We start from the raw sequence: 1153433 nt of genomic DNA, 5'->3' as shown, positions 1-1153433 counted from the left end.
GAAGGATTCTTAGACTGAGCAATATTTCTCATGCTATGTACAAATGCTAATGCATTGAAAGGTTTTACAATTCTAGTATGTTTATACGGCTTTCTGAATTAGGCAGTAGCGAACCGTGGCTCAGATAACTTTGAATATGTCCAGAATGTTGCTAGATGTTTTTGAAAGTGCAAATGTTGAAGGCCTTTGACCCTCTTGAGTTCAGTGCCTTCATCAAAGGAAGCTTGAGATATACTGTATACTGTATACTGTGTGCATTTCAGCTATTTGTGTATTTTTTATTTTTCTTCGCAGTTTTATTATAGCTCGAGCTAGACTGAATGACATTAGAGCACTTTACAACAACTAACACTTTACAACTAATTACACATATTTTTTCCTTTGTTTAGGCATCGGGAGCTCAAGTGATCTGACCAGAACTTCAGGATGTTGAGCTAAGATTGGGATTTAAACCTGGTTCATACTACCTACTTAAACTCATCGCGTGATGCATAGTCCGTTGTTAAGGCGGGATGCAGGGAATGGGAATCATGTGATTTGTGGCAGTTACATCATGGGATGAGTTTAAGTAGGCAGTATGGAGAGGTAGTGAGAAGTTGTACGGCCTCACAGCCACGTTGCAAGGAGTAATTGGAATCGTTATAAGTAAAGATGAAAGAGAAGCAGGTATGTGGGGTATTTGAGAGCGAAGTAGATCGTATAAATGACCGGGGAGCAAGAGTACAGTTTGGGATGTTTAACATCAGGTGGAACATACAGTTTGGGTTTGTTTAATGGGAGGTGAATGAGCACGGTGGGTGGTTAGGACTTTGTTTCGTGACGCGTTTAAAATTGGCAGGTATAAAATCGAGGATGGATGTAGGGGAGGTTACTGCGTTGCATGTGGTTCTTACGGGGATTTATTATTATTAAAGGAACCCCGCATTTGAAGTTATTCTGATTGTTCCTATACTTCCTGTCCTGCGACCAACGTGTCTCACGGTAATCCCTATACCTTTCCACCATTTCCACCATTTCTATGTGGCCGTCACTGTAGTAATATGGATCCTCCCGGACCAGCTCATTCTAAATCCCCTTTTGTTAATTTTAGGAATTTCGCCTCTCACCCCAACCCTTGTCCTGAGGAAGACCCTCCTAGTAAGGTTGCATTACTACCTACCATATCGTGGGGTCGAAACGTCGACAACATTCCTGCCTGCCAGCTTCTACCCCAAGCATGATATCTACTGTACTTTAGAAGCATGGTACATGTACTTTGAACTTTGCATACATTTGTGTTTTGTGTCTCTGGCTCATTTCAGAAGCCAGAAGTGTAATTTGTCTAATCAGGTCGGTTTGACCTTTACTTTGTCACTTCCCTAAACCTTGCACTACTCCTTCCAGTGACACCTTCCCTTCCTCTCCCTCTGGGGCCCTCATGTTTATGATGTTTATATGCATTTTGTGTATAATGAATTTTGGACGACGTATTGTGATTAAATAAAAATACGTCTTAGAAAATTGACTACATCAGTTTTTTCATGTTTATCTATTTCTTGCTTACAAACCAGTGTTCTGGGACACCTCTCTTTTTTTGTACTGATATAGCACCCAGGTATACCCTTTTCTGTAACGTATCTTGCTGCTTGCAGCATCCTCGAAGGAGGTGATAGGGGGTCGCAGTTTATTCATAACATCTGGTACAAACAAGTATTTGCAATGCAATAGGTCTTGCATTCACGCAAGTTTGAGCTATTGGCATTGTAAATGACAATGGCTTTTTTTCATGTTTTTGGTTTTATAAACGGCATTGTCATTTAGAATACTAATAGCTTAAACTCTCGCAAATGTAAGACCTATTGCATAGCAATAAAGGGCCTTCATCAGATGAAGAAGCTGGCTGCAATGTCTTCAAAGTAGTGAAAAATAGTGCGTTAAAGAAGAAGTGTAAGTGTTGTAAAACACACAGACACACAAAGTGTGAAGTGAGAGTTACATATGATCTTAGCTATAAACACTAACAAAGCGCTCCAACACCATTCGCTCTGTGATTACACTGTCGCGGCTCAGGAGGAAGAGCGAGAGGGGGCTATTTCCTGCCATCTCCGTGATTAAGTGTGCAGTGTGGTATTGCGTAATGTCATTACTATCTTTCGCCTAATAAAAATACTCCAGCTGTAGTAGGGCCCTGGCTTCACCTCCAGGTGCAGGGCGGGTTGTGCTTTATGGCAGGCATGGAGGGAGAGAGAGATGGTCTCGGCTACAGCTACAGCCATGTACTGTGCCCCTGCTATTACTAGTGAGCGAGAGGCGTTGAGGTGGTGGTATTGGTATTGGTGGTATTGATGTTGGTGGTATTGGTAGTGGTGATATTGGTGGTGCTGGTACTGGTGCTGCTGATATTCGTGGTGATCGTGCTGGTGGTATTGATGGTGCTGGTATTGGTGGTGGAGGTATTGGTGGTGGTATTGGTAGTGATGAAGGTGGTATTAGTGGTAGTTTAGGTATTGGTGGCAGTATTGGGGGTATTGTTGGTATTGGTGGTGGTGGTTGTATTGGTGGTGGTACTGGTGGTGGGGTATTGGTGGTGGTGGGGTATTGGGGTGGTGGTGGTATTGCTGGTGGTGGTGTTGGTATTAGTGGTGGTATTGGTGGTGGTGGTAATTGTATTGGTTGTAGTGGTATTGGTAATGGTAGTATTGGTGGTGGTGGTATGGTGGTATTGGTGTTATTGTTGTTGGTGATGGTGGTATTGGTAGTGGTGGTAATGGTATTGGTGGTATTGGTGGTGGTGGTATTGATAGTGGTGGTGGTATTGGTGGTGGTGTTGGTGGTGGTGGTATTGGTGGTAGTGGTATTGGTTTTGGTGGTATTGGTGGTGGTGTTGTTGTTGTTAATAAAACAGGCTGTTGAAAACAACCCATCAGGTGGCTTTAGTACAGATGCCATGTAACATAGAGGTGCTCTTGTCAGTTTCAGCCCATTCACACAGGATTATGTGCAAGCTGGAATTCGCATGACTGAATTCGCTAATCATTTCTAAATCAGTTTTTCTTGGGTGGGGAGGGATGATACAGATATGAGATAATACCGGGTTAAAGTGACTGAAAGCAGGCGCCTCTGTTATGGGGGCGGCCGTGCTGCTTATAAAAACATAAGTGGTTTCAGCTAATGCAGCGCATGTCCGGCCTGCAGAGAAACTCAATAAAGTAAATAGTGTTTACAGACTAAGTACGGGTGCATGCGAGAAATATAAGTGAGCTGCCAAAGACAGAACAAGCAAAAATATTTTGCTGATGGTATGGATATTTTTCTGGAAGTTAAGGTACATGCAGCGCACTCTTTTTTTTAAAATCAAATATAATTGACAATAATGATAACTTTCTCCCAAAAAAGTAGGAACTGTCCATCGAATGTCGAGGCAGGTGTTAACAAGCTGAGCAAAATGCCCTGTGAGAAAAAGCATCACTAGTTGTTAGTTTAAGCATACGACGACAATCCAACACACTCCTATCGTATCTCATAAAGTGGAGTTTATTTATTTATGTACGATCAAATAAAAACTATGCCTCCCATTTAATTATTAAATAAAAACAATTACATCTCTGTTGATGCTTTTCTCTATATTTGCAATAGAAATGACATTGATGATCCTTCAGTAAAACCGGTTTCAGCACCACAATAAAGCTGATCAACAATAAAAATGTTGTCAACTTATCAGGACCCCCTAGGTGATATAAATCGCTTCTGGCAGGAAATGAAAAGGTCTCCTTTCTGAGTGTGTGGGTATTGTGTGGTGTGGGTTGGAAGCAGGGGTGTCACAGGTGAATTTTAAGTTTTACATACAAAGGGCATAAAAAATTAAATCCTGAAACGCGTAAGGGGCAGAAGTCTACATGCAACGGACGTGGGGGCTCCTTTGCTCACAGACAGGCTGTGCCGTGTGAAGGAGGTACCCACAGGCTCCCAGAACAGCTTATCATTTCGGAGAGGTTTTTGTTTTGTTTCCACACCTCAGATTCCTACCTAAAGCTCTGTGTCAAGCATTGGTCCGCCATTTGGGAAACAGTGCCTGAAGATGATTGCTTTGTGCTCTACACACACCGTTCCTATCCGTGAAATGATGTAGCGCTCCACAATTGACAGCATGTTCCCATGTAGCAGCTTCCCCGGCACTCTGAGGAGCGGAGAAAAGGAACACCTTGCTCAGAGCCTCCTGCCTTCATGTTTCTGTCGCTTAACTAAATAATTATTTGCAATGGCATAGGTCTCGCATTTAAATGCGAGCCTTACGGCATTGCAAACTAACGGCAGCCATTGTCCCTGCTTTGAAAGTGAAAGCGGGCATGGCTGCTAAATGTAAGCTGAGTACGTTATTGTGGATAATGTAGGAGAAGCTCAATAAAGAGAATAAAGTACTGTGTAACAACCAAGTAAAGGGGGCAGGAGCCATGAGTGGATACAAATGACAACATGGCCATACTAAGGAGGGACTAACAAGCCTATTAAGGAATCAAACACCAGCATTTATGAAGGACAAAGACACAAGCCAATGAAAAATATGGGCAGGGCTTCTCGTCTGTACTTTACCTACAACAGATCGCCTGAACAGCACTTGCGCCTGGCTCAGGCTCGACATAAAAAATCACAGTTTACTGAACTGATCACCTTTGTTTTAAGAGAGACAATGCTTACTCATTAACACTGGTATGTCAAGTCAAGTCAAGTCAAAGAATTTATATAGCGAGACCACAGCTGCACTTTAAAGCCAATCTCTGGCATCTTCCTGTGCTTCCAAGCAAACAAAACTGAAATTCCAAATTGTCTTGATTAGTAATTGCATTTATATATTTTCACTACTCATGTGAGAGGTAATAAGCGCCTGTGCTTAGTTTAATCCAGTGGTTTCCTGTGCCCAGCACCCGCATTTAATCAACAACACCAGAGCTTTTCATGAGAACCAGTTAAGGACACATTTATTTATGGTAGGCACGGGGAGATTAAGGTATTTGCCCAGAATCACAGGATTTTGAATCAATGCTGAAACTCAAACCGGGTTCGCTAGCTCCAAAGTCGGCAGCTCTGGCCATTACACCACACCCCCGCCCCACTTTCATGTATATTAGCTGGTTCTGTTTTAGGCGGAGCTAGCTGCCTTCTGACGACAGCCCAGCACTTTTTCCTTACAAATTAACAACTGATTAGCGCAAAATAAATAATAATAAAAAGAGAAGAAAGTGTTTTTTGTTTTTTAAATGCACCGCAGTCCAGACTTTTCTGTCAATAGCAAGGGAGAATCGGATGGTTTTAGTTTTAAAAGTTCCAAGTGCTGACTTAAACATAAGAACATGCACAATGGGCTATAGATAGTAAAGAGGGTCCGTGGGTAGCAGTCCTAAACCTCGGGGTAAAATGTTCTTGGCCGTCCTGTTGTTGTTTTCATCTGTGAAGTTCTGTAAACTTTTATATAGACCCGGGGAGAATATGTGATCTGCCCAGGATGTTAAACTAACAGTGAGTTTCAAACTTTGTTCCCCAGTTCCAAAGTTGGGTGCTCAGGCCACATGACCAAATCTCATCAGTGAGTATTGGCGTCAGTGGCAGCTGGAGATCTTTGAGAGTGGTGGCGTGCACTTCCACCCAGGAGTTAACCCATTTTTTTTTAAAAGTGCCTCAGACTCAGATTAACAACCATTTTGTGCTGGGTTTGCATCACAAAAGTGAAGCAAACCTACTCAAAATGTTCTATTTTATTTACTTTCCAGTTTTGCACTCGAAAGTTACCTAAACGTACCACAAAGCATTGCAAATTGCTCTTTTGTGTTACTCTGCATCAGAGAGGCATTCCGTGGGTAGTAAATGGGCATTCCCTTGCCACGACCCATGGTTTTTTACATATACCCATATCTACTGACTATAGTACACAGTATTTTGCATCAAAAAATAAACAACACATGAAAGCAGACACTAAAAAAGAAAAATACTTTTATTTCTCCTAACATTTCCCACTTTGCATGTATACTGAACTGAAGAGCACAAATTCCAAGTAGGAAAAGTTTTAAAATTATTCAAAATATATTATTTTGTACTAAGGGCACTCTTCCAATACAAAATCTATGCTAGACTCACACAGACACCTTTGCCCAACTGCGCAAAGGTGCGTGTGGTGCTCGGTAGCCTAATACTGTGCCAGTGCTAGGGAGCCATATCTTTGTAGATAAGGTGCTTTCCTACTCTCTCCCTCTCATGCAACCCAGCATTTTTGGGTGCTGTGCTGCGTTGTACAAACGTTTTTATAATCTGGGCCTTAGTCCCTTTTCCCTTGCTCAATGTAACTCTCATTCTCTCACTTGTTCTTTCTCACTCATACTCCCTCCTAATCACTTCTACTCACACACAAATGTACTCCTTCTCACTGATTCTTATTCTCACTTACTAACTCACTTACCCCAAGTCTCAAACTTGGGCCATGGTGTAACTGAATCCGCTGCACTATTGATAGCTACCCTCACAATTCACTTCCACTTCCTCTCACAAGCTACAGTCAATTGCATGTTTGAACTCACTCATACTCCTTAAATTGCTCCCTTGTACTCGCTTTCACTTGTTCATGCACAATCTTAAACTCTGATTCTGACTTTCACTCTCATTGACACTCTCAAACTCATACACTTTCACTCAATCCTATTCACTTTCAATCACTCACAAACACATACATAAGCGCATAGAGAAATAACATTTGCTTTTACGTACCTTGCTTATGTAGCTGTTAACTTGGAGGCTCAATAACAGCAGCAGAGCAGCAATACGGTTCTGGGCATTTGAACCAGTGAGCCATGATTCCCAGTGAGCAGCCAAGAGGAGGAGCGAGGGCAGGATTGAAAAGGAGAAGACCCAACTCAATACCCTCTCAGCTTCTTGATAGGCAGAGTTACTGGAATTATGCATCAGGGGAGGGCCAAACTATGCAACAGGATTGAGTAAATTATGTGGCAAGAAAAGCAACATTAAGCAGGGTAATGCGGCACATTTTGGGATAGTATAATTTCATAATGTTTACATTTTTACACTTAACACTTTCTTGGCATAGGTTGCATCTCATTTGTACTAATTTAACACCTAAATATAGCAACAAGTAGCATAAATAACCAGTTAAGCTTTGCAAATAGACTTTAGTTACGCAGCAACATGTTGCTGGTTTTTAATAACTTTTGAATTATTTGAGCTTGAAACAATTCTTTTGTTAAAATATGGAGATTATGCAGCAGATGACGTATAACGTGACAAAGGTAGCAAAACCACAATCATGCAAAAAATGCTGAACCCGCACAACCGCTTAGTTACATAGGCCCTGTTGATAGGTCATCAAGCATAGGTCTACATCAAGCTGAGATAGTGCTCGGGATCTTCCCTTGCTGCACTTCGTGGCTTTTGATTGGCCTCATGTATGTACTGATATGTGCTCTGACAGCCCCATTTTAGCAGCTATACTGTGCTGCATGATGCACGCACAGTATGTGTGCTAAATAAAAGGGATTATTCCTGTATGAGGAGATCATATTCGAACTACGACCCTTAGATATCTTACAGTCTACCTCCCAGAAGGTCCTTGTGTGCTTCTTGTCCTTTTTCCTTTGGTGGACAGACACATAATAGACTGAATAGGTAATAGGCAAGAATGATACTGTGGATAAACAACTGGCACTTCTCAGGGGAGGCCTTAGGCATGTGCAAGCTGTGCACCTGCACAGGGCCACCAAACCCCAGGGGCCACCACGCCAATATATATACTTAATATAATAATCCTCTGAGGATGTATACATATTTGCGTGGCGGCCCCTGGCAGGGATTTGGCGACTTCCGGCTCTGTTCGACTTCCAAACACTCTGACCCCCCTCTTCACTGGCCTTGGCGCTCCGCCCCGCCCAGACCCCCTCTTCCGGGGCCCCCTACCTACGCTCCCTGCCCGGGGCCGCCATGAGCCTAGAGCCACCCCTGCACTTCTACCACCAAACCTTTCTGCCATAGCAGCATGATTTTTCCCAGATTGTTCTGCGCTCATGTGTTCTACCTCTTGATCATCCTTACCATCTCCACAAGTGGCAGTTGGTGGTTGAAAAACCTTGAGCCAAAGGGACAATGGTTCTAGCTCCAAAACTAAGACACATTCACATTTTAAAGGATCCAAACTAATAAGGGTAGACCCATGGGTTAATACACCTACTTTAGAGATATGGTCCACCTGGCGCCCCTCTTTTCAGAGTCAACCTATTTTGAAGCTCACAGTTGGTGCTCATAGACAAGACTTCAAAGTTCATGTGTTTTCTTTAACTTTGCAACTCGTTCCTTCCTATGTGTTATAGTGCAGTTTAGCGTATATTACATTTCCCATAGGTTGCCACATGGACCTCAGCATTGTTCATCCTACCCTTTGTCCCGCTTGTCACTCAACATGTCGCTGCCATCTCTCATGCTCCCTGTAATCCTTCCTTTTCATTTTCATCAACCTGCCCCTTTTCACCCCATAAATTCCTTTTATTTTTTTATTTATCTCTAGGAGTAAACATATTATCCATACATCAAGAGAAGAAATTAATATCTGTACATTGAGTAAATAAACTTGTAAGAGGAAGCCAAGAAAGAAAGAAAAAAGAAAGTACAAAAAAGAAAAAAAATATTCAAAGGTACATTGATATCGAACATTTTTACAATTCTAATTTTAACATAGGCACCCAAGTTCGATGAAACTTCTTTCCAGAACATGCACTCCTGCTCTTAGTTATAGCCATCTCTCTTTTGAAGGTTCCCCTTAGCATTACCCAGCATTCCAGAGCCCTCAGTTGTACTTTAAATATCCAAGCACGGGCAATGCACAGTTGTGCTGTTGTTATAGTAATCGATAGAAAGGATCTTAATCCTAGGACAGCATCTGATTTATAGCTAAACATAATCTCTTTTTAAGTCAATTGTGTAATAATCTTTAAACGATCAGCTATTGTATGCAAAACATCTTTCCAAAAAACAGCCAGACCGGGACAGGTGACACACATATGCAGACTATCTGCAGCAACCAATCCACATTTTGCACATTTGCATTTATCATTCATATTCATACCATTAGAATCTATCCATCTAGCTATTCGTTCAGGAGTATAATAGAGCATACATACTGTGTTAAACTGTTGTAACTTTAGATTAACAGAATATATTGCAGCATCTAAAGTCTCTAAAGCCTGTCCAATATCTTCAGGACTAATATCCTGTCCCAATAGCACACTCACTTTGATGCTAACTTTGAGCTATTATTCTCCCAAGATTGAGAGAATAGCTGCTATGCCATGCTAATAGTCAGTTTTGCCTCTGAGTGTATATATGTCAGATCCCATTGGTTGTCTTATATCTCTATGTCCCAATAAACAGTCTCTAAACTGAAGATATTTATAAAACATATTCCTAGGGATACCGGAAATCATTTGTAAATCTGAGAATGTACGAAACCCAGTGGCATTATATAAAAAGCGCAGTTGACTAATACCGTATCTGTCCCAAGATTTAGCTTGCATATCATGAAAAATCGCCGGAACTATAGGGTTGTACCATAACGGCATGCTAAGATGCATCGAGGCAAAGAGCATTTAGCACTGATCTCACGCCATATATACACTATATCCTTAAGAGACTTGGGGCTAGATGGAGGTAAAAAGTATTTACCGATTTGTAAATACCGAATTTTACCGATTTGGTATTTACAAATCAGTAAATGCTATGTAGGTATTTTTACCGAATTATTTACAGAATCTTTAAAATTCGGTAATTACCGAATCGGTATTTACCGATTCGGTAATTGCCATTGATTCCTATGGGCCTTGAAGCCCATGGGAATCAATGGCAAATACCGATTTGGTAATTACCGAATCGGTAAAATTACCGAATTGCCAAGGGGGCAGCGTGTCACTTTGACACCCTGTTGCACCCCTCTTTCTGGCTTGTGTGCCATGTGGCACGCATACATGCCCTTAGGACATGTATGTGTGCCACATGGCACAGGTGTAAATGCACATATTTGCATTTATATGGGAATTCGGTATTTACCACCAACTAACCGTTGGTGGTAAATACCGAATCCTTGAAGCCCTGTAGCATTGATTAGAGTGCTACCTACATCACAAATGATGATTCGGTATTTTTACCGATTCTGTAATTTTACCGAATCTGTAATTTTACCGATTCGGTAAAATTACAGAATCGGGTAAAATATGCCTCCTACACAGGGAAAGGCTTTTACCATTCGGTAACGGCTGATTTCGGCCGTTACCGACCGGTAAAAGCCCACCTACATCTAGCCCTTGAACCCTACTCTTTTGAAATAGTTTGGATCATTAATCCTATATAAAACCAGGATACTTTCGCTACTAGAGACTATAACAACAGTGCTGTCTACTAGGAGATAACAGATCTCGTGAACGACCAACGAAGGCAGCCCGGAAATATAGTTTAAAATCAGGTAACTGAAATCCTCCATATCTATATGGAAGTTTTAGATATCCTTTTGCACGTCTCGCTTGATTATAACTACATAAAAACTGCTTATAGCTCCCTTAAGTTTTTTGAAAAAATAGTTCGGGACTCGCAGAGGTATTGCCCTGAATAAGTAACGAAATGTCAGCAAAGCAATCATTTTTATAATATTGCAACGTTCTATAATACTAATAGGCAGTTTATGGCAGTCCTTCATCTTGGAAATCATCGTTTGAGTAAAAGATCATAATTCAATTTTATATTCTGTCCCAGGTCTGCAGTAATCCATACACCTAGATAAGTAGCTGATGTACATGAGGCAGTCACCACACTATCAGCTTGAAAATTAAGAATGGTCTGTGTCTTGTTGACCTTCAATTTGTATCCTGAGAAATTCCCATATATACTAGCTTCAGTTTGGATATCCTCTATAGCTCTGACTGGATCTGTAGAGAAAACAGCTATATCATCAGCATAAGCCGTAATTTTCAGTTCTTCTGAGCCTATTAGTAGGGGTGGAATGGATAAGTTAGCAAACAGTGATCTAATAAATGGTTCTATATATAAAGCGAAGAATAAAGGTGATAGAGGACACCCTTGTCTGGTACACCTTAGTACCATAAAGGATGCAGACTGGTAGTAAAGGTAGACAAACTTTGCTTTTGGACACTTGTATAATGCTTTGATCCAATCATAGAAACGGCCGTGGATATAATAAACCGTATGTATGGCCCAGAGACAATCCCATGTTACATGGTCAAATGCTTTTTACGCATCAAGTATGAACATTCCCATGTCCAGATTTAATTTAGAAGCAGCATCGAATGCAACTAAGGCAGTATTCATGTGTGCAGTTGTATACCTGCTGGGTATGAATCCATGTTGTTGATCTGAGACTAACTGTATCATGACAGGCGCAAGGCGCGTTGCCAATATCTTTGCAAACATTTTTGCATCAACATTTATTAGTGAGCTCGGGCGATATGACCCACACTCTTCTTTTGGCTTGTTGTTTTTTAAAAAGAAAACAATATTTGTAATATCCCACGAGCTACTGATATGATTCACAAACCTGGAGATAGGAGGGATTAAACTCTGCATGAATATCTTACAGAATTCTGCCAGTATTGTATCCTCACCAGTTGCTTTTCCAGGAGGGAGAGTGGCAATCGCATCAGATATTTCCTCCGCCGTAATATCTAGGTTAAGAGAGTGTGCCTGCTCTGTTTCATGTCTATGAATACTTACACAAAATTTGCATTTTTCTATATAGTGGATGAATTTATCTTTATCAAACTCATTAGGGTTACTATATAATGACTGTTAAAAACCAAAGAATTGTTCTACTATCTGTTGAGGCTGAGTATATAGTGGTCCCCCACCCCTCTTATTCCCTTCATTTCTCGCTCTGCTCTTTTGTCCGAAAGTTGATGAGTGAGGACTTTACCTACTTGCTCACCATACTTGTATTGAAGAGATCAATTTTTATTGGAACTGGGCGCCGTCATATCTTTTAGGGACCGTTCTAATACAGCATATTTCTCAACTAAAAGTAGATATGCTTGAGAATATATTGGGGTTTCCATATGCTGAGTAATACCATTTCTAATTTCATTCACATGTGCTATTTCTAATTGTCGAATATCTTCTATAATTGCCTTACTTGCCAGAATTTTTTATACAATTTAATCTAAAAATATTGCGCAGTAGTTCCTCTTATGGAGGCTTTAAGTGAATCCCAGATAGAACAAAGAGAAGTAGAGCCTTCATTATCTAAAAGAAAATTACTAATACTCTTTTTCATAAAAACTTGAAACTCTATATCCATCATCAAATAACGAGGGAACGAGAATTGATGTGTTAATTTAGTGGATGTGCTAAGCGCAAGTTCCTACAATAAGGGATTATGGTCTGTAACTATCTTTGGACACCCTTCGCACTTAGCAATATTAAGAAAAGCGTTATTAGCAAAAAACATATCAGTCCATGAATATTGCCGGTGTGGTGCACTATAATAGGTGTAACCAGGTTGGAGAGGATGTTGTGACCGCCAAAAATCTTTCAGGCTGTGTAATCGAACCATTTCTGTAATGGCGGCCGGAACTTTCCTCATTCTAACCGAAGGACCTGGGTTAGTTGAATCTACACATGAATTGATAGTACAATTAAAAACTTCCATGATGATTAAGCCTCCCTGCCAATCAAAAATATCTAAGGATAAGGTATCAAAAATACATGGCTCAAACAGATTCAGACACATTTATGACCTTCTATAAGTAACTGTATAATTATTCATCTGCCGCAGTTATCATGAGAGGCTCTGAGAAAAGTATAGTCAAGCCGTTTGTCTATTAAAATAGCCACCCCTCTAATTTAGACCATCTGGGAAGTACATGCAACTATCTTATAATCCAATTGTTTTAATAGATGTCTGTCTTTGTATGCTAAATGTGTTCCCACCAGGGCCACAACATGAGGTTTATAGCTTTGGAGTTCTGCTCGTACCATCTGACATTTGCTTACCAAGTTTAATCCAGCAAAATTCCAGCTTAAGTACTTTATTACACCCATTTATTTTATTTTTAAATTAAATAAAGACCCAGGGACCACCAGCCACGAGCCATTTCTCTGCTAATTTCCTTTATTATATAATCCTAATCTGCACATATTGCTAAAGTTAGCATGGCTCATATCAAAAATAAATCTTCTGTTTACTCCTTTTGATATTTTTAATTTAACCCCCACCAGCCAAACAACCCAAGGCCTCTCCCAGCCATTCCAAAACCCTCCCTGAGAAGAACCCACTCACCCCACCCTGTTTCCTAGAGAAGGAATCACTTCAACCAGGCTGTCAATGTAACTAACAGCCACTAGAGAGTTTATGCATCCCCCAGATGCTATCCGCTCAGTGTTAACCCATCATAGCCTAAGTCATACATGTAAGAAACAAAGAAAAGAGAAGTGAGAGATAACAAGTGAAAAACCTTGTACCAGAATATGTCATCATATAGTCATAAGAACTGTCATAGGTGGTATTAAGCCTATATTGCACAAAAGGCAGTGGAATTGAACCTGCATATTTATAATGAACCGTGAAATATGGAAAATATTTCACAATTATGTGGGAAATACAGATTTTGTCTAGACCTGGGCGGTGAACTCTGCTCTTTTCGCGGAGTTTGTGTAGTTTTCTGCACTCCGTGCTCCGTGGAGCTCGCAGAGTGCAAAAAACTCCACTTCACATAGTGTAGCAGAGTTTTTTTCCCTGCTCGTGAATGGTAAGTCTGCAAGCTCATTCTACCGCTTGGGTAGAATTTCTACCCAAGCAGCAGGAAGTCCACAGTGAACGACAGTTCGCAATGCACTCCGCCAGTTGCGGAACTCCGTAGAGTGATTTTTGTAGCTTTGTGGAGTTTCACGTAGCAAATCCCTGCAAACTACGCTCAGGTCTGATTTTGTCGCCACTGTGCAAAGGTTTTACATTGTCCAGGCTGCTAGAATTATGCAGCTTGGAGGTTCAAGGTAATCGAAACTATTTGACAACAATTGCAAATTATGTGGCACTTTGTCAGGCAGTATTATTTCCATCCGTTTTGGCTGGAAACAACACTATTGGTGAATTCCGCATATTTTGGAAATTATGTGACAAATTCAGTAAATCAATATTTAGCTGTACACTCTGCAGCCACAGAGTCCCATAAATCCACTGATCTCACCATTGTCTATTGTTTTATAAAGGTTTTATTTGTGAAAGGTAAATAAAACTTCAACATTTTAATTCAAGTCAATGCCCATTGTTAGCTACACTTTGAATAAAACAGCATGTCATATAAAAAATACATAGCAGGTACTTTGACATTGCCATCTCAGATGCCGGATTATATCACCACAACCCCTCAATGGTAATATTGGAACAGATTACAGAGTTAACTATTATGCATGCTCTGCATGTACTTACCTTTAAATAATTGTGTATATGCAAAAATATAAACCTCAACCTTTAACAAGAGACAGCACATTTAGGTGCTACCCATGTATAAAATATAACTACCAAAATAATTTACATTTGGTCCACTCACTAGACAGCATGGGTAATGTGGCCTAATGCTATGCTAAAACATAACCGTATATGTTTGTTGATGTTGAAGTAAATAATAAAGGGATTTACAAAAAAAAAAAAATGGCAATGCTAAAACATCAACAGACCCTGAGTGTTCACAAGGAGTGGTGAAATTGAATGTTTGAAGCTCTTTTGAAAGTTATATTACATCCACTAAGGAAGGAAATGTATAGCGGCTAAGCTGTCGATCTGAGGATTTTGATTTCAATCCAGCTTGGCATTGACTGAATATTGTGCAGTTCTGTGAAATCACTTAATCACACTCTGCCTAAAATGTAAGATTTGTGAGATACTAGTGTGAGTGTGTGTAACAAAAAGATATATGCCACCACTCGATGAATAAAATCTTGCATCATTTTCCATCACTTACCATAATGGGCAATGCTCTGTTGCTCTTGGATTAGGTCCATGCTATAGAAATACCAACATGTGCATGCTTTTACATTGAGAACAGGTACCCAGCTGTGGATACCCCTTCTGAGCCCACCTTATATTGTGACAACCAAATAGAAGATCCCACGATTTTATTTATTCGGGTTTATTCTTCAAACCTCAAGTCAATTCCTCAAAGTCTGTGAGAGCACTTTATTTGGCGCATTAGGATATTCCTCAAAACACATCCTGTTCCCTGGAAGTATGTTATCATTATGCAGTTCATGCTATGTTTTATCCAAAAAGACACTTTCCCAGTAAGCGATCAGTGCTTTTATTTCTGACATGCACAGGACTCGCTTGGTACCAACCATCTTGAAGACACCTGATGCTCGCAGGTCTGGTGGCCTCTCTTAGAGCTCCAGCAGTGCTCGAAGATTCATTGGAATGCAATGGCAAAGACAAACGATCTGCCTATAATGAGCCACTGCAATGAAACAGCAGGCTTGGAGATATGCCTTTTCCTTGGGTTAGCATACTAATCCAGGACCTATTGGCCTTCCAAACGTGTTGTTTAATACTCGTTTAGTAGACAGTGTTTGAAATCGTAGTCCCACCAACACTGTTTAGTGTTTGTCCCCCGCTCGAAGTTTGGGTCTAGTTCTGCCGACGGTTGCAAACTAATTTTATGGCAAGACCAGAGGCTCCTATTATACTTTTCTTATATTGCTTTCTTATCACAGCAGCCAAGATAAGTAAAAAACTACAGTTCCCAGGGGCCCAGGTAAACAAACTGGCCAATGGGAACACCTAAAACACGAAACACTATAGCCAATCAGTGCATACTAGCCTAGATAACGTCACTACTGACTGCGGAGCTCTCTATTTTCTTGCTGCTCGCTGTCAGATAAGTGACTTATCTTCGTTGCTCTAGCGTTATATGCTTTTATGCCTCTCATTGTTTGTTTCTATAGTACATTTGCAACCGTTTACACTGTTATTGTGGTTATGTGCTTAGGGCTTTGCCTTTCACCCGCTTTGACCTGCTCTGCGTTTCCCCCCCCCTTGCGGGCGCGACTCCGCTTGGTCTTTTCCGTTGCGCAGTGTCTTTTCCTTCACGTGGCGCTGTCTTTTGCCTGCTTATCAGAGCTCGCGTAGGCGTGTATGTCACTTTGCTCACCTCACACTGAACGTTGTTTTGTTCCGCTCCTTTCTACTGAGTTCTGCAGCCTTCTCAGTCCCTGCCTCCAGGCCGCTTGATGGAGCTCCTGTGTGCTCGGGGGTTTGTGGCACGCCCCTAAAGGAAGTGTTCTCCTTGTGTTCCTTCCTCCAGAGGCACAGTTAACCCTTGGTTACCTCTTGTCCCCTTCACTTTGCTGAAAAATGGAGATTGATAGTTCTCCTGATCCAGCTTCGTGAGGAAGGCGAAGCGTTCAGGCATGATTTGAACAGGTTTATAAATTCTTCTGTGGAGAATGCTTTAGAGGTGACCATGAAGTCCATGAAGTTAGCTACACTTTGCAATTACCGAATTTCGGCCGTTACCGACCGGTATTAGGCCTTTTAGATGTAGGAGGCCAAATTGAAGGATTTGGTAATTTACCGAATCGGTAATTTAAGGAATCGGTAAATTACCGAATCCTTAAGATACAGAATCCTGAATGTAGGGAGCACTCAAGTGAATGCATTTCCCATTTAAGGATTTGGTATTTACCACCAACTACAAGTTGGCATGTGTGTGTGCCACATGTGCACCCATGCACTATTCAGGGGTGCAACAGGGTGTCAATGTGTCACCCTGCCACCCTTGTAAGTCTTCCCCCTATTACCGATTCGGTATTTACCGAATCAGTAATTCCCATTCATTCCTATGGGCCTCCAAGCCCATAGGAATGAATGGGAATTACCGATTCAGTAAATACTGAATCGGTAAATATCGAATTTTACCGATTCAGTAACATTTACCGAATCATTAGCTACATCACATTTACTGATTCCTAAATACCGAATCAGTAAAACTTGATATTTAGGAATTGGTAATATGTGATTACCTACATCTGGGCTTAAATGTGTTGGTGGGTGGCATGATATTGTGCTGTCCAATCTTAAGGTACTAGTGACCCTTGAACTCGAATTACATTATCTAGCTCCACAGTTACAATAGGGAGCATACAGAATGATTCTTCAATATCTCAATTATATAGGCATATCAGAAGTCAATCTTCAAGAAGTCATGATGCACAATTTATTCATTAGAATCTCCAATACATTTAGGTCCTTTGCCGTTTACTGAGAGTTACTCTGGGGTGTCTAAAGAGATCACTCCATAGAACACAGCAAGTGAAGCCCTACCTCCAGAAATGCCCCTTAAATTGCTTCCTAGACACACGGGGTATCAACCATCACAACAAGTAGATAGCAGAGTAAATGAAAAAGCATGTAACATGCTTGAGGGTGGATCCATGATGAATTTTGAGTCTTTGATGACAGATTATAGGCTCCACAGAGGATCATGTATGACTTATAGTGGAAATCCGAGGCATGTGGGTATTCAGAGACAATGAGCCTCAAAAATAAAAGTGCATCTGTTGTAAGTGTTTAGGGACGGAAGGTGAATTGCTATACTGGGCATTACTGGAGATCTCTTTTACCTCCGTAGAAAAATCCAAGGATTTATGGGAGACAGGCCTATGTAGAGAGTTCAAAGACATGTAATAGACCTGCGTACTGGAATATCACCAGTGTTCAGGAACACTAAATTAAATATATACAATTTAAAATACTACACAGAATCATTATGCCACCATAGAAAATGAATAAAATATTCCCCACGGCGTCCTCAGATTGGGCCCATTATGGTCAGTCACATGCGGGTTAATGGCACATTTTATAGGAGTGCTCAGTATTAGCTAGAGACTGGAGGGAGGTAACTGAAGGTCTGGCAAAATGGAAACAATCAGTTACGCAATGAGCAGTTTCAGAGAGCCAAGCACTCTATAGGAAAGAAAAGAGAGGTCCGAGTAAGTAAGTGATAGCACTATCAAGGGATAAACTGCTTGTAAAAGTTGCAAGCGCAAATAGGAAAGAGGCTAGAATAGGAACCAATGTGATCCTAGAGCATTACAGCCTGAGTTCCACAAACTTCCCTCTGGAAAAGAGAATAAACAGAGTTCAATGAAAGCCTCATCCTACCTGTAGACGTTATTATGGTTCTCCTGTTCATCTTTAGGGGTTTTGTTGATAATAGTAACTTAAAATGGAGGCTACAAATTTGAGGTTAACTGTACACATAAAAAAAATCCCTGGACGGAACCTGAGCAGAAAGTTGTGGCTGCCATTTTAGAAAACGGGACACGGTCCAGGGGATGAAAATTGTGATTTAAGGGGTCAGGGTACAGGTACCCTGACCTCATTTTCTATATATAGGGGTGTTAATGAGACAAGCTATGTGTCACAAATGGTTTTTTTCCACACACGATATTCGCAAAGTCGTCAGGACCGTCAGTGAAGCCCCACATGTAATGGCACTACAAACTAGTGATATGGGGGTGTGAATGGGTTTGAGAATGGTAGTGGGGAATTTGGGGTGCATGTACGAAAAATTGTATAGAGTGTGAGTGGGTTTGTCAAATATTCTGTAGATGATGTAATCAGTGATGTCATTAGTGATATCATTTGAGATGTCATCAGTGATGTCACTGACCATGTCAAGAGTAATGTAATATGTGAGGTCATTAGCAGTGCATTGCGAAGGTGTGAGTTATAGTTAGCTCAGCTAACTATAACTGCTAAATTTCTTTGGTTTTGTACGAGTTAAATGCCAGTCTAACTATAACCTCTCTGTAACCTTTGTTTTTTTCTGTCAATTTCTAAGGTTTTTCAAAATATATTTCCTAACTCTAACGTGCCAGTAACCTTTGTTTTTTTTCAGTGAATTTCTCTGTTTTTTTAATTTGCTAACTGTAAGCTGTAACCTTTGAGAGTGAGTGTGCATTGTAGTGGCAATGAACTAGGCACTTTAACTGGAGTAGGACTGGAAATCCTAATGAAGGATACCTTTGCTGAACTGATCATGTTTTTCCCTTACACTGTCTTGGTGTACTTTAACATATGCCAAAGAATGAAATAGAAGTGGTCTAATCAATTTTGTCTAATGATTGACAAAGCCAGGAAGCATGTTAACAAAACTGTTTCTGCTTTCCTCTGACATCATAATATGTACTCTATCTAAAATGAAAACCTGCGCTTTAACATGCATGTTAATCTAGAGAAGTGATGGAGTTCACTTTACAGACTAAGGGAATAGGGCGTTTCTCAGCAACCTGAAACTCTGCACACAGTTTTATCTGTAATTGTCTTATGCACACTCTCAACACAAAGGCTTATGTCAGAGGCACCCTAAAGTCCAAAGCTTTGTTCATTTTGTTGTTCAAAAAGTTATGGGGGAAATTTTTTGAAATTCGTAATGATGTTGTGATGATCCGGATCACGTCTCAAAATCCCAAGGAAAAAGCAGACATTCAACGATCACCACCACAATTAAATATTTTAACTTAAAAAATCATTCTAAGTATAACAAACACATTACTCACTACATTACTGCTTAAAAAACCTGCTTGTACACATATTTTTCTAGTAAGTTTTTTGAAAACTGTGTTTGAACCCTGCATTCCAGCTTCTCAATGACGCCGATAGTTATGATGCCTTCCGTAACTGCAACAATCGTGTCTTTTTAAGAGGTGTAAAGCACATATATGCACACATTTTACAGAATTTTAGATACTAGGTGTTTATTACTGCACAGTTTAAAGTCATATTTTTGTAGGTAGTTTGTATAAAAACAATCTTTGAAACCGATTTTTCTGTTTTTGCAATGATGCCGTCGCATCAATGATATCGGTAGCCGTAATCATCCAATGCGAATACCACACGAAATGGCAAAACAAAAGCTAACATTCAATAGCCACCAACCACATACAAAACTTATAACAGGCAAAATATATTATAAGTAACCAACACACTAAACACATTACTTCCTAAAGACTCTGTAATATCTCCATAAAACAGTGTATAACTCTTTCAGTGGGATCTGTGACTGCATACTTCACTGTATCAATAGGTCTCTCATTCACTATATAGGTATTTCAGTGGATTTGTGAGATGGTGCATCAGCCTATCAATGTTTCCATAATGAACTGTGTGAGTGTATCAGTTCATCTATGATGGGGTATCAGTGTCTCAATGGATCAGTGATTGATTGCATGTGTATCTCAGTCAATCTGTGAGTAGGTGCATGAGTGTGTTTGTGCATTTGAAACTAAGAATACAACTGTCTAACTAGATCTGTGACTCAATACATGAGTGTCTAAGTGGGTGTCTGAGTCGGTGAGTGAGTGGGTGCATGATTGGCCTGGGTGGTGATCTCTGCTCCTTTAGATTGGTTTTTGCAGTTTTCTGCACTCGGCGGAGCTTGTGGAGTGCAGACAACTCCGCTCTGCATAGTGATGGGGAGTTTTTTCCCAACTCGCGCTTGCGAAGAGTAAGTTGGAGAGCACGGGTTGCTGCTCCGATAGAGTTTCTACCTGATAGGCAGGAAGATCAGAGCAAACTGCAGTTCGCACTGCACTCTGCCGCTTGCTGAACTCCGTTGAGTTTTTTTGTCACTTCGCAGAGTTCCGCATAGGGAAACTCCGTGAACTATGCCCAGGCCTGGAACATGACGGTCTGAGTGGGTCTGTTTGTAAGTGCATGAGTCTCTCAGTGGGTCAATGACTGGGAGCATGAGTGTGAGAAGTTGGCCTGGTATATAATGCTCACTAATTCTAGTGATCACTTTGTACCATGCCAAGCAACCCTTATGATGATGGTTGTAATTCAACCTTGTAGACCAGTTATCCTAGTGGTAACGTGGACAAAGCAGTCTTAGGCTAAACTCTGAAAGGCATGTGAAGCCAGCTGTTATACCATACACAACCCCCTTGAATACCAAATGAAAGGGACACCACACAGATATATATTGAAAATATATATTGATTTATTAACTATTAAAATTCCCTGGACTCTTTATGAGCACAGAAGCACAAGCGTAAAATCACAAGACAGTTTAAAATACACAAAGTTGCACAATATGGATGAGCCCTAGGGGCCACCTAAACCATATACTAAGAAAGTGGTATAAGAGATACCTAAAGGAAAATGAAGAGGCCTAGGGCCTTGGGAATCGCTGGAGCTATTCGAGACTGGAGTTAACTAAGTCGGGAAAGGCCCACGGGACTCGGGTGCAGTGTTCAAAGTGCACGCACTTCTCAATACAAAGTCTATGGTGCGTAAAAAGCACAAAGTTAGAAAGTTAGGAACCTTCCGAGTGACCTACGGAGCTGAAACTTAAAACACAGGCCCTTGGGATGTGTACCAGTGCAGGAGCACTGGCGGAGCTGAGTTACCTCACCCACAGGAAGCGGGTGCACAGGGTCGAAGTTGTGTCGGGTTTCGTCACGCTGGTCGATGGTGCTTGGAGCTGAAGATGCTGCAGGCGGCTCGATGAGAAGAGTTCCGGTGGATCCAAGGGTGGATCTGTAGATGTGAAGACCTGAAAGCAGAGGGGACAGTGTTCAAAGTCACTAGCCAGTGACTACCGTGGAACCAAATTGGAACCAGGCGATGTCGGGTGCAAACAGGCGTTGTCGGGTAGCTTCTTTCTGCAGCCACGTGGATACTCGGGGTCGAGGACGTCCAGGAGTCGGTCACGAGCTGTCCCACGTAGGCTTCTCGCTGTTGGCGGTGTCGGCAACCTGATCGGAGCAAACAGGCCTTGGCAAATGCAAGCCACGCAGAAGTTGAAAGATGCTGTTCACTCGGACCAGCAAGGTCAGAGCGAGTGCTCCTTTTCACAGGAGCTTGGGTAGGTCTGGAGCAACCAGACCTGCTGTTTAAATCTTCGGGTTCGTCGCCAAGATGGCCGCTGACCACGTGGCTAGTGGCCGGGATGGCGCGTCGAGTGGCACAATGCAAAAGGGCCCCACGCAGATCGTGGAGATGCTGGAGGGCTGATCTTCGGTGCAAGGGCTGCTCGGTGGTGGGGGTTCTCAATCCCCAAAGCACAACGTCGAGGATACCTCAGAAGCTGCGCAGTCAGCTTTTCGAGTGTCTTCCAAGAGGTCCGGTCCCACGTCACTCGGTGCCTCCACGGGTCCCTTCTTTCCAGGGACTGTGGATCGGGCTCTGAGAGGTCTGGGAGTCTGGTTCTTGTCGGGCTCTGGGCTCGGTCTCCGGCGGGAGGCGGCGGCAAAGCAGACGTCGAGTTGCTGGTTGGTACCTGTGTTCACAGGGTGGCCACTCCTAGGCCACAAGGGAGATTCTTCTTCAGTCTTCTGTGCAGCAGAATGTCGAAGTCCAGTCTTCTTCTTGTTTAAAGTTGATTTCGGGATGATCTGCTGTGCAATGGCACTGCTCCCCCTCTTATTCCCATCTGAGGGGTGGATCTCCTGCTAGGTCCCTCCCCTATGGGTGGGACCAGGAAGGGGGGTGGTTACACCCCCTCTCCTTTGTCCAGCTCCTCGCCAGGACTGGGGCTGGAAAGCCCCAGAACCGGTTTGGGCTGGCTTATGCACAGGGACACCTTGTGTGCCCCAGGCATGTCTCAATCTATTCAGCCCTGTCCTACCCAATACACAAAACCCTGTCTGGGGTGGTGCTCGCACCTCCCCAGGCAGGAAACCCTTTGTCCAGGCCCTCCTCGCTGGAAGGACTCCCAGCAGCAGGAGGTCAGACATGTGTCTGTGGTGGCAGCATCCATTTTGTGATGCTGAGGCTCTGTTTAACTTTAACCGGGGTTAAGGCTACACACATGTCGTGTCCCTCTAGAAGGGTGGAATGCTATCCCCGTCGCCAGAACTGGCGAGGGGATAGTATTCCAATTCGTATGACACCTTACTCGACATGTTTTGATAAAGCCAAACCAAAGATAGCATTTAACCGCGAGGATTATAATGCACTTAAGAGTATATGGTATGGCAATATCCCGGAACAGCTTAGGGAGTGGTTCCCGACATCTGCAGACAGGCTCAGCTCATGCTAGAGCACCATCTCACATATTTCCAAGCACTCTGCCTCCAGGATTGATGAGGCCTTCCATAGGAGTGGCTGATAGGAACATATGTGTCCAGTTTAGGGTTAAGCACAGGCATACTGTACCTAAGTAAGAGGTGATTACACCAACTTACCCCAGCTGAGTGATCAGCCAGTTGTGTCAAATATGGAGGCCAGGCCAGGGGTGGCACAATACATGCTGCAGCCCCTGGCAGGCCTTGGCTACACCTATGCCCTGGGTACCTATGGTACACTGTTACAGGGGCCTATAAGGTGAACCAATTCCAATTGTGTTATGCACCTAAGGTACATGGAGTCCATTTTAAGGAGAGAGCAATCAGCCTGGGGCCCTGAATAGCAGGATCCCAGGCCAACTAAGTCAAAAACCAGCTAAACACCAGGCAAAAAGTTTGGGGGTAACCATAGTCAGATATCCACCTTCCTACAATGAGTGTCTGAGTGGTTCTGTGAATGGGTCCATGGGTCTTTGTGTGGGACTGTGAGTGGGTGCATCAGTGTCTGAGTGTGTCAGTGAATGTGTGCATATATCTCTGAGTAGGTCTGTGAGTGGGTGTAGGAGTGTCTCAATGGGCCTGTAAGTGATAGCATAAGTGAGCAAATGGGTGCATGCAGGAGTATCTGAGTGGGCCTGTGACTGGGAGGGCGAGTGATGGGGTGGGTCTATGAGTAGATGCATAAGTCTTGGAGAGGGTGAGTGGGTATGTGAGTCAGAGTGTATGAGTGAGTGACTGATTACAGCAGTCTCTCAGAGGGTCTATGACTGAATATGTGAGTGACTGTATGGGTGTATGAGTGGATCTATGAGTGGGTGTATGAGTGTCTCAGTAGGTCTGTTAGTGGGTGTGAGTGTCTCAATGGCTCTGTGAGTACATATGTGAGTGTGTGAGCGGGTCTGTAAGTGGGTATCTGAGTCTCTGACTGGGTCTGTACATGGGTGTGTGACTCTCTGAGTGAGTCTGCAATTGGGTGCCTGAGTTTCTAAGTAATGTAATGTAAAATTTTATTTATATCGCGCAGCAATCGCTCCAATGGAGCATCTAGGCGCTACGTCCGGCAAATTACCAGATGGCAAAGTGACTTAGAGTTGGACCAAAAACAGAGGCAAGCATCAAACTAGAGTTCTGGCCATGCTATCTTGCAGTTTAAATATCCAAGTTTTTAATTCTTTGCGGAACTCTGTTTCTTTATCCAGAGTTCTCAGGGCAAGAGGCAGAGTATTCCAAGCCTTTGCACCCAGTACTGTCAGGGACTTTCCTCCACGGGTTTTTAAACGAAACCTAGGAATCACCAGAGTATTGGAATTTGATGATCGTAGGTTTCTGGTTGGGCAGTATCTCTTGAATTTTTTCTGTAGATATAATGGTCCTGTTTTGTGCATTGCTCGAAATGTTATAATCAAAACCTTGAACAGGATCCTTTTTACAATGGGAAGCCAATGAAGAGCTTTTAATGCCCCTGAGGCTGACGATCTTTTTGGCCATTTTAGCACCAATCTGGCAGCAGCGCTTTGCACTAGCTGAAGCCTGTAAGTTACTTCTTTATTTGTGCCAGCATACAAACTGTTGCAATAATCTAAGCGCGACGTTACCAACGCTACTGCAACAGTTTTCCTCGCCTCCAAAGGGAGTAAATCAAAGAATTTCCTCAGGCTTTTGATTAAGCCAAAGCACATTCCTGCCACTTTTATTGCCTGCTGCTTGAAGGCGAGATTGGAATCAAACATGACCCCCAGGTTCCGAGCAACTATGGTTGTATGAGGTGGTATTTCTGCCCTTTCTGGCCACCATTGCCTGGGAATAAAGTCATTATTTGGGCCTAGCGGAATGATCTCTGTTTTTCCTGTATTACATTTTAGGTGATTCTTCCGCATCCAATCAAAGGTGGCAGTTAAACATTCCTTGAATGTTTCTTCCCATGACTGGTTGTCCCTATCCGTAACCAGTATTAACTGCGTATCATCGGCATATGCTACTACCTCTATGCCAAAAGATGATATTAGTTTAATCAGAGGCGCAGTGTAGACATTGAATAATGTCGGGCTGAGGCTGGACCCCTGGGGTACTCCCATCGTCTGATGTTTTTCCGTGGAGGTAAATTCCTCCAGGGTTATCACCTGTCTCCTGTCCCTTAGGTAGTTTTCCAACCACTCTAGTACTGTCCCCTTTACGCCCGATGTTTTTAGCCGATCTAATAGGATGGCATGAGAGACCGTGTCGAAGGCCGCCGACAGGTCTAATAAAATCAGGACGGCCTTCTTTCCTTGGTCTAGGGCAGTACGAATGGTGTCTGTCGTGTACAGTAGAGCCAATTCTGTTGAATGCTGGGCTCTAAACCCCGCCTGATTGGGATGCCATATCTCGTTGACTTCTAAGAACATGGTCAGCTGTTTGTTAACCAGTGATTCAGCGATCTTACATAATGCTGGGAGAAGTGAGATAGGTCGCAGATTGGAAAGAGTCGCAGGGTCAGGAAGGGGTTTTTTCTGTAAGGGTTTCACTGCCGCAAGTTTCCATTCCAGTGGCACATTGGCCGTGGAAAGTGAATGATTTACGATTTCGTTAATCATAGGGTTTACTTCATCTACCATGAGATGCAGGAGTCTTATGGGACAGGGGTCAAATGGGGACCCAGATTTTGTGGTTAAGATTGACTGCCTTGTTTCTTCCAGGCTAATTGGGCGGAATGTTGCTAACTGGTTCACAATTTCATCAGCACTTCCACCTTCTCTACTGGGTTCCAGAGAGGGAATTTCAAAATCTTTGGTTAGACCCTGTACTTTGTCCTCAAAATAATCAGCTATATTTTCGCAGAGGTCTTTTGAGGGTGGAATTTCCTGTGTTAAAAATGTGGGTTTATTAAAATCATTTACAATGTTAAAAATACATTTTTGTTTGTTTTTTGCAGCAACTATGGCAGATTCGTAGAATTTCCTTTTTGTTGATTTAATTCGCGCATGGTAGGTGCTTATAGCCCTTTTATATTTACCCCGCTCTTCCGTGCTATAGTTTTTTCTCCATCTGCGTTCTGCTCTACGGAGCTCCCCCTGTGCTATTTTTAATTCTTGATTGTACCATGGAGCTGATTTTTTCTTAGTATTCTGTTTTCGAGTCCTGTTTGGCCGCCCTGTCATATTTTTTAATTCAACCATCCATTCTCTGAAAGTGCTGGGGTCTGAAAACCCTGAGCCTGACCCGGTAGGCTTACAATCTCTAGCCATCTCAATCAGATTTGGATTTGCCATTAAGGCCCTCCATTCTTGTAGGTCAGCCTGGTCGTACTTAACCTTATTGTTACATTCCTTAGGGCTCTGAATGGGGAACATGAATGGTACTAGAGCATGGTCTGTCCATGTTTGAGGTATTGGGAAGTTTGTCTTAAGCGATTGCAGATTGGTAGCTATGCAGTCAAGGGCATGACCTGCGTCATGGGTAGCTTGAACTGTCCCAATCTCTAGTCCGAGGACTTCCATTAATTCTTTAAAAGAGACAGCTGCGGTATCGGTGGTAGACTCCAAGTGTATATTCACATCTCCCAATAGTGTAAAGTTGGAGTATCTGAGCACCAGAGGACTCAGTGCCTCTCCTATATTTTCCAGGAAGTCTTTACATGTACCAGGTGGTCGGTAAATGAGGGCCCCCGCAAATGTCATGGTCTCGCTGATTTTAATGCAAAAACCCATCCCCTCCGCCTCCTTTAATTCAGGGAGTTCAATCACCGAACATATATATGCCTCCTTGTGAATTATAGCTATTCCTCCTCCTCGTTTATCTCCTCCTCTGTCTCTCCTTTGCATACTGAAACCTGGTGGCAAGGAGTGTACCATATCTGGGACACAGCACGGATTTAGCCATGTCTCCGTAATAAATAAACAGTCCAAGTTGTCCTCAACCAATAGATCGAAGACATGCTGGGCGTGTCTAGGTAGAGACCTAGCATTAAGAAGACCTCCTTTAAAAGTATCATTTAATGCAGGTCTGGGAATAATCTGTGACCAAAGGAAAGTATGGCCACGGTGTAGGCAGGACTCTGGGCCAGTCCCTGAGGCGGGGTCTAACCTGTGACAATCATTGTAAGCTGGCCGTAGGGCGAGTAGTGCCTCTCTGCTATAATTTTCTATCCTGTCCTCACCTGCTGCGGTCCAGCCCGACGGCCCGTCCGAGACACGGACGGGCGCAGACGGGCTGGACTCAGGCGTGACTCCGGCGTAGGTCCGGTGCGTCCGCTGCACGCGTCCGCTGCACGGAGACATGGTTGACCATTTAAAATAGAGCGACTAGAGCGCTCCACCAATGTCAGCCCTACTCAAGATGGCCGCCAAACTGCTACCATCCGGGACCCGGTGAGTTTAGCCCTAAGATCGGCCAAGCACCACCTGGGGAGCGGGGAAAGAGTATTAAGTGGGTCTGTGAGTGGGTGCATGAGTGCCCAGATGGGTTTGTGAGTGGGTATAAGAGTGTCTAAGTAGGTATGAGACTGTGTGCATAAGTCTATGAGTGGGTCTCTAAGTAGGTGTGTGAGTCTTTTAGTGGGTCTGTACATGGGTGCATCACTCTCCAAGTGAGTCTGTAGGCTGCATGAGCACCTGAATGGGTATGTGAGTGGGTCCACGAGTATCTAAGTGGGTATGTGACTCGATATATTAGTGTATGAGTGGGTATGTGAATGGGTATATAAGTGTCAGAGTGACTCTGTGGGTGCATACATGAGTCTGTGACAGTGACCGGCAAGTGTGTACAAATATATACATATATTTTATATTTTTCATCAATATTCACGATGACGTACCGATATTCACACTGCCCCTGCGATGCTACACAGGGGGGCCGCGTAGGTGGTCGTGACATCGGCGTGAATATCGTGTGTTATTAAAAAAATCTATTTTAGACACATAACTTGTGCCACTACCACCCCATTTCTCAAACATGAGGTGAGAGTACCACCACCAATACTCCTTATGTTAGCTATAATACAGCAATTTTCAGCCTCAGGAACCATTTGTGAATGATAACGTGGCAACCACAGCCTACTGTTCAGGTTGAGCCAAGCCAATCACAATATTTCTGTTGGCACACACAATTTACCGTAATGTCTCCGCGAAATATCGACAATCATTGTGAAATATCCTTGGCCAGAGATTTCACTATATGGTTCAGTTTTATTCTCAAATACTCCGATTCAGGCTGTAGGTTCAACAACGCGTTCCTACCGGAATTAACATTACAAATGCACCCTTATTTCACATCCCTATTTCTCATTCCCCACTGCACGGAACACCCCCAAACTTTCCATGACACACAGAACTTACTTTACTCTTTTATGGGAACATTTCATGAAGATTGATCAAACTACGCCAAAGTTGAAGCCAAGTCAAAAAATACTTTTCCTATAGAAACTAGGTCCTAACTATACTACCTACGGGTAACTGCTAGTGAGTAATATATATATATATATATATATATATATATATATATATATATATATATATATATATATATATATATCCCAAGCAATACGATCCATTGATGCCTGAGAGCGCTCGCCAGTGTGTGCTCGACCCAAGGGCAGGATCACAGCCCCAAATTCAATTTTGTACAAGAAGGGTGAGACAACCGGATACTTTTTGAAAGTTACTTTATTTCACCAACACTCCGCCGACGCGTTTCAGCCTCACGGCTTTTCTCACGGTCAGTGAGTCCTTTTTTGCTTTTTCATTTTATACTGCCCCACATGAGCCATTAAGTGGCATTGTGGGATATGTAGTTTTAAAGCAAAATATTTGTTTAAACATAAAAGACAGACAAAAAGGACTGGTGTGTTTACATCACAAGTATAGTACTTAGCGTCCCAAGTTATATTCACTTCGATAACCCGCTGCTGAAATATACAGTGATTCGGATCGCTCACCTCGTTGTGGTGTCCTTGCAGCCGCAGCCGAGCCTGTGGGACCCCTGGCGGGAAAACATCCCTCCATCACATATAAGAAAAACACATCTTTGCAAAACCTATTAGTGAAAAGCTACTTCCAAACCAAAGAACAACCCAAATGGTGGATGGAACAGAATGTAGGCTTCAAGCCATGTACAACGTGCAAAGCATGCAAGATAGGTAAAAAGACAAAGACAGTGCGAGAACCAGATGGTAAAGACATGCCCATCAAGCAGCACATCACATGCACATCAAAAAATGTGGTGTATGTGATAGAGTGCAAATGCGGGATGAAATATATAGGGTCTACCACATGTATGTTAAAGAAAAGAATATTGGAACACATACGAGCAGTGAAAAATCAAAACTTGCTGTATGCAACTGCCAAACACTTGAACACCTGCCAAAATGGGGATTGGCGAGCCATGAATTTCTATGGACTGAAAATGCTAACCAAAACAGAAAGAGGAGGGGACACGGTCCGTCTCTTGCGACAAATGGAATCACGCTTCATTGTCCGATTCCGAACAAAACAGCCTAAAGGCATGAACTTCGGAGAAGATCTCCACATACATCTGGAGTGAGAATGAACTCAGCCAAAACTACTTATAAACTGGGGTACTATACCGTTACACAGAACTCTAAAAATTACTTTAATTGGATTTATATACAAAAATCCCTGAGTGAATATAACTTGGGACGCTAAGTACTATACACCAGTCCTTTTTGTCTGTCTCTTATGTTTAAACAAATATTTTGCTTTAAAACTACATATCCCACAATGCCACTTAATGGCTCATGTGGGGCAGTATAAAATGAAAAAGCAAAAAAGGACTCACTGACCGTGAGAAAAGCCGTGAGGCTGAAACGCGTCGGTGGAGTGTTGGTGAAATAAAGTAACTTTCAAAAAGTATCCGGTTGTGCCACCCTTCTTGTACAAAAAAAAAAAAAATATATATATATATATATATATATATATATATATATATATATATATATATATATATATGTATATATATATATATATATATATATGTATATATATATATATATATATATATATATATATATATATATATATATATATATATATATATATATATATATATATATATATATATTACCTACTGGCGGTCGCCAGTAGGTAGTTATAGTTAGGACCTAGTTTCCATAGGAAATCCTCAACATTCTATTTGGAATAACTTTGGCCCTGGTTGAAGAATCTTAGCGAACTTCTCAAAGAAGATGGCTCGGTCCGCTGCGCTCCTTCCCTAAAAGTTTGGGGGGGATTGGTCAAGTGGGGGCTGAGATAAAAGGGGGGTCCCAAAACGTGTTTTCTCCATGTTATTTTCAATAGGACCTTTAGACTCGGCTACAGGTCGAACGGGTGAATGGATTTATAAGAAATTTGGCAAAACTGTACAGTCCGGCTCGCAGATTACGCTTTTTTTGGAATGGTGTAAATCCGTTCAGTAGTTGCTGAGGAAATTAAAGTTAAAGTCAATTATATATCTATACGCGCGCACACGTGCGCGCACCCAAACGGCTGCGCGCGCTAGCGGAATTTTGCTGCGTGACGTCTGTTAACGTTCGATTCGAAGGAAATCAGGAAGTGTTGACCGCCATTTTGTCATTGCGAGTAAATATATTGTTGATTTCAAAGCGTTGGAATATGGAAAGGGGAGAAGGTAGAGATTGTTTTGCTGCGTAGGTTTTCTCAGGGTGTGCAGTAAGGCCCTTAAAGGCGAAAATATATATATATATATATTTTTTTAAGTTGCGTGGTGCGCGCACTCGGTCGCGCACACCTTTTTACAAGAGTGTGAAAATGGAGATAAATCAGAAGTTTGAGTGCTTAGATATAAGGTGGCTCTGAAAAGAGCCATTGTGTTAATTGAGTGTTATCTGCATTTATAAGTAAGTACCGATGCAGAGCCTGATGTTGCAGAAGAAGATTCTGTTTCCCTCATTCGTGAAATGAACACCGTCTCTCCTATAGACGTCTTGCATGTGGTATCGCAAGTTGTTGTGGTAAATAGAACCCATGCTATAATCTCTGAGGAACGCAGAAACAGATTTATTTACATGTCTCCTTGCTTTCTCAAATTGTGCACAATAGTGATTGGACCAATTCCATTTCTGTCTTTGGCATATATTGGAATATACCAAGGCAGATCGAGGAAAAAGTGTCATCAATTGTCGAAAGGTGTCTTTTAGAAGCATTTCCAGACCTACCCCAGTGATTGTGCCTAGATCGTTCCCACCACAGTGCACAATTATAAGGTCTGGTTCTGGGAGATGCATAAAAGCTTTCACCAATGGAATCAATTGGTGACATTTCAATCCTCTTTTGGAAATCCATGTTATGTGTACATTTGGTAAGCTGAGGTTGCAAATTCGTCTGCTTATTGCATATTTTTCACTCCAGTGAATATAACTGTGTCCTATTAGCCAGACCTTCATTTTCAAGGGATTTGTAGTCGTCCTCCGATCGGTTCTGGAAGTGGAATGGTAGTTAGAAGTTGAAATTCTAAATAAAGAAAAAGGAAGAGGCTGGGTGTGGTTTAAAAAATAAAAATGATTGGTTGATTGTAAGAAGTGGAGATTGAACAGTACGTTGCATGTTAATGTTTATGTTAAATGAAAAGTACTATTGGGTGTGAAAAAAAAAGACATGTAACAGAGCTGTGGATTGGCAGGTGTTTCTGGAGGGAAAACAGTGTTGTTACTTTGCTGTAGAACGTTGAGATATGAACTTTTGACCTGTGCCTTCAGCCAGGTGCAGAATGAGGTGTTACCATGGAAACAGCCAGAGATGGCAGTGGGTGATGGGTGACTTTTATGTGACATTGAAAATATTGTGAGGGAGAATCAACTGAAATGTAAATGCTTACGTTACGCGCTCCGCATTGCTTCCGGGAAGCTGCGCTTCGCGCCTCGCGCACCGGAGCACTTCCGGGTGCGCTAACGCGGCGCGTCATATGACGGATTACGCAACAACGCGATACGTCGTTGGGGCTCCACCGGAACTGATCGAATTGGTAGTCTACAGTGTTTCTGGATGTTTCAGACTGAAGCTGGCGTCAGCATGAGAGCACCCCGTGGCTACGTCGTGGCCATTCCGCGAGCAATCATGGCAGTCGCTCCCTACCGGAAGTCTGCAGGAGTCGGGGGCCTCGGTGACTCTTGTAGAATCTTCAAGGCTGAGCGGACGCTTTTGGGAATGGGGCTCATGCCCTAGCAGTCAAGCGTCCGAGTTCCAGGGTTGCCCAGAGCCATCCTTGCAGGCCAGGCCCAAGTCTGTGGAGCCGACCGCCATTTCCTGAGCTCCGTGGCAGCCGCCTGTCGCTGTATCGGAAGAGTGGGTGCAATTCAGCCGGATGGCGTGTGAGACGGTGTAATAGCAAGAGCAGGCGTAATTCAGCTGGCCGAGAGCGGCACTGTGCCGCAGGAGCAGGCGGAACTCAGCTGGCCGAGTGAAGCGCTGGGGTGTAGCTAAGAAACCTCCACCTGGTGAGGTGGGAGAGGCTCGTTCGCGCCGCCTCTCCCTTCCAGTGCACCCCACGCTGTCTCCTGGTGCAGGTATATGTGATGGTCGGACCAGGGCACCGCAGGACATGTCTTCAGGTCAAACGGATTGTGGGACAAGGTCCAGAATGGAAGAGGCATCAAAAGGCAAGAAGTTCCGCCTGACCCCGGGAGCCGGCCGCCTATGTCGGGGGCGATCTCAGGCCATACCAGGGGAACAAGACTTGGGGAGGGGGCAGGAGCCAAGCGCCCCCTCCGAGTCCGCGTTTCTTGGACCCTGAAGTATGGCACTCAACATTCAGAACTTATGACATTTGTGCAAGGCAGGGACATCGAAGCCTCTCAGGGACCAAGTATATCCAGAGTCCTTCCTACAGAAGGTGGTGGGGGTGGCGGCATTAGCAAGGCATCCCCCCACACAACTTGTCGGACCCTGAAGTATGGCACTCAACATCCAGAACTTATGACATTTGTGCAAGGCAGGGACATCGAAGCCTCTCAGGGACCAAGCATATCCAGAGTCCTTCCTACAGAAGGTGGTGGGGGTGGCGGCATTAGCAAGGCATCCCCCCACACAACTTGTCGGACATGACCTCTGGATGTACTGGGTGTTCAATTTCAGAATTGAAACTACTAAGAAGCAATTAGAAGTGTTGTTTTCATGTTGCAGTAGGCTGCCATGTAAATAGTTATTTAATAAAAACGTTTTATCCTGTTACTTTGCTGGTGTGTTGTATATATTTATAATATTTGCATAGTGTTTGTCGTTATTTTGGGCGGGGTGGGCGGCGGAGCCGAGCTGTCTTGCAGCCATCATGGCGTCGAGCTCGGTTCCTCTCTCTAGTTTCATGTTTTTTCTAACGATTTATATGTTATAGTTTGCTAGCACGATACAGCGGATAGTCCGCATTTTATATATATGTCCTTATGTCCTTTTTATTAGGGGGGTCCTCCGGTGGAGTCGGACGATCTACCTCTAATAAACGGTCCGGGTTGAACCAACTACCAACAAACGGGGCAGAGATAGGCATGACGGGTTACAAAGGGGACAAAAGTGTGCACTACCTTTCCTTCACTATCTGCAAAAACTAAACAGAGTATTGCGACTTTATGCTTATTTGTGAACAGAGAATGACCCAAAGAGAACCAATTTCGAACAATCATAGGCTATTGGCAGTGGGCAGAGAGGCCATGACACAGAAAATGGCTGTTACTTACGTGCATGATGGGGCCTAAAAGGGACTAGATGGCGTGGCCACTGTTTCGCGACTTTCACTTTACTTTCAACAATGGCTGTGGTGAACATAAATGAACGCCGCTTATGTATACCTAATTTTAGTCATTTTCCACAAGAAAGCTTTTGATATTTGCTATTAAAAAACCAAAGAAAATCACTGAAAAAACCATAGGTTATAGACCATATATAGTTAAATATCTGAAGTCCATCTCTGCACTTGATGGAGATACAGGTCGTCGTTCAGAAGATGTGCTGGCCACCTCTAATGGTAATAGCGTGGCCAGGGCTCTTGTCGTTGCCTCTGCAAATTGCAGAGGGTGCACTTGTTTGACATGCCGCACCATGGTATGTATGGAAAAGGAATATTTTTTTGCTGGATTTCTTCTTGAGAGAACCAAGTCACATATCGTGCAGGTTACTTTTGGTGCATTCACTTTCTTTTGATCTTCAGGATAAGTAAAAAATTGCCAGATGAAAGATTTTTTTTTTCTTATTAAAGGTAGTCGATCATTTTGGTCAGATTCGGAAGATGAATGAGATACGGTAGCCATTTCACCAAAGTCTTCCGAAAGATGTAGGACGTTGTTCTCTCTTGAGAGTAGAAAAGATAGTGAGGGAAGTGGGTGGAGTGCTGCGTGTAAATTCCAGAATTGAAACTATTAAGAACCAATTGAAAGTGTTGTTTTCATGTTGCAGCAGGCTGCCATGTAAATAGTTATTTAATAAAACGTTTTACCCTGTTACTTTGCTGGTGTGTTGTGTATCTTTATAATATTTGTCGTTATTTTGGGTGGGGTGGGCGGCGGAGCCGAGCTGTCTTGCAGCCATCATGGCGTCGAGCTCGGTTCCTCTCACTAGTTTCATATTTCTCATGAGGGGTTGTTCCTAATTTTTCTATTTTAGCGAGGTCAAAAAAAGATCTCATCAGTGGCCTACTGATTTTGCTCGATTCCTTTTGTTTTTTCTAACGATTTATATGTTATAGTTTGCTAGCACGATACAGCGGCTAGTCCGCATTTTATATATATGTCCTTTTTATTAGGGGTGTCCTCCGGTGGAGTCGGACGATCTACCTCTAATAAACGGTCCGGGTTGAACCAACTACCATCCTGATTTTGTATATCTTCTGAGCTGGATTTAAGCACACAATTGTTAAAGTATGAAACGTTTTATATTTCTAAAAAAAATACCAAGGTGTGTACATCCGGTAACGCACGAAAGTTTAAAAAGATATTCGGCTCCATTTACTGAAAAGTTTCATAAGAATAAAAAAGAAGTCTAGGTACAGTCTCTTTGACGTACTATAAGTTCTTTGAGGGGTGTATGAAGAAATTCAATAAGTTCAAATCGCAAGGTTTTTACGAAATATATATGCAGGTGCGCGCACTCGGTCGCGCACGAAAGCCTGGAAATGCGATATCCATTTTATTGACAACTGTTGCCGAGAGTGCGCACACCGGGTCGCGCACGAAAGTTTAGTAAGGCTATTTTTATTTACAGACAAATTTTAATGTGTTTAAAAAAAGGCAAGGTACAGACTTTCGAATTCTGTATTGCTTTACAAGGAGTCTCTATGCAACTTGAACAGTGAAGAAAACGGCTTGTTTTCGAAAAAAATATTGCCAGAACTTTATTGCCAAAAGTATAGGTTGCATACACGACATTTTTCTGAATTAGCATTTAAAAAACCTATGAAATTCACTGAAAAAACCATAGGTTTGACACATGTTATAGTTAGCTGGAAATTTTACTGACATAAAACCAATGAAATTCCACGTTATAGTTAGTTGGACTCACTATAACTTGCGCGTGCAATGCACTGCTGATGACGTCACATATTACATCACTCATGACATGGTCAGTGACATCACTCATGACATCACTGATGACACCATCCAGTGAATATGTGTCTTTCTGAAAAATAAATATTAGTGAGTAATGTTTAAATATTTAAATATATATATTAGTGTTTCACTTTGTGTATAAGTGGCTACATGTGTTGGTAAGTAGCTACATGCGTATGTATATGGGTTATTAGATGTTTCTGTTAGTATCAGTATGAGTGTCTATATGGTTTGGTGGGGGTATTACTTAGCACATAGATGCATGAGTGACTGACTCTCTGTTTGTATGTGTTTTGAAGACAGCATATGTGCAGGACTGTATGGGTGGATGAGTGTGTATATGTGTTTGTTAGTGAGTGAATGACTGTCTCACTAGTGTCTTTATCAGTAACGACATAAGTTTTAATCTAATATATGTGAATATTGATGTATATAAGTGAGTATATGTGAGAGTAAGAGATTGTAAGAGTTCCTGTTTAAATAAGTATGTGTTTCTATAAGTGATTGTTTAAGAGAATAAATATGTGTAATTTTCAATAGAAGTAAGGTTGAAGTGTGTGTATAACTCTATATTCAAATAAATGGATGTTCAATAGTTTATTTGCACGTGTGAGTATGTGTGTGAGTAACTTTTCGATGACTGTCGGTGTGTAACAGGATGTATAGGTGTATCACTTTATATGATGAGTGAGTATATGTATGAGTGACTATATAGAACTGTTGGTGAATGAGTGGATGTGTATATAGATGGTGGAATTACTGAATTACTTGTTGTAACTGATATGGGTATCTCCATTTTTTTTTAAATTTCAGTTTCTATTTTTGAATATGTGTTTCAAGGGTTACATTACAGTGAAAGGAGGTCTGTCACTATGTCACAAGGATGGTGTCATCAGTGATGTCATGAGTGATGTCACTGACCATGTCATGAGTGATGTAATATGTGACGTCATCAGCAGTGCATTGCACGCGCAAGTTATAGTGAGTCCAACTAACTATAACGTGGAATTTCATTGGTTTTATGTCAGTAAAATTTCCAGCTAACTATAACATGTGTCAAACCTATGGTTTTTTCAGTGAATTTCATAGGTTTTTTAAATGCTACTTCCTAACTATAACGTGTGTAAAACCTATGGTTTTTTCTGTGAATTTATATATATATATATATATATATGTTTAAGATATATATATATATATATATATATATATATATATATATATATATATATATATATATATATATATATATATATATATATATATATCTTAAACAAACTGCCCAAGCTATTTGAAAGACCACTCAACAGTGCTCATTACCCGCAGGGCATCTTCTAGCCTCGTTGCAGCTTGCCTCTCCTGTGCCAATTAGTATTCACTTTCCGACGCGTTTCGAGGCTTGAACGCCTCTTCTTCATGGGCTTGAATAAAAACAGGCACTCAGGATTCACTTCTTTGGCAATGTTCTTTTATTAATGACATGCGCTCAGTGGGCTTGGTTTAATGCAGTCTTTCGTGTCAGGGCATTATGGGAATTGTTGTCCCTTGAAGTGAATAAATTATTTCCTTCGTAGGTTGAGTGTCCCGTTTGCATCAAATAAAAGCATTTTAAATCCTTAGTAGGTTTGGACAGTCAAGACCAGCTTCCGTGTGCAATGCGAGCTCTGTGCTTCGCAGGGAAAACATGTTTTCCCCACAGCCTTCCACTTGAAATGGAATGGTGCTTCTTTCCACGGCGGGCCGCCGTGCCGATAATTTCTTAAACAAACTGCCCAAGCTATTTGAAAGATCACTCGACAGTGCTCGTTACCCGCAGGGCGTCTTCTAGCCTCGTTGCAGCTTGCCTCTCCTGTGCCAATTAGTATTCACTTTCCGACGCGTTTCGAGGCTTGAACGCCTCTTCTTCATGGGCTTGAATAAAAACAGGCACTCAGGATTCACTTCTTTGGCAATGTTCTTTTATTAATGACACGCCCTCAGTGGGCTTGGTTTAATGCAGTCTTTCGTGTCAGGGCGTTATGGGAATTGTTGTCCCTTGAAGTGAATACATTATTTCCTTTGTAGGTTGAGTGTCCCGTTTTCATGAAATAAAAGCATTTTAAATCCTTAGTAGGTTTGGACAGTCAAGACCAGCTTCCGTGTGCAATGCGAGCTCTGTGCTTCGCAGGGAAAACATGTTTTTCCCCACAGCCTTCCACTTGAAATGGATTATTTTCAATGCAAAATCTCAACATTCTATTGTGAATAACTTTGGTGCTGGTTGAGGAATCTGCCTGAAAATTTCCTCAAATTTGCCTCGCGGCGCCCCGGTCTTTCCCTGAAAGTTTGAGGGGGATTTATCAAGCGGGGGCTGAGATAAAAGGGGGGTCCCAAAACGTGTTTTCCCCATGTTAATTTCCATAGGGCGGTCGACCTCACTTTTAGCCCGAACGGCTGAATGGATTTCCACCAAACTTGGCAAAATTGTAGGGACTGGTAGCCCGATGTGCCTTTGCTATGTCTCAAGATATGTGCTCCAGTGAATTTTGAGTAATTTAAGTTCAAAAAAATATATATATCTATAAGTGCGTTCCGGTACGCGCACCGGGCGCACTACGCGAGTTCGCGCGCGGAAAGCTGATTGGCTCGCGGGTGTTTGTAAACATTCCAAACAGTCCCGAGCGGCCACCATCTTGCGTCTCGGTAGGATCGAGACACAAGAGGTGGCAAAAACAAAGGGGGAAAAGACCATAAGGGGGCAGAGTAGACCCCCCCAGACCCCCTAGGTTTGATGTGGGGGCTATAAAAGGGCCCGCGGGGGAAAAAAAAAATTCGATTTGCGCGGGGGGAGGGGAGCGTACCGGGGAGCGTACCATGGGGAAAAAGAATGACAATTTTTTTTAATAATGTAGCCTTTTTTTTATAAATTTGAGGTAGTTCTAAAGAAAAAAAAATGTCTTCTTCTTTTTGTTGTTTTATATTTTTGTTATTGTTTTTATGAACATTTTTTACTTTTTTTGGCTTTTCTGAACAGTTTTATTTTTTTTTTGCATTTTCTTTGGGGAGAAACAAAAAACAGGGAATTGAAAATGGCTCAACTGGAGCACAAAAAAAATCAGGAAAAATTACGGTTTCCTCGGGCATTTGTGGTTATCAATAGCAACATTAATTAGTGTGATGCTTTGTTGACCGTAACTAATTGTTTTGTTGCAATATATACAAACAATTTTGTAATCCTTTAACTTTGTTTGTATAATTGGGACTGTCTCCCTTGCCTCTGGACCCGATGGAGTGGGTTCTTTTGATGTTGAGGCTCTGGATGTTGATTGGGGTAGCTTACTGCAGAGGTCCCTTGGCTCTGCTGAAGAATAGTTGTTAGGGTGCAAACGCATCATGTGCCGAATCATAGTATGATTCCCAAAGGAATATTTTTTGTTCGGGTTCCCCCCTGGACAGCTCAGCTTTACAGATCAGACAAGTCACCTTCGCAGCGTTGACTTTTTTGAAGCCCCTTGGGATTTTGAAAAACTCCCATATGAAGTGCTCTTTTGGTTTGTATGGAGGATTATCTTCAGGCAGGTACTCCCTTGTCTGTTGCTCCTCTTCATCATCCTCCTGCTCTTCTTCTTGACCACCAATGTGATCTTCTGGTGGTCTTTTTGATGGTGGTGGTGGTGGTGGTGGTGGTGGGGCAGATGCTCCAGCTGCTGATATGACTGTAGCCATCTCTGTAAGGAAAAAGCAGGTCTTCCTCACTCAAATAACAAAGTGAGAATGAGGAAAAAAGGTGGGGGCTTTGATCATTTGGAAAACAAAACTGTTCTGAACCAATGAAAAGTGTTATTTTCAAGTCACATGATCCGGGCTTTCATCATTTGGAAACCAAAACTGATCTGAACCAATAAAAAGTGTTATTTTCAGATCACATGACCCGACGCGCTTACGCTACGCGCCCCGGGGTGCGCTCGGCGGCGCTTCCGTTGCATGATCGTATGCGCTCGGGTGCTTCTGGGTGCGGTTACGCCGTGCGTCATATGACGCATCACGCCGTTTTTTCGACGCCGACTGCTGGTCCTTCCGAGGTCACCTGTGGGGGGACAAGAGGGAGATTCGCCTTCGCGGCATCTCGCGACTGCCGCAACTGCTGCATTAGTAGTTTGGCCTCTTCGGCAGTGTCTCCCGGTGCCGTAGCACCTCCTGTGTTCCTGCCGAGCCATGCGGCTAACTGGGCTGCTAACTCCGGAGGCATATCCTCCCCGCTGGCGGGCGTAACAACAACCGGAATCGGTTGGCCCGCATCCGGGATCGGTGCCGGGGCCTCAACTGGAATGACCGAGCTTGCCGGGGGTAACTCGGGAATCGGGACCTCCACCCCTGCTGCCCTATTCCTGACCCTTTTACCTCTCCCGGCGGGGATGACTCTGGGCAACGCCGGTCCTATGACCTTCTTCGGCCTGCCAGTATTGTTCATCGCTGCCATCTGCTTCTTCATACTCGCCATATCTTTCATCAGCATGCGAAGCATCTGGTCAGTCCCTGACTTCTTTCCAGCCTTCCTGCCAGGCATTGTTGACGGATGTTCGATCCTTGTTGCTCAACACGGTCCTGGATCCGAAGGTTCGAAGTCACTGGAAGAGAAACACAAAAATTACAAGTTCTCCAAAAATTGCTCCTTGTTCCGTCGAGGGCTCACGTGCAACGAGAGGGTGCAGCTTCCAAGCACAGGAACAAGAGGATGCTTCTTCGGATTGCTGCTCCTTTTATTCCACTTCGGGAGGGCGTGTACCCTCCTCCGGTACAACTACGGGGCGTGGCCAATGGTGTAGGTGTCTAGGACAACCCTTCTTGGGCGGGAAAAGGAGCGCCCCGGCTACGCCGCTTCGGGCATACCAGCCGTGACACGCCCCCCACCCAAAATGGTTTCCCGGGGGGATCCGGGCCCCCTACCATACGTTCGGGGGGACCGAGTGGTTGCCCCTTTCCATTTTCCTTGCTTGGTTTTAATGGCATTTTTCCTTGCCTTCCTTGCCCGTTTGCGCTGTCTTTTAGTTAGGGGTTCTGTTGAGCCCGATGACCCCAATGTTTTGTTTTCATCTTGTCCTCTCCTAATTGGTTCATTTTCTTCTGACCCATTTGGGGTTTTTTCATTTCCGACGGGGGGGAATTGTTCTATTTTGTTTTCCTGTTTTTATAGCCTCGTCATTTGAATTATCCCCTTTGTTATTTTTTAAGTGTGTTACCGCTAATATTTATTTCAGAATATCGGGTAATGATGCCAATTTGTCTATTATGTCCCCACAGACACAATTTTGTTCCATTAACTTAGCTTTCCATTGTTTGTCATCCTCCTTTACTTTTGTGAGATACACCGAGATTCTATCTAATTTAGAATTTATTCCCACTATATGGGTTGCAATTAAGTTCATCAGATCCACCTGAACATCGAGTTTGTTTGATTGAAAATTTAGAGCATTGATCGCTTGTTGTAAGTTTTTTAAGAAAGCGTCCCCCCAGAGTGCGGACTTTGCTTCAGTTTGTTGCGTCCGTGCCCCTGTGGTTGTGTTAAAGTTGCCTGTGGAGGAAATGTTTATTGGGTAATCTTCTTTTATCCCCTCTTTGGCTACGTCGAACTCCTGAATTTTACTGGTCAATTGTCTGATTAGGCTTGATGTAAGTATTTTTGGAGAGGATGTTGTTTCCTGTTTCTCTCCCTTTTTATTTGTTTCCAGATTTTCGGATTCTTTCAGTTTTTCATGACTACGTTGTTCTGGTTCAGCTTCCTTATGTGTGTTATCTTCGAGCATTTTCTGGAGTTCTGCTACTTCAAAGATTGAGAAGGATTTTGACCAGTCAATTTTTTGTATACTTCTCTGCAATTTTATTTGAGATCCTAATTTACTTTGGTCGATAACTATTAAACTTTTATCGTCGCTCTCGGTGGGTATTTTGTTTGGGGTTGAGATCGCTTGACAAAGAGGTACATGAATTTGTGCTGTAGTTTTTACCAACCAATTTTTTATTGATAATTTTTCTTTAGAATGGGTGCCCAGACTTATTTCTGATTCATTTCTCTTTTTACGTTTTTTGCTTGATGATGTTATATGTAGTGGATTTATTGGGCTTTCTAGGATATTTGCTTCTTCACTTATGGTGTGAATTGCTGCCATTTGATCTTTTGAAAAGTGAAAATTGTGCTTAAGTTTTTCCTCCCCAAACTTAAAAGGGACTGGTACCAGATGTGTTTGTTCTTTACTGAGCAACTCGTCTGACTTGCTTTTGTTTCCTTGTTTGTTTCTTTCCTTTTCCGTCAGCCTTCTTTTTATTTTCTGTATTGGAGTTTGTCGGATTTTTCCTGACCGCATAATCCAATAACTGATATTCTCTCCGGTGGACTGTTCCAGTTAGTTTTTGGGATCTTACTTTGTTTGTTCGCAAGTATGGGTGTGTCTAAATTATCCCACTTATTTTTGGACTGTTTTTATTATCTTCTGAGGGCTCCTGTCTTATTCCCCGCCGTATGTTTTTTCACTCCGACTTTCCAACACTTGATTTTTCTGATCTGCTCTGGATTGCTAAATTACTGATTTACAAGCGGCGTTGATATCTCAGCGCGGTTCACCGCTTTTACGCCTGGATGCACGTGGTACAGTTTTCCAGCTGATCCTCCTGGGATCCTGGATCCTTGGGTACAAATTTACTCTTACGTAGAAATGATGTAGTCTCCAGACGACCACCAGCCACCTTTAATCTCCCTCACTTCTACCTCACACTTGCACTGGCATTCCCAAACCTCCCAAGCCTGTCTGCCCCTTGAGGAACAGCTGCGGTCGGGGAGAGAGCGGGAAAAGAACGGAGGGTGCTAGGTAGAGTGACCATTATAGTGGCTCTTCTTAATGGAGATGAGTTAGGATGAGTAAGGCAATATCGAATGTATCTGAGGTTGCCTTTACCGAGGCTGCATGTGATGGTTCTGTACGCCCTCAGGGTGTCTCGACTGGATATTTGGCTGGATGTTTGGCGAGTGGGGGTCTTTTGAGGGGAGTCTTTGGGAGTCTTTGGGAGAGTTTAGGGGTTTTATGCTCGTTTAAGTTTTTACTGATAGCACGCTTTCCACAGATTATCCCCCTCCCCTCCTCCTGCTCAACTCCTTGAGTCCGAGTTCTACTCCCCGCTCCCCCTTGCTCCACTCCGCCCCCTACCTCTTTTCTATATTTTCCTTTGAATTTCCTTTGAATTTCTCGGTTCCTGGGGTGAAAGGGGCTAGTACTCACAAATCCTGGGTCAAGATTTTCAGCCTTGCTGCTCGCTCCTTACTCCTTGCTCCTCGCTGATTCCAGGGATTCCAGGGGGTTTTGGGGGCTGCCACTGTACTGATCCCGTGGTAACTCCTCCACCACCTGAAAACTCTTTATTCATGAACAGACTCAGGCTCAGGCTTGGGGTCTCTCACATATCACATCTCTCACGCTGAACCTGGAGCTTAGGGTCAGGCTTAGGGTCAGGCTGCCATCTCCCGCACGGCTCCCGAATTTTAGTGCCTTAGCCCTGCCTTTAGCCTGTGGCTCCTGCTGCTTCTGACTCCTTTTCTTCGCACGCTTCAGCTCCCAGGCCCCGGCTTTCCCCTCTGTGACCCTCTGTATCCCTCCTGGCTCCTGAGGGCTCCTAACTCCTGATGCCTCCGCGATCTGGGTAGGTGCGCCACCTCCGCACTGCGGCCGCTCCTTGCGGCTCTGCCGCACTGCAGCCGCCCCTTGCGGCTCCTCGCAGCTCTGCCCAAACCGCTCCCTCGCATTGCGGCTTGCAGCTTTTCGTTATTTCGCGGCTTCTGTGGGGCGCTGCCGCCGCTGCAGCTACAACCACCTCACTCCGCCTCCCTGTGGCCCGCTTGGATGCAGCTTTGGGTTTTCAGGTTGCGGTTTGCGGACGCCGCCGCCACAGCTCCTCGCTGCTCTGCCCAAACCGCACGAACCGCTCAGTTTCTCCGTTGCTCTCAAGACAGAAGTAGTGATCTTCGGTGAGAACACCTCACAATGACACACCAACTGGTGGCTGGTTAAACTCTCACCCACACCCAACACGTAAACCAAGAACCTTGGAACAGCAAACTGGAAATAACCACATAAGGCAACATCATCAATGCATCCTGCTTCCACATCCTGAAGAAGATGAGGAATATCTTCAAATGGCTCCCAAGCAACACTGGTAAAACTGCCACTCATGCCCTCATCACCATCAAGTTGACGTACAGGAACACCCTCTACACCAGTATCACCAAGCAACTCACTAGAAGACCACAAACCATTCAGAGCTCAGCAGTCAGACTCATTCGCAACCAACCAAGCAGAACACACACATCACACCACACCTCCTTGAGCTCCATTGGCCTCCCATATGCCTTCATTTCAAACTCCTCACACACATTCAAGGCACTACATAACCTAGGCCCCACCCACTTGAACAGGCGCATCTCTTTCCACCTACCACTTCAACACCTTTCCTCTGCAGGAGCTCTACTCGCACACATCCTACGCATACAGAGAACCAGTACAGGACGTCAGGCTTTCTTTTATATGGCGCCTAAAGAATGGAATGGCCTCCCACTCCACATTAGAGCCTTCTCCTCTTCTCTTGAATTCTACAAGAAGCTGAAAACCTTGCTTTTCAACTAACCAACCTACCATGGTCAGGGCTAGGCCTACACACCTACTCTGCGCCAGCATAGCCTTGTAGGTTATAGTGCTCTTTACAAATACAATAGCTAAATGGTTGATGACTATCTGAACATGGGAATTTTAATGTAGTTAGCATATTTAAAAGCTAGACTTTCAATGGGCGATAATTATCACGCCAGATAAACACAGACTCCCGGGTACTGGATTTTATGGGTTGCAGTAATTTTCTTCAAGCCCTCTGGGGAATTTCTAATCAAGGCCTACGTCTAGCTGGACAAACAAGGTTGTGCTGCCAGGACCCACACCGACTGGTTACTAAGATGCGATATTTTAGAAAAGCGGTTATAAAGATGCTACTTTATGCAGTTGCTAGAGACCTCTGGTTCTCTCTCCGTGATGCAGCGCCAGGGTACCCTCCCAGGTGAGTTGTGCGCTATACTAATACACACAACATAATATTATGTTCTTTTTATGTATTTACTCAAATTGTGTATTCCGACCTCACACATTGGCAAGAGAGTTTACATGTGTTATAGAGTGCTCAATAAAGAAATAACAAAACATTTTTATTTTTCAGCTTCTTCTTGTCACATGCCGTTTTAGTCATACATTGTGCGTTATTAATCAAACAAGTTAATGATCAATAAAGCAGTAAAATAAAATCATATTTTATTCCAGCTTCTTCTTGTCACGTGCCCTTTTTGTCATGTACTGTGCATGCTATTAAATAAACAAGTTAATGATAGGAAAAATCGTTCAGACTGTAACTGGAATATCTCCAAGCCAACGTTAGATTAAATAATTTAGAAGCAATTAATGCGAAGGAAGACTGAATCATGTAATTAGTAGTCTGCTGAACCTCAGAGCTGTCCCTCCCTGTGAAGCACAAAAGGTGGCTCATTGTGCTAGTACTCCTCCTCGATGAGTGATGAGGCGATGAAATCAGCCTGCCCCGCCCAGGCAGGCTTGGGTGATGGGGCAGCTCTTGGCCTTACCTGTTTGGGGAGAGATTATTAGTGTTAAGTTTTTCTTTGCCTTTGCTTCGTCTTGGTCTTTCCTTGCTCAATATCAATAGCCAATTGTAGCATGGTAATTCTTTGTGCAAAGTGTTTCCCCCAAGAGGTGGACTTAGTAATAGTTGTAAATCTGCTTATTTATCCTAGTGCATTGATGTCAGCCGGCAGAAATACCTCGGCAAATACTAGCACAGCAGAGTAAAGGACTGCCAAACTATGCAGAAGCTTCGGGGGGGGGGGGGGGGGGGGGGGGGAATAATTACAAGCCTCTGTCGCAGAGGAGCGTCACTTTTATGGATGTTCCTGGCATAAATAGGAGGCAGCATCAAAATTAAGACCAGGGAAAACCTGGTCTTGAGATGGCGAAACGAGGACAAATGCTTTATTTCTTTTTGCATTTGTCACCCCGAAGTGGGATGAGAATGCCCAGACGTAGGTCCTGTGCTTACCGAGCGACTGCCTTCAAACTGTCCTGTCTGATAAGGGGTGATACCATGAAACCGGTCATGGGATGTTTGTTTCCGGTCCAGGTAGGACCTGGACCAGCAGTTCGGGCTGCATTGTTCCTATGGGGAGCAGGGTCAAGACTGAGTTGCATATGGCTGGGTCCAAACAGGAATGGTGTGGTTCTTTTTGCTGAGTAGGGCCGACACCACAGGCAGCAGCCAGACTGAAAACTGGCCAGAGGGCTCTGAGCACTGACTGAGGTGCCCCCCCTAAGAAAAGAGGGGCCAAAACTGGCAAACAGATCCACAGAGGTGGGAAGATAACTGCTGCATTGGCCAGGTGAGACTACCTTAACGAACAAGGGCACCTGCATGCCCCTAGTTGTGTTCAAGAGGGGTCCCCCTCCCCACAGGTGACCTACAAAATATTGTGCCCAGTAAGCTGCCCTGGGGGTTTGCGCTAGGGTGGCAGAATAATGGCACTGAAAGACAACTTGGGTTAAGATTGAAGGGCCCTATGGAAGAGGTGAGCTCGGGTGCTTGTGCCTGCATATGTCACCCATGCCTAGTCCACTTGACCTCTCGGGTCTCGCCTCTGGGGAGACCATCTGGTTGGCTGTCGGAGGCTAGGGTAAGGGGGGCTGGTGTCCTCAGTGGCACAGCACCCAGTGTACGCTGGCCCTGAGCAAGAAAATAGTGTGGTGATTGGAAACCCTATTGATATGACGCAGGTGACAAGGGAGCCACAGGCATCGGAGAGACCATTGCAACCATTGTTAGGCCCAAATCACAGAAAATTGGAGTGATGATGGCCAACCCTAGACCTGCGGTACAAAAGGGGGTGGTGATGGACGGAGCATCTGAGTCAATCAAACACTCATACCCAGTCAAAAGATCTGGGTTTAATCCATCACCGTTCTTTAGCCCACTCTGCCACCCCAGTTCAGACATGGCTATATGCAAATCAGTCTGACCCTGTGCCTCATGGGAACAGTCCAGCCTGAACTGCCAAGCCATGTCTTCCCTGGACCGGAAACAAGCTTCCGAGGACAGGTTTCTGGCATTCAAGCCGTCTTCAGCGCAGCTTGCTTGAATCCAATGGCAAAGTGAGCAAGGGACTCACGTCTGAGCATACCCTGCCAAACTTATGGCGGCCAAAAGCGGTACAAAAGGGGGTGGTGATGGACGGAGCATCTGAGTCAATCAAACACTCACACCCAGTCGAAAGATCTGGGTTTAATCCATCACCATTCTTTAGCCCACTCTGCCACCCCAGTTCAGACATGGCTATATGCAAATCAGTCTGACCCTGTGCCTCATGGGAACAGTCCAGCCCGAACTGCCAAGCCATGTCTTCCCTGGACCGGAAACAAGCTTCCGAGCACCGGTTTCTGGCATTCCAGCGGTCTTCAGCCCGGCTTGATGTGTCCACATCTATTGTCCTACTAGGTTAAAATCTCATCTTCATCACAAGAGTTAATGGTGATGGCTAGCTCTAGAGTAATATACCCTATAGCATACCCACCTCTGCCAGATTTTGGGATGTTTCTGGGGGCATATCCACACCTGGTACACAACAATATCCAGACCCATGCAAGGGTCAAATCCCTGCTTCCACACGGTCAGGGAAGGGACATGGGATGCTTTCCATGCTTTAGCTTTATCTCCCTTTGCCAAAGTTAATCAGTCTCGGGTCTAGTGGAATTGTCCAGGAGAGAACCTCGTCAAGGCAAGAGGCAGCTCCTGACCAAAAGCGGTTCAATATTGTACAGTTCCAAACTATGTAGGACCATGCCATCTCCCATCAGGCAACGTGGACATAATGGAGAGTTCAGCATCTCCCCGTGCCATACGCAATATCTTAGTTAGTAAGCCTCATAGAGGTAGTTGAGTTGGATAAGGCCGAGACAAGCCAATATAGCCGCCTCCCGAGATGATCTCAAAGCTTCTGACCAGTCATTGTCATCTAAAGTGCTGATATCCATCTACCATGAACTAACGGCAGAGTCTGTGTGCGTGTTGTGTAACACTAATGAGAAATATGTCTCGGTGATTTTGTGAGCGCCTAGAGCTCCCAAGAAGAGTTTGCCTTCCAGTGGGTTGAATTCTGGAAGTGTTTTGAGGTGTTTAATGTAAGTAGAAATGGTGTGTTGAAGCTATAAGCAGCAATGGAATTGGCTATGGTGCAATTGATATTCAAGATGCAGGTCTTTCAGAACCTCACTGCTCATTACATTACCTAGGGTTGAGATACCTATAACATCCCATTTCCCAAATCCTTCCAAACAGGCCACCTGCTGCAACACCGTTCCATGCCCCAGTGGCATCTACTTAGTTAGCTTACTCCACACCCCCATATGACACAGGGATCTGTGGCATGCTTTTAGGATCACTTGTCCCGCTGGGGGGAAAGAATCAACCTTCGCTTTCCCATAGAGGTAGTCCAACAAGGGCGTAGCAACCATTTCCCACTCTTCGACCACATATGCCAGGGCCCCATGGAAATCCTACCACCACTCGTTGATTATGATAAATTGTGAGGCAGAGTAGTAGAAGTATACGTCCGCAGTTGTGATACCCCCACTATAGGTAGATTGAAAACATCTGGCAAGTGCAATATGAAGGGTACCTCCATTCCAGAGGAACCCAGAAAGGACGAAGTTGAGCTGTCTGAAACAGCATAGGGGGATGACCTGTAGATAATTTTGTAGCTGATACAATAGTCTGGCAGGGAGACCATTTTGAATATGGCCAATCTGTCCATCAGGGATAGCTTAAAAGAAGACCATGTTCTCACCTTTTCCGTCACCCGGTGATAAATTTACCCCCAGATATTTAATACCTCCAATCACTGCCTATAAGTTGGTGCCCAGGTGGTAGGTCTTGCATATCCATCAGGGGAAAGACCACAGATTTCAAATTGTTCATAAAGAGGCCAGATCATTTGCCAAAGATTTGCATAATCTGGAGTAGATATGGTCCCGAGGCCCCTGGATCTGTCATAAAAAACAGAATGTAAATCGCATATAAGGCCATCTGGTCTAAACACTCTGGGCTCCACTTGGAACCCCAAAGCTGGGAATCCAACCTGACCCATACTGCCAGGGGCACGACAATACAAACAACTAAAAGAGAGGGCATACCAGGCATGTCACCTGCTACTCACACAGTTGCCGTCAAATCAGGATATAACAGTTTGATAAAGTTAAGGAAACTGAGACTGATATTTAGTCTCCAAAGAAGGGCAAACAGGTATTCCTAACTAACTGAATCAAACACCTTGTCCATATCTTCTAGGAGCACCACTGCTGGCCTCCTCAGGTGTCTGGCAAGGGTGTTTGAGAGAAGCCGGACATTTTGTTGTGTGGCTCAGCCTGGTATGAAGCCCTCTTAATATGGGTGGATCAAATCTAAGATATAAGGAAGTAGTCTATTAGCCAGAGCTTTGGCGAGGAGCTTCAGGTCCACTTCAGGAGAGATATCGAGCAATAGGAGGAATGCTCATCTGGTGGCCAGCCCAGCTTGAGTTAGACCACTATTTCTGCATGACGCGAACCTGAAGGAAGTGTCACCGCATCCATGGTGGTGTGAATCGCGTCTAGAAAATGTTTCCCAAGTTTAGATATAAAGGCTTTAAAAAATTCACCTGGGAGCCCATTTGGGCCCCGGGCCTTGGCCAACCTGAGCCCCAACAGTGCTATTGTGAGCTTAGTCTCTCTTAATCTAAGGCCACTCTTGGGCAGGCTGGGTACAGCAGCATGTATTTCAACTTAAGTATGCAAAGGCATTGTTTGGCAGCAACAAAGAACTGGCGCTGATGATGTACCATCTTTGTATATTCAGGAAAAATCATGATGGAAGAGACTTGGTAGGTGATCTTACCTTGTGGGCATGCAATTTTAATTATAGTGTCCTTTCCATGTAACTTAGGATTCTGGCAATCACTGGTCTTGGTCATACCCCTGGACAGGATTCCTTGACCAGCGCTCCGTTGGCGTGCTGAACCATGAAGCAAAAGAAGAGGGCCTCTGCAGGGACCACAGAGCTCAGCCATTGTCTCAAGAAGGTGTCCATAGATTGGCCCTTATAATCCTCAGGGAAGCCCACAAACCTTATAGGTTGTTCCGGTGGGATCCTCCCTCAGCATCCTTGACTTATAGAACTAGTTCTTTGGTCACTGCTTCAAGTTTAGTCACCTTCTATTGGAGAGTAGTTACCGAATCATCTACCCCGAAACACTAGTTTTGGCCTCTGTTATGTTCTGCACTACTTTCCTGAGATCTTGATGGTGCAAAGCAATGTCTGAGCCAACGGCCCCAATTTTGGCATTGAACATGTTGTGTGATTGTGTTATGGCTGCCAAGAGTGTTGTATTATCCAGAGTTGAAGTTGATGTTTCATTGACACTTGGAGACGGTGCATTGCTTCCAGGCTGTGCACATTTATTCATGGTGCTCTGTTTCGTACCGACTGGTTGTTTGTTTTCAGCTATGGTCGCTGTGGTATTTACAAGGCTCATGTTCTGGCCAGGCAGGCACCCGGCTCAACCCGCCAGACCACCCAGGAGGTTGTAAGAGGTGGCAAGTGCAGTCAACAGCTTGTGGTAGAGCCTCAGGCTGTGCCGATTGGTAGGATTGCAAACAACAGTTAGGCCAGGGTTAACTCCCTTGATCACACTGGGCACCCCATCACAAGCCCCACCAGTACCTAGTCTGTCTTCCTCCATGGCATGGACACCCACAGTATGTGTGGATCCCTAAGGGAGGCATGTGGGGGACATCCCTGAAAGCGGCATGTCCGTGTTAAAGAGTTCATGAAAAGAGGCCATCAGCACCCCCTCCTATTCGTTTATGCACTGCGACAGCCCTCTGAGGGCCCCAAAACACCACTGTCGTATGAAGAACCCCCAGGCATGGCATGCCCCAATGCACTTATATACAGGAACTGTTGCTAGCCTCCTCAGTGTACCACTATCCCGATAGTACACATAGGTCAGCTTTCCCGCAGCTGGCTGGAGATCCTCTGAGAGGAGGGAGGTTAGGGCAAGAGGGGGAGCAAACCTACTGTCTTCTCACATAACACAGCAATGATCAGCGTGAATCATGGAGAATTAGTCAAAGACTACGTAGTTTGAGGGTGTGGCCCTTGAAATGCATGCATGGCTCTAATGAGCCTTTGTCACTGAACCGATGCTCCATCTGGCTTGGCCCCCAGAGAAGTCATGATCGCTATATGCCTATACGAGCCTGTTCATTCCTTCAGATTGGGGGCATTGATTCCCTCTGCCGTGGTTTGAATGCAGTGATGCGCCGCAATCTCCAGAGGCCCGGCAGGACTCTCAAGCCTTCCTTGCCACAGTGATCCTAAGCTTACATTCTGGGTGTGAATCCAGCTAGAGCAAATGTTCTGGTGGTGGCACCTTACCTCACTTCTCCTGCCAGTCTATTGAGTGATGCACATGTACGGGATTAGGGGGTAGGTGTTGAACCCCAGATCCACCCTTGACTCTCTTGGGTGGGGCTGCAATTTAGAGTGAGGCTCGACCACTCAGTCTCCTTGGTCCTGGTGATCCTCTTACGGCAGGTGGCTGCATGGATAGTTGATGTGGTCTCCGAGTTGCAGCCGAACCCTAGATACACCTGGGCTGTCCCTTGGAGTGTGGAGAGGATTAGGAAGGATAATTCAGTGACTGTCGGAAGCTCTCCGAAAGCTCGTCCACCATGTTCGCTGTTAAGCCATACCACCATGTTTAATACCTTTTAGTAATTTAAAATGATGGTTTAGACATTGGTAATTTGAGTATACATTTTTTGGTTGCTTTAATATTTTTGATCTAGGTATTACTCTGTTTACATTTTTGAGTGCCATATTTTAGTAGTCAATATTAATGATAATTTCATTGGTGTTTAAGAAAGTTGATAGTTAGGTAGCGAGTGTTTATTCAATGATATTTTAGTATCACAGTATTTTTGTGGTTGATTTTGCAACATACAAACACAGTTTTATAGCTTTGCATCCACCAACTTGAATTCATTGCTGTTTTTAAAATAGCATTGATGTCTACTGTCTCCTCAGTTATCACTCTTCAAAATTTACATTTTGTTCTTTCATCACCAAATGCAGAAGAGACAAATAACACCATATATTACTGACTGGTGGGCGCTAGTAGGTAGTTATAGTTAGGATATAGTTTCCATAGGAATAGGGTTTTTCGTTTTGCCTATAGCTTTGGTGTCATTTGATGAATCTTAGCGAAAATTTCAAAGTTAGTTGATGCTCATTTCAGCTGCTGTCTTGAAAGTTTTGTGGTGCACCGTCAAGCAAAAGAATGATGGATTTAACCCAGATCTCTTGACTGAGGGTGAATGTTTTGATTTGTTCTGCATTCCGTCCATCAATTGTGTGTCTTTTGCTTTCTCGCCCTAAGTGCGCCAGATATGCCTAGACGCGGGTCCTGGGCTCACTGTGCCACTGGAATCAAGCTATCCTGGCTTAAGAGGAGTGAAACCCCAATACCATTCCTAGGATGCTTGTTTCCAGTCAAGGGAGGACTTGGCCTGGTAGTTTGAGCTGGACTGTTCCCATTGGGCGCAGGGTCAAGACTGATTTGCATATGGCTGGGTCCAGACTGGAATTTCATGATGAGCAAAATAACGATGGATTTAGGCCCAGATTTTTGTACTGGGTTGAATGTATGACACAGGTCTGCATTCTGTCCATCAATTGTTCTTTTTTCTATGTGTCACCCCGAGTGGGATGGGTATGCCCAGACGTGGATCTCGTGCTCTCCATGCGACTGGAATCAAGCTTTCCTGGCTGATGAGGGCTGAAAGCCCAAAACCGGTCCTAGTATGCTGGTTTTCAGTCCAGGGAGGACTGGGCCTTGAAGTTCTGGCTGGACTGTTCCCATTGGGTGCAGGGTCAAGACTGATTTGCATATGGCTGAGTCCAAACTGGAATGGCATGGTGAGCCAAAAAAACGATGGATTTAGGCCCAGATCTCTGAACTGGGTTGAATGTAAGACATTGTTCTGCATTCTGTCCATCAATTTTTCTTTTTGCATTTGTATGAGAGAGTGAGCGTGTGTGAGTAGGTGTGTGGGTCTATGTACGGGTATGTGCTTGGTTGTATGAGTGGGTCAATGAGAAGCTATATAGGGGTCTGAGTGGATGTGTGAGTGGTTCTGTGGATGGTGTCATCAGTGCTGTCATTTGAGATGTCATCAGGCTCATCCTCAGTGATGTCACTGACTATGCCATGAGGATGTAATATGTGAGTACATAAGCAGTGATTTGTGGAGCGTAAGTTATAGTTAGCTCAGGTAACTATAATTGCTGAATTTCACTGATTTTGTATGCAGGAAATCTCAGCCTAAGTGGATTTCTAAGGTTTTTTAATTCTATTTCCGAACTATAATGTCACTGAAACCTTTATTTTTTTCAGTGAATTTCTACATTTAAAAAATATATATATATTTCCTAACTATAACATCCCTGAAACACTTGTTTTTTTAGTGATTTTCTTTTCCTAACTGTAACCTGTATCCTATGAGAGTCGGTGTGTGAGTGTCTGTATAGGTAGGTGAGTGGGTGTGTGAGTGACTGCATGGGTCTCTGCGTGGGTATGTGAGTGACTTTATGGGTGTGTACATGCATGTGTGAGTGGGTGTTGGAGTGCCTGTGTGGATCTGTGAGTGGGCGTGTGAGTATCTGAGTGGGTCTGTGAGTGGGTACATGAGTATCTGAGTGGGTCTATGACAGGGTGCATGAGTGTCTTTGAAGGCCTGTGAGTGGATAGATGAGTACCTGAGTGGGTGAGTGAGTAGGTGCGTGACTATCTGAGTGGGTCTGTGATAAGGGTGGGCGAAAAATCCGTTTTGCGGGCAAATTTGCGGATTCTCCGCGATTTCGCGATCCGCGAATCTCGCAAAATGGAGGTAAAATCCGCGAATCAGCGGGGACGAATTTTCAGCCAAGCAAGGGTTACAGCAGCAGGTGCAAAAGTTGAACCTAATTTCTTTGTAACCTTTTACAAAAGGGTTACAAACAAATTAACTTCAACTTGGACACCTGCTGCTAATTGCTTCCTGGCGCCTCGTTGCCTACTTGCAACTATTCTCTGACCCTGCTCTGACCCTTGAAGCAGGGTCAGAGAATAGTTACAAGTAGGCAACGAGGCTCCTGTCCAAGGAATTAAACCTCATCAGGAAGCACTTACAGATATAAAAAAAACAGCAAGAAGGGAGAGAATGGCAAATACACCCATTTTGAGTTGTCAGGAGGGGTTAAACTAAAAGAGACCTTTACAGCACAATTTCCATATGCATTTTGCTAAAAATAAAAAGCTGTATGTTCTGTAGGGGCAACTCAGGAATCTGGCCCTTCAGAGATCCAGCCTCTCTTTCTTTCTCTCGTTCTCTCTCTCCCTCTCTCTTTCCCTCTCTTTCTCTCTCTTTCTATCTATCTATCTCTCTCTCCCTCTCCCAGAAACGACTGCATGGGTAACTTCGCTATGCAAGCGGCTCACGAAGACGCAAAAAGATCCGCGAACACGCAAAAAACCCCGCAAACATGCAAAAAACCCGCAAACACGCAAAAAAACAAAAATCCGCAAATTCGCACAAATTCGCGAATTTTTGCGGATCGCGAATTCGCAAATCCGCAAATTGCGGATCGCGAATTCGCAAAATTCGCCCATGCTTAGTCTGTGATTAGTTGTGTGAGTTTCTGAGTAGGTCTGTGAGTGGATGACTTAGTCTTTGTGTGGGTCAGGCCTTGGGTGCTTGAGCCTCTGCGTGGCTCTGTGAGTGGATGTTTGAGTCTTAGAGTGGATCTTTAAATGGGAACATAAGTGTTTGAATGGGACTCGTCCACATTGTGAGTGGGCGCATGAGTGTCTGAATGGATCTGTGAGTGGGTATGTGATTGTCTGAGTGGGACTGTGAGTGGGTATGTGAGTCTCAGTGTGTCTCAGTGTGGGTCAGTGAGTGGGTTTGTGAGTCTCTAAGTAGTTCTGTGAATGTATATGTGAGTCTCTCAGTGGGTCTGTGAGTGGGTAAATGAGTGCTTGAATGTATCTGCGAATGGGTGCATGAGTCTCTCAGTTGGTCTGGGAGTGGGTGCATGAGCCTCAGAATGGGTCTGTGATTGGGTGTATGATTCTCTGAGGGGGACTCTGAGTGGGTACATGAGTCTTTGAGTAGGTCTGTCAGTGGGTGTTTGTGAATATGAGTGAGTCCTGAGTGACTGCATGACTGTCTGAGTGGGTCTGTAAGAGGGGCAGGAGCCTCTGTGTAGGATTGTGATTAAGACATGGGTCGTGTAATTCTGCGTGAGGGTTCATGTGTCTCTTAGTCGGTCTGTGAGTAGGTGCATGAGTCTCTGAGTGGGTCTCTGACTGGGTGCATGACTCTCTGAGTACTTGTTTGAATGAATGTATTATTGTCTGAAAGGGACTGTGAATGTATTTTTATAAACTTTTCACCCATATTTGCAAATTTTTTGTGCCATTACACAGGGGGCTGCACTAACGGTCGTGACGACTTTGCTAATATTGTGTGTGTAAAAACATTTTTTGGGACACATAGCTGTCCCGTTTTCTAAAATGATGGCCGCAATTTTCTGCTCTGATTGTGGCCAGCCAATCACAGCTTTTCGGTTGGCGTGCGCCTTCATGAATAATCGCAAAGCAGTTGCGAATTACCCGTGGCCACAGATATCACTATCTTAATTTTCTTAAATTTCCCAAGAATTACTGAATGGATTCACACCAAATAGCTGCATGCGTGATCTGTGTAAACAAATCTTACTTTCTGACTAATTTGATGGAATTTCATCCAGTGCTTCGGGCTCCAGCTTCCACTGAAGGTCGTATGGGAATTACCATTGTAAATGCACTTTTTTTCGAACCCCCCCCTTTTTCTCGAACCCAGCTTGAGAGATCAAACCAAAACTTACCATGCACAACACGGTTCACCAGGCCACTTTTTTTCGGAAACTTTTGTGAAGATTCGTCAAACAGAGTCAAAGATATAGCCAAATCAAAATCCCTTTTCCATGGGAAACATGGTCTTAACTATAATTACCTACTGGTGATCGCCAATAGGTAATATTTATATGTTCATGTGATTAAGGCCCTGTCTGTGGCTGGCCGAAACGCTTATAGGCAACCATGAAAATTCCATAAAAGTTTGTGGAGCATCGTTAGCGTTCTGAGCTCAATTCTGTGCAGGGAAACGCATTGCAACAGATTGATTTGATTTAATCAACATATGTATACATATGTATATATATTTCAACAATTCATAAATCCACAACCGAAATTCGGCCACAAATGAAGAGGCGGCACACCAGGAGACGGCACAATAGTTTATTGTGCACTCAAAATCCAAGGACGGCGCATTTCGGTATTAGCTTTGTCAAGTTGCTTACTGATCTCCTAATTCCCATAGAAATAGACTACAATGTTGCCAAACATAGAAAAAATACTTCACGACTTCCGTGCACTGCAATTTCAACATTGCCTAAGCAGCAATAATAAATTACAAGATTTACAGTCCTTGACATTATTATACAAAGAAATCACTTTGAATTGATTTGCTACAAACACAATCACTTTTGGCAATTAGCGCTCCACTATTGAGTGATGGGACGCCTGAATTATCTCGCTTCTATGCCATATTAGTTTACGGGTGAAATACCCTGCTTCACTAGAGCTGCGTTTGTTATGAGTCCATCAAGAATGTATTACCGACAATACCAAACATTCAAATTAATATCGGCATCATACCATGATGGACACAGCACAGAGAGAAGGCCTTCAGCAATATGCAAATTCATGCTGTGATTCGTGCGCATAGTGCAATGCGTGCTAAATATTAATTATCAGCATTCTACATCAATAGGGAATAGGCAGGGAATGGAATGCATCCTTAGTAGATTTTATTAGAGAAGGTGGTGCAAGGAAAGTGCAATAGTGCAGATTTTGATCAGAGTGCAATAATGCTCGTTAGGAAACAGTTATACGCCTATGATCATAGCAATCAGGACCACAAGTGATCCCCTTTTGAGACTCCACAATTGTGGTATTGTGCTCCTTCATAACCCAGCTGGGAAATGTATTGCTACGTGTCAATGCAGTACTGTATATCCCATTAAAAGGCGAAAAGAGCTTAATGGTGATTGTATTGTCCTGACCTTCAGTGATCCCAGTTTAATTAGGGACATTCTAAATAGGGCAGGGAGAAACCACCATGATCACCTTGGTATTAATGTATTGCCTTTGGGGTTCTTCTATCCACCAACCCAGATAAACCAAAATGTTGATCTGTTTTATCCTGTAACTGCACCCTTTGGGACGGGCTCGGTGAGGGACTCCCAATTCACATAATCTACAGGGAAAAACTGGACACATCCAAACCGTTTTGATCTCTTGTCACAACTGGATGACCAGGATTGACAGCCTGAAACCCCCTTGAAGGAGGAAACCCAGGGGATCTTGATGATGCTCCCAGGGGTGAATGAGAACATAGGAAATCCCAAAAGGAATAGCTGAAAGAGCTCGTGTGCCTACGATAATAATCCGTCAGGGGTGGAAATTAACTATCAGCCCGAGGCTGCTCCCATAGATCGATGTCTAAGTGATGGAGAAAGGATGGATGTTAGCAGACAAATAAGCACTACACAGGGAAAGCCTGATAGAATTAGAAAGGGGGAGGGTGTTTATAAACTCATGAGCTGGAACATCGCAGGCCTAACCACGAAAGTACATGGTCAGAAGAAGCAATCCATATTCAGGGATTCATGACATTCCATACCCCCGGAACCATCACTGATCACGGCCGCAATAAGGGGGGCTTGTCTACCTACATTTCTGTAGAGGTCGGGATACTAAATGTTAAGATTAATTCTTGGTCTGAGTTCTATCAAATTCTGATTATGAAGTTAAGACGGAACAAGGAGGTGGTCATAGTTAATTTTTTAACAACGTCCCATTAAATCAAAAAGAGACAGTAATGAGGGAATTGGTCAGCGAACTAAAAACTGTAGAGGAGTATAGGGTAGAAGACATGCCTCTAATATGGGTAGGAGATTTTAACTGCTCTCTCTATGCCCGTAGTGAACATGGCATTTGTGGCATAGATGATGATAGCAAGGGAATATCCTCACACTTTAGTCATAATAAAAATGGAGACTTGCTCAATGACATACTCCATCAATTCGATCTGGGTTTTACAAACGAGCTGGGTGAAAATTGTACACCTTTCAAGCCAACCTTTAATGGGAGAGGTTGTAACACCATCATTGATTTCATTATATTATCCAAGAGATATGTAACACAGAAGCAATTTAAATGAGTGACCACTACCCAATTAGCCTACAGCTCATGGTCACGAAAAATCATAAAAACAAGAATAGACCTACTCCCTATGAATTCGAGGTTCAACTTGCTGCAACAAATGGATATTCCCTAAAATGGGATAGAGTTGATTCTGAGGTCTTTTTGCATAATTTAATTGGCAAAACCCAGACAGAAATAGACACATGCCTCAGTCAGGGGAGTGCAACTGAGGATATCTATTATGCCTTCCTTAAGATAACAGAGGAGGCTTATAGACTCCTAAGGAGGGAAAATAGCAGGGGAAGATAAAATCAGAATGGGTGGTTTGATAGAGAGTGTTCCAGAGCCCATATGCGTCTTAAAAATATCCTGCACATTACACCGAAATGTAAGGAAGACATTAGCCAGGCGAGGATTGCGTATCGCCTCGCCCTAAAAAAGAAGAAAAAACAGCTAAAGCAGGAATCCTGGGAAACCTTACATCAAGCTTGCATTATGGAGGATAACAGAGGCTTTTCGAAAGCGGTAATGCCCCCTTTTATCAAGACAAACAGGTAGACATCATAGATGTGGCCATTTCGGGAGAAAAGTGGGTAGAATATTTTGGGGACCTATATAAAGCAAAGAGAGCAGTGACTGATATGACCGATGTGCAACCAGAAAGTGAACAGGGAATCTTCCCCCTTGATTTGAATATTACCTTAGATTAGGTGATACGGGCCATTAGAGAGAGCGCGGCAGGCAAAGCCCCAGGCCCAGACGGGATCCCAGTTGATGTCTGTAGATCGAATATAGATCTGAGGGCCCCGTTGCTAACAATGGTATTAAATAGCACCTGCAATTTTAAACTTATTCCCACCTGGTCAGATGTGATAGTCATACCTATCTTCAAGAAGGGAAACAGGAACAACCCTAGCTGCTATCGGCCTATTTCTCTGCTTGATGCCCTTATGAAAATTGTGGGTAGAATTATTTTAAATAGACTTCAAACCTGGGCATCTGAGAAGGGCTTTTCAACAAAACTACAATTTGGCTTCCTGTTAGGTATGGGAACCATAGAGCAGGGATTGAACCTGGCTCTAATTATAGACAAATATACAAGGTCCAAAAGGGAGAAACTCTTTCTGAACTTTGTAGACTTCAGCTCAGCGTTCGACTGCATTGACCACAGCACATTATGGCTACATTAGAAGATCTTAAGGTGGACCCGGTTTAAATATTGCTCATGAAGGAAATGTACAGAAACGCAGGAGCAAGGGTGCGCTTTGGAAAGAGAGGGGAGTGCTCGGCCAAATTTTCTATCGAAAAGGGTGTCAGACAGGGGTGCAGACTCGCCCCTTTTCTTTTTACATTTTATATAAATAGCCTGGGCCAATACCTAAGTAGAGACCAAAATGATTACCCGACCATAGGGGGCAACCCCTTTCCCCTCTTACTATATGCTGACGACGCGGTGATCATGTCAAGAACACAACAGGGCCTTCAAAGGGCAGTGACTAGCTTCGCCACCTATATGAAAGAGAGGGGGTTAAAAGTGAATATATCCAAGACTTTCACAATGGGTTGTGGCAATAAGAAAAGCAGACCGTGTTTACATCTTTATTGAAAATAGAAAAATAGAAAACACTGACATCTTCTGCTATCTAGGCATTACCTTTGATAAGAGAGGCACTTGGAAATCAGCGATTAAGGCTAGGAAGCTGATATTCACCAGAGCCGTGGGTTCAGTCTTAAATTTTGCAAAAAAGATAGGCGAAATACCTGTGAAAGAATTGATGGAAGTTTACAAAACAAAATGTGTATCCACCGGGACATATGGGGCAGGGCTATGGGGCGTTGAAGGGCCAGATGCAATACAATCTTGTGAAAATGATTTGATCCGCTTTCTTCTGGCCGTTTGAGCTTCCTCCGCTACCTATAGCTGCCATCAGGAATTAGGCAACCCTTACATATTAGATACCATCAAGGTAGCCCCGTTGCTATTATGGCACAAGATATAGGTAATAGAAGAAACTGGGAGGTAATACAGGATTGCTTTAAACTAGATGGGGCCGGAGAAATGGTGTGGCTTATTTATATAAAAGGGCTAACGAATGCCATTGGGTATCCCGAATACTTTACTGATCCCAGGAGACTTGAAGATATTTCTAGGAAAGATCTGAAGGCTCGTTGCCTGAAATACCTTGACGAGCAAAGATGGGTTAAAGAGAGGGAAAAATGAACAGTAATGGCACACCAATTGCTTTTGAGTGGTGAGGGCACTCAGCAATATCTTCTGATGGTGCGGAGCAGCTTTAGCCGCATGATATTTGCCCATTTTCATTTTGGCTCTTTATTTAGAATGGTTCTATTTCCTGTGATAAACATCTGGTCACCTGACAAACTTGCATGACCCTGTGATGACGTATCCTCAATCCACTATGCACTGCACTTTATTTTGCAAATTTTTTATGGTACCCAGGAAAAAATATCTTAAACCGATACTCAGACGCTGGAACATTAGATATTGCAGGGCAGCATTGCTTAGACTATAGATGTTAAAATCAACAGTGATTATTCTGGCTGTATCATCATACCTGAAGGCGATAATTAGGTCACGGTCAACAATGTAACATATTTTTTTATATTCTATAGTATGATCTTTTTGCCTAATCTAACTGCGATGTCCTAGTGAATATTGATTGTCAAGTTTTTTATCTTCTTATTAGACACATTTTATACAATTTTAGCTAAATGTTTTTTTTAACCAAAAGATTGGTACCATTGCAAATTAATTATGCCCCATGTGATGTAATACTTATTTTAAATTGTTGTCATACATGTATGTACATATTTCTTTTTTACTCCTTGTGCTTTTATGATTTCTTATGTAATGAAATCGAATAAAGCTTTATACTACTACCAATAAAAGTGAAGGTGAAACATGATAAAAGAAAACAATAACACTAATTAAAATTAATTAAAAATTCACATCATTTTTAAGAGGAAAATTGCGTTACAGCTATTCAAGTGAGGGGAAATTAACAGCCTATATGTGTAGCCAATTCCTCACCACTGTTTAGTCCTTTAGGGACCTTACTGTTCATTTCAATAATGAATCTCGATTCTAGAATCCTGAGACGTTTCTCACGGTCCCCTCCTCGTATATGTTCGGATATAACTATATGTCGCAATCAAAGTGGTTTTAATTTAAAATGTTAAATTATTTACATTCCGCTAAGTTTTTAATTTTGTGTAACTTATTTGCGTATTTGCACTGGATGCTCTTCAAAATCTAAGTATGTTGTCCATGTCTATGGACATGTGATTTAACTGATGGCGAGGGGGAGGCGGATCTCACTGCATTATAAAAATGAAAAAAACACTCTGGGTCATTGCAAGTGAACAAGGGCTTGTGAAGCCCGAAACGCGTATTGCCCTCTTCTACCAGCTGGCTATGCAATAAAGAGATTCCTGTGAACTGACTTGGTGGTCCGTCTCCTGCCTTGCTTCGCCGGTCCGATTGGGGATTGGAGGTGGCGTTTGTGGAGTTTCACGCATATATATATATATATATATATATATATATATATATATATATATATATATATATATATATATATATATATATATATATATATATATATATATATATTCACTGAAAAAACCATAGGTTTCACACCAGTTATAGTTAGCTGGAAATTTTACTGACATAAAACCATTGAAATTCCCACGTTATAGTTAGTTGGACTCACTATAACTTGCGCGTGCAATGCACTGCTGATGACGTCACATATTACATCACTCATGACATGGTCAGTGACATCACTCATGACATCACTGATGACACCATCCCGTGAATGTGTGTCTTTCTGAAAAATAAATATGTTTTATATATGTATTTGTAAAGGTCGATGGAAGAATACATTTTTAAATAAGTGTCTAAATGGATGTTTTTAAAAAAAAAATTGATTGGTTAACTGGCTTATTAAGTGTATCTTAGTGAGTACATATATTAGCGAGTAATGTTTAAATATTTAAATGTATGTATCAGTGTTTCACTTTGTGTATAAGTGGCTGCATGGGTTGGTGAGTAGCTACATGTGTGTGTATATGGGTTATTAGATGTTTTTTTTTGTATCAGTATGAGTGTCTGTATGGTTTGGTGGGGGTATTACATAGATGCATCAATGACTGACTCACTGTTTGTATGTGTTTTGAAGACAGCATATGTGCAGGACTGTATGGGTGGATGAGTGTGTATATGTGTGTGTTTCTATAAGTGATTGTTTCCTTAGAAGTAAGGTGGTTGTGTGTGTATAGCTGTATATGCAAATAAATGGATGTTCAATAGTTTACTTGCATGTGTGAGTATGTGTGAGAGTAACTTTTGGATGACTGTCGGTGTGTAACAGGATGTATAGGTGAATCACTACATATGATGAGTGAGTATGCGTATAAGTGACTATATAGAACTGTTGGTGAATGAGTGGATGTGTATATAGATGGTGGAATTATTGAATTGGTAGTTGAAACTGGTATGGGTATCTCCATAAAAAAATAATTAATTTATATTTTTCAATATGTGTTTCATGGGTTACATCACAGTTAAAGGAGGTCTGTCACTCTGTCACAAGGATGGTGTCATCAGTGATGTCATAAGTGATGTCACTGACCATGTCATGAGTGATGTAATATGTAACGTCATCAGCAGCGCATTGCATGCACAAGTTATAGTGAGTCCAACTAACTATAACGTGGGAATTTCAATGTTTTTTTTTTTTTTGTAAAACAATTTTTATTGCAGAGTTAAATGAAAGTAGAACAGAATACTTGCATTATTTGTTGCGGGACCCACGGTCCTTCGGTTCCATCCGGTAATCAAGCACACAGCCGTACAACCCACATCCCGGAGGCTGGGTGGCGTTCTCATAACAACGGTAGGCTGTAAATTCCATTAATGAGTGCTGTCATCACTATCGGTCTACCGCTCTCTGCTTTTAATTTTTCTCCCTCCCCCCCAAACAACTATGTGGTGCTTATTTGTTTTCTATCATTGTCGTGATTCATCCCCCCTCGCCCTCCCCCCTCTCCCCTGATGTCTGGATCTTGTCTGGTGCCGGGAGTTCCAGCTGTATTGGGAATGCCAGGAGTCGTATGCCTAGTGATGTGTTCATGTGTCCGGTGTTAGTGCCGGGTTCAGGACCGCCTCCCCCAGGGCCCCAGGTTCTACAGCCTCCTCCTCCTCGTCGCTTTCCACTGCACTATCTCTGAGAGCCTGGACCAGGATTTCCCATGCCATTGCTGCTTCCTGAGCCTTCTCATCCGATCCACGCCGGGCCAGTTGGTACCTAATTGTGCTCTCCGCCGCAGCTCACTTCAGGAACTCGTTCAGCCATCGTCTGTGTGACGGCGCCGCCTTTGATTTCCACCCTCTAGTTAGCTCCCTCTTTGCAATAAGTAAGCCCATGTCTATGAATTTACTTGATAGTTTGGTTTTGCATGTGTGCGGGAACCAGTGTAAGATCGCAACTGCGCCGTCGTACTGCAGTTCTCTGTCCGCTACTTCATTCAGGGTGTCGCCCACCTCCCTCCAGTAATCCTGCAAATGCGGACAGTCCCGCAGCATATGTAGGAGGTCAGCTCTTATTTGCGCACATCTGGGGCATGCTGCGTCCTCCGCGTCAAAGTACGTTGCTATTTTGAGTGGGGTGAGGTAAGCCCTATGGATAATATAAAGATGTATTAACTGGAAGCGGGCGTTCCTGGTGCTTTTCCTGGCTTTCTGGACCAGTTGGGACCATGTTGTGTCTGGGATCTCTCTTTGTAAGTCAGCTTCCCATTGAGTTTTGAGGCGAGTAAGAGGTTGTATATTCTCCGTATGCATTCTGGAGTAAAGGCACGTAACCGCCTTGTATGTACCCGCCGCCATCATCGTGTATTGGCATGCTGATGTTGTCTTGGGTTCTATCAGTCCCTCCCCCCAGTGTGCCTGTATGTCCCTTGTCACCGCCGCATGTAACAAGTAGTCGCCTCTGGGGAGGTCGTATCGCTCTAGCAGGGTCTGGTAGGGAGTCAATACTCCGTCGTCAAAGAGGTCCCCCACCATTTGTAGTCCAGCCTCCTCCCAAAGTTGGAGTCTCGACCAGTCTCCACCATGTGGTAGCGCTGTTAACATGCCTATCGGGATTTCAGGCGCATAGGGGTGTTCAGGACCAGCTCGCTTTTGCATGCGGTTCCAACATAACCTCATCGTCCGTTCTTCCTGGGATAGCCCACCAAGTACTAACCTTTGTTGGAGGGTTATAAACGCCAACACGTGGCGGGGGGTGCCAAGATCCCTCTCCTGCTCTGGGCCCCGGTACACTCTCGCTACCTCTTGCGTGAAGTACTGTAGTTGCGCCGCCAGGTAATATAACTCGAAGTCAGGGACCGCCAGTCCCCCCTCATTCTTCGGGCGGGTCAGGGTCGCCAGTGCTATTCTCCGCCTGCCTGCTCCCCATAGGAAGGACACTATTTGGGATTTTAGGCGCGCAAAGACCGCTCCCGGTATCCATATGGGGAGGGTCCTAAAGAAATATAGCAATTGTGGCAGGGCTATCATTTTGAACAGTGACACTTGGCCTGTCATGGATAGGGGGAGGGTGGCCCAGAAGGACATGGCGCCCAGCAGTGCTCGGATGCAGCGGCCTATATTGCCATCTAAGAGGTCTGCGGGCGCGTGGTAGATATATACCCCGAGGTAGTGTAGGCAGTCTGCCTCCCAGCCTAGTAGAGTATGGACCAGGGAGCATTTTTCTGCCTTTCGTATGATGAAGAGGCAAGATTTTGTCCCGTTGACTTTTAAACCAGAGACATCTCTGAACCGTGCCAGGAGCTCCTCTGCCCCCGCCACTGCCTCCTCGGCGTTATCTAAAAACAGCAGGAGGTCGTCCGCGTATAGTGATATATAGTGGGGGGCCCCTCCAACCTCCAGGCCGTGGAAATAACTACCATTCCTAGCCAGTGCAGCTAAGGGCTCCACCGCTAGCGCGACCAATAGAGGTCGAGTGCGCATCCCTGTCTAGTACCCCTGTGCACCTCATATCGATCCGATATCAGAGTTCCCACCCTCACTCCAGCGCCCGCCGATGCATAGAGCACTTTCGTCCATCGTATGTAACCCTCGCCCAGGCCGAAACTGTGCATTACTTTGTATAAGTAGTTCCACTCCAGGCTATCGAAGGCTTTCTCTATATCGATCGCCAGTACCATGGGGGCTCTCGCCTTTGGTGGGGGTTCTGCTATGAACCGAAGTAACCGGCGGATGTTGTGCGATGTGTTCCTGGTAGGAATGAATCCCGACTGGTCTGTATGGATCAGGTCTTGCATGTGGGCTACCAGTCAGGCGGCTAGAATCGTACTTAAGATTTTATAGTCAGTTGTCAACATTGACAACGGCCGGTATGAAGCCGGCTCAGCGCTGTCCCTACGTGGTTTTAAGAGGGGGATCATGATCGCCTCGCGCATGGAGTGGGGTAACATGCCCTTCACTTTGGCTTCGGTATAAATTATTTGGAGTCTCGGGGCTAGTAGATCTATATATTTCCCGTAAAATTCTATGGGCAGTCCGTCCATTCCTGGCGTTTTATTACGCGCCATGCCTTTTATCGCTCCCCTGATTTCCGTCAATGTGATCGGTCCCCCGATGGCAGCAGTATGTTCTTGGTCTAGGTGAGGTAGATGTACCTCGGTCAGTAACGCTTCTATCGCCTCGTGCCGGTCTCCCAGGTCCCTTCTATATAGTTGTTCATAATACACCTTAAAGCAATCTAATATGTCCGGCTGGGTAGTATAAACTTCGCCATCTGATCCTTTCAAGGATAGGATCGGGGTGTTGCCCCTGGTAGGGTTGGCGAGCCAGGCCAGGAGCTTCCCCGTTTTATCCCCTTCAGCTAGCGTTTTAGTCAGGTAAGTTTTATAATCAAAGCTACGAAGGCGCTCTACTTCTACTGCCACCGCCTCCCGTGCTGTACAGACCCTCTCTTGGAGTTCGGGGTGATTAGGCAGTTCTTTTTCTGCCCTTCTCAGGTTTTGCTCCGCTCTGTCTAAATCATCCAGCAATGTTCGTCGTGCGCCCGCAAACTTTCCTATGCAGTGCGCCCGTACCACCACCTTGAGCGCGTCCCATTCCGCGGCTCTGGATGAAGCAGTACCCTCGTTCTCTGCAAAGTATTGGGAGATCCTATCCTCTAACGCTGCACGGAACGGTGGGTCGTCCAGCGTGTCAGGCCGAAGCCGCCACATCGGTATCCGCGTAATACCGTTCATCCAATCCAGCGTCAGGAGCAGGGGGTTGTGATCTGAAATCGTGCGTGTTAAATATTCAGTCCGGGCCACCATTGACAGCACCGGCGGAGAGCACAAGAAGGCATCCAATCGGACATGCAGGTCGTGTAAGCCGGAATAGAAGGAATAGTCCCTCTCTGTAGGATGTTGTATTCGCCATACATCCGTCAGGTCCCATTGCTGTCTCCAGTCCAATCTATGTTTCGCTAGTCTGTGTATTGGGGATGTATGCAGTGGTGGGTGTGATCTATCTAGCGTGATGTCTTCGATAGAGTTAAAGTCCCCTCCCATCAGTAGCGGCCCGGTGAGGTAGGTAGCTAATGACTTGGAAAGTCTAGTGAAGTATGCCGCTTGTTCTACATTTGGCGCGTAAGTACTGCATAGTGCTATATGGCGGCCTCTGAGTAGTCCCTCAACTGCTACAAATCTCCCATCTGGATCTATAGTGTGCCTAGTAAACTGGAAGGGAACCCCCGCCCGAATCCAAATTAATGCTCCCCTAGCAAATGCTGAATATGAGGTGTAGAACAGGTGCCCCCTCCATCTCTTTTGCAGTGCTATACCTTCCTTCTTGGAGAGCTGGGTTTCTTGTAGAAAGGCTATGTGAATCCCCCTACGGACCAGGTAGGAGTGTACTTTGTATCTCTTCGCCATTGAATTCAGCCCTCGCACATTCCAGGACACACACTTTAATGATCCCACATTATCCATTGTCTCGTTGTAGTCGGATTAAGCCCATTTCCGTTCGCGACCAGACTACAGGTTCGACATCAACCCCGCTTGCCCCCAACAAAACCCCAAAACTTCTTCTCTGAGCGTTGGCTTTTCCCAGCTCAGACCCATCCCCCTCCCCCTCCCCCCCAACTACGCCCTGAGAAACCCCAACCTCTCCAGGCCCCCCCCTCCCCAGAACAGGACCTAACCGCAAAAGAGTTATCCCCATCCAAACTGGAAAGCAACGTGCTCTCAATTCCTCGTATTCCGCAGTTTGTACTGCAGTGGCCTTATGGGCCTCTGGGTGCGTGTATAAGCTTCTGTTACGTTCAGTTCGCTTACCCCATTCCCTCACCCTGGGATGCGTATCAAGACTTACGCAGTATAGTCTTACAGCTGCCTGTTCAAGTGTTCGTGTGCGCCGGATCAGCCATGGCAGTCCTTGTCAGATCCGTACGTCCCACGTTCAGTTGCCGAAGATTTCTTCTGCCGTTTGTGGTGTAACCTTCGGGCCTTTTGTGCTGTCTTCTTCTGACAATTCCGTCTCCGAGCCTGTATTTTGTTCCTCTGAGTTCGATTCCCTCTCCGTTAGTGTCGGTGTTGTGCCAGAAACCTCCTTCACTGCTTGCAGTGCTGCTTTCCGTTCTTCTTCTGTCTGAGAGTCCGTTGGTTTTTTCGAGTTTCGCCTATACGTCCGGAGCCTCTTGGATTGCCGTGCCGGGCGCTGGTGAAGCTCTTCTTCAGCTCTGTGGCGAGCCCCGTCCGTCCCAGCCTTATAGGTTTCCCACCAGTCCCATGCCTCCGCAGATGTCATGAAGAATAAGGCCTTTCCATCTTCTAGTATCCGCAGCTTGGCCGGGAATAACAGCGAGTATTGCAGCCCCTCCGTATGCAGTTCTTTTTTGATGGACAGGAAAGAGGCACGTAGTTTTTGAGTCTCGAAGGTGTAATCTGGGAAGAGCGTGACATTTTTATTGTCGACCTGGAAGGGACCCACCTCCCTTGCTCGCTGCAGTAGCCAGTCTCTGCCTTTGTAGTCGAGTAATTTGATTACCACCGGACGAGGGGGTAGACCCGGCTTCGGGGGTCTGGCCGGGACTCGATGTGCCCGTTCTATGGTGAAGAAGGGGGATAGGCCCTCCGGGGCCACCACTGTTCTCAGCCAGTCGTCTAGGTAGCCTGCCATGTCCGTTCCCTCTTTTTTCTCCGGAAGGCCTACTAAGCGTACATTATTCCGCCGACTGCGATTTTCGGCGTCTTCCGCCCGTCTCTCCAGTGCTTGTATGCGGTCCAGCGCTTCAGTTAGCCTCCCCCTCGTCGCAGCATGTTCCGGCACGATGTCCTTCAGGGTGGCCTCCGCCTCCTTCACCCTGTCGGCCAATTTTCCGTGGTCTGCTCTTAGGAGTCCCAGCCCTGTCGATACCTGGGCAATATCCCGGTGTAGGGCGTCTTTTGTGGCCGCGATAGCGTTGAGGATCTTGTCTTGCATCTGTTGCAGCTCCGATGGGGGTTGCTGAGTGTTCTCCGGAGTTTCCACGGTCGGGCCACCGTCTCCCTTCGGACCCCGCGGCTTCCCCATTTCGCTCTTGTAGGAACAGCTGGCTCCGACGAGGCAGTCGTTGGTCGTCGGGTCTCCCAGCAGATGGCCAGTTCGCACTCCCCAGCACTGTGCGCGTTGCTTAAAGGTGTTTCTCGTGTCAATTCCCCTCCGGCGGTGCCTGTCGGGGCCTCGGGGTTTTGCCGCCTCAGTGGTGCGTTCACCTTTTATGGGGGAGCAGTAGTGGTGTCTGTGGGCGTACTTCCCAGTGATGGGGCTCAGTTGAGCCTGGATTCCTCTCTCTGCTCAGTTCCCGGTCACCGATACTGGGCACCCCACCTCTAGGCGGTCTTCACCGTTGCCGTAAGCCTCTACGGCTGCTGTGCTGGGTTCCTGGCTGTATTTCTGTGCACAGCAGGGGGGTTAGTAGGGTCTAAAACCGGGAGATCAAGGTTTCGTATCCAGGGTGGGCTATCCCACTTCGCTTCTGCCAACAAGAGAGGTTTCGCCACATTATCGTGATCGAAACGAGACCGCCGTAAAATGGCGACCGTCTTCTCATTTTCTTAACATGAATATAACTTCGACGGCGTTTAGATGCGTGAATAAACAACCAGTAAAATTAGACAAGAAAATACAAAATAATTTTGTTTTGTCGTTGCGGGTGGAGCTGTTCTTTACAAAGAATCGTTACACCCTCCGTGTTAAGCAAGGCAGTTAGCTACACTACAAGATGGCGACTAGGCTTCAATATAAGTTATGCCGCCCTTTCTAGAACTCGGTCAGCTGTGCGCGATTAAGTGATCGGAGCGGGTTATTTAAACCTAGTAGAAACTAAACCCATTTGCAAGCGGATGCGGTTACGATGCCATGAAGTTCGGGATCCACACTTTAAACCAAGTAAGTGCGAGGGAAACGCTTTACCAGAGGTTCTTAGCACTAGATGCCCTTTAATTTAATCGGAGAAATCTTTAAGATGTGAGGAAGGGTTTACAACCTCGTCCCCTTTTATATATATATATTTAAAAAAACGTCTTAGTCAGTGATAATTTTGGGAACCTAGCTGGCCTCTCTAAATTTGAATGTTAAATTTCGATCTATGAATGTTTAAGGTTTGCAATCTTGTCCCCTTGAATGAATAGAAAATGTCTTGGATAGTAGTGTCTTTGGGAAACTAGTTGGCTGATTTTAATAAAACAAATGAGGTTAAGTGACAAATAATGAATATCTGAATAATTCTTGTTTAACGTTAATAATATTATACATGGCTCCCTTAAACTAAAAGAAACCCACCAAGCTTAAATAATCCAATGATGGCTATGCAAATATGCTTAGGCCACCTCTAAGGGTATTCTAAGCAATATTGATGCTTACAATTTACGGTTTATAATATAAACTAAATGAAATAAATATCATTTCCCTCAAATAGTGAGTTGGACCTACTATAACCCGGCTCATTCCTGATCTTTATCAAAGACATCACGAGACGCTTTTCAAAGATACGGGATCCCCAACGAAAAGATAATACTTACTAATTACAAGGTAGGCTCATACGCAATGCAATAGGTGATAATTATATATGTAACAACAAATATTGTATGAGAGTTTTTGCTTATGTGTGAATCAACTTTTTTATTGAAACTAATGAGGGACATTTCCAATCTAAATAAATTATATACATATCTCTCTTAGATACTTAACACAATGCTTGTGTAAGCCTGCTGAGAAAGTAACTCGCAGATAACTACCTAGATGATACAGCAGATTGAATAAAGACAGTGAATTACCTGGTAAGACTGATTATAGATATCTACTTAATTTGTTATAAATAGAAATTCTAGGTATGTTCTAAATGCGTGGAACGCAATATGTACGTACACAATGACATAGCTTGTTTGATTTTTCTGAAGACCTGAGAGAAACAAAAAATAATAAAAAATGCCTTGTACTTTTTTCTTTTGGGGAGATGTTATGCTCACTTAAAAGTATGCGCTGCCCAAAAGAAATAATATTTACTGAAATGGTGTCCTCAAGTAGCTATCCTAGTATTTGGTATAATCTTTGCTCAAATGTTGTTCTCACTGCTTACTCTAGCTCTGACAATAAGTTCTGGTTCGCCCACCGTCTTAAAAAATCTATGATAAATGGTTGTGTCCATATGGAAAGAACATGTGTAAGAATCTTTTTAGTCCCAAATAAGAACCAAAGAGAACTAATTAGAAATTATATAAGAAAAATGATCTTCAGTGGAGGTTTTGTTTGATCTCAAAAAGTAGTACAAATGTAAAATGTGTAAATAGTGTAGATATAAAAAAATTGTTTCTTTTTGACCATTTCTTAAAAAATGTGTGATAGTAAAAGTAGACTGTGGAATTTGTATATGTATATATGTAAAAATGGTAATTAATGTGTATATATGTGTTACTTGTAGCCCTGAAGAAGTCCTTTTGGACGAAACGCGTAGGCACCGGCTACAACATTGTTTTTACGAAGATAGAATCCATGCACTTTTGATCCGAATAAAGAATTTACTACCCAACCACTGAAGACTCTTGACTCACCTGGATTGCATGAATATAATGCTGTGATTATATGGTGTAGATTCCATAAAGAACATTGTTTTTTTCTTGTTTATCATACCACATAGAAATAGATCCTTTACACTTCTGTAGAGTGCTGGACATTGTGTTAAACTTTCCACAAGAGACCAGAATGAGCATAAACATCGAAGAAAAAACAAAGATAGAATCTTTAGGCTTTATTCCGGTAATACACAACCTGATGAAACTCAAATGGAAGGGTCCAATAAAAAACGAGATAATGGCAATGGTGCTCGAACAAATAAAAACCATGGAGGGCTTTGGAAACCAATCGCTCAAAAGAAAATGGGAGAATTTACACAAACTTTTGCTAGGAAATTTCTCGGTAAAAACATCAGTAAAATATGGACAAGATGCTAACAAAGACCCATGATACGCCACCAAATTAAGTGATACAAAAAGGGAAATTGCAAAAATACTAAGAATAAAGGCGGCAGACAAGAGGTTGGGAAAAGAAGCAGACAACAATGAAATACTGAAAATGAGAAAAGAATATAAAGAGGAATGTAGAAAAGCGAAAAGATCGCACATGGAGACAATTTGGGAAGATTTGCTACGGACGAGCAAACTCCCAAATAGTAGTGAATTCTGGAATATAATTAATAAATTATCAAAAAGAACGGGTGGACAGCACAATATCGGAATCAGTGAAACAACATGGGTGCATTATATTGAAAGCCTGTATAACACACACAGGAATCAACCACACAAAGAAATAAATAAAGACTTTAAAATAGGAATGATTCAGAGAGAGGAAGCAACCGGACATGGAAAAGAGGATCAGCATGAAAGTACAGATCTAGAAGAACTAACCCCACTGACAACAGTTAAACAAACTACCGCCTTGATAAAAAAACTGAAAGCGGAAGGAGCAGCAGGCCCCAACGGGCTTCCAAACGCTCTATTCAAATATGACGCCGATTTTTGGGCAAAATATCTGACGCCGTTATTCATCTACCTCTATATGGAAAAAAAGATACTGCAGTCCTGGCAGGGTAACATCTTCCACCCAATATATAAAAACGGGTGTAGAATGGAACCCGGGAATTACAGATTGATAGCCCTAATTGAAGTAGAGGCAAAGCTCTTCGCATCCTGCATACTGATTCACCTCCGACAATGGATAAATAAAAACAAAATAGTACCAAAATTCCAAACGGGTTTTGTGGAAGGCACGGGTTGTACAACCAATCTTTCAGCACTGGCACTGCTAATCGAAGGAGAAGGAAAAAAGAAGACCGGACTACTAGCCTGCTACATAGACTTGAAATTGGCTTTTGACCGAGTCCCAAGAGACCGCCTATGGAAAAAACTTGAAACGTGGGGTCTCCCGCTCCCTTTTATTGACATCATAATAGCTTTATATAGCGGAACGTGGGCAAAAGTAAAGCTTGACAATGGGAGACGAATATCCGCAGAATTAAAAATAAAAAATGGCCTTAAACAGGGCTGTGTGCTCTCTCCAAGTCTTTTTAACATATATTTGGCAGATTTAGAAAGTCATCTGTAGAATGTGAACGGACATCCACCAATATTAGCTAACAAATGTATCCAGTTCTTACAATATGCAGAAGACATTGTGGTTTTAAGTCAAACACCGATAGGTCTCCAAAGAATAATATCCAAATTAACGGAATACTTTGACTGTGAAGGTCTGGATTTAAATATCAAAAAAACGAAGGTGATGAGATTGGCGGGCTCAAGTAGACGATCTTTTAAATGGTACACAAAGGACAAACATATTGAGGAAACAACATCATATAAATACTTAGGGGTCAGAGTAAGCAAAAATATGTCCATATTACATCAAAAAAGGAACATCATTGCTAAAGCACAGTCATTGAGTTTCGCCTACAGAACACTTCAAAAGAAACTTCAATGCCCGTCATATGACCATCTTCCAAAAGTAATGGCTGCCCAAGTATTATCTTCTCTCTCCTATGGGCTAGAAATATGGCATGGGAAAGAAATTGACATTTTAAACATACTCCAGACAATAATATATAAATCAACGTTCAATCTCTACAAAGGATCAGCTCCAGCACAAATAAGATTAGAATTTGGCCTGCAAAATCAATCATATCAAAGGAAAGCGGTCTTAGCGAAATGGTGCTGGAAGCTTAGATCGGCAGAACTAGGATCACTAAATAACCTATGTTGGCTAGAAATCAAAAAACAATATGATCAACAAGAACCAAACTCTTGGGGTGATGATCTGCGACAAACCTTAAAAACCCTTAAATTAGAGGAAATCTGGAACAGCCAACTGGAAGAGGCATCCTTTAAAAAGATTTGCAAACTAAACGCAAAAGCTCTGTCTCTGATAGAAGATAAAAAGACTTTGGCCAAACGTCGACACGCATGGACTGTATTAAATTCATACAAACAATTAAAACCGCAACCTTACCTCGCGGCACACTTTCAGCTATCTTTAAAAATGAAATTCATGGCTTTTAGATTGGGCGACCATTCTTGTAAAGATCTGATCCCTTCATGGAAAAATACACACCAAAAGCCAAGTTGTAGACTATGCGGGTACCATACAGAAACCTTATGCCATCTATTGTGTACGTGCGAGTCAATAAAGGATGAGAGAAGAACTTTGCTAAAATCAGTCATAAATGCCCTTCAGATCCGTACCTGCAGGCAGGCTGTCACCAGCTGGATGGGAGTGGGTTCGAACATTTTAATATGCCGCGGGGTGAAATTTATTAATAAAGTAGAGACTTTGCTTTTAAAAAACGAATTAATTTAAAAGTGGGGACTGTAAAATAATGTTTTACTTTTAAAGAATCGAAAAAATAGAAATATATTTTAAGAAAATGAATTTTATCTTTTTCCATCTAAAACTGTAAAATGTATATGTATACTTTATGGTTGTGACAAACCAAATAAAGTTAATTTTTGACTACTTCTGTCTTGTTGGTGTTGAGTTTGAGACAGTTGGCGTTCATTCAGTTAGCGATTCGGTCATGCAGGCAGTGAACTTGTTTCTTGTGTTGGGGGTCTAACCTGAGAGGGAAAATACAAGTTGTGTGTCATTGACATAGGAGAGGATGTTGATGTGTGCTCAGACAGTGTTAGCCAGAGGGATCATGTATGCATGGGGGATGAGTGACGAACCATGAACCTTTCCATAGATGAGTTTGCAAGGCTTTGAGGAAGAAGGTGCTGTGTTTTATCCGATCCGTTAAGAAGGAACAGATGCAGCATAGAGCAGGTCCTTAGAAGCCAATCTCATGCACACGCCTGATGAGGATGGGGTATGAGACTGTGTCAAATGCCGTGGAGAGTTCCAGGAGAATGAGAGTTGCTGTATCTCTTCTTTCAAGGATCATGCAGCTGTCATCTGTGGCAGCGATGAGTGCTGTGTCTGTACTGTGGTTGGGCCTAAATACGGACTGCATGGCTTGCAAGAGTTGGTGGTTGCTGAGGTGGTCTGTACTGTTTTGGTTGATTGGTTTATCTAGGACGTTTGCCAGCTACGGCAGAAGAGAGATGGATCTCTAGTTGGAAAGTGTGGGCTGGGTCAGCAGATAGGTTCTTGAGCAGAGGCATAACAGTAGAATGTTTCTACAGCAATAGTGATGTTATTGTAATTGTAATTGTATTTATATAGTGCTTACTACCCCTGATGAGGCGTCAAAGTGCCTTTCGGTGAGGAGCATGCAACTCCGGAATCCAAAGGATTAGGGGTGGATTAGTGAAGGAAAAAATGTTTTAATGTGAGCAATGGATACATGAGTCTGTTAGTTGGATTGAATCAGATAATGAAGGGATAGAAGAGGGAAGAGTTTAGAAAGTGTTATTCAGGAGTTCATAGTAGTAAGATGAGATTTGGGATGAGTAAAAAGGAGCGATTGAGGAGGGAAGAGTCTAGAAAAGGATAAGGAGATTATAATAGTAAAGAGGTTTGGAATGAATCAAGGGAGGGATGAATGAGGAAGAATTTAGAAAGGGTTTGGGGTGAGCCAGGAGGAATAGAGGAGGAGTTGAAAAAGGGTCATTTTGCAGATAATAGTTGTAGAGTGACGTTCGGGCTGTGTCAGAGTTGAGGTAGAGTATTTATTGAGAGAGGCATAGGGTGAGAAAAAGTAGTGTATTTGCAGGGCACAAGCGCTGGTAACACCAGCATCAGTTAGAGGTGGGCATAGATTAGACACACACACACAATAATACGGCAGGACTACATCATTCAGAAAAATAAAACACAACTGCAGCAGCAACGTGACTCACATCTATTAGCACCCACTGCAAGGAAGATGCTGCAGGCTGCAGCAACTGCACAACAGTCTCCGACAAATAGCACAACATACAATGACTGGCAAACATAACATAAATATATACAGGGGCAGATGTCGTGTTGTGCCTTTTTTGACTAATGCAACATTTTGCTTTTTATCTGCAATGTTTAAGGGCAGGCGAAGAACTCCGCCACGCCAGTGGAGTGTGCAGAGATTTGCCTGCTCTGCATCCCGCTGAGAACATAGAGTATAGGGCAAAGCTCCCACTCTACAGTGGAACAGATTTGGCGAGCCCTCGCCTCCACCACCCCAAAACAAATATGTGCAAATTGATTTAAAAATAAACAAAAACACACTTACCTGTACTGCAGCGTCCCTGGGCTGCCCTCCTCCACGTCACCATCTCTCTCCTACATCGGACGTACATCTTGCAAGAACTGCGTAAACAACGAACAGGTCTGACTTTTGGTAAATGTCTTATCACCCGCACCACCCTCTAAGGTTCCAAATTTTAGTAAGGCTCTTGCTGTATTTTGTTCGGCATGTAGCATAATATATGCTTACCTAATTGTATTGGCAAGCGAGATTGTGTACGCACTCGTGAGAAGGCAATTCTATTTGAAGAGCCTGAACTGGAGTAGCCTGACTAGTATTCGTTATTTTCCATAAAAGTTTCCCTTCACATTTATGCAAAAAATGCCAGTTTGTTTCTGGAAAATATCCTAAAGCATATGTCCAGGTGGGTGAGATCTTTATTTGATCGATTTCTAAGAGGGCTGGGAAATGTCTCTTTCCTGAATAGGTGTACAATAAGTGTACACATGTTTTAAAGCACTTACATGGGATGTAGCTTTTGATTCTAAGTGGCAGGGATGAGAGTTATTTTCAAATCTCGGGGAAAATATTCTCTTTAAGTATACATACTCCTCTACCTTCTGTACTGATTTACCATCTAGTTTCCAATTAAAGTGTATAGTATGCTTCTTTCCCCCAAAAGGGACCACTTTTGTCTTTGAAATATTCATTTTCAAGAAGTTTTTTTCAGTGTAAGCGAAAAGAGCATCTAAATTATGTTGTAGACCAATCGGGGTTAAGTAAAAAATGACAATATCATCTGCATACATTAAAGTATGTTTTTCATAAGAAGCTATTTTAGGTGGGAAATTCTTTATACCTACTATGCATTCTGGTAAATCAATTCAATACAGCGAAAAGAGTAAGGGGGCTAACAAACAGCCTGGCCTAAGGCCGTTCGAGGTAAGAATCCTATCAACTAGGCACTTTTCTCCTCCCAACTGCACTCTACACTACATACCAGTATGTAGGGCCACAATTAATCTTAATAAGGCAATAGGGATCCCCATTTACACCAGCTTTCTTCTCTATTATGCCTCTTTGAGCTCCTTGCTCTCCTTTAGTTTGCCTCTTTCTCCTTGTTGCTGACCTTTACTCTGCTTCTTTCTGATCATTTCTCACCTTTATTTTGCCTCTTCCTGCCCATTGCTGACTTTTATTTGGGCTCTCTCTGCTGATTGCTGACCTTTGTTATGCCTCTTTCTGCTCATTTCTGACATTTATTCTGTGTTTTTCTGCTCGTGTATGACCTTTAATTTGCCTCTTTTGCCTCTGGGACCTTGGGGAACTTCGAGGCCCCCATGGTCCCAGCTAGCTCCACACCTCGTGCAGAAACCGGCATTGCTCTCACAGACAGAGAGTTGCTTAACATGCAGCTCTGTGAGAGCAATAATTTTGTCTATTTTCCTGCCCGCTAGTCAGCGGGCAGGGAGACAGGTGGAAACTCTGCTCTCAGCAAGCAGGAGTGGTGTCACAGCACTCACTTCGTGTGCATGAAGTTCGTGTTTGCTCTGACTCCGCTGGATCTGTCAAAGCTCCCACCAAGTCAGAGCAAACAGGTGGGTGCCCTGGGACATAGCAGGAGTCGGCCATGGGGGTGGCGGACAGGGCCATATATGACTCCAGGAGAGAGGGCCGCTCGGCCTTTCCTTTGCTCTGCAGGGCTGCCCCGGGGAGGTGGTGGTCTCTGGGGCACTAAACTTTTTTACACGTCGAGCCCCCCCCACCGCCACTACCACCTGACAATAAACTTCTGGAAGCTGGTACTCTGCATCATTGATGGCCATTCCCTCCTGCAGAGCCCAGGTTGTATAGGGCAAATAATCTATACTACTATTATAAAGCGAGAACTGTGAACCATTGGAATTGTCAGGGTCTGCAGAGTGACATAGGCTATATACCACAAAAAAATATACGTTCCTTAAAAAATATATGTTCCAAAAAAAGTAGTCCCTTGGAAGTAGCACCGGCCGTGTGCGCTAACGACGTGCGTGCTGACATCATCAGGAGCGCTGGGAGGAGCGGCAGACAGGAGCGCGGGGAGGAGCGGTGAACTTTGGCGGACTGGAGCGGGCTGAGGTAGGTCAAGCAAGGGGAGGAGCGGTTAACTTAGAAGTGCGGGGGGAGCGGTAAACTTTGGCAGACTGCCTGCGCAATGCCTGATTGCCCCCGGAGGGTCAAGCAAGGGGAGGAGCGGTAAACTTTGGAGGACTGGAGCAGGCCGTTTGGAGCGCGAGGAGGAGCGGTAAAGTTTAGTAGACTGCCTGCGCAAAGCCTGATTGCCCCCGGACAACGTCGGGGCGGGCTGCTAGTATTAAATAAAGTAAGAGTGGTTAGCAAACTGAAGTTTTTGTAGTGCATGTGCTTATTCTAAAGTTAAAATGAAAAGTCTCCAAGAAACAAATTAACACCAAAAATTACATTGGTGCTTTATTTTTCACATAAAACACAAAATTTAGGATAGATGAGCAAAAACACTCTCAAAACACAGGTGTGGGAGTGCTTGTTTTTCTCCACAGAGACAATATGTGGATGTATTCTTGCTTCTTCCATCCTTAGGTTGTGCTCCAATTCCAGTCTTGAGCAGTGCCTGGAAACAGGAGTGCTCACAACATGTTTCCAATATATTTTTTGTACTTTCATAAAGGGCGAACATGACCTAAAGGTATTGGAGCACTTTACAGGAGCATCTTTTACATTACACAAGCACACACACATTTTTTGTAAGTACAGGGAGATTAAGTGATTTGCCCAGAATCACAGGATGTTGAGCAGACATCAAGAATTGAACCTGGTTTCCCAGCTCTACAGTCATCAGCTCCAGCTCCAGCTGTTGTGCCACATCATTGCCCCTAAACAAGATATCAGAAAAAGAAGTTCCACAAAACATGCTTTCTGATGAAATAAAAAAATCCATGTTTATGTGGAGTATGGCCAGGTGTTGCCATGTCAGTAGGAGGCCAGGCACAGTTTTCCAAGAAGGCCTAGGGGACATTTACATCATACACATGTGATATAAGTGATTCAAGAGGATATATACATCTTTATTCTCCAGTAGCATCAAGAGTAATTTTGTTAGCAGAGTTGGCTTATAAATTTGGTCTACGAAAGAAGCAAAGCAGATGGTAGGCACACTTCGCAATATTTGTTATATTTGACTTGTGGACTCAGCTCTAGGGATTGGAACATGTTAAACAAGCACCAGCGACTTTAATCAAGGTCAAATTCATTTTTTGTATGTCACTGGTAAAATTAAGTGATTTTTACCCAGGATCACACAATGATGAGCCGAACCCAGGACTCAAACCTGGGACCCCAGAACCAAAGGCAGCACCTATGGCAATAATGCCAAATCCACTCCTCCTTGAAATATCCAATGTTCCCACTAGTATTGGGACGAAGGGGAAATGAGCGAGGCTTAAAAAAATAATACAAAAAGCTCTTCACTCTTACCTGCCAGAGAATGGAATCTACAGGAAGGATGTAACCGTTGTAAACTCCTTGCTGTGAAACTTACTTCTGACGAGGGAAGCAATATGTAGCGCAACTAGACAGACTTTTGGGGTGGGGAACTAAGATTCCCAGCCAGGGCTGGCTTTAACACTGATCGCACACTTGAGAGGGACAGGTGAGTGATGTCGCATGAGCAGGGTGAGTAGTGTGCTCGTGTGACTGCAGGGTGAGGTACAGGGTGAACTCGTGTGACTGCAGGGTGAGGACCAGGGTAAACAGCGCAAGAGTATTTTGAGTGCAGAGTGATCACTGTGAGTGCAGAATAAGTGGAGGGAGAATGGTGTAAGTTCATGGTGAGTGGCATAAGTGCTGTGTGATCATTGTGATTGCAGGGTGAATGGTGTGAGTGCATGGTGATCAGTGGGAGTACATTGTGATCCCAGTGAGTGTGAAAGTGAAGGACGAGAATGAGGCGTAAGTTGTCTGACTGCAGGGTGCATCCCCAGACACAGTTAAAGTTACTCAGCATGTTATTGAGGCTTGGCATAGGGTTTCAGATATAAGTTAAACTATTGCTTTTATGGCAAGGTCCAGGGATTGAGGGTGGGGGAAATCAATATTGTGCTCATCCTGCAATAAACTTCCAGTCTTGCGATTAGGGTTGCCAGCTCATTATATTTATCTCACAGAAGGTACAAAAGTAAGCAGTCCCCTAAAGCCTATTTTCAGCACTGATTGGTGCACACTTGGAACAGCAAAAATACATAGAAAGCATTTTTAATTGTGTTCTAAGGCTGCTTGAATGATCTATGACTTATAATTAAAGGGAAAACAATTGAAACGTCACATTACAAAGGAATATATACTATTTTATTTATAACCCTATTTAGTGTCAAGACAAGGCCTTTGCAGGCTCTTTAAACAGCACAAGGCTGGCATTTTTATTTTGGTAACCCTTCTTTATATTCCTTTTCATGAAATGCATTCTCACATTAAGGCAGTAAAATGTAAAATGTAAGGAATAGGCAGAGTGGGGCACAGGGAGTACTGGAACCAGAAAACAAACAGCCTCTTTAATCAGTTTACAAAGGTATGTAAATATGTACATGGGGGCAGATTTACAAGCCCCTTGTGCCATTTTTGCGTCACTTTTTCCATGTTAAAAGTGACGCAAAGTGGTGCAAGGGGCTTGTAAATAAGCCCCATGGTTTTTACCAGGCGCACAACACCCATGGGCTCAAAAGGCTTCAGCATGCCTCCCCCGTACCCATCGTGTGTGTCAGCCCGGGCTGAGGCAGCTTCCCGGGCACACACACAGACGGTTTTGGAGCTGGCAGCTGTACAAGTACTTCACAGGTCTTTAAAAGACCATTTAAACGTTAATGAGGATTTTTTGTTTTCCAGCCTTTAGAGCCCCTGCATCTCCGTGACCATGAGAATTAGCCCCCCCCCTCTCCGAAATCGTAGTGCCTGCCTCTGGCCTTTAAAGACCTGTGACTCTTGGCACCGTCAGCTGAGCCCCCAGCAGCTGCAGCAGCCCGGGCTGAGAGGCACGTCTCGCGCCTGGAAGCAACAGTGTGGTGTGAAGTGCGTGCCACCCCTAAAGGGATGCGACGCCCCCCCAGGGGGGCATGCCCCACAGTTTGAAGACCTATGGTATAGGGCCTTGGAGATGGGCTGCGTACCCCCCTCCCAGTTTTAATTATATTATAGGCTCAGGTAGGTGTTGGACTCTAGGGACCAGGGTGTCCGTGCAGCCCCCCCATTACTTTTAATTTAGCCTCTGGGAGATGGTGGTCCCTGGGGCTTCAACGCATACGACCTCCCTCCAAATTTAAAATTAAGCCCCGGGGAGGTGGTGGTCCGAGAGGTTCAAAAGAGCCCATGGAGGGGAGTCTGCACTGCCCTCTCCATTGTACTATAAAATCCCTGGGAGGTGGTGGTCCCCAGGGCTTAAAAAAGCCTCGGGGGTGCCCCCTCCATTTTTTTTACTTGCATGCCCCTGGGTCCTGCCCCACCCAGGGGCTAAACAGTAGAGAAGCACAAGAGCTTGCACTTCTTTTTGGGGGATTTTTCGGGGGAAGCTGTGGATCCAGCGTGACTCGCATTGAAAAACAAAGTCATGCTTTTTTGCCCGCAGGGTCCCTTTGATGATTGCCAACACTTCCCGGTAGAAATGTTGGTAGCCAGTCAGATCTCAGCACAAGAGTAGAAATTATTTTTGTTAGACTTCTGTTTATTCCCGTTATGAAGCAGTACACAGTAGCAGTAGCAGTAAGGCAGGATAATATCCACATATTCTACATCGCTTACACCTGTCAGGCTCACTTCATGTGAGAAACTTGGTAACAGACTTTATATTCATCACTGATTGCTTGTATTGACTTAACTTAGAACAGTAAGTAAGGAGAATGCGGCGGAAAAGACGGTCTCTGAAAGGAAGAAGTGCACAAAAAGGGGAGGAAGAGAGCTGCTTCGAAGCACAAGTCATTCAGAGAGATCTCCAAAGTTGCAAATCGTTCCACCTATCATCCGAACGTTACGCATATTAGGGGGGCTTCCCCTACATCTCTCTCCAGCTAGTTATCACGTGTGCTCAGGGAAGAAGGGATATTGATCTACCGTCCAGAAAGTAGATTGACTCCTGTCCTGCTCCCACAGTCGCAAGTAATCTTGTAGCAGGCCCTGAATGTCTTTCGAGCTATCCGGTCCACATTAAGTCCCAGTGTGGCTCAAGCTGACTCTGACAATATATCATTTATTTGAGCCAATCCTCCAGTCAGGGGACCATGCGATGCCCCAGCACTTCACCACCCGTCGCTTGCCAAGCAGTAATAACAATGAAATCAGCTTCTGGCTGTGCAGGGGGATCTCCTTAACATATCTCAACAGAGCAGTGAGAGGATACGCTCTAGCTGCAAATTCGTCATCTCCTCTATCGCATTAAAAACAGACCTCCAATATTGTTATATATCAGGGCTCTTCTTGGACAGAAGCAAAACACATATGCAAGGGGACTAGCATCAGATGCACTGCCCTTTTTCTATTAAGCCCACTTTTTCAGCATCTGGTTCAATCTATGCAGGAATTGAAAATGTATCAGGCGAAGTCTGTAATTGGGTGATAGTGCCCATGCCTGAGTACCACAGAAGGTCCATTGCTTCTCTGATATGGCTACAACCAGCAGGATTTCCCAATGTTGTTGTGCAGTAGTGATGCGCACTTCCGATTACAATTGTGTTATTAATTTGCGCAGGGAGGGATTGCCAAGAAAGCATTCCAGTGCCCGTAGGGTGGGTGGCGCTGCAGGTCAGTCTGCAGTTGGTAATATGTAAACCTCTCCAGGGCATTGGTTTCAGTAATTCCCAAAGGCCTGCTGAGGCATAATAAGAGAACCCTCCAGGAATTGATCTGCCTTGGTGTTAAGCTGAAACTTCTTCAGCACGTCACAGATGCCTGTATCTTGGGAGAAGGGCAGGGCATGGTGACTGGCCAACGGTATGGAGGGGGCAAACAGTGCCTCCAGGCAAGCCCGCTATCGCAGATCATATCATACCCAAACAGTGCAGCTAATTGTATCTAATGTTGCTTTCGGCCTGGTCTTAGGCCTAAAGAGAGTCATATGTCAAGGAGTAGGAGCTGCATGATTGAGCTCCGGCGCAGCATTGGCCATGCACTGTGTAAAGTAAAAAAATATATATGCTTGTGAGCAGCTACAATACAGGTCCATATCTGGGGCTCCCAGGCCCACCTGTTTGAATAGAAGAGTAAGGATTTCCCAAACAGTTCTGAGCTGTTTCCATGCCCATACAAGCAATACTAAACATAAGAGAAGTCTTCCCTTGAAACCCCTGGTGAGGGGAAGAGATCAGCAGGATTTGTGGCGCCATCGCATCTCTATATATCTAAATTTGGATTCGTTTTAATATCTCAAAAACATTTGAATTGATTTTAACCAATTCACAAATAGGTCTCTGTCTGAACCAACAGCGACCTTTCTAACCAAATTCGGTGTGATTCCGTTCAGTAGTTCAGGCTGTGGTTGTGTCTACAATCCCCAAGACAATTTGCTGAGGGAAAATTAGTTTTGGGTCCTCCCTTTTTTCCCGCCAGCTTGACAGATCACCCCAAAACGTTCAAGACAGCAGCTGGAGGTTTGTACTAGTTTTGAGAAATTTGTGAGGATTGGTCAAACAGCTCCAAAGTTATGGACAAACAAAAAACACTCTTCCTAAGAAACATCGTCATAACTATAACTACCTACTGGTGATTATAAGAAGGGTTTATACTTACCTGTAAGATATTTTTATTAATGTAGTTTTGGTGGTAAAGGCATACATGCTGACGGCATAAGCCTGGTAAAAACAATTCACAGGTAAGTACAATCCATATATATATTCAGCCACATTATAGTTAGGAATTAGCATTTAAAAAACCTTAGAAATTCACTGAAAAAAACCATAGGTTTAACACATGTTATAGTTAACTGGGCATTTCACTCATACAAAACCATTGAAATTCCCTCGTTATAGTTAGTTCAGCTAACTATAAATCACGTTTTTTTCAGTGAATTTCTAAGGTTTTTTAAATGCTAATTCCTAACTATAACTTGGCTGAAACCTATGGTTTTTTCAGTGAATTTCAAAGGTTTTTCAAATGCTAATTCCTAACTATAACATGGCTGTGAATTTCAGTGAATTTCAAAGGTTTTGTAAATGATAATTTTTAAAAGCCTTAATTGTTATATTTTTTTATACTAATTTACTACATTGTTTTAAAGTATTTATTTTTAGATATTTTATTTTTTAAATTACACTACATATTTTTAATATAAATTGAAAAATAAATGTTTTTAAATATTGAATTTGTAATATTTTTTTTATTTAATATTGTTTTAAATTTATATATATTTTATATAGCAGGCAATGATATCCTATGGAAGGAATTTCAAGTTACTGGTAAGTACAGTTAAATTTAACTTTGGGTGGGAGACTTTAATTGTACGATCTGTCCTCATGACTCGCATGGTTTGTGCGGCCTATCAGATTATGGGGAAGATTGCCCTACCCATTTTAACCATACGCCACTCGGTATTATCCTTAACAACATACTTTTTTATTTCAATTTAACTTTCATAAATGAGATCTGTATACCGACCATTCCATTTCAGCCTACCTTCAATGGGAGGGGGTGCAATACGATAATTGATTATACTTTAATTTCTGCATCCCAAGCCGGGTTAGTGGCTACCTGGGAAATGGGCCAGGCCCCCCATTCTGATCACTACCCTATAGTGTTTAGCAGTAAAGTTAAAAAATTAGCACGCAGGGCTGAGGTTAACACTGAGTATACCTCAGAGATAAGTTTAGCTTCAAAAAACGGCTATACAATTAAATGGGACAAAGTAGATCCACAGGCTTTTTGGAAAAATTAGTTGCTTCTAACAGAGAAGACATAATGGCCTGTTTAACCCAAGAAGAGGCGCCAGACAGTGTAATGAATTCCTTTTCTAAAATACTAGCCACAGTCAAATCTTTATTGACAAGAAAATATCGGAAGGGGGTTTCAAAACCCCATAGGTGGTTTGATAGTAAGTGCACTAAAGCACTTACACTTCTCAAAAAGGCACTGCAGACAGCTCCAAAAAATCCAGATCTAATCCGCATAGCCAGAAAAACTTATAAAAATACCATGAAAATGAGAAAAGCCAGCCTAAAGAATAAGGTATGGGTAGCCCTGAAAGAAGCCTTGATTAAAAGAGACAACAAGGGCCTTCTGGAAGGTGGTAAATGACCCCTTCCTACAATTTAAAGAGACTGATCTTATCGATCTGGCAATTACAGGCGATCAATGGGTAGCGAATTTTAAACATTTGTTCGGTAGATCGACTCCCATCGATGATGGAACCATTTCCATAGTCGAGGACAATAATTGCTTGGTAGGCAAACAGCTTACCCCTTTCCCACTACCCATAACCTTCAGTTATGAAGAAGTTATTAAAGGCATAAAGGACAGTTCGTCGGGCAAGGCACTGGGCCCGGATGGTGTCCCTATAGATACCTACAAGGCTGAGATGGACTTATGGGCCCAAATGATAACCAATGTTTTAAATAAAGCGAATCAACAAAGTTTTATAACCACCTGGTCTGACGCCATAGTTATACCCATCTATAAAAAGGGCAAGAGGAATGACCCGACCTGCTATCGGCCAATCTCTCTGTTGAATGCTTTGGCAAAGGTGGCAGGCCGAATTATTTTAAATAGAATACAAACCTGGGGGGAGGAAAAACAAATTTTTACTAATTTACAGTATGGCTTCAGTCCAGGAAAGGGGACAACGGAACAATGCCTAAATTTGGCTCTCCTTATCGCAAAATATACACAGGCTAAGAGCGGGAACCTTTTTATTTCATTTATAGATTTAAGTTCTGCCTTTGACTGTATAATCCACGAATTCCTATGGCTAACACTTAGCGACATGGGGATTGACAGTCATATTTTATTATATATTAAGGAACTTTATAGAGAGGCAGGTGCAAGGGTTAGGTATGGTCCCAGGGGGGAATGCTCAGATAAATTTCCCATAGAAAGGAGTATTAGGCAGGGGTGCATTTTGGCACCCCTGTTATTCCCCTTATATATTAATTCAATAGGACAATACCTCAGGGACTTTCAGCACGACTTTCCCACTATTAAAGGAACTCCTATCCGATTACAACTATACGCCGATGACGAGGCACTAATGTCACGGACCAGACTCGGGCTACAAAGAACTGTAGATAAATTCAACACCTATATGAAGCTCCGCGGCCTGAGAATAAATATTTCTAAAACCTTTATAATGGTCTGTGGGAAGGGCAGAAAAAGGGCACCTTGCCCAATTTTTCTGGATAATAAGAGAATTGAAATCACAGATACTTTCTCTTACTTAGGGGTAAACTTGCACAGGGGGAGCACTTGGCAATCAGCGGTTGATGCTAGGAAACTAGCATTTCTGCGCTCTATTGGCGCCTTAAGAAATGTTTCCAACAAATTGGGGGAGAAGCCAGCCAAAGATTTAATTTATATCTACAAAGCTAAGTGCTTCTCAACTGCTACCTATGATGCAGGCATCTGGAGCACCGAACACTTACAGGGAATACAAAGAACTGAAAACCAGTTCCTTGCCTATTTATTGAGGATATCTAAAACTACATCCTCGTACATGTTGCACATAGAAGCTGGCCTTTCCCATATAACAGACACCATAAGGATTTCTCCGATCCTTCACTGGCACAAGGTCTGGGTTACCCCAGAAACTTCATTAAACAGGGATTTAATAACTGATTGCCTCTCGCTAGATGGCGTGTCTAAAATCAAATGGCTATTTTATGTGAGAAACATGTTTAAGGAGTTAGGCCATCCAGAATATTTTGTAAAACCAAGTACGATGGAGAAGGTCCCAAGAAGTCTGATCAAAAAGATGGCCTTGGACCACCTTGTTACATCTAGGTGGAATGCAGAAAAAGAAAAACACACCAACATTAGATATCAGCAAATCACCTCCCATGAAGGGTTACAAAAATATCTAATACTAGTGAACAGCCCTATGCTCGTTTGTTGCTTACTCGCTTCAGGCTAGGCATTTTCTTCCGACTGGTCACATTCCCCCAATGTAATAACTAAGCATGAGCGGAAAATCCGTTCCGCTCGCGGATTTCATGTAAATTCGCAATCCGCGAGATTTGCGAATTTCCCGCAAAATCCGCGAACGAAAATCCGCAAACGGAACGGATTGGGTCAAAAGTTCAAGCTGACTTTTGTAACTCTTTTAGAATGGCGCCAGCAAGCTGCCAGAGCCATTCTAAAATAGTTACAAAAGTCAGCTTCAACAGGAAGCTCTAATAGATAAAGTAAAGCAGGTGCTGCTCAAATTCAGTTACACAATCATTAATCACCCCAAATTTGGTGTGATTAATGATTGTGTAACTTAATCTGACCTTCAACTGGAGCACCTGCTTTACTTTATCTATTAGTGCTTCCTGTTGAAGCTATTTTTAGCTATTTTAGAATGGCACTGGCAGCTTGCAGGCGCCATTCTAAGTGGGGCTGAGGGCAGAAGGGCACAAAAGTGGGACAGAGGGCAGAAGGGGACAAAAAATGAGTGGGGCAGAGGGCAGAAGGGCACAGAAACAAGTGGTACAGAGGGCAGATGGGCATAAAAAACAAGAGGGTGGCAGTGATTAAGCAGGCAAAAAAAAAAACCCGCAAAATTGCAAAGCGCCTCGCAAACACCCGCGAACAAGCAAAGCGCCTCGCAAACACCCGCGAACACGCAAAAATAAATAAATCTGCAAATCAGCAAATTCTCGAATTGCCAATTCGCAAAATTCGCCCATGCTTAGTAATAACTGGTCCATGTCAAATCTTGTATGTCCCTGCGATGATATTTCATATCAATCTAATATTCATTGTGTCTTATTTTGAAAATTTGATCAGACACCCCGCAGGGCCTATCTATTACCCATTTTAAGGACATGGGGGATTCGATGTTGTAAGCTAGCTTTTTTCACATTGCAACGACTGGAAGAAGATTATGTTATTCGTGCACTGAACTGCTTTCTAAAACTTGTAGTAAAGTTCCGTAACTCAATGAATTGATCAAAAACCGTATAGAATATTTTTTGGGTGATATTAATTACCTTGATCTGGATAGGTTTATTATATGTATTATCTGTTGTTATAATTGTTTTTAACTTGTGTGCTTTCATGATTTGAATTACCAAATCGAATAAAGCTAGTTTAATTTGATTTGATTTGATAATATTATTTTTTAATTTAATATTTTTTTTAATTTATATATATTTTATATAGCAGGCAATGATATCCTATGGAAGGAAATTCAAGTTACTGGTAAGTACAGTTAAATTTACTTTTCATGAATAGTAGTGAAAGCTGAAAGATGGAGCACTGAGGTATCTCCTGATAACAGGTGAGTAAATTTGAATTCGTAGTTCGACTGATTTTTGAGGATTTTTTTTAAGTTTCAAAACTACACACTTGGAAGAATTTCCAAGTGAAACCAGTCAATGTTAGCCTATGGAAGGAAATTCAAGTTACTGTAATTACGATTAGAATTACTTTTCATGATCAGTAGTGGGCTGAAAGATGCAGCACTGAGGTCTCTCCTGATAACAGGAGAGTAAATCGGAATTCGTAGTTCGGCTGATTTTAGAGGAATGATTGTACGTTTCAAAAATAGACACTTAGAAACTTTTCTGCTGAAAACCACACAATAGATTCCTATGGAAAGAAATACAAGTTACTGGTAAGTACGCTTAGATTTACTTTTCAGGGTCCGTACTGGGCTCAAAGATGCAGCACTGACGTCTCTCGTGATAACAGGTGAGTACATCGGAATTCGTAGTTCCGCTGATTTTAGAAGAATATTGTGCTCAATAGTGAAGGAAGGGGGCGGGGCCTGAGGTGACATGTGTGCAAACACGCCCTGTGGTGAGTTTTAAATTGGGAAATTAATTCCTCTTCAATCCTGAGGTCCCCTGTGTGCCAACTAGCCCACCAGGTACCTCCAGTATGCGCCAGGGAGCTGTATTGCAGAGAGGTGTTCAGAGGGCACGCCCCCTTTTTACAACACACTGCAACGCAGCTCCGTGGTGCCTAATGGAGGTACCTGTTTAACTAGTTGGTCCCTAGGGAACCTCTGGATTGAAGAGGAATTAATTCCCCAACTTAAAACGCGCCACAGGGCAAGTTTGCACACATATCACCTCAAGCCCCGCCCCCTACCTTCACCACTGTGCAAACGGGCCCGTAGCGCGTTCTAAGTTGTGGGATTAAGTCTCCTTGCATACCCTGCAGGCCAACTAGCCCACCAGGAACCTCCAGTATATGCCAGGGGGCTGCATTGCAGAGAGGTGTAAAAAGGGGCGTAGCCTCATTACACCTCTCTGCAACGCATCCCCTGGCACGTTTGCAGAGGGACAACTAATTCCCCTTGCATAATGGGGGTCCCTGGGGATCACCTAGCCCACCAGGAACCTCCAGTATGTGACAGGGGGCTTCATTGCACAGAGGTGTAATGAGACCCGACCCTTTTTACACCTCTCTGCAAAGCAGACCCCTGATGCGTTTACAGAGGGGAAACTAATTCTCCTTGCATATTGGGGTTCCCTGGGGGCCAACTACCAACCAGGAACCTCCAGTATGCGCCAGGGTGCTGCGTTGCCGAGAGGTGTAAAAAGGGGTGTGGCTTCTTTACACGTCTCTGGAAGGCAGCCCTCTAGCGCATATCGAAGGTTCCTGGTGGGCTACTTGGCCCCCAGGGACCCTCAGTATTCAAAGGGGAATTATTTCCCCCTCTGCAAACGTGCCAGGGGGCACATTTGCTGAGTGGTGCCTTAATGGTTTTTTTGGGATCGGCAGGGTACGTGTACACTGCATGTATCCCGGAATATTTAAAAAATATATATATTTTTTTTGGCCTTGGGGTTCCTTGTGGGACCCCTGAGCAGGCCTAGCAGGTCAGAAACCTCCAGTATACGCCAGGGGGCTGCCTTGCAGAGAGGTGTAGAAAGGGGCGTGGCCTCTTTACACGTCTCTGCAAGGCAGCCCCTGGCGCGTTTGCAGAGGGGGATCTAAGTCCCCTTGAAGACTGGGGGTCCCTGGGGGCCAACTAGCCCACCAGGAACCTCAAGTATGCGTCAGGGGGCTGCATTGTACAGAGGTGTAATGAGGCCCACCACTTTTTACACCTCTCTGCAACGCAGCCCCCTGGCGCGTTAACAGAGGGGGAACTAATTCCCATTGCATATTGGGGGCCCCTGGTGGCCAACTAGTCCATCAGGAGCCTCCAGTATGTGCCAGGGAGCTGCATTGCAGAGACGTGTAATGAGGCCATGCCCCTTTTTACACCTCTCTGCAACGCAGCCCCCTGGCGCGGTTACAGAGGGGGAACTAATTTCCCTTGCATATTGGGGGTCCCTGGGGGCCAACTAGCCCACCAGGAACCTCCAGGATGCACCAGGAAGCTGCATTGCAGAGAGGTGTGATGAGGCCACGCCCCTTTTTAGCAACACTATGCAACTGGTGAGCTAGTTGGCCACCAGGGCCCCCTAGTATTCAGGGAAATTACTTCCCCCTCTGCAACCTTGCCAGGGGGTGCGTTTGCTGAGTGGTGCAGGGAGGGTCCAGGGCTTGAGGTGACGGATTGCACCACTCTGCAACACAGCCCCCTGGTGCGTTTGTAGACGGGCAACTACTTCCCCTTGAATACAGGGGGTCCCTGGAGGCCAACTAGCCCACCAGGAACCTCCAGTATGCGCCATGGTGCTGCGTTGCAGAGAGGTGTAAAAAGGGGCGTGGCCTCTTTACACGTCTCTGCAAGGAAGCCCCCTAGCGCATACTGGAGGTTCCTGGTGGGCTACTTGGCCCCCAGGGACCCCTAGTATTCAAGGGGAATTATTTCCCCCTCTGCAAATACGCCAGGGGGCACATTTGCAGAGTGCTGCCTTTATGATTTTTTGGGGGGATACCATTCACGTATCCCCGGATTTTTAAAAATATATTTATATATGTTGTGGGCCTTGGGGGTCCTTGTGGGACCCCCTGAGCAGGCCTAGGGGGTCAGGAACCTCCAATGTTCACCAGGGGGCTGCCTTGCAGAGAGGTGTAAAAAGGGGCGTGGCCTCTTTACACGTCTCTGCAAGGCAGCCCCCTGGTGCGTTTGCAGAGGGGGAACTAATTCCTCTTGAATACTGGGGGTCCCTGGGGGCCAACTAGCCCACCAGGAACCTCCAGTATGCGCCAGTGGGCTGCATTGCAGAGAGGTGTAAAAAGGGGCATGGCCTCTTTACACGTCTCTGCAAGGCAGCCCCCTAGTGCATACTGGAGGTTCCTGGTGGGCTACTTGGCCCCCAGGGACCCCCAGTATTCAAGGGGAATTATTTCCCCCTCTGCAAATGCGCCAGTGGGCGCATTTGCAAAGTGGTGCCTTTATGTTTTTTGGGGGGATCGGCAGGGTACGCGTACCCTGCACGTATCCTGGGATTTAAAAAAAAATGTGGGCCTTGGGGGTCCTTGTGGCACACCCTGAGCAGGATTAGGGTGTCAGGAACCTCCAGTATGCACCAGGGGGCTGCTACAGAGAGGTGTAAAAAGGGGCATGGCCTCTTTACACGTCTCTGCAAGGCTGCCCCCTGGTGTGTTTGCAGAGGGGAAACGAATTCCCCTTGAATACTGGGGGTCCCTGGGGGCCAACTAGCCCACCAGGAACCTCCAGTATGTGCCAGGGAGCTGCATTGCAGAGAGGTGTAATGAGGCCACGCCCCTTTTTACACCTCTCTGCAATGCAGCCCCCTGGCGTGATTACAGAGGGGGAACTAATTCCCCTTGCATATTGGAGGTCCCTGGGGGCCAACTAGCCCACCAGGAACCTCCAGTATGCTCCAGGGAGCTGCATTGCAGAGTGGTGTAATGAGGCCACGCCCCTTTTCACACCTCTCTGTAACGCAGCCCCCTGGCACGTTAACAGAGAGGGAACTAATTCCCCTTGCATATTGGGGGTCCCTGGGGGCCAACTAGCCCACCAGGAACCTCCAGTATGAACCAAGGAGCTGCATTGCAGAGAGGTGTAATGAGGACACGCCCCTTTTTACACCTCTCTGCAACGCAGCCCCCTGGTGTGTTTACAGAGGGGAACTAATTCCCATTGCATATTGGGGGTCCCTGGGGGCCAACTAGCCCATCAGGAACCTACAGTATTCTCCAGGGAGCTGCATTGCAGAGTGGTGTAATGAGGCCACGCCCCTTTTCACACCTCTCTGCAACGCAGCCCCCTGGCACGTTAACAGAGGGGGAACTTATTCCCCTTGCATATTGGCGGTCCCTGGGGGCCAAGTAGCCCACCAGGACCCTCCAGTATGCGCCAGGGGGCTGCGTTGCAGAGAGGTGTAAAAAGGGTTGTGGCCTCTTTACACGTCTCTGCAAGGCAGCCCCCTGGCGCATACTGGAGGTTGTTGGTGGGCTACTTTGCGCCCCAGGGACCCCCAGTATTCAAGGGGAATTAGTTCCCCCTCTGCAAACGAGCCAGGGGTTGCGTTTGCAGAGTGGTGCCTTAATGTTTTTTTGGGGATCGGCAGTGTTCGCATACCCCACGATTTATTTAAAAAAGGAATAATTTTTGGGGCCTTGGGGGTCCTTGTGGGACCCCCTGAGCAGGCCTAGGGGGTCAGGGTGTTTCTACCCTTACCCCTTTTCCTCGTTTTCACCTTTGTTTCCCTGTTTTCTTGTGACTCGGTTCTATCAAGGCACAAGATGGCTGCCAACACTTCCTGGTTTGGAGTGTTGACAGATAGTTGACAGCCAATCAGCATGCAGCTCGCGCTCGTAATTGAACGGATCTCTGTACGCATGTAGAACTCTGTCTCTAGATATCGCTATGATTTTACTTTTAATTTTCTCAGAAACTACTGAACGGATTTACATCATTTAACAAAAAGCACAATCTGCGAACCGAACTCTACCTCTCTGCTAAATTTAGTGTAATTCCGTTCAGCCGTTCGGGCTGTAGCCCTGGCTAAAGGTCCTATGGAAAATTGCATGGGGAAAACACGTTTTGGGACCCCCCTTTTTTCTCAGCCCCCACTTGACAAATCACCCCCAAACCTTCAGGAGCTGAGCAGGCCATTTTCTTGTAGAAATTCACGAAGATTCGTCCATCTGCGCCAAAGTTATTCCAAATAGAATGTTGTGGATTTCCTATGGAAACTATGTCCTAATTATAACTACCTACTGGCGACCGCCAGTAGGTAATATAGTTAGGGTCAGATTTCACAAGCACAAAACCAGAGAAATTCAGCAGTTATAGTTAGCTGAGCTATCTATACTGTTTATAACCTCACATATTATATCACTCGTGACATGGTCAGTGATATCACTGATGACATCACTCATGACATCATCCAGTGACTGTGAGGATTTTTTTAAAATGTTTGAGTGTTAAATATACATACCAAGGTGTATTGGTGAGTCAGTGGGTGTATGAGTACCTAACTGGCAGATTCAATGGGTGCATGAGTAATTGTACAAGTGTATAATTAGGTGCCTCAATGAATGTATGGGTGAGTGACTTGCTGTGTGAATGTCTGTATCTGTCTGTCAATGGGTATCTAAATAGATGCATAGGTGTGTGAGTCGGTATGTGAGTTTCTGTATGGTTGAATAATTGGTTGTCTGAGCATGTGTATGATGTCTCAATGTCTGTGTCGGTAGGTGAGGGGGATGTAAATGCCTGTATGGATGAGTGTGTGAGTGAGTAAGTGGCTCTATGGGTTAGTGAATGTGTTTTTAGGAGGCTGTATGGGTAACTGGATGTGTGTATGGCTCTGTTGTGAGGTAATGGATATCTCAGTGGTATATGGATAAGTAATTGCGTATGTGAAAGAAAGTATAGATGAGTGTTGGAGTATATATTTGATTGTATGTGTGACTGAGTGATTGCAAGAGTAGTTGTATAGGTGAGTGTGTACTTGTGTCAGTAACTGAATAGGTGAGTGAGTATGTGTTAGCATCTGTATTAATAAAAGAGTGGGTGTGCATATAACTGTATAGATGTGTGTGTAAATGGCTTGGTGATTGACTCTGTAGGTGAGTGAGTAGGTGTGTAAATACCTCTGTGAGTGACTGTGTGAGTGGCTGTATGGGTGTATGAGGTAATATATCAGGGGTTTATTAATGAGTAAGTTGGTATTTGAGTGGCTTTATGGGTAACTGAGTGGATATGTTTGTGTAGACCTATGAATCAGTGAGTGGGTGTGTAAGTACTGGTGTGGGTGTGTCAATGGTTTTGCGAATGCTAGTATAGAAGCTGGAGAGGGTTATGAAAGGTTATATTGGGGTATGAGTGGTTGCGTCAGAGATTCTATGGGTGATGTCATCAGTGATGCCATCAGTGATGTCATTTGAGATGTTGCGTCACTCACTATGTCATGAGTGATGTAATATATGAGATCATAAGTAGTTTCTAGCTGGGGTGGGAGTTTTTCAGTGAATTTCTGAGTTTTTTTAAATGATAATTCCTAATGCTAACATCCCTGTAACCTTTGGGGTTTTTCAGTTCATTTCTATGGTTTTTAAAAGCCATTTCGTAACTATAATGTCCCTGTAACCCTTGTTTTATTTAGTTAATTTCTAAGGTGTTTTTAAAATCTATTTCTTAATTGTAACATCAATTTTTCTTAAGTGAGCCTCTACGATTTTCATATTTTCTTTCTAATATTGGATATTGGATATCATATTTATATTATCTACCAAAACTTTTTGGTATGTGTTTATCAGACAGTTCATTGATAACTGGTTTTATGTTTAACAATGTTTTAGTCGGCGGATCATGTTCACATTTACTGTAGAGAATCTCTGATCAGCAAATATATTTCACTTACTGAAAAATAAACTTACAGACATTTTTTAAATGAAGTTTAACTGTAAACATTCAGTAAAATATTGTTTTAACTTTTCTTTCTGTGATCATTTTAGGTGAAAACAACCTTTACAAAAAAATATCCACCACTACAGATGTCATTGCGGTGACGTTGGTAGTCTCGAAGAGTATGTGTTTTGTACAAAGTTCAAAACATATAAATAGACATATTCTACAGTATGTTTAACAGTAGAGCTTTATTAGTATACTATTCGAGCTCATATTTTTGTCGTGAATTTTCAGAAAAGTCGTCTTCAAACACTATTTTCCGTTTTCGCGAAGACAAAGGAAGTCACAATGAGAGTAATCGCAGATACCGCATGTTTTTTTCCAAGAACTCTAAAACATATATAACGAGGCATTATAAACAAGTTTCAGTTTAGCTGTTCACTATTATAGTATGAAAAGTTCTACTTTTCTTTCTATTTTTAAAGAAAACTACTTTAAAGCTCTATTTTGAATTTCCGCTTCTGCGCAGTAACTGCGAATATGTTGGTCACTGGGAATATCACATGACCAGGAAAGCAAGGAATCCCATTGGGTATTATAATTTTCAGCAAAATAAATAGGAAGTACACACCCATTCTTCCTTCTTAATTCTTCTTTCAAAAAAGCTTTATTCTGAGCAGGTGGATCGATCTTGCTATAGATAGTTTGGCCCTTTTTTTCATTTAAAATAGCAACACAGAAAGGAGATAAGGTCAGCAGCAACAACATAGGGACAAGGATGTGTGGGAGGTGGAGACTGAAGATTTAGAAGAAAAGGAGCCTCCACAAAAGTGAGCCAGTGTAGCATGGGATTTTTTCAAAATCCCATCTGGAGAATCTAAAATTGCTGCAAAACTAGTGCAATGCACAATCTGTGACAAGACACTCTCTGGATAGACGAACAAACATTATTCATGTGGGACGACGTCCATGTTATATCACCTTAAAATCTCTCATAGAAAACATCTTGAACTGGCGATCAAGCAGAGGGTAGCTGAAGGACCATCTACATCAGTGGCAGCAGCATCAACTCCCATCCAGAAAGTCCCTTCAGAGGTGCAGACTACTAAAACAGATATGGCTCTAGAGTTTTCAAGAACGGCCAACTACTGCATGTACTGTAGTATTGTTGTAAGTGCTGGTGAGTAGTGTGTTACAGCTATTCGCAATGCTGCAAAACATCATACATGCTAATTTTTTTTCCCCTTTTATATTTTTTGCACATTTTTCAGTGCACGCTTTAGAATTCCTCCTGATCCAGATGCCATTTTTAATATTTTAAAAAAAATTTTACTTTACAAAAGCGCTAAAAAAATCAAAACACAAAATGTTTCCTGTTGGAATCGCCTTTTACAGTGTAAAAAAGATAAATGTGTATATATGTTGGAATTAGTGTATGAGTGGTATATGGATGATTGAATGACTGCAAAACGGATGCATGGATGTTACAATGAGTGCAGCAATGGTGCCTGAGTGGATGAGTGCATGGGTAGTGCTTGGGTAATTGAATACATGCAAGGGTACTTCCTGGGTAATTGTGTGAGTGCATGGATAGTGCTCAGATGAGTGCATGTATAGTGCCTGGGTGATTGGATGAGTGCATGGGTAGTAACTGAGTGAATGAATGAGTGCATGGGTAGTGTCTGAGTGAATGGATGAGTGCAAAGGTAGTGCCTGAGTGAATGGATGAGTGCATGGATAATGGCTGGGGGAATGAATGAGTGCATGGGTGATTGGATGAGTGCAAGGTACTGCCTGGTTAATTGGATGAGTGCAAGTGCAGTGCCTGGGTGACTGGGTGAGTATGTGTATAGTATCCAGGACATTGGGTGAATGGATGAGTGCATGGGCATGCCTGGGTGATTGGATGAGTCCACCGGTAGTATGTGAGTGAATGGATAAGTGGAAGGATCATGCCTGGGTCATTGGACAAGTGCATGTGTAGTGCCTGAGTGAATGGATGAGCGCATGCATAGTGCCTGAATGAATGGATGAGTGTAAGGTTAGTGCCTGGGAGATTGGATGAGTACATGGATAGTGCCTGAGTGAATGGATGAGTGCATGGGTAGTGCGTGGGGGATCGGATGTGTGCATGGGTAGTGCCTGGGTGAATGTATGGGTAGTACCTGAGTGAATGGATGAGTGCAAGGGTGATGCCTGAGTGAAGGCATGAGTGCAAGGGTTGAGCCTGAGTGATTGGATGTATGCAAGGTAGTGCCTCGTTAATTGGATGAGTGCCAGGGTAGTGCCTGGGTGACTGGGTGAGTACATGGATAGGGTCTAAGACATTGGGTTAATACATGGATAGTGCCTGGGTGAATGGATGAGTGCATGGGTAGTGTCTGAGTGAATGGATGAGTTCATGACTAGTGTGTGAGTGAATGGATGAGTAGAAGGATCATGCCTGAGTTATTGGACGAGTGCATGGCTAGTGCCTGAGTGAATGGATGAGCACATGCATAGTGCCTGAGTGAATGGATGAGTGCAAGGGTACTGCCGGGGTGATTGGATGTATGCATGAATAGTTCCTGGATAAATGGATGAGTACATAGGTAGAACCTGAGTGAATGAATGAGTGCAAGGGTGATGCCTGAGTGAAGGCATTAGTGCAATGCTTGAACCTGAGTGAATTGATGTGTGCAAGGTAGTGCCTGGTTACTTGGATGAGTGCAAGGGTAGTGCATGAGTGATTGGATGAGTGCAAGGTAGGGCCTGGTTAATTGGATGAGTGCAAGGGTAGTGCCTGGGTGACTGGGTGAGTACATGGACAGTGTCTAGGACATTAGATCAATACATGAATAGTGCCTGGGTGAATGGATGAGTGCATAGGCATGCCTGGGTGATTGGATGAGTGCATAGGCATGCCTAGGTGATTGGATGAGTCCCTGGGTAGTATGTGAGTGAATGTATGAGTGGAAGGATCATGCCTGGGTGATTGGATGTGTACATGGGTAGTGCCTGGGTGAATGGATGAGTACATGGGTAGTGTCTGGGTGATTGGATGTGTGCATGGGTAGTGCCTGGGTGCATTGATGAGTGCATGGGTAGTATCTGAGTGAATGGACGAGTGCAAGGGTGATGCCTGAGTGAAGGCATGAGTACACGGTTTGAGCCTGAGTGATTGGATGTGTGCAAGGTAGTTCCTGGTTATTTGGATGAGTGCAAGGGTACTGCCTGGGTGGCCGGGTGAGTACATGGATAGTGTCTAGGATATTTGGTTAATACATGGATAGTGCCTGGGTGAATGTGTGAGTGCATGGGTATGCCTGGGTTGTTGGATGAGTACATAGATAGTCCCTGGGTGATTGGATGAGTTCATGGGTAGTGCCTTAGTGAATGGATGAGTGCATGGGTAGTGCCTGGGTGATTGGGGGAGTGCATGGATAGTGCCTGGGTGATTAGATGAGTGCATGGGTAGTGCATGGGTGATTGGATGAGTGTGAGACTAGCTCCTGGGTGATTTGATGAGTGCACGGGTAGCACCTAATTGAATGGATGAGTGGAATGGTAGTGCCTGGGTGATTGGATGAGTGGATTTGTAGTGTTGGGGTGATTGGATGAGTGCATGGTTAGTGTCTGAGTGAATGGATGAGTGTAAGGGTAGTACCTGAGTGATTGGATGGGTGCATGGGTAGTGCCTGAGTAATTGGATGAGTGCATGGGTAATGCATGATTGAATGGATGAGTTCAAAGGTAGTGATTGGGTGATTGGATGTGTGCAATGGTAGTGCCTGGGCGAATGGATGAGTGCACAAGTAGTGCCTGAGTGAATAGATGAGTGCATGGTGAATGCCTGAGTGAATGGATGAGTGTGCAAGGAAGTGCCTGAGTGCATGGATAATAGCTGGGTCAATGAATGAGTGCATGGTTAGTGTCTGAGTGACTGGATGCTTGCATGGGTACTGCTTGGGTGAATGTATGAGTGCAAGTGTAGTGCCTGGGTGATTGGAGGTGTGCGTGGGTAGTGTCTGGGTGAATGGATGAGTGAAAGGTAGTGCCTGATTAAATGAATGAGTGCATGGTACGTGAGTAAATGAATGAGTGGAAGGGTCATGCATAGGTCATTGGATAAGTACAAGGGTAGTGCCTGAGTGAATGCATGAGCGCATGCTTAGTGCCTCAGTGAATGGATGAGTGTAAAGGTAGCACCTGGGTGATGGGATGTGTGTATGGGTAGTCCCTGGATAAATGGATAACTGCAAGTGTAGTGCCTTGGTGATTGCATGACTGCATGGATACTGCCTGAGGGAATGCATGACTCCATGGGTTTTACCTGGATGATTGGAGACTGCAAGTGTAGTGCCTGGGTGAATGGATGAGTGCAAGTGGAGTGCCTGGATGAATGAAGGAGTAAAAGTGTATCAGCTAGGTGATTCCCTAGCTGCATCAGTAGTGACTAAGTAAAGGGATGACTCCATGGTTACCGCCTAGGTGATTGGATGAACACCTGAGTAGTGGCTGGGAGATTGGATGAATGGAAGCACAGTACCTGAGTGATTGGATGACTGCCTATGTAGGGACTGGGTGATTGGATTAGTGGAACTGTAGTGTATAGGGGATGGGATGAGTATATGAATAGTTACTAGATAAATCCAACAATACATTAGTGATTTGACATACGTAATATAGCCCAACCTGCAACCACTGTGAAAAAATATAGACAGGCAAAAAAGTATTAAAATTTCATTTTGAACATTATCCAACCAAACAACATACAATATTTTTAACCAAAACTTTAATTCATCATAGACAAATGTTTTACTGTTTTTACTGTTTCAGCTTTCATACTTGTTCACTTTCAACAGTGCTTTGTATGAAGCCTTATCTTTTAACAGTAGGAAAAAAACAATCAATGGATTGTAAAAAAATAAAAACTAATGTGTACAGTACATTGTTACAACTATGACATACTGTTCATGCCCTCACTATAATTTTTTTTAATACTGGCTTGATGATAGGTTAATACCTTAATTAAAGCAACTATATGTTAAAAGTGTTTCTGATATTTCTATATCTGGTGCAAAATGTCCAACAATTATGCAGCTGTCTTCATTTTTTGATATCCTTTTGTAAGCTTTATCCTGTTAGGCTAAATTATGTCTAAAATGTTCTAGGTCCATGTACGAAAATCATGTCCATTTCACTTTACCTTTTACCTCTTAAAAAACAAAATTCTGATCTGTATTCAATTGATGTATTAGTAGTTCTAGATCAACAGTTTCTGCCTTACTTGCTGCAGTGCATTCTCCACCTCACTCATAGCTATTGCAGCTTCAGTTTCTTTGATTAGCTGTCCGAATCAGGTGGTGAGTTTGACTGCTTTGAGAACTCACTCTTGCTATCTCAGCAGCAATTGTTTCTTCTTGTTAAATCTCTGCTTTCAAAATTTGAAGATACACTACAAGCACAAAGCACTTAATGCTGTATTTCACAGCATTAAATGACTCTTCATAACAGCCATATTCTCCAAGTAGCTCACTATCAGTTTGCCATGTCTGTAACAAGGCTAAATCGAAAAACCCTTTTTTGTCAGTATTTGGCAACTTAGCTCTCAATGGTTGATTACATTTCCTTTGTTATGTCTCACCAAACATCCTTTACATCCAGCCACAGCAAATGTACATTCATCTATGTTTTCACTCACATTACTTCTGAAAGTATAATGTTGAAGTATTTCATAAAGATACATCCTTTCCAGATGAGGAGTTCTTGGATAGTGTGTATCAAGCATGTTACTCTTCAGAATATCTGTACTGTGTGGCTAAAATTCTGCAAGATATTGAATTTCACGAAAATACTTCAGTACTCTGTTACGAGTATTAGCAAGCTTAAACAGACCCATAGAACTCCTCTAAATTTAGAAAACAAACTAGCTGAGCTTAACCGGTTTACACATTCATAGGAGCCTATCTCTCTGTGAGAAAGCATTTACAAACTAGAACTGTACAATTTCTTCGTAAGACTCTTTTCTTCTAAAATGTCCTCCCACATCTACTTCATCTCAATTTTTTCTGACTTTGTTATATAAGATGTAACATACTGAGCATCAGCAATTGAGTTGTCTGCAACAAACTGTACATCCATCTTTGCATTCCACATCTTCAGAATGTAAGGTTGTTGTAATTAATGTACTTGGAGGCTTCTGTTCTTCTTAGATTGTATATATTTTTTAGTGATTTCCTTGTAAATGTATGACTGCCTGCAGACCAAAAGCTGTGGACTCTTCCTTGTGAGATCACAGGTTGTGGGAATCTGAAACGACATCTTGTAAAATATATCACTTTTGCTCTGTATGTTCACTGACAGTATTTTCAGCATCTTTGATTTTGGAATCGTAGAACTTGTTGTCTTAATATGTTGTCACCACTCTCCTTCAGGGTCGAGCAATTTATATATTGCTTAATAAAAGACAACACAGACTCATCACTGTTTGTTCCAAACTTTGGGGCATCTTTTACCCACAACGGCATGTGAATAAGGGGAGCACCTCCGTCTTGGTACTATTTACGCCAAAAGAAATCAATCACTTCACCAAGAGGAGGTTGTGTTTTGTTCAAGATGAAAGATATCACTGCTTGAAATCTGTGATTAAAATATCTGCAAACATTTGTAGGGTCTTGTGAGCACAGTTTTCCTGGCATTTTCAAATTAATGTCTTTTATATTTGAATTTCCCTCTTGCAAGAATTCTAGCAGGTCATCCCATGCATATTCAGCACAATTCAGTTTCAGGAACCAAGTAGGTGCTCCAAGGTTCCATAACATGCACTCGAGTTCACCATGACGCCAATACCAATATTCATTAGTCCCATGCTGACATGCAATTAGGTTTATTAAATTGTATTCCAAGTGTTCATCTTTTCTTTTAACTTTCTCCAAATGTTCTCTTGCTGATATATTCTACAAATTAACTCCTGTTTTTAGAATATGATTTACAGCATTTGAGAGATCAGAAAAGTCACTTTCAAATAATGGGTGAAGGGGCGTGGCCAAGATGGCGGCGGAGTCGGACGTGCTTTCCTGTCCCTCCGGCACCGCCTGAACATTTGCCTTGTATATCGCCCTACCTGGTACCCAGCCACGCCGCCGATGGGGATTTTCTACCTCTGTATGCAGTCCTAAAGCCGGCGGTGTGTCTCTTTTTCCGCTGCGGTGAGCCGGTTGGCTGTGCTGGGTGAATGCAGTGGTGGCGGAGGAACGGAGCTGAGGCCCACAGTGTGGCTGCCCTATTGCTGTGCTGCAATCTGCCCATGTGGAGAGTGCGGGGCCTAGTCGGAGGAGAGGCCTAGGGTGGCGGGGGTGATCCAGGCATTCGGCTGGGTGTGGCGGCTGCGGTCGAGAACCCCGCAGGGCGGGTGTGAGCTCTCGCGCAGCAGAGCAGAGGAGAGCCTTTGCTTGGGCCCCGGTGACGGCATCTGACGAGGTGAGGAGTGAGGGATGGCTAGCTCAGGACCAGGAGGTCGGTCCGCGAATCGGCAGACGTAGGGAGGCCCCCGCGGGTGGAGGAGCGGAGGACCTCATCACCGGCACTGCAGTGTGGTGTGACCGGTGCCCCCCCATGGGACTGACGGTGTGGTGGCTTCTGCAGTTGACGTGGGGGTTCTGCAGATGAGGCCTACTCAGGTGTGCTGCGGTAAAGGCGGTGTGTGACCTGCAAAGGGCGAGGGGCCCTAGCTCGGCCCGCGCGTTGACAGGCGGCACCTCACCCCGACATTCTGAATGACTGGGCCATGCTTGAACCCTGCCGTTGTTTGCCCTGCAGGAGACTCCCGATATCATTGAGCGGGTGGTTGCCGCCCCCCTGGTGTGGAATTAGCACAGGCTTGGAGGCTGGGGTGAGGCCTGGTGCCAATGGTGTGACTATTTGCGGGCTGCCGTGTGGTTTGCAGCTCTCCTTGGGCGGGGCGGCCCCGACGGAGCAGCGGACCGCTGGGTCCAACAAGGCAGGATTGTGGTGACTGCCCCTTGTCTAGTGGGCCATGTGAGGCTTCAGGGACATCACGTGCAACAGCGCCTCGGTGACCGGTGCAGCACCTAAGGCGACGAAGCTGCGGTGGTGTGCGGGTGGAGCTGGTACCCGGGGAGCCGCCATATTGGTCCTCTGGGGCCTGCTTTGAGAGTGCAGTGCGGAGCCTGGTGCTCGGAGAATCTGTGAGGAGGGGGGACCTACTTCGGCTCGCATGTCGGCGGGCGGTGTCTCCTCCTTGCGGTTTTGGCTATGCTCGCACGCTGTTGGGGAGAGGAACATTGGGGCTTCTTTGAGATTTACCCGCATTGGGGGCTGCGGGGGGTGCAGAGAGAGGCCAAGGCTCCAGGAGGACTTTGAGGGCCTGTGTCTGGCAGAGAGCGAGGGTTGGAGTGGAATGGGTCCCCCCCCCCACCGGTTCTTCAAGAGTGTTAGACGTGTTTGGGCCCTCGGTTGGGGCCCGTCTCCTCGCTGGACCACAGCAACTGCACTCTGGGCTCCTCCTTCAAACGGACTGGCATAGGGCCTGCGCCGCGTGAGACTTCAGTTGGTCCTAAGGTGTGCACTCCGGAGGGAGCGGGCTACGATATTGTCCTGGGGAGCAGATCTTCCCTATACCCTCTCCCAGTGCTTCTGCGCGACAGCCTTTACCTGCAGTGCAATGTCGTCCTCCAGGAATAGAAGGGACAAACCCCTGAAGGACATGCTTCAGAAAGCCTCAGTCCAAGCGGCTGCTCAGCCGTAGGCCAAGTCAGCGCAACCTGATGACAACGATCTTCCGGCGACCAAAGCGTTCATGATTGACTTATTTTCTACCATAAAGGAAGAAATCTTAGAGCTCCGCTCTCAGCTCTCCTCGGATTTGCGCAAGATGCGGCGGGATGTTGATGCCATTGGTGAGCGGGTGGCCACGCTGGAGTATCATGATCTGGGCACCACGGAGGAAGTCCACCAGCTTCAACAGGATGTCCTCCGCCTCACAGAGCAAAACCTCGATCTGCAGGCTAAGCGCAGAGGATCTGAAGAACTGATCCCGGCAGAACAATATTAGAATCCGGGCAGTTCCGTGGAAGGGAGAGGGAGACAACCTCCGTGAATATGTGGGTGAGCTGTTCCAGCTGATTCCTAGCAAGGGGGAGGAGCTAGAAATACAAATGGATTGTGTACACCGCGTTGGATTGCCGCATGGTGCTGGGGCTTCACCACCAGACATACTGGTATGTGTCCATGATTTCCAGCTCTAGGAGAGGATCCTCCAGAAGGCCCTCGACCTCAACCCCGTGCAATTTTAGGGTCACCAGCCTGAGCTTTTTCAGGACTTGGTGGCCTCCACTCTCATTAAGCACAGGGAGTTCAAACCCATCACTAATCATCTACGCGAACAGAGTATCCCCCATTCATGGGGTCACCAGTTTAGGCTCATCTTCAAGCATAATGGCAGGCTACATCAGATCCGCTCCCTGGACGCCGCCTTCGAGCTCTTGGGGCTAGAGCGGTCCGCCCCTGGGCCCGAGAACACCAGATCACCTGCTGGACGGCATAGGCGATCCACTGAATGGCAACGTGTGGGGAATCCCCCACCATTGGCAACCTGACATGTCCGCTAGCTTATTGGAAAGGGAAGCGGCAGTCACCTCAGTGGCGTTAGTAACCGACACCTCTGGGATCTCCTGAGGCCCTAAGACTGGCAAAAGTGGGGTTCATATGTGGCGCTGGAGGCGTGGCAGCAGTTTTTGAGGTTGACTTTATTCTATTGTTATTGCCCTTGTGAGGTGGTGTGTCCTGTATCAGGAACATGAGGAATTTCAGGAGGGCGCCATGTCCCCCTTCCGAAGGGATCTACACAACAGAATGTAGTCACAACATGCGACTGTTGCATCTTTTTCCTTTTTGTGGGTTTTTGGTCTGGGGTTTGGGTTCAGGGGTTTGGTTAGAGAATGGGTGTTGTTTTGGGGGCTCCACATCAGTTCTCCAGGAAGTCAGGCGAGAATCACACCCACGGATAATGCTCCCTTGCTCACTCAGGGCTATTGGCATTAAGTTCAGCATGGGTTTTCCCTTCCTAGTGGGGGTTATTGGTAGAGCACTAAAGATTCTGAGCCTGAATGTTCTTGGGGTTAAATAGCCCTGTTCAGCGCTCTGCCATCCTCTCCCTCCTGGAGAATGCAGAGGGCGACGTGTGTCCGTTGCAGGAAACTCACCTTCTCTCTAGGGATACTAGGCGGATGAAGGATAAGCGCTTCCCTCTGCAACTCTGGTCCTCAGGCCTGGCTAAGAAGAATGGAGTGGCGATTCTATTTAGCGCTCGTGCCCATTGTAAAGTCCTTTACCAGGTGGCTGACATTAAGGGGAGTTTGCTTGCTGTTCGTGTTCAGTGGGGGGAGATGCAGTTCACAGTAGGCACGATATATGCCCCGAATGAACGACAAGAGCCCTTTCTGCGGGCGGCCCTTTCGGAGGTCTTAGAGTCTCCTGAAGCACCTATACTAGTGGAGAGAGATCTGAATAGAGTGATGGAACCAGGGAATGATAGATCTGAGCAGCAGTCCTACCAATCGGGAGCAATGTCACAGGGGGGGAGACAGTGATTGATTGAGGGAGGGTTGAATGATGTATGGCTCGTCCAGCACCCCCTAGAGTGCGATTATACATACAATTCTGCAGCGCATAAAACTTATGCACGGCTGGACCACTTTTTGACCACCTCCTCTCTTTTGCACCACTTATCGGCTGCGGACATCCAGGCGCTCTCTCTCTTGGATCATGCCCTCACCTCGGTGGTACTTACTTTTCAGGGCAAGCGACCGCTGTCGTACGGATGGTGCCTCCGTGACTCCCTACTCCATTCGGAGTCGGTGATTGTGCGCATTCGGAACACTATTACCCACTACCTTGCAGACAATGACCGAGATGGTATGACGCTGGCGTTGGTATGGGAGGCCCTGAAGTTAGTACTGCGGGGGGAGTTTATCGCGCTAGCCGCATCATATGCGCAGATAAGTAAAGAAAAGTGCGCTGATTTGGAGAAATACATGAGTGCGCTGGAAGCGATACACAAGAGGCCTGGGGCCCCAAGAGTTTGGAGGGTTTTAGAAGCGAAGCGGCGCATGCTGAAGCATCTTTATTTAGATAGAGCATAACACGCCCTCCAGCGCTTGTGAGACAAATTTTACTTGAGCGGGGATAAGGGGGGTAGATGCTAGTGCATAGGCTGCGAGCGCGCGCTCTGATGTCTGCCGTGCACTCCATTAGAGACCCTCGGGCGGTTGAACATACTACTGACACACTCATTGTGGATTCTTTCCGGCAGGGTCTGTACACGGGGGAGGCGGCGGATTCGGAAGGAATAGCAACCTATTTAGCGTACTGCAATATTACGCCTCTCTTTAAGACATCGGCAGACGCCTTGGAAGCCACGATCCGTACAGAGTGGGTTATTTCTGCGATCGCACGGTTAAAGGTGGCCAAGTCTCCAGGGCCGGATGGCTCCTCTGCCATCTTTTATAAAACCTACTGCGGGGAGCTGGCTCCTCTCTTAACCCGCCTATTTAATTCCTTTCTCGAGTCGGGAGAAGTGACTCCTTCTATGTCTGAGGCGGCAATCACTGTCATACTTTAGCCAGGGAAGGACCCTAAGGACTGCGGCTCGTATAGGCCGATCTCCCTTGTTAACATCGATACAAAACTCTTTGCGAGCATTCTAGCGGCTAGACTCAGTCCCTTGATGGACGGAATCATAGACCCAGATCAAGCAGGCTTTATTCCAACGCGACAGGGGGGGATAACGCCAAGAGGCTTCTTCCCCTAATGGATTTGGTCCACCGGTCCCGAACCCAGGCCTTCTTTCTCTCCATTAATGCCGAGAAGGCCTTTGATCGGGTGGACTGGGACTACCTGTTTGTAGTTTTGAAGGCCTTTGGAATGGGCGACAATTTTGTGCGGTGGATTTGGAGCCTCTATGCGGCCCCTAGGGCAGCGGTGAGAGTGAATGGGTGTAAGTCAGTCATTTTCCCCATCACTAGGGGGACGCCCCCTATCCCCGCTGCTTTTTACTCTCTATATGGAGCATACGGTCCAATGTGGCAATTGCAGGGATTAGGTTTGGGGCGGACAGGCACAAAATCAGCCTGTACGCCGATGATGTCATTCTAGCACTTACCGAGCCTCACTCCTCCCCCTGCTGTGCCTGTCGGGGGAGATCATTAATTTTGGAAGGGTTGTAGGATTTAAAGTACATTTCTCAAAATCGCAAATTCTAAATATCTCTGTCCCCGACACAGAGGTCCAAGATTTGTAGAAGGACTTCGCCTTTTACTGGGCTGATTTGGATATCCAATATTTGGGTATTCGGCTGACTTCTTCTATAGCTCACACGATCTCCCTCAATTATAAGCTGCTGGTGGAACAGACCACCAAAGCGCTCTCGGACTGGTCCTGCCTTAACATGTCTTGGTACGGGAGATTGGCAGCGGTCAAAATGACCATACTCCCGCGTGTCCTTCACCTTTTTCAGATGCTACCTGTAAGTCCCCCCAGCACTCTCCAGAAGCTGTAGGGATTTCTCAATAAATTTTTGTGGAACAACAAGTGGCTTAGGCTTGCGTTGTCCCTCATCACCGCGCCCAAGGCTATGGGTAGGCTGGGCTTCCCCTTACTGGTGGCCTACTGCCAAGCATCCTGTCTTCGGTATATACCGGAGTGGAACCAGACCTTATCCAGCAAGCACTGGAATTTCATGGCCGAGACGGTGGCGGGTTGTAATATCTGCCGTGAGCTGTGGTTACCGCATAAGAACAGGGCTTGGGGCCTTTACTCTTCCCCGGTGACTTCACCAACTTTGAAAGCTTGGAATAAATTAGCGCCCCACAGAGGCTGGACTACATTTCCCTCCCCTATGACCCCCATTGTCTATAATCCCGATTTCCCACCGGTATGTTCGTCCCCTGTCTTCCACCGCTGGCGGGAGGAGGGCTGTAAGAGAGTGGGCTCTCTCTTTGATCTGGAGGGCCTAATCCCTTTCTCCCAATTGCATAGGGACTATTTCTAACTGCCAGAGTCTGATGCCTTTCATTATTCACAGTTGGTGCACTGGATGACCCAACCCGCTAACTTTGCCTTAACATTCCGCCCCTTGACGGCTTTTGAAAAGTGGTTAGTTTGTAAGAAAGACGACCAAAGCTCATTCCAGAATTATGTGCGATGATTCTGAGGCGCCCCAAGAAACAGTGTACCAAGGCGCAGGTTCGATGGGAGACAGAGCTGGGGTGCCCTTTGACACGTAAGGAATGGGAGCGCATTTTTATCGCGCCCACGAAACTGGCTCCAATACTGCGGGTACCGAGTCTACTTCTAAAGTGGCCTCTTATTGGTATTATACCCCGGCACGTATTAGGGCTTGGGACGGGACGAAGTCAGGCCTCAGCTGGCGGAGGTGCGGCCATGCGGATACCCTGGTGCATTTACTATGGCATTGCCCGAAGTTAGTGCGGTATTGGAAGGTAATTCTTGATGATCTGGACAAGGCTTTTTGGATTACATTTCCCCGGGCACCTGAGCACACACTACTGGGTCTTCCCCACCCAATTGATGGACGGAATGCAGAACAAATCATAACATTCACGCCCAGTCCAGAGATCTGGGTTAAATCCATCATTCTTTTGCTCACCATGCCACTCCATTTAATACCTGGCCATATACAAATCAGTCTTGACCTTGTGCCTCATGGGAACAGTCCAGCCCGAACTGCCAAGCCATCTCCTTCCTAGACCTGGCCATAAGTAAATCAGTCTTGACCCTGTGCCTCATGGGAACAGTTTAGTCTGAACTGCCAAGTCAGGTCCTCCCTGGACCTGGAACAAGCATCTTAGGACCGGTTTTGGGGTTTCACCCCTCATCAGCCAGGATAGCTTGAATTCAGTGGCAGAGTGAGCCCGGGACCCACTTCTGGGCATACCCGGAGCACTTAGGACTAGGAAGCAAAATACACACAATTTTTGGGTGGAATGCAGCACAAATCAAAACATTCACCCCCAGTCAAGAGATCTAGGTTAAATCCATCATTCTTTTCCTCACCGTGCCACTCCAGTTTAGACCTGACCGTATGCTAATCAGTCTTGAACCTGTGCCTCATGGGAACAGTCCATTTAAACTGCCAAGCCAGGTCCGCATAGTTGAGTGTACAGATAATATCTTAATATGATGAAAGGTGCTTTGGCACACTTTCTTTGATAAAATAGCTAGTGAGTTTCCCTGCAAATGTGTATGCTTTCTCAGCTTGCGAGGATCCACACCTTGTAAAGTACTTATTTTGCATTTTAAATTTCACCTTATCAATTCTCCACTAAAAACTGCACTATAGTTACTTGTATTTACTAATCTTTTCTTCTGGTTTTGTCACCTCATGCACAACACCATTTTGTCAAAAGTCTTCATTCTATTTAGAATCAAAATGGGAAACTTCCTCTTCAAAGCAAAGGCCTTATCAATTACTCTCCAAACTCGTTCTTTCAGTTTCAGTGTACCCCTCCTTCTTCTATACTCCTTCATAGTTCTCAGTGGGTTTCCAACCACTCCACTACGGTATATCGTGGCTCTGGTTTCCTTAAACTGCTGCTGTCTCCTGGTTAAGGAGTGTCCATCGTTGTTACAATCATTTTCTTGCAAAGTACACTGTGTCCACTCTTTTTGTTTCTCATAGTCATAATTGTATTTTTTTCATTTTGTAATATTTGCAAATGATCACATATATTTTTAAGAAGTGACTTTGTCCTCTTACCAGTAGCTCTTTTTTTCTTTCACCACTTTTTCTGCATTTTGCCCCTTTTGTAACTCATTTCTGGAAACATACTATAGTTGCTTCTGTTGCATTTTCGTCCGAGCTTTTGTAGGCATTCTGTGTATAGTTAAGTAGATATTGTTCTTAAAAAAAAAGTACATTTTAATTTTTGCCGTAGCCATTTTACCAACAACTTTATTACTGACTTACACATAATACAAAAACAGTGTTGATCTTATGTTTCAGTTTTAAATCTACAGATAAACATATATATATTACTACATGCACGTACTTCAATATAACAAAAGCAAAACACAACACTTTATTTATTAATTTCCTTTTAACATGTTAGCACCCTGTCGTACAACATAGCTTCACCATGTCTCACTTCTCACTTATACATGGTGAAAGAACAGTTTATACTTCCTGTAGTAAATTTTAAAATGAATAAAATGAATGTCAAGCTAAGAGGGTGTATTTACAAGCCCCATACACTGTAGGTGCATCACTTTTTTTGACACACCAGCAGTGTATGTGGTGTTTCATATTTACAATGCTACGTGCAGCACTTTTTCGTGAAAGGAGCGTCCATTGGTATTGCTGTGGGTGTTCCCACGCAACAGTCAGGGATTCTGCCACATTCCCAAAAGCGTAGGAGGTGTAGGGAGGCACAACAAGGAGAAATACTATTATTTCCCCTAGTGTATTCCTCTTTCTATGCGTTCTGCATTCTGCAGCACATATGGAAAGAGGAAAATACCTCTTTTGATTGTTTTTGTACAGGAAGGCGTACCTTTCGGCACAGAAACTATGGTGGAAGGGTACCTTTGTTTGCACATGGCAGCCAGTTTTGTGCAAGCACAGAGGAGAACATAGGGATCCATCATATTGCTGTGAATATGGCACATTCCGGTGCTTTGAAAGCAACGCGGCACGGTGCAGGCAAACGGCTTGTGGCTTCACGCTGCATTACTTTATGTAAATTTAGCTCCAAGTGTAGAAGTAGATACAGTGTCTCAACACTGTAAATCTGAAAACATAACAAAAGAGCTATATGCGTGCCTCTCTACCACTGTGTTACTGATGTATTTAGTATCTCAATACTGTTCTACTTAAATGTATCAGATTTAAATTTTGGGAAACAGTGCATATAACAATCTACACATTAATCTCTATCAAAGTATATAGCTCACTAATTCTTTCAAGTACATGTAAGACTGTGTCACAGCTTGAATATATAGTTCACCAGAAGGTTCTAAAAGATTATATATTCCTCACTAAAACTTGTAAATACGTGTTTGTGTTTGAATACATGAATGCTCCCTGGATGACTGAATTGGTGCATAGGCAGTGACTAGGTGAATCTTTGAGCAAACAGGTAATGCATGGATGATTCCCTGAGTATTTGAGAACTCCATGGGTCGTTTCATATCTGCATAGTTACTGCCTGCGTGTTTGCATGATTATATCACTACTATCTGGAGGTTTGGATGAGTGCATGAGTAGTGTCTGAATGATTAGATAAGTGCATGACTAATGGCTCAATAATTCGATACATGCATAGATGGTGGTTGGATGATTAAATTAGTTCAACTCTAGTGCTTGGATGATTGCAGGAGTGCATAGATAGTATATAGGTGATTTTTAGAGTGCAAGGATAGTGCATACATTATTGTTTAAGTACATGCATAGATCCTAGCAGATTATATAATTGCATGAGTAGTGTTTCAGTGATTAGATGAATACATGGCTGCTGCCCATGTGTTTTTGGTTCAGTGAACAGGTAGTGCCTAGGTGTTTAGATAACTACATGGATAGTGCCTGGAAAATTCAATGAGTGCATCAGTAGTGCCTGGCTGATTAGATGAGTGTATGACTAGTGTCTGAGTGATTGCATGCCTCCATTGTTAAAGCTTGAGGGATTGGATGAAAGTAAGTGTACTGCTAGGGTGATTATATTAGTGCAAGATTATTGCCCCAGTAATGAAATGAGTGGATAGGTGCTGGATGGATGATAGGTTTACTACAATAGTACTCTCTACGTAATTAGATGAGAGCATGAGCAGTGCCTGAGTCTTTACATGAGTGCATGCAGGTGCCTCAGTATTTGAATGACTGCATGGGTTGTAAGTGGGTGTTCAGATGAATGCACAGGTTCTGCACAAGTGTTATAATGACTGCATAGTTACAGCCTTGTTAATTGCATAAGCAAATGGCTAGTGTATGTGTGAATATATGAATATATAGGTAGTGTCTGCATAGTTCATTGACTACATAATTTCTGCCTGCCTGATTGCAATAGTACATCTATATTGTCTATGTAATTGAATAACTCCATGGATAGTTAATCATTGATTTAATTGCCTGACTAGTGGCTGGGTGATTGCATGAGTGCCTGAATACTGCCTGACTGACTGTGAAAGTACCTTAATTGCTGTTAGATACATAACAGTTGTGACAATATCTCCTTTTGTCAGTATCAAACTGCCTGTTTTACTGTATATATGCTTTTCTACTGAGCTACATGTGAGTGAAGTATATATATCACACTTGATATATAACTGCATACACAGCTCTCTAGGAGTATACATTGGTTCATTAATGAGCGTATTCATGTCTCAGTAAATTTGTAAAACAGAAAACAACATTTGAAAATGTTTCAAAGCATAAAACCGTTTGTAAGTGGCATGCCTACATCGTTTCTCAAATTAATATTCTGCTTTTAAAACATATACTCAGCATTTCTCAAGAAAAAGTTACACTCCAAATGAAGCTAGCACAAGAATAACATACCATAACAGGTGTATTTGAAAAGCGCACGTTCACCACTACGGGTATCTTGGCGCTGAATAACAGATGTTTGTTGTTACCCAACTCATTTCTCAAGGTATTCTGCACTATTGATCCTTCTCAATTTTAAACAAACCATGTTTAAAGAAAAAACATCACCCTTACATATACATGACATTTTCATCAGCCTTACTGAACATAGATCACCATGTAAACATATCCTCAGGGGTGGGCATGGGGGGGTCACTGGGTGGTAGAAGAAAAAGAAAAAAAGTCCTCATACGTGGAAAAAATCAAAAGATTCTTTTAATTTAATACTCGGGATGGGCAGAAAGGTGGAGCCTGGCCATGAGTAGGTCAATAGCCATAAAATCCCTCTCTTGGAATTTGAATGGAATAGGAGAAGGGAGAAAACAAGCCAGGGTCTGCGATTTTTTAAAGAATTCAGACGCTCACATCATATTACTACAATAAACACATCTAGAGTCGAGTGCCTGCAAGATGCTTTTTGGGAAGTTGGGGTGGGTGCAGGAAATGTTGTGTTCCAGACAGAAGGGAGTTTCAAGGGGGGGTGGCAATAATTACTAGGGCAAATAGGGGGATAAGGCTGTTAAGATGGGATACTGATCAGACAGGTAGGTGGCTTGTGGCAGCCCTCTCCATTTGTGGTATTCATTATACCTATGCTGTGTATTATGGTCCTAATGATGATAACCCTGGCCCCTTGTTGAAATCGGGGGCATCTCTATTGGAGACCTCCGCTCCTGTGATTCTCGGGGGTGATTTTAACTTAGTTTTTGATCATATGCTCGATAGAACCTCTAAGGTGAAGTATCAAGCTCCCACTAAATCTATCTCGACCTTGGGATTCATTATGAAAGATTTTAATTTGTTGGATGTATGGAGATCTAAATATGGCTCCACTAGAGACTATTCTTTTTTTAGTAAAAAATATAAACAGTATTCAAGAATAGACTATTTCCTAATAGATCAATATCTGTTTTCGGACCTTATTTCTCTCATACTCCGGTTGGTATATCAGATCACTCTGTTGTTGAACTAATCATTACATTGAGCTCAAGACCCGTAGATAGGAGGTGGACATTAGATAGGACGTTGCTCCTGGAAGACAGTGTTTTGGTAGAAGTGAAAGATAAGGTTACTGAATTTTTTTTCTTTCAATATTGGCTCCTCTACCCTTCAGACTGTATGGGAATCGTTCAAAGCTTTTTTACGGGGGTTGCTGAGTTCCTTAATGGCACACAAGAGGAAATCTATCATGAATAAAAAATTAGATGACTTGAAAGCAATAACAGAAAAGGACTCTGAGCTGCAGTCAGCGACGGTTTCAGACAGGGGAAGGATTCCGGAGTTAGAGAAGGAACTTTTGGATTTACAATTGTCACTCAAAGTAGCAGATGAAAAGATTATTAAGGAAAGGTGGGAGACTAGCAAATTGAGAAATTTCGACTATGGAGAGAATTGTGGGGCCCTACTGGCATGGAAGGCTAGAGAAGAGAGGTCTTAGGAATAACATTAAATCTTAATTCACAGGGAGTCAGGAATCTCAATTATGGAGGATGGGGCCATTAGGGAGGAAGTTAGGGGGTTCATGAAAGCTCTATATCAGGAAGATGTGACCTTTGAGTTAGAGGAGGCCCAAGCCTGGCTGTCTCGGAGGAATCTACCTCAAATGTCTGAGATCTATAGGAATTTTCTGGCAAGCGAGATTATGGAGGGAGAAGTAAGAGTTCAACTCAAGAAAATGAGTAGGGGCAAACTTAAGTAAACTTAAAAGTCCCATCGTATATATAGCTATGTGCAACCACAAGAACCATATCGCACCATCCAAGCATATGCAAACGGTCATATATGTTAAAAACCACATTGACAAACACTTGCCAATGCATATCTAACAAGTATTACTTCTTTCTAATTCATATACAGGCAGACAATATGTTCTGATCTTTTATTTGCGACTACATTACTCCTGTTTAATAATGTTACTTAAAGTACTACAACACCCAGAATGCAAATAACAGATGTATGTATTCTGCACATTTAAAATATTCTTAGTTCCTCATTGCAACTTTCCACAATACTATTCTGTTATTTTTCTATAAAGTACACATTGTAATAAAGTGGCACTATTTAATTTTTCTCTTACTTCCCAAAATATTCACCATTAATCTCTTGAACACATACCCTCTAATAGATACAGTTCATCTGATATATTTTTTCATATCACAGTGATACTCTCTTTTATCAAACTCCCATAGACATTTTTGATTCTAATGTATTTTTTTATAAAGGATTAAAAAGTTATGTACATACCAGTGAATTCAGTTTGTAGACTATATTGTTGTTTTAGCTCTTTGTTGATAGTTTTGACACTTTTAAGAATATGTAAAAACTGAGCACAAGAATGGTACACCACTCTCATACAAAACAACCATAAATGTTAACCTCTTCAACTTTGCACTCTATCATGAGAAAGGCAGCAAATGAAATCATGTTTTTCATTTTAGACTACACTATCTCTGGCTAGTGTCTGGTAACCCTTTCGCTCTCTTTCAAAAAGAGATTCCGCTCTTTGTGTGTTCGTAATGATCGCAAAGAAATTGTGAAAACCTACATCTAGCTTCCTTTTAAAAAAAATGAAATACTACACAACAGTGTATTACATAGTCCTGATTTGGAAATTAAAGCTTGCTATTACTTAAATTGAGTCATCACTCCTCAACTGTTAAAAAAATATTCAATCTTTTTAACACCGTTTCTTCCCAATAAACTCTTACCTCAGTGTACCAAACAACCCAGTGGTACCAGTAGGTCACAGATTTAAAAGCAGACCCATGTCTGAATTATATTTCTGTTTTTCAAGCAGGAGCCAATAATAAGACTTCATTCCAAATCATCCAACACAGGACCAATATATATATATATATATATATATGTACATCCACTTTCCTCCAGGAAGAAAGAAAAGACCAACTTAAGGGGAGACGTTTGGAGGCACCTTTAATCAGGAAACAGATGGCAAATTGAAGTCCAGGTACACCCGCTCTGGCGAATGCATTTCGGCGTGGTTTGCCTTCTTCAGCGCCGTGGGTGTTGCTTTCAAAGTGCAGGTGAGTTATTTCAGACTTTATATGTTCCGCCCCTTCCTGCTACTGTGGAAATTGCTCCACCCCCATGGGTGAAATACCAAAAAAACGCCTTGACCTCCTTGTGGACACATAATGTTCAGCGCCTACAGGTCCCAGCATGCTCCTTTCTATGCTGGCAGGAAATGCGTTAGGTGGAGCAATCTACGTTGAGCCCCAATGTCCAGCCGTCCCAACTTCAGGTGCCCCCTCGAGTCCCCAACCGCAACAACCTCTTTCACTCAGGGAAATAAAGCGGGGACAAGGCTAATCATACCTCGCCCAGCGTGATGTCAGATGACACCTACACCGCTCCCAATCCATCCGAGTTCTGGAGGTGAGCCATGCTTGTTCCTGTACCCAGGAAAGGAAAGCACCGAAGTGGAACCAGTGAGAAGCAAAGCCGCTTGCGCTGCGGGAGCCTTTTAAACGCGTCACTGGGAGTCGCGTTGCAAATGTACATCCACTTTCCTCCAGGAAGAAAGAAAAGACCAACTTAAGGGGAGACGTTTGGAGGCACCTTTAATCAGGAAACAGATGGCAAATTGAAGTCCAGGTACACCCGCTCTGGCGAATGCATTTCGGCGTGGTTTGCCTTCTTCAGCGCCGTGGGTGTTGCTTTCAAAGTGCAGGTGAGTTATTTCAGACTTTATATGTTCCGCCCCTTCCTGCTACTGTGGAAATTGCTCCACCCCCATGGGTGAAATACCAAAAAAACGCCTTGACCTCCTTGTGGACACATAATGTTCAGCGCCTACAGGTCCCAGCATGCTCCTTTCTATGCTGGCAGGAAATGCGTTAGGTGGAGCAATCTACGTTGAGCCCCAATGTCCAGCCGTCCCAACTTCAGGTGCCCCCTCGAGTCCCCAACCGCAACAACCTCTTTCACTCAGGGAAATAAAGCGGGGACAAGGCTAATCATACCTCGCCCAGCGTGATGTCAGATGACACCTACACCGCTCCCAATCCATCCGAGTTCTGGAGGTGAGCCATGCTTGTTCCTGTACCCAGGAAAGGAAAGCACCGAAGTGGAACCAGTGAGAAGCAAAGCCGCTTGCGCTGCGGGAGCCTTTTAAACGCGTCACTGGGAGTCGCGTTGCAAATGTACATCCACTTTCCTCCAGGAAGAAAGAAAAGACCAACTTAAGGGGAGACGTTTGGAGGCACCTTTAATCAGGAAACAGATGGCAAATTGAAGTCCAGGTACACCCGCTCTGGCGAATGCATTTCGGCGTGGTTTGCCTTCTTCAGCGCCGTGGGTGTTGCTTTCAAAGTGCAGGTGAGTTATTTCAGACTTTATATGTTCCGCCCCTTCCTGCTACTGTGGAAATTGCTCCACCCCCATGGGTGAAATACCAAAAAAACGCCTTGACCTCCTTGTGGACACATAATGTTCAGCGCCTACAGGTCCCAGCATGCTCCTTTCTATGCTGGCAGGAAATGCGTTAGGTGGAGCAATCTACGTTGAGCCCCAATGTCCAGCCGTCCCAACTTCAGGTGCCCCCTCGAGTCCCCAACTGCAACAACCTCTTTCACTCAGGGAAATAAAGCGGGGACAAGGCTAATCATACCTCGCCCAGCGTGATGTCAGATGACACCTACACCGCTCCCAATCCATCCGAGTTCTGGAGGTGAGCCATGCTTGTTCCTGTACCCAGGAAAGGAAAGCACCGAAGTGGAACCAGTGAGAAGCAAAGCCGCTTGCGCTGCGGGAGCCTTTTAAACGCGTCACTGGGAGTCGCGTTGCAAATGTACATCCACTTTCCTCCAGGAAGAAAGAAAAGACCAACTTAAGGGGAGACGTTTGGAGGCACCTTTAATCAGGAAACAGATGGCAAATTGAAGTCCAGGTACACCCGCTCTGGCGAATGCATTTCGGCGTGGTTTGCCTTCTTCAGCGCCGTGGGTGTTGCTTTCAAAGTGCAGGTGAGTTATTTCAGACTTTATATGTTCCGCCCCTTCCTGCTACTGTGGAAATTGCTCCACCCCCATGGGTGAAATACCAAAAAAACGCCTTGACCTCCTTGTGGACACATAATGTTCAGCGCCTACAGGTCCCAGCATGCTCCTTTCTATGCTGGCAGGAAATGCGTTAGGTGGAGCAATCTACGTTGAGCCCCAATGTCCAGCCGTCCCAACTTCAGGTGCCCCCTCGAGTCCCCAACCGCAACAACCTCTTTCACTCAGGGAAATAAAGCGGGGACAAGGCTAATCATACCTCGCCCAGCGTGATGTCAGATGACACCTACACCGCTCCCAATCCATCCGAGTTCTGGAGGTGAGCCATGCTTGTTCCTGTACCCAGGAAAGGAAAGCACCGAAGTGGAACCAGTGAGAAGCAAAGCCGCTTGCGCTGCGGGAGCCTTTTAAACGCGTCACTGGGAGTCGCGTTGCAAATGTACATCCACTTTCCTCCAGGAAGAAAGAAAAGACCAACTTAAGGGGAGACGTTTGGAGGCACCTTTAATCAGGAAACAGATGGCAAATTGAAGTCCAGGTACACCCGCTCTGGCGAATGCATTTCGGCGTGGTTTGCCTTCTTCAGCGCCGTGGGTGTTGCTTTCAAAGTGCAGGTGAGTTATTTCAGACTTTATATGTTCCGCCCCTTCCTGCTACTGTGGAAATTGCTCCACCCCCATGGGTGAAATACCAAAAAAACGCCTTGACCTCCTTGTGGACACATAATGTTCAGCGCCTACAGGTCCCAGCATGCTCCTTTCTATGCTGGCAGGAAATGCGTTAGGTGGAGCAATCTACGTTGAGCCCCAATGTCCAGCCGTCCCAACTTCAGGTGCCCCCTCGAGTCCCCAACCGCAACAACCTCTTTCACTCAGGGAAATAAAGCGGGGACAAGGCTAATCATACCTCGCCCAGCGTGATGTCAGATGACACCTACACCGCTCCCAATCCATCCGAGTTCTGGAGGTGAGCCATGCTTGTTCCTGTACCCAGGAAAGGAAAGCACCGAAGTGGAACCAGTGAGAAGCAAAGCCGCTTGCGCTGCGGGAGCCTTTTAAACGCGTCACTGGGAGTCGCGTTGCAAATGTACATCCACTTTCCTCCAGGAAGAAAGAAAAGACCAACTTAAGGGGAGACGTTTGGAGGCACCTTTAATCAGGAAACAGATGGCAAATTGAAGTCCAGGTACACCCGCTCTGGCGAATGCATTTCGGCGTGGTTTGCCTTCTTCAGCGCCGTGGGTGTTGCTTTCAAAGTGCAGGTGAGTTATTTCAGACTTTATATGTTCCGCCCCTTCCTGCTACTGTGGAAATTGCTCCACCCCCATGGGTGAAATACCAAAAAAACGCCTTGACCTCCTTGTGGACACATAATGTTCAGCGCCTACAGGTCCCAGCATGCTCCTTTCTATGCTGGCAGGAAATGCGTTAGGTGGAGCAATCTACGTTGAGCCCCAATGTCCAGCCGTCCCAACTTCAGGTGCCCCCTCGAGTCCCCAACTGCAACAACCTCTTTCACTCAGGGAAATAAAGCGGGGACAAGGCTAATCATACCTCGCCCAGCGTGATGTCAGATGACACCTACACCGCTCCCAATCCATCCGAGTTCTGGAGGTGAGCCATGCTTGTTCCTGTACCCAGGAAAGGAAAGCACCGAAGTGGAACCAGTGAGAAGCAAAGCCGCTTGCGCTGCGGGAGCCTTTTAAACGCGTCACTGGGAGTCGCGTTGCAAATGTACATCCACTTTCCTCCAGGAAGAAAGAAAAGACCAACTTAAGGGGAGACGTTTGGAGGCACCTTTAATCAGGAAACAGATGGCAAATTGAAGTCCAGGTACACCCGCTCTGGCGAATGCATTTCGGCGTGGTTTGCCTTCTTCAGCGCCGTGGGTGTTGCTTTCAAAGTGCAGGTGAGTTATTTCAGACTTTATATGTTCCGCCCCTTCCTGCTACTGTGGAAATTGCTCCACCCCCATGGGTGAAATACCAAAAAAACGCCTTGACCTCCTTGTGGACACATAATGTTCAGCGCCTACAGGTCCCAGCATGCTCCTTTCTATGCTGGCAGGAAATGCGTTAGGTGGAGCAATCTACGTTGAGCCCCAATGTCCAGCCGTCCCAACTTCAGGTGCCCCCTCGAGTCCCCAACCGCAACAACCTCTTTCACTCAGGGAAATAAAGCGGGGACAAGGCTAATCATACCTCGCCCAGCGTGATGTCAGATGACACCTACACCGCTCCCAATCCATCCGAGTTCTGGAGGTGAGCCATGCTTGTTCCTGTACCCAGGAAAGGAAAGCACCGAAGTGGAACCAGTGAGAAGCAAAGCCGCTTGCGCTGCGGGAGCCTTTTAAACGCGTCACTGGGAGTCGCGTTGCAAATGTACATCCACTTTCCTCCAGGAAGAAAGAAAAGACCAACTTAAGGGGAGACGTTTGGAGGCACCTTTAATCAGGAAACAGATGGCAAATTGAAGTCCAGGTACACCCGCTCTGGCGAATGCATTTCGGCGTGGTTTGCCTTCTTCAGCGCCGTGGGTGTTGCTTTCAAAGTGCAGGTGAGTTATTTCAGACTTTATATGTTCCGCCCCTTCCTGCTACTGTGGAAATTGCTCCACCCCCATGGGTGAAATACCAAAAAAACGCCTTGACCTCCTTGTGGACACATAATGTTCAGCGCCTACAGGTCCCAGCATGCTCCTTTCTATGCTGGCAGGAAATGCGTTAGGTGGAGCAATCTACGTTGAGCCCCAATGTCCAGCCGTCCCAACTTCAGGTGCCCCCTCGAGTCCCCAACCGCAACAACCTCTTTCACTCAGGGAAATAAAGCGGGGACAAGGCTAATCATACCTCGCCCAGCGTGATGTCAGATGACACCTACACCGCTCCCAATCCATCCGAGTTCTGGAGGTGAGCCATGCTTGTTCCTGTACCCAGGAAAGGAAAGCACCGAAGTGGAACCAGTGAGAAGCAAAGCCGCTTGCGCTGCGGGAGCCTTTTAAACGCGTCACTGGGAGTCGCGTTGCAAATGTACATGCACTTTCCTCCAGGAAGAAAGAAAAGACCAACTTAAGGGGAGACGTTTGGAGGCACCTTTAATCAGGAAACAGATGGCAAATTGAAGTCCAGGTACACCCGCTCTGGCGAATGCATTTCGGCGTGGTTTGCCTTCTTCAGCGCCGTGGGTGTTGCTTTCAAAGTGCAGGTGAGTTATTTCAGACTTTATATGTTCCGCCCCTTCCTGCTACTGTGGAAATTGCTCCACCCCCATGGGTGAAATACCAAAAAAACGCCTTGACCTCCTTGTGGACACATAATGTTCAGCGCCTACAGGTCCCAGCATGCTCCTTTCTATGCTAGCAGGAAATGCGTTAGGTGGAGCAATCTACGTTGAGCCCCAATGTCCAGCCGTCCCAACTTCAGGTGCCCCCTCGAGTCCCCAACCGCAACAACCTCTTTCACTCAGGGAAATAAAGCGGGGACAAGGCTAATCATACCTCGCCCAGCGTGATGTCAGATGACACCTACACCGCTCCCAATCCATCCGAGTTCTGGAGGTGAGCCATGCTTGTTCCTGTACCCAGGAAAAGAAAGCACCGAAGTGGAACCAGTGAGAAGCAAAGCCGCTTGCGCTGCGGGAGCCTTTTAAACGCGTCACTGGGAGTCGCGTTGCAAATGTACATCCACTTTCCTCCAGGAAGAAAGAAAAGACCAACTTAAGGGGAGACGTTTGGAGGCACCTTTAATCAGGAAACAGATGGCAAATTGAAGTCCAGGTACACCCGCTCTGGCGAATGCATTTCGGCGTGGTTTGCCTTCTTCAGCGCCGTAGGTGTTGCTTTCAAACTGCAGGTGAGTTATTTCAGACTTTATATGTTCCGCCCCTTCCTGCTACTGTGGAAATTGCTCCACCCCCATGGGTGAAATACCAAAAAAACGCCTTGACCTCCTTGTGGACACATAATGTTCAGCGCCTACAGGTCCCAGCATGCTCCTTTCTATGCTGGCAGGAAATGCGTTAGGTGGAGCAATCTACGTTGAGCCCCAATGTCCAGCCGTCCCAACTTCAGGTGCCCCCTCGAGTCCCCAACCGCAACAACCTCTTTCACTCAGGGAAATAAAGCGGGGACAAGGCTAATCATACCTCGCCCAGCGTGATGTCAGATGACACCTACACCGCTCCCAATCCATCCGAGTTCTGGAGGTGAGCCATGCTTGTTCCTGTACCCAGGAAAGGAAAGCACCGAAGTGGAACCAGTGAGAAGCAAAGCCGCTTGCGCTGCGGGAGCCTTTTAAACGCGTCACTGGGAGTCGCGTTGCAAATGTACATCCACTTTCCTCCAGGAAGAAAGAAAAGACCAACTTAAGGGGATATATATATATATATCCACCACAACTCCCTTTCAGGAAAAGGGTACGCACTTACAGGATTGTCATATCTTCTTAGTTTCTTTAATTTCAACCAGCAATCTCCTATCTCCAGTATTAAAAAATACTGACGCGTTTCGCTACACACAGTAACTTGCTCACGGTAGATACTTCGTAATGTTTAAACCATCCAATAAGAAATAGTACACCAAACATGTGACTACCCTGTCACTTCCTCTTTCGCTACTAAGGATTATGGAGTATGTAGTTAGCAATTCGATGATTGTTTTTACAAAATGTACAAACTGATGATTTCATTCTAGCAGTTATTTGGCAACAATTTATAATACATTCTAATTCCTTTCACGTTCATGTCAGGGCAATTTTTGTTTATATCACAAACTTTCTCAGACTGATTTTGTTGCCCGTTTTTATTATCGACCTTCAACTTCAAACTTTATTGATATTAGGGTTTTTGTACAATTTTAGACTGTCATCTTTTTCATTGTTAAGATGGGAAAACATGGCGGCCGCAGGCTAGTGCGGTACGCTCGTCCCAACAGCCCTCTGATGTATCGCACTACTGCTGGCGCCGAACGTTGAATTCTTTTTATGGAAATCTGTCGGGAGAATGCGGAGTTGTGAAGGGTGACTCTTATTCTCTGTGAGAGGGGTTGCTGCATTGCTCTCTTCTGGCCGGGCTCTTTTGGTATTGGTATTGGTATTTTTTCACGGATGTGCCTGGCCGCGGAGTCGCGACCCCTCCCACCGCCTCCTTGCCGTGGTGGAGACGAGCAGCCGTGGAGCTCAGGCGCGGCGGCTCGGGGGCTCCTTAGAGTGAGATCGGGCAGCAGTAGCGGAGGTGTGGCTGCCGCCTCTCAGATAGCGCTCCCCAGCATCTTTCTTGCTAATCCCGGCGAGGCCCCGGCTGAAAGCATCGACGAGGAAGAAGAGCCCAGGGCTCGGGAAGACCTTGAAACCGGAGAATCGGCAGAGTTGCTTGGAAGTAAGGTTGTGGGGAGGGATAGGGGCGCAGGGGCTAATAAAGTGATAAACAAAAAGCAGGCTCCTAAGAATACAAGTAAAGCACTGCAAGGGTGGAAGAAGGGACAAAGAAAGGAGCAGCAGTAGTTAAGGGTGTGGAGGTGGAGGTTGAGGCTGCTTCTAGGGAAGGCAAAGGTGCAGGTTCAAACCAGTGGGGTAGGAGTAAGGAGAGAGGCAAAGGTACAAAAGCCAGGGGTAGCTCTCAGAGAGGGGCTAATAACAAGTATTCGAAGAACAGCACTGTACGTGTCACTCCCTCACTGCGCTCCTTCTTTAAAGTGTTACCCCAGGTGCTAGATATTTTACCAGCTATAGCTGCACCTACATCCACACCCACACCTGTATCTACATCTACACCTATACTTACACCTATTCCTTTCGAGCCTACTGCTATCATAGAGTTAGCGATGGCTGAGCCCTCTCTCGTCCCAGAAGCTACAGCCGCCACTGTTGGTGTTGGGGAGAACGTATCAACGGTACTGAAAGAGGTATTAATCATTGATAAAGGTGGGGGTGATGTGGGCGGAAAGGGGGTCGGAAACACGCTTGAGGCCCTCGTTGCATCAATTACATCAATGAGGGAGGAGATAAGATGTGCCTTTTTGGTCTCTAAAGCCAACCAGAATGAGATAAGGGCATCATGCAAGATTCTCGAGAGGAAAGTGGACGGTCTCTGCGAAAGAACATAGGTGTAGGAGGGTTCTGTGGGGTTGTTGAAGTCCAACCTAGAGATCGCTGAGTCCAAAATCCAAAATCTAAGGAGAGAAGGGGATGCTATGCGGGAAAGGGTCGAATCGTTGGAAAACTACTCACGGCGTAGTAACCGTTGGCTCTTGAAGATCCCTGAAGGAAAGGAAGGCAGAAATGTCAAGGCCTTTGTGATTGAACTATTGAAGGACTCCCTTAATCTTGAACAGACAGTCGAGGATCTTGAAAAAGACATACAGTGGATACATTGGGATCCTTTCCGTCTAAACCCTGGTAGAACTAAACCAAGACAGATCTTGATTAATTTTCTCACATACACTCTAGAGGAGAAAATCCTAAATGTCGCACTGAAAGCAAAAACATTAAAGAGCCCAGACTTCCCTTTTGAGGTACGGTCTGACCTCTCTAAATCCACACTAGATAGGCAGGGGGAGCTCGGTCAGAGAATGGACAAGTTTAGGTCTTTTGGTGCAACGGTGCAGATGCGGTTTCCCACATTTTTACGTATAATGTATAACAACAAAATGCACAATATTCGATCTCCTTTTGAGGCCGATGAGTTGTTGGAATCCATAAGATCCCACTCGCTGGGTGGAAGCTAATACAGCAACACTTAGCTTCAGTTCTAGCTTTTGCCTTAGCTCCAGCCATCACCTGGACACATACGCTAACTATTAGGCCTAAGAGTCCTTGGTTGTATGTTACCTTCTCTCAGAAATCCTTTTTCGGGTTTGTGAGTAGAGAGAAATGTGGTAGGATTGTAATTGTAGGGTAGGAATAACTTTTTTAAAAAAGGAAAGAATAGAAGTTAATAATCACAAAGAGGTGTTATTAAAATTAAAAGAATACATAAAAAGGGGAAAATAAATCAAAATAAATAAATACATTAAAAAAAATAATAAACAAGGGGGTTCCCCTTCTAACACTAGGCATGCTTTTTTGTAGTGTCTTCTCTGGCAGGTAATTTGATCGGCCCCAGCAGTACAATGCGGTGCAGGAGGGGGAGGGCTGATATGGTATCCTCCTCCTCTAGCTCCCCTGTCACTTCTAAGTGTGTTCTATGAATTTAGCGCAGAGACACCCTATGGGTATTTGTTTGCGCTTTACAAATTGCATAAAATAAATAAATAAATAAAAGAGGGCGTAAACCTGGTTATACATCAGGCCAGAGTAAGTGTGAGAGGGTTTTCCAGGAGGGGGGTACGGGTGGGGGTATCTTTGGGTGGGGGGGGAAAAGGGTAAAAAATCCTCATAACCATAAGTCTGCCCTTTTTAAGTCCTTTACGTGTCCTAGTTGGACATATTTTCAGTTTCAGTCGAATAAGATAGCCAGGTTGTTGAGCCCAGTGTTTCGAGAATATGGGAGGAGTTCTGCAAAGGCGAGGGAGATGGAAGTAATATCATGACTACCATTCAATATATGTCCTGGAATGTCAATGGTCTTCGCGTGAGGAGTAGAAGAGACCGAATTCTACAATATTTAGAGAGACTCACCCGCACAGATCATTGTCATACAGGAGACACACCTCCTTAACACCTTGGCTGCTATGGCTTTTCCCCTCCTGTGCTGGGAAGCTGTGAACTCTATGTTTCATGGCGAGCTCAGCTCGTCATCAGCACAGCTCAAGCGTGCCTCATGACGAGCTGAGCTCGTCATGAGCATGGAAGGGGTTAAAGCAGAGGTCAACTCAGTACTAAAAAAGCAGAGATGGATCGATAAATTTATATGTACGGATCACAATGCAAACATCAGAGGGGTCCGATTTATTTTTAAAAAATCAGCGAAAGTCCAGATTTTGGACCATGAAGAGGACCACACTGGGAGATGGCTTCTAACGAGAATCTCAGTGGATGGCTGGATCTGTATATTGGTGGGCTATTATGGCCCAAATCTAGACGATCCGTCTTACTTGGACATTATCAGGAATCACTTGGTAACCTCCCAAGACCCGGTAATTTGGGTGGGCGATTTTAATATTGTGCTTAACCCTAAATTGGATAAATCCACCAACTCCAGAGCCTGCATTTCTTCCAAATCGAGGCGAAACCCTTATTGCAATTATGACACAGCTGGGTCTTGCAGACCTGTGGAGGGAAAGGGTGGGTAATAAATTGGGGGTTTCCTTTTGGAATCTTAAATATAACCACAAATCGAGAATCGATTATGCTTTATTCAGTTACTGCCTTAAAGATTCCTTGACTGCGATAGAATATCTCCCTATTCATTTGTCCGACCACTCGTCTCTTTTGTTTACCTTAAGATCTGACATGCAGATAAAACATCCGTCCTGGTCTTTTGATCGGACCATTCTATTGGAAGACAATGAAGTCAGTTTTCTGGTAGCAGAGACTACATCATTCTTGAGAATCAATCTCGATTCTGCTGTTTTAGCCATTGTGTGGGAGGCACTGAAAGCGTTTTTTGAGAGGTAGTATTACCAACAGAGCTTCTCACAGGCGGAAGATATATAGGGAGGAGATAAACAGCTTAGAGCAGGAAATTAATCTAATTGAGCAGCAGCTCGGTACCTCCATGGGTTCATCAGACCAGCATAGGAAGATGGACGAGTTGAAATCACAGCTGGAGAATATCTTGCAAGATAGGGTGGCTAAGAGATGGGAGGCAAGTAAGATTTCCCATTTTGAGTTTGGGGAGGCAGCAGGCAGGATTTTGGCGTGGAAGGTCAAGGCTGACCAAGCTCAAAAATATATCAGAGAAATAAAAGTAGAAGGGGAGGCTGCTGCCAGGATCTCTAACTCGGAGATTGGGAGTGCCTTTTTGGACTTTTTTGAGGGGATTTACAGGGAGGACATTCCCAATGACCATGTGGTAAGGGACACATGGCTTGATAGGATTTCCCTGCCAACCCTCTCAACAGTGCAGAGCAATTGTTTGGAGATGGAAATATTGGAGGCCGAAGTGAGCAAAGCCATAGGCAACTTAAACGAGGAAAGGCGGCAGGCCCTGATGGCCTACCTGGAGAATTATATTGAGCGTTGGGCAGTGTTATTGTTCCAACGTTGACGGCCCTTTTCAACGGGATTCTTAGGAAGGGGGAAGTGCCCCCAAAATCGTGGGGAGAGGCAACTATCGTTCTGATCCCCAAGCCAGGGAAGGCCCCAACTGGGTGTGGGTCCTATCGCCCAATCTCGCTTTTGAATAGCTTTGCTTCCATCATGTCTGCGAGATTGGGGAGTGTAATCGGTGCAATCATACATCAAGACCAGAAAGGTTTTATTAAAGGGCGTCAGCTATCAGATCTAACACACGATTTGATGGGGGCAATAGACATTGCTTTAGCTTTCTCCCTTCCATTGCCCACCCTCACTTTCGATGCGACAAAAGCCTTTGATAGGGTTAATTGGCCCTATCTAGCCGCAGTATTGAAGAAATTCTGTTTCGGTGAGGGCTTTTGTCGAGCTATCACTCTAATGTATGGGGCCCCATTGGCTAGGTTGTTAATTAATGGTGTCCTGACAGAATCTTTTAAAATCACGTGGGGCACGCGGCAGGGCTGCCCACTCTCTACCCTCCTCTTCAATTTGTACTTTGAACCGTTCGCCCAGGTCTTGCGGGTAGAGGAAAATATTCCTTCTTTCAAATTTGAGGAGTGGGAGAGACGGGTAGCACTTTACGCAGACGACATTCTCATCTTTACTTCCGACCAGGAATTATCATTTCCCGCTGTTATTAAGAGGGCGGAGGAGTTTGGGCGTATTTCGGGGTATGAGATCAATGCCAGTAAAACAGAAATCATGGCTTGGAATATCCCCAATCTACATCTAGGTGTGACCACCTCCACCTCCATACGATACCTTGGAATACGGGTTACCCAAGATGTTGGAAACATCGTACACAACAATCTAGAGCGTGTTTACAACGAGTGTAGGAAGCTATTAAAATCTTGGGCTCACCTGCCACTCACCATATTGGGTAGGGTGAGCTTGATAAAGATGACAATTCTCCCCAAATTTACTTTTATCTTTAATACCATCCCCCTGGCTTTCGATGCAAAAATGTTGGATAAGTGTCAGCGAGAGATCAACGCCTTTATCTGAAATTAAAAATCAACCAGACTGGCATGGAAGAAGTTGAGGAGGAGGAAGGAAAAGTGGGGGCTTGCACTACCTGATTTACAGTACTACGCATGGACTTTTCAGCTGTCCCACTCTAGAATGCTTTTAAAAACACCATCTAGTCTATCGATAGGGATAATGTTTAAAGCCATGCTAGTTGGAGTGGACTTGCCAATTGATGGTTTCCTGTTCAAATTCGGGGACCAGAAATTCTTCAAAAAAGTCAAGTTAAAAATACTTCAGTCCTTGGCGAAAGCCTGGGTACAGATCAGAAAGACACTAGGGCTGCCCTACTATTCAAACTTTGCTCCAGTATGGAATTCCCCAGGCCTACCGTTATGCTTAATGGATAGCTTGTCGACTCCAGTGAAGGATGCTGGTATTACAAGATGGGGAGAGTTGCTGGTAGAAGGGTCTGTGAGGGTATGGGAGGAGCAACGTGAGCAGGTTGGCCCCAGTCTTTCTAGATTTAAGTTTATGCAGCTGGATAGCTGGGCAGGGCCTTGTGTCGCAAAGGGGTATCATTGGAGAAAGCCAGCAACCTGGAACAGCAGTTAGTAGAGCGACTTGGGGGAAGTAAAGAAGTAGCTTTGTGGTATTGGAAGTTGTTAGAGGAGGTTGACGAGGAGTTTGCCCTACCTGACGAGCTGTGGTGGGAAGAGCTAGGCTTTCAGTGTGAGGAGATATGGTTAAAATCTTTTACTCTCCTTTATAAAATTGTTAAATCGGCATGGTTGAGACGCAATCATTTGTTCACGGTACATCGGGCTTACCTCTCACCCCTGAGACTTTCTAAATTCCTCCCAGTAAAGAAATGTAACAAATGCAATCTCATCGAAGCATCAGATGTACATATGTTTAAGGACTGCCCTTACATCGGCCGGTTCTGGGAAGAAGTGAAGTCAACTCTGTACTATATCTTAAATATATCGCTGTCCATCACTCTGCCATTAATAATCTTCGGCTTGGATACTGGCATCACCGGCCAGGCAAGGTCCTTTTTGTTTTATGCAATTCTTCTGTCCAGGAGGCAAATTTGTAAAGTTTGGGTAGAAAACACGGCCCCATCACACATAGGTTGGCTGATGTCCTTATATGAAACATCTAAGGTGGACTTGGCCAGATCTTGCAGAAAACGTAACTTGGCTTTTTGGGATTTCTTGGTCCAGTGGAGATAGTGCTCTGGGGTTTTTTTTTTTTTCCCCCGGGTCCTATGATTATGCCTATAACACTCCATGGAGCTGGTCTCCCCAGTGCGCTGTCGGTCCAACAGGTTGAAATATACCTCTATGGAGTAATTACAAGCCCATTCCCCCCATTTACCCCTCTAAGTTCCTTCAGGACTCTTCTGCCACCAATGTTGTTTAATGGTGTCTTGGTGCAGGAGACAATTAAAATCTTAAGTCTCTCGGAGATGAACACGCAAGGTGGATGGCGTTTCTTGAAAAGAGGGTAAGGCAAATGAGGACAATAAAAATATATATTTTACACACTACGGGTTTCTCACAACATTCTCTAAAATTATGTTTTTCTAGAGAGGTTCTATAAAAACCATCTCTAAAACCTATTTTCTGTGTTCTGAGTGATGCTGGAAATTGCGATGACGTCAGTAATCACGATCCCTGCAGATATATCATGAAAATGCAAAGCAAAAGCAGGAATTGAAGAGCCACCACCACATTCAAACAATAATAACTATCTTATTTATTCTAACCATCAAACTAGATAAATCACTATCTAATTACCTCTATAAAAACATTTCTCAATATCTCTATAACAGTCTGTATTAATGATTCACTCGCTTATGTGAGCGCATGCATAAGTCTCAGAGTGGGTCTATCCCTGCATATATGAGTCTAGGAGTGGATATCAGATTAGACTCATGAGACTTTCGGTAAGTGTGTCACTGACTGCATAAGTCTCTGAGTACATCTCTCTATGAGTGAATGGATGAGTGGAAGTATAAGTCTCTCAATGGCTCTATGAGTCAGTAAGTGATTGTCCGACTGGCTCTGTGACTGAGTGAATCAATGTCTCAGTGTGTGTTTGTGGAATTATAAGTCTCTCAGTGGGGGTCTGTGAGTTGATGCATGAATGTCTGAGTGAGTATCTGTCTAGGTGGGTGAGTGTCTGAGTGGGTTTCTGAGTGCGTGTCTGAGTTTCTGAATACATTCGTGAGTGGGTATATGAGTCTCTGACTGCATATGTGAATGGGTACATGAGCCTACACACTATCACTTAGTGTACTATTGTTTGTGAGCTTAGTACCTCCTATCATCTTCCCTTTGTTTACTGTACTGCATTTGTGATGTCTTTTTAGATTTGTCTTTTGCAAGCACAATCCCGTTTTGTCCAGGTTTTCAGATCCTAGCTAGTTCCAACAAGGTGCAGGCTTCAGCTTTTGTCCTTCCCTTCACCTTCCAGGTTTTAGGTACTCCCTTGTACACGATATAGCCCTCTGTCCAAATTCCCATAACCATGCAGAGAATAACAATATACTTTCCGGAGTATTGCCATTTGTTTCACTAGCCAGGCTGGAGCCAAAGCCAGGGGAAATGGAAGAACTGATCAGAACCAGTTTAGGTTTATTTTCTATACAATAAGGAGCAACAGAGGAAGACCAGACTAGGTCACCCTCCACTCAAAAATATTAATAACAACAATAAGACCTAGTCTGCTAAGGCAATAAAGTAACTCTCCTGACTTCGTGAGTAGGACATGGGAGAATATTTTACCCCTCTACAACCATTCTCTTTTTTCAAACGTGTTGTCCCAACTCAGAGTAGCCTTAATATTTTTTTTAGAAGAACCAACCTCTCAAATCAACAGTCACTGTTTTCAATAGAAATCCCCCATACTGTCACAGGTATAAATATCCAAATGTACATAAAGGTGAAAAAATGTGAACAGACGAGGTAGCACCTCACGTGCCCAACACCCGAGGGGGCGACTGGTTAATGATCACCAGTTATGACCAGGTTTTTCATCATAGGTTGCTACCCCGTCAAAACAAAAAATTGTTGTGCTCAATTTCCAGAAACATAAGAAATACAGGTGAACATCTGTGTCAAATTAACACAATTCAACCCCCGTGCAGTTAAAATTGAAATAAGTCACACCGGATCATGTGGACAAGGACAAATTTGGGCTCAATGGTGTGCCTGATTTACTAATCACTGTGTACTGCATGCTATGGAATGTGAGTACCAGAACCAAGGGGTTTTCCTGAGATAGAGTGCATGTGTGTGAACACTTATATTAACTTGCCTCCTTTCTTGTATGCAGGCTTTTTCACATGAAGCTGAGGTTCCCCTACCAATCATTGGCGATCCACGTCATCCAGAAGGTCTCTTGGCGTGTGATGCTTCCTTATTTGGCAGCATTTGTTGTTTTCTCCCCTTCCCTATTCTCCCCAGTGTGCTTACACACAGAGCAGTGATCTTGCTGCACTCCCTTTGTGACAACGGATAGGGGAATCAGGGAAATCACACCCTTCCATCATCCCCACTGGACAACTAGGCAGGTCAGTGGTGTTTCACATTGAACAAACCTGACATTAAGCTTGTTCTGTCCTTATAGATAAAACAGGAGGTGAGCCAACTGATCCTTGGAGTCACTTCTGCGGTCCTGGGTTCAAGGCAAGCAGGTCCAGTCTTCCTTGAGGGCAGTTCTTCTTCTGATCTCCATAAGTCCATGAGTGCTCGGACCACAGATTCCGGGAATGCCTCTTTTATGCCCAGTGCCAACATGTGGGTGGGAGCACCATGTTGGTCTAAACCAAACTGGTATTAATAACAACAATAAGACCTAGTCTGCTAAGGCAATAGAGTAATTCTCCTGACTTTGTGAGTAGGACATGGGAGTATATTTTACCCCTCTACACAACCATCACTTTTTTCAAACGTGTTGTCCCAACTCAGAGTAGCATTAATATTTTGTTTAAAATAACTAACCTCTCAAATCCACAGTCGCTGTTTTCAAAAGAAATACCTCATACTGTCACAGGTATAAATATCCAAATGTGCACAAATGTGAAAAAATGTGAACTTAGGATGTAGCACCTCACATGCGCAACACCCACGGGGCCGACTGGTTAATGATCACCAGTTATGCCCACGTTTCTCATCATAGGTTGCTATCCCGTCAAAACAAAAAATTGTTGTGCTCAATGTCCAGAAACATAAAAAATACAGGTGAACTTCTGTGTCAAATTAACACAATTCAACCCCCGTGCAGTTAAAATTGAAATAAGTCACACCGGCTCATGTGGACAAGGACAAATTTGGGCTCAACGGTGTGCCTGATTTACTAATCACTGTGTACTGCATGCTATGGAATGTGAGTACCAGAACCAAGGGGCTTTCCTGAGATAGAGTGTATGTGTGTGACTGTGAACACTTATATTAACTTGCCTCCTTTCTTGTATGCAGGCTTTTTCACATGAAGCTGAGGTTCCCCTACCAATCATTGGCGATCCACATCATCCAGAAGGTCTCTTGGTGTGTGCTGCTTCCTCATTTGGCAGCATTTGTTGTTTTCTCCCCTTCCCTATTCTCCCCAGTGTGCTTACACACAGAGCAGTGATCTTGCTGCACTCCCTTTGTGACAACGGATAGGGGAATCAGGGAAATCACACCCTTCCATCATCTCCACTGGACAACTACGCAGGTCAGTGGTGTTTCACATTGAACAGACCTGACATTAAGCTTGTTCTGTCCTTATAGATTAAACAGGAGGTGAGCCAACTGATCCTTGGAGTCACTTCTGCGGTCCTGGGTTCAAGGCAAGCAGGTCCAGTCTTCCTTGAGGGCAGTTCTTCTTCTGATCTCCATAAGTCCATGAGTGCTCGGACCACAGATTCCGGAAATGCCGCTTTATGCCCAGTGCCAACATGTGGGTGGGGGCACCATGTTGGTCTAAACCAAACTGGTATTAATAACAACAATAAGACCTAGTCTGCTAAGGCAATAGAGTAATTCTCCTGACTTTGTGAGTAGGACATAGGAGTATATTTTACCCCTCTACACAACCATCACTTTTTTCAAACGTGTTGTCCCAACTCAGAGTAGCCTTAATATTTTGTTTAAAATAACTAACCTCTCAAATCCACAGTTGCTGTTTTCAAAAGAAATACCTCATACTGTCACAGGTATAAATATCCAAATGTGCACAAATGTGAAAAAATGTGAACATAGGATGTAGCACCTCACATGCACAACACCCGCGGGGCCGACTGGTTAATGATCACCAGTTATACCCACGTTTCTCATCATAGGTTGCTACCCCGTCAAAACAAAAAATTGTTGTGCTCAATGTCCAGAAACATAAGAAATACAGATGAACTTCTGTGTCAAATTAACACAATTCAACCTCCGTGCAGTTAAAATTAAAATAAGTCACACCAGTGATTAGTAAATCAGGCACACTGTTGAGCCCCAATTTGTCCTTGTCCACATGAGCCTGTGCCGAGGCACACCTCAGGGATATCCCACTGCAGTTGCAAAGTCACTACTCTCCCCCACTAGAGTCCACAACAAAGGTCAAGGGAGGGATCCCAAGTAACACAGGAGAATGTTCCAAAGAAAAGAACAGAATAAACTAAAGAAGCTTTTCCCACTTATATGGGTTTCAGACTTGTTACTTCACAGGAGCCGATGCGGGTTCAAAGCTCTGAAAATGCTAGCTGCACAGGCGTACGCACTCCGCACTGCCCATGACCTCCTTCGGCAGGCAGGAGGGAGTTTGTTGTGAAGCAGGAGACGATGGTAAACACTGCCCCCCTCACGGTCCAGAGACGCAGATCGCAACACAAGCTGCCGGGAATAGCAACGCGGCTCCACTGCTTCTGTCCAGCATACCATCCATCAATTGTTTCTTTTGCATACATTTTGTATTGCAGTGGGATGCAGTCAGCAGCCCCCAGACCACTACAAAACATAGGGTGTTTACATATCCCTGCACTACGTGGCAAGCCCCCTGCGGGGCCTTCCATATAGTACAGGGATATGTAGGGGTGCACCATAAGCGCCCCTACGGCTCATGCACCAGCCCAAGAGGTAAGGGGGCCCAGAAAGGGATACTGTAATCCCCACAGCGGTGCCTGACAGACACCTTTGCCATTCTGGGAATGGAGAGCAGTATGCCAGGCAAACGGAATCATTCCAACTGTCAGACCTATGGTGTTCGGTCATTCCGACCGCCACACATCCACCTCCCAATATAATATGGCGGGCAGTAAATTTGGTTACAATGGCGGGTAGACTGCCACCGAGAACCAACTCCTGACAGTACTCAGCCAGGTGAAGTCAGGATCCCTACTTGATCCAGCTGCCCTCCATATTCTAGCACAAGGCCCGGAGATAACTTTCAAGTCATTTAGAACTATTGAACTTGTTTCTTTCCTCCGGCATTGGCCCCAAATAATGGAAACACACAATGGTAAAGCCTCTGCTGAAAAAGCCAAATCTAGACCCATTGTTTTCTGGGAAACTACAGGCCCATCTCACTGTTACCAGATACATCCAAACTTCTGGAGAAACATGTTAAGCACATCTCTCCCTTTTCCTGGAATCCAACAATCTTTACCACTACACCCAAACAAGATTTTATTCTGCAGCACAGCACCAAGAATGCACTACCTGACATAACTGGAGAATTCAGGCAACTTCTAAAGAAAGGTGGTTCAGGAGCCATCATACTCCTTGATCTGAGTGTGGCCATGGAGGAATACTAAATAGGATCAAAGTGGAGCATTTTGCATACACAAATAGTGACAGGAGTGACTCCCACTCTGTGCCCCGATTCTCTCGACCTTTATAAGTAGCGATGATTTTTTTGCTCCCCAGAAGGTGCCTGTAACCCACAGGCACGCCTTCCACCACCTTTTTTCCAAACACCTTAGCGCGTGTGTAGGAGATTAAAACACGTGGCCTTTCCTTTTGCCACTCACTCACCCTGGTCCTGAAGAAAGTCCCGCCCAGACTCTACAGGGACTGAAACATGTAGACCGTTATCAAGTCAACTAAGTAATCATAATTTTTTTCTATTAGTTGCAGCACATAGTTTTTAATTGACACCCTGGGCCGCCACAAATAAATTACCGGGCAAGGATTCCCAGAGGTGCATTTTAATATTCACCTTCATCCACTTCACACTATTGCACGACACCCGCTCCGCTGTAGTCAGGCGTTGAAGCACAACCAGGCGGCACTCGGCTGCCTGGTTGGACCCCGATGATGAAGCATGACACCAACCAGGTTGGTGTGTGAGGGGTTTTTAAACAAAGACTGCTTGTGCCCAGCTGACACAGCTACATTTACAGGTGACATGGGATACTAACCAGATTCCATCACTCCAACACAGAGGGCCAGTCCTCGTTGTTTACTTGATTATACCTCAGGGGTAGGGACTCGCCCCTCAAAACCCTTGCTCTCTATTTTGTTTATTCTACTTTGACATGATGGACCACACAATACAAGGCTCGCTGAGGTTGGGCTAGGTGACTATGTTCTGAAATGGCTTGTGTCCTTTTTCAAAGGCAGAACATTTCTTGTAATGGACCAAACTTGTCTTACAGACACTTTATCCCTGAAATGTGGAGTACCACATGGCTCCACATTTAGTCTAATTTTAAAAATCTTTACACATGCCCCTTAGCAAAGCTAGTCCAATCTTTTCGCCTGACTATAGTGTGGTATGCAGACAATACACAACTAGTTGTATCTATCGTTCCAAGACAAGGCTCTAACTGCTAATACCTTGTCCCTTGCCTTAAAAAAGGCTGCCAAATGGATGGTCAACTGCACAGTCAAACTTAACAGGGACAAGAGAGAGCTCATGTTGTTAGGAACCAGCAAAGCCAAGAGGGAGCTAACCCTCTGACCTAAGTGTCTGAACTTTAGCCTAAAATAGAAAGCCTGGGTATCTGGTTGGATGACATGCTCACAAAGGAAGCACTGGCCTACATACTAGCAGCAAAATGTTTTAGAATTCTGAGACTTCAAAAGGAAATGTTAGAATTTCTGCCCCCATTGTCACAAACGCTTATCATTCAGGCCTTGATCATCTCCCGACTTTACTAATGGAACTCCCTATATCTAGGATCCCCATGGTACGTGAAGAATAGATTTCAAACCATCCAAAACACCACCTCACATTTCCTCTTCAAAATCTCAAGGCACGTATATACAAGGAGGCACTTGGCTAACCTTCATTGGCTACCCATAGAACAATGGGTACAGTTGAAATCTCTGTGTGTCACCCAAAGAGCCTTTCGAAGGAAGGGGCCTCAAATTCTTTGTGCCCCTATCGAAATCTACAACCCTGGCAGATCCTTAAGATCTGCAAACTCCTTTCTTGCAACAGCACCCAGAATTTCGAGATGCAGGTGGGGTGGTGTTCCTTCAAACATCTAGCACCCAGAATTTATAACTCTCTCCCTCTCATACTGTGTCAAATGGAATCTGTACCCGCCTTCAGTAAAGCTCTCAAGAAATGGCTTTTCTTTTTTTCATTATTGCACGCTCAAATCCTAGCCGGGCTGGCCTCTTTCATCAGCTGGTTTGGGTCAGCGATGGAAAGACTACGTGTAGCCATGTGCTTTACAAATCGCCTAGACTAGACTAGACCTTTACATGGATCCCAGAAAATCACCAATATCTTCAACAAGGTATGAACTCATGACGCATTACAATGACAACACAATCCATTTCAACATATAACACAATTTCAGCTTATGATTGGTCTATGCCTATACAACAAAAGTAAGATCACCAAATCAATATAACATCTCACGTGACGGATCACATGTCACATCATGACATGTCACACTATCGAAAACACTATAAATTCTCACCAAAGACACTTCTTAGACGACCTGTATGCATATTCTGACAATAATCCAAGATCTCCATGATTCTCCAATGTTCTGCCACCAAACATTTTCACAAGTCTAAATAATGAGTGTCTATTACGGTAAATATATTAATTGCCATCTTGCCCACATTCTTCACCAAAAAAATCGGTTGATGCATTAACAAACTAATTACAAGGGTCGCTGTGTAGGATTGGCATTATGTGAGTCTTTGGTAGACTAAGTCCAAACCAATTAAATAAAGTCTCATGAGACAGATTTCCAGGTTAAATCGCATGGGTTTAACAAAACCGAGATCATTAGGGAAGGCAAAATGTGATTACTTAGTCAATAGCAATAAAAGGGTCAATAATAAATCATAGTCAAATAATGCAAGATGCCTAACAGAAAGTTTACCTCCGAAACAAGCAATTAGGCAGAACTAAGTATAGAAAGTTCTGGGTCCTCTTATTTCCCATAGATGTAGATAGGCATTATTCCTGATTCAGGCTGTTTCCAATGGTACTTGCATATATTATTTTAGAACATACTGAACAAGAAAAAGAAAAGCAAAGTAGTTTCATAGTATTAGTCTAGATAAACTAAGTGGTCTTAGAAGAACACATATATGATGGACTTAAGTTAACAGTTCGGACGGCCCCCGGCCATCCGACGCACACGCCCACTGTGACGTCAGACGGCCGGGGGCCGTCCGACGCATGGAAATGTATGAAAGGACAATGAAGTAATGTAATTAGCAACAATCTAAGTGAGATGTGAAGGTATTGATGAATCCAGAATGATCACTGAAACATTATATATCAAGTTTAGTTTACATTAAAAAAATCTGACCCTCCTAGCCATCACAAAAATAATGATCAATTATGTCCTTAATCGTTTGAAAAACAAAAGAAGTGAAGATAGTTTTACCATTGTATGCAATTATACCAAGAACCTTTGGGCAGCATCCTGGCATGCTTTGGGCCCCATTGATCTCCTGCAGGAAAGTTAGAGGTGTGAAAGGTTTATATTCGAAAGTGACAAATGAACCTTAGTGTCATATGAGCCTCTGGATCTACAGTCATGTGCCGCTGATTCTTCTTGGACTCTTCTATGAGGGGTGGTGGTTGCTGGAAGGTCAAGTTGACCTCAGACACTTCCATTCTGCAGGGCATGGTGTCTATTTCGTGGTACTTGGTTTTCTTCAGGTGGCTGCAGGGGATATCGCCTTCCGAACCAGGCAGTGAATATACTGCTAGAGTAAGTATAGTATTTCATAAGTTACACGCCAGTAAAGCGAATATTTTTAAAGCTTTATGTTATCAGGATCACATGATTAAAATCGTCATGAAACTAAACAGAGGACTACCAAAATCATTCAATGGCGACCATCTTAAGACAGTACAATACAACTTTATTGATTCGCCACCCAAATGACAATGACAACATTCTACAAGTATATTTCTCATATTAACGAATATGTCATTGAAATGTAAGCCAAGCATCAAAACTGCTTTAACAGTTTAAACCAGTTATTGATTAGAAAAACAACATTAATTATCTTATTGTTGTTATGTCTCACTCAATCTTGCCGTGTATTGGCCATAGTCAATTTCATTACAATGATTAGGCCGTATATCAGCTAGTCAAATTAATCAAAAGGGACCCAAAATCGCATACTACTAACAAATAACAAAAAATCAAAATTCACGAATCTAAACAGACCATAGAACTTTTAATCTCCCAAATGAACTGTCATTTCTTCGCTCATATTTAATCCATTCGGGGTCTTAGTTCCCATGTCTATTATATATCTTGACTCCAACCTGCGAAGTTTCCTGACTCTGTCTCCTCCTCTTATATTTAGTGGAACCTGGTCCAAACCATAATAGCGTAATAGCTCCCTATTGCTATTGTGTTTCTCAACAAAATGCCTAGCTACTGGGCAATTTACATCCCCCTTCGCTATTGCACTCATATGTTCCAGAATTCTTATTTTCACAGAATGAATAGTACTGCTGATGTAGCGTAAATCTCACTGAACAGTTATCTTTTTTTTTTTTTTCCTCATCTCACCATAGAGCGACCGCAAATAGACACGAGAAGCCATCAATCCGACCGGGGCGCCGCAATTGCATTGGCTGTAGGCCTAACCAGGATAAAGCTTAGGTGTAATCATTGGACTTAGGGGTTTCGGATAAGTCTAATTTCTCTGGCCCATACCAGGAACTCCGACCATATGTTACAGCCATCGTCAACCCAGTTACCCAAGTCCAAACGTGCCATACCCAGTACAGCCCTCGGCCAATTTTCATACGAAGGGGGGCGTGGATCTTTCCAGAGCTTGCAAAGCTCCCTCGTAGCGATTAGGATAAGATACATAGTCAGACCTTTTTGTACAGCCGAAAGGGAATTAATCAAGATGTTATCAGCGCCAAATATCACAATTGGAAGATTCAAATTAAACTTAAATTTAAAAATAGCTCCGAGAGTAGATTCCACATTCTGCCAAAATTGTTTTAACTCTTCACATTGAAAGAATATATGGACATCATCTGCCGGAGAGAAATCGCATCTTGGGCATTTTGAGGAGGAAAGGGGGGCAAATTTGGCGATCTTCTTTGGTGTATAATATAGTCTATTTAAAACAAAGAAATGATTCTTTTTCAGAGAGGCGGGTTTAATTGATTTATACAAAATCTGGAGAGAAGACTCGTAGAGTTCGATGGCGTCGGCTTGCAGGTCTGACCTATTCCAGATTAAATGCTGTGGGGGACATTTTATATCCTTGGCCTCGACAAGCTTCATAAACCAAAACCCCACCTCCTTCTTGATGGTATTTGTATTCTGGCACCGTGACTCAATTTCCCAATTTCCTTCTATAGAATCTTTCTCTGCTATAAACCAAGAGCTTAATTGTAAGTACTTAAACCTTGAGAAAGAGACCTCGATTTTTGAATTTAGCACTTCCCAGGGGTGAATGCCATCAGTGGATAGAAGGTCCGACCAGATTGTAAAGCCCGCATTCTCGATGGGTGAGGCGAGACTATCCTTTAAACATGCAGGTAGGCCGGGGGAGTTCCATATCGGGGCAAAATCTGAATAGTATCTAATCCCCCATTGTTTCCTGACTCTATACCATAGATTTAAAGCAGACTTTAAAACTTTCAACCGAACCCTTTTAAAAAACTTCGGAGCACCAAATTTATAAAGAAAACCTACTCCCACGCCCTCTAAGAAAGTCATCTCAGTTAACAACTTCCCCTAATTAGAATCTCCTGTACTGCCCAGTAGTCACTGAATGTTTTTAAACTGGAAGGCAAGTAAATAGCAATGGATATCGGGGAGTGCTAAACCTCCTTTCAAGAGCCTACGCTTTAGTTTTTTCCATGAGAGCCTTGCATTTTTATTCGCCCAGATAAAACTTCCAATTTTCACTTGCAAAATGACCATTTTGACCAGATTTACCCTGCCATATATTGTTAAGGCCAGGTGTTTCCATCTTAAAAAGAGGCGATCGATCTCTTTAGAGACCATTTTAAGGTTGATTTTAGGTATATACTCTATGTTCTTAACTATTGTTATCCCAAGATACCTAAATTCTTTGCTTACTTTCCCACGCCAATTGTGGACATGCCAACACATTATCTCTGTTTTGGAGGGATTCGCCAGATAGACCGAATATAGACCGAATCCCTCCAATAGTGCCTCCACTGTAAGGAGAACTTCTGCTGGATTGTCTGTATAGAGGAGGAGGTCGTCGGCATATAGAGCTAATTTACTATTGTAATGATTAGAAATGAAAGGTGTAATTAATTCATTAAGTCTCATAGATTGAGCTAAAGGCTCCATATATAAATCGAACAGCAAGGGCAAGATGGGAAAACCCTGCCTTGTTCCTCTCATTATATTGAGGCTAGATGTTAACACTCCATTAAGGAGAATCGTTGCTGATGCTCCCTGGTAGCAGTTTATCAGTGTCTGTACAAACGTAGGAACAAATCCCATTATCCTTAATGTTTCCCACAAAAAGGTCCAGCTAACATGATCAAAAGCTTTAGCCGCATCAAATGCAGCAACAGCCAGGGGCATGGAATTAGCGACTACCAAGTCTATACTCCCAATTAACTGTAAAGTCAGTTCCTGAATGAACCTCCCTGGAATAAAGCCCTTCTGGTCGGTGTGAACCAACTGAGGAACCAACTTAACCAATCTCCCTGCCAAAATACTCATAAAGATTTTATAGTCGGCATTTAGCAGGGAGATAGACCTATAGGAATCAGATTTAATTGGGTCCTTTCCTGGTTTTAAGATAAGGATAATCGTTGGCTCCTTCCAAGAGTTTGGGACTCTCCCATCAGGGCTATAAACATAGTTAAATAGATCATACAGCCTCGGAATTAGTTCGTCCTGAAGAGATTTATATATCTCGCCTGGGAGGGCATCGGTCCCTGCAGCCTTGTTGTTCTTAACCTTATTGATGTAGATTTTTACCTCGCTTTCTGTAAAGGGAGCATCAAGGGAGGCACGACCTCCTTCTACTAGAACTGGAAGATTTTTAGTCTTCAGACACTTTTTAATAGACTCTGGGTCAGAGGTATTCAATTCTTTATAAAGGTTAGAAAACAAAGATATGAGACAACTTTGCATATCCGCCTGCTTATATGATGTTGCCCCATTGTCGTCGAAAATTAGCTTGCTTATGTTGTTCTTGGAGCGCTCAACCCGTGCTTTCCAAGCCAAAAGAGCCGCAGCCTTTTCGCCATATTCAAAATGTTGCATATTGTTTGATTGCCACTGAGCTTTAACTTTAGACTTTAGTTTGCCCCTATATTCTTGATGCAGACGATCCAGATCTGCATTTAGTTGGGTAAATCTATCACTAGAGACCTGAGGACTACTTAGCCTCTCATTCTCCAACCTACCTATCTCCTATTCTAAATTTTTATATTCCAGTAGCTCCTCCCGATTCTTTGCGCAGGTCAGGCTATGGATCTGGCCTCATAGGTTGGCTTTATAGGCATCCCAAACGAAGTCAGGGGTTGTTGAGCCACTATTTAAAGAAAAATACTCTAAAGTTGAATTTTTTAAAACCCTAATAGTATCCTCATTAGAGAGCATTTATCTTTTCAAGGTCCATCTAGATCTAAGGCTTTGCCTGCCCCCCGAATATGAAAAGAAAATTGGGGCATGATCGGAGATAGCACAAGGTTGTACAGAGATGTTACCAACTTTCTCTAGCCTCAGTCTATCTATTAAAATGGAGTCTATCCGTGAGGAGGGGCCATATTTTTTACTAAAAAAGGTGAAACTGGGTTTATCCCCCATCTTGGCCTTCCAGAGGTCTGCTAGCCCAAGGTCATAGATCATATTAACTAATGCTCTACGAACACGTGGGGCACCAATGTGTTAACTATGGTTAGCCCTGTCCCGTACCGGATCGAAGAGAACAATAAAGTCGCCTCCGATAACTATTGGAGTGTTGGTTCCGATCAGATTGAATTGCATATTACAGAGATGTGTTGGATCATCAACATTTGGGCCGCAAAAAGAAACGACAGTAAGCTCGGTCTCCCTATATCAACCAATGCTATTATCCACCTCCCTGACTGGTCCGAGGTAACAGATTTAATACTACCTTTTGCCCCTGATCTGATCAAAATCGTCACCCCCTTATTATGCGTAGACTGCTCAGAGGTACAAAAAGACTCAACCCAACGATATTTACCAAAAGTCAGCCTGGACTCCGAATAACTCAGATGTGTCTCCTGGAGCATAAACACCTGAGTGGAAGACTGTTCCAAATACTTCATGATCAGCCGTTCCCTACGTGGACATCTAAGCCCATTAATGTTCCAGGAGATGAATTTAATTGAACTACTCATTCAAACAGCCTATTTCCCTAGGGTACCCAGAAATAATCAAACATTCTAATGATGGCTTCAAAGTTATAAATGTGAGACTGAGGATATTTTTTTTATTTTTTCCCACTGCAACCCCCGCCCTCCACCCATACCACCCCCTGTGCCCCCTCTTCCCATCCCAGGGGAACCCCCCTATTATACCAGGCAAACATTTATCAACTTTTATTGATTCTTTTCTTTTTCCTTTAGTTAAAACTTTACTAGCATATGTAAAAGATTCACAGGATGTTATGATGTGCATAGAAGAACAACAGTGGAAACCAGATTACAAGCTGATTGTGTTGGACATCACTAGCTTATACACAAAAATTCAACACAAACATGGTTTGGAAGCAGTTGCACACTTCCTACGAAAGAAACCAATGAAATTCACAGAACACAATCAAATGATTTTGCAGTTCACTGAATTTTGTTTAAAATAGTTGACAGCAACTATTACCATCAGGTGTCTGGGACAGCGATGGGCACCCAGCTATGTAAACTTGTTCGTAGGCTGGTGGGAGGAGCAGGTGCCCAAAGCACCAGGCGAGATTGAGATAAGCAGAGTTATTGCCTGGTACAGGTATATCGATGATTTGTGCAGTGTGTAGGATGGCTCGTATGATTCGGCTGCCACTTTTATCAAATGCATGAATAAGAACATTGTGAATCTGGAATTCAGTAGAGATGTTAGTTCTGAGACCGTGAATTATTTAGATCTCAAAGTTAGTGTTGTTGAGAATTCCCTACATGTGTCTCTTTACCGCAAACCAACAGCGGGAAATTTTATCATTCACGCGGCAAGTAATCATCCCCTAGGTCTTGTGACGAGCATCCCCTATGGGGAATTCCTCAGATTAAAACTTAACAGTACCAGGGAATTACATTTTGAAAAAGCAGCCAGTAAGAGTATGGATAGATTTGTTAATAGAGGGTATAACAGTGAATTGTTACAGGAAACCCTTAATAGGGTGAGAAAGATAGTGAGAAAAACTCTACTCAACAGTGAGGAAAGGAGAAAGAAAAATTAAGTCAGTGATGTAAAAAACAGTTTTCAGATGATCACTACATTCTCAAGTAATGCCAATGACTTAAGACAGATCATGAGACGTAATTGGCATATCCTGAAAACTGCTAGTGTTATTGGTTGTGACATCCCTGCAGCCCCTTTAATTACTTTCAGAAGGGAAAGATCTTTAAGGAACAATGTATAACATAGTCATTTACATGCAGAAAGTAAGAAATTGGGGACCCTGAGGGAGCTTGGGGGATTTTACCCATGCAGTAAATACAAAGCATGCGTCAACAGCAAATGTACATTGTCTTATGAGGTGACTGGTTTATCCAAATCTAAGATCATTACAAACTTCCTCACATGCCATACCAGTTATGTGGTATATTGCCTTCAATGCCCATATGGCGTACGCTACATTGGCAGTACTATTCATTCAGTGAAAATAAGAATTCTGGAACATATTAGGGCAATAGCGAAGGGGGATGTACATTGCCCAGTAGCTAGGCAGTTTGTTGAGAAACACAATAGCAATAGGGAGCTATTACGCTATTATCGTTTGGACCAGGTTCCACTAAATAGAAGAAGAGGAGACAGAGTCAGGAAACTTCGCAGGTTGGAGTCAAGATATATAATAGACCTATGAGCAAAGAAATGACAGTTCATTTGGGAGATTAAAAGTTCTAGGGTCTGTTTAGATTTGTGATCTTTAATGTTTTGTTATTTGTTAGTAGTATGCGATTTTGGGTCCCTTTTGATTAATTTGAATTACGTTTATTTAAGAGGACTAGCCGATGTACGGCCTAATCATTGTAATGAAATTGACTAAGGGCAATACACAGTGAGATTGAGCGAGACATAACAACAATAACATGATTAATGTTGTTTTTCTAATCAATAACTGGTTTAAAATGTTAAAGCAGTTTTGATGCTTGGCTTGCATTTTCAATGACATATCCGTTAATATGAGAAATATACCTGTAAAATGTTGTTATTGTCGAATCGATAAAGTTGTATTGTACTGTATTAAGATGGCCGCCATTGAATGATTTTGGTAGTTCTCTGTTTAGTTTCATGACGATTTTAATCATGTGACCCTGATAACATGAAGCTTTAAAAATGTTCACTTTACTGGCGTGTAACTTATGAAATACTAGACTAAGGCATCCCCGAAACGCGTTGTTTTTCATGTTTTCCGCTAAATGAAACGAAATGAAAATAAAGCTATAAGTATTGCAGTTTAACCCTGTGAGTGCCTATTCTTGAACCTGGATTGGTGTGGAATTGAAAATTATATGTACGCGGCATGCACCGCCGCGTTTTATGGCACCCGTCCTTGAAGGTGCGGTTTGAGTGAAAATATATATATATATATATATATATATATATATATATATATATATATATATATATATATATATATATATATATATATATATATATATATATATATAATAACTGAAAAAAACACAGGTATGAAGGACTTTATAGTTAGTTGGACATTTCACTCATATAAAACCAGAGAAATTCGGCCGTTATAGTTAGTTGAGCTAACTATAACTCGCACCCCCACAATCCATTGCTAATGACGTCACATATAACATCCTTCATTACATGGTCAGCGACATCACTGATGACATCTCAAATGACATCACTGATGACATTATCCCGCATCAGTTTCGTTCTGACGCTGACGAGTTTATGCGGATGCTACGCCGGCAATTCTTTTGAACAATTGAACCTTGAGACTAAGCACAAGGATATTACCTGTTCGGATTTAACCACAGGCGAGATTTGGCGCTCCCTTAAGGCTATGACCCTCTGACATAGAATATCTTCCATTAGGCTGAGCTGCAGCCATCTTCATTCATAGCTTTTTCGTAAGTTTACTAGAAGGGACATCCACATTGCATAATTCTTTTTGTCCTGATGATGGTCTTTGGATACTACCAGTGAGACCGAAACGTCGATACACCTGTCCAAGTCTTCATTCCTTTTTTTGACTTTCTATTTTATTTTTAAAAAGAAGTCAATTTTATATATATCTGTTCAAAGACTGGATTGTTTCTTATGTACCAATGGATTGTTTTGTTTTTTCCACGTACCTAAGATTTACATGCAATTACTTTTGATTATGTACCCTTACATTTGAATGCAAAATATAAATAATAACTTTTCCATGAAATCATATTTGTCCGTGTTGCTTTACATTGTCTTCTACTGATTCATTTGGTGAATAATACTACATTGATTGTTCATATTTTTTCAACTGTTCAATTCCTATGGGGCTAGTTTGGTAGTCTTTATGGAGTTTTGAAACAGCTTACAATACAACAAGAGCAGTATCTGATTCATTCAGCCTTTAAGTTTCAATAATAGAGACTGTGTCTTACTGCAAAAATGTATACTTCTAAAAAAACCCTTGTAGGCATCCTCTTTGTAATACTACGACTGCCCAATCCCACAAGGGTTTATTGGGTTACCCACCCCCTACAATCATTATCCAGTGACTGCATGTTTCTGTAAAGTTTTAATATGTTTATATATAAATATATATAGTTATATATATATATATATATATATTATATATATATATATATATATATATATATTATATATATATATATATTCACTGAAAAAACCATAGGTTATAGACCATATATAGTTAGGGATTAGCATTTAAAATACCTTATTTTATTTGCACAAAACCATTGAAATTCCATATATAGTTAGTTGCACTAACTATATATCGCGGACCCGCAATCCACTGCTAATGATTTCACATATTACATCATTCATGACATGGTCAGTGACATCACTGATGACATCACTGATGACATCTCAAATGACATCACTGATGACATCACTGATGACATCACTGATGACAACACCCAGTGACTGTATGTTTCTGTAAAGTTAAAATATGTCTTACATATTGAAGAATGAGTGGATGTATAAGTGTCTGGATGAAGGATTTAGTAGGTGCATGACTGACTGTATGAGAGAATGATTAAATGTGTCTCACTGAGTGTATGGGTTAGTGATTAAAGTGTCTTAATTTGGCAATCATTATTTATGTTGTTCTGTAAACTGCTGCATGTTTAAATCAGTAGCTATATCAGTAACTATATGGGTTATTGAATGGTTGCCCAAGTATTTGTATGGGAGACTGAGTATGTGTGTGGGTGGCTGGGAGGTGTATAACTCTGTGCATAGATGTGTGAGCAGTTGATTCCCTAGGTGTATGGGTTCAAAAGTGCATGTAGAAACAGCTGTATGGACAGTTGACTGTGTGCATGAGTATATTGGTGAGTGAATGGATATCTCAGTGCTACATGTCAAAGTAAGTACATATGTAAAACACACTCCATGTGAGAGTTGACATATATAAATAACTGAACATAAGAGCCAGTGAATGTGTGAGTGGCTGTATGAATCATTGTGAACTTGTATCAAGGATTGTATAAGAGAGTAAATATGTGTTACTATATGTTTGAGTAAGTAAGGTGTGTATAACTGTATAGTTGAGGAAATGGAGATGTGATTGATTCTTTGCATGACTGACTAGGTGTGTGAGTAACTCCATGGATGTGTGACAGTCTGTGAGTGCCTGTTTACACTGAGTGTATCTAAGGTTATATTAGAGTCTGAAGATGTATTATCACATAAATGATATCATCAGTGATGTAATCAGTAATGTCAAATGAGATGTCAGTGATGTCATCAGTGATGTCATTTGAGATGTCATCAGTGATGTCATCAGTGATGTCATTTGAGATGTCATCAGTGATGTCATCAGTGATGTCACTGACCATGTCATGAATGATGTAATATGTGACATCATTAGCAGTGGATTGCGGGTCCGCGATATATAGTTAGTGCAACTAACTATATATGGAATTTCAATGGTTTTGTGCAAATAAAATAAGGTTTTTTAAATGCTAATCCCTAACTATATATGGTCTATAACCTATGGTTTTTTCAGTGAATTTTCAAGGTTTTGTAAATGCAAATTCCTAACTATATATTGTCTATAACCTATGGTTTTTTCTGTGAATTTCATTGGTTTTTTAAAAGCTAATATCTATAGCTGTAAAATATATTCTTTATTAAGTGACGTATCACGTAGCCCGTGAGACGCCTCATGATGCATCGCATAACCGTGACGTATCGTCTCTGCAGCACAAACCAAACCCAAAACGTAAGCGCGCCAGAACACGCTTAAAGATATATATATATTTTTTTAACCTTAATTAGACAAAATCCACACGTGCACATATCACAAACGTTCAAAAAACACAATATGTCGGACTCCCGTTACGCTGCCGGTTAGCTGCCCGGTTAACGTACAAGGAAGCACCTTTACCGCGAAAAATCGCAATTTTTTTTTCTTTTGCCCCGCAGGGAACTTTAATAGCCCCCTCATCAATCCTAGGGGTTCAGGAGGGGTCTGCCTTACCCCTTTCATTCATTTACACCTTTTTTTTTCCACCTCTTGTCTCTCGATCCTACCGAGAGACAAGATGGCGGCCGCTCTGGACTGTTTACAATGTTGACAGCCAATCAGCTACTCCTCAGGATTTTTTTTTTTTGGGCCCCGCGTGGTTTTATAATATCCCCCTCATCAATCCTATGGGGTCAGAAGGGGTCTACCTTGCCCTCTTTCCTTCATTTCCCCCTTTGTTTTGGTCTCCTCTTGTCTCTTGATCCTACCGAGAGACAAGATGGCGGCCGCTCCGGACTGTTTACAATGTTGACAGCCAATCAGCTACTCCTCAGACTCCCGTTACACTGCCGGTTAGCTTCCCGGTTAGCTGCCCAGTTAGCTGCCCGGTTCGCTTACCAAGACGCGTCTCTACGGCGAAAAAATCGGATTTTTTTATTTTTTTTTTTTGGGCCCGGCGTGGCTCTATAATATCCCCCTCATCAATCCTAGGGGGTCAGGAGGGGTCTACCTTGCCCCCTTTCCTTCATTTCCCCCTTTGTTTTGGCCTCCTCTTGTCTCTCGATCCTACCGAGAGACAAGATGGCGGCCGCACCGGACTGTTTAGAATGTTGACAGACACCGGAGAGCCAATCAGCTTCGCTTTGCAAAGTTCCGATACGCGAAAGGTTCGCTAACCGGATAGCTGCCCGGAGCGCTGTTACAGATATATATCTTGATTTAAACGTTAATTTCTCAAAATCCACTGAAGCACATATATTGAGACCTAGCAAAGGCACATCGGGCTAACAGTCCCTACAATTTTGCCAAGTTTCGTGGAAATCCATTCAGCCGTTCGGGCTAAAAGTGAGTCCAACCGCCCTATGGAAATTAACATGGGAAAAACGCGTTTTGGGACCCCCCTTTTTTCTCGGCCCCCCCTTGACGAACCCCCCCCAAATTTTTAGGAGCTGCTCAGAAACAAAATGTGCCATTTTCCTGAAAATTTCAGCCGATTCCGTCCACAAACGCCAAAGTTATTAGACATAGAATTTTCAAAAGTCCCATAGGAAAAAAATCCTAACTATATATACCTACTGGCTATCGCCAGTAGGTAATATATATATATATATATATATATATATATAAATATATAGTTATATATATATATATAGTTATATATATATATATTTGTTCCAAGAAAATTCAAAATTATTAAGAAAACAAGACACCCAGAGCTTCAGTTCGAGGATTTATTTGGCAGATGAACAAATCTCCACGACGCGTTTCGCCATTACGGCTTGGTCACGCTCATCTCGTGGTATTGGTAGCCATTTTTTAAACCCAACACCCCAGTGCACTTAGTTTCTATCACGGTAAAGGTAGCGGCCATCTTGTAACATAGTCATACATAGGACAAATCGTAAACTTTGATGACATTGTAAACATTTTTAACCAAAAATTATAATAGGGTTAAAAAGACATTTATGTCTGGTATTACCAGATTCTTAACGAATAAATCGGAGTCTCTTCATTCATTATGGGTAATATACCTAATTACTTTGTGCAACGCGGATATTAATACACAATTGATGATTTGTATCGTTAGGCACATTGTTATCAATATATCGGTAAAATATATAATAAACGTCATCATCAATAAGTTCAACCTTCTGATTGGATGTTACCAAACAAGCTTGTATCTGATTGGTTGCAGTGTCGTTGCTAGGAAACATACAAAGTGACACCTTCATAGTTACTCGCTTTTGTACAATCTAGTCTTTTTGTAAAAAGATTCGCATTGACGCTTACAATAGGCTAGACCCAGTGGGCAATGATTCTACATATACATCGGTCTTTCCCCAGTGGGCGATTCAGCGCGTTGTTGTTAGACAGTATCACGTTGTTAAGTTTCCAAATGGTACATTTGCCCAAGTGGGCATATTGTCTATGAGTCTCAGGTTTGCCCTAGTGGGCTCGTGGATAATCATAAACCAAAAAAGCTTGTTGTATATGTCCCGCAGGCTAGATCAGAATGTTAATGACAAGGCATATAATTCTGCATACAAATCCATGTTCTTCCGCTACCCCGTGATGTGTGAAATCTAAAAATAAAATGATTGACATTAAAATCAAGAAACCGCGGACAATATTATCAAGTCAATATTCATTCATATAAGTGAATTGACAGTTCTTCTGTGATATTTAAACATTTTGGTGTTAAACATTCAAAATCTACCATGTATTTAGACTCTAATTTTCTGAGGGACAGTTCTCGATTGCCTCCTCTTTCTCCAAGATCAACTCTATCAATTACTACCAACTGGACCTGTTGTTCATTTTGCATGTGCATGGCTGAGAATTGTCTTGCAACCAGGTATTGTCTGTTGTTATTATGTATGACACATAAGTGTTCTAACACCCTTTTCTTTGCTGTATGTTTGGTGCTGCCCACGTATGCAGAATACACAATCAGAAATTAACACGGACTAAGAAAATCTTGACCAGTGATCAAATCACAGCCATTGATAACTTAAAAAATGGATAACAGTATTGTCATCAGACAAAGTGACAAGGGTGGTAATGTGGTGGTACTAGATAAGACCAAGTACTTGGAAGAAGGTCAGGGCCAACTAAATGATGGAAATTGCTACTGTGAAACCAATTGTGATGTGCTATTAAGATCCAATATGATTTTTAGAGATCTTTTATTAGAGTGGAAAGATAAAGGTCTATTGGAGAACGAAGAATATCAGTACTTATATTGTGCTCATCCCAGAATACCGGTCTTATACCTTCTCCCTAAATTACACAAAGACCCCCTCAATCCACCGGGGCGTCCAATAGTTTCCTCAATTGGTTCACTATTGGAGCACACTTCCAAATACATAGACCATTACCTCAGACCATATGTGATGTCCCTTCCATCTTACATCAAGGATACCACACACTTTCTTACAGTCATCAATGGAATTCATTGGGAGGAACAGTGCACATTGGTTACATTAGACGTAAGCAGTCTATATACCAGCATCCAACACCAACATGGTTTAGAGGCAGTTAAACATTTCCTCAAAACAAGGTCAGTTTCTTATTTACAACATTCAAAAATGATCATTGACATGATCGAATTCTGTCTCAACAATAACTTTTTCTTTAATGACATCTTGTATCGACAGTCACAGCGCACAGCCATGGGGTCCTGCTTCGCCCCCAGCTACCGAATTTATTCATGGGCTGGTGGGAGGAGCAGGTCGTCAGGGAGATGGCAGAATTCGATCAGGTTGCCCTGTGGATGAGATACATAGATGATATTTTTTCATTTGGTGTGGAGATGAGGTGTCAGTGCAATCAATCATTGACAAACTTAATCACAACCACCTGAATCTAAAACTGACAGGACATATCAGCGATCGAATGATCGATTTCCTGGATGTAATTGTGGAAGTTACAAATAGTCAATTGAACACCAAACTATTTCGCAAAAAGACTGTGGGTAACAGTATTTTGAATGCTAACAGTTGTCATCCCCGCAGCTTAGTGTGTAGAATACCTTATGGGGAACTACTACGTGCTAAACGTAATTGCAGCACACAAGAAACATATCAGAATGAGGAAAGGGTTATGTGTGACAGATTCCGAAATAGAGGGTACAGTCAAAAAATGATAAACACAGCTAAAGAACGAGTGGCTGTAAAGAACAGGGAAAAACTACTCAACCCTCGTATTGAGACAGAAGAAACAGACAATGTAAGATTCATAACCACTTTCTCCGGGAAAGCACATGAGATGCGTAAGATCTTCAAAAAGCATTGGCATGTCCTACAAACGGACACCCATCTTAAAAAATACCTTAATGGTAATCCCCAAATCACATTTCGGAAAGGGAAATCATTAAGAGATGAACTCAGCCATAACTACATAACCTCTACAACAGGCTCAACGAAGGAAGGAGATATGGGATTCAGATGCTGCAGCAAATGAAAGTTTAGCAAAGATTGTAAAACTTTAACTGTTCCAAACACCAAGAGAGAGTTTACGATTCATAAACGGCTGACATGCAATACTCCATACAGCATATACATACTGATTTGTCCTTGCAACAAATGGTACGTGGGCAGCACAAAACATACAGCAAAGAAAAGGGTGTTAGAACACTTACGTGCCATACATAATAACAACAGACAATACCCGGTTGCAAGACACTTCTCAGCCATGCACATGCAAAATGAACAACTGGTGCAGTTGGTAGTAATTGATAGCGTTGATCTTGGAGTAAGAGGAGGCAATCGAGAACTGTCCCTCAGAAAATTAGAGTCTAAATACATTGTAGATTTTGAATGTTTAACACCAAAAGGTTTAAATATCACAGAACTGTCAATTCACTTATATGAATGAATATTGACTTGATAATATTGTCTGCGGTTTCTTGATATTAATGTCAATCATTTTATTTTTAGATTTTACACATCACGGGGTAGCGGAAGAACATGGATTTGTATGCAGAATTATATGCATTGTTGTTAACTTTCTGATCTAGCCTGCGGGACATATACAATTGGCATGGGCGAATTTTGCGAATTCGCAATTCGTGAATTTTGCGAATTTGCGAATTCGCAATCGCACGGATCAGAGAAGCTCGTGGTCACAGGAACTGCACAGGGATTGAGCTCGTGAAAGTCAATAAAGCAAAGGCCTCCATCAAGCATCAAAGCTAATTTTCGACGATAGATATGGGGAGAGCGCACACCTACCCAGCCTCGACAAAACACACATTTTTGGGGGTGCTGATTAACTTTGCCATCACACTAATGAGCGCCGGGGTCCCTCCAGTGACCTGTCCATCAAGTGGGTAAAGGGCGCGAAGACGGTGCACACACCACTAGTGTGTGTTAGGACGGGGCTTATATGCGAGTTCACATGCCTCTTGTGTGTATAAAAGGACAGGCACGGATCAGAGAAGCTCATGCTCACAGGAACTGCACAGTGATTGAGCTCATGAAAGTCAATTATGCAAAGGCCTCCATCAAGCATCAAAGCTAATTTGCGACGATAGATATGGGTAGAGCGCACACCTACACAGCCTCGACAAAACACACATTTTTGGGGGTGCTGATTAACTTTGCCTTCGCACCAAAGAGCGCCGGGGTCCCTTGAGTGACCTGTCCATTAAGTGGGTAAAGGGCGCGAAGACGGTGCACACACCACTAGTGTGTGTTAGAAAGGGGCTTACATGCAAGTTCACACGCCTCTTGTGTGTATAAAAGGACAGGCACAGATCAGAGAAGCTCGTGGTCACAGGAACTGCACAGGGATTGAGCTCGTGAAAGTCAATTATGCAAGGACCTCCATCAAGCATCAAAGCTAATTTGCAACAATAGATATGGGGAGAGCGCACATCTACCCAGCCTCGACAAAACACACATTTTTGGGGGTGCTAATTAACTTTGCCATCCTACCAAAGAGCGCCGGGGTCCCTCGAGTGACCTGTCCATCAAGTGGGTAAAGGGCGCGAAGACGGTGCACACACCACTAGTGTGTGGGGAGGGGCCAAACGGACGGGGCTTATACGCGAGTTCACATGCCTCTTGAGTGTATAAAAGGACAGGCACGGATCAGAGAAGCTCGTGGTCACAGGAACTGCACAGGGATTTGAGCTCGTGAAAGTCAATTATGCAAAGGCCTCCATCAAGCATCAAAGCTAATTTGCAACGATAGATATGGGGAGAGCGCACACCTACCCAGCCTCGACAAAACACACATTTTTGGGGGTGCTGATTAACTTTGCCATCACACCAAAGAGTGCCGGGGTCCCTCGAGTGACCTGTCCATCAAGTGGGTAAAGGGCGCGAAGACGGTGCACACACCACTAGTGTGTGTTAGGACAGGGCTTATATGCGAGTTCACATGCCTCTTGTGTGTATAAAAGGACAGGCAAGGATCAGAGAAGCTCGTGGTCACAGGAACTGCACAGGGATTGAGCTCGTGAAAGTCAATTATGCAAAGGCCTCCATCAAGCATCAAAGCTAATTTGCGACGATAGATATGGGGAGTGCGCACACCTACCCAGCCTCGACAAAACACACATTTTTGGGGGTGCTGATTAAGTTTGCCATCACACCAAAGAGCACCGGGATCCCTCGAGTGACCTGTCCATCAAGTGGGTAAAGGGCGCGAAGACGGTGCACACACCACTAGTGTGTGGGGAGGGGCCAAACGGACGGGGCTTATATGCGAGTTCACATGCCTCTTGGGTGTATAAAAGGACAGGCATGGATCAGAGAAGCTCGTGGTCACAGGAACTGCACAGGGATTGATCTCGTGAAAGTAAATTATGCAAAGGCCTCCATCAAGCATCAAAGCTAATTTTCGACGATAGATATGGGGAGAACGCACACCTACCCAGCCTCGACAAAACAGTAAACAGTCACACATCATCCTGCAACTATTTTAGGATGGCGCCGGCAAGCTGCCAGCGCCATCCTAAAATAGTTACTAAATTAGCTTCATCAGGGCACTAATAGATAAAATAAAGCAGGTGCTCGAGCACCTGCTTTATTTTATCTATTAGTGCTTCCTGTTGAAGCTAACTTAGTAACTATTTTAGGATGGTGCTGGCAGCTTGCCGGCGCCATCCTAAAATAGCTAAAAGTTCAACAGGATTGAACTTTTGACCCCCAAATCTGCCTCTCGCGGATCTCGCGGATTTTCAGTAAATTCGCGGGAGTTCGCGGATCGCGGATTTACCGAAAATCCGCGAAATCAGCGAGCGGAACGGATTTTCCGCTCATCCCTAATATACAACAATGTTTTTGGTTTATGATTATCCACAAGCCCACAAGGGCAAACCTGAGACTCATAGACAATATGCCCACTTGGGCAAATGTACCATTTGGAAACTTAACAACGTGATACTGTCTAATAACAACGCACTGAATCGCCCACTAGGGCAAGACCGATGTATATGTAGAATCATTGCCCACTGGGGCTAGACTATTGTAAGCGTCAATGCGAATCTTTTTACAAAAAGACTAGATTGTACGAAAACGAGTAACTATGAAGGTGTCACTTTGTATGTTTACTAGCAACGACACCGCAACCAATCAGATACAAGCTTGTTTGGTAACATCCAATCAGAAGGTTGAACTTATCGATGATGACGTTTATTATATATTTTACTGATATATTGATAACAATGTGCCTAACGATACAAATCATCAATTGTGTATTAATATCCGCGTTGCACAAAGTAATTAGGTATATTACCCATAATGAATGAAGAGACTCAGATTTATTCGTTAAGAATGTGTAAATACCAGACATACATGTCTTTTTAACCCTATTATACTTTTTGGTTAAAAATGTTTACAATGTCATCATGTCCTATGTATGACTATGTTACAAGATGGCCCCTACCTTTACCGTGATAGAAACTAAGTGCACTGGGGTGTTGGGTTTAAAAAATGGCTACCAATACCACGAGATGAGCGTGACCAAGCCGTAATGGCAAAACGTGTCATGGAGATTTGTTCATCTGACAAATAAATCCTCGAACTAAAGCTCTGGGTGTCTTGTTTTCTTCATAATTTTGAAGTTTCTTGGAACAAATATAGAAGTCAGCTGGTGGCTACAACAAGACCGCCCGAGACAGCGTAACTCTTAACCAGCAGTGGTGGAAAAGTTATATATATATGTATATATTACCTACTGACGGTCGCCAGTACGCAGTTATAGTTAGGACCTATTTTACATAGGAAATTTGCAACATTCTATTCCCAATAACTTTGGCGCGGATTGATGAATCTTCGCGAAATGTTTAAAAGACGTTAGGCGCTCTGGTCTGCTCCTATCTTGAAAGTTTCAGGGTGATTCGTCAAGAGGGGCAGAGAAAAAGGGGGGTCCCAAAGCGTGTTCTACCCATGAAATTTCCATTGGAAACTTGAGACAGGAAAATAGGAAGGTCGGTAAGATGGCGGCTGGTCACTCGGTCGAGTGAATGTTCGTAGCCTACCATCCGTGTCTCCCCCCTGATGTGAAGCGGTTTGACATATGGACATACGGAGACGTCTCACAAAGAAAAAATAAGGAAACTGAATGAGAGAGGAGTGAATATACGGATACTGTGGAATGCTGTGGGCTCTCCTTACCTCGCGGTGTCATTCTGTGGCAGGTTCTCTGTGACTGCTCCGGTCCCGCGGTGTCTGTGGTGTCCTCTGACGGTTCTTGGTGCTGCGTAGGCATACCCATGGCCTGACTGGAATTTGGGAAGGGATGCCGCCAAAGAATCTGAGAGCCGGAAAGACGCGAGCTGTTGGGGGAAATGCACCGCTACTCAGCAAAGCCATGGAAAACGACCAAAACGACCTAAACAAACAACGAGGTGGAACGGCCGCAAAAGATAGTTTGGTATGCAATGCTGAAGGCCAAAATAAAGCCACTCCTGCAATATTTCTGTCTGCAAAGCGAGCAGGGTATCAGAGGCAAGACCACGCTGAGGGGACATAGACACTGGAAAATTCTGCAGAGGTGAGCGTGGTTCAAGGCGGGGGCCACACTACAAAGTTGACTAAAACAATGGAAGTATCAAGGGGGAGATCTGAGGGTCTCTCTGATGGTCAAACAAATAGACAGAGCAGAGGGGGTCGGCAATCATGAGAGACCCAGATAAACCGGGTGGCCCAGAAATAGAAGTGGTGACAGCAGCTGATGTTGGACTATCCCAGGAGCAGAGAGGGGGTTCTAATGATGGGTCAGAGACTGGGTTGACCAATATACAAGAGCCAGATATAGAGGGTCCTTTCTTTTCATTGTCAGACCAGTCAAGCTCTTCGGGGAATGAATCCCTGCAGGTATCCCAGGATCTCCTCAAATTTTCAAATAGCCGCTGGAGTGAGACTAGCATCATATGCCTGGAAGAAGAAACCCCGAGAAGAATGATAGAATATATACCACCGGGACTATACGTAAGAAACCAGCTCCACATATATCAGATCAAGCTAGTGGTCAAGTAGATCCAGGCCAACATTCCACGGGAAGGGCAGTAGAGCAATTGGGAGGTATTTCCCTAACTCTCATATACAAGACAATGATGGCCCATAGGGAAGAAAGTCGGGCAGAAAGTCTAAACACTCAAGATGCATGTAGAAAATTACAGAACTCCTTTCGATGGATGACCAAAACATGTTCTGAAATTGGAGAGAGGATAACGGAAGCAGAGACCCGCATTTCCACCCTAGTGGACGAGATGGTGGCACATAGGATGACAACTGAGGCATTAACAACATATAGGGATGACTTATCCTGGAAGATCAGGGACATGGAAAACCGCTTAAAGCGGAACAATTTAAGAATTCTTGGTATACCCGAAGGGGTTTGACGTAAATAATTAATTTACTCTCTTAATTTCTATGCAGGTAAGTACTTAATCAATAATAACTCAATCGGAATGAAAAAAGACAGAGTCCGTGGTGTTAGAGTTTCTAAGGGTTTTATTCCTCATTAAGGAATGGTCTTGACCAGGATATCATGTTCTGACCACCACAGGGGTGTCAGAAGGGATAGAGCAAACTTTATTGATATTACATAGCTTATATACTTAATTCACATCATAAGTAATAATGTAAGAGGCGTAACAGCTGAGAGAAGACAAGATAACAGTATACACGTGGTACTAGTACGTGATCAAGAGGCGTGAACTAGGCGTGAACCAGAGGTGTGTGCTAGAAACGTCACTGATAGGTGACGCAAGTGGGTGGCACCAAGGGGTGGTGCTAACAGAATTGTTGCAATGTCAGCAGAAATCGGAAGCTTGGATGCGCGCGCAGCTGCATGACGTGTGATTGAAGGGGTGCAGGGGACTTGACATTTACACTGACGGAAAGAGACAGAAGTCTGGCATGTCAGATCAACTTGTACTTCTATCATATCTGATATCTGATGTTTAGGAACCATACTATCTGGGCGGAAAGGTCTCTAGGGCAGAAGCTATTCTATGCTAACTGTGGATGCGTGTATAAGCGCCTAAGTGTCTGCATGTGAAGCGTGGGGGCACGGGGCCTTCCATTGAAGCATGGTAACAGAGGCTATGAATTACTTGCATTGAGACAGGTCGGCCCTTTGGCTCTGCAGCTGGGGAGGATGTTTACTGGGGCTGGTAGGCAGGAATGCATTCTCGAGGAGCGGAACAGATAACTCGAAGGTTATAGTCAGTCTTGGCAGAAAGCAGGCTGAGCTGAGCGCGAGGGGCCGCGCTGAAAGTAAGTCAGAGTTCACGGGTACAGAGGTAGCCTGGGCAGAGGCTGTCAGAGTCAGGAGCCAAAAAAAGAGGTTCGATGGCAGAAATTCAGGGCCTACTCGGCTAGAGCAGGAAAACATGTAAAGTGTACTACAAAAAGACGGTGGCATAGCATACTTAGGAACGGACTATATAATCCATTCATGGTGGATCTGAAAGAGGACAAGTTAACGTTGGACGCAAATGTATTTGCGTCTTCATAGCTGGCACAGGAGGGAAGTTACATGCACTTTAAGCTGGTACATGGAGTCGGTGGGGTACGCGCTAGGGAACATAACATGACCAAAAATTTAATTTTCCTCATTCCCTCCTTGTTCCCTACGGACCCTTCATGATATATCGATCCTCATGAATCGATCAGTTTGTTCTTGTAACATCATTTGTTCTTCTTTCTTTCGTTTACGTTTTGAGAGAAAACTGGAGTGTTCAATACAAGAGGTGGCACACAGTCCACAAATCGCTGGCCCACACTGCAGGCACAGGCAGCAACTGAATACTAGGACTAGGCCAATGCCTAGGAAGGATAGGATCTTCCATCCCCAAGCTGTTAACGTTGTCCAGAACCAACCGGACCAAGTCCATGTGCCTGGATTCTGATGTATCTGATTTGCAATTTTATGAAGACGGGTGATAGCTTGATATACAGATGGTGCGTTTTGTGGTATGAAAACACAGCAACTTGACCCGATGACCTTACAGGCTCCACCTCTATCTGCCAAGATGACGTCAATAACAAGACGATTCTGAAGGACAACAACCCGCATAGCGGACTGCTCTTCTGTTAAGTTACCTAAGGCGGAGGCAGTTTCATTCACTACTGCTTCAAGTGTTCTAGTTAATCTGCGTATTAATTTACTATTCTGGACAGGGCCTAAAAAGAAAAAGAATCCTTTATTAAAGTCGGTGTACGGTTCCCATGCCGTTTCTGTGTAGTCGACAAGTGGGATATCTCTTCTGGGTCTATTCTTTACTAGATTGGTATTTCTATGGTAATCAGGAGGAGCTAGAAAAACAGGTGGCAGAAGGAATGCAATGTAACAGGTACCATCCCAATCTGGAGGTAGACGTATGTATGCGGTATGACCACAAACAAAGTAAGAATGACTGATGGCTTTAAAGGACGATTTTCCATGATCACTGAATTCGACCACAGTAGTGCATTTACTATGACCTAAGTGTACTGAACCTTTCTTCTTGATACATAATTCGCCAGCGACTGGCAATACTGACATAATGGGTAGAACTGGTGTGGCTTCGGATTCGACTGTGAGAATCATGAGGCTAATTGTATAATTACCTAATCCATACACTTCATTTTCTAGATCAGTTCCTATTCTGGTGGGGAGTCCCTCCTTATCTGGGTAACAGACGTCTAGTAGGACTAAGTTCAGGTCTCCCCAAACCCAGCTCCCATCGAAAACAGCAATATCAGGATCTAAGGAGTTAATTATTTTAAACCATGCTCCGCAGGAGCCATTGTGAGTGAACGGGTACGGAAAGAGGGGCAGAGCTCCCTTGTAATTCTGATAGGGAGGGAGTCGGCCACATATCCAGCAATTTGTAGCATTGTTAGTTTGATGAGAATGATGTAACATACTAATGAATGTATTGTTGCACAGCGCAAGTCTGTAGGAAAGCTCGTGTGGAGGTAACTCACTAAAAGTGTGTTCAGCAGAGACATTATAGGCAGGTTGTTCACGCTTGAAAATAGGGTAATAGATAGGCAAAACGATACTGACAACAATAATTAAAATACTCAGAATAAACATGATTAATAGTGTCACTATACAGTGACTACGAAGTGATTTACAGTATGTACGTTTCTTTGCTTCTCTCTCTCTCTCTCTATCTCGATCTAGGGGATACATGTCAGAAACTATTTAACCGATTCACCTAGGGGAGGACTTAAACAATTAAACTGTCTGACTTGCTAGATCGTAATTTCATGCGATAACTTTCTTGAGGAGTTTTTTCTCGTTCAGATTCTGTAAAGTCTGTTTGTTCGACACAGTCTTTGGTGGGGGTGGACGAGTCTCGGTCAGGTTTCAGTCCAGAGAATTTTTTTATATGACTCGTGTGAACCCACCCCTTTCTTCCTTCTATTTTCACGGCCGTCCTGGTGGTGAGAAGAACGGTCTTCGGAGACTTCCAGCGGGGCTCCAGCGGACTTTTTCTGTCGAAGTTGCGGACGAGCACAATATCGCCAGGATGGACGTCGTGTGGCTTTACATCAGTGTTGTCGGGGAAGGCTGCGGCAACCTGTGAACGACATGATTGGAGTGCAGACATCAAGGAGGCAAGGTAATCTGTCAACATGTTACAATCAACATCAGTAATCTTTTTCGGAATGGGCGTCCCCCACATATTCGGTGGTCTGCCAAAGACCACCTCGTACGGGGATAGCCCTGATCTCGAATGGGCGACCATCCTCATGTAGAATAGTGCCACTGGCAGGGCGACTATCCAGTCGACCCCTTTCTCCTGACATATTTTGGCAAGGCGGATCTTTAGTGTCTGGTTATGCCTTTCTACAAGGCCTGCGGCTTCGGGATGTCGGACACAATGGAACTTCCACTGGTATCCCAGTAATAAAGAAACTTCTTTCATTAATGCAGATGAGAATGGCTGACCGTTATCTGAGTACACGACACGAGGCAGACCGTATCGTGGGAAGAATTCACGAACCAACTGCTTGGCAGTGGTCGGAGCAGTGTAATCTGAGACTGGGTATGCTTCGGTCCAGCGGGACAGAGCACAGACAACTACGAGAACATATTTAAATCCTCGACAACGGTCCATCTGGATATAATCCATCTGGAGGACTTCAAAAGGGTGATCGGGAGGATGAAATCCACCTTGCTCTACAGGGACGCTTTTACCTGGATTGAACTGACAACAGATCATGCAAGTACGCACTTTCTGTTTTGCGGCTGCTCGTAAGTGTTTATTGTTCCAGAGATTTTGTAAACTGTCTAACATCGCTTTCTCTCCTAGATGTGCAGGACTATGTGCTGTATTTATCATGACTTGAACCATAGAGTCAGGGAGAAACCATGTAGATTTTCCCTTCGTCATCCAACCTTGATCTGTCTGGATCCCTCCTAGTTCGATCCATTTCTTTATTTCTTCTGTAGTAGCATGTGTCTGAATGTCGATAACATCTAGTGTGGGATCCCTGACTGTCATACAGTTTGTCGGATCTGTTGTCATTGTCGTATCAGTTGTCTGAGTGTGAGTCAGTGCGGTATGTTTTGCTGTCTGGTCTGCCAGGTCGTTACCCTGGGAAACAGAATCTGTGACTTTAGTATGTGCTTTACACTTCATGACGGATATGGCTGAAGGCAGATGTATTGCTTCTAACAGTGCTTGAATGAGAGGACCGTGTTGGATTTTGGCACCATGAGAGGTCAAAAAACCTCGTTCTTGCCACAGCATGCCGAAGTCGTGTACGACTCCGAACGCATAACGGGAATCAGTGTATATGTTGACATTTCTGTTCTTGGCTAGGATACAGGCTCGGGTCAGAGCGATGAGCTCTGCCGCTTGGGCAGACAGTGTATCAATACGATGTGTTTCTTTAACTTCAGTTTCAGTGGTCACGGCATACGCGGCCACTAACTCTCCTGTACTTGTTCTCATGCATGAACCGTCCACATAAAGTGTCAGGTCTGGATTTGTCAATGGAACATCTGTTAAATCTCGTCGGGGCTTTGTTACTGCATTAATGATCTCTATGCAATCATGCGGAACTGGATCTGTCATAACTGTAGGTAACAGTGTTGCTGGGTTCAAGATACTGCAACGTCTGATTTCTATGTGTGGCTGGAATAATGTCAATTCGTAACCTGTCAGTCGTGCTATAGTCAAGTGTTGAGTTTGGGTTCTGTTTAAAAGAACCTCTACAGAATGTGGGACTTGTACTGTTAACTGATGACCTAGAACAATTGAATCGCTCTGTCTGATTGCTAACGCTGTTGCTGCTACTGACTTTAAGCACGCAAGGAGTGCCTGGGCTACTGAATCCAATGTACTTGAAAAATAAGCGCAAGGCTTATGTGAACCTGCTTGATCTTGAGTGAGGACAGACAATGCTGTACCGTCACGTTCTGTGACAAAAAGTGTAAACGGTTTGCTGTAACATGGTGTCGCTAAAACTGGTGCTTGGCATAATGCTTTCTTTAATTCCTCAAAGGCTTGTGTGTGTTCCTGAGTCCAAGGGAGGGCAATGGAAGTTGCTGCCTCCTGCGTCGTTAACTGGATGAGTGGTTTAGCTAGAAATGCATATTGAGGAATCCATTGTCTGCAGTACGAGGTGAGGCCTATGAAGGCCCGCACTTCCTTTTGTGTCTGGGGTCGTGACATATTTACAATTAACTGAATGCGATCGGGAGTGAGCTGTCTCCCCACTTTGGACAGCAAGTGACCCAAGTACACAACTTGCTGAACACAGAATTGTAGCTTCGAAGGAGACACCTTGTGTCCCTTCTTGGCCAGGAAATGTAAAACCGTCAATGATGCTTGTTCACATTCGGGCTCACTTCGTGCGGTGATCAATAGATCATCGACGTATTGCAGTAAAGCGGTATTAACTGGCATTTGAATACAATCTAGTTGTCTTTTCAGTGCTTGGCTATAGATGCTGGGGCTTTCTGTAAATCCTTGAGGTGCGCGGGAAAATTTGAAACTTCGTCCATTTAAACTGAATCCGAAGAGATATTGGCTCTCCGGATCAATAGGCACACTGAAGAAAGCGTTCTTGAGGTCAATTACAGTAAAGAACGTTGCTTCTGAATCAATAGCAGTCAATAGGGAGGAGATATCGGGGACCACAGGGTACTGCGGTACAATGCATTTGTTCAGCTCTCGAAGATCAATCACCAGCCGATATACTGGCGGTGCATTGCGGTCTGTACGTTTAAGAATTGGAATGATAGGTGAATTACAGATATTGGAGTCGGTCTCTACGACCACCCCCTGGGCAATTAGCTCTTCAATGATTTTCAGTAAAGCCACTACAGCATCGGGTGGTAACTTGTATTGTCTGATTCTGGGTAGGACAACTCCTGTCTTGAGTGTAACACGATATGGAGTGATATGCATACAACCTACATCAGCTGGGCCTTTTGCCCATAAGTGATCTGGTACATTTTTCAATCTGACATCAAATTCACGTAAAACATAATGACCCTTGAAATCCCGTAGAAAGAGTCTAACTCCCTCCGGGGAACAGCATATTATAGCTCCTAGAGCCTTCAGTGTTTTAATTCCTAACAGATTTTCTGGACATGATTTCGTAAGTAGCAAATCTGTAACTCGGGATAATGGACCCACAGCTAATGGTACTGGTTCCGATACTTCATTTACAATAGGCTGTCCTGAAAAACCAAGGGAAACATTCTGTGAGCCTGAGAGGGGTGCCCCTGGGACTTCATTATGACTGATTGTAGTGCGACTTGCCCCTGTGTCAATTAAAAACTTTCTGTCTTTTCCCAATACGTGACTGTGTACATAAGGACCTTCTTGATCTACAGGAATTTCAATAAGAGGCAAACCACCTTCCCTCTCTAGGCTGTTTCATGTATATCGGGGGTAATCTGGATACGCGGATTGGGCATACTGGTACATCTGTTGTGAGACTTGCTGAGTCGCGGCAATGGGCTGTGGCTGCGGTACTGCTACTGTCTGCGCTGTGTGGGATGGAGCATGCATAGGCTGTGTGTTCTGCATTGGCTGTACGTTTTGTGAGGTCTGTTGCTGGACCTGATCGTGTCTAGGCGGATGCGGTCTTTCTTTAGTTTTACCTGTTGAGATGTTATGTTTCAGGACTGGGCATTCATGTACATAGTGACCTGGCTGCTTGCAGTAATTACATGTCCCTTTAACGGGAGCTGTAGAGTGATTGGTCTGGGCCCCACCTTTTCTTTGACCGTCGGCTGGGACCGTCTGAGCTACTAACATTTTCATTTTCGTGTCTTTCATACGTTTCTGTTCCTGATCTTGTTCTTCCCTAATTCTGTTCTGATGATATTGTAACATTTGTAACATCTGGGATGGCGTATTTGCCTGCCAAGTACTTTCAACTTTGTACACTCTATTTTTAACTAATGGTAGGGAATTCTCGACTAATTTTGATACAAAAAGGTGTGGATATGACTCGCTACTAGGTTGTAGGCCACTATTTATAATGAAACATTTCTCGAATCTGGAATAGAAGTCACTAGTATCTTCATCTTGTTTCTGTTTACAGGACGAGATGGCGTCCCAATCTTCCTTTCTAGTTGTCAATAATCTTGGCAAAACCTGTACTATTAATCCGGGTAATGCTTTAGTCCTGTCCCCAAGGCCTACCCCTGGGATCCGTTTGCTTTCTTCGTCTTCTATTTCCGCCCATGCTATCTTTGCCTCCCCCACCTCCCAATCCTTTTCCTTTAATTTCTCGTAAATGCCCGTGGGCAACAGTACTTTTAACATTTTCATGATATCATCATACGTGTAATCCCCCATGAGTAACATGTCTTTGAGTTCTCGGTGAAAACCTGCAGGGTCTTTATCGTGACACGGGACTAATTTCTTCATTTCTAACAGTTCTAACTTAGTCAGTGGTGTGTGAACATACACACGCTTCAAGACTTGATCCGCACCCATAACTGGGTGTACTTCTCGTAAGGGGTTCTGACTTTCAATGCCACTCAGGCATTGCATGTGGTACGTTTTTCTTTCTGGAGGCGGGGGGGGAACATATTCAGGGCTTATGAAGGTGCTATATTTATGTCGTTGTTCTAGAATTATTTGTATTAACTTGGTGCTGAAACCTCTCCATCTATCCATGAGTAGGGCTTCTAATATTTCGTGTAAGGGACCTGGGTCGGAATGGTGGTTTCTGTACTTGATGAGGAGGTGCTGAATCATGTATATACCTGCTATTTTCTGCTCTTCTGGGGAAAGGTTCAAGAATGTCTGTGCTAACGTATCATCATGATATATGTCTGGGTTTTCGGCCCATAACACGGCTGACCGAGCTAGTTCCTGTTCATCCATAGAATTGAGTACATGGTACCCCATTCGGTCTCGAAGCCTTTTATCAGTTTCCTGGAACTGATGTTCAGAAGAATTCGGATTTGTTAAAGCAGAGACCACTTTGTTAGTCCATCTAATTCACTTTGATCTGTCTCGGGCCTGTCTCGTTCTCTTATTAGACAATTTATGAAAAATCGTAATATCTGTGCTTGAATGTCAACTTTCTGTTTATCCATGGCATCCTTGATGCTGTCAGGGTCTTTCCCTGTCTGTATAAACTCGTATATTCTATCGAGACGCTCCTTCATTCCTACATAGCATAGCAAGATATCAGTGGCAGATCTTAATCGTAGTGATGCCAACATCATTAGATCGTTTTTTCCGGGTACTGGATCATATCTGCAAACTGACATGTTTTCCTTTAATGCGTCAAGACGGTTTGAGGGAGACTGGAACATGAAAGGATTCTGCGTGTCCCTTAAATTGAATCTGTGTGACCCGCAGTCGCACCTCCTGAGGCGGATGCTTGAGCATTATCTCTCCGCAGAGTCTGGATCTGAACTTGAATTTGTCGTTTAGTAGGATCAGGTAGGACTTGTTTCGGTAGGTCAATCTTGAGTGCGGGAAGTGGCGGAGCGGGCGGAACAGGGGAGGTCTGTCGCGGTACTGGCGGAACATGATCTGGGGGCGTAGTGCCACCCCCATCCCTGTCAGTAGGCAGGGCACGAACAGGCAAATTGGTGTAAGCTGGTGCTACATCCTCTAGATAAGAATTTAAGAATATGTCTTTAGTAGTTTTATGCATTACTTTAGTTGGAACTAATGGTGGCGGTAAGTTTTTCGGTAATTCTGATAGGCCTTCAGATGTACCCTCGGCCGCGAGATACATTCCGTTTACAATATTGTTTCGGGCACGGTCTATTTGTTCTGTTTTTACTCGGATCCCTTCAATAACTAATTCGTTTTCTTGGGCCTTTTCTGATTCTTTAAGTCTGTCTTCTCTACGGAGTGCTTTCTCAGCACGCTTATGTGATTCCTTACGCCAGAATTCTATGGCGTCTTTCTGGGATTGTCTAGCTTTCTTTTTCCATAATGCTTCTTCTACCTTCATGATGCACTCGGCATCCCATGTTCCGGTAACAGGCCATCTGTGTCTTTCGTCTAGGTGCTTGGTGTAATCGGCCCATAAATCTAGATATAATATGGCATCTATGCCATGTTTATGATACATAAAGTTACCTGGAGTGTCCCTAGGGGGAATAGGAATTTCTTCCTCCAGTATCCCTTTCCTAGTTCCTATCTGTTTTAACTTGCTGAAAAACGGCATTTTGCTTACTTATTACTGAATGCTCAATCCTTATTCCTTAATACTCTTGACAGCTAGTTTATACGAGAAACACAATAATACACATTTAAACAGTCACATTCATACCACGACATTAATCACATAAGAACGTTAAAGACATAGATGACTACCCCCCTATACTGGATGTACTGCTCAACAGTACAGATACACTGGTGTAACAGTGCAGAAATTCGGAATACTAGATATACTGCTAAACAGTACAGATACACTGCCTAAAAACAGTGCAGACCGGACTTGCGTACCCAAACCCGTCTAGATACGACCCAGCAATGGTACTCACCGGGAAGCACGGAAACAGAAGGCCTCGGAAAACTCGACTGGACTCGACTCGGTACTTCGGAAAACCTCGGAAAACTTCGGAAACCTGGTGGGCCTCTTGACACCTCGGACCTTGCTTCTTTCGACTAGGCTCTGGTCGGGATCCTCCGCACTCCTCACCGCCTCGTCTGGGCACTGATCGCAGTCTTCGTCACCTCCGTGGGTCAGAGGGAGATGCAGGAAATCCTGCCAGTACGCGTAGGTTCCTTCTAACTGATGGCAGGGGACAGAGCTTGCAACGCACCAACCGGCGCGTGAGGTGGGGGAGGGGTCCCTATTCGGGCGCCAAAATGACGTAAATAATTAATTTACTCTCTTAATTTCTATGCAGGTAAGTACTTAATCAATAATAACTCAATCGGAATGAAAAAAGACAGAGTCCGTGGTGTTAGAGTTTCTAAGGGTTTTATTCCTCATTAAGGAATGGTCTTGACCAGGATATCATGTTCTGACCACCACAGGGGTGTCAGAAGGGATAGAGCAAACTTTATTGATATTACATAGCTTATATACTTAATTCACATCATAAGTAATAATGTAAGAGGCGTAACAGCTGAGAGAAGACAAGATAACAGTATACACGTGGTACTAGTACGTGATCAAGAGGCGTGAACTAGGCGTGAACCAGAGGTGTGTGCTAGAAACGTCACTGATAGGTGACGCAAGTGGGTGGCACCAAGGGGTGGTGCTAACAGAATTGTTGCAATGTCAGCAGAAATCGGAAGCTTGGATGCGCGCGCAGCTGCATGACGTGTGATTGAAGGGGTGCAGGGGACTTGACATTTACACTGACGGAAAGAGACAGAAGTCTGGCATGTCAGATCAACTTGTACTTCTATCATATCTGATATCTGATGTTTAGGAACCATACTATCTGGGCGGAAAGGTCTCTAGGGCAGAAGCTATTCTATGCTAACTGTGGATGCGTGTATAAGCGCCTAAGTGTCTGCATGTGAAGCGTGGGGGCACGGGGCCTTCCATTGAAGCATGGTAACAGAGGCTATGAATTACTTGCATTGAGACAGGTCGGCCCTTTGGCTCTGCAGCTGGGGAGGATGTTTACTGGGGCTGGTAGGCAGGAATGCATTCTCGAGGAGCGGAACAGATAACTCGAAGGTTATAGTCAGTCTTGGCAGAAAGCAGGCTGAGCTGAGCGCGAGGGGCCGCGCTGAAAGTAAGTCAGAGTTCACGGGTACAGAGGTAGCCTGGGCAGAGGCTGTCAGAGTCAGGAGCCAAAAAAGAGGTTCGATGGCAGAAATTCAGGGCCTACTCGGCTAGAGCAGGAAAACATGTAAAGTGTACTACAAAAAGACGGTGGCATAGCATACTTAGGAACGGACTATATAATCCATTCATGGTGGATCTGAAAGAGGACAAGTTAACGTTGGACGCAAATGTATTTGCGTCTTCATAGCTGGCACAGGAGGGAAGTTACATGCACTTTAAGCTGGTACATGGAGTCGGTGGGGTACGCGCTAGGGAACATAACATGACCAAAAATTTAATTTTCCTCAGGTTGAGGGGGCGGATCCCGCAAGTTCATTGTTAAACTTTTTACAGAGGCATTTCCTGAGCTAGCCCAATGGTCATGGGACACTGAGATACAGCGGGCTCACAGATTTCTGTTTCAGGTAAAGCATAATCAGGCCAATACAAGACCTAGAGCTATATTGATATGTTTCTCTAATTACTTGGCCAGAGAGGCACTATTTGACTTAGGTAGGCCAGATAGACAGCGGAAAGCGGCAGGAGTTGAATTCTTTGTTCGCCCTGATTTTTGCCCCACTACTGTGGAAAAGAGATGGCAACTTATACAACTAATCGCGCCTTTCCAAGAGAAAGCGGTACAAGCATTTCTTTTAGCACCTGCCAAATAAAAAATTATCTATAAAGATAAAATGAGATTTTCCTCTCTGAATTGAAGGCGAAAGAGTATCTGCAAGAGATTAAGCACTAGGGAAAGAATACATGTAATAATGGTCATATGCAGATACTATAAGTAATACGATGTTTGTACTGTTTCTTTAAGATAACTGAGTATGAAATGGTTTTAATCTGTATGTCAATGTAATTTTTACTACAATGCTTAAAGGTTGTTTTTTTTAAGTGTGTTACATACGGGTGAGACAAAGGCAGAATGCATCGGGGACACGGGGGTAGGGTAGGGTAGGGTAGGGTTGGCAGCGAGTCTCTCCATCACTGTACACCGTGGGATCTATTAGCCTTCGTGTTGGGGAAGGGGGGGCCGCCTTCCACTGGGGGGGAGGTTTCCATGCTTTGGGTAGGAGGGTGGCTGCCAGAGGGGTGCGTGTGGGGGTCAAAAGTGTTAAAAAAGCCAGTAGCCATTTTTGGATTCATGAAGGAAAGATAGAAAGAGACAGAGGCAATCAAAAAGGGCAGGAAAGGCTATATATTGCCCCAAACCAGGATGATGGCAGGTCTAACAGGGTGCACATTTAATGTGCGGGCATTAATGATAGGGGGAAGCAGCAATGAGTAGCCTGTGAAATAAGGAATATGTCACCTGATGTAGTTTGTATCCAAGAGACACATATCCCTTAGAACAAACATAACTATCTGAGAGAGCTTGGTTTGGAGATGCAGGTGTGTACCACACAAGGGACCACTACTTGTGGGGTTGCGCTACTATCCAAAAAGGGTCTTTTAAAAACAACCAAAACAGCCGCAGATAAATATGGGCGATGTGCCATGATGGAGTGTATTATGGCCAATAAGAACTGCGCAATATGCTCTGTCTACGGCTTTAATCACGATGAGGAGCAAGTTATTTTATATCTCAATATGGAATTAGCTAACTGGGCAACTCCCGTGATTTTGACTGGCGATTTTAATATTCAACTTGAAGATATCATTAAAGGGCCCGGAGGAGAAGGGTATACTGCAAGAAACCCAAAGTATATAAAGCTCTACAACAGCTTCTCCATAAACTTGGACTAGTTGATGTATGGCCTAGGCTAAATCATCCTGAACCAGGGTATACACATTACTCGTGCCCCCACCAAAAGCTGACCAGATTATATTACTTTTTTATAACTAAAACGCTTCTAAAAGATGCACAAATATCGATTTATCCTCATATAACGCCGGATCAAAATCCAGTTATGCTGAAACTTGCAATGTCTGGCTTAACGCGACCTAGAAGTATATTTTCTTTTGACAAAAAACTATTATTAAATGAGGAGTTTGTTGCTTATATTTGTAAATGGGTGACAGAATGTTTGGTTATAAATCACGGCTCTACTAAATTAGGTACGGTCTGGGATGCAATGAAAGCAGGACTCAGGGGGGAGATACTGGATTTTGGCTTACACATAGAGAAACAACTTAGACAACATCAGATGCAATTATATGAAGAGTTACGTCGTTCAGAATGTAGAGTAATCGAGGCAGTATGTGATAAGGCAGACATTGCACAGGCACAAACAGAGGTGGGTTGGGGCAAGTCTAAGATTAACGAGGAATGGGCTAGAGATATTGCCAAAAAATACCATCTTTTTAGGAAAATCTGCTATGAGTTTTGGGGAAACAAAAGGCAGATGCCTTGGAAAAAGATCAGTTGTAAGGCGGTAAAGAACTCTATAGTGGCAATTGAGGATTTGGCAGGGAACACAGTAGAAACACCATAGGGTATCCTAGAGTTGTTTAGAACATTCTACGAGAAGCTGTATTCAGAGGGTGTTCATAGTATAGATGGCCAGGAGGAGTTATATAAGGACCCCCAAAGGATAATCCTGGATGAAGAAGATAAGAGGGAATTAGAGGACGCAATATTAATGCAGGAGTTGATAGATGTTGTGGGCTCACTGGCTATGGGAAAAGCTGCAGGTCCTGATAGAATGCCACTAGAAATATATAAGCTATTGCTACCAGAAATTCAGGCAGATATGCTTGCGGTGTGTCATGAAGCACAAAAAGGGGCTGCTCCGGCATCCTGGGATGAAGGAAGTATTATAGTGTTTTTAAAAAAGATAAACCTTCTACACTCCCAGGGTCATTTAGACCAATATCTCTAATAAACTGAGACTGTAAGATGCCATGCGGAGTGATATTATCAGGCGCGGAAAAGGTGTTTGACCATGTCTCATGGGAATTTTTATGGGCTACACTTAGGTGTCATGGTGTTGGTGCAGGGTTTATTCAGGCAATTAGGACAATGTACAGATCCCCAAAGGCACGAATATGTACACTAGGGTTAGAATCTAATCCCTTAACTATATCAAGAGGCACCCACCAAGGATGTCCCTGCTCCCCCCTGTTATTTGCAATATATATCAACCCGTTCCTAAACCTGCTAGAGCATAGATTAAATGAACAACTATTAGGCCCTAGGTTGGAGCGGGTTGATATATTTTCTTATGCAGATGAAATTGCAATAGTATCACTGGACCCTGCCATTACAGTGGAGCAGACTGAACAATTGGCAGCAATATTTGGGAGGAGGGCGGGCTATAAATTAAACCTAGCCAAGCTACAGGTAATCTGTACTGAACAAACACAATTTAGGGACTAGAGAGTTTTAAAGGAGGCCTTATAGTTAGGAATACGTTTGAATGCTTGCTTAGATATGATGGTTAAAATCAATTGGCAACCTCTTCTTATCAAGATTAAAAGAGATTTGGACAGGATGGAAAGTCAACATTTGTCATTGCTGGGAATATGCAATGTTCTCAAAATGAATGTGCTTCCAAAGGTCCTTTTTTTTTAGGGCAGTACCACTTGAGATTACTAGGAAACCAATACAGAGACTACAATCTATCTGCAATAGCTTTCTATGGGCACAAGGGAAGCCCCGGCGAGCATTGAAATTTATGACCCTGCCACGGGTTAAAGAGGGATGGGCAGTACCAAATTTCCAATTTTTTTATTGGGCATGTTTATTACAGCACATTGGAATTTTACTGGTTGGAACTAATGGCGAGAGCCCAGGAGATGTGCTTCATATATATCAGTTATTATTAGGTGCAAGGACAGAAAGAACCTTTTTTTAAATTTTTGACCTGAGCTATTATAAGAAGACTCACTTTAAGGTGCTCCAGGCCGCTTATAAGGCCTGGCGCCAAATAAAGAGACAGCTAAATATTGCTAAGATAAACTACTATACACCCACGGATGCAGCAGTATTACTTCCACCTATTCTTCTAGACGGTATCATGAACAGATGGAGAAGCAAATGTATTACAATCATGGGCCTGCTGGTAGACAGTAATGGTGTTAAGACATATGCTTCATTGATGACTAAATATGATCTTCCTAAAGCGGATTTTTTAAAATACCTGCAGATCCGGGACTTTTTGTGCACAAGGAGGGACACCTTATGTTTAGCTGAGAAAAGTAATCTGTTAGAAATTGTGATGGCTCGGGGCAAAATTGGGAATATATATCAGGCACTCATTGATCTACAAAAATATGATGTTGAGGCACAGAATGCTAAATGGAATATGAGAGTATTGGCAGAAGGGAATATTTTACAAGAATCTATCTACCTAGCTGAAAAACTCCTAATATCCTCAAATTTGAAAACGCAACAATACAAAACCATGTTCAATATATACTATGCACCGGCTAAAATTGCACAATGAGGTGGGGTAAATGAGGACAAATGCACTTGATGTGGGGGGAACAGGCACATATAGTTCACATGTTCGCTACATGTCCAGAATTGAAATCATTGATAGATAGGATGCAGACATTTTTAACTGAAGTTACAGGGACACATATTGAGATAACTCCATTAGTTATGTTATTGAGGGTTATAGAGGGTGAAATGCCCACACATGAAATGTATATTTATAGATACTTAATATATATAGCAGTCGCCAGGCTATGTATAGCTTTATTGTGCCGCCAGAAATAACCCCCTACATTTGACATGTGGAGAGGCAGGCTATTTGCCATCTGCAAACTTGAGATTAGTTTGTATTATATTAAAAGCCCACAGAAACAAAAACTTGGTGGATGGATTTGGGGGGCTCTAACGGAGTTTTTGTCACCGGCAACATAAGATCTCAGTTAAGCCCTGCTTGACCAGGAAAGATTTCATCCCCCTTTTCTAATATCTAATAATTTGCATTTATAGCCCCCTATGGAAAGTGTGCTGGATAGTTAGTATGTGTAGGTTAAATCCATATGTAAATAATGTACAGGAGGGTGGGTCTCCCAGAGGGGATGCCAAACAGACAGATTTATATATGGGTTATAATAGTGTATCCAGTAGTAATTTGTTTTATGATGTTATATAGAGCCTTGTGTACACCCCTTCCATACTGTGCTTTGGTTTTGTAAGTGTTCAATTCTTGTCATGCTGTAGATATCGTGTATTTCTTTTTGTCTTGTCTTTTTTCTTTGTAATGGTTCACTGACTTAATAAAAAAAAAAGGGAAACTTTAGGCACGGCTACAGCCTGAAATGCTGAACGGAATTACACCAAATTTGGCAAAAAGGTAGCTCTTGGTTCGGAAAGATCCCATTTTGTTAAATGGTTTAAATCCGTTTAGTAGTTGCTGAGAAAATGATAATTAAAAAAGTTTTGATATCTATGGCTGTGCAGGATCACAAAATGTATGCTAATTGGCTGTCAACACTCCAAACCAGGAAATGTTGGCAGCCACCTTGTGCCTCGGTAGAACCGAGGCACAAGAAATCAGTCAAACAAGTGGGAAAAATGCAAAAAGGGGGCAGGGTAGAAACACCCTGACCCCCTAATCCTGCTTAGGGGGTCCCACAAAGACCCCCAGGGCACCCCCAAATATATATATTTTTTAAATTGACAAAATCGTGCAGGGTGTGCGAATCCGGCAGTGAAAAAACACCGAAGCGCGGCCTCCCTCGCTTTGTTATTAATTAGCCCCTGGGTGGGCCAAATCCTGGTGCAATGTTTTTATTATAATGGGGGCCCACAGGGGTCCTCCAGCCCCCGGGGACCACCACCCCTATTCCCCATCACATATTTGTAGGGTGCTCACAGCCCGCCCTAGCCCCAGGGACTGCCACCCCCTGGGGCTTTTATTACATATTTGCGGGGGGCTCATGGCCCCCCTCCAGCCCCGGGGACCACCGCCTCACAGGGCTTGTTTCTAAAAAAAAAATGTAAAACCGTGTGGGGGGGGGGGCTTCAACCCCCACGCGCCTCGAGGACCACCACCTTCCTGGGGCTTTAAATATTAAAATGTTGGGTCTCTGACGGACCCCCAAGCCCTGGGGACCACCACCTCCCTGTGGGCTTTGTAGATGTTGGGAGGGGGACGCACAGTCCCCTTCCTGGAGCCCAGGGCCGGCTCCTGCACTGTCCCAGGGTACACTCCCCTGGGACACTGCTGTTTGCTATGGCAGGGCTGGAGCCTGGCGCCTCTCGCCCTGCCATAGCAAACTCTGCTTTGGTATTTGGAAGAGAGAGCAGGGAAACCTGCTCTCTCTTCCAAATACCAAAGCAGATTGCTTTTCCACAAAGAGAGCTGCATCTTAGCAGCTCCCCATGTGGAAAAGCAATGCAGGAGGCGGGGAGCCTGCAGGATCATGGGGGGATTGGGGACCCCACCATGGTCCGCAACAGAGAGTGCCAGCCCGGGGGATGAGGTCCTTGGAGCCATAAGTGGCCCAGGAGGGGGGCCACGTGGCCCCCTCCACCATTTAAAAAAAAAAGGAAAGGCCGGTCCCGGGGAATGAGGTCCCCGGGGCCATAAATGGCCTCAGGAGGGGGGCCACACAACCCCCTTCAATTCTATTAAAATAAAAAATGCCCATGCCCCGGGGCTGGGGTCCCAGGGGGCCTATTAGGGCCTCGGGAAGGGTCAGGCCCTGGCAGGGGTCAGGCCCTGGGGGATGGGGTTCCCACGACCAATCAATTAGGGAAAGAAGGGGGGCCACACAACCCCCTTCTTAATTTTTTTTTTAAAACAGCATTGTGCAGAGGACCCTCCCCCTCCCTGCAGCACTCTGCAAACGTACCCCCTGGCGCGTTTGCAGATGGGGCACTAATTCACCTTGAATACTGGGGGTCCCTGGGGGCCAACTAACCCACCAGGAACCTCCAGTATGCGCCAGAGAGCTGCATTGCAGAGAGGTGTTCTGAGGCCATGCCCCTTTTTACACCTCTCTGCAGCAAAGGTCTTTGGCGCTTAAAGGAGTTACCTGGTGGGCGTCAAAAAACCTTTGAAATTAACTGAAAAAACACAGGTTTGAGGCATGTTATAGTTACAAATTAGCATTTTAAAAAAACGTTAAATTTCACTGAAAAAAACATAGGTTTCAGGCAAGTTATAGTTAGGAATTAGCATTTTAAAAACCTTAGAAAGTCACTGAAAAAAACATAGGTTTCAGAGGCGTTATAGTTAGTTGGACATTTCACTCATACAAAACTATTGAAATTCCTCTGTTATAGTTAGTTCAGCTAACTATAACTTGCGCACCCGCAATGCACTGCTGATGACGTCACATATTATATCACTCATGACATGGTCAGTGACATCACTCATGACATCTCAAATGACATCACTCATGACATCATCCTTGTGATAGAGTGACAGACCTCCTCTCACCCTAAAATAACCTTTGACACACACTCAAAGATAGAAACTAACATTTTCAAAACAATGGAGATACCAATACCAGTTGCAACACACTTATTCAGTAATTCCAAGATCTACACACACATCCACTCATTCCCAATAGTTCTATACAGTCACTCATGCATGTACTCACTCATCATATGTACTCATACACCTATACATCCTGTTACACACCGACAGTCATCCATAGAGTTACTCACACACATAGTCAGTCACACGTGCAAACAAAGTATCAAACCTCCATTTAGTTATATATACAGTTATACACACACCACCACACTTACTACTACATAAACTTACACTTACTTACTCTCTTAAACAATCACTTATAGAAACCAATACTCACATATACTAGTTTAAAACATGTGTAGTTTCTCATAAAGACACTATTGAGAAAGTCAGTCACTCACTAAGACACCCATACACACACTCATCCACCCAAACAGTCCTGAATACATGCTGTGTTCAACACATGCAAACAGTGAGTCACACATTCATGTATCTATGCACTAAGTAATACCCTCACCTAACCACACAGATACTCAGACACTCATACTGATACTCAAAGAACCAACTAATAATCCATATAGACACTCATGTAGCTACTCGCTGACCCATGCAGCCACATATACACAAAGTAAGAGACTGATACACATATTTACATATTTTAACATTACTCACTAACCCATGTATTCACTAAGATACACTTAATTAGTCAGCTATAAAATACATTTTTCAAAAAATAAATCATACATTTAGACACTTATATACCCATTTATTCTTCCATCAACCTTGAGATATACATATATAAAACATATTTAATTGTCGGAAAAACACACATTCACTGCATGATGTCATCAGTGATGTCATCAGTGATGTCATTTGAGATGTCATCAGTGATTTCATAAGTGATGTTGAGGTTCCGTGACAATCATAAGTGGTGTTTTCGACTCGCACGAATATGGTCGAGTCTGGTATCTAAGAACCGCAAATGACGAGTTTAGTGGGTGTACGCGTTTTCCCTGTGCTAGCCTAAACCGTTTGTTTGTTTCGTGGGTTTCTTCATCTGAACCCATGGGTTCCATCTTAGATACGGCATCCATTTTGTTTCTTGCCCTCAAGTAGCCAGCGAACGGACGCTGTCCGCTTCGCGACCCTGGGATTCCCAAACTCTTGCGGAAGACACGTGTTCCTTTGAGGGTGTCTTTATGATAAGGGGGATGACACTGTAAGGCAGATGGCCCCGCTCGAGCCTCATCTTGCCGTGCCGGTCTATTGTCTCAGTTGTGCATTCATAAGGCACGTCCCCTTTGATGCCTGCAACTCGTGTTTCCTGATACCACCCCTTTTACACCCTCTTCGATCTGTTCGCTATCCTCGTCTTCCTCTGCACCTGTTTCTGCCTCTTCCTTGATTTGTTTACAGCCGAACGGAATGTACTAATGGTGGGAAGATGTACTTTTACAGTTGGGAACTGCCAAATGTTACTGTAATTATGATCCGGGCCCTGAATACATGAAAGCGACCCCATATGATCTTTACGATGGGAACCAGGTTGTAATCCTTTGTGTACCACGTTATCCTATGCTCAAAAACTGTATAAAAAGAGCGATCCACAGATACAATTCGAATCAGACTCCGTGAACTTACATGCTATGTACTTCTCGTGACTTCTGTGTTCCCTGCAGTAAATAAACCTCGAATCTTTGACGCCGAAGGAAGTGTCCCGTGTCTCTGTCATTTGTACGCCGGAACAGGTTACCCACGAAGGTTTTAGTTGTTATCCCTGGCACAGCTGGGTCTTAGAAAAACCCAGTCTTTCAGTTGGCGCCCAACGTGGGGCTGCATCAGCAGTACCGGTCCAAAGCCCGACGATCGTGAGGAACTTCGTGTGAAATCTCCGAGGGAAGGTGCACCCGCTTCATCGATCCTGTTGTCGAAACGAATGGCCCGACGACTTTTCCCGCGAAGATTCCCGCCTCCTGACGGCTGCGACGGACTGCTGCCCTGACTGTAGACCTGTTTTGGCGCCTGGCGTAGACCTTGGTACAGCGAGACGATTGACGGGCCTTCCTGGTGACGCCACTGATCTTTGAGTTAAGTATTTGTGGGTCGCTCCCAGAGTCCTTTGTTGTGGGTGCTTAGTTGTTGCATGGTTCCATTGCATTTGTGGTTCTTGGTATTTTGTTCTTAGTTGTACTATTTGACGTCTGCAGTCGCCAAAAACCGAGGGTTTTTGCTCTTTGCAGGGACATTGTAATCCTATAACCCTTGACGTTTGTGAAACTCGGTTAGTGTGCACGATGCCTGGCTGTAGTACTTTGTTTAGTTGCTTTAAAGGTTGTGGTACGGATTCCCGGCTGGAGGACTCGTGTCCGATACCTCCGGTTGGAACTCCAACTTACGAGTTATACAGTAGACATGGTTTGGGTCCGATCACATTTAATGAGTGTTGGGTTCGTTACACTAAAAAAGATGGTGTCCTTAGTTGGCCACCTCATGGTAGTTTCGAGGCCCCGATTTTAGATAATCTTGAAGCGAAATTATTTCAGAGAAAAGCAAGGCTGGCCATGTTTGATTCCTTTCGGCTGTGGCGTAAAGAAGCCAAGCAGAGAGAAATCAAGCAGCTTAAACGTAATAAGAGAGAAGGTATTGTTACAACGGTAAGAAACGCAGAGCAGTTTCAGCGAGATAAGGAGGAAAAGGAAAAGGAAGTCTTTGATAGATTGCAGCGCATGACTGTCGATAAGTGTTACCCCGTTTTACCGACGGGTACGGATAAGAAGGAGGAAGTAGTAGAGGACCCCTTGTTGTCCTATCTCTTGAAATCACCACCTCCGTATGCACAGGGTACCGCAGTTCCTGTGGTTCCTCCTGTTCCTGTGCCCCGACCTGTTCCCGTTCCTCAACCTGTTCCTGCTCCACTACCTGCTCCCGTCCCTACTGCTCCCCCGCTTGTACTTCCTCATACTCCTGCTCCGGCTGTTTCTACTGTTCTGGTTACTCCTGCTGTCCCTTCCTTTTCTGACACTTCTCTTGTTACCCCATTGTCTTACTCTACTACTCCATCTGCTCGACGTCGTGTCCCTTCTGTTGCTGCTAATTTTTTCGATTCTCTTGGACCGATTCTTGAGTCAGCTGGTTCTGATGGTCCCCAAAGACGAAGTCAGCTTCCTGGTGGTAGGGAACGTGATTCGCTATATAATATGGCGATGGGTTGGATTAGATACCCCCTTAGGAATCCTCCACGTGTGGTGCTTGATACGTTTTCTCAATTCAACGTACCGACACAGAGGTTCGTGTTTGAGGAAATGTGCAAGCTTTTACGTGATCAAATATCGGCTAATGCGTCTGATGATGTATTGACTGCTTTAATTAATCTTCAGCTCCAGTTTGCGAGCGGAATAATGGTGGGCAGCAATGTTCGACGTGCTGTCGAGCAGTTGCTATCTTTCCATCCTTCTATAATGCCTCGGGCATTGTTTTTAGAAGACATTGAGGAACCGCTAGCAGCGCCTGGTCAGTTTCCCATGCGTGAAGTTCCACCAGTGTGGATGCCAGGTAACCCTGGTGCTAACCCGCCGATCCTGGCACACTTTCAGAGGGTATGGATACACCTCCCATGGAAACGATCAGAAGTTTTGCAGGTTAAGCAGACTTTGCCCGACCCTCGCAAAAATCCTGCAGGGTATTACAAAGAATTATCTCAGTTAGTAGATGCTACTATCATGAATCTTGCCGATATCGATATGTTGTTCGGTAACGTAGTTCCACAACCGGTTTGGGCGAAAATTCATCAAGAAAATCATGCAGCAGCGTTAGGTGGTGATCGGGCTGCTCTTATAGCGGCAGATACACAACAAATTGGTGGGGCTAAGCCCGAACAGTTAATTACAGATCTTCCTCAGAGAATAATTACACTTATGAAAACGCTTATGCCAGCTATGAAGGTAAATTGGGACAAACTGTCTGCCTGCAAGCAAAAGAAGGACGAAAGTGTCTCCGATTTCTTTACAAGATTTGAGGAGGCATTTATCGATCACAGTGGTCAGGATATGGGCACTGAGGGAGGTCAGAGATTGTTTGTGGACAAATTTGTGTCGAACTTGTTGCCGGACTTAAGCAACAAGTTAAGGAATTCAGAAAGTGCGTGGGCTGTTTCCACTTCTGCTCAGATATTGGCCATGGCCCAATATTATGAGAATAGAGAGAAAGAGGAAAATGATCGAGCAGATAAAAAGACGAAAGAACTCAAAACAAAGGTGTTGTTGCAACAAGCGTATCCTCCACGTTCGAATCAGAATGATTCGCAACAGCGGAATCGATCGCAGTCTCAGTCGAATAGGTCGCAATCACGAAATGACTCCTCTTCGCAGAGATCTACGTTGGGGTACAATCAGTGTGCCTATTGTAGGGGGGAGGGTCATTTAAAATTCGATTGTCCAGTTTTGCGTGATCGAAATAGTGGAGATTCATCTAGAGGAGGTCGTAGTGGTCCTCAGCAGGCCTCACGTGGTAGAGGTCGTGGTGTGCAAAATGATCGTTCCAATGATTCCTCTGATTCTAATAATTGTTTCGATCAGCGTGGATCGTCGCAAGGCAGATCCGCACAGTATAATGTGGATGATTATTACGTCGATCAGGGTACTGACGACGGTAATTACTAGGACAGCCATAGACAAGGAGAGGGAGTAGTATCAGTTCCGGTTGATCAGAGAGGGCCTTACGTCGCAGTTGCCACCTCGGGCGTAGTTGAGCCTTTTCTGTTGGACACTGGTGCAGCGAAAAGTTCCATCATGCATTCGAAACTCCCTGGCGCACCTTTGTCTGGCTTAACAAATGTTTCCGTTGGATTCTCCGGCGCCCCCGTTAGCAATCCGGTTTCTCGTCCTTTGCCTCTTACAATTGGGCCACGTGAGCTGAAAGTTCCTCTGATTTTGACTACTGGTTGTGGTGAAAATCTTTTGGGCTTGGATTTGCTGAAACGACTATATGCGACTTTGTATTGTTCTCCTGCGGGAGTGAAGCTTACTTTGGGTGAGAGAGTCATCTCACCTATGTACTTGTCTCTCGATAAGCTTCCACCGGAATTGAGCTCTCTTCCTGCATCTTTGTGGGCAACAGGTCCCAATGACGTGGGCTTGCTTGATATCTCCCCTTATGTTGTTCACTTGAAATCTAATGTGCGTTTGCCACGTATTCCCCAGTATCGTATCTCCCTTGATGGTGAGCGAGCGCTGTTAGCAATCATCTACGACTTGATTGTGAAAGATGTTATCGAGGAGACTCGGGGAAACGTGTGCAATAGCCCTGTGCTGCCCATCTTGAAACGCACTGATCCATCTAAGCCTCCTGTTTATCGTTTTGTTATCGATTTATGGGAGGTGAATAAAATTGTGATTCCTCAGTTCCCTGTGGTGCCTGACATCACAGCTCTACTGACTCTGATTCCAGCATCGGCGTCCTGGTTCTCAGTGATCGATCTGAAGAATGCTTTCTTTAGCATTCCGATTGCTGAAGAGAGTAGGGACCTTTTCGGTTTCTCTCTAGGTGGCCGCAGCTTTAGGTTCAGACGCGCTCCTCAGGGCTACTGTGAGAGTCCATCGATATACAGTCAAGCCTTGAAAGGCCAACTTGACGCATTTGTGTTGCCGGCTGGTGCGGCCTTGATCCAATATGTCGACGACCTATTGGTGGCTGCGGACACACAGGACATTTGCAAAATTGCTACGGTGTCGTTGTTGCAGCATCTCTGTGACTTACATCATAAGGTGTCACCTTCTAAATTGCAATATTGTTGCCAAGAAGTAACCTATCTACGTCACTTATTGTCAAAGGAGGGAAGAAGGTTGACCCCAGAGAGAATTGCAGCGATTGCCCGAATGACTGTGCCAACAACTCAGAGAGATGTGCGTGCCTTTTTGGGTATCACGTCATACTGCAGGCAATGGATTCCAAATTTTTCGTTGCTAGCGAAACCATTGGTGGCTCTTACGTGTAAGGATGTTCCAACTCCTTTACCATGGACGGAAGAATGTCAGAAAAGTTTTTCTGAACTGCGTGATGCGTTGTGTTCGGCCCCTGTGTTAGGTACTCCTGACTACAGTAAGCCGTTTACACTATACGTTCACAAGAGGGAAGGTTGTGCGTTGAGTGTCTTAACGCAACAATTCGGTGGTAAGCAGAGTCCATGTGCATATTTTTCCTCGACCTTGGACCCGGTAGCTAGAGCATTGCCGAGTTGTTTGAGAGCAACAGCGGCAGCTACGGTGTCCATCCGACAATCTGCAGGATTGGTCATGGATAATATGCTTACGGTGATGGTTCCGCATGCAGTTGACACTCTCTTAAATCGTACGAAAACCCAACACCTGACGAGTGCAAGATTGTCTGGTTATGAGTTGACGCTTTTGGCAAGTCACATTCAAATAAAACGTTGTAATGTCCTGAACCCGGCGACTTTGTTGCCAATTAGTATGGAATCAGACGAAGTAGCACCTCATGACTGCTACTTACGAACTGAGGAGGAAACAAAAGGTCGTGTTGACTTGAAAAATACTCCATTGGAAAACCCCGATGGTACCTTGTATGTGGATGGGTCGTGTTTTAAATTACCGAATGGTGATGTAACGACTGCGTATGCTGTGGTAACGTTGAGTACGGTTGTGGAGACTGCGAGATTGAATCAGAATTCTGCACAGGCAGCAGAGCTGATTGCCTTGACTAGAGCGTGTGTGTTGTCGAAAGGGAAACAGGTGAATGTGTTTACGGACAGCCAGTATGCTTTTGGTGTTGCTCACAGCTTTGGACGATTGTGGAGAGAGAGAGGTTTTATGACGTCGCATGGTACGAAGATCCAGCATGGACAGCTTGTGAATGATCTTTTGGATGCACTTACATTGCCCGAGCAGGTGGCGATTATTAAATGTAGTGCACACCGTAAGGTGACGGATGATGTTGGTTGTGGCAATGCGTTTGCTGATGAAGTCGCTAAGGAGACTGCCAGGAATCTTAGCACTAGAATGTATGTGACGAGTTCGGTAAGGTGGCCTACAGAAACAGGTATGTGTGAGGACACTATCGAGAGTGTGAAAGCGATTCAGAACGAGGCCACCGAGACTGAAAAGACGAAATGGAAAGAGAGTACGGGAAAGTTGGATGCGAATGACTGCTGGATTGATTTGTCGGAGAATAAGAGGTGGATTTTGCCGGATGCGTATGTGCTGGCTGTTGTAACAATGGCACACGGCTTGGCACATATTAGCGCGAAAGGTATCTGTAAGTTGTTGTCCCCTGTATGGAAGAATGATGGTATCGCTAAGTGTGCTGAGAGATTGGTTAAGAATTGCATGATATGTATGATGTACAATCCTGGTAAGGGAACTCCTACACCCCCTGGCCACTTTGCTCCCCCTTCATGTCCCTTTGAAGTGATTCAGTTAGACTTCATCCATATGGAGCGATGCAATAACCTGAAGTACGTTTTAGTAGTGGTTTGCGCATTTTCCCGATGGATCGAAGCCTACCCTCTTAAAGACAACACTGCTTTGTCCACTGCAAAGATCCTACTGAAGGAATACTTTCCTCGGTATGGAATGCCACGGGTTGTATGGTCTGACAACGGAAGTGAGTTTGTGGGGAGTGTGATGAAGAATGTGTGTAAGGGCCTTGGAATTACACAGAAATTCCACAGCGCCAATCATCCCCAGTCAGCAGGTTTGGTTGAAGGTTATAATGGCACCCTTAAATTGAAACTAGCAAAGATTCAGGCTACGACTGGTCTCTCGTGGCCTGACGCTTTACCCTTAGCTCTTCTGTCAACCAGGGCGACTGTACACTCCCGAGTAGGGCTCAGCCCCTATGAGATTGTGTTCGGCCGCCCTGCCAATGTTTGGGGGGTCCCTAGACCCTGTGTGTTTTCGGATCTTGAGTACCCAATGTTGATCGATTATCTTCATGATCTGACTGCTAAACTGAGGTTAATTCACCAACAGGTCTTTGAAGCACTGCCGACGCAGACGGAGGGTCCAGGCCACCAGCTCCAGCCCGGAGACTGGGTGGTGACAAGGAATTTTGGCAGAAAGCGCAACCTTGAGCCTCGTTTCACCGGACCCTACCAGGTGCTCCTTGCCACGAGGACCGCTGTTCGTTTGGAAGGGCGTAAGAACTGGGTGCATGCCACCCATACCAAAAAGGTACCTATACCTTTACCAGCGGACTCGTGGGTGAGGAAGGGCATCTCCTCATCTGAGGGTGAGGTTTTACCGAACTTTGTTCCATTCAGCGACGCTCAACCTGTCGGAGATACCTCAGTGCAGCAGAACGATATTGTTGAACATTTGTCATAACAAAACTCAAGATCTGAACAATTGACTGATCAACAGAACTCTGTCTCACCATCGGACCAACTGTTTGATGATCAGACTCGTCCAGGGAGAAGCCGATATTTTCTTCGATCCAGTACTAGAGACTAATAAATAAATACCTTTGCTTACTCCCCTGACATCCACGTTACCCCATTATCACTATCCAGTTTGAACACACTTGCATTGTTGTGATTTTGAAGATTTTGAGTCTTTTCTTCCATGTATGCATTTTTGCTTCCACAGCTAGCAGATCTTGTATATATTGTTGATTAAATACCTTTCATCCGGGTGGACCGTAGGGCCGCACGGGTACTTCCTTCTGGTTAGTAGGTCTTGACACTAGGTCGAAGACCGTCGGTTCCTAGGAACTCCTGGGGATTGGCTACTGCTACACAGAACGAAGTGCGTCAAGAACGTTGCGGACGGTTTTAGAGGATGGCTTTCTCGAAGCTGTCGGAATTGGAAAAGGCTCAGGCTCAAAGATTTGAATTGCGTAGAATTGCCTATACAAAATGCTTCATGTTTCAGGTGTTCCTCTTATTCTTAACTGTTTCTTCGCTATTGGTGGGTGGGGTGTATTACATGATACAGTCATTGTTGCCTACTGCCTCACCTACCCCTTCTTCTGAACCTAAACTTACCTCCACTGTTTCTCCTCATTCCTTCCACGTTTTACCACAACACGAGCAGGCTAGACGTGCGGAGTTCATGAACAATTCCTTCGTTCAGCTCCTTCATCAGCATCTATTGGTGGTGAACACTACCAATTGTTGGGTGTGTGGGTTAATGCCACATACCACCGATAAGGGAATTCCGTACTTGGTCCTTCCTTACAGTTCCCAGGGTTCAGCTCGAGCATTTCAAACAATGTTTCGAAGCGCACTAGATTCTTACCCCAATCGAGAGCCGCGTTCTCCTCACTTTGGTCCCGGTCCGTACCATAAGTCGTTGGCAATAGCGATTGCTGATTTAGATAGGGATATCTATGATTCATAGCTTATCCCAGATGAAGAGGTGCGAGCCTACAGGGATCTGAGTGAGGCTGAGTATAGCGTGCTTGTGGGCGATAGACAGCTCAAAAGTTCATCTCCAATATGGATCGTACCCCACCTTGGTAATTTCTGTCTGAAAGGCCGTGGTCGAAGCCCGAGAGCTCATCTCGGGGAGAGTGCTTGCTCTGAGACGTATGCTTTACCAATCCTCTCTTCCCCTGTTCTCCTGACTGCCAAGGGTACGTACTTTGTCTGTTACGACCGTGCATATACGTGGTTGCCCCTTGACTTTGCGGGCACCTGTTATATTGCAAACTTGTTGCCACCAACCTTTACGGTTGCCGCAGATTACCACAAGACTAGAGTTGTGAGGGGCGTGATTAGCAAAGAGGACACTGCCGGTCAAGAGGCAGGAGACTTTTTCAAGGGTTTCTTTCCGTTTTGGGGGCCTATGGTCAATAGTAGGAACCTGAGACAGTTGACTCGAGTGGTGGAATCGACTGCTAATATCACTGCCAGTGCCCTTGGCAATATCACAGCAGAGCTTCAGGCGGACAGGCTTATGACGTTACAAAACCGTATGGTTTTAGACGTTGTCTTAGCAGATCGAGGTGGAGTATGTAAGGTGATCCATTCGAGCTGTTGTATTTTCATTCCAGACAACGCTCCGACTGTGTCTATCAAGCCATCTCGAAGTTGCATAAGATCTCTGAGTCCATACACGTTGACGTAGGGGATTGGACGCTACTAGGATGGTTTTGGGGCCTAATGTCGACTTGGGGTTGGCAGATTCTGATGATCATTGGGGTTGTTGTAGCATTCCTGTTCACGTGTTGTCTTTGTGTGCAGTGTGGTCCTGCCTTATGTGGCCTCTGTGCTACGACGTGTATAAGGCGGCCGCCTGTTACCAAGGAAGCACTGATGGATAGAATTATGTTGCAGCAGCATCTGGATGGTCTGATGAATATCGAGATCGATTATGATTCCGACTAGTGCTTGCCTACATGAGGGCAAAAGGAGCGTCTGAGGTTCCGTGACAATCGTAAGTGGTGTTTTCGACTCGCACGAATATGGTCGAGTCTGGTATCTATGAACCGCAAATGACGAGTTTAGTGGGTGTACGCGTTTTCGCTGTGCTAGCCTAAACCGTTCGTTTGTTTCGTGGGTTTCTTCATCTGAACCCACGGGTTCCATCTTAGATACGGCATCCATTTTGTTTCTTGCCCTCAAGTAGCCAGCGAACGGACGCTGTCCGCTTCGCGACCCTGGGATTCCCAAACTCTTGCGGAAGACACGTGTTCCTTTGAGGGTGTCTTTATGATAAGGGGGATGACACTGTAAGGCAGATGGCCCCGCTCGAGCCTCATCTTGCCGTGCCGGTCTATTGTCTCAGTTGTGCATTCATTAGGCACGTCCCCTTTGATGCCTGCAACCCCTTTGATGCCTGCAACTCGTGTTTCCTGATACCACCCCTTTTACACCCTCTTCGATCTGTTCGCTATCCTCGTCTTCCTCTGCACCTGTTTCTGCCTCTTCCTTGATTTGTTTACAGCCGAACGGAATGTACTAATGGTGGGAAGATGTACTGCCAAATGTTACTGTAATTATGTTCCGGGCCCTGAATACATGAAAGCGACCCCATATGATCTTTACGATGGGAACCAGGTTGTAATCCTTTGTGTACCACGTTATCCTATGCTCAAAAACTGTATAAAAAGAGCGATCCACAGATACAATTCGAATCAGACTCCGTGAATTTACATGCTATGTACTTCTCGTGACTTCTGTGTTCCCTGCAGTAAATAAACCTCGAATCTTTGACGCCGAAGGAAGTGTCCCGTGTCTCTGTCATTTGTACGCCGGAACAGGTTACCCACAAAGGTTTTAGGTGTTATCCCTGGCACCGCTGGGTCTTAGAAAAACCCAGTCGTTCAATGTCACTGACCATGTCATGAGTGATGTAATATGTGACATCATCAGCAGTACTTTTTCCTCCTCTGGCGCCTTGACCACATCCTTTGTTCCCTTGGGTTCCTGGACTTCCTTGATTTTGACCTTGACGTGCTATTGCCATTAGGTCGAATTTCTTTAAAATGTTGGATTTTACTCCAGGTGGTTGTTATATATATATATATATTCTCCAAGGTGTATTGAAGAATGAGTCGGTGTATAAGTGTCTGAATGGATGATTTAGTAGGTGCATGACAGACTTTATGAGTGAGTGATTAAACGTATCTTACCAAATGCATGGGTTAGAGACTAAACTGTGTGAAAGTCTGTATCAGTCTGTCAGTTGGTGTGTAAGCAGCCGCATGGGTTAGTGAGTAGCTACATGAGTGTCTATATGGTTTATTGATTGTTTGTCTAATAATCTGTATGGGTGCCTGTGTGTCTGTGTGGGTGGGTGAAGGGAATGTGCTTCTGTGCATAGATGTGTGAGTGGGTGATTCACTGGGTGTATGGTTTCAAGAGTACATCCATGAAGAGCTGTATTTGTTGGGTGAGTATGTGTATGGGCGTGTTGATGAGTGAATGGATGTCTCAGTGGTACTTGCATGAGTAACTACATATGTGAAAGGTAGTATATGTGAGTGTTGGAGGATATAAATGACTATATGTGAGAGTGGCTGTATGGATGAGTGGGTGCTTGTGTCAGTGATTGTATAAGAGAGTAAGTATGTGTTAGTATCTGTATGAATAAGTGAGGTGGTGTTTGTATAACTGTGTATGTGAGTAAATGGGAGTGTGATTGAGTCTTTGCATGGCTGACTAGGAGTGTGAGTAACTCTATGGATGAGGGGCAGTGTGTGAGTGTCTGTATAGGTGTATGAGTGCATTTGATAGTTCTGTATTGATGAGTAACTGCATGTGTTAGTGACTGTATGAGTGAATGATTGGATGTGTGTGTAGACCTAGGAATGGGAATGTAGTAACTGGTACTGGTATGTCTATGGTTTCGAAAATGATAGTCTATATTTTAGAGTGGGTGTATCAAATGTTATATTAGGGTATGATGAGGTGCATCAGATTATCATGTGGATGATGTCATCAGTAATGTCAGCAGTGATGTCATTTTAGATGTCATCAGTGATGTCATCAGTGATATCACTGACCATGTCATGAGTGATATAATATGTGACATCATCAGCAATGCATTGCGTGGGCGTGAGTTATAGTTAGCTCAACTAACTATAACAGCCGAATCTCTCTTGTTTAGTACAAGTGAAATGTCCAACTAACTATAACATCCTTGAAACCTGTGGTTTTTCCATTGAATTTCTAAGGTTTTTTAAATGCTAATTTCTAAGTATAATGTCCCTTAAACCTATGTTTTTTAGTGAATTTCAAAGGTTTTTTTAAATGCTAATTTCTAACTACAACGTCCCTGAAACCTATGGTTTTTTCAGTGAATTTCAAAGGTTTTTTAAATACTAATTTCTTACTATAACGTCCCTCAAACCTATGTTTTTTCCAGTGAATTTCAAAGGTTTTTTAAATGCTAATTTCTAACTATGCCTACAGAGGTAGGACATGTGAATAAAGAGGAAGAAAAGCGCTGAAAGAAGCCAAAGCAATGCAGAAAAAGGCAATAGAAGTCCAGAAGGATGAAGAAAGATACAGAAAGATATACAGAGGTGCAGAAAGAAGCCTTGTTGCAAAGTCATCCGGTGCCCCCAACTTTTTTTGCTGACTGGTACAGGCGGTAACTGACTAACTAGGCCCAGAGCCGGTGCTATGCTGAAAGTCACATAGAATACAGTAAAAACACCTACATACACTAGGGTACACTATGGGTTGGGGTACCCTCGTGATTAGCATGACCTCCACTGTAAGGCCCTAGTATATAATACGGCAGGGGAATTAAAACTACCACTAAGTCAGAGGTGCAGAAAGAGGCAAGAGAAGTTTAGAAAGAAGCAACAGAGGTGCCACAACAGGCAGGTGAGGTGTAGGAAGATGCAAGCGAGGGGTAGAAAGAAGCAAGAGAAGTACAGAAAGAGGCAAGAGAGGTTAAGAAAGAGGCATGGGAAGGGTATAAACAGGCAAGAGAAATGCACAAAGAGGCAAGAGAGGAGCAGAAAGAGGGGTGGAAAGAAGCTAGAAAAGTACAGAAAGAGGGAGGAGGGGTGCAGAAAGAAGCAAGTGAGATGCATAAAGAGGCAAAAGAGGTACAGAAAGATACAAGAGGGGTGCAGAAATAAGTAAGAAAAGTGCAGAAAGAGTCAAGAGAATTTCTGAAGAAGCAACAGAGGTGTACAAAGAACCAAGAACCAAGAGAAGTGCAGAAACAGGCAAGTGAGATGTAGAAAGAAGCAAAAGAAGTACAGAAGGAACCAATAGAGTTGCAAAAAGAAGCCAGAGAGATGCAGAAAGGGGCAAGAGATGTACAGAAAGAGGCAGGTGGGGTACAGAAAGAAGGAAGAGAAGTGCAGAAAGAGGCAAGAAACTAGCTGAAAGAAGCAACAGAGGTGTACAAAGAAGCAATAGAGGTACAGAAAGAGCAGTGCAGAAAGAACCAACAGAGGTGTAAAAAGAGACAAAAGGGGTGTAGAAAAAGGTAGGAGAGGAGCACAAAGAGGCCAGAGAGGTACAGGAAGAGGCAGGAGGGGTGCAGAAAGAAGGAAGAGATGTGCAGAAAGAAGCAACTGATGTGCTGAAAAAGGCGCAAAGGGTGCAGAAAGAGTAAAAGAATTGTAGTAAAAAGCAAAGCAACAGAGGTACAGAAAGAGGCAAGAGAGGTGCAGAAACAGGCAGGAAATATACAAAAAGAGGGAAAAGAGGTGCAGAAAGGGGCACAAGAGGTGCAGAAAGAGGGGAGAGGGATGCAGAGAGAGGCAAGAGGGGTGTAGAAAGAAGCAAGGAAGGTTCAGAAAGATGGAAGAGATGCAGAAACAAGCAAGAGAAGTACAGAAATAGAATTGCTGAAAGAAGCAACAGAGGTGTAGAAAGAAGCAAGAGTAGAGCAGAAAGATGCAAGTGAGGTACAGATAGAGGCAAGAGCCGTGAAGAAAGAACCAACGGAGGTGCAAAAAGAAGCAAGAGCAGTACATAAAAAGGTAGAAGAGGGGCACAAAGAGGCAAGAGAGGTATAGAAAGAGGCAGGAGGGGTGCAGAAAGGGGAAGAGAAGTACAGGAAGAAGCAACAGAGGTGCTGAAAGAGGTGCAAGTGGGTGCAGAAAGAGCAAGAGAAGTGCAGAAAGAACCAATAGAAGTATAAATAGACACCACAGAGGTGTAGAAACAAGTAAGAGATATAGTAAGGGGGAAGTGGCATGGAGAAGGCGGCAAGAGAGATACAGAAAGAAACAAGAGAGGTGAAGAAAGAGGGGAGAGGGGTGCAGAAAGAGGGAAGAGTGGTGTAGAAGAGGCATGAGGGTTTCAAAAGAAACAACAGAAATGCAAAAAGAGGTAAGAGAGGCATAGAAAGAAGCAATTAATACCCACATTTAGCACTAAATAACATGTAACCATTCTAGGTTTGGACAGGGCCTTCCACAATGTTGTAACACTTGTTGCTGCATTTTTGGTAATGTTTGAGCTCAAAACAATGTTTTTTTTGTTAAAATCTGCAGATTGTGCAGCAGATGATGGATGATGTGGCAAATGCGGTAAATGTATAATTGCGCAAAAGCTGGTGCAGCCAAACAGTTACATAATTCCAGTGGCCCTGCTCATACCTCAGACTAGGTCCAGAAGTGGTCCTCAGTGGTCTTTTTTTGTCTCATTGAGTTCATAGTTTAGCTCCTGTGGAAATGAGGAAGACTAAACCAGAGGTTACAACTCCACAACACAGACTATCATACCACACAGTTACTCTCCATAACACATAATCTCACTTACATAATTCCTACACACTAAATAACACACTTTCTATCCACATAATTTCACTGCACAACATACCACATAATTCCACTACACACAACCTACATCTACTCCAAGAAACATTATTAAAACACTTTTACATTTACAATGCCAATAGCTCTAAATCTCGCAAATGCAAAACCTATTACATTGCAAACACTTCTTTAACTAGTAGTTGTGTTTGCAGAGAGGTGGAGAAATGGTGCTGAGCCTCCGACCAGCGCTCAACAATTCTGCTGCGTAGGACTTACAGGAGGTACCAGGATGGCTTCTTAGCCCCCAAAGTCCCTCAGGAGTAAAGTGGACTTCATCCCGTAATCTGCCAGGAGGCACGTTTGCAGAGTGGTGGAGAAAGCACGCGTGGCATCCGAAGACGTCTTAGCAATCCCACTGTGTGGGACTTACTAGAGGTAACAAGTGGGGTAGTTGGTCCCCAAGGACATCCTTGGGGCCAACTACCCCTCCTATTACCTCCAGTAAGTTCCGCCTAGCAGGATTGCTAAGTTTTCATGAAAGGCCATGCCCCCTTTGCCCACTACTCTGCAAACACGCTCCCTAGCACGCTCTTGGATGAGGATTGAAGTCCCCTTCGCTACTTGAGGTGGTTAGGGGCCACCTAGCCTACCGCTTACCTCCAGTAGGCTCCACCCTGTAGGATTGCTGAGAGGTGGACACTGGCCATGCCCCCTTAATCCACCACTTTGCAAACATGCCTCCTGACGTGCTCTTGGTTGAGGGATGAAGCCCCCTTTCCTCCTGAGGGTCCCTGGGGGTCAACTAGCCCTCCTGTTACCTCCAGTAAGCCCCAAACAGCTGGTTTGCTGAGAGTGCTCCAAGGCCATGCCCTCTTTTTACACCACTCTGCAAACCCAGATCCTGGTGCACTGCTGCTCGGGCGATGATGTCCACTTTAGTCCTGAGGTTCACAGGACACAAGAGGACCTCATCGCCCCACCAGCATTGCGCTAAGAGGCACGTTTGCTGAGTGGTGTAAAAAGGGGTGCGGCCTCGGACCACCTCTCAGCAATCCCACTGTGTGGGGCTTACTAGACATACCTGGTGGGTTAGTTGGCCTCTAAGGAACCATAAGACTTCATCCCCAACCCATAACGTGCCAGGAAGAGTGGTGCAGGTAGGGGGCAAGGCCTCTAGAAAAATGTCGGCTTCTGTTTTATTTTTATTTTTTAGAAGGGGGCTGTGTGGCAATCTTCTGTTAATATTTTTGGGGCCTGGGGACCCCATCCCCGAGGGCTTGAACCATATTTCATTATTTGTATCCCCGGGGCCTGACCAGCCTGTGAGGGGGGCCAGGTGGCCGCCCCTATTGAGGCCAATTATGGCCTGGGGAACCTATCCCCTGGGGCCCAGCCTTATTTTAATTTAATTTTTTAATATATAATTCAAAAATGGAGGGGGCTGCGTGGTCCCCACTCTGCTGGGACACTTCTGGCCCCTGGGACCCCATTCTGGGGCCTGGCCATCTTGGATTTTTTGGGAGGGGAGTCTCAGGGCCCTCCTCCTGAGGCCAATTATTGCCCCTGGAACACCATCCCCCGGGGTTGGCCTTCCATTTAAAAAAAATCAGGGGGCGGGGGGCCCTTCCCAGGCCACTTCTGGCCCGGGGACCACAACAAACATTTTTTTGCAAATTGAGCATTCTGCAATCTGCTCATTTGGTATGAGCTTCAAACTGGAAAGGATAGCTTTCTAATGATGCTAAAGCCTAAAGAACTTGTTGAGGTGAAGCCAGATGGTTGTATTGGCCTTTCCCTAGGGTGAGCTTTGACTGAGGTTGGGGCAGTGGTCGGTACATGTTTTCAGAGTCCTGAAAAGATGGAAGCTGGCAATGTTGATGGAATAGAGGTTCACTGTATCTCCTCTGTGCCACTCTCCACCCTACCGATCACAGGATCATCATCAACTTCCAAGGTTTTTGGGAACCTCCTCTTTCTGTTGTCTCCCATGGCAGGTCTCACTACTTCCGGAAGATCAGGTGTTGCAGGCTATAGTTCCTGTTGTTAACTTTCCTATAAACATCCAGTTGGCTTCTGAGACAATTGTATTTCTGATTCACTGCTGTTCATGACTGCAGTCACTGCGGCCCTGATGAACATTAGCTTAGGTTTTGATTGTGGTGCTATTGATCCAAAAAAAAATTAGATCCAGGTGTGATCTTCCTCCCAGCCTTTACTTGTCTACTAGCCCTCAGGGAGTGCAGCAGGTAAGTCATGTTTCCCGAAATATTAGGAGGCCTGGATGCTAGTGTTGGCATTGGCAGTAGACTTCTTATCCTCCTTACCCCTTCTTTGGGGCCATCCTCTTTTATGGGTCAGCACTTTGCACAAGCTCAGACTTCTCTCCATCTCAGTATTGTACGTGACCTAGTATGTCTTGTTCACCTGTAGGCAATAAAACTAAAGGAGAAAATCAGTTAGACTCATTAACGGTATTGTACCAGTGCATACCATAACTATTTCTGCCCTCTAGGACCACTGGAGACACAATAGGAGACGGGGGAGGGCGCTGTCATGAATTGAATAAATACAATTATAACTGGTGCCCTTCCAGGACCCCTGGGGACACTATTGGAGTTGGAGAGCAGGCAAAATCCTAATAAACAAATATATTTATTGCTGGTGCCCCTCCAGAACCCATTGGGACCATTTAAGAGTTAGGGGGCAGACAGCAAAAATCAAATAAATCAATATAATTATTGCTGCTGGACCTCAGGGTCCATAAAGAAGCTACGTGAGGTAAGGCAGGCAAAAATGTAATAAATTATTACAATTATTGATGCTTGTCATCCAGGGCTCATGGGGACCCTATGGCTGGAGGTCAAAAATGTAATACATGAATACAATTACTGCTGGTGGCAATCAAGGATCCAAGAGATCCAATGGGAACCAGGGCAGGTAAAATTGAATACATTAATAAAATAGTTGCTGATGGCCCTCTGCGGTTTATCAGGGACCTTTGGTGGGGGAGGAGGGAAGCAGGCAAATCAAATAAATGAATAAAAAACAACAACTTTGTACTACAGTCAGCCACAAGCACAACTAAATATGTCAAGAAAACACAAAAAAATGAACAAAAATGCAATGGGCTACTTCTATAACTGTTCCTAGAAAATAACTTTTAAAAGTAGAATAGTTAGGGGGTGGCTAGCAGCCGTAGATAATGGACGCAGCCTAGGGAGGCTCCGGGGTCCACAAAACCTTCCCAGTCAATCCGCAAAATTTTCGAGCGGCTCACTCACCGCAAAATTGCAGCCCACGATATCGGAAGACCCTAGGGTACCCGCGGGTCTAGGTCCGATGCTGATTGATTGATCCATGCAACATGGACATGAAGTGATGAAACGGGGCCCATCCCGGCGAGGTGAGCCGGGGATCAAAGTGGAAGTAGAGCTGACCGTGGTGGCTCCAAGGGCCGGGCAGAGAAAGGCGCAAGGTGTGGCGGATCAGCGGCGGACGAGAGAAGCTACATATCAGCTTAAAGTAGAACAAACGTGGCACTCATCTTCCAGCAGCGCTGTCCAGTAAAGGGCACCTGTGTGACAGCGGCGAAAGACTACCAGCCACTCCATAGACCAGACACGGCTCCCGCAGCACTTGAAGAGGGAATATTGAAACGAACATGTGAGAACCCACAACCCCCCCACTTCGACGAAGATGTACATAATAAAATGATGGCATAATAACAGCCGGGTTGCAATAGCCCTCTGGCAGGTGGCGGTGATTACCACCCCGACCTAAACCGTCACACGCACTTACCCCCAACATAATGATTGTGTTTTATGCAATTTTCACCCCGAGTGTGCTGGGTATACTCAGACGTGAGTCCCAGGCTCTCCACACCACTGGAGTCAAGCTATCCAGGCTGATGAAGGCTGATAGCCAGAAACCGGTCCTTGGATGCTTGATTCCGGTCTGGGAAAGACATGGCTTGGTAGTTCGGACTGGACTGTTCCCATGAGGCACAGGATCAGAGCTGATTTGCATATAGCCAGTGTCTAACCCAGGGTGGTGTGGAGTGCAAAAAACACAGTTGATGGACAGAATGTAGAACAATGTCATACATTCACCCCAGTACAAGGATCTGGGCCTAAATCTATCGTTTTTTTGCACTCCAGTGTGCTGGGTATACTCAGACGTGAGTCCCAGGCTCTCCATACCACTGCCAGTGTCTAACACAGGGTGGTGTGGAGTGCAAAAAAATGATGGATTTAGGCCCACATCCTTGTACTGGGGTGAATGTATGACATTGTTCTACATTCTGTCCATCAACTGTGTTTTTTGCAATTTTCACCCCGAGTGTGCTGGGTATACTCAGACGTGAGTCCCAGGCTCTCCACGCCACTGGAGTCAAGCTATCCAGGCTGATGAAGGCTGATAGCCAGAAACCGGTCCTTGGATGCTTGATTCCGGTCTGGGAAAGACATGGCTTGGTAGTTCGGACTGGACTGTTCCCATGAGGCACAGGATCAGAGCTGATTTGCATATAGCCAGTGTCTAAACCAGGGTGGTGTGGAGTGCAAAGAAATGATGGATTTAGGCCCAGATCCTTGTACTGCGGTGAATGTATGACATTGTTCTACATTCTGTCCATCAACTGTGTTTTTTGCAATTTTCACCCCGAGTGTGCTGGGTATACTCAGACGTGAGTCCCAGGCTCTCCATACCACTGGAGTCAAGCTCTCCAGGCTGATGAAGCCTGATAGCCAGAAACCGGTCCTTGGATGCTTGATTCCGGTCTGGGAAAGACATGGCTTGGTAGTTCGGACTGGACTGTTCCCATGAGGCACAGGATCAGAGCTGATTTGCATATAGCCAGTGTCTAAACCAGGGTGGTGTGGAGTGCAAAAAAACGATGGATTTAGGCCCAGATCCTTGTACTGGGGTGAATGTATGACATTGTTCTACATTCTGTCCATCAACTGTGTTTTTTGCAATTTTCATCCCGAGTGTGCTGGGTATACTCAGACGTGAGTCCCAGGCCCTCCACACCACTGGAGTCAAGCTATCCAGGCTGATGAAGGCTGATAGCCAGAAACCGGTCCTTGGATGCTTGATTCCGGTCTGGGAAAGACATGGCTTGGTTGTTCGTACAGGACTGTTCCCATGAGGCACAAGATTAGAGCTGATTTGCATATAGCCAGTGACTAACCCAGGGTGGTGTGGAGTGCAAAAAAATGATGGATTTAGGCCCACATCCTTGTACTGGGGTGGATGTATGACATTGTTCTACATTCTGTCCATCAACTGTGTTTTTTGCAATTTTCACCCCGAGTGTGCTGGGTATACTCAGACGTGAGTCCCAGGCTCTCCACACCACTGGAGTCAAGCTATCCAGGCTGATGAAGGCTGATAGCCAGAAACCGGTCCTTGGATGCTTGATTCCGGTCTGGGAAAGACATGGCTTGGTAGTTCGGACTGGACTGTTCCCATGAGGCACAGGATCAGAGCTGATTTGCATATAGCCAGTGTCTAACCCAGGGTGGTGTGGAGTGCAAAAAAACGATGGATTTAGGCCCAGATCCTTGTACTGAGGTGAATGTATGACATTGTTCTACATTCTGTCCATCAACTGTGTTTTTTGCAATTTTCACCCCGAGTGTGCTGGGTATACTCAGACGTGAGTCCCAGGCTCTCCACACCACTGGAGTCAAGCTATCCAGGCTGATGAAGGCTGATAGCCAGAAACCGGTCCTTGGATGCTTGATTCCGGTCTGGGAAAGACATGGCTTGGTATTTCGGACTGGACTGTTCCCATGAGGCACAGGATCAGAGCTGATTTGCATATAGGCAGTGTCTAACCCAGGGTGGTGTGGAGTGCAAAAAAACAATGGATTTAGGCCCAGATTCTTGTACTGGAGTGAATGTATGACATTTTTCTACATTCTGTCCATCAACTGTGTTTTTTGCAATTTTCACCCCGAGTGTGCTGGGTATACTCAGACGTGAGTCCCAGGCTCTCCACACCACTGGAGTCAAGCTATCCAGGCTGATGAAGGCTGATAGCCAGAAACCGGTCCTTGGATGCTTGATTCCGGTCTGGGAAAGACAGGGCTTGGTAGTTCGGACTGGACTGTTCCCATGAGGCACAGGATCAGAGCTGATTTGCATATAGTCAGTGTCTAACCCAGGGTGGTGTGGAGTGCAAAAAAACGATGGATCTAGGCCCAGATCCTTGTACTGTGGTGAATGTATGACATTGTTCTACATTCTGTCCATCAACTGTGTTTTTTGCAATTTTCACCCCGAGTGTGATGGGTATACTCAGACGTGAGTCCCAGGCTCTCCACACCACTGGAGTCAAGCTATTCAGGCTGATGAAGGCTGATAGCCAGAAACCGGTCCTTGGATGCTTGATTCCGGACTGGGAAAGACATGGATTGGTAGTTCGGACTGGACTGTTCCCATGAGGCACAGGATCAGAGCTGATTTGCATATAGCCAGTGTCTAACCCAGGGTGGTGCGGAGTGCAAAAAAACGATGGATTTAGGCCCAGATCCTTGTACTGGGGTGAATGTATGACATTGTTCGACATTCTGTCCATCAACTGTGTTTTTTGCAATTTTCATCCCGAGTGTGCTGGGTATACTCAGACGTGAGTCCCAGGCCCTCCACACCACTGGAGTCAAGCTATCCAGGCTGATGAAGGCTGATAGCCAGAAACCGGTCCTTGGATGCTTGATTCCGGTCTGGGAAAGACATGGCTTGGTAGTTCGTACTGGACTGTTCCCATGAGGCGCAAGATCAGAGCTGATTTGCATATAGCCAGTGTCTAACCCAGGGTGGTGTGGAGTGCAAAAAAATGATGGATTTAGGCCCACATCCTTGTACTGGGGTGAATGTATGACATTGTTCTACATTCTGTCCATCAACTGTGTTTTTTGCAATTGTCACCCCGAGTGTGCTGGGTATACTCAGACGTGAGTCCCAGGCTCTCCACACCACTAGAGTCAAGCTATCCAGGCTGATGAAGGCTGATAGCCAGAAACCGGTCCTTGGATGCTTGATTCCGGTCTGGGAAAGACATGGCTTGGTAGTTCGGACTGGACTGTTCCCATGAGGCACAGGATCAGAGCTGATTTGCATATAGCCAGTGTCTAAACCAGGGTTGTGTGGAGTGCAAAAAAACGATGGATTTAGGCCCAGATCCTTGTACTGGGGTGAATGTATGACATTGTTCTACATTCTGTCCATCAACTGTGTTTTTTGCAATTTTCATCCCGAGTGTGCTGGGTATACTGAGACGTGAGTCCCAGGCCCTCCACAACACTGGAGTCAAGCTATCCAGGCTGATGAAGGCTGATAGCCAGAAACCGGTCCTTGGATGCTTGATTCTGGTCTGGGAAAGACATGGCTTGGTAGTTCGTACTGGACTGTTCCCATGAGGCACAGGATCAGAGCTGATTTGCATATAGCCAGTGTCTAACCCAGGGTGGTGTGGAGTGCAAAAAAATGATGGATTTAGGCCCACATCCTTGTACTGGGGTGAATGTATGACATTGTTCTACATTCTGTCCATCAACTGTGTTTTTTGCAATTTTCACCCCGAGTGTGCTGGGTATACTCAGACGTGAGTCCCAGGCTCTACACACCACTGGATTCAAGCTATCCAGGCTGATGAAGGCTGATAGCCAGAAACCGGTCCTTGGATGCTTGATTCCGGTCTGGGAAAGACATGGCTTGGTAGTTCGGACTGGACTGTTCCCATGAGGCACAGGATCAGAGCTGATTTGCATATAGCCATTGTATAACCCAGGGTGGTGTGGAGTGCAAAAAAACTATGGATTTAGGCCCAGATCCTTGTACTGGGGTGAATGTATGACATTGTTCTACATTCTGTCCATCAACTGTGTTTTTTGCAATTTTCACCCCGAGTGTGCTGGGTATACTCAGACGTGAGTCCCAGGTTCTCCACACCACTGGAGTCAAGCTATCCAGGCTGATGAAGGCTGATAGCCAGAAACCGGTCCTTGGATGCTTGATTCCGGTCTGGGAAAGACATGGCTTGGTAGTTCGGACTGGACTGTTCCCATGAGGCACAGGATCAGAGCTGATTTGCATATAGCCAGTGTCTAAACCAAGGTTGTGTGGAGTGCAAAAAAACGATGGATTTAGGCCCAGATCCTTGTACTGGGGTGAATGTATGACATTGTTCTACATTCTGTCCATCAACTGTGTTTTTTGCAATTTTCATCCCGAGTGTGCTGGGTATACTCAGACGTGAGTCCCAGGCCCTCCACACCACTGGAGTCAAGCTATCCAGGCTGATGAAGGCTGATAGCCAGAAACCGGTCCTTGGATGCTTGATTCCGGTCTGGGAAAGACATGGCTTGGTTGTTCGTACAGGACTGTTCACATGAGGCACAAGATCAGAGCTGATTTGCATATAGCCAGTGTCTAACCCAGGGTGGTGTGGAGTCCAAAAAAATGATGGATTTAGGCCCACATCCTTGTACTGGGGTGGATGTATGACATTGTTCTACATTCTGTCCATCAACTGTGTTTTTTGCAATTTTCACCCCGAGTGTGCTGGGTATACTCAGACGTGAGTCCCAGGCTCTCCACACCACTGGAGTCAAGCTATCCAGGCTGATGAAGGCTGATAGCCAGAAACCGGTCCTTGGATGCTTGATTCCGGTCTGGGAAAGACATGGCTTGGTAGTTCGGACTGGACTGTTCCCATGAGGCACAGGATCAGAGCTGATTTGCATATAGCCAGTGTCTAACCCAGGGTGGTGTGGAGTGCAAAAAAATGATGGATTTAGGCCCAGATCCTTGTACTGAGCTGAATGTATGACATTGTTCTACATTCTGTCCATCAACTGTGTTTTTTGCAATTTTCACCCCGAGTGTGCTGGGTATACTCAGACGTGAGTCCCAGGCTCTCCACACCACTGGAGTCAAGCTATCCAGGCTGATGAAGGCTGATAGCCAGAAACCGGTCCTTGGATGCTTGATTCCGGTCTGGGAAAGACATGGCTTGGTATTTCGGACTGGACTGTTCCCATGAGGCACAGGATCAGAGCTGATTTGCATATAGGCAGTGTCTAACCCAGGGTGGTGTGGAGTGCAAAAAAACGATGGATTTAGGCCCAGATTCTTGTACTGGAGTGAATGTATGACATTTTTCTACATTCTGTCCATCAACTGTGTTTTTTGCAATTTTCACCCCGAGTGTGCTGGGTATACTCAGACGTGAGTCCCAGGCTCTCCACACCACTGGAGTCAAGCTATCCAGGCTGATGAAGGCTGATAGCCAGAAACCGGTCCTTGGATGCTTGATTCCGGTCTGGGAAAGACATGGCTTGGTAGTTCGGACTGGACTGTTCCCATGAGGCACAGGATCAGAGCTGATTTGCATATAGTCAGTGTCTAACCCAGGGTGGTGTGGAGTGCAAAAAAACGATGGATCTAGGCCCAGATCCTTGTACTGTGGTGAATGTATGACATTGTTCTACATTCTGTCCATCAACTGTGTTTTTTGCAATTTTCACCCCGAGTGTGATGGGTATACTCAGACGTGAGTCCCAGGCTCTCCACACCACTGGGGTCAAGCTATTCAGGCTGATGAAGGCTGATAGCCAGAAACCGGTCCTTGGATGCTTGATTCCGGACTGGGAAAGACATGGATTGGTAGTTCGGACTGGACTGTTCCCATGAGGCACAGGATCAGAGCTGATTTGCATATAGCCAGTGTCTAACCCAGGGTGGTGTGGAGGGCAAAAAAACGATGGGTTTAGGCCCAGATCCTTGTACTGGGGTGAATGTATGACATTGTTCGACATTCTGTCCATCAACTGTGTTTTTTGCAATTTTCATCCCGAGTGTGCTGGGTATACTCAGACGTGAGTCCCAGGCCCTCCACACCACTGGAGTCAAGCTATGCAGGCTGATGAAGGCTGATAGCCAGAAACCGGTCCTTGGATGCTTGATTCCGGTCTGGGAAAGACATGGCTTGGTAGTTCGTACTGGACTGTTCCCATGAGGCGCAAGATCAGAGCTGATTTGCATATAGCCAGTGTCTAACCCAGGGTGGTGTGGAGTGCAAACAAATGATGGATTTAGGCCCAGATCCTTGTACTGGGGTGAATGTATGACATTGTTCTACATTCTGTCCATCAACTGTGTTTTTTGCAATTGTCACCCCGAGTGTGCTGGGTATACTCAGACGTGAGTCCCAGGCTCTCCACACCACTAGAGTCAAGCTATCCAGGCTGATGAAGGCTGATAGCCAGAAACCGGTCCTTGGATGCTTGATTCCGGTCTGGGAAAGACATGGTTTGGTAGTTCAGACTAGACTGTTCCCATGAGGCACAGGATCAGAGCTGATTTGCATATAGCCAGTTTCTAAACCAGGGTTGTGTGGAGTGCAAAAAAACGATGGATTTAGGCCCAGATCCTTGTACTGGGGTGAATGTATGACATTGTTCTACATTCTGTCCATCAACTGTGTTTTTTGCAATTTTCATCCCGAGTGTGCTGGGTATACTGAGACGTGAGTCCCAGGCCCTCCACAACACTGGAGTCAAGCTATCCAGGCTGATGAAGGCTGATAGCCAGAACCCGGTCCTTGGATGCTTGATTCTGGTCTGGGAAAGACATGGCTTGGTAGTTCGTACTGGACTGTTCCCATGAGGCACAGGATCAGAGCTGATTTGCATATAGCCAGTGTCTAACCCAGGGTGGTGTGGAGTGCAAAAAAATGATGGATTTAGGCCCACATCCTTGTACTGGGGTGAATGTATGACATTGTTCTACATTCTGTCCAACAACTGTGTTTTTTGCAATTTTCACCCGAGTGTGCTGGGTATACTCAGACGTGAGTCCCAGGCTCTCCACACCACTGGATTCAAGCTATCCAGGCTGATGAAGGCTGATAGCCAGAAACCGGTCCTTGGATGCTTGATTCCGGTCTGGGAAAGACATGGCTTGGTAGTTCGGACTGGACTGTTCCCATGAGGCACAGGATCAGAGCTGATTTCCATATAGCCAGTGTATAACCCAGGGTGGTGTGGAGTGCAAAAAAACTATGGATTTAGGCCCAGATCCTTGTACTGGGGTGAATGTATGACATTGTTCTACATTCTGTCCATCAACTGTGTTTTTTGCAATTTTCACCCCGAGTGTGCTGGGTATACTCAGACGTGAGTCCCAGGTTCTCCACACCACTGGAGTCAAGCTATCCAGGCTGATGAAGGCTGATAGCCAGAAACCGGTCCTTGGATGCTTGATTCCGGTCTGGGAAAGACATGGCTTGGTAGTTCAGACTGGACTGTTCCCATGAGGCACAGGATCAGAGCTGATTTGCATATAGTCAGTGTCTAACCCAGGGTGGTGTGGAGTGCAAAAAAACGATGGATCTAGGCCCAGATCCTTGTACTGTGGTGAATGTATGACATTGTTCTACATTCTGTCCATCAACTGTGTTTTTTGCAATTTTCACCCCGAGTGTGATGGGTATACTCAGACGTGAGTCCCAGGCTCTCCACACCACTGGAGTCAAGCTATTCAGGCTGATGAAGGCTGATAGCCAGAAACCGGTCCTTGGATGCTTGATTCCGGACTGGGAAAGACATGGATTGGTAGTTCGGACTGGACTGTTCCCATGAGGCACAGGATCAGAGCTGATTTGCATATAGCCAGTGTCTAACCCAGGGTGGTGTGGAGTGCAAAAAAACGATGGATTTAGGCCCAGATCCTTGTACTGGGGTGAATGTATGACATTGTTCGACATTCTGTCCATCAACTGTGTTTTTTGCAATTTTCATCCCGAGTGTGCTGGGTATACTCAGACGTGAGTCCCAGGCCCTCCACACCACTGGAGTCAAGCTATCCAGGCTGATGAAGGCTGATAGCCAGAAACCGGTCCTTGGATGCTTGATTCCGGTCTGGGAAAGACATGGCTTGGTAGTTCGTACTGGACTGTTCCCATGAGGCGCAAGATCAGAGCTGATTTGCATATAGCCAGTGTCTAACCCAGGGTGGTGTGGAGTGCAAAAAAATGATGGATTTAGGCCCACATCCTTGTACTGGGGTGAATGTATGACATTGTTCTACATTCTGTCCATCAACTGTGTTTTTTGCAATTGTCACCCCGAGTGTGCTGGGTATACTCAGACGTGAGTCCCAGGCTCTCCACACCACTAGAGTCAAGCTATCCAGGCTGATGAAGGCTGATAGCCAGAAACCGGTCCTTGGATGCTTGATTCCGGTCTGGGAAAGACATGGCTTGGTAGTTCGGACTGGACTATTCCCATGAGGCACAGGATCAGAGCTGATTTGCATATAGCCAGTGCCTAAACCAGGGTTGTGTGGAGTGCAAAAAAACAATGGATTTAGGCCCAGATCCTTGTACTGGGGTGAATGTATGACATTGTTCTACATTCTGTCCATCAACACTGTTTTTTGCAATTTTCATCCCGAGTGTGCTGGGTATACTGAGACGTGAGTCCCAGGCCCTCCACAACACTGGAGTCAAGCTATCCAGGCTGATGAAGGCTGATAGCCAGAAACCGGTCCTTGGATGCTTGATTCTGGTCTGGGAAAGACATGGCTTGGTAGTTCGTACTGGACTGTTCCCATGAGGCACAGGATCAGAGCTGATTTGCATATAGCCAGTGTCTAACCCAGGGTGGTGTGGAGTGCAAAAAAATGATGGATTTAGGCCCACATCCTTGTACTGGGGTGAATGTATGACATTGTTCTACATTCTGTCCATCAACTGTGTTTTTTGCAATTTTCACCCCGAGTGTGCTGGGTATACTCAGACGTGAGTCCCAGGCTCTCCACACCACTGGATTCAAGCTATCCAGGCTGATGAAGGCTGATAGCCAGAAACCGGTCCTTGGATGCTTGATTCCGGTCTGGGAAAGACATGGCTTGGTAGTTCGGACTGGACTGTTCCCATGAGGCACAGGATCAGAGCTGATTTGCATATAGCCAGTGTCTAAACCAGGGTGGTGTGGAGTGCAAAGAAATGATGGATTTAGGCCCAGATCCTTGTACTGCGGTGAATGTATGACATTGTTCTACATTCTGTCCATCAACTGTGTTTTTTGCAATTTTCACCCCGAGTGTGCTGGGTATACTCAGACGTGAGTCCCAGGCTCTCCATACCACTGGAGTCAAGCTCTCCAGGCTGATGAAGCCTGATAGCCAGAAACCGGTCCTTGGATGCTTGATTCCGGTCTGGGAAAGACATGGCTTGGTAGTTCGGACTGGACTGTTCCCATGAGGCACAGGATCAGAGCTGATTTGCATATAGCCAGTGTCTAAACCAGGGTGGTGTGGAGTGCAAAAAAACGATGGATTTAGGCCCAGATCCTTGTACTGGGGTGAATGTATGACATTGTTCTACATTCTGTCCATCAACTGTGTTTTTTGCAATTTTCATCCCGAGTGTGCTGGGTATACTCAGACGTGAGTCCCAGGCCCTCCACACCACTGGAGTCAAGCTATCCAGGCTGATGAAGGCTGATAGCCAGAAACCGGTCCTTGGATGCTTGATTCCGGTCTGGGAAAGACATGGCTTGGTTGTTCGTACAGGACTGTTCCCATGAGGCACAAGATTAGAGCTGATTTGCATATAGCCAGTGACTAACCCAGGGTGGTGTGGAGTGCAAAAAAATGATGGATTTAGGCCCACATCCTTGTACTGGGGTGGATGTATGACATTGTTCTACATTCTGTCCATCAACTGTGTTTTTTGCAATTTTCACCCCGAGTGTGCTGGGTATACTCAGACGTGAGTCCCAGGCTCTCCACACCACTGGAGTCAAGCTATCCAGGCTGATGAAGGCTGATAGCCAGAAACCGGTCCTTGGATGCTTGATTCCGGTCTGGGAAAGACATGGCTTGGTAGTTCGGACTGGACTGTTCCCATGAGGCACAGGATCAGAGCTGATTTGCATATAGCCAGTGTCTAACCCAGGGTGGTGTGGAGTGCAAAAAAACGATGGATTTAGGCCCAGATCCTTGTACTGAGGTGAATGTATGACATTGTTCTACATTCTGTCCATCAACTGTGTTTTTTGCAATTTTCACCCCGAGTGTGCTGGGTATACTCAGACGTGAGTCCCAGGCTCTCCACACCACTGGAGTCAAGCTATCCAGGCTGATGAAGGCTGATAGCCAGAAACCGGTCCTTGGATGCTTGATTCCGGTCTGGGAAAGACAGGGCTTGGTAGTTCGGACTGGACTGTTCCCATGAGGCACAGGATCAGAGCTGATTTGCATATAGTCAGTGTCTAACCCAGGGTGGTGTGGAGTGCAAAAAAACGATGGATCTAGGCCCAGATCCTTGTACTGTGGTGAATGTATGACATTGTTCTACATTCTGTCCATCAACTGTGTTTTTTGCAATTTTCACCCCGAGTGTGATGGGTATACTCAGACGTGAGTCCCAGGCTCTCCACACCACTGGAGTCAAGCTATTCAGGCTGATGAAGGCTGATAGCCAGAAACCGGTCCTTGGATGCTTGATTCCGGACTGGGAAAGACATGGATTGGTAGTTCGGACTGGACTGTTCCCATGAGGCACAGGATCAGAGCTGATTTGCATATAGCCAGTGTCTAACCCAGGGTGGTGCGGAGTGCAAAAAAACGATGGATTTAGGCCCAGATCCTTGTACTGGGGTGAATGTATGACATTGTTCGACATTCTGTCCATCAACTGTGTTTTTTGCAATTTTCATCCCGAGTGTGCTGGGTATACTCAGACGTGAGTCCCAGGCCCTCCACACCACTGGAGTCAAGCTATCCAGGCTGATGAAGGCTGATAGCCAGAAACCGGTCCTTGGATGCTTGATTCCGGTCTGGGAAAGACATGGCTTGGTAGTTCGTACTGGACTGTTCCCATGAGGCGCAAGATCAGAGCTGATTTGCATATAGCCAGTGTCTAACCCAGGGTGGTGTGGAGTGCAAAAAAATGATGGATTTAGGCCCACATCCTTGTACTGGGGTGAATGTATGACATTGTTCTACATTCTGTCCATCAACTGTGTTTTTTGCAATTGTCACCCCGAGTGTGCTGGGTATACTCAGACGTGAGTCCCAGGCTCTCCACACCACTAGAGTCAAGCTATCCAGGCTGATGAAGGCTGATAGCCAGAAACCGGTCCTTGGATGCTTGATTCCGGTCTGGGAAAGACATGGCTTGGTAGTTCGGACTGGACTGTTCCCATGAGGCACAGGATCAGAGCTGATTTGCATATAGCCAGTGTCTAAACCAGGGTTGTGTGGAGTGCAAAAAAACGATGGATTTAGGCCCAGATCCTTGTACTGGGGTGAATGTATGACATTGTTCTACATTCTGTCCATCAACTGTGTTTTTTGCAATTTTCATCCCGAGTGTGCTGGGTATACTGAGACGTGAGTCCCAGGCCCTCCACAACACTGGAGTCAAGCTATCCAGGCTGATGAAGGCTGATAGCCAGAAACCGGTCCTTGGATGCTTGATTCTGGTCTGGGAAAGACATGGCTTGGTAGTTCGTACTGGACTGTTCCCATGAGGCACAGGATCAGAGCTGATTTGCATATAGCCAGTGTCTAACCCAGGGTGGTGTGGAGTGCAAAAAAATGATGGATTTAGGCCCACATCCTTGTACTGGGGTGAATGTATGACATTGTTCTACATTCTGTCCATCAACTGTGTTTTTTGCAATTTTCACCCCGAGTGTGCTGGGTATACTCAGACGTGAGTCCCAGGCTCTACACACCACTGGATTCAAGCTATCCAGGCTGATGAAGGCTGATAGCCAGAAACCGGTCCTTGGATGCTTGATTCCGGTCTGGGAAAGACATGGCTTGGTAGTTCGGACTGGACTGTTCCCATGAGGCACAGGATCAGAGCTGATTTGCATATAGCCAGTGTATAACCCAGGGTGGTGTGGAGTGCAAAAAAACTATGGATTTAGGCCCAGATCCTTGTACTGGGGTGAATGTATGACATTGTTCTACATTCTGTCCATCAACTGTGTTTTTTGCAATTTTCACCCCGAGTGTGCTGGGTATACTCAGACGTGAGTCCCAGGTTCTCCACACCACTGGAGTCAAGCTATCCAGGCTGATGAAGGCTCATAGCCAGAAACCGGTCCTTGGATGCTTGATTCCGGTCTGGGAAAGACATGGCTTGGTAGTTCGGACTGGACTGTTCCCATGAGGCACAGGATCAGAGCTGATTTGCATATAGCCAGTGTCTAAACCAAGGTTGTGTGGAGTGCAAAAAAACGATGGATTTAGGCCCAGATCCTTGTACTGGGGTGAATGTATGACATTGTTCTACATTCTGTCCATCAACTGTGTTTTTTGCAATTTTCATCCCGAGTGTGCTGGGTATACTCAGACGTGAGTCCCAGGCCCTCCACACCACTGGAGTCAAGCTATCCAGGCTGATGAAGGCTGATAGCCAGAAACCGGTCCTTGGATGCTTGATTCCGGTCTGGGAAAGACATGGCTTGGTTGTTCGTACAGGACTGTTCACATGAGGCACAAGATCAGAGCTGATTTGCATATAGCCAGTGTCTAACCCAGGGTGGTGTGGAGTCCAAAAAAATGATGGATTTAGGCCCACATCCTTGTACTGGGGTGGATGTATGACATTGTTCTACATTCTGTCCATCAACTGTGTTTTTTGCAATTTTCACCCCGAGTGTGCTGGGTATACTCAGACGTGAGTCCCAGGCTCTCCACACCACTGGAGTCAAGCTATCCAGGCTGATGAAGGCTGATAGCCAGAAACCGGTCCTTGGATGCTTGATTCCGGTCTGGGAAAGACATGGCTTGGTAGTTCGGACTGGACTGTTCCCATGAGGCACAGGATCAGAGCTGATTTGCATATAGCCAGTGTCTAACCCAGGGTGGTGTGGAGTGCAAAAAAACGATGGATTTAGGCCCAGATCCTTGTACTGAGCTGAATGTATGACATTGTTCTACATTCTGTCCATCAACTGTGTTTTTTGCAATTTTCACCCCGAGTGTGCTGGGTATACTCAGACGTGAGTCCCAGGCTCTCCACACCACTGGAGTCAAGCTATCCAGGCTGATGAAGGCTGATAGCCAGAAACCGGTCCTTGGATGCTTGATTCCGGTCTGGGAAAGACATGGCTTGGTATTTCGGACTGGACTGTTCCCATGAGGCACAGGATCAGAGCTGATTTGCATATAGGCAGTGTCTAACCCAGGGTGGTGTGGAGTGCAAAAAAACGATGGATTTAGGCCCAGATTCTTGTACTGGAGTGAATGTATGACATTTTTCTACATTCTGTCCATCAACTGTGTTTTTTGCAATTTTCACCCCGAGTGTGCTGGGTATACTCAGACGTGAGTCCCAGGCTCTCCACACCACTGGAGTCAAGCTATCCAGGCTGATGAAGGCTGATAGCCAGAAACCGGTCCTTGGATGCTTGATTCCGGTCTGGGAAAGACATGGCTTGGTAGTTCGGACTGGACTGTTCCCATGAGGCACAGGATCAGAGCTGATTTGCATATAGTCAGTGTCTAACCCAGGGTGGTGTGGAGTGCAAAAAAACGATGGATCTAGGCCCAGATCCTTGTACTGTGGTGAATGTATGACATTGTTCTACATTCTGTCCATCAACTGTGTTTTTTGCAATTTTCACCCCGAGTGTGATGGGTATACTCAGACGTGAGTCCCAGGCTCTCCACACCACTGGAGTCAAGCTATTCAGGCTGATGAAGGCTGATAGCCAGAAACCGGTCCTTGGATGCTTGATTCCGGACTGGGAAAGACATGGATTGGTAGTTCGGACTGGACTGGTCCCATGAGGCACAGGATCAGAGCTGATTTGCATATAGCCAGTGTCTAACCCAGGGTGGTGTGGAGTGCAAAAAAACGATGGATTTAGGCCCAGATCCTTGTACTGGGGTGAATGTATGACATTGTTCTACATTCTGTCCATCAACTGTGTTTTTTGCAATTTTCATCCCGAGTGTGCTGGGTATACTCAGACGTGAGTCCCAGGCCCTCCACAACACTGGAGTCAAGCTATCCAGGCTGATGAAGGCTGATAGCCAGAAACCGGTCCTTGGATGCTTGATTCTGGTCTGGGAAAGACATGGCTTGGTAGTTCGTACTGGACTGTTCCCATGAGGCACAGGATCAGAGCTGATTTGCATATAGCCAGTGTCTAACCCAGGGTGGTGTGGAGTGCAAAAAAATGATGGATTTAGGCCCACATCCTTGTACTGGGGTGAATGTATGACATTGTTCTACATTCTGTCCATCAACTGTGTTTTTTGCAATTTTCACCCCGAGTGTGCTGGGTATACTCAGACGTGAGTCCCAGGCTCTCCACACCACTGGATTCAAGCTATCCAGGCTGATGAAGGCTGATAGCCAGAAACCGGTCCTTGGATGCTTGATTCCGGTCTGGGAAAGACATGGCTTGGTAGTTCGGACTGGACTGTTCCCATGAGGCACAGGATCAGAGCTGATTTGCATATAGACAGTGTCTAAACCAGGGTGGTGTGGAGTGCAAAGAAATGATGGATTTAGGCCCAGATCCTTGTACTGCGGTGAATGTATGACATTGTTCTACATTCTGTCCATCAACTGTGTTTTTTGCAATTTTCACCCCGAGTGTGCTGGGTATACTCAGACGTGAGTCCCAGGCTCTCCATACCACTGGAGTCAAGCTCTCCAGGCTGATGAAGCCTGATAGCCAGAAACCGGTCCTTGGATGCTTGATTCCGGTCTGGGAAAGACATGGCTTGGTAGTTCGGACTGGACTGTTCCCATGAGGCACAGGATCAGAGCTGATTTGCATATAGCCAGTGTCTAAACCAGGGTGGTGTGGAGTGCAAAAAAACGATGGATTTAGGCCCAGATCCTTGTACTGGGGTGAATGTATGACATTGTTCTACATTCTGTCCATCAACTGTGTTTTTTGCAATTTTCATCCCGAGTGTGCTGGGTATACTCAGACGTGAGTCCCAGGCCCTCCACACCACTGGAGTCAAGCTATCCAGGCTGATGAAGGCTGATAGCCAGAAACCGGTCCTTGGATGCTTGATTCCGGTCTGGGAAAGACATGGCTTGGTTGTTCGTACAGGACTGTTCCCATGAGGCACAAGATTAGAGCTGATTTGCATATAGCCAGTGACTAACCCAGGGTGGTGTGGAGTGCAAAAAAATGATGGATTTAGGCCCACATCCTTGTACTGGGGTGGATGTATGACATTGTTCTACATTCTGTCCATCAACTGTGTTTTTTGCAATTTTCACCCCGAGTGTGCTGGGTATACTCAGACGTGAGTCCCAGGCTCTCCACACCACTGGAGTCAAGCTATCCAGGCTGATGAAGGCTGATAGCCAGAAACCGGTCCTTGGATGCTTGATTCCGGTCTGGGAAAGACATGGCTTGGTAGTTCGGACTGGACTGTTCCCATGAGGCACAGGATCAGAGCTGATTTGCATATAGCCAGTGTCTAACCCAGGGTGGTGTGGAGTGCAAAAAAACGATGGATTTAGGCCCAGATCCTTGTACTGAGGTGAATGTATGACATTGTTCTACATTCTGTCCATCAACTGTGTTTTTTGCAATTTTCACCCCGAGTGTGCTGGGTATACTCAGACGTGAGTCCCAGGCTCTCCACACCACTGGAGTCAAGCTATCCAGGCTGATGAAGGCTGATAGCCAGAAACCGGTCCTTGGATGCTTGATTCCGGTCTGGGAAAGACAGGGCTTGGTAGTTCGGACTGGACTGTTCCCATGAGGCACAGGATCAGAGCTGATTTGCATATAGTCAGTGTCTAACCCAGGGTGGTGTGGAGTGCAAAAAAACGATGGATCTAGGCCCAGATCCTTGTACTGTGGTGAATGTATGACATTGTTCTACATTCTGTCCATCAACTGTGTTTTTTGCAATTTTCACCCCGAGTGTGATGGGTATACTCAGACGTGAGTCCCAGGCTCTCCACACCACTGGAGTCAAGCTATTCAGGCTGATGAAGGCTGATAGCCAGAAACCGGTCCTTGGATGCTTGATTCCGGACTGGGAAAGACATGGATTGGTAGTTCGGACTGGACTGTTCCCATGAGGCACAGGATCAGAGCTGATTTGCATATAGCCAGTGTCTAACCCAGGGTGGTGCGGAGTGCAAAAAAACGATGGATTTAGGCCCAGATCCTTGTACTGGGGTGAATGTATGACATTGTTCGACATTCTGTCCATCAACTGTGTTTTTTGCAATTTTCATCCCGAGTGTGCTGGGTATACTCAGACGTGAGTCCCAGGCCCTCCACACCACTGGAGTCAAGCTATCCAGGCTGATGAAGGCTGATAGCCAGAAACCGGTCCTTGGATGCTTGATTCCGGTCTGGGAAAGACATGGCTTGGTAGTTCGTACTGGACTGTTCCCATGAGGCGCAAGATCAGAGCTGATTTGCATATAGCCAGTGTCTAACCCAGGGTGGTGTGGAGTGCAAAAAAATGATGGATTTAGGCCCACATCCTTGTACTGGGGTGAATGTATGACATTGTTCTACATTCTGTCCATCAACTGTGTTTTTTGCAATTGTCACCCCGAGTGTGCTGGGTATACTCAGACGTGAGTCCCAGGCTCTCCACACCACTAGAGTCAAGCTATCCAGGCTGATGAAGGCTGATAGCCAGAAACGGTCCTTGGATGCTTGATTCCGGTCTGGGAAAGACATGGCTTGGTAGTTCGGACTGGACTGTTCCCATGAGGCACAGGATCAGAGCTGATTTGCATATAGCCAGTGTCTAAACCAGGGTTGTGTGGAGTGCAAAAAAACGATGGATTTAGGCCCAGATCCTTGTACTGGGGTGAATGTATGACATTGTTCTACATTCTGTCCATCAACTATGTTTTTTGCAATTTTCATCCCGAGTGTGCTGGGTATACTGAGACGTGAGTCCCAGGCCCTCCACAACACTGGAGTCAAGCTATCCAGGCTGATGAAGGCTGATAGCCAGAAACCGGTCCTTGGATGCTTGATTCTGGTCTGGGAAAGACATGGCTTGGTAGTTCGTACTGGACTGTTCCCATGAGGCACAGGATCAGAGCTGATTTGCATATAGCCAGTGTCTAACCCAGGGTGGTGTGGAGTGCAAAAAAATGATGGATTTAGGCCCACATCCTTGTACTGGGGTGAATGTATGACATTGTTCTACATTCTGTCCATCAACTGTGTTTTTTGCAATTTTCACCCCGAGTGTGCTGGGTATACTCAGACGTGAGTCCCAGGCTCTACACACCACTGGATTCAAGCTATCCAGGCTGATGAAGGCTGATAGCCAGAAACCGGTCCTTGGATGCTTGATTCCGGTCTGGGAAAGACATGGCTTGGTAGTTCGGACTGGACTGTTCCCATGAGGCACAGGATCAGAGCTGATTTGCATATAGCCAGTGTATAACCCAGGGTGGTGTGGAGTGCAAAAAAACTATGGATTTAGGCCCAGATCCTTGTACTGGGGTGAATGTATGACATTGTTCTACATTCTGTCCATCAACTGTGTTTTTTGCAATTTTCACCCCGAGTGTGCTGGGTATACTCAGACGTGAGTCCCAGGTTCTCCACACCACTGGAGTCAAGCTATCCAGGCTGATGAAGGCTCATAGCCAGAAACCGGTCCTTGGATGCTTGATTCCGGTCTGGGAAAGACATGGCTTGGTAGTTCGGACTGGACTGTTCCCATGAGGCACAGGATCAGAGCTGATTTGCATATAGCCAGTGTCTAAACCAAGGTTGTGTGGAGTGCAAAAAAACGATGGATTTAGGCCCAGATCCTTGTACTGGGGTGAATGTATGACATTGTTCTACATTCTGTCCATCAACTGTGTTTTTTGCAATTTTCATCCCGAGTGTGCTGGGTATACTCAGACGTGAGTCCCAGGCCCTCCACACCACTGGAGTCAAGCTATCCAGGCTGATGAAGGCTGATAGCCAGAAACCGGTCCTTGGATGCTTGATTCCGGTCTGGGAAAGACATGGCTTGGTTGTTCGTACAGGACTGTTCACATGAGGCACAAGATCAGAGCTGATTTGCATATAGCCAGTGTCTAACCCAGGGTGGTGTGGAGTCCAAAAAAATGATGGATTTAGGCCCACATCCTTGTACTGGGGTGGATGTATGACATTGTTCTACATTCTGTCCATCAACTGTGTTTTTTGCAATTTTCACCCCGAGTGTGCTGGGTATACTCAGACGTGAGTCCCAGGCTCTCCACACCACTGGAGTCAAGCTATCCAGGCTGATGAAGGCTGATAGCCAGAAACCGGTCCTTGGATGCTTGATTCCGGTCTGGGAAAGACATGGCTTGGTAGTTCGGACTGGACTGTTCCCATGAGGCACAGGATCAGAGCTGATTTGCATATAGCCAGTGTCTAACCCAGGGTGGTGTGGAGTGCAAAAAAACGATGGATTTAGGCCCAGATCCTTGTACTGAGCTGAATGTATGACATTGTTCTACATTCTGTCCATCAACTGTGTTTTTTGCAATTTTCACCCCGAGTGTGCTGGGTATACTCAGACGTGAGTCCCAGGCTCTCCACACCACTGGAGTCAAGCTATCCAGGCTGATGAAGGCTGATAGCCAGAAACCGGTCCTTGGATGCTTGATTCCGGTCTGGGAAAGACATGGCTTGGTATTTCGGACTGGACTGTTCCCATGAGGCACAGGATCAGAGCTGATTTGCATATAGGCAGTGTCTAACCCAGGGTGGTGTGGAGTGCAAAAAAACGATGGATTTAGGCCCAGATTCTTGTACTGGAGTGAATGTATGACATTTTTCTACATTCTGTCCATCAACTGTGTTTTTTGCAATTTTCACCCCGAGTGTGCTGGGTATACTCAGACGTGAGTCCCAGGCTCTCCACACCACTGGAGTCAAGCTATCCAGGCTGATGAAGGCTGATAGCCAGAAACCGGTCCTTGGATGCTTGATTCCGGTCTGGGAAAGACATGGCTTGGTAGTTCGGACTGGACTGTTCCCATGAGGCACAGGATCAGAGCTGATTTGCATATAGTCAGTGTCTAACCCAGGGTGGTGTGGAGTGCAAAAAAACGATGGATCTAGGCCCAGATCCTTGTACTGTGGTGAATGTATGACATTGTTCTACATTCTGTCCATCAACTGTGTTTTTTGCAATTTTCACCCCAAGTGTGATGGGTATACTCAGACGTGAGTCCCAGGCTCTCCACACCACTGGAGTCAAGCTATTCAGGCTGATGAAGGCTGATAGCCAGAAACCGGTCCTTGGATGCTTGATTCCGGACTGGGAAAGACATGGATTGGTAGTTCGGACTGGACTGTTCCCATGAGGCACAGGATCAGAGCTGATTTGCATATAGCCAGTGTCTAACCCAGGGTGGTGTGGAGTGCAAAAAAACGATGGATTTAGGCCCAGATCCTTGTACTGGGGTGAATGTATGACATTGTTCGACATTCTGTCCATCAACTGTGTTTTTTGCAATTTTCATCCCGAGTGTGCTGGGTATACTCAGACGTGAGTCCCAGGCCCTCCACAACACTGGAGTCAAGCTATCCAGGCTGATGAAGGCTGATAGCCAGAACCCGGTCCTTGGATGCTTGATTCTGGTCTGGGAAAGACATGGCTTGGTAGTTCGTACTGGACTGTTCCCATGAGGCACAGGATCAGAGCTGATTTGCATATAGCCAGTGTCTAACCCAGGGTGGTGTGGAGTGCAAAAAAATGATGGATTTAGGCCCACATCCTTGTACTGGGGTGAATGTATGACATTGTTCTACATTCTGTCCATCAACTGTGTTTTTTGCAATTGTCACCCCGAGTGTGCTGGGTATACTCAGACGTGAGTCCCAGGCTCTCCACACCACTAGAGTCAAGCTATCCAGGCTGATGAAGGCTGATAGCCAGAAACCGGTCCTTGGATGCTTGATTCCGGTCTGGGAAAGACATGGCTTGGTAGTTCAGACTGGACTGTTCCCATGAGGCACAGGATCAGAGCTGATTTGCATATAGCCAGTTTCTAAACCAGGGTTGTGTGGAGTGCAAAAAAACGATGGATTTAGGCCCAGATCCTTGTACTGGGGTGAATGTATGACATTGTTCTACATTCTGTCCATCAACTGTGTTTTTTGCAATTTTCATCCCGAGTGTGCTGGGTATACTGAGACGTGAGTCCCAGGCCCTCCACAACACTGGAGTCAAGCTATCCAGGCTGATGAAGGCTGATAGCCAGAACCCGGTCCTTGGATGCTTGATTCTGGTCTGGGAAAGACATGGCTTGGTAGTTCGTACTGGACTGTTCCCATGAGGCACAGGATCAGAGCTGATTTGCATATAGCCAGTGTCTAACCCAGGGTGGTGTGGAGTGCAAAAAAATGATGGATTTAGGCCCACATCCTTGTACTGGGGTGAATGTATGACATTGTTCTACATTCTGTCCATCAACTGTGTTTTTTGCAATTTTCACCCGAGTGTGCTGGGTATACTCAGACGTGAGTCCCAGGCTCTCCACACCACTGGATTCAAGCTATCCAGGCTGATGAAGGCTGATAGCCAGAAACCGGTCCTTGGATGCTTGATTCCGGTCTGGGAAAGACATGGCTTGGTAGTTCGGACTGGACTGTTCCCATGAGGCACAGGATCAGAGCTGATTTCCATATAGCCAGTGTATAACCCAGGGTGGTGTGGAGTGCAAAAAAACTATGGATTTAGGCCCAGATCCTTGTACTGGGGTGAATGTATGACATTGTTCTACATTCTGTCCATCAACTGTGTTTTTTGCAATTTTCACCCCGAGTGTGCTGGGTATACTCAGACGTGAGTCCCAGGTTCTCCACACCACTGGAGTCAAGCTATCCAGGCTGATGAAGGCTGATAGCCAGAAACCGGTCCTTGGATGCTTGATTCCGGTCTGGGAAAGACATGGCTTGGTAGTTCAGACTGGACTGTTCCCATGAGGCACAGGATCAGAGCTGATTTGCATATAGTCAGTGTCTAACCCAGGGTGGTGTGGAGTGCAAAAAAACGATGGATCTAGGCCCAGATCCTTGTACTGTGGTGAATGTATGACATTGTTCTACATTCTGTCCATCAACTGTGTTTTTTGCAATTTTCACCCCGAGTGTGATGGGTATACTCAGACGTGAGTCCCAGGCTCTCCACACCACTGGAGTCAAGCTATTCAGGCTGATGAAGGCTGATAGCCAGAAACCGGTCCTTGGATGCTTGATTCCGGACTGGGAAAGACATGGATTGGTAGTTCGGACTGGACTGTTCCCATGAGGCACAGGATCAGAGCTGATTTGCATATAGCCAGTGTCTAACCCAGGGTGGTGTGGAGTGCAAAAAAACGATGGATTTAGGCCCAGATCCTTGTACTGGGGTGAATGTATGACATTGTTCGACATTCTGTCCATCAACTGTGTTTTTTGCAATTTTCATCCCGAGTGTGCTGGGTATACTCAGACGTGAGTCCCAGGCCCTCCACACCACTGGAGTCAAGCTATCCAGGCTGATGAAGGCTGATAGCCAGAAACCGGTCCTTGGATGCTTGATTCCGGTCTGGGAAAGACATGGCTTGGTAGTTCGTACTGGACTGTTCCCATGAGGCGCAAGATCAGAGCTGATTTGCATATAGCCAGTGTCTAACCCAGGGTGGTGTGGAGTGCAAAAAAATGATGGATTTAGGCCCACATCCTTGTACTGGGGTGAATGTATGACATTGTTCTACATTCTGTCCATCAACTGTGTTTTTTGCAATTGTCACCCCGAGTGTGCTGGGTATACTCAGACGTGAGTCCCAGGCTCTCCACACCACTAGAGTCAAGCTATCCAGGCTGATGAAGGCTGATAGCCAGAAACCGGTCCTTGGATGCTTGATTCCGGTCTGGGAAAGACATGGCTTGGTAGTTCGGACTGGACTATTCCCATGAGGCACAGGATCAGAGCTGATTTGCATATAGCCAGTGCCTAAACCAGGGTTGTGTGGAGTGCAAAAAAACGATGGATTTAGGCCCAGATCCTTGTACTGGGGTGAATGTATGACATTGTTCTACATTCTGTCCATCAACACTGTTTTTTGCAATTTTCATCCCGAGTGTGCTGGGTATACTGAGACGTGAGTCCCAGGCCCTCCACAACACTGGAGTCAAGCTATCCAGGCTGATGAAGGCTGATAGCCAGAAACTGGTCCTTGGATGCTTGATTCTGGTCTGGGAAAGACATGGCTTGGTAGTTCGTACTGGACTGTTCCCATGAGGCACAGGATCAGAGCTGATTTGCATATAGCCAGTGTCTAACCCAGGGTGGTGTGGAGTGCAAAAAAATGATGGATTTAGGCCCACATCCTTGTACTGGGGTGAATGTATGACATTGTTCTACATTCTGTCCATCAACTGTGTTTTTTGCATTTTCACCCCGAGTGTGCTGGGTATACTCAGACGTGAGTCCCAGGCTCTCCACACCACTGGATTCAAGCTATCCAGGCTGATGAAGGCTGATAGCCAGAAACCGGTCCTTGGATGCTTGATTCCGGTCTGGGAAAGACATGGCTTGGTAGTTCGGACTGGACTGTTCCCATGAGGCACAGGATCAGAGCTGATTTGCATATAGCCAGTGTATAACCCAGGGTGGTGTGGAGTGCAAAAAAACTATGGATTTAGGCCCAGATCCTTGTACTGGGGTGAATGTATGACATTGTTCTACATTCTGTCCATCAACTGTGTTTTTTGCAATTTTCACCCCAAGTGTGCTGGGTATACTCAGACGTGAGTCCCAGGTTCTCCACACCACTGGAGTCAAGCTATCCAGGCTGATGAAGGCTGATAGCCAGAAACCGGTCCTTGGATGCTTGATTCCGGTCTGGGAAAGACATGGCTTGGTAGTTCAGACTGGACTGTTCCCATGAGGCACAGGATCAGAGCTGATTTGCATATAGCCAGTGTCTAACCCAGGGTGGTGTGGAGTGCAAAAAAACGATGGATTTAGGCCCAGATCCTTGTACTGGGGTGAATGTATGACATTGTTCTACATTCTGTCCATCAACTTTGTTTTTTGCAATTTTCACCCCGAGTGTGCTGGGTATACTCAGACGTGAGTCCCAGGCTCTCCACACCACTGGAGTCAAGCTATCCAGGCTGATGAAGGCTGATAGCCAGAAACCGGTCCTTGGATGCTTGATTCCGGTCTGGAAAAGACATGGCTTGGTAGTTCAGACTGGACTGTTCCCATGAGGCACAGGATCAGAGCTGATTTGCATATAGCCAGTGTCTAACCCAGGGTGGTGTGGAGTGCAAACAAACGATGGATTTAGGCCCAGATCCTTGTACTGGAGTGAATGTATGACATTTTTCTACATTCTGTCCATCAACTGTGTTTTTTGCAATTTTCACCCAGAGTGTGCTGGGTATACTCAGACGTGAGTCCCAGGCTCTCCACACCACTGGAGTCAAGCTATCCAGGCTGATGAAGGCTGATAGCCAGAAACCGGTCCTTGGATGCTTGATTCCGGTCTGGGAAAGACATGGCTTGGTAGTTCGGACTGGACTGTTCCCATGAGGCACAGGATCAGAGCTGATTTGCATATAGTCAGTGTCTAACCCAGGGTGGTGTGGAGTGCAATAAAATGATGGATTTAGGCCCAGATCCTTGTACTGGGGTGAATGTATGACATTGTTCTACATTCTGTCCATCAACTGTGTTTTTTGCAATTTTCACCCCGAGTGTGATGGGTATACTCAGACGTGAGTCCCAGGCTCTCCACACCACTGGAGTCAAGCTATTCAGGCTGAATAAGGCTGATAGCCAGAAACCGGTCCTTGGATGCTTGATTCCGGTCGGGAAAGACATGGATTGGTAGTTCGGACTGGACTGTTCCCATGAGGCACAGGATCAGAGCTGATTTGCATATAGCCAGTGTCTAACCCAGGGTGGTGTGGAGTGCAAAAAACGATGGATTTAGGCCCAGATCCTTGTACTGGGGTGAATGTATGACATTGTTCGACATTCTGTCCATCAACTGTGTTTTGTGCAATTTTCACCCCGAGTGTGCTGGGTATACTGAGACGGGTGTCCCAGGCTCTCGGCACCACTGGAGTCAAGCTATCCATGCTGATGAAGGCTGATAGCCATAAACCAGTCCTTGGATGCTTGATTCCGGTCTGGGAAAGACATGGCTTGGTAGTTCGGACTGGACTGTTCCCATGAGGCACAGGCTCGGAGCTGATTTGCATATAGCCAGTGTCTAACCCAGGGTGGTGTGGAGTGCAAAAAAACGATGGATTTAGGCCCAGATCCTTGTACTGGGGTGAATGTATGACATTGTTCTACATTCTGTCCATCAATTGTGTTTTTTGCAATTTTCACCCCGAGTGTGCTGGGTATACTCAGATGTGAGTCCCAGGCTCTCCGCGCCACTAGAGTCAAGCTATCCAAGGTGATGAAGGCTGATACCCCGAAACCGGTCCTTGGATGCTTGATTCGGGTGTGGGAAATACATGGTTTGGTAGTTCGGACTGGACTGTTCCCATGAGGCACAGGATGAGAGCTGATTTGCATATAGCCAGTGTCTAACTCAGGTTGGTGTGGAGTGCAAAAAAATGATGGATTTAGGCCCACATCCTTGTACTGGGGTGAATGTATGACATTGTTCTACATTCTGTCCATCAACTGTGTTTTTTGCAATTTTCACCCCGAGTGTGATGGGTATACTCAGACGTGAGTCCCAGGCTCTCCACACCACTGGAGTCAAGCTATTCAGGCTGATGAAGGCTGATAGCCAGAAACCGGTCCTTGGATGCTTGATTCCGGTCTGGGAAAGACATGGATTGGTAGTTCGGACTGGACTGTTCCCATGAGGCACAGGATCAGAGCTGATTTGCATATAGCCAGTGTCTAACCCAGGGTGGTGTGGAGTGCAAAAAAACGATGGATTTAGGCCCAGATCCTTGTACTGGGGTGAATGTATGACATTGTTCGACATTCTGTCCATCAACTGTGTTTTGTGCAATTTTCACCCCGAGTGTGCTGGGTATACTGAGACGGGTGTCCCAGGCTCTCGGCACCACTGGAGTCAAGCTATCCATGCTGATGAAGGCTGATAGCCATAAACCAGTCCTTGGATGCTTGATTCCGGTCTGGGAAAGACATGGCTTGGTAGTTCGGACTGGACTGTTCCCATGAGGCACAGGCTCGGAGCTGATTTGCATATAGCCAGTGTCTAACCCAGGGTGGTGTGGAGTGCAAAAAAACGATGGATTTAGGCCCTGATCCTTGTACTGGGGTGAATGTATTACATTGTTCTACATTCTGTCCATCAACTGTGTTTTTTGCAATTATCACCCCGAGTGTGGTGGGTATACTCAGACGTGAGTCCCAGGCTCTCCACACCACTGGAGTCAAGCTATCCAGGCTGATGAAGGCTGATAGCCAGAAACCGGTACTTGGATGCTTGATTCCGGTCTGGGAAAGACATGGCTTGGTAGTTCGGACTGGACTGTTCCCATGAGGCACAGGATCAGAGCTGATTTGCATATAGCCAGTGTCTAACCCAGGGTGGTGTGGAGTGCAAAAAAAACAATGGATTTAGGCCCAGATCCTTGTACTGGGATGAATGTATGACATTGTTCTACATTCTGTCCATCAATTGTGTTTTTTGCAATTTTCACCCCGAGTGTGCTGGGTATACTCAGATGTGAGTCCCAGGCTCTCCACACCACTGGAGTCAAGCTATCCAGGCTGATGAAGGCTGATAGCCAGAAACCGGTCCTTGGATGCTTGATTCGGGTCTGGGAAAGACATGGCTTGGTAGTTCGGACTGGACTGTTCCCATGAGGCACAGGATCAGAGCTGATTTGCATATAGCCAGTGTATAACCCAGGGTGGTGTGGAGTGCAAAAAAACGATAGATGTCGGCCCAGATCCTTGTACTGGGGTGAATGTATGAAATTGTTCTACATTCTGCCCATCAACTGTGTTTTTTGCAATTTTCACCCGGAGTGTGCTGGGTATACTCAGACGTGAATCCCAGGCTCTCCACACCACTGGAGTCAAGCTATCCAGGCTGATGAAGGCTGATAGCCAAAAACCGGTCCTTGGATGCTTGATTCCGGTCTGGGAAAGACATGGCTTGGTAGTTCGGACTGGACTGTTCCCATGAGGCACAGGATCAGAGCTGATTTGCATATAGCCAGTGTCTAACCCAGGGTGGTGTGGAGTGCAAAAAAACGATGGATTTAGGCCCAGATCCTTGTACTGGGGTGAATGTATGACATTGTTCTACATTCTGTCCATCAACTGTGTTTTTTGCAATTTTCACCCCGAGTGTGCTGGGTATACTCAGACGTGAGTCCCAGGCTCTCCACACCACTGGAGTCAAGCTATCCAGGCTGATGAAGGCTGATAGCCAGAAAACGGTCCTTGGATGCTTGATTCCGGTCTGGGAAAGACATGGCTTGGTAGTTCGGACTGGACTGTTCCCATGAGGCACAGGATCAGAGCTGAATTGCATATAGTCAGTGTCTAACCCAGGGTGGTGTGGAGTGCAAAAAAACGATGGATTAAGGCCCAGATCCTTGTACTGGGGTGAATGTATGACATTGTTCTACATTCTGTCCATCAACTGTGTTTTTTGCAATTTTCACCCCTAGTGTGATGGGTATACTCAGACGTGAGTCCCAGGCTCTCCACACCACTGGAGTCAAGCTATTCAGGCTGATGAAGGCTGATAGCCAGAAACCGGTCCTTGGATGCTTGATTCCGGTCTGGGAAAGACATGGCTTGGTAGTTCGGACTGGACTGTTCCCATGAGGCACAGGATCAGAGCTGATTTGCATATAGCCAGTGTATAACCCAGGGTGGTGTGGAGTGCAAAAAAACGATGGATTTAGGCCCAGATCCTTGTACTGGGGTGAATGTATGAAATTGTTCGACATTCTGTCCATCAACTGTGTTTTGTGCAATTTTTACCCCGAGTGTGCTGGGTATACTCAGACGGGTGTCCCAGGCTCTCCACACCACTGGAGTCAAGCTATCCAGGCTGATGAAGGCTGATAGCCAAAAACCGGTCCTTGGATGCTTGATTCCGGTCTGGGAAAGACATGGCTTGGTAGTTCGGACTGGACTGTTCCCATGAGGCACAGGATCAGAGCTGATTTGCATATAGCCAGTGTCTAACCCAGGGTGGTGTGGAGTGCAAAAAAATGATGGATTTAGGCCCAGATCCTTGTACTGGGGTGAATGTATGACATTGTTCTACATTCTGTCCATCAACTGTGTTTTTTGCAATTTTCACCCCGAGTGTGCTGGGTATACTCAGACGTGAGTCCCAGGCTCTCCACACCACTGGAGTCAAGCTATTCAGGCTGATAGCCAGAAATCGGTTCTTGGATGCTTGATTCCGGTCTGGGAAAGACATGGCTGGTAGTTCGGACTGGACTGTTCCCATGAGGCACAGGATCAGAGCTGATTTGCATATAGTCAGTGTCTAACCCAGGGTGGTGTGGAGTGCAAAAAAACGATGGATTTAGGCCCAGATCCTTGTACTGGGGTGAATGTATGACATTGTTCTACATTCTGTCCATCAACTGTGTTTTTTGCAATTTTCACCCCGAGTGTGATGGGTATACTCAGACGTGAGTCCCAGGCTCTCCACACCACTGGAGTCAAGCTATTCAGGCTGATGAAGGCTGATAGCCAGAAACCGGTCCTTGGATGCTTGATTCCGGTCTGGGAAAGACATGGCTTGGTAGTTCAGACTGGACTGTTCCCATGAGGCACAGGATCAGAGCTGATTTGCATATAGCCAGTTTCTAAACCAGGGTTGTGTGGAGTGCAAAAAAACGATGGATTTAGGCCCAGATCCTTGTACTGGGGTGAATGTATGACATTGTTCTACATTCTGTCCATCAACTGTGTTTTTTGCAATTTTCATCCCGAGTGTGCTGGGTATACTGAGACGTGAGTCCCAGGCCCTCCACAACACTGGAGTCAAGCTATCCAGGCTGATGAAGGCTGATAGCCAGAACCCGGTCCTTGGATGCTTGATTCTGGTCTGGGAAAGACATGGCTTGGTAGTTCGTACTGGACTGTTCCCATGAGGCACAGGATCAGAGCTGATTTGCATATAGCCAGTGTCTAACCCAGGGTGGTGTGGAGTGCAAAAAAATGATGGATTTAGGCCCACATCCTTGTACTGGGGTGAATGTATGACATTGTTCTACATTCTGTCCATCAACTGTGTTTTTTGCAATTTTCACCCGAGTGTGCTGGGTATACTCAGACGTGAGTCCCAGGCTCTCCACACCACTGGATTCAAGCTATCCAGGCTGATGAAGGCTGATAGCCAGAAACCGGTCCTTGGATGCTTGATTCCGGTCTGGGAAAGACATGGCTTGGTAGTTCGGACTGGACTGTTCCCATGAGGCACAGGATCAGAGCTGATTTCCATATAGCCAGTGTATAACCCAGGGTGGTGTGGAGTGCAAAAAAACTATGGATTTAGGCCCAGATCCTTGTACTGGGGTGAATGTATGACATTGTTCTACATTCTGTCCATCAACTGTGTTTTTTGCAATTTTCACCCCGAGTGTGCTGGGTATACTCAGACGTGAGTCCCAGGTTCTCCACACCACTGGAGTCAAGCTATCCAGGCTGATGAAGGCTGATAGCCAGAAACCGGTCCTTGGATGCTTGATTCCGGTCTGGGAAAGACATGGCTTGGTAGTTCAGACTGGACTGTTCCCATGAGGCACAGGATCAGAGCTGATTTGCATATAGTCAGTGTCTAACCCAGGGTGGTGTGGAGTGCAAAAAAACGATGGATCTAGGCCCAGATCCTTGTACTGTGGTGAATGTATGACATTGTTCTACATTCTGTCCATCAACTGTGTTTTTTGCAATTTTCACCCCGAGTGTGATGGGTATACTCAGACGTGAGTCCCAGGCTCTCCACACCACTGGAGTCAAGCTATTCAGGCTGATGAAGGCTGATAGCCAGAAACCGGTCCTTGGATGCTTGATTCCGGACTGGGAAAGACATGGATTGGTAGTTCGGACTGGACTGTTCCCATGAGGCACAGGATCAGAGCTGATTTGCATATAGCCAGTGTCTAACCCAGGGTGGTGTGGAGTGCAAAAAAACGATGGATTTAGGCCCAGATCCTTGTACTGGGGTGAATGTATGACATTGTTCGACATTCTGTCCATCAACTGTGTTTTTTGCAATTTTCATCCCGAGTGTGCTGGGTATACTCAGACGTGAGTCCCAGGCCCTCCACACCACTGGAGTCAAGCTATCCAGGCTGATGAAGGCTGATAGCCAGAAACCGGTCCTTGGATGCTTGATTCCGGTCTGGGAAAGACATGGCTTGGTAGTTCGTACTGGACTGTTCCCATGAGGCGCAAGATCAGAGCTGATTTGCATATAGCCAGTGTCTAACCCAGGGTGGTGTGGAGTGCAAAAAAATGATGGATTTAGGCCCACATCCTTGTACTGGGGTGAATGTATGACATTGTTCTACATTCTGTCCATCAACTGTGTTTTTTGCAATTGTCACCCCGAGTGTGCTGGGTATACTCAGACGTGAGTCCCAGGCTCTCCACACCACTAGAGTCAAGCTATCCAGGCTGATGAAGGCTGATAGCCAGAAACCGGTCCTTGGATGCTTGATTCCGGTCTGGGAAAGACATGGCTTGGTAGTTCGGACTGGACTATTCCCATGAGGCACAGGATCAGAGCTGATTTGCATATAGCCAGTGCCTAAACCAGGGTTGTGTGGAGTGCAAAAAAACGATGGATTTAGGCCCAGATCCTTGTACTGGGGTGAATGTATGACATTGTTCTACATTCTGTCCATCAACACTGTTTTTTGCAATTTTCATCCCGAGTGTGCTGGGTATACTGAGACGTGAGTCCCAGGCCCTCCACAACACTGGAGTCAAGCTATCCAGGCTGATGAAGGCTGATAGCCAGAAACCGGTCCTTGGATGCTTGATTCTGGTCTGGGAAAGACATGGCTTGGTAGTTCGTACTGGACTGTTCCCATGAGGCACAGGATCAGAGCTGATTTGCATATAGCCAGTGTCTAACCCAGGGTGGTGTGGAGTGCAAAAAAATGATGGATTTAGGCCCACATCCTTGTACTGGGGTGAATGTATGACATTGTTCTACATTCTGTCCATCAACTGTGTTTTTTGCAATTTTCACCCCGAGTGTGCTGGGTATACTCAGACGTGAGTCCCAGGCTCTCCACACCACTGGATTCAAGCTATCCAGGCTGATGAAGGCTGATAGCCAGAAACCGGTCCTTGGATGCTTGATTCCGGTCTGGGAAAGACATGGCTTGGTAGTTCGGACTGGACTGTTCCCATGAGGCACAGGATCAGAGCTGATTTGCATATAGCCAGTGTATAACCCAGGGTGGTGTGGAGTGCAAAAAAACTATGGATTTAGGCCCAGATCCTTGTACTGGGGTGAATGTATGACATTGTTCTACATTCTGTCCATCAACTGTGTTTTTTGCAATTTTCACCCCGAGTGTGCTGGGTATACTCAGACGTGAGTCCCAGGTTCTCCACACCACTGGAGTCAAGCTATCCAGGCTGATGAAGGCTGATAGCCAGAAACCGGTCCTTGGATGCTTGATTCCGGTCTGGGAAAGACATGGCTTGGTAGTTCAGACTGGACTGTTCCCATGAGGCACAGGATCAGAGCTGATTTGCATATAGCCAGTGTCTAACCCAGGGTGGTGTGGAGTGCAAAAAAACGATGGATTTAGGCCCAGATCCTTGTACTGGGGTGAATGTATGACATTGTTCTACATTCTGTCCATCAACTTTGTTTTTTGCAATTTTCACCCCGAGTGTGCTGGGTATACTCAGACGTGAGTCCCAGGCTCTCCACACCACTGGAGTCAAGCTATCCAGGCTGATGAAGGCTGATAGCCAGAAACCGGTCCTTGGATGCTTGATTCCGGTCTGGAAAAGACATGGCTTGGTAGTTCAGACTGGACTGTTCCCATGAGGCACAGGATCAGAGCTGATTTGCATATAGCCAGTGTCTAACCCAGGGTGGTGTGGAGTGCAAACAAACGATGGATTTAGGCCCAGATCCTTGTACTGGAGTGAATGTATGACATTTTTCTACATTCTGTCCATCAACTGTGTTTTTTGCAATTTTCACCCAGAGTGTGCTGGGTATACTCAGACGTGAGTCCCAGGCTCTCCACACCACTGGAGTCAAGCTATCCAGGCTGATGAAGGCTGATAGCCAGAAACCGGTCCTTGGATGCTTGATTCCGGTCTGGGAAAGACATGGCTTGGTAGTTCGGACTGGACTGTTCCCATGAGGCACAGGATCAGAGCTGATTTGCATATAGTCAGTGTCTAACCCAGGGTGGTGTGGAGTGCAATAAAATGATGGATTTAGGCCCAGATCCTTGTACTGGGGTGAATGTATGACATTGTTCTACATTCTGTCCATCAACTGTGTTTTTTGCAATTTTCACCCCGAGTGTGATGGGTATACTCAGACGTGAGTCCCAGGCTCTCCACACCACTGGAGTCAAGCTATTCAGGCTGAATAAGGCTGATAGCCAGAAACCGGTCCTTGGATGCTTGATTCCGGTCGGGAAAGACATGGATTGGTAGTTCGGACTGGACTGTTCCCATGAGGCACAGGATCAGAGCTGATTTGCATATAGCCACTGTCTAACCCAGGGTGGTGTGGAGTGCAAAAAACGATGGATTTAGGCCCAGATCCTTGTACTGGGGTGAATGTATGACATTGTTCGACATTCTGTCCATCAACTGTGTTTTGTGCAATTTTCACCCCGAGTGTGCTGGGTATACTGAGACGGGTGTCCCAGGCTCTCGGCACCACTGGAGTCAAGCTATCCATGCTGATGAAGGCTGATAGCCATAAACCAGTCCTTGGATGCTTGATTCCGGTCTGGGAAAGACATGGCTTGGTAGTTCGGACTGGACTGTTCCCATGAGGCACAGGCTCGGAGCTGATTTGCATATAGCCAGTGTCTAACCCAGGGTGGTGTGGAGTGCAAAAAAACGATGGATTTAGGCCCAGATCCTTGTACTGGGGTGAATGTATGACATTGTTCTACATTCTGTCCATCAATTGTGTTTTTTGCAATTTTCACCCCGAGTGTGCTGGGTATACTCAATTGTGAGTCCCAGGCTCTCCGCGCCACTAGAGTCAAGCTATCCAAGGTGATGAAGGCTGATACCCCGAAACCGGTCCTTGGATGCTTGATTCGGGTGTGGGAAATACATGGTTTGGTAGTTCGGACTGGACTGTTCCCATGAGGCACAGGATGAGAGCTGATTTGCATATAGCCAGTGTCTAACTCAGGGTGGTGTGGAGTGCAAAAAAATGATGGATTTAGGCCCACATCCTTGTACTGGGGTGAATGTATGACATTGTTCTACATTCTGTCCATCAACTGTGTTTTTTGCAATTTTCACCCCGAGTGTGATGGGTATACTCAGACGTGAGTCCCAGGCTCTCCACACCACTGGAGTCAAGCTATTCAGGCTGATGAAGGCTGATAGCCAGAAACCGGTCCTTGGATGCTTGATTCCGGTCTGGGAAAGACATGGATTGGTAGTTCGGACTGGACTGTTCCCATGAGGCACAGGATCAGAGCTGATTTGCATATAGCCAGTGTCTAACCCAGGGTGGTGTGGAGTGCAAAAAAACGATGGATTTAGGCCCAGATCCTTGTACTGGGGTGAATGTATGACATTGTTCGACATTCTGTCCATCAACTGTGTTTTGTGCAATTTTCACCCCGAGTGTGCTGGGTATACTGAGACGGGTGTCCCAGGCTCTCGGCACCACTGGAGTCAAGCTATCCATGCTGATGAAGGCTGATAGCCATAAACCAGTCCTTGGATGCTTGATTCCGGTCTGGGAAAGACATGGCTTGGTAGTTCGGACTGGACTGTTCCCATGAGGCACAGGCTCGGAGCTGATTTGCATATAGCCAGTGTCTAACCCAGGGTGGTGTGGAGTGCAAAAAAACGATGGATTTAGGCCCTGATCCTTGTACTGGGGTGAATGTATTACATTGTTCTACATTCTGTCCATCAACTGTGTTTTTTGCAATTATCACCCCGAGTGTGGTGGGTATACTCAGACGTGAGTCCCAGGCTCTCCACACCACTGGAGTCAAGCTATCCAGGCTGATGAAGGCTGATAGCCAGAAACCGGTACTTGGATGCTTGATTCCGGTCTGGGAAAGACATGGCTTGGTAGTTCGGACTGGACTGTTCCCATGAGGCACAGGATCAGAGCTGATTTGCATATAGCCAGTGTCTAACCCAGGGTGGTGTGGAGTGCAAAAAAAACAATGGATTTAGGCCCAGATCCTTGTACTGGGATGAATGTATGACATTGTTCTACATTCTGTCCATCAATTGTGTTTTTTGCAATTTTCACCCCGAGTGTGCTGGGTATACTCAGATGTGAGTCCCAGGCTCTCCACACCACTGGAGTCAAGCTATCCAGGCTGATGAAGGCTGATAGCCAGAAACCGGTCCTTGGATGCTTGATTCCGGTCTGGGAAAGACATGGTTTGGTAGTTCGGACTGGACTGTTCCCATGAGGCACAGGATCAGAGCTGATTTGCATATAGCCAGTGTCTAACCCAGGGTGGTGTGGAGTGCAAAAAAACCAATGGATTTAGGCCCAGATCCTTGTACTGGGGTGAATGTATGACATTGTTCTACATTCTGTCCATCAACTGTGTTTTTTGCAATTTTCACCCGAGTGTTCTGGGTATACTCAGACGTGAGTCCCAGGCTCTCCACACTACTGGAGTCAAGCTATCCAGGCTGATGAAGGCTGATAGCCAGAAACCGGTCCTTGGATGCTTGATTCCGGTCTGGGAAAGACATGGCTTGGTAGTTCGGACTGGACTGTTCCCATTAGGTACAGGATCAGAGCTGATTTGCATATAGCAAGTGTCTAACCCAGGGTGGTGTGGAGTGCAAGAAAACAATGGATTTAGGCCCAGATTCTTGTACTGGGGTGAATGTATGACATTGTCCTACATTCTGTCCATCAACTGTGTTTTTTTCATAATAAAATGATGGCATAATAACAGCCGGGTTGCAATAGCCCTCTGGCAGGTGGCGGTGATTACCACCCGACCTAAACCTTCACACGCACTTACCCCCAACGTAAAGATGAGTGGCAGGAATGCGAAAGGTCTGAACCTGGCGAAGCTAGGAAAATACGCCTACATGAAATCACAGACGGACCCCTAGGACCAGGATGCAGCACCTGCTCTAAGTTCAATAAACACAGAAACCCACGAAGTGACACTACAAGACATTATGACCACATTGAATAAAGTTCACCGTCCCTGGACTCACGCGTTTGGACTCTTTCAGTGGAACTTTCCTTAATCTGAGCTGACTTTAACAAAATGTCCACCAGAGTATCAGAGGTGGAAGTAATGGCAACAACCTTGACAAATGACACGGCCACACTCAAGAAACAAGTGCATCAACTCACGGCGGATAACAAGCTGCTGGCTGCTAAGCTGAAGATCCAGTAAGGGCGGTCGAGAAGAAATGACATCCGCATTATAGGTGTGCCGGAATGGACAGGTGGTCCAGCCCTTGACCTGTTCGTTGAAGATCTTTATATAAACCATCTCCAACCACGGGGAGTTGAAAGAGCGCATTGAGTCCTAGGAGACAGACCTAAACTGACGGCCCACCGCGCCATATTCTGGCTCGTATTTTTAATTACCAGGATAGAGACGTGATACTGCAGGCCACATGTACTGCACCTCCTTTGCGTCTCAACAACGCTACCAGTACCATCTTCCCGGATTATACTGCAGCAGTCACGAAGCAGCGTTGTGGCTTCCTTGAAGTCAAAAAGACACTCCACGAGCGTGGGATCAAGTACTCAATGCTGTTCCCCGCGAAATTAAGCATGGTTCTTTCTGTCTCCGGAGGACACACAGGAGTGGCTGGAGTGTTGGCGCAAGACCTCACGATCGGAACGCTGGGGAAGAGGAAACAATCAAAGTGGTGGAAATGAAGTGAGAGAAGGACCGGAGTAGACGTCTGCAAGGGAGAGCAGCTTTTATCACTGAGGAAAACAAGACACAATGAGACATTGAGACAATCATGACCTGGTGTACTGTGGGAGCCTAGAGTCCTGTTGGATGGACTGACTGCGACTAGTACATTACGACCAAACCAATGACGCAATGAAGAAGAGTTCAAGGGAGTGACTATCAAGGCAAACACAGTCCCCTGGGGGGAATCCATACCATCCAAACACTTAACTTACACAATCTATCAGAGATGGAGAAGATACTGTAACTAATGAAGATGGAAAGGAGGTTTTTCAAGGACAACAGACGATCGCTCTCACCCCCACGTTATGGTATCAGGGAAGGGTACTAAGCACTCTGCACTGTTGTGGTGGTGGGTAGTTATAGGTCCATCAAGCAGGGAGGCAGGGAGGAGGGAGGGGGGACAGGATTGTTAATGCAGTATTGTGTGTTATTGGTTATCACCTTTTTAAGGGCACTGGCTAAAGACTGGTTTGTATGTGTTGGTTACTGGAAATACTTACGATATGAATCCATGATTGCACGCATTAATTATGACAGAAATGGTGGTTAAGGATCAACCAAAGGCTGAGTCGCCTACGTCCCCCATGTCCCCAGTTGCTCCTCTCTCACTGGTTACATGGAATGTCTATGGGCTGGGGGATAAAATTAAGAGAGGTCTAGTTTTACAGTATCTGAAATGCTGTGCACCAGTGGTGGCCCTCTTACAGCAAACACACTTGAAGGGATCAACCTGTAGATCTCTGGACCCGTGGCGGTTTAAAATGATTGTACATTCTAAGTTTTCCTCTGGATCGCGAGGTGTCGGTATTTTAATAAGAAAGCAATTTTCACTGATAATTAACCGAACATGGACAGATGACCAGGGCCACTTCGCTGCTATGGCATGTCAGTAGGAGGGGAGGCCCTTTAATGTGTTGTCGGTGTATATCCCTCCAGCACTCACGCAGTGCACCTCCCAGCATTCAGTACATTTCTGCTCGCAATTCCAGAGGGGGAAAGGATATTTCGGGGGGACTTTAATGGACTTTCAATCGGCATCCCCCTAAACCTCAAAATACTGGAATATCCCGCATAGAGAGCTTCCTAGAAGCACTTGGTCTCACAGATACCTGGAGATGCCGCCACACCACAACCCAACAGTTCACTTATCAATCAGGAGTACACAATATCCTCTCAAGGAAAGATTATTCCTTAACGTCAGCGGCAGCTTACAGAATATAGTGGACATTGAGATCCAGCCCAGGTGGATTTCAGATCACTCCCCGGTGGTACTAACATATACGTGCCACCACAGGGTTAGGCGACGCATTTACCCCATATACCCAGGCTATTTTAAAATCCTCAAGGACATTAACACTGCAACACAACACTATTCCAAAGAAAATATGACATCGGTTCCGTCTCCAATCACCCTCTGGGAGGCCTATAAAACTGTTATTCATGGCCAAGCCATTGCATCCATAGCAGGTCATAAACACGAAAAGCAGCAGGAGTTAATAGCCATTGAATTGGAACTACATAATGCTGAAGACCACCATACACAAAACCTTACGTGTTAAGCAACAAGAATACAGAGAATATTTAAAAGAGACTACTAAGTCCAGGTTACAGGCTACACAACATAAGATATATGAAATTGGAGATAAGGTGGGTAAACTTCTGGCCTGGCTCGACAAAAGAGAGCGAGCAAGGAGATGGATAGCACAGATAAAAATACGAGAGGGAGTACTAAAATCTGACCCCAAGGAAATAGTAAAAAGCCTAGCCAAGTATTTCAAACAGGTCTATACGTCATCGTCCACCACAACGGTTGAGAAGGTACAGGCTTTTATTAAAGATATCAAAATGCCCAAGTTAACATCAGAGGCAACCCTCATGCTCGCAGCTGACATGACGATGGAAGAATTGCAATTAGCAATCGGGTCTCTACAACCAGGGAAAGCGGTAGGGCCTAACGGCATACCCATCGAACTCAATAAAAAGATGGCAGGCATACTCTTCCCTCACTTGCTAAATATGTATGTCGAAAGTCTAGGAGCGGGAGAATTCCCACGAGACCAAAGAGCAGCCACCATAGTAAAGATTCCCAAACCGGGAAAACCTCCTGAGGAATGCACCTCATATCGCCCAATATCAATACTTAATGCTGAAGCTAAAATTCTTGTTAAACGTCTAGCAACAAGATTAACCCCCCATTTAACGGCCCTAATACACCTGGATCAGTCAGGATTTATACCTGGTAGAAACCTGGCTATTAACCTGAGGCGCCTCCATGGGGTGATGGCCTGTATACCGCATATCCAAGAACCAGCTGTTCTTCTCTTGTTGGACACCCGCATGGCGTTTGATATGGTGGAGTGGCCATTCCTCTTTGCGGTCCTTAGACATTTAGGCTTCGGCCCTAAATTTTGCGCATGGGTACACCTGTTGTACTCGAAGCCTTTGGCGCATGTCACAGCAAATGGTCACATATCGGAGGACTTTCCGCTGGGACGCGGAACTCGCCAGGGATGTCCCCTATCCCCCTTACTTTTCGCTCTTGTGTTGGAGACACTGGCAGCGGAGATTAGATGGGAACCGACCATCCGGGGACTCAAGTGGGCGGCAGGCTGGGAGTACCGCACCTCCTTATATGCTGATGATGTATTGTTATACCTGACTTCACCAAGGCATTCCATTATAGTGCTCTTAAATATCTGTGAACTTTATGGGAGAGTATCTGGCTACACTATTAATTGGTCTAAATTGGTCCTATTTATACTTTATGGCCCGCCACCGCAACTCCCTAAACAATGGGATCTTCTGTACACAGTGAAAAGCTTTAAGTATTTGGGTATCTCTGTGACACTTAGGCCCAATGAATTTATTTTAAAAAATCTGATACCCCCCCCCCCCCCCCCCCCCCCCCCCGGAACGTCTAAAACGGGATACAATACATTGGCACACTTTACCCTTGACACTGCTTGGAAAAGCAGCACTTTTTAAAATTATGGCACTGTCGTGGTTTTTGTATGCCTTAGAAAACACTCAGTTATCAGTGCCACCGAGCTATTTTGAAGCAAAACAGCAGAGGTCTCCAGTTTACTATGGGGAAACAAATTGGCACGTATTGCAATGGAGAAAATAGTTAGGGTCTAGTATGATGGAGGCATAGCTCTCCAAAACATACAATTGTATTATTGGGCAGCACAGTTCAAAATCATCAATTAATGGATACACGCCCAGCAAACGGACTCTGCGTTTCAAGCGGGCAGATATGGATTGGGATACAGAGGCGTTATGGTGGCAGAATATAACAAGAAACGGTCGACCGGAGCCATGATTGCAGAAAAAACTGCATATGTCAACCGAGGCTGTCCCCAGAAATGGGGGAAAGTGTGGGGAGCATGCAACAAATACAGGGGCTATATCTGTGATCCACCTGGGTTGCCGAATGGATAGACTTTGGATTCAGGAGGGGAGGGGACAAAACAGAATGTGTGGGTAATTAGACGAGATCCATCATGTAATATATGTCATACTGATATGCAAAATGTCAAGGGAATTTGTACTAACCAACAACAATACGTGTTTAATTTGTATGACTTTACTATGCCCTGATTTTAATAAAACATTTTTTTAAGTAGAATAAAAGGATTGAAGTACACACTGTCTGCACAAAATATGGTAGCTAGCACATCCACTAAATAACAAGTGAAGGAGCAGGCATAGAAACAAAGACAACATTTATATCCCACACACACAAACTCACTAGCTATTCTGCCTGGAGCACCTTCCACCACACCCCCAAAAATGTTTTAGTGTTGCAGGGAAAGGACCGCAGAGACATACCCAAACTTTGTTCAGGCCCACACACAGGACTTCCCTTTTTACCACCACTGTTAAATCAGCAGTATTAGAAAAGAAAAATATATAATAAAATAAGACGAAGCCAACATGAATTGCCCCTCCAAAATACTTTTTTTAAAGTAGAAAAGAAAGAAAAAACACAATATCATTGATGTCAAGCATACACAAATCCACAAAAAATAGTGGGAAAACAAATTGATAAGAAGGTAGCTGAGAGCCAATGAACTTGGCTGTCTACATGGGCCTGAACTCCAGGAGCAATCTCAGCTAGTATATTCCCCAACATGCACATGCAGACAAAACATAACCTACATTGCGCCTTTAATACAAGTCCATCCACAATTCACTAAAATGATTAAAAGAACCATACAGCACAGCAGCAGTGAAAATATGATTAAAAAAACATTAAACAAATACATCAAGGGCTTGTATAATGGGCCCCAAAGAGTAAATAACAGCCAGGTAAAATTAATAACACATTTGTACAATATTAACACAAAAACACTAGTGAATGGAAAAAGTAATAGTTATAACGCACAGGCTCACATCCCAAAAATGTGCAAAAATTGGGCCTTAAACAACAATAAAAAAAACAAAAAGATGGTGCCTGCCTTCCCTCAAAAAACAAACATTTTGTAAATTACTGCATTCAGCTTACTTGTTTTTTCCAACAAAGTAAACATTCTAAGGGTATGGATGCAGCAGGGACTGCAGAGAAATAGAGAATAATGCTCTCCCTTCAAAATTCAAATCTAAAATTACCAAAGATTGGCTGGACAAAGCAAAGGGATGAGTCTTCAGGTCAGGAAGAGGGCATTGCTATTGTATTCGCAGTAGCTTCTCTGTTGCTATGTCACTTTCTTCCTGTTTAAAAAAAATTAAAAATAGATTTCATGCTCAAAAAATTGCAGTCTATTTGAGTAGAAATTTCTCTTGGAAATGTAATAGTGAGTTGATTTCCCAGTCGTCTTGCATTGGAAGAACTGACGTTTGCATTGGGATTTGTAGTTTGCCACTCAAAAATTACCTAAATGATATGTTCGGGGAAAAAAACCTACATGAATTGTTTTTTGACCTCCTCCGTTAAAGAAAGTGCCACTTACATTGGGAAAATGCTGCTCACATGGAGAAGGCGCTGCTCACGTTTGTGATGATTGCATTGTTTTCCTGTATCTCGCATTACTATTCTCCCTGAACAGGAGTAGTATTACACAGTATGACATAATGGTGTAATCCCCGTACCTATGCGTAAATTGCATAACACAAAATTACTAAAATTATGCCTCTGTAATAAAATATTTGCCCATGCCTACCTAAGAGACAGGGCATCGATGCTTGGTGAAGGTGTGGATGGATGAATTCCATGTAGCTGCAATATTCATCACCTTTGGCAAGGCCATAGTGGCAGCCTTACATCTGGTTTAATGAGCCTGAGGCCTTCAGCAAGGCTCATTTGTGACCAAAGTATAGCATCTTTTTAGTCACAGGACTTATTTTCCCTTCTAAGCATTCCTAGCGCCAGAGAATCCCCCAAAAATATTTGTAATCCGCTCAGTGTTCCTCATTCTAGTCAATATAAAAGCTAAGGGCTCTCTTGGGATCCAGCCAGTGCAGTCTTTCAATCTCCTTAGAGAGATGTGGTGAAGGGAAGAAACCATGGAACATGGTCCCACTTGAAAAGATAAAGTATACAAACAAGCATTTGCTATGCGACAGGTCTCACATCAGTTAGAGTTAGAGATTTTGGCATATTTTGCTGGATTTGTTTGTTTTTGTGTATGGAATGTGTTTGCCAGCTAAAGATTTATATGTATCTGTGGAGTAAGTATGTGTATTATTCCTTTAGTGGTATTAGTGAAGGTGGCAATAAGTGTATGTAGTAGTATACAGGGTTGAGTATTGCAATGAATATTTGCTGGTGTAAAATAGTATATGAATCATTAGCTAAGGTAGCAATAGTGTGTATTATTCAAATGAACAAGGAATATTCACAGACACCACCCTCATGGAGCTCCATCCATCCCTATGGACAAACCAACAACTGCAGAGGAGCTCTAGAGCAAAGGCACACAATAACTATTAAATGTGCTTTATGAAAAAACTAACAATACAAAATCAATAAGTGAGATTCATGAGATTAGCAGCCGTACTGTTTGCTCTAGACGCAAACTATTTTGTAACACCACTATTCTGTGCCCACAACTCGCCATAGGAACTGTCCTTAGCTAAAGGAAAGGCCAACCAAACCTGACAGATATTTTTATTCACAGAACCACTCACCCACAGCTCATTAAAAAAAAGACATTCACTGATATTTGAAAAGCTGCGGCTTGGCAAAACGTTTACTGCAGTATTACATTTATTGCACTTTACATACCCGTTTGCACTGACCCAGGTATTTTTGTACTTCGCTGACCCCCGCTTCTGTTGTTATGGACAAAGCTGCAGTCACAACCCTATTTTAGTTGTTTTAACAACTGAGAATACAATAAAACTTAGATATTGGAGGCAGGCGACCCCGGTGGCAGAGGGTTCGCGCCTGCAGTGGAACACGAGGCTGTGACACGAGACTGTGCTTGTAAACGCCCTGCAGATCGAGAGCAGCGGCGCTGGATCACTCTTACCATTTTTAACTCTCCAGAGTCAACAGGAGACAATCTTTTTAACTGTATTCAGCAGGGCTCGGTGGAGTGTGGGCGCCATCTTAGCTTGGGCTGGTCAGGTGACCTAGCTCGGCGCCACACCCCCCGCGCTCCGCCCCTACTTAGGAGCAGCTCCCTCAGCGCTCGACATTGGAGGCAGGCGACCCCGGTGGCAGAGGGTTCGCGCCTGCAGTGGAACACGAGGCTGTGACACAAGACTGTGCTTGTAAACGCCCTGCAGATCGAGAGCAGCGGCGCTGGATCACTCTTACCATTTTTAACTCTCCAGAGTCAACAGGAGACAATCTTTTTAACTGTATTCAGCAGGGCTCGGTGGAGTGTGGGCGCCATCTTAGCTTGGGCTGGTCAGGCGACCTAGCTCGGCGCCACACCCCCCGCGCTCCGCCCCTACTTAGGAGCAGCTCCCTCAGCGCTCGACATTGGAGGCAGGCGACCCCGGTGGCAGAGGGTTCGCGCCTGCAGTGGAACACGAGGCTGTGACACGAGACTGTGCTTGTAAACGCCCTGCAGATCGAGAGCAGCGGCGCTGGATCACTCTTACCATTTTTAACTCTCCAGAGTCAACAGGAGACAATCTTTTTAACTGTATTCAGCAGGGCTCGGTGGAGTGTGGGCGCCATCTTAGCTTGGGCTGGTCAGGCGACCTAGCTCGGCGCCACACCCCCCGCGCTCCGCCCCTACTTAGGAGCAGCTCCCTCAGCGCTCGACATTGGAGGCAGGCGACCCCGGTGGCAGAGGGTTCGCGCCTGCAGTGGAACACGAGGCTGTGACACGAGACTGTGCTTGTAAACGCCCTGCAGATCGAGAGCAGCGGCGCTGGATCACTCTTACCATTTTTAACTCTCCAGAGTCAACAGGAGACAATCTTTTTAACTGTATTCAGCAGGGCTCGGTGGAGTGTGGGCGCCATCTTAGCTTGGGCTGGTCAGGCGACCTAGCTCGGCGCCACACCCCCCGCGCTCCGCCCCTACTTAGGAGCAGCTCCCTCAGCGCTCGACATTGGAGGCAGGCGACCCCGATGGCAGAGGGTTCGCGCCTGCAGTGGAACACGAGGCTGTGACACGAGACTGTGCTTGTAAACGCCCTGCAGATCGAGAGCAGCGGCGCTGGATCACTCTTACCATTTTTAACTCTCCAGAGTCAACAGGAGACAATCTTTTTAACTGTATTCAGCAGGGCTCGGTGGAGTGTGGGCGCCATCTTAGCTTGGGCTGGTCAGGCGACCTAGCTCGGCGCCACACCCCCCGCGCTCCGCCCCTACTTAGGAGCAGCTCCCTCAGCGCTCGACATTGGAGGCAGGCGACCCCGGTGGCAGAGGGTTCGCGCCTGCAGTGGAACACGAGGCTGTGACACGAGACTGTGCTTGTAAACGCCCTGCAGATCGAGAGCAGCGGCGCTGGATCACTCTTACCATTTTTAACTCTCCAGAGTCAACAGGAGACAATCTTTTTAACTGTATTCAGCAGGGCTCGGTGGAGTGTGGGCGCCATCTTAGCTTGGGCTGGTCAGGCGACCTAGCTCGGCGCCACACCCCCCGCGCTCCGCCCCTACTTAAACGTCCCCCTATGAGGAAGCGCAGCGGACGAGCGCAGCGGGCGCGCCGAAGGCGCGCCGAAGTCGAGCCTAAGTCAAGCCCGTCTGCGCCCGTCCGCGGCCAGACGGGGCTAGGGGCGTGTTATCATGTCCTCTCCTACTCTTCCACAAATTTGCTTGCTCTTCAGGGCCCTTGGCCATTGGCTACACCCACTGTTAGGCGCATCTCAGCTCTTGGCCTTGACCCTACCTCCCATGACCCCATACCTACCAATTTGATCCCTTCCCTGCCCCATTCCCCTGATCCTGACCCCGCGCTCCTTTCTCCCCCCCTGTCTCTTATTTTACTCAATACCAGGTCGGCAGTAAAGCATCACCAGGAGCTATTTGTGCTGCTTGATACTCACCAGCCTGACATGTTACTGCTAACAGAGACATGGTTTTGCGACTCCTCCCTGCCTTATTTGTTGGCTGCCCTTCCCCCATCCTATGTGGCCCTTCGCGCTGATCGACCAGCGGGTAAGGCAGGAGGTGGAGTGGCTCTCATTGCCCGTTCCGAGCATAACTTTCAACTTCTCCCCTCCTCTACTGTAAATCCTACTGAGCACTTGGTAGCTCGTTCACTTGCCTTTTCTCCCCCGCTCACCTGTTTATTAATGTATCGCCCACCCCAGCCATCGCACCTGTTTTTGCCGGCCTTTCAGGACCTATTGGCCACTCTAGCGATTAATCACGCCTCAGTTTTGGTTTTGGGGGACTTTAATTACTGGCCTTCAGATCCCCAGGAATGTACTGCTTCTAAACAATTCTCTGATTCACTTGCATCTTTCAACTTTATTTCCCATTTGCATACCCCTACGCACACCCATGGCCATGTACTTGACCAGGTTTGGTCGCTTAATGCCTCGGTCTCTTCCATGACTGTGTCCCCTTGCCCGTGGTCAGACCATGCCCTGATTTCCTTTTCCCTTTCACTTAAATCGGCAAAAAAGATCTTGCCGGCCAAAAACACCTGGGCACGGAATTGGAATAGGGTAGACCTTCCCGCTTTGTCATCCTCGCTGTTGAACGCCGCACCCAACTTAGAGGGCTTATCTTCCACCTCTCAAGCCGCAGCAATTGACACCTGGCTTGCTGGAGGCTGTGACATGGTAGCCCCATTACGACGGATTTCGATCCGTAGATCCAAGGAGTCTAATCGGTGGTTTGGTGACGACTTGAAGGCAAAAAAACTGACCCTTCGGCAGGCCGAGAGACAATGGAGAAAGGACTATTGCCCGCTACAAAAAAATCGATACCTGACTTTGCTGAGTGACTACAAAAGAGCCATACTAAGTGCTAAAACTACACACTTCTCAGCAAAAATCCTGGCAGCGGAAAACAAATCCAGGGAGATTTTCTCCATTGTCCAGGAATTGGCCTATTCTGACAGAGCCACTCTCAAGCCCCTCCCTTCTCAGTCCCTCTGTGATTCTTTGAATACTTATTTTCTAGAAAAAATTGTCAACATTAGAGCTAACATTCCACCCCCCTCTCCCACTTTTTCTGAGCCCTCTCTCCCGACTATTCACGGTTCTCTTTCTTCTATCCCGTCGATCACTAAAGAAGGGTTTCTGGCAATCCTTCCCAAAGTAAAATCTGGTTCCCCGGCGGACATTTGCCCAGCCCACATTCTGCAACAGATTTACTCCGCTTGTCCCGAACCGCCTATATCCTTTCTCAATAGCTCGCTGGCCCAGGGGGTGGTAATTCCATCTCTTAAATCTGCCACCATAGTCCCCATCCTCAAGAAGCCTGGCGCGGACCCTTCCGCTCCAGCCAACTACCGTCCCATCTCTCTCTTGCCCTTTCTGGGCAAGGTGCTGGAGCGGCATGTAACATCGGTCCTCAGTGCCCATGTAGAAACTAATGGGGGCCTTGCGTCCCGCCAGGCAGGCTTTCGGCCTAGGCACTCCACCGAGTCCGTCGTGGTGTCGGTCCTGAACAATCTCAGGGAGGGCATGGACTATGGCAGTTACCAGGCTCTGGTGCTCCTCGATCTTTCCGCCGCATTCGACACGGTGGATCATTCCATCTTACTCTCCCGTGTCGGTGCGGCGGGGATCGAGGGCTCAGCCCTGGTCTGGTTATCGTCCTTCCTGAGGGACCGCACCCAGGCGGTCCGGTTGGGGGATTTCTCGGCCACCCAACTCAAAGTCACCTGTGGTGTCCCTCAGGGTTCTTCTCTTTCCCCCCTCTTGTTTAATCTCTACATCTATCCTCTGATTGCTGCACTTCAACAACTGGAGGTCACTGTGTTTAATTACGCAGATGACCTCCAGCTTATCTTTAACCTGTCTTCTTCTCCTCATTCTATCTCTAATTTTCAGTCAACTATGATTTTTATCAGAGACTGGATGAACCACAACCATCTGAAGTTGAATCCAGATAAAACAGAATTGGTCCTTACGGGTGGTTCCTCCAGTCCCTGGAACTCTTCCTTCTGGCCTTCCTCTTTGGGTTCCCCTCCTGCACCTTCTTCCTCAGTTAAAACTCTGGGCATTAAACTTAATAACCAACTCAATCTTCATTCTCAAATTACTTCTGTGGTTTCTTCTTGCTTTTTTATTCTTCGAACTATCCGCTCTGTCTCTCGTTTTTTTTCTCCTCTCGCACTTAAGCTAATCATGTCCGCTCTGGTTATTTCCCGGCTGGACTACGCCAATGCCCTCTACAACGGCATCCCAGCGTATAGCCTGCGGAAGCTCCAGCTGGTTCAAAACCAGGCGGCCAGATTGGTGTATGGCCTCCCCCGATCCTGTCACTCTACTCCCCTGCTGAAAGCACTACACTGGCTACCTGTGAGGGAGCGTTCCCTCTTTAAAACCGGATGTATGGTCTTTCAGGCGCGCCAAGGGACTGCCCCGGCCTTCATCTCCTCCTTACTTAAAGAGTACATCCCTGTCCGCGAGCTTCGGTCATCCACACAATCACTCCTTCAGGTTCCCCGGTACAGACGCAAGAAATGGGGTGGAGCCAATTTCTCTTTTTTGGCACCCTCCTTTTGGAATTCCCTTCCTGATCACTTGCGCCTGGCCACACATTACTCTTCCTTTCGCAAAGATCTTAAGACCCTCCTTTTTACCCAGGCCTTTCTTAATATAAACTGATCTTTTTTACTCTCTATTAGTCCTGGATTTTTACTGCTAATTGAGCCTCCAAAGCGCCAAGAAACCGCATGGTGTACGCCGCGCTATATAAATATTTTAAATTCAAATTCAAAATTCAAATTTTGGGGCATATTATCAAGGGGGTTTATCTCCGCTTTTTTGACTTTAAAAGCCAAGAAAGTGGAGATAAAATTATCTCCCTATTACCTAGCTATCGCTAACACCAGTTAGCGACAGCTAGTAGGAGATAGCGACCATCTTGGGCCCCGCTTTGCATGTCAGTGAAATTTATCACTAATGACATGCAAAGTGGGCGTGCCAAGATGTTAGCGACTGGAAACAGTCGCTAACATCGCTATCTCCTATTACTAACTTTTGGAGATATTCGCACTAAGCGCGAATATCTCCAAAAGCTAACACCTGCCCCTGGCAGTTCTTAGCCATGTTATCCAATGGTAGGTGGACAACATGGTTAAGAGCATTAGCTCAGTAATGCATGAATATCGCGGACTTTTCAGCGGTATTCATGCATTTCAGCCGATTTTTATCGCTTAGGAGATAAACCTTGATAATAGCAAGGTTCCTAAGCGATAAAAATCGCCTGAGCTCGGCAGTAAAAATATTGCCGCTAAGCCAACATAGCGATAATTATCGCTAGTTGTTGGTAATATGCCCCTCAGTCTGCTTGCGCCAAAAAGGTTAATTCTCAGTATCAGTGTGCAGGGCAGACAGAAGGAGAGGGGGCGCTGTGTTCGAGGAGGCAGGACAATGCACTCAGTGTGTGATGGACTGGTTCAGAGGTCACTCCTGGGTCTAACAATTAATATAATAGTGAACAAGTAAACTCAACAACCGATGTTATTCCCGAGGGCATTGAGAGGTGCTGCATGTGTGGGGGTTATGGACTGGCACTTCTGGTTTCTCCTGCGTGCACATTTATGCAGATTTTTCCTTTGCTGCTAAACTAAATTCCAGGATTCAAATGTAGTGTGTGGTGTTAGTCCACCTCTTTGAAGTGGTTAAACCTACATTTAACTTTGACACGCAGTAACTTTCAATAAGTAAACGTATTCCGGCATGCTCTAAAGTAAAGTGATTAGCCACACAACGCCGACATACATGTTATTGTCCATAAAATGCACACAACGAACGCCGAGAATGTTTTCTCATAAGCGCGAGCACACCTGAGCAAAATATTCAGTCAGGGTGGGCGGGGCCTAAGGGAGACAGGGCGGACACCAACCCGCTTTCAAAGAAGCCCGTCACAAAACCAACGATAATAGATCTCGCCAAGGCGAAGCAGCGCATGCGCTACAATGCAGGCGAGACCTAAAAAGTGATGGAAAGAATGCTTGAATTAATTTCAGCCACTGGTAATTTCTCGGGCTGCATCCCAATCCATGGTTCTGTTGCACAGCATGTCACCTCAGTTTGGACCCACCTATATTCAAATCAGTCTTGACCCGGCCCCATTTGGTGCAGTCCAGCCCACAATGCTACCCCAGGTCCTCTCTGAACTGGAGCGCAAGCAAGCTAGGACAGAGTTAGCTCTAGGTATGGGTCAATCAGTCTGGTACAGCATGGTTCCAGTAACATAGTGTGCACAAAAGCCAAGACAGGGCATACCTCTCCCACTTAGGGCTACACACTAAAGTATACAAAAAAGTGATGGATGGAATGTTTAAATTAATCTCAGCCCCTGATAATTACTCAGGCTGTATTCCAATCTATCGTTATTTTGGCTGTGGATCATTGTGGTCTAAGAAATAAAAGTTAGAATTTTCAACATCAGTGGCTACTGGAAGTCGATCTCAATAAAAGAACATTGATGGACAAGAAAGTGCTCAATTGCACAAAGGATAAAAGTGACTGTTTCAGGTGTGCACTGGTGTACTATTCTTTGTATCGCGACTTACTGCCTGAATCTTGTTTGGGCAGGAGGTCTCTGTAGATGCCCTGGTGGATGTGCATCAAATGCCAAAGCTGCACTCTACATTGAATCTGTTGATCTTTAAAATCTGAGGCAAAGGCCAATTAGACTAAGAGAACGTATGTTGATGTACAGGCCACTATAATAAATCCACCATTTTGTGTATTTTGTATTGTTATTTTGAACACCATATCACCTCAGTTTGGACCCTGCTATATGCAAATCAGTCTCGACCCTGCTCCAGTCGGAACAGTCCAGCCCGAGCTGCCAAGACAGTCCTCCCTGAACTGGAACACAAGCAACCCTGGACCGGTTTCACTCTAGTTATGGGCTCATCAGCCAGGTACAGCTTGTGGTGATATGGTGTGCAAAATGCCAATGTATTGGGGATTGGCCCCAAGTAATTAGCAGTGGCTGACACTGATTCAAGCATTCTATCCATCACTTTTTTATCCATTTGAAAAGATGACACCACCTTTAGTTGAAATTCTGCCAGAGTCGAAGTATCAGCCTATCCTGTAAGAAGGTGGCATATGGTGGTTGCACAGACAGTGCACACTGTTCACTCTGGAGGTACTCACAATGAGGAAAATAGTTTTCAGGGTCAATAGCCTCATGGAGCAATTGTGCCTTAGCTCAAAAGTTGTGCACATCAAGAAGGTCAGAACCAAATTAAGTTCACACTGCAGCTTAACAAAAGGTACAGGAAAACATATATCACAACCTTTGACTTAAGCAGTGAGGGCTGACCAGGCAAATGAGGTAGATTAGCCTTGGTGTCCAGAGTTGGCAACTGCCGATCTAATGCCTCTGCTGCCATGTGTACCACCACAGCAAATGAGGCACTTTTTCAGTCGGTGCCGAAAGGGCAGTCCAGATCTATGTCCGGCAAGGTATAAAGCTCACTGGCATTTTACAGGCCTAAGTACAGGCCTAAGGCCTACGTTTACTCCATTGCATAGTGAAAGGGCAGCGTGTTATATGCCTCCTCATTATCATCTAGATCATGTGTAACATCCTGAAGGTCTTCTAAGGCATCTTTGCTCAATAAAATCTCTAGTTTTCAAATCTGCTGGTGTCAAAGCAAAGTTTTCAAAAGGGGGGGTTACGTCCATTTACAGGGCCTGGTAGGACGTGATAAAGTTAAGAAAAAAGGGTATGACCAGGCCGTCGATTTCTAAAGCTGCTATTTATTTCAGCAGACTAGGGGGCAGTGCAATTTGTCACTGTCTCCTGCTAGACACATTAGCCTTATTCAAAGACATTTCTATAATACTTTTTACACTTTTTAGATATACGATACAAAGGGTACACAACTCATAAAACAGTGCAATTTCACAAAACCAAAATCGTGATCATTAGAATTGAAACAGTGACAAGAAAAAAACTTAAAACATCATTGAAAGTCATTTAAAGCAATTACACCAGTATGCAATATTTTTCTGAAGCTGTCTCACAATGCCCTGTATTTGGCTTCTTAAAGACCAGCTACCCTTGGGGAAAAAAAGAATCATATCCGTCTCTGTGGGGCTGTATCTGTATGTGCACCACCCTCTTCAGAGTCCAAACAAAATAAGTTTCCCTCATGGGTGAAGGGCCGACACGTTTCCAATCCCCTGTTTGCTCTGGAGATTTTCATCAGGGCTTAAACCACTGTGTAATCTGTGTGTCTGTATAGATAGAATCTGTGGGCTGCTTGACCTGGGCTGGGTATTTCTGGCGTTGCGACTTGTGTTTTTGAGAGTATCCCATTTTTTATTTTGTTTATCAGGCGCGGGTACGTTTGAGTTCAGATTGTTGTTTTCTAATGGTGTGGGCCGCTGGATGCTTTTTTGTACGACAACAGCCTGGCTTTCATCTGCCGGTGCTAGGGCCTCCCGCGCTGAGTTTGGAGATATCTTAGCGCATTTTTCTAGCTAATGATTTATGCCTCAACTGGGGGCTTTTACTTAATCTGTTTCTTTCGGTGCAGTTTTCTTTCTGTAACAGGCATACACGGGAGGTCCTCTAGTCGGGTATGCTTGAGCAAAGGCACTGCCAAAGAGTCTTCTAATTCAGTTAGCTGAGCCCTAGAAATCTCATAGTAAGACACTGGTGGAGATCAAGCCAAACTCAGTTCCCGCTTAAAAATCCACATTTGGGTCAGATCTGTGACTGGTACCACTGGAACCAGGGCCAGTGCTTGCCCCGCCAGAACCAGCATAATCTCTAGCAAAGAATTGAAGGTGCAACCGCGAACCAGTGAGTGGCCAATTAGACGTTTACCCGGGTCAGGCGGAGCTGGGGCAGGATCTGCCGGTAAAAGTTCGACCAGGATCCCTTAGGATCCATGGAACCTGAACCCAGAATGGAAACATGCAATGGTCCTTCCCTTGCTGAAGAAGGCCAATGCTGACCCGGCCCAGACCTCTAATTACCGGTCAATTTCACTACTCCCGGCTTTCTCCAAAATTGTAGAAAAACACATCAATGGGCAGCTATCTCATTTTGTTGAAACACAAAATTTCCTACACTCTTCTCAATCTGGCTTTAGAGCCGGTTTCTCGACTGAAACCACCCTTCTGGGAGTCATGGAAATGTTACGACACCGCTTGGACGCTGGACATACAGTTGCGCTTATAATACTGGACTTGAGTGCAGCTTTTGACACTGTGTCCCAAACCGTGTTACTAAAAGCTTTACATTCTTTGGGTGTAGCTGGCCCTGCACTCAACTGGCTTACTTCTTTACCCACTGACTGTACGTTCCAGGTTTTCTCCCCTACGGCCAGTTCCAAAACTCATTCCTCTCCCTATCGGGTACCTCAGGGCTCGATCCTTAGTCCTCTGTTGTGTAATATTTACGTTGGACCTCTTGCAAAGAGGCTGGGTTGTCCCTGTTTTCCTACACAGACGACACCCAGATTATTTACTCTCTCTCCACTGAAAGGGAGTTTGAGTCTTCTGTTCGCCGGCTGGGGTTGCGTAAAATTGCATTGTAGATGCCAACCAATTTTCTTAAACTTAATGGTGAAAAAAGAGAGGTTCTGATTTTGGGGGAAAACAAAGATCTCTGGGGCCTCCATCACTGGCCTGCAGAAATAGGTGCTCTGCCTCAGTCCTCTCACAGAGTCCGCAATCTTGGCTTGATTATTGATGACCAATTATCAATGCATTAACAAGCCGTGAAGGTAGCAGCGACTTGTTTTACCATCTTGAAATGGCTTAGGAAAATTGTCTGGATGCTGCCTAGTTCTACCCAAAAAACCATAGTCCAGGCTCTTGTTACCTCTAGACTAGACTACGGCAACATTCTTTACCTTGGGCTAACAAGGATGTGATACGCAAGCTACAGGTGGTGCAGAACTCTGCTGCTAGACTGCTCTGTCAGATCCCCAGATCCGACTCATTTCAGGCTCCCTCAGGGACCTTCATTGGCTTAGGGCTGAGAACCGGATCAAATTCAAAGCTTTGATTTATATGTTTCGGAATGGCCCATCAGCATCTGCAAGCCTTAGTACATCCTTACCGGTCATCACACACTCTCCGATCTACTACTCAGGGAAAGTTTTCGGTGTCAAGGATCAGACTATCTCGTATGGGGGGTTGTTCTTTTGTTTAGGTCCTTCTTTGTGGAATTCTCGTCCCATGCCATTCTGCAACGAAACTGCTTATGGAAATTTTCGTAAATCTGTAAAAACGTTGGTGTTTGATCAATAATCTTTACTTGCTTTGTTCCTCTCAGGCTGGCGCCGGGAAACTCTTTTTGGGTAGCTATTGTGCCTTACAAATCTAAAATAACATAACATAACATAACACCTTCTCTTCCAAACTCCAAATTAGCCTCATAATCTTTTCTTTGCAGTGATTGTCAGCAGTGGTGGCATGTCCGCTATGGCAGAGGAGTGTTGCCCAACCGTTTTTGTGCAGTGCAGAGCAAAGGAAATATAAAATGTACAAACCAGTCATGCGCACTTTCCCCGTTTTCCATGCAGGTTGCATTGCAGCCTACAAGAAGAACAAGCCCAGGACCCCATGCATTGCAGTTTTGTGATTGATCAGGGGAGCCCGGCTGCTCTTCTGGGCTTCCAGTCCAACAAGGAGAGTGGGAGCAGAGAGAGACGCTGGACCGGCAGCCAGGTAGGTGAATAAATATTTTTTTTCTCCATTGCTCGCCCCACACACTTTTCAAACCCGCCCGCCGCGCCCATCTATGCTCCGCCACCCGCAAGTCATGCTGGCCGCCATTGATTGGCAGTGGCGTAGCTAGATCTTGTGTTGCCTGTGCCGGTCCCTGCATTTGCCGCCCATAGTGCCTGCATTTAATTGCAAGGGGGTGCTGTTGATTCCTGCGTTTGACACCCCGCGATGGCCGCAGGTAAGATGGGGAGGCCCACACCCCTAAAAGACGCCTCCCCTCCCTGATCCCCCCAGCTTCGCCACTGGTGGTTAGGGGCAAAGCTTGTGCCTGTCCTGGGTGTTATCTTAACTGGCTCGAGTTCAGAATGAATCGAGATTCAGGGCTAAAGGAAAAACACTGTCTTCTCTCCATTTAACTGGAAAGGTAAGACTGAATGGGTGGCAGTGGTCAAGTGCTCCAGGAAACGGAGACTGTTAGGTGATGTGGTGGCATAGATTCCAGTGCCCCTTGCAGATTAGGAAGTGCCCTTTTATCCTCGGCTTTTCGGTATCAGTAAGGCAGCCGGGCCAATGCATTGGAAACATGGTTTGTCATTAGAAGCCGATGACCTTTGATAATATTCTGGCTATGAAGATACGCTTTACCCAGCTCTGAATGATGCCTCCACCGTGGCTGGCAACGCATTGAATCTGAGGGGCATGTGTAACTTTATCAGCTGAGACAGTCTTGAAGCTGAAGCTGCAGAGAGTACCCTATCGTGAGTTGGCATGCATCGAGTTTCAAAAGTTGTAACGTCTCTAGTTGGATTATTTTATTCAAAAAATCATTATTTTATAATACAATACAAAGATATGTTTGCAACTCACAGAAAATAATCACAATTTCTCTCCATACTGCCATAGAATAACCATTAATATTAATAATTACATATTCAACATATTTACATTGCAAAATTAATATTTGCGCATCAATATTGACAGAAAGTCATTACTTGCGTATTATTTATCAAAGTCCCATGACAAACAATATGACACAACAGATACAAACGCACACTCTCATCAGAAACCTAATCATGGAATTCATTCAAAGAGTAATACATTATTACTTATTTCACCCAACATGCTCAATTTTTTAATGACATTTTCTCTTTTTCTGCAAGAAAAAACATCTTCGAAATCCATTTTTTAATGCAGGCATAACATCTGCTTTCTATTCTTTTAAAATGTGCTTTTTGGGCACAACTACATACCAAATAACTTCAGTTCAAATTCTTTTATTCGGTTAGACAATTTGTTAACCATAAAAAGTACATCATAATTTTTAAAAACATATTCACTTAGAAAACATATTGATGTGATTACAATATTATAATACGATTTAAAAATCCTAAAACATTAAGAAAATGAAAAAGAAAAAACAGAAGGGAAGATACACTTTCAATCAGCTACATGATGCAAAATTTCATGGGATTAGATCTTCATTCCTTATTGCTTTACGAATTATTAAACATGATTTCAGATACATGGCTAAATTCTTTGCCGCATATTGGGAATCTAGCTGTTGCAAAGCGAGAAACGCTGGTCGGCAGGTCCTCAGCCCCATCTGACGCAACACAGGCAGAACCCAGGGTTTGCGTGGTTCGGCGTAGAAAAAACAGAAAAAGACTATGTGCATAGTGGTTTGGGGCGATACCTTGTCACATGGGCATTTCTCTAAGTCATGAGACCAGTTTAATGGATTTGGGAAAGTTACCAATCGGAAAAACAAATTAAAACGCAACCTGGTTAGTAGGTATTTTTCATGATTGGACAAATAATAAGTGAGATAAGGCTGTATACCTGGTGACACTTGAATCATCATGATATGGGCATTTGTTTGCTTGGGTACTTCGCCGCTCAAACGAAGTTCCCGAAGATGGTTAAGGCAGTGACACTTAAAGGTTTTTCTGCTTAGCTCACTAATTAGTGTTGGCTCTATTACGTATTGATTAGGATCCAAATCTTTCAAAAAGTTAACAACATATGCCAACCAAGGGATCTTTTTCCAGAAAGTCAGCCCCAAGCAGTCCGAAATCAGGGCACGAGTGAGATGACATTCGGGCTTAGACCAGATACGGTGCCATAATAGCATTGGTTGACATTTGATGTAATCAGCTAAGTAGTCAATCCCAAGCTCTATATGGCAACCGTATGTTGTAACTTACAATTTCTGACCTTAAGTAAACCTGCTTCCAACAGTAACTTGATTTAACAGTGACTAGGATGGCCAACCAATTTTTCCAAAAGGAAGCAGGTCCAATAGGATTTATTACCTCATAACTGATGAACTATACTTTCTGACAGCTCAATAGCATATGTGTGAATGTCCCAAGGTAGGAATCTAATTGGATTCTGATATTCTGTGTGCGATGGATGCTTTATACGTGGGCCATATGGTATTGCGGAAATAGTTGTAAAGAAAATGAAATTCTAATTTGAATCTCTAAGCAGAGGCAAGTAGCTCTTTAAACTGGGAAATAAAGTGTCAGCTTAAAATTATTGATTGTATACTAACAGAGTACTTTTATATAGTGTGAATACAACCTGTAAAGTCAATAGAGACCTAATTGATATACTTTATAGTACCCACCTGAGTGGCATACTTGTAATGGACCCCGTTGACTAAAAGGTTGAAGAGGCTAAAGTTGAGCTCAGGTCAGACACAGATGGCTGCACCCAAAGGTATCTTAATCGAGTGAGTTATATCTTTGCGAAAACTGAGTTAATATCTCCACATACCAATAACAAATTAAGAAAGTCGATTGCAGGCCGTTAGTCCAAAAAAAATATGGGCATGATTTATAGTTTGGCGGAGAGGGTATTCCATTATAAGAGTGACAAAGTACCCTACCCGTAAAACAGAAGTTCTGCCCACCTTTTGGGCGGAACCTAAGTATATCAGTGATGGAGACTACTTTGTCTCCATTCCTGATCATACTCCTTCGACAGCTTGACAGAACAAGGGCCATCAGAGGTTTGACCATTTGGTCACCTGCCTTATTTAGAGTGGGCAGACAAATGGCAATTTTTTACCTTAACACACTACCATCCAAAACGTGAAGGTAAGCGAAAGTAAAAACATTTTAATGACCCCACACCATAGGAGAAATTCCCATGGCGTGGGGGGGCCTTGGTTTTTTTTTTTTCCAAAAGAAAAATCCTACGTTAGGATATCGTTTTTGAAAATAAAACACCATTTTGAAAGTTCAGGGTCAGGCGGAGCTGGGGCAGGATCTGCCGGTAAAAGTTCGACCAGGATCCCTTAGGATCCATGGAACCTGAACCCAGAATGGAAACATGCAATGGTCCTTCCCTTGCTGAAGAAGGCCAATGCTGACCCGGCCCAGACCTCTAATTACCGGTCAATTTCACTACTCCCGGCTTTCTCCAAAATTGTAGAAAAACACATCAATGGGCAGCTATCTCATTTTGTTGAAACACAAAATTTCCTACACTCTTCTCAATCTGGCTTTAGAGCCGGTTTCTCGACTGAAACCACCCTTCTGGGAGTCATGGAAATGTTACGACACCGCTTGGACGCTGGACATACAGTTGCGCTTATAATACTGGACTTGAGTGCAGCTTTTGACACTGTGTCCCAAACCGTGTTACTAAAAGCTTTACATTCTTTGGGTGTAGCTGGCCCTGCACTCAACTGGCTTACTTCTTTACCCACTGACTGTACGTTCCAGGTTTTCTCCCCTACGGCCAGTTCCAAAACTCATTCCTCTCCCTATCGGGTACCTCAGGGCTCGATCCTTAGTCCTCTGTTGTGTAATATTTACGTTGGACCTCTTGCAAAGAGGCTGGGTTGTCCCTGTTTTCCTACACAGACGACACCCAGATTATTTACTCTCTCTCCACTGAAAGGGAGTTTGAGTCTTCTGTTCGCCGGCTGGGGTTGCGTAAAATTGCATTGTAGATGCCAACCAATTTTCTTAAACTTAATGGTGAAAAAAGAGAGGTTCTGATTTTGGGGGAAAACAAAGATCTCTGGGGCCTCCATCACTGGCCTGCAGAAATAGGTGCTCTGCCTCAGTCCTCTCACAGAGTCCGCAATCTTGGCTTGATTATTGATGACCAATTATCAATGCATTAACAAGCCGTGAAGGTAGCAGCGACTTGTTTTACCATCTTGAAATGGCTTAGGAAAATTGTCTGGATGCTGCCTAGTTCTACCCAAAAAACCATAGTCCAGGCTCTTGTTACCTCTAGACTAGACTACGGCAACATTCTTTACCTTGGGCTAACAAGGATGTGATACGCAAGCTACAGGTGGTGCAGAACTCTGCTGCTAGACTGCTCTGTCAGATCCCCAGATCCGACTCATTTCAGGCTCCCTCAGGGACCTTCATTGGCTTAGGGCTGAGAACCGGATCAAATTCAAAGCTTTGATTTATATGTTTCGGAATGGCCCATCAGCATCTGCAAGCCTTAGTACATCCTTACCGGTCATCACACACTCTCCGATCTACTACTCAGGGAAAGTTTTCGGTGTCAAGGATCAGACTATCTCGTATGGGGGGTTGTTCTTTTGTTTAGGTCCTTCTTTGTGGAATTCTCGTCCCATGCCATTCTGCAACGAAACTGCTTATGGAAATTTTCGTAAATCTGTAAAAACGTTGGTGTTTGATCAATAATCTTTACTTGCTTTGTTCCTCTCAGGCTGGCGCCGGGAAACTCTTTTTGGGTAGCTATTGTGCCTTACAAATCTAAAATAACATAACATAACATAACACCTTCTCTTCCAAACTCCAAATTAGCCTCATAATCTTTTCTTTGCAGTGATTGTCAGCAGTGGTGGCATGTCCGCTATGGCAGAGGAGTGTTGCCCAACCGTTTTTGTGCAGTGCAGAGCAAAGGAAATATAAAATGTACAAACCAGTCATGCGCACTTTCCCCGTTTTCCATGCAGGTTGCATTGCAGCCTACAAGAAGAACAAGCCCAGGACCCCATGCATTGCAGTTTTGTGATTGATCAGGGGAGCCCGGCTGCTCTTCTGGGCTTCCAGTCCAACAAGGAGAGTGGGAGCAGAGAGAGACGCTGGACCGGCAGCCAGGTAGGTGAATAAATATTTTTTTTCTCCATTGCTCGCCCCACACACTTTTCAAACCCGCCCGCCGCGCCCATCTATGCTCCGCCACCCGCAAGTCATGCTGGCCGCCATTGATTGGCAGTGGCGTAGCTAGATCTTGTGTTGCCTGTGCCGGTCCCTGCATTTGCCGCCCATAGTGCCTGCATTTAATTGCAAGGGGGTGCTGTTGATTCCTGCGTTTGACACCCCGCGATGGCCGCAGGTAAGATGGGGAGGCCCACACCCCTAAAAGACGCCTCCCCTCCCTGATCCCCCCAGCTTCGCCACTGGTGGTTAGGGGCAAAGCTTGTGCCTGTCCTGGGTGTTATCTTAACTGGCTCGAGTTCAGAATGAATCGAGATTCAGGGCTAAAGGAAAAACACTGTCTTCTCTCCATTTAACTGGAAAGGTAAGACTGAATGGGTGGCAGTGGTCAAGTGCTCCAGGAAACGGAGACTGTTAGGTGATGTGGTGGCATAGATTCCAGTGCCCCTTGCAGATTAGGAAGTGCCCTTTTATCCTCGGCTTTTCGGTATCAGTAAGGCAGCCGGGCCAATGCATTGGAAACATGGTTTGTCATTAGAAGCCGATGACCTTTGATAATATTCTGGCTATGAAGATACGCTTTACCCAGCTCTGAATGATGCCTCCACCGTGGCTGGCAACGCATTGAATCTGAGGGGCATGTGTAACTTTATCAGCTGAGACAGTCTTGAAGCTGAAGCTGCAGAGAGTACCCTATCGTGAGTTGGCATGCATCGAGTTTCAAAAGTTGTAACGTCTCTAGTTGGATTATTTTATTCAAAAAATCATTATTTTATAATACAATACAAAGATATGTTTGCAACTCACAGAAAATAATCACAATTTCTCTCCATACTGCCATAGAATAACCATTAATATTAATAATTACATATTCAACATATTTACATTGCAAAATTAATATTTGCGCATCAATATTGACAGAAAGTCATTACTTGCGTATTATTTATCAAAGTCCCATGACAAACAATATGACACAACAGATACAAACGCACACTCTCATCAGAAACCTAATCATGGAATTCATTCAAAGAGTAATACATTATTACTTATTTCACCCAACATGCTCAATTTTTTAATGACATTTTCTCTTTTTCTGCAAGAAAAAACATCTTCGAAATCCATTTTTTAATGCAGGCATAACATCTGCTTTCTATTCTTTTAAAATGTGCTTTTTGGGCACAACTACATACCAAATAACTTCAGTTCAAATTCTTTTATTCGGTTAGACAATTTGTTAACCATAAAAAGTACATCATAATTTTTAAAAACATATTCACTTAGAAAACATATTGATGTGATTACAATATTATAATACGATTTAAAAATCCTAAAACATTAAGAAAATGAAAAAGAAAAAACAGAAGGGAAGATACACTTTCAATCAGCTACATGATGCAAAATTTCATGGGATTAGATCTTCATTCCTTATTGCTTTACGAATTATTAAACATGATTTCAGATACATGGCTAAATTCTTTGCCGCATATTGGGAATCTAGCTGTTGCAAAGCGAGAAACGCTGGTCGGCAGGTCCTCAGCCCCATCTGACGCAACACAGGCAGAACCCAGCGTTTGCGTGGTTCGGCGTAGAAAAAACAGAAAAAGACTATGTGCATAGTGGTTTGGGGCGATACCTTGTCACATGGGCATTTCTCTAAGTCATGAGACCAGTTTAATGGATTTGGGAAAGTTACCAATCGGAAAAACAAATTAAAACGCAACCTGGTTAGTAGATATTTTTCATGATTGGACAAATAATAAGTGAGATAAGGCTGTATACCTGGTGACACTTGAATCATCATGATATGGGCATTTGTTTGCTTGGGTACTTCGCCGCTCAAACGAAGTTCCCGAAGATGGTTAAGGCAGTGACACTTAAAGGTTTTTCTGCTTAGCTCACTAATTAGTGTTGGCTCTATTACGTATTGATTAGGATCCAAATCTTTCAAAAAGTTAACAACATATGCCAACCAAGGGATCTTTTTCCAGAAAGTCAGCCCCAAGCAGTCCGAAATCAGGGCACGAGTGAGATGACATTCGGGCTTAGACCAGATACGGTGCCATAATAGCATTGGTTGACATTTGATGTAATCAGCTAAGTAGTCAATCCCAAGCTCTATATGGCAACCGTATGTTGTAACTTACAATTTCTGACCTTAAGTAAACCTGCTTCCAACAGTAACTTGATTTAACAGTGACTAGGATGGCCAACCAATTTTTCCAAAAGGAAGCAGGTCCAATAGGATTTATTACCTCATAACTGATGAACTATACTTTCTGACAGCTCAATAGCATATGTGTGAATGTCCCAAGGTAGGAATCTAATTGGATTCTGATATTCTGTGTGCGATGGATGCTTTATACGTGGGCCATATGGTATTGCGGAAATAGTTGTAAAGAAAATGAAATTCTAATTTGAATCTCTAAGCAGAGGCAAGTAGCTCTTTAAACTGGGAAATAAAGTGTCAGCTTAAAATTATTGATTGTATACTAACAGAGTACTTTTATATAGTGTGAATACAACCTGTAAAGTCAATAGAGACCTAATTGATATACTTTATAGTACCCACCTGAGTGGCATACTTGTAATGGACCCCGTTGACTAAAAGGTTGAAGAGGCTAAAGTTGAGCTCAGGTCACACACAGATGGCTGCACCCAAAGGTATCTTAATCGAGTGAGTTATATCTTTGCGAAAACTGAGTTAATATCTCCACATACCAATAACAAATTAAGAAAGTCGATTGCAGGCCGTTAGTCCAAAAAAAATATGGGCATGATTTATAGTTTGGCGGAGAGGGTATTCCATTATAAGAGTGACAAAGTACCCTACCCGTAAAACAGAAGTTCTGCCCACCTTTTGGGCGGAACCTAAGTATATCAGTGATGGAGACTACTTTGTCTCCATTCCTGATCATACTCCTTCGACAGCTTGACAGAACAAGGGCCATCAGAGGTTTGACCATTTGGTCACCTGCCTTATTTAGAGTGGGCAGACAAATGGCAATTTTTTACCTTAACACACTACCATCCAAAACGTGAAGGTAAGCGAAAGTAAAAACATTTTAATGACCCCACACCATAGGAGAAATTCCCATGGCGTGGGGGGGCCTTGGTTTTTTTTTTTTCCAAAAGAAAAATCCTACGTTAGGATATCGTTTTTGAAAATAAAACACCATTTTGAAAGTGGCCATACGGCATCGCCATGTTGACGATGTCATACACGTTCAATGCATTGACATGAATCATTGTGTCTGCGGTTTCTGCCAATGTAAGAGATGTCTCTGGTTTGCAGGAGAGCCGTGACACCAAGGCCAGGCTAGAATTTGTACATTTAACTACACCTTCTTCAGTATTTCCCTCCTTTTCTGCATGTCTTATAGTTGAATATATTGTCTAATTCATGTGCATGGTTAAAAGAAGTCAAAAAGTTTTAATAAGGCTGGTGAGAAAGCCCGTTATTTATTTTCACATTTATGTATTTAGTTATGTATTTAATGCAGTGTGGTGGAGACCTCGAGGAGTCAACACAGCAAACATTTGAGAATAATCTAGAATTCCTACAGGTTTTCTATAGATATAAAACAGATAGCATGGAGTAGTTGTGTTATGATATTAAACCCACAAAAATGCTGAATTCTGTTATTGGAAGATAATTCTTGATGTTTAGGAAAGTGCCACTTTTTTACATGGTCGCCTTCACTTTTTGATTACTGGTACTGGTGTTGGTACTGCTAATCAGGACACTGTACTAGTGCGTTTTCCCTAAAAACAAGACCAATGCTTATATAAAGAGTTTAGCACTCTTGTAAGCCCCTGTTAAATAGTACCTTTGGTACGCAGGGCATGGGTACTAAAGAGGATCCCTAAGGGCTGCGGTATTTGTTATGCCACCCAAAGGGACACACACACAAACAGCATGTAGCATTGCAGGGTGCTTGAAATGGTGCAAGCCATTCCCAAAACATGACATTGCCCACTCCCTGTGTGCAATGCCCGAATTCACTGCTGTACTATATGTAAGTTACCCCTACAGCAGGCCTTAGAGCCCTAAGGCAGAGTGCATTATATTATATGTGAGGGCACATCTGCAGGAGCCGATCTGTCCCTTTGAAGTCTAGTTCCTTTGCTAGACATTGCAAGAGATCAGGAAGCCATTTCAAAGATATGCACTAGGCGCTGGTCATTACATATTATTCAGTTACATAATGGCTTCAATGAAAATACAGATGTTTGGCATCAAACATCTTGCCATTATAAATTTGTACTTATAGAAATATTGGATTTATGAAGATATGCTAGTTACTTAGGGGCAGATTTATGAAGGACTTGCGCCGCCGGTGCGTCACTTTTTCCCATGTTAAAAATGACGCACCGGCGGCGCAAGGCCTTCATAAATCTGCCCCTTAGTATGTTGGTTGACTGGTACCTTCCAACTTGCCACTACAAATGAGTTTCTGCCCCCATGCCAGGTAGAGACTGTGTTACAGAGGTAAGAAACAATGTCTGCTCGGCAGAAGGCGTTGTCTCCTTCTCCGGCAGGATGGCTAATGAATTAGCATCTCAAAGCGTGAGGTTGTGTTGCCTCCACTGCAACACAACCCCGCTTACCCCCAGACTTGGAGGACGCCAGCTCCTGCCCATAGGCCCATGTGGCATCAGAGCAGGTGGGAAATTAGATATTCAGGAGGCCTGTTTCACTTACAGACTAGTCCCATCCCTAAGATGCGCTACCTGAATTGGAAAGTCAGAGGAGGGTTTAACCATCTTAGTTTTTGGAGAAAACAGAGCATTTAGGATCAGGGTCATGCTGAAGTGGTCATATAGGGGTGCAGTCACCCAAATGGTAGGCAGCCCATCAGCTACTGCCGTATAATCCCCTAAATGCCCCTAAATTGAGTATTTAGGGGGTGTCCCCAACACCAGGCCAACAGATTTGTTTACCTGGGAACATAAGAAGGACAAAGAAGAGCAGTCACCATGAGAATTGAGGACCTCCAACGAACTTGGCACAAAACTCTGCCTGGCTGCTGGTACTTTGACAATTGCAAAGACCTGACTCATCCAAAATCTGTGCATCTTCCTCAACACTTGGAGGACTGTCCAGCACTACAACAACCATCTAGCATCTCCCTTAGAGTGGCGGAGCCATCCCTCTGCACCCGCAGGCACGGAACGCACTTGCCCGGTACACTTTGTTGCTAGCTATCAGGCCCACAGAGGAAGCAGTACATGAGGCAAAGTGTTCGTGGCTCTAGGAGGTCAGCCCCATCCCTCCGCCGAGTTTTGAAGCGTTAGACCCTCCAAGATCCTGCCTTGTCCCAATATACTGAGTACCAGGGCACTTGCATCAACCAAGGCTTGTTTGTGCCCAGTCCGGACACCACCATCGTGGATACCGACCTGCACGACTAGGGTCTTCAGGACTGCTGAGACCCACAATGAGAGTGGCCCTGTTATCTTGTTTTTCCTCCCCTCTGCAGGTGAGCCTAGAACCATGGGAGCCTCAAGCACAAGAGGCCAGACAGTCAAACACCTCTGTACCCAAGCCCCACAGCCCAGGTTCACGACTCCTGACCATGTCCCCTTGACCTAGGGATCCTCATGACCTGAACCCCAATTTGGGATCTCCTGGATTTGACCCAAAGTCCCTCTTGCAGCTTCTTTGTTTCATGTACCATTGACTCAACCAGTGTAGCGTTCAAGGCTACCATCCCAACGAGCACCTCTGTACCTGGACACCCCAGGGGAGGTAAACCCAAACTGCTGGTAGATCTTTGGACCTTGGCCCCGAAGTACCTTAAGAACTAAAGGGCACCTCTGAACATTGACTGCAAGTATATATTTGCTGTGTATCTTTTTCCTCCCATACCATAACATTACCAAATTCAAGGCTCATACCTCAAAAAATATTATTTAGGACTGTTTATAGATTTCTCATAAAATCAATAACTCAGAAAGTGCTTTGTTATTTTTGTATATTGGTCTTGGATTCCTTCTTGATTGTGTGTCTCATTTATTGACTCTGTGTGTACAACGTACAACAAATGCTTAGCACTCCTCTCTGGTAAGCCTAAGTTGCTCGACCACACTACCAAAAATAGAGCATTTGGAATTATTAAAGTAAGCCCTGTAAACAAATAAGGGGCATCTGGACTTTTGGCTGGCGTGCCCCTACATTGGTACTAGTGCATCAAAAGCCAGCTTCCTACGTGATGTCCTTTACATAGCACTCCTGCAACTCTCTTCGTCTGGATTCTTTTTTGTGTATGACACATTTGGCGCCCACCAGGCACTCAGAAAGTGAGAATTCTAGGAGTCTGCCTGACCAGGACTCTGGACTTTGAGCCTATCATGTAAAGTTTGCCTCACTGCACCTCCTTGACTAGTTGTGGATGAGTTGGTGTCTAGCAAGTTAAGATGCAATAGAGTGTAATTATAAAAGCTGCAGTAAAAAATGTCCATCCAGAATTGTGGTTATACAGCACTTTAATGATACAGAATATGTTACTATATTCAATGTAAATGTTGTGAGTTTAATCATACCAACGCATAACAGTAGTAGCATTGCACAATCAATTAATGGTAAAAAGCTATGCAGCACTAAAGCCAGGTCTGCTGTCTACACACATTATATAATGTTCCCTATTGCTAAATGATAGCAAATGTAAGCACAACCCTGCAGCAAAGAGCACAACACAATAATACAGAGCCACTGTAATGGTTAAATAGCATTCACAAACAATATATAATAACATTCACTCACTGACTGCAATCAGTATGCTTCAAAGTGTAGGATTCGCAACCTTCCTGTCAATATGGTTACTTTGTTAGGGTCTGTAATATGGACCCATAAAACCCAAATTTGGTTCTTAACCTTTTGAGTTCTATGGACCCTCGCTTAGTCATTACTGGAACCCAGGGACCCCATTGTTGGGATGTGAAAAGTACTTGTGCAACTCACACACACAGTAACACAATGAAAACACCACAAAGTAATTGTATGAATATATCAAGACGAAAACAACAAAAATCCAGTAAGTATAAGTCAAGATATACATTTTTAAAGGGTAAAAGTGTTTCTAGAGCTTACAAGCAATAACTGCCTAAGGGGGTTATCTGTTTGTGCTGGAATAGGGCAAGTCAAAAGTTCAGGTTGCACGGGATGGAGCACAGGCCCCATGTAGGCCCGGTAAAATAAGTATCCTGATCCTTTTACATAACTGTGGGTGTAGACAAGTATATCTGTTCTCAAGCCCGCCGTCAAGGTGATACGTTGAGTGACTAAGCTGCAAAAGTACTTTTCTAACTATTCTAACTACACTGGATAATTACCTCAGGGCAGGTGCTGGACACTGACTAGGGGAAACATTACTATTCTGATTCCAATGAGTAATTACCTCAGGGCCGGTGCTGGACACTAACTAGGGAAAAATCACAATTCTTACTCCACCAAGTACTTACCACATGGCAGCTGCTCGTTAGTGACTAAGGGTGAAAATTACTATACTAACTCCACCATCTACCTAACTAAGGGCATGTGCTTGACAGTGACTAAGAGGCAACATTACTATTCTAACTCCACCAGGTAATAACTCCAGGGTAGATGCTTTACAGTGACTATGGTATTACTATGCTAACTCAAGAAAATACCTCAGGACAGGTGCTGGGCAGTGACTAAGGCTCAAATTTACTATTCAAACTCCACCAAGTACTTAATTCAGGGCAGGTGCTTGACACAAACTAGCGGGAAATTACTATCCTAAATCTAATCTATGGTGAATAAATGGGACGCTTTTAAAGCTTATATTAGAGGTGGTACTATTTCTATTATGGCACATGACAATAAAACTTTAAATGCCAATATTACATCTTTAGAAAAACAAATTGCTAAATATGAGAATTTTTTTTTTGTCTACTGAACCTCAATACAGATTCAAATTACAGAAACTTAGATATGAGTTTAACTCAATCCTTAGCAAAAGAGCTGGTATTCAGCTTTCAAATTCTAAAGCCAAATTTGCTTTTAATGCTGGTCTTCACTTCATCTTTCATGGTGGGGTGGAATATATTCTATAGAAATTACTATCGCACCAAAAATATTTTACTCTCTTGCCATGATTCCCACGCAATTTCCTTTAAAGTTTTATAAAACTGTAGGCAAACTCCAGCACTGTGGTGCCGGGGCCAGAGTTAGAAGGACCAGGAGGATGTGAAAACAGAAGGGCCAGAGGTAGAAGGAACATAATGCCTTGAACCATAACGACAAGGAGGGCTATGAGTACCTGTACAGACTGACCAGGATCAGAGGGATGAGGACAACCAGGGACAGGAGTAGCTGACCCAAGTAGACAGAACAAAGAAGACCAGTACTAGGAAACCAATTAGGAGAAGGAGGGCCAAGACCATAGATATCAGATCAAAGAGGACCAATGATTTACCAAGTGGGACAGAGCAATCATTGCAAGTAGCAGAGCCAGGGTGAGCTGTATGTGAGGTAAGAAGGCCAACCAGCATGGGGGAGACCAAGTAGAGTGGACAGTGGTGGGCAGGACAACCATGGCCTAAATGACCAGGCTCAGGATGACTCAAACTAGAAGAACCTGGATCAAGATGACCTGGATCAATGGATGCAGTATCAGTAGCACTAAATGGACAAGGAACAGATATGTAAGAACAAGAACAGCTCAAACCAGGAGGACAAAGACTAAGAGTGGTATGACACAAGAAGCAAGATGGACCAATATGTGCTGTACCAGGGCTAGGAGGTTGACAGTGAGGATCGGCAGGATAAGGTGACTAAGGCCAAGAGAATCACAAAGGAACAGGCACAGATGAACCAAGGCTATGGAAACTAGGAAGGCCCATGATGGCAAAAGGCCAAGTAATGTTTATGATAACAAGCACAATAGGACAAGAAGGATCAGGATGACCAGGACAAAGAAGACCAAGACTGATAGCAGGTGGGTCAAGACTAGGAGAACTAGGTCTAGGAGAACCCAACAAATAAGGATCAGGGTCAATAGGCACAGAATCCAGAGAAGAACAAGGACTATGAAAAAGAAGAATAGCATGACCTTGACCAGGATTGCCAGCTAACTGAGACCAGGGGCACACGAAACCAAAGTCGGAAGGAAATGTCCTAAGAGGAACAGGAAAGAAAAGACTAAGGGGGCTAATAAGATCAGGGCAAATGGGGGTCAGGACCTTGCGTATCAGGACCAAGGTAAGGAGGGAAAGGAGGATTCAGGATGATCAAGATCAGGAACATTAGGGCCAGAATGATCACACCCTGGAGGTCAGACCCCAGAGCAAGGAACTGGATGGCCAGGAAGATGAGCAACAGGATGGCCAGGCCCAGGAGGACCAGATAAAGAAGGACCATGATGAGTTTGCAGGCCAGTGACAAGCAGCAGGAAGATAAGGGCCAAGAGATTTTTGTCTGAGTTGACATGAGGAGCTAGAATTTCGTCAAGAATCAATGATAAAGAAGGTTCACTTTATTCTACCACTATAAAATTTAACAGGAGAAGGTGAAACATATGCTTCCTTTTGTTATAAGGTGTTTGCGCATTCTTATGATCCGTTCTTTTGTTAAAATAAATGAACTTTCAATGAATATAAAATTAGGAGAAAAAAAAGAAAATTTGAACAATTGCTGAGAAAAACTGAAATTAGAATGATAATTGCTGAGAAAAGCTTGAAAATGAAAGTGCAGCAGCTAAAAATGACTGTGGGAGTGGTTAGGCCAAAGCCAGGCCCTCTCCTAAGCAGGTACTCTGCCCCCTTGACTGCAAAGCCGGGCTGGGAGCTGAAGCAGGAAGGGATAAAATGCCACTGCCACCAAAGAAAATACCTGGAAAAGCTTCACAGCAAAGGTATGCACATCAATAATACAGCGACCTCATTATTTGGAATAATTTGACAAAAACTCGTCGTTATTTGGCTAAGAACGGGAAAAATCAAGAGGAGCTCAGCAGGCGGTGGCCATCTTGTTCACGCGCTCACGCGATCTCCTTTAATAGCCATTTATAATATGTTTTTAATTTGGTTTAAGACATAAAGCCATAACGCAATACAGACATCAATACTCTTCATCTCTGTCAGGCTTCACCAATCCCAAAGCGGTAAATAAACCAATAAAATCCCCACTTCATACCTACTATTTCAATATCTGGCCCTGTCTGCCTCATCCCAGAAACACAGGTTTGTTACCTACCGGATGCAACAATTTAACTTAGTGGAGCTTGGAAGAAATGTTCTTCCTAATGGAGTCTGGCAATGCTGTTTAGCCCTTTTGCAAGATTTTCTGATTTGTTTGCTATTGGGCGAGAGAGCAGCATGTGTATGTTGGTGTCTTGCTGGATTGGTGGGCCTTGGAATTGCTGGCATACTATCCAGCATCTTTCTCCCTGCAGAGAAAGGAAGACAGATGTGACGTGCGGCAGCAAGGCGATGTAGAAATGAAGGTACTTGACTTGGCTGCTCATCTACAAGGATGCAAGGTGAGTGAAAGTGATTTGATTAAAGTTGAGCTAGATATTGTTAAATTAGGCAAGGCTATTTTGTTTTACCACTATGATAACTGTGAATTAAAGTCATGGAAAGTGTATATTTGCCATAGAGGAACTATTTCTTCCTTCCTGGTGGCTTAAAAGTGGTGTGTTACTATTACAGCTAGAGATCTGTGGAGGATTCTGGTTGATGAGTGGTTCTTTTCTAATTACCTGCTACTTTTTCTGCATTACAGATTTCTTTTGGACTTCATTAGCCTTTTGTTATAGATGGTAACAGAACATCCAAAGAAGGCACTTGTCTTACTCTTCTTCAGAGGAGGAATTGGAACTGCCTAGAAGGAGTAGGTGTAGGCAGTCTGGCCATGTTGTACCTGAAGGACCTGGTATTATGACTACTTCAGAGTTTTAAAAGATCATTTAGGATGTGGTTTACAAACCATTGTATAGCCAAGTAAAGAAAGAAAGAAAGAAAAAGGCATCTCAACTCCCAGGACAGAGGCGATGTGGATGATACATTTTCTTCTGATTCAATTCAGCCTGGTCCTAACTCCACTTTTGAGGGAAAATATATAAGAAGAGAAGCAGTGGCTCAGGTGTTGGATCAAATTAGAGGGAGTCTTGGATTTTCTCCATGACCAGAGGTTGGAGGACTTATTTCATTTGGCGTTTCCATTAGACAGCAAGATCAAGGGTTTGATTAGGAGGGATTGGAAATATCTTGAACATTTAAATTTTCCCTATTTCCATCACAGAATGTACATTTTTAATGAAGGAGGTTAATGCCTTCCTCACACAATCTGGACAGATTTAATTCTAGCACCCTTGGTAGAGTCTTCTTCTGGACTGTACCTCTGTAGATCGGGTTGATAAGAAGGTGGAAAGTACACTGAAGAAATGTTGAGCTACTAACAATTTGTGAGTAAGATGTATTAAATCATTGTGTACTGAGCATTGTAAAATATCAAATAGACTTTTCTTATATCCTCCAGAATAACAAATTAACCCTAAATATGGTGGTGTGGGAGCAGGGTGGCACGGCATCACCCCACTCTGACACCCCTAAACTCCACTGCCATTCTCCCGCCGGATTATACATTGCAATCCGGGCGGGCTGTCCTACAGCAGGTAGCCCATGGTGCTGCCATTCAAAGGCTGATAGGAGAGCTTTAGAAAGGCAGCGCTATAGGATCGCCCCAGCATGTTCCAGTACGGCATGGTCTGCGAAGGCCATGCCGTTCAGGAACTGAAGTTGAGAAGAGATCGAGGGGTACACCATGTGCCACCTGCATGCATCCCCTTGCAATAAGGTACCAGGTGGCCATGTACAGCCCCGATAGTTTCCTCACTGCCACCCTTTGTATGGCAGGCTCGCGACCATGAAAAGGAAGGCAATGGGGAAACTCCTAATATGCTTGGCTGTGCAGCAACTGCACCTCCAATATATTGTGGCCTCAGACCACTGCAAGACTGCCAGAAATCGTGGCTCCCTGGCAGTAGCAGCAGTCCTATGGCGGTCCGACCGCCAAGGTCATGAAACAGCAGTTGGACCTCTGGTGCAGCAGTTGCCGGACCTCCACCGGGGATTTAGCGGTCCATAGAAACCCCAAACTCATATTCAGGCCCTTATACTTTATTGGAGCCAGATTTAGACCAAATCTATGCTGAGCATTTCTTCTAGAAAAAAAGCAGCATTCAAGGTTTAGAATGATATCAGAGATCTTTAGTCTCCATTTTCTTTAAAAGTGAGTTTTCGGCTGCAGATACAAAGCCACATGGCGGGAATTTTGTATGTTGTCTCCTAGGCCAGATTTTGTTTGCAGAAGATTGTGGGACATGTTCCCAATTACTGGAATTCTGTGTGCCAAGATTTCGATCAGAGGATCCTATTATCCCAACAAGTCAGACAGGAGCTCATATGGTGGTTAAATACTTCCAACTTTCAAAGAGGGATGACTCTGTTTCCTTCACTACAAACCATCACAAAGACAGACACTAGTGGACAAGATTAGATTGCAGGAATGGAGCATAAGCTTCTTCAGAAGAAATGGCTCTCCTTCCATAAGGGCAAATCTTCCTATTGGAGGGAACTAGTGGCAATTTGGTAAATACAAGAGAGAGTACCCCACTATCCCATGGAACAGGGTACAGTGACAACTTAGTCAAAGAGAATTCCCAGGGTGTACATTAAACTGAATCTGTTGTGTGCACTAAATGGATTCTAACCACTCATGCAGACATTCCTTATAAAGGTACAGAGGAGAAATATTTAAACAAAGTGAAATATTTAGATAAGGAGTTCCACACTAAAAGTAAACGTTTACAATCTTTTTAATATTTTATAGAAATAAAATTTCTTGTCGCACGAAAATAGGTTAAAAAACCAAAGTACACTTCTTTGGATAAGTACAATGAAATATCAAAAAACAGTTAAAAATAATTCATAATACATAAAAAACATAATATCACATTCATGGGAATAATAAAACAAAGGAGAAAAATTCAATCAATACAGTTTTACAGAGAAAAGACAAATAGATTATTTTCACAAACCCCCTCAACTTGTGGCCCTGATATTTTTTGCCACTACTCTTATAGATCCTCAGGTCTTTTCTTTAATGGTGTTGGTACGGTAGGCAGTATCTACAGTTTATGGATATCCGCTACCTCCTTGACCTTTATGGGATTGTAGCCAGAAAAAGCGTTGACGCGTTTCGGTGTTATTGTACTTGATGTTGTAACACCTTCATCAGAACATGCCGTCTCTTTGGGGTCACCGGCTCCTACACTTATATTTAAGTAATTTCCTTTTAAATGTATATAGATTCCCCTGGGGCATCCGTCCTCAAGGAGACTTCTATGAACAATTTCAGTCGGTTGCTATGGCTTGTGCCTTAGGATTAGTGAACCTGCTCAAGATAGGAGGGTCCTTCCTTTGTATGGGCAGACTATGATTCTCCCTCTCTTCTCGATAGCTATAAATTCAAACGACGAGAAAAGTCTTTCTGTAGATAAAACGCTCTCATGAACGGGCATATATCGATTTCATTTATTCGACTTTTAAACAGGATATGTTCTGTCGGTCTGGCGTCCTAAGCTTTTGCCTCGTTCGTCTCCTTTTCAGTGGCAATTTGTCCCGCATTAATGGTAATCTCTGCTCATCTGGTAGGTAGAATAGTACTCAACAGAGCACACACTATGATTGTGAAAGCCTATAAACGAGCAAGGGGCACATATTCAAAGAGTTTGTCAAAGATTAAAGATCAGATTTTTTTGCTGGGCAAGAATGAATGCAGTGTCCTTGGCAGCAGTCTATATTCAACAGACTTCTGAGTTCCTCTGCAGCCATCCAGAGCAAGAAATGTCCATGCTCCCAAGCTTTCTATCTGAATCCCCAAATATTTACTTAACCATTTTGTTTGTGGGAGATTCCATGAATAGATCTTTCTGAAACTCATAAGAATATTCTCCTTCTTGATTTTTGGTCAAGGAGAAAAGATGAAAGTTCCTGAGGCTTAGATGGTCTTTCACGGTCCTGCACAGAGAAGCGTTTGTGTGACTTTACCCCATTCTCTCTAAATTTGAGACTTCTGGTTTGAGTGAGGAGGGAGAGACAATTGAAAATTCTGATTGCACATCTAATTCAAGTGCCGTCTAATATTAAGTAATATGTAGAGAATTTATTTTCTGCATAAAATGTAGCATTATAGGTTAAGTCCTCTTGTATTGTGCTTTGGTATTCTTCAATGGTAATGCATTAAGTAAGAAGGGGACAAAGAGATAATGGATGAATTAATTACCAGTAATCTATTACACTGAGTCCTGTCTTGTTTGCTTCATTCATTATTACCTCCCTCCCTGTTATTTTTTAAGGTCTACTTAAGATATCAAATTTTCTTTCATTTGTATGCTTGCCTTTGAAATGAGGGCTGATGCTAGGGCAGGGTTTATTGGTTTTATTGTTCTTTGATATTGGTGAAATCTAGGAGAAGGCAGACAAGCCTTGATTGTATTGAATAAAGCACAGAAGCCTGAACACAGAGTACTAGAACGACTGGTTAAAAAAGTCAAACTTTCCTCTGATCATTTTAAGGTTTACATTCTGCCATTATCAACAAAAAATATGTTGTAGACCAGTTTGGAGATTACTTTCACATTGAAAGCAGTAACTAGCAGTAATAAGGAGAGATATTAAATCAGTCCAATGTTAAATCTAATTAAACTATCAGGGAAAATCATTACAAGGATGAGTTTAGACTTCCTACATATATTTCACTCCAATTTATCACTAAACAATATCCCCAAATTGCTGCTCCTTTTTGTTACGCTATCTACTCCAGCAAACTGCTGGAGTTTCATAGCAATTTCTTGTAATATTTTTTTCAGAGACCATCATTTTGATCTGATGGATCTGATCTTCAGTTCATTGTTTTCACAATAAAGACATGTTAGATAATTATTATCATTATTTCAATTTGTAAATGGTGCGGCTGCTCGACAGAGTGTCGCGGCGTTAGCATAGGGAGAAAGAGGCAGCTGCGACAGAATTAACCGTTAAAGAGATGGGTTTTAAGTTTCTTCTCAAACAGTTCAAGACTGCCTATCAGCCTCAGGGATAGCAGAAGCCTGTTCAACAGGCGGGCCCCAGATAGGCATTAGACTGCTGCTGCCCATAACCGGAATAGGAATATTGTTACTTCGGCTTTTGCTGCTAGGGTTGCCAGTAGTTTGATTGTGATGTATGACTATTTCCATAGCTTCCATACCCCTGAGGAGAAAACTGTCCAGTATAACCAGAGCTTTGTTGCGTCTGCTGCGCTTGTGCTTGGCCATAAGAAGATCTGTAGCCACTACTCTGTTGTTGTCCGTAGCTTGACTACATGTCAGCAGACGTCTGTAACTGACGTAGCTCTGTTGGCCATACTGCTGATTGGCTTGTTGCGAATACTCCTGACCCAGTTGGAAAGGATAAGCCCCATAATGCTGAGCAGCCTGCTCAGAATAATTGTTTGGCGCCATTACGGCGGTAGATGGAACTGAGCTCGGTTCATGAAAAGGCTGGAAGTTGGTAGGACCCTACGGTGAAACTTTAGCCCTTCCTCCTTCGACGTCCACCCTTTGTGCTGCCAAATGTGCTGTAAATGTTCAATATTTATATTGATATGGCTAACAAAGGCAGTATTATCTGCATACAACAGGCCAGCAAGTCCCCCACAGTTTTTCAGATGGCTCTCCAGAGCGTTTAGATAAAAGCAATAAATAATTTACCAGAAGTTTTAAAAACTAAATTAGTCCACCTCTTTGCCAGCTCAGATAAATAAATTACAATAAATAACCTAATTTTTTGGGGGTAATGGTGGTGGAATACCCATTAACCTCAACATATTCCAGAGGAACAGCCGATCTATGGAATCAAATGCTGTTTGAAATCAGCAAAATAGCAGTAAAAAGCTAAAATGTTATTATCGTTTGGTCTTCAAAAGTACCAATGATTAAATTTTGGTAACCCCTATCAGAAAGCTTTAAAAATAGTGCCTTCACTAAAAACTTGCTTAAAGGACACAGCATTGCAAAGAGACGATAATTCTCATCAAAGGCATAGTCATCCTTTTTGTAAAAGGGGACAAGAACTGAACCTATTAAAAAATCTGGGATACACCGATTGCCAGGATAGTATGAAAAACAGTTTTAAGAACTTTGGCCCACTGGTGACTTTGTGTTTTTAACACAGCCCTACCTAGGCATTTGTGGCAGATTGTCCAAGAGTTATCCACGGAGCCACTTGTGAGCCCAGACAATTTATTATTATTTTAAGGAGCAAATAAATATTCTTACTAGTTTTCATGGCCAATGTCTAGTCTAATGTCATAACTGCAAAGATTTAGGGATTAAGGCAATTGTGCCTGCATCACTATTGAAATACCACACATATAAATCTATAAAGAAGGTGCTGGTAACCAGGAACGCAATCCCTATATGGTCCTAAGGGGAACAGTGAATAACCCAGTTCCCTTAACAAAATTCCCCCAAAATTTGGTCTGCACCCTTCAGGAATTTAATACATTATTTCAATCTTACAAATAAAGATCTCGTTAGATACAAAATATTTTGTTGTTATTGTTTTCCCAAGAAGCAAACAGAGGCTCTTCAGTTCAGTTCAATTCTTTATTCAGTTTTCTTTATTTAAAAAGCATATAGCCAACGCATTTTGTCCGTTACTGGACTTCTTCAGGGCTATGAGATATATATAAAAAACAAACACGCACAAAGTGCTATTTAGAAATATAGAAACATGAGATGGCCATAGTTTAAAATAATTAAACAAGCCATTCCACAGTACTCACATGCTTTAGTTTATTAGATGAAAGTTCCAAGAAAAAATCGATGTGTTCACTTAAGTGTTTTCAGGCGAAATGTAAAGCCTAAACGAATGGAATAATTTGATAAATTAAATGTTTAAATAAACCTCTAAATGAATTATACCTATTTTTATCAGTAGAGATCCACACAATATGGATAATAGCCCTTAACATGTGAATGGCCCCTATACATAACACAGTATTTATTAAAAACACGTGACTTCTGCTATAAAAAAAACAATAACAACAAAATATTTTGTAGTCTAATTTCACTGTGACTAACTTTATCTGAAACAACCCCCGCCCATGGCCAGTTTCCAAAAACACCTGATAATGCACTCACCAAGGGTTTATCATGAAATTCTAACTAAGATGGTTTGTTTTTCTCTTTTTTGTAAAACAAGGTATTAGTGATGACTCCCCAGAAATCCTATGTAGAGAAGGCTTAACCTCAGTTTTAGCAGTTTAAATTATCGTCCAGGCAGCAAATACACACTGATTACTACAAACTCAGTACATCTAGCAATACACCCTAATTGGAGCACTCCCCATTGTGACTATGGCATTACTGGAACATAACTAAATCTGACAAAAAAATGTGGGTTCTTGGAAACCCCAATCAGTAATCTTCCAGAGGGATTGCCCGTTTACCCTTATTTGGCATCGAACAAAATATGGAAAAACAGTCATACTGACAGAATTAATCAACCAAGTTTTTATCAGGCAAATAATTGATATTGGTTGAATATTTAATGTAAATTATAATCATCCCAACAGGTTGCCTGTGTTCTTGAAAATGGTACCTAAGGGGATGATGGACGGAGTTCAGACATGGCCATATGCAAATCAGTCTGACCCTGTGTCTAATTGGAACAGTCCGGCCCAAACTGCCGAGCCATGTCTTCCCTGGACCGGAAAAAAGCATCCTGGTACCGGTTTCTGGCTACTCAGCCGTCATCAGCCAGGTAAGCTTGAATGCAGTGGCAAAGTGTGTTCTTGAACATTGCATTCATAACATCAGGGCATAGACTGATTAATTCACTTATTGTTTTATTATTTATTGCCTCACAGAACCAAGCGTCATATTAGACGGGACTTGTACCAGCCACATCTTGATTCAAATTCTTTTCAGAGCACTATAATTAATATCATTGCTGTCGTACTATTCACTCTCCATTTAAATTGAGATCAACTGATATACTAATGCACTCATGCTTTCTAGATGTCCAGAAGGAGGTTTACATCCCTGCTAAAACTGTAGACCCCTGCTCAAACTAGTATGATTCTAGATTGTGAGACCACTATAGCCTGTCAAGCAGCTACTAGCGCACATTCCTGCAAATAATGGCATGGAATCTGAATCTAGAACTTGGGAAGATGATCATACTACTGAATATCAACCACAAAAGTACTGTGGTATAACATTGTTGAGTCTTACATATCCTATACCACAATATCGAATAGCTATTGATCCAATGTAAAATGCAAAAATACCAAAAGACATAATACAAGCATAAAAATATCGTAAATAACAGATGATCACTAGATAAAATATAGGAATACACAATATCAACAATTCTATCTCAAATATTAATACACACACAAATATGAAAAAACTACAATATCAACAAACATATTTGCCAACAAATAAAAATGATAAATACAGATAGAATGATTAAAGAAAAATAAATACAGCCAAATGCATACATATAAAAAATAAAATGATCAAGGAAAATGAAACCAAAAACTGTTATCCAATCAGAACAAAAATCACAATTAAGAAACCACTATACAAATGTGTTACCAAATATAAAACATATTGTACATTTGAATACATTTTGTTTAATAAAGTTTTTTTGCAATTTTATGATCCATAAAAATTTAATATATTAAAAAAATACCATATGTAAAGTGCATTTTATTGTACCAAAACAACAGCTCGTACAATACCAATTACATAAATATACACATACACATTATATATTAGACAAACAAAAACTATAATATTAGGCATTTTTGGCCTGATCAATTTCTTGGTAAACAGGGATTTTCCGTTAGCCAAAATACAATCCCAGTATATCCTATAGAACTTTTAATTTGGTGGACGAGATATCCGTCATGTTTGTGATTAAGTATCCCAATCAAGCCCTAAGATACATATTAACTAATAAAAATACAAAGTAAGCCAGAGTGAGGATAGTTTTGGACTCTGAGGGGTGGAGATTTACTATTGCTACACCAAATATAGCCACACTGGGGAAAGTTTTGAACTCTGGGGTGTGTATTTACTTTTCTCACTCCAAACGTTGTCACAATGGGGAAAGTGTTGGGCTCTGGGGAGTTCAGATTTAATATTCCCACTCCAAACATAGCCACACTGGAGAAAGGGTTAGACTCTGGAGGGTTCATATTTACTATTTCCTCTCCAAACTCAGCCCCGTGGGGAAGGTCCTAGACTATGGGAGATTTAGATTTGCTAATCAAACTTCAGACTTTGCCACATTGAGGAACTTTTTGGATTTTAGAATCCATTCTTAAATTTAGCCACAATGATGAAAAAGTTTGACTTATGTGGGGTGTAGTTTTATTATTCCCACATGACACTTATTGGGTTGTTCTGATGGCGGTCAGAGCGCATCTGATGGCTTTTCAGATGCAGTCCAAATGCCATCTGTTGCTGTGGTCTGACCGATGCATTACAATGCGTGTGGTCGGAGGCAGCTGGCGGAGGAACAGTCCGATTGGCTTACGGAGCCTATCGGACTGTTGGAGGATGAGTAACCCCTACAACAGGGGCGGTGCCTGCTCAGGCACCACTGTAGGGATTACAATGTCCCTTTCCAGCTGCCCTTTCATGGTGGTTCGCCCGCCAAGAAAAGGCATGTGGAAAGTGACTTTGGGGTCCCCTAGCAGGGCCACCTTCCCCCTGACCGTCTGCTAAGGTGACTGGGGGGCACTTACGGTGCCTGCCACACAGTGCAGGTATGTTTTTAATATGTGCAATTTCTATTGTGGCGTGTTCTGCAGCCCGCAGCACGATCCGCGATGGAAAAAACATACTTTGCGACCGCCATGCATGCAGTTGCATTGTAATAAAAGCAGCGAGACCGCCGACTCCTTGTCGGTTGGTCCCGCTCCTGCTATGGTACCGTTCAGAGTAAAAGTCAGGCGGCATCGTAATGATGCCCTTAGTCATATTGGGGGAAGTGTTGGACTCGGGGGTTGGGAAGGTTGGTTTTAATTTCCCATTCTAAACCTAAGCACTTTCAAGAAAGTGTTAGAATTCAACGGGTTCAGATTTACTATTCCCACTCCAAATGTAGCAAGAGAATGAAAATCTTTGAACTCTTGACAGTGTACATTTACTAGTCCAACTCCAAACACAGGGCCTGATTTAAGTTTGACGGATGGGTTACTCCATCACAATTGTGACTGAAAACCCGTCAGCGTAATTGCAAGTGCCATAAGATATAATGCACTTGTAATACTGCAGACGGAAAATCTGTCATTTTTGTGACGGAGCAACTTGTCTGCCAAACTCTGAATCAGGCCCATAGCCACATTGACAAAAGTGACATCATCCAAGACGGTGTAGATTTACAATTCCTAATCCAATTATTTCCAAATTGGGAAAACTGTTGGACTCTGGGGGTTGGGGTGAGGTTCTGATGTACTACTCCATCTCTAAACATAGACATATTGGCGAAAGTGTTGGACCCTAGGGGCTCATATTTATCATTACCACCACTCCAACTTTTGCCACAAAAGTAAAGTGTTGGACTCTACTTGATTTGTATTAACTATGCACACTACAAACCTAGCCACAGTGGAAAATCTCTAGACCCTGGATGTTCAAAGAAAATAAATCATACAACAAAAAAGCAGACTACTTAAATATTTTTATTTCATTTAATGTAACTATTTTGACTATAAATGTATACACATTTATTTTTTAGAACACAAAATATCAATTATATGAATGTGCATAGTACAACATTGCACATTTATATCTGTTACATTTGAAAGAATATGACTTATTAAAAATAAAATGTAAATATTTTATCTTAACAATATTAACATAAAAATCATATCTTTCTAAATTTATTTCAAACTTTTTCCAGATTAAGTACAGAATTGAAATACTATTTACAGATTGTTAAAAATAACAACAAACAAAAATAATTTTTCAAAAGTAATTTTAACCACAGTTTTATTTAAATATGTTATGTTATGTTATGTTATGAAAATTTCGATTTATATAGCGCCAAATAACCAACAGGTCTCTTAGCGCTTGCTTTGGGAACCCGTCCTAGCTTTCCCTGCGAGATAGCCCCTACTGGGCATTCCCAAGGTGAAGACCAGCAGGCATCCCATCGCGGTGGGGCCGTAGTGAAGATTAAGCAAGCTATTACCCAGAGTTGCAGAGTGTGAACCCATGATTCGAGTAGGCACCGAGGCGAGAATTATCGAGTCCATGTACATTTTGAGCTCAAGACCCTGCCGCGTCGGGAATTGAACCCTGGTCCCGGGTCTGACCTCTGCATCAGGGTCTGCCTCCTCTAACCAGTGAGCCACACTTCTCCACTAAAATAGAAATACCATTGAAAGTTTTTAAAAACATGATACGATGAATCGATATTTAAAATTAAAATTAATAGATAATAAAACAAAATGTAAAAGATAATAAGAAACAAACACCTAAATATATATATAAATATAGGTATTATATATATATATATATATATATATATATATATATATATATATATATATATATATATATATGTGTATATATATATATATATATATATGTCTATATATATATATATATGTCTATATATATATATATATATATATATATATTATGATAAATACAAATATTATATCAATTAAATGCAAATATTACTCAAATATAAAGTAACCCAAACACAATACTCCCCCAAAAACCTATAAACCCTACCAACATGAACATAGAGTTTAATATTTTGAACAATTTTTATAAACTAAATGTCGGTACTTAAAAATCCCCCAAAATTAAAAAAAGATATAATTAAATGGCATATTAAAATTGTGAAAAAATTCTCATCCTATTCCTCTATATTACTTACCCAATAAACCTAACAAATATAAATTCAAATGATGAACAAAATAAACATAAAAAATGTAAATTACAGAAATACAAAAACCACCTGCATAGCAATTTGCAAATATTTGTTCAACTTTTCAAAACAAACAAGAGAAAAACAAATGATAAAAACTATGAATAACCAATGCAGGAAAACAGACCAAACAATTATTATACAACAATATTAAAGCTTTAGATATTTACTACTTTGATGTTATTGCTACAAATAGAATAAGGATATACCTACCAACAATATTCTATTCCTCATTTTACTACAACCCACGATATTCTAACTTCAATATCCAGTACCCTCGAAGATTGGTCATGCGGAAAAATTTAATGTTTCATAAATCAAAGCATCAGAACAATCCTGCTGGTACCTGGAAGAAAACCTATAAACCCTACCAGCATAAACAAAGAGTTTAATATTTCGAACATATTTTATAAACTAAAAGTTGGTACTTAAAGATCCCCCAAAATTAAAAAAAGATATAATTAAATAGCAAATTGAAATTGTGAACAAATCTCATCCTATTCCTCTATATTACTTACCCAATAAACCTAAAAAATTAAATTCAAATTATGATCAAAATAAACATAAAAACTGTAAAGTACAGAAATACAAAAACCACCTGCATTAAAATTTACAATTTTTTTTCACATTTTCAAAACACAAGAGAAAAACAAATTAGAACTATGAATAAACATTAAATTAAAACAGACCAAAAAATATTATACAACAACATTAAAGCTTTAGATATTTACTGCTTTGATATTATTGCTACAAATAGAGTAAGGACATACCTACCAACAATATTCTATTCCTCATTTTACTGCAACCCACGATATTCTGACTGCAATATCCTGTACCCTCAAAGATTGGTCATGTGCAAAATGTAATTTTTCATAAATCAAAGCATCAGAACAATGCTGCTGGTACCTGGAAGAAAACAAATCTTATGGAGTGGTCAAATTAAATAAGACAAAATAGATATTTGCAGAGATGATCATCCTAAACTACGGCACAGTATGTAATTGTGCTAAAGACCTAATATGACTCAACGATGATTGTTTCCCAACATTAGTGCCAAAAATCAGGCCCAGTCTAAGCTCTCTGGAAACTACTTTACATGGAACTTTACAGTCTGATGTGGGTTCATCATTGGCTCTCTTCTGAGAGTTAAGAAAAAAAGAGCTCAGTTACTTGACACAGTTATCAATGTCTCCTGAGCAATCACCATTACTGACAACAGCAGCAGACAACAACCTTGATCTTCATCAAAATCATCGGGTGAATCCTTGAGATTTATTTTAAATTCCATTCTTTTAAGTTAGTCACTAGATTTTCTCCAGAAGAAACCAGCTCCACTACATGTTGCAAATATCCACTGTCTCTTCAGCATCATATTCCATGTAGATGAACTAATGCAGTTTTTTTGCACTTGCTCCTTGTGACTCCAAGCACCCCCACATTTCTACATGTCCTCTTTCTCAATCTTTGTAGAAGAGATCGGCTTTATTTGGTTTTATTCTTCTGCAAGTTTCTGCCTGACTTGAAGGACCAGACTTTTCTGACTTGATTGAGGATGCATAAGAGAGCACGCACTGCACATTTCAACAGAGGGCTTACCAGCAGCACGCAAAATACAAACTCGCCTCTGCCTATCTGTGCCAAGAATACACAACCCATCAGAGGAAACTATCACTCTCAAGATAATTCTGCTTCTCCATTCTAAAAGATATGTTCCTTCTATTATTACTGAAGTCCAGTCTGATACCACATGCAGCCCTTTTGTCATAAATAGCCATTCAGGACCTGCGCTTGAGTCACAAAACGTAGATTGGCCTGTGTAGCCAGAGTAGTGTTCTAGGAGCCCAGAGGTAACTCCTAGGTTCCTGTGGTTTACAAAGCTATACAAGCAGCTCAGGCTGGGACTCACCCTGCATGGAGGACTCAAGGGGTGCTGCCCATCACTCATGTAAAAGGGACAATACATGGCCTTCTCCCACTCGGTGAGTAGTAAGACCAGATGTCCCATGCCTTGGACCATCGATTGGATCTCATGCCATAGGAATATATGGTAAGATCATATGCCCAAGCTTATCTGAACTTGCCAATGTGGGCCCATTTGAAATCTTCTCTCTGCCAGCTCTCCAGAAAGTCCAATACAAATGTCCTCACCTGTCACCTAAAGTAGACAGATTACAAAAAGTCCTAATGTCATTCTACTCCGTTAATATGGACATGGAGCTAGGGATGGATAGGGTGTTAGGGACCTGACCGTCATAAGATTTGGGCCCTAGACAATGGCTCTTCGACAAGCCTGGATTCACAGAAAGCAGGAATGGACAGGATGCAGACATCCTGGGTAAGGAGGTCTGCTCTGGAGCAGTGTGCCCAGCTTCATACTCTGATCAACTGATTGCACTTGGTCATTTTACTCATTGGGCCATATAATGATGGGATTCGATGATGCAGCACAGAGCTGAGTGCTTATTTTATGTACCTGCAGGATGTAAAGCGAATTCTATTTCACACAAAATTTGTAATAGTTGCTCACCATTTCTGAGCAGTACTTTTTTGAAAATAAAACACTAACACCTGATAAGTTTTGGTTTAAATTAAGTCACATTACACCCTGGCGGTGATGGAGCTGCACCACAATGCAATATGCTGAGCGGGACTGGGCAGTCCCGCTCAGCATATTAGAGCATATTAGAGTTCCTGGACCGCCAGTCAGTGACAGAATATCTACTTATAAAATAGGGGGTCAAAAATATTGATTTTAATAATATCGAAATCCTATACTCATATTTAAAATGACAAAACTATTATTTTTACTAATAAAGGGCCCGAATACAATGTTGGGCAGACGGCAACCGACTGACCATCCGTCTACAGCATGATGATGTGGTGGGCCGAGGGAGCCCGCCAGAAAAACACAAAATCCCATAATGACTGCAGAGCCAGCCTTGGCTCCGCCGTCTGAATTATGTCACTTTCGAACAGCCTTTCCATGTTGGCCTTTCCGGCATGGAAAAGCTGTCAGAAAGTGACTTTGAGAGCCTTTATAACATAAAATATAAGACCTAATTACGATGTTGATCGGAATTGCCATTAACCTACACCGTTTTGGGGAAGGAATTGCCCGATCATAGGGGCCGATTACGATGTCGGTCGGAATGGCCTCTGCGGGCCTGTCGGAGGCAGTCCGTCTGACCCACATCACTTCGTATGCTGTCATTCCAACCACCGCATTATAATGCCAAAAACCCATTGCTTACCGACCGACTCAGTTACTCTATTCCGACTGGAAATTTCCACCGCGAAGCCTTCAGAAACGCCGAATGGGGGATTTTGTGGTGGCTTCCGAGGCCAAATCCGCCCTCCTCATTACAATGCGTTTTTATCATGTGCCAAAACTGTCAGGCCATCCACCTCATCAGAGCAGGTTGAAGAGGAGTACTTCAACTCCGTAGCACGTAACAACATGCTTCCTGCGACCTCTGAGGTGCAGCTATGGAGTCCATTGCACGTCATCCCTCTACTATACATTTACGATGAATATTAGAAACCCTACCGACACTATCGTCTTTGCCGGTAAGTTAGATATCTACCCCTACAGATTAACATAACTACCCAGCAAAAGTCAATAGAGTAGAAAGTGTTCCTTAGCATATTTAGCATAGCAAATAAGGGAATGTCATCATCAGGTATCTAACATCTGACCGGGACATATTGGAAGAAACACACATTTTGCATTGGAACAAGAATGCCCATAGATACAGATATGTATATATAATGGATTGAATGCATGAGTACACCACAGCACACAACACAACATGACAGGGCAACAGAACTTCATTGCACTCACAAAAGTATGTCCACATAGACATATGCGCTGGCACCATCCCTGCACCTACATTTCCCCAGGCAGAACCCAAATACCTGAAACGTTTATAGAGACCACAACAAGGTGAGTGCCTTAAATCAAGTCTCCTACTGAAGGGCAGCCACTGAAGATTCAGCAGTTGGGAAGAAATTGAATGATGGAAAGGCACCTTGCATATCAGTCTCACTGCAGCATTTTGAATAATTTGCAGTCTGCGAATCAAGTATGCATGGAGTCCTAGGTAGAGATTGTTAGAGTAGTCCCGGTTAGAGGTTACCCTGGCATGGACTACAGTTCCCCTGCAATCCAACGGGAGCAAAAAAAGAAGCTACCTTAAAGTACGCAATCTCCTGCGCCCTGCATGTTTGGAACATGCTTACTTCGTACAACTGTCTTCCAACTAAACTTCACACCGGCCACTGCAATGCTCCAGCCAGATAATATTCCTTTTAAAATGCACAGCTTGGATAGCATTCACTCTGGCAGATGCAGCTTCCATAGAGCCACATTTATCATGCCACTATTGCAAGTCAACCCTCGTTGAATAGTGAAGCTCCCTGGAGGTGGCACGAGGCACAGACACCGCTAGGTGATGGCAAAAACACAAGATGCAGGGGAGCATTAACTTCTTAGTAAGTAATATACAGCCTTGGCCTGTGACTGGGAGAGCAATACAAAACAGCGGTGGATGTAATTAGGATATGGCCCAATCCCTGCTAGGATTCACACAATGAGATACATTGTATCAGGACAGTTACAGATCCCTAAGTAACAAAAAACATGAAGTTCACACATCACACTCTGCTCACCTGCCATCACCTCTTGTGGAGGATACTAAGGAACACAACACTTGGCCCAGCTAACACACAAACTTGACACAGCCAGCAAATCTGATTGTCTCACAGAAATACTTGGAATGTCCCTGCAGATAGACTGCATATAGAGCAGCATGTCATCTGCATCAATTTGTTTACTACATGTACTTTATTGCCCAGTAGAACTCACCATGCTGACAAATTTGCTGGGCTTGAGGCTACATTACCAGGGCAAAGAGCATTGGGGAAAGGGGACAGCCCTGACAAGTCCCCCTGCACAATCTAAAAGAGGGTGACACTTGACTTCTGCTGTTGACTTGGTATGAAAAATACATATTTTTTTGCAGCTGCCCTTCTATGTCCAAGTTTCAGCACTCAGCAGGCTATGTAGGGACACCTCCCCTGAATCAGCTACAGCACCCTTTTGGGCTATGAATGTTAAGCATTGTGGATCTATCAGGAATAGAAACCTTTTGGACACCATGCACTAGATGCTGTATGTGTACCAACAGGCGAGGTGCCATAACTGTACGAAGGATTAACAATTTCTTGTATGCATGGCCAAAGTATTTTGTGGATGTCAGTTCAGCTAGGTCAATGTTGCGTTTTAACAATATACACCCAAAAGATCGCGGCATGGATTGTGGGTGTCTCTAATCACTCAAGGTGGCTGTAGAGAGCTATGGTCACCTGTGGGCAAGTACAAGCTCATAGACCTTATCAAGACTGTGCGGGAGGCTCTCCAATGCATGAGTTGTCAACGTGGCAGTGTGCATAATCACTTTGAGTATCTCTTGTACCAGCTAATGGGATGTTGATCACTGCACATGCTTAGAGAGAAAGTAAGATAGATTCAATCCAGTCAGGAATTAGGAATCATTTACCTTGCATTCAGACTAGGGGGTAATGTAAAGGCCACAACAATACACTGTGGAGGGGTTATAGTTGGCTGCCTGACTATTGTGGATTTGGTGCAGGTAATCCTTAAACGACAACATCTGCTGGATTGTTGTTAAGCAACAGAGGAGGCAGAACAGGAGTTGCCCTGACTTATCTCCCTCTGTGTGCATTCCAGCTTGTCATGTTGCAAAGTAAAAGCAACGCAGTTGCTCAATTAGATGGGTGTGGTGTGTTTGAGCATCTGTCAGCGTGGGTAACACCCCAGCCTGCAACTGGACCGCAGTCCATTGATGACCTAGTGATGCCTCTGTTTGCAGCAAAGCCAATGTGGATATTGCCCCCCCGACACCACCCAAACCCCAAGCACCAGTCACTCAGTACTGCTTTCAGTGCTTCCCTCTCCAACAATCTAGAAGTTGTTGTGTCCTAGTAGTCAGTGAAATATTTGGAGACGGAATACCTCAGGAATGAGCAAAATGCATGGGCCAACAACAACGTAGGATGCAGTAACCATGTGTAGACTGGGGGAGCTACACACTACACTCAATGTGTATGTGTTTTGGGTCATCTTCTGAGAATGTTATTCACAGCTGTTCAACATGTAGCTCCTCAGGCTGCAGTGTCAGCTGCTAACAAATAATGCCATTCCAAATGTGCAGATTGTTTACTTCAGTATGATCAGAGTAATCATGAGTCTCAGGACGTAGGATCCAATATAACAGTGTCAGAGGGACCAGTGCGCAGCCATTGTGTAAGGTACGCTACCAGCACTGAAGAGGAAGACAGGAGATGCTTAATCTGTGGCTCTCTGACACAATTGCCATCGCCATCCTCAAGCCAGGGGATATGGGTAAACCTTGTAATGATGAAGGATATGTGCAGAGTGAAGTCTGGTTTGTCCACGTTCGGCACTGAAACACAGCCCCCTAATCATTGAAAACATCAGGGAGACCCTCTACAAAGACATATTGCCCACAGGCTCAGTGGCAGTGCCTAAAGGGTTAAATGGAACCCACGTAGGGACCCACACATGGGCTACCCTTGCCAAACCAGAGTAAAGGACAAAAAAATATTGGTAATGCAAACACTTATGGAACTGGGTATAATGTTTCAGTGTCACAAGTGTCTCTTGTAACAGTGCAATGTTTCTTTTCCCTGCATATCCAGAGATATATTCTCAATGCGTTTATCTCCATCGGTGTCCCCATGCCTCTGAAATTCAAAGTCAGTATGCCATGAGTACCCATGTGTTTGTGTAGTGTACTGGGAAGTGTGGCGAGGCGTTTCATTGGTATTCCGGCCAGGGTGGCCCACCAGCACACATCCATGAGATTTTACTTGGGGCGCTATGCCCTCTAATCAATGAACTTCCATTTAATGTTTCTGCATCATGAAGGTTAAATATGAACCCCCAACACCTCCTTCCCAGTGCAGTATCCAAGGGAACGGCTGAGCAATCAGTAACAACATCTACCAACAAATTGTACCTTGGCAGTTATGCCCACACACAACTCAGCCGAGGCAAAGCTAGGTGGAGGGAACGTGTCCTATGAGGCCAATAGGTTTTGCATATGTTAGTGTTTTCCTACCGGCCATGTTAACAATATGTCGTGAACGATCAGTGGTAGACATCAAGCTGCAGCTAACACATACTACATCCTCAAGTTTCATCTGCCAACTGCTTTTGCATACTTACATCCACCTAATCTCTACATATGTACATTTCAACATTATCTCTTGGCCTGCATAATCTCTACTCATGCTGGTCTGACCCCTCTCACAACCACCTCAAAGTAAATGCTCATCTCTCAACCTATTCATCATACACAAACTCTTCATAATCACCCTCTGGTGCAGCTGCCCTTCAAACCATTTCTGCACTCCAAGCCCCCCCCCTTGGTACTCTAACTCTTCCACCCAGACTCCAACACTCTCTTCCTAGTGCTGCCCCTCTTACATCCACACCTACATTCTCAGCACTACTCTTCATCACTATGTACACAAAACCTCTCCCATTCATGCTAAGTACACAATGTACTGTACCCATCACCTCCTCAGCAGATGTTAAACGTATCATGTCAAACGTGCACCTCTCATCCTCATTTTGCCCCACACTAATGGCTTGGACTGTACTTTTGTCACAATGTGCATCATCATATTCAACTCTGACATTCACATTTAACACCTCACCTCGCTGAAAACCCAAGGGAGAGGTCTGTCCAGCTGCAGCTCGTCACAGTGACAGCACAAGCACAATAAAGGCAGTGCTCTGTTTCTGAGCTCTGTAGTCATTAGCAATTGTGAGCCCCTTTGCAGCTGTCCACAGACAGCTTCAGCCCGGACTAGCACACAGCATCCACCCTGAACTAAATCCACTCCACACCACTCCAGTTACCAACAACTGATGGTCAGACTGCTTGTATGAACTGAGCAAAGAAGGAGTTTGTTGTGGTGCATTGTCATGCTGAAAAACTACACCTTTGGTTATGTCACATGAGGGGGCTAGAAGGGGCATTGGATGACTAAGCACGGACAAATGTTGTTTACTCAGAATTAAAAGGACTTGACATAACCTAGCATTCCCAACCAGACAACTAGATGTACTCAAAAAATACCCTTTGAAATGTATAAAGTTTGCCTAAATGTCTGAAACATAAATGACATACAAAGACCATGCAGCACCCAGCTTTGTCCCTGAACAAGTAGATGAGAAATCTGGACACCACAAGCACATTCCACTCCTGACAGTGTTGTGACAACTCCTAATCCATATGTAGCTAGGTCACATGTGTGTTACCTAACTGATATGACAGCCTTTGGCAAATTTAAACTGTCTGACATATTAGGTACAATTTTAGGCGTGTCATATTCCATCCCATCCTATCTCAGAATCATATGCCTGAAACAACAACATTTAGAACTAATATGGTATAGTTGCTAATTTTATGGAAAAGGTAAACACATACTTGTGATGCATATCCCTATGATAACACACAAACAAACCCTTGTCAAACAAGAATGCACAGTACGATTCTTGAAGGAATAACCTAAGGATTATCACAATGCAAAAAACAAGTTGTAAGAACAACAAAACCACAAGCCTCAAGTACCACATATTGTGTCATGGTCACAGTTAGCTTATCATACATCCTCTCTTGCCATGTAGACACACTCAAAGTCACTGATTGCACAAAAACGAATAGAAAAACTTGCACAAAATATCACAACAAATATTAGCCCGGGATAGACCATACATCTCCATACCTCTGCTTAACATATCTCGGTCTGGTGAATCATAAATCTGGCTGTATGAGCAAGCACACAGCTTTGTGTGCCCCAATACAGAACATCACATGAGCATGATTTGGCCAAATTACATTTGCCAGAATTGGGAAATGGCCAGACTCTCACACTCTAACTGTTGCATAAGGCCATAATGAGATGCACATTACAATGCTAGGTACTGTACAACTCAATAATCACTGCATGTCATCATTAGCATTCAAATTGTATGACAACCCTTCATGCACCATATGTTGTGTACACATGGAACTAACACCTACAATAATATTGTCACTGTAAGGAATAGTAAAAACTGTAACTTACTGAGACATGTCCTGGCCAGCCGCGGCCCATGCAGGTAAGAGCGATGGGGTGATGGGGTTGGGTGGGGTGGATTTCGACGGACGATGACGAGGGACATTTAATTATTTATTTTATTTTCCCTCATCATTCATTGAAATCCCTCCTCACACGGCACTAACACCCCATCGCTCTTACCTGCATGTGCCAGTTCTGGTCCTGGAGACACACCTTCCTAATTTTAATCACAAGCAGTGGTTTGGTATAGGTTCGCTGGCGCCACTTAGAAAATCTCACAATTGATTTGACTTTAGAGGTTATATCTGACGGTGCTAAAAGGTAGAAGGAACCACTTTAATCCTTCCAAATGCGGCACAAGCCTTACACAAGCTATAACACTCCTTAGCACACGTAAGTCACAATAATGTCATATATACAAGTGTTTCCACATTTCTTCAGATACAATCACGAGGAGTAGTTATTTTTGGTACATCAGTTCGTGTTTATTCCCGTTCACTAAAACCTTTCCAAATAGCCGACACGTGTTTCGTCGTAACTGGGAATGTAACCCACGACTTTTTCAAGGCTATTTCCAGATCTGTACTCTTTCCATCAGTATGCGGTGATAATTCCAACCCGTATGGGGGTTCTATGGGGGTCTTCTGTTGTATATTATTCAGCGTGCGTTGTCCGATTAGTTCCGGGCAGCCCTACAGAGACTTGCGACCGCCCGTGATGAAAGCGGAGCACTGGGGTGCTGGCGTTGTGGGTTCAAGGGGGCAACTGGCAACTGGAGTGGAATCATCTGTGTGACCCCATGTATTTTCTCAGCTAGTTCTGGCGACCGCACCAGGCTTGACAGGGCCACACACCGGGCCCGTTGCTACTTGCTGGCACCTGTTGTCCTGGAGATGGAGGCTGCGTGGGGGGGCATCTGGCTCTCTCTAAAATAGCTTAGGCTCTGGACTGACCACATAGGAGATTGCCTCACCCTGCGGGTTGACACGCAGCTCAATTGTGCAAGAGGCTGGCACTCTAGCTAAACAACCCTTCTGAGGACTGGCGGAGGCCTACATGGCTGCTTGGCCATGCTGTATATTTCTATATGGGACATATAGCATAGTTTCCTGATTCAAGCAGTCCTACCCCATGCAGCTTTAACTACCATAAACTCGCTGAGCAATACTGGGGACGCGGCCGCTGGTGTGCACTCCCCCTCTGAGACCAAAAAGAAACGCATGTGCATGTGCAGCTGGGATGCCTTTCAATGCGGCCATGTGTGTGCCGGTAAAGAAGAGCACAGGAGACCGCAAGTGAGCTAATCTAGGATCTGCGACGCCCATCTTAACAATTGTTTAGCTCCATAATGGGAACACACACACAAGTCTCCTAGTTATGGAACTATATATCATGTACATAGAATTGCCTCCATAATACCTGCTTTACAGGTTGTGTAGCCTGTTAGTACATACCCCTGCTGAGCTGTTGTTCTAAATGTATATTACCAATGTACCTGTGCCAAGATGTACTAATTGAATGCTTGTGCTGAAATGTGCTTAAAGTAAAATAAAAAGTTCTTTTTTTTAACTGCAGTGGTGGTGTCAGATGGAGGGGGGTTAATTGCAGTGGGAGGGTCAAATGGAGGGGGAGTGGGTCAACTGCAGTGGGAGGGTCAGACAGAGGGGATGATGAGATAGGCTTGATGAGTTTGGGGATCCTTTAATGGGTAAGGGTCTGCAAGGGAATAGGGAGGGCAATTGATTACTTGGGGTGGGATTTCTTGGATTTGGAAATACTGGGCTGGGATGTTAACCCTTTCGATGCTGATGACGAGCTCAGCTCGTCATCACCCACGGGTGTCATGTGCTGATGACGAGCTGAGCTCGTCATGAATAAAGTGGATCATCAATAGTCAGCACAGGAGGGGAAAAGCCATAGCAGCCAAGAGGTTAAAGTATGGATTTCTGGAGGGGGTTGGGACCTCTCAGACCAAGGTGATTTTCTTTTGGTGGTTACTTGTTTTAGCAGTGGCCACGGGGGTCCGATGCTGATGGCAGGGGTAGGAGAATGGATTTCTTCTTTTTGGGAGGGGTTTGGTAGGTTTAGGTAGAGAAGAAGTCAAGGCAAAGAGTTTTAGTTTCTGGGCAGAATGAGTACGAGGAGAGGCAAATGTAGGGGTTGTGGAGGCAGAGGGTTGTGAGGTCTGCAACATGTCTTTGTATGCTGGTGTGGTGCCTGGTTGTCTGTGGTGGTGACGTATGTCTTGTGAGTGTGCGTGCATGTGTGTTTGCGCTCATATCTGTGTGTTTGTATGCTGTGTGTGACTGTTGAGGTGGATGCATGCTCATATTTGCGTGTGCTTGGGTTGGGGAGGGTAGTTGCGGATGTGTATAAGGAAGAGGCAGGAGGGGGTGGGACAGCTGGATTTGGGATAATGCTACCATCAGTGTGGAGGCCAGAGCCTGATTGGATCTCTGTAGGGCAGACATGTCCGAGTGAATGCCCTCCATAAATGATACCATTTGTGTAAGAGGATGGGTATGCACCTAGTACATTAAGAACTTCTGTCTGCCCCACAGAGAGCTGCCTTAGGATGTGAATGGCCTCCACACTCAAGGCAGCAGGGAACACAGGGGCAGGGGGTGATATGCTTGGCGCTAAGGACACGCCTCCCCTTTTAGGGGAGAGGCCACAGACAATGGGCTATGGAGAGTGGAGATAGTAGGGGTGGTGATGGACTCTGATGGTGAGGATCTAGTCCCTGGGTCATCCACTACCACATAGGAGTTCTCACTGGCGTTTGAGCTTATTTTCAAGCAGACAGTTGTTAAGTCCGACATGCCATCAATGAGGCTCCCCTTACACTCTGTACCACTGGTTCCTCCTTGCTCGGACTCAGCACTAGAACCAGTCTGGTGAGCTGCTTCCCAAGGTTCTGTGGTGCTACCTCCTCCACTAGCCAGTACTGATGCTGTAAACAAGAAGTAAAATGAATCGCATGAGTCATCCATATGTACTTGACACATAGGTTTCAGCTAAAACTCTAGCAAGAATACCAAACTACATCAATCGGACTTGCGCGATACATTGTTGATACTGTTCTATAAATATTACATGTTAGTACGCAAGTAAACCTATACATCCACACACATGATGATGTCAGCTACCTGTGTAATAAAAACAAATACCATAACTACAATGTCGAATTGGCTTTTGGGACTGACGGCCTTGTGTCATGATGGTATACCTGTCTCTCCTATTGCAAGAAAGTTTAGCCCTCACAATGGGAACAGGTGTCACACAATTGAATTGAGACATGGAATCCATTCTGCAATCCCTCTTTGTTCCTTTGGGAACCATTGGGTCTAGTGTTACAGGTCACATAGCTTTCTTGTCCTACATTAGGCTGGTGTAGTCAATGCATAGGCCATATCACATAGATAACATTGGTTGTGCTCATCTGTCCTGTACCTTAAGTTGTTGACTGTCAGGTCACACATCTAACTCTGTATATGGCCCACATTCTTGTATCATTTATGCACAGAATTAGGAATATGATTCAGAATGTTGTCCACATTGGAAGTATTTCACCTGTTTCTCATGTGAACAATGAGCAGTCCGATGACTGCATCTTCACAATGCTTCATAGTGGATCACTATGCCCATGGGCCATCTCGATGCATCATCTGTACAGACCATTAGAACTTTACATCAATCAATCAATCAATCATTCAATCATGGTTTGTTAGAGCGCAATTACTCACCGGTAAGGGTCTTAAGATGCTGGGGAAGGGGGGTGCAGGTTCCAGTCCATCAAGGAGGAGGTCTGTCGAAGAGCCAGGTTTTGAGGTTTCTCGTGAAGATGGGGAGTAATGTTGTCTACCTTAGCTGGAGCAGTATGGCGTTCCATGCACTGGCCTCGAGGAAGGAGAAGGAGCGGCCTCCTGATCGGGTCTTTCGGGTGCAGGGAACCGCAGCATAGGAGAGCTGTGCTGATTGTAGGGTTCTTTGGGGTGCGTGGAAGTTGATTCGGCTGTTGAGGTATGCTGTTCCGGTTTTGTGGAGGTCTTTGTGTGCGTGGGTGAGGATAGGTATCCAGTGGAGTGTGCGCAGGTGTTGGGAGATGTGGCAGTGTTCTTGTAAGTTTAGGACCAGTCTTGTGGCGGCATTCTGGATGTTTTGTAGCTTGCGGGAAAGTTTTTGTTTATTCCGGCATAGAGCGCATTGTCATAGTCAAGTCTGTTGGTGACAAGGTCATGGGTGCTGGTTTTTCTGTGCTCGAGGGGGACCCATTTGAAGGTCTTACAGAGAAGGCGGGGAATGTGGAAGCAGGAGGATAAGACAGAGTTGTTCTGGCAGTCCATTTTGAGTTCGGAGTCTAGGATGATTCCAAGGTTGCCTGTGTGGTTCAAGGGGGTGGGTGGGCTGCCAAGGGCGGTGGGTTACCAGGTGTCATTCCAAGTGTCGGGGTGTGGGCCCATGATGAGTACTTCTGTTTTGTCGGTGTTGAGTTGTAAGCAGATTCTTTTCATTCATTTGGCGACAGCTTCCATGCCTTCTTGGAAGTTGTTTTTGGCTCTGTTGGATTCATTGGACAGGGAGAGCATGAGTTGGGTGTCATCTGCGTATGAAACAATGTTGAGTCCATACGTTCTGACGATGGGGGCGAGGGAAGCCATGTAGATGTTGAAGAGCGTTGGGCTGAGGAAAGATTCCTGGGGTGGTGGTAGGTGTAGGGTCTGAGAGGAAAGGGGGAGTCTGACCCTTTGTGTTCTGCCGGAGAGGAAGGAGTGGATCCAGTCAATGGCCTTGTCCTGGATACCTGTGCCGTGGAGTCTGTGTAGTAGGCTGCAGTGGGATACTGTGTTGAAGGCCTTTGAGAGGTCGAGGAGAATGAGAGCTACTTTTTCTCCTTTGTCCAGTAGGGAGATGATGTCGTCTGTTGCGGCGAGGAGGGCGGTTTCTGTGCTGTGGTTTTATCTGAAGCCGATTGTAACGGGTCAAGGATGTTGTGTTCTTCGATGAAAGAGATGAGCTAGCTGCTGATGGTTTTCTCGATGACTTACGCTGGGAACGGGAGCATGGAGATGGGTCTGTACTTTTTGAGGTCAGTGGGGTCCACTGAGGGCTTCTTTAGGAGGCGGTTGATCTTGACGTGTTTCCAGTCGTCAGGGAAGGAGGCGCTCACCAGGGAGCGGTTGATGGTGTGGCGAAGCATGGGTGCAATGGTGTTGGTGGCTCTGTTGAAGTTGTGGAGGGGGCAGGGATCTGTGGGTGCCCTGGATTGGATTGACGTCATCATCTTCAGTGTATCTTTGGTGGTGAGGGCTGTCCAGCTGTCAATCGTAGGCTTCAAGGCGTTGGGGGTGGTTGCTGCAGATTCCGTGTATTGGTTGTCTTCGTCGAAGTTGTCGTAGATGTCTTTGATTTTACAGTAGAAGAGTTTGTTGCAGAGGTCTTGTGAGGGAGGAATGTTAGTAGACTCTCTGGCGGGTTGGGTGAACTCCTTGATGATGTTGAAGAATTCTTTGCTGTTGTGTGTGTGTGTGGAGATTCTGTCTTCAATTTCAGTTTTCCTTTTGTTTCTGATGAGCTGGTGGTGGGTGGTGGTGGCAGCTTTGAAGTTGTCATGGGCTTCTGTGGATTTGGAGTTCCTCCAGGTCTTTTCGAGGCGGCGGCAGGTGCGCCTTGACTTTCGGAGTTACGGGGTAAACCATATGGCCTTCTTGGTGTGTGTGTTGTTGTTCTTCTTGAGGGGGGCTGAGGTGTTGGTGATGTTGGTGATCCATCTGATCACGATTGTAATTTCTTAGTCAGCACTTTGCACCATTTTGTCCAGACTGCAGAATTCCACATTTGTAACACCGAATCTGAATGTCCCTCACTTTTTTTTGCCATTGTGCACACTTTGTACAGCTCAAATGCTCTTGCTTGTCATCTCATTTTGTTAACTTACTTCCAAATGATGCTCATGTGGCATCTCTTAAACTCAAAGATTGTAGTGCTCGTGCACAACCTCAGTTAACTAAAGTATACCATTAATTCATCAAATTAATGTTATTGTGGTGTGCTCCTGGGGTAGCATTCTCCGGTCTAGGAACGTGGGGTAATCATTCAATGGTTGCACACCCTCGTTTAGGGTGCATCTCCCTGGCCACTATCTCCCCCCCAGTTGGGGTTATTGCGTTAAACAATGTTAATCAAATAAATAATTGATCCATGATTTGTGTCAGTTGGTTGAATTTAATGTGTTGTCCACAATCCATTAATTTAATTTCTTCAATCCAAGATATTTCATTGTGTATTCACACACAATTATCAATAGTACATTCCAAAACAAGTTTTTGGTTCAGTGTGAGTTCCAATGCATTTCGGGCAGATAGCCCTTCATCAGGGAACACCTCTGTAAGGTAAAACAAGGTGCAAAATACAATGAGGAAACCTATTCAGAATCTGATGAGTAAAATACAGGTAATGGGGTTAAGAGAGAAAACTATGGTGCTAAGAACCAGAAAAAGCTGGTTTGTTTGTGCCTGTTTTAACTTTTGACATGTCACTGAATTGAGCTACAATATCGATGATATTAGCCATATTGATCTCTAATAGTGGTAAATGTTTGTGACTAGGCGATTTCATCTAGAAGGTGCGATGAACTTTGTTCATGCTAACGAATATTCAAGGTTACATTTTGTGGCGATTGTGCGTGAAGTACTGAGTATGCATTACCTTTGTTCATGCTCACAAAAGTGAATGATGGAAATTAATCACGACTATGACGCATTGAAAACACTGTTGTTTAATACCAGGACAAAGAAGAACTGATACCGGTGAGTGTTAGGATTGCATGTTTGAAATAATGTCATGTTATAAACAAGACCTATAAAGGAACTCTTAGTAGTTAAACCATGCCGTGATTGACTGTAAGAATGGTGCATTCATGCTAGACTGCTCATGAACTACGTTCATGGTCTTAAACGTGAATGTTAAGAATTTTGTTAGGAGCATATGTTAAAAATAATCAACAGTATGCTTTTCATAAACAAGCCAAGCTTCGTACCATAACAAGACTCGGATGGAATTACTCATGAATAAAACAAAAACTGAGCATAACCGCATGGTTATAGTATCCAAGTTTTCTTACAAGAGTAGAGCATTTAAAAGAATCATCGAACAATACTGGCCAATATTAATACTACCACCCAATTTTAAACAATTGTTCACTGAAGCTCCAATATTCGTGTATCAAAGAGGCAAAAATTTGGGAGAAATAATCAAAGAAACCACTGCGAAACAACGACTTACACACAAGGGAACCATACCATGCCATAATTGTAACTAATCCTGGGCGTGGTTCGTGTAGTAGCGCTACATGTAGATACACATAGTGCACTTCGCACTACGTGATCTACGCGTAGCTACGCGAACTACGTTGCGCACTGTGTAAAATGCTGTACGCACTGATTGCACAGTGCCAGATGCGTGTCCGCACTGTGCAATCAGTGCAAACCGCATCTTTCACAGTGCAAGCAGCCGTATTCTGCCGCTCGGGTAGATTTCTACTCGAGCGGCAGCTTTCTCAACGAGGATTGGTAATTTCTCATCGCGAGCGGTCGCGAGCATACGTGACCACTCGCAATGAGAAACCTGACCTCCCCGCATTGAGAATCTCGCCGGGAGGTTTATTTTCCATGCTCACGCTAAGCAACTTGATGTTGCTGCGCTTGAACGAGGAAAAAGTCTAGCCTGCATGTCATTTTGCTCGCTCGCGGTCGCCCACTTGACGTGGAGGACCGCGAGCAAGCAAAAAATGACCACTGCACTACACTACGCGTGTTTGCACTGTGCTACGTGCAATTCGCATAGTGCGAAGTAGCACAAACTTCGCAAACTACGAGAGCGTAGCGTAGTCCTTCGCCATGGGTTAATTGTAACAACTGCAATAAAATCATACAGGGCACCATTATCATACATCTACGCAAAGGCAATAACATCAAGCTCAATGTGACAGCCACATGTGATACCATGAATGTTATTTACATGCTAAAATGTCCATGTGGAAAAATATATGTGGGCAAGACTGAGAGAAAAATAAAAACGAGGATAAATGAACACAAAAGCAACAGACGTACCAAAAACTTAAAATCAGTTGTAACCAGTCATTTCACCGAACACAGCCATAATATAAGCTAATTAAAGTTCTTGATACACAAGGTCATAACCAGAATCGAGGGAAGAGAAAACAACAAACATTTCTTGTAAAGAGAAAACTTCTGGATAAAATATCTTGAAGGCTTGAAACCATATGGGATGAATGACCGTATGGAATTCTCATGCTACATATATTCACTTCTTGATTGGTCATTTAATAGTGTTGATACACCTTTAACTTTCATGTACACTGAACTGTTTTAGCAAAATTCTCATAAGTTTTTGTTTTAATTTGCGCACATCTAATATCATTCATATATTGTGTTTTTGTTAACAATTCACTCGTGGCTCAGAGCTCAATGTTTATTAGACCAGGACAGTCTTCACATCGACTCAACTTTAACCCTGGGCGGCAAACTACGCTACGCTCGCAAAGTTGGCATAGTTTATGCTACTTAGCGCTATGCAAATTGCACGTAGCACAGTGCAAAACAATCATGTAGCGTAGCGTAGTTGCCATTTTTTTCTCCCTCGAGGTCCTCAACGTCAAGTTGGCGACCGCGAGCGAGCAAAATGACATCCCAGCGAGACTTTTTCCTTGTTCGTAATCAGCAACATCAAGCTGGCGGACGCCAACGAGGAAAATAAACCTCCTGGCAAGATTCTCAACGAGGGGAGGTCAGATTTCTCATTGCGAGTGGTCGCGTATGCTCGCAATCACTCACGATGAGAAACTACCAGTTCGCGTTGAGAAAGCTGCTGTTGAGTAAAAATCTACCTGAGCGGCAGAAAACGACAGCTCGCACTGTGCGAGATGCCATTTTCAATGATTGCACAGTGCGGACAAGCATCCGGCACTGTGCAATCATCCTGAAAAGCACACTAAGCAGTTCACGCAGCGCTAAGCATATCTCGCGTAGTGCAAAGTGCACTTCGCATAGCTACGCATAGCGCAACTACGCGAACTACGCCCCGGGTTACTCAACTTATATTAAACATGTTTTAAAATGGCCACCTTATTAACCGCACCGCGTTTAGTCCTACACCCATTACCATCACACAAGGTTCCTAATTAACATACTGCCTTTCCGACCAGTTACATTCCCCAAGAAGATTCCATGCCGACAACTCTTGAAACTCGAACATAAGTAAGTGCACATTTTGAGTGTGACAGCATTTATCTATTTAATCACGTTTTCCTTTCAATGCACCCTGCACTTTATGACCTTGGGAAGTTTGTCCATGCACGGAGAGAATTTCACTCATGACTGTCATATACATCTGACTTCTAACGCAGTTCCTGTCGACTCAACGTTACGGGGCTTTATGAGACGCACACTGTTGATTGTTTTTAACCCATGCTTGCAACAAAATTCTTAACATTCACGTTTGTGACCATGAACATAGTTCATGAGCAGTCTAGCATGGATGTAAGTTTCTTATAGTCAATCACGGCAAGGTTGAACTACCAGGAGTTCCTTTATAGGTCTTGTTTATAACATGACATTATTTCAAACATGCAATCCTAACACTCACCGGATGATTCTTCTCTGTTCTGTTATTAATGGACAGTATTTTAAAAGCATCACCGTCACAATTAATTTCCATCATTCACGTTTGTGAGCATGAACGAAGGTAATGCATACTCAGTACTTACCGCACGATCACCATGAAATTTAACCATGAATATTCATTAGCATGAACTAAGTTCACTGCACCTTCTGAATGAAATCACCTAGCAGTAGCCACAAACATTTACGACTATTAGAGATTAACATGGCTAATATCATCGATATTGTAGCTCAATTCAGTGACGTCAATAGTTAAAACAGTCACAAACAAACCAGCTTTTTCTGATTCATAGCACATAGTTTTCTCTCTTAACCACATTAACTGAATTTTACTCGTCGGATTCTGAATAGGTTTCCTCATTGTATTTTGCACCTTGTATTACCGTACAGAGGGGTTCCCTGATTAAGGGTAATCTGTCTGAAATACATTGGAACTCACACTGAACCAAAAACTTGTTTTGGAATGTATTATTGATAATTGTGTTTGAATACGAAATAAAATATCATGGATTGAAGAAATTAAATTCATAGATTGTGGACAAAACATTCAATTCAACCAATTGACACATCTCTGAATCTAACAGTGATGTATTGAACACATGGTTTAAAGAGGCATCAAGTATGACCAGTAAAGAGCATTTACACACATGGGACCCATTGTGAATGTGTATCTAACATTATCCCTTACAAAACAAGCCCTGCTTCCACCAGTGACCAACGTTGTTTGCCACTGAATGGTATGTTTTGTCACTATCACAGAGTCAGACACATGGACTCATTCTTTGGAATGAAGAGAATGGAATCTTACACCCAATCATGTGACAGGCCAGTGTAACAGGTGACATGAGTTAGCAAACCAGTAATTTTCCCTTGGGATACATTGGTATACACTGGCACCAGGGCTGGAGCCTAACACTGGCACACTCAGCAATCAATACTCACCAAGGACTCAACAGAGAAAACACCTCCTAATTGGATGTACAGCATGAGCTTGTACACTTGAGTGCTTCAACAACTACATACCTCACAGATTTGCTATGATCACACAGAGAACAGTTTAGACATTAGTCAATGTGCTGACACATGTTGAGCAATCTCAATGTTTCTGTAGTTTATCTCCATACAAATGTTGTTGTAATTCGTTCAGATCACATGAACATGGCACTACTGTCAATACCTTGAACATGTTATCCTCACATGTTCCAAAAGAAAAGGGCGTAACCATGCATCTACGTAGCCTTGTGCACATGCACCTTTCAACACTGAACAGTGGTTTTGTCTGTCTTTTAACCAGAAAAAGGGGCAACGGGCTAAGATACTTAAGCATGCATGGGTTAAAATGTTGTGCAAGAAGGCAAATACTCACCCCCTTCTTGCTGTTGTCTGCCTCTCAACATCCCATCCAGGTTAGGCAAGACCACTGCAAGGATGTGTAGCATGTGGGGTGTCAGAGTACGGCGTGCGCCCCTCTTGTTTGGAGAAGACAGGCATAGCTGGACTCTTATGATCTTCTTAGTCCAGCCTCTCAAGTTCTGCCACCATTTCCTGCAATGGTGACTGCGCCAACAGGCGACCCCCTCTGAGCGTACCTTTCGGGTGATGGTCCTCCAAAGCTTAGCCTTCTGATGGGAGTTGACCTATAAGGATCACATGCAACATGTACAGAGACAAATACTGGTACACATAGTCATGAGCAGCTTGCCCAGACTATCTAAAGGTGAGCAAAGTGGCATTCTGTGCACTTCACCAGTGCTCAATGAAGAATTTCTCCCATAAGAACAGTAACATGATGTTTATCCCACTTCTACAGCAGTATACTTGCCAAGAACAGTTATATGCACACTTTGAATCTTTTCAAACAACAGTTTGCATGTTTGTCTATAAGATTCCTAATGCCAATAGTGCATGGTTATTACACATGTCAAATGAAAATGCTGTGTGGTCATCACTCACCTGCTCCTCTGGTTTGCCATAGAGCTGCCTGTACAGAAGCAGGAGCGTGTCCAGCATCATTTGGTTTTCCTCAGCTGTGAATGCTGGGGCCTTGCACTTTGTACAGCATGCCATAATAGCTCCCAGAATGTTGTGGATAGCAGCAGAGAGATGGGGAGGTCCAGGAATCATCCAGTTAGTTTAGGCAAGCGTATTCTCCAGGTAATCAACAGACTTATATCCAAAGCACAGAGGCGGTCTTCAGTCTATGGGGCCAAAGCTATAGGTCAGCGTCGGTCTCATTTTCCGAATCCGTCCAACAGATTACATTACATACAGACAATACACCTACCGCACAGTTAAAAAAATATAATCGACCGCGTGTGACTTAAATACATTACCAATGGGAGTTTACTGCATCGGTTTCCATGCGATGCGGACACAATCCGAAACCTGTGACTGTCACCATAATCACTAATAGCCAATAGTTGTGTCTGATTCGGTTAAGATGCGCCTACAACATCCTTGGAAAAATCAGTCAGCAGGGCAAACACTATTGTAAATGTTGTGAGATTGTGATATTCCATGGCTAGATGGCTGGCTAAGGCATTTTTCTGGTGAAAGGGTCATTCAACTGAAATGCTCACACTCCCATGATGACCTAACCTTGAGGAGGTACACAACACACTGATTGGGAGGCTATTGCCAACAGGAAAGGAAACAACTCCCTTTTGCCTCATAGGGTTGATCACAGTCAAAATGCGTTTTCAGGGCATTCCGAGAACTCACTTTGCTAGGCACTGCATTACAGGACAGTGTAACCCATTGTGCAATCTGTGTGATGTGAGACTTGAAAAGTGGTGTGTGTGCTTAAGTGGACAACTGCATTTGATGGAACGTCTCCATAGTAAATGGTTTGTGTATGAAAATATTTGTGTAATAAAGACATGACAATATAACATTGTCCACCATGTGACAGCAGTGCGCATAATATACATTGTGATACGTAGTTTGTATGTAGTATCCCACATATCATGCCTGACATGATCCTATTGTGTGTACATATGAACCATATTATTGTTCTCACAAACCTAAATCCAAGCATTTTTGGTTGTGAGTTGTGGAGTATGTCCTGCTTGCTTTACATGAACAGTAACAGACACTGGTAAGGTCTACACTACTTCACTCTAATTACTGTGTCACCAAACCTTTAAAATAGGTCTAGCAATGAGCTCAATGCTATGATATATACCTGAGGTCGACCTGATTCATTGAAATGTGTATTTACATTGACATCTAGTTTTAGGTGTGCTATGTTGTATGGCCTGTTGGTCTAAGTGCATGTTGCTTTGTACATTGTGAACTAACACCAACTGTGTATGCACTCTGCACATAGGTACCACAGAGGAGTCGGTTGACAGCCTCCTGTGTACCGGCCCTTTCCAGACCTACAAACACTGAAGAAAGTACATAATCAAGAAATACTGTTAAACAAGGGCAACACTTGATGGGTTGTGCCAAGAGTTATCACCTCATTGCAGCCTAGCCACACTTATCCAACAGCACTAACCTCCAAAGTTATGATGATAGCAGCATTGCATTTTTGTGCCTCAGGAACATTCCAGTGGCAACATCGGGTGGAATGTCCCAGCCCATGTTCAGCAATGTCCTTCGGGATGTGTTGCAGGCATTGATTCATTACCTGTAATACTACATAAAGTTTCCTAAACTAGGGGAGTTGTCTGACATCAAGGGTGATTCCTATTCCTTAGGACGGATACCCCATGTAATTCGATCTATTGATGGCACCCATATTGCATTGATCCCACCACAGGCCAATGAACAGGTAGATTGCAGCCGCAACCATTACCACTCCATCAATGTCAAAGTGAGGTGTTTGGATGATTGTGCATCTCACAAGTCTGTGCCCAATTCCCTGGCTCTAAACGATGGAGATATCCTGCATAACTGCACCATCCCCCATTTGATGACTCAACTGCATCCTGAACTGACCTGGCTTGTTCGTAAGTGATGTTATTGTATGTTGTAGGGTGTGTTGGTTGTATGTCAAATAGTGATCTGTTGTCAGACAACTGAAGTATTTTCTGTGTGCAATGTAGGAGACTCTGGATGCTCAACAAGCCATGGTTACTGACAAAGCAACACTATACCCCAGCACACGTAAATTCAAAAGACACTCTTTTCAGAAGTTTGTAAAAACATACAACGAAGTAGAACAATTTTGTCAACTTTTTTTCTTCTTTTTAATCAGTTTTCCTGATGTCAGGTGTTCAGGTTTTCCAAGCCAACACGAGTTTCGTTGCCTCTTGTAAAATAGTTCATGCGACTTGTTCACGGCTAGGTAAAATATATATATATATACACAGTATGATACTTTATGTAGAAAAATGCGTAAAAGCACAGGTTGTAAGTGAATAAATGTGACCCCAGGGCAACATCCAAGTGTAACTCTTTTGTGCCTCACTTAGCACTTAAAAAGTTTGGGTACATGCAAAAGATTATTCAGTGCAGAACTTTAGATCGCTTCCGAGAAATCAAGAGGAACCTTTGCAAAGGAGAAGAACCGGAGAGGCTGAAGGAGGCTTACTGCCCCTGTCCTGTTTGCTTTTTGATGTTGTCCTGCAGTGGTTACTTATTACCAAGGAAAGTAGAAATAGGACTTTGTTCTTTGCTTTGTCATCTTGAGGAAGATCTCCAAGGGCTTGAAATTGAGCTTGCCTCCTTGCTGAAGTCTCAGGGACACAAAGGCTTCACCCCCAGCTCCCCTGAATTCCCTTGCTGGGAATTCCAACTGGCAAAGAGGTGCCTGCTGTTGTTTAGGGCCTCTTGGGAGCTTAGGTTAGCTCAGCTTAGGTTGTTGGGAGCTAGTAGATCAACACAACAAGGAAGAAGCATGTCGCATCCGCATCAATTCCCGATGCATCGCCGAGTCCCGGAGAAGAAGAGCACCGCATCCACACCGAGTCCCGATGTATCACCGACAACACCGTCATAGCAACTGCTGTGCAGCTGCAAACGTACATGCATCGTACCGAATCATGCATTGCATCAAGTCGCCATTTTGTCGCATCTCACAGGATTGTCGCATCGCATTGAGTTGCCATCTTGTCACATCGTAACCAGAATGCAGTATGAAACTGACGCATCACCTCCTCTCCGGTAAGGAACCAACCCATCATCTCCCCTGTGCTGCAGTAAGGAACCAACGCATCACTTCCCCCCGAAGCAAGGACCCGACACATCACCTTCCCTGCAACCCTTTTGTTTGTTTCGCGTGACGCATCTGAGGTACTTTGTTGGAAAAGTGTCGCATTTACAACTTGCATTAAACTGAACTATTTCTACCATTTGAAAGTCTTATTTTTAATATTGTATTGTGGATTTTTGTTGTTTGGTCTTGTTTAGATAAAGATTACGTATTTTTCTAAACTAGTATGGTTTCCATTTGTAGTGTTTTTACTGCGTTACTGTATGTGTTCACAAATGCTTTACACACTGCCTCTAAGATAAGCCTGTCTGCTCGTGCCAAGCACGACTTGCTGCTGTTACTTTGGAATTCCTTACTGTTCTTTTACATTGTTGAAGGCTAGCTCCTTTATAAATTGTGTTTATTGCAACTTTGGTCAAAATCATAAGACTGTTCTAATAATCGAATTTCTGTTCTAATATTACATAGTGACCCCACGCTCCCCCATCTTTTGCATTGCTTGCACCATAAAATTGAATTTAAGCACATCTCACCATTTCGGAGATTCCCTCGCCGCCTCACGCCCGTCCGCCATCTTGGGTGTGGGCTAGAGACGCTGACACCACGTTTTGGGGGTTAGCGGTCTAGTCTTTGCGAGTGCCCTCAGCCACATACTATTTAAATCCACTAGTATGCAAGCGTGCAGCGATCGGGCGCAGCGGCGCGCCGGAGGAGCACCAGAGGAAAGCCCGTCTGTGCCTGTCCGGGCCAGGACGGGCCCGGGGCCAAAAACTCTTTTCAAACCCGCACTTTTTCGCCGGACGCCCTCTGGGCCCTAAAGACAGATTCCACTGGGCTAGATGAGGTAACGCTGGCCAAACTACAAGCTGAGGCCCTGGTGCAGACAATAGGTACATGCTCCCGGATTAATCCTACAATCATTTCCCGGCAGTCACATGGCCTAAAAATAGCAACACTCAACACGCGCTCATTGCAAAAGCATCATTTAGATGGCTTTTCCCTACTGGTTGATGGTGAAATTGACATTCTTGCCCTCTCAGAGACATGGCTCGGCACAGCATCAACGCCAGACATTCTGGCTGCCCTACCTCCTGAGTATGACGCGCTGGGGCATAATCGCCCTAATGACTGTAGAGGGGGGGTGTGGCCTTTTTGTTTAAAAAAATTCTTGCAGTAAAACAGATCATAGCAGAAAACTGTGCCTGCGCGGAGCTGTTAGGGATTAAAATCTCACTTAAATCCTCATGTATTGTGATGCTGGTCGTATATCGCCCGCCGCAGAGCTCACTGGATTTTAATGATATCTTTCTTGAGCTGCTGACGGACTTGACCTCCAAATACAAGTCCCTTTTGGTGGTAGGTGATTTTAATTACCACTGGGACAAGGTACCCAGAGACCCTACTGAGATAGAGTTTGAAGTTAATCTCTCGGCGCTCAACCTACAACAGCTAGTGGTTGGCCCCACTCATGTGAAGGGCCACACATTGGACCTTGTCTGGTCCTCTCTGCCTAAGACAGAAATAATTGAGGTTAGTCCTTACATCTGGTCGGACCACTTTATGATAAAGTGCTGGGTTCCGGGTGACCCCGTACTGGCTGCCCCAAATCAGTTACGGAGGAAAGTTCGGTCCTGGAATAAGATTGAGGCTGACTCTCTAATTGCGGCCCTGCTCTCTTCCGCCCCCCCTAAAATGAGTGGTATTAATTTGGATCAGGATGCTACGGTGCTAAAGACCTGGATGCTCGCCGCTCTAGATAAACTAGCCCCTGAGCGGATGGAGAGGACTAGATCTAAAGGGAAGGGAGCACCTTGGTTTGATGCCTCAATGAAAGAGAAGAAGCAAGCCCTCCGCAAGGCAGAGAGAAGGTGGAGACTCAATTACTGTCAAGTAGAGGCTGAAACCTTTAAAACTCTACTCTCAAAATATAAGGCAGACATCTTGGAGAGAAAGTCAGCTTTCTATGAGGGAAGAATTAGAGAGGCGATTAACATACAGAGAGAGACCTTTGTGATACTAAGGGAACTCACGCAGAGGGGTGGGAAAATTTCTATGAGTGATCAACCAGACTGTGACTCTTTCCAAAGTTTCTTTCTTCAGAAACTACAGGATATCATTACTGATATCAATGCATGGCCAGTTACAACTATGCTGCCCAGTCTGGTGGCTCAGGTGCCGTCTAGGACTATGAACAGTTTTCCTCCCATTGACGACAAGCGCTTAGCGGAACTTGTTGGGCAAATCAAATCAGGCTCCAACACAGATCCATGCCCCCCAAGAATTTTTAAAATGGCCTTGCCAGGCATCCAGCCCCAGGTGCTGAGTCTTCTGAACAACTCACTGGAAGCAGGCTATCTCCCAACTCAGATGAAGGAAGCTAGGGTCTCCCCACTTTTAAAGAAAGCAGGAACGGACACGAAGGCTTTAAAAAACGATAGGCCTATCTCGCAGCTACCATTCCTGAGTAAGATCCTAGAAAAACACGTCCTGGGCACATTAGCCGGTCATCTGGAGGAACACCATCTCCTTCATGCCAGGCAGGCTGAGTTTCGGCCCCAACACAGCACAGAACTAGTCATGGCCTTGGTCGCCAACGAGCTGAGAGTCAAGGCAGACAATAAACAGCCATGCGCCCTGATTCTTTTAGACTTGTCGGCGGCTTTTGATACAGTCAGCCATACCATCTTGCTGGACCGTATCGCGAAGCTGGGGATCACAGGCCAGGTGCTTAAGTGGCTGGAATCCTTCCTGTCAGGACGAGCTCAGAGGGTGCAGCTGGGAGACCAGTTGTCTGGGATTGGTGATGTGGCATGGGGTGTGCCCCAGGGGTCGGCACTATCCCCCCTGCTCTTTAATATTTATTTACAACTGCTGGTGGAGGAGCTTATGCGTAGGAATTGCGAAATCTTCAATTACACGGACGATACCCAGCTATTGGTTCAGCTGGAAGACACCAAAGAGGCCCAGGAATCAGTGAGGAACCTGCTCAGTTTCACGGTCAACTGGATGACTAACAATCTGTTGAAAGTGAATGCTGATAAAACGGAGGTGCTGGTGATCAGCAACCGAGGGAATCCCTGGGGTGACCTGTATTGGCCCCCAGAGTTAGGAACTACTCCCTCTCCTGTGATGGTGGTAAAAAGCCTGGGTCTGAGGATCGATGCAGACCTCTCAATGGCCCCTCAAGTTTCAGCTGGGGTTGGCTCTTGCACAGGTGTGTTGAGGCAATTACGAAAGCTAGTCCCCATCTTATTAGCCTCCACCCTGCAATCGATTGTATCTGCCACAGTTATCTCAAGACTCGACTATGGCAATGCCTTATATCTCGGCTTGCCCCAGAAGCTGTTGAGGAAGCTGCAGGTAGTACAGAACGACGCAGTAAGGCTGATCTACTCTCTGCCCAGAAATTCGCACGCAACCCCCCTGCTCCAGAAGCTGCACTGGCTACCGGTGAAATTCAGAGTTCAGTTTAAGTGTCTCTGTGTGGCCCATAAGGCACTCTTTGGGAAAGCCCCAGAGTACATTAATCAACGTCTGAAGAGATATGTTCCTGGTAGATCTCTGCGCTCAGGAAAAATTTTCAATTTGATTCAACCCAGGTTTAAGCTAAAAACCAGAGGAGGTAGGGCCCTGTCTGTGCTTCTCCCGCAATTGTGGAATGAGCTCCCGGCCACTCTGAAGGAAGAATCACAGCTAATACCCTTCAGAAATGACTCCAGCTTAATTGGGGAGACAGCAGAGGGTGTGGAGTAACAGTGTGTTATGTTCTCCCGTTTAGCGCTTAGAGACCGGCGGTGATAGGCGCTATATAAACAATAAAAAAAAAAAGGCAGGGGTTATTTTAAGAGTGTATACCACTTTCCCTGGCTAGAAGCAAGAGTCCCTATTTGGGCAAAGGTGCAAATCATTGCGAACTAGAGACTCCCATTTCTAGCATTGGTGATCAGCGGTGAGGATTTGGACTTGCATTTGTAATTTACATACAGTGATTGGTGTACACTACGAGTGAGTGCAGACCATTACACGACCACATACATTTTTGGTAGAGTTTTCCTTGGAACTTCTATTTGTTGAGAACTGCCAGTGTTTTTTCACCATGAGTAAAGTAGCATTCATCTGTGCATATTGAGTTTGAAGAAGAGAGGGTTGATACCTACATTGTGCCACACCTCATAGCTGTTTGCAAGAAATTTAAAATCTCTGTAAGAGGCCTCACCAGGAAAGAGGAATACCAAAAGGCGCTGAGGGACTGGTTGGAATCTAGGAATGCCGGTGAGCATCCTGGGGTCTGAAGAGCAGGTGGTCCCCAATGCATTCTACCCAGTAGTTGCCGCTGACAATTCAGAGAGCCACTGCAAGGTGGCTCAGGTTCCCTTTGAGTTGGGGGGTCTCAGTTACTTTTCAAGTAGCTGTGAGGCCAGCCATGCTTGTTGAATGTCTGCTAGGCAATGATGTGGAGACCTCCCCTTGGGTTAAGGTGGAGAGAAGGTCTCATTTGGAGCGGTTGGGTCTGCCTGAGTCGGCATGTGTGGCCACTTGGTCAATGGCAGCCGGTAAGGGTACTCAAGAGGACCTGGAAGAGTGGCCCAGGTGCCTGCCTTAAAGAGAAGAGGCAGGGGGCATGGGAAACGGGCCCCAGAAGTTCCCACAGTCCAGGAGGAGGCAGACCTCGAGGGTGATGCACTGAAATCTACAGGGGAACAAGTAGCTGAACGGGGGACCTGCCTGAGCAGACCCATTGGTAGCAGGAAGGAGGACCCTCCAGGGAAGAGTTCTGCAAGGAGCAGAAGAATTGCCCTTCTCTTGTGGGTTTATGGCAACAGGCTGCAAACCCGGCAGCAGGTGATCAGTCTGGATTACATTGGATTTACTGGGAGAATGGTCTCCTGTATAGTAAGCCTAAGATTGCTGAGCCTGGGTCGGCCTGTGTGCTGATGGTACCCCAGTGCTTCAGGGTCTTCCTACTGGGTCTGGCTCATGATGTGCCTTTAGCAGGACATTTGGGGCAAGACAAGACCTTTTAGAGGCATGTCACCCACGTTCTTTGGCTCCAAATGCTCAAAAGGTCGGACAATCATTGCAGGACCAGTCCGACTTGCCAAGCAAGTGGTAGGAGTGGGAGGAAGCACAAGGCTCCTCTCCAACCTTTCCCTGTGGTCAGCATCCCCTTTGAAAGGGTGGGCATTGATATTGTGGGGCCTCTGGATCCCAAGACAGCCATGGACAACAGGTTCATCCTGGTCTTGGTGGACCATGCCACCCGGTACCCGAAAGTCATCCCTCTCCGGACTGTGAAGGCCCCTGTGGTGGGTTGTGCGTTGATGGGGATTTTCTCCTGTGTGGGGTTCCCTAGAGAGGTTGTGTCAAACTGTGATACCAACTTCATATCTAAGTAAAATAATGCATACAAGGGTCGGTAGTGGTGTTTCCAAAGATTTGGGAAAAAAACGCACATACACTTATAACAGTATACTGAAAACCAGTGCTGGAACAGTCAATATAATCTTTCTAAATATCAAAGACGGAGTGCTACATGGACCAATATCCCCCACTACCAGGAAGGATCAAAATTGTCAAACCATAGGATTGACAGGTGTATATCTAGACAAGAAAGGTCAAGAGAGCGCAATCCTCAAGTATATGTACATTTGAGACTAATATGATTTATAGTCATAACATTTTGAGAGTACGGACGAAACACGTGTCGGCTATCGTTTTATCAATTGGAAAATAACTTTTATGGATTAATAAAGAAAAGGATGGCATAAATATGAACTTTATCCACTGATTTGTTCTGTCCTACATCATAAGTTGCTGATTGCATTTGGATTCATTGTTGTTATGACTATAAATCATATTAGTCTCAAATGTACTTATACTTGAGGATTGTGCTCTCTTGACCTTTCTTCTCTAAGTAAAATAATTCCATGTGGCAGGAGTGTGGTGAACCCCTAAGTAAACCACTCCTTGCCACCCCTACGGTAATGGACTGGTTGAGAAATGTAACCGGACCCTGAAGGGCATGAAAATTGGGTCTTGAGGACCCAATGAGGCATAAGTGGGACGCCCATTTGCCATGGTTCAGTTCCTTTGAACAGCTGAATGGTGACCCTGTAAGAGGACCTCTGAGTCTGGTGAAAGAAGGCTAGGAGAAAGCTCCCAGTAAACCTCCCCAGGATGTATATACCTACATACTGGCCTACAGAAACCAGACTAGGCGTTTCAAAGAACTCGCTCAGATGAATCTGTAAGCCAGCCAGGAGGAGATGATCAGAATGCCACTCTGATTTGGTTTCAGCCTAGACAAAAAGTTTGGGTCATGGCCCCAGTGGAGCCTTGTGCGCTCCAGAAGAAGTGGACCAGACCATTTGAGGTGGTGGAGCGCAAGAGTTATGTCACCTACTTGATGGACTTGCAGTCTCCTAGGAACCCTTTGCGGGTCCAGCATGTGAACTGCCTGAAGCCCCATTTGGCGAGATCCGAAGTGGGCATGCTCCTGTTTCCTGATCCGTTCTCCCTGACTCCCTGTGTCACTCAGTGGTGTGTCCATGATGTAGACACTGGGGAAAGTCCTCCTATAAAACAACATTTACAGAGTGACTGACAGGGTGAGAGCTTGCATCAAGGAGTAGGTCTCCAAGATGCTAGTGTTAGGGGTGATTGAGTCCTCAAACAGTCGTTGGGCCAGCCCAGTGGTCTTGTCCCAAAGGCTGCCGCGCTGAGAGCTCAATTCAGTTACAAGGACTGACGCGCATCTCATTCCTAAAGCTGATGAGCTAATAGATCGGTTGAGGGCTGCCCGATACCTCAGTACTTTTTATTTAACGTCTGGGTACTGGCAGATCTCCTCAACGAATGGGGCAGGAGAGAGGTCAGCATTCTCCACACCAGATGGGGACTACCAATTCCGGGTTATGCCCTTTGGGATGAAGAATGTCCCTGTGACCTTTCAGAGGTTGGTTAACTAGGTGTTGGGTGGACTGGAGGTTTTCAGTGCTGCCTACCTGGATGACATAGCAGTGTTCCGTGCCATTTGGGAGAAACATCTGCACCACCTCTGGTAAGTGTTTAAGGTGTTGCGTAGGGCTGCGTAGAGCAGGCCTCACGATCAAGGAGAGCAAGTGCCAGATCAGGCAGGGTGTACTTGGAATACCAGGTTGGGAGTGGGCAGGTGGCACCCCTACAGCCCAAGATTGATACTATCCTGGTTTGGGAATCCCCCAAGACCCAGACAAAGGTCAGAGCCATTTTAGGACCCACGGGGTGTTACAGGAGGTTTGTCAAGGCGTATGGCAGCATTGTTGCACCCTTGACAGAGCTGACTTCCAGGAAGCAGCCCAGGAAAGTGAACTGATGCCTGCCAGAAAGCTTTTGAAGCCCTTATATCTGCCATGTGCCCAGCGCCCGTGCTTCAGGCGCCCAACTTCTCAAAGGAATTAATTGTGCAGACAGACGCTTCAGAGCATGGTGTGGGGGCTGTACTTTCACAGATGAATGAAGAGGGCCTAGACTAACCTGTAGCCTTCATTAGTAGGAGGTTACTTCCACGGGAACAGAGGTGGAGTGCAATTGAGCGTGTGGCTTTTGCTCTGGTCTGGGCACTGAAGAAGTTAAGACCATACTTGTTTGGGACTCACTTCCTTGTTCTAACAGACCACAGGCCCCTCAGATGGTTGATGCAAATGAGGGATGATAATCCAAAGCTGTTGAGGTGGTCAATTTCCCTACAGGGGATGGACTTCACAGCGGAACACAACCCTGGTACAGAACACGCCAACGCTGATGGTCCGTCCAGATTTTTCCAGTGGTTGGGTAGTTCACCCCACATTTCAACTGGAGGGGACACATATTAGACCTGGCATCATTGGTGTGGGTCTCCCTTCCATTTTTTTGCTGTTGCCTCCTATGTTTTGCTGGTCTAGAGGCTTTGGGCAATTGGCCACTGCTATTCAGTGCCAAAATGCAATTGCTCCCCATTGTAAATTGTTGTAATGGATTAGTGACTCCATGATTGGATTCTTTGATTTACTTGTTGGACCCTAGTACAGTGCACCTTGTGGGCCCAGGGACCCTAAATCAAATGCTGCTCTTGGGCTTGCAGCGCTGATTGTGCCACCCACAGAAGTAGCTTGTAAAATGTGGCGCAGGCCTGATATTGCACAGCCGGTGTGCAGTCTGTGACTGCCATGTCGACTTGGCAAGTGCACACACTTGCCAGTCCCTAAACCTTCCCTTTTCTACATATTTGTAGGTATGGGCAAAATGTGCGAATTCGCGTTCCGCAAATTCACGCAAAATGGCAAAAAAATCCGCAAGTTTGCGAATTTGCACGCGAACTCGCTGATTTCTTTTGCCATTTACACAAATATGTGTCCACGTGTGCTTGTAACTTTGCCAGCGCGTCAAAAGGCGCCGAGGTCCCTTGAGTGAGCTGGCCATTATAGTGGGGACAGGCGGGAAGACATTTCATATCGCTAGTGTGTGGGGGATGGGGCCAATCGAGCAGGGCTTCTATGCGAGTTCACATGCATCTTATTGATAAAGGGTCAAAGACCGAGCAGAGCAGCAGATGAGGAGAAAGCAGCCTCCTGGTCAGAGGAGCTTCACGAGGATGGCGTTCGTTAAACTCATGGATGCAAAAATACGTTTGGCACAGGACCCCAGACTCCTTCAGATGTCCAAGATAGCTCTGCTGCGCGTGTTGGTACAAAACCATTCTGTTCCTGCTCAGTAGACTCAGGCGCACGCAGCTGCTGCTGCTGGACAATGTCCCATCTCATACTAATCTGCTCCTTACAGGAATATGCTGTCGCTGGGCAGTAGGGTGCAGTGGCATGCGGGTGCTGCACGCCTGGTACATGCGCATACCGGTGCCAGGGGGGACACGTCTTTATTGGTGCTGTGTAGCAAGTTATGAATTTACATTTTGACTGCACCAGACGGTGGTACTACCTACACGGATCAGGAGCATCCAGGCACCAGACTTCATGGTGCAAGAACATAATGGTGCTGTGCAGTACGGGTATATATGTACTGGGGGCAGGGGGGCACTTAGCACAATGTGTGCTCACACCCAGAGGGCTCCCAGGCAATTGAGCACGAATGATTTTCACACTGAGAGGGCTCCGGGGAAGTTCAGCAGCACGGGTCTCACACCCACTGGGTTCCGGGTCAGTTCAGTAGTGCAGGGGCTCACAACCCCATGGCAGCTCAACAGCGCGGGGCTCACACCCACAGGGCTCCCGGACAGTTTAGCAGCGCCACCCTCTGGTTCACCACTGCCACCCTCTGGTTTACCACTGTCACCCTCTGGTTCATCACTGTCACCCTCTGGTTCATCACAGCACCCTCTGGTTCACCACTGCCACCCTCTGGTTCATCACTGTCACCGTCTGGTTCATCCCTGTCACTCTCTGGTTCATCACAGCACCCTCTGGTTCACCACTGCTTCACAACTGCCACCCTCTGGTTCATCAGTGTCACCCTCTGGTTCATCACTGCCACCCTCTGGTTTATCACAGCACCCTCTGGTTCACCACTGCTTCGCCACTGCCACCCTCTGGTTCATCACTGCCACCCTCTGGTTCATCACAGCACCCTCTGGTTCACCACTGCCATCCTCTGATTCATCACTGCCACCCTCTGGTTCATCACTGTCACCCTCTGGTTCACCACAGCGTCACCCATTCCACCCTCTGGTTCATCACTGTCACCCTCTGGTTCATCACTGCCACCCTCTGGTTCACCACTGTCATCCCCTGGTTCACCACTGCCACCCGCTGGTTCATCACTGCCACCCTCTGGTTCTTCACTGCCACCCTCTGGTTCACCACTGCCACCCTCTGGTTCACCACTGCCACCCTCTGCTTCACCACTGTCACCCCCTGATTCACCACTGCCACCCTCTGGTTTTCAGTGCTGTCTACCTGGATGACATAGCAGTGTTCCGTGCCATTTGGGAGAAACATCTGCACCACCTCTGATAAGTGTTTAAGGCGCTGCGTAGGGCTGCGTAGAGCAGGCCTCAAGATCAAGGAGAGCAAGTGCCAGATCAAGCAGGGTGTACTTGGAATACCAGGTTGAGAGTGGGCAGGTGGCACCCCTACAGCCCAAGATTGATACTATCCTGGTTTGGGAACCCCCCAAGACCCAGACAAAGGTCAGAGCCTTTTTAGGACCCACAGGGTGTTACAGGAGGTTTGTCAAGGCGTATGGCAGCATTGTTGCACCCTTGACAGAGTTGACTTCCAGGAAGCAGCCCAAGAAAGTGAACTGATGCCTGCCAGAAAGCTTTTGATGCCCTTATATCTGCCATGTGCCCAGCGCCCGTGCTTCAGGCGCCCAACTTCTCAAAGGAATTAATTGTGCAGACAGACGCTTCAGAGCATGGTGTGGGGGCTGTACTTTCACAGATGAATGAAGAGGGCCTAGACTAACCTGTAGCCTTCATTAGTAGGAGGTTACTTCCACGGGAACAGAGGTGGAGTGCAATTGAGCGTGTGGCTTTTGCTCTGGTCTGGGCACTGAAGAAGTTAAGACCATACTTGTTTGGGACTCACTTCCAGGTTCTAACAGACCACAGGCCCCTCAGATGGTTGATGCAAATGAGGGGTGATAATCCAAAGCTGTTGAGGTGGTCAATTTCCCTACAGGGGATGGACTTCACAGTGGAACACAACCCTGGTACAGAACACGCCAACGCTGATGGTCCGTCCAGATTTTTCCAGTGGTTGGGTAGTTCACCCCACATTTCAGCTGGAGGGGACACATATTAGACCTGGCATCATTGATGTGGGTCTCCCTTCCATTTTTTTGCTGTTGCCTCCTATGTTTTGCTGGTCTAGAGGCTTTGGGCAATTGGCCACTGCTATTCAGTGCCAAAGTGCAATTGCTCCCCATTGTAAATTATTGTAATGGATTAGTGACTCCATGATTGGATTCTTTGATTTACTTGTTGGACCCTAGTACAGTGCCCCTTGTGGGCCTAGGGACCCTAAATCAAATGCTGCTCGTGGGCTTGCAGCGCTGATTGTGCCACCCACAGAAGCAGCTTGTAAAATGTGGCGCATGCCTGACATTGCACAGCCTGTGTGCAGTCTGGGACTGCCATGACGACTTGGCAAGTCGACATGGCAGTCATCACTGCCACCCTCTTGTTCATCACTGTCACCCTCTGGCTCACCACAGCGTCACCCCTGCCACACTCTGGTTCATCACTGTCATCCTCTGGTTCATCACTGCCACCCTCTGGTTCATCACAGCACCCTCTGGTTCACCACTGCCACCCTCTGGTTCACCACTGTCATCCCCTGGTTCACCACTGCCACCCTCTGGTTCATCACTGCCACCCTCTGGTTCTTCACTGCCACCCTCTGGTTCACCACTGCCACCCTCTGCTTCACCACTGTCACCCCCTGATTCACCACTGCCACCCTCTGGTTCATCACTGCCACCCTCTGGTTCATCACTGCCACCCTCTGGTTTATCACTGCCACCTGCTGGTTCATCATAGCACCCTCTGGTTCACCACTGCCACCCTCTGGTTCATCCATGCCTCCCTCTGGTTCATCACTGCCACCCTTTGGTTCACCACTGCCACCCTCTGCTTCACCACTGCCACCATCTGGTTCATCACTGCCACCCTCTGGTTCACCACTGCCACCCTCTGTTTCACCACTGCCACTCTCTGGTTCATCACTGCCACACTCTGGTTCACCACTGCTTCACTACTGCCACCCTCTGGTTCATCACTGTCATGCTCGTGTTCATCACTGCCACCCTCTGGTTCATCACAGGACCCACTGGTTCACCACTGACATCCTCTGGTTCATCACTGCCACCCTCTGGCTTATCACTGTCACCCTCTGGTTCACCACTGCTTCACCACTGCCACCCTCTGGTTCATCGCTGTCACCCTCTGGTTCATCACTGCCACCCTCTGGTTCATCACAGCACCCTCTGGTTCACCACTACCACCCTCTGGCTCATCACTGCCACCCTCTGGTTCATCACTGTCACCCTCTAGTTCATCACTGCCACCCTCTGGTTCACCCCTGCCGCCCTCTGTTTCATCACTGCCACCCTCTGGTTCACCACTGCCACCCTCTGGTTCACCACTGTCACCCCCTTGTTCACCAGTGCCACCCTCTGTTTCATCACTGCCACCCTCTGGCTCTTCACTGCCACCCTCTGGGTCACCACTGCCACCCTCTGGTTCACCACTGTCACCCCCTGGTTCACCACTGCCACCCTCTGGTTCATCACTGCCACCCTCTGGTTCCTCACTGCCACCCTCTGGTTCATCACAGCACCCTCTGGTTCACCACTGCCACCCTCTGGTTTATCACTGCCACCTGCTGGTTCATCATAGCACCCTCTGGTTCACCACTGCCACCCTCTGGTTCATCCATGCCTCCCTCTGGTTCATCACTGCCACCCTTTGGTTCCACACTGCCACCCTCTGCTTCACCACTGCCACCATCTGGTTCATCGCTGCCACCCTCTGGTTCACCACTGCCACCCTCTGTTTCACCACTGCCACTCTCTGGTTCATCACTGCCACACTCTGGTTCACCACTGCTTCACTACTGCCACTCTCTGGTTCATCACTGTCATGCTCATGTTCATCACTGCCACCCTCTGGTTCATCACAGCACCCACTGGTTCACCACTGCCACCCTCTGGTTCATCACTGCCACCCTCTGGTTTATCACTGTCACCCTCTGGTTCACCACTGCTTCGCCACTGCCACCCTCTGGTTCATCACTGTCACCCTCTGGTTCATCACTGCCACCCTCTGCTTCATCACAGCACCCTCTGGTTCACCACTACCACCCTCTGGCTCATCACTGCCACCCTCTGGTTCATCACTGTCACCCTCTAGTTCATCACTGCCACCCTCTGGTTCACCCCTGCCGCCCTCTGTTTCATCACTCCCACCCTCTGGTTCACCACTGCCACCCTCTGGTTCACCACTGTCACCCCCTTGTTCACCAGTGCCACCCTCTGTTTCATCACTGCCACCCTCTGGCTCTTCACTGCCACCCTCTGGGTCACCACTGCCACCCTCTGGTTCACCACTGTCACCCCCTGGTTCACCACTGCCACCCTCTGGTTCATCACTGCGACCCTCTGGTTCATCACTGCGACCCTCTGGTTCCTCACTGCCACCCTCTGGTTCATCACAGCACCCTCTGGTTCACCACTGCCACCCTCTGGTTCATCACTGCCACTCTCTGGTTCACTACTGCCACCCTCTGGTTCATTACTGCCACCCTTTGGTTCATCACTGCCACCCTCTGGTTCACCACTGCCACCCTCTGTGTCACCACTGCCACCCTCTGTGTTACCACTGCCACCCTCTGGTTCATCACTGCCACCCTCTGGTTCACCACTGCCACCCTTTGGTTCACTATTGTACCTTCTGGTTCATCACAGCACCCTCTGGTTCACCACTGTAGATTATGGGGAGAAAGCACACCTGCCCAGCCATGCCTCAACCGAGACAAATTAATTTGGGGCTAGTTAATGTGTTACTGAATTTCAGCTTCAAGTCCGGCACCTGCTTCCTTATTTGTAAGTTCCTCCTGTGGCAGTTTACTTTTTGTGACAGGAGCCATATTTGTAACTATTATCTGACCCTGCGTCGAAGGTCAGAGCAGGGTCAGAGAATAGTTGCAACAACTCTGGAGGCGCCTCAGGAAGCACTTACAGGGTTACAGCAGGTGCCCCAAGTTTAAGTTAATTTCTTTATAACCATTTTGTAAATTGTCACAATGAAATTAGCTTCAACTTGGGCACCTGCTGTAACCCTGTAAGTGCTTCCTGGAAAAAATTAGTCCCACTCGCGATTTCATGGATTTTTCTGCAATTTCACGAGATTCGCGGAACGCAAAATTGTAGAAAATCCGCAAATTCCGCGAGCGGAATGAATTTTCAGCCCATTCGTACATATTTGTCATCCCTAAGGTAGGCCCAAGTTACCCCTGTGGGAAGGGTGCATTGTATGTGAAAGGTAGGACATGCCCTGATGTTTGTGGCATGTCCTGATAATGAATTACAGCCAATTTAGTTTTTCACTATTGAAAGGTTATCTGTTCCTATAGGCCAGAATAGGCAGTTTAATTAGAACATCTTATAACAATAACTGACCCAGGGAACAGAATGGGAAAATAAAGTTTAGTATGCCTGAACTCAGAATGTTAAAATGCATCTTTTAGTGTGGGTGGTTTTAAAATTCTGTGTTTGAAAAGACCACTTTTAGAAATTATGTATTTTTTTTGCCTAACCATCCAGTATGCCTCTGCTAATTTAGAGTAGGGGGAGGAGATTTCCTTTCAGCTTGCTGGGTCAGGTCTGCTTTTAACAATGTTGTCTACACCTCCTGCCAGGACGCTGCACTAGGGAGGATTGAACTGGTTTTGGCTGGCTACAGACACTCTCTGCCTACAAAGACAAAGGATTTGTGTTTATAAAAAGGGGGACCCAGACCCCAGAACTTTAGATCACTTCTGGGAAATCAAGAGGAACCTTTGCCAAGGAGAACAACTGGAGAAGATGAAGGATGATTACTGTCCCTGTGCTGTTTGCTATTTGGGGTTGTCCTGCAGTGGTTGCTTGTTGCCAAGGAAAGGACAAAAAAGACTGCTGTTTGCTTTATCATCTTCAGGAAGATATCCAAGCGCATGAAATTGAGATTGCCTCCTGTCTGAAGTCTCATGGACACAAAGACTTCACCCCCAGCTCCCCTGAATTCCCTTGCTGGGAATTCCAACGGCAAAGAGGTGACTGCTGCTGTTTAGGACCTCTAGAGACTGTTGTTGGGAGCTAAAAGATTGAAGAAACAAGGAAGAAGAGTGTCGCATCCGCACCTGCTCCCGACGCATTGCCGAGCCACGGAGGAGAAGCCTGCACAGCCACACCAAGTCCCGACGCATCACCGAGAAGACCGTCGCAGCTCCTGCCTTGCGGCTGCAAACGTACATGTATCGTACCAGATCATTGCATTGCATCAAGTGGCCATTTTGTCACATCGCAATGGATCGTCGCATCGCATTGAGGCTCCATCTTGTCACATTGTAACTGGAATGCAGTAAGAAACAGACGCACCACCTACTCTCTAGTAAGGAACCGACGCATAACCTCCTCTGCGCTGAAGTAAGGAACCAACGCATCACTTCCCAGAAGCAAGGACCCGACACATCACCTTCCCTGCAACCCTTTTGTTTCTTTTGCATGACACATCTGAGGTTCTTTGTTGGAAAATTGTCGCATTTACAACTTGCATTGAACTAAACTATTTCACCCATTTGAAAGTCTTATTTTCGATATTGCATTGTGTATTTTTTTGTTTGGTCTTGTTTAGATAAAGTTTATGTATTTTTCTAAACTAGTGTCCATTTGTATTTTTTTCACTGTGTTACTGTATGTGTTCACAAATGCTTTGCACACTGCCTCTGAAATAAGCCTGTCTGCTCATGCAAAGCTACCAAGGGGGTAAGCAGGGGTTATTTTAGGAGTGCATCCCATTTGCCTGGCTAGAAGCAAGGGTCCCTATTTGGACAAAGGTGCAAATCATTGCTAACTAGAGACCCCCATTTCTAACACTACACAACGTGGCAATACGTACGGGCATAAATCTGATAGTGCATGATGAAAACCAGCAGGTAGCACGGATGGAGGGTCCAGGACTGGGACATGATGACAGTGGTGATGATGATGATGATGCTGATGTGGGACAACAGCTTATCCACAACATTTTAACATGACATTAAGTATGCAATGGGAGAAGGTGACTAACCACAATTGTTTGTTGTGTTGCTGGTGGGCAATGTGTATCCATTCTTGTGAGTCTATGATAAGTGTCCTGAGGTTTTTTCTAAGAATGGTCATTGAAATGGTCAGGTTAACATGTACAGTGTTACCCTGAAGCCTAGCCATGTTCATTTTGACATTTTTGTGCCTTAGATAACATACTTTGCTGAATTGTGCTCTCCTATTCTTGATTTCCTGACTCTGTTCTTTGTGAATGTTTGCCAGGTTACTTTGCCATGTCATCTATAGAGTGGACTTGCAAGTTGTGACCTCACCAGACACATGATGCTGTGACAGACACCGACATGGAAATGTTGCAGAACTCTCTGGCACGCACTTCCTTCAGACCTGATAGTCTGGTGGTTTTGTTTTTTAGTGCCTTTCAGTACTGTGTGATGTGGTTTGACTTTGTGTTCAGGCGCCAGGTTGTATCTAGAGAATAATCATGTGTTCCACAATGAGGTGTGCCTTGTCTGATATCACACATCCAAAAAGATTTCTAATCAAAGTTTGACTATGATGAACTGGCTTGCTAACAATGATTGTTGATTGGGCTGGCAAATAGTGATAGATGTGTAGACAATTGACTTCCTGTGGATATATACAGTGTACTACAGTGTGTGATACCCTGATTGTGTATATCTGGCATGGCATGCCAAAGTTCATTTACTCATGTGCACTTAGTTTAGTACTTTCAAGTAATTGGTTACCTATGTTATTGAGACTTTGGTTATTGTGATTAGAGGACAATTACAATATGTACATTTTGAATTCAAAGTCACGAAAGTCCAACTTTGATCCTCCATCCAATGAGGGGCAGTTATTTATGACAGTCAACAAAGTGAACGTCTGGCACACCCTGGATGATGTCAAGGGCACTTTTTAACCTCCTGGGGTGGTGCATTGCCATCCGACTCTCACAGATGCCCCTTCCAATGTTTTGGTGGGGGACCCACAGCTGCAGGCTCCTGGGATACTAGTGACTCTCCGCCAGACTCCACATCCCACCCTGTGGCTTGTGCAGATGTTGAGGAACAAGATGTCGTGGGTACACAGGGAGGTGTGGTTGGGTGACTAGCAGTCTGGTGGAGGCTGGTACCAATATCCCGCAGCACCCCAGTCATGTTGTTGATTTTGTTCTTGAATCTGTCAAGCATTGGTTTTGGGATTCCTGCAACTGATCGATGTTTCGGAGCATTACTATTACCTGGCCCATTTCTCTCTGGTAACCCTCATAGGCATTGATCACCTGGGAGCAGTTTGATCATCGGCAGCACAATCTGCTTGACGGCGTGGATCCACACACCCCTCCCACCACCCATACCCACTTGACCATGCACAGTTAGTGGTGGCACAGTCAACACTGAGCCACCTTCCTCATTGACTGCATGTTGTTGTCGGTCAACTCCATAGTGCTCTGTGTTGCTCTGCCATTGGCATTGTCCAGGGCTACTGTGTCCATCAGGAAAGGTGTCAGCTGGGTGTTGTTAGCTGATGCGGGAGTTGTCGCAGTGTATCCTGCTGAAGATGCTGGTGCTGTGTGCCGACCCAAACCTGACGGGCCAGGTTGATCCTCCTTGTCTGAGAATGTTTGAGTGTCTTCCAGGCTGAAGAGCTCCTGGTCGGCTGGAGTCTGGGACAGGCGTTATCATTTTGTCTGGCTGTGTCCCCAGCTCGCCCTGTGGGTGCAGAAATGACATAGTCATTAATGTCAATGTCCGCTGCACTGCAAATGATACCCATTGTGTAAATGACTGGACCTAAAAATGAGTTTATGAAGAATGAATAGGCTTCTTCATCCATGATGGTCACCTATGTTTTTGAAGCTCACTGCAAGTTTAAAAAGATGTGGATGGTGATCAGCTCTATCTATATGCATAAATGGGCATGTTGTGTTTAGTTCTCAGGACATGTCCAAAGACATTGACTGGTACCTGACACTCAGTAGATGACACAGGTGGGGTAGTGCTCTCCAGATCTGTAGGATAACAATGACATCCATACTCTTTAAATCCTAATGCTACAGTTTATCAGGCCTGTGAACTGGGCTTAGTCCAGGTCTCACCATCACATAGGTGTGGCTGTCTACACACTCATAGCCTGTTGCTTTCCCTGGAATTTTGTGGTCATTGTGTGAGTGATGTGCTTCTTGTTCTCATCTCATGACACTCAAGTGAATGCCTGTAAGGAGCCAAATATGTGACTGCTTAGCTTTTGGCCTACACAGATCATTTATTTTGTAAATTGTCAAAATAGTTAGATGAGATCTCAAACTCTTTTATTTGAAAATGTGTGGCTAACTAATTTCATGAGCTGGGGTTTGAGTGCTGACTGTCTATTTGTGAAACTGAAACTCCTCCTCCCACCCAGCCCAACCAGGCCACCAGGAAGAGTGCTGTCCAGACAATGATGGGAAGTATACTTGCAAGATGGATGTCACTGGTGCCTGGTGTGTTGAGCACAAGTGCCAAGTTGGTAATTGTGTTAGGGTCAGATAGTAGTCACCAGTGTCAACCATCTTGCTAGTACCCCTCCACTCACTGTCAGGTAGCCACAGGCCCAGATGATCTTGTTGGGCTATGTGGAAGGAGGAGTGATTGCTATTACGCCAAATCCCATCAGGCTCTGTCATATACACACTCTTCCCATCCAGCCCAAATAGCCCACCAGGAATAATGCTTACTTAACAGTGAGTAGAAATGGACTAGCAAAATGGATGACACTGTGGTCTGGTGTTTGGAGCATACACCTTCCCACCCAGCCCAAACACCCCACCTGGAACTATGCTTTCCTCACAGTGAGTGGAAATGAACTAGCAAGATGGCTGACAGTCAGCACTAGTGTTTGAAGCACAAGGCCTTGATGGGAACTGGGGACAGGTGAAACACCAGTCACCATTATCAGCCATACTGCCAGTAGATTTTGAATCACTATGAGGAAAGCATGGCTCCTGATGGGCTGTTCGAGCTGGGTGGGAAGAGTGTGTGTAGGCCAGGGCCTGCTGAGACTTGTAGTCAAACCAAACACCAGTCCCCAGTGTCAGCTATCTTGCAGGTAGATTTACCCTTACTGTCAGGAAAGCAGAGTTACTGATGCACTGGTTGGGCTGGGTGGGAGGAGGAGTGTTTGCAATGACTACATTTCCCATCAGGCCCTGTTCCTTCACACACCTTCCACCCAACCCAAACAGCACCTCTGGAACTCTGCTTTCTTTACAGTGAGTGGGAATGTAGTTGCAAGATGGCTGTCACTGGTGCTTGTTGTCTGAGTTGGACACACCTCCCATCATGGCATTGTGCTCCAAACACCAGTCCCCAGTGTTAGCCATCTTGCTAGTCCATTTCCACTCACTGTCAAGTAGGCATAGTTCCAGGGGTGCTGTTTGTGCTGTTTGAGAGGAGGAGTATTTTCAATGGTTTCAACTCCCATTAGGCCCGGTCCAACACACAACTTCCCACCCAGTTCAAACAGCCCACCTAGAACTAATACACTATTACAGAGGTGTAATTGCTAACTTGTGTGAGATGTGGAGTAGCTTCTTACCAGACTCTCCGGTGGAAGGATGGTACGCACCTTCTCCTCTCAGGAAGAAAAGTGTATTCTCTTAATGTCATCCAGTAAGCATAGGAAAGGTGCTTCAGCGTTCACCTTGTTGACTATCCTGTCCCACATCCTATTTTTCTGGGTGATGGGGGTCTGTTGGACCAGCTTTCCAAATAAATGTGGCTCTACTTTGATGATTTAATCAACAAGCACTATCAACTCCTTATCTTTAACCCCTTCTATGCGGCCGCCATTCTGCGCCTGTGCAGCAGAATCGCGATTGGGCGGGTTTATGACGGCCCCCAGCCGTCATCAGCACATGAGCACCGTAGTGCATGACGGTTGGGGGCCGTCATCAGCATGGAAGGGGTTAAAACATGCTGGCTTCCTCTGGGGCATGGTAGGGTGAGAGTGTAGGTGAGGGTGAAGTTGAGGATGTGTGACTGTGAGATAGAGGGTGTTTTCGAGAAAAGATATTTGAAAAAAAGAGATATTTGCTAGCAGCTAAAGCTAAAGCACCTCTAGTTGCTTTAGTGTGTGCAAGCCTGAGATCAGGGAATGGACAAGGACTCCCCTATTGAGCTAGCCATACTATTGTACTATTGGCGACCTGCCAGCAGCTCTTAGAGATTTTAAAACTCCCGTTTTTGGTCATTTATGTTAAATTGCTAATTTCAACTTTTTCCTTGTTTTTAAATTGCCGGCCACGCATACTTACATCTCTGCCCCCTCTCCGGCACTCTAATTGGTTACATCACCGCACTTTGCGGGTCCTGCGCCCACGTCTCGTTGGCGGCCATCTTTGCTTGGGGGATAGTTTGCACGCTCTAGTCCTCTCTCCAGGAGGCGAGCAGTGCATAAATTATAGCCATGCTAACGCGTAGCGGTGACGCGCAAACGGGGACGCCAGACTGACGCCGGAGTTACGCCAGAGTTCAGCCCGTCTGCGCCCGTCCGCGCTGAGGACGGGCTGCAGGCCGGGCTGGACCTGCCCTCTACACCTCTTCTATCTGGTAAGGCAATTAGGCGCTATGCTCCACCTGCGCTCCTGGCTCTCAGACCTCCCGCATGCCCCTGTTTACATCGTTTTACACCTCTAGGGATACTACAGTCTCGCCGCTGTATGGCCTGTTCTTCCTCCTTCCATCCTCTTGTCTCCTGCCCTACTAGTCTTTGTCCCTCCCCCCTAGTGTCCACCACTTCTCTTAGAACTGGGTTTCTTTTAAATGTGCGCTCGCTAATTAAACATAACCTTGCTTTCCACGACTTTGTGGATGAAAGACAGCCGGACTGGGTCTTCATTACGGAGACCTGGGCTACTGACTCCTCTGGTCATGACCTTCTTTTAGCCATCCCAGAGGGCTATTCCCTACATAGGCTCGATAGACCTATACGTAGAGGAGGAGGCATTGCCATTCTTTTTAAATCCTCCTTTACATGTACGGTCAAACCACTTTCCTTGCCTCAAGATCGTTTTGAAGCCTTATACTTTTGTATTACTTGTGCTCCATCGGTCTCTTTTACGGGGATACTGATCTACAGGCCGCCGGGCCACAGAGCTAATTTTGCCTCGGACATACTGAGAATTCTTGAACCATACTTTGGAAAGCGCTGTTTCACCATTTTGGGCGACCTCAATTTCCATCTCGACGAGGCCGATTCTAAGGATACTTTAACATTGGTCGAATCTCTCGGAGCATGTGATCTTGTTCAGCTCGTTACCAGTTCCACTCATAAGGAAGGTCACATCCTCGACGGGGTATTCTCTAATGATCTGAGACTTTCCAGCGGCTCACCCCTGCCGATGGTCTGGACCAATCATTTTGCTGTTCCTCTTCATCTAGCCTTCTCCACCTCCTTTTCCACTAAGAAGGTGACTACCCCTTTTGTTCTTAGGAGAAATTTTAGAAACCTCACGGATGAGGCCCTTGCCTCTCTTGTTCCTTCCCCTGAGGCTCTTTTCTCAAAAGACGTGTATGAGGCAGCCCAAGATTTGAAGGATTCCATCACCAATGCAGTAGAAAAACTTGCCCCAGCATCCCTGCGATATGTAGCCCGACGTAAACCATCAGCACCATGGTTTTCGGACCATCTTAGATTACTAAGACAGGGCTGCAGAAGCAGTGAGAGGAGATGGAGGAAATCTTGGGATCCTATGGACCGGGAGGCTCATAAGTCTGCTCTACGGGAGTATAAGCAAAAAGTGATTATGGAGAAGCAGGAATATTTTTCCAATCTTACTAGCTCACTCACTTCCTCAAGGGAGCTTCTCAAAATTGCGGATTTGTTATGCTCCCTTCAACTCCCAGACCCAGTAGTCAGTTCTCAACGTCTCTGCGACGACATCGCAGACTTCTTTCATAAAAAAATCTTTGATATCCATACTTCACTAGAAGTACAATGTCTCTCTCTGGACGAGAATATTCCTCTTGGCATAAGCTTCCTTGAGTCACTGGATATAGCCCCTTCTAGTCTTCTTTCGGATTTTCCATCTCTGTCTCTGGAAGGATTGAATCTTCTACTCGACAGGACGAAATCCTCCTCTCCGTTGGACCCATTGCCTCTTAAAAAGCTGAAAGAGTGTAGGAGTAGTCTTCTTCCCTCCTTGTTGGAGGTGATGAATAAGGCGATTGCCCAAGGCTCTTTTCCATCGGTATGGAAGAAGGCCATCGTGAAGCCGCTTCTCAAGAAACCTTCACTTGACCCCGGCCTCCTTAAAAATTTTAGGCCCATTTCCCTGCTCCCTGCACCTGCAAAAATTCTAGAAGCACATCTGAATCGCCATTTATCTTCCTTTCTTGAGGCCTTTGAGTATCTTGACATCACCCAACATGGATTTCGAAAACATCATAGCACAGAATCTGCTCTCACCTTTGTAGTCGATAACATCCGACGCAAAGTTGATGCTGAACAAACTACTGTTCTAGTGCTATTGGACCTCAGGGTCGCATTCGACACCTTTTCTCCTGCCATCTTAACATCTCGGCTTAGGGAGGCAGGTGTCACTGGGTCGGCCCTGAGCCTCCTCAACTCCTTTCTCCTTGATAGGGAACAGAGAGTGATGCTCGGAAACCACCTCTCCCCAGCCAAGTCTCTGCAATGTGGGGTGCCAAAGGGGTCGGCATTAAGTCCGACCCTGTTTAACATCTACGTGGCCCCCCTCGCTAGGCTTGTAAGATCGCAGGGGATGGAGGTGGTATCATACGCCGATGACACCCAGATTATGGTGTCATTCACTCATTCCTCTGTCATAACATCTGCCTCTAGTTTCAGGTCCTGTATGCAACATGTTGCAGACTGGATGGTCATCAACTCCCTGAAGCTAAATGGCGACAAGACTGAGGTGCTGGTCTTTGGGAAGGACCAAGATGTCTGGTCGAGTGAGTGGTGGCCTCCCTCTCTTGGCACCTGCCCCACTCCCTCTCAATCTGCCAGAAAACTGGGTGTGGTGTTTGATACTTCACTCTCGATGTCCCTTCAGGTGAATCGGACGGTTGCAACCTGTTGGGGAGTGATCAGAACACTCAATAGAATTCGCAGCTATCTATCCCTTCAAGCACATAAGCAGATTTCAGTCGCCGTTGTTGGTTCCAGGTTAGATTATTGCAACTCTCTCTACATGGAGTCCAACAAGGGCCTCATACATCGGCTGCAAATCGTGCAGAATGCTGCTGCACGATTTGTCCTAGACCTCCCTAGGGCATCTTCTGCTACCACTGCGAGGAGAGACCTCCATTGGCTGCCTATCCAGCACAGAATTTACTTTAAAATTCTGTGCCTGACCTATAGAGCCCTCGAGGATGGACCTAAAGGCGCCATCAGCTCCCTGCTTACTCGCTACCATTCCACAAGGTGTCTCCGCTCTTCGGGACTTTTCCAGCTTGTTGCCCCTCGTTTCAAGCTCACTAGATGGGGAGCCAGGGCCTTCTCTGTCGCTGCCCCCCAGCTCTGGAACATCGTGCCTATGGAGATCAAAACTCTACCTTCTCTGGATCTGTTCAAAAAGGCCTTAAAAACGTGGTGCTTTTCAAGAGCCTACACAGGTTGAACTGCAGGGTTTTTGTTATGAGCTGGTTCTGGAATTAGGCGCCTTGATGCCCATTGGGCTAAGTTTGCGCACGAGAAGATTCCTTTATTATTATTGTGTGAGCAAAAGATCAGGGTCCTTTTTATGGTCTTTATATAGGTGGATTGGTGTGCGTGCCTAACATTTAATTTTTTTTTTATTTGGCGCTTCCTATGCTTGTTATGACTGATTTTTGTATTTTACACTTGCCATGTGGAACACAAACCGACATGGTTCTGCAACCGTGTTGGATGCATCGTATTCTATTCCGCGGAACAACCAATGCTTCTTCGTAACCAGAATGCCTATGCGACAGACTTTCCAATAGACTCGGACGGTTCGGACTTGTTTCAGACCGAAGCAGTCAGGCAGAATGGTTTCCGACCAACGCGGTCGGAATTTTACCTGCTATGTATCAAAATATCAGACAAAGAGGAGGCCGAACAGAGTGTGATTGAGTATTTACAGTTTATATCAAATATTCAGAAAATTTTGCACATATATACAACAGTAAGTGCTTAGTGTCTCCAGTGTGCATTGGAACTAAAGGAAAACGGATTAGTGACATTTGTGACATTTACAAATTGGTTTCCATCATTCGGAAAACGACCATTTCTGACTATAACATTGTTTACAGACACTGTGTGCAGTGGACAGTGCTGAGATAATGATTTGTTTCTCTTTAATGTTGAAGGCGTTTTGAACCTTTTAGGAGTACCGGGTCTCTTCAGGACCTAATAGTATAGGGACATCTCAAAATTGAAAGGAGAGTGGCGTAAGTAAAAATCGAAGGAAATGCTTATATTGTCTGTATTGAAAAATTATGTGGGCCAAGGAGTGCCTGAAAGAATAACAATCAATATGCGCAGCCACGTGTGCGAAGTGAAGAACACCGGTCAAGTGAGAAAAATAAAGAGAGTACTCACACTGGACGCAGCCAGGTGCTACATGAGTGAGGGAAAAGAAAAGGAACAATTTAAGAGGCAGAAATGGTAATGCTAGTAATGATCATAGAAGTGAGTCTTGCGTGATGCTTACCTCAGAGTGAGGGAAGAGGGAGAGGCTGGCGGTCAGAATGAGGCAAGGTGAATGCCATTGCCCATGCTACAGAACTTCTTGCAGCGTGTTATCCGTCTTGTGCCTCCTGTGAACGCTGGTCAAACCATGGAACAAGGCCGATGTCGAGGGTGTGGGAACAACATGTGTCCCTTCAAGGATTTTGTACAAGAATATATGACATGTGGCTCAAACATGAAAGATATACTCAGCGTGTAAAGCAAGTAGTAGTTGGAACTTAGCGAATGGGGTAGAAGCTGGCTTTTACTAGTTTCCCATGTATTCTCTAAAATCTCTTCTAGTGGTCCTGTGCGGTAGCAACGACCACGTGTTGACCGTAAATAATGGGGCGTTTAGGATGAGAAATCCACACAGTCATAATGACTCCTAAAATGGGGAAATAAGCGAATAATAAATGGGCGAGATAATACGGAATACACAAAGTGATGCTCTGACTATTAAGGAATAAACAGATCCGTAGTGGACCGGGCGGCAAGGTTAAAGAGCAAAACATGGGTTCTTACCTGCTGAATCAATCAGTAATAGACACGTGCAGCCGCTACGCGTGTCTCCTCCCAAGCATCTGTCTGGTGCAATGACAGCGAGGAAGTAAACCTGGCAGGGATAAATACTTTCTCGGCTCGTTTGAACCGGTCCTCACCGTATAGGGTGACCAACTGGCATTGGTGCAAATTCAGGACGGTGAGTGTAAAAATTCAGGACAAATTGTCAAAATGCAGGACCAAATTCAGGACAGGAGGTCAAAATTCAGGACAAAACTTTATGACAATTGGATACGTTTTACAGACACATCAGAGGTCGCGCAATAGTATATAAGTAAGCCCAGCCATATCCAAACATTCAACCAGTTGCAAACTTAGCCATCATGTATCCTTCCATCTATCATTTCACTCATCCATCCCTTCATTCATCCTTTCACTCATCAATCCATTATCCATCCATCCACCCTTTCACCCTATACATCTGTACACTCATCCATCCACTCTTCTACCCATCCACCCATTCACTCATCCATTCAGCCATTTACCCTTTCACCCATCCAGCCATCCTTTCACTTATTCATCCATCCACCCAGTCACTCATCCTTCCACCCATCCACCCTTTCAGTTATCCATCCATTCATCCATCCATCCTTTCAGTCATCCATCCATCCTCCCTTTCTCTCTCCATCGACCCTTTCACTTAGCAATCCTTCCTTCCACCCATCCATCTATCCATCCACCCTCCCATCCATCCATCTACTCATCCACTCATGAATCCATCCATTGACCCTATCACTCATCCATCCTTACTCTCATCCATTTATCCTTTCACTCCTTCACTCATCTATTCATCCTTTTGCCCATCTACCCTCCCTTTCACTCACTCATCCATCCTTACATCCACCCTTTCACTCATCCGTTCATCCATTCACCCTTGCACTTATCAATTCATCAACCCATCCATCCATCATTTCACTCATCCATCCACCCACTCACTCATCATCCAACTTTTCACTCATCCATCGTTTCACCCATCCATCCACCCTTTTACCCATCCAGCTACCCTTCTACCCATACATCCAGCTATTTACCTTTTCTCTCCTCCATCCTTCTAATCACTCATCAATCCATCCATCCTCTCTCATTATCCATCCATTCAATCTTTCGTTCATCCATTCACCGTTTCATTAATTCATCCAGCCATTCACTTACTCACTCGCCCACCTTAACATATTAATTTTTAGCTGAGCCTTTTTGAGAAGAGGCCCATCAAGAACTTCACCCTCGCTGCAGGAGCCATTCCAGGACTGGAACAGAAGCCACCCAGGGCAGAGACAGATCCACCACATGGGGGGGACAGGAGCCATCACTGGGGGTGGGGGGGTGGCAGGAGCTATCCCAGGAGGGGGAACATGATCCACCAGGGTGGGCACCGGAGTGGGCGTGCAGTATTCTAGTATCATCTTGGTCTCTTCCAGGGTGGGGTCGGGCTTTTCACCCCCTCCTGGACAAGACAACGAGAAGACAGGCTCTCTTTCCAAAATGTTACTTTTGCCATCTCCAACTGTGATGTACAGTACTTAAAGGAGATACTCCGAGAGAACTGATTTAACTGATTGTCCTCAATACTTTGTTAATCAGTGTGGGTGCGATTGTGCCATTTCTTTATTTTATTACATTATAGACTGCATGTTTGCAGAACCGAGGTTTGTTGAAACCACGTGCTGGCTCGGTGTAATGGGGCCGGTTCTAGGATGTTTGAGGTCCTGGGATTTGTGAGGCCCCTCTAAATTGCAGAGACATGACACATTCAGGGCTGTTTGCATCTGAATAGATGCCCCTGCTCCTGAAGCGGCAGCCCCTCCCTCTCAGTCACCTCCAAGCACTTCTTAACAGCTCATCAAAGGCTGGAGGTGTGAGGGTTGCCACCCCACTGTGCCTCTCCAATGCTGCTAGGTATCCCAGCTTGCATCGGAGTCCGTTAAAAACCCGACCCCAACAGCATCAGAGTCAAGAAGGGAGGTGTGTGGTTAAAATTACAGACAAATGGCGTCCGTTAAAGAATCCTTCACGGACAACGGACAGACGGCTAAAATTACGGACTGTCCGTGAAATTTACGGACGGTTGGTCACCCTATCACCGCAGGCATCACTGATGATTGCCGGTCGTGTGGAAACCGAAGAAGAAAGGAAAGAGTGAAAAGACCGGTGTCTTTTTGGAAACAGTAAGTATCCTTAATGGAAAAGGTCTGTTGTTGTTGGATTTTTAACCTTTGGTGAATCGGTCACCCTAGGAAAATGCTCTATGTACTGATGTTTGTCTTTTTTCTCTCACATAAATTGATGGTGGTGGAGTTTGATTTTGTCTTTGTTTGTGAAACTCATTAACAGCCCTGAGTGAGTAGGGGCGATATGAGTTTCTGTGTCACGTGGTTCTTTGGGAATCAATATAGTATAACTACTAGAAATTAATATCTGATATAAAACGTCAAAGTAATGGTAATTTTGAGTATTCCTGTGGTCTTTTAGTAATATGGCCCAATCCACTTACAAACTGTACTAATATATATTTCAATTATGGGCTATTTTCTTATATTGTTTCTATACCTTTTCAGGCTGTGTCTCTCCCCCAACCCCCGGTTGATTGGCTTTTTAAGGTTCTATATCTGGCAGGTCCTGAGGCAGGTGGCATTTCATCGTTCTGCAGCCACCGAAACACGTCAACCACTGCCTTGTTAGATCCTGCTATATGCAGTTGTTGTATTTGGTCACTCAGACTACTATGTCATTCTGTAGTTAGTTCCCCAGATATATTGTAAATAGTGTGGAGGTTGCTTTGGGAGTGTAAGAGTATGATATTAATGAGTGTGTGTAAGTTTGGTGTTTTGTCTCTCTACCTGGGGATATTACTTATTTATTGTTCTATTGTATTTTCCACTGAGATTATACAATTATCTAAAGGATACTGTGTTGAGTTGTTTATATATAGCAAAAAAATCATAACTATAGAATGGTGATGAAAACTCTTTTGATAAAAGAAATGAAATAAAGCAATATATTTTTGTTAACCGTCTGAGTACTTTGTCATTAGGGTTTCTGAGCTCATGCTTTGTATTTGTGTTAAATCAAATTTAAAAAAATATATAGGTCAAGAGGGAGATGTTCTTCTTGTTGGTGAATCATTTATTAGCCTACTTGAAGGGCTCCTTAGTTTAAAACGGGAATAAAATTACATTTTTACTCTTTACCAGTGATTCACTACTTAATTCTAAGACATCTGTAGGCCTCCAAAACATAATTGATCAGCTCATAAAATTTTGTAATGCAAGAGGCCTTGATCTGAATGCTTCAAAAACTAAGTATACGGTGTTCGGGGCCTGTCCTGTTTGAAATTATATTGCGAGGGCGGTAATGAAATCTTGGCACGGGTTCAAAGTTTTGAATATTTGGGGCTAACATTGTCTGACAAGTATGGGTAGCCCCCTAAATCATCAAGAGCTCTTTATTAGTCCAGCATAGACCCTAAGCAATTACATGGAGGCACAATGGAACCTATACCCATTCTATATTTCATGCCCTAGAAGTCTATCATGCCAAGGCAAAAAGTACTGCCCTTTATGGTGCAGAAATATGGGGTTATGTTGATCTACAGAAATTAGCTATAGCATAGAACAATTTTTTAAGAACGCTTATCTCAGTTCCATCAAATACTCCCCTTGTTCCCCTTAATATTGGTATTATTAGAATTTCTGATGTGGCGAAATTAAAACCCTTGACTTACTGGGTGCACTTATGGTCTACACCAGAGTTAATTGAGTACTAGGCAGGGCCAGACTGGTCTGCTGCTGGACTGGCTCTTGGAGACTGGGAGGGTGGCAAGATGCACCGCTCCCGCTTTTCTTACAGGGGGCTGATATTGCAGCACTGCTGCGAAACCCACCTCCTGTAAGAAAAGCAGCCCCTGCAGCCACAAAACCAGCTCCCACTCCTTCCCATTGGGGAAATGCCCGGTGACCACTATGACCAGTTTGGCCTGGAGTACAGGGATTCTTTAAAGGAACTGTTGGGCATGCCCAATGCACTGAAAGTTCCCTGGCTCAAGTTTGTATCAAGTTGGCTCGCAAAGCTGGGGCTAACAAAATAGTGGAATAACCCAGGTAGCATTTGCAAGACCGAGGTTTCAGCCCGAAAGACCCGGTATTGGGCAATTGTCTATGAACAGTATGTTATTAATGGGAATAACAGGCTATTAACTAACCATTTTTTTTGAGGTCGAGATTTGAGCCGTTTCTAGATATTAATTCACCTCCACTAGCTAAAAGTCTGTACTTCCTTTTAGACTGGAGAATTTGCTGCTTAAAGCGCCTATAAATAGATTGGGTAAATGATGACAGACCTTAGGTTCATGTCCAGCACGGATCCTGAAACAGAGGAACATATTCTGTTCTTCTGTCCGGTATATCTTGGTGCACATCGCAGGTGGATACATCCTGTGTGTCTGGACCTGGGAGAGAATGGTTATTTAGTTGCGTAGAGGATATTTAAAACTGATCCCTAGGTTCACATAGTATTTGCTGTCAACCGATTTTTGTTGAATGTTTGGAACAAGCGTGGCAAGCTTTTGCCACCGTGATTGCAATCAATGGAATTCAAGCAATTAAAGTTATTGTGGCTTGGCTTGCATATAGTGCTTTAGTGCTTAGTCTGATCACCCAGATATATTTGTATCACTTTGCACTTTAAATTGCCCATGCATTTTATGAATCCGTAGCAGAGGCGTAACAAACACCCCCGTGGTGCGGGGGGCCCCAGTCTTCAGTAAATGAAGGGGGCCCCCTCAGCTCTTCAGTGAGAGCTGTGAGAGAGGCTTGCTTTACTCTTAAAGCAAGCCTCTCTCCCTGTAAAGCAGACTGCTCTGAGCTGCTCGGTGACCCAGGACTCAAGAGAAACAAAGTATCAACTTACATTGTTTCTCTTCATTCATAGTCAGAGCCAGGCAGGAAAAAGGATGGGGGTGAGGGCCCCATAGACAGCACTCTCCACTGGGCTCTGCTCCTCTGAGGCAGCACAGAACTGACAGGAACAGGAGAAGGATTGCAGCTCCCCTCCAGGAACAGGATCTGCTGGAACCCATTGGAAGGTAATCAAGCATTTGCAATATATGGTTTTGCAATATATGCATTTGCATATATGCAAGTCATATATGGTTTGGGTTAGAATTGTTAGTTGTGGATTTGTGTTGTGTGGATTGGATTTGTGTAGTCAAATAATGTGGCATGGTGTGCAGTCTAATTATGTGGATAGTAATTGTGTGGTATTGAGTGCACTGGAATTATGTGGAGTGGGATTGTGTGTCATGGGGTGGGATTGTGTGTCTTGGAATGAGATTATCTGGAATTGTATTTTGTGTTGGGGAGTTTACCTATGTGGTGTGCTGTTAAATATTGTAGCATGATGTGGAATTTTGTGGTGTAAATTGGATGTATGTTGTGTAATGTTGTTGGTTTAAATTATGTAGTTTGTTGTTGAATTATCTGGTGTTGAATGGAAATGTGTAGAGTTGAATTTGTGTGACGTGTAAATGTACGCCGTTGAGTGAAAATTGTGTTGAGTGGTATTTTGAGGCATGGCGTGAAGTGTAGTTATGTGGAATGTTGCTACGTGGCATAGATTGGATTTATGTGGAGTGTATTTATGCAATATGGAGTAGAGAATAATTATGTGGAGGTAAATTATATAGTGCTGAGTGGTATTATGTGGAGTGTAATTATGTTGTGTGATGAATTGAGTGGGGATGAATTTTGGAATTGTGTGATGTGTGGAATTATGTGGCATGGTGTGGTGTATAATTGTGTGAAGTGGAATTATGCAGCATGTTACAAAGTTTTATTTTGTGGAGGGTAAATATGTATTTTGCAGCTAAGTGTAAATATGTTGTGTGGCAGCTGGTGAGTTTTGAAGGTGGGAGGGCGTAAAAGTTTGGAGATGAGTGTTATATTGCGAGTGAGCAAACAAACAAACCTAACTGAGAACATTTAGGATGAGGGAGGGTTCCAACCCAAACATTTTTTGAGATATTTGGTGGTAATAGAGAGATGGGAGAAAAGGATAGTGTGTGAAGGGGACATTCTGCTGAGAGAAGGTGCGGGCACAGAAAGGAGGAGGTGTTAGAAGGAGTGGAATATAAAGGGGAGATGAAGATGGGAGAAAACTCAAGTGTAATTAAGAGAGGGATGAGCAAGAAGGAGGGAGTAGTGTAAAAAGGTTGAAGTATGTAATAGAAAGAGACCTGGGAGAGTGGGACGTTGTAAAAGGGTCAGGAAGGAGGGAGAAAGCAAGTGCGTAAGATGTATGGAAGACTTGGTGGAGAGAGAGACAGGCGTGTCTAATGACCAGTCAGAAAGATAGGGGAATGGACAGCCGAGAAGAAGCAGAGAGATGGAGAGAAGATAGGGAAAATGTGACAGAAAGAAGAGGAGTTATAGGCAAGTGAAGGGGCAGTAGAGAGTGAGTGAAAGCTTGGACAGCATGAGTGAGGGTGTAGCGGTAGAGAGAAGTGGATGAGCGGGAGTACAAACGTGGAGAGGGTGGAGGAAAAGGGGGATGGGATTCAGCAGGTCCTGCTATAGCTCGATTGGCGATTAGTCAAAAAGCAGATGAGAGGCCCCTCTTACTGAACCTCTGTGCATTACTAAATATTAACTGCCCTTGTCTGGCACTGTGTGCCCTGCCAACTCTGGTACAGCACTGTGCACACGATCAGCCTCTATGCAGCTTTGTGCACACAATCAACGTTTGTAAAAAATAGTACCTCTGAGTTAGTTAATATCTGTACCACATTATAAAGCTCATAAGTGCCTGTATGTGTATCCCTGCATGTGCTGAGGTTGAAAGGGTGCAGCAAAAACTGTGTCACTTCATCATGGTTGGGAATACAGTCTAGATTTTGCATTAAACAACTATATATTCTATTTCAATCACCAAAACCCTTTTATTTTGAGCACTCTAAGGATCACACACAAAGAATTCTTTGGCCTTAGGTATGCTTCTGGCAGTGACGTACTGTATTTAACAGGCACATTTTCACAATTGGACAGTTCACTGCCGGAAAGAGCAGAAAGTAACTATTTGGAGTGACGGGGGATAGAGGAGGTGCTGTGCTTGGATAAATGACCCTAACAATATACTCACAGCCACAAATGCTAGGTGTGGTCGACAACAAATCTATAAACTTTTTAAAAAGATCATATGAAGAATCACTTCTCGACAGTTTCCATTTGGCAACCATTTCACTCATGAGTAACTTTCACCATCAATCTATGTCCTGCATCTATTTGAATTCAGCATAGTTCTTAGGCCGGCTGATCATTCGTTTTCGCCTATGTCTTCGCCTACTGTCTGTAAAATGCTTCAGTGGACTAATACCACCCACTGTAAAGATATGTGTGAAAAATGAAGACTACAGCTTCACATCTTGCAGTGCCTACTAAATGTTGTATCCTTCCAAGGTCGATTCAGAGTTCGTTAACAATAATAATACTATTAGTGCCTAAAGATGCAACAAATCGTGAAGTGTTCCTTTGTGACTGTACTAATTATTCCGCACACTGGTGCCCTGGCATGTAGGTTTAAACTCTATAAAAACCCTGACTAAATGAAATAAATTAAAGTGTGATGAATCTGCCAGACGAGTCACAGAATCACAGATGGCACAGCATGCCCTGAATTCATTCCAGTGTATTGGACATTATCTAAATAGCATTTCGTCCATTTATTTTGGCCTTTTAAACTTCAATACAAAAATATTTTACTGGAAAAAGATCTGGTATGGACGCGACGCTCTGAAATCTTTTAACTTTTAAAAATATTTAAACACAGTTGCCGTTCGCAATACTCGTGGGGGGTCACGCAGAGGTGGGGGCCGGAGGGTTTAAAAATAAAATAAAAACATACCTGAGCGGGTCCGCACCGCCTCTGCTCCTGGGCCGGGGTCCAGCGTTGGCGCTCTTCAACAGGAACAGCCGCGTCACTGGCAACCCCCCTCAGCCAATACTGACGCTGCTCCAGCAGTGCCAGGATTGGCTTAGCAGGGATACTCGCTGCCCTGCCACCCATTAGGAGACTGAGGGTTGCGGCGTTGATCAACCCTTGCTCTCCTAATGCGCAGCCACCAGCCACAGCTAACACTAGTGCGCATGACTGGGCTGGTCGGAAAAATTCTCTAACCTAAACCCAACATGCGCAATTGTGCTGCTACCTGCTGTGCGCTCTGCGCCACCCCCTGGTCTGACAATGAATGTCAGTCAGCATGACGCCGGACCACCCACCCCCTTCAGACTCTGAAGGAGGTGGGCAGTTCGGCATCATGCTAAATTGGGCTCTTCAGTGCTGTGGTGTCATCGTGTTGGAATCTTAGATGCCGGCTTCTCCATGCAGAGCTTCCATTTTTGCACAACGCTCCATGCAGGGAGGCTGATGTTATCCAGGGTCACAACATCACCCACTCCAGAGCTCCCGTGCCCTTCTCAAGCCCCTAACTCCCGTCAGGAACCACTCCTTGCAGATGCTACACTCGAATCGGCTGACATCGTAGGGCTGCCGGTATATGGTGTGCGTGCGCCTGCAACAAATCCTCGAAAGACCTAACTTTATGGACACGCTACAGAAATATGTCAAAATGTTGTGGGCATAGAAAAGGGACATTCATTACAGGACTATCACATAGGCAGCTGCCTAATGAAAATTACTGCATCGCGTTTAGGAGACGGGGAAGCACCAGTAAACAGAAGGCGGCTACATGGAAATAATACTACACCAGCATTGATTAGCAGCACTGGTACCCGAGGAGGCGTGATGCCTTTTATGCGTGATTTTGCATTTCAGTGCGGTGATGCGGATCACCACACTGAAATGTGTAAGTCTAACACCAGATGTGTGGTACTTGGCAGGGCTGAATTAGGTGGCGTGCATTTGGACAAGCTGTGCATGCAAAGGCTTTTATGTCATGGGGTATAAAGCGGACGTTTGTCTATTTTTCTTTGTAAAAATAATATAGGCTGTTTCTTTACTTTCCGGTACATTTCTGAACAATTTGTAAAGCTAAATTGTATTGTTGCAAAGTGTGCGCTTGCAGGGAAGACCAAGTGTCTGGCAGACATGCAAAAAATCATACTACGTCTCAGTATTACCTTCCACACTTCTAAGCCGTAATTCCAATCCTAGGATGAATTACCTGTTTACTTTAAAATGACAGTTAGTAAAACAAGTAAGTGCTTGTATAAATAGCAAAGGTTTTAAAGGGACTTGTTTTCGTGCAAGGTATTGCTTTTCCCAGTTCACGGAAGGGATAAAAAACATCTCCAGATAATAATAGGGCCGACTGGATGGTGCGATATCAGAATATTGATATGTGTGTATCTGGTGAGGACTGCGGGCAGCAAGTGCTTGATACTTTATTTCCATAAGAAAATAATATATATTTTTTTGTTATCCTCCATTAGTTATTAGTAAAGAAGGGGGAAGAGAAGCGTTCACCGACAGCATTCGATTAGTCTTAGGGAGACAAAGAATGCTGTGGTCTGTGGTAGATGCTGCCCAGAAGGCATAGGTATATGTATCAGGAGCTGCCATTGAAAGGTAGTGGAAATGCGCTTTAGATGTTGCTGGTATTGATGGCTACTGTGCGGATGCAGACTTCGGTCGGCTGACAGTGGGTGGGGAAATGCTACGTTGTCACTGTAGGTTTAATTACATGAATCGCACATTCTCTCTGGTGTTTGTCCTTGGGGTACTTGCTGACTGGTGCTACACATGGGATCAGGTTTGCCTTCCACAGGAGGTATGGCTTAGTGGGGTACATAGTGTAAATTAATGTTGGCGTGAGGAAACAAAACTCGGACCCTTTCTACATTTAATATTATTGTGTGCATCATGCAGAGGATGAAAAGTAGCAGGACGGCTTTGATGCCGTAGAGGCTAGCAGGAATAACTGTTTTGGGGTGGTCAGTTGAAGAAATTAACATGTTTTAAACTACTACAGTGGCATTAGGGAGGGCAGCAGCTGAAAGTCTGAAAGTGGAGAAGTGCCTCAATGGTTAGAGCGGCAGACCCTGATGCAGAGGTCTAGCCTGGGACCAGGGTTCAATTCCCCGCCTCTGCGGGTCCTGGGCTCAAAAATTCCACGGACCTGATAATTCTCGCCTCGTTGCCTATTCTAATCATAGAATCCCACTCTGCAACTCTGGGCAATAGCTTGCTTAATCTCCACAACGGCCCCCACAACGCTAAGGATGCCTGGCCTCCACCCTGAGGGTGCCCAGGAGTGGACGCCTCACAGGGAAAGCCAGGACCGGTTCCACAGCGGTATTCGTACGAGCGCCTTGAGACCCTTGCGGGTGAGTACTGCGCTATACAAGTATCAATTTACATTACATTAAAGGCTCTGTCTTTACTGGTAGTCAGTGGTTAGATGGGGACCAGCCATCAGTCTTTCTATCAGTGGTGGACAGGGACCCAGTGGGTGGGTTCACAGTGACATCCGAGGGGGGTGGTTTTAAAAGCGGGCAGAAAAGCATAACTGGGGGTTTCGTAGGGGTGAGAGTAGAGTTAATATATGTGTTAGTAGTTGACACATAGGCAGTGGTTTGTGTTTAGAGGTGGTTGACTGAGCGGGCTTCGCTTGAAGATGGGTCACCAAGTAGGAGGATGTGTTTGGTGGGCAAGCTGGAGGCAGTGTTATGTAACTTTGCTGGAGGGCGCAGCAGCAGTATTTACTGATATATGTAAATCGCCCGATGAAAGGGCGGATGTGACCAATGGAGGAACCAGAATCCTTTTTTCAGGGCCAGACTGGCCGTAGCGGGCGCCGGGCAATCCCCTGGTGCGCTGCACGGGTGGGGGGGCCGGTTTGGGGCCCCTGGGGGCCATTTTTGTTACAGGGCTGCTTTTGCAGCATAGCTGCAAAATCTACCCTGTAACAAAATCGTCCGAAAACCTGCCCCAGCAAAGAGCTCAGCTCTACAGGGGGGTGGGGGTGGGGGGGGGGGCGAGCCCTTTGCCAGGGGCGGTTTTGGTTCCCAGTCCTGCATTGCCTTTTTTTATGGCTGGGGTGAGCCCCTGCAGTATGGCGAATTGCTGGCCTGAGAGCTCTTGTCTGGCGCAGAGAATGGGGGGCCCCCTCCATGTACTTTGCAGGGGGCCCCTTCAAGTTTCATTACGCCATTGATTGGTAGTTCTGTGATTGCTTGTCCATGTAGGTATTTATGTATTATCCCACTTTTTATTAAGGTCTTATTGATTTTTTTTCGTTCGTACTGTCGATTAATTTTTCCATGGATTCAATTAAATACTTTAGTGTTTTATGCTGCCTGATGACAAATTTAAAAAGTATTTTATATTTTATGACTGGATTTGCTCACCTGGGATAAAAGTGCCACTTTTACTTCAGAACTGGATAGCATTTCCAGATCATTTTAAAGAGCGTCTATTTGTGTGGTCTGGCACCTTGGTTTTACGCGTATGTGGATTTCATTTTTGTCCTTGTACAATGTGACTCGGGTTGGACACTCAATCGTTTTATTTTGTAAAAATCAATTATTGAAATTACATGTTTATGTATTTGTGTCTTCGAACTATAGTTTGGCGGTTAAGAAAACCAAATGAAGATAAATTGATCATGGCTTGAAAAATACACAGTTGCTAGCATTTCTATGTTTACAATTTTATGTTGCTATAATGCAAAAAACAGCTAATAAAAGCACTTTGCCAGGGCCGGTTTTGGTTCCCAGTCCAGACCTGGGCAAGACTTACTTACACAGGTCTAGACACAGGTTAAAAATGCGTGTATTGCATTTACATGCACAAAGCGGCAGGCACTGCGCGGTGCACTTGTGCATGTTAAATGAAGGGGGGTACCATAGGTACCACCCATGTGCACTCCACACCCCCTGACACCATGGGGGCCCGCAACGGGCCCACAAACTGAAAAGTCCACATGCTTTTCCACGGCGGAAAAGCCGTTTCCTGCCCCTTCCTAATATGGCTGGCAGTGTCTGATAGACACCGCCACCATATTAGAGCTTTTCCGCCACGGTCGGAAGGCAACCGCGGCGGAAAAGCGGCGGACGGTTTTCCAGTCCACCGATGACCCCCCAGCCATCCTAATATAGCGGGGGGTCTTTGGAGGCACTGCTGCGGTGATTCTGCATCCTCCGGGCCGGCAGTGGCTTCCGCCGGCCCGAAGGATGCGGAATCACCGCAATCCTAATCGGTCCCTTAGTGAGTATATTAATAAAGGGTCGGCGGTCAAACATTCTCACCACTCTTTGGTGTGAGTTATATATACTTTCTATTTCATGTGAGTGCTTTGCCTGCCTGACTGTAGATAATGGTTAGAATGCCGTTAAAACTCCCGTTTCATACCCAGTGTTGTTGATTATCTTATCCAACCTGCTCTCCGGTACGAAAAGCTTTTGGTACTGGGAGATTTTAACTTACATTTTGATGATGCACGTGGCCCTGGGGCACATGAGCTGCGCCAGGGACTTGGAGTGCTACAATTATTTTTAAAATCTGAATTCCCGACTCATAAACTGGGACATCTACTTAACCCTATTCTCGCCAACTGGGACGCAATGGAAATTAAGCCTCCATTTCCAGTGTTGTGGTCTAATCATTTTTTGATCTCATTTGTGATAAAGCTACCCTTTCATAAAAAACAGGAGAAAGCTCAGTCTGATATAAAGATAAGATTTGATTTGATTTGACTGTACTGCACCCTGGTCTACTAAAATGGCGACAAAAAGACGCAAATCAGCCCCATGGTTGAGTGAAGAGTTACGGGCTGCTAAATCAAACTGTAAACAAGAAAGGCGATGGAGAACGCAGTTTTCAGTTGATCTGGAAGCTGAATATAAAGTCAGCCTTAAACACTACCATTCGCTCATTAGGAAGGCAAAGGCAGCTTACTTTAATATTAGGATCCAAACAGTGGAGAACTCTACAAAAGAGCTGTTTAAGATATTTACCCCTTGCATGCGGCCGCGATTCTGCGCCTGTGTGGCAAAATCTCAAGTGGGTGGGTTTATGACGGCACGAGCGCCGTAGTGCATGACGGCTGGGGTCCGTCATCAGCATGCAAGGGGTTAAAGAGATATCCTCCTTGGCATCTGCTGCAGCGCCTATTGTTAGCCCTGTAGAGTCATGCAATCGAGTTGCTGAATATTTTGCAGAGAAAGTTGAAAGGATTTATTCCTCCTTTCCGGAATCGGCTTGTGAGGGTAAAAGAGTAGATGAGGAATGTATGGCTGTGTCTGGAATACAAGGTCTCCATAATTTCTCTGCACCCTCCCAGGACATTCTTAAAAGGGTGGCGACCTGTATTAAGTCGGGTCGCCTAGGGACCCAGCTACCGAAAGTGTGGAAGGAGGCCGTGGTACTTCCTTTACAGAAAAAAACTCATATTAGCGCCGATCAGCTCGATAATCTGCGGCCCATCTCCCTGCTTCCTTATTTTGCTAGGGTCGCGGAAAAGATTGTAAATACTCAGCTCACTACACATATTTGTACCAACAACCTTCTCCATCCTTCACAGTCGGGCTTCCGGGCTTTGCATTCCACCGAATCGCCTCTACTTTACTCCACAGAGATCATCAGGAAGTATGTGGACGAAGGACAGACAGCGGCCTTAATTCTTCTAGACAACAGTTTGACACTGTTGCCCACCATACCTTACTTCAGGATCTAGCGGGTGGGGGTGTAGTGGACGGAGCACTAAAATAGCTGGAATCCTTTTTATCGGAGCGTAGTTTCACTGTTATGCAGGGTAACTTCCATTCTAGAAACATCAAGCTGGCCCATGGGATCCCTCAGGGCTCTATTTTGAGCCCTACTTTATTCAATCTTTATGCCGCCCCCTTGGCTAAAATCTCAGATAATTTTGGGATTAATGCCCTGTCTTACGCTGATGACACCCAGCTGGTGGTCTCCCTGACCCAGGCCCAGCCCGGTGGGGCCTCCAATTTTGAATCCTGCCTTCAAGAACTGGCGGGTTGGATGGCAAACAACTGCCTGAGGTTGAATGGTAGTAAAACCGAGGTACTGGTGATAGGCAAGGCCCCTTCAGTATGGTCCTCGGCATGGTGGCCCCAGTCATTGGGCCCCACTCCCATACCCTGCGAACATGCCAGGAACCTTTGGATTTGGGTGGATAATAAGCTGTCCTTTGACTACCACATAGGGCGGGTGGCAGGCGCTTGCTTTGGTATTCTGATAAGACTTCAGAAAACCCTTCACGCCCTTCCCACGGAATCAAGGAAAATTCTTGTTCACACGCTGGTAACCTCCCGCCTGGACTATTGCAATCTTTTGTACCTGGGTGCTCCGGTCAGAGGCCTGTGGCGCTTGCAATGCATTAAAAATGCAGCGGCAAGATTAATTCTCATGCTCCCGAAGAGTGCCTCGGCGACAAGGGCGCTGGAATCCTTGCACTGGCTCCCTATCAGGTAAAGAGTGAAATTCAAGGCTCTGTGTGTGAGCCATTGTATTTTACAAAGGAAAGGACCTGCATATTTGTATGGTCTTTTAACTCCCTATTCACCTACTAGATCACTAAGGTCCAGTGGAACTGGTAGGGTGCATGTCCCCAAAATTAAAAGAGCCAGGATGGGTGGACGCCTGTTCTGGTTTTTAGCTGCTCAGTTGTGGAATTCGTTCCTCAGGCACTCCGGCTAGAGAGTTCTGAGCTCTTTTTTAGGCAAGGTCTGAAGACGCACTTATTCCCAGCTTCTTAAATTAGTGCCCTGGTCTTTTTTTGGTTGTTTTTGCTGTTTTTCGGTTGATACTGTGGCGCGGGGACACACTGGTCTCAGTGTAACCAGGTGCTTTACAAATTTAACTATTATTATTATTATTATTATTATTATTATAATGCTACAGATGTCATCATGGAATGTAAAAGGTGTAAGCCTGTGTGAGGGGAGTCAGTTGGAAGCAATTGGAGGCTAAGCAGGGAAGTTATTCTGCTCCCAGTGGGGCTAGCTTGATGGATTAAGTGTTGCTTTTAAGTAAATAGGTTATACAAGACACGCAGAGGCACCAAGTGTCGGATGAGACACGCAGAGGCACCAAGTGTCAGTTGCTACATAATTAGATTTACACAAAACACCCGGATAAGTTGGGTATAATTTGCCATGTAAGAGGTTTACATGAAACTCTCAGATGAGTTGAATGCCATTTACTTCATCTTGTAGATTTGATTTGGATCACATTTGCCATATAAGTGATCTTGCTCACTTGGGAAGGTGTCATGATCTTTCTAGAAGCAGTGGGTAGTATATTTTGATGGGTTGGTTTGAGAATCCAACCAGAATACATAATATGTACATTATTTCTTCTAGATGACCTCTGGTGTCGAATGTGTGGTTAGATAAATTCATTATGATACAGTTTCAGTAGAATGGGGTTACCTATGTGCAACCTTTTGGTGGCATCATTGATCTTGTTGTTAACACTGTTTGCTCTTTGGTGTTTTTCCATTAAAAGGGAGAAATGCCTTGTGACTTGCATATGCATCCTATTTAACATGTGTGCCCTGCCTGCCTGATTGTGTAGGCCTTTAAAAATCTAAAAATGATTACCTAGCCACCAGAATTAGTGATATGGATTCGCTACTCGATCTAAATATAATGAACTTGACTGATGACCTGGTTGCAAAATTTGTTTTAAGACATTAGCAGTTTAGCCATACCTAAAAAACTGTATGCCACCATATTACTAGCAACCCTTAAACAGGAATTTGACACTAATGTTCTTGCCTGAGAAATATACCCTCTATTTCAGAAGTGGTGGAGATTTGCCGAAATATCAACATTTATAATCCACTTTTATAACTAATATCACCCGTTTGCCAACATTTTTCACAAGCGGCCTGGGGCACAGTTGTTTTCTATGGATCACTTTTATGAAGGCTACAGAATAATCTTTTAATTCAGCTCAAGAATGTAACTTTAGGCTATGAAGAAATAGTGTCAGATGACACCTGGAACTTGCAAGGATTGTTTGCTTTCCCTCCCTCTGAATTTGTGCGGCCGCTCTCCATTTCAGGCTGTAGACAATGATCACACTCATATTGCATCACATTGCTCGAATAGCTTTCGTCTTTGCATTTCGTGTGTTTTTAAAAGCATCAGGAAGCAAGAGGGCTAGGAGGATGCTTTGCATGGCTCCTTTATCGACAGTCCAACAGGATCCAGTAGTATTTCATCCATTCGTTTGTTGATCTTTTTGTGGAGGGTTGGGGCTGTTCACTCTTCTCTCTCATTTAGTGTGTATGAATTATTGGGGGTCAAAGAAGCCAAAGAGGGAGGGAGAGAGGCAGTGTTTAAGGCAACAATCTGTCTCTGAACACAGCAGATCACAGGAACGAGGATTTATTGATCTACATGTACAAACAACAGCACCACCAGGAGCAGGATAGCTTCCCTATTTAGCATCCACCTGATTCTCCTCACACAAACTTACGCCATCCACAGTCTATGATGACATCTGTAGCAGAGCAGGCCTCGAAAATTCCACTCACCCGCTTGCTATGGGAAGCCAATTTTTGGCAGGGTGAGAACTCTTAAGGAGTTACTAGTCCCTCGGAATGAAAAGACTACTACAGTAATGGCTAGCAGCAGTATTTCCAGCGCCCAATACTCTCCGATTATAGGTCTGGGGCTCCTGTGCCTCTGGGACAAAAAACACTGCAGGCTTTCACTTCTTCACTGGGAACACAGGCTGTCACAAAAAACTGCAATTTGAATGAAGGAGCTAGTGCCTGAAAGGTAGGCTCTGCACCTTCAGGAATCAGCCGCTATGGCTGGTGTGGAGAGACCAGTGCACTGTTTCTGTGCCCCTGAGATTGAGTATAGCCTAATCCCTTGAGACCTTTTTAGATAGTGGCTTCCGTGCCCCTGTGTGGAGTGTGACCCTTCCCGTCAACAGATGTTCACTGCTGCCTCTTACCTGTTATCCCTTTATCTGACATATCTGTACTAGATGTCTCCCTCCTTCTCTTTACAACACTCTTCCAACTTTAAAGAAATGTCAGCAGTACTGAAATTATTGAATTACTTTTAGTATCATGGCTTGAGTCAATGTGAAGTTGAGATCAGACAACATGGTGGCAATGGCATGTATAAACCTCTGAAACAGGCACATGATCCTGGGCACGCTGATTGAATGGTTGGGGTACTCAGCAGAACATCATCTCTTATTTTTGAAAACAGTCTATATAAGAAGAGTGGATCATTTTCAAGCAGATCTTCTGAGCAGGAAGTTTCCCCCATCTAGAAATTTAGTTCTGTCGCCATCAATTTTCCAGGACTTCTACAGGTGGTTCAGGACCCCTTTCATAACTTTGCACACTGAGAGAATGCCCAAGTTCCACTGTTTTGTCCCAGACATCCAGTAGTGGGAGTCTGGCGGGCTCAACGTTTTACTGCTACAATGAGCTCAGCAGCTTCTTCTTAATGCCTTCCCTTCCTTTCCATTGATTCCCAAGTAATTAACAGGATTCAGGGAAAAGAGAGGGATATGGTACTAGTAGCTTCATATTGACCTCAGAGTTTATGGTCTCCCCTCCTGAAATTCATCGTCCTGTGTCCTCCCTGGAGGCTCTCGGCCCTTGCCTCCCCTTTTCTTTCCATGGGCTTTCCAATTCCAGAGAGACATCCCTGTCGGATTGGAAATTAAGATGAGGGGAATGCAGAGCAAAGAGATCCCTCGTCACTTAGCCAAAGCCATTCAGAATTGTAGAATGCTTTCTATCCGTAAATCCTATTCTCATCACTGGAAGGCCTTTTAGAAATGGTGTAAGAGGCAGAATATCTTTCCATTAGAGAGTAGATTTTCTATGTTTCTTCAATTCTTGTGGGATGGGTTTGACATCACCTCAACATCAACTGTAAGAGCACAACATGTGGCCATCAAAGCATTTACAGACTTTTGTAGATCTCTGGTAGAAGGCTGATAAGATTCTGAAGAGTTTTCCTGGTCTTGTCTAAGCATGGGCGAATTTTGCGAATCTGGCGTTCGCGAATTTTGCGAATTTGTGAACTCGCAATCCGCAAAATCCGCGAATTCTCACGAATTTGCGGATTTTTTTTTTGTGTTCGCAAGGATTTCTGCCAGTTCGCAAGGATTTCTGACAGTTCGCGAGGGTTTTGTAACAGTTCGCAATCGTGAACTTACATGTCGGCTCGCAACGGTCACGATTATGTTGTTTCTACGTCTGGTTCATCATCATAGGTTCCCAGCACCCTCTGTTTCACCCCTGCCACCCTCTGTTTTACCCATGCCACCCTCTGGTACATCAATGCCTTATGCCACCCTCTGGTTCATCATCACTGTAGATTATGGGGGGAAAAACCAAGCACACCTGCCTGCTTCAACTGACATGAATTAATTTGGGGTTGATTTATTAATGTGTTACTGTTTTAAAATTCCAGTCTGGCTGCTGCATCCTTATCTGTAATTTGCTTTCTGTTGCAGTGCAAATTTTTTTCCAGGACCTTTGTGGCCTACTTGTAGCTATTCTATGAGCCTGCTGTGAGGGTCAGAGCAGGGTCATACAATTGTTGCAACTAGCAACTGAACAATTGTTGCAACTAGCAACTGAACTTTGGAGGGGCCCTTGTCAGGAAGCACTACAGGGAACGGTTACTAATGATGAGTTTGAACTTTTGAACCTGCTTTCACTTTTGCAAAACTCGTTTTTCTGCAGAGCAGCATTACAGCAACTTTAATGCCCCACCAAGCTTATATGAGAAAGTTGATTTCTAATCCAAAAGTTATCCAAAGAAAATCAAAAGGCCTCAAATCTAAAAAAAGTGCAGGCAAATGTCAACCTGAGGAGTTATTCCGATAAAAATAATCATTTTCAGAAGGTCTATGCTGCTTGCTAGTAGATTTCTTGTGCGGAATTGCAATTTTTGTAATTTCGCGAGTGCGAGATTGTTGCTGCCCGCCGCACCTACATGTTCGCAATTGCGAACTTACACCGCAAAGAAAAAAAATCCGCTGCGTGCGAATTTGCGGATTTTGCGGGAAAATCGCGAATCTCGCGGATTGCGAATTTACCGAAAATCCGCAAAATCCGCGAGCGTAACGGATTTTCCGCCCATGCTTAGTCTTGTCCATAAACTAGGCCTCTATTCCATCATTCGAATTTTGTTTTGCTTCTGAAAGCTCTTCAAGGGCAACTCTTTGAACTTGTCTACTTAGAATGTGAAGCTCCTCACCGTGAAGACTGTTTTTGATGGAGCGTAAAAGTTGAATAACGGTTGCCTCTATCAATTCTCACCATAAAAAGAGATTTTGATTATTCATTTTTCATGGAATCGTGTGAAATGGTTGGGACGAAAAACATGAGGTTTCATACTGCATCGTAAAAGCATGCAGAAGTGTTTAAACTATGGAAACGTGAAAAAGTAAACAAAGAGAGAAACAGATATTATTTACTTATGCATATAATCACGTGATTTGAAAACTAAACTTAATTAACATTGAAAATGTGCTGACGATAACTATGAAGAGGTGTCAAAATGAAACAAGTTCTACATAACAAAAGCACCTGAAATGATTAAAATGCTTAGCAATGACAAATAGTATGAAAGCTTGTAGCTAATTCTAGTACTGAGTGATAAAAATGTGTATTTTAGAATGGAAACGTAAATGTTTTGAAAATGATAAACATGCAAATAATTTTGGTAGTGCCAAATATTGACATGTAACTTCTAGAAGAAAATTGATGATTGAATTAACTAAGAAAATTGAAATACTTATATTAATGTGTGATTTATAATTATTCATAATGTGGTAATGATTCCGCAAATTTTCATGTATGCCTCAGGTGCTTTTCTTTCCATGATCAAAAACCAGAATGTACCTGAAGTGTTCATTTTAACGCTGTAAGAACTTTTCATTAAGTTTCTTTCTTATGCTCAAAGACAAAGGACTCTCTCATGCTTCAGCAACACTTATGACATAAATGTATTGATAAAATGCAAACCCAGAGAGATCATCTGGGAATGAACAGACAGTGAACAAACTGAATCTTCTTACTTCTGAGGAAAAGATGGAAATATAAAATAATTGAATATGATGATTTTGCAAATGGATTACTTACTGCTTCCTGATTTTTCAGTGAGATATTGATCGCACCACAAACAGCCCACTGTGGATAAACAACGGAAATCATATAAGATGACAAGAACGGATACATTGTGGGTGTAAACTAGAACTTTTGGAAGTATAATTGCCCCTTGGAGGAGTAGTCGGGCTGGCTGCCATTATCCATTTTCCTGCGTGGCATGCTGTCAGGCTGAACTTTGATTTCTCTTTAATGCCAAACCCTTTTGAACTGAAATTTCCTGAAATGACTCGAACCTGCACCTCCCGGCGGGTAAAGTGTGCAGGAGGTAACCTTTCAGCTGAAGGGTTTACTGACTTTCCTCTGGGACGTTGGACTTTGACTCTGCATTATTTGGTTTATATGATCTAAATGCTGAATCTCAATTTTCCCCATGTCTCTCTTTCATTTCCTTCCTAGGCAACCAGTAAATGTTATCCTTCTTTACATCTGTATAACATTGTGTGGCTAATTTACTAATTGACCGTTATTAAATCTGATTAAGAAATGTGATTTCATGTTTCCTGACCATTCAAATTGATGCTTTAGATAAATGATTTTCGTGAACAAATCTAAACGTATTTGAGTCAGTCTTGGAGTGAACCTCATGATTTTGTTTTTTTATTGGTGGTGACAATGGTGAACTGGTACATGAAAATGTGCATGCATTTGGCATTTATTTGAGGTTCTCATAAGAAATTGTCTCACGTTACGCTGAATATCCAAGTCCCTGTTAGCTCACATAAAAGATTCATCAGAGGACCAATGAAAGTAGTAGGTTATGTCATTGGCCCAGTGAGTTAAACGATCAATTTGGTAATTTAGTAGAAGAGAGAAACTTTTGCCCAGTCTAGACGTTGCATTACTTTCTTAATAGCTATCAAATCAACTAGGAAAATAGATGATTGAGGGGACATTTAGTGCTTTGCTTATTCATCCTCCCTTTAAATCCTTTCTAGAAGTAAAACTTGTGCTGTGACCCGATTCTTTGTTCTCGTAAAAAGTAGTTTATCATATGGATCAGGATGTTGTGCTACCAGTATTCTCTCAATCTCCATCTGGTCCCAAGGAAGAGCTCCTACATACTCTTGATGTGAAGAGAGTGCTGCTTATTTATCTTGACAGTTCTATGCCCTTCTGCCAAACTAAATATTTATGTGTGACATTAGGAGAAGGCTTCCTCCTTTGGGTCAACAATTACTTTGGCTTACTCTATGGCATGCATTCCTCTCCTGGATCGGGTTCAAGACAGATCAACTAGAAGCCTGGCACCTTAATGGATTGACATTCAGGGGATTCCTGATGCACAAATTTGTAGGACTGCAACCTGGGTCTTGCCGTATACCTTTGCAGGTATTTACAGACCATAAGTGATGGACAATGATGGCATAAGGGTAATTAGTTACACTTTGTCATAGCAGTCTTTACCTTGTCTTGTTATAATTTCACTGGGTAGCATGAATTTCTGGTGTTGTGTGTTTCTTTGAAACAAAGTCCATTATTGATTTGGTATTCATCATGAATAATAACTGCGATGAGGTATGTGGAGCAGCTGCAGTACGAGCAGGTAACAGCGGTGGGGCTTGGTAAGCGGGGATTTCGAGGACAATGCTGATGGAAAATTAAATAAATAATTAATTTTCCCTCTGAATCGTCCCTCGAAATAGCCCCTTACCTGGCCCCATCGATGTTACCTGCATGGACCGCAGCTGATGTGGAGATAATGTTCCGATTACTTCCTGGTAATCTTAATTATTCCTAAATTTCCTCAGCCCAGGCATGGGATTGAGTCCACTGAGTATTTGCAGTATGTCCTTCCACATAGCTTGTTGTGGCAAGAGATGGAGGGAAAGCTAGCCCCTATATGTCACCCAGTAATGGGTGCAGGGCTTTCATTCTCAGCATTTACGGGAGTTTCCTTTCTTGTGGAGGTGGGTTCATCTCAGAAGTTATGACTGGTATAAACAGGACTTGCAGTAATTTATACATTAACACTTTGGACAGTGGACATGTCAGCGAAAGAAGGGCACCAACCCTATGTTTTCACAAACCAATGTATTTCCAACGCTTAGCGTGCTATTTCCAAGTGCCCTCTGTCCTAAGAAGAAGTTCTGTTTCAGAACGAAACGCGTTGGCTGGCTTTTGTCTAAAATGGAATATTAAACAAGCATTGAAACATATATCAAGACTCAGCGTTTATATACAAGGACACTAGGAGAGTTATCTATCTCTCTCATTTGATTGGATTGACTCACCAAGAGGTGCTTTTTCAAACCGGACACAAAAAAAGGACTTGCAGTAATGAATACGACCCTGAAGTAATCAGGATATTAATTGGTATGGGACGACCCCTCGTTTATGGAAATACTGAGGACGAGACAGATGGGAAGAGTCTGTATAGAGGTGGGGTCAGTGGACTTTAAAGACGACAAATTAGCTTCCACTTTCCCTGGGGAGGTGGGTTCCAAAGAAAGAGTAGAAAGATGGTGAGAAAATGGGATCCCCTTTCCTTTTCACAAAGGCAGTTAAATTCATCTTATCCAGGCTGCTTTCTGACACACTTTCTTTTGTGGCATATAAAAGGGAGAGAAGATCATCACTGCAATACCAGACATTAACGCAATATTACATGTTGGGAGAGTAGGCGGCTCGATGCAAGAGTACTGAGAGATTGCTAATAAAGTAATGCAGTAAATGTCCACAAAATTGCCACCTCTCCTATCACTGGCTAGCCTTATTCTTGTATTGAACCCTGTCAAGAGCTCCACCGCCTTTGAGCTAGGCTTTTATTTGTGCAGTTTTTATAGGGCGGACATTACCCAAAGATGTCAGAGTGCTTTACAATAGTACTGCAGCATCACACAAGTCACATAGATAACACAGTCATAAATAATGAGTAGAAGAAAGAGCATAGGTGCAAGGCTGGGAAGGTGCCAAACAATAAGGAAGAAGAACGGATGGTCCCACCCAGGCCAAGGAGAATCATTGCAGGCATTCTGGGGTGTTTGAGCGCTTTCTGTTATCAACAGCTTACTGCACCATGCGCATTGATTGCACAGTCCCCTCAGAATAAGGGAGTGTCAGACTGAAAGTTTGTGAAGTGTTAGGAGGGAGCCCAATCAATTCAAGAGAGAGGGTTGATTAGAATAGAATAGAAAGGATTTCAGGTCCGATTTAAAGAGTGCCAATGAGGTGGTAGTGCTAGGCTCAGTGGTAGAGAATTCCAGACCCTGGTTGCATTCCCTGAAACGGATTGGGCCATAAAGTGTTCCTTTTTAAAGGCCGCGAGGGGAGTTTCAACTTTCTGCGATGGTCTGGACCCATCAGAAATCTTTACGTGGCCGCCAGGTTCTGTGGAGCAGATGTGTGAAGGCCCTTGGGTGTGATGCCAGCTCTGGCCTCGGTCGGCAACCAGTAATGTGATAACAGTAACAGTGCCATGTGGTATTTCCTTTTTGCTCCAGAGACCAAGCATGTTGACACATGTGAAACTGCTTTTCGTGGAGTGTCATGAATTTTGGGATCGCCAGTTAGGAGAGAATTACAGTGATAGGTTTTAGACATTGACTTTCTGTATTAATAACTTGTTCGCACTACAGAAATAAGTCATACAGTCCTACCAAGTTTAAGGGGTCCTTGTGTGATGGGCTGCTCTAGTCCAAGTGTTTTCTTTGAATTCTGGAAATTGTAGTCTTGTTTATGCCATTAAAACATAAGACCACAAATCCCAGAATTCAATGGAAAAAACATGGACTGGAACAGCACACCAGGCATGGACCAGGGAAACTTGCCATTTATGCACGCACATACAAACAAGGAATACTGACCCTCGAGGAGGAAAACACAGCAGTGGTATGCCAGCGGCACGTCCTGGCTGGAGCAAACATTCACTGTTCTTCACCAAACCCAGTGTTTGCGGTGACGTCTCTCTGGTCACCAGGATCGGAGGAGTTATGAAAGCAGCCCCAGCCGGCTTCCACTTACTCTTAGCACCGAGGCCTACATACAAGTGAAAACTTGCAAAAAGACCACAGGCCATGAAAGAGTGAATGACATAGATACAAAGACGGAAGGGAAGTATAAAAAAAAGACATTACGCGAAGATAAACAGCAAATAAAAAAAGAGGTGGGACCGAGACGAACAGAAATGAGTGCAGTGGACGAGTCATCGCGTTGATCACCTGCAGGACCAGTGTCAGCTCCCAGCACGGGCTGGCTGCAGAACTGCTGTAAAACTTGCAGCTCATTATTACTAAACGCACATGTGCCCGGGGCTGGATAGCAGCTGATATCATAATTATTGTCTCACCCAGGCAGCTGCCTGCTTGCCTTCACCTGATTTAATCACAGGCATATTTCAACAGTTTCCCCCAGCAGCTTTCCCAGCACTCGGCTCTCCGCTGACAGGGCTCCTGACCCAGAGCACGCCGATGGGCTTCGGTGGCCAGGTAAGACGAAACTTTCTCTCCTACTGCGCTGCCTCTCTCGCAACTCAGGTGTGAAGGCCAAGAGCAGAAAAGGGAAAAAAGACGACAGGACACTATGGCCCCCGCCCCCCACCACCCTCTATTTAACGCAGCTGGCGCACTGAGTTACAAGAGGCTGATGGCAATGTGTGAGTGCAGCAAAGAGCTTACCTTTGACCTCTAGCACGGCTGACCCCTGCTCGCACACTAGAAGGCCGGAATCAGGGCGCTGTAGTAACAGGTACGTCCTTCCTAATTCTGAACAGTGTACATATGATCAAGGGGCGTGGCGATCAGTGGTGCAGCAGGTGCAGTAGCGCCGGGTCTAAGAGGCCCCGAGAGGTGAGAACCCGTTGAATTCCAACATTGCTGTATTTAACTACCTAACCACTGGGTAAACAGTGGAGGGAGGGTTGTACTTATAGTCTCTGACTATAAGAAGCGTGGCTAGGACCCTAGGGTACTTGGGCTGCGGCACATTCGTTTCAGACCACTTCTTGTCAGGGCCCAGCTTCTTGGCAGGGGGGACGGCGTCCACCCTATGAAAAGAGTGAGGGGGACGCCATGTACCTCGTTTACCCCCGACTCGAGCCCTGCTTCTTGTACGCAAGTTTGGAGTCCCCAGCGCGAGAACTCCGCGAGCGCTGTGTTTTTATCATGAGATCAGCGTAAAAAATCAAAATATACACCCCGCTCACTCGCTTGAAATGCGCGTGTTTGAAAAGATTCACAGAACAGGTAGAAATAAGCCCCTGAACATACTCGTCTCTAAGCACTTGGGATGTGTGAACAGGGCTGAGCGCAAGACGCCCTGCCCAGACACAAACACGCGCACGTGCAGTTATCATACAGTACATACACTGGGTGGGGAGGGAATATAACCTGGTTTACGCATGGTTCTGTTGCTGGCAGATACGGGGCCATGATTCGCCCTCCATCCCACACAGCATGAAAGCTAAGATGTGTAAACTCAGGCGCCTGGCTCCACAGTCCGACCTTTACCGGTTCCCCCCATGTCTCCATTGCTCACATATCCCCCCAAGGGCAGTGATAAACTGAGAGAGTTGTAGACTTCAGTAGAGTCTTAAGCTGCTGTTTGAGGCACAAAATTGGCGAGGTGATTCACCGGGCCTTTTTTTGTGGTTGTTTTGTATGCATTTATATATGTATCACATGTTACCTGTTGCATGTGTTTATCAATTTTCATATAGACGAGTCCGTATATGTAAATATGTGTAGGTGTGTACGCAAATATGTTTAGGTGCGTGAGGGTTTGTGGGCATATATGTCTAAACATGCACCCAAGTGCATGTTTAGGTATATTCACTTATATAGATGTGTTTGCATTTATGTACGCATGCGTTGTGTGTTTGTATTAATTTATATTAGTGCGAAGATAAATTGTGAATGGAATTTCATGTGTACGGATTGCTGCCCCGAAGACATTTTCTAAATGGTTTTTTTGTGTACAATTATTTTGCTGCAGTGAACATCAAAACTTGTTTTCCACTGCCACATTGTATCAATGGTCCCTGGCGATTCACATCCATTGTGGTCATTTATTTCTTCTAATTGATGGGTTTGAGAGCCATACCCAAATTCACCTTAGGGTTCCTCATGACATCCTAAGGGGAGAGGGAAGAGATGAAAAGGCACAGAGAGTGGTGTGGGTGGTCGGCAGGAGGCCTTGTATGCAGGGGCGTAGGAGACACTAAAATTCTGGGGAGGACAGGGACAACCTCGTGGACTTCCCAGTGACCCTATACAAATCACCCCCCGTTAAACAAATACAATCGCATACTTTCGAAATGAAATATTGAGAAAAGCAGGCATGTTGTCACAGTTTGCATGTATGCTTGTTTGTTATTTCATATAGTAATCAGAACAAATGTTAAAAAAACATGTATATGAATCTTGCATCTTCATGCACCAAGCAAACAAAGGTCGCAGACTTAGGGTGGGACATCGTGTTTGCAAGTTCAATATGGTTTGAAAAATACCTGCTTCTGCATTCCTGGTCTCCAGCAATTTATAGGCAACAATAAAAATTTGAAGATACCTTTGGGGATTAATAACCTTTATTGAGAGAGATCGGAGGTTTGTCTAGTGGAAGCTTTGACTCATGGTAAGGTAGCCACAGTGGGGTAATATGCCTGCTGCAAAGAATGTGTACCACGCAGATCACAAAATGCATATCATGTAAATAGGTCAGTGAGTTACTACTTTTGTCTGAGAGATTCTTTTGGTATTTGCAGTTTATAAGTTAAAATCCTAACATTGAACAGTGAGCTATTAACCATCATCAAAGAGCTGCATGAAAACGTCAGGGTATAGATTAGAACATTATGATTTTTCCCCAGTCTTTCCTTATATTAATATTGGAAAATGGGTTCATTAGGATAGAAATCAATTCGGATTATTGAAGAGATCCCCCCCAACCATGGTGTTATGTTTTAAATTCTGAGTTTGTGCTTCTCTAGTGTTGCAAAGCCATCCTGTGCCCTTGGCACTCCCCAAAGTTTTGCTGACTGGTACTGGTGGTACCTGACTCTGACTGACCCTGGCCTCTGCCTGAACAGGCACAGGGCCAGTGCTATTCTGAAAGAGATACTTAAAAATACAGTGAAAACACCTACATACACCAGGGTGCACTATGGGTTAGGGTACCCCTATCCTATAAGGCCCTTGTACATAATAGGGCAGGGAGATTAGAACTACCTTTAAGTCCCTAGAATATAATAGGGCATGGCAGTTTTGAGGCCAGCAGCCCTTTCTGCGATTGCATGTGTGCACTGCTGAAGCCGAGGTCAGTTTAAAAGTAGCCCTGTGTTGTATGACTACTTTTAAAATGCAAATTGTGCTCAAACTCGACTTTTGGTTTTGGGGACTTGCAAATTGATCAACTACAATGCTGGGGCAAAAAAATAAGTTAAGTGAAAAAATGTTTCCACTTAACTATGACTGTATCATATTTGCTACATAATACATCATCTGCTGCATAATCTAACAATTTGACCCAAAGCAATTTTTGATGCTCAAACGGATCAAAAATTACTAAGAGAAATGTGACTTATGTTGCTGTGAAGTGTAGGGCCCTTTGCAAAGGTTGACTGGTCACCTTTCCCACTGCTGCATTTGTATGTTACACAGGTACTAATGAGGCAAAAGCTTTGCAGAGGCTGTTAGTATGTATAAATATGTCAAAATAATAAAGTATCACGAAAATGCACTGCATTACGCTGCAGCCTTTTTATTGTTGCATAATTTAATCAACACTGCAACATCTTTTTGAACTCCATTGCTGTATTACTCCAGTTGCCCGAAAGCAGGCTGCACATGTTAAAAGTGTTTGTGCATGAAGCAGAGACCATGATGTTTGCAAACTTAGGGGCTGATTACGATGGCAGGTGGACTTCAGTCAGTCCGCCATCGAATCGGGGAATGGAACCACTGGCCTTCAAGGTGGCGGCCTCACGATAGGCATTACAATGTGACCGCCACGATGGCATTCGCAGTGCCTATCTTTTACATTGCAGCAGGTGCTGCTGGCTGAATCATCCGCTGCAATGTAAAAAAGGACATGTTACATATATCACTGCACTACATGGCAGGCACAATGAGGTGCCTGCCACATGGTGCAGTGATATGTAGGGGGGCATCTTAGATACCACCCCCTGGGTCCGGTTTCTGGGGGCTGAGGCGACAGGGGCCTGCTATGGGCCCCCAATGTCCCTTTCCACCAACTTTTCCATGGGGGGTGAACCGCCATGGATAGGCTGGAGGGTAAAGGGTATCGTAATCCCTACTGTGTGGCTGGTAGGCATCACCAGCATTGTAGGAACCACAAGTCCCTCTGCCGCACTGGCGGGCTCAAGGCGCCAGTTGGGTGTGTGGTGGTGGTCTTTCCGACCGCCAGAGAACTACCCGCCATTGTGATATGGCTGGCGGTAATGCAGTCACCGATGGCGGTGGAACCGCCACTGACGGGGTGGCGTGGCAGTCCCACCTCCATTATAATCACCCCCTAAGTTTGGTGTGCATGCAAATCCTTCATTGCTGATCCCAGGTGAGTTTCCCCACTACTGCTGAAAAAGGCCAATAGAGGTACCAATAGGTGCGGTGGACTGGCCTCAAGGATCTTGTGACCTCAGTGACAGTCACTGTCGATGGTGTGTCTAGGGTGTGCTTCTTTGTATGCCTGTTCGCAAGACTGGAGGTGAACTGTGGTGGACTGTGGTGGACAGGCCTTCAAGGTTCACTCACACTTGCCGCCGTTAGGGTCCACCTGATGGTTCTAAGACACCAGGGCTTCTAAGGTCTATCGGGCCTTCTAAGGTGTAGCATCAGAATGAGCTCTGTCAGGAGTGTGCTCTGGTGGACTGGTCATGAAGGCTGAAAATGGTGTCCAAGTTCCAAATTCAGCAGCTCTGGCCAGAGTGCCACATCCTCTCCCACACTGAACACCATACTGCCCCACTGAGAGAAACTTGTACTGCCTTAAGCTACAACTCAATTGTGCTGCGATTAAATTCAAATTATGCTCTAGACAACAGTAAAATGCTGCCTGAATAAAAAGCAAACACTCATAAGGAATGCAAGAATAAGCAAAGCATGTGAAATGTATTCAGGAACAACATGGTTACCGTAACAGTTTTAAACTCATTATTCAGAAATCAGTAAGTCATTTTGCCTGTAAAAGTCAGGACATGGCTACAGGACCAGGCAGGAAGGCACCTGTTTCAGTGTCCATTGCTTACATCCTTTCAAAATGTAAGCAGTTTGCTTTAAAAAAGACCACATCCCGAACACAGAGCCGCAGTACACATTTTATAAGCTAAAATAATTAAAACAGTTGAAAACGATCATATTAAGCGTTTCTACTCCACTCATCAACCAGGTATTGAAGTCCCTTTAGGAATGGTGCACTTCCCCACCCTGGAAAAACAATGTTGTTCAAAGAAAGAAGAAAAAAAGAAAGTAGCGCTTTCACTGGCAAACTTTGTAAAGTGATGCTAATGTGTGTGGGTGTAAATAACAATCTGGCCTGTCTGCTGACCACTCTGTATCGCTTTATTTAGGTATTTAATCAATTTTTCTCTCCATCCTGAGGTTTTTTTTGGAATTATAAAACGGTCAGCAAATGAGGACATTTCCAGCCAAAGTGTTCTTCCTATTTTGGCTCCATTTCACAATTAAACAAATAAAGACGAGGGGAGGCAAGAGAAAGAACGTAAGAGCTGTCTCTTGAAATCAGAACTTAATGAGGAGGGATTCAAAGACAGAAAGAGATAGAGGAAAAATAAAGAGAGAGGGGGAGAAGGGCCGCTGCCAGAGGCAGATCAGGAGAAGTTGACACTGTGCTTGCCTTCTCTGGGTATGAAGGAGAAGAGACTGAGCTTTTTTCCTTCTCTGCCCTTAGGAGACCTAGCCTTCCTGCAGCATACCAAAGGGCAGAGGGCGGATGGCCTCTTTGACTCCTGGCAGGTCAAGTACAGGGCCATTAGGTAGCGCTTTCGCGCACTAATGGCCCTGTGAATAACAGAAGGGAGAGGGGAAATTCTTTTGTCCCCTCGTCCCTCCCATGCTTGTCCCTCGTGTCCCCCCACTTTAAAATCTGGGGGGGATATATCCCCGCGTCCCCCACACTTCCTACGCCCATGCATGTATGCTGTTTTGTGTTTTAATTTGGGACTGGGATGAGAGGCCATGTTATGTCTGACTTACCCATTACTCCCCTGCACCAGTGTAGCAGCTGGAAGCAGGGGTAAATGATTTTGGGGGTCATATACAAAACGCATTCTAGATGGGTAAAAAGTGAACTACCGGGATGTTTTTCACCTTTGTGGTTCTGATTGACATAACAGGGCTTCCCTCTCGTTGTCTATTTGAGGTCACTCGAAACTCCTGGTTAAAAAAAACATCATCTTAATTCACTGTTAACCATCTATAGCTCTGTTTACCATCTATAGATTCAAAGAAGAGGACCAGTGGAATAGACTCTGATAGCTGCAGGCTAGCGCCTCAGCTGATGGGGAGGTGGTGACAGAGAGGTATAGGGCACATGCTGTGCTTCAGTACCCGTCTCTGTTAAAGCTGGGAGCACTGAGGAACAGCAGGCCTGCCAGCGTTGAGCGCTACAAAGACTGAATTTTCTCCAGGCGCTAGGACTGCAGCATATCAATAGCTCATCAATATACTTTTTGGACTAAATGGGAATATCCTGAGGTTCAAGTAAAAAATAAAGTCAAGATGTATGTACAGATAAGGCATAGTTTGAACCCAGGTGAAGGTGGAGAATTGTAAAGGTACAAGTAGTTAAAAGAAACAGACCTGGTGTCACTGCTTATTTCTGATCCACACACTTCTGAAAACAATCATACTGGCTTCCTGATATGCAATGCTTATTAGCAAGGAGGTTTGCTTACAAAAAGTGCCATGCACTCCAATAACGTGACAGGATAAGCAAGGAGAATGGTTTCTTCGTCAAGAAGGGAAACTGGAAGTTTGGCTTTTGTGGTGATGGGGTGCTATGTATTTCAGTTGAACTATGCGGTAAAATGGAACCCAGCATGACAAACCATGTCACCGATTCCATGGCTATGGGTTTAGCACAGCATATACAGTAGAACGCCACAAACAACTCTATCAAAAGTGCAGAGCTTAATATACCACACAACATCAACTTGTACATGGCTCTAGCGCGTTGCCTGGTCATAGAAAGATGATCACACTACAGCACTTCATAAAGCTATATGTGCTACAGCAAACAAGACTAGATGATCCACCATGCACAACTTCAATGCACATCACAAATTCAACAGTCCTCGCATCCTCGCATTCGAAAAGAATGTCTCACAACATTTTATCATACCACGTCGTACAACTTAACAGCATAACCGTTTTAAGATATTACACCACACTTCAATTAGAATAGCATCATGACACACTCCACCAAGTCCTTTCAAATCACCATAGAACTTCTACCATACCTCACTTATGCTGTGTAGGATTATTGTGTACTGCAAACACATCAATCACATCTTCCTAACTCACAACTGCTAATGTCACCTCATACAACACCACATGCCCTACCTCACACAATGCTTTTCAAAACCACCTGCCCATAACATGCCGGACCAGCCACTGTTATGTTATGTTAAATATTTATAAAGCGCGTGGCTACTCCCTGGAGTGTCCCGGCGCTAAAAACATCCAAATATTAAGTAACACAAACACAACCAAAGACTGCTAACAACTCATAGCTGAAAGATCCACGTGTTAAGCCCTTTCCTAAAAGTAAGAAGGTCAGGACTCTGTCTGATTGCGAAAGGGAGACTGTTCCACAACTGAGAGGCAGCTACGTGAAAAGATCTACCCCCTATGCGGGCCCGAAGCACCCTGGGAGTAGCGATCAAAAGTTGAGATGAGGATCTCAGGGAGCGCTGAGGAAGATAAGGCTGAAATCTTTCCCTAAGATAAGGAGCCCCTATCTTATGAAAGGCGTTAAAAACCAATACCAATGCTTTAAACTGAATTTTGTTCCGGACTGGAAGCCAATGAAGGGAAGACAGAAGCTGGAAGGTCTGCGTTCTAGAGCACAACAGAAAAATGGCCCTGGCTGCTGAATTCTGGATCACTTGTAGTCGGGTCAAAAGATATTCAGGCAGGCAGAGATACAAGGAATTAACATAGTCCAATCTGGACATTATCAACGCCTGAACCACTGTCTTCCTGTATGGGTTGGAAAGCAATGGGAGGAAATTTTGCAACATTTTCAACAACCCAAAGCATACCCCGGCCACTGAGTGTACTTGGGCCTTCATCGAAAGGGTAGAATCCATCTTGACTCACAGATTTTTCACTGTAGAGAAGGCCGACAAAGGGGGGGACATATCCTGGGGCCAACTTTCCTGCCAGATGTCCGGTGGCTGAGGTCCAAAAAAGATAATCTCAGACTTCTCTGGGTTGCCTTTTAAATGATTGCAACTTAACCAAGAGAAGACTTTAGAAAGACAAGTGTTAATTAAGTTGCCATCAAGCAATGCTCCCTTCTCACAGGTAAACAACAGCTGAGTGTCATCAGCGTAGGACACTATTTTAGCACCAAAACTCTCGGCGAGAGGGGCCAGGGGGGCTATATACAAATTAAAAAGCATCAGGCTCAGAATAGAGCCCTGAGGCACCCCCACATTCAGAGGGGGAGGAGCCTATATGGTTTGAGAGCGATTAGCCAAAAAAAGATGCAAACCAACCCAACACCGTGTTCAAGTGAATTTGGACATGAGAATCTATTTCACTTCTTTTTTGAAAAAGGCTGCCGTTTACCTCTATTTACTCATATTCCCAACCGACTACACCAGACTTCCACGTTACTCTTTTCATTTTAAGACATCATATGATACAACTCAATTTATAACACTCATAACCACCACACAAATCTGTAAGTACGTCTAACACACTTTCTACCATAACCAGATGATAGATCAAACCAGGACAGCACATCTTCTAAGACCAACCCCACACACTACAAAGCACACACCTCAACATGTCTCACAGACCTAAACCTAGGTTTAGATGAAAGGTTGCAAGGCTTAATCTCTCCCTTCTTTGCAGTCCTAAAATGGAACTAGGACAACTTATACATTAGGCCAAGACAATGATAAGCAAGTATATAGGTGCCATAATCATTGACAAACTTGTGTACACCTGAGTTTGGGGAAGGTCTTAAAACTCGCCTCATCTGGAAGACCCTTTATTCCCCGCTACAGACAAGATGCACACAGACAGAAACACCAACATGCTGATCAGTGATGCTTTTTGAGCCTGCCTCGAAGCTAAGTTAAAAACTGCATTGGACTACTCCAAATAACAACTCAACAGTGCCAAGAGGCTGATTAATTGGAGAGCTCTTTACAAAAATGCATATCATGACATAACTTCAATGTTTTGCATGGTTTGTTTTCTCCACCATTTACAAAAACTGCTCCACTCCTCACAGTATGCAGGCATGGCTGACAGCAAAAGACAAGATTTCAGACCTGCTGGGGTACTTGGCATCTTAAACCAGCCAGGCGACAACCAGCATTACTCGCAGCATCAGTGAATTGGACTAGTTCATTAAAGAATGGCGAGAACTCTGACTCTACTGTTTGCTGAGATTGACTCTGGCGATTTGGGCACTGGCACATAGCTCCTGCCAGAAAATCAAGGTTGCCCTGTCTGGAGATAAAATACATGATTCTGTGGCTTTTGATTAGCTCCCAGAGTAAGTCTTCAAGCCATTTGTTTCTCTAGCCTGACTGATAGTCAAGACAATCAAGATGGAGGGCTCCCTGGGGCATCCATTGGATATGTCAATTCGGAATCAGCAGAGGGCATTTCTCTGGGGGATCTGCAACCTGAGCATAGACCAGCATGTGATATAAACAATCAAAGAGGCAAAGCTCTGTTTGACTCGGGCATCCCACACTCTTTTGATTGTCTCTTTCTCTACACTGACAGGCATGCATACCCCAATATGATCTTCTGCGTTTCTGTGAGATGAAGAAAATAAAAGCAGCACAGGTAATGGGTTCTGATTTGGAAGTTCCGGAGACTTTCTTTCTCACAATTTGATAACTCTGATATGAACTTGGACATTGGGAGTATTGTAGGCGCAGACTCTTTCTTTTATTTTCTTAAATATTTTTTTTATTGGGTTTTAAAAATTTAAATCATCAACAGTAGCAACACAGAGACAGTGTACAGCATCATGTAATGGGGTAAAATTATGAAGATTACACAGGTTCACCATCCAGCAAGCATATAGGTAACATTCTGCAATCAGTGTATTAGCCTACACCTCTACACGAGTGACATTTGTGAGTGCAGAGTCTTTCAGACTCTGACTCTGATATTGTTTTGGGGAGGGTCATGGACAGAGCTGGTAAAATGGATAGACATGTAATGCTTGCCATCAGTTGTCTTTGACAGTCATCACAAAGAAGCAGAAGATGAGGCAGATGAAATATATTAGTTCCAGCAGGATCTATCTGCATATATTTTAAGAGATACAACTGTTCTCCCACAACCATCACCACTCTTAAACCCTGCCTTGTGTATGGCCTTGGAAAACAAGGGTCGGCAGGAACATCTTTTACTCTTGCATTTATATATAACCTTCTCTACATACACAGAGAGGAGTACAAAAAATGTTTGGCTGCACATAAGACTTTGCAATGTAAGACCCAGACTGCAAGCCATAAAATATTCAAGCAGGTCGCAATGCTAGGCTCCAGGATAGGGAGGCACTACAACTTATCTTATCTGGAAGACTCAACACTGACTGGGGTACAGTGTGTTCAAGGTCATGACAAAGGAATCCTCACAGATTCATATGATCTAGCAGGTATTTGTACATCTCAGAGAATGGGACATCGAGTGCCAAATTCAGCATGCTCGCCGTTTCTCCTTTGTTAGCTTAGTAATGTGGACAATATAGTACACTATAGAGCCATACTTATAGATGTGGGTGATTTCTTTTTTCACCAGTTACTTTCTCAGGCCGCATACTTTAAGAACCTGGAAAGGTAGGCAAATGATTTTTTTTTTGCTCTGATTCTTTTGTCCTGCTACAGTTACACGATAATGAGAACTAGGCCAGCTCACTACACCAATCCAAGATGTTGGTTTACAGGAAATTTCTTCAAGAACCTACAAAACTTAAAATTATTTTCAAGTACCATGCCCATTTCTGCACCACTGAGACTCCAGTTCAGATGCTGTTAGCCCTTCAGGTTAATTATATGCTGCCAGAAAATTATTAATAGAATTAGGGATAACGTATTGATTTTTCTTTTCTTTCTCCATGGTAGTTTTACTACAAACATAAAGGGGGAAAAAATCTAGAAGGCTTAAATAATTATAAAGAGCACAATATGTTGGGATTAGGGTTAGTTTGCTGGGTATATCTTCTTCAGTGAGATTCTTCATTCTTCACCACGACATCACTACACTTTCCATGGGTGTGAGAAGGGTTGGTCTGCAGGGGTATTTCACCCACACAGGTCTAATGGGAGAGGATGGAGGGGTCGGGGTTGAGATGTAGGGGAGATGAGGGTGAGGGTAGTGTTTGTGTGGGAAGTGAAAGTATTGGAATAGGCAGGTAAAAAAAGGGGAAAAGAGAAAATTGTTTGGGAGTTGCTAATGGACTTACTGTCTTTAACAAAAATGATTACTTCGATGCAAACTGTAAAGAGTTCAGTTGGACAGGGAATTGGAGCTTCTTTTGAAATATCAATGGCCCTCACGCCCCAGTCAATGCCTGCCAGTTTAGGATTTTATTAAAACATAAGGAAATAGAAATCTTCAGCTTTAAGCAGTCATTTTGTCAAAACAGAAATCCATAGATTGCAAACCCTAATGTAGAAGATTTTCTCATCATTGTATGCTCCCACTCAGTGGGTGGTCATCTTAAAATGTAGTAGCGCTTGGGTCCGTGCAAAGTCCTGCTATGATAGGCTGGGGCGATAGGAAATTGCAAGATTCAGTAGAGGTGGCAGGTACTCTACAATTTTCACAGTATATAGCTCAAATGATGATGATCTACTGCTATATCAGAAGCTTCTTGTAAAGGTGGTAAGCTGGGAAAGTCAGTTCATTCATTGCAGTGATTTTAACTTAACTCCTGGACCCAAGGTTTAATTCTACTAACTCTGATAGTGGTCAACAGATTCAATCTTCACGCAAGGCAGCTCTATATCTTATGAAGTAATACAATTTAATAGACCGCTGACGTCATACTAGGCTTTGCTCTTCAGGATTTACTTACTACTCTGCTGCGCATAAACCGCATATCCTTCTGAGGTAAAGAAATGGCGAACAAGAATTGCATACATTCTGTATATGACTCTAGGTGGCTGGCACTGCAAAAGTTACATAGGTTTTTAAATCATTTTGTATTGCCTTTTACAGAGCGTATCTGATGGCCTCATAGGTAGAGATGAATCAGTTTCTTTTTCCTGTTGTCACCAATGTAGTTTCTGAAACTGACAACGGTATATTAGGCTAATCAATTACTCTACAAGAAGTTATCAATGCAAGCAATACATCTATGGCTGGTCGGATGCTAATAGGCCCAGATTCTATCCCTCTAAAGTTCTATGGAACCTTTGTGGATATTCTTTGAACTTGCTTTCACTGCTCCAGGCAATGGATGGAGTTTTGAAGCACCCAAGTCTTGGTGGGAAACCTACAATAGTAGTTTCCAAACCGGGTAAGGATCCAGAGCAATGCACATCATATTTCACTATTTCATTGATCAATGGTGAAGTCAAGATTTATTAAACAATCTTGGCCAGTTGACTTGCACCAAGAATTGATAAGTGAGTTGACACAATGTAGTATGCAGTTATCCCTCAGCTGGACTCTGCAGGTCATATGAACCGTGCTGTCTTAGTTTTTGATGCAGTAGCAACACTTGATACTCTGGCTAAAGGGATCCTGTTGGATGACACAACGCCAATTTCGGGGGCTACTGCCCATTAATGTGGGAAGCATTTAGAACTATGAGCTTCAGTTCCCAACTTTGTTGCTGAATTCAAATGCTTTATTCAGGACTTTCCACTAGGCTGATATCCTTGGGAGACATCTAAGACACGATCCCCTGCACAAGGGGAACTCACCATGGCTGTCCACTGGCTCTTTACCTTATATTTGAAGCCATTTCTATGCCATCTGACTTCTGCCTCACTTTTCCCACCAAGATTCAATTTAACAACAATTAGTTTAGCTGCCTACTCAAATGACATTGACGTTTTTTATCTAGTCTGGCACAGGTTATCCTTCTCAAGAAATATGCATATAAGGTCTACATCAGGGTACAAATTCAATTGTATCTAAGATGTAAAGCTTATCCAATCAAACTCAAGCCTTTGGTGATAAAAAATATGCTAACTCAGCTGCATACCTTGGCATTCCGCTATCACCAGTGATTTTATAGCTTATTAGTCTTGTCTTTGAGGCGCTGATCCATATGACTAGAATTAGCATGTATACGTGGAACGAACTTCGTATGGGCGTAAATGGATAAATTGAGATGATTATACACCCTAATTCTTACATCTCTTTAGAGTTAAACAGATACTGGCTGTTTTGCAGTTGAAGGCATTTGGATTTACTTCATATGAGAGTATAAATGGCTGCGCCATGCTCTCACCCACAAACTGCTTCCGATAAGATAAGGGTGCATAGTCTCTTCTGAACTTAAAATTCTATTATTGGACTGCCTTTGTTGACTGCCTCCTTAAGGTCTTATCTATCCAGGGAATGTGGCACCTTCATTCTCTTCTCTTTAATCAGACACATTATCCTTGTTTGGGTACTGAGATCCATCTTACTTTAAGCATACTCGATTTAAGACATTGTTGGCATATGCCCTTATTTAGAAAAATACAGCTAAAAAAATTGGTAATTCGGGTGTTACTATATATGAGAAAATATGGGGCAACATGATTTTTCCAATGACTTTTTATCAACCTCATGGTATAAATCAAGATTGCAAACTGTGGAACAGCTATATGAGGGGGCTGGCATGCGGTCTTTAATACATATACAGCTTTAGTGTATCTTGCATTCTGCTGAATGAACTATTAGGAGTTGCAATACTAGCGGTTTAACTGCTGATATATGTATATTTTTTTATAATTTTTACTGAAAAAAAACGAAGGTTACAGAAACGTTATAGTTCGGCTCAGAGTTTACTTGTACAAAACCCGTGAAATTCTGCAGTTCTAGTTACCTGAGCTAACTATAACTGATGCACTCGCAATGCACTGCTTATGACCTCACATATTACATCACTCATGATATTGTCAGTGACATCACTCCTGACATCACCAATAAAATCTCAAATAACATCACTGATTACATCATCCCGTGAGTGTGTTTCATAAACATTTCTGAAACTTAAAGATATATACGAAGCTACCGCATAAGTTAACTTACTCTTCTTTCTGTATTAATAATTATTCCTACTATTTCTAACAAATCTCAACGTAGTGGCTGTGTGACTGTATCAGGGTGTGAGTGGATGTCTGAGTGGCTGTATGGGTGTGTGAGTGACTTTATGTACTCACACACCCATACGAGTATGTGAGTAGCATTGCCTGGCAGGTTCCCATTTTGATAGTTTTGCATAACTTGCTATTTTGCACCAATTTCTTGTATGAATCTGCTGCTGATTTCGCTAATCTGTTTTTAAAAAATCCTAATGATATCGTTTTTTTTAACTTGTTTTTTTAAGCTGTGATTTGTTGCTTTTGATTCTGAGAGTGTTAAACTCAGCTGATGGCACTCGATCGAGGCCGAATTCCAGCGGCGGCATCTTTTTGCCACACGTTTTTTGATTGAGCACACTAGTGGTTGCACGCTGCCCTGCCTCATTTACTATTTAAATGGGCATTGAGTGGACGCGCAGTGCCTGACAGGTTCCCATTTTGATGGTTTTGCATAACTGTCTATTTTGCACTAACTTATTGTATGAATCTGCTGCTGATTTCGCTAATCTAATCGGTTTTAAAAAAAGAAAAACCCTAATGATATAGTTTATTAATTAGTTTTTTAGGCTGTGATTTGTTGCTTTTGATTCTGAGTGTGTTAAACTCAGCTGACTGCACTCGATAGAGGTCGAATTCCCGCAGCGCCTATCTTTTTGCCACATGCTTTTTGATTGAGCGCACTAGTGGTTGCATGTCGCCCTGCCTCATTTACTATTTAAATGGGCTGTGAGTGGACGCGCGCAGCGGGTGTGCCGATGGTGCACCAAAGGCAAGCCCGACTGCGCCCATCCACGCCAGGTGGGACCAGAGGCTATGAACCCTAGCCAAATTTCAGAAAATTTCGAAAACCTAATATGTTATTTGTCTGAGCAGTTGTAGAGCTATCGGAGTATTCACCAATCTGAGTGTAACCTACTTTACCCTTTGGATGCTGTTACTAGCTGCTCTCATTGTAATTTTACTTTCTGTATAGCGCCCTCTTGAGCTATACCATGTGCCGTCTGTGGTGGTCCCTGCATTTCCTAACAGCGGCGGCAAGTGAGTAGCCAGGGGTGCTGGTTGTTCCTGTGATGGCTGCAGGTTAAAGCAGGGGGGTGCTGGTGATTGCCTCAGGCATGGGGGAGGCTGCTGCCCCCGCCCTTTGCTACGCCACCAGCTGGGTTTGTGAGTGGGTGTATGAGTTTCTCATTGGGTGTGTGAGTGGGTGTGTGAGTGTCTAGGTGCTCTTTTTAGCCCTCTTCTGATCAGTTTTGCCTTTCCTGCTCATTTTTCTGCCCTCAGTTTTGCATTTTTTGCTCGTCTTTTCTGCCCTCTGATTTCCCTCTTAAGACCCGGCATCACCAGCTCCCTAGGGGTTTACTGATATTTGGGAGGCGGGCCACAGGGACTCTTCTCTATTGAGCCCCAGACACCATCACCTCCCCGGGGCTACCTTAAAAAACTATGTGGGGTGCCACGTGAACCCACCAGAGACCACCACCTACCCAGAGCCAAATACTTTTTTTAAAGTGGGAAGGGGCCGAGTAGCCTCCCTCCCAATTTTTAAATGGTATTTTTGCCCCAGGGAGGTGGTAGGGCCCGGTGGGTACGCAAGGCCCCAATTACTAACAATTTAGCCCTTTGAGGTGGAGGTACCCTGGGCACGGGGGTCCTTAAGACCCCCACACCGATTTATTTCTATTTACGCCCAAGGAGGTGGTGGTGCCGGGGGGGGGGGAGCGCTCAGGACAGCCCCAGCACTATTTTTTAAAAAAACAGGGGCGATGGTAGTCCTCGATGCCTGGGGGTCCGTGCGGCCACAGCACTATTTAAAAAAAACTCAGAGGAGCTGTTGGTCCCCGGGGTCATAAAATTGCCCATGGCAGGGAGCCATGTGTGCCCCTTTTTTAAATTTAATAAAGCAGGCATGCCCCTGGGACCTGGCCCACTCAAAGGGCTTAATTAATTATTGTATTTTTAATTTTGTTGTGAATTCACGGATCTCCCTGCGCTTTCACTGCAAATTTGAAAATTATGATGTTTTTAAACCCCAGTGGTGTCCCTCTGGGACCCCACCACTACATATATGGGGCCAAAGTAGTCCTACTCTGCCCCCTTTTCTACTGTTTGAAAATTTTATGTGGGACTCAGCAGAAGCTGAGTCCCAAGATAGATGGCAACACTGGTTGAAGTGTTGGCAACCGATCAGATTACAGCACTGGGACTGTCGAGTCCAAGCCCCTAGATATACAAATTTGGATTTCAGTTAATATCTCTTAAACTAATAAATGGATTTATACCAAATCCATAAAAGGCACTTCTCTGGACCAATATAAAAATTTCTGCCAAATTTGGAGTAATTCCGTCCTGCAGCTTGGGAAGTAGTTGTGTCTAAAATCCCTCTGGGAATTGACATTGGGAAAACGTGCTTTGGGCCCCTTCCTTTTCTCTGTCCCCACTTGCCTAATCAACCAGATCCTTTCAAGAAGGCATCTGAAGTGACTGGTAAATTAGTTTTTTAAATTTCAGAGGATTCATCGTACAGCAGCAAAGTTATTAGCAAAACAAATCATGTTTTTCCTATGGAAACTAGGTCCTAACTATAATACTTACTAACGACTGCCAGTAGGTAATATATAGTAGTGTGTGTGTGTGTGTGTGTGCGTGCGCATGATTGTGTATATGTGTGTATATGTGTGTATGTGTGTATATATATATATATATATATATATATATATATATATATATATATATATATATATATATATATATATATATTACAACGCTCTAACTCTCAAAATCCCAGTAAGAAGTACCGCACTCACAGAGGGGGACACAGCATATTTCTCTTTATTTTCGACAAACGCCTTTCAGCTACAAGCCTTTGTCAGTGTCGATAACAGCCCATTGGTCAGCATGATAATAAAGTTTTTGTTTACATACATGAACATCAGAAGGGGACAAGGACCACTATGGAGAACAGCCCGCCATATTGGAGTTTACTTGCGTTTCTCACTACGAGTAACCATTTCTATTTACATGGACAGGTGTACATTTACTATTCAATCCTGTATCATCATGGATTGTAAAGTTCTCAAAAAAGCGGTCACCTTATAAATATATTGCCGTGGATCGGCTTACCTCCCTACAGTGCGCAGCTGTAGGGGAGGACCACAAAGAATGTTACAATGCGTTCCCACACTCATTACTGCTACAATGATCTAAACATAATGCTTATTATTTGCAATAGCAGTAAGGTGTGAGATGTTTCTCTAGACGCACATTCCAAGTCAAGTCCAAGCTTACGCTACACAGGCAGTACTATTCACGAGTTGAAGATCAGGATCATTGAACACCCAAGGGTAATTGATAAGGCTGACCCTGCCTACCCTGTCGTATATTTAACATTGCGGCGGGTGCTGCTTTAAGCAGCACCCGCCGCAAAGTTAAAAGTGCATACTGTGCATTTGCATGCACAAAGCGGCAGGCACCGCGGGGTGCCTGTCGCATTGTGCATGCAACTGCAGGGGGGTACCATAGGTACTCCCCACCCCCCCTGCACCCTGGGGGCGCATAACGGCCCCCAAAGCAAGGACTGTATGCCTTTTTGTGGCGGCCTTGCTGCCACGAAAATGCATAGCCCCCAGCACATCCTAATATGGCTGTCGGTGTCTGAAAGACACCGCCACCATATTAGAGCTTTTCCACCGTGGTCGCAAGGCGACCGCGGTGGAAAAGCGGTGGACGGTCTTCCCATCCACCACTGTTCCCCCCGCCATTGTAATATGGTGGGGGGGAATAGGTGGCGGACGGACAAGGATGGCGGACGGATCGACACCGCTGCATGGCGGTGGCGATCCATCCGCCATCCTAATTGACCCCCTAGTTCAATGCAATCTTTCTCCGCATACTTCACTAGTATGAACAGCAGCTTCCGTGAGGATTCTAAATACGTTTCCACCTACTTGTGCATCATTTCGCGGTTTGGGGCCTCGTAGCTGGGGGCCAGAAATATTCGTAACCCCCGCGGTACTCTGCCAACATCTATGTACCTCTGCAGGGATTTGGCATCCCACCACTTTTTTTGTTCGGTCCTCGTCGCCTTCTCCAAAACCTTACACTTCTCTCTCATCCCCATGTTGGTGGGTGTGGGTGATGCATTGTGGGTAATGGAGTCCGCGCCTGCCGCTGGCTCGTCACTGAACATTGACGCCGCTGCCTGCTCCCTTTCTCTGAGCGCGTCTGCCGCCATTGCACCTTGCGTTGGAATTGCGTTAGTAATATCAGTCGCGGCTGGTGACATTTGAAATAGGCGGGGCGTAATTCCTGATCTCAGCACACCTTACTGCACCAGCGTGAAGGAGGCCCTCTGGAGCCGCGTTACACCAAACAGCGATAATCCCTTGTCTCATAATAATAAAAATAAAAGTAAAAAAACTTACCTTGGCTTGGCATCCCGCTCTGGCTCGAGTCCTGTCCCGAGGGCCGAGACTGCAGACTCCCGCGCGCCATCCTGGATTTTCTTGAAATGCCTCGTCACCAGAGTCGTCAGACTCGTCACTGAAGGCTGCAGGCAGCCTCCCTCCCCTCCATGGCAGCCGGCGCTGATTGGTTCGGCCAGCTGCCCTAAATACGTCATTCCTCTTGGTCTGCATGCTGCAGAACGGAGAGTGGGAGGAGGCTTGGGGGAGCGGCTTGCCCACTGTTGCTAATACTGTCTGTTTGGACAGCCTCTCAGGCTGTCCAAACAGTCCGTATTCACAACAGTGGGCAAGCCACTCCCCCAAGCCACTCCCCCCTGCCCTGAGGCTCGAGTGAACAGGAAGTTTGTTGCTGACTGTTTTCTCGCCGTGCGAGAAGGGCAGGCAGAAACAAATGGTAGTTATAAATAAATAACTACCATTTGTTTCTGCCTTCTTCTCGCACGGCGAGAAAACAGGGGGGGCGGCGCCAAAACGCCCCCATGGTAAAACCGCCACTGAGTAATATCACAAGAACGTCACAGGGCGCTTAGATTTTGCAAATGCCGTTTACAGCGCCTCTGTCAGACGTATCGCTAGTACTCAGCTCCCAGCTTACAAGTAATAACGGGCTCTTCTCCGAAAACTCACCAGCAGGTACAACGCCGGTGCGGTCAGTACCGAGTCAACGGATCCGAGCCTGCCTGCCTGGTCGTGTTGATTACCGCCGGCCGCTGCTTCACTCAGATTGTCCCAATTTTCGATCCGCTGAGGGGCCGCTCACAAATTAATCCTACCGGATACAGTCTTGTTGTCAGATTACTTCTTCTTTGGAGCGAGCAGCCACAAATGCCGAGGGGTCGGCGTTAGGGACTGGAGAAAACTTCCATTCCTGTCATATAGCAGGTAACTCCTTCACCATTTCCTCATACCACGAGGAAGAAAGAGAGCGGACTACAATAGCTCATTTTCAGCAAATTACTTTATTGCCATGCGAGGTGCAGCAATAGCCATGACGCGTTTCTTCCCTCCTGGGGGACTTGATCACATGACGCTCTCATAGTAGCACAATTGGTTTAAATATTTCTAATTTTTTTTCTGCAATTACCATGGGATTAAAACCATTTAAAGTGATAGTGCAAAACAATTGTTCCAACAAGATTTAAAGTGCCAGTGCAATATGTACAAATCATACAATGGTCCCAGTGCAATAGGTTGTGGTATTTACAATAAACTCATTATCCAATGTTATATATATATATATATTTTATTTTTATACAAAGTGCGCCGCACTCAGGAATTTCGTTTACCTTATTTTATTGGCACAGATCCAAAGTCTATCTATCACAGCAACGAGGTTAGGCCTGGTGGCCTTTCTCACAGTAGGTGGCACAACTTTTTTCATCTGTATTTAAAGCAATCACATGACATTACATTCCCCCATAGAATTCTGGGAGTTGTAGTTTTTCATCATATACTAAACAGATCACCTTTTGTGATAGAATTGTTTTGCTCAGTTGTTACTTCCACAGTGGGTTGCACATGACTGAGATAACATTGTTTTCATAAACCAATAATTTTGTTCAGTGTATAGGGTTTGTACTTTGTCTGTCCTATGTAGGGAATGACAGTAAATAATTATTATTCCTTGTATGGTACATACGTTTTGTGATAATTCAGTATACCTACTACACAGTTGTATTTTGGATTAAGGGTTCAGGGGTATAGTACCCAAGTGTTTAAAGCTAACAATTTACATACAAATGTTTGAACACACAGATATGTTATATGGATCACCTAAGAGCGATACAATTCTAAAAAGGTCTACTAGATTCGATGGGCAGTGTCGTGTTTCTGTTTAGCCATCTGGAACATACCAGCTGTCAATACTCTGTACCAAACTCCAAGGAGGCATAATTCCCTACAATGACCATTAAGGAGAAACAAAGGGAGCAGGGTTTGCCCAAGTGGCTGATTTGCAATTCTGCGGAATTTAAATTCCACATTCTTCTGTGTAGGATCCAGCCATGCCCAGAGTGTATCTACCCTGAACCACTCGTGCCAATACCATGTTTTGTGAAATATAGGGCAAGGCAATCAAATTCTTGATCTGTCTCCTCAAGGTAGTAGTAAAAGCTTTATGACCATGATAAAAACACCAAAATTGCCAAATTGTTGTTGTCTAAATTCCAAAGTTCTTGGAAGCAGTAGTGGCTCGTTAAGTATGTGCAAATGGGATGTGTCACACCGGCCTTTATTATACAGAGAGGAAAAATGTTCCTGCTGCTACTTAATCACTGGGCTTAATGTTTCTCTTTTTTTTTTTTATAAAGTGTTTTGCACTCTTTGCTTAAGTGTAGTTCCACCAACAAACTGTTTTGTCTGCACATGTCAGGACGCTCTCTTCACCATACCCAACTCATTCAGGAAGATGTGTGAAGCTCCATGGTAAAATGGGGAAGGGAAGCAGCCCAGCATAGCAGAGGCTCCATGGGCGCTTGTTCAAAAAGTTTGGCGGCATATGGATAGTGTCAAATATTACTGCCCCTCCTGAACTCAATAACATCAAATACATAAAGTCCCAGACAGAGAGAGTGCGCTCTCCCTGTTTTGTCCTTAATATTCTTTTGCCACCACCTATTTTATAAGTGTTGCATCCTGTCTGTCACTAGAAAGGCTGTTGCTCTAAAATAACTTTAGATTAATTTTTTATTTAACTAAATTAGCTCATTGTAGCTTCCATGCCACTGTAAGGGTAAAGACATATAGGAAACTCTCTAGATACAAACCGTGAAAACAGTGTGCGGCTTCTGCTTCCCACTCACACTCTCAACTCATGCCTCCAAACTAGATAGCTTGCAATGCTTCCAAGTTGAAATTACACAATTAACACTTTTTCATAAGATCAATTCATTAATTTTCTTAATCATTTATTATTTTTCTTGTCACTTTGTATTGTTCAAATACACTTAAAAACGCATCTTCATGTTAATCAGACTACATGTTTGTGTGAGGCTCATTTCAGCCGCACCCACTAGCTACACATTACATTTCCAAAACAACTTATATTTGTTGTCTTTAAAGTCATTATACCCAAAACTATAGGTCAAAACATTCAACAATTTAAAATGTATATCCAACGTGAACATAGATTCACTTATCCATATTACATTTATACCAGTCAAATGTTTTAATTGATAATGAGAACTGTTGTTCATCTTCTTTGTGACCCATTTTTTTTCAAGTATAACTAGAAGTGTTATATAGCGCACATTGTTAGTGTTATTTTATGAGCATTTATTGAGCACACCTATGACCCCAAAGGGTCTCCTGGCGCTGTTGCATGGCCGATTGAGGAGGTGTCCAAGGTGGAAGAAGGTGGATTAAAATAGCCAGGTTTTCAGCTGCTTTGTAGGCTCCCAATATTGTTTTTTCTATTTGTTCATGATAGCACGCATGAAGTTGTCACAATGATTACAAATAACTCCCCATGAATGGTCGTCGACACGTTGCAAACCTCACGTTTTGTTGGGGTTCCCATCAGGACCTGACTGGTTGATTCTGTAAAATAATGAATGAAGTAATCCCTGTCACTCTAAATATAGTGAAACTGTGGTAACTGTTTATATGATTTGGAAATGCTGTTTACCTTATGGTCCCTGTTGGCTGTTTAAATCTGGTCAGTTCCACTAAAATCCCTTTCTTTGTGAGATTATTATTGTATGACTTCTACTTTGAGTCTGTAGAAATGGTAGACAATATTTTCATTAAAAATGACTTGTGTGTTCAAAGGTAACATTTTGACAACACTTTTGAAATCAGGCTTCACTCCTTTGTCTGGAGCATTTATAATGAATGGTTTCTAATTTTTCTGACTTTATTTCCACATTTAAATTAACTTCTGAATCTGAACTGCTTTCAAAATGCTCTGCTGTGTGATCAGTTCCTAACGTTGTCATAATTCACTCTGACACATTTCTAGTTAACTTCAAGGTCATGACTCATGCATTAAATAACTAATCTACTTAACTCTTCACATTACTCTGTGTCCAAACAGAGTGCTTTGTAGCATCTACCTAAACATGAAATAAGACTTACTGAAAAGGTTTTCTGCTGCTTGAAGAAATCTTTTGTGTCCTATGGTGTGTCCAGCAGTTAAGAAATGCTGTTTGTTTGTCAGGTCTAAATGAATGAGGGCCTATTATGTCAACCCATGGAATGCTGGTCATCATAGTTATGAAAGTGTTATCACTCGGTTTAATGTTTCGTATTTATTTTAAAAATGAAGTTTTGTTTATAAAATCGTGTCTTCCCAGTTAAATGTAGCTGCTTCCTAATGTCCAGTGGCAATGTTTTTTTAAAACCTGTAGGCTGCAAATTTGTATGCATTCAAGGTGAGGCAAACTTCATTTTGTGTCTTATTGATAGTGTACTGTCCCCAGTCTGGCACTCTATATATTTATAATTTACATACTTCTGTAATTTTGTTAAGTCATTTGGTCACTGTATTAAAGTGAAGTATCAAATGTGCTTCTTTCTGCATTAAAGAGGCTTGAAGTTCTCCTCCATGTGGGTTTGGTTGGGTAACCCATAATTTTGTCCACTGGAAATCTTTCAGTATGTCCAGTGGAACACTGCAAGCTTTTTTGATTTTTATAGTGGCCAACCCTAGCTGATTCCAAAGGAGCAACCCCTTTCTACGATAATTCAAAGAGCAGGTAGACTTCTGCGAGAGTTGACTTCACCTTAAATAAAGGGTTAGTAAAAATTCAGATAATTTCTAAGTGTGACAGCCAGGCTAGGTCAAAGTCACACTAAAACATCAGAACATGAATCACTATCATATTCTGAAGACCACATTCAAAGACTCATCACAACTACATCGCCCTGCTCATCTATCACCTTAAGCACAACTGCTAAACAAAAAAACTAATCAAGCAAACGTACAAGATTGAGAAAAAAGCATAAATTAATTGAGCTCCATGACTGCTTCCTTCTGGAACATTTGAAAGCCGGAACAATTCATTGGGGACTACAGGTATGGAAGACACCAGTTATATTCATTGAAGATCCAGAATATAAAAGAGGTTTCAGGTACATGGGGACTAAATATAGCAGTGATAGGATGGTACACTCCCTCGAAACGACCCAAAGGATTTGCAAAAAACAACTAGATGAGATCATGGCACTTGAGCTGGCCATAAAGTGCAGCCAGACAGTAACAGTTGGAAAGGATTTATCTAAAAAGAAATTAATGAGTTTAAGTAAAATACAATACATTAAAAAAAAAAAACAAATTTGAAAAAGATAAAAACAGTTCAATCTTGAGATAGTTTACCCCTATTTGACAGAGGATTTCTATAGAAGACCAGAAGCAAGCAGGGCTCTTTCTAAATACCAAGGACAATCAAAAACTAGATTCCTCACATTCTCAGAATTTGTCATTGATGTCGAAGGGTGAATCAGACCCCAGAGAAGGAGCATCAAACCAGAATTCTAAAAAGACAACGTTCTTTTTTTAAGGATGAGGCCTGTAAAAAAACAGGGGGCGATACCAAAATCAACCTGGGAAATTTGAACCAGACGTTAATTTTACGAGCATCAATGAAGACATCCATTGTTCACCTATCACCAAAGGTACTGTCCAAAACCGAAAAATTGGAGCTTTAAATATCATTTGTCCCTTTTATACCTACAGATTACGTGCTTTTGAAAACAGAAGCACTTGAATGTTTCAGAAAAAAATTATCAATTTAAAGGATTTTTTTGCCAGTAAAGAATACCATGGAAAAGAGAAACCTTTTAGGCTTAGAACAAAATTGACCTTCTGTCCACCCCTAATATCATCCCCAAAGAGGTATTCACATTTGAACATGTGTTTTTTCTGCCATAAATCAGTTGAAAAGGAAGAAAGTTCTGTAAATGTAATATAAAAAGGTTGCAAAGAAAGGCTCTGCAGGACTTGGAAAATGACAACACAGTAATCCTAAAACAAGCTGACGAAGGAGGTGCTGTGGTATAAACAAAAGATAATTACCAAAAACAGGGACGAAGACAATTGAATGACCACAAAGTTTATTGTCAGATACCAACTTATCCAACTAAAGCTACTCTAGAAGAAATTTCAGAAATCTTACAAGATACATTTGATAATGATTACATTGGCCCCAAAGAATTTGAGTTCCTGAAGAAGTCCAATCCAAGAATCCCAGTGATATATTTCTTACCAGAAATACACAAAGAAGAAAGAGCCTGTAGGACTTTCGATCATTTCTGGATGTGAGTCACTCTTAGAACCAATCTCTCAATACCTTGATATATTTTTAAAACCTGATGTACCATCTTACTTGAGAGGCACTATAGATTTTACAAGCTAAATAGAGGTATTTCAGTTCAACTCAAACATACAATGAATGGTAACATTGGATGTTATATCGCTTTACACACAGATCCCCCAAGAGGAAGGCCTGGAAGTAATGGAATATCATTTGGAATGAAGACAAAAAAACACAGAGTCCTGACGGAATTCATACTGAAAATGGCAGAAATAGCACTAAATAAGAAATATTTTAAATTTGAAGATAATTTCTTGTTCCAGACCAATGGGCACTGCCATTAGATGTTCTTTTGCGCTGGAAATGGCAGTCCTCTACATGGCACAATTAGAAGAAAAGTTCACCTACAACAACAACCATCATTCAGGCCATATAATTAAATTGCTAATATTGACTTGGAATGGAGATTAGGAAACTATATGTACCTTTTTTAAATGGCTAAAAAGAAGTTCAGATATCAAAGTTAGCATGATAAAGGACCTAAATAATTTGCCATTTTTGGTTGTAGAAGTCAAGGCTATAGAAGATACGTTCGTCACAACCTTGCACAGGAAGCCAACTGATAAAAACACTGCTTTGCACTATAAGCGTTTCCATTCTCAGAATGTCAAAGACCATTTATCCCATGGACAATTATTGCGAATAAGGAGAAATTGAACTTCAAAAGATTACTTCACCAATGCCACTTTATTGCAAGGAAAAACTAAAAGAACAAGGATACCCACTCAAACTACTGAAGCAATCGCTAAAGAGAGCCTGGTACACACCAAGAGAATACCTACTAGTCAAAAAAGAACACAAAAAACAGCCAACTAGTCTAATCTGTGTTTCCACATACTGAACACAGCCAAACAATTTCAAGAAAATTATTCGGAGCAACTGGCATTCAATTAAAGATTCTAAATGTGGCTTTGAATATTTATTTTTTGCCATGAAGAAAAGTGCAAGCTTTGGAAAACAACTAGCAGGGGCATGTAGCACTCAAAAAGTGGTGAAATCCATTGTACAGACTCAGTGAAATATGAAGCCCCTAGAAGGACACCACAAATGTGGACATTGCATCACATGCAGTCAAACAACAGAAGGTACAATATTTGTGATTCCTAACATGAAATGGATACATACTACTTTTTTTATTTGTCGTACCAAAAATGTAGTATAAGCAATTGTGTGTCTTTGCCAAAAAATGTACATGGGCAAAACTAACCAAGAAATAAAAAAAGATTCATCCAGCATGAGTCATGCATTAAGATGGTAAACCACTTCTTCAGAAATGGACACACTAAAAGATTTCAAATGGACAGTGTTATGGTTCACCCAGCCAAATCCACAAGGAGGAAACCTTGACACTGTGCTTTAATACATTGACCAAGCACTTAACAAAATGACAGAACTACATAGATTATAAATATATAAAGTACAAAGACTGGGTTCAGTACACTATTATTAAGACATAGAATGAAGTTTGCCCTACTTAGAATGCATGAAAATCTGCAGCTAGCCATGTTTAAAAAAAAAAGTGACACTGGGCATTTAGAAGCAGCTACATTTAACTTGGAAGACATAATTTTATAAACAAAACGTAATTTTCAAAACAAAGACAAAACATTAAACGGAGTGCTAACTCATTCACAACTACCAGCATTCAATGGGTTGACAAAATAGGCCATCAATCATTTAGGCATGACAAACAAGCAAACATGGCATTTCTTAAAGCAACTATTAGCGAATGTGTCAAAGTAAATTATGACAAAGGTACTAACTGATCACGGAGCCTTTCAAAAGCCATTTACCTTCAGACATTAATTTAAATGTGCAAATAAAGTCAGAAAAATGAGAAGGCATCAATTCTAAATGCTCCAGACACAAGAGTGAAGCCTGATTTCGAAAGAGTTGTCAAACGTTTGGAAACACATGGCATTTCTTAAGGCAAGTATTCTCTACCATTTTTACAGACTCAAAGGAGGAGTCATACAATAATAATCTCATAAGGAAAGGGATTTGAGTTGAACTGACCAGAGTATTCACTTTAAACGGCCAATAGAAGACTCGACAGGGAGCTTTAGGTAAAAAGCATTTTCCAAATCATATAAACAGTTACCACAGTTCACTTACAGTTAGAGTGACAGGCATTCAACATTTATTTCCTTCTTTATTTTACAGAATCAACTAGTCCGGTCCTGATGAGAATCACAAAAGAAATGTGAGTTTCGAAACACAATGCGTTGACGACCATTCATGAGGAGTTATTTGCAGTCATTGCGACAATTGCATGCGGGCTAGCCTGGAGAAAAGGATACTAGGAGCCTACACTAACAAAGTGCGCTATATAACCCCTATAGTTGGATTTGAAAAAACATTTTACAAAGGAGATTAACACTAGAGATCTCACTATCAATGAAAACATTTGACTGGTATAAATGTAATATTGTTATGTGAATCTATCTTCATGTTGGATATATATTTTAAGTTGTTAAATGTTTTGATCCATAGTTTTAGGCATAAATTACTTTTTTTTTAAAGTTGTTTTGGAAATGTAATGTGCAGCTTGAGAGTGCTGCTAAAATGTGCCTCACACAAACACGTAGTCTGCTTAATATGAAGATGTGTGTTTTTTTTTAATGTATTTGAAAAATATAAAGTGAGAAGAAAGATCATAAAAAGATTAAGAAAATTACTTATTTTTATTAAAAACGTGTTGATTGAATAATTTCAGCTAAGGAACATTGAAAGCTTTTTTGATTTTATAGTGGGCTGCCCATGCTGATTCCAAATACCAACCCCTTTCTACGATAATCAAAAATTAGATAGAGCATTAACCTTTAATGAAAAATGGAAGAGGGAAAAGGAGAACAATCTAGCGGCTAAATTGCGCAGTGTGAAGCCTGAAAAACTGTTATCAATCCCAGCTTCCTTGCTTTACCAAATTGTGGAATCCTAGGTAATCATTTTATTTTGCCATGACTTGACTCTTTGTTCACTACTGGAATCGCAGGTGAGGTGAGAAGGGTGTGAATACTTTTAAGTATTGTTTTAAACACTATCATGTCTAATAAATGCTTCTCATTGCACTAGTATCATATAATATACTAAGGTGAAACACTACTGCCTGTTAAAGAAAAAAATATTTTTTAACTTCGGAGAGACTTGATTATACTTTTTTACATGAGGTTTGTTGCACAATTTACATGCCAAATTGTATTATTGCACGGGCTCTTAGAGCCAACCCAGAGCATTTGCTCAGCTCTGCTTCGGCTCTCCCTTTTTAATTTATTGGCTTAACCACTTCTGCTTAATAGTTCTGAAAAGTCAGTCTTCTCTTTATCATCTTTGTAGCAATGCAAGGTAAGTAAAGATCAAAGAAGGTAGTGGCGTTTCAGAAATCTTCAAATATCTAATACATGCGGTAAACGTGCTGACAACACATTGAAAGAAGCTCCATCAACTGCAAGGAGATCTTCTTGTTCATCAAAGATTTAACCTTGCCCTCAGCCACTATTATCAACATCGCTGCCTCCAAACAGCTGTGCGACAACCCATACAACTTCTTTCATAACAAAATAACTACCATCACAGCAACTTCAAACCCAACCCCAGATAACTCATTTATAATCTAACTACCACCAACCAAGACAACACCCTGACTGAACCGACAGCCCTCACCAGAAATGACACCGCTGCAATCATGCGGACCATCCACTCGGGGGCTCTACCAGACTCGGGGCCCCACCACAATTACATCCTAGAAACATCACTAATCTGCACCACCCTGACCCACATCATCAACATGTCAGTCACTTTCCCGGATGGATGAAAATTTGTAGAAACCACTGCTCTCCTCAAAAAAGGCCCAGAGCTGACTCAAATCCACTGTGAAACTTCTGACCCATCTCCCTGCTCCCCATCCAGGAGAAGTGATCGAGAAGGCCATCAACAAGCAACACAGTCCACCTCAAACTTCACCAAATTCTAAATACTTCATTAGGATTTAGAAAGAACCACATAACTGAAACCGCACTCATTGCAGACACTAATGACATTCAAATCATCCTGTACAAAGGACAAACAGTGGCCTTCAATCCTGCTCGACCACAGCGCCTCTTCGACACTGTCTCCCACAACGCCCTCATCCGAAAACTCCACAAGACTGGCATACAAGGATCCCCTCTCAAATAGATCTGTTTCTTCCTCACAGGAAGAACCCAAAGTGTTAGGCTGTCACCCTTCACATCAGAGACCAAGAAATTGATATGTGACATCCCACAGGGATAGTCCCTCAGCCCCACACTTTTTAACATGTACATGACACCACTCGCCAACATCATCTCATCACAGGGCATCACCGTCCTCTTCTATGCCAATGACACACAACTCCTCCTGTCTCTGACGGACAAGATAAGCACTACCAGAACTAACTTTACCAACTGCATGACCATGGCAGCAGACTGGATGCAAACCAACTTCCTGAAGCTCAACTCCTGCAAGATGTAAGTGCTTGTCTTTCACTGACTGACTGGATTATTTGTAGAGCGCACTATTGCAGAGGCGCCTTGGCACTAAGTGGTGTGCAGGGACGGCAACACACAGGTTCAGGGATGGATGAAGAGCCAAGCTTTTATTTCCTTCCTAAACACCGACCTACTGGGCTGAAGTCTCAGATATAGAGGAAGGGAGTTCCATAATGTAGCCGCTAAAAAAGAGAAGCGTTTACCTACACACGTTGCTTTATTGATCTTTGGAAGGTATACCAGTCCAAAAGAAGAAGACCTTAAAAGACGCAACGGTGCATATTGAAGAAACAAGAATTGCACATCCTTAGCCCCACCTCCAAATAGGGCTTTGTGTACTAGGCAGAGTACCTTAAAGTCAACCCGCTGTCTCACTGGGAGCCAGTGAAGTTGCTTTATGCTAGTGGATGTGGGCACCAAGACCTCCCAATGAGACTCCACTTGGTGGCCGGCCGAGTTGGACCAACACCCACAGACCATGCAGGAAATGTAGGGCTCATTCAAGACCACATACTCAAAATGATGGCTAAAGTCAATGCAGTGTGCACCGCATGCTTCCACATCCAATGCATGTAGCGAAAGATCTTCAACTGGTTGCCTCAGAAAACCAGATGGACCATCATGCAAGCACTCATCAGCAGAAGACTGGACTATGACAACACTCTCTCTATGTTGGAATCTCCAAACCCCTCCTACGCAGACTCCAGACCATCCAGAACACTGCAACACAACTCATACTTGACCTTCCACACAACACCCACATCACTCTGCACATTGAGGAGGGTTCTCTGGCTCCCCATTCTCAAGCGCAGCCAATTCAAAGTTCTCACTCACACATACAAAGCCCTACATAACACAGAGCCAGAATAGCTACATATACTTTCACTGACCTACCAGACACCTACTCTCTGCCTCACTCTCATTCGCACATATTACCCACAACTGCAAAACTGGAGGTCACTTATTCTCCGACATCGCACCCAAAACATGGTATGACCTGCCTCAACATATCAGAGTTAGACCCTCACTTCTTGAATTCCTCAAGAAGCTGAAGACTTGACTCATCATATAAGCACAGTGGGGACCACACACCTGCCCAAGAGCCTGATTACCCTCTCAGGGGTTTAGTGCGCTGTATAACACAACATTACCTTGACACCATTTTTTGATAATTTTTTTGGCGATGGTGAACAACAAACAGTCGTCAGGAGGGTAAGGTTTCCAGACACACCATGATAGTATTGTAATATTTTGTTAATGTCTCTACAAAATCACTGGATTTTTAAACGAATTTGAGAGGGAATAGTGCTGTAAAAAGTGCCATTTGTACCCATATTTTCAAAATGTTGTTGTGAACAAGACCCTCTTTCTCCCTAACTAGCTGAGAGGAAGTTGGGCTTCTTGCTTCACTCACTTTGTCCAATTTGAGGCAGACATTAACACCTCACCACTTTCAAAGTTCACCAGCCACCACTTCTTGATCGATACATTTTGAATGCCCTTAAAATATCCAATATGTGTAATGATTCCTTCTCAGGAGTAAGGGGCAACGGAGATTAAAAAAAACGTTTTTTTTGCCCCTGATGAAACGAAGACATAACCTAGGGCAAAACTCCTGTTCTAATTTATTAATTAACTGATCAGAAAAGGTTCTTTAGTAAAGAAGTCTACACAGAGAAATCATTATGTCTCTAATCTTCGAGCCGATGTTCTGGACACCAAAAAGAACATTTTCAAGGTTAGGTGTTTTTTTAATCCACATCAGAAAAGGGTTACAATGTATGCCACTGAACAGCTTTGAGAACCAAAACAAGGTCCCAAGGAGTAGTTGATTTTAATCCAATATCTACTTGCCCAGTGCATGTCTGTCCAAATCACCCCTGGGAGACTTTATTGATGTCCGTTGAACCTTCAGTGTTGTGACCGCTACATTCTTTGCAAACTCTTCTTGTAGAAACTGATGTATACCTTTTGATTCACAACTAGAAGGGTTCAAACCTTTCCTAGTACACTAAAAAGGAAAATGTTGCCTAATGATTGTTTTAGGATTTTGTAGTGGATAACCACCTTGAATATTGCATTGATAATGCTCCTGGAAGTGAGGACTATGGCCTGATTAGAGTATGGCAGTTTGGATGGTTCATGGCAACATGAGATATCCCGTATGTCTTACTACAAGTGCATTAAATCGTATTGCACTTGTAATAAGGCAGGCAGGATATACGTCACACTGTGACCGAGTAACTCATCTGCCAAACTTTAAATCAGGTCCCTAGTTTCTTCAAACCCCTCACCTCAATAACCATGCCTTTAACCTCAAATTCATGAACACTGGTAGTGGAAGAGGAGAATGAAGGAGGCATTGATCGAGCTGAAAAGTCTATTCTGGCAACGTGACCATTTTATACTGAACAATGGGAACAAATCCAACCTTGGTCAAAAGGGAGCTACCAGCATCAGACCTACATTCTCCTTCCAAATGCACGCTAACAGTCTGGTGCTTAGAGTGAAGGGAGGAGAGGCATACAGGAAAACAGGCGGCCATGAGCATACTAGTACACGTGTTCCCCCAACATCTGTTTTCCAGAAACCTGGAGTGAAAATTGGGTAACAGTGTTTTCTAGACTGGCAAAGAGGTCTACCTGAGGGAGTACAAAACCTTTGCCAAATTCCTCTACATACATGATTGGCTATATAAAAGTTGTAGGAAGAAAAACATCCTGCTTATTCTGTCAGCCACAAGATTGTCCTTCCAACGAATAGGTGCTGCAGACAAAAACAATCCGGTGATCCTCTTCCAAACTGATTATCTGAAAGATCAATGTGGCTATTGATTGAAAACTCTTTCTGACTGTTTGTTTAGGTAAAACTTTGTTACAGTGTTGTCTTTCCTTACTAGTACTGCTTGATTCTGATTTAAGACAAGAAAAGTGAGAGAGAGAATAAGAAACACTGTCCTCATGTACTTCCAATTTGAAGGTTGAAGTCTTCTGCCTTGAACCGACCTTTGACCCAAATGTACCACCCCACCCCATCTTGCTGGAATCGGTAGTCAAAATAATGACTGGGGCAAAATTAACATTATGCCTCTAGTGAGATTTACACGATTCAACCACCACTGTAGATTCCTTCAAAATTGATTTGTTAACAGTACCAAGTTCTGCAAGGCTGGCTCCCAATGGTTCACTTGCCCTCGATAGCACAAATACAATTAACACCTTATAGTGGAAACCAAAGAACACCTAGGGAATCGTACATTTTCGAAACACCAACGCACCTACCAATGCCACTTCAGATCAAAGTACCTTTATTGTTTCATCCAAAATAGCCATACAATAAACATGTATTATTAATAAAGTGCAAAAATGATTGAGACAGTTGTGAAAATAAAATGCACAAACTCCATAGAATATTGCACTCAAGGCAATTATAGAAGTACAATTCATGCAAAACATCTAATAAGAATCAATCTTAGAATGTGTTTCATGTTATAACCATAATGCGAATACAAACACTGATGTAATATAAGTTACTCCGAATTTGGAAAGCTATAAAAGGTATGAATGTACACAAAGTCAGAAAAGATGCTGTAGGAAAAACGGGTTATACCCTTCAGCCTCCATGTAATACTGGCTTAGCTCAAATGAGATCTTGTTGCTGTCCATGCTGAGTAAATATATGATGCTACTGCAAGTTATATTTCCCTCGAGTTCATCCTGTTTCAAAGTTCGAGGGCTTCCTTGCAACGCCGTTTGTTATATTGAATAAACAAGGGACGTAAAAAGTACCTACGGTGTTGCAAGGTGTTGGTAGATAAAATCATGAAATGGGCTATTGTTTCGGAGCCTCCCAGGGCCCAATTACAGGGGTCTGATGATGTCCTCAGACTTGGAACATTTTTTAGTGAACAACAGTGCCAGCAGAGTACCAAGCCTAAATGTAAATATATAGAGATCTTATTTCTACAGGACAGATCATATCAATGACAGATCATATCAATGGAAGGCTCAAAACAAGGCACTGGTTTGTGATTTAGGTAAATATTGAATAGAAATTGTGTTCCTAACCACAGCCTTTAGCTTCACATGACCCTAAAATAGTTTTTTTTTCCCAATTTGTAGAGCATCCTTCTTAATCCGCTCAGGGTATTGCTGTAGATGCTCACACCCAGCTTCGGTTAGAGTGTTCTTTATGTGCATCAAACCACGCCAAAGAGGCATATTTCCTGCTTCTTTGTGAATCCTGAAGGGCTGTCTGGAACACTGCCATTCCAGGGTTGGACCATGCACAGATCACATAGTAAATGCGACCAAAGGCTAGTTTGTCTTCTAGTTTGGCCATGCCCAGTTCTGATGTCAATGCTGCCAGTGGCGTTCGTAGGCCTATACAGAGCATACGTCGCAAGACAGAATTCTCAGTTGTTTATAAGATCATCCCATTCTTATAGCACCATATTTCTGCACCATATTAAAAACATGTTTTTTACAAATGTCTTCTGCTTACATGTCTGCTGCCAATGCTTTTGATTTAAAGGCAGTTAATGGCGGCTTGACTAAACGACTGTTGGTGTTGCCTAAAAAACAAGGGACTGAACCTCTTGATGACCATGGGTTGTTTTTTCCGTATTTATTGTGGGTTTCTTATTGTAGCAAAAGTGCTCAAAGCCCCATAATAAACAATGAATTAAGTTTTCTGTAAATGCAAGGATTACCGCATCATCTGCGAAAAGTAGGATTGGCATGCAATCATCCTCTATCTTTGGCACATGGAGAATGAGATCGATATGGGATTGACTTATTCCATTTATATAAATGTTAAATAATGTTGGTGGAAGAAGGCAACCCTTTCTTACTCCAGTGTGTATTTCAAATTAATCAGTACATTCTCCCTTAACTTCATACTTAACCCTCACTGCAGTGCCATTGTGCAGATCCATCAATATTGTCAGATATTTGGTTGGTAAAACCATGTTTTCCCAAGATATTCCACAATGTTCGTCTATCAATGCAATCAAAAGCAGTCTTTAGTTCAATAAAGACCGTATATACCTCAGACCTTCGCAGAACCACATACTAAGGACAAGTACTGCCTTGTCACCTGATCTGTTGTAATTTGCCCTTTGCGGAAACCTGCTTGTATAGGATATGATATGTTTGTCATCCATCCAACCCTCCAGGTTCTGAAAAAGTGATTTCCAAATATTTTTCCCACACCATCCAAGAGTGAAATGGGGCGATAGTTAGCCCGATCATCTTGCCTCCCTTTTTTCATGGATTGGCACAAAACTTTGGAGGTCTTCTACGAGTTGGGAACCATTTTGTGGCACCAGATTTCATTAAAGCGAGCTGTTATTACTTTTAGCCACTTATCTATGTTATTCTTGAACACCTCAATGGGGATTCTATCTGGGCCTGTAGCTTTAGATGATTTTTGGGCCATGATAGATCCAGCTCCCTCTCTTTCCTGGAATTCTTCCACAGTGTCATTAGGTGCCGTACCCCCAGAATTTGCTTGTTTTCTACCCTCCTCCGAATCATCCTGGTTCTCAGAGGTGGCCTAAATGTGTTTTGATACAAGGCAGAAAAGTGTGGGAGGCATATTCCTTGGCTTGTATTTGCTTCCAAGGTTTTGGCCATGCCCTTGCTACCACAATGACACTTAAAACTTAAACTCACTATGTGGCCCTGGATTCTGTCCACTTGTTTGCTGAAGCTGCCGTCTGCTTCCCCAGGTTGTATTGCAAAGTTTGAATCCTGTCCCCTCTTACTTGCAGTAGACTCACCAACCCCATATGAGTCGGGAATCGGTGACTAATTAATTCCAAGTCCTTAGTTGGAATAAGACCGGATGTTTGGTTGTCGATAAGGAATTGTGATTTGTGATCTATTAAAATTTGACAAAATTCCTGTACAATAGTCCTCGATGAAGAATGAATCAATGCACCAGGATCACTTTGCCAGAAAGAACTGCTACAACTGGCCCGAATACATTCATGAATCCCCTGGTGAAAAAAGTTTGTATAAATGGGAGTATTTGAACCCGCTTGTGATGGCCTTGTACACACAATCTCAGGAAATGTTTTATGTGGAGGAAAAATCGGAACATGCAAGTACGGATCCTTGTGATCCAAGGAGTCATCCATTCCTTTGGGTTTATCTGAAGAAATTCGTTGCTGTAATGTCTTTTTCTTGAACTTCGTCTTCTTCAAAAACAGGTTCATCTTCTTCCGCCTGTTTATTAGTCTGTAATCGCCAGAAAAACATTGGACCAACATTATAGTTAAATAGTGGCCTTGTTTTCGCTGAGACTTTGGTACTGGATAGGTCCTTTTTGTGCCAAAAAACTTCAATTTCTTCATTCAGTGCTAGCTAACTAACTAATACAATCATGGAATGCACCAACCCTGAACTTGGCGGAGTATTCTGAGACTCCAGAGAATATCACCTTTCTATTATTTTCAGCACCCAAGCGTCAAAGACAAGTCTTTGCAATGTCTGGAGAAATAATTAAAAACGGCCTCTAGTATCGGCATAGCCAGGCTACTTACTAGGTTTTTATGCAGGGGGAGGAGGTCTTAAATTTTGCCCTCTACATTACGACCACTTGAAAGTGAAGACCTAGCTTATGCATCTTCTTGGATGGTGTATGAGGAGGCTCCAGCTGGATCTTTGAGGGTTTTTTGTTTTTTAAACCCATTTTTGTGGGGTTTTTCAACATCAAACATTGTAAACAGCACAGGCAACAATGTAAAAATGAAATTTCTGATAAGCGTTGATCACTTCCCTCCCCTCTATCGCCCTCCTGCCCTTCCAATTAGGTTTGGAGCTTGCAGTGACTCCTTACTAGGGACCATGTTGTGGGCTTTCCAGAGGGTTGTCCTCCCCTGAGCCATCTGAGGTCTCTTGAAAACCGTAATATATTCGTCATGGACCCCAAACCGTATAAAAGTTCTTGGGGCAGGCCCTGCCCTGTTACACCACTCTTTCTGCCTCCATGCACCTGGTCATGCATTCTTGCCACATGAGTTTCCTTGCCACATGAGTTTTCGCCGGAAGTTGAGCCTGGCCCCATTTTCTAGCCACATCACGTCCCGCTACTGTGAAGTCTAGCATGAAAAATAACATTGGTTTCCTCAGGAGGTCTACGTTGTTGGGAATGCCTTCGATAACCAGGTGTGGGTATTTTGGGGTCTCGACCCTCAGCACTGCTTCTATTTCCCTGACATTCCCCAGACAACAGCCCTTTTATCCCAGCCTGGGGCATAGGGTATGCAACAGGGTGCCCTCCTTAGTGATTTATCTCAGGCAGTTAGGGTTTGGTGCCCTTCCCATTTTGAACAAATGGCTCCTGTGGAAATTAGTTTGGTGCAATATGTCGAACTGTATCAGTCATAGTTTGCTCTGGATGGCCATCTCCGTAGAGTGGATCAATGCAAATCCCCAGTCAATATCCTCCATGAACCCTAGCTTTGTTTCCCATCCATCCCGGAGTCCCCTACTGCTATCTGAGGTATTGCTGATTATCACCTGGTAAAGTTGTGAGATCAGTTTGACCGTTATGGCTCCATCGAGCACCCCGCCCTCCAGAGGATGGCGCTCGGATCTGCGTCCTCACCTAAAAGGTGTGGGCCAGGTGGAGGTTATGGAACTTTTATGATAGGGCATGATCATACTCTCTCTGAAAGTCCTCAAATGGTTTAATGGAGTCTCCCAGTGCTTCGATCCTGATCCTGATCCTGTCCCACTGACAGAAGCCTGCTAGTTTGCCTATTCCTTTAAATGTCACCCCTTTCCACTGCGTTGTAGCCAGAGTGAATGCGCCCTTCCAGCGCAGCTCCTTTATGGTGTCCTCACACACCCTCAGGGTCGCTAGTGTTGGCAAAGGCAGATGTGTCCTGTTTTCCCCCATAAAGATAATGGAGGTATGTATTTGCCACCATCTCTTCTCTTTCTAGCTGAGTTGCTGGTTCATTTGGGGTAATAAAGCCCCATTTATTGATGGTTTGTAGCAGCGCTGCTCTGTAGTATGCCCTCACGTCTGGGACTACCAGGCCCCATTGTAAACTGAACGGTGAAACGTTTTCAGGGCTGTTTTCGGGATGCCTTTGTTCCACAGGAGTCCTCAATATATTGTCCCTCTCGTCAGCTTATGTTTCTGGGATTGGGAAGGTGGCGTTTTGCAACTCATACAGTCATTTTGGCAGCGTTATCTTAGAAATAGTGGCCCTGCTCATAAATGAAAGTGGGAGTGAGCACCATCTCACCACATTTGTCGTAAGGTGGGAGCAATTTATGGCTCCTCAGACCAGTCCTCAGACCAGTTTCTGTATGCTGTACTCTTGGCCGCAGTGTTTGGCACAACAGGTACAATTGGTTTAATTAAACGCCTCTTGTCTTTGCTTTATCAAGGTAAATTCATATTTGAGCAACATTTTGGTGAGCCAGGTAGGAGAGATTGGTGTTTCTAACCCGACTGCAGCCAAAGGAAAGGTTACTCTAATGGATACACATCTGCTCAGCAAGGAAGGTGAGCAGATGCCACAACTGACTGAAAGTTTTGCTCAATCCGGGGTATGGATGTCCATCCTGAAGCTGCCTCCGGAAAGTAAGAGACTACATCTGAACTTAGTCCCACCATTTGGTGTATAGCAAACAGGGAGAAAGTGCAAAAATTTAACCTGTGCGCTCTGCCACTGACATAAATCTAATATATTGCCTTTTTGTATGTGTCCAGACTGAGTAGTTGCAAAGTGGCCTTGGAAACAATTCAGCAGAGGTCATCTTTCTTCAATGGCCAGCACACTAGGAAAGGTGAAAGGTGTTCGGCGCTTGGACTGCTCGACGTGATACAGGGTATGCTTGTCCCCTGTGTGTGATACACAGGCGAGACCTCACCGCTCAGACTGCTGGGCGTTACACAGATGGGACACTTGTCCATGGGTGTGATACAGGGTTACCGCTTTTACCTCTGGGCATGATACAGATGGTACCTGGGTGTGATATAGGGCCAGCCCAGTGATCCTATTTTTAGTCTAGAAGGGCTTTCTTTGTGCTACCGGTTTCTTAACACTACTGGTATCTGAAAGAAGTGAAAGGTGTTATTTGCTTGGACCGCTGGGCGTGATACAGATGTTACGCATTACCCCTGGGTGGTATACAGAGTGCAATTCGGACATTAGGGAAAATTTGGACCTTGGCGATTAGGTGTAGTTTGTGCTTGGCCAAGGAGGGGGGTCTGTGGTTGTCAATTTGTTCCTCATTACTGTGTAAATTGTTATCTTTGTCCCAGAACCAATATTGACAGACTATCAGGCTCACTTAGTTCAATGTAAAGTGCAAAGATTGCCCTACCCTCGTCATCGGGTAGCAAGCACTAAGGATCGAGCAAAGGTTTTTTTTACCACAGTCCTAATTTTTTTATTGATGTTGTAGTGTTGGCATTTTGTTGCAACTGCATTTTTGTCTTGAATGTTGTGTTTTGTTATTGACTCAATGTGCTTATGAAGGCGCCACTAATTCTTACAATCACTTTTCCATATCTGCTATTTATCTGGCGAATCCACATGTTTTGAACTAACACTTGCACTTTCTTTCAGCTTGTGATCCTTCATATGGATGTTTTGTTTGTGTTTATGAAATGCCTATTCTGATATATATATTGTTTTGTTAAAACCAGCCCAGAACTGTACACAAAAAGCAATTGGCTGTCCCCGAAAAAGGGCTTTTGTAAGTGCAGTACATGTAGAGCATGTAAATTTGGTATCAACGCTAACTCGTATGTAAATGCTTTCTCAGAGGTTCCAATTCCATTGAAAGGAATTCTGAACAGCAGGTGTGCTTCTAGACAACATGGCTAAAAGATATTCACATTGACAATGCCAAAAGCTTGGGCTTTACCGAGGACTATTGCCTTGGCCAATGCATGTTTGGTGTTGACGGGGTCTTGTTGAATAAATTTGTAGGTGATTGTGAGAAATATTTGAGAAGTTTCGAAGTGAAGCAAGAATGTGGCTTAATGACCAGAGCTGCCTACAGGGAAACTGCGGAACCAGGTTCGAATCTCTGGGTCGGCTGAACAGTTTGTGATTCTGCGCAAATGACTTGTGTTTGCCTCCGCATATGACTATGAATGTGTCATTTTATAATGTAACTGGTGAGAACTTTCAGTGCTCCAATACCATTGGCTGGTGTTAGCACTTTGGCAAGATGGAGGACGTAACAAACATTCCAATACCATTGGATCATACAAAACAATAAAAAATAAAAGCACCAGCCTAAAGGGAGGTAGTGGGGGGACGAATCAAGTAGGGATGCAGATGGGGATGTGGAGATGGTCACGCAATGACGGGAGAAGGTGGGAGGAAGCAACAACAAAGGGGTAAAAAAAATACCTTCACTAAAGCCGAATCATCGACAAAAATGAATGTGTCCTTGTGGAATGTAACTGGTAAGCACTTAAAGCGTTCCAATGCCATTGGCTCATGATCGTGCTGTGGCAAGACTGAGGACAAAGCATGTGCTCCAATACCATTGGATCGTGCAAAAGGAAAGTGTTGTTTGTGTTTTTAACAACTTTTTGAGAAATACCTTTTTTTATGTACACACGCATGCATTTTAGTGGTATGTGTGTATGTCTATAAGAGACACGGCCTGAAAATGCAAGTATTCATAAGGAATGCTTGAAACCAAAACAAAAAATAGCTGTGGGAACCGGGAGCAGTATTAGGTGGCATGTACTTGGTCCATGCACTATGGAAGAGTCAAGCACATGAAGATGGCATGATGCTAACATGCCATGACAAATGGCATCAAAGAAAATGAGAGGGATGCTGAAGTTTACCATTTGTAAGAGATGGGCAGCCTGTAAGCCCACAGATAGATCACAGTACATCTCTTCAAGACAGCGCATGCGCTGTCTTGCCGGGCTGAGCATGTGCTGTCTAGCTGAGACCTAAAACAATAGATTTCACTCAGGCAAAACCTACAGGCTTTGCCAATGCTTGTTGTGTTTAGAAATGGGGAGATTAAGTTATTTATCTGTAATCACAAAACGTGGAACTGAGGCCCAGGCTAGGGAGCTTTTATGGCGTCCTTTCGGGAAAGGATGTGGCGTAAGGTCCAGACCGTGAGTAACGTTCCTTACGAGGGCGCTCAGCAATTGCTTGCGTTGAATGTTAATTTTTCAAAATTCAACAAATTAATCCATGTACTCTTGAAGATTTATGATAATTTCAATAATTTATTTCCGTTGATAAATCACACGTGAGATAAAATGTTTGAACTGCTCTTCATGCCACAGATATGCTACTCCAAGCCTTTTTCTGGGCACGCCAACAAACATAAAACTTTCTCGAAAGCGAATCGTTTAATACCCAATGCATTTCGAGCTTTGTTGAGCTCTTCTTCAGGGGTTTCATGTAACCCTCCCCTATTGCCCTCTGCAAGGTGGAGAAGAGAGCAACAATATGCCGGAAGGGGTATCACCAGACGCCCACACAAGATGAGTATAATGTCCCAAGGTGCCTCTGGAATCAGATGGCCGCTGTGCAACTATGCGGCGTGCCCAAAAACCAAAAAGTGTCGCCGGTGCCTTCCGTGACGCTGTTGAAATGGCCACATCAGGCCGCGATGCTGTACTGTGGCGCCCCTGAAGAGGAAGCGCAGATAGAGTATACGAGTACGGACCCGAGTTTGAAGAATTTGAGGCTAAGTTCAGTGACGGATAATTAAATGACAAAACACGAAGATTGAAATTCTCGCACTGACACAGATTACCGAGAGAACAAACACACGTCTTTTTCAACGTGTATTCAAACCATCCATAGTTTAACTTCGGGTATTTTAAACTTCTCTTCTATTCCCTCGCCTTCAGAACGGGCTTCCTGCGGATGATGATAACAATTGGAGGATTTTGCTGATTCTTAGAAACATGTTTATTGTTTGTTCATTTATAGTTTTCCCCTGATGAAGGGTTCAAATGTAGGAACCCAAAATGCATTGGGATTTGGGATTTTCGTTTTGTCAAATCAGTACTTACTTCATTGTACAGTTGTTTAATGATACTTTAAAGACTGTTTGAAACGCATCAGATATTTGCTTTGTTGAAATTGTTGATTATGTTGATTACTTCTTTTTGCGAATGTATAATAATCACATTGCTTTGTTGAAATTATCACATATATAATGAACTAAGCTTTGAATGACAATTGAGTCCATTTGGTTTATTGTTTAAATATTGTAAAAAAAACTGGGAGACAACAGTTAGTAGTCCTTTAAGCAGTGCACCGTGTTCAGACTCTGGTAGTCCAGAGCCTTCCTCACATTGCCCCCGAAGAGGAGGCAGGGGCGCCGTGGGTTGCACCACGGCCGGGGAATAGGAAACTGGTAGCGCCGCGGGTCATGAGTCGGCCCACGGTGTTACAGGGGCAGGCACTGGGAGATGCAAGGGAGCAAGCAGAGATGGGAGGGAGGAGGTGGCGTAACAGGAAAGCAGCAAAGAAGGGAAAAGCATTGACGGGAGAAGATGATCTGTGTATGGGGCCTGAGGGCGGGTGGGAGGAGACTGGGCTGGTAAAAGCACAAGCCCTCTGTAGTGTGCTGAAAAAGAAAAAAAAAGTGGATACTAAAATGGTTGTAAAAATGGGAGCAGTGGTTGTTTACAAGTACTTATTCCATGCTCTGGCAGGTGGGCTAAACACTAGAAGATTAAGATTAATGGGGTGACCCAGTATCCCGCAGAACCTGGGAAATCTAGTGGTATGTAACAACAATTAGTTCTGTGGGGGAAGCAATATTTCTTCTACAAAACATTATTTGGTCTTATATGTTACTAGGGATTGACAAATAAATTGTGGATTAGTTGAAACAAAATAATAATATACGACACAAAAAAAGGGATATTAAGACGCAGTATATTCCCAATCATAAGTAATGCAGATAATAACATATCATAGAACCACACAGGACTGTTATGTGGCATATACAAAAACGAAATGGAAAATACAGAAATAACAAATATCAAGACAAAAATATAATAAATACATACAATATTACACAGATTACCATAAATGACTCAATAGGGAGTTCCAAGAAGCCAGATGTCTGTTCAAGCAGATGTCCTTTTTTAACTTGGAAGTATAATCTGCTTGGCAGGGGTATGGAGCACCACTACTTATCATCAACGTTTTGACCCATTCGGGTTATGTGTTCTAAATCAAAAACATCACCTCAGATCTTCATCAGGGCTGAGATCAGAAAACAGCCTGTAATTGTGGTGAGAAGTAACCTCAAACGAAGGTATCCAGATCCAGCAATTTATGTAGTATCAACACAAACAAAGCTCTTTTTTCATTTTGGCTTTCGGAACCTGAGAAGACTTCATCAGGGAACGCTATGCTGCAGAGTTAAAGATTTAACAAGATATGTTGCCTAAACCAGAATCTGAGGTTCGAAACGGATTCTCGTAATGGGTGCGAATGAATCCCCTCATTAAAACCGACGAAGCAAATGAAGCGCTTCATTTGCTCTGTCAGTTTTCAAGAGGCGATTCAACATTAAAGTGAAATTATGGCATGGGGCGTTTGACAAAAAAAGCATCTATTTGTCAACAGATGTTTTTTATTGTAAAAGCGCCCATGCCCCACTTTTACTTTAATAGCGGCAGCGCACCTTGCTTTAGATGCTGCTTGTCTAAAGAAAGGGGCGAAGCCTTGATGAATGTGAAAGCGCTGCATGGGGGCTAGCAAACGAACAAAAAAAAAAAATAAGTAAGCGTGCCCGCTATACTTGAAGCAGACTGCGATGCTAAAATAAGGAAAGAAAGAAACAAGGCCGTTATAGTTAAAGCGGACCACCGTTATTAAATAAAATAAAACCTGCTGGTGTGCTACAACGTAGTGGGTGGAATAGGGGCAAATCATTCAACAAAATAGTGCTCACAGCTAAGATAAAGCAGAGAGTGTAACAAGACAAGCAAAAGGTCCCGTCGTTATGGAAGGTAACAAATGGAATGGAAAGAATGGAATGGAAAGACGATTTATAGAGCGCAATAGTTACCCTGAGGCATCCTAGCGCAGACAAGGAGATACCAAGCACTGACAAGCCTGATAATGAATCGGAAGCAAGCGTTTACGAAGGACAATGCCACAAGCCAATTAAAAATATGGGCGGAGAGGCACGGGCTTCAAAGCCATACTCCAATACAGCATGCCTCGCAGCAGCGCATGAGCTACCCAGGCTTGAACTAAAAAGATAAATTGCTATATTAAACACACCACAAAGTACAAAGTACACAGTAATTTTGTTTCAGTTTATTTTAAATCAAATTAAAAGTAACTCAAAATATGAAGTAATATGCTGATCACACTTCATTTAAGAAAGGCATATAAGCAGAAGAAACAGCCAGCTCTTTCACTGATGTATAAACGACAGCTACAATTGTGCTATAAGGCCTTCCTTTCACCATGGCTATTGGCTCTGGTAACAGGCATTGTGATATTAAAACTCAACCATATAACTTATTACAGTTTAGACGTTATTTCATTCCCTAATTGAAGGTGACTAAAGAGGCCGCAACTCACCTATAATTAGAAAACTAGAGACCTGCTTTTATACAAGGATTGCTGTCTCTTGTGTGTTATAACTTCTTTCAGTAGGAAAGTGATTTTTTTTTTGTTTATGTTGGGTGAATAGAGATGCCACAAAAAGGCTATTATAAGAAAATGTTCTATAAGTTTCATGCTGGTATTTCAGGCTTCCCTATATTGCATATGTAACGTATGCAACACTAAAATCAAGCACGTCATAGTTTATTGTTTCAGAGTAGATCATTGGTCTTCCTGATATAATACAGCAATTATAAACAAATTAGTAGACACTTTTTGTGATTTAATGCAAGGCAAAACACGATTAGTATATTTTGCTACCCTATCTATTAAGCCCTTATTGTTTCCCTTGCTGTTCCCCAGGTGATATATTGTATTTTTTTCACCTGTGGGCGGTTTCCACTGGCATCTCAAGCAGAAGCTGCCCGATTCCCGACTCCATGACATCAGGCGGCGGCAAGGGAGGTGTGTAAATAACAGCAAACATCTCACAGAGCAAATGTAAATAAATGTCCTGTATTGCAATGTGAAATGTTTTGCCTGTCGGCTCGTGCACTTTAAAATGGCACGGTTCAGCCTATGATGTAAATACATGTAATGAAAGTAGGCAAGGCATAGATGGGATGACCCTTCAAGTCCAGATGGCGTCAGTAAGGTGATGCTACCTTACATTTGTGTATATTAAGGAAACACCGCACAGTCCGCAAATAGCTCTGCGAGCCCTCCGAGGCGAGCAAGGGGAGAGTTTTTAACCCATAACAGAAAACATCCTTATTTGATGCACTCATAACCGTGATTTACAACGATGTGAAAGACCGGCACATGAGCTTGGCAGATCTAACTGGAAATGCTTGAATAAGAGTCGGATAAACGGATTACTGCTAGAAAAACTATTCGAAAGTCACCCAAGCAGCACCCTGTAGCATGTACAGCAGCAATGCTGGGATCTGGATAATTCATATCTGCTTCAGTATTGACTGAGGGCCTCCCTCAGACGCCAGTATAGATTGTGCAAGCATTGTCTGCATACGTAATGTATGACATGCACAGTCACACAATTAACGCTCATTCTCCTAGGCCTACGTGAGCATTGTTTTTGCAGCGCTAAAAACACTAATGAACTAAAAAAGATTTCTTCTTATTTGCAATGCAATCGGTCTCATAATAATCTAAATGTGAGCTACTGGCCTTGCAGATGCTAGTAGTTGTTTTCTGTTTCAAATTATGTCAGCAGTAACATAATAAGCAAAGACATTTCTTTCACGAAGGAAAGGGTGCAGTACTACAGGCTGTTACTAGGTGTCCCTGTGTCACCTATAGAGGAAATTCTAGAGACGCCTAGCAACAGGCCGTGGTACTGCGCCCTTTGCCTAGAAAAGAAATTCCTTTCATTAAGGAAACATGTTCCAATAGAAACTACACAGGGGCACATTACAGTGGAGAAATGTTGATAACCAATGCAAGAATGCCTTCATGTTTTTTCTAGCATTGGCTATTAACATTTCTTCATTGTAATTTGCCTGTGTGTAGTACCTAACGGAACGTGTTTGCATACAAGTAAATATATATAATATCATGCAGTCCCTAGAGGGAGAGTATGTGGCTCAGCTATCAGACCTGCAGACCTGGGAGCTGGAGACCAGAGTTTGAGCCTTGGCGTTGGCTCAACATTCTGTGATTCTTAGCAAATCCCTTAATCTACTAATTTAAATACACAAAACCAGGAATCTACTAATTTAAAAAATATTTAAATAGTGATGGCCAAGTGTTGGGGTAGGGAGGGAAAGTAAGAAAACAAGCAGTGACGGAAGAATCAATTTAAAAAAATGTTCTTCCAAACAGAAGATAAAGAAGGCATGCAAATGTACCCAGTACTTTAACGGTGCTCCTCAGATGAAAGGAAGTGAGTTATTGGCTGGCAAAACAATTTAGGAGGCTGCAAAGAAGAATGACGCTGGAATGAGCCAACAGTAAGGAGGAGGTGGTAATGGAGGGCTTTTATTCTTGACCGCAGGTCTTTCAGACAGCGCATGCGCTGATTCTCGACCTAAAAAGGACATCTGCTTTAACAGACATCTGTTTTCTTGGTAAACCTTAATGCTTCATTTATGTTAATCTGTGTAATGTCGTACATATTTATTACCTTTTAGTCATGATATTTGTTATTTCTGTATTTTCCAGTTCGTTGTTGTATACATCAAGTAACAGTCCAGTGTGGTTCTGTGATAGGTTATTATCTGCATTACTTCACAATATATGATTAGTAATATACCGTGTCTTAAAATCTCTTCTTGGTGTTGTATATTATTTTGTTTCAACAAATGCACTATTTGTCATTCACTGGTAACATATGGGACTAAATAATATTTTGTAGAAGAAATATTGCTTCCCCCACAGAACCGATTGTTGTTAAACACAAAAAGAGGCATGACCATGCATGCTAGGGGCAAATGATGACAAAGAATATGAGACAGCCGATGGAACGAGCAAATGGGAAGCATGTGGATGGGCTGAAGCCCACAGATTAAACACGTCTCTTCAAGACAGCGTATGCACTGTCTAGCCGAGACCTAAAAAGCAGATAAATTGACCAAATATAGTGCAAACATGGGCACCAAATCGCAACCCTGCCGAAGGCCATTATGTATTTGAATTTTCCGTGAGAGGATCCTTTTGGTTTCCAGTTTCTTCCATGCTTAATTGTCATGATGTAATTCTTTCAACAATGCAAGGAGACACGTGGAAATGCCCATCCTTATCCTCAATTCAATCCTTCAAATTAAGGAGGATGTGATGGCAAATATCTTTGCCTTTACATCAATTATACTAATTTGACAATTTTGGGGGCTAAATTAATCTTTTTTTATTAAACACTGGTTTAATTATAGTGCCTTTCCAACTCTCAGGAAATGTCCCCTCCTTCAGAAAACCAGTAAAGGTGATATGAAAAAAACTGGCCCACCTATCTGAGTTGGATTTAACTATAATTGGCGGATTGTTGTATGGACTGCATCTATAGTCAAATTTATACCTGTTATAGTATTTTTTTTTATTGCATACAGGAGGTAATCTTTGTCTGGCTCAACCATATCTCCAATAGATACCTCTTTTTTGGCTGATAACAACTCCATCAAAAAATCAACCTAGGGTTCTTTCAAGATATTGAGATTCAGACCATTTTTACTTTTATTCCCTCCTTCCTTGACCAGTTCCCAAAATGTCTACATATCCTTTGTGATAGAATGCTGCCTGTAATATGTTCAATTTGCTCTGTGGGGCTTTCTCTTCATTTCTTTAAATAATTTAGCATATGCTGCTTTTGTTTTCTACATAATCGCTTCCCTTTCTAGATTTCTTTCCATCCCAATATATTTCCTCAAATGTCCTATATATTTTTTCAGATCTCGTCTTTGCAAATCAAACCAGCCTATACACTGCGTCTCATAGTCAGTAGATCTTAAGTAGAGTGATTTCCTCTTTAAAGAGAGCACCAAGCATTCATCCACCTTGGTTATGACCTTATTATACCAATCCAGTATATCTTTACTGTCAGCATTAATATTTCCTGCATCTACAGTCAATTACAAATTAGCTAATAGAGCTAGATGTGATTCATTTATATGAGTAGTTAACTCTCTTGGGTATTCACTTCCTTGGGGCAACACTTGATCACTATTCAAGATACCAAATTGTAACCTTTTGTAGGTCAGTGCTCAATCCCTCCTACCTCCTACCTGCAAAATCTAAATATTATTGCAAAGATCATAAATCATATCTGAATAAAAGTATAATCAATAGGTTTTGGCGAAATTCCTGTGGGGAAGGATTTACTGGCTAGATATCAGCTAAGGATCTACCATTTAAAGAAATTAATTCCTTTTCCGCTAAATCTTGTTGCATCTTGGTGGCCACTTTCTGCAAAGGAAACATTGGAAAAAAATTTTCAGAACAAAAACAAAGGAAACATTGGAAATTTGTCCCGTGGTATATTGTATGACTGCAATATGCATTTAAATCCAGTCAGGAAAGAAATAGATCATGCAGATATGGTAAAGTCTCCCATTATCATGACCAAGACATGATTGCTATTCGCACCTAAATCCCAGATATCTTCCCAGAACTGTGACACCTGCTCTTGGCACTCCACACCACTGGAGTCAAGCTAGCCGGGCTGATGAGAGGTGTTACCTCGAAACCGGTCCGGTCCTCGGATGCTTGATTCCGTTCTGGGAAGGACATGGCTTTTGTAGTTCGGACTGGACTGTTCCCATGGGGCACAGGGTCAGAGCTGATTTGCATATAGCCATTGTCTAACCCAGGGTGGTGTGGAGTGCAAAAAAATGATGGATTTGGGCCCAGATCTTTTGACTGGGGTGAATGTGTGACATTGATCCACATTCGGTCCATCACCTGTTTTGTTTGCAATACCGCCATAAGTGCGCTGGGGATGCTCAGACGTGGGTCCCAGGCACTCCACACCACTGGAGTCAAGCTAGCCGGGCTGATGAGAGGTGTTACCTCGAAACCGGTCCGGTCCTCGGATGCTTGATTCCGTTCTGGGAAGGACATGGCTTTTGTAGTTCGGACTGGACTGTTCCCATGGGGCACAGGGTCAGAGCTGATTTGCATATCGCCATTGTCTAACCCAGGGTGGTGTGGAGTGCAAAAAAATGATGGATTTGGGCCCAGATCTTTTGACTGGGGTGAATGTGTGACATTGATCCACATTCGGTCCATCACCTGTTTTGTTTGCAATACCGCCATAAGTGCGCTGGGGATGCTCAGACGTGGGTCCCAGGCACTCCACACCACTGGAGTCAAGCTAGCCGGGCTGATGAGAGGTGTTACCTCGAAACCGGTCCGGTCCTCGGATGCTTGATTCCGTTCTGGGCAGGACATGGCTTTTGTAGTTCGGACTGGACTGTTCCCATGGGGCACAGGGTCAGAGCTGATTTGCATATCGCCATTGTCTAACCCAGGGTGGTGTGGAGTGCAAAAAAATGATGGATTTGGGCCCAGATCTTTTGACTGGGGTGAATGTGTGACATTGATCCACATTCGGTCCATCACCTGTTTTGTTTGCAATACCGCCATAAGTGCGCTGGGGATGCTCAGACGTGGGTCCCAGGCACTCCACACCACTGGAGTCAAGCTAGCCGGGCTGATGAGAGGTGTTACCTCGAAACCGGTCCGGTCCTCGGATGCTTGATTCCGTTCTGGGAAGGACATGGCTTTTGTAGTTCGGACTGGACTGTTCCCATGGGGCACAGGGTCAGAGCTGATTTGCATATCGCCATTGTCTAACCCAGGGTGGTGTGGAGTGCAAAAAAATGATGGATTTGGGCCCAGATCTTTTGACTGGGGTGAATGTGTGACATTGATCCACATTCGGTCCATCACCTGTTTTGTTTGCAATACCGCCATAAGTGCGCTGGGGATGCTCAGACGTGGGTCCCAGGCACTCCACACCACTGGAGTCAAGCTAGCCGGGCTGATGAGAGGTGTTACCTCGAAACCGGTCCGGTCCTCGGATGCTTGATTCCGTTCTGGGAAGGACATGGCTTTTGTAGTTCGGACTGGACTGTTCCCATGGGGCACAGGGTCAGAGCTGATTTGCATATCGCCATTGTCTAACCCAGGGTGGTGTGGAGTGCAAAAAAATGATGGATTTGGGCCCAGATCTTTTGACTGGGTTGAATGTGTGACATTGATCCACATTCGGTCCATCACCTGTTTTGTTTGCAATACTTTCTGCAAAGGAAACATTGGAAAAAAAATTTCAGAACAAAAACAAAGGAAACATTGGAAATTTGTCCCGTGGTATATTGTATGACTGCAATATGCATTTAAATCCAGTCAGGAAAGAAATAGATCATGCAGATATGGTAAAGTCTCCCATTATCATGACCAAGACATGATTGCTATTCGCACCTAAATCCCAGATATCTTCCCAGAACTGTGACACCTGCTCTTTGCTTGATTGCTTACTCACCCAGTCTACATATACTTTTACTACCAATAAATAATCCTGTTTGATTTATAGTACTAGTGTCAAGAGATATCATTGTCGCGTGCAGCCATTCGCAATTTATTTTACACTTGAAATTTGATTTTTTTTTATAGAAATAAATGTTAATAGGTCCCCTATTTGACGGCCTAGGATCTTATGTTGTGTCTCACAGCTATTTTTCAAGTAACCCTTAAAAGGAGTGTTACCAGATAGCCAGGTCTCCTGCAAGCAAATTACAATTTTTTTTGTAACATTTTGGTAAACTATTGTGAAAAGTTATATGCAGTAACATTAGTAGTGTTTTTAGAATTTTTTTGACAGATATAAATCAATGTTTACCTTCATACGATATATTTTTCTTAAATATTTGCAGCCTTGACAAAGATAATTTTCTAGAAGCCCCTGTTGGGTGTGGCTGTTAGAATAAAAAGAATCCCTAATGAAGACAGGTGTAAGAAAAGGATCTGGCCTATAGCGAAATTATGAATATGAACTAAACCATATCAGTTGGCATCATGAGAACTTTTTCTTTTATGCTAATAACGAGTTGCTCTACCTCCAGTGAAACGGATTTACAATTACTAAAGTACCAGTGGGGAATGGTATTGCAGTAATCGGGGGCTATGCATCTCTATACCCAATCCTCTTGTGACACTGAAATACTGTACTTTAACTCTTGAGGTGTGTGCTTTGTAACATTCTTTAAAAACGCTTCATATTCTTTGCAGATATAACTTTAAAGAGAAATTTGCAATTACTGTCAGTCTGGAGCACAAAATATGTGTGTGCCATAACCTGTAACTCCTGAAGCAGAAGTTATTTCTACATTTGTTCTGTTCATTTTACAACACCCTCAGTCTAATATATGCACCCACGCTTGTACATACTATTGTTCATGTGTATATGCACTTACTTTTAAATTCATCACAAACTTTACTGCACCCCTATTACCACACTGCCATTCCTTGGAGTACCTTTTTTTGTTACTTTCTGGCTAAATGAAGTCCACTTTCACACTATCCGGTCGCCGGTCAAATAGCGCATATTTGTTGCTACTTAACTGGCAGCCAGATAAACAGTGACATTTCAGATATCCAGCTGGCCTCTAGCTGAATAACTGAGACTGTATAATATTTTGCCCCCTGCTGGGAAAAAAAGCAGAGATTATGTACTATTTGTCTGGCGGCCGGATAAATAGCCAACTGTATGAGCTCCAACATAAAGATACCTAGAGATTAGAATTTCTAGATTGCACAATCCCTACAAAGAAATTACCAGATTGCCTCAAACCCGTGTTTTCCAGTACATCTAAAATGCAATGCACAGGTCCCAGGAACCAGGTCGTTTTGAAATGAAAATTCGTACCTCTGACTAGGAATTACACCGTATAGACCAATAAGCAGTGATTAATATTCCTAACCTCCATTGATCCAAGAGCCGACAGCATAGTTATCATAGGGATAATATGCACTGTTTAACTGAGACAACATTTGATAGCCACCAAATGAAAATCACCTCAATTTCATGTTATGAGTATTACAGTTGTGCTGAGTATCTGTCTTTCAAACTACAAGCATTCAGTGTAGCAGAATGTAAAGGCAGCTCAAGTGTAGTAACTGTATTGAGTCTTTATCTGTTCACACAGGAGGTAGAAGATGCACAGCGCGTGCTGCATGAAGATGGTTTCCAGAGGACATAATGCCATGTGAGAGGACACAGCTGACACAGACACATGGCATTTGCATAATAATATCTACCGTCTACACTGCAGCAGCATGGCCAAATTAGAGACAGGTAGGAACATGCAGCCTTCATTCCTTCAGCTTTAATGTATGAGCTCACCACATTTCTCTATAATATCCATATGATAAAATATACACTGCACAGACTTGGTTATTCTTTAACGCTGCTCTATGCCAAACCCACCCAAGACCACTAACTCCATTATCTGCAGAAAATCCCTAGAAACTATACAATTTTCATTTTGAAGCTGACAGGCCTGACACCATGAACCTTCGCCTGAAGGGTACACTTGCAAACCCTGGATGCAGTGCAAGGAAAGACCTACTGAGACCATGAAATGCAACATGTCTGGTACACAGCCCTGACGCTTGCAGTACACTGTAGGTGTGGTACACTCTCCTGAAAGTCTAAAGGGGGAAATGTGAGGTGCAAAGCCCCGAGCATATGGAATGTGGGTAATTAGATACACCTAACTGGGAGACTGTAACTGGGTGTATGGGGAACGCTCTGTTGAGACTCTATAGTGAGGTGTATGAGGTATTCCAGAGCATTCTATTGTCTGGCTTTTTTTAAAGTGCTTTCCATACCCATAATGAGGCTGAAAGTGCTTTGGATTGTTGAATAAATGGCTACAGCGTACACATCATCTGTATAGAGCTTTGTAGCTCCAAGAGGTCACTGGTGCACCCTGACTCGAGGGATCCTGGGTACTCTTCGGGTATATGGTCGAAAGGGCGTTGGCTGCAATCAGGTCTATGTGGGAAAAGATGGGCACTGTGCGGTTTGTGCAGACATAGAGGTATAGAGTGAGCGCCACTCATTATGAGCATAAGGGCTGCAGAGGGGTGGAAGGGTGGACACAACAGTGCATGTGGCGTCTTACCATTTTTGTGAGGTGATTGCTAGTGTCGTTTGCTGAATCTGTATATTCCACAGGTTGAGGATCATGAAAGAAGAGCCATATCCAGGATGATTGTTCTTCTTTAACTGCTTCATTAGTTTGTGACATTACAGATCAGGATCTTTCTTAGTATGTTTAGAAGACTCAATGATCTGCTGGTCGAGCTTGTGTGGTGGTGGTAGCCACAAATGTGGACTGAAAATACTGCTGCTCCCAGCGAGGGAAGGAGGGCGGTCCCGGTGCACCGGAGATGGAACTCTACTACCTGGCGGTGGGTGGCCAGGTGGGTCTCAGAGGCGGCGGGAGCAGAATTACATTATACAATGATGGGAGGGAAGGAACAAGGTCCCATTGGCTGCCTGCTAGATACAGTAAATATACCAGATTAACTCTGGTTGGTAGACACTGTATAGCCAGAATGCTAATATGCACTAAGACTATTACTGCCAAAAAATTACAACCCCAAAAACCTGTTAGAAAGCATAGGAAGGTGGGTTCCAAACCATTCTCAAGCAATGACCTTGTAAAGAATGACGCAGTAATGCCAACGGGGGAGGCCATAGCAGCTCAATTAGAAGTGGACCCTGTAATTATGGTGCCTCCTACAAAATTGGTGGCACCAGCCGTAGATCCAACCTGCATAGCAATACCGGGGCCACTATCTCCCAAACATGACTTCCTGGTAGAAGTGGAAAAAATAATGCGTTCCCTCCTACATCCCGTAGAGCTTAGACTGCAAAAGTTAACTGAACAACTTGACCACCTAGAACAAGCTAGCCTAGATAATTTTTTTTCTATCAAATCACTAATTAAGGCTGGCAATAAAATGGGTGAGATTGGGAAACACCAACAGATAGTTGATAAAGACCAAGGAGTCGCGTTGGTAGACTCACAATTCGCGCCTGCAAATGTTACTCCTGTCCAGGGAAATAAAGGGGTGAATAGCAAGAATGTATCTGATTTAATGTCCACCAAAATCGTTTGCAATAGTGGGAAAACTAAGCCCAATAACACTGCCAACAAGGGTAGCAAGGATAGTCTGAAAAACCTGCCCACCACTATTAGTAAAAATGCCACACTTCTGCCGACCGGACCGGGGAAAATTGCGGCCAAATGGCCAGGAAAGGACAAAATCCCTTCTAGCAATGGCAACGGGAATAAGGGGGGGCCTACCTCCCAGATAGCAATGGGTGGTGGTCCCACAAGGGATGCCCCTAGTACCGGGAACGGGACTAATTCTGTTGTGGCAGTGGAAAACATCCTTACACAGTGCCGTGCTCCTCCTGAGCAAGCACAAACAGAACCCCATATAACTAAACTACCGACTAGGATCCCCCCAGTACAGCTCACCCCGGACTCCCACCCATATGTGGCCATACTTATGAATGTACCACCACTAATGGAGGGCCAAAGAGAAACCTATGACATGCTAAAAAACAAGGCCATGCATTGGCTTAGCGTCAATAGACCCCTGCCAGGGGGAGTGGATGGCTTGATAATTGGGGCAAGAAGGGTTAACTGGATAGGGAATACTTTAAAAAAGCAGGGGGGTGAGTGCATTATAATTAACTTCCAGGATCCAAGGGTTGTGGGGTTGATAACGGGACCTGGCTGGAATACTAACATAGGTGGGATTGGGGTTGTGGACCTCACTTTCTTTTATCCCAGACCGGTCATTCACCTAGGGGGCTGTAGGGAGCTACTGAGATCCAGTCCTTATACTGGGGTAGAGGCTGGCCCCATTGCTGCTCCACTACCAAGATCAAATAATTGCTATATACCGGCATTTATTTCCCAAAATGGGCAGGGGCAGATGAGATGGGGATGTTGACATAGATCAGTCACGCAATTACATCTGGAAGGGGAAAAAGTTGGGGGGAGTAACCCTGTTGAAACAATGATACACAATGAAGTTGAAATGAGCCCAACATCTGAAGTAGTGAAGGTGAATGATGGGAGCACCATTGCAAGTCCGGCAGGTTGTGCGGGTGAACTAGGCATTTCAACCACTATTTGTATGAAGGAGGGAATAGATGTAAATTGTATAAATATTGTTTTAGGAAAGGATTGTGATGGTGGGAAGCTGGATGATTTCTTGCCTATGGCATTTAACGAAAAGGGCACTTGTATAGAAAATACTCTGGAGAGACTTTTGTCATGGAACATAGCGGGGCTGGGGGCCAGACTATTGTCACAGCATTGGATTGATTTTGTAAGTGGATTCGAAATGTGCCTTTTCCAAGAGACGTGGGCTTCTGACCCAATTTATCTCCAAGGATATTTAAATTTTTGTATACCAGCTACGAGAGGTCCCAGGGGTAGACCTATGGGTGGCCTCGCAATTTGGATCAAACAAAACTCTAATGTCAAAGCAAAAATTATTGATCTAGGTTGCAAGGACATACAATTATTGAGATTATCCGTAGGAAAGGGTGGTTTGATAGACATCTACAATATATATGCTAGGGGCAGGAGTCTTGGGAATTCTCCTACCCTAGAGGTCCTATCCGCCTCCCTTGAATCCCGGTCATTGGGAAACAAAGTAATCTTGGCTGGTGATTTGAATAGGACTTTTTAGCCTTTAGAAAACAATGCATACCCAATAGGAATTGAGGAAGATGCCCTTTGGGGCATCCCAAATCTAAACCTCATACCTGTGAAGCGCTGGACAAAAGACATTTTGTTGTTGAACGCGTTATGTTTGGAGTATGGTTTGAGGGCCCTTAATGGCAGGACAAAAAGCGACCAAGGTGGCAATTGTACATTCGACAATGGGCACAATAAAAGTAGGATTGACTATGTCATCTGTAGTCTTGAGTTATGGTGTGGAGTGGGCGACATGGAAATTGTGGGGAGAGTAGAAAGTGACCATAACCCCCTCTGTGTCTCCCACTCATGGTGGAAGGCCGCACGAACTAACCTAGTCTCAGGCTGTGGGAGTGTACCTGTTATGGCTAATGACTTAAGACGGGTGAGATGGCCATACGTCCTGGCCAATTCGTCCATTATGGAGTCCATTAATATGGAGACAGTCAATGCTATTGATGCCATGGCAAAAGTAGACAAGGTAACACCAGACTCTGCCCAAATAGCTGATATACACGACACATTCTTCTCCTTGATAAAACCGCACCAAGCCTGCAAAGACTAACAGGAAAGTACCAATTACAATAGCGACCTGGTTCAACAAACCGTGCAGGGTAGCCAGACTGGAGTTGGGCAGAGCACTCAAAAGCAGGGACAAGGCCTCGATTAGCGCCACCAGGAAACTTTATAAGGACAGTATCCGCAAGGCTAAGAAGCGGTGGGATGAGGAGTACTGGGAGGAGCTACTCGAGGCTTCAGGACAAAAGGATTCCAGACTTTTCAGGAAAATTGTGAAATGGGGAAGAGGGGGCGCCCCTAACAATCCCGACAACAATGTCGATGAGGCGTTGTGGGTCGAATATTTTAAACCCCAGTATGCTGAGAGTAGGGATACAATGGCCATTGAACCAATCCCTTTGGTATTCTGCAAGGGTGATTTATTTTCAATTAAGGACGCGGAACACGTAATAGCAAGTTTGCAGGGGGGAAAAGCCCCTGGGCTTGACGGAATCCCCTCAGATATTTTTAAACACGACAAGGTCCAGTGGGCAAAATACGCGACCTTGTTGGGAAACGGCCTAGCGAAAGGGGCAAAAATCCCAAGTATATGGAAGGGGGCAATAATAATACCGATCTTCAAGAAAGGGGATCGGTCACTCCCGGCAAATTATAGACCAATAAGTTTGCTGGCCACCATGCAAAAAGTAGTGGGGAAGATGCTGGTCGACAAACTTATGGCCTGGGTAGATGATAACAATGCTTTATCCCCCTTCCAGGCAGGATTCAGACGTGCAACCAGTACGGTCGACCAAATTTTTCGTTTCACCATGCTGCGGTGGGGGACTGTACTCCTGGGCAAAGGCAGCCTCTATGTAGCATTTGTTGATCTAAGGGCTGCCTTTGATCTGGTGCCCAGGTGCACGCTGTGGGAGGTTCTGTCCAAAATAGGGGTCCCACCTGATTTGCTTACGCTGATAATGCGTTTGCATGAAAGTAACTATGCAAAGGTTCAGTGGGGGAGGAATGGGGAAACCACTACCAACTTTCCAGTCGAGCGGGGGGTCCGGCAGGGATGTGCAATGGCACCCCTGCTGTTCTCCCTGTTCCTTAATGGCATTGTAGACAGGATGACGGTTGCAATGGTTGACGCACCTTCGCTAGCGGGCATCAGAGTTCCAATTCTGATGTTCGCTGACGATACTTTGATCGTGTCCAAAACCCCGTCGGGTCTTCAGCGAGCTTTGAACATTTTTGACTCATTCTGTAAAGAACGGGGTCTTGAGGTTAATGTAAACAAAACCAAGTTGATGGCCTTTGGGCAAAAGCGTCAATCTCGACCCAATGTATTTTTGAACAACGCCAAATTAGAGTTGGTAAATGTTTTTACATACCTTGGGGTCGAGATTTCAAGCAAACTTGGTTGGTCACGACACATAGAGAAGGCGGTGTTGAAACACCAACAGATCTCGGGAGCCCTCAGGGTTGAGCAAGTAAAATCCAAAACCAGGCCTGTAAAACCCGTTCTGATGGTCTACGACGCAAAAGCCTTGGGCGCAACCCTCTACGGGGCTGAAGTCTGGGGCTTTGAGAGTCTTACTACCCTCCAAAGATCAGAGAACAGGTTTATGAGAGGGATAACTTGTCTACCCCAAAGTACCCCACTGATACCGCTTGGTTTGGATCTAGGTAGAAGATCGCTTAGTGACCGTGCCCGTCTGAGGCCTATCCTCTATTGGAGACGCCTATGGACAACAATGGAAATTAGACACTATGCTGAGGGGTTCTTAGCACTAGCCAAATTAGATGTTTTTCGTAAAATCACATGGTTAAAAATGCTAAGGGACACCCTTGCTGAGCTTGGGCTCTCCAAATTATGGGAAAAACCCCTTGGGGAAGTATTCCCAAGCAAATCCAGTATTAAAGAACTATATTGGAATTATATCGATCAGAAACTTTGGAGGAGCGCAACCTCGGAATCCATGGGGGGTAGATTTATGGAAATTAAACAAAGACCTTCCTTAGAAAAATATTGGGACAGCATAACTGTCCCATTAGACAGGAAATTATTTTTCCAATTAAGGGCAGGTTCTCTCCCCCTGAGGTGCATGACGTCGAGATGGAGAACTAATAGTGACTCGTGTTGTCCGTCATGTGGGGCCCCTAAGGAAAGCATCGCACACTTTCTTTTTTTATGCGATGCTTATGTAAATCCAAGAAATTCTTGGCTGGCACCAGTTTGTAGGAACCTCGGTGTCCAAAGTGGTGTTGAGGGGCTGAGAATTATTTGTTCCTCCACTGAAATACCAATCGTAGTTGGAACTGCTAAATATCTGGGGTGGGCTTGGTCTATAAGGAGGAGGGCTCTATCCTCTAAGGTGTTATGAATTTTACACTTTCCTATGTACGACTTATCCTTGCAGACAACAACTGGGAGATATATATGAATTTTAAATTTAAAAATGCGGCTAATATGTATGGTATCAGTTCCTATTGTATAAACCTAGGAATGGTCCGCAAATTGGAGGTTGCTATATTGTAACATGCATTTAGTTTCCGCATATCATGAAAAAGCTATTTTTAATTCTAATTGATAACAATTTTTATCTTATATATCATGTATTTTTAATTATAAATTTATTGTTATAGGATGTTGATGCTTTTAGAAATGTATGCATTTTTATGTGTGTGCTTTTATGAGTGTATAACTCGAATAAAGCTTTTTCTATCTATCTATCACTAAGACTATAACACCAATTGCGCCACATGTGTCTATTAGGGCATTACCAGCTTTTCATGCATTGATGTGCCAGCTACAGACAAGTGCCTGGGGTGCAGCTGATATAACATCCATTGTAGGCCTGCTTGAAGGAGCAACGTTCAGCACATTTCAGGAACTTAAACAATCATATAAAGTAAATGTGGGGAGATTTCTGCCCTTTAATAATGTGCTTCATACAAAATAGACTGTTGGTGGCTTAAGACTGGTCCCTCCGACCGCTCACATTTTATTGACAACAGTAAAAGGGCTGAGTAGCTCACATAGGTCAGTAAGTCAAATATATGAAGTAAATAGGAATGACAAAAATAAAATCGGCATCGTTAAGAGAAATGTGGCAGAAGATCTGAGCAGGTGGCAACCCCGCAGACTGTGGCACGTTATGCTAGGTTTAGGTTAGGTTATTGCAGTTTCATATTTTACACCGCACGTGCCTGACCACTGGCTGACTCCACCCAATGTTTACTGCGGTATCTAATCAATTCCCTAGATGCAGAGAAAATGAAGCCGACCGCCTGTATATGTTCTGGTGTTGCCCGATGCTGTCTCCCTACTGGGATTGAAGACTGTTTAAAGCAAGTTGCAGGTCTGCAATTGGATTCGTCCCACATGCCTCCCTTCTGCGATGGTTACCCAGGTCAGGATCACGAAAGGTGACATGCCACTAAAGCATCTTGCTATGCGACTGGCCAGATAGTAATGCGTGGGACGAGTCTAGGAGCACCATCGCTGAAGGTATGGGAAAAAAGAACTGTGCAAGTGGGTGGAACTATGCAACAAAGGATCAGAGAGAGTGGGATGTTCTCTCGATTCATCATCAACGATGAAAGACTACCATGAAAATCTGTGATATTTACTTTGAAATGCGTAATGATTGTGGAAGCCAGAGATCTCCAAACAAGATGGTGGGTTTTAGAGTTTGCTCCGACGGCTGTACCTGATATCCATAAACTCCTTATTTTAAAGCAACCCATCTAACCATAATTGGACGATTTTCTAATAGCGCATGATCTGCAAAGCGAGATAAAGCCCTGACTGTGTCTGGTAGATATTGGGGGAGCAATTTCCTGGAGGAAGGTGTTACCTCTCCGTGGCTGAGTGACATGCTGGACCTAGTCCTGAGCGACAGAAGAAGAGTGAGCTTGCTGTGCTAAGTCACCGTACCCACCCGAAGAGCAATGCAGAGGATGAGGGGACTGCTGCTGCCTTGGAATCAGAGTGGATGCTGGCGTGGAACTCCAGAGGGCGAAAACTGAGATTGCCGCTGCCTAACAGGGTGTTGGGCCTATCTACTCGGGCAGAGGAGTGGGCACTGGAGGGCCCGTTGACACCCAGCTAATGGTGAGTGCGGCACAGGAGGGGCATATGCAGATGGCGAAACCACAAGGCCAAAAGCTGTTTTTAAACAGCTTGATGAACACAAGATTCAGGCCCTGTAGTGGGACTTTGGGAGCAGATATGGTTTCCCTAGGTGAAATGTGCCCTGCACCTTGATACCTAATACATGCATCAGAGAACATAACAACCACTGTTGGGTGGCATTGGGCTGATTAGACTCTGACTTTGCCTGCACAAAATGAAACTAACTGGGACTGGGTGGAAACTGGACGGGACTGAATCATTTGACCTGACAACAATGGGTGCCAGCCATTTTTGATGGGCTTTGTGTGTGTGAGCCTGACCTACTGTGCCTCTTATTCTCACACTGGGTGTGGGGTGACAATTATTCACTTGCATTAATAGATGACTTTGTGTTGACACATAAAAAAGAGAAAGAATAACTCATTGGAGAATACCAAGTAAGTGTTAGTTGATTGATGTGATAACACTGAAACTGTAACATTGATTGCTTTTTTACCATTGACTACAGCGCAATTTAAAAACACTAAACAAGGGCAAAGTGGACCCCCTCCAAATCTGACTCATGTGCAAATCTCAGAACGCTGCTGAATAGCCAAAGATGGAAAAAGCACAACAAAATGATAACCCAGAGTCAGTGGGAGCTGACTTCTGGTGGGCAACAGAGGTAAAAACATTACTTCTGGAGATCAAAACCATCCTTGTCGACTAGATGATATGAAAGAGACTCGACAAACCGAATAACCTAATTGACAAGAGAGAGAGTAGAATCTCAGACATTGACTGTGACATTAGGCAGGCCAAGAAAGTTAAGGAAACGGTAAATGAGATATAAAATATCAGGTTTAACAACAAAGACCAGGAGGCATGCTCAAAGAGGAACAACTTCAGAATCACAGGAGTAGCTGAATCCACAGTGATGAAACACAGCGAGAACTTAGTTGAAAAATGTTACTAATTATTTTTCGTGGTGAAATACTCTCACGGATACTAAGAAGTGGAAAGAACTTGCCACTCCCTAGTGCCTATGTTGGTCGATAGGGATCTGCTCCACCCTATCATTGCAAAACTACTCCATGATCACGACAATGAGAAGATTTTGTAACTCGCACTCAAAAGGAAGGTAATCCCATATGAAGGCATGTCTTTTTCCTATTATGTTTCAAACTGTGAAGGAGGTATTGTGAAAACCTGCTAGAGTAAAAAAGAAATTACAGGAATGCGGCATTCAGTAGGTCCTGCTCTACCTTGCAAGGTGCATTTTTCATTACAAAATAAAGATGCTTACCATTTTTAAATAGACACCCTATATCGTGCAGGAATTCTCCTGCTTCTGGCAGCCCAGCCGCAGAAGCTCTCCTCAGTGATGTGGAGAAAGTCTCCAGGAGAATTGTAGCCACACTAACCATGGATCCAACAGTTATTAAAGCAAATAAAACGTTTAAGTCCTGGATTGATTAGACATTGCTGGTAGACTTAAAAACATGTCTGCAGAGAAACAGCAGGAGACTATGGACTCAGTAGTGACCGCTTGTCTAATTATAATGATGGTTATCTCACTCAAGTTGTGCTAGTTATGTCACACATCAGGTCAATCATGATGTTTTTTTCTTGCTACTCTGTCCTTACTATGGTATATCCTAGTCTGGAATTTCATTCACAGAAAATGCTAGGTTTAATTTTGATCTGATGGTGTACTCTGTTAAAATTTTAGGGTGCTTTGCTTTTCTTCCAAACCGCTCAAACAATAGAGCATGCTACTGCTGGGCCCTCTGCTTTTTCTCATCGAATTCAACATATTCTATGGTGGTTGCTATTCTGGGTGTGTAATTTAGGCACCTTAGCACTCACATGATTGAGGAAGGTCTATATCGGATTGCATGGGGTATTCTGCACTAGACACATATTACAGTGCTAATTTGTTATGCCCAAATGCAAGACTGTCTTGAATTATTTTATCAAATAATTGCGAAATGTATGTTCCTGAAAACACAACGGATTATGTGGGGAGGTGATCACAATTTGATTCTCAACCTGGAAGTACACCATGCATGGAGGGTACCAGGAGGCATAGTAAGGCAACGGACACACTGCTTAATATTACGCAGCAGCACAAACTACTTGACTTATGGAAAGTCAGGTACCCACGAGAGGGTGAATTTAAATTCCGTCCTACTGTCCATGGCTCCTTATAATAAATTATTTCTGGATAGGCACTATAAAATATAACGGAATGGGCCTAACCCTTTCTCACTCTCTCTAGGACATTATCAGACCACTCCTTGATTGTCCTTAGCTTAGCTATTCGTAGTGAATGGCAACCACAGTTTGTCTAGCGACTACAGCCTGCTTGCCTCTTAGACCCAGTGTTCAAGAAGGGTCTTAGAGAATTGATTAAAACATTTATTTTGAAATTAAGAAGAACTGTTCACTATTCTCCACTAATATGGGAGACCTTTAATACAGTAATATGAGGTGAACGCATCTCCAAGGGAAAAGGGATTCTCAAATCCATAATATCCTGACTTGCGTGACTGGGAGGAGAAATATGTGATCTAGAAAAGACACTTGGCGACTTACCTAACCACACCACACCTCCCTGGGATCAAACTGCAGCAAGGTAGAGGAATTTAAAGATGAAGCATGCAGGGATATTGAATTAATAAGTAAGTATAGCACAGCCAGAAGCAATGGGGAGGGAGAATGCGCAGGGCATAAATTTTGCTTCGGTTTCCCTGACATTAACCCTTTTGCCGCGGCCGTGATTTCGCAGCAGTGCGGCACTTCCATAAAATGGATAGGGCCGCGTCAGCCGTTGGTCGGCGGCACCACTAGCGAGGTAGTGCTCCCGTCGGCCAACGGCAGCACGCAAGGGATTAAACAATGTAGTGGAGATCATTTCCAGGGAATGTATACTGGACGTCTTCAATAATGTTTACACAACACTATACGTCTCCTGATCTGCTGGCTAAGCGATAGAAGCACACACCTTCCTAGATAGGCTAAACTGATGTGGCTTGAGGTAGTTGAATTTGAACCATTATACCAACCAATCATATTTTAAGATATTATGTAATTAAATTTATGAAGAAGGGACACGCTGCTGGGCGTGAAGCCCTTCCTGTTGAATTTTATAAGGAATCCATTGAAGAGCTAGCCCCTATTTTACTGGAAGTGAATGAGGAAGCCTAGCAAATGGGAAAGCTCCCACACTCGATAAGAGACGTTATTGTGATAACGTTCCTAAAACCAGACACCTCAGGGTCTAGCCAGCTCTATATAATCCTTTTTGATGTACCTTTTAATGCAACGATCCTCTGGTTAAGCGCTCTGTTACCTCCGGGTCTAGACAAGTGCTATATAATTGTCGCAAATTAAAAAAACTAAAAACTGGTTTTCCCTGAATGCTGAGACATGAGTAACATGGCTGAAGACCGATGGAGATGCTAGACAGCTAATGAGGAGATTGGCCTTGGTTTTCCCCTTGACCTTCACCTACCCAGCCGGACATTGGGCACAGTTCCTCCTCGTCTCCCTGCTATTACTCCTTTCCCTCCTACAAATCTTGAAACATTGTTTATGTGTACTGTATCTTACTATGCTCTTGTATCTGATGTAAATTTTAACGCAACAATCCTAAATGTGAAGCGGTCTGATACCCTCATGGGTCAAGTTTGCACTATATAAAACTTTATAAATAAAAAAATCAATCCATGAAGGTCACAAAATGGCTCAAACAGTTGGAAACTGAAACTACCGACTCGACGACAACGTAGTCGACAACCATCTACAACACCGAAAGAAACAAAAACATTCCTCTTCCCTGAACACACCTTTCAGTGCAAGATGTCTCCTCTCTCCTCTTCCCCAAGTCATCCTCTGGACCTGGACGTGGAGGAGTCGTATGATTATGGTCCATTCAGGACAGCCCACAACCCGTTTGAGCTCTGCATAATAATGATAGTTTAGTAGTCAGTCAAGACTAGGGGCGTTGGCCTGCGAGTTTTTAGGTGCTGAGAATTAGCAAAAAGAAGATCCTGCAATATGAGTAGGTCCACCAACCCTCAGTTGCAGCTGATAGAGCGCGCAGTCCACCCGGGTCACCGAGATTACCAATTTCTTACACGCACTGGGCCCTGGCGTGCAAATTCAGATACAACAATGACATTTGGGTGAACCGGGTGAAGATTACCTTTGATTCTTCTCCCCCTGCACGCTGCTATGAGCAATTAAAGTTTGGTTTCACCTCTGCTTACCATGTACCCGACTTACCACAGGCACATTGCTTATGACAGATCTGGAGCTATCAGGGAAAAGGTAGACAGGGGCCTAGGAAAAATACTCGTTATAAATCAGTACATACTTATCCACAATTTCTGTAAAATGACCACAGACATCTGATGATGTTAAAAGTTTTATATAGAAGTTCAAAGAAAATATGACAAGGCAATAAGTGATATGCAGAATAATACGTCAATCATTAGGATTAAAACCATTAGGTAACTATGGATTAAAGCTAAGACCATTTGAGTATATGGGAAAACTAAAGGTAGGAATTTAGAACAGAAACTAGTCACTGCAATTTTATACTAGGACATAGGACATGGATGGGACCTAGAACATGTACTTAACCTACGTTCTTTAGACTATTCTTGCTAAGTTCACCGCAATCATACTAAAGGAAAGGGAAAAATTGGAACATACTAATAAATTCGACAATTCAGCAAAGTTCTAAAGGAAGGGAGAGATGTGGAAAAATTCTAATAAGCAAAACGTATATAGTTTGGCATTTCAGAAATTAATCTCAAAGTCAAGATTATTCCCTTACGAAAGAGAAAAAGATATGAGTCTAAGTGAGAGAAGACTATGGAAAAGACGCAAACCCACAGTTTATATTTACCTAATTAGGAGTGAGAACTAACCCTGGCCACGGGTCAGTTTGGAAAAGACGGGGACAAGGACCCTCAAGGATTTGGACTCCCAGAATGCGAGTAGACACAGCCCAAGGACAGTCAGGACAGGATACCCCTCAGGTTTTGGGTCAAGACTGGGCCTCCCAGGGTACGACCAACACCCACAGCTTCGGACAGCAACGCCTGCGTTACCCCTCTCCTGCAAGTAATCCGCCAGCAACCCCGATTGGGTTTTCGAATTTCCCAGCAAAGTGCTTCGCCAGCACTTAGGATTATTTCCACCCCTTAGGAGTTTTGTGGAAAGTATGGACAGAGTGCTCCGCAGCACTTTAGATTGAGCACCTATAGAGTTCGTAGGGTCAGTGACAGGTCTGCTACTCGGACAAGTCGGACAATTTTCCTAAACTAAACTAGGGCAGTTATACTGTTTTGGGGTCCCTCAGACCACCCACTAATGTTGCAAGTGACAGTTTCCCACATTATGATTGGTCAGGAGAGGTGGTGCGGTCATTACCACCTCCTAGAATTCGACTTTCCCATCCTAAATATTAAAATTTTCCTACCCGCCCCTTGGGTTCACGTTCCCATGCATAGGCATACAGCAGTACAGTAAAGTTCATAATAGGTAGCAACAGTATTGCTTCTTCCAAGGTGAGATTTGTTCTTCCCAGAGAGTTTCTCAGGCGCATTGTGCTTCAGGAGCCAGCTGGCTTGTTTCAGCTTCTGCGCAGTAGAGTTTTTCCCTGGTCACATGTCGGAGCCCAGCAGAGCCTCAAGTATGGCTCCACTCCCGAATTTCCCAGCCCCAGAGACGCGGTACATGAAAAGTAAGCGAGAACAAATTAAAATCACATATAAAATGATCACACTGTATACCATGATGAAATTCTAAACATCCCTTACTTTATAATAACTATAGCATTACTGTTTAGTGCGAAAAGACAGATAGGCTGAAGCAGCTGTAGCAAGCACAGAGTGTGGTAATAGACAAGCGGCCATGTTTGCAGCAGTGCGCATGTGCAATAGACTCCCTCCAGAATGCGAGTGCGTCACATCACATGGGTATGACCGACGCATGCGCAGACTGAATTTCGGCAAAGCAGCCGTTTCTTTAGTGCAAGCTTTGTTAGTATGGGAAAGACATACAAGCAAGCATCCTGGGACACCCGCGTGTTTGGAAAAAACGTTTAACAAATGACGAACAACTGGATTAATATGATTATACATTTAGGCAAGGTTCTTGTATGTGAGCAAGGCGCTTTTCATGCGAATCCTTGCCTCATCAATCCCCTCTTTGATGATATTTACTATCATCACCACATAAAGGAAACAGATGCCAACTTTTTCTCATTCATCCACATCACTCATTTGGATTTCAACAAACTTATTGTTGAGTTTTCTTTCAGCTTCTCTATGAGAGTGGTGATCTTTCACCTTTTTGTAGACTTCATTCCTTAATTCTTCTAATTCTAGTTCATCAATATTTCTCTTCACCCCCCTCTTATTTACTGTATATTTCTTTTTGCATTTCTGGCATTTGCAGCAAATGAAAATGATCAATACAACTACGCCTATTACAACTATTGGCATCAGTATTTTCCACAAAAGATTTCTACCTAGGTTAGTAAACCAACTACCTATAGAGGAGAGACCTCCAGTCAGTCTCGTCCAGGCACTGTCAACCTCCAATGGTTTGAGTTCCTTTTCCAAATTAGTTATGTTCTTCACATATTGTTTTAATTCGATACTTTTATCAACAATGTTGCGCTTTCAGCATTCTACAGACTCCGCCCTCTTTTGCTAATAGGGTGTCAAGAGCAAGACGGTTTTGCAAAACCATTGATCTGATCGCAACCATTTCAGTATTGACCATCAGGAATCCAGCAGCAGTGTCCGTTGATAGCCGGTCCACTACTGTAGACAATTTGCAGATTCTATGAGTGTTCAGAACTACCCCCATTCCAGGTATCAGTGCACTAAAAATATCACCTATAATTTCACCTACACTTTCACGTTTACTACGCACTAAGCCATTAGTCTCTTCATCGCTTCCAGCTGCGTTATTCACATGGTATATTTTCGGGAAAACAATGCCAAAGTAGCAGCTTCCATACCAGTGATCCGGCAATTTGAAATAAGCCTTGTTCCCACATATATAATATATTCCGGGAAACACAGGTTCTGACCCATTTTTGAAACCCCAACCTCCAATTACCTTGTAATTATGTTCACACTCGCTGGAACCGATGAATACATTGTTATAGTACTCTGTCTTTTCCCTATGGATACAAAGTTTCCCCTTTCGTTCAAAATCCAACAACAAGGCAGGATTAGCTTCGCCTTCCGAGGTGTTATCCATGTGCTCAGCCCACCTAGGGACTCTATCCTTTTCGTCATTTGCTTTCTTCTGAAACTTTTCCCTCCTTCTGTCTGCCATTTTTATGAACATCTTTTCCTGCTCCTGTAGAGAACAGGTCAGATTAGCTTGTCTTGCTTCATCTAAATCTATGTTGCCTATAGTCAGAAAATATTCTCCCATATAACGGGTCACGTCACTTTTAATATGTACAAGGTTCAGGTGTCCTCTAATAGGAAGCTCAGAAAATACTACGTCAGCATTTGAATAATAGTACTGTAAAGTGCTCCTATAAAACAAGCTAGCTAATATACTACAGGAAATTCCATAGGTTAAAGGTAGATGGTGATATGTCACGCCTTCAGCCACTGAGGTTGGTAGCTTCATGCAGACATAACAGTCCTCTATTTCCATAGCTTCTACGTAATGCACTAACAAGTTAGCAAAAACATTTAAATGTGTCTTGTTTCTCATTTTGTGAAAGTGTAGTCCATCCTCATCTGATGCTTCTAAATTAGGTCGTGTGTGTGTCAGACTTATTTGTTTGTCACGTCTTTCTAAGCTTCGTGGTGTCTCTGCAGTCTGTACAGCCCCTACGTCTACTGCTTCTGGTTCAGTAGGGGACAAGTTAGGATCTTTACTTATCATAAAAGGCAGAAAAACTGTTAGTCCTATCCACATTACTATTAGCATTGCTATACTACACAAGCATATCTTACAACAAGTTTTAAGACACCCACATCTGGATCTTCCAGAGACATTCGGATCAGACATTTTTAGCTTACAGGTGGCTCTTGCTACCCCTCTTCGTTTCTTTGTACCAGAGGCTCACTTCGGGGCTTTTTCAAGGAGGGTCTTCATCAGAACTCCGATCAGCGATGGACTCTTCGTCACTGTTGCCACTGTGGTGGGGCTCGTCAATTTCCTCCAACACAAAGTAAGTCCATTCAGGGCTCCGATACAGTCGGTTCTGTTTCTTTACTCTGTCGCTCTTTCTTAGCGATTTGCCTTGGGCTGCCTTTCTTTCACTTTCAGCCCTTTTTCGGTCTTTCAGTTTTTCTTCGACTGTTTTTAGTCTGAGCCTCAGTCTCTTGACGTATCGGGGTGCACTTCTGCCTCCGTGCCTCCCAGTAGTTGAGGAAACTTGGCCTTCTTCGTGCACTCTCTTTACTTTTTGTTGTGGCACCTCTGTTTCCCTGCCTGTCTGACTAGTTCCAGGTCTTTCATCTATTTCTTCTGCCTGGTCCCTAACCTGACCCTGCTCAGATTCAAATCGTACTTGCTTTTTAATTTTGGTTGCTTTTATTTCGGTTGTCTGAGCACGTTGGTCTATTTCTATCTGTTCCTGTTCATGCTCTTCGATTTCTTCGTTTTCTTCTGCATGAACGTCAGCTCTAATTATTATCTGTCCCTCTCCAGTCTCCGGAGTTTCAGGAGGAGTTTCGATGTCTTGATCTGACCCTACTTGGCCTACTTCCTGATCAGGTGTGATGTGGTTCTCGTTGACCTGACCTTCTTCCTCTATTTCTAGCTCACCTGGACTATCCCACTCACTGTCTAAGTAGGAATATTTCCTGGTTCGTATTGGGTCATGAACCTGCTCGTCGGCGGGGAACCATTCAACGTCTCGACTTGTGCTCGGCAGTTCGATGTCAGCTAGCTCCGGACTTTCCTCCTCGGAAGCCTCTTCAGCTGCGCTGCCTTCAGCTCCAGTCGCGTTTTCTCCAGTTACCCGCTTTGTGTGGCTGGCGTGGATCCACTTCGGTACACCAGCACACTTTACAGCAGTTGTAGTGACGAGGATCACTTGTCGTGGCTTTCCCCACCTTGGTTTCAGGCAACTGCTTCGGGTGTGTTTCTTTAACGCCACCCAATCTCCTGGTTGCAGTTTATGTGCTGGAGTCTTTGGCCACTCGTCAGCTGTCTCTCCAATCTGCTGAGAGAGAGAACGCACTTGGTCACCCAGCTGCTTGCAGTATTCTAATACCATATCATCAGAAATGCTTAGCAGTTTGTGTCCGGGTACCCATGCCTGTCGCATCACTCTTCCCATTAACACTTCATGGGGGCTTAGGCCAGTTTTTCTGTTCGGGATACTTCTCAAACTCATCAGCACAAGGGGTAAAGCCTCTATCCAGTTCATCTTTGTGGAATCACACATTTTGGCCAATCTGGATTTCAGGGTGCCATTTAATTGCTCCACTACCCCAGAAGCCTCTGGACGGTAGGCACAATGCAGTCTTTGCTTCATTTTGAATGCTTTACAGAGTTCTTCTAGGACATCGTTGGCAAAATGCCCACCTTGGTCCGTTTCGATTGTCTCAGGAATTCCGTACCTAGGTATCAACTCCCTGAGCAATAATTTGGCTGTGGTTAGGGCATCATTTTTCTTTGCGGGATATGCCTCCACCCACCGGGAGAACAGGCAAACTATGACTAAGATGTACCTATACCCTTGACACCTAGGCATTGTTATAAAGTCTGCCTGCATTCTGACAAAGGGACCTACTGCCTTTCCGATATTACTCTGTTCTACCACAGTCCTTTTTCCTGCATTGAATTGCTGACATACTAGGCACCTCTGGCAAAGCCTTTCCGCCTGGTTCCTGAATTTTGAATTACAGAACACCTTGTCAAACACCCGACACATTGCGTCCCTTCCCATATGTGTTGGTTCATGTATCATTCTGATCATGGGGTCTATCAGGCTGTCAGGCAGTACAGGCACCCCAGTCGAGTTTACCACCACACCATCATCTCTCAATTTGCATCCATCTGCTGCCCACCTGCCTTTTTCTTGCCTGTCTGTTGCCTGTTGCAAATCTTTTAATTCTTCCCACGTTGACACATTCTCAAACAACATAAGTTGGCAGCTGGTTCCACCCCACAACGCAATTTGGAGGGACATTTGGTATCGGGCACAAAATTGGGCAATTTGGTCAGCGTACCTATTACCGGCGGTCACATCATCATTTCCTGATCGGTGAGCCGCACACTTGACCACAGCCAATTCTTTGGGCAATTGAATAGCTTCCAGTAAGTTATGTACCACCTTTCCATTCCTGATAGGGGTACCTAAGGAAGTCATGAATTCTCTTTGTAACCACAATTGGCCGAAGTCATGAACAACCCCGTAACAGTACTGGCTGTCGGTGTAAACAGTTATTCTCTTAATCTTACCCCTCTTACATGCTCTGGTTAACGCGATGAGCTCTGCCACTTGTGCAGATTTTACCTCGCACAGGTAAGATGCTTCTATGGTTTCCGTCAATGTGACCACAGCATAGGCAGCACACAGACCCCTGCTCTCATGTCTCAAACATGAGCCGTCCACGAACATTGTCTTATCCCCATCAAGTAATGCTATTTCACGGATGTCCAGACGGGGCTTAGTACTGAACTCAGTTAAATCGATGCAATTATGTTCCCCTCCCTCTTCAACTTCTACATCCAGAGGAACAGGTAACAGTGTCGCAGGGTTTAGGACATTGCACCGGGAAATGGTTACATTTTCAGCACCAATCAAAATTCTCTCATACTCAGTCAGCCGACTAGGTGTGAGGTACTGGGTCTTAGTTCTAGTCAGTAGGATTACAACAGAATGAGGAACATATACAGTGACGTGATGTCCCATGACAATGTTCTCACTCTGTTCCAGACTGACGCAAGTAGCAGCCACTGCTTTCAGGCATCCAGGTAATCCAGCAGCCACCGGATCTAGGGTGGCCGAAAAATAGGCCACCGGTCGTCTAATTAATCCGTGCTCCTGGGTCAGGACTGAAAGAGCACAATTCTCTCTCGTGTCACAGAATAGCTCAAAGGGCTTACTGTAATCAGGCATACCCAATGCAGGAGCGGTACATAGACAGTTTCTCAGAGTTACCCAAGCGTTCATGCTTTCACTGTCCCAACTGACGGGGTCTTCTACTCCTTTCTTGGTCATTTTTGTCAGGGGTTTTGCTAGAGCCGCAAATCCTACAATCCATTGTCTGCAGTAACCCACAACTCCTAGGAACATTCTCACCTCTTTCTGTGTTCTGGGCAGTTCCATTGCTTTAATTATTTTGATTCTTTCTGTAGTAACTTTCCTGATTCCTTTTTCTATCTGGTGCCCCAGATACTTCACTGAGTTTTTACAAAATTGTAACTTGTCAGGTGACACTTTATGTCCTCCTTTTCCTAGGTGATTCAGCAAGGCAATTGTGTCTGTGACACAGTCCATCTGGGTTTTAGATGCCACTAACAGGTCATCTATGTACTGTACCAAAACAGACTCTCTTGGCAGCACTAGGGTTTCAAGGCACTTTTTTAGTATCTGGTTGAAGATCGATGGACTCTCGGTGTACCCCTGGGGGACACGATTCCAGACATAGATATGACTGTCAAATTCAAAACTAAAAAGGAACTTGCTTTCTGGATGCAATGGGATGGAAAAGAATGCATGGCACAGGTCGATGACAGTGAACCATTCTGCATTCCAGGGAATCTGATATAGGATCACTGCAGGGTTAGGCACCACAGGACAGCAAGGCACAACAATCTGGTTTACCTTGCGCAAATCTTGCACCACCCGGTACTTCCCACTAGGCTTTTTGATCCCAATGATAGGTGAATTACAGGGACTGCTCATAACTTCCTCTATTATTTCTGCTTCGAGCAGCCTGGTAATTTCAGTCGCTACTCCTGCTTTTACTTCTGCACTCATTTTGTACTGTCTCGTTTTGGGGTATACAGCATTGGTTTTTATTGCTATTTTAACTGGGTCCACATTTGCCATTAAGCCTACATCTTTTCCTGTGAAATCCCACACTTCTGGAACTACTCTTAACTGGAGCTCTTCAGGTAAATCCTCAACTGTTAAAGGTTTGATATCAGAATCTTGTCTGACCAACATCAGCTTGTACAAACCATCTTCATCGGGGGTCTGAATTTCGACGCCCTTTGGTGTGCAATAGATGGTACAATGCATCTTGCACAACAAATCACGTCCTAGCAGGTTCACAGGACTGGAATCACAGACCACAAATCTGTGCATTTCTTTGAAATTTCCTATAGAAACTTCCATTGGTTCAGTTACTGGAGTACTTATTATTTGATTGGAAACACCCACTACTTGGATCGCTTCTCCCGAGAGGGGTAGGTTAGGAACATCCACTGTTCTTACAGTAGATCTAGTAGCACCAGTGTCCAACAGAAAGGTGACGTCTCTTCCTTCAACCTTTCCTTCAATGTATGGTCCAGTCTGGTCTACCGGTAAGGAGGCGCCAAGCACGCACTCCTCGTCCTCCCCTCTCAGGCCCCGTCAATCTTGATCTTCACGGAGGAAGGTATCATTTAACAAATACTGTGGAATGATGGCATCTCTTTCATTCTCGATTTCCCATACTTCCGCCCTCTCATTCTGCTGACCCTGATTCTTAAAATTTTGTCTAGGAGCGCGAGGTACTGGAGGTAATTTTACCTGTTGCTGGTTCTTTCTTGTCCCTTCTTTCGGTACCTGTGGATTTAAACCATTTACAGGGGCATTACCGGCCTGCAGGTGTGGACACTCGTCTCTCCAATGCCCTATCTGGCCGCACCCATGGCACGGAAACTTCTTCATGGCCTCTTCCCGACTCATTTTAGCTCGGGGCTTTCCTCCTCCCCCAGCAGTGGCATTCTGAGCATTATTACTAGAAGTCAATTTACTTAACTGTTTTTCCTGCTGTTCAGCTAATTTCACCTGTGCCCACATTACCTTTTCTTTGAGAGCCTTCTTTTTATTTTCGATTTCATCTTCGCAGTATTTTGCATACTTCAGGACATCATCTATGGGTTTTCCCTGCCAACTGATTTTATTATCTCGAATCCATTGTGATATTTCAGGTCTTAATCCTAGCACAAATCTGTAACTGAAATGGGTCATGTCTTTCATGTCCACATTATCGATTCCACTGTAAGTCTTGAATACTTGCAGTAACCTTTCATAAAAGGAATGTACAGTTTCATCACGTTCTTGGGTGGTTCTATCTATTCTGGTCCAGTCTGTCTCTTTTGCGGGCACCTTTTTCTTCAGGTACTGTATGACCTGATCATACTTCCTCATTACCTCAGGTGAGGGAGCTCCGGTTTTCTCATCTCTGGGATATTCATCATTGGGCCAATTAATTTCTATTTTACATTCGGTCCATAGGTCTACAGGGACCACAATGTCGAAAAACCCATCTAGGTCTTTCAAGAGACATTTCTGAACTTTTATGAAGCGTTCTATCTGCCTGTACCAATCAACTGGTTTCTCCCGTAATTTCGGGAAGTCATTAGTAAATGACACAATATCCTGTCGGGACCAAGGGACGTGTACATATTTTCCTCCTGGGGCACAATTTTTCTGTCGGCTTTACTTCTTTCAACACAAATTCTGAAGCCTGAGACTTAGCCCTGCTGTCTTCCTTTTTCTTTGCCCACCGGGTTCTCCATTTCCCCACCTCTCCCCACTTCTGCAAGAGTTTCAACAATTCCTTTATCTGGATCTGTTTTCCCACCACATTCAAGCTTTCTAAATCTTTGTCTGAAAAGTCTACTCTGTAGGGTTTCTGAAGGATTTTGGAACGACTGACATCGATTCCCATTTCTGAGGCTGTGTCCATTATCCTTTCATGGAGCAACCTAGCATTTCGGGTAAGATTTTTGCTGATAAACAGTAACTCTTCTTCACTGTACGAGTTTAGGCGCTCTACTCCTACGTTTCCAGCCATCATTTCTTCTATTTCTATCCTTAGTTTATAAATTTCTAATGCTTTCGGTTGGGGAGTGGCCTCCTTCTCCAGCTCCTTGGTCCATCTGTCTAATTCTTCTGGGGATACTACGGTGGCACTCCTAACCCCAGATGCACCTTCAATCAACACCTCTTTTGGTCTAATCTGACTTCTTGCCCCCGACATACTAGTCCTAGGCTCTCTAATGGGCAAGTCCATCAGGACCACAGATTCACATTCACTCTCTTGATCATCATCTATGAATACTTCCTTCCTCGGGGGAGGGATGCTAGGAGTAGGCAGTATTGGGGAGATAACAGGAGGACGAGGACTAGCCAGGTCATCTCTACACAGTGGAATAGCTGGACCAATAGTTACTGGAATAGTCAGGGAATCAGGATGGGGATGTATCTGGGCAATGGTTCGAACTAAATCATCTCGCTGTCTAGCCAGGGCCTCTTTCTCCTTCTCTCGTAAAGCCTTTTCTGCAGAGTGGTTATGCAATACCTGAGGTACTAAGGGAGGATAAATACTGGGAGCAGTCCGAGTGACCAACCGAGGTGGATCTTCTCCGAACGGCTGATAATTTGGGACCGTACATTTTGGTCTGCAAAACCCATCCCCATTACTGATTTTACTGTCTGTACCTGTTCCATCTGTATCACTATCCCTCCGACATCTGGGATACTTCGAAAAAGGGTTTGGAGAATGCACAGGTTCTGATTCTGCAACATAGGGAGGTGGATTTTTCATTAACAGATCTTCTAGGTGCTCATACTCTGAGTCCCCCACGGGCATTAAATGATGGGTCTTTTCTTTACTCTTTCCTTTCCCCTCTTCTAACACCCCCATCATTGGGAACAGTCCCTCAGTCATCATGGTTTGCCTCCATTGTTTCATTTTCTGCTCTTTGGTCTGTGCTTGAACCCTCGGATACCATTTACTTACTCCCTTGTCCATCCGGGGTCTATCTCGCTCTAGAGCCTCAATCTCCCATTCCTCCAAGGCTTCGTACTGGGTCAACCTAGGTCTAGGATGTAATTCATTCATGCGGGTCCTTAAGTTAAACAGAATCCGACCATTAAACGTACCTTCAACAGGGAAGGCTAGGACTCCGTCATCTGCGGTATACTTTGCCCAGTTTTCTAACCATACACAGGTATGGTACCCTTTATCAAACATCATGAAAGAGGCTGGAGTATTCGGCGGGGGAAGGAGCACGCCTTCCCTCGTTCTAATGGGTTTGTCAGTTTTAAAAAAATTCTTTATTTTATCAGTAAATGACAATTTCCTTTTTACTCCATACATCATGTGCGGTCTACCTCGTATAAGCTGATCCTTATGAAATCCTAGGTATTTTGGATTCGGTATGAAATCTGGATACCACATGCAACTTTCCAGACTCGCTTCTAACTCGGCCTGATTAATTTTGTTTACCTTTGTGCTTCCAATGCTAGCGCGACTTTTATTTCGTAATACCCAATCAACTCAGAGAACACAAAAGATCCTTAACCAATGGGTGCGCGGCCTTTCCGCAAGACAGAGTCTCACGCTTCGGCACTCACCCCTCCTTCACAAATTCAGCTTCACTACACACCCGCTGTTTTGACCAATACCAGCGCGGCACGGAGTGACGTCAGAGCAGCTTTCCGCCCGACTCCCTCCTTCACAAGGTAACGGAAACTTTTAACTTTTCCTAAAGTGCGAATGCAAATCTTAGTCAACAACACGCAACGTTTGCCACTATGTCTGAGTGTTCTAAAGAGATAAAAGAATTTTCTTTCACTGCTAGTAAACCACTTCTGTCTACTTTTCATTCACTCCGGATAGACTTCTTTGCCTAACCTTTTACATACGTAAAATAGAACCTGTTATTCCCCTGACTTATCTACTTCTTCCTGGGATATATACTAAGTCAGGCTTTCACCAGCGGACTAATTTACTTACCATTCAAGCCTCGGAGACCCTACTACTTCTTCCGTATGCGACCCTTACTAGGTGATATCGCAATGAAAGTTTTATAAAGGACTCGTAGCTATCATTTACTTCAGATGCAAAAAAAGGTCCTAATTAGTGCTTCCAGTTATTCCTAACCCTGCACTAATGACTCAAAACCAGTGACTTCAACAGCTAACCAGATTCTGCTCACCGTTAGCTAAATACTTCCCCGGGGATTCGGACTACACTGAACATTTACAAACAATTTTTTTGTTAATATTACATACACACTAATAGCAGCAATGCAATATTCATATACATAGACATATATATCCAAAAAACTTTTCAAAATCTTTAAATCAATGTAATAAAAGAAAATATCAGCAGCATAGAAATTTCAGCAGCACATTTTATTTTCACGGTTTATTTATCAGTTATCCTGTCTACCTAATCTAACTAGTCCAAACCATCCTCTGGTTACCAGAAAATTACTGATAGAGCGCGCAGTCCACCCGGGTCACCGAGATTACCAATTTCTTACACGCACTGGGCCCTGGCGTGCAAATTCAGATACAACAATGACATTTGGGTGAACCGGGTGAAGATTACCTTTGATTGTTCTCCCCCTGCACGCTGCTATGAGCAATTAAAGTTTGGTTTCACCTCTGCTTACCATGTACCCGACTTACCACAGGCACATTGCTTATGACAGATCTGGAGCTATTAGGGAAAAGGTAGACAGGGGCCTAGGAAAAATACTCTTTATAAATCAGTACATACTTATCCACAATTTCTGTAAAATGACCACAGACACCTGATGATGTTAAAAGTTTTATATAGAAGTTCAAAGAAAATATGACAAGGCAATAAGTGATATGCAGAATAATACGTCAATCATTAGGATTAAAACCATTAGGTAACTATGGATTAAAGCTAAGACCATTTGAGTATATGGGAAAACTAAAGGTAGGAATTTAGAACAGAAACTAGTCACTGCAATTTTATACTAGGACGTAGGACATGGATGGGACCTAGAACATGTACTTAACCTACGTTCTTTAGACTATTCTTGCTAAGTTCACCGCAATCATACTAAAGGAAAGGGAAAAATTGGAACATACTAATAAATTCGACAACTCAGCAAAGTTCTAAAGGAAGGGAGAGATGTGGAAAAATTCTAATAAGCAAAACGTATATAGTTTGGCATTTCAGAAATTAATCTCAAAGTCAAGATTATTCCCTTACGAAAGAGAAAAAGATATGAGTCTAAGTGAGAGAAGACTATGGAAAAGACGCAAACCCACAGTTTATATTTACCTAATTAGGAGTGAGAACTAACCCTGGCCACGGGTCAGTTTGGAAAAGACGGGGACAAGGACCCTCAAGGATTTGGACTCCCAGAATGCGAGTAGACACAGCCCAAGGACAGTCAGGACAGGATACCCCTCAGGTTTTGGGTCAAGACTGGGCCTCCCTGGGTACGACCAACACCCACAGCTTCGGACAGCAACGCCTGCGTTACCCCTCTCCTGCAAGTAATCCACCAGCAACCCCGATTGGGTTTTCGAATTTCCCAGCAAAGTGCTTCGCCAGCACTTAGGATTATTTCCACCCCTTAGGAGTTTTGTGGAAAGTATGGACAGAGTGCTCCGCAGCACTTTAGATTGAGCACCTATAGAGTTCGTAGGGTCAGTGACAGGTCTGCTACTCGGACAAGTCGGACAATTTTCCTAAACTAAACTAGGGCAGTTATACTGTTTTGGGGTCCCTCAGACCACCCACTAATGTTGCAAGTGACAGTTTCCCACATTATGATTGGTCAGGAGAGGTGGTGCGGTCATTACCACCTCCTAGAATTCGACTTTCCCATCCTAAATATTAAAATTTTCCTACCCGCCCCTTGGGTTCACGTTCCCATGCATAAGCATACAGCAGTACAGTAAAGTTCATAATAGGTAGCAACAGTATTGCTTCTTCCAAGGTGAGATTTGTTCTTCCCAGAGAGTTTCTCAGGCGCATTGTGCTTCAGGAGCCAGCTGGCTTGTTTCAGCTTCTGCGCAGTAGAGTTTTTCCCTGGTCACATGTCGGAGCCCAGCAGAGCCTCAAGTATGGCTCCACTCCCGAATTTCCCAGCCCCAGAGACGCGGTACATGAAAAGTAAGCAAGAACAAATTAAAATCACATATAAAATGATCACACTGTATACCATGATGAAATTCTAAACATCCCTTACTTTATAATAACTATAGCATTACTGTTTAGTGCGAAAAGACAGATAGGCTGAAGCAGCTGTAGCAAGCACAGAGCGTGGTAATAGACAAGCGGCCATGTTTGCAGCAGTGCGCATGTGCAATAGACTCCCTCCAGAATGCGAGTGCGTCACATCACATGGGTATGACCGACGCATGCGCAGACTGAATTTCGGCGAAGCAGCCGTTTCTTTAGTGCAAGCTTCGTTTGTATGGGAAAGACATACAAGCAAGCATCCTGGGACACCCGCGTGTTTGGAAAAAACGTTTAACAAATGACGAACAACTGGATTAATATGATTATACATTTAGGCAAGGTTCTTGTATGTGAGCAAGGCGCTTTTCATGCGAATTCTTGCCTCATCACAGCCCTAGCATTTCCACATCAGAGAGGAGTTGGCATACATCAGGGTCTGATAAATTTTCCCCTGTGATATTTAAAGTCGCACAGTAACAAGATTATCTGTTGCCAATTAATATGGCGCAAGGTGCTCAACTAACTTGTGACTGAAATCTCTCCTTGGGCTTGTTGAACGATAAACTAAGGCCTCTCTCAAAAAATCTTCAGTGGTAGTCTCTATCATGAATACACACATTTCTACCCAGTAAGCAAGACCTTCAGGGTATCTGAAAAGGTAATCACTACTCCCCCTCCTATTTTGTTCTCTTTATTTAGCCTGACCATCTTATATGTGTCAGGAAAAGGAATGGGAATACTGGGTGAGGCCTAGTGATGGAGGCCCGTTTCTATAATGAACCACATGTGTGGGTTAATGGAGGACAGAAGGGCCCATAATTCGAGTACGTGTTTGGGAGTAGATCTGGTGTTACAGTATAAACTGCTGATTGTGGGCCCAAGTGGGTTTAGACGAGACAAACTTCTCCAATTCCTGCCTGTTTCCCGAACACGTATTCTCCCCAAGACACACTCGTACTCGTTCACATACTAATTTACAACGCAATTCCCCTCTGCACTAATGGGACATAAGTTAATATAGGGCGAGGTCCAAACCTTCTCATAGGGAAACCTGCCTTCAACCAGACTTAATTCCTCCCCAGAATAGGGCTGCCTATGACTAGCTATATTATTGCTGGTAAAAGGTGCAGGGTTCCTGGTGACTGGTGACTTTTGGGCATGGATGGGTTTGGCTTTGGCATTTCCACCCGTTTTTTGAGCCCCACCGCCTTCTAATAGCCGTAGGTGCACTGGACCGCAACTAAATAAAGAGGGAGGTCATTAATGGCAACTCGGAAGAGAAGGTGAAAACTCTTGCTCTCTTCGTGCAAATGCTAAAAGCTGAACCAGACCTGAGAGCGGAGCAGGGAGCCCAGGAGTACAAAGGATTTATAGTATCATCATATTTGGTATTGTAACGCCTGATATTTACTTTGAGAATGAAACTGCAGTATTGAGCAGTATTTAAACATGCAAAGGCAATAGGTTTGATTTCTGCATGATGCTTGAATGCAGACACACAACCTCTACACATGCATTGACGCAAATGAAATATGCATGCATATAGGCAGAAAGAGAAACACACCTACAGATATCTATACGCGAGCAGCCATTCAGTCTTGCAAATATGCACCCATGCACACAGCCCAATAGGGCTCTTATATGTTTATTCATAGGATATCCAATCAAACATTAACACAAACAACAAGACATATATTCTGTTGTTTGCTTGTATAACACTTTATACCTCTGTACGGCAAGCACTAGACATGACAGGAGAATGAAAACGAAAGGACACGAGAAAGGGAAGCATGAAAGACCTTTATGAAAGGAATGATTTCCCCAAACCAGAGTAGCAACCAGCAGGGCCGGCTTTAAGCATTTGTGGTGTCTAGTGCGACAATCTTTGCTGGCGCCACCCCCCACCAACTATTTTTTTATGTTGAGTTGTATGGTTTCCCACTCACATATTAAATATACACAGTACACATTGGCTGTATGCTTGTCTTTGACACTGAACAGTGCTCTGCTGACCTTTGGCTAGGTTTGTGCTGCACAAGTACGACATATGTACCACTGCTTTTCAGACCCCTTACCAAAAGTGAACATAACGGGCCACTTCCTGCTTGCACAGCAGTACAAGACTACATTCAAGTCCTAGCCCTAGACATACTGTGAGACACACAACCAATAAAAAATAGCTTGTGCAGAATGTTCTAGAGAAATAGAGGGAGAGGCTATGCACCAATGATCCTAATCAGCCTCTGACCTGAAACCCTCTGGTGAGAGCAGAGCTCAATACTGCCCTTTCACAGGTCATAGTGAGCGGGACCTATGGGGAACGATGTGCAAATAATATTTAATTTTATTAAAAAAATAGTTCCTGTAGTTTATGTTAAAGAACTAGTATCCGTGGACAGTTGATGCTGACCTTAAAACGCCTCGGACTGAAAGGGAAGGGAGGAAGGTCTCCTGTGCTGTGAAGCCCAGAGAAGGACAGAGAACTTCAGCAAAAAAATCAGAACAGAAGCTTCAGCGAGGTCCCTGCTACGTAAAGAAATCTAAATGTGTGCAACTTGTTATTCAGCAAATCTAAAGACTGCTTGGACGCCAGTTTAGGCCTTAACTTATGGAATCACTGAAGCTTTATGGTGATGGTGACAAAGAGTTGTTTTTTTTGAGAGGTAATGTGAGGGCGTTACCATCCCAGTTCTGTAGTGTCTCCTTTTAATGGACACATCAGAAATATTTTAACTAGGTGCAATCTGTTTGTCAATTACTAAAATATATATTTTGGAAATACTTGTTTTTTCTTAAACACTGAATATGTTTAACAGTTTGCTGCGGTCTATCTTATGATGTATGTAACACAATTTTAAAATAATAACTTACATATTCACGGTGCTTTCTGTAACACATTATGAAAATAAATATTTGTCACTGTTCCCCAATGCGCCAACCAGGATTTAATTATGTGACACTTTGGTTACACACTCAGACTCTGTAGTGATCACATTAAACAACTCAGGTTTCAAAACGTAAAAGAGTGCATTTCCCACTGATTTGTTTAACTTGCATTTATTTTCCATTTAAGGTGTGTATATTATTTTATATGCAGTTACCTGAACTTGAAACACCACCAAAACAGTTACAGAATATTTTGTATTTAGTTATGCCTTTGACCACTTCATCTTCACTCGCTGACTGCATAGCGATTGACCTCAGGATCAGGCCCAGTCTGCATACTTTTTTAAAGCATTTGAACCCCTGCTTTATCACTTGGCTAAGTTAGCCAACCTTGAACTTTACTCCTTTCATTTACCCCTTTGCTATGTGTCATGAGCTCTATTTCAAAAAAGGAAATGACCCCTTGGGTTGATGTCTGAATTATTATATAATACAGCAATAGCCACAATGATCAGGGCTCCGTGGCCTCTGGGCCCCAGTGCTACTGTGCCTGCTTCACTAATTGAAGTTGTGTTCCTGTGTTCAGTTTATGAGGCCAAGTCATAAAGCAGGGGTAGAAGTGCATACAAAAGCATTGGACACTGGTTCATGTCCATCCCTCCTATTGTGTTCTTGGACAAGGGCGACGTTGTTTCTGGGGATTGCGCTCCCCACCCGTTTCTGACAATGGCACGCAATGTCCCCCCCGGCACGACACCTATGCCTCACACTCAATCGTTCGTCCTTCTATCTCTTTAGCATTGTTCAACTTGACTCCTGTCCATATGACTTTGCTTCCTGACATGGTACTTCAATAGATCTTTGTATATAATTCTCTGTAATCGGTTTCAACATGACCTTGCCCTCTTTGCTTATTTAAATTATCAGTCAGTATGGATTTTTTACAGGGCATCTGGAGGTCACTGTTTGGGTACTAGCCGTTTTTTGAATCCACAGAAGGACATGTGCACAGATCGGCTCAGAGAAGCGAAGGAGCATCGCCCCACCACCCAAAATGCCCCCAAAACCCCCAGAGATTAAAAATAAAATAGTAATAAAGTTAATTCAACACCATTTTATTTTTCATCAACCCATCCCAAACCCAGTGTTAGGACGGGGCGGGGCCTCCTGAGTAACAGAAGCAGGAAAGAGTGGTGAGCTGTCTTGGCACTTAAGTTTAAATTGTGCATGTCCCTTTGGCCGGCTGCCTTGCAACGGCAGGCCAGACATGCGCACTTTAAACCTCTCCAACCCAGCTGTCTGAAGGCAGCTGGGTTGAGAGTAGGCACAGGCCTGCATTGTCCTCGGGAATGCCAAGAGAGGCCGCTCCGTTCAATCCTGGTGCTGGTCTCATGGTGTTAACAAGCATGAGAGCAGCACCAGGATTGATAAAGGGGGTTGGCTGGGGCCCGTGCTGAACATAAGACTGGAGCGAGGAGGGGGACGTCTCGTGCATGCAGCATGTAAGGCCAAGCTATTTGCATAACCCCAGAAGCCTGCCCCATAAAGGGCTGTGGTCACTCCTTTCTCTTTGTAAATTTCTACCATCTCATTAATGGGTCGATTGCCTGGTTTTGAAGGAAATGTAAAAATCTCTTGGGATGCCCTACTAATTTTAGCACTAGTTTTTAAAACATGTTGTGAGTCATTGCCCGCAAATACAATACCCAAATAACAAAACGAGTTCACTAAAACAATTGCGGTGTTGTCAATAAAAAACGAGTTACAGTCTATGCTTGGGTTCACAAGCCATGGTAAATGTTTTAGATTTGTTAATTACCATTTTCTTTTGGGTCATAAAATCTGTGAAGTCATTCATCAGTCTCTGGAGACCCGCAGGAGTCTGTGCTAATAATACATCGTCGTCGGCATATAACAATACAGGCAGTGGGCGACCTGAATCGTCTGTAAATGATTATCTACCCCATTAATAAAAAGAGAAAAAAGTATTGGTGTTAGTACACACCCTTGCCGAATGCCTCACCCCACTTTAAATTTGTGTGAATATTCCCCCGGGGGCCAAACAGAATTTGGCTGATTAGATTCTCATAAAGACGGGAGCGAAACCCGATAATTGGCCTTGGCGCTCCCAGGGAGGTCAAAGTTAAATGTAAATGTAGTTGAGCTTATATAGCGCACAGCTACCCACAGTGGGTGTCCCGGCGCTTGCTTAGGGAACCCGTCCTGATATTCCCCTGTGTGATAGCCCCAGCAGGTATCCACAAGGTGAAAGTCAGGCATCCCGCCGCGAGGGGCCGTTGTGGAGATTAAGCAAGCTATTGCCCAGAGTTGCAGAGTGTGAACCCGTGAGTCGAGAAGGCACCGGAGCGAGAATTATCGAGTCCGTGGAATTTTTAGCCCAAGACCCGCCGAGGCGGGGAATTGAACCCTGGTCCAGGACCGATCTCAGCTTCCGGGTCTGCCGCCTCTAACCCCTGAGCCACACTTCTCCACAAGTTGACCAAAGTAAGTTATGGTCGACCAGGTCGAAAGTGCTACTTAAATCAGCAATTGTATAGCATAGGCAGTGTCTCAAGGGGTATCGTTTGGTAGGAAAATAATTAAAGTGTACAATGAATTGCAGAGGGGCACAGGGAAACAAAAGACTGCGAAGCGAAAAGATTTAAGGAAATGCTTTCCACATATAATTAATTATACGGTTAAAACATAAATAAATAAACAACCATAAATGCACTGTGTTACATTAAATGCCATGTAACCTGTGATACTGTGCACAAGTGCGTGTGAGAAGAGAACTGCACTAGTGACACTTGTAGGAATATGTACAGCAGGAAAAGAGGCACAAACAAGGTTATATATATAGTGTGGTCATCTATAATACCCGTACAGTTGGTACATTTATGGACTAGTTAATTCTTCTGGGAAATCGCAGAGTAGGCACCGTGAATTACGCTGTGGGGGTCAACAGCGTTTCGGCCAAATGTACAATGTTAGGCCATCATCAGGACCAGGTTACAGATTTGGGATACAGTGTGGACAGAATCTAATGGTGAGCCACGGCATGTATCAGGAAAGTTGCGAGGTGCTTATCCAATGTTTATCTAGGGAAGCAGGGAATGGTAACAATTTGCATATCCCATGAGGCCAATAGAAGCAGGAACGTGGATAGAAACTAATCGTGAGCCACTGAGTGTATCCGGACAGCTGGCAGGTTGCAGGAAAGGTGGCGAGGTGCTGTTCAGAGGGTCATTTGTGTATACGGCAGTTAAAAGATACAGGCTCGTGGTCGGCAAATGGAAAACTAAGTTGCGTGGTGAGATCTACTAGAATCCCGTGGGTGATCTCAGGTTTCAGGAGCTTGGTAGGGACGGGCGTCCAAATAAGTCATGGTGACCGCTGTAACAGCCGGAGTCAATCAGCTGGGGACTGGAGCAGCTAGGTTCAGTCTGCTTGAAACAAGGAAGGGCAATGTAAAGTATAAATAAAGTATGCCTACCTTGGCCCTGGTACATTTATCAATAAGTAGCTCCAGATTGGTGCATTGTTCAATGGTTCCCAACTGTTTTCTGACCCCAAGCTGCACCGGGATAAAATAGATTGCTCAAGCACCCATTCCTTCAATCCTCTTAGCAGAACTCTACTCATTACTTTCAGGCAGGAGTCCAGGAGGGAAATAGGGCAGTCATTTTTGGGTCTGTTGTATCCCCTTTATTTTAAATATGGTTCCAATAGTTGATTCACCCCAAGAATATGGTATAGTATCTATTACGTCTGAATTAAAGACCCTAGTTAGAATAGGTCCCCACAATTTAGGGACAGAATTAAAAACATCCACTTGCACCCCGTCGGGCCTGGGGCCCGACCCCTGGAACTAGCCTGAATAGCCAGGTGAACTTCTTCATTGGTAAAATTCAAAGGGTGGTGCTCCCCCCTCATCCAACGGCAGCCAGTCTTGCTCTATGGCCTTCTCACTACTTTGTCTATAAATTGCTGAAAAATGTGTTACCTATTTATTGCAAGGGACAAAAGAGCAGACTCAGGGATATAGTTGTTCTTTGGAAAGGGTGCATTCACTGGATCCCAAAAGAGTTTAGTGTTCCTAGTTTCTGTAGCAATGGCAAAGTTTTCCGAATCTTCAGCCTGGAGTGTCTTTTTCCCAGCGGTTATAGCAAATTTGTACTTATTTCAAAGGGACTTAATAGCCAATGTATATCGTGGGGAATTAGCTGGGCATGTTTAAGTGGCTGTAATGTTTTTGTACACGCACTATTGAACCATCCCCTTCTCTTGTTCTTCTGTGTATTTAGGCACTGAGTTAAAAGTGATTTAATAGCAACAATAATATAGCTAAAGTTTTCTAACATTATTTTTGGGGCAATATAGTCCTGGAGGGAATAGGTTATTTACCTAAAGTTAGACATAACTATTTTCTGCAGAATCGTACCAGGATCAATGCCCGTCCACTTGATCTATAATAGAAGACACGTTTCGGCCAGTGAATGTTGGGACTAGTTCCTCATTAATACCACAGCCACTAAGTAGGTGAAGATCATATTTAGAGATGATTGAGTTTGGTGCTATCCCATACTCATTATGACAAAAATTATCGTTCCCCTCCTCATCCTGGTATATATGACCACATGCCTGGGTGATAGATACTGCACGTGGCTGAATATTAAAGTCACCAGCCCATACTAGTACAAAACCTATATGGATGGAAGCTCGAAAGGCTCTGAGGCCATGGCCACAGTACTACATGTTGAATCGAAAATATTGTTATAGAAATTCACAATTACAAGGTCTCTCCCTTCTTTTTTGTTCAGCCACACTAATTATGAATGGGCGCCCACTGATGCAATCTTTTTGACATTTACAGAACTTTTATTAGAGATGAATATTTGTAACCCCCCTTTAGCCCGGCCAGCTTGTGACTTTAGAGCTTCTAAAAAAATATGAGGAATACCCTTCTAGTGTACTGCACTTGTGCACCAGGTTTCGTATATACATATAATGTCATAGCTAGAAATGGTGATGATCCAGTCAGCATTTACTATCTTATTTAGTAGCTAATTCACATTCCATTTTGCAAGCTTGAACCCTCACTCACAGGGCTGACATACAGGATCCATATATGGAGCCTAAATGGGTATGTTACAGGTGCAAGGGTGTGCATTAAAATTTGCCTTAATGGCCTTGGCTACAGCCAACCTACAGACTGGGAGTATCCCTGGAGTAGATTTATGATCTTCGGGGGCAGCTGACTTAAGTTAATAAGTATACAGTTACCCCCCAAAAAATGTTCTAGTGGTCCGATCCACCCCACTGTCCTTGTATACAGGATTTCATGTGCCCTGGTAGGTAGAAATTAACATTTGGAGCTAAGACCGTGGACAGCCTTGTTCTTCAAACATTCTGTAGTCCCCTTGCTTCAACAGGGGACAATACCCAGTACTGCCATACCAATGGGCAATAGGAGGTGGCAGATTAATGGTGACTAGCTCCTATAAAGGCATGTTGATATTGGGAGGGTGTTTATTATTTTGACTCTGTAAAGATTGGCTCACAGCATGTATCATGGTAACAGGCTCTATAACATACCCCCTATTCGTCTCTTGCACATTGTCATCCACGTTACACATTAGAACTTGACTAGAATAAGCCTAGCCTTGGCAGGAATGGGCATGCCTGCTATTACATTATCCTGTCTCAAATCTGGTACTCCTGCCCCTCGTTTGGTGGGGTACCACCTGAGGAAGTGGCCTTTTTCAATTTGTCCTCCAACCTGCCAAGTCTTCCCTAGAGAAGCATTAGTTGGTCTTTATCAACAGTTAGTAGCTTCTCCCAGAATGGGGCCCAAGCCGGTTTGCCATAGGGGTACCGTTGTCAATCATCCCTTGCAAGAGAGGTATGTCCGGGGAGCTCGAGTTGACAGAGATATCATTCCTGATCCTTCTTTTACATTTAGCTGCAGGTGGTCGGGCTGTGGTTGGGGCTTTGGCTATAGTAGCCTGGCATGGGGATATAGGAATGGACACTGATTCTGTCACATTGGGTATTTGGCAAGCTGTCATACTCGATCACCTTAATGCACCCTTTCTTCTGGCTGGCTTGATCGTTACTCAGACCAGACTGGTCCTTAGTAGATATTACACCCTCCAGTGGCCCATTTTGCCCATTTGCACTCAGGGACATGCGCCGTTCAGCTAAGTCTGTTTCTTGAGATAAAGCTCCCATGGCGCAGGTGAGAAAGCTGTCTATAGTGGATCGCCTAGGGGTAGTAGTTAAGTCAGTAGATAATTTTATGCCCCCAACCTTTCATTTACCCATACTGCTGACTAATCAGCTGGTGGAAACACCGCTGAAAAACAAGAGAGAATACATGGAGGAAAGACTTACTTCACGCTGAGCCCCTCACAGACTTGTGGCTAGTGTCTTCGACTGACGAGTTCAAGCACATCTTCTCCAGAAATTGAAGCCCATCTATTTCCCTCAAAGAACGCCTAACACCCACTTATACCCTTATTAAACATATTTGGTTTTCACCAGTACTACTGGCCATTTGCCAATAACTGTCTCAAAGCTTATGTTCATAATTATGCTTACATTCTATCCAATATGAACTAATGGTACTTGACCAAGGCACTTTTTTTATACAACGTGTATCGCAAACTTTGACAAACCCACATGGAAAATCCCTAACTCTTCTCAGTTTTCTTTAAATGTTGACCATTTTTTGACAGAGTTTCATAATATGTTTCATATATACCAATAAATGCTATAAAACATTAACACATTACATTACAAAACTCTGTAATAGACTCTCACACATGACCCACATTAAAAATAAATCAAAATAAAATGGTATTCATAAAACACTTATGTAAGAATTCCGGGCAAGACTCACTGCGTGACAGGACTGGCTCTATCAGGGGGCCCCTTGAATGGCTGGGGCCCTGAGCCAGAGCCCATTTTGTCCATGCCTTAAAACGTCTCTGTTGAACAGAGAAGGAAATGCTGCGCAGCTCTTCTTTTATCAGGTGTTTCCAAGACTCCTAGTATTACACTAATGAACGGTGACAAATATAAGGTCGATTACATAAACTTCCTTAACCTCCATTTATACCATGGTAAAAGTAGCAAGCACGAAGTGGCTTAGCGCCCCAGCTAAGCGACTGACAGTCATCAACTTCCTTAAGTCAGAAAGCAGAGAGATCCGTCTCCTTCAGGAACACACCAACTACAACCGAATTGGGGGAACCTAAAGGGAGTCAGAAGGGGTGGCCCCATTCGTAGGTAATGCTGCGTTCACGCATCCGGTCCGTGACGGACCAGAAGTCTCTTCTGCGTTTCAATGCTGTGGCTGGCAAGTCTGGTCATGAAATACTTGCAATTTATGACTATGAAAGATGATGACGTCAGCAGTGCATGAGGGTAATCATTTCCACGGAGAAAAAGAGGATATTAACTCTATGAGGATGTCGGGTAGTGAGTGGGGGAGCCCTCCCAGCACCTCCAGTCTGTGTTCTGATGGGGGGTGGAGGGGTTCCGGTTGTTTTTGTTGGTAGGCACCGTGAGATCAAGTGATTTGCCCAGAATCACAGGATGTGGAGTCGACCCCGAGGCTCAAACCTAGGTTTCCTAGCTCCAGAGTCGGCAGTCTGGCCGTGATACCACATCCTCTCTTGGTTTGTGAAGGGGTTAAGAGATGTTTCCTGTAAATGTTCTGTCCTCCGCGTGCCTATAGACACCCAGGGTTCTTAGCACCTGCGGGGAACGGGATTTTGATATCAATTTATGATTATGATAAATTTAATAAAGAATCCCATTCATCTGTTTTGGATCGTTTTTATCTGTCATTGAGGAAAGGACCACCCCCGCATTGGTTAGACAATCCCCATTAACTGACGCCACTCTGAAGAACCACTTACAACTGATGAAGTTTCAAAAGTTTATATAGAGATTAAGTTGGATACGATACAGTCCAATCAGGATAAATCTCAAAGTATACAAATACAAAATCAATTTCAATATCAGCCGCTTAAGCTTCGGTGTGAAGTGGTTCCTTCTGCGTCATCTGCAGTAAGATAAAAACAATAATCGAATTAAAACTGTCCCTACTCTATGCTATGTGACAACCCTACTTCGCAAGTTTCTCTTCCCTAAAAAGGTGTCAGCAGTTTGACTCCCTAAGAAGTTCAAACTCTCTTTAGCCTCTAAAGGAAATCTTAAGTTTTAGTAACAGTACCCTGTCTGCCTACCCATCTGCTCTCTAAGGGTCCTTGGCCTACTGCTCCCTTGCGCTCTGGTGTCTCAGCGCATCTGCTCAAGGCATCTACCTTTCGCCCTCGTTCTGAGCAATTCGTCTCGCTGTTCCTAATCTCCCAATTGCTACCTCCTCCCCGGGGTGCTGTCCCTAAAATACACAATCACCGTGTGAATGGAACGCCCCTTGACGCCCACCACGGACTTTCCCCGATGATGTCAACTTCCTGCTTCTTCCATTGGTCACTCCTTGCGTCGTCCGTTAAGTTGACCCTTCTCCTTTGAATGTCATCTTCATCATTTCATCTTCGACATTTATCGATTCTTTCAGATCATGTAACATAGAAACTTAGACAAAGCCTTAACTTTATGTCTCTTAACTTGACCCTGCTAGGTCCTGTGAATGGTCTTGTCAAAACATAGTCCACCTAAAAAGTGTCTCTACTCACGTTCGAGCAATAAGCTCCGTCCGGCATTGTCACCTTAAATCTAACAAGTGCTAGACTTCTCGGCTCTCATGTCCACGTCAAGCTATTTACGACCTTCACAAGACCACTAAATTACATTTCATGTGACTATGCTCCTTCGAGCTCTTGACCAGTTAGGTTACATACACAAATGACCTAAACTCTTCCAGCATTCCTACAGAAACCCTCTACACAGTATAACCTTTAGCATACATTTATATATCCGTATTTTAGCAAAAGCCTTAGTTATACTTAAACATTCTACACCAAATACATAAAATACATATAATACGACTACGTAGAATACACCTTGTGCATTTTCCTTGGTTACAAGTTCTCTTATATATTTATCCACGTTTCTCCACGTTTACATCTTTCCACGTTATTTTCTCGCCGCTTTTCCCAATGCAAAGTTACACATTTAAAGTTGCACACGTACACGAATTCTACTGTGCACGTTCTACATTTCATATACATTTATACACATTTCTATACGTTTACCCTTCATGCATACGGGTCTTCTAAACCTAATGCATCTTAATGTGTGAATACATTTACATTTCCTATACCATGTTATCACATTCGTTGGCCTTTATGCTATAGTCGCCAACTTTACATTACGATATGCGTTTCATTCTCACGTTTATAACATACATGTCTAGATATGGCTACTGTATACTTTTCGTTCAAATTGCGCTCTCTCAGTTCCCCCCTTTGATGACTTTTAGGAGTCATCACTAAAAGCAATTTGAACACGTCCATTATATAGAACTAGTTGCATCAGTTCCCCTTTTTATCGACTCAAGTGTTCTCAGACTTTTATACTGTTGATCTTGAAGAACAGCTAGTCTCCTTTCTTGGTCTCTCATCGATCTTTGTAACTGGTTCGACCTATACCATTTATACAATTTTACTAATCCCAATAATGTAATTATACAGATTACTACTATTAATACAGGCTTTAAAATGTACCAAACTATACCTTTGCCTATATTAGCAAACCAACTTCCAACTTTTCCCACTCCATTTCCTACTTTTTCCCAGACATTTATTTTTGATAAATCTTCAATTTCTTGATGAATCTGTGTAATGTTCTGTATGACTTTCTCAAGTGGTTTTGAATTATCAGGAATATAAGTACAACATTCCTGAACTTTCAAAGCTTTACAAACTCCGCCTTCTTTTGCTAATATTACATCTAAAGCAAGTCTGTTCTGTAAAACCATTGCTCTAATCGACTGCATCTCACCCTCTACTAACATTAATGGTCTTGCAGTGCTGGCAGACAATCTATCCACGACTGTCGCTAACCTTCTAATCTTAACATCGTTAAGAATCAAACCTAACAATGGAAACATCGCTCCAAATACATCTCCTACTACTTCTGCATCTCCTACTTCCCTTTTCGTTCTCCTCGAAGCCTTTCCTTCTATTATCGCTAAATCCTTTGCATGATATATTTTGGGGAAGACAATTGCCAAGTAACACGAACCATACCAATTGTCTGGAAGTTTTACATAGGCATTTCTCCCACATACAAAATACACATTCGGAATAGCTTGCATCCCTTTCATAAAATCCTTTGTGTAGTACTCTAGTCTAAAAGAGTGCTCACAACTAACTTCACCTACAAATTCACTCTCATAATACGTTTTGCTTCGAGTTAAACATAACTTTCCTTTCTGCGTTCTATCCAATGCTATTGGACCATTGCTACCTTTCTTTTTGTGTGCCTTCTCTTCTTCTGTCCAGTCTATTTTCCATTGCCCTGACATTTTTAGAATCTTCTGCCGTCTGCATCGATCATCTACTTGTGCTATAAACCTTTTCTCTACTTCTGATACTTTGCAAGTCAGATTATTTCTACGTGCATATGATGTATCTAATGTGTCCCAAGGAAGAAAGAATTTAGCCAGTCTATCTTCCTTTTTGTAGTAGTCCCACTTATTCATTTGCTTATAATTCGGAACTTCAGGCAGTACCGAATCATAATTTGAAAAGTAGTACTCAAACCCTTCTCTACCATAAAAAATACTAAGCAGTAAACTACATGTGATCCCATAAGTCAATGGGAGATGGTGATACCTAATGCCTTCATCTACAGAAGCCGGCAATTGCATACAAACGTAGCAATCTTTGGCCTCCATGGCATCGATATATTCATACAATAATTTGGCATATGCATTTGACCTAAAGTTTCCCTGTGACTCGTCTATGTGTAATCTACGAGCTTCATCTGTAAGTAACGCCTTTTCACGTGTAACAATGCTCTCCTCCTTCTTTCCCACAAGAGCAGGTTTCAAAGTCGTTACTGTTATCACTTTTGCTGTACTTTTATCGTTTTCATGGCCTGTCATGTAAGATATCGTTACTACTATGATTATGAGGAATATCACTATTGCTATAAGTGTACCTACTATACATCTAGCTTTTCTGTTTGGGTTGCCGTTCTCCATGTTATCAAAACAGCGTACCTCGTTCTCCAGCGAAAGTTCTCTTTCCAGTCTTTGGTTGCTTGTTTGCTTTCACAGTCTTTCAAAGTGCTTTTTATCAACAGGTATCTTTTTTTTTTTCCACCACAATGTCTTTTTCCTATTATTAGCAGCAGACAACCCTAGCCCTTCTCCGTCCTCTAAATGTAATCCCTAATTTTATTCTTCTTTCCACTCGGCGCTAGGTTATCTTCTTCTTTATAACATAAGTACAAAAGTCTTTTATGCATCAACAATTATTTTCGGACCTGCAGCTTTCACAACAATAATTAACAGTTCAAAGCGAATAACTTTTTCTTCTTCTTCTGTCATTTGCCGACCAACTGTTGGAAATTGTAGTCTTTTCAGCACTAGATCTTGAATTTTACTCAAACGTGGGGGTCGGGGAAGTGTGAAAGTCAGTAACCCCTCAGTCTCAAGCCCAGGCGCCACCATCCATATCTCCACTGTCACGACTGGATCGAGAGTGGTTACTTTCACACTCTTCACTCTCCCAGATTTCTGTCCCCAATACATCTGCTAGATAAGTCCACTCTGGGGTGGCGTACCTTCTGCAGGGCACGCGTACCCTTCTCGATCTTCGTGGACTCTCAGTTCCTGAATCTGTCGTCTCTTCCTCCTGATCCGATCCTTCAGCGATCGGGGCAAGAGTTCTTTCCTTTTTCCTTTCCGAACTTGGCCTTTTCCTTCTTTCCGGCCAACTGGCTTCTTTGCTTTCCGTCTTTCCGCTCCTTGTTCCAGGACCTGTCTCTTGGTCCCTCTCAGTTGGCTCGATATCTGTGTCGGATTCCCAATTACTTTCTTCTCCGGAGGCAACTTCGGTCCCACTCGTGTCCTGACCTTCGTCGCCCTGTTCCAACACAGTTTCAGCTTCTTCGCTCACCTCCACAGCTTGGCTTTCCCCCTCTATGGCTTCTCCGCTTCCCGTCGGATTCTCATCCGAGAGAGGAGCTGTGTCTTCTGGAGGTGTTGGCACTCTTCGGGTGTGCGAGGCATGTATCCAGTTTGGCAGCCCTCCACACTTCACTGCGGTATTCGTTACAAGTATAACTTGAAACGGCCCTCGCCAACGCACGTCCAAGCAGTTCTTCCTGACATGTTTCTTCACCAGGACCCAGTCTCCTGGACTCAGATCATGGCACAAATCTTGTACTGATGGAACCTCTGCAGCCTGGACCTGGAGGGACACAGAATTAACGGCATCAGATAGTCCCTTGCAGTAGTCCAAGATCAAATCGTCTGTGATGTTCACTAGCGCTGCAGTCGGAACCGATGGCAATCTCATAGCTCTCCCCATTAGCACTTCATGTGGAGAGAGGCCTGTTCTTCTATCAGGTGTGCTACGTATACTCATGAGAACTACTGGAAGTGCGTCTGGCCAACTCAGGGATGTCGATGAGCAAACTTTAGCCAGTCTGGACTTGATGGTACTGTTAATTTGCTCTACGATCCCTGAAGCTTCTGGTCGATAGCTGCAGTGTAACTTCTGATCGATGTTTAACGCTGAACACAGCATCTTCACCACTTCGCTATTGAAATGAGTTCCTCTGTCCGATTCCAAAGAGGATGGCACCCCAAACCTCGGTATCAACTCTCTAAGTAACAATTTTGCTACTGTAAGTGTATCGCACCTACGTGTAGGGTAAGCCTCAACCCATCTAGAAAATATACAGACAATCACTAGCACGTATCTGAGTCTGTTGCATGGAGGCATTTCTATGAAGTCAATCTGCATCCTATTGAAAGGCCCCCCAGACCTTCCTATGTGACTCAAGGTAACTGGTGTTCTCTTACCCACATTTAGTTGCTGACAGATTGTACATCGCTGACACACTGCTTCTGCCGCTACTCTAAATTTAGGGTTAAACCACGTTTGTCTGAATACTCTCACCATAGCATCTCTTCCTATGTGTGCTGATCCATGCAATTTCCTTGCCATGGGACTAATGAGTTCATTTGGTAATACTGCCCTTCCGTCGGCAGACACCCAAAAATTCATTTCACTTTTCTCGCACCCAGCTGTTTCCCAGCCCTTTTTCTCCTCCTCTGGTGCGTTTTCCTGTACTGCTCTCAATTCATCCCACGTATCTACAGTGTCTAACAACATGGTCAATTCAGTCATTTCTTGGATTCCCCCCACTTTTGCATTAGTGTGAGAATATCCCTGCTCTGCGCAATAACGCGCTACCTCATCGGCATATTTATTTCCTAGTGATACAAAATCCGTATTCTTTGTATGAGCTGCACATTTGACCACAGCTATGGCCAAAGGTTTTTGCAAAGCCTCTAACAGTAGTTTCACGAATTCTCCATTCCTAATAGGAGAACCCGAGGAGGTCATGTAACCTCTTTGAGACCACAACTGCCCGTAATCATGAACTACGCCAAATCCATACTGACTATCGGTGTATATGGTGACTCGAAGTCTATCGCCTGCTAAGCAAGCACGAGTCAAAGCCACAATTTCAGCTACCTGTGCGGAGTGTACTCCTTCCAGGCAAGCGGCTTCTATAGCTCTGGTAATCGTGCATACTGCATAAGCTGCTCTCAGCTGACCGACATCGTTTCTTACGCATGAACCATCAACGAAGAAAATTTCGTCTGGGTCTGTCAATGGCTCATCTACGATATCAGGTCTCGGTTTGGTACATAGTTCAGTCACATCAAGGCAGTCATGTTCTGTACAGTTTTCATCTTCCACTTCATTCGGAAGTGGCATCAAAGTTGCAGGATTCAAGACAGAGCATCTCTTTAGGGTCACATTCTCGGCAGCCAGTATGACCTGCTCGTAGCGTGTGAGCCTGCTGTTTGTCAGATGCTGAGTCTTCGTCCTTGTCATTAACAGTTCTACAGAATGTGGTACATACACTTCTAACGGATGACCCATAACTACACTTTCAGACCTTTCAATGCTGACACCCGTTGCAGCTACGGATTTGAGACATCCGGGCAACGCTGCGGCTACTGGATCTAATGTAGCCGAAAAGTACGCCACTGGCCTGCGCGCATCTCCATGGACCTGTGCTAATACCGCTAAAGCGCATCCCTCTCTCTCGCAGCAGTAAAGCAAAAAAGGTTTCTTATAATCTGGCATTCCTAAGGCCGGGGCGCGACATAAGTCCTCCCTCAGCTGCAAAAACGCCATCAAACAATCTTTGTCCCATGGTACCGGATCACTTACTCCTTTGTGCGTCAGTTGTAATAACGGTTTAGCCTTCAGTGAAAAGTTTGCTATCCACTGTCGACAATAACCAACCATGCCTAGAAACATCCTGACTTCTCTTTGTGTCGTAGGCGCGTTCATTTTCATAATCGCCTCTATTCTATCTGGAGACACCTTCCGCTTTCCCTTTTCAATCCTATGGCCCAAGTATTGCACCTCAGTCTTACAATATTGCAATTTACTTGGAGACACCTTGTGTCCGTTTTCAGCCAAGTGATTTAACAAGGTGATGGTGTCTTCCTTGCAAGCTTCCTCAGTTTCTGACGCAACAAGGAGGTCGTCTATGTACTGGACTAGAACTGAATTCTTGGGCAGTACTAGACTCTCAAGATTTCGTTTCAATAGCTGGTTAAAGATCGATGGGCTCTCTGTATACCCCTGAGGGATACGACACCACGTTAAAACGCGATCTTCCAGTTTGAAAGCGAAAAGATATTGGCTCTCCTCATCTAACGGTATCGAAAAGAAAGCCTGGCACAAATCTATCACTGTGAACCATTCAGCTTGGAACGGTATCTGAAACAATATCACTGATGGATTCGGTACCACTGGACAACATGAGACAACAATGTTATTAATCTTTCGAAGATCCTGCACTATTCTGTATTTTCCACTAGGTTTCTGCAAACCCATGATCGGGGAGTTACATGGACTGCCCACGATCTCCTTCAGTATTCCCTGCTTAATCATGGATTCGATCACAGGCTTAATCCCTGCAATCGTCTCTGGCGTTAGCTTATACTGTGGTGTTCTTGGATACTCAGCATGGGGTCTAACCAAGATTTTTACCGGTTCCACTCCCTTGATCAATCCTATTTCTTCCCCAGTAAAATCCCATACCTCAGCTGAGACTTTCTCCCTCAAATCTTGTGGAAGCTCCTCCACTGTTAAAGTAGGATAAAGTTCCACACATTCCCTTGAGTTCACAACTTTGAAATCCGCGTCCTCATCATTTGTCTGCACTTCTACTCCTTCAGGTGTGCAATGTATCGTGCAATTCAGTTTGCACAGCAAATCTCTCCCTAGCAAACACACAGGACTAGAATCGCAGATCACAAACTGGTGTTCGTCACTGTAATTCCCTATTCTCACTGACACTGGTTCGGTCAAGGGATTTGTCATCCTTTTGTTTGCAACTCCTACCACCTGAACCATTTCTCCTGATATGGGTAGACCCGGGACTACCGCCGATCTCAACGTGGATCGAGTGGCCCCTGTATCCACCAAAAAGGTTGTAGGACATCCTGCTATTTCAGCCTCTACGTATGGTCCTCTCTGATCTACTTCCAAGGCGGCCCCTAGAGTACAGTCTTCGTCCCTACTCGCCCGCTGCCCTGTGAGAGGATCAACGTAGTAACATTCCTCTCCTCCTACAAACAATGGCATCTGTCTGTAGGTTTTCCCTCCGTTTGAGATGCGAGGTGGTTGAGGAAACGGGGCTCGAGGAGTCTGAGTCCCCCCTTTGACAAATTTGCCCTTCGGGACTGTGGCTCCCTTAACCACGTTGTTCTGAACCTCTTCCTCCTCCTGCTCTAATTCCCCTGACTCAACATTATAAGGACACTCGCGTCGCCAGTGTCCCACCTCATTACACTGATGGCATCTCGTCGTCTTTTTCAATGTCGCAATATCCATTCTCGGTCTCGGTCTTTCTTCCTCGTCTCTGCTCTGATTGTTCTGTTTCTTTGCCTGCGTTCCTGTTCCCTGCTGCCGTGGTTTATCCTTTCCAGCAGCTTGCATTTGCACTAACATTAACTTTTCTTTAAGCTTCTTCGCCTTCGAGTCTATCTCGTCACTACAATACCTTGCATACCTCAGAATCTCGTCTAAAGGTTTGTTCTGCCAACAGATCAGATGCTGTTGGATCATTAAGCATATTTCTGGTCTTAATCCTAAGACAAACTTTGAAACAAATTGTCCTATATCCTTGGGATCCATCACATCTAACCCGCTGTACTGCTTGAATGCTTTCAACAATCGCTCGTAAAACTCATGCACTGTCTCTTTCGGCTCCTGGGTAGTTCGATCTATCTTTACCCAGTCTATGTCTTGTACCGGCACTTTCTCCTTTAGCCACGCTATTACCCTCTCGTACTTTTCCATGACTCTATGAGATGGACCATTCGTCCTGGCCTCTCTCGTTGGCTCACAAGTGGGCCAGTCAACACTGAGCTTGCACGCCGTCCACAAGTCTCCGGGTACTACGATGTCGAACAGTGTGTTCAAATCGACCCACAGTACCTTTGAGATCTTCACAAATCTTTCTACCTGCTTATACCATTCGACAGGATTATCTCTAAGCTTTGGGAAGGAATTGGTGAATGCCGCCAAATCCCCCCTAGTCCAAGGCACATGGACGTAGCTTCCATTCGCGACCTCTCGCAAAGGGAAGGCTTCCATTCGCATCAAATCTGTGTCCTGGGAGCCCTCAAGTACACTCCTTCTAACAGAGCCCTTTCTGGACCATCTTTCCTCCCATCTATCTAAATCTCTCCATATTCTGATACTTACGATCAATTCCCTTATGTGTACTTTCAGCGCGATCGTTCTGCGATCATCCAAATCCTGATCTGTGCAAGTCAGCCTGTGATTACTCTGTAAAGCCTTAGTTCGTGACAGGTCTACCATGTACCTGTTTGCTAAATTAGATAAGTTCTCATGAACTGACCTCGCTCTTCGAGTGATATCTTTGGATAGAAACAGTATCTCATCTGGTGTATATGAGTTTAATCTCTCTAATTGCACTGTACCGTCAATCAATTCATCCAGATCCGCCTTCAAACTCATCACATCAAGCCGTTTCGCTTTTATTTCAGCTTTCAGCATTTCAGTTCTATGTTCTTCTCTCATGTCCCTCTCTCCTCCACTATGCGCCCTACGCCTGAACACAGGTGAGTTATGAGGAGTTTTACTTCCATCTTTTCGTTCCCACCCTTCGAGATCCCAAGCCTTTCCATCTCCACGTGGGGTATGGTGGAATAATGCTCCGTCCCCCAACCCTACGTTCCGATTTCTAAGCTCGGTTTCTCCAGATGTGAGATAGGATCCACCGTTCTGTTCTAACCCATTATAACTTGCCTGCTGTCTGGTGTCGCTTAATAAACGATAGGGTCCGTCACGACCCTCCATGTTTCCGTGATCTCTTTCGCGATCACCGGAAGAATGTCGAGACGTTTCGCGACTCCCTATGTTTTCGTGACCTCGACCACTGTCCCCGGATGTATGTCGAGACGCTTCGCGACTCTCCATATTTCCGTGACTCCAATGTCTCGCATTTTCACCTGGGGCATGGTGTGTGCACCTGAAGGTATTCCGGTACTCCTGTGTCCTATGTTCCCCTTCACTAAAGGTGACACGAGGCACTTCGCCACACCCTGTACTCCTGTCTTCGCACATTAGCCTATTGCCATTATTTGTAGGACAAATATCTCTTCTGCTCTCTTGGCTTCCTCCCTCCCACTCGGGGCTGCTTTCGCCAGCTCCACAATGAGAGAGAATCCTTTTATCCTGCTCTCTCCACTCGGATCCCGTTTCTAACCCTTTATTCCGAGCCTCTTCGGCCTCGTCCCATTCTCTCAGGTATTCCCTTAATTCCTTATGGGTTTTCGGTTTTGGTCCCCTTAAGTCCATTGGTCCTCTTCGACCTCCCTGTTCTACCCTGGGACCTGTTGCGGAATCTAATGGGGTACTCCGACTTATTGGTGCTCGTATCTGCCTGTGGGAATTCATTGTAGCATTCCTATCCTCCTCTTCTGCTCTTTCATTTTCCCACCGTGCCTGTTCCTCCTGCTGGACCCCTTCCGGGTTGTAGATTGACACAATAGGGCCTATGGTAACCGGAACCTGCAAGGCGTCCGGCAATTGATACGACCTAGCGCATTGCGTCTCCGGCACGTTCTGGACCACAAATCTTCCCACTACTCTCTGTTCAGGACTAACTTGGGGTATTTCTACGGTCTTAGTAGCGTCCCACTCTGATACTGGGATCGACTTATATTCCCCCCACCTAGTTCCGTCTACTTGCGGTAATATGGGACTCGCAAGTTCACCGCTATATGGAGGTGGTTTATCTGTTAACAACCTGTCCATTAGATCCTCCTCCGTCTCGCTTTCCTCATCTTCCTGTTCTAGAGGTTTCCTTTCTCCCGTAGCCTCTATCATGGTGAACAGTTTGTCCGCTTCTACCTTCTGCACCCTCCATTTCTTAGCTTCTTCGTCCCATTTAGCATCCTGCACTGCCTTTACTGTTCTTCTCACTCTTTCTTGGCGCCTCTTTACGCCCCTCTCGTGTGCTGTTCTAAACCACACACCAAGAGCTTCAAATTGTGTTGGCCTCGGTAGAGGTCTCATTGAAAGCATTGTCGCCTTCAGTTGGTTCAACACTTCTAATTTAAACGTTCCAAATCTTGGAAACGCTAGTTCTTTTTGCCCTTCAGTTAGCCTATGCCACTCGGAAATCCACAATATGGAATGTAAGCCTACATTTATTGCCATATGATGTGCTGGTGTGCCTTCTGGTGGAGCTTCTTCTCCGGCATATAAATTCCTCCTTTTCTTTTTAAAGATCTTTCCTAAACCCTTAAAACACTTCATTTTGTTAACGTATGATATGTCTTACTTATTTGCGTCTTGATAACAACCGCCAATCCCTGTACGACTCTCGCTAATCAGCCTATCCCAGCACGGTTCTACACTGACGTCACTTGTCTCTTCTAAAGCAGCTTCCCTCGCTTCTCGACTCGTCTCACGATTTCACATGCGTTTTCATTCATACATTTAAAAATGACTACTTCCGTCCAAGCGATCACTTTTCTCTGACTGTACGGCCACAGTCCACTGTAATTGTCACCTCAACTGGCACAGCGTCTTTCCTCTTACGGTCGGACGCTTGCCTTAACTGATAGGTTACTTACACGTAGTAAACGTACGACCAGCGTCCGCTACTCATTCACTCACACATACGCTCCCCCTATCATCGGTCTGTCGGGAAATCAATGGTACCTCATGACCCCCTTTCAATGGTAGACAAATTACTCTAGGTGTTCGATACACCTGAACCACTTAAGTCCTCTGGACATAAGATTTCATCCAGTTGCGCGCGCTCACAACTTTCCCTCAATCACACTACAGGCATTCAACTCCGCTTGACATCACAACACAGGAACAACATAAAACACCGCAATCTTTCAACGCATGACCCTTATACTCACTCTCGACCGACTCTGCTGCTTTTCTCTCGACGCACCGTCAGCACCGTCTTCGGCTGCAATTCTTCTTCTGGTCGACAATGACTAGGGACCTTGGGGTAAACTAACCTGGCCTAGGTCGTCTTCCTCAAGAAGATAACCATCCTCTGCTACCAACTGCGGGGAACGGGATTTTGATATCAATTTATGATTATGATAAATTTAATAAAGAATCCCATTCATCTGTTTTGGATCGTTTTTATCTGTCATTGAGGAAAGGACCACCCCCGCATTGGTTAGACAACCCCCATTAACTGACGCCACTCTGAAGAACCACTTACAACTGATGAAGTTTCAAAAGTTTATATAGAGATTAAGTTGGATACGATACAGTCCAATCAGGATAAATCTCAAAGTATACAAATACAAAATCAATTTCAATATCAGCCGCTTAAGCTTCGGTGTGAAGTGGTTCCTTCTGCGTCATCTGCAGTAAGATAAAAACAATAATCGAATTAAAACTGTCCCTACTCTATGCTATGTGACAACCCTACTTCGCAAGTTTCTCTTCCCTAAAAAGGTGTCAGCAGTTTGACTCCCTAAGAAGTTCAAACTCTCTTTAGCCTCTAAAGGAAATCTTAAGTTTTAGTAACAGTACCCTGTCTGCCTACCCATCTGCTCTCTAAGGGTCCTTGGCCTACTGCTCCCTTGCGCTCTGGTGTCTCAGCGCATCTGCTCAAGGCATCTACCTTTCGCCCTCGTTCTGAGCAATTCGTCTCGCTGTTCCTAATCTCCCAATTGCTACCTCCTCCCCGGGGTGCTGTCCCTAAAATACACAATCACCGTGTGAATGGAACGCCCCTTGACGCCCACCACGGACTTTCCCCGATGATGTCAACTTCCTGCTTCTTCCATTGGTCACTCCTTGCGTCGTCCGTTAAGTTGACCCTTCTCCTTTGAATGTCATCTTCATCATTTCATCTTCGACATTTATCGATTCTTTCAGATCATGTAACATAGAAACTTAGACAAAGCCTTAACTTTATGTCTCTTAACTTGACCCTGCTAGGTCCTGTGAATGGTCTTGTCAAAACATAGTCCACCTAAAAAGTGTCTCTACTCACGTTCGAGCAATAAGCTCCGTCCGGCATTGTCACCTTAAATCTAACAAGTGCTAGACTTCTCGGCTCTCATGTCCACGTCAAGCTATTTACGACCTTCACAAGACCACTAAATTACATTTCATGTGACTATGCTCCTTCGAGCTCTTGACCAGTTAGGTTACATACACAAATGACCTAAACTCTTCCAGCATTCCTACAGAAACCCTCTACACAGTATAACCTTTAGCATACATTTATATATCCGTATTTTAGCAAAAGCCTTAGTTATACTTAAACATTCTACACCAAATACATAAAATACATATAATACGACTACGTAGAATACACCTTGTGCATTTTCCTTGGTTACAAGTTCTCTTATATATTTATCCACGTTTCTCCACGTTTACATCTTTCCACGTTATTTTCTCGCCGCTTTTCCCAATGCAAAGTTACACATTTAAAGTTGCACACGTACACGAATTCTACTGTGCACGTTCTACATTTCATATACATTTATACACATTTCTATACGTTTACCCTTCATGCATACGGGTCTTCTAAACCTAATGCATCTTAATGTGTGAATACATTTACATTTCCTATACCATGTTATCACATTCGTTGGCCTTTATGCTATAGTCGCCAACTTTACATTACGATATGCGTTTCATTCTCACGTTTATAACATACATGTCTAGATATGGCTACTGTATACTTTTCGTTCAAATTGCGCTCTCTCACACCTTAGACTGTTTTCAAGGTCTTCTTGTTTAATCGCTAGATCGTCACTTTGTTGCCCCAAGGACGGGGCTGTATTAATGTTTTTCTGACCCCTTCCTAACCTGGTCTAGGCCATCCGATCTCTTTCCCAGTCCCCCCACATCTTTCTGCAGCTCACAGAGACCAAACATAAGGTTGTTTCTGATTGTGTTCATCTCAGGAAGTGTTGGAGGCGCTCTTACACAATTCCAATGCCGGGGAGTACTGGAGTTGCAATGTCTGCTCGTATCTCCCTTCCTTCTGTCACTGCATGTCATGTGTGATCCCAGCATGCAGAGGGCCGGTTTAATAACCGATGGATTCTGCTGTGAGGTCTCGACTCATATTTCCTTCTCTAGGCCATGGCGGCTGCTTCTCAGGTCCCCCTCTCTAATGAGCTGTCCCTGCACAGACTACCGCGAGGATGTGGCGCAGCAGGGGTGCAGAAGGAGTTCCCTGTGTAGCCGGGGTGGAAACATTTCTCAATCAAAAATGAAAAACCATTAACTCTAAAAGTCATAAAGATAAATTATAAAGATCGTCCACATTTATCGGTGACAGTATCAAACCCCTCCCATGTCAGGCCCGCTCTCTTCTTGCCTTAGGCCAGGTCCCTTCAGCTGTTCGGAATTACATTAGCATTCGGGGAGGGAATCTAACCGGGACGAGCGTTGTATCTCCCCGGGCGATGTTCACTTTTATACATTTGTCTGGCCTGGAATTTTATTTAAAATGATTCATTTTTGGAGGTGTCGTGTTATTCTTCGCGCTTGTCTTGCTCGTGATCTCCTCGAGTGATATGACTCACGGGGAAATTAAACTCTGACGGAAAGCTGCATTCCAAACCCTGACACACGATCGTAGGGGCCGCTGATAATGAAGTAGCTGATCAGAGGTGTCAGGCCCCTCGTCAAAGCCTTGCAGAATAATTACCCAGGAGAGGTCGGATTCACTCACTCACTCAGGCTGGTGAGCGAGAACGTTGGCCCCTGTCTGCACATCTCAAAAGGGACGGATTCACAGATCAACCTTACAAGTGGCCTACGGCATGCACACGAGCTTCCTCTGAGTGGGCATATTCTGCCTAAAACTTACCAGGGCAAGGTTTCATTGCGCTGCAGTCGGCCATTAACAGAAGTAACCTCTCTACCACTCACATTTGACGTCACCAGGCCAACAAACCACTAGCCTCCTGCATTCAAGAAGTTGCAACACGCTCTCCTCTACAGTGCACACTCCTCCCGATTCACACAGATGTTGCTGCCACTTACGCTTGTAGTACTTCCAGCTACCCCCTGACATCCAGAACTAAGGCAGGGTAAGTCCCACTTACAGACAACCCAATTCATGAACACTTTTCTATGAGTATGTTCAAGATCATCTTACTGGACATGGACGTGCACCTCATTATGGCCCACCTAACATCCTGCTTCCAAAATGCCATCTACTAGAGGCGGGAATTGGAACCCAGGTGAGTCTTACACTTACCTCTGAGTAACTTATGATGGTCCGCCCACTGGTTCCTGAGGGCGAGTTCTCTGCAGCTCCCCAGAGACTGGACTTGTCTTTCAAATCTAGATTGGAGGCATCCGAGGAGGTCTCATGAGAAGGTGATCGGATGATTCACACTTTGAGTCTTGCTGGTTGTCAACGCATGTCTCTCAAACACCCCTTCCACCTTCCAAGACATAGAGACACTAAGGTGATAATGTGAAGGTCCGGACCGTGCATGCCTGGTTCACTCTGCTGCTCCTCTGAAATCTCCCTGCCAGCCACCAACATGCAGGAGTAAAACAGGGCGCTCATCTGGTCTATCAAAACGATTACTTCAGAAGGCCCTCACAGCGCCACAGGTAGTGACAGCAGAGCACTGGTCTCCCATCCTTTTACCCACCCAAGGTCAAAACCCCAAGCAGTAGCACAAACGTGAAACGATGGACAAGTATGAACAGTGGGCTCTGCCTTACAAAACCCCTCTTCACCTCTCTTGCAACCTGCCTGGCAAAGATCAGAGGAAATTACAGCAGAACAATATGTACCACTTTTTAAAAAGATATTTGGACTGTCACTTGCAGCTGACAACATTGTGTTGAGGTTGATTTTCAACTACCAATGAAAACATTATTTAGCCAGAATTTCAGATTTGTTCTTCAGATAGTGCTTCAAATCTGACGCTGTGTATATTTCAATATAGCGTACAAACCCTTCATCTTCAGCTGTGACAATGTACAGAAGGATGCTGGCTAGCTTGTTTCATAGACCTGGGAATGACCGCTCTTACTCTGTGTTACTCATCCCATTAAACCTGTGACCCGCTGCAAGGTACAAGACTTATTCTGTAGCGAAACCCTGCAAGAGCGAATATCACATCAAAAATAGGAGTAGCCCAATTGTGAGGTTTGTAGTCCAAGTTGCCCACAGATTGGTGTTTGCAGGGGATTTGTAGCTGGATGGGATACAGCCTGACAGCATAGCCCAACATAGTTGGATCTAGCATGACTGACAAAACCAACACGGAGGACCTAGGGTGGGTGTGGACCAACCATCAACTGCCTGCAGTCAGGCTGCAACAGAACTTCAACAAAAGAAGCTGCTCTTAATACTGTGTTTAGTCAGTTCCAGTAAGCCCTTGTTGATTGACAAGCAGAAGGCAAGTAAGACTTGCAGGACACGTTTCAACAATAAGTCAAATTCCACAATCTGCTTTCTACTACTAACTGAAGAGGTAATTTTTGTCACAGTGGCCTGCACAATCCAGCTAAGATAACCACAATAGATTGACCCCTTCTAGTCATCGTTAGACTTGCAAACTGTGCCCGCTGGATCCTTAGGATGCCTTAATATCAGAACATTGTTATGACAAATCAGACTGCGTCACAAATATGTACCAAAGATAATCACTGGCTCCTGGGAGTGAGCTAAGCTGACCTTCAGCCATTGTCTGCTTTGCAAAGTGATTCAAGAGGAATGCTCTAGTCCAGTGGTTCTTAACCTGGGGTCCTCGACACCTACTCAGGAAATCTGGGATTAAATAATATAAGCAGATTAATGAAGTACAGATTCATAAAAAGCAAAACTGAAATGTTAAAATGCTCTCTACATATGAAAGAATTTGAAACTAGATGCTCAAAATTAAGTTGGTAGCCTTATCGTGATTCATGGGAGCAGTGTAAGCAGAGTAAATGGAATGTAGGGTATTCCAGCAGAATATTGACAATGGAATATTGTGGGGCTAAAAAATTGTGCCAAAAATATTGAGAACCAAAAAATTGTCAATCTAGGTTTAGATAGGTAAGCATGGGTTTACTGTACCTAACTCCACAGCTATGTACCTTGATGATGTATCTTACTACAAGGTGTGTATTTGTGGAGTTGAGAATAGTAACTCTGTACTTCTCTATATTCACCTACCTTCTTGATATTTTGGTCCTCGATTTCTGTCATACAATCGAAACTAGTATGGGCAGCTCATGGCCTTAATTGCAGCACTGGCATACACCGACAAAAAGTATGCATTAGGGCAAAAAATACAAAGTGGTGTGCTGAAGTCTATCAAGTCATTTTTTAGAAATAAAACAACATTTTAAAAAGTCTTCTCATGAAAATTTAGATATTTGAAATTTTTATTATAAATTAAATATTTAATCATATGTGAATTTCTTAATATTTTCTGTATTGTCTTCCGTTTTAAAGCATAGAAATTGCTTTTGTGGTGATCCCTGGCTCCCAGCAGTGATTCAGTGGGGGTCCACAGAAGTCAAAAGGTTACAGACTTAGACTCAATATTCTGAACTATTCCTTGAAAAAGGTGAGCCCCATTTCCTAGCAAATCCACTACAGATCATTAGGGGAAGCCACTCTTTTCTTTGTTGGAGCACTGACATTCGTAGCAGCTTGTATAATTAAGTTTTCCAAAACTACAACTGCCTTAAAATGATCATAACAACAATTATTAATGTATTACTGTAGCTGGAGACAGCACCAGAAAGCTTAATATGAGTATGTGGCATGTAGATGCTCAAAAATCATCCAAAGGTAGAGCTACAGATTGCATCTAATAGCATTCTTGAAGTTGTATTGATGCTATTGGATTTTTAAGCGTCCATTCGCACTCTTCATCAAGAAAATCGTATTAAAAGCTCCTTTGGTGTACACGAATATATACTGCCCTAGAGAGGAACATTTTAATTAATTATCAACACATCACAAAATGGACTTTGACTTACAATAACTTTAAAACCATGCTCCGTGTACAAAGGATACAATTGTGAGTTTCAAGAAATCTTCAATTTTAGATACTTAGTCATTTAAAAAAAACATAGTGCATCCACCTTTAATTCATTCTTACAATGGTTGCATCACAACATGCCGGTTCTGAGATCCATTTGCAATACACTGTTAAACCTGGCATCCTTGGCGTTGGTTTCCCTAAACATTTTGGCTTTCAGACATTGTTTTGCTGACTTTAGGACTATATGTGCTTTACTACTGCTAACCAGTGCTAAAGTGCTTGTGCTCTTTCACTAAAACATGATAACATTGGCTTGTACCCTATTGGCATATTTAATTTACTGATAAGTCCCTAGTAAAGTGTCACTCTGTGCCAAGTCACTGTATATTAAATGCAGCTAGTGGGCCTGCAGCACTGGTTGTCTCATACACTCAAGTAGCACGTAAAACATGGCTCAGGCCTGTCATTGCAGAGCCTGTTTGTGCGATTTTAAATTGCAATGTCAACCTGGCAAAACAGACGTTTTGCCAGTCTAATCCCTCCTTTTTACTACAAAAAAGTAATTTCTACGGTATGCCCTGACAGCCCAGAAGGCAGGTTACAATGTTATTTAAAAAGTAGGACATACACTTTTAAGTTTTACATGGCCTGGTAGTGAAAAACATTTACATTCATTTTTTCACTGCTGCAAGGCCTATCTCTCCAATAGGATCACATTAGAGTTGCTTTATTATATTTTATAAGTGTAATTTCCAAATGGGATGAGAGAACCTTTCTTGTTTGGTGTCGCTGGAATCACAAATTAAAAGCCTAACTTATGGTGGAGTCTGACTTTAAATTGCAATTCTGAGAATGTCACTTTTAGAAAGTTGGCATCTTATTGCCTTAGCGATTTGTTGCCTGCAGCCTGTCTCTGGGTCACACGACTAGGTGTGGTTGATAGTTGGGTTTTGTGTGTTCCTCCTCGACAGCCACATACAATGTGAGCTTAGGGGTGACTGGGTAGACCACCAATGGCAGGATGGGAGGGAGGAACTGGGCCCAACCCCACTTACACCGGAATAGGTTGTGTCCTGCCTCAACACAAATGAGTGCATACTCCCAGTAGTTAGTCTGAAGACAGGGCCAGTACAAAAACAACAACTGTGTGTCTTTTGAAGACGGGGCCAGGACAGCATGACACCTGTGCCCTTCAAAGGCATGCCTCTAAAAGATTCTCCCCACTTCAAAGGCACAACTCTGTATACTAGACGGCCCTCAGAAACCACCACTTCAGTACACTTCTGGACCTGTGGATACTCTACCAGGAAGTAGGACTGTCGCGCTGCTACAAGGACTGCCATGCTGCTACAAGGACTGCCACTCTGCTGGACTGCTGCTGTAAAGGAACTGCTGCTCTTCTGTGCTGACCTGCTGCTCTCTTGCCTGGGGAAGAAGAACTGGACCTGCAACTTCATGTTCAACCCAGGACTCCTCCTGATATGAACCTCCAGGACATAAAAGGCTCCCCAGCCAGCTTCTGAACCCATCTGCAGCGTGTTCCTGGCCAACCAAGTGGTGTTTCTCTGATCCTGGACCCTTCCTGTGGCTCACGGGCTCTCGAAGTCAAGCTTTTGTGCTGTTCACGATCAGGACTTTCAGCACAAAACTTGAGAAGGTAAACCGTCAGCTGGACTAATCTGGGACCGTTTTCAACATGCGCTCCATTGCGGACGGCCTGATCTTTTGCCTTTGACCCCATCTAGTGTGACCAGGTAGCCAAGGTCAGCAATTTACACTTTTAGACGCTATTTTACTATTTTTTGTTTTTTTATACCTAGCTCCGTTTCTACTGATTGAATTATTGTCATTTTGGTCTTGTTTTATTTATTAAATTAAGCTCTTAATTCCATACCCTCAAATGAAAACAAAGTGGCAGAATGTGTCAGAGAAATCCTTGACTCTGTTCCTCAGTTCCTGTCCTCCTACTCTGCAACGAGCAGTAGAACTGAACATTTTGTTGTTTGATAGCTGGATGTCTAACTCATTAGATCACTTTGCTACCTTAAAAAACTAAGTGGCAAAAAGATTGAGGTTAGCCGCATCATGGTTTACCTAGGAAATAATAGTGGAGGAAAGCCTGTGCAAAAAATTAAAACGCAATTGGAGGAAATCATGATTACAATGCTAAAACCCTCTACAAAGCGGCCTTAGGAGCTTCTGCAAAAATACATGCAATGCCATGAAAGAATATTTTGTAGTCCATATTCAGATGGCGGGTAATTCTTCAAAGGAAGTATTTAAAATAGTGTATGCTTTTGTTTCTCCTCAGGGACAAGGACTGCTATCATCCCCTCTGCAGGAACTTTGTGAAAAACTGTCAGTCTTCGATGAGAAGATTCATCATTTATAATCTTCCTCCTCGGATTCTTTGTTGGAGGCTGTAGTCACTACCAAATCAAACCATTCCTCTGATGAATTTGCCCCATCTCTGAACGAGATATTAAAATGCAAGTCCCGAACCCTGGATGTTGTCTGCCCCTCTTCACATCTTCAGACTTATGGCAGAGCTCTTCAACCTTCCACTCAATAAAATATGGAATGCCTCACTAACATCTGGAGTTTTTCCCTCGTGTTGGAAACAGACCTCACTGCTGCTGCTTCTAAAAAAGGCAAATGCTGACATAGGCGTGTTGAGCAATTATAGGCCAATATCTCTCATCCCAGGTCCTACAAAAATTCTGGAGAAATTAGTTAATTAACAGCTGTCCACTTTTGTGGAGGCCCATTCCGTTCTCCATGATTCACAGTCAGGCCGCTTTAGGCTTCAGCATGGAGACGGCTCTCCTGGTCCTGGCAGAGTTTGTCAGGGATAATTTAGATAAGAGGACACCTGGGATAGTGCTGCTTCTTGATCTGTCAGCAGCGTTCAACACTGTATCACACTCCATCCTTTTGAACAGACTTGGCAATCTGGGCATTCAGGGTAAGGCTCTTTTGTGGGCAAACCCATCCCAACTGGTGTATTTATTACACCCGCATTTTTCATCACCTAAACCACTTGCACTTAAGCCTTCCAAAAATGCATCTATGTGAGAAACCAACATTAAAATGATTGGGCATGTTCTAAAAAATAAACAGTACACTTCACATGCTTTAAGCATGAGTAGTCGTTCATGCATAGGTAGGCGAATGAATGCCCGAAAAGGAACAAGTAGGCAGTCCGAAAAAGCAGGTCACTGCCTACATGAAAAAGTATGAGTAGGCATTCTGGAATAGTTTCTCACAGCATTCATGAAAAGATATAAGCACTCTGCAAACGATAGTCATCACATGTTTGAAAAGGTATATGCAACTGCCCTGGAATCTATATGCCATCATATGCATGTAAAGGCAAGTGCAGGCACCATTCAAAACCAAATCATCGCAATAATGAATTTGGATAGATAGGTTGCTGTCTCCCTAAAAAGCCCCAAGGAGTCACCCTTGCATTTCCAGTCACCACCCGTATCAAAAGGCACAACTATGCACTCAAGCATACAAAGGTCATCACCTGCTTGAAAAGCTTTGAAAATACACTGCTTAATAGAGCAGGCATCACCTGTATTAACACACATAAGCAGGCACTTGGACAGGCAGCCACTTGCCCTAAAGGCATTAATACTAAGTCCACAAACTTGGATGTCAAAAGCCAGGCACAGCAGAAGTGACCCTTTGACCACCGGATGACGTCACAGGAACTTTGACTGTAATGTCATCACAGGAAGTTATGTCAAATGGTGTTAGAATCCAGTGAGGTACTGAAGTAAAGAGTGAGGTTAATAAAATTATCCAAAGACACAAAAGCAGAGGAAAAGCGTATATTAGATTCTAATATTATATTAAGTAGGCTAATTCAAAAAATTTGCCCAGGGGAGGAGGAGCCAAGCTCGACATCGTGATGGCCGCACGGTAGCTCGGCTCCGCCGGCCTCCCTGCCCAAACTCATCTATCCTGCCGCCCATCCTGCCCAAAAACTATAACATTTTATAGATGAAGGTCTGCTGATACTTACCACCCGTCCTGGTGGCTCCGGCGTTCAGTGGGTCCGCAGCGGCGTCCTCCCAGGAAGTGCGGCCTCCGTGGCGTGGAGACCGGGGCCTTGCCTTCAGCGAGTAGCCGGCGAGACGGTGTCGGTGGCGGCCTCGGGTGGAGGATGGAGACCGGCCGGAGGAGGCCGTTGTGCGAAAAAGCCGGAGGCAACTGAACACGCCTGGGACTACCGTCCGGTGATCCAGAGGTGAGGTGCAGCAAGTTGTGTGTGGGGGACGCCGTGTTGGTGGCTCCCCCCCTTGTTGCCCTGCCCGGCCATTCCGAATTTTATCGCTCGGTGGCGGAGAGTGGCTCCAGTGGAGCGGTGGCGCCGGCGGGTCCCCCTCTTTTGGTGGCCCTCATTTCTGCATCGAGGTTGCTGTTTGGATGCTTGAGAGGATCCCGTGGGGGCCCTGCTTGTGAGCCCGCCCCAGGAGTTGGTTCCAAGAAGACGGCGCGGTAATCGCAAAATGGCGACTGATGCCGTGTGCTGTGGAACGCCCCGGGATGTCGATGATGTACCTCTGTACTGTGATGGGGCCTGCACTGGGGAGTGTGCACCCACAATTGGCGACGTCCTACGAGCGCTGAAGATTTGGCAAGTGACCTTGGCCCCGGATTCTTGTGGGCAAGACAATGTGGTAACCGCCATTGCTCCCGGGCCATCCCTTAGAGATGCGGATAGGCCTGAGGTGGTTGCTGTTTGTTTCCCGCATTTTGGTGGGGGTAGCGATGTCTTGGTTCGCCTGCGGGAAGATTTGCTGGGGATCATTGACACTGATGTACATGACTGCCGTAAACAGCTTTTGCATTACCGTCGGCGGAGGAGATCTCATGGGTTGCTTCCATTGGCTGTTCAGCGGCTGCTCCACAGCCTTTTCTCTCTGCTTTGTTTTATGCCCGCTACTTCAACATACATCGTGGCGATAGCTAAGAAAGGACTGGGGTGAGCCCGGTTTTTAATCCGGAGGACTGCTGTTCGATGCACGGAGTTATGGACTGCCCCAAATTGAGACAATTTGTCGAATCCTTATTATGTATGGCTACCTGAAAAACATGCCATTTTCGTTTTGGGCTGCACTAATTGTTTGTATGGGCAGGGGGTGGGGGCCGTGCGCCTTGTTACATGGTATCCTCCACCCTGGCTTTCCCTTTTCCCTTTTTATCTGTTTTCTTCCCTTTCCCTATATTATCTCATTCTATATTTCGGGTTCATGTTTAGGGCGACAGGCACACTGCTGGGAGGGGTAGGCCATAGCCTTCTGCAGGGGTGCAGGGTGGGGCGGGTGGATTGGGGTCTATTAGATAGTTATTTGTTTCTATGGCTCTTTTGTGTCCTTTTCTTGGGTCTCCATGACTGTGCGTGATTCCCGCGGGGTGAGTGCCTGGGGGGGAAGTTTGGGTATTCCTATATAATATGGTACTTTTAGGTTCTGCTTATCCTGACTTAGCCGCCCCGCCCCTAAGAATGTTTGCTGTCTGGATTGTTGATCGCCATTATCGCCGTGGGGCGGGTACAGTAACGTGGAGTCCCCTTTTCCTTTTTTCTAGTATTTTCGTTTTCTTTTACTCTCCGGGTTGGGATGTATAATGATTGCAACTTTATCAGTCTCACTGATAATTTGATTTTCATGAGAGTGATGTTCTGCTTGTCTTTGGGCACATGAGGTTGCGGGTGGACACTGACTGAAGAAGAATTGCAAGGGCATCTATGGCTTGAACGCTTTGGACTATTCTGATGACAGATCTATGGATTCCCTATTATAATGTTGTTGGTTCTGTTCCCTGCCGTGTGCACCAGGACGCTTATTATACAACCGATCCTTTATTCTTTAACATAATATTAACCTTCTGTGATCCTGTGCCGGGGGGTTACACTCAGTTAGCATTATGGACTCGCAGCATTGTGTAGTATTGCGTAACCACTCCGTACTTTTTATTAACATTGGTGCTTTCCAGTTTGTTCTGTGGCCGGCCTCTGGGTTGTAGGCCCGTATTTGTATGCAACCATCTACACAAATAAAGGTTTTCAAAAATTTAAAAAAAAAAAAAATTGCCCAGATGCAGGTTCAGCCTGTAATGCTGAGTCTCGCATGTCTAGTGGAGCTTCAGATGCTCAGTTATAACATCTTCTGATCAATGCTTATTGCTACCTCATAAATACAGACTTAGCCTCCTATGTGGAGATATAGACTCAAAATCTCAGTCCAGTCTTCATACGATCAAATGTAGCCCCATATCACGAGTGCAGCCTCAAAGACGTAGGCATATTCTTGAGTGAACAGTTATAGGACCATCTAAACTGTGCACCTCCAGAGAATAGATGAAAATGCCCAATGTAGATTTATATGCTCACTTATAGCTTAATATGCTCAGGTATAACCCACACGCTCAGCACTGCTTCATAAAAGCTGGTTTACCCATGCAGAATTAGATTGAGTCTGATATGGTAATAGTTTCAGGTATATCCATAAATATGAAGGTGTAGATTCTTATATGCATGTGGGGCCTCAAACGTTTTAGTGTATGATTTCATTCTGCCACATATTCACAGGCTGGCCTCCCATATTCAATGTTCTCTCAGAAGCATTAGAAAAGAGTCATGAAAAAAGTACAGCCTCGTATGCCTGGTGCAGGCTCATGATTTCATGAATAGCTTAGCATGCCCATTGCAGTCTAATGTGTGCAGGTACAGTCTTGTATGCTTGGTGCAGGCTCATGATTTCATGAGTAGCCTTGCATGCCCATTGCAGTCTAGTGTGCGCAGGTACAGCCTTGTACGCCTGCTGCAAGCTCATGAATTCATGCGTAGCCTCGCATACCCATTTCAGTCTAGTGTGCGCAGGTACAGCCTCGTATGCCTGGTGCACGCTCATGATTTCATGAGAAGCCTTGCATGCCCATTGCAGTCTAGTGTGTGCAGGTACAGCCTCGTATGCCTGGTGCAGGCTCATGATTTCATGAGTAGCCTCACATGCCCATTGCAGTCTAGTGTGAGCAGGTACAGCCTTGTACGCCTGCTGCAAGCTCATGATTTCATGAGTAGCCTCGCATACCCATTGTAGTCTAGTGTGCGAGGGTACAGCCTCGTATGCCTGGTGCAGGCTCATGATTTTATGAGTAGCCTTGCATGCCCATTGCAGTTTAGTGTGTGCAGGTACAGCCTTGTATGCCTGGTGCAGGCTCATGATTTCATGAGTAGCCTCGCATGCCCCTTGCAGTCTAGTGTGTGCAAGTACAGCCTCGTATGCCTGCTGCAAGCTCATGATTTCATGAGTAGCCTCACATGCCCATTGCAGTCTAGTGTGCGCAGGTACAGCCTTGTATGCCTGGTGCAGGCTCATGATTTCTCGAGTAGCCTCGCATGTCCATTACAGTCCAGTGTGCACAGGTACAGCCTCCCATGCCTGGTGTAGGCTCATGATTTCATGAGTAGACTAGCATGCCCATTGCAGTCTCGTGTGTGCAGGTACAGCCTCGTATGCCTGGTACGAGCTCATGATTACATGAGTAGCCTTGCATGGCCATTGCAGTCTAGTGTGCTCAGGTACAGCCTTGTTTGCCTGGTGCAGGCTCATGATTTCATGAGTAGCCTCACATGCCCATTGCAGTCTAGTGTGCGCAGGTACAGCCTTGTATGCCTGGTGCAGGCTCATGATTTCTCGAGTAGCCTCGCATGTCCATTACAGTCCAGTGTGCACAGGTACAGCCTCGTATGCCTGGTGTAGGCTCATGATTTCATGAGTAGACCCGCATGCCCATTGCAGTCTTGTGTGTGCAGGTACAGCCTCGTATGCCTGGTACGAGCTCATGGTTACATGAGTAGCCTTGCATGGCCATTGCAGTCTAGTGTGCTCAGGTACAGCCTTGTTTGCCTGGTGCAGGATCATGATTTCATGAGTAGCCTCGCATGTCCATTGCAGTCTAATGTGCGCGGGTATTGCCTCGTATGCCTGGTGCATGCTCATGATTTCACGAGTGGCCTCATATGTGTATTGCAGTCTATGCGTGTACAGCTACAGCCTCATATGCCTGGTGAGTAGCATCACATGAACATGAGTAGCTTCACATGCCCATGAGTAGACTCACATGTCCATTAAAGTTCAGTGTGTACAGGTGCAGCCTCGTATGCCAGATGCAGGGTTATGTTTTTCCGAGTAGCCTCACATTTCCATTGCAGTCTAGGCGTGTACAGGTACAGCCTCTTATGCCCACTACAAATGTATATTATCAAGTAGAACTGATTATGCTTCTTCGGCTCGATGTTAGCTTCATATGTTTACATGCTTAAGCCCCTCCTCCTCAGGTACAGCCTGTATTGCAGCACACCGAACTAAACGTAGGCTTATCCTCTTATTAGTAAGTATAGAGTTGTGTGTAGCGTGCAGTCATATAATTCTTGCATGATCTGCTATAGATTCCCATGCCCAGTGCAGCATCATGTATTCTAGTACGGCCTCACATGCTTAGACACAGTCACAAGTGCACAGAGTGGGTATTGCCTCTGTGCGCAGATATAGACGCTTAAGCACAGTGCAGTCTTGTGTGCTTGCATACTGCTTATTATGCCCAGTGGTGCCCTATAATTACAGATATAGTTTCACTAGAGCAGATATAGCCTTAAGTGCTCATTGTAGCCCAATAGGAACAGTTACACTTTTATATGCCAATGCCTGGATGTGCATGTATGATTAAACACTTAAATGACCAGTAAAGGTTCATATGATTAGGAATGTTGGGTATGGCCATATGCTGCAGCCATAGCCTCCTGGGTTCAAGAAACCTTGCACCTGAGCACTGTAGCTTCTTTAATGTATGACATTACTGTGAACTGGGGTGGGGAAGGGAGCTAAAGATTGATAATGGATTCAAACCGATATGTGACTGGGGTCAGTGTCAGAAAAGTTTCAGCGCTACTTCCATCATCTTCTTGTGTTTGCTTTGTTCGCCCTAAGTTGACGTGGGTCCCTTGCTCACGGTGCCACTTGATTCAAGCTAGCCTGGCTCAGGGGTGTTTACCCGAAGCCAGTCACAGGATGCTTGTTTCCGGTCCAGGGACAAACTGGCTTGGCAGTTCGGGATGGACTATTCCCACAAGGAACAGGGTCAAGGCTTATTTGCATATGACTGGGTCTGGACTGGGGTGGCAAAGTGAGCTAAAGAACGATGATAAATTCAACCCAGATCTGTGACTGGGGGCAAGTGCCTGAAAGGTTTCAGCTCTCCGTGCAATATCTCCTTGTGTTTGCTGTGGAATTTTAATACACTAAAGATTAATTTTCTGGGGTTAATTAACTCCAGTTTATTCACAAGAGAAAAGGGTCCCTTGTCAGCCACCAGACTAGTACAGGCTAACCACATGCACATAGGTAAAGGTAAAAAATGATATGCTGAGTGCAGCTTCATATTCTCAGATGTAGCCTTGCATTACCAATATATACCAACCTGCATTATAGGGTGTAGGCAATTTGCAATATGAAGTCATATGATACAGGAGCGGTCCGTGCAACTAAGTGCAGTGGGGCGGGTTGAGGAGGGAGTTGATAGACGACGAGAGAAAATTAAATTTAAAAAGCAGAAAATCGCTTACCTTCTGCTCACCGCATCGCCAATGCCCAGTGTCACCTCGCATGGCAAAGGTAGCCTTATATGCACATGGTAGTCCAACACCCTGCTTCCAACATGCTTCTCACTGCCCTCCTCTGACCGCTCTGCCCAGGTGCCTGCTTGCACAACAGGGGACGTTAGAGTTCAAGCCCCTTGAGGTGGTGGCTAGCAGGAGCGCAAGCCATGTATATGCTCCTTGGAGCATTGCTTTCACGAGTAGCCTCACATGGCAATTGCAGTCTAGGCGTGTACAGGTGCAGCCTCCTATGCCTGGTACAGGGTCATGTTTTCATGAGTAGCATCACATGTCCAAGAGTAGGCTCACATGTCCATTGCAGTCCAGTGTGTACAGGTACAGCCTCATATGCCTGGTGCTGCCCAGGTTCCTGCTTGCACAGCAGGGAGCGTTAGTGATCAGGCCCCTTGAGGCGGTGGATGGCAGAAGCGCAAGCTATGTATAAGCTCCTTGGAGCATTGATTTCACTGTCTAGCCGCAGGCTACAGTGCCGGAGCCACCAGTCAGATGCCTACTACATCACAGTCGGAAGTAGGAAAAACTGCAACAAGGTAAGAAAAACATTATTTTTTCTGCCTGTACAAAATATGAGTTTCTTCCAAAGTGGAAGCTGATGTGGCCCATCCAGTGGTGACTTGGCTCTCTCAAATTCAGAGCAGCAGCAGGGGCAGGCACCCATGATGACCTTTTCCTCAATCTACATGTCTTGGTGGTGGGACAGAAGGATTCTTTTGTCGCTCCTCTACCACCCTCATGGACATAGGAGAATCCTGAGAGCCTAGAAGTAGGGACAAGGGATGGAACTACAGACAGTATACACGGCTATCTGTTTCTGTTCCAGGCACTGCACTTACACGCAGAGGGTGTGATAGTAGCATCATGGGTACAAAGGGGAAGCCTGGGGAACGCCTACTCCTCCCAGTTCAGATTCCTACCCCTAGCGATCAAGCACTGGTAGGTTTGGATGAAAAGGCATGAGCAGGCAGTTACATATAGGTAAACAGTTGCAAAAAGGAAAAAGCATGAGCAGGCACTGATAAATAGACAAATCACAGTTTGAATTAAAAGTCATATATCTGCATCAAAAGGTATGAGGTGACAAGCAAAAGTATGAATTGTTGCATAGATAGGCCTCTGCATGAATGAAAAAGAAGGAGTAAGTGCATAGGCAGAATATCATGTGTATAAAAAAGCATGAGCAAGCACTCAAAGTGTGGAAGGTCACTACTTCTATTAAAAGTCATGCGCACCCATTCTGATCCCTGCAAGCCCTTGGATTATGTCTGTACCTTACATCTGTGGTTCTCAAACTTTTGACTTCTAGGGTTCCCCACTTAATCTTTATTGGAACCAAGGGACCTCCAGTGAATCATTATTGGAATTTGGAGCCTAAGCATTGTCGATGATTTGAGGGGCAAAACAATGCACAAAAAATATGGAAAAAAGAATTCATCAAACAAATATACAAATGACTACACATTTAATTACATATCAATAAAAAAAATTGAATCTTCATAGAAAGGTTGGAACGTTTCTAAATTCCATTGAGGCCACTCATCGTCCATACTATATTCTGTTTAATGCACCTGCACTGCTCCCACAAATCAATCTGAGGATACAAACCTAATTTTTAACCTCCAGTTTCAAATACCTTCAGTATGTTTTAAAATGTTCAAGTGTATATTTAGCTTCTTTATTTATATACACTTTATTAATCTGTTAATATTATTTAATTTTCAAAGTAGTTGCGGACCCCCTAAAGAGGCTTCGCGGCCCCCCACGGGTTTCTGCATCACAGTTTGGGAACCATTGGGTTGGATGGCAGTGGAGTATGGTAATCAGTTTTTGTGACTTGCAAAAAGATGGATGGAATCTTAGCCAACAGTATCCAAGTCCCACCTATAATACTACTATTGCTTACTGTCACTATCTAATATTGAATCTCTCCTCAGGGGCTAAATCGCTCAGGTTGTAACAAAGAAAAACTGAAAAGTACTGCAGAGCCAACTAAATAATTCCCTGGAGGCTAACTAAATATCACAAGTTCTGGACTTGCCCAATGAGAACGCATGTGCCGTCGGCTACCACCATCTGGCAAATAATAGCTTAAGTAAATTTGTAGATCATAAAATTAGGTATTTTTTACCTCTTTTCCACCAGCTTACTTTAAGCGCGGAGTGCAATGATAGACCCTGCCGCATTTGTAAGGAATCTCTATCTTCCACTATGTGTTCTATGAAATGGACGCCAGTGAGTTCACAAAATGAGAAATGGGTTTTCATGAATTGTTTTCTTGTTTAATAGTTTGTGGTTCTTCAGCACAAGATATTAAACTGCAGGCTTACGTTTGTATAAACGTGAATCCGGCAATTTTCTGAAGTAAAGTTAATGTGTTCGAAACTCCAGTGTGGTTTATTTTTTAGTTTTTTTTTTTACAGATTAATTGACAACCATCTCTTTACAGAGCACCCCGATGCACACTCATTAAGAGTGAAAGATCAACTATTGTTAACACCAACTGAAGACAAAGACATATGTGTGGTTAATACAGTTAAATACCTAGATCCCCTTTATGGGAAATAACAGCCAATGCAATTTATACCAGCTCTGTTAGAATCGACAACAATTAATACTGTTACAGTGCACTTACAGCAGCAAACACATGCAAATTAAGACATTCTCTCTTATACTTTCCAAAGAGAAATAATATTATGTTTTCATATATTTGTAGTGCGCTCCTGAATAGATGTTTCTTTTAAATTTAAGGAGACACAACCTTAAAACCTAACAGACATGAGAATAAGTTTGGAAGATAAATATTTAAAAGCCATGTTTGCAGCTGGCATCTAAAAGAGAGTAGATCTGTTTCTGCCCACAAACTCAAAGGGAGCAAGTTGCCCAGTGTGGCTTGTGCTGTAGAAAAAGGATGGTCTCTGTAAGTGAGATTCTCATCTGACCAGTGACAAACCGTGGCGGCTCCTCCTCTAAGGCGGAGGGATGTCGCCCCACTGCCTAAAAGGAAAAATAAAATGATAATAATATATCATTATTATCTTTTTATTTTTCCTATTGCAGTCAGTGGTGGGGTGGGGTTGGCCAGAGCAGGTGAGCAGTGGTGTGCACTCCCTAAGTGTGCATGACTGTTTGCCCAGCCCTCTTGAGCCAGTCAAACAGTCATACGCACTTTACATGTTCCCCACCAGACTGTATTACACAGTATGATGAGGAACATGCACAGGCTCCCTGTCTCCATCTGAGTGTCGAACCACAGCATTCAGACCAATCACAATGCTGCCTGTGTTACCGGGTTCCTCCTGCTGCCTTGCGGGACTGGAGACAGGAATAAGGAAGAGGATGGAGGAGTTGCAGCGGCCAGCCATTTCAGGTAAATTCTATTTTTTCATCCCGCGGTGCACCACCCCTGGCAGATAGCAGCCGCCACTGGTGACAAACAAGAATTGGTTTACAGGTCTCAGGAAGCATGATGGTTGACAGAAGGAAAATGTATTGGTGCAGAAAGAGAGTGATCTGAGGTTTAGGTGATCTGAGGTGTAGCCAATGCTGACACTGCAGTATTGGCAACTTATAAATATATGATTTTCTGGTTCGAGTTATTGTAAGCACATGTGCTGCAGCATTGTGAGAGAGTTCCAGTTGATAACATTTTCTCAGACGAGTCATTATAGACTGGACCATACCAGTGATACCCATGGTATCCAGGTGCTAAGAAAGATGTGGTCAATGGTATCAAATGTCGCTGACCACTCTTAGCAAGACTAGTGTGTCAATGTGTCCTTTATCAATAAGCTGGCAATTGTAATCAGGGGCCAATAGGATCATCTGCTTCATGTTCTGGCCAGGACGAAAGCCTGCCTGTAGCACATCCATTAGGTTGGTAGATTCTGCAAAGTCCTAAAGCTAACACAGAGACTCTCTTGCTAGATGTTTGTCCATACAAGGGAGAGAGATGGGATAGATTCCTTTTGATGCCTTGCTAGAACAGGATCATGTAGGGAACAAGTGGTATGGCTATTAGCTATAGTCTGCACTAGTTCATCTTGAGTAAGAGTCTTGTTTTTCTTTTTTTTAATAGATATTTTCATTTTAAAAAAAATTTGCACGTACGCACAGCACAATACAGAAGAAACATAAAGGAAAATGAACATTCACAGCACAATATTACATTAGACACCAATATGTATCAAGGAACACAAAATAACCAAAACACATCTTACACATCGAACTACATATTGCGGGATCTTATAATTACACACCCAGCGATGAAAGACAACTAACGGAAACCAAACTGCTAGTCTGATAAATCAACTTCCAGACACACCCTCCTTCCAGGTCTGTATTTGCTCCCAGATTTGCCTCCCGAACCCCTTTGCCCTCCTACCCCTTCTAGCCTATATGCCTTTTTCTAGACTGTAGACAGCCAAGAGAGTAGCCAGCCACTGTTGCATTGCCGGAGGCGTTTTATCCAACCACGCCCTAGCTATCGTAAGTCTAAGAACCGCCATGGCCACAAACAAAAATTCCCCATGCAAACTATCCGGTGTTAATCCCAAGCGAGCAGGTCAAAAAACCTTCGATGCCCTTAATAAGTGTGTGGAGCTGAGGACATGTGGCAAATATATGTATACTATCTGCCTCTATTACATTACATCGTGTGCAGGTTATCCCGGAGGTTCCTCCCCACTGTGCTATTCGTGCCGGGGTAAAATAGAGAGAGAATTATGTTTTGAAATTTAGCTTCCAAACTTGAGAATCGCTGTAACCCCCGTCCAATCCCAACAGGTCCCCAATCTTAACAATTCCTTTGCTTGCCCAGTCTGCCATAGTTGAGTCAGCAAATATCAACGGGGGTAGAGTTCTATTTTTATACAGCTGCGTATATCTGTTAAACCTCCCCATCCCAAATTTCTTTAAAAAGGCAGTCCAGATATTATGAGCGGCCCGGACAGTCTTGAACCTTGTCCTTTTGAAGTAGGAATAGTTGGTGCAGCTAAGAAAGGCATTCTCCGTATCCGCGCCGAGAATGGTCGCATAAACTTTGGTAGAAGTGGATGTTATTTTAGGATCTGTCCCACCACCTTCCACCAATCCCTGCATAAACTGCAATGCCGCTGCCCAGTAATAGTCTAAAGTCCGGGGCCCCCCACTGTCCTGTAGCCCTAGGTAGAGTCCTAAACCTATACGCCCTCCTATTTTTCCCGTGCGCCCAGATGAATCTATTCAGGAGTGCCTCTAATTTATTAAATCAGTTAGTGTAAAAAAACAGTGGAATAGCCCTAAAGAAATATAAAAACTTAGAAAGAATTAACATTTTAATTACATTTCTGCGCCCTGCCAACGATAGATGGAGGTTATTCATCCTCACTAAATCCGTACTTACTTTAGACATTAGGGGAGCCATATTACGTTCACTACCGTATCTAGGTCTGCCGAGATCTCCACCCCCAAATAAACTGCAGCGTTGACTACCCGAGAGTCATTACACAGAGCGTAGAAATTTTTAACTATCTGAGTTTTGTTACTATTGAGCCTATAACCTGATATCTTACCGAATCTTTGTGCTTCCATTTCTACTTCCGCAATTGCTAGGGAGGGATTGGGAGTAATTATTGCCACATCGTCCGCGTATGCTAGAGTTTTAAACTGCATACCATTTGCGCTTACAGCGGGAATTTTTGGGTTACCATCTAGCTTGCGTAGTAAGGGATCCATATAAAGCACAAACAACAGAGGTGACGAGGGGCAGCCCTGCCTAGTCCCCCTACTGATCTGCACCATTGAGGTAAGCCCCATAATAATCCTAATCCGGGCTGTCAGATCCCTATACAGTGGTTGCACCGCATGAATATAGCCATCACCTAGTCCATACCATCTCATTACCTCCCAGAGATCACCCCAAGAGACCCTATCAAATGCCTTTTCTGCGTCTAAAAATAAGGCTGCAATAGGGTCTACTGGGACTCCGGTGGCATCAAACAAAGTAATGACCTGCCTAATATGTTTGGTGGTGCCCTTGCCTGGAATAAACCCATGTTGTACGGGACTAACCATGCCTTCAATCACCCTAGCCAGTCTTTTCCCAATTTTTTTTTAATAGATCTTTGCATCTGAGTTCATTAAGGTTATGGTCCTGTAAGACCCTGGACCTGTGGGAGGTTTACCTTTTTTAAGAATAACTATTACTTCAGCCCCTCCCCATGAGCCTGGAATTGAGTGCCCCTGCTGGGCCTGCGTGACTGTATTTAATAGATCTGTAGTAAGAACTTTCGGAAATACCTTGTAAAACTCAACAGGGATTTGGTCTGGACCTGCCGCTTTCCCTGAAGGGAGATCCGCTAGTGCTAAGGTTAATTCCTCTAGATTGATTGGGGATTCTAAGACTACCTTTTCCTCCTCTGGCAATCCCGGGACTAGATTGTGTTTGAGATATTCCTTAATATCCGTGATTCCACCACCCTCTTCCATGTCATAAAGATCTGTGTAAAACTCTCTAAACACCTCTCGAACGCCCTCGGGATCGGATACCATATTCCCTTGCCTATCCAGGATACCTTAATATCTCCTGCTGCTGCTTGCTGTCGAGTGCGGATTGCCAGAATATGTCCTACCCTCTCAATCAATTCAAAAGCTTGTTCCTTCTTAACCAGATAGTTGGCTGCAGCCTTACTAGCTATGCCTTCTATTGCTTCCACTTTTAAGGACATTATTTTTACTAGATGCTGCTCCAAGGATGTACCCTGCTGGATTAGTAGGTTCAGCTCTTCCTCAGCCTTAGTTAAAATTCTACCTAATTCCTCCACTCCACTCCTCTCGACTTTCTGCCCATGAATTGAGTAACTATGTGTCTCCCCACGAACTCCTGCCTTGAATGCATCCTAGGATTTACCTGAGGTTGTGCTCCCCCTGTTAATGATCCAGAATTCCCTAACCCAATTGTTCATATAGCTAATGTATCCACTTTCTTATAAGAAGGGCTCTCTCGAATGTCCAAATATTTTGTTTAACGGCTGCCCCCACTAAGTTAATAGATAAGATTAAGGGATTATGGTCCGAAATAATTCGGGGGAGTTTCACAATTTGGGCTGTAGATAATAGCGAGTTAGAGATCAAAAAGTAATCCAATCTTACACTAATTCTGTGTGGGGCTGAAAAAAATGTACTTCCATCCAGCTGCGGGTATAGATTGGCCCAGAGATCTATTAATGCATTGTGTTGTGCCATTGCTACTAAAGCATGAAATGATTTCTTCTTTCGCCCAGTGTAACCCTGCCCGGTTTGAATCTCAGAGCCTGAAGGACTATTAATGTTAAAATCCCCACAGCAAATAATAGGCTCGGGCCATCTAGCTAGTTCTGTATCCAGAAATTCAAATATGTCTGTGTCATCCTCTGTGGAGCCATATATCAAGACCAGAGTAAACTTCTCCCCCTTACATACTAATTCCGCTATGACCCACCTACCCCACTGGTCCTCGATCTTCCTCGTTACTAAGCAATCCCTCCCTTTACGCAGAATAGCTACCCCTCTTTTCTTAGAGCCTTGTTTAGTATGCACTAATAAAGTAAACCCTAGCTGCTCAAGCAAATATCCCTTCCCTCCCTCAACATGCGTTTCTTGTAAACATACAAGATCCAACTTCATTGTTTTCAGTAGTGCAGACACCCTAAGCCTTTTCTGTGCATCATTCAGCCCGCAAACATTAATTGACGCAATTCGGCAAGACATTAAAATATGACAAATGGTTGTTCTAACTTTCTCGCCGACTTCATTTGAACAAAAAAAGAAAGTGCTGTGCTGTAAGTGCTGTGCGTGCCCTCTCCCCCTGCCTAACTCCCTTACCCCTTCTCTCCCCTTGCCCCTTGCTCCCCAGTTCTCTCCCCCACGGGCAAATAGGTCAACCATGACCTATATGTGGTCGCTTTAGAATGCAGCTGTCGCCTCCTCCTCCCCCCCTTACGTACTAAACACCAAAAGGAAAAACAAATGGAAAAAAGTGATCCTCCCCTGAAAATTTAACACTGCAAGCCCTGTGCCCTTTATGATGAGACGTTACTACCAGGCCTCTAGAAAGAGCCATTATTCTTAACTTCCCCCTTCCCTGTACCGCAGCACTTCCACCATGTATTCCTTAACCTTAATCTCTGAAAAAAACATTTTGACCTGCCCTTTGGTGATCACTTTCAGCTTGGCTGGGTACAGCAAGTAGGCCTCTGATCCCAGGGCCTGTAGGGGAGCGATAAGCTGTCTCAATCTCCACCTCCGCTCAACCGTAACATGGCAAAAATCAGGCCTAGCAAAAAAACTAACATTGTTAAAGGAGCGCTTGGCTTCTGGCTTTGCCTTCTCTAGGATTTATTGTCTCAGCAAAAAAGTTACCAACAAATATGAGAAAAGCTCTAGGCCTACCCTTTTGAGACCCAGACTGCCCTCTCTGAATTGTAAAGGGAAAGCGATGCACCCTCTGGATTTCTACCTCCCACTGCCATGAAGATAGCTCCGGAAAGGCCCCTTTTAATAAGCTCACGACAAATAGCCTGGCATCCTGTCCTTCCAGTCCCTCAGGCACCCCCAAAAGTCTGATGTTATTACGTCGTTGACGATTTTTGTAGTCTTCCATCTTCCACTGCATGTCCTCCGCCACTTTCTGCTGCTCTTGTTTAAAGGTCTGGAAGCTACTGAAATCGTCCTCCAGCTTCCCTGTCCTTTCTTCTACTTGAGTGACCCTCTCAGCTACCTCTTCGTAGAGCTTATTCGTCTTTCTTTGGGTATTCTGGATCTTCTTTGCCCCTTGTCTCGCCCTCCGGCTCTCGACCCTGCCCTCACTTTGCATAGATTTGAGGGTACTAAAAAGTAAGTCCAATGAGACTGGTTGAGGTGACAGAAGGGGAGAGACCTGACTCCCGGATGGAAGCGAGCACCGTCTGGGTCTTGGTATGTCTCCGAAGTGGCTGAATAGTCCCACAGAAGTTTTTTAGAGGGGTCCGAGGGGCTGCCTAGGGGATTGGGTTTCCTCCTAGATCTGCGTTTCTATTGTGTGCATTTTGGAGCCCTGAAGCTGCTCCCTGAGTCAGTAGTCTCTCCTGAGCTCCCCTCATCTGTGTCTAATGATTCTGAGTCTTCATTGACCAAGTAGAAGCGGTCAGGTGAAGCAGCTCCACCACCAACACCGCTCTCACAATGCCTGGGTAAAGCCAATTCAATTTGCAGAGCTGCCAAAGCCGGATTGCTCCCCCAGGTAGTCATCACGCCACCTCCACCTTGTCCCCCATCTGCCCGCTCCGAGCCTGATGTTTCGTCCTGGGTTTTACCTGGGATTGTGCTGATTACTCGGGATGTCCAAACTGCCTCCATCGCAGCCGCCATCTAAGCCTCCATCCCCTCTCTGCTCAGTAAATCTGTCCTCAGCGACCTTTTCACTCAGATTGCCCCCAGTACCGGTAACATCCGCGAGGCCCCTGACCCTCTCTCAATACATCGCGCCACCTTCTGTTCCACCGTCAGAGCCAGCTCCTGCTCCGGTTGCTTGGTTACCGGCGTGCTGGCGTCCACGAGGACGTTCTGCAGAATGAGCTCCTTTCCACCGCCCGCACATTCCCCGCTGCAGCTGCAGCCTCACCTATCTCCACAGGTTTGATCGCAAAACTCTCTGCCACTGTGGGCTGCCGCATTGCACTCTCTCGCGGCTTCAGTTTAGATTGTGTGAATCGAGGGGGGACATTATTGCGGGGGCACCAGGGGTAGGTACTGCATCATTGCCAGCCCGCGTCTCAACCGTCTTCTTCCTCAAAGTCTTTTTTGTGAGGTTGACATTGTTATTCGCATTGTTGCCTTTCTGGACAGAGCCAGTTACCGTTTTAGGGTCATTTTTATTCTTGTCTTTGCCGCTGGTATCCTTCTGTGCTGCCACATCTTTTGCCTCATTACCTTTCGTTGGGCGCGGTGGCATACTGAAAGCTTCTTTGATGTCGCTGGTATGTCCCTTGGTAAAAAAAACCCTTATGCACTTGAGTGGATGTTGTTTCTGGTAGCGGTATATCTTGGTTCTCTGCTATAACACTCTTGTGTCTGCATAATCACAGCACGGTATCGATCGCAGGGATACATTTGCACTTATACTTTTGGATTTAAGTGCGGCGTTCGATACCGTGTCCCACTCCATCCTTCTCGCAACTCTTCAATTCTTGGGAGTTGGGGGCTCTGCTCTGGCTTGGATAGCCTCTTTTCTAAGTGGTCGTACTTTCCAAGTTTTCTCAGCTAAAGCATCCTCGAAAATATGTTCATCAGCGTACAGCATTCCCCAGGGGCCCATTCTCAGTCCATTACTATTTAACATCTATGTTAGACCCCTGGCCACTATTGTGGAGGAAGCCGGTCTGACTTTATTTTCTTACGCTGATGATACACAAATCATTTTCTCCCTCTCTAATAGGGAAGGTAATAACATCTCGGCTCTTAAGCAGGGTTTGACCCGAGTGGCAGAGTGGATTCAGGATAATTTCCTCAAGTTAAATATAAGATAAGACCGAGGTTGTGATCCTGGGCATGGGTAAAGATCTATGGGGTCCTCAACATTGGCCCGAGAGTATGGGTCCTACCCCTCAACCCGTTGCTCAGGTTCGCAATCTCATATTCTTCATTGACGAAAAGCTCACAATGCGGCAACAGGCTGTTAGGGTGGCTTCTATCTGTTTTGCCACCTTAAGATGGCTTCAAAAAATCTTGTGGATGCTCACCGCCTCTACACAGAGGACAGTGGTCCAGGCATTGGTAATCTCCCGCCTGGACTACGGTAATGTCCTCCATCTTGGTGCCGATTCAAAAACAGTGAGTAAACTCCAGGTCGTCCAAAATGCGGCTACACGGCTTTTACGCAATGTTCCTCGGAGAACATCTGCCCTTCACGACCTGCATTGGCTGAGATTAACGAGTAGAATTAAATTCAAGGCCTTATGCCACATCTTTAAGATAAAACAGGGCTCTGCCCCGAGGTACCTACAGATTCTCATTCATGCTTATAAGCCCAGTCGCTGTCTGAGATCTTTGGGAAAAGGAGATTTTATTGTCCCTAGATTTAGGTTGGTGAAGATGGGCGGCCGCTCCTTTTCTCATCTAGGCACTAAATCTTGGAATGCCCTGCCCGTGACCCTGAAATTGGAGACGGATCTTTTTCGCTTCCGTAAGGGTTTGAAAACTTGGCTTTTTCAGCAGTAATCTGAGCAGTCTTCTTTAGTAGTTTCATTGACAGTTGCTTGGCAGTTCATTCTTCTTCAGTCTATCCCTTGGCGCCGGGAAACCCACTGCGGGTAGCTGTGCGCCTTATAAGTTTAAATAAATAAATAAATGAATAAAATAAAAAAAATACCAGCGACCTGAAAACCCAGGTTAGCAGGACAAGTGATCCACCCCCCATTAACTGATATATGAGATTACATTCCAAGGAAATTGGTTGGATCACACTCTTCCTTCTCCCCACCCTTTGATTGATGAGCTTCTTTGATGGCCAGCGCGATAAAAGCCGTAAACCTTTCCTGGGCTCAGAGAAATTACCTTTTAATAAACTCGCCGGTATGCTGCCTCCAGGTTACAATATCCGACCCGCTGGAAATGCCGCTTAGTTTCCAACCATCGAAAACTGTGGAGGGGAGGAGGAGTGAGATGCGACTTCTCACTACAGTCCATCTGTGGCCATCTTGCCTCTGAATTCCAAAAGCCTTGAGTAAGTGTCTTGATGACATTCTGTCTAGAAAACAGATTTAAAAGATGAAGTGGGCACAGGAAGTGAATGATAATCAATGGTGTCCTGGAACTAATAAGTCGCCATGATCTAGATGCAAAGAAACAAGATCATATGGCTTGCTAATGCACATAACAAACCAACTAGAGTGCACTGATTATACGGAAAAGACTCTTCCATCCTGAGAGCTATTAAGGCATACTATGCACAATACAGATCTTGCTATAAAAATATCAAGATGAAATGCAAATGCTGGAAAAAAAGGTTAAATATCTACTGGAGTTGAACAGTGACGCGAATAAAGGATCTATTGTGCTATCTGATGTGATTACCCTTAAAGAAGCTCAAAGTTAGTAAAATTAAGAACCAAACAAAACAGGTTGAGACACAGACTAATATTTGGAGAATCTGATGTTCAAACATATTAGCACAGATACATCTGCCGTGCTTCAAGAGAAATTGGTGCTGAAATTGCACATTAATTTAATTATTGAATACAATTTATTGTCTGATCAACAATCCAACTAAACATGGGACCTGATTTAGAGTTTGACGGACAACTACTCAGTCGCACACATGACTGACACCCTGTGTTCTTTAGTACAAGCGCATTAGGATATCATGCACTTATAATAAGGTGGATGTGATTCTTCTGTGTTTATGATTAAGTAATCCTTGCACCCAACTCTATATCAGGCCCAAGGTGCAACTTTGGTCCTGGTCAAAAGCATTGGATGCTAGACAGAAATAATTCAAAAGAGCTATTCATTTGAAAAGAAATCTCCTGACCTTTAGCTGATATAAGCTTTGGTGCAATGCCAAGCCCTGCCAGCTGCCAGTGACCTCCAGAAATGGTAACTTGCCTTTGAGAAATAGCAATAGAATGCTCCTATTATCCAGTGCCATGGGGTAGTGGATACAGTTATAGCCGGTCCTGCTTTAGTACAAGGCCGTTGCCACGGAGGTGAGCTAGTCCAGGCTAGTCTTTATTTTTATCTGGCTCTCCTAAAATTTGAGGTCAAGTTAGTTATATATACTTGGCGGATGAGTGTGTGACACTGTCATTAGTCTCACTGCTTGCCAGAGGATTGAAGGACTTGTTCATGCTCTCTCTTTGACCTGGTACTAAAAAGACAGGGTGGGGTCCACAACATTAAGTTTGCATTGTTAAGCGAGGTTCCTCCCAATATGAGTTTACTCAGAGTGCAGGGGCAGACTGTAGCCACAGAGCTAGTGCTTGCTTTGGGGCCCCAATTCCACCTCTCAGCCTCAGTCTGCTGGTTGCACTCCCAGAGCCCTGCCGGGCAGTCTTGGAGTGTGTTTTTATGGTCTGGCTTGACCGTAAAGCTGTCGCCAGACAACTATAAGAGGGCTTTAGCTCCATCCACATGTTGGGACTCAAGAGTACATGTCTTGATTGGGCACAAGTTGGGTGCTTCCACAAAAAAATGCTTGCCCTCCGCATTGATCCTTTTGTTTATTTATCCAGCTGCCTGAGCTTGAATGTTCAGAGGCACACACATACCATTGTAACGCTATTAAAGTGTCTTAGATAACTAGATACATTATGGTGTTTTTCTTGGACAGCAGCACATATGGGAGGAGGTCAATCACTAAACTACATGGATATTTAGATCTTGCTTGGCACAGCAATCCTCACTGTGGACCTTTTAACCTGCGTCAATCTCATGCTACAGTTCTTAGTTCCACACAAACACATATCTATTCACATGCTGTTTACTAATAATGATTCACACTATCATAAAAAATGTTCTCAAAGCCATACCTATTGGCATTGTCAATTCTTGTTATAGTCTGACAGTGCAGATTGCTGTGTGTGTCCTCCAGGCCTAGGAGGCAGGCTTCTGCAGCAAACACGGATAGGTCGGTACTGCTGCATGCATGTTCTCCACCAAAATTCAGCTCATACTGAATCTCCTTCCATCGATTAATAATGAACACCTTTTCACGCAGCTTGAAGTAGAACCCCAGAATAATGCCCCACAAATTGAATTCGTTGCTCCACTCACTGAGGAACTCCTTCATCCTATCCTTAATATGATCAAGAGTGGTTCCCCGTTGGACCCGGCCCCATTTAATATTCTAAAGTCCGCCATGCCTATCATCATCCCTCCCATTGTCAATCTAGTCAACGCCTCTCTAGAATCTGGTTTAGTCCCCCAGGACTGGAAGATTGCTATGGTGAAAGCTCTATTGAAAAAACCCCATCTAGATCCCAAGGAGCTGGCCAATTACCGCCCCATTTCCCTTCTCCCTGGTATTAGTATGGTTGCGGAAAGATATGTAAACCGCCAACTCTCTGCACATCTTGAAACCTTCAAACTACTCCTTTGCTCCCAGATGGGCTTTCGTCCTGGCCAGGGCACGGAGACTGCACTAATGGCGGTGGTGGATGAGTCCAGAAAGATTTTGGACACCAGAGGGTCCGTAGCCATCATCCTCCTAGTCCTTAGTGCAGCCTTCGATACGGTGAATCACCGTACCCTGTTATTGTGGCACTGAACCAGGTAGAGCAGGCTCCCATAAACCTGAGCTCCTGTCTTAAAGATGTCGCCAGCTGAATGAGCTTGTCCCATCTTAAACTCAATGGCGACAAGATGGAGTTCATGTTGCTGGGTAACCAAGCGATTTTCAACCCACATACTCTGTGGCTGTCGTGAATGGGACCCGCCCCAATTCCTAAAAAGGAAATAAAGAGCCTGGGTTTCTGGCTTGACCACAAGCTCACTTTTAGAGCTCAAGCCAGAAAAACAGCTGCCATCTGCTTCGGCCTGTTGAGGTCAACACGCAAAATACTGCACCTCCTACCTGAGAGCTCAAAGAAAATTCTAATCCAAGAGCTCATTCTATCGAGGTTGGATTATGGAAACGCCCTTTATTTAGGAGCCCCCACCTCAGTTATCTACAAACTTGAGGTGGTCCAGAACTCGGCAGCAAGACTCCTTAAAGGCACAAACAACCGCTCCTCAGCCAAACCGGCCCTAAAAGCACTCCACTGGCTCCCGATGCAAGAGCAAATATACTTTAAAGCTCTTTGCACCGCACACAAAAATTTGCAGGGCAAAGGTCCTCCTATTCTTCACAACCTTATCAAACCCTACAAAGCAACCAGGAGTCTTCGCTCTAATGAACTACAACTGGCAGAGGTCCCCTGAATCAGGAAGTCACACACAGGAGGACGCCTTTTCTCCTACAACGCATCCAGGCTTTGGAACTCCTTGCCTCTTCCCATCCGTCAGAAAACCAACCACCTCTCATTCCGCAGACAACTGAAGACATGGCTTTTCCTATAAATTCCATCTGCTCCTTACCGCACGTTCGCAGTGCTGGGATGCCTCTGGGTAGCCATGCACTATATAAGCGCATATTCAATTTGATTCAATGCGCATGTGTGTTTGTCTGAGTTATCTGGCGCTGGCTTTGGAGCACAGCAGACCCTGATGTGATGACAAGAGAGACTAAGGAATAATACAAAGAAGAAAGCATGGACAGGGGCGAACATGATTGAGAGAGAAAGAGTAGAGTGCGTGGACGAATAAAGCGAGCAAAGTTCTGCCGGGCTGGGTTGCAATATGGCATACTCTTTTAGTACACTTCAGTGATGCACAGATGAAGCAGCACCCACTTGGTACAGCTGGAAATGAAAGTAGGTGTCTCTTCCATAGTGCATATATGCTGTAGTAGAGGATGGGTCACAGTTTGTGCCAGCAATGCAGATGTGCTGAACAGAAATCTGCTTGGGCAATGTAAAGACACTTTGATGCATCCAAATGCAGTTCATACTTCTGGAGTGAATAGATGTTGAAGCAAGGGTTGAAGAGTGGACATAATTTTGCATTCGATTTACATTTGCGTTTGATTGTGTTTAACCATTGTCATCTCTTATGAATAGGAGGCCAATTAATGTAAAGTACCCACTTATAAATAAATTATCGCTCTCAATGTCACCTTTTCACAAGCATTGTTTAACCAATTTGCCCGACAGTCCGTTTGCAAAGAGGTAGGTCCCACTCTCTTTTGTAATTATATCAGGTACCCCACTACCATAGCCAATAGACCATGGCAAGCAATTAAATCCACACTCCTGTTTCCCTCTCACACACAAGGTACGTGTACGAATACTCTGAACTGCCCAAGAAAAGCAGAGTGAAGCTCTCCCGGACATCTTCAAGTGCAGTCCATCTCAATAGATCAGCTGTCACTCCTGCTCATTAAAACCAGAAGTCTAGACATGTTGAAGGCATGGAAAAAGAAGGCAATTGCCCAGGGCCCCCATCTTACAAGGGCCCCATTGTAAAGTACCTGGGACTGTCAAGTCTTGGAGGTGTGCATAAAAACACTCTCTTTAAAAAAAGAAATTTGAGAACTGGGCGTGCACTCACGTATTCTTTTAACTTGTTTTTCACCTTGCTTCACCTCGCCTGCTCTACCTCTTGTCTCTCTCTATACCTAACACTACATATCTCTGTGCCTACAACTCTAACTCTAGCTCAACTATCTCCTCCTTGCCTATTCTTACCTCTCTTCTCTCAATACATCACTTTCTGGTTCCCTCACAAACTTACCTCTCAGGCACTCTGTGCAATCCTGTACACCTCTACCTCTCCACCCATTCTCTCATCCTCAACTTTCTCTCAAACCCTTCCCTCTTTTTGCATCTCACTGCTCTGTTTACATCTCAATATCTTTCTCTCTCCTCCATCGCTCGCTTCATCTTAATCACTTCCTCCTCATACACGTCTTTCTTTACCTCGCATTGGTACATCTCTCCACCTACCCCTCTCAACATCTCAGCACTTTCTCTAACTCATTCCTCCATCTCATTTCTCTTCCTCGACCTTACCTCTCAATGTCCCTCCTCATTCATTTATATAGCCTCATCGCCTACCTTCTTACTCTGTGTACCCTGTTTAGCTGTCTCCTCTACCTCACCTCTCTCACTAGCTTACTTGTTTCTCACTAACTTTCTTGGTCTCTACCTATTTTTCTTTAACATTACTTCTCTCTCTTTATCTACTTCCATAATTCTGCTCATAAATCCCACCTCACCTCCCTTTTTACTTCTCTATAAACCTCTCCCTTTCTACTTTCTTCTTTTTTTTTTTTTACATGTTTTGGAATTAGATGCATTAACAGCCAGATTAATCATTGAAAATTGCGCTTGCAAAGGGCCAGATTCTGAGAATCTGGCCCTTTGCGAGCGCAATTTTTGCATTTGGGATTCATCATCCCAAGTGCAATAATCGCTAATAGCAAAATCGCTAAATTGCGAGGAATTGCATTAAAGGAATCTCTATTTAAGGAATCTCAAATAGAGATTCCTTTAATGCAATTCATGAACCATTTTTTATTTGCGAATTTTGGCCGCTATTTACTGCGAAGTCTGACTTCGTGGTAAATAGCGAAAACTTACAAAAATGCACTTTAGTGCATTTTCTAAGTTGTATGTTACACACACATGTCCTTTGGACATGTGTGTGCGCAACATCAGTCTACATTTTAATTTCAGGGCTGCTACAGGGTGTCCTTTGGACACCCCTGGCACCCTTGAAATCGCATCCTTATTTGCGAATAGCAAATTGTTAATCGCAAATATAACTCCCCATTCATTCCTATGGGCCCTAGGAATGAATGGGGAGTTATTCCTTATTTGCGATTAGCAATTTGCTAATAGCAAATAAGGAAGCTGTAGGAATCGCAATTTATTTTGCGATTCCTACATGAATCCTGTTTGCAAGTCCTTAATAGCGATTCCTTAATAATCGCTATTAAGGACTCGCAAAACGGGACAATAATGAATCTGGCTGTCAGTGTTTTTATTGTGGGACTAACCCTTATTTTAAACTTGGTTTTTTAAAAAATGTGTAATAATGGTAATACGTATGAAATGTGTAAAAATGTGTTATATTGTAAGTTTTATTAACTGAACATTTTTCATTTATTTTTCATTTCATTTCATTTCTCCCTTTCTACATCTGTCTCACCCCTCTCTTCCTATCTCTTTACCTCACAACTCTCCCTCTCACCTTCACTCTTTACCTCTGTATTAACCTCACCTCTTTTTCTCGACCCGACATCTGTCGTTCAATTTCACCTCTTCAATCTACACATTCTATTTCCACTCTTCAACACTTTCTCTCTACTTCAGTATTAATTTTACATGAACTGTCTTTCTATAACTCCCTTGTCATACTACCTCTCTACTGTAGCACTTTCTCTCTACCTTGCATTGCGTTATGCTTCTCTCACTACCCACCACTCCATCTGTCTACCTCAGACTTGAATGCATTTCTCTTTTTGACTACGTCATCCCTTGTTGTATTCAAACCCTCTCCTTCTCCCTACAGTTCTTTCCCCCTACCTCTAGCTCTCAGTCAATACCACCTGCTCGCTCTAAAATATTACATATCTCCCGACCTCTTTCTTCTATACCTACCTGTCCTCTTTCTACCTTTCAGTGGCCTTCTTTTCGGACATCCCGCTGTTTTTTCTTTACCTTATCCAACTCCCTATCCCACCTATATCGCTCAAACTCTTCTCGGTCTCTGCCTTTTGTTTTCCCTCTAATGTCCTCTTGCTATATACTATATTATTTCTCTTTTCTTTCTCTGTCTCCAGTCCCCTCAATTTCTCGTACTAATCTAGCAAGAGAACAGGGCCAGCTTTAGGGCTATGCGACTGGTGCAGCCGCACTGTGCGCTGATCTGGAAGGGTGGCACTGACCTCAAGGAGGGGTGATGTATTTAGCAATTACTTGTGATTTAAAAGCACCTGCTACAGAGTTCCTTGTGGGTCTAGCTTCCAGTCAGCAATAAAAATGTAAAGATAACTCTAGTGATTAATGTCCCTGCTAGAGAGTGAGTGGCAGTTTCGACTTGCCATAAAGTAGCGCAGAGGGTTATTATGCCTGCTGCACAGAACAGATCTGCCTTTTATGTGAATAGCTGAGTGGATTAGTAAATCCAGCTCTTCAAAACAAATTAAATGCAGGGGTTGCAAAATAGGCCCCCTATAAAAATGGCCCACATTTGCGGATTGCGCCTTTTTGCTAAACCCTGCTTCCATGTTTTACGTATTCTGAAAAGAAGGGGGAGGGTTGTCTAAAAGAGGCACGTTTTCTTGAATTCACTGCAAATGCTATTAGGTCTCTTTGTTAGTTCACACTGGTGAACTGCACCTTAATATAAGTGAGGCCACGTTTGCTCAGGCCCCCTGCCGCTGCCCTGCTCAATCTGCATACATTAATGGGCCAGCCCAGCGAGTGACTGGGAATCACACCTCTGCCCCCTTGGTAAAAGGCAGGTAATAGAGGCCCTTCTACCTCCAGTGAGGCCACTCAGGCCCCCAGTGGGTTGCTGGTGGCATCCTAAAAACACAGACACATCCCGAATTATCCTCCATGTTGCTCAGGAAGCAGCCCACAGTTGCACCTCAGATACCGGCCCATCGCCGATTGCCGGAGCGCCCACCTTCCCAATCTGACTGCATATGTATGTGAGAGAGGGGCTATGGAGACATGAGGGGCACTTTTGCTGGGTGGTAAGAAGGAAACTCCTCAAAACCAACAAGAGGTCAAAACTCCCCTGTCAAGAGAGATCAAGGGGCAGTGTCGAAAAAGAGTAAAGAGGCAGACACCTGATACTCCGTAATCATACAGTAATCGCAAGATGAGGAAAAAAAAAAAAAAAGAAGGGAATCCGAGGAGGAGGTCATGGGATGGAGGCGTCCAAAAAAGATTGTTGCAGCAGGCACCACCATCACTGAAGCCTGCCCTGATAGAGAAGCATACGCAAACAAAGACACTGATGAGGCGGTGGTGAAAAGCCTTGCAGCAATGCTTCCATTTTCACTGCTGCTGCGAGAATGCGAGTTTATCAGGAGGTTTTATTTGGGATTACCAATGTCTAGCAACCAAACCTACAATTTGAAGCTCTATGTGTTTATGCCTTGTTTGAATAATATGCACTTACACCAAATAATTAAGAAGTCTCTATTACAGAGAGCAAAAACGAATGACTTAATTAATGCTTGCTCAACTTTTCTCTTGATATATTTGGCTTACAAAGCCTTTCATGTGTGCGCTCTATTTTGAAAGTTTAATATATAATTCAACATTGTTTGGCATCAAGATGGCATGTAGTAGCTGGAATATGCTCGGAGCATGGATCCCAAAATATGCCTGCCCTGGGACACAAACAATCTGTAAAACAGCCTTGGTGAAGCCAATGGGTCCACCGTAGTGGCAAGGAACCTCGTAATTACCATTGCCATTATTATTTATTGTTGTTTTAATTTTATAAGGCGCAGCAGCTACCCGGGGATTTCCCAGCGCCATCAGACATGGGCAGAATGAAGGAAGACTATTGATCGAATAACCAGGTTTTCAGGCTTTTGCAAAAGTTCAATAGATGGCCTCATTCCGAAGAGACTAGGGAGTGAGTTCCACCGAGAAGGGCCTAGGCAAGAGAAGGATTGGCCGCCCCTGCGTGACTGTCTGCTCCGAGGAACTGAAAATTTGGCCTGGGTGGAAGAGCGAAGAAGGTGAGGTGGATGATAGGGATGGACTAAGATGTTTAGTTACTGTGGCACTGTACCAGATTTGATTTTATGCATATAACTCAAGGCTTTGAACTTGATATAATTTTCTACCCTGCGCCAGTGAAGGTCGCGGAGCGAGCCTGAGATGGAGGCCCTTCTAGGGATATGACAGAGTAACCTGGCCGCCGCATTCTGCACTACCTGCAGTTTACAAATCACCTCCTTATTGGCTCCTAAATACAGGATCTTGCCATAGTCCAGTCTAAAAATAATAAGGGCCTGTACCACAGTTTTTTGCGTAGGACCAGGCAACATCCGTAGGCGGTGAGGGTAGGTACCTACTCAATCCGCTTGTGTTCTGTGGCAGTCTGCGAGTCTGTTTTCATTTACTGCTGATGACTTTATTGCTGCAGTTCTAATCCCCGTTTTAATGTACTTTTTAATGTTTTGAAAGCAAATGTCCTGCTTTTTAACTCATTGCACTTTTCACTTTGTCCCCACTTACCTGAGGAGGAGGTGTGCTTCCCCTGCCCCGTTCCACCACGGCTTCCAGTGCCGATTGAGTGGAGGGCAGGGCGCCATCTTTGTGGGAGTCCCGGATCCCGGCCGGAATGTAGGCAGCGGTCTAGCTGGGGGAAGGGTTTCACTATAAATCGACAGGCTGTGTTGGGCGCGATGCGGTGAGGGTAGGTGGTGGCAGTGACTACGCAATCCGCTCGTGTTTTGTGGCAGTCTACGAGTCTGTTTTAATTTCCTGCTGATTACTTTATTGCTGCGCTGCTTATCCCCGTTTTAATGTACTTTTTAATTTTTTGAAAACAAACGCCCTGCTTTATAACTCAGAGCACTTGGCATTGCACTTTTCACTTTGTCCCCACGTACCTGAGGAGGAGGTGTGCTTCCCCTGCCCCGTTTCAACTCTGCTTCCAGTGCTGATTGAGTGGAGGGCAGGGTGCCTTCTTGGTGCGAGTCCCGGATGCCAGTGGGACGGTAGGAAGCGGTCTATCTGGGGGAGGGGTTTCACTATAAATCACACATGCCCTCTCTGTGTGCCGAAGGCGCGCCAAAGGAAAGCCCGTCTGCGCCCGTCCGTGCCCCGGAAGCGACCAGTGCCAGTCATGCTGGCTGTGCCGAGTCAGATGCCTGCGGCGGCAGGAGGTCTTTCACTTGTGAGGAACATTTGGCGCTAGATGCAAATTCTGCCTCTGATCTAGCGTCACAGGTCCTCCTCCCATAGTAGCGAGTGAGTCCAGGATTCAGACAGCACTCATTAATTCCCGCTTTTTGGCCAATCATGCACCTGACATCTTTGAGATACTTTTGGATGCTAAATTGGATGTTCTATTTATAACGGAGACTTGGCTGAGTGAGTCCTGCGCTCTGGTAGTAGCGCACGCTGTTCCTAGGGGCTATAAAATTGTCCGAGCCGATCGTAGAACTGGGAGAGGTGGGGGAACAGCAGTGGTGTTCAGGGACACGTGGTCTTTTACTAGCGAAGTCTCCGGTGATTGGGTGGAGGGTGAGGCTTTGGATTTTACTTACACTCTTTCCCCTCATTTTAAGCTGGGAGGCACGTTGGTCTACCGACCGCCCAGAGCTTTTTTGAAGGCACTGAACGATGTAATTATCCCTCTGGCCCTCTGCTACTCCAAGTTTCTACTTTTGGGGGATTTTAATATTCACTTGGACGTTCCAGATGCGTCTGACTCTGGCTCTTTTGGATTCACTAAATTTATCCCAGTTGGAACAGTGGGTCAAGATGCTATCCCATTCAGGTGGACATCTAATTGACTTGGTCTGCACTAATTTTGATGTAGCTGTAAGGGAACCGGAACAAGTTACTTGGTCTGACCACTATTTGATCAGGTTCTCGTGGCTCATGGGGAAGTTTCCTTGAACTTCTGCTTTGCCCTCCGATTTCTACCTTGGGAAGATTAATCTACCGGCGCTCTCGGAGGCTTTGCTTCTGGCATGCCCAGTTCCTGCCCCTGACCTTTAAGGGATGGTGGATAGCTTTGATTGCTGGATTGGCCAGGGGGTTAGCTCCTGTGCCAAACCAGTTTACTTCGGAAAACCGCGCGCTCCTCCCTTGAAGCCTTGTGTTGGACCCGGCCCTTTTGGCAGGTTCACCCGAGACTTTTTGCTTTTTCCTAGCCTGTTTCTGTGACCTGGTGTTTGTGATTTTAGGCCTCTGCGCACTTTTTCACTGTGGTATAGTGTAAAGTGCTTGAGCTCTCTGTGTATCTGTGGTGAGTGACCTGCCCTCCCATAGGAATGAATGGGGAATATGTATGCCCATGGTAGTTCCTGATGTGTGGGGAGTGCAGGGGCGAGTTTGGTATGTACGAACTCGTGAGATTGAATGCTGCGTAATGATATATGCGGCATGACTGTGTCTAGTGTAGAAGTGCCACTTTTAGAAGTTGGCATATTTGTGTAATTTGTGTCTGGCGTGTGATTGGCTGGTGAGCCTGGCCCAGGAGTGCCTGGGCCTGCTTGTGGATTGACTGTCTGGTTTGAGGGTGACAGGGGCTGGGGAGCCCCAGGAGGTTGTCTGAGTCAGCCCATGGATGAAAGGCTGCATCTGCTGCCAGGGAAGTGGGAGGAGATGGCACCTGGGAGTGACTAGGGCTGTGCCTGCCTGACCACAATGCTGGCTCCACCTCCCGCTGGGCGACTGTCACCTCTGTCCCTGACACTGAAGAGAGTTCCCTAAAACCAGTTCTAGCTGGTTCTCACACTGCCTGCACAAAGACTTCAAAGACTTTTCTCTGTATAAGAAGGGGCTGTGTCCCCTTCCAAAATGTTCTTGTTTTCAACTTGAATCTGCCTGGGGCGTGCTGCTGCTTGGGCCCAGGGGAATCCCTGGGCCCTGCCCAGCCCCTGGACACCTGATGGACTTTCCCTGGAGACCTTTGCCTGTGATCCCCTGCTGCAGACATCTGGGAACTTTCTCTTGCTTTTGCCAAGGCTTGTTATAGCCTAAAGTGCCTGGAAGGACTTGCTGCATCCCCTGAAGAACTTATGTGTACCCTTCTTGCTATAGGGGTCATTTCTAGGGGCCTATGGGTGCTACCAGTGCCCCCAGCGCGATGGAAGCGCTTTATTTTGTCTCCTAGCGCTTTGAAGCGTTTTTGCTGAAGGGCGAGCGTGTCGCCGTCACGCATTTTGCGTGAGGATTGGCAGGTGCCTACCCTGCGACTTTGCCCGCTGATGTGATCGTTTTGCGAGTGCCCACCTCGCTTCTCTATTTTTATTTTAATGGCGAGGGTGTCCACCCCTCGTTATGCCCCTTTGTTCACCGCCGCGGCCCGAGCTGTGTGTCATGCCTGCCGGAGATACCGCGCTGTGATTGGCGGGCCTGGGAGGCCCGCACTGTGAGGCCGCAAAGTGATTGGGCCGCTGGTGGAGGTTTGTCTCGGAGCACCGTGCTCCGATTGGTGGATTGGCCAGAAGAGGTTGCCGCGTCACGAGGGGCTCGTTTGGAGAGCCGCGCCCTGATTGGGAGATCTGCCTTCCGGTCTCCCGTGTGCAGGGGGAGACCGGAGATTCTGCCGGCCTGGGCCCGGAGGCAGAAAGAGGAGAACCAGAAGGATGGGCGGTTGCGGGGCTCCCGTGTGCTGAGGGAGCCCCGAGTGAGGAGAGCCGCTGATCGCCGGAGAACCGGTGAGTGGTGCAGAAGAGAAGGGAGGGGCGCCGGGACACATTGTCGGTGTCCGCCCCCCCCCCAGTAGCGCGATCTCAGGCTTGTTGTCAGTAGGAAGCCACGAGGGCTTCAAGGGCTACCCCGGTTGGCAGTGGGTCGCCCCAACGTGGAAGGAGAGTCTGAGAGAGGCTCTGGGGGCATGCTTTGTTCTTTGGAGCCCCGAGAGGCTCCCGTCCCTATGTTGATTCACGAGCCCAGCGAGGCTCGAGGTGCCATGGTTTTCAGAGCCTGAGGGCTCCATGGTGCATATATAGTTTTAGAGCCTGTGTGGCTCCAACGTCTGGGGCATGTGATATGCTCAGAGCCTGTGTGGCTCCAACAGTTGGCGCAGTTGGCGCCTAAGGGTCAGTGAGGACCCTGTTGACGTTTTGAAGTTCCCAGCTGCCCAGCAATTAGTGGTACAAAAGGGGGTGGTGATGGACGGAGCATATGAATCAATCAAACTCTCACACCCAGTCAAAAGATCTGGGTTTAATCCATCACCGTTCTTTAGCCCACTCTGCCACCCCAGTTCAGACATGGCTATATGCAAATCAGTCTGACCCTGTGCCTTATGGGAACAGTCCAGCCCGAACTGCCAAGCCATGTCTTCCCTGGACCTGAAACAAGCTTCCGAGGACCGGTTTCTGGCATTCCAGCCGTCTTCAGCCCGGCTTACTTGAATCCAGTGGCAAAGTGAGCAAGGGACTCACGTCTGAGCATACCCTGCCACACTTATGGCGGCCAAAAGCGGTACAAAAGGGGGTGGTGATGGACGGAGCATCTGAATCAATCAAACACTCACACCCAGTCAAAAGATCTGGGTTTAATCCATCACCGTTCTTTAGCCCACTCTGCCACCCCAGTTCAGACATGGCTATATGCAAATCAGTCTGACCCTGTGCCTTATGGGAACAATCCAGCCCGAACTGCCAAGCCATGTCTTTCCTGGACCGGAAACAAGCTTCCGAGGACCGGTTTCTGGCATTCCAGCCGTCTTCAGCCCGGCTTACTTGAATCCAGTGACAAAGTGAGCAAGGGACTCACGTCTGAGCATACCCTGCCACACTTATGGCGGCCAAAAGCGGTACAAAAGGGGGTGGTGATGGACGGAGCATCTAAATCAATCAAACACTCACACCCAGTCAAAAGATCTGGGTTTAATCCATCACCGTTCTTTAGCCCACTCTGCCACCCACACTCTCTCCACCTCAGCTCACTTACGCGCCAGAACACTCGAGAGTATTTCTGCACGGTAAAAGCTCTTTATAACATAACATCACATCCAGAGGATTTCTTTTTGGCCACTTAAGGACTTGCTTGCTGCTTCATTGACAGCTGGTCGTCAATGATAATGGCTAGATTGCGAACCTGTTGTGCAGGTTGTGGGAGTGCACCCATTTGCGGAGGCCAGTGCTGGGGGCCCCAGAGATCATTGTTTTTTCCAAATATTAATACTTTCTTTTTTCCGCCATTAAGTTTAAGCAAGTTGGCTTGCATCCAACCTGCTATATTTTGTAGCCCTGCCTGGAGAGAAGATGGTTTAGATGCTTCTTTGGTGGAAAGGGAGAAGATTAGTTAGGTGTCATCGGCGTAGGAAAAAATAGACAACCCAGCATCTTCAGCATTCGTAGTCAGAGGCCTGGCGTAAACATTGAACAATAGTGGGCTGAGAATAGAGCCCTGCGGTACTCCGTGACGAGAGGCATGCGGCTTGGAGCAGGCTGATGGATTAAAGACCTGAAAGTACGGTCGGTCAAAAAGTCAGCCATTTGAGTTCTGTCCCGACAACTCCCAGTGATTGTGAAGCTTCAAGTAGGGCGGTGTGAGACACAGTGTCAAAAGCAGCACTCAAATCAAGCAGTATGAGTGCCACATTTTCACCCATATCCAGGCGGCGGCGCAATTTTTCCGTAACTCCTAACAGAGTGATTTCCATGGAGAAACTAGTTCTGAAGCCAGACTGTGATGTGTGTAAAGGTTTTTGGGAGTTAACAAAATGCGTCAATTGTTGGTTGACATGTTTTTCTAATATTTTAGAAAAAGCTGAAAGTAAAGAGATGGGGCGGAAATTAGATGGCTCCGCCGGACGCGCGCTGGTATATTTCAGGAGTGGGAGGACGATAGCGTGTTTCCATTCATATGGAACAACTGCTGCCTGCAGGAATGCATTGAGCAGCTCCATGATTAGCATTAGTGATGATGGCTCGAGTTTCTGAAGTATGGCAATGGGAAGAGGATCTCTAGGAGAGACGGATTTTAGACAGGTTAAAATACGTTTACAACACCTGGTATCCATAGGTAACCAATTTCCTAAAGTATTGGATGGTACGGGAGTTTGCTTATCAAGTGGAGCGAGGCTGACTGGTGTAGGGGGAAAGTTCACAGTTTGCTGCCCCATATTGGAAGTCCCTACGTTCAGTGCTGAGTGGATTTTCTCTACTTTGTCAATAAAGAACTTGGCTAAGCCCCCACATTGGCCTTCGGTGAGCACAGGAGGGATGGGTTGGCAAGCTGTGCCCAAAAGGTCTTTAACTAGTTTAAACAGGGTCTTGGAGTTGTTTTGTGCCAACGTAATGGTGTTACTCACATATTGAGCTCGGACAGGGTTGCATAGGGAATGGTACTCCCTTTTTGCTAATTTGTGAGCAAGATTAAGTTCTGGTGCATAATCCTTTCTCCAGCGCCTTTCTAGCACTTTACATTTGGATTTCTCAGTTTTTTGCCTTTCAGAAAACCATGGGGCAGGAGGTCGGTGATTGTTCACTTTTTTAATAGATAGTGGGAGGCACGCATCAGATGATGTAGCAACCCAGGAATGGATGGTGTCAAAGTTTGCTAGATTGAACGAAGAGATAGCAGGGATGTTATTAGATAGGTGCTGGTTAAAAGTATATATTTGTCTAGTTTCTTCCAGTTTCTAGACCTTGATTTGGTGGCTAAGATGGACGTGTTGGCACACTGCAGATCTTGCCTCATGCCATGATGAGCCCCAGTGAGCCGTAAGGTATGGACCTTGGTTCATGAAATGCAGCCACAAAGCTGATCCCATTCTGACCAAAGTCTCACAGAAAAGGGCAACACTTAGTTTTAAAGAGCACAATTGAATGCTGCTAATACTGCTAAGAAATAAAGAATGCTAAATGTACCCTAAGGTATTTAAAATGGGATTAACGCGAGATAAAATGGTTTGCCTGGGTTGATGTGATTTGGTCAAGTGGAGAAGCATGTACTCACGGAAGGTGTCCCGAACACCATCTACTATACAGGTAAAATATTTAACCCCTTCCTGACTCACCGGCACGCATGAACATTTCAGTGTATTTTTCTTTCAAGGGCTAAAGGAATTTTTTTTTTTTTGTATGTTCTTATATAGCGCTCGATCACCTGGGGAGGTATCTCGGCGCTTGCCTTGGGAACCCGTCCTGGCTTTTCCCTGTGAGATAGCCCCTACAGGGCATCCCCAAGGTGAAAGCCAGGCATCCCGCCGCGGGGGGGCCGTTGTGGAGATTAAGCAAGCTTAATGCCCAGAGTTGCAGAGTGTGAACCCATGATTAGGTCAGGCACCGAAGCGAGAATTATCGAGTCCGTGGACATTTGAGCTCAAGACCCTGCCGCGTCGGGAATTGAACCCTGGTCCCGGGTCTGACCTCTGCTTCGGGTCTGCCTGCTCTAACCAGTGAGCCGCACTTCTCCACTGATGGAAGAAAATTGGACACATAGTGTTCATCAGGGCATAACTCCTAAAATAAGTAAGGAGTGGGGGACCAATTAGTATAATGTCTGGTGTCATCATGAGAAGTGAAGTCAGGGTCTCGGCAACTGAATGGAAGGTCTGTGCTCATGATAATGATGTGGTGACATTCGCTGTGGAACAAAAGTAGGTGGTGATGGACAGATCATCTGAATCAATCAAAAACTCACACCCAGTCAAAAGATCTGGGTTTAATCCATCACCGTTCTTTAGCCCACTCTGCCTCCCCAGTTCAAACATGGCTATATGCAAATCAGTCTGACGCTGTGTCTCATGGGAACAGTCCAGCCCAAACTGCCAAACCATGTCTTCCCTGGACCGGAAACAAGCTTCCGAGGACCGTTTCTGGCATTCCAGCCGTCTTCAGCCCGGCTTGCTTGAAGCCAGTGAGCAAGGGACTCACGTCTGAGCAAACCCTGCCACACTTATGGCGGCCAAAAGCGGTACAAAAGGGGGGGTGATGGACAGAGCATCTGAATCAATCAAACACGACATTCGCTGTGGAGCCACTACTGTCCTGAGCGGCATTGTGGAGGAGGCCGAAAAATTTGGGATGGTATTCGGCTACAAATTGAATATCACTGAGACTCAACTATGGTTGAATCATGAGGCGGCACCATCAATAGTGCACACAGCTGTGTATTTGGGAGTTAAACTAAGCGCAAAGGTGGATAAAATCGTTAAACTCGACTATGAGCCGTTACTTCAGTCTGTTATTTTGAAATTGCATTCTTGGAATGGGCTACCTATTTGTGTTTTAGGTTTTTGAAACATTATAAAAATGAATTTCCTCCCAAAATGTCTGCATCTTTTTCACCATTTTCCGTTAAGGGTTCCAACTGCTTTTTAAAAGACGTTAGAAGGTGCATTATGTCGTTTTATTTTGGGGTACAGGAGCTCACGACGTTCAATAAGTCTTCTGAAGTTACCCTATAGGCAGTGGAGGTTAGAGTTGCCAGGTTTTAAATTATATTTTTGAGCAGCGTTTGCAGGGCGCTAATGCACTTTGATCACTCTAGTAACACCAGATATATCCGTTTTGGGGTGCTAATTAGCGTTTCGGCCCGACAGCAAGCTTTGTTCTATAGGAATCTCAGACCAAACTATTACAAGCGAGTAAGGTACAAGCTTGCACAAGATGCAGTAACAAGCTGGCGGGAGATCTGTGCTAAATATTCTATAATTATGCTCCATGAAAACACTCCTTTGTGATATAACCCGGTTTTTCCTGGGGTGTTTCTTGATCAGGTTTGTGACGTATGACACAGGCTAGGCATATTTATGATTGGGCAGTTGTTTGGTATAAATGGTTTTCGTACCTTCACTGAGCTACAGACGGAGTTTGATCTACTGCGCCAACATTTAAAAAACTATTTACAACTTGGGGATTGTTTTCTCACAGAAGGCAAGGAACTACTCTAATTGGAAGCTCACGCTAGTTTGACAACTATTCGTAAAGCCAGATGGAAATCGCTCTTTAGCACCATTTATCAAGGGCTGAGCGGACATAGAGATATAACAGTAGACGCCAGGCTGCTAAATGGAGCAAGGAGCTCCCTTATGAGGTGTTTCCATGGGAAATATATCGGGCTTTAGAAACGGTGGAGGGAGCTGCACATTCAGTCAAATTCAAATTACAGCAATTTAAGGCAGTCTGCATTCTGTATTGTATTCCAGAAAAACTGATGAGCAAGGGTGCAAACCTTTATCCAGATAAAACAAGTTGCCCCAAGTGCAGATGTCATGAAGCAGACATTGTGCACATGTTGTATACGAATGTCCTGGTTTGAAGGCATTTTGGAAGAATGTTGGTAAACTAGCTACGGCAAGCTTGGGTTTTGAACTTAAGTTAACATCCACGGAAATAATGTTTGCCTATAGTTTGGAATTAGACATTGGGCTTAGATGAGTAGTATCCATACTTATAGTATCAGCCAGACTTTGTATAGACAGATCATGGGTCTCAGCAGTCCCACCGTGGGCTGCAGGACGGTAGCCAACTATTCGGTAAATATATTGACACTGAATTGGCATTGGCTTAGTGTGGATTACCTGAGCTGTGGAACTGTTATTGGGCTCTCTGGGCCTTTAGACTGACCGCAACGGCGTTATGGGGACATTTTCTTGATTCAATTTCATTCTTGGCTGGGCCCTTCAAATACTGAGGCATTATATTGTCATGGCGAATACCTACCTACCTGCTCTAGCAATATGGCCCCAAAGGGAAGGGGGGCTAAAGCAAAGGCTACTGCTGCGGCTGCTGCCGCGGCCACGAGTGGGACCCCGACCTCGACTGCTGCTGGTATTGTAGCCAATGATCCAAATGCAAATTCAGCATGTACCCCTGAGGTGGGCAGTAGTAAACCACGCATGGCGCATAATGGGCAGGTGATACCCCAATTGGATATTGGTGTGAAACAGCGTACTGTGCCCGACTTTTTTAAGAAAAAGAATGTCTCTGCTGCTAAAAACACCACTCAGACTCCCCCTATACCTGCAAGTCAAGGCATTGGTAATATGTCCGCTATTAGGGCAAGGCTTGAGCAGAGCGTATCGCAAAGCCCGCTGCCGCTATTGGTCCCAGCAACTGTAACAACGCGATTAATTGGAGCCTCCGGAACTCCTCAAGAGATGGACACGGATGCCGAGCTAGCTGAGCTATGCCAGGCTGTGGGAGAGGTCAGAGTTTCACCCAAGGTTAACAATAACTCTAACCAGTCCACTAAGGATGCTGCCCTCTCCCCCGCCTCTGAGATCCCCGACACCCCACGTGTTTCTGTACCTTCTGGAGGAGCTCCCCAAGCGAGTAAAACATTTTAACATCAGCCTGGATAAGAACAAAGATATAGAAACGGGGAAGGTATCCGCAAATGATGGAGAATCTGTTGGCTCTGGGGGCCAATTCTACTCCATGTCAGATGTTTCTATTATGTCAGAGGGGGAGAATGATATTGATCATGAGAATGACAGGCTGTCTTTCTCAGGCAATTGGGCGGATGATGGCAATTTATCCCTTGAAGAGGATATTCTAAGTCTAGACTCTGCCGCAAATGCTGAAGCTCTTGGTACAGTACATAGGGTGCCTGAACCAAAGAAGTCACTCCCCTCTGCTAGACCGAGTATGGTTGAACAACCTCATTTGGATGTGGTGTCGGGGCTGCAAGTCAATCAAGGAGAAATACCTGATAATATTGAACCAGAAGGCGAAATTACATTGAAATCTATTTCTAATTTACAATCATCGATTTACAAAATTATTATGGTTCATAGTGAGGAGATCAAAGCGGGGGGCTCCGGACCCAGGGAGCAGTTCGCAAACTGCAGAATGCGGTTCTCCGTATAGCTAAGTCATGCACAGAAGCTACTACTAGAGTTCAGGAAGCAGAAGATCGGATCTTCACTGTCGAGGATGAACTTTCCTCTCAAAAATCCTCAGTCAATGTATTGCAAAAGACCAGACAGGACATTGACTTATAAACTTACCGATTTGGAAAATCGTGCACGACAAAATAATTTACGTGTCCTAGGTATACCAGACGGCACTGAGGGAAAGGATGCTCAACGGTTTGTTGTGGAGCTCTTTACAGTGGCTTTTACTGATCTGAAGGACTGGAATTGGGAAAAGGAGATTATAAGGGCTCATTGTTTCCCATTTACGCAGAGACGAGATGCGGGAGGTGAATCCGGGAAACCAAGAGCAATCCTTATCTGCCTTCACAATTACTTGCTTCGGGAAATCTTGTATGATCAAGCTAGACCTGTACGCCCTAGGAAGGGCATCAGGTGTGAATTTTTTGTCCGCCCGGACTTTTGTCAAGTGACTGTGCAGCAGCGTTGGAGGCTAAGGCAGCTAATCTCGCCTATTCAGGCAAAAGGGGGACAGGTGTTTCTATTAAATCCTGCCAAACTTAAGGTTGTGCATAAAGGGAAAACAACATATTTTTTTCTGAAATTAAAGCACAGGAATTTTTAGATGCAATGTAATACATGTGCAGGGAGAGGTAATTTGCTCTGATGCCATGCTGAAAGATTTTCTTTTTTTTTTTCTTTCTCTTTTTGCACGTTACTTCCACTATTATTTTTGTGATTTGCTAAACTACAGCAATTCCAGCAATTGAAGATATGACTTACAGAAATAAGTATATGGATATTGATATGTATATGGCGGATGATTGTTGATAGACACCTAGCTTGAATAGATGGATAGATATAGGGTTCAGGCTGGCACAGGGTGGGACGCTCCCTTTACACAACCACTCACCATCACTGAGGACTCAGTCCGTACGCCTCTGTTGGGTGGGTTCACTGGGGGTGGGAGGTTGGGGAGGGGGTGGTGGGGAGGAGGGTGGGAAGGGGTGTGGTGCTGGGGGCAAGGAAAAACAGTAAAAGAATGGTCTGTGTCAATCAAGACTCAAAACTTGGAGTTGTTTTTTGTTGGTTTTTTTGATACATGTGTTTTCCTAGTGTGTATTTCTGGTTCCCTGTCTTGTGCTGAATTCTTAATTAGACGGGAAAATGTGTAAGATTTCAATCTGTTTTTGGAATGTGTATGGACTTAATGATAAAGGAAAACGGGGTATAATGGCTCTAATGTTGAAAACTATGAGAATGGACATATTATGTATTCAAGAAACTCACTTGTCTTGGAAGAATAGAGGCTGGCTTAGGGATCTTGGTCTAGAGTTTGTGGGATGTTCTCGACAGGGGTCCACTATAAGAGGAGTGGCTATCCTGAAAAGGTTTGGGCTGGGGCAGACAAGAAGAGTCAAAGAGGATCCACTGGGTCGATGGGTAATTGCCGAACTCAAACTTGGTGCTATAATGATGACCATATGTTCAGTTTATGGGTCTAATGTTGATGACTCCTCCGTTCTAAATCAGTTAAGTATTGAGCTAGCCCTATGGCCCCCCTGCTAATTCTGTGTGGGGATTTTATTGTACATCTGGATGGGACATTCGATATATCTAGTAGTAGTCCTTATGTAGGTAGGAAGAAAAATGTGTTCAAAGCTATCAAAGGTATTATTCAGGAATTTGGACTAGTGGACATAGGGTATCTCAGATCCGGGGGTGCACCTAGGAGCACTTTTTTCTCTGCCCCACATCAGAAGGATTTCAGGCTTGATTATTTTTTTGTCTCGGCTGGACTCATCGCTACCTGGGCAAATTTAGGGTATAATATTTTCCCTAAATTGATCTCAGATCACAACCCCATTGTTCTCAATATAGATGTAAATCTTTCCCAATCCTTTAAGCTTTGGTTTTTCGAGCGAAAACTTTTATATGATTCCCTTTATATTGAGCCTATGAGCAAATGGATTTTAGAGTTTTTTTAGAACAATAGAGGGTCAGCCCCTATTGGGATTGTATGGGTGCGTTCAAGTCTGGGGTACGTGGCGAAACCTTAAGCTACTCATTGAAAAAACAGAAGGAAATTAGGAAGACGGAAGAATTAGAGATGAATAAGCTGAGAGAGCTTGAGATAAAATTAATGCAGGCATGTAGTAGGGGTATGGGTACTGAGAGTATCTGAATAGATTTACTGGCTCAGAAAGCTAGAATTCACCAGGGCTTTGCTACGAAACTGGCCCAACAGCTGGATGCTTACAGATCGGAAGTGTATGAAGTAGGGGAACATTCGGGAAAGCATCTGGCTAAAAGATTAGGACAAAAGGCAGTCTCAGCTAATATAGATAAAATAATGGATGACTCAGGGAAAATGTATGACACTACAACAGAGATATTGGGAGTGTTTTGCGACTTTATTTCTAAGCTATATACGGAGGATGGTGCCGGTGATATTGAAGGAAGGGTAACTGAATTTCCTGATCCTGTTCTTAATTCCATCTTATCACCGGAAGAGGCTGAACAACTGGAGTTCCCATCACTTGGGAAGGAATAGAACTATCCCTTTTGTCGCTAGCTTCGGGTAAAGCTGTAGGACCCGAAGCTACTCCTCTTGAATTTTTCAGGATGTTCCGCTCTGTTTTAAAATTTGAGTTAGTTAATTTATTTACGACAGTTCAAAAAGGGATGTCCCCCCCCTTCCTGGCAAGAATCTACAATTATGTTTTTTTTTAAAAAAGGACAAAACTCCCTTTTCTCCATCTTCTTTTCGTCCCATCTCATTGATTAATGCAGATAGTAAAGCTTATTCTAAGATTTTGGCTTCGTGACTCTCTAGCATTATTACCCCAATTGTTTCTACATATCAGCATGGATTTATTCCTGCACGTGACACGACCGACCATATTCGCCGCCTTATTACTTTTCTGGATTGGGCCCAGGCAACCCGATCAAATATTGTCTTAACCCTGTTGGATGCTGAAAAAGCATTCGACAGGGTGGCCTAGGCTTATTTATGGGGCATCTTATCTAGAAAGGGATTTGGTGCGGGTTTTCCAACAGCGCTAAGGACCATGTATGTTGCCCCCAAAGCATGTATTCGTATTAATACTCAAGTATCATCCTTTTTTTCCATTACCTGTGGTACCCGACAAGGGTGCCCATGCTCCCCTTTACTTTTTGCACTTTACATCGAGCCTTTAGTTAACCGTCTTAATATGGAGGAAAAAATAAAGCCGGTCCATCTAGCTAATGTCAATTATCAAGCGTTAGCATATGCTGACAATATTGTTGTCGTCACAACTGACGTTGAGACAGCGCTACCAGCAATTAATTATTTAGCCTCACAGTTCGGGCACTTTTCGGGGTATAAACTTAATCTGTCAAAAACTCAGATCTTATATTCTGGGGATAATCCCCCGGCTAATATTTCTCTTGCTGCGGAAGTCACGTACCTTGGAATTAAGATTGCACTCCCGATATCCAATATCCCCGAACTGAATATCAATCCAACTCTGGCTAAAATTAATTCTCTGTTAGAACGTCTAGACCATCTTCATTTATCACTACACGGAAGAGTAAATGTTTTAAAAATGCTAATTTTACCTAAATTACTATACATGTTTCGGTCAGTAACCTTAGACTTCCCACCTATTTGTTTTAAAATTTTAGAAAGGGCAGCATCTAGATTTTTGTGGGGATACAAACGACAGCGTAGAGCCTTTAAAAATATGATTCTGAGTAAGGAGTGTGGAGGGTGGAATGTCCCGTATTTTTTTTTATATTGTATTGCGGCGACCCTTCAGGTTATTAGTCCACTTATATTAGGGGATAGAGCTAGAATCCCTTTGTGCAATTCTCCGTCAAATTTACGAATTAGTCATGGGAGAGGGAATGAAAGCCTGTTTTCTCAAGGTGATTGATCCTAGTTGCTAAAAAAAGACGAGATTTAAGACGTTGAAAGCTGCATTTAGTGTTTGGCAAAAGGTCCGGCGACATTTGGGATTAACAAAATTGAATGTGTATACACCTTTTGCTGCACCTGGTTTATTACCCTCCTCTATTTTTTGCGATTTAGTAGCTGTTAGATGGGGTCGAAAGTAGTACGTTATCTAAGGGACTTGTTTTTTGACAGTCAGATGGCTTCTTTTCATGAGTTACAGACTAAGTTTTCCTTAACTAAAAATGATTTTTTAAAGTTTCTCCAGATTCGTAGTTTTGTGCAAAGTCCACGACATGTGGCAGATATTAGAATGAATAAAATTCCCCTTCTGGATCATCTGGGGAAAAAAACATCAATAGGTATTTTGTATTTATGCCTGATGCAGGAGTTCCCTGATGATCTAGAAAATTGTCAAGTTAGATGGATAAGTAAGCTGGGGATACCAGAAATTGATATACGCAAGTCAGTCATGCTTGCTAATAGATTTCTTATAACTGGGATGATGAAATCGCAACATTTTATGAGTATACATGACCTCTATTATATCCCCAGTAAAGTTGTCAAATGGAGTACGACAACGAGAACCAAGTGCAATCGCTGCGGTTTTTATGCGGCTGATGCAATACACATGTTTTTCCAATGCCCTAAGCTTGCGGAATATTTTCAACAAATCAAACTTTTTTTGGCTGTTATTTTAAAGAGAAATATTAATATAACCGCAGAGATGGTACTGATTGGTTTAAGCTCAGGCATTCCAAGATCAAAAGCTATAACTCGCTTTCTTTTCATTTGTATGGCGGTAAACCGAGCTTGCATTACAAGAGACTGGATTAATCTCGATCTCCGTCTTTTCTTAACTGGCGGGAGAGATTACTATCAATGTACAATATAGAATTAGCTATTTATAAAACCAAGGGGGTGAAAAGAAGGGACATAGGAACAAAGATTTGGGCACCGATTACTGATTGGATCTAAATACATTTATTTTTTTTACAGGATCTGTGTATCTGTATTTGTTTTCACGTTCGGAACATTGATATTTGTACTTAGTGACCGTGTGAATTGGAGTATGTCGTTTATATATTTGTAGAATTTGACTGTTCACTAATGTTTTTCCTTGCAAAAAACAATAAAAGTTTATAAAAATAAAAAAAGAATTGGCATTGGCTAGAGTACGGGGTGTTCGATCATTTCAGAGGTTGGATAGAATCTGGGCACAGTTTAATTAGGATCTGTAGATCAAGGCACAGGAATGCTTATGGACAGGTAGGATGTGTGTACAAAATGTTCCCATTTTTTACGTTGTTAAACTTTGCCCCTAGTATTGTACTGTAATCCAGGGCCGGACTGGCCATAGCGGGCACCGGGCAATCCCCCGGTGCGCCGCACGGGTGGGGGCCGGTTTTGTTACAGGGCCGTTTTTGCAGCATAGCTGCAAAATCGGCCCTGTGACCAAATCGGCCGAAAACTGGCTCTGGCAAAGAGCTCGGCGCCACCTTCAACCCCCGAAACCCCCCCCCGCCCGAGTGGGGAGGGGGGGCCGGCCGAGCACTTTGCCAGGGCCGGTTGTGGTTCATGTTACTTCCACACCTGCCTATGTGATATGGCATTTAGTGTTAAGTTGATTTATTGTTGTGCTCCCATTGGATGTTATGGGGGCTGTGATCTGATCAAATCTGATTTAATATATTTTTTTTAAGTGAAATCAGAGGAAATTGCACCATAGCTCTATCACTCCCCTGTCTTTAATTATAGTGAGTTTTATATTTTGCTATCCTTTGTGTTCATATAAAGTACATGCTGTAAGGTCCCATAAATAGAAACAGGTCTGTAAATCTTATACATCTTTCTTTCCTAATACATCAGGGTGCTACCAACGTACGTACACCTGAGCATTGCTCAGATACATAAATTGGCCTTTTTAATTTCTACTTCACCTCAGTATGCAAAACAAACCATGGTAATGACAATACTTTCTTTGAGTCTCCATGCACAGCAGGCATTGCCATGAAAACGTCCACAGTGTGCACTTTTGAAAAAAAATCGTTAGAGGAGAATAGCAAAATCATCTGCAAAGTTTTTTTTAAATGTGATTAATGTTACCATACAGATGTTCTTTAAATGCACCACTTGCCACAAAACTAGACAAAAGTTCCGAGAGGATTGAACCCCGAGAAAAAGTGTCTTAATCTTTGATCCAATTTAAATTACTGATACTTTATACAGCACTTGACACTCGTATTTCCAATAATTATAAAGGAGAACTCGAAATTATACATTTTTCGTAGTTTTGACCACTGCTACTGACCCAATTTGTTTAAAGCCCCACATGCTTCACACATAAAATCAAACCTGGGGATAAATATCATCCAAAATACAAAAGAAAACCAAGTGTCTGCTTAAGATCTCAGTGTATTGCACTCATTTTCTCAAAAACACTGAGAGTTCAACCTTGCCCCCCAAGCCTTACTCCCCATGAATATATCCTCCTGACTACGGGCCAGCTTTGGATGTTGTACATGGTTCCTATAATGAGGCACAGCACATAGATAATAATCTCACTCTCATTACTCCAATTTGTTGCAGCTGTTTTATCACTTTTCTGGAATGTGGTCCACATTTTTCAAATAAAGTTTCAATTTCCAAACTAAGTGGGACCCTACCCTTAGACTTTTGGGATGTGCTCAAATCAATTTAATCGAACACTGTTATAAAAAGTTAAAGGTGCTAATGATAAGTAAAGTTACCTACTGTTAATTAAGATTGTATAGCACTGTTATATAACTTTGTATATACTTTGTTTAATAATTTACCAGCACAAGGCCAGAATCGGAAAGCACTTCAATATAATAGTTGAAAAAAAAGTGTGCAGTCTCTCTTAACCCATTAGGGATTATGGCCAGATTTCAAGTTTGCCGGGTGGAGTACAGTTCGTAAGGATGGCCGAGTGCTTTAGGTCTGACACCCTGATGGATTCCCATCCGCCAAATTTAGAGATTGCCACTATCATGGCAGTTTCCTTCAAGGTACAAAATGTTGGATGGCCCCATCTCTTCTGGCAGCCATTCATCCAAATTTCACAAAGTTGTTTCTTTCCAAAACAAAACTCCCAAGGAGTGTTTCCCTCTGTGTGGGGGTGATAATTTGGTTTTTTCTGTCCCTCAATTCAAGGTACTTCCTGACAGAAATAAGGATATTATACCTTCCACCCTAAATAAGATGTAATGCTCTTTCTTCGCAGCTCTCAATCATGTCCAATTGCAAACACCCGCTCGCATCCTGAACTTACTAGAGGCACCTCTGTAAATAGTATATGCACTAAGAAAATGCACATGTTGCATAAAAACACATAAAAAAACACAACTGGATAACAGATACTCCTAGGGATTGCAAGATGAAGTAAAGCGTGAAAAGTAAACAGGGACTGCATCACAGTCATTTATGGCCTGAAAGAGCGGTTTTACCACCTTTTTGTGCACTCTGTATGAGGCCAGTGACTGGATGCACTGCAAGAAGCTCCCACTGCCCCCATTCTTAATATCAGAGTTCTCAATTGAGCACTGTTACCTGAATTTATTTACAGAGACGCCTAGAGGTGACAAAGTTTAATTGTATGCGCTATTCAAGAATCACATGCTGCATTGAGAAAACTAGAAAAGCACATCTGGTAAAAGCACATATGCTCTTTGGGTATGTAAACAGAACTGCATTACCTCTCGGGAACTTCTTGTTTTAAGCTTTGAGAAAGAGATCGGGACCACTGGCGAAGCTGCAGTCTGGTTACATCGGCCTGGCTGCTGCTTTAGTCTTAGATTAGCGGTCCAAACAGAGCACAGAGTCCCATGGTCCCCTGCTGTGGGCTCCGTGCCCCACTTATAAACGCTGTCAAGCCTGTAGCCCCTCCAGGGATAGGGGGATGCTGGGAAAATGAGTCCAGATCCCAGTAGTTTAGCTGAGCATCGCACATTGCGGTCTTTGTGCGACACATTTAAATGCTTCCAAAAGGTCTCTGCCCCTCCAAGGACAGGAGGATGGTGGGAGATTGAGTCCAGGTCCTAGTAGTTCAGAATAACGTCAAGCAGTCTTTCTCTCACCACAGTAAAGCCCTAAAGGCAGTCAACTGGCAGGGCCCAGTCCCTCTCCTGCTTCTGGCATGGCATGCCCGCTGCAGTTCCAATGCAGCCTTCTCCAGCTGATGCCAGGTAGCGGCTGAAGAGAGATGGCCGGACCACTTGAGGGAGAGCCCTCAGAGTTTGCAAATGAGGTACCTTAAGTTGTGTCATGACCTGGGCACAGGGCACTAGGACCCTGGACCCGACTGGCGGGAGGGGGGCAAGGAACTGGACACCACTTCCGGTCAAGGAGTGGGGGGACGGACACTTAGACAGGAACTGGGCAGCAGGGAGGACGTGTGGCCCTGTGCAGTGAGAATAACAATAAAGATACCTCAAATAACAGAAGTCTCCTGGCGTGCTTCATTGATCAAGACACGACAACTGGCGACGAGGACTGTGGGGAAGAATTGCGCGTGTGTCCGGCGCCCGAAAGTGAAGAAAAACTGAGCCAGGAGCCCACCCTGGTCTGAGTGACCGAGAAGTGTCACGGCACGGGAGCCCACCCCGGCCACAACAGGACCAGCGAGCAAAGTGAAGAAAAAGTTGTCCAGCCGCACTACAAAGCCGGTAAGAAGCCCCCGACGTCCCGATAATTAAAGGCGCAAGCGCGAAAACTTTAAAGGAATCTCTTGCGAGAGCGATAGTGGCCATTTTGAAGTCAGGCAGAGCGACCAATCAGAGTCGCGGAAGACCCGGCAGCCATCTTAAAGTCAGGCGGGAACTGCGATCTCACAAAATCTGGGCAGCCATCTTAAAGTCAGGTGATTTCAGCCAATCGGGAGCAGGAGAGGCCCGGCGGCCATTTTAAGGCCAGGAAACAAAAGAAATAGTTAGAATAAGTTCCAATAAGAGTGAATTAAGGTTCATAAAAGAAAAAAAAGCACAATAAACACAATAAAGAGACAATAAGAAAGAAAGAGAAGAAGAACTAAAGCTGTATTAAGCAAGACAAGACTGGAATACAAGAAATCAGCAGAAACAAAGTTAAAAGAAGACAAAGCTGCGCAAGAAAGGACAGAATAAAAGACAGATACAAATAGAAATAAAGTAGAACAAAGAAAGGAAACAAGAAAAGAACAGAATAAAAGAAAGAAGTACCACAGGCTCATGATGACTGAACAAGCGAACGAGAAGCACAGCGCTCAATACCGTAGACCCCTTCCATTTACCTTATCCGAAGCCCAAGTAGGCATCAGATGGGAGCGATGGGTTCGCAAGTTTGAAAGATACATGCGCGCCACGGATGTAACAGACGCAAAGCAGCTGGATCTGTTTTTGAACCTCGTAGGGGACGAAGTGGACGACCTACTAGTGGCATTCCCTGAGGATCAAACGGCAACATACAAAGGGCTAATAAAGTGCCTCTCAGACAAATTTGATCCACAAAGAAACATTAACTTTGAGAGATACACCTTCGCAATTGCATTTCAGCACACAGTGGAGTCTCTCGAAGAATTTGAGACAAGACTGCGCAAGCTGGTCACACACTGCGAATTTGACAAGTTCAACAACAAACAAGCAATTTGCCTGTGCATCATTGAGGGATGTCAATCAATGGTGTTTCGCGCCCGAATTCTAAAAGAACCGACCTCGCTGGAAAAAATACTAACGATGGCCAGGGCAGAAGCGAGGGCGACGGCGCAAGCAAAGCAGGTGGAGCTGGGTAAGGAGGGGCGCATAGAGCAAGCAAACCGCATGGTCGGAAGCAGCCGCATCAACACCTGCAAGAAGGAAAACAATGAGCAACCGCCAAGAAAACAACAAGAAAAGACATGCTACAGATGCAAACTTGAGTTCCCACACACCGGCGCATGCCCGGCTATGGGTCAGACATGCAGAAAATGCAACAGAAGCAACCATTTTGCAAGCACCTATCTGGGCACACAATTCAGAAGTGAGAGAGGACGACAAGGAAGAAGACAAACAGATATGCCAGGCACATGGATACTTCAAACGGTAGCTCGTCAGCAGAATCTGATGGAGAAGCGGTGCAAGAGAACGTGGAACGACTATACTTAATGTACGATGTTGCTTCCACAGAAGACAAAGAAGGGCGAGAAAGCATCCACTTAATAGAGGAACATCAAGTAAAAAAGACTGCGACCGTGAACATAGAAGTGGGACAGCACAAAACACACTTTGTGTTAGACAGCGGTGCCACATGTAACATCATGTGCGTATCAGAGTATGAAAAAATGGAAAAGAAGCCGGCCCTAGTGCCGCCCAGAGTTGACGTATTCATGTGGGGATAAAAAAAAACAGTGATCAACATGGGAAAATTCACAGAGCCACTGATGTATAAAGTCCGATCAAGCACAGAAGACATACATGTACTAAAGGGTGACATACCAGCACCATGTCTATTGAGCAATGTCACAGCACAATTGATGGACCTCCTCGCAATGACATACCACATGTCAGAGAAGAAGAACATTATGCAGGAATTTCCAAAACTCCTACGTGGACTAGGAAAATTAGAAGGACGCCAAATAACACTGCACATCAATGAAGCAGTGAAACCAGTAGTTCAACATCACAGAAGAGTACCAATACATCTACAGCCGCAAGTAGAAGAAGAGATACAAGCATTGCTAAGTCAGGACATCATAGAGCCTGCAGAAGGACCAACAACATGGGTGTCGCCAATAGTGGCAGTTCCAAAGAAGAATTCATCCAAAATTTGCATCTGTGTAGACATGAGGATACCAAACACGGCAATTAAACATGAAAGACACCCGGGACCACACCTCAGCGACATGATCAGCTGCCTAACGGGCACATGTCGATTCTCGAAGCTGGACCTTTGCAAAGGATATCATCGGCTCTAGCTTGACCCACAGTCAAGGTATATTACGACATTTTCCACACACATGGGTCTATTTCGCTACAAGCGACTCAGTTTTGGCATCTCATCGTCAGCAGAAATATTTCAAGAAACAATACGGCAGGTCATAAGGCCGCTAAAAAACAGCCTTAATTACAGTGATGACATTCTGGTATTTGGTCAGAGAGATGACGACCATGAAAAAGCTTTGCGAGAAGTATGTGTCTAACTGGAAGAGGCAGGTCTAACACTGAATGAAGAGAAGTGAAAAATAGGGAGAGATGAACTGGTGTTCTTCGGACACATCTTCTCTAAATAAGGGATGCGACCGGATCGCAGCAAAGTGGAAACGCTAGAAAAAGTGAAACCTCCGAGCCACGTCCCAGAAGTGAGGTCATTCCTCGGGGCTTGCCAACTACTGCGCGAGATACATAAAGGACTTTGCCATGGTAAGCACACCCCTGAGAGAACTTACGAAACAAGGACAGACATTCATTTGGACAGAAAACTGCAACAAAGCATTTTAGGCCATCAGACTTGCAGTGATAGCAGTGGTGGTATGGGCATGTGAGCACTATCACATGTTCATATATGGAAAGCCTTTCACCATCATAACGGATCATCAGGTTCTAGTAACGATCTATGGAAATCCTAATGCAAAAATACCACCAAGAATAGAGAGATGGGGCATCAGGCTGATGGACTACAACTTCAAGATTGTGCACAAACCAGGGAAAGAGCACAACCCGGCAGACTACAAGTCGAGACACCCGTTACCACAGACAGTGGAAGCTGCATCGATAGCGGAGTAGTACCTGAATTTTGTACTGAAACAAAACACTCCGGCATTAATAACGGGAGCAGAACTGGAGCAAGAAGCAGAGAAGGCAGCCACAATGCAGGCGGTCAAAAGGGTAACGAGACAGCAGAGATGGAAGCATGTCAACAATAACAGCATCATGGAAAATGGAGTGATTAAAGAGGAAATGCTAGCATTCAAAAAGATTCATGAAGAGCTGTTGGAGATCAAAAACTGAATAATAATGAGAGGAACAAGAATAGTGATACCAAATGCGCTGCAGAGACAGACTGTGAATTTGGCACACGAGTCACATAGAGGCATGGTGGCAACAAAGAAACTGCTACCGGAGAAAGTGTGGTTCCTGGGGTTGGACAACATGGTGGAGGCCACTGTCACTAACTGCCACATCTGCCAAACGACGGGGCAGCCGGCAAAACCAGAACTACTACAAATGTCGGAGCTCCCGCGGGCAGTGTGGACCGCACTGGCAGCAGATTTCTACGGACCTCTGGAGACTGGAAACTACCTGCTCATGAGAATAGATGAATTCTCCAGGTTTCCCATCGTACGACAAGTATCGTCAACATCAGCAAGCGCAACATTGCCAACTATGGGCAACATATTTGCGGCGTGGGGCTCCCGCAAACACTGAAGACAGACAATGACCAGCCATTCTCAGGGGATGAATTTCGAAAGTTTATGGACTATTTAGGGATCCATCACAGGAAAATAACGCCTCTGTAGCCAAAAGCAAATGGCATGGTGAAAAGATTTATGGGGAATATAAAGAAGGCGGTCCAAAGAGCAAAACTAGCGCAGATATCAATAAGACAGGCTCTGTGTCAGGTACTGAGGGACTATCGGAACGCTCCACAGGATGGTGTCCGGCCAAGCTAGTACTAGGCGGATCAAGCAGAACAAGGCTACCACAGCTGGAAGCAACAACATCGCCAGAGCAGCATCGCCATCAGAGACCAAGCGGCCAAGGAAAAAATGAAAGCATATGCTGAAGCGAGGAGACACGCCACTCCTGCGCACCTCAAGCAAGGGGATATCGTGGTGGTGCGGCAACTGAGAAAGTCAGACAGCCCATTCTCAAAGGAGCCACTGACGGTTACCGAGGTAAAAGGGCCCATGATAACAGCATCAAGAGGACGCTACCACATCACACGAAACAGTTCACACTTCAAGGAACTCAAAAGCATGGACAAAGACGGAAGAGAAGGAACAACAGGAGACACAGGCATGAAACAGGACGAGGACGAGCAGACAGACAAAGGAGATAAACGTCAAAGAAGAGAGTGCAAAAGACCAAAGAGACTGATTGAAGAGATATAATGTGGACATGTGATCTCTCTCTCTCTCTCTCTCTCTCTATCTCTCTACAGCCATTTGGCACCAACCATATCTATGTCATTTCTACAACAAAGGGGGAGATGCCATGACCTGGGCACAGGGCACTAGGACCCTGGACCCGACTGGCGGGAGGGGGAACCGGACACCACTTCCAGTCAAGGAGTGGGGGGACGGACACTTAAACAGGAACTGGGCAGCAGGGAGGACGTGTGGTCCTGGACAGGGAGAAAAACAATAAAGATACCTCAAATAACAGAAGACTCCTGGCGTGCTTCATTGATCAAGACAAAACAAGTTGCAGTGGCCCAGATTGGGAGAATCTTATAACAGACACATTCTGGTCAGCTTTTTGGTGCCAGGCTTCGCCCAGACCCTGATTCCATCCTCTAGGCTCCTTGGTGGAAGTGGCTCAGACAAGGTCTTCGTGTCTTCGGGTCCTGCAGCACGTGCAAGCCTCATTCTTCCTGAATACATCTGCATTTTTATTTGGGTTGGGAGAGAGGTGAGCACCAGAGGCTCGTTCAAGGTGCATGTGAACATTCCCCGTGATGAGGAGACTGAGATGGTGAGTGAGCTTTGTGGAGTAGGAGGAGGGGTCCTTAGTTTTAGAGGAGACTGGGATGGATGGCGCGGAGCAGGATAAGGTATGGGGTTGAACTGTCAAGGATTGGGTGTGAGTGTTGATGAGTGCGATCAGAAAGACGTGTCACCCCGGTGCTCCTAAAGTGGTTTCATTGGTGCCGCAAATTTTGCCAGGGAGAAGGATGGCTTAGTAGGAGTGAAGGTGATAAGAAATTAGTACAGCTTTTTTAAAGAAAGATACTATTTGACTGGTAAATTGATAGAAACTGTTGATGCTTAATAAAACTTTTTTTAAATAAAGATACTATTTGACTGAAAAAGTGATAGAAACTGTTGATGCTTAATAAAAAAAGATGAGAAAAAGAAATGTGTAATGTATTTGAATGTGTTGAGGGTGAATGGTGTGGGGGGAAAACGGCACGTGTTAAGAGAATCATGAGATGCAGCAGGCAAAGTCACACTCCTGCGTCCTTATCCTAACACTGATGGGTGCTCCGGGCTTGCGTTCCTGGCCATGACCCTTTCAATCTCTGTCCGATCTTTGCAATATTTGAAGCCGCAATCTTCTTTCTTCCACTTATGAATGGCAGCCAGTAAGTGCCCTCGTGCACGCAGGCAGCCCCCACCACGCGAGATCGAATATTAGCGGGAACCGAGGAGCTGAGAGCGCTTTGTGCAGCGCAGACTCGGCGCTATGCCTGCCCCTCGCGGGTATGCGCAGGCAATAACTACCAATGCCGCTCTTTGAAGAGCACGTGGTGTTGCTACCTCCTGTGCGCTTCAAATCGAGAACAGGGAGTGCGGGTGCCTTATTGGACAGGGGGCGCTTCTCGGAAAGAATGCGGCCCTGCTGAGATGTGCTGTGCTGGTGCTGTCGAACTGAACGCGCAGTGGTCCTACTGTATGTACATGTCATTAAAACCCAAGCCCTCCCCTGTGAAGTGTTCACATTGTCCTTGAAAAAGTAAAGATGCTGCTGATACTGGGGCCTGGACCGTACCTTCCTTCCATATAAAACTGGGGTGCTCTTGTCTCATCACACAGACAAGCATTGCAATCATTTAATTGCTAAATCAGCCATTTCAACATTCCCGATTCCGAAGAGCCGGGTGATCCCAGCCACCGAGCCACACCCGAGGAAATGCCAGGTGTCGGCTGAATAGGCCAGTGTGCCGAGCTGGCAATCCCCAGACCAACAGGACACACATCCCAGGTGCTGGAGAGCCCGGCGTGCCACGGCAGGCCCCCTGCTGTCTTTTCACCCACGGGCAAACGGTGCTGAGCCAGAAATATCAAACGTCAGCGAGACAGCAGTCAGCACTGTACCCACGAAGCACCCTCCGGCCTTTCTGCAGCCGACACCAACATCTGAGCATTATGCGCGAGCGAGGATAACAAGCATTGGCAAAGCCAATAGGTGTGATGTTAGTTACCAGCCTTTTGGATTTGCCAATGTTTATTTTGCTTCTTCATAGATTTCGTAAATCGTTATTGTTGTGGCGGGTCTTATGGGTTCTCCTCAATATATGTATAAATTAAAAAATTGTCTAAAAACACAAAAAACTGCAAAAACACATTCTGGATGTGTCGCCTGTAGCATAAAGGGAAACTACTTTAAGTGTAAATAAGCTCTTTGTAAAAGAGCAAGATGCCGTGATTCAAAGTGAACCTAGCCAATGGCTGAGGTTGGGTGATCCACTGCCTCATGCTGTATGCTGTAGTGGGCGGAATAAACATGTGAATTACACAACCACAGACCAATGGATGAAGAGGGCTTGCTGAAAGCCCCTGTTAGTACATTATGCATATATTTTTGTTCAAATCACAAGGCAGCGACTAACACAATACATACAATGCCCCCACATACAAACACAAACTCTGATCTTCGCAGTCTTCTGTGACTGACAGTGTGAGCAAAAGTCAACAGGTGAACCCAGTAATGTGGAACACAGATAAGTCCCTGCCTTTTTCTTTAAAGAGATAGCCTAGCCTAATTCATCCTTGGTAGCCACTTGCTATACAACTTCCACCATTCCCATTCACAGCTGCACAACCTAAAATGTAACACCTGCATCCCTCCAAATGTTTTACAACATTTCTTGAATACCTGTTTGTTATCTAGTTAATATTGTGTTAAATGCACATCACTAACATGGATGGCAGCTAGAGCATATGTCAGTATGGATAGAATCAAAGCAAGCCATTAAAGGGCAGGTCATCATTGGCAATGATGCAACAAGAACAGATGATGGACGGAATGCTGAATCATATGAACATTCACCCCTAGTTACAGATCTGGGTTAAATTCGTTTTTTTTGCACACCACACCATTCCATTTTAGACCCATCCATATGTAAATCAGCCTTGACCCTGTTCCCCATGGAAACAGACCAACCCGAACTGTAGGGACCGGTTTCAGGGTTTCCCCTCTCGTCAGCCAGGATAGCTTGACTCTGGTGGCATAGCGAGCACAGGACCTACGTCTGTGCATAACCTTCCCACTTAGGGCGACAAATGCAAAAAGAATAGATGATTGATTGATTCAGCATTCTGTCCAACATTCGCCTCTGTCACAGATCTGAGATAAATCCATCGTTTTTTGCATGCCAGGCCATTTCGGCTTAGACCCAGCCACGTGTAAATCAGTCTTAACCCTGTTCCCCATGGGAACAGTCCAGCCCAAACTGCCAAACAGGGTCCTCCCTGGACCAGAGACAAGCATCCTAGGACTGGTTTCGGTGCTTAACCCCTCATCAGCCAGGATAGCTTGAATCTGGTTGCGTAGCGAGCACAGCACCCATGTATGTGCATACCCTTCCCACTTAGGGCACAAATGCAAAAAGAATAGATGATGGACAGAATGCTGAATCAATCAAACATTCACCCCCAGTCGCAGACCTGGGTCAAATTCATTGATTTTTGCATGCCACGCCAGTGGCAAAGTGAGCAAGGGACTCACGTCTGGGCAAGTTACTTGACAGGGTATGCCCAGACGTGGGTCCCTTTCTCACTTCACCACTCGATTCAAGCTAGCCTGGATGATGAGGTGTTACCCCGAAACCTCTCCCAAGATGTTTTGTTTCCGGTCCAAGAAGACCTGGTTTGGCAGTTTGGGCTGGACTGTTCTCATGAGGAGCAGGGTCAAGACTGATTTGCATATGGCTGGGTCTGAACTGGGGTGGCGAAGTGAGCCAAAGAAGGCTGATAGATTCAACCCAGATATGTGACTGGGGGTGAGTGTCTAAAAGGTTTCAGCGCTCCATCCATCATCTCCTTGGGTTTATCATTGACACTGACAGCACAGTCAGAGACATGGTAGATTGAATCTGCCCAGGTGACATGTTTGTGCTTAATAAATCATATGACGTCGTGCAACAATAGCAATCCCAGAATTCCTTGCAGCCATCAATCTAGTATTTACCGTTTCCAGCCACCTCTGTAAAGGATCCTTTGATTACTATATTACATTCATAATGGGTGTTGCAGGCTAAATACACAAAGGATCCTGATTTCTAGCTTCCAGATAGAGCAGCAGCTGTTATTATTAGCACATTGAAATATATTTATTTTTCTACCTTGAAAAGCTGGCTGGATGACGTGGTTTTCCAAGAATTCAAATCTGTGGTCTGTTATTTATTTTTCCCAGCATCTCTTTATTGGTTTTCAAACTCAGCCGCTACAGTTGTATGCGGTTCGTGAAAGCACACAAGCATATTAACCAACATTATCGTTATACACACAGGGGGATAACAATTTCGCTCACATGTTAGAAACAATTGAGTTATGTGACGTCTCTCCATCCTATAGGGTATAGAGAAGTGTACACAGCTGTGCTCTTCTTAAATCGGGGGGTACAGGATGGCCCTGAGACCCTCATGAAAGACATAACCATGGCAGGAAACCATTACAACTCTCACTCATCCGGGGGATAAAACTATAATGTTGGGTGTTAGTCACGGTCGCAATCTCGGGGATTACCCCTTGTTAGTGATTCCGGGTGCTGCCCTCGATAATCTTTGATCTGATAGGTACTAGCCTCTCATAATATGTGAGCCCGTCCTGTGTTATCTCTTCAGTGAGTGTTTGCACTGCCCAAGAGGTATCCTTGGTACGATTACAGTCTATGCCCATGGGTCTTCAATGCGGGTGGGGTGTGGTGCGCCCCAGGCCGCGCTTCGATATCCACCCAATCATGAAGATTCAAGACCTTCTGTGCCCTTCATTCAGGGTGGTTTATCATCTGTTTTGGATTTCAACGCAGTCAGGTTATCAACCCATGTGTCTGGGGGAGGGCCTCTAAGGGTCTATGAAAGTAGTTTATCCCACGTATCTGTACCCGCCACCCCTCATTTGAGGAGATCATTGAACCACCATGGCCACTGTGGGGACCCTGGTGACTACCAGGCCATCACAGTACTCCACTTAGTCAAAGCTTATACTAGGGGTCAAAAAATTTGCTGCGTGGTTAGGTTTTTGGGTATTGGGCATCAGCCCTAAGAGACATTGCTCTGGGGTCTGCGCAAGGGGTTTGCTCGTGATCCCAGTCATAGTCTCCACCATGTCCCCCCACTACCCGGCCATAACGAGACAAGATCAAACCATCTATTGGAAAGTCGCTGTCTATGAGTGGCATCTAGGGCATTCAGGCTTTACTCCTGGCAACAAGCGGTTCAACCTTGCAGGAGTATGCTATGTAGGGTGAAAGTAGTTGAATTGGGCATACTTAATTCTCAGGTTCCTGGGCACTGTTTTTATCTGTCTCATCGCCCTTTCCCACTACCCATCTGTCAGATCCTGCCCTACGATGGCTTCCCGTTTACATCACAAACCAGGATACTCTGAGGTTGGGCTAACAGAAGTCTGTTATGGAGACCTGCTTGAGGGTAAGGGTCCCTGTGCAACACTAACCAATTGACTTAGAGGTGGGCAGTAAATTCGATCCTGCTTATCCAGTGCCCTGTTATGAGGTAAGCACATGGCAGACAAACTACTGGGAGACCCTCTTATGGACCATCATTTGGTCTGCCATAAAGTAGTAGCAATGCCAACTGCAATGGTGGTAAAGTGGGTGCGCAATCTAAGGTCACAATCTACAACCATTTTTGTAGGCAACCGCACCATGAAAGTGTACCGTGGATTGATTTTTTTTATCTGTTCTTCTAGTAAAACACTGAAACCATAAGATATCGACTCCATTTCTTGCAGGTCAAGGATAGTAATGTTTATCTTTCACCAATTAGTACATAGTGCCGACCGCACACTGGTAAAACATTCCAGCACGGTAGAGACACCTGTAAGTGGGCATTGCAAATATACACCGCCTTTGGGGGGTGGGGGCAGCATTCATGATGTGCATATTTATTTATTTATTTAATGAGTTTTATATAGCTAGACGCGTGGGTATCGGAGCGCTTTACATTAGGTTTCACATTATTACACAGTTATAACAGTTACAGGTTACATCAGTTATACGAAAAACATTAAAGGAGCATGGAAGAAGGAAAAATAGGGTGGTAGGGGGAGGGGTGTAGGGGGAAGGAGAGAGGTAACGGCAGGAGAGACGAAGGAAAGTCTGTCCAATGACCGGCTGGGTAGGTGACGGCCGTGGAGGGGGTTCACAGTCCATCTCCCCTATAGCTATCGAGGTAGCTCCATCGGGCAAGGGTCAAAAAGCTAGGTCTCACCAGTCGAGGGCAGGATCGCAGATTAAATGTCCTATGTTGGTGAGCTGAGCATGTGTCTCTGTGGTGTGTTAACATAGATTGGAAATAGTATTTTAGCATAAATCAATCAATCATGAATCTTGTATTGGGCTAAAAATTGCTGGTCCTTAAGAAAACAAGGTATGAGGATTTCCTTACATCAAAAGATCTGCAACATTTCTTGTATTTTCAGGAGTCTATCTCTTATATCGAGTCTTAATACCACTTGTCCGTTTGCCCTTTAAAAGGGGTTCCCAGGCCTTTGTCTTCAGCAGATCCCACTGCATCACAACTGAAAGCCAGGAACCCTCAGGTCATTTCTATTATGTGTACCTCAACATTAATACGCAAAGAAGTATATACCAAATTCTAAATTGTTTTTGTTAGACGCTGATTACTAGCTCAGAAGAGAGCAGGTTTGAATGTGAACAGTGACTGCATATTCACGCATGTTTCGTCCTGAACTAGCACTTCCTTTCTGACATTTTCTTTTTTGCATGCTTAAACATATCTTTATTGCTTTTAATAATACATATATCAAAGCATTGGGTGAGATACAGCAGAATTAAAGCAAATATTATTGTCGCCTAATGAAACTATTATCCTCATGGGGGAATCATCTTAATACAGTGAATGAGCTCAAAATGTTTATAGCTATTAATAGAAAATAATGTTTATACATCATATGGGTGCATGGACCACCTGAATAGGTGCCGTCTGAGAACCACAGGTTAGACACAGCTGCCCCAGAAGAATACTAGGGTAACCCCCTTACACCAGAGCTTTCTGGGTTGCTGCACATTATGTGGGTCTAGTCGTGCTCATCTTGTAGCTGCTGCATTTTTCCTCTCAAGTTCCAACAGTGCTCAAGATATTATACTGACAATTGCTAAGGTTCAACCTGCCACCAAATCCCAGACCAGCCTAATAATCTCAACAAGCCCTGTGGCTGTCACAGAACATCTGGGTAGACCCTGGGCCCAAATATCTACAGGTGGCCCACTTTGCACAGGCCTCTGAGCTTTTTTTATTTAGAGTTTGGGTGGTCGTTTTTCTGTCTACAATGTTTGATTTAACTCCCCCAAAAACATGACTATGAAAATCTGTCATATTAGATTTATGAGAGGTTTTTCCACCGAGATGTCTGAATCTACCATCAGAAAAGCCATTTACAAGAGAAACACCCTACTGGAACTTCCGCTGGTGCCTGTCACTGAATTCCACCAGAAAATGTGAGCACTAGCCATGTAACCTCAAATTTAGGGGCTACAACCTTCTCAGTGTCCACATATTAGATTGTTCTATCATGCTGGGGTGTTTCCCAGCAGGTCAGTGACATTATACTAACATATCCATGTGGTCAGCCTTCCTTTCCATGGAGGCATTGCAGGAAGGTTCTTACATTAGATGTGGTAGTAAATCAACCATTCAAGATCAGGCAGATGATCTGCCAACATTTCTGTCAGAGTTACCTCCACACATTGGTGATGCTGAAGGAAATCTTATCTCAACAAGGACCGATATGCTTCGGGTGCCACAGAGGGGACATGGATTGGTATTGCTGCAGGCTCTCTGTTTCTGCCCTTCTCTAAATCAGTGCCTCTGCTTTATACTAAACTTTCACTTGCATTGATCCCAAGTCCCAACAGCTACTTAGCAACCAAAAAGAAGGTAGAAGACAGTTTTGTTGGTGGCATGGAGTATCTTTGCAAACATCAAACTGTGCAGCATACCCTGTGAGTGCTAGGCTACCTAGCTGTGATTTAACTGGGTAACCAAGAAGTGTTGGAGCAATAACTTTTTAAAATGACGAATGCTAAGACATTTGTTGCAAAAGTTACTTACCTGTAATTCTCGTTCTCCATCATATTCTTCGCTAAATTTCTATGAACACTGAACAGATTCACATGAAATGCAGAAGTGCAGGCTACTGCGGTACTTTATAACAGAAAAATCTATCTTCTTTTTAAAATATGTGCATATTTGAAAGTAAATTTTTTTAAAGATAGCCAATTATACGTTTAAAAGTGAAATTGGAGATGTAGTGGCTGCTGAAGGTCCCTAATACATCTATTTTCAGATGACGAATTAAAGAGCATATGCAGGAAAATGAAAAATCCATACTATGCCATTGAGCCTCAAGACTGACCTGACTACCCGGGTAGATTTTGACCGGCAGTTCAATCTAAAGCTGGAATAAAATTGCTGGTAACTATTGGAGAACTGTCCACTTACACTCACTTCCCTGGTCTTCTGCCAAGGTCGAGTGGGGTGTTTATAGACAGACTGGCAGATGCATCAAAGTAATGTTTTGCGAGTCCTTAATAGCGAATTTTAAGGAATCGCTATTAAAGACTCGCAAAACGGGATGCATGTAGGAATCGCAATGTTATTAGCGATTCCTTAAGATTCCGTATTAGCGATTCGGTAATAGCTAATCGCTAATAAGGAATGGCTTTCCCATTCATTCCTATGGGCCTTTATGCCCATTATTAGCGATTAGCTATTACCGAATCGCTAATGTTCCGCTATTTCAAGGGTGCCTTGCATTTTTCAAAGTTTTAGCAAATTACCACGAAGTTCAACTTCATGGTAATTTGCTCCCCCTATTAGCGAAATCGCTATTTTTTGGGGTTTCATGCATTGCATTTAAGGAATCTCATTTTGGGATTCCTTAAATGCAAGAGCAATTTAAGGAATCTCTATTTAGAGATTCCTTAAATTGCGATTTCTGCATTTGGGATGATGCATCCCAAATGCAAAAATACCGGGAGCAAACGGGCAGATTCTGAGAATCTGCCCGTTTGCTCCCGGTATTTTCTTTGATGCATCTGCCTGTAAGGGAACATTCTCATGACTGAGAATTGCCTTTTCCCCTGGTAGTCTGTGGCTCCTAGAAGGGATTTGCTTACCTTTGGGTAACAAGTTATGAAGCAGCATCTTATCCAGCAGTTTCGGACTGGTTAAATGTTGTAATCCCCATACGGTTGAGCACATAATTGATAAACCGTTTTACTGACTTCTTATCTTGGTGTCAAACGTAGGGAGTAATAAACTCTAATTTTCCTGGAAATCTAAAATCAGAATAGAGAGGAGAGTTAGTTGAGTACTTAGCCAGCCTTGCTCCTAGAAAATATTATATTGTTGGAACATAGATGTTAGCTCTAACAAGCCTTGAAGAAGAAGTGCTGACAAGCAGAAAAACGTCTTTCAAAAAAGATGTTGCAAAGTGATTTTGCTCACAATGAAGGTCCATCGTTTTGACAAGATCATATGTAATGCCCCCGGAAGGGTTTGCTTTCTCACAGCAAGGAAAACCTTTTCAAGACCATCTGAAAAAACTTTTGTCAGTGGGTTGGCGAATAAAGGGCCCTGGCAGGACTTTTACTGCAAACCGTGAAAGTCGCTGAGAACTTTTATTTAAGAAAACGGTATATGGTATTTTCTCAGACCTAGGAGGTAGAGAAGAACCATTTCTTCTTTTCGTGGGGGTCAAGGCATTTTTTCCTCTTACCAAATGCAAAATCTTTTACACTTGAATGCCTGTGCTGTTCTAGTGGAAAACTGTTAATATGTTAAGTACAGAAGTATTTTGAAGATGTCTATTTTATTATAGTAGCTGATAGTGGATAACCTCTCCACAATTCCTAATAATAATCCCCATCATAAATAGAGGTTGTATTAATGTGAAGGTTCTATATATTAACTACAAGCCAATATCATACAAAGGCCCCTTGTCTTCTAAGCACATGTGTTCATGGATATGGTCATAAGGATCACATCTTACCATTTAAGGGATTTATTGATAGGCCTCCAAATTCAATGGGTTTGCTTTGCCAGATGCAGCACCCCTGGGAACCACAACAGGTGAGGCAATTCTTAGACAAATATGCTCCTTCTCTTCTTGACTGTTTCGGTTTGATGTTTCTGGTTGATTATCAAAACACACAAGATGACGGACGGAATGTTGCACAATGGCAACACATTCACCCCCAGTCACAGATCTTGGTCCCAGGATGTTTGTTTCCGGTCCAGGGAAGACATAGCTTGGCAGTTCGGGCTGGACTGTTCCCATGAGGGACAGGGTCAGACTGATTTGCATATGGCCGTGTCTGAACTGGGGTGGCGGAGTGAGCTAAAGAATGATGATGAATTAAACCCAGATCAGTTGACTGGGGGTGAGTGCTTGCAATGTTCAACACTCCGTTCATCATCCCCTTTGGTTTTCCTTTGTTCGCCCTAAATTGGCAGGGTATGCCCAGATGTGGGTCCCTTGCTTACTTTGCCACTGGATTCAAGCTAGCCTGGCTGGTGACTACTGATTAGCCAGAAACCGGTCCCAGGATGCTTGTTTCCGGTCCAGGGAAGACATGGCTTAGCAGTTCGGGCTGGACTATTCCAATGAGGGACAGGGTCAGACTGATTTGCATGTGGCCGTGTCTGATCTGGGGTGGCGGAGTGAGCTAAAAAATGATGACGGATTAAACCCAGATCAGTTGACTGGGGGTGAGTGCTTGCAATGTTCAACACTCCGTCCATCATCCCCTTTGGTTTTCCTTTGTTCGCCCTAAGTTGGCAGGGTATGCCCAGACGTGGATCTCTTGCTTACTTTGCCACTGGATTCAAGCTTGCCTGGCTGATGATGGCTGATTAGCCAGAAACCAGTCCCTGGATGCTTGTTTCCGGTCCAGGGAAGACATGGCTTGGCAGTTCGGGCTGGACTGTTCCCATGAGGGACAGGGTCAGACTGATTTGCATGTGGCCGTGTCTGAACTGGGGTGGCGGAGTGAGCTGAAGAATGATGCTGGATTAAACCCAGATCAGTTGACTGGGGGTGAATGCTTGCAATGTTCAAAACTCTGTCCATCATCTCCTTTGGTTTTCCTTTGTTCGCTCTGGTTGATTATCACTTTCAGGATCAGATTGTGACAAGGATATATAAATATAATTGATCAGGTTATCAAGAGCACATTGGCTCCGCATCTGATGTTCTAATACCTGTATGTAAAGACTGAGCATTCTGCATTTTCATTCTGTCATGAAAAAAATCTAGTTGAGGCTTTCCTCAATGATAGTATTTGGTGGCAGAGGTCATTAGAAATGACTAAGATTTAATTGCGAATTTGGATACTAACGGGCTATAGAGCGCTCCACAAAAATTATCAGGGATTATTAACTCAGATAGTCAAAAGTTGGTGCCTCTAGAGGGAGGATGTGTATCCAACACCCACAACTCCTGTTGTTACAGAAACAAAATTGTATACCACTCACTGAGCACACAGATATTATTATTGTGTTTTTCTCTTCTTTTTCTTCTCTTATTTCACAAACAAGTCTATGGCAAGCCGGTTTATATATATATGAATAAGCAAAGTCCACTCCTTCTGTGGTTACGATCACTTCAAATCTTCAAAATTTATTCCAATCAGGCTTTTCTGTAAAGGTGGTACATCAGCCAACACGTGTTACGTCGTGCATTAATACATCACATTATATATATAATATATAATACACTTACCTGTGAAATACTATCATTTTAATTGTAAAGGCTTGAGTGGTAAATGCATTTTCATTGTAAACGTTTGCATGGTAAAAGCATGTATGGTAAAGACGCATGCACTTTAAAGCACCTTAAAGCCGGATTACAACTGCATATTACAGAATCTTTACCTGGAACGTCAGAGGGATGTCCACAATGTCTAAACAATATAAAGTACATTTGTATCTGCATTGTTGGGGGTTCCAAGTGGCCATTCTCCAGGAGACCCAACTGGATAATAAAGAAAGGTGTTGACTCCAATCTAGATGGCAGGGCAAGTGTTTTCAATGGCATAAATACTCATCATATGCTTGGGGAGCTTATTTGGATTTGCCATTGGATCCCATTTGTAACAAGTTGATAGACTCTAATGGCAGATACGTCTTTGCAGAGGGTAGGTTAATTGGTAGATCCCTTTTATTAGGAAGCGTTTACACTCCCAACACAAGGAAAGCAACATTCTACAATTCTCTCTCCCTATTGATCTTGGGATGGCCTGGCCATCCTACTACTATTGGTGGAGAATTTAATGGGATATACGATGTATGCCTAAACAATTCACATCCCCTCTTCCCAACCCTTCAGTGTGCCTGACCGCAAGGGCACTCAGACATTACATGGTGCAATGGTTCCTTGGGGACCCATAGTGGCACCAGCACCATTGCATAAATATTCATTTCATTCTGTGGTTCACAACGTCCAAGTATGTCTTGATTGAATAATATGCCAATACAACCTGGTCTATGATGTTTATCCAACCGAATCCTTGATACCTACTATATCAGATCAAAACCCATTTATGCCCTATACTTCCTGGGGGAAGGGTTTAGTGCCTACATCCACGTCAAAGCTTCAGTGTAATTCCTTAAGATTCTGTATTGAAAAAATCCTTACAGCAATTCATAGGTCACTTCTTTGAGGAAAACGAGGGCTCTACCAGTTACTACGCTAATATCTGGGAAGCTTTTACGGTGATACTCCGCGGCCACTGCTTGAGAAATACTATAGGTGTGCAGAGACTGCTTGATGGACAACTCACTGCTCTTTACACTCGGATACTCGAACTTGAGTGAAAGGTGGTCTTTAATTCTAAATTGTCTGCGACAGGCGACTATGGCTTACCTGGCATGGAATATTGGAGCTACACTTCCCTCAAGCGCCGAGTAATGCATCCTCGAGTACTCCTCCACTCAGGCAGACAACTCACTCACTACAAGAAGTGGCTCCTCTCCCATCATGATGATAAACGCATTAATTCTGCTATCTACACCCTCCTTAACATGCTTCAAAATGCTAACCCATCCCCTGCCAGCTCACACTGGGAATCTGAGTGCGAATGTCAATTCCTCGATAAGAAATAGTTGGACATCTTACAATGGGCCCACACCTCTGCTTTCAGTGCCTCTGGGAAAGGTACCCTCCTTAAAAACTCACATTCCTGGAACTGTACACCAGAAGGAACTGCTGAGTGGAAGCGGGGTAGTGATGACAGCTGTTGGCACCAATGTACCCACATAGGCACATTGACTCACCTCTTATGACAGTGCGTCCAGTAATACCCAATTAGCATTGCCCTAATGTACACTGTTACTGGGCTGATGTCCTAGCGTACATTGATAAAATGTTTGATACCGAGCTCCCCCGATTTCCCCACTACATTCTACTGGATCTCCCCAAAGCTATGACCTTCCCCTCGTGGTCGGCCAGTGGGAGTGCCATCACCCTGGCATTATGCGCAACCAAACAGGTTCTCTTGTCGAATTGGAATGGAGGCAGTTCCAACGCACACAGAGTGGCTATATTAGCTATGGGCCGCCTGAGAACTGAGAAACTGGTAACCTTCGTCCAGTATAAGCTCCCTCGATTTGAGAAAACTTGGGGTCCTTGCTTTCGGCTTCTGGCAAAAAGCTATCAGGAGCTAACCTACCCTGCGTATCTGAGAGTGGTATGCCTCACCGTGCAGACCCCCTGCTAGACTTAATCATCTGCCTGTGGCAGCCCCCCGCTTGGACTGTGTTGGGAGATGTCCATGCTTGCGAGCATCTCGCCTTCCTTCCTCGTTCCCGCCCTGTCCCACTCTAGGACTCATTTGGCTATTTGAACACCCGCCCCCTTCTCCTTTCTCATCCCACCTTCCCAGTAGTTTATCTTTTTGGTTCTTTTTCCACGCTGGCCAGTGGTTGTAGGTGAGTCAATATGTTATTAGCTTTTGCTTACCCTTTACTTGAAAGTCAGTGAAATCAATTTAATCCTAAACAGGCTGCCACCTTACGTGAGGGCAAGGAGGAACAAGCTGTCCTGGTCTAGCAGAGACGCTCTCTGTTTAGCGTGGCACACCTTTCCCACCAACACACAGAGGGAGACACAATCTGGGAGGCTTCTAGCATGGTTGGCGTGAGGAGAAGGATGAAGGCCCTCCCTGATGAGCGGAAGGGACCTGACAGGGCCACTCCAGTGATCCCATGAAGAATATAAAAAACTTTTCTGGAATACTATGAGCAATTATACCATAACAGTGACGAAGTTACGGACTCAAGGATAGGCCAGTTTCTACAAAGGATGCTGCTACCAAGATTGGCCCCTCAATGTAGGGTAGAACTGGGACTACCACTCTCCCTCCAGGAAGCCAAGGATACCTTGGCCATGGCCAACGTGGGGCGAGGTAAGGTTCGCAGTGCACATGGCTTCCTCATGAGCTTTAAGCCACTCATACTAAACTCTTGGCATCGAAGTTGGTGCCCAATTTCAGAAATATCATAGGTCCTAGAATACACTTGTTAATGTTCTTCACCTGTACAATGTAGAAAAGCTCCTCAAAATATGACCATGCAGTGGAGGTTCCTGCATACGTTTGCCTCTGTGAGGACAAACGCTTAGTAAAAGTTAACCTAACTTGCAGAGGAGAAGTCTGAACGCATTTACCTCTTGGATGGGTTTGATTAGAGTAAACATTATCAAAATGCAGTGAAAATCATTTGACAATCTGAAGCAAAACTGCACGAGCGAAAGCAAAGCCACAGTAAGACACTTTGCAAAAGGAAAGTGGTGAGTTGTGAATTCGGTAAAACATCACCGTTAAAAAATCGAAAATCGTTGTGTACCACTAATATGTGCCCTTGTGTGAACAGTGCTCTGTCTCTATGATGAATAATGTCGCTGTCCAAACCAAGCAAAGACGGTCCTCAGCTGGCCAGGAAGGGCGAAGCAAAACCAGATAGCGCCAAGAAACTCAGCACTAACTTGCTGCCTGACTAGTCGCTTCAGTCTCACCGGAAGACCGGTCCTCGGAAGCTTGTTTCCAGTCCAGGGAAGGCATGGCTTGGCAGTTCGAGCTGGACTGTTCCCATGAGGCACAGGGTCAGACTGATTTGCATATAGCCATGCCTGAACTGGGGTGGTAGAGTGGGCTAAAGAACAGTGATGGATTAAACCCAGATCCTTTGACAGGGTGTGAGTGTTTGATTGATTCAGATGCTCCGTCCATCACCACCCCCTTTTGTGTCCCATTTTTAGGGCATGTTAGGCAAGTTTGCTTTAGCAAATTAGATTTGTACATAGGGACTATAAACGATGTAGTAACTGCTACCACCACCCACTATGCAAACTATTCAACATACAGTAACTATACAGCAACATTAATGCTATGTTAATTTCTGATTGAAATGTTTCTGCTGCTCATAAATAAATAAAAGTGCAGGTCGGTTTCTACTTGAAATGGATGCAGCTGGGCGCAATGCCCATCTTCGTACCCATATGCAGCATACAGAGGATCAGTTTGTCTGCTGGGAGAAAGGGGAGCGATTTTGAAGCAATGATGTTGATTTTGCTTACAGTTAGGAATAAGGATAACTTTGTGTGAGAGGTGAAGCAGAATAGAATGAAGCTTCACATAATGAAACACCAGGTCAAAATACGTTGCACTACCACGAGAAAGGGCTGGAGAGGATACATTGGGCAAAGGGCGATTACTACCTTTTTACGACAAAAGAATGCCGATATCGATGAATATTGTTGCAGTGCACATTAGTGGAAACGTCTCCATTTGATTATGTTTTATTTATCATTACCTCAGCGTGTAGTAGTAGTAGTAAGTAAGCTTTATTCGATTTTTCAGATAAAATCATAAAAGCAATACAAAAACATTTATGTATAGAACGTTAAAAGTATCATGTAGATAGTTGATACAAATAAATGCTTACTTTAACATTTAGAAAAAGTTCATTTGATAAACAGAATAAAACACCATATATACAAGGAATTCAATATTAGCAGACAGCGATGTGCCGAGAGATGAAAAAGTTTTAACACAGAGATTTTCTGTACCTTATTACCGTTTTTAAGAAACATGAGACGGCATAAATGACATGGTCACCTTCTATCTGTAACATTTTTAGGTAAGCTGGTCTACATTTTCGTAGCCCCCATCGTTTTAAAAAAGGCTTCAGGAATTGTTGTCTGGGGTTTGTATATAGTTTGCAAAAAAACATAATATGTATGTTAGATTGCACCGAGATATTATCACAAGGGCAGATTAATTTGTTAGAGGACCAGTCATTAGTGTTAGGTAGGGTAACCATGCGAAAGAAAATCTCCAGGCGCAAACGGGATAACAGCATTCGAAGATATGGGCTATGTACCACAGCCAGGTAGGTTTGCAGACCCTCTTTAGGTGTAATTTCCTGGTAGTTTAAAACTGTGTGCCTTGATTTTTCATGGGTCCATCTAGCAGTTTCTAGATGGATGGTTATCATGTTTTTTTAAAGCTGATCTTGAGATGCCATCCAGGGTCCTAGGGTTATCAAAGTACTCTGGGTGACCCAGATCAGTAAACATAGATCTCACGTACGATAACCATCTAACATTGGCTACCCCATCTAAGGCCAAACAGTCTTCAATGAGATCTCTATTGAACCTAGCTTCATGTGTAACCCACACTTTATGCCAGAGCAAGATAGGGGACATCTTAATGATGTCGTTGAGATATTTAACTCCTACCTCAATATGTGTCATGTACGTAGAGGTACTTTTGGCCACTCCTAATAGGTAACAGATAAATTGGTTTTCACAGCCCTGTAGGGAGTGGTCCTTCTCCATACCCCATAAGCCCGCGCCATAGGTGGCTGTTGAAACGCATTTAGCCCGATAGATCTGGATCAGCTCCTTAATTGGCTTACCGCCAGTTCTATCAGAAAAAACGCGCAAGGCGCCTACAGTGCGGCTATGCGCCAGCTTTCTAGCAGCTATCGCTGCCTGCCAGCGGCACCGTCTGTCAAACAGAACTCCTAGATAACAGAATTTATCTGTAATTGCAATTTTTTGTTTGTCTAGAAAATGGTGCAGGGGGCTCTATTGAGTTTACGGGGACATGGCATAGTAAATGTTTTCGAGATGTTAACTCTGAGGCCTCTGTCCCTCATGTAACATGCAAAGTTGGTTACCGCCCTTTGTAAACCAACTTGGGTCTGGGACATTATGGCCGCATCGTCGGCATACAATAAAATTGGAACAGGTGAGCCTTTGACGGTTGGATAGTCATTTGGTAGAGTCGAAAGGTACTGTCCAATTGAATTTATGTAATATGTAAAAAGCCGCGGGGCCAGAACACAACCTTGTCTCACCCCTCTAGTAATCGGGAATTTCTCGGTACATTCCCCCTGTTTACCAAACCTCACTCTTGCCCCTGCATCTTTATAGAGTTCTTTGATAAAAATGATGATGCGGTTATCAATACCCAGTTCACCCAGTGTTACCCACAACAGTGAATGATCGACGCAGTCAAAAGCGGAGCTTAGATCGATAAAATGTATGCGCCGAGACGCCCACGGGTAATTGTTCGCGCTCTAAAAATGTCAGTAAATAAATAAAATAAATAAAAGTTATAAAGAGGGCTCCGCTCTTGACCTGGGTATACTTAGAAATAAGGAGGGACAGATTTAGATACTGTTCACTTGTCCCTATTCCTTTTCTGAACCCATATTGTAAATGGGAAACAACATTTGGTTTCCCTTATTTAAAACATTTGTAAGCAGTGGGGCCCAAAAGTCCGGCTCTGCTTTATAAACATCTACCGGCATACAGTCAGGTCCTGCAGCTTTGCCTGGTGCACTTTCCCTTATGGCATCATGAACTTCCTCAATGGTAAAAGATAAGTCTATGGGAAATGGGTGGATTGAGGAGTGTTCAAGGCCACTGTTGTGTGCTCCATTTTCTATAAGTGGGCACACCCCTAATGAGGTAATAGTGTCTCCAATCATTGTGTGATTATACAATTGTCTAAAAAGGGTTAACCATCTTTCACCTGTAATGGCTAGATCCATGATGTTAGCACTGTCCCTTGGCTGATATAAGGTTTTTACCGCCCTCCAGAAGAGAGAACTATTCTTCTGCCTGGAAGCCGCAATCAGTGATTCCCAAGCTTCCTTTTTCAAAGCTAGCTTTCTTTCTTTAATAGCTGATTTGTATAGTTTCCTAGTGTCACGGATTAAGGGTCGGTTTCTCGGTTTTAAGGACAAGGCTCTTTTTAGATCTTTCAGTGCCTTAGTGCACTTTCCATTGAACCACCCTTCGTGCCTTGTTGTATTTCCTTTAGGCACTCGGACCAACATATTTTTAATGTGACGTTGTATGTTTGAAAAGGCGGACATAACGTTCTTAGGAACGCTATGTTCCTCCAGACACACTACAACATCAGCAGCACATTGAGTAAGCACATTCTGTGGGAACACTCGGGGCACAATTTTTTCCCATTTAACAACGTATCCGTTAGTTCTGGTTAAATTGATCTTGTATGGGTAAGTGCGGACAGTCCCCTTTTTACCGTGGAGCCCTGTCACATTTACTCCGATTATCAGTGGGTAGTGGTCGCTCGATAAATCCTTTCCAACTTCCCAGGAGGTTATAAACCCTGGGTTGGCAGGGGTGATTAAGGCAAAATCAATTGTCGAATTACAACCTCTGCCATTAAAGGTTGGCTCGAATGGGGCTGGTGGTGAACAGATCTGGTTAACAAATGAAAAATCAAAATTGAAGACAATGCCGTTAAGAAGGGACCCCATCTTGGTATGAGAGAAATGTATTAGACCCTCCTCCCCATAATCTGACAGACCGCACAAATCTGTTTCGATAGGCGAGCAAATGGTGCAATTAAAATCCCCCACCCAGACAATCTTTTTTGCCCCCACAAGGTCATCAACAAATCGGGTAATACAACTCATCATTTTTGCCATAGTGGGCTCCATTTCACTATTAGTCATGTTATTGTAAAAATTCACTAATACAATATTCTCATTGAGACCCCATTTAAATGATAACAGTTGGAAGTGTTGACTAGGAAAAAATGTGTGTACCTTTACATCCGCAGTAGTTGAAACATAAATGCAGAGGCCACCCTTGTTATGTCCCTGTGCTGATGACATAGCTAGGGAGTGAAAGGTCTGATAACCAAGCAAGTGTGCTTCTTCTAGAAGCCATGTTTCTTGGAAGCAGAGTATACTGTGTTTTTGGATAAAATCTAACCAAGGCTTATGGGCAACTTTGCTTCCAAAACCCGCCACATTCCATGAGAGCAGTGAGTGAGACACCTTACTAGAGTCCCCTTGGTTACTTCCAACATTCACTACGGAGTTAGGGGAATGCGGGGGAGATATAGTTGGTGTGACCGCTTCTATCGCGGAAATGGCAGAGCTACAGTCATTTAAGGGTAGCTGGGGGTGGTATGGGACAGAGTTAGAGTCCGAGATAGGTCTTAGTATATTTTTCCCAGCTATCTTGCGGGCCCGTTGCTCCTTGAACGTGCTGGGTGAATTGGTTTGATCAATAGTACATCCACACGTCAGGTACCTATCAGGCGACTTTTCCCTTATACATGTCACATTAAGTCATTCATTCTCATCCAATCCGGAGAAAGGATGGAATAAGTTAGACAAAGGTATGTTCCAAGTATCCTTGGGATTATAGGTTTGCAAAATGATCCCTGGGATTATCGGCATAGGAATTGATGTTATTAGGCAGTAGTTGGTTTGGGTAAAGAAATGGAAAACAAAGATCGTTATTCCTATTGTAAAAGTCATGGGCCTTCGAATTCATGAAAGAATCTGGTCTGTGTTTGGTACATGAGGTCTATAACTCTTAAGAGGATAGGGGGTAGGCATCGGTTGGAAAAAAGGCGAGTCATTTCCATTATGATATCTTTGAGCTGGGTTCAAGGTTAAAGTAGGTCTATGTAAACCTTCAGGTCTCCAGTTATTTAGGGGGCGATGATTTCTATTCCTCGTTGGTGGGATATTTTTGAGTGGGGGCTTCATAAGAGCTTCCAGATAGAAATAGCTCAGATTATGTGTGGCAATACCCCCTCACCTTTCCCAGGGAACCAGTCACTGATATGTGTGACCAGTCTGTGGTCTTTAAAATTGACAATAATCACGTCCCCTTCAATGTCCTTTGGTCTAGATCCCACCCATTTGCATCGCCTAACTGAAACTATGTCACCATTTAGGTGTGTTTGGAGTGGTCTATTTTTTCGCAGCCAGTAGATGACCTTATTTTTGAGACTAGAATAGTGTTCTGGGTTACCAGCTGGCGTGGGCGGGACTCCTGTAAGAACGATGACATAATTTAGGGATTCCGGGGGCAAATCAGCGACATTTCTTGTTCTTGTATTAGTTGCAAGGTTCGGCCTACTTAAGGGATCTTTTGTGATGGGGCATCTTTTTTGTGTCCCTGTGTTAGAATGGGACATTTCCTTATTTGTATTGTCAATAGCTGTAGAGGATTTATTGGAGGGCTTAGTATCCGCCACTGAATTGGATCTCCCTACAGCGGGCTTTGTAATAAATGTAGGGGTACCAGTTTGTTGCTTAGATGGTTCAATATATGGTTGTTTAACTGACTGGTTTACATTTCCTTGTTCATCAAATTTGTGACAAGGTGCTACCTTTTGCCCTTGGAGGATCTGGTCCATTTTTTCCCCTAACCTTATGACCCTTTCGGTGAGTGGAAGTATCAGAGCCTTAATAAGGCAGTCGATATCATTTAGTAGACCTTCATAGCTTGGAACAGATATCGATTTAGCAATCAAGTGCCCTGTTGGGTCCGCTTTCCCTGCTTCTTTAGGAATCGTGTGCGGAGGATACATGGAATTGATAGAAGGTCTATTCCCCTTTTTGAATGCTCCCTTCCTTCTTCTCTTTCTCGGTGGTGAGCCAGAGGCACTGTTGGAACCCTTATTTGGTTCCTTAGTAGGGAATTTTTTAGACCTTTTATCTGATGTACTGAGGGAAAGATGATCAGGCCCCAAGGGTGTAAATATGGGAGAAGGTACATTTATGTCGTGGAGAGTGGCTAGATCGTTAGGCAGGGGAATACTTAGGTCAATTATCTGATTACCAGTAGACTCAGAGGAGGTAGGGTCAGGGATGACTATAATATCGTTTTGGGCAGGGTAGTTGGTCTGGAATATAAGTGGGATATTATCTGTACTAAGAGGCTCACTATCAGGTTCTTTGGATTTAGTTAAATCTGTAAGAATACCCGTGTCTGCATTCTGGGCGGGGAGTGGTCTTTGTTTTAGCAACTCGATGGAAAGGCGTCGCCCAGCTCGCTTCTCCGCGAGCGTGAGCTCCCTATCGGCTTCGCTCTTTATTTTAGCAAAAAATTTATCCAGTGGGCCTAAAATGGGAGACCCAGCCATACCCGACAGGGAATTCGCTTCAAGTGAAGACATTTTGAGCATTCAAGACAACAGTGTGAAGGATGGCTAAGGATAGGATCACTAACAAACTCTACTAAAGCGGGAGAAATGCGAGACCAAAACAATACGTGTGTGGTACTAAACATATAAATCTGTGGTCAATGTCAAAGGGTGATGTCTGTACCATAGGGCAGCCTTCACGATGAAAGGGGGGTTGGCCCAGCCCGGCCTCCTTCGGCCCCTGACGGCCACAGACGGTCCCGCCCTTGTCCCGGGCTTCTCCCGGCGCACTCCCGCGCGCTCCAGTGCAGCGGGGTCACGTCCACCTTTATATAACTAATAGTGCGACTAGCGGGTGGGCGGGGCCGGCAGGGAGAGCAGCCCAGCTGGTCCAATGGGGCGCGCAGGGACTCCTGGTCCTTGGAGTCCCTGCTGTTGCTCGCAGCCCTGCCGGTCGTGGATTTACTGCCCCCTTTCCAGTGGTCCTGTCACCAGTTTCAAGACACGCTGCGGGACCCGCGAAGCGGGTCCGGCGAGGCGTTGCTTCCCGCAGTTACCGGGTCCAAGGGCAGAGGGTAAGCTGTGTCGGCGTGCGGCGTTTCAATGTGGTAATCCCAGCGTGTTGAAAGCAGGGGCATTGTCCCCTAAAAATCCCCATACTGCCTCAGGGACACTTGAAGCAATGTTGCCGCTTCACTCACAGCAGCCGGTCTCAGTACCTGTCAGTTGGTGCGCGTGGATGGAAGCGGTGTCAGTTCTGTCTTCCATCCTAACCGTGCATTGCTTTGCTGTTAGAAGCCCATCCAGGACCAGTTTTAGTCACTACTCTGGAACCTATATGGTTCAAGGGCAATTAGGCAATCCGCGAACCAAGTATTGCTACTCTCCTCGGAAACACATGAGCCAAATACTAATGAAAGCTCACTAAATTGTCATGCACCTACTTGTTTGACCTTTCAGGGAGTAGCGAGGTCCAAAAATCAGACCTGCTCTTCAGCAGTGATGTGGGCAGGACCACTAGTTCAAGCAGCACATGGCCATACAGAATGAACATTATACACGTATGTTAAAATTAAGTAAATATACTTCGTACATTTAAGACATTTTATGCCACATACTCTTTGTGGTATTGTAAGGAATACTCTGTAAGCTTTCTCTGCCCAACAAGAAGGGTAGCAGTGCACTGAAACCAAGGATATAGTCACAGTTAAAGTGAACCCAGGGTAGGCAGCTGCAGACTGCTCAAAGAGCATGCAGTGTATGTATCTTGTTGTTCAATGTTCTCTAACATTAGCTCGGGATCTCTCAGTAGGAGTGCAGGCTGTAACAATGATGTCTGTGGTTCTGGGAGAAGCGGTTACATGCAGGAGGTGATGCTCTGTCAAACAGTAGGGCACATGAGCACCTGCCGATATCCGTGTCGACCTTCATGCGGTACAAACTGTTTGGCTGCATATGTTGTTGTGGTTGGATCTCCAGTGAGTCGCATTTGCAGCTTGCAACTACAGTGGGACTATGCTGAACTTTATAGGAAGGGCCAGAATTCTGCAAAGATGTGATGTGTTTTTCCAGCTGGTGATCCGTTTGTGGGGTGCTAGCTCATAAATGCAGCTCAGGTTAGGTTTGCAGGGGCTCTAAGCAGTGACAGTTAATCACACTGGGTGGGTGCCACACATAGGAACATATGCCGGCATCAAACGTGTGAGAAATGTAGCCGGGGAGCTTTCATGCACCAGGGGCTAGCATTTATAAGCCACCATACAGGATGCCACGGGCAGGGTAATAGTCACTCTCAGGCCTGCAGTGTTGCTTCAGAAAGCTGAATCTTGGATTTTTGGGCAGGGATGGCCAGTAGAGGGTCACCTACGATATAATCCGATTTAGCAAGGCGAAGTACCTCACAGCAGCATAGGCACGATGGATCAGGACTGGCCACTTTCATGCAGGCATTCTGAGACATGCATATTGTCAGACTGTATGCAATCCTCCCCACACTTTAGTCATTCATTGGCTGGACATAAGTTCCATCTCATCAGGAAAATGGGACTGGTCTTGAAAAATAAGAAAAATGCTGACGAGACATCCATGCCACTCTGGCATGGCAGACTGGCCAACATTACATTTTCTGCTAAAAAAATCCTACTTGGAGCTGGTGATTTGGTGGCCTGCGTCAATGCCCCAGCGCTTTGGTAGCTGGCCACCACATCATAAATGAGACTGTCTGAGTTCTACTCCCACAGATTGGCTCTCTCCCATTTCAAAGTTTAAGACAAAGTTTGAACTGATGCAGGAAGGATCTTCAGATTTGGTTTTAAATTTGGTATATTTTAGATATCAGCGGAGATAGTTTATTGTTATCTGTGTTTTCTTCATATCTTTTTATTAATTGTATTTATATGTGAAACAAATCGATTTGCTAAACGCCAGCGTGTGTGGATTTTATCTTTGTTTTAGGAATGAACTGATTATGTAATCTATGTAATATGTTGAAAACTAGTTCTTAGTATTACAATTAGCCGTGTGTACATTTGAAAGCGTTTTAGTTTCTGAAACAATAAATTGTATTTATTAATTCATTCGAATAAAATGCCCATATGGGGCTCACTATGCGAGTAAGATCACAAAAAGTTTAAAAAACGAGGGGACCAAATACAAGAGTGACATCATAAATGACAGTAAAAAAATCATAGCAAACACGCTAAAGAACCTAGACATGATATTAATGAGGTTTGTTTTCAAATCCTAAAAATAGTACAAAGATTTAACAGGATGTCCTAACAGTGAGATGAAAATATTCCAGAGGGTAGTGTCCTGGAAGGAGGTATTCGATACAAGACATTTGTAGTCTCTCACCTCCTCCAATCCACCAGAAGACAAAGACTTTTTGGAAAGGAGTCCCAAAACTGAAGCAGCCCGACCCATGACTACATGACACTGTCCTCCCTACTAGCTAGCCCTATCCTGGAAGGAAGGCATTTGCACCTCTGTTCTACAGTTCCAGAGTGACACACAGCCTGTGTTCGCAGTCCATCGCCTTCGGACTGTCATGTGCTCCTCCCTAAATAAAGTTGGAATCGATTTACTGGATTAGGAACAGCCAGAGCTTAAAATGGAAAAATAGCAGTGCAGGTACTGTGTACCAGAGTACCTGCTTGGTCCTATAAGATCCAAGTGCAAGACGTGTCAACATTCTGTTGTTCCTCCTCTACTCTGACTGGATCCTGGACACCTCGAGTGCCAATCTAACAGCCAAAAATACAGTTCTAGTGTCCTCAGGACCTGCTCCTCCCATGCCCTCGATGCAGCTCTCCGTGTCCCCAGTACATGGGGCTTTAAGTGGGATTAAAAAACTGGGGCGTCTCAAAGAGGCATGGCCAATGTAATTAGGGTGTGGCTTAAAACACACCTGAAACTAAAAATCTGTGCTTAGCATAGTGTGCCATATGACTGGTATTTTGCTGCTTCCGTCACTGTTGTATCCTTGATTCAAATGGGAGCCAATTTAGGGATATCAGCTCAGGCGTGATATGATTGTTTCTTTTAGAACCTGTTATGAGCCCTGCAGCATAGTTGATAGCAGCCCTAAGTGGAACCGTCTTCGATCTAGTAAGACCGCAGATGGTTGTGCTTCGAAAATCTAGCTTAGAGATCACTAGACCTTGCACCACAACCTTTAAGTCATTAGAGGGGAGCAAAGGTTTTATTTTCCTTAAGATGCTGAGTTGGAAGTTCTCTCCTTTGGTGAGTGCACTAATGTGTTTCTGCATGTTCAGACTCTTATCTAGCATTATTCCCATGGAGTTTGTGGAGTCAATGATGTGTGGCCTGCACTTAAGAGCTGTAAGTTGATTCATCTATTCATTGATGACTGGTGACTGTTTGAATGAGGCGATTAAGAGGAATTCGGGTTTAGGAGCGTTTAATTTTGGGTGGTTAAGTGTCAGCCTACTTTCAGTTTTCTGTAAAACTGAGTTGAGGGACCTAATGTCTTCAGGGGTGGAGACCTTCAAGCACAGTTGGGTGTCGTCGGCATACATGTGATAGCGAATACTAGATAATTTCAGAATTTCTGGTAAAAGCTCCATTAACAAGTTGAAGAGAGTGGGTGAAAGCGCGGACCCTAATGGTAGCCCCAAAGTGACCTGTGATGGATGAGACAAAGACTGGTTCACCTTGAATCTTTGGGTTCTATTGTGGAGAGATGAAGAGAACCAGTTTAGTACTGCCCAGACAGCCCCATCATGTGTTCCAATAGGTTGATTGGGTTCTCGTGCTTAACAGTATCAAAAGATGACAGTAGGTCGAGGAGGATCAAAAGGCAGGATTCATTCTGATCAAGGATTCTTAGCGCATCATCTACAATGTGAGTGAGAACGGATTTCGTGCTTAGACCCTGATGGAAACCGGATTGGAATTGGTCTAGAAGTCGGAATTGATCAATGTGGTTCCAAAGCCGGACGTGAACACATTTCTCGAGGAGGTTTGCCAACATGGGATGTTGGAAATTTGGCTGAGGTTGTATAGGTCAGAGTGATCAGCGGATGTTGTCTTTTAGAATAGGGGTGACCTGCCCAAATTTTAGGCAATTGGAATAGCACCTTGCAGTAGTGAGGCATTGACTATAATTGTAAGGAGTGATTGTCCCCTTGCTTCTGAATGCAGATGAAGGCTGTTGTTTTGTCCACATGGCCACGGCCTCTCACACCTGACCCCTGAAGGGAAAGCTTTTAGGGTGAGAAACACTTTCAGCCACTGCACATTTATGTAGAGAGACTAATCATATCTCTCAACATATGTAAGACTGAAGAGATTTCTACCATAAGCTCCATCAACCTAAAACTCTAATGACCAATTTGCAACTGATTTGCGGCCCAGCAAGGAAGAAAGGGTGCCCAAATAGAAGACTGAAAGTCTAGGTCCACCATCAGAGGGTTGGCTATGGAAGTAGAAGGACTAAGACCGGCTTTGACTCCCTGTACATCAACTGCTGTGCCAAGTGGAGCTGTAGTAGAGCTGGCAGAGCTTTCCATGGATGACCACTGAGAGGCAAGATGACAGTTGTTTTGGAACTCAATGGATCCACCAAGCAGACAAAGCAAGAAATCGCAGTAAGCGTTCCATTGCGTGACTAATGAGTAATTCCCTCTGAGTCTGAAGTAAGGCCTTTCCAAGCCCAGAGACCTCAGTGTTGCCAATTCAACTGGACGTTTTTGAGGGGACCAGGGAAGATTTTGCATAGTTCTCTTACATCCTGATGGTTAGTGCCAGCCTGACACCTGCTAGCTTCCTCTTCTCTGGTTGTGTTAGGAAATAGCCAAGGCAGCAGTAGGACTTCTGAAGCAATAGAAAGTCAGCTTCCAAGGCCAGGATCTTGGTGCATATCAGGGCCTGTTTTAGATTTAAAAGCATCATCTTCCAGTGAGAGTGCTGTGTTCTGGTCGGATGGCTACATGGTAGGGAGCACCAAACAGATTCACTGCACTCTGCGGAAGGATTGCACCTGCATTTGTCCTCATTTTTCCTGCATCTGAAGTAAGTGATTTTTTGACGCCCAAATAAGACTGAGCACGATACCTCTTTTTTCTAGGGTGCAAAGAGCACTTAAAACCCCACCGATTGGAGACTCATGGTGCCAGATAGCATTTTAGCAGCAAGTATGCTCACAAAATCATTAAAATTTTCCCTCATGGCAGACGATGTTAAAGAAATCCTTTTACACCTAAAACCTATGGAAAATGAACTAGAGCGTGTGATTTATGTTATATGTTGTGTATATCTTGTGTGTTCTTCCTTTACAGGGCACACCATCACTATAGAATGACATATTAATGTCTAGCAGTTGCTGCCCTCACTTTTTTCTAGGTCACTGAGCCAAGGAATATGACATTTACAAAATCGTGCTCAGTCTTATTTGGGCGTCAAAAAAATACCAATTTGGTTATCTTTAATGTTTCTTTTCCCTACATCTTTGTTCGACACGCACAACACATAGCCAAAATTTAAAAGTTCTCCCGCGTAGTCGCCGGTTAGCAGCACGCCGCATCCCGTGGAGGGTTGTGAAGACCCCAATGATGAAGCATGACACCAAGGGTCCTTTTGATGTGTGAGGGGTATTCAAAAAACATAGTGTGCTCCCCTACCTCTGTAGGGACCACCGTAAGAACTTATAAATGTGGATATTTTCTGTTTAATGAGATGAATATGGCTGCCATCAGCACTAAACAATCCTCATTTGTGGTGTGGGCACGTGCATCTTAATAGGCAGAGCCTCAAGGACTTAGGCTAGCACTGAGCAGTATACCCGATTGGGCTTCGACCCCATTGCTTACCAGTACTATTCTTGTGTCAGTATTCTGGTTGGTATCCTTGTCCCCCTAGCTTGTGGAGAGGAAGTCTGGAGGATGGCTTAACTTCAGCCATGTCTATTTCTCATGTCGTTACTGGACTATTGGGTAGTGCACTGGGAATGGGTAATGGGACTGGTGTAGGTTGAAGAGAAAGGTGAGCTGGCATTATGAAATTCTGACTCCCGGTGCAGGAGCTGTACCAGGGGCTTGGGGGTAGCAGATCATAAGGACAATAGACCATTTTCCTTGGCTAGAATACTAGAATTAGGGATAACCAGGAGCACGTCCAAGCAAGGGAGGGATAACAGTATGTTGTGAGTCCTGAGCGTAGATCGTTGGGCAGCAGAGGAGGCTGAGTCGACTCATGATCCAGATGTGCATGATACAAGTTGGTGGTGCCACACTTCTACATCGGGCATGATAGTGTTGAGGTGAGGGACAGTAGCACTGGCTGTGGCTCCGTAAAGTCCAAAGCTGTGAACTACACTTGAGATTTTGGTGCAAATGCTGGTTGTTCCAAACAGAACTTTTATGCCCAAACAGTGCGTGGGACTCGAGCCAACAGTCACCAAGGCTCTGGAGTCAGTCCTTCGCTCCAGGACATTTAGCAACATTGCACGTTGACAACAGATTCGAGCTGTAACAGATTACTACGTACCAGGAGAAAAATGGCTGTGTGAACAGGTTCTTGAAGTCTACTGGAGTTTCTTTGCACAACTTGATAGAAGCACTGAGGGAGACATTAGCATTGACGGGTGGAGTCCTTGGAGAGGTATCTTGCTTACGTTACTGTGTAGAGCTCAGTAGTGCAACAGATTTTTAAGCCCATAATCAGAGACGTTTTAAGGCATGGACAAAGTGGGCTTTGGCCCACGGCCCCAGCCTGTGGGGGGCTCCCTGATAGAGACAGATCTGTTCTTGTCCTGATGAACTTGAATTATTATTGGACAGTATGTTGTAAAAAGTATTTTCCTTTAAATAATTTTTAATGTGGTTAATATGTGAGATTTTATTACAGACATTTTAGAGACAAATGGTTTGTTTATGTTTCATTCAACATCCATAATAAACGTTTCTCTTAGATCAGTAAGGGACCTGACATGAGTAATAGGAGGGGGTCAGAGAGATTTTTTTTAGCAATATTGGTGCGCTACTGCTGTGATACAACACTGACAACACACATCAATATTCCTGAATATTAGATGTAAATACATTTTGAATTTGGACAAGTGTGCAGTGCACTGTCAGTGACCTGGCTAAAGAGTAACGAAAGAGCTGAAATTAAATCATAAAATCAAAGTGTTCCGAACAGGGGCCCCCAAAATACGTTTGGCCCAGGGCCCCCAAAATCCTTAAAACGTCCCTGCCCATAATTCACTTCATGAATACTATTTTGATCATGATGTCCCAGGTCTACGCTGGACATGTCCACCCAGGTTATTTTAAGCCTCCCCCCACCCCTCATAGCAGCTAGCATTCTGACTCCTTCCTTCCCACAAGTGGGCTTAGACCAGCGCATCGCAACGAGGACGGCGTGGTTGTGTGTCCTGTAAGGCGACCACTACTGAACCGCATGTAGCAATTCCAAATATGAGTCCCGTTCAGGAGGCCGAGGCGGAAAGGACTCGGTTTCACTTCTGTCACTGGGCACGTTTCTGAGAGAGATGCCTTTCTTCCAGTGCCTCTGGGCGTTTTATTTAAAAAACGAGCACAAAATTGGAGCCGTGCACGGGGGAAAAAGTGATCCGTGTTTGGACATACCACGGACTCAACTTTCTGCTGCCGAGCAGGCACGCACACGTTACAGGCTCCGTGCTGGAAGAAAAGCCGCGTATTTCAAGATCTAATCTAGCTGTCAAGTGTTTGACGCTGCGATCACGCGCGCAACTGCATGTCTATGGGGTGAAAGAGAAGTCACGCTGGCCAGCACCTGAGAGGCCGAAGCCTGCACCTCCGTCACATGCATGTCGCATACATGCCACCATGTTCCAACTGGGATATTTTGCACAAAAAAAGTGAGGGAATGCATTTTCGTCGTAGGATTGTATTGAAATAAAGGCCATTTTTATACATGAATCGGGTCTATTGTCACCCATGCTATCAGTCACTAAAATCTGGGAAAGCAGAGAGCGCATCCCCTCACCACCATCACCCTTAGTTCCCAGGTACTCCGAGAGGCCCGTGGAGCGGGCGCGAGGGGGAACGCTCGTGCTCCGTGGAGCCCTCTTGCTTCTCTGACCCTCAAGCACCTTCCTTTCAGGGCTCTGAAGCCCTGGCAGAGTCTATCCTAACAAAGGTGTCACAGTTGGTGCTGTATGTTTTATCCTGTGGTGCAATGAAGGGTGGTGATGCCAGTGGTGGATGGTAAAACTGCCAATATGGGCGCATATTGAGTCGATTATGATTTATTGTTTATTGTGGCGTTTTAGCTTGAACATCAACTGGGTTGTTGGAAAAAAAACGGTCGGGTCATAGCGGGGTTTAACAAGCATTAAAGTTATGTTATGTTATGTTATAGCCGTACTTTTAGAGCGCACGGCTACCCCGAGGGGTGTCCCGGCGCTTTAGCAAAGAGGCCTGAAAAACTCAGAAACACAAGGCAGAGACGCAGCAGTCACGGAGATCATGAAGAGAAAAGCACGGTCTTCAGCTCCTTCCTGAAAGCCAGAAGATTATTGGCTTTGCGGAGGGAGAGAGGGAGCTCATTCCAAAAACGAGCCGCCACATATTGGAAGGACCGGCCTCCCATCCGGACACGTTTCACAGCCGGAACTACCATTTTTGCCAAATCGGCAGACCGCAACATCCTCCGCGGAACATAGGGAGCAATGCGCTTCCTAATGTAGCCGGGGCCAATAGAATGAAGGGCTTTAAATGCCAACGTGAGGATTTTGAACCTAATTCTACTCGAAATAGGTAGCCAGTGCAGCCTTTTAAGCAGCACTGAGGCGCTGGCTCTCCTTGGTAAGCCAAATATGGCTCTAGACGCCGAATTTTGGACGATTTGCAGTCTGGACAGGAGGTACTTTGGCAGACCTGCAAAGAGCGCATTAGCGTAATCTAATCTAGATCCCACAAGCGCCTGGACTACGGTCTTACGGTATTGTAGGGAAAGCAGTGGAAGGAATTTCCTGAGCATCTTGAGGATGCCAAAGCATTTCCCCGATAGCCCCAAAATGTGGGGTCGAAAAGAGAGATCGTCATCAAATACAACTCCAAGATTTTTCACTTGGGAAGATGACGTCCCAGGAGGAAACATATCCTGGGGCCACCACGACTTCCACCCAGGGTCAGGGGCACAGCCGAAAAAGAGCAGCTCAGACTTATCTGAGTTGCATTTCAGGCTGTGCCGCTGAAACCACGTGAAAACTGCACTCAGACAGTCTTTAATTCTGTCGCCGTCAAACACCTCTCCCTTCCTGCATGTAAACAGGAGCTGAGTATCATCAGCATATGAGATGACCCGGGCCCCATAAGCCTCCGCTACCCTCGCCAGAGGGGCCATATAGATGTTAAAGATGGTGGGGCTCAGAATGGACCCTTGAGGCACCCCCACCTCTAGCGATGGCATTTCCGCGGAGAACGGTGGAGCCCAGATCACCTGCCGACGGTCGGCTAAGAAGGATTGGAACCAGTCCAGCACCGTCCCCCTCAGTCCTATCTCCCTGAGTCTTAAAAGGAGGCCTGCATGGGGGACGGTGTCGAACGCCGCCGACAGGTCGAGCATGACTAACATAGCCTTTCCCCCCAGATCGAGCGTCTCCCTGATGGCATCGGTCACCTCCACGAGGGCTGTCTCCGTGCTGTAATTAGCCCGGAAGCCAGATTGGGAATCATGGAGCAGGTTGTTATCCTCGATAAAGGTGGTGAGAGTGTGTTGAACATGTTTCTCAGCCACTTTTGCCAGAGCAGGGAGGAGGGAGATCGGTCTATAGTTAGCCAGCTGCAGGGGATCTAACAGAGGTTTTTTGATCAGCGGCAGAATGAGTGCATGTTTCCATTCTCGAGGCACCACCCCGGAGCTCAGTGACAAATTGAGCAAGGGATTCAGCAAGCTGTTCACTGCCGAAGCCACCTTGGCCAGACACTTAGCTGGACAAGCATCCAAAGGTGAGCCGGATTGAAGCCGGGATAGTAACTCAAGTGAGGTTTCACAGGACAACTGGGGAAAAACCGATAGTGTGGGCCCCGGCTCTACCTCTAAGGTAGGAACCGACCTCCAGTTGGAAACTGGGGCAGCGGCATCCAAGGAAAGAGCCACAGGGGGAAAGGAATCCTGAATCTTTATGATTTTTGTGACAAAAAAGTCAGCAAGCTGCCTAATCCAGTCTTCCGTGTGAGAGTGTGAGAGGGCGCCTGCAGCCGGATCTACAAACTCTTTCACAATTCTGAACAGTTCCCTGCTCGTGTTATCAGCTTGGTCTATTCTGTGCTCGAGGTAGTCCTTTTTGGCTACGGCAATCTGTTTATGATACAGTTTCATAACATCACGATACTTGGTCTTCTCCACAGGATCGTACATACGGCGCCAGAGTCTTTCCGCCTTTTTACAATCTTGGCGCATTGTACGAAGTGTGGGGGTAAACCAAGGAGCGGAGTCATGGCAAGGGGCTATTCTGGCTGTCTTCAAAGGGGCTAACTTCTCAAATCTTGTTTGTAACCAGTTCTGCACTAAAGTTACATCAGCTTCTAGGTGCCCTGTCAGTTGACACGGATGTTGATATAGCGCATCGGGGAGCATGTCAGCAGTCACTAAGTGGAATGCTCTAGACTGTCGCGTCGTCTCCCTCAGTGTTCTTTGGCTGGTCCTGGACTCATGTAATATAACAAAATTTATTAAAAAATGGTCTGACCAGAGAACAGGGAGCGGCGGGGACACCTCGATAGGCACCATAGAAAAAATTAAGTCAAGCGTGTGGCCTTTGACATGGGTGGGACTATCTATGAAAGGGGCGAGGCCCAACAATGTAGTGATGTCCCGCAATTTGGACGCTTCAGCGTCTGTTATTGAATCCATGTGCAAGTTTAAATCGCCCAACAACATACAGTGTTCTACTCGCATGCAGGGTGTAGCTAAAGCAGACTGCAGGTCCTCAAAGAAAGAGCCAATGGGGCCCGGTGGTCTATAGATGAGAATCCCTGTACACGTCTGTGTGGCCGAAAGATGGAGATTGAAGCCAAGGGCTTCACATCCTGCGATATTGTCCACCGGGAAGGACGAACACCCCAAGGCCTTGTCTACTATCAAGGCCACTCCACCACCTCTGCCCCCCACTCTGTCTTTCCTTAGGATGGTATAGTTCGAAGGCAGGGCACAGGCAATGTCCGGTTCCGTGCCCGCCCCCAACCACGTCTCAGTCAGAAATAGACATGATAGTTTAGAATGCGCCAAAAGATCCCAGATATCCGAAGAGTGACAGGCCAGGGACCTGGTATTCAGGAGGGCACTATGACAAGACAGAGCGGAGACAGAGGGGACAGGTGTTGGCATAGGCAAAGCACGCCACCCACAGACAGGACAGCCTTTACCCAGAAGGCGGCCTCCGGGGAAAAGAGCATTGCATCCCACTCGGGAGGGACGAAGAGCTAACAGGGCAGCAGCGCTATAGGAGATCATCGTGGCGCGGCGGGGCAAAGCGCCGGCCCTCCGATCATGAAACGCCTACCTGCTAGATAAATAAGCCGAGTTCCAGAGTCCCGCCTCAAACGCCTCCGAGTCGCGGACGGGCGCAGACGGGCAGGACTCTGGCACGACTCAGGCGCAGTGAGGGCGCCACCGCTGCGCGTAACCGCAGCGCGAAATCAAGCGAGCTTTAAATAGCGGGCTCTCCGCGTCCCAGCTCACCTGGACGCTCCAAGATGGCACTCACACTCCACTACCCAAGGCAAGATGTCCGCCGTCAACCACAACCTCCCCAGAACCGGACCCGCCAAACAGCGGTGGTTATTCCAGAAATTATGTGCAAGGTAGGGGGCAGGAGGGGAGCTAAAAACGAGGGATAATGCAAATAAAAGAAAAAAAAATGCCAAAACGGGGCTTTAAAATGCAGCGTCCAATGTCCCTGGTCCTTAAACACCATTTATGCGCTCTGGTATCAGGTCCTGGTGCCAGTGCTAAATTTGAGCCGGTGTTTGCAGGTGGGTTCCACGGACATTCTGTTCTTCATCAGACTTCGACCCAGAGCAAGAGAGAAATAGAAATACATGGAGGAAAGGATTAGGAAGAGAAAGACGGAAAGCCAGTGACAAAGGGAGAAAGCAGGGACGCAAAATAACCTGCAACAGTGAAATAAAGGGGCAGGGAATGTACAGTGGTGAAAGACAGAGGCATGAGGTGGTATCTAAATATCGAAGAGTTGGTATTCAGTAATGCCGACATTCATCTGCACTAGCTGGGGGCTTCTAAACAAAACTTTGGGCACTGGCATTTATTATTGTACAAATCTAGCAAAACCTGACGTGTTATAAATTTAATATAAGACAACAAGTTCCCCTTTATTGTGCAAAATGTTGCTCAGACCTTTGATGCAGGAACTTATTGAATAAACCCTATACAAATAATATATCTACTTTCTTTGAAATGTTCTACTTTCTGGCTATCGTCACATATTTAGCAATGGCTAACATCTTGGGTCAAAGTTGACACAAATAAAAACCATACAATTAAAACTGGCCAAAATATGTCTTTTGCACAGTGCAACAGGTGGGGGTGGGGTAGGTGGTGATAGTGGGCTGTGTGCATAGACGCATATTCACTATGGTGGCGTAACAAAACTTTAGGGGGGGGGGGACCCTGCAAACTATATGGCAGGGGCTCCCCACTCTCCGGACCCAGTCAGGAGCTCTCAGACCCTCCCATGCACAGTGCTGGAGGAAGCCCCCTGCAGCTCCGCCCCCCCCCCGCCCCACAGGGGCTGCTAGGGCTATTGTTACACCACTGATTCACTACAGCCAAGGTTTCAGGTTTGGAAAATGCTAAGCCAGGCCAATTAAATAAGTGCCAATGTTGTGTATAAATTACTTCACTGGAACCTCTGCTGCCTACACTGTCAGAGCGTAATGCAGGCTGTTGTGGTGAATCACCCACATCCCCCACCCTTCAAAAGTCCCATTCTGCTTCAAGATTATGAATATCTGTAACCTATGCGGGTCCCTTAAGCAGTGGTTGAAGAGGGCAGGATCTGAGGGGCACTTTTTTGCTTTATTTTTTTGAATTAAAGAAATACAGTTCTACTTTTTGTGAAAAGACAACCGTCCTGGTACAGTTAATTCTGACAGTTGAAATGCTACAGCAGCAGTGTCAGGCAGGAAGTCTCCTGAGGTGTGAAACTGAGGGAGGGGCAGACAGCTAAACAAGCCATCTTGCCAGGGCCCCTGCTTGCCTCAAAGAAATGTAAATGTGCACAACTGATTAATCTGCAAATGTTAAGGGTGCTTGGAAGCTGGTACTGGATTTAATTGATGGAATCACTTGAAGCTTCTTGATGACACAGATTTATTATTTTTGAGTGTTATTGCAAAGAAGGTACAGCTGAGCTGTGAAATATGTACTTTTTAAAGACAGTCATACAAGAAATTGCAATATGTCTAGTCTGTCCAGTCTATATTTTGGAAGCAATTTTTATCTTAAACCTTCTTACACATTTTGTTGCAGCCTACTTTAAACTGTGTACAATGCATGTTTTAAATAATGACTTACATATTCACACTGCTTCCAATCACTGTCTGAGACCTCGTGCCACAAAACATATCCAAGTCACTATTCGCCACTGCACCAAGCAGGATTTAATTATGTGGCTCTCTGGTTACACATACAGATCTCTGCAGCGTATTAACTGACAGAGCTTTCATAATGTACGTTAGTGCATTTGCCACTGATTAACTTGATTTGCATTATTTTTCATTTAACTGTGCATTATTTTATATGAAATTATCAGAAGGTGAAAGACCTAAAAACATTACAGAATATTTTGTTTTGTGCTGGAGGTTTGTTGTGCACTATCTTATGCTGGAGTGCTGAGTACTCTATCCTGTACAAGAGCGCTGGGGTAATCGATACTAGTACCTGAGTTTCTGGTTCTTTATCCTCTGCTGGAACATTGGGATAGTCTATGCTGTGTCAAAGAAGGTGCAGCCCAACGACAGCAGGTCTGATATTCAATGTCCCAGTCCTTAACTGGTCTTTCCAATTTAGGTCCTAGGTCATCAATATCGGATTCAATTTTTAAAATCCACCTTTAGTACTCCCTGTACTGTCATCACCCTGTTTCAGTTCGCTCTGTGGTTTTCTACAGTTCATGTAGTACTTTTAGTAAGGGCTTCCTCTGCGGATCTAGAGGTTCCCGAGTACTGCTTCAGCACATCCCTGTGTTGGAGCGACTGTGGTTCAAATAAATCCCTCTTCTTCTTTGGGCCCTACAGTTTGCTGTCCTTCAAAGGCATGCTAATGGGAAAATAGCTTGCAGGATAGAAGGCTGTCCAAGTTCACCCACTGGCATGGTCTACTCTATATCTCATTCCACTCAAGAATCTGGGTCTGTCATGATCCCGCATAACGCAGGGAACCCGACCTCTTCTCAATGGCTCCAGTCTAAGACCTCCCAAGGCTTGTCTCAGAGGGGCTTGCCTCTCACACTACCACGCTTAGACTGTCAAAGCGAACTGGTCGATCCCAGTCTCATCATGAGTTCTCAAGTCCAGATGCCCCCTTCCCCAGTTGTGTAGTTGCCTCTGTTAGTATTATCAATCAACAACGGTCCTTGACAATTAACTGTACAAACTTTAAATAATTATAGGCCACAATCTGTGCTATAATGAGTAAGGTGTCCAGCCGGACCCTATAATTTAATAAATGAAAAAATAAAGAGCAAATTCAAGAGGGCACATATACAGTGGGACACAGTCCTGTATCCAAAACATACAACAAGGCAAGACAAGACAGTATTTACAGGGTGGGGTGTTTCTCAGGCATTTTTACAATTAGTGAGACGCTAGTGTAGTGGTAAGAATCAGCCTAGCTATACTCATGTAGTAAAAACACAATCATGTCACACAAAGGTGAACTATTGTTTAAACTACATCAACTGTCAACGGCGTTTCGATCCTGTTAGTAATGAAGGATCATCATCAGGACAACCAATGTATTGCCTGAATATGCACGCCTTTAAGGAATTCGGGAAACAAAAAGACACAAGGGACATTTGTTTAAAATCTCACCTCGACCTCCAGTACATAGCATTGAGTATTTTCACGCCATGCCTTAAGGTGTTGAACTACCATACGTGCGTGCGATTGCCATGTCTTGTGACATTCATCCAGTCAATTCATGGTTGTGACAATGGTGTAAAGTGGGTGAAGCATACAAGGGTGCAAAGAGTCAGAACATGTGAATGCCGCAGTGGATAGTGGGCCATGCAGGTATTTTTTTTAAAAAGGGGGTGGTGGGGTAGCAGAGTCGGGGTAGAGATACCTAAGCTGCGAGGGAGGTGGGTCCAGGGATGGGTTGCAGTGCAGCCCGATAGATGATAGCTGGTCCTGGAGTTCCAGTTCAGTGATGCGGAGCAGGAGCGTGATCTTCACAGTTGGGATCAATCTAGAGGCTGCAGGAGGAGGGAGTGCTGGGTTTGAGCCAACCAGCCTAATGCATGAATGAACAAGCTATAGCGTTGGCTGGGGTGAGCGCTTACCTAAGGATAAGGAGATCAGTGCAACCCAAGCGGTGGCGTCGCTGTGCCACGGCTTCTTCAAGGAAGAGTGGAGATGGGATGGTCGTATCTGTTGGGGAGTAATTCTAATTACTACTCGTGCTAGGGACGTGGAGATGGGGGCTAGGGTGGAGAATTGGAGAGCACTTACCCAAGGTTACAAGGAACATTGAATTCCAAGGGGTTGGAGAGATGTGGATAGGATAATCGTGGAGCAGGTGCGTGATCTTCACTGTTTGGATCAACCTGGAGGCTGCGGGAGGAGCGAGAGCTTGGTTGATCCACCCAGCCTAATGCATGAACGAACAAGCTAAAGCGGTGGCTGGTGTGGGTGCTTACCTAAGGATTAGGAGATCAGTGCATCCCCTGTTAGAGCAGGAAAGCCTTGGTATCCGGGGGAGCGGTCTCTACTCCGTCATGCTTCCGCACTGCCAGCATCTTGGAACCTGCTAAGAGTGGGCCTCACTCACTGAGCATAATTAGGTTTGGCAAAATCCTGCAAGGTATCAAGGGCCTTCATCTGATAGACTACCTCCGCCTGCAACTTAATCTTGGACCAACATCCCCTAACTCCATCTGAGGCCGTTGAGAGCAGTCGAGAAGGGAGCCCCACTGGAGGCAGGGAAATGTTGCCTTCCTAGGCCCTCAGTAAGCTCTCCCCTATCTTCTCCATATTTTCTCGAAAGCATAACACATTATTAAGCTTAGTTTTTTTTTTTGCAATAGAACTATCTGGTTTTCCTGGGTTTGTGCTCCCCAAAGCTTAGCTGCAATTCTTAGTAAGAAATCACAATAAAGATCACATACCGATTGCTCTTTGGAAGATTTGTTATTAGAGTTGTTTTGACGTCTGGCTCTATGTTAAGTGATCATTAGAATGTAGATTACAATTAAAATCGAAAAGATGAATGATACAGTAAAATTACAAAGCATGGCAAGCCCAGGACTCAAGAGGATGATAAGAACACAAACGTGTGATTAGAGAATACAAAGTATGACTAGAACAGAGGTTGAAAGAACAGACTGAAGAATCCTAAAGTCCAGAATGGTTAGAACAGAGTATTAATAGACTTCTGAATATTTTTTTTTCAGCACATGTTCTTTATGAATGATTAAAAGGTGTAGGTTGTAAAGATAGAAAACATTAACAGGTTCACTTCTGAACTAAAAAGTAAGCATGATCCACCTGTCATAGCTCCTCCTCCTGTTTCAACACCCTCTGCATGCTCCGCAAGATCTACAGATGGATCCTGACAGATATAAGAAAGACAGTCACCCAGGCCCTCGTCAGCAGCAGACTCGACTATAGAAACGCCCTCTATGCGGGAGCCCTGACCAAGCTCATCAAACGACTACAACGCATCTAAAACACCTTGGCACGACTGATCCTCGACGTACCATGACAAGGCCACTTCACCCTCCACTTGAGAAACCTGCACTGGCTCCCCGTCAACAAGAGGATATCCTTCAAGCTCCTCATCCACGCACACAAAGCACTCCACAAGACTGTCCCAGCCTACCTCAACAGATGGCTCTCCTTCGACATACCCAACCGCCAGCTACACTCTGCCGACCTATCACTCGCCACCGCCCAGTGCATCCGAAGAACAACCACAGGCGGGAGATCCTTCTCCCACCTCGCCGCCAAGACATGGAACACCCTCCCACTGAGCCTATGCCAGACCCAAGACCTGCTGACCTTCAGGAGGATACTCAAGATCTGGCTGTTCGATCAGTAGCTCCCCCCCCTCCCCAGCAACTTGAGACCCTCGCGGGTATGTAGTGCACTTTACGAATGATTGATTGATTGATAAATAAATAAATAAATAAATAGAACCTCTCATATAGACATCCTGTTTACATTCCTTGAGTGTGATTAGTTTTTCCTTAATCTTTATTAGAAAGTTTAAAGTTCCTCAAGCACATGCATAAAATGCTGATATCATCATGGTGACGTAATTTGTTTATATTAATGAATGCAAGATGGCCCTTTGCAGTGTAAGCTAATTGTTTACCAGGATGGAGGCTCACTGTTAACATGTGTATGAACTGATGCATTTTTGTGCCATGTTAGGTTAATCTTAGAAATGCTCTACTGCCTCTAAACCCTGCTTTATTTTGTAAATATGAGATGCAATCAGTGATCAAATGGTACATAAACCCCAGGATTTGAACACTAATTAGAAGAGGTTTTCACACGAGAATTATCACCGGTCGCACCAGATTGCTGAGCGCCTTGCCCTCAGTCAGAAATTGACTTCAGAAGCTGTGCAGAAGGTGTCCCTGCTTTGGCAAGAAATAGCAGTAGTCAGCTATTGAAAGGTATGCTGTGCGATCCATCCATAGAAACTATAAAACTCAAAAGGCAGGTTTGCTATTGAATACTTTAGCTAAGATTAAACCATGCTCTTAGAAATAGCAGTGGGTATTAGGATGTCAGAATCTTGTATCTTGTTTTCATGATTAATACATGCTTAACCACTTTTATCTTTATTCTGTGTGGTTTCCATTCATATTTTATGCACTAGACTGCAGATTTTACACTTAACATTTTAACCTACATGTCATGTTTTCTTAGTGCTATCTTTCAGTGTGTTATTCATAAACATTTAGATAGCCATTGTGTCCATCTCCTCTAGAGGGGCTGATAGTAACCTTAAAGCACAGCCTGAGCAAGATAGCACAGAGGGTTTCTGTTAGGGCTGCGGTTCAACTGGCTTTCTAATTCAATGTCGGTACTTTGAACTTATTTCTTACATTCAGATGGTTAGAAATCTGCCCATTGCAATCCTGGCAACCGCCAGCTTTCATATCATAGTCATTCCAGATGGATCATCAACCATGCCACAAGCACCACCCAAAAAATATTGTTAAAAAGGGTACCAACTAGTGCATGTTACAGCATAATACCTCTAACAGGATGCCTAGAACCATATGATTTAAAGGCAGTCCAAATAAATACAAGACCATATGAAGGATAGCGCAGAACCGCATATAGAGTTTCAGCAATGTGTGGGGTCTCCAATAGTGTGCCTAGAGTAGCTGGAAGAACAGATGGATTGGGTGAGGCACACACACAATTTGGGGATTATAGGTGAGCTGCCAGCAGAAGAATCTGTGAAACTTAAGGTAACAGTTGAATTCTTCCTGAGGCAAGAGGTTCCTATATATATGGGTGGGGGCAGAGGGATAAGAAGGTGTCAAGAAGGTGCTGTAATTACTCACAAGAGGTGGAACATCGGACATGCAAAGAAATCATGGCTCATTTTAACCATTGTCAGAGAAGAGTACAAAGTGAGACCTACAGTTGACAGCGGTAAACATCGTTTACAACGATGTTTTTACAACGCGGTACCTTTACCACACGGCCGATACAACGCAAGTCGTTACCACGACTTGCGCTGGAGGGCGCTAAAGTATTAAAAATAGTTCATTTACTATCCCAACACCTTCCCTAGGGTCCACGGGGACTGGTGTTAGAATAGTAAATTATACTATTCGAAATCCGCGCCCCCAACGCAAGTCGTGGTAACGACTTGCGTTGTCACGGCCGCGTGGTAAAGGCATGCGTTGTGACGGTACGCGTTGTACCGTCATACATCCATTGACAGCTGATGCAACCTCTCCAGCTACAGATTCCATAAGCAATAGCCGCCCTAAGTTGCCCACCAATGTGAAGCTCCGACGGACAACTAGCTCATCGTGCCAACAACATTCTCCTTCATTTTAAGCCTAAGACCAACACACAGATCTACATGCCAACAACAATCTCCTTGTGGCCTCCACCAATGTGAATCTAAGACGGAGGCTCCTTGTGGGGAACTGGACTGAGTTAGAAAGTACACTTTCCATCAAGATGAACCTGGTTCCTGCAACCTGACCCTTCTTATCTCAATTTTTACTTAAAACTTTAAAACGCCCTATTTCTGGTTCCACCTATTGTATTTTTTGGGGGTACCATTTTATGAAGTTTTCTAAATTGATTTAGGGTTATTATTATGATGTGTTTTCACTTTACTACAGTTTGAGTGCTGCCTAAATATTTTACACATTGCCTCTAAAGTAAGCCTGACAGCTTTTTTGACAACCTACCGGAGGGTTAAGCACAGGTTTATTAATTCACTTTTGTAGTTCACTCTGACAAGGATTGTGTTTATCACTTGTGTGGAGCTGTGACCCCTCTGAACTCCGTCTCTTACAGACACCTAACAAAAATTCTGCTGGGGGCCTGTTACAGGCTTACTCTGCTTCACATCAGACTCCTGAAGCCTAACTTTAGTTTTTTTCTGGAATTTTCCCATTTCACGAAAATGGGCAGCTGTCCTGAAGAATTCACCTTTAATGTGTTTTGCTAAGCAGTCCATTGATGCACCAGCACAGCTCACTAGTTCCACAATCAGTTGATGTCATGCAGCTGGAGGAGGGAAGCAATGGAAGTACCTGCCTTGGTGATGAAGTAGTGGCTATATCATCCCGGCAGAGAAGCAAGATGGCAGCCTCACACCTCATGCCCCACTGCACAGGCCAGATGCTTGTCTACTCATCACTGCCCGATTGGCAGAGAGGTGCGCCTCTTCACTTGCCTACTACTCCCAGCTACCTTTAGTGTGCCACATGGGTTGCTCTGACCCACCTCATCATCAACCTCTTCTATCATACATGCTTGGTGGGCACCTTCTTGCCTCCACTCTGCCAGGGAGAAGTAGACTCTCTGAACTTTGGTCTCCTCTTTCACAATAGTCCTCCTTCCAATCACAATCACATTGTTCTCCTGGCTGCTGCTGACCTGCCCAGGATCTAGATATATTCCTATGGATGGAGGAGAGCCCAAAATAACAGGCCCTCATAATAAGAAACTGTTGCCTTAACCTTATCTTCTTTCTTTCGTACTTTCCTCTTTCTTCTTCTTTCCTTTATATTTCATTCTTGCCTTCCTCTTTTTTATGCTCCTTTCTTGCTTTCATTGTTTGCGATCTTCTTTCTTTTTTTCTCTTTTACTTTCTTTCTTGCCTTCCCCTTTCTTTCATTCTCGCCTTCTCTCCCAATGGTAAAGAGGCTAGCAGCCAATGCCAGACCAACTGATCCGTGTTAGCCAAGACATTTTGATTTTACTAAAGTTATGCATATAACATAGTAACTATAGGGGTTTTCAGCCAGACTGTGGCCCTTAATTTGCAGCTCTGTCATTCACATTGTTCTTCTACCCACTCCTCAAGCATTAAGGGGCAGTGTGTCAGCCCACTTCTGCCATTGGCTGACTTCATTGTGAGTTATGGCTTGCTGCTCTTTCACAAGAAGTACATCAACATTCAAAATAGTTCCCTACAGTGACAGGAGTATCTATTACAATGTGGGCTTTTTTGAGACCAAAACAACAATTTTGCCTTTAGCAAATGTGTTGTTTAGATTGAGGGCACAACAGCTTCCTAAACAATAACGTTTTGCAAAAACCATGACAAAACATAACAAGAATTAACAAAAGGCTGGCAGCCAATGCAAGACCTATTGGTTTTGCCAATGCTTGTTCTACATTTGTGTCTTGGCTCCCAGTGTTGTATCTTTTTACATGTCTGATTGTGCCATATTCAGAGAGCTGGCATTTGCTTTCTTATGTCTTTGGTTTGCATGTTATGTTCCTCTGTTTGTGTTCAAATATGGGTGCTTCCTTGACCGTGTAGTACTTCCCAGGTCTTTGTCCACATCCTTGGTACCTTTGTTTCACTGCTTGCAGGTTGCTGTTCCTGTCCTCTTGACGCTGTTGGCCTTCCTTTTCTACCCCTTTTCCTTGTTTGCCATGGGTTATTATATGCTTCCTTGTCCTTTTCTCCCCATTTTCTTTGTTTGCCATGGGTTATTATCCTCTTCCTAGTCATTTTCTCCCCATTTTCCTTGTTTGCCATGGGTTATTATCCTGTTCATTGTCCCAGTGTCAGTGAGTGTCTCTCTATTCATGTGTCGCACTCTAGCAGTTTATTGCTGACAGATGTTTCTGTGTCTCAGTATCTTACTGTTTCAGTGTTTTGTCTCCACATCCTGTCCCCTGTGCCTCCCCTGACCTCCATGTAGATCAGGCGGGCAACTAGAGCCAAATTTCGCGGGGGGGAGCTGAAAAATATTTCGGGGGGGGGCTAATTCTTCCAACCACAGACAGAGTGGCTGTAAGAATGAGTGGAAAAGAGTTTGCAAACCCTGTCTTCGTTGTGTTAGGTAAGATATCCTAGAGCATATCGAAAGTGGTATGGAATCTTTGTCACCTATTGACAAGGTAAATGAATAAATAGTACCAAAAACAGGGCAGGGCTAAGTAGACAAAGGAACAATATGAATGTGAAGGATTAATAACACTAAGTGAACAAAGTTTGTCAAAATTCAAACATAAAATGTATTACCTCCCGAACGGGTTACAATCTAAAAAATGCTAAAAACAATTAATACAAGTCACCTACGGTGGTCAATTTATACATTATCGTGCCATCAAAGGATAAAAACAATCATATATAGTCAAAAGTGAAAACAGTCGACGCAGCGTTTCGGTGCTTTGTTTAATCTTCACACCTTCTTCAGGACATTCACAACAATTGACTTGATATCTAAGAAATCAAAAATAAGAGTAATTAAACTACTTGTCTACACTTCTGAATAATTTCTAGCTCCTGCTCTCCTACTTATATCAGTTAAATATCCAGTTGGACATGGACAATATCTGAAATCTGGTCACCAAATACTAATGAATTACTATCCCTTTGGGACCTGTTACTATAACAGTTAAACTAGTCAACTGGACACATGGCCTCTAATTAACATAGTCGTGAACAACTCTAGACCACCAACACTCCATTGTTGCATTTAGTCTTAATTCTCTGTCTGGGAATGAAAGTCTGTACGAGAATATCTTGTTAGTACCTGTAGAGTTTATCGGACGAATGTATCAATTCTTTTCATCTGATAAATAATGTTTTCCTAGCGGTTTCATACTCGCTGGAGCTGTATGATGAGAAAACACAAAGGCTATTCAGTGGTCTATAATTCTATTTTGATAACAGCTTCATAAAGGATTATAATGCAATGGATTACCTTCACTGTAAATACACGAATATTCAATGTGCACGGAGGGGCCACCAACGATGAATGGCGTAAAATCCTAAATGGGTATGGACCAACAATTATCTTAGCAATATGTTTAGAATTAAGAGAGTCTTATCTATTGGTAAACTTATCACCACACACTTATACTAACCTGTTTTTATTTCAGGTTCATAATAATAATTTCTCGACTCTTGATGATTGTCGATTCAGAAAACTCTTCTTGGAATTCGAAGAGACAATATGTGGCTCTAGGATCAAAAACCGTATCGAAAGAGGACAATATTTTAGTATCATTGTTCTTGTTACTGACTGATATCTCTAAGATGTATTTAACTTTACAATTATCTATGGTCCAGGTACTCTCTAATACTTGTACCGAGAATGTAGACTAGTTATCAATATTATTACCCAGTAAAGGTTCAATACCTTGCCTCCAGCAGTCAATATGTTTATTTAGCGCTGCATTTTAGAGCAAAACGGCTTATATCCCTATCTTATAGGACATCTGGGTGTGTAACAAAAATAACGCTCTATGTGCTGTACCAAGTGGTAGAGCTGACTAGTATTTAAATTTTAATGCTCCTTTATGAGCACACAACAAAAGCCTCATTTACAATTAATGGTCTTTTAAAGACCTGTTAAGTACTCAGGTGTGGCTGCAAGAAAGATGCTCGCCAACCCGCGAAGACATGTCAGCCCGAGCTGACACACACGACGGGGTAGGGTAAAGACCCGTGAGCCCAATGGGTGTTGCGCGCCTGATGTAGGCCATCCCAGTGTCTGATCTCTCTGCTATAGTTTTCCTGCCCCAGTGTTACTGTCCCAATACTCCCTTGTGCCACTGTTTCCATAAGCCTTTATCTACTTACCGTACTACCCGTATGTGCATCTTCCATCGCCTTTGCAGGCGTCCATCACGTGTGACTGTCGAAGTCTCACTTTTCACAATCTCTGTATCCCTGCTTCAGTGTCTTCCTCTCCCTCTTAGAAGAAACAAATGGGTTCCACAACAGAAATGTTGCTTTAGAATTTCGTAATAAGGTCTTCAGTCACCTGAAAATTACAAACAGAATGTCTAGAAGTCCTATTTCTTGTCGGTATTCACCCCCAAAATGCCCTGTGCATGTGTCATGGAGAGTGGACTGATAGGATCCTACACTAGCATGACTGCTTCACCACACTCATGGCTCCTTCCCTCTGACATCTTAATATTACTCTCTGTCAGGAGTTAAAAAAAGTGTGAATCCCCTGATGAAAAATATAATCCAGACCAAACACCAGTAGCGGCTCCTGGAGGGAGTGCTGCTGGGCGATGACGCAGGGCGGGAGAGGGGCAGAGTGGGGGGTAGTAAACTCCGTATTATGGCTGAATGGAGGTAAGTATATAAATAAAAAAATTAAATTAATTTCATTGCGCCCGTTGCATCGCATTTGGCAATGCAGCGCTCGCAACGAAATTCGTTGTATTTATTTATTTGTATACTTACCTCCGTTCGGCCACAATCCGGAGTTTACTACCCCACCCACCCTGCCCCTTCGCCGGGTAGCACTCTCTCCAGGAGCAGCTACTTGCGAATTGTATTGGGTAATTACAAGTCCACTTCCAATCAATCATCAACAATCTAGAGAAAATTGTAGTTGAACTATTTCAGAAACATCTAGATATCTCCTTTAGTCTTTGCCTCTGGTAAATGGGCTTTAACATAACGTGTATTTATAAAGCGCACATTCACCCAGAAGGGTATCGTGGCGCTGAACAACAGATGTTTATTGTTACCCAACTCAATGGATTTAGATCCATGCAAGGGACCAACCTTCACTATTTGGTTCTTGGATTATATGATTTTAAAATGAAGGCTTGGACTGCACTGGAATAATCCTCTTACCTCGATAGATCGACTTCTGTAGTCCATGAGAAACCAGACTCACTGCAGTGGTATCAGTCCTTTTTACATTCCTCCGCAAAGAGCGTACTGTTAGGCACTTTTTTCTCTTTAAAGATTTTTCACCCATAAGGTTCCGCAGGCCCCCGTCTGTCCTGGTACCTTTTAACTTCTATGTAGTTCCTTTATTTACTATCTTAAATGATTTGAATGTAGGTGTGCAATCGTACACTGATTAAATCCAAAGGACATCAAAAGTCAAGTCAAGTGAAGTCAAAGAATTTATATAGCGCGCTACATACCCAGAGGGTCCCAAGGCGCTTGAGGAGGGGTGGGGAATTACTTGTCAAATATCCACGTTTTAAGTTGCTTTCTGAATGCTAGGTGGTTCTGAGTAAGGCGAAGGTAAGTGGGAAGTGAGTTCCAGGTTTTAGCTGCCAGGTAGGAGAAGGATCTACCTCCCATGGTGGTTTTGTTGATGCGAGGTACAGTGGCAAGGGCTTGGTTGGATGATCGTAGCTGGCGGGGGGGGGAGTAGAAGGACAGTCGTGTGTTGAGCCATTCTGGTCCGATTTCGTAGAGTGCTTTGTGTGCGTGGGTTAGGAGCCGGAAAGTGATCCTCTTATTGACGGGAAGCCAGTGGAGGTTTTTCAGGTGACCAGAGATATGTTCTTTATGCGGGATGTCTAATATGAGCCTGGCTGAGGCGTTTTGGATTCGTTGGAGTTTTTTCTGGAGTTTAGCGGTAGTACCGGCGTAGAGGGTGTTTCCATAGTCCAGTCGGCTCGTGACCAGGGCGTGGGTGACCGTTTTCCTAGTTTCGGTGGGGATCCAACGAAATGTTTTTTTGAGCATGCGAAGAATGTTGAAGCAGGATGAAGAGACGGCGTTGACTTGTCTGTTCATCGAAAGTGAGGAATCCAGGATGATGCCCAAGTTCCGTGCATGGTCTGTCGGGATGGGTGCTTTTCCAAGGGCTTCTGGCCACCAAGAGTCGTCCCATGCAGAGGGGGAGGTACCTAAGATAAGGACTTCTGTTTTATCTGAGTTCAGTTTTAGACGGCTGTGTTTCATCCATTCGGCTACTTCTTTCATTCCTTCGTGTAGGTTAGTTTTGGCGGTGCTGGGGTCATTGGTGAGTGATAGGATCAGTTGAGTGTCATCCGCGTAGGAGATGATGTTGAGGTTGTGTTGGCGTGCGATGGCCGCGAGGGGGCTCATGTATACGTTGAAAAGGGTGGGGCTGAGTGAAGATCCTTGTGGCACGCCGCAGATGACTTCAGTGGCCTCTGACTTGAATGGTGGAAGGCGGACTCTCTGGGTTCTTCCGGTGAGGAACGAGGTGATCCATTCTAGTGCTTTTCCTTGGATTCCAATGTTTCTGAGGCGCTGTAGAAGGGAGCTGTGAAAGACTGTGTCGAAGGCTGCGGAGAGGTCGAGGAGGATGAGGGCGACTGTGTCTCCATTGTCCAGTAGAGTTCGAATGTCGTCTGTTGCTGCGATGAGGGCGGTCTCCGTGCTGTGTTTTGCTCGGAAGCCGGACTGTGAGGAGTCGAGGGAATTGTTGGCTTCGAGGAAGGCGGCGAGCTGGTTGTTGACAGCTTTCTTGATGACTTTGGCCGGGAATGGAAGGAGCGAGATGGGACGGTAGTTTTTGAGTTCGGTGGGGTCCGCTGTGGGTTTTTTCAGAAGGGCGCTGAGTTCAGCGTGTTTCCAGCTTTCCGGGAAGGTGGCGGAGTTGAGGGAGCAGTTGATGACGTCTCGGAGATGCGGTGCTATGATGGAGTCTGCTTTGTTGAAGATGTGGTGAGGGCATGGGTCTGTGGGGGATCCTGAGTGGATGGAGTTCATCAGGCGGATGGTGTCCTCAGTGGATATTGGGTTCCAGTCATTAAGGATGTTCGAGGGTGGTGAAGGTCCAGCAGTTGGTTGGGTGGGTTGGTCTCCGGGTTGGTTGTCGAAGCTGTTGTGGATGTCTGCAATTTTGTTGTGGAAGAATGAGGCTAGGGAGTCGCAGAGGGCTTGAGAGGGGGTGATGTCGTTGGAGTTGGCCGTGGGATTGGTGAATTCCTTGACGATGTTGAAAAGTTCCTTGCTGTTGTGGGCGTTACTATCTAGTCGGTCCTTGAAGGCGGTTTTCTTGGCCTTTCGGATCAGTTGGTGGTGTATGCGGGTGGCGTTTTTGAAGGCGTCCTTGGTGCTGGTGGTTGGGTCTTTTTTCCAGGCCTTCTCTAGGGAGCGGCAGAGTTTCTTGGATTTCTTAAGATCATTGTTGAACCAGGAGGCCTTCTTGCTGCCAAGTTTGATTTGTCGTTTTTTCAGTGGTGCTAGGATGTCGGCGCTGTTGGATAGCCATAGGGTGAGGTTGGTGGCGGCTTGGTCGGGGTTTGAGGAGTGGGCTGGGGGGTTTAGAAGAAGCGATGAGGAGATCTGGTCGATGGTGATTTTGTTCCAGTTTCTTTGCAGAGTTGGTTGGGGGTGGTTGTTGGGTTTGGGCTTGTTGTAGGTAAAGTGGACGCAGCTGTGGTCAGTCCAGAGGAGAGCCGTAGTGTGGCTGAAGGAGACAAGATTGCTGGAGGTGAAGATAGGGTCGAGTGTGTGACCTGCGATGTGGGTGGGGGAAGTGACCAGTTGTTTAAGTCCGAGGTTGGCGAGGTTGTCCAAAAGGGTGGTGGAGTTATGGTCGTTGTTCTTTTCAAGGTGAAAATTGAGGTCTCCCAGAAGGATGTAATCTTTGGAGGGGAGCGCGTGTGGAGTGATGAAGTCCGTGATGTCCTCACTAAATTGTGCGCGGGGTCCTGGAGGTCTGTAAAGGAGGGTGCCTCTGAGTGTGGTCTTGGGGTCGATGTGGATCTGGAAGTGAAGGTGTTCAGAGTTGGCGAGATTGACGTCTGAGCTGGTTGAGATGTGGATGGATTTCTTATGGACGATGGCGATTCCTCCTCCTGTGTGGCCGGTACGGTCCTTGCGTATGATCTTATAATCTTCTGGGATGGCAATGGTGATGTCTGGGGCGGAAGAGGCGTTCATCCATGTTTCTGTTAGGAAGGCGACGTCCGGAGAGATGGTGTCTAGTAGATTCCATAGGTTGATGGCGTGCCTGTGGACCGATCGGGTGTTGAGCAAGATGCATTGTAGGTGGTTGGGGTCGGGAATCTGTGGTGTGATTGTAGCGGAGTTGTTGACGATGCCGTTGAATTTACAGGAGTAGCATGAGAAAGGTCCATGGGTGTGTCCAGGAGCGGCTTGGACGCAGTTGGGGGAGCGGCTGGGGTTAAGGGCTAGGAGGGTGGTGGCATCGTAGGTAATGCGGGAGGGCTGGGCAATGCGAGGGCCAGGGGGACTGGCTCTGGGCGCGGTCCAGGCGCGGACGGGCGTAGACGGGCTTACCTTTGGCGCACCTTCGGCCCGGCCGTAGCGTGTGGACGCTGCGCGTTGGGACATCTGACATTAATGGATAGTGGAGGGGGCGGAGCGTGGGCGGGTCAGCTGGGAGGCGGTAGCGGGGAGGCGGGGCAGGGGAAAGCACAACAACAAAATGGTGGTAGGGATAGGAATCGAAACCAACGCAGTGCAATGCCAGCTATGAAGGAATGCACTGAAAGCAGGTAAAGCGCAAAGGACTGAATACTGCTAGGAATATGTAAAAAGCGCTACCCAATGCAGTTATGTTCAAGCGCTACCCAAATGAGCCAAGCACTAGCGCTATGACAATTAAACACGAAGGCTGATAGTTACTTTAAACGCCACCACAATTAGCAAGGCACAGAGCACAAGCGCTATGAAAATAAACACGAAGGCTGATTGCTACTTTAAGCGCCACTACAATTATCAAGGAACAGAGCCCTATGAGTCAATGAAGCCAAGAAGTCTCCAGAGCTACGATACCACACACGAGGGCTGCTTGAAAACGCTTCAGCTGTGGGCACTGGAAAGAGGATTGCAAGCAGGAGCCAGGCAGCGTGGGGGAGCAACCGTTCATTTTAACTAAGCTATTAGAGAATGGCTCTTTTAAGATTGGAAATGTATACAGTATAGCTCCTTGTAGCTAAATTACTCCAAGATAAAGCTCATTGTATTTTGCGAACAACAACTGCCTCAAGCTCACGTCTCTCCTTATCTCACAGCTTCTTGGCCAGGGCCTTCATGTGGACAAAACAGTAGAAAAAACCTGGGACTTTTCTAAGATATTGGCATTAACCAGGGTCTTTCTGCGCTGGTAGGTGTGACGTGGTCCAATCATTGTAAAGCTTTCTGGTGCCAATGTATCTTAGGTCTATCTTGATGAACCGTTTTCCAGAGAGTTTCTTTAACATTATCCATAAACCTGTTGTTGAACTTATAGATGGACCAGCAAAGGTTAAAATAACGAATGAGTGGACCAGGGAGCCCTATTGATAAAGAACACTGATACATAATGGCGCTTGATGCTATCTGCAGTTAGTGTTAGGAAGAATGGGCCAATCTATAATTTACAATAGAGAGACAAATTAAACCTACTGCTGGAACTGATCATAGACCGTTCAGTCTTGAATTGTTTCCAGGTAATGAAGGTTGGGCATCTGTCAGTAGTTGATTTCGTCTAGTGGGTCAAAGGTTAGTTTTTCTACATCTCGCCTACAGATAGATTTTAGCAGTCTAGTGTTGAGGACTTATTGTATATAATAGCTATATTTACTCTGGACTTTAGGTCAGCCCATTGCTTACCGTTTGTAAGCTTTCTTGTCAACCTCATGTACTTGCTTCTCACTTGATTGGTTTGCTTACTTTTCTTGTGTTTGTCCCTCCCCCTGCAGCATGTCTTTAGCATCATTTTGATTGGATGACCTACATTCTTCCATACCCCACACCAGGGAACTACTTTTTCATTTACTTTGTGCCCTCCAAGGGAGTGTGTACTTGCTCTCACCCCATATGCTGATTCTCCCCTCACACCTGGACCCATATTCTCCATGTTGCTCCTCACCCCTCCCAGCTCATTCTTAAAGGCACAACAACTTTATTTGGTTGTTTTTCCAATCTCTCCCGCGGAAGGCAGACATGTTACATTAAAATCCTGGACTTGGCAATGAAATGCAGCCTTTATGGTGCTAAGAGAGGGGCAGGCTACTGTACTCACCCAGCCTGTACTTGAGGCAGAGGGTGTATTTGTAGTGACATGAAACGTCTCTTTTACTGGAGGCCAATATCTCTGCACCCCTACTCTGCTGCAGAGCACCGAATAACAGTCCCACTTGTTCAGTTCTGAGTTATGTGCAAATTAATAGAAAGCATTTTCATGTAAATTCTGACACTTCCTCAAAGAGCTTTTATGTTCTTCTAAGTGCCTGCAATGGATCATGTGCAACAAGCATTTTACATTTTGTTGACTTTCCTCTGTGAAATTTGAAAAATGAACCCCCCCATTTATAAAGATTGTAAATAATGACTTCAATGTTCAGTTTTGTGATACCTGAAGATATGTTTATTTCTTCTCCAGTATTTTAACATCTTTTTTCTTTTACTTTGTTCCCCCAATGCGTTACAAGTGTCGAGTGGCAAAGCCAACAACTTAGCAATTGCATAATATAGTCAAGATCTACTGTTTGTGCAAATGCTTATTTTTCTGCGTGATTCTGTCTAATTGTGTGATACAGTCTCACTTTCCCATATGGTGACTATGATGAACTTAGCATTTCACATAGGGTTGGCTATAATAGTTAAAAAAAAATGTAATGCTTGAAATGACACCCCTGGAGTGCCAGAGTTTTAGTTCTTAAATTATTATGTTTTGGAAGTGGAGTGTGCACATAGAGGTGATAAAGTGCAAGGGCTGTTTCGAATGGTAACGGAGGTGGTCAAAAAGAAGGAAGGAACCAGGCCTATCCTGACCACGTGACGCCCTCTTTCTTTCCTTCTTTCTTTATCACTCTCCCTTCTAGAGGTCGAGGCAGGGTCTTTCTTATCTTTCAGCTCATGCTGGAAACATTTCTTGATCAGTAAAGTAGCCCCTCCGATCCCCAGTAGTCCCATACATGCTGGAAGTAATCTCTGTAGTGCGATGTGGGCTCACATGCTTTGGCTTAGTTGACCCACCAGCAGATAACCTACAGATCCTTTGCATCTTCATCGAGATCAATCGGAAAGCACTCATGTGACCTCAGCTGTTGCGTGGGGAGATAGGTAGTATAATCATTTCTCCATCTTCTTTCCTTTTCTGTGATGTGACAAAAAGTCAAAAGCATGGGATCTTGGTTTCTTGTTGGATTCAGAAATACCTTGGATCATCCAGTAGATCACCAAAGCATTGGTGACAGCTAATTGAAGCTAATACAGCATTTAATTTACAGGGTTTTCTTAGCATCGGCTGTAAAATTTGCATAAAACACATAATCCGGTGCCCAGCATTGAACTGATAAACCTCTGGTCTGCCCATTCATCCCCAATCTGTGAGTAACTCCTTTTACTATACAATGAACCTAACACATTTGGCATCCATAGCATCAGAGCCATGAAAGGTCAATGGTGATCGATGGGAGCAAGATGGTGTCTGGGGTGCTGGCAACCACCTAAGCGCTAGAAGAGTATCTGTCAATATCATAACCCACTTAGCTATATGAGTTTCAAGCATTGCTTATTTAGTAAAACAATAAGTGTGGGGGCGTAATATATATACATCAGAACGCCACTGCAGCGATTACCATCCACTATCCCAGCCAGTGCTGGCTAATGCAAGTACCAGCGCTACCTGCTACCCATTGCACTCTGAGAAATGCTCACATAAGTTCGGAGCTTTGGAAAAGCACAGTAAAGGTAAATATTGGAGACCACCTGACCACACCACTGCTCCAGAGACAAAGTAAGCTTACATCAGAACCCTTAAGGGGGGACGGTGCGTCCAGAAATCATACCCTTTAGGCAGAGGATGAAGATGTAAGGGTCCACTTGTGTGGGTAGATCACACTGATCTTCCACAATCATAGATGCAAATTACTGTAGTTCATATGTTTACATCAGGTACACCATATCTAATACGCCTAGATGCTGTGGGGAAATGTGGGATACATGGAGAGGCAAACAGTGTTTTTTTTTAGCTGTCGTGATTGACTATCATATAAACTAATACTACATATGGTTGAATAAGGAGTAATATGAGCATACCCAGAGAACCTTTGGTAAGGACGCCGTGATTAAAGAAGCAGACCGACAATGTACAGGTGTATCATAGGAAAGAAGCTGACTAGGAAAGAAGCTGTCTATATCATACTGCAGAATTGCCATTAGCTGGTTTAAAGCCTCCACACCAACACAAAAGACTGGCTATTGGATTGATCTAAATGCAATGAACCAGGGAAAACCTATTTGAGTATCAGTGTCGGTCAAGCAAGTCACAGGACCTCTGGGCCCCTCTTTCACCCAACCTATACAATAGTGGCAATTCAAATTATATATCATATAATATGAGTGTGTGTAGATAGGCAAGGTGCAAGTGGCAGGAAGAGCAGGGGAGAAGTTATACTTTTTTGTTTTGGTTAATTGCCATTTGATTCCCGAATATGGCTGAGGGGGGGCATGAATGTAATGTGCAATAAATATAGTCTAAGTAGATCTTTGAACACAATTCAAACAGGCTAAACTTGGCCACAATGAACTAACTCTAGAAGGCACTCAAGCCATCTTTGAGCCTTCCAAACAGCCATCTAATCTATAGAACAGTACTGAAGATCCCACTAGTCCATCATCCTAAGAATTGAAATACCCAAAACAGACATTAAATTGCACCTCCGCCACATCGCATGTAGTGAATTACTAGTGTCCCTGCAATCAAAGTAGCATACAGCAAATATATATCGTACAGTTCAACACGTCCCCTTTATACACTGCTTAAATATTACAGTGGTGATGAAGAAAGATAACAGGAGAGAGGAGGAGACTTGCTTTTTTGAACCACCAAGGATTTTGGGGGGTTGATTTAGAATTTGGCCGACAGCATACTCCATTGCAAACAGGATGAAATGCCCTGTCTGACAAACTCTCACTCCACTCACTCCCTTTAGAGTTAGGTGGAGCCTATGCTTTCAGTCAACGGAGCCTCCATTGTTCGTAAACATCTTCTGACAGCCAGATGAAGAAGGGTCAGTGGTTGAAAGGCATTACTCCGTCCACCCTATTCAGGGTGGACAGTGGGATGTGCTTTTTTCCTATCCATCATCACAAGTAAAAACCTGGCAGTGAGGAGCAAAAAGAAAATGACCCCATACCCTGGGGGAAACCTCCCAGGGTGTGGATGAGTTGTTAGTTTTAATGTTTTTCAAAAAGAATCTCTCATTTTGAGAGTTTGTTTTTGCACAAGAAAACCTTTTGAAAATGTGATGGAGAGCAGTTAAAAATGACAATGGCCATCACCTAACGTTTTATACCTTGAAGGGAACTTCTCTAATGGTGGTTTCTTTCAACTTGCAAATCTGGTGCAATATAGTCTTTCAGAATAGAGGAGGTAATTATGACAGACTGTACACCGCCCAACAAAGCCTAAATCAGTTCTTTAGTCAACCTACGTTTTTTTCAATAACACACAGTGCCTAAAGTGCAATTAAATACTAGTGTTAAAACCACATAATTTAATTTACATGTTAGAGGGATGGGGGTGTGTGTCTGTCAGTCTGTCAATAAAGTGGCCTCTCCTCATTAGGAACACACTTCCCAGTGGGTGCTTGCATTGAGGCAGACCACCAACTCTCAGGAATGTTCAAAACAAAAGTTGTAACACTCCAGGCACTACTACTATTAAATATTTTTAATTAGAAACTTAGAGACAGGATAAGAAGGTCAATGCGTTTTGACCTCACGGGTCTTGATCATGAATATCAAGTCTCTTTTCTATGTCCACTTGTTAAATCATCCTCTCCATCTGACCTTCAAGGAGGCATTCTGGGAATTGTAGTGTCTTTAGTCCATTGCAGTGTATTGATCTCAATTTTACTAACTGTTAACAAATATATCATACTGTTTGTTCAGTCTTTAGTTCATTCTCATTGCTTTCAAATTATCCATTGTTTATTGTTCTCATTAGATCTGGTGGTTGCTCAACACAATTTTTATATCCTGTGTGATTTTTCAAGGCTGTCAATGATATTCCAGAGTCCTTCTTCTTGTTGGATACAGTCTGGTTCTTGCATTCTACAGACCTCTTGACGTTTCTTTCTTTGTTTACACTGTTATTTGTTATTTCCCCCTATTCAAAACCTCTTGCCAGCAATGATCCAATGTAATTTGTTTCACATAAGGCATTTATTTACCAAATTCTTTTACACTGCTTAGTGCACTAAGGTTCTTGCGGTTAGTGAGTAATACACCAACTGCTGCTGCTGCTAATATTTCAAGATGATTTCAATATTGTATACTGTTTGTGTATGTATAAGCACTTTCTAGCACTTGCACTTTATTCACATCTGCCTTGATTTAACATCAACCAAATGATAGAAAATTATATACCAGCTTTTGTATTATAATTTATTTTTAACATTCACAATTGTTGTATCTGTTATTTATTTATTAATGTATCCTCTCTTCTTAAAACAAACTATGAGAATACTGATTGTCATTGGAAGATTATGGGTCCAGTTTGTAGTTTAAAACTTTTTTATATATGCGTTGACAGTATAAATGGACAGTATAAACTTTTATCCTTTATGGTTTCTTAAACCAAATAAAGATTATTGATTTGAGTAATCCATTTTTTGTTTTTCTTTGATTTTTTTTATTACAATAGGAATATTCCTCCAGTATAGCATTGTCCTGAAACTGGACTTTCAACTTTAACATTTTCTTTGTTTTATGGCAGATTTTTGTATTCCCCACAGTGCCTTTCTCTGTGCAGTGAGTACTGATTCTGTATTATTTATATTCTTTTCTTCATTTCCTATTTCAAGGTTTTCTCCTGTTAAATGTAATCCTTCTTTTTGATCCACTTCATCCATTATAGATGCACAAGTAGTATCCCATCATTTTTTAGGCCATATGGAGTGCGCATTTTGAATCTTATTATACCTTTGCATTTCAGTTGAGACGGCCTGTTCTACATCACCCTCTTATTTTTTGTAACCGGATCAATAGTATAATATATAATTGATTGTCACCCTTTCCATGATGTTTCATGTAATGTTTATCAATGGAGTAGGATGTCTCTGTTCTGCCGCTCATATATCTTTTAAAATGTGTATTCATATTAGACATGTAGTCCTTGCCACATATGTAAGTTCACATTTACACTAAGACACATGCCACATACTGCGGCACACAGATAATGTTTTTCTCAATAACAATTCTCTCATTATTTTTATCTTTGATGTCTTTGCACAGCAGGTAAAATTAGCAAAAACTCAATTCTCTGCATTTTATAAATTCCTTTTGGTATTCCTAGAGCTAATTTTGTTCCGTTTTGTGCTCAAAGTGACTTCTGATAACCTTATAATTCTAAAATGTTGCTTTGGGGAAGTAATTGTGGGAGCATTGCACAATCTATTGCTTATATCTGGATCTTCACTTATTGAACTCCAATGTTTCTGGAAGAACTTTCTGGTCTTATTCCTTTGTTCACCAAAATCATGGCCACTGGAATTATGTGGCAGAAGTGAGTCAAATTATGCAGCAGGGGTGAATAAATTATGCAACAAAAAAAGAAAGATTATGAGGTACAATGTGGCACATTTTTAAATAGCATTACTTCATTATTTCGTCATTTTGACACATGGTAATTCTGTCTGGCCAAGTGTTTCACTTCATTAGTAACAGTTTAACACAAACAACTGAAAGAGGACCAGTTAACTACTGTGAAGGGTCTTCCACTGCACGTGAAAATATGTCACCACGTTGCTAGTAACTTTTGATCCCTTTGATCTAAAAACTATTTTTTTTAATTAAAATCTGCAGACTATGCAGCAGATAATGGATTATGTGACAAATGTGGCAAATCCATAACTATGTGAAGAAAGCCTCAGAATCATATATTTCATGTGCCCTGATGAAAAAATCAATATTAATCTTATCTCATTAGGCCTTTTCTTTCTTGTAATGAGATCTTCCATTCTTCATTTGTTTTTGATCTTTCTAGGCCATTTGAAAAAAGATATTATTCGATATTCCCTTCATTTGATCTCCTCACATTTCTCTTGGAGATTCTTTTCATTCGAACAATTTCATTTCATCCTATGGAATTCACCATATGGGATACTTTTCAGTTGAGCTTTTGGATGAAAACATGTACCATTCAAGACTCTATTTGTGGAGGTTTTCTTTCTAAATAATGTAGTTTCCATTCTGTCCTCAATTATGTAGGTGCTCATATCCCCCCCCAACATTTGTTTGTTTGTCATATTGTTGAACTTCAATCCATAGTCAATATTGTTCATGTTTTGTAAATATTGTTCCAACTCTTGTAGCAATCCGTTCCAAACAATAAAAAGATCATCTAATTATTTTTTCCAGAACAATGTATCACAAACTGTGGGACAAAAGTCAACTTTTTGATGGCTCAGGAAAGCCCAAAAAATAAATAAAGACGCCTTTAAATTATGTGTTTCATTTCTCACATTTGCCTGGTGCTTCAAACAGGTCAAATGTAAGGTAGTGTTCTGGCCAATTACTGCATATTCTTTTAGCAGGGGATTGCTGATTTCTTTTCTCTCTCTGACTGAAAAGTGAGAGGAATTGTTAAACTGAATTATGCACTGATCTAGCTGGAGTACAGGGAAAGTGAAAGGAAACCCCCTCAGATGGTATTTTTTTCTGCACACAACAAAATATAAATGAACTGTGTATATTCAGCACTTAGGAAAGCAAACATTATGCACTGTTTTGAAATTCAAGACACTTTACTTGTTGATCCACAAATGCAAACTAATCACAGAAACCTGATTGGTACACATTATCATTTGTATGCTATATATTTTGAGCGGCAAAACTGTATGCCTGTACAAAGTTAGTGCTTATTTCAATGTGCTGTCTGTAAATGACAATGTGATACCACACGGTGCTTTAGTTACATTCAAACTTGCCCCTGGTCAAGTCCATTAAAGGTTGGTGGGTCACGAACGTTTAACGTTCTAGAAGGTCGGTTTTAGTTCGAAAATGGTTGGGAACCCCTAGTCTAGAGAATTCCTGCCTGTAAATGATGGTCATGCCTTTTTAACCAAGCTATTTCCTTTTCCCACCAATGAGAGTTGCGTATCTGGGAAAAAATAAAATGCCCGTGGCAATACAGAACCTTTATCTATATAGATCATTAAACAAGAAAATGTTTTTCTTTTAGACATTTCATTCATTTTAGCATCTTAGATTGAATAATGGAGTAGCTATACCATGGATGGCATATGTCCCAACTCTCTTAAATGCCTCGGGTTAAGTACATTTATTGATGCCCCTGCAAATACCAACATCTGTGATAAAAAGCAATACTAAGAATATTGTTTTTTGCACACAGAGAGATAGAGAATTGCATTATCTTTAAATATGGTCACCATCTCTCGATATGTCTAACTCTCCATTATCTTGGAAATTGAGCCATATCTTAGTTGGATAGAGATCCCAGAGTTAAGATTTTACCTTTCACGCTTAAGACTATGTACAGTACATTGCTTAGTGGCCTTTTCTCAAACAAGATCTTGGTTTAAATCACACCAGCGTTTCCCATGGCATTTCGATCAATCTACCTCACACTGTCTGCCTTTGTGCACACTATATTGCACTTTTAGAGCCCACTATTTATATTGTTTTTTATGGAGCATGTATTTTAGAACATATAAGGAAGGGTTGCAGTATAGTCAGCGCCTAAACTAACCTGCTTTTTGTAATGCGGTTTAAAACTTTATTTTCTTTGGTCTGAAATTAAGGAAGATGTATTCTAATCGATCATGACTGAGGTTCACTCTTTGAACAAATGAGCTTTCTTTTTTAATGGTACAGAAATAGTTTTTGCTGCAATTTGAGATTTTCTGATAACTTACCAAAGTTTCCCTGTATTTGTATGCTGTGGTCTTTTTTGGGAGACACCTTTCTAGTAATGGTCTCTAATGCTTTAATTTTTAATTTGGTATTGATGACTAATTTCTGTCTGTTGTATGTATATTTTTTATCTGCTTTTGTAGTCATTTATTTGACCAAATAAAGAATTTTGACATGCCAATTATTTTAGCAACATTCTTAAATGTTCTAGTTTACCCACATTCTGCCGTTTCAAAATGTATTCACAGGCTGTTAAGCCCACATCATATCTAAGTGATGTATTCAATGACAGAACATTGATCGTTGCTAGAAGATATTCTTTCAGGTATTTTGTGTTTGACAAAATTCATAGATCACCAGTGTCTCATATATCAGCTTAAGCTTTTAACTATTGGTGCCAGATAGTTGTCTACATAAGTACATGTTTTTTCAAACAAAGAGTCACATGCCAACACTATTGGCCTGCCAGGTGGATCAATCCAGCTTTTACTAATTTAGTGTAAAATGAATATTGTAGGGATAGTTGGGCTGTCTGTTTTTTAAATATCATATTCTTCTTCATTGATTAATTGCTTGATATGCCATTCTTCTAGGTGTTTTTCAAATTTCGCTTTTATCTTATCCATGGGGTTGTTTATTAGCTTCTCAAAAGTGTCGATTTGCTTCTTTAATATAATTTCTCTTTCAAGTACTGCAGTATTTCTGCCTTAATAACTGGCCCAATTATTTTCTCATTATTCTGCAGATTCTTAATTGTCACTCTTTCTTTTTTTGAAACATTTTCTTTCTCTCCTTTGTTTTTACAGTTCTTTAACATCTCAGTGTCTGATACTGCCAACTATGAATGTCAAACATATTCCCTGATAATTGGATGGAGCAAAATATAGATTTTTCTTTGAGATTACCTAATATACTGTATCCATTGGTATCGGTTTCACACTCTTGGAACATCAGTTTGACTCAGGTTAGTTGATCATTTATATAGATTTGAGATCTGGAGTTTGGTCTACTTTTTAATTACATCTTTCACCGTGCAATTCTATATCTTGATTTTGGTGTAGCAAGTTTTAGCTTTCTGACACATTTGTATGTTAATAATCTGTGTTTTCTTTTTTTTTTTTTTAAATCCTTTTTATTAATGGATATCACAGGCAGGATTAAACAGAACAATCATAATTTTGTTGTACATAATTTCCAATATCTTTAAAGATTATTACAAAAAGCAGTTTACCATAGCTGGTAAATGATAATCAATTCTCAGACAGAAAAAAGAAAAATAAAGGGGGTTTACACAAGTAAATACAATCTTATCCGATTTTGAGTTAAACACAACTTCAAATCAAGTTAGTTAATGTCGGGTATATAAAACATGTCTCCCCATATTCTCTTTACTTTAATCATTGCTTTCACTCCTCTTTTCCTGGCTAACGATAGCTCCATATGATGTATCTCTTTAACCAAGCACCACCATTCATTCACATTAGGTGCTTGTTCAGCTATCCAATTTCTAGCCAAAACTAATAATCTGTGTTTTCACAAAAGCTTAATGGGTTTCCAGACAGATTACCAATTTCTCCATTTCTGTTAATTTATTGTTTGAGAGATCCACTACCAAGTTTTATTTAACTGTTTCTTTCATGTATTTTTTTCAAATTTCGGATATTATATATTTTAAGCCAAAAATATTTTTTGAGTGAGCTGCTGAAAGACATGTGTGTTTTATTTTTTAGAACACTGGCAACTATACATACAAACAAGGTTTAGGTCAAACCATGCCAACATTTCACAATGGCATCAGACATATTCCCTTATTACAAGCACACCATGCATTCACACACATCTGTCAAAATGTAAACATCAAAGCATAATAATCACATTAAGAGTAAACACCTAAGCATAACAATCACATTAATGTAAAATGTTAGCACAGTGCAGCTGCAGCCTAAATCCACTACTATCAATTAATTTCCAAATACAGAAATCCTGGCAATGCTCCGCATAAGCATTCACACTGTTGTTGCAGGGATATGGAAACTAACAAAATAAATATTTAACTTTAACCTTTCACATTTAATGCAAATATTAGGTTCAATTTCTTCTGCACAAAGCACCTCCTGCGATTCTAAGACCAGTTTTTAGGTCTGTTTTGACAGAACAGTGGTCGAAAGACATATTGTGATTAACATAAAAAAAGCTTTTACAAGTATTAGCAGGAGAGGGGTTTTAGCTTCGACCTCCTGTTAGTACGCTGAAGTCAGTCACGGCCGCTGCAGGTAAGAGCGGTAGGGTGGTGAGGCCGGCTGGGGGGATTTTGAGAGACGACCACGAGAGGAAATTAATTATTCATTTAATTTTCCCTTGTGGTCGTCTCTTGATATTCCCCCCCCCCCCCATCACCCCCCCCCCCCCGCCCCCCTGGCCACACCGCAATTAACTGCAGCGGCTGCGGCCTGCTGAAGTGCATGCTTTGATTGGGCAGAAATTATGTACTTCCATAAAAAAATGTTTGCTGTCCATACAGCTGTGAACATTGTGTTTATTTATCCAGCTGCAATATGTCTGAGCTTGAACTCTCAGTGGCACACACATGCCAAAGTAATGCTACTGAAGAGTCTTATATAACTAGATAATTTACTGTGATTATTATTCTCTGGCAGCAGCACAGATGGGAAGAGGGAAGTCATTAATTTAAGACTTCAGAGTCTTGTATTGTGTTTGAGAGTCCAGGGCTATAGTAACCTACATAGATTTTTATTCTGACTGGACACTGCAACTGTCACATTGCCTTATGTGATCAACAAAAAAAGCTTTCAGAGTCCTAGTGGAAGAGGGGGTTAGGCACCAATCATATTGAGCCTCCCATGAGTACCGAATTTGATTGTTCTGCATTTCTGTGCTTCCACTAAAAAGACTGATTGTATTACACTTTTAAGTTTTTGGCAACATTTATACTCGATACAGCAGGACTGGGTTGGTTATGGTGACAAATTAATATAGACCCTGTCTGTTTATTCTGAAATATTATTCTGTTTCACTAGGAGAGATGAAAAGGTGGATGAGGACTTAATTACGTGGGGTGCAATGAGTGCAAGAATTGTGGAACCACCAGGTGGCAAAGCGCCCTGAAGTCAAGTGCCTAGCTTTGAGATCTATGAATGGGAGGACCAAGAGGTGCCCTAGCTTGCAGGCTGAGATTTAAAAGCAGTATTGAGTGCTCCACATTTTATAAATAAGATACGCATCTTGTTGTTTTTGCAGATCAGGAGCATTCGTGTATACTCAATTTTTTAAATAAAAATACTAGTAAAAAATATATAAAATGTTATGATAAAGTCACAAGGACTGGCATATTTATTGGGAAAAGCATTTGTTAAATGTGGATTATTACTGGTCACCCAGTGTGTCAAACCGTGAATATCACAGAGGCTCCCCCAACTCTGGGGAGCAGTCCATATGGTAGCAAGCTGTTTCCCAACCCCAGAGGCGTGGCACGAGCCACCACAGCCCTAGGGTGGGGTCATGGACGGAATAGCTATCCAAAGCGCAACCTTGGTAGCCGTTGAATGCTTCTCGGGTCATTGGAGTCGCAGCGATGGCCATTCTCATAGAAGATGCCGTAAAATAGTGAGCGGGTGTCTTTTTCCTGCTCATCGCCTCACAGGAAGGACACCAGCTGCAGAATTCTGCCCTTCCGGACCCCCACCAGTATGTTGTTTATTTTCTTTTTGTGTCTCTCTGCTATCCCTGGTATTGCTTTGCAGGCACGGCACGCTCCGCTGAAGACTCTTTCCCACAGCCCCCAGCTGGTGCCTCAGGGAGGCACCCTAGGTGCACTCTGTCCTGCCCTTACAGTCAGTGGCAGCTCCGTTGGCGTACTAGGGCTGTGGAGGTGAAGTGACATGGGGGGGGAGGGGTCACTTATTACATTGTTTCTAAGGGCAGAACAGCTGCCAAATACTAGCCTGATCCATTAGGGCCGGAAGGCTGTGACAGTTTTGTTGGAATTTGGTGTGTGCCCAGGTTTACCTCAGGTGTGATTTTTTTTCTGAGGGAATCTGCGGCGGGGTCTCCAGCTCCTTCTCAGTGAGCAGCTGTAACTGGTACGGAGGCAATATTGCAGAGCATTAGACTGGGGGATGTACGTTATGAACATGAACAGTTGGGCAGGCATGTGCCTTTGGGTATAAAAAAAAATTTGGAAGGGGAGTTATGTTGACATTTGTGAGGTGATTGTGGATAGGCCCAAAAGGGAAGAAGGCAAGTGGTGCACAGAGTGATCCAATTCGAGGAATTTCAGTCATTGGCCTTAAAAAAAAAAAAGGCAGAGGGTACGTTATTGAATTGGGTAAAATTATTCACTATTTCCAAATCTATCATAGTGGAGCGCTTTCAGACCATGGGAGCACAACTGGCATGCTGCCATAATAGAATAGGATGTGCGCATGATGAGTTTGGTGGAATGGCCCGGAGGGACAACGATAAAGAACTTCATAGGATTAAGGCACCTAGCCTATGCTGGCATGGGATCAGATAGACTTGAAACCCTGGTTAAGTTTTATGTAGCCCCAGCGCCTTGACGCCATCCCTAGTCAGCCCATTCAGGTGGGCACAGGTGCAAGCTGCAGCCTGGAGTGGGGACTCTTGTTGGGATTTCAATAACAGATCCTGTACCAGATCCCCTGGGGACATGTACAATCAAACATAGCTGTTCGTTCTGTGGCTTGTCATCCCATCCGGAGACAAAATGTTTCAAAAAGTCTAAGGACAGAAACGCAAAAAAATAGAAACTCCCTTCAATTCAAGGCTCCTTCTCCGGTTAATTGTCAGGCAATGGAGGCATTATCTAATGTATATAATAACTCCACGACAGCAAAGGCTCTGTATGAAGGTTTTAAGAAGGGGTTTAGGATCCCAGCAGCTGGTGTGTGTAGGGTTCTCATACTGAAAGAATCAACAGTCACTCAGGTCCATTCATAGCGTTGCCAGGGCTATTGTTCCAAAAGAAAACAATCTGGGGAGTGTGGCTGGTCCATTTTTGGCTGACCCACTTGAAAATGTTGTATGCTCCCCCTGGGGGTAATCCCTAAGAAAAAGTAGTGAAGTACAGGTTGATACACAACCTTTCTGCACCCAAGGATCAGTCTGTGAATGAAGCTAATAATGAAGCCTTATGCTCAGTCAAGTACCCCTCCCTTGATGAGGCAGTCAGGATGCTGCTGGGGCCTGGGATGCTTCTAGCAAAGTCGGACATTGAATCTGCTTCCATGTTTCTTCCTGTGCACCCGGATGATTTGATCCTAGTCAGTTTTCAGTTTAAGGGCTCATTTTATTTTGAAAAATGCATGCCCATGTGTTGCTCAGTCTTCTGTGCATAATTTGAAAAGCTCAGCACACTTCTGGAATGGATTTTTAGACCGAGGTCGGGACACAAATGGAAGTTGCACTACTTGGATGACTTCTTGCTTTTGGGCCCTCCCAGTAAGGTGGAGTGTTCGAGGGCTTTACAGTCCTTCAGGGAGCTGTTGTGGATCTGTGGAATGCACCTGGTGGAGGGTAAGACCTATGGGCCTGCCACAACTATCCGATTCCTGGGGATTGGGGTCAGATTTCATATGTTTGATCTGTTTCTTATTAAACGGTATGACAAAGCCAATATGTCTGACACACTTATTGTAAAAAGCATGCTTTAAAGATGATAGGATTTACCGGTTGGATCATTATTACAAAGTGCTAAAGCCTTTAGGCAGACATTTTCTTACATGGAATTTTACAGGTTTCTGTAGTAATCAAGGGATTTGGTGTTGGTGATCCACCCGCATTTACTGTGGAGATAAAAGATGTGCAACTAAAATCATCTATTTTAGGAGCGATAGTGTATTGTTTTGCCAATCTGTAATTTTGTATAATTTTTATTTTATGACTGTTTGCTGGATTATTCCCATGTAGAATGCTTACACTCAGGACAATGAACTTGAGTTGGTAATGGTGACAAGCCAATGATAGCATTTCCCTGCACACCAGTCAAGCCTTGAGCAATTATGCCCGATTCTATAGTTCCTTTCTGTTTATTATGAAAAGTTATTAAAAGGCACTAGATCTGACATGTTTACATTAAAAAGCATATTGTAAAGCCATTGGGGCCTTTAACATTGAATTGTTATCACATTTCTATGTTACAGACCGTAGAAGCGTATTTTGTTACTTGTATTGCAATAGTAGCTGAGGGTTTTGGTTTTGGTTTTGGTCGCCCATACTGACAAACCCTGGGAGTAAAAGTTCACTGTGATGAGTCTTAATAGGCCCTATTGAGATGGGCTGTATATTGCTTTGTCAACTGTAAATTTGTACTTATTTGGAATTTTATAAATATAGGCCCTATGGTTGCCTGCTTATGCAAACTTCAGTAGGCCTGAGTTGTATATATTGTGAATTTATTGGGAAAGGCTAGCGACCTTAGTGGGTCACTGGGAAAAATGTTAAATTCCTTATGTGTGATCTCTTTATAATGAAAAGTTATGAAAGGCACTACGTAAGGTGAAAATCAGTTGCATAAAAGACAATAGCCATATAAGGGTGGATAGGTATTACACTGACCTAAAGCCTGTAGGCAGGCATTTTGTTAAATGAAATCTTGATTACTGTAATCAGAAAGAGTTTTGGTGCTGGTAACTCACATGAGCAAACTACGGGGATAGATAATTTGCACTTCAGTAATTCTTATTAAGCTCTATTAGTAGGTATTTTATAATGTTTTGACAACTGTATTTCGTACATATTTGTGTAATTTTATTACTGTATAGCTGATGGGTGCCTCGTGACTCAACACAGTAGGTCTGAGTTGGTTATGATGGCAAGCCACTGAAAAGGTTATAGACCTAATTGTTTTTAATAAAAAGTTACAGTAAAAGCAGTAGGCATGGGAGATTGATATTGTTATTTCTCTGTATTAAAGCCTAAAGATAGGTGTTTTGTTACATGAAATGTCTGAACACATTTGTAGGGAATGTCTTTGGTGTTGATTATTTCTTCCACCAAACCCTAGTAGGAAATGGGAAACAACCTTTACAACGCAGTCATTATATCTCACTACCTTAACATTGCAGTCATTACATCGCAACATCCTTTACATAACATGTCCTTACCATGCAGCCATTACATTGCTTGTCACTATAACGCATGTCATTAAAATGCATGTCACTACAATGCAGGCATTACATAGCAAGTTATTACAGCGCATACCACATGGTAATTTTGTCTGGCCAAGTGTTTCACTTCATTAGTAACAGTTTAACACAAACAACTGAAAGAGGACCAGTTAACTACTGTGAAGGGTCTTCCACTGCACGTGAAAATATGTCACCACGTTGCTAGTAACTTTTGATCCCTTTGATCTAAAAACTATTTTTTTTAATTAAAATCTGCAGACTATGCAGCAGATAATGGATTATGTGACAAATGTGGCAAATCCATAACTATGTGAAGAAAGCCTCAGAATCATATATTTCATGTGCCCTGATGAAAAAATCAATATTAATCTTATCTCATTAGGCCTTTTCTTTCTTGTAATGAGATCTTCCATTCTTCATTTGTTTTTGATCTTTCTAGGCCATTTGAAAAAAGATATTATTCGATATTCCCTTCATTTGATCTCCTCACATTTCTCTTGGAGATTCTTTTCATTCGAACAATTTCATTTCATCCTATGGAATTCACCATATGGGATACTTTTCAGTTGAGCTTTTGGATGAAAACATGTACCATTCAAGACTCTATTTGTGGAGGTTTTCTTTCTAAATAATGTAGTTTCCATTCTGTCCTCAATTATGTAGGTGCTCATATCCCCCCCCAACATTTGTTTGTTTGTCATATTGTTGAACTTCAATCCATAGTCAATATTGTTCATGTTTTGTAAATATTGTTCCAACTCTTGTAGCAATCCATTCCAAACAATAAAAAGATCATCTAATTATTTTTTCCAGAACAATGTATCACAAACTGTGGGACAAAAGTCAACTTTTTGATGGCTCAGGAAAGCCCAAAAAATAAATAAAGACGCCTTTAAATTATGTGTTTCATTTCTCACATTTGCCTGGTGCTTCAAACAGGTCAAATGTAAGGTAGTGTTCTGGCCAATTACTGCATATTCTTTTAGCAGGGGATTGCTGATTTCTTTTCTCTCTCTGACTGAAAAGTGAGAGGAATTGTTAAACTGAATTATGCACTGATCTAGCTGGAGTACAGGGAAAGTGAAAGGAAACCCCCTCAGATGGTATTTTTTTCTGCACACAACAAAATATAAATGAACTGTGTATATTCAGCACTTAGGAAAGCAAACATTATGCACTGTTTTGAAATTCAAGACACTTTACTTGTTGATCCACAAATGCAAACTAATCACAGAAACCTGATTGGTACACATTATCATTTGTATGCTATATATTTTGAGCGGCAAAACTGTATGCCTGTACAAAGTTAGTGCTTATTTCAATGTGCTGTCTGTAAATGACAATGTGATACCACACGGTGCTTTAGTTACATTCAAACTTGCCCCTGGTCAAGTCCATTAAAGGTTGGTGGGTCACGAACGTTTAACGTTCTAGAAGGTCGGTTTTAGTTCGAAAATGGTTGGGAACCCCTAGTCTAGAGAATTCCTGCCTGTAAATGATGGTCATGCCTTTTTAACCAAGCTATTTCCTTTTCCCACCAATGAGAGTTGCGTATCTGGGAAAAAATAAAATGCCCGTGGCAATACAGAACCTTTATCTATATAGATCATTAAACAAGAAAATGTTTTTCTTTTAGACATTTCATTCATTTTAGCATCTTAGATTGAATAATGGAGTAGCTATACCATGGATGGCATATGTCCCAACTCTCTTAAATGCCTCGGGTTAAGTACATTTATTGATGCCCCTGCAAATACCAACATCTGTGATAAAAAGCAATACTAAGAATATTGTTTTTTGCACACAGAGAGATAGAGAATTGCATTATCTTTAAATATGGTCACCATCTCTCGATATGTCTAACTCTCCATTATCTTGGAAATTGAGCCATATCTTAGTTGGATAGAGATCCCAGAGTTAAGATTTTACCTTTCACGCTTAAGACTATGTACAGTACATTGCTTAGTGGCCTTTTCTCAAACAAGATCTTGGTTTAAATCACACCAGCGTTTCCCATGGCATTTCGATCAATCTACCTCACACTGTCTGCCTTTGTGCACACTATATTGCACTTTTAGAGCCCACTATTTATATTGTTTTTTATGGAGCATGTATTTTAGAACATATAAGGAAGGGTTGCAGTATAGTCAGCGCCTAAACTAACCTGCTTTTTGTAATGCGGTTTAAAACTTTATTTTCTTTGGTCTGAAATTAAGGAAGATGTATTCTAATCGATCATGACTGAGGTTCACTCTTTGAACAAATGAGCTTTCTTTTTTAATGGTACAGAAATAGTTTTTGCTGCAATTTGAGATTTTCTGATAACTTACCAAAGTTTCCCTGTATTTGTATGCTGTGGTCTTTTTTGGGAGACACCTTTCTAGTAATGGTCTCTAATGCTTTAATTTTTAATTTGGTATTGATGACTAATTTCTGTCTGTTGTATGTATATTTTTTATCTGCTTTTGTAGTCATTTATTTGACCAAATAAAGAATTTTGACATGTCAATTATTTTAGCAACATTCTTAAATGTTCTAGTTTACCCACATTCTGCCGTTTCAAAATGTATTCACAGGCTGTTAAGCCCACATCATATCTAAGTGATGTATTCAATGACAGAACATTGATCGTTGCTAGAAGATATTCTTTCAGGTATTTTGTGTTTGACAAAATTCATAGATCACCAGTGTCTCATATATCAGCTTAAGCTTTTAACTATTGGTGCCAGATAGTTGTCTACATAAGTACATGTTTTTTCAAACAAAGAGTCACATGCCAACACTATTGGCCTGCCAGGTGGATCAATCCAGCTTTTACTAATTTAGTGTAAAATGAATATTGTAGGGATAGTTGGGCTGTCTGTTTTTTAAATATCATATTCTTCTTCATTGATTAATTGCTTGATATGCCATTCTTCTAGGTGTTTTTCAAATTTCGCTTTTATCTTATCCATGGGGTTGTTTATTAGCTTCTCAAAAGTGTCGATTTGCTTCTTTAATATAATTTCTCTTTCAAGTACTGCAGTATTTCTGCCTTAATAACTGGCCCAATTATTTTCTCATTATTCTGCAGATTCTTAATTGTCACTCTTTCTTTTTTTGAAACATTTTCTTTCTCTCCTTTGTTTTTACAGTTCTTTAACATCTCAGTGTCTGATACTGCCAACTATGAATGTCAAACATATTCCCTGATAATTGGATGGAGCAAAATATAGATTTTTCTTTGAGATTACCTAATATACTGTATCCATTGGTATCGGTTTCACACTCTTGGAACATCAGTTTGACTCAGGTTAGTTGATCATTTATATAGATTTGAGATCTGGAGTTTGGTCTACTTTTTAATTACATCTTTCACCGTGCAATTCTATATCTTGATTTTGGTGTAGCAAGTTTTAGCTTTCTGACACATTTGTATGTTAATAATCTGTGTTTTCTTTTTTTTTTTTTTTAAATCCTTTTTATTAATGGATATCACAGGCAGGATTAAACAGAACAATCATAATTTTGTTGTACATAATTTCCAATATCTTTAAAGATTATTACAAAAAGCAGTTTACCATAGCTGGTAAATGATAATCAATTCTCAGACAGAAAAAAGAAAAATAAAGGGGGTTTACACAAGTAAATACAATCTTATCCGATTTTGAGTTAAACACAACTTCAAATCAAGTTAGTTAATGTCGGGTATATAAAACATGTCTCCCCATATTCTCTTTACTTTAATCATTGCTTTCACTCCTCTTTTCCTGGCTAACGATAGCTCCATATGATGTATCTCTTTAACCAAGCACCACCATTCATTCACATTAGGTGCTTGTTCAGCTATCCAATTTCTAGCCAAAACTAATAATCTGTGTTTTCACAAAAGCTTAATGGGTTTCCAGACAGATTACCAATTTCTCCATTTCTGTTAATTTATTGTTTGAGAGATCCACTACCAAGTTTTATTTAACTGTTTCTTTCATGTATTTTTTTCAAATTTCGGATATTATATATTTTAAGCCAAAAATATTTTTTGAGTGAGCTGCTGAAAGACATGTGTGTTTTATTTTTTAGAACACTGGCAACTATACATACAAACAAGGTTTAGGTCAAACCATGCCAACATTTCACAATGGCATCAGACATATTCCCTTATTACAAGCACACCATGCATTCACACACATCTGTCAAAATGTAAACATCAAAGCATAATAATCACATTAAGAGTAAACACCTAAGCATAACAATCACATTAATGTAAAATGTTAGCACAGTGCAGCTGCAGCCTAAATCCACTACTATCAATTAATTTCCAAATACAGAAATCCTGGCAATGCTCCGCATAAGCATTCACACTGTTGTTGCAGGGATATGGAAACTAACAAAATAAATATTTAACTTTAACCTTTCACATTTAATGCAAATATTAGGTTCAATTTCTTCTGCACAAAGCACCTCCTGCGATTCTAAGACCAGTTTTTAGGTCTGTTTTGACAGAACAGTGGTCGAAAGACATATTGTGATTAACATAAAAAAAGCTTTTACAAGTATTAGCAGGAGAGGGGTTTTAGCTTCGACCTCCTGTTAGTACGCTGAAGTCAGTCACGGCCGCTGCAGGTAAGAGCGGTAGGGTGGTGAGGCCGGCTGGGGGGATTTTGAGAGACGACCACGAGAGGAAATTAATTATTCATTTAATTTTCCCTTGTGGTCGTCTCTTGATATTCCCCCCCCCCCCCCATCACCCCCCCCCCGCCCCCCTGGCCACACCGCAATTAACTGCAGCGGCTGCGGCCTGCTGAAGTGCATGCTTTGATTGGGCAGAAATTATGTACTTCCATAAAAAAATGTTTGCTGTCCATACAGCTGTGAACATTGTGTTTATTTATCCAGCTGCAATATGTCTGAGCTTGAACTCTCAGTGGCACACACATGCCAAAGTAATGCTACTGAAGAGTCTTATATAACTAGATAATTTACTGTGATTATTATTCTCTGGCAGCAGCACAGATGGGAAGAGGGAAGTCATTAATTTAAGACTTCAGAGTCTTGTATTGTGTTTGAGAGTCCAGGGCTATAGTAACCTACATAGATTTTTATTCTGACTGGACACTGCAACTGTCACATTGCCTTATGTGATCAACAAAAAAAGCTTTCAGAGTCCTAGTGGAAGAGGGGGTTAGGCACCAATCATATTAAGCCTCCCATGAGTACCGAATTTGATTGTTCTGCATTTCTGTGCTTCCATTAAAAAGACTGATTGTATTACACTTTTAGGTTTTTGGCAACATTTATACTCGATACAGCAGGACTGGGTTGGTTATGGTGACAAATTAATATAGACCCTGTCTGTTTATTCTGAAATATTATTCTGTTTCACTAGGAGAGATGAGAAGGTGGATGAGGACTTAATTACGTGGGGTGCAATGAGTGCAAGAATTGTGGAACCACCAGGTGGCAAAGCGCCCTGAAGTCAAGTGCCTAGCTTTGAGATCTATGAATGGGAGGACCAAGAGGTGCCCTAGCTTGCAGGCTGAGATTTAAAAGCAGTATTGAGTGCTCCACATTTTATAAATAAGATACGCATCTTGTTGTTTTTGCAGATCAGGAGCATTCGTGTATACTCAATTTTTTAAATAAAAATACTAGTAAAAAATATATAAAATGTTATGATAAAGTCACAAGGACTGGCATATTTATTGGGAAAAGCATTTGTTAAATGTGGATTATTACTGGTCACCCAGTGTGTCAAACCGTGAATATCACAGAGGCTCCCCCAACTCTGGGGAGCAGTCCATATGGTAGCAAGCTGTTTCCCAACCCCAGAGGCGTGGCACGAGCCACCACAGCCCTAGGGTGGGGTCATGGACGGAATAGCTATCCAAAGCGCAACCTTGGTAGCCGTTGAATGCTTCTCGGGTCATTGGAGTCGCAGCGATGGCCATTCTCATAGAAGATGCCGTAAAACAGTGAGCGGGTGTCTTTTTCCTGCTCATCGCCTCACAGGAAGGACACCAGCTGCAGAATTCTGCCCTTCCGGACCCCCACCAGTATGTTGTTTATTTTCTTTTTGTGTCTCTCTGCTATCCCTGGTATTGCTTTGCAGGCACGGCACGCTCCGCTGAAGACTCTTTCCCACAGCCCCCAGCTGGTGCCTCAGGGAGGCACCCTAGGTGCACTCTGTCCTGCCCTTACAGTCAGTGGCAGCTCCGTTGGCGTACTAGGGCTGTGGAGGTGAAGTGACATGGGGGGGGAGGGGTCACTTATTACATTGTTTCTAAGGGCAGAACAGCTGCCAAATACTAGCCTGATCCATTAGGGCCGGAAGGCTGTGACAGTTTTGTTGGAATTTGGTGTGTGCCCAGGTTTACCTCAGGTGTGATTTTTTTTCTGAGGGAATCTGCGGCGGGGTCTCCAGCTCCTTCTCAGTGAGCAGCTGTAACTGGTACGGAGGCAATATTGCAGAGCATTAGACTGGGGGATGTACGTTATGAACATGAACAGTTGGGCAGGCATGTGCCCTTGGGTATAAAAAAAAATTTGGAAGGGGAGTTATGTTGACATTTGTGAGGTGATTGTGGATAGGCCCAAAAGGGAAGAAGGCAAGTGGTGCACAGAGTGATCCAATTCGAGGAATTTCAGTCATTGGCCTTAAAAAAAAAAAGGCAGAGGGTACGTTATTGAATTGGGTAAAATTATTCACTATTTCCAAATCTATCATAGTGGAGCGCTTTCAGACCATGGGAGCACAACTGGCATGCTGCCATAATAGAATAGGATGTGCGCATGATGAGTTTGGTGGAATGGCCCGGAGGGACAACGATAAAGAACTTCATAGGATTAAGGCACCTAGCCTATGCTGGCATGGGATCAGATAGACTTGAAACCCTGGTTAAGTTTTATGTAGCCCCAGCGCCTTGACGCTATCCCTAGTCAGCCCATTCAGGTGGGCACAGGTGCAAGCTGCAGCCTGGAGTGGGGACTCTTGTTGGGATTTCAATAACAGATCCTGTACCAGATCCCCTGGGGACATGTACAATCAAACATAGCTGTTCGTTCTGTGGCTTGTCATCCCATCCGGAGACAAAATGTTTCAAAAAGTCTAAGGACAGAAACGCAAAAAAATAGAAACTCCCTTCAATTCAAGGCTCCTTCTCCGGTTAATTGTCAGGCAATGGAGGCATTATCTAATGTATATAATAACTCCACGACAGCAAAGGCTCTGTATGAAGGTTTTAAGAAGGGGTTTAGGATCCCAGCAGCTGGTGTGTGTAGGGTTCTCATACTGAAAGAATCAACAGTCACTCAGGTCCATTCATAGCGTTGCCAGGGCTATTGTTCCAAAAGAAAACAATCTGGGGAGTGTGGCTGGTCCATTTTTGGCTGACCCACTTGAAAATGTTGTATGCTCCCCCTGGGGGTAATCCCTAAGAAAAAGTAGTGAAGTACAGGTTGATACACAACCTTTCTGCACCCAAGGATCAGTCTGTGAATGAAGCTAATAATGAAGCCTTATGCTCAGTCAAGTACCCCTCCCTTGATGAGGCAGTCAGGATGCTGCTGGGGCCTGGGATGCTTCTAGCAAAGTCGGACATTGAATCTGCTTCCATGTTTCTTCCTGTGCACCCGGATGATTTGATCCTAGTCAGTTTTCAGTTTAAGGGCTCATTTTATTTTGAAAAATGCATGCCCATGTGTTGCTCAGTCTTCTGTGCATAATTTGAAAAGCTCAGCACACTTCTGGAATGGATTTTTAGACCGAGGTCGGGACACAAATGGAAGTTGCACTACTTGGATGACTTCTTGCTTTTGGGCCCTCCCAGTAAGGTGGAGTGTTCGAGGGCTTTACAGTCCTTCAGGGAGCTGTTGTGGATCTGTGGAATGCACCTGGTGGAGGGTAAGACCTATGGGCCTGCCACAACTATCCGATTCCTGGGGATTGGGGTCAGATTTCATATGTTTGATCTGTTTCTTATTAAACGGTATGACAAAGCCAATATGTCTGACACACTTATTGTAAAAAGCATGCTTTAAAGATGATAGGATTTACCGGTTGGATCATTATTACAAAGTGCTAAAGCCTTTAGGCAGACATTTTCTTACATGGAATTTTACAGGTTTCTGTAGTAATCAAGGGATTTGGTGTTGGTGATCCACCCGCATTTACTGTGGAGATAAAAGATGTGCAACTAAAATCATCTATTTTAGGAGCGATAGTGTATTGTTTTGCCAATCTGTAATTTTGTATAATTTTTATTTTATGACTGTTTGCTGGATTATTCCCATGTAGAATGCTTACACTCAGGACAATGAACTTGAGTTGGTAATGGTGACAAGCCAATGATAGCATTTCCCTGCACACCAGTCAAGCCTTGAGCAATTATGCCCGATTCTATAGTTCCTTTCTGTTTATTATGAAAAGTTATTAAAAGGCACTAGATCTGACATGTTTACATTAAAAAGCATATTGTAAAGCCATTGGGGCCTTTAACATTGAATTGTTATCACATTTCTATGTTACAGACCGTAGAAGCGTATTTTGTTACTTGTATTACAATAGTAGCTGAGGGTTTTGGTTTTGGTTTTGGTCGCCCATACTGACAAACCCTGGGAGTAAAAGTTCACTGTGATGAGTCTTAATAGGCCCTATTGAGATGGGCTGTATATTGCTTTGTCAACTGTAAATTTGTACTTATTTGGAATTTTATAAATATAGGCCCTATGGTTGCCTGCTTATGCAAACTTCAGTAGGCCTGAGTTGTATATATTGTCAATTTATTGGGAAAGGCTAGCGACCTTAGTGGGTCACTGGGAAAAATGTTAAATTCCTTATGTGTGATCTCTTTATAATGAAAAGTTATGAAAGGCACTACGTAAGGTGAAAATCAGTTGCATAAAAGACAATAGCCATATAAGGGTGGATAGGTATTACACTGACCTAAAGCCTGTAGGCAGGCATTTTGTTAAATGAAATCTTGATTACTGTAATCAGAAAGAGTTTTGGTGCTGGTAACTCACATGAGCAAACTACGGGGATAGATAATTTGCACTTCAGTAATTCTTATTAAGCTCTATTAGTAGGTATTTTATAATGTTTTGACAACTGTATTTCGTACATATTTGTGTAATTTTATTACTGTATAGCTGATGGGTGCCTCGTGACTCAACACAGTAGGTCTGAGTTGGTTATGATGGCAAGCCACTGAAAAGGTTATAGACCTAATTGTTTTTAATAAAAAGTTACAGTAAAAGCAGTAGGCATGGGAGATTGATATTGTTATTTCTCTGTATTAAAGCCTAAAGATAGGTGTTTTGTTACATGAAATGTCTGAACACATTTGTAGGGAATGTCTTTGGTGTTGATTATTTCTTCCACCAAACCCTAGTAGGAAATGGGAAACAACCTTTACAACGCAGTCATTATATCTCACTACCTTAACATTGCAGTCATTACATCGCAACATCCTTTACATAACATGTCCTTACCATGCAGCCATTACATTGCTTGTCACTATAACGCATGTCATTAAAATGCATGTCACTACAATGCAGGCATTACATAGCAAGTTATTACAGCGCATACCATTACACCGCATAGTACCCTTACACTAACCAACACTTACCAGACTGTTGCACTCACTGGAGTTAGAATAGTAATTATTACCCCTATACTATCCAACACTTACCTTAAATGAAATGTAATGGTATGTATTGTAATAGTATGCGTTGTAAAGATATAATGCGATGTAATGGAATGCGTTGTAAAGGTAGTTTCTGAAAATGCATTGTAATGGCATGTTATGTAAAAGAATGCATTGTAAAGGATGTTGTGATGCATGGCCAATGCTTGCTAGAAATGTAGTACTAATAGCAGGCACTTACACTCAAAGAAATTAGGTCAGTGTTCACAAAAACCACAAGTAGGTTACTGAAGGATGAGTGGAAGCAAAAAGTATGAATAAAACACTGGGGTCCTGATTTAGATCTAGGCGAACAGGTTACTCCTTCACAACGTGATGGATATCTCGTACACCGAAATGTAAATCCCATAGGATATAATGGGATTCATATTTCGGTGGACGGCATAACCTCCGCAATTGTGACAGAATAACCTGTCCACCTAGACCTAAATCAGGCCCCTGAGTTTGGTTATAATTAGAAGGTAGAAAATGATTAGAGTTGAGAGTGTGATTGAATACAGTATGATTACCATGCACAGTATTTTTTTTATAAAACTGGGTCTTATTATATCACATGGTATGATTAGTGCACCTTCCAACTTGAACCGTGACTGCATCTAAAATAATTGCTGCAGCATTGGGTAAGTTTACAAACTAATGTCTACACTAATAATAGTAAATGTAAAACACAGGATGTTTAGAACACTGACTATGTTTAGCATTTTGAGTACTTTAGGCTTCAATGTGTATATATTACATAAGTGCAATTAGAATGTGAATGATCTTCCTCACAATGCACAGTGCCTTAATTTTCTTATATTTCGTTTTTTTTTTCTAGAGTGTTTAGAAAACAGACTATGCTTAGAACTCTAATTCAGGCAAAAAAATTGTTTGCTCCTTTTCAGAACAAGGAGGGCTTTACAGCATGGAACGTCCTTTTCATTAGTGGCTAAAGGGCTCAGTGTGGTACTATTTGAATGGTCACCACTACACACACTGCGCGTTATGAAATTTTCCTAATAATCCAATTAACAGGTAAAAGTTGCGCTTTGGTTAAGAAAGAGGTGAACAGTGTCTTATTTTAGGATTTTAGACAGATCATGTTTTTTTCACAGCGTTATTCATTTATTTATTTTTGTGATTTTATATAGCGCGGACATGGCCCGTAAGCATCAGAGTGCTATATAAATAAGCAGAACATATCAAAAGCAAATAAAAAATATGAAATGTACATTAAAGGTAGAGAGAACACCAGGTTGGCCCTCCTAATATGTAGAGAGCTTCATACATATTCATTGTAAAACATAGCAATGACAAGCAGGTGGTACAGTACCACAAAATGATCATCAATCATTTGTGCTGGTTGAGTTTGGTTTGCCCTTTGGCAACAGCATGAGGAGTTAGGAGCGGGTTAGGCCAAGTGTCGCTCGAATAGAAGAGCTTTAAGGTATTTTTTTAAGGTGATAATATGATGTGATCAAACAGAGACTCGGCAGAAGAGAGTTCCATGTTCTTTTGACGCTTTCAAAGAAGGATTGGTTCATGTATCTCTTGTGTTTGAAGGTTGTGGGCTTTATGGCTGAGATACCCGCCACCCCCTCTCAACACAATCCCCAAAAGGAGGGAAACCGGAAACAGTTCTTAAAGTTTTTGGATGTGGGAGGGAGTGACCCTCCCGGCCGTATTTATTAAAACAAAAAATTAAAACATTAAACGTTTCATGTTATGTACAATTTCATTATCACATTGCGATATTTGGCTAACCTTAACATATTCTCTAATACAGAGGTTCTCCTAGCCGAACTAGCATCCTACAAAAACATTCTCTAGAAACACTGAAATTGTACATCCTAACGTTTAAGGGCCAACGGCAAGGTCATAACCGGTGTCAAGATCCCTAACCAGACTTACCCCTCCCACTTGGGAGGGGCGACAGCACAGAGGCTTACCTCAAGTGCAACTACTAACAATTTCCCTTGACTTGACGGGGGCACTTAAGACTCGACGCCATTTAAAGGTCGTTCGAAGACTTGTGTGTGGTATCTAGAAGGTATCGTGGACCTCCCCCCACCCCACACAACTTACCGCATCTGCCGTCGCAGATGACACTGGCCCCGGGAAATTCCCCCAGGAGGGGGCTGTAACCCCTCCTACAAAGGAAGGGGCCTTGACCGCCTTTCCTTTACTTCCGGCGACCCGCCCTTAGACGGGACCGCCTCCCCATTGAGGGGCCAATGGCCACCTCTCCCGAGCGCTCCCATCCGTGTTGGGTGACGCCCACTCATAGGGATCTACCAATTAGTGCTCACCGATCATGACCTTACCGCCTACCAAAAATAAATACGACAATTCTTACTCAAACCTGAGAAAACATTGGTTGCTACGACCGAAAGAACATGCTTAAAATGCAACACTACATCAAATCATTTTAATCGTAACAACTTACACGACATTCACCATACTTTATTATGATCAACAACAAACTGATACTTTCACAGCCTGTAAACGAAACGTAAAACATACTCATAAAAATTCACTTTATTGCACAACGACTTGCTGTCCTCAGGGGCTGGTGGGTGGGTCAAAATTGGCTCTTCGTTCTGTCCCGAGCTCACGGGTAGCGAGGAGGTGCAGCTTCGGAGCACAAGAACAAGAGGACGTCTTCTGGTCTTGCGTCTCTTTTTATCCGTCTTCAGGGCGGGCGAGAACCCGCCCCTGCCTGCCCCTAGGGCGGGGGCTGGCTACGTCGGTGTCTAGGCCAGCCCACTCTAGGGCGGGAAAAGGCGCGCCCCGGCTACGCCGCTTCGGGCATACCAGCCGAGACGCGCCTCCCGCCCAAAAATGGCTTCCCGGGGGGATCGAGGCACTCCGCCATACGTTCGGGGGGACCGAGTGGTCGCCCCTTTCCATATGGCTGAGATACCCGCCACCCCCTCTCAACACAATCCCCAAAAGGAGGGAAACCGGAAACAGTTCTTAAAGTTTTTGGATGTGGGAGGGAGTGACCCTCCCGGCCGTATTTATTAAAACAAAAAATTAAAACATTAAACGTTTCATGTTATGTACAATTTCATTATCACATTGCGATATTTGGCTAACCTTAACATATTCTCTAATACAGAGGTTCTCCTAGCCGAACTAGCATCCTACAAAAACATTCTCTAGAAACACTGAAATTGTACATCCTAACGTTTAAGGGCCAACGGCAAGGTCATAACCGGTGTCAAGATCCCTAACCAGACTTACCCCTCCCACTTGGGAGGGGCGACAGCACAGAGGCTTACCTCAAGTGCAACTACTAACAATTTCCCTTGACTTGACGGGGGCACTTAAGACTCGACGCCATTTAAAGGTCGTTCGAAGACTTGTGTGTGGTATCTAGAAGGTATCGTGGACCTCCCCCCACCCCACACAACTTACCGCATCTGCCGTCGCAGATGACACTGGCCCCGGGAAATTCCCCCAGGAGGGGGCTGTAACCCCTCCTACAAAGGAAGGGGCCTTGACCGCCTTTCCTTTACTTCCGGCGACCCGCCCTTAGACGGGACCGCCTCCCCATTGAGGGGCCAATGGCCACCTCTCCCGAGCGCTCCCATCCGTGTTGGGTGACGCCCACTCATAGGGATCTACCAATTAGTGCTCACCGATCATGACCTTACCGCCACAGGTCCGGATAGTTGACCGGCTATCCGGACCCCCCACAAAACTCCTACCTAAAGGTCATGTTTTAACGATTTTAACCAAGCTAGGAAGTCACCTATGAGTAACTCATTCCCCACCCTCGACAAATGCACACCATCCCCCAGATACATACTGTCATCATTAATACAACTATGCGAGATCGAATGCAATGTCTTGGAACGGAACAACCTACTCACTTTGTTATTCAATTTTCTAACAGAATGATTCAAAGCAGGGATCGAGATAGCCCCCCGCCACACTTTCCGTGGGATCATATGAGACCACGCAATTATGCACCCCGGAACTCTCCTCGCTAACCAACTTACCGTGGAAAGCATAGCCTCCAGGAGAAGTCGTCTACCGGTGGTGACCAAATCATTGCCCCCCAAATGCACTATGACTATGGACGGCGGTGACCTCATCCGCTCTAACAAACCCTCAAAAAATTCCTGAAACTGGTCAATACAGAGACCGCCCCTTCCGTAGAAGGACACTCTGTACCCGTATTCCCCAGGTACGTGAATCATGTCACCTGCTTTGAATACGTCTGCGGCCCGTCTCACGTATGAGTGGCCCACGACCCACACCTCCTTCCTCACAGCCGGTGACGTGCGACCGCTGGCCTGGTGTTGGGTCGACTGCACAGTCCGCCCTGCCGCGTAGGCTTGCGCAACTGAAAACAAACAAAAGACAAGAAGCGGGAGTACATGATTACAGCTTCACAACATGTGCAATCGCACGTACCTCTTATAACAGTTGGAGGACCAGCGCCCCACACGTTTCACTTGTTCTACATTAAGACCCCTGGCTGTAGCTTCAGTGGCAGCCCCTATTCGAAAGGAATGGGTCCCAAATTCGCCCGGGTCCAAGCCCGCTGCGGCAATGGCCATTGCAAGCACCCGCTGAAACTGAAACCTCGTCAGCGGAGTGGCGTCTGCATGCCTCAACAATGTCCCCCCCCATGATGCCACCCTTCGTGCTAGGTAATCTTCTAAGCACTGTACCGGACACATGGATGACTCGGGGTTCCTGCGAATGATCGTGCAGTCCCCTCTCCCATCTTGGTCAGTCTTGGACCTGAGAAAGGAGACAATCATCGCATCACCCCTGATCTGAACATATTCCCTGCACAAGCCCCCCGTCACATCCTGTTTGTTCCTTGCAACTAGCTCACTAACTCTCATAGCCCCGTGAAATGCCAGCGTAAATGCAGTCCGGAACAAACAGGTCTCGAAAGGGGACGAGCATGTGTTAGGGAGTGTGGCCAGTAACTGGGACAACCTGTCTAAACCTATCGGTCGTCTTACGTCTACTCTGCGACCCTCTAGGCGTTGCCACCCACGCAGCGCTTTCTGTACTGTAAAAGACGCTGTTGGGTCCAGGATGCCATGGGCCCTGGCGACAAAAGAAATGGCGGCACGATGCCTTTGGGCCGTAGCCACCGATTTCCCAGCCCTACGTAAGGACATCAGAAAAAGTACTACCCACTCTTCCTGACCCCAAAGTCCCCCTCTCTCTGCCCCCAAAAAGGCTAAATAGGCCTGGAACGCCCCTTCATATGCCTTCCTTGTCCTGGGTGCTAGACTCTCTCCCACGAGGTGACGAAGTTCGGGGCACCGAGAGACCAGAGAGCTTCGGGGAAGGGTGCCGGCTCCGGGTCCGCTGAAGGAAGGAAACCCGAGAAAGCCTGCATGTGAAAACGAGACAGTGCATCAGCAGCCTGATTCATCACCCCTGGGACATGTTTTGCTCTGAATACCACGTTCAGTTGCATACACAGTAGGACAATTTCTTTGAGCAGCCTCAAAATCAATTTACAATGGGCTGCCTGACTATTGATGCATTCTACCACGGTCATATTGTCGGACCAGAACACGACAGAATGATCTCTGAACCCTTCTGGCCAGGTTCTCAGGGCCACCAGAATGGGAAATAGTTCAAGGAAAGCAATATTACTCGTTAGCCCCTTCTCGTGCCACCATAGGGGCCACCTTTGAGCAGACCACTTTGTGCCGAAGATGGCGCCAAAGCCTATGCTTCCTGCTGAATCTGTCCATAGCCCAAGCTCTTCTGAGGACACGGCTGGCTTGTTCCAGACGACTCGGCCATTGAAGTCCGCCAAAAATGCTAACCAAATCCGCATGTCCTGGCGGACCTCAGCCGATAACCTCGTGCGATGATGACCCTCCTTTAGGCCAACCATCGCTTGGGCAATTGAGCGGGAAAAAGGGCGAGCCATTGGGATCACCCTCAAGGCAAAGTTCAACTTTCCCACTAATTGTTGCAACTGATGCAGTGTAACCTTAGATGCATTCAAACATACTTGGAGGGCTGCCCTGAATTTTAACACTTTGCTAGCTGGTAAACGGAAACACCCCTCCCTTGAGTCCAACTCGATCCCCAAAAACTCGAGGCAAGTCGTGGGACCCATAGTTTTACCCGGTGCCAATGGCACGCCAAAATGACCCATCAACACACAGAATTCAGCTAAGGCCTGAGCACATTCGGGATTTCCGGCGGGACCGAGGAACAAAAAGTCGTCAAGGTAGTGCATTACATTTCGGAAACCCGTTTTCTTAGTGAACACCCATTGCAGGAAAGTACTGAATTGCTCAAAATAAGCACATGAAATAGAGCATCCCATTGGCATACACCTATCCATGTAAAATGACCCCTGGAACCCGAATCCCAAAAGACGCTGATCGTCTGGGTGTACCGGGAGCAACCGGAACGCTGACTCGATATCTGATTTCGCCATCAACGTCCCGGGCCCCAGGCGATTCAAGATGGCTACTGCCTCATCAAACGATGCGTATCGCACCGAACAAACTTCTGGATCAATTGCGTCGTTCACCGAAAGGCCGTGTGGAGCAGACAAATTATGGATCAAACGAAACTCACCTGGGTCCTTCTTGGGGACCACCCCTAACGGAGAACAAACAAAATCCGGTCCCGGGAGTACACTAAACGGGCCAGCGACCCGTCCCCGGCTAACCTCTTTCTGAATTTTTTCTTGCACCACAGATGTATGTTGTAAAACAGAAAGTTGATTTTTGCAAATCCCTACACCCTGAAAGTCCCCCACCGGGATGCGGAAACCATGTGAAAAACCGTTCCGCAGCACCCCAGCAGAAGTACGATCCGGGTATTCACTGAGCCAGGGAATCATTGCCAAGGTATCAATCGGGGTTGGTAAAGGCGCCCCTCGGACTAGTTTAGACCTGTTTGGCGCCTCCCTTACCCCCATTCTCACCCGTTCTGGCTCTACACGATGACTCAGGATGGGACGACCCACACGTACTACACTCATGTTTGAATTTACACGATCCCGGAGGTCTGGTACACTTCCCTTTGTTGAAATTAAAGCAGAAACCCTTCCTCCCTGTATTGCCTGCGGGCCTCGACTGATCGTCGGTGCTCGTACTTGGTCGAAAGGGCGTCCCCACATTTTGGCGGGAGTAATCTACAACATTGCTCCCAACCAATGGCATTTTTAACATTCCTGATTCTTTCATTTTATCCCATGTTACCGAATCGTAACAATCCCAAGTCAAACCCTTGTTATGTTCCTTTTCTTTCCTGAACAGATTGTCATAACAAAACCAATGGTTACCTTGATACGCTGTCGAGTAACCCATAATTCGTGATTGATAAATGGGAAATTCAGAAAGCAACTCGGGCCTTCGTTCCCCCAAAATCGATGTAAAAATACCCCACGCATTGCCCCAGTTGCCAATATTCTCATTTACCTTAAAGGCGGCCATTTTTGCGCGCCAAACACTCGGATGCATTAAGTCCTTCTGACTTTTAACATGCTCCACCTCATAATGATCAACAAGCAAGGAGAAAATATTCACGTACTCCCCAGCCCAGATCTTTTCTTTTATAGCTAAAGGCACATGTTGTCCCAATCTCTCTCTACGAGAGGGTGCTGACTCGTCCCTTGCAATCGGCAATGGCCGCTTACCTGCACCGGACGCAGCTTCGGCCGCTTGCGGCTTGTCTATTCCCGCCAACGGCGCAGTCACTTTAGCTGCATCTCTCTTCTCACGAAGCCCTTTTATCAGCGCCTGTGCCTCGGCAGCCGTGGCGCCATCACTACTATCCCCCAACCAAGCTGCTAGCTGTGCTGCCAGCTCGGGGGGCATGTCTTCTTTGGATGTCGGGGTGACGACAACGGGGATTGGATTCCCCTCCATTGGTCCTGGGGTCGGCGCCTCGAGCGGTACAGAGGGGACCGGGACGTCTCCACCGGCTGGAACCCTTCTCGGCCTCTTAGGTCTCCCTCCAGCCGGCGCAGGGCCCGAACCCTCCTCCCCGTCCCGCGTCGCCAACCGTTTCTTTATGTCGGACACCTCTTTGCAAAGAGCCCGCACCATCTGGTCGGTCGTCATTCTCTTTGCGACTTTCTTTGGCATTTCTCCGACGAAGTATCTAGAAGACAAAGAAAAGGATCAAAACGCTCAAAATTGGCTCTTCGTTCTGTCCCGAGCTCACGGGTAGCGAGGAGGTGCAGCTTCGGAGCACAAGAACAAGAGGACGTCTTCTGGTCTTGCGTCTCTTTTTATCCGTCTTCAGGGCGGGCGAGAACCCGCCCCTGCCTGCCCCTAGGGCGGGGGCTGGCTACGTCGGTGTCTAGGCCAGCCCACTCTAGGGCGGGAAAAGGCGCGCCCCGGCTACGCCGCTTCGGGCATACCAGCCGAGACGCGCCTCCCGCCCAAAAATGGCTTCCCGGGGGGATCGAGGCACTCCGCCATACGTTCGGGGGGACCGAGTGGTCGCCCCTTTCCAAAGGAGAAGTACCTTAGCGGTTTGTGAGTCTCGGGTGGCACCTGAGATTTTCAGTTTCTCATAGAGGTACAAGGGTAAAGAGGAGTGACAAGCTTTATGGGTGATGCAGACAGTTTCAACTTGAGCTCTCGCTTCTACTGGAAGCCACTGAAGTTAGTTGAATATGGGGGGGATGTGATCACATTTCTTGTGTCATGGGTGCAGCATGTAGGTCTGCTCTGAGAGGACCTAGGTGAAATTGGGAGTGCCAGAAGGGAGTGTAAATCCATAGTCGAGTATGGAGAGGACAAGTGCCTGGGCAACAGATTTAAAGTTGTGTGCAGGCATGAGGTTCTAGGTTCTACAAAGAAGCCTTAGCTGGAAACTGGCACTCTTAGCCATGGAGGAGATATGGTTCTGGAAGTTCAGACATCTGTTGAGGGTGAATACAGCAGATCTGGCATTCTGAATGATGGAAGGGTGGCCATCAGTATCCAGGAAGAGATCCATCCAGTCTTGGAATAACGAGTTGACTGTGTATGTCTTCTAACAAATAGCTGCACATTCCTTTTACACAAGATTATTGTTTACTTTGCATTCTTTGACTTCAAAGTGAGAGGATTTTGAAATATGAACTATGTGACAATATTTCTTGCGTACAGGGAGTGTCAAAGGAAAGACAGTAAGCTCTTATATTTTTCAACATAACAACATTGAAATACCTGTAAATAGACTGTACAAATATTTTAAAATATTTTGGCAGCTGAGAAAGCACACATTAAGCACTTTTTTGAAATTCTGAAGTGCGATGAAACAAGCATTTTAGTCGGATCAAAACAAATCATGATACTTTCCTTAATGATGTGGATCAATAATTATTCACTGATACCAGATTTCCGCACGTTGCTTGTGGGCTATGTAGTTTTATCAATAAAACTGCATGTCTGTGCAAATTTAGTGGGTATTTCAATGAAAAATGAACTGTTTGTAAATAATAGTGCACTGCCACACCATGCTTTAGTAATATATTTGTGACAGTGTGTGTCCTAAATGCATTAAAGGCTACCAACCACACATTTATCACTCTCCAAATTAATATGTGTGGCTCATTTGCTACACTTGTTATTTGTGTCGTGCTTGGATTTTTCACAATCCCAATGACTGTGATGATGTAGCCATGATGGCAGCACCCCCACTATAAAAAGTTGTTCCTGCACGCCTGATGGGGCAGGAAGTCAGGCCTAGGGTGTGACTGGAAAATTAATGATCCCAAATAGTAAGTCAACCATACCAAGAAATCATTACAAATAATGTATTTAAACACTGGTAGCACACAAGAAACACACTTTAATTAAAAGTGAGGGTTAGGCACTGGCAGCGTCCCTGATAACAACTATCATTAACACTGAACTTCTCTGACACAGGCAGAGGAAGACAAATAAATTGCTATTAAAACTGAGAGCCCAAACAGTCAGCAGGCCAACAACAGGCTAGAGAGAAAAGTTAGCTGCGTAATTCCACTTTTCCATCATGGATATTCTCCCCTAAATCCTAGATAATGTAATAAATCAGAGCATGTGCAATATCTTAGCACAATTTTTGAATGTAGGCATTTCAAAATTCTGAGAAGGGATCGGCCTGGGGGACTGCACACAGCTTGGCCAGGAAAGGAACTCGACACTAAGAGAAAGAAGGGGAGAGAAGTCATAGGACTGTGTCCCCTGAGAAGGATGAGCAAGTATGTGACTTGATAAAGGTGCAGGGAAAGGATGAGTGTCAAAGAGAGGGCAAGTTGGATGGGGGGGATGTTAAAATAAGATTGAACTACTTGTCTCAACACAGTGCTCAGTGCACAATGTTGGGTAATAGTGACGCAACAAAACTTTTTCACTGTGGTGGCCACGCAATCAGAGCACAATCGATTCACGAAAGAACAGCCAAATTTGGGAATCCTCAATGGATGAAGGGGAAAACAAGGGGTGCATTTTTATTTTTGAATCGGATTTGCAAATCCTCCAAATTGGATCATTATTATTAATGTCCAAGATATCACTACAAAATAACCTCTTCATTCTCGGGCTAGAACATTTTTTACATAATAATTTCTCATAAAACTACTGAATAGATGTACACTAAACCAAGTGAAGAGACTATTGTCTCCAAGTTTGGTGAAATTCCGTTCAACCATTTTTTTGAGGATCGTGGAACAAAGAATTATTACCAGTAGCTTTAAGGCCACTCCCTTTTTTGGCCTGTCTGCCAGATCTGCACAACACTTGCCATGAAGAATCCAAAACGAATGAACCTTTAGTTTGCAACGCTGTGTGCACATTTGTTGAACAGTGTCAAAGTTATTAGCAAAATTGCTTAGGCCTTCAGCGCAAGCAGAAGAATGATGAAGCACAGCAGCAGGTCTCGACTCAGTAGCCCACATTCTTTGAAATAAAGCCGGCACATGTTATTTAAGAGCCCTACTTGACTTCCGCCCTTGCTTGTAACATGTTTAATCCTCCAATTGTAGTTCTTATGTGTGGGGGCGGAGCAACCTGGCTCTACCTGTACAGAAAATATGACTCTAGGGCAAGGGACATGACTGTCAGGATCGAAGTGGTGTCAATGCAGAGGACCTACTGCTGGCTGCCTTTTCAGTTCATAGTATGCCTAGGGAATAAAACGTAGGCCCTCATTTACAAGAAACCTGTGCTGCTGGAGCTTCACTTTTTATGATGCTCCGGTGGAGCAGGTCTTACAATTATATGTATGACATGATGCAAATCCTCCCTGCGTGGCTTTGCATGGCCTCATAGATATGGAGTAAGGCAAGGCAGCACTGCCTTGCCTTGCTATACATCAAGAGATGTTGCATGGGTGTTGTAGAGGGTTTTCCCATGCAACACCCATGGGTTTTGACACATTAGAAGATTTACAAGGATCTGTAAACCTGGGAATGTGTCAAAACTGTCAGCCTTCCCAGGGGAGGAGTAACAAGGAGAAATAGCTTTATTTCTCCTGGTTCATTCTTCTTTCTATGTGTGCTGCATTTTGCAGCACACACAGAAAGAGAAAGAGGAAAATGCCTCCCCTTGTGGTTTCTGTGCAAGAAAGTGTCCCATCTGGCATAAAAACAATCTTGCCAACAACACAAACATCCTTGCACCACCGTGCAAGAGTGCGGCGCTACTCACCATTTTGTCCCCCGGCAGAAAGGACAGTAATGCGCCATATTTTTAATATGGCACTTTCCTGCCATTTCCTTTTGACGCACGGCAGGGCAGCAAGAAAGTTTGTGGTGCTGCCCTGCGCCAAAAAGGTGTAAGCGAGACCCATAGTATCTCCCATTATAAACATAAGAAAACATGAAAATGTCGGAAAATTCGTTTTTTTCTTAGTCTCACTTTTTCAGGCTGTGGCATATGACTGCATTGAAGAATCATGCATGAACTGCTGTTCAGGTTAGCAGAGTCTTCTCACATCAGTCAGTGTGTTGACAAGTACATAGTACTCACCTAGTTCATAGTATGTGTAACTGTTCCTGTATGCAATCTTCTCTTGTTAGTTTCATACTCACTTTTCCACATGAATAAAGTTCCATATGAAAAAGGTCAATATCAGACAAATCGGTGACTAATTGATTAAGAATTAGTGAACTCTACTCTCAGCGACTCCCATGCCCTTGAGAGACAAGCTCCCATGTTTCTTCTGCACCTTATCCGCAGAGACCATTCAAGCTCATTATGCGGGCTATTGTGAAAGAGCCAGAAACCTAATTCTCCAGCAAAAAAGAGGCTTAACAAAGATGAGACCTGTATGGTGGAGTGATCATCTCTGGGGAGGACCAACAGAGAAATATTGAAAGTAATATTGTATGTGAAAGAGGAGGTCTCCTCAACCCTTCCCTTCTTGGTATATTAATGTAAATTTTCCTACATAGCTGAGAAATAAATCAGGAAACTATTTTGTCCTCCTCCATTTCCAGAATCGCTGTGCCTAACCTTGATAGTAACCTTGGTGTTGTATAGTTATCAACATCAGCAGGAAATAGGTTCTGGGATTGACATGTCATGCTTCCTTCATTGTTGCGTGACAGTATAACAGACCAACTACAGAATAATTACCTGTCAAACACACTGCAGAGAGCTACAAGGGATACTGTGGAAGGTTAGAGCCAAGTTTGACATCATGGGCCAACAGCTGATGAACTATTAATCCTGTGAGACTGAGAGACTCTGGCAAGAAGCTCCGAAGGAACAATACATCAGTTTGTGACTTTCTTGTAATGAACCATCCCCTTTAACTCGGCACCGGCACCATTGTGTCTGGTCCCGTTCATGGCTTTTTGACTAGACTTAATGTACTGCGCACACCACTTAGCCTGCTGCGATCGGGTTTCCCCAGTAGCAGGAAAGCGTTCATTGGAAGATAAACACACGGTAATCCATACTTCGTGATCTTACGTCATTCAGAGGAATACGCCAGCTTTGTCTCTAATACCCCACTTCACCAAATGATCCTTAACCGCATTCATCAACTTTAGCATTGCTATACTTGATTAAGAAATATATTCTCCAGGGGCTGAAATGTGCAATCTGTCTTGGCAGTCCTCATGTTTGTTCCATTCTATTGATTTGCACCTTTCTACCATGAATAGTGGCAAGGTACTGGGCCCCAATGGACTTCCAATTGAATTCTTCAAGGGCCTGTCCTTGATTGTAACACAACATTTGTGAGCAGCGACAGAGGAGGTGACAAGCAAAGGTGACAAAGATATGGTGGAGGGGCACTGCTGACTATCATCTCCGTTATCCCCAAACCATGCTACTCTACATAGGATTTCAGCTCTTACCCGTTTCCCATATTAAGAATGGAGCCAAGATCTTAGCCAAAGCCTTAGTTAGCCGCCGAGTTAGGGTAAGCTCCACCCTATTCACCTCGACCAAAGTGACTCCATGACTTCAGGGTTGATTGGGAAGGTGCGCTTACCCCTGGCCAATGCAGACATGATACCTGGGTGCTCAGCAATTATACTGATTGACTTTGAAAAGGCATTTGACTCCCAGAGGTGGGGAAACATGCTTTGCATTTTCAAATAAGCAAAGTCTGGGTCAGAATTCCCACTCTATGTTAAATTTATGTGTGAGTATGACTAAACAGGGTGATGTATCTTCCTTTCAGCATAGAACGGGAGACTGTTGCATGTGTTGTGCATTTATATCATTTTTGGGGAAACAACTTTTACAACACAGTCATTACATCGCACTACACTTACAACACAGTCATTACATCGCAACATCCTTTACAACGCATGTCACACAACGCAGGCATTACCCCCAGGTCCCTCCTGACCCCGTCCCATTCCTTAAAATATGAAGTAAGGAATGGGACGGGGTCAACGGGACCAGGAGTAATGAAGATTACCGGTAAGTAATAGGACATTACCCCCAGGTCCCTCCTGACCCCGTCCCATTCCTTAAAATATGAAGTAAAGAATGGGACGGGGTCAACGGGACCAGGAGTAATGAAGATTACCGGTAAGTAATAGGACATTACCCCCAGGTCCCTCCTGACCCCGTCCCATTCCTTACTTCATATTTTAAGGAATGGGACGGGGTCAACGGGACCAGGAGTAATGAAGATTACCGGTAAGTAATAGGACATTACAATGCATACCATTACAACGCATGGCACTTTACCGCATGTCAGTACAACGCAGGCATTACAACGCATACCATTACAACGCATACCATTACAACGCACAGTACCCCTACACTATCCAACACTTATCCTACTGTTGCACCCCCTGGAGTTAGAATAGTAATTTTTACCCCTATACTGTCCAATACTTACCTTAAATGCAATGGAATGGCAAGCATTGTAATGGTATGCGTTGTAAAGGTAGTGTGCGATGTAATGGAATGCGTTGTAAAGGTAGTTTTTTAATATGCAATGTAGTGTCATGAGATGTAATGAAATGCATTGTAGTGGATGTTGCGATGTAAAAACTGTGTTGCAAGTGCATGTGTTGTAAATGTATGCGTTGTAACGTCATACATTCTAGTTTTTGTGTGTTCACTTTAAGAGCATTGTTATTTTTCCAACGTCATTGTTATGCCACTTTCTCTGCTGGATCCAGAATGGGCACTGGGGAAGTTAACTGCCTGTACTGAAGGCTGGTACTGTGCTGTCTCTCCAATACATTTCGTAAAATTCTCTCCTGGATTAGTAGATGTACTACAAAATTGCAGACGAACAAAACTGGTACCTTCTACTCATTCACAGCCCATGAGTGGTGCCATTTTTGGTTTGGACCTTTCAAGAACTACGCATGCAGAATTGGATTGTACTGTATTTTAGTTGTGGCTGGCATGTCTCATGGGTGGCGAGGTCGCACATCACTCCTCTCCTGCCCTGGCTGCTCACAGAGCAGCCCCGCCATTCACCCTCCCGCCTGCAACCCAACGTAAAATGGTAACTTAAAGCTATTACCATTTCATGTTTCTGCCGCTAGCACTGCGAGAAAGCATTGGGGCGACACTCCTCCGCCACAGTGGAGGAGCCTCCCCTGCTTTATTTGGAATTCTTTACCAGACTGTTTTCTACATTATTCACTATAACTGTGCTTGCAGAAAGAAATCAGACTGATGCTCTACATTGTACGCTCTCAAAGCATTTGCAGTAAGGATTTTAAGGCTGTTGGAGAAATGACTGGGTTGGATACCTTACATGTGACAGCTGGGTTTTTTGAATGCTGCGTGTGTTACTCGCCGTCTCTTCTTGTGCTGGTTCAGCTTTCTGCGACATCACTCTAAAGTTCTGAAGAAGTCTGTAGTTCTCTTACTTATGCTTCCCGTCATCGTCAGGACACTAACGCTCTTCACTTCACCTGCACATTAACTGCGGTCATTGTCCGGATGTACTTCATGTCTGGAACCCATTTGCTGCAACCTAGTAACCACGCCCTGGCATCTTTGTGTGTGTGCTGTTCCAGCGCCAATGCTCACAGCTTATTTACTCAGTGGGTGTTCAACGCTGATGCGTACAGCCAGGAACAACTACATTTATACGAGCGATGAGTTCTTTTGAAGGTGAAGAGCGTGTGCTGTTCCTGCACCGACAAAGACAGCTCATTTATTCCGTGTGTATTCAATGCCGATACACATGGCTGGGAAAAGGTACTTTAATACCAGTGTGTTTTAAGGCATAGCTAAACGTTCTACATGGTTGGCGTGGTTGTAATATGTGCACAGTAGAGCTTTCCTGTTCATTGCTGCTGATGCACGCAGCGGGCTATTAACATTATGTTTGTCAGGCTGATAGGATTACATTCACTCTGTAAGGTCTTATGTATACTGTTTAGTACCTCATATTTGCAAGTTTTTATTGTATATTTGTAGTGGAAACATGCAGTTTGGATCCCCTCCAAAGATTTTACAGTGTAAAGTAAGCATGGGCGAATTTTGCGAATCTCGCGTTCGCGAATTTTGCGGATTTGCGAACTCGCAATCCGCAAAATCCGCGAATTCTCGCGAATTGTTTTTTTTTGTGTTTGCGCGGGTTTCTGCCAGTTCGCGAGGGTTTTTTACAATGTCGCAAATTGCGAACTTACCTGTCGGGTCGCAAGTTTCGCGAACTTGTTGTTTCTACGTGTCCAGCCTGTTTGGGACACTCTTCTTCATCACTGCCACTCTCTGCCACCACTGCCACTCTCTGACTACTCATGCCACCCTCTGGCCCACCCATGCCACCCTCTGTTTCATCACAGCACCCTCTGGTTGTCCAGTCAGTGTACATTATTGTGGCAACGCAAGCACACCTTCCCTGCCTCAAGTGACCTGAATTAATTTGGGGCTGATTAATGTGTCACAGAATATTTTTTTAGCTGGCACCTGCTTCCTTAGTGCTTCCTGATTAGTGATCTTTTGCACTTGCTAAGTGCTTTCATTGTTGCAGAATTAGTTACAACACCTGCCCTGCCCCAACTGACAATAATGAATTAGGGGCTGATTAATGGATTTGCACTTCCAGCCTGGCTCCTGCTTGTCTCCCTTAGCTGTAATTCAGGACCTTTGTGGCATATGTGTAACTATTCTGAGGTTCAGAGCAGGGTCACATAATAGTTTCAACTGGCAACTGAACTCTGGAGGGGCCCCTCAGGAAGCACTACAGGAAATGGCTACTAATGATGAGCCTGAACTTTTGAACCTGGTAAGTAGTTACTTTCAGTTTTGCTAAGATCGTATTTCTGCAATTTTGCACTTATTCGCGGGGCGCGAACTCACGCGAACAGTGCGAGCAAAATCCGCTGCTCGCGGATTTGCGGATTTTGCGGGAGATTCGCAAATCTCGCGGATTGCGAATTTACCGAAAATCTGCAAAATCCGCGAGCGAAACGGATTTTCCGCCCATGCTTAGTGTAAAGGGGATCCTCCTTTACCTTGGGCAAGATGGAAGGATGAGTTCCTCACGTACACGAAACCTATTTATGGTGAAAGGATGGGTGTGGAGAGAAAGAAGAACATACTTCTGCATTGTTTAGGGTCAGAAGGCCAGTTAGTTTTTATAACTTTGCCACCAGTTCCTCCTCAAGATGAAGGGGAATGTAATGTTTTTTTTGGGAAGCCCTGCTACTGATGATTAGGTTTAACCCTTCCTCTAGTTTGGCATTAAACAGATTTAAATTTTATGCCAGAGCTCAATGGGAAGGGGAGTAATTTGATGAGTTTCTGACCACGTTAACTGCGTTGCATGGTCTCAGTTTACACTGCAGTTTTGGAGCCAGTACTGAGGAATTAAGGGATCAGATTATAGTGAATGTTTAAAATAAAAAAGTACAAGAACCTCTGTCGGTAATGGGGAACCCCAACTTACAGGACCCTGTCGCTACAGCTAAAGCCAGAGAACATTCAGAAATGTGGATGAAGTCTGTGCAGGATAGTGCTGTTAAGAACACAAAGTCTTTTGAGAGTGTGTTGTGATGGACAATGCGAACCGCAAGAATGTGTCACTAGGGAAGAAGTATGACAAAGGTCTTCCTTGTTATAGGTGTGGTAGCTCCAACCATATGTCTTCATTGCCTCACTGCCCAGCGTGGGCAAAGAGTATGGCAATTGTGGGCATAAAGGACACTTTTCATGCTTGTGTAGAAGTGAAAGGAAGAAAGGTGTGTGTCTGTTCAATAGTAAGGCTAGGACTACTAAGGAAGTGGCTTCAGTCAAGTGTATGTGTGGTTCGGACAAGGGTATTCTTTTATCTTTGAATAATCAGGAGCAGGCGGGAGAAGCTGTTAACCTCCCAAATGCAAAGTACAAGTGCTTAGTAGAGAATTGGAGCTTATGGTGGACTTGGAGTCTCCTTGGACTATAATTACCAAGGAGTATTTCCTACGGAAGTTTAGAGATATTAGAACTGTGAGAGACTGAAAGAATCTGACATAATGGCACAAAGCTTTGATGGGTCAACTATTGAACTGAGAGGGTTTATGGAGGTGGATGTTATGTTAAAGGGTTGGATTATATTGTACTTTGCTAGAAAAGGTGTGAATATGTTGGGGTGGAAGGATCAGTGGAAGCTAGGTATCATCTTAAATCCTCACAGTAAGGAATCTGTACTAATGGTTGGTGCCCCGAAGGATTGTGCCTGGTACATTTCACAATTTCCTGATAACTTTTCAGGAAGGTTGGGCAAGTTACATGGTAATTCTCATCGTAGTAAGCTCAAAAGTGGGGCCTTACCAGTGAAATAAAAATGAAGTGGGGTACCCATTAGCGTGAGAGAGGAGCTTAGTAGTACTCTTAAAGAGATGGTCGATGGAGGAATTATCGAATAGGTAAAGTCTTCTGAATGGTATCTCTGATAGTTTTGGCATTCAAGGCGGATAAAAGTGTGAGATTATGCATCAATCTTAGAGCATTACATTCAAATATTCAGGTAGACTGCCATCCTCTACTCAACATCATTGAGGTGGGTAGTGTGCAGAAGAAAACAGCTGTTTTCTCTACGCTGGATTTGTGTTCAGCGTACCACCAAATTGAGCTCAGTGTAGACTCTAGGTCACTCACTACTTTCATTACTCATCAAAGCTTATACCAGATCAAGAGGATGCCGTTTAGCGTAGCGTCAGCGGGATCCATTTTCCAAAGATTGATGTTTAAAATGATCAGGGGAATGGAATCTTTTGTCAAATGTTTTCAAGATGACATTCTAAACTTTTCAAAAAACAATTAAAAATATTTGGAGCATTTACATTTGTGCGGAGTTGAGTTTACAGGATTTGACCTTGAAAGAGGGCAAATGCAAGTTAACCAAAGAATGTGTAGAATATTAGGGACATACATTATCTAAGGAAGGGTTGGTATCAAAGTGGTCCTTGGTGGATGCCATTGTCAATACCCTGCAACCGATAGCAAATAAAAGTTACTCTTGTTTGCTGGATTCCGAGTACTAAAGCAAGTTTTTAATGATTTTGCAATGAAAAGGGAGCCTCTAAGAAAACTAACGCGGATGAATGTGGAATTTACGTGGTTGGATAGACAACATTATGCATTTGATTTAATGAAACCTGAAATTGTAGCAGCTCCTACTCTTAAGCCTTTCTGTATGAACAAAGAGTGCATAATTACTGTGGATGCCAGTCAATGTGGGGTAGGAAGTGTTCTGTCTCGGAAGTGTGGCAGTGAAGAGTGGAATTTGCCATTTGCTTCATGCACTGTTAGTGAGACAGAAAGGAGATATGCAGTGATAAAAATGGAGCTTCTGGCATGTGTGTGGACAGTGGCATGCTGATGTCATGTCCAAGGATCTTGAGAGTGTTGACGAGGAGATGTGTAAATTTGTAGTGGAAGAGATCTGTTGTATAAGGAAGTGTTGTTGTTTGTCAAAGTAGGTTGCCTAAGGGCTCGGAGATTAAGGCAGAGATGCATCCTTATTGGAGGGTATCTGAGGAGCTGGAAGTGAAAGGTGAAATGTTTTTCAAGGGTGTGAAGTGCATACCAATATGGTCCAAGTAACAGAGCATAGGCGTGTGCTTATGAAAAAAATATTGCTGAAAAACCCTTTTACAATACTATACTAATTTCTAAATGCCGTCTCAGCCATGAATCCCTATTCCAACCTGCCTGCTGGCCCTAACACCCCCTCCTCAAATTTTCTGTACTTTACGGACAGGTCTGGGCCCTCAAGAGGTCACCTCCAGCTGTCCCGATGCCTCTGCAAATAGACGTACTTGACTTCACACTTTTCTGTAGCAATGTAAACTTCCCCATATCAGCATGACACAGCGTGTGTGCACTTCCTGATCTCTTCTCAGCATGCTGTGCTTTTAAGTGACGCAGAATGCATTCTTCTGTCCTGGCCCAAGGTCATGGCTCTTTTGTCGTGACCCAGGTTCCCGAGTCATGGCACTGCAAGTTTCTGTCGGAGCACACAGCTTGTCTTTTTCTGTCACACAAGAGAGCATGTTTAATTTCACCACATGATGGATGTCTCTTTGTTCTGTCAGGGCCATGCATGCCTTTCAGTCATGAGACAAAGCATATCTTATTTTCTTTCCCCCTCGACAAGCAGTACAGCTCTTCTTCTGTCACAATACACAGCATATTACCCTTTCTGTCACAACACACTGTCAACCCTTCTCAGCCCACCACAGCAGACCCCAAGACAATAGCCTAAACTCGCATCTGCAGTTTACTTTTCTGCGTACAGCCTGACACTGCATGATGCCCTTGATTTTGACCAGTACGATTCTAGCCGACGCTACACTGTGCTATGGCTGGGGTCTCAAACAATCGTGAAAGTTCTAATTTCGCATTAGCTTATTTAATTTATTTGGAAAAAACCTCTACTAAGAAAAAGAAAATGTGCACATGATTATGACAACCTGGTTGATGAGCAAGCAAGCCAATTATGCTTTTATTCATTTTTTAGTGTGAATGTTCTGTTTTTCAGTTTATTTTTTGGTACACTATGTAGAGTACCGACATAGGCAGGGATGTGGTTTTGCTTGTGTTATGTTCACTGAGGTTCGTGACTGGGTGGTAGGATGGGGCTCGGCGTGGGTGAGGCACAGGAAAGCACTGATGCCAGTCATATGTCCTACTCTGAAGCGCTAACCCTCCCTGCTTTCTTACTAATTTTAATTAATGGAATTGTTTATTCTTTTCTTAACCTTCTTGCTTTCTCAAATTTGCTTGAAAATGCACCATTAGCCGACTCATTTTTTATAACTTTTCCTGGGAGGAGAACCCCCGACCTCCCCTTATGACAGTCTGACCCGCCCGCTACACTTGCTTGCCACAGGGCAATTAGACAGAAATATATGTATTGCTGGAAATGAGGCAACACCTACCTTGACAGTGAGGAAATTCAAATCAGTGACAGGTGTTTCAGAAAATGTAATACTTGTTATTTCTGCCCTTTGAGACTTAGATGCCTGAGCGCCACCAATGGCATTTTTCAGGAGTTAAAAAACAGAAGCCCCACGTGAGCCTAGGTCTTGTGGGACAGGCCACCTGAGAGAGGCCCTCACGCTCCCTTCACATGTATTCTTTCTTTCAGCCGCCCACGCATCTAAAGGTTCAGCCATCGGTGGTAAAAGTCACTTAGTGACAGCTCTCAAGACAGCAACTCTTTCAGTGTCTCGAGAGCAGAATCTCAACACTAATCCCCAACACCTTGTATAAACAGCAAATCCCTAATGCTCTCAGACACAGAGGGCAAAGTTACTTAAATGTGCTCAGTACTGTAAGGAGACATTCATCGTGCACAACAGTACGCAGGGAGTTGGTTGTTGCAAGGATGACTACTGTGGATGTACAGATATGTTAATGACCCCTACAAATAATGTACCCTGCACTCACCTCCTTCAAACCGCGCTACCTAGTTCAGTTGCCAAGAGCAGCGAAAACCTAGAGCATGTCATAAATATAGGAAGCTTTCAGATGTTTCCTGAAAGTCAGGTAAGAGGGGGACTTTCGCAGCACTTCCGGTAGGAAGTTCCAGTATTTGGGGACAACGTATGAAAAGGATTTACCTCCCAGACGATTCCGATAGATACGCGGCATTGCTAGGAGAGCTTTATCATTAGATCTTAAATTACAAGTAATAAAGTTTGGTCATCGACCATCCACCGTAGTCAAGTCAAGTCAAGTCAAGTCAAGTCAAGTCAAAGAATGTATATAGCGCACTACATACCCAGAGGGTTTCAAGGCGCTTAGGGAGGGGAAGAGGATTACTTGTCAAATATCCACGTTTTAAGTTGCTTTCTGAATGCTAGGTGGTTCTGGGTAAGGCGAAGGTAAGTGGGGAGTGAGTTCCATGTTTTAGCAGCCAGGTATGAGAAGGATCTGCCTCCCATGGTTGTCTTGTTGATGCGAGGTACAGTGGCGAGGGCTTGGCTGGAAGAACGTAGTTGGCGGGAGGGGGTGTAGAAGGACAGTCGTGAGTTGAGGCATTCTGGTCCGATGTCGTAGAGTGATTTGTGTGCGTGGGTTAGCAGTCGGAAAGTGATCCTCTTATTGACGGGTAACCAGTGAAGGTCTTTCAGGTGACCAGAAATGTGTTCGTTACGCGGGATGTCTAATATGATCCTGGCTGAGGCGTTTTGGATTTGTTGGAGTTTCTTCTGGAGTTTAGCGGTAGTACCTGCGTAGAGGGTGTTTCCGTAGTCCAGTCGGCTCGTGACCAGAGCATGGGTGACTGTTTTTCTGGTTTCGGTGGGGATCCAGCGAAATGTTTTTTTGAGCATGCGAAGAATGTTGAAGCAGGATGAGGATACGGCGCTGACTTGTCTGTTCATTGAAAGTGAAGAATCCAGGATAACGCCTAGGTTCCGTGCGTGGTCTTTCGGGATGGGTGCTTTTCCAAGGGCTTCCGGCCACCAAGAGTCGTCCCATGCAGTGGGGGATGTACCTAAGATGAGGACTTCTGTTTTATCTGAGTTCAGTTTCAGACGGCTGTGTTTCATCCATTCGGCAACTTCTTTCATTCCTTCGTGTAGGTTAGTTTTGGCGGTGCTGGGGTCATTGGTGAGAGATAGGATCAGTTGAGTGTCATCCGCGTAAGAGATGATGTTGAGGTTGTGTTGGCGGGCGATGACCGCGAGGGGGCTCATGTATACGTTGAAGAGGGTGGGACTGAGTGAGGATCCTTGTGGTACGCCACAGATGACTTCAGTGGCCTCGGACTTGAATGGCGGAAGGCGGACTCTCTGGGTTCTTCCGGAGAGGAACGAGGTGATCCATTCAAGTGCTTTTCCTTGTATTCCGATGTTTCTGAGGCGTTGTAAAAGGGTGCTGTGGCAGACTGTGTCGAAGGCTGCAGAGAGGTCGAGGAGGATGAGGGCGACTGTGTCTCCATTGTCCAGTAGAGTTTGAATGTCGTCTGTTGCTGCGATGAGGGCGGTCTCAGTGCTGTGTTTTGCTCGGAAGCCCGATTGTGAGGAGTCGAGGGATTTGTTGGCTTCGAGGAAAGCGGCGAGCTGGTTGTTGACAGCTTTCTCGATGGCTTTGGCCGGGAAAGGAAGGAGTGATATTGGGCGGTAATTTTTGAGTTCGGTGGGGTCCGTTGTGGGTTTTTTCAGAAGGGCTGTGAGTTCAGCGTTTTTCCAGCTTTCCGGGAAGGTGGCGGAGTTGAAGGAGCAGTTGATGGCGTCTCGGAGGTGCGGTGCTATGACGGAGTCTGCTTTGTTGAAGATGTGGTGAGGACATGGGTCTGTGGGGGATCCTGAGTGGATGGAGTTCATCAGGCGGATGGTGTCCTCAGTGGAGATTGGGTTCCAGTCGTTAAGGGTGTTCAAGGGGGAAGAATGTTCATCATATGGTTGGGTGGGTTGGTCTCCGGGTTGGTTGTCGAAGCTGTTGTGGATGTCTGCAATTTTGTTGTGGAAGAATGAGGCTAGGGAGTCGCAGAGGGCTTGAGAGGGGGTGATGTCGTTGGAGTTGGCCGAGGGATTGGTAAATTCCTTGACGATGTTGAAAAGTTCCTTGCTGTTGTGAGCGTTGTTGTCTAGTCGATCCTTGAATGCTGTTTTCTTGGCCTTTCGGATTAGTTGGTGGTGTGAGCAGGTGGCGTTTTTGAAGGCGTCCTTGGTGCTAGTGGTTGGGTCTTTTTTCCAGGCCTTTTCAAGGGAGCGGCAGAGTTTCTTGGACTTCTTAAGATCATCGTTGAACCATGAGGCCTTCTTGCTGCCAGGTTTGCTTTGACGTTTTTTCAGTGGTGCTAAGGTGTCGGCGGTGTTGGATAACCATAGGGTGAAGTTGGCGGCAGCTTGGTCTGGGTTAGAAGAGTGGGCTGGGGTGTTTAGAAGGAGCGATGAGGAGATCTGGTCGATGGTAATTTTGTTCCAGTTTCTTTGCAGAGTTGGTTGGAGGTGGTTGATGGGTTTCGGCTTGTTGTAGGTGAAGTGGACGCAGCTGTGGTCAGTCCAGAGGAGATCCGTAGTATGGCTGAAGGAGACATGATTGCTGGAGGTGAAGATGGGGTCGAGTGTGTGACCTGCGATGTGGGTGGGGGAAGTGACCAGTTGTTTAAGTCCGAGGTTGGCGAGGTTGTCCAAGAGGGTGGTGGTGTTGCGGTCGTTGTTCTTTTCAAGGTGAAAGTTGAGGTCTCCCAGAAGGATGTAATCTTTGGAGGGGAGCGCGTGTGGAGTGATGAAGTCCGTGATGTCTTCACTGAATTTTGCGCGGGGTCCTGGTGGTCTGTAGAGGAGGGTGCCTCTGAGTGTGGTCTTGGGGTCGATGTGGATCTGGAAGTGAAGGTGTTCAGAGTTGGCGAGGTTGACGTCAGAGCTGGTTGAGATGCGGATTGATTTTTTATGGACGATAGCGATTCCTCCTCCTGTGTGGCCGGTACGGTCCTTGCGTGTGATCTTATAATCTTCAGGGATGGCAATGGTGATGTCTGGGGCGGAGGAAGCGTTCATCCATGTTTCTGTTAGGAAGGCGACGTCTGGAGAGATGGTGTCTAGTAGAAACAAATCATGCACTTACAGCTCAATTGTCACATAAATTGGTTTAGAATCCAGAGATTCTGAAGAGAAGGCACAAATTAGATTTTCCAATATTTTTGAGGTGTGCCAGATAAGCTTGTCTCCTCTAGACGTTTTGGAATTCATTCTGCATAAGAAAACTTTGAAAAATAGGTGGCAAAATATTTGTATTTAATGGCGGTACAATAAATATGGTTATTCAAGGTTACATAGCCTATCATTTTTGAAAATGTATACAGCATTGTTCTTCACTACATTTGTCCATCCAGCTTCTTCCAAATAGATTTACAGCCATATCTTATGGCTAAGGTTCTTTATGGAAGGGACAGAGTGAACAAATTGCAGGTTACCTAAATCGCAGAGTTGCAGGTCGTGGACAGCAGAGCAAGACAAAACATATAATCTCTCACAAAAATACTACTGTTCAATTTCAGAAGGATGACACGATAAGAAATAGAACTATTCAATGATCAAACAGCAGTAGTGACACTATTTGAAAATCTTTAGCACTGTAGAAGATAACAAGTCTACAGGTAAATCCTGGAAACAAAAACACAGAAAGAAATGTCCACTGGTACAAAGGATCCAACATCAGCAATAATCTTCCTGAACTCAATATAAATTATTGCACACATTCCCTAAATCTGTCATTTCCATGATCTGTTATTTTTGTCCAGAAATATGTTTTTAAGAAATATAAACATTGTCTTCAAATTGTTTTTTATCAGCCACTTACATGCACCACTGCCAAAGCTGGACAGATTCTGCCTTTCACCCCCAATTACCATCATCAAATACTAGATCATGAAAAAAGGCAAAGGTTTACAATACCAATATGCCAGGGATAGCGAGAATTCTGTCACAAATGGACATCATAAGTAAAGGATAGGTCACTGTTAAGGCAATAAAACCAGGTAATGGGACCACGATCCTCATCTTTGGAAGCAGCACCTGGTGGTAGGAGAAATAAGTTGCAGGACCTGGACTAGCCACATGGTACTATGTTGCTCCATGGCTCAGCAGCTGGAATGCAGCACTGGGTAGATTTCTGCCTCCTGGGCCATGGAGAGTCCCAATACCTGCATTGAGCAGGCTGGCCAGCCCAGCTGACAGTATGGGGATGCAGCACAACAGACGAGGACTCACAGAAGAGACTAGTTTCTGTCAGGCCAGCACTTCTGAAGACAAACTCTCCATCTGCAGTGGGGCATGTAAACAACCCACAAGGAAGGTTAAGGTTGAGCACTTGGACTTCTCTTCTGACTTAAACTTATCCCAACCTGATCACAGGTTGTGTAGGCACAGATAAAGGATGTAAGAAATTGCGTTACTGGTTGAGGGAGGTGAAACCCTAATCAAGCAGCAACCACAATACAGGTCAGGGTGAAACAAGAGCAAACCCCAAATTAATCTGTGTTTAAATCTATGGTAGCTTGAATGAATGAATGAAATTGGCATTTGTAAAGTGCAACAGCCATCTTGAGAGGCTTCTCGATGCTAAGAGGCATCTAAGGACTAGAGGCATCTGGGTTTGGCACAAAAGCAGTCAGGTTTAACTTAGAGGCAATGTGTAAAGTATGTATGCAGTACACAAATAAAGTGAAAACACAGTGCAAGAAAACTCCACACCAATTTAGAAAAATAGAATAAATGTTAACACATTTTTTTAAACTAAATTAGTAGAACCGGAGATATGCAATTCCATAGGTTTAGGTAAAAATAGGGCTTACAAGCTGAAAGCGCCAACTGTGGTTATTTTGTTGCGCTGAACCATGACAAAGTCAAAAGTTCAGGCCGATCACAATGGCATGTCGCCTGGGTACAGGGGTCAAGTTAGGCTGAATAAAGTACATTAAATCCTGGTTGTGGAGCATTGAAAAGTCTTGTGTTGAGAATGCGTCATGAAACGGAGCTTACGAGGAGCTTCAGGGCTGTGATGCAAGGTCCTGTGTTGAGGATGCATCATGCAGCGGCAGTTCCAAGGAGCTACAGAGCTGCCATGCGAGGTCTTACATTAAAGATGCATTGCACAGCAGTGGTTCCAATGCAAAGCTGCGAGGTGATGCATTGCACAGCTTCAGTTCTGCTTGGACCACAGCTGGGCTTGGCACAGCACCTTCAGGCCCACATCCAAGGGTCCTGGACTGAGATTGCACCACGTATGGGGGTAGGACTCAAAGCAGACAGAGTACAGATGCTGGGTTCAAGGTGGTTGGAGCATTTTCTTTCTTCCCCTAGGCTCTGATCAGGAGGCCAGCCAACTAGCCCTTGGAGATACTTTAGTAGTCCTGGATTCAAGGTTCAGGTCCAGTCCTTCTCACTCAGGTCTGCTGTGTAGCTCTGCTGCAAGAAGGACTGCCGCAGGGTTTCTAGAATATATACAGATTACCAATTTTATTAAAACATATATATTCCCGGTAAGTGGGGCTCCAACTCAATTAGCCAATGCACTATTCAAAGTAAATTTGAAGGGAGTTGGAAATTGGCACTCCCTACTTATGAAGCACAAGGCATTTCCTTTGGTGAATGAATTTCTGGGAAAAATAACCCGGGAGATGAATTGTGTCTTCTCACATCAGGAATGGCAGACTATGGCCCAATTAGGAAGCAAGGCCTAAGAGCGGCTAATTTTAAAAGGATGTCATTCCTGTTACAATGGCTGGCTTATCACACTCCGGAAAAGTTAAATAAATGTCATACGGAGGTAGACAATAAATGCTTTCGATGTCTCTAACAAGGTGAGTGAGATTGGCTCCATACGCTTTTTACATGCCTGAAGCTTAAGACCTTTTGGGAAGATATTTTTTTAGCAATGAGCCAGTCAATTAGAAAAAAGATCAACCCCGAGTCAGAGGTGGCTCTCTTTGGAGTCTCTAAAGCTAGGTCAGAATTGACAAGAACTGAAGAGATGTATATATCTATTTATTCTTCAGTGGCACGCTCATTAATCCTCCAAAATTGGACGTCAGAGGAGGCTCCATCTTATCTTAAATGGGTAAATAAAAAGGCAAGAATAAGGAGATTTGAGGAAGCATATGCTAAAGGGGTCAGTGCAACAAAAAAGTGTGGAGTAGTTTGGAAGTTCTTTGACAACTTGGCTGTATTACAAGATCTCTAGCATTTTAGCACGTAAGCACTTTAGAAAATTAAGCACTTTAACACACTGCACTGTTTAACTCAAGTTCAGGGTTTGTATTGCAGCAATAATGTCAATATTTGTCAAATGGAAAAAGACACTGATGAACTAACTGATGTACTTGTATTCCTGAGATTATCCGGTGCTGGTCATTTTAGATAGTTTTTAGATGTGAAAGGGGTAATTAATTGCTGGTTTGATGTTTATGAACTTAAGGTATTGAGGACTCTCTGTTTTATCTTTCTTCTTACAATGTGTATATTCTGGTCTGGTGGGTTCCACCTTTTTACTGTACATATGATATATGTGTTATGTATATATGATATACAACATATGTGCGTTATATGTGGAAATATGAGTATTATTCCTCCCTGAAGATCAATGTTATGTTAATCCTTTTTTGATCCTCTGCTCTGCTCAATAAAAATAAAAAAAATAAAAAAGGACTGCCGCTCTGCAATCTGGGTCTTTCACAGGTCCAGATGTGTACTGAGGAGTTTGGTCTGAGGGTCCAATATTTATACTTGTTCCACACTGTGAAGGAAGAGAAAAGTCTGGAGTCCCCCCCCCTACAGAGGTGTCTGAAATGTCCTGCCTCCCTGTCATACTGCCGGATTGTCTAGGGCACAAAAGACTAGTGTGAACACCTTTGGTAGTGTGCTAAGGCAGAGTCTCTGTGATGTGCAACTGTGATAGGTGACACCCTCCCCCCCCATAAATTTAAAGATGATCCATCCTGACAACAATTATTCCCCCTTTGTCTCTCTGTCTGGGAGTAATACACAAAGACCAACTGCCAGCTATGCGTAGTGACAGTGGCGTAACAAAACATGAGGGGCCCCCCCTGCAAACTACATGGAGGGGGCCCCCCTCCCATTCTCCGTGCCAGTCTAGAGCTCTCAGGCCAGCGACCCTCCATACTGCAGGGGATGCGGGGCGATTGTTATGCCACTGTCACCAATACAACCGTTATAAGTAACACTGGATGGTGGAGTCAAAGGTTGGGCTTAGTCTGCCCGCAGGCTATCATATGTGGTGGTCCATTCATAACAGGGTCCCTGCCATCAGTAGGCCGGGAAAGTTTGCCCAATTGTAGGTGGGTTTCCTGATGCAGACTCCTGTCATGATATACAACGTCGGGCCCACTCATCGTTTAGTTTTGATAAAAGTGCATCCACTGCTCCTTCTCGTTTCCGTTTTAAGACATTGGACAAAGCTACAATGCAGTATTTCAAAAGCAGATGTAACCACAAAGAGCATATTTTGATAATACATTTTTATTTTTATTAGACAATAGCAATCTTAAGAGGCATTGCATAGCTTCATACACACTTTGACCCCAATTCCATCACAGTCTCTCTCTCTCTCTCTGTCAGTCAGTATCTCTCTTTCAGTCAGTCAGTCTATCTCTCTCTGTCATTCAGTCTCTCTTAGTCAGTCACTCTCTCTGTCAGTCAGTCAGTCTCTCTCTCTCTCTCTCTCTCTCTCTATCAGTCTGTCAGCCAGTCAGTCTCTCTCTGTCAGTCAGTCTCTCTCTCTGTCAGTCAGTCTATCACTCGCTGTCAGTCAGTCTCTCTCTGTCAGTCTCTCTGTCAGTCTCTCTTAGTCAGTCTCTCTCTCTGTCAGTCAGTCTCTCTCTCTGTCAGAGTCTCAGTCTCTCTCTCGGTCAGTCAGTCTCTCTGTGAGTCTCTCTATCAGTCAGTCTCTGTCAGTCAGTCTCTCTCTGTTGGTCAGTCTCTCTTTCTCTGTCAGTCTCTCAGTCTCTTTCTCTCTCTGTCAGTCTCTGTCAGTCAGTCAGTCTCTCTCTCAGTCAGTCAGTCAGTCTCTCTCTCAGTCAGTCAGTCAGTCTCTCTCTCTACCAGTCAGTCTCTCTCTCTCCCAGTCAGTCAGTCTCTCTCAGTCAGTCATTCTCTCTCTACCCCAGTCAGTCAGTCTCTCTCTCTCTGTCAGTCAGTCGGTCTGTCAGTCAGACTCTCTCTCTGTCAGTCTCTCACTCAGTCAGTCTCTCACTCAGTCAGTCTCTCTCTCTGTCAGTCTCTCTCTCTGTCAGTCTCTCTCTGTCAGTCTCTCTCTCAGCCAATCTCTCTCTCAGTCAGTCTCTCTCTCAGTCAGTCTCTCTCTCAGTCAGTCTCTCTCTCAGGCAGTCTCTCTCTCAGGCAGTCTCTCTCAGGCAGTCAGTCTCTCTCAGAGTCAATCAGTCTATCTCTCTGTCAGTCAGTCTCTCTGCCTCTCTCTCTCAGTCTCTCTCTCAGTCAGTTTCTCTCTACCTCAGCCAGTCTCTGTCAGTCAGTCTCACTCTCAATCAGTCTCTCTCTCTCTGTCTGTCAGTCAGTCACTCTCTCTCTCAGTCAGTTTCTCAGTCAGTCAGTCTCTCGGTCAGTCAGTATTCAGTCTCTCAGTCAGTCAGTTTCTACTCTCTCTCCACTCTCTCCATTCGCTCTCTCACCTCTGTCCACTCTATCTCTACTGTCTCTCTCTCCACGGTCTCTCCTCTGTCTTTCTCTCCACTGTCTCCCTCCACTGTCTCCCTCCACTCTCTCTCTCTCCACTCTCTCTCTCCACTCTCTCTCTCCACTCTCTCTCTCTCCACTGTCTCCCTCCACTGTCTCCCTCCACTCTCTCTCTCTCCACCCTCTCTCCCTTCTCTCTCTCTCTCCTCTCTCCACTCTCTCTCTCCACTCTCTCTCTCCACTCTCTCTCTCCACTCTCTCTCTCCACTTTCTCGCTCCACTCTCTCTCCACTCACTCTCTCTCCACTCACTCTTTCTCCGCTCACTCTCTCTCCACTCACTCTCTCCCTCCACTCTCTACTCTCCCCACTCTCTCTCTCCACTCTCTCTCTCCACTCTCTCTCTCTCCACTCACTCTCTCTCCACTGTCTCCCTCCACTGTCTCCCTCCACTCTCTCTCTCTCCATCCTCTCTCCCTTCTCTCTCTCTCTCCTCTCTCCACTCTCTCTCTCCACTCTCTCTCTCCACTCTCTCTCTCCACTTTCTCACTCCACTCTCTCTCCACTCACTCTCTCTCCACTCACTCTCTCTCCACTCACTCTCTCTCCACTGTCTCTCTCTACTCTCCATTCTCTCTCCACTCTCTCTCCCCACTCTTTCTCTCTCTTTCCACTCTCTCTCTCTCCACTCACTCTCTCTCTCCACTCTCACTCTATCTCTCTCTCCACTCTATCTCTCTCTCCACTCTCTCTCTCTCTCCACTCTCTCTCTCCACTCTCTCTCCACTCTCTCTCTCTCCACTCTCTCTCTCCACTCTCTCTCCACTCTCTCTCCACTCTCTCTCTCTCTCTCTCTCCACTCTCACTCTCTCCACTCTCTCTCCACTGTCTCGCCATGCTCTCTCCACTCTCTCTCCACTCTCGGTCTCTCCACTGTCTATCTCCACTCTCTCTCTCTCTATTCTCTCTCTCCACTCTCTCTCTCTCCACTCTCTCTCTCTCCACTCTCTCTCTCTCCACTCTCGGTCTCTCCACTCTCTCCAGTGTCTCTCCATGCTCTCTCCACTCTCTCTCCACTCTCGGTCTCTCCACTGTCTATCTCCACTCTCTCTCCACTGTCTACTCTGTCTCCACTGTCTCTCTCCACTCTCTCTCTCTCTCTCCACTGTTTCTCTCCACTCTCTCTCTCCACTCTCTCTCTCTCCACTCTCTCCCACTCTCCCTCACAAAGTAGTGTGCGTTTCATGGGTGTCCGCAGAAATGTTTCCAGGGGGGGGCACATTTCTAACTTCATCACCATCCCCCTTGCACCCTTCTCCCCTCTGCCTTGCACCCTTCTTGCCCTCCCTCTTGCACCCTTCTCCCCTTTCCCTTGTACCCTAGTCCACATCCGCCTTGCACCCTTTTCTACCTTGCACCCTTCACCCCTCTGCCTTGCACCCTTCTCCTCTCTGTCTTACACCCTATTCCACCCCCGCCTTGCACCCTTCTCTAACTTTCACCCTTCTCCTCTCTGCCTTGCACCCCTTCCCCCCTCTGCCTTGCACCCTTCTCTACCTTGCACCCTTCTCCTCTCTTCCTTGCACCATTCTCCCCTCTGCCTTGCACCCTTCTCCCCTCTGCCTTGCACCCTTCTCCCCTCTGCCTTGCACCCTTCTCCCCTCTGCCTTGCACCCTTCTCCCCCTCCGCCTTGCACCCTTCTCCCCCGCCACCTTGCACCATTCTCTACCTTGCATCCTTCTCCTATCTGCCTTGCACCCTTCTCCCCCTCCGCCTTGCACCCTTCTCCCCCGCCGCCTTGCACCCTTCTCTACCCTGCATCCTTCTCCCTTCTGCCTTGCACCCTTTTCCCCTCTGCCTTGCACCCATCTCCCCTTTGCCTTGTACCCTTCTCCCCTTTGCCTTGCACCCTTCTCCTCTCTGCCTTGCACCCTTCTCACCTCTGCCTTGCACCCTTCTCACCTCTGCCTTGCACCCTTCTCCCCCTCCGCCTTGCACCCTTCTCTACCTTGCACCCTTCTCCTCTCTTCCTTGCACCCTTCTCCCCTCTGCCTTTCACCCTTCTCCCATCTGCCATGCACCCTTCTCCCCCTCCGCCTTGCACCCTTCTCTACCTTGCACCCTTCTCCTCTCTGCCTTGCACCCTTCTCCCCTCTGCCTTGCACCCTTCTCCCCTCTGCCTTGCACCCTTCTCCTCTCCACCTTGCACCCTTATCCTCTCCACCTTGCACCCTTCTCCCCTCTGCCTTGCACCCTTCTCCCCTCCACCTTGCACCCTTCTCCTCTCTGCCTTGCACCCTTCTCCCCTCTACCTTGCACCCTTCTCCCCCTCCGCCTTGCACCCTTCTCTACCTTCCACCCTTCTCCTCTCTTCCTTGCTCCCTTCTTCTCTTTGCCTTGCACCCTTCTCCTCTTTGCCTTGCACCCTTCTCTTCTCTGCCTTTCACACTTCTCCCCTCTGCCTTGCACCCTTCTCCCCTCTACCTTGCACCCTTCTCCCCTCTGCCTTTCACCCTTCTGCCCTCTGCCTTTCACCCTTATCCCTTCTGCCATGCACCCTTCCCCCCCTCTGCCTTGCACCCTTCTCTACCTTGCACCCTTCTCCTCTCTCCCTTGCACCCTTCTCCCCTCTGCCTTGCACCCTTCTCCCCTCTGCCTTGCACCCTTCTCCCCTCTGCCTTGCACCCTTCTCCCCTTCACCTTGCACCCTTCTCCCCTCCACCTTGCTCCCTTCTCCTATCTGCCTTGCACCCTTCTCCCCTCCGCCTTGCACCCTTCTCCTCTCTACCTTGCACCCTTCTCCCCCTCTGCCTTGCACCCTTCTCTACCTTGCACCCTTCTCCTCTTCGCCTTGCACCCTTCTCCTATTTGCCTTGCACCCTTCTCTTCTCTGCCTTGCACCCTTCTCCTCTTTGCCTTGCACCCTTCTCTTCTCTGCCTTGCACCCTTCTCCTCTTTGCCTTGCACCCTTCTCCTATCTGCCTTGCACCCTTCTCCCCTCCGCCTTGCACCCTTCTCCTATCTGCCTTGCACCCTTCTCCCCTCCGCCTTGCACCCTTCTCCCCTCCGCCTTGCACCCTTCTCCTCTCTACCTTGCACCCTTCTCCCCCTCCGCCTTGCACCCTTCTCTACCTTGCACCCTTCTCCTCTCTTCCTTGCACCCTTCTCCTCTTTGCCTTGCACCCTTCTCCTCTTTGCCTTGCACCCTTCTCCTCTTTGCCTTGCACCCTTCTCTTCTCTGCCTTGCACCCTTCTCTTCTCTGCCTTGCACACTTCTCCTCTCTGCCTTGCACCCTTCTCCTCTCTGCATTGCACCCTTCTCCCCTTTGCCTTGCACCCTTCTCCTCTCTGCCTTGCACCCTTCTCCCCTCTGCCTTGCACCCTTCTCTACCATGCATTCTTCTCCCCCTCTGCCTTGCACCCTTCTCCCCCTCTGCCTTGCACCCTTCTCGGCCCCCCATTTCCCTCTCCCTGCGGACGCCCATGGTGTGTTCTAACAAGCATGCTTACCTGAGGGCACCATTTTGCTGCCTCTTCCCTTCTCATGTGAGCTTTGCCCTGGAGAATACTCTGTCTGGGGGCCCCCACTCCCACGCTTGTCAGGGTCCCGAGCACTGCTCTGTGCTGTCTCTTGCTCTTGCTCTCTGAGGCCCCCCACCCCATCCTTGTCCCTGTCTCTTCTCTTCTCTTGTGGGATGGGCCCCCCACCCCATCCTTGTCCCTGTCTCTTCTCTTCTCTTGTGGGGTGGGCCCCCACCCCATCCTTGTCCCTGTCTCTTCTTGTCCCTGTCTCTTCTCTTCTCTTGTGGGGTGGAGCCCCCACCCCATCCTTGTCCCTGTCTCTTCTCTTCTCTTGTGGGGTGGGCCCCCCACCCCATCCTTGTCTGTCTCTTCTCGGATGGGGGCCTGTCCCTGTCTCTTCTCTTCTCTTGTGGGGTGGGGCCCCCACCCCATCCTTGTCCCTGTCTCTTCTCTTCTCTTGTGGGGTGGGCCCCCACCCCATCCTTGTCCCTGTCTCTTCTTGTCCCTGTCTCTTCTCTTCTCTTGTGGGGTGGAGCCCCCACCCCATCCTTGTCCCTGTCTCTTCTCTTCTCTTGTGGGGTGGGCCCCCCACCCCATCCTTGTCTGTCTCTTCTCGGATGGGGGCCTGTCCCTGTCTCTTCTCTTCTCTTCTCTTGTGGGGTGGGGCCCCCACCCCATCCTTGTCCCTGTCTCTTCTCTTCTCTTGTGGGGTGGGCCCCCACCCCATCCTTGTCCCTGTCTCTTCTTGTCCCTGTCTCTTCTCTTCTCTTGTGGGGTGGAGCCCCCACCCCATCCTTGTCCCTGTCTCTTCTCTTCTCTTGTGGGGTGGGCCTCCCACCCCATCCTTGTCCCTGTCTCTTCTCTTCTCTTGTGGGGTGGAGCCCCCACCCCATCCTTGTCCCTGTATCTTCTCTTCTCCTGTGGGGTGGGCCCATCCTTGTCCCTGTCTCTTCTCTTCTCCTGTGGGGTGGGCCCATCCTTGTCCCTGTCTCTTCTCTTCTCCTGTGGGGTGGGCCCATCCTTGTCCCTGTCTCTTCTCTTCTCCTGTGGGGTGGGCCCATCCTTGTCCCTGTCTCTTCTCTTTTCTTGTGGGGTGGGCTTTGTTTATCGAGAGGAGAGAGTGGGGGCCAGGCTCTGTGCTGCCTCAGAGGAGCAGTGGAGACTGCTGTCTCTGGGGCCCCCATCCTCTTTCCGGGACTGCCTCTGGCTCTGACTGAAGAGAAACAATGTATATTGATACTTTGTTTCTCTTCAGTCAGAGAGAGGGGGCGAAGGGCTCCGAGCAGGCTGCACCTGCTTCAGACGCAGAGGGAGAGAGGCTTGCTTCAGCGCAGACCTCTCTCACAGCTCTCAGAAGAGCTGAGGGGGCCGGGGAACCCTGGGGCCCCCTTCATTAACTGTAGAGAGTGAGGCCCCCCCGCACTGCAGGGGCTGCGGGGGCATTTGTTACGCCCCTGCCTAGTGATGTGGCCCATGAAACACCAAATGGTTTGGGAAAGAAAATGCCAATTTTCTAAAATTGGCATTTTCAGAATTGTGATTTAAAATCCAACTTTAGCATTAAAGAGAGTTTTAAATTAGAATGCTTTATAGGTCAAAGTCAAGCTTCCTATCTGCTCCCAATTGAAAGTTATCACTTATCAAATGTAATAAGGTAACCCAATGTTATCCTATGGAAAAGGCAGGCCTTGCAGTTGTGAAAATAAATTTAAGAGTTTTTCATTATCAGGGCATGTAAAAGTTAAACATATATTTCCAACTTTTTACACATACACTGCAGCCTTCCATATGGGCTGTTTATGGACTACCCTAGGGGTGAGTTATTTGTATTAAACAGGAAGGTTTGGGTCCAGTAAAAGGTTTATTTTTCAAGATCAAAATGGAAGTGTAAACTGCACACACAAGCTGCAATAGCAGGCCTGAGAAGCATTTAAAGGACTACATAAGTGGGTGGTACAATGTGTGCCACTGGCCCATAAGTTACTAAAGAAACAAAGGTCCTTGACAAGGAAAATAACAATCATAATAATTATAGGCCACAATATGCACTATATTGAACAAAAAGTCCAGCCGGACTTTAGAATTTATTCAATAATTAAATATATTGATTCTGGCGAAAAACAATGGAACAGTGGGACACAGGGCTGCATCCACAGTGCTACACGTACATTTAGACAATACATACATATAAGGTGTTTCAGGCATATGAGGGAACGGGAGCAAAAAAGCAGTTTTTACAGTGTATTTGCTTCACATATGTGGGAAACACATCATTTTAGGCACATAATAGTGAACTAGTGTTTAAACCACATATTGTGTTGACGGCGTTTCGATCCAGTTAGCAATAATGGATCATCATCAGGACAATCATTGCCTGCCTGAATTTTAAAACATGAGCGCGGGAATTAGAAGTCCGGCGCAATGTCCACTTGTTGTCTGTGGAGGGCTGGGATTGCTCAGATCGTTGCAGTAGGATGGTTGGTAAGGCACCTTGCAGCCTGGTTGTGAGGTAACCAGAGAGGATACACATCCGATTGGTATATGGTGGGGTTGATCTGGGCGCAATCGCCTTCAAGGGACATATGATCTATAGATATCGAGAATCGGTTGGAGAATTGGGGACGGCTCGTGTGACGAGCAAGGTAGCCTAAGATGGGGCTCCTGGAAGGGGTCTGGTTGGCAGCAATCGGCAATTGACCCTAAAGCCGAATGAGGAAAATTATAACCAACGATACAATTGTGGCCGTAGTGAATTGTGACACCCAGCGGGTGGAGTGAGCTTGAAGCGTGGGCACGGCACTATCGTGCACCGGGAGGTTCTTCTCAGTTCCATCGTGAACCAAGGAGCCCCGTTACAGGCGAGTGAGCTCCGCATTGGAAGCCGCCTATTCAATTTTAGGTAAGATGCCCACGCTTCAAGCTCACTCCACCCGCTGGGTGTCACAATTCACTACGGCCACAATTGTACCGTTGGTTATAATTTTCCTCACTCGGCTTTAGGGTCAATTGCCGATTGCTGCCAACCAGACCCCTTCCAGGAGCCCCATCTTAGGCTACCTTGCTCGTAACACGAGCCGTCCCCAATTCTCCAACCGATTCTCGATATCTATAGATCATATGTCCCTTGAAGGCGATTGCGCCCTGATCAACCCCACCATATACCAATCGGATGTGTTTCCTCTCTGGTTACCTCACAACCAGGCTGCAAGGTGCCTTACCAACCGTTCTACTGCACCGATCTGAACAATCCCAGCCCTCCACAGATGACAAGTGGACATTGCGTCTGACTTCCAATTCCCACGCTCATGTTTTAAAATTCAGGCAGGCAATGATTGTCCTGATGATGATCCATTATTGTTAACTGGATCGAAACGCCGTCGACACAATATGTGGTTTAAACACTAGTTCACTATTATGTGCCTAAAATGATGTGTTTCCCACATATGTGAAGCAAATACACTGTAAATACTGCTTTTTTGCTCCCGTTCCCTCATATGCCTGAAACACCTTATATGTATGTATTGTCTAAATGTACGTGTAGCACTGTGGATGCAGGACTGTGTCCCACTGTTCCATTGTTTTTCACCAGAATCAATATATTTAATTATTGAATAAATTCTCAAGTCCGGCTGGACTTTTTGTTCATTATTGTGCATATTGTGGCCTATAATTATTATGATTGTTATTTTCCTTGTCAAGGACCTTTGTTTCTTTAGTAATTGATACCCCAGGTCCTTGCTTACCTAGAGGGTTCCCTTGTCTTTAAAAATAATACTGGCCCATAAGTAGCATTTAATTTACAGGCCCTGGTTACATGTAGTACCACTTTACTAGGGACTTATAAGTCATTAAAAGTGCTTATTGGGTGGAAGCAATCGTTACCATATTTAGGGAGAGACAGCACAGGCACTTTAGCACTAGTCAGCAGTAGTAATGTGTGTTGATCCTGAGGCCAGCAAAACAGGAGTATTGAAGGCAAAAGGCTGAGGGAAAACATGCCAAGGATGTCCGGTCCAACAAAGGAAAACCCATTCCTTTTTTAAAACGCACGGCCATACACTTTACAAACACATGCATGGCTGATTTTAAGCCGGCAGATAAGACTTTTGATTGGTAGTGATGTCTGAACTTTGAATGTTTTCTTGTGATTGAAATGTCAAAGTGTGAGTCTTACAGATATATGAAGCACAACCAATATCCCTGATGTAATTGTGGATTGATGTGATGCAGCACTAACCTTCTGAATTTCGTTCAGAATGTTGGCAACATTAATATTACAGAATGGGTCTGCATCCTAGTTTTGAACATTTCTGTTGAACCTGAAAGTATCATAAATAGATGTCCTTGCCTGTTAATTGTAATGGTATTGGTTCTACTTCCTGATTCTCCCAAAAAGTTCTGGATTCTGCTTGAAGGTGATCCTGATTGCATTTGTATGGTTCTGCAGTGGAAAGGTAGATTGAGATGTCTTGTGTCCTTAACACAGGGACAGGGCCTTTTAAATCTCTTCTGTTTATTATATCATATACTTGCCTTTAGACTCCTTTATCTATACACAGGCAGAAGTGTTATCATTTTGTCCATGTTAATATGGACGGTTACAGTGGAGGCTGAAACCTCTAAATGTGAATCGAGATGGAGCATTTATTGCCATAATTATTTTGTCTTGATGGATCTTTAATGTCACCAAACTTATAAACAGGCGATGAATTCGGCGACCAGATACTATAAAAATGTATGTTCAGATACTATATAAAATCAAGTATCTAATAATTGGAGAGACTTCGTAACAGTAATATCAGCCCAGAGGTCATGCCATCTTCAACAAACTAGCCCCAGTCAGGGTTGTTCCATGGGTCCAAGAGCGGCATAGAGAATTGGCCTTCAGCCCAGCACTGCTTACCACTCTTGGACAAGGGCTGTGATAGAGAAAAGCTAAGCAGCAGTTTCTTAGAAAAAGGTATAAATCTAAAGAAACACTATAGGCTTGCTATTGCTACTTATGTTAAATTTTAGCATAGTGCTTAAAAGTAGTGGAAGAGTATTAGGATGCTAGGGACTTGCAAATCTCATTAGGAAAGTTCATACTGTTTTCGATGGCCAAGTTACGGATTGCTGCATTTGATCTTTCATGAACGCCCATGCTTGAATCACAATAACAAGCAGTATAAGCAACTAACAATTAAAGAATAGAGGGAAGATGACTCGCCTCATTAAATAAATGCTGTGAACAATGCTTGTTCCTTGGGGACTTCATGTTAAACATTAGTTTCTTATGTTTGTGGATTCATTCTTTCAGTAGGTGCCCTGCAGGAGTCAGTCACTGGGACTCCTTCAGAACAATTCTTGAGGAATGTGCTGTGACTCTGCCTGGTAGGTAGAAGTTGCCTTTACTGTGAAAAATTATAATTGCAACTGTACTTCATCGGGCAATAACTTTTTTAGAGAAAGGCCCACCCTTATTCAGATATCCAAGACAAATGAAGAATTGATCTGACTGTCTGAAGTCCTAGCCATGTAGAATCTACCAAACATCTTCTAACATCAATAACATTTATCCTTTCTTTGTAGCATTGGAAAGATGTTAAAACAACAGTCGGACACCAGGTTCTTTACTGAATTTCATTAAGGATTGCTTGATCTTGAGCACTTGCAGCTTGCTGATTTTTCTAGCAGATCCTGTGGGTAGAATATGTGCTTAATTTGTGAAAGAATAAGTGTTGGTCCCCAGTGTTTTGTTCAGAAGCTTGTGGCCTGTGCTATTGAAGGTTGTGGTGCCAAATACCAAACTATGTCGTCTTGATTCCACCTTAGGCGTCTTTCCTCCTCCATCAGACATTTCCTGCCTCTTTATTTCACTCTTTCAGGTTTTCATCTGTGCTTTCTCCCTCTGTAATTTTTTCCAGCTTTCACTCCCCCATTCTTTTCACCTTTTCTGTCTTTCTGAGCAACAATGAGTGCCAGTGGGACCCACCTGCAACCACCTGCTCACATTAGGCACTGCATTGCAGAGACAATGGCCTAATGAAATTTCTTTTACTGCACTCGGAGCAATCCATCTTAATTTGCTTACCGAACTGTTGTCTGATCCTAACTAGTCTTGCAAATTGAAAATTAAATGGTATATTTAGGAGTACACTGTTTTCAAGTTGTTGGGTCAAAAACAGTTGATCACGTTTTACTAACGCAACAGGCATTTAAAATGGCAATGAATAGATGACTCCATATATGTGAACTTACTTCACAGCTGCACCAATAATAAGGCCATGCATCTTAGTGCAAACACAAAAGTCCATACCTCATGAATGAGTTACAATCAACCAATGAGTAATGAAAGTGGCAAATGCCATTTACAACAAACAGTAGCTGAGCTCAGTGCTAAGGGCACTTTCTAAAAGAGCTCCATGAAACAGCTTTTAAGCTCACTTTCTGCAATCACAGGAAATCTTCTTAGCGAGACATCTGTTTAAATGTTTTTAAGGAGATGGTTTTCTTTAAAATGTCTTCCAGGATCAGGTTAAGGGCAGGAAGATCCCATAATAACTAAGCATATTTGACTATCCAAAATTGCGCTGTGGAAGTGGATTAGATAGCCTGGTTTTTGTGAAGTAGCGGAGCGCACAAATGTTCTGTGAAATATCTTATAGCAGCCTACAGAAAAGGAGCTGCAGACTGGCTCTCTTAAGGCCCCAGTTCTTTCGATCTCCTGTCTATGATCTCTTGAATGTGTTTCCTCTCAGTGAACTCCTGCATACATCTGCATTGATAATCTTTGCTCATTAACTGAAGGCATCTTACTTTTCTTAAGAAGCGTCTCTTGCAATAACGCCAAGGAAGCCCTTTGTCCCATCAGCCAATCCAAAAGATATCCATGCTCACATGGGTTATTTAACCAATTACCATTAACAGAGAGTATCCTACAATCCCCCTCTACAGTCCAACTTAGCATAACAACATCTGAAATTCAAGTTCCCATAGCAACAGCAAATCCCTGCCATACCGCCAATTTGCACTCCCCACTCAATTTCCCTGCAAGAAACTCTTTTATCCCCATAAACCCATGTGGCCCAATCCCCCTTCAAGGTTCTCAGGCTGCTCCTCACCCTTTACCCGTATTCCTGTGCCAATCAAAAATTCCAACCATCATCCTCACTCAAAACCCATTACCCTCTGTAATAAACTCACCTCCTCCAACCTGGTGCGTTACTTACTCGAGAACCTGAACTTCAGGCCCCACCCCCACCCCTTGAAATCTCCCAAACCTTAAGCCTAGACACAAAAGATATGTAAAAAAACCTTAAATCAATGAGCGTGGCACATCATTTCTCCATAGGATATATAGTTCAAATGCAAGTATTTCTGGGCTGTCTGAACATCAATAAATGCTCAAAATTCTCCTTTGTCCAAAGTTCTATGTCTGGCTGGTTGTAAACTTTTTGTATGATTGCCAGCTGCTTGGAATAAGGACATCATTTTTTTAGATCACTTCAGTCGTTTTGAAACCTTTAATGACATTTATCAGGAAAAACCTGGATAACTTGTCCCTCTCTAAATGTAATACCTCTCTGTTTCATAACACACTTCAACACTTTCTGTCACGGGGTCTTGATAAATTGGGACATTCCTAAAATAGTACATGATGCTCTTGTGTTCTCATCAAGTACTCCGTATTTCCTAATAGAAGATGAGTAAAAATCAAGTCAGCCATAAACTCTATTGCTGAGGCGGCCTTTCCCTCCTCCCTTTCTGGTATCCCAACAAACCTAAGATTACACCGTCCTGAATGGTTCTCTAGAACCTCAAGTTGTTGCTTCAGAGAAGCAAGTTCTTTTTGTAAAGTAGAGTTTGTTTTAGGAGTGCATTTTGGGTATCTTCGAGAACTGAAATTGTAGCAGTCACTCCTTCCAATAATATCCCCAAGAACTCACATGTTTTCCATCTCCATTATCCCCCAAGTGTATGTCCCAAAGGGATTTGAGAAGCTTTAACTTCCTGCACTTTTGATAAAATCTTTAACAATAATGATTCATCTTAGCTTGAGCTAGACGATATTCCGTGTCCTCAGTCACCAGTTGCACTAAGGGTGAGAGATTTTTTAGAGGATGATCAGTTACCCCAGCAGTTTCAATTTCCAAGGTGGCTCCTATGCTTAATTGTGAGGTTTTGTGGGCATAAAACTAATTTGACTGGATGTGCTGTGTATCTTCAATCACTGAGGTACTGCCTTCTTTTGCTGCTGGAGTATTTACAATATTGGAGGCTGACAGAGAGGCTACAAAGAGCTTAACCCCTTTGCTAAAGAATCGGAAACATTTTTCACCTTCAACAGAAGCTTGCGTCAAGGTAGAAAGAGCAACGGATATCAGTGCCCCTAAATAAGCTGTACCCTTGTGTTCTCAGGTAAACCCCCCTGCATCCAGCAGATCTGTCACTTTTTTATCTGCCCACCAGGGTTACTTCCAAGTTCCTGCTCCAAAACCTCTCAAAGATAGTTCTTTTGGGGGGGCCTCCCAATTCATCTTGCTTGGCTGGGAGTAAGGGTTATATGTTGCCCTGCAAAGGACCTATTCATAACTGTCTCCGAAACCCTGCTGCAGAGCACTATTGGTTAATAAAGGAGCCGTAGGTTCAGGGACCAATGAAGGACTATCTGATATTTGGCCATTTCCATTTCTGTTCTTTTTACACCCTTTTTAGATACAATGAGCATTTCTGAAGATGCTAAAAGGGTGCACTTTTCCCTGAAAGAGGTCTTCTCTTTAACATGGGGGTCCAAACTTTTCTGTGAGGCCCCCTCGATTGAATGCAGACTTAAGTCTTGGCATATTCAAAAGGGCCTAAAACTAGAATGCGGATGCATGAGGCCAGTGTCCATATAGGAAACAGCAGTACCCGGGTACTGTATCTTACCAGAGTACACCAACTGCATTTCCCTACTCGCCAGGGGACCGCAGCTGTTTCCACCACCCAGTTTAAGTAACACCAGGCAGCTTCTCATCAGTTAGCGCCGCCTAATACAGAACCAACTACTAACCATGAAAGTGGGGAGATGATGTGGCATAAAGGCCAGAGTTGCCGACTTAGGAGCTGGGGAACCAAGTTTGAGTGTCTGCATCAGCTCAACATTGTGTGATCCTGGGCAAATCCCTGTGCCTCCAATAAATGAAGGTAACCTTCACCAGTGCTAATAAAAAGCACCAGTGTTGATGATTAAGTACCGGTACTGACCACCGGAAACCACCAGTTCAAATTAAGCACTGCATGTGTCATTGCTTAGTAATTTGTAGTGTATGCTCTCTGAAAAGAATGGGTGTAGGAAACTCTCTCTATTGTAGAGACATCATATGACAGAAATTAAAGAATAAATATTAAAAGAACAGATATAGCTCTAGGAAGCTAAACAATCTCAAAAAAACTAAACTATTTAAGAAAGCTTAATAAAAATGTACACTTGTTGGGGCCTCGTGACAGAAACACCTAAACAATTTACACTGCTGTATCACATACATATCATGGGTAAAGCGAAAGTTCATTCTTACCCACACTGAATCCTGTTATGGTACACTTCTCTAATCTGCAGGTATTAAACCTTGATAGCCGCAGAGAATATTCAAAGCATGCATGCCCAAAAAAAAGGAAGCTGCATAAATGAGCAAATAGATCGGTTGACTTACTAATGAAGTTTACTTTGCCTTTTTAATTAAACGTTTTATTTACATAGCATGAGCACTGTGTTTAGAACTGATTTCTTACTGTAGATCACAATCTTGGCCAAAAGTGAATTACAGAATTTGTTCTACCGTCGATACCCCTTAGTGTTCCCACAACGATGAGCAGGGTATTGTTGATTCTGTTTAGGGATTTATAATGCACATAGCCACTTCTGTAGCATCCAACTTAGAAGAAAAGGTGAACAGACAATGTGAAATTATGCCAATATCACACAACGTCAGTGGGCAGGACAAGCAACTAAATACTGCTCGTTCCACAGTCTATGTGTTCCACTCCTTCCACCAATCCCCTAATCCACTCTAGGTGTTGCGGCTCAGGAACTGTACACCAGAAATATTTCTGATCATTAGAGGTAATGTAGCAACGTCCACGTACAGGGTACACTGGCACCAGGACAGTGTTATAAAGCATAAATCAAACTAACGAGTTACACAACTACAGCAAGACTAAGCCACTGGCAGTTATTCTTCACTTGACATTCGCTTGACTCATTAACAATAAATAGCTTTACCCGAATGATGCATCCTGCAATACTATAAAAAAAACTTTTATTCAGCAATAACTACCTACCACGCATACTTTTTCTTAAAGTTAGCCATTTAAATTAAGTTGACAATACTGAGCACTGTGGCCTCTAAATCTCCCCAATGCTTATTTTTAAAACTAAAAGAAAGTGTGGAAGTGGAAGTTCAAGCAAAACAGTTTTACACCGATAAAATGAACTTCGCCCTTAAGGGCTCACTCAGACTGACACTACAATATCAGGGAGCATAGTTTTGGCATATGACTGACAGTTCATTTTGAAGCTTGGGAAAGCAATTTACATTTTAATTTAAGGATGCCCATCAAAATCCACTCTCTGGAGCACCCGTGGAGAAGAGTAGGTTTTTTATAACATGACATGTTGGAGAACTCAGATCAAGAGAAAGAAACTGATATTATGGAAAAATCACCATCCCATGTCTGTGTAATCAATCTGCAAGCAGAAAATGAGTTGTCATTTAAAGTAAACATATTTCGAAAAGGCACTGCACTTAATTGAGAATCCTTTTTAGGTCTCGCTGATCTTGCACGCATGCGCTGTCAGCGAGACATTTAGCAAGCCGCTTTTGGAAGTGCTTTCAAAGCGGCGAAAGCGGCGACCAGCTGACCTGCACAATCACGCGTGCGACGTGCACAGCAATTTTTTCGTTGCGCGCAACTCGCGTTTTTTTAAATGTATTTAATATTTTATTTTGCGGCCCGACCGCGCAGCCAATGCTTGTTAAATGCGAACAGCACGCACTTAAAATGGAGCTTCCTATTCTGTGGCTCACATTGCACTCCTCTGCTGCTGTTGCGTCCTGGGCATCAGGCCGTTTATGCCCTGACGGAGGTGAATATTGCTGAATTTGGATGCACCCGTGAGTGTGTCTGTTATCCGCAGTGTCCCAGGGATGCTGCTGTGAAGCCGATGGTTGCCAGGTCTGATTCCGCTCTGTCCCTTCCTCTTAGCTTGTCTATCAGTAACTTGGCCCACGAGCTTGAGTGATTGGCAGTCAATATTAGTGTTGACCTGCAAGGCCGCGTGAAGGCAGGCAGTCTATTTTAGCTTCTGCCGCTCATAATTTCCTCAGCCAGGAGTGTATTGTCAATGTTTGCAATCCTTCCCATCGAGCACCACAGATGACCATTAAAGCCTTGAGCTAGACGGCAGTCGTTCGTTCCAATTATGTGTCACTCTTAAGGCTGAGACACAAATTGGGTAAATTTGTTCCGAACCTGTCTTGTTTCCTTTAAGTTTGGTCTACGTTTCTTTAATTCTCAATTGGGTTATTCTTATGGTGGTATTCAGCATGGGGTTTATAGTTGTTTACATGGGATTAAAGTATATATATTTCAACACGGACATTCTGGGCTCAGTTCCTTTCCATTGCTTTGGTGCCATCTTTTCCTCCGCCCGCCCTACCTCCCTCCCGTTGGCCTTGCCTTTCACTTCCCCCCCAACCCCTCTGTCCCTGCACTTTGTCCGTGCCTTTCACTCACCTATCCCTCCCGTTTCCGTAATGCCCCCACCCTCCAATTCAAACACATACAGAATCTATTCACAAAGGATTAACACCACTCCAGACTTCTTAGCGCACCATTCTATCTTTCAGACAAAAACAAGGTTGAAACTCACTTCAAACAGCTTCACTCAAAAAGGTGGCCTAAAGACAACATTAGAACTTATTTTTTCGCCGTCATATAAAACACAAATACACGAAACAACAGTGGAGGAAATCTATATCAGCATGAATTGGGAAATATATACTGCAAGCATAAGGTTAATACACCGAAAGCGGCATACAGGAACATGCAGGTTGCCACTGCCTATAAAGTATGGGTGTTGAGGAATAAAGGCATATAGAAGGCGATTAACTTTTCACATTATATTAATTCTTGTTCACCTCAACTACAAAACCCCCAAAAAATTGTCTACCATCACTTTTTCTTTTTTACTACAATATAAACTTTATTTGGGGTTTTAATATGTAATGCAATTTACCCTTTTAAATTACAATTACATTTTTTTTAAAACATGGATATTAATATGTACAATGCGATTAACTGTAAATCAAACCATTGCAAGACCTATTGCATTTTCAATGCTTGTATTACAATTCACGGGCTTCTTGCAGACACATGCGGAGTCTACTGGTAGTGCTTCCTGTGCTGATAGAAAGGGTTACGCCTCCGGGCCCTCCACACCCTTGCCTTCGGGTGCGTTGGTACATTGTTCTCCTCATCCATGCCTTATTCCCTGCCTTTCCTTACAAATTGAAGAGCACTAACCGAGTTTTCTTTGTTATTGAGAAGGCTGCTTGGCTTTCTATTTATTTTCTTATTTAGGTTTGAAGAGTTTATTTGTTTTTAATAGGTCGCGCAAATCACTTAAATTCTACATGCAAACACCTCTCTGTATGCCAGTCACAGCAATGATAGAGCTCTTTATGGCTATGCTAACTCTCTGGTTAGTCGAGCATGGTTGTCTCCTTTGTTAACACAGTTACAGACTATTTAACCCGTTCTCGCCACTTCAGACTCCCTGAATCTAATTTGGTAATGTTTGGGTGGAAAAACAATGTCACTGCAGATGTCTTAAAAGGTTGAATGTGCATTTTTAAACCTTTAGGCTACTTTAGCATCTGAGCTGATTATAAGGCTCTACACCTTTGTTTTTTTTTTTAAATCAAGAAGGGTCAGATAAGAAGTTTAGAGTGACGGACGATTGGTTACTTCATAGTTGCGTTTAGAATGATACTTATGCTATATTTGAGAGAAAGTTAGCATAGCTGTAAAGATTGCTCTCCCCGCCATGACCTGCACATGTGTGTTGTTTTTTTGGTACGTAAACATTGTGTGGACTGCTGTAAATCACTGGTTCTGAAGCTTCTGACCAGCGTCCTAAGCTGCTACGCTACTGGTTGGGGTAGCAAGCCACATTTGCTGTTCTTTATTGTTACTCAATAGAGAAAGAATTACTGGGTGATTGTTGCCAACAAGTAAAGGATCAAACCAAAACGCGTTTCCTTGCAAAAAACAAAAACGTTCATTCTAAAGACACCCAAAGCAACATTTACGATGGTATAGAAAGTTGTGGTAATTTTTTGTGCGACCCATGATGCCCTAGGACACTTCTCAATGTCATATAAATCAAAATGCTTACACTTTATGCATGAACCAAATGTAATTTCTCCCTTCTCTAACAAATGAACTCTTCTCTGCCATTTCCTGGGTTTCACACTTTCCCTTTTCATAGTGCAAGGTAAGAGAGCAGCTTAGCTGTGATGCCAGATAACCATAAAAGGGAGAAAATGCATTTTAAGTATGTGAGGAGTGCTCCAAAGGTAAACATTGTTTTGACTTTGAAAAGTTAAACTCTGCATGTTGCTTTGCAATTGTGTAAAGGCCTTTTTCACTACAATAACTTTTCTGTTAAGCTTGTGATTGTATATCATAGAAAAAAGGCACTTCTTTGCATAGCTACACAGTTTTTTAGGTCTCGCTGAGCCAACGCGCATTCGTCCCTCTGCGAGAGTTAAGTAAGGGGCTTTAAAAAGTGCTCCCAAAGGCTGCAGGCGGATGAGGTACAGTGCATGTGCGCCGGGTGCGTGCACCATTTGTCAGCCTGCAGCCTTTGGGATCACTTTTGTGGCCGCTTTGATGTTCTCAGTGAGCCGTATGGCCACTGAGAACATCGAAGCGGCCATGAAAGTGCTCACCATTTGCCACCCCCTCCCTTATCTCAATTCCTGCTTGTTCAAAACTATATGCTTTGCTACTATGGGCCACTTTTTTAGTTTTTGATGCTGTATTTTATTGTGTTTACATGTGCTACAACCTACTAAACCTAAACATTTTCACAGTTTGCCCCCGACCCACTATTTCCTCTCCAACCCGGAGTCTCTCAAAATCATAGTGATATTGCTGCATAACCGTTTTTGGGGTGTTGGCCCATCTCCTCATCAATGTGTGGCCTCCTTCGCTTCCCTCTAGTCCTTTACGTGATCTATAATTTCCCCCATCCCTTCTTGGTCTGCATCCCCCTCAGCTGCATTCACTGGCATTCCACCGTGCCCCAGACATACCATATCTTCCCAAATTACTGGGGCATCCCTAGCCTTTGTACACCAGTTTTTCCAGGGCTCAACACCTCTACATTTCCTTCGCCCGGCCATGCACTCTTGGTCTATCCGTATTTCCGCACAATTTCTCTTTTGGCCAGTAGGTATCCTAGGTTGAACAGGGGGTTTTGTGGTGTGTTGTCAAGTCCGAGCCCCTCCCCACTCTATCTATCTATCTATCTATCTATCTATCTATCTATCTATCTATCTATCTATCTATCTATCTATCTATCTATCTATCTATCTATCTATCTATCTATCTATCACCCTCACTCTAACGCCCTCACTCTATCTATATATCTATCTATCGCCCTCCCTCTATCTATCCATCTATCGCCCTTCCTCTATCTATCTATTGCCCTCCCTCTATCTATCCATCTATCGCCCTTCCTCTATCTATCTATTGCCCTCCCTCTATCTATCTATTGCCCTCCCTCTATCTATCTATTGCCCTCCCTCTATCTATCTATCGCCCTCCCTCTATCTATCTATCGCCCTCCCTCTATATATCTATCGCCCTCACTCTATCTATTTATCGCATCGCCACAGCATCACTCTGCACCACCACTGCATCACTCAGGGGCCCCACAACATCACTATGTGCTACCACAGCATCACTGAACGCCACAGCATCACTCGTCGCCACCACAACATCACTCAGCGCCACCACAGCATCAATCTGTGCAACCATTCAACAACAACTGTTTCAAATATTTTCTCTCAATGTTTCAAGCTTTCTGTACTTCCTCAAGTCATTGCTAGCTGTTCGGACGGTGTCAAATGCGAAAGCACTAAAATTCTTTCAGGAAAGTGCAAGTCAGGTGTAAAAGCATTGATATTTTTAGGTAAAGCAGCAGTTCCACTTGTTGCTAATTAGAGGTCCCACTCAAGTCAAATGCAACTGCTTCAAAAGACCGGCACCAAGCTTATGGGGTGTGGCTTCAAACCTACAAATCTGCATATATACAATAGAAACTCTAATGACTTGTGTTAATTTTCTGTACGGTAGATAAATACACGACAACCAGTTTGTAGTGAGGAATCAACATTGTTTGATTGTAATGGAAATATTTGATAGTCCCTATGATACATAGGTATTATCAGTCATTGGAAACTGCAGTTTGACTCCCATTTCTACCTGGCAAAAGAAATCTTTTGTCAGGCCCAAACCTTCCTTTTTAAAACCTATATGTCACACATAGGGAAGATCCTGGACCACCCATATGGCAAGGTGAACTGTATTTAAAAAGTTGGACATTTGAGTTTTAAATGTCCTGGTAGTGAAAAACTGATAAAGTCATATTTTACTACTGCAAGGCCTACCTCTCCTATACAATAACATTGGGATTACCGTATTACATTTTATAAGTGTAATTTCCAAATGGTAAGATAGTATCAGTTCACGTTTCGTCTTTCTGGAGTCCTAATTTATGGAAAATATGTATTTTAAATAAAAATTCTTAAAATGCTACTTGTAGAAAGTTGGCATTTTCTTGCCTTAGCCATTTAGTGCCTGTAAACTGTCTCTGACACATGACTAGATGTGGGTGGTAGTTGGGCTTCATGCATTCCTCAGAGACATCCATTTACACATTGGCGAGCTTTGGTGCGCCTAGTCCGGCCATCACTGGCTGGAAGGGAGGGATGAGCTCCGCACAGTTGCACTTACACTTGAATAGGTTGTGTCCTGCCTTCACACAATGGACCTAAAAATCCTGATTTGTCGCCTCAACCAGCTTGGGGCCAGGGCAGGAGAGGCAGGAAATTCCATGTACTTCAAAGCTACTGTCTAGAAGTTTCATCCACCTTCCGGAACCAGGGTATAAAAGAAGGACCTCAGATACCAACTTGTCAGTAAATTTCTGGACATATATATACTCTGTCAGGAAGATGAACTGCTGTGCTGCTACAAGGACTGCCACGGTATTGCTGCTCTGAATGAACTGCTGCCCTGTTTTGCTGCCCTCTGCATGGGTGAGACGGACTGGACCTGCATGTCTTGAACTCAGAGTGACTTCAAGGGCTAGTTGGCTGGCCTCCTGATCTGGAGCTTCAGGGACATAACAGGGTCTCCAATCACTTTGCATCTGCACCTGGACTCTGCCATCTGCGAGTCTACCCTGCCAAGTAGTGCCATTCCAGTCCTGGACCCTTGGAAGTGGGTCTAAGGTGCTTGCCAGCCTCTGGGGATCCAGCGGAACAGACACATCTACTCTACTGCGTGGTGCATCATTGAGCAGACCCGATGCATAATTGTCTATGCATGGACCAAACCGTTGCACAGACTCACTTCACTGCTGCAGTTCTAAGAACTATTGCATCACCCCAGCTGCACAATGTCTCTTTGGCGCAGCCCTCGCATCTCTCAGCCTCAGCGAAAGACTGCACATCCTAGCCATGCAGCTCCTCTGAACTGGTGCATCACCCTAACTGTGTGCCGCACCCTCGATCCCAGGTTTTGCTTTGCAAGTCCCTGCTGAAAGGATCCTCGATTACAGCGCAGGACCTCACATCGCGGCCATGCTGCATTGCAGCACCGATACATCGCTTTAGCTGCGTGACATATCTTCAACTCAGATCTGTGCAACACTTCAGAACTCGGATTTAAGGTACTTTGTTCAGTGGGCCTAACTGAGTCCCTGCAACCGTCCGCATTTTATTACATGTGCCTGAACTTGTGATTTTGTCCCAGTTTGGTGCAACCAGATATTCACAGTTGGCGCTTTACACCTTTTGGTGCTTTAAAATTCAATAACTCTGGTTCTACTAATTGGATTTGCTTTGTTTTGGTCTAATTTTATTTTTTATTTTTTTAAATTTTTTTTATAATTCTCATCTGCCCGACACACGTTCCTTAGATGCAAAGAAGACAACCCAACCACCTCACTGCCATTGAGAGCAAGGCCCTGGTAATTGAGCCGCTACACAAACTAGGCAGAACTTATTGGTGGGAGATACAATGCACCTTGTTAACGCTCCTTTAGGCAACTTCGTGCCTGTTTGGCCAGTAGGTAAATAGCGGAGTCGGGGCAGACCACAATACTAAGCCATGGAGTAGATGGACATAATCATCGGATCTTTGGGGGGGGGGGGGAGTGGGGGAAAAAAAAAACCAACGAGCCGAAGAAAGCTTCACTTCCAGTCTATCAAAAATTTCCAAAATGTGAGGCTCTGGACTCTACAAGATCTTTTCAAATCTATCTTGGATGTTTCATAGAGTGAGGTTAGCCAAGCGGAGTGGGTGGGAGGAATGGTATCCACCCAGTGTATACATATCTGCCGTCTTGCCAACAGGATAGCATAGAATAGAAAAGACTGCGCTGCCCCAATGATATTCTGATCAAACCCAAAGATGACAAATGATAGCGTTAGAGGAATGTTGGTCTTGAGAATTGAATCTAGAGTGACTTTAATCTCTTTCCAATAAGCGGATATGTGGGGGCATTCCCAAAACATATGTGTATCTGAGGCTGCTGGTAGTTGGCATTTATTACAGCATTTCCCGTCCTGATATTTAGATAGACGTAAAGGGGAGAGATACGCCCGGTGTAGAGTGAACAGATGATTTCGTCTAAACCAGGCGGGTTTAACTAGTTTATACAAAAGGGAGAAGGATTTTATCCACGGGTCCTCGTCTAATGACACAATTTCTCTTCCCCATAGCTCCATTAGGAGATTGAAATCCCCATCTATCTCTTCCAATATGGACCAGTACCAAAGAGCCACCTCCTTACCTCCTGTTTGATTTCGACTAGGTGCTGTTCTAGGGGGCTGAGTCTCCCAATATTAGGGTTTTTCCTAATTAATTCTCTGGCCCAACTACTGATTTGTATGTACTTAAATCTTGACAGAGATGGCCCTACTTTCTCCCTAAGCTCCTCCCACTCTATCAAGATGCCTCCAGATATCAATTCACCCCATCTTGAGAACCCAGCTGTAATTAGGGGGGCTGCCAGGGAGTCTTGCAGACACAGTGGGAGCCCAGGAGAGTCCCATATCTGAGCATAGTTGGAAAAATATGCCAGCCCCACTCTACGTTTAATTTGCACCCATGACTTCAATAGTGTTAAAAGAGTCTTAAGCCTCACCTTTTTAAAACATTTCCGGTCTCCAAACTTAAATAGAAACCCGTCTAACGGGAGGTTTGCCCCTACCAGCATTGCCTTAAACAATCTCCCATTTGAAGAGAGGTCTGGTGACTTCAGGAGCATTCTTGAGTGAGAGAGCTGGAATGCCCAAGAGTAATACTGCAAGTCTGGGAGGGCCAACCCACCTTTTTCCCTCCTCCTCCTTAATTTTTTCCAGCCCAACCTAGTAGCCTTGTTGCCCCAAATAAAAGAATTGATTTCTTGCTGGCACTTAAGAAGTTGCTTGGAGTCAAAAGCCAAGGGGATAGAATTGAAAATAAAAGTCAGTTTCGGAAGGATAGACATTTTTACAATGTTGACTTTCCCAAAAATTGATAATCGAAGACCCGCCCAAGATTTCAATAAGGCCCTACATTCTCGGAAGACCAGATCTAAATTAGCCTTTGCTAGGGTGTCAATGTCTTGCGTGATTTTAACTCCGAGGTAGCGGATTGAGGGTGTCACCACAACGCCTGGATTAGCGATGTTCCACGTCATGAGCTCAGTCTTCTCAGCGTTGATATCATAGCCCGATATGTTTCCAAATACTTTGGCCTTTTCAACCACAATGGGGAAGGCATTTGCTGGATCACTGGTGTAAATTACTATATCATCGGCGTAGAGCCCTACCCTTCTTTCCCAACCGCCAAATTCGAATGAGGAGATTCTTGGATCGTCCCTGAAGGATTGTGCAAGTGGTTCAATATACATATTAAAAAGTAGGGGGGACAGGGGGCACCCCTGTCTTGTTCCCCTACTGATCTGAAAGGGCTGGGTACATGAACCGTTGACCAAAATGCATGCACTGGGATTGGCATACAGCAGACCAATAGATCTCCGAAAGTTGGGCCCAATTGCAAATTTCTTCATGACCTCAGCTAAATATGCCCAATTTACTCGATCGAACGCTTTTGTAGCGTCAAGGGTCATAATGGCCAGGGGGAGTGAGAACGCTGAGGCAATGTCCACTGCCCCAATTAGGTCATACGTGAGGTCTGAGAGCTGTCTACCTCGAATGAAGCCCTTCTGGTCCGTGTGGATTATTGAGCCAACTTCGCGTCCCAAACGAGTCGCCAACACAGCCGCTAAGAGCTTATAATCGCTATTTAAAAGCGAAATTGGCCTATAAGAGCCACATTTGGCCGGATCTTTCCCGGGATTCGGGATCAGGACGATAGTTGCCTCCCCCCATGATTTAGGTGGGGTAGCACCGTTGGCTAAGATGTCATTAAAGAGTCTAGTAAGTACTGAGACTATTTCGGGTGCCAAGACCAGAAGTAATTCACCGGGAAGACCATCAGGGCCCGCCGCCTTACCCCGCTCACCTTTTTAATAGCTTCGCTCACCTCTTCCTCTGAAATAGGTCTGTCAAGCCGGTCACTTTGTTCCGAGGTGAGAGTGGGAAGAGTTATCTTCTCTAACCATCTAAGCTTAGACATCGGGTCGTCCGAGATCTCCTCCTTATAAATTTGCTGAAAAAACTCCAGAAATGCTTCACCGAAGTCTCTGATAGAAGATCTTTCGTGGGTCTCCCCCTCTACGCTAATATGCTTGATATGTTTTTTAGCCTGGTCAGATTTGATTTTCCATGCAAGGACCTTGCCCGCAGATTCACCATATTCAAAGTTTGAAAGCTTGCTTGCTGCCCATCTCAATGCGACCCTCTCTTGAAGGATACTATCTAGCTTCTCCTTTAATTCCTTTCGCTGTTCCTGCTCTTTATTAGTCCCATTTCCGAAACCAATACGTTGGTCAAGGAGGGCGATTTCCTTTTCAATATTGGCGATCTTTGCCCTGTATAATTTCCCTCTGTAGGAGGCCCTGTTGGTTATGTGGCCTCACAAATTTGCTTTATAAGCCTCCCATACTATATCTAGCTGAGTAGAATTTATGTTGGTGTCCATAAAGAATTTTGTTTCTTGGATAAGGAGGTCAGTTTCCTCTTCCTCTAAAAGAATAGTACGGTCAAATGACCAAGATGTATGAGAGGATTGCTGAACTAATTGTAAGGAAAAAAATATAGCAGAATGATCTGATAAATGCGAGGGCATGTACACTAAATCCTTCAGGGGGTCTCTTAATGAATAATTAAAAAGAGCGTAATCAATTCTAGACTTATGATTGTATTTGTGATTGTGATATGATACTCCAGGTGCGTTGCCTGCTCTGTCCCTCCATGGATCTGCCAATCCAAGCGTTGACATGATCACCCCCAGCGCCTGCCTGGATTTCTTATAAGTTAATGCCCTTGAGTTGGGGGATTTGTCCAATTTTGAGTTAAGTACTAAATTAAAATCTCCCATTCAAATTATTGGATCGTGAGTTGTTAAGAGGTGGCTCTGGATTTTGTTCAAGTATGAGGGGTCGTCCTGATTAGGTCCATAATAGCCTACCAAATTATATGGTCTGCCCTCTAAACTTACTTTGACATATAGCCACCTACCACTGAAGTCTTCCTCATGGGCAATAATCTCTGCTCTAACTTGCCTTTTGAAAATGATAAGGATGCCCCGGATATTAGCATTGTGGTTAGTGCAAATAAAGCAGTCTACCCATCTAATTTTCCTCAACATATCCTTCACTTCTTGTTGGAGAAGATGTGTTTCCTGAATGACAATGACCTGCGCTGGAGAGTCCCTCAAATATTGTAATATTCTATACCTCCTACTCTTAACACGAAGGCCATTGACATTCTAGGACAAGAATTTTATCCCCAGCATCTAATATCCTTACTCCTACACCGACTCATCGAGTCAATATAAAGGAAACAACTCCCAAGGCAGGTTAGACAAAACTGAGTTGTGTTTAATAAGGTTTGTAAATGAAGATCGGTGTCTGACAAATGAAGATATTTTGCAATTTGACCCCCTCCCTGGAAAACCCCCCCTTACTTAACCTGGCCGGTGATGCCAGATTTGTCTCTCTGAGGAGTCCCCCCTCACCCAGCCTTGTTACGTGTTGTTGATATGTAATCCGGCAGAGCCAAGATTGATACCCTTAAAGAGAAGATATCATGAGTGAAAAGGTGCAGAGAGTAGTAATAGTAGAGGTAGATAAACCTCAGAGAGGTCTTCTCAAATTTCTTCCCAGTTTTTAGAGCTTCACCCAACCCCCCCTATTTCCAATCCGTGTTACTGCTTTTTTTTTTGACTTTGCTTCTCTTCTCTTTTTTTTTTTTTTGTTGGAAACACCCTCTTGTGAACATTTTTCTTTCCTTTGTTTTTTTTTTTTTCATATCCTTAAATGTGTTTCTACCATGCAAAACTATCAAGTGGAGTTAGTAACTGAGGTTGGCACTAAGAGGAGAGTGATATAGGGACCTAACATATCTTATCTCTTTATCTCTATATCTCCTTATCTCCGATATCTAACCGGCTCCCTGTTGATGGTCACTGATGGAGGCCAGGAGTTCATCTGCCTCCAAAGGGGAATGGATGTTGTGCATTTTGTTATTATACATAACCCTCAGGAAGGCAGGAAACCTCATCTGGACAGTAGCTCCAAGAGCCCTGAACTTCTCCATTCTCTGGCCTAATTCCCATTGTCTATCAAGGGTTGTTTTCGACAAGTCAGACCTAACAACATAGGAGAAATCGGAGGCTTTTAAAGAAGTAGATTTAAGCGCTAGGTTCAATATCTTCTCCTTGGTGGAATAGGTTAGAAAGTTGACTAGGATCTTTCTCGGTTTTGATCTCCCCTGCTTTAAACGGAACGGGTCTCTATGGGCTCGTTGAATATCCCTTTCCAAGTCTTCCACAGATTCCTCCAAGTTCAGGGATTCTTTAAGCAAGGAGGCGATACATTTTTTCATTTCTCCCCCCTCTTTTCCTTCCGGAACCTTTAGGAGTCTGATGTTATTCCTCCGTGAGTAGTTCTCCAAAGAGTCCACTCTTTCTTTTGTTGCATTTCCGTCACGTCTTAAATAATATATCTTTTCTTGTGCAGATTCCAATTTGGCTTTTAAGTCACCTACTGTGCTTTCGAGAGTATCTGTCCTTTCAGTAAGCAGGTCTACTCTCTTGTCAAGGGCATCAAACGCCGCTTTTAGCTCTTGCTGGTTGCGTTTAAATTCAGCGAATCCGCTTTTGATCTCATGTAGAAGAACTTCCATTGATATCCCTTCCTGTGTTTCCCGAGTCTCACCAACTGGGGGGACAGGTTCATCGTTATTTCCTTTGGCATGCAAAGTTGAAGGCCCAGTCTCCTCCGAAGTATTATCAACAGGGACAACGGAGTCCGATTCCAGCATGTTTGAAGAGGCGACCCCTTGGCTGTTGTCTATACCACTCATCCTTTTATTTTCCCCTTGGGGTCTATTCTCCCCTACTCTACAAGTGACTTCCAGGACCTGTGGCAGTACCTTAAAATATGACCTAAGCGAGGGAGTAAGTCTCACAGCGCTACTTTTGGTATTTCTGGATTTTGGTTTGGCGCCAAGCTTTAAGTCTTTTAAGTCAGAAAGTCGGGGTAGTATTAGTAGTGGCAGTATGTTTCCCCGTGAAAACAAAAATAGAAGACCCTAGGGTAATCTCGTTAGTACTACATTCTACATCATTTGCTCCTTCCTTCACTATGCTAGAACCAGGTCCCTGCTCAATAGTAATGTCTATGTGGGTATCAGCAGTACCTACAGCCCTTGTTTCACCTAGCCCACCCGCTGAGTTATTAGTAGCCTTAGTGCCCCCACGCCCCTGCCTGGTCACCTTTTGTGAGGGAGATCTTGATCCGCTGCTTTTTCTGCTCCTTCCTCCTCTGCTGCCCTTACCTCAGGTTTGGTTTAAGGCACCGTATCCGCGGTTTTATTTTATCAGCGCGGGGGGGGGGGGGGTTCAACACCCAGTCGCGTTACCTTTGATGTGGCCGGGCACTTCTGGGATGGATGCAGGCTGCTACTGCCTCCAAAAATCCTGCGAGCCGCCGCGCTGCGGCTCCGTCGCAGCTCCACGGCTGCCTCGGCCCACCGGGGAAGAGAGGCGGAAGGTAGGACCCTGAAGCCGCACATCCACTGGGTAGGCGTTCCTTCCCTGCTCCGACCTCTCCCACAGAAACTGAAGCTGCCGACCTGTTGTATCGCCGACCTGTTGTATCGCCGAGCCAAGCCTACCCGGAGTGGGTGCCTGTCGTGGACCCCGCCGTGCGACACCCTGCTCCGCGAAGAGTCCAGCAAAAGTCCAAAGTCGCACAAGCGGTAAACAGCGGCACGACAGATCAGAGCGAGCAAAGCCGATCTGTGCCACACAACACCGCCCGGCGTTTGCCGCTCACCAAGCACAGCACTCCCCGGCGACCACACAGAAAAACGGCACCCAAACAGGGCGGGGGAGAAGACCGCGAGTACCCCCAGTACAGCCTGGTAAGTCCCAGCGGTAAAAAAGATCGTAAATCTGCCGACTCTGCTCCGCTTTCACTGGGAGTACGGGTAGCTCCAATAGAGAGACGCGACCCGCCCTAACCGGCGGCCGCCATGTTTCCCCAACTGAACCCTTATCGGTCTTATTTTATTTAATAAACATCACTCTACTCTAGATCTGTTGTTGGAGTCTTTTGGGGTGTGTTTTCACTGTGTTACTGTTTGAAGTGTTGCACAAATAGTTTACACATTGTCTCCAAGTTAAACCTGACTGCTCTGTGCTAAACTATCAGGGGGCTGAGCACAGGTTAATTTAGGGTTTGCTTGTGCCTTACCCTGACAAGGATTGTGATTGCTGCTTGACCAGGGATTACACCCCAGTCAACCAGTAACTCAAATTCTTACACTCCAAGTTAAAAATTGATCTCTGCCAGAGCTTGGCATTTGGCTAGAGCGGGTTCCACTTGCTTCTGTCTCGTAGGCTCAGTGTTCTGCCAGCCAAAAGCCCAGTAGTGCAAGAAACCAAAAGAGAGAGCAGCAGGAGCACTGTGAAGTGGCAGCTCCCGAACTCTTCCATTTTAAAGCTGCTCTGTAACTCTTCCATTCTAAAAACATTTTAATAGAACAGAAAAGAAAACTAATGTGCTGGTCCAGGCGCTTACTAAAATAGCAGCTTGGCTTCTCCTACAGCCCGACTCCTCTCCTGATGACCAGCAGACTGTTGCCACTCACTAATGTCATTATTCCCATTGGCCTGTCCTAGGCCCGGTCATTTAGAGGAATGATTACAGCAAACACCTCAACAGGGCCCTTAAGTATGCACCTGAAAGGCAATCCTATTTATGCTTTTGTAACTCACACATTCTTCATTATTACGTCACTGTTGTAGTTTGTGCCTTCAGTTTGAGTAAACCCTTGTTCTGCTGGCACATGCAGAGCAGCCTCACCCAATTCCACCCCTCCCCAAACCAGGATAATACACAACCTATTTTATTACCGAGCAGTGAGTCATTTCATTTCATGTAGGCATTTCTTCCAGCTTCTCAGTGGTTCTTTTGATCTACTTGGTGGCAGGGTGCCGCCCATCATGCCCATTAACAGCAGCCGCTCGACCATTCTCCGAGATGAAAGAAGCTATTTAAATAATGGCAACCTATGGTCACTTTTACGTTCCATACAACTATCGCTGCCACCGCTTGATTTATAAGAGGGTGCAAGCGATGCCACCCGAAAAGGCAGAGGGTGAAGGGATGCGACTTCAAGAATGAAGATGGATGACATGCACATCATAGCCCACACTACTTTGTACAGAATGCTATGTGGGGAGTGAAGACCTTCATGGGGCTTTACAAACCGAAATCTTAGGAACACATAGGACTATCTTCCTGGAACTGTAGCAAGTTGTTGTTGTGTAGGACGCATGCAACTCTAGAATGAAATATCTTATTACTTAAATATGTGAATTATTTTTACTTTTAAGATGTTGGGTGCCACAGTATTTCTTCAAAACAGCACCAAAGGATAGATATGTTTTATTATCACCACCCCTGTTACAGAGTGGCTTAAAGAAGATCTAAAGGCAGCTATTTCCTTCAAAGTAAACTTACTGACTACAAAACATTAATTATATTTTCAGCCCATGTGTGTATTCTTCAATGCGACCTACAGCTCATGTTTTTACTAGGAACACAAGCTGTTTACAAAAATTGTCACGCACTTTGATTAGGTAAATCTGAGTATTGCAAGACCAAAATTACTTCTGCTCTATAAAACAGGCCCAACATCACATGTTCTGAAATGGAGTTGCACGCTTTCCACCAAGATGGCTCCGAGCACTCACGACTGATATTTGCGGTTATCTATCTGGACGTCATGAGTGGGAATCCCAGCAATATCAACGTTTGTACTTTATACAATCTAAGACACTTTTCTATGATCAACTTGCACTTTGAAGGGAACCGTCATGAAACGTGTAGTGGTTGCAAGCAAACATCCCTTAATGTCAACAATCATTTCAGTTCATAGTAACTCAAGGAAAGAAACTTTCTAGATTTAAAAAAATAATAAGGTGGACATAGGACCTATGCAACGGACCAGGATAGGTGACATAAGCATCCTTATTAAGTGAGTTGTGCTCTAGAGTAATAGCAGTACTAGACCTTCCCTTCGTCTTAATACTGGTGGACCCTTTGTGCAGTTCTTCGGAGCACAACAAAGTCTATATAAAGCTATTGTGATAATTCGCTTACGTCTAGGTTTCCTCTAAAGTCTTTCCGTTCCTGCAACACTTGCCTAAGGATTTCGATTTGCTATTGTGAAACTAGACACTGATTCTGGGGGTACAACCACAAACAGCTAGGGCAGGAAGCAATTGCTCCTTTAAAACGAAGCTGCAGAGGTGCCTTTCGATTACTGACTGTAAAAGTAACAAGGGCCTCACATTTATAACCCGGAACCTCTGGCAGTAGGAGTAGTAAACATACAATGGTTCCTAGAGATACAAAGGACACATACCTGCACTGCAATTAATGTAATAAACAATTAATATGAATTTTAGTCTTAGATACAATTATAGACAGTACACACACGTTCAAACCCTTAAAGAGATGTATATAATTCCATTGCTCGCAACTGAAGAGGAGAATCAATTGTAATGCATAGATCTCCAGAGGATCAAAATTATTAAATCAGACCCTAATTCATTTTAATCCTTCTGAAAATCCAAGTGTTACAAAAGTCTCTATGTCAATCGCCTCACTCTTTATATACACATAGTTTGTTTATTTTAAACTCTATTCATGAGTGAATAATTGAGCACTAAGGACTTTTCCTTCTTATCTTTAGTAGTGAGCAATAACACGAATGACATTAATTGAATTTCAGATGCCTTTAAATAAATGAGACACAAATCTATCGAAAAAGTAAGATCACTGATGAAACTTCAATGAAATATGATTCTGAGTCAAATGACAAAACTTTCTCGAAATTACTGAATTACATTGTGATAAATTGAATATGACTGAAAACGCTCAACAAAAGAAGGCGAGAGAGGAGGGAACATAGGTGCTTGTTCATCTCTCCTGACCTTGAATTCAACAAACAAATAGAACAAGTTCAAAGCTAAGCTTTAATTAACCCAGTCATCAGGGTCATCAGGAAAAGTTTCTGTTGCAGGGAACCCATTTGGTTTATAGAAGAATCCTCACCCACCAACCTACTTGGTGGCATGCTTCATCATAAGGTTCCCACCCAAGGGGCAGAATGCCTCCTAGGTGTGTTACGACGCCTGATTACAATGGAGCTGGTTTTTGATGTGTTTCTTTTTGGTGAGGTGTGAATACAGTGAGAGTGAAAATTGAAGTTAAAACTACCTCCAGGGTACCAAAGTCTTTATTATGTGGTCCCTAGGGTAGGGCTAAAAGCCAGTTATTTGTCGTGAATGAAAGAGTGTAATCTTGCACGCCTCTTATAGGATGTGAAATAATACCTAAAGTGAAATGGCCTACATGTTTCACCCAATGCGTTTCAAATTGATTGGCTTTCTTCAGGCCATGGGGATAATGGCTTTCCTCAGGACCTGTGGGTCAGAGTAGGATAGCCCTGAACCTACTTGAACTATGCCCACATGCTAAGGTGTGCATAAGTGTGAAAGGTGCATAATTTACTAATTTCACCGTCAGATTTGAGAATTTCTGCAAGAGAAAAGGTGACATAACAATTACGAACAATAAAAAGGTCCCCCATGGTCTGGACCTGTCATCCATGCGTGTGCCCCCAGGCAGAGCCTTATACTCCACTGATAGGGGCGCCCATGAGTGTAGTCGTTGCATCGTCTAGCATGCAGCACTAAATGCAGGATGTCTCTCAAAGGCCTACGGCCTATTAAATAGGAGGTAATCAGAAGGTAATTCAGATTTTTGAGAAAATCAGAAATGCACCTCGTGTGTTATTGGACTGTCAGTTAGCCCGTTATTATCATTTGAAAGTAAAACATTACAATGTGCCGGCATCTCAATTAATAAGGCAGTGTAAGTCAAGGAAGATGCGTGAGGCTATTACAACAGACTGTAGAATAAAATCCACCAAGTGTGAGCAAATAATTTGGAGTACCACCTACTTAATGCACAAATATTTTTTGTAATATAGATCCTAGTGGGAGGTGGTGCCTATTTACACACTCTGTACATGGTGATAAGGGTAAAGAAAAAAGGAAAGAGAGTGGTATCAGCACAGTTGGGATGTCATGCGCCTTCTCGAGCAAGCAGTATTCTGGTTTAATTACTCATAGCCAAGGTCAGCCGCCTGCTGAGTTATCTACTCATTCGTCTCTGCCGGGATCTCGGAGAAGCCGTGTCCCCAGTCCAGGGAGGTTTAAAAGACTAAATATTCCTTCCTACATGGACGCCCAGTGCGTGTTGCAGTGGGGATGAGGCTCTCTGATTGGTTAGGGTGGGCGAGCCCCTCTGGTAAATTAACCCTCACCTCTCATGGAGAGTGAAAAACCACAGGCCATTTGAAAGCATTTTTTGGCATGTTTGGGCTATAGAACTGAAGCAGTTTGAGGTAAATTAAAATTAAAAAGTACACTGGGCATATAGTATCCAAGTGTTTATAATTTAAGAAGGGATTCCAAATTTGTATACGCACCTTTGTTAAAACAAGGGGACTATTACTGGGCTGTACCATGTCATTACGAAAGATCTAGTTTATTTGGGGGGAAGTCCAGCCTTTTTTCTTAAGTGGCTCCTCTGTGAAACTAAAAGCGAGGGTATGCCATCATTTAGACCCTGTTGGTGTGTGGAAAGGCTGTAAATCCATGTTTGTTCCTTTTCCAGGAGGACACTCTGAGGGCCACCTTGATGTATATCTAGTTGTTCTATTATCACCCATTTCAGGTCTTTTATCATGCAGCAAGCTCTTCAGAAATTACCTGTCATTTTGGTTGTGTTGTGTTCACATCTTATATTACTTCAATGTTCCCAAATACTTATCTTGACCTTCCTGCTTGTCATTCCTATGTAACACACTCGCAGAGGCCTGTTATCATGTATACATGCCGTTGTTAGAATTACAATTGGTGTTTTTTTTTAGGTGCCATGTCTTATTCGGTTCCAAATCCAGAGTTTTTGTCCTGTAATTCAGGTCACATATGTTGCAGTTGCCACAGGGCGTGGAGAAACCAGGTGGTCTTTTAAGGTTCTTGCTCTTTTTTTTTGTTTAAATCTGTTATTAATTTGTTGGTGCATCAAACACTGAACAATTTAGGAAACATGGTCTCTGAAGGCAACCCCCCACGCAGTTGCTTTACCTCCCCCTCACAACAAATGGAGATCCGGGTATGCAACTGGATGGCATGATTTGTCCATGAGAGCAAGTTGTGGGTAGACCTCAACAAATTGTGCACCAAGTTCCCCGTAAACAAACTCCCTCCCAACTCCCCCGCCCCCCAACTTCCCTCCCCATCCCCTCCCCCCCTCCGGTGTGTCGCCTCTTCGTTCCATAGAGTCAAACAGACATCCTGCCTGCATTGTCCCTATTGTCCCTAACAGGTGGAAGTGGCCCCCCTGGAGGACGCATCAGTAAGCCGCAGCAATCTAAGGTATCTCGGGCATGTGAGTTTGCTAAATTCCCCAGCCAGCAACGTAAGGAAGGGTTACCAAGTGGTGGTAAAGGAGTCTGTGGTCTGCATGAGAGTTGCCTGAATCCGCTCTATACCCAGTATGTACCAGAGTCCGTGTAGCCATCCTGTGTGCGTAGGTTCTCTTGTGGTGCCTCAAAGCAAGAGGATATGGTGTGTCGCCGCACCCACTGCCAACCCCATTTGTTTCTTCCTAATCGATTTTAGTGGAAAAGTGAGGGTGTTTGGGAGGCCTAGTAGTGTTTGGGTAGGAAAGCGGGGAATCTCTGTCTCGAAGTATGTGTTTGTCATCTAGCACTACCTTCCAATAGTCCGTCACCTCCTCACATTTCCATAACAAGTGGATCAAGGTCCCCAACTTGCCGCACCCCCTCCAGCATGTGGGGCTGCGGTTCAGATTACCTTGATGCAGCCGAACCAGCGTCAAGTACTAATGAGATGCAATCTCCCTACTTGCCACGTTCCTGGCGGTTCGATGGGCCCTGTGATAGATATCTTGCCACTCTTTATCTGTAAGGGTCCGCCCAAGCTCAGATTCCTAATGCTTCTGGCCAGCAGAGCGCGAGATGGAAAGGGGCGGGCTTATCATTTTATAATTTTATAGTGGTCAGTAATCGATTGCCTGTCCGTCTTTTTCGTGATGAGCCATTTCTCAAATGTCGTGAGATGCCTGCCCACCAGAGGTTGCATGTCCTTTTGCGTTAGTCAATGTCAAATCTGGAAATATTGAAACCGATGCGGTGTTAGGGTATACATCTCTTCCAAGGCATCAAGCTGGATAAAGCCGTCTAAGTCAAATATGTGACCTGCGGACCTGCATTCCGAGGCACTCTACTGGCTGAACGCTCATGGCTCCATCCCGGGGGGAAACGCAGGGTTGTCGAACAGTGGCGTAATAGGCGATGGGAAAGTGGTGAGGCCCCTGCTAACTGCCACCGTGTCCCTCACCTTGAGTATTGAGCGGGTGATAGGCGACTTCTTAAGGTAAGACGGTCTATTCGAACGTTTTTAAAAAGGGGACCTTTCATAGCGGCATTTGGGTTACTGCTCTGTCCTGGAAAAGCCACCTCTTTTCTGACTCTGGGTGATTCCATTCCAGGAGGTAGCGAAGCTGCGTCGCCTGGAAGTACCTTAAAAGATCAGGGATACCCAGATCACCTTCTAATGGAGCCCCTCGAGCCAAGTCTCTACGGAGACTACTGTATCGCGCCATGCATTTTCGGAAGCATCCCTTTCGGAGGAGTCACCGGAATGGTTTGGAACACATAGAGGACCTTGGGTAGCAGGGACATTTTGACCGCCGCCACTCGCCCCAACCAGGATAGTGATTGTTGCTGCATCTCTTCAGGTCCCCCTGACTTTGAGCAAACAAAGCCGCGTAATTCTGATCGACCATCTGTGTTGTGCTTGGAGTCAGGGTGATCCCCAAGTATGGAAGCGACATGTGGGAGGATAGTCCCCCAAATTGCTTGAGGCCGCCAGCAGACTTATGGGCGTTACGACATAGTGGGAGGATCAAGGATTTCCCTATATTAATTTTAAACCCAGAGATCTTCCCAAAGGCTTCCATCTCAGTCAAAAAATCTGGCACGGATCGTGTAGGGTTATCTACTGCCGCCAGTATGTCATCGACGTATAGGCTGATGGTATGTGGCTCACCTCTAAAAGTGATGCCAGTGATATCCGGGTTGTCCCGTATTTTTTGCGCAAACGGCTCTATGTAGAGCACAAACAATAGGGGCGAAAGCGGGCACCCTTGCCTGTTGTCCCGCCAGATATCAAAGGGTCACGAGCCAATGCCATTAACGCGTCTTGTTGCCTGGGATGCGTCGTAGCAACTGGCGACCCATGCTCAGAAACGCTCCCCAATACCAAAGCGCGCCAGAGTCTTGTCCAGGTAGCCCTTGTCCACCCTGTCGAACGCCTTCTCGGCATCAACAGAGGAATTGTTAAAGTGAGCTTTAGCGATGACATGCAGGAGACGCTTGGTATTATCAGTGCCTATTGGGAATGAAACCCGACTGGTCGGGCTCTATGATGCTCTATGGGCCGAGCCTCGCCGCCAGAATCCCCATGAAGATTTTAAGATCCAGGTTGAGCAGGGAAATGGGCCGGCAGGCGGCACACTGTTAGGCGTCCTTACCGGGCTTGGGCAGTACAATGATACCTGCAGCGAGCATGTCAGGAGGGGTTGAACCCGGTCCCTTAAAGGACTCAAATAGCTTGGTGAAAAGGGGTGCCAGCAGCGGGCAGAAGGCCTTGTAGAAGCCGACGGAGAAGCCGTCTGGCCCTGGTGCCTTCAGAGGTTTGAGGCGCACTATAGCGAAGATCACTTCCTCCGTCCGTATTGGGGCGTCTAAGGAAAGCGCACAAGCCTTCTTGAGTGCCATGACAGCTGCCTCGTTGAGGTAGGCATCTCCCCCTCTGGATCTAAAGCTGGGTCTGCAGCATAAAGCGAGGCATTAAATTGCCCGAAACGCTTCCGCTATCTGCTCGTCCTCATATAGCGTTTGCCCCCCTTGACCCGGAATAGCGGAAATTTTAGATCTTTGGACCCGAGCCCTAAGCTTGCTCGCTAACAGGCGCCCCGTTTTATCACCTCCCACATAATATGTGTGCTGTAAGCGTAAGGCTGCATATTCTGCGCGATCGAGATCTAGACCCGCCAGCTGTGCCCTGGATGCCTTTAGCTGTCGCCAGATCCTAGGGGCCCGGTGCAGTTGTGTACCCGTTCTAATTCCAACACCTGAGCTGAGAGTGTCTGCGTTCTGTCGTTGCGTTCTTGGGCCATGGCTGCTGCTATTGCTATGAGGTCTCCACACACCACGGCTTTGAGTGCCCCGCACACCGCAGTCACTGATATATCTGCACCTTCATTACGGTTAAGGTAATCCGTGATGCTTTTGTGTAATTGCTGCGTTACCCCTTTGCATTGGAGCAAGGCCTCCCGTAAGCGCCATCGGCCTCTGTGAGGTTTCATGCGAGAGATCATTAATGTAAGTGTGACTGCATCATGGTCGGAAAGTGCAGCCGGGACTATGTCTGTGTCTGTTACTGAGGCAGCCAGGTCAGGGGACCCCAGGAAGTGATCCAACCTAGCGTATGTGTGGTACACATGAGAGTAGAATGTGTACCCAGTGGAGTTAGGGTGCGCCTCCCGTCAAAGGTCTAAAAGGCCCCTGCTGACCAACCACTGCTTACCATCCACAGAAATCGCCCCGTGGCACCAAAGCGGCGGCCTGATCTGTCTCTGTCGTGGTCCATCACCAAATTAATATTGTCGCCCCTTAGAGTGTATCATGATTGAAAAGGAAGGACATCAGATAGAGCCCCTGTGAGGAAAGCCTCCTGTCTGGAGTTGGGAGCATATACCGACCCGATAACGAAAGACCTGCCTCCTGTACATTGTAAGCAAGGAGCCTGCCCTTAATTTCAGCGATCTTGTCGCCCACAAGGCCCGTAAAGTGTCTGGCAAATAGAATAGCGACCCAAGCCTTCTTTTCCAAAGTGGAGGAGTAATATTGATGAGGGAAAGCCCTGGAGCGCATTCGATGCCTGTCACTAGATAGCAGGTGCGTTTCCTGTAGCAGGCAAATCGAAGCACACAAATTCTCCAGGAATGATATGATGGCCCTCCGCTTTATAGGATTATAAAGCCCTTTCACGTTCAGGGTGAGAACTTTCAAGTCATCGTCAACCTTGTTTGTTTCTATTCTGGACTACGCGGATGTGCAGGGAAAGTGACCGTCCCCGCTGCCTTGCCTGAACCCCTCTGAAGTGCGACACACCGGAACCCTCCCTTCCCTTCATCCCCAACTCCACCCTCTCCCTTCCTCCCCCAAGAAAGCAAACTACCGGCCCCCTGACCCTGACCACCCACTCCCCCCCTCTTTGGGCTGAACTCCCAAACCCCAGGTCTCTCCCCACCTCCCTAACCCCAACACCAAAACCCCAACCTGTGAACATAGTCCCAGGCCTGATAGTCTGTATCGTAGGACTGCAGTGAATTTACCTGTTGGAATGAGCAGCTGCGGCAACCTCTACAGCCCCCCACCCACCCCCGGACCTTGCAACGTATAAGTACAAATGAGTCCCCCCTGTCTGAGGCATAACAGTCCGTCGGTGAAGTATCCTTGGAAACTTCCTGGATGTCTAGGGTCCTCTCTTGTGATATGGTGTGCAAGTCTAGCTTCAGATCCTTGGTCGGAGAACGCCTGCACGCGACCCTTTACCAACTTCCCCTGGTATGTTGCTGGGACGGCCCTGGTGAGGAGGGCCCCTCCGGCAGCTCAATCCCCAGCAAGGCACAAGTGTCCTGGAGAGACCGCAGTTGCTGCAAGGTGCCATTCCATTTGAATATCAGATGAATGGATGACCCCAGAAGTATGGGATCCCTTTGTCGCGTAAGACGTTTGTGACTACTTTGAATGCCTTCCTCTTCTGGAGCGTAATGGTAGATAAGTCCTGATATAAGGTCACTGGCTGTCCCTGATACTGAATGGGCTGTTTCCGCCATGCTTCCCTAAGGATCCTTTCTTTTAGTGGAAAATCCGGTAGAAAAGCTAAAATATATGGAGGGGGCGCTGGCACCCGCCGTGCCAACCCCACCCTGTGTGCTCTGTCGATTCGGATGTCAAAGTCCGCCGTTTCCCCTATAATGTCTCAAAACAAGCCATGCAGATATCCAGCAACATTCGTTCCTTCCTCCTTGAGAGGTACGCTCGGACCCGTATGTTATTAGGTAGGGATCTATTTTCTAAATCTTCCACGTGTGCCTGCAGATCGACTTGCTGATCCTTCAGTCTGATGAGTTCTTGTTGGAGCTGTTCTACTTCTTTGCTTCCTGTTTGGTCCGCTTCTTCAATGGCTGCCACTCTCTCTCCTAGGCCGTCTATGTCTCAGCGCAGCTCTCGGACCTCCCCATCTATCTCTAGTTTTAGTGTTTGGAAGTCTTCACGTAAGGAGTTGAACAAAGTCTCTAGAAAAGATTTTGTGATTGGCGCCTCGCCATCGCCCGAGTCAGTGTGTTGCTTCGCTACCGCCGGGGAGTAAGGCCCCTTGTCACCCCTAGGTTGGCCTTTACCGAGCATCTCACCCTTCTTCCTCAAGCCGGCCATTCTTCACCGACCGTCGCTGCTCCTGTGACTCCTGCGGTGTCACTCTCCACGACCCTGCCACTGGATCGTCCCAGCCGGTCTTCCGTGCTACAACTACCCACCCTCGCTGTCTCCGCTGCTCTCCACTGCACTGCGGTTTGGGTACGTATGTCCTCAAGAATAATTGTGAGGCACGTGCAGGGCCTCCCCACGCCACCACTCCAAGTTCCTCCTTCTTCTGCTCTGGTAGGTCACTCCACCACGCCTCTGTCAATTTGGGGCTCCCCCACAGCAATGTCACTTAGTGCGCCTGTTTTGGTTGGGTTAGCGGATATTCGTCTCTCCTCTGTGTGTCCTCCAGGCCCCCGTTGGGATCGGAGAGGTCCCAGCCCACCGGGCGCCCGCCCGCCATGCCACTCAGGCATGAGGCAACAGCGCGCCGCTCCTCCCTTCGATTGCTCACTCTCTGCCGCCAACTCCCCCGCCGCGTCACTCCTCACTTTGGTGCTATAGCGGCCAGGCCGCAATGTCCAGGGCCCGCAGTGATGACCCACAGTACGCCTACTTCTTTTTAACAGGGCTGGGGCTCCCTGGGTGCGCACTCCACTGTCCAGCCACTCTGTGGGTGGGCCTCAATCCGGGCCTCAGCTCCAGGCAGCTCCGCTCCGCGTGATATGCACTGCGGGGTATACAACTGTTACAACGAAGTTTTTACCACGCACTACCATTACAACGCAGGCATTACCACGCATACCATTACAACGCATTGCGCTGGGGGGCGCTCTAGGATAGGGAATAAGTATAATTTTATATCCAACACCTTCCCTAGTGTCCACGGGGACTGGAGTTGGAATATAAAATTATACTTACCACTATCCAGCACCTCTAAGCGCTATGCGTTATAACGGTATGCGTTGTAAATACCGCGTTGTAATGGTATGTGTGGTAAAAGTATGCGTTGTAACGTCATACATCCGCACTGCGGGGGGGTCACTATGCCCACTGCTGAGCCAGCTAGAGAGCTTGCCCCGCATCGCTATTATTTGTACCGGCCTCTCGGCCTCCCTTGGGGTCCATTCAGTGCACTCACAGCCCTTAGCTGTTTAGTTCCCCGCTCCACTCCTATGTCGTCTGCAGGGAGGCCCACCAGGAATCCCCCCTACCGCCTCTTCCGTTGTTGGGGGCACACTCCAGCGATGTAGGACTTGCAGGACTCCACCTCCCTAGCCAGTCTCTGCTCCGCCCACCGGTCAGTCTGCCGCACTCACAAAATGGCGCTGAAAGTCGTCCCGGGAGGCCCGTCCTCTCTGCGCTGCAGCCCCCTGTCACCTCACCTCGGCTGCCAGCTGGTCTCCGTGCCCATGCCGAGGGTTCCTCTCCTCCGGCAGAAGCCTCATAGCGGGGGCGCTGGATACTTCTTTGGGTCGCCTGGTGAGTCAGGGCCCGTCTTCTCCAGGCAAGGCCCAGCAGCCCCAGGCTCAATTTTCGCAATGCTGGAGCCCTCACCACACAGCGGCCTCTGGGCTGCCGCCCGCCACTCGCCTAACTTTATGGGCTCCGCTACCTCTCCGATTTGGGTACAATGGCAGTCAGCATGCCTCCAGAAAGCTTGTGGGACCTCAGGAGCACTGGGCCGCTTCCATCAGCCCACGGCCCGCTCCAGGCAGCATTCTCGTCACCAGGACGCCATTTCACAGCTAACGGCTGCGGGACGCAAATCTCTCTTACAGTGACACCTGTGCCACCGACTGCTCTCCGCGGCGGCTCCAGGTGTATCACCAGTACTCTCACCGCCCGCAATGCTCTGCAGGGGGGAAATTAAGCGGTACTTAGCACCCGGGGAGGGTTCAACATGGGGAGCCGGCGGGATCTGCTGCCTACTAGGTCGCCATCTTGGCCATGCCCCCGCTTCTTGCTCTTTTAAAGGAAAACCAGGCTTTTCCCCATTTCAGGTTGCCATTTTGTAGGATCCTCCAGCGCTTATTTATGATCTTTTTTGCCTGGTAGGAAATAATACTGTAGGTAGTTACACAAATTAGTGGTGGTTCTGTTAAACTCCTGTCATTATCTTCCAGTAGTGCATCTCTATTATGATTTCTAGCTCTCTTCATGGTATTTTTGATGATTCTCTCTGGATATTCTCTGGTCTTCAGTTTCTTTGTGAGGTCTCTTGCTTGAATTTTGAAATCCTCGATGTTCCTACAGTTCCTTTGTTGTGTGACGTTTTAAGCTCAGAGTGAATTTTTCCGATTCATGCCCTTATATAGGTAAATTCACATTGCCCTTATATGGGCATAGAAATCAAACCCTTATTTAGGCTAAGCCCATGCTACCCAAATACAGGAATGGCTACTTCCACCCGTACCAAATGTCAAAACGACTTCTTGGAAAACCAGCTTAAGGAGTCAGGGACTTCCCCTTGCTTGAATATTGATTTGTCCAAGAACTCAGTTACTTTACAAAGAACAACTATTCCCTAGGTGTTCGTTCCTGACGTTCATATGCCCGACTTTACGTCAAACTATGGCATTCCTAAACACCTTCAAGGTATAAATATACCTTCACTTGCTCTAGCAAGAGATGGTGGTTCGGAGCAGTTCGAAGACCTACTTGCCCAATGCAGCTCGTTACAGCTAGTGCAGAAGGAAGCCGACTCTCCAGCTGATGCACTGATCAGATAGCTGCTCTTCTCCTGCCGAGAATCCAGCTCCAGTGTTTCCGGCTCCCCTTGCGGGGTGTTGGGAAATCAAGTCCCGAGACAGAGATACCAGACCTCCTTCATTCTAGCAAGGTATGGAGCTGATTAGAACCTAGAGAAACCTTTGGTAGATTCTTGGCAAAAACTAAACCTATGCTGCACAATACTTATTTCTTCCCTCATACTAGGCTTAGAGAAGGTACGTTGGGGTAGGCGTATTATAGAAGCACCAGTTGAGTATTTTAGTCCATGTTATTTATGTATGTATTTTTATATGGCTTAGAAACCATACAATGCTCTTACAGTATTTTTTTATATTACTGTTTACTCTGTACTCATTATACTTTTCAGTCTGCATTACGATTGTAGCAGTTCACCTCTCTTGCAGGGGAAAGAAGACTGTTTAAGAAACCCTTTTTATTGAAAAGGCCTGTCTCACTATTACACTGCAACTCTGTAGAAACGAAGCATGCACGATTGACTAAGTGAAATACTTATCTATTGTTTCTGCAACTCTGAGAGGTATATTCTTATTCTTGGGAAACAAAGTTGTCATGTTTATGCGGTTGTCAGAAACTAATCCCTTCTTGTGTATTCGAGAAAGTTTCTAGTGACCTCTGAGTTAGCTGGCACACACACAATTAAGTTTAGTATATTCGATAGAGACCTAGTTGACCTCTGTCCTACGTCAAATCAATAGGATATATTATTCCAATGCGCAGAGCCTACTGGGAATATAGGAACTACACTACAACTTCATAATCTTAAGAACTGGCCATAGGGTAAGTTTTCCCTCAGAGCCCTGGGGTGAAAACTATCAAATTTCTGCAATGGGTTCTCCACTGTTGGTTTTTAATAGGTTTTTGTCTGTAGACTGGCATTCTCATTGAAAATGATTATGTTCAGGAAGGTGATGTTGTCTATATCTACGGTGTAGGTAAGTTTTAAGTTGGTGTCACAATTGTTTAGCCACCGATAAAATTCCAAGAAAGAGGTTTTTGGTCCTTCCCATATCATCAATATGTCGTCGATGTAACGTTTCCAGAATTATATTTCGACATAAAGGGATTAGTGGTGTTCAAGATTTACCTCTTTTTAAAATTATGGACATAGATCCCTGCCACACTTGGCGTGAAGGTACTCCCCATCGAAGTTCCATATGTCTGAAGAAACAGCATGTCTTCAAATTCAAAGAAGTTCCCCTTAAGGGCCAATTCTGCACATTCAATTACAAATTCCTTTGGTGTTTTGGAATCCCATGTTGTCTCCTACAGGGTGTTCCTGATTACTTGAATGGTGTCATCCTGTGGTAGACTGTTGTAGAGGCTTTCGTTGTCCAGGCTAACGAGTAGGTAGAATCCAGGCCTAACATTCACTCCTCTCAAAAACTGCAATAGTTCTTTAGTGTCTTTTAGATAAGTGGTTGTCTTTTGAACCAATAGCGTGATAGGGGTCCCAATAGAGAATTGATCCCTGACACAATGGTGCCACCTGGGGGTGGTCATTTGTTTTTATTGATTTTTGGCAGAATATAGAAATAGGGAATCCTGGCTTGTTTGGTACATAGAAAATCGGCTTCTCTCTTGGTGATATAACCATTCAATTCTGCTTCCTCCACCATGTATCTAATCTTGTTCTGTAGCGACGGGAAAGGGTCATTGGTGAGGAGGTTTGTAGTTCTTTTTGTCATCCAATAACTATTTGTATTTTTTTGTGTATTCTATTTTATTTATCACGACCACACCTCCTCCTTTATCCGCTTGTTTGATCACAATGGTTTCATCTAACTGCAGCTGCTTAGCACTAATGATTCTTCTTTGCTCATGTTGTGAAAAGTGTCAGTAGGCTGTATCTTTTCAATATCATTCATCACTGCCTGTTCGAATGTTTAGAGTTCCACTTGTGACGTTGTCATAGGAGGACAAAGGGTGGATTTATTTCTAAAGTTAGTGTCCCCCATGATATCTGGGTTTTCTGTAGGTGTACGGTTATCAAAGAAGGCATTGAGTTTGAGCTTTCTGAAAAATTCGGATGGTTCACAGTTAAGATGGAATTTGTCAAAATTGGGTGTAGTTGCGAAACCCAATCCTTTATTAAGGGCTTTTAACTCTATTTCTGTGAGGGGCTGTGAAGATAGATTCAAGATTATTCCCAACTTGTGCCTGAAAACAACGTAAATGAAGGAGATTAGGTACTACTTAACAAAGTCACAGTTATTTGAAACACTGTGAACCGAAAGACTGTTGAATCAGTTGTTGTAAGTCACTTCTGAAGTCTTCATTCAATTAGTCAAATGGGTATTAAGTCATGTATAATTGATATAGAATGGTAAATACTGTTCTCTGCTGACATAAACTTAGGGGCCTCTTCACAAACTGCATTTTGTAATCCTTCAATAGTACTACCCACATACTACAAAATGGTATTCAAAAACCAACATATACATGTCTCTGCTTCCACATTTTCTAACTTTTATGTATGTATATCTCTGCTAAAACTGCAGAGATCTCTGCACATTTACACCTTTGTTTCAGTAATAACATACGAAAAGGAGCATTCAATTCTATACAGGATTATCTGTTCTAGAATCACAATGGTTAAACTGTTCTCCAGTAATAGATCAAGTAGTTATGATTAAGTGTGGGCGCAAAATCCGTTCCGCTCGCGGATTTTGCGTATTTTCGGCAATTTCGCAATCCGCGAATCTCACAAAATTGCCAAAAATTCGAAAATTCCCTCACGGCCTGATTTTTTTTTGTGTGCAGCATCTTCGTGGATAATGCAGGCAGGATTCATTCTGGCACGATGCTCCTGTCACAAAAATTAAATCTCAACAGGAAGCACTTACAGATATAAATAGAGCAGGTGCCCGAGTTGAAGCTCAAATTCAGTTACGCATTACAATCAGCCCAAACAACTAGTGAGCGCGGTCGAGTCTAGGCAGGTGGGCTTCCTCCCAATACCTACCGCCTACAATTAGATGTAATCCTTGATGGAGGACTTTGCATCCACGAGTTTCTCGAGCGCAATCCCCGTGTACTTACTGTGACCAGGAGGCTGCTTCCTTCTCATCTGCTGCTCTGATCGGTCTCTGACCCTTAGAAGAGGCATGTGAACTCGCATGGAAGCCCCACCCATTTGGCCCAAAACACACACGCTCAAATTTAGACCTACATTATAATCATGCCCAAACATCTAGTGAGCGTGGTCGAGGCTAGCAGGTGTGCTTCCTCCCCATATCTACCGCCTACTATTAGATGTAATCCTTGATGGAGGACTTTGCATCCACGAGTTTCTCGAGCGCAATCCCTGTGTACTTACTGTGACTAGGAGGCTGCTTCCTTCTCATCTGCTACTCTGATCGGTCTCTGACCCTTAGAAGAGGCATGTGAACTCACATGGAAGCCCCACCCATTTGGCCCCGCCACACATGCTCAAATTCAGTCACGCATTACAATCAGCCCAAACAACTAGTGAGCGCGGTTGAGGCTAGGCAGGTGTGCTTCCTCCCCATATCTACCGCCTACAATTAGATGTAATCCTTGATGAAGGACTTTGCATCCACGAGTTTCTCAAGTGCAATCCCCGTTTACTTACTGTGACCAGGAGGCTGCTTCCTTCTCATCTGCCGCTCTGATCGATCTCTGACCCTTAGAAGAGCCAGGTGAAGTCGCATGGAAGCCCCACCCGTTTGGCCCCACCACACACGCTCAAATTCAGTCACGCATTATAATCAGCCCAAACAACTAGTGAGCGCGGTCGAGGCTAGGCAGATGTGCTTCCTCCCCATATCTACCGCCTACAATTAGATGTAATCCTTGATGGAGGACTTTGCATCCATGAGTTTCTCAAGCGCAATCCCCATTTACTTACTGTGACCAGGAGGCTGCTTCCTTCTCATCTACTGCTCTGATCGGTCTCTGACCCTTAGAAGAGGCATGTGAACTCGCATGGAAGCCCCACCCGTTTGGCCCCGCCACACACGCTCAAATTCAGTCACACATTTCAATCAGCCCAAACAACTAGTGAGCGCAGTCGAGGCAAGGCAGGTGTGCTTCCTCCCCATATCTACCAGCTACAGTTAGATGTAATCCTTGATGCAGGACTTTGCATCCACGAGTTTCTCGAGAGCAATCTCCGTGTACTTACTGTGACCAGGAGGCTGCTTCCTTCTCATCTGCTGCTCTGATCGGTCTCTGACCCTTGAAGAGGCAGGTGAACTCGCATGGAAGCCCCACCCGTTTGGCCCTGTCACACACGCTCAAATTCAGTCATGCACTACAATCTGCCCAAACAACTTGTGAGCGCAGTCGAGGCAAGGCAGGTGTGCTTCCTCCACATATCTACCGCCTACAGTTAGATGTAATCCTTGATGCAGGACTTTGCATGCACGAGATTCTCAAGTGCAATCCCCATTTACTTACTGTGACCAGGGGGCTGCTTTCTTCTCATCTGCTGCTCTGATCGGTCTCTGACTCTTTATAAACAAGAGGCATGTGAACTCGCATAGAAGCCCTGCCCGTTTGGCCCCGCACCACACACACTAGGGTACACATGTCGCATTATTGCAAATGGCAAAAAATCTGCGATTTTTGCGGGAAAATCCACTGATTTTTTTTGCCATTTCGCGCAAATTTGCGGACCGCGGATCCGCAAAATTCGCCCATGCTTAGTCATGATGTGAAGAATAAACGTTATTCAGGGGTCTTGCGAGTTGCTTTGAATCCAATTTTATTCAAAAAATGTCAATTTGACAGTAGCAATCCATTCGGACCAGCCAATGCGTTTCATCCCAGTGGGACGTCATCAGGGCTTGATCAATATCCTAATGCTGTCATCCACCCAGTGTTGGCTCCTGTTATTGTCTGATAAATTCTCATGGATACAATTTTATACCACTAGATGGCGTGTTGTGCTCCCATCTTATCTTCATCCCTTCCGTTTCCTGGTTCAAATGTCCTATGAGTTCACACCTCTTTGTTTTAGAAGTAATTGTGGGAGGGTTGAGGAAGTGGCTGAGTCCTTACTTCTAAATAGGAAGTTTTAGAAAGAAACAAAAAAACTAAAGGGAGGTCGAAAAAGCTTTTTTTGGGAGGGGCATGCAGCCACCTACAAAACAGTGAGTTCATTTCTATTCACAAACTTAACTTCTACAGTTACTACAGCCAAAATAACAGTATATGTACTCCAGCTCAGGCCTAGATTAAATCCAGCACCCCAAATGGCCAACCAGTGGTACACCCTACTAGAAGAAACAATGAAGACAGGGACTCAAAATAACACCACATTTGAAATAATGTTAAATAAATTAATTTGATTTGCCTTCTTGAAATACATATCAAGTTAAGCATTAACATATCTATCTATAGATAGATATATAGATACATATAGATATAAATAACTTTATTTTGTCTTCTTGAAATATATGTTAATTTAAGTGTGAATATATTCATAAATATTTATATGTATATATTAACACATGAAATATTTGAATACACTTTTAAAATTTACAAATAAATGTAACTAATTTAACAAATAATTAAAATGAATTATACCTGTACATAAGTTTTAGTTATTCTTTTACTTTATATTAAGAAATGAATCATTTCATTTTAGGCATTTGGTTAAAATACATATTTTTTTTATTAAACTTAATATATTTAAATTAATTACAAAATTAGGTTAATACATCTGTATCATTTTTGTTCTACATTTAAAATGAATATATATAAATAATTGCCAACACCTTTTAATCTCTGCTCTGGTGGTGGAGATCTCTGCTTAGGAGTGAAAAGTTAGTAGAAGTAACTTACACTAATAAAATATGCTTCACCCCCTAAATTCTTGGGGTGGAGACCAGTAAGCCTCCACTTTGTAGGAAATTTACACTTGTGAATGATGAATAGCCAAAAGTAAATTTACCACAAAGTGTAATAGTACATTTTCAAGTGTCGATTTCCTCACATGGAGGTTTACCTCCGCGAATAAGCCTAATACTTTTTACCCATTGATAATATGCTTTACCAAACCTACGTATATATGTCACTGTGCAAGTTGTATTTACTCTTCAAGGGCACTACTAGACTTTGTTTTCAAATAAATCGTTATATAATAAGTCCTGAGTAAGACTTCCTTTCAAAACATTACACTGGCAAGTTATTAGGGAAAAGCTACAATTTCATTGTTCCTAAATTTCTGTATAGCACTGCAATTATCAAGATAATTCACTTTTATGCTGTAAATGTGTTTGGAGAGGTGGGTTGGTTTGGAAAGAGAAGAATGAGAATACAATTCCCAATATGCTGGTTGAGAGTCAAATATATATGTACATATATATGGTTGATATGTATTATATTATAATGAATGATGTACTGTTTAATTAAGATACATATATTTACATATATATATATGTGTATATATAAGAACTGGTTGTTAACCTGAATTACGACTGTTGTGAATAATTCACAGATTTCTTATATAAGTATTTCATCATTTGCATATTAGCCATAATTGAACATAGGACATATTTGGCCTGCCAATTCTACTAAAGGATTACAAAATACGGGTTTTTAGGGCTAAGTGGTGAAACAGATCTGAAATAAACATGCTGGTGAGATATATTATGTTTGTGAAAATAACATATTTGACACAATTATCTTTAAAACAAGAATGCCCTCTAAAAATAGACATTAAGGGGTCAATTCCGATTCGGGAAACGAATCAGTTCGACGATTCGTATTCGTAGCCGTTTCCGTACGAATTGTATGTATCCGTCTGATTCTCGTAGTACGATCCGTTGCGAGAAAATACGTCGGAATCATTGAGAACTGTATGAAAATGAAATGTAAATCCGTACGACATTGACCCGCACAGTGAACCGTACGATTCGTAAAAATGCCGTACGACCCGCCAAGTACAATCCGGACCGGGGAATAAGTAAGCGATTTGCACGGTAAACGTTGCGTATGAGCAATTCGTATAGAGGGAAACACTATCACATACGCACCGTACCCCTAGAATCAAGGGGTGTACGCACGGGGTATACGCACCGTACACCTACGACCTTGGGGTGTACGAACCGTACCCCTACGGTCCATACACCTACGATCATGGGGTGTACGCACGGGGACATACACACCGTACCCCTGAAATCCAGGGGTGTACGCACCGTACCCCTGCAATCATGAGGTATACGCACTGTAACCGGAGGGGTCAGTTTCGTACGCATTTCTTGCAAAATCTGCTTTTACGGATGTTTTAAGCTCCCGTAGAAAAAGAGTCGTACGGAGTGTTGTCGATATGATTCGTACTTGCTGGGTCAGAAAATGCAGCTTCGATCCGTACGCACATCAGGTACTGCGCGTTCCGAATGTGATTCGTACGGATTTGTGAGTTGTACGGTCTTCGGTAAGATTCGTACGGAGAACTGCTTTGGGTACACATTGTACTACATCGTACGTACGGGTACGGTATTATATACGATTCGTACGGGAAAAAAACTTTGTACGGCTATTCGGAGGGCATTTTAACTAATCGGAATCGACCCCGAACATGTCAGAGCGGTCATGCAAAACCAGGGAAACTTATTGAGCGTGGTACCCGTTCTTTAATAATTTTACTACTATTTTAGTGGAATGTTAGTAACACAATAAAATATTTAATTAACAGCAATTATGGTCTTCACAGAAAAGGTGGTGTTTTCCTTAGTTATGTTTCTGAGTGATATATTATAGTGTGATGTGGAGAAATTATCTGCTTACAAAAAAGGAGGAAGCTGCAAACTGCAGTAAAACCATTGTGATGAGTAGAGAGGAAAACTAAATATTTCAATACACATTATCCAGGATTTGGAACTTAAAAATGCAGACTTTGACTCTGACATGGAGAAGTGGACAAGCAGGAATCTGAGCACACAAAATATTTATATATTATATAAAACGTTTTTTCTGAAAAGTGTCATGTTATGTCATTAATAATTTAAATGTGAAAGGTAGCCCAGTTCATAAACAGACAAATGTCAACACAAAAAATGGGTGAAAAACTGCTTGTAATTACTCTGAGTAACATGTCTGGTGTTACTGATGTCCATATTCAAATGGAATTTAACTGGGCGTTTTAGACTGGTCTGTATGTTTTGGGGCAGGGCCAAAACAAATATACGTATTGTTGATTTTTGTTTGTAATAGCGCAAAAGAGTTGGAAAGCACCAAACAGGAATGCCACTGCAGTAATCACATAAGTTTAAGAGTGATTCAGTAATTTCCAAACACCACTTTTATGCAGTTTGAAAAATGGATTAAGTTTTACAGGGAGCACAGGTGGATTTAGTGAACAAGTGGTCAGCTGGAACTGGATCTCAAAATCAATGGCAGTGCACTGGAACATTTTCGTAAAATGTTAATATATAGCCTGTCAAGAGCTACCTTAAGTACTTACTTTTGGGACAAGTAATGCAAAAAACATGTTTTCACTCTTGGGTGTAGGATTTAATCACATTGTTCAAAATGGATTTTAAAAAGCATGTGTTTAGGAATTATTGACGAATACATCACTCATTTGGGTTGGAAGATACAATTGTGTTTGTTAGTATCCTCTAAAATTTGAATACACAGTGCCTGATTCACAAACTGCATTACTATAGTGATTCAACTTACCACTAAATGCAATTCACAAACCTGCTGTGGTAATCTCCAGCTCTAAATTGTCCTATCTTTTCTATGTGGAGATCCTCACAGATGTACGTTTACTACTTAGGAGCCATTTCCGATATCGTTTGGAAACGGTTCCGAACGTATCGGTCTCAGAATTGTTTATGAACTAATCAGGTCCACCAAGTCCAGAAGACCAATTACAATGCTTCCCAACATTGTTCGGTCGGACTCACATTGACTTTAATGGGAGTCTGTGTTCAAAACACGAACACAGGCTTGGAAAAACTGTGCACCCTGTGGCGGTCACCCCATGGTGCCTGCCACATTGTGAATGGTTGGGAAGAGGGGTCTATTGGGTACCCCCATGGGCCCCATTCAGATGCCACTGGGTGATCGGGGCCCGCAACAGGCCCCCAAAGACAGATTCCCACAGCCGTTTTGTGTTGGGCAGGCCGAATCGGAATGACTGTCCGAATCGGTATCGTAATCCCTCGTCCAAAAACCCTGTCTATAGAGCTGTACGAATTGGCTCTGAAAGACTTAGGCTGTCCAAATGCTTTTCATAACTGATTTGTACTGCTCGAACGGTTTAAGGACATCATAATCCGTCGTTGGGAAATGTGTAAGATTCCTTCGGAAACAAGGGGTCCGCATCAGATTCTGCAAAACCGAATTTGCAAAACCGAATCGGAGCCTTTCCGAACAACATCGTAATCGGCCCATGGGTTTTGGCTGAAAATTGTGTTATGGAATGAATAAGGAGGGATGGGTATGGATGGGTCTCGGTGCATGAACAGACAACCATCCAGAAAAGAGTAAGTCTGTTGCTGCTCACAAACTACACTTAAATAATTTCTACTTCTAAAGATGGACCGAAAACAGTACACAACCGCAGACCTGGAGTAAGTCCTACACCACATATGACCAACCAAAGGTACTGCAACAGCCTACCATAGAACATATTGAACACACTGGCTAAAACGTAAATAATATTGAAATAAATAAGATGCTTTTAACTTTTTGTAAATAAATCATAATTTAATTTACTTTTAAAAATATACATCAATAAAAATTATATTATTCTGTTAAAATATTGCATAACCTTTTTCTGTTTAAAAATAAATGCAACTAATTTTGTTAAGAAAATCACATTAAATTAATTCTATACGTATAATTTTGTGCTATTTAATGCATAATACAATGATATAAACATCCCACCTGAGGTGCAATTGTTTTTAATAATACTTAGAAAAAATGAATATACTTAAATTAAATAACTATTTAATTCATAATTAAGTAACTAGCACTGTAGCATATTATTTTTTAGTTCTGAATGTAAAATATATGCAATTATTTAACATTTATATTTTACATTAAATATTTGTACTTTTCAATTCAAAATAACTTTGGGGGTCATTACGATGGCAGAAGGCCCGCCACCGCCAGTGTGCGGTGGCGGGCCTTCCGCCATCGGAAAGCAATTCCTCCCCTCCCCCACATTACAATCTGACCACGACCATGGCGCCGCGCTACAATTGCCTGGCAGAGCGGTCTGCATACTTTAAATGGTGGTGGTGCCTGGCAGGCACCGTCCGCCAAATTACGATGCTGGCTACAGTCTTTCCCTGGTGGCAAAACCCCCTATATTTCACTGCATTAAGTGGCAGGTACTGTGTGGTGCCTGCCATATAGGGCAGTGAAATGCACATCCTGCTTTTTTGACATCACTGCGGGTGTTGCAGTCAGCAGCACCGGTGCAATGAAAAAATTGCAAGATGCAACCACCATGGTGGCGGTCGCATCATAATTTGGTGTGCAGGACTGCCGCATGCATGGCGGGCGGTCCTGATCCCCACCACAATGGCATCGTAATGACCCCCTTTATTCGGTTCCAAAGACAATTAAGTTTCACGCACATACTTTCAACGATAACATTTTCATATCGTATAGTTACATAAGCATAAATAAAATCAGTATAAAAACGAGCAAGAATTGGCATTCAGACAATTTTGATAGGGAATATAAATAACGCCAAATGCCCACTGCAACAGTCTATAATGTCAACCATAATCTATACATATAAAAACGAAAGTATGTCTGTCTGTCTGTTTGTCCTTTATGCATTACTACACCATTCATCCTATCGCCATGAAACTTTGAGAAGTTGTTGAGTACACTCTCGCGAAGGTTTCTGGCAAAACAAATTTTTAAAAACCGCCCCCCCAGGGCCCCTATAATCTTTTGAATACTGAAATAGACAGCGAATTTGCAAGCATCGTCGACAGTTATGACTCCCAAACGGAAATCGATCTACATAAGAAGCAGGAAAGAAAAAGGCATTACGAGCTTCAGAAACAGACGAGCAACGGGAAGCAAGATTAGAAGATGTTCGAATACAAACTGCTCAAGCCCATAATTCTCAAACGAATGAGCAAAGAGAATCAAGATTGGAAGCCGATCGAGTACGCACTGCTCAAGCCTACTCGAATGAAACAGGAGAGCAACCAGAATCAAGATTGGAAGCCAATCGAGGATGCACTGCTCAAGCCACACTTAGAAATGTTTTTTAAAAATAAAATGAATAAGTTTCAATAACAGTGACACAATGTAAATTTTATGTTATCATAATGAGTTTCCTTGAATTTCCTTTCTTCTGAGATCGCAGCAACACGTGACGGATAAGCTAGTATTTCATAAATGAGGATAATTGTTATAAAAGGTTACAAAAGTTCTGTTCATCTATATTGACTCATTGTGCTTTCTTCTGGACATTGCAACTTTAATGTAATTAGAGACTGCAGTGCAAATAGGTAACGTAGACAAAAAAAATGCAAAAAATGAAAATCGTCACTATAAAATGGGGCTAAGAATTTTCCCCTTGGCTCATTATAAAGGGGACAGAACAACATAAAGTGTTAAGTGCTCTGAGATGCTAAATTGTCACACAGACCAGGTATTAGTCTATCAATCCATCCTGATTGTTTGGGAAATGCCACTAAAGAGTGCAAAGTGCTTAGATAAAATCTTATCAAAAAGAGTTGTGTTTGAGAATTGGTGGTAAACGTTAGACAAAGTTGCTGTTCTGCGGGGAACAAACATGATGGACGTGTGACTACTAGTTGTAAGCAGTGCATATTTGCCACATAATAATGTGCCTCTTTTATAATGGCTTTCACATTTGTATGGATTCTTGCAGGATTGTAATAATAGTGCCCCAGGCCAAACACATGAAATGTATCCTTCACGAAGGGGAGCCAAGGGATCGACAATAAGATATCTAAATTGGTACAGTCCTTAATGACTTCCCTTGAGAATATTGATGTCCTTAGATAGACAGATCTTTGCCCAAGGAAGCAAATGGGCAATATCTATTTGATCTTCAAGATAGTCCAGCCCCAGCTCACGATGACAAAAAAGTGTGGAGGCACTATTTGGGGTCAACAATAGCCTTTTTATAAATTTATTTTACAAGACCTGCAAGTGTCAGCTTTTGTGGTAACCCCAAACTCCTGCCCCATAAGATGCCACAGGTAAGCTTTTAGCTTTGTAGAGGGTAACCAATTATGTCACCGGCTTGTGGCCTAGCTTGCAGGCAAAGTAGAATAACCCCTCCACAACCCAACTAGCATGTTGGATCCTTGCAGTAATAAGGGAGTACCAATTATTAGTGTTATTAAAAATGCACCCTAGATATTTAAAGTTGGACAGCTTATCAATAATCCTACCCTTTACAGCGAATTTGCTTGTTTTAGTTGCTTTTGGGCCACACACCATAACATATGATTTAATAAAATTGACTTTTAGATCCAGTGCTGCCATAAAATCTGTAAAAGCATTAAGTGATTTTTGGAGGCTATTAGCTGTGAAAGCCATTAGCACAATGTAATCCGCATAAGCTAGAAGTGGACCAGATTGCCTCCAATTTTAGGAAAATCTAATTCCTTCTCTATTAAAAATGCCTCTAAGCCATTAGTATATAATAAAACATGAAATGGAGCAAAAATGCACCCCTGCGGAACACCTCCTGTAGAGACGATTTGCCCCGTCCTTTCCTCCCAAGAGCTATATCGTATGGCAACTATAGCGGAAGTATGAAACCTACGTAGAAGGGAGATGAGGGCTTCTTAAATACCAATATTCCTCACAGTCCCCACAATTCCTCCTGATTAATGGTGTCAAAGGCACTGGACAAGTCCATGAAAGCCAAGTGGATAGAGCCCCTCCTGACCCTCATGTACTAGCCCATAATCAGAGACAAATTGAGGCACTGATCTGTACTACCCATACCCCTTCTAAAACCGTTTTGCAATCTAGACATGATCCCTGTACTGTTCGCCCATTTCTCAAGGTGCACAAGAACGACACTCCCCAATACCTTAGCAGTGACGTCCAAGAATAAAATTGAGCCTATAACCGGCAGGGTCACTCCTGTTGCCCTTTTTATACACTGGGACCAAAAAAGCCTACTGCCAGGTTTTTGGGATGGGCCAATCACCACGGCTTTAAAAACATTAGTGAGCAAAGATGCCCACAGATTAGGGTGTTTGTACTTTTTTTTTTAAGTTTAATGAACTTTTCAAATTTTCCCTATACTTTACCCTATGGCGATCTTTTAACCCAGTGGCGGAGAACTCTTCCTAAAAGCGAAAAGTTGCTTGTGGCAACTCTTCACTTGTGAATTTGGCTCCACCCCATTTCAAAGAGTCGAAACATGTAAGTCCACATGTTTTAGTAAATTTACTGGTTTTGGCCATTCACCATTTCCAAATCTAAATTTACTACAAAGTGTTAGAGAAAATGTACACATGTTGATTCACTCAAATGTAATTAGCCTTTGTGAATAGGCCTAAAGGGTGCACAAAAGATTTAATCATCACTCCCTCCCTGCACTCTTGTGCCCACCACTAAGGGGCATCCCTGAAGGACTTTCAAGTTTGTATTTAAGCTGCCTGGCAATATGCTATATCCGTATATTGACTTCCAGCCTCTTGGACAATATTCTCAATTTTCTATTCCTTCCAGTTCCATGCTGGTTTAGTGAATATTAGTTTGCTTTCCTGCCAAAGACTCATATTCCCAGAATTTCTTAATCACTGCTTCATCTGCACTCTTTCAGGCTAAATAAGGGTGGAGGAATCAGCACACCTGTGGCTGGCAGGTGCTCGCTTATTAAAAGCGGAGGCATGTGATTAGCATACTCTTTGTAGCCTCTGTTTTATTCAGTGCAGCACTAGTCATTGTGACAGTCTTTCTGTGTGGCTGACCCTTTATGATTTTGTAGATTTTCATTTGTGTTTTTTCTTAACTCACAATATCTTGTAGTGCATTCCTATTTCCAGAACTTCCACTGTTATGCAATGTCCTTGTTTCTTGAGTTCACACTATTTCAATACTCACTGAGTTCTTTAACTTTCAATACTTCTGTAGATTCTCTTTCACAGTCCTTCTATGCCTTTCCTGCTTCCTTAGATCTGAGTATTCTGCCTTTCTATCCTTGTTGCTCTATTTCCTAATTTTCAAATGAATTTGTTTGCTTGTGTACTCCCAAGTGTTCCATCTGTTTTTCCTTCTTTCTTGCTAAACACCACTGCTCTCTAGATCCTTGTCTCTGATGTGTGTGTATTTAGTTCTCCACCCTGTCTGATTCGTCCTTGTGTGTTCCTGTGTGATCACCAGGATTTGTGGATGCAGTTGACAACCTAAGTGCTGTTTTCGTCCACTGTAAGTATAGACTTTCTATTACTTTTAACATCTGCACAGACATCAGCTCCATAGACCATGACTAACTGCTGATGTGTGTGAGAAACCTCTTGTCTGGTGCCCCCAAGTGTTTTAATATCTCATCTCCTTTATTGTTAATGTGGTTACATGTATGCCTTGCAAGCCATGGATGTTATTCTTTTTGCAGTATTGCCTTTTGAGTGCATTTTCCTTCTGATATTTGACTTTCACGTTACCTTGTTCAAAGATTCCTCATTGGTCCCTTTTCTCCTCTTTCTCACTGTGTGATCTTGAGGAGATCTGTTATCAATATGCTCTTCACTTTGTCTACTATGTCCAGTCTGTAACTAGTCTTTGACAGTCCCCCTGACAGATTAAGAATCTTCTTTCTTCTCTGACAAGTCCAGTAAATACTAGGGCTTAGAATATGTATTATTAACAATGTGGGAGAGCGAGAGAGAGAGAGACAACTATTTGTGCCTTTTCCCTAGGTCAGTTCTTTTACCGCTGGCTATCATGGGTGTAGCTATCAATGGTGCAGCTGGTGCAGTAGCACCAGTGCCCAGAGGAAAGAGTGGCCTCACTGCCTCAGCGGCTACTACTTTTTGAAATGCTTGTGCAATTTCTTGCACAAGGGATGCTGTGTTCCCCCTTTGGTTGACGCCTGCACAACATCTCGGGCAGCTCTGCACAGTAGCCCTGGAGTGATGAGCAATTCATTCCTGCTTGGCACCCTTCGCAGACTAGTCTGAGGAGGAAGGCAGGTGCCAACAGTGCAACGGCCTGATCGACTGCCATAACTGACAGGAATGCAAACTTGAAACCAGGTGGATTTCCATTCATTGCTGCCTGGTTGGTGCCCGCGTTTTCAAGGGAAAGGAGCGCGCTGAGCACCCGCTGAAGCCTCTCCCAAACTAACTGGGCCTGAATTAGTCCCAAAACAGCAAAGCAAAATCCTTGCAGTGCTGCACTCAGCCCTGCCAAACGTATGTTCAGTGCTTGAGCGGCTATAGCAGTCCCTTCCCTCGTGACAAAAGTACGCTTTCCCCAAAAAGCTGTGATTTCTCGGTCTAAAATCTAGGACTGTATACCTGTACCAGTGTGCAGCATGTAATGGAAGGTTTTATTTACAGATCAGGAACAGCGGTGGGTTCTGCTTAATTCCATTGACAATATACCTAGAAATGTTGGAAAATAGGACCTGGTTAGTTGCTGCAAACTCTTCAGAAGTATCGCCAGGAGGCACCGATGCTGGGGTCCTTGAAGAATAGCAGGATGGAGGGCAAGAGGCCCTGCAGGTTTCGCTTCTTTCCATTGCTGTTTTTAAGAGACCATTGGATTCTGGAACATGTAGTCTCACTTCACATTGTCTTATAAGAGTGGGATAAATCCTAACATGAGAAGTGGTCTTAGGTAAAAAGGCCGTGGCAACGAAAGGTGATGCACATGGCCTGGAGCACCTGGTAGCTATGCTCTTGAATACTTGCATACTTCAATAGGCACCATTCTCTGCAAGCACCCCAGCAGGTACCGGCAGTCCTAGTAAGGCCATATGGCTTTCTTATTGGGCAGAACAGCTGAACTTTCACAAACACTGTCAGTACTGTCACTAATTTCTAAAGTCCTAGACAGAATGTTTGGTGAGATTTGTGACATTTTCAGTCAGTCCTAGTGTTTTAGCCAACTATGATTTTCATCCTCGGACTTTTCTTTTTATCAGTAGAAGTGTGAGCTTAAAACTAAGCATGCAGAGGGTTGCGGGTTATAAAGACAGATCGAGGGTGTCACACATGCCATAGGCCCAGCCAGTATTTTGATTATGGCAACTTGCAGGCAGCTGTTAATGGGAAGTTGCGAGCCCACCCTCCAGATTGCACATTTTGAGGACCGATGGCCCACTGTGACCCTCCGTGCTTTCTGAATTCCATTAATCCCACCTTGAATATGTGTCTATGTTCTTATCTTAAAGCCCCCTGAATCAGGCCAGTGCTGGCGGCATCTTAGCGCTATATAAAGCATTCGCCAAATCAGCAAAACGATAGGCTTTCGAGGGTCATACAGTTGTCAGATTTCATTCATGTCAGGCATCGGCAACTCCTTCAATGCTGGTTTTTACTTTGCTATTGATACGTCTAGTGCTGCATTTATACTGAGCAAAGGAACACCACAAATACAAGAATCAGAATGAAAAGCAAAACCCAGAGCTCGATAAAGACTTACCCCTAACACAGGGCTTCCTGAGAGTTTGGTTTGGGGCATGCAAAAATTCCCAGAAAGATACATTCCAAAGGGGTGCTGGTGCTTCTGTCTTCCGGGTCATTACACTCTGAAATCTATATATGACACTTTGAGCCACCCTAGATATTTTATCAACAGTCCTTTATATGGTGGGGCTTTTAATAAAAAAAAAAAGATCAAATCCCAGAACTCAACGTCCCAAGAAATAAACACCAACGGCTGAATGCCTTACACATGACTTTAAACCAATTTGCAGGTCGGCCTCTCCAAAGTGATAACCTGTTTTCTTTTTACAAAAGGATTTCCAGCAGAGTTGGTTTGTCTGAACACAGCGAGGATTTAGGTCCAGTCTGTGAAGAAAAGAAACCCTGGTAATCTGGGGTCCCCAGAGTGCAAATTGATTCTATCCCCATCATATCCTCCATAGGAATGGAGTTACTCACTCATTCGTTAAGAGATCTAAAGTTGGCCCATGTTAGTTGTGAATTGCTGATCCTGTTTTGTTTTTCTTACGCATTTTGGGACTTGTATTTGCTTTATTCGTTATAAATCCAAGACTACAAATACTACAATCAAAGGGGAAAAAAGAACAGGAGTCAAACCTCTCCTGCTATTTTGTTTTTTAAATATTTTTATAGTCCGTGGAATTGCCAAAATACAAACCAGTCCAGTAATATCAGTACTACATTACTACAATTTCACCCAATGCATATATTGATCTCCTCTTAGCACCAAAACAATGGCAGTTAAAAATCTAAAGAGAGAATCTGAGACAGATAAAAACACTCAATAAAATGCTAAATAATAAGATATTATTTCATTACCTAGCTGACACAATTTTATCCACAGGAAAATACAAATCGGTTAATTCAGCTAACTATTCTCCATAAAGTTCAAAGGCATAACATATTCTGAAATTATTGAATCTCCTCCCCATCCCCCACTCTACATATCCAAAACTGAAAGTGCATCAATTAAAATGATTAAGATCCTAAATGTTAATCATTGAACAATCCATTTATATATTTAAAAACAATAGATTCACTCACATCTTTCCATAACTATGTCTATATTTAAAAAAACGAATAAGAAAAAAAACATACATTCAAAATCCAAAACCTGTCTGCACTTTTATTTGTGAAAAAGGGGCAAACCATAACGAAAATGTCTTAATTACTTCAATCCCAATATCCCCAAAATGCCTCAAACGTTTTACGGGCACCTACTCTAAATGTATAGAGGGTCCCTGTGAGCCAACTAGCCCACCAGGTACCTTCAGTAAGCTCCACGAAGCTGCGTTGCAGAGTGTTGTAAAAAGGGGCGTGGCCTCTCAATACCTCTCTGCAACGCAGGTCTCTGGCGCATACTGGAGGTACCTGGTGGGCTAGTTGGCCCTTGGGACCCATGGGATTGAGGAAGAATTAATTATCCAACTTAAAACACGCCACAGGGCGTGTTGGCAAACATGTCACCTCAGGCTCCGCCCCCTTTCTTCACCATTGTGCAAATATTGCTCTAAAATCAGCTGAACTACGAATTCCGATTTACTCACCTGTTATCAGGAGATTCCTCAGTGCTGCATCTATGAGCTCAATATTGATCCTGAAAAGTAATTCTAACCGTACTTACCAGTAACTTTAATTTCCTTCCATAGATTATCATTGCCTGGTTTCACTTGGAAATTCTTCCAAGTGTGGAGTTTTGGAACTTACAAATATTCCTCTAAAATCAGCCGAACTACAAATTCCGATTTACTCACTTGTTATCAGGAGAGACCTCAGTGCTGTATCTTTGAGCCCAGTATTGATCCTGAAAATTAATTCTAACCGTACTTACCAGTAACTTGAATTTCCTTCCATAGGATAGCATTGCCTGCTTTTTGCTGAAAAGGTGTCTGTGTCGATTTTTGAAACTTACAAATATTCCTCTAAAATCAACCTAACTACGAATTCCGATTTACTTACCTGTTATAAGGAGAGACCTCGGTGCTGCATCGTTGAGCCCAGTACTGAACCTAAAAAGTCATTCTAACCGTACTTACCAGTAACTTGAATTTCCTTCCATAGGCTAACATTGGCTGGTTTCACTTGGAAATTCTTCTAAGTGTGGAGTTTTGAAACTTACAAATGTTCCTCTAACATCAGCCGAACTACAAATTCAGATTTACTCACTTGTTATCAGGAGAAACCTCAGTGCTGCATCTTTGAGCCCAGTATTGATCCTGAAAAGTAATTCTAACCGTACTTACCAGTAACTTGAATTTTCTTCCATAGGATATCATTGCCTGCTTTTTGCTGAAAAGGTGTTTAAGTGTCGATTTTTGAAACTTACAAATATTCCTGTAAAATCAATCTAACTACGAATTCTGATTTACTCACCTGTTATCAGGAGAGACCTCAGTGCTGCATCTTTGAGCCCAGTATTGATCCTGAAAAGTAATTCTAACCGTACTTACCAGGAACTTGAATTTCCTTCCATAGGTTAACATTGACTGGTTCACTCGGAAATTCTTCAAAGTGTAGAGTTTTGGAACTTTAAAATGTTCATCTAAAATCAGCAGAACTACGCATTCTGATTTACTCACCTGTTATCAGGAGAGACCTCACTGCTGCATCTTTGAGCCCAGTACTGATCCTGAAAAGTAATTCTAACCGTACTTACCAGGAACTTGAATTTCCTTCCATAGGCTAACATTGACTGGTTTCACTTGGAAATTCTTCAAAGTGTAGAGTTTTGGAACTTTAAAATATTCATCTAAAATCAGCCGAACTACGTATTCCGATTTACTCACCTGTTATCAAGAGAGACCTGAGTGCTGTGGCTTTGAGCCCAGTACTGATTCTGAAAAGTAATACTAACCATACTCACCAGTAACTTGAACTTCCTTTCAGAGGATAACATTGGTAATTCCAACTGTAAAAAAAAAAAGAAAATAATATACATATTTTAAAATAAAAATATTTGTTTTTAAATTCCCTTTCAATATTTTAAAAAACATTTTTTTCCATTTATATTAAAAATATATAATGTAATTAAAAAATAAAATATGTAAAAATAAACAGTTAAAAAAACGGTAGAAAATAAGTGCAAAAACCATAGGTTTGAGACATGTTATAGTTAGGAATTAGCATTTAAAAAACCTTAGAAATTCACTGAAAAAACCATTGGTTTCAGGGCTGTTTTAGTTAGCTGGACATTTCACTCGTACAAAACCAATGAAATTCCTCCGTTATAGTTAGTTCTGCTAACTATAACTTGCGCGCCCGCAATCCACTGCTGATGAAGTCACATATTACATCATTCATGACATGGTCAGTGACATCACTGATGACATCACTGATGACATTTCAAATGACATCACTGAAGACATCATCCAGTGAATGTGGTTTGTTATTTAAATATGTATTATATATATAGCAATGTGCATTGAAGAATGAGTGGATATATAAACATAAATATCTAGATGGAGGATTTAGTAGCAAACTAACTATAAATGAGGAATTTCAATGGTTTTGTACGAGTGAAATGTCCATCTAACTTTAACAGCCCTGAAACCTATGGTTTTATCAGTGAATATAGTGACAGTGAGTGTGTATATATATATATATATATATATATATATATATATATATATATATATATATATATATATATACATAACACCAACTTCCTTCGTGGATACCTTTGCGAACAAAGAGCGAAAGAACCGAGCCCAAACTCCGTTTTTGCATGTGAAATGGATTTATTCAGTCGTAAATCGGCAGTCCTGTCCGACGCGTTTCGGAGTCCAGCTCCTTGGTCACGTGTCATTATTTTGTTCTTTCAATAAAGTATATATGGAAAAAAACCTAAGTGTGGACATCACAGAAAATCAACATAAACATAGGACTACTGCACCACATCAGAAGGTAAGGAAACGTGGGCGCCATTTTGTAGTATTACATTTCCTTATCCAAAGCATAGTTTGTATCAGTCTCATATTGGTTAAATGTGATTACAATTCATTGTATAGAATTGGTTTAGGCAAATAATATGACCAGATGTAAATTGATATACTTTACATTAGGAATTCAATTTTTAGAAAATTATCCCATTTCCAATTAATTAATTGGTGGTCAAAAGTAATTTATATACATTTGTCAATTCTGCCCCAGTGGGCTATTTACATAACCAAGTATACTTAGCAACAGAATAAGAGATATATATATAACATTTCAGTTTTGAAAAGCACCTCGCTCTTGTTGATGCTGCTAAGGACCTATATACAGTGTTGTGCATTTCTGGTCAGTCATTCTATCAAGTAGTTAGTTAACTGGAGATTAAAACCTATATGTAAAACCCAGTCTATAAATATAACCCAATGGCAGTCACTACTGGGTAGTTATACCTAGAACTAGGTTTCCATAAGAAAAGCATTTTTGGTTTACTTATAACTTAGGTGCCAATTGACACATTTTCTATGCCATTTCCAAGTCACGACACTGCACTTTCTCTCTCGGTAGTAAGGTTGCAGCTTCACCACACTGTCCCACAGACCCCTTTTATTCCAGGCATCTCGGACGAGGCTGGGCCACTGCCCACTCCAGCAGCAAGCAGCAGCCATCGGAAGGCTCGGTGCAGCCAAGCTCCGCACTCGGCCGCTCTGCATCATGTCCAGGTCTGCCGCAGATCCGGCTATCATGGCCCTTGCGGGCACTATTGACCCCACAACTCTGCAACACCACCCCCAGCACTTGTCGATTTCCAGGCAGATGGGGGGGGGCAAGGCTGGAGCAGATGGGTCAAGAGGAGTCTAGCAACAGTGGGCTGACAGCATCGGAGTTCCAGGCTAAGCGTGAGCGTCCATTGCTGCTGTTTCCATGCCCCCCATTCATCCTAAAACATTTGTGGGAAATCCGTCTTTAACAAGGGCAAATTTACGTACACTATATCGAACTTTAAGGAAAGGCATTTCACAAGTAAATTCTGCATTACATGTTAATATAATATCAGCTTTTTAGAGAAATGCAATTGATATTGGAGTTGCCCTCCCTTTCTGTGGTTGTGCTCATCAGAACAACTGTTTCCACTCATAACATTGGTTCCTACCTCTCATTAACAAAGAACTCTTACATTTATTGACAGGTTATCAGGCCGACCAAAAGCCACTAAAGGTTTACATTCTCCAAGACCATTCCAATGAGGCTTCAGACTCTGTGGAGGAAGGCTGCCGCGCCAACCAACAACTGAACGAGAACATGCAGATCCGAACAGACTCGGGCTCCCCAGGTTTGCAAACAGTGAGTACACCCTGCCCATTGTGCCCTACGACAAATAAGAGCATTACAAAAACTGTGCACTCATAGAAATTACCCAAGATGATATTTACTACGAGGCACTGTAGTTCTTTTTCCTTTGCTCCATTATTTTTTTTTTTAACCAAAGTCATTCTTGAAACACTATCATCAACTTTATTTTCCATTTGCATTTTATACATTAGTCTCTGACTTAAGATGCCTTCATTCTCCACCAGAATTCAATGCAGAGGGTCATTTATACTCTCCCAGCTGCCTCACAACGCATCTACTATGACACTCTTTTCAATTTCTAAAGCCACTTTGGGCACAAAATGATCAATTTGGGTCTGGAACGTTGTTAGAAACGGGGGTCTCTAGTTGGCAATGGTTTGCACCTTTGTCCAAGTAGGGGCCTTTTCTTTCTGTCAGGGTAAGGGATTTACGCCCTAAACATCCCCTTCTCACCCCCTTAGTAGCTTGGCATGAGCAGACAGGCTTATCTCAGAAGCAGTGTGTAGAGCATTTGTGCACACATACAGTAATATAGTAAAACACTACAAAGGGACACAGTACAAGTTTGGAAAACTAGCAAATCTTTATCTAAACCAAAAAAGAACAAAACAACAAAAATCCACCATACATGTACCAAGATATCATAAAAATAGGTTCTTCACAAAAATAAAGCCAGTAGCAATAACTAGCTCCACCTGTGGCCATTACTAGGTTGTGACAGCTGAAAATCCCAAAGTACAGTGCAGATCGTGAGATGCATGGCGTCAGGCCCAGAATCACATGAACCCCAAAGGATAGTACCTCGGTAAACGATAAACAAAGACGGTGCACAGCTTTGGGGAGGTGTTGCTTCATTGGTGCTGGGTGGAATTGCTTCCTTACGGCCACAGGGGAAGTGAGGTGTTGGTTCCTTACTGTGATGCAGGAGAGGTGAGTCGTTGGTTCCTCACTGTTGCCATGGAGGTGACATCAAGGTGGTGTTAAGGCATCAGCTCCTTACGATGATTCGGGGTCGATGGAGTCGGGAGGTCACCCTCGTCAGGTATCGGCTCCGTGATGATGAAGCACTGGCATTGTTGAGGTCAGGGCTGCTGTGCAAGTCTGGGTGGAGTGTTGTGAGCGTCACAAATGATGCCCCCCTCGGAGACGGCATCAGAGTTTGTATGGTGCAGCGTCTGTAAGCGTTGGGGCTACAGTGTAAGTCAGGGCGGTGCACCGTGAACCTAATGAGCGGTGCCAATGGCTTTGTTGCAGGTCACAGCATAGCTTGCCGGTGTCAGTATTGCTATTTCCTTGTGTGGCAGCAGACACAGCAGTTCCAGGAGCAGGAGGACAAAGGGAATGAAGTCTTTGTTTTCCTGGGAATTCAGAACAAGAGGCAAGCTTTACACCAATCCCTTGGAGATATTCTTCAGGCAGGATACACAGCACACAACAAAGTCTTGGTCCTCTACTTTCTAGAAACAGCCACCACAGGCCAGCCCCACACAGCACACAGCAGAGGGGCAGTGCTTCTTCTTCAGCTTTCCTAGCTCTTCCCCTTGGCAGGGGTTCATCTTGAGTCCAGAAGAATTCTAAAGTTCTGGGGTCTGGGCCCCAATATTCATAACCAATTTTCTTTTGTTCTCTTGTGGCAGTGAGACTCTTCGCTCAGTCCAAAACAGTTCTATCCTCTCTGGCTCAGCTTCTTGGCAGGAGGTGGAGACCGCATTGTCCAAGGCAGACTGTGCCTATTCTGGTGCCGGGAAATCCCCTTCCCCTACTCTAAATGCAGTCCAGATCTATTCAGCCAAACCCTGACTCATTCAGGAAAGGATGGACACACCTCAACCCATCCACGTGGCTAGCTGAAGAGAATGCACATCTCCAGCCCCTGTCACTCCAAAGCCAGACAGTCAATCCACAAACCAGCAGAGCCACACAGGATGGCTAAGCAAGAAAATACCCACTTTCTAAATAGTCGAATTTTCAAACACATAATATCAAAATAATCTTTACTAAAAGATAGATTTTTATATTTTGAGTTCAGGCATACTAAACTCCAGCTTTATACCTTGTCCCAATGGGAAGTTATACGTATAAGATGTTATAAATATACTCCCATTCTATCCTATGAGATAGATAGCCTTTCCATAGTGAAAAACGAAATACACTGTATTTCGCTATCAGGACATATCACATACACCAGCACATGTTATACCTTTCACATTCACTTAACCCTGCCATGGGCCTATCTTAGCTGTGACTCATATGTAATAAGAAGGAAGGTTAGGCCCTGGCAAGTGGGTGTACATGCCAGGTCGACATGGCAGTAGACACTGAAGTGGCAGGTCTGAGACCCCTTTGGAAGGCTGCTTGTGTGGTTGGTACAATCAGTGCTGCAGGACCACAATACGATGGATTTAGGCCCAGATCTCTGTACTGGGGTGAATGTATGACCTTGTTCTGCATTCTGTCCATCAATTGTTTTTGCATTTATCACCCCGAGTGGGATGGGTATGCTCAGACGTGAGTCCCATGCTCTCCACACCACTGGAGTCAAGCTATCCTGGCTGAAGAAGGCTGATAGCCAAAACCGGTCCTAGGATGCTTGATTCCGGTCCAGGAAAGACATGGCTTGGCAGTTTGGGCTGGACTGTTCCCATGAGGCACAGGGTCAAGGCTGATTTGCATATGGCCATGTCTGAACTGGGGTGTTGTGGAGTGCAAGAAAACGATGGATTTAGGCCCAGATCTCTGTACTGGGGTGAATGTATGACATTGTTCTGCATTCTGTCCATCAATTGTTGTTTTTGCATTTGTCACCCTGAGTGGGATGGGTATGCTCAGACGTGAGTCCCATGCTCTCAACACCACTGGAGTCAAGCTATCCTGGCTGAAGAAGGCTGATAACCAGAAACCAGTCCTAGGATGCTTGATTCCGGTCCAGGAAAGACATGGCTTGGCAGTTCCGGATGGACTGTTCCCATGAGGCACAGGGTCAAGGCTGATTTGCATATGGCCATGTCTGAGCTGGGGTGGTGTGGAGTGCAAAAAACGATGGATTTAAACCCAGATCTCTGTACTGGGGTGAATGTAAGACATTGTTCTGCATTCAGTCCATCAATTGTTGTTTTTGCAGGCCCACTAGCAGCATTTGACTTACAGGCCACGGGCACACATAGTGCACTGTACTAGGGACTTACTGCTAAGTCAAACAAGCCAATCATGGCAACAGCAATCCATATGCACAATTTACATAGGGAACACCTACACTGTGGCATTGATCAGCAAAGGCAAGGTGCCCAAAACATCTAGACCAGCAAAATGAAATCCAGCACACAGCAGAAAATACAGGAGGATGAGGCAAAAAGACAGGGGAAAACCACACACTAACAAACGTGAAGACATTATCAGCACAGTGGACGCATAAGAGAATAGTAAACCAGGAAATATTCTGGCCCAGGCCTGTTATAAAGCTTTTGGGAGGGGGGCGTCAGAGAGAGGTCAATGTGAGATGATGGGATTGGCAAACACTGGCAGAACAATATTGGTTTTAAACACATTGCAAACTACAGGAGGGAAGGGGATAGTCTTCAGCCCACCTTAAGAGTTAGCCCTGGGGGGTTATGTAGATAGGGGTGAGGGCTAGCAGGAGGGCACAAGTTCTTTAATTTCAGTTGGGGTAAGCTTTTACATGCTGTGGTTTGCAGGTGGGTTGGGGGACAGACAAAGCTGCTTTGCGGAACCCCCGCAACTCTGCTAAGGCCCATGATAAAAGCCATCAAGTGGAATTACGTTTCCTTCATTAAAGTTATTGATAAGCAGGGAGGCCACAGCCAGATCAGGAGGAACAATCTATCAACTGACCAGAATAACATTTTAGTGTCTTACACCTATCTATGACATGTTTAAGATTCTTCAGTGGTAAACCCGACCACAGCCCAACTCATAAACAATACACACATTCCCCTTTCTTATATAATTGATAACATTTCAAATAATCAAGTTAGAAAAAATTGGAAATGGGACAGATATGGAAATTCTAGTTCCAACTCAAGGAACAAAAATAAAATGAAAAGGGAAAGGGAAATAATGCAGGCAATGAAGATAAACCAATAACCAATTAACTTTAGGGTTGCTACAGGAATCCTGTGGAAATAGTGAATGTTAACATGCATAATACAATTTTTAGACATTTGACTAATACTAATATCAGAATCCTGTAGAACTATATGTGGAAGACATAGTTATAAATCCAGAACTTTTATGAACTGTAACATTGTCTACTGCTCCATGATGAGTCAGTCTAACACACACATGCACCCCCCCCCCCCACCAACTCCCTCCTTCCCAGGTGGTACAGCGGTGCTGTAACAGTTTTCTGAATGGAGGTGCTGCCATCATCTTACATGACTGAACTCATAGGGATTTTGAAAAATACAAGTGTCATACAAAGAATGGGTGTAACAAAAGAGATACATCTGTTAATGTTAATGATGTAGGATGTAGCTGGTGGTGCATTTTGGATCACATTGTCTTAAATTTACTATAAACGGGCCGTAGCGGGCATCAGGCATTTACTTGTGTGGTTGGAAGGGTGGGGGCCAGTTTTGCAGCTGGGTGGGGCCATTTTTGTTACAGGGGCCTGTTTTGCAACGGTGATAAAATATTAGCCCACTGGAACAAAAGCAACAGTGCTTCATTCTTGCAAACACTGCCCCCTCTATTGGGCTGGTCCATCAAAATTGCCAGGGCTGCTTTGGGTTCCCAGTACGGCCCTCCTTACAAAGTATCACTGTCATATACAGACAGCATATTCTCCATTGAAATGGCTCCTAAATTTGCGATGTACAGTTGTACTGATAAAACCATATTGCACATAAACAATACGTGGAAATCATGTTTCAGTGAATATTTGTTGTTTGCGCATCACCGAGGAGATCATCCGAGTTCATTGAGCGAATTTTTAACCAATGGGATGGTCAGAAGGAAGGAAGTAAAAGCCTCTTTGCTACCACTTATGTGCGTAATTCACAATAAATTGCTCGGTTGATATATTATGATCCTGTTAAAATCTTCTTCATTCACACTTAAGAATTACAAATAAAATCTTCATTTACGATTTGCTAACCACTAATATATTTTGAACTATATGTACAGTTCATGCAAACAGAAAAAGCAGCAATTTGTCAGAAGACACAGCCCGACATTTGACCTCTGTCCTTTAACACACAGCAAATATGACCAGATAAAAAAATGTTTTAGGCGTCTTTATTGGTCATTCATCTTAGAAACTAAAGCACTGACTATTTTTTTGGGGGGGGGGGGGTGCTACAGTGCCCCTAACCCCCTACTTACAGCTCTGTGATATCATTGTCAACCCGGCTAGCTGTGTTACGGCCTGCACATGGGAGCAATAGCCACCTATGTCAAAAGAAGGTTCACTCTATGCACACCCCATCTAAAAGTCAAGTACTCTGCTAGTGAGTGACAGACCGGGACTGAGTTCATATAGAACACCTGTTAGGAGAGTCTCCTGTAAAGGAAAACATGGAGGTTGGATAGAAATTGTTAACATAGGAGCAGGCAGTACTTGGTATCTGGGCCAAGGGCAATGTATTTGCCTCAAATTGTAAGGGGAAGCCTTGCCCATGAGAATATCTGCTCTGAGTCAGTCTTTAGGGAATTAGTCTTTAGCAAAAGTTTGAATTGATCTCCAGGTAGCTACCATGGAAGTATGTATGATTGGTACATTCTTTATAACAGCTGCTGTGGACGCCTTACCATGGTGTTAGCAGGAGGCCTATCAAGTGAAGATCGGTGGAGGCAGATGATGGTAGATCATTTTCAGCAGGCCTCGTCTGTGCAGACAACCTTCTAAATCAACATATAATTTGGAACTGTGCACATCCTTAGTCTTTTCTAGGGTATACCTGTGTAATGTATTTAAATTACAGAATAAAGGAACCCTTATGTCAGAGAACTAGGGCATCAGAAGAAAGTTGTAAGGACATCGCTTAGTTACAAAATGACTCTGGTCATAAAATGAGAGTGTATTCTCAGAAATGGCTTATTTTGATGTAATATTATAAATGCATCATCCTAACATTAAAATCAAAGCTTACTCATCCTCCTACTACTCACTTACAAGGAACTACCAAGGCAAGTGCTGATATTATGCTATGTACATAGGTTCAAAAGAGCGCATCACCCTCATAGATAGCAACGGAATTCAGTTTCAAAGAAGGGAATGGTCTCTTAACTAGTAAACCACTTTTATTAATCTGGGGAGGAAATCTTTTATGACAGCAGACTAAAGAAAAATGCACCTTCATAGAAGAGAATTCCATGATGGAAGACAGTAGCTACTATGAGACAAAAATCTACACCACAGAATGTGCCATAGACCAGGTAACAATCAGCCCGATTCATCATCGGCATGTTTTGCGAGTCTGTAATAGCGAATAATAAGGAATCGCTATTACAGACTCGCAAAACGGGATTCATGTAGGAATCGCAAAATAAATTGCGATTCCTACACATTCCTTATTTGCGATTAGCAAATTGCTAATCGCAAATAAAGATGCGATTTCAAGGGTGCTAGGGGTGTCCAGAGGACACCCTGTAGCACCCCTGAAACGTAAATTAGACTCATGTTGCGCACACAAAAGTCCAAAGGACATGTGTGCGTGTAACATACAACTGAGAGAAATGCACAAAAGTGCATTTTTCTCAGTTTTCGCTATTTACCATGAAGTCTGACTTTGCGGTAAATAGCGGGAAAAAATAGCGAATTAGCAATTTTATATTGGGTCATGAATAGCATTTAAGGAATCTCAAATTGAGATTCCTTAAATGCGATCGCAATTTGAGAAATCCCAATTTTTAGCGATTTCTCAAATTGCGAGTACATGACCCAATGATGAATTTCAAATGCCATTTTTGCGGGTGCAAACGGCCAAATTCTGCGATTCGCACCGCTTGCGCCCGCAAAAATGCTTCATGAATCTAGCTGAATGTGTTTTTAGAGAGCTGTTAAGACATTTAAGACCAAAAGCTGTTTCTTGGGTTCACCTATGCTCCAAATGAGAATACTGCAATCTTCTTGGCTAATGGCGAAACTATGTTTGATCCTCACTGCTTAAAGTAGGTGGTAAAATGCAAATGTTTTGCTACTGCATTTCGGTTACAAAACATTCACACATACTACTGCAATTCGGTATTAGGAAGGGACACCCTAAACACAACACTTCTTAATATCGAATAACGGATAGGGTTTTGTACATTAAAAAATTATTTTTTGTAGTAGCAAACAGCCCTATTCTGCAAATCGGGTTGTTTGTGACCTCAAAAAAGATTTGTACATCTGGCCCATAGTGAGGTGCTGAAGTGGCCTCCACTTACTAGAATTCAAAATGTGGGTCTTGGAATTTTTTTCAACAAAAACTGCTCTGAGAACCGACAGGAGACCAAGACTTACATGCAAGCTGATCTGCTGCAGGTGCATCGCCGTTGGGATTTGAGATTAACTTTGCAGCAGCTCCTGCAACATTCATCTCCGCAACAGAAAATCCTCTTCATTGGGGCCTCCTGTCGGCAGAATCTGGCCTCGTGCAGCCCTCTATGGCTAGAGCCTGCAGCATCAGCCCATTGGGTGAATCTGAGTTCCAGAAAAACTTCTAAGTCCAAAGGTAGAAATCGTCATCAAACTTGACAACAGCCACCACCCCAAAGAATATTTCTTTGAAATTTTAATTGTCTTGTATTTTAATTGTTCAGATATATGATTTTTAATAAATTTAGATTGTGAACGATTTTATTTCTTTGTGGAAATTATTATATATTCCCCAGAATACAGTGGACTATAGGTTCTCCCCCGTTGTTTGTAAATGTATACTTACATTGGTATGTGAAGTTAACTAGCGCACCCCAGGGATTTCCCTCTGACTTGCTGCCTCTAAGTTAAGCCTGGCTACTTTTGGGCCAAGCTAGCAGAGAGTTAAGCACCGGTCAATTTAGCACCTTTTGTGGTTCACCATGAAAAGGATTGTGGTTGTTGCCTGGGTGGGGCTCCCACCCCCTCAACCAATAAACAATTTCATTCAGTGAAGTATTACCTATTACAATTGTTATCGCTAGCAGATCATTGGAAGACTATCCGTTCATGAGTCTCAAAGAACCTTACCCACCTTGCCATAAAAATTAATGGGACAGTGTAAAATATGGTATTGCACAATATCAAGACTCTTTTTGAAAAGATGACGAAAGACTTGGCACAATGGCACGTACCACATCTATTACTATGGGGCATAGTTGAAACTGTTAAAAAGTGTCCTAGAACAAAGATTTAAGTAATTCTTTGGAATGCTATGTTTACGGACTCCTGAAACAGTGCTGCTAAATAGACAACTACACGTTAAAACCTACGTTTGAGCAGGATGTAAGCAAAGACTTGAACGATTGTACTTCTACGCTACTACTATTGTCAGTGGACTCCAGCTTCCTGGTATGAAAGTGCACTTTAGGGCTCAACAGCTGTGACAACTGAAGTTAAATTTATGGAATCTGTGAACATACATTCCTGGTTCGTCAGTGAAGAACACTGGCAGGCAAGTGTGTCAGATCTTACACTAATATGCTACAGGTACGGTAATTTTGATAACCACTATGCAGTTACTCTGTTCTCTGTTTAACATCTTGAGTAATTCGCAACACATTTGATGGTCAAAAGGTTCCTCTAAAGCAGAATCCCAGGCTCTGTACTGACCACTCCTTCGCCAGCCAGAAGTCGATTCCTATGGGAATTTCTAAACTCAAAGATTTCATATATGACTTGCTGTCTGCATTCCACTTGGAAGACTCACAGTTTTGGAAGTAAATCCAGCAGAACTGGAACTCTTGAATCCATTTTTTTGGTCTTAGATGTATACAGAACGGATGTCTAGGGGTCTGGCTCAGGGCGTGCTGGTGCACTCCAGCAAGCTAGGAGCCCTCCTAATGCGTTAAGAAATGTGTGATACAACATAGCTTCAGTCAAACCAAGAATATCTTTGACAATGAAAGCCTCCAGTGAGGCCGTGTTTACCCTGCTGGATGGGGGGACTGAACAATTTTGTCTCCCACATTTATGCTGGCACTCAACACAGAAGCTTCCTGCACGCAGAGAGATGGTGGGCGATGCAATGGTAGCTGGTGACTGAATACTTTGCGTCTTGGTGCTCATCTGTTCCCAACATGGACTTCTGCACCAGCAACATGCCATCACACTGCATGACACTCAAAAACCCAATGACTAATCTGTGGGCTGCCCCCACATGTGAATGGCACTAACCAAGCCATTGGCTGACACGGGCCTGGCTCATTGTTCACTCTATGTAAGCCAGTTGTAGGATAAGCCAAAATGTAAGTGACACTTCAAGCATCACTTCAAGGATGACATTCGCTGCGCGAACTGTAGGCTGATGCGCTACATGCTAGAACGCCTTTGCTGTGTGATTGAATGAATAATTGCACCACTTACTTTTCAATGCTGAATGCCTGTCCCCACTGACCAGCGCTGAGAAACGATTTCATGTTCTGAGCGCGATAATAATTTTAAAAAGCACCGCGTCGATTGATTTTACTAATGGCACCGTGTGTTTACTTTTTAAATATATTTGTATATCCTCACCTTTAAGGCACTTGTCGCCCCTGTAGCCCCGGTCCACCGCAAGCGCTAGGCTTGTTTGTGTGGAGGGTGCAGGGCGGTACCTTCTTCCGGCTTCCCGGCTGGGGAAGGCACTGATTGGGCGAGCGAGTGTGTAGAGGCGGAGCTGATGACTAGCCCGTCCTCTACATTAACCGGATGCTCTCTATGACGCGCAGCAAATACCCGCTGCGACCGCGCCATAGCCGCGCCAAAGACAAGCCTAAGACCAGCTGTGCCCGTCTGGGCCAGGCCGGGACAAGGGGCATGGAACTATACTCCACCAGCCCGACAAACCACAGGTATCAGCTCTGAACAATTAAGAGCCCTACGTCCTGCAAAACACAGTGACTGCACCGTACTAACGCCGTCAGGAAGCACTATTTGTTCTAACTGTAATTTTACCCTTACCAACTTTCAACCCTACCCTGACCCAAGATCCTGCAAACTAACGCAGTCCCAGCGGCCTAAACATGCATCTTGTGATTTCTCCTTCTATAGCGTAAACTGCAGATCTCTACTGCAGCACAAACTAGACATTTTTAAGTTTTTACTAGACAATAAATCCAGTGTCCTATTCTTAACGGAAACATGGCTGCATGAAAGCGCGGGCCCGGATATAGCACCGCTCTCCCTTTAAACTATGCCATTGCGAGGAAAGATAGAGAGGGTAAAGTAGGGGGGGGGGGGTATCGCTATCATTTTCTGTAAAGAACTCATTTGTAGTCTGGAGCCAGTCAATATCCCTGAATGTGAAGCGGCATTTTGTAAAATCACCCTAAACCCTAACTTCACGTTCTCTGGCCTCCTAATATATAGGCCCCCCGGAAATTGCAACACTTGGGCGGCTAACTTGGCAAACCATATCACTAAAATTTCACTCTAATTGGAGATTTAAATTTGCACCTCGACGATCCCACTAATATGGCATGCAGTAACCTACTGGATGACCTAGCAGCACTCAACGTAAATTTACTCAATTCGGGACCTACTCATAAGGCAGGAAACCTGCTAGACCCCATCTTTTCCAATATTCCCGATTTAAAATGGCTAAAAACCAATCCCATTTGCTGGTGGGACCACCATCTCATTCATTTCTGCCTAACACTACCAGCACTCCCTCAAACTAATATGGCCTGGCCTGCTACCTCCATGAGAAATTGGAAGCTACTTGATGCTGAAAAACTAAACCAAACTCTGGCCAATAAACCCCCTACCCCAGCCCCGGATATGGAAAGTATTGCCGATGCAACACATTCATGGCTGGAAAATGCACCGGATGGATGTCTTCCTCCATCTCAGGCAAAAAGGAATGTCCACCGCCCCCCAGCCCCTTGGTTTACCGAGCTTTTAAAAATCGAAACATCAAAGTGCAAAGCCCTTGAAAGACAGTGGCGGAAGGACTATACACAAGAAAAAAAATTGATATATCATGAAGCCAGAAATGTATATCACTCTGCTTGCATTAAGGCCCGAGCCTTTTATGTAGCAAATACTATAAACATAGCCCCCAATAAGGCAAGAACGCTCTTTAACACGGTTAAAGACCTTGCAGGTGCACAAATGACCGCAACGACTCGCCCTATAAACAAAAAACAATGCCAAGACCTTGCCTCTTTCTTCACTGAAAAAATTGACAGGATCATCCTTGACATTAATTCAAACACCTCCGCGAACGGCTCACAAGAGGACATCCCCTCGAGGTTGGCCGAAATAAATATCTTAGAACACTGGCCTCCCATAACCGTGGATTCACTTAAGTCCTCCCTCAAGACCATTAAATCGGGTTCCCCTTGGGATCCATTACCCGTTAGTGTCTTGAAACAGATTGATATCCCATCCCTGACCATCATAGCTGACACTTTAAAATCTTCCCTTCAACTTTCCACAGTCCCTTCACTCTGGAAACACGCTATGGTCAATCCACTTTTAAAAAAAACCCTCAGCCAACCCTTAAATACTAGCAAATTACCGACCCATATCTCTTCTCCCAGTCTTCTCAAAACTCTTGGAAAGACACATTCATTCTGCCCTCACTCTTTTCACCGAGGAAAATGCCCTCCTTCGCCCATCACAGTCTGGTTTTAGAGCGGGATTTTCCACCGAAACCGCCCTGCTGGGAGTAACCGAAAACGTCAGGAAACTCCTAGATGAGGGTCAAACAGTCGCACTCATTCTATTAGCCTTGAGTGCGGCTTTTGACACCATCTCACACAACAAACTCCTGGCCACACTTGGGAGGAATGGTATTCGTGGTGACGCACTAAAATGGATCGAGTCCTTCCTGACACACAGGACATTCCAGATCACATCTTCTCTCGCCTGTTCTGATACGTTCAGCGCCCCACATGGAGTACCTCAGGTCTCCATCCTGAGCCCACTGTTTTTCAACCTTTACCTCAGACCCTTAGCTGACTTAGCCGATACCGTAGGACTCACCCTCATGACCTAGGCTGATGACTCTCAGATTATCTTTTCACTGTCAGACTCTAACTCTCTAGCTCCATCCCTTCTCAAACAGGGGCTTAAAAAAATCTTCAGCTGGATGTCCACCAACCAGCTGAAGTTAAACGGTGACCAAACCGAGATTCTCCTTTTGGGGAAAAACAAAGATCTATGGAACTCTTCCCACTGGCCCCCTGAGTTAGGAAACCTCCCCACTCCTGCAACCCAGGTAAGAAACCTAGGGGTTATCATTGACAACGCCCTATCCATGAAACAACAGATCAGCAAAGTGGCAGGCCTTTGTTTCAGCATTATGAAGTGGCTGAAAAAAATCCTATGGATGCTGCCCCTTGCTACCCAAAAGACCGTAGTCAACGCACTTATAACATCTCGTCTTGACTACGGCAACATTCTTTATCTGGGCTCAAACCAGGCAGTCATTAAACGGTTACAACTTGTTCCAAATTCAGCTGCAAGACTCTTGTGCAGAATTCCAAAAATGGCCAGTGTGTCAAAGCACCTGAATGACCTGCATTGGCTCAGGGTGGAAAACCGCATCAGGTTTAAAGCCCTGAGCTATATGTTCAGGATTAAATCCGGAACGGCACCGGAATACCTGCAATCACTAACTACTCCCTACATACCAGGAAGGAATTTGCGCTCACAAACCGCAGCAAACTTTGTGGTCCCCAGGTTCAGACTGGCAGGAACGGGAGGAAGATCCTTCTCTGTCCTAGGGCCTATTCTCTGGAATACACTCCCCCCTCACATCCGCAAAGAAGAAAACTATGCCAGATTTAGGAAGAACACAAAGACTTGGCTTTTCCAGAAATAACTCTACTGATCATGCTCACCTCATACCGCTGCTCAACTATATGTCGTCGGCGCCGAGAAACCCTTTTTGGGTAGCTGCGCGCCATACAAGTGTAAAAAAATAAATAAAAAAGCATCCATTAGAGGAAGGGTGTAGAGCCAAGGCCCCTTTAGGTATTGCTACTATTAATATGACTGTTATAATGTATTGAGTTTAAAAGTATTTCGGATAATTGAAGTGGGTCTTTGGAAACTGTTGACTAAAATAGGCATGCTTTCTTTTATTGTTTTTTTCATTGAAAAAACAGTGTTTAAAAAGTGGTCGAGGCACACCAAACATGTGTAGAGAGTTTATCCTGTTTAGGGATATCAAGAGAATTCCATGGAATAGAAACTGTATTAAAACAGCAGAGGTAAATCACAAGAGGAATTAGAGTGTTTACATATTTTCCACCTGACTCTTAACCTCAAAGGAACTACCTGGTCTGCAGATGTACCCTTTGCTTCTCTGGTTCAGTTGCTTCAACTTCAATATAAGCATCATTGCCAAATGTCAATTTGTATATCACTATTATTGTAAATATTTACATTACAGCGACCAGAGCCAACCCGAGACGCACCCACTGACCCTTCGCCTGCCAAGCCTGCCGATTCACCTGCCTCCGGACCTGCCCCACCCCCACCAAGTCGAGCACCAGCAGCAACCACCTGAAGTGCATCCTGCTGAACACCCGCTCCGTCCACAGGCACGCCATGGAACTCTGGGACCTGCTCGACACGACAGCACCGGACGTCGCCTTCCTCACCGAAACCTGGATGAATGCCTCCTCAGCGCCCGACATCGCCGTAGCCATCCCGGACGGATACAAGATCACCCGGAGGGACCGCATCAACCAGACGGGAGAAGGCATCGCCATCGTACACAAGAACACCATCCGCATCTCGACTAACGCCAACGAAACCTTCCCCGCCGCCGAACACCTACACTTCCAGATACACACTGACCCCAAGACAACCCTCAGAGGCACCCTCGTCTACAGACCCGCGGGACCACGCACACAATTCAGCGAAGACTTCGCAGACTTCATCAGCCCGCACGCCCTGCCCTCCGCTGACTACATCCTCCTAGGAGACCTCAACTTCCACCTGGAAAACAACAACAACAGAAACACTACCGCCCTGCTGGACAACCTCACCAACCTCGGACTCAAGCAACTGGTGAACACTCCAACACACCACGCCGGCCACACCCTTGACCCCATTTTCTCATCCAGCAAGCACATCTCCTTCAGCCACGCCACCGGACTCCACTGGACCGACCACAGCTGCATCCACTTCAACTTCAGGAAAACTGCGACCCACCACCACCCACAACAGGTTCCCCGCCGGAGCTGGAGCAAGATCACCGCCGAGCAGCTCACCGCCTCCCTCAGCCAGAACACACCCACCAACACAGCGGACCCAAACGAAGCAGCCAGCAACCTCGCCAAGTGGCTGACCACCTGCGCTGACGACCTGGCACCACTAAAGAACCCTCCCAGCAGAACCGGCAGCAAGAAAACCCCCTGGTTCACCAACAAACTCAAGGAATCCAAGAAGAACTGCCGCACCCTCGAGAAAGCCTGGCGGCTCGACCAGACCACAGACAACAGGACCGCCCTCAAGCACGCCACCCGCAAACACCACCAGCTGATCTGCGCCACCAAGAAATCGGCACTCAAAGAACGACTGGACAACAACGCCCACGACAGCAAGGAACTCTTCAGAGTTCTCCAACCCCAGCACCGGAAACAACGACATCACTCCCTCACAAGATCTCTGCGTCTCACTCGCCTCGTTCTTCCACAGCAAGATCGCAGACATGCACAACAGCTCCGACGCACAGACCACGCACCCTACCGCCAAACCAATGCCCTCCACCACCACCCTCTGCAACTGGACCCCGATCAACACAACGACGACACCACCCGCACAATGAACTCCATCCACTCCGGATCACAAACCGACCCCTGCCCGCACCACCTCTTCAACAAAGCCGACGCCATCATCGCACCCCATCTCCGGGACATCATCAACTCCTCCTTCCACACCGCCACCTTCCCGGAGAGCTGGAAGCACGCCGAGCTTACCGCCCTCCTGAACAAACCAACGGCGGACCCCACCGACCTCAAGAACTACTGTCCCATCTCGCTCCTTCACTTTCCGGCAAAAATCATCGAGAAGACCGTCAACAGACAGCTGGCTGCCTTCCTCGAGACAAATGAATCCCTCGACCCCTCGCAGTCTGGTTTTCGGGCCAACCACAGCACCGAAACCGCCCTAATCGCAGCCACCGATGACATCAGAACCCTGATCGACAACGGGGAAACAGCGGCCCTCATCCTCCTGGACCTCTCCGCGGCGTTTGACACTGTCTGCCACCGCACCCTAGTGAAGCGCCTGAGAAACTTCGGAATCCGAGAGAAAGCACTGGAGTGGATCATCTCGTTCCTAGCCGGACGAACCCAGAGAGTCCGCCTCCCCCCGTTCAGATCCGAGGCCACCGAAGTCATCTGCGGCGTACCACAAGGATACTCACTCAGCCCAACCCTCTTCAACGTCTACATGAGCCCCCTAGCAGCCAATGCACGCCAACATGACCTCAACATCATCTCCTGCGCCGACAACACCCAGCTGATCCTCTCCCTCACCAACGACCCCACCACCGCCAGAGCCAACCTACACGAAGGAATGAAAGACGTCGCCAACTGGATGAGGAGCAGCCGCCTTAAACTGAACTCAGACATGACGGAAGTCCTCATCCTGGGATCATCACCCTCCGCCTGGGACGACGCCTGGTGGTCCCCGGCCCTGGGCACTGCTCCCAAGCCAACGGACCACGCACGCAACCTGGGCTTCATCCTGGAATCCTCCCTGTCGATGACCAGACAAGTCAACGCCGTCTCATCTTCGTCCTTCAACACCCTGCGCATGCTCCGCAAGATCTTCAGATGGATCCCCACCGAAACCAGGAAGACCGTCACCCAGGCACTCATCACCAGCCGACTGGACTACGGGAACACCCTCTACGCCGGAACCACTGCCAAACTTCAAAAAAGACTCCAACGCATCCAGAACGCCTCCGCACGACTCATCCTGGACATCCCCCGACACAGCCACATCACTGGACACCTGAGAGACCTGCACTGGCTCCCCGTCAGCAAGAGAATCACATTCAGACTCCTGACCCACGCACACAAGGCTCTCCACGACCTGGGCCCCAAGTACCTCAACAACCGCATGACCTTCTACACGCCCACCCGCCAGCTACGATCAACCAGCCACGCCCTCGCCACCGTACCACGCATCCGCAGAGCCACCGCCGGAGGAAGATCCTTCTCCTACCTAGCAGCCAAGACCTGGAACTCCCTCCCCACCCACCTTCGGCGAACCCTGGACCACCTCTCCTTCAGGAAACAGCTCAAGACCTGGCTGTTCGAGCAGTAGCATACCCCCCAGCTCCTTGAGACCCTCCCGGGTGAGTAGAGCGCTTTATAAATGCCGTGAGTGGTTGATTGATTGACCAGGCTGACCCCAAGTTTAAACATGCTTATTTCAGTCTTCCAAGGATCCACCGTCTGATATGTCTACGTTATATGTCTCTACCATAGACTACATTTTCACTAATGAAGGGCTGGTCCATAAACTTTGCGATTTCACTGTGGACGATAGGGATGAAAGCGACCACAGGCCCCTCCGCGCCACATTTAACTTGGCGCGGGAACAGGTGGAAGCACAGGAAATAATAGGAGCAACCACAGGCGATGAATATCACCTGGTCCTCAAAAGAATAAAATGGACGACTCACCTCAGCCACAGCCTGTCAGAGTTTGTAGCCAGCAGGGAGGCAGCACTAAAGTCACAAGACATAAAGAACATCACACACTTCTGGGAATCACTGACCATGGATTTCTTGAAGAGCATGGGCAATACTAACCAACCACGAAGCTGTCAAAGTTACAGCAGGCCAAAACGCAAAAAACGCTGAGTCTGATACAAAGCAAACAAGCGCTTAACAAGGCAGTCAAGGCAAAAAAGAAAGGCATTTATTTGCCACAGAAGTCCTCTATCCCTGCCCTGCGAGCCACTCACAAAAAGAAAGTCTGGGAGATGAAAAGGCAGTGGTCAGAAAAGAATTGGCTCAAAGTGTTCTCCCTAATTAAAGAAAAGACAGCAGTAAGCTATGGCGATACATTAACCCCTTAAGTGCTGCTGACGGCCAATGGTCGTCAGTAGCGCTACCTCCCCAGTGCTGCGCACGACCATTGAACGTCCATTCAGCACTAGTTCTAATGGACAGCGCAGCACTGGGGAGAAATGTTTACACGCAGCTAAGGTGTTAATAGCCTGACGCCCAGAGCCGAGCACAAGGAAAACAGTGTGCAGGGAATGTGTGGGAACAGTACGCAAAGGGGCTGTACACCTGCGGGGTAAATGCGACTAACGCTGGCAGTTTAGCGTCGTCCAAGGCGGCAGCGGAAAACATTAAAACTCAAATCGCTCCGAATGTCGCTTCAGGGCCCAGTCAACCCGCTAAGTACACAGTGGAGGTGACTTTGAAATACATTAGAGCTATAAGAACAGACAGGGCTCCGGGTCCAAATGGAGTACCCGCCCAGGTCTTAAAAACTGCCCAGCCTTTTTTGCGAACCATACTCACCCCCCTATTCAATTATTCATTCGCCACAGCAATCCTGCCAACATCTTGGAAAGGCTCGGTCCAATTTTCTATACATAAGAAGGGTGACAACTCGAACCCGGCTAATTACAGGCTCATAGCCCTTCTTGATATAGAAGCCAAGGTATATGCTCGCCTACTACTAAGGGACTTGGAAGCCTGGGTGGATAAGAACGGCATTCTACCGCCCACACAGACTGGCTTCAGGGCCAATAGTTCCACCTTGGACAATATTACAGCGCTCTCCTATCTCGCAAAGCAAGCCAACAAGAGGAACAAGTTGCCCCTGTTTTGTTGTTTTATAGACTATTCCATCGCTTTCGACCGAGTAAATAGAATTCGGTTATGGGCAAAACTTGAAACTTGAGGGCTCCCTCAAGCCTTGCTTAAAGCCATAAAAGCACTCTACGAGGGGACATGGGTCCAGGTGAAACTAAGTCCAACAATCACAACAGCAAGAATTGATACCAACTCTGGACTAAAGGAGGGGTGTGTACTGGCCCCCCTAGTGTTCAACTTGTATACAGCGGACATGAGGCAAGCCTTAAAAGAGGCTTATTTAGTACCTCCAAGACTGGGGAAGCTGGTCCTGGGTTTCCTGCAATATGCAGACGACACGGTGGTAATGGACCACACCAAGGTGGGGCTCCAAAGAGCTTTGAACAGTCTTGCAACATTCAATAAGGAAAATAGCCTTCAGATCAACGAGAGCAAGACAAAGATTGTAATCTTCGGTAAATACCACCATAAAAAACGTGCAACATGATCCTTGGGGGAGCACCGAATTAGAACAGCCCCATCATATAATTACCTGGGGGTTTGGGTGTCAAAGAGAGCCACCGCAGTCAAACATTTAAAGGAGCTAAAACCAAGAATTGACAAAATAATTCTGTCCCTTAGACGTCTAAGCCATCGCCTAGCTAGTCCCTCAGTAGAACCGATGTTGACTGTACTTAGGGCAAAACTGATTCCCTCCATAATGTATGGTCATTTAGCCTACCCAGGTGCATTTCAGAAAGTGATCAAAGCGGCCCAGGTGAAAGCGTATAAGCTTGTGCTACAGGCCCCAAGACAGGCAAGGAACAACAGGCTAAGGCTAGAAATAGGCTTGAAATGCCCAGAGCTGGTACTACATGGGGACCTGTTAAAATACTACATCAGAGTACTGAAAGCACCTGAAAACAATCTTAAACATTTTCTAAAAATCATTTTTGGTGAAGTGGGCACCCCATGGCACACCAAGGTGGCACAAGGCATTGACCTATTGAAAATCGAGGGAAACGGCTTGCGCCTTCAAGAAATTTCACATTCTGCTTGGGCCTTAGCCATCAAGCGCCAAGTCCAGACCATCTCGTACGAGCTGGATTGTTCATCACTCCGATATAATCCACTAACTCTGGCCCTGGACAAGTCTTATATTCCTGGCAAACCCCAACCGTATCTGCAAGACTCACTATCAACCCAAGCAAGAAAGAAAATTCTGTATCTGCGCCTCTTGGCCTGTGGGATCGCAGATTTTAACCCAAATTGGGCACAAACGGATTGTGCCACTGCCTGCCGGCTATGCAACTACTGCAGAGAATCTTGGTTACACCTTTTGTGCTGTTGTGCAAAGTTGGTCAGCGATCGCCATCGTCTGCTGCGCCCGGCCCTACGGAATCTAGGCTATAGAACCTGCAGAGAGGCCTCAGACTGGTGCTTTTCGGAAACAACGACCTGTCTACTAGCTAGGGTCGGCAAGTTCATCCATCAAGTCAGAACCGCACTTGACACCTACCAAAAGGCCACCGACCCGAAGGTTCCTGTCATTGAGCCATGAGCTCCATCTGATGCCCTAACCATGCAAGCTGTCAGTCAATTTAGGAGCTATTGCTAAGTAATTGGGATTACTAGACCCAGAAACCAAACCAGGGGCGGATAAGGGGCTAGTGAAGAACTTTCTCATTGACATATGGCATCGAGTTGAGATTAACCTTGCAGAACTTTGATTTAACTTTCTAGACGCCCTAAGACGTAAAGATAAGGAACAAACAAAAGAAGTTTTAACGGACATAAAGTAGTGAAAACAGTCATTATGTAATCTTAATGTTGTATATAGGGTTTTACTGTGGGAAGGGTATTCTGGGGGGGGGGATGCTCATGTGTTTTATACTGTAAAGATTTTAAGTAATCGCACAGTCAATAAAGTTTCTTATGTTTGTTTATTCTTGCAGGATAAGACCAAGTTCACCTGCCAGACCTACAGCTCTGAGTGTGAGACTCAAAGAAACATGTCGGAGAGCTCTCCAAGTTCAAGTCCCTCTCCTCCACCTCCTCCTCTTCCACAGGACCAAATGCAGGGGGCATTCCAATCTAACCAAGGCATCCTAGCCAGTGGCAAATTCAAGGTTTGTCATGGGGAAATACTGAGACGGTACAGCTGTGAAGAGACCACAGATGGACACTATGAGCGATTCGGCAAGGATGGGCGGGATCAGTTTCACCCGTACAAGAGGCAGTTCAGCGAGGACGTTTTCCTGGAAGCTCACCAACCAATGGTCCTTACACAGCACTCATTTAAAAATGAGGAAAGAGAAGCAAACTTTGAGTTGATGGTCACAAAGGAGGCCAATGAGATGGAGCGGTTTGCTGCACGTGGCCCTGAGTGTTCTGAGCCAAACTGGTACCTTACGAACCACCACTGCGGTTCACAAGTAATGGTGAGCTATGATTCTTTACTTGCACCATTTTGGATGTCCTATGAGGAACACAATGTTTCAGTCTCCAGGTAGATCTACTATAAATACACAGTTCAGTAGTAGACGCATTGTCACTAATAGCTCCTAATTTACACAGATATACAAACCCACTCAGAGTCCCTAGATAGCTCCAAATGTACTTGCAGACTGTAGTTTAAAATGTGTTACACATGCTCAAAGTGGGCCATTTTAATATATAGTTCAGGGCTAAGGAATAGCCTTTGTCTCTGCCTGACTTGCTTTATCATTAGGGTATTGCATATGTTCCTCGACAAATCGTTTTGAGAATTGGCCTTCAGGTGAAGCCTGGCCCATTCATTGGCCCCCACAAGAGTCCAAAGGCATGGGGAGCAGGTAACGCTACGCCTGCCAGGCCACTCCCTTTTCTGGATAAGCTTCCACAGCCTCTTCACCCCGCCCTGCAATGTCCACACCCTATCCTATTCAATACCTTCTCAGAGCAAACATTAAATGAGACCAATACTCCGTACGGAATAGGGAATATATTTCAACGCAAAAGGTACGCATTCCCCATTCAGTGAGTTAACTCTTAATGGATGGAATAGTTGTGGCGACACGGATTGGAATCATAAATTCTAGCTGCATGGAATCTCCACAACTAAATCCCCTAACTATGGCATTTATATACAGGGTTCTGTGCGTTGACCATGGATACCACACTTTATACACAGGGGTTAGTGCTGTGTCCCTGATAGTACCCACTGGTAGGTCACCTTATATTGACTTGCTTCTGAAAGACCACTTTAAATAAAACCAAAATCAGGCTTTGAAGGTAACAACCAGAACCATCTAGGCCTGAAGGTGAAACCCACAAGAACTTAAGGAGTGGTGGATGTCGTTGTAGGAGGACTGAGGGAGCTGGGGGCTTCAACGTTGGATAGGGCTACCTACTGCACATAAAGTAGGCCTTGGTCCTCCCAATTCTAAGAGTTTCTTAGGATACATAGGGGTAGTTAGGTGAGTGCCTGGGAAAGAAGGGTGAAAAAAGAAACTAGTGGGTGAAGTTTTTCTCCGAAAAGAACATTGCGCTAATGTATTTTTGCAATAATGCTACTGCAGGGTTCAGAAGTGAAGCTAACGGCAAGCCTCCTGGTGAGACCCCAGCAGGAAGCGCGGGCGGAGATGTACCGTTACCAGCCACCATCCCAGCAAATGTACTGCTCACCACCACCATTTCACCAGGTGAGATCAGTGTCTGTGCGCTTGCTACAACTGGCTGTGAGATTCCAGCTTCTCGCTATGGCTCTTTGACTGCCTCTCCTGGCCCAGAATGCTGTTTCCCTTCTATATTCAACTGTTAATTTACTTCCACTCAATGTGTAAATCCTGCATCCTCCTCCTACCCTCGCCATTTAAGTATGTGTGGTACACTTCCAACTATATCAAGATATACACATCCTGACTCTCACTGCACCTAAGTGTGACCTCCGACTTCAGAAAAGGCCATTTGTTCATCTTGTGTCATATTGCGCCGTCCTGTATCCATTCAGCAGTGTCTCTCAAGTGCATGGCTGCTTTATGTAGCATAAGTTGTCCTTATCGTGACTACAGTTCTCTTTGGTAGCTCTGTTATGTTTAAAACTATAATTTATATCACCTACTGATTAGCAGGGCAGAACTGAAGATGTGCCTTGTACTCCCTATGAAGTGTTCTTCCCGAGTGCTGGACATAGTCATGTTCCCAGTTGTTGATGGCTGGAAAATTCAAACCTATAAATAATGACCAAGTGTTCTGGATAGAGACTGATAAAGAGTAATAAAGGCAGAATAACTTTTCAACAGGTTCATAAAAAATTAATCTCTGATCAGGAAATATTTCTTTGATGCCACGTTCTGTTCCCAGCTCTGGGGAGACCTAGCCTGGCCGTTCGGGCTGGGCTCTTCCTGTTGGAGCACGCTCAAGACTGATTTGTATATGGCCCAAATTGAGGATGGCATGGTAAGCAATAGAATGATGGACCGGGATGCAGCCTCAAATATTTACCAACAAGATACACTAATTCAAGCATTCCACCCATCACTTTTTTGTGTGTAAAAATGTAAAAATTTAAATTGATACTTGTATAGCGCACTACTCACCTGCAAGGGTCTCAAGGCGCTTGTACGAATACCGCTGTGGAACCCATCCTGGCTTTCCCTGTGAGGCGCCCACTCTTGGGCACCCCCAAGGTGGAGGCCAGGCATCCTTAGCGTTATGGGGCCGTTGTGGAGATTAAGCAAGCTATTGCCCAGAGTTACAGAGTGGGACTCCATGATTGGAATAGGCACCGAGGCGAGAATTATCAGGTCCGTGGAAATTTTGAGCCGAAGACCCACCAAGGCAGGGAATTGAACCCTGGTCCCGGGCTAGACCTCTGCATCAGGGTCTGCCGCTCTAACCATTGAGCCACACTTCTCCACTGTGTACTTCAGTGCTATGCCTTCAGTAGGACCGACGTGAGTCCTGTGCTCAATGTGAGGCTGCAAACAAGCTACACTGACTTATGTATGAGTTCATGAAGTACCAGAACTGCCAGCTCGGGCTGGACTGTTCTTGTTATTGAATTAGGTTCCAGACTGATTTGAATATGGCTGTGTCCAAACTGAGGTGACATGGTGTGCAAAATAACTATGGGCTGGGATGCTGCTCCAAATGATTACCAGCATTACACCCATCACTACTTTGTATACTTCAATTAATCCCAATAAGTGTGACCGGTATTCCCAGGTGCCGGTCCTTTGTTCCCTGTGACACTGGAACCAAGAGCCACATCTATAAAAATCTAGAATTGCGATTTCCGAATTGTGAGCCTTATAAAATCATAATTAGGAAATTGCAAATCCTGACATAAAAAAATGTACATCTTTCAAATTGCGATTCCTAGTGGGTCGCAGATTGACCTACAGCATAAATATTATTGAGGTAGGTTACATGGATTGTGGTATGCTGGGATCAGCAGACCACCATGTCTGTAATTGCTTTTTTTTAAAGCACTTTTTTTTTTAATGCAGCCATATCCCTTAAAGGAGAACAGTCTGCATTTAAAACAAGAGTAGGCAAGTGATCTGTAAGATCACTGCCTACACACTGCCTGGCTGACTGCCTACACCGAAACAATTTTTTTCCCTCAAGGAGTTGGTAAAGTATTAATGTTTCACTACCAGAATTTGGTCAAAAAACTTTAACGCATCCCATTGGGATGACCAAAACACACCCCTTCCAAATACCAAATCGTAAACACAGATTGCAATTTGTGCTTTCAACATATGTAAAAGCATTTTTGTGGTCAGAAACGGCCTGAACGGCCTGAGACTGCAAACATGCTTTGTACATGTGGCCTAATGCTATACCCAACTAAAGAGCCCTAACCAGGGCAAAACTGTCCTGGGTAGCTTGTGTTCTGGTTCAGGGATGACCTGGGCTGGAAGTTCAGGATAGACTGTTCCTATTGGAGTAGGGTCAAATGATTGGGTTCCAAATGCCTTCCAAATGGTTGGGTTCAAACTGAGGTGGCATGGTGCAGAAAATCACGATAGACTGGGCTGGGGCTCCAAGTAATTAGCAGCGACAGAGATTTATTCAAGCATTCCACACATATATATTTTTTTCCTCATTCAACCTTTTTCCACCTTTGGCTGTCAACCTACACCACTTTGGATGCCTCCCTGTTTATACATTTAGTGTGTTAGGTTTGTCAGCCTGGAAAGATGTTATGGACCTTTTCCGAACTAGCCCGCACCTTCCGGGCTTCCATGTTCAAGGTCAGGTGTAAAGATGGGACCTTTTGACTGCCTTCCACCTTATTCTCCCTATCCATGTAATCAGAGGTCCCCAGACACTTGGACTTCTTGACTCCTTACATATTGTGTCCATTCTCAGACTATAGATCACTGAATTTAGCCACTCAGTTTTAGCAGGGGGAAACTTCAAAACCCTTTTCTACATGTCTCCCTCCTCGCCAGCACAATTAAATAGAACACCAGCTTACTGTCCCTTTTGCTCAATGTCGCAGATTTGCCCACTCTCCCAAAAATTATGAATCCTTAGTATCAACTCGAAGCACCTGACTCATGCACTTACATCTTCACAATATTGCTGTATCTCTGGGCACTCCATGAAAAGATGAATATCTTCTGCCATTTCCAGACCACAGTTCATACAGCTCACTGGGCCCCTTTCCCCCCGTCCTAAAATCCTTTTCAGGGACTAAAAGGTTCTGTGAAGGGAACAGAGATGGTTGCTTCTTAAATATCCTTGATGTGCAGTATTATAAAGTGTGCACATTGATGCTTGCCATAGGTCTTGGATCTGTAGCTGTGGAAAGCGTCTTCCCCATAACTTCTCTGGAAGTACAAGCTCTCCATCTGCACTTTCCAGGATCAACCAGTACCAGCAACATATCTATTTCCTCCCTGTTTTCGCCCTTTGCAACTGTTCTTCATGCTCATTAGAGTTCCCATCCTCCCCTCTCAAACCTCAGGTCCAACTCCTTAATTGTAACAACTTAAAACCTGAAATTTGACCCTGAGCTGCCTTTTGCATTCCTTCCCATGGAAAAAGATCACCACCCTGTAGTCGCTTCTCCCCATATTGTATTCCTGTCTACCTAAGAAAGGTTGCCAGTTGATCTCTTAGGCAATCTGGTGTGCCCAGGGACTGCCACGTTGGTGCGAATCTGATGTAGTATGTTAATTTCATGGCCCTTCGTATCTGTAGCCATAGATAAGCCATTGCCTGTAATGCTTTCAGTCTCCCTTTTTTGTAGAATTGTACATCTTCGAACCTGTATAAAAAGTGAGATCCACCCCTTCCACATCCTTCAACATGATTTCAAGTAAGCTTCCCCTGGCTACTTCATCTTTAAGTAAGTACCTGCAGTTCTACAACTGATAGGGCCACTCGTAGATCAGAAAGTCTGGCCACTTCTGACTCAAATTGCCCTCATGCAGAGTCTGGCATTGGGCACTATAAAGTGTGCCTAATGTCAGGTGAATCACTGCCCTGTGGTGATGACATCTGGGGGCAGTGGATGATAGTCAGTCCCCGATGGATACATACTACATACTTACGAACCTTGCTGAAGGAAGCAAATCAAAGCACTGGATTGATTTGACTGATATGTCAACGTCAATTTGTTGTTTTTTACCTGCAGACATGGATTGCAAAGGATATCTGTTGTATTTTGCAGCCGTGACCAACCACCCAACATATGGCTAGATACAAATCCACGATAGACAAGTAGCAGTTACTATAAAACTTGGAGAATGCCCTCTGATTTGACTTTTGGCTGAGCCACAACGCTTTGAATTGGAGAGGGCTACTCCCCACTTTGGAGCCAAGACATTTTCTGTGCTTTCGAATCCCTGGAAAATAAATATGCATACTGCAGATCTATGGCGACTGTACAATTCTCCATTTGAAGCTGCAGGAAAATTAGTCATAGTGCCAGCATCCTGAATTTTACTTCTGGTCATTGCAGACAGTATGTGAGGTCAGTCGCCATTTTAGTACCTTTCGCGAACAGTGGCCTACATCTGACCAGAGCCTGTTGATTGTCATTTATTCTCTTCACACTGGGAGCCCTTATTTCTCTTCTTCCTTCTCAGCGGCAGACTTCCTTGGAAAACTTTCCCAATCCTATGCATCCAGATCCTTGGGAAATAGTCTGTGTAAAATATTCTGTTGTACTGATAGAATATTATTACCTACCGAGCATATATCTTTGCCTCATTCTGGTCAGATACTTCCACCATCCCCATGCCTTTTTCCTATCTCAGCCCTTGTTTATCTAAGTTATTTGTGTAATTAGTAATTAGCATCCTTTATATCAGTAAGGGGGCGTTTTCATCAATGGTCCTAAGAGGAGATGGCCCTCATTTGGTGAACACTCCTAGAACTCCCTAGAAATATCTAAATATTTTTTAAGCGCAAGGCAAACATGACTTGTGTACCCACTTAGATGTTCAAACGTTTCCATAGCAGTGGGTCCCTATCAATCGCTCAGTTCAGGCATTACAAGACAGATGTCTAATCCTTCCAAGTACTTTAAAGTCACCCATCCACTGAGGGTACTCACTGGTCGCCTTTCTCTGCTAGGCCATCATTAGCTATGATTTAATTACATTCAGAGTGAGACTGGGAAGTTAAGTAGGCATCTTTCCATAATAAAGTGTGGGTAGATAGCCTTTGTCAACCAAAATATACTTGATAATTTTAAATGAAGGTCCATTTTGAGAAATGAATGACCAATCGTGCCCAACTGGGACACAGAAAAGAATTTGAGAATATGAGGAAGGGAAATTCCATCCTGAGATACAGTCTCATTAATGTGTCTAAGTATATCCTGGACACACCCTCATCCTAGAGCCTGGATATCAGGAGCAACAACCTTCTTGGACAAGTCACGCGGTATCTAAAAAGGTGTGTTCTGCATTATGTACGGACATTTAGCCACTGTGATGAGTTTGAACAGTGCCACCTTTCCATGTTAAGAGCGTGTCACTTTCCTTCAGTGCAGTGTGACCTCCCTATAGTGATTCAATAGCGTGGTTAGATCACTATCATAACAATCGTCTTAATATTGTGTAATTATCACTCCGAAGCATTTAAATCCCCTCATCAACATATAAAGAACAAGATAGCTCTATGCATTTGGCCTCCACCCATTTAGTAGGAACATCACAGATTTTTCACAGATGATTCTGAAATCATACTGAATACTTCAAACTCATATAATAACTTACTAATCACATCTTCAGGCTCAGTGATGTGTAAAAGAGCGACATCCACATAAACTGAACTGAAATACTGTCATTCAAGTCTCTGTTAAAACTAAACATCGTAATCAATGGATCCGCCCAGTTCAAACAGGCCAGTGGGGGAAGGGGGAGCGAACAAATAATCCTGCCTCGTTCTCCACTTCAAATGAAAACTGCATCACAAGACACCATTTACCTTGACCAAGGTTAGTTGCAATGTAAAAAAAAAAAAGTAATGTATTTTTGTTGTTTTTAGATATGAATTACCAAGAAGACAGGTTGACAGTTGTGCGCAACAAGCGACCATTTCAGCGAATACATACTACAGATATGCAAGATCAATTCCATAGGGATAAGTGCCTTTATCCAGGCATAAAAGTAGACATAGCCAACACATGAAGGTATTGCTAAGGCTATTTTGGATAACTAACCAACTTATCTCTAAAACCAGCCTGGTCCTACCATCCACTGCAACATTAGATGCATCAATACAGTCACCTACCGTATCCAATCCATAGTATGCCCTCCACCATCCCCAGATCATAATGAATTTACAGGGGCAACCTCTACTCCGGTACATCACCTTCTCGGCCGCCATATAGAGGTCCATTCTTCGTTGCCATTCCTGGAGGGAGGACGTTTCTAGGGCGCCCCTGTACCTTGCTGTTTCTCTCTTCGTCAACATTAGGCCCAAAACACTAAACAGGAGTTTAAATTGTAGGAGGTCTACATCATTAGGGATTCTTAATAAAATGTATTTAGGGACGAGTGGGAGCGGCGCATTCAGTATGTGTGAGACATCCCGGATGTTCTTGTTCAAGTATGCCTGTTTGTGAGGACAATCGCATATCATGTGCATAAAGGAGCCTTTTGCTTATGAGCAACTCAAAAATGCAAGTGTGGAACTCTACCCATCGATTGTACCTTTTAGCGATCTTGTATAGAACCTTAATTTGGATTAGTTGTAGACACACTTTGATCGCAACCTCCCAGGGATGCATCAACTCTGCCTCCCAATCAATGCCCTACATTGTACCTAGATGCCGGGTCCATTTCTCCCTCAAGTTTTTCAATAAGTCGGTATGTTGTTGTTTATAGTCTTGTATGTCTGGGATATGGCGCCTCTGCCCAGTGCCTTCCAACAAATTGCGCCCCTGAAGGTGGGCACATTCCAGGATGTCCTCCCCATCCAGCCCCTCTACCTGCCAAGCATGGTGCAGTTGTGCATACTTTAGAAATTGAGTATGCTGTAACTGGTATTCTCGCCTAATCAAGGAGAAGGACATGAACATGCCGTTCTCGAATATGTCACCAATTTTAGAAATGCCTATTGTGTCCCACCTCTCAAAGTCTTGAAGCTTGAAGACCTCCCTCAACCACCTAGCCCTCCAGAACAGTGTTTCTCCGGTAATCTTGTTGGGACAGCCCAACGTTCTCGTTGCCTTGTGCCACACCAGAAAGGACACCTGTGTTGCCTGTGCTAGGCTCTGAACACTGAAGGCCTCCGCACCCATATAGATAATGTAAGTGTGTTAGTTTCTCCAGCCCTGCACACTCCAGGCAAAATGTCGGTGATCCTGGGGGGGGAGTATAACCAATCATTGATAGCAAATAAGTGTGGCACCCGTTAATTACCCTTAATATCAGGGAGTGCCAGACCTCTGTTGTATTGGGACCATTGCTGGGTTCAGGGCGATATCTGGGGGTGACCTTAATCCCATAGCAGCGTCCTTAACCCTTCGTTGACCCTGGTGTACATGGAATGCTCCTCGGAGTACTGCGTATTTTGAAGTGCATACAACAATTTAGATAGATTGATCATTTTAAATAGGGCTGCACATCCCAACAATGAGAGGGGAGTATCCTCCCGTTGTCCACATCGAGAAATTTGGAGTACTCTCCTAATATTACTTCTGGTGCAAAGCTCTTTATGTGTAATCATGAAGATCCCTTAATAAAGAAAGCCCTCCGTGGATAATCAGAGACCCTGTGGTAGGAGCAGAGTGTCCAGGCAACAGGCTTACAGGCAACAGGCTTGCTGAACTCATTAGGGACTTTGAATAATTATTTTGCAGAATTGCACTCTATTAGTATGAAATCAATCTATCTATCTGTCCTTTCTCAGCTCCACTGAAAACCAAGGGCAGGATGTTTGGTAGATATAGGGAGGCCTAGTTTGGGGGTAGTCACCGCATCAAAGGAATGAATAAGAGAATTGTGATAACCAGTTAAAGCCTCATTTATTTCATCACATTTATGTAAGTCAGGGGTATGAAAGGCAGTTTGAAAAGTAAGGGGGTTGACCTATTTCCTACGGTCTAAATGCCCTACTGGCATCCAGCCCAGGCAGCTCAAAACTGATGGAGCAGTGATCAGTCTAAACTAATGGCTTAGGGAAATCTATTTCCAGCTGCTTAGAGTTGGTAAATAATAGGTCCAAAGTGTGCCCAGCTGTATGAGTGATGGCAAAAACCTTCTACAGTAGCTCTAGCATTGCAAGATGAGTAAACAGATAACAAGCATCAGTATCCAAAGCGCCTTCCCATGGTTGTTAAAAGCGCCTAATAAAATTAACTTTTCCGCCGCAAGCCAGTACAGCACGCAGCGCTCCACCGACTTATGGCTAAAGTCTCTCTTGTTACCCAGAGTGCAATAGACTAAGGCACCTTTCCAGAAATCCCTCAAGAGAGTCTCTGACTTAAACATGCTCGTCTCCTTCCAGTGCCAGAGGAGCGTGTGAATGATAGCGACCTTCAGTGAGTCAGAAAAGGCTACACTGCCTCCCACTTTATGTTCTCTATCCAATCTGAAGGCTGTATATTCCTCAGGAAAGGCCAGGGTAATACAGGGAAGGGCCCGGGATGGAGCCATGTTTCCATAATGAAGCAGGTGTCGGGTTTGGGGAGGGTAGGAGGTCCCATAGTTCAATAGCATGTTTAGGGATAAAGCTTGCATTGCATTAAAGACATATGATCATCTCGGATTTGTTAGAGCTTGTGGTTTGTAGCCCTGTAGATTCTGACAAAATGTTCTTCCTTCTTTGTGACCTCGATGATAAATAAGCTGGTGATAGCTTCTTTGGAATGTTTAGGCATAGATATGTATATGAATGTTGTGTCCGTGAATTTCCTGTGTCAAATAACTTGACTATGCTGTCCTGGGAATGTGTGGCATTTTTGCTATGTTTACTGTGGAACAATTCTTCTTAGTGGTATTTTTCATATTGATGTTCTGCTTCGGGTTTTGCCTTGATCTTCTAATAGTGTTTGTTTTAAACCGTTTTCTTGCTGGATGGGCTCAGACATGTTTCTTTAGGATCTTACAAATAGTTGGACAGCTGATTTGTTGCTAAGAAAACAAGGGGGACGCAATAGGTATCTAAGGACCAAGGGTGTATGCTATTTCAACAGACAAAGGTCCTGAGCCATTGAGAAATGTAAACAAATGTAATATAGAAGACAATGGTAACTATATAGTTCTCCTGTCCAGCCGGACCAGGGATTTATTTAGATAGAAGAATAAAATTGAATACAAAGGCGACATTTACTGAAAGTAGGGGACAGTCCTGTACCGTACTTGTGAAGAAGACAGAGTAGTAGAGAGAATTCAAAAGTCAGAGTTTACAGGCAAAGAAACAGAGCAACCTGGACACTTTTTAAATCAGTGTAGGTAGTGTTCTCCAGCGTAGACTATACACAATATTACACAATAGTTACATGTATGTCCACTTAAAAAAGTCGACGACGTTTCGATCCATTGCTCTAATAAAAACGGATCATCATCAGGACTAAAAATGAAATTATTTTGCCTGGTTTAAATAGTACGCCTGTTGAGAAAGTGAAACAGGGAGGAAAGAACAAAAAGGTTTTTCTTAGAGGGAAGGAAAGTCAGCATTTTAAGGCGGTATTACCACATTAGCATTTTTTCGGAAACGCAGTGAGCCCACTGGTGTTGTGCCATTGGTGAAAACACATGAAAAGGTAAATTTAGGGTGTGCAAACTGCATTAGGCCACGAGATAGCGTTGTGAAGGTCGCGAGTGACCATGCTGCGCAGTGGGTGCAAGCCGCGGTGAGACATCATATTAATGCCTGGCGTATGCTTCCCTGCTAAGTGAGTGCCCACATTTGTGCATATCGGTTCGAAGTGAGCGGCTATGGCGGAGCTGGTATCAAGGCTTTACTGAGGTAGAAGTCATGCCATTATAAAGGGGGGCTATCCTGGATTGGAGAGCCGCCTTAGAATAAGTATGCCGGTCTGGAGTTAGCAAACACGGCAGTAATTGTGTGGGGAGTAAGTGAATGGCGTGCCTGGCGTGTGAAGGAACTTCCGACAAAGGTTTGTGCAATTCGATGCCGGTATTGTGATAGCCTACGAGGAAGGGCGGGTTCAGGCTTACTAGCGTTGCGTACGCTGCTTCGAACTGTTGTTCAAGATAGGTTATAGGCTTGCACTGTGAACGCAAGGATTTAGAGTTAACTGAACGTGGGGGATCACATACAACGCTCGTGGCGGTCGATGTGCCTGTATCTTACCGAGAATGTCACTGGTTTTTAGAAACTTCAGTTATCGTGTAGAATTACACGTCCTTCCGCGCGGTCTTGAAATAAAAAGATCCGCTGTTGGGAGAAGAGGGACTGGGTTACGAGGAGTGGTGGGGGCTGAGGAGCGGGCAGCCCAGGGAATAGTAGACTTACCACGTTGTTGAACGGTGTCAGGTGGTATCGGCAAGGACGGTGAGAATCTGCCGGGGTGCTCTAACCGCTCGGTGCGCCTGAGGAGCAATGCGCGGCTATATTAAAGCGTCAGTGTCAGGTGATACTATGTCACGTGCCCGTGAGACTACAAGTCATTACCGCAAGGGCATGTAACTGCGGCGGACATCTTTTAAGGGTGAATGATGACTTGATAATAGGGTGTACATGAGTCATAAAGTGCAATTAAAAATGGCGAGAGTGAAGGGCAAGGTTCAGTGACAGTGAATCAAAACCATGACTTATATACAGATTACACATTTATATATGAGAGAGCATTGCTGTAGTTGATGAAAGTCAAGGTTATTCAACAAACTACACATTAAAGTTCATGAGGTCAGGTTCATTTGTGGATATCAGGCTACAGTAGTGTAGTCCAGTCCTCACTTCTGTTGAGGCCAGTTCGTATAGTGTCAAACTGGATGATGCTCTTTAGTTCTTCACGGTTCATGAGCTGAGCTAGGTGGCCACCTCTTGGTGGTAATTTGACAACCTTTAGTATTGTCCATCGAATGTCATCCTCAGTGTGGTTCTTTTCTGAGAAATGTTCCACTAGTGGTGCGTTGGGGGTCCTGCACCTAATCCGACTCCTATGTTGACAAATGCGGGTCTTTGCTTTTTGAGTAGTCTGTCCCACATACATTTTCGGGCAGGGACACAATATCGCATAAACAACATTATTGGAATTACAATTAGAGAAAGATTTCAGTTCAACATTGACACCATTATGGCTGAAATTGCGTGTCTCAATTGCATATCCACAGACGTTACAACCACCACATTTAACGTGTCCTAGCAGTGGGGGAAGATTCCAATTTGATTCAATAGTGGATCTTGATGTAGGGGCAGGTAGTGCTGATCTAACCAGATGGTCCTTAAGATTCTTGCTTTTGCGGAAGGCAAAGAGGGGTCTCTCTAAGTTAATGGGGCCTGCTTTAATCGTGGGCCAATGCTTAAGGATAGACTTCCTGATTTTATTTGATACAGGCGAGAAGATAGTGACACACGCTCTCCTTTCTGATTTGTCACATACTTTTGGTGTCAATAATACCTCTCTCGGGCAATACCACGCCCTTTTGGATGCAGTTTTAACTAGCCTTTTCGGGTAGCCACGGTATTTGAGCTTGTTGGATAGAATGTTGGCCTCCCTAAAGTAATCTGATTTGCATGAGCAATTTCGTCTTATCCGTACAAACTGGGAATATGGCAAAGAGTCTTTTAATGCCCTAGGATGATTACTGTCATAGCTCAGGAGCGTGTTCCGCTCCGTAGGTTTCCTGAAGAGACGTGTGAGTTATTCACCATCTTTGTGATAGATTGTCAGGTCCAGGAATGCAATCTGTGCTTTGTCATGCGAGAGTGTGAATTTGAGGTCAGCGCAATTGTTATTCAACCAGTGCAGGAACTGATCTAGCGTGTTGATGTCAAGATTCCATATGAGGAAAATATCATCAATATATCGGCGCCACAGCCCAATACCTGAATGAAAAGGGTTAGTATCTATCATGATTGAGCCAGTTTCGAGTGCATCCATAAAGAGAATTACCAAGTTGGGGGCAAAAATGGCCCCCATGGAAGTCCCCTTTATCTGTTGATAATGCACATTATCAAAGGTGAAGAAATTCCTAGTCAGACACAACTCCAGGAGTTGAAGAATGAAAAGAATTGGTATTTTATGTGGGCGTGGACGAGAGTCGAGTTTTTTCTGGATGACAAGTAGAGCCGCTGTCTGAGGGATGTTCGTATACAACAACTCTACATCCAGTGTGCATAAGGTATTAACTAGAGGGTCAAAGGGACAGTGTTCTACTAGGTTGGCCATGGACATAGTGTCCCTAACATAACAGATGGTTCCTGTCACAAAATCTTTTATGAAAATATCAACAAAGGCACCCAATGGTTCGAGGACTGAGCCGCAGGCCGAAACAATTGGTCTACCTGGGGTACTGTCAATGCTTTTGTGCACTTTAGGGAGAGTGTATATGACTGGTAGCCGGGGAGTTTTTACATTGAGAAAATTAAACTCCTTCTTGCTCAGAAACCCTTCAGCACAAGCGTCGGAAGCGAGTCTGAGTATAGTTTCCTGGATGTCCTTAGTGGGGTTCCCTGCTAATCTTTGATAGTGATCTGTATTTGCTAATTGGCGTAGAATCTCCTCTTTATAGGAATCAATGTTCTGAAGGACAATCCCACCTCCCTTATCTGCACTTGTTATTATTAGTGAAGGATTGTTCTTAAGTGTCCTAATGGCATCCTTCTCTTCGCGGGAAATATTGTAGGGAAAGAACAATGTTTTCTTCTCTAGGGCTTGGAGGTCCTTTTGAACTAGCTTTTCAAAAGTCACAATTTCAGAGGGAACCATGCTTGCAGAGGGCAGAAATGTGGATGGTGGGCGAAAGGGTGTACTCGAGTGGATGGTAGGTGAAGGATGTAGTTGAAAAAAGGCTTTTAAACGGACTAACCTGAAGAATCTCATGAGTTCCGTTTGTAGGTCCATGAAGTTAGGACGGGTCATTGGAACAAACAATAGGCCTTTTTTCCAGTTCAGGGTTTAGCAAATTATGGTCAGACAGATTAAAGATGGGGATAATCTCAGGTGTAAAATCCAAGGAGACGTCCCCTATGGGATCTGGTGCCTCATTGGGAACTGCCATTGGTAATAGTTGTTCCTCGTCCTGCGCTCTCCTGGTGGGTTGACCCATCTCTGTGGTTTCTTCACCCTGCCTCTTTGTGGTGTTTGTGGTTGGGCTCTGCCTAAAAAATTGTGCTGGGCTCCACCCCCACGTCTCGCATTACTGGCCCCTTCGTCAGGATCTGAATTATCTGAGGATTCAGCAGATGTATCCGAGAATCCTACTAGGGTCTGACGTTTATTGTAGCGGCCTCACGGTCTATTGTTCTGGGGGTTAGAGTAAGCTCTGTTGGTGTAGAAATCTTTCTTGAGACAAGGGTAGGTGTTCTCGATATTATACACCTTGATATCTTTTTTTATTTTATTGGCCTTTTTATTTTGCTCAATGCGGTTGAAGTCCGCTACGGTTTTCTCAACTTGGTCAAGCAAGGATCTGAGTCGTTAATCTGTTTCAAAATATCATTTATTTCTTGTTCTAGGGATTTCAATGTCTCCGTTGCTATATCTATACCAAGTGCCAACCAATGCCTCGAGCAAGTTGTTCCGATATAGCTAAAGTTGGAAATATATTTTGGGTTATCTGTGAAAATCCCGGGAATATTTCGGACTTGGAGGCCTAGTGGTATAACGTCAGCCTTCAGATAATCTGTTAGCATTAGTACCATCAATTGAAGTCGGACCTGTTTTTTCTTTAGTTTTTCTAGTGGGTCAGGTAGGAAGGAATCAGCAAATGGGAGTGCATCTGCGGTGTCGGAAAGGAGGGAGGGACCTGAACACAAATGCTTGATGTAGTCTGCTGTGTAAAGAGGGGCATGTGCTGGCATATCTTGGTGTGACAAGGTGAAGAAAAATAGAGGTAAATGAGTGACTGTACAAGGGCACTAGGAGCGCCCACCTCGTGAAACGAGGTATTGGTTTGTGTAACAAACCCCTGCAATCTGGCGATTGCGCTCAAGTTTATAAGAAAACAAGGGGGACCCAATAGGTAGCTAAGGACCAAGGGTGTATGCTATTTCAAGAGACAAAGGTCCTGAGCACATTGAGAAATGTAAACCAATGTAATATAGAACACAATGGTAACTATATAGTTCTCCTGTCCAGCTGGACCAGGGATTTATTTAGATATAAGAATAAAATTGAATGCAAAGGTGACATTTACTGAAAGTAGAGGACAGTCCTGTACCGTACTTGTGAAGAAGACAGAGTAGTAGAGAGAATTCAAAAGTCAGAGTTTGCAGGCAAAGAAACAGAGCAACCTGGACACTTTTTGAATCAGTGTAGGTAGTGTTCTCCAGCGTAGACTATACACAATAATACACAATAGTTACATGTATATCCACTTAAAAAAGTCGACGACGTTTCGATCCATTGCTCTAATAAAAACGTATCATCATCAGGACTAAAAATGAAATTATTTTGCCTGGTTTGAATAGTACGCCTGTTGAGAAAGTGAAACAGGGAGGAAAGAACAAAAAGGTTTTTCTTAGAGAGTAAGGAAAGTCAGCATTTTAAGGCGGTATTACCACATTAGCATTTTTTCGGAAACGCAGTGAGCCCACTGGTGTTGTGCCACTGGTGAAAACACATGAAAAGGTACGTGTAGGGCATGCAAACTGCATTAGGCCACGAGATAGCATTGTGAAGGTCGGGAGTGACCATGCTGCGCAGTGGGTGCAAGCCGTGGTGAGACATCATATTAATGCCTGGCGTATACTTCCCTGCTAAGTGAGTGGCCACATTTGTACATATCGGTTGGAAGTGAGCGGCTATGGCGAAGCTGGTATTTATGGTTGGAGAAAGAAATGATGGGAAGATCTGCTGGGATGGACTTTGTTACTGTAATCTCATATTTGATTGTCATTGTGAGATTTAAATAAGTGGTCATTGTATGAGATTGTCATTGTGAGATTTAAATAAGTGGTCATTGTATGAGGTTAGTTGAAAATTGCAGGGCTAGACTACATTACAGTCCTCTGCTGGGCCGGTAGAATATGGCAGGCCTCTTTAGTTACTCCATGCATGTACAGTTGTTGATGGGTGTTGGACAAGACCTGTAGCATAGATTTTTCATGTGAGTGTAATTGGATTACACAGTCTATGGGAGTTACTATGCAGCTTGTATGATCTGCAATTGGCTGCCTTATGATGGTATTAGTATTAGTGCGGGCCAGAAGGGCTATATATAAATAGACATTGCTATATAATACCCAGGATAGTCCTAGATAAGCCATCTTCACTAACCAGGATATAGAAAGTAGTGTGCTGGCTGAGCTGTTCCATATCTGTGGGCTGTAGACTGTACATTGTACTTGGAAGTGTCATTATCTTTGTAGGGTTCTGTCCCAGAGTTGTGGGATGTACTCATTTTGGAAACCAACATCTTTTTACCTGTCTCCTTAAATGAATATTCTCCTTAATGCTTTGAATATTGGCTGATGATGAGTTCCGGAACTTGGTAGCTTGTACTGAGAAAGCACTGCTTCCTATGGATTTATTATTGTAAGGTGGTATGATGATTGTGGTGCATTTCTGAAGTGCAGTGACATGTTTTGTCCGTATTGCGTGAATTTAACTTGTAGGTATAGTGACTCTTCACTTTGGACATTTTATGGACAATAAAAAGTGCCTTTAATGTTGCTCCTATAGCTTTAGGTAGCCAGTGGACTGAGCGCAGATTTGGAGATATCCTCATCATGAATGAAGGTAGAGGACTCATGCAGCAGCATTTTGAATTAATGGCATTTTGCATATGATGAATGATTGTGCTAAGTTATACGTTGTTCGGATAGTCAAGCTTAGAGATCATGAGTGGAAGCATAACTTGTAGCTTTTGTTAGCTCCCAAGGAATTAGAAGATGCAATTCAGTATTTCCATTGTGCAGAAGGTATTATTTGCAACCTTGTTGACATGTGGCATTAAGGATCAGCTTGAATTCATGATTATCTCTGGGTTTTGGACTTCTCTTGATTTTGCTGGATAGACCTCAATCTCCTTGGGGAATTTAGTGGTAGGAGGGTAGTTTTGGCAATGCCCACAGGTCATGATCTCTGTCTATGCATTGCTGAACTTTACGGGTGATTATTCCTCATCCATGTGTTTAAAGCAGAAAGCAAGTGTCAAGCTGTTAGTTGTAGAGGTCATCCGGCCACCTATTTTTAGAACAACTTGTGTGTCATCTGCATAGATGTACCAGGTGAACTTGAATGATTTAATCAGGTCTGGTAAGGTGGTTAAGTAGATGTTTAAAGAAAGAGGAGATATGATGGACCCCTACGGGATTGTACTGTGTTGGTTGAGAGGAGGTGATATGAAAGGTTGAAAGTACATTGCACTTTGTCTCTGAGGTAAGAAGCAATCCATTTGAGAGCATTTTCAAATATTTTAAGATTGTAGTAGAGTGTGGGGGACGACAGTGTCAAATGCTGATGATAGGTCCAGAGGCAAAAGGTCAGCCATTCCATTCTTATCCAGTGTGAGGTGTAGGTCATCCCAGCTGTACATGAAGTAATTTTCATCTATAAATTTTGAAAGTTGAGTAAACACTGCTGTTTTAAATATTTTTCGTAGAAATGGGCTATTTGATAATGGTCTGTCATTGGATGTGTCTATTTTTTTCTTTTTCACGAGTCCTCTAAAGTAGGATATATTCAGCTTTGGGTGGGAATCAACCAACTTCAAGGGACTTGATGAGAAAGTTTCTAGCTACCCTTGTCTGCACAGGTTGTGAAGTATTTATTTGTAAAGGTTTTTGGGAGTGCCAGATCTGAAGATGATATTGATGGTCTGCTTGCAATAATAATGTTGAGGAACTCTTTTTCTCTGCGGGTATTGAAAGTATTTAGTAATGGAAGATTGCTTTTGTCTCTCTAGGGTGGTTGGGTTATGTTTTGGGTTGCTGCTGTCTGTATTCTCCTTTAGGTAATTTTCTGTCATTCAAGTTTTGAAAGTTGAGTAAACACTGCTGTTTCAAATAGTTGTCCTTTGAATGAGCCATTTGATATTGGTCTGCCATTTCAGCTCAGCTGGGAATTAACCTAGTTCCTGGGACTTGATGAGTATGCTTCGAGCTATTGCCTATGCACAGGTTGTTAAGGATATATATTTTAAAGGTTTTTGTAGGTGCCAGATCTGAAGGTAATCCTGATGTTCTGCTTGCGTTGATAATGCTGAGGAAATATTTTTCTTGAGGGTATTGTAGTATCTTCAAAATAAATCCAAATTCTTGTAGTAATTCTAATTGTCTTTTTTTATTTTCAGCCCCAACATAGTACAAGTGTGGCATCAGGTCCAGCAGCATCTGCCCTAACATAGTACTTCTAGCCCATATATGCACAGAACTTTAGAACACAAACAATAAAAGGATTCTACATGTTAATACATTCTGAATATTAACTATGTATATACTATACAATCCCTTTTCTTTTTGAAAAAAGTTTCACAACAAGAAAAGCTAAAACAATGTGAAGATATATTAAAGTAGGAAATATGAAGATAAGCATACCAATCGACCAAACAAAAAAAATCAATTGCATAAGAATTCATTAAGGGCCATATGTATCAAGCCAAATTGCATTTGCAAATGCCGAAATTCCCAGACTTTCTGCGTTTGCAAATGCAATTTGGCCTAATGGTATGTATTAGGCAAATCTGCGTGCAAAATAAGGAATCCCAAATTTGCGATTCCTTATTTTGCGACTGCATTTAAGTAATCGCAAATTTTGCGATTCTTTAAATGCAATGTAAGAAGCATTAAAAAAATGCAAATTGGCCTTAAGGAATCGCAAATTACCACCAACTTCAAGTTGTTGGTAATTTGCGAATTCCTTGAAAAATGCACTTTTTTGCATTTTTAGGGCATGTATGTGCACCACATGTGTACCCATTCAAATTTCAGGGGTGCAACAGGTTGTCCTTTGGACACCCCTGCACCCTTGAAATTATTCTTAATTTGCGATTCTCAAATTGCGAATCGCAAATTGAGAATAACTTTCCATTCATTCCTATGGGCCTCCTGGCCCATAGAAATGTATGGGAAAGTATTCCTTAATTGTGATTCGCAATTTGCTACTCGCAATTAAGGAATTTTAAGAAATCGCAAAAAAAATGCGATTTTCTACATACATACCAATTTGCAAATCTCAAATAGCGATTTCTTAAAAATCGCTATTTGAGATTCGCAAATGGGTACCTTCATACATATGGCCCTAAATCACTTAGGTTTCTTAAAAACTCTTCCACAAGCAGATTTCACATTGGACGAACATGCAGGTTCATTCACCATGTTCTCTTCAGACTCATTGGCAACTACATCCTTCCTATCACTCCTAACTCCTTCCTTTTCCTTACCTACATCACCCAACACGACTATGATCTCCATCATTCAACTACCAATAGTTAGTGCAGTGTTAACTCTCACTTCATCCCTCACAGTGCTACTGCTTGCCAATGCTAAGCGACTCAAATGCCATACTTTACAATTTTCCAAAACTACTGAGCAATTACTCACATATGATACTCTTTTAGGTTCACTGTACCTACGTTCTCCTTTTGCAACCTTTTTTGCACTTTTGACATGCACCCACTGACCCAAACATACATCTACAGGTATTGCACCATACTTAGCATCCTAGTACAGCTTGTTTCTATTTTGAGACTTCGTTCAAAAGGATTTGACTTCCTTAATATCGCATTCCACCATACCATTGCATTTCATCTAAGCTGGATTAATTTTGGAGCAAGGAACTGTTCCCTCATTAAGGAAAAGGGGCTTGTTCCCAAAGAACTATGAGATGTTACTCTATAAGCTCGTATCATTTTTCTCAGCTCACCTTCCCAAGATACACCAGATTTGTTAGCAAGTTGTATGATACCCTTTGTCACTCTATTCATTCTCTCCACAATACAATTTCTACTTGGAATGATATAGGGCAGTAAAACTTTGCTTAATTCCGGACACCCCAAGGTATTCTACCATCTCTTTAGATTTGAACTGTACTCCATTATCTATGAGAATGGATACAGGAAAACCTTCACGTAAAAATACACTATCTAGAAATTAAATTATTGTTTTCCTGTCAATTTTATCCATCACACTCAATTCACACGATCTTGAAAACATTTAATGAATAACTAAGATATATTTACCGCTGCCATCCTCTTAAACAACTGGTCCCATTATATATCCAGCCAAATCCTCACAAGATAAATGTGGTGAATTTACAATACCTAAAGTTTTTCGAGATTGTCTGTAATTTCACAAGTTACACAAGATCCTACAATTTTCTCAACATTACTACCAACTCCAGGCCACCAGTACAGATCTTTAACCTTCTTTTAGTACACGATATGCCTGAATAACCTTCATGGCACAAATGTATACGTTTGTTTCTTAAAAACCTGGGGGAAATGATCCTTTCGCATAATAGTAAACCAACTGAAATGGTTAATTCATCTCTTACTTCCCAAAATCCTTTTAAATCATCTGGAATGATTTTTTTGTCTGAATTACTCCACTTTTTAATAACGTTTGATTTGACTTCTTTATCAGCATTTAACCATTCATCCTGGGTCATGCTATCATGTAATTTATTCAATTGGAAAAAATTGGTGACAGAAAAATCATTCCAGGAATTAATGTCTATTTTTGTTAGAGGCAAAGCCAGTCTGCTAAGAAAATCTGCAGTAATATTCTTTGCTCCGAGAACATACTGAATGTCAAATAGAAAAACTGTAACCTCATTGAGAACCTGGCAATACAAGCTGTTGCTCTGGTTAAACCATTGGTGGTTAATGGTTTGAGAGGTTTATTGTTAGTTCTTAAAACAAATTTCTTCCCCCACAAAAATTTCCGATTTTTTTTTAAAGATCACACCACTGCTAATGCTTCTTTTTCAATAACCGAGATTTTCTCCATCGTATGTGTAAGTGATCTGGAAGCAAAAGCAGTGATTAGCTCTTTTTTGTCGTCATTTCACTGGCTAAGTGCTGCACCTAAACGTTTGCAACTAACATTAGTAGTAACCTTGGTGTATGCATTGGGATCAAATCCCTGCAAATTAGGAGCTTTGCTGATAGCATTTTTAATATTGCTAAATGCTTGCTGACACTAATCTAACCACTCAAAAGCTGATCTTGTTCTGCAGAAAATTTCTCATGCAAAGGTTTTTTCTGAACAATTATCCACAAATTTAGAATAATATTCAGCTAAATACAAGAATGACTTCATCCTTAGATTTGGGAGCTGGAGAATCAATTATTGCCTTAACAAGTTTCTCCTTTGGTTTGATTCCAGAGTCACTAACTTCGTGACCTAAATAAGTTGCATTTCTTTCAGTCAATTTGCACTTTGAAATTTTTGATTAAGAACATCAATACTTTCCTTAATCATTCATTATGGTACGAGGAAGTGGACACAAATATTGGGTAAATGGAACAAGTACATGGGAGGCTTATGTGTACCGCCCAGTTTTCCTCTGCTACCGTCCCTTGATGAGTCAGAGTCCTAGATCACAGAGCCATTCCATCCAATTGACGTACCAATCATTGAGAGTAAGGTAATACTTTATTGTACAGTTAATAAAAACCATTACAAACCAACATCAATAAAAACAGTTTAATGTGTCTATAGCAGCATAGAAAATTGTATTAATACTGTAATAGGATGTAAAAACTTCAATTAAACGATGCTAAAACTAAAACTATTAAAGGAGCGGGTAGGAAGGAAAATTGGCCCACTGCTGAGTCACTTCTATCTTCCCATTGAAGAGCTATGCATAGTTAGGCTGACCTACTTTCCCCTTCAGGATACATTTGATTATTGCAGTCCGTAATCCATATGGGTAGCAAGACATTCTCGTCCCCGTAAGCTTATACTTTGTAGTGATGAGTCCCGGTGGGCTCCAAAGTGCCAGCTGGGCCCTCAGTATAATCCAACTATTTTAGCTCTGAGGATGCAAGTGATACACTGGCTTCCATCAGATTAGCGTTTTCTGTTTGTTCTTTCTTTTTGTTAAGGCGGGCTTCTGCAGCTTCAATGTATTTTACCAGTCGGCAGCTCATTTGAACTTCGTCACCCGAAAAACATGCCAAGACCGCTTGCCTGCATGACCTGATTCATTTTTTGTTAAATAGTGGTCTCAGAAGGTTCCGGCGTTCTTGCTGCAGCTCCTTGCAGATGGTGATAAGATGTAGGATGTTTTCCTCATCGTTCCCACAAAGGCGGCACCTTGCTGGCATTGAGGGAAGCAGCCAAGGGCCCATGTGGTCTGAAGAAGGCAATAGTCCTAGTCGGTATTTCAGAAATTTCTCTTTCGATTTTTTGGTGAAGCTGGTCTGAAGATATGTTTGTGGCCTAAGTTCGGTATAAGATTGTATAGTTAGCCAACCATGTGCTCGCTCCATCAGTAAGGCTATGTCCTGCAGGAGAGATTCTTTTCTGACGATGTTATTATTATTAATTATTATTATTATTATTATTTTAACATTTATTAAGCGCGGCGAATACCCGTAGGCGTCTCGGCGCTGGCGTAAGGGATGGATCAGTATTTTAGAAGACCTAACAAAAAGTGGAGCTATTGGTCAAATAACCAAGTCTTGAGTTGTTTGCGAAATATGAACAGGGAAGGGCTGGTCCTAATGTGTAGAGGAAGGGTGTTCCAGAGTTTGGGGGCGGCAACCAGAAAGCGCCTGTCACCCCAAGTGACTGTTCTGGTACGAGGCACTACTAGGTGATTGTGGTGAGAGGAGCGAAGGGAACGGGTTGGGGTATAGTGATGAAGATTATGTTTGAGGAAGTAGGGGCCTTGGTTATTGAGTGCCTTGTAAAGAATACACAATGATTTAAATTTTATACGGCTACGTATCGGAAGCCAGTGAAGTTCCCTGATGGTGTTTGAGACCGATGCAAACTTGGGAAGTCCCGCCAGCATCCGGGCGGCAGCATTTTGAATGGACTGCATCTTGTTAGTCACCCGGGATTGTGCATTTAGGAATAGAGCATTACAATAGTCCAGTGCGGACAGGACTAGTGAGCTGACCAGAGTTCTCCCAGCAGTGTCCGGTAGATATGGTAGTAATTTCCTGATCATTCTGAGTTTCATATGAGCAGTCGCCGCAGTCTTGTTAGCGTGTGCCATGAAATTTAGACCTGCATCAAAGGTGATACCCAGATTTCTGACTTTAAGAGCTGGGCTGGGAGGAGTTCCAAACGATGTTGGCCACCATTCTGGTGACCAGGCCGGAGAAAGGTGACCGAAGATGACCACTTCAGTTTTATCTGAATTAAGTTTGAGACAATTCGTGGCCATCCAGTCACCTATGGCCACCATTCCCCTGGTAAATGACTTGGCCACTTCATCCCCATCCCCTTTAATGGCCAGTACCAGTTGGGTGTCGTCGGCGTAGGAGGTCAGGCTCATCCCAAATGCTTTGATGACACTAGCAAGGTCCGACACGTATATGTTAAAGAGCGTCGGACTTAGGGACGAGCCTTGGGGGACCCCACACGGCAAGGACACTTTAGGAGATTGGTATGGTCCAAGTGATACCGCCTGAGTTCTGTTGGCCAGAAATGATACAAGTAGGTCCAGCGCTGTTTTCTGGACCCCTAATCGTTCGACACGGTCGGCCAAGATCTTGTGGTCGACCGTGTCGAAGGCTGCAGATAGATCCAGCAGGACCAAGACTGCTGTCCCCCCCTGATCTCGTATGGCTCGGATATCATCTGCCGCTTTTAGAAGGGCGGTTTCCGTGCCATGGCATTTGCGAAAACCGAACTGAGTATTGTCGAGCAACTGGTGCCGCTCAACAAACTCCGACAATTGTTGGTTCATACCTTTTTCTATGACCTTGGCCAGGAAGGGGAGACTAGCTATCGGCCGATAGTTTTTTAGTTCATCTTTGTTAAGATTGAATTTTTTTAGTAGGGGTTTAACCAACGTGTGTTTCAGTGAGGCAGGGAAAATGCCCGATCTAAACACAGCATTACAAACCTGTGTAATGACCGGAATCAGCGTGTCCATAACTGGTGTAAGCACTTTCAGCGGGCAAGGATCCAGTGCTGACCCTGATTTAATCCTCGAAGTGAGGCTCTTCGTCTGGTCCATCGTGAGGTCAGCAAAGCGCGTAAATGTATTGTCACGCGGTGTAGAAGGAGGGGAATGAGGATCGATGTTGGTATTTAGGGAGAATGCCTGGAAGATATCATTGACTTTCTTGAAGAAAAAGTTGGATAGAGCATCACAAAGATGTTGTGAAGGAGGGGGAGTGAGATCCTGCGTACTACCTGACAGAAGCTTAGTTATATCAAATAGCTCCTTACATGAGTTTTTTGCCTTGTCTATTTGTTCAGCATAGTAAGTTTTTTTTGCCTCCGCAATCATTTGTTTGTACCGAGTGAGTGATTCTTTGTATAGCACTTTACTCTCTGGGTCATAGTGCTTTCGCCAATGTCTTTCTCTTTGTTTATTAGTTTGTTTCTGCTTTTTGAGTTCATCAGAGAACCAAGGAGCACTGGGAGAGGCTCGATTCTGGGAAACAGATTTTAGTGGCACTAGCTCCTGTGTGGCCTGACTGAGCCAGTTATGAAACTGATCTGTGGCGACACTAGGGTCGTCGGACAACAGAGGCGATATTCTTACCAGGAGAGTATTAAATGTCTCCGGGTGTAGGTCTTTCCAAGCCCTCACCTGTTTAGGGGCATGGTTGACCACTCGCGTCTTGGGGATATCGGGAATGACTAACTTGCTTGATATGACATGATGGTCGGTCCATGGCATAGGAAGGAGGGCTAGGATGTGTAATGTCTCCAGATTGGTAAATATGCCGTCAAGGGTATGACCGGCCTCGTGGGTGGGGGCAGATATAAGTTGATGCAACCCTAACATTTCCATGTCTGATAAAAGACAAGCTGTATCAACGTCGCTGGCCTTTTCAAGGTGGAAATTGAAATCCCCTAGCACCATGCAGTGATCATCAAGTGCTATGGATTCCAATATCGACCCCAAAGAAGATAAAAAGGGGGCGCGTGCTCCTGGCGGGCGATATATCAGTACGCCTTTGAGGTTGAAAAGGGGAGTGAGTTGAATACTAAACATAATTGCTTCACAGGTGGTAGATGGTATAGAAGTGGTCCTAATAGGGAGATGATCTTTGGCGATGATGGCAACCCCGCCTCCCCTCTGACCTATTCTGTCCTGCCTATATATCGTGAAACCTCTGGGGACCGCTATGACTAAGTCAGGGTCTGATGCACCATCCAACCAGGTTTCCGTTATAAACAGCAGGTCTAAGTGAGAATCTAGTATAAGATCTGCGATTTCCTGCCTGTGTCTGCACATAGAACGTGCATTAATAAGTGCTAACATGAAGGTAGCATTAGGAGAGGACGGATAGGAGGGAGCATTAATCCTAGTATTCGCGATCTTCGTGGAAAAGGTACAGTGTGAGCAGTGCAGGGAATAATGAACATTGGAATAGGTACCTGGATCATATCTATGACAACAGTTACTGCTTGGTGGTTGTAGGGCCTTAAGAAATGCCGGCGTGTAAATCAGTCTTTGTATGGAGGCAGGGAGACTGGCACTCAGCACGGGCCAGTCGCAGACGGGCTGGACTTAGGCGTGACTTCGGCGCGTTTCCGGCGCGCCCGCTGCGCCAGCCCGCTGCGCCGTCTGGTAATAATGCACATTTATAGGCAGTGGAGGAGGTGGAGGAGGGTAGGAGGCAGCCAGCGACTAGAGCGCTGACCTGCCTACCTCCAAGATGGCGTCCGTCTATCGCCCCAGCACCTAAATCGGCTGGTGAGCGAGGACGTCGATTTTCGGGCAGAGGTAGGCTTTCTGAGCGCTTTCTGAGCGCTATGAACAATTGTGGTTCATCCTGCACAACCAAAAATCATTAAACAGAGCAAACAACCAATTTTTAAAATCGCGAGTAAATTTGTTTAAAATTACTAATTAGCGTTCAGATGCGTTCAAATGCACAATAGCAGGGTCAGCAATTCGGTAAAAGCCCTCCTTATATCACCAACACCCTTAGGTCAGTGTGGACTGATTACCCAGCGTTTTTAAAGCATCCGGGAGGGTAGGAGGCAGCCAGCGACTAGAGCGCTGACCTGCCTACCTCCAAGATGGCGTCCGTCTATCGCCCCAGCACCTAAATCGGCTGGTGAGCGAGGACGTCGATTTTCGGGCAGAGGTAGGCTTTCTGAGCGCTTTCTGAGCGCTATGAACAATTGTGGTTCATCCTGCACAACCAAAAATCATTAAACAGAGCAAACAACCAATTTTTAAAATCGCGAGTAAATTTGTTTAAAATTACTAATTAGCGTTCAGATGCGTTCAAATGCACAATAGCAGGGTCAGCAATTCGGTAAAAGCCCTCCTTATATCACCAACACCCTTAGGTCAGTGTGGACTGATTACCCAGCGTTTTTAAAGCATCCGGGAGGGTAGGAGGCAGCCAGCGACTAGAGCGCTGACCTGCCTACCTCCAAGATGGCGTCCGTCTATCGCCCCAGCACCTAAATCGGCTGGTGAGCGAGGACGTCGATTTTCGGGCAGAGGTAGGCTTTCTGAGCGCTTTCTGAGCGCTATGAACAATTGTGGTTCATCCTGCACAACCAAAAATCATTAAACAGAGCAAACAACCAATTTTTAAAATCGCGAGTAAATTTGTTTAAAATTACTAATTAGCGTTCAGATGCGTTCAAATGCACAATAGCAGGGTCAGCAATTCGGTAAAAGCCCTCCTTATATCACCAACACCCTTAGGTCAGTGTGGACTGATTACCCAGCGTTTTTAAAGCATCCGGGAGGGTAGGAGGCAGCCAGCGACTAGAGCGCTGACCTGCCTACCTCCAAGATGGCGTCCGTCTATCGCCCCAGCACCTAAATCGGCTGGTGAGCGAGGACGTCGATTTTCGGGCAGAGGTAGGCTTTCTGAGCGCTTTCTGAGCGCTATGAACAATTGTGGTTCATCCTGCACAACCAAAAATCATTAAACAGAGCAAACAACCAATTTTTAAAATCGCGAGTAACAACCAATTTTTAAAATTCACTGCTTTTTTAAAACCTGCCAAAGGCCCTTGCAGATCCCACAGTTGACGCACCCCCATATGTTTTATTGCGTCCTCCAGGAAAAGACTTGCGGGCCAGTTTTCTGTAGTTTGCAGTTCCTTCTAAAGGAGAGCGTTGAGTGTGTTTGCTTCTCCCCTGCTTATTTTATACCAGTTTTTTAAGTATACTCCTTTACGTGTCAGCTCTTCCTTTACCAGTCCAAATTCGAGTCTAATCTGCGCGGGTAAAGTGTACCTCTGCAAGCCAAAGATCATGCGCAGTGCTCTTGTTACTGTTCCGTCTACCGTTTCGGCGTCCCTTCCTCTCATTGCTTCACTTCCATAGGTGATAGATGGAATCAGTTTTGCTTGAATCACCTTTATTAGAGGAACAAGGTTTGGTCCAGTGATCTTATTTTTTAAGTTTCTTAGAGATACCACTGTCATTAGTCCTCTCTTTTTTATTTCCTCGCATTGTAGCTTGAAGCTGCCGCTGGGGTCTACGATGACCCCCAGATATCTGTATTTACTTGTAACGTCCGGCTTCCTTGAATCCAAGAACCAACTAATCGTTGATTTCTTTTTACTTTTAGTGATGCACATGACTTTAGTTTTTTCTTGATTGATACTGAGTTTGTTTGTTTTAGAGTATTGCAAGGTGATATCTAACAGCCTCTGTAGGCCTATCGAGAGTAAACCATATGTCCCAAACCAGGATTATTGTAAATCAATGGCATGAACTATGTGATGTTTATAACGGTATTTTGCTGTCATCAATAAAAAGATTTTATTTGTTTTAAAAATCATTTGTTATGCTCCTGAACATTGCGTCCCATGACTAGGATATCATCCTGGAAAAATCACAATCCCCAGCATATCACCAAATAACAGCGACACAAGAATCTAAAAGACAGCAGCAGGGGAACCTAATCCAAAAGGCATGCAGCAGAATTTAAATCAACTAAATGGGGTGCAGAATGCTGTCACACTTAAACTGGATGGATGCAAAGAAATCTGTTGATATGCCGAAGAAAGGTCGATGGTGGAATACCATTTGACTCCACGGGTCAATGACAATAACAAATCAATTCTTGGAAACTGTCATTGATCTACCACTATGCTGTCATTGAGACTTCCGAGATCTACAGATAAACACGTTTTTCCATTAGCACGTCTTGCAATCACTAATGGAGAAATCCACTCAGATGCCTCAATGGGTTTAATAATGCCAGACTCTTGTAATTTAATGAGTTTCTTCTTCACCTCATCTTTTAATAATACGAACTTTGTGTATTTTTCGTACTATGTTGCTTTTAACTTTGATATAATGAGTAAAACCCTTTAATTTACCTACCTTACCACTGAATACATTGAGGAATTCATCAAGGACCCAATTCTTAACATTCTCCCCCTCACACGCAACAAGAACCTGTTCTGGACAGTTAGGGTAAAGGATGATATGTAATGCCCTTTGATCTTTCCATCCTAAAACAGATAGACCATCCACAGCTACATATAATTTGCATGTGGCTTTGCGATTCCTGAACTCAAAAGCAAGTAATCTATAACCTAACATGTATATTTTATCACCAGTAAAACTTTCTGGAGGAGCATCGGGAGAGGATGTAGTCTTACGGCTAGAGCGGTCGAACTCGAAGCTGGGGAACAACGCTCAACATCCTGTAATTCTGGGCAAATCACTTAATCTCCCCTGTGCATAACAAAAATGACTGTATCCATCTGTAATGATGTGAAGCGCTCTGATACCCAATGTCTCGGGTCTAGTTCGTGCTACATAAAACTCTTTAACCTCTTCGCCGCTAATGACAAGGGTAACTCGTCATGCACTTTTCATTGATTTCAATGGAAATTCAATGAAAAGTAAAATATTGCCTTAGCAGCCAAGTGGTTAAAAAAAAATCAGTTGGTTCAATATGTGAGCCAATAAAACACACATTTACGTTCCCAAACATTACATGCCATAATTGTAAAAAGAGATCCATAATCCGTAGCAACCTGTAAAGGAATTCCTCCAAACTTAACTGTACACATTGGTTTGATACTGTCAGACCCTTTGATGTTGAGAACAACACTCAACTTTTTTTCGTCTTTATAAGGATGATCCTAAGGCAAATAATTTAAATTGTCAACAGAAAAATTAGAGTCAATTTCAGTGAGGCAAGAAAACCTTTAAGTTTTTCTTTTTTTTCTTACTGCAAACTTTCACAAAGTGTCTTATTGTACCACATTACAAGCATTTTGCTGACTTGGCTGGACATCTGTCAGACCTAGCATTGTGTGCTTTACTACCACAACGGTAACAAGAAAAGGTTGCATGATCAACTTGCTAGTCTCTAGTCATGGGTTTCATTACATTTTTTTAGCTAGATGTGTTTCTTGCGTAAGTACTCTTTACTTTTCTTCCACATGAAATGTTGTTAGACATACATGAATCATTCTGCAGAGAAATTGCTTTAGAGCTCCTCTCCGACAATTCTGCTTTTTATTTTACTAAGGCTGTGATGTCTTTTAAACTAGAGTGACCCTCAATCTATAGTCTATCTTAATTCCTTTGTTTTTGGTACAAACAACAATTTGGTCACGAATTAAGTCATCGTGCAATACTCCAAATGTGCGCATAGCGACTAGCGTTTTAAGAGCAGAAACATACTCTTCAATTGACTCATGTTGTAGTGGCTTCCTTTTAAAGAAAGTGCGTCTTGTAACTGCAATGCATACAGTAGGTGACTAATGTTCATTTAAATCTAAAATAGCACACTTCAAAACATCAGCCCTATCTGTTTTTTGTATTTGACTATTCACTCTACGGCCTTCAGGACTTAAGCAACGCAAAATTAAAAAAAAAATTCTTTCAGGAGTTATCTTCCAAAGTAGTAATGTGGTTTAAAAAATATTCTTTCCACTCCACCGATTTTATGATGGGCTTACCATGGCTGGTTAAAAATTCTTTGTTCTTTGGGCATGTTTAAAGTAATGCTCGTAATGCTCACATTAGGATTTGCTAAGGTTGTAGTGGGGGGAACTAGTATTGGTATCCATATTGTGTATACTGGAGGAGGAAATGGCAGGGCAGAATCTGTAGCAGAAAGAAATAAAAAGAAAGAATGAAGCATTTTAATGGGGAAACGAGATAAAAAGCAGTGCAGAGGTATTACTGCGTTGTGCTTCCTTGTTTTGTGTAAATTCAAAATGACAGCATGTAAGGTCACGTCGTGTGACTCCGTAAGACTCAGTGCTCACCCCTAGAGTGGAAGCACGTCTGGAGTTTTGCTGCGTAGAGCGGGAGCGTGCAGATTGCCACTTTTAGAGGTCTGAGAGTTTTGAAAGTACACAAAGCCATTAAGGGTGGATAAAACACGGACAGGCTTGGGAGCTTTAAACGAAAATGTCCACCAACCTCAGATGATGCAAGGGAAAACGTAGGCCTCCGATGAATCCGATATCCTCAGAATCGTATGCAGAATTTCTGAATTAGTAAAATAAGTAGAAAAACAGCAACAACTAACAAGCATGAATGAGCTGCACTTAAATCCCATGAAAGGCATGCACACATGGGTTCTGGGGCTGATAATTGCCAAATCGATGTAGTATTGTCTTCAGAATAAATCCAAATTCTTATTGTAATTGTCATCTTTTATTATCAGCACCAACGTAGTACTAGTGTTGCATCAGCTCCAGCAGCATCTGCTTTAAAATTCTGCTCTTAGCCCTTACAAGAAAAAGAACTTTAGAACACAAAAAATACAAGGATTCTACATGTTCATACATTCTGAATATTAGTTACACATATACTTCAGGTATTTAAAGTATAGTAGTGGGAGATTGCTTATTTCTCTTTAGGGTGGTTATATGTTGTTTAGGTTGCTGTTGGCTGTATTCGACTTAATGTAATTTTATATCATTTAAATTTCTGAGATTAGTTTTGTGGAGATTTTATCACAGATTGAGTGGAGAAGTGTAGCTCAATGGTTAGAGCGGCAGACCCTGATGCAGAGGTCTGGCCCGGAACCAGGGTTCAATTCCCCGCCTCGGCGGGTCTTGGGCTCAAAAATTCCACGGACCTGATAATATCCGCCTCGGTGGCTATCATAGAGTCGCACTCTGCAACTCTGGGCAATAGCTTGCTTAATCTCCACAACGGCCCCCACAACGCTAAGGATTCCTGGCCTCCACCTTGGGGGTGCGGAGGAGTGGACGCCTCACAGGGAAAGCCAGGATGGGTTCCACAGCGGTATTCGTACAAGCGCCTTGAGACCCTTGCGGGTGAGTAGTGCGCTATACAAGTATAAATTTTTTACAGATGATTAGTGATAGTAGTGTTTATGTGTTTTGACATGCTGGATTGTGGAATTCTGTTACAATCTTGTGCAATTCCTTAACAAGGTCATCAGCCTTAGCTATTCTTGTAGAGTATTGTTCTCTATTTGTGGTTCTTGTGGCTCTTCTGTAGGCTCTGCTATAATGGCGTAGTATGATTTTGTATATTTCATCTCTTGATTTTCTCCACTGCTGTCATAGTTTGTTGAGCTAGGCTTTAATTCATTTGATGCTGTCATTAACTAATGTAATGTTTTTTGTGGTAATCTTAGATGTGGTCTTTATCGAAGTTTTGGATCTGTGTGTGATGTTTTTCTTTATGGCGACTAAATTCAGGTGGCATGGCTATGCAGCATATGGATGCAGAGTTTTCACCAAGCTCGGTTTCTGTTACAAAAGGTGAGGTCTTGTACTTTTTCAGAGAGTACATCAATATATTATGTTGTTTTTGTTCAAGGATCTTGAAGAGTAGGTATTTAATTTTGTTGTCACTTTCCTCTTGATGCAATGATGCTTTGAGGAAGAGGTGTGGTCTAGTATTGGATAAGCAACAGGGGAAAGAATGCTTTGGTTCCAGCTTGAGATGGAGTTGGAAAGAAGGTTGTTGGTTTAGAGAATTTTGAGATTTGAGAGCTAGGTCGGTGGATTTATTGTAGACGGTACTGATGCTGTAGCTACTGTGATGACTTGTGGTTTTAATAGGAGGTGGAGGGCTCTGGGCACAAGGTGTGATCAGGGAACCTCGTGATCCTTTGGGCCTTGCCTTGATTTTTAATTTGCTCCTGGCAAGTGGCATTGTATTTGTCAGCTGTTTTGGTTGTGGTTTTATAGTTGGTGTGTTCTTGACCGGGTGTGTAGCCTTGGGCTAGTGACTGGTTTGGGTGTTGAATAGGCTATATAGATGGATGTGGATGGTTCAGAGGTAGTTATGTTGTTGATGAGTATTCAGAATAGTTTTTAGGGATTAGTAATAGATCTAGATTGTGTAAAAGAGTGGTTGCTTATCTGAAGGTTTGAAGGTGGAGATCCAGAGTTTCTGGCCCTAAGCTCTTTCCAGGTCCTAAGATGGCCAAACATGCAGCACTCTTAACCTGATACCCAGGATGAATGTCCTATAGCCTCTGTTCAAATAAGAGAGGAAACCCTAACTATCAGGTAACCTGAACAAAAAGGAACCTTATGCGCTAGAAGCAATAGGAACCCCAAACCTTAAGGGCTAGAATCAATAGGAAACCTAAGCCCAGAAACCAATTAAAAACCCTGAATTGACAACCCACAGACATCCTAGTCCTAAGTCTAAAATCTAATAGGAGCCCGAAGACCAATAGCGAATAAAAAAAAACACAGGAAAACAACAAAGAGAAATCCTTGCCCTGAGCCCAACAACCAACTGAAGCACATGGAGCGCTCACCAGTTGAAATTCTCACCCTAAGCCCTAGGGAGAGGAGGAGAATCCCTGATTCAGGTAATCCTGTGGTCAGTCAGTCACTTAGACTGCAGCTGGTGAGAGGAATGGGCAGAAGAGTCTGTTCTGCTCACGTTTCCTTAGTTACTGAACTTCGGTATACATTGGAGTGGGTTTCTCCACTCAGTTTTTCTTAGTTACAGACAACTCTTAAATACACTTGCTTTTCTAGGGCTGGACTGCAGGTAAGTCAAAACTGACTATTAGCTTTTAATGCTATCATGCACTTTGAAGACCCTTCTCGTAAATACTAACACGCTGGTACGCAACGTCAGATTTAACCCAGGCAAACAAGTTATGTACGCTATAAACACTGCAAGTACACTCCTTTAACATTTTGTGTCCGTTTTTCAACATCAAACCCATCTGACACTCACACACACAAATAGATGCACAACAAAATGCTGAAACTAGATGCAAAACAAATGCACTACGAATAGTCACTTGCCCTCAACAACTTCCCTCTGGACTTTCTTCTTGGGCGGCATCAGTCCTGTGTTCAAGTTGTATTTAGCATAGAGCATGGTGCAAAAGTTGTTCCTGGCATGCAATGTACATAGGGTGTGGTGCAAAGTCATAGCATACCAGTGTGTGGGTAGGGTGGCATTTATCACTTACCCACTGTTTCCTTTTGCTTGAATAACTTTGCTGCTATTGCTGATTTGGGTGCCATTCTGCTGTGTGCAAAGTGGTTAGGGACGGTTCTTTTGTGCTTTTAGTGTAATGTCCTTACAGTGTCCTGTTTGCTTTTTACAATTTGTGGGTAGAATGCTCTTGGTTATAGCCCACTGACTGAAATCACCACACACAGAAAAGAAGTCCTGTTGGTTGCATCTGTGAGGATTCTTGAAGTTGCTTTGCATTTTGTGGATTGGTCTATGCACTGGCGTCCAAGGTTGCGTGTTGCTGATATGGTGATAACTGAGTGGAAGTCCTCTAAGTTGCACCCCATTTGGTCTCTTTTTTTAATTTCTTTTCATTGTTGCTAGTGACTTGAAGAGTGCTGCAGTGACAAACTCACTAGTTAAAGTTTGTTTTGAACATCAAAACTTCACACGAAGAGCGAATCCTATCACCCTGTGCGTGTGATGACACAGTTTGAGAGTTCTTGCTGTCTGTAAATCTGTGTATGATGCTGCTATGGTACTAGAATATTGTGGACTAAATATTGTCTCACCAAAATAATGTGTGTTAAAAGTTATGCACAAAAATATGGAATTAATAACAGAAAATCTACAGCCAATGGGATGCCAATTTTGTAAACCATATATATGTAGAACACAATATTTTTGTCAATGATATTAGAGCATAAAACCAAAATGCATGCCTTTGTCCTAGATATGTTTATCCTAAATATATGCTATATTTACGATTCTGTAATGCACACTGTTATATAGATCATGCTTTCTACGTGTTCAGCATATATGTTTTTTGTTCCCTATGGCTTGGAGTGGTGCATGAGTTATTTGTTGCCCTGTAATGTGTGGGTGGAAAGAAAATCTTGACTTGCTCTTCTATTTGAGTGTGGCATGTGTGATGTCACGTAGTCGGTGTGATTTCATGTAATGAGTGTTCTTTATGGGCCTGGAGCCATATCAAGCTCCTGGTGGGGTTCTTTTACTTGTAACCTACTTCATGGGTGTAACCTACTTCATGGATCAGAGAATTCCGAATTCACGTGTCTGCCTTTCGCTCTCCGTGTGCACTGTGCAATTTCATAGCTCCAGATACTGGACAGGTTGCTATTCCAATGCACCTAAACAGGCTACTCCTTTGGAAAAATTTTCTACTCTACTGGCACCTGTTAAACGTCCGATCCCCATTGAAATACTTTGCTCTCAGACTTTTTCCCAGGGGTGATATGTGCCTTGTCAATTCACAAAGGGATCCCTGCAACCTTCAGGCCTTCTGGCATTCTCAATGTGAGCAGGTGTGGTCCCTCCAAGAGAGGGTGCCGCGCCCAACCCACAAGAAGGCCTTGGCTGAGAGCCCACCCACTGACGTGTTACATTTCCTTTTAATCCTGTAAATAAGGGGGAAAAGGCAGACGATTCTGCCCACTGACGTGACTCTTGTGTTAGCTCAGTCCCAACCCATTGGCACACGCTCTTCCAGCAAATGAAAGACTCATGACTGCCGGGTGTGGCCACGCAGGTTGGGACAAGAGCAACCCTCTGGTGCCATCCATCCATCCACATCCACCTGCAGGAGATACAGCAATGAGAACGCCAAAGCACGTTCCTGCATGGCATGGACTGTTTAGTCCATGCCGTGCAGGAACTGGGCATGCATGCACACAGTGGGTCCCACCATTTGCCCCTCTGCATGCATCCCAGTGTACATGAGCAACAGGGGGCCCTGTAGAGCCCCCCGTTCTTTCCCCATTGCCAGCCTTTTCATGGCAGGCTCACCAGCAGGAAAAAGCTGGTGGTGGGGAAACCCAGAATATGCTCGGCGGTGCTACCACATCACTAGCAAGCATATTGCTGCAAAGACTGTTGCGCCACTGCCAGGGAAGGCAGGTTGTGGCAGTCCTAAAACGGTCCAACCGCCATACTGGTAAAACAGCGGTCGGACCACTAGTGCGACAATCCCCAACCGCCATTGCACCTCCACCACTGGTTTGGCGGTCCGATGGACCCCTGAATTCGTAATCAGGCCCTATATCTGCTGATGCAGTCTGATTATCAAGGAGGCCCTACTCCGAGTTTCTATATGTTTGTAGCCCTGAATGATGCTTTATTAATGGATTTTCTCTCTAGAATATTTAGGGGCAGCTTACAGTCAACAGTCCATTACCAAACACATACGCTAACTAAAAGTCAAATGTATTGGGTTTTCCAGTGCATAGTGTTTTGCCTGGTTTTACTTTATGGATTGCACCCTGTATAGTAACAACGGTTTCTTTAATTGTACAGTCAGGAGAGAGCTTCAGATGTGCTTCTTACAGTATGAATTTTCTTGAACTACTATTACTCTCGACAAATCAACAACAAATTCTGCCATTTTTCTTTGGAACTTGTCTATGACTATATCTGATATTTTAAATCATGTAGAGTGAAGTAATTATATTGCAATCACTTGGCCAAAGATACTAATATTTTACATTAATAATCAATCCCATTTTATTGACATGTTTATTAGGCACATGGCTGTGTCTGTTTAATAGGTTACCTTCTTGCACCTACTTCCTTGTTGTTCTAGTGTGTTGTCCGCTAGAGCAGTGATACCAAGCCCTGATTATGGCATCAAACATGTTTGCGCTTTTCCAGTGCTCTCAGTCATTCCATGTTCTTCACTGTTATGTCTGTGAGTGAGACTTAAAACTCACCGGGTTCAGTGGTACCTTTAGGATGCTCAGTAGGTCATGATGTCTACACCATGGAAGCATGTCCTGGGTTTATTGCTGCAGTTTATTTTACCTCACTCAAATGTTGTTTAGATGTAGGCAGTAGCTGAATACAGCCCTCGCTGCGTGTTTTTTCCAGAGTCAAGGCGCCAATGCAAAACAAGCATCAAGTAAATGGGAAATGAGTTATCGGATCTGGTGGTGCAATGACAGCTATCATAGTTAGCTCCTAAAATGTCCTTTATCAGCAGAAATCTCAAAAATGAGTGCTACAGCAGAAACCTTTGAAATGGTGCTGCATTATGCATACTCAGGGCTGGACAGTCCATGTTACGTGGCTCAACCTGGCTCAACCTGGCACCACACCAGCCCTTCCCCTCACCAGTGGCGGCTCCTCTGCCATGGCGGAGGAGCATCACCCCTCCATAAAATGATAATAACTTCAAGTTATTATCAGGTTATGCTTTGTGCTGCTTTGCGGGCGGGTGGAAGGAGCTGCTCTGCGAGCAGGGCAGGGGAGGAGTGGTTTGCTCATTCCTAAGCGCGCAATGACTGTTTGGTCGGCCCTCTCGGGCCACCCAAACCAGTCTTGTGCACTACAGCCTGCATGGAGAACAAGCCCAGGCCCCTATTCCTTGGTTTAGAGTCCAACCAGAATGCTCAAAACCAATCATAACGCTGCATTGCAGCATTGTGACTGGTCAGGGGAGCCTGGCTGCCTACTAAACGCAACGCTGCCTTGCCTCTTCTTTGGCTTTGCTGGGGAAAGAGCAAAGGGCATTTGGCCAGCGACGGCTCCTTCGCTATAGGGTTGTTCTCCTCCTGCCAGCAGCTAAAAAATTGAAAAATAAAACGATAATAAACCCTTGTTTATTATCATTTTATCTTTTGCTATCAGGGCTGAGGATTGCAGGCAGGGACAGGGAATCTTAGGCGCTAGGGGGAGTGTTTTTCAGTATTATCTGTGCACAAAACAGTTTGGCCGTCTCAGGACGGCCAAACCATCATGGGCACTAAAGCTCTCTCTAACCAGAGCTGCATTTACAGAGAGCAAGAACAGGTTCCCGCCTAACTGGGATTACACATCGAGGACGTTCAGGCCAATCCTAACCCTGCTCTCATGCTGCCAGAAACATGAAGGCAGCATCAGGGTTGGTAGCTGCGAACTCTGGGAGCCTGTGCCTGCAGTGGAGAGTAGTACAGTGACACGATGCGGCATGTAAGGATTTTTTTGTTTTTCTTTATTTATCTCGTCACCCGTCCGGTCCTCCCCTTCCCCCACCCCACCAATCTATCGAGGCACCGGCTGCTACTGGTTACGGCCAGAGTTTACAACTTTATTGTTTATGCTGCATTGCTCTGATATCACTAACCTTGGAAGTCAAAGAAAGCACTCAACAATCAGGTGGGGGTGTATTACAGGGGTAATGGTAACAGGAGGGACATGGGGGAAACAGGGCAGGTTTTTTAAAAAGCGCTATGAAGTGGCCAGCACTGGGTGCTTTATAGAGTTTTTTTAACTTTTGTCAGTGGTAGGGAGAGAAAAAACAGGGATGGTAGGGCATGGGGGAAGAAACAGGATGAGAGAGTGAAAAAGAAAACATGCTGCGATGCGGCCAGCATTGACCGCATCAGTGTTTTTTTTTTTTAAATAGTACCTGAATTCACAGTACGAGCAGCGGATGGACAGATGAGTGACCCTAATTATTAGAGTTAATTGGTCTGTGCTCGGTCCATGCACCACCAAAAGAAAAAGGCAGTGATGTATGGCAAATGCTGCCCAATTAAAATGCAGCAAAGAAGAGTGGCAAAGCTGCAGACAAAAGGGAAGATATAGGCGTTTTCTAAACCCATTGTAGAAGCAGCCGCAGCCGCTTCCGGTAAGAGCGGTAGGGTGGCGGGGCGGTTGGATGGGGTTTTCCCTTCTGGTCGTCTCTCGAAATCCCCCCCGCTAGCCCCCCTCCCTCCCCCACAGCTGCCCCGGCTTTGTAGAACACAAGAGTCTCACAAGCAAGAGCTCATGCACTAGCACATTCTCACGCATGTGAGACCTAAAAATGTACGACTCAATCAAAACAGTAGGAAAAATAAACATCACATTACCGAAAGCACTGTAGACAGGGTTGGATTAGAACTCAAAATCGGCCTGGGCACGCTAAAAAAAAAGGGGGCAGGGGCGGAGATACAAAAAAATGCACAGATTAGTTTACACTGGTGACTGAAAACAAGTAAGGACACTTCTGCTCAGGCCCCCAAGCCATGCTAGGTACATACATTAATGAGCTGGCCCTGCGAGAGAGAGAGAAAGAAAGTGACACCTCTGCCTGTTGCTAAACGGGAGGTAATGAGCGCCCATCTGCCTTCAGAAAGGCCACTCAGGCACCCACTGGGCCGCTGGCTGTATCCGAACAACAGCGACACCGCCCAAATATGCCCCCAGACTGCTCCAAAAAGCAGCCCACAGTTGGAACTCTGCACAGGCCCCTCAGGCTTTGCCCGAGTGCCCGCGTTACCAATCCGACGCTGACTGTAGAACCTTTCAAATGTAGCTGCGGCAAATACTGCTAAGGTTAAGGAAATAAAATTAATCATTCCGTCCTAAGAAATCCTTCATTACTTACCAATCAAAATCTTGACACAAGTCACCTATATTCTCCAACAAAAAAGCTACATTTAAAAAATCCATCCAAAATCTACATAATTATGCAAACCACCATAAACCCTTGAGTCAATGAATGTATGCCAATAACATGATTTTGAGATTTAATACCTATTTGTGGGATCCAAAGACATGTTTTGAAAAATAACTCAACACATTCTATTTCTTCTTCAGCACAATTACCAGTCTCCTGGAGAAATTCTCGTTATGTGCTTTGCTTAAAACTTCATCCTTCCATGCAAGGAATTTTCATCTCCAATACTCACTGAAATCCCTGTTGTTGTTTTTTTTTTTAAATAGCCCAGAATGTTGCCAACACCTCCATGTACGTGACAACACCCTTTTAATGTTCTTTTTTAATAGCAGTGGAATGATTCATGTTACAGGAACTAATTCTCAGCCCTACAGAAATGGCAGACTGTCATCTCCCGCCCATTATAAACTGTCTGATTGTTACTTACTCATAGTATTTTGAAACAAAACCGTCTGGCATAGACAACCAATCTGTTACCAGCATGGAAGAAACTAATGTGACCTGATGAAGGATGCACATTTGTTCACTCTCGATGGTGGTTTACTGCAGGAGCCCGGAAGGTGATACATGCTGCACCTAGCCTGGGAGTGATTGGTGGGCACTCGCCAGAAGCGAGTTAAAGTTTCTGCCAGCATAAAAAATGCTTCCTGATCAGCAGGCTGTCACAAGATAGTGCTACACAGATTTTGCTAATGCACTAAGTGGTGTGCAGGACAAGCATTCTACTAAATAAATAATTATCGAATCATAAAGTGTCTGGTCATTACTCCTTTTGGTCATCTGGTTTATGTTCAGGCTTTATTTTGTTCACCATCTAGCCTACTCAGTACTAAGTCCACATAAGTTACTTATAAAGATGTCCTCTATGCTGTGAAATAAAACAAATCTACTTCTTTACAGACTCAAAGACCTGATTTCTTAAAAGATGGTCACAGAAGCAATTTACATTGCGATAAAAATGCTGGGCCACAGAATATAATGTGTGTTAGATATTCCATGTGATAATTACAAAATTAAAGGCTTGAATTAACGCTTTTCCACTTCCGTGATTGCGGTATTTCTCCTAGCTCACAGAGTCCAAAAACATAGTTGGAGGTATTTAAGTCGAAGTGTACACGTTAGAGATACTGCAGGGTGTGTGAGGTTGTTTTTTTGTATAGTTTGCCTTAGTTATACTAGAAAAACAAAGGTTGACGCATTTTTGAAGGTCTTTACTCCGAGACTTTATATTGATGTGTTTCTTCAAGAAGCATTTAAAGTTCCTTTGTGAGCGTGCTTGTTCCCATGGTTGTGCCATTTGTCGCTCTTTTAAGGTTTTCAAATTCATTACAAAGATTGTCCTTAAATTAATTTGGATGAGCTTGTTTCCTTTTGAACCAGTGTCTTAGTAGAGCACCATTTGTTCCTATTTGTTCATCAGTCAGGTCGCATTCAAGTCAAATTTGAGCTTGGTATGAAGTATAAAAATGGTTCTGAATGACTTACTTTGCTGTAAGTTTAACCAAGAATGACATTTTTCTACAAAGGCTTCCAGGCCGTAGCTTAATAATGTTAGATATTTAGCTTTTATAACCTTGAGGAGCAGTATTCATGATGGACCATCTAGATTGCTTGACAATTTTAGGAAAGCAAACATATTATTGTCACTTTAGTTTTCATTGTCCACATATGGGCTTAGTGATGGACTTTCTCATGAAAGGAGACTCTGAGATATGTATAGCTTTCGATAGTATCAATAGTTTGCCGCTGCAATACTCCAAGTAGTACCCATATTCTTTTCTGTGCTAAATTTTAAGACCTTTATTTTTTCATAGCTAATCTGAAATTCATTTTGCAGACAACAAAGATGCAGCTTTTTAAACGTTTGTTATAAGCTGATTTGAGTGCTGTCTAATAGAACTGTATCCTCTGCAAACTGAATTATGCTTACGGGCACCCAGTAAGCATTGGTGGATAAGCTATTGAGTTATAGCCTCAATATCTGCAACATATGGATTCAAAAGAAGTGATGCTAAGGCACATTTTTGCATTAGCTCTGTGTTTATATATATTTTAATTGTCAATGAAATGTTGTCTCCAAGTTTGATCTGGATCCAATTATCGGAGCTTAAAATCATGATGACATTTAGGAATTTATCCGGAATACCCCATTTCACAAGTTTTGTCTCGTTGATGGCATCAAAATCGTTTTCAAAGTCAACAGAACAGGCAGATAGATGGATGTGTTTAAATGGTGTTTTAAATGCCAGTAGACTGATTGCCATGATATTATCTAAAGTACTGTAATTCGGTTAAAAGTCCTTCTGGAACCAAGGAATTAAGTTCCTTTCTCCTACTCAGTTTTTTACAATGTCTCATGGCTGAGATGTAAAATACTTTGAGTCTATGTCTTAGAGAGCAATTAGTTGGCAGAATCTTGTTTGTTGCCTCTCTTGTAAACTGATGCAAGTATGAGGCTAGCCTGGAAAATGGGATGGTGGCCATGCTTTAGCATCTCTCAAAGAGACTTTTCAAAGTTGCGAACCAGTATGCGGAGTTCGATTTAAAAACAGCTGCGAGCCAGTATGCGGAGTTCAATTTAAAAACAGCTGCTGGTATCCTATTTTGCCCCTGAGATTTATTTTTCTTACTACTGTTTGTTAGCTTTAGTATCCGAGGTATAGTTGCCCAATCTAACGTGGGAGGGTTCTTTGATGCTTAACTAATTTGATTATTAGTTAAAGGTATGGGTACTGTTGAAGATATAGGTTTGGAGCAACTAAGAAAGTTCTCATCATTTATTGTTAGTTATTTGCTTTCTTTATATACAATATATTACAAACATGACCAAATGTGCCTTATTTGCACTGCCACTTCCTAGAGTTACATTTATGACTGATATGTTGTTGACATGGTTCCAGAGTTCCCTAGGCATCCTGGATGGGCATGCTTTATGGAAGACTTCTCTTCTCTTGTATTGTTGTCAAAGAGCTCTTCGTTTTAAAACAAGATTTGTGTTGTTGTTTGCACAATTTATCATCCTGGCTTGCTTTGCAAGTTTTCTCTTCTTGTTGTGGAGTTCGATTGTGTACCATACATTGTTTTCTTTTTAGACTTTGAAAGTTGTTTTTACTATTATTTTTTAAATTCGTTTTTTTGGTATTTTTTATGAATTTACTCCAAAATATGGAATTGTACGGTTCTTCATTCCGTGCCTTGGAATCAAGAGTTAATGTGTTGTCTGTTATTGATATCAATTTTCCCAATTTTATTTCCATGCTCTTAATTTGTCTACTCCTGTGATGGCGGCTAGAGATTTTATGAATGGATATACATAATTCCTTATGGCTAAGCAAATAGTCACTTTCCAACCCATTTTCTATCATGAACCTGGTGAAACAGTTCACAAATTAAATTGAGGTGATATAGTATAGTCTGCTCTGCTTTTCTTGATTTTGCAATATGCGTAACTATTGGCTTCAAGCAAGACGTAGGTCTTAAGATCCGGGTACTACCTTTTGATTCCAATAACATTCTCGCACTTATGGTGTCGCTTGGGTCTCATGGTACTTGTGCCTTAGTGAATGTATATGCTAGAGGCCAGAGTGAGGGACGAAGATCAGAACCCATCAACGCCCTGGGTGAATTGTTAGAAACCCTCCCAGGGGATTCTGGTGTTGTAGGTGTTGGTGACTTAAACACCACTTTCGAACTGCTTGATAATGAAGATAATGACCTAGCGAGGGAAGAGGATGAAAACTGGGGGGTCCCAGCATTGGAACTAAATCCGATTAAACAATGGACCGAGAACGCAACTCAACTATAAGCACTGTGCCTGGAGCACGGCCTTAGGGCAGCCAATGGCCGGTCCATCTCGGATAGACAAGGTTTAGATACCTTCAATAACAGTTACCATTCCAACCGTATTGACTATCTCTTCGTCAGATTGAATTTATGGTACACTTTCAAGGACATGACCATACATGCATGCATCGAGAGCGATCATGAGCTGCTCTGCTCACTGTGTAGATTTAAGGATCTTAGTGTACCGGAGGCACTGGCTACCTTATCCACAGTGAGCAATATTTTAGTCTCTAACAATATGTGCTGAGTTAAATGGCCCAAAATCCTAATACGCCCAGAAACATTAACCACTATAAGCAGTGAGCTCGAATTAACAACTAAACTGAGAGAGACTCCCCACTAAATCGGACATAGAATTCACAGAGCTGCACACATTTTTTTCCAAAGATACGTTGTCACTTTCAAAAACAGCAAGTTCAGGTTGAAGCATAACCTACCTTAACACCAATGGTACAACCACGAGTGCAAAAGTGCATGTAAAAACCTTGGTGAGGCAATTAAGTCGGGAGTGAGGATTGGGTGAGAACTGCTAGGTCAACATACAAGAAAGCGATTAACTGCGCTGACTGATGGCGGACACCGGAGCGACGGCGCAGATGGGATCGGGGCATAAGGAAACTGAGTGGCTGCACTACTGAAACGCCATTAAGAGAGCGGGGCAGAGAAAAGAGCACTGTGTGAAGGTGGGGGCCGTCATTTTGGGCTCCTGTATCTCTAGGGAGGGTGATATTGCGTGATGTGGTGAGTGATACGGTTGGACGCGACCAAGTGAGAAGAGGCTAACCAGCGGAGGTTACCCGAATGGAGGACTGTGGAGAAGGCTACAAAGGCTGAAGGTACGAACATTGACTGAGGAATATTACATGGGTGCAGACACTAAGCAATGGAGCACCCACTTACTGTTTGTGACAGCGATGGGTGGCCATGGGACCTTAGGAGACACGGAGGAAGGGCCCAGACGTGCTACGCAATGATGGCGCTATAACATAACTACTTGGGAGTATTGTGTTAAAGATCCTGATATGTAGAAGTCCTTTTAGCGCTGCAGTGGGGTGTGCCCTGGGACGGAGGCTGCATGCTTGAAGGAGTGGTTGAAAGCCAGGGGACTGGGACTCGGAACTGAGCAGCGGATAGCTGCACGAAAGAGGAAAGGACAGGGCAATGGTGCAAGAGCAATAGGGGAGACCCTGGAAGGAACCATAAAGGAGGAGCGAGACTCCTGATGCACCTCCCCTGCCCCTGAGAGCGACCGCATGGTGCAATGGAGAGGCCTGGTTCTTCGATGGAACGCTGCTCAGCCCTTGACCCGCGGCAGGGGGCAACAACTGTGGGGAGAGTTCATGCACTAAGTGGACTGCAATTCGAGGTACTTGCGGGGTGAGCTGGCGGAGCGGAAGATTACAAGGCGAGAAGGGAGTGCTGAGTCAGTGAAGGCAGTTCCAATTGCTGGAGGCACGAGTTCCCCACAGGCGTGGAGCAAGAATAATATTGGAAGCCGGAAGAGGGACTGCTTAGGCGCTGGAACCTACACCACAATTACTAATGGAGAAGCCCAGAAGGAAGCAGACGGGTGTGCCCCCTGAACTGGAAGAAGACGCGGGCACACCAGACAAACAGGAAAGGTCCACACAGCATATAGAGGGGATGCTGCAACAATAGGTGGATCAAATACTTAAAGCCATTACGGATACCAAGGAAGCTCTTCAGTTGGACATTGGGCATGTGGCACAAGGATTGGGATTACTCCGTGCTGACCATGCTAAACTTGCCGATAGAGTGAAACAGACGGAAGACATCCTGGAGACCCTAGAATATGCTCAAAAAGCGATGGAGGCCCAGATGACTGATGTCCAGAACCACTTGCAAACCCTGGAGAGGAGGGCGGAAGACGCTGAAGGGAAAAACCAAATGAATAATATTCAAGTGGTAGGGCTGCCGGAAGGAGTGGAAGGGGCCAGCATGATGGATTACCTGGAGGCCTGGCAAAGAAAGAGGTGGCACCTGAAGGCTTGTCGTCATGCTATACTCTAGAAAGAGCGCATAGGGTACCGGCTTGACTGCTGGCTCCCAGGAGACCGCCCAGACCAGTGGTGGCTAGACTGCTTCACCATAAGGACAGAGAGCTCCTGCTGCACAAGGCCCGGACCGCGGGCCCGTACCAGGTGATGCTGTTTCTGGACTATACACTCGAAGTACAGTGCAAGCGAGCCTCATTCTTAGAGGTCAAGAGGGCGCTTCGAGATGAAGGCCTCCAATACTCCCTGATGTTTCCGGCACGCCTCAGGATAGCCATGGATGGTAAGATGTGCTTTCATGACAGCCCTGAGGTAGCCTGGGATTGGCTGGAGTCATATAGAGCGGGCACTGTGGAAGCGGGGCGAGGCACAAGTGTACTGGCGGAGGGGCCGCACCCGCGCCGATCGGGGCTCATACGCAGACACCGTCCCGCGGCCCAAAAACCCATGGAGACACAGACAGAGTAGGAACGCATTGCTGCGAGATGGGGCTGGGGATTGGGAGCAACCCTGGAGCATTTCCCCCTGGCCCAGATGGTGGTTGAGCGTTGGCGATTGGAGAGGCTAAAACAGACAGATGAGTATACGACATTGGGGTCCCACCATAAAGTTGCCACAGATTGGGGGGTATGGAACTAGCGGTTGGAGGACTAGGAGATTGATCTTCTGAGGTTCTGGGCACACTCCCCTAAATTTGTGTGGGTGTGGTTCCTTAGTTTTTACTAAAGGAACAAGTAGACTAGAAGTTTGGATGGGTACTAGCGTTGTAGCACCTGTTCTGGGGTGGGGGAGTTGGGGTCAGTATTGGGGTTTAGTTGGGGTAGTTAGATCCACCGGTGTGTCTCAATGTAAGGGGAAGATGTTTTGGAGAAATTGGTCACAGCATGGGAATGTTACTTAGTTTGAAATGTATTACCTGGAATGTGTGGGGGCTCCACACAATGCTGCAACGTCCTAGGTTGCATGCTTATCTGGTGCGATGGGGAACTCACATAGCCTTTCTCCAAGAAAAACACATCAATCGGAAAAAAATAATAATAAAATGAGGAAAGATAGCAGGAACTAAAGTCCGCCAGCTATTACAAACACTCTAAATGGTTTTGGAATTTGGTTAAATGGAGCAGGGGAGGAGTAGCACAGTCACCGGACAACCACATTGACCCCGATGCATGGGTTAATTTTTTTGCCACCCAATATGCCAAGGAAGAAGTTTTTAATGTTGTACCATCCCTAATTCACCATTTCCCCTCCGCTATAGTTTTTAATGAGGAAGACATCAGGGCACTGGGCCTAGATTGCATTCCCGCAGACAATGTCTTGCATGACAAGCCCTAATAGTCTACTTACATACTTCTATTAGCCAACGCCATAGTCCAAGGAGCACCAATTCCACATCCTGGAGGGGGGCGGAGATAATAACTGTTTACAAAAAGGGAGATAAATCCTTATCTGGTAACTATAGGCTAATTAGCTCTATATATTGCATGCAGAAAGTGGTGGCTAGGCTTGTTCTAACCAAGGTCCAGGACTGGATTGATGATAATGCTGCTCTCTCCCCTCTACAGGCAGGTTTCAGGGCCTGCATTAGCACCATAGATCAGGTGTTCCACTTCGTTCTTATTTACTGCCGTATAGGTATCCTCGGCAAGGGCAGCATGTACGCTGCCTTTGTCAATTTAAATTCCGCCTTCGACATGGTATCTAGGAACAAATTGTGGGAGGTCCTGAAGGAGATGGGGCTACCTTTAGAGCTGCTCTCCCTAATTGTTCATCTCCATGAGGACAATTATGCACAAATACGGTGGGGGGCTGCAGGAAATAAGACTGATCCTTCCCCTGTGCACAAGGGTGTTTGTCAGGGATGTGTGCTAGCACCGACTCTGTTCTCTCTATTTATAAATGGTGTTGCAGATTTCCTTGGTGCCTTTCACACTGAAGCCCTTGTTTTAGCTGTAAGGAAAATTCCCATCCTCATGTTTGTGGATGATGCGCTGATAATCTCCAAAACACCTAGTGGATTGCAGCAACCGCTATGAAGAGTTTTGTCTTTAGAGAGGCCTTAAAATCAACACCGCAAAGACAAAACTCATGGCATTTAACCAGCATTGATCTTTCATGGGGAAAATAATGATGGATGGGCTCCCCCTGGAGCAGATGGACACTTTTGTCTATCTGGGCATCAAACTTCAGAAGTATATGAGGTAGAAGCCCAACATTGAAGCTATGGCACTAAAGCACTGACAGTTAGCCAGCCCTCTTAGAAATGAAGTTAAGACCTCTCTGACGAAAGCCCATTAGCCCGGCTCTTCAAATTTATGATAGCAAAGTGGTGAGTTCAAGCCTAAAAAACCTGAATCAGTTCACACTAGCAGAGAACGCATTTTTACACGCAATCACTAGCCTCCCACAGAGCACATCCACCCTCCCCCTAAGGAAGGATCTGGGTAGCAAAGCTCTAAAGGACCATGCTAAGCGTTGCCCAATTATATACAGGCGACATCTATGGGTCACGCAGGAAACTGTCAGTATAAACTGAGGGCTTAAGGTATGTTAATAATTCGGATCAATTTTATGAAATTAGTAGGCTTCGAGATCTGACATACGCGCTTTATAAAATGGGTCTTTCACACTTGTGGGATCTCCCCTTCACTTCGACATTCCCTTCTAAAATCATTCTCAAAGAGATATATTAGGAAATGGTTGCACAAGAAGAATTCAGATCTCACGACCCTTCCACACTCAGGGGGCTCTTTCTTCAAATCAAACCATGCCCGAGCCAAGAGCCATATTTGGATAAAATCATAAAGCCTTTGAATCAGAAACTTTACTTCCAATTTAGATCTGGCACTTTGCTGTTGAAGTCTTTCTCATCCAAATGGTCTTGCACCAGGGATAATAAATGCCCTGTCTGTGTCAAACAAGTAGAATCATATTGCCATGTGCTCTTTGCCTGCCCTGCTTACGCCAGCCCACTGAAAGTTTGGCTGGGCGATCTCTGTAAGAATCTGGGCACACGATTATACAAAGAACCTTTACGAATTCTACGCTCTGACTCCTCTCCCAGGTATGCCATCCCTGTTGCCAGGTTTTTGAGGTGGATGTGGCGGATCCATTCTAAATTAGCAAGGCTGGCAATTTCTTACTGAAACCACCTATTATCCAACACGAATATGGGGGAAACTAGGCTAAGTGGGATTCGTTTAAGCTTAAACGGGCGTATAACCCCTTCCATGCTCATGAAGAGCTCAGCTCGTCATGCAGTACAGTGCTCCTGTGCTCATGACGAGCTCAGCTCATCATGACCACACCCGTTTTCATTGCTGTCCAGCACAGCAGAGGGATTTGACAAGCAGTGATGTGGATAACATTGATTTCATTCAATGTGTTATTTTTTAGCCCTGTTTTAATATAACATTCTTGCCTATAATATAATATAATATAAAATACTTGCTTTGTTGCACAAATGTATTAACTTAGATTTTAACTACGATCTTAACTTTCGTATTCTGGAGCTACTTTTAATCTATTTGTTTCCATATGTATGTGCTTTTATGACTTGCTCAGTTGATAAAAGCTATCTAGATGATGATGATATTGGGATGTCCTTGTCTAAGCGACTGTTATTCACTAAGTTCATATTAGATAACGATTGAAGCAACACATTTCCCAATGGGTGTTTTCTGTGGTATAGTGGCTTACTCCAGGCTATTTCACAATTGATTTTGTTTACGACTAGTGTCTTTCTTGGGATCTGATGACATATGACGGACATTGGTGTTGCCCATCAATAGTATGCCACTAAAGTTGTATGTTTGCATTAAGTTTCATAGCAGTTCGAATAAGTCAGCAAGGTTTTCACCTCCTGGGTGCAAATGTATGTTTACTATTATTAGAAATAAAAAGCCACATAATTATTGTAAATGTTACTATGGTTAGCAGTAACCATGATGGGCCTGTATTAAGTTTCTCTAATTGGAATGGTAGTTTTGCTGCGACCAGTGCAACAAAACCCCCTGATGGCTACCTTTATTGATGATCTTATTGTTGGACTCTCTCGAAAGATTCAAAATCTGGACAATTTATTGAATTTGTTTTCCCGTTTTTTTGGAGACATACAATATCAAAGGCTGAAATAAAGTAAGCCTAGGCATAGTGGGCGTAGTGGGGCTACGCAGAGCGCCACGGAATTGATAACCGAGCACCCGCTAGTTGGACCCGCTAGTTGGACCCGCTAGTTGGACCCGAGATACTTAGCGCACTCTGTGAATTAATCTGAATATTACCCTGATCGGAACACTATTAGGAGCACAGGCTCTTCTGGGTAGTCGTGCCCGAGCACCCGCTAGTTGGACCCGAGATACTTTTAAAAACTGTATATATTTTAAACTGTTGTTTTAGACTCGGACTTGCCTTACCTACAGCGAGATTGCTTCGCCAGGCAGCATCTTCGGGACAGGCGCTGTTAATCGCCTCACCGAACGGACCCGCCATCTTGGGTAGGGAAGGTCGACGGTCCAGTTGACCGCCCCTCCCACCCTCCTCCCTCCCCCCTACCATGTATAAAAATAACGGACTTGCACGTCCGCGCAGCGGGCGGGCGCAGCGGGTGCGCCGGCGGCGCGCCGAAGGCGCGCCAAAGGCACGCCCGTCTGGGCCCGTCCGGGCCAGGCCGGGCACAGGGCCACCCACTATGCCCGTTTTGCACGAGCACCGTATTAGACATACAAGGGACTACCTCCTACAATTTTGCGCGGCAAATTCACTCCCAACCCCGATCCCTTTAATTACTTTCCACAACGATGCTCCTGAGATACCCACCAACCAGACAACCAACAGCTTCAGTCTGGCATTATTGAACTGCAGATCGGCTGTCAAGCATGCGTTAGAGATAAAAACGCTTATTCAGGACCTACAATTAGATACTCTATTCCTCACGGAAACCTGGCTAACGCCTCATTCAGATGCTGATATTGTGAGTATGTTACCCAAGGATTACCTCATACACCATCAAAACAGAATAAAAGGCATAGGAGGCGGACTAGCGATTATTTACAGGAATTCCATCACTTGTAGGCTACAGGAAGGAGGGATTGAGGACTGTGAAAGTGCTCACTTTTCACTTCAACTAACTCCCAATAAATCCCTGTCAGGTCTTTTGATTTACCGTCCTCCGGGGGCCACAGGTAACTTTGTCAGATCATTACTGGATACCACCACTTCATCTTGTACCTTGACCCCTAATTTTATCCTGCTTGGCGATTTAAATTTACATTTTGAGGACAGTACTAATAAAATTGCTGGGGATCTTATCTCAGAATTAAAAGTACTTGACCTTCATCTGATTAACTCAGAGGCAACCCACACTAAGGGTCACCTCCTGGATCCTCTATTTGCCAATCTCACAAAAATTGTAGCTCGCCCTTCACTCCCTCTCCCTTGGTCTGATCACTTTCTCATCCCTTTTATGTGGCAAACTAGCAAAATCACTGGCCACTTGCAAACTCCAAGAGAACGGGACAGACTATGGTCCAGAATACCTTTTGAAGACTGGACACAGGAGTTGACACGATCTACCCCTTCTGCAGATCCTGACCCTGTGCTAGCCAACGATAACTTCACTAATTGGATCACCTCCACCTTGGATATAGTCGCCCCGAAGATAGACTTAAAGAAAAGAAGTACCTCTTTTAAATCACCATGGTTCTCACAGGAACTCAGGAACCTTAAGAAAATCTGCAAAATCCATGAGCGCAAATGGAGGAAAACATGGGACCCCACCATCAAGGAAGAATACAAAGCAGCGATGAGGACTTATAAAGCGGCGCGAAAATCAGCCCAAGCCTCCTTCTTTGATAAAAAAATCAAAGCTGCCTCTAATTCTTCTCGGGAGACCTATAAAATAGTTAAAGAGCTCCTCACTATACCCAACACCCCCCCAAACCAGCAACCCACAGCGGACAGATGCAACCAAGTAGCTTGTTTCTTTCAAAATAAAATCATCAAGATCCTACAATCACTTCCTCCTTTAAACAATGATAATTCCCTGACCGCTTCATCAGCCTCTGTCAGTGGCCCAACTTTAGACAGTTTCAGCCAACTTTCTGATGACGATTTTTTAAAAACCCTTTCAGACTTGAAAAGTGGCTCCCCTAACGATCCAGCACCTATACACATTCTCAAACAAGTTGGACCCACCATCTCGCATCTGGCCACTAACCTTATTAATGCCTCGCTTAACCAAGGAGTGGTCCCTCCTAATTGGAAACATGCCATTGTTAAAGCTCTGCAGAAAAAACCTGGTATGGACCCTGCAGATCTGACCAACCTCCGCCCAATTTCACTCCTTCCTGGACTAAGTAAGATTGCAGAGAAGGTGGTCAACAAGCAATTGTCTGCCTTCCTTGAAACCAACAATCTCCTTCGTCCCACACAGACAGGCTTCCGTCCAGGTCAAGGGACGGAAACAGCCCTTTTGAAGGTAGTTGAAGAGGCAAGATGCATCTTGGATTCGGGAGGATCAGTGTTACTGATCCTCCTGGATCTAAGCGCTGCATTTGACACGGTGGACCACAAAACCCTCATTAAGCGCCTCTTCAGTTTGGGAGTAAGGGGCACAGCCCTTTGCTGGCTCTCTTCGTTTCTAAAAGACAGAACATTTCAGGTCTGCGAAGGGAATGCGCGATCCGACATTCTCCCTCTCCAGTGTGGGGTCCCCCAGGGCTCCTCACTGAGCCCTACACTTTTTAACACATATATGGCCCCCCTGGATGACGTGGTCTCCCCTTTTGGGATAAAAGCCGTCACATATGCTGACGACACCCAAATGATCGTATCATTTTCCCTGGAAGAGGACAAGGTAAAAAACCTTCATGATTGTCTAGAGGGAATTCATGCCTGGATGTCCGCTTCAAGGCTCAAGCTCAATGGCTCGAAAACTGAGCTCATGCTGTTGGGAAATAAAATATCTTCTCTTCCATCCGCCATGTGGCCAGCATGCTTAGGCCCCCTCCCTCAACCCAAGACTGAATTAAAAAGTCTGGGTTTCTGGCTTGAACAGGACCTATCCCTCAAAACGCAAGCGAAAAAAACAGCTGGCACATGTGTGGGGCTACTGCGTTCCTCCAGAAAGATCCTCCCTTTACTTCCAGGACCTTCACAGAAATTGCTCGTGCAAGGTCTAGTCTTATCAAGACTAGATTACTGCAATGCTCTCTTTCTTGCTGCCCCAGAATCCACGATCAACATTCTTCAAAGAACACAGAATGCTGCAGCTAGGATTCTTACTGGGACCTCTCGCAGAGTCTCAGCCAAACCCGCCCTTAAGGCACTACATTGGCTGCCGATCCGCGAAAGGGTCAAATTCAAGGCCCTTTGCACGGCCCATAAAGCTTTGCAAAATCAAGGGCCCCCAATGCTAAAAGACATGATCTTTCCATACAGACCCAATAGGCCCCTATGCTCAGCTCAAGGTAATCTGGCCACAGTCCACAAAATCAGAAAAGCCCGAACTGGAGGACGCCGTTTCTCGGTTACAGCGGCCACCTCCTGGAATGCTTTGCCATTTCATCTTCGTTCTGAGACCAATCTTCTGAAATTTCGCAAGCTTCTAAAAACTCACCTCTTCCCGCAATAACTTCCTCCCTCTCCCCGACTTCACCCTCAGAAGTTCTGCAATTTCAGCGCTGGGACGCTCACGGGCAGCCATGCGCTATATAAGACCTAAATTTCATTTCATTTCATTTCATTTCATAACAAACTCCGTGACTATCCGAGAAGCTCCTCTACGCCACCCGCCTCTCACCTGCCCTATTATTAACAATTGCTGAAGTTTAAAAAAATTACTTTAAAGCACCTCACCTTATCTGCGGCGTACTCAAAATGTTGATTTTGTTTTAATTGGTGTGGTATCCTGGTGTGGTATCCAGCACTTTTCCTACTGTTACACTCACTGGAGTGGGAATAGTAACTTTTACCCCTCCGCTATCCAATACTTTCCCTACTGTCGCACTCACTGGAGTGGGAACAGTAATTTTTACCCCTCTGCTATCCAACACTTTCCCTGCTGTTGACTCACTGGAGTGGGAATAGTAATTTTTAAGCCTCCACTATCCAACATTTTCCCAGCTATTCTAATTATTGTGTTGTGAAATGTATGGGTTTTATTTCAATAGTTTAATGCAGTTTTTCCCAAACTGGGGTCTACGGACCCCCAGGGGTCCATGACACATTCCCAGGGGGTCCTTGGGCAGCAGTTTTAAAAGCACTGCAAAGTTCCTTGTATGATTAGAAGTTTTCGAGCAACAATAAAAGTGTCAAGATAGCCCCAGTGATTAATGTACTTGCTGGAGAGAGATGAGAGTTGTGTCCAGTGGCAGCTTTGACTTATCTAATCTAGCATAGAGGGTTAATATGCCTACTGCAAAGAAGATGTACCATGCATTTTAAAAAACATTATTTTATGTGCATAGGCCAGTGGGTCACTGCTTTTGTCACAGAGATGCTTTTGTTACTGTGCAGTTGATAAGTGCCAATCGTAATCTAGCACAGTGAACTATAAACGGTCATCAAAGAGCTGCTGGTAAACTGCATGGTACAAGTTAGTAACTTGTGTTTTTCCAATCATTGAGACTCAATTCAAAATGCGCTGTTTCTAAAAGCGATTTGGCTCACGGGTAGTGAGGGCGAAGAGAAAATGAAGTCATCATTAACTTATTACAACGAAACAACTGTTGAGATGTAAATGTATGTGCATGACCACTGTTATAGATGTCCTTCGATGCAGTGCTTAATAAAAACAAGTATAAAAAAACTATATGTTTTTTCCCAGTCTTTCATTATGCTGATGCTGCTAAAAAAGTTTATTTGAGTGGGAACACAAGTGTAATGTTAAAGTCAGTGCTAACCACTGTGTAATGTTCTGAATCCTGAGTTTGTGATTTTCCAGACCAAGCACTCTTTAAAAATGCCTACCAGTATGAATGACGTGAATTCTACACGATCTAGTCCCCTTTGCCTTGTGTAACCTTTTCTTACACTGATTTACATATATCATTCATTGTCTCTGTATATGTGTGATGAAGTGCTCTGACATTCTACAAGACCTGGGATAATATAGGTATTTCCACTGTAGGTGATCTTTGGAAAAAAGGAGCAGTGGTCACCTTTGCCCACCTGGAAGCCCAATATGAACTGGCACGGATGGAAACATTTAGGTATCTGGAAATTCGAGACGCGCTACAGGCAATTTTAACACCTGGCACTGTCTTACCGGAGGCTACTCCTCTGGAGGACAGACTTCTGACGGAGCATATGACTAAAAGGGCGGCAACCTTCACGTACCGTAAACTGGTTAATAACTTTGCAGACCCGACAACAGCGCTAAGACAAAAATGGTCCCTCGAATTGGGAGACTTCGAGGAGTCGGAATGGCAAGAGGCTGTGTCTTCACCGAGGGAAGCGGCTATACCCTCACGACTTCGCCTTGTACAGCTAAAGGTGTTACATCGCACATACTACACTAGAACGGCGCTCCATAACATAGGGAAAGCTCAACACCAATTTTGCTTACGTGGTTGTGGGGAGGATGGTACATTTTCTCACACTCTTTGGGATTGCCCACACATTGTAGCTTACTGGGCTAAGGTGATGTGGACCATTTCACAGACGGTTGAAATATCAATACTGCCAGAACCAAGACGATGTCTGATAAACGTGTGGGAGCCTAATGACCTCACCCGTCAGGCACAGGACTGGGTGACGCTACCAATGACAGTTGCCAAACGTAACATTGCCATGCTGTGGGGGTCGGGAGACACTCCGACACTCCGGAAGTGGTGTAAGGACATGGATGAGGCCATGGTGGCTGAAAGAACGGTCTTTATACACCGTGGATGTCCTCGAAAATGGGAGCAGGTATGGGGGCATGGAACAAGTTTAGAGGTAATATCTGTGATTCGCCTGACTTAGAGATAGATGATTTGGCCATGTAAAGAGACACAAGAAGTGGGGTGCTGTGAGATGGGAGTCATATGTACGGTTCATGATAAAATGAATACCATCCTCCTGTACAGAGTCACCGTATTTAACAGTTTTGATTTCAGCCTCATGTATGTAATTTATGAATGTATTTTGCCCTAATTTTCAAACTAATAAAGAGTTTTAAAAAATAATAATTTAAAATAAAATAAAACATCCTATAATTAATTAATACATTAAACCAGTGGTTCCCAAAGCTTTCACTCCTGAGGACCACCGTTGAGTCACCACTGGAAGCCGGGGACCCCCAAGCAATTTGTATGATGTAAATTTCAAACATTAAAACAGTAATTCGAAAAAATAAACACACGTTTGCACACAGAACGAATACTCAAATTACTATGGATTTTAGTATTTTATATAGAAGAATTTGCAAAAATTGAAAAGTTTTAATTGAAGGTTGGTGCTGTATCTCCGTGACCAATGTTTGAATGGTTGGTTTTATTTCGCAGTACAAGGCTCCTGCCAGGGCTGTTTTTTCATATCAATCCCATACGGCACACCCAAGTACAGTGAGTGAGCCTGACCACTATAGAGGGGGCTTTGGGAGGTTCTTCTTCCAAAATTTTAGGAAACAATGGCACTTTCTACAACACATTTATCATTATATATTGAATTGTATTAGCTTTTAAAGGATAGTAAATGAAGACCTTAATATGCACCAGAATGCGACAATCTTTTTTGGGGTTCTTCCATGATTCCCTTATTATCACCCTCCAACAGTGCCTCTCATCTCTCCATAGCCCCTCTGTTACATGTATTTAATTTGTTTTATAGCATCTCTCATACCATTGTAGGATGTCAGAGCATTTACATCACACACATACAGAGACAATGAATGATATGTGTAAATCAGTGTATAGAAAAGGTTACATTAGGCAAAGTGTACTAGAGGGTGTAGAATTCACATGTCATTCATACTGGCAGGAATTTTTAAAGGGTGCTAGGTCTGGAAAATCACAAAATCAGGATTCAGAACATAACACAGTGGTTAGCACTTGCTTTAAAATTACACATGTATTCCCACCCAAAGAAACCTTTTAAGCGGCATCAGCATAATGAAAGACTAGGAAAAAACATACAGTTTTTTTTATACTTGTTTTTAATAAACACTGCATCAAAGGACATCTATAACAGTTGTCATGCACATACATTTACGTCTCAACAGTTGTTTTGTTGAAATAAGTTAATGCCATGACTTCACTTTCTCTTCGCCCTCACTACCCGTGAGCCGATTTGCTTTTAGAAACAGTGCTTTTTGAATTGACTCTCAATCATGTGAAAAACACAAGTTACTAATTTGTACCATGCAGTTTACAAGCAGCTCTTTGATGACTGTTTATAGGTCACTGTGCTAGATTACGATTGGCACTTATGAACTGCACAGTAACAAAAGCATCTCTGTGACAAAAGCAGTGACCCACTGGCCTATGCACATAAAATAATGTTTTTTAAAATGCATGTTACATCTTGTTTGCAGTAGGCATATTAACCCTCTGTGTTAGATTAGATAAATCAAAGCTGCCACTGGACACAACTCTCATCTCTCTCCAGCAAGTACATTAATCACTGGGGCTATCTTGACACTTTTATTGTTGCTCGAAAACTGCTAATTATACAAGGAACTTTGCGGTGATTTTAAAAGTGCTGCCTGAGGACCCCCTGGGAGTGTGTCACGGACCCCTGGGGCTCTGCGGACCCCAGTTTAGGAAACACTGACTTAAAGTGCATAAAACAGAGACATCAGATTCAGATAACAGTTTGTCTCTTAAAAGATCCTCTTCTGACAGCTGTCATTTTTTAAAACAACGGTGCATTGGTTATTTCGAGAATATTAGCGGGTGGGACGAAATTTTGACAGCCTAGGCGCCTCCACAGGGTTTAATCCGGCAATGTCTGCAGCAGGAGTGACCCCCATCCTGCCAATAAAATATTGTCTCAGAGGCTGTTGTAGCTCTAGCCCGGTGTCATCATGCAGCCAAGCTGCACGTCACTCGTTCAGTCAGAGACATCCGTTTTACAGTGTTGGTGTAGCTGATTATTCAGGGCAATCAGAAACCTCCACCTAATGCCCCGGTACTTTGTGCAGGGATTAAAACGTTCTCTAAATTGGTGCTTCATGTTTCTAAGGGACTGATACCTTTGATCCTTTTTCAGTAGGTGATGTCAGTAGCACGTTGAATGACTAGATTTAGAGAGCCAGTGAAAGCTGAAAGACTTCTTTCAATTTATTGTATTACTATATTTTACAATATCATATTTCTCTTGCTAGTTAGTATAACCATGTTAATCTGTTCTGAAGTAGTGTAATCAAACAGCGCCACCTTCTGGAATTTTGCAACCGATGCTTAATTGAATCAATATATAATGACATTACTGCATGTTTGTCATCAGAGCTGCCTGAAATTGTTATGGAGTGAGATACAGTGCAATGTTTCTGTTGCATTTACAGACTTGGTGAGCAAGCATAAGCTGCTCTATGCAATGCCTGCACCATTCCTACCCTGGACTAGGGACGGACTCCATTTCAGCACACATGGTCTCACAGGAGCACTTTTCTTTAGGGAAAACAACACCCCTTCCTTTCCCGCAGACGAACCTTTGTTGTAAAAGTGGGTTTGGGTTTCATTTGCTCACTCGCTGTATTTCACCTTGGTACTTTCTGCCATTTTAAAATGTCACAGGCTGCTATAGCCATGCAGGGCTTTGCGGCCTGAGCAGTGAAAATCAACAGTGGTCGCCATGCACAGAAAAAAAACGCCATACACCTCAGCGTCCTTGTTTTTTTTTTTTATATTAGAAACAAAATCCTCACTTTGGGTGTTTGTTTCTGAAATAGAAAGAAAGGCCGAGCGAGCATAACCACATATTCTGAGTGCAGCTTGAGATACGCGGGATCTGACCACCAGGAGAGGGGTCTCTCCATCTTGGGAATGGGTAAAATGGTGCGTCCTGCGAATTCCAGATGCCACACTACACAGGAAGTGGTCACAACGTGAGAGGGAACCTGGTAGCCCATTACCTACCCAACCGAATCCTACCCGGAGAGCACATTCTGAGCATAAAATGGGCTCAGATCTTGACCAGCCTGGAAGAAGGACAGAAGTACTGCCCTGTTGCACCGAGGGATAAGCAGAGAGAGGATGCACTGACGAGGACTGCATCTGGTGGCTAGCGAAGAGAGAGACTGTGCCTACCAAGTACTGCTCAAGGAGAAGCTGTCTTCAGAGCCCAGTCAAGCCAAGAGAACTCGAAGGGCCAGCTGACTGGCCTCTTGTTTGCAGCACAGGGACACAACAGCTGAAGAAGCCTAATGGGGCAAGTTGACAGCCCAAAGTCTTCAAGCCAGTACAACTGCCACAGTGCAGCACCGAGGACCAAGACCTGATGCACAGAGTTGCACCCGAGTCTGCTGAACCTCAGAGTGCTGTCAGATAGTTGCTGGTACCCTCAGAAGCATTAACCGCAGGGATTATAATGCACTTAATCAATCAATCAGAGTACTTGTAAAGCCTGCTACTTACCCGTGAGGGTCCCAAGGCGCTGAGGGGAGGGGAGGGTGCTCTCACTGCTCGAAGAGCCAGGTCTTGAGGAGTCTTCTGAAGGCGAGTAGGTCTTGGGTCCGCCGTATGTGGGTAGGGAGGGTGTTCCAGGTCTTGGCGGCGAGGTAGGAGAAGAATCTGCTGCCGGAGGTCGTTCGTTTGATGCAGGGGACTGCGGCGAGGCCGAGGTTGGCGGAGCGGAGCTGGCGGGTGGGGTGTGGAAGCTGAGTCTGCTGTTCAGGTAGGCTGGTCCGGCATTGTGTAGTGCTTTGTGTGCATGGGTGAAGAGCTTGAAGGTGATCCTCTTGTCGACGGGGAGCCAGTGTAGGTCTCTCAGGTGGGGGGTGACATGGCTGCGGCGGGGGACGTTGACGATCAGTCGGGCAGAGGCGTTTTGGATGCATTGTAGTCTTCTCAGGTGTTTGGCTGGGATTCCTGCGTAGAGTGCATTGCCGTAGTCCAGTCTGCTGCTGACGAGGTCCTGTGTCACCGTTCTTCTTTTTTCGGTCGGGATCCACTTGTAGATCCTGCGGAGCATGCAGAGGATGTTGTATCAGGGGGAGGAGACTGCGTTGACCTGCTTAGACATGGAGAGGGAGGAGTCGAGGATGAATCCTAGATTGCGTGCATGGTCGGTGGGTGTTGGTGCTGTTCCCAGTGTGGTCGGCCACCAGGAGTCGTCCCAAGCTGAGGGGGTCAGCGTAGGAGATGATGTTGAGGTCCTGATGGCGGGCCACTTGTGCGAGGGGGGCCAGGTAGACGTTGAACAGCATTGGGCTGAGGGATGAGCCCTGGGGGATGCCGCAGATGATGTCGGTGGCTTCAGATCGGAAGGGTGGGAAAGGACGCTCTGGGTTCTGCCGGAGAGGAAGGACGTGGTCCAGTCAAGAACCTTCTCTTGGATTCCGACTTCTAGGAGGCATGTCTTTAGAGTGCGATGGCAGACTGTGTCGAAGGCGGCTGACAGGTCCAGAAGGATGAGGGCTGATGTTTCGCCGTTGTCTAGTTGGCGCCTGATGTCGTCTGTGGCGGCGATGAGGGCTGTCTCGGTGCTGTGGTTTCGTCTGAACTGGGACGGGTCCAAGATGTTGTTGTCTTCGAGGTGGCAGGCCAGTTGCATGTTGACGATTTTCTCGATGACCTTTGCCTTGAACGGGAGCAGGGAGATGGGCCGGAAGTTCTTGAGGTCCTTGGGATCCGCTTTGGGCTTCTTGAGGAGGGCCTTGATTTCGGCGTGCTTCCAGCTTTCCGGGAATGTCGCTGTTTCAAAAGAGATGTTGATGACCTTCCGTAGTTGGGGTGCGATGGCTGCATCTGCTTTGTTAAATACGTGGTGTGGGCACGGGTCAGACGGAGATCCTGAGTGGATGGAGTTCATGACCTTGCGTGTCTCGTCGTAGTTGACGTTGGACTAGGAGGTCAGGCGGTTGGCACTGGTGGTGTTCACAGGGAAGTTGGAGTCTGGCGTAGTCGGGGCGGGCGTGGTGTTGAAGCTGTCGTGGATGTCAGCGATCTCGCGGTGGAAGAAGATGGCTAGTAAGTCGCACCGTTCTTGTGAGGGCGGGATGTTGTTGCCATTGGCGCTGGGGTTGGAGAGTTCCTTTACGATGCTGAAGAGCTCCTTGCTGTCGTGTGTGTCGTTATCCAAGCGGTCTTTGAAGGAGGATCTCTTGGCTAATCTGATGAGGTGGTGCTGTTTGCGGGTGGCATCATTGTGGGCAGCGTGGTTGTCCGGTGTGAGTTTGTGGAGCCATGTCTTCTCCAGTTTCCGGCATGCACGTTTAGAGGTCTGGAGCTCGTCGGTGAACCAGGTGGCTCTCTTGTTGGCGCGGCTTTTGTAGGGTTTCTTGAGCGGGGCAAGGGTGTTGGTGCAGTTATCGATCCACTGTCTGAGGTTTCGGGCTGCGGCGTCTGGGTTGGTGGGGTCGGTGGGTGGGTTCTTGGTCAGGGAGGTGATCAGCTGGTCTTCGGTGACTCTGCTCCAGCAGCGACGAGGCAGCTGTTGGGTGCGGTGGTGCGTGGTTGGTTTCTTGAAGGTGAAATGGATGCAGCGGTGGTCAGTCAAGTGGAGTTCGGTGGTGTGGTCGAAGGCGACGTGGGAGCCTGTTGAGAAGATGGGATCCAGCGTGTGGCCGGCGGCGTGGGTGGGTGGGTGCGGTGACGAGTTGTCTGAGGCACAGGTTGACGAGGTTGTCGATCAGGGTGGCGGAGTTGGCGTTGTTGTTGTTCTCGAGGTGGAAGTTCAGGTCCCAGAGGAGGATGTAGTCTGTGGAGGCGAGTGCGTGGGTGCTGGTGAGATCGGCGATGGAGTCGCTGAACTGAGCCCTGGGTAGAGGAGTGTTCCTCTGAGGGTGGTGTTGGGGTCGGTGTGGATCCGGAAGTGCAGGTGTTCGGCGGTGTTGAGGGTGTCGTCTGCGTGGTGGCGACCTTGAGGGTGGACTTGTGGATGATGGCTATTACTCCTTCGATTCCGTTGGCGTGATCCCTGCGGGTGATCTTGTAGCCATCCGGGATGGCTATGGCAATGTCGGGCGCTGAGGAGTCGTTCCACCAGGTTTCGGTCAGGAAGGCCACGTCTGGGGCTGAGGTGTCGAGCAGATCCCAGAGCTCGACGGCGTGTTTGCGTGCGGAGCGGGTGTTGAGGAGTATGCAGCGGAGGTGATTTGGTCCAGTCCTTGGAGGTTTGGTGGTTCTGTCGCAGGTGAAGCTGCAGGTGTGGCAGGAGAAGGGTCCGTGGGTTCGTTTCGGGCGGCCTGGAAGCAGGTGTGGTTTCGGCCGGTGTTGAGTGCATGGAGGGTGCTGGCGTCGTAATGGATTCTGGTGTTGTGGTGTTCATGGGTTCAGGGGTTCTGGTGATGGGCGCGGTCCAGGCACGGAAGTGCGCAGTGCACCCGCTGTGCGGCTGCTTCTCGACTTGCATATTAGGTGGCTTGGGAGGGAGGAGCAGCTGGGAGGCGGGAGTGGGGAGGCGAATGGGTCTGCAGGGGAGGCAGGGCCGCAGGGAAGCAGCGGCGGGAAAGGGTCGGATCGGGAGCGGCGGGGGAGGGGGGGAACTGTTGCACAGGGCAGAGGGGAGGCAAAAACCCAGGAAACAAGGAGGCAGGAACCAGGCAGTCAGGTGACGAGCAGCGGCGTGGGGGCGACCTGCCTGCAAGCAGGGCCAAAGGTCACAAAAAAGCACAGAAAGGTCACAAAAAACGGGGGAAAACGAGTGGCACAGAGGCACAAAGGTCACAAGAAAGGGCAGAAAAGGTCACAAAAAAACAGGGGAAACAAGAGGCACAGAGGCAGAAAGGTCACAAGAAAAGGCAGAAAGGTAAAAAAAAACGGGGGGAAAGAGGCACAGAGGCACAAAGGGGAGTAGAGGCAAGAAAAACGAGTACAATCAGGGAGCAGAACGCAAGAAAAACAAGTGCAATCAAGGGAGCAGAAGGCAAGAAAAACGGGTACAATCAGGGGAGCAGAGGCAAGAAAAACGAGTACAATCAGGGGAGCAGAAAGCAAGAAAAACGAGTATAATCAGGGGAGCAGAAGGCAAGAAAAACGAGTGCAATTGGGAGCAGAAGGCAAGAAAAACGGGTGCAATCAGGGGAGCAGAAGGCAAGAGAACGGGCACAGATAAGAATACAGGCACAGGGGGGAGACAGGCAACAGCCGTCACAGACACCAGAAGACAGTATGGGCAGTACAGGGAAGACAGACAGACAGCGACAGTGATACAAACCTAAGGCCTACCACTGGCCACCAGGGATGAGGCGCAGGTGGTAGCCTGCGGGTGGAGTAGGGCCTCAACTTTTACAGCAGCTGCAGCTGGGGCAGGGTCAGGACACACAGGCGGAGCTGTGTGGTGGGGGAGCGACCTACCAGCAAGGTGAAAGTTAAGAGTATATGGTATGGCTATATCAGAGAACAGCTATAAGGAGATGGTTCCGAAAGCTGCAGAGGGGCTCAGCTCATGCTAGGGCACCCTCTCACATAAAACCAAGCACTCTGGCTCCAGGATTGTTAAGGCCTGCCCTAGGAGTGACTTATAGGTGTTTATGTGTCTATATTGATATATAGATATAGGTATACTATATCCAAGTAAGGGGTGATTACACCACCTTACCCAGGCTGTGTGAACCAAGGGTGGCACAATGCATGCTGCAGCCCCTGGTAGGCCTAGGGTGCACCTATGCCCTGGGTACCTTTGGTACACTATACAGGGGCTCACAAGGGTGACCCAGTAACCAATCTGGTTTGCACCTAAAGTACATGGTATCAATTTAGAGAGAGAACAGCTGGGCTGTGGGCCTGATTACCAGGTCCACAGCCACACTAAAGTAAAAAAACAGAGAATCACAGCAAAAAGTCGGGGTAACCATAGGAAGCAGACCCTACTCTCCTACACTGCCCCTTTTGATATTTGCAATAACTTTTTTCTTTTTTTTAAGCAGCACCTGTTCCTTTAATTTACACTTGATTCTCTCTTAAAAAAAAAAAAGTTCTTGGTCTGCAGGCCTCCATGTGTTTGTGGCCTATCACAGGGGTACGAATGATGATTTTGTAAACTTGCCTAATAGTCCATAGGTCTGTTCACAGAAAGTCAGGGCACAATTCTGAGCTTTTTGCGAACAGACTCCTAGTAAATCTAGCCCTCAGTCTCCCAGTTAAGGTAAGTGAGCCAACCTTCCCGTCTCTTCCAGTAGGAAGAACATGGCTGCCATGGACCAGCAATATGGCTGAAATGGGAGGTGTGTGAAGGGTGTCCAGGAAGAATAAAAGTTTAAAAAGAAAAAAATAACAAGTACTTCTATTTTTTTCTGGATTGTTAACCCCCTTCACTTCTCAGTCAAACTTGTGTGTTTGCCTTCTTGCATACAAGCTAATTAATTGTTTTGTGTTCTTTTCGTCAGTATTCTTCGGGAGGGAATTATCCTCTGACTTACATCACTTCTGCACACTACCCATACCAGAGGATCGCTCCTCAAGTCAGCTCGGAGCCTCAGCAACCCCTGTTTCCTAAGCCGATCTATTCCTACAGGTAAGCCTTGCTGCGCTAGTCCTGGGAGGTACACATTGCAGAAACAGTACCACGTTCAGTGTGTGGGAGCCTGTAGATAAGCAGCAAATCGAGATCATAAACTGAAGCAAAGATTGTTGCTTGTGGGACGTCTTGAGTTTTTTTTCATTTAGAATAAACAATGATTGCAAAACACTATACGATCCATCTTTTGTACATCATGAAAATACTTAACGTGGTCCTCGTCCAAGTTCCTAATTTCCTCGATGCCATGGAACGTTGTGCCTCACTTAACGGGCTTTTTAGTACTTCGAACAGTTTATATTTACACGTATAACCCAGGTTTGTCTGTCAAAAGAATCAATGTGCTTCAAGTATGATAAACCAACTCCCATCCCACTTGGCTCTCGTTTCCCAACTCCAGGAAAGATGAGAGCAGCAATGGAAATGGAAACACGTTTACTATTGGCTCCCATAGATCCAAGTGCGGCAGAAAGAGGAATGTGTTGTAAGGGGCGGAGCCAATAGCAGTCAACCTATGTGTTAAATTTGACAGACTCAGTCCTTATAGTAATTGATAATTAAGAACAATATGATAGTAAAGCTGTTCTGTGTACTTAGTTGGTCACAAACACACTACATTTTAAGATAATGGAGGGACTTAAGTAGCTCTTTGCAGGGGCAGAAAAGGGAGTGGGGGGTTAAAAGGTGGTATAGTCTAAAATGAATAATTAAGAACTTCTTTAAAAGAGGTGTGACCACTGTTACTAAGGGCAAAGTCTCACATGTGGCTTGGTCACATTAGCCTCCTCGTCCTTGTACTCCCCTTCTTTCTGAACGTTCTCCTGGACATCCTCCTCCTGACCCTTCTCCCCTTGACCCTCCTCCCAATCTTGGCGATTCTACTCCTCCTCCTCCTCCTCCTCCTCCTCCTCATCATCCTCTTGGTGTCCCTCTTTCCTGTTCTCCTCTTTCTTCTGGTCCTGCCCTGCTCCTCTGTTTGGCTTTCTTACTAGTACTGCGCATGGTCCTGGGTGTGTGATGGTTCTCCTTCTTTGTTCCATGTCATAATTTCGTTTTCCACAAAATCTTTGCAAAAAGCACCTTTAACGCCTTTTTATTTATTTTAATTTTTTTGTATCACTGTTGTGTTTCTATTAGTAAATCCATTTTGTATCACAAACATATATACACCGTCAAACAATCTACATTTCTACAGCTTTTTTTGTCTTTGGTGGAGTAAACGTGTGTGTGTGTGCTTTATATAGACAGGAGGTAGCATTGGTGCTGTCTCCAAACTGACAGACACAGTGAGGTGCGAGGTTTCTGCACCTGGCTGTCATCAGCACAACTAAAGTAGTAATCAGAGACGGACAAAAAGGCAGGCCTGACCTAGAAACGTACTCACATCATACAACAAAGTGCAGCCCCACCCGGCTTTACCTCTATCATCAACTAAATGGCAGTGCCGAGGAAGACTAATCAGCAGCTCCTTGCTAACAAAGTGCCTTCTGGAATTTCAAAAGGTGACTCTGTCTCCATCATCCTCACTTCAGTGTCAGGAACGCAAGCAATCCGCTTTCACTGTCTGGGAGAACAATCCTCACCCTTCATCTTGTGCAATGCTAGGCCTGGGGCATGCCCATAATGAGGGGATGCTTGATACAGGACATGAATAGCCATTAGGGTGGGCAACAGAAAAAAGATGCTGGCATGGAGTCTCGCATCATTGACTTTGCTGAAGTTGAATCAACTAGAGAAAAAGCTGAGAATATATAGGGAACTGGAGGACCCAAGAGGCTTTGATCGGACACTACATTTTTCAACAGAGGCTGATTCTGTGAAGTCGGTTTAGTGTCTGAAATGTTTCCAGAAAATGAGGATGTATGGCCAGTGGAATGAGACTTTAAGATATGAAATTATGGCAAATGAAAGACTACAGGTGAATGACATGAATCCCTGAGAAACAAGTAATATACTAATTGTTCTATCATGTTAATTTGCATTAGAATAGCACAGGTTTTTATAAGACTACTTCTTGCACATTAGTCTAGTTATAACCTTGCAATAGGGCAACAGGCGCATGTACCTGCCATACGATGATGCTGTATGAATGGACATGGTAAGTGTTCATTTTTCGGAGGTGGGGGGGGGGGGTTGCAGCAATAACTAAGTATTTCTGGGGACTATTTGTTTTCAAGCTTGATTACTGAAAGTACTAATTTAACATATAAAACAATATAAAATGGGTCGAAGCAATGTAGGCTGGAAGTAAAGATCTGGAATGTCAAAGCACTGTGCAACAAAGTAAAGAAGGGCATGGTGATTGAAGTGCTAGTGTGTCGTAGTCCGAAGTAATTCTACCCCAGGGATCTCATTTAGTAGTGAACAACAACTAGCATGTGCAGGTTTATCACCTGCGACTAAAAGAATAGCAGTTTGGTGAATAGACTCTCCCTCTGTTATCAAAACATGAATGGATGCTTAAGAATGCTAGTGGCAGGAAACTGGGACTGTGAACAGTAGCTGATTGTGTCCTGGTATCTGCCTCCTAGCATTCATCAGGGTAGGCTTAAGAAGGAGGTTCCCCGATGTCCGATGCAAATTAGAAAGTGGTCATATTGGTGGTGATTAGAAACCAGTGATTGACATTGTTAGGCACTGGATGACCTCCAGGTCAGGTTTCCAGGGGACAACTTCAAGGCTAAATGTGTTTATATTCATGGGCATTACAGATGTATGGCATGCAAAGCTTCAGACTGAGACACACAATACTGTTGTAGAGCCTAAGGATCACACTGAAGACTAGACTATTCTTTTGTCCCAGGCATAATGGGCCACAAATGTACAAAGATTGAATTCCTTGCTAAGGGTGTATGAAATCAGGCTCCACTGATAGTGCTGATGTGTGCCCGAGAGAAGAGGACATTGGCTCGAGGCATTCATACCTAAGGGAACTACAGAAGTTTGAACCAATTGATGACCTATTAAACGTAACTGATGAAACCAATATCCGTTGTCAGAACAAGACATGAATAGTTCAGCCCAAAACTTCATTGTAGGAAGTGTATACGTGAGGTATGAGAGAGAAAACCATTGTACTGACAGTGGGGAATATACAAGTGAGCATGGCAAATATTAGAAAGGCAGAAAAGGACCTGTTCTAGTTAGAGAAGAGAGTGAAAACATACTTGAAATTGCAAAGATAAATACCAGCGAGAAAAGAATGAAATCAGATGAAAGTTTCGTTCATAAGGACTCATAGACATATATGAATCGTAATAAGGCGGGCAAACTGCTTGTCTGTTTATGCAAGAAATATCCAAAAGACAGATGGATTTTGAAAATCATGGCTAGTGATGTGATGTTGGTCAAAGTTGGTCATGAAATGGCCTGGGTATCTGCTGATTATTTCTGAGCCATCTAGGATTCGAGGAATACTTGAAAGATTCGGTAAATGTTACAGTTTCTTGAGGGCCTCCCAATTCGAAGTCTAAATTAAAACAATAGTGAAATATTGGAACTCGTTTCCAGATGAATTACTTAAGAGATAGCCAAGTCTTATGTCACTGCACCCACCAAGGCCGTCTAGGACATTAACCCTTATCCAGAAGAACATTAAGACCAAAGAGAGATGCTAACCTTACAGCCCGATCTCATTAACATTGAAACTAATGTCCTTACTAAATTATTAGCTAAGAACATATCTTGGGCGTAGTGGAGGCTTTAATTAACACTGATCAATCTTGCTTCATTTCTAAAAAAAGAAACTAGACTGAGTCTTGGAAGTCTGCACAACTTCCAAGATATGTCAAAGTTGGTGACAAAACCAACGGCGACTTTGCCTCTCGATGGTGAAAAGGCATTCGATTCTTTGGAATGGCCTTTATCGTCTCAATACTGAACTGAAAGGGATTGGGGCCGAGAATGTTGGGTTGATTCAGCTGCTGCATAGATTGCAAGTGAGTCAGGGTTAATTGTGTACATTCAGGTTCCTTTGCGTTAAAGAAGGGCAAGGACATGGATACCCACTTTAAGCCTGATGCCAAAACCATTGCTCTGCTGGGACTCACACAAGAGTAAGGTGGGCCCAGAGTGTGCTGCCTTGCTTCCCAAATGCTTCATCCTGACACTTGGCTCACGGGCTGGCATATAACAATAACTAGAGTATGATGAACGTCACTGTTGTAATGTAGCTTGTCTTGTGCATCCTCCCTATGCTTACCCCTGCTCTACAGCTTGGCCCTTGATGATGTCATTGGAATGTTGGGAGGGTTGAACAGTAAGGAGATGTCAGTTGGTATGAGGGGCTGAGCAGTGGAACTGCTCCTGGTGGGGTCTGTTTCCAGTATCTACATAACATCTTATACCAAGGATCTTAAATGAACAATAAAGCTATGTTCTTGGATACATCTATGGACTACGGATCTTCTTTCATTTTTGTAACACTGGCGACGATGTTAAAAGAACCTGCGTGCTACTTCTATGGATTTGGACTTTCAAGAAACTAAAGGATTTGGATTTGAATTTGGAGAAACTTGGCACATCTAAGACCCCACCAGTGACCACATCATCGGTCGCCCTTTTCATGTAAGTGCCAAATTCTTTCTCACTGACTTTACTCAACAACATTGGTCTGCTGTAAATTCCTACAAGCTGTTTGGGGAGGTACAGACAGAGTTTGGTGTTTGCCTCCTATATGGAATGTTGATTTTGTCTTTGTGAATGAATCTCTACTGTGAAGCCGAAGGATTTGAAGTCTCAGAATTGAGAAAAGATTGCAACAGTGTTAGAGGACTTGGCTGTCTTTATATAAAAAAAAAATAATAATAAACGTCAAAGTTGCCTGCTCGTGTTTGAACTGGAGCTGTACTAAAGAAGTGCCATGTGGCAGAGAGGAGCTGTGAGGAGTGAGGTTTTTGATTCCTGGCACTACAGAGAGAGCAGCGCACAGTGCGGCCCATTAACTCCGTTTTCGTTCGTGTTTGGCACCACGGAGAGAGAGCAGCGCACGAGCCATTGACTCCGTGTTTGTTTGTTTTGGCGGTGGAGAGCACAAGCGAAACACCTAATTGATTTTCTGCCATGTATTGAGCTATCCCGAATTTTATTGCACTTTGAGAAAACTCGTGAGCAACTGTACTGTCATTGAGCAACTATCATGTGGCTGTATTCTTTGCGCAACATTCAAACATTCAAATGTGCTCAGCTTGCGCTATCACGTGCTACTCACCTTTCCATGCAAGACAGCTGCGGAATCTTTTGTGACGTCTGCTCCCTAACTTGGACGTTTGAGAACACGATGAAGCCGGTAACCACACAACATGGCGTCACTTGAACGTGCCACCATCTTGCGCTTGGTTTTACTTGCAATTTGCCAATCACGCTATAGCTGCGCCTGAGGCAGTTTGTGCAGCATGTAGAGTCTTTCTTCGTTGGAGTTCGTTCAGTTTCGCTGTCTTCAAGATGCTATTGGAACCTCCAGCGTTTAAGCCAGTTAAATCTGTTTCAGCATACTTTCAACCAGTTTTTAATGCCTTCGGAGTTATTTTTATGGCTGTGGTCAAGGTACATTTTTACTATTATTTAAGAGCAAAGTGACGTTCCACCACCGAACTTGACTAATACTAATGCACACTTGCAGAGTTCGTTCTGTGGGCTAGTGTTCACTTTGGCTGATGTTCTCGGGTGAGACATCGCTCACCGGTGTTGCTGTCTTTTGTTTTATTCATTTTTGTAGTGCTTAGCATTCACTGTATGTTCTTGTCTTGTCCTGTTTGTGAGTGCACATGTTTGGGCATTATTGTGTGTATTTGGGTCATATTGGAAGTGTATTGGGAGTTGTTGGGCTTGTACGCTTATTGGACAGTGTTGTTTATATATGGAAAAGGGGAAGTGTGTCCTGCATTATGTGCTGTACATGTTGCACTTTTGGTTTTGGTTGGTGTGCAGTAGGGGGAATATCTGAATCCCTAGTCCTGCAGCTTCTTTTGGTTGTGGGTGACATCGGTCTGTCACCCCATAGGCAATGTCTGCCTTTTTTCGTTATTGGTTTTGCTTGGTGTGTAGTAGGGGGGTATGTTCTATCCCTAGTTCTGCCACATACATTTTTGGTTGGTGTGTAGTAGGGGGAGTATGTTGTATCCCTAGTCCTGCACATAGGCAATGCTGCCTTTATTGTTTCTTTCAAGGTTTCTGGGTGGTGTTTTTTCCCAATAGGGAGGTGATTTGCCCTATACAAGGTTTTCTGTGTTTTGGGAGGTGTTTTCCCCAATAGGGAGGTGATTTGCCCTATACAATATGTTTCTGTGTATGGTACACCTGAGTTGCCTTAGGACTTTTGTGTTGGTAGAGGGGTGTGGCTCACTGGTTAGAGGCGGCAGACCCGAGTGCAGAGAACGGCCCGGGACCAGGGTTCGATTCCCGACGCGGCAGGGTCTTGGACCAGGGTCAGCGGACTGATAATTCTCGCATCGGTGCCCACTCCGACCGGGGAGCACACTCGGCAACTCTGGGCATTAGCTTGCCTCATCTCTACAACGGCCCCCACAGACGCCAGGGATGCCTGGTTTCACCCTGGAGATACCCAAAAAAGGGACCATCTCACAGGGAAAGCCAGGACGGGTTCCCCAGCAGTCTACAGCGCCGGGACACTCGGGTAGAGTAACTGTGCGCTATACAAGTATCCCACATTTACATTTACATTTGGTCTTAGGTTATGGACTTATTTATAAATGTATTTCGAGTGTTAGAGGGTTTAGGATTTGGAGGTTGAATCGCTGTGTTATTTGACCTTTTATTCTGAATCTTCTTGACATTCTTCTTGTGCTATTTCATCTTTGCACTTTTACTTATTGTGTGTTATATTGTACATGTACATTATGACTCATATGTTTTTAATGTGTTTGGAGTGTTAAAAGGTTTAGGACTTGGATGTTGAATCGCTGTGTTATTTGGCTCTTCGTTTCTGAATCTTTCTAACATTCTCTTTGTGCTTTTTCATCTTTGCACATTTAATTTTTGTGAATTGTATTGCTTGTGTGCTTATGATTCATTTGTTGATTTTGATGAACGGGGGATGTGTTGTAATGTAGCTTGTCTTGTGCATCCTCCCTATGCTTACCCCTGCTCTACTGCTTGGCTCTTGATGATGTCATTGGAATGTTGGGAGGGTTGAACAGTAAGGAGATGTCAGTTGGTATGAGGGGCTGAGCAGTGGAACTGCTCCTGGTGGGGTCTGTTTCCTGTATCTACATAACATCTTATACCAAGGATCTTAAGTGAACAATAAAGCTATGTTCCTAGATACATCTATGGACTACGGATCTTCTTTCATTTTTGTAACACTCACCTAGGTCATAGTGAGAAATAAAGTAGGGCGCAGCCCTAAACAAAGCAAATTGGACAAGCACGTTCTGCATGGCCCTCTTTATGGCTGGTATTGCTGGCACTGCATCCTCGTTCGCAGCAAATGACTCTCTTTACATTGACATCTAAAGCATGAACATAGGTTATCTTACAGGCGATTCAGGCATCACAAACAGCATTTGCAGCAAAGCTATGCGAGGTGAGATTAGATTGGTGCTTACTTAGACAGAACAGAACATAACAGGTGTATTTGTAAAGCTCACGATTACCCGAAGGTGTCCTGGTGCGGAATAACGGATGTTAATTGTTACCCAACTCAATGGTACTCATTTTATCGACCTCAAATGGATGAAAGGCTGAGTGGACCCACAGGGATTTGAACCTGTGACCATGAGATCGAACACAGGTCCCTGCAGTGGCTGATTTAGTCCACTGAGCTAACATACAGTTGATAGTATCAGGTAGTCCAAAGGTCATATTTCAGAACTTGAAGTCGCTGTGAAATAACAACACTCCTCTGCAGCCGCCGTCCATGCAGGTAGAGCAATGGGGGCAGTTGGGCCGTGTGTGTGGGGGAGGCTGGGGAAGGTTTTTCGATGGACAATGACCAGGGGAAATTAAATAATTAATTTGTCCTGGTCATCGTCCATCGAAATGCCCCCTCACCCGGCCCCACAGCTCTTACCTGTACGGGCCGCAGCTGCTCTTCTGTTACTATGAAGATGACGTTGGGAGGCCTGGAAGAGGGAGAGGGAAAAACAGACTATAGCTAGGTGAAACAACATGCATTTCTTTGTATTTTTGGAAGGAGTAGAGAGCTCCAATCATGAAGACTTTCTTAAACAGTGGCTACACGAGTTTGTACCTAGCAAACATCTCATTCAATGCACCATTATACGGTGCATCCCTCTTTGCTCCTGGAGGTCCCACCTCACCCACTAATACCTAAGATACTCTACTATAAGAACAAGTTTCTTGCCGTGGATAACCTTCTTTCTGGTGGATAATCTATCTAACCTTATATTTTGAATATTTCCAGCACCACTGGATCCAGAAAATGTTATCGCAATTCTCTACTTCTTTGGTAGGTGGCATCATGTGGCTCCAAATCCGGACTGCCCCTCCCCAGATGTGACATCGGACCCCCTACATAGCTCTTACATCTGCACACTTTGGTCCGTTTCTCTCTGATATCTGTCCACTCTGTCGGACACGCAGATTGTGTCAGTGTGCACATCTCTAGATTAGAATCTTATTAGTATGGACGAGATGAGTCCATTCCACAGAGCTGGAAGGTGCGTGGGACAGTGAGGGATCTGCAGTTAGAGTATCCACAAGAAAGTGCGTTACTGAAGGTAAGTAACTTTTCTTCTGACGGGTACTTTTCGCACCTATTCCTCACCTTGTTAATAGATACCAAAGCAGTCCTTCTCCAGGTGGTGAGTCTGTAAAATGGCTCACACAAGGTAAATTTGCAGGACCAAACAGGCAAAGTGCCTCTCTCGCCAGGCTCAGTTATCCAGGCTGAAGTGTTTCACAAAAGTGTGGAGTGATGCAAACATAGAAGCATGTCAAATGTCAGAGATTGGCACACAATGCACTGTGGTAGCAGCCGTTGTTCTGGTGGAATTATCATGTCTGCCTCTGGAGGGTGTTTCTTGGTGACTGTTAGATTTGGGGGTCTCTAGTGGCACAAGCAGGTACTTGTGACAAATAGGGACCCTTGCCTCTAGTCAGGGTAAGGGGGTACACTCCTAAAATAACGCCTGCTCACCCCCTTGGTAGCTTGGCACGAGCAGACAGGCTTATCTCAGAGGCAGTGTGTAAAGCATTTGTGACCACATACAGTAACCCAGTGACAACACTACAGATGGACAACACACAGTTGTATATTAAAAATAAGTATTCTTTACATAGACTTAACACAATACTATAAACGAAAATAAATCCACAATACTATACTTAAGATGGTAGTTTTAGCTTAGTTCAGTTCAGTTCTTAAGATGCGACACTTTGCGTCAGTGTACCTTACGATGCGTTGCGCTTCCACAACAAGCAATGTTGCAGCGATGGAAATGTGGCAAAGTTCTGGTGCAAAGAAATAAAGACGTGAAGATCTTGCAGATATGGCACGCTTCTCTGATGATGCGAGAAGTCTCGATTCGATGTTTCGAGGCGTCAGCTGAAGCGGCGACACCCTTGATCAGCGATGCGACAGCGACAGCCTTGGCGGGGACACTCTTCTACCTTTGCGAGAGGCTTCTGCATAATGTAACAACTACAGCGGCGACATCCAAGATGCAACAGCAGCAGCAGTTCTAACAGCAGCACGCTTCTCAGTGGATTTGAGGCGCCCTTTCTTGTTGCTGTGCAATACGACAGCTGCAGCAGCTACATCCACAATGCGATGGCAGCGGCCGCGACGGCGACACGCTTCTTCCTCGTTGTGAGACACTTCTCCCGATGCGGTGACATGGCTTTTGTAGTTCGGACTGGACTGTTCCCATGGGGCACGGGGTCAGAGCTGATTTGCATATCGCCATTGTCTAACCCGGGGTGGTGTGGAGTGCAAAAAAACGATGGATTTGGGCCCAGATCTTTGGACTGGGTTGAGTGTGTGACATTGATCCACATTCGGTCCATCACCTGTTGTTTTTGCAAATTCCGCCCTAAGTGCGCTGGGGATGCCCAGATGTGGGTCCCAGGCACTCCACACCACTGGAGTCAAGCTAGCCGGGCTGATGAGAGGTGTTACCTCGAAACCGGTCTGGTCCTCGGATGCTTGATTCCGTTCTGGGAAGGACATGGCTTTTGTAGTTCGGACTGGACTGTTCCCATGGGGCACAGGGTCAGAGCTGATTTGCATATCGCCATTGTCTAACCCGGGGTGGTGTGGAGTGCAAAAAAACGATGGATTTGGGCCCAGATCTTTGGACTGGGTTGAGTGTGTGACATTGATCCACATTCGGTCCATCACCTGTTGTTTTTGCAAATTCCGCCCTAAGTGCGCTGGGGATGCCCAGACGTGGGTCCCAGGCACTCCACACCACTGGAGTCAAGCTAGCCGGGCTGATTAGAGGTGTTACCTTGAAACCGGTCCGGTCCTCGGATGCTTGATTCCGTTCTGGGAAGGACATGGCTTTTGTAGTTCGGACTGGACTGTTCACATGGGGCACAGGGTCAGAGCTGATTTGCATATCGCCATTGTCTAACCCGGGGTGGTGTGGAATGCAAAAAAACGATGGAATTGGGCCCAGATCTTTGGACTGGGTTGAGTGTGTGACATTGATCCACATTCGGTCCATCACCTGTTGTTTTTGCAAATTCCGCCCTAAGTGCGCTGGGGATGCCCAGACGTGGGTCCCAGGCACTCCACACCACTGGAGTCAAGCTAGCCGGGCTGATGAGAGGTGTTACCTCGAAACCGGTCCGGTCCTCGGATGCTTGATTCCATTCTGGGAAGGACATGGCTTTTGTAGTTCGGACTGGACTGTTCCCATGGGGCACAGGGTCAGAGCTGATTTGCATATCCCCATTGTCTAACCCGGGGTGGTGTGGAGTGCAAAAAAACGATGGATTTGGGCCCAGATCTTTGGACTGGGTTGAGTGTGTGACATTGATCCACATTCGGTCCATCACCTGTTGTTTTGCAAATTCTGCCCTAAGTGCGCTGGGGATGCCCAGACGTGGGTCCCAGGCACTCCACACCACTGGAGTCAAGCTAGCCGGGCTGATGAGAGGTGTCCATCACCTGTTGTTTGTGCAATACGACAGCTACAGAGGCGACACCCAGTCATTTTGGCATAGAGGCCACACCTCCCACTTAAAAATATGGGAAAGTCTGTGTTGGTTTGTGGGTCTTATAGTGTGTGCTTCAGTTATGTGCCACTGTCTGAGATGTTCCATTGGAGGGTTCATATGTTTAAGTGGGAGGTGTGGCCTCTATGCCAAAATGACTGTCGCGCCGCTGAAGAGTGCAATGAGCACGAAACGTGTCCAGCGTGAATCGACAGGCATGCTGTAAACTGGATCCGCCCGCCGATCCGGTTTTACCTCATAAAGGTTGCTGGTGGGAACCTTGGAGCTTTGATTTATACGCGGCCTCCCAGCCACGGGAGATGCACCACCTGGAAATTTGGGGCCACGGAGCTCCGAATCACGGAGTCTCATTGTGGAGGCATCCATGAAGGATTGACAAGCCGGATGTGCGAGTGGAGGCCCATTGGTGGGCTTGCAACATCTCAGACAGCGGCACATAACTGAAGCACACACTATAAGACCCACAAACCAACACAGACTCATTTGACTTGCCCATTGGAGGGCTCATATTTTTAAGTGGGAGGTGTTGCCTATACACCAAAATGACTGTCGCGCCGCTGAAGAGTGCAATGAGCACAATACGCGTCCAGTGTGAATCGACAAGCATGCTGTGAACTGGATCCGCCCGCCGATCCGGCTTTTACCTCTTGAAGGTTGATGCAGTGGATGTCAGAGTGTGTCTCCTACAGGTGGGAACCTTGGAGCTTAGATTACTTTATAATATTATAAATGCAAGTTTCTTTAGATCAATAATTGAGATCTGAGAGTTTTACATTTATGCTTAACCGTGATCTCCATGATACAGTCGTGCATTTAGGTCTAGTTTATTTTGGTAATCTTTTCACTGCACATCATAATGAGAGCTGCTATGAACCAGAAACTGGTTGCTGTGGCCCTCATATATCATCCAGACTAAAGACAATACATAATGCAGAAAGAGACCTTACCATCTACATGCCTCGTGATTTTACTCCTCTTCTCGCGAGGGCTGGCAGTGAAAGATTGCAACAGCAGAGAAAAGACACTGAAAGTAACTCATCCACTTGTATATAACCCCTGTAAGAAAGCCTTAAAGGTTGGTTGCTTGGTAACAGCTGGGGCTGGGTCATGGTCGATCTGAAACTATTTAACAGTTTGGTGCTCCAGATAGCTCAGCCTGAAGTAGTGGTAGTCCTTTCAAACGCGCCCTTTTCATTTTTTTAACAATAAATATATCTGAGTGCTTTTGTTTATGGTGCTTTCTTATCAACCTCAGAGGCTAGGGGAAACCAGGGCAGTGGTAAAGGTCGCATATGTCCTTATGCGTCCATATGGTAACGCCTGTTGCACTGTACATCGTCTTCGCTGTGTTGCTGTAGTGTGTCCACCCGTACAGTATTGTTTGGTACATGTCCTTTGCATCCCCCTCGTTGAAGTGAAAATGCATGCGACATCAATTAATAGGAACAACACATTGTGATAGTTATGATAATCTCTAAATAGTAATTACAGCCCATCTACTTTCTTTTTTTGCCCAGTATTCTCATTTTCATGGCGCTGAGGAACAGTAAGAATGGGAGCCTGCCCGTCAGCGAGATTTACAACTTCATGACCGAGCACTTCCCCTACTTCAAGGTGAGTCTTCTTGACAGCGACAGACTTTTTTTGTGGGCACATATTTTCCTTTTGCCATGTTACATATTTTGACAGATATTCGTTTATTTCTCTAGCACAAAAATCAGTTTTCTTCAATATTACAGAATTCGTATACATTTCATTGGCATTCAGGCAACCATCCAACAAATAAAAACAGTCTAAAGCCACCAGCTCGGTAAAATCACCTAGCGACTTGAGCCTGATGACTCATTGGGCAGATGTCAGATGGTTGGTGCAAATTGAGCATCAATTGTTAGCGACCTGCCTAGCATTTTTCCATGTGACTTATATAGTAATCAGTCAAATCTCAAAAGGTATATTTGCAGATGCCTGCTACATGGTCATGAGCTCATTTGCATGTTGCGACACTCTATGAACGGCTCTGGAAAAAAGAGTTCGAGGCCCACCACTCTAACCCTGCCTTCGCATTCTCAGCATGCCAACACTCGAATCAATGGCGATTTGCAAAAGCATTTAAGAATACCGGAAATAGTACTACAGGTTTTGTCTTTTGAGTAGACTTTGTGAATAGCCTGTGAAACGTCCAACACCCTATCAGGAAAAGTACAAAGCGGGCACCATCCTGTATGTTTGTAGTTATTAATATTCCGTGAATATTCCAACGTTATTACCATTTTATGGGGCTAATTAAAAAGGCACGTAAATAGTCCGTAAAATAGTACTACAGGATTGCTTCTTTACATACTTTGAGAGTCTGTTTTCCTTAAAGGGGCAGGAGTTGCTTTACATTTTTTTTTACATGTTGGGGAGTATGCACTGCTCCCCTAGACCACTGTCTTTCCGCCCACAATGCTTTTGTGAATAAGTATCCATCCAAACTCAATGGTTTGCAACAGTTATGGCTGTCTAACCAATTACATATCCCATTGCATTTCATACATAGGAGGGGGGTTACTCTTTAGGCCCTCTCTTTTTTTTGTGATTCAGAAGCGGTTGTGAAAACATGTTTGACTCCTAAAAATACTTTTGTGCATTCAAAATTATGTTCTGCAATGGAAAACTGTGATTTTTTTTCAATTGTGGTCTTTGAAACCACAAAAGATTTTTGTACATCAAGCCCATCATTTGTTTAAATAAGTACTTTAACTATAGAGAGCGAAAAGGAAACTGGCAGTAACGTCCCTCTAGAGGGGGAAAGGCAGGAGTAGGAGAATAGGAAAGTGTGAGAGAGTGAACTTTAAAAGGTGGAGGGCATTACTCCATTCATGTAAGGTTCCCAACTGGGCTGAGACTTCTGTCTTGAATTTGGTAACTAGCACCACTCCTTCCTGTAGCCACAACGCCATTTACACAGAACATCCAGACCAGGGAAATAAGGTGCCCTCGAGAACCTTGCAAGGGAGGATAAAACCTGAAGGGAAACACCCTCCAGAGACAGATGAAAGATGTAGAAGTTTGGAGAACAATCCAGGACTTGGTGTAAAAAAAATCCAGAATCAGGAGAATAGCAGACGAGACTTGTAGAATATTTTTGATTTACAGGAAAATCCTGAGAAAACAATGGCGCAAAAATACAGTGCAAGGGGCAAAGAACGCAATGAAAAACAGTGTTGGCTGTATTGTGGAGCACCCTCTCCTGAATTCAGATGCCTTCTATTCTAATGTGCGCCATCATGGATTGAAAAACAGCCAAAGGAATCCACTATGTCCACCATCTTGGATTGGGATCAATGATATTGGTCCAGCTCTGCCACTTCCTGGAGAACAGTGGGCCATGCTTGATTCCAGAAACAGGAAGTAACATCACAGGAAGTACAAAAGCTGTCCTGGATTACACCACTGCCACAAGAATCCACTAGATCCCCATCCTGGACTGGTAATGATTCTGTCATTCACCTCCGCCTCCACCTGTGGGAAACTAGTGGAAAGGTGAATAAATGACCTCCTGAAATAGATACACTTTTACAAACTCTTTTTTCTTCTAAGATATTGCTTGCCTAAAGATATTCTTGAGGCACAACTATTCACCAAAGACGTCACACAGATAATTGGATTTTAAGGTCATAAGGATAAGATCCTCAACATTATCATTATATAATATATCTATAATATTTGCCCTGTGGTGTGTGTTTTTTTATAAATCATCTTATATTGTAAAATTACTTCTAAGCACTAGGATATTTACAAGAACATATGCAAATACCATCTTTAATTAATATGTTGTCATAAAATAGTCACCACAGTCATAGAAGAACATATACAATTGGATCTGGATACTTGCAATATCTTCTGAGAGCCACACACACTGCCATCACACCTTGTCCCCTCAGCATGGCCTCTGGATTGGATGAGACAGAGGCGCCACTCCTGCATGCATGTGTCTGTTTAGCATCATTGTTTTCTGTGCATTCTGACTTGGAGCGACTGACAAGGGAAGATCAACTGTGAGCTAACTCTTACTTGGGACTTTTATAACATGAAAAGTACACTCCCCTGAAAGGGGAGGAGGGTGAGCCATAAGGAATCTGCTGTTAAACAGATTATCCACCAGAAATAGCATTAACAAAGGTAAGTATATTTTACTTATGGAGACTTCAAACCACAAATTCCTCAACTTGTGAATCAATACCAAAGCTGCACATTGAAAAGAAAAGACATAGGGTCTGAGGAGTGGACGTTACCCCAGGATGTCCTTCAGTAATGAAGAGGCAAAGTTGCCCTCCCTGAGGACCTGCGAGTCAAGGCAGTAAAGCTTGGTGAAAGGGTGGACAGATGTCCATGTAGCAGTCCAGCAGATATCTAACATAGCAAAGCCTCTAACCAAAGCCGTAGTAGTGACCTGGCCTCTGATGAAGAGAACCCATAGGTCGTAAGGGATCTCCATCCTAGCCAGCGTGTGGCCCAACTCAATACACAGATCAATACATTGAGACACCCCACTGGTAAACACAACAGTTTCCTGAGTCCTGTTAATGCAAAAGTTAATTATCCCTTTGGGATACAAGAGGTGCAGCCTCTCCTCTTTCCTTAGAAGGGTACAGCAGAAAAACACAGAGAGTGTGAGAGATTGCTCCTCATGGAAGGGCAAAACAGCCGTTGTGAGAAAGGAAGCTTATGGTCTCTTTGGGATTCAAATGGTGCAGCCTCTTCTCTTCCAGCGACTTAATTTGCCCTGTATCCTCTAAACTGTGCTACATCACAGCTAATCTCAGACCAACAGCCAAGTCTGCATTTCGAAGGCTGTGAGGTTTATGGCAAAGGTGGCATCTATCTTCAGAAACAAAGGGCCCATTTCATTTGTTTTCTGTGCATTATGACTTGGAGTGACTGACAAGGGAAGATCAACTTTGAGCTAACTCTAACTTGGGGCTTTTATAACATGAAAAGTACACTCCCCTGAAAGGGGAGGAGGGTGAGCCATAAGGAATCTGCTGTTATACAGATTATCCACCACAAATAGCATTAACAAAGGTAAGTATCTTTTACTTATGGAGACTTCAAACCACAAATTCCTCAACTTGTGAATCAATACCAAAGATGTACATTGAAAAGAAAAGACATAGGGTCTGAGGAGTGGACGTTACCCCAGGATGTCCTTCAGGAATGAAGAGGCAAAATTGCCCTCCCTGAGGACCTGCGAGTCAAGGTAGTAAAGCTTGGTGAAAGGGTGGACAGATGTCCATGTAGCAGTCCAGCAGATATCTAACATAGCAAAGCCTCTAACCAAAGCCGTAGTAGTGACCTGGCCTCTGATGAAGAGAACCCATAGGTCGTAAGGGATCTCCATCCTAGCCAGCGTGTGGCCCAACTCAATACACAGATCAATACATTGAGACACCCCACTGGTAAACTTAACAGTTTCCTGAGTCCTATCTATGTAAAAGTTAATTATCCCTTTAGGATACAACAGCTGCAGCCTCATCTCTTCCTTAGAATGATACGGCAGAGAGAAAAACACAGGAAGTGTCAGAGATTGCCCCCACATGGAAGGGAAACACAGCCTTTGCGAGAAAAGTAGCCGGAGCCCGACCACCAGTTTGCCAGGATGCAACACACAGTACAGTGGTGCAGCACTGAAAGTTCATCGAAGTGATTGCAATAACTCAAATTCAAAGCGTTATTGATAGCTAATTAAAACTATTCACTATACAACCACATTTTCTTAGTAGAAAATATATATACACCTATTGCTTATTAAAATGCCTTCCACACTATTAAAACTCATAGTAGTCATGATTTAAATAATTTAGGGGCACATGCAGCAAGCAAAATACCGGTCGCAAACGGGCCGATTCGCAGAATCGCCCTCTTTGCAACCGGTATTTTGCCATTTGGGATGTATCAAGCACAAAGCGACTCGCAAAAAAAGGAATCACAATTTATGCGATTACCTATTTTGTGAATGCATTTGGGGAATCGCAATTTGAAATTCCCTAAATGCAATACAGGAAGCATGAAAAAATTGGGACCCTGCATTAAGGAATCGCAATTTACCACCAACTTCAAGTTGGTGGTAAATTGCAAATTCTTAGAAAAATGCTCTTTTTTGCATTTTTCTAAGTGCCATGTGGCGCACACACACATGCCCTTAGGGCATGTTTGTGTGCCACATGTGCACACTTACCTGTTTTGGGGTGCATAAGAGTGGCCTATTGGCCCCCTATCCCCCTTGAAATTGCATTAGCAATTTGCGAGTACCTATATGGCACTCGCAAATTGCGAATGTCTTCCCATTCATTTATGGGCCTAAAGGCCTTTAGGCCTTTAGAAATGAATGGGAAGGTATTCCTTAATAGTAAATCGCAATTTGTGATTAGCTATTAAGGAATATTTAGGAATCACAATTTTTTTAATGAAACCTACATGCATAGGTAATTGTGACTCCCTAATAGTGATTCCTTAATAATCGCTATTACAGATTTGCAATTCCCTACATTGATTCATGTGCCCTATAGTTAATTATCAGACCAGTTGAAAATTGGTACTGTTAAAATTCTCTGAAATCCCTTGAGTTGGAGATTGTCAGAGTCATCATTCTAATAAAGCCAGAGATCAGTTGGCCAGCAGTACTGTTAAAGCAGGACAGTACAGCATCTTGCCAAGTACAAATCTCCAGCCTACGTCAATGTGGGCACAATCGTTTTTTACACTTGATATTAAAGCAGAGAAGCAACATAAACGTGTGCCAATGAGTCACATTTGTAACTGCAAAAACAGCAGGTAGCCTATTTCCTCTTGTGTTTCAATTTTTGGCAAATTTCCCCAATGTAAAAAATGCCGACCCGCAGTCTTAAGTATTTGATCTTTAGCTCCTAAGAGATTGGAGCTTTTAGATACGAAGCCACTTGGTTGATAGGATGGTTGAACTGAATGTTCTTGCACTGAGGGTTTCAAGGCCTTTGGCATCTGATATCAACTTTCAGTTTTTTTATATTCTTTTGAAGTAGGGATGTCCTCGATCCTGCACATATTTAGGTCTTGTAGAGCTAGGACTGAAGCTGTGTTCCATAGCGATGGTTAGTACCATAAATCCAAATCTTTTTTCAGACGGTATTTTAAGGACCTGGGTTTAACTACTCTTAATGTAAACCAGTAGCATAGAAGAGAGGCCTTCTGGGTGAGGATTTGGTTGAGAAGGTAGGTAAACTCTAGTGGAATTTGCTGCTGAGGGGCTGCCATGGGAACATGAAACGGTTTTCTCAAGAGACTGTATTTTGCTGTTTTCAACCAATTGCCATGTTTTAGGGAAAATTCTTCAGAGTCATATGAAAGACAGTAGAAAATGTGCACTTATCACCTGTAGAAGAGCGATTAATGATGGGCCTGGCATGTTTCTGGCTGACTGCTTAAAACCATACTACATGGCATATATATTTGAGTCAATATTTTGTGAGTCTGCTTTTACTGAGCCCCTTTTTGTAAAACAGAGGCCTAAATATGGATGAGAGTTGACATCTTCAAATTTTTCTCCATTTGTAGTCTACATGAATTTACGTTTTGATGAGGTAACAAATGATATGATCTTTGTACTGGTATGATTAGAATCCAGACTACTGTCTGCAGGGGGTTTAAAGTATATTGATGGCTTATCTGTGTTTGGTCTAAAAACACAGGGCCCGATTCATAGAAGTAATCTGAGACAAAAGTCTAACTTTACGACTTTCGGTATTCATAAAGGGCATTTACGAATAGTAAAGTTAGACTTTTGGTCTAAGTTTAGCCCAAAAATCTAACTTAAACGAAAAGTCTAACTTTACTACTACTAAAGTTAGACCAAAAATCATTCATTAGCTCCCTCAGGTACCCCAGTTCAGCCATAGCCATATGCAAATCAGTCTCACCCTGTGACTCATGGGAACAGTCCAGCCCAAACTGCCAAGCCATGTCTTCCCTGGACCTATGATGGATTAAACCTAGATCAGTTGACTGGAGGGTGAGTGCTTGCATTGTTCAACACTTCGTCCATCATCCCCTTTGGTTTTGCTACGTCTTTAGAGTACCCTTCTCTAAAGCCTCCGACTCAACCACCACATGAGTTTTGAGGTGGTTGTAGCAAGTACCAATAGACAACAAAGAATGCCTGAGCAATACGATAATAGTATCTCAATAAGCCACTGCTAGGTAACACCTGGCTGGTGACTGCATTACAATTTCCCACCTCAACTGAATCAGTTATCCAGCCTCTCGAACTCCACTCTTCGCTCACAGATGAACTGCTGTGTAGGGGGAATCAGACTATTTATGAATAAATATAAAAGGTTTGCCATGACTAGCATTTTCAGTATTCCATCTCATTATTTGTGTCTGTAGTTTCCTTACTGACCAATTGCTATCTCTTAATGACACTGTCTTTGTCTCTATGGACCTTCATTGCCAAATATCTTACTGATACAATGGGCTGAGTAGCCTCTATTAAAGAGTATATTTTAGACTTACCCCAGTTCACTTTTATTCCAGAGAATACTCCAAATGGGATTACCTCTTCAAGCCCCATGGTCAGATTGACCTCTGGATATTTTATGAACTTCATAACATCATCTATATACATGTAATGTATTACTTTTCCATTAAGGAAGAAAATACCTCTGTCAGCATGGTGTTGCCTGATTTTACATACCAATGGTTTCAAATGCAATGGCAAAAATAAAAGTGGGGATGGGGGACACACCTGTCTAGTACCCCTCTTGAACCTAATGGTAAATGGTAAATAAATGTTTATTGTTTTAGTTAGTTAACTAAAACCGTAACAATTTGTCCCTTATATAAAATGTAACGGTAACATTTTGTCATTTTCCTTAAAAGCTCTTCAACCTAATGGAATCGGAATATATGTTATTCAACTGTACTCTTAGATGTGGGGCAAGCATAAGCCAGCTTAATTAATCTATGGATATATGCTCCTAAACCCATAGGCTCCAGAACCAGTAACAAAAAGGATCACTTAAGTGAGTCAAATTCTTTTCAGCACCTAAACTAATCCAATACGCTGCCGTTGTGGATGTATTTGATGTTGAATCTAGTGAATGGACCCTGTCTGATCAGGTAAACCTAACCCTTCAATTACTGGGGTAAGGCAGTTCGCTATCACCTTAGTCAGGATTTTACGGTCCAGATTTGAAAGTGAAGGTGACCTGTATGATTTGGTTGACTGAGGGTGTAAACGTAATCACTTCACCGGTTGATTTTGGTAATTACTGCAATACCAAAGCCCCCTTATATAGCTTCAAAAATTGTGGCACTAATAATTCCCCATAGGCTTTATCAAACTCTGTAGTTAGACTATCAGAACCAGGTGTTTTCCTGCTATATTATCGATTTATTGTCATAATCTTTTCTACTGTCAATGGTTCGTTGAGTGGTATCCTATTGTCTGTTTTCAGCCATGTAATAGCTATATCATATAGGTAGTTCTCAAGCAGTTCCCTAACTAAAGTCGTTAAGTACAGTGTATAGCTCTCTATAGTAAATTGTAAAGACCTCCAGTATTTCCTTTGAGGACAGTCTGAGATTACCCTTCTGATTTTTCACAGCGGCTACTACAGCTCTGTCCTGGTAGTGAAGTCAATCTTACTGAATGTATCATGGGAGCTAGTGTGGGACCCTATACATTTATTCCAATAATTAGGTAATCAAACAAAGTCCCTGCCACCGCAATGGATTCCCCTTCTGAATCCCTTACTACTGCTTAATGTTTATAGTGCACTGTTTCACAAGTCAGTATGGTCCCCTCTTGTTCAAACGAGGTATATGCTGTATAGTATCTATGTTGACCCCACTTACTCCGGAGCGGCTTGGGATCAGTTTCCAGAAAGTGCATTTCTTGTAATTGGCCTATGCACTTCTGTCATAGTATGACTGCACCAAGCTTTTATTTGTGGTACTATTTAAACACAGAACTTTTCTAAACATGGGGCTGTTTTACTCATCTCGGTCAACGTACTCGTTTGCTAAGTTTTATTAAGACTGTATGCTCATGTTCAGTACATTATTCCTAAGTCTCCATCTATTTATTGACAATGTCTCTACCCAATGTATCTGTTTGAAATTTACAAAGTTGTGTGTTCTACACCCTTTCCCACCTACACAAGAAGCAACTTCCTAAGCAGGGCCCAAAATGTCTACAGATTTACTGCTCTTACCTTTATTAAGCAACAACCAAATACAAATTTGCTTGTCACCTGCCCATGGGGGACGCGAAGCAGTGCAATCCCATTTACCTTCATTCTACCACCAACATGAGCAAGCCTGTTTTATCGTACTTGAGGGAACAGTTGTGCTTATCAAGTATCGCTCTTTATACCAGTAAACTAATCATTATTAACCTCATTATGAACGTGCAGTATCATAGTTCAATAGGGTTATATAGTTTTCTATGCCTTTTTTACAGAGTAATCTGTATACTTTTTTCACTGCTTAGGTAACACCCTTTACTCATTGATCATTGTCACTTCTAGGGATGACCTCCGTCCGCCATGTGAGGCTTTCTTGCTTCTTTCATAGTTTGTTATATTTCGGAGAGCCGCTTTGCAGAGTATAATAGCCCAGAAACATTTAAAGGGCTAGCAACTCTGAATATAGTTAAACTAGGTCTACATAGCAGGCATGCAAATTGATAGAGACACATTATTTACACCTTTGATGGAAACTCTGCATCACTGGGAGAGCGAAGATCATTGAGCAGAGGGTGGGCTAAGCCTTGCCTCTGTGTCCTTAATAGAATTTAAACTTTCTTTTACGATTGCTAGGACATTTTTCATTCTATGTCACGACCCCAAGGAGAGGATTATGTCAGTTTAAAACTTGTCTACCACCAGAGTTGCAATAGAGGGAGTTGGTTTGATAGGACACCTCTTAAAAATTGAATCTGAAGACTAGTCTGCAGCATTCATAATATCCTCTAACGACGCTCCCAGGGCAAATGCTTTCGACGCCATATGCACTCTGGTGGAATTAGCTCCAAACACATTTGTGTCAATACCTGCCTCTTGCATGGCCCATCGAATCCACCGTAAAATGACTGGGGATTAGACTACCCTATGTGATTTGCAAACAGCAATAAGCACTGCCTCTCCCCCTGGGGCCAAAGTTCATCGGTTCTTAGAACTTTCTGAACCAATGGATGCTCGCCAACCGGACAGCCCCCACATAGGCATGGCCAGTGCAAATCACAGATCAAAAAGTATTGACTGACCTACAGGCCAATCCTTCTGCCGCCAACAAGGCCAGGAAGTTCAGGATGAGGACCACATCCGACCCCAAGGGATCCAGACTCAGTTGCTGATACCAACTCAACCACCGAGACTAAGCTAAGCAGTATTGTTTAACCATATTCCCTGCCCAGGTTCCGGAGAGGAGATTTGCAGCACTGAGCGAAAGTCCTTGGATTTGCCAGCGTGCCCTGTAATCCTTCACGCCAGAAGAGGGCGGGACCAGTTGACCATCAACGGGTGGGGATTCTCACAGAGATCCTTGAGAAGATATGGATCTTGGGGTAGATAGATTGAAAAATCCCAAGAAAGTTCCAGAAGAACCGGAAACAGATTTACAACTTCCAAATCAGGGTTACTACCACCAGGTTCGCCGGTTGCCTCTGAGTCTGCGCCATGAGTCTCATTACCATCACTAATGGTTAGAAGGCATAGCTCATCTCCCTGGGCCAGTCTTGGAGAAAAGCATTGGTCGCTGTTGCATCGAGATCCGGTCTACAACTAAAGTACTGTGGAAGCTGATGATCCAGCTGGGACGCAAAGATATCTATTGTAAAAGAAACCCACCGGTCTGATAAGACCTGAAATGCTTCTGAAACAAATTTCCACAGGCATGTATTCTTGAGATGGCAAGACTGCCAATCCACTACTTGGTTGGCAGAGCCTGGGGGATGCTCTGCCACCACAGACATGTAGAGATTGAAGCAGTACTCCCAGAAACTCTTCACCAGGTCCAGCAAAGCTCTGGAGCTCGTGCCCCTAGATGGTTGATGTAGCAGACTGCTGCCACACTGTCCATCTTTAGAAGTACTGAGCAAAAGACGCATTCTCTCGTCCAGCATCTATCCGGTCATCCATTCCAGGCAGTTGATGTGCAGGGTTTTCTCTGAGTCGGACTAGATGCCGCCGATGGTGAACTCTCCACAACGTGACCCCCAGACCGAGCCACTGGCGTCGGACTCTATCACCAGGTTTGGTTGTGACCTGAATATTATGCAGCCGCTCCAGAGCTACAACTGCAACTCTTCTCTGGCTTCGTCCAAGAGAGGAGTGTGTTGGGAATATTTGAGGTCCGGGTGCAGGTCTGATGCCTTCAGGCATTGCAGAGCTTGGAAGTGAAGGGGACCTTGAAAAATGGCCTTGATGGAGGAGGCAAGTACACTACCTCCCGGAGTGAAGTTGAGGGCTTTATCAAGGACCTGCACAATATTGTTTTTGTTTTCTAGAACAGACGGCTCAAGGGCCATTCCACTGAGTTGATCAGAAACTCCAGGAAGACCAGAGATAGGGATGGGATATGAGCAGACTTCTCGCTATTTATAATACATCTGAGGGACTGGAGGAAATCCACTGCGTTCTGCAGGTGCCTGTTCAGAGCCTGATGGCATTGGTCCATGATAAGTATATCATCCAGGTACACTATTGTGCAGATCCTGGAAGCCAGTAGATATTCGACCACCGGCTTGAGCTCCTTGATGTAGCACTATGGAGCAGAGGAGAGGCCTACGGACAGGGAAGTGAACTCAAAGGTCTCAACCCCCCATGTAATTGTAGAAACAGATGATGAGGTGGGAATATCGGGGTAATTAGGGATGCATCCTTTAAATCCATATGCACCAGCCAATAATGGGATAAGAGAAGGTCTCACAGGATATGAATATCTTCCATTTCGAAGTGGAGGTAAACCAGCTACTTGTTGTATTGCCGGAGATTTATCACTGGGCATTGCCGCCATCTTGCTTCTCCACGATGGACAAGTTGCTGAGGGTAGGGGCTGGACAAGGATATGGCTTCTTTGGACTGAAGCTCTTGAATCTCCACCTGGATAACGGTTGCCTCCCTTCCTGAGAAGTTGATAGACCGAGGTGGGAAAGGTTGGAAAGGGTGCCATAGAAATCCTTATGGATCCCTGCATGGCCTGCAGAACCCAAGCATCTGCGCTAAGAGTCCTCCACAGATATGAAACATGCCAGCCTGCCCAACTGCTTGTGAGAAATCATTGAAAACTCACTGTGTGTGTTGGCGGAGGAACCATCTCTGTTGGAGCCACCTCTGGATCCTCTGTGTCTTGCTTACCCGAAGCAAGACACAGAGGATCTCCCGAAGCACGCAGGGTCCGGCCATTGCCCTCTTCTTGAGGGCTCACTTCTACCAGGGGCCTGTGATTGCTGGCAGCGAGCCAAATGCCCCCTGCCACGGCCGGCTCCAGTGAAAACCCAGGGGGGATAAAGATGCTCTTAATCGATGATTGTGTTTTGCCAAGTGAGTACTCCTTAAAGAAAGATTCACCAAAGAGCCTGCCATGTGCTACTTGCCCCGTCTCAGAGGTCGCTAAGTCCCCCAACTTAAAATCCATCTTGATCAGATGTGATCAGTGCATCTCAGAAGAGATGACGCAGTTTGCATTGCCCAAAAATATAACTGCCAGTCGGGCCCAACCGGAGAGTACATCGGGAAGATGAGGGCCCCGATGTTTTTGCATCTTCAACCATGTCTAAGATCTTAGTTAAAAGACCTGTCATCCAGCAGTTTATGTTGGCATGCCATGAGCCTGGGTAGATCACATGCGGTCAGAAAACGCTTGGGTGAGGCACTGGGAAAATTGCTGAAAGCATTTTCAGATCCACGCTCCAGGGAGAGAAGTGATCGCTGAGATCAGGCACGGCATGAAGACGCATGCCCTCTTGCGTTCAGAGGACCGAAGCAGAGCCGCTGTCAAGAAATTATAATGAGCGGCAGTGAAGCAGTAACAGAGTGTTCTTGCAGCCGCTACTGAAAGGCAAATCGCAGCACACAATACAATTTATAACCTATGGCTAGTGACACCACATTATAAATTTAACAATAAAAAAAAAAAAGAGGACCAAAGTCCTGCACTTATCTTCGGCTGCAGCAGGGAAGAAAGAGGATGAGTATAGGCGGACGGAGACTTATAAGGGTCATGATAGATGTTATTTGGATAGTACATGGTTCCGTACTATATCACTACTTGTTCATGGCTGACCTTATTTGGGTCCACATCATGTCATTTCCAGACCCAAATTCTATTCTTCAGGATACTACCTGGTTCCATCGGCCAGGTGGCCCCCCTCTCTACTTGATACTGGAGTTAACACCAAATGGTCACGACTCACTGGGATGTTTTTTCCCCCACTATCCCATTACTGATTCCTCTCTTCTGTGTTTAATTCCTCTGTAGTTCGCGATTTTGGGTTTCGCGGTGGATATTCCTCTACGATTGAGTGGGATACCTCAGTTCCTACAGCAGAGCGCTTTGTAGCCTGCTGCTCATGGTAAATGTGTGTATTTACACTTTGATGCCGTTTCACAACGTCTTTAAATTTGTTATGATACCTATGTACACCCCTCTTTTAAATGTTTAACTCCTCCCTCCCCCTCTCTAAATTTCCAGATTTTGGAGCCCCCCCTACTTCACCCCGTCTGTCCTGATGAAGACCCCATTTAAGGAATTAACTTGACCTACAATACAGGGGTCGAAACGTCGACGGCTTGTTACTCTCGGACATCCGGTTTCAAGTCCCTGACATTACCATTGATGTGGTTAACACCGGAGAATGTCTTTTCCATAATAAGCATCTATTTTGTCCTCCAATTTTGGATGTTACATTTGAAATATTGTATTGCCAATGTCATTTTTGTGATTGGTCTGACTCAATATGACTATCACTTTTTTCTGTAATTTCTTCTAATGAGCACCCCCTTTCCCTTCCTTCCTCTCCCCTCCTCGGGGCTTCTTAAGTTTGCTGATTGACTACCGAACATATGTCATTATTTTGATGAGTCCAGTTTTGTTAATAAATTGCAATACTGTGAATAAGTTTTCGTAATATTCATTTGGAAGTATTCTCAACTTTCACAAATTTCTCTTTGTTATTCTTCCTCTTGCGGGGACCCCCTGTTTTTCATGTACCACATAGCGCCCAGGTCCCTGTGACTGCATGGGTAAAACCCCCTTTTGTGTAATGTCCACTGGCAACTACAGCACGAATAATCTATTGTGCTTGGATGAGATAAACAGCTGAATGTTTGATAGCACTGTACTTTCCATATGTAAAATAGTGCCTTACACACCCTAAGGGAGGTGGAAAAAAATGTTCAATAATACTGTACTTTCCACATGTAAAATAGTGCCTCAAACTATCCAAAGAAGTTGGAAGGATATATCCAAACAGCCAAGGTGAGACTAAAATACTGCAGGCTGGTCCATGATGTGATTCTCAATGTCTCAACCCAATTGCCAAGGTACCTGAGCCAAAGAAGCAAATACCTTAAGGCGGTTCAATTGAAGCCTCTGAGTATGCATAGAACAAAATATGTATGCCATGATTGCTGCAAGTGCAATTGCACATCGATTATAAAAAGATTACTCCTACCTCTAATGAAAAGGTGAAACTCATTTCACCTTAGGCCTTCATGCTGGATCCTTCCAGAGGTACTTCCCTGTTGAAGAACCGGATTAAACCACTTACTGGGTCTCGGCGGCGGGGGAACCGCCCAAGCCTTTCATACCCTTCATACGTATAAAAGGAGACACAGGACCCTTCGTCTGCAGGAGGAACCCAGATTTATTCAAATAGCCTGGGCTATGGAACAGAGTCCCAAGCTCGTCAGAAACAAGACAGAGGAGGCTGCTGCTTTACTCCGCAGCTTACAAGCCTTTTATACATTTTCATTCTGGTCTTTTGGCTGTTAGTTCATTGTTCAATCAGGGCAGTGTTTGCAGTTGATAACCAGATCCAGACGACGTTTGTAGATGGTGACCTGGTCAAGGCTTGGAACACAAATCACTGTTCACTCGGCTTGATCAAGGCTCAGTCTTTCAGGCCATTGTTCACTCAGCTTGATCAAAGGCCGTTCTTTCAGGTCATTGTTTATTCACCCTGATCAAGGCCCAGCAGTCAGACCATTGTCCAGATAACCTGATCACGGTGTCAAGGATGTTTACCATGCTGGGAGCAGGAGATGGAAAACAAATCATTTACACAGGGTGTGAGTGTCTCGTGGCTTTCTGGTAAACTGCAAAGTTTGTGTTGGGTGTGTGACAGTTCCTGGGCAGAAGTGCAGGCTGCAAGATGGTTTTTGTCGTGTCAGTTAGAATTTCCTCAGGTATCAGCAGAAACGACCAGGTGGGTCGTTTGGAAGTGTTTGACACGAGATGGCAATGAAAAAGCAATGGAGTCCCGGTACAAATGATGCCAATGAGAAGAACACTTTTCCTCACTGTCCCTAAAATAATAGTAAAGGATACCTTGCAATGCACAGTCACTGCCTTCCTATTGACAAAACTAGAGAACAATTTAAAACGAGTTTTATATATAAGGATTGCCCTCACGTAACTAACTAATCAAGGCCATATGTGCACAAACCATGAAAAGGCCTCTTGTTGCGCAATTCCTTAAAAACCTTATGGACCAATTAAAGGGTAACTAGAACAGACTTTCAATACTGAGGATATGAAGCATGGACGATATGAGCAGTTATTACGCCTGTCCTCTTATTATTACTAGCTACCTACATTAGTGCTGATTTTGCCACCTACATTAGCTAACACAACCCTAAATTGAATTTAACCCAATTCTTATCAGCAGTGGGTTGCCTTACCTCTTGTGTTTTCGCATGAAAAATGATTACTAAAATTGTGTTAGGGTAGGCCTATTAACTTTATTTCTGTCTACCGTTTAAATGATGAAGTGAAACAGAAAGGAGATCTGGGTAATTATATCCTCCTCAGGGCCAACATGATTCTTGTATTATACACCATCTAGGGACCAATGCATCTGTAAGACTTCTCAAGAGTGTGTCATATTTTGACCTTAGTAGTCTACCATCCAGTGGTATGGGCGATGCTACTTTTGCTTCGCCTAATGAGCTCAATGTGTTTTAGGAAACAAATAACAAAGTTGTGCCAGTGGCCACACATGATATAACCTTGTTGCGGTTATTGCTAAGACAACTGCCACAAAATTTCACCCGTGTGGAAATACTACCCATGTTAGTGTATTTTCTCGCAAATGTACAGTGTCTTTAAGTAACAAGCATCTGGTGTCAGAGGCAATTTTGTAGGTTATTTATTTTTAGTGTATTTTTCATATTAGGTTTTTCAAGGGGGCACCTTTTAGTCCGTGTACAACTCTGAAGTGGTTCTCTTCGGATAGTGATGCACTGACAGGTGCCATGGTGCGAGGACAGGAGCTGCAAATTGTTTGTGCGCCACATTAAAAAAAGTCTAATAAAACAATATTAAAATACCAACAATTGTTCTGCATCTGTTAATATACAAACACCTCATGCCTACAACACACAAAAACATACACTACACTATATACTGCTATACACAAACACATAACTACTTGTTACACCACTACACAATACTACAACTGGTACTCTAACACAGCTGTCATTCACATTATTACTATCCTTGCTAATGCTAGATATGCTTTCACCAACCCAGCAACTATTCATTGTAATACTCAAACACTGCACACTACTGCTACCTACTCATATTGCCACCATCACTAGCTGCAACATGTTATACATCCACATACTTACTACACACACATACATACCACTACTTACCTGTGAAATACATTCAGTACACTCCAAACAAAACCATTTAGCAAGATTGTAATTTCAACGCCAATTACTCTAAAGCGAGACCTGTTGCATTGCAAATGCTTGTTTGTGCTCCCTTCTTTTGTCCAAACAAAATGTAGATTGGACGATCTATGCACAGGCAACGTGATGAGCGGCGTTCAACTCCCAGTCTGAGAGCGGCGTATGATAGACGTTCATTGATTATTCCCTTTTGCTTCTGCAGACAGCTCCAGATGGCTGGAAGAACTCTGTGCGCCACAACCTGTCTCTGAACAAGTGTTTTGAGAAAGTGGAGAACAAGTCTGGCAGTTCCTCTCGCAAGGGCTGCCTATGGGCCCTCAACCCGGCCAAAATCGATAAGATGCAGGAGGAGCTTCAGAAGTGGAAACGGAAAGACCCCGTGGCAGTCCGGAAGAGCATGGCAAAGCCAGGTGAGAAAAGGACGATGCCCGTATTTCAGAAAAAAACCTGCCCCTTTATACTGTCCCTTTGGAAATGACAAGGCAGTTACATATATGCACTCTGCATTCTCCGATGGAAATCACAGTTCAGTGTCTGAGACTTATGTAGCACTAGCACGCTCAGAGAGGGTTAAATGGAAGGCAGTGGATTTATCATGTCCTTCGATGGGTGGGATGATGCTTGAGGGACTCTGCAAATGCACCACGTTGTGGACACTACTCCTGAAAAACAGACCGGGCGCGAATAGTCCTGTCGCCAGGAGAAATTATAATACGAAATAAATAAAATAAAATCTGCCTTAATTCTCTTACACTTTAGTTTTTGTTCAAAGAAATAAACGGTTGTCTAACACTTCCCAGCTACCAAGGCATTAGATGGGTGTGCTAGAACAGCTGATATAGAAACACGCAAGACTGATGTGCACCTTTATTACTCCATATATTTTGAATTCAATTAATGATAATTACTTTGTTAGAAACAGTTGTATGCATCTTTTCAGAAGAGCTTGACAGGTTGATTGGAAACAAGATTGAGAAGATGAGAGCTCCAGTCAGCCCTTCAGGTACTCTGCAGATGTCCTTGGAGACACAGTCACTTTGTGAGCCGACTTCTGCTGATCCAGAATCTTCACAGCCCATGCTTGTGACTGGTGCCCAGAAAGATGACCAGCAGCTCAGGAGGACCCACTCGGTAGGTGACGAATATTCCTGCTTCACATTCTTGCTCCATGCCTTTTAACTGATTTTGGGTACTACAATAAAACAATCTCTTGGCATTCCTCAGACCCACTTCCCAGCTCCGGATCACCAAGATGACATCCGAATGCAGCACAGCAGTCCTCAGGAATCCCCGATCCCTGCTCACTCCCCTCCCAGACACAGAATGAAGATGTTACCAGAGCTCTCTTCAGAACGGATAATGCAGGACACTTTAATGGAAGGAGAACTCAGCAACGACATTGATGCCCTGAACCCATCTCTCACAGACTTTGAACTACATGGTAAGAATCTGAAATGGGTCAAAAGTCCTGTATTTCAATGTACCTGTTCAAAACTCATTACTATACTATTTTTTTAACATGTGAGCACATACAAGTGGAGCCAGATTTTGTAATTTTTCAGCACTTTTAGAAAGACTTTCTGAGAATAGGCCTTGTAAAAAACTGTTGCTTTTGTCTGCCCTCGGACCAAAATATTCGGTTGTCTTGGTCTTTACCAGAGGCCAGGAGATTACACCACATCTCCATAACGTGGGATATTTGTCAGACTTGCTATTAATCACACATTAGAAGTAATCTGACCCTATAAAAGTGGCCGCCTACAGAAAGGACTGAGGCACAACGTTTGAGAGAAGCCAAGACGTTGTAAACGTGGCAGTGTACAGTCACAAATTTAACTTGAGAAGCTTACCCACTGGTGGTAAAAATTGGGCAAACTTGCATATGGAGATGTGTACTGGGGAAACTCACATGCTGAAGTGGTAATGCAAGGTCAAGTTTCATTGTTGGAGTCACAACAAGAAAGAGCTAAAGGTCTACCTGCCACACATTCTCTATAACAACATATATCACACAACTGATATGGAAGGAATTATCTCACTGCATTTTATCAGGGATAAAGGTACACTTCTGCGCTACAGGATAGTTACCATGAGCATGAAGATATTGTTCGGAAAGGCCTCACCCACTGTTAACAAGATATCAATACAGTGGTCTCAACCTCATTGGGGAGGGGGATCATCAGACCACTGTCCAGGTCGTCTGTGGGGTCCAGTTAATCCTAAAACAGCCTAAGTGTAAACCTAAAGATTTCTATTATTATAGAGTACACTTGATTGGATTAAAATGTGAGGGTGCTACTGAGAGCTTCTGTCTCAAGCATCACATCAAACTATAATTGCCAACATGTTTCGGCCTCATTTGAATCACTCAAAGGACAGTCTTAGGCTTTTTCCAGGGCATCTAGGTAGCCCTAAAGTCAGTCATTCATGCACCCTAGGTAAGAGTAGGTCTTACCTGTCAGTCTACCGTCTTCACCATATATTATTTGTGTTGTTTGCCATGCAGACACATCGGGGAGGAGCCTCTCCAGCAGTTAGACATTCATCAGTAGACCCCACCATCCGATACATCCGGAACATCGGGGCTCTTCGTTAAGATACTTTTAGATCTGCTTGTTTTTAAACTTTTAAACTTATCTGCTATGTGACATTGTGGCTACTGGTGCTTCTGCCTTGAGTAGTGCTGCCTCCCCGTTCCGCTGCAAGCATTTCCTGATCGATTGTTGCATAGGGAGGCAGACTCCACTATAGTACACACTTCCGGTTTACCGGGAAGGAGGGACCAGTGGGTAGGCAACGGTCTAGTATTCTCACTAGCACCGCTATTTAATTCGCATGTGTACGCAGATGCGCGAGTAGACTGTCGTCCGGTACATCGGGGCTCTTTGTTAAGATGCTTTTAGGTCTGCTTGTTTTTAAACTTTTAAACTTATATGCTCTTTGACATTGTGGCTACTGGTGCTTCTGCCTTGAGTGGTGCTGCCTCCCCCTTCCGCTGTGAGCATTTCCTGCTCGATTTTTGCAGAGGTAGGCAGACTCCACTATAGTACACAGTTCCGGTTTGCCAGGAAGGAGGGACCAGTGGGCAGACAGCTGTGTAGTGTTCTCACTAGCACCGCTATTTAATTCACATGTGTACGCAGACGTACTCAGCGGGTGCGACACTGGTGTGCCAAAGGCAAGCCCATCTGTGTCCGGATGGTGCCCGGCGCACAGGACTCTGGCTGTTTGAAGACAGATCAATCCAAAACTCTCTCCTACACTACTGAAGCCTTATTAAAGATGAGAAACGGTGAGAGTTATTGTTTAAGTGCTATCTTCCCCTCTGAGATTGGGAATGAATATTCACAATATACTTGCACTTCTTGTGGCTACTTTATTCCCCTTTGCTTAAATCCCTCTAGGACATCTAGGACATACGGGGCTGACAAATTTAATAAGCACCCGGGCACTTCTAGCACCGGAAAAATGGAGAGGCATGGGGTCTACTTCTAAATGCTTGCTCCCTTATTAAACATAAAGTGGAGTTCGCTATTTTTCCAGCGGAGGTTGAACCCGATTGGGTCTTTATTACTGAAATGTGGGCTAATACAGCCTCAGGACCCGACCTAATTGATGCTATTCTGGATAACTACTCTATTCAGGGGGCAGACAGGGTGGGACGCATGGGGGGGCTGGCGATTGTCTTCAAATCACAGTTTAAATGCCTGATAGATTCAGGACTCAACCCCCAATCCTGTGAAGCCACTCATTTTAAACGTATTCTTTCAGCCGACTCCTCATTTGGGGGGCTGCTGATCTACAGACACCCAGGTCCAAGACTGCCGTTCCTTCAGGAACTTAAACTGCTACTAGATCCTTTTATAGTGGAGAACTGGCTAACCACTCTGGGTGACTATAATTTTCATCTAGAAGAGATGGATAACCAAGATTCTAGTGCTCTATTAGAGATGTTCTCTAGTCTTGGTCTGCATCAACTAGTAACTGCTCCAACTCACAAGGCGGGACACACGCTGGATGGAATCTTTACCAATGATATAAGAATTACTTATCAAAAAACTATTCCTATCTTTTGGACCGACCATAGCGCAGTTTCTTTTGATCCCTCACTTCCATCTATCGTTAGTAAGTTCAGAACTCCTCACCCTCTGGACAAATCTAGAAATTGGAAAGGGGTCGCAGCAGAGACCCTAGCGAATACTCTAAATAATATTCCCTACATAATTCAAGAGGATCCCAATAATGGGGCAGAGGCCTTTGCGACATGGCTCGAATCTACAGCTAATATACTGGCCCCTCTAATGACACATTCCCTCAAAAAACAGCTCCCTTCGGCTTCCTGGTTCAATGATAGACTCAGGTTGCTTAAACAAGCCTGCCGTCGTTCTGAGCAGGCCTGGAGAAAAACCCTAGATGAGCAATTAAGAGTGCCATATAAAATAAGTATCAAGAAATAAAAGCTTGCATTGGTGGAAGAAAATGCAAATACTGTAAGAATAAAATTGAAAATTCATCTTCCACAAAAGATCTATTTGTTAGTACAACAGCTCTCGACTTCTCAAGCCAGAGCAGAACCAGAGACTTCACAAACTTTCTGTTATCAGCTACCATCTTTTTTACATTCTAAAATCATAGATATCTATATAGGTTTTGATCCTAACTCCAGGCTGTCAAGTCACTCATCGGTATCCAGGGGGCACCCCCACGGGGTGCCATCTGGTCCCATCATCAAGACCAGAGGTTTCTCAACATTTTCTAATCTTTTGCCCCTATTGGTTGCACAATTTCTGTTGAGAACCCATGCAGGATAACCCCCAGATTCTTGCCCACCAGCAGTTCTCCATTTGGCAGCTAACATTATGGCACAGCCTCTCTGTAAACTCATGAATAATGTGATCCTATCTGGATCCTAACCTCGCAGCTGGAAGCAAGCCATTATTAGGCCTCTCTTAAAAAAAATATCTAATAAGAACTATCATCCCATATCCCTGATTCCAGTTCCCTCAAAGATTTTGGAGCTGCATCTCAACATCCAGCTGATGGAAATTGCTGAACAGCAATTGTGGCTTAATGACTCCCAGTTCGGATTCAGGAAAAACCATGGGACGGAAACTGCCTTAACATTTGCCACTGTTTACATCAGGCATACTGTGGATGAAGGACAGGGTGTGGTGCTGATACTCCTAGATCTGTCAGCAGCATTTATTTATTTAGTTTTATGTTCTTTATTTTACAGAGTTTTATATAGCGCGAACTTGACCCGAATCGGGTATCAGAGCGCTTTACATAGCACCAGTTGCATTACATGAGGACACATTCATTTTTTGTTAGGCACAGGGAGATTAAGTGATTTGCCCAGAATCACAGGATGTTCAGCGTCCTTGCCGAGACTCGAACCCAGTTCCCCAGCTTCAAGGTCGACCGCCCTAGCCGTTAGACCAACTCCTCTCCCCTTTAACACCATCTCACCTATACTGCTGCTGAACAGACTTCAGAGTCTTGGCAACTCTCATCAAGCACGAGCCCTCCTGTCCTCATTTTTGACAGGAAGATCTCAAAGGGTGAAATGACAGCAATTTCACTCTGATTCCTTTGTTCTACCCTGTGGAGTGCCGCAGGGCTCATCACTGAGCCCCACACTTTTCACTCTTTATGTGGCACCTCTAGCGACTGTGATCCGCTCCTTGTTTGGAGGTAGTGTCATATGCAGACGACACGCAGATTATGGTGTCAACCCCCAAGGGCTCAGGTTCAATATCAGAAAATATTCTCGGTTGCATGACTAAAGTGGCAAAATGGATGTCTGGTAACGTCTTGAAGCTTAATGGGAATAAGACAGACGTTTTGATATTCGGATCAGGGACATCAAAGTGCAATAGCAAGTGCTGGCCCCAGTCCTTAGATGCTGTCCTGTCCCGGGCAAGAAGACTAAGAATCTTGGAATTCTGATGGACACTGAACTTAACTTTAATGTCCAAATGAATCGCACCATCTCCGTGTGTACCTGGATTATACGGATGCTCAATAAAATCTTCTCCTTCATCCAACAGCCAGCATGTATACAGGTAGCTCTTACCTTGGTAATGTCCAGACTCGACAACTGCAACTCGCTGTACCTTGACGCCAATAAGAACACGCAGAATAAACTCCAGATGGTGCAGAATACATTGGCTAGACTTGTTCTGGACATTCCCAAAAGACAATCTGCTGGGAAGGGATTAGAATCCCTGCACTGGCTCCCCATCAATAAACGCATTCGCTTTAAGTCACTCAGCATGATACACAAGTCACTTTATCTCCCTTACCCTTCAAGATTAAAAACTATGTTTAGTTGGCACTCCCCCAGCAGACCTCTCCGATCATCGTTCCAACAAAGGCTGGTGGTACCGAGAACTAAAAAGAGGAAATGGGGCAACAGAGCATTCTCTGTGGCCGCAACAAACACTGGAATTCCCTTCCCCTTGACTTAAGAGCCATCCCCCTTCTTCTACCATTCAGAAAGGCTCTTAATACATGGCTTTTTTCTGTCTAGCTTTCTATCTGGGGTGGATTTATTGTCTTTTTCTTTCCAGACGGCTGTTCTTCAGCGCCTTGATGCCTTAGGGTGATTGCTGCGCTTTATAAATTTCAAATAAAAAATCAAGGTTCAGGTTCTGGCTGACAACCCATGGCAGCTGCAATCAGGTTGGTAGAGTGACACAATGCAAAGGTATGGTTTTTCTGAGTAATTCATTTACCTCTATGGGACAATCTAAGGAACGAGAGGCCTATTTTGCATTGTTTGCTTTGTCTAAGAGTACTCCAGTATGTGTAGGTGTGACCAATTTCTCCACACAATACTAATGTGTATTTCTCCTCAATAATTTGTTTACCCCACCGGATCTGTCCGACTAACCTAGCAGCCTTATATACATTGTAGACAGTTTCGAAGAATTCTTTCACGTATTGCTTAAAGGATGCCTTTTCAAAGCTCACAAGATTCCATAGTTTCTAGGGAGCTTTAAGTCTGAGAACTTTTGTCCTGATGAAACCCAAAGACTAACTACGGGTCAAATCATCGACATCTCCTCCCAATGTTGCTTTCAAAACATGTTACGGTTTAGCAGGAGATACCATATATGAAAAGACAGGATCTCTGCTTACGTTTGTTTGACATAAAGTCATATACAACCTTGGAATCTGTTCACTGCCTTGTTCTATGTTGTTGTGTATATATTAGTTTACTGTCTGAGCACTGCGTCGTCTTCACTCATTTTGATACTTAATGAAATATATAGTGTCCTGTATCCTTTTTTCAATATTATTAATTATGATACAAGTTTGATGCTAATTGAGTTTATACAATTTCAAAGCAAGTGTACGTTTTGGTGAATGAGTCCCACAGGACATATCTCAGAGTTTTATATAGCAGAACCTCAACTCAGATTGCTGTACATGAGCACCAGTTGCGTTACAGACAGACACATAGATTTTTGTTAGGCACGGGGAGATTAAGTGATTTTCCCAGAATCAATGGATGTTAAGCGTCACTGCCAAAACTTGAAACCAGTTCCCCAGCTTTGAGATCGACCGCTCTAGCCGTTAAGTCACAATGGGTTGGCTTATTACGTGTACTCAGGTTCTCCTGGGCAATCAGGGCAGTCCTTGTGTTGTTTACATAAGTTGCCTGAAAAGCACTTTAAAAACTAATCAAGACGTTTTTGCCACACAGTGTACATCTGAAAATGTGGAATGTTCCAACCACCATTATGGGCAATAATGCACTTGTCAATCGGCGAACAGAACAACTACAATGTTCTGACAGCAGATAAAGGTGCAGTCTATTTCACTTTACCTCATTTTTGTATGGTACAACATAAATCAAATAGGAAAGCACAGGGTTGGCTGAGAGGGGCACTGGGGACAATAAACAAACTCCTGCCTCTTTCCTTCCTTAGAGCCGAATCTACAATTACGACAAGGTCAAGTCTTTTTAGGTATTATAGGAATGCGATCGCCAAAGTGCTGATCCTGCAACCTTGCCACATCCTCCAGAGCAAATTAAGTGGAGGCGGCTGCTTTTGAAGCAGTAAGGCTTTCAATGACCATCAACTGAAAGTCAATTAAAGACTTGAGCCTTCCCTGGTAGTCTTGCGATAAACAACATGCGCATTGTATGTTGCCATCAAGATCAGGGGGGTAAAGAGCATTTTATAACAAGTGCAAGTGTTACAACTCTCATTGTATGGCTGAAGAACCTGGTTTTCGTATCCACTCTGCAAATGTACTTTTACTCAAGTATACAGGTGGGCTTGTGATCTTCAGCTATCTGAACCCAAACCGTACTGGGTAAGTGCTCTCATCGTGAAGTGTAGTGAGCACGTACATATCACGCCTATTAGATAACTTCACAGCGAGCAGTCCCTTGGCGCAGAGAACTTTGTGAGCAGGTGAGCTCCTCATAAAATCTCAAATTGCTATCACCAAAGTCACTGTAATAATGCGTAAGAGCATCAAATTATGAGACAGGGTTGACTAAATTATTAAGTAAAGCGCAGCACATTTTTTAATACTATTACTTTTACTATTATCTTTTTCATTTGTATACTTGTAAACATGATAACACTGCCTGTCCAAAAACTTCACCTCATTAGTACACACTTAGCAATCTAAAGCAGAAATAAGCAACTAAAAGATGACGGCCCTATGTGCAGTGCCATTCACTGCATACACATATATATATACTGCATGTGCCACATAAATCTACCATCTGCTGCATAATCTGTTCATGGTAGACTTATATGGCATATGCAGTATTTGTACATATGTTTTTTAGAAGTGTGTGCTTTCTCCTGGGGAGTACTATCTACCTCCCAGGGGAAAACATACATTTAGAGAAAAATATATACTGGTCCCCAAAGGGGGTCGACCCATGTGCTGAGGGGGGACCCACTACCTGCTTTTTTTTGTTTTTGGTTTAAATGTGTGGTTCCCCTGGGGCGATTCCACATCTACGCAGCCCTTTTTAAAAAAAAGAAGAAATTCTCCGGTGAGGATCCCTTGGAGCCAATGGTTGACACACACACTGGGGAGTAAGTGCAGCTGTCAGCCACTGTCCGACGGCCGCACCGAAAGGATTAATATAGCCCTGATGTATACTTGAGACATGGAGGGTGAAAGATTTAATAATAGATGGTAGGGATCATCTTAACCAGCCACCCATTTTTTTCATCAATGGTGTTAACATGAGTAGAAAGAGGAGCAAGGTACAATCGGAAGGTTAAACATACAATTCTTAACTAACCTTTAGTGAATCTGCTGTGGCCCTTGAATAAGGATTTCCTTTGCAGTTCCATATCCATTACAACAAAAACTTCACATCACGGTCATTAGAGCAATTCTGATTACCAGTCTAAAAGTTTCCCCCTCACCCCTTTGAGATTTAGCTACCTCGACAAAAGACTCAACATACTACAATACCCCATCCTAGCATGCATAGAAAAATACACATTACATCACACCATGACAATAAGCACATATTATAAATAAGACCTAAGTTAATTGGTAACCAGGAATATACAAGGGCGCTCAACAAATTGGGGAAAGTATTCTATGCAACGTCTCCAGTGGTGCTCCAAGGGGAAGAAGGGTTGGTTACCATACAACCCAACACAGTCCACAGATGCAGATAATTATCCACAGATGCAGATGACAAAATCACACAATAATCTTCACCGAGCACTCAATTAATTCAATACTGTCCATGTTAAGTCTTTATCCAAATTAGTGTTTCTCAATCGGCACAATTAAATCCGTATTTCTGTATTCTGTATCCATACAAACGCCAGTTCATAAAGTCTTCCAAATTAGTATTTTATTGTTCCAATATTCGATCCAAAGAAAAAAGCAGCCGTCGTGTTCAAATCTTAACACATTTGACTTCTTCAGGGCTGCAACCCAAATAATAATATAAAAGTATATTACTGATACATCCATTTACATATTCAATTGTAGGCTTAGTCTTGAAGGAAAGGTACAAACGCAATAATCACCCTGTGCTCTCAGAAAAGAATAGAACCAAATACCCAGTAAAGATCTACCTCAAAGTGAATAACGCTCAATAATTGCTTATAAGTCTACAAATAACAACCTCTCATAAAAACCAACCTCAAATAATGTATTGGAGCCTCATAAATATTAAGGTCCAACCAGCGACTAATCCGCAAGTCAACAATCGTCCAAATCTGACACTCACCCTGAAAAAAAAGTATATATATAATTAAATTTCCTCAAATCCAGCTCTAATAATTCAACCTGGTACCCAACACCAATTTAGTCAGTCATCAAAACATATAAGCCTCACTAATGTCCTCGCACATTAATCATAATTCAAGTCATTACCTCTCGCCCATATAGTAATACAACATGTCTAATGGGCAATCAAAACAGTCTGATTCCTCATTAAATCTATACCCAATCTAAAGTAAAAAGGTATGAAATAGCGTATATAGAGGCTCCCGCGGTATGACCGTTTGCAATTAGCTCATTTCAAAATCTTCTGAAATAAAAAATGAACTCACCATTCAAATACTGTTAGACCTGACATCATTGGCTTGAGTCTCTCCTCCATTTTTTCTGTTTGCCTCCACTGTTTTACGATGTTTTGCTGGATAATGCTTTGGGTACCGTGCCACTGCTGATCAGTGCCACGGCGCAAGTGCTCCCTATGTTAAATTGATGTATCGATTGAATTCCATGTTTGGCTTATTTGGTTTACTGTCAGTCCCTAGTCTAGTGCACCAGGAATGCCGGGGCTTGTAAATACAAATGCCGCTCATGGGCTTGCAGCACGTGTTGTGCCACCCACCAGAGCAGCCTCGTAAAAGAATGTCTACGGGTCGGTCATTGCGAGACCTACGTGCAGTCTGGTACTGTCACGCGGGCTGCGCAAGTACACCTACTTGCCAGTCCCTCGAACCTTCCCTTAACTTCATGTTAGTCACCCCTATGGTAGGCCCGCGGGCAGGGTGCATTGTAAGTATAAGGTAGGACAGGCCTGACCAAGTTGGCATGTCCTAATAGTGAATTACAGCCATATTCGTTTTTCACTATTGCGAGGTAACCTGCTCTCCATTAGCTAGAATGGGCTGCCAGGATTATTAATGCTATAATCCTAGCTGGCTCGGGGAGCATGGTGCAATGTCGAGTTTGGTATCCCTGAACTCGGGGTTTAATTACGCATCCATTGGTATGGATGGTTTTTGGACTCTGGGTTTGAAAATAGCACTTTTAGAAAGTGGCTATTTTCTTCTCTAACTATTTCTGGTTTCTGCTGGTTTGGTGTGTGTGTGACAGGAGCTGGGTGGCTCCAGAGATCTGATGAGTCAGTGTGGGATGAGTGGGACATTTGCGTTGAGAGTAGGGGGAGAGTAGTTGCTGATAGCCTTGCCCTGCCTGATACAATGTTGGCTCCACCTCCTGCCAGGCGACTGATGGCTCTGTGCCTGCCATGGACGATCCTGGCCCCACCTCCTACCAGGAGGCCGATAGCTCTGCTCCTGCCAGTGACAATGCTGGCTCCACCTCCTGCTGGGCGTCTGAGGACCTAGCCCTGCTCAGTGAATAGGCCAGGTGCCTCTGCCTGGCTCCACCCACAACAGACCCACGATGTTGGGAAATCCCCCTGCATGGACAAAGGGATCAAAGCCAAAAAGGGGTATAAGAGAAGGACCCCTGAACCAAGAATTTAGATCACTTCTGACAAGGAACCCTGAAACTAAGGACAAGAGGCCTGCTGATCTAAGGACTTGCCTACCCCTTCTGCCGGTGTGCTGTTTGCTGGGGGGAATCCTGCAGTGCTTCTTTATTTTTTCCAAGGAACCAGGAGAGAGGAACTGTGTGTGTACTCTCACGCTTGCTAAGAAAATCTCCAAGGACTGGAAGAGTGCCAGTCTCCTGCTGAAGTCACAGGGCTAAAGGACTTCATCTGCTTAAAGTGCTATTTGCTCGAACCTGTGAACCCAGCACCTCTGAAAGAACCAGCAATCTCGACGCCGACGGACGTCGCCGAATCCAGCTCGACATAGTGAGTAACGGCTCCAGTGTCCCGCTTCCTCGACGCCGGCCGCCGGGCCCGATCGACGCCAACAGCAACGGCAGTGAGTAGTGAGTTCGGCTCCAGCTCCAAGGGACCTCGTGTCTGCACCGCTGCTGATCGCATCGACCTCGTGCCCTCTCGACGTCGTGAGCGCTGCTCACTCTTGCAACTGCATCATCGACAACGACGCCTGCTGAGGCCTGATCGACACCGAAGACGCGACGCCGGATTGCTCGACGCTGCTGATCATCGTGTGCTTCATTTTCCTAAGGTACTGTGTTGCTAGGGGTCCGTGTGACTCCGGGCTCGACGTAGCGCTCCTCGCGGTCGACGCCGAACCTTTGGATTAACTTTGCCTCGACGTCGTGTAACCCCCGTGTGGGTTACCTTGTTGCCAAGAACTGTGTTTCCAGGAAGAAGAGTTGCTTTGATACGAAAGACTTTGTGCTACAGAAGAAACTACATTTGAACTACTATTTTCCCTTCCAAGATTATTTATTAAGATTGTGTATATTTTTGTCGTTATTTGGTCTTGTGCTAAGCCTTATATAAAGATCCTTATTTTTATAATACTACGGTGTCGTGTCCATTTGTAGTGTATTCACTTTATTACTGTATGTGGTCATAAATGCTTAACGCACAGCCTCTGAGATAAGCCTGTCTGCTCTGCCAAGCTACCAAGGGGGTGAGCAGGGGTTATCAAAGGGTGTGATCCCCTTGCCCTGACTAGAATAGGTGTGTCCCTATTTGTCAGAAGTGTATACCTCTGCCAACTAGAGACAGCCAGTTCTAACATTGGACGCAGCGGTGAGCATTTGAACCTTGCATTTATGACCCATGTGCAGTGATTAGTGTGCGCTACATAGTGTAAGCAGACCATAGCGCAGCCACAATCTACTTGGAAGGATTCTATTTTTGGTTCTCCGCTTTTCTGAAGCTTGATTTTTTTAACACTGCCAGTTTTGACCATGAGTGACACCGGAGTCACTACCCCTGTTGTTGTTGTGGAGGAATTTGATAGAAACAAGATCGAAGATTACAGCAGAAAGCAATTAGACCATTATTGCAAGCAGTTCAACGTTCCTACCAAGAGCTGCAGAAACAAACCAGAAGTTGTCAAAGCATTGCAAGCCTGGTTGGAGTGCAGAGATCCCACTGATCCGGTGGTGGTACCGCCAGTGGAAGGGGATGAGGAGGCGCCAGTGAATGGGCCTGTGTCCTCTCCCGGAAGAAGTGTTTCCTCCAAAGGTCTTTCCCCTGAAGAACGAGAAGAAAGGGTGAAGGAGCATGCATACAACATGGAAATGGCAAGGCTAAAGATAAATGGGCAGTCGGAGTTAGAAAATGCAAGAGGTAGGAGAGAGGCTGATTTGGAGACCAAAAGGTTGGAGTTTGAGAGAGAAAAGTTAGCTTTGGAGCGTGATACCAAGTTGAGGGAGTTGGACATCCAAGCTAAGAAGTTAGAATTGAATCCCTCTGGTGGCAGCATTCCATCTGTGCCTGCAGAAAGTAGGTTTTATTTCCCCAAAGATGTGATAAAAGATTATCATAGGAACGAAGATATTGGTCAGTGGTTTAAAGCATATGAGTTAGCATTGTTGGCCCACTGGGTCCCTGAGAAGGATTGGGGAGAGGGGTTGTGGAGTCGCTTTGTGAATGAGGGAAAAGATACCCTGTTAGACATGCCTGTTGAGGATAGGATGTCGTATGCTCATATGAAAGATGCTTTAATGTTGCGGTATGGCCTAACCCCCGAGAAGTACAGACAAGCTTTTAGAGAATGTAAGAAGTTGCCTGGTACGACGTGGGTTGAATATGTGTCTTATTTTTGCAGAGCCATGGATAGTTGGGTAAAGGGCAGCAAGGTGGAAAGTTATGAAGCTCTTTATGATTTGTTTGCTTGGGAGCATTTGTCTAAAAACTGTTTTCCAGAGCTGCGCCAGCACCTTATTGATAGCAAGATATCTAACCCTAGAAAACTTGCTGAGGAGGCGGACCGCTGGGTCAGTACCAGGGTCCACAAGGGTCCAGTGGAAGACTCAGCCAAAGGTGGGCAGGGTCCCCAGCAGAAGAGTGGGGGGGGGGGGGGCAAGGGTAAACAGAAGGAGTCCCAGAAAGGGCCCCAAAGTAATCCCCAAGGGAACCAAGGGAAAGGTTCCCAGCCTCCCCCTGAGAAGAAGCCAGGGGCCCCGACGGGTAAACCTGTTCATAGGGGCCCCCTAACCTGCTACGTTTGTGGGCAGGTGGGACACCGGTATTATGACCCCCAGTGTCCCATGAAGAATTCGAATGCACCGCCGCGTGCACCCCCCGTCAGTTGGTGAGTGTAGCCCTGGGAGGGGAAGAGATGGTTGTCCCTGGTGGGAGGGTCCCGCGGAAATGTCCCTGGTCTCGCAAGGAGACATGCAAATGGTCCCTCCACCCCCTCTGCCTAGTAACATTAGTAAATATAGGCAGTGGGTGACCATTAATGGCCATAGAGTGGAAGCTCTCAAAGACACCGGAGCGAGTGTGACAGCTGTTAAGTGTCACTTGGTGTCCAGAGAGCAGGTGGTTCCCCACGCATTCTACCCCGTGATAGCTGCTGACAACTCCCAGAAAGAGTGTGAGGTAGCTCAGGTTTCCTTTGAATGGGGGGGAGTTTCAGGAACTCTTCAGGTTGCTGTGAGGCCCGCCATGCCTGTCGATTGTCTCCTGGGCAATGATTTAGAAGACTCCCCTTGGGCTAAGGTGGAGAGGGAGACACATTTGAGAATGTTGGGTGTGCCAGAGTGGGTGTGTGCAAGCACTCGATCGATGACAGCGAGTAAGGGTGTTGATGGGGTCCCGGAGCCTGAAAGTACGGCCCAGGACCCAGCTGTGAAGAGAAGAGGCAGGAGGCGCGGGGAACCGGCCCCTGTAGTTCCCGTGGTCCAGGAGGAGGTAGACCCTGAGGGGGATGCCCTGGAGCCCACAGGGGAACAAATTGCCGAACTGGGAGACCTGCCCGAGCTGACCCATTGGCAGCAGGAGGATGGTCCCTCCAGGGAGGAATTCTGTGCCGAACAGAAAGTGTGCCCTTCTCTTGTGGGTATGAGGCAGCAGGCCTCAGCCCAATCCTCAGGTGATCAGTCAGGGTCACATTTTGTCTACTGGGAAAACAACCTCCTGTATAGTGAGCCTAAGGCTGCTGAGCCTGGGTCAGCCCGTGTGCTGGTGGTACCCCAGCGCTTTAGAGCCTTCCTACTGAGTTTGGCTCATGACGTTCCTTTAGCTGGACATCTGGGGCAGGACAAGACCTATGACAGGCTTGTCACCCATTTTTATTGGCCTCAGATGCGCAGGGATGTAGACCTCCATTGTAAGACTTGTCACACTTGCCAAGCAAGTGGGAAAAGCGGAAGGAAGCAGAAGGCTCCCCTCCAACCTTTTCCAGTGGTCAGTACCCCCTTTGACCGGGTGGGGATTGACATTGTTGGGCCCCTGGACCCCAAGACAGCCCTGGGCAACAGGTTTATCCTGGTCTTGGTGGACCACGCCACACGGTACCCGGAAGCCATCCCTCTCCGAACAGTGACGGCCCCCGTGGTGGGACGGGCACTGATGGGTGTTTTCTCCCGGATGGGGTTCCTCAGAGAGGTGGTGTCAGACAGGGGCACCAACTTCATTTCGAACTATATGAAGTCTCTGTGGAAGGAGTGTGGGGTAACCTACAAGTTCACCACTCCTTACCACCCTCAAGCTAATGTGTTAGTTGAGAGATTCAACCGGACCCTTAAAGGCATGATCATGGGTCTTGAAGAACCAATGAGGCGGAAATGGGACGTCCTCTTGCCATGCCTGTTGTTTGCTTACCGTGAGGTGCCGCAGAAGTCTCTAGGGCTCAGCCCCTTTGAGCTTTTGTATGGTCACCCGGTAAGAGGACCTTTGAGTCTGGTCAAAGAAGGCTGGGAGCAATCTCCCAGGAAACCTCCCCAGGATGTGTACAGTTACATGCTGGCCTTTAGGAACCAGACTCGGCGCTTCAGAGATCTTGCTCAGGCAAATCTGGAGGCCAGCCAGGAGGAGATGAAGCGTTGGTACGACCGGAATGCCACTCTGGTAGAGCTTCAGCCTGGTCAAGAAGTGTGGGTCATGTCCCCTGTGGAACCTTGTGTGCTCAAGGACAGGTGGACTGGACCGTTTAAGGTTGTGGAGAAGAAGAGCGATGTCACCTACTTGGTGGACTTGAAATCTCCCAGGAACCCCTTGCGGGTCCTGCATGTCAACCGTTTGAAGCCCCACTTAGAAAGGTCCGAAGTGGGCATGCTCCTAGCTACAGATGCTGGAATGGAGGAGAAGAGTGAGCCTCTTCCTGACCTCCTGTGTGCTAAAGAGCAAGATGGGTCAGGGGATGGTGTGGTCCTCTCTGACATACTGACCCTTGAGCAGAAGCAGGATTGTCGCCAACTGTTGGGACAATTCCCTGATCTGTTTTCCTTGGTTCCGGGTGTCACTTATTGGTGTGTCCATGACGTTGACACCGGAGACAGCCCTCCTGTGAAGCACAAGGCTTACAGGGTGACTGACAAGGTCCGAGCATACATTAAGGAGGAGGTCTCCAAAATGTTTGCGTTAGGGGTGGTTGAGTCCTCTAGCAGTCCTTGGGCCAGCCCAGTGGTCTTGGTCCCGAAGGCTGCAGCGCCTGGTGCTTCACCAGAACTTCGGTTCTGTGTGGATTACCAAGGACTCAATTCAGTCACAAAGACTGACGCGCACCCCATCCCCAGAGCTGATGAGCTCATCGATCGGTTGGGGGCTGCCCGGTACCTTAGTACGTTTGATTTAACGTCTGGGTACTGGCAGATCGCCTTGACTGATGGGGCGAAGGAGAGGTCCGCATTCTCCACACCAGATAGGCTATACCAGTTCCGGGTGATGCCCTTTGGGATGAAGAATGCCCCTGCCACCTTCCAGAGGTTGGTCAACCAGGTCTTGGCTGGACTGGAGGATTTCAGTGCCGCCTACCTGGACGACATCGCAGTGTTCAGCGCCAGCTGGGAGGAACACTTGCGCCACCTCCAGGAAGTGTTGTTGGCCCTGCGCAGAGCAGGCCTCACAATCAAAGCCAGTAAGTGCCAGATTGGGCAGGGTTCTGTGGTGTACTTGGGGCACCAAGTAGGGAGCGGCAAGGTTGCCCCCCTGCAACCCAAGATAGATACCATCCTGGCTTGGGCGCCGCCCAAAACCCAAACTCAGGTGAGAGCCTTCTTAGGACTCACGGGTTATTACAGGAGGTTTGTCAAGGATTACGGTAACATTGTGCACCCCTTGACTTCGCTGACTTCCAGGAAGCAGCCACGAAATGTGATCTGGACTGATGCCTGTCAAACGGCCTTCGATACCCTGAAAACTGCAATGTGCACAGCACCTATACTCCAGGCACCCGACTTTTCGAAGGAATTTATTGTCCAGACGGACTCTTCAGAGCATGGCGTGGGGGCTGTTCTAGCTCAGGTGAATGAAGAGGGCCGAGACTTGCCTGTAGCCTTCATCAGTCGGAGGTTACTTCCCAGGGAAACGAGGTGGAGTGCGATAGAGAGAGAAGCATTTGCTGTGGTCTGGGCGCTGAAGAAGCTAAGACCCTACCTGTTTGGGACTCACTTCCGGGTTCAGACAGACCACAGGCCCCTCAGATGGTTGATGCAAATGAGGGGTGAGAATCCGAAACTGTTGAGGTGGTCCATTTCCCTACAGGGGATGGACTTCACGGTGGAACACCGCCCTGGTACAGATCACGCCAATGCTGATGGTCTGTCCAGATTTTTCCACCTTAGTGATGAGAACTCCCTAGGTCAAGGGTAGTTCTCCCCACATTTCAGCTGGAGGGGACACGTGTTAGACCTGACATCATTGGCTTGAGTCTCTCCTCCATTTTTTCTGTTTGCCTCCACTGTTTTACGATGTTTTGCTGGATAATGCTTTGGGCACCGTGCCACTGCTGATCAGTGCCACGGCGCAAGTGCTCCCTATGTTAAATTGATGTATCGATTGAATTCCATGTTTGGCTTATTTGGTTTACTGTCAGTCCCTAGTCTAGTGCACCAGGAATGCCGGGGCTTGTAAATACAAATGCCGCTCGTGGGCTTGCAGCACGTGTTGTGCCACCCACCAGAGCGGCCTTGTAAAAGAATGTCTACGGGTCGGTCATTGCGAGACCTACGTGCAGTCTGGTACTGTCACGCGGGCTGCGCAAGTACACCTACTTGCCAGTCCCTCGAACCTTCCCTTAACTTCATGTTAGTCACCCCTATGGTAGGCCCGCGGGCAGGGTGCATTGTAAGTATAAGGTAGGACAGGCCTGACCAAGTTGGCATGTCCTAATAGTGAATTACAGCCATATTCGTTTTTCACTATTGCGAGGTAACCTGCTCTCCATTAGCTAGAATGGGCTGCCAGGATTATTAATGCTATAATCCTAGCTGGCTCGGGGAGCATGGTGCAATGTCGAGTTTGGTATCCCTGAACTCGGGGTTTAATTACGCATCCATTGGTATGGATGGTTTTTGGACTCTGGGTTAGAAAATAGCACTTTTAGAAAGTGGCTATTTTCTTGTCTAACTATTTCTGGTTTCTGCTGGTTTGGTGTGTGTGTGACAGGAGCTGGGTGGCTCCAGAGATCTGATGAGTCAGTGTGGGATGAGTGGGACATTTGCCTTGAGAGTAGGGGGAGAGTAGTTGCTGATAGCCTGCCCTGCCAGATACAATGCTGGCTCCACCTCCTGCCAGGTGACTGATGGCTCTGTGCCTGCCATGGACGATCCTAGCCCCACCTCCTACCAGGAGGCCGATAGCTCTGCTCCTGCCAGTGACAATGCTGGCTCCACCTCCTGCTGGGCGTCTGAGGACCCAGCCCTGCTCAGTGAATAGGCCAGGTGCCTCTGCCTGCCCCACCCACAACAGACCCAGGATGTTGGGAAATCCCCCTGCATGAACAAAGGGATCAAAGCCAAAAAGGGGTATAAGAGAAGGACCCCTGAACCAAGAATTTAGATCACTTCTGACAAGGAACCCTGAAACCAAGGACAAGAGGCCTGCTGATCTAAGGACTTGCCTACCCCTTCTGCCGGTGTGCTGTTTGCTGGGGGGAATCCTGCAGTGCTTCTTTATTTTTGCCAAGGAACCAGGAGAGAGGAACTGTGTGTGTACTCTCACGCTTGCTAAGAAAATCTCTAAGGACTGGAAGAGTGCCAGTCTCCTGCTGAAGTCACAGGGCTAAAGGACTTCATCTGCTTAAAGGACTATTTGCTGGAACCTGTGAACCCAGCACCTCTGAAAGAACCAGCAATCTCGACGCCGACGGACGTCGCCGAATGCAGCTCGACATAGTGAGTAACGGCTCCAGTGTCCCGCTTCCTCGACGCCGGCCGCCGGGCCCGATCGAAGCCAGCAGCAACGACCAGTGAGTAGTGAGTTCGGCTCCAGCTCCAAGGGACCTCGTGTCTGCACCGCTGCTGATCTCATCGACCTCGTGCCCTCTCGACGCCGTGAGCGCTGCTCACTCTTGCAACTGCATCATCGACAACGACGCCTGCTGAGGCCTGATCGACACCGAAGACGCGACGCCGGATTGCTCGACGCCGCTGATCATCGTGTGCTTCATTTTCCTAAGGTACTGTGTTGCTAGGGGTCCGTGTGACTCCGGGCTCGACGTAGCGCTCCTCGCGGTCGACGCCGAACCTTTGGATTAACTTTGCCTCGACGTCGTGTAACCCCCGTGTGGGTTATATTGTTGCCAAGAACTGTGTTTCCAGGAAGAAGAGTTGCTTTGATACGAAAGACTTTGTGCTACAGAAGAAACTACATTTGAACTACTATTTTCCCTTCCAAGATTATTTATTAAGATTGTGTATATTTTTGTCGTTATTTGGTCTTGTGCTAAGCCTTATATAAAGATCCTTATTTTTATAATACTACGGTGCCGTGTCCATTTGTAGTGTATTCACTTTATTACTGTATGTGGTCATAAATGCTTAACGCACAGCCTCTGAGATAAGCCTGTCTGCTCTGCCAAGCTACCAAGGGGGTGAGCAGGGGTTATCAAAGGGTGTGATCCCCTTGCCCTGACTAGAATAGGTGTGTCCCTATTTGTCAGAAGTTTATACCTCTGCCAACTAGAGACAGCCGGTTCTAACAAATACTTATTCTCACAAAAAGTCCTACTTGGACATTCCTCATTACTCCAAGTCATAGGAACATAGCGTGGACTCACCCCATCTCTTCATTACCTGTGCATTAAATAAACGTCCTGCCTTCAAATCCGAATGGCTCAGAATAAGCCCCTCATCACGAGTACGTGATCTAAGGAATAAAAGTATGAGAGTAATAACTAATACTGTTTAAGCTCACGTCCTTAAGTAATGTATTTATAATACATGGAGAGCACTCTGAGCCCAGTCCACCACACTCACCATGTATCATGAAAACAGCGTCCTGTTCCCAAATACGGATTTAACTGTGCCAATTGAGGAACACTAATTTGGATAAAGACTTTACATGGACAGTATTGAATTAATTGAGTGCTCGGTAAAGATTACTGTGTGACATATTATAAATAGTATATTTAATACTGCCTAAGTCCAGATCTAGTCCTGAACCTCCGCCCTAATTAAGAAAGACAGGAAGGTGACACCTACATAAGCATCCACCCCAGGTACAGTTGGACAACTTATTATCTCCCAGCACTACTTATCAACTTGCGCTGCCAGTCAGCTGGCAGGGGCTAATGAACAGTTCCCAAAACAAATCAAAATTGGTCATTTGATCATTAATTAAAAAATGACTTTTCACAGGCAGCTACTCCAGGTCTTTCTGACAGCCATTCATCGGAAGCCAGTATCGTTTTCCACAAGCTGCGTAGAATACAGATTTTGGCTACCACCAACGACGTTACCAACCACTGTCATCTTTGATTAGAAGCAACTGTGCTTTCAGACATGTTAAGAAGGGTGTGTTAGGCAATCTGGTTTCTCTAGCACAATATCATTGACTATTGCCAGTTGCAAACGTCTTTTCCAAAACTGTTGCAAAGCAATGTCAGAAGATATGTACTATGTCACAGTTTTACACTCTGCATCCCCAACATTTGGCACGGGGCAAGAGCCACACTCATGCAGGCGCAGATGTTTCCTGTACCAGCTGAGCAAAACCTCAAAGTATGAGAACTGTGAGCTTCGCTCAAATGTCTGTTGTGAAGTTTGTCTGGGTAGTCTTCCAGAATATATTAGTACTGGAGTACCGTTTGTTATTGAATCTTAAGTGCTTTTTGCAGCAATGTGGTGTAAAAGTTATTCATCTTCTAAAATTTCTCAAAATAGATTTTGCCTAGTGAAGGTTGAAAGGGTAGCTTGCGACCTGGTAGGCAGCTTCTTAAGGAGTGTGTAGCTGTATAAATTTCCACAGTTGATTGTGACCCAAGCCAGAGTTCTCCATTAGTGTTTGAAACAGAATTAGCGTGTCCCCATCAGTCAGTTGATCTACTCTGGAGACCCTGGCCCTCTTCTCCCTTGACCTCAATTCTTACTTCCGATTCTGTCCCTGAATATCCAGTTGCAAGTGGAGTTGCCACATTATATTCACGACTGATAAACTGTGCCTATCCCTGAGGTGCACGCTAGGTTTCACTACTTGACAGAAGTCTCCAGAAAAAAACTGTAAAAATGGGGTCAGTCAATTATACTCACATACTTTATGAAAAGTGTATCTCCAACTCACAAAAGCACCCAAAATATGAAAAAAGTATAAAAAATATAGTATTAAAAATGTCTTCATGTTTCTCCGCCTACTATTCAGAGTCATCAGGACAAACAGCAATAAGGGACCGTTCAATGACACGTCCATGTGCTCACGAATGAGTGATCAACTTCATGGACACTGATATTGCCAAACCCTTTTAGGAAGTCAAGGGGCAAGCAGTGGCTACAGGTCCACAACCATGGGGGTAGGGGTAATTTAGCTCTGCTGTCTTGGTTCGTACCCTAGTATGGCTCTGCAAACTAGGCCAAATACAACCCTTACCACACTTGACTCTCAGTACTAGTGACGGAGAGCGGTCACCGACTTCTCAGGGAGATTAGGTTCTGGGTTACACAATAGTCAAGCCCCACCCCAGCAGCTACGAAATAAGTTCAATGCCCAGCCCTGTGCTCCTTCTTATAGAAAAAGTACTTTATTACACAGAAAATATAGAATTCCACTGCACAATCAATAATAATAATGCACAAAAGCCGACTAGCCCTCCACCTGCCGCCCATGGTTTCCCTGTCTCTGTGCTCCCCCTTAGGTTCAGTACTCGAGGTAGATTGGTTGGTGCAGCTTGTACTCCCCCCTACATCCACTTTGGTCTAGTCTGAGCACTCAGTCTCTCAGACCCAAGCCTGTTTAGACTCTCACCAAGTTCGTTGTAGCAGTGCAGGGCTGCATTCAGTCCTCATGCAGAAGCGGATCTTATCAGTAACGCGAGCCTCACGGTGGCATCCAGAAGTCTTAACAGGAGCTGTGTCACTCAGAAGGTTGCTGCAGGAGTAGTGGATTCTCACGAGGACCTTCTTTGGGCAGCGGGCTGAAAATCATGGCTCACCCCCATGCTCCTGTGCGTATTTGATTAATGACTTGGCTCACTCCAACACTCCAGTGAGTGCTTGGCGCTTCTTCTTGAATGCAAAGGTCACATGCCCTCAGATGGCGAATCTTCTTTGTGGCAGATGCCAGACACTATTTTTGGCACACAGTGCCTTGAGGTCCTCAATACTTCATGAGGCGTAACAAGGGCACTTCTCAGGTCAATTAATCTTGTGGACTGACTCCGACCCAATGACAGTTGTCAGTGCCATGGTCATACAGTCCACTTGTGGGGTACATGGGCATCAGCAGGCGCTTATCCTGGGGACGGGGTTAAAAGACAAAAGTCGCACTGTTTATTCCATCAGTACCACAAGTCCTTCGGCATAGCTGCTTAGTGAGTCTGTGTTAGTCAGACCCTACATGAGGGTTAATTACATCAGTATTTTCTGCAATCAGCTCCACTTGCAGGGTTGGTGCTTCCTTCCCTCACTTACAGGTAGGATATCTTGGTCCCCAGGACAGTCCACTAATTCCTCCCTCAGATTGGACTCCAGGCAATATTCCCTCGCCTCTGAGGAGTTAGTTTTCAGTGCAACACCAACCCTTGGCTGCATGATAGTCCCCAAGTACTCTGTGGAGTACCCCCTTGTCATTAAAAGGGAAGACAACAAAGAACAAAAATGGATCTTAAGCACACATCTTTATACTGATTTCTCAGACTGAGGATACGTATTCCAGGTCTGTTTCCTTGGAACGAGTTTGCGTTGGTTCCCTTTTCATGTGTCCTGGCCAGGCCAGTTTCTAGGCCTGGCGTCTGTCTGCAAAGTATCTGCCTGCAGTACAGTCTTCAGATGGCATGCAGACCAAAGAAGTACAAAGAAGTGAGAGTAGGCTGCACTGAGCTATTTGCAACCTCTCCTCTCAGATATCAGGAAGAGAAACAACAAGCACTGGCGTTGCCAATAGGTCTCGCAGTAGGAAAGTTTGAGCTATTGGTCTTGTAAATGACATTTTTTTTTATTTATGTGTTGGTTTTGAAAATAGCTAAATTAATAGCTTTGTCATTTTCAATGCCAATAGTTATAACGTTCGCAAATGGGATACCTATAGCATTTGTAATGCAACATGTTTTGTATTTACGTGACTTGGACGTATTGATATTACAAATTACAATGGCTTTTAATTTTTTTAAATAATTAATACTTAAATAAAAGTGATTGTAATTTATAATGGCAATAGCTTAAACTTCTGTAAATAACTTTTGTGAAGATTATGTTCAGTGTATTTTATTGTGATGAAAATCCAAGAACAGAAATGAAATATTAACTTTTTTGTGACATTTGTAATAAAGCTTGAAACATTGAGAGAACATATTTGAACCAGTTGTTGTTAATTGGTTGCAGAGATTGATGCAGGGGTTGTGCTGAGTGATGCAGGGGTTGCGCTGAGTGATGCTGCGCTGAGTGATGCAGGGGTTTCCCTGAGTGTTGCAGGGGTTGCGCTGAGTGATGCAGGGGTTGCACTGAGTGATGCAGGGGTTGCACTGAGTGATGCAGGGGTTGCGCTGAGTGATGCAGGGGTTGCGCTGAGTGATGCAGGGGTTGCGCTGAGTGATGCAGGGGTTGTGCTGAGTGATGCAGGGGTTGCGCTGAGTGATGCTGGGGTTGCAAGGGAAAAACGAGTCTAACAGAGGGCAGAAGGGCAGAAAAACGCGGCCGCGAAATAAAATTAAATAAACGCGGCCGGGAAATGAAATTAAAAGCGGCCGGGCCGGCGCATTCCTTTGTACTGAAGCAGGGGGTGGAGGAGCGGATGCCTTTGAAGTTAAGCTCATGGCCTCGCCATACAAAAATTAGCCTGTGAAATAAGAGCTGCTTGTGTCCAGAATGGCAAAGTAATTGAATAAAAAGAAAGCAAAAAAACAGAGGTGGGGGTATAACGTTGGCAGGGTAATAAATCGTCTTTGATTCGTACTGCCAACGACACAGGGCCGGATCCCTAGGAAGCCTTTGCTATAATTATAAAATCAAGTTTAAACATAGATAACGACCCCATCCTACCCTTAAACGCGACCAATTATTATGCACCTCTCAGAGCAAAATACACAAAAGCTGCTGCGCAGTGTGCCGACATACGTGTATAACCCAAAGTGCCCCCACCACACGTGGACCCATGTGTGAAAGGACTAGCAGCCCGTCCTGATCATAGCAAGATGGCCCGTTTAATAGTTGTTCAAAAAAGCACCATTGTTGGGTAATCTACACCCGAAAGTACGCAGGGATGTCACACTCCCTTCTTGGCACTTGAGAACTTTGAAGTGCCAGGTCGCTAGAGCAAGCGGTCAGGGGCCATGGTGCAATTAAGTGTTTGGATTGTGGCAAGCTGCGTGTAGGACAGTTTAAAGTGCAGGTCTGTGGAACAATACATCAACGACAAAACTGAATTTAAAGTGCTGGATAGTGGGTGAAATGGCTACTGTATCCTGCTTTTTGCACCACGTCCAGAGATCTGAAAGGCAAAAGCAGGGGCATGCACGGTGCCCCGTTTTAGGTGTTGGCACTTGTGGCGCATTACAACATGATCACAAAGCAATGGCTGAAGGGGGCTGACCGGAAGTAGGGAGCTCAAGGGGCTGGGCCAGAAGCCCACTGTATGTTAAAAAAAAAAAAATCTTGGCTGCATTAGTATATTAAAGCAAGACCGACCAGCTTTGGCGTGCGGGCAGAATCAAACACTGACACACAATTGCACGTCAGAGAGACACACACACAGACTGACACATACTCAGAGGCACACACACCATCCCCTTCCACGACAACAGTCTTGCAGAGCAGCAGACCTTGATGAATGAGATCTCATTAAGGTGATGTCAGTGCCCAGCAAATAAACACGGCCCGGATGTCAGGCGGGACGATTGTTGTTAAACTGCTGGTAACCTGCGCATTTGTCCCCAGTAGCAGCAGATTGCAAAGGAGTTGACTCACTGCGCAGCAGCTCTCGGAGGGCTGGAAAGATCAACGGCAGAGTCCAGAAGTCAATTACGAGGCTTTTGTTCAGAGCGAGGGTTTTAATAAAAGTACAGCGTCGCCAGCCTCTTCCTTGTCCTCAAGAATGCCCGAAGCGGAGGGAGCGGGTTTCTTTTTTTACGCAAGGGGCACTGGAAGAGGGCACTTTTGAGTTAATGAATGAAGGAAGGCTCCCAGCCCTCCAGGCCGTAAGCGGAAGTGGGGCCGAGGGGAGGGGTATTGATTTACACATATCTATAGAACAGGTTTTACGAACAAGGTGAGAAGCTCCCCCTGCTTACACAAAGGGGCTTGTGGGAGGAGCTGGGGGGCTGTGGGTGCACGCTTAGCGGGGAGGGGTCTAGGGAACAGAGATGTGTGGGGGAGAGCAGATACCCAACAAACCGAAACTGCCCCTCCCACACCGCAATAAACGTGTGCCCACAAACATTGCATTTCAGTGCACAGAAGAAAAAAATATGAGAGGGAGCATTTCAGGTAAGTACCTTTGTGAATCAATGCCTTATGGTGCAGTATACACTGGTTCCCTCTTGGGCGCTGGCGGTAGTAGCTGTTTGCTGTATTTAATACACATGGTTAAGCTTCTTACTACCACAGAATGGTAAACCTGTAATATTACACTCACTCTTGGTTTTCTATAAAAATATTATCCTTGGCGGTGGAACACGTGTCTTGTGGTAGAAATCCTTTTTGCCATGGAACGGTGCCTGGCAATGAGCAGAAGAACACATTAATTGACGTTTTAATAACTGTATATACTGGTTAGTAATCTGTGGACGCAGTGTTGAGATCGTGATCATTTCCAACCCCCCGCCGTGTTAGAAGCTCCCGGGTAGTTCCTTGCCTCGGTTACCGCAGTTTCCCAGAAGTGTGCACCGGTTGTGGAGCCGGGTGAGCAGAGGGGTTTGTTGCTGCTTGGTTTGAGTAACAGGCCGTCCATCAGCTCATCTCAGCTCAGCTCGTGAAGGGGACATGCTGGACGGGAGGGAGCTTGATGGGCAGAGAAAACCCAGTTTAGCAGCCTTTGCTCCTCAGAATTTTTTTTCACCTAGTATGCTGACACCCATGCCTGCTTACACGCCCTTTTACACACCCTACTACAGAAGGGAAATACGGAGCAGGAGTGGTGGGGTCAAAGCAAAGCAGATGCTGCTGCAGACAGAAAGAGAAACTGTGTTTTTTTTGTTGTTGAGGTTTTATCCTGAAATGATATAATGATTGCAGCTGTTAACGAGAGAGCTGGGCTCCGAGTTGCCATAGCTTTGTCTCATCAGTTTCAATGCGCTCTGCTGCTACGGCCTGCGCTCTTAAAGGGGCGGGTGCCCCTGTACAGTGAGAGCCGGTAGCATTGCCCTTCAGCATCCTTGGAAAACTCATATGGCTTTAAACATAAGGTCACTAGGTCCGGTGCCGCTGCACCTGCTGCACTGTTACCAGCTAAGCCTCTGGGATAATAATTCACTTTTTCTGTAGTGATATAGCTGACAACACTATGAATCACGAGGGGGATTTTTTTTTCACCCAGCTCATGTCTGTCAGGCAACTGCACAAAGCATGCTGGAACTTGTAGTTTCAGTTGCCCTTATGAACATCAGCCGAAACTGGATCAAACGTTGGGGTGTTAGAACTGCCAAGACTGAAAAGTGTGTTGTTTATGAATTTTAGTGCATCATTTTTTATCAGCAGCTGTCTGCGTGAATGGGGGATCGGCACGTAGCCTTGACAAGTGAGGACGGACTTCAGAGGTCAAATCAAGGAAAGCAGGCGAGATAAGCCTGTTAATGAGGGGAAAGAGAAGGTCTGATGCTGATGCGAGGCACAGCAAATGGTGGTGTGTGACATGGCTGGTTAGCAATTAGGGGGGGAGAAGTGAGGCCAGCGCTGGGTGCAGCAGGGGGCGGAGCGGATCACTTTGAAGCAGCTCACGGCCTGGCGACCGTGAAAAAAACAAACAATTAGGGGGGAGGAGAAGGGAGCTGGGGGAAGCTGTGGGAAGCTGTGGGAGGGAGGCAGGGAGCCAAAAGTGCTGAGAAGCACACAAGCAGTACGTGCTGTTGGGATAGGGTAACCGATGACTGACAGTGATAGAGGTCATTCCACAAGAGAAAGGCATGTTAGATGCTTTATGAATCCAAGGAAGTGATATCGGACCGTTAGCTTGCTTATAGTTCCTCAATTGGAATGGCAGGGGCAGTGTGCGAGAACACAAACGTAGTTACAAGGGCAGGGTTTAACAAGCGATGCGCGCTCTCTGCTGGGGGAGGGAGAGGGCCATTAAAGGAAGGGGGCGGAGAGGAGCCTGAAAGTTCAAAGAAAAGCGAGATCAAAGGAAGGGTGGAAGGGACATTGGCGAGCGAGCGTCATTAACACACAAAACATGTAAGCAACAAGAACAAGTTGAAGAGTTAATGGGAAGATGCTCCTGAAACAAGGAAAGCGAAAGTAAATGGGAAATCTAAAGCGGAGCTGGAGAGTGAGCGCACGCACGAGCTGCCTGTGAGAGGGAGGCTGATTACCTGATATGTGTCACTCGAGTGCATTCAAATATATGCGTAGATAAGTGACGGTTGCACAGAAGTATATAATTGTGGTGAAGGCACACTATTAAGAGAAGGAAGGGAAAAGAGCCAAGCTATAGGTCGGTCAATAAGGCACTTATGTTTAAGAGGTAACAACCAACATAATCACGTGAAACACTAAGGGAGAAGCATCGTGCCATGTTTTAACAAGTTGAAGAGTTAATGGGAAGATGCTCCTGAAACAAGGAAAGCGAAAGTAAATGAGAAATCTAAAGCGGAGCTGGAGAGTGAGCGCACGCACGCGCTGCCTGTGAGAGGGAGGCTGATTACCTGATATGTGTCACTCGAGTGCATTCAAATATATGCGTAGATAAGTGACGGTTGCACAGAAGTATATAATTGTGGTGAAGGCACACTATTAAGAGAAGGAAGGGAAAAGAGCCAAGCTATAGGTCGGTCAATAAGGCACTTATGTTTAAGAGGTAACAACCAACATAATCACGTGAAACACTAAGGGAGAAGCATCGTGCCATGTTTTAACAAGTTGAAGAGTTAATGGGAAGATGCTCCTGAAACAAGGAAAGCGAAAGTAAATGGGAAATCTAAAGCGGAGCTAGAGAGTGAGAGCGCACGCACGAGCTGTGGGAGGGAGGCTGATTACCTGATATGTGTCACTCGAGTGCATTCAAATATATGCGTAGATAAGTGACGGTCGCACAGAAGTATAATTGTGGCGAAGGCACACCAGAAACAAAATGAAACGCCGGATGGGGGCGGGAAAGCCTGGTGGGAGGCGTGAATGCGCGAGGGGAGGCAGGCGGATTGGGAGAGAAGCCTGATGGGGGCGGGAGAGCCTGGTGGGTGGGCGTGAAGGAGGGGAGGACTGGGCTGGGCTTGCATGCGGATTGGGAGAGAAGCCTGATGGGGGCGGGAGAGCCTGGTGGGTGGGCGTGAATGAGGGGAGGACTGGGCTGGGCTTGCATGCGGATTGGGAGAGAAGCCTGATGGGGGCGGGAGAGCCTGGTGGGTGGGCGTGAATGAGGGGAGGACTGGGCTGGGCTTGCATGCGATGCGCGTGCATGTTGACGGGCACTGCATGAAAACCGCGGGCTGAAAGCCCTTTGGTTTGAAGAGAAAATAGCCGACTTGAATTCTCCCCATTTCCCATTCCTGCGGAATGGTAAAGGCTCGACCTAAAAATCTGAGCCTCTTCAAAGGACGATTTTCTCTAAGAACAGATACTGCTGGCCTCACCATGTACCCCCAGCCATCTACATAACAGCAACTGCAGGCACAGTCCTCTATAGTCCAATGTATCAGGAAGGGCCTGGCACTTCTAAGAAAGTCGTTTTCATCTTTCCTCACCATAGAGTCTGGTGATTTTGCCTCCCATGTAGGAGATGCCAGCACTACATATGCGCTGCCTGCGGTAAGAAACATCTCCTCCATCTTATACTGTTTACCAGGCTGTGAGCTTCTAAAATGGAACCTGCCGGCCTGTATTACTTGTGCTTGGCACACTATTACGCCTATTATATCTAGCACAGACACACATACAATGCACAGGATGTTGCATTTACGATTCCTGGTTCATTGTGAACAGTAGAACCTAATATGAGTGGGCCTGTAAATACGCATTCATGTCTTACAATTAAAAAACCTGTCATTATAATTCCCCAACCATGGTACATGGCCACCACTAGGCTGCATGCATGAAACCTGCGACAGGTAGTCCTTTGTCACAATGAGCTTGTGCTTGATGCCCCCTCCCAGCCAGTTTAGGACCAGATCTAGAACCTATCATTGTTAAAAGACCGGATCTAGGCCAATGCTCATACACTGAATTTGCATGGCATAGCCAAAAAAAAAGCAGGATCACATGTCTGAAGTTTGGGAAAGCAGGGAAGCGAACATGCCTGTACACCATGCAGAGGATATTCCTGTCCCAACAGGTATGCTCTTATATATTACAAGGTTACAGTGGAGTTCTGGACTTTTTGGTTCCGTCCAGAGGTGTCAGGGAACAACACCCAAAGACCCCGGAGTTCCACCTGCCTTGGTGCATAAATAAACAGAAACACGGGCTTCTCGATGGTGGCGTCAAAGACCAAAGGTTTATTACTGCAGGGACACAGAAGTCACAGAAACTACGCATGGGCAGTAACTAGGAGCCTGTTCGATTCGTACAAAGAGGGTTGCTCCTTATATACTAAATTTTGGCCTTCAGGCGAATTCTTTACATGCTGGTACATTCCCAAACCTTTGTGTCATAAACAATAAATATTTATCGTACACAGGAATCGTCGACAAAATCTGATGTCAAAACATTACGAACGAGGGGTTCCCACTTTTCCATCATAATCCCATGTCAACTTTTCATTCAAGACCCGGACCGCCTCATCGTAAATTTCGTTACCTCCCCCTAATAAAGGCCCAGAAGGAAAGGAGCAGAGCCAGGTGCAGAAGATAGAAAAGCAGGATAAGGGATGTTTGTGGGTTGTAAATGGGCAAGGCTACCGGCTTCGGCCGCCTAATCGTGATCAGGACAATGGACACGAAGACCAGTTTGGCAGGACTGGCCTCGGGCAGAGGAGGCAGTCTTTGTCGAGTCATGCAGCTACAGCGTGATCTGGTTTAAGGTGCACGTGTCATGTAAGAGGTGAATCTCCGGCTAAGGCTACGTGTCCTTAATCGAAATGAAGTGATCAGAGGCTATTGCGTATGTGAGGGCAAGAAACACAAAATGGCGGCCATGATCTAAGATGGATGCCGTGGGTAGATCAGAAATGTGTTTATAAAAGGAGTGCTCTTGTTCGTAGCGTAGCGAAAACACCAGGATATACTAAATGGATCATTTGCGGTTCGCTGATACCGATATTATGTATTTCCGACAATATTGAAAACACGGGTTCAAATCGTCACGGAACCTCAACAGGGATATTTTTCTCTTGAACCCTCATTACCATCCAACTATTACTGATAGTTACAGTATTCTATGTTTTACATGTATAAGTGACTGCATTAATAAGTAAATCTTTTATCATAACTATCTACAATTGATTCACTATTGAATTACGAAAACAAAAGAAATTTAAGTACAACAACACTTGAAAGCCGGAGTTTCTTTAATGCATCTTAAATCTACATATACTACCTTCCTTTATGCATCTTTATACCTTCCATGTACTTATGGATCTATATATTAATTACTTTTCTTCTGATTTATCATAACCTATGTGATACCCTATAACTCACCCTATACTGCTCTCAATATACCCTCTACCTCAACTCTGACCCAAAGCAAACCTCTTTCTACTACTCTTGCAGAGGCTGCTCCCAAAGGGAGCTCGGAAGCCGGCGCCATAATTAGCACCGTGCCCCCGGACACAAACTAGTGGGGGCTGGTTTTGGTGCGCAAAAGCGACCAAGGAACAAAGGAAATGCCTGCGCCCTCCCCCCAACAGCATCCACCAAAGAGGCGCCAGACCCCGGCCAATGGAGGCAGAGGCGGGAGAATAACCACCGAATGGACATAGGGCATACCGGGCTGGCTGGAGGGCGAATGGCGCGGTGGGGGGCATATAAGCAATGCTCCCCCAGGCACGCTCCTATCTTATCGGAGCGGGGAGCAGCACCGGCGGCAGAGCCCACATTTTTGTAGAGCCCACAATTTTGTTTGGGATATCCGAGGGTTCCATTTCTCGAAGGCAAAGCCCTTCACGGCCATGGAACTGGCCCTGCTGCCCAAAAGATTAACAAAGGGTTGCCAGGGACGTCTGGGTGCCCACCCGCTCCACCTGCAAGAGAGAGAGAGATGGCCCGGAACTCCCCGTTCAGGGCCACCAACGGGAGAAAGTGAGCAGGACATAGGTGAACGGGAGCCCACCCTGCAGCACCAGGTACCTCGGGGGTGGGCTCAACCAGGTGCGGCGACCAGGAAGAAGACGGGTGCCCACGCTGCATCACCGGGCACATCAGGGAGCTGGAGGAGTGGCGCAACGGATTTCGAGTCCGCCACGGCCCAGCAGTATCGAAGTACCCCACCTCGCCATGCAGCCACCAAAGAGAAAGGGACGCTCGTGGAACAGGCCGAGCAAGAGACAGAAGTGAAGATCCCCTCCTTCTCGCAGGACAGAGGAAGGGCCGGCTAGCGCAGCAAGCGGCAGGACGATATCAGGAGGGGGGACGTGATCCAAGCGGCACCTCGCGGGAACCGGGAGCCAGGATGCCGGGGATCGATGACCAGCAGTTGGACGGGCGATCGAGGCAGAGCAGGGTGCCAGAACGGCTACCCGAATGCACCTCAAGCCAGAACGGCCGTGCTCAGGAGAACGCAAGCTGCGGCACCCGGCAGCCTTGGGCGCAAGCAGCTGGAGCAATTAAGGGACGGCAGCCAGGCCAGAACCAGGCGGTGACCGGTGCAGGCAGTGGTGCCTCCGAGATGACCAAGGCCGGGGCGGGCGGCAGTGTCCCCGCAGACATCAAAGGAGGTAAGAGACAGGGCCGCTCGAGCACTGTTTACTGCCCCTTCAAGGTACCAGAAAATAGACATGGCCAGCTTAAGAATAATGTGCGAGGTCCCTAGAACATAGCACCAGAAAATTATATGAAGCGCCCGATACCTACGTAACTGGGTCTATTGTACAGTGCTTTGACACCTTCCGGTAAAGTCTGCGCGTTAAAAAAAAATAAAAAATGGATTTAATAAATTAAAATAAATAAACAGCCTGGGTATACTGAATGTCGACTTTTGCAGCGCTTCTGGCGCGCCCTCGCAGGAAGGCCAAGCAGCAGTAGTGCTACGTGCTGGGCTGCACCATGCGGTTAGTGGCTCGAGGGCAAAAGGGAATGAGATGGCGATAGTGGCCAGTGTCCCAGGTCAGGTCACCTCACGCGGTGGCTACTGACTGGTGGGTAGGCCAAGGGTTGAGCCTCGGGATAACCCCACGCGGCTGTTTTTATGAAATGTAAATAAAGAAGGGAAATACGGATTAGGGACGCAGCGCAGGCGCTGGTGATGGGGCCTCTAGTGTAGCACCCATTGTAACTACGGGGAAGAATAATGTGGGAAACGGCCTAACACACGAAAGCACAATTTTCAGTTTTCTTTGCGTCAGGGGATGCTGCAGTAAAATAACCGGGAGCCTCAAACCTCTTCAGGAGCCTCACTGTATTTGGTTAATCCTGGTTTAACGGCGCTGTTTAAAGTTTGCATTCCCGCTTTCTTTTATGTTGGTGCAATTGTTGTTATGAGAAGGGGAAAGATACTTTTGTTGAGCAAAAGACACACATAGAGCTGCACAGCAAGCCACACAGAGGGGATTGTAAATGCAGAGAGGCATTACACTGTGCTGTTGATGTTCTGTAATTCCGCAGCGGATGTCTTTTCCAGTTAAGTATGGATGGGAAGCACTGGTATCTAATTCTCCCTCTTCTGTATAATTTGCAGACGTAAAAAACGAGCGTTCTGACTCGAACAGAACTAAACAGCCCTAGGAAGTGTATTTTAGTACACCTCATGCTGCCAGAAGTTAACTGATCTTTTTCACCTGTTGATTCTGTATCCAGGCGCATAAGAGTTGCTAGTCTGCATGTCCAGGAATGAGAGCACCTGGAGGAATACGTTAACATAGTCCTCCGTCCATAACCCACAGGTTGACGATGCCATTTGAGACAACTTCCCCGGTACATTTGTGCCTGGGTACCTGCTATCCCTACAAAGCTACATTCACAGGTTACAGATTGTTAATATGATTGCTGCAAAGGGCTTGACCCAGGTACAGCATACAGCATACTATTATAAGTTAAGTCAGTTAGCCCCGATTTGTCGGAAAGACCATGGCGGTACCCGCTGCCGGAATTCAAATAGTGGAATAAAGGGGTTCTATAAACCAGGAAGCCTCAGCGCCAGGCTAAAAGGAGCTAACGCGGTATATTTACACAAAAGCACGCAAGCGCTGGTTACAGTCTGCAAACTGGCAGGCCCGCGCTTTATGAGATTGCAGCGGGAATGGAGCGAACGGAATAAGGGCGCACGCTCTCAATGCCTCCTGGCCCATGAGGTGCGCAACGGGTGGGGGAACCGGTCCACAACCAATGCGCGCATAGGGGGGGTTTGTAAGGGCGACCCACACATTGCAAGCAGCACCAGAGTGACTACATGCCGAAGGATCTAATAAGGGCCTGAATGGTGATGCGCCGATAGGCCCGCTCAAAAGAAAAAAAAATGTATAACCCGTTTAAATGCCCCCAGGCTAGGCCTTCTCAAGGGGAGGGACCAATACCAATGTTGCCCTCTGCGAAAGACTAGAGCAGTCAACCCAACACGGGGGGTTGGGTTCGGTTAAATGAGGCGAAGGTAAAGCTGCCTGAGGCCGGCGGTTTCGGTACGCAATATATAAAAATGCGGGAAAGAAAGGCAAGACGGAGGGGAACTCCCCCGCTTGGCCCAACATTTCTAAAGGGATCGGTGATGTAAAAGAGTCTGGGCACTGAACACAGGGGTCGCTGGGGCAAGTCATTCGACTTCACATTATAATGCCCCCCTGTAACACAACTGGTGCTAGCACAGCATGCTCCTGTATCTACAGGTCATGTGCAAGCCGGACAGCATGAAAGGTTAAAACATTTTTTTAAAAACCTACAAAGGTCAGGCACCCCCGCATGACAACATAATTGTGTAACAGGTTTTGTTGCGTCCCGCCCCTGCCAGGAATAGACACATGCAAAAATCAGTTCAGCCGGTGGCGGGAAGAATACGGGAAACACAGTTTAGCAGCATTGCGAAAGCTAGTAGGCAAAAAGTAGGTAGGCCATGCTTCCATCCTGCCAACGGGAACTGGGGGAACCTTATCGGGTGCGCAGCTGGGGCAATTAAGAGAACTTTTTTGTAGGAGAAGGTTCAGGCAAGGAGCTTGAATATTCGCAACAAACTTCGGGCAAGTACGTAGCATGGGACACAGCGTCATATGGCTAAACAGGGATACACAAGTTACAAGGGAACCACTGGCAGTAGGGTAGTCAGAGCCTGCAACGCCACTCCGAGCCCCCGTACCCCAAGTAGAAAGGGTTGCCATTAAGGAAACAGAAATACAAGAAGGGCTCCTACCCTAATCTGTAATATGGCACTGCAACCGGGCAGAACGAGCTGAGGGGACGAGGGCAGAGCAGACGCTAACACTTCACGTGGTATCCTCTGACAAAATGGCTGTGGATAAGAATTATTGGTCCTATCCATACATTTCCCAATAACTGAAATGGGATAGGACGCAATCGCACAAGCTGCCCGCTAGTAAAAATACCTGAGTCAGGGACAGCAAGGTTTGAGAAAGGGGAAGCAGGAACTGGAGGACACAAAAGCAACTAGACTCCAAAAACAGAGTAAGCAGGGGCGGTCATTAGAGACAGGCCAGTCCGCATATTACCTGCGGGGAGGGCTAACAAGCCTCCTCCCCTTGTACACAAAGCCAGTGCTCCCCCAATACTCGGGGCCCGACCCGTAATACAAAGAAGGTGCGGTGGACACCACGACACAGATGCGAGAACGTGACCGCAATTTTAGAATAGCGAGTCAGTGACGGACCGAGGTGAATAAGGGCAGGGAAGCCAGGCCTGCGGTATGTATAACTGCCATCTTACAGTCTATGACACAGCGACAGAATACTACAAAGGGCGTAAAGCAAAGTGCTACCAAAGAGTTAGCCAGGCAGTTAAACAATGACAGGTTTAAATCCTTTTTGAAGGACAGATCCTTCCGGGTATTTGACGGAGAATCATCATCTACCAGCAGACCATTAAGATGTGGAGTACCACAAGGCTCCTCATTAAGCCCGGCGCTCTTCAACATCTATATGAGGCCACTGGCTGAGGTTGTTCGTCAGTTTGGAGTTAAGATCATTTCCTACGCTGACGACACTCAGCTGGTGGTATCATTGGTGCAGGAAGCTAACTTGACAACGAGAGCGCTCAAGAAATGTCTAGAGGAGGTTAAGAGCTGGATGTCCTCCTCATCACTCAAAATGAACAGGGATAAAACAGAGCTAATGCTCCTGGGCCCTGCCGACCCCAATTCTTTCAATGCTCTATGGCCATCCTGCTTGGGTATCCCCCCGGCCCCCAAGGACAATATCAAGAGCCTTGGAGTATGGCTGGACAGATCTTTGTCTTTTGGCACCCAAGCCACCAAACTCGCAGCTACCTGTTTTGGCCTCCTTAGGATGTTAAGGAAGGTTCTCCATCTTCTACCTATGGAGGCAAAACAGGTAGCCATCCAGGGCCTTATCCAGTCCCGACTGGATTTTAACAACGCCCTCTACCTTGCTGCCCCAGAATATACGCTGCGGAGACTACAAACTGTGCAGAATTGCGCAGCCCGCACACTACTTCAGCTCCCTCGGCGTCAATCAACCAAAGCCGGGTTGATTAAATTACACTGGCTACCTATCCGCCAAAGAATCCAATTCAAAGCCCTATGCATCGCGCACCAGGTCTTCTGGAAAACGGGCCCCCTCACCACCCTCAACCTAGTCTCTCATTACCAACCTACCAGGAATCTCCGCTCAAACCAGGCCTATATGGCCATAACACCTAGAATAAAGAAATCCAGAAATGGCGGTAGGACCTTCGCTCACAATGCCTCCAAGTTATAGAACACCCTGCCCCTTCATCTGAGAGCCAACCCCAATCTCTCCTCATTTCGGAAACAGCTTAAAACATTCCTCTTCAACTCTCCTCAGTAAAGCCCCCGGCACCATTCCTCGATCTGTTGGTTCTTAGCGCTTGGACGCCCCCGGGCAGCAATCGCACTCTATAAATCCACATACAATACAATACAATACAATAGGCTTTTATGCAGAAAGGGGGGGGGGGCACCCCAGGGCGGAGCGTGACCCACCCGCCCCCAATCCGGGGTGTGGGGAGGGCATGTCGACAAGGCAAAGGGGGGATAGATAAAGGGCAACAGGCCCTGCGGGGCGCAGGCCCTCCCACCCCGCAGGATAAAGGCAGAAGGAATGCAAAACGTGTAGGAGAGGAAGGAATTACCAAAAGTAGAGGGAAGCCTCCTACCAAACAGGTCATTGGGATGACACATGGCAGGGGCGCACGGAAGGCGCCAAGGGTGGCCCACCACCACAGGAAAGGTTGAGGTGAGGCTCCTGCAGGCCCCTCAGGAAGTCTCGCGGAAGGGGCACAGAGGAAGAAAAACGGAAGGAGGCAGCCTCACGAAAGATAGAGAGAGTGGTGGCTCAAGTCGGACCAACCTGGGGGGAGCGAAGGGCTTGGCAGGGTGCAAATAAGGAAGAACAGGATGTAGTTGGGGGAGCCGCAGAGAGACAGAAGCCTCCCAGATGGCGTGGCGGAGAACTACGCTAATAACTGTTGGTACGGAGGCACACCGGAGGGCGGTGTGCCAGAATAGGTCCACTCACCTTCAGATGCCTCACTGCTGGGTGAGTTGGCCTAAGGACAGTTGTGTAGGACCACTCACTCCGGGATGCCTCACGGCTGGGAAGTTGGCCTACCAAAGACGGGGGGTAGCAAACTGAGTCGGACAAGGTAGCGAGGTGGCCTAACTCCGGGACAGAAGCTACTCCCTCCCCGCGCAAAGTGAGCGCAAAACCAACCTACCAAAGAAAATGACCCAGAAGGGCCAAGAGACAATAACAAGGAAGTTTGTCAGGACATAACATGCAAAGTATGCAAGTATATACATGTTTCCTTGTATTCCTAATAAACTGCGACCAGCAAATGACCACCACAAGATGAACGTGTACGTTGACTTTTTTCTTGTCCTGATAAGGAAAACAGTATGACAAATGTGGCATACATGTGGGAGTGGGGCAGAGTGCGGGGGTAATTGCAGAGGCGATGTGCCAGAATAGGTCCACTCACCTTCAGATGCCTCACGGCTGGGTGAGTTGGCCTAAGGACAGGTGTGTAGGACCACTCACTCTGGGATGCCTCACGGCTGGGAAGTTGGCCTACCAAAGACGGGGGGTAGCAAACTGAGACGGCGCTCGCAGCCCAGCCCCCTCCGGAAGGCAGGGTACAACAAGAGTCGGACAAGGTAGCGAGGTGGCCTAACTCAGGGACAGAAGCTACTCCCTCCCCGCGCAAAGTGAGCGCAAAACCAACCTACCAAAGAAAATGACCCAGAAGGGCCAAGAGACAATAACAAAGGAAGTTTGTCACGACATAACATGCAAAGTATAGAGGCATGTTCTCTTGTATATTGTCATGAGGGAGCGGCTTGAAGTGCGGGACTTAACTCTAGAGGAGAAGCCCCTGAGGTTGTGCTGGAATAAAAGCCAGAAGAGGGCAGGAGTAGCACACCCATACGCACCCGAAATCCCTCTGGGCATGTTAACAGCATTGCCACACAGAGGGGACTGGTCCCCGCTCATGGAGTGGGAGGAGTTGGGGCTTCAAATGATAGGTGACCTCTATGCTGATGGCGAGTTGTTACCCTTTCGGGCGGTGCAAGATCAATTTGGCCTCCCTGACGGGAGTTTCCTCTTGCACATGGCTGTAACGACGGCGATACGGAGGCATTGGAAGACTGGACAATCAGAACCAAGGACCACGATGGCTTGCTAATATGTGGTAATGGCGGCGGGCACGTTTAAAGCGGTCACCTGCCTACATTCTCGAATGCTACACGAGGGTTTGGAACCATTAACAGTTCTCAAACAGAAATGGGAGACAAGTTTGGGGAAGCCCATCCCGGACACAACGTGGGGCCATATCCTGAGGAGGACGTGGAAGGGGTGCAGAAATGCTCGATTTCAGCAAGTGCACTTCTTTATAGTACACAGAGCTTACCTTACCCCAGGGAAGATCCAGAAATATTTCCAGATAGAAGGATGCGGCGTGCCCTAGATGTTTGATGCCTGATGTAGAACTGCATCATATGTTATGGGACTATCCGAAACTGGGGCTCTATTGGACTGAAGTGGGGGCGCTTCTTACCGAGGTTACTGATAGGCAGGTGGATTATGACATGGCGACTTGTCTGTTGCTCTGGTTTCCTCACACGAAAAAAACCAAAATCACTAGTAAATTCATTGATCTAGGTCTCATCTTAGCCCAGAGGGAGATAACCTGGCATTGGAAATCGAAGGAGGGTCCGTCTAGTAGAAGATGGGCGAGCGAATTACATAAATGGGCCCGTAGTGAAGGTACAGTTAGACTTCGACAGGCAGCCCGTACAGCTAATGAGAAGAGTCTGGAGATGGCACGAGCGTGGGAAGAACTAGTACGAACACTAAGTAACAGTCAGGCCAAAGAAGAGGACTAAGGAGGGAGGGTTCTGGATGGAGTTCCATGGGATACACAGAGGGATGAGTATAGATCCTACAGGTTTCTTCCTTTAGGAGTCGCTACAGATGCACCACGCGGTACAAAAGGGGGTGGTGATGGAAGGAGCATCTGAATCAATCAAACACTCACACCCAGTCAAAAGATCTGGGTTTAATCCACCACCGTTCGATTGCCCACTCTGCCCCCCCAGTTCAGACATGGCTATATGCAAATCAGTCTGACCCTGTGCCTCATGGGAACAGTCCAGCTCGTAGTTCGGGCTGGTCTGTTCCCATGAGGCACAGGGTCAAGGTTGATTTGCATATAGCCATTGCCTGACCTAGGGTGGTGTGGAGTGCAAAAAAACGATGGATTTAGGCCCAGATCTTTGTCCTGGGGTGAATGTAAGACATTGTTCTGCATTCTGTCCATCAACTGTGTTTTTTGTAATTTTCACCCCGAGTGGGCTGGGTATGCTCAGACGTGAGTCCCAGGTTCTCCACATCACTGGAGTCAAGCTATCCAGGCTGAAGAAGGCTGATAGCCAGAAACCGGTCCTTGGATGCTTGATTCCTGTCTAGGAAAGACATGGCTTGGTAGTTCGGGCTGGACTGTTCCCATGAGGCACAGGGTTAAAGCTGATTTGCATATAGCCAATGTCTGACCTAGGATGGTGTGGAGTGCAAAAAAATGGATTTAGGCCCAGATCTTTGTACTGGGGTGAATGTAAGACATTGTTCTGCATTCTGTCCATCAACTGTTTTTTGCAATTTTCACCACGATTAGGCTGGGTATGCTCAGACGTGAATCCCAGGCTCTCCACATCACTGGAGTCAAGCTATCCAGGCTGAAGAAGGCTGATAGCCAGAAACCGGTCCTTGGATGCTTGATTCCGGTCTAGGAAAGACATGGCTTGGTAGTTCGGGCTGGACTGTTCCCATGAGGCACAGGGTCAAGGCTGATTTGCATATAGCCATTGTCTGACCTAGGGTGGTGTGGAGTGCAAAAAAAACGATGGATTTAGGCCCAGATCTTTGCACTGAGGTGAATGTAAGACATTGTTCTGCATTCTGTCCATCAACTGTGTTTTTTGCTACAGATGCACCAGGCCCACACCAGCAGCGGTTAGGGGAAGAGGGTATGGGTGAGGTAATTGGGGGTCCTAATGTTGGTATAGGAGGGGACTGACCATTAAGGGCCACGTGTGTTGACATTTGTGTTGTGCGATTGGTCAAGTGTTTCCCTACTTAGGGGATGGTACACAGAGTTTAGTTTTCATGAGACGACTAATCAAGGGGGCTAGATGATTGGAGTTGGGCCGCCAAGTTATGCTTGTAGTAGCTACCAGTAATCACCATTTGAGCGCTAGTACAGGTTATTTGTTGGGACCAGGGGATAGGGAAATAAAGAAAAGCAGATACTAGAACATCCTGCCGAGCAGATGTCGCTGTTTCCTGGGTGCTTTTCTATGTTTAGCACTTTCTAGCTATCGCCTGCCCGGCCTCCGGGATGTGGGCTAAATGGCTGTGTGATGCTTAAATCACGATATCTGCAGGACATTATTAAGTGGCGGGACAGTCGGAACAATTGACTGTATGTCTCCTAAATCTGCAATAAAAATACAGTTAAAAAAAATAAAAAATAACATGCAAAGTATGCAAGTATATACATGTTTCCTTGTATTCCTCATAAACTGCGGCCAACAAATGACCACCACAAGACGAACGTGTACGTTGGCTTTTTTCTACAGTACGGCAAATGTGGCATACATGTGGGAGTGGGGCAGAGAGCGGGGTTATTTCCAAAGCACTACCCTATTTCTCACCTTATACCTCTATCAATATATCCTGTACCTCCATTTCTCTCATTCATCCCAACAACCATACCACTACTATGATCCCCAAAATAACCCTTTTACTCATCCTAAGCCACCTCCTACAGCTATGAGCTCCAAAGCAAACAAAAAAATCTAAATCTTTCCCTCTTCCATCTCTCTACTTTCCTTTTCAATCCAAATAACAGACTAACATGTTCACCACTCAAATTAATTTCCTATTTCACTATACTAATTCAACACTTATCCTTTGGGGTTCCAGAGTAGTGTGCTACTCGCCGAAAAAGCACTACAACACCTCATCAGAGGTAGCAAGCGCTTTGTAAATGCAAACCTTTTTTCCGCTTCTATCCCTCCCCTGTGCTTCTCAATCGAAATAACTGACTAACATATCCACCAGTTCAAATGCGTTCATATTTCACTATACTAATTCCCCACAAATCCTTTATGGGGTCTGGAGAAGCGTGCTACTCGACGAAAAAGTGCATCAAAGCCTCGTCATGGGTAGTAAGAGTTAAGTAATACAATTACAATATAATAAGTAAGGAACCGCATCCCTTCCTTTTGGGAGTAAGGGTGACAAGATGCCAAAATAATCACCTGTATCAACATCTAAACAGGGGCTCAGTGCAAATGTCAAACCATTCTTTATAAGGTACTGTGAGTGTATACAGCATACCTAACATCAAGAGGTAAAATTGAAACAAACAAAGGCAGTCTATCTCAATAAAAGGTAACGGTAAGGGGCTAGACATTTGTAATTAGGGCTTCTGGGAATTTTTACACTAAAGTCAAGTAGAAGTGCTGCAAATAGAGATGGGCACAGAGCAAGAAAGTAGACAAGATTGGGTGAGAAAATTCTTCAATCCATAACCGGGCACAGAATAAAACTAGCACCTCAACGTCACTTCCACAAAGCACCAGTGGACCAAAGAAAAGGACTCAAGACAAACAAGCATTTGCAATGCAATAGGTCTTGCATTCACGCGATTTTGAGCTATTGGCATTGTAAATGACAATGCCTTCTATTTATGTTTTGGGTTTTAAAACATAAATACAAGACATTCTTATTTGCAATACAAATAGCCTAAAAAATGCAATGAACCTCACCATCTATACCAACAGAAAGGGCACTTTGGATATATCAGGTCAAAGGGCAAACACCCCGACTTGCGCATATGAAAGTACCTTAGAATACTGAACCGACAGCAACTTCACCTAAGAGCAGACATCGTTTGTTACAAAATGAAGGGACCCGTAAACAGGCGGTTTTTCTTCTGAATGGAAGAAACAGGAGTAGTCAATAAAACGCACAAACAGCAGCTGCTCTTTACACAGTTGTGCTGGTGCCTTTATTGGCAGCGCTGTCAGGGGCAATAGGTGCTGCAATCTGCAGTGGTCTCCTGACGAGGGCCCTGACAGTTATTGTTTTTAAAAATGAAGCACTGTGCACGCATATGAAGCATGAACGTGGAGTCAGCCCTGCTGGATTCGAACAGCGAGCGACCTTCAAGTTGCATACAGCACTAAGGAAAGTGTTTCCCGCTCTATTGTTATTTGTGAAACAACTATCGACCGACTGCAATGTCCAGAAAGACCGTGTTTTACATCAGAGCTCTTAATCACATTGCTAGGTGTTTTGGGAGCTAACAACACAATCTCATTCATTAGCGTGGGTCGACAACAGTGTCGTTTCTGACGGAAATATGTCTGAATGACAAGACCGCTGACAAAACCATGCTAAAGGCCATAAAATCTGATCACAGTGCTGTAGATAATATTAAGGTAAATACCATTTAAAAGACACCTAATACTACTACGTCGGCAACTTACAACACTGTTTACCGGCGCCGTATGAAAAGCTAGCTGAACGAGCAAAAACGAGCCTGCGAAGACTTCCTAAATCCAGAAAACTATTTGCTTTAAACAGAAGTAAAATGTAAAAAATAGCTTCCTGCTTTAAAGCAATTTGTTTATCTTTCCAAGATTTTATTAGTTTTTGCTATATACACTTTACATAATCGGAGTATTTTGTTAAAAATAAACAAACAATTACTAACATAAATGGAAGGCTTCCAATTAACCTGGTGCGAGTGTACGCAGATGTGATCCTCTGTTTTTGACCCCAATATATACACTTAGAACCTATTTAGAGTTGTTTCCAACACATATACCCAAAACTAATAAGCCATGGGCGCCCATCTTTATCCACAATAAGCGATACACCAACTGATCTCAGGACCCGTACCCCATTACAATGCAAAATTAACAAACGACCACCTATCTACCTCACCTTTACCCCGTGGATAGTTAGCACCCCCCAAAATGATGATAATCTATGAATAGAAAAATGATACATCATAGCTACCAGGGGTGAAACAATGGGACCACAATAGGACATCAGAAATTCACAGATCAACCCCCCCATTAGTTCAAATATATGCCTATGACCACCACTAGCCAGGATACGAGGACGAGATGTAGTTTATGCTCACCTGCAACAGCATTTGCGAATAATACAGAGCCACACACAAGAAACCCGCAAGGAAATGAACAGAGAATAAAACTCCCCACCTGCACATTGGTATACAGATAATCTAGACCTCTAGGCTCAACAAAAAAACAAATCTCACCCAAAAGCATGCGATGGTATTAGGAGAGGATTCCTTCTGTAGTGTTTGGCCCTAGGCCCGCATTAGGTACAAGAACTGGACACAGACACCAGGATATTGGGCAGGTTAATGGGCCACGAGCACGTGCGCTCGGCCCCCTTTATTGACCGGGTCACCTGACTCGTGACGCCGGTGGTGGGTGGGTGTACAGTGTGGGCTGCAGTTACAAAAAGACTAGAACGTGTCCAGCAGAACACTACATTCCTCCCAAACTTTCATAAAAATTAAAGGAACCAAGTCCGAACCTGCGGGAGGAAATAAACACAAAATATACCATTGTCACAACTTTACAAAAGTCTCTTCAGCTGCTTGACGGATGACGACGGTAGAAACTTGCAGCTGGAACTACTAGTTCACATGGGCACGACGTCCTGGTGCTCCGTGGATGTGGCCTTCTGGACTTCCAGCCTCGCTCTCGCGGTGACGACAGACAGATGCCAAGATGGTAGATCTGAGGGATGTTGTTCTCTACCAGTCCATCTGGTTTCTTCACTGGCGGCAGAGTGGATTCACTTTGCAAAGGAGGGAGTAGTTGAAAGACATCCTTCTCACTAGGATGCCCCTCTTGTGGGTGTTCTCCTGCCACGAGATATCCCGGAGGCCCTCTTCATCAGGTTTCCACTGGGCCGTGTGCTTTCTGCAGCATTGCTCCAACTCCACAGTCTGCGTGTGAATGGAGGAGATGATGAGTGTCACCACAAAGTCCGTAGCTCCACCTGGAGGGAGGATGTTGACTCCTGCCTTTGCGCACAAGTTCCTCTTCTTTCTGGGACGTGCAGGGTAGACGGCGATGGATCCATCTCTCTTGTTGGGACCCTCTTTCACCGGTGTCCCTGAGGCCTTTGCCCCTTGGATATCCACAGGCTGGTGTGCAGTGGTCAGTTCTCCTTCTGCCAGACGTCTGAGCGCTCTCCCCATCCAGACTTCCGCTCAATCCCAAAGGTAGGTGTTACCAATGGTCTTGCCCGTTCGTTCCTGCCGTCGACAGTTGGTCCGAGGACCTGTAAGTAGATGCCTGTTCTTCTCCGAGTGCTACCGATGTCCCCCTGGACATGTATGTCCTTGGACCCAATGTTGCGGCACATGTCACTTTCTCTTTTGGTGCGTGTTGGCTTGCCACACCTCTTCACATCTTCCTGGACGTTGTTGTTTCTGGTGGCACCATGCCCTTCGATTCCTTTTTTCCTTTTCTTTTTGGCGTTGTGCCACTCGTTCTACATCTTCCTGAACGTTGTTGTTTCTGGTGGCACGATGCCACTCGACTCCTGTGTTCTTTTCCTCCTCACGACGCGGTACGGTCATCTTGCTGCTCTTATCCTCCTGACCAGGCTTCTACGAGCGGCGTGCACTCCGCCCGTTTCCCTCTGGTCTTGTCCTGGCTCTAGGACACTGTCTTCTTTCCACTCTGTGACTGGACCGGTCGCCGCGAACTTCTTCCTTTGACTTTTTTACTTCTGGTTCTTGATGGGTGTCGCGTCCGCTTTCTTCGGGTCCTCCTCAGGGATCCCTTGTGGGTCTCTTCTGGACATCCGCTCCACGGACTTCTACTTCCCTCTGATAAGACCTCCTGCCAGGTCTCATCGCAGGCGACCATCTTGCTGGTTGGATCCTTCTTTTCTTCCTGGGCGATCATCTGGCTTTATCTTCCTTGCGACCAGACTGGGTGGTCTGCTTTCTCTTCTTTGCAACCAGACTGGGCGGTTGGCTTCTTTTCCCTTGCGACCAGACAGGGTGGTCTGCTTTCTCTTCTTTGCGACCAGACTGGGTGGTTGGCTTTTTTTCCCCTTCCGACCAGACTGGGTGGTCGGCTTCTTCTCCCTGGCGACCAGACTGGGTGGTCGGCTTCTTCTTCTCTAGCGACCAGACTGGGTTGTCGGCGTCCTCCTGGTGAGCCTTCATGCTTCCGGTGATCTGCGTGATCACTGTTCTTTTCTGTTGCAATGCTTTTCCTTTGTCGCGCTTTTGTCTGCGCTCTTCGTGTGCTTCTCTGTGTCCGGAGGGTTACGCCACTGCTCCTGTGAATTTCGCTGGAGTCGTCGCGCCACTCAACGTGCATGCTGCACTTCCCCACTTCCTCGTGAACTCACTGCGTTTCCGTGTGGTGGTAAAGGCTTTGGTGTCTCTGTTGCCACTGTGGTGACGACCTGTGGCCAGCAGGCATCACCTCCTCTTTGTTTCCACAGGTCCTGGCAGTGTCATACTTCATGTCGCTCTTTTGCTTCCTTGGGCACACTTGCTGTGCGTTCTGCTGAGTATCCTGTGTGGAGTTGCTGCACTCCTGGTACGTTCTTCGCGCTTCTGGGGCGTTCCTGCGCCGTCCCTTTTTTTTTCATCCTTAAAGGTTGTGTGCTGACTTGGCGCCACCCGGGCGTGACAGTGTTCTTGCGCACTCTTCACGTGCTCACTTTTGTCTTCTGCCCGGAGTCTGCTTTTCTTTGGCATGCTTGGGGTCACTAGTCCAGGGTTGCAGTGATCTCTCACTTTCTTTTGGGTGTGTGAGTGCATTGGCGCTAGATGGCCACTAGATGGCAGTGCGGCGGCATTTACATGTCCTGTCACTGCAGCGTATTTCTTAGACAAGCTGGTCAGCCTCGCAGCAGGCTCACTCTCTCCCTTCACTGCATGGGGGAGGGCCGGAGCTGCCCCTGGGGAATTCTCCTCTTACCCTCAGGCTGTGCAGGACACTCGCACCATTGCTGAGGGGGCTTTAATACATGCTGGCCTCCCTGAACATACACGGGCTGCCCACTGTCTCTTCACTCGTTCTCCCCGCCCGCAGCAGCCTCTCAGTTTGCACGCTGCGCTGGGCTGGGGAGAGTCGGCGCTGCTGCCCGAGCCTGTCCGCTCCGTTGTGTTGGGACTCCAGGGCAGGTTCTGTCTCTGTCATGACTGCCGCCAGAGACACGCATGCTGCCAGACTTCCCCCCCTTCACCGTGGTGAGTGTCACTTTTTCTTTTTAAAAAAAAACTTTTCCCGTGCCTCGCGGGAGGCCTTTTCACTTTGCGGGCTGCACAGGGGGGGGGGTTTGCCAGTGCTGCTCTCGTCAGCCGCGGGCTGCCAAACGCTGACTTCCCACACTGCCGCTTGCTGCAGGCTCTTCCTCACGGGCTGCGTGGGAGCTAGGCGCCGGAGGTTGCAGGCTCTGTTGCGGCCACGGCCACTCTGTCTTTCCCCTGTCGCAGGTGGGCTCCGCTCCCACAGGGGTTCTTCACACGCCCCTTGACCGTCGGGGCACTGGACACTTCACTTCGGGGCTAAAGGAGCGTGGTGAGCTCCAGCTGACTTCGCTTCCCCTTCTGTCTGCGGCATCCCACCTTCGGCCGCGGGCCTCCTCCTCCACGCGGGTTGACTCCGCATGGATCGTCGCCTTTGTGGGGGCATCCGGTTCCAGCTCGGTGGCGGCCGATGCGGGTTGGCTCCACTCAGCTCATACTCTTCACTGCCGGGGATTACTCGCTCGTTGTTTACGCAGGTGGGCTCCGGTCGGTCCGCTCTTCTCCCAGAAGGGCCAAGCTGTCGCGGCCAACACGGGTGGGCTTGGCCGGTTGGCGCTTCTGACCGGGGCCCTTCTCTCGCCAGGGCGGCTCACGGCATGGCCCAAGAGGTGCGGGGTAGGCACCTCAGGTCGCGCTGTGGGGCTCCGTCCTACCCGCAGGCTTCTCGGCACGTCGCGCCTCAGTACAGGGGTTGCCCTCTGCGTGGGCAGCTTTCTCCCCCTTTTCTCCACCGGCAAGCAGTGGCTGCATACGCGCGGAAGACCCGCTTTGTCGCCATTGTAGTGTTGGGCCCTAGGCCCGCATTGGGTACAAGAACTGGACACAGACACCAGGATAGTGGGCTGGTTAATGGGCCACGAGCATGTGCGCTCGGCCCCCTTTATTGACCGGGTCACCTGACTCGTGACGCCGGTGGTGGGTTGGTGTACAGTGTGGGCTGCAGGTACAAAAAGACTAGAATGTGTCCAGCAGGACACTACATTTTCCATCAGCAAAACAACAAACACATTAGGGGACGTGGCTAGCAGCCAAGCATGGCGGCCGTCCTTTAGAGGAGCTCCAGACCTGGGCCGACATAATCCTGGCATCCATGGCCTAACCGTTGCAGGAAACACATAAAAAGAGCGGGGATACGCAGCTGAGAAGACAGAGAAGACTTGGTGCCGCCTGGAAGACAAGGGAGCAAGCCTAGCCGAAGTTATGTCCACGGAGGCCTGATGGCGCAGCAGACTGCCAAGCGCGGAGAGCTGGGACGGAATTGAGGCAAGTGCTCCCTGCGCACACACGAAGGTGAAACTGCGGCTGTGGCAAGAGGACACGGCCCCGGGACCAGGATTACCTTGTTTCCAGGCAGAACTATGAGGAATTGCGGCGGCGGGTGCCACGAAAGAGAAGCAACGTGGGAGGCGTGCCAGCGCAGCGGGCCCAGAGACTACGCGAGGCCGGGGATGCGGGGCAGCCTGCTCCCCTGTAACGTGGAGAAACACCCTGACGTAGCGCTGCTTCACATGTGGTGGCGGCGCTGAAGAGAGTATATACACACTGCAGGTACTGAGGCAAGCGGAGCAGAAGTGAGTGCCTGAATCAAGACCCCTGAGCGAGGTGTACTAGTGATTCGGAACTCCTGACTGGAGCATATTGATTAATGCGGGGCAAATGGCAGCAGTGAGCACCTAAATGTGGACATAATTGAGCATGAGTTGCCTGAAGAAGTGCAGAGAACAGAACACCCCCTGAGGTAACAGTGGAGGGCGCACATACACAAAATAAAAAGGATTTAGTGAGGACAATCCCAATGAGTCCAGAGGCAGTGGCACGAACCCTCTGTACACTGTTGAGGTGGGGCAGACGGCAAGAGGCCTGCAGTGGACTCTGGCAAGACCGCGAGGCAGATGGTTCCCAATCTGTCGTGGCTCACCACGTTCTCGCTGACTGCCATGATGAGCACAGATGGTGCATGAAGCTGCGATGAGGGATATTGTGCCACCAATGTAGGGATTGCAGCTACTGCATGGACAATGTGGATGCATTAAGGCCTCCCGCCACGTTGTGTGTCAGAGCTGCTGCATTGCAGGACATACCCCAAAATAAGTGGCAGAGGGTAAGACGATAGGCCGAGTGACACTGAGTGGTGTCAGGCAAGTGAGTGGGCTGCAACGTTGTTGTGCAGGAGCTGGGAGGAGTGCTGAAGAGGTGCACCGGTGACCAACGAGAGACGCGTTGTGAATTTGCGTCCATTCTACTCGAGCTGCATGTTGTTGGAGTGATTTGCACGATGGGACGTAGGGGAGTGAAACAACAGGACCAGGGAGAGCATGACTGACTCTGGCGGCTCCTGCGAATCACAAACCTGGGACTGAGTGTACCCCTCAGGCTGTAGCACCCACACCTGTCGACAAGCTGGATTTCATACTGCAGGAAGTACGTGAATCGAGGAAGGTGATAGAACTTCAAATTGGCACTCTGACTACTGGCCTTAAGTTGCTCCGAGCGGACCACGCTAAACTTGCGAACAAAGTGAAAGATAATGCCGCAACGTTGGAAGAGGTGGTCCCACGTCAATTGCAGGCAGAAACCAAGATTACACAGCTGCAGGATCAAGTGGCTACCCTGCTAGACAGGGTTGAAGACGCAGAAGGAAGGGCCCGACGTAATAACATCGGACTGCCTGAAAAAAGTGAAGGAAACAACGCAATGAGATATATGGAGCAGTGGTTCCAGGACCATGTCACCAATGAAGGACTCTCCACGCAATATTACATAGAGCAAGCACACAGGATACCTACCGGTCGCCTGAAACCAGGAGCTCCGCTTCAATCTCTCATTGTGAAACTGCTGAACTTTCCCGGCAGAGACATTCTCCTGAAAAAAGCTTGTGAGTCATCTCCGATAAATTTTGAAAATACAAAAATCTCACTACAGCCAGATCACAGAATGCTGGTCCAAAGACAGCGCTCTTCCTTTGTAGCAGTCAAGAAGAAACTTCGAGACTTAAACCTGAAATATGCACAGCTTTTTTCAGCGCATTTGCACAACCAAAACTCCTATTTCTTTGAAAGCCCCAGAGATGTGGAAGATTGGCTAAAGGTGATGGAACTAACGAACGCTGCAATGACTAACTGTCAACTCACTGCAAAGAGCAAGATGAGCTCTGTGAGGTCCACTGGGTGAGGTAGCCGAAGAACGCATCGGACTCCTGCACGGCAATATCTCACCACACAACAGATGCAACAGAATAAATCGAAGGCACTTATAGCTGCAGCCACGTTTATGAATACTTCGGGAGTGGAAGATAAGACCTCCTCGGAAGAAGAAGTAACACACAAATCGGACTCTGAGGGCAGTGTGGCTCTTTTATTTTCATCTGCGACCCTGCAAGTCATTGAAGACTTACATGGCTGATTGTACCCGCAAGTATATGTTATGTAACTACAAAATGGTTGTTTGTAAAATGTATACAGTAACGACGGTTTCATGTACAATGTTCATTACTGATTAGGCCCAGGTTCTGTAGAAGCTCAACTTAATTGTTGTGGAAAGAGTACACCACATGCAGGGCACTAGCAATGTCCCCCACATGGCAAAGGTGCTATGCATGACCATTGAGTTTTTATTGTTTCAGTTAAGTTATACGGTCCAGTATAGTTGAATGACCAGACCGAGTTTTGGGATGTTCAGGGACAGGGAAAGTCTCACGGTATGGAAACCGAAAACTAGGCTCTTTTACTTATGCATCACATGCATTCCCCAAAAGCTACGGACTAGTTGCGATGAATGCACAGGGTAAATACACTATAATAACATGGAATATATGCAGTATGGGAACAGTACAGAAACGGCATAGGATACATGCGCAGCTACAGCGTCGTAAAGCACAAATAGTATATTCACAAGAGTCTCATATGATAGACAGCGAGGTAGCGAAACTGCGCAAGAAATGGAGGGAGCAAATCTTCTCCACATCTTACTCCAGTTATGCAAGGGGAACCACTATTTGGGTAAGGCATGGAGTACCATGTATAACTATGTAACAGAGGGTGGACAAACTAGGTAGATACAAATTTGTAAAGGGTACGTTAGATGGGCAACCTATAATCCTTGGCACGGTGTATGCTCCGAACTTTGAACAAGATAAGTACTGGGATATAGTGAGTGGGGCACCAGCTGGGTGGGAGTCAAAGCCATGGATACTGGGAGGTGACTGCAATTCGGTAATGGACGCGGCACTGGATAGGTCACATCCGCCACAACATGGAGCAGGTGTGTTTAAACAAGCTGAGGCATTGGATAGGTGGGCACAGGGTTGGGAGCTATGTGATGTCTGGAGGAGGAGGCACCCCACGCACAGGGAATACTCATATTATTCTGCTGTGCATGACCTACATACCAGAATAGACTGGATATACTGCTCCAACAGGATAGCAATGCAAACGCTTCATACCACATACTTACCAAAAACCTTTTCTGATCATAACCCAATGGAGATAACTATTACTTGGGGGAGGGTACCCACACCGGTTCCCAAATGGCAGCTATGGCCACAGCTGCTGGAATACTCAGTATTCCGTAACGACCTATCAGAGATCATTGATCATTATTTTGCAGAAAATAGCAATACGGAGGCGAGCAAACTAATAGAGTGGGACGCTTTTAAAGCTGTGATCCTGGGAAAAGCAATAAGCACGACAGTGGGCGTTCGACAGGAACTCTATAAGGCTTTGATGGATGTGGAATATAGCATGGGTAAGTTGGAACAGGAGGCTGTAACAAAGGAAGACCAAAAGGGCCCACTACAAGAAGCGAGAATAAAACATGCAGAACTTCTAGAGTCTCTGCGGGTCATTGACTATCAAGCATATACGAGGATGCTCACGCTGAAGCAGATAGGTCTGGGGCTCTACTTGCCAAATTAATCTGGGATGCCCCTCCCTCCCCCCACTGTGGTTATACATGAAATTGCAACAGTGGATGGGACTAAAGTTACCACACAGGCAGATATCAACATGGCCTTTCGGCACTACTACACCGCATTATACTGTATAACAGACCACAAAACGGAATCCCAAGCGGAAGCCTTCCTTTCTAACCTGACATACCCAAGACTCATAGCCGCAGCCCAAAAAAGATCTCACAGGACTCATTACCCAATCCGAGGTCAGAGTAGCTAGGAAGGGACTTCCGCGAAATAAAACCCCTGGTATAGACGGGCTCCTGATAGAATTCTATAGTCGTATGCAGAATCCCTAATACCTCAATTGGAAGTGTTATATAAAACAGCATGGGAGAAGGGATATTTACCATATACAATGGCGCAAGGGCTAGTAATATAACTTCAGCAGGCTGGGAGAGACCCCACAGATATGGCCAACTACCACCTACTAAGCACGGAATATAAAATTCTAAGCAAGGTACTGGCTAATAGGTTACTGCCCTCTCTGTCCAGATTAATCCATATTGACCAAACTGGGTTCTTGCCGTCATGTAGCACATCGCTAAATATTAGGAAGTTACACCACTTAATGACGGAAGCCCGAGCAGATACCCGCATGCGGGCTGTCTTTCACTAGATTTAAGACAAGCCTTTGATTCCAATAATTGAGAGTATATGTTTCAGGCCCTGGCGAAATTCGGGATCCCAGAGGGGTATATCGCCTGGTTGCGTCTGTTACATAAGGCCCCTACGGCTTGCCCGCACTGGTAGCCACATCTCAGAGAAATACTCCATACATAAAGGAACTAGGCAGGGCTGTCCCCTATCGCCTCTCATTTTCATACTGGCATTGGAACCATTAGCCATAAAAATACGAAAAGAGTTCGCAGATTGGGGCATATTGTTGGGAAATACATTACACCTGTTCTCAGCATACGCAGACAACATCATTTTATACCTACATGACCTCAATAGGCCACTAGCCTCTATATACAACATGTTCAGTCGCTTTGAAACTGTGTCTGGATTGGCCATTAATGTGAGGAAATCACATATTTTCTTCTTCACAGAAGATTCAGAAACTGCAAGTATAGATTTTGGAGACGCTCAGCTAGCGGTGGCCCGACTGCTTTTAAATACCTAGGTATACAAATTTATAGAGCGCATGTAGACTAGATGGTAATTTGCATAAAGCAATCCGCGCTCTGTGATCCAGTATCGTTTTCTTGACGGCATTGACGTTATCTGCTATGGGGAGGGTGGCCCTAGCAAAAATGGTTGTACTATTTCACCAATTTACCATTAATCGTGCCGCAAACCACGTTCAAACTGCTGAACACAATGCTTACTGACCTTATTTGGGGGAACGGTAGAAGACGTATAAGCCTGAAGAAGTTGCAAGTAGGCACACAAATGGGAGGCATGGGTGTCCCGGATTTGCAAACCTATGCCAATTACAGTGGCTGTCATATTGGACGGCGGGACGCAACTTACAGGAAATAGGATTCACGGAGAGAGACATTGTCAATAGTGCATTACACGTGCTACTATTACCTGGTAGCTCACCCCCGAGAGACCTACCCCCACTGTTGGCCACGGTACTCTGATGCTGGACGGTGGCGCTACACTACACGCAAGCATCCCTGGCATATGCAGGGAACATTCCTTTGTTGGGGATCCCACTAACGGGAGGCAAACTCACGAAACGCAAACTGAAGCCCTGGTTGGAGGCAGGAGTTAGCACGGTGTCAGATCTGTTTGGGGATGGAATAATGCTTGACCATGATGCCTTTGACAATGAAACTGGGGTCCGGCACACTTATACATACTACACACTGCACTGCTGAGATACAAAAAAACACACTGGGCCCGCAAAGGCAGGAACCCCCTGCCAATGGCCTGGCCAAGATGGTATATTATAAGGGGAGAGGTAGACCGCTTGTAAGATGGCTCTATACAGGCATCAGCTCGCATACGAAAACTACACTAAACACACTGAGGACTGTATGGGCGGGAGACATAGATAAAGATCTAACAGATAAAGAATGGACTAAGATACTGGAACACCCAAGGAAGTCATTGAGGAACACGAAATTAAAATTCATACAGACACCCCCAGGCCCTGTCACTCACAGCTTGGAAGAATGGAATGGATTACTGCATGGGCATGGAACAACCTGTATTCCTCGCAAGGGGCTGTCCCCGGAAGCATTTCAAAATTTGGAAAAGGTGGGCGTACTACCGGGGTCTGGACCTAGACCCGCCACCCGAGGAGGTCACCCTCCTGACGATATGAGGACACGGACTATGAACAGTGGCAGTTGGTATGGATCGTACATGGCATGATAATGATTTGCTATTTTATGCGACAGGTGGGCGAGCTGGCACGCAGGGAGGGGGCGGGAGGGGGGAGAGGATGGGGGGTTGCATATTGATTACATTCTGTTGCAATATCTCTTCAAGGGGGGGGTGTTAATGGATATTCATTGTTATAAATGTGACTACAGATATAGTTGATACAGTGATAGTGGCATTTGTCTCTGGGTGACAGAGATTTGCATAATATGTGCGTTCACACAATAAAATCTGTTTAAAAAAAAAAAATTCATACAGACAATGGTATTGCACCGAGCTTATCTTACTCCACACAAATTAGATAGAATGTTCCCCCAAACCCAACATTATTGCCCGAGATGCTTGTTAGAGGGAGCGAACCTACTTCACATGTTATGGACCTGTCCAAAAGTGCGGGGATACTGGGACACTGTCAGGCAAAGAACAGGGAAAGCGGTAAACCGGGAAATACAGAACAAAATAGAGGAATGCATTTTAGGACTCCACAAACAATCATCCAAGCACAAAGTGCAATACCGCTTTATAGACCTAGCACTCATCTTAGCTATACACAATATAACTATGAGATGGAAATCGCGGAAACCCCCAGACGTATTGACCTGGCACACAGAATTACTGCGTTGGGGCACTGCTGATAGTGCGGAACTGCGTAGAGAAGAACTCAAGGGCCTGCAAAAAACACCAATAGCACTGGAATGGGATGTGATGCTGGAAGCCATAAAATCAGTAAATGAAATTTAAGACCCTATGAGGAGTGTACAACTGATTGCGCAGAGGAGTTACTATGTCCTGTAAACAGCGCATAGACAGGGAGATGTAGTATAAGTACACATGGATTTGTCACAAGCTTATACTGGATGATGCAAATGCGCAAGATTAAGACATACGCGTGAGACTGGGAGGGGCGGGAGGGGGTAGTTGGGACTGTTTATTGTATTAATGTTATAATGCATTACCATCACTTGGGATCGCTATCCCAAAAGAAAAGCGACTTGCTGCAATTATTACATAAACTGGTTATGTGCAGCAGGACAATGTTGTAGATATTTGTATTTTTTTTTTTAAAGGAAAGACAGCTGATATTACAAATATGTAACATGATGGTATGATATAAAAACTTTAAAGCGAATAAAGTATGTTAAAAAAAAAACAACAAACACATATATTACTTCTGACAGCATTCTAGGAAATATAGCTACGACCACCTTCAACAACAAGACATATATAAACATACAACGGAACCACCATATAGACTGAACCCTCCCTGCCCGCGCCACCCTAGAAAAACACAAACACAAACCAACAGCCTAGAGTATAAGTTCAGCCTAACTCAAAAAGTCTAGGGGAGGGAAAAGGGTGTTACTGATTACATCCAAGTTCTTTGCACATGCAATGCCACCAGTACCTGAAAAGCTATGCCGCCAATCCCAACAAAAACATTATTTTAGTCCATTTCAGCTCTATTGAAAATGAGACCATTGCAAGCATTTGAATGTAAAGTGCTCACAACATTTAATCTATGTAATCTCGAAACAATTTCCTCCCGTCAGCCTGGGAAGATCTAATGAATCGGGGGTTTTAAAAGCCCCCACCAGGCTTTTAGCTATTGTCTCCTGCAGCCATAAGAGCTGCGCGAGCTTCTCCAAAAGCGTCATAGCCTTCCTCTTGTGCATCACATATGCCACACTCTTAGCGTTCCAAGCGGTTCGAATCAAAAAGCTACTGTTGCCTGTCAGTTTTTATAGTATTTACATACACATGACTTCTTAAGAAATCGATCAATCTGCGCTTTAATATTACTCGACAAACTAAAGACTCACTCTTAAGATATGAAAAAACTTTGCATCTATACCGCAACCGCCACCGAACCAACGTTTATAGTAACACCCAGGCACTAGTAGAAAAGGGGCGGGAGAAAATGGCTGGCGTTGTTATTGCTCCGCAGGCCTCATCTGCAAAGTCGAAACAGAAAGCAGCCGAAGTTTTAAACAGTATTTCACCGTACTAACAAAACCTAAAGCATTATTTGGTACCTCTAGTTAAACGTTAGTGGGCTTGTTAAACGCTGAAGTACGAAGCAAAGGCCACATGACAAAAAACGAATCTAAAGTTTATTACAGCATTTCAAACAAACGGTTTTGTACATGAATAGCCGTGCCTCCTTTTGGGACGGCCCATCTAGACTGCATCCTTTGCTTCATGGCTTGTTTATATAACACGCCTCCTTTAGATTTCTACTGCTTCACGACAGCCGTGAAGCAAACAATCCAGTCCGGATACGCCGTCCCAAAAGGAGAAAGGGCAGTAACAAAGAAGACTCATTTTCAATCGGGGGCCACCGTCTAACATAAACGATGACGCCATCGAAAGAAAATGAGGCGCAGGCCTTCAAGCCCCCTTCTGAAATCTCCTCTCCCACAATATCTCTAGCAGAGCGAGCAGCGCTTCAATGCTGCAACGCTAGGCGAGACCTAAAAATGCAGAAGGACTCCAAAGGGCCCCGATGACCACAGAGGACTGGATTAAGCAGGCAACCCGTCTGCAGAAGAGAACTGGTGCCCAGAAGCCTGTCCTGAGGAACTGGGGGCAGCAGGCATGACCAGAAAGAACTTTCCCAGCACTTAGAGAAAAGTGGGTCTTAGTCATTGTTGACCTTTTTGCAGGGTCATCCCCCGACGTTTTGCCTTCACCCTCCTGTTATCTGAACCTGTTTTTGATGGCTTTTAGGACTCTGTGCACTTTACCACTGCTAACCAGTACTATAGTAATTGTGCTCTTTCCTTTAAAACATGGTAGAAAACATTTAAATGCTACTAGTGGGCCTGCAGCATTGATTGTGCTACCCACTTTAGTAGCCCATTAAACATGTCTTAGGTCAGCCATTGCAGCTTGTGTGTGGAGTTTTAGACTGCCATCTTCACCTGGCAAAATAAACCTTTTCCCAGACCTAAACCTTCCATTTTAATGCATAGAAGTCACCCCCAGGGTAGGCCTTGAACAGCCCAGTGGGCAGAGTGCAGTGTGCACTGTGCTTAAAAAGTCGGACTTTCAAGATTCACATGTCCTGGTAGTGAAAAACTCCTAAAGTCACTTCTTGCTACGGCAAGGCCTACCTCCAGGGCCGGAATGGTCATTCCGGGAATCGGGCAATACCCCGGTAGGCTGGATGGGGTAGGAGCCGGTTTTGCGCCAGGGGGCCGGTTCTGTTGTTGTGTCCACCAATTTTCATTGCAAGGCAGGCAGGCTCTATGATCAGGCGGCAGGACGCCCGCCCTACTCATTATAATTTATTAAACCAACACCACCTGACCGGTCTCCTGACCATGATGATCATTGATGACATCATGGTCAGGTGACAGGTCAGGTGGGGTTTTTAATAAAAATATAATGAGTAGGGCTGGTGGCGGGCAGCCTGCCGCCTGATCATAGAGCCTGCTTGATGATGATGGGCGCATTGTGCAGATTTCACCACCTCCGCGTCTGCGTGCCTGTTTTTTATATAGTGGGGTGAGGGTCTGCTGCCTGGTAGAGTGGTAGTGATGATCAGGGGGCAGGGCTCATCAGGGGCTTATACGCATTGGGGAAAAAGTGCCCTTGACGAGAGACTGACTCTGAGCCTAGGCAAGGTCGAGGCAGGCCGGAGCATTTCAGAGGCCAGAGGGAGACCGGGACTGGAAAGAGAGCGGTTGCTCAGCACCCCATCATTTATTTCCCCCTGTCTGCCAGTGCCACCCGCAGGTGAGTGCTATGTTGTTTGTCCCTTCCTGGCCAGATTTGTTGATTTATGGGTGGCGTGGTGGAACTGTATTGTCTGGGCATTGGGAATGGGGCCGAGGAGTGCAACTCGCGACCGGGCTGGGGCGGGCCAGAAATTTCGTAAGCAAAAGGGGCCTAAGGAAGGAAGGGGCAATGGGGCGACTACAAGGCCCTGGCCCGGTTCCGCAGCGCAGTGGCACTGCACTGGCTTTTGTTTGTTGTTGCTTGCTTAATTTGAATGTGAGCAGGGAGCGAGGTGGTGGCTGGCCTCAGGCTCAGGCCTAGCACTGCAGCCAGCACGGGTTTATGATTATCGCCTACTGCCTGGCACGCGACACGGAGCCCGTCCCTGACACTGAAAGCCGCAGGACTGAGTGACTGTGCAGCGCTGATTGACAGTCTAGTTGATGGTGCGATGTGCGTCTCCTGTCTCTTTTCTCTCCTTTCCTTTATTTGCTCCCTTGTGAAGTGGATCTAAAAAAGAAAAACACTTTTGCTGGAAATGTCATATTTTCTGTTATTTTAATTCCAAGGTGCAGCATCGGGAATAAAAGGTTAAAAATATGATAAAATAGCTAAATAAAGTAGGACAGAGTGGTAGCAAAGTGGCCAGATTGATTTTATTTACACCCAAACATATTAGCGTCACTTTTACAGTTTGCTAGTAAAGCGCTATTTTTGTTTTCTTGTCTTTGTTTTCCCTGGGCTTGCAACTAGTACACCAATCCTGGAGGTACTGCAATGTGTGGATTGGAAAACAAAATGTGTACTGCGGCTCTGCGTCCAGGGATGTGGTCTTTCTTACCATACTGCTTACATTTTGTAAGGATATAGGCGATGGACATTAAAATGGGTCCATTCAGGGCCCTGTAGTCATGTCCTCAACTTTTCAGGCAAAAGCACTCACTGATTTCTGAATAGTGAGTGTAAAGCGCTAAGCTAACCATGTTGTTCCTGCTTACATTTTACATGGTTTGCTAATTTGGCATTCTCTGAGTGTTTGCTTTTCCAGGATGTTGTTACTTTTTTTTTGTAGGCCACATATTGCTAGTCTAGTGCGTTATTTAAATTGAGCTGCATCCAGGTGTTTATAGCCGGCAACAATTGAGTTCTAATTGAAGACAGTGTGAGTTTTTCTCAGTGGGGGAGAGAGATGTGGCACTATGGCCAGAGCTACTGAATTTGGAACGGGTGAACCAGGTTCAGCCTTAATAACCAGTCCATCAGACCAATCTCATGCTAGACCTTAGAAGGCTTCTCAAGACCATAGGGTGCCTTAGCACCAGCAGGTGAACCCTAGCAGTTGCAAGTGTGGTTTAACCTTCAAGGCTTGTCCACCACAATCCATATTGAAGTTCACCTCCAGTCTTGCGGGCAGGCCTATGAAGCAGCACACCCTAGAACAACAGTGACTCTGTCACTGAGGTCACAGGACCCTTGAGAAGAGCCAACTCTAGGGCAGTGCAACCGGCGTGACCGCACCGGGTGCTGACTTTGGGTGGAGGCATTATGTTTGCAAGTATATTAAGGTTTTAAAACCGCTTGCTGCCTCCTTCCTGGCCTCCAGCAATTTTCGGCATCAATAAAAATGTCATGATGACTCTGGTGTTTAATGTTCTTCCAGAGAGATCAGAATTTTATTTAGTGGAAGTTTTGACTCATGGAAAGGTAGCTCAGAATGTTAATGTGCCTGCTGCAAAGAACATGTACCATGCAGATCACAAAGTGCGCATAATGTAAATCGGTCAGTGGGCTACTGCTTTTGTCAGAGAGACCCTATTATTACTTGCAGTTAATAAGTTAGAATCCTAACATAGAACAGTGAGCTATTAACTGTCATGTAAGAGCTGCATATAAACTGCAAGGTATAAATTAGAGCATTATGTTTTTTCCCCCAGTCTTTGATTATCCTAAATGCATCTGAGAAAGAGTGCGGTTATGGTGACTTGAGGGGCACTGTTAAAGGGTGGTAGTGGGAGAATCCATGGCGGAGGTGGTCATTGGAGGGCAATAACAAACATTAATGCACAGGGCACCACCAGTGCTAAGGCCGACCCTGCTTTTGAGGGCAGTCTGCCTCACCCATAGGTACCTCCATTGGCCTCGTTTCAGAAGTAGTTACTGCAAATCATCAGGGATCGGCAGTGCAGGATTTGCACGCCCCCCAGACTAAGTTTGCAAACTTCACTGTGTCTCTGCTTCATGCAAAAGCACTTTTAACATGTGCTGCCTGCCTTCGGGCCACTAGAATCTTGCATCAAAGGAGGACAAAATTATGCTGCAGTATTGAATAAATTATGCATTAAAAAAAGGCAGCAGCGTAATGCAGTATGTTTTCTGATATTGTATTATCTGTGACATTTGTACAAATGCTAACAGTCTCTGGAAAGATTTTGCCTCATTAGTACCAGTGGAACATACAAATGCAGCAGTGAGAAAGGTGACCAATCAACCTTTGCACTAAGCCATCCACTCCGCAGCAACACAAGTCAAACTTTTGATTAACTTTTGATACGTTTGAGCGTTAAACAATTTATTAGATCAAATGGTTAGATCATGCAGCAGATCTTGCATTATGAGGCAAATACGGCAGAGCCATGATTATATAGAAAACATTCGCAACTAGGATATTTGCCATTCATGTTGGAACTGCTGTTGTGGAAAAATGGACAAGTACTGATGACAGAAACTTCATGGCTTGGCGACAAATGGCTTGTGCTTCCATATTTTATAGTAGTTGGGACATGCTGTGGTTAGAAGCATATCCCACTTTGTGAATGTATTTTAATGTCAATGACTCATTATAAACTTAAATAATCATGTGTATCCATTGGTTGATTAAACTGGGCAGTGGAATGCCAAACAAATACTAAAAATTAGGATGTTTGCGCATTATTGGCACACGTCTGGCTCTGCCCACTGATCCAATCCTTGGGTTATTCCCACCCTCTGATTCTTCGTCCACAGTTCCCCTACTTTTATTCCCTACTTGGTAACCGGTGCTCTTTAAGGTCTTTATCTACTATTTACTGTGCTTTGAAAGTTGATACAATTGATATATGTAATGAAAAATGTGCTGTAAAATTCACCATTTTGGTCTGTTGTTTTCCAAACGTTTCTTGGGGGAGAAGCCCCCCAAGACCCCTATTAGTGGTAGGGCTCGCTCGCTACTCTCGCTACATGCCGGACGGGGGATGGTCAGGCAAAATTAGCCAGGGCTGCTCTCAGTTCGCACTCCAGTCAGGCCCACCTCTCCCATAGGACAACATTTGAGTAACTGTATTACCTTTAATTAGTGGTAACTTATAATTGGGAGCATGCAAAAAATTCGAGTTTGCTGCCTAAAGAACAATCAAAAGCCTTCTTTAATGAAAAAGTTGTATTTTAATCCCAATTCTGTATATAATACTTTTAGAAAGTTGGCATTTACTTGTCCTAACCATTTGGTGCCTTCAGCCTGATCCTGGGTCACAAGACCAGGTGTGGTTAGCAGTTGGCCATTACTGTGAGACAAAGAGAAGATTTGTGTTGGCAGGAGGAGCCACTCTGAGTTAACGAGGGGGAGGAATTGTCACCTACCACACTTATACATCGCATTGCCTGAGCTCTCGCAAAGGGATTGTCACTATGCTATTGTGACCCCTCGCCAGCTGGGGCTAGGACAGGGAGCAAGAGGACTGCTGTGATGCTGAAATGACTGCCACTCTTCTGGACTGCTGCACTGAAAGACTTTGGTTCTGATGTGCTGAACTGCTGCCTGCTGCTCTCTTGTCTGTGTGTGGGACTGCACCTGCTGAGTGACTCCAAGGACTAGTAGGCAAGCCTCCTGAGTGCAGCCTCAGGAACAAAAGGCACCGACAACCTTGAAACCAGCATCTGGCCATTCGGGGGTCATACCCTGCCAAGTGGTGGCATGCCAGGACCTAGGAGGTTGCCCATACGTGCTCTGCCAGCCATCTGTGGATCCAGCAGAACCGATGCATCTCCACTGCTGCATGGCGCAACTAGAGCATCACCTCTGCTAGGTGAACTGATGACGCAAGGACTTTGCATCCTAGCCCCATCAGAACCACCGCTAGGCGAGGCATTCCCAATGCAGGCCCTTGCTTTGCAAGCCTCTTGTCGATGACGTTGCAGGACCTTACATCGCAGGCTCGCAGATCCTTGGAACTGACGCCACACGACACATCCTCGATACAGGACTCCGCAACTCTTTCCAACCATGAATTATGGTATTCTTTTTCAGCGTGTCTAGCTGTATCCCTATGGCTGGCCTGCGCTCCATCTCAGTCAGCTTGAACAGTTGGCACTGTTTGCTTTTTGGCGCTATATTGCTTGCATTTCTCAATTGGCGTGGGCTGTCTTGTGTTTTCACTTTATTACTGTTTGAAGTGCTGCATATATTCTTTACACATTGATTCTAAGTTAAGCCTGACTGCTCTGTGCTACGCTACCAGAGGGTTGAGTACAGGTTAATTTGGGGTTTCCTTGTGCATTCATCCTGAATTGTATTGTGGCTCCAGCGTGAGTAGGGTGTCTGTTTGCTCATTACAATTTTCTCTATTTTGCTTCATTGGTTTTGAAATTGTATTGTGTTTTCTTACTTTAAAATTTTAAGTACTGTATGTACTCAAAAAGTAACTCTCAGAAGAATTGCTCCTACTTGTGCCACAGCTATCAGAGGTTGAGCTTGGACTTGTGTTGAGACCTCACTGGGGTGTGTTTATCTGATAGAGACGTCTGGTCACAGATTCCCGGCCATAGGATTATCCAGAGGCGAAATTTTATAGCAGCATCCTCGCACTGGTAGGCGGCTTCGCTCGGCCTTCTGTCAGCAGCATCATTGGCGTTCTCCATGCCAGAAGTGAATGGCCTCATGCTTATATAGGTGCCACCCCAGAGCGCTGACATCAGTTCTTTCTGCACCATTCAATGCTAATTTGGAAGAGCTACCTCAGTCACTTTTTGACTGAGTTTTTTTGACGTTTTGTTGAACATTTTTGGGGAAATCCTTACTCATAGAATGCGAGGGATGTCACCCCCAAAAAATGGATTTTAGAACAAGTGGTGTCTGCCATAGGAAGATGTCTGAGACAAACTCACACTTAAGTTTGTTTGTTACGCTGCTTAGAGCTTGACCCCAACTCCAGGGCCTGTGAGGACTGCCATGCCATGAACCTAAAGCTGCTGAGGGAAAATTATCTGAAGCTACTCTCTGCCTGATGACCCTGTCACGCTGTTGAACCCGGTCACGCATAAAGTTCCAGGAACTCAAGCGGAGCAGCTCCCGTAAATTGTCATCCCAGTCTAAACCTTCAGGTAAGTCCCACAATTGCAAGAAGCCAAAATCATTGAAGCCTTCTACGACTTCTCTGAGCCTGTATGCGTCATTGGATGAGGCCCCGGAATGACAACACCACTCGAAGCCTCACTCCTCCGCTGATCCTGTGCCTGGAATGTGCTCCGTGCCTCTCATAGTATCCCAGAGTCAGACGGACCCTGGCCAACTCAAGAAGTTCTATGTGGCCAGCTCGACCCCTCTGGAGCACCTTCGGCTCCATGGGTTCAGGAAGGTCATCTACTAGATTATCACAGGCACGTTCACCCTCAACGCCTTTCGTGCCCCATGGATCTGGTGCTTGAACGCAGAGGAACACCACTTACAAGATGCAACCTTCCACGGACCCTCTTTCAGTGCCGTTGTTCCTGGTGCTGCCAAAGACACTCAGCAGCGCTGAGTCCATCATCATTCCCAACTCCTATACGGGCCTGGATCGGTGTCACCCAACGTCGACTCTAGCCAGTACCATGCCGTCCAAGTCAGAGCCTTTTTCGTTTGATAGGCCTGGAGAAGGAGACAACTGAGAGGGGTCTGAAGACTCTTATGCACTGTATCACCCCCTAAATGAGCCAAAGGACAACTGGTAAGAGGAACTGGTGAATGCCAGTGGGTTAGTCACCTCACCAGAGACTGGCTTGGTCTCTCCTCCTACCATGGCTACGGAGGAGGGAGCCTCCTTTGCAATGATGGTGCAGAGAGCAGCTTAGGTCCGGGACCTTCAGTTGCCCACTGTGGCAGTTAAGACAAACCTCTTGATGGAGCTGCTTCTGCCGGGTGTAATCCCTTCAGAACCTCTCCTGCCATTCAAAGAAACTCACTGATGTCCTATTTGGGGCCTGGTTCAAGCTATGCACAGGGGTCCCTGTGCACAGGATGTTTTCCCGCCACCATCATCCTGCTCCTGGGGACGACATTTTCCGCACCCAGCACCTCACCCTTGAGAGCTTGGTGGTCCAAGCATCCCCCTCAAGAATCAATCCCAGCATGTTCCCTACCATTCCCCCGGTTAGGAAATCCAAAAGGCTGCATACCTTTGCCAAGTAATATTCTCTTCTGCCACCCTAGCACTGCCCTTGATGAACACTGCATACCTTTTCAGCCATTACACCCAAAATGTGTGGGAATCGGTTGCACAAGTTGTGCCTGTGGTATCGGATGAGGCCCACGCAATACTCACTCAAGCAGATGCTCACAGGCGAGATGCAGCAAACTTCACCATCAGATGTGGGCTGGAAATGACCGACTTGCTAGCCAGAGTGAGTGTGTTGTCAGTGGCACTTAGAAATCACGCGTGGTTGAGAACCACTAGCTTTCAGAGGATGTCCAAACTTACTCATGGACATGCCCTTTGATGGCTCTTGCCTTTTTGGTGAAAATGCAGGCTCAGTGCTGGAGTGCTTTACAGACTAGAGAGTAATGGCCTAGGTCTTAGAGCCTCTCCATAGCCCCCGTCAAACGCAGTCTGCCTTTAGTCCTTCCGTGGCTACAGGAGGGGCTACCAACTGCATACTTTCCCACCCAGCCACCATGGCCAACATGCTTCCCAGCCTTTTCATGGCCATGGATGTGGTTCGCACAAACTATGTGGGACCACCAGCCAGAGCCTCAAAATCAGTGGCGGTTTCAGAGCCAGGGCGTTGGGGGCTCTGCCCCCTTTACTTTTACCCCACAAAGCCCATGTGTCACATTGCCAAAGTTAAAACCAAAACTCTTTTTTTTTAAACACAAACTTTTCTTCTTTTTTTTTTTAAATCTTAATTTACGGTTTTTACATAAACTAAGAAAAAGGAAAGTGAACATTATAGTACATTCAGCAGCTTTAAGGATAACAAGCATTTTTCGTGAGAAAAAAAACGTCCTGAAGCATCGTTGCATGTTACAGTGCGAATCGCAAGCGCAACATGATAAGTGACAAAGAAATACAAACACTTAATGTCATGGTAAAGTACAGCAAGATGAAGAGACAATAATCCCAACTACAATCGACGGTTTTCAATAGTGACATATTCACAGCAACAATGGACAAAGATGCAGTTCCGTGGTAACATTCCCCCCCAGCACAGTGCCTAACCAACACCCTCGCGAGTAATGCCGCTGGACATAGAGGAATCCTGCTCCGAACCTTTTTTTGCTACGTAGGCTCTGTAAGGACCCCAGATATCCACAGGGCAGGAGGCAGTAGGAATAAGGGTGGAATATTCTTCGCAATTAGTGTTACAAAAAGCCAAACTACATAGCCATGCCTGCAGAGAGGGTGCCCTTTTGCTGCCCCACAGTAGAGCAACCTCGCGCTTGGCCAGCAAAAAACCCAGAGCCGCGAGCTTTCTGATTTTCATGGGAAAGTTTGCAACATATCCTAACAGCGCGATCTCAGGGGTGGGCAACAGTTGTATGGATAGCATGTCTCCCAATGTGGTATGTACTAGGGACCAAATCTGGTGTATCTTCGGACAGGTCCAAGCAAGGTGGGCAAAGTCAGCAAATGGCGCTAGACATTTCGGGCAGTAGTGAGGTCTATTAGGGTCAATTCTATGTGAACGGGCAGGTGTGTGATATATTCTGCGAAGGAATTTGAAGTGAAGCAGCTTGTGTCTACTGTTTAATGACATGTCTTTGGTAGCGCTACAGCACCATTCCCACTGGTCATCCGTAATGGGGCCATCCAAATCCGCCTCCCAGGCCTCACGCACCTTTGAATCAGACATCGGTCGGGACATCCCACATTGTTTATATATTTTAGATACCAAGTGTGCGCCAATAGGGCTTTGTATCAATAATGTCAATGGGGGAGTAGGTTCAGGGGCTCCAGGGTACGAAGGGAAAGTGGCTCGAAGCATTGAGTGTATACGTGTCATTATGAAAGTGTCCATAAAGGAACGATCCACGAACCGGGCTTCCTCTGACACGGAGAAAATGTGTCCATCAGGGAACAGATTGCCAAACGTACGAATGTCAAACTTTTCCAGCGTGCACTTGACCAACGTTTCACCAGTGATTTGCAGCGAGAAAGAATTGGGAAGGGGTAGTGCAGGAGAATAAAGCGTCTTAAGCACACACAATCTGCGCAATTTGCTCCAGGCCCAGCAAGTGGTAGATACTATCTGAAGATCCCGGGGGTCCCGAGGGAATCCTGTGGGCAAAATGGTAGATAGGGTACGAGGGAGTACCAGATCGGCCTCTAGTTTAGAGTATGGGACTCGAGCGTCCGGATGGAACCAGGCGTGTGCATAACAACATTGTGCTATTAAATAGTACAAATGTAGATCAGGAACCCCAAAGCCTCCCCTCTCGTATGGTAAAACCAGGGTTTGCCACTTAACCCTAGGTGTCTTATCCGCCCAAATAAGGCATAATAATAATGAACGTACTTGCTCAAAAAAGGTTTTAGTAAGGAGAATGGGGATATTGTTAAAAAGATACAAGAACCGAGGAAGAACGACCATTTTGAATAAGGCAATTTTACCAGCCATTGACAATGGCAGGCGTAGCCATTGTGTGATTTGGGATTCCAGGGACCCAACAGCCCTGCCATAGTTCAGTCTGATCATGGTGTCAGTGTCCAGATGGACATATATCCCAAGATAATTAACCGCGTCATTGCACCACTCAAGCGGGAACGCACAGGGCCAGGCGGTCGGCCCAGCCGTGAGTGGAAATATGACTGATTTGTGCCAGTTGATGTTAAGTCCGGAAAATTTGCCAAACCTCACAAATTTCAAAATCAAGGGCTCTAAATTCTCGTGGGGAGTCCTAACGTATAAAATGGTGTCGTCTGCATAAAGCGAGACCAGAAGGGGGCCCATGCGAAATTGGAGACCGCGATGTAAATGTTTTTCCTGGAAATGACGCACTAAAGGGTCCATGGCGAAAATAAAGAGCAGGGGAGACAGAGGGCACCCCTGTCTAGTGCCGCGGAACAGACTGAAGGGCCTGGAGAGGGTACCGTTCAATCACAGCCTGGATGTAGGTTTAGTATATAATAGCGCCACAGTAGAAACAAAACATTCCGGCATGCCCATGCGTCGCATTACAGATGAAAAGAAAGGCCATTCAAGGGAGTCAAATGCTTTTTCAGCATCCAACAAAATAGTAGGTTCCGGAGTGGCCGGGTCAATCCTATGCAGTACCGTAAATCAGGTACGAAGATTTAGAGATGTAGACCTATGGGGAACGAAGCCATACTGCGCCGGCAAAATAATGGATTCCATCAGTAATGATAAACATATAGCAATGACCTTCGTCTATAAGAACTACATAGTGTGGGGTCTTTTCCGGGTTTGGAAAGGAGAATGATGACCGCTTCTCTAAAGGTCGGGGGGAGTGTGCCTATTTCAAGCGAATCCGCATATACCTCAACCAGTTTTGGGACTAAGATGTCTTTGTATGCCTTATAAAAATCGGCCGAAAAGCCGACTAGCCCGGGCGTGGAGGAGCCCCGAAGTGCATCAATGACTTCAATGATGCTGTCTGGTGTAATGGGAACAGACAAAAAGTCTTGCATATATCTTTCTAGATATACCAGTGCTATTTCGGAGAGATATTCCCCATGGTCATGTAGATCGTTAGTGATCCTGGACAAATATAGCGTTTTGTAATAGGAAAGGAAGTGGTCGCGAATGTCTGGGGTGGAGTGCAGTGGGTCGCCCTGCGGCCCCACCATCTCCGTTATGTAGGCGGTATCACGTGGGTGTACATTAAGCAAGTTTTCAGTGTTCTTTCAATGTATTTGGCAACGGGACTGAAACATTGTCAAAGGTGGTTATATGCTAATGCCACTGTACAGGATCAAAGTAGTTCCCTAATATTTTATTTTGAGAAAAATGTGGGGCATATCCACAGTTGAATTTTTCTATTGGTCCTTGCCATAAGTGTTGAAGTTAATCAGAGAGCCTCCCAGGTACAGGAAAGTGGCAGCGGTTAATATAAGACTCTATCAGTGGGAGCTGTCTACACTGATAAGTACTGCTAGTGCTGCTGCCTGGCAATGTACTGGAATTGGCTGTTGCCAAAGCCCACATTCTCTTGAACTTTCAACTGCAAATGGTATGTATAATGCTGCACTGATAATGTTTGAAAATGATGATTAATGCAGCCCTGATCTCCTCAAATTAATTTCAGGTCTTGTGTCCTAAATGTTTAAGCTGAGACTTTACTGTGATTTTGTACTTTGAACATGTCAATTTTCTACAGTGAAGTACTGAGTGCAGACAAAAGGGTTTCCTGTTATAATTATATTGTATTTGTATTGGCTATCATCCCCATGTAGTAAGTGCACACAACTGTTCAGCAGCTACCAGTCAAATTAACATAAATCTTCCTTTAAACTTTGAAGGTTAGGCAATAGAGGGCTGCAGTGTCAGATGGGAATTGATCCTAATGTGCCACTTGCAGAAATGGTTTGTAAAGTTACCATTCAGTAGCACTTAAACTCAGAAGATGAAGCCTGCCACGTCTTACCACAGTTGTCTTGTGGTTGCATCTATCTAACGTTGATGTTATCGCATAGCACATGTCACCTTTTAATTTTATTACAACAGTCAATTACCTATGTATTTCCACATTTTCTAGAGCTATAATTCTGACTATCCTTTGCACAATTGTGGCGAAAATCAATTCCCTATGAAGATCCCTCTTGCTTGATGATAAAGTAAAATGGATGTAAAAGGCAGAATCTGCAGATGTCTGATGGTGGTATGACTGAATTGATATAATTTAGCGGCATAATTCTTATAAAAGATTGTTGCATTTGTGTAGCACTGCTGGCTATAGCCAGTATTTTTAAATGTGTGATGAGTTGGTTTTACAACATTATCTTTCCCAATTAGTGTTTTTGTTGGAATAGATTAGAGATTAAGGGCCAGATGTAGGTAAATTAATTTTACCGATTCATAAATACCGAATTTTACCGATTCGGTATTTATGAATCGGTAAAATAGAAGGGGGGAGATGTAGAAAGAATCGGTAATTGAATTACCGATTCTGTAAGAATCGGTATTTACCAATTCGGTAATACCCATTGATTCCTATGGGCATTGAAGCCCATAGGAATCAATGGGCATTACCGAATCGGTATTTACCGATTCGGTAAATACCGAATTTTGCAAGGGTACAGGGGGTGTCACTTTGACACCCTCTAGCACCCCGATTTAAGGCATGTGTGACATGTGGCACACAGACATGCCCTAAGGGCATGTCCGTCTGTCACATGCCATAGGTGTGCATGCACACATGTGCATGCACACATGGAATCGGTATTTTACCACCCAATTGGATTGGGTGGTAAAATACCGATTCGGTAAGGCCTGTGGGACTCAGAAGAGTCCCACCTACATTTCAAAATTACCGAATCGGTAAAAATACTGATTCGGTATTTTACCGATTCGTTAAATTTACTGATTCGGTAAATTTACCGAATCGGTAAAATAGGCCCCCTACATCTAGAATAGCCATTTACCGGTCGGTAACGGCCGAATCGGCCGGTTCCGGTCGGTAAATGTGTACCTACATCTGGCCCCTAGTGCTTGGAAGCTGCAGGATGGAACAATGAAGAGAAGACACAGCCATATACATTTTATTTAAAAAAGATGGTCCTAGTGTAATTGCATACATAGATTATTTAAACCTAGTCTTATTCTTTCAGCTAATATCCAGGAAAATAATCTAAAGATCCACTGTTCCACAGCCATTTATAAGAGGTCTCCTTGTGAAATACAAACTTTAACACTGCTTGGGAGGGTAAGGTTTGTCAGGCACACCACAAAATATTGGAATATTGTGTTAATGATTCTTCCGAACCTCTGGAACTGTAGCCAAATAGTGCCATGAAATATGCTATTTAAACCTGTAATTTCCAGAATTTTCCCTGGAGATCTCTACTGCCACTCCGAGTAGAAGTGGGGCCTACTTGCTGTACCACATTTGAGACCTATTTTCCTCAGTGTCTCAGCCGGACTAGCATTCACATGGAGTTAAGAGAACTAATTTTCCAAACATTTTGTGAGGGGGATACCAATCACAAAACACCTTTCGCCCGCTGAACACATTCCTTAAGAAGGAACTCTGGCTTGCCTATTAAGCCAGGAAATTTCCAAGATACTTTAAGAGTGCTTTTTCAAAACATATAAAAAGCTATTGCTTTTTTTCTTTTATAGAATTTTTCTAGAAAATTAATTTTTTTATTCCATTGGTTTTTAAGAAAATAAAAATGTGTACAGAAATGGTGACTGGCCTCCTAAAAACTGATGTGTCCCCTTAAAGTGAACAACAACACTGCCCCACACATTCCAGCCTAACCACTCTCAAACCCCACCAGCCGCCACTGCTCAAAACTCCTTTAGTTTGCCCTTATACCAGCGCAGGCACTCAGTGTGAGTCGGGATCCGCCATCACCTGCCCCACTTTCAGTCCATAACATTGAACAAGTAGGTTTTACAAATCATCCAGAGAGGCTACTCAATCCCCTTTCTGGAAACCTCCCCACCCATGCCACTCATTATGACCGTCTACTTTCTGGTGCAAAAAAGGATGGAGGTCTCCATCCTATTATAGGCATGCCCTTTCTTAACTTTTTCCTGAAGAAGTTCAAGATACTGACATTAGCTCAGGGCTTGTCTGCCCTGGAGACTGGATGGTAGCTTTGGATATGAAGGACGCATATTGTGGCATTCTCGTCTCTGCCTGCACACAGACGTTGCCTCACGAGGGGACAAGAACACTTCCAAGTTGCTGTACTTCCCCCTTTGGCCTTACCAGAGCCCCTGAGGTGTTCCCCAAGACGATGGCAGCAGTTGCAACACATTTGCGGCAGTCAGGGGTTACCAGTCTCTACTACTTGGCTTTTCAAGGTGGGCTCACCCCAGGCGTACCTCCTGCATTCATTGGTGTTCACTATAAACGTGCCTAACTCACCCCTGACTCCCTCTCAGGTGCTCCCTTTCATCTGAGCTGTTCTGACCTATCTTCTGAATGGCAAGTTCAGGATATTAGGGTTATGATTTAGAAGATTCAACCTCTATTCTTGATTTAGGGGAGACTGACTGTGAGACTGTTGGCCCTCTAACCTCCCACATCTTGCTAATCACATATGCCCGTTAGCATATGCAGGTCCTGCAGTGGGACCTGAAGTTCCAGTGGTCACAGCATCATGGAAATCTCTACGACCTGGTGCAGATCTTGGAGGGAACTGCAAAAAACCTGCTGTGGCGGCTGACGAACAGTGATTGGGTCCGCGGCAGACTCCGCTTCGTTCTTCAACTGAAGCCGACTGCAGTGACAAGATGATTCACTCCTGGGCTGGGGCGGGCAACGGGGAGAAGCGGAGATCACAGGACTCTGGTGGAGTTTGAGCTCAACATCAACTTTTCTGAGCTTCGGGTGATCCGGTTGGCATTGCTTCCTTCAATCAAGAGAAGGCTAGTGCAGGTGTTCATTGACAATACCAATGCCATGTGGTATTGCAACAAACGGTGGGGAGGGGCTGTGGACCCTTTGTCAAGAGGCTCTGCATCTCTGGATATAGCTGGAACGTTCAGGCATTTCCCTGGTGGCTTAACACCTGGCAGGCCCTCTGAATGCCGAAGCAGAAAAACTCAGATGTCGGTGCCTAGCAGATCAAAAATGGCATCTCAGTCCAGAGGTGGTGCAAAGTCTCTTTGAAGATCGAGGAGAGCCTTTGTTAGATCTGTTCACAATCACCAAGAATGCACAATGTCAGCAGTTCTGGAGTTTCCAAGTTGGCTCTCACTCAGAGATGCTTTTCTCCTTGAGTGGAGTTCCAGCCTCCTGTGCGCCTTTCTGCCAATACCACCATACCACTCCTGCCCAGAGTTCTTAAGAAGATCTGGAATGATCGGGCCAAGTCATTCGTATATCTCCGGATTGGACACAGAGAATCTGGTATCCCGAAACACTGAGCATGAGCATTGGTCCTCTAATAAGGTTGCCCTTTCGGGGGGATATTTTGTTGTAGCAACAGGGCAGGTTTTTGCACCGGAACCTGTGTACCATCCACTGTCATGCATGGAAATTGAGCTGCAATAATTGCAAGCTTTTGAACTCCCTCCCAAAGCCTTTGATGTTATTCTGGCAGCCAGGCATCCCTCCACCAAGAATGTATACACTTGTTTGTGACGTGGTGTGCATCCAAGAACACTTTCTTTCTGCACCCCTCTCTCAAATGTTATTGTCTGTTCATTCTCTGGTCCAACAGGGCTCTGCTCTGGGACTGTTAAAGTTTTTTTGGCTGCCATCTTGGCTTCCTGTGCTTTCCTGACCAACCTTATTTAATTCACCTGTTATAACTCAGATTCTTAAGGGACTTGAACACCTGTTCTCTCCAATACTTTTCCTCATGTCCCAATGGGATCCTAATCTGGTCTTAACATTTTTCATGAATGCACCCTTGGAGCCCCTGCACAACTGCCCAATTTGCCTATTCACCATCAAAACTGCTTTTCTGATGGCCATAACTTCGGCCAGGAGGATCAGTGAACTGCAAGCTCTTTTTGTGCACCTTTCTTACAAAATCTTCAATCTAGACAAACTGGTTCTGAGAACTCATCCCTCCTTCCTTCGGAAGGTTGTGACACCTTTCTATGTAGCAACACAAAAAGATGATGGATGGAATGCTGAGCATTGCCAAACATACACCACCAGTCACAGATCTGTGTTAAATCTATTGTTTTTTCCTCAACACGCCACCCCAGTTTGCACCCAGCCATATGCAAATCAGTCTTGACCCTTCTCCCCATGGGAACATTCTAGCACGAACTGCCAAGCCAAGCCATCCCTGGGCCGTAATCAAGCATACTGCCACTGGTTTTGGGGTATCACCTTCGCATCAGCCTCGCTGACTGGGGGTTAATGTTTAATTTGTTCAGCATTTCATCCATCATTTGTTTGCGCAATACCTTTCCATGTAGGCCAGAATATCAACTTGCCTGCCTTCTTTGCTCTGCCTCACTCTTTTAAAGAAGAGGAGAAACTCCACCATCTGAATCCAAAAAAGGGTTTTTCTACCTCAATCGTACCAAAGAGTTCCAAGTCGACTATTAACAGTTCATTGGGCGTGTCTGGACAAAGAAGGGAAATGCTGTGCAGAAACAAACCATCTGACAATGGATAATTCTCTGCATAAAAATCTGCTGCTCACTGACCAAAAAGCAACCCCATGAGGCCTTGAACCCTCCCTCTACCAGAACCATGGCTATGACCACTGTGTTAGCTTGTGGAGTTCTATCCTAGACGTCTACTCTGTGCACAGACCTTCCTAGGGGAGGAATTGCTTGAGTATACAGTCCAAGGTAAGGAATATGAAGCTAGAATCTCTATCAGATGAACAAGTAACTTCTCTTCGGCAATAGCTTATCTAGTAGAGACTCTACCTAGCTATAGATTCCTTACTGACCCTCCTATCGTCCCTGCGAACTAATTTCTGTATAGGATAACCCTTTTGAGGAGTTTAGCACTGCATACCAGTTCATCAGCATTTTGCGTGGCTCTGCGCTTCTGGTGTGGAAAGTTGTGAAAAAAACCTGAGATCAACAAGCTGGGGTGGCACCGATATAGGCACCGCGTAAGTCACTTCAGGCCCAGACAACGCAGGAGGGGAGCGATGGACGGCCCCTATCGGCACTGGGGTACTGCTCAAAATTTTCTGGGTCCAGTCCGACTCCTGGGGATAGTTATAAGGTAAAAAATCTGCGACTATTTTGAGTCTCTACAAGACAAGGCATTACAGAAGGGAAGTAGCTTGTTCGTTAAGTTCCCAAGAGTTCCTTATTTCCAAAGTCATAATCCACTGTATATTATTATTGTTCAACAGTGGCATAGGACTTATCTAGCAGTTATCATTCCTTTATAACAGTTTGGAAAAAATTATTTTCATTGCAAGGTATTTTTGATGAATTTTTTAGGTAGATCTTTATCCCGTTTGACCGTGACAGAGGGAAATTTACCTTATCCAAAAAGGTGAGTGGCTAGGCATGAGCTAGCCTCCCTCTAGAGAGTGATGAAAGGGTTAGCCATTTTGGATTTAGGGTTTCTGGGGTTTATTTTTACAACTTGAAATACATTTCACCAAGAAAATATTTGCTCCTTGGGCCACAGTTACAATTAGTTAAGCAGAGTTAAACTAATAATTGAGCTGAGATCCAAGTAGGGTCTGTTTATTAAGCTTGTATAGTTAACCTATCAGTACTGGTCTCCTGTGATACTTCATCTGGGTTCCTTTTTACAGGAAAACCTTTGTGTTGACCAGCTTAATCAAGAAGGTTGATCATCGATAGATACACCAATCATGAATGTCACCCTGTGTGATTTACTAGAGGCCCACAACTCGGTGCAGCACAGCTAAATCAACATCCGAATACTAACACTCTCTCTGAGAGGTTTAACGTAAAGAAATCAGTTTTTATGTGCCGATGGGCTAGTCGTTGGGCAAGTGTGAAAGCTCTCCCACTGTGCACAAAAACCACCCTTCAATAGGTTTGGAAGGGCAGCCTTCGGACACTCCACTACCTTATTGGGTTCACCACAAATACTTAAAAGATCCAGCTCTATTTCCTGGTTAGTCGGAGCAGAAACTTAAATTCCATCAGGGAATGCCTTAAATCAGAAAAGTCTGCAATCAGGTCCATAACTGTATCAGGTCTGTGCATCAGTGACCAAGGATAGTCCTGCTTTAATGTCTTGTCCAGCAGCAATTTTTTTTCTCTTATATATTGTTTCAGGCTAAGGGATAGGGTGATTTGACAGGCCTGGGTTCTGAGACTTGACCTGATGAACTTTTAAGTAACTGGAAGTACACAAATATATATTTGTCTGCTTGTACAAAAGCACATCATGTGGTTTTTGCTGTTACAGCACCTGAAACAGTAAAAATAGAAATAGCATTACACCAATTTGTTAGTAGTGACATTCACATTTGGCCTTTACAAATTCTGAATTTTATTATAAACATATATTCCTGCTTACCCTTTCCGAAATAATAACCCACTGTATGGCATGGCACATATACAAAACGAGTAGGCTTATTCATGAATTGAGGCATATTTATTGTCTCATGTAGGATGACATATATATTTACCTACTGGCAATTGCCAGTAGGTAGTTATAGTTAGGACAAGGTTTCCATAGGAAACACATTTTTGTTTTGTAAACAACTTTGGTGCCACTTGACAAATCTTAACAACATTTTTAACAAACGTCCCTTTGTGGTTCAGCTGCTGTATTGAAAGTTTTGGGGTGATCCATCGGGCAGGGGCCGGGAAAAAAGGGGGTTTAAAACGTGTTTTACCCATGTTACGTCATGGGGATTTTTCATTTTTTGAACATTACAGCTTGAACTGCTGAATGGAATTACACTCAATTTGGCAGAATGCTAGATGTTGGTTCAGAAATCGTGTTTTTTGGTATTTGGTGTGAATAAAATCAGTAGTTTCAGAGAAAGTAAAGTTTAAAAAATATAGATCTCTGGGGACACAAGTCCTTGCAGTGGACTTGTGGATCCACAGTCCCCATGCTCCGATTTGATTTGCTACCAACACTTCAACCAGGAAGTGTTGGCAGCCATCTTGTCACTCGGATTGAAGCGGAGTCCCACAAAAAAAGTATGAAATAAATAAAAGGGGTCAGGGTAGGACTACCCTGATCCCCTGGAAATGGTGGGGGAGGGCGTCCCACAGGATCCTGCTGGGGTTGAAAAGCATTTTGATTAATTTTGCCGCAGATTTGCGGCAACATTTTAAAAAAGCACAGTCTTCTGCGTGTCTTTTTCATTAAGCCCCTGGGTGTGCCAAATCCCAGGGGTATGTTAAATAATAATGGGGGGTGAGGGGGTGCCCATGCGGCACCCACCACACCCCGGGGACCACCACCTTCCCGGGGCTTTGAATATCAATAATGAGGGAGGCCAGACGGACCCCCCCCCATTCCAGGGATGGCCACGTCCCCAGGGCTTTAAATCTCAATAATGGGGCGGTCGCGCAGACCGCCCCCCCTCCACCCCCCCCCCTCCCCCAGGCCCAGGGACTGCCACCTCCCTGGGGTATATAAAAAAAAAAGAGTGGAGCCACATGCTCCCTCCCCCCCACCCCCGCAGCCCCGGGGACCACTATCTCCCCGGGGCTTTAAATCTCATTAATAGGGGAGCTGTGTGGACCCCCTCCAGTTCCAGGGACAGCCACCTTCCCGGGGCTTTCTTCAAAGTACATGGAGGGGTTATCACTTCCCTGGGGCTCAAAACATATAATGTAGGCGGGGGCCTGTTGCGGACCCCTGGCCCTGTGGAACACCACCTCGCCAGTGCTACATGAAGGAAAGGAGGGGGGCCCTTCTTGGAGCCCTAGATGGCCCAGGGGGCCGCCAACCCCCAGGGTCGGCTCCAGCAATGTCCTGGGGTGCCTACCCCAGGGAAAATGCAGTTTGCTATGGCTTGGCCAGAGCACCGCTCCCACCAAGCCATTGCAAACTCTGCTCCACCTTGAGTATGCGAGAGCAGAAAGTGCTCTTACTTACTCATAGTGGAGCAGAATTGCTTTTGCACACAGGGTGCTGCATGTCAGCAGCTCCCTATGTGTAAAAGAGATGCCAGCTTCCGCAGGAGGAGGGGACCCGGCAGGGACCGCGGGGGCCTTCAGGCTCCCTCTGCGGTCTCCAACATTTGCAAAGTGGGTGCCTTGGGTGGACCCAGGGCCACCCAACAGAGAGGCCAGGCCCAGGTGAATGGGGTGCCTGGGGCCAAAACCGACCTGGGAGGGGGGCCACGCGGCCCCACTCCCTTTTTTATTTTTACAAAGAAAAGGCGGGTGTCAGGCCCCAGGGCCGGAATATCCCTGGAGGGGGCGGGGGGCCCAGCTCCCTCCCATTATTTAAAAGAAAAAATAATAATGATAAATGACGGGCCCAGGGAGGATTGGGTATCCGGGGCCAAAATTGGCCTGGGATTGCGGCCGCTCGGCCCCCTCTGTATAATTAAATTTTTTTAAACAAAAGAAAAGCCTGGGCCCCAGGGGATGGAGCCCCAGGTGTCGCAATCGGTTTGGCAGGGGGTCACTCAGCACCCTACACTCTTTGAAAAAATGCTTGGCTCTGGGGTATGGGGTCCCCGGGGCGAAAAATTGCTCAGAGAAGGGGGGCCATACAGCCACCATCCCTTAAAAATAATGTGAAAAAACCCACGGCAAATCGCTGGAAGCCACGAACCCCTCACCTACGCTCAACAAACGTGTCCCCTGGCAAACTGCTGGTTGGGGAATTAAGCTCCCATGGATGCTGAGGTTCTTTGGGGTCCAGGAAACGCTTCTGTTATCTCCAGTACGTCCCAGACAGCGGGATTATGGGAGAGGGCTTGGAAGCCCCCCTCTTTCTCCACCACTCTGCAAACCCGCTTCCTGGAGCACTGCTGGTTGGGGAATTAATTCCACTTTACTCATGAGAGCCCCAAGACTAAAGTGGACTTCTTTCCCCAATCAGTAGTGCACTAGGAGACACGTTTGCAGAGTGGTATAGAAAGGGGGCATGGCCTCCAACAACCTCTTAGCAATCCAGCTATGTGAAACTGAAGTTAACAGGATGGGTAGTTTGCCCCAAGAACCCTCAAGAGCTAAGAGGGCTTTATCCACCAACTAGTAGTGCGCCAGGAGGTGCGTTTGCAGAGTGGTAGAGAAAGGGGGAGTGGCCTCTGACAACTTCTAGGCAATCCTGCTGTATGGGTCTTAGTGAAGGTAACAGGAGGGGTATTTGGCCATCCTTGGGGGCCAACTACCCCTACTGTTACCTCCATTAAGTCCCACACAGCAGGATTGCTAAGAGGTTTTTAGAGGCCAAACCCCCTTTCTACACCACTCTGAAAATATGACTCCTGGCACCCTACTAGAAGGGAGATGAAGTCCACTTTATTCCTGAGGGAACTTGGAGGGCAAGAAGTTCTCCAGGTACATCCTGTAAGTCCTACATAGCAGGATTCCTGAGAGCTGGTCAGAAGCCCGCCCTCTTTCTCCACCACTCTGCAAACACAACTACTACTTAAAAAACCATAGAAAATTACTGAAAAAATAAAAAGGTTACTGCAGCGTTATACTTACAAATTAGCATATAAAAAAACCTTAGAACATCACTGAAGAAAACAAAGGTTACAGGGACGTTATACTTAGTCTCAGGTTTCACTTGTACAAAACCAGTGAAATTCAGCCGTTATAGCTAGTGAACTAACTATTTCTCGCCCTCCCGCAATGCACTGCTTATGACCTAACATATTGCATCACTCTTGACATAGTCAGTGACATCACTAATAATATTTCAAATGACATCACTGATTACATCATCCACAGAATCTCTAATGCACCCACTCACACCCCCATATAACCTTTCATACACCCACTCTGACTTCCACACTACGATTCTCAAACCCATTTACACAAGAATACCAGTACTTACACAGCCACTAACTGATTAATAGATCAACACACAAATCCACTCACTCACCCATACAGCCACTCACTCACTAATAAACCACTGAAATATCCACTCTTTCACCTGTACGGCTACTCAGTCATTCACCCATAGAGCTACTCACAGACCTACTCACTCACCCATAGTCAATTACACAGCCACTTATTCATCCATACAATTATACACACACTCACTTACTCATATAGATACTAAGACTCATCTATACAGTCACTGACACAAGCAAACACTCACCCATACTCTCACATTTACACACTCACCCAGTCACTCACATACCCCATCACTCACCAATGCTGCCTTTCACATACTCAATTACTCACCCATATACCACTGCACATGCACTCACTCACACAGCTCCTCACACACACACACTCACTTACCCATACAGCCAACAACTCACCTACTCACTCATCCATTCAGGCAGTCACACACCCCCTCACCCACCCAAAATGATACTCACTCATCCATACAGAAAGTCATGTACCCACCTAGACACCCATACAGCTACTCAGACACCACCAGATAGACAGAAACAGACATTCACACAAGCAGTCACTCACTCAATTCAATTGAATTCAAAAGTCCTTTATTCACTCATACATTTACCGAGACACCTAATAACTCACTTATACAGTCAGTCACACATCCACTGAATCATCCAAACCGGCACTCATTCACCCTACTGATTCACCAATACACCTTGGAACACATATTTAACACACACACACACTTTTTAAAAATGCTCCGTCACTGTATAATGTCATCAGTGATGCCATTTGAGGTTTTTCATCAGTGATGTCATCAATGATGTCACTGACCATGTCATGAGTGATGTAATATGTGAGGTCATAAACAGTCTATTGCGGGGAGCGAGTTATAGTTAGCTTACTAACTATTACAGCTGAATTTCAATGGTTTTGTACGAGTGAAACCTGAGCCTAACCATAACATTCCTGTAACCTTTAGTTTTTTTCAGTGAATATATATATTTATATTCATTTTGTTTACTGGGTACGATCCCCTTAGATTGGAATATGCCTGCCTCCTCTCTGGAAGCCAGAGTATTTACATGTGAACATTAAAGCAGAGGTCGGAACACATGCTGCTGTGCTGTCTGATTTAGTACTGTGATCTATTCAGCTGTTAACTAAAACGTCACAGTTCTAAATCTGAACAACTGAACTAGTCTTGCTCGTTGGGAGTTGAAGTATAGATATTTTTTTTAGTAAAGTCTATCTGATTTATTACGAGTGGCCTGGGTGAATTTGAAGGAAATACTGCACCAGGTGAAATCAGATACCCGGAATTTATCAGGTGCAATAAGTACCTTAAACTCCTGTGCTCCTGTGCTTAACTGACCAGTGGAGAACTCCTGCCGTGAGGGGAACGGCCGATTGGACATCGTGGAACCTGTCCCAAGCGCTGTGGGGTGACCAGACTCGAGCGCCAGTACCGCGAGGGCAGGGACCACAATCCCCAGGTGCCCCGGCGGTTGTGGCGCGTCATGACGCCAGCGCTGCGCCAGGAGGCGCGAGAAAAAGCCCAGAGCGGCGAGGGTGAAGCCCGGGCAAAGGGCGGGCCCTCTTTGGCCCTCAGTGGCCGGAAGAGTACGGGAGGGCCACGGACCGTGGCTCCATCTTAAGGACCTAGCACATTCAAGTGAGACATTGGACTGTTCATATTCCACTTTAATTCATGCTTTTATTGTTGGGTAACTCTTGTATTACATTGAGGATTATATAGGTCTCGCATCGCCTACTTGGGGCATATTGTACTGCTATCATGCCCAAAATAATTACGGATCTATCAACACCTGGGCCGCTTACCATGTATAATTTCCTGGTAAAAAAAGTTACGCAAATAAATAAGGAACGTAGGGCCTCACAAGGCAGTACAATTCTTCCCCCTACCATGGATAATGTGCCCAATGAAACTACAGAAGAATCAGAAGGCACTTTAGAACACGTCCCACATAGTATAGGGGGACCCAGTATAGCGGTACAGGCACAGGTACACCCCGAGAAGCCTGTGGACCTGCCTAACACCTCGGAGGAAGACTCAGCTGTGGAAGAGTTAGTAGAGGCCCCTTCTACACAAAGACCAGTGAGGAAGTGCAGAAAGACTCAAGGGAGGCGTGGGGGGAAATCTTTAAAAACTAAATCTCATACTAATCCACCCAATAACTGCAAAGCCACTAACGCTAACAGCGCAAGCAACCCGGTCTTAGAAGAAATTAACCAAGAGGGCAATAATGAGGGAAGCTTAATCTTATCTGCCTCCAACCTAGAAGCTTTGATAAACACAATAGTAGGAAAGCTGGAGGCCAAAATCACAGATCTAATCAGCCCAATAATGTCTGGATTGGATGTAGTAGCATCTGAAGTAGAAAGACTGGGCAGTTTGGTGGCGGCACACTTGACCCCCGCCCCAGGAGCTTCAGCCCCTAAAATTATTCCTGTTAGGGACGGGAAGGAGAACGCAGCCAGGGGGAAGAGTGGGCAGCAGCCGAATCCCCAAGGGTTGGTTGGCGCTGGCGCTGGGGCTGTGTTACCTACAGCACCAGTAAACCATCCCATTCAACAGGCCCCTGCACCCCTGGCCCCTTGCGTAGCGGCGCCGCAGAGGGCTAAACTCAGGAATGTAAATCTTCCCCCTGATTGTGTGCCATATGTGGTGGTGTTAACCAATGTTCCACGTTACGAAGAAGTACCAGCCCAACCACAGGGAGAATCCCATGACTCCCTAAAAAATAAAACGGTGGCGTGGCTAAATAAAAACTGTGGTTACCCAACTCACTACTATGACCAAATTTTATCCACGGAAAGGGTCAACTGGGTGGGCCACTCGAAGAAGGCGACCACAGGGGACTGTGTGGTTGTTAATTTCCAGCATCCCCAACACGTCGCGACAGTCCTACTGCGCGCATCCTCATTAGTTTACAACGCAAACAGTGTCTATGTGCGCCCTCTGGGTTACTTCTATGCGCCTGACCACAATTCCCCTAAAAATCCTCGTGGGTACAGGCCTATATCACATGCTCAGACCCCAATTCCAGTAGCACCATATATGTATAACAATAATATCAGTGGGCTGAATGGTTGTCAGACACCGGCAGCAAATTTTAATGCTGTCAATCAGAGTATGAGAGTGTACAATGTTCCCATACATAATCGCTTCAAAATGTTCTCAGGGCTGGATGCCTGCGATTGACTGAGGGTCTCGGATGGTTAGAGTATCGTACAGTCTCCTGCAGGACAGCAGACAGAGGTGAATTCACCAACAACATTTAAAAACAATGTTATATGTTGGAATGTGGCGGGCCTAGAAAACAAAATGCAAGACGAAAGTTGGTTATTATACATTAGGGGTTTTCAGATTATCTGCCTCCAAGAGACTTGGTCAGTAAAATGTGAAATGTATATTGAAGGTTATAAGGCATACTTTGTACCTGCTATATCAGCAAACCGGGGAAGGCCAAAGGGTGGTATGGTAATGTTTATATCGGTAGCACTGACATGTACAATCGATAGCAGGTCATCAAGCAATCCCGGTATACAAGGTCTAGTTCTATCTGCTGGCAATTGTAAGGTTGGCCTGATCAATTTTTACAATTCTATTAACAATGTTACAGCTCATGACAATTTAGAAATTTTAACTGATTATATAGGCACCTCAATGAGGGATTGTTCACATAATTTGTTGATCATGGGCGATTTTAATATTCACCCCTGTGGTGATCCCCTAGGGAAAAACCTCCAGGAATTACACTGCCCCAGACTAAATGGTTTACATCTGGAACATACCATGGAGGGGGCCCGTTTTAATAATTTTCTCAATGATCATGGTCTTACTATAGCAATGGCACTATGTGACCCCTCAAAGCGTTTTCTCACCCCAACTTTTAAAGGGCATGGAAAGGGGTCGTTTATTGACTATAGGTTGTTAACCTTGCCCATGCAGGTTTTTGTGCGTTCATTTTCTATAGATAATAACGCACTTAGCGACCATAACCCTCTCACCATACACTTAAGGGGCCCCTGGATGGCTAGTGAAAGTCGCAACCTGGTCAAGGGTAGGGTAGCAGCAGTGGACGGCAGACGCCGCCTAAATTGGTCCATGTGTACCCCGGACCTCATATATCAGAACATCCAAAATAACTGTAGCGACATAATCACTAGATGCATTCAGGTTGATTCTGAACCAACTCAGATCCTGTCTGACTTTCAGAGCCTAACAGATAAAATAGCTATTTTAATGACAGAGCCTTTGAAGAGTAGAGGGAGGGAGGGCCCTGAGGTGGTTCGACAAGGAATGCTCTAAAGCAGCTCGTGATCTCAGAGCTGCCTTGTCGGTAAAACCAAGAGACAAGGAATTAGTACAGAGATCACGTAAAGAGTACAAATCAGTCATTGCCTCACGGAAGGAGGTATTGAAGAATGAGGCTTGGGCTGAGATTCTGGAACCACCTCCATAGAAACACAAGTGCAAATATAAGGTATTGCCAAGACCTGTCAGTAACTGATGATTTTAGAACAGGGAAGGGTGTGCAGTAGGCATGGGCGGAAAATCCGTTCCGCTCGCGGATTTTGCGGATTTTCGGGAAATCCGCAATCCGCGAGATTTGCGAATTTCCTGAAAAATCCGCAAATCCGCGAGCAGCGGATTTTGCTCGCACTGCTCGCACTGTTCGCGTGAGTTCGCGCCCCGCGAATAAGTGCGAAATTGCAGAAATACGATTTTAGCAAAACTGAAAGTAACTACTTACCAGGTTCAAAAGTTCAGGCTCATCATTAGTAGCCATTTCCTGTAGTGCTTCCTGAGGGGCCCCTCCAGAGTTCAGTTGCCAGTTGAAACTATTATGTGACCCTGCTCTGAACCTCAGAATAGTTACACATATGCCACAAAGGTCCTGAATTACAGCTAAGGGAGACAAGCAGGAGCCAGGCTGGAAGTTAAAATCCATTAATCAGCCCCTAATTCATTATTGTCAGTTGGGGCAGGGCAGGTGTTGTAACTAATTTTGCAACAATGAAAGCACTTAGCAAGTGCAAAAGATCACTAATCAGGGCGCACTAAGGAAGCAGGTGCCAGCTAAAAAAATATTCTGTGACACATTAATCAGCCCCAAATTAATTCAGGTCACTTGAGGCAGGGAAGGTGTGCTTTGCTTTGCCAAAAATAATGTACACTGGACAACCAGAGGGTGTGGTGATGAAACAGAGGGTGGCATGGGTGGGCCAGAGGGTGGCATGAGTAGTCAGAGAGTGGCAGTGGTGACAGAGAGTGGCAGTGATGAAGAAGAGTGTCCCAAACAGGTTGGACACGTAGAAACAACAAGTTCGCAAAACTTGCGACCCGACAGGTAAGTTCGCAAATTGCGAAATTGTAAAAACCCTCGCGAACTGGCAGAAACACGGGCGAACACAAAAAAAAAAAAAATCCGCAAATTCGCGGGAATTCGCGGATTTTGCGGATTGCGAGTTTGCAAATCCGCAAATTCGCGGATTGCCAATCCGCAAAATCCGCTCATGCTTAGTGTGCAGCAAGGCTGCATATTAGCTCCTTTCCTTTTTAACTTTTACATAAATGAGCTGGATGGCGTTTTACAGGAGGTGAAATCAGACAGTCCAAGAGTGGGGAAAAGAAGTATCCCCGTTCTGCTATACGCAGATGATGCGGTGTTGTTAGCAAGAACTGAAAAAGGCCTTCAATTACTACTTAACGCATTTAAAAAGTTCATGGAAGATAGAGATCTGTTAGTGAACAACTCTAAATCTTACATCTTGCAAGTGGGGAAACAACCAAAGAGACAATACACCTTCAAACTAGATAAGGCAGTAATACCGTTTTCTAACACATTCTCCTATCTAGGAGTTCTCTTTGACTCTAAATTATCTTGGGGCCCACAACTTGCGAAGAAAAGATGTGACGTCACTAGGGTTAATGCCTCCATTTTTAACTTCGCTTCAAAACTAGGTAAAAAGCCCACGGCTGCTATGTTGAAACTATATGACGCAAAATCTGTAGCAACCGCAGCCTATGGGAGTGAGCTTTGGGGCTACATGGCTGGGGATCAACTTCAGATCACAGAAAATTCGTTTTACAAACGGCTTCTGTGTGTCCCGGCCTCCGCCTCCAACTTTGCAGTTCAGAGGAACTAGGAGTGGGGTATTTGTGCGATATCCTGTCCCTACGACCTCTGTTATGCTGGCTGAAAATGTGGTTATGCGAAGATATTTCCCTAACACATCTGATTGTTAATGATTTTATGGCTCATGACAACGCGTCAGGCACTCCCTGGTTGAAGCACCTAAAAACTTGTTTCTTTGAGATGGGACGTCCTGATCTGTTTGAACACCCGTCAAGAATTGGAAAGGCGGACATTGATTTAGTCAAGCAGGCGTTCCTTCTACGCAAGAAGGCCGTGAGGGAGGGTGTCGAGTTACAAAAAGTAAGTGTAAGGAAAATTATTATGGTTAAAACCTGTTTGACAACAGAGCCTTACCTACTCGGCACTCTTAGTACCCACGACAAGTTCTTACTAACAAGATTCAGATTTAATCTGTTTCAACATCTGCTCATCAGACCTAAAAAGGAGAGTTTCTGTAAAAATCCAATATCCTGTGGCTGCGACGGAAAGTCTCCACAGGATATGTTGCACTTCATGTTTTTATGCAGATTTTATGAATTCCCCCGTAAACGCTTTTTAATTGCCCTTTTAAAAAAAATTAATTTTAAACAGATACGACCAGCCTTTTTATATTTACAATTGCTGCACAGTGATAGTGTCCTTCAAGTTCTTGAATTTTTAAAATTGTCTCTTAAATTGCGAATTTGTTTGGACCAATGAATGAATTAATGGATTTAATGTAATCAGTCTTTTTAGTACCTGCTACTGTATTTTTATCTAATTACAATTGATGTATGTACTGTAAGTTTTATGCACTTTTATGGTTGAAATACACCGAACAAAGTCTCATTTGAATTTGAATCCTGTGCTCCCTATTAACAATTTAGACTAATGTGGAGTTTGTGCTTTTTACAGCAAAATCTGCAAGTCTTGGAGTTTGACTGAATTTTTTCCCCAGATAATTTTCAGTCGTTTTGATCTAAAAGTGCTGTATTATTTATCATCTTAATCCTTAAGCAAACATGTGTTTACAAGGGATTTGGAAATAACTGGGGCAGTTGTAAGAGCCTATTTGGTTTAAAAACTGAACATAAAGCGGACATCATCGAACAACAAAGTATCTGCTTTGTAGATTTTCAGTGTGTTCTTGGGATTTGGATCACATTTCAGCCACTGAAGCAAAGGAAATGTCCAGGGCCACGGTGGTTGATTTTACTGCTGACGTATTTATGGGACATTATCTAGTCTCGTCTGTGGAAGAAGCTTATAGTTTTAAAAGATATTTCAAAATTTCCTATGAGCAAAGTGTTCTCCTGGGAGTTGATCGTTGGCTCTTTCAATACGGCATGTAAGAGGAACCGTTTCTTCTAATAATACAGAGCTGTCTCACCTTCGCAATTCTTATCAATTTAGAAACAACTCGCCTGTAATCACGATGTGTATAACTTGCTTATGGCAGAAATAAACAGAATATGATGTGATTGTTTTATCTTTATTATTACAGGAAATCTTTGGGAAGAACTGAAAGATGACAGCCTGTCCCTTGATCCTCTGATCCTTGTGCCCCCTTCACAGGCCTCCTCACACTACCCTCCAAACTACATGAACTGCTTGAGCGGGACAACCATAGGGAATGTCAACGACATGAGCACACCAATCAACAGGGCACTGCTGGGCTTACCAGACATGCACCACAACAGCGTTTACTCATCCTTTATGGAGCTGGATGGAGTGTCACCAGCTTACCTGAACAATTCCGGATCCAAGCCTGTTGCTTTAGTGTGACACACTTTGTCGTCATCCTTTCGGAAATGAATGTCTAGCTACTGCCTCAAGCCTCTCTAAAGTGTAAATGACTGAACTCCGTGGTTCTAAAACACGTTTCTGGCAGGGGTGAATACAAATATATTGTGATTAACACTTTTAAACAGACCACAGAGTGTATGCTCAAAGGACACTAACAATCTGAGCCAAAAGTGGCAAATCAAGTGTTACGCGTGGCAGTAAAGACATGATATGGCTGAATAAAGGTGAATGATATTTCCAGGTCACCAATACCAGCTCCAAAGATGTACATTCTCAGAAATGCTTCCATTTGAGTCCTTCTCAACCATGTTTTACATGAAAGGCCTACAGCACGGAGAAGAGTTCATGAATGAATCTGATATAAGACATACTGTGCCTTACCATTGAGGAACATGAAGCACTTTCTTTGTTAACAAAGAACCGCATCAATTTAAATTAAAATGCAGTTAGCTAGAGCTGTTATTTTATGAAACATTCACATCTAGGCTTTCCTTTCATTTCACAAAAAAGAGTGAAGCTCTAAACATGTATTACACACCCTCTACACTCCAAGGGCCAGAGGAGCATTAACGTTTTTACAGTTACATTTTATGACTCAGTACATTTTTTACCAACTTTCAAATGTGGTTTGCAATAATACAAATTCACAATTTGGAAGGGGCGTGTTGTATAAGTCTCTTCCAATTTGCAAGTCGGTATGTGTTGTATCCGACTGTAATTCAGTCACAAAACAACAAAAAATTACTGACTCCCCAGTTGGGGTCGTTAGTTACTTGCAAATATTTAAAAAAAAATGCTGGGATGTAAGCAGTGGTCCAGAGGACCATTGACATCCCTTAAACAAACTTCATTCAAAAAATATTGTAAGTGGGCTGCAGATTCAAAAAATGTTTTATTTATTTAAAAGCCATTACAACATTTGTACATCTGGCCCCAAGATAGTAAATACCAAAGAAAGCACAAATGCTAAGGGGCCTTTTACTATTCATTTCTAATCAGCTTTGATTTCAATTGTGGTCGAAAAAGCATTATATTTGAAAACTCTCAATCATTTCAATGATAATGATCTGGTCAAAAGGATGGAAGGTCCTGTTAATGTATGCAAAATATCAAGAAGAGGGAGTGATCTTGCCATTTGCAGAGCAGCCACTTGGAGTACAAGATTGTCGAACACTCATTTTGCAGAGTTGAGGTCTGCTCCTTATCATTATGAGTATCACTGCATCAAATTTCACAGGTTACGAGTTTACCCCCAAACTGGGGAATAACTGCTGGGACCCTGTCCTTTTCCAGGTAGTTTTCAACAGTGCCAGAGAAAAAAACACAGCCGCCTGTCTGAGGGAAGCACTGTTTGCTCCCTATATACTGCTGCAGTGGTCAGGGCAAAGCAGGGCTGTGGTGTTGCTCACAGCCTCAGGCCCCACTACTCACATCCCTCGGGACATAGTTACAAGCCCCTAATGCCACTGGAGGGTCACTTTTTCTGACACTCCAGAGGCGTTGCGCCATGCCCCATATTTACAAGGTGGTGCTAGGCCACTTAATGTGGCTTACCGTGACCATGTAAATATGCCTCCTATTCCGCAGCGAAGTGGTAGGCAATGGGTGCTGCTAAGGGCGTTTCACCGCAACACCCGTTGCATTTTTACATTGTCCCAGATTTACAAGGCTGGGGCAGCACCAAAACCTGAGGCCAGGTAATACCTGGTCTTAGAATGGTGATACAAGGAGAAATTATTAATTTCTCCTACGTTTTTGCTCTTTCTATATGAGCTGCATTCTGTAGCACACATAGAAAGAGCAATTCACCATTATTGATTGTTTATGTGCAGGAAGGTTTCCCATCCTGCACATAAACAATCACACCTTCAGCGCAGACGCCCTTGTAACATAGTGTATGGGTGCCTTGTACTGGCGCTTAGTAGCTTTTTTTAGCACCAGCCCTAGGGGAAACACAGGGATTTGCCCGTAGTTTTGTAAATGCAGCGACCAAATTCCGAAATATCTAATTGTTACTGATTTCCCAGGACATATTTCGACAAATCTAGCCTGCTGAAATTTAAGCAGGGAAATGGTCAGAGAAAAAAGGCAAAGGATTTGGGTATAGATGCATCAAAGGAAAAGCCAGTCGCAAAAACGGGCAGTTTCTCAGAATCTGCGCCTTTGCGACCAGTATTTTTGCATTTGGGATTCATCATCCCAAATGCAAAAATCACAATTTAAGAAATCGCAAAATTGCACTTACTTAAATTGCGATTGCATTTAAGGAATCACAATTTAAGAAATTGCAAAATTGCAATTACTCAAATTGCGATTGCATTTAAGGAATCTCAAATTGAGATTCCTTAAATGCAATGCATCAAAGTAAAATAATTAGCGATTTCGCTATTAGGGGGAGCAAATTACCATGAATTTAAACTTCATGGTAATTTGCAAAAACTTTGAAAAATGCACTAAAGTGCATTTTTCAAAGTTCCTTTTTACACACACACATGCCAGTCGCAATTAAGGAATGTTTAGAAATCGCTAGTATTTTTGCGATTTCTACATGCATAGCCTTTTGCTATTCCTTATTAGCGAATCCTTATTTTTCGCTAATAAGGAATCGCAAATGGTATTGTTGATGCATCTGTACTTTGGTGTTTTAAACACCGATTCTGCTTGGTATGTTTATTTCAAAGATTAAAACTCAGCTTAGAATGTTTTGCCACACCCTGTAGACCCTGAACCTCTGTGTAACAGCATTTACTGGGGCCAGTAAATACCCTACCGTTTTCCACAAAATTGTAATCTGGAATTTAGTGGGAGTACTATTAAGGCCCTGATTACAAGTCGTGCAGGACAGGGTGTGATAGTTACCACAACTGGTGAATATCATTACCATGGAGTGAGGTTTTTACTGCTCTGCTAAACACCTCTTATTCTAAGTCTTAAACTTGGAACTAAAACATAATATGCCGATTCATTATTAATATCTCCAATCTCCACATAAACCATCTTTTTTCCTGGCCTTTTCCTCGGAATGAATTGCCATGCTGGAATCGATCAAGCAAAAACTAAAAAAGGTACGATATTTATCAAACAATGTGTAATTCCAAATCCTGTGCAAGGTCTCCTTTGCATGCGGATCTAATGTAGTCCTGAACTTGTAACTAGGGTCTAGTACCGCAGTCAATTGCGTTTAAAAAATACTGGTGTTCTAATCAACTCTGTCTTTAAAACCAACGTAGGTCTCTGAGAAAAGGGCATCAGTCACTTTATTTTTTTAATAGCTGTTGGCGCAGCTAACATGTTGAACCGTTGTAAATATAAATGTTTTTGACGTTCAAATAATGGAACCAAACAGGGCACTTCAAAAACGACATTACCGACCAATGCACCTTTGTCCTTAAAGGTGATTCACAACATAGAAAACACATTTGGGAAAATATGATTCTTTCTGTCTATTAACCATCAGCTAAAAGCTACCCGCTTCCTTGCCAAGCATTTGCTTAATGCTTTTGTGTTTAAGTTCGGATGTTCCTCAGTAGGAAGGCTGGCTCTAAGCTTTGCTTAACGCTACAGAATAACTTCCCTAACTGTGGGGTGTTCAGATTTTATTTAATTGTTTTATAACAAGAGCAGATGAATTCTCAATATGTTTGTGTACAGGCACTATAAAAAAGGAGAGCACATGTACAATTGCTGCACATTTATACGATGCAATTTACAATAAATGAAAAACATGGTGGAAAATTGAAAACTACTATGCAACTGTGTTTTGTGTGAAAAGGGAATGGTGGATCCTTCCCTTTAGCTTTTAGAATAAATACAACTTTCCCATCTTCTCTGGTTTATACGGTCATTTTGTAAAGAAGCTGGCATTTTTCCTATTTAGCCTTGCTGACCCCACCGATTAGGTACACTATCAGAAAACCCGACCCAGACAGAGGACATCAACATTTATAGTAGCAGAAAAACTGATTTGTAGATTAGTCTTCCTCTTTCAGCTACCAAACTTCTTTTAATTGAAGGTAATGTGTGATGTGATATATGTAATGCTACGGTAAGTAACTTCATTTCAAGTTGGTATCTTTTTTTCAAACAAACCTTGTAACCCAAAATTCCTTGGGTGATGTTGAAATGTTACTAATTATATATGTGACACTACGAAGTTGTAAAGCAAATTGCATGCATTCAAAGGCATTGTAGGTATACTAATCGGCTCCTTGCTCCTAACATCTTCCCATTTGAGAGGTCATTAGAACTATTTCAGAATTACTATTCAGTAAGGGGAAGTTATTCACTTGTAGTCCTATTCTGCATCACAGGTAACTTTGCTGAAGTCATAAAGAGGAGAATCTGCCCAAAACACTTCCTCAGTACATTCATGCATTTCAAACATACCAATTGGGCAATAAAATGTACATTTAAAAACACTGAAAGTACTCCACAGTCACTAATTTAGTAAACTTTCAGGCCAGTCCCCGGACGGATCAGTAGCCCAGACCCCGGACGGATCAGTAAAAGGAACACATGGGGAGACTGAACAAAATCAAGATCAATGGAACTGGCTACCCAGTATATTGAACAACAAATGTTGTGTATGACATAAATGAGTTATGGTTACTCCCTCACAAAAAAATGCAATACAAATGCTTGCTACATAGCTGGAGCCAGGCGATTGCTTAACGAAGGCCTCCCACTGAATAAGTGGGAAAATTGTGATATAATAGCCCTGCTGGAAACTTGGTCGCAGGAAGAGATTCCGATAGTGGGTCAATCAATCAATCAATCAAAAACATTTATATAGCGCACTACTCACCCGCAGGGTCTCAAGGCGCTTGGCGAGGGGGTCCGCTACTGCTCGAACAGCCAGGTCTTGAGCTGCTTCCTGAAGGGGAGGTGGTCTTGGGTCAGGCGGAGGTGGGTCGGGAGGGAGTTCCAGGTCTTGGCGGCCAGGAAGGAGAAGGACCTTCCTCCTGTGGTGGCTATTCGGATGCGGGGGACGGCGGCGAGGGCGTGGCTGGTCGATCGAAGCTGGCGAGTGGGAGTGTAGAAGTTGAGGCGGCTGTTGAGGTATCCTGGGCCTTGGTTGTGTAGGGCTTTGTGTGCGTGGGCGAGGAAACGGAAGGTGATTCTCTTGTTGACCGGGAGCCAGTGCAGGTCTCTCAGGTGTCCGGAGATGTGGCTGTGTCGGGGGATGTCGAGGATGAGTCTTGCTGAGGCGTTCTGGATCCGCTGGAGTCTCTTCTGGAGCTTGGCGGTGGTTCCGGCGTAGAGGGCGTTGCCGTAGTCCAGTCGGCTGGTGACGAGGGCCTGGGTGACCGTCTTCCTGGTCTCGGTGGGGATCCACCGGAAGATCTTGTGTAGCATGCGTAGGATGTTGAAGCAAGACGAGGAGACGGCGTTGACTTGTCTGGTCATGGAGAGGGAGGAGTCCAGGATGAAGCCCAGGTTGCGTGCGTGGTCTGTTGGTTTGTGTGCGCTGCCCAGGGCGGGGGGCCACCAGGAGTCATCCCAGGCGGAGGGCGAGGAGCCCAGGATGAGAACTTCCGTCTTGTCTGAGTTCAGTTTCAGGCGGCTGTTCATCATCCACTCGGCTACGTCTTTCATCCCTTCGTGTAGGCTGGCTCTGGCGGTGGCGGGGTCGTTGGTGAGGGAGAGGATCGGCTGGGTGTCATCGGCGTGGGAGATGATGTTGAGGTTGCGTTGGCGTGCGATGGCCACCAGGGGGCTCATGTAGACATTGAAGAGGGTGGGGCTGAGCGAGGAGCCTTGAGGGACGCCGCAGATGACTTCGGTGGCTTCTGATCTGAACGGGGGTAGGCGGACTCTCTGTGTCCTTCCGGCGAGGAAGGAGATGATCCATTCTAGTGCCTTCTCCTGGATTCCGACGTTGCTGAGGCGCTGCACTAGGGTGCGGTGGCAGACAGTGTCGAACGCTGCGGAGAGGTCCAGGAGGATGAGGGCCGCTGTTTCCCCGTTGTCCAGCAGGGCTCGGATGTCGTCCGTGGCTGCGATGAGGGCGGTTTCGGTGCTGTGGTTGGCCCGGAAGCCAGACTGCGAGAGGTCGAGGGATCCGTTCGTCTCGAGAAAGGCGGCCATCTGCTTGTTGACGGTCTACTCGATGACTTTGGCCGGAAACGGGAGGAGCGAGATGGGGCGGTAGTTTTTTAGTTCGGTGGGGTCCGCTGATGGTTTCTTCAGTAGAGCCCTGAGTTCGGCGTGCTTCTAGCTCTCTGGGAAGGTGGCGGTGTCAAAGGAGGTGTTGATGATGTCCTGCAGATGGGGTGCGATGACAGCGTCAGCTTTGTTGAAGACGTGGTGAGGGCAGGTGTCAGTTGGAGATCCGGAGTGGATGGAGTTCATCGTACGGATGGTGTCTTCGGTGCTGATCGGGGTCCAGGCGCAGACGGTGGTGGTTGGGGGCGTTGGTGTGGTCGTGGGGTGCGTCGGTTGTGTGCTGAAGCTGTTGTGTATGTCTGCGATCTTGTTGTGGAACTAGGAGGCGAGGGAGTTGCAGAGGTCTTGAGAAGGGGTGATGTCTGTGTTTACGGCGTTGGGGTTGGAGAGCTCTTTGACGATGTTGAAGAGTTCCTTGCTGTTGTGTGCGTTGTTGTCCAGTCGTGCCTTGAATGCGGTTTTCTTGGTGGCGTGGATCAGTTGGTGGTGTTTTCGGGTGGCGAGCTTGAGGGTGGTCATGTTGTCTGGTGTCGGGTCTTTGCCCCATGCTTTCTCGAGGGCTCGGCAGTTCTTCTTGGAGCTCTTGAGTTCGTCGGTGAACCAGGGTGCTTTCTTGCTGCCGGGTCTGCTGGGAGGGGTCCTCAGTGGGGCGAGGTCGTCTGCGCAGTTGCTGATCCACTTCGTGAGGTTGTTGGCGGCCTGGCTGGGGTTCGCTGAGCTGGTGGGTGGGTGCTGGCTCAGGGATGTGGCGAGCTGGTCGGCTGTGACCTTGTTCCAGCTTCTGCGTGCAACCTGTTGTTGGTGGTGGTGGATCGTGGTTCTTCTGAAGCTGAAGTGGACGCAACTGTGGTCCGTCCAGTGGAGTCCGGTGGAGTGGCTGAAGGTGATGTCCTTGCTGGATGAGGAGACGGCGTCGAGTGTGTGTCCGGCGTAGTGAGACCGAGGTTGGCGAGGTTGTCCAGCAGGGTGGCGGTGTTGCGGTCGTTGTTGTTCTCCAAGTGGAAGTTGAGGTCCCCGAGGAGGATGTAGTCAGCGGAGGGGAGGGCGTACGGGCTGATGAAGTCGGCGATGTCTTCGCTGAATCGTGTGCGAGGTCCCGGGGGTCTGTAGATGAGGGTGCCTCTGAGGGTGGTCATCGGGTCGGTGTGGATCTGGAAGTGCAGTTGGTCGGCGGTTGTGAGGGTGTCGTCGGTGTTGGTCGTGATGCGGATGGTGTTCCTGGGTTACACCCACTATACAGTAGCTGCGGAAAAATGCAAGCATTATGGCAGGGCAGTAGGAGGACTGATTGTATATGTATTGACAGCTTTAAAAATATCAACGGAACAGTTAAAATCTCCGGATCCCAGTATACAAATTGTAAAATTCTCAGATCAATACTCAAGTACAGGTAAAACGATGCTACTAATTAACTACTACACACAACCGAAGGCTCAAATACAGGAGAAAAATGCCATTTTAATTAAACAATATCACGATTACGCTGTAGTGAGCCGACCTGGAATTTAATAGTAATAACAGATTTAATTCCAATTTGATATTTACGCCGGATGAAGATAAATCTTAGCAGCAGACAACTCGTTTTGGTGTGCTCCACAGCAACATCGCACATGAATCTATTGTACGGACCGCATTGGTCAGCAACTAGTTACAGATATTGAATTTCAAGGTATGCGAGTCCTTAATGGAAGAACCGACGAAGATCGCCCACCGGAAAAAACGTATTATGGTCCAAGAGCGCATTCAATGTTAGATTTCACACTTATAACCCTTCCTTTGTTGCCAATATTAGCTCGCTTCTACATCGAGTATACCACCTTGAGTGATCACTCAATACAGCATGTCATCTTTAACTTAAACACACCAAGATGTCATCTTACTAATGACCCAGAAGGCAAAATTACCTCAAATGATTTAAAACGTCTGAAATGGACACATACAAACAAAACAGATTTGTCTTTAACAATAAAGAGAATTGAATTGAATAAAGAGACTCTTGGCAGAACAAACAACAGAACCCATTAATAGAATACCAGCTTGGTCGCAATTTTTAAATTAATTATCAGAAACAATGAAAGACTCAGAAATTAGGGTTAAAAGTTATGACCAGACAAAAAATCTACCAAAAGATCTGTAAATGCTAAGGAAAGAACTAAGAAAAGCACAAAGGAAACTGCGATTGGATAAATCCAAGGGGTTATGCTGGAAAACATTTCAACAACTGAGAAAAAAATTCAAAAAAAGAATATGGGAATTTAAAAAAGTGAAAGCCGAGAGTTTCTGGTCTAAAATAATATATAATGTAAGACACTCAACTGAGTAAATTCTGGCAGACAATAAACGACCTATCAAGACCTCGAAACCTCTTAACATCGTACATACAAGAGCAGGAATGGGTTAATTTGCTCAGGGATACATTTAAAGAAAATCAACTTCAAGACATAAACACTTGCCAATTACCGACTGTGAAGCGGACTATTGAGAATGAATTGCAGTCACAGACCAAGCAATTGATATACACAACAGAAGAAATAACAAACATAATAAAGAAATGCAAAAGTGACGACGCTCCTGGTCCAAACGGCATACCCTGGCAACTTTTAAATATGATTCGGAGTACTGGAGCTCGATCCTAAGGAAACTTTATACTGACATAGAAATTAACAATCAAATCCCAGAAGGTTGGCAGGGATCAATCATTACCCCTATCTACAAAGGAGGTTAGAGATCCAGTCCAAAAGAATTATAGGTTATTCGCCTTACAGGACGTTAAAGCCAAATACTTTGCCTCACTAATCCTTAACCCCTTCCATGCTGGTGACGAACCCCAGCCGTCATGCACTACGGTGCTCGTGTGCTGATGACGGCTGGGGTTCGTCACGGCCCGCCCGTGTTCGTCCGGCGGCCGCACACGGAGGAAATCGTGGCCGCACGGAAGGGGTTAAAGACCTAGCTGACTAGTCAAGAGAATATAACCTAATACCAAAATATCAAACCGGATTTAGGAAGGGCATCGGAACTATCACAAATATTCTGTACATTTCCCTAATTGCCGAAAGATGCAAAAGCAGAAAACAGGATCTTCACCTGTGTTACATTGACCTAAAAGCTGCCTTCGAAAGCTTAGACCGGAAACTCATGTGGTCTAAATTAAAATCCTGGGGTATACCGGATAGAATATTGAAGGATTTACTGCTGTTTTAAACAGATACCTGGGTACGAGTTAAGCTTGGAAATGGAGCTAGAATATTCTGAAAAGTGTATACCAACACAAGACTGAAACAGGGGTGCGTACTGGCTCCGCACCTTTTTAATTTATTCATCTCAGACCTTTCGAGAAAATTAGACGGAATTCATTCACATTCACCGAAGTTGGGAAAACTACAATTGTCGCATCTTGCTTACGCAGATAACATCGTCCTTTCAAGCTTGACTAAGGTAGGCTTGACAAGACTACTAAATGAAATCTCTGAATTTCTGTAGGTAAATAACCTGGAACTAAATCTTTTAAAAAGCACATCTAGTCTTATTACAAATCGAAAAGCCTCGAATTACAACATTAGATTAAAAGGTAATCTACTGGAGAACGTATCATGCTACAAATATTTGGGATTTTATGTCGATGATAAATTATCATTTCGAGACCAGAAAAAGTATATGACGCAGCGTGCAGGGTGTCAGGAGCCAGGCAAGAACTAACCAACGTAGGCGAATGCATGTGCGATTTCGCCCTCGAGCACAGCCTGGTGCGGAGATGCGGGCACAGGTCAACTCTAAAATGGCCCCGAAGCTGACCCGCGATGAACGCTCAGTGAGCGTTCCAGACGTTCTTTAGAATATTCATGGTAACGGTGAGGCGCGCAAGGAAGTGCGCACTTCACCGATAGCCGTCAGCGGAGCAGAAGCTGAGTTTCCAGAGTCAATTCTTGAGAGGAGTTTTGCAGTACATCTTTCGAGGGCAAATTGTCGGTTTGCCTGTCGGAATATTTTCGGAGTGTCAGGAGAGACGAAGAAGCAGAAGAGAGTTCGAGAATTAAGAAAAAATCAGTAACAGTGAGGAGTTGGAGGGAGGCAGAAAATTTGAGTAGACACTAGTGAATTGTATAATTATTTAAGCTTTCAGGAGGACGCAGTGTTTTCAGTAGAAAAAGTATTTCGAGGGAAAATTAAGAACAACCGAGTAGAGAATAGAAAATACATTAGGAGATAGAAATTACCTGTGAGTTGTTCGCTTTCCAGCAGAGGTCAGGAAGCATTAGTCAGGCGAGCAAACTAATCATACCTAGGAGTTTAGAAGTGAAGAATTACAGTGAGCAGTACATCATCATACAGAGTTTCAAAAGGAGTAGGCGCAATCCACAATACTTACCAGAGAATAAAATGGAACCCCACATAGACGCTGCTTCAGTTAGTAAGGCAGGTGAGAGGTCACTAAGGAGAAGAAATAAGATAAGGGGTGTTAGGAGGTCAAATAGAACTAACCAATCAATTAACCATATCATTCCAGCATAAAGATAGCCTTACAAGACAAGACAGAACACTGAAGTAATAGAAGAGGAGCACAGGCGCTCAACACTACGGGTAGGTCTAGAGAAAGTAAGAGAGCAAATATCAGCAGTAAGGCTAGTAGAGGTTAGAGTGGATTTGTGATTGCATTTCCATTGCAGCTACCCAGTGACTGCCAGCAGAAGTCCGAAGACTCTGAGGGGCATCCAGGTAGCCGAAGAAGACGGGCCCAGTCTCTTCTCTGTCCACTTCCCCCTTTCCCGCTGCAGCCCACCTGGCCCCTTGCATTTGAGTATTTGCAGAGGCTGGGGGATAGCGGTGTGGAGTTGGGTAAAAGGCATCGTTCTGCTCCTGCGCAAAACAACTGGAATTTTGAAGCACCTCTGACACAGGGGCCCTAACATTTGCCCTTAAAACACTTGTAAAAAACTGGAGGGACCGTCTTTGAAAACATTATTAATGACAATTTCTGATAAAGCACTGCCAACACTATCATACACCAGTGCTGCAATGCATGGGAAGGACTCAGAAACCCTAAACAAACTAATAACAAGCATTTACCAAAAGGTTCTTCAGCTCCCGAAGACTGTGTCTCCGTTACAGATGCCCCTGGAGTTCGAGCTCCTGAACAAAGTATTGGGCAGACTCTAAACATACATTAAAGTATGGTATCAGATAAAACAAAATATAGAGGATAATAGTCTTATTGAATCGTTATGGCAGGAAATGGAACAGGATAAACACTCGCCAGCCTATTAATTCTTGGAACATGCATTAAAGGTTACCTGCACAACTGAGCTCTGGAACAAACATATGCCCTACCAAACATTCAAACTAACGCTAAATAAGGCTGCTAAATTCCACTCGCTGCTGGTTGATAAAAGTATTTTTTCTACAAGAACTTATTCTTGGACAGCGATCAATACTTAAAAAACACTGAAACAAGCGCCCTATTTGGACTCCACTTTCTCTATCTACATAAAAAGAAAATAAATAACATTAAGGTTTGGACAGTTCCCTACTCTTGCGGATGCCCCGCATTGGATACATAAGGAAAACAAAAACAGCTGGCATTGTGGCTATATTCGGTTAATGTTGTATGCCACTGTAAGATACTGCAACCAGCACGAACTACAATATTAAGGCGAGCATTACTGGACAGAGGCATAAAGTCGTGTAGAACAGCTATCATAAGAGGACTGGATTCCACCGACGCCAAATGAATTGTAAATTGATTACGTTTTTAAGTATTCATGAACAAGAGCTGAAAGCTAAATCTGAGCATTGATAAAACATGAAGAATAATGTTGTAATCCTCTTTATAACAAATACTTTTACAATTATAATACATAATTTAAGACATTTTTAGAGAAATGTATCTTTTACGCAATTTGCTCTTTTTCTAAATAGTGATTGTAATATTGTTATGGTTTTAAATAAATGAACAATAAATAAACTATTATTATTATTATATAATTATAGTAAACTGCAGTATATTCCATTCTAATTTACCACATTTCAAATGTTTTCCATTCCATTTATCAAAAAACATAAATACAATGAGAAAAAACCTACTTGAAGCACACAATCCTACTTTCTGCTGTATAATACCTGAAAAAACATGCAGAAATTGAAGTCATTGCTGCTAGATGTGCAATAATTCTGAATACTTAGGTAATAAGGGGTATATATGCTGGAGAACAACAATTCTTTTGACAGAACTCAACTTTAAACTCTCCTCAATAAGCTTTGGTCCAAAGTTTCAAACAGGGAAGAGTGACGGTTGTTTATGACTTCAGCGAAGATACCTACGATACAGAACTAGGATTATAAGAGAGTCGCCCTTGTGCTCCCTTATGCATCATTGGATCTTTAGCATTATTAATAAACATTAGAATACAATAGTAAGCTTAAGCATAACAAGGCACCTTTAATAGAGAAAATAGAATCAACAAAACATTAACCAATTGCTAAAGATGGACTTGAGCAATAATGTTCATATGCGCACCCTGTCCTACCACTCCACCTGCTCTAGCAAATGTGTCTAAAGAATAGTGCTTGGTAAAAGTATGAACAGATTTCCAAAGTGCAGCTTTACACATTTCTGAAAACAGAACATTCCTTAAGCAAGCTGACTTCATCTCTTTTCAACTCGTTGAGTGGGAGAAAGGCATCCCTTGTAAGGGTCTATTAGCTAACTTGTAACATAGATGCAAGAAACAATCCATCTCGGAATTACCCGAGTCTGGGCCCTTCATGTGATAAATATCCATCAGTCACATTTAGGAAAGCTAAATCTATGAGAAATGAACCAGTGTGCAACGCTCCCACAAACACTAAAGGTTCCACGTGGCTTCAAGCCCAAAAGGGATTCCGGAGGTGTTTTAAGTGTAAGGCCTGCAGACATGGAACTAATACCACCTCAGTCAGTCTTCCATTCAGACACAGCGCATATACCATCAGAGGGAGCTACACATGTAAGACAGACTTTGCTGTCTACGTACTCGAATGCACATGTGGCAAGAGATACGTAGGCAGCACCATACACCAGGCACATGTGAGAGTACTACAGCACCTAAGGGCAATTACAAATGACCACCAGGCCTACCCTGTGGCGAAACAGATCAACTCGCATCACTCAGGAAATGCACAAGACCTGACCTTCTTTGTAATCGATAGCATACCTAAAAGCATCAGGGGTGGCAATCGACAACTGCCACTCAGAAGACCTGAGTCAAGATATACAATCCTTCTAGACTCAAAAATCCCCAACGGGTTGAACGCGGATGAGGCTCTAAATGTGCACCTCTTGTCCTCAGCCGCTTGGCCTGCTAAACTGTAACCCCTCCGTAACATCTAGATCTTACCTACACCAGTTTTAAAAGAATTTTAATTGACATAGTTCCCATAATATCTTTTCAAACAACACATGTAACACTTTTTAACCCACTGAACAAATATTTCACACTTGGTCATTTCGATCGAATCATACAAGCGCGCGGCTATGACCAAAATCGCAAGCATGTGGCAGTTATATCTTAGTTAGCCGCCAACCCACTTGGGTTTGATTGAGCAACCTTCCGTTCATTAAACAGCAAGGACAACCATTGAAGTATAATTTGGTAAATATTCTCCTAAAGGGCCCAGCACAGCATTAGCAATGTAAGCACTGACATGAGTTAGGGATGTTTACGATAGATTGCGAGGCACATCCATAACCCAAGAAGAAACCTTATTTCTTAAAAGAACCCTCACTCACCCTAGTGGTGACATGCTTCACCCATAGTTGGCCACTATCCTTGCGGAGGATGTAGTGTGTGCCCTTTTACCTCGAGCTCTAAAACACTCAGTTTGGAACTAAGAAAAGCATGGGAACAGAGAAAACACACGAATTGCAATACGTGCAATGTCATTTATTTGTTAACCTGTCCCTGTGGCCTGAGGTATATAGGGATGACAAAGAGGATGGTCAAACTCTGAATTTGCGAGCATCGGCGCAGTATAAGATGTGGTAAGAACAACACCAAAATGACCGCACATTTCTTAGAACACAGACATTCCCCTTATGAGATCCACTGGACAGTAATTGAGCATCTGGAGCAAGGCACAGAAACTAGCCTCTTTGAAAAGGAACAGAGGTGGGTGTACCGCCTGTCTACCCATGTTGTGGGTCTAAACAACGATATCCTGTGGGGTACTGTTTTAAGACGATGATACACCTCTTCTGGTATTCACTGTGTAAGTACCGTCGCTATGATAAGAACGTTTATGCGCCAATTGATTTCTGGGCGCTATCCGTGACCATTAAGGCATCTGTCAAAAGTCGTGAGAGGAAATGCAATGATTGACAACATACGAAAAGCAATATTGCATGCATTTTTTCTGAATTACCCATGAATATTATTGTGGAAGGGGTTATGATCATTTCGAATACATCTTTTAGCTGCAAAATGACTGCCAAAACCCTCTTGGGATGTGCACTGTTGTTGTTGCTGATCAATAAAGTTTTTCCTGTTCACGATCAGTGAAGGTTGGCGGTCTAGTGATTTTGAGCCTAAACAATAGAGAACACATCACGCAGATAGATGATTCCATAGCGATCCTGACACGTGATCGGCAGTGCGCTTCTTTAAATCCCTTGAAGTAGCATTAAACAATATGCCAGAGCGCTACTCAAATACTGGAGAACAATTAAAAGTTTTGATAGTACTCTGACGTATTAGTGAGCTGTTCCCTATTATTATACGGGATCAGGATACTCAGCCCCAGTCACGTGACACGGACGCTGCTCGCTTGTCACGTGACCGGAAGGCTTTGCACTTTATAACGCTGCGGCGTTCCAATGGCTGGTAAGATCTGGGCAGCAGTGATTTATGGAATAGGTCTCCGGCCGCGAGTCGGTGTGCACAAATTAAGTCTGTAAACTTAGATTGACTCATTTGCAGTGAGGCTTTGGTAACGTGAGTTCTCGCTATCGGCTTTTACATTCATGCCGGTTGTTTTGAGCGCATCGTGAAGATAGTGCCTCACTGACAGCCCATGTGGCACATGTGATTTTCATGTGATGTAAGTGTTTTTGGGTCTGACTATACGGCGCATCTTAGTCTTAATTACATCTGGCCTGAGAATGTATGTCAACCGACCTTCATTCGAGGGTCGTTTGATTTTTTACGAGGGGTGACGCATTGAATTTTAAAACTCCAATTGGAGACACGGCGCCATAGTAGGCACTCGGGCAAATGGTTTTCTGAGTTCTGTCTTGTGCGCACGTTAGGGACAGAGGCTTGTCCAGCGAAGAAAGATAACCCCCCCACCCCTTTTGATATCTCATAGGGGTGTACAAAAGTTTCTAAAAGTATACCAAATAGCATATCGTTAAACATAAATGTCATAAGGATTCGGCAATACCTGACAATGTGACTGAATGACATGTGTATAAAACTCATGTTTGTCCTGTCTAATTTGTTTGTTTACAGATTCTGGCTCCTGGTGATTTCTGTGAGTAAACATTACGGGTAAAACCGTGAGTTAAAAGGAATACGTTTTTTTACCTTTTTTACATTTGTGTCCTCACGGAGTGGATGCGCCTTAGCGCGCGCGGATCCCCCGGGGGATCTCATGCACTGGTCCTGATGAAAGCTGAGCACAATATTGCATAGAACAGCAGAAACATGTTGACCTTTTTGACCTGGACACTGTGGTTCTAATACAAACCACTACGTGTTCCGCACTTGCTTTTAACGTGAACAGCTGGCCCATTAATAAAGCTTTTTTTAGGCACAGCTGGGATCTTTTAATCTTGCACTCACATCACTGAGCACACACAAAAAAACTTTTTTGAAAAACCAGCTCCGCTGCAATTGCAGGCGTCGCTGCACACAGGGGGGACATTCGGTCTCCCCTGTGGGAACCCCATGATGAAGCATGTCACCACTAGGGTGAGTGAGGGTTCTTTTAAGAAATAAGGTTTCTTTTTCAGTTCCTTTTCCTTATGATATTTTATCTTCCTCATTTTGAACACTGTGTAGACCGCTAGGTAGGGATAAATTGTCACGTATGGTTTCACAGGTATAGTCACTCTTTTGTTGTTGTATTATTATTAATAATGGTAGAAGAGTGACTTTGTGACCCTAACTCTCCCGTTGATTAAATACATCCATAACCCACACATGGAGATGCTAATTAAAACTGCTGACATTCCATTGCGCACGCACGTTTTACATTAACAAGGAACAGTGGCTAATGTAACGCAATCTAATCTTCTGCCGTATTGATTTGATTGTATGATGACATGGATAACACACAATCACAAAGATTTATTTTCCACTTGTTTTTCGACATCACCTGCAAGTTTGCAAAGTCATACAATAATTTTGCTGTGTATTGTGCTCATTCAGCCTTAATCATTGGAAGGGGATACTATCTGCGCAAGCACGTTCATGATGCTCGCTATTCCTTCATTGCCCATAATGCACTTCAAAAAGCATTTTTGCATCTTTCGTAAATTCGTGCTGTAGTGCATGTACAATATTTTATGCTTCTCAGTCCTCTAATGAGATTAATGCACTTTTGGAAGAGCTGTCAATACTGTGTCCCACTGTGCAATTTTAAAAGTAAACAGTCCCCGTGTTCGCCCGAGGAGCTGGAATACTCCTCTAGCATCCCTTACTCGTTCCCAAGTCGGATTTGATAACAGGATAATCTTTCCTTTCGCCTCGAGGGAAATGAGCCCACCTTGAATTCCAACCAAAATCCTCTAAATAGGGGCGCCTCCAACTTTGGCAGGGCGGCTTCAGCAACGCAGGTTCAGAGCATCCTGCCGTGAGAGCATCAAAGGAAAAAATGAGCCGAAGCCCAACTCTGGGAGCATGTGTGCTTTTATTTGTTAAAAGGGGCAGCAGTTAAGCATGGGCAAATTTTGTGAATCTGGCGTTCGCAAATTTTGCGAATTTGCGAACTCGCAACCCGCAAAATCCGCGAATTCTCGCAAATTTTTTTTTGTTTGTGCTCGCAAGGATTTTTGCCAGTTCACGAGGGTTTTGTACCAGTTCGCAATTGCGAACTTACATGTCGGCTCGCAACGGTCGCGATTATGTTGTTTCTACGTCTGGTTCATCATCACAGGTTCCCAGCACCCTCTGTTTCACCCCTGCCACCCTCTGTTTCATCCATGCCACCCTCTGGTACATCAATGCCACCCTCTGGTTCATCATCACTGTAGATTATGGGGGGGAAAAGCAAGCATACCTGCTCTGCTTCAACTGACATGAATTAATTTGGGGTTGATTTATTAATGTGTCACTGTTTTAAAATTCCAGTCTGGCACCTGCTTCCTTATCTGTAATTTGCTTTCTGTTGCAGTGCAATTTTTTTTTCCAGGACCTTTTTGGCCTACTTGTAGCTATTCTATGAGCCTGCTGTGAGGGTCAGAGCAGGGTCATACAATTGTTGCAACTAGCAACTGAACTCTGGAGGGGCCCCAGTCAGGAAGCACTACAGGGAATAAGGCCAAGGGTAAAACAGGTGGAAAAGGGGTCTGCTGGGATTTCAATAGGCGAACCTGCAACAGGGCACCGGGCACTTGTAAATTCAGGCATGCGTGCTACATATGCGGCCACCCTTCCCATCCAGAAACGGCATGTCGGTCAAAGGGTGGTGCGTCAGGTAACAGAGGGAGGAGAAAACCAGAATAGCGGGGGTCACCCCTTATGGTGCAATCGCCTATTATCGTGACTGCTATGATACCTTGGCTGAATAGATACCCAAATCACACTGCTGCAAGGTTGCTCCAAGAAGGTTTCTCACACGGTTTTCGGATTCCAGCTGGGGGTTATACCGGGACACCGCAGTGCAGGAACCAGTTGTCAGTTAGGAACAATCCAGGGGTGGTGGCAAACAAGAAAGAGAAAGAACTGCGCTTAGGTAGTTTGTCCGGGCCTTTCTCCCACATACCTGTACATGATTTTGTTTGTTCACCTTTAGGAGTGGTCCGGAAGAAAGAGCAGGGTGAGTTTAGGCTTATACACAATCTTTCAGAACCTAAGGGCTTGTCGTTGAATGATGCTATTGATGTGTCCATTTGTAGTGTGAAGTATGCGTCTTTTGACCAGGCAATTACATGATTGTAATTATAGAATGAAAATAACTGTTATCTCTTTTCAGCCGTAAAGAAGCGGCGCAGTCTGCCGCGTAACACATGTTGGCTGAAATCTTTCAAGCTGGCTCAACCAAGTAGAGACTGAATATTAGTTTGGCAGGGCGAAAGGGCTGTTGAAAGGGCTGGTGGAGTCTAGGGGAATAGCCTTTGTTCCAGTTTGAATTAGTACCTGCAGATTGCCCCTTCTGAAACTGTCAGTGTCAGGAAATAGAGTCAACTTTGTCCCAAGCTAAAGATCTGTCAAACTCCCTCGCTTTCCTGAAAGCTATTTCATACTCCTTCCAAGCATCCCCCCCATGATTCTCATTAAACATAGTAATCCTGCTCTGATAGCAAGCCATTTCAGCCTGCCTACCGGGGTAACGTTCAGCAGAAACAGCACTAAACACTGAAAAAGCCCTGATCCAATTGATGAGAGTCTCCTCTATCCTAAATTTGTACAACTGAGATCGCCATTCGCTAGGCAGCATCATCTCTTTTTGTGATTTAGCATACTCCCATTCCCTGTTGTCAATCAACAATGAGAAAATATTAATATATTTATCAGCCCAAATCAGTTCCTTCACACTTTGAGATACATGCTGCGCCAAACTCTCCCCCCTGGAGGGAATTGCGCCCTCGCCCAGCACCGGCAGGGCAATCTCCTTAATACTTTCGGCGGGTTGAGTAGGTTCCACGGCCTTGACTGCACTCTCACTGTCCGCTGGACCTGCCTGGGGGAAATAGGTGCGCCTGGTGTGCTGCTATCGCCCCTAGCCAACAAGATTTGTGCCACCATTCGCTGTGCCTCCGCACCAGTATCAGTTGCCGTAGGTAAAACTCCCCCAATCCCCAACCATGGTAGTACATCAGCTACCTGTGCCGCTAGTTCTGGTGGCACCTGGCCGGCCCCAGGTGATGGGTTTGCTGGAAGCACGGGCGGGACAATGGCGGGGACTGGGTTACTTGGTGGTGTGACTGGTAGCGGGACAATGACTGGAACTGGGTTAATGGGTGGAATGGCTGGCGCTATTGGCACGCTCATTGGAATTTGCGGAGCGGGCGTGGGTGACCTAGGTGCCACAGGAGCATTCCTCGGTACTGGCCTCGGGGACCCTCCACCCACAATCGGTTTGCGAGGGCGCCCACTACCCCTCCTGGTTCTGCCCCGCTTTGACGGTGTCTCGAAGTTACCCCTTGGTTTGGGCGGCACTATGGTCCGTTTAGGTCTTCACGCTGTTCCAGCCTGCGCCTCAACCTTCGCACCCAACTCATCAACGGTCCTACCCAATTTGTCCACTTTCCGCAATCTTTTGTCCATCGCATTCATTCTGCGCATCATTGTTCGAAACATTAATTCCATGCGCGAGTTCCCAGCACCCCGTCTGGCAGACATCTTGGTCTTGCCGCTACCCTAACACAGTGTGTTCTGTTTAGATTCCGGCACACTGTGCCCTGTACCAGTCCAAGTTGGAGGTTCACGAGCTGGCCGTATGCACCACGCAACTGTGACCGCACACCAGCTAGCCTGGAGTGTTTGGGCGAGTAAACTCTAACCGTAAACTCAAGCCCAGAGGCCCGCCAGAAGCAGTGAAATGCAGGCCTGCCAGCGTCCTCGGAAACCGCTGTCCACCGTGAGCTCCCAGCTACCCGGTCCGGAGCGGCCCTGACTTGTGTCCTAAAATGAGAAAAATTGTTAACACCGAATTCAGGATAGTCTATATATTGGGGAATTTTTCCCACGCTATGTGACGCTTCCTAATTCCTCCACTGGCCCTTTAAATCAAATGGCTGCCGCTGGGGTATAGCCCCAATATGCTAATGTGAACCAGCTGCTATCTTATTACATGCAGACTTTCCCAAATCGAAATAATAACTCAATCCGCTATCAAGGCACCTCTCCCCCGTCCTGCTACACAGTTCACTTTGTTAATTAGAGTGAAACTAAGTGATTTGCCCAGAACCACACCTTATACAAAATTGTGATATAATCCACACTCTCCCAGCAATATGGGGTTAATAATAGAGAAACTCCAATTAATGCACTGGGCTGCCCCCCTAAATAAACAGCCAAATAAACAGCCAAGGCTCGTTATTATAACCCAAGCTCAGTACTGGTCTCCTTTAAACAAACACTTTGTCAAAATTAAAAGAAACCGTTTTTAAATTAATTAATATTGCCTTTGCCCCAGGATCTGCAACCCACAGTGTTTCAGTTACACCACATTGCCCCTGTGTACTGTTAGTAAGCCATCTGCTTTGCAGCCTGTAAATAACCCTGCAATTCAATTAATATTTTTTACAAGCCCTGCACAGGTCTCCCCTCCCGGTACTGCAGAGGCCGACCCTGCTTCGCCCGAGTACACACAACCTTCAAGCGGTCCTCTCGCAGTCGTCCCGCAGGGCTTGCCACGTACCTTGTATAAACTAGAACGCCTGTTCCCTACGCTCGTTCCGCGTGCCTGCAGCTCCCTGCTCGCTCGACCTCAGCACACAGCGCCGCCGGCTCGGCTCTAACGCGATCCACCACCGCGACTCGCCATTCCCGCACTGTATCTCGCAAACCACGATGGGACTCCGAAATACAGCCACGCGCTCCTCCGGAATACTGTGCCACAGCAAGCCGACCTGAAATTTAATAGAAGAGAAAATTAAAAGCCCCACGGCGGGGCTAGGAGCGAGCGAGCCTGGGAAGTGCGGGACACAAAGAGGGCGCCTCCCGCACTCCCCAGGCTCTATTAACCCCCCTCAGCCACGGGTCCCGCCCCCTTGACCCGGAAGTGCAAAACTGCTTCCGGGCCAAACGGTGGGACCACTCAAGACAGTCGACAAAGGGGGGGCCGGGCCCAGCCATGTGTGCGTGGGGGCCGAGCGGCCCCCCCTTTCCTTTCTATCTAGCCTTTCTGGTATGAACTGGCTGCCGCACTCTCAGTCTGAGGTTCGACAATTGTTTATGTAAAATTCTCGAGTATTATAAATGAGGCCAATATAGTGCCACAATAGTCGTGTGCCTAAAATACAATGTGCAGCTTTTCGACGCATTAGTCTGGAGTACTTCACATTTTTTTAAATTGCAGCTAGTGGTTTCTGTAGGTGTGCCAGCGAGTCAAATGGTAGATAGGGGAGTGCATTTTCATTCATTCTCTCATTTTGATAGGAGTTTCATGCCATAGTAGTTAAGGGGAACCATTGTATCACTGAAACACTGCAGGAATGTGTAAGCATTTCTTGAAGATTGGGCATTCCGGTGTGATTACTGTAGTAAGTAGATCTCCAGACCAGATGTAGTGGTATAGAAGATTTATTGAGGAGCACAGCAGGATGTAGACCCAACGCCTGCTGACCAGTCTGCCAACTGTCACATGAAGTCAAGACATAGAGAGGAGAAAGGATCATAGAGAAAACATAAGGAAATTAACACAATGAGTTTACAACAATTACACCATGAACATTCTGCCCCAGTTATGGAGTGTGATATAAGCTGGCAATAAAAGTTTTTTAGAAGTAATTTTTCCTGCAAGGTGCTGACACAAAAGAAATGTAGTTAATTTTTAAGCCTTACGCTTAATTACATCTGCCATGCATGCCCCTTTTAGAGCCACATGTGTTTTTTTCATCCCACTTAAAACCCTGATGTCAATCTCTTCCATTTCTGGTGCTTTGCAGCAGTTTTAAGATGATGATATTAAATTAAATTGCTGTAATTTCTGAAACTTCTATGTTTCCCTCATCTTCATTGCTTGATTTTGCTCGAAAGAAAGTGTCACTCATAGTCATTGAAATGTCACTCATAATTGCACTGAAATTCAGAAAAGGTCACATAAGCAATCCGAAACTTTGGCAGCTATGTTGGATCCCATTATTTGTAGGCTTTTAGAAAGCTGCACGGCATTCAATGTGGGACTTCCAATTGAAGCAGGGTGTCTGAGATCCCCTCCCAACATTGGCGCTTCAGGCTAAGATGAAATACAAGCTCTTAATAAAAATCATGAGTGGTAGCGATTGAATGTGGGTAATTTGTATCACAGTACCATCAATGGCATGGTCTTACAGTCACAACAAGTGACTTTGAAGCTGGGTGCCTGGGTACGAGTCCTAAGGTCGGATCCCCATCCTTTGAACCTAGGCTCATCACTTAATAGCTCGATATCAGGTGAGGTACTTATGCAGGAGAGTTGAGATGATAGGTTTCTGCCTCTGTTTCCCCTTTTCTCTACACCTCCATTTGACAGTTTTTTCACAGTGTAATCCATGTCCGGTACATTAGTACAAAGAAGGCTTATTCACTGTGGAGCTCCTTTAACATTTTTGTGCTATACTGATATCACCCAGGGCTGTTTGTTCAGGATTCAGCTGCCCAGTTCGGTTCTCACTCGGATTCCTGGCAAACCGCAGCATGAGGTCTTCTCCAGACAGCGAATACACCAACTGAAAACAATTTCAACTTCACTCCCCCACCCTAACCAGCGTAGACCATGAAACGTAGAACCACTCTCTTATGATGACGCTACTGCTTAGCGGTGAGGCCACAAAGTGACAGGCCGGGCAAAATCTTGTGTGGTCCTGCACGTGCGCCATTTATTGAAATTTATTTTAAAAAAACGCTTGCCAGACCTACCATCACTGCCTGACTCCCCTCTCAATTGTGTGACACACTTATGATGTTTCCAGTTGTATACTGCTGGCACCCTAATTTTTATCTTGAAATATTGACATGTATTTAGCTGTTTGAGTACGTTCATAATTTTGACTGAGTTTGAATGTTCTAGAATATGAAACAAAGAATGGCAAAGCTAATAGTCTTTTTGGCTTTGTTTTCTCACTGTTTTTGCAAAACTTTGTTGATGGGGAACCTATCAGCCATGCATCAATATTAAAATAATGGCTTAAAGCAAATATATTTTTGATCTCAAAAGGATACATTGTCATAGTAGTCACTGACTCTTATGGGTACTGCTTTGTGTGTGGATTTACTTCTTGTGAAGGGAAGAATGCCATCACTCGCAATAAAGCTAGCCAATAGCTGTAGTGGCCTGGCCCACTGTGTTGTCTGATGCTGTACGCTGCAGTGGATGGATGACAAATGAGAATGGCACAATAATTGACCAATTGATGAAGAGGGTTGGCTGAATGCATCTATAGCTAAGCACTGAAAAAACAAAGGTTACAGGGACAGTATAGTTAGTGTCAGCTTTCACTCGTACAAAACCAGTGAAATTCAGCAGTTATAGTCAGCTGCATGCACTGACATTTTACATCACTCATGACATCACTCATGACATATCTGACGTGAAATTACATCATCCACAGAACCAACCACACACCCTCATACAACCTCTCGTATGTCCACTCACCCACCCATACAACCACTCACAGACCCATAGCAGTACTCACAAACCCACACACTCTTCCACAGAGGAATTCATACACCCACTCACACATTTGTACAACCATTCACTCACCCATTCAGCCAATCGTACATTTCAAATGGCATCGCTGATGACATCCAGTGACTGAGTCTTTTTATAGCATTGAGTGTTGAATATATAAACCAAGTTGCATCGGGGAAATACTGGGTGTACGAGTGCCTGTATGGATGATTCAGTGGGTACATGATTGACTGTATAAGTGAGTGATTAGATGTCTCAGTGGCTGTTTGGGTGAGTGACTGGTTGTGTGAATGTCTGTATCAGTCTGTCAGTTGGTGTCTAAATGACTGTATGGGTTGGTGAGTGGGTACATGAGTGGCTGTATGGTAGATTGATTGGTTGTCTAAGTGCCTGTAGAGGGGTCAGTGTGGGTGGGTGAAGGCCCCTCAGAGCACTCGCCAACAACCGTCGCAAAGCTTGGACCCAATTGAAGGGCCCCCCTCTATACACTTAATCCCCGCCAGCCAGCTGCAACAGAGGAATACTCTCCGGAGCAAGAACTGGCAGCTCCAATGGGAAAAGAGATACCCACGATCCCAAGCAAGGGGAGTGGTGGATAACACTCAGACAACATAACAAGGCCAAATTGGGACTCATCGCTCCATGAGGGAAACAAGACCCCATTGACTAACGACTTCTCCGGCGGGCAGCATGCAGCCCTGGAAGGACAGAACACCATGCAAGCCCCGAAGCAGGCATATTCTGGGCTAAATAACATCTGAGACAAAGCCAAGGAAAGCAATCAAGGGAGCGGATACCCAGACAATGGAAGCAATCCGCCTCACCCACCAACCCGGAATAACGGCATTCGTTATTGACCTACCACAGCCAATACAACCACGCAGCAGGAAACACATGCCACTTCTCCATCCTATGTATATTTCCAAAGGTCACCAGGGCATTCTGAACAGAGGCAATATCATAAGGCTATTTCAGGCATTACCAACTCTAGTTGGCTTGATATCAACTGACTTACTAGCCATAGAGTTTAACTGCTCAGCAGACCCTTCAATGCCAAAGGCCACAAAGGCCACATGGAAATCAACTGAAATCGCGGAGAAAATTCTAGCAGAACAGTGCACCTCTCAAGCCTGGGGAATCGACATTATCCCATACCATAAACCGGGGTAGCCACTTCTAGCATGCAATACAAGTAGTGCATTAACAAAACTGCACGGATGCACAAACTCTGTCTTCAAAGTGGCTCTGGGAAGATCTCCACAACAGAGAGACAAAGCGCGGAAAAACCTACAACACAGAGACTGGGCAGCATCAGCATTGTGGAGTAGTTCCTCATGTATTGGGCCAATCGCCCGGACCATAAACACCTCCGCTGAGGTGTATTGAAGTTTCACACAGAACAAAGGTGGCACAAGAGCCAAGGCCACCCCACTCCGCATATGTTCGTGGAACATTAATGGTCTATCTTCAAAAGCTGAGGATCCGGACTTCCTGCAATATGTCAAAGCCTTCGACATAATCATGCTGCAGAAAACTTGGCTCACCAATCTGCATCACATACATGGTTTCCTGTGCTTCGCCACATCAGCCACGAGGGGGGTCAAATTCGGACATCGCTCTGGGGGGGGGCTGGCAACATATGTATCCATGACAAGCATAACATCAGCAGTGTTTGTGGGCTCCACTTCGGCAGCTATCATAGCAGTTAAGCGCACCATCTACATCCAGAGCGAACAAACAGAGGTGATTTTAGTTAACGCATACACCCACCCGAAACAACAACCGAAAAATTTAGCAAAGCCAACTGAACAAATAACAAAGTACTTAACTAAGATGGAAACTCAAAATTATATTCTGTCCGGGGATCTAAACCAATAGCTCTTTGGCACACCGAGGGGCTAGGAGGTTTGTATCCTATAGTCAACCTTTAACATTCTGACCCAATGTCAAGTCAGTCAAGTCAAGAGATTTATATAGCGCGCTACATACCCATAGGGTCTCATGGCGCTTGAGAAAGGGTGGGGAATTACTTGTCGAATATCCAAGTTTTGAGTTGCTTTCTGAATGCTAGGTGGTTCTGAGTAAGGCGAAGGTGAGAGGGAAGTGAGTTCCAGGTTTTAGCTGCCTGGTAGGAGAAGGATCTACCACCCATCGTAGTTTTGTTGATACGAGGTACAATGGCGAGGGCTTGGTTGGAGGATCGTAGCTGACGGGAGGGGGTGTAGAAGGACAGTCGTGTGTTGAGGCATTCGGGTCCAAGTTCGTAAAGTGCTTTGTGTGCGTGGGTTAGGAGGCGGAAAGTAATCCTCTTTTTTACGGGGAGCCAGTGGAGGTTTTTCAGGTGACCAGAGATGTGTTCTTTACGCGGGATGTCTAGTATGAGTCTGGCTGATGCGTTCTGGATGCGTTGGAGTTTTTTCTGGAGTTTTGCGGTGGTACCGGCGTATAGGGTGTTTCCGTAGTCCAGGCGGCTAGTGACCAGTGCGTGGGTGACCGTTTTTCTAGTTTCGGTGGGGATCCAGCAAAATGTTTTTTTGAGCATGCGAAGGATGTTGAAGCAAGATGATGAAACGGCGTTGACTTGTCTGGTCATCGAGAGTGAGGAGTCCAGGATGACGCCCAGGTTCCGTGCGTGGTCCGTCGGGATGGGTGCTTTTCCAAGGGCCTCTGGCCACCAAGAGTCATCCCAGGCGGAGGGGGAGGTGCCTAAGATGAGGACTTCTGTTTTGTCTGAGTTCAGTTTCAGACGGCTGTGCTTCATCCACTCGGCTACTTCTTTCATTCCTTCGTGTAAATTGGTTTTGAGGGTGTTAGGGTCTTTGGTGAGTGAAAGGATTAGTTGAGTGTCGTCAGCGTAGGAGATGATGTTGAGGTTGTGTTGGCGTGCGATGGTCGCGAGGGGGCTCATGTATACGTTGAAGAGGGTGGGGCTGAGTGACGATCCTTGAGGCACGCCGCAGATGACTTCAGAGGCCTCTGACTTGAATGGTGGGAGGCGGACTCTCTGGGTTCTACCGGTGAGGAACGAGGTGATCCATTCCAGTGCTTTTCCTTGGATTCCGACGTTTCTGAGGCGTTGCAGGAGGGTGCTATGACAGACTGTGTCGAAGGCAGCGGAGAGGTCGAGGAGGATGAGGGCGACTGTGTCTCCATTGTCCAGTAGAGTTGCTGCGATAAGTGCGGTCTCGGTGCTGTGTTTGGCTCGGAAGCCAGACTGTGAGGAGTCGAGGGATTTGTTGGCTTCGAGGAAGGTGGCGAGCTGGTTGTTGACAGCTTTCTCGATGACTTTGGCCGGGAATGGAAGAAGCGAGATGGGGCGGTAGTTTTTGAGTTCGGTGGGGTCAGCTGTGGGTTTTTTCAGAAGGGCGCTAAGTTCTGCGTGTTTCCAGCTTTCCGGGAAGGTGGCGGAGTTGAGGGAGCAGTTGATGACATCTCGGAGGTGTGGTGCAATGATGGAGTCTGCTTTGTTGAAGATGTGGTGAGGGCAAGGGTCTGTGGGGGATCCAGAGTGGATGGAGTTCATCAGGCGGATGGTGTCCTCGGTAGAGATTGGGTTCCAGTCGTTAAGGATGTTCAAGGGGGGTGAAGGTCCTGCAGAAGGTTGGGTGGGTTGGTCTCCGGGTCGGTTGTCGAAGCTGTTATGGATGTCTGCGATTTTGTTGTGGAAGAAGGAAGCTAGGGAGTCGCAGAGGGCTTGGGAGGGGGTGATGTCGTCGGAGTTGGCTGATGGGTTGGTAAATTCTTTGACGATGTTGAATAATTCCTTGCTGTTGTGGGCGTTGTTATCTAGTCGGTCTTTGAATGCGGCTTTCTTGGCAGACCGGATGAGTTGGTGGTGTATGCGGGTGGCGTTTTTGAAGGCGTCCCTGGTGCTGGTGTTTGGGTCTTTTTTCCAGGCCTTCTCAAGGGAGCGACAGAGTTTCTTCGATTTCTTAAGATCGTCGTTGAACCAGGAGGCGTTTTTGCTGCCTAGTTTGATTTGACGTTTTTTCAACAGTGCTAGGATGTCGGCGCTGTTGGATAGCCATTGGGAGAGGTCAATTGCTGCTTGGTCGGGGTTTGAGGAGTGGGCAGGGGGGTTTTGAAGAAGTGATGAGGAGATCTGATTGATGGTGATTTTGTTCCAGTTTCTTCGCAGAGTGGGTTGAGGATGGTTGTGGGTTGTGGTCTTCTTGTAGATAAAGTGAACGCAGCTGTGGTCCGTCCAATGGAGAGCTGTAGTGTGACAGAAGGAGACATGTTTGCTGGAGGTGAAGATAGGGTCGAGTGTGTGACCTGCATTGTGGGTGGGGGTAGTGACAAGTTGTTTGAGTACGAGGTTGGCGAGATTGTCCAGAAGGGTGGTGGTGCTGCTGTCATTGCTCTTTTCCAGGTGAAAATTGAAGTCTCCCAATAGAATGTAGTCCTCGGAGGGGAGGGCGTGTGGAGTGATAAAGTCAGTGATGTCGTCCCTGAATTGTGCACGGGGTCCTAGAGGCCGGTAGAAGAGGGTGCCTCGGAGTGTGGTCTTGGGGTCGGTGTGGATCTGGAAGTGGAGGTGTTCGGCGCTGGCAAGGTTGGCGTCAGAGCTGGTTGAGATGCGGATGGAATTCTTATGGACGATAGCGATGCCTCCTCCTGTTTGCTTGATGCGGTCCTTGCGGATGATCTTGTATCCTTCCCGGATGGCAATGGCGATGTCTGGGGCTGAAGAGGTATTCATCCAAGTTTCTGTTAGGAAGGCGACGTCTGGTGAGATGGTGTCTAGTAGATGCCAGAGGTCGATGGCGTGTCTGTGGACTGAGCGGGTATTGAGCAGGATGCATTTTAGGTGGTTGGTGTCAGGTCTCTGTATGGTGTTGGCGGATGAGGAGTTGGTTTTGGTGGCGTCGAACTTGCAGGGGTTGCAGGAGAAGGGTCCATGGGTGTGTCCAGGAGCGGCTTGGGCGCAGTTGGGGGATCGGCCGGGGTTGAGGGCTAGGAGGGTGGCGGCATCGTAGGTGATGCGAGTGGGCTGGGCATTACGGGACCCAGGGGGTCTGGCACTGGGCGCGGTCCAGGCGCGGACGGGCGTAGACGGGCTTACCTTTGGCGCACCTTCGGATCGACTGGGGCGCGACCGCCGGCGTGGACGCTGCGCGTTGGGACATTGGTCATAAATGGATAGTGGAGGGGGCGGAGCGTGGGAGTGGCAGCAGCTGGGAGGCGGTGGCGGGAGGAGGGGCGGACCAGGGGAAACAAACAACAAAATGGAGGGTCAAAGGCTAATAGAGACAGGGGCAGCAAATTCACAACAGCGCTGAGTGTGCAGGCTAATTGTAGGTGAACACACCAGCCTCAGTGTAGCAATGTGAATTCAGCCGGCCTCAGCAAGGTCGCGCTAATAATTAATTAATTAAATTAAATCGTGCGGCGCTGCGCGAGCAAAGCGCTACTAGGCTGCGAGGGTCAGTAATATACAGCTGAAAATGCTTCAGGAGATAACGATACCGCCAGGAGACAGAGCGAGGCAGCTGCAGTTCAGCAGGAGCGTGGGGGAGCAACCGATCTGGATGATGTCCAGGCGGAAGCAAGAGCCGTAAGAAAAGCAGTCTCCTGGAAGACTTAATACACCTAAACCTCAGAGTTCTCAATGGTAGATTCCCTGAAGACTCCCCTCCAGTTTCATCATAGTACTCCACGGCAACCAGTTCAATACTAGATTACACGTTTGTTAGCCTCTCACTGTTTCCACACATCTTGGGTTTCAGAATGGGTGACAAGGAAGAGAGCGATCACCACCCACAAGAAACACTGCTAACAGCCACCGCACCTAATTCCTTTCAGCAAGAACTAGCCCTGGGGCCCATCTACATCTCAAATATAAGGAGGTTCAAATGTGCAGTATCCAACGCAGAGTCCCTGTCAGGCGTAAACAACCAAATATCACAATGGGAACATTTCACCAACACACTACTAGAAAGGCAGGCCGCACCCTCAACTAAAAGAGTCTATTCCCAGATGTCCAGATGGAGAAACAGTATCCCGAAAGCACAAAGAGACCACATCAAGTTCCTCAAAAATTAATACACAGCAATTTAAAACCGTTGAGAAGGAACCCAGGGGCCTCAAGTACCTGCTTATTTCTGAGAAAATCATAGGTCCTCACTCAAAAAACTGAAATCAATAAAGACCTATAAAATGCAACTTGTGCAAAACTGCTGTACAACATAAATAACAGCACCAGCTTCTGGAAGACGGTGAATGATATAATCCACCCACCCCACGAAGGAATTTCGTCATACATCTCAGAAGAAATCTGGGTTGATTTTTAAACTAAGCATTTTAATTATCAAATGGATAGCGCCTGCATATTAGGCACCAACAGATGGCCAACAGAAGAAAGCTTGGGAGCGGGCCATACTGAGACGCCAGTGCTGAACACAGTCATCACACCGGCCTGTGAGGCCAGCAATCCCTCGCTTCTCTTAATAGGAAAACAGATCGCTAAAGGGAGAAAAGAAGGGGCTCCGGGTCTGAATGGCATCCCAGGGCACTGTTTAAAGCTAAGCTGGCTGACTGGGCAGTCATCATGCAACCTCTTTTCCTGGAGATCAGGCTACTAAACAGACTACCAGAATCATGTAAAGGCTCGACAATTGTTCCGATTCACAAGAAAGGCGAACAAGGCCCAGCCGAGCAACTACTGTCAGGTAGCACTGATTGACAATGAAGCAAAATACTTTGCGGGCACAGTTTTAGAGGACCTCTCAGCCTGGCCAGAGGAAAATTAGATCATACCATTAAACCAGACAGGCTTTTGCAAAACGTCAGACACCACAACAAATTTCCTCGCAATCTCCCTACTCATCGACACAGCCAAGACAGCCAACCTCCCACTCCATCTATGCTTCATTGATTTTAGTGCTGGATTCGATAACGTAGAGAGGGGCACAGTGTGGGGGAAGCTGGCACGCTGGGGAATCCCACAGGCCACTTTAAACATCTTGTCACATCTTCGCACAGACACCTGGGATCAGGTGAAATTGGGCGGGGGGACATATCTCTCTTCAAATGTCCCTACAACTAAAGGTCTGAAGCAGGGTCGCGTGCTCGCACCAACCCTGTTCAACTTATTTATTGCGGATCTTCCTCAAGCACTTTACATCTGCAATTCACATGCCCCCCACCAAGGAGGCAAAATACTGACTAATCTCATGTACGCAGATGATGTAGTAATGCTCAGCCACACCTATATCGGCCTCCAACACTTATCGAAATGCAGATGTATGCCACAGCCACAGAGAACAATATAAAAATCAACTTTAGTAAGACATGGACAATGTCAGTAAACAACAAAAGGAAACAGCAGAGGAAATGGCACTTGCTTGAACCAACAACTGATTATAAGTACCTAGGGGGAACATCACTTACAACGCATTTTTTACAACGCACTACCATTACATCGCAACCATTACAACGCATACCATTACAACGCATTGCGCAGGGGGGCGCTCTAGGACAGGGAATATATTTAATTTACTATCCAACACCTTCCCTGCTATCCACGGGGACTGGAGTTGGAATAGTAAATTAAATAATTCACTATCCAGCGCCTAAAAGCATTATGCGTTGTAATGGACTGCGTGGTAAAACCCGCGTTGTAAAGGCATGCGATGTAAAAGCATGCGTTGTAGTGACACCAATCCGTACCTAGGAGTTATCATTGACAGAGGAGGGACCTTCGCCTGCCAGAAAGAGGAAGGAGAGGGCTGGTCATAGCACAAGACAAATTACTCCCTTCAATAACTTACGGCAGTGAAGCAATGCGGGGTCGAGACGCCAATTTAATGGACAGTACACTGGTTAAAGCATGCAGAACCATGTTTTGTCTCCAGTCCTAAACCTCACCAGCTCAAATCAGGCTAGAGTCCGGCATATTTAAACAAACCCTGGCTAGGTATGGACCTTACATTATCTGCTGGAATAAGATTAGAACTGCCACCTCAAACACCTTAAATCAACTGCTATGGCAAGACCTGCAGCAAAAGGAAACTTCCTGTGCAAGACGAACCTACAGGAATCTCTGGAAACTGCCAGGCTCACCGAGCTCTGGAACACACAGCTTAACCACTTAACTTTCAAAAAATTGGTCTGGATGTGTTTAAAACAACTTTCACTGGGGGAGGACAAGGGAACATTTTTAGCCAGATCTCATGCCTGGATGACCCTAAATGCATACAAAGCACTAGTGACTTCTGACCTGCGCGCAGGCCGAATCGCCTCCCCGACCGCCACCCAGCTCCACCAGCTGATGCCTCGCCGCTGCCCCAGCGCGAGTTCGCGCAGCGGAGACGGCTGCCACTACTCCTTTTGCCTTCTTCAGTTGTTCGCTGGTCTGCTGTAATGTATTTTAACCCATATTCTGTCTTCCTTTCTTTTTACTGTATCTCTCACCGCTCTTCTCTCCCCCCACCCCGTGCTTCTCTTGACCTCTATATCCTTGCCTTCTGTATCTCTTCAGTTTTCACCGCCCCTTCTGTCTGTTGTCCGATTGTGCTGTACTGTATTTTTGTTATTGACTGAATCCCCCGCCGCTCATTACCCCCAACGCCCCCCCTCTTTGCCTTCTGTATCCTGGTTCCTTTTCCGCCATCTCCTCCTGAGACCACGCCCCCAAGCCGCCCCGCTCCCGCCTCCCAGCTGCTACACCCTCCCTCACCGCCAAATGGCAGTCGCCGCTCGGACGCGCAGCGGACATGTGCAGCTGGCACGCTGTTTTTGTGCCAAGGTCAAGCCCGTCTGCGCCTGGACCGTGCCCAGCGCCAGAACCACCGGACCCCAAAGCTGCCACAACACCAGACTACACTACTACTCTAGCACCCACCACGCACTCAACCCTGGAAGAGAGCAATCCTGCTACCGGGCCACCCCGAAGCGCACCCAAGGGCCCTTCACCTGCCGGAATTGCAGCTTCACCAGCATCTGGCATGCTAAACCATCAACCAGGGAACCCAACCACTTCCGATGCATCCTCCTCAACACCCGCTCCGCTCGCAGGCACGCCATCGAACTCTGGGACCTCCTAGACTCAACCAACCCCGATGTCGCCTTCTTGACGGAGACCTGGCTGAACACCACCTCGGCACCAGACATCTCCTTAGCCATCCCTGAGGGCTACAAGATCCCCCGCAGAGACCGCACCAACGGAGTGGGAGGGGGAATCGTCATCATCCACAAGGACACACTCAGAGTCTCGACCAACTCCCACAACACCCTCACCAATGCCGAGCACATGCACTTCCAGATCCACACCGACCCCAACACCACCCTCAGAGGAACACTCGTCTACAGACCACCCGGACCCGACCACAGTTCAGCGACACCATCGCCAACCTCATCAGCACCCATGTCCTCCACTCCACGGACTACATCCTCTTCGGGGACCTGAACTTTCACCTGGAGAAGTGTGGCTCAATGATTAGAGCAGCAGACCCTGATGCAGAGTTCTAGCCCGGGACCAGGGTTCAATTCCCCACCTCGGCGGGTCTTGGGCTCAAAATTCCATGGACCTGATAATTCTCGCCTCGGTGCCTATTCCAATCATGGAGTCCCACTCTGCAACTCTGGGCAATAGCTTGCTTAATCTCTACAACGGCCCCCACAACGCTAAGGATGCCTGGCCTCCACCTTGGGGGTGCCCAGGAGTGGACGCCTCACAAGGAAAGCCAGGATGGGTACCACAGCGGTATTCGTACAAGCGCCTTGAGACCCTTGCGGGTGGTAGTGCGCTATACAAGTATCAATTTACAATTTACAATTTCACCTCGAGAACAACAACGGCACCCACTCCACCGCGCTGATCGGCAACCTCACCAACCTCCGACTCGAACAGCTTGTGACGACACTCACCCACGCCACTGGACACACACTGGACCCCATCTTCTCCGCAAACCCCCACGTCTCCTTCAACCACACCACCGAACTCCACTGGACAGACCACAGATGCGTCCACTTCACCTTCAGGAAACCCACCACACACCACCGCACCCAACAGATGCCACGCTGCTGCTGGGGCAAGGTCACCGAGGACCAACTGATCACCACCCTCGCCCTCGGACCACCCGCCGACCCCACGGACCCGACACCGCCGCCATCCACCTCAAACAGTGGATCAATGACTGCGCCAACACCTTCGCCCCACTCAAGACCTCCACCACCAATCACACCAACAAGAAAGCTGCATGGTTTACCGAAGACCTCCGGACCTCCAAGCGCACCTGCCGAAAGCTGGAGAAGAGCTTGCTCCGCGACCGAACACCAGACAGCTACACCGCCCACAAGAACGCCACCCGCAGACACCACCAACTCATCTGGACCGCCAAGAGGACCGCCTTCAAGGACTGCCTAGACAGCAACGCACACAACAGCAAAGAGCTCTTCAACATAATGAAAGAACTCTCCAACCCCAGCTCCAACACCAACAACGTTCCACCATCACAAGGCCACCTTCTTTCCCCGCAAGATCGCCAACATCAACGACAGCTTCCACACTACCACCCCCACATCCGCCGCTGAGACCACCACCCCTGCGACCACCACCCGCACTAGTCGCCTGACCGCCTGGTCCAACGTCAGCGACAAAGACACCATCAAGACCATGAACTCCATCCACTCCAGATCCCCATATGACCCATGACCTCGCCACGTTTTCAACAAAGCCTGCGCAGCCATCACACCCCATCTCCGGAAAACAATCAACATCTCCTTCGAGACAGCAACCTTCCCAGAGAGCTGGAAGCATGCTGAGATTAACGCCCTACTGAAGAAACCCAAGGCGGACCCCAAGGACCTCAAGAACTTCCGGCCCATATCCCTGCCCCCTTTCCCGGCGAAAGGCACGGAGAAGATCCTCAACAGACAGCTGACCCGCTACCTCGAAGGCAACAGTATCCTGGACCCATCCCAGTCTGGTTTCCGCAGCAACCATAGCACCGAGACCGCCCTCATCGCCGCCACCGATGACATCAGGATCCTTTTGGACAAAGGAGAAACAGCCGCCCTCATCCTTCTGGACCTATCGGCAGCCTTCAACACTGTATGCCACCGCACCCTAGAAGCATGCCTCCATGACGCCGGAATCCAAGAGAAGGCCCAGGCCTGGACCACATCCTTCCTCTCCGGCAGAACCCAGAGCATCCGCCTCCCACCCTTCCGCTCCAAGATCACAGAGATCATCTGCGGCGTCCCACAGGGATCTTCCCTCAGCCCGAAGCTGTTAAATATCTACATGGCATCCCTCGCCAACGCCACACAACAATATAGCCTCAAAATCATCTCCTACGCCGACGACACCCAGCTGATCATATCCCTCATCGAAGACCCCCACACCGCCAAAGCCAACATCCACAGAGGAATGAAGGCCGTCGCCGAATGGATGAGGAACAGCAGGCTGAAGCTGAACTCTGACAAGACGGAGGTCCTTATCCTCGGCCCCACCCCCTCAGCCTGGGAGGACTCCTGGTGGCCAACATCGCTAGGAACAGCCCCAGAACCCACGACCACGCGTGCAACCTGGGGGTCATCCACGACTCCTCCCTCACCATGACCAAGCAGGTCAATGCCGTCTTCGCTTCCCGCTTCAAAACCCTCCAAATGCTCAGCAGGATCTTCAAATGGATCCCCTCAGGCACGAGGAAAACCGTCACCCAGGCTCTCGTCACCAGCAGACTGGACAACGGAAGCGCCCTCTACGCAGGAACAACAACCAAGCTCCTGAGACGGCTGCAACGCATCCAGAATGCCTCGGCACGACTGATCCTCGACGTCCCCCGATGCAGAGACATCACACCCAACCTGAGAGGCCTGCACTGGCTCCCCGTCAACAAAAGGATCACCTTCAAACTCCTCATCCACGTACACAAAGCCCTACACAACGGCGGACCAGCATACCTCAACGACCGACTCAGCTTCTACACCCCCACCCGCAGCCTCCGCTCTGTCAACCTCGCCCTCGCCCTCGCCACAGTTCCACGCATCCAGAAAACCACCGGCAGCAGATCCTTCTCCTACCTCGCCACCAAGACCTGGAACACTCTCCCTACCGGCCTACGACAGACCCAGGACCGACTGGCCTTCAGAAGGCTTCTCAAGATCAGTAGCAGCTTCCCCTCCTCCCCCTTCCCCCGCCAGCACCTTGAGACCCTCACAGGTATGTAGCACGCTTTACAAATGTATGATTGATTGATTGATTGATTGATTGATAGGACCTCAAAGATATTTTAATCAGGGCTATCCGAAATCTATACAAATAAAATTCCTAAGGCATAGATTTGGCATTCTTCCATGTACTCAGCACCTTCCACCCTGGATGATGGGAATCGTCCCAAAGCACTTCGAGACTGTGTGATATGGAACAAGGAGACATTCTGCCCTTAACCTCTTCGCTGCTAGGCCTCCCCCCCCCCACCCCCCCCCCCCGCCCCTGTGCTAAGCCTTTTTTTGACTATTTGGGCTAGTTTGTGCTTAGGCCCCTGTAACTTTTTGACCACATAAGGCATCCACCCCAAATTTGCGTCCTTTTTTTGAACATCATGGGAATTCTAAAGGTACCCAGGGTTTGTGGATTCCCCTGGAGTGGACCAATAAATTAGCCAAAATACAGGTACATTTTATTTTGGGGGGGAAATTGGAAAAAAGGGCTACAGATGAAAGCTTCTGTTTGTTCCCCTGCAAATGGTATCAAAAAAGGATTGTTGTGCTGAAATTACCATCGTCCCAGTTTACAGGGACAAGCAGTCTTCTGTCAGAAAACCAACATTTTTTACACAGTTTTGGCATTTTTCTGGGACATAGCCTATTTTTGCTATATTTTGTGCTTACAACCACCTTCCAGTTAATGGTAGAAATGGGTATGAAACCAATAATGGATCCTGGAAAGATATAAATGTTTGAAAAGTAGACAAAATTCTGAATTCAGCAATGGGTCATTTGTGTAGATCCTCCAAGGTTTCTTTGTAAAAACTAACTGTTGAATATAGGAAAAATTGAACATTAGTTGAAAAAACAGCCATTTGTGCCAACGTTTTCACCTGTAACTTCTTCAAATTAGGACAACTGTTTGAAAGTAATATACCGTTATATCTGCTGGAGCTTTCTGGCTGTGGGAATATATAGTACTTGTAGGTTCAACAAGAACCCGATGAACCCAGAACGAATAACTGACCAGTGTCCTGCAATGTTTTTTTATTATGTACTGGGTATTATATACATGGAAAAATCGGTATGAGAGACACCTATGTATTTCTGAAATTGGATTAAAATATATAGTTTAGAAACAGTAGATATTTGGACATTTCTGAAATTGTGAGTACCCATACTAGCATGAGAATTATAGGTCATTTTTCAAAATGACTTCTTTTTACACATTGCCTTTCATTTGGAAGCCAGAAATGCACCGAAAGTCAATAGGTAATAACAGTTGCTCTACAATTTTGTGTTACTCCAAGACTCCCGATAAAAATGGTACCTCACTTATGTGGGTAGGCCTAGTGTCCGCGACAGGAAATGGCTCAAAACGCAACGTGGATCACATTTTTACAGTGAAAACTGACCCTTTATTTGCAAAATGCCCATCTGTAGATTTTGAACCCTAGCTCTGCTGTCATCTAGGGAAACCTAGAAACCCTATACATTTTTAAAAACTAGACACCCAGGAGAATCCAGGATGGGGTGACTTCACTGACTCTCACCAGGTTCTATTACCCAGAATCCCTTGCACACCTACACATGTGTAAAAAAAAAAGAAAAAAACATTTTCCTCACATTTATGTGATGGAAAGTTCTGAAATCCGTGTGGATCCACAAAACTCCACACACCCCACACTCCCCAAAGTCTTCTGAGAACAATGGTACCTCACTTGTGTGGGTGGGCTTAGTGCCCGCGACAGGAAACGGCCCAAAACGCAACATGGACCCACCACATTTTCACAGGGAAAACTGATCTTTTTTTTGCAAAGTGCCTAGCTCTAGATTTCGAACCCTAACTGCCAGCATCTGAGGAAACCTAGCACACCTATACGTTTTTGAAAACTAGACACCCAGTGGAATCCAGGATGGGGTGACGACTGGCTCTCACCAGGTTCTGTTACCCCGAATCCCCTGCAAACCTAAACATTTGTCCCAAAAAACACATTTTCCTCACATTTCTGTGGTGGAAAGTTCTGGAATCTGCGTAGATCCCCAAAATTGCACCAACCCCACACTCCCCAAAGTCTTCCGAGAAAAATGGTACCTCATTTGTGTGGGTAGGCCTAGTGCCCGCGACAGGTATAGGCCCAAAACACAACGTGGACACAACACATTTTCACAGTAAAAACTGACCATTTTTTTCAAAGTGCCCAGCTGTAGATTTTGAACACCAGCTCCACCGGCACCTAGAAAAACCTAGAAAACCTAAACATTTTTTAAAACTGTACACCCAGGGAAATCCAGGATGCGGGTGACTTGACTGGCTCTCACTAGGTTCTGTTACCCAGAATCCCTTGCAACCATAAATATTTGTCCAAAAACAACACTTTTTCCTCACATTTCTGTGGTGAAAAGTTCAGGAATCTGCGTTAATCCACAAAGTTCCACCCACCTTCCCAGTCTTCCGAGAAAAATGGTACCTCACTTGGGTGGGTAGGCCTAGTGCTCGCGACAGGAAAGGGCCCAAAACGCAACGTGGGCACACCACATTTTCACAGGGAAAACTGACCCTTCTTTTGCGAAGTGCCTAGCTGTAGATTTTGAACCCTAGGTCTGCCGGCACCTAGGGAAATCTAGCAAACTTATACATTTTTAAAACCTAGACACCCGGGGGATTCCAGGGAGGTATGGCTTGCGTGGATCCCCCAACGTTTTCTTACCCAGAATTCCCTGCAAACCTCAAATTTAGCTGAAAAAAAAACACTTTTTTGTTGTGGCATCACCGGGCTGACACAAATGTCCTACCATCCAGCGTTCCCCCAGGTCTCCCGATAAAAATGGTGCCTCACTTGTGTGGGAGGCTCAAGTACCCAAGACAGGCAAGGGCCCAAAAGATTTTGAGGCTACATCATAATTGCCTATCACAAAACGACCTGGTTTAGCTGTCTGAGGAAATTAAATGCCAAGGGGCCGCCCCCCCCTCCCTAATGACTAGAGGTGGATCCTCACCTTTCCAATGATACCTCTCTCATCTTTTTCGGTGCTCAGGTGGCTGAGATAGCCCCACAAGCACTAAAAGTGAAAAACTGAAACTAAGTTTCAGTTTCGATTTCATTGCCTAACGGATTTATCATCTATTTTATTCACAGTCAGGCATATAATGTACAGCATATCAGTATCAGATATATTGGTTTTAGTAATGCATTTTACTGAATGTTCTGCACTTTAATGACTGCACTGCACTTTAATATGTGAATCTCTGACGCAATCCAACGGCTTCACCGTCTATTTTATTCACAGTCAGCAACATAATGGACAGCATTTTAGTATATGCATCATTGGTTTTAACGGGGGACAACTCCAGATTTATTGGCTACTTAAAATTTTGCAATAGTTTTTAGTAACTATGCAAATAAAAATAAACTTGAAACATACGCCTCAGACTTAATCTTCACTAGGATGAGAGCTAATATTTGAATAGCTATCCAAGTTAGGTAGCATTGCTAAGTAACCTCATATTTCTAATTGGTACTTAAAGTGATATAGTCACTGAGCTCTTGTCGCTCAATATCATTATATCATATATAGGATTATGTTCTCACGTGAATATGAAGAGATGAAACAATGTATAACAAAAAGGGAGAATATCTATATATATAAATACGAAAGTATGTCTGTTTGTCGTTTATGCATTACTACACCATTCATCCGATCGGCATGAAACTCTGGGAAGTTGTTGAGTACACTCCCGCGAAGGTTTAGGGCAAAAAAAAAGAAAAATTTAAAAAAATTGGTGAAAGTTGTTGAGTACACTCCCACAAAGGTTTCTGGCAACAACAAAAAAATATTTTAAATATCGCCCCCGCCCGGCCTCCCAGGGCCCTCATAATCTTTCCAATACTAAACGTTTACAGTTTCCGGTGCGACTCGCATTTGCAATGACCATCAACAAAGCACAAGGACAATCGCTGCAAGTGTGTGGACAAGATTTGGAGAATCTGTGCTTCTCACGTGGACAACTGTATGTGGCCAGCTCACGCGTCGGAAAACCTTCTGATTTATTCGTGTACGCACCAGACGGAAAAACAAAAAATACTGTGTATCCACAAGCACTCGAATAAATATACAGTATTAAAACAACACTTGAAAATGTTTTCCATATTAAAATGAATACGTTTCAATAAAAATGACACAATGTAAATTAAATGTTATCATAACAAGTTTCCTTAAATTTCCTTTCTTCTGAGATCGCAGCAACGCGCGATGGGTAAGCTAGTTAACAATAAGCTAATCACAGTAGTGCATCACAAATCAATATAACTAGCCGTGTCTAGTGCAACCATAGATAATCAGTTATCTGCACCAAATATTAAGAATCACTTTTTTCATTTGGGATAGGTCTCTTACACTAAGATTTCCAGAAAGGAAATATTGTGATGCAAAGACTGAAATGAAAACATACCAAATATTGATGAGAAAGATATGAAGATGTGTTGTTAAGATTCTAAGGAAAAGAGACCAAGTCTACTAATAGTGCCTAATGTTCACATCAATACTTGGTCAGAATTGATAAAGAAGAGTACAGTTCTCTATCAATATTAAGACCAAAATCGTACTCTGATACTCTGGTCTCCACATCTTCTGCTGACATGAATCTGTTCTATACCTATAACTCTGATAGTTGACATAGTAGGTCACCCCTTAGTAAACACTATGTAGAATTCCATGACAATTCTGACATGTTAACCATCAGCGTTATAGGTATCGAACAGATTTATGTCACCCGAAGAGGTGGAGAGAGGAGGCTCAGATTACGCCGAAGAGGGACAAGGTGAGTAGACACACTATGCAGTAGGGGTTGGTCCCTGACAGGTGGAAGAGGGCTAGAACTCTCCCCTTAATAAAAAAAAGCTGTATTTGATCCAGAGATAGTGTCAAAGAACAGGCCAATTTCTCAGCTTCCCTTTTTTCCAAGGCCCTGAAAAAAAATGGAATCTTGTTACCACCTCATTTGTTGAATATAATCAAGTACTCCAACAGAGCCAGTCTGGATTCAGGGCAAATTTTAGCACAGATACGGCGCTCTTGGAAGTTTCGGAGGCCCTAAAGGATGCTTTGGATAAGGGAGGCAAGGCAGTATTGATATTAGTGGACTTAACTGCGGCCTTTGATACCGTCCCCCACGACCGACTACTGTTGAGACTCCAGGAGTGCAGTTTTGGGGGTACAGTACTCCAAAGGTTTGCCTCCTTTCTAAAGGATCGCAAGCAGTTTGGTCCCCGCCTTTTGCCGTCCCTATCCCCCATCTGGAGGTGGGAGTTCCTTAGGGATCAATTCTGAGCCCAACACTTTTTAATATATATATGACCACATTAGCGAATCTGGCAGAGGCCCACGGAGCATAGTATGCGGACGATAGGCAGCTGCTCTTTACCTGCGACAAAGATGCGGATTTTAAAGGAGATGTGAATAATTCCTGTTTATCGGCGTTGTTCTCCTGGCTTCAATTAAATCAACTTTAATGTAACTCTGTAAAGACAGTTAAAAACTTAGGAGTGAAGCTGGATGATAATCTTAACATGCAGGGGCCCAGATTCAGGCAGTTGTTGGATCATGTTTTGGCATGTTAAAAATGCTAAAGCAGTTCTTGCCCCTTCTGCCTGTTACACACAGGAAAACGGTGGTCCAGGCACTGATTGTCTCCAGGTTGGACTATGTAAATGTCCAGTACCTAGGGCTACCGTAATATCAATTGGCACGGCTGCAGGTGGCTCAGAACGCAGCAGCCAGAGCAATACTTATGCTTGGCCCGAGATCACGGATGTCTCCCCAACTGAAATCCCAACAGTGGCTGCCAGTCCTCAAGACTATCCGCTTTAAAGCACTGGTCCTGAACTTTAAGGCTCTCCATGGCACAGGTGCTGCGTACTTCAGGAAGAGAGTCCAGTTCTATTTCACGCACCGAACACGGAGGTCCTCAACGCTACAGTTGGCACGCACTCTTAAATATCACCGAGCGCGGATAAGGGGACGCTCCGTCCAGGTGGCTCAACTCTGGAACACCCTGCCACTGGAACTGAGACTGATGCAGGACCTCCTTGCTTTCAAGAAGTCATTGAAAACCTGGCTATTTCAGCAATTGTACTCAACCGGGTTCTGAAAGCACACGGCCAGCTCCGTCACATGGGTCTCAGCGCTGGGACACTCTATCAAGTAGTTGTGCGCTTTATAAATACTTACTTAACATACATATGCACTGTAGATGTTGGCCTGAATATAGATAGAGAAATTGTTCACTATTTAATAAAAATCTGACCAAATATCGCTGTTAACATGGTCAGGGTGCCTTTGGTCCAATACATAGAAAATACGGATGCACTTGTGTCAGGGTAAAGGTATTTCATTGAAAGGATAAATAAGCACAAATCACCAAAACTTTTTGACCATTACTGGTCTTGTTCACACTGACTGATCTACGTTTTTGTGACATTTTTTATGTTCACAGCCCCATCGTGTGATCATTAAGAAAACACACACATCTCTTTCAATGAGTTTTGGGAGATGTAGTACATCACGTCATTGTCAAAAGTGCACAAATACCACTTTGCTATTTAACATATTGCAAGATGGACAGGTCGTATGTACACAGTGTTGCCAATTTAACGGGTATAAGTTATTTCGGAGTCGAAACATTAATATATTCATATAACTGAAACCAAAATTCAATTTTCATTGCAATTTACGTCTACCATGTCCATTCCACATGCCAGTAATTTATGTTTTAGAATTTAATTCTTCATAAACTCCATCAGGTACTGTCCTTCTCACAAGTTTTGTCCTTTCATTTTGCCATCCTTTATGGAATTCCTGTCTTTTTCACTCTTATCCTGTTCATGTACGTTTTGGAGGTTGGTCAGATTTAATGCTTTCTGAGTAGTTCTCCACATTCTTGCTCGTGCACTGTTGTAGGTTAATATGTCTCACTCGTATGCGTTATTCAAATATCTCCTTACAAGATCCTCCTAAAATGTCATCCTAATAGAGACCAGTGGTTTTACTGAATATTCTGTTTACTTATATCCCTGGTGATATCACATAGTCATTTTCACACAAAGTTATTCCATTCTCAAATGTGATTAATTTCAGCTTTTTCTACGTCCCCTTGTCGTCTCATTTTCCTTAAGTGACATATTTCCTGATGGTAGGAATTTAATAAGTTAAACCCATGTTTATACTGTCCACCTAAGGTGCTATCAGAACCAACTACTTCAGATGTACATATAATTCTTGAGCCTGGTTCAAGCTTTTGGGGGTCATCATCCTCATATTCAAGATGTACCATGAGTCCACTTTCCTTGGGCTCGTTCCCTGTTGTCACCTCTCACATGTCTCTTAATCATGTCAATTCCAAATATTTTTAATTTGCCTAAGTCACTTTCATATTTTGTTTCTAAATGCCTCGCTACTGGAAATGTTTATGTCTTTATCTCTCTTGTATGGTCACTTGGACATTTCAAGATATAGACTACATATCTACCTTTACATGTCAGTCTTGTATTGATCTTCCTCTTGCTTCCATTCCTCGTTTTACATTCCTTGGTATTGACAGCAATCTGAGAAATGGTGCATGAATGCATTTGACAAAACTTGTATGAGAATTCCACAATTCCTTTTCCTTAAACTCCTTGAAATGGCTGTGTACAAGCATATCATTGATGCTCTTAGATATACAACAAGTAATTACTGAAGTGTCTCCTAGAATTTTGTCTATTGTGGGGTTACTCTTTAGCACGTTCCAATCACTTCTCAATATGTTTGATTTGTATCGATTCTTTTGTTAATGTCAAAATTATCCTAGTCTCATTTGTCTACTCATTATTTGGTATTACTCTCCCTCTCTCTTTCTCTTTGTGACCAAAAGATCGTGTCTATTTCGTGCTGCTGCTCTTTCAGCACATTTGTTTGTAACACTGTTGGAGTATCCTCTGTTAAGGAATGTCACAATTTATTTGTTCCAATTTCTTTGCAGTAGAACAACTCTTTTTTATTCTAAAAACATTCCCATACGGAATACTGTTTTTCAGTCACTGTTGATGAAAGCTCTTGGAATGCAAAATGCTATTTGTTGATGATGTGGGGTGGTTTAAAGTGTCCTATACTCAAAGAGTCAAGAAATATACCTCTTTCACTACCTATTTCATAGGTGAATTTTAAGTTCAAATCATTTGCATTCAAATGATCATGATACTGTTCGAATATCTTGTGTACTTATCCCAAATGATCAATAAATCATCTATAAATCTCAGCCATATTATGATCTTACTCATTATGTCCTCACTTTCCGCCTAGCAATGGTTTACTCCCACCAACCTATGGTGAGGTTTACAAAGCTTGGTGAGAAAGATACCCCCACTGATGTTCCACACTTTTGAGTATAGATTTCCCATTGAAAAAAAATATTATGTTCAAGACAGTTCTCCATCTTCTCTTCTATCATCTATGTGTCTCATAAATTGTTTATATTTCTCTGATTCAGAAAGTAACAGCAAGCTTGAGACCTGTTTCATGTTTAATGCTAGTAGACAGCAAAACCACATCCATGGCTATCAGAGTATATGTTTAATTCAGTGGCAAACACTGCGGCAAGGCTGGTCTTAAATCTGCCTCCCCCACTCTCCATCGGCACCCGGTCTAAAGACGCTGCACTGGCTCCCTATCAGAAAAAGGATTAATTTCAAGCTATGTTGCTTAGTACATAATACACTCAACAATAATGTACCAATCTATCTCGCAAAGAAACTGACCAAGTACCAGCCAATTTGAACCCTTCGCTCTAACAGCAAATACTTTCTGACCAGCCCCAAGGTCCGCACTGTAAGGAACGGCTGCAGGTCCTTTTCCAGAATCGCGCCTGAGCTATGAAACGCTCTAACGGTACAACTCCTCCTAGAAACCAACCACAAAACATTTTGCAAAGCCCTCAAAACGTGGTTATTCTAACGTTCTGCCCTGTCCTTCCTAGTTTTCTGCTTCTTCAGCTAGCGCTATGAGACCTACGGGTGATATATGCGCTCAATAAATATTAATACATACATACAATGGTGTGACTTGCAGTTGTGTGATCAGATCTGTTGTATCTCTTACCTATGAACTTGTCTCCAGAAAGTGGTGCCATAAATTGGTTAACATACACCCAAGCAAAGAGACTAGTTTAAATGACAATCCAAAACCACTCTGAGAAGAAAAGATTGATTAGTCTTTAAAAGTTCTCTATCCAAATGGAAAATCATGTAAGGCTCTTAATTGACCGGCTTGGACTTTACTAATGCTACAGAGTAATTCAGAACCTGACCTGAGCTTGGCTGGGAGCTGATTACTGGAAGTTTGCCTGAAGACTCAGTCTATCCCACAGAGGCATTGTCATAAGAGTGGGTCAGAGAGCACACTGCTTTGATCAGCCAATCACCCAGACATTGGTATATGAGAATTTTTGTTCCAACAGGAAAGCTGCTACCACCAGCATACATTTGAAAAATGTTCTAAGAGCAGACTTCAAGCCAAATTGAAAGACTCTGTGTTAGTAACATGAATTCCCTACCAGGAATGTCAGCTATGTTCTGTGCTTTCATGCCACTGGAATGTGAAAAAAGGCATTTAAAGGTCGACCACATCCGGTCTCCTACTTCTACATGGAGAAAAATGAGGAACCGCAAAAGAAAATCTCATTTTTCTTTTCCACGTCTGGAATCTAAAATTGACTTATTAACTTTTTGTGGCCTTTCTTTTGAAGGGACAAATACCTATTTTTACAAATGCCTTTTTCTTTTTGACATGTAGAGACCTGTCTACAGTCCTCGTCTGTAGTAGAATCTGTGTTTCCTTTTCCGTAAATGCAGCTGAAATTTCTTCACTGGCAAGGAAGGAGAAGGTGCTTTGAAATGGAGAGCACCCATCTGTGTCTCTTTGAGCATAATCTCACTTCAATGTGATAAGTGATACTTTCCCCCACCAGAATAACGTGCAGTAAAAGGGATGTGTGCAAGTCATTGTGGGATTTTATGGCATGGCACAGAGGCTAATAGAATGCAAATCTCTTTTATTGCTAGCTCACAGCAGAAACAATTGATGAATATAGAACATTAATAACATTCTCATAAGGTATAAAGTCTCCACACACGAAGCCTTCTCCCCTCTTTCAGGCATATGCATCAAAAATCGGTAAAACAAGTCCTTATTAGCGAAAAATAAGGAATCGCAAATAAGGACTCGCATTCCGCGATGCATCAACAGATTCGGTATTAAATACCAAATCACAAAAAATCGGTAAAATATACCGAAACCACAATAGCGAGAGTTCAAAATAAAGAATAGCAAATACCGAATTAGCAAATACCGAATCAGTATTAGCGAATCGCAAAAAATGGTCGTGTTGAAAGCAGGTTGATGACATCACAGCCAGGAAGTCTCCCAGCCCATGCTTCATTCAGTGCCCTGAGGAGCTCAGAGGAGGAGGCAGAGCACAGGAGCTGAGGGGAGTAACAGTGACACCACAAACCTGCTATTACACAGCATTCCATGATGGAGAAGGATGCACCCCAGAACAAGGATACGCCCAGAAAGAGGAAGAAGAAGTTCTCAGATAAGGAACTCGAACTGCTAATCGAGGGGGTGAGCAGCAAACATGACAGGCTTTTTGCAAGCTGTCCCCAAAGGTGGATGAGGCGGAGAAGCGCAAGATCTGGCTGCACATCAAGGAGAGGGTAAATGCTGTAGGAATCACCCACCGCAGCATAGACAAACTGAAAAAGAGGTGGTATGACCTCAGGAAAAGGGCGAAGGAGAGGATTGCAGAAAGGGTGAAGGATGCAGCTGGCACAGGAAGGGGAACATCGAACGTCACACCCAACACAGCCCTCGAGGACCTCGTTGAGACTACCATTGAGCCTGAAGCAGTTGTGGGGGTCACCCAATTGGACACTTCCGGCGCTACGGCAGGAGAACAAGGTAAGATGCATGCCAGTGCAGATACGCAGCGAATTGTCTACCCCTGCCCATTCCCCCAGGCCAATCACAGTGCACATGTAGTAGTGCCTAACGCATATACCCTCACCAAAGTGTTGCATCAAGGGAGTTGTAGTCAAATCATCTAAGTGTGCATGTATGATACCCAATGTAAAAGAAATGAGACCAGCAGCACAGGGCCAATAGTCAGTCCAAATATGTCATTTATGTAGTTGAAACTATGCAACACATATACATCCAGACAAAATAATAACAATGCACTGTTTCACACACAGATGCATCACCCCTGGAATCAGATGATAGTGGACGCCTCATTATCTCTGAAACCCCGGCAGGGACCGATGCAGAGACTATGCAGGGACGTCATCCCATCACACCACCAACACCTTCACCACCACCAGCGCGGACAACACCACCATTACCACAACCAGCACGGACAACACCACCAACACCAGCGCGGACAACACCACCACCACCGTGGACAACACCACCAAGCCGCAGGGCAAATGTCCCCTCCCTGCAGGTGATGGAGACGGAGCAGAGGCCAGCAGCCACAAATGTTCCAAGGCAGTCAGTTGTCACTCCGCAAGCTCAAACACCAGCACGTGTCAAAGTCCGACAGCGGGGCAGGCCCCTGGGAAGAGCTGCAGAGAGATCTGAGGAGCCAACACACGACTACGGAGTGGTAGAGTCACAGATGCTGTGGGTTCAGCTCCAGCAGGGGAGACACATGGGTGCTATTAACATAGCAAAATTGACAAACAAAATGGGCACCATGACAGAGATGACCACAGCCGTTGCTGAGGGTAACAGAGACATAGAACTGTGCCTACAGGAGCTCACACGTGCCGTCATAGCAGGGCAACAGAGCGAGAGCAGGAGGCATCGCCAGAACTTGCTCCGTTCAAATGCCTCCATTAGGGCCATCACAAAGCTCTGCAACAGAACAGCTGTACTGTCACGGAGATCTGTGTACCTGCAGGTCGACCTGGGCCTTTACTTTGGAGTAGTGGCTAAGGTCTTGGGCAAAGTGACCACTGCAGTTGAGCATCTGCAGTCTGGGACTTTTAGTGCCAGCAGTTTGGGAGTGGAGGGGGGGAGTGAGGCTGCATCAAGCGTCAGAAGCATCTCTGTGCCGGAGGCCAGCGAGAGGAGGTGCAGTGCGCGCAGCTCCACAGCCACTGACGCACATCGTGGTGATGTGGAGGAGTCACGCGACAGGAGGCTGGGGGTACGTGGGAGGCGCAAATAGCAATGTTCCATGGGGTCCTTGGCCATGGTGATGTAACCACGGGCCACCTACGCTACTACTAGATACTCCTGTGATGACAACGGACATGTATCCACACCTATGTTTTGAGTCTGCGTCATGTAGACGTTTCATTAATATTCACCTGACGTGTGCTCATGTGCATTAAACATTTGCACACAAGATTATGTTGTGATGGCTCATTCTTACCTGTCTCTGAAGTGATGTTGTGTAATGTATACCCGCCTCCTTCGACCTTCTGCTGTGTTAGGCACATGTGCCTGTTAGTGTTGGGGGGTGGGTTGCTGTACACGAAAGTCTTCATCTCCGTCCACCTCTATTGGTATCCCCCTTCTGGTGGCAATGTTGTGCAGCATGGCACACACTGCTATTATCCGTCAGCAGGTCACCGGGTCATATTGCAAGGCACATCCTGTCTTGTGTAGGATCCGGAAGCGACTCTTGAGGATGCCAAAGGTTCGCTCTACCACATTCCTGGTACTGATATGTGCTGCGTTGTAGCACTGCTCCTGCGGTGTTGCTGGGTTTAGGTAGGGAGTGTGGAGATATTCCCGCAAGGCGTAGGCGCTGTCACGTGCAGGGTGGGTGGCAAAGGGTTAGCAGCATGAATACAATTACATATGTGAGGATGGAGTTAATGCTGAGTCATTACTATGAACCTAGTAGGTGTCCCTCTCCAAATTCACAGTTGAGCAGACGCCTGTGGATGCCACTGTGTCGGAATATGTAGGCGTCGTGTGTGCTTCCAGGAAATTGTGCTACAATGTCCGTTATGTGCATGGCATTGCACACCACCTGCACGTTGATGGAGTGATAGGACTTCCGGTTGCGGAAGATGTATTCGTTGGCTGAGGGGGGACAGATGGGGACATGCGTGCAGTCAACGCATCCTATCACATGGGGAAATTGTGCCACCTGGTAGAAGTCCTGTTTGGTGCAGGAAGACCCTGATGCAGAGGTCTAGCCCGGGACCAGGGTTCAATTCCCTGCCTTGGTGGGTCTTGGGCTCAAAAATTCCACGGACCTGATAATTCTCGCCTCAGTGCCTATTCCAATCATGGAGTCCCACTCTGCAACTCTGGGCAATAGCTTGCTTAATCTCCACAACGGCCCCCACAACGCTAAGGATGCCTGGCCTCCACCTTGGGGGTGCCCAGGAGTGGACGCCTCACAGGGATAGCCAGGATGGGTTCCACAGCGGTATTCGTACAAGCGCCTTAAGACCCTTGCGGGTGAGTAGTGCGCTATACAAGTATCAATTTACATTTCAATTTACATGGTATCTAGGAATTTGTGGAAGAAGCGTGAAAGTGCACTTTGCGACACACCTCCGGCTTCTGCTATGACCCCCTGGAAGCTTCCAGACGCCAGCAGGTGCAGGCTGCATAGGACCTGGACGTGGGCAGGGATGGCGTTGGTCCTACGGGTCTGGTGCTGCAGTAGTGGTTCCAGGTCAGCAACGAGGCACATGGTCATTGCCCGATTCAGTCTGTACTTGTCATATATTAGTTCCTCTGTCTGGCCCAGCAATGTGATGCAAATCCTGAAAACTCTGTCCTGGATCCTCCTCCTGCGCTGTGCAGCAGCGTTGATTCTCATCCTCCTAGCAAGCACGTAGAGGGCAGCCATTTTGGTAAACATACAGGGTCTCAAGAGGCTTATTTGAAGGGTTTCTGATTGTATACACTTGTCTCTTAAATTTTTTTTTTTTTTTTTTGCCTTCCAACAATTTTACCTCGGGGTTGGGCTTCCCCTTATTTAGCTCATGCAAAATAGCGATTTGGTGCATTTTCGTTAATTACGAATTTTGATGCATATCCTAGCCACTTTTTAATAGCGATTCGGTATTTCCGGGGGCTGATTTCATTCTCGGTATTACCGATTGGCTATTATGCGATTCGGTAATTTACCGCTGGGTTATTTTGCGATTCTTTATTTTTTCCGGAATTGGGGTTGATGCATTGGGATTTCAGGTTTTGCATTCGGTAACGGCCTGTTTTACCGATTCGCTACTTTACCGGGAGGTATTTTGTTTGATGCATCTGCCAGTTTGTTGCTGCTGATCACAAAATAAGTACAGTTTTTTTTTCAGTTATATCCTTTCTACTATTTTCATTGTACTTTACCCCCTCTTTTCCTCCCCTGTAGAGAAGAGAATGTTAGTGTTTGGTCCTGTTGTTGCTTAAATCTGTATTTATTGGATTAATACCTTTTCTTATTGTAAGGTTTTTTTTATACATACTATGGGTACAAGGAGGTGTTTTGTTGGCTGTCTTTCTATAATGCCGATATATGGCATATCCTCGTATTTCATTTTGTCTCTTTAAGGCCTAGAAAAATATCCATACAGTGGACCGGCTTTCTTTGAAAGTTGGTCCTGCGCTCCCCTGGTCATAGCAGCAGAAGCACTATGAGGTAAGCCCTCTTTGCGAACTGATTTTCTTTTGAAAGCCGGCTCGCAAAGGACCCTTCCCAAGGCTGAACGCACACGCGAGGAGACTCATCTGATCGCAGTTGCCTCGCGGTCCTGATCGGAGTCGCCTTGCGATTGCTGGGATATCAGAGCGGCACTTTACAGCGCACCTCTGCCCATACAAACTGCCAGCAGCCCTCTTTTCATCAGCTGTTGTCGGCTTACACAGAATGTGATCTAATTTCAGCGGTGCTACTCCTAGAGATTTCCCGAATCAAAATTATTTAATTTTTTTAGAAAAAAAAAAGACATAGAAAGAGGGCCTAGAAACTGAATCAAGGTAAAATACAAATAGTTGTAAATCAACTAGCTGTAATAGATGATCGGAGAGTAAGAGTCGGCGGTGTACTTGGGCATTACTATAATGTCTGATTTGACCCCCGTGATCAAAAAGGCTAAATTAGATCTAGATAGGATGGACAACTTGCATTTAATAACTATTGGACGTTGTAATGTAATAAAGATGTTGTTTTTAACTAAGATTTTATACCTTTTTCGCACAATTCCATTAAAATTCAGTAATAGCTGGTTTAAGGAAATTGAGGGGCTCTGCAATCGATTTATATGGGCAAAAGGCAAAACGCGAAGGGCCATAAAATTGCTGGCACTTTCTAGAGATCGGGGGGGCCTTGCAGTACCCGATTTCAAGGCTTACTACCACGCCACAGCCATGCAATACATCAGAGGATTATTAGGTGGGAACACAAACGATTGCTGGAGGGGTAGTGATGGTATTCCGGATATATATGAATTGTTGGTCCTGGACTCCAATAAGGGACTTCTTACATTTAAAGAATTAAATTACTATAAAAGAACAAAGTTCAAGATTTTAGGTGCTGCCATTTCAGTTTGGTCTATGATTCGGAAAACTCTGGAGAATGAACTTTCATACCCCTCTGTATATGAATGAGTCACTCCCAGAGGTGTTTCACGATCAGGTGATGAAACGGTGGGACTGCCTTGGGGTTGGAACAATAGGAAACCTCATGGATGAATCAAGTTTAATTACATTTGACAGAGCGCAGCAGTTATATGGCCTGGAGCGTAGAGATTTTTTAAAATATTTACAGATAAGATCAGTGTTACTAAGAAAACAAGCGGTTAATTGTAAATTTAAAAGGGAGGATTTGATGGAGTATGTACGTTATGAGGAGAGCTGTTCAATTTCACAACTTTATAGCGAAATATGTCAGTATAATGATGATGACCGGGTAAAGGTATTTGATAAATGGAGAACCAAGTTAAACCTAGTCGGGAATGAGGGTGAAAAATCGCTTATGTTAGCAAATACAATCTTAAAGGTGACGAATCTGCAAGCACAGTACTATAAGACTGTGTATGAACTCTACTACACACCGCATAGAATAGCCCGCTGGGGGGGGAACTAATGGGATATCTTGCCCAAGATGTCAAAGTCTGAAGGCAGATACGATACATATGTTTGCATCTTGTCCCAACTTAGATCCTTTTAAGCAAGCATTAGAAAAGTTTCTTGAGGAGGAATTGGGGATCTCTATTAGGTTAACTAATGAGGTTATGGTCCTTGGGGTAGCAAGAGAGGGATATGAGACACCTCATCAAGAATTTATATTTATGGCAATGACCTTGAGCCGATTGTGCATCGCAACTTTATGGAACGGTCCTAACCCTCCGTCAGTTCAACAATGGCTCTCAAAACTGCTCGCCATATATACCTTGGAGAAAGCTTTGTACGAGAAAAAAGGTTGGAAGGCGTGGCAGCTAGGTAAACGGGTCTGGGCACCGGTCGAAGAATGGAAACTAAGGTTAGATGAATAATTATAAAACAAAATGCAAGGTTGTCTTTATATAGACTGGATAATATGTTGCCTCCTCAACATTTTTGTATTTTTTTCTCTTGTCATTTTTCAGTTCGTTTGACTTTCTTTTCCTGTATATATCTTCATGTTAGCTTTTATATATGGATGTATTTCTTAGTATCCTAAATTCTAAACTGAGAATACATGTTGTATTATATATTTTCATTGAATTGTTTCAAATTGTTGAAAGTCCAATATCTGATGATGAATAATAAAAAAAAAAAAGAAAGAGGGCCGAGAGCCAATACCACTGTATAGGAAAGACCTTTAGCAAACGGCCACGCGTGCTACATGCTTGCAGGCGGCCATTTTAACAGTTTGGGATAATATGGAAAACATAACTAGAGCAGCAATTTTAACTTGTTGGCCAATCTAATTGAATTCTGGCAGTTGTAGTCCTGCTAAGACTGTCGTCTTGGCATTACTGGCCCTTTGAAAACAATGTTTGAGATACCTGAGGTAGCTTATTTTGAAGACACCCTCATTGATCCAAAGGAGCTGTGCCAATGGACAGAGCCATCTGCCTCCTAAGGAATGCAAATACTGAGCTCTCAAATGAGAGAAAAAAGAGCATACTCCTAAAACTCTACCCTAATTTGGTTGTACTGGCCTGTAAGGAAGGAGGGCCTGTCTCTCAGGGATTATTCTTCTGCGATTACTTCATAAAGGGCATGGCCAAATATGTGGGAGAATTTAGTTCAATACAAAAATCTCAGAAGGACATAAAGAAGGTCTTCCAAGGTAAAGCTTCAGAGGTGATCGAAAACATAGAGAATTTCCCACAGGTAAGGGTTATGAAAGACTTTTCAGATCCCTTTATAAAGATGAAAGGCAGACTGGCCCAAATTTGTAGGAATAGGAATATAGTGACTCAGTATTCTTGGGTCCTGGATACAGTCAGGGGGAACAAGATCGAGTTTATAAGCACACCAACACAAATGAAGATTCCTCAGGAAATGTTTTCACAGGAGGACTTTGCAAGGAAGTGAGGAAAATATTAGGGAAGTTAAAGTTTCCATTGAGGTTAAGCAAGGATCCTGAGTCTTCTGCGTTCAACGATCCAGGCAATCTACCCGGTTCCCCTATACTACCAGGCACTTAAGAGGCTCAAAGTGAAAACCGTGAGAACAACCCAGTCCTATTCTCAAATGTTGTCTTTGGATCCAGATTCAAAGAAAGAACTATTCTGGTCGCTCAGGAATGCTGAAGCATGGAATGACAGAGCCATTTTGGGGAAGCAGCTAGAGATGATAGTAGAATCGGACGCAAGTTTAGAAGGTTGGGGTGCAAGATGTGGCAACTCATCAGCAGGGGGATGCTAGGCACTTCAGGAGCAGTTGCACATCAACTGCTTCGAATTACTGGCAGGGTCATTTGCAATTTATTGCTTCACCAAGGACTTAATGAAGTGTTCTGTGATGTTACGTAAAGACAACGTATCTGTAGTTAGGTATGTCAACAAGATGGGACGTCCTCACACCAAGGGACTTGCAGATCTAGCAACGGTTTTATGGGGTTACTGCTTAGGAAGGGAATTTCAGCAATGTCGGAATCCAGGAGAAGGCACTGGAGTGGATCATCTCCTTCCTCGCCGGAAGGACACAGAGAGTCCACCTCCCCCCGTTCAGATCAGAAGCCACCGAAGTCATCTGCGGCGTTCCTCAAGGCTCCTCGCTCAGCCCAACCCTCTTCAACGTCTACATGAGCCCCCTCGCAGCCATCGCACGCCAACACAACCTCAACATCATCTCCTACGCCAACGACACCCAGCTGATCCTCTCCCTCACCAACGACCCCGCAACCGCCATAGCCAACCTACACGAAGGGATGACAGACGTAGCCAAGTGGATGATGAACAGCCGCCTGAAACTGAACTCGGACAAGACGGAAGTCCTCATCCTGGTATCTTCACCCTCCGCCTGGGACGACTCCTGGTGGCCCCCCGCCCTGGGCAGCGCACCCAAACCAACAGACCACGCACGCAACCTGGGCTTCATCCTGGACCCCCCCCCTCTCCATGACCAGACAAATCAACGCCGTCTCCTCATCGTGCTTCAACATCCTGCTCATGCTACGTAAGATCTTCCGGTGGATCCCCACCGAGACCAGGAAGACGGTCACCCAGGCCCTCGTCACCAGCCGTCTGGACTACGGCAACTCCCTCTACGCCGGTACCACCGCCAAACTCCAGAAGAGACACCAGTGGATCCAGAACGCCTCAGCACGACTCATCCTGGACATCCCCCGTCGCAGCAACATCTCCGGACACCTGAGAGACCTGCACTGGCTCCCGGTCAACAAGAGAATCACCTTCCGTCTCCTCACCCACGCACACAAAGCCCTACACAACCAAGGCCCAGGATACCTCAACAGCCGCCTCAACTTCTACGCTCCCACACGCCAGCTTCGATCGACCGGCCACGCCCTCGCTGCCATCCCCCTCTTCTGAAGAGACACTAGAGGGGGAAGGTCCTTCTCCTACCTGGCCGCCAAGACTTGGACCTCCCTCCCGACCCACCTCCGCCTGACCCAGAACCACCTCGCCTTCAGGAAGCAGCTCAAGACCTGGCTGTTCGAGCAGTAGCGGACCCCCCCTCCCCTAGCGCCTTGAGACCCTCCGGGTGAGTAGTGCGCTATATAAATGCTTTGATTGATTGATTGATTGATTGATTGAACATATTCCTTGCTAAGCAATGGTGTGGTGGATTGCTTTTCCCAGAATTTCAGAGATTTCACCAATTGGGAGAAGGACATGGACATTTTCCTCAGTATTCAGCTGAGGGGGTCCAGCACCTTTTACTTTCCCTCCGTTTGCCATGCTACCAGGACTACTAATACACGTATGCAGGAACGGAGGGATCAAGGTAGTGATAACACCTCTTTGGAGTTCACAGGCCTAGTTCCCAATCTTGCTAGAAATGAACATTGACTTACTGAACTTCATTCAGATTTTCAGAGAAATAACTATAGGTCCAGAAGAAGAGCCACCCTCTTGTAGGACAAGGACTACTGATGCTGATGGCCTGGAGGATTTTAGGAGACCGTGGCAGATCACAAGCCTTTCAGTAGATGTTTTCAAACACACATCTGAGTAATGGGCACCTGGCACCAAGAAAGCATACAGACTGGCTTGGAAGAAATGGATTTGTTGGAGTCTTCGATGGAATTACAATCCTATTTTAACGGATTTAGTACATGTGATTAATTACTTATCAGAATTGTTTTGTCTGGACTCTCTTATAGAACAGTTAAAGTTTACAGATCAGATATAACAATGGGTCATTAATTGCTAGACAGAGTCTCTGTGGGTCAGCGATTATTGAATAAGAAAATCATGTTAAGTATGCAGGTACTAAACCCACCTACTACAAAATACACTGCTTTATGGGATGTTAGAAATGTTCCACAGATTGGGGTGAGAATTCTGGCCTATCCCTGAAACATATCTCTCATAAGCTTACTGTTTTACTCTACCTGGTATCTTTTAAACAGACTTCAGGTGTGAAGGCATTGGATATCACTAGTCGGGCCTCTCAACTGGAAGGGGTTAGTTTTTGTTATTGTTTTTAAATAAAAGCAATGTTGACTTCTGTTGTTTTATATCCCTTCCTTACAAAGAATGAAAGACTTTGCATAATAAAATGTTTGTTGGAGTAAGAGAGAAGGACAGAGTAGGAGAGGAAATACAGAACAAATGTTAATATCCCAATGATGGCCTCATAGAGCTGTTTCTTCAGTCGAGCCACACATTTTTCTGCCCAAAGCATCTTGTCTTTTGCTTCCCATATCAGGGGTATTATTGTTGCTGGGGCTAAAACGTAATGCTTCTTCACAACAGAGCCAATGACTGAGCCCAGTTTGGGGTCAGATCATAAAAATATCAGATCCTGTGCAGGAGTCTTGAACTTTTTTAGTAGCCTCGGAGTAACTTCAGATACTGCCGGAGACAAGAACCTTTTGTTCGCAATCGCTGCAAAGCCAGGCACCAGCGAAAGTAATGGCCTTAACTGAGCTCTGTATTCCAGCATCTCAACAATGACCATGACTCATCTCTGCAAGGTCTCCACAGGGATATTCAATTTAATTGTACCTCTTATCAATATCCTTTGGAATGTGTGAATATTGTCTACTGGCCAGATTCCATATAGGGAACCAGGTGGCAATATTGAAATGCAGGATGTTGAGTCTTGTGTCGAAAAAACTCTCACTGTGATGAAAGTGAATGCATCGGAAATATCTTTCTCTTTCTTGTCTGAGAGTATCAGCATGTCTACAGAAGGCAGTGATCATAGAGTAGCCCCAACCAGAGATCCTTGATCCCTTGGAGAAGAAGGATTTTGTTTGGAGTCCTTAGGGTTATCAGAATATTGTCTGAATGTTTTGGGAGAATAATCGCTTTGAGTCACTGGAAGGAATAAAAGCTTCAGTGGAGTTTGCACCTGATTTTCGAGGGGAAATATGATGACTGGGTATCTCTGCAGAGGTTTTGAAGAAGACTAACTCTTCCTAGAGGACTTTCCGTTAAACATAGATTTGAGAGTCGGCTAAGAGTACCTCGATGATGAATGCTTAGACATTGTAGAATGTCTTGAGGCTCTTGATCATGAATGACTCAACAGTGAAAGCCTCGATGTGGAGTGTCTTACCCTCAATTGCGTCCTCAACAGTGAATATGCAATAATCTGTGGCATCAACTGTGAAAGTATGTAATAACATCCAACTTCAACATCAAGATCTTAACATTAGATTGGGCCCAATGCCTATGTGCGGAGTGGCAATGCCTCTTATGCCTACTCCTTTCCCTGCACCTTCCACTTGGGGAGTTCTTATGGACAGACAATTCAGGCACAGCAAAAAGAGCCTCTTCACTGACTGTTTTATGGTGACCCTGTGCCTCTGATCTTCTGCCTCTTGAGGTTGTTCTCTAACTCACCTCTTAGGCGAATACCTTCACTGTCCTTGACGGTCATCTTGTGGCAAAAGGGTCATGCTTTTACAGTAGGGGAGTTTAGGAGGCACACCAAACCCAGGGAATGTGGGTCAATTGCCATCTTCTCCCTTTCACAGCTTGAGTATCTGAGAAAAACTGATTACTTTTTCTTGCCAAGAAATTAGAAGTGACACAACATATCTGTCTGGAAGAACTTAAAACGTTAAATGATTATGAGTGGATCTTCACAGGATCATAAAGAATGACTTTTCTGAAATAAAAGCAAGTTTTGAAAACCCCCTATACCGCTCCAAGATCCTCTCTGCACAATCCGGAAAAATGAAATGCTCGTCTACAATAATGACCAGTACGAGGCATGATAGGATAGAGAAGGTTGCTGGTTTCTTAAAGGGACAGTCTATTTGTTCTGTACATCTTCAGGACCAATGCATTTTCATGCATTTCTGCACCTCTCTCAGCCACTGTACTGGTGCTGGTAGCGTTATGTAGCAAAGATGTTATTTCTGCTAGTTTTCTCTCCTTATCCTAACTTTGTTTTTTAAAAACAAAGTGGACATATGTATGACATTTAGTAAATTGGTCTGGTACCAGCCCACCGTTTTCTACTGACTACACTGTCAGTGCTTTTAAATTCACAATGTCTTGCCTATTTGACATATTTTAATATAAATGTACATTTAGGAAGTGATTCAGGATTCAGCTCAGGGTTTGGTACATTCCACTATTTTAGTTTTTTACTATCAACGAAGATCATAAGTCGCAAAAGTACTGTTCCACACATAAACAAGGGGTATAAAAATGGAAATGTAGTTTATCTAAAATGAGAAAAAACATACTTTATGTCAAGCCACTTAACTGTATGGATAACCACATTTTACTACTTAGATGCAGAGGACAAACTTACAGGGGTTCTGGCAACAATGGTCTCTCTTGGAGATCATTACAATGCTACAAAGCTCAAACTGCTGCTTAGAAAGTTAGCTAAACTTAAAAGAATGAGTTCAGACACAAGTAACAAGGCCTATATTTAGTTATGATAGCATAAAACTATGCGTTTGGCACTTTCTTTTCTGTCAGCACATTATCAGGATCAAATCAAGGGTTTTTAAAACATCCCATGTACATAGGGTTTACTCATCAATATGACTTCAGAAAAGGGTTACACATTACCACACAAACTGCAGCATTTGTTCTGCTAACTCAGGCTTTGTAAAAACAACAAGTTCTATTTTCTATTAGAACTTTAAGATATAAGATCAGCCAGTCACCAAGGTAACTGTAAATCCAATCTCTACATCAATTGTTCAGACAAACACTTAACCGGCCTCTTGAAGAAACATAACACCAAACAGAAATATGGAAAAGGCAACCTGATGAATCTTGTTCTTATGATCCTGTATAGTCAAAACTCTTTTGCTAAATGTCTAACCTAGAATAGGACTCACCAGGCTAACGAAACCAACCTGCTGAATGTTCTTCTTGGGAATTTTTTTTTGCCCGGGCTAGTTTTCACCCTTACTCCTATTCTGATATGTTTTCTTGACATCTCTTGAGAACACTGCCCAGGAACACGTTTTCTAGAAACTATAATACGAAGGGCTTAATCAATGTAGCAACATGAGACAAGGAACCTAGTGGACTGCAACCACCCAACAACCCACTGAGCACTACTTGAGTGAGGTGCATTTTAGGTAATGATCATGCCCGTAAAGATTCACAGAAATAGTTAGTGGAACTGAAACAACTTTCATCATGACTAGGACACACTCAAAACCACTAGGGAGCAAGGAATATATTTTCAAAATGTATTATAATTGGAAAAATATCCTAGTTCACACAATATGAATAGGAAAAATAATAAACAAGATAGTGGTATTTACAGAAGGTTGAACAATAGAAAATATTTTCAATCAATCAATCAATCATATAATTTATAAAGCGCGCTATATACCTGTGAGGGTCTCAAGGCGCCGGGAGGTGGGGGGTTCTGCTACGCTCGAAGAACCAGGTCTTGAGGAGTCTTCTGAAGGTCAGCCGGTCTTCAGTCTGCCATAGGCGGGTGGGGGGTGTGGGGGTGTTTCAGGTTTCGGCGGCGAGGTGGGAGAACGATCTGCGGCCGGAGGTTGCTCTTCGGATGTGGGGGACTGTGGCGAGGGCGAGGTTGGCAGAGTAGAGCTGGTGGGTAGAGGTGTTGAAGATGAGTCTGTTGAGGTACGTTGGTCCGGTGTTCGTGTTGTGGAGTGCCTAGTGTGCGTGGGTGAAGAGCTTGAAGGTTATCCTCTTGTTGACGGGGAGCCAGTGCAGGTCTGTCAGGTGGGGTGTGATATGGCTGCGTTGAGGGATGTCGAGGATGCTTTGGAGCCGTCTCAGGAGTTTGGCCGAGGCTCCAGCGTAGATGGAGTTTCCGTAGTCCAGCCTGCTGCTGACGAGGGCCTGGGTGACCGTTCTTCTCATTTTGGTGGGGATCCACTTGTAGATCCTGCGGAGCATGCAGAGGGTGTTGAAAGAGGAGGAAGAGACGGCGTTGACCTGCTTGGTCATGGAGAGGGTATAGTCGAGGATGACCCTTGGTCAGTGGGTGTTGGAGCTGTTCCCAGTGTGGTCGGCCACCAGGAGTCGTCCCAAGCCGAAGGGGTGGATCCGAGGATGAGGACCTCCGTCTTGTCCGAGTTCAGCTTCAGTCAGCTGTTCCTTATCCATTCGGAGACGGCCTTCATTCCCTTGTGTAGGTTGATTTTGGCGGTGTGGAGGTCCTTAGTGAGGGAGAGGATCAGCTGGGTGTCATCTTCGTAGCAGATGATGTTGAGGTTGTGCAGTCGGGTGACGTGGGCTAGCCGTGCCATGTAGATGTTAAACTGCGTAGGGCTGAGGGATGAGCCCTGGGGTACGCCGCAGATGATCTCGGTGGCTTCGGAGCGGAAGGCGGATGTTCTGTGTTCTGCCGGAGAGGAAGGAGGAGGTCCACTCTAGGGCCTTCTCTTGGATCCCAGTGTCGTGGAGGCGTGTTCGTAGTGTGCGGTGGCAGACTGTGTCTAAGGCGGCTGACAGGTCCAGGAGGATGAGAACGCTGTTTCTCCGTTGTCTAGTGGGATCCAGTTGTCATCGGTGGCGGCGATGAGGGCAGTTTCAGTGCTGTGGTTGCTGAGGAAATCCGGGTTGGGATGGGTCCAGGATGCTGTTCACCTTGAGGTAGAGGGTCAGTTGTTTGTTGACGGTCTTCTCGATGACCTTTGCCGGGAACGGGAGCAGAGAGATGGGCCGGAGGTTCTTGAGGTCCTTGGGGTCCGCCTTGGGTTTCTAGAGTAAGGCTTTGATCTTGGCGTGCTTCCAGCTCTCCGGGAAGGTTGCTATCTCGAAGGAGATGTTGATGACTTTCCGGAGATGAGGTGCGATGGCTGTGCTGGCTTTGTTGAAGATGTGGTGTGGGAATGCGTCTGACCGAGATCCGGAGTGGATGGTGTTCATGATCTTGATGGTGTTGTCCTCGTTAATGTTGGTCCAGGAGAGTATGCGGTTGGTGCGGGTGGTGGACGTGGGGCGGAGGTCTCAGTGGTTGTCGGGCGGTCGTGGTGTTGAAGCTGTCATGGATGACTGCGATCTTGCGGTGGAAGAAGATGGCCAGCGAGTCACAGAGGTCTGGCGAGGGTGGGATGTCGTTGGTGTTGGAGCTGGGGTTGGAGAGTTCCTTCAGGATGTTAAAGAGCTCTTTGCTGTTGTGTGCGTTGTTGTCTAGGTCTAGGCAGTCTTTGAAAGAGGCCCCTTTGGCAGATCTGATGAGGTGTTGGTGTCGGCGGGTGGCGTTCTTGTGGGCTGCGTAGCTGTCCGGTGTTCATTCGCAGAGCCAGTTCTTCTCCAGTTTTCGGCAGGTTTGCTTGGAGGTCTGGAGGTCCTCAGTGAACCAGCTGGCTTTCTTGCTGATGTGACTGTTGGAGGGTTTCTTGAGCGGGGCGAAGGTGTTGGCGCAGTTGTTGATCCACTGTCTCAGGTGGCGGGCGGAGCGGTCAGGGTCGGTGGGTGGGCTCTGTGTGAGTGTGGTGGTTAGCTGGTCTTCTGTGACATTGCTCCAGCAGCAGCGAGGCATCTGTTGGGGGAGGTGGTGTGTGAAGGGCTTTTTGAAGGTGAAAAGGATGCAGCGGTGATCGGTCCAGTGGAGTTTGGTGGTGTGGTTGAAGGAGACGCCGGGGCTTGCGGAGAAGATGGGGTCAAGCGTGTGGCCGGCGGAGGCGGTGTTGACACGAGTTGTCTGAGTCCGAGGTTGGCTAGGTTGGCAATCAGAGTGGTGGAGTTGGTGTTGCTGTTGCTCTCGAGGTGGAAGTTCAGGTCCCTGAGGAGGATGTAATCTGTGGAGGTGAGGGCGTGTGCGCTGACGAAGTCGGCGATGGAGTCGCTGAACTGTGGACGGAGTCTGGGGTCTCTGTCGACAAGGGTTCCTCTGAGGGTTGCGTTGGGGTCAGTGTGGATCTGGAAGTGCAGGTGTTCGGCAGTGCTGAGGGTGTCGGTGCTGGTCAAGACTCTGAGAGTGTCCCTGTGGACGATGGCTATTCCTCCTCCTACTCTGTTGTTGCGGTCCCTGCGGGTGATCTTGTAGCCATCCGGGATGGTTATGGCAATGTCGGGTGCTGAGGCGGGGTTCAGCCAGGTCTCTGTCAGGAAGGCGACGTCTGGGGAAGTTGCGTCAAGTAGGTCCCAGAGTTCAACAGCGTGTTTGCGGGCAGAGCGGGTGTTGAGGAGGATGGATCTGAGGTAGTTCGGTTCATTCCTGGTCGGCGGCTTGGCGGTGTGGATGCTGGTGAAGCTGCAGTTGTAGCAGAGACAGCTGTCGTAGCATTTGCGGGGGCCAGGGGTTTTGGGCGTGGTCCAGGAGTGGACAGGTACAGATGGGCTTGCCTTAGGAGCGCCTTCAGCATGCCAGCGGCACGCCCGCTGCACGCGGCCGCTGGGCTGCCCCATACAAACAACCTCTCCTTCCTTAGATAAACTTTGCACCGAAAGGGGCCTATTTTAGTTACATGAATCGTTTACCTTTTTCTGAGCAATAGATAGTATCTGCTCTTGTCTGAGCATCTCAGGTCTATGCCCGTGAACCAACAGATAACCCATGAGGTGGATTCTATGTGCGTTACCCATATAGCCTTCATTAAGGAAACTTGTTCACGGCTACTGTTAGCTGACTCGCAGTCCCAAATCCATGGTTCGAAGTCCTACCCTCTCTAATAATGACTTGTTTAAATTTATGTACTCCATTTGTTCATCAGTAAATAGACAATAACAAAGTCCCTCTAACTTTGCACCTACTTACAATCTGGGAAACATTGTTTTTATTTAAAAACAATAAATGAGTAATCAAGATATTCATTTCTATGAAACCTTGTTTATTTTTTAAAAACAATAACTAGAAAACCTACTCAAGCCATGCTAAAATAAAACATGAATATGTCTGAGCATACACAAAATGGCGAAACTCACACTATGTTTATCCAGTTTTTTTTTTAGTTTTTTGAAATTTCTTCTAATTTATTCCTTTTGCGTGCTGCCCGAAAACAGCGGTTTTTGCCCTGTAACCGCTTGCGAGCTATGAGAAACAAAAGTGGAGTGTCATTGCGCTCCTTGACGGACGTACAGCCTCTTTCCTTTAAAATAAAGGTAACTCCATTTATCTAGTTGTTAATATTTCTGTCTTTCAAGATTCATCCAATGTCGTCAACACTGAAAATCCGAGTTTTACAATCACATGTACGGCAGTTCAATGTAAAATCAATTTTTTCAAATGTTACAGTTTGCCAAAGACCTTTTCTTCCTGCAACACGATCGATACATTTAAACATCCATCATCCAATGCATTTCGGGCATTTTATCTTCCCTTCATCAGGGATTCTCTACAATTAATCAAAAAAACAATGTTACCAATTTGAAACTCTTTGTGTCAGTTTAAAACACACTGCTATCACTTGCATAATTCATACAAACCCCAATTTAACATTACCCCGCTAACCACATCGTACTGTATCAAGAAAGTGAACCACGCTAAACTTTTTCCCTCATCCATCGCACTTATCTATCTAAACAACAAAGCTAGATTGTTCCCCTCCTTCTATTCTATACCGCAGCCTTTCAATCCAAGTATTTTCTCGTACTTACTTATGAAAATCTTCTCACCGCTTTCCTTTCTTACTTTTCTCAAATGCACTTTTGTTTCTCATAGCTCGCAAGCGGTTACAGGGCAAAAACCGCTGTTTTCGGGTAGCACGCAAAAGGAATAAATGAGAAGAAATGTCAAAAAACTCAAAAATAAAACTGGATAAACATGGTGTGCGTTTCGCCATTTTGTGTATGTAAATGTTTCTGTTTGCCTGCTCGGCATGTCGCACCCATCTTGGATCATCAAAAAGGTCCACAACAACCACATGTGAGACACAAGAACATCCGTTTTCAAGGTCGGCAATTTTTTCAAAAACAAAACTCGCATGCTCTGTTGGTGCCTAGCCACGCCTAGCCTTGCTTTGCCGCCGCAGCCGCAGCCTGAGCAATGAAGCACGGAGCCAAACTACAGCATGTGAACGCCAGACGCCGGTCGCCGGAAAGCAAAACGGCACGAGAGGCGGCAGGTGATCTACGGGGGGGTACTGAGCCCCGGACAGTTTGGTGACGTGGATATCGTGTGTCTGAGACACCCCTTAGCCACCCCCCAGCCCCGCGAAAGAAAAAAGTAGCGGGAGAGCTTGCATGGGCTTTGATAGGAGCCCCCTGCGTTGCCAGGATCCATCGGAGGCACGTCAGACAGCCGTGCAGCAGCGGGGGTGGGGAGTTAGGTACAGTTTGGACATCGAGACAGCACTCAAGACAGCACTTGAGCCAGGAGCCAGGGAATGAAGGTGCCATTTTGGCATTTAGGCTACGAAAATCCGGGCTTATAATCGTCACAGTAAGAAAGGGGAGCAATTGCCCTGAGCACAGGGAGAATCAGGAGAGCCACCCTGGGAGAGGATAAAAAGTGCGGCAAGGCAGGCTGGTGGACACAAGGCACAACAGAGGTAAGTGAATAAACTAGCGTATTATACAAGTCATTTTTGAACAGTGAACTGTGAAATTAATTACAGCAGCACCGGAGATAAGTGTATTACAATCCTAATAGATGGCCCCGAAAAGAGGGCAAAAAATTGCGCAAAGACGAAAGCCCAGGGAGGAGTAAGTTAATGGAGGGCTCAATGTCACTGGAAGAGAGCCAGGAAAGCCAGGCCTCCGTCATGAACAACAGCAAGGGGTGACGCAAGAAAAGAAAAGTTAAAAGGGTAACTAAAAACATCCCGCAAGCCAAAAGGGATTGCACTACAACTGCTAAGCGGAAAGATAACACAGCAGTCTCCAAATCTATAAAGGACTTTGTAGGAAAACACTACAAATCTATAGAGCCAGTAATAAACCTGGAATACGAGGAAGACAAGGAGGAAAATGGCGCGGAGGCCAGAGAAAAGACGGGGGTAGAGGAGGAGAACCAGATAAGGAAAAAAATGGGAGAATACCCCGAAGAAGAACCTTCTGATACAGAGGAAGGAAGGGAGGACCCCATACTGATAAAGCCTTCTGAGACAAAATCTTCAAATAGCAGCGCCTCGTGTTTCATCATTGCCAAAAATGTGTTCGTTGCAATCCTCAGAAAATGAAAGGCAAAAAGGAAATGAAAGTAAGAGCCCGAGCTATGTCTGGGGAGGTGCGCCAGATCAAGATCTGCAGCATCAAAATGGTCAAAAAAACCTAACCCAGCAGGACGCTATAAGAACTGGAAGTCAAGCAAACCCAGAAAGAAACAACCCACAGGACTCGGTTCTCTCCGTAACACCCACATCTTCCTTGATGGAACTAATATTGATGTTACAGAAGATATTACAAGGAATTCTAGAAGTAACACTATCAAATAATGGAGTGTTGAAAGTTCAGAAATTGTATTTAAGAAAGATTGAAGAATAATTGGTGGGGATTAAGAGTCAAATGCCAATTATGTTAAGTCCAGTAGTCACCCCCCATCCCACAGAAGAAAGCTTAGAGAATGAATCTGCAGATGCAGACGTGGTAAAACTAGTAGCTACACCCCAACCCATAGAACAAAGTATAGTGAATGAATCTGTAGAGGCATTAGATAATGTATATATCTCAGACGCCCAATGCTCATAAAAAGGCGTGGTGTGTATGCAGTGGGCCCCACTAGGAATAGGGTTGGCAAGGATCAGGTCCCGAACTTATCAACAAAGAGAAAAGGGAAGAAACTGGAGGGGAAGGCACAGTCCGGCCCAAATGCATCCGCTTCGACCAATGTACCGATTGGACCCTCACAATCGGATATTAAAATAACAAAGACCCCAATAGTACCGAGGAAAAGGCGGAGTAGTTTGGAGTTGAAGGAGAAACACTTAACAACTCACACCGTAAACCAGAAAGTAAGGATAGCCTCAGGACACCCCAAAAGTGGCCAAAGAGTTGACAGCGCACAATCTCGAGAACTAGCAGGAGTGGAAAGTAAAAGGTTGCCACCAGGGAGATCAAAGGGCAAACAGTTAAAATATGAAACTCCCAAGAAATTATTAGAGGCGGATAACAATAAATGGGTATACCTGGAACATATACAGGCTGTGCAAAGGGGAAAGATCGTTTGAAAAATGAACCCCCTAAATAGGGAGCAGATTCTGACCGCATTCGCCAAATGCAGTAGCCTGAGCGGGATCAGCAAAAACGATCTAAGGCAAATTGGCTTTGTTGAAAATAAAAATGGTAAGGAAATAACAAAGGTTTCACTTCACTCGGACCTGGTAAAAATGGCAAATCTAAAAGCTACTAGTGAGATAACCCAAATGGGAATAAGGGTAATACCAGAGAGAGAAGTTAAAGTCCTTTCAGGCAGTACTTTTTTAAAATGCCACGCAGGTCTAGGGAGGAGACAAGTGAAGTTATTTAGAGATAACGAAGAAGACCGTAGCCGCATCATTATAGTGATAAATAACACAGGAAATGATGCCTCATGGGATAACTGGTCTCTAAGTAGAAGCTATGTGGGAGACCCCAACGAGAGATATACGGAGGAAGGGGCAGAAGAGGGTGGCTTAAGTGAGGTAGAATAGGATGGGGGTGCCGCAATGTCTAAGTCTCTTAACATGGAATGTAAATGGCCTAGTGATAGAGAGCAATAGTATCCAGGCAATAATAATAGGAATATAAAATGTGCAATTTATCAAATTTGATGAAATATATCAATTTAAACACAAGTAAAAGTCTTCCTGTTATCCTCCTATAATTTTAGAAATATGCTGATAAGGTCCTGATGAAGACACTCTGTGTCGAAACGCGTTGACACCAACTCGAGCTATCAGCAGTGGGAACCATCACAGTTTCTACCTCCCCTTTTGAGATAAAGAGACTAACTTATCTGTTTTATTTTATTGTCATTTTATATTTGATGTTAATAATTTAACATTTTTATCAATTTGTATCAATGATATTAAATTTTATATGTGTTTATGATTAATGGTTATCTTACTTTCTTTTACCTGTGTTTATATATTATTGTACTAAATTTCTTTTTGCCAGTTATTCCTATTATTATTGCCTGTATACTATTGCTCTCTATCACTTGTTGTTCCCTGATCCAGGAATCTGACTTTACTCAGGGGGTCCCTGTTTAGGACAATAATGTAAATGGCCTAGTCAATGAGCTAAAGCGAGAATATATAAAGGAAGTAGTAAACAAAGTGGAAATTGCCTGCCTACAAGAGACTTGGACATGCGACAAAACCCCACTCATCGAGGGTTATCTACAATTGAGTCGTCCGGCCACGAGAAAAAGGTTTGGTCGCCCATCGGGGAGGGGGGGTTAATGACCCTAGTCTCAACAAAAGTATTGAGAGAAGTAACACCGTTAAAATTGAAATGTAAATGGCTACAGGCTTGTAGACTAGAATTATTGACCTTGGAAATGAAATACAAAATGTTGACTGTGATGAATGTATATATGCAGTGGGATAATGCAGCAGAGTATGAGAGTGAGATGGGATATTTTAAAGAGGATGTCGATCTTCTATTAGAAAAATATGCATCGGATGTACTGATAATTATGGGGGATTTTAATCACAAGCTAAACCCAAAGAAGGCCGACCTCTGGAATAGAGAATTGTTAGAGGTATATGGAATAAACCATGCTAGCTTTCCAGTATGTGAGACCTCGAAACAGGAAACGGAATTAGTACATTTTCTAGGAGGTAGGGGTCTCCTATGTCTGAATGGTAGAATGAAGACAGATTGCCCAGCAGGGAAGATCTTTAAAATAGGTTTACAGAATCGTCCAATTGATTACATGTTTATGCCAGCTTGGAATTTCCCTCTAGTACGGGAATTCAAAATAGATAAAAAAGAATTTAGTGACCATAATCCACTGCACTTAATGATATTTGGGGGAAGAAAGATGCCTAGAGACAAAGTGATCCCACATGATGTCGAGTACCCTAAACGTGTAACGACACGACTCACTGAGGAATACCAGGAAAAACTGAAGGTTTTGCAAATTAATGTTGAATCAGAAGATTTAGAGAGTAGAAACTTGGAATGGTTTATAGAGAAGATAGCCCAAGTAGTTCAGTGTCTAAGAATAGAATTAAAAAAGGATAAAAAGAATAGCACAAAACCCCCAGTCAGTCGAGTAAAATGGTTCTCTGTTGAGTGCCAATCTAAAAAAAGGGAGATACGGGCAGCACAAAGAAGGCAAAAAATGAATTTCACCTATGAGAGACAGAAACGTATAAACAAGCTAAAAGCAAAATTTAAAAAAATGGTAAATGATGGAAAAAGGTCATATAAATAGAAATGCTGGTTAAACCTGCTAGAAGCAATTAAAGCAAAAAATTTAAGACAATTCTGAAAAATGGCAAAGGCAGCGTCTGATCCAACAGACGGAGAAATTAAATGTGTCGTCAGTGAGGCAGCTTGGGAGGAGTACATAAGGGAATTGTATGGGGCACGAGTTCCTCAAGATCATGTAGAGCCCCGAAAGTGGCAGGAAATATCTGAAGATCTTAAATCAGAATTTAACGAAAAGCAAGTAGAGCATATATTAAGAGAACTGAAGCTAACTCGTGCGGCAGGACCGGACAACCTTTCCGCAATAATATTAAAGTCAGAGGTAAAGTGGTGGGCAAGATTCTTCCCCCAGATGTTCCATATAATACTATCAGAAGGCATAATGCCACCAAATTGGAAGGGCGTAGTAATCAGGCCAATCCATAAGAAAGGGAGTATGGATTCATCACAAAACTACAGACTGATTAACCTCCTAGACATAGGAGAGAAGGTATTTTCAAAAATGTTGTTAAATTGACTTAACGCATGGGTTAAGGAGTTTCAAATAGTACCCATAGAACAGGGAGAATTTAGGGAGGGGCACTCCACGATAGATCACGGCTTCGCACTGTGGGCAATGGCAAAACAGTCAACGGAACAAAACGACAAGTTATGCTGTTGTTTTGTTGACTTCCGAGCAGCTTTCGATTCAGTAGATCGGGACTGCCTATGGGAAACATTAATGAAGGAAAAAATTCCCAAAGACCTACTGACTATATTAAAGGAACTACACCGAGGAAACTGGGCTCAAGTTATCAGGGAAACTGTGGGGGTCATTGACACAAAAAATACCCATTGCAAACGGCTTGAGACAGGGTTGTGTTTTGGCCCCACAGTTATTCTCCGTATTCCTGTCAGACCTACCTGCCTATTTAGAGGTTGAGGGCAGTGCAAGTCCCAGAATGGACGGAAAAAAGGTGCCCTGTCTACTTTATGCAGACGATCTGGTAATAGTAGACCAGACCGAGACAGGCCTCCAAAGAAAGTTGAACGCTTTTATGTATACTGTGCTAGTAAATTCTTAACAGTAAACTTAGACAAAACAAAAATGTTATGCTTTGGTACAAAGGCAAGTAAGTTTAATTGGTATCTAGGTGATCTTAAATTGGAAACGGTCAAAGAATATCGCTACCTAGGGATATGGTTCGATAATACACTGAACTGGCGCACTCATCTGGAAGCACAAAAAGCAAAAGCTCATACTTCAATCTGTGGACTAAAAATGTTTATTCGGGATTATGGTGATCTGTTGCACCGACCACTACTAAAAGCTTTTAACACAATGATACCCCCACATGTCCTTTACGGAGCAGAAATCCTTTATTTAAGCCATAAGAGAGTCTGGGACTTGATGGAAGGGAAATGCCTTAAAAGCCTCTTATCTCTCCCACAATCATCCATGGCCCAAGCTATAAAAACAGAAATAGGTACAAAGTCTTGGGAGGTACAAGTACAAACTGTGGTAATCAGACTTTGGAAACGATTGGAAGATACAGAAGGTCAAAAAGTTGCACAATAGTGTAGGAAAGAAATTCAAAATAGTGACCTAAATGGGGAAAAGCTTGTAGGGAAAGAATGGTGCAGGTTTGTGAAAGGCTAAAGGTGGAGGTGAACCAGGAAACGCAACAATTAGTCTGTACTAAGAGTGAGCTGAAATTTAATGGGAAGGAAGTATCCAGAAAGACTGATATGGGCTACCTGGCAAAGAAAAATTCAGTAGAATTTATGATGAACTCTTGGTCAAATGATAACTGGTTTCCCTACTTAGACATCCTACCAAATCGCTGTTATAGGCAGGAGATATTAAGGTTGCGGATTGGGATCAATCCATGGTTAATAAATAAAGATCTTAAATCAAAAATGTTAGATCATAAAGGGTGCTGCAGGTGTAACCTGGGCACCAAAGGAGACCTTGTGCATATCCTTCTTGACTGCCTAACATTACTAGAACAGCGGAAACTGTGGCTGCGCCCAATATTTTTAAAACACGATATAAGAACAAGGGCGCAGGCGGCCAACCTCCTAACAGAAATGCCCACTATTGACATTGCAATTGCCCTAGGGAAATACATAAAGGCGGTCCAGAGCCTTCTAAGAAGCCAGGAGTAATCTGTAGGATTTTATGAATTATAAACCAATGAACTATATACCTGATCTAAAGAAAATGAAAGTGTTTTAATGTGATAATAAGTTTTATTATAGGTGCCATTTTATTGGTGTTGGTTTGTAATGTATAAGGATGTGTAAGAGTTTTAACCGATAATGGAATATTTTGTACAATGTTTTTATTACCTTTTATGAGAATATTTTAAACTTGTGGTATTGTCTCTTGCACTTGTTTAAAGATTATGATCATAATAAACATATCTTTGACTTGACTTGAATATTGACCCATGTGAACTGCTAATTGTCTAAACATCTTGACCAGATATTGCTCTTAATGTTGTCATGTCATCATTGAGAATGTAGAGTCTATATTTAATGTATTTTAACATTTTTAGGGAGGGTGGGGTATTAGTTATATCACGTTGAAGCAACAGCATTATGCAGCGTTTGAACACTAATGTATCAGAAAAGAGGGGCAAGGAATTCTGGGACTAGTAGTCCGTCAAACATAGGCAGCTGAACGATTGGAGCGAATAGGGGGTGGAGAGTTGGTGAATGAAAAAAAAAGAGGGAACATCGAGCATAGGGAGTTTGCCCATTTGAGAAAAGTAAGAAAGGAAAGCGGTGAGAAGATTTTCATGGATTACAAATGGCGCCACGTAACCATAGAGGGGGCAACTGGGAACTCGTACTGAGACAATGCTGAGCCCGTGAATAATGATCTTAAAAACTGTGGATAAGGTGCTTAACATGGATCATGAGATGCAGTATTCTTTGGGTATATAGGCTGATCAGGTTAATACCGCTAACTATGATCATTGGACTTCTATGTATAGAATGTATATAGGCAGTGGAGTGGTGTGGCTCACTGGTTAGAGGTGGCAGGGTTCAATTTCCGACGCGGCAGGGTGGTGGCCCAGGGTCAGCGGACTCGATAATTCTCGCCTCAGTGCCTACTCTAACCAGGGGTCCCACTCGGCAACTCTGGGCATTAGCTTGCCTAATCTCCACAACGGCCCCATTAAAGCCAGGGATGCCTGGCTCCACCTTGGGGATTCCCAGTAGGGACCATCCCACAGGGAAAGCCAGGACGGGTTCCCCAGCGGTATACAGCGCCAGGACGCCGACAGGCAACAGTGCGCTTTACAAGTTAACATTACATTTACATTTTATTTTATCTGTTGTGGAACGACATGCACAAGATGAATTTTCATTTCAGGGGTGTGGAATTTAATAAAACATCTAATTGTCCATGGGGCAGGTTACTTTATAAATATACTTGTCCTGTAACAAAATCCACGTGACCCTTTGGTGCCATGTACTGCGGCAATAAATTATGGCAGTAATCTCATTATATAAGAACTCTGATGAAGCCTCTCTGATTATGCCAGGGCTCAATAGCATTGTCATAACCGCGTGTCTACTCCATTGGATATTTTTTTTCTCCTTGCTGTCAATTTCTCTGATAGATCCTAATAATCCCGCTATCTTTTTTCACTCCTATTGTCGTTTTCTTTTTTACTTATCTTCTCTGTTTACATCGCTTTTTATCTTGTTATATACAACACTATGGCTCAACTCCAAACATTTGGATTCTCAGATGAAGACTTTGTCACACTAGTAGGAACGAGCAGCTCGTTCAGCAATAGTCTCAAGTCAAACCCTCAGAGTAACAATGATATACACGAACTCCTGAACCTCCCAAAATAATTAGCTAGGATAGAAGCTCATGGAGAGTTCATGCTTAATTACCTTAAAGTGGGGGTTATTCCACAGGGATTGCGAGTTTGTAACATCCCTGGCCTATTTGTAGACATGAAAGAATTTTTACATAAATGAAGCATGATAGCCAGTAGATGCTCGCGGGATCTCATGATCCTCATCATAGAAACCTCAAAACAATTAGCTTTATCCTTAAAAAAGGAAATAGAAGAGTTAGAAGACAAAATAAAGAAATCCAACACACTAGAAGAAGGCACTAAGCAATTGGAAAACGCCAAAAAGACATTTTGTCCTTTATTGAATACTTATCAAAAAGAAAGAATGATGAATTCACAAAGGACAAAAGATTTCACACCATTGAGCATACATATCCATACCTTAATGGTAGCTTCTACAAACAAGATAATTATCAGGGAGAATCTAACCCTAATTTCCCAAAAATGAATACCTTCTTTGATACATCTGATTCAGAAGTGTAAGGAAACATAGGCCAACCTTTTTTAGGCCAGCGTGGTGCAACACGGGGACGCCAAAAAGTAAGATTCCAGAACCAACCCAGAGGCCACTATCAGAACCATCAGTATGCCCCAGAACCCTACCACTACCTCGAAACTCGCAACAAAGAATACTGGAAACAAGGGATCTAATACCCATTTTTAACCTATCATCTCACACTCTTGATATGGCTAGCATGTCGCTACTATCAAAAGGACTTTCTTTTGTTCCTCACTCCTATACCAACGTCTTTGAATTGCATCAAGATATTCACTCTTTCTTTAGAAAGATTAGATTAAAAAAATTTATTTGCAAACAAAGATACAATCGATTGGGACACTGGAATTGAACATTTAGTAGCCCTGCCCTCCAACTTCACCCCCACCTTAAAACAAATAGGCCCAGAAGTGGCCATATTTGAAAAGGTAGTCCTGCAAAGATTAGAACAAGCCCTCCATTTTGTTCCCAAGCCCAGATATAACATCACCAAAGAGGAATTCACCTCTCTTACTGCCTTTAAGAACAACAAAACTTTGACCATCAAATGCTGCGATAAGGGGGGAGGCATTGTCCTCATAGATTCTAAAGACAATGAAAACAACATGCTAAAAATGTTAAATGACCCAATTTTTTACAAAAGAATCACAGCTAAACCAACGGAGAGAATTGTCAGAACCATTCAAAATATCACCACCAAAGCACTTGAAGCAGGCATTATAACCAATAAAGAATATGACTTTCTAAACAAATCGGACAAGAAAATATCTTGCATCTATGGTGTACCAAGATGCACAAAAACCAATCGGACCCCCCCTACCGCCCTATAGTCTCTACTATAGGCACACTGACAGAAGCACTCTCCAAATATATTGACAATATTTTGAGACCTTACATTACATTCAGTCCTTCCTATATAAAAAAACACAGGAGACATAATATCTAAAGTAGAACTGCTTATGTTTAATTCACTCATAGATATTCTAGTAACTCTAGATATCGAATCGCTATATAGCAATATTCCTCAATCTGAAGCAATAGATGCAGTTATGTGGTTTATAGAACAGCAAAACTGTTGTGTTCTGAGCACACCTATTTTACAAACATAAGTAAGTTCTAACCAATTCTATTGATCTGTGTGCTGCAACTAAGAGTATACCCAAATACCCTAAAAGTAAACATGAAAATGTGGCTGGTCAACACACTGTTAACACAGACTTGGCTGCGCACAACTTAAATGAAATCTATCGATCAGACATTGTTTTATACTTTCTGTACAAGCTGTTTATTCATATTAACATTCAATGAATCACCTCAGAAACATTGTGTATGATTGCATAAACATGATTTCATCCATTATCAAAACAATTTTTGAACCAGCAGGACAAATAATTGACTACTTTTTGCAACCTTTCATCCAAAAATGGCACACCTATATACAAGACACAACAGATTTCCTACTCAAGTTGGCATCGATACAATTAAAAGTTGGAAGAGAATATATTCTATGTACCATAGAGGTTGTGTCATTATATACCTCGATTGGGCATACTGATGGACTAGAGGCTGAAGAATGGATGTTGTTACAACACCCAGAAATGGAAATGAATCCAGTATTCCTACTTGAGCTTACACAGTTCTGTTTACAAAACAGCTACTTCAGGTGGTCAGACAGATTCTATATGCAGCTTAACGGTACATCGATGGGCTTTACTGGGGCTCCAGTATATGCCAACACCTATATGGCGAAATTTGAGCATGAACATATTTTTGCACACAAGGATTGGACTGACAATTTTGAATTTTTCTGTCGCTTCATTGATGACATTTTTTTAATTTGGTCCGGAACAGAAGCACAATTGAATCAGAATATACTGACATTGAATTCAAGGAACCCACGGATTCAAGTCACATATACAACAAGCAGATCTAAGATTGCATATTTGGATGTGAATGTAGAGCTAGAGGGAGAATGTATCAACACTTCACTTTACCGGAAACCCACTGATAAAAACAGCATGTTACATTTCCAAAGTTTCCACCCTCAGAATTTGTTAAAAAACCTACCATATTCACAATTTTTAAGGATAAGGAGAATAGTGACCAAACAAAACGCATGCATTGACTACATCAATGAATATAAGGAAAACTACAAAAAGAGAGGTTACCCCACAGAAATACTTGAGACAGCACAAATCAAGGCGCTTGAAAAAAATCGCATAGCACTGCTATCTAAACCACAAAAGAATGCACAGAGACGTAACGTGTTTGTCTCTAAATTCTCAACCAATTTGCAAAAGATCAAAAATATTATCCACCAAAGATGGGAACTTCTACAACAGGAAAATGATTTCCAGAATAGTTTCACGGACAAACATCTATTCGCTTACACTCGTTCCAAGAATTTGAAAGAACTGTTGAAACAATCAGAGATTCCCAGAAAGAAAGATTTTAAAGGGATGAGGAGATGCACAAATTGTGTGCATTGTAATAATGCAATTGTTGGCAATGAAATTACCCACCCACATTCAGGAAGAACTATTAAATTAAAATTTGAAGGTGACTGCAATAACAACCAAGTCATATATACTATCAAATGTCCATGTGGGCTTTTATATGTAGGAAATACTGAGCGAAAGCTTAAAATTCATATCTCAGAACACAAGAGCAGAATACGAAAGAAATCCATGACATCACCTTTAGCTACACACTGGCTAGAAAAAAAGCATTCCATAGCCCAACTGAGATTTACAATTCTTGAAATTGTGTCATTAACAGAAGGGATTGACATAAACAAAAAATTATTGCAGAGAGAATCATATTGGATTAAAATGCTTGGTACTCTGGCCCCCGGGGGTCTTAATGACCGTATTGAATTGAGTAGTTATCTGTAAAAATGCTTTTCAATTGCTTTGTAATCATGACAGTCCTGTTTCTTAAAAATGGTAACACCATTGTGTTTTATTATCAATGTTTCTTCATGACAGTCCTGTTTCTTAAAAATGGTAACACCATTGTGTTTTATTATCAATGTTCCTTTTCACGTATGAGTCTGTTTCCTTTTGCCTGTATCTGCTTCACTATTTTTTTTCTGCAGGCAGTCTAGAGTTGTTTATTTACGCACTTAGTTCTAATAAGGTAACAGTTGTGACTTTCCGCGTCGTGAAAGCGGAGTTCTTTAGGGATATACGGTTTGCATACCAGCAAAGCTTTATTGGTACATTGTCGGGCTGAACATTGAGCATTGCCTTGGAGCTTAGTCGCTAAAGTTTTTTGTTTTGACTATGTACGTAGCACGTCGGTTGACAACGGCAGCTAACACGGCTTTTGGTTTAGCGCGGTCAGAGGTATTTCTTGTATTGACATCTGACGTAGTTAGTCGCGTCAGTGAAAGCTGAGCTGATTGGTTGATATTTCTGGTGATTCTCCAATAGAATGAGCCGTCAGGTTAGTTATACCATGAAACGTTCTTGTTTCAACATTCGCGGGTGATTCTAAATAGAAGAGGAATACCGAGCGGTTTGTGGCTATGAGCAGCGTACTTTAGAACACGGTAAGAGTCGATGCTGTAGGGTGAATTTTTATATTCTGTTTGTCTTCGCGTGTAGACTTTAAATGATTAGGCTGTTCTTTGTGTGACAGGAATTTGAAGACGAAGTGCCTTTAAGCGGTATTGAATTAACGTGTTGCACAGACTTTGCAGACTAGCAGGTATGCACTCGTGTTCAATGTTCAGCGCTGTATATTGAGAGGTTTTGAGCCACATTGGTTACTCTAACATTCATATTGTTTTTATAGGAGACGGTTTAAATTTATAGCAGCTTATGATAGCCAGAGGGAGTCGCCTTCGTGTTTTTGTGTGAGTGGTTTTTACTTTGAATTTACTTTTTCTTTTCACCATTTACACCTTGGGTGCTAATTCTTGGTGGAGGATTTAATAACGTTAATTGAAGTACGTTACCATTGAACCAGTACAACTTACTTATGCGCCTGTATATGACATTTTATTTTTCAGTGTTTCCCCTGACGAAGGGACCCTACTATAGTCCCGAAATGCATTGGGCGAATAACAACATTTAAAAGAGAGTTTAATGTTTTCTTCATTGTAAAATTTGATTCATATTGTTTTGATAATGGATGAAATCATGTTTATCCAATCATAACACAATGTTTCTGAGGTGATTCATTGAATGTTAATATGAATAAACAGCTTGTACAGAAAGTATAAAACAATGTCTGATCGATAGATTTCATTTGAGTTGTGCGCAGCCAAGTCTGTGTTAACAGTGTGTTGACCAGCCACATTTTCATGTTTATAGAACAGCACCACATACCTTGCTCTAAAAATCCTTCATCTATGAATGTCTCCTCCTAGTTCTAAAGGAAAATTTTTCTGAATTTGGAGAGTTTTTATACCTCCAGACGAAGGGCGTAAGCATGGGGGCCTCTGTAGCTCCATCAATAGCGAATATATACATGTCGCTCTTCGAGTCCAAGTTTATCTACAACAAAATTGCTCCTTTTTATGAGTCTGTTTCCCATTGGTATCGATATATTGATGACATCTTCTTTATATGGACCGATGGGGAACAGACTCTAAAGGAATTTTTGACCTGGCTAAATTTGACCAATGTCAATCTACGCTTTTCAGCCCACACTGACTGTCAACAAGTAACATTTCTAGATATTCTGATTAGACACAATGATGGAAAACTGGAGGTGGATTTATATACCAAACCAACAGCAAGAAATACCATCCTCCACTTTCAAAGTTACCACCCTAGAAACCAAAAGAATGGTATTCCTTTTTCACAATTCCTTAGAGTTAGGCGTAACTGCACGAACTTAAAATACTATGACATCCAAGCTGTAGCTATGAAGAAGAAGACATTTCTGGACTGTGGATACCCTCATTGACTAGTTAGGGATGCATACAAGAGGGCACGGTTCTACGATAGAGATTCCTTATTCAACGCTATAAAACCAAAACAAGACTCCCAACTTGTATGCATAACTAAACACTCCACACTAGATTCTACCATTAAACAAGTTATCAACTCCAACTGGCATCTGCTAAATGTAGATCAAACCCAAAAAAAGATACCTAAGCCCTTTTTTGCTCACCGTCGCAATAAGAATCTTAAAGACATAATAGTACGATCCAGATACACTGCTACCACCACTAATCAACCATTCATCCAGAAATCTATTGATGGCACCAATCCAGTTAGAGGCACCACACGCTGTGTAGCTTGTCTATCTTGCAACAGCATACTTACAGGAGAAACTCTGCTGTTTAACAACTTCAAAATCTGTGAACAAGAACTATGGACATGTAATACACGTAATGTCACCTACCCGATTACAAGTCCATGGAACTTGGGATACGTGGGAGAAACCTCACGTACCATCAAAACCAGACTTACAGAGCACAGGTCAGCTATTAAAACAGGCAAACACTCAGCACTTCTAATTAGCCATTTCCTAGAGTTCAAACATTCGCCTATGGATATCAAATGGCGCATTCTGAAAAAGATCCACAAATCCATTGACAATGGTGGTGACCAAATTCGCAAAAAAAGAGAGGTGTTCTGGATATTTTCTCTTGACACCTTTCATCACGGTCTCAATAACGAACTGCCATGGGAGAATGCTATCATATAGCTGTCTGCCTCCAGAAGATATCCTCATTTCTGCCTGTTTAATTTTTATTTTAGATACACTTTCCCATATTGTTTAAGACTCGGGTTCTGATAGACAAACCAAGTCATCCCTTATTCACTAGGTTATGCATCTGTCTTATTCTCCATACACACAGGTGTACACGTAGGGGATTTTGCCGTCTCACTACATTGCTCATATCAATCACAGCTCTCTATGCCCGATCTCAAGCTTAGGTACCTCTCGCTTTAAAAATAGGCAGGACATACAAACCTGTCCTATCACCTTGACGTATATATAAACCAACCGACAGCCACCTTACATCCGTTGCTGCCAGTTGGAGAAACTACAGACAACTTTGAGAGAGCTTGACGGTCCTATATCAAAGTATGTACTCTAATCGCTAGCCTCCGTCGTCTTACTTAGAGTCAAATGTAATTACTCGCTTTACTTCATTTGACTCGTGGCGTGTATTATTATTTTAACAGCAAGAGTCTGCCTATTAATAATTGTCCCGAATCGAGGGCGGAATATCTGACAGATCGTGCCGCTTCATGGACCGCACTTCATCACGTGTGCTACTTTAGTTCAGGTACTTTTCACTACTGCATTTTGAGCCGTTATCCTTCTTGGGGCGTGCTACTTAAATGACATCTATGTCCCCTGGCCCATTCCCTGTAAATATTGGCATGTATTATTATTTTAACAGCAAGATTCTGCCTATCTATAATTGTCCCGAACCGAGAGCGGAATATCTGACAGAACGCGACGCTTCATGGACCGCACCTCATCACATGCGCTACTCTAGTTCAGGTACCTCTCACTGTTGCATTTTGAATCGTTAACCTATTGGGGCTTAAGACTTACATGAAATCTATGTCCCTTGGTCCATTCTCTGTAAATATTGTCTCCAAACCTATAGTTAAACGTCACCACGATCTACATACCTTCTGACTCACTGCATTTATTGATTATATTCTAGCCCTAAGATCCTGCCCAAGTGGAAGTGTACTGAACCGAGAGTGTGTTATATAATAGGACGCACCGCTTCATGGATCACATTCCTCTTTGTGTGCTACTTTAAGCAAGGTACTATCAACTACCACATCTCTAATTGCTAACTAAGTGGAACGTTGTACTGAAATGTCAGTTTGATGATTGGGGAAATTTCTTTGGTAATATTGCACAACAGTCCCCATTACCCTTAGAGTAAAAGCTAAATACATACTGCCGAACCATCATGGCCCTCATATATTCACTCCGCCTCTGCCGGCCCGCAATCTAATGCTATATCAGTACGACGTTATGAGTACCCCACACTGTGTATTAACAACCATCTGCAGGTATTTACCATGTACTTTACTACCACAGGGCACAAAACGGTGCTACCATACGTCTGCAACGCCTCTCGCTGAATCATCATTGCTCCACACATATAAGTGCCCCAGAGCTTGCTGACATTCTTCACCCAGCAACCTTCAAACCGGCAGCCAAATCTCCACACAACATTTTATTTTCACGGAGATTGCAGATAACTATACACTCCCCCTACTCCCACACATCCCGGACACTTTTGTTTACAGCTCCTTTAGTGTACTTTTTATATTCATTAAGCGTTCTTACACTTATTTCAGTTTCTATATTGACGCCATCTTCAATTTGACTGGTCACCATATCGTGATTTTTTACCAAAATTTAACACCTCTACTTTATCTACAATAAGGTAAGATAGACTAGGCATGTCATAATAATGCATAGATTATCTAGACGCTTTTCATCAGATGCTAATACAGAGCCCGTCGATAGCCTAAGTCTCCTTCTTATGTTTTATCAATAAAGTCACTCTTAAATGAACTATCCTTCTCAGGTGTACAGTCCCAGCATAAACATACATATAATGTCGCAACCTTACATGCTAAAGATACCCTCTTTCTTTGGCCCATCATTTTTGATTTATTTCCATAAAAACTTGTTAGTGTGGCTATTTTTCCTGTCTTCATCCTTGCCTTTTCTCTCCTCTCATTTCTTCTTACCCCTCCTTCATACCCTTTTCACCTCTAAAGGAAATGAACTATGATTCTGTAAACCAATTGGTCTCTCATGTGTTAGTAATAGACACTATGTTAGAAGATAATCCTAATAGCGGTCTATCATGTTACATTAACTAATTCAAAAGCAATGTATTGTACAACAAATTGTTCTATGTATATGCACTTTATATTATAGTATGTGTATTTTTTTTTTTAAATGGGCGCTTATTTTTAGATTCACTATCAGAGATGGTATTTTCCCGATGAAGACACGCCTGTGTCGAAACGCGTAGAAGAAACCGTCTTGTCTTCCCATGTGAATTGGGTCATTACCATCAATACTGATTAAGCTGTACTCAATTATTGATTTAAAGAACTTTTTATTCAGAGTTGGGGAAAAAAGAGGTTGAAGGGAAAGTGAACATGCAAACACTCAGATTTTCGCATGAGCAAATCTACATATGCAACTTTTGCTCATGCTAAAATGCAGTACACAAATATTTTCTAGGAGTATTATTTCTTGTTCTTCCTCTATAAATTCCTGGGAATTCACAAAAGCCGTATAGCTACACTTAATTCAAGGACATATACCAGGGATGCACTTTGGAGACTTTCTTCAATAATTGGGCCCTTAATTTGGTCTGGCGTTGACCTTGAATTTTTGAGTTTATTAAAATACTGTCTCTCGCACTGTATCGTTGGCTTCACTGTGAGTGACCGCATTCTGCTCTTTCAAAAGTAGCATATCGGCACACAAAGTAGTTTTGTTCAGTGCCAGTAACTACTGTGGCTGTGTGCTTTTTGAGACCAAAAACCACTTTTGCTTTTGCCAATGCTTTTTATAATGTTGAGGGCCAGACAGCTCCTACACCAGTGAGGTTTTAGAAAAATCATGCCAAAGCAAGTCACACAGTGACAAAACTAAAAAGCTGACCACCAATTTCAGACCTACTGGCTTTGCCAATGCTTGTTTATTTTTGTTTCCCATAATCTTATTGAAACTGGTTACTCTGATTTTCCATTATGAATATTTTTCGGAAATACTAGCATGCATCAACACGTTACTAAATTATGCTGCAAAGAAATTGTACCTACAATTTTACAGTGGTTTAGAGAAATGTTTTTTTCTCCTTTCATTCTTTTATGAACATTTTATTTTGAAAGCAAAGAACCATCAATCTTACTTTCAAGCTTCTGCAAATATTTGGATCAAATCAGAGAGCATTATAATAGCCTCATATTGCTCAACTTTGAACACATGTGTACACACTTTAATACTGGAGCCACTGTCAGTAATGCAGTCAGAGCTTACAACATTAACTAGAGCACTCACCCTAATAATAAAGGCTCTCAAATAATGAACCATGAATACAAGTTTGAACAGCATTAGCATATGGACAACAATATGACCTAAACTGAAGACAGTGCCCTTCTCTGATCCATAATGTGGTACTGCAAACTGGCAGCCAAAGGGTTTCTGCTGCAGGGGGTTGGGCCTACTTTTCCCAAGGACAAAATACACATGAAAACTTGTTGCCCTTGACCCCAAACAATATGTCCTTGGCGTCGGGCTATAGGAATTCCACATCCCTGGATTTACATGATGGTTGATGTACCAAGACAGTTTATAACAATATGATGATACCTCTTGGTGTAATTATGGACATATCTTAATACTTTGATATTGAATGAATTCGATTCTCTAAATTTGACATCTGATACGTAAGGAAGATTCATAATTGGGCTCACACATCACAGCAATTATGTCCCCCTTCTAATGTCTTCTGCCCCACTGTATAAGGGGTCAGGAGGTATATGAGGTCTATGTTTATCAACATATGCAAATTTCCAGACAAATGCCAAGTGAGAAATTGAGGATATGAGTTTGTTAAAATGACATCTAAGGTTATATTAAATATTACTGGAGCGGGACAGTAATGTAATATGATTATATAGCGTTATTCAAAGATGTGGTGGAATAAACTATAACAAGAACAGTGTCTAAATTCCGTATACAAATGTAACCGGGATGTGAATATGTAGTCGACATCTTAAAGTGAATGCAGAAGGCTCAGACGGCTATATCGGGTAGGGCTATGGACAAAAGGGAATATATAACGTTTGATTAGCTAAACATAATGTATGATAAAGTTATATGACACGTAGCACAGACACGTATTTAGCGCAGGATTGGGTCAGGAGAATGATAACTGTGGCTAATGCTTTAGCGAAACGCCCTCTTGGTATATCAGATATATATGTACAATGAAGTTAAGGCCGACATCTTGGGAAAGCAGGTAATGATATGTACTCTTGTGGCTTATCTGTAAATGAGCGGACTAAGATATATGGTCGGAATAGTCGGAGATAAGCATTTGTATTTTGTTCTTGCGTTTGCTGCAAAGATTGTCGAAGAGAGATGCTGAAAAAGCTGGTTGAGCCATAACTCGAGATACTATAAAAAGGAAGAAACAATATGGTGCAGGGGTGGGGAATTCCTATCTCCCGACGCCCGAGACATCTAGATTTCTTAGGAGGGCAAGAGGTTTTAATCTGCATTTTGTCCAAAGGACAAGTAGACAGTTTTATGGTAATATGATACACAGCTGTTCAACCCTGTAGGTCACAGCCAGGAAATTAGTTGCTCTAAGCAGTTTTTTGGCAGTTAAAGGGTCAATGCAAAAGCTGGGGCCTGCACTATAATTTCCCCAGAGCAGAAAAACAAAATGATAAAGCAGAGCTCAAAGTTGGAGCTAGCTCGATAAGCTTGTGTGGCTTTCAGGCCCTCCCCTGGTCTTTTTATTTTCTTCAAGCATGAGACACACATCGAGCTTCTGCAGCTCCAGTACACTCGCAGCAATGGCATGTAAGAGGCTGCTTTTTCTGCCTCTTGGCCCCTTGCCCTGACTTGAACTGTATGACCCCTGCCTTGTATTCTCTCCTCCACTCCTGGGCCTCATAGGGCTCCAATATGCCTGCTCATCTTTATCTCACTTTGATTTCCCTTCTCAGGCACTTTGCATTTCCTGAACACCTTATGTTACACCTGGTGCCTGAACTTGCTATCCCCGCCCCACCCTCCGCCGCCCTCTCTGACATCCCTGAACTGCTCCCCTTGGCCTCGCATATCTTAAGTCATCGAGGGCTTACATTAAAGCTCATTAGTTTCCCCATGGGCTTTCATGCAGGCCCACGGCCAACCTCAATTCTGTCCTTGCACTAGACCTCTCATCTCACTTTGTACCTGCACCAGGGGCTTTGTGAACACTCGCTGTAGCAACTACAGCAGCTGTAGAGTTTTTGATGGGCCTCTTTAGTCTGCAAGTCCACAGACAGGGTGGGTGGGAGAGTGAGTGAAAGGGTGGATGAATAGATGCATGGATGAATAGTGAAAGGGTGAATGGATAGATGCATGTTTGAATAAGTGAAAGGGTGGATGTATAAATGCATGGATGAATACGTGCAAGAGTGGATGATAGAGGCATAAATTAATGAGTGAAAGGGTGAATGGATAGATGCATGGATGAATGAGTGAAAGACTGGATGGATATTTGGATAAATGAGTGGAGTGAAAGGGTGGATGTTTAGATGCATAAATGAATGAGTGAAAGGGTGAATGGATAGATGCATGGATGAATGAGTGAAAGACTGGATGGATATTTGGATAAATGAGTGGAGTGAAAGGGTGGATGTTTAGATGCATGGATGAATGAGTGAAATGGTGGATGTATAGATGCATGGATGAATACGTGCAAGAGTGGATGATAGATGCATACATTAATGAGTGAAAGGGTGACTGGATAGATGCATGGATGAATGAGTAAAAGGCTGGATGGATAGATATATGAATGAGTGAAGTGAAACAGTAGATGCATGGATGAATGAATGGATGGATGTAAGGATGGATGTGTGAAAGAATGGTAGGATAGGGCAAGGGTCAATGAAGGGATGGGTGAGTGGATGGATAGGTTGAAAGTGGATTGATTAGTGAAAGGATGGACGGCTTATTGAAAGGGTGGATTAATGGGTGAGAGAGTAGATGAATAGATGGCTGAGTGGGTGGGGATGGATTGATGGGTGGACGGGTGGAAGGGTTGATGGGTGGACAGTTGAGTGAAAGGATGGATGGAGGGATGAGTGAAAGGGTGGATGAATAGGAGTGAAAAGGAGGATGTGTGGGGTGAAAGGAAGGTGGGATGGATCAGTTGGATCGATAGGTTTGGAGATGGCAGGGTAGGTTTGAACAGAGGCATCGTGAACGCCCCGCTTTAGCAGCTACTGTGGAGGTGGAGCTCTTGATGGGCCCCTTGTGTCTGCAGCTCGGCAGACAAAGATTCGTAATTAATGTGAAAGGATGAAAGGATGAATGGATGTGTGGGTGAAAGGATGAGTGAGTGGAAGTGTGGCTGGCTAGATGGATGGAAGGATGAATGAATGAGTGACCGGGATGGTGGATGGACAAAGATTTTATAATGAAGGAAAGGGTGAATGAGTGGATGGGTTACAGGGTGTAAGGATTAGAGAGCGAAAGGATGGATGAGCGTAAAGGAAAAATGGATGGATGAGTGGAAGGATGGATTGATGGATGGGTCGAAGGGTGGGTGGAAGGATGAGTGAAAGGGAGGGTGGATAGATGAGTGAAAGGGAGGGTGTATGGATGAGCGCAAGGATGGATGGATGGTTGAAATGGATAGGTTTGGAGATGGATGGGTAGGTTTGAATATGGATGAGTGGATGGACTGACGGGTGAACAGATGGACGAACAGATTGGTGAAAGGCTAATAGACAAAAGAGTGAATGGGTGCCAATGTAAAGGTGAAATGCTAGATATCAGTGGGTGAAAGGATGAATGGATAGATGCTTAGATGAAAGAGACAGAGCTAGTCTGTCGAGGATTCCGAAAACTTTTTTCGCTTGCTTGGTGTCATAAGAACTTTGGATGAAGGTGGGGGGTATTTTAATTTTCCGGATACTCACTTGGCCTACACTATGCTCCTTTCTCTACCTTGGGATTCAGGTAGGCGTGGTGCTGTATGCCAGCGCGTTTTTACTAGACCTCTAGTATTTGGTCTCATAAAGGCCACATTGCCATAAAAATTCCTGGCACTGAACAAAACTACTTTGTAAAAGAGCAGAATGCTGTGACACACAATGAAGCCAGCTCACAGATAGGAAGAGATAGCATTTTATTAAAAACAAAAGGTCTTGGTTAACTCAGGTTTAATTAGGGGCTCAAATGTTAAAGTCACAAAAGTGCACCCATGATATATGTCCTTGTATTAATGCAGATTTAAGTTATTCATGAATTCACATGAATTTTCTTAAGCAGGTCAAGAAACCGTAGTCCTAGAAAACATTTATGAATTGCATCTTAGCATGAGTAAATATGAATATGCCCCAGCGGAAATCTGTTGAGGGTTTACAAGTTCACTTTTTCTCCAACCACATTTTTCCCAGTCCTGGAAGAAACTGTTCGAGGCATATGGGCTGCAGATGGTACATTATGAATAGATCGCCATCTGGTGTTGGGCTCGGATGATTGCACTTTGTTTTTCTCTTGGAGAGTCTTTTGTATCTTGGTGACTCCTCCTTTGGTTGGTAGTGCGCATGGGCATCGGCTCCATCCTTAGATTGTTTTTTTCCGCCATCGGGTTCGGATGAGGATTGAGACGCTCCAGATCGACTTCGAAAAGAAGTGACTTATCGGCGCGTTCTGCCATTGTCAGGGGTAAATTGCCGACCTCTCTCAGTATGGGAAAAGATTAGAGAAGAGCTGGTGAAAAACTCCAAAAATCAAATCCTTCTATAGTATTAGCCTGACATAACCAGATAGGCTATTATCAGAGCTCTTCTATAAAGAGATTGCAGTCATTATTTGATGGCGCACTACATGGCACCAAAGGGACAAGTGGATTTTGTTACAGGACATGTAGATTTATGAAGCTACTTGTCCCATGGACAAGTACATATTTAATTAAATTCCACACCCCTGATGGTGCCCGTTTACCACGCCGGGTTGGATAGTACGGGGAGTACTCTCCGTAATACAGGTATGTGGGAGTTGTCCCTTGATGACAGCTTTTGAGAGGAATGCTTACATACGTTCTTGGAACCACTGGGTTTGTGGGTGTTTAGGTTGATCACAACAGACTTATGGAATGTTGAGATTCCTCAAATAAGATAAAATAAGATAACTTGTGTTAAGGTTGGCATTCAAATTTATGGTCTGGAAACTATTGTAGGGATGTCCTTAATTTTCTAATATATCCATGTTGGTTGCAGGTGAACACTAACCAAAATGGTAACTTGTGGATACCGATGAGGAGAAAAACTGAGTTTTTGGAGGTGAGATATGGTGTACGTCTGCTCTGTGTCATATTTTGACTACATAAGTAAGAGAATGCGATATATTACACGGAACACTAACTGGTGTTTTGCTTTCATTAGATACGACATTTTAGAGGATTGTATGTGACGACACTCGGTAATGAGGTGACCTTGATTATGAATTTCTTAGGCATAATGTCCATACTACACACTTGGGCTATGAAGAGGGGTGTGTGTATAACATAATACATACGTGTATCACTATGCATGATGTCTATATTACACACATGGGCTCGAAAGAAAGATGTATATATCATATACTACATATGAAATACCTTTTGGGATTTTGATAGTGGCACTAATATAACAAGATACCTGATGTGACGAAACAGTGAATGAGCTGGAGCTGATGTATTTCCCTCCTTCGGATAGGAATTATCAAAGATCGGGAACTGAAATGTCTCTGCACATTTCTCTGCACATGTCCCGTAAACCTGAGCAGTTGGGTATCTTAGGTGATGGGAACAATGCAATGAGATTTTATTTAAATTTGGACTTATGATATATATTTAATTTGTAGCTGTGATGAAGTCAGTGATGCCTACACATCAATTTAACGAAACGTGTTGGCTGTGGCTATTGAAGACTGTTGAAGGTTGGCTATTGAAGACTATTTATGGCTATGGATTGGAGAAATAAATCGGCCTAAATGTAAGAAGACTTGGATGAACTCTTATTCATATATTTGTTGGCTATTCGGGGACAATCTGTTCAAGTCTCAAAAGTGCACCCATGGTATATGTCCTTGCATTAAGTGCAGCTATATGGCTTTCATGAATTCCCAAAATTTTGCAGAAGTAGGTCAAGAAATAGTACTCCTAGAAAATATTTGTGAACAGCATTTTAGCATGATCAATCTGAGCGTTTGCAAGTTAACTTTCCCTCCAACCGCTTTTTTTCTCCAACTCTGGCAGTAGGTTTACGTCTGCCATTGTCAGTAGTAAATTGCCAACATTTCTCAGTATTGGAACAGATTAGAAAAAAGTTGGTGAAAACCCTTAAAACATGCAAGTTAGTAGGTTTGACAAGCCTCAAAAGGGCATTCTAAACCTGGAACTATTGCTTATCACTACCCTCATCCCCAGTATGTAGATCTGCGGAAACATGGCTACATAAGGGGATTTCAAGTATACAAACACTACTATGGTATGAGCCATGGCATAATAAGAAAGACTATATCAGAGCTCTTATATAATGAGATTGCTGCCATAATTTGTCCCGCGCTACATGGCATTAAAGGGAAAAATTGATTTTGTTACAGGACAAGTAGATTTATGTAGCAACCTGCCCCATGGACAAGTAGATATTTTATTAAATTTTACACCCCTGTTGGATGAAGCCTACCCAAGTTAACTCCACTTCGTTTCTCTTGTTTGCTTCCCACTCTTTTTCTCATGAGTGATGTGGCCATCTCTCCTTCTCCCATCACCCTCCCATTTGCCTTAAGGAACTGCATGGCTGATGTTGTAGAATGGATAAAAAACAACTTTTAATATTTAACACCTACAAGGCAGAGATCCTTCTGTTTGGGCAGCTCACATTTTTGGACATCAGACTGGTGGTCTGAGGGCTTGGAAACTCTCCCCCCACTATATCAGTAAGAAATTTAGGGGTGCTATTTGACATCAAGCTCTCCTTCAAAAAACAAATGTCTGCGGTAGCCACCCGCTTCTCCGTTCTCAAAACATAACCAAAATATTACAATATATACCACTGGAGTTAAGAAAAACAGCAGAACAGGCTTTAATTATTTCTAGAATCAATTACTGTAAGACACTCTATATAAGTGCCCCATAGCATCTCTTGCTGTGACTCCAATTAGTGCAAAATTCAGCTGCTAAAAGTATTTTTGAACATCTCTAAATCAACAGCTGCCTCATCTGTGTAATTTATTGCTACACTTTTCAGTAACTTTACCACTTGTGGCTATCAAATTGAAATAAAATACAATAAATTGCAGACGGTCATAAAATTACAGAGCAAATAAAAGGAATTGATGATATTGGTTCTTTGACGGTGACCAACATAATCAGGTCCTTTGCTCCTGGATGACAATGAAGATCTTGCAGAAGCGAGCCAGCTGCATAAGTACAGAAGTGATCATGCATACTTCCAGCATCTCCTTGCAGAGTGGAGACCCAATTTGACCTGAACATCTGTTAACTTCAAACTACTTGACCAGAATACCATCAGACATCAAATCTAACAAGGTAGCTGCGTGAGCGCTCAGCGCGCATTTGCTCTCACCTTCGTGAATTTTAACAACTTTTGCTTTTAAATTGTTTGTATGCCTGCTTTTAGACAGCGCCCTTTACTTGCACCATAATTGGCCCCCGCACTGCCGTTTTGGCGGATTTGGCTCTGGGGTGGGTGACCTGTCCGTTTTGGCGGCCATTTTGGAGTGGGGTGTGTGGACAGAGGTGTCTCTACCCTCCAGCGCTTCAGTGCGCAGGAGCAGCCTGGGAAACACCTACTTAAGGCGAGTCCCTCCTGGAACCACCCCTGACAAGGTAGCTGCGTGAGCGCTCAGCGCGCATTTGCTCTCACCTTCGTGAATTTTAACAACTTTTGCTTTTAAATTGTTTGTATGCCTGCTTTTAGACAGCGCCCTTTACTTGCACCATAATTGGCCCCCGCACTGCCGTTTTGGCGGATTTGGCTCTGGGGTGGGTGACCTGTCCGTTTTGGCGGCCATTTTGGAGTGGGGTGTGTGGACAGAGGTGTCTCTACCCTCCAGCGCTTCAGTGCGCAGGAGCAGCCTGGGAAACACCTACTTAAGGCGAGTCCCTCCTGGAACCACCCCTGACAAGGTAGCTGCGTGAGCGCTCAGCGCGCATTTGCTCTCACCTTCGTGAATTTTAACAACTTTTGCTTTTAAATTGTTTGTATGCCTGCTTTTAGACAGCGCCCTTTACTTGCACCATAATTGGCCCCCGCACTGCCGTTTTGGCGGATTTGGCTCTGGGGTGGGTGACCTGTCCGTTTTGGCGGCCATTTTGGAGTGGGGTGTGTGGACAGAGGTGTCTCTACCCTCCAGCGCTTCAGTGCGCAGGAGCAGCCTGGGAAACACCTACTTAAAGCTCCTCCCTTAGCGCAGCGGGATCGCGCAGCGGGCGTGTCCTCGCGTGGCCGGAGTCGTGCCAGAGTCCTGCCCGTCTGCGCCCGTCCGCGCTACGGACGCGCTGGACGTCGCGGTACTCTGTGTAAGGACTATCATTCCATCCTGGGTCCAACATGCTGACTTACTCGCGGGATCGCCTGTTTGCCATCGGTCAGGTGAGCTGTTGTTGTACCCTCCTACCGGTACACCCATTGCGTGGTCCATATCATTGCCCTTGTAATAGGTGGGCTCTCGACTCTCCGCATCCTCTCCCAAGGTTTATCCCCTCGGAGATCCGCCGTACTACAGACACTTCTACCACTCTGAAGATCCTGAATTTAAACGTCAGGTCTGCGCTGAAACACTATCAGCACATCTATGACCTCATTGAGGAGGAAGCTCCAGACGTATTTGCCATGACGGAAACATGGCTACAAGACGCTGATACTGCTATTACCAATCTAGCCTGCCCACCCGGCTATTCTATGTACACCCTGAATAGGCTGTCTAGGGGTGGAGGTATCGCGTTAGTGGTAAAATCTATCTATCCCTGCGTCTGGAGTGCCCTAAACATCTCCGGGTGTGAAAGTGCCATGTTCAAGGTCTCTGTCGGCCCTGAGTTTACCCTGTCCGGGATGGTCGTTTATCGCCCACCCGGCAGCGATGTAGCGTTTAGAAATGCTTTCCCTGATACTGTTGGCCCTTTGGTCGCCGACTGTGCCAACTTCTCTATCATGGGTGACCTAAACCTACATTTTGACACCCTCTCTGGCCTGACAGTGCGTTCCATCTCTTCGGACCTGGAGGCCTTTCAACTTCCCCAGATGGTCTCCCAGCCTACTCACCTGGGGGGGCATATTTTGGATCCCCTGTTTACCAATCTGTTGGGGATTCAAATTACTTCTGTCTCTCCAGTGGAATGGACAGACCACTTCTTGGTGTCCATCCTCTGCCCGGTCTCGGCCACCCCTTCCATCTCTACGGCTAGACGGGTTCAGAAGAGGGCTTGGAAAAAGCTTCGGTTAGAGGACTTTCACCGTCTTCTATTAGAGGAGCCGCTGGGCCCTTTGACGGATGTGGAAAGGGGGTATGACCTCTTTTGTTCATGGATTACTAGGGCCTTGGACTCTCTGATACCCATCGTTTCAACTAAAATCAATCCCAGAGAGTCGAGTCTCTGGTACGATGGCACTCTCCGGGCCCTAAAGGGCGCCTGTAGACGAGCAGAGCGGGCTTGGAGGAAAACCTATGGGGCTGATCTAAAAGCTGCATACGCCAAGTCCGTTAAGCTCTACCATCGAGATATCTGCCGAGCCCGTGCGGCTTTTTATGCCACCGAATTCCGGAACAGTCCGAATCCGTCTAAAGCTATCTTTAAGGCTGTTAAAGATCTCACAGCGAAGCGGACTACCTCTACCACCGTGAGCTCCCTTTCCCATTGTGAATCCCTTGCATCCTACTTCTTGGGGAAGGTCCAAGCTATATATAGGACATTCCCTAGCATAGGGTTCACTGAGGAAAATATTATTGGGGTCCACCATCAGACTACACTGCTTGCTTTCCCCCCCCTCACCTTGGATGGTTTTGACAAACTTGCGCTCCAAGTCAAATCTGGGTCCCCATCCGATCCAGTAAGGCCTGCTCTCTTTCGAGACCAAGCTTTTATGGGACGTACAGCCGTATGCTCCCTTGTCAACCTTTCCTTGGAAACGGGGATTGTTCCATCTAAGTGGAAACAAGCTGTGGTGTCCCCGATCATTAAAAAGCCCACCCTGGACCCTTCCAAGCCTGAAAGCTATCGCCCCATTTCGTTGTTGCCCTGGCCAGCCAAGATCACGGAGGCCCACGTCAACCTGGCCCTGTCTGAACATCTGACTCGGACCAAGGCCCTGGACCCCACACAAAACGGATTCCGTGCTGGGCACAGTACGGAAACTGCGTTACTTGTGATGGTGGAACATCTCCGGGCAAAGTTGGATGCTGGTCAAACGGCGGCGCTTATTTTGTTAGATCTTAGCGCCGCCTTTGATACGGTAGACCACAGCATCCTCCTACGTCGGCTCGAGGAGACTGGCATTGGCGGTCAGGTGCTGCAATGGTTCCGCTCCTTTTTAGATGACCGCTCCTTCTGTGTTGCCATCCCTCCCTTCAAGTCCAACTTTCAACCACTGGCCATGGGGGTTCCGCAAGGGTCCTCGCTGAGTCCCACGTTGTTCAATCTTTACGTGAGACCGCTGGCTGATGTCGCTAGGCAGTGGGGCCTTACCTTGGTCTCATATGCCGACGACACTCAGCTGGCGGTTACCCTCAGCGGGGATGCGGAGATTGAGGCCCCCAGGTTTCAGTCCGGACTGAAGGCGGTGGCTAGTTGGCTGACAGGCAACTGCCTTCAGCTAAACGCCACTAAAACAGAGGTGATGGTCGTCGGGAAGGGAGTGGAGCTGTGGGGTGACCACTGGTGGCCCTCAGAGTTGGGACCTACTCCGATCCCGGTATCGGAAGTGAAAAATCTGGGGGTATGGCTGGATGCGGGCCTCTCTTTTGTAGGCCATACTAAAAGAACCGCGGCCTGTTGTTTCGGTCTCCTGAGGGGCTTGAGACCTGTTCTCAAGTTCTTTGATGCCCCGACCAGGCAGTTGGTGATCCAGGCTACTATCATCTCCCGCCTGGATTACGCCAGCTCTCTCCTGGCTGGGGCTAACCAGGCTGAACTAACCCGCTTACAACGGGTTCAGAATGCTGCGGCGAGGGCGATTGTTGGTTTGCCCAGATTCTGCTCAGTAACAGGTGTCCTTCGCTCCCTACACTGGCTTCCGGTTAGGAAGCGTATCCTCTTCAAGGTTTTGTGCCTTGCTTTTAAAATCTTGAGAGGTACAGGCCCGGAAATCCTGTCGAGTTGTCTGTCTTTCTATGTCCCTGCCCGTAGCCTCCGCTCTCAGGGTCTGGCCCTTGCGGTGGTTCCCAGATTCAGGCTTAGCCGTATGGGGGGCCTCTCGTTTAAGGTAATGGCTGCGTCAGCATGGAACTCCTTGCCTGTTGAAATCCGCTTGCTGGAGGACCTTCTGACCTTTCGGAGGGCGATAAAAACTTTCTTGTTTTAGCTGCTTCTTAGTTTCTGTTCTTAGCCTGTTGTTGTGTTACGTGCTACCTTGTCTCTGCACCAGGACGCTCCTTGGCTGGAGTATCTGTGCGCACAATAAATAGTCGTAACATAACATAACATAACAACCACTATAATGATCCACTCCCCTCAAAATGCCTCAAAGAAATAGGCCATATTGTGATTCCCATATGAACGAAAATAATAAACGCCTCTCTATCCCAAGGGATCCTTCCAGATTGCCTAAAAACAGGTCAAGTCGTCCCCATCATCAAAAAACCTACAGCGGACCCATCAGACCCAAACAACTTTCACCCAGTGACCAACATTCCTATCCTTGACAAACTAATAGAGAAATGTGTACAAAACCAACTAAGCCAACACATTGCTAACTTCTCGCTACTGGACGACTGCCAATCAGGATTCGGAACAGGACATAGCACAGAAACAGCGATCCTACATATTGTAGATGATGCACTACAGGCCTTATACCTTAATCAGACATGTCTACCTATCCTCCTTGACCTATCATCAGCTTTTGACACAGTAAACCATGAAAAACTACTGAACAGACTCCATGACAGGATGGGACTGTCTGGAAATGTGCTAAAATGGTTTGAATCATTCCTTCAAAATAGAACGCAAAGATTCCTTGTCAACCAAACACTCTCACCGTCAAGCCCAACTCAATTGGAGTCCCTCAAGGATCTACATAATTTTTTTGGGGTATTTTTTTTTTAATTTTATATAGCGCGCAGTTACCCTTGGGCATCCCAGCGCTTATCCAGACACCATCAGATAGTAAGAACGGCCAGGTTGAGGCATTCAAGCAGGAAACAGATGGGTTTTAGGACATTTGCGAAACCGCAATGTACAAGGCTCGGCGCGTAATTTTAAAGGGAGCGAGTTCCACAGCCTCGCCGTGTGAACTGAAAATCTTCTTCCGCCAGTGCGGGCCCTCTTGAGTCTGGGAACTAAAAGAAGGTGTTTTTGATCGGAGAGCAATGTTCTGCTCGCTTTATATGGTACTGCTAAATTCTTTAGTATAGGAGGGCCTTTCCCCCGAAGAATTTTATGGGCTATAAAGAGAACTTTGAATATGACTCTCTCCCGCAATGGAAGCCAGTGCAGTGCCTTTAAAGCCGGTCTGGGTGATTGCGTCCTAGGAATGTCATGAGCAGCCTTGCCGCCGCATTTTGGACTTGCTGGAGTTTCTTAAAAGTGGATTCAGGCGCACCCAGAAAAATGGCATTACTGTAATCCAATCTGGATGTGATCAGGCCCTGAATCAACAACTTCCTAGATGTTGCAGGTAAGAGGGGGAAAATATTGCGAGCGGACCGTAACAGGGCGAAGCAAACTCCTGCAGTTTTCTTAGCTTGGGTCCGAAATGACAAGTCTTGCTCTAGCCAGACTCCCAAGCTCTTGATCACTTCTTTCGGGTCCGGGAGGTCTCCCATACAACTCGGCCAGCTGGTCAAAGGGAGAAAAGAGAATTTATTCCCTAACAACATTATTTCAGTCTTCGAGCTGTTCAGCTTGAGGGCTGATTCTTCCATCCAGGTATGAACGTCCAACAGGCAGGAGTGCAGTATGTCAGGATTCTCAGCCAGTTGGGATAGAGAAACCACCAACTGCGTGTAGTCCGCATAACTGACTATCTTAATGTCATACGGGGCGACTATATCCTCCAGGGGGGCCATGTAAACATTAAATAATGTCGGGCTAAAGGAGGAGCCCTGTGGCACTCCACACTGGAGGGAGATCGATTTAGAACGCTCACCGCCTTCCCAGACCTGGTATGTTCGTCCGGTAAGAAATGACCTCAGCCATTGCAGGGCAACCCCTGACACCCCTACCTCGGCCGGTCGCTGAATCAACACCTGATGGTTCACGGTGTCAAACGCCGCACTGAGGTCCAGGAGGATTACTGCCACTGACCCTCCTGAATCCAGAATGCTTCTGGAATCGTCAATGACCGCCAAGAGGGCAGTGTCGGTAACCTGTCCTGGACGAAAACCAGTTTGTGAAGCTCGAAGCAATCCGTTGGACTCCAAAAAGCCTGACAGTTGTTGGTTGACCAGCCGTTCAGCAATTTTGCTGAGTCCCGGCAACAAGGAGATGGGTCTAAAGTTAGACAGGTCCGAAGAGTCCAAATTAGGCTTCTTTAACAGTGCCTTTACAACCGCTGTCTTCCAGGTTAGTGGCACCAGGCCCGAGGCAAAAGAAGCATTCATTAAGTCTGTCACGGGAGCCACGATGGAAGCTGCTATTTGCTTGAGGAACTTCATAGGGGCCGGGTCCATGGGGGAACCGCTTTTCAGAGATGCTAAGGCTTTAGAGACTTCAATCACTGACAATGGCCCAAAAGAGTCTAGGTGAGTGACTGTCTCACTAGCCTGTGTTCCTATGTTCGACCTATCCTGAGACGGTAAGAGCTGGGGCAGGGTGTATAAGATCTTCTCGATTTTAGTGTGGAAGAACTCTGCTAGCTCCGTGCAATTCTGTTTGTCATAGGTGACTGCAGGCTCAGGAACTTTAAGAAGTTCTTTAACCACTTTAAAACTCTCTCTAGAGGAACTAGAGGCAGATTTTATCCGCTCTTCAAAGAATTATCTCCTTCACTGTTTAACCTGTACGTCGAACCTTTCACAGAAATCCTCCGAAAATGTAAAATATCCTATCACATGTACGCGGATGACACATACATTTACATCAAGATCACATCCTTGGAAGACATCAAGAAAATTAATGAGGCCTTAAAAACGTCAATACAATGGCTAACTAACAATCATTTGAAACTAACGGCCACATGCATCAAGGTATTTAGGAGTCGCAAATGGTGCGATTCGGTAAAATCGGCCGTTTGCGATTCCTAAATATCTTTTTAGTATGCATCAATCATTTTTGGCAAAATCGCTATTTTTAGCGATTTCCAAAAATGCGATTGCTTCTAAGGAATCACAAATTTGCGATTCCTTAAAAGCAATGCATGATTGTTTTTTAAATTGCGAAATCGCAATTAGGGGGTGCAAATTACCACGAGGGTGAACCTCGTGGTAATTTGCGAAAAATTATTAAAATGCTCAAATTAGCATTTTAAACACTGTCATGTTACAGACACACATGTCCTTAGGACATGTGTGTGTGAAACATCCACTTTAAAATACATTTCAGGGGTGCAGGGGGGGGTCCTTTGGACCCCCCCCTGCACCCATGGAATGCATTAACATTTTGCGAATTCTAATTTGCGAATTCGCAATTCCCATTGATTCGTATGGGCCTTTTGGCCCATAGGAACCAATGGGAAATGTGAAATCGCAAATTAGAATTCACATAATATTTGCGATTCGGTAAAAATTGCGATTTTTACCGAATCGCAAATATTATAGTAAAATATACATGCTACCCATTTTGCGAATTCCAAATTGCGATTCCCTATTTTTCGCAATTTGGAATTCGCAAACGGCCGGGATGATGCATGTGGCCTTAAATGCGCAAAAAACAGAATTCTTACTAATCTCACCACCAAAGAAACACACAGAAGTGAAGGAACGGTCCAAAATGATCACAGCGTTAAACTGTACCCCTACCCTAGTTATCTCAGCGAAATCACTAGGAATCACACTAGATGAGAACCTAAACATGAAGGCCCACATCAAAGCAATGGCAAAAAGTGCCCGGTATCACCTGAACTACATTAGAAAAGTGAAACCATCCATATCTAAGGCGGATCTCAAACTGGCAGTCCAATCACTAGTTATCTCGAGGATTGAATATGGATGTACAACTCTAGCAGGTTTACCAAAAATTTCAAGAGCACCACTAAAGGCATGCCTCAATGCAGCTGCAAGACTCATCACCGGAACAAGGAAACTCGACCAGATCTCACCCCACCTGAAAGCATTAAACTGGCTACCTTACGAGGCCAGAATCCAGCTAAAAATGGCATGCATAACCCACAAAGCGCTCCACTACAATACACCAAGGTACCTCGCGCAGAAAATTAAACTATCTGGAGGAAACAGACCGGGAAGGAGTGCAAAGGAACTAGTGTTGAGGCCAGCCATCTTCCGGTAGAAAAAGAAAACATATGATAGAGCTTTCTCAGGAGCAGCCCCCAGAATCTGGAACTCACTTCCTCCAAGCATTAGAAAAATTCCAGACACAGCATCCTTTAAGAGGGAAACTAAGATCTACCTAATGAGTAAGTTCCTTCCATAGGCAAGGCTCGGGACAAACAATATCCGGCCATGGACTGCAACGGAAAAATGCACAGGATATAAACACTAAGGAACTATTGCCTTGAGTACACTTTATATTTAATTGTATACCAAACTTACATCATGTTCTATATATAAATTATGTAGAACTTTTTTATACAAGGCATCAAAAATAATGACATGACATGGGGAATCACTCTCCCATATTGCACATCACCTAGCAGGAGAGGGGGGGAGCGAGTGGGAAACAAGGTACATAGTTATAAACATTCACGGAGAGGTAGGAATATCAATGGGTGCATCAACAGGTGGCACACAGATGTCTCCCCTGTAGTGGTTCCACAGCCCCCTCACAGGTGCCCACTTACGAGGGCGGCCCCTTGCCATATAAAGTTTGTTTGCGGAACATACACCAATCTATATTTTCTGTCCGTTCTTCAACTGTATTTAACCTCTCGGACCCCCATCGCTGTGCTATATTCCTTTTCGCTATCATATTACCTAGAGTTACCCATTTGGTCTGTGCTATATTTAAATCTGTGGGTTCTAAATCAGAACTGAGAAAAGCATGTCTTTTACATTTGCGCCAAATACGCCTGCTAAAAGAAATCCATAAACCTTCTGTACAACAAAGTTTATTGGTACAAACAGTCCCATCTGTTGAACCTTATCTGATGTATAACATAACTCAATTTGAAAAATTACTTTTGACACGTTTTAGGTTTAATATGTTCCACCAAATGGTCTGTTTCCCCACACAGAATGATTGGTCATCAAAATCCTTACTGTGCCCTTGCGATTCCCAATCACAACAGTCAACAATACATACAATCTTATTCTGCAAGTTTTTTGAGGCACCCCGCAGACAATGGCTATTGCCCATATTAAAATACTGGGGCCTACGCCAATGTCGTCCAGCTTACCTGGCGTTACAATATCTTGAAAATGAACTAATAGCAAAAGCAATTGTACGCTTTCTGAAATTTTGCATACGTCATCGTTCTAACCTTTGATAATCAAACAAATGAATAGAGCACAAAGAAAAGTAGTAAAAGTTTAGTCATTTTTAAACACTGTGATTTTATAAACTGCATTTTAAATTTCTGATTTTAACATTTTTTTTAACTGAATCAATGTATAAAAATGTATTTCTATGAACTTTTATGGTTTTTTCTAAAAACCGAATAAAGTTATTTTTGATTTGATTTTGATTTGATCTGTGGGTTCCCAAATTTTCAGGAGGCATCTCCGCGCTTCAGGCAACACAGCTACTCCCAAAACCTCCCGCATGACATCATGTATCCCACTCTAATACTCAGCCACAGAACAACACTCCCAAATGATATGAAAGAATGTACCCACAGAGCCACACCCCCGTCTGCACAGACCTGTATCCGACAGCCCCATCCAAACTAGGCGGGGCCCTGTGACATAAACACTATGCAACATTTTCAGCTGAACAATCTGCAAGCGCGCCGGTATTGCGACTACCTTCGGTGAAGACACAGCAGCCTGCCAGTCCTCATCATCCAGTTCAATACCGTTCTGCAACCATTTTCCCTTCAAATCAACCAGAAGATCTGCCCTATGATTAATCCATTTTTTATAAATCATGGAAATAGTTTTTTCGGGCAGGTGTCCATCTAAAATCCTGTCTTCAAGAGGAGACAACTCGGGTAGGTCCGCCTCCGCCGGCAGATCCGCCATCAACGCATGCCTGACCTGTGCACAACGAAAATACTCAGTTCTCCCTAATTTATATTCAGACTGCAATTCCTCAAACGTCTTTATCCTCCCCTTAACCCAAACATTACCGATAGGCGAGATCCCAATCACGTCCCACTTGTCAAAGCCCTTTGTATTCCAAAGCTTGCCCAACCTCTCGGAGTCGAAAAGTGGGGTAGCCTGCGTCAAACGGTCCCTCCATCCCAAAGAGCTGGAGGCATCACGCCAAATCCGCACTGCATGCTTAGTCAGTCCTGTCAAACCGCTCCCCGGCGACCTAGCATACAGCGCCGACTATGGTTGCCTCCAGGAAGAATCCATCTATCCATCGCAGATCCGAGGTCTGAAGGGGGCCCATAAGTACAAAGGTTATTGGCTGCCAACTGTGAGGCCCAATAGTATTGTATGATATCACGGAGTGCGATCCCGCCGTCATACCATAGAAGAGTCAGTTTAGCCAATGCGATCCGGGGTCTACCATAACAAACTACGTTGTAACCCTTCGACCTCTCGAAAGTAGCTCGCTGGCACTACATCTAATGTATTTTGAAGGGCATAAAGAAAACGAGGCAAAGACATCATTTTAAAGAGAGTCGCTCGCCTCAACAGGGAGAGAGGGAGACTTTCCCAGCCGGCTACATCTCTTCTCAGTCTGACCAAGGGGGAGGGGGAGGAGATTCCTAGCATAACGGACTGCGGGGTTCAAGGAGTTAAATATCCCTAAATACTTAAACCCGTCTGTAGCAATTTGGATCGGACAATTTCGCGAGGGAAACAGGTTTTCCCCACTAAGAATGAATCAAAGCGATTTACCCCAATTTATAGTGAGTACCGAGTTCCTACCAAAGGAGGCCAACACATAGCAAACAGCATCCAGGGATTTCCTAGGTGAGGCCAAATAAAGTAAAATATCATGTGCATACAAAGAGATCCTATCCTCCCACTGTGGCAACCACCGGAGACCCCGAACTGAGGGCTCCCAGCGGATCCAGGCGGCCAACGGTTCCATAGCCAATGAGAACAGGAGGGAGAGAGGGAGGCAACCTTGTCGGGTGCACCGTCCAAGACAAAATGGCGACGAGACCGGGTTATTCACTACCACTTGAGCAAGGGGTTCAGTATATAACAAGCACACCCAGAGGATAAAATCAGAGCCGAAGCCAAATTTAGGCAGGACAGCCCACAGATATGGCCATTCCACCGTATCAAAGGCCATTGTGGCATCAAGCGATGCTATTACAGTGGGTTCCACCAGGGTGTAAGCCCTGGCGATCAACCCATGCAGATTAAGGGCCGTATTCCTATGGGGAATGAAATCCGATTGATCGGGGTGTATCAATCCGCTGATCACCCTAATCAATCTAGTGGAAAGGATCTTAGCGAGGATATTGGGTTCCGCGTTTAATAACGAGATAGGCCTATATGAGGCACAACATAATTTTTGTTTGCCCTCCTTATGAATGACCACTATAGAAGCTACTCTATGATCATAGGGCAATATTCCCGTCTCCCGGGCCTCAATGAACATACGTCTCAGGTAGGGAGCAATCTTGTCAGGTCGAAGTTTGTACAGCTTAATTGGATCCCAATAGGCCCCAGCGCCTTACCGGAGTTTAAGGAGCGCACCGCCTGGGCTACTTCATCCACGGTGAGGGCACTATCCATAGATTCACGATCTTCCTTCGACAAACACGGGAGCTGCAAGTCTCGCAGCATCAACTGAGAGTCCTCCACCGGGAGACCTAGACCGAGGTGTACACAATGCGAAAATATTCCGCAAAGCTATCTACTATAGCCTGGGGATCCGTGAGGTGTAGCCCGCCCTCTGTCACAATCTCTGGGACAACTCGGTCTGCTCTATCCTTCTTGTCCAACCAAGCGATAAGCTTCCCAGCCTTATCCCCGACGTTATACAACCGACCCTGCTGCTCTCTACTCAGGGCTTTAGCGCTATCTGTAACCAACGCTCTATACTCATGCTGTTTAAGTTTAAGGAAATGTAGTTTAGCACGAGTTACCTCCTGTTCGAGCTCCTCTTCCAGGCCGCCAATCTCAGCCTCCACCTCAACAATTGCCTTATTTCGATCTCTCTTCGCTCCTGCTATCAACGAAAGAGCCTGACCTCTAAGAACAGTCTTAAAAGCTTCCCAGAGCGTGATTGACCAGGGCCCGACCCCTTGTTCTCAAGGAAATAGTCATCTAATGCCTTGATCAGATTCTCCTTAATTTTGGGATTACTCAGATACCAGAGATTGATGGGGGCCACCCTACCTTCAGATCGCAAGGTGACACCGAAACGGAACAAAAGCGGGGAGTGATCAGATATTTCCCTGGCAAGGTGTGTCGCCTCCAATACACAAGATGCGTAAACAGCAGGCACAAGACAGTAATCTAAACTAGACTGGCCCCAGAGTGAAAGGTGTACTGTTTTTGATCCGGATGAAGCAGTCTCCAATAATCAACCAAACCCATGGTCTTGAGGAAGTCAGGCAACCATCTATGAGCACGTCCCACATCCCGCAGGGGATGTCTATCCAGAGCTCCAGAGGCCACCACGTTAAAATCACCCCCCAATATCAATAAGCCACTCGGGAGATCTAGCAGAACCTTTTCCAAATCGGCAAAAGTAAGAGCTTGCATGCCTGGATGCACATATACTGACAACAAGGATAGAACATGTCCCTCCCAGCGACCCGTCACACCAACATATCTGCCCCTGTCATCCTCGAATACAGAATCAATCACCAAAGGGAGTGTCCTACGAGCAAGGAGCCAGTAGTAAAGCCTGCATGCGCCACTAATCTGTAGCCCATTCTATGCATCACCTTACACTTATTTCCAACCAAATGAGTTTCCTGTAGTAGAACCACATCGGGAGCGTACCGTATAAAATACTAAAGAACCACACTATGCTTGATTTTGTCACCGAACCCATTCACATTACAACTCAATACCTTTAGTTCCCTACCCCCATCATCAAAAACAAAAACGGAGCATTCACCCCCCAACCACTGAACATTGTCAAATTCAATGCCTTGATAAACAATGACAAACAAACCCCACTTACCACCCCCTCCCTGCACCCTTGCTCACGGTATTCCTACGCCCCCAACTCGCAGTGTGCCTGTCGCCCCATAATCTAACTACTGAACTATCGAAAAATAAATCTGAGGAGGAGTACGACCCTCCGATTCCCGGCCTGACCCCCAGATTACCATTGGACCTGTTTACCCCCTTACTACACCCAATTTATCTGCGGACAATGGTCAGCCAGGGTACATTCCCCACCGCGGTCCAACCCAACCTGCAACAATGTCAGTCATTATTCTTGCTCCTGCGCGCCTTCATCCTCCTCTCCACTCTGACGCCGCTGCTCATCTCGAGAGGAAAGAGTTTCCAACCCGTCCGAGGCAATTTCTGGATTGTCAGAACGCCTTGCCCTCATGTTCGACTCTCAGCTTGGCAGGATACATCATGGCATACTTCAGTCCCTTATCACAAAGTTTCATTTTGACACCCATGAAGGTCTGCCGTTGTTACTGTACCACCTGCGTGAAGTCCGGAAAAAACTAAGGGTAGAGTTTTCATACTTAAGAGGACCCCCATTCCTGGAGGCCTGCAGGATAGCGTCTCTGTCCCTACAGTTAAGTACCCGTGCAATGAGTGGCCAGGGCGGTTCTCCAAGTCGCAATCTCCCTCCCGGTATCCTGTGCGCTCTTTCCACCGTAAAGAAATTCCCCAGGCCTTTGGGTTTCAGATGATTAAGTATAATGTCTTCGACAAAGAGGTTCGCGGCCTGGCCCTCGGCCTTTTCCGGCACACCAATAATGCGCATGTTGTTCCTAAGGGCTGTTCCTTCATATTCGTCCAACTTGCGACTTCACTAGAGGTTTTAAGATCACGAACTTCCTGTTGCAAAAAAGCCACATCATCCGTAAGACTGGAGGTTTTGATGTCCAGTGACTTTACCTTTTCACTGGTTTTGGTGAGGTCCGCACGGATTAATCTCTATCGTGACCGGGTCAAGCTTATGATCCAAGGACTCCATCTTCCGCCCGAGGGAGGATTTCACCCCGTCGATCGCGGCCATCACATCTCGTAGCGTTGGCTCTGTCGTAGAAGCCGACGCCTCCACATTCCCTTCTTGCGATTTTCCGAACCCGGGGGGCGACCCCCTGGGTTGCGTGTAACGATCCAACTTGTTGGATTGTACGTATCTAGCCCCTCTAGTAGTCTTGGCTTGTTGCTTCTCCGCTTCAGGTCTTGCCGCCATTCTGAAGCCAAGTGGACAGCGGGCCCGGCCGCTGCAGAAATCCCGCAACGGAGGCACTAGATCACGGGCAGCGTCACGTAGGCGGGACCGCAGCCCCTCTCGTTAAACCAACATGGCCCACCACCAACTGCACGAACAAAAGTTACAGGGGGACGGTGATCCCTCAAATCGCCCCAACCGCCACCAAACAGCGCCGTACTTCAAGACCCAGCCCGACGGCTAGGCAACAGGATACCTGCACGCTGCTAAAGCCTTCCAGCCAACGTCCATGGGCCTCAGAGTAGGAGAGTCGCCTTGCCCACTGCCCGAACACAGCCACGGCATGCTCCTCTGCTCGTGCGTCACCTCCACCGCACCCGTTCCACACACAGTGGCCGGGAGCACCCTCAATCTCCACGGGCTCCCCAAAGTCCAGTAAAGGGCCCTCAGCTCATAACTCAGCTCCCCTGTCCAGTAGGAGCAACACAGGCAGGCCACAATTCAGCCCCCACTATGCTGGGGCCCCAGATGCAGCCACCGCCGAAAGCAGCACCACCACGGCGTAAGTGTGCCTCCTCCGCGGGTCCAGGTTCCTTGTTCCGTGGGGGGCTGCCCAGCAAGCATGGGGAAAGAGGCAGGACTTCTACGGGGCCGAGCAGGGGACTTCCGGTTTCGGCCCCGATGTTGTTGCACTGCGGCCGGGGTCAGCTTTAACTCGAGACCCCGGCTTCTGTCCAGCTAGGCCGCAATCTTCCGGGCCTTTTAACACCAGATCGCGGCGGCCGATCGGGACGCAGATTGCAGCGCCCGGGACTGCTTCTCATCCGTGACCGATTTCTTCAGTCCAACAGCAAGATTGTGCACAGGATTTAGCCGGGGGCAGCGGGGGTCTCGGGAGCCTCTAGCCCACGTGGCCATTTTGGACGTGTTCAAGCTCCTCCTCCTATGTATAACTTTTAATGTTGGGTGCATGCCCTCCTTAAATCCCTTCTCGCTCCTCCCCACATACCTACTGTTTAGTAGTGAGTACACCTCTTTTTCCAGCCACTTCCCCAGGTCCCTCCGACATTTACTACTAACCAGTAAACGTGCACATAAGGACCTCTCCATAGAGAAGGGGTGAAGGTAGAGATCTATTCTCGTAGACTTGTGAATAGTAATTTGTAGTACTTTAGGAGTACTATTGTACTACAAAATGCAGTTTGTGAATAGGCCCTTTGGTTGCTTACTCCCTAAGCTTTCCTGAATTTTCTTATGTCAACAATGTACAGGAGTTACTGAAGTGCAGACACACCCCTGTGGCATTTGTGCACTCTAAAAGTCCACTAATTTGTTCTATCCTTAATTTAAAATCAAGTGATGGCACAGAATAGTTGCGACATAGTCTGACTTGGGTTTCAACATTAAATGATTTGCACTAGTATTATATTTTAATTGTAGTTGTGATCTAGAGCCTTGCTTTTCTTTGCCTTGGTATACAAAGTGTTCATCTTAATGATGCTGGTTGTGTATTTCCACTTTGAATAATGATTTCTATACCTTATCACAGTTGGTGGGCATTTAGCATTAGAATAGCTAATTAGGCCATGGGTGGTCGGTTTTGCTGTGCATCTCTATGGTTAACTGTTGATTCGGGGTCAAATGTGGGTGGGCTCACTTTACTGATAGTTTTGGGAATCAATGTGGGAAGGCAGTGGGTTCTATGGTGTAGACTTCCCTTTTGCACTCAGAAATAAATACATGTAATACCAAGCTCTGTGTGTGGCATAATTCATTTACATGCTACCAAACTGGGCAAGACGCTACAACTGGCAACAACATAGGTAATACGAAAATCTTGCAAACCGAAGTCGAGAGTGCTCTCCCCAAGAGTTTGTTGTAGTCCAGCCAGCTGCTTGTGTGCGCCACATGCATCTCAGTCAGTGAAGAATAGATGCTTGGGGTAAGTGGGGTCAAAGAGCAACTCCAGCTAGTAAGAGACCTTTGAAGAAAGTAAAGGCTCTACGGAAAGTTTCATTTATTGCTGGTCAGAAATGTGCAAATAAAACCGAGGTAAGAAGGGCAGCACCAAAACTTAACACAGAGCCGTCAGTCATATATTACAGGAACGCTAAAGGCAGTGACGGCCACATACAGAAAGCGCAATAAGCGGCAACAGCCAGTTGCAATAGCATGCTGCGAGGTGAAACAGATAAGAACAAACAAGGCTAAGAGACAGAGATCAACCAGGTGTAAGAAAGCATGAAGAAACGCCAAGGGTGGTATGCCTCAGATACAAGAAATGAGCATCTACTTACCCAACATCTTGAGTAAAGAGAGTCATCCAACCTCAGCGCCAGGTGCAGTGACCAAAGTGTAAGTACAGGGGATGCTCTTACAAAGCCGTCAAATCCTGCCAAGCCGACAAAAGAGGCAGTGAGCGGCCGTCAGAATAGTGCCGTTTTCAGATGCTCCATAACTGCTGAAGAAAGCACCCTATATAGCGCTGCTGCCTTCCCAAAACCATTTGGCTTTGGGACTACACAACTCTGAACTTCACATTCCTTGTCGACCCTAACAGAAAGAAACATTAAAGACAAACATAAAAATGAAAACACAAATGCAAAAACAGCAGGATTCCTCTTCATGCATGCAGGAAGGTGTAGGGCCCCACCATAGGACTGTCCTCTGCCCTGTATTTGTTTTGCAAAGGGGTATCTCCTGGGGTACCATCTCTTCTGTTGCTCTCAGTCTCATCCTCATTAGATTCTTGTGATCTGAACTCTGAGTGTTGAACTCAGACAACAGCCAATTGGAAAAAGGGCAGCTGACTTAGCTACTACCTCTCTCCCCAACTCAGGAAGACTGATTCAGTGCCCCAGGTGTTGGCTCTTGGCAGGTACCGGTTGAAGAATGGTACGTTCCTGGTGATAGCATCATCACCTCTTTTGGCAGTTATCATTGTCCCTCAAGTGACATGGACTCTCCATGGATCAACCTTAAAGGAAGGCGAAATTTGTTTCTGAGACGTCAATCCTTGACAAGTACAAAGTCCCCAACATGCAGGGTTTTCAGCCAGGCCCCCCATTTTCATAGATGTTTTGTCATTTTATATCTTATGCTGACGCAATGTCTTCGCCACATCAGTTCTGGGCGCTGGGGCTCCAAATAGTGAGGAATTGTACCATCCATAGGTTTATTGATGCAGAGATTACTGGGGCTCAGCTTCGTCATAGCATTTGGCATGAGTTGGTATTCTTGTAGGAATGAGTACAGAGCACATTCCAGGTTCTGGTTATCAGCTAATACTATCTAGATTATCTTATTGAGAGGTCACATGAAGCGTTCAGCCTCTCCATTGGCTTGGAGCCATGTAGGAGTGATAATCCGATGAGTGATATCTCTTAAAATTAAGGTACGGTACTCTTAAAATTCCTGGCTTGAGAACAGGGGCTCATTATCCATAAATATTTCTTTCGGTAACCTATGGGTTGCCATGATCGTCCCAAAACGGGGCACCGTCTTACTGGCAGTAATTGAGGTAATGATTTCAACCTAGGGATCTTTAGAAAACTCATCAATTACTACTAGCCTATAGTTGCCACCCGGAAGACTCACTAAATCAGCACTGGCTCAGTTCCATAGCAAAAGAGGAATGTCTTCCGTGATAGTAAGTGCTGACGGTTCTGGGGGGCCAGCGGCCCGACACAGTGGGCAATATTGCACTGTTTGTTTAACAAGTTTATCTAATCCAGGAAACAAGACCTTGCTCTAGAGTCTGGGCTTAGTTTTAACAATTCCTTGATGGGCTGGATGGACCAGGTCCACTAAACAGAGCCCTCTTAATCGACAGCCTTCAGTGGAGTTATCTAGCTCATGCCGGACACAATGGAGCGATAGTAGGATCTGTCTTGCTCAGCAGTCTGATGGGACAAAGACTGTGTCAGTATTTTCCAATTCCCCCTCGCTGCTGAAGACAGAGACAACTCGAGACACTCATCCAATTTGATGGCATTCACAAGATCATCTAGCAAGACAGGTAATGCCTCACTTCTGTTACCAATTTTCACCAGGAGGACGCCAGAGAGGTATGTTCTATGGAGTATTTTTAGTTGTAAGAGGCAGAAACTTCGGTTCGAGGCTGTTTCTCTGGGGGACATTAAGCGGTCTGCCAGTCCTCCTCGTCCAACTCACCTAAGTCAGCATGCCAGCGATTTCTAAGAGCTTGAAAGGTGTCGGGCAAATTGTTGCAGAGTTTGGGGTAGGTGTAAGAGATGGCTTTAGTCAGAAGTGGTTCAGCCAGTAATCGGTCCTCCAGAGGGGAAGCGTCTGGTAGGGAAAGAGGTCAGGAATATTGGGAAGGAGTGCGTGTCGGATTTGTAAGTATCTGAAGAACTCTACTTGTGCAAGTGCGTATTTGGTTTGCAGTTCTTTAAATGTGAGGATTTTCCCTTTGGCAACTTGGGGCCCGATGTAGGTAGCCCTTTACCGATCGGAATCGGCCGAAAATACCGATTTTCGGCCGTTTCCGATCGGTAAAGGCTATCGAGATGTAGGGGCACATTTTCGGTAATTTTACCGAATCGTTATCATTACCGAATCGGTACATTTACCGAATCGGTAATATTTACCGATTCGGTAACGATAACGATTCGGTAAAATTACCGAAAATGCAATGTAGGTAGCCAATGTTCCATCAGCACATGGCTTACAGAATCGGTATTTTACCATGGAATACAAATCCATGGTAAAATACCGATTCCTGTGTACATGCATATCTGTGCATGTACACATGTGCCATGTGACAGACAGACGTGCCCTTAGGGCATGTCTGTGTGCCACATTGCACACATGCCCGTTTTGGGGGTGCTAGAGGGTGTCAAAGTGACACCCCCTGCACCCTTGCCAAATTCGGTATTTACCGATTCAGTAAATACCGATTCGGTATTTGACTTTAATCCTATGGGCTTCAAAGGCCCATAGGATTCAATAGCAAATACCGATTCGGTGTCTCTTTTTACTCCTATTGTGGACTGGTGTGAGAGTATAACAAAAGAGGGTTTTCACTTCCCACCATTCCTGAGATGGTACTAAGTCACATGTTCTAGGTTGTCTAATCATTGGTTACTTTGCTATAGGACGAAGAGCTAATGTGACACTGATTGCTAGCTGGTTGGGGTTTCTAGGTACTGAGGTGAGTTTCTGGTACACCACAATTCACCAATGTCCTAGGTCTCTGTGCACAGTTCTGTGTATGAGCAGAAATCCTTGCAACAGGAGGGCCATGGAGCACATATAACACTGATTTTGACCAGTTGATAGAGCAGCCTGTGTATTTACCAAAGTTTGTTATAATATTGAATAAACTGTTAAGGGAAGTTTGGGGGATGCCAAATATATATGGATGGCATCTGCATATAGTGATATTTAGTCTTCTATATCCTCACTCCACTTTAGTCCCCGTATGGAAACATCCCCTCTTATCCAGTAGGCTAGTGGTTCCAGGGTAAGAGCAAACAATAAGGGGGATAGAGGACAGCCTTGTCTAGTACCTCTGTGCAAGGCAAATGTGCGGGAGGTATGATTATTTACTCTAACCTGTCCCAGTAGGTCATTGTATAGTAGCACCACCCATCATCTAAAGTTGGGGCCAAAGCCCAAGGAAGCTCCAGTGTTGATTAAAGTTGGAATTTGGTGGCCAGCAATGGTGACAATGCCTTTCAGCGTGCATCTGCGATGAAGTTCTTCTGGTTTCATGGCTTGTATTACGTGCACCACACCTTCCATTTCATCATCGTTCACGTCTCCATTGTCTTCCTACGAGGATGGAATGTCCGTGGCATTTATTGATTTTGGCTTCTGCCCCCTCTTGGATGGTGTGGATTGACATACTGTGGCACAGTGGTCGAGCTTGTTGCATGCAGAACATATTTTCCTTTGTGTGCGACAATCGCCTTAATAAGGGTACCGGCCCCATACCAGTGGCAGGCCTTGAGACTCGATGCAGGCTTGTGGTGAACCGTCTTCTTCTCAAGGGGAGCTTTTGCTACAAGGTTAACTGATTCCGTTTTCACAGACCGATGGAGCGCTGCCTTCATTTGCTCAGCACTTGTTTTTGAGAATTCCTTTGACCAGCCCAGTATCCAGGTGTTTGCCATAGTAATTCCAGGGACTTGCTGGATGTACTCCCTCAGGTGTTCTGAAGAGCAGCCCTACATGAACTGGGCTTGGATCTCATCATCAACGTCTAGCAGTGTGCAGGTGCTGGCCAGGTCCTTTAACTGGGCGATGAAATAATCTACTGACTCCACTGTTAATTGCCTGGCTTGGCGTAGGAAAAACCACTCGTAGTCAGGATTTGCGAGCAGTTCATATTGTGTTGTTAGGTCTGTCTTCAAAGAGTTGTACGTGAATGGTGGACTTGCCTCAACGACTGTCTGTGCAATCTTGTGGATAGCAGCACCCGCAAGATGCAAATGAATGGGTCTCTTCTTCTTAAGTTTCAAACTGCTCCACCCAGGCCTTCCATTTACCTGCCTGCAAGGACGTGGACCTTCCATGATGAACGATTCGATGGCCGGGACTGATGCCTTGGAGCCCCCTGTAACAAGCACTGACTGTGCTTGGAGTTTGCCACAACTTGTTGCGGGCAAGTGGAAAAACAAAACGCCTCCGACCAACCGGGGTGGCAGTACTGTGGCAGTTGGAGTAATATTACAAAAACTAGCTTGTATGGGGAAGAACAGGCAGGGCTGTGACACAGGAAAAACAGCAGTTTCCCCAAGGCCCGGCGCAATAAAAGGGCAAACAGGCAGGTGCTGGGAATACCAAGTCCAGACTAAGGAGCATGTAGACAAAGTTCATCAGGTGGGTCGGGCACTACCTAAGGGTCGGTGAGGATGCGACTGCCGGGTCTCCATACAACTACCAGATGAGTGACACCTGATGGTGAGCCTGGACAGATGGCCACCAAGCAGTACAACTAATGTGGCAGGCCACCCCTGATGCAATGAAGAAGAAACACCTCAGCTCATGTGGCGTGTGGCAGGTCAACCCTTGAGGTGGAGCCCAGTGATGTCTGGGAGCCAGGCACGACCGCAGCACCTCCAAATGTAGGCCAGAATACGGTGGGCCTCCGACAGCATCAGTCGGACTGTGGCATGCTCCTGCCGGTAGCCGGTTGATGCGCAACAATGGAGCCGGTCCGGGTGCAGCAGTGAGCATAAGAACAGCTGCAGCCAGCGAAGGCCTGCAGGACACGGCTAGAAACCCACAGCTGCCCAGTACGGTAGGCAGAGCAGGAGGAGAGCACCCGCGACAAAAGTATGTTGGCCCGGGTACAGTGGGATTGATCGGAAGTGGTGCAGCGCAAAACTGACCACTGTTTACACGTCACTGAAACTTAAATGCAAATGATACTAGACACACAAAATTAACGTGCACTTTGCAGGAGTCCTACGTCTAATTATAATTCATACACACATTGCGTTTGACACTGTTATTGCAGGAGAATCTTTACTGTAGAGTTTATAGTTCTCATATGGAATGCTAACTAATGTCAGAAAGAAATACTTTTGAATGTTTAACTTAGGAATCGTCTTAACTTGATAAATAAAGTGACTAAAACGCAATATTAAAATGTATATGCTTCCTTGCAACTAAATGGATTCACAGTTTAATGTACAATACCCTGCAAAGATAGAAACTAGTAATGTGTAATTGTTCCTAAAACCATCCTCTTTACTTCATTGCTGAAGCCTTATACACGATTCATAAATGTGTGCTATACTGTCTGTGTAAATGTTAGGGATATCATTTATAGCTTTAGATGATCCTTATGGGCATAGGATATTAGTATAGGTCAAACAATATACTGTATTCAATGAAAGCATTAATGTTACATGTGTATACTTTCAACGTACTACGTGTATATACCTACTATTGAGCAGTTTGATTGCTTCTTTGTGTCCTATGTGATATGAACTAAAGTACTAAAGAATTATTATATTCACAGATGTTAAATGTGCACACGCATATTAATTGTACATTGTTGAATTGAATAATGTTTTAAGTTACCATTATTCTCAAAGGCCTGTTCTTTGTATAATTCACTGTGCTCCCGTATTTTGCTGACTTTCTATTTTTGCAAGTGTTCTCTTGTATTGCTAGTTTGAATAGATACATTTCTTGTAACAGCAATAGTTACATATCTGGGAAAGAAATCCAAAAACGAGCACATGAGGAACCTGTGGCTGAATAAAAGACTATTGTGCTCTAATCTGATTGTGTGACCAAGATGGTGTTCCCATGTCCAGTGTGAGATTTTTATGTCGAACCTAGCTAGAGTCAGCGCGCAAGCGGTGCTCCAGGGAAGATCTGGGGTGGTTCAGTGTGGGAGAGAAGCTCCACCCACTACCTCACCCATATTTATTATTGGCTTTTGTCTTGGTCCTTTGTAAATTCTGGCTTCTTATTGATAATGAGGCTTGTTAGTCCCTCCTTAGTACGGCCATGTGGTCATTTGCAACTTCACATGGCTACTGGTCCCTTTACTTGGTTGGTACACCATATTTTTACTTTTTTTTGGTTGAGCTCGAGCCAGCACGCTAGCGTTGCTCTGTTTAGTTCCTGTTCCTGCTCCCCTCCTGTTGTCCACGTTCCTTTTGATCCCACCCCCCTCCCACTGTCAGTTGCCTCGCAGCTCGTGTGCCATGGGCATGCTTTTGGTGACTGCCGGTCACAGCCCTCCCTGCTCTGCAACAGATTGCAGTGCCTACTGCAGCGCCACAATGGCATGCTTCCGCTAATCCAGGTGCACTTTCTGGCTCTTGAGAAATTAACCCTCTACCTGCAGGTTTATTCCGACCCGCAAACCTTAACTGGAAGAGAGAAATAGCTGGTTGAAGAATTCAAACTTCTCTTGGATAACAAGATAAGGTGACTAAACTGGAGGCTCAGAATTGTTTGTCTGCTTCTATTCCCTCCCTTGTCCAACAAGAGTTTCCTTACAAAACCTGTGACAAGATATAGGACTTCTTAATGGCTTTTTTGCTGTAGTAAAGTGCATTAATATAACATTAATCATTTTCAGTCAGGATGTATGGAATGGGAATAAAGTTTTAATGCCATTTCTCTTAAGTCTGTGTGGGGTAGAAAAGTGCTAGTTTTGTGGAAAGAAAACAGCTGCGTTGCACTCGAATTTTGACTCTCAACAGTTAATCCATGGAAACAAATATTGTTAAACTTCAGTGTGCACCCTCAGGGGAGGTACTAATTTTCCCATCACGTGTCACCATTATTACATATGAGCATCATGCTACTTTTGGTTAAAAGCACCTCCTTCACACTAGTCTTCTTTTTCTTATTTTGCACTTTTTCGTTTAGATGCACGGGCAGTATGAACTGCAGTGTTGCACCTGTGAGAGCATGCTGAAGGGCACGTAGTTTTGAGCATGTGGCGTATCACCTTTAGAGCACATAATGTATCTGTTTTAGAATCTTTTGTCTCTTCGAATTATTTGTCTTTCTCCTCATTTTTGCGTATCATGGACACGATTCATGCTCTTCAATTGTTTCTTCTGATATACCTAATGTGTAGGCAGGCCTGTTTTAAGTACTTTTGTTTGTATGAGACTGTACTGTGATAATTATTGATTGAAGTTATCATCTGTTTATAGATTCCCCTGAGGAAGGGTGTACAGAGCACCCGAAGTGCATTGGGATTGAGGGACTCACGCCCATTACTCATGATTGTCCTTTGTAAGGAACCTCGTTGGGAGAAAAAATTCAAGTGAATAAATCAAGATTCATGCAGCAATAAATTGATGAAACTTTAAACAAGTGTTGGATTATCGTTATATTTTCATTTTATTTTTCAATATTTGTTATATAAACGGAGTGCTAGATAAAGTATAAAGGCATGAATTACTTTAAAAAAAGGTTAATTTAGGTGTAAAGCTTGATCAAGCGCAAGAGTAGTGCACACTCTGTCTAAGACTTTTCAGTCCTAGTAGTTGCATTGATTTCTCATAAGTCGTCATTTTTGCATTATTCTTTCCAATGCCAGTCTCTCGAGTGCCTATTTAACGAACCTCCCTGCCCCCTGCCCCGTGCCGTATTAAGGAGACTGCTTTTCGTCATTAATTGGACTCAGCCTCTCCTGGGATCACCACTTCAGATGCAAAAGCCATGGTGATCAGTCGCTGAGGCTGCCTCAGACCTGTCCATTTCCACTCCTCCCCTGCAGCTGCCCACAACACCAGAAAGAGTTGTTACAGACAGGAACTCGGTGCAGTAAGTATTAGATTCACCCCATGTTGGCCTCGCAGTGATCTCAGAAATCTAGATTCTGGCAATTCTTGTTGATTGTAGTCATCTTGACATGGTGTGACATTGTTGGATTAGGGACGAATAGAATGTTCAATGTAGTTTTAAGAGGTGGTTGCTATTGGTTTATTCGGGCGAAATTAGGTATCTAATCTTCAGTGTACCTAGTTTACGAGTGTCTATACCACAGTACGCTGCCCTTTATTTGTTTGCACAAGGTTGAAAGGTTGTTGATTTAACTGGCCAAAGGTTTAATAGTGGAATGATGCCTTTCTAGTTTATTAATGTACTTTTAGTCTTGGGCAATTGACAATACAGTATACAATTTTATTCAGCTAATATGTTTTCACCTTCTCCCACTTTCACTTTGTTCTGCAAAATGAGCTCTGCTAGGCAGGACTCGTAATCTATTCGGTTTTTGCTCTAAAGTATAAGGTGAGTGTGCCTGTCTGTCTACATTTAGAAGGGGCACATAGGCAACCAGACAGCACCATAAGTGCACACTGAGGTTTGCTTACGTATTAATACTGCTGCTTAAAACATATAACTAAGAAATAGGTCATTAACCAGGGTTTCCTTTTCCAGAAGCGGTACATTTGCAATCAGCCAGCACCATAAGTGCACACTGAGGTATGTTTACATATTAATACTGCTGCTTAAAATATATAACTTAAGAAATGGGTAATTAACCAGGGTTTCCTTTTCCACATGCCACTAGCTTTCGGAAACGTGCTGAATACATCCTGTGTTGTATAAACAATGGGAGGTGGGACTCGCACAGCCCTGTTGTCCAAGATTGAAATGCTATTCAGTTGTAGCGTGCTACAGAGGTTTTGCTGTCTGTTCCTAACAGCGTAGTAAACATGAACAAATACAAAGCAACCTCTGGATAGGGGTTGTCCCTCTGTGCACAGCTGTGAAGAAACAAAATGTTTGCAATCCAACATAATTTTCAATGAAAAGTTCAACCAAAATTCTTCAATCAAAGTTGTTTATTGATCATTCTCATAATGATCAATCTTGTTCCAATTTTTTCTTTTTTCACTGTCAAAATCCAGTGTGTTTTCTCAAATGCATTATTCACCACAAATCATTTTCCCAATGCATTTCAGGCATTAACTATGCCCTTCATCAGGGTATAACTCTACAAGCAAAAATAAATGAAAAAGTCTTAATGAAGGAGCATCTCGCTGCATCTAAGGGCTGGTAAAATCAATGTGACTTAGAATACGTGAAAAGCATGTGTCTCACTAAAGAAGGGGAACGTGTCCACATGCGTGTATCGAATCGATCGACTCAATGGTGAAACGCGACTGGAATAGGATGACTCGTGCGGAAGTGAATGATATAATAGATGACTATTGCAGGATCCAACGTGTGCTCTAAACATCAGAGTGATTGCGTGGCAGAAAAAAGTCCCTATCAGTGCATGCATAGTAAACAAGCATTTACAATGCAATGGTCTCGGCATCATTAAAGGTAGAGCTATTGGCATTGCTCATGACATTTCTTTTTTTTTCTTTAAATCATAAATAAATGGCATTGTTATTTACATTGCCAATACACAGCACTCTGCACTCAACAGCACACACCACTCTGCACTCAACAGCACACACCACTCTGCACTCACCACTCTGCACTCACCACTCTGCACTCACCACTCTGCACTCACCACTCTGCACTCACTACTCTGCACTCACTACTCTGCACTCTCTACTCTGCACTCTGCGCTCTCTACTCTGCACTCTCTACTCAGCACTCTCTACTCTGCACTCTCTACTCTGCACTCTCTACTCTGCACTCTCTACTCTGCACTCTCTACTCTGCACTCACTACTCTGCACTCACTACTCACTACTCTGCACTCACTACTCACTACTCTGCACTCACTACTCTGCACTCTGCACTCACTACTCTGCATTCACTACTCACTACTCTGCACTCACTACTCTGCACTCACTACTCTCAGTGCCAAAAATACGTACATCAGCTGTAACTTGGAGAATAACTTTATGTACCATAAAATCGCCACATTCTGCGCTAGATGTGACTATGCTGGGCAGGACTTTTCAAGAAAAGAGACCTGATTCCTAAAGAGATATTTCCTTCATAATTAACTTACTCCCAAAAAAGTGTACTTTGCCTTTGCTTAATATGCGCACCACACCAGCGAAAAATGTGCATTTAGCTCAAGAGCATCTTAAGCGAAAAATGCACACCTACGAAAGAAGTAGTGATCATTTGGGGCATGGCATTTTTAAGAATCCGCAATAATGCTAAACTCTTGCACTCACATTGGTGCAAAATTGCCCTTAGCACGTTTGCTCTGATTCAACTGTCTTTGACAATAAGGCCAACGATGTGACAGGTAATAACACCATCTAAAAGCACTAGAATTTCTGAGGAGATAAATACTAGCACTTCTTGCCGCTGGAAGCCATCAAGGTAGACACTGCAGCCAAAGTGAGAACTGTTAAAATTATGCATTAAAAATGCCTTACACAACGTTCAGTCCACATATGGGTTTTTAAAATTCCCGAGCTGACTTTCCGCAACTAAAAGCAGCAGTCAGTCTCTTTTCTTGTTCGTCTGATCAACATTCAAGTGTAAACTCGAGAGCATTTTCATCCATACAGTCGTTTGGGGACTATTGGACTTTCAGCCCAAAGTTTCTCTTATCAGGCAAAATACGAAATCTCCCTGTGCCTTAAAAAAACCGGACTGCAATCTGGTCCATGAAGTGTTCCAATGCCCTTAAGCCAAGTTCACATTATATAAAACTGCAAATAAAATAAATAAATATGGCTGGTGTATTTGTGGTGCAGCATGATACCCGAGCTCTACAATTATGGGGAACCAGTCTTGAGAGCTTCATACACGTATCACGGGGATGTTTTAAGAAAAACAGACAGCCACACTCAGTCAAGTCATGTATTAATGCTTAGTATTGCAGCAGTAATGTACTATACTCATGACGTGGATGCCTATGTGGAATCCTCAAGATGCCGTGGCCGCCCCGGAGGTCAGGCACGGTCGCCTGTGACGGGGGCGGGGCCACGTCCAGACCGGAAGAGGAGGCAGGCAGAGTCAAATGCGTCTCGCGCCCGGGGTCCTGTGAGCGGTGTGGAGCCCCGGGGCCGCGCCAGCAGGAGGTTGGGCGCCGCGTGCTGAGAGCAGAGTCCCCGACATTGTCCCGGTAAGTTCCAAAAGGCTGGGGGTGTGTGTGTGTGTGTGTGCGCGTGTATGCTCGTGTGTGTATGTATGTGTGCGACGGTGACGGCGGGGGAGGGAGGGGAGGGGGGGAGGGAGGGAGGGGGGGCCTCGGTGCACTTGTGTGTGTGCTCGTGTGTGTGTATGTGTCAGGGGGTTTGTCTCTGTATGTATGTATGTGCGTGCGTGCATAGGCGCTTGTGTGTGTGTATGCGCATGCGTGTATGGTGCTTGAGCTTCCCAGGAGACAGCGCCTGGCCACAGCGTGCGGTCACGTTGCAAATCGGCTCCAAGGATGCGCGTGGCCGAAACTATCTCCTGGGAAGCACAGTCGCTGACAAAAGATCTCGGCGGAGACGCGCTTCGGCGCGTTGAGCCGAGACCTAAAGTGCTAGCAATCTCATATCGTGTATTCCAATGTGTGGGATTTTTGGTGCAATGAAAAAAGCTTACATCAACGAAAACGGTGCATCATACAGTGAATATTAAAAAACGAGGACGTTGAAAAAAAGAGGTCAACACTCACGCGGTGAACGGAAAGCCGCCGTATAATCTGAAACCGAAGACATAGATACAGTCATCAGTCATAAGGATGCGAAAATGCCACTGCATTCTATAACGTCCTCGGGACCACCATCATTGTATATGCTGCAGAAGATCCATAAACATCCCACGCAACCACCATTCAGACCGATAGTTTCTACTAAAGGCAGCATCCACGAGCCAGTTGGGAAATTTATTGATAAACACCTGCAGCCGTTCGTCATCTCAACTAAGTCTTACATCAGAGACACTACAGATTTCTTGATTAAACTTAACTCTTGTCTTATCCTTCCAGAGGAGGAAGTTTGGCTGTGTACAGTAGATGTTCGGTCCCTGTACACGTCGATTCCACACAACCTTGGCACAGAAGCTATTGAACAAGTGCTAATAAAGTCCACTCTTGATCCAAATCTCCAAATACTGTTAATGGAACTACTCATGTTTACTTTATACCACAGCTATTTTTGTTTTATTTACAAATATGTGGTACTTCCATGGGCAATTGCACAGCTCCTGCGTACGCTAATTTGTTCATGAGGCACTTTGAAGAACATTTTGAACGATCTAACATGGCAAACTATTTTTGCGATTCATTGATGACATTTTTATCTTATGGTCTGGCACAGTGGACTCATTGCAATGTTTCCTACTTCGGATGAATCCGATAGATGAACGTATTCAATTCATTTGGGACTTCAATAAACAATGCATACATTTTTTGGACGTCGAAATACAACTTTCCAGTGGTAACCTGTCTACCAACTAATTCCGCAAGACTACTGATCGGAATTCCATCTTGCATTACAACAGTTTCCATAGACCTGGCTTGAAAAACAACTTACCATTCTCACAACTCCTTCGAGTAAAACGCATTGTTTCATCACCCTCGGAAAGCGAGCAACAAATCACTAGTATGCTCAACAGATTCAGGAAACGCGGGTACCCCAAAGAAATCCTAAAAACAGCTGAAAACAGATGTAAGACCATCAATAGGCTAGACCTATTGAAAGTAAAGAAAAAAGAAACCAGCAAACGGATGGTAGTAGTGTCAAAATATTCTATCATCAGCCAAAAATTCAGGAATATCATTTTGAAACATTGGCCCCTGTTGAGTTGTGAACCTGATTTCAGAGGATTATTTGAGAATAAGCCGATCTTTGCATACACGAGAGGCCCGAACCTCAAAGAAATGTTAACCCGACCCACCGACAGTCCTACACCTGCATTGTACAAAGGACTAGTACCATGCTACAACTGCAGCAATTGCCACAACATAATTCCAGGAAATCATACTAATCATCCAATGAAGGGAACTAAGATCAAATTGATAGTTAACACCTCGTGTAACACCGCCAATGTTATCTATATGTTGAAATGTCCCTGTGGGTCTTGCTACGTGTGACACACAGAAAGGAAAATCCGCACACGGATTCTTGAACACAAAAGCAATATACGGACCAAAAATGCAAAATCTACCATTGCTTTGCACTTCATGGAGAACAATCATACAGTAGCACAGCTCAAGTTTTTAATTATAGAAGTCATCAAACCCTCTGAGAGTGGCAATAACAAAAACAGACTGTTACAGAGAGAAAATTATTGGATCCGTTTTATGTGCACGATGCAGCCTCACGGGCTTAATTAATGACAGAATGGAATTCTCATGTTATCTATAACTTGAATGATGTACAGATGTTACTGTAATGTCACGTATTCTATAGAACACTGGTATTGTTGACAGTTTACTGGTTCAAACACGTTGGATACAGCCAGGACATCCATTTTATTTTTCTGTTTCATGTATGTAGTTCTGGCTGCAGGTTCATTGTGTATTGAAATGCACCACCCGTTTACACTTTCACCCCTTTTTACCGTTCCAAGATGGCGCCCGTTCTGGAGGTCATCTGAATAGTCCTTCTTCTACCCACCACGCCCACCGTTTATGCACAACGTTAGACGCCGCCACTCACTCTCTACCGATCACCGGTCAGAGGATGTTTACTATCACCGAATAGCACCGGGACTAACTTGAATATTTACTGCTACATTATTCTTGTAAGTAACTCATCCTGAGGACGTTATAGAATGCAGTGGCATTTTTGCATCCTTATGACTGATGACTGTATCTATGTCTTCAGTTTCAGATTATACGGCGGCTTACCGTTCACTGCGTGAGTGTTGACCTCTTTTTTCAACGTCCTTGTTTTTTAATATTCACTGTATGATGCAACGTGTTCGTTTATGTAAGCTTTTTTCACTGCACAAAAAATCCCACACATTGGAATACACAATATGAGATCACTAGCACTTTTTTACTATGCATGCACTGTTTGGGACTTTTTCTGCCACGCCATCACGCTGATGTTTAGAGCACACGTTGGATCCTGCAATAGTCCTCTTTTATATCATTCACTTCCGCATGAGTCATCCTATTCCAGTCGCGTTTCACCATTGAGTCGATCGATTCGATACACGCATGTGGACACGTTCACCTTCTTTAGTGAGACACATGCTTTTCACGTATTCTAAGTCACATTGATTTTACCAGACCTTAGATGCAGCGAGATGCTTCTTCATTAAGATCTTTTCATTTATTTTTGCTTGTAGTTATCCCCTGACGAAGTTCATAGTTAATGCCCGAAATGCATTGGGAAAATGATTTGTGGTGAATAATGCATTTGAGAAAACACACTTGATTTTGACAGTGAAAAAAGAAAAAAATTTAACAAGATTGATCCGTATGAGAATGATCAATAAACAACTTTGATTGAAGAATTTTGGTTGAACTTTTGATTGAAAATTATATTGGATTGCAAACATTTTGTTTCTTCACAGCTGTGCACAGAGGGACAACCCTATCCAGAGGTTGCTTTGTATTTGTACATCCTGTGTTGTGTCATTCATTCCTTGAGGTAAATTACCGCCAGATATCCCTTTTCAGAGTGATATCTAGATAAAGACAGACAGATACTCTGCAGACTGTTATTGGATTCTAGAAGGAAGCACGCTGTCATCAATCTTCGAAAGAGGTGGCTTGGCCTCAGCAGTGTGTGCTCAGCATTTGGATATGTTCAGCCTCATGGGCGACAAAAGAAAGATCAATTGTTCTCTCTGCTTGACAGGCTTACGATGAAATGAACAATATGCGAAACACACACATATACACTGACTACTGTGAACTGAACAAAAAAGTGATAGGTGGGATTCTTATTTACACTCAGCTACTGGTAATTACTCAAAGCCACATCCCAGTCCACCAATTTTGCCTACTAGGTCACTCCATACAGAGACCAACCATGTGGAAATCATACATGGTCCTACGGCCACTTTCCTTTTCTATTAATTTACTGTTGACCATTCGTGGCACGCCGTGCTTTAGCTTTAAGCATTTGAAGTTCAAGCGTGGCGTGCCACAATTGCTACAAAATTAAATAAATAGAAAATAAAGGTGGGTAGCAAGCTGCACATAATATGCTGCATGGCTGAAATACTTATAAAGCCCCAAAGGCGAAACCAATTTCATTGCAAATGTGTGTTTGGTAAAAGCGCCCCATACCGCACTTTCACTTCAATAGCAGTCGCGAACCTTTCTTTAGACACGGCTCATCCAAAGAAAGGGGCGAGGCCTTTATTAATGTGAAAGCGTGGCATGGGGTGCTTGTAAACACAAGCATTTGCAGTGCAATAGGTCTTGCATTTGAGAGAGTTTAAGCTATTGACATTGCAAATGACAATGCCTTCTATTTATGTTTTTAAAATAAACACTTAAATAAAAGGCAATGGCATTTACAATGCAAATAGGGCATAAATGTGAGACCTATTGCCTTGCAAATGCTTGTTCTCTACTGTTGCAGCCTGCGATGTATGGCTATGGATAATGGACTTCTGTTGATTATGCAACCAAAGGGGTGTGGCCTCACTAACTTGAGGACTATAATGTATCAATTACCTTGTAGGATAAGGAGAATCTTTCAGACTTTTTCTCTTGGAGCTGCTGTCTCTTTAGACGTACCCTGAATACTGTGGATGACTTCTGACTTTCTTTGCTGAGCCCCTTTCTGCATGCCCTTTGCAGAACCTTCCTTGGACTCCTACCTGAAGAATGCCCCAAATCCCCATTGAAAAAGAAATGTATAAATGAAATGAAAAAGTAATGTATAAAGCGCGAGACATTCACCCGAAGGTGTCAAGGCGGTAGCTCAGGAGACAAGATAAACCGGACCGTTTAAAACCTTTGAATGTACTCTTTAAGATATTCCTTGATGTTGCATGGTTTCCCTTAAGTGGGGTTTAAACTGACACTTATTTGGGGTGCGCTAGGTGGCGCATGAGCGGAATGGCCGCAACTGCGTCAGGCTCCCGCAGACCGGAGCTAAAATCCGTCAATAATCCTCCTCCCACCGAAGCAACATGTCTGAAACTACGTGAGGTGTGGGACCTTAAACACCAGGGACTAAGCGGTGCTAATTTCTGAGCCGCCCGAGGTGTCTAGTGCCAAAAAACTGCGAGGGAGAGTGCAGACCGAGGAATGCGACCGGCGCTCCTGGAGCCGCTGTGAGGCAGAGCTGGGTATGAGAGTGCCGTGGTCCCCTTGAGGCGGGGAGGCCTGAGCACGATCATGGCGGGGAGAAACGCACCCTAAACGCTGCCCACGGCGTATCGCCCATCATCGGACATTACTGACTAGCAAATTACATCTTAAGAAAGTGAGGCAGCTATCTAAGAAGCCGGGATACGAACGTCGGGGGAGGTAATTTATGTTGGAAGCGCCGCAGACAGCTAGCAGGGCGACCATAATGAGGATGGGCACAAAGAGACTAGCCTAGTTTGCTCACACAGTGAAACAATACGGCAATTAGCGATACATTACGCCCAACATCGGTGCTCGATTGAAGGGATCTCACTGAGACATGCTCATACCTCATATAATTGGAGCGCTAAGGAGTCGCAGCGCTGCACCACCTAACTTGAAAGCGGGGAAACGGCCACCGTACGCGCCTCAGGGAATATTGACCACAGGAAGCGGCCGAATTGAGGCCACCATACAATAACAAAGCCACCCCCCTGCAAGCTTATGAGACAAATGCATTCAACCTGTGATAAGCGCCCTTGAGAGAGCCCCTTTCTAGCAGCTGAAGAGACATTGCAAAATATTCTCACACATCGCCATAACGGACAGGGGGCCAAGAAGCACAATATAGCACAGGTACTGAACTGCGTCAAGGCCCGTGTCCAGACAAGCACTAGCGACCGCCAAAGGAAACAGTGCTATGATGGGGAAACTAGACGCCTGCCAACCGCGGCTGACATTCGACGCCAAAAAATCCACGTGACAGCAACAAGTGGAAGCGGACAACGGAGCAGAAACCTCGCAGCAGGAACAACAGCTGACATCAGGGGAAGACCTGAAGTCAATCTTGATGGAAGCGCGACAAGGCTTTGCGACCATAACGAATAAAATGGACAAGATGACAACACGAATGGATGCGATGAGCACGCAAGATCGAAGGACACAATATGTGCATAAAAGACGCGGACCAACACATCTTCGAGGTCGAAGATACCACTACCCAAGTACAAAAAACAACGGCACAGATAGATAAATTGCTCAAGATCATAGCAGCTAAAAACGAGGACATATAAGCGCGAAGCAGGAGAAACAACATACGAGTTTTGGGTATACCGGAAAGTACGAACACAGGCAAGAAGGAGGAGTATATTGAGAAGCTGTTGGTGGCAGTGGTGGGCGCAGAACAGCTCTCTCTTCATTTTATAGTCGAGAGGGCTCACCGATCCCTCGGACCCCGATCACCACCCCTTGGAAGCACTCCCAGACCTATCATCGCCGCCTGCTAAATTACAGAGACAACGACGTAGCCTTACGGGTGGCCAGGGAGAAAAAACAGCTGCATTACGATGGGATACCTTTCACCATGGACCCTGACTTCACGTTGCACGTCCAGGAGGAACAACGCAAATTTCTAGCAGTGAAACAAAAGCAAAGGCAGTCCCAGATCGACTACGCCCTACTTTATCCGGCCCGTCTTCATGTCAACCACCAAGGGACCCAAACATTTTTCACAAAGCCTCAACAAGTGGAGGAATTCAAAAACAGACAAGATTAACACTGACACCGGAAGACTCACCGCGGACCCAATCGCCAGAAGTGGAATGAACACCACTGAAGACTGACATCAATTGTCGACACAACTCACCTCACGCATGATGGACACGGTCACCCTAGTAGAACTTTGCATAACCATGGGATAAGACACTATGCACACAGGTAACGAGGCCTTAATACCGACGACTGTGACGGAGGGAATGTGAGGCCACTCTGCAGCCGGTCACACCCTCGTAGTCTATCCACGGACTAGCAGCATGATGCACCTGGACTGGCAAGAGGCATTCATGGGTCAACCAGATGCAGTACCTCAACTGGGAGAACCCCACTACTTTTTTGTATTGTTTCTGTTTATCCCTATTCTCTTCTCAAGTTCGAATTGGGAGGGGATGGACCTATCTGTTATAATGAATAAGCTTCTGGGCGTTGGGGAGGGGCATTTACAACTAGCATATTTGGGATGCTTCAGTGGGAGGGGAAGGGAATGGAAGATCCAAAAGAACAGTGAAACAGATGCACGATTTACTCTTAGCAAGTATGTCTCTTTATTAAACAAATGCCAAAGTATATAACCTTGCAGCACACTAGTCAGGTAGCGACAAGATGGCACAATGACACTGGATGATAGAACCACACTAATGGTGATGTCTTGGAATGTCAGGGGCCTTGGCGATCCGAGGAAACGAAGGCAAGTCCTGGCCTATTTAGACAGACAGCAAAAACACACGGCTTTACAACCAGATACCCACCTTAACCCAAGAGCCCTGAACACCTTTGCCAGCAAATGGGCGAGCTGTAGACTCTTTTCCTCTTATTCCTCATATGTCCGACGAACAGCAATACTCTTTAAAAAACAAACCCATTTTGAATTAGCTGGGGCGGTAGAGGATCCACACGGAAGGTATGTATGGGGACGGTTGGGCAGAGACTCTGTTACGATCACTAATTGCTATGGATCCAACACGGACAGCCCCGGATTTTTCACTAACCTGTGGGGCAAAATATTAACAATCGGCTCCACTCACATAATTTGGGGGGGTTTCAATGTCGCCCTAAATCCGCACCAGGACAGATCTAACGTGGCTACACATCACTATATCAACGCACAGGAGGCATTACGGGCATAATCGAGGAGGGTGGACTGATTGATTGCTGGAGACACACGCACCCGCAAGTACAGGAGGGCACACATTTTACATCCCACAGAAGGACATGGGCACGGATAGATTACTGTCTTCTCTCAGGGGCTTAGGGTCAGCTATATGTAATGTGATACACCAAGCTAGGACCTTTTCGGACCACTGCCCCGTGAAGGTGTCACTCACCCCACCAGGCTATGATAAACCCAGACCAAGCTGGAGGCTACAACCCACAGCCCTGTTGGATATAGTATTTCAGGCAGAACTAGGCGAGGAAATTAAGGATTTCTTTGTTAGAAACAAAGGATCAGTGGATAGTGTTGAATTGATATGGGAGGTTTTTAAAGTAACGATAATGAGATTCTACATCTCAAAGAGTTTTGGGGTACAAAAAGATATACAGAACACACTACAAAAAGTGGAGCAGGAATGGAGAGACAAATGGGACAGGGGGAGACAGGGCAGGTGCAAAAAGATTTCTGAGAGAAATTATCTGAATACGAGGACACTGCGCAGAAAGCAACAAAATTTAAAGGACGCTATTGGATAGCCCGCAAATCTGGAGAGAACGAAAGGCTGGGCAAGGCACTGGCTGAAGTGACAAGATTCCCACGCTTTAATACTCACATATTGGAGATACAGGGGCCTGGGAAAGTGCCACAACGGGACTCACTGACCATTTTAGACACATTCATCATGCATTACAGGACGTTATATACATCCCAGAGACAAGGACCAATTGATCTTGATGACTTCATGGGAGAAGTAGTGATTGGGTGGCTCAGTGATACATAGAGAGAGTTCCTGAGTCACCCATTTGAGATCGACGAAATCAGGGAAGCAATGTTGCAACTGAAAAACGGGAAGGCGCCAGGTTCAGACGGCCTACCAGCTGAATTTTATAAAAAAGTTACATTGACATCATGGCGCCAGTGTTAAAAGAGGTATACGAGGAATCCCTGGAGGTAGGAATACTCCCTACCTCCCTCTCGATGAAGGAAACGATAGTTACATCCCTATTGAAGCCTGGGAACCCTCCCCTGAGTCCTGTGACTCATATTGACCGCTGTCACTAATAAATAGCGACACAAAGATATTGGCAAAAGTACTGGCAAACCGACTGACTCTCCTAATGGACAAACTCATACTCCCAGATCAATCCAGGTTTGTGCGGGGCAGGGCTACTTCTCTCATCTCCGAACTTTGTTCTCCGTGATCCAGACAGTAGCACACGAATACCCACTCGACGCAGTGTTCCTAGATGCCACCAAGGCGTTTGATTCAGCGGAGTGGGATTACTTATTTGGGGTATTACAGAGAATGGGCTTCCCGCTATTTTATTTATCCTGGATTAAATTACTATATCACCAACCCACTGCTAACATATTGATCAATGGACACCTTTCCCAGTCGATCTCAATCTGAAGAGACACTCGACAGGGGTGTTCGCTATCCCAACTCCTGTTCGCCATCGCGGTTGAACAGCTGGCCTCTAGCCTACGCCAGTTTCACCAAGATAAAGCCTTTGCTGCGGTCTACGCCAAATATTAATATCTCTATATGTGGACGACATAACATTATACATCAGAGAGCCCCATCACAATATAAACCCCATATTGCGAGAATGTTTATTATTTGGCAGGCTATCCGGTGTTAGCATTAACTGGGGGGAATCTCAAGTTTTTCCTCACACCGGCGGTGCCTCTATTTCAGCTTGATTTCCCGCTAGAATGGTGATAAAGATAGGGAAGACACAAGAAGGTCAAACTATGGTACAGCTATAACACGACTCAACACTAACATTACACGCTGGATATCACTACCTCCCTTGTTCGTGGGACGTGCATCCCTTATAAAGATGATCATACTCCCACAGTTCCTCTGTTTGTGTCTCAATATCCCATACCACCCTGGGCCTTATTTTTTTTAAACATTACGCTCTGAATTAATTAGATTGCTTTGGGGAGGGAAACAACCAAGACTCAAATGGTCGAAACTAACGAGACAATATGCTCAAGGGGGCTTCGACATCCCAGATTTTGAGATATACTTTCTGAGTGCACAGGCCCATTACGCCTATTACTGGGTGTAACCCCCTCGATACATGTCACAAATAGCTATAGAAGATTAGCTTGCAGTCCCTGTACCACTGAGTGGAATGATACATGGACCTACTCGTACACGCACGGCGCCACCCACCACTGTCACTGGTACGGTCGACGCATGGAACCAGATAGCTTCTCTACTAGCCTCACCTCTCCTCTATTCCCCTTGGCTTCCGCTGTCCTATCACCCTAGTCTCTCACTATTGCAGGAAAAGGGATTTCTAGGCTTATGTAAACGTGCTCATATTGATACATGGGGGGACCTTTTACATGCAGGGACATTTCGCTCCCTGGATCATTTTCTTCAAGGAGTACAACATACACCCCTGGACGTATTCCTCTATGTGTGCCTACGGCAGGGAATGCGATCGATTATTCCCGACTTCCCACAAGAGCCATTGCACCTCATTCCATTACATCAAATGTTAGGATCCACAGATGAAAAACACCAGTGTCAGGCCTATATAACAATATACGAATACACCGAGAAGGAATCGCTAGCCCGGCCCGCATGCATTGGGCGGGAGGACTTGGGGCGAGAGGGGACTGACAACCAGTGGCAATATTGCTGCCTCCAAACCGCACAGATTTCGGCTAGCTGCAGGCTGCGGGTGATACATTATAAATACTTACACCACCTATACTATACACCGGCAAAGAAATATAGATTCAAATTAACAGATAATGAAAGATGTAAACGGTGCAACCAGCCAAGGGCTGGATTCCTGCACCTAGCCTGGGAATGCCCGAGAATACAGGAGTTCTGGGAACAGGTGCTCGTAGCGCTTGAAAAAATGACTTGTCATTACACTGGAGAGGGATCCATTACTTGCACTACTGGGGTACACGGCACAGATACCCAAAACATACCAGAAATTCCTTGCATTATCGCTGTTATTAGCTAAACGAAGGGTAGCCTGTAGGTGGGGTAGGGGACGAGCCCCGAAATTCAAGGAATGGTTGTCAGACCTAATATATTTCCAAGAGCAGACTAGCGCATATGTCGAACTACTGCCAAAAGCTTTCAAACCCAAGGACATATGGGGACCTCTCCAGGGGTACCTACTCTCACAAAGTTCCAAAGAAACACCTCCCACGTCACTCGACGATACATGAACAATACGAGGTACTCCCCAATACTCATCCTCTCTCCCCTACCATACACACACCAATCTCGTTATGTTTATCTGGACAGGGGGAATCTAGAGTCAGCAAGGAAGAATAGGTTGATTGTCACTGCTTATTTATAAATTGATGCCTTGAATAATCCAAGCATATTAACGTACTATTAATTCTGACTGCCCTCTGTCATCACTTTGTGTTTAATTGTATTGCTCCATCTAATGTGTTGAAGTCTAGACATTCGACAAGAGAGATTACTGCTGCTATGTTATGATTCACTGTAAGTTTAACTGATATGTACTGTTACGATGTATGCTAAAATCATAAATAACTTTTTTTTTAACTGACACTTATTTCCGACTTATAGAAAACTCCTGATCGAGCTTCTGAAATGCTACTGCTGGTGTTGCTAATTTTCTTGTGCCTTATCTCCATCATTTTCTATAGAGCTATTTAATTCCTGAACTCGGGATGTTTCTGTGCTTTGGTCTCTGCTTGGGAGAATTATAATTGGTAATGCTTAGAAAAGACAAAACAATATTTTTTTCCGAGCATCAGATTCTGATGTTATTGTTTTGTATTGCAGCAACAGATTTTTTTGTCTGTGTAATTCTAGTTTGCCTCAATTTCTTAAGGAGGCTTGGCCTTCCAGTTGCAATTTTATAATTATATAGTTGATGGAGCAAGGTAATGAACAAAATTTTGTTCAAACTTGCGAAGTTAATCTCTCCTAACAAAAGTAATCAGTCTAATAAGCTTGTGGTGAAATTATTAATCAACTTAGTTTAAAAGATTAATTTATGAAAAACATGCAGGACTAATGTGCTTTTTGTTGCAAACGCAAAGAAAAATTAATAAACTAACCTTGTCTATTGTCTTTGTCAGTATTAAATGCGGCAGTTTAATTTAATGGCATGTGCTAATGTTACGTCTTTTGTGATAAAAGCTCTTGGAGTTCCTGTCATTCGAAAAGGACAAGTAAATATAAAAGCTGCATATTCGTGCTTATGCCAGGTAACATAATTAACAGGGTTAATTAGCAAAGGGGGAGGGTAACAGACTGGGTCTCAATTCTTTAATTAATTGATGTCTTGTGTTTGTTTAAATAATAGTTTCCGAAGTGAGGCCTAAAAGTTGGTGCAGAAATATGGCTGACAGAGCTGCTGACACAAAAGCTTGTCCAGAGTGATTTCTTGCACATACGCAGCTGTGAAGAATCTTGCTGCAAAGTCGTTTTGAAACAAGGAGCGATTCCTTTGTCGTGTTGAGCTTGTTCACGGAGGCCTGCCAAGGACAGCATTTTTGTTATGCCTGCCAAGGTTCGGAAGAAGATGTCCTAGGCTCGAGCAAAGTATCATTCTAGAGGAAATCGAGGATGTGGAAATGAAAGACAACGGGCCTTATATGAAGTTTGGATTTTGGTCAAGAATCGAATGACCTAATGAATTTTATCATGGACTGACACGGGACAGCCAATGAAAAGCTTGGATTCCTATGAAAGAATGTAAAATGTAGAAAGTTTAGCTAGAGAGAAAGGTATAAATTATGACACCATGAGTAGGGAAAAAACTCTTACTTTCCGATTCCTGAATGGTGTGTTATGCTGATGGACCTTTGGCGCATGTAAAGACAGCAGACTTTTAATGATTTATTCTTTTCTAGGTAAAGACAGATTGAGACAGGGAAAATAGATTCAGGGAATGGAAACCGTTATTTTGCTAAACTCTTCATGTTTCTGAGCTTGTTTAAAAATGTCAGTTCTAATTTTCATTTCCCTATTAAAATGCTGCTTTCGTAATTGCTTATGAAATAAAGATTCTTAAACATAAAATACTCTTTCTTTATGAAAATACAGCAAATAAAATTAGATTATAAATCACAAGCTGGTCTTGTTTATTCATTGTCTAGTTTCCATTAGTTGATCCATCAACCATAGTGGTTTGATTTTTAGTTAAATAGGTTTTATATCATGATAATGAAGAATAAACTGCAGTTGTACATATTAATGTAAATATTGTGTGAATAGAATATAAAATCAAATCATATGATTCAGCTGCTCAATAATTGTCTCATTGGTGTTATGGGCCTGTATAAGTGTCTCATAATTAATGGTGAGTATTGAAGTGATAGGTAGAGTTTGTGAGACAGTTTTTCTATAGGAGCGCTGGATCAATAGCATGGTCTTGAGCAGAGGGGGCCTTTGCTAAGGTAGCACCTAGGCATGGATGGATAGAAATGTGGCTCTCTTGCTGATGGCAGAAAATTAAATGAACCTGTTCTTATGTGGTGCTAGGCAAAGTTCCCAGACTTCTTTCCTAGAGTCAATGTAGTAGGGACTATATGCAATGCATGCTGATAGCGGGTTTGAATGGTTGATTGAGGGGGTGGTGACAAAATTGTGGCAATGCACTCAGTCTTTTAATCTGTGCCTTTGCAGGCTAACATAAGCTGACCACCGGCTTCAGCCTGTATAATGTCTGCAGAATTTTCTGTGCACTCTGCACATTGCCACACTGACTTTCTGTTCTGTATATGTGGAATGTAGTACTTTAACTTGAATTGTATCCTGTCGTACCTTACAATTTGGAGACGACCACAGCCCCAGTAATGTAGGAGAACCAAATGTTTTGCTGCCACCTCAACAGTTTGTTTTGCTGGTGCTGGACCCAGGGTTCGAGCCTCAAGGTCATGTCCACATCCTGTGATTCTGGCCAAATCACTTAGGGCCAGATGTAGGTGAAATAGATTTTTAATTACCGAATGTTACCGATTCGGTAATTAAAAATCGGTAAATCTAAGGGGTGGATATGTAGGTATTCCAGATGTGCTGGAATACCGATTCGGTAAATACCGATTTTCACAAGGGTGCAGGGGGTGTCACTTTGACACCCTCTGGCACCCCCAAAACAGGCTCGGGTGCCATGTGGCAGGCATACATGCCCTAAGGGCAGGTGTGCCTTTCACATGGCATAGGTGTGCATGCACACATGTGCAGCCCATAGGAATGAATGGGCATTACCGATTCGGTATTTACCGAATCGGTAAATACCGATTTTCACAAGGGTGCAGGGGGTGTCACTTTGACACCCTCTGGCACCCCCAAAACAGGCTCGGGTGCCATGTGGCAGGCATACATGCCCTAAGGGCAGTTGTGCCTGTCACATGGCATAGGTGTGCATGCACACGTGCATGCACACCGGAATCAGTATTTTACCATCAAATTGGATTTGATGGTAAAATACCGATTTGGTAAGGCCTCTGGGAGTCTGAAGAATCCCACCTACATCTGGGTGCGTAAAATTACCGAATTTTTATTTTACCGAATTGGTAAAATTACCGAATCGGTAATTTTACAGATTCGGTAAAATAATGCCCCCTACATACCTGTCACCCATTTACTGATCGGTAACGGCCAAAATCGGCCGTTACAGCTCGGTAAATGGCCTCAAACGGCCACCTACATCTGGCCCTTAATCTCCCCGTGCCTGAAAGTGTAATGTAAATACAGTGCTCATGTAAAGCGATACAATACCTTTGCGAGTTCGCGCTATATAATTTTTTTTTTTTTAAAGTAGGATATAAAAACTCAGGGGTCTCTCAAAGGGGCGTGGCCTAAAACATTTATGCTTAAAATCTATACTCGATATAATGTGCAGCCTGACTTGTAATTTGCTGCTTCTGTTATTGCCTCCGCATATATAATGCTTCAAGTAACATTACACCTACAACAAGCCAGGCCTATTGGCTTTGTCAACGGTTGTTAGTTGTATTTGATAAATATACTACATGCATACAACTATGACTTTTGTATATATTATTGAAAATGACTCAGCTCCTATGCGAGAGGTTGTGACGTAATTGTCAGAGCTGCAAACTTTGGAGTTGAGGAAGCAGGTTTGAGTGTCAGGCATCATCGGCTCAACATCCTGTGTTTACTGGGCAAATCACGTAATCGCCCGTGCTTACCAAAAGATAAACGCATAGTTCCTTGTTGGTGCTCATGTAAAGCACTACGAGTGCTTTATAGAACTGAAAAATACAAAAGTTACATAAAACAAAAAAAACAGTGAACTGCGGCTGAGTTAAGATGTTTTCTTCTATTCTGAGAGCGAGGGCGAAAATAGAGAAACAAATAGGGACCCGTCTGAGCACCGGCAGGACTCGACCCACTTAAAACCTTGAACTTACGAGAAGGAGGTGAAGAGGATTGGTGGCACAATCAATGAAAAGGGCTGCTCGAAGGACGTCGACATTATTCTTCACTGATGTTAGGGATCGTCACATTGGGTCGTGAGAGGCAACACGGCCAATAGGACATGTACAAAATGGAGACCCTAACCTTCTTTACGATGCAAGGTTCAGTATTGCAGTCTGCGGCTTCTCACAATGATGAAGCAAGTACACATTTCACTACACAGCAGCGAAGACGTATTACATCATCACGGGACGGAGGTCACGCTAAATGAGCGCGCACGCCCGTGGCCATCTTGCTCGCAACGATCTGCGAACAACGATTCCGTGTGGAGGATCCGATCCAGTTTCGCTGATGGGTGCCAGATTTTGAAGAATTTCATTAAGCGCTGAAATCCAAACCATAGGTGACAGACACCATCAGTGTTGCAATGGAACTGTACTTTAAATGCCAAATTGTTTTTTGCAAGTTTTATTAAGATTACTGCTATTCATGAGGGGGGGGGGGGGGGAGAGGGTTGAGAAGGGGGAACGGTAATATGGCTAACTTTCAACATTGTTCTAACAAATGTGTTGTTATTAGTACTAGATTTCAGCACCCTCTCCACCATGTATGTGTGTTGTACGAAGGTTCATCCTCACTCTACCTTAGGTGTTCTTTTCAGTGCTAAGCGAGTTTTACATGAAAGGGTCGGAGTTGAAGACCTAGTTATTACATTATTTCTAAACGACTGAAGATGCTGATAGTGCATCAGACCAAAAGAAAAGTATGCTTTGAACTTTCTAGATCCTGCAGGTTTAATTAATGGCCAGGCCAACAGGGAAAGGGACATTTCAGAAATGTCTTGGATGACATTTCACCAACCGTTTGCATTAATGTCCATTTCATTTTTTCCCAAAGAAAATTTGCAGGGCCAAAACTATGGATGATTGTTGCTGCACTAAAAAAAAACGGACCATTAGTTACAAACTTGATAATTTGAATGCACTGGCAGCCCTCAGCATTTTGAACAGGTCCAGAACTGAGGTCGGGATTGAACAGCGTCTGGTGTATGTACAATCAAATAATTTGGAAGAGTTTGGCACCTGTGTGTCTGTCTAGAACATTGTTACTTAGCCTGTGCTTCTCCAAATAATAATGACATAGAAGGTAATGGCTACTTCTCAAAACGTGGAAAACAAAAAACATCATCAGCAGGGCCTCTAAATTGATGTTGCCCAGTTGTCAGTCACAGTTTGTTTTTACCAGTGTAATTTTCGAAAATGATAATTCAACATTCAAACTGGTGATAAGGAGCATAAAATCAAAGCAAGTTTAACTTTTATTTATTTATGCTCAGCTAATTAAAGCCATTGAAAATTGATGAAACATACAAAACAAACACAACTAGGTGTAGTGCCCGACCTTAACATAGCATTCGTTCAATAAAACATTTTTTTGTTACAAATAGAGGTAACATATGAAACTACGTGATTGCTATAAAAAGAAAATGTCAGACACTGCCGTAGTACTAGTTGTGAGGCAATAAAATATCAATTCATTATTAAAAAGTTCATTCTGCATGCTGTCAACATATTGCCCAAATCATCTTTATAATATTAATATGTGATGCTACTAGCTGGTTTTAGATATTGAATCTAAAATTTGGGTTAGTAAAAAAGCGTGTTTGATTAAAATCTCAGTCTGCCATTGCACCCGTTGTGTGATTTTTAAGTGTCGAAGCTCCTAACCTTCAGCTGATAGTGTGCGCTTTTGGTGAACGCTTGTGTTTACCAGTGTTTCCTGCATTTGTGCTTAATCAAGAGTTCAAGTGAAAGATGATAGTTTGCATGCAACAGCACTTAAAAGTAAAGTTGCAAGTAAAAAAAACCACAGTGAGTAACAATTTATTTTCCAGGAGTAACTGGTAAAGTGAGGGTTCGTTACATTTTGTCAGCTTTACTCAAGAATTTGTCCAGGCCACAAATAACTTGAGGATGAGAATCGTTGAGCAGGAAATCATGTGCTGCTGGGATAGTTGGGACCCTTTTTAATCCATGCTTGATGGAGGAACTTCCTGCGGTCGTCGATTAGGGATGGGCAGATAAAGAGAAGGTGAGATAAGCTCTCCCAAGATTGACCACATAGCCGACACTCGTTGGACGCTGATTGTGTTGACCATGGTGGTAAGAGATCCAGTGATGTGAAGGTTCCCATCAGGATGATGCAATGCTTGATTTTGAAATGCATGGCAAAAGTGTCTGTGAGGGGGGGCGTGGCCAGCAGCCGATGATGGCGGCAGCTTAGAAGGAGAGCTCCGCGGCTGAAGCGGCCTCCTATGAAATCCGACCAGTGATCCGCGACACCTATTACCCATGCGGGAAGGTACTGATGCCCAGGACCGGGCGGCAGAGGTACGGCCAAGCGGGATGAAAATCCAAGACCGGGGAGACGAGTTATCATAGACCCCGAGTGGGCCCTTGAAGAGATCCTGAGCCGGGGACTTGCCTGGGCTAGTGAGCCGACAGGAAGTGAGCCGACCTGGGCGGAGTGCCGCCGGAAGCGCCCGCCCGCGACAACAACTTAGGGGGGACTCCCCGACGTCCTGCTGCAACACACAGACATCGAGAGCCCCGAGCGAGACCCCAGGCGCCCCCGCGCTGAGTGGCGGGGAGCGGCCCAGACGACCGGAGGAGACGGGTGAAGGCGCTCGGAGCGGCAGAATTCGAAACGGGGCCCGCCATCTTGAAGACCCGGCTGGGACCCCGTAAATAGCCGGACTGGAGCAGGTACCGCCAGCGGAACGCAGGTACCGTCATCAAGCTGGGGAGCGCCGCCTGACACAGCGAGGCACAGCTCCCGGAACCCCCCTCCCCCCCCCCGCCGAGTGTGGGCGCACCGCGAGCGAAGCGGGCGCGAGTATACACAAGGGCCTCTGTACCATACCACGTAGCCCACGTGGATCCTTCTCCCCGGACACATGCCGAGATACCTAGGGGAGACGTACACCCTGCAGTGGAGGCGGGGGTGTGAGGCAGGGGACTCAAGATCGCACTGCGGGACGGCGCAACGGACATTGGTGGGGCGCAGCAGGAGCGTACCTACAGTCAGAGACTCGTTACCACCACACGGTAGGGTAACTCACAGTCCATCGGCCACACGTATAGCTGACCAGGAAGAACACGCACCGCCACGTCATAAGGCCTGAGGCGAGCCTGGGGTAACACGCCGGGGCTCCAAGAGCCACGACCGAGGGTGGACTGTGATCCGGATACGTCCAAGAGACTGGTTGCCCCAGAGGAGTGTTGAGGACCGGGTATCAGCAAACGGGGATCGGAGTAATCGGCTCCACGACCAAGATGGCCGGCAAGGGGCTGAAAAACAACGCGGTGACGTCCCGCCTTGACCGCTTCGCATACGAGAAACCAGTCACCCCCCCGCCGGACGCCAGATCACAGACGGGCAAGACAGTGGAGGCGACGGGAGGCAAGAAGGCTACCCTGGATGATGTCATGCGGGCCCTCACTCAGGTGCAAGCAACGGTGGGGTCAATCTCAGCCGAAATCACACTGATTCGGGCAGATTTCCACAAGATGACGGAGAAAGTGAACACAATGGAAATTGTGACAAAAGCCTTGGTGGAGGATGTATCGGAACTGCAGATTAATATGGAACGTATCTCGAAGGAAAATAAGGAACTGAGAGATAAGCTTGATGACCAGGAAGGACGCTCGAGGCGGAACAACATCCGTATAATAGGTGTGCCAGAATCGGAAGACACAAGGGCAATGGACTTATATGTGGAGAACTTAATCAAGCAGCACCTACAACCTAAGGGACTCTCAAAGTTCTTCACTGTGGAGAGAGCCCACAGGGTCCCTGGTGGGCGCCGACAAACGGGCGCTAACCCCAGGCCGATTATAGCACAACTCTTTCATTTTAGGGATCGAGATGTCATTCTACAGGCGGCAAGAACCTCACCCCCCATTAAGATTCAAAACGCCACGCTAGCCTTTTTTCCGGATTACACGGCGGAGGTCGCGAGGAGGAGGAGAACTTTCTTCGAGGTTAAAAAAGAACTACGAGCCAGGGAGATCCCTTATTCAATGCTTTGCCCAGCCAATCTTCGGATTGTGGCCGACAATAAGACTTGGTTTTTCGACACCCCGGAGGCGGCACAAGACTGGCTGGAGGGCTGGCGGACGACGGGCCTCCCTCGTCGCTCCAGCAGACAAACTAAAAACCGCACTGGTGGATCCCAGCAGGGCCTGCAATCAACCGGCAAAGAAGAAGAGCCGCTATCACCTCTGAGCGGTATTCAGGAGGGGGGCGATGACGGAGAGCAGTGATCCCCAGATACTGTCCATTTGAACTGTAAACACCGCGGTCCGAGAATGCCGCCTTGGACACTGGGCTGAGGGCCTCCGCGGCCAAGGAGGAGGCCGCCGACTTCGGAGAGTCCTTCACCCCAGCGAGCAAGTACTATGTTTTGGGTTGGGATCAGGCACTCTGCTGAGTTGGGGGGGCGGGCAGTTCGTAGTCCGTTGAGCAGGGGGGCAGGGAGGGGGGGAGTTGGGGATAGGGCAGATGTTGAGGTTTTAGCTTGTTTTCAGGGTCTGGACAAAGAATGCAGGGCGCAAGCGCGTAGAGTAGAGGTACCATGGCACGGCATGCATGCTCACTACCTGTCCAAGCATGGTGGGAGGAGGTGACATTGTGGGGCAGGCAATCCCGTTGAACCTCATGTCCTGGAATGTGAGGGGCCTGGGAGACAAAATAAAGAGAGGGCTAGTGTTACAGGGCATAAAGAGACTGAATCCCGCTCTGGTATTACTGCAGGAAACACATTTAACAGGCGCAGCGACACGGGCCCTGGATAGGAAGGGGTACAGCATGGTTGTTCACTCTGAATTTACAAAGGGTTCCCGTGGCACAGGGATATTAATGCACCGAACATCAAAATTCATAACCCAATCCACTAAAATCGACACACAGGGACGCTTTGCAGCGATACATGGGTAGTGGGAGGGGAGACCGCTCAACGTGGTATCAGTATATATCCCGCCGGCACTGCATGCCACTGCTCTTCCAGAGTTGGGAAACTTCTTACTAGAACTGCCGGAAGGAGATCTCATTATAGGGGGCGACTTCAATGCCGTGGCACATACCACGATGGACCGCTTCCCGGTACGCACACAAACACCGGGGCCCTCCCGATTGCATGACTTCATGGAAGCACAGGGTTGGTAGATGTATGGAGGCAATCCCACCCAGACGACCGTCAATACACATATTATTCCGCGGATCATGACAGCCTATCAAGAATTGACTACCTCCTCACACTGGGGGGGGCCTCCTCACTGTAGCCGAAGTCCAAATCCGTCCACGAGGGATCTCAGATCACTCCCCGCTGACACTGTCTCTTTCCAGTCATGAACATACACGCAAACGCATTTACCCTATCTACCAAGGCTACCTTCGTGAACCGTCAGTGGCCAAGGCATTAAAAAGGGGTACTAGGTCTTACTTTGCCGAGAATATAGGGTCAGTGCGTTCCCATACAACCTTGTGGGAAGCCTACAAGACAGTTCTGCGCGGGCAGGCCGTTTCCGCTATAACACACCATAAGCGCACGAAGCGTCATGCACTGCTAGATTTAGAGAGACAACTGGACAGGGCCACACAAGATCATGAGAGAGACCCGACCGAGCATACACAACACGCGCTCCGGCTGTGTCAGCAGCGTCACGCAGACCATGAGCGCCGCAGGGCGTTAGACAATATGGCAGCGACAACAAACAGGGTGTACGACGTGGGCGACAAGGCGGGAAAACTGCTGGCCTGGCTAGAAAAAAAAGGGGAGGACAGAGGGCCATTCTGCAATTGAGAGACCCAAACGGAGTGGTGCAGACCAGCCCGTCACGAATAGTGGAAGTACTGGTGGATTATTTCCAATCCGTATACTCCCCTGACTTCGAGGTCACCCAGGAAATGGCGGAGGGGTCTCTAGAAGGCATACCTACCAATACTCTGCCGCAGGACAAACGGGACGAGCTGGACTCGGACCTGACAACCGAGGAGATACAGGCAGCTATAGCGGCATTACACCCCGGGAAGGCGCTCGGCCCCAACGGGGTGCCGATTGAGTGGTACAAGACCATGGCGGAGACGCTGTCTACGCCCCTACTCCAAATGTACGAAGAGTGCCTGGAGAAAGGGCAACTGCCGCCCGATCAGTGTACGGCCACAGTAATCGCAATACCAAAACCCGGTAAACCCCCGGAAGAATGCAGATCATACCGCCCGATTTCCCTCCTTAACGCCGAGAGTAAAATTCTGGCGAAACTGCTGGCCACTAGATTGCTGCCACATCTGGCGCACCTAATACACCCGGACCAGTCGGGGTTTATGCCGCACCGGAGTACGGCGATGAACCTTCGACGGCTTCACGGCGTAATGGCACGCGCTCCACTACTGGAGGAACAGGCGGCGGTGCTCTCCTTGGATGCCAGGATGGCGTTCGACATGGTAGAGTGGAGCTATCTCTTTGCGGTTCTGGTACATATGGGTATTGGCGCAAAATTCATATCGTGGGTCAGGCTACTGTACACTGAACCCGTGGCACGAGTGGCGGCCAATGGCCACATCTCAAGGGAGTTTCCGCTAGCGAGAGGCACGAGACAAGGATGCCCGCTCTCACCGCTGCTATTCGCCTTAGTGTTGGAACCCTTGGCGACAGTCATCAGAACCACACGGCTGCTGAAGGGCATTCAATGGGGAGGTGACTGGGAAGATAGAGTCTCCCTATACACCGACGACATGTTGGTCTACCTCACGGACCTCGCGCATGGGGTACCGGTCCTGCTGGCCTTGTGTGAGAGATATGGCACGGCATCGGGGTATAAAATTAACTGGTCGAAATCAGTACTCTACATGCTGAATGGCACTCCACCGCCCCTGACAGCAGACTGCCCGTTACTGATAGAATCCTTCTCCTTCAAGTACCTAGGGGTCCAAATCACACGAGAACATGCGACCTTTCAAGACCTGAACCTTAAGCCACTACTGGATAGGTTCAAGGTGGCGTGCGACACTGGAAGACCCTCCCTTTGACTCTGCTAGGCAGGGCGGCGCTTTTCAAGATGATGGCACTGCCTCGCTTCTTGTATGTCCTAGAAAACACGCCAGCAGTGGTTCCACCATCGTTTTTCAGGCAGGTATCGGCGCAAGTGTCAGGCCTACTAAGGGGAGATAAACCGGCCAGGGTCGCACAAGTGAAACTGGTGAGGGACTGGTATAGCGGGGGGATAGCGCTCCCACACCTTGAATTGTACTACTGGGCAGCACACCTTAAAGTGATTAACCAATGGATACATGTGGCACAGGATGACCCCGCATACCTAGCTGACAGGAGGCAACTAGGCATGAACACCCTACTGGCCCCGCTATATAATAAAGGTCTGTTGACAAAATTGAGAGGCCCGACCAAACACACGGTGGCTATATGGCATAAAGCTCAAAGGTGACTAGCATGGGAGGGAGTGATCACCAAGCTCACACCGCTATGGGATGCCAAGATCCTAGGTAACCTACGACGTAGTAAGGGGTTTGACCAATGGGACGACATTGGGATCTCTACAGTAGGGGACATGTGGACGAGGGATGGGGTGATCTCATTCGCGGCCCTGAGGGAACAATACGAAATGGGGATAACTGAAACATATAGATATATACAAATCAGACATGCACTCCTATCTGTACTAGAGCCAGGCACAACGGTCCCAGAATCGGCTCCGTTAGAGGACCGGTTGCTAACAGACTACATGGAAGCAAGTGCTACCTCACTTACCTACCGTAAACTGTTAAATAACCTACCGGACCCACTGGTAAAACTGAAGGAACGCTGGGAGGACGAGGTTGGGGAAATGGATGAGGCAAACTGGAATGCAGCATTGGCATCACCCAGGGAGGCGGGTAAATCTACACGCTTTAGACTGGTACAATTTAAAATTCTACATAGGGTCTATTATACCCGCACGACACTACACAGAATCCGGAGGGCTGATCACCCATACTGTCTGAGAAATTGTGGGGAGGAGGGTACGCTGTTCCATACGTTATGGGCCTGCCCAAATATTCAAGACTATTGGAGGAGGGTTACACGCACGGTGGGCCAGACCTTGCAAACCTCATTTACACCTGAACCCAGGGTCTGCCTACTGAATGTATGGGACCCGACAGACCTGACACCGCATGGGAGGAGATGGGTAATTATTGGGATGATGCTGGCTAAACGTGACATAGCAATGAACTGGGGGGCAAGCAACACCCCGACCCTGGCTCAATGGTGTAGAAACATGGATATGTTAATGATAACTGAAAGAGCTGTTTACCAACAGAGGCTTAACCCACGAAAATGGAATAAGATATGGTCACCATGGAATGTATATAGGGGAGAGATCTGTGAGCCACTACCTGAGGATGACGATACTGATAGTGAAGGGGAGGATGAGGAGATAGCATGAGAGGGAGGAATGGGGGTTGGGTTAGGGACATCGGATAAGGCGGGATGCATGAGCCTCGCGAATAGATATGAAGATGATTTCATTATGGAGATGTAACATGTACAATGCTTTGGGAAACCTATACTCTCGCAAATGTCTTAAGAAACTTTATGCAATTAGCAACCAGTCAAGACCCTTTGTTGTTAAGTTCTAAAAGAGAAAAATGTTAATTTGAAAAGTTGCATAAGTGGCTGGAGGCGGCTGAATGTTGATGCTGCGCAGACGACATAATACCAATGCATATTTAAACTGTTTCTGCAACAATAAAAACAAATTTAAAAAAAAAAAAAAAGTGTCTGTGAGATATTTTTTAATCTCTTTTTTGTTGTAGCTTCTCGGTATAACATAAGCATGCTTTTGGGCCATGAGGGTCTGGCGTATGTACACTCAAATCATTTTGAAGAGTTTGGCACCTGTGTGTCTGTCTAGAACTTTGTTACTTAGCCTGTGCTTCCCCAAATATTCAGCAGGACCTCTAAATTGATGTTGCCCAGTTGTCAGTCACAGTTTGTTTTCACCAGTGTAATTTTCAAAAATGATAATTCAACATTCAAACTGGTGATACAGAACATAAAAACAGCAGATTTCACGTTTATTTATCTATGCTCAGCTAATGATTCTTTTTGAATTGCTAAGTGTTAGAACCAGCTGTCTCTAGTTGGCAGAGGTATGTACTTCTGACAAATAGGGACACACCTTTTCTAGTCAGGGCAAGGGGATCACACCCTTTGATAACCCCTGCTCACCCCTTGGTAGCTTGGCAGAGCAGACAGGCTCATCTCCGAGGCTATGCGTTAAGCATTTATGACCACATACAGTAATAAAGTGAATACACTACAAATGGACACGACACAGTAGTATTATAAAAATAAGGATTTTTATATAAGGCTTAGCACAAGACCAAATAACGAAAAAAAATATACACAATCTTAATAAATACTCTTGGAAGGGAAAATAATAGTTCAAATGTGGTTTCTTCTTTAGCACAAAGTCTTTCGTATCAAAAGCAACTCTTCTTTAAGACACAGTTCTTGGCAACAATGTAACCCACACGGGAGTTACACGACGTCGAGGTAAAGTTAATCCAAAGGTTCGGCGTCAACCGCGAGGAGCGCTACGTCGAGCCCGGAGTCACACGGACCCCCAACAACACAGTACCTTAGGAAAATGAAGCACACGATGATCAGCGGCGTCGAGCAATCCGGCGTCGCGTCTTCAGTGTCGATCAGGCCTCAGTAGTCGTCGATGTCGATGATGCTGTTGCAAGAGTGAGCAGCGCTCACGGCGTCGAGAGGGCACGAGGGCGACACGATCAGCAGCGGTGCAGACACAAGGTCCCTTGGAGCTGGAGCCGAACTCGCTACTCACTGGCGTTGCTGCTGGCGTCGATCGGGCCCGGCGGCCGGCGTTGAGGAAGCGGGACACTGGAGCCGTTACTCACTATGTCGAGCTGGATTCGGCGACGTCCGTCGGCGTCGAGATTGCTGGTTCTTTCAGAGGTGCTGGATTCACAAGTTCCAGCAAATAGCACTTTAAGCAGATGAAGTCCTTTAGCCCTGTGACTTCAGCAGGAGACTGGCACTCTTCCAGCCCTTGGAGAATTTCTTAGCAAAGCGTGAGAGTACACACACAGTTCCTCTCTCCTGGTTCCTTGGCAAAAATAAAGAAGCAATGCAGGATTCCCCCCAGCAAACAGCACACTGGCATAAGGGGTAGGCAAGTCCTTGGATCAGCAGGCTTCTTGTTCTTGGTTTCAGGGTTCCTTGTCAGAAGTGATCTAAATTCTTGGTTCAGGGGTCCTTCTCTTATACCCCTTTTCGGCTTTGATCCCTTTGTCCATGCAGGGGAATTTCCCAACATCCTGCGTCTGTTGTGGGTGGAGCCAGGCAGAAGCACCTGGCCTATTCACTGAGCAGGGCTGGGTCCTCAGACGCCCAGCAGGAGGTGGAGCCAGCATTGTCACTGGCAGGAGCAGAGCTATCGGCCTCCTTGTAGGAGGTGGGGCTAGGATTGTCCATGGCAGGCACAGAGCCATCAGCCGCTTGGCAGGAGGTGGAGCCAGCATTGTCTCAGGCAGGGCAGGCTATCAGCAACTACTCTCCCCCTACTCTCAACGCAAATGTCCCACTCATCCCACACTGACTCATCCAGACCTCTGGAGCCACCCAGCTCCTGTCACACACACGCAAAACCAGCAGAAACCAGAAATGGTTAGACAAGAAAATAGACACTTTCTAAAAGTGCTATTTTCAAACCCAGAGTCCAAAAACCATCCACACCAACGGATGCGTAATTAAACCCCGAGTTCAGGGATACCAAACTCGACATTGCACTATGCTCCCCGAGCCAGCTAGGATCATAGCATTAATAATCCTGGCAGCCCATTCTAACTAATGGAGAGCAGGCTACCTCGCAATAGTGAAAAACGAATATGGCTGTAATTCACTATTAGGACATGCCAACTTGGTCAGGCGTGTCCTACCTTATACTTACAACGCACCCTGCACGCGGGCCTACCATAGGGGTGACTAACATGAAGTTAAGGGAAGGTTTGAGGGACTGGCAAGTAGGTGTACTTGCGCAGCCAGCGTGACAGTACCAGACTGCACGTAGGTCTCGCAATGACCGACCCGTAGACATTCTTTTACGAGGCCGCTCTGGTGGGTGGCACAACACGTGCTGCAAGCCCACGAGCGGCATTTGTATTTACAAGCCCCGGCATTCCTGGTGCACTAGACTAGGGACTGACAGTAAACCAAATAAGCCAAACATGGAATTCAATCGATACATCAATTTAACATAGGGAGCACTTGCACCGTGGCACTGATCAGCAGTGGCACAGTGCGCAAAGCATTATCCAGCAAAATATCGTAAAACAGTGGAGGCAAACAGAAAAAATGGAGGTGAGACTCAAGCCAATGATGTCAGGTCTAACACGTGTCCCCTCCAGCTGAAATTTGGGGAGAACTACCCTTGACCTAGGGAGTCCTCATCACTAAGGCGGAAAAATCTGGACAGACCATCAGCATTGGCGTGATCTGTACCAGGGCGGTGTTCCACCGTGAAGTCCATCCCCTGTAGGGAAATGGACCACCTCAACAGTTTTGGATTCTCACCCCTCATCTGCATCAACCATCTGAGGGGCCTGTGGTCTGTCTGAACCCGGAAGTGAGTCCCAAACAGGTAGGGTCTTAGCTTCTTCAGCGCCCAGACCACAGCAAATGCTTCTCGCTCTATCGCACTCCACCTCGTTTCCCTGGGAAGTAACCTCCGACTGATGAAGGCTACAGGCAAGTCTCGGCCCTCTGCATTCACCTGAGCTAGAAGAGCCCCCACGCCATGCTCTGAAGCATCCGTCTGGACAATAAATTCTTTAGAAAAGTCGGGTGCCTGGAGTATAGGTGCTCTGCACATTGCAGTTTTCAGGGTGGCGAAGGCCGTTTGACAGGCATCAGTCCAGATCACATTTCGTGGCTGCTTCCTGGAAGTCAGCGAAGTCAAGGGGTGCACAATGTTACCGTAATCCATGAGAAACCTCCTGTAGTAACCCGTGAGACCTAGGAAGGCTCTCACCTGAGTTTGGGTTTTGGGCGGCGCCCAAGCCAGGATGGTATCAATCTTGGGTTGCAGGGGAGCCACCTTGCCGCTCCCTACTTGGTGCCCCAAGTACACCACAGAACCCTGCCCAATCTGGCACTTACTGGCTTTGATTGTGAGGCCTGCTCTGCGCAGGGCCAACAACACTTCCTGGAGGTGGCGCAAGTGTTCCTCCCAGCTGGCGCTGAACACTGGGATGTCGTCCAGGTAGGCGGCACTGAAATCCTCCAGTCCAGCCAAGACCTGGTTGACCAACCTCTGGAAGGTGGCAGGGGCATTCTTCATCCCAAAGGGCATCACCCGGAACTGGTATAGCCCATCTGGTGTGGAGAATGCGGACCTCTCCTTTGCCCCATCAGTCAAGGCGATCTGCCAGTACCCAGATGTTAGATCAAACGTGCTAAGGTACCGTGCAGCTCCCAACCGATCGATGAGCTCATCCGCTCTGGGGATGGGGTGCGCGTCAGTCTTTGTGACTGAATTGAGTCCTTGGTAATCCACACAGAACCGAAGTTCTGGTGAAGCACCAGGCGCTGCAGCCTTCAGGACCAAGACCACTGGGCTGGCCCAAGGACTGCTAGAGGACTCAACCACCCCTAACGCAAACATTTTGGAGACCTCCTCCTTAATGTATGCTCTGACCTTGTCAGTCACCCTGTAAGCCTTGTGCTTCACAGGAGGGCTGACTCCGGTGTCAATGTCATGGACACACCAATGAGTGACACCCGGAACCAAGGAAAACAGATCAGGGAATTGTCCCAACAGTTGGCGACAATCCTGCTTCTGCTCAAGGGTCAGTGTGTCAGAGAGGACCACACCATCCACTGACCCATCTTGCTCTTTAGCACACAGTAGGTCAGGAAGAGGCTCACTCTCCACCATTCCAGCATCTGTAGCTAGGAGCATGCCCACTTGGGACCTTTCTAAGTGGGGCTTCAAACGGTTGACATGCAGGACCCTCAAGGGGTTCCTGGGAGATTTCAAGTCCACCAGGTAGGTGACATCGCTCTTCTTCTCCACAACCTTAAACGGTCCAGTCCACCTGTCCTTGAGCGCACAAGGTTCCACAGGGGACATGACCCAAACTTCCTGACCAGGCTGAAGCTCTACCAGAGTGGCATTCCGTTCGTACCAACGCTTCATCTCCTCCTGGCTGGCCTCCAGATTTGCCTGGGCAAGATCTCTGAAGCGCCGAGTCTGGTTCCTGAAGTCCAGCATGTAACTGTATACATCCTGGGGAGGTTTCCTGGGAGATTGCTCCCAGCCTTCTTTGACCAGACTCAAAGGCCCTCTTACCGGGTGACCATACAAAAGCTCAAAGGGGCTGAACCCTAGAGACTTCTGCGGCACCTCACGGTAAGCAAACAACAGGCATGGCAAGAGGACGTCCCATTTCCGCCTCATTGGTTCTTCAAGACCCATGATCATGCCTTTAAGGGTCCGGTTGAATCTCTCAACCAGCCCATTTCCTTGAGGGTGGTAAGGAGTGGTGAACTTGTAGGTTACCCCACACTCCTTCCACAGAGACTTCATATAGTTGGAAATGAAGTTGGTGCCCCTGTCTGACACCACCTCTCTGGGGAAACCCATCCGGGAGAAAACACCCATCAGTGCCCGTCCCACCACGGGGGCCGTCACTGTTCGGAGAGGGATGGCTTCCGGGTACCGTGTGGCATGGTCCACCAAGACCAGGATAAACCTGTTGCCCAGGGCTGTCTTGGGGTTCAGGGGCCCAACAATGTCAATCCCCACCCGGTCAAAGGGGGTACTGACCACTGGAAAAGGCTGGAGGGGAGCCTTCTGCTTCCTTCTGCTTTTCCCACTTGCCTGGCAAGTGTGACAAGTCTTACAATGGATGTCTACATCCCTGCGCATCTGAGGCCAATAAAAATGGGTGACAAGCCTGTCATAGGTCTTGTCCTGCCCCAGATGTCCAGCTAACGGAACGTCATGAGCCAAACCCAGTAGGAAGGCTCTAAAGCGCTGGGGTACCACCAGCACACGGGCTGACCCAGGCTCAGCAGCCTTAGGCTCGCTATACAGGAGGTCGTTCTCCCAGTACACAAAATGTGACCCTGACTGATCACCTGAGGTTTGGGCTGAGGCCTGCTGCCTCATACCCACAAGAGAAGGGCACACTTTCTGTTCGGCACAGAATTCTTCCCTGGAGGGACCACCATCCTGCTGCCAATGGGTCAGCTCGGGCAGGTCTCCCAGTTCAGCAATTTGTTCCCCTGTGGGCTCCAGGGCATCCCCCTCAGGGTCTACCTCCTCCTGAACCACGGGAACTACGGGGGCCGGTTTCCCGCGCCTCCTGCCTCTTCTCTTCCCAGCTGGGTCCTGGGCCGTACTTTCAGGCTCCGGGACCCCATCAACACCCTTACTCGCTGTCATCGATCGAGTGGTTGCACACACCCACTCTGGCACACCCAACATTCTCAAATGTGTCTCCCTCTCCACTTTAGCCCAAGGGGAGTCTTCTAAATCATTGCCCAGGAGACAATCGGCAGGCATGGCGGGCCTCACAGCAACTTGAAGAGTACCTGAAACTCCCCCCCATTCAAAGGAAACTTGAGCTACCTCACACTCTTTCTGGGAGTTGTCAGCAGCTATCACAGGGTAGAATGTGTGGGGAACCACCTGCTCTCTGGACACCAAGTGACACTTGACAGCTGTCACACTCGCTCCGGTGTCTCTGAGAGCTTCCACTCTATGGCCATTAATGGTCACCCACTGCCTATATTTACTAATGTTACTAGGCAGAGGGGGTGGAGGGACCATTTGCATGTCTCCTAGCGAGACCAGGGACATTTCTGCGGGACCCCTCCCACCAGGGACAACCATCTCTTCCCCTCCCAGGGCTACACTCGCCAACTGACGGGGGGTGCACGCGGCGGTGCATTTGAATTTGTGCTCATTTGTGGTCTGATATCTTTAAATGTAACCAATCCACAGACCTACGAGAGGCACATATAAAGACAATAATGGATTGGTACCTACATCCCTCCAAACTATCTCTGATCTTTCCGGGCTCCTCCGATAGATGTTGGCGGGGATGGGGCCTGCTTGGAGACTTCCAGCACATTTGGTGAGATTGCCCAACTATTCGGCCCTTTTGGGTATCCCATCCTTACATCTATGGCAAACATACTCCTGGGTCTCCAAGACCCTTTGTTGGAACACCAGACCAGGGCGGATAAAAGGATAATGTGGTTATGCCTTGGGGCGGCTAAGATTACTATAGCGGCGGCATGGAAAAAGAAGGAAGCGCCAGCAATCTCTTTGTGGCACTCCCGCCTTTGGAAACTGCTTAGTATGGAGCGCATGTCTGACATTTTCAAGGATGATTTTAAGAATTTTGAGTTCAGGTGGTGTCCGTTAGTCTCCTTCCTGTCAAGAGGTCTCCCATCAGCAGTCTGTCCTGCTACGTTGAGGGCTCTTCATCTCTTCCAACTCTGAGTAAGCTCCACTATTGTAGGCTAATCCCAGACTGTATGAGGCCACCACCGGGGTGGGGGGGGGGGGGGAGTAGCGATTGGGGGGGGGTCTTAGTTGGTTTAGTTAATTCCTTTATGTGGTTTTCAGTTTTTCAATTTGCTTTGGCCCCCCGCGGGGAGAGTCCAGCTTGGTAACACCTACCGTGAACTCGGCTCCACGGTGGAGGTGTCAAGAACATTGAGTCCGACCGAAGGAAATAGGAGATGCCTTAAGCTGCTACGAACAGTCCTTCTCGACCTATCTGTATTATGACCCACGCGTATTAGAAACTGTTCCCTTCCATGAGCTACGTGATATGATCCGGTTACATAGACACGCAAAACGGTGTTCTTTTGACATGTATCATTGTGCTTGCTAGTTGATACTTCTACCCTGCGTGGGATACGGGGCGGATGGTGCCTTGAATTCTTGTTGAAAAATCAATAAAAATAACTTTGACAAAAAAAAAGAGACAAGAGGGCCCTTCCATAGACAAAGAAGATAGTGTCTGGTTGAGTACAAAGAACCTTATATTAAAGGGAAACCGAAAATTCCAACCCAGGTTTATAGGGCCATATGTAGTTGAAGAAAAAATAACTCCAGTAACTTATCGGCTAAAACTACCCACTAAGCTGACAATTCATCCTGTTTTTCATGTTTCCTTGTTGATAAAGTACAATCCTGTTGGGAGCGCCTGGTTAACGCTCCACTGCCAGACGCACTGAGCTTTTTTGGATTCCAAATCCAACCATTGTTTTTCCATTTTAGCATTCTCCATGTTCGTCATATTTTTACAATAGTATTACCATGTTTTCATTTTCTTTGTTAGCTATTCCATGGTTAAATCAAATTGTATTTCGGAAACTTCACATATTCACACGTGCCAATCCAGGCCTCCTTGTAAATAGGGTCCAATACAACCAGTGGCTTAAAGCAGCATCTCTTTATTTCAACCCAATGCATTTCGGGCTTTTGTAAGCCCTTCGTCAGGGGTAACTGAAAGTCAACAATAACATACATTATTTTACTATGTATTCTGTTCTAAGTGAAATTATTTACATCTTGATTTAACATTACACATGTAACGTTTTGCATGTGATTTAACAGTAAATATTACTTAAAATAGCCCAATTATTATCTAATGTTCATCCCTTCATTAACATAGTGATACTGAAACAAATGTATCTAAAATGTCTTTGTGAGGAATTACTCACCGCTGTAGCTCCATGGGCGGTTACGCCTCGTAGTTCATCAACGGATTGCTCGGACACAGAGAGTCCCACTCCCAAATCTGAAACTCCATGCCGTCTTTCCGTGTTCCTACAGAGAGCCAACGATAGTCAGGACCCGGAAGGGGTTGGACATGACCCAGGAGGTACACCTGGAGAACCAATGAAAAGGCGAGTTTACAGGGACGAAGGCGCGTCGGGTTGGAAGAGGAAATCAGCGGAGGAGACGCCAGCGGAGGAGACGCCAGCGGAGGAGACGGAACCTTTGCAACGGAAACGGACCAGCGGGCCAGAACTCCGGAACGACGACGGCGCCGAAGAGGAATTGGACGAACCGTGGTGTGAGGACTGGTGGAGTCCCCCGGAGGATGCTGGAGAGCGGCCGTGACTCTGGAGAGTTACGGCAGGGCCGGTGAGTGGGGTGTTACAAGGGACTGAGGGTAGAATACGGAACAGTGATATTAGACAAACTGGTATTCTGAATTAATGATCGTGTAACTCAGTTGTCCTGACATAGCGTTTTGATAAACAGAGAAGTTTGGTTTATCTAGTGAAAACGTGTTGATATTTCGAGAGAGTTGAACAGCCACTTAAATTGATATATTGTTTCAGGTTACGCATCCAAATAGGATGTGGTGACCGAGATTCTTTGTTTGTATAAATGACCAATTGACGGTGTCAGCTTATGACCATTGCAAACCAATTCATTTCGTCCTTAACTTAGCACACGTTAAGTTTTACGTTAGTTGGTTTATTTTCTTCTTAATTTACACGGAAGGTACTGGAAGCAAGACACGTGGTGTGGTGATGGTATCCTCCTATACCTGTTATATAGAATCAGTAATCTGACGGCCCCTTTCTTTTCCGCTTCTTTTATGAGCCTCCGGGGAAACCCTGAAAATTCCGAAGACGAGGAGCCGGGAAACATCTCTAACACAGCCCCTCTACAAGCGGAAGAAACGGACGAGGATATTCACGTTGATTCACGAACCTTTGCTCATCCATCTGTTATTAATAAACAACCCATTCGAAACTATCTTCTGCCTCCACGCCTGTTTATCCGACCTGCGCTCCCACAGTCTTCACATGCTTAGAAGTCAAACTTTGTTTTTTTAGGAATCGTGCATTGTGCCCTTTAATCAAAGCAAGAACCCAGCAATTCAAACCGCGTGTTTATTACTAAAAGAGCCCCGAACTCATGCGTTATGCAGTTAGCGTTATGTTTAAAAAAGGCTTTCTGTCTTCCCCCAAGTGTTGTTATCCCTCTCTCGATGGACATATCCTGCATATTTACTGAACTCAATTAACAGACTCCTACCAACGGTCATTCGCTCTTCAATTGTTAACCAACCACGTATGACCGATCTAAAACAAAACTCAATGCGTACCTGCTTAAATAATCATCTTTTTCTCCTTGCAAAGCAACAAACGTCAGGTTATCTCGCCTGTTCCACCATCTCGAGAACTCAGCTTGATTTAAACAATATGTGCTTCACCCACATTACGTGTAAAAAAACTCCCAAGACTCTTTGCGTTCATTACGTGACTACAATACCCATATTACATCTGTTCTCGTTAGCTGAACAATGAATATTTATTTAAAAATGTGCGTAAAATATCACAACTCTCCACATTTTGTATGTATGTCCTTCCAAGTTGCCTCCGTTATCCACTGCCGCTGTGAGCCCGTTATTCATGATACGTGGAATCACTTATCCAAGGATCTCGTTTTAGTCTTACTACATCTTTGGGTGCAAAACCAACGGGGGGCATTATATATTGAAACATGAAAGTGGTGGTATGCACACCGCGTTTATTCTATTTAATCATTAGTTAATCCATAAATGGATTAACTATTGATTAAATAGAATAAACGCGGTGTGCATACCACCACTTTCATGTTTCCTTGTTGATAAAGGCATTACCAGAACTGCGTAGAGACTTACCTCCAAAATCCATCCTCCTAGAGTCTGGAGTTGAATTTGAAGTAAAAGAAATTTTAGATTCAAAGATAGTCAAAGATAATCTATACTACTTGGTAGATTGGAAAGGCTATGGACCGGAGGAGAGATCATGGGAATTGGATTCAGATGTTCGTGCTCCCAGATTGGTGAAATCTTTTCATCAACGATTCCCTATGAATCCAAGATTGAGAGGACCTCCTTTGTTGGAGGGTACTGTTGGGAGCCAACCCTCAGTGCCCAGAGTCTCAATCATCTGAGCTACTCCATAAAGACTCCCTTTCCCATGCAGGGGGCTCCCAGCAATGCAGGAAATGCCAGAGCTCACAGCTCACAGGGTGGGGCCGTCACTCACCCAGCTGCGAGTGACTATGCTCTGTTTTCTAGGCCCGGTGGACCCTGGCCTCCCTACCGCGCAGACCCAGCTTCTGGCTACACCGGCCCAGTAGCGGCTCTCGTATCAGGCCTCACCCTTCCGACGACCTGTCGGCACTCATTCTTTAGCGTTCACATCACACCTTCATCGAAAGATGCTGTCTTTTCGGCTCCCGCTGTTCGCCTCCTCAGCGAAAGACACTCGCTGCGCATCTTGTCTCCTACGGCGCCTTCTCACTCTCTTTCATGGCTGACGGTCACTCCTCTCGGGCTGCCGATCAAACCTGGCCTCTGTATGCGGAAACCTGTAAGTGATGGTCATCACTGTTCTGCTGGCTGGTATTCAGGCCCCCAAGGGTGAGGAGGAGGGCTCATTCCCACAATCCACCAACGGCTGGAGAACTCACACTTGCTCCCGTGGTCTGGCGAGTGCAGTCTCCTGTAGGCTCAGGCCTGGGCCTCACGTTGAATCAGCAGCGATGTCCACCTCCCCGCTCGCCCCGGCAGGTGTCAGGATGACGCTTCCTTCCCCTCCGGACACACCGCCAGCCCCCTTGGCGCTCTGGGCTGCAAGCTTTCCGGCTCCTGCCAATGACTTTGCAAGCGGCGATCTTCTCCGCTCACACGCCGCACAGCAGATGTCTCCCCCGGTCCTGATCGCCGAGCCGAGACCTCGCAGACTCAGGTGTACAGATGGTAGAGCTCGGGGTTGCGTTGTCGTCTTCCCGATCTCCTGGGGGTGAGGAAAGTCCTCGGCAATGGAGTCCGGCATTCGAATTTGTGGGTTAGTGTATAAATGTAACGGATTATGTGGGTATGTGGCGGAGCGATCTTAAAATGCGTTCGCCAAGTAGCCGCTGCTGCCCACGCCTCATCCAGAGTAACCTGTCTCCATAGCGTAAACACTGTTTATAGTGCCTATTTTTCTACTGATATCCACTTCAAATCTCACTCTATGGTTGGTGACAGTGAGGTGTTTGATAAAGGTAAAGCCTATCTTTAGTAGGGCATTAGTTCTGTAACAGGGCTTGAGTATCTGATAGAATTTTGTTTTCTCGGAACAGTTGTATACAGATTGAACACCATGTGCAGTGGAGGTTACCCTTTTATCTGTGGTTGTTAGTCAACATGAACTTGGCTACCCATGAAGTGTACAGTATAGAGTCACTGTTGCACCAAGCATAAGCAAGGGCAGCTCCTCCGCTAATATGGAGGAGAAGCGCCCCACTGCTCTCCGAGCAGGAAAAAATACAAATAAAATGATAATAACCTCATTTTATCATTTTATTTTTCGGAGCTACAGGGCTGGGTTAGAGAGGTGTGGGCTGGTGCCAGAGGAGGAGGAGTGGTTCATGCACCTAAGTGCGCATGACGGTTGGCCCGGCTGTCTTGGGCTGGCCAAGCAGTCATGCGCACTTAGAATGTTCTCCACCGGGCTGTAATACACAGCCTAGGTGGAGAACATGCCCAGCCTTCCACTTGCAGTCTGAGCAGCGAACCACTGCGCTCAGACCAATCACAATGCAGCAGCGACGGAGGAAAGACAGAGGGGGCCATGAGGAGGTAAGTGTTTTATATATATATACATAAATATATATATGAGTGAGTAATTTCACCACCCACTTTTAAAGTGCCTGTGCATAGAGTAACATTGGTCACATGGCATAGAAATAACAGACAGATTAAATAAGTTTTAACAATTAAATAGCAATGCTAAAACTTTAATGGCTATAACCAATTTTCCTTATGGAAAATAATACACTAAAACAGTTACTTCACAGTGCAAAATAGCCAAAGTACTTGTGCAAAGATGCAAATATGTGCAAATAATGTGCAACATATTGCTGTAGCTGCCGGGGCTAAATCACGCCTCAATACATCAAATAAACTCAAGTATTTTATATAATACTCATGTATCCTGCAGTGCTCAGTATAAATATAGAAAACATTACAGACAGGCATTTCAGGTTAAACAACCAATTCGTGTAGACCAGTGATAGTATTAGCCTGTAATTGCTAAGCTAGACCATCAGTCCACAATCACTAGCGAGAGCATAAACCCTGCAAAGCAGCAGATATAAGCAGAATAAAATGCCAACATATTTAACACCTTGGCTGCTTGAGGTATTTATCTCCTGTGCTGGACCATAATAGAAACGGGTGTGGTCATCACGAGCTGAGCTCGTCATGAGCACAGGACAACTGTGCCTCATGACGAGCTGAGCTCGTCATGAGCACCGAAGGGGTTAATAATCGCATCTTTTAGATTCAATAGGCACAAAAATCATCATATATATATATAAAGCCCTGCCCACGCTCCTGCCCACCACCCCGTTCTCTGCCAACCGCAACTGAACAGAAGCCAGCTTCACCTATAGGGATTGTATATATGATAGCATTAATGATGCTTTATATTATTCTGAGCTATTTTGCACTTACTTTCATAGCTTATATGCCATATCTATTAATATAGCAATATGTACAAATAAAGCTTGGATGTCACCAGCGATGTCATCAGTGATGCCATTTTAGATGTCATCAGTGATGTAATTTAAGATGTCATCAGTGATGTCATAAGTTATGTCATGGAACATGTCATGAGTTAAGTAATATGAGATAACAAGCATGGAATGGCGTGGGCGCAAGTTATGGTTAGCTTTGCTGTACACATCAGGGTGTTGGCAACAGGCTTTGGCACGTGGCCTACCCACCTGGAGGCAGCCAACCCCCTGTATGCTGCAACCCCTTGCTGCACATGGCCTTTCGTTGTCCGTGGTGTGGAGTTGGCCACAGTGCTTGGCTTGCACCAGGCTCTTCGTCCAGCTCCCATCAGGCAGCCAACTCTATGCCCTTGATTGTATGTAGTGTTTCGTTAAACACAGGTCCTGGTTTGCAGCCAGCCCTGTGTCTAGGGGTTGGCCACAGGGCTTGACCTGCCACCAAGTTTCGTGTCCAAAGCCCTGGCAGGCTGCTTACCCCATGCTGTGTACAGCCTTTGGTGTGCACAGTGTGGGGTTGGCATTCAGTTCCCAGGGACCCCATCCCCTAGGGCCAAAACATATATATTTTAAAGAGTGGTGGGCATGCAGCCCCTTCTACAACCCTTAATTAGTTGTAGGGAACCCATAGCCCCTGTGCCTTATTGCCCCCAGCTGGCTCCGTAAATAGTCCAGAGTATGAGTATGAGTATGAAGAGTATTTCTATAGCGCCCAACTACCCGTAGGCATTGTAGCGCTTAAGACAAGGAGGAAGAATAACATCAGTCTACACCGCTAAGGAAGCATTCTAAACAGGTGTGTTTTTAAGAGCTTGTGAAAGGTCAGCAAGTTGTTTTTCCCCCGCATAGCTTGGGGAAGGGAGTTCCACAATTTAGGAGCAGTGAATGAGAAAAAGCGTCCTCCCAATCTCACCTTCCTTATTTTCTTAGTGGTGGCCAGATATAGAGAGCTAGAACGTAGAGTCCTAGGCGGAAAGTAGGGAGTTAATAGAGGGTGTAAGATGGATGGGCCGGTCTTCCACATGGCCTTATGTGCCAGGCACATAGCCTTAAATTGTATCCTGGCAGCAATAGGTAGCCAGTGTAACTGTTGCAGTGCTGGCCTTGCTGATTGCCGCCATGGAACCCGCAGGAGCATCCGTGCTGCACAGTTCTGGACTAGCTGTAATTTATTTATTGTAGCTTGAGGGGCTCCCAGGTGCAGAATGTTTCCATAGTCCAACCGGGACAGTATGAGGCTTGGACCATTATCCTTCTAGCCTCAAATGGAAGGAGGGGTATATTTTACGAAGCATCCTCAACAATCCATAGCAGGTAGATGAGCGCATGGTGGCCTGGTGTCCAAAGTTAAGGGAGTTGTCAAGCCAAATGCCTAAGCTCTTTATTTGTGGCTTTGAAGATGGTACGGGACCTAGACATGCCGGCCACATGGGGACAGAGGTAGTGTATGATGGATTCCCCAACAACATGATCTCTGTCTTGTCCCCATTAAGACGGAGGTAGGAGCGCTCCATCCATCTGGTCACTGCCTCAAGGCAAGGAGCCAGGGTGCTAGACGAACCCTTGTCGTGGTGAAGTGATACCACTAACTGGGTATCGTCTGCATAGCTGACGATCTTAATCCTAAATGGATGGATGATCCCTGCTAGCGGCCTCATGTAAATATTAAAGAACGTCGGACTTAAGGCCGAGCCCTGTGGGACCCCACATCTCAGAGGTAGACTGGAGGAGGCCACATCTCCCTCGAAGACCTGGAAGTGGCGGTCACAGAGAAAGGATGAGAACCATGCCAGTGCAGCGCCTGTTACCCCGACACTCTTGAGTCGGTCGGCCAAGATGGTATGGTTGACCGTATCAAACGCTGCACTGAGGTCTAAAAGAATGATGGCAGCCATTCCCCCCTCATCCACCACCTTCCTTGCCTCCTCTGTTACCATCAGCAGAGCGGTCTCCGTCCCGTGGTTAGGACGGAAGCCGGTCTGCGAGGGAGCAGCTATTAATGCTGGCTCCCTACAGGCAGGAACAATATCGGTTCTGTTTCCCTACCTGTATCAGTGTGGGCAGGTAAACAGAGCACAAGTCTTCACCCAGCCGGCGGGAGCATTTTAGAATTTTAAGCCTTTTGGCCCTGGCCTCTAGTCACATTAAGCTATTCACATGGGAATCTCGCTTTTTAGTGTATATCACATTAGCTAAAAGGAAGCAGCATGCTACAGTCCCTTTGAGCAACTCAGACATTTTCATGGTGCTTATTGACAGTGCCTTATGGCAACTATTTTGTATACCTGACTCTTTAAAGGTAGCTTTGCCACATAATGGAGGTTAATTCTAGTGACCTTAGAGATAAGTAGTAACTGTATATAGTGGGGAAAGTGTATGTTAATTTAATGACCAAAGATCAGCACTTATTTTCAAATTTGCCTGAAAACTAATCGGTGGATGAGGTAACCTGGTTGGTTTCAAAAGTCAGGGTTCCTTTATTATCTCTAAAGTTCAACACTGAATTTTATGAATGACTGCTGTTTACTGTTTTTTTCTGTCAAAACCATCACTAACTACCTTTGACATGCCATATAGTTAAGTGTCACTGTGCTCACAACAGTACTTCCCACCAAGGTACACCACACTCGACCTTACTACAACACATATTAAGACAGAACTCTGAGCGTTCTTCCAACACAGCTCAAATATCAATTTACTGGATAATGAAGCACCCAACAGCACTTTCTACCAAAAGTTACTTGCCGCGCAAATGCATTAACCGGACAATTGGTAACTGTACCAATTTGGGAAATACAAGAATTGGCACAGCCCTCTAGCCTCACCCTCTAAGGAAACCTCACACCTGACATACCCATTCATGTGACCATACTCCACAAAACTGAATTCAATATGCAATGGAAACCTTTAAAAAGCATACCCCACAAACTATGAAAGACTTACTAATCTCGAGTTATGCACTATACAAGTGCCAGATATTAGTAAATGCAGAAACTCGTCTGTCAGTACCAACATAATTTTGCTGACAGTGATTTTGATGAAAAATGCACAAAAATGTACAGTAACAATGTTACTGCATGTTCCACTTTTTTTTCTTGTTCTGTAAATAGTGATGGGCTAATATTATTGACATTTGCTTTTTCTTCTAGACTTAACACAGCATTCTAAATGAAACTATTGGAGATAGTAGAGGTTTGAGTCCAGATATGAATGACTGGAAAGTGTATGTGTATGTAAATGTATGTGTATAGGCATTTATATAGCGCACTACTTACCCGGAGGGCCCCAAGGCGCCTCGACCGCTGCGAAACCCTTCCTGGCTTCCCTGAGAGATGGTCCCTTAATGGGTATCTCCAGGGTGAGACCAGGCATCCCCGGCGGTCTGTTGGGGCCGTTAGTGAAGATGAGCCAAGCTAATGCCCAGAGTTGCCGAGTGTGATCGCTGATCAGAGTGGCCACCGAGGCGAGAGAATTATCGAGTCCGCTGACCCTGGTCCAGAAACCTGCCGCGCCGGGAATCGAACCCTGGTCCCGGGCCGTCCTCTGCTCTCGGGTCTGCCGCCTCTAACCAGTGAGCCACACTACTTCAAAGTGGTAGCCTTATGAAAAATCTAGGACAAACACAACGATTGGGAAAAAAAACAAGAAGGTTCTAAACACTGTGGTGCTGAGTTACAACCTCAGAATCTTTTGTAGCTGTGTAATAAGATAGGCTGCAGCCGAGATGTGATGATTTAAGTAGGTTTATTGTTGAATTATAAGCTTGAATCATAGGATCACCTTATTGCCATCTAGACAAAATGATGATGAACGTGTCGATGACTACGTTAACTCTAGGTGCTCACAAAATACTATCCAGTAGGTGGCAGCAAACGACCACTTGTTTCTGCAGTATCTCTTTCTTTGGTTATGACTCAGATGCATATCAGGAATCAGAAAGGTATTACTTATTCCCTCATTCTGGTTTTCTCGAGGGTGAAAGAAGGCAGAAAATGTAGGTCAGTGATACAAGAGGAACTGTTAACAGGGAGAAATTGTAGTAGTCCCTGACGCTCTTCTGTATTAAACAGGTAGTGCTCCCAATGTCGAGTCAGGCAGGAAGAAGAGCTACCCTGTGAACAGGCAGGGACTAGCATACTTAAGTTGTATGCTGCCATGGACTGGCACATCCAAAGTTGAGGGCGACCGATGGTAGGTCACTGGCAGGGCTTAGTTGGGGTGCCAGAAAGTTTGAGTAGCTTTAAATAAATTATTTTATCTTACGTGTTGCTTTCAATCTTGATCACGAAGTTTCTTGATTTTTTTGCAGAGCAGGTTCAGTCCAAACTTCGCCAAATGTATTAAGATAGCCTGTAGCCGAGGTGGGATGATTTAAGTAGGTTTATTGATGAATTATGAGCTTGAATCATAGGATCATTGAAGCCCCACCAGGAGCAGCTCTCTTGCTGCTCAGCCCTCTCTTCCAAATGTCATCCATCCACCAGGCATCCCACACATTCTATATTACCTCACACACTCCAACATTCCACCATTCATCCACATAGGCTGAGCAGCAAGACAGGTTAGTGAGGAAGGTACATGGCATCCAAACCAGGATACCACATGCTGTGATGCACAATGATGCTGTAACCATTTTAACAGTGATTCTGTGAAATAATGTTATCAAATTACCAGGGGTTAAAAAAAACTTTGAGTTTTAGGTCTGGGTTTTTACCACAAAAATATTTTTGCTTGTCTGCCCTCTGTTAAAGTTATGATTATTGGCAAGCAGATCAAACCGGGATAACAGACCAGAACGAGACCCTCATGTTAGAGTAGTCTTAACTCCTGATCAAAAATCATGCCACGCAAAAAAGACATCTAATTCAGATCTGTAACTGGGACCTTTGGCTAACAAAAACATGGTGCTCGATGAGGATTACAATCCAGAAAGTAAAATGGACCCAAGCTTGTTCACTTCTAGGTATCACTGGGTACCAATGTCGAGGATCATGGCCCCAAATGGCTTCCACTGTTTAGTACATTTAAGGGATTTGGGGCCTCATTATTAAATCAAATGGAGCTTTAGATTTGATGGTAGTAAATTAAAATGGTTCCTACCTTTGATTATTTAGATGGCAGCTTTGGAGCCAATGGCTCTAGGAATTAGAATGTTGGTTAAAAGAGAGATTGTTGTTAAACAGACATTTGACGTATTTTCATGGTTCAGTTGTATCTTTGGTTTGAAAATCAATATTAGCTTTCTTAGAGGCTTATTAAGTCAAGTCTATAGCTGCTGTGTCTTATATTTCAGACATTTGGGGTGTTGTGAATTGGGTGTTCTTGGATAATGCACATAAGTCTATATGCAAACACCGCTCCAGTGAGAATAGTGGACTTCAATGAATGCCCTTGTTGGAACACAGTACTTACCATTGGTAACAGTCTTTCTGGTGGGTTACATATCTGCCTGTAGTTCCTCACCTTTTGGATATCCCAGGTCCCAGACTGGATCCTGAAACACATGAATAGCTCTTTTGTCACTCAGTGGCAGAATCTATGCCATTATGGTGCCACCGGAACCATAAAGTTGTCACCTCAGTGAGATGACATCAGTTTCTCATCCATTTTTGACACATCCTTCGAGACAAACAGAATGAGGGTGACATAATTTTGAGAAGGTACAGTACAACATTGCAGTTTTTTTTAAACAACTCCAAGGACTTAGACAATCCTTTAGAACAGGGAGGAGTGCCGGATCGGTGAGGATGCTTCAGGAAGATAGAGTACCCACAAGAAAAATCATTATTGAAAATAAGTGACTTTGTCTTCCAATTCATACCATGAGTTTCCCCACCTTTCCCACACAGCACCAGTTTGGTGTAGGGTATGAAGAAATGGTGAAGGACTGAGCCTGCAAAATGGCCATTCCTCAACACCTAACAGTCCAAGCGTTAATGCTAATCGAGGGTGTGCCATGTTGCTGCTTTATAGATTTCAGCCACAGCGACTATCCTTACCGAGACAACTTTTGAGGAATTTTCCCTTGTGGAACAGGCATGTACACCTTCTGGTGTTTCCTTGTGTGCAAGGGCTTAACACATTTTGATACACAAGATGAACCATCATAATAGTGTTCTCTTCTGTACAGCTTTACTCTTTCTGTTTTCTGCATACCCTATGAAGTGCTTGTTCCCAGTTCTAATCTCCTTATTGCAGTCAATGTAAAAGCTAACCACCATCCACATGTCCAGCATGTGAAGCTTCTCCTCCTTCTTAGTTGTGGGAAGAGATAAAAAAGAAGGGAGGGTTATGGACTGGCCCAAATGGAATAGGGGCATCACTTTTGTTAGAGTAGCAGCTGCTGATTTTCAGGATAGAAGCATGTAAGCAGGGGTGGATGTTCAGTCCTTGCAACTCAATTGCTTGCAAGGGAATGCTACTGAAAAATAGTTTTCAACATGAAAAACCTTAACTGGCAACTTTGAAGTGACTCAAATGGAAAACCCATCAAAAAGTGAATACCAAGTTGAGATGTCATTGCTGTATAACAAATAGATTAGGTAGAAATAATTGAGTACGTCCCTTTATAAATCTGACAACAATGGGTGACTTAAACAGGGACGCTTATTTGGAAGGCAGAGAAATGGCAACAAGGCTGCCAGGTATCCCTTAACTGTACCTATGACCAAGCCTTTTGGGCTAGCAAGGTGCAAACTTGAGGATGTCATGAGAGGCAAGCCCTCCTTGGCACACCAAGCAGCAAATGTCTTCCCCTTTCGAGAATACACAGATTTAGTGGAATCACACCAGGAATGTAAGTTGGAATTAACTAGCTCTGGTGGCAATTGAAATGAGTCCCCTGCTCAGTCTCCAGGTATGAAGATGGGTAGTTTGGAGACAGGAGTGAAGCACCTGTCAACATCAGACTTCTATAGTGCCAAGACCCCCTCGGGCATGACTTTGCGCTTTATAAATCACATTTACATTACATTACATTACATTCCTGAGATCTCGTCTAATCAAAAATATGGAAGGAAATAATTAATGAAGCTGAAAGTTCCACCTGAACTTAAACATGTCCCCCATGCCTCCCTGCAATGGGGACTGGGTGGCCTAGATCTGATGATATGCACATTGGCAAGAGTAGCAAATATATCCACCTGAGGCATGCCTCTCAAGGCAAAACATTTTGCATAACCCCCAGTGAAGGTATCACTCATGCAAGATGATACTGACTCAAGCTGTCATTTCTGCCAGATTCTATGCAGGTGTCCACAATCGCAACACTTCTTGACAGAGAAGATGATACCCAAGTGTTATAAAGATAACACAGCACTTTAATGTCTTCTTGAAGGTTTAATGGCAGGTGAACAACCTGTGTCTGTCAAGCCAAACACATACACAGTGACTCCCACCAACCGTCACAGAGTCCCATGATGTCATCGTACAAAACACTTTGCATGTCTATGACATATGCAAGAATTCACAAGACCACACTCCATAGGACCACATTATAACACATCCCCTTTCCTTCCAGACAACAAATATATAAATGTAAGCTATCTAACTAAACCCGTAGTACCCCACCAGGCCGGATGCCTGCTCACATGATTTAAACGCAAACCAGTGTCTCCACTATTGCAACTTGAACTAGTGTCATCACCTCTGTCACACACTGGTGGATTATATAAATTAATATCATCCATAAACAACCAACCAGAGCACCTCTCCACATTCCTAGATGGTTTGACTACACCTTTCCCATCATTCTGAAACAAAATAACCCTCCTAAGGTTCCAGGTTTGTCCATTTTCCAACTTCACCGAATTTCCACCCACCTCCTTCCGTATAGACCAATTTCGTGGTCTATACGGACCACGAAATTTGGACCGACCCCCACTCATACCACCAGGTTTCACCTTCACCCAGTCATTGACTTCCATCAAGCGTTGACCTTTGAAGTTTTTCTTGATGGCTTCAACGAATTTCATCTCACTATCATGCAACTAAGATGGAACTACCTTAGACTGTAGTTGTCTGCCACACATCAAGTCAAATGTGTCTTTCCACTAGTAGAATTAACAGTGGTGTGGTGTGCCCACAACATATCTTTGATTACCTTCTTCAAATCTAAACAAGCTTTATCAGTTAGCCCCATGGTGCCCTTCACCAAACAATTTAGTGTCTCAACCTGACCGTTGGGGGTTGCAAAGTGAAGTACTGACATGTCTGACCACCAGATTAGACAGAAAATGTTGCATTGCAACTGATGTAAGTTGAGTGCCATTGTCTGTGATTAATTTAGAAGGTATCCCTTCTCTTCTGAAAATCTCTCCTAGTACTCCAATAATGGCTTTTGTGTTGATGCATTTCAAGAACACAACCTCCAATTATTAGGACAACCTGTGTCTGTCACGGCCAGACACCTACACCATGACTTCCACCAACCACCACAGAATCCCATGGTGTCACCTTATAGAATACTTTGCATCCCTATGACATAACCAAGATTCCACAAGCCCCTACTCTATAAGTCCACATTATAACATCCACTCCTCCAGGTTTCTTGACATACCACATTGAAGTCATATTGTTGGTCAAGATCTGGACTCACTGATTGGGAATGGAAGGATGGAAGGCATTTAGCGGTAGCTGAATGGCTCTTAGTTGATGAACCTGGTCATGTAGAGACCATAGTCCTCTGCTCTTCAGTTACTCCTTGTATGCAGCGCACCCTAGCATGGTGGCATCCATCACTACAACTGGAGGACGGTGAAAAGGCATCCCACACAGTAGTTTTTCCTTCACCGACCTCTAAGCAAAATCCGCAGCAGTGTCCGAGGAGATCACAATGGTGTCCAACAGATCTCCCACATTGTGGAACCATTGGCTTTGGAGGCACCAATGGAGAACACTCGTGTGCTACCCTGCATGCATGACCAGGACGGTGCAGGAAGTCAGCAGACCAAGTTGACATAAGACCATCAGGAATGGAATCAGAGTCCCCGCTCAAAACTTTGGAACTTATCCTGATTGTCCCGAATCCTGTGAGCTGCCAGTCATGCAGTTGTGGGAACACTACGATTCCAGACTTCCTGAGATGAATCGTCATCACCTTTGTGAAGATTCAAGATAACACTGTCACTCCAAATAGGAAGACTGCAAACTGGTAGTGAGGAGATCATTCCACAAATTGCAGGACATCTAATGAGACTACTCGTATGTGGAAATATGGGTCTTGGAGTTCTGTGGACAGCATCCAGTACCTCACTTGCAGAGTGAAAAGAACCAGAGCCAGGGGTGGCATCTTGAACTTTTCCTTGTGGTGGTAGAGGTGCAAGACCCTCAGATCTCGGAATGGATAAATATAGCACTGCTTGTTTGAAACCAGGAAGTACCAATAGTACAACCCTAGCCCAGTAACTCTGACACCAACTCTACTGCTTCTTTCTACAGCAGGACTACCCCTTCCAGTTGCAGGATGTGGAGCTGGTCTTCCCCTTTAGAGTACTGCAGGGAAGGAATCTGGCCTATTGGAAGGGGAGGTAATACCTCCTTTCTGCCATCGGAAGAATCTACTGATCTAAAGTTATTGCCATTCGGGCCTGAGAAGGGGAAGACACATGCCCCCCCAAAGGCTCTGACCAGAGCAATAATTCAACTTTTTATTTTTTTTAAATTTGTTTATTGGTATTAAATGACAGCCATACATAGATACTTGGACGACATTTTCAATTCAATCAATACATTGTTTAAACAAACAATAATTCGGTTACATATCAATCATTACTTCCTTGACCTGCACTTCTACGCATCTCCATTTCCACTGTAGGGGACACACAGGGTTCTCCCCGGTATTTGTTCCACTGCGACCATTTCCTATCCCATTTTTGGGGTGCCCCTGGGCTACAAAATCTTCAGTCTCTGCCACCATACATCAATCTAACTCTGTCGCCCACATTGTCACGGACAGCGGAGTTCCTCCACCCATCTTCTCGCCAATTCCCGTTTAATTAACGTATATTGCAACATTGCAAACTGTTGTTCTGCTTCCGTGAGATCGGTCACCTCCCATATATTCAACAGTCCCAGTCGTGATGTCAGTACTATCTCCTTTCCGAAGGTTGTCTGCATGTGGTCTGAGGCTCCCTCCCAAAGGGTACGTATCGTCGGGCAGCTCCATAGGGTATGATAGAAGGTGGCCTGTTGTCCACACCCTCTCACGCATCGGTCGTCAGGTCTAGATCATATTCTCGCCAAAGTTTTCCCTGTTATGTATGAGCGGTGTAGTATCCTAAGCTGTATCAGTCTAAATTTAAGTGTGATGGCTGCTTCCCGAGGGGACATAAGAGCTAATTGCCAGTCCCCATCGGTCATGGGGCCTAGGTCCTTTTCCCACCGCTCTCTAATCTTAGGAAAGGTGTCCGTCAGGTTGTTGCACAGCTTTCTATATGTGAGAGAGATCGCCTTGGAGTCCAGAGGCCCATCTAGCAGCCTGTCCTCCAGTGGAGACGCCTCCGGTATGTCTTTAAGGGATGGCAAGGCCGCCCGCAGCGCGTGCTTAATCTGTAGGTATCTCTATATTTCTCCCTGAGCCAGATGGTATTGCCCCTGTAGGTCCCCAAAGGTAAGTATAGCACCCTTCTTAACCAGGTCCCTCACTGCAGAGATGCCTATGAGGTCCCACTTATCAAACCCAGGCTGGTGACATAGCATGCCCAGTTTCTGTGTGTACCATAGCGGCGTTGCCTGCAAGAGGACACCCGCCCACCCCAATTGGGAATTGGCTATCCGCCATATTTCTAGTGTGTGCGGTTCAGTCCAAAGAAGAATTTCTTCTTAGTCCTTCTGTTACTAGCGTATAGGGCCCCTAGATATCCGGAGCGGTCAGTTTGATAGCGATCCACTGCATACCGAGGGTCGTCAGGGAGGTGATAGTTACCAATTGTGCCGCCCAGTAGTAGAGTTGATGGTCAGGCAACGCTATATCACCATCGTACCAGCCTTTTGTTAATTTCTTCAGTGCGATCCTGGTGCCCGCCATCCCAAAGCAGCGGGCGGATTTCACCCTCCACTGCTTTAAAATATGAGTCTGGGACTTTATGCGGACAGTTGTGGAGTATGTAAAGAAAACGAGGGAGGGCCAGCATCTTAAAGAGTGCAGCATCTCCTAATAGTGTGAGAGGCAAGGACCTCCAGTGCTTCACATCTGCTCACAGTCTAGCCAGTGGAGGGGGCCAGATAGGAGCTATAGAAAAGGGCTGGATCCGAAGTGACATATACCCCCAGGTAACGAAATCCCTCCTCCGCCACCGCTATGGTGCACTCAATCGGTTGTCGGGGGACTTTGCCCATCAACATAAACAGTGTGGAGTTGCTCCAATTAATCGCATACCCCGAATACTTGCCAAAGTTTGTGAAAATGTTGAGAATCACTCTGATCCACGTATATGGGGCAGCTAAATATAGCAATATGTCATCTGCATACAGGGATATGCGGTCTTCCACCTCGTCCGCCCAACACAATCCTCGTATCATCACATCCCGGCGTACCCTGGCCACAAGGGGCTGCAACAAATTGGGAGAATATCAGCGGGGACAGCGGGCAACCCTGTCTAGTTCCTCTCCGTAACCGAAATGTGAGGGACGTATAACTGTTAACTCTCACCTGTCCCAACACATCTGGGTATAACAGCTTCACCCAGACTATAAATTTCGGCCTCCCTTTCCAAGACTTCAAACAAGTAAGGCCATTCTATGGAGTTGAATGACATTGATGCATCTAAAGACAACACTGCCACGTCCTCTTCCATATACTGCCTACGAGTCATCACGTTGTGAGGCGTCTTACATTAAGAGCCGTATTTCTCCCTGGCATGAAGCTAGATTGGTCCTGATGAACCAGTGTGGTAATAACCGTCACAAGCCTGTTTGCCAGAGCTTTTGCCAAGACCTTTTCCTCTATATTAATCAGCGAGATTGGCCTATATGAGCCACAGTTGTCTGCTGGCTTCCCCCGCTTGTGGATGACCACAATAGTGGCCAGCCGCTGGTCCACTGGTAATCTACCCATCTCCAGACTCTCTTCATACATGGCCTTTAAGTGTGGCACCGTCTGGGAGGCAGTAGCTTTTAGAAACTTGACCGGTATGCCATTAGGCACCCCAGCCGTACCAGATTTAATTTGTCCTAAGTCCTTGCTGATTTCTTCATTCGAGAAATCTTCCTCTAGGGATTCCCTCTCTGCATCGGAGAGGTGCGGCACCTCACTATCTCGGAGAATCTGGCGCAAATCGTCAGCAGTGTAGTGTTTAAAGGGGGAGAATATCTCTTCCAGGTGATAGGCGAATTCCTCCGCTGTTTCTCGTGGATGTGTTACTGTGACACCCCCTGATTTTGTCAGTTTTATACCCATCGCGTTCCCTGGTCTCACCTCTCCAACCACACCAGTGTCCTGCCAACCCTATCCCCTTTTCATAAAGTTTATGCTGGGTGGCATGATATTTAGCCATTCAATAGGAGCCTATGACTAGTTTCTAGTGAGGGATCTTGTGCATGTTCCCGCTCCATTTCAAGGAGGTCTTCCTCCACCTGGACTAGAAGTTCACGTCTCTTGGCGATATATCCCTTCTTTAACGACAAAGCATGCCCTTTTAGAATCACCTTGTACGCTTCCCAAATTGTCTGTGCAGATTCAACCAAGCCTACATTCTCGGTAAAATAGTGCTCTGTGTGTGTACGGAGTTCCTCCCTTATGTCTGGTATGTGTAGAAGCCATGGGTTAAGAACAATGGTGGTGTGTGGCTGCCGTTCCAAATGAGTATACTCAGCCCAGACTGGGTAGTGGTCCGATATACCTCTGGGCAGGACTCTATACTGCGCGAAGTTACCTATCGATGACAAATGTGTGAGAAAGTAGTCAATACGTGATAGACTCTTGTGCACTTTAGAAAAGTATGTGAATAATTTATCAGTTGGATGGGACATGCGACCCACGTCTGCCAAACCCATTGCCTTTTTAAAGTCCGCCATAAGGGCGTTTGATTGCGCTCTAGACTTTGGCAGGTGGCGTTCAATGGTGTCATCCAAGGTCATATTGTAGTCTCCCCCCCCCCATGATTAGCGTACCCTCTCGGAGTCCTGTCAGTTTACCTCCAAGGTCTTCCAGTGCTGTCTTACCCAGAGCAGGTGGGGAATACACAGAAATTATATTCATGTCTCTGCCATCCCATTGGACCTCCGCCCCTGCGAACCTTCCCCCCGGGTCTGCCCATGTCTTATGAACTATAAGAGGTGTACTTTTCTTCACCAAGATTGCTGTCCCCCTTGATCCCGTGGTGTAGTAAGCATGTATCAATAATTTGTATCCCCACCTAGTGAGGGTCTTAGTTTTCTGTCGCACGAGATGCGTTTCTTGCATCAAAACCACATCAGGTGATTGCCGCTTCAAATACTGTTGCACTATCCCTCTCTTAATCTTATCACCTACCCCGTTCACATTCCAGGTCATTACTGAAAGTGTCCGATCTCTATCCCCGCCATATCTATTCAATCCACACATCCCAGATAAAGAAATCAATGCAAACAGGGGGAGGGGGAGTGGGGGGGGGGGGGTACCCACATATCCTTCTTAGCACGTCCAATCTTCAGCATAGTACCTTGCATGTTACGATCACATAATCACATTTCTCACCAATAAAACAGTAAACAGTAAAATATCCTCTTAAATTCCCCCCTCCCCCTATCCCCTCTGCTTCCACCCCCCTCCTTGCCCCCCTGCCTGTGGATTTAGAACTACCCACACCTGAACATGGCAGAGTGCATCTCTTCCCCCCTGACATGATGAAAATGCACAGGGTATTCAGCTCCCATCCCGGCGTGTACACATCACACTTGTCTGGTATTATAGCCATCCACTATTCATCGTTTCTAGTCCCATTCAGATCACACCGTTTAGACCCCGTAGCTTTGAAATTCGCCTTTTGACCCCTCTGGGTATATCAAACCCTATCTTACTCCCCTCATACTTGCGCTTTCAGGTAGGTGATAGTTCTCCACCAATGTAGCCAGGAGCTGTCAGACTTGCTTCCTCGATTGGCCTTCCTCCTCTTCTGGGCCGTTGTTTGCAGCCTCTACGCGGTCTCCCCTGGGCTGGCCAGGGTTGCCAGAGCGGTCTCTTCTATGGCTACCCACAGTGTTCTAGACTTCCATCCAATCCCAGACTGCCTCTGGTGAATCAAAGAACCACAATTTGCCATCCGATTCCACCCTCAACCTTGCATGGAAAAGCATTGCCTACTTCACATGCGGTCTCCCAGCTCCTTCTTCACCAATTGGAAACTGCCTGGGCCTGGACCTTGGCCGTGAAATCAAAAAAGAAGGCCACCTCATAGTTGTCTACTTTCAGTGGGGAATTAGACCTCGCAATCTGCAGGATAATGTCCCTATCTCGAAAGTTGAAGACTTGAGCGATGAGGGGCCTTGGGGTGCTCAAGGTTTAGGTCTGCCTCCTGGTACTCTATGGGCCCTTTCAATGGAGAAATAACTCGACCGGGTCTTAGGCTTTAACTGTTTAGTGATGAGGTCTTCTACGTACAGGTCCGCTGCCGGCCCCTCAACCCTTTCTGGAACCCCTAATATGCGAATATTGTTGCGGTGTGCCCTTCCTTCATAATCGACAAGCTGTTGTAACATCCTCTCCTGCTTCTTCGGCAAGTCGTGCATCTGCGTTTGAAGTTCCGATGTGTCTGTCTGCAGGGCCCTGGTGACTATTCTAAGCTCCTTAACTTTCTCATCCATCTTCCGGAAGTCCGCCCTGATCCTAGAGACCTCCACTGTTACTGAATCCAATGAAACACGCACTCCGCCAATAGCTGTCATGACATCATGCAGGGTTGGCTCTGTTCCTTGTTTACAGGCAGCCGACTCTCCGTCTTTATCCAGCTGTGGCGGTTCACTTTTTTCTCCCCTTTAGACCAAGCAAACTTGGCTAACTGCTTTTGGGCATTGGCCTTAGGACCTTTTCTGCCTGAAGCCATGTATGCGTGCCAGATTACGGGGCTACAGCGGAGGTCTCGCTAAACAGTAGTGTGAGTAACAAGCGTCATGTGTGTTTTCCTCGGATATGTCGCTTGCTCTGGAGTTCTGGACTTTTTGGTTCCGTCCAGAGGTGTCAGGGATAACACCCGAAGACCCCGGAGTTCCACCTGTCTCGGTGCACAAATAAACAGAAACACGGGCTTCTCGATGGTGGCGTCAAAGACCAAAGGTTTATTACTGCAGGGACACAGAAGTCACAGAAACTACAAACGGGCAGAATCTAGGAGCCTGTTCGATTTGCACAAAAAGGTTGCTCCTTATATACTAAAATTTGAGCTTGAGGCAAATTCTTTACATGTAATACATTCCCAAACCTTTGTGTCCTAAACAATAAATATTTGGCGTTGCACAGGAATCATCGACAATATCTGATGTCAAAACATTACGAACGAGGGGTTCCCACTTTTCCATCATAAACTCATGTCAACTTTTCATTCAAGACCCGGACCGCCTCCTCGTAAATTTCGTTACCTCCCCCTAATAAAGGCCCAGAAGGGAAGGAGCAGAGCCAGGTGCAGAAGATAGAAAAGCAGGATAAGGGATGTTTGTGGGTTGTAAATGGGCAAGGCTACCGGCTTCGGCCGCCTAATCATGATCAGGCCAACGAACACAAGAACCAGTATAGCAGGACTGGCCTCGGGCAGAGGAGGTAGCCTTTGTCGAGTCATGCAGCTACAGCGTGTTCTGTTCTAAGGTGCACGTGTCACTGGAAAGGTGAATCGCCGGCTAAGCCTACATGTCCTTAATCGAAATGAAGTAATCAGAGGTCATTGCGTATGTGAGGGCAAGAGACACAAAATGGCTGCCATGATCTAAGATGGATGCCATGGGTAGATCCGAAATGTGTTTGTAACAGGAGTACTCTTGCTCGTAGCATAGCGAAAACACCAGGATATGCTAAATGGATCATTTGCGGTTCATTGATACCAAAATTATGTATTTCCGACAATATTGAAAACACGGGTTCAAATCGTCACGGAACCTCAGACCCTCCTTTTGCCCTTACATAGGCAATTACTCAGTCTATGTCAGAGTCTAACTCTATGCTCATCAGGTCAGTGACATGCTGTTGTATCATCATCCTTTCTCGTGCCTTTTTTCCAAACGCAGGTGGTTTTCTAAAACAGGTTGCAGCACAGAGACTACACAAAGCAGGACCACACTGGATAATCAGGCAGCATGAGAATAGGAATACTAAGGTGACACCAATGACCATCAGAACCTTCCATCCCCACGCTGATATCTGAGTCCACAACCACTCCATGAAGGACCAGTTTCCCTTGTCTACATGTATAGAGTCGGAAATCTTGTGTAGCTTAGAGATCGCCTCATAGACTGTTGGAGCATTATTGGGAATAAAGACACAGCAGCTCGATTGGATCATTCTGCATACCCCACCTCGATCTGCAAGTATTACGTCTAGAACCATACGGTTCTGCAACGTCATGAGTCTATCCGCCTGAAGCTCAGCTGTCAAGTTGCTAAGGGCACCAGCAGTTTCGGTAATAGTAGATTCAACTACCCGTGTTAGCTGACGTATGTTTCTACTATTGGCCATAGGCCCCCAGAACGGAAGGAAACCTTTGAAGAAGTCTCCAGCTTCCTGACCAGCGGTATCTTCCTTGCTGAAAACACCTCTTGCTACTCTGGTCTTGTGATAATCAGAAGAAGCAGTGTATGTTGGAGGCAACAATCGAGCAATATAACATGAACCTGAAAAGTCAGCAGGCAACCATGTATACGCTCTGTCTTGACAGATGAAGTAGGTACCCCTAGCAGTAAGAAAAGCAGGGGAAGAGTTAGACGGAAACACGTAAGTCTCAACGCACTCACTCCTCCCTAGCTGAGCTCTCGGATTTCTCCCATTACCTTGCAAACAGACCTGACCTCGGTGAGGCACGACCCAGATTGGAATGGAGCTTTTTCGCTTGCTTTCTCCCAAACTAAGGCGATACTCTGTAGAGTTCCAACTCAAATATACTCGCAATTCGTCTCTAGGGTAAGATTGAGTATTATTGACGTCCTTGATCATGTCAATAATTCCCTGGACTAAAGCTTTGTTGGCAGAGTTATATTTAGTGGAACGTGGTGGACGCGGAGGATAGGTTTCAAGGGCTTAGGCAAAAATGGTCTGAAGGGCCTGAAATGATCCATTATAGCTAAAAGGCAAAACCAGATAGGGAATGCCTTTATCCATAGTGTGGGGTATCAAGCCACACACCCAGCAGTCTGTAGTGTTGACCACCAGTTGGTGTTGGTGCAAGAGTTGTACGAAAGTGGTATTGATAAATTCTGAGCGTCGAGCTTGCTCATGTTCAGGAAACGAGTGAAAAGAGTGTATAGAAGAAACAGTAGAGGAAGCAGGATCAAGGGGAGGTACTGTAGTTACTGGCACAAAAATTAAATTTATACCAAAAACGATTCCACCCACCAACGTTATTAAAACAATTAAAAATGTAATAGCACATTGCATCAGAAAACATTTGCTATGAAGAATTCTGTAAAGTCTGTTTCTGCGAACATAAATCACATTTTCTCGTTGCAGCGCAGGAAGCTCCATCTTCTACAATCCGCTCGCGACCACTGATGATGTGTACGTAGATGAAAATGCCTCTATCAGCCCTGGGAGTTCCCAGAACCAACAGAAAGATCGACCTTGTGTCTGACCCCGCAGATTCAACTAGGCACACAGCCACGACCCTACGGCTACCCAGACGGCAAGGCAATTTTTTAAAAAAAATAAAACAATAGCAAACTTCCTGGCTGAAGGCAAAGTGTTAAAATTTCAAATGTGTAAAATAGGCAGTTTCCTGCTTTATTTGTCCATATTGCGAGATCGTAAATTGTATCTTAGTTTTGCAGGAACTGTTTGATCAGGAAACAGTGTGTTATCAGCAGAGGTTGCAATGTTCAAGTTCGCAGATGGCAAAGTTCCTTCTGATGCAGAGGGCAAGTGTTCAGGAGTCAAAGAAGTAGTTTCAGGAGGAGAGTCAGAGTTCGAAGTGTCAGTTATCAATTCGGCATCGCTGAAAGGGAAAAACTTGGGTGTTCGCTCGAACTCAGAGGCACCAATTCCCTTCTTAATCCAGTTGTCATAAGGAAGTGGCAGGGGCACACGTTTGACGTGTGTCGCATGGATCCAGTGCTTGCGTCCGGCCACACGAACAGCAGTTCTCGTTGCTAGTAGTACTTGATAGGGGCCAACAAATCTGGGCTGAAGGTTCTTCGTCCTGGCGAAGTTCTGCACCACAACGTGGTCACCTGGTTTCAGCTGATGACCTGGACTCTCCGGTGGCTTTGGCAATGCATCGAAAACCTGTTGGTGAATAAGATTCAATTTAGCAGTCAAGTCGTAAAGGTAATCAATCAACATTGGATATTCCAGAGAACAAAATTCCTTTGGCCTTGGCACTCCCCAAATATTAGCGGGACGGCCAAAGACAATTTCATACGGACTAAGCCCTACTCTAGAATGTACAGTCGCTCTCGTGGATAACAAAGCAAAGGGTAGTGCGTCTGGCCAGGATAAACCCGTGGATGCCTGTATTTTAGCGAGTTTTAGTTTGAGGGTGCCATTGTAACCCTCAACTAAACCAGCAGACTGGGGATGGTTTGCACTGTGAAACTTTTGCTTTATTCCTAAACCGGCACACACACTCTGCATAACTTTCCCTACAAACTCACTTCCGTTATCTGACCATACAATCCGTGGCATTCCGTACCTAGGGAAATATTCTTTGAGAAGAATTTTGGCAGTTGATAGGGCAGTGTTGTCCTTTAGTGGATATGCTTCGATCCATCTGGAGAAAGCACAAACTACCACCAGGACGTACTTTAAGTTATTGCACCGATCCATGTGAATGAAGTCTAACTGAATCACTTCAAAGGGGCAAGAGGGAGGAGCGAAGTGACCAGCAGGAGTAGGGATTCCCTTGCCAGGATTATGCATCAGGCATACCATACAATTTTTCACCACTCTCTCTGCACATTTACTAATCCCATCATTCTTCCAGACTGGAGCCAACATCTTACAGATCCCTTTAGAACTTATATGCGCTACTCCATGTGCCATTGTCACCACTGCAAGCACATACGCATCAGGCAACATCCAACGCTGTTGTTCCGACAAGTCAATCCAACACCCACTCGAGTCCAACTTGCCCGTACTTTCTTTCCATGCACGCTTTTCCTCCTCAGTCGCCTCTTTCTGAATCTCTTTCACACTTTCCACTGTATCCTCACACATTCCAGACTCAGAAATCCATCTCGCAGACATAGCCACATGCATTCTACTCATCATATTTCTAGCTGTCTGTTTAGCGGTCTCGTCAGCAAAAGCATTCTCACGACCAACATCATCCGTGATTGCTTTATGCGCACTGCATTTCACAATCGCAACTTCAGTCGGCAAGGTTAGAGATTCCAACAAGTCGTTAACTAGCTGACCATGTTGAATCTTAGTCCCATGGGACGTAATGAAACCTCTTTCTTTCCACAAACGGCCAAAATTATGGGCCACGCCGAACGCGTACTGACTATCTGTGAACACATTCACTCTCTTTCCCTTAGCTAAAACACACGCTCTCGTTAGAGCAATTAATTCTGCAGCTTGGGCAGAATTCTGACTCACTCTTGCAGTCTCCACAATCGTACTCAAAGTCGTTACGGCATAGGCAGCAGTCACATCACCATTCTCCAATTTAAAGCATGACCCATCAACATACAACGTGCCATCTGGATCTGACAATGGGGTGTCTATTAAATCAATTTGTCCTTTTGTCTCCTCTTCGGTTCTGAAACAGCAATCATGGGGCTCGGAATCACTCGACTCTTGATTAGCCGGCAACAGTGTTGCTGGATTCAATACATTGCATCTTTTGATCTGAATATGACTCGCTAGCAGTGTCAGCTCGTAGCCAGATAATCTAGCACTGGTAAGGTGTTGCGTCTTGGTTCTGTTCATGAGTGTATCCACAGCATGAGGGACCATGACCACTAGCATGTTATTCATCACCAAACCAGCAGATTGTCGAATGGAAGCCGCAGCTGCCGCTGTAGTTCTCAAACAACTAGGTAACGCTCTAGCTACCGGATCTAATGTTGATGAAAAGTACGCACAAGGGCGTTGTTTATCACCGAATCTCTGTGTCAGAACACTTAACGCGCAACCTTCTCTCTCGTGAACATAGAGCGTGAATGGCTTGCTGTAATCGGGTGTACCCAATACAGGAGCTGAACATAGTGCATTTTGTAACTCAGAAAAACTCTCCTGACATTCAGCAGACCATGGCACCGGACTCGGAACATTTTTCCCAGTCAAAGCTACCAACGGTTTTGCTAAAAGAGAAAAATTTGGGATCCACTGCCTACAGTAAGAGGTAATACCTAGAAAGGCACGTACTTCTCTCTGTGTGCGAGGAACACTCATCTGCGTAATTGCTTTTATTCTCTCTGGGGTCAACTTCCTTCCCTCCTTTGACAAGAGATGACCTAGATAGGTCACTTCTTGGCAGCAGTATTGCATTTTCGAAGGTGACACCTTGTGATTCAAATTAGACAAATGATGCAATAACGAAATCGTAGCTGCTTTGCAAGTTTCCTTGTCATCGGCAGCCACTAGAAGGTCATCTACATACTGCACTAGAGCAGAACCTGGAGGAAGTACAAAGGAATCTAACTGACTTTTTAATGCCTGACTGTAAATGGATGGGCTCTCACAATAGCCTTGTGGAGCGTGTTTAAACCTGAAGCTTCGACCTCCTAGACAGAAGCCGAAAATATCTCTGCTTTCCTCGGCTATCGGAATGCTGAAAAAGGCATTCTTCAAGTCGATGACTGAAAACCATGTAGCTGTTGCAGGAATCAATGTTAACAATGCAGTAATGTCTGGAACTACAGGAAACTGCGGAACCACAATTTTATTAACCTCTCTGAGATCAATAACAAATCTATATACTGGAGGCTTTGAAGGATCAGTACGTTTCAAAATTGGCAATACAGGACTATTACAGACATTTCCTCTAGTTTCTTCAACCACCCCTTTCTTAATCAAATCTTGCACGATCAATAAAAGTGCACGTTCGCCTTCACTAGAGATTCTGTATTGAGGAATTCGGGGAAATTTGACATTTGCCTTCAAAGTGACTACATATGGTGGTATTTCTAAAAGGCCTACATCGTTAGGACCAGTCGCCCAAAGAGTATCAGGGAGTGAACGCAGCTCTGGCGGAAGTGCATCCATTGACAAGTACATCGGAGAGGTGATTCGTTTACCCAACGTAAGCTGTACTCCTTCCGGAGAACAGTACAATGTCGCATATAGGCGTTTTAACAAGTCTAAACCAAGCAGATTTTCATTACAACCTGTCGTCAAAATCAGGGGTGCTTTCAATTGACACGGTCCAACAGAAATAGACAAAGGACCAGATACGGGGTTGTAAACAGGGGCGCCTGAAAAACCTACAGAAACATTTGTTAAGCCGGACAAAGGTGCGCCAGGGAGTTTCGCATGAATGATAGAACTTTTTGCGGCACCAGTATCCAACAGAAACGGTTCGACTACACCTGATGTTGCTACTGCGACATAAGGCCCACTCTGATCCACTGGAACTGATACTACTCCCTCTCTCTGTCCATGGCTGTCCTAGTACTCATTTTGTTGAAATCCCTCATCATTTTCACAATAGTCTTCGACATGATACTGTTGCGACCTATTCTGTTGAGCAGACTGTCCATTTCGCTGATCAAAGTGATTGGAAGGGCGATCATTTGTTTGTGGAGGCATAGCACCTCGTCCTCGACCTCTAGAATTTTGCACAAAACCACCACGACCTCTCTGAGCTGCTGCTGCGTTATTTTGCGCTAAGACTGGACACTCATTCTTATAATGACCCTCTTTCTTACAATACGCACACTGATTCCACTGGTATTGTGGTCTCTGAGAACCATAATCTGTCCTTTGATACGACCCTTGCTGTGTATTGGTCTGATTCATGCGAGGCGGATATGCTTGTTGCAGAAGAACTTTAGTTTTTAAGTCTTTCGTTTTCTTATCTGATTTCTCTTTCTCCTCTTTATCCCTATTTTCATAATACTGTGCAGTTGCAAGTATTTGCGCAGTTGTAGAGACAGCCCACGCACTCTCGGAATCTTTTAATTTATTGCATAGCTCGGGTAGCAAATTGTGTACAAATTTATCGACAAACAATCTCTGTCCTCCTTCTGTGATCATATCCTGACCACTGTGATCTACAAAAGTCTCTTCGAACCTCGTGAAAAAGTCGGAGACACTTTCGTCTTTCTTTTGCCTGCATGCGGACAACTTGTCCCAGTTAACACGCAATGCTGGCATCAGAGTCTTCATTAAGTCGATTATCCCACCTGGAAGATTAGCAATTAGAGGTTCGGGTTTGGAACCACCTATTTGCTGACCATCTGCTGCAATGATAGCCGCCCAATCACCACCTAGAGCAACTGGATGATTCTCTTTACGAATTTTAGCCCAAATTGGTTGCGGAACTACATTCCCAAATAACATGTCAATGTCCGCTAGATTCATTACACAAGCCTCAACTGTTTGTGCTAACTCCTTATAATATCCGGCAGGATTTTTACGCGGATCTGGCAAGGCCTGTTTCACTGCCAATACTTCAGCTCGCTTCCACGGAATGTGTATCCACACTCTCTGGAATTGTGCCGGAGCAGCTGCAATACCAAGGTTTACATTAGCTTGCACAGCTTCACGCCAAATTGGAGGAACCTCTCTCATTGGAGATTGGCGATTCTGCTTCGTACTACTTTTCTCTAAGTCCCTCGGTGAACGAAGTGATGGATCATTCCTATAACTTAAAATCAGTTCCATCGCTTCTTTTATATTTTGACCTACTATCATACCTGCAGCAAACTCTTTCTGAACCTTAATTAAGTCTTCTAAATTCGATTCAGAGTCATCTTCTTCTAGTTCCTCACGTAAAAGAGAGCACATCTCGTCGAATACATATCGTTGTGTTGGTTCGTTCCACTGCATAAATGTATCTAGTACATCTCTCGTACTATATCTCCTACTCTTCGAAATCCATCGGAGAGCCGTGGAATCTAATATTCCCCGTTCCTCAGTACTTGGGAGCTGACTACGTCTCTGCACCCACTCAGAAGTAGGAGTCTTAATTAAAGATTTATAGAAAGGAGACAGAATGTTAGAGACAGAATCAGTGATTCTTCGACGAACAGAAAGCGGAGTCATAGTACTAGCAGATGTAGAAAACACAGTAGCAGTTGGAACAGATAGTACAGGGGCAGTAGGAGTATCAAGTAAGGTAGCTTGTGAAGCAGTAGGTGTAAGCAATATAGGTATAGGCAAAGAAGTCGGCAACCCAGGAAGAGGGGGTGCTGAAGGAACATTTACATTAACCACAGGAGGTACAGGAGCTTGATTCTGAGGGGCAGGAGCAGGAATACCAGGTTGTCCAGCAACCGGCAATTGAACATTCGGTACAGGTGGAGCCGTAGCACCCTGTGCATACGGTGGGGGTGACCGTAACAAGTAAGACAACAGAGGATCGTTTTCGGGGTCCTCTACTATCTTAGTTGTACTCGATGGCAAGGCAGGATAGCACTTATCTATCGCTAAGTTACGCTCTCTAGTAGCTATCTCCATTGCTTTCTCAGACTCGTTATCTTGCAGCTGCTTAGCCGCTTGTTCTAAAGTTAACTCTTGCTCTTTCTGTTCTTTTTTCAACCTTTTAATTTCTCTCTGTTTAGATTCTTTTCGCCAGTAACGGAAAGAATCAAACATTGCCGGCCGGGCTTTCTTCTTAAACAATTTTACTTCTAAATTGTCAAGAACTTCAAGTTCAAAACTACCATGTAGTGGCCAACTAAGGACACCATCTTTTCCAGTGTATCGGACCCACACCTCATTATAAGATATAGGACCCACTCCAAACTTACAATAAAGATCATATAGGGGAGTTCCGATCGGAGGAACCAGACATGAGTCCTCCAACCGGGAATCACTGTTGCAACCAAAGCACGACAACATACAATTTTTCCGACTTACCATTTTATAATCCGGAACACAGAACAAACAAACACAAACAGGAATGTGCACTCGAACCAAGAACTTAGGCCTACCAAAAGCGAACAAATGTATCGATACCCAAACTAAACCAATAGATTATCGTAACCAGAACAACCAGTGATAATCTTACGAAACCAAACCAAACCAAGAACTAAAAGGATTTTAACAACCCTTACGAAGTAACCAACTAGCAACCACTAAATACTTAACTGAGGCACTGAAGACGTCACCAAGGAGAAACCCGTCACGTTTCGCCGTACTAAGGACTGCACCTCGGGTCCAAGACAGGGCGACGGTCAAGGCAACGGACCACTGCAGCCGTCCTGAACGGGAACCCTCGTGGAAGAGAACGTCGGGCAACTTTTGCGATATGCCGGGATCGATGAAGTGGGGCGCCTCCCTCAGGAATCTTCACACGAAGCTTCTCGAACTCTTCAGGCTTTTGGACCGGTACCGAATGACGTCGCCCCACGTTGGGCGCCAATTGGAGTTCTGGACTTTTTGGTTCCGTCCAGAGGTGTCAGGGATAACACCCGAAGACCCCGGAGTTCCACCTGTCTCGGTGCACAAATAAACAGAAACACGGGCTTCTCGATGGTGGCGTCAAAGACCAAAGGTTTATTACTGCAGGGACACAGAAGTCACAGAAACTACACCTGGGCAGAATCTAGGAGCCTGTTCGATTTGTACAAAAAGGGTTGCTCCTTATATACTAAAATTTGAGCTTGAGGCAAATTCTTTACATGTAATACATTCCCAAACCTTTGTGTCCTAAACAATAAATATTTGGCGTTGCACAGGAATCATCGACAATATCTGATGTCAAAACATTACGAACGAGGGGTTCCCACTTTTCCATCATAATCTCATGTCAACTTTTCATTCAAGACCCGGACCGCCTCATCGTAAATTTCGTTACCTCCCCCTAATAAAGGCCCAGAAGGGAAGGAGCAGAGCCAGGTGCAGAAGATAGAAAAGCAGGATAAGGGATGTTTGTGGGTTGTAAATGGGCAAGGCTACCGGCTTCGGCCGCCTAATCATGATCAGGCCAACGAACACAAGAACCAGTATAGCAGGACTGGCCTCGGGCAGAGGAGGTAGCCTTTGTCGAGTCATGCAGCTACAGCGTGTTCTGTTCTAAGGTGCACGTGTCACTGGAAAGGTGAATCGCCGGCTAAGCCTACATGTCCTTAATCGAAATGAAGTAATCAGAGGTCATTGCGTATGTGAGGGCAAGAAACACAAAATGGCTGCCATGATCTAAGATGGATGCCATGGGTAGATCGGAAATGTGTTTGTAACAGGAGTACTCTTGCTCGTAGCATAGCGAAAACACCAGGATATGCTAAATGGATCATTTGCGGTTCATTGATACCAAAATTATGTATTTCCGACAATATTGAAAACACGGGTTCAAATCGTCACGGAACCTCAGCTCTTTGCGGCCCTAGACCCAGGATATCTAGGCCAAATCCCTCCACTAGGCTTAACTTTCTGCTGGTACTGTTTGGCTTCCTGTGCGGATCCCCCTCAGGCGGCGTGTTCGTGCTCCGTCCGGGTCACCAGGTACAGTATCTCCTCCGGGGTTGGATCTCCCTGCACCATCCGAGTTCAGTATGCCACGCCAACCCTAATTTCAGTGTCAGCAGCACAAATCTATACGTGGCCAATCGAATAGACTGCAGGACTCCCAACACCCCGCTCCCACCCACTATCTAATGAGTGCAAAGCTGTCTCTGAGGCAATGCAGGATGCCAGTTGAAACCTCCAGTGGCTGTCCTGTATGAGTGTGGATAGCCGTCAAGGTGATCCACCTCAGACCTCAAGGGCCCCTTGCTGCTATTATCTGCTGCGCCGTTACAAAGCACCTTCTCCAACAGCTAGTATAGGAGTATCTTCCTCCCTACCCTTATGGCCACTTCAAAGTGCCTGTCTGCCTCTGTGAGCCTTCTCTAGAAACAGCTGTTGGCCTGAGGAACAATCATATAAGTCCCAGCTACACCTTCATGCCCACGGTTCCATCATGACCGCCCGCCACTTGTACTTCATTCTGACCTCATGGAACCTGGCGCTGCGGCTATCTAACCCTAATCTTTTAATGGCTTCCACAGCGTTATTCCATGATCACTCTCTTTTATTTGGCTTCTCACTTTTGCCCTCAGGACTGTGGCCTTATCCCCTGGCGCTCCTGCTATACCACAGTCAGTCGCACTCTACTCCCGGCAAGGCCTCAGGCCGGGGCCTCAATGTTGATCACGATGCATAGCCTATCTCCTGTGGGGCTTCCGCGCTCTCTCCTGGCACTATTTACGGCAGCTGAAGGCGTCCGATCCGCTGAGCCGGGACCACCAAGCCAACCACTGCATGAGGGGCATCTCTTGACCTCCGCTGGGTCGCTCAGAGACCAATTGCCATTTCCGCCTCTGAGGCCACATTCACCTTCGATCGATGTAAGACAGCTGCCATCTCCCCTCCGGGCGGGACCTCCAGCAAAGGCTGTAGAAGGCAGCTATCGTCCGCAACCTCCACCAATTGTTCCCAGAGGGGCAAGGAATGGGACACAGCTGTCTTTATTCAGCTTTGGGCCATGGGTGGCACAGGATAAGTCAGTGTTAAAGTCGGGAGAATGGGAGCTCTATCAGGCAGCGGCCATTCTCGTCGGCTGCTAGCTACACTCCAACTCTTTTTATTTTTAATTTCTTTTTATTAAATGTTAAGACGAAGAAAACTGTGGTGACAGCAATCATTCCAAGCCACTATGTTAAGACAGCTGCATCCTATCAGGATAGCAATATCTCAACATTTAACTATTGTCTCAACTATATACATATCAGCTGTAAGATCAATACCATCAACATTACGAGACATCATAATTAGTATTCACCAGGGGTTCATAGACCTCCCCCCCATAAGCATTCCACTTTCCCATATTTTAGTCTTTTTTTTAGATAACCCCTCCCCACATATACCACCATCTCAGCCAGCATGCATCAATCCATGTCTCTCTTCCAGTCTCCCAAACATGGGCTTAATTAGGATCCCCACATGCAAGCTATGTTTTGCTTTACCACCATCAGTCCTATTATGAGCCAGAGCCAGTCCATACGATTGAGGTCCGTTTCAGCCCTAACATTTAGGAGGCACCATTTGGCCACAGTGCCAAATCACTTCCCATGACATTATTAAGGCAAGCAAGCAGTCTCTCCCAGTAATGTTTAAGCTCTGGCAACTCCACAGCATATGGCAAAAACGTGCCCCCCTGAACACACATCCTGGAACAAAAAGTGTGAACTATTATGCTCATTTTAATTAGGGTAGTACATTAATAATAGCTGTGGTGAAGAATGTTTAGCTGTACCAAGCGAAATCTGGAGCGTATGGCAACCTCCCTAGGTGAAGCAAAGGGTTCAGGCCACTCTCCTTTGTCCAAGTCCTGTATGTTTCGCTCCCGGCTCGTCCACTGCTTAGTCGGAGCATCAGGAGAGTTATTTATCAATTTACGATAGGTAAGCAAGATTGCCTGTCTCGCATGTTTTCATCCAGTAACCAGTCCTCAAGTGGGGAAGACTCAGGAATGTCATTGCCCCTATGAATTGCCTTCTGCAGAGCATATCAGATTTGTAGATATCGGATGGCGTCAGTGGGTGCCAGCTTGTATTCTTTTTGTAATTACGAGAAAGGAATCACATCCCCTTGCTTCCACAGACCACCCACCCTTGAGAGACCAAACCTCTTTCTGTCGCTAGGGTGTCCAACTTTGTTGTATCCCACAAGTTTGTGATCCTGCCTCCGTGACTTTGCCCCTCTACCCCATATCGTGAAGTGGATTGTGCCAGAGAGCTAATGTAGTCTTTGTAGGGCTGGGAGAGGGCACGGCCCCTGAACCCCTATAAATGGCTCTATGAAAACCCCTTGTCGCATGCTGTCCCTGTCCATCCTATACGCAGGGTCCCTCTCCGGGAGATAGACCCAGTGTTTGCTAGATGCCAGTTGTTCCATCTTTTGTATGTCGGGAAGGGCTGATAAATCAATTCTTGCTCTTGCCTCTACCGCTACATTGTTTAAACAGTGGGTTGCTGAGGCTGAGTGACTTGCCTCTTGTTGTGAATACTGGAGCCTCAGGAAAAACCCCAAAATCTCCAGAAATGCCAATTGTCTTTTTGTGGAGACTGCAATCCATTTAAACAAGATGTAGCCCTGCTTACCTTAAAGCATTCGACTGCTGAATCAGCCATGTCTTTGAATCAGCTTGGTTCTGTCAAATTGAAGGTACATCAGGGTAGCTTGGATATTACCGGAAAAGCCTCCGGACTGTAGCCAATTCATGACAGAAAAGGAATACGGAAGATAATGTTGCTCATGTGAATGAATTGGCCACATCAAGTCCACCCTGGATTATGTGCCTCGAGGCATCCTCTTCATCTTTCACCCTCTCTGGAAACTGTTTTTTCAAATGATCTGGAAGGTGACGAAGCACTATGTGAGCTATGTACCACAAGTGTGGGTCTGCCTCCCAAGAAGGCATGCTACAGTAAGGGACTTGAGCACCATGCTTCTGGCTGAGATTTGTTTGTCAGCAGGTGATGTGAAAACTATCTCAGAAACTTGTTTTGGGCAACAAGAAGCCTAAGTCATCAAGCTCTCAGGTGAAAGGTGAACCAAATGAAATGGTGGCTACCCAGGGACTGTTTTATATCTTCTGGATACTATACTACGGACGGCTGGCACAGAGGTCATTTTTTTTCCAGGACTCCAAGACTGGGTTCAGAAGAGCAATGGCTCAGAAGATTGTCCAGCTGCCTTCACAACTTCTGTGAGGAGGATAGAGTTCGCCATCACAGTAGGAAATGGAATTTCAAGGACTTTTTCTGGTTTGCAGATGACAGTATGAAACAAAGTCACTTCAGGAGGAGGTCCACCTACAGGAAACTCCATCTCTGTTCAAGAGATTTGCTTTCCTTAAGGACAAAAAATCTGCAGTATCTGATTGGAGAGAGGATAGCAAGCATGTAGCCTAACTGTCTTCATCCATGTCTTGAAGTACAACCTCAGGCATGTCAAGAGAATCTAAGACAGGTCAGAGGTCACATGGTATGCCAGCATTGCTCTCTTGAGGTTTGTGCCTATCATTTCTCCAACAGAGGTTGGACCTCCTCTCCTGGAACTTTGTATTATTTCCTGGGACTTAGAAGGAGTTTGATCCCCTGATTACCTCAATTGAAACTAAGGCGCCAGGCCTGATACAGTTGTGTTGGAGGGGCAGGCATTATCTATAGCTTCAGAACTGGGGTTGGTTGTGGTGTTAGTTGTGGTGCTGTATGTGGTTGCACTGGTAAACATCCGGCATCTGCATGGTCGCAGGTGCAGTAGTAATAAGGCCAAAGGAAGCCATGGATGAACCCACTGCAATGAACCCACATGACATCTCAAAAGGTCCTGTGGGCCGGAAGATACTCCTGAGGGCAATGCCTCCTGCCGGAACAGCTTGAACATTGCACTAATGAATCTGCAACCGGAGTCGGAAACTTGGAGTGGGTGACATGGTGAACTCTTGAGGAGCTGACATGGGCATAGGGTAACTGGGTGAGAGGGAAACCGAAGGCATGGCGTTAGCCCTGACTGAGCTGCTGGTGTCATATCGCTAAGGGGATGATGACCAGTTCCAGTTTCACGAACGATTCTCTACAAGGAGGGCAGAGCTGCAGGGACTCACCTCTAAAAAAGACTGATGCTGCTTCTTCCTCTTCTTATCTTTGTGGCATTTCTACTTCAATGAAAGGCACTCAGATCTCAGTCTAGATCAGCATCTGGCCTGGCAGTCTTCACCGGCTTGGCCATGAACAGTTGGCCTCCCTTTCTTTCATTGCCTTTGAATGCATGGCGAGGCAGGAGTTTCATAATCTTGCGTCGTTGTTCAACCCTAAACACCATAAACAGATATCGTGGGGGTCTGTAATCAACATTTGTCCAGCACAATCTCCACACTTTTTGACCCTTGATCATTTAGGAGGAGACATCCCCAAGCACTGCACCAATTTTTTCAAGAAAACCATTAGAAATAATCCCTCAGAGAAGAGAGTCCATGTTGAGAGGTTCAGAACAAGGCGCTTCAGTGTGGGAGCTAATAGACGGACACAAGCCTCTTGGGAGCATCGGTACCACTTGCCTTTTACAGCGTCCTCAAGGCACGGGAGCAACAAAAACAGCAAGTATACACGTTTCCTGAGACATCGCTACTGCTTCTCCTTGCACAATGACCTCAAGGCGCTGGAGTAAGGAGGCTGAACTAGCCGCTTCAGGGGATCGCTACTGCTGGACCTTCTGTCATGTCCCCAAGGCGCTGAAGCATGAGAGATAGTACTAAGAAACCATCCCCCTGAGATGATCACAACTGCTTATCCTTGCATAGTGACCTCGAGGCGCTGGAGCACGGGAAGCAGCAGCCAGACACACACCTCTTTAGACTGCGTGTCCTTGTACAGTGGCCTCGAGGCGGTGGTCTGGAGCACGGGAAGCCGCATTCATACACAAGCATTCCAAGAGGATCTCTAGTACTTTTACTTGCACCGTGACCTCAAGGCGCTAGAGTGAGGAGATTGTACTAACGCACAGCCTCTCTAAGAGAATTGCTGCTGCTTGTCCTTGTGCAGTGACCTCCAGGCGCTGGAGCATGAGGGATAGCACTGCGACACAAGCCTCCGGAGGTGATCACTACTGCGTGTCCTTGCACAGAGGCCTCGAGGCGCTGGAGCATGAGGGATAGCACTGCGACACAAGCCTCCGGAGCTGCTTGTGCTTGCACAAGAGCAAGGAGATTGCACTGACACACACGCTTCCTGAGAGGACCACTTTGCTAGCCCCTGCAAACTGAGCTTATGGTGGTGCAGCATTCAGGCACAAACTTTGATATAGGGCTGTGAGTGTGTGCCCATGCACAGTAACCTCAAGGCGCTGGAGCGAGCAGGATAGAAAGAGCACTCAGCTGACAGACATTGTATTCCATTGCATGAAAGATGTCGTACACATTTGTTGAATAAGTAATCTAAATTTATAAAAGAAATAGTGTTCCTTTATTGGCAGCACGATAAACCTCTTCATTGCTGTAAAGTCCAGCATAAACTGTCCTCCAACAGTGAAACATCAACAACTCCCAGAACATATGGAATATAAAACACCATTGAAACAAAACATGTTGCATGCAGTGGCATATGACCAAATAGCAATACTCTTAAAGGTACATAGCTAATGTAAAATGAAAATGTAACACATCTCCCATATTAAACAAAAGAAAGAAAACATGCAATATACATAAAATGCAATGTAGTGTATAATACAAAAATAGAACACAATTATGTACAATCAGCATGTCTTTCAGGCAAGTTGATAGTACGCCTTGCATCTTTGACTCTGTAAGCAGCAGAATCATTTTTATCAACAATTTTTTTCCTATCAGAATAAACCTTGTTGTAATTGCTAAACACAGGGCATTTCGCCAACCTTTTGACATTCCAGATTCTGCCGTCTTGAGTCATAACACTATTAGTAAATATTTATTTTATTTTAATGGGATCACTAAACTTGTCAGAACCTTTGGCTAACAAGCCTGGTCTGAGAATCCTAACCCACTCTCCCACTTGAAAATCTTGTGCTTTAGCATTCCATTTTTTAGTATACCACATTTTAGTCTTTAATTGTTTATTTTCTACACGTTTAGCAATATCAACAATGTTCTCCTTATCAGACTAAAACAAATTATATCTCTCCTTCAACCACCACGGTAACACTTTTGATGCAGGATTGCTTCCTTTGAAAAGTTTAAAAGGGCTCACCTCCGTAGTGGTATGAGGTGTAATGCGGTAAGACCATAAACGTTTTCTTAAAGCACTTACCCAATTCACTGCAAACTTGACAGATTCTACAATGAAATTCTTCAGCACACGATTGAATCTTTCCACCTGACCATTTTCATGTGGTTCATATAAAGAAGTCAACCTGTGAATAATATTGCATTCTTTGAGAAAATTATCCATCTCCACAGATGTTAATTGGACACCTTTATCAGTAACCAGAAAAGATGGACATCCTTCCCTAGTGAAAACTTCTTTAAAAAATGTATCACTGCCTCAGTGGTAGCTTTGGGAACAAACTTTACTTCAGGCCATTTGGAATGGTAATCCATGATCACTAAAGCATAATGTGAGGATTCTGGTAGAATATGGGAAGGGCCTGAAATATCAAACGGATTTTTTTCCCACGGTTCAGATGGCCACTTGACACTTCTGAGCGGTGGTGTATATACTTTCAACATTCTTTCACTTGACACACATTCCTGACACTCTCTAACTGTTATATCCACAAACCTGACAATTCCTGGCCACCAAAAATAGGACCTAACCAAACGTTTCATGGATTCGATACCAGGATGAGTTTTATGTGCAATTTGTAGTATGATCCCTTGCATATCCTCCGGAGGGATACATTTTCCTGACTTAAAAATAAAACCACTTTCAAACTCTAACTCCTCCAATACACTATAAAACGGTAAAAGATCAGACTTGACCTTATCTTTGTTTGGCCATCCATTTTTTATATACTTTACAAGTTCTTCCCACTTGGAATCTTTCTGTACACATTCCTGCCAATGTGACTCAGTAATACTTTGAAATTTTTCTTGTAAAACATCTTGAATAGTCAACACAAAAGCACACTCATTTATCACACTAACTTCATTTATTTTGCACGGAAGGCGTGACAAACAATCAGCCGTGACATTTATTTTCACGGGTACATATACTGTGATGAAATTATATTCCTGTAACCTTGACGTCAGTCTGGCAATTCTAGCTGTGGAATTCCACCCCCCTCCAACAGATAAAATATTAATCAAGGGTTTGTGATCTGTCCTAAGTGTAAATTTGGAACCCGAAACATATAGTCTAAAATGTTCAATTGCCCAAACACAAGCAAGCAATTCCCTTTCTATGACTGCATATTTGCGTTCACACTCATTAAGAGTCCTTGAAGCAAACGCTAAATTCCACTCATCATTTCCCTCCTTCTGCGAAAGCACACTACCTAAACCATACAAGCTGGCATCAACCGTGATGATGCATTCCTTGTTGATAAGAAATGGTTTGAGTGTGAGAGAATGTACAATATCATAGTTAATTTAATCAAAAGCCTGTTGTTGCAACTCAGTCCATACATACTCCACTCCATGTCTTAACAACTTTCTCAAAGGTTCCATTTTAGTAGCAAAGTTTACGACAAATTTGCTGTAGTATTCGCACATACCAGCAAATGAAAGGAGTTGATCTCTAGTTGTCGGAGTAGGAGCTTTAATAATAGCCTCCACATTGGATCTTTTAGGAATAACACCCTTACCAGAAAAAGTATGTTCCAAATATTCAACTGATTCCTGAGAGAGTTTGCATTTGTGTGCTTTCAGAGTTATACAACTACTTTCTAATCTCCTACACACTTCTTGTAAATGTCTTTCATGTTCCACTGAATCCTTTGAAAAAACTAAAATATCGTCCTGAAAGCATTTCACCTACGTGTCAACATCTCTGAAGATATGATACATTATCCGTTGAAACACTGACGCCGCGGGCGCTAGTACAAACGGCATGCGTGTGTATTGAATAAACCTTGTGGTGTTATAAATGCTGTGAGCTTCCTAGATTCTTCAGTTAATTCAACTTGATGGTAGCCAGATCTGAGATCTAAGGTTGAATTTTTTTTAGCACCATCTAAAAGTGAAACTAGCTCATTGATGTTAGGCAGCGGGTGACAGTCAATAACGATGTTAACATTCAAAGCTCTTAGGTCTACGCATAACCTCAATTTTTGGTGCGGTTTTCTTACCAAAACTATGGGAGATACCCATTCTGATGATTCTATGGGCTCAATAATGCCCTCATTAAGTAATTCTTTTAACATTGTTTTGAGTTCTTCTCTGATATTGATTGGAACCTCTCTGAGCTTTTGTACCACAGGTGTATGATTTTTTTTAAGACAATACTATGGGAACATTTTTTAAGTTTTCCCAATTTTTCACTGAAAACTGAATTGAAACATTTAATGAGATTACACCCTTTCTCAACATCCGTAAGATTTTCACCAATGGAAGCCTCAACCACTGAAACTGTATCCATCAAATTATTATCACATAGGGATCCAGGTTCTTTGGAACGAGGATTCAGAAGAATTCTCAATTTCCATTGGTCATACCAACCTAAAACATTGACTCCTTTGAGCGATATATAAAGGTTAATGTTTGCTTTTCTGTTTTTAAAATATATTTCAAACTGAAAAAAAACAATGATATCAATTCTCGTACCACAAATACTTTCAGCAATAATGTCAGGTTCTTCCATATTGCCTAACATTTTACAATTTGCTAATGTGTTAACAAAATAATCCTGAGATATAATGGTCCAAGGAGACCCCGAATCCACCATAAGTGATAACTCAATTTCACACACCCTGAACGTGCACTTTGGAGACTTGAAATGTAACTTAGTTTGATTATCCACTATAGATACCACAAAAACTTTTTCATTACATCCTTAATTGTATTTATGTTTTCTTCAGATAGTAAAGACACAGCACCCTTTCTTTGTAATTGAGGGTGTCTATCCCTACACATGTTTCTGAAATGACCAATACTTTTACAGAAATTTCATTCTCTTTTCAATGCTGGACAACCTGAAAATGAAGCATAATGAGACTTATTGCCGCATCTGTAACACATGCCCTTGTAATTGAATGTATCATTTGCTTTCTGTAGTGGAAATTGTTTAGATCTATTAAAATTGATTGTATTTACCTACTGTTTGAGAAGTCTCTTGTTTAGTCTCTTTTTTGTTTCTAATAACAGAAATTTCTTCCTCAGAATTTTTCTTTTCTGCATTGCTCCTAATAGTGTTCATCCAGAGATCTGACTGTTCTTGCGCTTTAGCTATAGCAATAGTTTCACTTAAATTTGGATCACCCATGGCCCACAGTTTATCTTGATTTTTTTTCATTTAACATGAACAATGATTTGGTCAAGTATCATTTCGTCTGTCATGGTGCCAAAATTGCAGTGTATACTTAAAGACCTTAATGATGTCAAAAAGTCATCAAAAGATTCATCATCCTTTTGTTTTCTAGTATAAAATTTGAAATGATTGAGCGCAATGCTTACGTTTGGCTTGAACCTTTTTTCTAGTCTCGCTAAAGCCTCTGTGTAAACATTCATGGAATCTCCTCCTCCTTCTTTTTGGGAAGGTATTTGAGGTAGAGATCTGAAAATGACTTGACCTACTGAGCCAAGACAGTGTAGAAAGATACTCTTTCTTTCGGAACCCATTATTTCACCGTCAATAGCTTTCAAATAAGTCACAAATTCTTCTTTCCACCTTATCCATGGCATAGGTGGATCACCTTTGACTTGAAGGAACTTTGCAGGAGGATCAAATTACATTTTCCCTTATAGTTTTCACCAAACTGCTGTGATAGTTAAATTAACAGTGTGGCTTACTATAGTTTATAATTTATTATGTGACGATAAATCCAAAGCATGTAGTGTAAAATTGCAGCATAAAAATAAGTATTCCAACATCAAGGATATGTAGTCTTTGTAATTATATGCGTACCTTCAAATGTCGTATCTGACTTCTTCAGTGTTGTACACGATATGTAAACAACTTTCCATGAATTACTAACAGCGTGTACTCTATCGCTTGTTGAAAAATGTTCTATTAGTTTCAAAGTTGAAATAAAGTAATTAACTGTTAAATCCTTGGAACATATTGCCCACCGTTGTCAATTATATGTACTTACTTCTTTATCCAAAAGAAATCGGCAGTAAATGCATTCAAAAGTGCGATGTTGATAGTGCACTCGTTCAGTAACCAAGGTAACAGTGTATCAAAAATGGCCCATGTGCGTCTGACGTAACGGGTAGGCAACGCGGTGACGCTGGGTAAGCCGTCTAACAGGAAGACGTCACAGCGCTAGCCGAACTAAGTCCGAGGATGAATGTTGGTGTTGGAAAGGTATTTACATTTAAAATGTATAATTGCTAACTTTCCAAATGATTGCTCCTCTGAATAATATATACGGTACCAGTAATTTAACAGCTTTTGTCGGCACAGTACAAATCCATAACAACCAGTTTTCTCCTGAAGATATTTTTCAATGAGGTGAAATTCCGGATAAAACTCAATAACATATGGTCCCAAAACCGCTGCAGGTGCAATCAAAGCACTTATATGATCATTAACAGCCGCAGGTACAATCAAAGTACTTTAAAATATTTACATACCATATGAATTTCGGAGAAAACATGAACATTTCGAAAATAGGTGGGTTCTGACACCACTTAAATCTCGTGCTGCAAAGAGGTGATTTCCCTCGTCGCCAAAATTGTTGAATAAATAATCCAAATTTATAAAAAATAGTGTTCTTTTATTGGCAACACGATAAGCATCTTCATCACTTCAAAGTCCAGCATAAACTGTCCTCCAGCATTGAAACATCAACAACTCACAGAACATATGGAATATAGAACACCATTGAAACAAAACATGTTGCATGCAATGGCAAGTGACCAAATAGCAATACTCTTAAAGGTACATAGCTAATGTAACAACATTTCTCTTTTAGCCCGTCCTTTTCAGACTGGGCTACCGGACTTCCTGCTGACTTAAAAGGTTTCTTATCTTCTTTATGGGGCCATCTGGACCCATAAAGAAGAAAAAAAAGCTTTACCACAAACATAAGGCAAGGAACCCAGTCTGAAAAGGGTGGGGTTTTAGAGAGAAAGAAGAACGTCACTAGGACCTCTTCTCCAATGGCTGGCCACCATTTAGGAGGCCAGCCAATGGAGAAGAGGGGCGGGGCTTAACCCTTGCTAGTGAAGTACACTAAAACATAAAATCTTGTGAGCTCAACTGCGCATGTGCGCAGTACGCCACGCAAGACCTAAAAAAGGCAACTGATGTCATGTCATTTGCTAGGTGCTTTATATACATTTAGAGGCATCAGATTGCATTGTTTCTGTGCCTTTGTGGAACTGTCATCCGCAAGCGGTGTAGAAGAGATTACATTGTTTCTTGGGCCTCTGTGGAGCTAGCATCCCCTAGCGGTGAAGAAGAGATATTGAAGACTTTCAGGATACAGTCTGGCCCCTGGGATATTCGAAAGGTGAGGAATCTGCAGCTAATATTATCTGTCAGAAGTATATTTTACCTTACATTTGTTTAAAGAGCCCCCCTGCATTGTGCCTATAGTTAACTTGCGGCCCTAGGCCATGTAAGTCATTACTCCATTTGTATGATCGTGGAACAATGTGTATTAGATTTATGATGTGTTTTGGTAGCATGCTTCTAGTCCATATATTCATGCATTTATTTGAATAGGTGGTGCCTTGAGAAAAGCATGTAACCCTAGGATTCAACATGAGATTTAAAGTGAATTCCCACATTATTTGTGTCAACTGGCAACATGATCAGCGGGTTTATCTTTATCAGTTGCTTTAGATGATGTAAATGAGCTTCTCACAGCACTCTTTGTTACAGGTAGCGGCTTCCGATATTCCAGGATAACAGTGAGCACAGTGGCTCCTCTTAGAGCTGCATTGAGGTCATCAGTGTCATTTGTACTATAACCAGTCTACTGCACACACATAATTGGGCCTTGTTTCGTTGACATGGCTAGAGACTTGAAAAGGGATAAACTTCAGGTACTCATGTGTGCCGACAGTTGACTATTAAATCTTATTTATGGCAAAACCTTTGATGCAGTGTCTAAAATTGTTTTTTCTCTCATAATATTTACATACTCTATTTGGCTCTTTCTATTATGCTATTGATGTATGCAATTATACTATTTCATTTATTCTGCACTAACTTTGTCTTTAAATAAACCCTTAAAAAATATTTGTGGATTTCTTGTGCGTGTGCACTTGTGGTGAAAGGTTTCCAGAACTTATAACAATGACTCAAAATTCCTCACAGCCTTTGGAAGGTTATGTGCCCAAATGAAATTATCACTATGTAAATTGAGGGAGATGCGTGAGCCAAATCTTGTAATTCCTTCCACCCACTCAAGTTGGGGAAGTTGGTAAAGTGGTTCATATCAGCACTTGTCAAAGTGCCAAAAAGATGTACTGGGACGTCCACCCAACATGTTTGCGAAAACATAATAATGAGATTGGGTTTAACCCTCTGTGAGGGTTAAATCCAATCTCATTATTATGTTTTCAAAATGGTAGTCCTCATTGTTGACTCTTTAACTCATGCTGATATTTTTCTAACTCATATTTTGGTGACTTTACTATTACTATGGACTTCCCTAATGGCTCTACATAGAGTATGAATTGAAGGTTTTCACATTGGACGTTGTAGGACTTCCTCAATTTATGAAACAAAAGGGATGCCTGGCCAACCCGGATGCCAAGATATCTGTGCAATGAGAAGCCTTCCTCCACACGTTTGGTCGTACAATCAAGAGGCTAAGCATAATGAGTATTATTTGATTGCAATATTCCCACTGACTTTGAAAAAACTCTTAGCCACTGTAAAGTGCAAATGGGCAGGCTTGAGTTAGAAAAATAATTTTTAAGTTGATCCCTGAAAGAAAACCTTGTTCTTAATTAAGCCCTATTATGCTAATGTTAGAAATAAGTGAGCACAACAACTGTTCATAATGATGGAATTAGGATAGTTTAGTTAGCATATCTATAGCATGTCTACTCTTGGGTTCTGCGTCCAGCCTAGGCTATGCTATTGCACCAGAATTAGAGAAATTGCACATCTACAAAAAGGATTGATACTATGAAATTGATAGCAGTTTCTTCCAGTTTTCTAATGGCTTAATTTGTATTCTTTATCACAAAAGGGTTGTATTTGTGGTAGAGCTAAAATTGGTGAAAATATAATGAGCTGAGCACAAACTTTTCTTGTTTCTGTTTTTCCAGCAATATAATTTATGACGATGACAATGATGATTTAGTAAGAGGTCTGGACATGTGGGTGTCTGCACCAAAATCAAAGACCTTACATACTCACTACTGATTTGCAATTGGCTACATATTCCCCAATTGAGAGACATACTACACACATAAACTATTATACAATTTGTTCATGGTCAGCAGATACTACCAGAGATGCCCTCAGAATTCCAAGGTCTCTGAACACTCAGAATGTGCTCATCTGATAGAGACTTCAAGCTGCAGATTCCTTACCATAGAATATTCCCCAGGCGTCGGCCTTGGAGAGATTCAAGGACAGTAGGACCACAGCTAGAATAATCATGTTCTGGGTGGCCCCATGACAGTCGCATTCCATCTTCTGCCCTTTCCGTAGTTACTGTAAGGGCTATCAGCCGCATCCATTTACTCTTAGCCACCACGGCCAACATGCACAGTCCTTTCATGGCCGTGGCGCAGCTTCCACATGCCTCATGAGGCCCAAAGCCAGAGTTCTGCCCAATCCACACCCCTCCCCCCGGAAGCCACACAGTCAAAGCCTCTTTAATATTCCTTCGATCCAGCATGGGTATCCAGTTGGCGTCAAAATCCAGCACCACCTGCCCAATTGTAGGAGATCACTTCAGACAGATGGATGCTCCAGATTGTCCAACGGTGTATGCCCTCCCCTTCCAACAGCCCAATGCCACTTCCTCTGTTCCCTTATTGGCTGACAGAGGACCACTTTCTGCTCTTTCGGCCCTTCTGGCCAAATAAGCCATTTGATAAGTCCGGTGTAAGCGGGTGGAACGAGTTTGGAGGAAACAGTATCTTGAGTCAGATAAAGTCCTTTTTAAACAGACCCTGTTGGATTATAAAGCACAGATCAAGTGTGCTAAAGCCAGGTTTCTCGAGGAGACGCTGCTGCATGCAGTGAATAAATCGCAGGCCCTGTTTAAAATCATTAAGGATCTCACTCATCCTGCCTATGCTATCAATGACATCCCGGCCTCTCAATCTTTATGCAACTCCCTGGCAAAGGCCTTCGAGGACAAGATTACCACTATTCTGAGCAATCTCTGTGTTCCGGTTACCTCCTGACCCCAGAGCTTGCATGATCCAGCACTTGTATCCACCTCCGAGATCTGCGTGGAAGCTGGAAGGCAGGCACGGCTGGATAGTTTTCCTCTCCCTTCCTTTGATGACTTTTGCTCTGTGGCTAACAGTGTTTCGTCAGGTTCTCCCCTGGACCCGCTACCTGATAAATTCTGGAAAACATTTCAGGAGGAGCTCTTTCCCCCTCTCTACGCTATCTGCTGCCAGTCCCTCAGCACCGCCATAGTCCCTGAATGCTGGAAATTGGCCGTGGTTTCTCCTCTTTTGAAGAAGGCAACGCTGGATCCCACCTGTGCGGCGAATTATAGGCCTATTTCGTTGCTTCCTTTTCCTATTAAGATCTTGGAGAAACTGGTCACTAAACACCTGTCCAGCTTCATGGAGACTAATACCTGCCTAGATGTGGCTCAGTTTGGCTTCAGGCCATCTCATGGTACTGAGTCCGCATTGGTGGTTGCTCTGGACGACCTACGTTCGCGAGTCGACGCTGGTCGGGCAGCCTTTTTAGTGCTGCTCGATATGTCTGCCACGTTTGATACGGTCAGTCGTGCCATCTTGCTCAACAGACTGGAGGAAATCGGGGTGGCCGGCCTGGCTTGGGACTGGCTGGTCCCCTATCTTGGTGACAGACACCAGGTGGTAGCCTTGCCGCCCTACAGATCAGACACTAAGAAAGTAGGGCAGGGTGTACCCCAAGGGTCGACTATCAGCCCCATTTTATTAAATCTTTATCTCCGTCCCCTGGTCAGGCTGATTAAGTCCTTTGGTATTGCGGTCATCAATTACGCTGATGACATGCAGCTTATCTTCTCTTTTGAGGGTAGTGATGCTGTGTCTCAGAAGGCCTTCCATTACTGCATGACAGCCACTGCGGAATGGCTGCGTCAGAATTCTCTTCAATTCAATAGCTCAAAAACTGAGGTATTGCATTGTTCCATGGACCGCACCCCACGGCCTCTACCGATGGATTTTTGGCCTACCTCTTCCCAGGGTACCGCAGTGTCGGCAGATTCTGTTCGGAATCTGGGTGTCATGTTTGGATCTAACTTACAGCTGGATGCGTTCGTGAATAAAACAGTGGCTACTTGTCTGATGCTGCTTCGCTCGTTACGCAAGATCCTTCCCATGCTTCCGGCCCATACCCGACCAGAGGTAGTGCGTAGTATCATCTTAAGCAGGCTTGATTACTGCAACGCACTACTTCTGGGCGCGCCTGACACCCTGATTGGTAAGCTGCAGCGAATACATAACATGGCTGCTAAGCTGGCTCTCTCTCAGCTGCGATCTGACTCCTCTTCTCTGGCGCTTATGGGTCTTCACTGGTTGCCAATCCACCAACTCATCTATTTTAAAGCATTATGCTTAGTTTTCAGTGACCTTCATGGTCAGGGGCCTGTTCCGCTGCAGGAGCTGTTTTCTTGGTATACGCCAGCCAGACCTCTACGATCCTCGTCAGCATACCTGGTGGTAGTTCCCAAGATTTTGAGGATCCGGATGGGCGGATGCTCTTTTGGATTCACTGCAGCCAAACTGTGGAACTCTCTATCTTTGTCCCTTAGAAGCGCTGGGGAATTCTCCTCTTTTGAAAAAGGATTAAAAACGTATCTCTTTCCTAGGTAAATGTAAACATTGTGGCAGTGTAATATCGCGTATGATCTTAAAGAGTTAAAGCGCCAGGATACCCTTTGAGTGACATTTTAGCGCTATACAAATATGCAATACATACATACATAAATAAGGTGCAAGCATCAGATTTAGGCCATGGTTGCTATTCCTGCTAGTTTCTGGTGCCAAAAAGGATGTAGCCTTTGTCCTATCGTGGACCTGGCCCTCATCAATTATTTCATGAAAAAGAAAAATTTCAAGATGCTCACCATGGCTCATGTCTTATCTGCCCTCAACCCTGGAGAATGGATGGTAGCATTGGACTTGCAGTAAACCTATGTCCACATTCCCGCCCTGCCTGCCCACAGGCGTTACTTGTGGTTCACGGTGGGAAACAAGCATTATCAGTTCCGTGTGTTCCCTTGTGGCCTTACCAGTACCACTTGGGTGTTCACCAAGGTGAAGGTCACAGCTTATCGGAGGAGGTCAGGGGTTCCAGTCTTTCGATACCTTGAGAATTGGCTTTTGAAGGCTAATTCGCCCAGGCAGTCACCTCCCACCTCCCACCACCTCCTGCACTCACTGGGGTTCCCTATCAATGTGCTGAAGTCAGACCTGACTCCTTCTCAGATTCTCCCTTTCATCGAAGCTATTCTGGATTCTGGATACAGTGAGTTTTCGGGGTTATCCTCTGGAAAACAGTATCCAGAATATTGACTGATACTGACTGAATTATCAGGTTTTCAGGCCCTTCCTGAACCTTAGGAGATTATATTCTTTCTTAAGGGTTAAGGGAAGAGTGTTCCAAAGCCTGACTGTGGCGGTGACAACGCTCCTGCTGCCCCATCTCCCCTTTTTGAATCTGGGAACAACAATGTTTACACTGGCAGCTGACCTGAGGGATATTCGGAGGGTGTATGGTCTGAGATAGTTAGGTAGCTGAATAGGACCCTGGCCATGCAGGGACTTGAAAGCTATGCATAGGGCCTACACTGAATTTGTTTTGCTATATTTAGCCAGTGTAGTTGCACCAGAGCTTAGGATCCAACTTGTATCTAGAAATGCCCAAAAGTGGTCAGGCTGCAGAGTTCTGTAAAATCTGCAGCTTGTTTAGGCAGCATTTCTGAGTGTTGGTAAAAAGTGCATTGCAATAATCAAATCTCGATGAAATGAGTGCGGTGACTACTGTTTTCTGGAGTTCCGCTGGGATGAAGGGGAGGACCTTCCTTAGGCTTTTGTGTATGAAGGAGGAGGAAGTGATGTGCTTGATCTGTTCCTCAAATGAAAGACTGAAGTCAATTATCACGCCTAGATTTTTTGCTTTTTCAGTTGGAGTAGGAGGGGGAACCAAATTGGTGTGGCCAGCAATTGGCCACCCAAAAGAAAGGGTTATTACCAAATACCAATACCTCTGTTTTAGAAGGATTCAGTTTTAAACAGTTGTCCAACATCAACTTGCCTATTTCAATCATACAGTCATGGAACCTGACAGTTGCTAGCATAATTAGAGCAGCCTTGCCTCCCTGGTCCAAAGCTACTTTTAGTTCGTCTGTAGCTTTTACCAGGGCTGACTCAGTACTGTGTCCTGCCCTGAATCCATATTGCGTGTGGTCTAGTATGTTATTAGCTTGGAGGAATGCGCTGAGTTGAATATTCATGGATCTTTCTACCAGTTTTGCTGGCAGGGGTAGACGAGAAATTGGTTGGTAATTATTTGGGTCCATAGGGTCAAGATTGGATTTTCGTAGCAGCGGTAGTATGGACGTTGTTTTCCAACTTTTAGCGAACTAACCAGATTCAAACATAGCTTTAAATATGGGGGTCAACACTGTACCAATGATGTCAAGTCAATTATCACGCCTAGATTTTTTGTTTTTTCAGTTGGAGTAGGAGGGGGGACCAAGTTGGTGTGGCCAGCAATTGGCCGCCCAAAAGAACGGGTTATTACCAAATACAAATACCTCTGTTTTAGAAGAATTCAGTTTTAAACAGTTGTCCAACATCAATTTGCCTATTTCAATCATACAGTCATGGAACCTGACAGTTGTTGAATTTAGTTTGCTGGTTACTGATGTGTGTGTCGTCCGCTTATGACACAAAGCAAAGCCATAGGATTTGATCAGTTAAGCCAGAGGGAGAACATAAAGGTTAAAAAGGGTAGGGTTCAATGATGATCCCTGGGAAACAAAGCAAACACAAGGAGATAATGGAGAGCTGAAACTCTTCAGACACACACCCCCAGTGTTGAATTCATCCTTCGCCACCCCAGATCAAACCCAGCCAAATCCAAATCAGTCTTGACCCTGTTCCTTATTGGAACAGTCCAGCCGAACTATCAAGCCAGGTCTTCCCTGGACTGGAAACAAGCATCCAGGGACCTGCTTAGGGTAAGACCCCTCATCAGTCAGGCTAGCTTGAATCCAGTGGCAAAGTGAGGAAGGGACCCACATCTGGGCATACCCTGTGAACTTAGGGTGAACAAAGAAAACACAAGCTAGATGATGGACGGAAAGCTGAAGCTTTTCAGACACTCACCCCCAGTCACAGATCTGGGTTGAATCCATTATAATTCTTTTGCTCACTTTACCACCCCAGTTCAGACCCAGCCATGTGCAAATCAGTCTTGTCGTACTCCACAAGGTAGGGAGAAAGGTTTAGAGTGAGCTTTATCAAGGTCCACTGTTTGAATTCTGTCTGTTAGGAAGGCCTTCAAAAGGTTCCAAGAATTCCCTTGGACCCCACATGTTGACAAACGATCCATCAGAACGTCATGGTGGACTGTATCGAAGACCGCTGAGAGAGCTAGCATAATTAGAGCAGCCTTGCCTCCCTGGTCCAAAGCTACTTTTAGTTTGTCTGTAGCTTTTACTAGGGCTGACTCAGTACTGTGTCCTGCTCTGAATCCATATTGGGTGTGGTCTAGTATGTTATTAGCTTGGAGGAATGCGCTGAGTTGGATATTCATGGATCTTTCTACCAGTTTTGCTGGCAGGGGTAGACAAGAAATTGGTTGGTAATTATTTGGGTCCATAGGGTCAAGATTGGATTTTTTTAGCAGCGGGAGTATGGATGTTTTTTTCCAACTTTTAGCGAACTGACCAGATTCAAACATAGCTTTAAATATGGGGTCAACGCTGTACCTATGATATCAGAAACAAGTTTGATCACTGAAACTGGGCAGGGATCATAGGGGGTCCCGATGTAGTGGAGGCAAGGAGATTCATCGTGTAAGGCTTCTCTAGTGGTGAAAAGAAGTCAAACGTTTGTTGTGGATTGGTTATAATGGTTTCCAGTGAGGCTGGTTCACCTTTGTCTCCAGTCTGGGGGATATTAAATGCAAAGAAGATAGCTTCCACCTTTTGTAAAAAAGAAGGTTGCGCTTTCTGTTTAGCTACAGTCCGAAAAAGTTCTTTGGAGGACGATTCTGCTTGTAAAATTTGATCTGTAAAAAAAGACTTTTTGGTGTTGAACAGTAGCTTTTTATAATGAATAAGGCTCTGTTTGTATGACTCTTGATCTACAAGGTTATAGCCTTTCCTCCAGCCGTGTTCTACGCACGTATAGGCATGCTTTTGCTTCCTTAGTTCATCAGTAAACCAGGGGGCTGAAGGTTGAGAATGTTTAGGGGCCCAAAGTTTTACCAGGGCTAGGTTTTGACATGCTGTGTCCACCCACTCTGTGTAGCGGGCAGTCGCCTCATCACTGAGACAGGAGGGACGGGGCCATGGCCCTAAGGAGCACATCTAGTACTGGGCTCTTAATTTTCATCCAAGCTCTCGTTTCTACCTTTTTTTGACTCCTTCCTTAACATAAACGGAATTGGGGGGTGGCAGTTCAAATTGGATAGCAACATGATCTGACCAAGCAAGAGGCAACACCTCTGTACAAGACAGTTGTGGGTTGACGGAAAAAAATCTGGTGTAAGGTGTGCCCTGCAATATGAGTGGGGTGGTCTACAAGTTGTTTGAGGCCTCCAATGTTCATCACCTCCCGCAGGCAAGTTGTTTCTGGGTCAGAAAGTGTTTTCAGATTGAAGTTGAAATCCCCATGGATGGTGTAGGAATCTGCACAGAACCCATCCTTTAACAGGGTCCCAACTGCCGCTAAAAAGCCACTTCTGGGGCCTGGAGGGCGATAAAGAATGGCACCCTTGAATTAATTGAGGTAACTATTGTTGAAATTAAAGGCGAGTGCTTCACATGTCGTATTGCAAGCTGTTAAGAAGGAGGAGTGTAGGGAGTTGTGATATATAACTCCCAATCCCCACCCCCTCTCCGAAGGGGTCTGTCATGTGCATAGCATGCGATTCCTGGAGGCTCTGAAACTTAAGTTACAGTCCTGTTGAGAGGTAGCAGTATGGGTTTGTAAGGGCTTGACTGGGAGATCTGTAAGAGTGGAATCACACAAGGAGCACCAAGGTATGCAATTGGCAACCTGTAGGTCTATGCCTGGGCCCATACAACTCTTACCTTCTGAATTAAGCCCCAGAAGGTAGTCCCTCGTGTACCCAAGAACAGTCTGAATTTAATGGGTCTGGACCCAAACCAGCAGGGCTGATGGCTCTGAGCGCAGTCCTGGCACGGACAAGTGTGGAAGGGCCTACCTTTGGCGCAATAGCGTGCAGATGTGCTTGTAAGCCGACTTTGTTGGCTGGCATCTGTGGAGGGAGTTAGGGGTCGTGGCCACAGATGCTGCTAAGCACGAGTGCTAAAAACAGTGAGGGCAAAGAAAAACTCAAACAGGGGTCCAGCTACCCATCCCAAGCTTCCTTGTGGGAACATAGCTACTGTGAAAGTAATTCAAGTTAAAACAATCATGTGAAATTTAAAACCCAGAAAAGAAAGCGAAATTCTCCCTTCCAAGGTGGTGGATGCAGTTGGGAGCCAGGCACCTCCCCTGCACTGCAGGGCTGGGGAGGTGCTGCTTGTGAAACTGATGATACTCAGCTCAGCCTCTAGCTCATCGAAGACCTCTCCACCACCAGAATCAACTTTTGCGACACCATGACTGATATAGCATCTGCCTTAAACTCAACTCCGGCAAGACAGAAGTACTGATTATGTGGTAAATTTAAATTACCTATACTTAATTTATGCGGTAAAGTTCAATAAGAATAACTCAGTCAAAAATAAGAGGCAGAATCCGGGGCATTTGAGTTTTGAATGGGTTTTATTCCTTAAAAAGGAATTGGTTCGAACCAGGTATCATGTTCCATCACCACAAGGGTTCAGGAAGGGAATGGACATGGACATGTACAATGTTTTATTAACAGAACATCATATATATAGTCAATACGCATAATAGTAATGAATGCAGAAGGCGTAACAGCTGAGAGAAACGAGATAAGAACACAAGTACGTAACAGAAGGCGTGCATGAGGGCGTACACGGAGGTGTGTGCTAGACAACGTCACATGAAACGTATCACAGGTGGGTGGATCCATAGAAGAATCCTGCAGTGTCAGCAGAAATATGTGGCAGAGATGCGCGCGCAGCAACATGACGTGTGATTGACGTGGAACTGGAGGGTGAAGGGGACTTGACATTTAGCCCTACATGAGGAGACAGAAGTCTGGGGTGTCAGAACAACCTAATCCCAAATCATATCTAATATCTTGTGTTTGAGGAACTGTATTATCAAGAAGGAAAGGTCTCTCGGGCAGAGGCTATTCTATACTGACTGCTAGTGCGTGCATATGCGACTACGTGTCTACATGGGATGCGAGGGGCCATGGGCCTACCATGGTAACGGGAGCTATGAATTACTTGCATGGAGACAGCGAGGCCGATCCCTTTGCTCTGCAGCTGGGAAGGATGTTTTCCTAAACTACTAGACAGGAATGTATTTTCGAGGAGCGGAGCAGATAACTTGAAGGCTGAATGCAGTCTTGGCAGGCAAGCAGGCCGAGCCAGGCACCGCTCGCCACACAGGGAGTAAGGCAGAGGTCAGGAAACAGCAGACTGTAGGTTTCAGAAACAGAAGGCAGAAAGGGCTCGATGGCAGGAATCAGGGCCTAACTCGCCAGAGCTAGTAAAACGTGAAAGTGCACCATGTAAAGACGTTGGCAAGGCACACTTAGGAACCGAATATCCGACCCATTCATGGTGGATCTGAAAGAGGACATGTTAACGTTGGACGCAAATGTATTTGCGTCTTCATAGCTGGAAGTGGAGGGAACATACATGTACTTGAAGCACGTACATGGAGCCGGTGGGGTCTACGTTAGGGGACACAATTGACCATGAAAATTCATATTACCTCATTCCCTCCTTGTCCCCTACGGACCCTTCATGATAAATCAATCCTCATTAATCTATCAATCTGTTCATGTAACATCATTTGCTCTTCTTTCTTCTTACGGTGTTTTGAATGAGGACTTGAATGAGAAATACATGATGTGGCGCACAAGCCGCAAATCGCTGGCCCACATTGCAGACATAGGCAGCAACTGAATACTATGAGAAGGGCAATACCTAGGAAGGATAGGACCTTCCATCCCCAGGCTGACAACACGCTCCAGAACCAACCGGACCAAGTCCAGGTACCTGGATTCTGGTGTATCTGACTTGCAATCTTATGAAGACGGGTGATGGCTCTGTATACTGATGGCGCGTTTTCTGGAATGAAAACACAGCAGCTCGACCCGATGACTCTACAAGCTCCGCCCCTATCGGCCAGGATGACGTCAAGGACGAGACGATTTTGAAGAACAACAATCCGCATAGCAGACTGCTCCTCCGTTAAGTTACCTAGGGCGGAAGTAGTTTCATTCACTACTGCTTCAAGGGTTCTGGTTAATTTTCGTATCAGTTTGCTATTAAAGACAGCACCTAAGTAGGGAAAGAAACCTTTATTGAAGTCTGTATATTGTTCCCATGCCGTTTCAGTGTAGTCGACAATCGGGAGATCTCTCTGTGGTCTATTGTGTACTAGATGGGTGTCCCTATGATAATCAGGAGGGGCTAGGAAAACAGGTGGCAGAAGGAATGCAATGTAACAGGTGCCATCCCAATCTAGAGGTAAACGTATATATGCGGTATGACCACAAATGAAGTAGGAATGACGAGAAGCTTTAAATGTAGACTTGCCCTTATCACTGAATTCGATCACAGTAGTACATTTACTATGACCCAGGTGTACTGAACCATTCTTTCTGACACATAATTCACCTTTGACTGGTAGTACGGACATAGCGGGCAGGACTGGTTCGGCTTCGGATTCAACATTCAGAATCATGAGGTTAAGTATAAAGTTACCTAATCCATATACTTCATTTTCTAGATCAGTCCCTGTCCTTTTTGGAAGACCCTCCTTGTCAGGGAAACATACTTTATGCAGAACTGTGTTCAGATTTCCCCATACCCAGTTGCCCTGGTAAACTACGGAATTGGAATCTAGAGAGTTCATTAAACTAAACCATGCACCACAGGAACCATTGTGTGTGAACGGGTACGGGAAGAGGGGCAGAACTCCCTTGTATTTCTGATAGGGAGGGAGTCGGCCACATATCCAACAATTGGTAGCATTGCTGGTCTGATGGGAATGATGTAACATACTAATGAATGTGTTGTTGCGCAGCGCAAGTCGGTAAGATAATTCATGCGGGGGCAGTTCACTGAAAGAGTGCTCGGCAGTGACATTGAAGGGAGAATGTGCACGCTTGAAAATAGGGTAATATACATGTAACAGTATACTTGCAGCAATAATCAAAAGACTTAGAAAAAACATAATCAATAGTGTCACAATGCAGTGGCTGCGAAGAGATTTACAATATTCACGTTTCTTGAGCTGTTTCTGTCTATCTCTCTCTATGTTGGGGTCTAGGGAATACATGTCAGAAACTCGTCTAACCGATTCACCTAGGGGAGGACTTAAACAATTAAACTGTCTGACTTGCTAGACCTCAGTTTTAATTTATATTCTTGAGAAGAAGTTTTCTCGACCAGGGGGAGTTTTGAGTCAGTCTGTGGAGGAGGGCCGGGCTGGGAGGCTAGGTCTGGCGGAAGTCCATGACATTTTTTTATGTGACTCGAATGAAGCCAGCCCTTGCGGCCCTCAACTTTTATTGCTGTCCTTGTGGTCAAAAGTACTAGTTTTGGTGCTTGCCAGCGGGGCTCCAGCGGACTTCTCCTGTCGAAGTTCCTGATAAAAACGAGGTCTCCCGGGACCACTTCATGCGGCTTCACCTCGGTGTTGTCGGGAAAGGCTGCAGCAACCTGTGAACAACATGATTGTAGTGCAGACATCAAAGAAGCAAGGTAATCTGTCAGCATATTACAGTCAACATCAGTGATTTTGCGAGGCAGAGGCGTCCCCCACATATTCGGTGGCCTACCAAAGACCACCTCGTATGGGGATAGCCCTGCTCTGGAGTGTGCGACCATTCTCATATAAAAGAGTGCGACTGGCAAAGCTACTATCCAGTCGACACCTTTCTCTCTACAAATCTTGGCAAGACGAATTTTCAGAGTCTGATTGTGACGTTCCACGAGGCCTGCTGCCTCGGGATGTCGGACACAGTGGAACTTCCACTGGTAGCCGAGCAGGAGAGATACCTGCTTCATCAGCTCGGACGAGAATGGCTGACCGTTATCGGAGTATACGATGCGGGGCAAACCATATCTGGGGAAAAATTCACGAACCAGCTGCTTGGCAGTGGTCGGAGCAGTGTCATCTGGGACTGGATATGCTTCTGTCCAACGGGAGAGTGCACATACAACTACGAGGACATATTTGAATTCTCGGCAACGTTCCATCTGGATATAATCCATCTGGAGGACTTCAAAAGGGTGATCGGGAGGATGAAATCCACCTTGCTCTACGGGAATGCTTTTACCTGGGTTGAACTGACAACAAATCATCCAAGTACGCACTTTCTGTTTGGCTGCTGCTCGTAAATGTTTATTGAACCAAAGGTTTTGAATACTGTCTAACATGGCTTTTTCTCCTAAATGTGCAGGACTGTGTACTGTGTTAATTATTACTTGGACCATAGAGTCAGGGAGAAACCATGTAGATTTTCCCTTCGTCATCCATCCCTGTTCTGTCTGGACCCCTCCTAGTTCAATCCATTTCTTGATTTCGTCTGCTGTAGCATGTGTCTGTATATCAATTACATCTAGGGCGGGATCCTTAACTGTCATACAATGTGTCGGTGTCTGGACTATTGTCTTTGTCGGATCAGTTGCGTGAGTCTGAGTCTGAGCTGTATACTTGGCTGTTCGGTCTGCCAGGTCGTTACCCTGGGAAATTGTATCTGTGACTTTTGTATGTGCCTTGCACTTCATGATGGATATAGCTGTAGGCAGATGTATTGCATCTAACAGAGTTTGAATGAGAGGACCGTGTTGAATTTTGGCTCCGTGAGAGGTCAAGAAACCTCTCTCTCGCCACAATACACCGAAGTCGTGTACGACTCCGAATGCATAACGTGAATCTGTGTATATGTTAACTCTCTTGTTCTTGGCTTGAATACAGGCTTGAGTCAGAGCGATGAGCTCTGCTGCTTGAGCTGACAAGGTGTCAATACAATTCGTTTCTATGACTTCAGTTTCTGTCGTGACTGCGTAGGCGGCCACTAATTCTCCTGTACTTGTTCTCATGCATGAACCATCCACATAAAGTGTCAGGTCTGGATCTGGTAATGCGGTGTCTGTCAAGTCTTGTCTGGGTTTCGTCGTAATGGTAATGACTTCAATACAATCATGTGCCAATGGGTCTGTCTCACTTAATGGCAAAAGTGTAGCAGGGTTCAATGTGTTGCAACATCTGATTTCTATGTGTGGCTGAAACAATGTTAATTCATAACCTGTCAGTCGCGCTATGGTCAAGTGCTGGGTCTGTGTTCGTTTTAAAAGAACTTCCACGGAGTGTGGAACCTGTACTGTCAATTGGTGTCCTAACACTATGGAATCACTTTGTCTGATTGCTAGAGCTGTTGCTGCTACTGATTTCAAGCACACAGGCAGAGCCTGGGCTACTGGATCCAATGTACTAGAAAAGTAAGCACACGGTTTGTGTGAACCTGCTTGATCTTGAGTGAGTACTGACAATGCGGTACCTTCACGTTCTGTGACGAAAAGTGTAAAAGGCTTGCTGTAACATGGTGTCGCTAAAACTGGTGCTTGACATAAGGCTTTCTTTAAGTCGTCAAAAGCTTGTGTGTGTTCCTAAGTCCAAGGAAGGGCAGTCGATGTCGCTACCTCCTGGGTTGTCAACTGTATGAGTGGCTTGGCTAGAAATGCATACTGAGGGATCCATTGTCTACAGTAAGAAGTGAGGCCTATAAAGGCTCGTACCTCCTTTTGTGTCTTGGGCTGTGACATGTTTACAATTAACTGAATGCGGTCAGGTGTTAGCTGTCTCCCCCCTTTGGACAGCAAGTGCCCAAGGTAAACAACTTGCTGAACACAGAATTGCAGCTTCGAAGGGGACACCTTGTGTCCCTTGTCAGCCAGGAAATGCAAAACCGTCAGTGACGCTTGCTCACATTCAGGTTCGCTGCGGGCGGTGATCAGTAGATCATCGACATACTGTAACAGGGCAGTGTTGTCAGGCATGTGTATACTGTCTAGTTGTCTTTTCAGTGCTTGGCTATAGATGCTGGGGCTTTCTGTGAATCCTTGAGGTGCGCGTGCAAATTTGAAGCTTCGACCATTTAAACAGAATCCGAAAAGGTATTGGCTTTCCGAATCAATGGGGACACTAAAGAAGGCGTTCTTCAGATCAATTACAGTAAAGAACGTGGCTTCGGAATCAATGGCTGTCAATAGAGACGAGATATCTGGGACCACGGGGTACTGTGGTACGATGCATTTATTCAATTCGCGCAAATCGATAACTAATCGATAAACTGGGGGTGCATTTGGATCAGTACGTTTAAGAATTGGAATGATGGGGGAGTTACATAGATTCGAGTCCTTGTGCAATGAGCTTGTCAATGATTTTCAGTAAAGCCGCTACAGCATCTGGAGGTAACTTGTATTGTCGAATTCGTGGTAAGACCACTCCTGGCCTAAGTGTGACTCGATATGGTGTAATGTGCATACAACCTACATCAGTGGGGCCTTGTGCCCATAAATGTGCAGGAACATTCTGTAATCTGGGATCAATATCTCTCAACACATAGTGACCCTTAAAGTCACGTAAGAACAATCTTACTCCTTCCGGAGAACAGCAAATAACAGCTCCTAGAGCTTTCAGTGTCTTGATACCTAACAAGTTTTCTGGACATGATTTCGTTAATAACAAATCTGTAGTGCGAGACAACGGACCAACTAAAAGTGGTACTGGTTTCGATACTTCATTTACAATAGGTTTGCCTGAAAATCCAAGGGAAAGATTCTGGGAGCCTGAGAGGGGTGCCCCTGGAACCTCATCATGACTTATCGTTGTTCTGCTTGCCCCTGTATCAATCAAAAACTTTCTATCTTTTCCTAACACTTGGCTATGTACGTAAGGATCTTCTTGATCTACAGGAACCTCAATAAGGGGCAAGCCAACTTCCCTCTCTAGGCTATTTCATGTATATCGCTGATAATCGGGGTAATCTGTTTGTGCATACTGGTACATCTGTTGTGTGGCATGTTGTGTTGCGGCAATGGGCTGTGGTACCGCTACGGTCTGTACTGTCTGTTGTGAAGCTTGCATAGGCTGGATATTCTGTGGTACTTGTTGTTGGACCTGGTCCTGTCTAGGAGGACGCGGTCTCTCTTTAGTTTTACCTGTAGCTATATTATGTTTCAATACTGCACAATCGTTTATATAGTGACCTGGCTGTTTACAATAGTTGCATAACCCTTTAACAGGAGCTGGTGAATTATTGGACTGTGTCATACCCTTTTTCTGACCGTCAGCTGGAACTGACTGAGCAACTAACATTTTCATTTTCGTGTCTTTCATACGTCTTTGTTCGTGATCATGTTCTTCTCTAATTCTGTTCTGTGGTACTGTAACATTTGTAACATTTGTGAAGGGGTGTTAGCTTGCCATGTGCTCTCGACTTTCAGAACACGATTCTTAACTTGGGGCAGAGAATTTTCGACCAATTTGGATACAAAAAGGTGTGGATATGACTCGCTACTTGGTTTCAGGCCACTATTAATAACAAAACATTTCTCAAATCGGGAATAAAAATCACTAGTGTCTTCATCGGGTTTCTGTTTGCAGGCTGAGATTGCATCCCAGTCCTCCTTTTTCGTTGCTAACAAACGTGGCAATACTTGTGCTAACAATCCTGGTAATGCTTTAGTTTTGTCCCCAAACACTAGGCCTGGGGTTCGAGTATTTCTTCGTTTTCTAATGCAGCCCATTCAATCTTTTGCTCTCCCACCTCCCATTCTTTTTCTTTGAGTTTCTCGTAAATACCGGCAGGCAGTAATACTTTCAATATTTTCATGATGTCAGGATAGGTATAATCACCCATGAGTAACATGTCTTTTATTTCACGGTGGAAACCTGCAGGGTCTTTATCGTGACTGGGCACTAATTTCTTCATTTCTAATAGTTCCATTTTCGTTATGGGCGTGTACACAAACACACGTCTAAAGGTATTATCATCATTCCTAACTGGATGCACTTCTCGCAAGGGATTCTGTTTGTCTATATAATACATTTTTCTTTCTACGGGTGGGGCTGGAGCAAACTGTGTATTCAGAAAAGTATTATACCTGTGTCGATGTTCTAGAATTACTTTAATTAAGTCGGTACCTAGACCTCTCCATCTATTCGAGAGTAGCTCTATTAAAATATCAGGTAGGGGACCTGGATCAGAATGTTGGCCTTTAAACAACGTAATGAGATGCTGAATCATGTATATTCCAGCTAATTTCTGTTCATCAGGGGAAAGGTTCAAAAAGGTCTGCGCTAAGCCGTCATCACTATATTTATCAGAACTGTCAGCCCATTGTACTGCTGACCTGGCCAATTATTGTTCATCCATGGAATCGAGTACATGGTACCCCATTCGTTCTTGAAGTATTTTATCGGTAGCCTGAAACAAGTGTTCAGGAGTCTTCGGATTTGACATAGCAGTGTGAAAAAGTCTCTTACTTTCTGGACGTATTCTTTTCTTAAGGTATCTTCCCTTACCTACATATGCTATTGTCCCTTTGTCTGACTGTTGCGAAGTTTCCGCTACATCCTCTGTTTCCTCCTCCTCTTGCGAGGAAGTTGGATCATCTAATTCAAGATCTTTGTCAGGTGCTCGTTCGGCATGTATTTCTATTATTTCTTTACGGACTTTTCTAACCATATGATGTACTTGCTTTTCCTTATCATGTTTACCATCCGACATATTCTGGCTCCATCTAATCAGTCTATCCATCTCACTTTGCGGAAAACCTGCCTGATCGTGTTCTCTTATTAAGCAATTAACCAAAAATCGCATTAACAAACCTTTAGTCTCAACTTTCTGACGTGACATGGCTTCAGCAACAGACTCCGGCCCTTCTCCTGTTCTAAAAAAATCGTACAATTTGTCTAGATGTTCTGGCATTCCTGGTAGTAACATTAAATAGTCTGTAACGCGTCTCAAACGTAGGGACGCTAGTAACATGGGGCCTGACGTACCAGGCACTGGGTCATATCTGCAGTCTGTAAGCTCTCTTCTAAGTAGTTCGGCCGGAACGCCTTTCGGTGTCCGTGCCTTTGCTAAATCTCTCATCGTAATTCGGTGTATCTGTGGGGGTGTTTGAAAACCTCCCGTAGCACCTCCTGAACCGGAGGCTTGAGCATAACCTGACTGTGCTTGCAGGAGCTGGGTTGGGTCCTGGGCCACGCCAGTCCCAAAAGGATTTGATGGATGCAGTTGTTGAATACCGGAGGGAACAACGGGAGCAGGTGCGGGCAGCGGGCCTGGAGGTATCTGCAGTTGCAGACCTGGGAGCTGCTGCTGTAGGGGTAGGGAGCCGTCAGCAGGAGCAGGTGGTGCGGGTACATGAGCAGGTGCAGAAGTATATGAGGGGGCAACATCGTCTAGATAGGAGGAAAGAAAAACGTCTTTTGTGGTCTTATGACGTACTTTAGTCGGGAGCAATGGAGGGGGCAGATCCTTCGGTATTTCCGGAGTGGCCTTAGGTAAACCCTCGTCCAGAAGAGGATACATACCATTCATAAGAGTGTTTCGTTGTCGGTCTACTTGTTCTGCTTTTACTTGTATCCCCTCCTCAACTAATACGTTTTCTCGGGCTTTGTCTGAATCCTCTCTACTTTTCTCTACTTTTCTGAGTGCTTTCTCTGTTCGTCTGTGTGATTCTTTACGCCATAATTCAATGGCATCTTTCTGTGACTGTCTGGCTTTCTTTTTCCACAATGCTTCTTCTACTCTCATGATGCAATCGGCAGCCCATGTCCCAGCAGCGGGCCATCTCTGATTCTCTGCTAAATCTTTGGTGTAATCCACCCATAAATCGAGATATAATACAGCATCTAGGCCGTGTTTGTGGTACATAAAGTACCCTGGAGTGTCCCTAGGTGGAATGGGAACAGCTTCCTCTAGTATCCCTTTTCTGGTTCCTATCTGTCTTAGTTTAGAGAACAGCGGCATGTTTCAGCCGTATTACTTGGTACTTGATACTTACTTGGATTTGGACACAATTAATACAATATACACAATAATGTAGATCGAACAATCACTCATACCACGACATTAAAACACATTAAACATTTTGAAAACGAACAACAATAACCAGAATAAAACTAGCTACCTGCATACTCGATATACTGCTAAACAGTACAGATACACCGCTAAACAGTGCAGACCGGGTCTGTGTACCCAAACCCGTCTTGACCGGGCACAAATTAATGCACCCGTCTAGATGCGTCCCCAGCAACGGTACTCACCGGGAAGCACGGAAACGGAAGGCCTCGGAAACTCGATACTGGACTGGACCGGACTGGACTCGACTCGACTCGTGACGTAGGTACTTCGGAACTTCGGAACTGGTGGGCCTCTGAATACCTCGGACTTTGCTCTCTCAGCTAGGCTCTGGTCGGGATCCTCCGCACTCCTCACCGCCTCGTCTGGGTGTCGATCGCAGCCTCAGTCACCTCCGTTGGCCTGAGGAAAATACAGGAAATCCTGCGGGTACGCGTAGTTGTCCGTCCGGCTGTGGCAGGGGACCGGGCCTGCAACGCACCGCCGGCGCGTAAGGTGGGGGGGGGTCCCTGTTCGGGCGCCAATTATGTGGTAAATTTAAATTACCTATACTTAATTTATGCGGTAAAGTTCAATAAGAATAACTCAGTCAAAAATAAGAGGCAGAATCCGGGGCATTTGAGTTTTGAATGGGTTTTATTCCTTAAAAAGGAATTGGTTCGAACCAGGTATCATGTTCCATCACCACAAGGGTTCAGGAAGGGATTGGACATGGACATGTACAATGTTTTATTAACAGAACATCATATATATAGTCAATACGCATAATAGTAATGAATGCAGAAGGCGTAACAGCTGAGAGAAACGAGATAAGAACACAAGTACGTAACAGAAGGCGTGCATGAGGGCGTACACGGAGGTGTGTGCTAGACAACGTCACATGAAACGTATCACAGGTGGGTGGATCCATAGAAGAATCCTGCAGTGTCAGCAGAAATATGTGGCAGAGATGCGCGCGCAGCAGCATGACGTGTGATTGACGTGGAACTGGAGGGTGAAGGGGACTTGACATTTAGCCCTACATGAGGAGACAGAAGTCTGGGGTGTCAGAACAACCTAATCCCAAATCATATCTAATATCTTGTGTTTGAGGAACTGTATTATCTAGAAGGAAAGGTCTCTCGGGCAGAGGCTATTCTATACTGACTGCTAGTGCGTGCATATGCGACTACGTGTCTACATGAGATGCGAGGGGCCCTGGGCCTACCATGGTAACGGGAGCTCTGAATTACTTGCATGGAGACAGCGAGGCCGGGCCCTTTGCTCTGCAGCTGGGAAGGATGTTTTCCTAAACTACTAGACAGGAATGTATTTTCGAGGAGCGGAGCAGATAACTCGAAGGCTGAATGCAGTCTTGGCAGGCAAGCAGGCCGAGCCAGGCACCGCTCGCCACACAGGGAGTAAGGCAGAGGTCAGGAAACAGCAGACTGTAGGTTTCAGAAACAGAAGGCAGAAAGGGCTCGATGGCAGGAATCAGGGCCTAACTCGCCAGAGCTAGTAAAACGTGAAAGTGCACCATGTAAAGACGTTGGCAAGGCACACTTAGGAACCGAATATCCGACCCATTCATGGTGGATCTGAAAGAGGACATGTTAACGTTGGACGCAAATGTATTTGCGTCTTCATAGCTGGAAGTGGAGGGAACATACATGTACTTGAAGCACGTACATGGAGCCGGTGGGGTCTACGTTAGGGGACACAATTGACCATGGAAGAACACAATCGTATGGGACCACAGCTGGTGGCCAGCAGAGTTCAGACAAACACCCTCACCTGCAAACCATGCACGTAACGTATGCATTATCCCCGACAGCGAACTGACCATGAAATGACAAGTCAATACCTCTTGCTTCCACACCCTTCAAATGTTCTGCAGAATCTTCAGATGGATGCCAGTCAACACCAGATAGACCGTTTCTCAGGCCCTCGTCACAAGCCACCTCGACTAAGGCAATGCTCTCTACACCAGCATCTCCACTCAGTTCCTCAAAAGACTCCAGACCATACAGAGTGCTGCAGCCAGACTCCTCCTGGACCTCCCCAAACGGACTACCATTACCCCCACCTCAGAAACATCCACTGGCTCCCTATCGAGAAGCGATACTAGTTCAAGATCCTCATGCATACCTACAAAGTTCTACATGATTAAGGACTGGCCTATATCAACCAACGACTGAACTTCCACCTACCCACAAGACACCTGCGCTCCTCCTCACTAGCCAGTGCGCACCTCCCGCACCCATCACAGCTGCAGCGCGCCGCTCCTACTCCCACATCACTGCCAAGACCTGGAACAACCTACCCCTCCATCTTTGAACCTCCCCCTCCTGGAAGACTTCAGGAGAAACTCCAGATGGCTGTTGGACGGAGACATTGCGCCCAGATACCCGAAGGGGTGACAGTGCTGCGCTATACAAATGCTGGTTTATTGACTCCAATGTTTCAGCCTCTCTCCTGGATTTAGGTTTAACTAAGTCTGAGCATGCTGGGCCTCATCACCTCCTGTATCCTGTTGGCAAAACATGCCCGTTGGCATATGTGACTCTGCAGTGGGACTTAAAGACAACAGTTTTCAACTCTACTTTAGTTTAAGGTACAAATACAGTTGTCTGTATAGCCAGTGGTACGTTTGCCTGTCTCAGTCCTTAATACACCATTCAGTTTAAATCGTGACCTGTTTCACACTCTGTGTAGGTGCTGAACTTCAGGTCATGTCCACTATCAAATCTTTAAACCTGGGGAGTCTCTTGCTTCCCCATCTCATTGCTATGCGCCTCTTTGAAAGCAGTAGTGCAATTGCCAAGAATTTCCTGCGACTAGCATGTTTCATTTTCCTGACACCTAGAATGCACACTTACGGAATCTGTTCCGATAACATGTCAGTCAGTGAGTTAGTGACTTTGCTTCAATATTTCTGCAATTTTGGACACAACCATGATATATGCAGGAAGTCAGCACTCGGTGCATTAAACCTCTGGCAGGCATCCGACTCTCTTAGGCCGTGTCCATGTAGTTTAGCCGGCGTGTAGTATAGTTGATGGAGATATTTTAAATGAATAATACGCAGGTTGCAGTTTGATGTGATGAGCGTGAGTTGTGTGCAACTGTAGTGCCAGTCTTGCTCGTCTATTGTCTCGCCTAGATCTATTTCCCATCTACCTAATGCTGCAATAGGTTTCTCGGCTTGTTCTTCCTGAGCCGCGTTGTATAGGTGTGTGACCAGGTTTTTTCGAATGGGAGCTGTTAACAGTATTTGTAATGTGTTCAATTGCGTGGGTTCGTCTGGGAAGGCGGTGTATAGTGATCTGATTGCCGTGCGTAAACGTAAGTATGCAAATTTCTTCAGCGGGAGTTGAGGAGGGCATAGTGAGGGGTCTGTCCAGTTGCCGAATTTATTATGAGGGAATAATTGTCCCATAGAGGTCAGTCCCATCTCCTTCATCAAAGTATGCAGTTTCTTTTCCTGCGTTACAGTGAGCTTAGGGTGATTCGCCGTAGGTTGTGCTCGTGCATATACCCGTAGTTTATGTGCTCTTTGTGCCAGCGCATGCCACGCCTTAGAGGTGCATAGGGCTGTATGTATCTTGTCTCGTGGTGTATATTTTACTTGGTCGGCCATGAGAGCAGTTAGTGGCATGAGAGATACGCTGTCCTTTGACACCGCAATATGTGGGATGTATGCGTGGGGTGACGTCCAGTAATGTGCATGCTGTGCCTGAGCGCAGAGAAAATATCAGTGGAAGTCTGGCGCCCTAAATCCTCCCAGATGGTACGGTTGAGTTAGGATCTGCCAACTAGTCCTAGCCTGTTTACCTGCCCATGTCAGTTTCTGCAAGATAGAGCGCAGTCTGACAAAAAAGGCCTTGTTTAGCCATATTGGTATATTCCAAAACAGATATAGAAACCTGGGTAGGACAATCATTTTCTGTAGGGCTATTCTGTCCGCCATAGAGAGGGGCATTTTTATCCATTTGTCAACCTGGTCTTCTAGTCTCACTAGAGCCTTTCCATAGTTCTCCCTGATGACCAGTCCGAATCTCGGTGTATCCAGATACCTAAGTATTAAACTGGGTCTGTGCACCACTTTAAAGGGTATTCCAGATCGGGTTCCAATGTGTCCGCAGTGAGAGGTACCTCGACTGACTTGTCCCAGTTTATTCTAAGGCCTGCATTTTTCTCATACCTGACATATTCTCCTGTCAGATTACGTGGTATAAAGGACCATATCGTCAGCATACAGTGCAATTTCAATGGGCCTGAGATCAAATTGTAAGGCCGATTCAGAGTGCTTCTGCCTAATTTTGCATGCCAGTGATTCCAGGATTAATGCATAGCGCATTGGTGACAACGGGCAGCCCTGTCTGATGCCTCGTGTAATCTCTATAGGGTTGGATGTGTACCTGTTTTTTCTGATCCGTGCCCTCTGCGCAGTATATGGTAGTGATATTCACTTTAGGAACGGTTCCGGAAACCCCATTTTGCGAAGGGTAACAAACATGAAGGGCCATTCTACCGAGTCAAATGCCTTGGCGGCATCTAGGAAAAGCCGCGGCTGCTGGCACATCCGGATCTATTTGGTGGTATAGCGCAAAAATGGTACAAATATTGTGGGTGGTGGATCGTGTTGGCATGGAGCCAGCCTGGTCTGGCAGTACGAGGTTACATAGAAGCGGTTGTATTCTGTTCGCTATTATTTTTGCTAAAATTTTAGCATCTATGTTTATCAGGGATAGAGGCCTGTATGACTCACATTCATTGGGGTCCTTACCTGGTTTCGGAAGTCCTATCAGAAGCGCCTCACTTAGTGAGGTCGGGAGAGCGCCTTCTTTATAGGCTTCTTCAAGCATTTCAGCCAAATGTGGGATTAGTCGATCTCAGAATTCTTTATAAAATACTCCCGGGAGTCCATTTAGACCTGGTGCTTTATTATTTGGGCGGAAGTTAACAGCTTCTGTAATTTAAACTTTAGTAATGTGGTGACAAAAGTACTCTTGGTGGGTGTCTGATAGCCGTGCCAGTGCTACGTCATCTAGATAGCCTTGTATATCAGATGTGGAAGACTTCGCCTGAGCAGTGTATAACTGAGTGTAGTATTTAGCAAAACATTCCAAAATAGCTGGAGTGTCATACTATTTGGTGCTGCTCATTTTGGATCTGCGTAATATACGACGTGGTGTATGTGGGCTTGAGTTTGTATGACAACGCCCTACCAGGTCTCCCTCCCTCACCATAGTTCCTAACAGTATATTTGAGCGCAATATATTTTACCTTGTCGTCCGCAAACTCATTGGGGCAGATTTACAAGCCCCTTGTGCCGATTTTACGCCGCCGTTGCATCACTTTTGTGACGCAGCGGCAGCGCAAAAGATGCGCCATGGTGCGGGTTATTTACAACGTGACGCATCTCCCAGATGCGTCACATTGTAAAGCCCTGCACCAGAAGAGGCGTACCATCGCAGGGGGAGGCGTTCCGGCGCAGGAACACCTCCCAAAAGTGGCTGAGTGAAATCTACAAGATTTCACTTAGTCACTTTTGGGCCCATGCTGCATCAAAACCCTGCGCCTGCTTGAAGCAGGCGTAAGGATTGACGCAGCATTGGGCACATAGGGCCCCCCTGATCATTGCTGGAGCTACGTCGCACTTGTGAGTCAACTCCAGCAATGCGCCGCTTTTACGGCACAGATGCTTGACGCATCTGTGCCGTTTTTGCCCACATGCGGCGCATTGAGGGTGGCGGAGCTGCGACGCAGAATTACTGGCGCATCCCTGCCGATATGCAGGGATGCGCCAGTAATTGTAAATCTGCCCCATTGTATTTATCAATCTGTGTTCTAATATCTGCCAGAATTGTGTTGTCTTGAGTGTCTTCGTATTTCCGTTCTAATCTAGAAATGTCAGTTTCTATTATTTCCAGTTGTCCCTGTATATCCTTTAGTATGCCTCCATGTTTCCCAATGCAATGTCCCCTAATGGTGACTTTGAAAGCCTCCCAGAGTTTCCTTGTACTCTGTACCAATCCGGAGTTTTGGTCCAAAAAGTCTATTATTGCCTGGCGTAATTCCTCCCGGAATACCTGAACCTGCAGTTCCGTCTGTCTCAGTCTCCACGTGAATTGTTGTGGGGTATGCATCGGGATTTCCATTTTGATCCGAACTGGGGCATGGTCCGATAGTGTTTTGGGTAAGTGGGCAATGTCAGTAGTCCATGTGCACAGATCTTGAGACACCATCCAGTAATCAGGCCTGGACCATGTTAGGTGTGTTGATGAAAAGCCGGTGCCTTCCCTCCTTTCTGGGTGTCTGTGACTCCATATGTCCACCATGTCCCAGTCTGCCATCCATTCCCTTAAAACTTTGGCCGATTGTTTACCATACCTATCATTCCCAGTAGACCTATCCAGTGTGGGGTCTAGGCAATTGTTGAAGTCCCCGCCCAGTAGATAGTATTGGGTTGGAGTTTTCGCAGTTACGTCCAGAGTTGTGTGTAAAAAGAGGGTTTGTCGTTATTGGGACCATACACATTGACAATTGTTAACACTGTGCCTCCAAGGCAGCCCTTCACTATCACATAGCTCCCCTAATCATCTCTCACAGAGTTAATAAACATGAAGGGTGTGTTGCGTTTCACCCAGAGCAGAACTCCCCTAGCCCATTTAGGAATAGGACGATGTCAGCCTAAATGTAGCCCACCTAACACCGATTTGCTTCTCTCTGAGTTCCGTCACGTGTGTTTCTTGTAAGCAGGCCACATTCACTTTGTGTCTATCTAAATACGCCAGTACTTTACAAATTTTCTGTGGTTTGTGTAACCCTCTAACATTCCAGGTCAGTAGCGTCAACATTCTGCGCTGTCTCAGAGTGTCAGTCATCTGTCGAGTCTCTTCCATTTGTCCAGTGTATGTGTCTATGGTGTCTGGAAATTCCTCCTATGTGTCTGTCGGCCTTTTCGCCGCTGGTCAGAGTTTTTCCGTTTAACCCCCTTTCCCACCCCCACCCACTCCACCTTCCCAGTACCAGTGGAGGCATTCCCAACATTAGCATATAACATTTCCCCACAAAGTGCAAAAAGAAGAAAGCAATACAAAAACTTGTGTGGTACACACGTAGGGGTCAGAGCTGCCATCCCGTTTCTTGTGGCCAAGTCCACTTGGGTAAACGCCCTGGTTGTGGACGTTTCGAACTTCAACACTTTACATCATTATTGAACAAGGTTACGAGAGAGCCCCCCCCCCCAGCAGCAGGCTAATGCACAAAACTGTACAAAACACTTTATATTTGTGGCAACCCCGTTAATTTGTAAACTATATAAATTGACTTTGAACTTATCTGGACCAGCATGTCATATGCCATTCTGCACTCGAGCTTTGGCCGTCGGACACCGCCTAATAGGTAGTGCCCCCTTCAGCACACAAAAAGTCCACTGCGTCGTCCATCATATAACCATTATTATTGTTCATTCAACATCAGACATGGTGGCCTGTTCCCTCGTGTTCTCCTCTCGGCCATCTTCTCCGCGTGCCCGTCTGGCCTTTCTGTTGTACAAACTTCATCACTTCCGGTGGTTCAGCGAAGATCCGTGTCTTGCTGTCAATTGTGATTTTGAGTCTGGCTGGGTACAGCATAGCGTATGGAACATTTAACTCTCTTAGTTTCTGTTTCGCTGTATTGAATTTTTTCCGCGCTTCTTGCACAGCCAACGTGAAATCTGGGTACAGGGATATGTCCATACCTTCATGGGACAGACTGCACAGCTCTCTGGCCTTTCAAAGCCCTGCATCTCTGTCCCTGTAGTTTAGGATTTTAGCAATAATCGGTCTCGGTCGAGATCCGGCTGGTGGTTTTCGCGCTATCGACCTGTGGGCCCTCTCGACAATAAAAACACCTGAGAAAGTATCTCCTCCCAGCATGGAGACGAGCAACTTCTCCACATTGCGTTCCATTGGACCCGTGTTTGTTGTTTATGAAATTCCCATTAAGCGTATGTTGTTTTTTCGGGGCCGTGCTTCTAAGTCCTATGTCTTCGCTGTCATTGCGGCCAATTGGTTCTCCATCTTTGTCTGTTTTGCGTCCATCTATACTTGGCCATCCTCAGCTTCTGATATTCTTCGGTCTACCATGTCTATTCTTTCTGTGTGTTTGTCTATTCGTTCGGACATCCTGTCCACTCTATATGTCAAGGAGTCAATTTTCCCATCAATGTTTGACAGCGCAGCTTGGATCGTAATGAACATGGTTTGTATGTCAGCATTTGTTACTCCCCCTGTGGCCTCTGTTGTCGATTGTGCCGTCAATTGTTCGTCAGGGCTTTGTTCTTCTTGTTTCTTCACCTGCTCAAAGTTAATTTTTGGTTGGGTGCAATCTGTCTTACCCATGGTGCAATTGTGTATTTTCCTGATCCGCAGATTCACCTATTATAGCGTATATGGTCTACTAACGCTGTGAGTTAGGTCGCCTCGGTCTGTACAATAGCGTAGATGATGGCGATGTCACATATATCGCCCGGTCTACAGGCAGGTTTTTTTGCCGGGGTGCTGTCCCGGGTGGGGGCTGAGATCTCTGGTGTGATTGCAGGCCCTATGGTCAGATAGGGGATTGATAGAGGTAATCTGCCACTCCACGCTCACTGGTTATCCGATCTGGTGCCCTTTTTGATTGCGCCCGAGCCGCCGAAGTGCCAGGGGTCAAGTATATACCTCATGCCTATTGTCTTCAGCGTCTATGGCCCCAGCTCCACCGGCACGTAAGTTTGCTGTGAGTGTAGTGTGCACAGTCTTTACCAGCTATGTCTTTTTGCGGCAGATCTGCAAGCGTGTGAGTCCGGTGGAAAGGGGGTGTCACAAGCACTCCGTGGCTCCTGGTTACTGTGCAGGGTTTGGTGTGACAGCCTCTTGGCGCTCAAACAGGTTGCTATAAAGGGTGACTAAGTACAGGAAGTAGTTGAGGGGTATGGTGCTGCCAGGAAAGGGGAAACCCAAAATCCCTAAAAAGGACAGGCGCAGGGTCCTCCACTATATGATAAGTACACAAAACCTGGGCACACATATAATTATTGACAGCTTACAAAGTAATACAAGAATATGGTCAACACCGGATGTATGTCTTGTAGCTTTAATGCGTGTAGAAAACATAGACAAACGCCAGTCGACACGTGTTTCGTCAAAGGACAATGCCAGTGACTCTTCAGGGCTTTACGAATGTCATGATAGGAATCGGTTGTCCGGTGAAAATTCCAACCCGGATGCGGGTAAAAGAAAGTGGATGACTGTGTGTGGCAGGTGGTCAGACGGGCGGGTGAGTCCGAGACCACGGAGAAATCTGAAAAAGCAGCACGTCTCCTGTCAGCGTCTTGTCAGAACGGGTACCCGTTGACGCTGAAAGGAGAAGTGCTGCTTTTCCAGATTTCTCCGTGGTCTTGGACTCACCCGCCCGTCTGACCACCTGCCACACCCGGTCATCCACGTTCTTTTACCCGCATCCGGGTTGGAATTTTCACCGGACAACCGATTCCTATCATGACGTTCGTAAAGCCCTGAAGAGTCACTGGCATTGTCCTTTGACGAAACACGTGTCGGCTGGAGTTTGTCTATGTTTTCTACACGCATTAAAGTTACAAGACATACATCCGGTGTTGACCATATTCTTGTATTACTTTGTGAACTGTCAATAATTATATGTGTGCCCAGGTTTTGTGCACTCCGTGGCTCCTATTTGGGTATGTAGGTCTGCACAGTTTGATCCCTGTTGGTGGCTCTAAGGACCAGCTGTGAGTGTCTACTTGTGCCGTCAGTAGGTCTTACTGGTCGGGGGCCCATGTTTTGAAATGGTCCTCAGTCCTTATGTGCGCAGCGTGACCCTCCCACAGCGCACCTGTGCTTGGTGCACGTGCCTTCTGGGAATTTCTGATCTGCGGTTATTTCAGGCGTCCGCCCGTGTGACTCACTCCGCGCACCGAGTAGATCGTTGTTGACTCGGTCTGCGAGCGCTCGTACGCTCCAAATAAGGCAACTACCGGTGCACTCCCTACTTGGTATTGTGTCCGTGCATGGGATCTGCAACGTCGTCCTCAGTGAGCGGTGTGTGAGGCTGCCCAGCCAGTCCCAGGTGTGGTTCTCGATTTGCGTGGCTGCGACTGCGACGCCCTTTATGTGTTGCTTGGTGCGTGCCTGGCTTCCCCCGGTGCCCTGCCGCTCCAAACCACACGCACCACTCCGCCGACTTCAGGTCGTGCCGCTCGCAGTCTCTGATCTGTTCCTCCGGCCCGGGCCACAGATTCGGTTGCCGTGGGCCTGACCTCCTCTCACGACTGCGGTGCGTGCCGTGCGTCGCAGTACGTCTCACCAGTGTGTCTCGCGGCTGTGTTTTCACTTTCTCCGCGGAGGCCGTGAGTCTACAAATGCAGTTTGGGGCTTTTAAGGTGTTTTTTGGGTCCATTTTTAGCTCCACAGGGTTCCCGCTGCTGCTGGCTTTAGCTCTCTACCTGTTCTGGGTGTTTAAGAACCGTGTTGAAAGGATTATTGCAGGGTGTTTAGGCCATTTGCGAGAAGCTCGCTCAACCAGCGGGCTAGCTCCGCCCCCATCATATGAATAAGTTAATTACCTTGGGTAGCACTTTATCTGGTAGAGACTCTTTCTAGCCACAGATTCCTTATCTGTGTACTGTTTTATCACCTAAAGGAGATCTTTCAGGACCTCATCTTGGCACACTAGCCATTCTTCCTCCGCTTGGATCTGTGTGTTGGGTGTGGAAAAACAGTCAAGAACTGAGGTCACCGTCCTGGGGTGGAATCTTTATAGATATCGTGCGAACAATGCCACGTGGAGCCAATGGACACCACCTAGTGGTACGCAAGGGAATTGCTAAAAAAATATCCAGATCCAGTCTTAAGCCTTGGAATATTCTAAAGTGAGGAATCTGCTGCTAGATAGTCTCTATCAGATAGGGCTTCACCGAAGGTAAGTAACTTGTTCTTCTCAAAGTGTGTACTAGGTTTCATCTGACCTTTTGCACGCACATCCCAAGGAGCTGGCAAAATCAGGTTGATGTTAAAGAAAAGTCATAAAGAGATCTGTCTTTCCACTTGAGTCTGAAGAAATTAAGATCAATTTCCTGTCTCCTCCAAACATATTGAACATAGATCCACTGTTTGTGACTTCCAGAAAGGGGAAAATCTAAGTATATTAGCCAGGAGCGGCTCATGTCAGGGAAAAGAGGCGAGGGATGGACGGGATTGGGGAGGGGAAGAAATGGTGAACCATAGAGACAAATGGAAAAACAATTAAAAAGAACTTAGTTCCGCCCTCCATGATCTTGTCACACTCTTCTGCTCACCTCTCCTTCCCACCCCCCAGTAGGCACAGGTTCCCAGCCTGCCCTGCAGCATTTTGAGAGCAGATTCAGGATTGGACTGAGCGCCGATGATTTTTGTTCCAGGACAGACTGGGAGCCTGTGCCTGCTCTCTCCATCAGTGAAGAAAGCTATATTCCCTTTACGTAGCTTGTTCCATTCTTGACCAACATTAATCAAACTGTCACACGCAAACCAAGTATTACCCTCACTTAACTCGCTTGTCCACCATAGAGACGATTGAACCATATAAAACAAGGAATAACACAAACCTCTATAATTAAAAAAATTATACATTCATTTATTCATCTTAAAAATTATTTTGTGTTTCAATAGAAAGCACAATCCCTGTACAGTACATCACATTAATACTAAAACAAAATGAATTAAAAATCGATCAAAAGCACATCATAAAAGAGAGAGTATGAGAAAAATAGTCAAAAACAATATGTCTTCAAGTGTTACACATCCGTCATATGACAATATCTAGAGCACGGAATTCAGGAATTATAGATTTGATACTCTAAGCCGTGCCTTTTGTTGACGGATTGCGTATAGGTATTGGGGCATCGACGCGTTTCGGTGGTTGTAATTATATTTTCATCTTTGTCAAGACAACGTTATATACTCTCCATATTTGATAAAATGGTTTGCAAGGTCACCTACAATAGAAATACAATGTAACAGAAATGCATTATTTATGATATTTGAAGGATAGAGCAAAAATTCAATCCTACCCTTACAATTACAATTACTACACTACAACACTAACTAAAAATGTGATTAAAATTTTTTTTTTATAACATATATTGAAACCTCACACTATCTGACTTGATATTTAAAAAAAAACAAGACTTTGACTAAAATAATCTGCATTCCCATATTTTGTATATCGGGCACAATTATAAACTTTAAGACAGGAAAAAAACAATACCCCACAGCAGTAGACAGTTGTTAAGAACTATTGCTCATCCTCCCTATTAGAGACAACCTTCAAATCAATGCCTTAAGCCATATTGTGGTCCACGAGACAAACCCACTAAAGAAAACTCAATTTAATTTCCTCTCACTGGGGCACGTGTCAGAACAATATTGCATGTTAGTTATGGTACAATCTTATCACACCTTAACCCCATACTCTCCTTAAACTCACAACACATTTTACTCATGAATTCACAGACTTTCATCAGTACCCTTTTAAGCCCTAGAATGGGATGCCACATTTGCACCTCACCTTTTAATTAGAGGAGAGAGGCACCTTCCATATAGGTTCTTGTTGTTGTTGCCAAAAGTCTGATTTGAATTCTTTTGAAACCCTGAACATTTAAATTGAGGTTTCCTTTTCCAAATCCGTCTCAGAAGGAAATAAAATCTCCTCTAACATAGACATAATAAGTTATATATATATATATATATATATATATATATATATATATATATATATATATATATATATATATATATATATATATATATATAAATAAACATGTATCAGCCTCATTCTAGTGGCTAATTACACTTAGGCATGTCATGGATTCACAATAGAATCCATGACAGAGTATATATATATATATATATTTACAACACACTCCTAGAAATCGGCTCCAGGATAAAAACGGCCAGCACTCCAGTGTCGGTGTTCTTAGTTTATTTTATTTCCAAACCCCTCAGCACCCTCGACAGACGCGTTTCGCACAGGGCTTCGTCAGTGTCATCTGTGTTCAAACCTACTCGCCATATTTAAACCATCCGCCCTTTTGACAGTCATAGACATCAACAATGGTGTTACATACATATTCGTGGCGGCCATCTTGTAGTATGTACATATATATATAGTTATTTACATGGTTTACGCTTGGCGGTTAATAAAAAAGTGCTCAGTGCAAATGAATTAAAGTGAAGTTTGACATTTGACAAAAGTATATGTTTTCAGAGACTGTCACCTATATACATAAATTTAACAATTTAGTGCTGAGAGCAGCGTTTCAGCAACTCTATCGTAGCTGTTCATAAGGGGGTGTATCCCCTAAGGTGTTCTATATATATATCTCTATGTATATATATATATATATCTATATATATATATATATATATCTATCTATATATATAACATGTACCAGCCCTCATTCTAGTGGCTAATGGCATGTCATTGATTCACAATAGAATTACCTTCAAAGAAAGCACTGATGGTCTGGCGCTAATATTCACGTGTTCTTTGTGCCAATTTTGAATGTCCTCTCAGATAAATCCGAGGTCACATAGCTTTGTCCTCCCCGTAATATTTTAGGGTAGAATTTCCTGTTCAGGAGACAACGTAATGTTGCTATTAAACTTTTATCTGCACTTCAATAGTTAAAAAAGTTTTTTTAATATATCGGTTCTAGTCCCTCTCTTTCCAAAAGTCGATTAAGCATTCAGCAATCCGCTGTCAATTAGTTAATAGGACTGCATTACCATTCCCTTATTTAAACTCTAAAGGCCCACCTCGTTATATTTGAACCCACTGCTTCAAAAAAACCCACTCTTTACAAAACATAGCCTTCAAATTGTGGAATACCATAAAGAGGGGTAAAAATGTAAAAAAAAGTTAAGCTTCCCTTGTTCCCTAAACTAAGTGCGCCGCGGTCCCGCATAGGTCTTCTCACAAATAAAATCTGCTGTCTTGGTGTATGGCTTCCTGTTGCACTGATATATATACCGTCATTCATAAGTAGGGCCACCTGTGTCTCGTCTATGTGACCAAAACAAACCTGCACTTTCTGGATTCCAATTGCAATTACATCCGGTTGAGAGATATGTAATTTCCGGAAAGTATGTAAAATCAGTAAAACCGACGAAAACAAGCGCCATCTTGTAATCCCGTTCTACGTTACATTGTACCCTACCTGTGTATTAGTGAATATAACGAGCCCTAGAGGAGAATACAAAATTTTCTAGCTATTGTGACAAGAATTTTAGATTCTATTAAGGACACGGAGGCGAGGATTATGCTTTCTCATTTCTTTACTGCACAAAACAGCAGCCAATGAAAATGAAACTACAAATGTAAAAAACAACATTTCCAATGAGGCTTTGAACCACGCCTCTCATACAACAACCAATCACAGTGGCAATAAGCATATAAAGTATAGAGACACTAATCTGGCCTCCTCTTTCTTTGCGCGAACAGTCTCGTCATAGTGAACAAAAGTCTTAACACTCAACGGAGAGAACAGTTCCATAGGAATTCTCAACGAGGAAAATCCAGAACCACAAGGAATCATCCTCCACCAGGAAGGGACAGCAGCACAATCCACAGGAGACAGTTAACTCTTGTTGGAGTCGTTTCCTGAAACAGAAAAAGAAGTTTGAGAAAAGAAGCCCACAAACTATATTTCTCAGAGGGTGGGTATAAAGTTGTCAAACAACATCATTTCGAGACAACTGTACAGTTATATAACTGTCCCAACGGGTGGGATAATCCTCGCCTCCGTGTCCTTAATAGAATCTAAAATTCTTGTCGCGATAGCTAGAAAATGTTGTATTCTATGGCAGGACCGGAGGCTTCTGATTATGCTGGTTCAAAGCTCATCAATCAAAGCTCATCAATCACAGCATCAGAAACATGAGGAATAGGCTTATAATAAAACACTTTAAACATTGAATCCGAAGACCAATCAGCCGCTTTGAGGATATCCTCTAAGTGGGACCCTAATAAATAGGCTTTAGAAGCCATTGCACCTCTAGCTGAATGAGCACAATAAGCAGAGATATCAATGCCATCCTCGGACATGATCCATCTAACCCATCTGGCTAAAGTAGCCGCAGCGTCTGGTTTGAAAGATTTTTGAATAGATATGAGCAACTGGCCTAAAGGATAAACCCTGTGTGCAATAGTACGCTCCTCATAACATTTGAGACACTGCAACACACATAACTTGCTGTAAGTTGGAAAAGCGGGATATTCCACTGAGCGTGACATGGTCTTAGTTCGACGTGTGATAACAAAGGAGACACCCTGAGGAGAAAACATCCTACCAGCCAAATCTAAAGCTCTAACATCTGAAACTCTGCGACATGAAAGGAGGCACAATAGCATAGTGAGCTTAGCAGAGAGCCGTTTTAAACACAAATCACCGTTATTGGGCCAGGTTTCCAACAAATTAAGCACCTTTGTAACATCCCACATTGTGGAATACCTGGGCCGAGGAGGATTGGCCACACGCACACCTTTAAGCAACTTACAAACCAAGGGATGCATCCCCACCGGCTTACCGTCTATGTGGTTGTGACCAGCAGAAATTGCAGACCTGAAATTATTAACTGACCTGTAAGCCAGGCCTGACGCTGCACGTTCAGGCAGAAAATACAGTACATCAGTCACATTTGATCCCACAGGATCCACCTGCTTTGAAAGGCACCAACCCACCCACTTCTTCCAAGATTGCGAGTATCGTTTTCCGGGTGGAAGGAGCCCACGCTTGTTGCATAAAGCCAGAAGCCTCTCGTGAAAGGCCTGCAAGGCATTCATGTCTCCGGAGAGCGTCCACACCATTAAGGTCAACTGGTTCTGCAGGATTAAGGGATGGCAAGCTCCCACTGGGTCCTGCAGAAGCGTCGGGAAGACTGGGAGCCGGAAGGGGAGATCCACAGATAACTCCAACAGTGTGGGAAACCACGACTGAGTCGACCGGAACGGAGTCACCAACACTATTGTCGCCCTCTGCCGCCACTCTCGGAATCAGTGCAAACGGCGGAAATGCATAATTCCTCCGTTGCCCCCAATGGTGAAGGAACGCGTCCGTCCCCATCGCCATTGGATCCGGTCTCCAAATGTAAAATAGGGGAAGATGGGCATTGAGGCGAGAGACAAACAGGTCTATCTGACAGGGGCCTCGCATAGTCATGATCTGAGAGAACAGCGATGGGTGAAGTCTCCAATCGCTGAAGTCTCGGAGAAACCAGGAATTCCAATCCGCCACTTGATTGAATTTTCCCGGAAGGTATTCCACCACTACAGAGATCTTGCGATCCAGGCAGAAGTGCCAAAAGTCCTTCGCAATGTGGACCAGCATTCGGGACTTCGTCCCCCCTAATCGGTTGATGTATCTCACCGCTGAGACATTGTCCATTCGGAGGAGTATACAACAATTGCTCTTCAGCGGTGAGACAGATCTGATGGCAAAGGACCCTGCCAACAACTCTAGACAGTTTATGTGTAGTGAGAGTTCGTCTGCAGACCACCGTCCTCCTGTGGTATATTCTCCACAGCGAGCGCCCCAGCCCCATTGACTGGCGTCCGATTCGACTACCACATCTGGGGCTGCGCCGAAGATGGCTCGGCCATTCCAGGATGGCATGTGCTCCAGCCACCACTGGAGTTCCTCCCGGCCTCGGGGGAAAGGGGGATTAGGTGATCATAGGGAAATTTCCTCTGTAAGTAAAAGATTTTCAGTCTCTGCAGGGCCCTGTAATGTAAAAGGCCGGGAAAGATGGCTTGGATCGACGAGGCCAGAAGGCCCACAATCCGCGCCAGCACACGCAAGGAAATCTTCTTCTTGGTCAAGGTGGATCGTATTTCCCTCTTGATGGGCCTGATCTTGTGAAGGGGAAGGAGCAGTTGAGCTGAAACAGAGTCTATCAGGAAACCCAGGAATTCCATCTGCTGATTCTGTATCATCACCGATTTCTTGGTATTGATCACGAATCCTAGATTCTGCAGCAAGGACGTCGTCCACTCCAAGTGAGTGAGAAGAAGGGACCGGTCCTGGGCCAGAAGGAGCATGTCGTCTAGGTTAACAATGAGACGCACTCCCATCTCTCAAAGGCGAGAGATCACAGGTTTGAGAAGGTTGGTGAACACCCAAGGGGCTGAAGACAGACCGAAGGGAAGCACCTTGTAACGATACCAACGCCTTTTCCAAGGGAATTGTAAATATTTTTGATGAGATCGGCAGATGGGGACTGTCAGATAGGCATCTTTTAAGTGTAATCGGACCATCCAGTCGTTCTCCAACAGAAGGTCTCGCAATAGATGGATGCCCTCCATCTTGAAGTGGCGATAAGTTACAAAGGGATTGAAGTCTCTCAAATTTAAGACAAGGCGTGGACCGCCTCCTTTCTTTTGAATGAGAAAGACGTTGCTGCAGAAGCCTTCTGGGATGAAGGGTCCTACCGCAATAACCTTTTTTGTCAAAAGCTCTTCCAGCTCTGAGTCGATAAAAATCTGTTCGAGACGAGAAAAAAGGAGAGGCGGAGGGGGAAAGGGTTGCAGGGGGCATTCCACCATCTCTATTTCGTAGCCCTGGACGGTCTGTAGGACCCAAGCATCTGCCGTGAGACTCGTCCAATTCATTACAAAATGACACAACCTTCCCCCTAGAGGGACCAAAGGACACGTTTGACTTACCAGAGGACTGATTGTCGAAGTTTTTGTAGCCTCTGTTGACCCCTCAATTATAGCGGCCCCTGAAGCCGCGGGATCTTGACGGGTAGAAGCCAGCTTGGTCAGGTTCCTGTGTGTAACCTCTGCCCCGTCTGGGGGCGTAACCTCGTTGAGGACTGGTATTCCATTAGCGGCCGGTCGAGCGTCCTCTGCCACGACTGGCCCTATTAGAGACCTGGTGCAACACCCTCTTCAAGAAGGCCTTAGACTTATCCAATGATGCAAAAGTATTGACAAATTTAGCAATGTCTTTTACAAAGTTGTCCCCAAACAACTGTCCTTCCGCCAAAGGACCCGGCTCCGATGAAGCCAATTCAACCAACTGGGGGTCAATCCGGAGTAAGACCGACTTCCGTCTCTCAGAAGCTAGAGCGCAGTTGGCGTTGCCCAACATGCAAATGGCTCGCTGCGCCCATCCCGCAAGCACTTCAGGGTGGATGGCATCACCCGTCTCCTGAGCCTGGAGGGCCAGCTCCAGTATCTTGGCCAAAGGCCCTGAAAGGTCAAGGACCTTATCCTGGCACGCTCTGAGCACGCGATCAATTCCTTTTTTTGGAGTCTTTCTTGTATTTTTTGAGGAAAGTAGTCATAGAAGGGTCGATGTCTGGGGTAACGGCCCCTTGTGGGCCAAGTCGGGACGGGGGCACTCGGACTTAAGGCGAGCTCTCACCTCTTTATCAAAACCTTTACGGAGATGGGACTCCAGATATTCAGCCACAGCTGGGGGGGGACCCAATCAGAGGACCTGGGATGTACGATGTCCGTCGGGTCAAAGGAGAAGGGGGAGGGAGTGACAGAAGGGGAGGCATGCTTGCGTTTCTTAGAGCGCTTGCGGGGCTCAGCATCCGAGGAATCTGTGTCCGTATCTGTGTCAGTGGTGGGGTCTTTAGGAGGGGGGGAGAGAGGGGGCGGGACGGCAAGGACTTGGCGCTAGTGGAAGACTCTTTGGCTTTATAATGTTTATCATAGGACTGGGCGTGGGGCCAGGACGGGTCAAGAGCCACCTTCTTAAGGGGAGGGGGACGTGAGGGATACAGGCTAGGAAGAGGGAGTGTCTTACCAGGGACCAGCAGTTCCAATTTTTTGGCTAATGGAAGCAGGGCAGAGGAGAGGGCCTTATCAAGCTTAGCGCCCAGCTTCTTGTCAATTATATCCTCCATAGACTCCTCCTTGTAATATTCCTCATTGCCCTGGTAATCGAACGCAGTGCCCTCCTCTTCGCAGTACTCAGTATCTACCATAATCACAAGGGACCTCTCAATCCCACTCTAAATCCCCAGAGGGAAGCAGAATTGCCAGCCCAGGCAAGGGCGTCAATCAGGGGAAGTGCCAGGCGCAGGAGCCGGAAATACCAAGAATTAATCAACCCAGGCGCAAAGTCCAATCCTAGGACTAATGGAGGGAAAAAACAACCTTTATCTGGTCTAGAAAAAGGGTTGCCAAAAATTGGCCCACTTCCAAACTCACAGGAAGCAAGGGGTTAATGCTGACAAGCTCCGATTTAATTTGCCATGTAAAACGCTGTTTAAATGCTGCTAAAATGGGCCCTCGGCACCTGGCCAACTGCGTGAACCCCACTTCAGCCGGGGATAGAGCGTCGTGCAGGCACTAGAAGCGGGATGCGCGCACACGCTGACGTGCGCGATTTACCGCCGGCGCATGCCGGGCGTTAGGCGAGCTCCGACGTGCGCCTCCTTCCCCCGAGGGGGGCCAAGTCCCTCTTAGCCGCGGGCTACGAGACGCGGCAGCGGTGGAAGCAGCAGACTGGGGAGCGGGGGACCTATCAGCGCAACACGCGCTCCGAAATAGAAACTAACCGACGCGGAGTGGGCCAGAGAAGCTCCGCTTCGAAGTCCGGAGGGGGAAAGAAGCCGATATCGGCGTGCAAAGTAATTAGAACACAGACGATAACCTGCAAACAAGGTTCAACAGCATAATGCACACAATGCATAAATGGCAGCGTTCAACAAATAAACGTGCTGGGCGCTAATCACACATGAAGGCACAATCAAAATAAACGCCCTGGGCGCTAATCACAACATGAGGCCTGCTTAGAAGCAGAATAAGCATATAATGTAAAGAGCACTTATCTGGGCTGCGGAGCAGCAAAGAAAGAGGGGGCCAGATTAGTGTCTCTATACTTTATATGCTTATTGCCACTGTGATTGGTTGTTGTATGAGAGGCGTGGTTCAAAGCCTCATGGGAAATGTTGTTTTCTACATTTGTAGTTTCATTTTCATTGGCTGCTGTTTTGTGCAGTAAAGAAATAAGAAAGCATAATCAGAAGCCTCCGCTCCTGCCATTGAATCCTCTCTTTTACCACAATGCCTCGCAATTATTAAACCCCTGACTGTAGTTATTATTGTAATGGGGCGATCTTATGTTTTTATCAAATTAAGAAATTAAACCCCTTCCGTTTTTTTTGCGTATTATATTGATATGGCAACACAGATATTACATAGTGATTTACAGCTACATCCTTATGCCACTACGGGTAATGTGGTAGTTACCGACACTAATTCCCAAAAAATGTATTATTAATCACTGACTACCGCTCTGTATAGGCGCCATTTTTAAACGACTCAAAAGACTGGTCCCACTACGCAGATCATTAAGCAAAAAAGAGTTTAATGTCAAAAGCTGCTACTATTTACTTACTATCCCATTAACAGGCCACCAATCCCATATGGTCATGTATTAATGGAGACGGCAAGAAACCTGTTATGGAGAAGTAAATAATAAGGGAGCCTACTTCTACACTCATGGCAGTCATGCTACCACCCTCAGAAATACTAATGTTTCAATAGCAAGTGAGAGAAGAGCTAATATTTATACACAAGAGACAGGCTGAAAGTAGTTACTGGGGCTCATTATTTAAACAAGGGCAAGACGGAAGACCACCATAGTTTTTATCACAGAAACCTCACTCTAAGTGATAGAGGACATCCAATCCTCCTTTGTATTGTGGCCCTTGTTAATGGTGTCCAATTAACATATAAACCATTGCTCCCCCATTTTTCTGATCCTGTCTATGTTTCCGCCCTATCTATTAAATTTAATATTTTCCAAAATAAACCACCTAAAATCTTCACAGTTGTGGTTTCTTTGGAAAAAATGAGCTGTTAAGAGTGCATTTTCTTCTTTAGTACATACTGCTGACTTGTATTCAGTCAGTCTGTAGCGTAGCTCACGTCCTGTTTCACCCACGTAGCCGAAGCCACAGGGGCAAATCAGGAGGTAGACCACGTTTTTAGTTCTACAATTCGTCAAGTCTTTTGAAGAATAAGTATCGCCTCTATATTCAACCTGTTTGTCCACTACACATTGTTTGCACACAGCGCAGTTACCACATTTATTATTTCCTATGGCCCGCGTTTGAAACATAGTACTTTGAAAATCCTCTTCTCTGTCCAGATAGGTATGGACTAAGAAATTGCAAAGGTTGGTATTGCGCCTGAACGTGAACAAAGGTTTTTCAATGGGTTTTTCTTTCTCATCATTGATGATCTTCCAGTTTCTATTTATTATGTTTTTGAACTGATTGCTCAGATTAGAGAATTTGCTGACAAAAACTATTTTGACTGATGTTTTATTCTCATTCCTTACTCTATTTTTATTTGGATCTAGCATGGCATCCCTGTTGTAAAACCTGGCCCTTTTAAAATAATTGTTAATCAGTTTCTTGGGGTATCCCCTCTCAGCGAGTTTCTTCTTAAATTTATCAAAAAGAGAAAAGAAATCTTACAACGAGGTACAATTTCTCCGAAGCCTCAGAAATTCCCCAAATGGGATATTATTTTTCTGAGACTTTGGGTGGTGGCTCTGGTAGTGAAGAAGAGTATCCGTTGGTTTGCTATATAGTTCCACCGCAAGAGTATTGTCTACATTCTTAATACTGATATCCAAGAAACTGACATGAGAATGACTCAAATGCGGAGTAAATTTGAAGTTGGAGTCCCCCAGGTTTAGCTATGCTATGAATTCTTCCAGTTGTTCACTGGCACCTCTCCAAATGAAGATAATATTGTCTATGAAGCGGTTCCAGTGACTAACATTTTCATAGAAAGGTGCGAGTTTATTGAACATGTGTGCCTGTTCGAAATTGCTTACATACAAACAGGCCAGACTTGGGGCGCAAGTTGCGCCCATGCTGGTCCTATTTATAGAGGTCCTATTTATAGAGGAAAAAATTATTTTTGAGAACCATGCTTAGACCGCACATTGCCTCCACCGAGGTCCTCTGCTTGTAGCATGGTCTCAACTGTTTTGATAGTGTCATCTTACGTATGTTAGAATAGAGGGCTTCAATGTCAAGAGTGAACAAAAATTGGGTCACCCAATTGAAGCCCTCACCGTCAAACTTGGTAATTGCATGTGCAGAGTCTCTCAGGTAAAATTTTTGTTTAGCCACAATCGGTCTGAGAAAAAAATCTGCATATTTGCTGAAAGGTTCTAAGATCGAGCCTATACTGCTAACGATTGGGCGCATAGGAGGTTGTTCTATATTTTTGTGGATCTTTGGCAATCCATAGATTGCCGCTGTAATAGGATCCAAATTACGTAGAAATTTTTCTTCATCCTCGCTAATCCAATCTTCTACAATTGCCCTATCTAGTAAATCATATATCTCTTTCTTCAATTGAATGTTCTTAGAATGAGATACCTGTTTGTAGTGTTCCCGTATGTAAAGTAGGCTCATCATTTCAGTATCATAGTCGCTGTGGGCAAAAATTACAACCCCTCCGCCCTTGTTGGCAGGTTTAATAATAATCCGTGTGTCCTCTTTGAGTTCTCTAAGGGCATTTTATGTTTCATGGTGAAGTTGTGGTTGACTTTAGACGGGTGTTGAAACAGGTTTTTAATTTCTATTTCCACTGTTTTCTCAAAGTTGGCAATAATGCTACTCACTTGCCCTAAAGTGGGAGTAAAAGAAGATTTACCTCCGAAACTAGATATGTTGTTTCTTGTCCGGGGCTCTTTGTCAGTAAAAAAGTCTTTTAATCTGATTTTTCTGAAGAAAGATTTAAGATCTTTGTCAAATTCAAATTTATTGGGGGCTACTGCTGGTGCAAAACTAAATCCTCTCTCAAGAACCTCTATCTCGTCAGTTGTCAAGATTTTGGTAGATAAGTTAATGATGGGGATTTTCTCTACCGCCAATATTGGCGATTCCTCATTTTTAAGTATTCTTGAGGGGGATAGTTCCTTGCTGTTTCTGCTCGATTGGGGTTACTGAAAGTTCCGGGTTCTCGCAGCTCTCGATTCTGGCGCTGGCCTAAAAAACTATCAGAATCTTGGTTGAAACCCAACCGATTTCTGTTTTCAGTAGGATGTTCCTCTTCCTCGCTACTCGAGCAGGAGGTCTCTGAAAAAGTTATTCTCTTGTTACCCCCACCCCACCCCTCCTAGTGTAAATAGGTTTTTGAAATCTAGGTTTTTCCCATTTCTGGTCACCTTTTGCATTAGTAGTATTTCCCTAAATAGGGATACACTCTCTCAGCACTGAATTTCTCTAAATCCTTCCTCAGTTTATTTGTTTTCTTGTTAGTTAAATATTCCCTCTAGCTTTCTGTTTCCTGCGTCATCTCATCAAGTCTTTTTTTGATTTCATCCACCATGGTAGTATCTTTAATTTTGCTCTCCAATTCTTCTATAGCTTTCTTTTCTATTATTATTACTTCCTGTGCCGTTTCAAAAATAAAAATAAGCCAATCACGGCTACACCGATTAGCTACAAGGGACCAAGTTTCTATACATTTCTTATGTTCTACAAAGAGACATGGCTCATTTCTGATCTGAAGCCCGATGGGTATTGCCCCTGCTTTTAAATAATCAAGCAGAAAATCTGGGTGAAGTTCAGTACGGATACGTTTTTTCTTCAGATTGTACAGTTTTAAAAGTTGTTCCTGGTTAGTTGAATTCTTTAAATTAACCGGTCCTCCTTCATTGCTCTCTCCATCCCCAGCAATGCAGCTGGCGTTGGAGAGAGCGTCACTGAGCGTGTGGGTTGGCCGGCCTGACACGGATGGCCAAACCCACATGCCCAGTGAAGGCAGTGCCCAGCACTCACCACCCAGCCTGCCTCCCCACTGGCCCCGCACCCAAGCCTGAGCACAAGGAAAAATAAAATGATATTAAAACAGGTTTTAAACCCGTTTTATTTTTCACACTTTTAAAAGTGCTGGCAAGGGGAGGGCGATACTCCTCCACTGATATTAACTCAAATTGTTCAGAGCTCATATGCAAATAAATAATGCTTTTACATTTAGAGTTTAACATTTCTACTTCAAAAACTGCGGGTATGTCTTTTTTTTGGTTGTTTTCATATGCTAAAATTAGATTGACGCTTTCAAAGGCATGTGCTGTCTCTGTGATCGAAAAGTTAATGTATATTTTTAATTTTCTCTCCAGGATACCTTGCTTTGACGCAATTTCTTTTTAAAGTGCTTCGTGTAATGGGGATCCATATTTCATACCCGTTGGTCAAGCAGCCTGTTGTTTTTGAAGATGAATCAGAAGAAGATGGTGAGCTTTTCCTTTTCAGCAAGCACATGAAATTGATGTTAGAGTTAGCTAACAGGCGATTAGAGAACAGTGTAGTTCTAATTACACTGTAGTCCTACTCTTTGCCAATTGAATTCTGGTACACCAGAAAAAATCTAATCAAAAAGAATGTTTTTATTTTAAAGGATTTTAAGCTCTCGATTTTCAGACAGTCCATCTACAAATGAGTTCCATCCCTCCACTGCTTATCCCCAACTGCCATACCTATTTCCTGTTTTTATGATTGAGCCTGTAACAGCATGCGCTAGCGAATGTGTATCGCTTGTGAGTCACTGTTGTTAACAAAAAGGGCTTGGAGCCCGCCCGTTACTTACAACTTGTTGGCTTGCGTGGCACTCTTCTTTACAGCAGGGGTCTCCAAACCGGTCCTGGAGGGCCGTATCCATGCCAGATTTTTAAAATTACTACATGTATCTCAATGGGTATATCCCAAAAATCTGGCATGGATCCGGCCCTCCAGGACCGGTTTGGGGACCCCTGCTTTACAGCCTCATAACTGGTTTCTGTAGGCCTAGTATCATTTCTGTTTCTCCCTGTGGAACAGGGACCAAGCACTGATTGTTTCAGCTTAATCAGTGTCTGTCTGCTGCTCCTGATGTGATTGATGTGCTATTTTGTTCTTTTTAGCTACTAGTGCCCTGCAAATAGAAGGCGTGTGACTGACAAAATTGTACTGAGCAGGACAAACAAAATTGCAAAGTTCTATTTTCTAGAGTTAAGGTTCCTTTAAATGTTTAGGGTTGAGCCTGTGATAGCTTGGGCTACCACATGTGTATCTCTTGAGAGACACTGTTGTTAACAAAAAAGGGCTTGGAGCCGGATTGTTAGTTACAATTTGCTGGCTTGCATGGGACTTTTCTTTACAATCTCGTAACTGATCACTGCAGGCCTAGAATCGTTTCTGTTCCTCTCTGTGAGGCAGATACCAAGCACTGATTGATTCAACTTTAAACAGTGCCCATCCGCTACCACTGACGTGATTGAGGTACTATCTTGTTCTTTTTAACTTCTAGTGCCCTGCAAACAGAAGGTGTGTGACTAGCAAAAACGTGCTGAGCATTACAAACAAAATTGCAAAGTTTTATTTTCTAGAGTAAACATTCTCTTATTTTGCCACGTCTCCTTTTCTCACTTCACACTCATGTTTTGTTTTTGCTGTTCAGGCTGTTCTCAAAAGAAGTAGATTATCTTGTTCTCTAAATTGCAAAGCAACATTGTTTCTTTCTTATGTGTAATTTTCGAAATTATGCAGTGCGGTACACCCTAGTACCCCCACTCCAATCTAAACCGCCCCACTCCAAACCACCCAACACCAATTCACTCAATCTAATTCACCCCACTCAATCCACTCCACCCCAGAACAATCCAGTCCACCCCACTCACCCCAATCCACTTCGATCCACCACACTCCATTGCTCTCAACACACCCCACACTAATCTGCCCCACGCCGGTCCAAAACAATCTACCCCACTCCAGTCCAAATCAATTTGCCGCACTCCCATACAACGCAACCTGCCCCACTTCCACATGCCCCACTCCAATCCAAAACAATCTGCCCGCTCCAGTCCAAAACAATCGAACCCACTCCTAAACAATTTGCCCCACTCCAATCCCAAAAAATCGGTTCTACTTCAATCTTAAACAATTTGCCACACTGCAATCCAAAAGAATCTGCCCCCTCCATTCTGCCCCACTCCAATCCAAAACAATCTGCTCCACTCCAGTCTGCCCTACTCAATCCAAATCAATCTGCCCCACTTCAATCCAAACAATCTGCCCCAATCCAAAAATATCTGCCCCACTTTAATCCTCCTGCCAAAAGCTGCCCCACTCCAATCCGCCTCACTACTATATGCCCCACTCCAATCTAATTCACTCACACTAATCCAAGCTGGCCCAATCCAATCTACTCCACTCTTATCCAATCCACCTCACCCCACTCCAATCTTCCCTACCACAACATAAAACAATCTGGCCTACTCCAGCCCAAAACAATCTGCCCCTCTTCGATCTGTCCCACTCTGGTCCCAAACATTTTCCCCACTCCAATCCATAACAATCTGCCCTACTTGAATCTTCCCCACTCTCATCTAAAATAACCTACTGCACTCCAATCCAAAGCAATATGCCCCATTCCATTCTAAAGCAATCTGCCCCATTGCAGTCCAAAACAATCTGCCACAATCCAATCAAGAACAATCTACCCCACTTCAGTCTGCCTTACTTAAATCCAAAATAATCTGCCCACTCCAATCCAAAAGAATCTTCATCACTCCAATAAGCCCCACTCCAATCCAAAACAAGTAGCTCCACTCAAATCTGCCCCACTCCAACCCAGAACATTCTGCACAACCCCAATCTACCCCACTCCAATCAAAACCAATCTGCATCACTTTAAAATTCCCCACTCCAATCTAAAACATTCTTCCCCACTCCAATCTGTCCCAATCCAATCTGCTCCACTCCAGTCCAAAACAGTATGCCCCCCTCCAATCTGCCCACTCAAATCCAAAACAATCTGCCCCACTCCAGTCCAAAACAATCTGCCCCACTCCAATCTAAAACAATCTGCCCCACTCCAAACCAAAACTAGCTGCCCCACTGCAGTACAAAACAATCTGCCCCACTCCAATCAATATTATAAACAGTTGGTTCATTTGGGTGCAATGTATTTCTTTTACTATCTCATGTATATATGTAGCATTCAAACAACTCTTTACTTATAAGTGTTTCAAACATAAAATATATTTTGAAAAACAGAATCCAAACCATCTATGTATTCATTTAACGTTTTATAAATTGTAATCATTCATAAATACTTTGCATGTATATCATTTACAGAAAAGGCTGAAAAGTGAACAATAAGTTGAAGGAGCAACGCCGAGTAGGAAGATATTACTCCTCCGGTCACTGCATCAGTTGTTGAGCATTCTTCAGTCCGGCTGGGTTTATGAGAAGGCTGTCCTCCCTTTTCCCACACAGTCCTGAGGAAGACCCGCCTTGAAGCCCCAAGTGCGCTTCCAGAGGGTCGAAACGTCGACGAATAATATAGTGGAACTATCATATAAGGATCCTGTATTTAATACTGACAATTGCAGTGTACAGTTTGAGAATAGAAATAATATAGGCCACAATAAATCCTTTTTGTATTTCCCTTGTAAATAATGTTTGTATATTTTGTCAGTCACACTTGCGCCGAGAGCACAGAGCACTAAAAGTCACGAATTGCACTTATTGTTCACTTTTCAGCCTTTTCTGTAAATTATATACATTCAAAGTATTTATGAATGATTACAATTTATAAAACGTTAAATGAATACATAGATGGTTTGGATTCTGTTTTTCAAAATATATTTTATGTTAGAAACACTTTTAAGTAAAGAGTTGTTTGAATGCTACATATATACATGAGATAGTAAAAGAAATACATTGCACCCAAATGAACCAACGGTTTATAATATTAATTTACTGCCCAGGTTCATAGGGATACTGGGTTAACCCCATTGGATACTGAATTATCCACTCCAATCTAAAGCAGTCAGCCCCACTCCAATCCAAAACTAGCTGCCCCACTCCAGTCCAAAACAATCTGCCCCACTCCAATAAAAAATAATCTGCCCTTCTCCAATCTGTCCCACTCCAGTCCAAAACAATCTGCCCCATTCCAATCCAGAACAATCTACCATACTCCATTCAAAAGGAATATGTTCCAATCAAATGCAAACCAATCTGCACCACTGTAATCAGCCCCACTCCACTCCACAATAATCTGCCCCACTCAATCCAAAACATTCTGCCCCACTCCAATATAAAACAGTCTTCTCCACAAGAATTCCAAACAATCTGCTCCAATCCAATACAAAACAATCTGCCCCACTCCAGTCCGAAACAATATACCCTATTCCAATGCAAAACAATCTGCACCACTCCAATCTGGCCCACTCCTCTCCAAAACAATTTTCCCCACTTCAATATAAAGAAGTCTTCCTCACAAGAATTCAAAACAATCTGACCCACTCCAGTCCAAAACTATCTACCCCACTCCAACCCAAAACTATCTTCCCTACTCCAACTGCCCCACTCCAAACCAAAACATTCTGTCCCACTCCAATTTAAAACAATCTGCCCCACTCCAATCCAAAACAATCTGCCCCACTCCAATCCAAAACAATCTGCCCCACTCCAATCCAAAACATTCTGCCCCACTCCAATCTAAAACAATCTGCCTCATTACAATCCGAAACAATTTATCCCTCTCCAATCCTATCCACCTCACCCCAATCCAATCCATCTGATCCAATCCGGTCCACTCCATTCCAATCCACGCCACTCCATCCCAATTCACCCCAGGCCAATCCACTACAATACTCCCCACTCCAATCCAGTACACCCACACCAATCCAACCCAGTCCTATCCAGCTCACCAAAATCCAATCCACCCCACCCCAATACATTTACCCCAATCCACCGCACTCTAATCCAATCCACCCTTGTCCAGTCCACTCCAGTCCAACCCACCCCACTCCAGTCCCAACCACCCTTCTCCTATCCAACCCACTCCACTCCAATCCACCCTATTCAATTCCAAACCACCCACCCCATCCAATCAAATCCACCTCACTTCAATCCAATCTAAACCAATCCACCCTCTCAAGTCCATTACACCCTATTCCAAACCACCCCACTCCAGTCCAGTCCACTGCAATGCAGTCCCACCATCCCACTCTAATCCACCCCACTTCAAGCCGCCCCAATACAAACCACAGCAATCTAATCCGTCCCACTCCAAACAACCCACCCACCCCACTCCAATCCATCCCACTCCAATGTAATCCATCCTAATCCAGTCCAGCCACCCTTATTCCTCCCTAATCCAGTCCAAGCCATCCCTCTTCAAACCACCTTAATTCACCCCACACCACTGCAAATCAATCCAAACCACTCCTCACCAATCCAGCCCACCCCAATCCAGTCCACTCCACTTAAGTCTAACCCAACCCTCTCCAGTCCAGTCCACTGAAACCCAATCCACCCACCCCACTCCAATCTAATCCAAATTATTCTACTCCAGTCTAATCCAGTCCAGCCCACTTTAGTCCACCCCACTCCAATCCAATCCATCTCACTCCAATCCAACCCACACTAGTCCAATCCACCCTTATCCAATCCATCCCACTCCAGTCAACTCCACTTTCATCCACTCCAGTCCACCCTACCCCAATCCACTCCATTCCAGTCCACACCACACCAATCCAGCCCACTCAATCCAATCCACCTCACTTCACTCCAGTCACCTCACTCCAGTCCCACCCACTCCAATCACCTTCATCTAATCCACCCCACTCAATCCAAAACATTCTGCCCCACTCCAATATAAAACAGTCTTCCCCACAAGAATTCCAAACAATCTGCTCCAATCCAATACAAAACAATCTGCCCCACTCCAGTCCGAAACAATATACCCTATTCCAATGCAAAACAATCTGCACCACTCCAATCTGGCCCACTCCTCTCCAAAACAATTTTCCCCACTTCAATATAAAGAAGTCTTCCTCACAAGAATTCAAAACAATCTGACCCACTCCAGTCCAAAACTATCTACCACTTCAATCCTACCCACCGCAATGCATCCCATCCCAATCTAATCCACCCCACTCCAATCTAATCCATCTTAATCCACCCCAGTCCAATCCAGTCTAGTCCACTTTAATCCACCCCACTCCAAACCAATCCAATCCACTATACTCCAAACTACTTTAATCCACCCCACCCCATTCCAGTCCACACCACTCCACATCAATCCAATCCACCCACTCCAATCCAGCCCACTCCAATCCCCACCTCTTCACACCAGTCCAGCCTACCCTACTCCAATCCAACCCACTCCAGCCACACCCACCCCACTCCAGTAAAATCCACCACAATCCAACCCAGCCAACTTTAATCAATCCCACTCCACTCCAGTCCACCCAACCCAAACGAATCCGCCCCAATCCACCCAAATGTAATCTACCTTGCTCAATCCAATCCACGTCACTCCACTCCAGTCCAGCTTGCTCCAGTCCACCCCACTCCAATCCACCTTATCTAATCCACCCCACTTATTCCAATTCACCTCATTGCAATCCACTCCATCCCACCACAATGCAGTCCACCCCACCTCATTGCAATCGACCACACTCTAATCCACTCCACTCCAAACCACCTGCCTTATTCCACTCCACCCCAAACCAGTCCACCTCACCTCATCTCACTCCAGTCCACCCCACCCTATTTCAATCCACCCCGCTCCAATCCACCCCATCCTGTCCACTCCACTCCACACTCCAATTCAACCCACTCCACTTCAATCCACCCCACTCTACTAAAATCCACCGCACTATATTCCAGTCCACCCTACCCCCCTCCAATCCAGTCCAATCCACCCCACCCCAGTTCAGTCCACCCCACCCAGTTCAGCCCACCCCACCCAGCTCAGCCACTCCAATCCTTCCAGACCAACCCACTCCAGTCCAATATACACCACTCTAGTCCATTCCAACTCATCCCACTCCAAACCACGCCACTCCAGTCCAATCCACCCCACTCTAATCCTATCACTTCAATTCAATGCACCCATCTCAATTCAATCTAATCCCCAGCTCCAATCCACCTCACCCCATTTCAATCCATTTCACACTCCTATCCACCCCACCCCACTCTACTCCAATCCAATGCACTCCAACCCACTACACCCTATTCCACCCCACGCCACTCCAATCTACACTACTGCACTCTGACACTCTCTGCCTCTGAACCATTGAACTCTACTGAACTCCACGACACACTACTCCCTCTACGCCACTCTATGACACTGTACTCCAACAAATCCACTCTACTACACTCAACTCCCTCACTCCACTCTCCGGCTGCTACTCCCCGCTCCACACCACCAACTGTTAGCCATGCTGAACAGCAGTCACAGTGGTGTACAACATCACAAAAACACATTGCCAATAGCTCTTGTATAGGCGAGACGTATTGGCTTTGCAATGGTTGTTTTCACTTGTCAGACAGGTCACATGAATCATTTGCTCCAGTGCTCCTTCTTTTGACACTGCCATTTTATTCTTTCACTATCTCCTTTTCACGATAGAGGTGTATGTTTGATTACATGTTCTATTCTGATTCAAAAAAATTGCCTCAGACTAATGCTATGTGAAGGATTTTTGGGGGACCCTGGCCATAATATATTTTTGGTCCGTTCGTCCAGAACAACTTTGAATTAGAGGTCAATTTTAATCTAATTAAAGCTGTGCTGTTGCCAAAAGCACGTTGAAATATACGATTACATTTTAGAAAGCTCCCACTTCCTGGTGTCCACCAGCCAAGTAGCATCAAACTAAAGCTTTGATAGAGATATTTCATTTTGCACTTGGAAGTGGATTTTTGATTTGTTTTGCAACCAGATTTTACCTGTAATACTATCACTCCCTTTTTATGAAAGACACCAAAGAGTGAGTTGGTAGATGTTTAGTGGATGAGTTCATAATATTAAAAGAAGTCGAGACACATAACGTTTGAAACTGTAGCTTTAACTGCTGGATATTTGTAATCACAAATAAACTCCTTTCACAACTGGCTTTTTCCCTGCTACGGTTTAAACCAAAGCACTACTTTTCCCCATTCCATCAGGGGAACTTTATATTTTGTTTCATTAATTCTCTTTCCCTAACCTGTCCTTTCTCTTATCATAGTTTGTGTACAATTCCCTGGCTAAACCACGATTTTTAATTCTACTGAGTAAGAGAAATAATAGTAGGGAGAGACTGGAGTATGGCAGAGCTATAAAGAAACTGGTATTGTGAGAACCATGAATTAGAGGAAAGGGGAGTTAGAGATGAGGTATAGAGGTAGATGTAGCAGTGAGAAAGCAAAGTTAAACGGAGAAAAGCGATGTAAAGTGCAATTCATATATGGAGAGAGTGGGTAAATAAAAGAGTGGTTGGGGTGTCGTAAAAAAAAGCTAGAGATAGGAAGAAAGAAATGTAGACAGAGGGGTGGGCTACACCATGGGGTGAGACAGAGTGAAAGTTAAAGAGAAAGAGAATTAAGTTAGCGAGAGGTAAAGACAAAAAAAGGTAAAGGTAGGCATGTAAAGAGGAGAGTAGTTAGAAAAGTATAGGGACATTCCAGGCAGAAAAAGGATGGTGTGATAGGGGGGAAATTAGAAGTAGTATAGAAAGAATGGTCAGGTTGGTGAGTAGACTAGTGAGACAGAAAAAAAAGTAGAGTGGTGTAAGGGTAGAAAGAGGTGACATGTAGACAGAAACTTGGGAAAGTTTAGAGATATTGGTGAGGAAGAGCCAGAGAAATGAGGTCCAGAGAGATAGGGTCAAATAAAGAGTTGTTAGGTACAAAGAGGTGGAATAGTGGTAAGATAGAGATGTAATGAGAGAGAGAGAGGTGAAATAGGGAACATGAGCTGAAGTAGAGAAGACGTGAAAGAGAGAATAGAAGAAGTATTGATAGGGAAAAATAGGCTAGGAGAAAGGAGTATGGCTGTGAGTGTCGAGGTAATGGGAAAGGAGATGGAAAGTGAAAAGTGGTAAGGTAACATGAATGTTGAGGTAAATTAAGAGGTAAGGTGTGAAAGAGGGCTAGAGAAACATTGAAGGTATAGAGAGATGATGTATTGAGATGTGGTTACAAAGAAATTGGTTTTTAGGGATCTTAAGTGGAGAGTGTTGAAGTATCCGCCTGGATACATTCTAATGGTCTGCCGTGATGTCACACACTCTACACCCACCCACCACAGGCGTCACCAGTCAGGTGACCCTGTTAATAAAAAGGTCCGGGTGCACATGCCCTAGCCCAGTTGTAGTATCACACCCATAGCGTCCGTATCCATGATTTTAGTAATATATGGGCCTAGGGCCCACAATTCCACAATGGCGACGGAAGACCGTCACAAGAGCGACGCGACCAGTGAAATGTCCATGTGCAGCAAACATGAGACAGGAGGCAGTAAGCCACATCCAAGGAAAAACCTGGTCGGGAGAAGAAGAGCTTGGCACAATGCCATTCCACAAAGGAGGAAAGAACAGTGGCACAACGCCACAGGGCAGACAACCAACACAGGCGTGCAAGAAGGAACAGAGTAGAGTGACAGGAACAAGGACTTGCATCAGCACTGAGGAAGGTGTTCATCCACACAAGCCAGCCACAGGGGTGCAGAGACATCACTGGAGACAGCTCTGCGGGAGGACCTACTGTAAGCCGCTAGCAGCACAGTCTGCGTCCCAGCTCCACGCTTCGCAGTTCGACCATCCTCTCACCTGTCACCGGCTGCTTGGTATCGCTAGCATCACACCTCGCCATGCACCTGCCTGCAGACAACGGAGCAGTGCCACGAAGTCCCTCAAGTCCCTCAAGTCCTTCTCACTCCCTCAAGTCAGCCCGACAGAAGATCACCGCCTGTCTGCCCTCGGAAGAAAACTATCATCTTGTTACCACCATCCAGGTGCATCACCACCAAGGAGCATCACACCACCCGAGTAAATCCACACACCCAGAACAACCGTAGCTCACTGAGGCGAATCACCCAGGAACAGTCTGTACACCCCAGTTCATCCAAAGCCTGACCAAGTCGAGCACACCCGGCCATTGGGAGATCCGCCCTTGGGGACTACACAAAACTTGACTGTGGCCCTGTCAAAAGTTCCGTAGCAACCCTAGGTGTGGCCTACGCAACATCCTACACAGCCCACGCAGTCATGTGGCAGTCCAGGGGACAAGGGCCTCGACGGAGTCCCCGTGCAAAAGGAGTCCAAGTGGGAGAGATGTGTCGGCACCGCTCCACGTCAGGCGCAGGAAGCACAAAGGTTACAGCTGGAGACTGGTCACCCACAAGATCGGCAGAGGAAAACGCAGCACCCGAGTCCAGATGGCAAGGACGTCCAGACCATGACACCACCCTCGTAGGCTACATGAGCGACTTGGCTGTGAGTCCGTTGGCAGTTCCTCAGCGACGCCTTTGCGCGGCTCCTGCGAAGCCCTGCACGGTCCCATATGGGTCTTACTATTTATTCCTATGCGGATGACACACAATTAGTGTTCTCCCTTGCATCCACAGACAAATCTGATCTTTCCCCTCTCCGCTCTGGACTTCTGAGAATGACTGACTGGCTCTATGATACTAAACTAAAATTGAATGCAGAAAAAACAGAGCTACTCATTTTTGGTAATCATAAGGATCTTTGGGGCCCCATTCATTGGCCAGTTGAAATGGGTCCGTCACCGGTTGCGGTCCAATCTGCCCGCAATCTAGGTATAATTATTGATAACAAATTATCAATGCGTGCACATGCCACAAAAACGGCCGCAACTACTTTTGCCATCCTTAAATGGTTAATGTAAAATACTTTGGCAACTACCTGATGGGGCACAAAGGACAGTAATACAGGCCTTAATAGGGTCTCGATTGGACTATGGAAACATTCTTCTCCTCGGAACCAATAAAGACACTATTAACCGTCTGCAGATTGTACAGAATGCCGCAGCTAGGGTGCTTCTTCATCTCCCAGGGCGCACTAGCATCTCAGAACACCTGAAGAAACTGCATTGGCTGAAAATCGCCAACAGAGTGAAATTCAAAGCACTCTGTTATATGTTTAGGATCAGTATGAATGAGGCACCTTCCTATCTATGTAAACTGGCTCAGAAATATGTACCATCACGCGCCCTTCGATTTATGACACAAGCTAAATTTGTTGTCCCTAGAGTTAAGCGAGGACGTCTGGGTGGACGCTCATTCTCTTATTTGGCCCCTGTCCTATGGAATGCCCTTCCACTTAATCAGCGGTTGGAATCAAACTACCTCCAATTTCGCAGGGGAGTGAAAACTTGGCTTTTTAATCAGTAACTCTCCCTCCTCCTAAGTCTCAGTTCCCTTAATCAGATCAAAGGCGCCGGGAAACCCTCAGGGTAGCTGTCGCGCCATACAAATGCACAAAATAAATAAATAAATAAATCTCAGCCAGCAGGGAAAGCCCTCCAAGAGGCTCCAGTGGCAGTAGAGTCGAGGCGAGAGAGGCAAGTCGAACGTAGCTCAGCCGTTAGGAGCAGGAGATTCACTAAGCTTGACACCCAGCAGGAAGGCCTCACTCACTGAGATTGTGCATTTCACCAAAGCTCCAGATGCATCAACACAAAATTTATACAAATGAACTTCACCACGGTGAGACCAGGCCGGTCTACAAAACGTCACCTAGGTGAAGAAGGCATCCTGACCATGCTGTCAAGGACTCTAACCCTGCCCAGCAGACGGCCTGAAGAGACTCATTTGGTGGTGATTTTTGCTTAGCTGTTTTTCTTACAGGTTGGACTTTTGTTTTTTTTATTAAAATTTGGGAGGGATGTAGTATCCGGCTGGATGCATTCTAGTGCTCTGCCCGTGATGTCGCACACTCTACACCCACTCACCACAGGCGTCACCAGTCAGGATACCCTGTTAAAAAAAAAGGGCCGGGCGCACGTGCCCTGGCCCAGTTGTAGTATCAGACCCATAGCGTCCGTGTCCATGATTTTAGTAATATGTGGGCCTAGGGCCCACGATTCCACAAGTGTGGAGTCAGAGAGAGAGGGAGTGGGAGAGCTAAGCGGCACAGAGAGGTATAGTATTGAGAACTGGAGCCATATAGAGAGGAGTCTGATCGCTACAGACGAGGTTGAAAGATATTAAGTAGATGGAAAAAAGATACAGGGAGGCGGGGCTCTGCTGAGCTCCGGTGTTGGAAGACGTGCGGGGAATTGCTGGTGCGCTGCTTGCCCCCCGTTCTGTGAGACCTGTTGGCCCTCGGACCGAGAGAGCGGACCCCGTTGCAGGGGCTGAGGAGGTAATGCGAGACGTTCCTGTCTGCTGAGGTCGGAGGGGCGACTGTGGCGCAGCGGCGGATCGCCTGGAAGTAGGAGGGCACTGGAGGCCTGACCTGGTGATCCGGAGGCGGCGGCGGACATCGGTGGCAGTAAGAGATTAGAAGCCCCGGGGCTGGCGAAGTCACTGGCGAGACGGCGGTGGCAGGAGCAGTGTACTGCAGCACAGCCTGGGAACCTGAGGACGGATGTGTGTGCGCGGGCCTTAACATCGCCCGGCTGGGCTGGGGAGACACCCCGGGGAGAGTGAAGGAGGGGCGGTGATGCGGCGAGGCGGCAGGTGAGCCGCGGGAAGATACGCTGGCTCCATTGCTGGTGGGAGCCCTCACCCTTGAGAGGAGGACAGACATCTGAGTCACCATATTTGCAATAGCAGGAGAAGCAGAGGGGAATTGCGACGGCCCTGCTCTCCCGGCCTGCTGAGAGGCCTGATGGGACGTTGGAAGACCTGAAGGCCCATATTGCTCTGAGCAGCAACTGTTGTTTGGTCTACCCCCCCAACCCTCTGCTTTGATGATCTTGTATGGCAGCCAGTTGTAATATTGCCTAGATCCTGATAATCGGCACAGCCCACCAGACAAACTGCAGTGTCACTGTTCAAAAGGTATACTGGGAGGAGACACCTTTTACCACATTAACACGCCTGAGGGACACACAGAGAGCATAGGGAAAGGTGCTGTTGAGTTCTCCTGGGTGGAATAGGGAGTACCAGCGAATTCCTGCGAGATCCTGCGATACCCTGAGAGACATACCAGAAACAGAGTCTGCCCACGTCCAAGCATTGGCATGAGAACAAGCCCATTGGGGAACACTGAATCCTGCACAGCTGAGTACCTACTCCTGTTGAGTATACTGCGGAGCTCTGTTACCAGCCATGCGGTCTAACAGGAAGCTGCACACGCCGGCCGAGCCTACCTCCTGTCCCTGAGGCTCCGCTGAGGCGTGCTGCCCATGAGTTGTGGCTGTGGGGCGGCCGGGCTTTGCTCCGCTGCTGCGTTCCATCGTCTAACACTTCCGGCTGGCCGGGCTTGGCTCCGCCGGTCGGGAGAGTGAAAACTACAGCCCCCAGCAGCCCTGTGTTCAGGACGACTCCCCCACCATCACTGCGCAGTGCCAGGAGGCGCATAAAGACACACCCACTCCCTCGTCCCGCGAGGACGCGCACGGGACGCGCCGGGCTAAGCCCGGGCAAAGGGCGGGCCCTCTGAGGCCCTCAGGGACCGCAGGTGACTGGGCTGGGCCATCCCCCTTGTTGTATCCCTTTGGACATTAAGGTAACTCTTTAGTACGTTTGACTGTTAAGAGAAGTAGTTGGTAACAGCCTTGATGGAGGGTAAAAATAAAAGTAGAGTGGGAGCAAAAAAAAACCCAATGCATACACGTTCGGTTACAAGAAAACAGACATTGGTACCACCCCCTTTACCCACCCTAACTACTATCGATAGAATGCTACAGCAAACTATTGGGGTTGTGGTTAATGCCATTGAGAACACGGAGAGAAGACTCTCACTGCCAGCTAGTATGTGTTTAATAACTCAATACCCAAAAGTGGTTAATACATTAGTTGACATCACAAATGAAACATCATTATCTCATGATTCCCTTTTGTTACAATCCTTTGCCGGTCTACCTAAGAATGACCAAAATCAATCTGTTGTATCACAACATTTAGAACCATCTATTACATGCGTCAGGGATAGCAGACTGTCGCTAACACCAGACCTGAGTATAAGTGTCATACCGCAGCCTGCAATCCATAATGACGCGTCTAATGACTTGGGGGATCTAGATGGTCGTAACATCAACAGCATCACCCCCACTGTAAGAACAAGTGATATCTGTTTGGTAAGTTGCGAAACTGATTGTGGGTCTGTTCAGCCTACGAGGAAATCTACCTTTTGTAGGAAAAGGGTGATAATCAGCAAGCAGGGTAAGGTAGTTAGACGCAAAAAAAAGAGAGCGACACACACTCATGTAGACCGTGAGAGGGAGGGCGAGAAACACCAAAACAGTGGAAACATGTACCCCAAGGAAGCACTAACTCCAACTAGCGTTGAGGGACTGATGCAATATTTTGAGAAAATCATAACAACCCATATCGCTCCAGTGACAGAAACCTTAGAAATTCTCAAGAAAAAAATAGAGAACTTAGAAAAATTGGGTATAGCTAACCTGGACGTCTTAGAACAACTGGGTACACAGTTTAGGGTCCCCACAACTAATGTACTACATGGTAAATTGAACAAAAATCCAACAAGTGTAGTAAACAGAATCCCTACTATGACTACTCCTGCGGTGAACTCTGCAGCTACTATAAGTGGCAGCAAGAGGCCAGCGACCATTCTCCCTAACACAAAAAATGGGCCAAAAACCGCAGGTGGTCAAAAGAACACAGGTGACTATGTTTATAATAATAAGAACCCGCCAGTACCTAGGCGCCATAACAATAATATCGTTCTGGCCACAATTAATTTACCACCGGAATGTAGACCATATGTGGCGATCTTGGCTAATGTACCCAAATTAGAGGCCTACCCAATTTGAAAACTAGGAAACCTTAAAAAATAAAACCCTGCACTGGTTGGTGAAAAATTGTGGCTTCCCAATACGTGGGGCTGGAGAGATTATTTCTACACAGAGGGTAGGATGGGTGGGACCAAATAAAAAGGAGATAGAAGGGGATTGCATAGTTCTCCAGTATTAGGGGTGTCTTTCATAGATTCACATGCCTGAATCATTCCCCGTCGTCGGAGTGGGAGCCCACGGTACATAAAAAAGTAGTAAAATATACCCTTAGTACATAAGAAATAACAATATACCCAACCAGGAAGTAAAGTAGCCCCAGCTACAGTAAATAAAACTTCCACATTAGAACCTGTCCAGGTCATTATGTATGGACCAAACTGCAGCCAATCAGGCCACAGCTCCCACCAGAATGCTCTCCCCAGAGACCCAGGCTCTCAGATTTTTTACCGCACGTCGTGTGATAGGGAGTCCTTCTGAGCTCTGCTCATTTCTTCTCTTGGATCGAGTTTATTTCTTCTAAAATGTCTACTTCTAAGTCCCTTTTCAGGGCCTGTGACTCGTGTGGAAAAGCGAGACTGTTTAAGGAAGATCCACACACTCGCTGCATCTACTGTTTGTACCCTGACCATCAGGTTAAGGAGTGTAGCATCTGTCGAAAATTCTCTCCTAAAACCCTCAGGGACAGAGAGGGTCGCCTGCTGCTGTGGCTGCAGAGGATGAAGAACAAGGATGAGCCACTTTCTGAGGTAGGAAGTTTCGCCTCAGAGTCTACTAAGGGGTCTAAGAAAAGGAGAGCTGAGAGTGCTGTGCCTACTCCGAAAGCTAAGGTGGCTAAACACCAGATCGCCTCACAGACTGGGGAGCCTTCTACTTCGAAAGCTCAGAAATCCTCTGAGAAGTCTGTTAAGCTTCCAAGCTCAAAAAGAACGGAGTCTTTGGTGTCTCCTGTGAGACCTGTGACTAAGGCACCAGCAACGTTGCCGATTTCCAGTCAGGCTGCCTCTGCCATGACTTCTACATTGACTTTCTCCTCACCAAAATCGACCATGGTGATGTCCTCAGCCTCCTCTCCAACTTTTGTTCATGTTCAGATTCGTCCCATCTCGTCGACGAAGGTTATCACACCTCTCGTCGACGATCAGACATCGACGACACTGAAACAGTCGACGAAGAAATCCTCGTCGTCGTCGACGGCTGCTCCGTCGACGAAGAAGACCTTGCTGTCGTCGACACCATCGTCGACGAAGATATCGTCGACGGACCCATCGACGACGAAAAAGACCCCGTCGACGGACGCGTCGACGAGAGCGTCGTCGACGAAGGTGAAGATTGTCTCGTCGACGGCCCCGTCGACGGCCCCGTCGACGGTGAAAACTGCTCCGTCGACGGCGAGACCCAACACGTCGACGAAGGTAACACCACCTCTGAAATCGAGAGAGCCATCGTCTTCAACATCCAAGGCGACGACACAGAGCTCGGATTTGCCAGACAATCCACCTACACCGAAATTGTCGTCTTGTACAGACCTGCAAGTATGGTCAGCAAAGAGCACTGCCATACCTCTTCCATCTCCAGCCACAACTGCGGCTTTATTGCAAAAGAGGTCATCTCAATCCACGCCATTGTCGCCACTCCAAATGCCGGACAGGCTATTGGATTCTGAAGCAGAATCTGGTGATGACATGTTCCAAGCGGCTGAAAGTCCTTCTGACTTATTGATACAGGTTAAGGATCAAGAGGAAGAGGAACAGCAAATTCAGGCACCTACATTGGTGAACACTTCTACGCCAGGAATGCAGATGCCAATGGAACTTTACGAGAATCTGCAATATATGCTGAGCGATTATTATCGCCGATTCCCGCCTTCGGAGTCGGGCGATTCACATATTACCTCCCCACAACCTCAAGTGAGTAGAGGTCCAAGGGCTAGTAGGTCGGAAGAGGCACAGACTACACGACCTGCCACGCCATTATCTCCCCACCAACAGGATGTTGACGATTCTGATGAAGACACCCATGAAGAAGGGGAATTGAATAGGTCGGACTCGTCGGAGTATGAAGCATTCAAGTCCGAGGCCTCTGAAATCATCTGCGGCGTACCACAAGGATCCTCACTCAGCCCCACCCTCTTCAACGTATACATGAGCCCCCTCGCGACCATCGCCCGCCAACACAACCTCAACATCATCTCTTACGCGGATGACACTCAACTGATCCTTTCTCTCACCAAGGACCCCAGCACTGCCAAAACTAACCTACACGAAGGAATGAAAGAAGTCGCCGAATGGATGAAACAAAGCCGTCTGAAACTGAACTCAGACAAAACAGAAGTCCTCATCTTAGGTACATCCCCCTCCGCATGGGACGACTCCTGGTGGCCGGAAGCCCTCGGAAAAGCACCCATCCCGACAGACCACGCACGGAACCTTGGCGTCATCCTAGATTCTTCACTCTCAATGAACAGACAAGTCAGCGCCGTATCCTCTTCCTGCTTCAACATCCTTCGCATGCTCAGAAAAACATTTCGCTGGATCCCCACCGAAACAAGGAAAACAGTCACCCACGCTCTAGTCACGAGTCGACTGGACTACGGAAACACCCTCTACGCAGGTACCACCGCTAAACTCCAGAAGAAACTACAACGAATCCAAAACGCCTCTGCCAGGCTCATATTAGACATCCCACGCAACGAACACATCTCTGGCCACCTTAAAGACCTCCACTGGCTACCCGTCAATAAGAGGATTACTTTCCGACTGCTTACCCACGCACACAAATCACTCTACGACATCGGACCAGATTGCCTCAACTCTCGACTGTCCTTTTACACCCCCTCCCGCCAACTTCGCTCTTCCAGCCAAGCATTCACCACTGTCCCTCGCATCAACAAAACCACCATGGGAGGCAGATCCTTCTCATACCTGGCTGCCAAAACATGGAACTCACTCCCCGCTTACCTTCGCCTCACCCAGAATCACCTAGCGTTCAGAAAGCAACTTAAAACGTGGATATTTGACAAATAATCCTCCTCCCCTCCCTAAGCGCCTTGAAACCCTCTGGGTATGTAGTGCGCTATATAAATGTTATGACTTGACTTGACTTGACTATCAGGCTGAGACGCCATCCCCAGAGGAACAACCAAAGGCTGAGTCACCGCCGGTGGATATAGCGAACTTCCATAGAATTATGGACAAGGCCACTAAGAGATTTCTAGTTTCTATGGAAGCAAAGCAAGATGAGTGCTTTCTTTATGATTTTAAGACTTTATCTCAGAAGCAAAGTTGGTCTATTCCCATTATAGACTTTATCTGGAAGGAGGGACTTAAGATAATGGCCACGCCAAATTCTTCTCCCGCGGTATTGCCGAGAGTCGACAAGAAATATAGGGCGCCAGCCTCTTCACCTGCTTGTCTCATCGGCCAAGCAAAGACGGACTCAGTCATTGCGCAAGCAGCACAAAAGAGGGCTAGGAACCCCTCAACTCAGATCTCCATTCCAACGGACAGAGACGGCAGACGCCTCGATACCATTGGTAAAAAGGTATCCACTATCGCGGCCACCACTGTTAGAGCTGCTAATTCGTTAGCAATTCTCGGTAGATATGACAGACAAATGTGGTCTGACATATCCCCATACATCCAGAAATTGCCTGAGCCAGACCGCTCTGAGGCCACCAAGATTCTACAAGAAGGCGAATGTGCTTCGTCTGAAATTATCGACGCAGCAGTGGACGTAGCGGCCACAGGTTTTAGACAATTGGCAGGAGCTGCAGTGCTCAGAAGAGAGGGATGGTTAAAATCTACGTCCTTTCGACAAGAAGTACAGGCCAAAGTTTTAAATATGGCTTATGACGGCGAATTCCTTTTTGGCACACATGTGGACGAAGCCTTACAGTCCATTAAGAAGGATACAGAAACGGCACGTTCATTAGGTACTCTGCAGTACCGTAAATCTTCCTTTCGTGGTGCAAGAGGAAGAGGTAACTTCTCCAGCAGAGGAGGTTATTCCCAGCAACGCCCATATTCGAACAACCAAAGCAACCAAAGGTACCAGCCTTACAAACAGCAACCTTATGGCCAAAGACGGAGTAATTTTACACAATCCCGAGGTAAAACTACCTATCGGGGTAGAGACAACGCCAACAAGAAGTGAAAAAAGCGTCCTGCCGCCACTTTGCCTACGCCAGCCACGAATTGGAGGAAGAATATCCCTGCATTACTCTCAATGGTCCAATATTACAACAGACAGATGGGTCTTGGATGTAATCTCAAAAGGTCACATATTGGAATTTGTAAAAACCCCTCCAAATTCACCCCCAAAAGGACCACCCCCAGCACATCTCAAAGAGCTGTTCGTCCAAATCAATGCAATGATTCGGAAAGGGGCAATCGAGAAAGTACCTCAACATCAGAGAGGAAAAGGGTTTTACTCTCGTTTTTTCTTGATACGCAAAAAATCGGGGGAGTGGCGCCCCATCCTCGATTTGCGTGCCCTCAACAAATTTATCAAGCAGTTGACTTTCAGAATGTTGTCACTCCAAGAGATCCTCCAGTTTCTGACGGAAGGCGACCATATGGCAACCCTGGACCTTCAGGATGCTTACTTCCACGTACCCATCTTCCCCAGGCACAGGAAGTTCCTAAGATTCAGAGTGGCTGGCAGGGACTTTCAGTTCAAGGTCCTTCCCTTCGGGCTACGTTCAGCCCCGAGGGTATTCACGAAGATGTTGGCACCGGTGGCGGCCCACTTACGGTTGCAGGGTGTCCAGATTTACCCTTATCTGGACGACTGCCTTATCAAGGCCAATTCCTATGCCACCGCAAGCAGTCATATCCAAACATGCCTGTCCCTATTTCAAAAGTTGGGTTTTTCAATAAACTTCAAAAAATCGGACCTAACACCGTCTCAGAGGACGTCTTTCCTGGGAGCGACTCTGGATTCCAAAAAAGCTCAAGTCTTCATTTCAAACGAAAGACAAGCAAAGATCCAGGAACTGGCGAGGGCACTCCTCAGAAAAAAGTGCGTTTCAGTTCGAAGATTCAAGTCTTTCCTAGGGATGTTGTCATCATGCATCCTCCTATCTCCGAACTGTCGTCTGAGGATGAGACCACTACAAGAAGAACTCGGCCACCAATGGGTGCAAATATCCGGTTCCTTCGAAGATGTCATCGTCTTAACACCTCGAATGAAACACGCAATTCGGTGGTGGACTCAAGCACGCAACCTGCAAGTAGGCTGCGCCTTTCTAGCAGAAGTCCCCAGTTTCATCGTAACCACGGATGCCTCGCTGGAAGGTTGGGGCGCTCACCTTCAAGGGATGACAATCAGTGGCAAATGGAACACACAACAAAAGACATGGCACATCAATTTATTGGAGTTGAGGGCCATTTTCCTCGCCCTCAAAAATTTCAAGCGACTCTGTCAAACTCGTCCGTGTTGATCCGAACAGACAACACGACGAGCATGCATTACCTGAACAAACAGGGGGGCACAAGATCAGCCCGTTTGTCTCAGCAAGCTCAAGAAATCTGGAATTGGGCCCTGGCACACAACATCAACCTGACAGCAGTTCATGTACCGGGAGTAGCCAATGTACTAGCAGATTCCCTAAGCAGATCCAAATGCAGCACTCACGAGTGGGAACTGCATCAGCCGGCACTGGATCAAATTTTTCAGAGATGGGGTCGCCCCGAGCTAGATCTATTCGCGACCTACCACAACAAGAAATGCATCCATTTCGCGAGCTGGATTCCTCACAAGGAGTCTTGTGGGGACGCTCTCTCTATGAACTGGGAACACATCTTTGCCTACGCCTTCCCTCCGATTCCTCTAATTCCCAAAGTCATCAAGAAAATGAGGAGACAACCGTGTCGTCTGATTCTAATTGCTCCACGGTGGCCCAGACAATACTGGTTCACACAGCTTCTTCTCCTCTCAGAGTGCGAACCAGTTCAGCTGCCTCAAATTCCGGATCTTCTGACAATTCAGGACGGCAAAATATATCATCCAGACCCTCATTCTCTAAAATTGTCAGCTTGGCTCCTCAACACCATGAGTTCGCACATTTGAACATTCCTCAGGACTGTCAGGAAGTCCTGAACAATGCTAGGGCACCTTCTACGAATAGAACTTACAAGCTTAAATGGAAGCGTTTTTGTGCTTGGTGCAAGACTATGGGTTTACATCCTATCCATGCTGAACCAGACAAGATTTTGCCCTTCTTTTTACATCTTGCTAAATCGGGCTTGGCGCACTCTACACTCAAAGTGTTTTTAGCGGCAATATCCAGATACCAACAGGACGGTAAAACTTCTCTATATTCCGCAAGAATTATCCAGCAATTCTTTAAAGGTTTATTCCGCATGTTTCCGCCAGTCCGTAGGCCACCTCCATCCTGGCACTTGAATATTGTATTAGCTCAACTCATGCGCCATCCTTTTGAGCCAATTCATAAAGCTGATCTAAAATTCATCACCTGGAAAGTTGCTTTACTACTGGCTTTGACATCTGCCAGAAGGGTCAGTGACATACAGGCGTTTACATCTAAACCACCTTTCTTGCAATTCACAAATGATTCGGTAATACTGCGCACCAACCCGAAGTACATACCCAAGGTACCATCGGATTTCCACCTGAATGAGCCAGTCATCCTTAAAACGTTTTTTCCAAATCCGCAGTCACCAGCGGAACGAACTCTACACTCGCTGGATATCAAGCGGTGTCTCAAATTCTATCTCTCCAGGACAGCTGCCATCAGGAAGACTGATCAATTATTTGTTGCGCATGGCAAACCACGTCAGGGCAGTGCAGTGACAAAACAAACTATCGCTAGATGGGCCTCTTCAGCGATAGGGCTCTGCCATCAACAGGCAGGTAAACCCTTACAGGCCTTGCCCAGAGCACATTCTACGAGAGCAGTTGCTTCCTCGACTGCTTTGTTTGCTGGTGTGCCTCTCCTGCATATCTGCAGAGCTGCAACTTGGTCCAGCAGGCACACATTCACGAGGCATTACTGTCTGGAAGCTTCGAGCGATACCGATGCCTCGGTGGGAAGAGCAGTCCTGCGTAATCTTTTCCAATAAGGTGAGCCTCTGCTATTTCTCTCCCACCTCCTCTTGCTCTTTGACGCCTATTGTGTTATTGCTTTGCATTGTGTTTTTCTTACATTACTGCTATGTGCCTTGGCGTCCAAGAGCTATGTATATGTTATTGCTATTACTGCTCACTACTCTGATTCAGGCATGTGAATCTATGAAAGACACCCCTAATACTGGAGAAGAACAATAGTTACTTACCTGTAATCTGTGGTTCTCCAGTATTGGTGTCTTTCATAGATTCACATGCACCCACCCACCTCCCCTCAGAGGCTCACTCAGGCTGTTTCTCTATACTTTACTCTGGTACACTCCGGTGCTACAAAAATCTGAGAGCCTGGGTCTCTGGGGAGAGCATTCTGGTGGGAGCTGTGGCCTGATTGGCTGCAGTTTGGTCCATACATAATGACCTGGACAGGTTCTAATGTGGAAGTTTTATTTACTGTAGCTGGGGCTACTTTACTTCCTGGTTGGGTATATTGTTATTTCTTATGTACTAAGGGTATATTTTACTACTTTTTTATGTACCGTGGGCTCCCACTCCGACGACGGGGAATGATTCAGGCATGTGAATCTATGAAAGACACCAATACTGGAGAACCACAGATTACAGGTAAGTAACTATTGTTCTTATAAACTATAGGACCACCGAATGGGCGAGAGATTCGATATTACACGCACCCATGCCATCTAATGTGGAATATAACACCACCTTATTCCCACTTGATTATTTTTATAGGAATCAGTCAGGAAGGCAAACCACCCCACATCCATTTCAGCATCCAAGAGTTGTACACATTAACCATCCAAATGTCCCCCCCTTTTCCGGCCCCCCTGTTTAATATATACGATAATTTTGCAGTCCCAACTTACAATAGATTCCAGGTGTTCAACTCATTAGAGGAGAATGATTGACTGAATGCATTATCTACGGTCGCACAACCTGAGACTATTGTACGTGGTGATTTAGTAACTTTGACAAAAGAGTTGGGGGGTCAATGCTGTATAAGAGTTGAAACCGTCCAAAATTGAAATGTGCCCAACAATGGATCAAGCAAAGATAATGATGTAATGATGACGACCACCAATGCTTTACAAATCAACAATATGACACCAAGCATAGAAACATCATCATTATCTAATCACTCTGAGGACACAAGAGACAATCATGTTGATTCCCTTGTAATTACTACCTGGAACATAGCGGGAATTGCTGCTAAACTAAATACACCGTTCTGGGACAATTTCATCAAACAAGGGTACGACATTATCTGTTTACAAGAGACGTGGCACAGAGAACAAATACAAGTTGATGGTTACACCTCTCACAGCGTGGCAGCAGTGGCCTCTAAGGCCGGTAGAGCAAAGGGGGGTTTACTGACTTTGGTTTCTACAACATTAACGGAGTTCAGTGATGGAGGATATGTGGTGGTGGGTGAGCACGCCACAGTCTTGCGCTTAATACATAGCAAAGGCAGGGATTTAATATTGTGAACTTTTATAACAATATTGTGGGTCCTAAACGGGATAAGATTGTTCCTGAAGTTGAGTGCGCAATAGAAGCAGCAATTGCGCGCTCAAATAATAGAACTGTGGTACTATGGACAGGAGATTTTAACATCCAAGCATGTAGTCAAGCCCGAAAGGGGATCTGTGGACATCGTGAAGAGTATCCGGGTGGTGATAATGTCTTCTTTAATCATTTTCCACACAGTAACTATGGTAGTGCACTGAATAATCTGGTAGCTAAATTAAATCTGGAGCTACTAGAATGTACAAAGAATAAAAAAAACAAAAAGTGCCCCACGTTTAGAGGGAGGGACGCCACTCTAATATTGATCATATTTTGGTGACTAATGGCTCTGTTTACTCCAACGTCTGGGTAATAGAGCAGCCCGTGAGTGACCACAACAGCATCTCAGTGGAATTAATGGGCTGGGGCCCGAAAACAACAGTATATGGCAGGCCCGTCCAAGGCATCACGGCCGAGAGACCAAACGGCACGAGGATCAAATGGACTAAGATAGACCCCAATAAACTGACGAAGGATATTATTTGTATATGTAAAACAATGATTGAATATTGCTTAGCACCAATTGTGACCGCGCCCACTATACTCTCTAACTTTTTAAAAATAACAAATACCGTTGAGAACTCTCTGGCTGCAAGAAATAGAAAGCCTAAAAGAATTAAAACTGTGTGGTTCGATAAGCAGTGTGCCCAGGCTTTAAAAAATCTAAAAATAGCACTGGATGATAAACCAAGAGACAAAGAAAGAGTTAGAGAAGGACGAATTAATTATAAATCTGCTCTGGTATCTAGGAAAAAAGAGTTGCAAAATGATGCTTGGCATAAACTAGATAGGGCTGCTGAAACTAAAGATCACAAACTTTTTTGGGAAATTATTAATGGTCCTTTTTTAAAGAAGGATAATATTGCCGAAGTTAGTTCTCATGTTAGTTGCCAGGCCTGGATCGCTCATTTTTCAGAGATTTTTAACTCTGATTTTAATTCAGATGGGTCCGCTTTTAATGTAGATGCATTATTACGCCTTAAATGGCAGAAAATGCATCTATTTTTAACTTTGGATGAAGTCATAGAGGCAATCAAAAATAGTAAAGGTGGCAAAGCACCTGGGCCGGATGGGGTACCCATGGATTTTTACAAACATGAAATAATCCTGTGGGCCCCAATCCTAACACGTTATTTTAATGCTGCAGTGGAAGATACTTTGCCACTGACATGGGGTCAGTCAATTATTGTTCCCCTCCACAAAAAAGGATCTAGGTCTGAGGCCCGAAATTATCGACCCATCTCACTCTTGGACTCGACAGTTAAAATCCTTAGTCGAGTCCTATTAGTGAGATTGGAAGCCTGGGCTGAGGAAAAGAACATCCTATCCCCAGTCCAGTATGGGTTTCGTAGGGGGTTGGGTACAATGGAGCAGTGCGTGAACCTGGAGCTCATAGTCGGCAAGTACACTAAAGCTAAAGCTGGCAATCTTTACCTGGGCTTTGCCGACTTGAGCTCAGCATTTGATCTGGTGGAACATGCGCTGCTCTGGCATACCTTGTTGGAGATGGGCGCTCCCACTGAAATTATCCATCTGCTTGCCCGACTGTATAATAATCTGTCTAGCAAAGTGAGATTCGGAAGAGATGGTGAATGTACCCCTTTTTTTAAAATTAGAAGAGGTATCCGGCAAGGATGCGTACTTGCCCCTCTATTGTTTTCGCTTTTTAATAATCAGGTAGATCAAATTTTAAGACAGACTAATGCAGATGCACCCACCATTAATGGTAGCCCAATCCCAATTCTTTATAAGCGGATGACGCAGTCCTCCTTTCTAGGACACATAATGGACTGCAACATCTAATTAATCAATTTCATTCTTTTATTGAAAATAGGAAGTTGAAAGTTAATAAGGGAAAGACGGTTACAATGGTTTGTGGTAAGAAACAGAGAAAATGTAAACCCTTCTTGTTAGAAGGGGAGAGACTAGAATCTGTCAGTAGTTTCTGTTATTTAGGTATTACCGTTTCAGGAGATGGCAGATGGGTTAATGAACAAAAAAGTGTCCTTTTTAAAATGGTTAGGAATACAAGTTGTATTTTTAGATTTGCTGCAAAATTAGGGGGTCGTAGAACTCATGAAATGATATCTATATTTAACGCAAGATGTATATCCTCAGCCATATATGGAGCCAGAGTATGGGGATATGATGCACAGAGTGCCAAACTAATTCAACGTGAGGAAAATGTGTTTTTAAAACATTTAATTAGTGTGCCGGCTACGGCTTCAACTGAATTAACACACAGGGAACTTAATATAAATCATGTTAATGATTTAATTGTTTTACGTCCTCTGTCCCTTTGGCGCTCAATTTGGGCAAAGGAGGAGATAAAGTTTACACAGGATGTAATTAATGACTGTATTAAACTTGATCGTCGATCAACTATTCCCTGGTTAAATCATATACAACATTGGTACAAGTCACTTTACGGCCTAAACATCTTTAAAGACCCTGTACCTAATTTTGTACCATCAAAGCGGGAGCTTAAAAATGCATTCCTTAAACACACGGCTGGGATTACAGCGGAAAAATATGCAAAACAAAGTACGTTCAATCTCTATCTGGAATACAATATTAATGAAGGCTTCCAACATTATCTTAGCATTGTTAGTACTAACTCATACCGTTTTGTATTGACCCGTCTCCGTTTGGGAATTATGCACCACCTAGTGGCCTTTCCCGTGGTTAAGAAACCTGCCACCTGTTTGTGTCCTTGTGACAGTAAATCCAAGCAGAGCATTTGTCACTTTATGTTATCCTGTAACTTTTACACTTTTCATAGAAAATTTTATTTGAAACCCATCTTTTTAAAATATAATACGCGTGATATACAAAAAGCAATGCAACTGATGTTCAATCTAGAGACCCCAGATGTATGTTTCCATGTGGCCACTTATATTTTAAATTGTATTTCTGTAAGAAAGTCAATTATTATATGAACTCATTCAATAATGCTTTATCATATTTAAGTACTTGAAATTTGGGCTGTTAAACGTATTGTGTACTTTTGGTATCATGCTATTGACACCTTGCACTTTATCATGCTAATTTGCACATATATTTATATTGTATAATTGCTGCTATCATCTCTCTGAGCACTGGAAGTAGGCCATAGCATTTGCACTTTATTACCATTATTACCATTCTTAAGTACTTGAAATTTGTGCTGTTAAACGTATTGTGTATTCTTGGTACGATGCTATTGACACCTTGCACTTTATCATGTAAATTTGCACATATATGAATATTGTATACTTGCTGCTATCGTTTCTCTGAGCACTGAAAGTAGGCCATAGCACTTGCACTTTATTATGATGTAGCTTAGACGTTTTAAGCATTTGATTCTGTGCTGCTAAATGTACATTGCACTTTAGTAACGACGGAATTAACATTCGCACTTTATTTGGCTACTTTGCACATATATCAATATCAGATGAATGCCGCTATATTGTATTGCACGTAGAAACAATTCTATAATCATCTGTGCTTTACCTCTGATAAAATTTTGTAAATATTTTAGCGGAAATGTATTCTTAAAAATCTGATATATATGTATGTTGTCTGTTATTATGTCTGTTGCTATATGGTTGTATTCTTACATACCGAATAAAGCATGTTTGAATTGAATTGAATTGATACAGGGAGGTGTGATGGAAACAGAGCAGTGGGGTGTACAGACAGCCAGAGGCGCAACTAGATCAAAATTTCGGGGGGGGGGGTGAGGGGGGGCTAAGAAAACATTTCGGGGGGGGGGTCTGAACCGTTAATCAGTAGGCAGAGTGGAGCTGCAGGGGCTCTTAGAAGGGGTGAAACTACTGCAAGGCCTAATTAATATTCAAATGGTCTTTTAAAGACCTGTGAAACGTTCGGGTGCGGCTCTGTGTGTGCTAGGGATCTGTCTCATCCCGGGCTGCCACACACAACGGAGGGGGGGAGGGGGGGAAGGCTGAAGCCCGGTGAGTCCAATGGGTGTTGCGCGCCTGCAGACAGCAACGAACTAAGGAAAGAGACCGTAGATAGAGACTTTTTAAAAATGTAATTGCCACAAGTTGCGACTGTTAAGGCTAGGTTTGACCAGTTGTCAAATTAAAAAGTTTCTATTTTTAAGCACATTGGCGTTAGCGTGTGACATCTGGCTGTCTCAGTTATTTTGGGGAGGGGGCGGGAGGGATTCCTTGGTAAATGGGGCTCTAGACAATTGCTCACTTTGCCCATGCTTGCCTGCTTTTGGCATAGATGCTGGTAATGATAGGCTTCTAGCAGTGCATTGTACGCAGAAGGCAGGTCTTGGCGGCTGATCTCCATGAGTTTTTGTCTCATGTCTGTGGGCGCCCATAATCGCCAACTGCTGCTGCTAGATCCTCCCACGGCCTTCACTGCCCAGCCTAGGCTCAAATCGGCAGCTTGCGGCGGTTCCAGGAAGCAGCAAGATAACTACACACGTTTTGACGGAGGCTTAAAAAATGGCACTTGAGGCGTGGCTACGCAAGCGGAGATGGCGGTCGCAGCTTGCTAGAGCTCCCGCCGGCTCGCCATTAATCCGGCTATTTATCCTGGTCCCCGAGCCCACGAACCCGCAACCGAAACAGGGCTAATGTTGCCAGCGGCGCCAGGGACCATCCGGTATACTCGGCGGTGATCCCGCGCTCCTGATCCGGGCTGGGCAGCGAAGTGAGAGGTGCGGCCTGGTGGACTGAGGAGCAGCCGGGGTCTCGATTTTGGAGGAGCCGTGGAGTGAGTTGACTGGCCCAGTGACGGCCGCGGCGTCCACTCATCCTGAGGCCGAGAGACTGCTGGCGATTCTTTCCAGGGGCCCGGCTGGGCCTTGAGGAGGTGCAGGCGCAACGAACGGACTGGAGCAGCTGCGACGGCCTGGTGGCCCAGGCGCAGCCGGGACCTCGATTTTCGCGGCCCCGTGTCCACCGGGGGCCTGCGGCCTCGGAGGGAGGCAGACGTCCTGGGGATCCTGACCAGCGGTGGACGGACCGGGGCACAGCTGATCTTCGGCCCGACTGGCAGCAACAGTGAGTAGTGGCCCTCCCCCCACCCCCCCAGGCCCGCGGACCAGAGGAGACACCGGCGCGGTGGCGCGGGACGCAGTGGGTCCACACACCTTCAGGGAGAGCGACACTGGCCGCGGGGGGCCCTGGCCATCGGCGGCTGGGGGGGCAGCTCTTGGGGGCAGTGGCTGAAGTCCGCCCTGCTCTGAATCCGACACTGGGCCATACCGAAGTGACTCTTCCGGGACTCCCCTCCCAGGGGCCAGCGACTGTCTATTGGTCCCTTTGGCTGAGCTCTAGCACACGCAGCTGCGGTCCCGTATATCTCTTCGCTCCTGCGTGGCCCCTGTGACCGTGGCAGCTATGACCAGAGGAGGTGGAGGCCTCACAAAGCAAGTGACGATCGATAAATTTACGGGGCCCAGTGGGGGCCCTGGACCATCGGGGGGTGGTCCACCTGGAGGGGGGCCGGACAATGCAGCCCTTATGGCGGCCATCACTCAATCGAGGGACATGCTGGACGCCAAAATAGGGGCAGTTGGCGCAGACGTGACCCTGTTGCGCCAAGACTTGAGTAATGCCGTGGCACGTATTACGGAGGCCGAATCCAGGGTGTCGGTTGTGGAGGAAGACGTGAGTACCCTCAAAAAGAAAATGGCGGCGATGGAGGCTGTGCAGCGCAACACAGCGCTCCGTGTGGAGGATGCAGAGGGGCGGGCACGCCGTAACAACCTCCGTTTCCTTGGCTTTCCGGAACGATGTGAGAAGGGCAGCATGGAACAATTTCTCACGCAGTGGCTGGAGACATGGATGCCCCCAGGGACACTATCTGCCTGCTTCGTCATTGAAAGGGCACACCGCGCCTTGACGCAAAGGCCACCCGAGGGTGAACGGCCTAGGGCGGTAATCGCTAAGCTGCTGAATTATCATGACAGAGACGCCATACTGCGGGAAGCTAGAGCCAGGGAAGCCATCCTCTATGAAAACCGAAAGATAATGATTTTCCCTGACTACACCAAACTTGTACAGCAGCAGCGCCACTCCTTCATGGCCGCAAAGGCGAAGTTGCGAGGTCTTAAGCTCCAGTATTCCCTGCTGTACCCAGCATGTCTGAGAGTGATCTTCCAATCACAGACACTATTCTTTGATACTCCGGAGGACCTCTTCAAATGGACAGATGAAACGGTGCGACTCAGGCCGAATTCCCAACCAGGGCTTAATCCGGGCTCCCCAGAGGGGTTGCCGCGGGCACAGGGAGACCAGACGGCGAAGAACAGACGAAACAAGCGCTCCAAATCATGCAAGCGCTCGGCCTCAGTCCATGGCACGCAGGACAGTGGTAGACCCGAGGATTCGGAGCGGTCTGGAACGGATCACTGAAGACTCTGGAGCTTCGGCTCCCTCTTCTGCCTTTAATGCCGCAAATCCTAGCTGGATGCGCCGGGTCGCCTGGGGCTCGTTGGCCTGATAGCCTTATCGCTGCCTTCGGGCTGCACTGCTACTGTCTACTGCTTGTGGATGGAGTTGTGGGGTGGGGGGTTCGGGGACTACATGATAGGGGCTACCACTCTCCCATCAGTGAGAGGGACACTAAGGGAGGGGGGGTGAGTTCACTGTTTTCTTTCTGGGGATGTTGGGATCCATTGGTATGGGTGGGCCCGGGCCCTCTGTTTCGGTCTCGGGACCACCCATGCCGCGACAGGTACTTCATGGTTCTTTGAGGTATAGGGTGGGGGGAGGCGGGGCAAGGGTGGCCGGGACAGTGGCTGCTGAGTTGGGGATGGGGACTGTTTGGGATTGTGGGACTGTGGGGTTGGTGGGTGTTTTGGGGGTAGACGGTGGAGAGGGGGGGGTGGGGGGTTCAGCCGGGTTGGGATGTTGGGGCTGGGGGGGGGGGACTGCATGTGTGTTTCGCAATGATGTTCTGTACGATGTGCGATGGGTGGTGTTGGCGCAAGGGGCCTGCATGGTGGATCCCAATGGACTATGGCTGACACGACTCATGGACTCCCCGAAGACTCTCTGTGGGTGATTACGTGGAATGTCAGGGGTCTACTGGACAAAATTAAACGTGGGGCAGTGCTGCGCTGGGGGAAAAAGGAAGTTGCTGATGTGCTTTTGCTCCAGGAAACTCACATGATGGGCACGAAGGTCCTGGGCCTGCAGAGGTTTGGTTATCAGCAGGTTTTCCATGCGGGGTTTTCCAGGGGGTCTAGGGGAGTGGCCATTTTGATACACCGCAGGGTGGCATACATCCACGAGAAGCAGTGGGTAGATCCTCAGGGTCGTTACCTCTTTGTTAAGGGCATGGTGGGCACGGAGTCTGTGGTGTTTGGGAGTGTCTATGCCCCCCCTCTGCAGTGGGCCCTGGCTGAGAGGCTGTTTGTTGTGTGGGAGGAGATATCCGGGTCACTGGCGGTGGTTGGGGGGGATTGGAATGACGTGATGGACATATGTGTGGATCGCCGGAGGCGCCAAGTGGTGACTGAAACCCCCCCCCCCTTACCCGCCACCCACCAAACTGCACGCTATGATTGAGGGGCTGGGCTGGGTGGATGCTTGGCGGCATATGCACCCTGCAGTACGCGAGTATACCTATGTCTCAGCAGTGCATGGCTCCTTCTCTCGGCTGGATTGTGTGTTTGTTCCTAGAGAGTGCTTGTGCAGGGTGAAGAGCACTGACATCTTGCCGAGGGGTCTGTCCGACCACTCCCCAGTCTCAGTCAGAGTAGACCTCCTTCGGGAAAGACAGCCGTTTCGATGGAGAATGTCCTCGTGGCATCTCCTGCAACCCGCTTATGCTAATCACCTGCGTGAAACCATAGACCACTACTGGCGCGAAAACCTAGTGGAGTGGGCCGATGTGGGAGTGGTGTGGGAGGCTATGAAACCTACCATACGGGGAGTAGATATCGCATGGTGCTCCGCGGCCCGTCGGAGGCGTCGAGAACTGATTACGGAGGCGGCTGCGCGAGTGGCGACCCTGGAACAGGAGAACTGTGAGGGGAGCGACAACGTCGGGCTACGGCTGCTTCTGCAGGCACAGCAATCGTACGCATCCATGTTGATGGATGAAGCCAAACAGGCGTGGCTGGCCACAAGAAGTAGAGTGTACCAATGGGGGGACAAGTCATGCTCAATGCTCCATAGACTGTGCCAGCACAGCCTCCAGCCCCTCACGCTGCCGGGTCTCGCAGATGGTAGTGGGGAGGTCCTGACCAACCTACGCGAGTTGGCGGCGAGCTTCGCCACCTATTTTACAGCCCAGTACGCCCCGCGTGACCAATTGTCAGGGGACGAGCTGGCCCAGTTTATCGCAGAATTGCCGCCTGTACAAGTATCGGATGAGACCAGGAAGGCCCTAGATGCACCGCTTACAGCGGAGGAGCTGGGCGACGCCCTAGGACAACTCAATGCTGGGAAGGCCCCTGGCCCGAATGGATACCCATGTGAGTTTTTCAAAAAATTTCATGTACAACTGGGGCCACATTATCGCTGAGCGCTTGAGGTGGCACGTGAACGGGGCGTAATGCCCCTGGACTGGCGCCATGCTGAAATAGTAGTCTTTCAGAAGCCTGGTAGACCCCCCGATAGTCATGATTCGTATAGGCCCATCTCCTTAATTGATATTGAGGCTAAGATCTTGGCCAAGGCCCTGGCGAACCGACTTTCTCCACATATCACTGATCTGGTCCACTCAGACCAGGCCGGATTCATGCCCCACAGGGCAACGAGACATAACATCCGTTGTGCTCAAGCGGCGATTGACGCCATTGGGGCCTCGGGGGACCAAGCGGCATTATTGCTGGCTGACATTAACAAGGCCTTTGACTCTGTTAGCTGGTCGTATTTATTCGCACTCTTGCCTTGTCTCAACCTGGGCCCAGTGTTTTTGTCATATATCAAGCTCCTCTACACAGACATCACGGCCTCGGTGCGGGTCGCAGGGGCGGTGTCAGAGACATTTCGCATTGGCCTTGGGACCAGACAGGGGTGTCCTCTCTCCCCCTACTTGTTTGCTCTGGCCATGGAGCCCCTGGCTGCCAGGGTGCACCTTGATGCGCTGATACGAGGTTTTGTGTGGAATGACACCCTTTCGGATAGAATCGCGTTATACGCAGATGATGTCCAGTTCTTTCTTACAGACTTGCCGCGCCCCGGCCGCGTGTACTGGAAGTTATGCAACTGTTCGGGGAGGCCTCAGGCTTATACCTAAACCTGCATAAATCCACTCTATGGGTGCTGGGAGGAGGCGCAGTATCAGATCCCTGGGCGTCAGGACTGCGTAGGGCTACGGATGGTCTGAAGTACCTGGGAGTGTTTCTCTCCGACTCGGCGGACATTGCCTGGGAACGCAACCTACTGCCCGTCTGGGAGCGGGTCCAGACCGATGTAAAAACTTGGTCTCGAATGCCCCTGTCAATTTTTGGCAGATCTGCGATTTTCAAGATGGTTGCACTCCCGCGCCTGCTCTACCAGCTGCAGAACCATCCCTATCCGATATCACCCCAGTGGTTTAGGCAGGTCAACTCGGTCTTAGGCCGCTTTCTCTGGGCTGGAGGAGCAGCCAGGGTGGCACTGCGTACGTGCTTTTTGTCCACCTACTGTGGGGGCTTGGCCACCTCGGACCTGCAGTCCTACTATCAAGCCGCTCATCTCCTGATTCTGAACGAATGGTGGTATGGTGACGGTGGAGATCCGGCCTATGCCCTGGAACGCACATTGATGGGGGATAATTCGCTTCACACCATCCTTTACTTACCCCGGCTGCGCCGTTCGTTGCCGAGGGTCACTAGGCTCGTCTTTGCTATCTGGCGGCAGGCCTTGCGCCGCATGGGCTGGTGGGGCAGGCTGACCGCGGAAACGCCGCTGTGGCGTAACGGCATACTACCAGAACTGTCTAAGCTATCAGGTTTCGATGGCTGGGACGCAATAGGTATCTCGTAGCTAGGTCAGGTGATGTCCGGGACGACGCTCAAGTCCTTCCAAGCGCTTCGCACCGAGTTTGATATGCCCCAATCTCAATTTTTTCGTTACCTGCAACTCCGGCACGCGCTGACGCCCAATATTGCTAATCTTGACTCACTCCCTGAATTCAGCCCGATTGAGGCGAAGGTTTTCATGGGCGACCTTGGGGATAAAAAAGTGTCGCGTATTTACCAGACAATGGTCACCCACTGCTCCTCCACTCTTCTTCCGCTGAAGACAACCTGGGAGGCGGATATCGGTCCGTTAGATGAGGATGATTGGCGGGAGGCCCTAGAGTCCCCGAGGGGGGCGGCTATTGCAATACGGTTTCGACTCATACAATTCAAGATTCTCCATAGGGCCTACTACACCCGTGAGCGTTTGTGGAAAGCGGGTCTGATTGAGTCCCCGGAGTGTCTGCGATGTGGGATGGAGGTGGGCACGCTACTTCACACAGTATGGTCGTGCCTCAGACTGGTTGGCTTCTGGAGAGGTATATGGAGCTGCCTGTCGGAGGTGCTGGGATGGACCCTCCCCCGCACTCATCGCCTGGGCCTGCTGCATATTCTGGAGGGGGTGGGTGGCAACATCTACAAGCGACACTTGCTCCTCCTAGGGCTAGTGGTAGCCAAAAGAGACCTGGCCCGCGCATGGAAGGATGTGAGCCCCCCCCCCCCCCGAGTGCATGGAAGGCTGGTATAGACTTCTGTATGGGTCTGGAGCGACCGATTTTTGAAGCACGGGGATGCCCCTGCAAGCACTTTAAGGTGTGGAAGAGGTGGGTGGACTACAGGGGCTTGACCCTGGACCCCCCGGCGGAACTAGAGGAGGACCTATAGTCCCATAGTGTCAGGTGAGCCCGCATCTTGCGCCTCAAATTGCCACATCAGGAACTTACAACAACACAGTTTGCACACACATGCATGGGGTTAGGGCGGGTTCCAGGGAGGGTTCTGGGAGTTGGGTGGGTAGAAACTAAAGGGGTAAAGGTGGAGTGAATGTTTTCTTGTATCCTTGATTTGCATTGGTCCTCTGTTGCAATTGTATCATAATGTCTGGTGGTATCATCCTGATTGTGGGGTGCCACCCTATTTCATGTGCCCGTCTTTATCAATAAACTTGTTGTGAAAAAAACAAATGGCACTTGAGGCGAACTCGGCGAGAAGAAACAGTACTTTTTTACACTTTTCTCGATACTCAAGAGAATCGTGTGGGCGGCCGTTATTTGTGGTCGGACCCTTACCACTTTATCTACATTGTGGGGACCTATACCACCATATTAGTAAGAACGGGCGACTAGTATACCTGTCGGACCCTTGGACCTTTGTACTTTTCACGGAATTCAGAATCGCTTATTTGTGGAGACTAGAGAGTAGTCTATATACAGTGTAATAAAGTGTTGTAGACAATTGTACAGGGGCGTACAGAGGAGTACAGTGTTGCAGAGTGGCTGCCGCAGTCCATGCAGGTAGGGGCGGTGGGGTCGGGTGAGGGGGATTTCAACAGACGACCACGAGGGGAAATGAATAAATAATTAATTTCCCCTCGTCGTCGGCTGTCGAAATCCCCCTCCCCCAACGGCATCACTTCTCTTACCTGCATGGGCCGCGGCTGTAGAATGGATGAGCGTAGAGTGTTGGAGAGTGGAGTACAGTGTAGTATAGTGTTGTAGAATGTAATAGAGTGGACTAGAATGTTGTAGAGTGTGAATGGGTGCAATAGAATGTTGTAGGGTGCAGATGTGTACAGTGTCATTGAGTGGACTATACTATCGTACAGTGATGTAAACTTTAGTGGGGTAGAGTACACTACAGCGGAGTTTTGTCATTCTGGAGAAGTGGGGCTCAATGATTAGAGCGGCAGACCCTGATGCAGAGGTCTAGCCCTGGACCAGGGTTCAATTCCCCGCCTCGGTGGGCCTTGGGCTCAAAAATTCCACGGACCTGATAATTCTCGCCTCGGTGCCTATTCCAATCATGGAGTCCCACTCTGCAACTCTGGGCAATAGCTTGCTTAATCTCCACAACGGCCCCCACAACGCTAAGGATGCCTGGCCTCCACCTTGGGGGTGCCTAGGAGTGGAGGCCTCACAGGGAAAGCCAGGATGGGTTCCACAACGGTATTCGTACAAGCGCCTTGAGACCATTGCGGGTGAGTAGTGCGCTATACAAGTATCAATTTACAAGTATCAATTTTACATTCAGTGGTGTCTCGTTCAGTCGTGTGTTGTTTAGTGCTGTCCTGTTGAGTGGGGGGTGTTTGGTTGTAGTGTTTTTAAGTGTAATACAGTGATGGAGAGGGAAGTACAGTACAGTGGAGTGGTGTATAATAGTATGGGGTGTCGTACAGTCTGTTACAGTGGAGGGCCTTACAGTGGAATACTGTACACTGGAGTGGGATGTTGGACAGTACAGTGGCGTTGGGAACAGTGGAATGACGTGTCATGCGGTTGACTGTTGTGGTATGCAGTAGAGTTCATTGGCATGTCATACACTGTCACAAAGCTGAGTACAGTGTCATAAAATAGATATTCCTACTTTTTCTTTTATAAAAGATAATTGGATTGTACTTTTGGCTTTGTAAAACCGCCTTTCATTCGCTTACGACTACCCCAATTGTACGAAACTGGTACTGTATATCCCTTCAATGTAATTTTTCCAAGTATAACATAGTAGAGCTTCAGAGTCAAAGAATTGTATTTTCTGAAGCCCTCTTCCAACTGCTCCACAACTGCAACGGCTGAAGATGGTACGTTTATACTAGACTAGTACATTAATAGCTGAATGTTTATGAAAACATAACATGAAGTTAATCCATTATTGTTTTTTTTTAATGTGTTTCCTTGGCTATAAGTTACATTTTTGTTATAGAACTGTCATGTCATCACATACAGCGTTTAGAGTTGAACATGATCATATGGTAGTAGTCATCATGAAACACTGGGGAAACACAAATCAATTGGTTTGTGAAAAAAACCCATAGATGCTGTGCATTTCCAACTGTTCGCATATCTATGTAAGTAGTATGATATCTGCGAAAGCATAGAAGACATCAGTACTTACAGTAGACATATAGCGACACTAAATTACGTAAGTGCAACTTAAAAGTCCCTTTGTAGCTTTATATATAAATGGTACCATCCCAATTCAGAATTTTTTATGTTAAATACGAACATAACTGTCTTGTAAATGTTTTGACATTCTGTGCTTAAAAGTAAGAGTGTCATCATCACATTCTGTACACCTGCGTTCTTTGTTAAGGAGTTCATATAGTGTCCTGATGCTGCAGTCTCTCCTTGATGAAACATTATCGCACTAGTAGTACAAGTGTATCTTGGAATAGAAATTTTAGAACCAGTAAAGTTAGAAATACACATATTTATAATTCTGTTATTAAGTACATATTTGAATCATCAAAATAAGGCTTTTGATTACCTTTGCTAAATTAAATGGCAACATAAGTTCTGATTTACAGATTACACATACTTTTTTGCAGTGCTTAACATACTTAATTCTATGTCAGGACCGGAGGCTTCAGATTATGCTATATCTTCCTTCGCTTTATTAACATAAAGAAACCACAGCAGCTTAGGAAAAGATATAATAAGAACAAAAAATGCTTTAAACATAAAGCATTGACGTAATGTTCAACAAAAAAATCAACAACAACTCCCAAGAGTCTCTTTGTTATAATCATAGTCCACAGTCCTTTGTCTCTGTCCATCATCCCTATATAACCGGACTTCCCATCATCTTCCTCCTCTTTCTTCGCTGCTCCCGCAGCCAGATAAGTGTTTTTCTATTTTGTCTTCTTTTATTGTGATTGCTTGTCTTGCGGTCTTTGGGGACTCCTTGCATGGTTTATTTCCTTTCAGAGTCCCCTAGTTGCGGGAACGTTCTATCGGTCCTACGCGACTTTATTCCCACTTGTGTGCGGTGTGTACATAGACCGCAAGGGGGCGGCCTGTCGCCTCGCCGACCCTCCGGCGCGCCTCCGCAGTACGAGGAGCCGCGCCGTGGGGTCTGCTTGCGCAGGGGCCGACCCTCGCGTACCCCTCTGACACCTGGTGATCCGGGTCTGTACTTTCACAAATTTGACGCCCTCTGGGGTCTGTATGGCGGTTTTGACCGCGTGAATCGCCTTCGGGCGAGATCTGTGCACCTCTTTTAATCGTGTGTGGCCTAGCGCGCTTGAGGGGTACGTAGACCCGGTCCCGGCGAGGAGGGTCTGCGCGCTTGGGGGTTGGTGCAGCCCACCTGCCACGTCAGCTGGCCCAAAACGTGATCGCAGCCGCTGGGCCTGCCCACATTCGAGAACTTTCTCGGTTGCCGCCCTCTTGGGTGCCCCGCATTTGCCCTTGGTTCCGAGATGGAAGGGGAGTACGATGAGGAGGCCTGCCCCTATCTGCAGGATGATGAGTTTTATCAGGCGGTGGACAACTCCATCTATCGTTGTGTGACGGAGGTGGTAGGGCCCATGGAGGACCGCCTTTCGGCCCGCATCGTGGAGGAGTGTGCCAAGCTGGCAGCGGCGCAGGTGCCGCCGTCCCCCGAACTCCCGGGGACGTCCGGCGGGTTGCCGCCCGCTCCGAAGAGGCCCCGGGGTGAGGGGCCTTCATCGGAGGCCCAAGGCGTGGATAATGGCGCTTTCGAGCGTCTTCGTGAAGCCTTCCTGGCCAATGCGACGGCGGTGCCTCCGACGCCCTTGGTGGACCCTGGCACTTCGGGCGGCCTGTCGACGGCGCCCGCCTCCCCGATCTACGACTCTCCGGACACGGATGACGACGGGGAGTCGACCCGGTCTTGGCTCCCGGCGCCTTCGGGAAAGGAGATGCCCCGAGATGAGTCGGGCATGCTGGACCCGGACGAGATCGTCCACCCCCGATCCGCGGCCTGGGCCCCGGGGGAGACGGTGGCGAAGTTTGTCGCGGGCAGGCTGCGCAAGCCCCTGGAGAAGGAGGCGAGGGGTTGCCTGCGCGGGGAATGCCCTCGGCCTACTTTGGAGGGGAAAGTGGCCATGACACCAGAATTGGACCCCAAGATGGCCACCTTCCTGGCGAAATTCATGAAGGACCCCAGGAAGGGGATCGATCGGTCCTGGCGGGCCTGCCAGGTCAAGCTGTTGGATGCGGTCGGGCCCGCCACAAAGATCCTCGATATGGCGGAGGAGGCTCGAGCGAATGGCACCGCCATTTCACCGGAGGTGCTCTCCAACTGGGCCCAGAGGGTGATCGTCTTCTTGGGCAACGCCAACTGTGCCCTGTCCACGGAGCGGCGGCGGTCGCTCCTTATTAAGCTGGACCCGAAGCTGGGGGACCTGGCCTCGTCGGAGGCAGGTGCCGTGGCCCAGGGTGGCCTCTTCTGTGAGCCTTTCATCCGCGAGCTTGGAAAGTTCGTGAACACGTTCACGTCGCTGGACAAGGCCCAGTCCAGCATCAAGAGGGTGTTCCACCAGCGTTTTTCTGGAGGGGCCGGTCGCGGCAGGGGCCGCGCGATCGGCCGTGGTCAGCAGACCAACAACCGTGGACAAGGCTCCGGAAGAGGTCAGTACCAGACCTCGGCCAACTACACCAATTTCTACCCCACGAGGGGACAGCGCTATGGTGGCAGAGGATTCCAAAAGAAGTCCGGACAAGGAAATGCCCCCGGTAAGTGTACTTTGCTTGGATCAAGTTCCGATTGGGGGGCGGCTGGCAAGCTTTTACGGGGAGTGGGAGTTGCTCACTGCCGATGCTTGGGTTTTGCAAACTGTGAGAGGTTTCCATATAGAGTTTCACGACCAGCCAACTCAGGTGAGGCCCCCGCGCCCGATGGTTTTCTCAGATTCCGACGCGCGATTGATAGACGGGGAGGTCTCAGACTTGCTGCGCAAGGGAGCCATCCGCCTATCAACGCGCCACCCACATGGGTTCCTCAGCAACGTCTTCTTGGTAGACAAGACGGATGGGGGCAAGAGGCCTGTGATCAATCTCAAGGAATTCAATGGGTGGTTGGTCTACCGTCACTTCAAGATGGAGGGGATCCACCTCCTTCGAGACGTGCTCCTCCCTCGGGATTGGATGGTGCGACTGGATCTCAAGGATGCCTACTTGGTCGTTCCCATCCACCCCCCTCATCGTCGTTTCCTACAATTCCTGTGGGACGGCAAGGTGTTCGAATTCACCGCCCTGCCGTTCGGCCTTTCTTCGGCCCTGTGGTGCTTCACGAAGGTCCTTCACCCGGTAGTGGAGTTTCTCAGAAGCCAGGGGGTCCGTATGATAGTATACTTAGACGACATCCTCCTCATGGGGCAGTGCCCAGAGGTACTGACAGGACAGCTGCGTCAAGCTGTCGGCCTGCTTCAGAGACTGGGGTTCGTCGTCAACGGCTCCAAGTCGGTCTTGGTTCCCACTCAGCAGATCACCTTTTTAGGTTTCGTGGTGGACTCGGTACAGGCGGTCTTGAGCCTACCGGGTCGGAAGGTTGCAAAGATACGACACCTGCTTCGGCAGACGATCGCGAGGGATCGTACGTCACTGCGCCATGTCGCCAAGGTGGTGGGTCTTCTATCGTCCTCCATCCAGGCGATTTTCCCAGGCCCGCTGCACTACAGGGCTCTTCAGCGCCTGAAAGCGCAGCATTTGCGCCGTGGGATGTGTTACGATCAGTGGGTTCCCCTCACGGACGAAGTGAAGGAGGAGATGTCATGGTGGCTGTCTCACATGGAGGCATGGAATGGGCGAGCGATCTTCGGGTCGGCTCCGGACTTGATCATAGAGTCCGACGCCAGCAGGTCGGGCTGGGGCGCCCGGTGCGGGGATTTTTCCACCGGCGGCGCCTGGTCGTCAGAAGAACAACAATTGCATATCAATTGTTTGGAGCTCCTTGCGGGCTCCTTCGCGGTTCGCTGTTGGACCAAAGATTCGGTCAAGGCTTGTGTCCTGCTACGGATGGACAATATTTCGGCGGTCCGATATGTGAACCACCTGGGAGGTCCTCGGTCCCGCGCCTTGGCGGATTTAGCGAAGGACTTCTGGGATTATTGCCTGTCTCGTCACATTGCGGTGACGGCGGAGTATCTGCCAGGCCAGTCCAATCAAGTAGCGGATTGGCACTCTCGACATCTCAGGGATGCCAGCCAGTGGAAACTGGATCCGGGAGTCTTCCGGTGGCTACACTCCCTTTGGGGCCCCTTCTCGGTGGACCTCTTCGCGTCCCGTCTCGACCACCAGCTGCCGCGGTTTTACAGCTGGAGGCCGGACCCTCTGGCGGAGGCCACGGACGCGTTCTTGCAGGATTGGAGTCGGGAACAGCCGTTTGCGTTTCCCCCGTTCTCCATGATCATGCGAACGGCGGCTCAAATACTCCGCCAGGGTGCGGACCTGGTGTTGGTTACACCGCTGTGGAGGTCTCAAGTATGGTTTCCGGTTCTTCTGGAACTTTCCTGGGATTTTCCAATCCTACTCCCCCTGTTTCCTCTGCTCCTGACGAGTCCGGATCGGGAACCTCACCCTCTCGTCATGCAGAACACTCTCCGCCTCGTGGCGTGGAGGCTCTCAGGAGACGCTGGACGCTCCCGGGCCTTTCGGGGTCAGCTGAGCACTTGCTCTCCAAAGCATGGGCCGATAGTACGACGAAGCGTTACAGATCGCTTGGCTTAAGTGGATGCGTTGGTGTTTACGAAGGGATTTGGATCCCATGGTCGCCGGCCTTGTTCCCGTGCTGAATTTCCTGGCTCATTTGGCCGACAAGGGTTTAGCGTATAGAACGATCAATGCTATCCGGTCGGCGATTTCTGCGGGCCATGATAACATCGATGGCCATCCGGTAGGGGAACACCCTTTTGTGTGCCGGCTTCTGCGAGCGGTTCGCCTCGCACTGCCGCCAGAACCCAGGTACTCCGTCCTTTGGGACGTCAATTTGGTTCTGAACCTGTTCCTATCGTGGCCAGCGAATTCTTATCTGTCTCTGAAGGAGCTTTCGGCGAAATTAGCCATGTTGTTATGTCTGGTCTCTTGTAGGCGCGTCTCGGACGTGCGCGCGCTGGATGTTTCTGCACGCATTTTTTCCCCGGATGGGGTTACTTTTACGGTGGGTCGACGCACTAAGACGTCGCGTTCCATTTCTTATCCAGCCTTTACTGACACTCCTAAGTTGTGTGTCGTGCAATGCCTCAAAGCATATGAGGACCTGACCTTGGATCTGCGCCCTCCGGGCGAGCGTCAGTTGTTGATTGCCCTGCGGAAGCCACACAAAGCTGTCTCCTCCCCCACTATTGCTCGGTGGGTGCGTTGGGTCATGCAAGAAGCGGGCATCAATACTTCTCTCTTTGGAGCACACTCCGCCAGGGGGGCCATGGCCTCTAAGGCATTCTCGGTGGGTGCTCGTCTGGAGGACCTTATGCGAGCGGCGGACTGGTCCTCGGATTCCACCTTCAAGAGGTTTTATTTTAAGCCGGTGGTGGATTTAGCTCAGTTGGTGGTAAGTAAGCTTTAAACTAGCATAATCTGAAGCTCCGGTCCTGACATAGAATCGAAATTTGCCTAGCTTACGTAACGGTAAGTTTCAATTCTATTAAGGACACGGAGGCGAGGATTATCCCACCCGGACTACAGTGGTGTCTCTACCCACCCGTATGGCAGTAAGTAAAGCGTTTTCCTTTACGTTGTCAGTACTGTGTTGTTCACTGAATGCTCCTCGCCTTGTTGTCGCATTTTTCCTGGGCCACCTCGCTGATACTGTTCCTTTTTTGACAGGCAACGACGGTGCTAAACAGGACCAATGAGGCTTAAGCGTGATCTACGCGAAGAAAGAGGAGGAAGATGATGGGAAGTCCGGTTATATAGGGATGATGGACAGAGACAAAGGACTGTGGACTATGATTATAACAAAGAGACTCTTGGGAGTTGTTGTTGATTTTTTGTTGAACATTACGTCAATGCTTTATGTTTAAAGCATTTTTTGTTCTTATTATATCTTTTCCTAAGCTGCTGTGGTTTCTTTATGTTAATAAAGCGAAGGAAGATATAGCATAATCCTCGCCTCCGTGTCCTTAATAGAATTGAAACTTACCGTTACG

General features: G+C 44.9%; 1 protein-coding gene and 1 long non-coding RNA gene across 4 annotated transcripts; both read left to right on the top strand.

Moving 5' to 3' along the window:
• Positions 1-347655: 347655 nt before the first annotated feature.
• FOXN1 (forkhead box N1) lies at positions 347656-877749 on the top strand. 3 transcript variants are annotated; one of them, XM_086955164.1, is made up of 11 exons: positions 347656-347737; positions 399331-399479; positions 677038-677192; positions 697057-697542; positions 698662-698784; positions 760957-761084; positions 773768-773864; positions 790392-790599; positions 791133-791320; positions 791414-791630; positions 876677-877749. In XM_086955164.1, the coding sequence occupies exons 2-11, from the start codon at positions 399461-399463 to the stop codon at positions 876955-876957; spliced, it is 1902 nt and encodes a 633-aa protein (XP_086811290.1). In that variant the 5' UTR covers positions 347656-347737; positions 399331-399460; the 3' UTR covers positions 876958-877749. The 3 variants fall into 3 exon arrangements, with proteins under 3 accessions (XP_086811290.1, XP_086811289.1, XP_086811291.1); XM_086955163.1 differs by having other exon boundaries at positions 791130-791320; XM_086955165.1 differs by lacking the exons at positions 347656-347737; positions 399331-399479 and adding an exon at positions 577951-578108.
• Positions 877750-955645: 77896 nt separating this feature from the next.
• On the top strand, positions 955646-956760 carry LOC147730361 (uncharacterized). The gene is made up of 4 exons (XR_015308573.1): positions 955646-955827; positions 955945-956048; positions 956218-956324; positions 956607-956760. It is a non-coding gene; the product is annotated as an uncharacterized LOC147730361 (long non-coding RNA).
• The last annotated feature ends 196673 nt before the right edge of the window (positions 956761-1153433 follow it).

Source organism: Lissotriton vulgaris, chromosome 2_1 (genome assembly GCF_964263255.1).
Source record: "Lissotriton vulgaris chromosome 2_1, aLisVul1.2, whole genome shotgun sequence".
Classification (NCBI taxonomy): domain Eukaryota; kingdom Metazoa; phylum Chordata; class Amphibia; order Caudata; family Salamandridae; genus Lissotriton; species Lissotriton vulgaris.
The sequence above is the reverse complement of the archived record's forward strand: the minus strand, read 5'-3'. Positions and strand labels throughout refer to the sequence as shown.

Bases quoted from the DNA above. Each gene is read 5' to 3' on its own strand.
- FOXN1 (XM_086955163.1), top strand. The intron at 698,785-760,956 runs GTGAGATCAGTG...TCTTTTCGTCAG, and splicing joins CACCACCACCATTTCACCAG to TATTCTTCGGGAGGGAATTA. The intron at 773,865-790,391 runs GTGAGTCTTCTT...TTGCTTCTGCAG, and splicing joins AGCACTTCCCCTACTTCAAG to ACAGCTCCAGATGGCTGGAA.